A 1,043,617-nucleotide genomic window follows, 5' to 3' on the forward strand; every position below is an offset into this window, starting at 1 on the left:
ACACAGAAAGCCCTTGGAAGAATACCTGGCCCACAGTCAATGCTCAATGACCCTTCACATGGAACCTAGCAGAGGACATTCCAAGATTCTAAAGTTCATACCTATGAGACCCTAGGAGCACACAAAAAAACACTGCAGTTCTCTTGCACGAGAGCTCAGAGGTGCTTCTTTCCACTCACATTCCAGAGACAGGCTCCTGCAGACCTGGCTGTCATCTCTCACACTGCCACCGGAGTTCATCCTCTCAACCAACACACACCTCCCTTCCTCTGCTCCCACCAAGCTAAACAATCCATGCAAGGATAAAGGCCTCATAATGGGTTTTGCTGCAACCCCTTTCAGAAAACTGAGAAAAAGCCGCTTCTTGCCCTTTAATTTGATTACATGGCAACGAAAGATAAATTCACCCGTATACTATGCGTTGTGTGAAATCAGCACCCCCGGTTTTGCCCAAGCTGGCTCAGCCCCGCACCCCGTCACGGTAACATGGAGAGTCTCCGGCCTTCGGCTCCTGTCCCAAACCTCTCCTACCAAGCCGTCTGATTAGAGGAGAGCTCCCAGGAGGTGTAAATTAAGAAGTTAACCAGACCAGGGCACAGCTGCGGGTTGGAGCACCCTTGGGAGACCACCAGAGAAGTCTTTGCTCCCCTCGAAAGCAGTTTTCAGTTTAAAGCTCTGAAAAACTTCTCCCCACCCTCCCATCCCTGCCATTTTCGCCATTTTCAGTCCTCCCCCCGCCGCGCGGAGGCCTGCAGGACTTCCCGTTGTTCGGTTCACACACCTGAGGAGCCTCTCACTTCCGCTGCTGCTTACAGCCAGCCTACCCAGCATGCACCGCGGCAGACCGGGCACCACTCCCCCTGGGGTGGGGGAAGGGCAGGGCCGGAGCGTTTGGCTCTTGAGGTTTTTGGGGGTGTCTGTAGAATTTGGGAGAGCTTGCATTTAGTGAGAAGCTGGTGACCACTGCTCCTGAACAACGAGTTGAAAGTCCTTTTTTTTTTTTTGCGGTACGCCAGCCTCTCACCGCCGTGGCCTCTCCCGTTGCGGAGCACAGGCTCCGGACGCGCAGGCTCAGCGGCCATGGCTCACGGGCCCAGCCGCTCCGCGGCACGTGGGATCTTCCCGGACCGGGGCACAAACCCGTATACACTACATCGGCAGGCGGACTCTCAACCACTGCGCCACCAGGGAAGCCCGAAAATCCTTTTAAATTCCATCCCCCCTAGAGACCTTTCTTTCCAAGTACACGCGGGTTTATGGGCTGGAGGACACAATGTGCACGCACAAACGGGGTCCCCCAGCAACTGAAAGTGGGGAGAAATGCCATCACAGTGGCACCCTGATTCTCATTAGGGGAAGAAACATGAGATGCTTGACCCTTTCATGTTACTTGCTGGAGGCTTATGTAGGGTGAGAGACGGGGTCAAAACAGGCCAGCTGTAGACAACTGTTTTGCCACTGACTTTGCAGACATTTCCCAAAGCCCTGTGGCACCCGATACCCCTACCGGCATAACTGCACACACACAGGGAGAGTGAGCCTTCTTTCATAACAGCTGCAGCTTCTTAACGGAATGGCCTTTCCACTGAACCTGTCATAGAGACTAGCCCAAAGCCCCTGTCAACAAGAATATTAAAAATTCAGGAAGAAGTTGAGTAAACAGGGCACTGTTACTTAAAGTGGTACTTGGTCAGGCCACCCCGGCCAACAGAGATCCAGGGACTGCTGAATGACCTCAAGTGTTCTGGACCAGAACGAATAAGGAGAAACTACTGTGAGCAAGAAAAATAACCAGGTCAACCTCCTAGAGCCCTGGGTGTGAACAAAAGGCTAGGGTCAGAAGGGTACCCCAAGCAGTGTGTCAAGGCTCAGACCAACCTCGAGAGGAACATCCAGGGATGCAGTGGGATTGTGTCACGGATGGAATGTGGGCTGCAGGCTGAGCACTGTGCTGAAGGCAAAGTGACAGAGTCCCTGCGCACGGGTGTGAGAGAAGAGCGGGGCGCACGTTTAGGGGAGGGATCAGACACTCTCCAGGGGAGGACGGATGACAACTCTGAGCAGCTGTCTGCAAAGTTCAGGACTGCAGAGCCGTTCCAGTGACTTTATGGAATTAAGATGTTTGGGGCAGGAGTTTCAGACAAAACTATGAATTTAGTCTAGCTTCCAGTTGTTTCCAGACAAAAACCTGGGCGTCATTCTTGGCATCTCTCTCTCTCTCTCTCCCTCTCTCGCCCCCACCCCACGTCCAGTCGATCAAGGAATCCTATTGGCCCTATTTTCAAAATATATCTCAATTCCGCCCGGTTCTCAACACCTCTGCTGCTATCACCCTGGTCCAATCTATACCATCTCTCACCTCAATTACTGAAATAACTTCTCCAGGGTTCTTATTTCCACCTTTGCTCCCCTGCAGTCCACACAGCAGCCAGAGGGATACAATGAAAATGTGAGTCAGATGGTGTCCCTTCTCTGCTGGAAACCCTCCAATGGCTCCCCATCTTACTCAGAGGAAAAGCCAAATCCTTCCACTGTCTTACAAGGTCCTGCACAGACTGGCCCCATGGTCCCTTGGTCCTCATCTCCTCCTGCTCTCAGCCTCACTCCCTCACTCCGGCCGTACTGGCATCCTCATCCTCCTTGAACTGACCATGTCCACTCCTGCCTCAGGGACTTCCTCAACTATACTTCCCTCGGCCTGGGAAGCTCCTTCCCAGGATATATTCATGACTCACCCCTCAGCTCATTCATTCTTTTCTCAAATATGAAATTCTCAGGAAGATCTACCCCATCCAAAATTACAAGTGCGTCCCCTTTGAACTGCTCTATTATTTTCATATCATTTATCACTTTCTAATGTGATATATAAGCACTATATATAGAATGCATTTATTATACATTGTCCTTCCTCACACTAAAATGCAAAGTTCCATGAGAGCAAGGAGTTTTATGTAGTTTGTCAGTTGGTGGATTTTTTGAGGCTACTAGAACGTCTGGCTTACAGATGGCTCTCAATACAAATAGTTTAAATGAATAAGTAAAGTAATTTAGGGTTGAAGCCATCGAATGGCCCCTTCACCAGACTAGTAGCTCCTCTATGGCAGGAAAGGTACCATCCATCCATTCATACGTGTGTACATATTTATTGAGCACCTAACCTATACAAAGCACTTTGCTGGGGTCTAAAATATAATGGCGAAAAAAACATAGACGGTCCTACCTTCAAGGAGCTTACAACTTAGTGACTGGAGACAGATAACCCTGCAAATAAGGGTTATTCAACAATAACCCTGCAAATAAGGAGATAATTACAATTGACATAAGTGTACTATTAAAATAGTCCAGGAAAGACATTCTGTTTTGAGTTAGGTTGGTAGCAGAGGAAATGGAAAGAGCTGAACTGATTCGAGATTACTTAGAAGATGGAAAATACAGGCGTTGTCAATGGATCAGATGGGGTTGGGGAGAATTTTATGACAAAGGTGAGTCCTGAATTTCTGGTTTAAGAAACTGGGTGGATTAAAGTGCCCTTTGCATGGGTTAGCGTAGGAGGCTTGATAACGGACCCTCAAAAGATATCCATGTCCTCAACTCTGGAACCTGTGAATGCTACCTTATCTGGAAAAAGAGTATTTACAGATATGATTAATTTAAGGGTCTTGAGAATAAGAGATTATTCTGGATTAACTGGATGGGCCCTAAATACAATCTTCCTTATAAGAGGGAAGCAAAGGGAGATTTAAACACACACATACAAGAAGGCAATGTGAAAATGGAACAAAAAGAGATTTAAAGATGCTGCCCTTGAAAATTGGAGTGATGTGGCCACAAGCCAAGTCTGATAATTAATTTTCTGTGTCACCTTGACTTGGCCACGGGATGTCCAGACATTTGGTCGAACATCATTCTGGGTGTGTTTGTCAGGGTGTTTCCTGATGAGATTTTGTTTGACTCAGTAGACTGAGTAAAGCAGGTTGTCCTCCCTAATGTGGGTGGGCCTCATCCAATAAATTGGAGACCTGAATAGAACAAAAAGTCTGAGAAAGAGGAAACTTCTCCTGCCTAATTGCTTGAATCAAGACAGTCCTCTTCTCCTGCCCTCAGACTGGAATTTACAGCATGGACCCTCCTGAGTCTCTAGCTTGACGACTGCAGATCTTCTCACCCTCCATAGTTACATGAGCCAGTTCCTTATAATAAAACTATACATACACACACACAAACACACACACACTACTGGTTCTGTTTTTCTGGGAAACCCTCACTAATACACCAAGAAATGTTGGCAACCACCGGAAACTGGAAGAATCAAGGAACAGATTTATCCCTGAAGCCCCCAGAGAAAGTGTAGTCCTGCTGACATCCTGCTTCAGCCCAGAGGAACTAATTTTAGATTTCTGGCCTCCAGACTGGGAGTATAAGTGTATGCTGTTTTAAGCCAATCCATTTGTAGTAATTCATTACAGAAGTTGCAGGAAACTAATGCAACGGGAAGCAGTGTAAGTGGATCATCTAAGGGTAGGGGGACATCAAGATTCAGTTTGGAATATGGGATCTGAGATGCCTGTCACACACCTAATGGAGAAGCAGGCCAAAAAGGGATTTGGATATGCAGGTAGGAGACTGATGGAATGGTCTGAGCAAGCATTATCAGCCCCACGGTCCCAGAGCCTGGAAAGCACGAGAAGCAGAGTGAAAAGGAAAGATGGCCGAGCACCATGTCCTGAGGAACTCTCAACATTGAGAGGACAGGTAGAAAGGTAGCCTGAAAGAGAAACAGGAGAACATGGGGTCTTTGAGGCCAAGAGATATGAATGTTTTTGAATGACAAGAGTGATCAATTCTGGCACAGAACCCAGTCTGGAGTAGATTGAAGAGTGAATGGTTGATGGGAAAGCAGAGAGAGCCTGTGTGGGCAACTTATTCTTGAATTTTGTTTGACTTGGAACGTACATAAAGAGAGCCGATAGTTGCTATGGACAATGGATCCAGGGAGGATTTTTCATTCTTATGTTCAGATAAAAGAGTTTCAGGCATTGCGTATGACTTGGAAATGACCCAATAGAATGGAAACAGATAGAAATTCAAGTGAGGGTGAGGTTACCTGCTGAAGCCTAAGAAGGGGAGCATACAGAGATCAGGTCTCAATCCTGGCTGTAGTTTAGGTGTCCCTGAAGGCATTTTAAAAATTCCGATTCCCAGCCTGCACTCAAGACCAAAGACATCAGATTTTCTGAGTTGGGAGCCAGACATCAGTCACTGTTAAAGCTTCCCAGGTGATTCCAATGAGTGGTCCGTGGGATTCAGAGCACATCTGGAAGGAGTGGCATAGGGTCCAAGGAGAATCAGGTGCAGGTGCAAGTAAGTTTGGAGGTTTGGTGGGTGTAAGTTAGAGACTTCCCAACTTCACCTTCATACTTCCAAAATTCAAGACAAGGTCAAGTGCTAAGCATGTGCTGAGTGTATAAATGAATAAGGAGAAGACTGAGAGCTGAAGAAAAAATGACATTGTTCATACTGAGAGTGGAAAGGGGAAGATGCCTCAACTGGAAAAATGTGGGAAGAGTGTGGAAAGAGCTGTGAATTTATAGCTATACCTTCCATCCATTCATTCAACTGGCATTCATCAGACAGACACCAAACCAGGCTGTGGGGATAAAACATAAGCAAGACATTGTCCCCAACCTCACAGCTTTCACAATTCAATGGAGGAGAGGGACATACAAGGAAACAGAACATTCAAGAGCTGTAATAGAATCAAGCACAAGGGATAGTGGGAACTTAGACCTTTGTAGGGACAGAAGTCACCTCCTCCCATAAGTACTTGGCACGTGCTCTTGAGACATATTCATTGTGCTCCAAGCACCTTATCGTCCTGAGGAAACAGAGGAGGAAATGACAGCTCAGCTCTTATTCTGCAGGTATGACTAAAGCAGCCCTAAAACTGTAATGACATGTCAGCTGGTCAGTGCCACATGGGGTCTCTAAGCAGGAGAAAGTCTCAGCCGTCAGGCAGGGTGGTGGCAATGCTGAGGTCAACATGGGATGTTCTACATCAGGGGTCCCCAACCCCCGGGGACGAGGACCACTACCGGCCCTCAGCCTGTTAGGAACGGGGCCGCACAGCAGGAGGTGAGCGGTGGACGAGCGAGGGAAGCTTCATCTGCCGCTCCCCATGGCTCGCATTACCTCCTGAACCATCCCTCCTCCCCCACCATTCCCCCGCCCCCGTCCATGGAAAAATGGTCTTCCATGAAACGGGTCCCTGGTCCCAAAAAGGATGGGGACCACTGTTCTACATGGTAATCTTCCAGGTGACATTCAGAAAGTGGTCACTAGGTGGCAGGGTTAACATTTGCAAAGTAGCTGCCAGTAGCAGTCACTACTAGCTGGATACTTGCTGGAAACGTTGTTTGTTTCCATCCCGAAGGGAAAGTGGAGCCAAGTCCTAGGGACATAGGATGATTGGGTAGAGTTTCTCGAATTTCACGCAGAGCTCCCTCCATATGCAATCCCTCGCTTCTAAAGCTGGACCCCTCTCTGCCTTAGGGACACGGGCCTCAGTACACACCCGGCCCTAAGAAGCAGTTGCAGAGTGGGGTTTGCAGTGGGGAGGAGGACAGGCTGCAAAGTTTTCTTCAAAACACTGGGGAAAACAAGTGGCTCTGATGGGTTTTTTCCCTTCTTCAGATTTCCCTGTCACCGTCTTTCTCCTGTTTTACCTGGTGCCAGGCTCCCTAGGTTCAAGCCCTACCTCAGCCACAGAGCCAAATGACCTTGAGCAATTTACTTAGCTTCCTTGTGTTTCTTTACCCAGAAATGACAGAGTGTAGTCATAAAGATAGTGAGTTAAAATCTCTAACTTACTTAGAACAGTACCTGACAATAAACAGTAAGCACTATGTACTAAATATTATTATTTTCTCAATGAAAAAGAAAGAACTTTTTTCTAAATTCCTTATGAAGACGGTAAATAGTTGGCACTCTAAGTTGTAATTTAAAAACGTAAACAACTTCGAATCCCAATTTTTCAGATGAAAGTATAAAGAAAAAAGTGACAACACAACAAAAGGTACATCTATTCTGGAATGGTGAACCATGGTCAGGTTCTTTTCCTGGTAGAATTCTAGACTGGAAATAGGCCACCTCCTGCCAGGGAAGCATCTAATCCTCCAGGTATCCAGCTTCCCACTCCCTTCCCTACAGAAAAAACAAAGCCTGAGACCCCAGTGTCAGCAGGTGCTTTACAACCTGTCCTAGGTCTTGATTGTGGTGGTGGTTCTCTCATTCCCCATATGAGCACGAAATTCTGGCATCACAGCCGGCAGCCTCTCCAGATACTCCAAAACTGCATTGCCCCACCAAGGCTATACATTTTTTTTTCCTGAAAAAACAAACAAACAAACAAACACAGCTTGGGATAGCTCAATTTCAACCTTGATTATGACCTTATCAACTCATACAAAGCAAAGTTTTTTGTCATTTGTTTAGTTTCTAATTGTGACTTGAATAGTGACTGTGCGTGTGTTTAAAAGCTACAAGTCAGCCTCATTTTTCACAGCAGATAGACATGTAGTTAAATTTTGAAAAATCTGGTCATAAAAACTGCACGAGATTTGGTTACAGGAATTCTATGATACAGTGTAGTCACAAACTGAGTTCTTTGATAATATAAATGCTTGTATTTTATCAATCCTGCAATTTAAAATTTTTTTAATAAATTTATTTATTTTATTTTTGGCTGCGTTGGGTCTTCGTTGCTGCGCGCGGGCTCCCCCCCAGTTGCGGCGAGCGGGGGCCGCTCTTCGCCACAGTGCGCGGGTCTCCCATTGCAGTGGCCTCTCCCGCTGCGGAGCATGGGCTCCAGGGGTGCAGGCTTCAGCAGCTGCGGCCCGCGGGCTCCAGAGCGCAGGCCCAGCAGTTGTGGCGCACGGGCCCAGCCGCTCCGTGGCATGTGGGATACCCCCGGACCAGGACTTGAACCCGTGTCCCCCGCACTGGCAGGCGGACTCCCAACCACAGTGCCACCAGGGAAGCCCCTTAAATTTTTATGCTTGGTTTGTTTAAAGCAAATTCAACTCTATTTAGAAAGTAGAAAGTTTTAGAATTTCTTCTTTCTTCCTTTTTTTTTGTTTGTTTATTAATAACAGACTACAACAGGAACAGACTGTGTTCCAAAGAGGAAGACTATGCTAGAATTGAAGCTACAATCTTATAATTTTCCCATACTTAGCCACTGCTGATAGCCACTGTCTCTCCACGTAGAGACTTTTTCTCTTAACTTGATGTTAATTTATGGAGAGTCTTATCACAATATATGTTTATTCACAATACAATGGATTTTTCTCTCTCTTGTTGAAAATCCCAAGATGCCCCAGTGCTTGGCTTCCTGTTGTCTTCCCCCAAAGACTCCACATATTTGCATCTCATATAAAAAAAAAAAAAAAAGGCCAAAACTGGATTGGTACCATCTCAGAGGTGAACTGCCTACTGGGTTGGTCAATGTCAGGGCTGTGGGCTATGACACACCCCAGGTGTTTAGGACTTCCCACTCCATGACTTACCTTCAACCAGGCACATCCCATCGACCAGGCTCCACTGACCACCGGGTCCCAGTCCCAAAAGTGAAGGTAGCTCAGAGCTAAGATCTCCAACCATCCCGGCTGCTGACCCGATAGGCACCTGGGCAACCCCACAAGGACTTGGAATAACTGGCACCCACAAAACAAAGTTCTAAGAGGAAAGAACAAATGCATGCTGCCTGGGCCCTCCAGAGACCAAGAAACACGATGATCCTACAGAAAACAAGTTTTGACAAGTAAGGGACAAAGGGGGGTGGGTAGGATGATGAACAGCCATTGCTAAAGGTGAGGTTCAAAAATAAAATATGAAAATCAGAAGGAAGAAATGTTAGAGAGAGACACACAATTGAAGCAAGAACCAAATGCTAACCAAACAGTGCGCCCTGACAAGAAAAAGATTTTCAGAAAGGAAATGCAATAGAAGTGAAATGGCAGATAGACAAGGAAAGAAACGCAGCCTATAACAAAGACGAGGAAAAGAAAGAAGAGGCCTTTTCCTGAGCACAGAGGCCAGGGAGATTATAAGATATGGACCAGCTCTCGAGCTATCTCCATCTGAACAGATATATTCCTACCACTGGGGTTGGTTTGGTTTGGTTTTTAAGTCAGAAACAATAGTAACTTGGTAAACACTTATAGACACAATTCTTTCATGATTATTAAATTAAAAACGCTCAAATGTCAATTGCTCCGGACTAGCAAATCTTCCCTCCAAACCCCCAAACCTTCAATATGTTCCAACTACGCAGGAGCTAGAAGAGAAGTATTAGGAGTAGGTTTTATTACTGCCATTTACGGGCATTGGGACTTCAGGAGTTTACCTGGGGCCAATAGCACCTCTGTCAGGGGGAGGTAGAGGGAGAAGAGTTTGGTTCCAGCTGTGCAAAATTCTGTGGCTTATTGGAGGGACCTTCTCTGCTTTAAAACAGACAGAAGCTGGCGTGTGAAATTCAAGCCATCTCTAGAAATGTGTTTAGAAAACGTGTTCTGATGTTGCCACGTTATAAAGGCCCTGTGTGCAGAATCTTAACCTTTTTCTTCGAATTCCTCAGCTCTTCCCCAAACCCCTTCGTCCTCCACCCAGGGATGGTTTCAAGAACTCCTGTGACTTGAGACACCCTCCGTCACAGGAGGAAGCAGCAACACTGAGCACAGATTGGGTATGCAAACCCAGTGAACCACCTTAATTATCTTCTTCGTATGCACAAATATTTCCTCTCATCCCTACTTAACAATCAGCAGTCGTGATGGGCTCTAATTACAACGATAAATTGGGCCTCGGACAGCCACCTCCTGCTCCATCATTAAAGGGGATATTTACCGGGGCCTTTGCAGTCAATCCATCTCCTCAGTACTGGAAAGACACCACAGCTCACAGTGGTCACCGGTTCCGAGCAGGGAAGCACTCAGTGGCCCCAGCAGCAGCTCATAGCCATGGATTCTGCACAATTAAGAAAACACATCTGCATGAAATGAGGAGTGGACCAGGGGCCTGGGGACCAAGTCAGCATGTCCTTGGCATTTACTAAGTCCAGATGTCTTTATCTTCTGGGCAGGAAGTCAGAGTCTGTCCAGATGGCATCTTGATTGCTTTCGGCTCAGCTGATTAAATTTCTAAGGCTGACATCTCTTCCAAATACCCTCTCCATTCTATGAAAATGTGGTTGTCAAATAGTGCCAGGAAGAGTCATCTGAAGATGGCAGAATGAGAGGGCCCAATTGAGAACCTGAGTGCCTGGGACATAGAGCCAGGCAAATTTCCTGCCACATGTCTGGGACTTTGGGATTCTTTCTGCTACAAGCAAGGGAATTTCTGGAGCGGCAATACTGAGGGGCAAGATTGTGGCTGGATCAGAGATCCAGTTAGGAGTCCTGGCTCCTCCACTTTCTGACCTGTGACCTTGTGCATATTCCTAAGCCACTCTGGCCTCAGTTTACTCACCTATAAATCTGGGATAACAAAAGGAATCACTTCAACAAGCTGTTCTGAAGATTTATGAGATCATGCACATCAAGTGCTTATAAGAGAACCAGGCACATGGTAAGGGTTCCCTGCATACATTTTATTAGTACATATGGCCCTCTGTATCCACAGGTTCTGCATCGACAGATTCAACCAACCATGGATAGAAAATATTTGAGGAAAAAATTCTAGAAAGTTCCAAAAAGCAAAACTTGAATTTGTCACAAACTAGCAGTTATTTACACAGTATTGTATTAGGTATTATAAGTAATTTAGAGATGATTTAAAGTATAGGGGAGGATGTGTGTAGATTCTCTGCAAACAGTATGCCATTTTATATGAGACTTGAGCATCTGTGGATGTTGGTATCCATTGGGGTCCTGGAATCAATACCCCACAGACACTTGGGATGACTGAAGTCTTGTTAATTTTTGTTCCTGGCTTTACTTTGCCTTCTGAAGAGGTGCTCCTTAAAAACACAAACCTGCATGAGGGCAAGGGACCAGCCTGGTCACTTGCACATGCTTTATACCAGAAATAATAAATAATTCTTTATAGTCCTTTATGGGTTACCTTTCTTTCACAAGCACTCTTGAGAGGTAAGCAAGGCAGACGGTATTTCTCTTTTACTGAAGTTGAGGCTCTAAGAGGGTAATGACTTGTCCAAAGTCACATCGGTAGCTGTGTCTGAAGATAGAAACCCATAAAGGCTGTTGAACTCCTATCTGCTACAGATCCTACTCATACAAGGAAGTCAGTGTTGCAAATGGAGCAGAGGAATGAACATGCTCCCCTCCGACCACCACCATCCCACCCCCAACAAACACTTCTGGTCATGCCAACGGGACACGCGGAGCATCACCAGGATGAAGAAAGGAGGCCATGGTGATATTTACAGAAATTGCTGCCTACCTCTGCTACTTTAGAAACTCCTTTCCTCCTATGCTTCACTCTAAAGGGCTGTGGGAACTTAAACTAATACTATGCTCACAGGAAGAAGCCTGACAAGAGACAGGATGTGGAAAATGTTTCAGAAGGCCTAAAAGTCAATGGCTTAATAATAATGTGAATAATCTCAGCTCTTAGGACGTTAGACTCACGTTAATCGTTTACATTCTTAAAGGAAAAAAGATGGCAGGGTTGGATTAGGTTATTTTAAAGCTTATTTTTAGCTTTAAAATTTTTGATGTTAATGGACCACTATTAGGACCCCTTTATTTCAGAGTGGAGAGTTTACCTGAGAATCCCAATTCCCAGTCCTGTGCCCCCATATCTCACTGCCTGTTAATATCATTAACTTAAAGCTTGAGAGAAAAGCCCTAAGGATGCTTTTAAAATTTCTGCCTTTATAAAACACACCAGGTGAAAGAGAAGTTAGTAGATGGCACTTACCGTATGGTTAATTAGAAGTTAAAGCTGGGGCTTCCCTGGTGGCGCAGTGGTTGAGAGTCCGCCTGCCGATGCACGGGACATGGGTTCGTGCCCCAGTCCGGGAAGATCCCACATGCCGCGGAGCGGCTGGGCCCGTGAGCCATGGCCGCTGAGCCTGCGCGTCCGGAGCCTGTGCTCCGCAACGGGAGAGGCCACAACAGTGAGAGGCCCGCGTACCGCAAAAAAAAAAAAAAAAAAAAAAAGGAAGTTAAAGCTGGACAAATATTCCATTTTTTAAAATAAACTTATTTATTTATTTTTGGCTATGTTGGGTCTTCGTTGCCGTGCGCGGCTTTCTCTAGTTGAGGCGAGCGGGGGCTACTCTTCGTTGCGGTGCACGGGCTTCTCATTGCGGTGGCTTCTCTTGTTGCGGAGCACAGGCTCTAGGCGCACGTGCTCCAGTAGTTGTGGCACTCGGGCTCAGCAGTTGTGGCTCGCGAGCTCTAGAGCGCAGGCTCAGTAGTTGTGGTGTGCGGGCTTAGTTGCTCCATGGCATGTGGGATCTTCCCAGACCAGGGCTCAAACCAGTGTCTCCTGCATTGGCAGGCGGATTCTTAACCACTGTGCCACCAGGGAAGCCCCAAATATTCTATTATGTTATGCATATTTCCAGAACCATTTATGTGTAACTGGATGACCATGGAATAGTGAAACCTAGTTTTGGGGAAATGTCCCAAATCAGAGAGATTTTAAATTGTTATAACATGGGCCCCAGGGAATGGATATTTCCAGTATCGATCATCTCTGGAAGAGGGTAAATCCTGGGGCAGGAAATTCAAGGAAGAACCCCCCTGTTTCCCTGGGTACAAAGCCAAGAAGGCTTGGACTCTGAGATGTGAAAAGGGCCGTAGTATTTTTGTGATGGAGAGGAGCTGGTGATGCCATGGGAAGACACTGTATCTGCTTTGATGGTGGTGGTGGCAGCAGTGCCATCAATCACAGGGCAGAGAAAGAGCCGGTTCTGGAGCAGCAGGATAAAGGCTGGCATCTTGAAGCCGTCAACACAACTCAGTTTGAACTCAAGCATGACATGAGAAGAACCATGTCCCCTCTCCAGGTGGCAGAGGCCCGTTAGCATCGCTTGCTCTGTCTAGCCTGGGGACCTCACAAGAGACATCAGCTGCAAGGCAGCAGTTACACAGCACAGTAAGCAGGCTTGAGGGCTCTGTTTACGTGTGCCCACAAGGTAGCACACCCTCAGATAGAAGTGGGGACAACTTCTGGCCTTTATGGCTCTGAACCTTGTGTCATAATAATTTGGTAAAGTAAATAAACAAATATGGAGAAATATAACGATAAAGAGTAAAACTGACCGTAAAATGCATTTGAATATTCAAGTTAAAGTAGCATTTTAGATGCAAGTAGATTTAATCGTCTGGAGTCAGTGGGGAAAGCAGGCGTGACCCAAAAAGCAGAACAAAAACTAAATGTACAAGAAGAAAAAAAAAAAGGACAGTTTAATACCAACTGGTGCCCATAAGCTACAACAGATATTAAACATCTAGTTCTTTGCTAAAGTTGGATCACAAAAGCGTATTTTGGTTTGCACACCCTTGGAAGAAAACAAACTAGCCGTTGGGTCATTGCTAAGAAAAGGCATAAAGAGCCAGACAAGGTATCCAAGGACCTCACATCGCTCCCCAGGCTATAATCACCTTGAAACACAGGAAAGTGAGTTCACAGGTCTCCCAGACATGAAATTGGGGGTTCTATGGAGTCACCCATGGGTGACAGCTGACACTAGGGATGAACTGCATGGAAACCTGGTGCAAAACAAGACAGAATACAGCAACAACAAAGAATGGTTTGGGGTTTGTATGTAAATATGTAATATAAGGGTACTTGAACTTTATAAAAACTTCTGGGGTCCACAGATCTGTCGTTTCCCCACTGACATGGGTACCAGTCTGTAGAAATAAATGAGTTACCGGTGCCTTTTCTCATCTTCTCCTTTCCCTCTCTGTATCTCTGCAAGACCTAGTCCTTGTAACAGGTAACAGCAGTCCATCCCTAAATGGCACTGTGAATGAATTAAGATTGCAGCAGTCATGATATGATGCCCATAGCTCCAGCCAAACCTCTCTATTTTTTATATTTGTGGAAGGGGTAAGACCACCTCCATTAGTAAAGAAAGAGCGATTGTCAACAAAGAGCCAATGTAACTCTGTTTTATTGGCTCAAGCCAATGACTGTTAGATAAGTAAAATGGAAATCATTGTTTTGAAATAGAATAATGGGATTTTAAATTTTTTTTAGTTTTTTATTTTTTTGTGGTACGCAGGCCTCTCACTGTTGTGGCCTCTCCCGTTGCGGAGCACAGGCTCCGGACGCGCAGGCTCAGCGGCCATGGCTCACGGGCCCAGCCGCTCCGCGGCATGTGGGATCTTCCCGGACCGGGGCACGAACCCGTGTCCCCTGCATCGGCAGGCGGACTCTCAACCACTGCGCCACCAGGGAAGCCCCAATAATGGGATTTTTAGATGAAGTGCCTTATAAATAGTTCAACTCCATCATTTTGCAGATGAGGAAATTTCACAGCCACACACAACTAGTTAATGGCAAAGCTAGGAACAGAATTCAACTCAGTCAGTGCCTTTCTTGGGAGATTTGGAAAATATTCAGATAAAGAGACTGTTTGGGACTATAATGCATGAACTTGTGACACAGCTGAAGGAACTAGAGATTTTTAACCTAGAAAGGGGATAGTTCAGGTACATAATAACCATTTTCAAATACCTTAAGGACTGTCAAGTAGTAAAAGGTCTTGAACTTGTCCTGCTGGCCTGAGGAAACAAGGACAATTGTGGGGAAGTTAGAGAAGACTTTAGCAGTTCACCATAATATAAAATGTTTTAAATGGTCAAAATTTGCCAAAATAATTCATTGGGAGATAGTAAGCTTTCTGTCACCTAAGGCAGTTCAGGAAAGACTGGAAGATAATGTAGTGTGTATGTTTTGTCCATGGACATGGGTGGGGTAAGAGGTGTGGAGGAGAAAATTCAGGCATGAAAATCATTTGGATGGGGTGACCTTTAAGAGTATGTGATTCTTAACAACCTGGAATCAAATAAGGGTTTCATTCTTGCCTCCAAACTCAACAACGTATCTTCCCATCTGTTTGCAATAGTTTAAATTTTAATCTATTTCATATTTCAGGGTACTATGCCCTGAATATTTGATTTGAATGCTGTGGCAGAAGGTCACTCATATTCATTTATTTTCATTTACTCTTATACACTTGCAGTGAGTCTTTTGAATCCATTATGCAAACATATGCAAATCATATGCAGATAGTGTATCCTCAGAAAAATGACAAAATCTTATGGCCTTAACTGAGCCATCAAACCTGTGTTTAAGAGGGAAAGTAATATGCCTTTTGAATGTCTCTGGGGCAGGAGACAATTTCCTGAGAGTGATATTTACATGACGTTGGAATTGGTTACTCAGAGGAGTCTTTGCCTCACATTCTTCACATTTATGTAGGACTTTGAGGTTAAGAAAGTATTTTCACGTAAATGATCCCATTGGATCCTCATAATTACCCTGCGATGTTGGCAAAACAGGAATTGGAATTCTTGTTTTATTATTCAGATGGGAAATAGACTCAGAAAAGTCAAATGACTTGCCCAGGTTTGCTCTGTTGGTAAATGATGGGTCTGAGGCTTCAAAGTAGATCTCTTTTCAGTCCAAGAACTCTTCCATGACGCTGTGATGCGTGTCTTCTTCAAAGCAAGGTGGTTGCCATCAGTCTGGGTTTGCTTGGACGGCGTTTCACCAAAAGCATCTTTGAAGGTGTTTTGTTGATGAGGATGGCGTTTTAGGGGTGACCAGAAAAGTCTAATTATTTGTAGTAGCCCTAGCACAGTGCCAACTACATAGTTTCTCTAACCACCCCCTGCTTTTTCGCATCTGCTTTGAAATCTCCAGATGAAGAACTTTCTTCACACCGTACACTCTTCAGCTTTTTCAGGAGGCAAAATCCTTTCTTAAACTATCAGGAGTAATAGCACAGTCTCTGCAGTGAGACTGTCTGGATCTGAAGCCCTAATCTACCATCTTCTACTTGTGTGGTCTTGGAGAGGTCATTTATTCCTCTAAGCATCCGTTTCTACATCTATAAAATGGGGGAAATAATAGCACCTCTTTGATAGAGTATATGATAAGGAGATATCTATAAAACAAAAGAAAACCTACTTAGACACGTAATATGTGCTCAATAAATGGTAGCTACTCTAATTATCATATTAGTAGTTGTAACACAGTAGTGGTAGTAGTATTATTCTCTCAAGGTATTGTGAACTCTGATGCTAAGAATTGGCTCTTGGAAATGGAATGGGAGGACAGTAACACCAAATATCTCCTATATGTCAAAGGACTGGAGAACAGACAATGTCTGAGGTAGCCAAATTCAGCCCAGTGAGGAATACACGAACTTTAACTTTCTTTAGTCACAACCATATCTTGCATCATAATGAGGGTAGGTGCAATCCTGTTTTGAAGGTATTTCTAAGAAAACATAGAGCCAAGGCTGGCACCCTTAACTCTTCTCTCTCTTAGTCAGACTGCTCTGTATACGGAAGTGGCCTCTACTTCCCTGGGTCACCTTGGGAGGGAACAAGAGGGGATTCCACTCCAGCCGCCTTAGCAGGCCTGAATCACGGGGTCAAGGGATGGATTTGTCCTCCTCCTGTACCAAGACTAGAAGTGGGTACTGTGAAGGTGGCCAAGGCAGCAGCTCCACTCCCTTTCTGGGATGACCCTGCTCCCTCTTGCCCTAGTTCCCAGCTCCAGCAGGTGCCACTGCAGGGTACTTTCCCTCTGCCCCCCACAGAGTGCTCTGCCCTTCCAGCGTGCCCCAGCACCTCTCCTGGTCACTCACCTAGGCCAGCTAACAAGGTGGCCTCCTCCGTGAGGACAGACTTCTGCTCCCACAACCTCTCCGATGGAAAGGGACCAGAAGCTGTTGGAGCTGGCCAAACCGTTGAAGCTCGCCTAGGGTCACTAGGAACCATGACCCCGAGAGTCCATGTGACCAGCGAAAAGGAACTGCACAACTGATTCATGTTGGCCAGGAAATGCACTGGGCCATTCTGAGGCTGGGTGCTCAGCTATTTTGGGCAAGAATGGGTACTATGCAGAAAGGACTTCCCCTTTTTTGCAGCAAAAATCCACCAACTGCTGAGCCGTCAACAGCATTTCTTGTTCTCAGATTACCCTTCTGAGCACTCTCTGGCTGCCAGATTATCGAGGCCATCATAGCTTGATTCAATTTCACAGCTCCAGGCATTAGCTAACCTTACCAAGCTGGGTTGCCTCGGTCCTGTGATGGCTCCCCGTGTCGGCTGCTTCCTGTTGGCGGTGCTGATTTCTGCCAGCTGTAAAGTCGCCACCTCCTCAGATCCAATGTGCACTGAGGTGAGTCCAAACTATTTGTCTTTGTCCAGATTAAACCACCTGGAAATGTTGAGATTCAGCGTGCAGTCCTATCTGAGCCTTAAAAGGGCAACGAGGTGTGCAGGAGTTTTTCTTTACAGTGAAAAAGGAACCAAAAAGCTCAGGCGGGGAGATGATCTCAAAGGTTCATAGTAGGAAGAAGTGAGGGTTGTTTTCCTCTGCAAACAATTTCCCCCAAATAATCCCAGTTGGGACATAAGATGTCAACAGGGTCCCAGTGCAAAGAGCAGACCTCCAAACCTGCTCCCTAGCATGAAGGAGCGTTTGTCCAACCTCCCGGCACATGGCCACTTCCCCAAAGAGTCCTGCTTCAGAAAAGTGAGATAAAGTAGAAGTGGTAGGAGAGGAAGCTTTTGATTTAACAGTTTGGCCCTTTTTCAGGTGAAATTCACTCCAGCTTGCCCACTCCTTCCTCTTGTCTTCCTTTCCTCATTCATTCTTCCTCTTCAGTTTCAGCAAAATTAACACATACTGTATATATGCTCATGTGACCACCATGAATTTATCAGGCCCTATCCTGAAAACAAGGGTTTGGTTTTGTTTTGAGTTCAGTAAATTTTTTATTGAAGTAAAATATACATACAGAAAAGCTCACCAGTCCTAAGTGTAGAGCTCAATGAGTTCTCACCAAGTGAACACATCCATGTGAGCAGCACACAGATCAAGAAACAGAACTTTCTCAGCACCTCAGAAGCCCTCTCCTGTCTCCTCCCGGTCACTAGCCCCCAAGACCATCCAGTACTCTCGCTTATATCACCAAAAATTGACTTTGCCTCTTTTTGAATTTTGTGTACATGAGACCATACAGTGTGTACCCTTCTGTGTCTGGCTGCTTCCACTCCATATCAAACACGTGATATTTATATATGATGTTGTGTGCGGCCATCATGTGCTCCATTAATCACTGAATGGTATTCTGTTTTATTAGTGAAACTATTTATTTATACATTCTACTGTTAGTGGACATTTGCATTGTTTTCAATTTTTTGCCTATTATGAACGTTGCTGCTTTGGATATTCTTACCTAGGTCTTTAGTCAACAAATATTTATTAGATGTATAATAGGGAGTAGATGTATTTGGTCATAGGGTACACATATGTTTAACTTCAGTAAATATTGCCAAACAGTTTTTTGATGGGTTGGTACCCATTTATTCTCACCAGCAATGGCTATGAGTTCTGATTGCCCTACAGTCTCACTGACATTTGCTATTGTTTGTTTAAGAACATTAGCTCTTCTGATGGATAGCGGTATTTCACTGGGATTTTTAATTTTCCTGATAAATAATTAAATTGAGAATATTTATGTATCCTTGTGTGTGTTTGTGTGCGTGTGTGTGTGTGTAAGTGCCTATTTCAAGTCTTTGGCCCATTTTCTCTTACGTTGTCTGTATTTTGTTTTTTGTTTTTGTAGTGGTTCTTCATGTATTCTGGATACAGGTTCTTTATCACATTACAAATATATTCTCCCACTCTGTGGCTTGCCTTTTCACTCTCTTGACATTTTTTGATGAACAGAAACCTTTTATTGTAATATTGCTTGATTTACCATTGTTCCTTTGTTTATTTTCAGTGCATATCTGTTCTGTTTAAGAAATTTTTGCCGGGACTTACCTGGTGGCGCAGTAGTTGAGGGTCCGCCTGCCAATGCAGGGGATGCGGGTTCGATCCCTGGTCCGGGAGGGTCCCACATGCCGGGGAGCAGCTGGGCCCTCGTGCCGCAGCTACTGAGCCTGTGCTCTAGACCCCGCGAGCCACAACTACTGAGCCCACGCGCGGTAACTGATGGGGCCCACCCGCCTGGAGCCCATGCTCCGCAACGGGAGAGACCACAGCAGTGAGAGGCCCACACACAGCAGCGGAGACCCAGCGCAGCCTAAATAAATAGATAGATAGATAGATGACAGATAGATAGATAAATAACTTAAAAATAAAAAGAAGTTTTTGCCAACGCAAGGCCATGGAGATATTATCCTATGTTTTCTTCTGGAAGTTTTATCATTCGGTATTTATTTCTAAGTTTCACATGTACATTTACAGTCCATCTGGAATTGCTTTTTGCCTATGATGTGAGGTAAGAGTCAGGATGAATTTTTTAATAAAACTTTTTGTTTGAAAAAAATGTCAAACCTTGACAAATTCTAAAATATTCTAAAAATATTATAACGAACACTCGCAAATACTCCACACAGAACCTTCCATGATTAAATGCTCTGTGTGTGTATTCATGTAGGTATGTGTATCATAAGTAACAAAATTAGATCTATGACCAGGTTTCTGGAGGCTGACCAATATGCAAAGAGTAGCTGGAATTCAGTGTTCTGTGATTTGCACTCAGGTAACATGTTAGATGTGCTCTTGAATAATTGCTTGGGAGTGTAGGCATGCCTCCTCATTTCAGATGGGCTCATCTTGACTATTCTGTCCCGTTAAAACCATGGCAGGAGACAGTCTTTTGGGTCTAGGTATGGGGAGAGTGTTTAAGTAGAGCTCTATTTTAAGAGAACTCCAAGTTCATGGATACAAGGGCTTCCCAATAGCTCTAGACGATGACAATGATGTTTTGATGATCCAGGGAAATGCTAACTTTTCTTGTGAGAGTGACGTACATTATTACCTCATTAATCCTCAGAGTTGGTCTGCCAACAGGGGATATTATCCTCGATCTACAGCTGGGCAAAAAAGGAGGCTCAGAGAACACAGCTTGGTAGTTGAGAGCTGGAATTTGAACCTGGGCAGTCTGCCTCAAGACACACAGAAAAAGAACCACTTATAATTGGAGTGCCCCTTGCCTGGAGGAGTTAGACTGACAACCAAGTTTTAGGGCTGTGACCTCTTGGGAGTGTTTTGTTTTATTTTCAGAGAGTCATTATTACTCTGTGATTTGGCTCAGTCAAATTGCTATCTCTGGATAGAGGAGCGATCACCGAGGGAGGGCTGGGGTTCAGTGTCCCAGACTCCTCCCGGCAGAGCTGGCTGCTGTGGGTACCAAGTGCAGAGGAGACATCCCAACAAGTGGGATTAGCACTTGCGTGAAACTCAGAGAATTTGAAATCAGAAAATGATCTCAGCACTTGTGAGGAGAGAAAATATTGTGGAATGGCAGGGGGTTAGAGATGCAGCAGAAAGAAGCAAAATAAGATCCTGATTGAAAAAATGCAAATGAATACCTGGAGGGAAAAGGGATTGCAGACAAAGATGTAGCACTTGGGAGTCCTGCTCTGTGTAAAGGCACAGCTCTGAGGCAGAGCTGGAGATGAAGTGACTGGCACAGGTCCCAGTGCAAATGCCCATGACGTGGATTAGGGACGGGCATGGGGCAGTTGTCCTGAATACCAGCTGGCTTTGTCTCAGCCCTGCTGGCTGCCTAAGTTCACATCCAGAAGGGTCCTGTCTGCGATGGAATGGCCAAAGCAGAAGAATGAGAAAGTGACTTTGGAAACTGACCCTAGACTGAGGTCTAGCGATGAAGTCTGGGTCTATAAAAAGTGGTCATGTGGGGCTCAGAGAAACCACAGGAGCTGCAAAAGCGGTGGTGGGTGTCTGCCTAGAAAAGCAACTGAACCCGTGGTCCTCACAGCTGGCCCAGCCCTGGGCAAAATGGCAGTGGCCACACAGTCAGGACCCAGCAATCCTCTTTTACACCCTGTCCTTTCCTGCTCCGTTGTATTATCATTCTGCTGCCCGGGAATCCTGTGCTATGCTATCAGAACTCACCCCTAGAAAGTTTTGCTGTGAAAACTGACAGTGAATAAGATACAATCTCACCGATGTAGTTCTATGAACAATGTATAACCTGAATCAAATCATGAGGAAACATACAAACCCCAAAGGAGTAACATTCTGCAAACTATGAGCCTGGATTCTTAAAAAAAATTAATCAATGCCAGGAGAGACCAGGAAAGGCTGAAGAATCATTTCAGATTACAGGAGACAAAAGAGACACGGAAATGAGGTGCAGTGATTGTACGGGAGTGTGGCTGTGAAAGCCGTGGCACAAGAGCCCAGAACAGTCTCTGAAATGTGTTTGGTTTTCAAATTTTCTTATGAGCTGCGGTTCTTGTCATTTGCGTCTTTCTTTAGGAATCAAGGGCAGATAGTTCATTGCAGTTTATGTAACTAGAGATTATTGAGCGTTACGACCCTGGCTCGTGGTGGTGGACTTCTCAGTACTCCCGGGAAGTGTCATGCACTGGTTCTTGGGTTTTCACTGGGTTGAAACTGAGCTATTCCTTTCCATTTGCTAGGCGCTCCCTCAGGCCACTGGCTCAGGAGAGCTAGTACTCCATTCCAACTTTGGGAATCACATTAATGCAGTGAAGTGCTTAGTAAAGCGTACAATTTAGTTGTCACGGGCACATTATATTCTGGAAAAGGAGGGAATTGCCAACGTCGAGTCTTTTGCTAACGGACCAGAATAGAGTGAGATGAATTGAGAAAATGCCCCCTTTGTCCACGTATATATGACATCAGCTATGCCAGTGGAGACCAGAAAAGAAAAATGTCTCCTCAAAGCTAATCCAGACCTTAGCAGCTGCACATACATCTTCTCTCTAGGTCTTCCATGTTCAGGGGGACCAAAGAGGGGTCTAGCAGCATGTGTTTTCCCCCACCAGTCAATCAAATATGTTTTAAATGCAAAGTGTGCATTTCAAGGGCATTAGGTAGATTTGTGGCAGTGCCTGAAGGGCTTTGGGTCCACGAAACAATTATGGATTACAAGAAAATATAAATGTGGCAATGACTTTCTTATGTGGCAATGACATCAGTGACTTTCTTAATATTGTCACAATAGAGAAGGAAACCAGTGATTTCCTGTAAATGAGCATGCTCACTGTACCTACAAAAAAGTGCCCAACTAATCAGAAGTTGGAGTGGATAAAGGAAAAAGCAGTTAAATTAGCAACACCTCTAAAATGTCACACTTCAGAGCAAAGGCGGATGTGTGCCATCTTCTGTTTCTAACTAAGCAGACCTGTTTGCAACTCAGGATGAGGACAGCTGCTGATTTAGACTTTCATGGGGCAGGTCTTTCCCAGTCCAGGGCAGTCTCAGTGGGGCATCTAGTGAGACCCCTGTGTGGCACAGAGAAAGCAGGGCCTGAAAGGTTGGATGAAATCACATGGAGCCTGAGATGAGCTGAGAGATGGCCTATGGTTCTGGGATGTCTTTCTTCTTTGTATCCCCAAGTGTACTTTTCTTGGAGATCATTTCTTTCCTTCCCTGGAGCCTCCCCATGCAAAACATACCCCAACAGACCTTCATACCTGCCCCACGATCCTTTACCCTAAGGCATCATCCAGATAAATTATGAGCCCACAATTCTATAGGCTTCTAACTAACCCCTTCCCATTGTTACCTAGTTAGTCCAAGATCTATAACTTGAGTTTGCACTTCTAGCAAGCAGTAAACAACAGACGTCAGAACACCTGACTCTCCTGGGGACTCAGAATGAGGAAGTCCTGTGAATTTATGTGCAGGGCTGTGCCCAAATGTTAGGTCTCGTATCAGCAGCCTACAGTTCCAGAGATTTAAAACTCAGTCATTCTTCAAGATTACAAGACCTATGACCTAAGATCTGTGCCATGCTGCTAGTTCTTTTTAAAACAGGTTGTATTAAGAAAATTTCTAAATATGTACAAAAGCACTTAGTTACAGGGAACCTTGCGTGCATCACTCCACATTCAACAACCATCAACGTTTTGCCCACTGATTTCTGCTATCCACTCCTTCTTTTCTTGCCAAAGTATTTTAAAGCAAATCCCAAGCATCATGTCATTTTGCCTCTAAATGCTTCAAAATGCAACTAAAAATAAGAACATTTCTCCTACATAACGGCAAGGTCATTATTATTAACAAAATTCACAGTTTCTTAGTATTCACTAATATCCTGTCCTCATTCAAAGTTCCCTGATAAAATGTCTTTTCCCAAATGCTTTATTTGAATCAGCATCTAAAGAAGGGCTACTCTATGTCATATGATCCAGAAATCCCACTCCTGGGCATATATACAGACAAAACTATAATTTGAAAAGACACCTGCACTCCAATATTCATTGCAGCACTATTTACAATAGCCAAGACATGGAAGCAACATAAATGTCCATCAACAGATGAATAGATAAAGAACATGTAGTGTATATATATATATATATATATATATATATATATATATATATATATATATAATGGAATACTACTCAGCCATAAAAAAGAATGAAATAATTCCATTTGCAGTAACATGGATGGACCCTAGAGATTATCATACTAGGTAGGTCTTAAAGAAGAAGACGAATACCATTGATTTCACTTATACATGGAATCTAGAATACAGCACAAATGAACTTATTTACAAAACAGAAACAGACTCACAGACATAGAGAATAGACTTGTGGTTGCCAAGGGAGTAGCGGTGAGGGAGGATTAGAGTGGGAGTTTGAGATTAGCCGATGCAAACTATTTTATATAAAACAGATAAACAACAAGGTCCTACTGTATAGCACAGGGAACTATATTCAATACCCTGTGATAAAACATAATGGAAAAGAATATGAAAAAGAATATATATATATATAATATATATACACACATACATATATGTATAACTGAATCACTTTGATGTACACCAGAAACTAACATGACATTGTAAGTCAATTATACTTCAATAAAAAATTTAGAAAAGAAGGGCTATTCTATTATCTTTTGGTCATGTCTCTGAAGTAGCTTTCGTATCTGTCTCTTTTTATAAGAGAAGCCTCCTCTCTCATCTCACTCCCTTGCTCTCCACTTCCGCCAAACATCATTCACATGCTGATAAAACGAAGTCAGTCATGCTATGGAATGCTCCACCTTCTGCCTTTGGCTGACTGCTACCTTGTGGTGCTGTTTACCTGAGATCCCCCAAATCACGTATAGACTGAAAGTTAGGCCTAAAGTCTTGATTGGATTTAAGGTTAAATTTTTTTGGCAATACTTCATAGGCGGTGCTGTGTACTTCATACTGCATCACATCACAAAGAATGTAATATCCGATCGTATTCTTTTGTCGAAGCTAATCTAGAGTTGATTTGTTTGTTTCAAAGTGAAAGGAAACATTGCCATGCATCCAAAATCAAAACTATAAAATTGCGCTCAGGGAAGCCTTGTTTTCATCCCCGCTCCTCCATCTGGTTCCTTCCTTTCCCTTAAATATAACCAGTTTGCGGTTTTTCCCCATGGTTTCTTCTTGTAAATGTAGGAAAATACACACATACCTTCCTTACACAAAAGGTAGCATGCTGTATACCATATACAATATACAATATATACTAATAGACGTTCTGCACCTTGCTTTTTTCACCTTACAATAAACCTGTATATCACTCCATTATCAGTTTATGGAGATCATGCTTATCCTTTTTTCAGCTACACAGGGTTCCATTCAGTGAATACACCATATTTTGTTCAAGTGGTCCTATGTGGATGGATAATCTGATTATTGCCAATATTTTGCTATTGTAAAAAAATACTAAAATGAATAATGTTAGGCATAAGTCGTTTTGTGTTTTTCCAAGTATTATATTTGGTGAAGATTCCTAGAAGTAAGACTGCTGCTCAAAGGATAAAATATGTAATTCTGCTAGATAGTCAACCATATACCATATACTGTCTGATATTAATTTACATTGTTTCTCTCATCAGAAAGAAGCCAACAAGACATATAACTGTGAAAATTTAGGTCTCAGAGAGATTCCTGACACTCTACCAAATACAACAGAATTTTTGGAATTCGGCTTTAACTTCTTGCCTGCAATTCAAAATATAACCTTCAGCAGACTCATAAATCTTATCTTCTTGGATTTGACCAGGTATGTATCTGAGTTCTTTGCCTGTGCTTGATGTTCTACTTAGGTCAAAACACAACTTGCATTCAAATTGTTTCCACGACCTTCTTTTGGGGCACAGGGACAACATGCTTATTCTGCATGTTTACCCTTTCCCATGAAATATTTTTATACACGTAAAATATAATTTAAATAAGCACCAATCAATGGAGAGGAAAGTGGCTTGTTCTCAAACTAGATTGTGTCAGCAGTGCTGTTTATGAAGTTCTAAGGAATATCAATAACAAAACTGAAAATAAATCTTCTACTAGATCAGATGCCACATCATAGTATATTTTAACATAGTTGACTATTAATGGGTGTGACATTTTAAGAAAAAAATTAGAGGAGAAATACATGCCATCTACTAATTTTTTCGTGAAAGTTGGTAAAAAAGAGTTCCATTATTTGGTTTCAGAGGCAGAATTAGGATTCTAAATGCTGAACCAGTGCTTATGAACCAGCAGGCAGAAGTATCATAAGAAAATAAGGGAAGAGAGTGAAAGGGAAATGCAGCTGGTGTGTGTGTGTGTGTGTGTGTTTGTGTGTGTGTGTGTGTGTGTGTGTGTGTGTGTGTGTGTGTGTGTGTGTAATGGGGGAAAGGGCTCTGTATGTGGATGAGGTCTGCACCCCTTGCAGCAGCTCTACTTATTCTACTTTGGTCCTTCAACTTAAGCTTCTACAGAGCAGGAGAGTATTCACATACATAGAACTGTACGTTCACATCTGCATAACAACCACTGGGAGGTAGGTATGGTACATACTGCCATCCCACTTGTGTTAGATGGGAAAACAGAGGTTCAAGGAGATTTTATGAGGTTGCTTAAGGTCACAAGGGAAGGAAACTGGGACTCTGCTCTCCTGACTCCCAGTCCAGAGTCCCCCAAATAACCCTAGGCTACCTCCCAGCCCAGACTCCGTTAGACACAATTGAGAGAAAGCCTTGCCCTTTCAGATCTTTCTGTTACCTACCTAGTTTTGCCACAAAGAAATTTACTTTCCCTCTCCTTTATCATTTCTCATTTTCAGATGAGATGAGTTTGACCACATTTTTAAGAAGTGTTGGGCCAGGATAGCTTTTGTAGCTGAAGAACTTTTAGTTTCCTCTACTGCTATTTTGAAAAAGTGATAAAAATAGGACCTCATACTTTCTAAAACCTCCTCCTCTGCTCCCCTCCCCACCTGTTATCTGGACACATGAGGCACTGTTTTTATTACTTAACACAGTCGTGGTGTCCTTAGCTTTACCAACTTGCTTTCTATCCCCTTTTCTCATTCTTCTGTCTTGCTTTTCAGATCTTCCTCTCTGGAATCATTTTCCTTTCTCCTAAAGCACCTCCTTAGACATTTCTTTAGTGAGTGTCTGTTAGCAGTCAACTCCCTCAGTTTTTGTTTTTCTGAAGATATCTTTATTTCACTCGGATTCTTGAAAGATAGCATTTTCTGGCATATGATTCTAGGTGGACAGTTGTTTTTTTCTTGGCCCTTTGAGGCTATCATTCCAGTCTCCCACTGTTGCTGTTGGGAGGTCATCTATCTGTCTAGTTATTTTTCGCATGTTGGCAATCTGTCTTTTCTTCTCTGGACAGTTCCAATAGCTTCGCTTTGTCCTTGGAATTCTGTAATATCACAGTGATGCACTGTGTAGATCGTCAGGCTCCTTGAATCTGAGATTGGCGTCGTTCATCAATTCTAAAATATTCTAGCCACTATCAATTTGAACTCCGGTTTGCCCCCATTCACTCCTGTATCTCCTTTGGATCTCTGGTGAGACTTATACTGCATCCTCTTATCTGTCCTTTATATATCTTAATCTCTCTTTCTTGTTTTCCAACTCTTTGTTTTTTGGACTACATTCTAGGTAATTTTCTCATATTTACTCCTAGTCCATTAATATCCTCTTCAACTGTGTTTAATCTCCTGTATAAACTATCCATTGGCTTATAATTTCAATTATTAACTTCTCCCATTTCAATAAGTTTCACTGATTTTCCATTTTACAAATATATGAGATCAGTTTTAATATTTTTTCCTTCATCATACTTTTGGTTCTTGGTGTTACCTTTAAACATATCAAACATATGTTTGACGAAAGCATATTTATTATATGTTCTGATAATATTCAGTACATATCAGCTATGTAATATATTCTTTATATATCATATATATGATATATATATACATACACATTATCCGATATATCTGATAACTCTGGCATCTGCTACCTTTTAAAATCTGATTCTGTAGAACTTTTTTTTTTGGCTGACTTAAGCTAATGTGTTTTCCTTATGTGTTTATTGAATTTTATTTTGAGCTCACTTATCATGTGGAACTTTGTGTAAATCTTTGTTTAAAATGTTTTCCTGGAACTAGATAATACCAATGAATTACTAATATTTTCATGTGTGACAATGGCATCATGGCTATGGAAAATAAGCCTTTTTTTTGGAGATGCATACTGAAATATGTATGGACACCTAGGATTTGACATAAAATAATTTAGGAGAGAGAAGTAGGTATAGATGAAGCAAAGAAGCAGATGTGGCAAAAATGTGAGAATTGTTGCATTTGTGTGAAAGATATATGGAAGTTCATCGTACTATTCTCTTTACTTTTATGTAAATTTGAAAGTTCTTCTTATAAAAAATTCAGTAAGTACCTGACTCCAGAAAAGGTTTCTCTTTACTTCTGCTAGTTACCTAAAGTCACTACCATCCTGCAACTGCTTTAAGCTAAATTTTCCACTTGGGTTTCTTTGGGGAAGTCCACAGAGGTAGCATAAATTCAGGCTACAGTTCTCATAGGTGGAAGCTTCTGGTTAAAGGATCTCAGAGGAGACTTTTCTTGTTGTTCTTGTTGTTGCTGTTCTACCCAGAGCCAAGGCCAAGACAAAAGCATATCCTAAAAGTCTCCCTCTGTGAGTTTTCTTTTTTAAGTTCACCCACTGAAAGGATCCTTTGAGGGTCTTGGTAGTTTGCAGGTTTTGATAAGACCTCCTATCCTGTCCCCAAGTTTGTCTCCTGACACTGGTCTATGTGGCTCATTAACACCCAGGCTCTAGGCCACTAGGGATTGGCAAGTATTGACAGATATGACAAAACTAGCTCCAGAACTCCCTTGGTTCTATGGATTCAAGCTTCCCTTTGACAATGCATTTCTAAGTAATTCCCTTACTGACCTTCAGGGGAGGTGTGTGTGTGTGTGTGTGTGTGTGTGTGTGTGTGTGTGTGTAATCCAGTATTTTTAAGTGTACTATCAGGATGGGTTTCTCTGAACCTCTAGTGTTCCATATTTCTGTGGGGCATTTTCATATATACCATTTGAATCACAACCATTCTACAAAGTAATCATCGTTGCTATAATTTAGAGAAGAAAAAACTGAGGTTGAAAAAAGTTGTGACTTGCCCAGGATGACACAGATTCATACTTTACATAGCATATGTTATACATTATGTAGTATATAAGACATATTTTATATCACTTATAACAGTAAATAATAGTTTGATTTTGCCTACAATCAAACCACTAAACTGTTCCAAACACAAACCTCTGAGAGTTCAATCTAAAATATCTGGAAAAAAATTCTAAATCAGAGTGTTCAGATCTGAGGCTAGTCATTAACTCAACAGGCCATCTGTGGGTACTGAAGAAAGTTTATTATGTTTTACTTTGAATAATAACGTACACTGTTTTTACTATACACAAAAGATGGCTTTGTTACTATAGGTCACTGTGACAGAATTTTTTTCTTTTCCCTAATTAATTCTTATTAAATACTGTTATCTTTTTAAGGTGCCAGATTAACTGGGTACATGAAGATACTTTTCAAAACCATCATCAACTGAACACCATTGTGTTAACTGGAAATCCCCTGATATTCATGGCAGAAACATCACTTACCGGGCCCAAGTCGCTGAAGCATCTTTTCTTAACCCAAACAGGAATATCCAGTCTTGAGTTTATCCCAGTGCACAACCTGGAAAACTTGGAAAGTTTGCATCTTGGAAGCAACTGTATTTCCTCCATTAATCTCCCAGAAAACTTCCCAACACAGAATCTGAAAGTCCTGGATTTTCAGAATAATGCTATACACTACATCTCTAGTAAAGACATAAACGCTCTGGAACAGGCCACGAACCTAAGCCTTGACTTCAATGGCAATGACATTAAAGGCATTGAGCCTGGGGCTTTCAATTCAAAAATCTTTCAAAGTTTGAAATTTGGAGGGTCTCTCAACTTGTCTGTTATATTGAAAGGTCTACAGAACTCTACTATTCAGTCTCTTTGGCTGGGGACATTTGAGGACACTGATGACCAAGACCTCACTTCAGCCACATTTGAGGGACTTTGTGACATGGCTGTTGAGAGCATCAACCTACAAAAGCACCATTTCAGTGGCTTCTCACCTTCTACATTTCGGTGCTTCACTCGACTCCAGGAGTTGGATCTGACGGCAACTCACTTGACAGGATTACCCTCTGGAATTGAGGGTATGAACTCTCTCAAGAAATTAGTTCTCAATGCAAATAGTTTTGACCAATTGTGTCAAATCAATGCTGCCAGTTTCCCATCCCTTACAGACCTCTCTGTCAAAGGCAACAGGAAGAAACTTGACCTCGGTGTCAGGTGTTTGGAAAAACTAGAAAATCTTCAGAAACTTGATTTAAGTCACAGTGATATTGAGGCTTCTGACTGTTGCAATCTGCAACTCAAAAACCTGCCCCACTTGCAGTACTTAAACCTGAGCTACAATGAGCCCCTTGGTCTCGAGGATCAGGCGTTCAAAGAATGTCCTTGGCTAGAACTACTGGATTTGGCCTTTACCCACCTGCATGTTAAGCCTTCACAAAGTCCTTTCCAAAACCTCCATCTCCTGCGGGTTCTGAATCTCTCTCACTGCCTCCTTGATACTAGCAATCGGCACCTTCTAGAAGGCCTGCTGGATCTCCGGCATCTGAATGTACAGGGGAATCACTTTCAAGATGGGAGCCTCTCAAAGACCAACCTACTTCAGACAGTGAGTAGCTTGGAGATTCTGATTTTATCCTCTTGTGAGCTCCTCTCCATAGACCAGCAAGCATTCCACGGCCTTGGGAAAATGAGCCACTTAGACTTAAGCCACAACAGCCTGACAGGCGATAGCATGGATGCTCTTAGCCCTCTTAAGGGGATCTACCTCAATCTGGCCGCCAATAACATTCGCATCATCCCATCCCATCTCCTCCCCACCTTGTCTCAGCAGAGCACCATTAATTTAAGTCACAATCCCCTGGACTGCACTTGCTCAAATATCCATTTCATAACATGGTACAAAGAAAACCTGCATAAACTCGAGGGCTCGGAGGAGACCGTGTGTGCAAATCCCCCACCTTTAAGGGGAGTTAAGCTGTCTGATGTCAAACTGTCCTGTGGGATGACGGGTATGGGCATTTTCTTTCTTGTCGTATTTGTATTCCTGCTCATCGTTCTGCTCATATTTTCAGTTAGATTTCTTCTTAGGTGGAAATACCAGCACATTTAGTGCTGAAGATTTCTAGAGATAGAAAATAAAGATGTTTAGCAAAATTGCCCTCAGTAAAGGAACTGTTGTTTGTTAGTGACCAGACTTTTCAGATGGGTTCCTGGAGCTGGGTAGGGATTCCCTGTGCTTTGCTGAATCCCAGAACTAGTAAGTCTCCTGGGAAGGTAAACTGACTAGGGCCAGAGGGCCAGATGCAGCTGTGAGAGACACAGAGCCTTTTCCTCACACGGAAGGTGGCTAGAAGTTGAGGAGGACCCATGGCAGGGAAGGGCCAGGAGAGTAACCTACTAGGACGCCATCACTTCCATTCATGAGCATCCTTTGAAGCACCTCCCACCTTGACCCTAAAAGGAGGTCATCAACTCCCACAGCTTGGCAGTGCCAAGGACCCCAGCTCCCCAGCTCTCTCCCCCACAGCTCGGACATTGTGCTTGGGTCTGAGTTCTCAGTAATGTAGCCATTTGGGAAACAAGTTGGAGATAAAGTCTCAAAGCTTATTTTAAATGACAAAGAGAGAACAAAGAATTTAAAAGAAGAGGCTGAAAAATGAATCTTGCCATCAAATTGACTTCGTTAACCTCCTTAATCCCTACTTCTCCAAGGATTCTACAATGCCTCTGCAGTGCAAATAGCTCCAAGAAAAAAAAAAAAAAAAAGACACCCCTGCCAGGATGCCCCTCCCCCAGGGTTTAGGAGTTTTGCACATTGGCCACCCTCACTTCAGAACCAAGGAGACTTTTTCTACCTACCTGGTGTTCTCGCTCTCATTATGTTACAGATCCTAACTTACAGGTGGGCTGCGGTCCAAACGCTCTTCTCATTTGAATGTCTGGTCCTTAGAAGCTTCTTTCTCACAGGAACCGTGAGATAAATGGTGGTTTGGTTCCCAGGCCAGCTCTCTAAAGCCTATTCACCGGGGACAGCAACTGAGATAGCACATTTACAATGAAAAACTAGTGGAGGAAAGAAAGCATCCCGGCACACTCACCACTGGGAACACAGTAAGCTGCCTTAGTGAGCAGTAGTTTCTGTTGAGGCTGGGGGTATTGCAAAGATTATACCAGCAACAGAGAGGGGACAAAATCATTAAATGCAGATAGAGAACAGGGAAGCTGGCAGTGTAATGACTTAGGCCTTCTTCTCAAGGTCCAAAGGGTGACACCCATGCAGGGCTTGATCTTCTGAAATCTGCATTGGCAGACAAGAGAGTTGAGCTCTTGTACTCAGGTGTTGCATTTATAAGGCCTGGATTAAGCTGAATAACCCATTTTAGGCTAGAGATAGTAGCTTATAGTTATAAAATTGTGATTGGATACCAAAGTAAAAATTGATTAACAACCAATGAGAATTGATTAGCCCTTTGGTTGAGGGCATATTAGTGGAACAGAGTAGAAACTTGGGGACCAGCTCTTTACCTCTGTACCCCCAGGAAAAGCAGGAAAGACAAAGGAATAGTGAAGGAAAGCCATAAACCTTCACTGCAAATGCTCTGCCAGTCTTAGGGGATTTTTTCGTGTAATACTGCACAGGAGCCTAAGTTTTCCCAGATGTTCTTGGTTAAGGACACAAGACGGGGGGCTGGGGTAAGGGGAATGAGGCACTTGATTTGGGTGCAAAATTTAAGGGGGAACCAAAAAACTCAGTAATCAGGCAAAAAAGTTCCTTTTAAAACTTTAAATTAATGCAAAAAAATGTCCGTGATAAACATCAAAAGTTTTTAAACATAGCCAGGATCCACAACAGCACCACGCGGAACCATATTAGAACCTGAGGCAAAAGGAAAATCACGAGTAGCCGTCCTGCCTTTGTTTAAAATTTTGGTATTTTTGTTCCTTGTGGATACTTTACATTAGTTTTGATATCCTGATGTTGCATTAAAATACTATTCTTCTTTGTTACTGAGTTTTTGGCGCCCAGGGTGGGTGCCTCACTCACCTCACCCTGTCCCTGCCTTGAGGACCGTTAAGAAGTGGGGCTTCCCAGCTAACCCAGGCAGCAGTTTACTGAAGGCCAATTAGCAGGCACATTACCTCAGTTTTACTCCAAAATGTCCCATCTCCTTCCCCTTTAGTTTCTGGAAACAGAAAGAAGTATTCAAGATTTTACACCTTGTTCCCTCATCCTCATCTAACTCCCAACTCCTGGGCTCAAAGGCATCCTTCCTTCAAAGCCAGGAGGGGTGGCAGAGATGAATGGGTACCAAAGCCCTCTGAGCGCTAGGCGGCCTGGGCCTGGTGAGAGAGGGCAAGCAGAACACACTCTACTAATGAAATGAAACATCACACAATCAGCTGCTTTAATTATCTTGAATACCAGCATCTGGGAAAACAGGTGGCTGGGAAGGGAGTTTTCTTCAGCTTTCCTGAGGGAGACTTAGTAAGGCAGTCATCTAAGGCTGTGTGTTAAAGGGAGAAAGAAAGTGCCTGGAAATATGAGGACATCATGACACACCCCTTCAGCCACCTTCGTTCCTTCCCTAGGCCTAGGATGGCAGGGCATCACTCTGAGAAGGCCAGTCCGAGCCACTGCTGGGTTGTTATTGGCTCTGAGTCTAGCAGTGACCAAGGCCTTTTCCCCTGAGTTTTGGGCTCAGAAGGGACCTAATGCAGAAGTGGGCACAGCTGCTGTGGCCTGTGCCGAGCAGGTGCTCTTCTAGGAAGCTTCCTAACTGTTGCTACAGGAAAGGCCCCTCATTCTAGGGACCCTTCTGAAGGCAGGCAGCCAACCCGCCCAACTCAGAGAGCACACCTCCCTCTGACTCGATGCCACCCATGTGGCCCACTCTCGTGGTGCAGGAAGCATTCACCTTGGGGAACTCAGGTAGGAACGTAGCAGGACACACAGTTACTTCGTTTTGTTGATTTTGTTCATTTGCTTGTAGCAAATTCGATGATCAGCTCTGGAAACTTTGGGAGATATTCCTGCTGATGACCTGAAGATGCCAAAACCATGCTCACTGGTCCCTCCTTCCCTTTTCTTTTTCTCTTTCCTTTTTCTTTCTTTGCTGTTTCTTCCCTTCCTTCATTCCTTAACTCTTTCTCTCCCTCTTTACTTCCCTCCTTTCTTCCTTCAATCCTATCAGAGAGTATAGAAGTCCACACTCTCAAGGGAATCCAGTCTGGGACTTCCCTGGTGGCGTATTGGTTAAGAATCTGCCTGCCAATGCAGGGGACATGGGTTCGAGCCCTGGTCCGGGAAGATCCCACATGCCATGGAGCAACTAAGCCCGTGCACCACAACTACTGAGCCTGCACTCTAGAGCCTGTGAGCCACAACTACTGAAGCCCATGTGGCACAACTACTGAATCCCATGTGGCACAACTACTGAATCCCGTGCACTTAGAGCCTGTGCTCTGCAACAAGAGAAGCCACCGCAATGAGAAGCCCGTGCACTGCAATGAAGAGTAGCCCCTGCTTGCTGCAACTAGAGAAAGTCCACATGCAGCATAAGTAAATAAATAAATTTATTTATTAAAAAAGAAAAAAAAAAGAATCCAGTCTGATAGCACCAACCCACTGAGTTCCCTGTGCCTTCTAACAAACTTAAGCTCCTTTCTGCCTTAAGGATTTAAGCTGCAGATAGGAAATGCAAATTGCTGACCTACCACTCCCTACCCACACTGTCCTCCATAATATTTAATGTGTAACTTGGAAAAACAAAAACTTCCTGTAGAGCATCTCTGATGCGGATTGCATTGCACTAAAGACCGTAGGGACCCAAGCTCTAGCAATATGTAATTGCCCATCTTGCTTTCATGTATCAGGCCCCTTCCATGCAATGCCATGTGCTACTCCATAACTGAGCACTGATCTATCTAGGGCTTTGTGACAGCTCCTCTGTTTTAAGCAACAGTCAATTCACCCTACAAAGTCAGAAAGGGAGTTTTTGATGGCTGCTGTCAGTTTTATTGCTTTATCCTGGTTACTAGGATAGACTCTGCAGACATGGTGTGTTCATTGGTTTTATGTATCCCATGTTGTGGCTGCTATGACAAGCTACTCCTATAAAAACATGTTATTATTGCATATTGTAGCTCAGTGAGCTGACCCTGCATTTCAAAGTGTCCTGAAGCAAATAGCGTTGAAGTCCATAAAAACCGACTTGGCCCCCATCACAGGGGACTCTCTGCATGAGCTGCAACTCCCACAGTCTGGGAGCACGTTTTACATTTCCCCTGTGCCAGCAGCCATCTCTGTTAACTGAACGCAGCACAGACCCAAACACAGCCGTTATCTATGTATCCACGTAAAATTTCAGGGCAGGAAACTGTCATTTTATTTCTACCCATCTAATTCCCCAGTAAGTGCCGCTTACAGTTTTGAAGTTTACAAAAGCATGAAATAAATGACTATAATGTTTTCATATATTAGTGTAGCAGGCAAGAGGGGTGGCTGACATTGCTTTCTATCTGCCCTGAATGTTAAAGAGAAAATTAACTTGAATTACAGCAAGAGAGGATGCAGTTAGTTCTACGCAAGTCACGATGGGGTAGTCCTGGGTGTTGAGTTCGAATCAATTACCCGATACATCAAGAACTAGGATGCCTGGTGTGGCAGGAGTCAGTCTGAAGGCTGCAGAGGAATCAGCAGCCCAGTGTTTCTCCCAGAGCTCCCGGATACTGGTTTATCAGCAGAATCATCTGGGGAATTCTTTTTTTTTTTTTTTTGCAGTACGCGGGCCTCTCACTGTTGTGGCCTCTCCCGTTGCGGAGCACAGGCTCCGGACGCGCAGGCTCAGCGGCCATGGCTCACGGGCCCAGCCGCTCCGCGGCATGTGGGATCTTCCCGGACCGGGGCACGAAGCCGTGTCCTCTGCATCGGCAGGCGGACGCTCAACCACTGTGCCACCAGGGAAGCCCCATCTGGGGAATTCTTTACCAGATTCCTGTGCCCCACCTCTGGATACTGGGATTCTGTTAGATTAGGGTTGGCCTTGGACTCCCAGCCAAATGATTTCATGTAAAGTCCTTCCCTTTTCTTAACTTTATCAAACAGTAACAGAAACCTGTGTTAGGCTCCATGAGTCAAATGAGCTGAAAAACTACGCCATATCCTGTAAGAGGAAATTTCCGAACAAAATGGGAAAAAAGTGTTAAGGAGCCTTCCAATCCAAGGGTGAGACATCTGGGCAAGCAGCTCATTAGTCTCTTCTGCCGTCACTGCCAGGCCACAGCCTCTGCCCCTCAACTACCCTGCTCTCCCACCTACCCCCACTCCATCCCAGCTGTTGACAACTTGAAATCACTTATGGAATACTGTGGGTCTTGAAAAAGGAAAGGACTAATCTATTATTCTTAAATTTGGTTTCTAAAAGCCATTATTGCTCATGAAAGATTAAACAGTGAACTGCATTGAACATTCACCTCTCGCCACCCCTCCCCCCATCTTTAGAGAATATTCTCTAAACATTTGGCTGTTCGAGACACGGTACTAGATCCTACAAAGGTAAGTGGAAGACAGCGGGTCACCTGAGCATTCATCTGTCTTCCCCGTCTCCATTTATGTCGGTTCATGGGCTTTCTAAACAGCTTGGGAGACCCTTTTTCTCTTTCTCCTGTCTTTGGAAACAACCTAAACGTCCAAAAAGAGATAAATGATTAAAGACATTCTACGTTCTTGGGTGGGATAACAACATAAACATGCTGATACTACTAGGAACTAAAGAAAAACAAGTTAAAATGAGATAAAATTTTATATCAGTCTGGCAAAAAGAGGAAGCTGGATAATAGTGTAGGTGGGATGTAGGATTATAGGAACTGCAATGCACTGCTTATGGGTGGAGACTGGTGCAGCTATTCTAGGACCATGAGGCAAACATGCATCAAATTAAATATGTGACCCACCAATCCCGAGCTGGGTGTGTATCACAAAATTTCACAATTCCACAACAATATGCAGTACAGCGTTATTTATGGAGGGGGAAGTTCAAAGCAATTTGAGAGCTCATCACTAGGAAAATGGGCAGGTAAAACGTGTAAGACGCACACCATGGGGTATCATACAGTAGCCAGAAGCGGTGGATTAGACACAGCTACAGCAAGGTAGTTGAATCTTAAGCACATAGTGTTGGAGGAGGTCATGGAGAGGACATGATCGCCAGTTGAACCGAAAGCTGGACCCGGGCAATTGGAGTCTCCTCATCTCCTCCCCTGGCCTTGTAAAGCCTGTGTGGTGTTCCCACAGTGGGAGTCATTTTCCAGGACGCAGCCTTGAGAGAGCCAGGTGTTGCTGAGATCATCTGCACCGTAGACACAACTGAACCCCGGTAAGGTTTCTATATCAACCTTTAAGATCCTGGCAGGTGGGTGCGGAGATCTCCTCGTCTTGTGGCAGCCCAAGATAAGCCTCATAGGTAAGTTCCCTTGCGCCACCTACCACTCTGGAGTGACTGTCTCTTTCTTTGGTCTCTCCTTGTCCTCTATGTATGAGAGTCATTTTGTGAACCAACAGGTAGAGCTTGATGGAAAAAAAACAAACAACCCAAATGACATATTAACATGATTTTTATCAATTAAAAATACATGTATACAGAACAATGATACCTATGTTTTTTAAGAACACAAAACCAAACCATTAACAAAGTTGCCTGTGGGGTAGGAGAGGAGGCTGGATGGGAGTGTAGGGATAAGTTTCATGAACCTTGGCGCCAAGGTTGATGAGCCAAAAACTGAAGAGTAGGATGACCTCAAACATCTGCATCTGAGCTTCTCTACTTGTGCACGTGCGCGTGAAAGAAAATAACGCGGCATGTCCTTAACATGAAATGCCATGCGGCCATTATAAATAATATTGCAGAAGTATATTGATAGACATTGAAATATATTTCTGATTTCATACTAAGCAAAAGAGGTTACCAAACATCATGCCCACTATTATTTCTTTTTTTTTTTTTTGGTAACATAAAAATCCATATAGATTGAAGAATGAAAGTGGCTGGGGAATTGCAGTGATTCAAACATTTTGTGTTGCTTTTCTGTATTTTTAATTTGCCTTCAATTGATCACGTATTGTGCAATAAAGAAAAAAATCAGAATTTTTCTTTCTAAAGAGTTTTTTGTTTTCACAAAGGCACAAGAATAAAGAGGTAGTGAGAATTTACAGATAGTACTGAGAAAGGAGCAGCCTTTTCCTAAGGCTTTGTGATTTCAAATGCAAATGCTCAAGCCCAAGCTTCCTGGGTTGCTCTTTCCTTTTCCTTGAGGACAGAGGGGGCCATAGTTGTTCTAAGGATCTGCACTTGAAAGGGGCAATAGGCTGAGGAGCTAGGACTCGCATTCCTGGGTAGCACTGAACTGATGCGCACCGGAGGCCCTCCACAGGAACTACCCTCTGTCCCTACAAAGGACTGCCTCCAGCCGAGGAAAGTCACTTCAGCCCAGTACTGTTTCACACAGCATATGTATGCCAAAGGGACAGAACTTTCAGGCAAAAGATTTTTTATTTAGACAGGTTAGGGCTGGAGGATATGGAGACGCCAGCTGACATACGAAGGCTCAGTAGCTGCAGCATGCTTGCTTTAGGCCTTGTAAATGCTTCATCCTTCACCTGCAGGTTCTGACAGCCCTCTCCGGGCAGCGCTTCAGTGAAACATCAGATGACTCTGTTAGAGTCTGTCAGCTTTACACTATTAAGAGACTTTCTGTAAAGCTGCATGGCGCAATTCCTAGTAACCATATGCAACAGATCTTCCTTTTCCCCACATCTGAACAGACCCGATGTTCAGTCCGTCTCGGTAGAAGATTCTTTCATTGCCTGCATCCAAGTATTGGGCTTGACAGTCCCACCGGCAGCCTGTGATAAGAGACGGTGACCTTGTCTTTTGGATTCCCAGGAATCCAGGCGATGCTGCTGCATGTTTTTTTATGACGAATGGTGCTAATGCTTCCAGTACAGGGTCTGAGGTGTCTGAACTGCCACACACCTCAGGCCCTGAACCTGGGCCAAGTGACTGACGTTTAGTATACAGAAAGTAATAAAACCAAGGTTCAACAAAGCTGTGGTCATTTCCAGCTTTCTTAGATATATGAGACGCATACGATACTAACTGGGGTAGGAGGTAGGAAGAAAGAGGAATAACACAAAATGACTTTGTGGAAAGTGTTAAAAACATACTGGCAGGAAGGAAATTAAATTGAGTGAACTGCCCTACCACTGAATTCCTTAATGTCTGGCCTATACTGAAGTAAGCAAATTTCCGCAGTTAACAGAGCTACACTTTTTCACGTAACATTTGTGTTGTGAACCAAAAATCTAGAAGCGAAACTGCCTACTGACTAATTAGTAATTAATTAGGACTAATAAAGGAGTCCTATTACAGAGAACGATTAGCTTGCTTGGCTCATGGCTTCCCGCCAACCATCAGGTCTGTAATTTTGCACCATATGATTTTTTTTGCATGTAAACTTAGAAAATGAGATGGCTTAGATCGTTCACAGAGGGCCCTGGGTCTTGAATTCAATTGCATGATACCTGGTAATGTTTAGAAAGGTCAAGAGCTTTAGAACCAGAAAAATCCATGCTCTAATCCAAGCTCTCTTTACAGGGTATATGTTAAGTAAGTCACATAGCCTGTCTGGGCCTGTTTGCTCACCAGTAAAATGGGGATGCCACCACCATCTGGTTTGAGGCTTATGTTGGGGCTCAAATAAGATGGCAGATAAAAAGCATCTTGCCCAGTACTAAGGGTACACATATAGTAGGCAGACAATAAATGTTAGGTTGCTTCCTTCCTTCCTGATGGTCTTAATGCTTTTTAATTATGAGGGAGGAGACAGGATGGGAGGAAAAGAAAGATGAGAGAACACAATGGTAATTGATGGAGCAAGGTTTTGGGAGAATTGAAGCAGGTGGAGTCATGGAGAAAGGACACTTCTTCCTGAGACTGTAGGGAAAATGGTGAGAATGATGTGAAAGTTGGCAAGTTCTGCAGCAAAGGAAGAAGGTTGGTAGAAAACAGAGGAAGGACTTCAAGGAAGACTTAATCTCAAAGAATGGAACATGTTCGTGTGGGTTAAAAAAAATTAGCAAACCATTCCACTCACCGAAAGGAATCTGCAGAAAACCATCCTTTCCATAAGAGAGTTACATTCAGTAATGTTTTAGAGACGCTATGTATGTGTGTATATGGGAAAAAACTTAATAGTCATTATCTTTTCATGCTAAATTTTTATTTCAATGTTATGCAACTGCATAAGTATAAATATTTGTTCAATATACAACAATTATGACATCCATAGGGAATTTCTTAGAGAAAATAAGACTGCAAACACTTTATTGCACAGATCCTAACAAACTTTGAAGCTGGTAAATCTACAGCTGGGAATACTACCGAGGAGCACATCTTACAATCACAGGAGACCGACCAAAATAGAACACAGGAGAATTTCTACCAGCTGACTGGAGAGGTTTACAACAACGAACAGGTATTACATGAATGCAACCTTAGGTACTCCGTAGCCATCCAAAATGCAAAAACATATTTGGCAAAAATGATAATACACTATACAAAATATACATTAAAAAATATCATTTGTAAACAAGCAGCTAGTTGTGCTTTAAAGGAAAGTGGACAGTTAAAAAGCAAAGGCTGTAAACCATAAACTACCTCCCCGACAGGCCTGTCTAGATGTCTGGGTGCAGAAGGATCGGGTTATGACAACCGCCAAATGCACGTATGAATTATAAATGTTGAGACCGTTTTTGAAACCCATTCAAGATCTTTCAACATATTTGTTTCTTCTACAATTCAAAACACAGTGATGGGGAATGGCTAAAATCTCATGGGAAAAAAATTCGGAGCAAGGAGGAGACTTTTTTTCTTTTTTTTTTGGCCATTGCCAACTCATTTTACAATGAAGGACAAGCAAGCGGTTTAAGTTACGCCTTTGTTTTTGGAGCGGAGCTTACAGCCTCACTGAATGATTTATAATCCACAGGGCTGTAAGATGAAGCTGTGCTTAGGTGAACAATGTTATAGCCTGAAGATACTAAGACACTCCCGAGGGGGGTTGGGTGCTGGATTAGTATTTCTTCTTGGTAATTTTTTTTTTTCTCTTACAAAACAAAAAATCCTGCTACGGATCCCAAGCATCTTATAAATACTTATCTGTGTGTATTTTCTCTTAGTGCCTTAGTACTTATGTCAGCAAGTGCTGTCTTACAATATAAAACAATCCACCAGGAAGGAAAACTGCAACAAAAAACAAACAAAAAGATCCCCTCAGCACTAAAATGATTGGACAAATTCTACATATTCCATGGTATACAAAATTTAAATAAGGCTTAGCAAAAGTAAAAAGGACAGTCACATTCAAGCACCAAATAGCTCCAACAAGTCTTTTTGTTACAAAAATGCTGCTCTTTATTAATACAGTATTTTTTTTTGCATACAAATAAAGAGATCATGTTATGAAATGTACGGAGCTACTTGATGCATCAGAAATGAATGTGAAACCCAGGAACTTGCTAAAAACAGCAAGCTTCGTCTACAACATAAGGCCCCAGCTATGTATTAAAATGTATCTGATGTCCTGATTATTCCTTAAAATATATGCTATGATGCCCAAATCCACAACCCCACCCCGTCCCCCGACTTTTCCTCAAAAAAGCAAATTTAAAACCTCTTCCAATGCCCGATGCTTATGACTCAACCTAAGTACTAGCAGATTGGTGTGCGGCCAGCAACTTTCCTTTATGTTCAACAGCAGGGCTGGTGCAGAACTACTATAAAATGTGTGCTTCTTAGACTAGTGACTCATAGCATAAAGGCCTGAGTTTAAGAGCATGAAAAGGAAAAGCGAGAGAACAGAAAGGGAAAGCAAAAGAACAGAAATAAGTCGACGTGTGTTTATAGCCCCTGCTCTACCTATGGTGAGGAGTTGACATACACACCCACAGACAAGGACAACTGGCCTTTCAGACAGCTGGGCCCAGGATCAAAATGGCTATTAGGATGACCATGAAATGAAATGAAAATGGCTAGCTCCATCTGTTGTGGCCATTTCTGATGGAGGAGGATTCCAAAGGCAGTGATTCGAGTAGTTCTTTAGATCTGGAAGTATAGGTAGCCAGATACAGTACTATCAAAATCACTCGTTAAAAATACACATGAAGGCTTACAATCTAGTGTATTTGGGGCTCTCTTTCGCCTTCAACTCGACTTAGAATGTTTTAACGTAGAAAAAATGTAGCCTTGAAATATTCTTTTCTACCACAGACCAGAACACGTGGGTGGATGTGTACATGCACGAATATGGGTGCATCTATACTTTTACATATACCCAGGTTTAACCCTTTTGCTTCATTACTGCATTATGATCAACGGTAGAGCGAAAATCTTATTAAAAAAAAAGTTGTAGTAAATGATGCCATCAGCAGCAAAGTATCGACTCTATATCCCCCAAACCAAACACATTGCTAGGTATTTACAGAGAAAATCGTTTTCCTCAACAATCCGCAACCTCAACCTCAACCAAAAAGACTTTTTGTTTTTTTATTTTTATTTTTTTTGTACAAACACTATCTGGTAACAGTTTACCGGTTCCAATTGGGAAGGCATTTGGAAGAAGGTCCCTTCTTTTCCTGTTTCTTCTCTCCCCCTTCTTCGGTGAGGCTCCAGGCTCTGCCTGGGGGGGTTCCCACAGTGCTGGTTTCCAAGGTAGTCAAGATGCAGTTACACACGCAGGCTGGGTCCCCCAGTCCCGCCGGGGGCCTGCCCCATCACAAGGCCTTTTTGTGTGGGCTGCCGCGCAAACTCTCTTTCCCCCGCCTCTGTCGCACCCCGGAGTCCTTCTCAGAAGGAAGGGCGATGGGGCGCTCCGCGCTTGGAGCGGGGAACGGCTTGGTCACCTCTCTGCCCACATTCTGCTTCCTAGTCTGAGCTGGCTGGGCGGGGGCCGGCTCTTTCCCTTTGGTTTCTCCCTCGGAGGTTGCTCCTGAGAGGACCCTGTCCCGGTGGCTGGCGCCCTCCCCCACGCCTGGGTTGGGGTGATAGGATTCCAGAGTGATGGCTGAGCTGCGGAAGGATGGCAAGGAGTCGCTCTTTGTCATTTGGGTTCTGCCATCCCCCCCAGGCAGGGGCTTTCGATGGTCCCTGCTGCTGGAGGCTGGGGGCTCAGCTGTGGCCCTGCCGGCCTTGGCAGAGAAGGTGTCGCTGCAGGTTGTAGAAGTCTCTAGAACTACTGATCTAGCCTCGGGAAAGCCAGAGGAGTAGCTCAGAGACTTCTCGGGGAGGGCAGTGCAGCGGAAAGAGCTCTGTGCCGTGGCCGAGGGCGACCGTTTCATGCCACTGGGCTTGCCCGCCTCCGTCAGTGGCTTCTGGGAACCGGGCCCTTTCCCCTTGGCCTCCGGCCAGCCCTTCCCGGAGGCTGCTGCCGGCCTCTCCGTGCCCTTGGGCCCAGCCTCACCTTGCACCGGGGAAAGGCTGGCCCCCGGCTTCCCGCTGTCCACAGGGGAGTAAAGTGCTTCGGTGCATTTCTTGCCTTCAGACTTCCCGGCGTCAGCGCTGGCAGCCGGCGGACTCAGGCTCCTGTCTGTCTGTTTGCACAGAGGGGGATAATCTTTCACAGTGGATGGTTTGGGGGCCTTTGGAGATGGGTTCTGCCTTTCCCCTACAGTGGGAAGTTTCTGGTCCACCGACTCACTGGCCCCTAGGGGTCCTTGCCGTGGTGGATGTGCGGGCTTCTCCAGTGCCTCTGGGGGATGCCCACTGCTGGTGGGTCTCAGCTTGGTGTCTGGAGGACCCCATTCCATGTGTAGGGGGACTGAGGGCCCACTTGCTCCCTGGCCAATCACATCGCGGGCTGTGTTCTGGGGACCTGGGAGGGCAGGGAACTCCTCTGACACACCCTTACTGCTGCCCTTCCCCTCTCTGCCGGGGGGCTGAGCACCAGGCTCTTTGCCCACTGCAGCCTCAATGCTCAGCTTCTGGGAGAAGAGGGGCCGGTCTGGGTGCTTAGACTTTGGAGGGTCTGTGTCGGGGCCAGACCTGGGCTTGTGGCTGCTGCTTTCACAGAGCACAGCAGTGGGCTTGGGAGGGTCCTGGAGGCCCAGGATTGAGTGTGTAGCGCAGGGCCTGCTCCCAGGCAGAGAGCCAGCAGGGTAGCTTTGTTGAGTGTAATGCTGCTGAGCGGCCAGGCGAGGGAGCTCTTTGGTGGTAGGTAGGGGCTGAGAGTTACTGGTGAGGTGATGCTTCTGCAGGGGCTGTTCTTTCCTTTCTGGTTCCTTGGGACCATCTTTCTGCACAGATCGGAAACCGGAGAGCTTTTCACTCTTCTCACTCTCTGTCCCGGGTGGCTCCAGAGACCACCTGGCAGAAGCGGATGCCAGCTTCGATTCCGGGCCACTCCTTCCCTTGACCAGCTCCCTCTCACAAGGAGCCGCTGCAGAGTGCAAAGAGGGGTCTTCTCTGGCCAGTGGCCTCACCTCATCTCGGCCGTCTTTGGGGTTTGTTTTCCCACAAGGCCCGCATGCTTTCTCCAAGGCCTGGGTCTGGGTGGAGACATCTGGGCGGGTCCTCCCCACAGCGGGGAGGGTTTTGGAGTTGTCACTGGTTTTAGCAGCTTCTAGTGGATACAGCTCCTTGGAGGGGTCTCTGCGGATGTCGGCCCTCAAAGCCAACCGCTCACTTCTGGCTGTGGAAGGGCCCCTTTCGGACGACTCCCTCCCGCTAGGCTTCTCCCTCAAGGGGGCACCTTCAGGTGGGAGCGGGCTGCGCAATCTAGACGGGTCAGCACCTTGGAGGTTCTGCCCCAGGAGGGGAAGGAGCTTCACGTCGGGCCTGTGGTCTTGGTGTTGGCTGGGGCTGCCCTCCCCCCGCTGGGGATGGCTTTCCACGATGGTCACCGGGGTCCTGGCTGCGTGGGAAACCTTCCTGTCCAGCTTCAGCTCTGGGTCAGGCAGGGGTGACGCCGGTGAGCCCTGCAGACCCCGGCTGGGTGGTGGGAACCGAGGCTCGAGCAGGTAGGATTTGTTCACCTTGAAGCTGGCAGGGGAGGACTCCCTCTGACCCGCAGGTTCACCCTTCCTCCCCACGCTGCCGGCGGGAGCCTGTGGCACAGGGGGCCCTACGTCACTGCCTGGGCTGGGGCTCTGGGCAGGCTCTGGTGAAGGCAGCTCCGTCTTGGAGGCCTGCGGTCCAGACAGAAGAGCAATGTCCAAAGTGCCCTCGATGGGCTTCAGGCATGACACAGACCGCCCTTCCAGCTTATACTCGGAGGGGCTTTTCCGGACAGGCGACTCTGGAGCAGCTAAGCCCGGCTTCTCCGCTCCGCTGTCCACCCGGCCAGAAAGGGCCTTGAGAGGGACAAAGGAGACGGTGCTGAGCTGAGCCACGTGGCCGCTGATGAATGGCGCGCGGCTCTCGGAGGCCGGCTGGGCCTCCTGCTGCCCCCCGGCCGGGCGGCCTGCGCTCCCCGGCAGGCCCTCCTGGGCACCAGGTGTCATCTTGGGCTTAAGCACAGGGCAGGGGCCATCATCTTTGTCTTCAAGGGACATCTTCTTTCTGAGGTAATCGATGTTGGCCAGCTTGCTGTCTAACTTCTCACACCGGGGACCCTCCTTGGCCTGCGGGGACTTCTCCGTGTACTCACCCTTCCCGGAGGTGGGCCTGTGGGTGGCGTGACAGAGACTGTCTTGGAGGGTGCTGTGAGCCGAGGCTCGTTTGAGGTCACCGGTGCCCTGGCTGTGGTCCCCGGGAGCTGCGGCCCCCTCCGAGGTGACAGCCTCGCTGGCCCGCACGCTGGCCTGCTTGTGGAGAGCATCTTTCAGCAGGCTGCCCGGGGCCTGGGCCTCCTGCGCGGCTGCTTTGTTTTCAAAATGATTTGACCTTTCCGAAGCCTTTGGATAGATTTTCTTCTCTCTGTCTTCTAGCCTAAAAGCAGAGAGGTTTTCCACATCATTGCCAAGTGCATGGGGTTTCTGGCGGGATTCCTGTTTCTCTGGGAGCCCGTCGGGTTTCTTCACCACCACCTTGGCCTTCAACTTCTCTCGGTCCAGCTCGTCCACAGACTCCTGTCGGCCCAGCTTCCGGGACACAGGGCGTTTCAGGCAGCCTTGCTCCACAGGCCTGGCCCGGCTGAGGGCAGGCGCGTCGCACACGTTCTCCTCCAGGCTCTGCAAGGTCACCTCCCGCTGGGACTGCTCCCGCGGCGGCACCTCCTCCTGGGTGACCTCCAGGCTGTGCTTGCGGGAGCACAGGTGCTTCTTGTCACTGCCGTAGGAGGGAGAGAGCTTCTCCTCCGACTGCACGCGCTTCAGCAGCGGGGACCGCGGGGGCTCTGCGCTCTTGGGCCTCACGATGTGTCTGACGATGGTCGGGGGGGAGTGCATTTTGCTGGGAAAGGCTTGAGAGATCTTGGAGTTGCCAAGTGAATGTCCCAACAGAGGGGACGGTGACCGCTGAGGGGAGGTGGGCTGTGGAGTTGGAGAGGGTGTCCGGGCCAGCGGGGAGAGCGGGATGCTGCCCGCTGACTTACGTCTTCCTGACCGGTATCGCTGCCCGCTGAGTTTGGGGGCCAGGCCGTGGAGAGTGCTGGGCCGGATGTGTCCTGACCCTGCTGGGGAGTTGGGGGCACTAGAGCTTGGGGAGCTGCTCTGGGAGGAGTTAGTACCTGTGGGTGGAAAACAGGATGCTGTGAGCAACGGCCACTTTCCCTTTGCTTTCCATGCTTCCAGACCTAGCTGTTTTAGATAAGGTCAGGTAAAGGTCAGCAAATTGTCTTAGCATCTAAGTCTAGTGAATAAATGCTTTTTAGATAAACCTCCCCACACCAAGGGTTAACCCAGTACTTCCTGTCTTTTTTAATGGACCGAACAGCTGTATCTTCTGACCTTCCTATAAATCCTGTTCTCTGTCAGTTACAACCTCAACCTTCTTTCCTTAAGCAGGAATAAGCCTCTCTTCCAGGATCTCAGATGGTGACCCCTCAACTCTTGAGAGGCAAGGAGACTCACTCACCGGATGGGAAGTCGGGGGTGGAGCGGTAGCTGGGAGTAGGGGATCGGGGAGACAAGCTGTGAGTGGGGGACCCCGGGAGGCTCTCCCCTGATGACAGGGATCTGTTCAAGCAGGAGAAACTTCGGCTGGTGTGGAGTAAAGGAGAAGGCTGCTTGGCTAGTTTTTTGAAAAGGGATCTTCTCCTAGAGTGAAAACAGAAGAAAACTGATCAGATTCTACATTCAAAACCACTCCTCCTGCCCACAGCACCAGTGCACTCAGTACACGCCCCTGTGCCAGAGACGGTGATAGGATGACGGCAGATCCTTTTAAAGAGAAGGATCCCACTTTTATATTCAAAACTTTTTTATGACTTAGAAAGGAAGAGGTTTTGATAATACGCAATGGTAGCTCTCTTCTCTTAATTTCAAGCACTTTAAGAAGAGCTGTGAAAATAGGAAAAATATATAATAAATATACATTCATTTATTTATAGGTCAGGTTTTTGAGGACACGGTTTTTTGCCTGAAAGCTTCTGAGTACATAGCCCCAAACACACTGACACAATTTAATTAATTAAGAGATAATACAAAGTCAATCCCTGGAAGAAAAACCATCATCTTGGATATAGAATTCTTGGATGGTGATACACTGGGTAGAGGCTTTATCTCTGAGGGGCTGTTTGCTGTGCTTATTCCATTGTGAGCTCTTGAATATTCCTCATGACTGTGCACACTGTACATTTACATAGAAAAACCGAGCAAGGTGAAACGAAGCTTATCACATCAGCAGGGCAGGAGACGCCACGCTGCAGCACAAGCAAATGTGCAGTTAGTGTCCCACGAGCACATCTGAAAGCTAAGAGCACAGCTTCAGGTGGCTTCGAAGCGCAGGTGGCTGTACAGAGTTCCTTCATCCCCAGGTAGTTTACGCTCTGCTACCCCTTGAAGCAAGTGTGTTCTATATGACCTAAACCACCATTAAAATATAAAGCTCACATTAAAAAAAAAAGGAGGATCTCAAAATGTGTATGTGTGTGTGTGTGTGTGTGTGTGTGTGTGTAAGTTTAATCACAGCAATACACGTACTTGGGTTAAAAAGTCAAATAGTTTGTAATGAAAAATAGCAACTCCCTGCTCTGCCTTTTTCCCAATACCCAGAGAAACCACTTTCTAGTCTTTTAGCTGTTTCTTTTCCTATTTGTCTGCATATTGCTATGAAATGTACTTATGCTGTTTTTTTAGTTTTTCGATTTTAGAAATTATCTGTTGATTTCCTACCACAAAAAAATGAGAATTAAGCTCTTATACAACTGCTTCCACCTTCTAACCAAAAACACTTCCCTGTTTCTATTCCTCTTAGTAGCGCTAAACCAAAATTTTTGGTTAGAAAAAAAAGGCTGGTGTTTTCTTTATTTACATGATAAATACTGTTCACAGCTCGGCCATAATTCTATTTTCCTTCCTTGTATAACTCTGTCTTTCCTGGAGTCAATAATCATTCCTTTCTCATTTGCTTATTTTTCTTTTCTATCATCAAAAATCCTCATAATGTGATCCAACACACCAAATCCAAGTGGGCAAAGTAGGGCTGCTGTGGCATGGTGCAGGGAGCACATCTAGACAACTGCCTGGCAAGAAACATCCTCACCAGAAACACACACACACACACCTTGCTAGTGCCTGCATGGGGCACAAAATGGTACCCACGGTGCCTCTCACAGTGCAAACGTGTAGCCAAGTTAGGCTTTCAGTCAGTAAAACAAAGCCTTTCTATTTCTAGGCTTATTTGGATGCTTTAAAGATCTAGTTATCTTCAAACATCTGGCATTAAAAAATAGCACCTGGGGCTTCCCTGGTGGTGCAGTGGTTGAGAGTCCGCCTGCCGATGCAGGGGACACGGGTTCGCGCCCCGGTCCGGGAAGGTCCCACATGCCGCAGAGCGGCTGTGCCCGTGAGCCATGGCCGCTGGGCCTGTGCGTTCGGAGTCTGTGCTCCGCAACGGGAGAGGCCACAACAGTGAGAGGCCCATGTACCGCAAAAAAAAAAAAAAAAAAGCAACTGTTTGTTTTTAGATAATGTAAAGGACGTTATTAAATACAGATATCATGCTAAAAACTGCCTGAAGTTTCAGTTCCTCAAATCCAACTCAACTGAAATGAAGTCTAGAGGCTTAAGAAAAGGCAAAGGACTTTTCATGGTTCTCACACATGAGAAGAAGCAATATAAATTCTTCTACAGTATAACTACGTAAGTCTTTTCACTATGAAAAAGAATGCTGTTACGAAGGAATATAAACGCTAATGTATAAATACATGTGAACCACGGGGCAACATTTCTCACAGAGAAATGGACCCTTCTCATATGCAAGCATTTACATCAAGCAAGGAGTAAATGTCGCTCAGTGCGGGAATGCACCAAACCCATGAAGAGGACGGCTCTAACTCACCTTTCCAGACTTTCCTTCTTCTTGGATTTCTTGCTCCGCCTCACCATCCGGCTCTTATAGCTGTTTCTCCTGGCTGGCCCCGTCTTGATTGATGTGTTCTCAAATGGGGTGGTCGTGATCGACACCTTATTTCCACTCTATAAAAATATGACGTGGTATTAAAGCGAAATGCTGTGATGAAATAAGACCAGAACAGAGATAGGAGAGCCAAAGACAAAGAAAAGATCCACGAGGACGGACATACAAAAGGCTTCCATGGGTCAATGACCCTTCAAGCAGTGAAGTCCTGACAAACTCGGTGGAAAAAAAATGTGAGGTTTCCTTAAGAGGGTGGGATCTGGAACTCCACAGAGCTGAGCTCAAATCTGAGCCTGTGACCCGAGCACTTGCTTTCCATCTAACAGGAGAGTCACACCTATCTCATAGGGCTCGTCTGAAGATCAAGGAGATAGAGTCTGTAAAGCCTTTAGCACTGAGGGTGACACATGGAAAGGACTCTATAAATCACAGTTATCCTCATCCATATGTATTAAGTATAAAGATGCCCAGGGGCTCTCTAGAAATCATAAAAAACCATCATAAAGCAGCAAAACGGAATGAGACTTCTATTTTAAATTATTTTTAAAGGTTCCTTTTCTACCACCAGAAAACCTGTCAGCAGGCAGAGCTGGAAAGTTCACGCCAGCGGGTATGAAACAGCCTCTGTTTGGCCAGGTCAGGCATGGTGAGGTCATTCCTGGTGGGTTTCTGTGCCCTACCACTTGAACCTGGGACAGGGGCCGGCTGGGCAGGCCCTGGGGACAGATTTGAGAGCAGAGTTAGAGGGCAAGCTGAGGTGTGCCCTGGGCAAGTGGGCAGGACCCACCCCCTTCACTCCCGTATCAATGACCTCTTCTTGAATTTCTTAATAACCAGGAGAGAAACATGTCCTTTCGGAGTCACAGATGGCCCCGATTACCTTAAGAAGACAAGAAGCATACGGAGAAGGGCCTTTTTTTTTTTTTTCCGTACGTGGGCCTCTCACTGCTGTGGCTTCTCCCGTTGGGGAGCACAGGCTCCGGATGCACAGGCTCAGCGGCCATGGCTCACGGGCCCAGCCGCTCCGGGGCATGTGGGATCTTCCCGGACTGGGGCACGAACCCGCGTCCCCTGCATCGGCAGGCGGACTCTCAACCACTGCGCCACCAGGGAAGCCCGAGAAGGGCCTTTTAAAAGGCCTGTGCCTGGAAGATGCCTAGCAACTCAGCTCTAAGCGGTATTAAGAGATGGGGAGTTGAGCATGATGGGGGCTGGGGACTGGAAAAACAGAGATTGTTTTAATATCAACAACCTTCCCTCCCAACTTGGGAAGTAATCCGTGCCATTATAAGAAGAAAAGAGTAAAGCATATATATATTAAAAAAATCACTGAGGAGCTTACCACCCAGCTAACGTTGGTAACATTTCTGTATATTTCCTGCTGGTCTCTTAACAGGCATGTAGAAAGTATGTATATATATATATATATATATATATATATATATATATATAGACACACTTTATAAATAATTTAAATCTTAATTAAATTAATCTCATATTTAGTTTTATGTTTTTTGTTCACTTCACATTTCCTAACTTTGAAAAACTTGCCCTTCATCACTGAATATTCCTTAAGAACATGATTTTTACTGGCTATTTAAAAATATTCCATGAGATGGGTGAATCACAATTTAACTATTTTCCTACAGCTATTGTTTTCTATCTCGCAATTCTTGTAAGGGTTGGAATGAATACCTTTATCTCTAAATCGCTGTCCGAGCCTCTGACATTTCCCTTAGATTACATAATTAGACCCAATACACGCAGCAAAGGGTCTAGGTGGACTTTTTAGCGACTCTTGGGGCCTGGTGATACACTAATTTCCAGAAGGGTTACGTCACCTCGTGCTCTTGCCAGCAGCGCACGAGCAGCAGCCACAGAACGGGCTCATCAGAACTGAATATTAACATTAAACAGATTACTGATTTTACAGGAAAAAGTTACATCAAGTTTTAATCTTTGTTCTTTGGCTATTAACAAAGCTGGACTTCGACTCATTTATTTTCGATGATTTCTATTTCTTTAGAGAACGATTTGTTCATGTCTTACATCCAATTTTGTATCAGAAAGTCTTAGTACTACTGATTTTAGAGTTCTTTATATATTTAAGAACATATAATCCCATACTTAATGTCATAATTGTAAAAAAATATTTTAGGGAAATGAGATTTGAACTTGAACAAGAGAAACAATTTTTCTTCATCCTGAAAGAATAAAGTACATGTTTTATATGCAAATGCCAAAACTTTAAAAATAAACCTTAACCTGATAGTAGAGACTGACATTCAATTTATTCTTTAAACTGAAAACTCAGCTTTGAAGTATGAAAGGCCTACCATTGAAGGTTGTTTGGTATGGGATTTTCTCTTTACAAATTGAGTGAGGCCAGGCTAACTGAGCGAGGCCAGGCTAAAGTTTTAGTTTTTCCTGCATGCCTTAGGGGAAGGAAAGGGGCAACAAACATGATGATGGGAGTTCATCTTTCACTGAAGTTCCTTTCGTCCTTTTCTACATCATATACAGAGTGGACACAGAGCCACAATGATCACCGGGGCTGCTAGAGCCCATGAGCCATCTAAGCTTGAATCCACTTCCACCCCTTCTAACACAATTCAGCACTGACTTTTATATCTTTACCTGTAAGAGGCTCACAATGCCACTGAGCATCTTAAAAGCACATTGTGAATATTAAAGCATTTTTCACATATATTCTCTTACTTTATTTTCACAACCAAGTCATGAGGGTTTTTTTTTTTTTTTAAACCCTATGAGGTAGGAAGGGATTATTATTTTTCGACTAGAGGTAAGGAAAAGAGATTCAGAGACACTGAGATTCTTTTTTCCCAAGGTCACAGAGCCCAGTGGGAGAGCCCAAAGCTGGCTCTCCCGCCCCTCACCCCACACTGCCCACTCCTCTTGGGCAGGGGCATGCCCTGATCCCTTCCATCTCTTCCTCCCAGCAGAGCGCACAGCTTGTACTTAAAGAGTGGTGGTGAGGGAACGAGGCACTGGATCCATGTAAGGAATGATCAATGTATCAGACTGTCAAGAAGAAATTTTAAAAATATCGTCAACATTATATGAAAAAAAGATAATATAAATGCTGAACATTCCTCACCAGAAAAGTTATGACCAGGGTTTGCTGAATCAGAGCACGTCATTAAGTTCTGGACAAAAGTCCCTTTCCACTATACAACCAAACCCAGTTTTCTTTTTTTTGTTTCTACATATGGCTGTTCCAGATGACAGTTCACTTGACTTATGGAAATACACAAAGAGATAACTTCCCTAAGGGGAAATACAGACACAAAAAAAATGCAGAGTGCAAACAGTTGGTTGGAAACGTTAATGATTACAAAAATGGTAAGCAAATGACTGAAAAATATTATAATTTTATGGAGAACAGGTGAGAATTGTGGAGACTGCCATCTGGTGGATCCATCGGCTATAGCAAGTGCTGTCAGAACTCGGCACACTGTGTTTTACTGGGTCTACTGACCTCAACAAATTCTTTTGAAGAAGAAGCAGTCTCTTATTAGGGAAATTCTGCAGCACTGTTTTAAAAAATAACAACGAAATGGGGCCAGAAGACTGTTAAATGTTCCATTAGTTAAGTTTTACTTTAAACCACTGGTGTGATTAGTGCACGGTGGGAGGGAAATTATTTTAAGCTGGCTGAACTGAACACAAAAGCAGAAGTCAGGCTATTCAGTCTCTTCTCTCAGTCTGACTCCACATTAGTTTATCAGTTGGCCTTGGGTGCTTCACTGAGCTAGACTGTTTTTACATTTCTTTCTCTGCAAGACGCACATGGCGAACAGCACTCTTCCTGCATACGTGTGTCCTTGCCCTGACTCAACCCTCCATGATCCAGCCCCAGCCATCCTGCACACTTCATCCCAGATGCTATGAACTCAGGCTCCAGCCACACTGGTTTACTCATGCACCTCAAGCACTCTGAGCTTCCTGTCCTTGTGTTTTTAAGCATCTTCTTTATTTTGCCCAGACCGTCCTACACCCTCTTCCCATACACTAAATGTCCACCCATCCTTCACAGCCCTGCACAGAAAACCCCTAACTCTTCACCCCTGCCCACCCTGGTGGAAAGCCCTCTCTCCTTTAGAACCTGGGCCATATTTACAATTTGTTCCTTTTGTCTGACACTCTGATTATAGTCTAGTATTGCCACTGTTTCCCCCGTGAACGTTGGACTGTATTAACTTAAGTCACTGGCAATCAGAAGACTTCATGTACAGAGCACAGTGGCGTGCTGGTTGAAAGCACAGGCTCTGGAGCTGCATTGCCCTGATGAAAATCCTCTCCTGCTCTTTCCTAGCAGATAACCTTGGCTGCTTTGTTAACTTCTCCCTGCTTTAATTTCTTTATCTGTAAAATGGGGACATTTATGTTTATAGCACCTATGCACAAGGCATGAGGATTACCTGAGTTTATTCATGTAAAGGCTCTCGATTACCTATTATTCATATGTGTCATTTGTTGTGTGACTCTTCGGTATCTCGCACACTTTTTCACACTTTGGGGGCCCAGCTAATATGTGAAGATGGTAATAACGATGCTATTTGATGGTCCCCATTTTAGTTTCCAGAGGTTCTCCAGAGTTCAGGGAAAGGAAATTTTGAGGCAGGGGCTGGTGATATTTTAGGGCTTCTCTTACGATTGGGGATTTAAACTAACGCTGTCCTAAGAAAGCAACCTGGTTGAATAGAGAGTTTTCTGTATTAGGGAGGCTACACTGGGCAGGTAATTACGTGAGCAGGGGATATGACTGGGTCCATGTGGCCTCCACCCCTCACTGCAGCGGCTGGAGAGAGATTTCGGTGCTTTGACAAAGTTCTTTTTTAACAAGCTACTTGCAAGCTGGATGGAGGTGATTAACTCCTTGTGGCAGGAGAGGTTTAAGGCGACACTGAAGGGGCACATTTACAGGGATTCACAGAGCTGTGGGGAACTGAACCGGATGACCGTGACTTTCTATTTCCTTGTGCATGTAAGTTAGTGCTTCCATAGCAGGCTCATTTTGAAGTTGTGAGGGTAAGTGTGACCAAAGCTGCAGCCATGAAACACGCGATACGCTTATTAGGTTCACATTCCGAAAGATAAATAAGTATTGCACGTGTATCTCTAAATATACATACAGCCCTACGTAATGGCTCTTCCACCTTTTCCTAAGGACGCCATGAGATTTTGTGAAGTAGTTTGCAAGTATAAAACATCGTGTAAAAAGCATCTGAGAATACCAAAATACAGCTACTACCCTGATGGTCCGCCAGTGACGAAGCCATCAGGCAGCCCAATAGTATAGGATGCATTTGTGAGAAAGTTGACTAGAGTTAGGGGAACCACCTGTAGGTATGGAGGATAGCAAAGCCCGGCCTCAACTCCAATGGGGACTGAGGCCAAGACCAAAGTTTCATTAATGCTGTGAACTGATCAACAGCAATAACTTTCCTACAATCGGCCACTTCACAATGGACCTTTGAATATGCATGCTATTCCTCTTCCTGGAACCTAGGCCAGACACTGAATCATTTGAAGAATACACTTGTGTTGGCTGGGGGATGAGAGAAGGAAGAAGAAAAGTCATTTAACTGTACTTACTTTTCAAAGGCTTTGTACACCCACCTACCTGCACTACCTTCCAAATCCCAATTTTCTTTCAAGTTCCAGTTCAGTGTCACTTCTCTGCGATGACTCTCCTCATTCACAGAATCTTCTCTCCAAAAGTACGGGATTCCTCCCCCTGCTGTGGCCCCTGGCTGACCAAGCTGAACGCTATCTGCTTGCATAACTCTTCTATATCTCCCATAGTCCTCGAGGGCAAGGACCATACCTGAATTCCTATGTTGCCAACATCTACCGTGGTACCTGTCTCAGAGCGAGTGCTCTGGAAACAGTCTGAATGTACCTTGTTTCAATGACACGTATGTGTTTCTGTTGTGCCTCTCGATGGGCTGCAGGTTCTCTGAGGTCATGGCTCACGCCTCTCTGATAGCCCCTTATAGCCCAGCCCTCCCAGTGCTTACAAAAGCCAGAGGTCATCCGTAAACATCTGTTGACTTGTAAAATAATCCTACAATTAAAGACTGTATTTTTGATCACAGATAGTCTTCTTTCCTTGAAAAAACTTAAAATCGAACTCAAATTTATCTTTGTTTTAACCAGATCCATATTTGGAGCCATAACTTTATATTCTGTAGTCAGCAGGTGGCAGAGCAAATAACCCAAAAGAAAGGAGAGGATCAGTATAGACTGTCTCTCTCTATCATACTCAGGCTTCTTGTGATCTCTGTACTCCATTGGCTTGAATCAGCTTACATTCCAAGTAGAAACTGATCTACACTCAAATTCATTTGTACGTATGAATGGGAAAAGGCCTAATGATCGCTAGAATCCCTTCTTCCATTACCACCTATTTCTATCATTTATAGTGTATGTTATATATTCACAGGTCTACCTTTCAAAAGGAAACCCAACTCTCAGACTCAACCTTCAGATCTGACCTCACAGTTTAATACTACCTTGTCTTCTGCTATATAGAACAAAATTTACTGAAGAAAATCGCCTTTAGGATGGACGATTTCCAAACAGATTTTACTATGTGCGGTACATAAACAAAGAGAACTCTATTTGTAATTCAGGATAAGAAGCAAAATTAAATTAGGAAGTGACTGTGCAGATATACGAGCGTGCATTTCATGATATAAAACCAAAAAATTCATGTTATTTTTGCCTTTACATTAAACAGACTACCGAATATTCTCTCAGCAACGAGACTGAGTGTGTATGGATGTGTCATATAGAACTCTAGACCCCGAGCAAAGAACTCTTGGTACTAGTTCTTTCTGGCTACCTCCTTCATCTGGATGGCCATGACATCAAAAAGATAGTACCTTTAGCAGAAGCTCTATAACTTCTGTGTGGACGAGTCCATGCACTGGTTCTCCATTGACGTGTGTGATCAGATCCCCAGCCTTCAGTCCTGCCTGGCAAGCTGGACTTCCTTCTTCTACATTCTAAAGTCCAAGAGGAGAGTATATATATTAGTAAGCAAACAAATGACAACCCTGACACCTACTGTTTCTTGTGGCTCAGTGTTCTGAGTTAATCAGCAAATGATCCTGAGCTCCTAAGAGGAAACCAGTAAGACAAGGTTTGCTATTCTTTTTCTGTCATCATCCTAAAATAGGGTAATTTCTATAGTTCCTTAAACAATTTCAGGTGATCTGAGAAAGTACTTAAAAAAAAAAAAAAAAAGGAAGGCTAGGGGAAAAAAATCTAAGAAAAGAAGAATGAAAGAAGGATAAAAACAGGACTATCTTTGACTATTTCTACCAGCTTGGTATGCAGAGTGGTTAATCAGATATGAAGACTAACAGAATTATGAGAAAGAATTAACTCTTGCTAAATTCAATCCCACCACACAGATAAAGGGCAGGAGTATGAAACAGGTCCCAAATGTCAGCTTCAGAGAAAAATCATTTGCTGTTAACTACGCCTCAGCTGACATATTTATTCTCCAGTTTGGCTGGGAACAAAAACTAACCAGAAAGAGAAACTGTCGGTCTTACCCAAACGATATGATGCACTGTGTAAATGTCGCTGTCTCCCACATACACCCGGATGGCTCGGATGGTGAAACCATAGTTCTTCCCTGAACTGTGGATCACAACGGGCTGGTATGGACTGGCAGAAGCTCCTGAGGAATCTCGGCTGGGAGAGGAATCCCTTGAGGAAGAAGGGTCCGAGGACAGAGAATGGGGAGACATTGGACTTCCCAGTGGAGAAACAGCAAACATATCTGCAACAGAGAAGCCAGTCATCACAGCTCATCCTGGTCCCACAAACTGCTCTCAGGTAGCCCTCACTAGGTAGCCCTGCTGGGATTGGGAGGACAGTCACAATACAAATCCATTCCTTTCTAATAAAGAAGAAATAATATAAAAATATTTATACTGGTAACTAGCATGGTAACTGGTAACTTGACAGAAGCCTGTCAAAGAAATCTCAGAAATGCCTCTTTTTAAACTAACTTTTAAACTCACATTCTGAAGTTACAACTTCTTAGTTCTCTACACAAATTAAAAAACAAACGAAACTTCACTGCTATCTGACTGTGATCTTTTAATACACTTTCTTTTAATTAAAGAAACAGGAACTTCCCTGGTGGGGCAATGGTTAAGAATCCGCCTGCCAATGCAGGGGACAAGGGTTTGATCCCTGGTTCGGGAAGATCCCACATGCCGCGGAGCAACTAAGCCCATGTGCCACAACTACTGAGCCCGCATGCTGCAACTACTGAAGCCCACACGCCTAGAAGCCCGTGCTCTGCAACGACAAAAGCCACCGCAATGAGAAGCCCATGCACCACAATTAAGAGTAGCCCCTGCTCGCTGCAACTAGAGAAAGCTCGCACGCAGCAGCGAAGACCCAATGCAGCCCCCAAAATAAATAAATAAATAAGTAAATAAACAAATCATCGGTGCACAAATTTCAGGTATACCCTCACCCAGGGAAGGCTGTATGGACGATAGTAAAAGATACTCAGCCTCCAAATCTTGCCCTAAATAACGTTAACATGGTTCTTTTCAAAAAAACCTGGCCTGGAAAGCAATTCATCAATTTACCTCTGCTTTTTTATCATATTACTGAACTAGTACTGATTAAACAATTTTGATCAAGAAAACATTGTCATGTTAACTTCTCTATAAAAGAATCATTCCTTATTACTATGATTAGAACTGATTCTCTTCATATATTACCTGTAATTCTAGCAAGGTTTCTGAGAGGATAATGCAGGTGGATAGAGAAATTTTAAGAAAAACTCCCTTCATATTCTTCAACACCAATACTATTCTGTTTTTCTTGTTTTATGAACAAACACACTTTAACTTATAGCTCTTATCACTGTTTCATCTATGTGAATCTAAACAGATCCTAACTGGTCATGTGAAATTGCGTGTGCGTGTGCGTGTGCGTGTGTGTGTGTGTGTGTGTGTAAAAGAATAACCTACAAAAAGATGCTGAGGTTTAAATGTGAGCTCAGTCAGGGTCAGGCTACAAAGGGCCAGCGCATCTGAAGCCTCCTGGGGTTCGGTAACATCGTGGCCACAGCAAACTGAAAGTATCCCGACTATCTTTTGCTCTAATGCTTATGTCTGTCCAAAGGGAAACAATTAGCTAAATGTATCACTATCCAAGCTCCTTCACTTTCTGACTTCATGCGGCATCCTGACCCTTTTTTCCTGGCTACCTCTGTCTCATCCAAAGGCCAGGTGAACAGAGGCACACCGGTGGGTAGGGAACATCAACACATGCAAAGGCAGGAAGAAGATAGAGTGGATACACAGATCCAAACTGCTAAAAGAGCCAGGCCCCCGACCCTTTACCTCGGTACGTTTTACCTTATCTCCTCCGATTGAAGAACTGACCTACGTTCACCAAGATGTGGGCTTTCTCATCAGCTCTCAAAGTGGACTGGACCACACCCCACTTACGTTCCTGACTGCAGCTGCACTGGGGCCATTGCCTTCTGGTTATGAATAGTCACTCAAACTAGGGAGACAGCTGTTTGTTTTATGGTGCTACACAGACATTTCCCAGAAATGAGCATATGCTACAGTGAGCATTACCCCCCAGGGAGCTTTTGTTTTTACCCAATTTCTTTCTGCAGGAATTTGAAATTTCAACAATGTAAACAATCTCTTTTATACATGGTCTGTATTCTTCCAACTGCAAGCCATCTGCAATGTAATTCGACTGCCACTTCCACTCTCTTACTGTCATTTGAGTGATAAATCGTAACCACCAGGGTATATATTTTCATCTCAGCCAGTGAAATTACTGTAGACTTTGTGATTAGCAGAGGCAAAACTAGGTTGTGGAAACATACTGCAACTGAACAAAACCATTAATTAAGCCCAGTTTTTTAATACAGGGTAGAAAATAATACCAGTAGGAGGAAGCATAACCCAACAGACAGGGCTGGTAAACCTTGTAATTTCAGTGCTGTCTGGGACTCTGCATCCCCAGAAATGAAAAACTTATGTTCTCTGTGTCGATTTCCTTGTTAATTAGATGAGAAAAACTATACTTAGCTTTCCAACACAGATGCTGTTAACAGCTCCATAAAGGGTACAAATGATGCAGAGTCTAGGGAAGAAAAATTATTCAGAAGAGGGAAATTTATCACTTAACTTGGGGAGCGTGGGAGAAAAGGAAAGAAAACAAATAAAAGAAATAAGCCTTTGTGGGAAGAGAGCCTGCCTCATCTCCTGCTGCAGAAAGAAGCGAGAAGGAGTAAACCACATATGCCCCTGGGAGCTCTGGAGGTCTTGCAGGGAGACACTCCGGAGGGCTGCGCCAGGACAGCACCCACTACTGTTTCAAGCCATCTTGTATGTCAATCAGCATTGCAAACTGGGGGCGGGGGGTGAGCATGCACAAATCACACAATGTCATGCAAGTAGATGTCTCTCTACCTCCTGGGATCATGAGGGACAGAGCACTGGCAGAAAGGGACTTTGTGACTTTCCCCGAGATTTTCTTTTTCTCTGTGCTTTCTAATCGCTGCCGAGCCATGTGAGAAGTGGGTTCACTGGAGGGCTTTGAGGAATTATCTGTACTGTCCACACACTCGCTTCGTCCATTTATCTGATCCAAGTGCTCTGAAAAACTGCCAACTGTACAAAGAAGAAGGGATAAACATGTTCAGGAAAATCTGGGATAGGAGAGGTGGGGAGAGGGGGAGGGAGGGAGGGAGGGAGGGAGGGAGGGAGAGGGAGAGAGAGAGAGAGAGAGAGAGAGAAGGAAGGACAAACGCTGGGAAACGGAAGCCCATGTGGTTCATGAGTCCATGTGGCGTCAGGCAAACATGAAACTCATGTGACCGGTTTGAGAAAAGTGGCGCGGAGGAGGAAGAATGAAAGAGGTTTCCGTTCAGATTTCGTTCTACTTGTACACAAGTCCACTAACTCTCAATTGACTCCATTTAACTAGGAGATTACTTTTTAGAATCTGTCTTTTACAACCCTAGTAGAGACAACTCTTCCCCCCCGACCCCACCACGGAAGGCCATGAACCAAACATCAGCTCGTGAACCACACAACGCCCACCGTATGGTATGATCACCCTGTGACACAAATGACCATCATTAGCAGTGCTGTTAATATTGGGTTTTGCTATGTGGACATCATTTAGTCACTTCGTGGACATTTATGCCCATTGTCACCTCCTACCATCTTTCTAGGCCACACCTCACACTTAGGCTCAGGTTTGTAACTTATGGAAAAGTGCCTAAAGTGTCGCCTTTGACTTCCCACACCTGCTTTCACTCTGACCTCCTTGTAAATCTCACAGGACAAGACAAAGGGTATGCTTCACTATGGTACCCAATGGTTCCCTACATCTTCTTGCCTTTAGACTAGACAGTGCCAAATGCTGATCTGCCCTGAAGTTACTGGAAGTGAAAAGATTTGTCCCCCTCTAAGCCAGCCATCACACCTTCCTTATTTTTAATTTTATTAATCCTCAGTATACACTGGAGAGTTGTTTTTTTTTTTTTAAAGTTAAAAAACTAGGACTTCCCTCAGCAGAGGAACATAAGAGAACATGTAACCACGTAGAAGGATGCAGAAATGGAAAATCACTGATACCAGTCTGGTAATTGCACACGCCCAGAGTAAAGAAAGTTCTTTACTCTTGTCAGAAGTGACATGTTGAAAAAAGTCAAGTGACCATCCCTTTTGGTTTCTCCTATTCTTTCTTTCACAGGCTATCAGTTTTCTGGTTTTTTTTTTTTCTTTCTTTTTTTAATCACTGATAATACATCTTTGTCCAGAAAAAAGCAATGCTTACCTTCTTTTTCCTTCTAAATGCTATATTATAAGGCCCCTGTGCTTTAAAAATCATCACTATCACCACATTAAGATATACAATCCACACAGAGAATTTAATACCATTATAAATGATCCTTTGAAAGGCCAAGCAGCACATTTTAAAGTGCTGACCATGACATTCTTTGCCTAGAGAAGAGGCTTAATCAGACTTAACTAACATTTCGGTTACAGTGCTATATACACATCATTTGACTGCACGGCAGGTTTGGTCCTAGTTCACAGAGGTGGCACAGACCCACAGGAGGGGTCCAAGCTAAGGGAAGGCTTGGACTTGGGACGGTGGGCTTGGGCACGGCACAGCTCATGGCCACCTACTGCGCTGTAGGTACAGGGTAAGATTCACAAACTTCCATGTGACACCCATCTGACCTACTAAGGAAGACGATCTTAAGGCAAATATCAACCACCTTTCTACTTCTATATGCCAAATTCAGTCCCACATAACAGCATATCTATTCTATTCACTCTAAATGAAGAAATCAACTGCTGAGGGACTTGACAAAAACGGCTTCACAAATCAAAAAAATCGTATCTCAAAAAACGTTTAATTTACTTTTGGGTAAGTTACACACTCCCTTCTCCTTTCTAATTTGGCTCGGATGGGATCACGGACAAGCATAAACTGAAAAGCTGAATCTCTTCACAATGAATAATTTGTTGGATGCATTCAAGACTTACTTTTCACTGATTCAAATACATTGTAGTCATGAAAAAAGAGACAGGTATAAAGCTGCACTGCCCTAAATGCCAGAGTGTGAATATTCAATGTTCTCTTTTATCATCCCTCCCTCTTGCCTCCGCCATTTCATCCCGCCATCTCATCTCATAGCACTGTATATACACGTGTGTTTCTTTTCTGCCAGTGGTAGATAACGTCACCTTAATGTTCTGTAAATGTCAAGGATTCTTTCTTTTTGATGGTGGAGCAATATAAAAATCAACAAACTTAATTTTACTACAGTCACGGTTTTCAGATTCCCTAATTCCCCTTGGCTGTGAGCAAATCGGCTCATCTCTCTCTTCTGTATGGCCCCCAAGGTCTTTGATTAGTTTTAGTGTGTGTATGGGGGAGACAGAGAGAAAGGTGGTTTGAATCTATTCATCATAATGCATAGCAGGATATAGACAGATTGTGTTTTTAATTGTGAAAGTACTCAATCAAATGCTTAGACACCATTCCCCTCCCTTTACCTCCTACCTTTCTGATAGTGAGTAGGCAGAAGAGACCAAGAGATCATAAACAATTCATCATATTAAGAATAAATGTGAAGTAGAGGTAACTCTATTCAGAGTAAATAATAACTAAGAAACAGATGAGAATTTAGTAACCAGAAATATAAAACACTTGACACATCTACATTTGATCTGATTACCAAGATGAACTAAAAATGGTCAGGCATCTTAGACTACCAGCTTGTTGCTACGCTACTTCTTCACTGCTATTCTCTTGGCTCTCTGATTTAGGACAAGTGGAACTGTCCTACATGGAAACAGAACTGAGGTGAAGAGAGAGAAGGAAAAAACGCAATAGCATTCTTCCCCATGATCAACTGTAAGCTCATGTGAAGCTACACAGGACCAGACTTTGTAGGGAGGCGGAAATAAACCCAGCCTGTAAAATTTGTAATTTTGAAATGATTCAAAACAAGATGAAAACATCACACCACGAATATTCAGTGAGTTAAAAAACTGTTCATGAAAATTCTTGGAATCACTCACGGTTATCAATATAGCATACTGGATATGGCTTAATGAAAACATTTATCATAGCAACCTTAATCCATATCCACGTTTTTATTTTTTAAGCATAAATACACATTGCTCTGTAGAAGGACATGCTGTGCATAAAATTTTTATACACCGAATAATATTTGAAATGCACTTCAAGGACTTGCTCTGAGGGAGGCGCAAGGCCGATCATCTAATGAGGACACCTCCGTGATTAAAGGCCCCAAGTAACCATGATACAGTAAGCATTTTAAAAACCTGTGGAGATACTGCTCCTGGTGTCAGGAAGGTTTACTTCACATAAAAGTGACACCATAAAGCGCCCCCTATAGGAAAGGCCCAAGCCCCACTCTGTCTCACACACCCAAAGATGTCTTAGGGTTATTTGCATCAGTTATCCAGAGGCTGGGAAGGCAGCTTGTGTGCAGTGGAGTTGTGTCATAGGCGCACGAGACACCGATCTGAACTGTGTCAGTATTCCTGACTCCCCTCTCCCCGCTCCATCCGTGAACCTCACAGAATAAGCATCTTTTTTTTTTTTTTTCCCCTTAAAGAAACTTTATATCCAAGTTACTTTTGAAGTAAAACACTTCAAAAGTATAGATCGAGGTATGAGGTATTTTTTTTTTTTACCATCATATATACAAGATGTTTGCCCACCTAATTTCTTGCTTGTCTTCTTTTTTTATACGTCCCTGAGATTCTCATCAGCCTCTGTTTCTAGCCAGCTATGCAAACAGAATAAGCATCTTGCTGCACTGAGGGTCTCACGTGCAGACTGCTTGGTTATTGGGTATAAGTGGTCCCATGACAAAAACCAACTCCTCCAAAGAAACAACTACCCGTCTCAACAGCAGAAGGAAAACTGGCTTACACGGTACCTTATGGGTGGTGATTTACGACATTGTTGAGGGTAAGTTTGACCATTTGACTATTTAATAGAGTTGCTTACTTGTAACTTTGAGTTAGATGCAACTCCACAAGGCACGCCTTTGTACCCACAACAGAGAACATGCTCCCTTACTGTGTTCTGACAGCCATCAAAGGACGCCACTGAAACCCAGCAGAGGACGTGAAGGCTCCAGGTGAAGCAAGAAGGACGTGCTGTACAGCCATGCACTAAGGAGGGGTCTGAGACATCTGATCTCAGTTCTGAGGAGCCCATCGCCCAAGCTCAAGGAGTGGGGCCACGGACAGAGTCTAGTGGCACAAAATGCCCATCATCGCTGCCTGGCTGGGCCAGGCCTGGGATTCCGAGCACCAGCAGTCACTTCTCAATGTGGTGGGTGATGCCTGGACGGCAGGGCCGCGCCCAGGGCCTTACCTGACAAGGTGGAGCTGCTGATGGTGCTGGCCGGAGTGCTGACCTCGGGCTCCTCCTGTGCATTCTCTGCAGGGGTGGGGGCTGGCTTTTCCCGCTGCTCATGCAGCTCTCTGGGGTGGGGGGCAGCCTCATCTTGTTCTGCCTCTGCTGAAATAGCCAGTTTGGGAAGCAGGCCAGAACCGACTTTATGTCTGTTGCTTTCAGTATCCGAAGAGTTGGATGTGGATAACTGTTGCCTTCATTAAAAACAAATACAAAGTCATGCATCTATACATGCTATGAAACTGTGTTCAAGGTGAATTTTGGAAGAAACCAGGTAAAAATGGAACTGAGGGAGCCTAACCAAGACATGTCGAGGGCAGTGATTCTTACAGTGTGGTGTCCAGACCAACAGAATCAGCATCCCAGGGAACTTGGTAGAAATGCACATTCTCAGCCCCTATCCCAGATCTCCTGGGTCAGCAATCTGCCTGTACAGGCCCCTCCAGAAGGTTCGGAGGCACATTCACGTTTAAGAGCCACTGTCCTAGTAGCTGCTGTTCATGATATTTGTTAACAAGAATTTCACATACAATAAAGACGTTAAAAAAATAAAGAAATAAAAAAAATAAAAAGAATTTCACATACATTTCAGAATACTCTGAACTCCAGCTTAATGTTTCCGTGGACGGCAAAGTTGTGCTTTTGGTTTTGTCCCCAGGGTCTTCCTTTTCTTCTCCTGGATTCTGAGTACCTCGATCCATACTGCTGAAAACCTGCAAGGCAAATAGCCAGTGCTTATTAACACCTTCTTGAAAGGGATTGTCAGAATAAAAAAAACCAAACAAATCCTGGCAGAACAACCTGAGACTATGACTGAAGTTTGAACTGGGACTGTGTATTCAAAAGGTACTTTCCAATACTGTTTACTTGAGTCCTGAGGTGAGTGGTCAATGTACAATTTTTTTCCTTTTGGAGTGGAGAGCTATGAATTCATCACCCTCTCACCGTCTCTCACTATGGACTTTGTATCTGCAAACAAAATCCATAGATGCATTGCGGTTTCTAGGCCCGGGATCGATGCACACGTTAGATTACTTTTTAACCGTGAAGTCAATCAGAAAAAGAAAACCACAGAGAAAAAGATTGAATGGCCCCCAGTCAGGGGCGAGAAGGAGAAAAATGAATTGGAATTGAGGGCGAAGAGAAGACTAAATGACCTGTTTCAAAACATGTTGGGGGGAGATGCAGTGCGTTAGGAGTCAGAGGTACTTACTTGTTTGGCTTATAAATCTCACATACAGACAGGCAGTTTCATATGTTGGTACCAGGATTTCTGAAGGAGATCATAGCTTAGGCAAACTGAGATCTCTGCTGTACCACAGGGAAGATGGAAGCTAAAATAGGGAGCTGAGAGCCCAGCCCAGGAAGCGTTCACTACTGGCCAACCCAGTCACTTGCTGCTCTCATGGGAATGGACCTTAGACCTCCTATAATCTCCTGGGATTTGGAGGAAGGTGGCTAAAGAACAGGAGACCGTGGGCAGGGAACAGTTTAGGAGCTGGCTTTGATGGGCCAGAGAACAAGTACTGGGAAACCCCACACTCTGTGTTATCAAAGCTTCTGTCCCGGCTCTGGGCCAGACCTGCACCTTCCCTCCCGGGAAATCCCTACCTCTCCATGTCCTTCCTATAAATGGGGAGGGCAGTGCCAGCCAATTTGCAGATGCACCCTGGGCAGTCACTCAGAAAAAGATACGGAACACTTTAAAATCACTCAGTGCTATAGAAAAGCTTCACAATAATCATGCAAAATGCCATGGCAACAGAAAATACATCGCTACTGAAAATAGCAAAAGGAAGGCAGGATGCCCTCTAGGTTCATTTCTATCTTCCTTGGGCCCTGCCCCCCCCATCTCAGGACTATCAGGTGTGTCTTCGTTTTGTTTGTCTTTTAAACCTTACCACTACCAGTGAAAAAGCATCTTTCTCCAATGTGGATTTTATCTTCTACCATTTCCAAAATTCTAGCTTGGCTTCCTACTGCCCCTTTAATATAATAACTTACACTTTCTTATCATCGGTTAAGAGACTTTCTCATTCCGCAATCAACTGTCCCTAAGTGTCTGGGCTTATGTCAAGGACCGAGCTTTCTCCTTTGTGTTGTATTCCATGGGATACTAGAAGAGGGCTCTGCACACAGTGAGCTCAACGTTCTTCACTATAAGATGAAAGAAATGGAAGGAGGCCTCCAAGGCCCGGCAGCACTGAGCTAGACCCCAGCATGTAAATGGTATCAGGTACTCCAATAATGACTATGAAGGCAAGTCTCTGCCTCAAAGAAAAAAGATACTAACCTTTGGATCATGAAACAGAGGAATATACTCCAGCAGGGCGGTAGGGACTCTGGATTATCAAGATGGTGGGGTCATTACCCACCCCCCGAAAAAAATCTCAAGCCCCAAAACACTGCATGGGGTTGTTACAATTCTGTGCAGCTGTTTAAGGCACCAACTATCCGACCAGTAGGAGATTCTCCCAGAGACCTTCTATGTTTATGCCATATTTTACTTACTTTAGAAAACCTATGTGAACATGACGAAAACTGCCTTATTTCCACAGTAAAGTCTTCGTCATTGGTGTCATCTTCTTCCTCAGTCTCCATATGATGGTACTTCTCTGACCGCGCTGCAGGGAAATGTTTGGAAACAGTTCCAATTATTCAGATTTTCAGCTTTTAATTTAGATATTTTAATTATGAGTCTTTATATCAAAGCAGCACTAGGTTTCAGAACCCATGCGTTCAAGACTGGAAGGTACTACCAAAAGTAGAGCTGATTTTCTACAAAGTAAAGGCCAAATCATGTTTTACGTCAGATAATGCACGTACTATCAAAATAACTCGTGTCATCTTCGGATTCCAGTTGGGGAATGAATTCTGCCTTCTGTCTCAGCAAACTGTTCCAGTCTAAGGAACGGAAGAATCGATGCTGTTTGACTTCATACGCACCACCTTGGGGTAGGGAGTGGAGGGGAAGGACAGAGGGAAACGTGTTAAATGATCCTCCCAGCAAAGGTAAGAATCGGTTTCAAAGAACAACCAAAAAAAAAGAAAAACAAAAAAAAGTTCTATCAAGAGAGAATTAAAGAAGTCAGAGAAATCTTTTTCATTCTACAACAAAAACCTCCAAAAATTCTTCCATAATTTATCAGCAGGAGATTTGATTTTGCTAACAGCAGTTGCTACGGCACAGTTTTTCTTTGTTAATTCTTCCATGACTTCCTCTATTTTTCAAAGGTTAATGTGGCCACTTAAAATCCCATTGTGATGAACCTGGGGACGTGGACACACACCGGCCCAAAGCAGACTTGCTCATTACAAACCCCCAAAAAACCTAAGAAGGTGCAAAATGTGTTCACGCAATATTCCCTCTGGAGGTAAGGTTTTAATAAAGATGAATTTTCCCTAAATAGTATATAACGGTTAACATTTGATTTTATTGGATTGCTCATTAACATTGGTAGGAATTATATTCTGTGGACTACAGATTCTTAAGTAAGAATATTACTCAGCCATAATAAGAAATGAAATTGAGTTATCTGTAGTGAGGTGGATGGACCTAGAGACTGTCATACAGAGTGAAGTAAGTCAGAAAGAGAAAAACAAATACCATATGCTAACACACATATATGGAATCTAAAAAAAAAAAAAAAGGTTCTGAAGAACCTAGGGTCAGGACAGGAATAAAAACGCAGACATAGAGAATGGACTGGAGGACACGGGGAGGGGGAAGGGTAAGCTGTGACAAAGCGAGAGAGTGGCATGGACATATATACACTACCAAATGTAAAATAGATAGCTAGTGGGAAGCAGCCGCATAGCACAGGGAGATCAGCTCCGTGCTTTGTGACCACCTAGAGGGGTGGGATAGGGAGGATGGGAGGGAGATGCAAGAGGGAGGAGATATGGGGATATAGGTATATGTATAGCTGATTCACTTTGTTATAAAGCAGAAACTAACACACCATTGTAAAGCAATTATACTCCAATAAAGGTGTTAAAAATAAATAAATTAAATTAAAGAAAGGAGAAAAAGAAACTGGCAAACTGTTTGATAGATTTGTAATGCATGTGATGAACATCAATCACAATCCCTAGGCTTCTTTTTGCCAAGTTAGTATTACAGCACAGTTCAGTGAAACAATATTTTTAATTCAGTTCATGATTTTCAAGAGAGATTTTGCAAGGGCAGGCCCCATCAAAATATTACACTATCCCTCACGTAAAGAGAAGAAGGTACACATTTTATTAAATCCCAGCATGAAAATCAGACCCCCGCCCTGCCACCAACATGCACACTATTGATGGGGGAGATAAGGCAGAATCAATCTTCAAACAATTCCAGAAAGAGAGATTTCTTGCAAGACTAGTGCCAGGGTCTAATCAGCCTCCCTACCAGGAGATGCCCCTCGATGTGTGTTGCAAATGCCTCTTTAATACAGCTGTCACTCATGCTTCTCGCCCTGTCCTCAGTGGGGTACAAAAGGAATAGGATGAGAAATTGAATCTGAATGAAAAATGGGCTTGGATCTTGGGGCTGGGGAGCTGTCTGTAAAAAGACGTGGCTCTGTCCCCACTGGGCCCCATGAGCACCAGGGGCAGGCTGGCTAGAGCTCTAAACCCAGCCAGGGGAAACCGGTGTTCTGAAGGCAATGGAACAGAGAGAAAAAAACAAAGTGGAAAAATCACCCCCCAAAAGGGAGAATGGGTTCTTTACAAAGCATTTGATTAGCATCTTCATATAGAATTCCAGCCAGGCTTTTTCCGTGTTTATAGCACAATACTCAAGTCTGATGTTGATCCCAACAGCAATAGCATTAGCAGCTGCGATTTGAGGGACAACTTTGACTAGTATTACACTAGATGCTAGAGGAAATTGCTTCTTTTAATTAAACCACGGAAAGTAACCCCACGAAGTAGGTATTGTCAACTCCGTTTTTGGATGGGGAAAGTGAATAAGCAGTAAAGCATACTGGACCAAGATTACTAGGTGAGTAAGGGTTAGAGGGGCTGAGCTGAGGTCTGTCTAAAAACACCCAGGTCCATCCTCAGTGCCACAGTGCCACAGGCCATATAAGGGGGAGGCATGTTTCAGTTTGGATTCTACCCTGCCATCTTTCTCGAGTCAGTTTACAAATGGATTCTCGACTGCCGATCCTGGGGAACACAGCCAAACAGCCAATTCCCCAGCACCTCTGCCCAGTCCAACCCCAGTCTCCATGTATCCTGGTTCTCTTCTATCCCAATCAACATCCTCAAACACAGCTGCCAGGGACATTTTCTTCCAGTGATCTTTTCCTGGAGAAGTTAAAAGGGCTTAAATATTTATCTATCCAACTCCCTCACTGTGCCAGTGACACTGAGGTCCAAAGAGTCAAACCCTACTTAGTGGCCCACCATGCACTATCCAGCGATGACTATGACTTCAGCTGCCACAGCAAAGGACAGCTCTGACACGCCCAGGTCATTCAGCTTTACCCAGAAAAGCATAGTTCTCTAGACCCAAAGGCTCGAAAGACACTTCCAGACAATATCCGGAGTTTTTGCTCCCCGACCTGCTAACCTTTGGGACCCACCCACGTCGGTGAGAGCATTCGCTTCCTCTTTGTGATGAGTGCCAAATGGGTCCTCCCCAAGGAGCCCCAGCCCACTGGCGACCCCGTGCACAGCTCTCACCCTTTGGCCTTTGTGCCCCACTGAGAAGCAGTTGCTTCTCACTGGGTCATGTTTCTCATGCACTTTTGGAGAGATGGGGAGCAAAAGAATGAAATGGACACACTGGGGAAAAATTAACTCTGGGCTAAACCGTTGGTATGATATAGATGATGGCTTTACGAGCCAAATACAAATCATCAGACACAGGAACTCATGCACATGTCAGCTCTCACTGTAGAATTCACCAGGAAGGGAAGGGAAAGTGACTATTTCTTGAGCTCTTGTTATGCACTAGGTTAATGTACCGGATACCTTCATAAACATGCCTGTGCTCAATCCTCACAATAATCCCTCGAGGTGTGTAACATGCCCATTTCCATAGATTAGGAAACTGAGACTCCGGGCAATAAAGAAATGACTCACAACCTCCCAGCTGGCTCATGGGTGGGAGTCAGTCACATCTGAGCAGCTCTCAAGTCCAGTGAACCTGGCTGCCACTCAACACTCCGCAAGTTCAACAGTCGAGTTCAAGTACGACAAGGTCCCAAATCGCAAGTTATGCTTTGGCACTAATGTTCTCCTTTGAGTTTTCCTCTCCCTTCATAGACGCTTCTTAAACATCCATTATGTTCTTCACACTCCTTTTCTCAGTCTCTCTAGTCTCTCGGGCAAATGCGCACTTGCACATTTTCACGGTGCATTATTTTGCCCGCTAAATATGCATTAAATCCAAAATGCTGTCATTGGAAGCAGCATGGCAAGCCTGCGAGATTCTCAGCCTCATTCTCCGGGCCCTACTGGGACCTGTCACGTTGGACCTGCCTGTTTGACAAGCTCTCCTTGACAATGCTAAGAGCTTGGGCAGGGTCTTTTAAATGTCTCTTTTGAGCTTCTGCTAGAAGATTTGTTTCTCAATCTGTCAAACCCTGAAAACACCAAAAGCAGCGGTCAAGCAGAAAATGTGCAGAGATAACTTGCAGCGTATAATCTATAAGCATGGATGTACTGACCACCCTCATAGCCCTGTCTTGTTAAGTAAAGCCGAATCAAGTGTCCCCATATTCTTAAAGAGGACGGAAATGGGCAGAATACTAAGGAGGAAAACTCTCCAAAGTGACACACGAACACTGAAGGGAACTCTTTAGGGGGTGTGCTGATTCCAGTATATTTTTAGCCCTACCTTAGGACAACACTCCCCCGGGACAGCTGATTAGGATATACAAATAGATACTTGTATTGTTGTAGGACAATCTTAAAATGCCACTGTTTCTCATATTTGGCTCAAGTGAGTAAAATCACCCCTCAAAACGCTGCCCCACACAGAGCCTTGACACCCATTCTTGGACAGCTACTCTTATCTCTTGAACTATAAAGCAAATCTAACTGCAGGTCACAGACGGTGGGAAATAACCAGTTTGCTAGTCACTTCAGACAAGAGGAAAACCAAACAGGGCGACAAGAAATATAAAGGATTCTGTTCACAGAGTTCAGTCAGCCCAGAAGTAGGGGCACCACCGCAATTTCTAAATCTCATATGTCCAAAGGGGAAAGCAAGAGATTATATACACAGAAAAATAAAAATGATAATACCGCAGCAGTGTCACATCTGGTCCTAAGAGCCAGAGTCGATGATCTTTTATCCTCACAAAAATCCTGGGACATAGTGCTGCTATCAGCTCCATTTTATAGATGAGGAAGTAAGGCACACAAGGGAAAACAACCTGCTCTTGGTCACACAGCTGAGATTTAAACTCAGGCAATCTGACTCTGGAGTTTATCCCTTTAAGTCCCATTATATTGCCTTTCCTAGTTAAAGGCCCACTCGTCCACTGAAAAAGGCAAAAAACACATGGTATTCCAGTATGAAACTCAAAGGAGTTTTGCCAACTGAGTCCCGATTTTAAAACTTCTTGGGAATTCCCTAGCGGTCCAGTGGTTAGGATATGAGCTTTCACCGTTGTGGACCCGGGTCCGATCCCTCATTGGGGAACTGACAGACCACAAGCTGCATGGCACGGCCAAAAAAAAAAACAAACCCAAAACTTCTTGGATTCTCTAATGCAGGGTCTTCAAGAGTTTTCTGTCGAGCCAGAAAGTTTAGGCCTTGTAGGTCATGCAGTTGTTCATGACTATTCGACTCTGCCAGAGTAGCATGAAGGCAGCCATAGACAGTATGGGACTGAACAGCATCGCTGTGTTTCAATAAAACTTTATTTACAAAATAAAGGTTGGGCCCAGGGGTTTTAATGCATCATCATAACCTCTAGGTAGCACAGCATTCCATACTTAAGCAAGAACTGAGCTCTCCAACTGGGGAAGCTGTGAGCAAAAGTGGAGAACAATATAGGATATATATTTGGAGCTACTGCAAATGATTTTGGCCTTGGAAAAGCTGGGTGAGAGAATGATCTCGTCAGTATTTTCCGATCTTTCTAGCAAAACCAGGTAGAATGAAACAGCTCAGAGTAAACAACCCATCAAGTCAACAATTTTCACTGATGAAAATTTTTATCGATACAGTGTACGTGTGTGGTGTGTGTCGTATGTGTGTGTGTGTGCGTGTATGTTATATGTGTTTATTATTTAGTCTCATCTAGATAAATTCACATACTGGGGTTGGCTAGAACTCTGGACTGGGATCTCTAAGTCTCTCTATTCAGAATATAAGGAAGAAAAGGAAAAAGAGCTGGCAAAAACAAAAAACTGGAGGCAGAACGGTCAGGAAAAATAATCAGCAAGAAATAAATCTACTCTCTCCTTAATCTTGAAAGTCAATGTTTTCTAATCCTCTTTCTTGGGCCATGGTGCGGATCAACCCCAGGCACTCATTTCCAATAATCAGTTCAGGTACCGATAACCTGTTTCAAAGTCAGCAGACAGTAACTGCTGGGTCAGATCCTTCTAGGAATCTATATATTTTACAACCCCAAACAAACAAACAAAAAAATCTCCACATCCCTAATCCTCTGTTTCAAACTGTTAAGATCCACACTTTTCAGGACAGAAGAGTTACATGTGCCCCTGAGGTTTTCTTCCAGAGACATTTTATTTGCTGAAACAAATTAAGAATAATTTCTGCTTTGCCAAAAAGAAGAAAAACAACAACAAAAGAAGACAAACAACGGCCACCAACCCTCTTAGCGTACCTACTACTCTGAATCAGGAAAAAAAAATCCAAAATGTTATTGTTATAACATATTGTAGTCATAGTCTACATCAAGCAACAGATGTTTCCTATGAAAACAACAAACAAAACAAAAACACAAACCTCTGAGTGCTCCACATTGACATTATTTCCTGCATATTAGCAAAATGAAAACGTATGTGCTCTAACCTGTTCCCAGTCTCTCCAGGGGATTCTGCCTGAGAAGCAAGGTAATCAGATCCTGGGCATCAGGTGGTGGCGCCTCATCCTTTTCAGGCCAGTTGATCTCATCTAAGAGGAAGAAAAGTAGTTTACGACTTCACTGCTGAAAGGCTGGTCCACGTCCCAACAGCGTGGACATCACCTGGGAGTTTGTTAGAAATGCAGAATGTCAGGCCCCACTCCAGACCTGCTGACTCAGAATCTGCATTCTTAACAAGACCTTCAGTTGATTCCTAGGCCCAGTCAAGTCCGAGAAGCACTGTTGCACAAGATATGAATAGCACAGCTGTCAACAAGGCAGGGAGAGAACACTTCAATGAGCAGTACCTCTCATCTGCCTTTTTGATTCACTTTTCTTTGGTAGAACTGGGTCACTGCTAATTGGTCCTCTAGTTATTAAGAGGGCTCAATATAGCGTAAACTCTGAACTTCTGTGTTTTAGGCGATCGCCCATCCAGGGATCATGGGGAGTCAGGGTTTCTCTTCTACCATCATCCTCAACTGAGAACCTGGCCACAGCCCCAGGGTTCTTCAGGTCCAAGAAGCAAAAAATAATTTTGTAAAAATAACCATTTCCAGAGAAAGGAAAGGTCAAAATGCTAAGACTGAAGAAGAAGAAAAAGAAGAAAAAAAAAAAAAAAACGCCAAGGAATTGTAGTAATGGAAGTACTTAAAATCTGTCATAAATATTAGAATATGTTCTACATTCTAAAGGAGTTTGCCTGAAGATAGGTGTGCATGCTTGTGTGCATGGGAATGCAATAAAAACATGAGTTATTTCTGCATGTGCTTGCCTCTAGCTTCCTCTGCTGCAGTTTAAATCTGATTTGGAAAATAGAACATGAATATGCATCTGAGCCATAAGGCATCGGGAGAACAAAGCCAGCATTTGCTGCTTGTGTTAATTAAACAGTTGATTCCTTTTGCCATTCATCCTTGATATATCAGAAAACAGCCTAGTTATAAATCCATAAAGAGCTCAGATATTGTATAAAAGGGTTATACACTGTGGGCAACTCACAAATCTACTTTGTTAAAGTTTACAAATATGCCTGGCTCGCAAAATCAATGATGGAAAATAATGCTGTGATTAAGAGGCTCCTCATACCAAAAGGAATTGTCCCCCTATTTCCACCGTTGGACACTCTAAGCGCAGTCCAGAATGTAGAGGTAGGTGATGAAGATGTGAGTGATGACTGACAAACTTTGAGGAAGAGAGGCCTTTTTGATCTCTGCTCCAGGGAAATTTATAAAAACAGCAGGTAGGGTAGTAATAAAGCCTATTTAATTATCATTTAGTTTTGCCACAAGCCACACAACAATAGTTAGGGTCAGCTTGCAGGTTAAGATCTAAAGGTTACTGAATTTAAATGAAAGATGAACAGCTGTTAAGAAATAACATTACACCATAACAACTACCAATGAAATCATTAACAATCTGTGGATTAAATTTGCTTCCTCCCCATTCTCATTATTTATTATTTGGTAGACATTTGTTTTAGGGTTTATTACATTTTTGTTAATTTCTTCACTGTGCCAATAGCCATTTTTCCCATTTGTGTAAATGTTACCCATGTTAACCTTTTCTTCCCTGGTGCAACTTTCCTACTATGGAAAGGAAGACTGGACAGCAGTGAAATCATTTGCAAATCCCACACCAATTTCTTTTGCAGAAAAAGTACACCATAAAAATTGGTCACATTGCTAGTACATTTCCAAATTCCATGTTAACAAAACTTCCCCAGATCAATTCCCGACACAAATTGCTCTCTTGAGATTGTGAAAGTCAGTTATGTGCTATGATGAGTGAGTTCTTTTAATTTGTTGGCTAAACCCTTTGATAAAGGTTAACTTTTTAGTAAAAACAGTGATACTCCCCAGAATTACATTAAATAGCTGCTTCCCAACAGCGGCTTAGAGATAACTGCTGACAATATTTACCACTGATGACTTGTCCAAATAGCTCTTCTGGAGTGTCCCCAAAGAATGGCACGCATCCAACCAGAAATTCATAGAGGATAATCCCCATGGCCCACCAGTCTACCGGCTTCCCATAGCCCTGCCTCAGAATCACTTCTGGTGCAATGTATTCAGGTGTGCCACAGACCTAAAAGATGATTGCAATATCAGAATAATTAGAATATTAGACATGAATTAAAATGAGCAAGATGGCTAAATATCAATTATTTTGCCTAGAGTGCACCTGCTCAACCGCATGGAACCGCATGGACAAAGAATTTAAGAACAGTGATTCGAAGTCGGTATCTATCATACCAAAAGCAATGAATTACTTAAAATACCAAAAAAAGCAAAGTTTAAAATGCTGCTCTAATGTGAAACTGTGTGTAATGTCTAATTTCAAATTTGAGTAGTTTTACTTACTTTACAAAAACATTTGTAATCCCTGGATTTAAAATAATGCTGCATTTTTTCGTCTGTCACTATCAGAGAGAGTTTTAGTATTTATATGACTGAAATATATTCACATCCTGGTTACTTCATAAAAGCCTGACAGTTGAGATGTGTTCACCTTAAGTAACTGTACAATGAACAGATTGTGGGCACATGGTAATGAGGCATGCTTAAAGGGAAATGGGCCATGGCTCGGAGTTTGGCACCTGTGATTGTACAACGCATCATGAGTTTCATGAGGACTCTACTGAGACTCCCGAATTCCTTACGAAAACAGTTTTTCCATTTGTCTCTCTCACACTCTCACCTGTGTACAGTTAGATCGTTTGTCTTACTAATAGACCATAATGTCGAGGGAGGAATGTGGAGGGACCGACATTTCAAAGAGGCCCAGGGAGAAAAATGGAAGCAATTTGCGCTTTATTAAACGTAAGGCTTATATAGACATCTAAAGCCCCAGCACTAATGTCAAGATGGCCTAGGCGAGCTGATTCTGAATTGCACTGTCAACACTGCACTTTGTATTTCTCTCTGGAGCCAAACAGCACGCAAGCTTACCTGTTTGTCCAGGAACTCTCGAGCGTCCTTCTCAATATGACCCTCATAAAGATTGGTAGTCATGCTCATTAGCCCCACCTTGGATAATCCAAAATCTGTCAGCTTTATGTGCCCCATGGAGGTGACCAGCAAACTGTGAAGCAGAAGGACATATATCACAACACTCACTTTGAAGCTCGTTTTTTGTTTTTACTTTTCTCCCTCCCACTGTGAATTGATAAGACTATGTAATATATAGGTATCAATCTTATCACAAAACCCAGCCTGCAAAGAGGTGAAGTCATACAAAGATGTTAAATATGTGTATCTGGAGGCTGAAAGTAATCCACAAGGGAAGGCCAGAGAGCGGGCTCAGCCCATCTTCCTTGGAGATGTCACATACAGCATCATTTACAACTTGAAGCTCTCAGAAAAATTCAAGTATGGAACTCTGACACCTTTCCATTTCCAGAATAAGAAAAGAGCTGAGAAAGGGCTACTGATAATCCCACGTCACACATCAGTAACTAACATAAGCAACCAATCCGTGATTCAAATGAGACAAAAGATAAAGAACCTGGAAGAAAAATGTAGCATTGTTTCAGATTTCAACTTCTGGCTCGAACTTAAGTGTCTACTCACTAAGCACAAGACCTACATGTCTTATACACGCAAAGAATTCACATTTGAAAGCTTTATGAATTTACAGTTAATTTTTTTTTTCATTTTAAGTGGCAAAGAAAATTTTCATTATTTAAAAAATTAAAGGAGGAATTAAAAAAAATAAAGCTATTGGAAGGATGCATGCCAAAATTCTAATAGCTGTCTTCGTTTGGGAATGTTGTGAATGAAGTTTTTTCTTTTTGTACTTCCCAAATTTTCTGTAATGAGCGTAAGTTAATTTTATAAAATTTTGGCACACTTAAAAGCCCTACATATTAATAAGAAATACTTCTAGAGGTGTCTCAGATTAGTGGAGAAAGCATGGAACATTTAATAAATGGTGTCAAGATGAATACCTAGTCATTTGGGGAAAAATAGTCTATCTGTATCTCAAATCAGACACCAAAATGAACTCCACATAGACTAAAAATTAAATAAAAAACTAAACAGAATATCAAGGATATCATCTTGGGGGAGAAAAAATTATCTAAGTATCATTCTAAACACAGAAACTATCCAGAAAACAACTCATAGCATTCTATGTACCTATTATTTACATAATAAGAAAAACTAAAAATAAATTAACTAACCCTGGCTTAATACTCTTTTTTTGTTTGTTTGTTTCTTATAAGCTGCTATTGTAAACACCATAGCCTTTAAAAAGATTATACAAAAATCATCATGTATACTGCTAAAAATAACTCATTTGGGAACATTATGGGAGAATTTAAAAATGTACAAAGCAGCATTAAAAGAAAACATTTTTATAGACATAAACACTTTTGTATTGTGTGAAAAAAAAGACATATTTCATCAGTGTACATACTTGTCTGGTTTCAAATCCCTATGTACAATTCCATAATTATGTAGATATTCCAAGGCCAGGACTGTCTCAGCAAAGTACATCCTGGCCATATCAACAGGGAGAGGACCCATGTTCTTCATTAAGGTAGCACAGTCACCTCCTATAAAACACAAGAAAAAGACTTAGCAGGTATAGTATCAGCTGGGATTAAAGACTGTCCGTTTAGACTGCAGAATTTCCAAGTAGAATGGTCTCTATCCATAGACATAGTCGATCGTGTTGGTAAGTGGAGACTGTGTTAAGTAATCATGTTTCTACTTATGATGTGGTGTGGAGAAAATATAGACTTTTATTTAAGAAGCGCTGCTCATGAGAGAGCAGATTTGGCCTGAAGTGAAACTAAATGTTGAAGAACTGATGATGTGTTTTAGGGAACAGCGTGATGATTTAAAATAAACCATTTTAAAACATGGATTCTGGAATCAGGCTGCCTGAGTTCAAATTCCGGCTCTGACTCTTACAGGTGGGGACATCTTAGGCAAGCTGGTCTTGGTTCTTTCAGCTGTAATATCAGGATATGAATAGTGTCATCCCTTTTATTGTGAGGATTAAATGAGGTAATCTGTGTAAAGAATTCAGGATGCTGTCAACACATATTAAACATGTGATAAACGTTAATTATTGTTGTTAAAATAACCGTAACAAAAGTTAATAAAGCAAAGTACTGGTGTGGTGAAAAGAACAATGGGTGGAAATCAGGCAAGTTATGTTCTTGTCCTGTATCTACCACTAAATATCTAGTGAAACCCCTTCTTGGGTTTCAGTTCATTCATCTGCAAAATGAAAACGATATTTAACGGTTCGTTAAGTTATAAGTTTTGGGATTCTGTTCAAACAATCACAAGGGCTTAAATTAGATGCTTTGAAAATTGTTTTGGAGACTAGGATTGACATATATACACTCATATGTATAAAAGAGATAACTAATAAGAACCTGCTGTATAAAAAAATAAACTAAAATTTTTTTAAAAAAGAAAATTGCTTTGGCCCTTGCTTATCTATTCATTTTATTAGCTTTATTTATGTCAGTAAGTCATGGCTATGGAAACACTCAAAAATTTCATGTAAAATTGACGGAAATAAGATTACTTGGAACATTTAAAAGGTAGACCACAAACTTCCAAAAGAAAAAAAAGTTAGTTTTTTAAAATTAAACTACAGTTGATTTATAATATTGTGTTAGTTTCAGCTATACAGTTTCAGACTCTTTCCCATTATAGGTTATTACAAGATACTGAATATAGTTCTATGTGCTGTACACTAAATCCTTGTTGTTTATCTATTTTATACATAGTGGTGTCTATCTGTTAATCCCATAGTCCTAATTTATACCCCCCCTTTCCCCTTTATAACCATGTTTGGTTTCTATGTCTGTGAATCTATTTCTCTTTTGTAAATAAGTTGATTTATATTATTTTTTTAGATTAGAAGTTAGATTTTCTTGAATGTATCTTTCTCCTAACTCACCTTTAATTTCATACCATACACCAAAAAGGATATGTTTTTAATACTTTCCTTAAGAAGATCCATTGTAATGAATGTTTTTATGATATGTGATAAAAATAAGTAGGAAAAATCCCATCACCTATATTCTAACTTTAATGACCAATTGAGAGGAGGTGCTTAGGATGAAAAGCTATTAAAAAGGGAAAACAACCTTTTTCCAAATAGCACTAATTTTCCCTTTGTTATAGTAGAGCTGGCCCTTTACAAGCAATTATGGGAAGATAATGACTGGGAAGACAGCCATCTAATTGCCCGGCCTTGGTTCCTACGTGGATACAACCATTGTATGGCACAAGTACAGAAAGCGTCAGCTGCACAAACGAGCCAGTGGTTTCTGGGTACAGGTGTCATGTTCTCTGTGTCAGAGTGACTCACCTTCGACATATTCCATGACCATGCACAAGTGGCGCCTGGTCTCAAAGGAGCAATACATGCTGACAACAAAAGGGTTTTCTGCAAAAGTCAGGATATCCCGTTCCACAAAGGCCTGCTGGATCTGGTTTCGGAGGATGAGGTTCTGTTTATTAATCTTCTTCATGGCAAACCTCTGCCGTGATTCCTTATGCCGAACAAAATAGACTGCCCTGAAAAGGAGCACAAGAGTTGGGGTTCAAAGGAAGAGGGGATGTTTCTGGGTACAGTACACCACTTTTTTTTTTTTTACATTCACGTGATAGACGGGATTCAGCCCACATAAGCTATGCTGACAACTACGAACATTCCGTTCCAGGCCAAAGCCCTTTGGCTAATTGATTTTTTTAAAAAATTCTTTCAATAAAGTTACAGGTCACACGTAAGGCAAATTCATTTCACTGAAGAAAATGGACAGTCTCCAGAGTGAGCTACTTTCCAATAGCTAGCTGTTGTTTTCAGTTTTTCTATAACAGAACAAAATCCGATATATAAATTAAAACAGGAAAACAATGAACAAAAGTACATACATATTCTGAGCTAGATCCTTTCTAGCATTAGATATCTATTAGGCATTTTTTCACAACTGACTAAAGCAATAATTTTCTATATGATACTCATGGGATCTACAAAAAGGGACCATAGACTATAGCTTCTTAAAGTAGCTGACTTCCAACTTGAGAGTAATTTACTTCCCATGAACTTTCTAGATAAATAAGAAGTATGTAATAGGTCATATGAGGCTGCCCTCCCTGCTACAAAGAGTAGCATATTTCTTCACTACAGACCTCGGCATGAGTTACACCTATGCCTGTTTCAACAGGAAATGCATTTCCCAACCTAAAAGGGGGTCCAGAGTACACTGCATTTCTGGTCCATGTGACCCACAGCTGAGGTGTCTGGCAACTTTACTGTAAAGTGAGCAGGCTGCATGGAATTTCTGCCAAAAGTCTCCTCCAAATACTCTACAGAAGCAATTCTGTCTGGGTAAAGACAATGGACTCCCCGAAGCTTCAAATGATGTAGAGAAAAGAAGTAATTCGGAGGAGGATCCTTCAAACCCCACCTGGAAATGATGAGCAACAAAGAAAATGTCTTGGACGGGCTCCTTTTCTCATAAGTTACTCCTCACGTATCTCATTATTAAGGGACAACAGGTTTGAACTCTCAGGTTAGGCAATTCTCAAATAATTAATAATTTACCTAAAGAGCTATCATCATTAGAAGTGTGTAATAGGTTGTACGAGGCTGTCCTGAAACAAACGCAATGATCAACTAAGTAATAATTTACCTGAAAAGCTATCAATCATAGTAAAGTACACCCAGTAGTCTGTTTCCTAAACAAGGGGTTATCTGAGATGCATTTTTCACTAGTGATTTTCATTGCCTCCAAAAAATGAACTCGAAGGGGACTAGGACACCCTATACGCCTGCTGGACCAATATGTCAGAGTGATCCCCTCACATAAATCTTAAGTATATTCAATCTCAGTTTAACCAATATTCACATTTTCCTCTTAAGCGTTCAACTAGGAATTCGTCTTTCTTTGAAGTGTGTACGTCTCTGTCTTCTCATTGTATCCATCTTTTCCCTTCACTCACAACATCACACATTTGTGGGGTCTCTGTTTAAACATTGTTTTTTTTTGAATCTTTACACCTTTTTCTCTCTCCTCTTTTCCCTGGCCTTCTAGTTCTTCCTTCCCTGTATAGTAAAAAGCTGTCACATAATGAACTCGAGGAATAACCTGGTACTCTTATTCCTACTGTACAACAAACTGACAAGGGAGCTGGCTGGCTGGGTGCCTACTGCTTTCCACAGAGGCTAGGCATCCTCTTCAGGATTCCCAAACACTTGGGCTCCCACCAGCCGGGTTAATTTCCACACCTGTTCTGGCTAGGCTTGATATCATGACTGACTAATTTAAACAAATCTTTAAACTGATGATACACGAGTGTGAAAAGAGAAAGCACTGTGGTTTATAAGAAAACTGAGTGGAATGCTTGGGAAAGCACTGATAAATGTGAGTTACTAAATAAAATTCCTATTGATTTAGTATGAGTGAGAAGATTCCAAACGTCGAGAAAATAATAAAAATCTAGGCGGATGGCTTCCAGTTCTTGCTTCACCTGTAAAAAAGCTAAAAGTGTGAAACAAACAACATAGTACAGTCAGCCCTACATAGCCACAGCTTCTGCACCCTCAGATTCAATCAACTGAGGATTGACAAATATTAAAAACAAACAAACAAAAAAATCCAGAAAACTGCGTGAAGCAAAACTCGAATTCGCCACACTGGCAACTATTGATATTTATGCAGCATTTCCATTGTATTAGATATTATAAGTAATCTAGAGATGATTTAAAATATACGAGAGGATGCCATTTTATATAAGGGAAAGGAGTATCTGTGGATTTTGGTGTCTGAGGGGGGTCTTGGAACCAATACCCCTTGGATACCAAGGAATGACTGTATAAGTATTGTTTATACTGGCTGTCTTATAAAGGGCTTACATCGAAAGCCTAGTCAATTTACATATATTTAGGTTAAATTAAAATGTTTAAAGTACATATCATTTTTTGGTGATTTCCTACTTGAACTTTTTCATTTACCAACTACTCATTCTTTCTGAATCAGATTAAAGGCTACGACAATTTTTTTCTTTTTCCAATTACTGATTGGATAAAATCAAGATCCAAAGACACTTGAGCTTCTCCTAATCAGAAGCTGATAGCAGGACAGAGAGATTCAAAGGGAGCACAGAAAAGAACTTGGCCTCCCCTTACACATATGAGACATGCATTGGCAGACACTGTCATGAAGAGGGATTCCTGAGATACAGAATCTGTTTTTTAAAATGAACTTTAGAATTGAAAATGTTAAAAGGAAACAGCCAGTATCTTTATATAAGCACTTGCCTAGTCTTGAGAGTCAACTGGAATACAGCTCACCTTCTATCACTTCTTTCAATATTTAATATTGAGTAAGTTTAGGGCCGAGGACCTCCAGACATATGATACTGTTAACTTCACTTTTAGACTGTCAGTAGGCTGTCATTTTGATTTTCAACCAAGCTCCACCATTTCTTACATAAATAATTGCTCCTCAATATGTTTGAGAACAATAGGAAGTGAAGGAAAAAGAATAGGGTTGTACATGATTTTATGAAAGAACAAAAGAGAAAGATACCCCAGACCCAATTTGACCAGTACCTACACTAGGTACTGTGTAAAAAGGCCTTCAATCTTTATTCTTAGATTTTCAATTCATAAAATTTGATTTGACTTTCTGTCTTCCCTTGCTATTGTACTTAAAATAATCAGGTAATCCTTAGGGAAATTTACCTAAACCAGTTGAAATTAATTTTATAGGTAGCTTGAGATACCATTTCCTCAGGAGAAACGTATCTCGATCAACTTGCAAAAGTCAACCAGACTTAATTAGAATTCCCTGTAGCTGCATTTTTGTTTGTTTTGTTTATGTTATGTTTTTACATTTCTGTACTGCTTTGGAAATATTATTTCTAATGCTGAAATGTGTTTATTTAGTAATATGTGTTGTCTCTCACATACTCCTTTCCTCCATCCTTATAAATTGCTGTTCTAAAACTACTCAAGTCAGCAGAGAGTGAAGCAGAGGGAGAGAGAGAGGGGGAGGGAGAGGCTGAAAAAGAGAGAGAGACAGAGAAACAGAGTGGGACAGACAGACATCTAACACTGCTAAGCAGAGCTGCAAACTGCCCAAGGTTATAAAACTAGACTGAACTAATTTGGCCCCCATTTCTCTGTTTTCTGGCCTCAAGGGTTGCTTCCCTTGAAGAGGCTTCTGTGTCTCTTTTCCTACACTGACCCGCCCTGTGAAATAGGAAGACCCAAGGGTGGGAGGTGATGCATGGGGAGGGGCAGCCAGCGGAGCCACGCATCACTCCACTCATGCAGAACTGTGGCGGGGGAAGGGAGAAATGGAATCAGAAGCAGGCAGGATCTAGAGCAGAATGAATCAGTCCTATTGGGAGTGTGAACATCTCATGCATATAAAATTATGCATGAATCTGAGAGCCTGATACAGGAATCCCAGTGAGCAGATCCGCATGTGGGAAGGAGAGTGCAAGTGTTAGGGGGAAGCCGAGGGGAAAGGCTATCAAGAGGGAGCATCCGTCAGTCTGTCTCTCAGGTAAATGACCCTGTCCTTTGAGGGCTAAAAAAAGCAGAAAGGGCAGCAAGGCTAGAAAGCAATGTGAAGTGGGGAAGAAGCATTGTGCCTCTCAAATTTAGCCTTCTTACTTTAGAAAATTTTAGGTCAATCTTATTCTTCTACTTCGAAAGCATTCGAAATTGTTATTTAAAAATCTAGGTGGAAGCGCTCAATGGAAGAGGATTTCTATACCCTAATTAAGATGGCTAAGAGTTATAAACGATATTCAGAGGGAGAAAAGAGCTCTGCTTGCAGTCAGAGTGTGTGTGACCAGGCTTGGGGGCCTCTTTCTCCACGTCTAAGTGGAAGTAACATCAACACCTCACAAGGGCTTGTAAGAAGAGAACAAATAAAGAGAATAAAGAGACTAGTGCAGTGCCTGGCACACAGTAGGTGTTCGCTTTCTACAAAGTGCTAAGTTGGCATGAAGGGAGGTGCAACTTCCAGTCAGGATCTGAAACCTGTTAAACAGAGAAGGAAATTGGGTGCTTCTCCAATTGGCTTTATATCATGAATTGTCACTAAGTAGGATGTTGAAAAAACCATGACGTTATATAGCTCTATCGAATGAAAGGGTTAGTTTCTAGCATAACCGGTATTTGAAAAGTCACAGAACGGGTGTCGCTCTAAGTCACTGATGTGAGCGAGGGACTCGGCTACAGGGATGCCCAAGAAAGCCTCGCACGGCTCCAATTCATGGACCTACGTGATCCATCTGTTCGGAAGCCCGCTATCAGCATCCTGATCGGGTGGGCCAATGGGCGTAGCTCCATTCAAATTTTAAGTGAAAAATAATTAAATTGTAGAGGAAATCTGTCAGAAAGGTAGTGAGAGATTAACTTGGAGAAGAGCAAAAGAGAAAAAAAAAGGTTCTGGCCGATCGGCAGAGGCTCCCACAGGCAGCTTGTAAGCCCGCTAATGACTTGGCCTCCGTCCTGGGTGTTTACTGATTCACAGCTTGTTTAACTTCTTGTATATTCCCAACCGTTCCCCAAAGCGTGATATACCTCATCTACTATACAGTGGTTTAATTTGCACTACAAACGAGTTTACTCAACCAATTAGAACTCCAAATACTGCTAAGATACATGCCCAAATTTTATAAAAGTGGTGCTTCATAGACAATCCTATGCCAGAATTCCACAGGCAATAAAATCCAGCAGTGCTCAGACCCACAGTTCCCTTAAATCAAAGTTCAGTCTTTTCCCTAATCAGACAAGAAATCCTCAGATGATCTCCAGAACTAAAAAGGACTAAAAGCCAATAATATATAAACAAAACCCACAAACAACTGCATGCTGAAACAATCTTCTTAGGTAGAAGAGTTTCAGTGAGGTCCTCAAAAGAAATAAAATATGGTAAAAATAAAACATCAGAAAGCATTTATAAGCCACATCAGGAAATATGCCATTTGACATAATCCTGAAAACAAATCAGTGGAGCATAGAAAGCACTCACAAATATTTAAGTTCTTCACTAAGTTAATGGTGTGGAAAATATTAGAGGTGAAAAAAACACCATAAGGAGAAACATCCCTTGTGGCGTAACAAAAATCGATTCTATCTCATCTGCTGTGTGTGTTATAAATGGCAATAACTGTCTACGGGATTGTTTATTGCTGCCCACCTACGGATGGAATTGGGATTAATACTTAATTAAACTAGAGTTCTGGGCTGTCTAAAATGGATCAGGACATAGTTTGTGTATTAATTACTCTTCCAAACTATTAGTAACTCAGAGGGATCTTGTCAGTATTGACCTTATGCCCTGAGAGGGAAACCGTGTATCTATAAAAATGAATCAAGGAAGGTGCTCCACTAATGTGGTCGGACTATAGCATAGAGTTCAACTGAAAAAAAAAAAATCCTGGTGTTATATAAAGACTAAAAGAAGTGTGTTGCTTTAAATTTTCAATCAGCCTTCTTATTAAAGTGCTACTCTCCCAAGGTTGACTGCTGGTCAGACAGGAAGTACTGGCTAATTCTCAAGTAGAAATGCTATAAATGAATATATACATATTCATATATATATATATATCCAGATGTGTATGTGTATCTACATAAGAACAGGCATATACAAAAATTTTCCCTTACTTTAGAAATTTTTACTTTCTAAAGTCTTCCTCTCCCATGCTCTAAAATAACCCCCAGGTCACTTGAAATGTTTTCTGATTGGGTATCCAGTGAAAAATGATTTGGGCTTCACCTGATACCCATCAATGAAGGAGCAGTGATCTGAAAACTCAAGTCCCCAACAACATCTATTTGGCATAAGATCAATGTGAAGAATATATTTCTCAGGTGTGTTAAAATATAACAGAGAGTTTTCCTGAATTACTCACCCATAGGCTCCATTGCTAATCAATTTAATCGTCTCAAAATCACTTTCCCGAGGTTTCCTTCGAAGTTTCAGGGAAGCATTAGAGCTCTTGGAGACAAAATATGGATGTTACAAAATAGCTCAGAATTTAAGAAAATGATTTTAGCAGTAAAATAACTAATATTTGAATTGCATCCTCTATTGTTTAATATGTTAAAGTGCAGTATTCTAGCCAAAGGAACCTGGGGGACGGCTTTAAAGCTCAATTTTCCACAGCAGTGCCGATAAACTACTCCTCATGACTGGCTCAGTTTCATTTAAGTGAACACCATTTCCAGGAGATAGAGGCACCACGTTTTTGAAAATTCCTGATTTTTAATTTACCTCTGTAAACCAGTCAGGTGAGCCTCACCCTAGTCTTTTAAAGTTTTAAGATTTAAGTCCAAAATGCCAAACCTTAATTCTAGTTTCAGTCAATCGGAAAAGAATGGGCTGGAGTGGCCCTCTACGGGTTGGTGGATCACGTGGCCTCTCTGCCACTGACCAGGGCATGTCCATTTCATTCCTGTGGCAACCTTTCCTGTTTGGAAAAGGTAGTTGGCAACAGATGAGACAGGCAGGCAGAGCATGCCTGTCTTTCTTTACATCCATCCACCGTAAGTCTTACTTACCATGGTTTAGACACCAATTTTCAAAAAGATAGCTCTTTAAAAAGTTTAGTTCAAAGGACACGAATAAACAAAGTTTTGTTTTGTTTTGTTTTACAAAATTTTCTCACGCCCCATGTATCTTAGCACTGACAGGGGGTTAAGAGTCGTTCTGCTCCCTCCGCAGAGACCAGAATCCCCTTCCCATAATTCTGGAAGAAACCCCATGACTCTGAGGTATGTGCCATCCTCCCCCACTCAGGGCTGGCACCCGCCCACTCGGCTGCCCCACCACCTCTGGAAGATTTAGACCGAGCTTCCCACTGTCCTCAGTGCCTGCATTCTCTCACCATCCTGAGTGACTTCCGTATCTACACAGATAACTCAGCCAACAACCTGGCCTCTGGGCTACCTGACCTCCTCCATTCAACCAGCTCCTTTCTCTGCTTCTCCTTGGCCTCTGGCCATAGGACCTGGGTCTACTCATCACCTGCCAACACCCCACCTCAGAAAACATAATCCAAGACTGGGACGCCTTACTTGTTCAGCCACCCCACTCCAACTGCTCTCCACAGCTCCAGCTACAAGGCCCTGAACCAGCCCTCTTGTCTCATTAACTCCTCCTCACCTGAGTGACCTCACCTATGCCTATGGATGACTCCTAAGTCACCTAGACCCTCCACCAAAAACTCTCCCTCTGAGGGCCGGAAGATCCCACACCTTATATACAACTGACTGCTCGATGGCTCTCCTCGGATGTCTCAAAGGAACTTCAGCTTAAGCTCATTCAAAATTATGGCAGTTATGATGAAACTAACAAAAACAGCTATCATTTATTTAGCATATGTGAAGCTGTCCTAACCATTTTACACAGACTACCTTATTTAAGCTTTTTTTTTTTTTTTTTTTGGGTTCGCGGGCCTCTCCCTGTTGTGGCCTCTCCTGTTGCGGAGCACAGGCTCCGGACGCACAGGCTCAGCGGCCATGGCTCACGGGCCCAGCCGCTCCGCGGCATGTGGGATCTTCCCGGACCGGAGCACGAACTCGTGTCCCCTGCATCGGCAGGCGGACTCTCAACCACCGCGCCACCAGGGAAGCCCCCCACCGTTCTTTGAAAGAAACAATTGGACAAAGATGAACAGCAAGCACGTCTGTGTCCACTTTTTACCCGAGCTCTCTAGGCTGCACGGTCTCCCTCACTCTTAAGCCTTCAGATATACTCTCTCCCTTGTATCACATGATGGTCCTTTGGCCTGGAATGTTCCCTCTGCCCCTTCTCATCCTAGTAAGTTCTCACATCTCGAGTATCCTTTCCTTAGGAGATCTTTCTGGACTGGTAAATCTCTTTATGTTATGTTCCAGGAGCACATGGCCCTTTTTCTTTATAGATCTTATTCAAGTTTCTCATTTTGATTTTTTGTGCATGATTTCTCTTTATTAATTTGTTTCTCTTTGAAGAGAGGGGTTAAAACTGTATGCCTGGCACCTTGCATATAGAAGCACAATAAATATGTGTTGAACAAATAAAGTAATTAGCACAGCCAAAATCTCCACATGCTAATAAACAGAAAAACCAACATCATATTTCATCGAGAAAGATACTTACTTTCACCGATTCATCTGTTTCTGGTGTTTCTGCTGTCCCACTATCATAGTTTCCCAGCTGAGCCATTTCTAAATTAAAAAAAAAAAAAAGCTAAGTTTAAGAGAAATAGGACAATTGTAACTAGACAAGAGTACTATGCTAAAACAAAAGAAGCACAATGTCTCCCATATTAAAAAAAGAATTTACTCTACACTCCAAAGTACACATGAGAAAATCTTAATGCCAACATGGTAAGAACCAACAACTGATATTGATATTTTGAAATTGTTCATTTCATGCCCTTTTTCCTAGAACTCCATTTCTTATGAACACATAGACACAGCTACTTAGAGCTGGGTCTCTGCTCATGGTAGCAGGATTCACTGGCTGACACAATCACCACAGTTTGGAAAGGGTTTGGGGGCTCAATGATTATGCTTGTAATCAGATACTCAAGAGAGGCAAGTTTCCCAGGCTCTGACAGGCATCAGAGATGCACTGACTACAGCTCAGAGATGAGTCCCAAGTTGTCATGAGCATCCCTTGCTTCATTCCTTCACGTCCACTGAGAGCTAGCCCTCCTAGTACATAAGAATCCACAACTTGTCAGAAAGGAAGCAATGGTAGTTGTTAAGAGGAGTTTGGAGTTGAAAAGACTCGAGTTGCCACCACTAAGAGCACTTACTAGTGGCTTTTTAACCTTGGGTTCTTCTTCTGTAAGATGGGAACAATATTGTTCATCTCTTGGAGTTTTTTATGAGTATCACATGTGATAACGCATGTAAAGCTCTTAGCATGTTGACTAACGAAAATTAAGTGCTCGCTGAATGTTGATTGTTATTTATTACCATTAATTGTATCATGTAAAGTAGTCAGTACTAGGCTGGATGCCACATGCTTGACACCAGCCTAAATTCTACCCTAGTGGTCTAGTTAAGAGACAAAGCATTTCATTGCTCAACCTACATTGGAATGCGTCCTTAAGTCTATATAAGTAAATGAGAAAACCTAATTTATTTTACCATTCATTTTGATTTTTATCAAACAATGCACACTTAAGAAAAACCAAAACATGTTTTACTAAAAAAAAGAACATGAAAAGATTTTCTCCAAAACTTTAAAAGGGGGTTATTGCTAAGTGGTAGTAGGATCACAGGTAATTTGAATTTTCTAATTTTTGAAAATCGAACGTGTATAATAAAAAGTTATAGTTTTCAGTTACATATTTTTGTGTGCATTAATATTATTTCTTAGGCTCTCAGAATTTTATGTATTCATGTTCTTATAAATATAATCATCCTTTTTTGGGAGAGATTACACATAAAACACATGAAGCAAAGCACATGTCTTTAGAGAAAAATTAACACATGTCTTTAGAGAAAAATTAACTCCAGAAACTAAAATAACTGGAGATTGACACTATCCCAGTTTACTTACAGAGGAAGTTCGGGAATTAAAAATGAGCTCAGTACAAACTGTGTGCTTTCTTGGTGTCATTCAAATGACCTCAACGTCCTATGTGACTAGCACTTTAGATTTATAGACTAGGAGGTAGACTATAATGTATTCAGTTGGAGGGGCTCAAAGGGGCAATTTTACTATTATTTATTTATGAAGCATTATTACATCTTAGGTGCAGAGGTGAACTCATATAATCCTACAAACAACCCTATGACTAGGTACCATTATCCAGTTTTTATGGAAAACACTGAGGCACAAAGAAGGTCATCACAGTGTGGTCAAGGTCACACAGTCTGCACTGACGCTCTGGGTAGTCCCATTCCAGAGTCCCACTCTTAACCTTCAAATGTCAGGCTTTAGGTCTGCTGGTGTCCATGATGACAAGAAGGGAAACAAGTGTAGATCAGCGTTTGCAATAATCACATTTTAAGTGATTAGAGCAAACAGATTAAAAATTACCCTCAGATCTGAATCAAGAAAATTAAGTGTTAAAAACAACTCCCAGTGATAGATTGGTATAATTAAACATGAAACTTGTCAAAAATCACTATTAAAGTGTTTTAAAGACAATAAAGGCATATAAATGGGCCTCAGATTATTCACCTACCAAAGGTTCAGCCTACAGTGATATTTACTACCAGGTAAGAAAACTGTGAAGAGCTCACTCAGTCTACAATTCAAAGGTTGACACAACTAACTTTGCCGGCGTGAAGAGTCACCGTAATATACTTTGACAGTCTCCCCCACTCCAATTACTTTCATAAAAAAACAAATTAAAAGATGGTTCTGTTTTAAATAGAGTTTCTGCTAAATAACTATTATCTGGGAAATACATATTATTTGTAAGCAGTGGGTAGTAATGGAATGGAACCAAGAGTCAGCTTTTGAAGCAGGAAGCTAAGGCATCATTTTGTAATGCCTGAAGAGATTTTTAAAACCCATCTAAATACCATTAAACACCTGCCCTTTTTATTTCAGTGATTTAAACCATTTCTGAAGACTCATGATTCAAAAAGGTAAAGATGGTAATTTAAAAGCTATGGGGGAAAAATCTCTCCCCAGGGAACTTTTCAGAAAAGCAGCCACCAGACTCTGATAAGTGATGAATCTGTTGTGGTACTGCTTTCAGTACAGTATAAATTTATCTGGCATTATCTCCCGGTGACGCATGCATCATTTCACTGGAAGCAAAGATTCGATGGCCATAAGAGCAAATAAAGCAGGGGAAATAGGAGAGCAGGCAGAGAGCAGCAGGTTCCCTGACTGTAGATGGGAAACTCTCTGCCAACAGTTAGCATCATCACAAACAACTTAGCATATAACACTTTGCAAATTCAACTTAATGACCCAGGAAGACAATTTTGAATAAAGGAGTCTATGATTGCTTTTGAGTCTTTTCAGGCAGTATATAACCTAAGTGTTTTAAATGACAATCCCAAACAATAATGAACAGGAAAAGGTGGTGGAAGGAGTGGTTTCCCAATATCAGATTTGACAAAAAATCACGAACAGGGTGCTTCCTCTTCTCTGCATTTAATAGCATTAGACCTATTTTTTTTTTTATTTGAATCAACCAGGAATCTTTGTATAAGTTCTAAAAAACATTTCCCCCCAACTGGCTCTCCAGTATATTACTATTTTTCATACCTTTTTGAGACAAGTAAGTAAAAATAGATTTACGAACACTGAACCTGATTTAAAGTTAATCTTCAGTTATCAGTTACCTGACTCCCAAATTACATTTAAATGTCACTTTTAAATTAAATGTAATTAATTCATTTACCAACATTTTCAAAACGTGCACCCTTGAGAAGAATCCAAAGGAGCTCTGCAAGAGAAAAAATACCCCCGGAGAAGATGGAAATCTAAACCCTTCTTGGATGCTCTGGAATTGTTAGGCTGATAAGACTCTAGGGTTCCAAGGTCTCTTCCCTACTCTAGTTAAACACAAAATTCAACATATAGTTCTTTCCTTTAAATCACAATTGGTCCCCAAATTTGGCCTTTTCAATAGACAGAGCCAAACCATGAGGAAAAAATAAAGACTTGCCACTAAGTTTTTCCATGAGGCCACGGTGCCTGAGCAAGTAAAAGTTTAGCCCCATCAGGGTACTCACCTTCCAGAGGATCTTTATTGAGACCCAGCTGGCTAATGATGTACCTGGGAATGTCAGTTTTGATACCCTGTCCTTCTTTTGCATGGCCTTCTGCTGCTTCCAATAGGTAGTAAAATTCTTCAGGATCAAATTCCTAGCAGAAGACAAACAGAGATGGATACTTCTTCGAGCCAAAATTGCAGTTTTATTACATAAACCACATTCACAGTAAACTTGCTGGATATACATGATATAAGTTATTTATACAGATAGAAGGCAGATGGATTACTTCATTTAAAAAGGATGTAATTTTCAGTTCATATTCAAAGCCTAATCATATTCTAAGACAATACATTTCAGTACTTGGTAACCCAAAGATAATTTCCATTTCCAACTTCCTTGTAATGTGACTTTGAAGGTACTAGGCTCCACTTAAGATATGTATCTTATTGAAAATGAACAGGTCGGAATTTGTAATTGTGCCTTTTTAGTAAAGTTTTAAAAATCTGTGAATCTCATCCAGAAGATTCAGTTTCTCTCTCTATACAAATAGCCACAAGAGAAATAATGTTAGGATGCATTTTTCTCAAAGGTTTTGTAGGAAACTCCCTTGGTACAGAGGTGTCCAAAAATATGAGAAAGAAAAATCCCCAAATTTTATCACCGAGCTCGAAGATTAAGTTATTAATATTCATATAATGTGAACATTAAGAAAGAAAACTATGAAATTAGTAACTCCAGTTACCTCTGTCTTCAGTAAAAATTTGGGAACACGTTTTTCCTAAGTATTTTACTTTATTTTGCTGTCTGTTGCTTCTAGTATGTAATAAAGATCTTAGGATCACATCACTCTAGATGGATGCCGCGGATTTATGTGTTGTAAACAATTATAGATTTAAAGCACAGTCACTGTTTTCAGTTAGATTTCCTAGATCCTCCCACTCCCAGAATTTTTCTCATTTTGATTAGTGCCCCATATAGGCAACTGTGGAATCTCAGTATTTCACCTGAGAATTACTCAAGTATTTCTAAAGGCCATATGAAAAAGCATGCTACAGAGTAAAGCCAAACCATTGTCCACGCTCAGTACCCTTTACATAAAACTACAACCAGAGACAAGGCAAGCCTGGGACTACAGGCCTAAGATGACTGGTCGGGGGAAACATTCCCTAAAACTCTCAAACTCCAGCTTCATTTGAGCTTTAAACATCATGGAAAGCAGCAACATCTTCAGATCTACTTCTAAGCTCACTTGTTTCTATCTTTGATAGGCTGCATGTACTTTTCCTGTTTCTCTTCTGATTAAGAGTGATTACTGTAAAAAAAAAAGTCATTTCCCCTTTTAGGGCAACATCTCTCTTAGCATGTCTGCTGCCGTCCAGAGAAGCAAGTTTTGATGCTAAATGGTATTTTCCCCCAAATTGAACAACTGCAGGGGAGTACAAGCCTGTGATGCATAATTCAAAAGGTACAACAGCAAGAGCAGGAAAAACTCAGTCTTCTGCCTGTATCTGCCAGTCACACAGTTCTCCTCCCCAGAGGCATCCTGAGTATTCTTTCCCTTTATCCTCCCAGAGACACTCACTGCTGAATGATGCTTTTGATTCTGTGATTCCAAGGGTCCCGACCATTGATGGAAAGCCTTCCTCCACCACACACCTACCTTTCTCCTCCAGACTCACCATCCACCACATCTCACTATGCACAGGTATATGTTTACGGGGCTATAAACATTTCACTGTTATAGAAAACTATGAATCTTAATTAAAATAAGAGCAAAACCAAAGCAATACCACCATGTCTGTACATATGTGTACGTAAAATTCTGAAAAGCTGTATTGTACTCAGTGTTATAAATAACTATTGGCGAAACTTAAACGTGAGTTTTGACACTACGTTAAGCCCCATAAAACTATTCTTATGTTCGAAGCTTCGTCTTTGTTCAGTGTTGACTGAAATCTCAATCAAAATTACATAAAATAAAGCAAAGATTTTAAAACAGGAAAATGGTCACTGACTAAAGAAAGTTAATTGATAAAACAAACTAATCTTGGAAAGTCTCATTCCTTTAGGTCTGGATAAGGCCATACTGTATTCTCCGAATGGACTGCTGACTAGCACTTATTTCGAACATGCCACATTTTAAAAGTAACAATTATAACCACAGGTCACCGTATATCGTATCTCTCATTTCCCTCTCTCTTCATCTTGGCACTTCCAAAAAAGTGGGGTACAGAGAGTGTTCTAAGTGAGCTACAACATAGAAATTATGCTGAGATAAAGTCAAGCACATTATTTCATGATCACTTTTTAGGTTTGACCAGACTGTGATACAACTATCTCTTAACACAAGTCCTAGAACTTTTACTGAAAACCAGACAAGAAAAAGCACACACGGCTGTTGTCATCAACATTCACGTGTCGCTGTTTCTCTCGACTCTTTCTATTTAGCTCTTTGAAGCCAAATGCAATTGGAGCTTTCTGGTGGTCCCTGCTCTCCCACAGTTAACAATAAATAACAAAATCACCTCGAGGGGCAACTCACCAGGCACTCTAATAACCGAGCAGGACGGGCAATAACAATTAGGATCTTTCGAACTAGCTGTTTAATAAATGCCAATTCTCCACTTTCTGAACGATCATGAGCCTATGAGGAAGCAATGAAAAGAATGATGAGACAGAGCTGCTCCACTAAATGGGAAAGAAAATCAACAAAGCATGCTAATTAGATAGCTGCAAATATCCAAAAATTAAGCGACTTAGAAAATACTTTTAAAAGATGGAGAAGCAGACATTATCTCTACATAAATGGACACTATTAAACGTCTACATCTACAAAATGGCTCTATCAGCTAAATTTTAATTGTAAAACTTTGATTTATTCTCTGTGTTAAAAATCAAATATTAGGGCTCTCAATGTGAACCATGAGTGAAGTACACATTAAAAGTTTATGACACACTGAGTACATGGTACAAGTAGAGTGGGCAGCTGACGAGGAACCTTGATTTTCCAGATGTAACTTTTTAAATGTATGAAATGGCTAACACAGTGAAGGACTGATTTTGTTAACCTGGGCATTTAACACATTAATGAAATATGTTTTATATATACAACACTATTAGCCTGTAAGTTAGTTATTTCATAATATGTAAGAAGTTGTACACTGCTTATTTCAAATGTTCGGTGAATACTGTTTATACTTGGATACATACATATGAATTTGATTTCACATAATGAATAAATAATACCTAGATACTCAACTCAGTAAAACTTAACTGACTCAAAATCTTCTAAAATTTTATTTTACATGTTGCCTGACATGTGAAATCTAAGCACAAAAGATATCTTGAGGACAGAACTTAGTTTATTAACAGTCATTTTAATTTTCAATATTTTTTGAAGAAATTAGGTAAATCTGTATCAAGGCAGATATAAAACCAAAGTTTTAAAAGTTTAAATATAAACTCCTACACATGCTCACTTTCACGCTTTCTTAATTTTTATGATTTGCTTTCCTTCAAGGATTAAAAAAAAGTATCAAGGTGATGTTGGTGCAATAGAATATAATTTCATAGATATGGTAATAAACATTTAAAATCATTCTTGAAGGTGCTTTATTCTGACAAGAAGTGTCAGACCAAATCTATGAAAAATGATTATACTTAGGAGTAGTATGTTTACTAAATTTAAGTCATTAAATCAAAGGCAACTTTCCAAAATGTAGGTAGAGAAACCATATACAGGAAAAGCCAAAAAGCTAACATTTAAAAGAAAAAACACAGAGAAAATGACCACTGGTGAATAACTGTAGAATAGAATGTGTTTAAAGACAGCCAGGTGTTAACTATAACTATAGGTTCTAGTAACCAGTAAGGATGTCAGGACACATACGAGGAGACATACATAATATTTAAACTGTCTTTAAGTTTTCTTTTCATTTTTTGTTTTGCAACAAAAACGGGTTTAGGAAGATTCAGTGAATGCCAAGAAATAAGGTTATATGTCTTCTTTATAGTTTATCCTTAATCAAAACTAAACAGAAACCCTTAAAGATGAAGCCAAAAAAACCCACCTAACTTCTGGATTGATCATCCTCTTACTATAATAATTACTGCTTTATAAATTAAGGAATATAAAGAAAATCTAAAAAGCCTAAACATGTTTGGGTGGTCTCTTCAAGGAGAAACAAGAACTTTATATCTTAAAAAATTAAAAATAGCTCAGATTATACAAATTCCATTTCAAAAATGGTAAAAATAATCAGTTCATTCCAACTTCTTACTTCTGAGAATTATCAGCCGCAACTGAGGCCAAAACATACAATGAATTACACTGACACAAATACTATTTTGTCTACTATCAATAGGGGAGATGGGAACTCTGTTAAAACAACACCAAACAAAACCACACGCTCAGCATGAGAAGAGAAATAGTTTAGTGGCTGCCGGCAGCAGGCTCCAGCATTTCTGGATTCCCTGTGTTTGTACTTTAAGTGTTGGTCAGTATCAAAAATACGGAGACTAAGATTTGAGAGCAGGTTATAGCTTCCTGCGCATTTTATTTTCTTTGGCTAAATACACCTAAGTGAAAAAAAGAATGGAGACATAAAAGCTTTCCTCTGGAATTGACCTAGACCTCAGGGCTTTAAAAAGGCATCAGTTAAATCAAGCTACTCAACCTCAGGGGGACTTGGCCTGAGTGTGCAAAGGATTGACCATGGGAACAGTGGCGGGGAGACAGGCTAGGCGGGCACACAATGTCATGGCTGGGAACTGACAATAATTGCATCGACGGGAAGGCAAAGCCAGGCCTCACAATGTGATTCTATCCAAAGGAGCAAGGTCCCCTGCGACCTGTTAGCTCCAAACTCTGGAAGGACACTGTGAATATGATTCTGAAGACAGTTTTAATTTTCACAAAAGCACTGAAGGAAAATGTTTATCTGTGAAAATAAATAAGAAAACATCCTTATTCAAACCTGACAACGCTCTTTATGTTACACACGTATACACGCTTCTCTGCCCAAGAGAGAAATTTCTCTAAAAGTCAACAATGTTAATCTATTACATGGTGCATTCAGATGATTTTTGAAACCCTAAGATTTTTTTAGTTGCCATGAAACAACCTGCCAAGTCTATCATACAGAAACAAAATTAAGTGGGGGATTTCAATGTAAATAGCTTCAGCTTTGGGTTCTACCCTTTTCAGGGAATGCCTATGAAGGAATGAACCACAGAACTTAACCAGTAATTATGGTAATAGCCTGGGACTGAACTATGGAATTAAGGAAGAAGTATCTCACAGAGGTAAATTAATTTTCCTCATAATTTATAGTAGAATTGGTCCATGACAAATTGGAAATTGACAACAAAACCTGAAGACAATGTGTTCATCCAAAAACAGTCTGAGAAACATTCCCTTAGTGAGCTGCAAGAGGTTGAAATGTGAGAAATGGGAACGGAGCATAGAAAACTCTGTTGGGAGGTTTAGAATGGAAAAGGGAGGAAAACTGGTGGCTGCTAGTTAGAGAGGGATCATCTCATCTTGCCACAACTAAATTCAGTATGAGCAAGGACAGATGGATTTCTAGAAAATTAGGATGCCAATATTTTCTTTCAGTTCCATGCAACGATTTACACAATCATGCTTAGAGAAAACCACCTACGGTTTTATTTACATGGGCATAATGTATGCCGATGGGATACAGAAATACAATATATCCAAACATATCGGCTAAACAGGTTTTACTTGTAGGCTGTGGCTGATCGATTTCAGTCAGGACAGCAATATTATGCATTAATTTGCATTCCACTATACACACTCCCTTCCTGTCCTGGGTGTTATCAGGAGCTAGGACTGCAAGTGTTAGGCCTGGAAGGGGCCTGTGTTTATCTGTCATTTTAGAAATTGGATATTTTGTTAGAAGAAAAACTGACACTAATGAAAATATAAGTTGCCATTTACTACCCAACACCACCTGCAGGTTGATTAATAGGACACATGGCCTGGAAGAAGCCAGCAATTTTCCATTTAGCTTTTCCAGATATTAGAACTAGATTGCATCATCAAATAATGTACATACGCTCAGGCAATTTCTAACTTTATGGTTAAGGAGGGGAAAAAAAAAACCACTGCTTCAAAATCCTTCACAATCCACTTATCCTAGAGCCATAGATTGTTGGGACCCAAGGTTCCTGTAAAGGTTATTAACATTAACTTTCTATTACTCTAAATGTTGACCAGAATCCATTCACAGCAAGTAGCAACCAATTTTTTTTTTTCTTCTTCCTCTTCGCTTCCCTGGAATATGAACTCTGTCTCATGGCTAAAACTTTCTGAGCAAATGCTCTCATAAAAATTTTTCTTATTTCAGGGGAAAAGCAAAACAAAGCAGAAAACTTTATAAGGTGTAGGGTCTATACCTCATGTAGCAACTTATCTAATTTGTGCTGCAATTCAAGGAAGTATCGTGAGGTGATGAGACCCTGGTGGGATTTATCCAAGCAATCACGAGCCAGTTCAATAATCTGATGGTGAGTGAAACTAAGCACTCCATCTGCGAGGGGGAGGACGTGGTCCGGGGAGTAGCTGGTGATTATTTCCTTTAGGCGCTCTTCCATCTGAGCTGTAGCCTGTTTAGAGATGACAGGCACACACGGATGTAATACAAGGAAACATAAATGTAAACAACTCAATAGTCACATTTATCTAGCATTTACATAGACCTCTACAAGTTATTAAATAGAATTCTAGAAATTAAATTTAAAAGAAGCCTCCCTTCTGTAAGATACTATAATGGTACATATATATCATTATACACTTGTCAAAACCCACGGAATATACCACACAACAGAGAACCCTAATGCAAACGATGGACTTTGGGTGATTATGACGTGTCAGTATAGGTTCATCGATTATAACAAACAGACCACTCTTCGGCTGGGGGGGGCGGGATGTTGATGGGAGGGGGCTGTGCATGTGTAGGGTCAGGGAGCATTTGGGAACTCTCTGTACTTTCTGTTCAATTTTGCCATGAACCTAAAAACTAAAGTCTATTTGGAAAAAAAAAGAAAGAAGCAGCAGCAGCAGCAGCAGCCTCACCATGTGGGAAAAAGATCTGAGGTATATAGGAGAAACTGAATCTCCCAGGGTGATAATTACTTTTTTCCTCTGCCCTATCAAATGTAAAGTGGTACATGTAAGCTTCTCCAAATAATTCAGTATCTGTGAATCGCTGTGCTCTCATTTCAGATCTTGGGCTCTTTCAGATAGATTGCCAAAAATATCAAATACTGTAGCTCTGTTTTTACCTATTCAAAAATCAGGATCGTTGCTGGAGTTCCACAGCGTGGACCAAGAGTTTGTTCCTTTGGTTGTGTTTTAATGTACTAGGAACAAGCATCCTATACCATCCTTACTCATACCTCAAAAAGCTACATCATGGGCAAATGGCCAAGGGGATTCCCTTGGTAACATAAATCTAAAATTTCCTTCCCAACTTTTATTTCATTCTCTGGGATCCCCGACTGCCTAATCAATGTTCCTTGCCTGCATTAATTGTGTATGCTGGGAGACTCCCTCTGCCTCCTGTTCCCTTCTAAAATCCTAACCAGTATTAACTAGTAGAGTCAGGATCTATTTCCCTGGTGAACAAGTGACATGTGATAAATGGCTAAAATGGCTGTAATCAATGAGATCAATGTTGGGTTCATTCCAAATAATAAGTACTCTACTCCTGATTTATGAAGCCAAAGATTTCCTTTTGCTCTATTGCCTAGGGTTACAAAGGTGATGGGGGAGGGACAGGAACAGAATGGAGAAATTGCTTCTCCCGAATGTGTAGGAACACGCTGGTGGAAAAGCTGTGGAGACGAGGTGACGGGAGCTCCCTGCAGCCAGGGCATCCGGCAACAACCCTTCGCCAAGGCCTCTCTGGCTCAGTCCAAATTGCTGGTCTAACAGGGAACACTGCAACTGGACCTTTCCTTCTAAGAGGGTTAGACGCATGATTGCTAAAGAGATTGGAAGCCACAGAAAAGAAAAATTGGGTGAAAAAAGTAAAAGACTTTCGTGACACGTACCAACTTACAGGCTTCTGAGGAAGGAAAACAATTTCTGCTTGACCATACAGCAGCAGGCCCAGAACACGGGCAGAAGGAGCACCAGGGTCCAGAGGCCTTTCAAAGCTGACGCTCTCTGGGGTACCTCACCAGGCTCACCCAGTGGGTAGGACAACCAGTGGCACTCACGTTACAGCCAGTTCAGCCCACGGAATGTGTGGCTAGTTCTCGGCAGCTTTTAAAAATGTTTAGTGGTTTTATCTTTCTAAAGAAGGCTATGGTGCTATTTTATAAAGAGAGTCATCAATGGACTGGACCATGACTTCCCACGACAAACACCTTACAGATGCTAAACCTAGGTTGCCCATTTGTTTAGATGCTAGGCATCTTCAATTCAACTCATTACCTTTGGGAATCTTTCCTTGTAGACATGGTTCATCATAATTATTTCATGGTCACAGCAGGCAGGAGAGCGTCCAGGGCTGCAAGCAAAGCAAATTACCCTTTTAAACTTGCCACAGCATGAAATGAAAATAAGCTTTTCACTTATAAACAATTGGTTGCATCAAAAGTACTATGCAGTCTTTGTAAGAAAAGTATATTAGGTAATAAACTACAAAATCAGTCATTAGCACGCATACATACTCACAAACGCACAGAAACCCTCAATAGTGTTCATAAAGAAAGCTCCAGAAGTGGAATGCTGCAAATTAATTATAGCTACAATATAAAGGTTCAGAAAACGCTCTTAAATTGTGATTATATTTTGTATGTGGCATGCGTTTGCGTGGTTCTAGAAACCAATTAATGAACTGCAATATAAAAGAAGACAGGGTAGCTACAAACAGCAACATCTAGGGCACGCTGAACTGTATAATTTCACACTTTCCTCAGACACCTGCGCTCTGCCACGTACCACTGAAGAGGTTTAAGAGTTTTCCATGGCACAGGTGTCACCACTGAAATCCATTTTCTGGCCTGGCAAATATTTATTTGGGATGCTGAGGAAGGCATTGTGTACAGTACTAGACACAGGCATACAACTCTGTGTTTTCTCTATTTCAACAGTAGGTGCCTGTTCTTTCCTAGTGGTATACAGTCGGGCAATTTCAGTGTGAGTTTATATATTCCACAGAGGACATAGCTGCTTGTAGTAGATATCCTAGGAACTCCTTTCATAAAACCAAAAATGGCACCCATGTGGTAAAATACGATGAATGAATATGTATCGAATGAACACAGCTCTAAATGGATTCGTAAAATTGGTCTTTTATTCCATATCTCAAAATAATCTAACACAATTATGCCATGTAGCTGCTTTTACTATATGACACTAAATAAGAAGGGTACAAAGGGAAAACCCTTCTCAGAAAACTCTGATGTTCAACTGAACACCTGACAAACTATGTTTTACAATAAACCTTAATATATCAAAGCGGACCAGTTCTACAGCATGAAGATCTCATACTGTGGAGGACCTGAAGAAGGACTACCCTGCTCCCCTTGCAGAGAAGGACCTGTTGTCCAGCTGCTGGGATTGCAGAAGGCTTCAGCTGCCAGTCCCTTCAAGGATGGCCTCAGCTACAGAGCCCCCTCACCCAAGGCCATGTCCTTCCCAGGGTACCACATCCCAGGTCTGAGGCAGGGATATAAAGGAAGGGCCATCTGGCCCAGAGGGACAGCTCTGATGGGTCGTGTCATCCCTAGAGCTCCCTGTGGGGTGGGCTGCAGCTGTCAGGTCTGCACTGCAGCTAGATTTCTCCCTCTGCCCAATCCTGCTTCCTCCCTAGCTCCCACAGACGTACTTCCCAAGCAATCCCTAATAAACATCCTGGTCTGTGTTATAGAGTCTGTTTCCTGAAGAGCCAAACTGTGATATACGTAATTTTTTGAGACAAGGCCAAAACAAAACTGGCTCTACTCAATGTCAAATGGACTACATATGGTACCCACAAAATACAAGGGATACAAACTCCTAACAATTTGCTCCTAATCCTGGAGAAAGTAAGACTTGTGATGGGAAGAAAGAATGGAAGATCTGGGTGGCTTTTCGTTAAGTGGAATCTGAATTCCACATGAGAACCCAAACGTGCTGTCCTTCCTTTTCAGCCAAGCCTCTTCCTCGTAAAATATTAATTGATGTCGCACCATAATTAGATGGTCTTGAAATTTCCAATGGCTCGAAGTTTCTCTAGGTGGTCCCTGTAGCCCATCACGGTTACTGCTACCACAGCAATTAGCAAATTGTAAGGATTTAAAAGAAAAGTACTAAGATGCCTTTCAAGGGTAATTCACAATATCACGTGTAGATGGAAAACTATATATAGTAGTTCATAAATTAATTAGCACATATATGAATTACAGGACCAAAAGTCTTCCCTTGAAATGGTTGAAAAGAGATTATCCAACTCCTTGAAATTTTTCAATCAGGGCTACAAACCTCAGACTTCGGGAACGGGGGCGCATGGGTGTATTCCTGCATCTGTTCTCTGTGGCGATGCTTTCGGTGGTACAAAAATGTTTTGATAAGAAGTGTAATTCGTCTGGTGTTGGTTGATATGGTAACTGGTGCAACTTCTCCTGGGAGGAGCAGGATGACTAAAACAAACCAAAGTGAGGTTTTAGGACTAAAATTAAAGAAATTCTTTGAATGAATATGAGATCACAGCATTAAATTTTGTTATATCACCGTTTTATACTACATCTTTTCCATGTAATAATTACAATAGCCAGTGCCTCAATGTATACCTTGATGTTGTCTCTGGGAGGTCAAAATGGCTTCCATATTTCATCTCATTTGTCTATAAGATAATTTCCCCAAACAAAGCTTACTCTCTGGAGAAAACCCAGGCTCTGAAAATGGATAGGACCCAGTCAAAGCCACAGCAAGAAAGTGACAATTGGAGTAAGAATTTAGGTTCATTAAATGACAGATTAGTTCACATTGGTATCCTTGCTTCTACCACTCGCCACAAACACTGTGACTTTTAGGTAAGTAACATAAAATGAATTCTGTGATGTATGGTCATAAATAGGTAATGGGATCTCTCTTTACAAATCAGGCTATCCTTTGATGCAATTTCCATCAATATGTGTCCTGGGTAAAAAGGAGAGGGGATAAAGAAGATACTTTTCTTACTAATGCCATTGTTTTAAAAATTGGAATTTTCTATTTCTGTCTTCTTTGGCTTAGGTTTCTTTAAAAAAAAAAAAAAACCTTCAATGGTGGTGAGTTTTTTGTCCCTTGAATATAGATTTGCTCTTTGAAAATTGTCACTCACCACTTGCAGCAAAGTAAGGTAGAAAAGGTGAATGGCTAAATAATGCTGCTTTTAATCAATCTGAGAAATATAACTATAAAGCAAAGTGGTTGCTTTTTTTCTTTGTTTTTATTGAGAGGTGAACTCTTTAAGCATTCTAACAAAAGAGATGAGGAATGTCTGAGTAATGGAAACACAGGTAGAATAAGCATATTTTGAAAGATACCCCTCATTTGAATATTCCATTCTAGCAGGGTTTTTTTATTTAAAAAAAAAACAAACATGCCACACTAAGAGCACACTTCATAAACACTGCAGCATCACAATGCAGTAACTAGAAATTAATGACTAAAGCTTAAAAGTATCTTTATACCTTGAAACCTTGAAATTATAAAACACCTTCTAAGTAGATACTGAGATAAACAGGACTTTTTACAGTGTAATGAGATTATTTTATAAACTATAAAAATGAGAACACTACTAGAAAGACTTATGAGGTAAACCAAAGCTCTATTCACAAAGTACAGGTATAGTCTTAAATACTGTCACTACAGAGAAAGAAATAAAACACACATAAACTAAGTCAACTCAAGACATCAAGTAAAAGAATAAGAAAATCAATGTCAGCAGGAGAGAAGCAGCAGCGATAAAAGCAAAGATGATGAAATGAGCAAACAGAAAAACAGAATTAAGGATTTGTACATATGTCTCAAAGGTAAAGCAATGTCCACAATTCTGAATCCAAGAATTCAAAACCCCCAAACCTAGAAGTTTGTTCATAAGTATACAGTAATCCTTTTTGGTGGCAAAGCATTAATTGAAGTGATGGAAAGCTATTTAAAATATGTATTTAATCCACTTAGCATGAATGTTGATTCAGGTTGCTGTAGAAATATTAATGTAGTTGATTCTGAGCTGCTGACCCAGTTGCTGCTGAGCTGTTATGTACAGTACAGGGAGGATCATGTTACCTTTCTAAAATGTGCAAGTTAATTCCAAAAACACACCAGGCTCAAGAGTTTCACATAAGGTACTACGGACCCGTCCTTGCATGGCAAGGACACAAGCTACTTCAGGAGGGTGGTTCCCTCTGTGGAGTGAGGGAAGAGAAAGGGAATGGGTGCGAGGGACTTTAGCTGTATTTTAATGTTTAATTTATTTTAAAAGTTTATTTAACAAAAAGCTGTAGCAAATATAACAAAATATTAACACGTGCTAACTCTAAGATGAAAATTTTGTGGTTACACCATATACATAACCATATAACTGAACTCCATAGGGAATATGCTCTGGGCTTACTGATGGGGATATGTTAAAATGAATGAGGAGGTGGGATAAGTAAGTATTAGAGAAGTGAGAGGCAAGGGGCTTCTCTGGGGAGAGAGCTTCTCTCTTCTCAGTTGGAACAAACAAGGTGTAAATGGGAAAAGGGTGACACCGAACCCAAGCGACGCCGAGATGAGTTTATGGAACTGGGAACAACTGTAGGCTCTCCAAATGGCCCAGGGATTCAAAAGGTACCAAACAGGGCCCCAAAAGTGAGTCAATAATGGACAGCAGAGAAGTCCAGGGCTCAGTTTCAGCAGAGGTCAGGAACTCAAAGGAGAACTTGTGAGTCCAACAGAGGCTGCAGGTGTCATCCTCAGGACCTCATATACTTACTGAAAAGATACTTCCGCTGGTCAACGCATCCTTGGGACAGCACTTTTACTAGAGTTTCAAGAATTAGTTTGGGAATTTCCCAATAAACTGAGTCCCATGACTTTATATTTCTAGTATGTTCTCTAAGTGTGATGCCAGTGAGTCTCACCACCCAACTAGTTTGCATATGACTTCTGACTATATGAAAAATCAAATCCACTTTCAAAGAGTGAAGATTTACAGAAAAAAACTGTGCTTCTAGTTCTCAAGGCAATAAGAAGAGCTCCCCCAAAAATGTTCTGAGTAATGGTATCATTCAAATAAACATTTGGTCTCTCAAGATAACCATTTTGCAAGGGACGGTATCCATATGCATGTGTAATTTTCCACTTGTTATTTATTAAAAGTAATATTATTTTATAGTCATACCTTATAATTTATAGGTATTTATTTTCATATTTCCATTCTTTCCCTCAGCAGAAAATAATTCATCTGGTAAGAAATACATGGGAGATGTCCTCCTACTGCTTCAATTCCGTATTACTTATATTCAAATTAAAAATTATGTTCTGAATATTATCTTGGAAAAGCTCTGCAAATTAATTTTAACTACAAAATTTGAAGTTAAGAGAAGCTGCAATAGTAAATATTCTGTGGAAGGACTGATTAACTCCACATGGCCAAATCTTTCCAATTTCAGAATAGAGCATTTTAACACTTGTGAATTTTGCAGTTTACATAATATCCAAAGGATCAAGACATGGCGTTTACCTTTCAGGGTTAGTGATTCTGGAATTCAGCTAACAACAATTATCTGTAAAACTTAAGCTGCATTTTCAAAGTGTCTGTAACTTATTTGTACATATTCTGTGTTTTCATCTTAAGAAACAACTAAAATGCATTTCTAATTAGCTACAACACAACCAGTTAGCCCAGAAAATGAGACTCTAAGAGTGATTCAGGTTAGATTTAGAAAAGAAGAAAATGCAACTCCTAAGCAGTTTTGCACAATGTTCGCCCTAATATATGAAGGGCGAGAACATAAAGAAACTGGGGGACATGAGAAGCAGCATTTTAGATTTTCAATTAGCATTTTTTTTTTTTTTTTTGCAGTACGCGGGCCTCTCACTGTTGTGGCCTCTCCTGTTGCGGCGGAGCACAGACTCCGGACGCGCAGGCTCAGAGGCCATGGCTCACGGGCCCAGCCACTCCGCGGCATGTGGGACCTTCCCGGACCGGGGCACGAACCCGCGTCCCCTGCATCGGCAGGTAGACTCTCAACCACTGCGCCACCAGGGAAGCCCTCAATTAGCGTTTTTATCAATAACCAATAAGGAGAAAAAATAGCCAAACTTCTGGGCAACAGAACCTACACTCCACAGATTTAACAGTTCCTTTGGTCTTTTGGTAAAAAGGTTAATTTTGAAAGTTAAAATTTGATTTTGAAGGGAAAAATAGGAATAAGAGATCAAAAATTATACGATACTACCTTCTTCAATAAAATAAACACTTAAGAGAAAAGCTGCCCTACCTCTGGGCAGAAGCTGTCAGAAACACAGAATACATGTGTGTGACTAAAAATTGTCTCAGGAAGCTTTCTCTTTAGGCATATATGCAAGTCAGGGACAGCAGTGATTCCATTATGACAGATGGCCAGGTCAGATTTATTCATTATCAGGTTTGTTTTAAGAAATACCTTGTAAATTCCTTAAAAAAAAGCCAAGCGCCTAGAACCCTTACTTGTATTCTTATTGCTACGACAAGGGGGTTAGTAGACAGCCCTTCGGTTCATTCTCTGTGCCTCAGAGTTTTGATCCATAAAATGATGACAATAATGACAACCACATTATGAGGTATGTTTCTACAATTAAGCCAATCAATGCGTTGTAAGTAGTGAGACTAGTACCTAACATATAATAAGTATTTATAAAAATATAATTTCCAAAGTAATCTGTACCAAATGGGGTCCAATTCTATGTAGCTCACCTTTGCTTTTTGGATTCACTTTTTAAAATAATGTATGATTTACTAGAGATGGAAAGAAGAAAGATCCTGTGTTCTCCCCTATTTTTCTTGCAAAAGAGAAATTTCTGTATCCAAACTATAATAAAACTTGACTCAAGGGCAAAGCAAGGCGATATAGTAAAAATAAAAAGGATTTAGAGTCAAGGAACATGATACACATTTGGGGCATGGGGAGGATTCAGTGAGAGTATGTACGAGTAAGCCACAGGGGACAAGTACTCTGTTTACTGGTGGTTGGGTTCTAATCGGAAACACTTAGGAGTCTAGGGAAGAACACCACTTAAAATTTGAAAATTATTCTTTTTGCTTTTTGGTCAATCAATTTCAGCGTTCATGTTCACACTGCGGCGGCCCATACTTTCAACATCTGAAATATGTGTATAACTGAGTCACTTTGTTGTACAGCAGAAATTAACACAACATTGTAAATCAACTATACTTCAATTTTTAAAAAGTAAAATAAATAAATAAATAAAGCTCACAACATCACTAATTTAAACTGAGAAAGCATGTATCTGACCCAATGAATCACTTCTAGTCATTGCTAGGGCTCCTGTTGAAATGTAGTTTGTGGCAAGAGTATCCCTTCTTCCTCTATCCTATTTTCATTGTTTCATCTTGTCTCTTTACTACTAAGTTCTTTTAGTCTCTCCTTAAAAGAAAGTTCTTATCCAGAAGGCACAGATTTAAGGCTTGACATTTTTTTCCTTTGAATGAGAAAAACTAAAAAAAAAAACTCTGCATATAAGCCACACAAGAAAAAAAACGACCCAGGCCATCAAAGTTTAATGGCATTTTCAGTACTGATAGCACTGGCATGGAGCCAAAGCAATGAAACCAGATTGTGTTTCCTCCTCCCACCCAAAACACCAAAGAGTATGAAAAAGAAAGCTCCCAGTCTCCTCCCAACTGGTGATCCGGGGACTCACTCAACTTGTGCATCATAGTTTAAAAGCGTGCAGCAAAAAGTATGTCCTTTTAATGTTTGTCAGCTCATCATCTGATGTGTTGCCTGCTCTGAGGGGCAGATATGCAGAATTTATCCTTTCCTTCCTATCAGGAAGCACCCAGAGAAAGCACTGCCTGTGTAAGAGCTCTGGGGTGTGAGAGAGGAAAAGTCGGGCACTTACAGAGACCGTGGAGCTGGGCGTGTTTGTCCCATAGCCAGAGGAGGGGAGAGAAGCCAAGGACCAGCGGCGTCCATCAGTCCTGGTGAGAAAGTGAGATTAGCTTAGGCCAACACTGGATTACGGTTACATAGGAACCCCAGGGAAACCGAGTATTTTTAGTTGAACAAATGACACAAACACAGTCAGTGAGGATGTGGAAATGTTCAGCAAGGGCCAGAGTAAACAAACGTTATACAGCAGGTTGACTTTTATTTAAAGTGAATCAATACACCCAAACAAGCAGAAAGTGAATGGGGTGGTCCATATTATTGATCTCTCACTAATACACTTTGACAAAATGAATACCAGGGATAATTACATCAGTCAGACTCAGCAGATTCCGATGAATAAAAACAGAAAGGGAGGAGGAAAAAACACTCTTATCTGGAAACTGATAACCGGGGCCATGATCTTCGGAAGGGCCTGCATTCCAGCATGGTACAAGAGCCTGTGGGGACTTCCACTGCATCCTCAGGACTTGCTGCTTATTATTTTCAAGGGAGCAGTCCTACTCATCACACCGAGGGGAGAAGGGATCAGGGGGCTCAAGACCGGCTCAAGCCTTAAGTGGCAAATCATTTGAGCACTAAGAAAGTGACTGACCTTGTGCACAGACTCTCTTAAGAGTTATTATACCTTCTGACACGACCTGGCTTTATAAAGTGTTCCAGCAAAAGCCTCTTGCAGGGTTTATGAGTATGCAGCCCAGCTCTAGCCAGTGAGAGGGAGTGAAGAATGAAACTTCTCCACTAGCGATAGAACCTAATGCAAAGAGTAGGGTTACCTGCCCTAATCGTAGAGGCAAAGCTGTCAGGAGTCTTAACAGAGTACGGTTTTTATCTCCAAGTCGTAACAGGATGGAGAGCTTCTGGGTCGAACTCTGGCTATGAATTATAGTCATTACAAGGGTCTCAGATGAGTTGCTGAAGGAGTAAAGACAACACTGTCGCTAAGGCAAGGGGACACCGGAAAGTCAATGTTCTGAAATCTCTGGCATTCCAGAACCATTCATTTACTAGCAATTTTGAGTGGACTATGCCTTCAAAATCACATAACAGCGTGAAAACAAATATACACACATTTGCCACGAGGAATACAGGAAACGCATACTTTTCTAAAGAGCTCTACTGCTTTCTTAGATGCCGGATCATGTGTAGACTTTTTGTAACTCATGATTAGATTAATTTACCAAATGAGAGACAAGAGTAGACCAAATTTACCACAGACACATTCACAATAAGTTGAAGTCAGGGAATTCACCAGCATTCGACTTGAATTTGAGAAATGTCACAATCAGATGTTTATGTAAAAAACTGACATTTTAGCCTAAATTACAGTCAAGGGAGGATACAATCATAGGCCACCAGGGATGTTGCCTCCGATAAATGCAAATGGTCCACAAAGACAAAATGGGGAAATTCAGGTGGACAAATCACAGAAGTAGTACAATGTTAAGATTTTGGTAAAATTTACCTGTCGTTTCTGTGACCACGATTGGAGTACAATTGAATCAAGTATGTTTTTTTTCAAAAAAAGAAGCAAAATAAGATGTTTGTAAATATACCAGATAAAAGGAATGAAAAGAAATAAACCACATGTTCTCTAGAAATAATTTTATACTACTGAAAATGTTAAAAGAAAAGAATTCTAAAAACATGCTTATAAAGACATCTGACCATCAATTAAATGGACACAGGTTGGATCTAGTTTATTTACCTAATTATTAAAGACTTAACCCATTCCTGGACTTTCTATTTTAAACACCTCCAATTTTTAAATGGACTTGTTCAGTCCATTTAATAGCAATTATCAGAAACTAGTCTCTGGAAAGAGTGAGGGACACAATTTCCCCCACCATGATTTTGCTTTGTGATTCCTTAACTCTCCTTTCCCTCAGGTATCAATGAACATATTTCAGATGAATGAACAACTCCAAGAGGAGACATGTTCTTATTAGTTCTGAAGCATAAATTACATTTGCTTACTCTGGAAAACACACAACTAGAAAGATGTTTCAACAAGAATATGCTCAGTACTCTGTGCAGCCACGGACCAGAAATAAGTTATGTCTCATAAAGTTCTCCAAGTTGTCCGTGTCTATTTCCTCAAATGGAGCACAAAGGACCACCGCATTTTCATTACCATGACAACTGCACGTCAGAAATTCCTATATATGCTATATACAGTGCTTAAGAGAGAGCATGCCCTTTTTTGAAGAAAGCTATCACACAAGTATAATTTGGATCCTACTAACAATGTTCTCTTTTCTTTGCAGCAGTTACCAGTAAAATGTTACCTGAAAACAAGAGTACATTCTTGCCAAAGCAACAAGGCTTTTTTGAAAAGAGTGCTTTCTTTGTGGGTGGAAATCTTAATGTTACACGAAATGAAAAAGTAAGAAGGGAAAAACACCTGATGGGAACACAGGATACAAAGAGATTGGCAAACAAAACACAAAAACAAACCCCCCCCCCCCAAACCAAAAAACCCACATCATTTCAACACTAACCACAAAAAGTTAGATTAATATGGTATACAACAAAAGAAGAAAGAAAAGTCCCTATTACAACTGTATGAAGAGGAAGATTTCTTTGTTTGTTACAGTCATCTGGTGTGAAACATTTTATGGTCTAGCTGATACTGGAACAAGATGAATTATGCCAATATAATGCAACCAGAGTAACTCTGCCCACCAGTGCTCAACAAGTGTCTCATGACCTGACCTCTCAGCAGGCAGGTATGTTCCAGTAATTTGCTTACGGAAATATGTTCTGAGATTTAACCTGATAAATAACAGCTAGACAGCTAGGAGACATCCACAACGATTATTCAGGGCTCTATTTCCTTTTTTAAATTTTTTAAAAATTTTTTAAAATTTATTTATTCGTGGCTGCATTGGGTCTTTGTTATTGTGTGCAGGCTTCTCATTGCGGTGGCTTCTCTTGTTGCGGAGCACGGGCTCTAGGCGCATGGGCTTCAGTAATTGTGGCACGTGGGCTCAGTAGCTGTGGCTCACGGGCTCTAGAGTGCAGGCTCAGTAGTTGTGGTGCACGTGCTTAGCTGCTATGCAGTGTATGGGATCTTCCCGGACCAGAGCTCGAACCCGTGTCCCCTGAATTGGCAGGCAGATTCTTAACCACTGTGCCACCAGGGAAGTGCCTCTCTCTATATTTCTAATGAAAATGAAAGCAACTTATGTTACCTAAACCTCTACAACTTCTGGGGAAGGCAGAACAATGTCATTACCTCCAGTTTACCACCACCAAGGAATAAAACATTAAGTAACTCCACAATCAGATGGATTGTAAACCAGCTTCATCACAGTGATTAGCAAATTACAAAATATGTTTCCTTGCTCCAGACAAAATCTACTACACTATGATGCTCATTTTCATCCTTTTATTTTAACTCGATACTAAAAAATTAACTCGATAATTTTGCTCTCAAACACCTATTAGATAATATGGAAAGCAAGTGTGTGTCATCCTATTTCCCAGTCTGAAATTCAACATTACAGGGGATGTCTACTGGGGGGTAAATTATCACGTTATAAGTAAGATCAGAAAAGATTAATAAGTCTGACCTTTATCCCGTCACCCAAGAATAATTTTTAAAATAGGACAATCTCTCCCCTCTGTTGGACTGAATATACAAAATGATAAAACGTGGGACTCCCTAAATGGCATTACTTCCTAAAGGCTCAGAAATGCACGCCAAATGGTGGGGAATGGAGACCCATGGAATTTCCATGTTAATGAAAAATCAACTTGAAAATGGAAGAGAAAGATGACTGATGTCAAATAAAAATAGGCCAATTTGAGTTCGCAGAGCAAACACAGGGTTCTATTTACTTGAATAAAAGTTCAGAAAGATGATCACTCATGTCCTAATCTAAATTAATGCTTTTTGAAGAGTGTGGAGGGAGTTCCATCTGGAAATTCCTGCAAAATGAACCAGAGGTCTCCTGTGATAATCTTCTGTTACGGTTTATGGTTTATTTGTCGAAAATTAACATGCCTAGGGGTTTGTGTATTTTTTTTTTTATAGCATAGAAACCAGATTCATCTGTCCTCCAGTCAGCCACTTAATTATTAGATTCTCTTCATTTTTATAAATCTGGCAGGATTAAAAGACTGATTTCAGTCACGTTTAAATGTGGGCTATAATGACATTTGCATTTCTTTCTACTAAAAGTAATTAAAGGCATTCCCTTTTTAAGAGAAATGTATTTTAAAGACTATGGTATGTTCTCTTTTTTTAAAATCAGTTTTTATAAGAGTTCCCTTTTCACTTAGAATGGTACCACCACAGTGAATTAATACTCATTGGGCAAACAAACACAGGCTTTGTGAGACCAGCTAATTGTCACATTTTCTTTATGGTGCTTAAAATGAGCACTGCAAGTATCAAAGTTGGAATTGGGGAAAATTGGGGTGTCGGTCTCAGGAAGTTCGTTGGAGATCACGTCTTAATTACTCTTGTGTCCTCCCTATGGTGGAGGCCTGGTACACACAGGCATTTACCATATGGTGGGGAATGTGTGATTTTACAAGAGAATCTTAATTATCAGGAATTCTGAAAACGCTGCAAGCACATCCTTTTCTCTGGATTTAGTTATATAAAATGCATTGAACGCTGACAAAAGACAGTGAAGACGTTGCAGGTTTTGCTCGTGAGTAACATGTGTTAAATCTATTTTTTTAACCTACCTATGTGTCTTAATTAAATGCTACTTTAATTCATTTCAAGGTATGATTAGGTCTCTGAAGAAAATTTAACAAATATCTAGGACAGGGACTTCCCTGGTGGCGCAGTGGTTAAGAATCCACCTGCCAGTGCAGGAGACATGGGTTCGATCCCTGGCCAGGAAGATCCCACATGCCGCGGAGCAACTAAGCCTGTGCGCCACAACTACTGAGCCTGCGCTCTAGAGCCCAAGAGCCACAACTACTGAGCCCACATGCCACAACTACTGAAGCCTGCGCGCCTAAAGCCTGTGCTCCACAACAAGAGAAGCCACCACAATGAGAAGCCCGCGCACCGCAATGAAGAGTAGCCCCCGCTCGCCACAACTAGAGAAAAGCCCGCGCGCAGCAATGAAGACCCAACGCAGGCAAAAAAAAAAAAATATATATATATATATATGTGTGTATATATATATATATATATATATATACACACACACACACACACACATATATATATATAAACAGACCATAAAATGAATTCATTCTGAATATGCAGAAACCTAGCTAAAGGGACAATTTTGTTTTCCGTGTGTTTTTCCTGGGTGGAAGAAGGCAGGGTATATACATGTTGAGAGGGATGACGGAACCCAGGAAGGTGAAGATTTGAATATGACAGGGTGAAGTACACTAATTCCACACACACAACACAGAAGAGGTGGCTGTGTAGACTCCTCTGACTGGGAGAAATCACAGTAGAAGATCCAGAACTGAAAAGGTTTGATAATAGATCATATGTCCACTGTCCTCTGAGCAACAATACTTTCTCATGACTCACTGACCCAGATATGAGACATATAACTTTGATATCTGGTGTCCAATTCTAACTCAGATAGGAAGAGCAAACATAAAACATCCTCATGGCTTTACCTCAGGGAGATCACTAAATTGCTGGCTTGGTGCCCTCAAGGAAAGGCATCTTAGAGTTTATACCTTGTGATCCCAAGTAAGGTCATTTTTATTAAGGGGGGAAAAAAAAGGTATTTCAACAACAACAAAAGCAATTGCACCAAGACATATAGGTGAATCAAGTTCTTATAATATAAGCTCAGATAATTCAGTAAAAATCTGTTGATCATCAAAATCATGTATGAGACACTGCACTGGGGATGGGAGAAAAGGTGGAAATGGTTTTCTCCTGCCCTCAGTGAGAGCCCACCATCTAGGAAGGACCAAGAGAGGTACATATAGCCTTAAAGGGTAGTGGAGGGAGTGGGGTGGGGGGATGGGATTCTCCACATAACACTTCATTATTCTACTCACAAGAAATCCTTACCTCCGTGCAAATGAAAAATGGGCAGAGGCACTGGGGGAGAAGTTTCTTGGACTATCTTGAGGGCTATTTCCTGTAGAGAGAAAGAAGAAAAAAACTTGACATCATGACTTTGTTTTTGTATCTTTATCTACATCCCAAACATTCTTCTCTTTAGTAGTAAGTGTCTGCATACTTTTGTAAAATGTCCATCTCCTCAAAAAATGTTTTACTTTTACTTGGAGCAGAGACAGGCGGTCAGCTTGAGCTCCGGCACAGCTTTCCAAATGTGTAAAATATGAATAAACAAACCTACATCACCAACCAGCAGTTTTCCATATATTTAACCACCTAATTATTTCAGTCCTACAGAATAATGAATATGCAAATGTCCTGGTTCCTACTCTTCCAGATGTTAACGTTTCCAACAGCAGGATGGATGGAGAAGTATATGCTTCAATTGGGAGGGTGAGGCTTTCTATTTTAAGGAGGCAGTCTTGATATTTTTATTTACAGAAACCGAAATAAAATTCTGAGTTCTCAAAAATGAATCCTCATATTTCAAAGTACATATTTCAAAGGGAGAAATGTCAGAACAAGTCATAAAATACCGGGGAGAACCCAACAGTTCAGACCAATTCCTCAAATGATCCAGCTCTATCTCAGCATGGCCTAGTGGCCCAGCAGGACTAACCCTTATCCGTATTTCCTTCAATAGTCTCTCTGCTCCTAAGCAGCTGGGTGGTGACTGGCCAGGCAGCCTTTAAAAGCCACACGCAGAGGCTGGCAGAGGGTGTCTTCCCCAAGTCCTCTGGAGGCAGGTGGAGCACGGGTTGCTTACTGTAAGGCGGCAGCTCCTGGGGGACTTGCTACTTTCCCCATCAGAACATGTAACCTGCTACTGATCACTGAGAAAGCCTGGCAGGCAGCAGGTGAGGGGAGGTTCAGGGCACTCCAGACCACCCTGCTTCCCTCTGCATGTTTAATTAGGTTGAGAATTTCCTGAGGACCGGATGGGACTGTAGCTGGTGTAAATAAGGAGGTTAGGAAAGGCGGCAAACTAATCCTGTATGTTCTTGAAACACAGAAAATAAATCAAGAAGACATGTTTAATCCTTAACAACAAGCCAGTTGCCACATTACTGATTTCTTACCGGAAGTGACAATTGTAATTAGGGGTAAGGAATACAAGGCGGCACCTTCAAGTCAGTACCTAGCTATAAAGGTAAACAATTTATTACCTGTGTGCAAAAAGAATAGATTAATGCATTAAAGTGGATAATTTCAGTGTTACCTTGAGGACTTCTGGACTGGCTACACCTCTACCGAAATTTTTCAATTAAAGTTGCAGATTTTATAGTGATGGCATCAACAGATGCCATTAAGTCTCTGACAGACAGCACAATTAAAGCCATTTAACTGGGAAGCACTGAAAAGCCCATTTCTTTACCGATAGAGAATCAAGAAGCATTTTCCCCCTGCAGCAATGAAATTTATCATGCCTTTGCATCTGTTGTTCCTTGGGCCCCTGGAGAAATGGATTCTGCATTTGCCATCCAGCAATCCAGGACTCTTTTTGTCCATTTATCTACACAGCTAAATTAAGTTCTTTGAACTTTTCCCAACAGCCTTCATTCCCCCTGCCCCCCCTCCCCAATTTAGTTTGTGCATCACTCTTCATATTCCTTAAAAGGTCTTGATTTCAAGATGGCTAGAAATCTTGTTTCTAAAGGGAAACAAATCAAATGCCAGAAATCTCCATGTCGATTTTGTTTTTATTTGGGAAAAAAACGTTGGCTTTGCTCACACCCCACACAGAGCAAACTACCAGTAAATTATGAGGAGAAACAAAACAATTGATTGAAGCCAAGGCATTCTGAGAACAATCCCTGCTACCCTATTCACTAAGAATAAATAATAAGGCCAGTGAAACTTGGCAGCAAATTCTTAGCCCTGTGTTCTTTGTAAAGAGAACACTATATCTGGAGATTATATGAGATCAACCAGAACAACTAGAGAGAGCTTATTAAATGTTTTTTAAGACTCTGAAGGAGGGAGAGACAAGGAATTATCTTAGAAACCTTTTCACTTTTAGAGATTTTAAGGAGTGGTCCCCCAGGAAGCTATGTAACATCTTATAATACATGGCGGACCATCACTTTGAGGATGAATGGGCAGAGATGAAGATACAGAGGTAGGTTAATTTAACTCTGCTCTTTAAACAAACAAACAAACAAAAAACCCAGGGCTACCATTAACCATTTCTCATCTTCGGGTTTTGTCTTCCTATTCCATGCTGCCTTTTCAGGCACTTCCACTGACAATGTTCCTCAACTCCAAGCTATAGAGCCATTCCTATTATCTTACTAACCACAGATCTTTCTTCTTGTTTCATGTCTGACTGAAGAGCTAGTTGAAATGCAAATACACGCCCCTGCATTATCACAAAGGCCCTTAAGTGCAACGGGATATTGGAGAAAATGAAGGTGGCATGAACTAGACTGATAATTCCTTAAGGACGAGACACTATAGCTTAATTTGAGGTCAGTTCAGCAAGCTGGAGATAAACAGAAGGAATGGAAGGACTTCAGGAAGGGCACAGAATCAACCCAAACACAGCGGGGCAATGCAGTGGAGACAGGCTCTCTATAAGCAGGGAATTCAGACTGGTAAAGCCAATGGGTTGTGAACTACATGTATTGGTACTACCTAGTGGAAGGCCTTAAGAGATGTTTGGATGCAAGAGAGATGCTAAGAGATTTTAAGCTGGCATTGAGTATGCCGAGTGGTCAGATGTGCTGCTGAGGAGAAGCAGCTAGATTAGGACATGGAAAGCCAATGGAAAGGATATTCTGGTGAGCAAACCAAGGGTAATTGGTGATGGATTAGAAATAAGCCATGAAAAAGATTACAGACTAAAAGTGACTGAGGCTTCCAGTGTGAGTAGACTGTCGCATTAACAGGGAACTTTTAGAGAGAAGTGGGGCGGTAGTAATAGTAGAGGAAAAGGGTAGATGAGTATTCTAGACATTTTTGTCATTTGTTACAGAAAATTCCTCTATTTTCCTGAGGGAGAGATTAGAAGATTAGCAGATTAAATAGGCAGAAGTCAATCTTCGAGGTCTTTGTTCTTATTTGAAATAAAAATTGATTTCTATGTTGTCTCTTAAGTCTTAGGGGTACTATTTTATTTTATTTTTTTTTTGTGGTACGCGGGCCTCTCACTGTTGTGGCCTCTCCCGTTGCGGAGCACAGGCTCCGGACGCGCAGGCTCAGCGGCCATGGCTCACGGGCCCAGCCGCTCCGCGGCACGTGGGATCCTCCCGGACCGGGGCACGAACCCGTGTCCCCTGCATCGGCAGGCAGACCCTCAACCACTGCGCCACCAGGGAAGCCCAGGGGTACTATTTTGTTATACAAAACAACACTAATTTAGAACAGATTGAATTATAAAACACACCTTATATAGTCTTAACTTAGAGATGAGGATGAGACTGTTGTGGACACGCGCAGCACTTCCCCAGGACAAGAAAGTAAGCTGGATTGAAACCAGAGTCCTATACTTGACCTTCACTGCTCACAGCACGGCTCTCTGAATTCATCCACCCATCTGCAAAGCAATACCTGAGAGACTCTCAAACGAAAACTGGTGCCAGTTAATTCTCTGCCCATATGTGCGACACTTGCTTATAACACAAATCCAGCTGTTCCCAGGGACGTGCTGCCTCTTGGATGTTTGAGTGCCATGACACTTTATAGACTACTGTTTCTGACCTGGTAAAGGAAACCTTAGTAGTGGTCAGGCGTTGAATAGGTAATTAACTCCAGGATCCCCAGGGGCAACTAGCGTTGCTAATACACAGGCAGTACATCAAAACAGTACTTTACCTAACGGAGCTACACAGGGTGCCTCATTTTAGAGGCAGTTATTGTTAAGAAAGTGATTTCCAGATTAATTAAATTGTTTGATTGCTTTGTAATTAGGTTGGAGAAGTCCTGTGTCTTTACCACAGAGAAACAAGCTGCAAATCTTTTTAGAAGGCATATGCTATACCCACTATAGATTATTAATGTGCTTTTAATAGCTGTCTGTTCACGAAATGATAGTTTCTGGTTGCCCTGATTTTCTATCAGGACTTGAGGGATCCAAGAATTAATGATAATTGCCATTTGAAGCTCCTGGTAGATCAAAAGAGTAAGCCCTCACTTGAATCCTCGTTGTTATTACTTGGTGATCGGCTCAAATTCGTTGTGACTTTTTTACACCATAACAACCAGCGCTGTGTTTCTTAATCGTTCTGCAGGAGATTCTCAGCGACGAATTGACACTGCTGAAAAACCTTAAGTTGAAACTTCACAGGACCAAACCTAGGACCCCCTCACAAGATGTTATGGCAGCAGATAAAGAGGACAATGGAACAAGTTATGCAGGGACCTCAAGCTGAGTGGACTTTGAAAAATAACAGTTCAGTTTCACGTGAGAACTTTAAGTCTATGCTACCAGATCCAGCGGACGCCAGAGAAGAGTTAGAAATCCTCCGTTCACTTAGCTGTCTCAGAAACTGGCTCCTCTCCAGATATAACTGCAGAATATTAATTAAACCTGGACAGCTGTTTAGACTCTAAGTGGACAGAGAGAAACCTTGATTAGCCTTCGGTGGCATTCTCTCAGGGTAAGCTGTGAAGTGTTCACAGCAGGCCAATAAATAGATTTTTATGCCTGGGTTTTCAAGTAAAGAGAATTATGCACAATAAATCAAGCCTTTCTTAAAATCTGGCCTCTCTGAACCTCTTTTGGTTTTCCCATCCCTGCCACATTGATCCTTCTTACCCAATACCACTACTCACTGTCATCTGATTAATTCATTCAACAAATATTTATCAATATATAAATGGTGTGATTTGATTTGCATTTTAGAAAGAGCCCTCTAGCTCTTCTGTGGCCAATGGGCTCTAAGCAGGCACAAATGCAGGAAGCAGGGGGGATCAGTAAGGAGGCTACCAGCATAGACAAGGTATGAGATGATGGTGGTTTGGACAGGATGGGAGTAGAGCTCAGGTATGTTCTGGTTGTAGAGACAACAGGATTTACTGAAAAACTGGACTGAGTGGAAGTATGGGGGAAAGAACAAAGTATTGCCATTTGCAACATGGACAGACCTGGAGGGTATTATGCTGAGTGAAGTAATAAGTCAGACAAATACTATATGATACTTTGTAGAATCCACATAGAAGTGGTAATACAAATGAATCTATATACGAAACAAAACAGACTCACAGATATACAAGACAAACTTATGGTTACCAAAGGGGAGAGGTAGGGGAGGCGGGACAAATTTGGTGTATGCGATGAACAGATACAAACTACTATATGTAAAATAGATAAGTAACAAAGGATTTACTGTATAACAGAGAATTATACCCAGTATCTTGTAATAACCTATAATGGAATATAATCTGTAAAAACAAACAAGCAAACAAACAAAAAAACCAAAGCACTATGCCGTATGCCTGAAACACAATCTTGTAAATCAACTATACTTAATTAAAAAAATGCAAAAAGCCCCTGAAAACCTGGGTGGGATTTATGCTCTTTTATTTACGAAGGCACCACCTCAAATAATTTTAAATATATTAAAATGTACTTATGTTCCATATTATATGCAATCACATGTAACAACGTTACACTTCTTAGATGTAGCATTTATATTACTCAATTAAACACTGAAAGTTCTATTATAGTTTTTTATTGTACTTGAGAGCAAATAACATTTTTCCAGCTCACATTATTCAGTACCTAACAGATTTAATAGCCCTGATCTGTTTGATATAGCCAAACTAGAAAACAGTGCTAGTTAGAAGTTTGCAGAGGAGGAAAATTCTATAGGCTGACTAGTGAAGTTTGAGGAATGATAACTTCAATCATTCTATATCATGTCACCATAGGTAAAACAGAATGAAGTGTAATGACAGGTATACTGTATTTCATTTCTCTCTTCTTCTCACTAACATAATTCTAAATGCTGGTGAGGGATACATTTTGGTTATACATGTAGACACACAAAAAGCGTATTTTGAATTCTCAGTGCCTAAGCTAGTCCCTGTAACACAGTAAACTAGAAATGTATTTTTTTCTAATTCATCAATTATGTATTAAGTTCTTTTTATATACAGAGCTTTGAGTTACCTGCTAGAATAGATTAAATAGGTAAACAAGACCCAAAGAGCTAAAAATCTACTGATAGAAGATCTGTACATTACCAACTCTAGACTTATCTTGTGAAACCAATTCTGGATCCTTATTCATGTGAAAAAGAAATTTTCTTAGATCAAAGCCCTTAAATGTGTCAAAATTACTCACTAAAAACAAACTCTCAATGATGATACCACACAGAGAATGTACTATGTCACAACAGACACTTACAAAATGGACACACCGTGCTTTCTAAGGAATGACTGATGAGCTTATAGGGTGGAAAACATGTAGGGAGTGAGAGAGATACCCAATAACAGGTCAGTTTCTATGTCCTAAGACTCTCACAGATACCTATTGCCTCCATTTCATGAAGCCATTCCTCTGAAATTTGTGCAGTGTATTTGAAATGCTGTGTCATTGACACGAATCTCTTGGAGATGTGTTATAATGGGTTCTCGGGGATGTTTTAGCTTTTCATTGACCCCTCCTTATTATTCTGAATTGATGTCATATCTCAAGGTGATCCCAAGTAAAGACTGGTGAATGTCAAGAGTGATGAAGAAAGTTGAGTTTTAGTTGTATGTTTTCCTCCCATCTACAGTCATTCATCTTCCCGGCAGTAGAGAAGAGATTACTTTTAGCCTTTGTTTAAAGTTACTGAGAAGCGTCTGTAAGGTCAAGGTAGGGGAGGTAAGAACATAGCTACTGTAACAGATATTCCTAAGTTTCATGCAGTTTTATGAAATATGATGCATTCTATTCATCTCAGATAATTAGTCTCTGAATGTGGATAAAAGACTGAGTTAAAGAATGTAATCTAAGGTGTGCATATTTTTTTTCTATCTTACATGAAGGGATTTCAATTCTTTAACATAATTAGATACAAAGAATTTCCATCTTTACCTGGAAGAGGGGTGGACAATATCAGGAAATTGGTTGCTCTCAGACTGTTTGCTTCAGTTGCTGAGTAATTTCTAGTCAAAGAGGCAATATTTAAATGAAATGCTGCACATCCGTATAACTTGCTAAAAGTAATCTGAATGTATTCTCTATTATAAATCTCCTCCTTTCAGCTCCCCTTAAAAATATAAATACTAAATTTAAGGTGGTCCTACTTAACAAAATGGTAAATGTTCCTTTGGCTTTTGATACAAAGGCATTCATTCCATCGGAAAGAAGCAAAATACGTGTTACGTATTTTTTTTAACAGTTAATTATGTTCGGTTTCTAACTCCAGAAATATCTTGAGAGTTAAAAGAATTGAAGACATTCAGTTCTATTGTTTCATAATAAAATAATATGTAATGTGCCAAGTATCTAATAAATCAGAATGCTGACTTTCAGTTCCCATAAACCATTCTATACAAGATCTTAGAAATTCCCTGGCCCCGAGACTCTCCTCTAATATTTTTCTCCCACTCTCCTCTTCCATACCCTTACATCAATAAACAGTTCTCAATATGAGGTGCACAGGTGGATTACCTGGGAAGCTTTAAAAATGCTGATGCCAGGCCCTAGCCTACCCCTTTTAAATGAAGTGACTCTAGTCAGCTGCCAGGGCTGAGAACTACGGCCTTAGAATTTCCTTGTACTCCGTAAATCATGCCCAAGACTTCATTAGCCATTTAGAGTTCGCAATCAGGAAGTCTTGGATTTTTTACACTCCCCCCCTTTCCTTCTATAACTCAACTTCCCCGCCTTCTTGTCTCAGCTATACTAATTCAATGTCCCTTTTATACATTTACTTCACTCTGACCTCCAAGTAGTCTCAAAACAAGACTAAGGCTGGAAATTTCTTCTCCATCAACCCAAACAAATACTATCCCACTCTGTCAACACTCCAGAAATCCCACCTGCCTGCAGGTGTCCTCTTAGGTTAATCAAGTAAGTTAATTACACTTCTTCTACCCGAGTCCTATTGCTATTCTCCTCTAAACTCAATTATTTCCACAATTTCTCCTTTCCTCTAAAATAGGAAAATCCCCCAAGCTAAGCTGTGTATCATTCCTATGTTCCTGGGTTAAGATTAAAAGTCTCTGTATAAGGAAATCATAGGGAAGAAAACACTCATAAACTGTAACCCTGTTTATACTTTTACTGTCAACTTTAATCATTTGATTGCCCCAAGCTGAAACACCAGCTATCGTTATAGCTGTATTTAACAGTATATCAGTATTTAACAGTATATGAATGAGATATTTGCCTTAAAACTGTACATCTCACTCTTTCATTTTTTAAATAAGCAGACGCCTAATATTTGGCCCAGGTAATATCAGAACATGTAAAATTATTAGAAACGTTAAAATCAAGGCATGGGGGGCTCAATTCAACCAGTGATTATCAGAAGCAAAACTAAAATCATTCTAATTATCCTAATCATTCCTCCTTGCAGAAAGCATGATCTGCCCTTATCCATGATAGGGATGTGTCCATTCAGGGCCTTATTCTATTTACGGTCTATACATGTATCCATATTTTTAGCACACAATCCTAAGTAACTGATGGGTGGGGTGAGGGGAGCTTGTTTCAAACCACATGCAACCCTGAGATTCTGGATACACAAATATCAACCTTCAGAGAATCACTACTACCCTAAGGAGCCACAGATATTAATTATAACATGTTGAACCCTTCCGGTATGTTGGGGTGTATTGAGGCAAGGAAGCAAGTTGTAATTATTCTCTTAAAAAGCACAACAGGGTCCTCAAGGTCCTCTGAATGAAAAATTAGCAGGTACATAATTTGGCATATTAAATCATTTAATAAATATTTATTTATCTTACTAAATATAAGACCTGATACTATAAAACTACTAGAAGGAAACAGAGAAAAGACTTCTTGGGCTTCCCTGATGGTACAGTGGTTAAGAATCCACCTGCCAATGCAGGGGACACGCATTCAAGCCCTAGTTGGGGAAGATCCCACATGCCACAGAGCAACTAAGCTCATGCGTCACAACTACTGAAGCCTGTGCACCTAGAGCCCCTGCTCCGTAACAAGAGAAGCCACTGCAAGGAGGAGCCCAGGCACCGCAACGAAGAGACGCTCACGCACCCCGACGAAGAGCAGCCTCCGCTTGCCGCAACTAGAGAAAGCCCGCGCTCAGCAAAGAAGACCCAATGCAGCCAAAAATAAATAAATAAAATAAATAAATTTATATATAAAAAAAAACTTTAAAAAAACCTACTTGACATTGGTTTTGGAAACAATTTTTTGGATATGACAGCAAAAGGGCAAACAACAAAAGCAAAAATAAACAAATGGGACTACATCAAACTAAAAAGCTTCTATGCAGCAAAAGAAACAATCAGGGCTTCCCTGGTGGTGCAGTGGTTAAGAATCCGCCTGCCAATGCAGGAGACACAGGTTCGATCCCTGGTCCGGGAAGATCCCACATGTCGTGGAGCAACTAAGCCCGTGCGCCACAACTACTCATCTGCGCTCTAGAACCCGTGAGCCACAACTAACTGAGCCCATGTGCCACAACTACTGAAGCCTGTGCCCCTAGAGCTTGTGTTCCGCAACAAGAGAAGCCACTGCAATGAGAAGCCCACACACCGCAAAGAAGCGTAGCCCCCGCTCGCCACAACTAGAGAAAGTCCCCGCACAGCAACGAAGACCCAACACAGCCAAAAATAAATAAAAACAAATTTTTTAAAAAAAGAAACAATCAGTGAAATGAAAACGCAACCTACTGAACAAGAGAAAATATACGCAAACCATGTCTCTGACAAGGGACTGATATCCAAAAAAATAATACAATTCAACAGCAAAAAAACAAACAATCTGATTAAAAATGGGCAAATAACTCGAATAGACACTTTCTCAGAGAAGATATACAAATGGCCAACGGGTACATGAAAAGGTGCTCACCATCACTAGGCATCAGGGAAATGCAAATCAAAACCACAATAAGATTTCACATCACAACTGTCAGAATGGCTATTATCAAAAAAACAAGAGATAACAAACAGTGAAGATATGGAGAAAAGAGAACCCCGGTTCACTGTTGTTGGCAATGTAAACTGGTGCAGACACTATAGAGTCTCCTCCAAAAATTAACAATGGAACTACCATATTGTCCAGCAATTCCACTTCTGCACGTTTATCTAAAGAAAATGGCATCACTATCTCAAAAAGACATCTGCACTCACACGTTCACTGCAACATTATTTACAACAGCCAAGACATGGTAATCACCTAAGTAAGTGTCCCTTGACAGATGAAAGGCTACACACAAACACACACACACACACACACACACATACACACAGTGGATTGTTATTTGTTCGTTAAAAAAAGGAGATCTTGCCTATTGTGACAACATGGATGGACCTTAATGGCATTATGCTAAGTGAAATAAGACAGAGAAAGACAAATACTGTATGTTCTCACTTATATGTGGAGTCTAAAAAACTCAAACTCAGAAACAGAGAGTAGAAATCTGGTTGCCACTTACTTGGGGTGGGAGAAATGGGGAGATTGTTAAAGGGTACAAATTTCTAGTTATAAGATGAATAAGTTCTGGGGATTTAACGTATAGCATGGCGACTATAATTAACAGTACTGTATTATTTATTAAAAGTTGTTAAGAGAGTCAATGTTTAATGTTAACACCATACACACAAAAATCGTAATTATGTGAGGGGATGTAGAAGTTAACTAACCTTATTGTGGTAATGATTTCATAACACATACATGTATCAAGTCAACACGTCATATTCCTTAAACATATGTTATGTGTCATTAATATCTCAGTAAAGCTTGGGGGAGAGTCGATATATGCTGGGTACCTTGCTAGGCCTATTAAGTCAAAGCTAATTGATATGGGGGGGCTTCCTTCAAGTGATGTTGGCAGTGATGCTGGATGAAATGGAATACTGTCATTCTGGAGACTGTTCAAGCTAGAGCTCTGTATCCTGAGAACATTCAAAGGGTCAAAAATAAACAATCACTTTGGGTGTCAGGTCAGTGTGAATGTAACGCAGACCAGTGCTTAGCAGTTGGACAGGAAAACCCTGCCATATTTCCCTCCTTTTTGGCTACAATATGGCAGACCCTTGGTAGCCTCTGGAGGAAGTTAGATGAATCACACCATCTCTGACAATGCTCTCACCCACCAGGCAGGAAAGAAAGATCCAACAGAACATAATGGGATACTGCACTCATGGTGATATGTGTACATAAAGTGAGGAAGCCACAAATTCAGAAGACAGAAGAATGGATGGCTGCAGAGAGGCAACCTTTCATCTGAACCCTGAAGGAAAGTGGTAACTGAAAGGAAAGGAGCCTTCTGAAGCAGAGGAAACTGAACAAACAAAGGGACAGAGTCTCAAACGTGAACAACACAATTTTACATGTCTTAATTTTATTACAAAAGCAATTATATACATTGTAAAAAAAATTCAAATAGTTCAAGGAGGTATAAAATAAAGACTGAAAATCTCTCCTAGCCTCTGACTCTCATTCATTGATTCATTCAAACACTTAATATGAACTCATTATGGGCCAGGCACCACAACAAGCTATGGGCCACATGCTGCCTCCCCAGCCCCAGCTCTACTCTTCAGATGTATGAATTAATCTAGAAATACACATAGATATATAAGTATATATTAGGTATATTTAAAAATTCCCCAAATAATACCATGATATATATATATATATACTTATACATACACACACACTTATATATACAGTTGACCCTTGAGCAACACAGATTTGAAGTGTGTGGGTCCACATATATGCAGATTTTTTCAATAGTAAATCCTACAGTACCACATGTGTTCAGTAGTTGACTGAATGTGCGGATATGGACTGCGAATACAGAGGAACTGTGAATCAGAGGAACCTCAGGTAGAGAGGGACGACTCTTATACTGAGATTTTCAACTGCGCAGAGGGCGGGTACCTGTAACCCCTGTCAACTATTTATATCCTGTCAACTATTTATATATATATTCTATAATTGCTGTTTTTTGTTAATAATCTAGCTACAACTTTCTATATCAGTTCATCTAAATAAATCTCTGCCATCTTTAGAATCAAATAAAATTCCAATATGTCTTGTACCATAATTTACTCAGTCTTCTATTAATAGATAGACTGATTTCAGTGCTTTGATTATCCAATGAATATCTTCTGAATATTTAAGTGATTATATCCAAGAGCTAAATTCCTGGAAGCAGAACTACTGGCCCCAAAAGTGAGTTCAGAAATCTCTTGCATTCCTGTACACTAAGGATGAAAAATCTGAAAGAGAAATTAAGGAAACACTCCTATTTACCACTGCCACAAAAAGAATAAAATACCTAGGAATAAAACTACCTAAGGAAACAAAACACCTGTATGTAGAAAACTATAAGACACTGATGAAGGAAGGAAATTAAAGAAGATACAAACAGATGGAGAGATATACCAAGTTCTTGGATTGGAAGAATCAACACTGTGAAAATGACTATACAACCCAAAGCAATCTACAGATTCAATGCAATCCCCATCAAACTACCAACAGCATTTTCACAGAACTAGAACAAAAAATTTCACAATTTGTATGGAAACACAAAAGACCCCGAATAGCCAAAGCAATCTTTTTTTTTTTTTAACATCTTTATTGGAGTATAATTGCTTTACAATGGTATGTTAGTTTCAGCTTCACAACAAAATGAATCAGTTATATATATACATATATTCCCATATCTCTTCCCGCGTGCATCTCCCTCCCTCCCACCCTCCCTATCCCACCCCTCCAGGCAGTCACAAAGCACCGAGCTGATCTCCCTGTGCTATGTGGCTGCTTCCCACTAGCTAACTACCTTACTTTTGGTAGTGTATATATGTCCATGCCTCTTTATCGCTTTGTCACCGTTTACCCTTCCCCCTCCCCATAGGCTCAAGTCCATTCTCTAGTAAGTCTGTGTCTTTATTCCTGTTTCACCCCCAGGTTTTTCATGACATTTTTTTTTTAATTCCATATATATGTGTTAGCATACGGTATTTGTCTCTCTCTTTCTGACTTACTTCACTCTGTATGACAGACTCTAGGTCTATCCACCTCATTACAAATAGCTCAATTTCGTCTCTTTTTATGGCTGAGTAATATTCCATTGTATATATGTGCCACATCTTCTTTATCCATTCATCCGATGATGGACACTTAGGTTGTTTCCATCTCTGGGCTACTGTAAATGGAGCTGCAATGAACATTTTGGTACATGACTCTTTTTGAATTATGGTTTTCTCAGGGTATATGCCCAGTAGTGGGATTGAGAAAGAAAAACAGAGCTGGAGGAATCAGGCTCCCAGACTTCAGACTATACTACAAAGCTACAGTAACCAAGACAGTATGGTACTGGCACAAAAACAGAAAGATAGATCAATGGAACAGGATAGAAAGCCCAGAGATAAGCCCACGCAAATATGGTCACCTTATCTTTGATAAAAGAGGCCGGAATGTACAGTGGAGAAAGGACTGCCTCTTCAATAAGTGGCGCAGGGAAAACTGGACAGCTACATGTAAAAGAATGAAATTAGAACACTCCCTAACACCATACACAAAAATAAACTCAAAATGGATTAAAGATCTAAATGTAAGGGCAGACACTATAAAACTCTTAGAGGAAAACATAGGCAGAACACTCTATGACATAAATCACAGCAAGATTCTTTTTGACCCACCTCCTAAAGAGATGGAAATAAAAACAAAAATAAACAAATGGGACCTAATGAAACTTCAAAGCTTTGGCACAACAAAGGTAACCATAAACAAGACAAAAAGACAACCCTCAGAATGGGAGAAAATATTTGCAAATGAAGCCACTGACAAAGGATTAATTTCCAAAATATACAAGCCGCTCATGTAGCTCAATATCAAAAAAACAAAAAACCCAATCCAAAAATGGGCAGAAGAACTAAACAGACATTTCTCCAAAGAAGATAGACAGATAGCCAACAAACACATGGAATAATGCTCAACATCACTAATCATTAGAGAAATGCAAATCAAAACTACAATGAGGTATCACCTCACACCGGTCAGAATGGCCATCATCAAAAAATCTACAAAAAAAAAAAAACATCTACAAACAATAAATGCTGGAGAGGGTGTGGAGAAAAGGGAATCCTCTTGCACTGTTGGTGGGAATGTAAACTGATACAGCCACTATGGAGAACAGTATGGAGGTTCCTTAAAAAACTACAAATAGAACTACCATATGACCCAGCAATCCCACTACTGGGCATATACCCTGAGAAAACCATAATTCAAAAAGAGTCATGTACCATAATGTTCATTGCAGCCCTATTTACAATAGCCAGGACATGGAAGCAACCTAAGTGTCCATCAACAGATGAATGGATAAAGATGATGTGGCACATATATAGAATGGAATATTACTCAGCCATAAAAAGAAATGAAATTGAGTTGTTTGTAGTGAGGTGGATGGACCTAGAGTCTGTCATACAGAGTGAAGTAAGTCAGAAAGAGAAAAACAAATACCATATGCTAACACACATATATGGAATCTAAAAATAAATAAAAAAAATAAAAATGGTTATGAAGAAGCTAGGGGCAGGACAGGAATAAAGACGCAGATGCAGAGAATGGACTTGAGGACATAGGGAGGGGGAAGGGTAAGCTAGGACGAAGTGAGAGAGTGGCGTGGACATATACACACTACCAAATGTAAAATAGATAGCTAGTGGGAAGCAGCCACATAGCACAGGGAGATCAGCTCGGTGCTTTGTGACCACCTAGAGGGGTGGGATAGGGAGGGTGGGAGGGAGACGCAAAAGGGAGAAGATATGGAGATATATGTATGTGTATAGCTGATTCACTTTGTTATAAAGCAGAAACTAACATACCATTGTAAAGCAATTATACTCCAATAAAGATGTTTAAGAAAAAAAAAGGGGAGTTCACTTTTCACTTTGGTGCATATAACTAAATTGCTCTCCAAAGACACTGCCCTAATTTACACTGTTACTAGTGGCATATGGAACACCATCTCCCCTCAGTCTTGCCAACACAGAATTTTTTCATATTTGGTGGTATCATATTGTTTTTTTTAATCATATTGTTTTGATATGCATTTCTTTAGGATGAGTGAAATTGAGCCTCTTTTAAAATATTAACTGACCATTTATTCTTTTTTGTACTAACCACCTGCTTCATACTTTACTCCTCTGAATTAGGTTAGTCTTTTTTTGAAATTAATTTGTTTTTTGTTTTTTTGTACAATGAGGCAATTCTGTCAATACACTGAAGATGTTTCTACCATTAGTGCTTACCTTTTTTTTTTTTTGCGGTATGCGGGCCTCTCACTGCTGTGGCCTCTCCCGTTGCAGAGCACAGGCTCCGGACGCGCAGGCTCAGCGGCCATGGCTCACGGGCCCAGCCGCTCTGCGGCATGTGGGGTCTTCCTGGACCGAGGCACGAACCCGTGTCCCCTGCATCGGCAGGCGGACTCTCAACCACTGCACCACCAGGGAAGCCTTATGCTTATCTTTTAATGTTGCTTACGGTAACTCATCTGCAGAGAACATTTTATGTAATCAAATTTATCAACTATTTTCCTTTATGGCTTACAAGGTTTTGTACCTTGTTTGGAAAGACCTTCCTGACTCCCAAATTATTTTCTAAATGCAACCATATTTTCTTCTAGTAGTTTTATGGGTTTTTTAAAATTCAAGTATTTTTCTGTATCTACATGGGATTTATATAGTTTAAGGAGTAAGATATAGCAGTCCAGTTTACCTCTTTTCCAAATGGCTAATCAACTGATTCAAGACCATTTATTGGCTTAATAATCTACATTTTCCCCGATGATTTAAGTAAAGCATATATATATTTTTTTTCTTAGATGTTGGAGGTAGGAGTTTATTAATTAATTAATTTATTTTTGCTGTGTTGGGTCTTTGTTTCTGTGTGAGGGCCTTCTCCAGTTGTGGCAAGCGGGGGCCACTCTTCATCGTGGTGTGCGGGCCTCTGACCATCGCGGCCTCTCTGTTGTGGAGCACAGGCTCCAGACGCGCAGGCTCAGTAGTTGTGGCTCACAGGTCTAGTTGCTCCGCAGCATGTGGGATCCTCCCAGACCAGGGCTCGAACCCGTGTCCCCTGCATTAGCAGGCAGACTCTCAACCACTTCACCACCAGGGAAGCCCAGTAAGGCATATTTAAGGAATGCCAAGTAACATGATGCCATAGAGGGGGAGCTGTAGGAAGTTAGGACAGAGCAGTAAATGATGGGGAGCAAAGAGAATGGATGAGAATCAAACTAGAGAAATCTGAAGACCAGTTGGAAATATCCTTTAGGGCAGTATTCCAGGTGATTTTTGACCTGGATGGGACCGTGGAATCCCTATTTGTATCAAGTATTCCAGGTGATTCTTAGGCACACTAGAGTTTCAGGATGGCTTTAGAACAGTCATTCTTAACCTTGGTTTCACATACAAACAGCCTAGGGAACTTTAAAAAAATCCAATGACCAAGTCACACTTCAGTCCAATTAAATCAGAATGGGGATTGGGATGAGGGAAGTATCAGTCATTTTTAAAGCTTCCCAGGTGATTCCAATGTGCAGTCAAGTTGGAGAAACACTGCTTTAGATTCTGCTAAAGAAAGTGAACTTTATAGATTAAGTTGTTCTCTAACCTAACTATGTATCAAAATCCCCTGGGGAGCTTTTAAAAAGATATACACTGATGCCAGGCCAGACAGATGAAGTTTCTGATTTAATTGGTCTGGGACCTGGGTATTTTTTTAAGCTCCACAGGTGATTGTAATGTGCAGCAAGGCTTTAGGACCTACAGTACAATCATTCTCAAACTGCAGAGTGTGTCAGAATCACCTTGAGGATTTACTGGGCACCACCCCCATAGTTGCTTAATTAGTGAGTATGGGTTGGAATCTGATAGTTTGTATTTTTAACTAGTCTCCTGCTGCTGCTCCTCAGTGGATCACACTTTGGGAACCACTACACTCATGCATGTCATAACAAACCATGGGATGTTTTTCTTTAGTTAGAAGACATAATTAAGTTCCTGTCTTAAAAAATAATAGCTTCAATGTAGAAGAAAGATTTGAGAGGCAGTGAGAGTATGCAGGAAGATGGAGCCCAGTTCTCATTTGCAAAAGCCCTGAGCAACTGGCTGGGGAAAGGAGCCAGGTGTAAAACACATTTCAGGGGAGACTTAGCAGCGAGGGTTTAACAAAAGATGATGCTGAAGTTGCTAGCTTGGGTGACCATGTGGATGATGTTGCCAATAACTGAGAATCAACAGCATTGGTGACAAGATACTTGGTATTGAATAACAGTTGGATTTAAGGTGCTGGTGGGATGCATTCAGATGGAGAAAGTGCCAGTAAGTACAAACAGGCATCTGCATTCAGAAGAAAGGCCGAAGATAAAACTGCAGGAAAAATCAGCACATGCATCAATCAGAGGACCTTGGTCAAGATGTGACTGTCACAAGTAAAAGGGTGACAAAGGATTTAACCCAAGGGATCCCAAGAGTTAAAATGGATGAGAAAACAAAAAGGAATCATAGTAAGCAAGGGAAGAGATATAGTCAAGACGTAGAAAACGGTTCCTGACATCAAATCCTGCAAGGGTGCTCACAATGAGTAATATTATTTTACAAAGAAGTCATTGCATTCGACCACTGGAGGACCATGGCTTTCGTGGAGCAGTAGGACAGGAGTGGTGGTGTGCCTGGGTACGTCATCGGTGAATCCTGGCCAATGTTGGACCTGAACGAGTTTCCCAAGGGAACTAGAGTAGGAATATTGGGCTTTGTTTTACTGAGACATTAAATGAAGATAACAACATCTACATTTGGTTATTAATTTAATCAAGTTATAAGTTTTAAAAGACATTTCAAATGTTATAATAGCTCATAATTTCATAGAATGATTTAAAACCTAATATTAAAAATGTGCTATGAGGTGGAAAATCAAGGAGGTAATGCCTAATGAGGGGTTGGCTTTCACATTTTCTGATAGGAAGCTACAGCAAACCAAAATGCTTCCTCTATAGTCTAGAATATCTAATTGTCGAACCTTAGTACAGAACAATTTTACTCAGGATATTTTTAATTAACAACATCTCTTTTACTAGAAAATATAGGAAAACGTTCTGCTAAATAGTTTTGTAATGTTTTCCAACAGCAATTAACTCAGATCAAAAAAAAAAGAAAGAAAGAAAGTAAAAAGACATTTTTATTCAGCAATGTATGTCATAAAAAAACAATCTTCACCCAGATCCTACACTACCCTTCAGCAGACACATGCTTTTCTAAGTGACGTTAGGGTAGAATATAGTAGCATATGCCCATCACCCCCATGGGGCTGACTAAGGATAAAATAGACTGAGGGGATAACTTTAGTAGTACTACTAATACTGGAAAATGCTAAACATAAAACTGTTTAAACTGGAGGCAGATGGTGAGGGTGGAAGCAATATGCACATAGGATCTTGCTGGTGAAACGTTTAAAATCCGTAGAAAAGGAACTGCTCACTTTTAAAATAACCTTAAAAAGCCTGAGTCTAAAGCTAACACACACTCACGGTTGAGGACTTGAAAATACCTAAAGTTATAGAAATGAAATTGGTAATTCTACTAATGTAATGTGGGCTTTTTCTTTGGTCTGTTTTTATAGTGTGTACAGATATACACAAACATACTTTTAAATAGGATCATAAACCACATTCAGTTTTGCATCCTGGTCTTTATAATTAGGTTGTGATAATAGTTTTCCTATCCATTAAATATTTTTTAAAATGTGATGATTTTTTAATGGCTACACATTATTTATTATACAGATGGCCTATCATTTAAGCATCACTCTTCTTACTATGTAATGTTTGGGCTGTTTCTATTTTTGTGCTATATAATGCTGCAATTAACATCCTGAAATATGTATTTCTGAATACTTTTCTGATTATTTCCTTAAATTATATTTCATGAAGAGCAAATAATAGTTCAAGTGATATGAACTATTTTTAGGGTTCTTGGCATAAAATATCACTCTGCTTTCTATAAAGACCGTAAATTTACATCAATGTACTGAGAATACCCACCTCACTGTACCATTACCAGAAAATGATTATTACCATGTATGTTTTAATATTTGCAAATCAGGTGAAAACTGGTATTTCATTATTTTGATTTGCATTTATTTGATTAGTGAGAGATTGAACTTTTCATTTGTTTACTTGTCATTTCCATTTCTTCCTTTGTGAGCTGTCTGTTCATGTATTTTGCCTATTTATTTAGTGGGATATTAGAATTTTTTCTTACATTATTTAAAAGAGCTCTTTATGACTTATAATACTAAATTTCTGCCCATTATATTTGTTGCAGATATTTTCGGTTATCTGTTAGTGTTTTCATTTTGTTTATGATATTTAGCTTACAGAATTTCAAACTCTTAATATACTCATATTATCAATCTTTTTCCTTAGTGAATTCTTCCACTTTTTTATGCTCAGAAATTATTTCCCCATCCTAAACATATAAATATTCAACTGTATATTAATTTTACTTTTTAGGGCTTAATTTTTTGCAGGTAAATTAAAATACATACAAAAACCATTTTAGTATATAGTATGGAGGAAGCTCACCTCACGTATTTTCATACAGAGAGTGAATTTTTTCAATATCATTTGCTGATTAAACTTTTTCTTTCTCAGTGGTGTATGATGTTTCCCTCATCATATTGTCTTCAAACTCTGCCAATTTTTATTTCATGTGTAAATGGCTGCTTGCATTTGTATCATTTTATGATATGTGTTAATCTCAGGTAGTCAGGTCTGGCTCACTGAATTCACTTGGCCAACTGTATCGACCCAGTCTTCCATGTGCTCTAGAGTCATCATGCCATGTTACCACCGTGAGCACTTGTCATCTTTATGGTCACCCAGTATCTTCTGAACAGCCTCCCGACAGGAGAGAAATTTCCCATATCATGAGAACTGCCTCCCCAAGCTTGGTACTCCCATCCACTTTTCCAGCTTTCCTTGTATCTAGAGCAGGGGTCCCCAGCCCCTGGTCTGCGGCCTGTTAGGAATCAGGTCGCACAGCAGGACGTGAGCTTCATCTGCTGCTCTCCATCACTCTTATTACTGCCTGAACCACACACGCCCCCGCCCCCGCCCTGGGTCTGTGGAAGAACTGTCTTCCACAAAACCGGTCCCTGGTGCCACAAAGGTTGGGGACCGCTAATCTAGAGCACAGGTGAGGCTTTGCTAATTAAGTCTAACTCAACTTTAGCTTGAAAGAAGGCAGTATGAGGAAGGAGGTGCCAGAGGAATCAATTTTGGTGGCAAAGGTGGTGGTGGAGGCATCCCTCTTGGGTGGCAACAGTGTCAGAGTTTCTGGAATCCAGATATCGGGGGGAGCAGCAGCCATGACTTGCACTGGCACAATGCTGAATTGTGGCCTTCAGGCTATGTGGCCTTCGGTGCTCACTCTCTGGCCCTTCTGACAATTCTGTGAGCTATGTAATACACCTTAATAAATTCCTCTGCTTAAACTAGATAGAGTGAGTGTGGCGCTTGTAATGAAGAAAACAGAGTTACACCACACACACACACACACACACACACGTAAGGATTCTGATGGGAACTACCTAAGTGCTGTAATATAATTTGGGGAAATTATAATATTTAGGCTTTTTTAACCTTTTCTTCAACGAATATGGCATGTCTTTTCATCATGCAAAAACAGTTTAGATTTCAAATAAAGTTTTGTTGTTTCTTTATAGCAATCTCTTTCAATTCTCTTTCTAGTTACTTCAGAGGCATGATATTTTATGACCTTTTTTGCAGGGGAAAGGGAGTGTGGGAAAAGAGAGTAGAATGCTATCATAAATTGATGGCTTTCTTTCATTATCGTTTATAACTGGCTAAAATTGATCATATACAGTAAGATTAATTTCTATATATTCATCTTATATACAACGTACTTAATGAATGCTTTTGTTAATTTCAATGCACACTTTATTCTGTTGGATATTCTAGGTTATTTATATCATCTAAATTTAAAAAATTTTTACCACCTTTGAGTTACAGATTTTGTTTCAGTTTTAAGTGTTGCCTGACTGCAAAGAACCTCTAGAATAAAGTTAAATATTAATGGGGAGAGATTTTCACAGAATTCCTCTAGTATTTTACTTTAGTAAAGTAAGATATTAACCATTAGTCTAAACTAGATATGTCTCTTACTACATTATGGAATTCTTTGTTCATTCTCAGTCTCTAAAGAGTTTTTAGCAGAAATGGATGTTTAATTTTATAGTGTTCTTTCAACATCTGTTCCGCGGAACATTTGACCCATTGCTATGATGTATTAGTAGTGTTCATACTACTAAACCAATAGGCATTCTTCGGACAAACCTCAGGAGTTTATTGTAAATAATTCTTACAGTATTCTATTAAATTTTAACATTTATATTTCAAAAGTGAAGTGGGTTGGTGGTTTTCTTATTTTGTGCTATATGAGTATTTTCTTTTTATTTTCTTCTGTGAGGTACCAGGAAATCACTGTTTTTCATGCTAGTATGTTATTACCTTTAAGTCTTTAAAACACACACCTGAATGCATATTTTACTAATTAATAAATTCAAAAGGAATGCAGTATAACTTTTGTTTCCTGCCCCACTCCCCAAAATCAGTCAAGGAACTTAGTGTATGTGTACTCTGCCACACCTCCATCTCTCAGTTTAGTTGATATGAGTTCCAAATCTATATTGCTAATGGTGAGTCATTATTTATACTACTACATTTTTAAAAAACTTTTTCAAGCTTTCATTTTTCTATTAATGCTCACCACTGTACTTTTATACTTCATTTTCCCAATTCTTTAATTATTCATTTAAATTTAACTCTCAGTCATGTGCTATTTATCTTTAAGTGAGTTTCTCAGGAAAGATATGGAAAGTACATTTTATGTGACCTCGAACACACACATATATATGTATAATATCTTAGCAAATAGAGTTATTTGACTACAACGTCATTACACAGCAATTTGTAGAAGGAAAGTCTGAGGCCAGTATGAATTTTATTCCTTTGTAAGCAGTTAGTTTTTCTTTTTTTCCTGTTCAGATATTTTTCCTTCATTACTCAAAAATTTAAAAGTCATGGTACTACATTTAGGGCAGAGTTTCATTTCTCTGTTTCTTTCTTTTCTTTTCTTTTCTTTACTTTCCTTCCTTCCTTCCTTCTTTCTTTCTTTTTTGTTACTCAATTTTTCTTCCAACTTGGGAAAGTCTTCATTAATAGTATCTTTCATTATTGCTTTTGTTCCATTTATCTGGTTCCGCACCAAAAGGATATATTGCTATAAATTAATTAATGAATTCCCAACTTATCTGGTATGGATGTTTAATACCAGAAAGTATAGTTTCTTAAATCTAACACAGAAAGATGAGGCTGTTGCGGGGAGGTGGGCAGCTGATGTCTCTGGTCAGCTCAAAACGCAGCTTTCCTATTTCCGGAAGTGACTGCCAGACGTTTTGGTATAGGAACTAAGTCTCCTCTGTTGGGGTAAGTAGTGTTGGAGGGTGAAATCCACCTTTGACTTCTGCCTATTGAGTTGTCATACTGTTTCTGAGATCTAGCCATGAGTTGACTGTTTTGGAATCATGAGATTTAGTGTTGTACACAGGGGTAGTTCTTCCTAAAGACGTAACCAATCATTGGTGTATTCTTAATCTCCAGTATTACCGCAGTTTTGCAAATTGGGGATGGTGGGATATTACAAATATTTCAATGAAAAGCATGATTAACTACCAAACACTCAAGGGGTTGACCCATAAGTTAACCATTCACTCTGAGGTATGTTAATGTCAGTGACTAAAATTAGATTTTGTAACTTCTAGCTTGCTAGTTCAGATAACAACTTCTATCTTGGCATTTCAGGAAACAAAATGATAAGTAGGAGCGGGTTAGATAGAACATATTCATGACAGAAATGGTTAAGGCCTCACATCACCAGAAGAAATAAATATCCATCATTTATGTCAACAATAAGAACAGGAGGGATGAAATAGAACAGCTTCACAGAAGGACTGACAAAGCAGACCACTACTGGTTATGTGAAATTTGTTGCAGGGGAGATATCTACATCACTTGTGTTAAAAGTCTGCCTGGGTCTCCGGAGGAGGGAGAAGAATTTGCATTTGGCATTTCTCTTTTGAAAATCGAAACTGTCAAATGAAATGACTAATGATAAGCTTAAAACCCACATTTCCTGAATTCCAATGAAATAATGGCACAAAAGAAATAAATGTGAACTAACTCAACGTATTTTTTTTTCTTTCAATTTCAAGGATGCTAGAATGTGTCCATTCCCCCGCCAAATTACTGATCCCACAAGGAAGCAGGTTTTTTTTTTTTTTTTTTTTTTACCAATTAAGGAACTTGCTTCATTTCCTGCATTTGGCCTATTTAAAATGATTTGCATCTCTTAACTGAAGTGGGGCATGTTCTTTGCCTGAGGATCTCACATACACACACTCTCTCTCTCTCTCTCTCTCTCTCTCTCTCTCCCCCTCTTTCAAAACCTTCAAAACTAAATTCATTCCTTTAATGACTGGTTGGTCACTCCGGTAACTATTGTAGAGTTCTGGAATATTTCCACATGCGCAAAAGGAGGCTTTCAGGCCTAAAAGTTCCAGTTTATAGATATACCTACCACTAACTGTGATGTAATGTTACACCAAATAATCAAAGGGGATAGCCTTCAAACTGTGCCTGGGAGGCCCAGGCAACAGGACAACCAATTTTCCCATGGAAAGTCCAAATGGAACATCCATCCTCACATGATGATACAATGAAAAAAGTGACCATATCTAGAACATGCTTGTGTGTCATTCAGGCATGTCCTCCTCCCCCTCCATTTAGGTCTGTAGAGTCCAATCTGCTGTCCCACCCAACTCTTTTCCTTAATATTTTAGATGCTGACAGACCATGGTCCTGCAGACCATCCTTGATCTGATTTAGTCACATTGAGGGTTGTTAATACACTATTATCCTGCTCATCTCCTGACCACCAGTTACCCTTTTCATGTATCAGAGCAATAGTTCATTCCTAAAATAATCTGGGATTTTTCTCTATCCTCAAAACACACCATGAATGATAACTGTGACAACAAAATGCCTGTAAACCTGTGTGTTTCTTTTTGTAAAAAGTGAGCTCCCCATTCCACTTTGGGGGAGGGGGAGGCCAAGTTCTTTGACAGAGTAGAAGAGAAGAAACAGAAATGAAGAAAAACATTGATCTAGACACTGTGTCTCGCCCAGGAGAAAAGAGTGAATCAAAGCTCACTCTGGAAGGCAGCTATGCTCACCGCGACTTGGGATTAACATATACACACTACTATATATAAAACAGATAATCAATAAGGACCTACTGTATAGCACAGGGAACTCTATACTCTGTAATAACCTATATAGGAAAAGAATCTGAAAAAGAATAGATAGTATATGTATAACTAAATCACTTTGCTGTACACCTGAAACTAACACAACATTATAAATCAAATAAACTCCAATACAAAAAAAATAAAACATAAGATGTGAGGTTAAATAAAATAAAATAAATAAATAAATAAATAAATAAAACTGAAACCAGGGGAGGGGAAAAAAAAAAAAAGCTCCCACTGAGGATGTCCCAGGTCTTCCCTGATCCCTCCAGAAGGCATTTTTGGGGCCAGATTCCAGAGCCTCTTCTGGGAGGGCTGCAAGAGGCAGTGACTGGGAAGCAGCGTTCCAGACCTGGCTCTGACACCAACAAGCCATGCGATCCTCAACACTTGGCCGCACTGGATCTCAGTGTCCTTAAAACAGTTTTTTGGGGTTTCTTTTTCTGTTATTTTTTTTTGCGGTACACGGGCCTCTCACTGCTGTGGCCTCTCCCGTTGCGGAGCACAGGCTCCGGACGCGCAGGCTCAGCGGCCATGGCTCATGGGCCCAGCCGCTCCGCGGCATGTGGGATCCTCCCGGACCGGGGCACGAACCCATGCCCCCTGCATTGGCAGGCGGACTCTCAACCACTGCACCACCAGGGAAGCCCCTTAAAACAGTTTTCAAACCTGAATGTGTATGTGTGCACATGTACATACTAAATCTTTAACTCAAGCAAAAGACTACTTTCCATCCCCAAATGTGACAAAGTTTGAGCTTCTCTGGCTGAAGCAAAGGTGGAGTGGGGGCTGCAAACCCCACTTCCGCATCACCCTAACCCTGAGGCAGCTCCTCTATAACTGCTGTGGTTCTGACCCACTGGAGTTGGCTTTGTTGAAAAAATGCTGTTCATTTCCCAAGTCAGCTGTAAACCAGAGGAAGTACACAGCAGAGGGACCTCCAAAGGCTGGTGTGCCAAAATGAAAAAATCACAGACCACTATAAATGGACCGCAGCAGACACTGCTACAAGGAGGCCACATTCCATTGCCAGCATCCCACCTGCAGACTGCGACAAGCCTGTGCTCGACTTTGTTTTGTATTTACACACTGTATTATCTTATCATTTTAACTACATTATGAATTCAAATTGGTCATAATAATACTTTGATAGTTTCTTCAAACCTCACACTGTGCGGCACTTTATAATACTGCAAATACTATCACATTCAGGCAATCATATGAGACTACAAGAGGAAAGTTCTATTATTTCCATTTTATAGATAAGGAAGTTGAGATCTAAAAAGTGATTTGCCCAAATTAACGCTGCTGATACATAGAGAGCTGAGGTCCAGTGTTTATTACATATACCATTTAGTACTTTTATCAATTGTTCGAGATCTCAAAATTAAAAGGATTCGGGGAGCATGATTACTGAGTGACATAGTAGCTGGAGGTTTCTACACTAGAATCTAGTCCTCAATGCCTGGGAAAGCAGGAACACAGTGTGAAGTGGTAACAGCTCCACAGCTTTGTGTAATAGTTCCTTCTCCATTTACCTCACTAACTTCACCAGGTCACCATGATGTTAGTGGGTGCAAAGTTCCTGGAAGTTTATAGAGCTAGCCATTGTTTCACCCAGAGAGAACACGCTTGAGATGTACATGGAAACGCGTAAAGTTATTCCGGTGCCTACATAACACATTCTTGATCCTTATTAAATGTCATCTGCAGCAAGCATTAAAGAGCATTTCCTGTGCACCCAATCTTTGACTCTTAAGGACTCAAAAATCTCAGCCAGACAACAATGGATGGCCCAACGACACAAATACCAGACAATAGAAGGCCAGCACTTTAAAGAATACCTTCCCAGATTAGGCTGAGAAACTAATCAAAGTTGATCACAAAGATTTATGTACAATGCTATTCACCACAATATTACTTATAAGAACAAAAAACTGGAGAGAGTCAAAATACTCATTAGGGGGAGGTAACTATGGCACATTCATGAAATGGAATATATCTACTCATTAAAACCAAGTATTTGAAACAACAACACAAAGGTATTTAATGGTATGTAAAAATCTCAAAATCATACCAGAAGAAAATGATCTAGATACAAACTTATATCTGATCCCATACTTACATATATATATACAAAGCTATGTGTGCATATGTAATTTTATGTTTGTATGTACAAATTTACAGATACATAAATGTTATAAACATTATAATAGGTGTAGATGTGTAAAATCTACATATTTAGACAAATACCCAATTGTTAAGTAGTTAATTCTGAGTGGTGAATAAGAATATAAATGGTGTTTATATTCTTCTTTATACTTTCCTGTATTTTCCAAACTTTCTATAACAAACATGTACAGCTTTTGTAAACAGGAAAAAAAAAGGTTTTTAAAGACATTTTTTAAAAACCTAAAATTTCATTTTCTAAACAAAAATGATCTCTTCTTCCTAAAACTATATGACTTTTCTTGTATGTATGCTCTCCTAAATTTTCTCCACCTCTCTCTTCCCTAGTCTACAGAAACCAGATCTGCTATCAACTCTAATGTAGGAGTGTGGGTGGGCTCCTCTTCCCACAGCTGAACCCTCTAAATTGGTGATAGTTAACAGATTGTATGTACACCTTAACATCCCATGACAAGCTCTGCAATTATCCACTGTTACTCCTAACATCAAAGCTTAGAACTTGAAAAGCCTGCAATTTGCATGGCTTTGTGGAGAAGTACTCACACATTACCACAGTAAACACAACGATCTGCATTAAAGCGTCATCAAAGCTGAAATTGTAATTATGCCAGGGTGAGTAAGTTCAAAGATAGAAATGGAATTGCTAGACATGATATTTAAGAAAATACTCTTTAGTGCAGGTACTTGAATTTAAAACACAGACTTTTAATCCTCCCTTACAGGTTGCCCAAGAGGGAGCATCTAGCCTTCTACCAAGGGCGTGGGGCTCTTAACGAAGACAGCTGGCTGATCCCCAGGCTAACAGGACCCTTACCTCAAGTTCTTTTATCTCTATGGAACAGTTAGTTTTCCTGTGATACAAATCCACACACTCTCACCAGCCTAATGGGCTGAAGAAGACAGTCTGTATTTACATATAGCTGAGAATTTTTCACTCTAGTTCAGAGATAACTTGGGAGTAAGCTAGTGAAGAGGCTGCCAGAGCATCACAGTGCCAGAAAAACCGAAGTCACTCTGACAGTCACCAAAGCAGACGGTCCAGTCTGAGACCATCAGGTAGTGAAAACCTCAAGGGTGAGGAGAGAAGAGATTCAGCAAGGATTTTAAATGTACCTTTTTACTTTCTAGGTCATCATTTACTTATCATATATCTTAGAATAAAAGCAACCCTAAACGTAAGGCAATCCCTTATTTTTCAACTAGCATGTAAAAAAGGAATTTGGGGCGGCCAATTTGAATATATAAACTTCCCAGAGATTTAGAAGACATAATAATATGTGTCATTTATATATTTTAAATCAATGAAATACATAATTATCATACTTAAGAGATTTAAATCTGAAAATGTCTAATCTCAAAGACAAAGTTGATAAACCAATTATTTTAATATTCATTTGTAATATTTTATAGAATCTGAAATGAAAAAGAGTCTACATCTCACTAACTTTAGAGAAAACTGGCTATTTGAGACCTGAGTTTCTTAAGTATTCTTATCCATCTAAAATTTATAAGAATCTCTTTTCTCATAGAAAAAAATAACTTCAAGAATTCCCGATGTCTTGTCTCTATCAGAAAGAGAACATTTCAGATTTACTGAATTTCAGTGAAACACGGCCTTATTTGATTGCTCTGTGGACTTGGGAGGGTGTAAAGCACCTTAGCAACCAAGCTAATAAAAAGTATAAAAGGCAACAGCTCCCTCTCAGCTCTTAGCAATGGTTGAAACAGATTATATTATGGACAAGGCAAATGAAAGATGTGCTAAAATGACTTTCAAAATAAAGTTATTAAGATAATGCACTATAATGTGTGGGGCTTTGTAAGTACCCAGACAGATATTTCAGAGGACTTTCTCTTTGTGGGGAAAACAAACCTTGCCTTCGATCAGAAGTTCGGTGCATTTCTGGTCAACAGAGTAAAAATGACCTCTGTGCATTTCTTTATAAACAGTTATTTACTCTTTCAACAAATATTTGTTATGTGCCCCATAGAGATTACTGACTTGATGCTAAAATTCACCAGTCCCTCTCTGGGAGTCCTGTCTTCTTTTGGTATCTGTGACACTACCTTCTCCTCTTTCCCTCCTGCCTCTCAGCTTGCTGCTTCTCAGTTTCTTGTCGGCTACTTGTCTTCTCAGAATGTCTAAATGTTGGCCTTGTAGACTTAGTTCAAAGTTCTGTCTTCGGAACCTCCAAAACTCTTTCCCTCAATGATTTTATCGCCTCCCCAGGTTTTAAATACTGTCTATAAATGCACGGTCCAGACTGTTATCACCAGCACAGACTCTTGAGTTTCAGGCCCATGGAACAACTGTTTATTTACATCACTTACAAGTCTCTTGGGCATCTTAAATCCAATCAGCAGCAAAGCGAACTCTTCAGTGTTACCTCAGATCTGTTCTTGTCTCCTGTATCTTGGGAAGCACCCCTTCCACTGACCCATGTTCTCAGCAAGGTCTCTGGAAGCCACCCTTGATCAACTCTCTCTCACCCCACAAATCCATCAGTAAATATTGTCAATTCTAACTTGAAAAATGTGTAATGAAGATCCAATTGGTACTTAAGAAACCAAACCAAGCCAAAGAAAATCCACAGTTGATGCATAAACACAAAAAAAGTTGCCAAATTTTGATTTAAAAAAATAAATAAATGAAAAGGAAGAGCACTTCCCAAAGGATGGAAGAGCAAAATCTTCCTGAGTGGCTGCCCAGGGGACCCATGTTCACAAACAAAAACAAAAACAATACCAGTTTTGTTACCACAGGGGTGCATTAAGATTAAATTTAGCAGTAAGCTTCCAAAAGCTTCAATTTATAATAAAGGAGAAACCAAAAAGCTGAATCAAAGACCATTCAGGTTAAATTCTACATTTAGATTTAGGGGACTATCTAGAGATTAGGGGAAAGATGCCAGTCATTAAATTATCATTAGGAATATACGACATGTAAACATTACACTCTTCTCAAAGAACCAAAATGATAAACGCAGGTCACAGGACAGATGGAGCTGCATGAAGGAATTAACAAATATTAATGATGTTGGTATATACCCCTGATTAGTGACTCAACACAAAGCCATACCCAAAACTAAAAAAACACAATGACTGACGTCAGTTCATCTGATTTTATCATCCTTTTCCTTAAGCAGGAAGGGCAAGATGTGTCATTACTCAAGCCAACAATTGGCAATTACACAAAGGCTAAGGATTAAAAAAACCCAAAAAAACAAAATACTGTGGGTACAACGTGAAATAAGAAAGATGTATTCTCCGTAATTCAGAGAAACTGATTTATGAAATACTTGAAATCACAGAACAGATGCATTGCAAAATCATACACCGTGGACACACACACTAGATTAAGAACTCTGGTCTTGAGCCCATTTAAGGTTTTAATAAAAGCAGATGATTCCAAGGTAATGTTCCACCCAAGGGTGACTATATTCAGACATATGATTTGCCAATTTTACCTACATAAAATGAAACTCTATGAGGAGGACATCAAGGTGCTCTTACCTGAACACAATGTTTTACAAGTTTAAGTTGATTTTGTTGAGATCTGCTTATAAGTAGAAAAAAATAACGAGTGACTATATCAGAGACTGCTCTTGAGTAAAACAAGAAAGTTTCTATCACTTTAAAGAAAGAGTGGTTATATGGGACATCTGCAAACTTAATTTGCATTCAGGCTAGCCACCAATTTGCTATGACTCTGGAAGCGCACAATCTTGCTTTGTCCTCTACCTTAAATATAAAGAAGCAAAGCAACCATCTGTCTTGTACCATCATGTCTCTGTAGCCAAAGGAGGTCACTGCCCTGCTGACTGAACATTTTTATTAAAGATCTACAGATCATATTTAAACAGTCTGGCAAACAATATTTCAAGCACAGAAAATCTGCTGAAAGCTTGAATGAAAGTCACAAAACAAAATAGGTGAAACAAAGGCGCTCTTAAGCTCAGGGCTATGTCCCTAGTCTCACCTTATCTAAGGAGAAATCTTTCACTTATACTTAAAGATCATTCATCTCTATTGACTAGGTTGTTCCCACCAGCAAACTAAAATTCACAGTAATGGCCTTCCCTCTGTGTGCTGCATGCAAACCTGATGGGGCCACAAATATCTGAGCAGAAATATGTAAGTGTACCTCTCCCCCTAGTCATCTAGGGGGTTGAGAGAAACTGTCTTAATGCTTTTTTTTTTTTTTTTAATACTGCTATCTTCCTCCCTTTGTAGGCTAGCCTATAAGGTTTAGGAAGAATTCAAAAAAACCCTTGTTCCTCAAAAATTCACTCACTGCTTGGGAAAACCATCACCCTAAATGGCAGACTAAGAACACGAGGAGGTAAAGAAACACTTCACTGATATTAAGCTTGTCAAAAATTAAGAGGCAGGGGAAACAGTGAGGTCAGAGCAGCAATTCTTAGAGGAAGACCAGCCTTGTTTTTTTTTTAAAAAAGAAACTCTACAACAACTAGATAAGACAAAAACAAAAATGGAAGAAATCAGAAAGAAAAAGACAAACTGGACAACAAAATTAAAAATAAAAACTTGCATTCATCAAAAAACAGCATTAAAAAAATAGCAAATCAGAAAGGAGTATCAGTGAGATGACAAAAGGTAACTAAAACATGCACAAGTTATTCAGCTCACACCTGCTAGAATAGCTATTATCAAAATGACAAGAGATAACAGGCCTTGGTGAAGATGTGGAGAAAAGGGAATCCTTGTACACTATTGGTGGGAATGTAAATTGGAGTAGCCACTGTGGAAAATACTATGGAGGTTCCTTAAAAAATTAAAAAGAGAACTACCATATGATCCAGCAATCCCACTTCAGGGTACATATTGGAAGCAAATGCAATCAGTATCTTAAAAAGATACCTGCACTCCCATGTTCACTGCAGCATTATTTACAGTAGCCAAGACGTGGAAACAACCTAAGTGTCCTTCAACAGATGAATGGATAAAGAAGATGTGGTGTGTATGTACAACAGAATACTCTCCAGCTATAAAAAAGAAAGAAATCCTGCCGTTTGCAAGAACACAATGAATCTTGAGGGCATTAGGTTAATGAAATAAGCCAAAGAAAAATACTGTATGATCTCAGTAATATGTAAAATCTAAAAACAAAACAACAAAAAAACCCACAAACTCATAGATACAACAACAAAATGGAAGAAATTAAAAACCACAAGACTTGTGGTTGCCAGAGCTGGGCGGTGGGTGAAATGGGTGAAGGTGATCAAAAGGCACAAACTTCCAGTTATAAGATAAATAAGTTCTGGGGATGTAACATACAGCATGGGGACTATAGTTAGCAAAACTGTATTGTATATTTGAAAGCTGCTGAAAGAGTAAATCTTAGAAGTTCTCCTCCTAACACATATATATGGAATCTAAAAAAAAAAAAAGTTCTGATTAACCTAGGGGCAGGACGGGAATAAAGACACAGACGTAGAGAATGGACTTGAGGACACAGAGAGGGGGAAGGGTAAGCTGGGATGAAGTGAGAGAGTAGCATTGGCATATATACACTACCAAATGTCAAATAGATAGCTAGTGAAAGCAGCTGCATGGCTGGCACAGGGAGATCAGCTCAGTGCTTTGTGACCACCTAGAGGGGTGGGATAGGGAGGGTGGGAGGGAGACGCAAGAGGGAGGGGATATGGGGATATACGTATGCATATAGCTGATTCACTTTGTTATACAGCAGAAACTAACACAAAACTGTAAAGCAATTATACTCTAATAAAGATGTTAAAAAAAAAAGTTCTCCTCACAAAGAAAAAAAAAAGTGTAACTATGTGAGGTGATGGACATTAACTAGACTTACTGTGGCAGTCAAAAAAAAAAAGATATTTAATCATTGTGTTGTACATCTTAAATACAATGTTACATGTCAATTATATCCCAATAAAACTGGAAAAGGTACTATGATATTATGTTTGGCCTCTGTCAACAGAACCTGAAAAACTTTAACATTACTGTTGGCAAGCGTGGAGTAAAGAAAAAGTTGCAGCATATGCATTTCAGTCACATGTACAGACACATACACACACAATATGTACAGGAAAAAAGACAAGCGATATAATAAAATGTCAGCAGGGTTATCCTTGGATAGTGAGTTTAAAGGGGATTTATATTTCCATATAATTTCTCATGTTTTCTACAAACTCTCAGCTTACTGTTACAATCAGAATATCACATTTTATTTTTTAGCCGTATCAGCGTTGAAGATCAGAGTCATGGGAATAGAGGATGCAAAATATCTTGTGAGATTTTATCATACCTTAAAAATGGCTCAGGGTCATGTGGATATTGGTAAGTGGATTAAGGACTTGGTTGGCACAAAGTGCCAACATTTCAGGTTTTACTAAATCTCTTACCACCCAGCTACATATCTTCCAAGCTTATGGTCACATTCCTGGGGCAGTGAGTTATAATGAAGTTCCTCGCCAACATCAGGGATGCTCTCACGTACGTCTCTGGCACCCTGGAATGTTGACTAATCCTGTTCTATCCCAGACTCTCTTCGTTGAAATTATGATTCCACCTTGTGTATTTCTTCTCTATCTCCACTTCACTGCTAGACTGCTGACTTTCAATTCTCTGTATCAGTGTGCCTGTCTGCAAAACCACTGCCTTTTACCCCCATCCTATTCAGTGTCACATCTAAATAACTACAACTGATATAGCAGAAATACAAGGAGAGCAAGTTGTGAAGTGGTGAGACCAATGAGTGGCTCCAAAAGAGATGCCAACACAAGTTCAAAAGAGGAAGGGCCGCACAGTTTGCTGAAACAATAAAAATGTTATTGGAAAAGTGTACCTGATGTATCATAGCTTCTATTTGGTAACCACCTTAATTTATACTCTCAGTTGTGTTTGTTAAGCCAAGGCCGCAAGGGTAGAGGTGGGGAGAAGGGAAACTAATGACGAAATGCACATAGAAATGTTCTCAGTGTGTTTTGAAGAGTAGGATTCGGGGTGTGTCATTGCCTAACCCCATGTGCTACCCCAATACTTTTCTGAGTTTTGCAAGTTTCCACTTGGAGTTGTATTGTTCATACAATCACTCCAGTTCTCTGCTTATTTTCACCTGGATGGGCCTCCTTTAGCTCAGTTGTATCTTTGAAGAGAGACTTGGTGAGTAGAGCAGCAAACACAGTGGTAACTAATCCTTCAGAAATGAGGTCCCTATATATGATAGATAGATAGATAGATAGATAGATAGATAGATAGATAGATAGATAGACAGGTAGCTAGATAGATAGATACATAGATAGACAGTAATTTATACAAGTTTTCCCAAGTAGATACTAACCTAATAGGTTATGTATACTTAGTGGTTTAAGAATACTTCCTGTCTTTAATAATTCCTAGAGTTGTCCAATAGGAAAGTGAGACTTTTTTCCACCTTTCCTTTCAGAAACCCTCGTATAAATGAATCTAAGTAGCCAGCTGCAAATTCCCAGTAAAACCATTTTTGAAGACACCAAAGGTTAGGTATTTTGACCAATGGGACAACATTTGATTCTAGGACTCTAGAAGTTTGGAGTCAGTGGGTCTCAGTTATTTGACTACATCTAGTCTGTGGCTCATCCTCTGTAAGTATCACTCTTAGAGCTCAGACTTTAACCATTTGAATCAAAATACAACATTGAAGTGATATCGTGGTAGGCAGAATTCTAAAAATGGTCACCTCACGATTCCCGTCTCCTAGTTATCCTAACCCTCATCTAGGTACTACTATGAAGGGATTTTGCAGACGTAATTAAAGTTCCACAGCACCTGACTTTAATATACAGAGACTGAGTAACCCTGACCCAATCAGATAAGCCCCTTAAAATAAAAAATTTTCTTTGACTGATAGCAGGATAGTTAGAGATATGAAGCATGAGGATCACTGGATGTGCCAGTGCAGGCTTGAAGATGGAGGAGGGCAGCTTCCGGCTCATAGCCAGGATAAAATGTGGATCTCAGTCCTACAGCCGAAGGGATCTGAATCTGTCCACAACCTGCATAAGCTTGGAAGCAGATTCTTTCCCAGTCTCTAGATAAGAGTCCAGCCCATTGTGAAAATAAAGAAAGCCTCAATTTACATGGAATGGGGAAGCCCTGAAAGGGGAGCTCTCACACACTACCACTCAGACCCCAGCGGGGGGGAAGGAAGAATTTCTCCCAGTCCAGCAACAGCTCAGCCACTGAGAAGCCACTACCACCCTGGACTCTCCTCCCAACTTCCTCTTTTCTTCTATAAAAACAAAAGCCTCTCTTCTGTTTTTTGGACTTACCTATGGTTTGCTGTAATTCTCTGCTATTCCCAAATAAACTCATTTTGCTGGTAAAATACCTAGCTCTTTTTCTTTTTTTTTTTTAAGGTCAATAACTGACACTGACTCTGGCCTTATGATACCGTGAGCAGAAAAAGCAGGTGAGGGTTCCTACAGAAATAGGAGCTTATCCTTTCTACCTTTCTTTGATTTTGGCCTTGAGATACCTTGAGAGCTCCCCTGAAGTCAAACAAGTCAAGCCTACTTAGACCTGTATAGACCTGTAAGATCAATAAATAGATATTGTTTTAAGCCACTAAATTTTTGGTAATTTATTGCATAGTAAGCAGGTATTATTTTGTTTCCTTTACCGGTTTTATTTTTAGAGCCTTATTTTATTATAAAACCACTACACACTAATTTCCCTACTTTCCTATTCTCCAAAGATAAACACTGCTCACTTTCTCTTTCCAAAAACTCCTTATGAATATGCATGAATATACAAGTATTTATGCATGTCTATATGCACTCAAACACACACACACATATATAAAATTACACAATGTATTTTGTTGCTGAACAGTCTATCTTGGGCAGCTTTCTAAATCAGAACATAAAAGCCTACCTTATTCTTTGTAACAAACATGCAGTCTTGGATTACATACCTGAATTATTTTCTACTAAACCAGCTGCTTAATGAAGGGCATGTTAAATAATAAAGTGGTAACAACTTAAGTGTCCATTTGCTAGTTACAGCAATGTTAGATTTATTATATTCTGTTATTCTGTAAGATATCAGTAAGATAAATTCCTAGAGATGGATTTGCTGGGTGAAAGGGTAAATGCAGTTGAAATTTTAACTGTTACTGCCAACTAACCAAAAGCGTTGTACCAATTCACATCAACACTTACGTGATGTGAGAGGGACTGTGTCTCCACAACCTTGCTATCATTGGATTCTATCACTTTTACAAAATTTTTGACAATATGCTAGGTGAACAATAGTGTCTCATTATTCTGGTTCATATTTCTTTTATGATTGCAATGAATCATCATTTCAAACATTTTTGTTGGCCAATTTAATTTTTTTCTATGATATGCCTTTTACATCCTTTCCCCATTTTTCTCCTGGTGCAGTCACCATTTTCATATCAATTTACACAAGCTTTTTGTATATTAAGGCAATCAGATGTTTGTCAGTTATGGGCATAAAAATACTTTTCACACTTTGTTTTCTTTTGATTTTGTTTATTACACAGAATTTTTCATTTTAGGAGAGAGATAATAGTCTTTCCTTTGGGGCTTCTGGATTAAATTTCATGCTTAGAACTAGGAGCCTGTGATTTTTACCTTTCTTTTTGTTTTTTCTAATGGGACTGACCTGTTCATGGTTCGTTTAGGAATGCCTGGCTGTCAACAAACACTATTTTGTCTGTGGAGATAAGCTCCAGAACATGATGCCAGTATCTCTTCTTCCTCAGGGTACCACTGACATATCTACACAAATAAATTAATGTTCTCATTTCTACCGATTCATTCAATGGGTATAAATTCATGTCAGTAATGCATGTCCTGACTCACATAATCCCTACCTAAGAAAAATAGAAAGTGTATCTCCTGGGTGACTAAGCACTGAGAGACGGCACTTATTCTTTCTCTTGTTTTTCATGGGGACATCAAGGAACTGTCCCCCTGGCCTCTGTGTACCATACGCAGTAGAGAATGTAGCAATAGGAAGAGGTAAGAGACGCAGTGAGTGAGAAAGCATTTCGCATTATCAAGATGTGAGGACAGGTCCTTTATTTAATTTACATTTTATTCTTCTTGTATATAGAAATAGGAACCTACCAGACTGTGATAAATGCCATTTCTCACGAAAAGTCGACAGACTTTTCTACAGCTTATGAGTGAATAACAACCTGTTATGTTCCTCCATAACATAAGGGAAAATGCTCTCGGAACCTGAAAGACAGGCTTCTCTTTGCCCATTCCTCCGATTAAATAGAAAATTATGTTTTGAGGGAAAAAGAATTCTCCATAGAGAAACAAATAATAATTAAAAGGATCATTAAAGTCTTAACTACACTTTCTTTAATCTCAATATTAGAACTGAAGAAAATAATGGCAGTAAAAGACTAATCGACAGGCACATCAAGTATGATGCAATCACTACAGAACACTACAAAGAGGAGTAGGATTAACTTTTTTAAATCACAACTGAATTATATGTAAGAAATAAAATTTATCATATACTTAGCACCTTGTATATACTGCTGGGCACTCTGACAGAGGAATGAAAAGATAAGACAAAGATATAATTCCAGCCGCTGAGTAAAGTATTTGGCCTTGCTTGACCCTACGGTCAGCTTTCACTATTATGACGATGATATAATAAATATCTCCAAAGTATAAAGGTAATAATATAAACAGTTGTGTATTCACCATTCAGCTTTGGAAATATAACATTGCCAACTGCTTACCCCTCTCCACAATTATACCCCCTGACACCTTCTCAGACGTAACTACTAACACAAAATGGGTCTTTAAAATGACCATATTTTCCTTCAGACTCTTACTATAAATGTACAGATACATATTTATATGTGTGTGTGTGTGTATTCCTAAACAAAACACTGCACGTAGCATCACATTAACCTTATATGTATGGTTTAAGTAAGATTCTTTTGCAACTTGCTTTTGTTGCCCAACACTATCTTTGAACGCTAGTTCATTTGTTTTCTAGGCACACGGTGTTCCGTACATAACTATGCCACAATTCATTTATCTACTTTCCAACTGATAGACATTTGGGCCACACTGCTTCAAACGTTTAGCTATTACAAATGATGCCACTATGAGCAGTCTAGAGCACACCTTCTTGCATATATGTGTAGGCGTTTCTCTAAAGTTTTCCCTCAGAGTGGCATTTCTGGACTTTAGTGGTCTTACTACATACAGCATCATAATTTTATGAATTTGTCCTTTGCCTTTTTAACTTTACCATCTTTTATTTATTACTATGAGGAAAATAAAATTTATTCCAAAGGGGCAACTACGTCTCTCTCTCTCTCTGTCCTGGCTTGTCCCCAAACATGTTTAGATAACTTCCACTCTCAGCTGGAGAGCCCCCCCTAAGCAAAAGGACTGCTTTCCGGGGGCCAGTCATAGCCTAGTTTATAAGTCAACACCACCTGAAAGTCTATCGTGTGACAGTTTCTGCAAGAGTGTAACAGAGGTAGGGCTTAAACACTCATCCTTTCACCCCATCATCTTCCATATCTCGAACACATCTTCCTACAGATCCTCCTCAAAATCTGTGAAAGGCACTCAAGGCAAAATTCATTTTACTTTCTGACTTTCATCTCTCTTTTCACCTTTACATTCTTGTACAATCAAGCATGTACATCCCACACTCTAGCCACACACCAGAAATTCCCCCATCTCTCACCCCTGCCAAAGTCTTGTTCATCTTTCAACATCATGAGCAAGTGGCTCCTTCAATATCTCCCAAACTTTCCTGATTGGAACTAACCCTTCTCTTCTTTGCACCATCTTAGATAGAATTCAAACAAACAAAAACCACACAAAGCAGTCTTCATTGCACAGTTTTTGTAATATGGTTCTACCATCCTTCTAAGTAGTTCTTGAGGCCAAGGGTCTCACCTCTTGAATCTTCTTTGTCCCTACAATGGTTCTGGATGTAAAGATAAGTTATACATACACCACTGTCAGGTAAAACTTTAGATAAACTCTTGCCCACATTACAAGAGGAGACATGTTCTAGACTGCTCAGAGCAGCATTGTTCGTGCTAGCTAATATATACAATAGATAAGTTCAACTTTAGGGAGAAAAATGCTGAATAGTTTTGATGCACTTTAGGACATGAGACCCCAAAATATGGCGCACTGGCACATTGACTATTTTAAGGTGAAGGGATTTGAGAAACAGCATGTGCAGGAAGGGCTTTCTGACCTGCCACGTACGCAGGTCATAAAACCTTCTTGTGAGAGCCACCCTCCCTACACCTGGAGGAAAGGAGCCTTCTTATCTCTGAAGAAAAGGGACACAGAAGAATCTGAACAAACAGTCCTTGCTAACTTTCCCCCAGTTTACTACAATTAGCTCACCTTTGTCCTATACGTCTTTGCACAACTCCCTTCTCTTCACCAAACTACTGTAAAAACAATCCCAATTTAACCGTTCCTTTGGGTTTTCATTTCCTCATGAATGCTCCCATGTCCCGTAAAACGTATGTTAAATAAATGTGTACGCTTTTCCTTTGTTAATCTGTCTCTGGTTACTGGGTCCCCAGTGGAGAAGTTAGAAGGGGAGAGGGAAAAGATATTTTTCCTCCCTTATAGTCCTTGACACTAATCCTCTTCACGTGAACTGTCATGGCCACGTTTCCCAAAGGAAATCCTAACATGGGAGCGTGACTTGCATCATCCACAAATTCAGATGTGGAGAAAAAAAAATAACTGGGATAGGACCCCATATAAAAAGGATTTCTCCCTTTCAGATCCAAGAGCTCAAAGAGAGGCTAAGGTTTGGGCTGACTGATGAGAAAGAACAACTTAGTGACAAAGCTACAGGGAAACCAAGATAACAAGGTGGGGAGACGCATCTAAATTTCCAAATGCCTGTATTTTAAAAACTAGCAAGACGAAGTAAAACAGAACTCAAGAAAAGGTATTTCATTACCTGCATGAGCAGAGAGAGGTGAGTGAGGCCGAGGCAGTGCTGGGGGCTGCCCATTACCTATCAAGCTTTTCCGGTTGCTGGTTCGGCAACTGTCCAAAGGAAAGGAAAACCAGTTTTAAAAGCAATAATAATGATAACGTTCAAGTATGTTCAAAGTAGACATAGCTTAGGTTGAACAATCTATCCGCACATGTTATTTCTAAAATTTTTGCAAGTCAATATGCACTCACTAATATTTGAAGAAAATATAATGTATTCATATCATATATAACACCATCAATATTCCTCACCACAAAGTTATCATCCAATGCCTTTCTTTTGGCTCCTCACTGCAAATATGTGATATATACACACAAGTGATAAACTAAGGATTCAAATCAGCAAACCACAGGTAGCATCTCTGCTGACATGAAATTTCTAATACAAAATTACATGCAATGAAGAACAATGACATTAATCTTACAGTGATGCACTAATTAAAAATCTAATTATTTAGACAAATCTCATAGTTGTGCCTTTTGTCAATAGAACAGCCAATGCCTAAGATAAATGCATTTCACTACTCATTCATTTTTCATCTTCATACTGCATTCAGTATTAAGGTAAATATTTTGGAATCATAGAAACAGATTCCAGTTTGTATTAAAATAACAATGAAGGCCTTTTCTCACAGGCACACTACCTACTGTTTTTTATCCTGGTACCCAGTGAGTAGAAATAAATCGCTACATATGAGCACAGGGTAACTATTTTTTCCTGTTTCTGCTACTAGAAAGTTAAAAAATAGCTAATTTGATTCCAAAGTAACTTTCACAAGCCTCAAAGAATAACACAAATGCAAAACTGGTTGATGATGAAGTGGATGTTATCTTACTTTCGTTTGCTTTTCTTCAGTACAGACTAGTACTTCACAATCAGTATAGTGGTTAGAAAAGGATAATACAAACCAGCAGGTTACCTCATTGAATTCACCTATAATAAGGTTCAGGGCACTATGATTCCATCCTCCTACACTTGGTGCCCTTATCCACCACTGAAGATTTATTGTAATGTCTTCTTAATTCAGAATATACCTGTTACAGCATTCTTGAAACAGGAATTTTCACCTAACTTCTAAATAACATATAGTGGACATAATTGAGAATTTGTATAAAATATTTGAAAGGGGGCTTCCCTGGTGGTGCAGTGGTTGGGAGTCCGTCTGCCGATGCAGGGGACACGGGTTTGTGCCCCGGTCCGGGAAGATCCCACATGCTGTGGAGCGGCTGGGCCCGTGGGCCACGGCCACTGAGCCTGCGTGTCCGAAGCCTGTGCTCCGCAACAGGAGAGGCCACAACAGTGAGAGCCCCACGTACCGCAAAAAAAAAAAAAAAAAAAAAAAAAAAAAATTGAAAGGAACATTTCTAAATACTATTTAAACAACACATTTCAAAACCAAACCAAATTTCTTTCTCCAATATTGACTTGGGAACCAATCCTCTCTCTTAGATGTTTGCTGCTTATTATCATTTGTCAACATTCCCATATTTATAATTTCTTAAGGTCAGGCTGCATCATTTTATTTTCCTTACTGGAGCAATCAACACCCCCTAGCATTATCTGTGAGTTTAATTAAGATCATGTTTACTCAGCCTTAAAGAAGTTGTTGAATAAGAAGAGACCCTTGATAATTATGAAGGTGGAATGTGGTATTATCAACTCATCTATCAAGAACCATAATTTGGCCTATTAAATTCATAACCATTCATAACCATTAAGTCAGATCGTGTGATTGTTTTTTTAAAAAATATTGTACAATGTATTTAGTGTTAATTCAAATTAATGTCTCCTTTAATTTTAACATAGGAATATTAAATATATCAACTTGCTGATGTTAGTAAGAGAAATTATAAATGACAGATTTATATCCTGGAACTCTCAGCAAAGTTATTTGCTAATTTGAGCAAGTTAATTGTAATACAGGTTAACTTATACAAAAATGGCTATTTGTATTAGTTTTTACATTTAGTATTTGATCTAAATCATTTATGAAAATTTATGTAAATCAAATAAATAAGAAATATATATCAATAGAAACAGTAACCTAATGAATATCTTACACAAGAATATCAGTGAAATACGCTGACAAAGCTAAAATTTAGAAAATATTTTTAAAAAAACATTTTAATTGGGGCTTCCCTGGTGGTGCAGTGGTTGGGAGTCTGCCTGCCGATGCAGGGGACACGGGTTCATGCCCCGGTCCGGGAGGATCCCACATGCTGCGGAGCGGCTGGGCCCGTGAGCCATGGCCGCTGGGCCTGCGCCTCCGGAGCCTGTGCTCCGCAATGGGAGAGGCCGCAGCAGTGAGAGGCCAGCGTACCGCAAAAAAAAACCAAACAAACAAAAAAAACATTTTAATTGAATTTTCCTAAGAAACATATAGAATGACTAGTACATTACCACAACAAGCTAAGTAGCCAATAATTTGTATTTAAAACAAAGAGAAACACAAACAAAAAATTCTCACAACTGTATCAGTTATTTAAAGCCTACCAAAAACAAAAAAGGGTGGAAAAGTACTGATGTGATTTAAAAAAAAAAAACTCAAAAAGAAACGTCAAGGGCTTCCCTGGTGGAGCACTGGTTGAGAGTCCGCCTGCCGATGCAGGGGACACGGGTTTGCGCCCCGGTCCGGGGAGGATCCCACATGCTGCGGATCAGCTGGGCCCATGAGCCATGGCCGCTGAGCCTGCGCGTCCGGAGCCTGTGCTCCGCAACGAGAGAGGCCACAACAGTGAGAGGCCCGCGTAAAAAAAAGTGAAACTAAAGAACAGTTATGAATTCAAGTTCCAGCTATCCATCCCCAAAATGCAATCTTTCTGTTTCACTCTTTAAGAAGAAATGGAAGCCATCCACCCTGCCCGTGCTTGATTCTGAAAGCTGAAGCCAGGAACCACCACTGCCCACAAAGAACCTGCTCCTCTTCATGCCACCCAGTTGAAAAAACACATGGGACACAGCCTATGATGACATGCTCAGTTTGTTCTCTCAATTGACAAGGTGACACAATGGCACAGATTCTTTACTTGCAAAATCTGAATTTAGCCCAAGAAGATAGCCACATATAACTTGAGACAAAGGCAAAGGTAAACGATGGATTAGAACAGGGGCTGATGGTGCTAAGTGAGCTTTCCTTGTTACCTCATTCCTTTGGTTCCTGCCTAGAAAGATCCACCTGCCAACAGAAAACACACACACACACACACACACACACACACACACACACACACACACACACAGAGTACAATAAGCACTGCTGACTATGGACCTGGGATCTGAGAAGAATGGGAGGGTGAAAGGCAATGACAGTACTTCTGAGTCAGAAGGACTGTCTGGCCCCTGCGGGCTGGGAGGCGAGGCAGGTGGGGACAGAACCCTCTGGGAGAAGAACGTCACAGTTGGATGGGCACTCTGTTGGAGACGCTTTAGCATGACAGGAAGCCACCACCGGGAAGTGGTTTATTTGTTGGCGTGGTGTTTTGGCTTAGGCAGGTGACCTGGGATCACACAGGGTGCCACTCTGCTCCCTGAGTTCACTGTTCCCAAACTGCTCACCAAAGCAGTTTCACAAGGAGCTTCCCCATCTCCTAACGATTGCCAATAGCACCTTCCATTTGTCGGGAGGATAGAGAGACAGATCACGCATTTCATCGTGCAAGTCAGGCCTGATCAGAGTGAGGGACAAAGGAACGTGGGCTACTAGCTGAGGGAGGGGAGGGGAAGGAGGTGTATGGATTTTTGGCCCAAACCACCCATATTCTATTCCTGCCTAGATTGTCCTTATGCTCAGAGCTCCGTATGAAGGGCGTGGTGGGACCTGTAAGAGCCTCACACCTGGATCTGTCACATCTCTCCTGGCAGAAGAACCTGTTAATTATCCTCTACCAGGTCTGTAAAAGCTGTGAGGGCCACCAGGCTGTGGCTTTTTGCAACTGTTCTGAGTAGCTGAAATGCAGCTTAATTTTAAATTACAATCATTTGGGGACATGAATACTGATCATGTCTGATCGTGGTAGGACAAGCTGAGAAAGAGAAACCCAAACAGGCAGTAATTTCTAACAGTCACAGCCGACTTGGAAGGTCAACATTTAGTACGACATATGACTGACCACAATTGAGGGGCAATGAGTTGCCTAAGAAGAGCTCCAGGAGTTCTGAAAAGCTAGCCTATAATTTATTAATTCATCTTGATGAAAAATTTGATAAATTTGCACAGGAGGCCAATTATAGACCATAGATTTACCGAATGTGAACATCTGCTATTTCCTGATACCTTAATAGAATCTGAACACTGAATACTCCTTGAACAAAGAGGAAGACAGAAGTGGAAGAAACCGGGCATGAACAGGAGGCAGAAATTGTCTAGCTAATGTGGTATTGCTGAAAACATGTTATAAAACAGGCAGGCTTCTGTTTCCTTATCTTTACAATGAAGGGGTTAGACCAGATTAGAGGAGTCATTAATTATTTTTGTTTGGTTTATGAAATTTTAAAAATATAGAAAAATAATCAAACAATTCTCACCACCTGAAATGAACAATGGTATCATTTTCTGATGTTTACTCCCAATCTTTAGTATATGTATGTCCTTTCAGTGGCTGGGAAGGCTTTGTGCAGTGAACCTCCCGGGGATTATCTGGTTCTATAAGGGTGTACACCTTTCACTGTCTTTCTAGTGACTAGGCTACTTTAAATGCTGTAGGAGTTGCAGTTAAGTTGGAGATACAAGTAGTAGTGATACAAGTGATTCTTGTCCATAATAATGTAAATGAATTCTGTCTTGTGCAAATACAGTTAATAACCACCCACAAAGAGATGACCCCAAACATTTAATATCATTGTCCTACGAGATATTAACTGGTTTTGTATCTATTAGCAAATTTTATTTCATCATTTCTGATTATATGTATATAATATATACATTTATATATATTTTAATATATATATTTTATGTATATGGTTTTCAAAATCTCTTACTGTTGTCCTCATTAATAAGTTAAATAAAATCTCTCACACATGTTTATTTTATATTTGTATGACAGTCATGTTTTTGACTTTTTGGATAAATTGCACTTTGGCACACACTATATATTATAGATATTCTGTAACTTACTTTTTTTTTCACTCAACATTATATTTTTGAGATTTAACCATGGCAACATAAATATGGGTTTAATTCATGCCTTTTTTAGATTATTCATTTGAAGCAAATTTTAGGATTATTAAATGCACTAAAATTATGTATATCATGGACATTTCTTTTCTTTGTGCAACATTAAATATCTAGGTCTCTGTGTACTTGCAAATCTGATTGTAAAAGCCTTGAAAAGTATCTTCGAGACTGAATTTGAAAGAAAAATTATATCATGCAACATAAAGCAAGTCTTCCTTACAATTTTCTTTGGATACTTCTCCCCCAAATCCTTAATTCCTTCAGGTGCTGCCTTGCCCTTCTCTCCATGTCTGTCTTCATACTATTGTCTTCTCCAGAAATAACTTTTTTGTCTTTCATATGTAAATCAATCTACCCTTCCTCTGGGCCTCTCGTCTACAGCTCTACCCCTTTTCCTGTAGAGCACAACGAGGCCACAGCTGGTAGCTGGCTGGATAAGCTTTAGTGCCCCTTAGAAGGCAACAGGAAGCAAAGCATTAATATTCGTGTCCGTGACATACTCTATTATTTAGGTGAAGTTATGACACTGCCGATGTCTTCCCTATGGCCCATGAAATCAGGGCTCCCCCCAAGGTTCCACTGATTCATTCAACAAATTACTTTTCGAGTTCCTAATACACGCTAGGTACTACTCTAAACAAACAAATATCCCTGCTGTCCTCTAGAGACCTGTATTCTAGAGAAGGAAGCAGATAATAAACATAGTAAACTAGTAAGATAGTATGGGAGATGGTGATGACGTTTGTAGTGCGAGGGATGGCGATGGAGAACAATGACGCAGAGGGTAGGACATGGAGCACGGAAGTAGGAAATCACAATCTTAAACAGATGGTTAGGGAAAGCCTCGTGGTGTGGGGGGAAGGGGAGTGCGGTGTCTGAGTAAGACAGGAGGATGAGGGAGTGAACATTCAGGAAGAGCAAAGGCCCTGGTCAGGTGTGCTCCAGGACCAGCAGGCAGGCCCGCGTGCGGGAGGGGAGCTGGCCAGAGGCGAACAACCAAGACGACGGCGGACAGAGCCCAGGGCCACCTCTGGGGCAGGTGCAGGCCACAGCACGGAGACTGGTTTTACTCTGGGTGAAAAGGGAAGCTGTTGGAAGGTTTTAAACACCATCTGAGTTCTGTTTTAAGAGAATCATTCTGGCTGCTCGATTGCAATAACCAAAGGAGGAGGGAGAAAGGCCAGTTAGGGAGCTAAGCGGACGGACATGCCTAGTACACCCCATCTCCTGCGACTCAGCTTCAAAATACAGCATTTTATTTTAAAAACTCAGGCCAAAATCACCCCCAAGATTCAATGCAGGTATGAGAGCAGTCCATGCTCTTTTGTACAGCCTCTGAAACACTGGAGAAAGAGCAGGTAGCTAGAACTGTGGTGACTGCCAGGCAGAGAGCTTCAGCCCTCTGCATATGGGCATCAGTGCAATGACCTAGTTTATCGTCATCCGGGGTATATTACTGTGAATGCTGAGTATTGATACTATCGGCTTGATACTTGAACTTAACTTTTCCGTTAGGAGAAAAACTCCTTTTAAAAGGCATTAATTATAATGGAAATGAATGCCTGCTCATACTGCTTTCACCTAGGAGCAAAAAAAGTTGGCTAGTTACATGCCTAGAGGAAGGTATAGGTCTCCACGCTTTCAAAACTTCTGAGGAAAATATATATATTACTGTATACAGTACTTCTTGTAAATATATCTAATCCATTAAGATAAGCCCTTGGTGAGGTCTAGCCCAATTTTCTGTCTTTGTAGAGGAAGAGAGAGATGGCTGAACATACAGCTATTGGCAAGATGCTATTCAATGTAAAAAACATCTATGGGCAAGTACGATGGGCAATAAGAAAATGAAGAAAACACTCTCAAAGTATAAAAGAAGAGCTAAGAATGATTCGCAGATAACTGTATTCTAAGGCAGAATCTGGCAGAGTTGTACAAACAAAAACGTGTTGCTATCTGAAGTGTGAGATAAAATCCCAATCAGCTTTGAAACGTATTTTCATAACTGATAAGCACTGGAATTTCATAGTATACACTAAGTATGACACACGGTCCCTCCATTTCATAGGTCTTCCCTAAACAACCCCTTAATCTTGGTGATCTGCCTGACACAGAAACTTTTTTTAAACCTATTTCATCTCAGTTATTCCATTTGTGGCTATTTCGAAGTGAGATACATGAACACAGCTATCTCTATGTGGCTGACATGGTGAGCCCTGATGTCATATGTGAGCATGTGACTGATGGGGGGCTGACGTGCACCATGTTGCACCAGAGTGACCCTGGCAAGCAGAGCATCTACTCTGTGGTCACTCATTCATTCAGTAAACATAACCAGGGATTCTACCTGGAGCTTACCATCTAGGATAGGGGATAAGATCCTTGAGGTCAAAGATTATATCTTCTATCATAGTGAATCTCTTTGGATACCCAGAAAAATACAGAAAATAAAAATGACTTGAATAGAGATTCAGTAAATATTTTTGAATAACTAACTAAATATGGTTCCTGCCATTAAGGAGTTTCTAATTTAACTTGGAGGACAAACATAGTCTAATCTATAAGACTAAACTGATCTAAGACGATATTATAGTCTCATTCTACTAGCTTGATCAAGGCAGTGTATAACACAAAACACAAAGAGCTGACAGGTTTATATGATGTGAAGCATCTTACTGAGAAAACCTACATACACGTCATTCTGAATAAAAATGGGAAATCAGAGGAATGAAAAGAGGGGCATATCACAATGGTCAAAGTCAAGCAGGAGCTGGTAATAATATGGGATTTATAGCAGCAAAGTTAAGTCCAACTGCTGAAAATGTTAGAAGTAAAAAGCAATTAAAGTCAGAAGGCTCTCAATACCTGTTAATTTTTTTTAGTGCAATTTATCTGCAACATGCATTATGGGACATACCTAGCCTGAACGTCCCCCAAGATTCCTAAGACATCAGGGCAGGTCACCTATTTGAATGAAGACACTTAAGGGCTGGAACAGTCAATGATGAGATGAATTCTGGACTTCTGACGAGTCACGCAGAGCATAATAGCTCAAACCTCACACCAAAGACACGTAATAAAGATTGTTTGTACTTGAGATGAGGGTGTGCAGTGCTGCAAAGGTAAGGTCATTAACTCTGATCCAAGAGTTGAAGGGCATGTACTGTATCTTGGCAAACTGCTTCAAAGGTTGATTTGGCCAAACATTGCGTGGAGTAAAAATATGGTCTAATCTGTCCCGCAAGGCTAAAGAGCTGCTATCACCTGGCTGGGCTGACCTCTGACTGGGCTATCAAAGTGGCAATTAGTCAGCTGAGGGAGGGACCAAGGTGGTGGCCCCAATTTTATAACTGGCTAAAGGGTTTTTAAAACAAACACCTATGAGACTGACACACAAGCCTTTGGTTGTTCTCAGGGCAGCTGTGGACGGTGACCAAAGATAAGTCTACAGACGTGTTTGCGAGTTAAGGAAAAATAAACAAAATACAAGCTAATGTTCTTCTAAACCTCTACTTTACAAGTGTGTTTGTGTTTTGGGGGTTGGGGGCTGTGTGTGACATTTATTTTTAAAACTTCCATGTTTCATACTCAATATGGAGAAAAGTCACAACTTGATACATTTTTTTTTCTTGAGTAGTAGAAAACCAAGTTCAAAGTCCAACTACAAAAATTACCTTTAATGAATTTAATTTAATAGTGTGGATTTTTCTCAGTTGGCCAGTGCAAAGAAATCTTTCCAAAAAAACTAAGATAGTGGGGGCAGCACCAAACCAGAGCAAACATAACAGCTTAAATCTAACGTTCCACTCCGCCTTTCTAGAAATACTATAATAAAATTGTACGATTGACTTCTTTCCCCTGTACCTAGTACCTCCTGCTTTACTGCTGTAAAGAAATGGTCATCAGCTTTATAAAGCTGGATTGGAAGATTTTCTTATATTCAAATCTTATTTGAACATATATATGTAACAGCTGAACTGATATAATATTGTTTTACCCACTCTGGGCTTCTCCATACAGAAATTAAATCTCAGTTTAACTTGCGACACCTAGAAACATTTAATTTGGGGGATATGTTTTACTCTAGTAGGGTGATTTATCTATAAAGCTAAACACGACCCATACGGATCAAAAGCTCTGCTCCCTCTTTCTGGTTCGGAGGATTCTGGGGCCGCTCCAGTCTGACCCACAAAAAGGGAGGGGGAGTTGACTTCCGTAATCACCGGATCTCCTTTTATGACACGCAACAGAAAGTTATGTCAAGCCCGGAATGAACAGCATGACTATTTAACGGCCTCCCAACTCGAAAGCATTTTGCATTCACAGCAATTTGGCATAATGCTTTGCCCACAAGTGAACTGTCTCTGATTCCCGGGCCTCCACAGTCAGAAGACAAACAGACACACGTGGAAAACCCACATCCGAACTCCACTTCATGCTTTTCTGTGAGGAAAAGTCATGTGGCAAAAAGCCATCCTCTTTCTGGTATGTTTTGTTGCTAGCTGCGCCCACCTCAGAATCTTGCAAAATGACATTCTGCTAATGACAGGAATGTCAAAGCCGGGATAATGGGCACAAGTAGAAGAAAATGTTTCCTAAATGGAGAAATAACAGGGAAACTGCCAAATGGATATTAAAATGAGCTGTGTGTTCCTCCCATACTTAAGCACTTAGTCCCCTACTATTTGTGTCCAACGTGAAAGGGAAGCAGACCTCTAAGGAGGGAAGAATAGCCCACCTGGGTGAAAAGCACAGAAGCAACAAGACTTCGAAGGACTGTTTTCCCTTAATTAACTGACAGATGTCTTTTCTCTCCCTCATTTGCATCCACTGATGTTTTTTTAGTCAGTCTCTCATTTTGCAACGATGAAATTGGCCACAAGGAACCAATTCTGTTTCTGAAGACAGGAGGACTGGGGTGATACCAGAAGATGCTGGTCTTTAAATTGCTCAGTATTCAGTCTGGGCAATGAATGCTCCTTGCTCTCGCCATTTGTGGGCTGAGCCACAGAATTTTAGCTCGGGAAGATGAAGTAATGACTGCCAAGGCAGCACCACCAGCTAGTGGCAAATAGGGCTTAGGAAGGGAGGTCATGTGGGCTCCCACAACAAGGGCACATTCGAAGTTAGAAATATCTGCATTAGACACAGAAATACATTTAACTACATCTTATGTGAATGTATTATACATTCCACGAGGTAAAAGCTAGTTCTGTTCTAGATTTCACTGACTGGTTATTTCTTAGGAGAGTACAGTTACAAAATACAAGGACTTGCCATTGGTACACCTGGCTTCAAATTCCAACCCCCCTTAAGCCTCAATTTACTGATCTGTAGAATAGGAATAAGAATATGAACTACCTTGGAGGGCGAAGTACAGATGAAATGAGATAATGCATGGGAAGAAATTATCACAGTGCTTGGCACGGTAAGTGCTTCATAAATATTAGCTGTCAGAAGAAAACATTTTGGTCTTTCTTTCTTGCATACATTCTTTCATGCACATATGTTTTCCTATTTAGAATGTTACACTAAGGCTTTCCCTCAAGGATCCTGGAACAAGAAGCACGAGATTGCCCATAGAACTAACTTCAAAAATCAATACAATGGATTATGCAAGAGCTAAAGAGGCTGGTTCTAAGGCAGCAGACTTGACAGTAAATGTAAATATTAACACAGTTATAGAAGGAATGTAACAATAAGAAGGGCAACTGGTTGGCTTCAGAAACACAGAAAAACAAATGCTGCAGAACCACAAGTTCAAGTGTTCATCCAAGGGCTTCAAATTGGCATCCTCAAGGAGAAGGACACGCAAGGGATTGCACCCAACACAGACATCAAAGTTTCAGATCAACTGTCAAAACCACGTGCACCTGTCCACCTTTGCCCAATGCTGTGGATCATTTAAGCCATCTAACAAGTCTTGCTCTGCTACCATATTCCCTAAGCCACCTTCTGACTACTTCATGGAGAGGTCTGCCCAAATGTGAATAACAAGAACAACAATAATGACAACTGCCAACGTTGACTGTTTTCTAGTACACGCCAAGCAAGGGTTTAATTTGCATGAGAATCCCAAGGTAAGACTTATTTCTATCCACATCTTAGAGATGTGAAAACTGAAGACCTGAGAAATTCAGAAACCTAAGATCGCACAGCTAGTAAGTGGTAGAACTGGAATTCAAACCCAGGCAGCATGCCTTCAGAGCTCGTGCTTCTAACCATTCTGTTAACATGTCTATAAGGCAGAGAATAAGAACTTTGAAGAGCCTAAGCCCCATACTGATTATTTTTCCTCCCTGTAAATTAATGTCTCAGCATTCTGGCCCTGTACGTAAATCAGTGAGCCTGCTAACTACAGACCCATGCCTAAGAGAAGGGGCTGCTCTTCAGATACCACCCGAACTGGATTTCTGTGTCTGTAGCCTGGCAGTCAGATACAGGAGGGAGGTCAAGTTAACAAGCTTCACACTCAGATTGTGAGGTTTTTCTAGAAGCAGCAAGCCTGACCCAGGTAGACAGACACCACAGTGTCACCAAGTGGGCCATGCATTCCATCCTGTGATATACTTGTACACACATTTATCAGGCTTACAGACAGACAGGTGAGATGTCATGATCTGGACATTCCTTCCTCCACAGTGTATTCTTGAGGACCCAAAGGCAGATGACCCAGCACTTGGATCATCCATTTCAAGCAGGCTCTTCCTCCTTATCCAGCTGCCCCAACCAGCTGGTCTAGTCAGACACAAGTAGGAAAGAGACTTATGTTTAAGCATGTGTCATTCAGATTCTTCTAGTCCACTGTTTCTTAATAAGATTTTAAAATAAATCCAAATCTCTGGATCATATCCCCCTTAACATGGCTTTTTTTTTTTTTTTTTTTTTGCTTTTTGATATCTAGATATCTGACTTAGAGAACACAGAAATCAGATATGTGGTGTGAAGCCTCTTTGTATGTTCTACTGGTTTCAGAGAAAAGGAGGACACTGTAATATGCATTAGGAAGTGAATTTGGCCAGCAGAAAATCTAAAACCTATATATTGACCGTATTGAGACAAGCTTTTTTATAAAAGAAGTATTTACAAATGATATATCTCAAAATACAACACACTCGACATTATAAAACCTATGTATTTACAACTTCTATAAACTTGTGACCCCAAGATTCTTCTCTTGTACTTATTCTTTCAGGATGTCAATCTTTTAGTCTGGTATCTCCCCCCATTTTTTTTTTTAAATTGAAGTATAGTTGATTTACAATGCTCTGTTAGTTTCAGGTGTACAGCAAAGTGATTCATATATATATATATATATATATTCTTTTTCAGATTCTTTTCCCTTATAGGTTATTAAGATATTGACCATAGTTCCCTGTGCTATACAATAGGTCCTCGTTGTGCATCTATTTTATATATAGTACTGTGTATCTGTTAATCCCAAACTCCTAACTGCATCTTCCCGCATTCTTGCCTCCCAAAGACCTCCCAGACTCTAAGAGAGCATGTATGGGAATGTGTCTGTGGAAAGAGGTTTCACTGAATTGTGTGAATTACATTAGAACTATGGCAGGAGTTCAGGCAAGGCAGAGTGCCAGGAAAGCGTCAGTTCCTAAGGAAAAGTTTACTGCTGGCTTCACTCACCTTCAAATCACCAGCCTGCCTCTTATGGGCATGGCCACCTATTTCTCACAGGGCCAGCCCTGTGTTCAAAGAGGTGACCTCATTCGTCCTAGCCTGGAATCCGGCCCTTAATGAGTAAGTACCCTGAGCCCCAGAACAACACAGGCACTTGGCCCCTTTACCATATTCATCAGGCATCCCACCTCAACTCATACTGCATTCCCCGCAGCTACTCAGAGAGCTCCTCTTCATTGTGGTCCTGGATTCCTGCTTATTAAAGTTATGGAATCCCTGACCTTCACACGAAAACATTTCTAAGTAGAAATTCAAAGGTATAGAACGATGGCACCCTACCGTGTAAAACTTCTATATCGAAAAGGATCCAGAGTAACTCGCCCCATGAAATTAAACTGCACATCATGACTAGAATTAAGACACTTAACTTGCTGAAAACAAATCAAACGACACTATGAAAGAAATGAGTGTGAACTCGTCCACTGGCAACTTTTGCTTTTCTTTTTTCTAAACAGACCCTAAATCCTACGGAAAGAGCAAAATACATATGAAAACAACAATGCAGCTAAACCATCATGAAAATAAAACCCGTCAGTAGCTTCCAAGTGAGTCACTCCTTTGGCTTTGCGCTCACATCATATTTTCATTCACAGTATAATCATAAAATTGTAGGGTTTGCTTATATAACGAAGAGTGTTTTCTGCCTGGGTCTTCGGAAATTAGCTACACTGACTATTCAGTACAGGAGGCCGCAAAGTTTCTGAACTCACACAGTTATACGGTAAAAAGCAAAAACACTTTGTGCTATTAGCCAATCTGCCTCAAGGACAGTACATCAAAACTGTGATGCTATGTTCTTCAAATGACGAAAATTGTTTTTCATTTTACTTAAAAAAAAACCACACAAACATTTTAGTTACGCATTTTGCATCTGAAGGCATAAATATTCTAAAATAATGTATAAGACAGCCGGTGAGTGGTAAGCAATAGGTCGCATCATCTTTCTACAAACTGGGGACTAGTACCTGGTGATCAACCATTTCACGAGACAAAGTCACCTCCTTCCCCTCCCCCAACAATACCATCATGAACTTGGTTTTCTTGTTTTAACTCAACTTGTTTTTCTGTTGTGCAGCTTGACTACCCCACCAAAACCCCCCAGCAGTTTTTAAAGAGTGTCTCTGCCCCAGGCAGAGGGAGGACAGTTACCAGGACCCCAAAGAAGATGTGCTTATGAGTTTGCAATCAGGAAATCTGGGGAGGGAGACATTTCCCTAAGTCTTTAAATAGCTCCATTGTTTAGTTAGGTGACACTGTATATTTGAGAGGGGAAAAAAAAGGCCTACCCAAGGTTTGACAGAAACTAGGCAGTCATGTTTAAAAAAATAAAAAAGAGTGAAGACCAAAATGAAATAAACATATAATCTCCTAAATTAGAAATGCAACTGTCAAAGCTTTCAACATCCAGGTAGGCAAATTGTTCCTATCTTAGGCAGGTGAAGGCATTTTTCTCAAGTAAGTACTATAGAGAGTAAAGATTATTAATGTGGGAATATTTTTATCCTTGAGAAATAGGAAATAGGAAATAACTGGGTAGGGGAGGTCCCAGGAAGATTATGTAATGTGTCCATAATACATTGTTAAACTAAAACATATAATTCATTTATTAAAAAAATTTAGATTATTTTATTACAGTAAATACCAGCAGAACCAATAATTAATATTTGTGTCCTAGATGGAAAAAAAAAAATACTGGTAATGAGTCTGGCCCCAAAGTTAGGAAGAATTAATGGTATATTACTTATAAATAACTCTATCCCCCAAATCTTCCTGGCCCTCATCATCACAGCCTTGCTTCAGAGATTAGTCATTTTTCAACTGTTAAAACTTCCTTTCAGAAGGAAGGAAGAATCAGAACTTTGATTCGTTTTTTCCCCTCTTCCTGTAACATGATTTTTACCTCAACAAGATTAACCTCTAACTCAACTACGTGAAAGAGTTAATCAATTTGTATGGAGATGAAGAGAACTACTTCCCTACTCTTTTAAGAATGTTTTTTAAAAATTGATAAGACTCAGGAATAGAAATAGGGTTGGCCACTTTTCTTAGGACAGTTCATTTTTGGGTCATTCTGTCCTCCAAATGCTTTTTATGTACTCAATGAAATATGTATTTTAAAAGATCTATCCCACAATAAGGACCTACTTCTGCCTGGGTCACACTAGCCTGACATCGAACGACAAAAAGTCCAGAACTGAGGGAAGAAAAGGTGGCCCAAAGAGGCCCAAGGACTGAGGCTGACAGAAAACTGTCTTTTTGCCTGAGAACCGCAGAGCTTGAACCTGCAACAAAGGCTCTCCACTCGCCCACCCACTTCTGTCTTGTCTTAAGATCACTAACCACCACCTAAAAGTAACTGCTGCCTCTCTGTGGAAGCTTTTTTGTTTCTAATCAAGCCAATGGACCGCCACCCCTCCCCCGCCCCGTACACACATCCCTTTTTTTTTACCTTTATCTGAGATGGCAGAGAACAAAGGACAATGTAGAACAAATAAATGATCAGTCTTGCTCTCCTAAAAACCCTGAATGAAGTAGTTACATAAGCTACGCTACAATCACAAGATGGGATATTTTTCCCAAAATGCTTACTTACAATGGTGAAAAGCGTAGAGTCCAAAGCTTGATATCAAACATGCTTGAAAATACACAGAATGCAAAGAAACTGGACCGGAAGGAAATGTACATAAACAACAACAACGATTACTTCTCAGTGGCCGGAATATGGGAAAATGTGTGTATGCCTGTGCTTTAGTTTACAAACAAAATTAACTATGAATCCTGCAACCTCTTAATCTGGAATAAGGTGTGTGTGTTATAAAGAAAAACAGAAGCCTTCTAAAAATACTGCTGGGGGGCTTCCCTGGTGGCACAGTGGTTAAGAATCCGCCTGCCAATGCAGGGGACACGGGTTCGAGCCCTGGTCCGGAAAGATCCCACATGCTGCAGAGCAACTGAGCCCGTGCACCACAACTACTGAGCCCGCGCTCTAGAGCCCGTGAGCCACAACTACTGAGCCCGCGTGCTGCAACTAATGAAGCCCACGCGTCTAGAGTCTGTGCTCCAAAACAAGAGAAGCCACCACAATGAGAAGCCTGAGCACCGCAACAAAGAGTAGCCCCTGCTCGCAGCAACTAGAGAAAGCCCACGCGCAGCAACGAAGACCCATTGGCAGCCAAAAATAAATAAATAAATAAAATAAAATAAAATAAATAAATAAATTAATTAAATAAAAATAAAAATACTGCTGGGAATTTCCTGACGGTCCAGTGGTTAGGATGCCGCACTTCCACTGCAGGGGTCCCGGCCCAGGTTCGATCCCTGGTCAGGGAACTAAGATCTCACAAGCTGCGCAGCATGGTAAGTAAGTAAAATGAAATAAAGTAAAATAAAATAAAATATAAAAACACTGCTCACCACGATTCCCAGGAGGAATGGAGAGAGGTAGAGAGTGATGACAAAGTACCACATGACAGGATAATTTACTGAGATATTAATGTGCAGTATTCTTTCTACTAGAGGAGAATGAAAGGTATGTTTCCTTCCCTCATTCCAAGAAGTCTTTGTGTTCAGAGTCTGGGCTCCTCGGCCTCAGAAGGTCTTTAACAGGTTTTGGTTTCAGGAATGGAAGCAGAAATTAGGAAGAGCCAGAAGGTAAGTCTCACCCAGGCCCTTCCCGCTAAGAACACAGAGGCTGTGAGTGATGCTCCTACAGGAAATGGGCAGAAAGGAGCTGCCTGAACCTAGAAGACAGGGGTGAGTTTCCCTGAGACCAGGTGGGGAATGGGTGAAGGCACATTCACAGGTGTGAATGGCTAGGACCTGTGTCCATTCCTTTCCAAGGCAGGGCTCCAAGAGGTACCTGGTGATAGAGTTAAGAACAGGAACCATGCTTGCTTTGCCAGTGCCAGTTAGAGATGTTCTTACCCACTACAGTATAGGCATCCCGAGTACCCACATCCCAGCTCAGAACAGGCCTCCTCATTTCACGTGGGCTTCTACTAGAAGTAACGCAGATGAGTAGGAAGCCATTGCTGGTTTCCACATCACTTGACCATATCAGAAAGGCCACATCAAGCAATGTGGTGGCATTGACTGTGGTGATGGTTTCATCCGTGTATACTTAGCTCCAAACTCACCAAGTTGTATACATCGAATATGTACAGCCTATTGTATGTCAACTCTACCTCAATAAAGTGATTAAAAGCAAAAAACAGTTAGAGTAGAAAAAACAAGGCACCAGACCCCCTTTGGCTGGGATGTAGCAGCCAGTCCTAAGCCACAGCAACCCAAAGTATCAGCTAACTGTCTCTCTCAGGAAACCATCAATAAATGCCATTTTATTATTTTAGCAAAAGCTCAGCCCTCTTCAGAACCTGATTTAAAACATGAAAACAGAAACAAAGCACGGAATGTTGACCATACAGTTTGCTAATGACAGGAATTGTTTGCGCCCCTTTAATTACAATCCAGTGGCTGCTGGCTGTAGAGTCACAGAGGTGCTAATCAAAGCCGGGCCAGGCCCAATTCTAATAGTTATTAATGATGTGGGGAAGACACAGCTAGACTCTGGCAGCCCTGGTCAGCTCGACAAATAGCAAAGCCCAAAGGAGTAAGGTCTCCTTAACTTAAAATGCCAATAAAAGCCCTACGTATAACCCTACAGTTGCAGAGGTTTGAAAGTGAATGCAGGTCATCTCAATGGTTCCCTCTAAACTAGCAGTCCTTCAGAGGAATCTTTCTTTTGTTTATAAATTCAACCCCTGGAGTTAGAGGAATACACTCATAAATGAAGATTATCCTTTTAGAATATCCACACAGAGCACACAATTTCTGTAGTGGTAGACATAATCAGCTACCCTAAAACAACAAAGAACTCTATAGGCATCGTCTTTTCCCAGCATTTATCGTTAAACATATTCACTCCTCTTAGAGCTTTAATTACTGAATTTGTATTCCGATGGTGGTTACCACATTGCATTGGAATATTAAGTGTCCCACATTCAATTTGCAGAAAATCTGCAAAGTTGAAGGTGCAATGCAAAACTAACTAGAATCATACTGTCACATGTTAAGAAAGCATAAAGCTCCCAGTATGGGGGTTAGTGATATGGAACGAATCACCTGTTATTACACAGCCTGAGATTTTAGGAAGGTCACCTAGTTCTCACTACAGAACTTGTGGCCACAGAACCGATGAGGGAAAAAATGTAAATTCGGAATCCAGCACCACGGGGAGAACAGAGGGACCTGTGGTTTTTCACTGTTACGTAACCCTCCAGCTCCACCCAAATGCCCACAAGTATCACTGGGCATGGACTCCATCCATTTCCCTCCTGAGCCTTCTCCAAAGGTTGCAGAAATGCCACACTTCTGCGGTGACAGGGAGCATTTCAGTCAGGTTAGGAGTTCAGGGCCCAGAAAGGATACGTTGCCTTTCAACATCTTACATAAAGCAGCTTAGCAGAAAACATCTGAATAAGCTCAAAGGAACAATTCTAAATTCTCAGGTGTGGCTTCCGATGACACCACAACAAAAGATATAAGCCTTTTAGGTAAGTGGTTTTAAATGAAGAGATTACAGGAAGCCAGATGAGGCACTGTATACTTAAGTCACTGGCCAACTGAGGCTTATGCTCTAAGCTCTGGTTGGAAATGCGGTCTGGTGTGAAGAGTAAACTACCGTGAAGGGCCTCTTCGATTGAGAACCAAATAAACAGGGTACACCTATAATGAATGGCAATATAGTGTAAAAACCTCTTCTTAGACTTCATTGTTTATATGCATCTCCAGATGAATATATATGTAGATGAGGATTCACAATGTCATATTATTTGACAATAAACTGATACTTTCCTTTGAAACAAACTTATTTTGCTTATCACAGAAAATGGCTGCAAAAGCAAAGATAAAGGTGACAACTGTAAGGAAAAACAAAAGCAGGCAGACTGTCTTCCCACAGTAGAGTCAAAGTTAATCAGTTCATCACATAGTAAAATCTAGATCATTCTAACATGACAAAATTCACAGGGCACCACGCATCTTTGCTGCGGCATTACAACTTGGCTTAAACAATGCTCATTTATTTTAGAATTGGTTGCTTCACTTATGACTTTGACCAGAAGCTTCTGTTTCTTGGTGGAAAAGCACAGAGTATTTTCTAGAATATAACACCACATCTAAGTTGCAATGTATCACAGCAAACTAGCTCAGTCTGATCCTGAGTTTTTTCTCTATGTGTTCTCCCCAAAAAGGAGAGGTATCTGCAACAATCTGAAAAAAGCACAAAGAAATTAAGACCCAAATAAAGTAATGCTCACAACTCCAACAGTTAGCAGAGAGAAAGTTCCACTTTGTTATTTTAATGTTAATAGCTGCCACTTTTTAAAAAGTGCTATCAAGTCAGCATGAGTTTCTTTTTTTAAGGGTGAGTTCACAGTAAAAACTAATTAACTGCCAAGAATGAGATAGGTTTCAAAAATGCAATTCTACTCAGCAAATGCTGGTTTCCGTTTACTTCCTCTATACATTAACTTTAAGACTGTTCATTCCTAATCTGAGAATCTGTAAATATGGTTAGACCAGGGCAAAGAATATTTAGGTATTATTTCAAGACATACAATGATAATCTTAAATAATGCTGAATTGAAATTTATCTTGTTTAAATTGTAAATATGGTCTATCACTGCTAATACTTTGAGGTCTGTAAAATACTAGACATAAAAATACAGCAATAGGGGCTTCCCTCGTGGTGCAGTGGTTGAGAGTCTGCCTGCCGATGCAGGGGACACGGGTTCGTGCCCTGGTCCGGGAGGATCCCACATGCCGCAGAGCGGCTGGGACCGTGAGCCATGGCCGCTGAGCCTGCGCGTCCGGAGCCTGTGCTCCGCAAAGGGAGAGGTCACAGCAGTGAGAGGCCCACACACCTCAAAAACAAAACAAAACAAAACAAAACAAAACAAAAAAACAGTAATAAATCTGAGCTACTATATGGTGTTTGTCGTTGCTACACATATGTGTGTTTCTGTATCTGTGCTTAATAAAATATATACTACATTGCTTTCTTTTTCTGCAGTTTAGAATTGTATTATTCGCAATAAATTCTCTCACCATCTGCATGATGTTCTATCGTAAATACCCATTTCACATACTGACATATACGAGTGTGGAGTGAGTAAACCCTCTGGACGGGAACGACAAGACTAAAGCTGAAAGAAACAAAGTCAGGTAAGAAGCAATCCTAATTTTGGTGTTGGTGTGGAATGTTCTACACTACCCCACAGTTAAAATGATGTTTAAACTGGGTTACTCTAAAATGACTCCGTGTAGCTCTTCTACTAGGGATTGTAAGCTCCCTGGAGCAAGCATCCTATTCTTTTTGTGACCCTAGTACAACACCTGGCAGAAGGGTACACTTGATTTTAAACCTTGTTGGATAAATGAATAATCTCTAAGAATAAGCTAATAAAAATGAGAACAGGAAAGTTTTGCTGAAAATGGAAGAGTGAGGAGTTTGATCACAGCAAACCCTGGCGTAACACACCTTCCTTTCTTAAATTAGTAAAAGTTACCATTTTACAGTTTCTCCTCAAAAGCCAAGAATCTTCATTAGAAAGCAGAGATCGTGGGTCAGGATGTACTGAGAGCTATACAAAGTCAGATTCCATCCCTGGCCTCCAGGGCTGAATCGAAAATGAACCGCATGTACAACAGAATAATTGACAGATTTAGGTAACTGTAAATATTATAAAAGAACCTATAGGCTAAGGGGTTAAAGTGGCAATGGAGCAAGAGTTTCTGGAAGGGGGACAGATCGCTTTTGACAAATAAGCACACTTTCAATGAAAGCGACAGAAGTAGGTCACAATGAGTAAGTGAATTTTCCACTGACTCATTTCCACATGTATCATGGGGCAGCAAAGGATACCAGTGATCTAATTCTCCAACTGGAAGAGCTGCACAAATCAGTACTCTAACAAAAGAAGTTGGAATTAATACTGCCTCGGCAGGGAGAACCGCCGTCCTGACCTAGGAACAGGTTAGTAGGCAGGAAGGTCAATAGGCCTGACAAATAATATGCAATTAATAAAAATCCTCATGTATTCAGAAAATTTAACAACTTAGACTGTAAGCACAGGAGAGTAAGGTGATTCCTGTGCTTTCTCCAGCTACAGATCGGTTCAATCAGGTTTAATGGGATTCCACCAGTTAACATATTCAGTAAATCTTCACTAAGTCTGCATGCAGTTTTTCAGTTTTTAACTTTGAATGCAAAAAGCCTCTATTTTAGGTTTGATAGGAACCCACACTGGCCAATTATTTTTAAATACAAATTCATTTATTTTAGTGCAAATGGAGCATACCATTATAAATGTCAAATAGTCACCATCCATTATGATAATAGGGCCCAGCCAATCTTACCAACTTATTCAAAGTTCACTGCATGAATGATCAGAGCTCTCGGTCCCCAGACAGACCTTACAATATGTCCTTATTAAAAAATTCAAAAGCAATAAATCAGGTTAAAGAGGTGACAAGAGATGACCCTCGTCTGCCATCTCTTCCAGGAAATGCCCAGTGCTTTCTGCTGGGCCAGCCAGAAAGCTGACAGCTTCTCTGCCCATGCAGAGGACACCAGGATGGGATACAAGTACCATGGAGACTGATGGTCTCCATCTACCAGGAACTTACATTGAAAAAAGAACAAACATACTTTTCTTACTCCTACCCTTTTCCCCATATGAGGAAACATGCTTTTCTTCTAAAACTTCCACCATTCTGTCCACCTCATTCTTCCTCTATGTGGACCTAGAAATCATACTGCCAACAGAGCACTTTTAAATGGAAAATGCTTTTTGTTTCTGTCAAGAAAAATAGAACAAAAAAGCAAAGCAAAACCGAACAATCAAAAAACACTATCATTATGCCACAGAATTTTGCAACTTCAATTTTCTACTCAACTACTATTGTCTCTTTCCATCCTTATTTCTTTTGTCTTAGAGACACAATACACAGGATGGTGAGGTTCCTCAAAATACTTTTTTTCTTCCGGTTTTATTGAGATATAACTGACACACAGCACTGTGTAAGCTTAATGTGTACAGCATAAAGATTTGACTTACACACATCATGAAGTGATTATCATAATAAGCTAAGTGAACATGTGAACATCCATCATCTCACATAGATACAAAATTAAAGAAATAAAAAAAAATTTTTTCTTGTGAAGAGAACTCTTAGGCTTTACTCTCTTAACATCTTTCATATATAACATACAGCAGTGTTCATTACATGTATCATGTTGTACATTATGTCCTTAGTACTTATTTACCTTATAACAGGAATTACGTACAGTACACTTTGACTACCTTCATCCAATTCACCCTCCCCTTACTCCCCACCTCTGGTAACCACAAATCTCATCTCTTTTTCTGAGTTTGTCTGTTTGTTTTTGAAGTATAATTGACCTATGTTAGTTCCTGTTACACAACATAGTGATTAGATATTTCTATACATTTCAAACTGATCACCATGATAAGTCTACTTAAGATGTGTCAACATACAAAGAGCTCACATTGTTACTGATATTTCCCACACTGGGTATTTTATACCCGTGACTCATTTATTTTGCAACTGGAAGTTTGTACCTCTTAATCTCCCTCACCTATTTCTTTCCTCATCCCAGTCCCCTCCCCTCTGGCAACCACTTGTTTGTTCTCTGCTATCTATAACTGTTTCTTTTTTGTTCATTTCTTTTGTTTTTTAGATTCAACACATAAGTGAAATCATACAGTATTTGTCTTTCTTAGCACAGGAAACTATCAATAAAACAAAAAGGCCACCTACTGAATGGGAGAAGATATTTGCAAATGATATATCCGATAAGGAGTTTATACCCAAAATACAGAAAGAATTGAACATCAAGAAAACAAACAGCTTGATTGAAAAATGGACAGAGGATCTGAATAGATATTTTTCCAAGGAAGACATACAGATGGTCAACAGGCAAATGAAAAGATGCTCACCGTCACTAACCATGAGGGAAATGCAAATCAAAACCACAGTGAGATACCCCCTTACACCTGTCAGAATGGCCATCATCAAAAAGACAACAAATAAGAGTTGGAGAGGATGTGGAGAAAAGGGAACCCTTGTGCACTGTTGGTAGGATGTAAATTGGTGCAACCACTATGGAAAACAGTATGGAGATTCTTCAAAAATTTTTAAAAGAACTAACATATGATCCAGCAATTCCACTCCTGGCTATTTATCCAAAGAAAACAAAAACACTAATTCGAAAAAATATAGCATTTCTATGCTCATTGTAGCATTATTTACAATAGTCAAGATATGGACTGTATACAGCACAGGGAACTATACCTTTAAGAAAACAATCTAAAAAAGGATATATATATATATATATATATACATATATATATATATATATATATATATATCTGAATCAGTGTGCTGCACACCTGAAACTAACATTGTAAATCAACTATACTTCGATGAAAATAAAAAATATGGAAGCGACCCAACCTCAGTGCCCATCAATAGATAATAAAGAAGATGTGATTACATATATATATATGCACCATAAAAAAGAATGAAATCTTGCCATCTGTGACAACATAGATGGTCCCCAATATACTTTTTTAAAAATAAATTTATTTATTTTTGGCTGCGTTGGGTCTTCGTTGCTGCATGCGGGCTTCCTCTGGTTGCGGCGGGTGGGGGCTACTCTTTGTTGAGGTGCACGGGCTTCTAATTACAGTGGCTTCTCTTTGGTGCAGAACACGGGCTTTAGGTATGCAGGATGCAGTAGTTGTGGCACGTGGGCTCAGTAGTTGTGGCTCACGGTCTTAGTTGCTCTGCAGCATATGGGATCTTCCTGGACCAGGGCTTGAACCCATGTCCCCTGCATTGGCAGGTGGATTCTTAACCACTGTGCCACCAGAGAAGTCCCCTATACTTTTAACTATAAGGAAAGTTCCAGAATTACCATGAAACTTCAGTAGTTATGGCTTCTCCTATGACCAAAGAAACTTAGATCTCAAACACTATTCCAAAGTAAAGGAAAACACACATGTCTATGGAAAAGATAAATACATGGTTCTGTGGCTTGTCCTGCATAGAAAACACTACCTAAACCATCTACGAATCATCTCCATTTTGCTTGGGAAAAGACAGGGCCCAAAAGATTAGATTCAGTCCCTGGGTCTAGGCAGCTCTAAATACTTGAGACTCCCGGAAGAGAAATACTCAACACTAAGTAACTTTGGCGCTTGCCATTAATCTTTCTGTGGATGACTCTCAATCCCCAATCTGGAACTCCTTCCTAGTTCCAGACTCTTGTATCCAACAGTCAGCTGCACATCTCCACGTGGCTGTCTACAGAAGCTCCAATTCAGTGAGTCCCCAACTGAAATGATCATCATTACCCAACCTGCCCTGCTTCCTGTGTCTCCAATTTCAGGGATTGGTACCATTACCCAACAGCCTAAAGCAGAAATAAAGGCACAAACCCTTTGGCCTTCCTCACTCTAATCACTCAACTGGTTATCTGGTCCTGTGGGTTTCATCTCCCTTCACCCTCACAGCCCCCAACCTGGTCATGGTATCATCACCATCTCTGACCTGGAAGCTTGCTGAAGCATGCTCTAACTGAACTCCCAGCCACCTCCTTGTCCAATTCCAACTCATCCTCCACTGCCAGAAATCTTCCCAATGGGCAAAGGTGATCTTATCACTGCTCTGTGTAAAACCCTTCAGTGGTTGGTTCCTCTTGCTCACAGGGTAAATTCCAGGCTTCTAATTATCACTCTCATCAAATTTTTCAACTCTCGCTCCAAGGTCTCTTTGCATGGAATATTCTCTTCCATCTTTCACTAACTAACCAAACTGCTTAACTTTCCTGAAAGCCCCACTCTCTGTTACATGTCCCTGAGATGCTCTCAAAACTCTTTGTATTCCCACCACCACAACATGGCTAAGAGTGGGTAAGCACAGATATATAATCACACACAGGGTTGTAAATTCTTTTTCATCCTTTGTGTCTTCCTCTCCCTCTACCCACCCCACTGCATTCCCCATGAAACTGCAAGCTTTCAAGAGGGCTGGAAACACCTGCCTCCTTCACCATTGCCTCCCCAGCACAATGCCTGACATAAAGAAGGTGCTCAGCTATTATTTACTGAATTCATGAACAAAGAGATGCAGACGATGGAGAGCAGACTGCACCCAGCTCCACAGTCCAAGCCTCATCTCCCAAGTGAAACCTCCCCTGCTTTCAGCACATCTTAAACTCAGAAGTCACCACGACAATAGATCTGACACTAAGGGGTGGCTTCCATGAAGTAAGGATGTTTCATACCTGAAGTGCTTAAAACAAACTGGGAGTCAAACAACTCCTTCATCCAACTCTCTATTCACTGACAATCCATAAACCTTCTTTGGCCCAAAAACTCCCATGCAGAAAAGGCTTATCATTCTTAGGGAGTGTAGAGCTTCTACTTTCCATGCTGATAGGTCAAGTTTTTATTTGGAATGATCTAAAGAAAAATAGAAAGAGGTTCCCTCATCTTTCACGCAGGTCTATGGGTAGAGGCAACTATGCATTCAGGCACCATATCTAAGAGCCCATTACTAAATAGGGTTTCCTTTTGGAGTTATACCATTAGCCCATACAGACCCCGTGATGTACACAACACATATGCATTCATCTGTGCGTGTGTACAGGGATATGCATACAGCCAGAGTTAACTATGCTTCCATGGCACAGTTGGGACTCTGATGAGAATAAAGCATACATGTATGAGCTACTGGTCAAGAAAGATATATTTTACTTTGTTTTTGTTAATAACTATACATTTCAATGAGTTCTGTACTACAAAGAAATGTGAACAGTAGTCAAACCATCTATCTTAGTACAACATTAAAGTAAAAAACTGCTATATTCTATACTAATTATCTGAATTATATCATTAAATATGTAGATAAATATCCTTACACTTCTTCAGGCAATAACGTTGATAATTTACAATAATTATGTAAACATTCCTTCCTGATGAAGATAACTTTTAATAATCTTATGTACCAACATTAAAATAGGATATATTATAGTTATTCTACTTTTCATATTTAACATGATCTATTTGCATTTTCACAAATAAAGGTAATTGGCTAATTTAAACCCAATTTCTTTTCACAGGGAGTTCATTTGCATTCGCATTCAGAATTAAAATATAAGGTGAAGTCCAAAGATAAGGAGGGAAGGAGCCCTTACCATCCACATCTGTGTCAACTCCGCGAGTCACTGAAAAATGATGGATTGTTTTTCTCATCTCTTTTGAACATAATTCTGTGGTCTCAAGTATTACAGGAGGGAAAAATGTGCCTAAGGGGCTATGATTTACAATTATTCTGTTTCATGCTGATTAGCATAAACGACCATGATAGAAAATTGCACGCAAACCCTAGAAGTCAATAAAAGATATTGATCCACAGCAACACCTGAAGGAGGAAAATTTCTTACTGCCTATGCCTCAAGCTTCCTATCTAATTTGGTAGAGGATCTTTTAACCTGAAAATGAGTCCACATTTAAAAAGCATTTTTATGGTCACGTGAATTACCTTTCACACAAGTAAATGGACAAATCAAATCACAACACTTTGCTCCACTCCTAGGTCTATTAGCCTAAGAGTTTGAACCCAGATTAATGCAGAGGCATTTATAATGCAACTGCAAAGCCAAAAAGAATCTCCCTTTCCATTTGCAACCAATATTGTGAAATGATGCTGATTAGGCAAGTGGTGTAACATGTAAAAGCATTTATAGTTCTCTTCCCCCCGGCAAAAATAATTTTCTCTCCAAAATGCAAAGTTGAAGGGGGTAGGTAGGTGATGAGAAGAAATGACTTCCATTTTCTGAAAGAATCAGGATGAATTTTGCTTGCCACTCCTCTTATGTAGAACATACTTAGACCTTCATGATTAAAACCCTTAGAAAGTCTAGGAAAGAAAACAACTTCAAGACAAGTAAATGAGAAGTGTTTTATCACTACTATTCCTTAACTTCTTTTTATTTCAAAGATCTTACTTTCCAGCTGGGCAATACAATTCCAGTCTGGTAAGTAGGTAGGCGCAGCACACGATTTCTGTGTGTTCATGCCCTACTTAATTAGGGGAAGACGTGTGGTTATGACAAAGAGATGGTGATGCTCTGATGGCAAGATGCTGGAAGATACAGGTTCCTCTAATGTAAGTAAAGGACACAGCTTAATACACACAGAACAGGGATACAGTCGCATTCCCACAAGCCCTGGTTTTTGGGTCCCTCCAAAGGGAAACAACCAGGGTGACAACTGTTTCTACCACTCCCATGTTATTGTTTCCTGAGCTTCCTAGCTACGTGCTAAATAAAAGCAACATATGAAACACAGGGAATTTCTCACTGTTTACTTATCAGGTAATTACTAGGTGAATCAAAGGTTACTTTTCTGGCATAACATCCCCTTAATTATGCCAGCGCCCCAAATCAGTGTTCTGATAAACTCAAGAGGCCATCTGGGTCAGCCTTTCTCTATACTACTAGAGTCTAAGCTGCCAGGGATGGCAGTGAGCTTCTGGATCTAGCTATTCCTGACCTCCACAGAATCCATGGACATCTAAGAGATCTATGAATAGAATTTAATGGGTCTACAAGCTTGGACTGTTTTGTGGTTTTTCACTAACCACAAACTGAAATGTATCATTTCCTTCGTGTACATTCACAGCATTAGCGTTCCTTTTGATTTTGTTGTCAATAGAAATCACATATGTTTTCGTATCGTGGTACAGTTGCTGCAGATACATTAAAAAATCATTTATACTCATTACCACTTCAAAATTATGGTAGTTAGTAGACCCACCTCTAGATCTTGATATCTGACGTGCTAGTAAAGAATGACAAAAATCCCCAATTTCTAATGTTTTCATGACGACTTCAGTATAACTGGCTTCCTTTATAATTCTATACATTTTATTTTATGCACTTAAAAACATTATTCAGAAAAGTGGTTCAAAGGCTTCACCATACTGCCAACGGAATCCAGGATTTTAAAAACAGGTAAGCAGTAGAGGGCCCAGGAAATCTTGCTAACATCACACAGCTTGTTGGTGGCAGAAATGTGACTAGAAACAAGATCCCGTAACTTCATTGCTCGTAGAGTCCTTTACAGCTGCGGCTTGAAATGACCCAAGTGTGGTCACGTGCCACCATGTAATTGTTGGCTTCTCAAAGATCCTCCTACAAATGTCTAACTAGATCAAGGCCCAGAGACTGTAGTTTGCTGGGAAAGATGAGGGATATTTGCTGAAAGCCAGATCTATCATACAGAAGTTTTTCTAAGACTTTTATCTCACTCTTTTTCCAGAGACTGAAGTCACAGCTCTGAGCATGGATTGAAGCTGAGCTGTAAGAAAATATATACGCAATGGAATATGGAACACAGAACACTCATAAATCCTTTAGAATATCTGTTGAACCTTCGTATTCACGAGAATCCCTAATCTCCACACAGGACATTTCTAATTGAATGATGCCCTTGCTCTATTCAGCCTAGTCCCCACAAACTTTGTATGCCATCTATGAGGTGGCATTTAGGTGATTCCAGGTGTTCGTCAATAGCATACTTTGTACCAAAGCGTAGATATGGCTGTTTACCGGTGGTCATTGATGAGCCCGCCAAGTACTAGCTGAGGGAGGGGAAATTACCAAACTCAAAAAAAGCTAGTGCTGCCCAAGGTCACCGTATGGAGACTCAATCTTATTTCACACACAAATCAGATCAATTGAAGATGGAAATGCATAATACATTAGACAGTTTCAAACCTTGATAAAAGTAGACCTTGGAATGTGCATTAACAGCAGTTTGCAATAAATAATGTTTCACATTTGAACATTAAATGTGTTGAGGAGAGAAAACAAATAAAAAAAATTATCCAATTGCTTTCCTGAAATATTGATGACAGCACCGTAAAAGTTCAGAGCAGTAATAAAACTCCAGGAGTTATTTGCTCCTAGAACAGTGTCTTTTACCCTATACCTCGCCTCTGCTGCCGCCTCCCTCTAATTCCCAAGTTCCACAGAAGGAATTTTGATTCTTTTAGAAGCTTTTCATCCTAAAGCATATGCAATGTTCATTCCAGACCTGAATCTGGCGATGATATACCCTCCTGTCATTTTTTTTTTTTTGCTAGAGAAAATATGGAACACCAGACCGCCAACCTAGCAATAATGTACCATGTGATATGAGAGTCACAAACTTGGAAGGAACCTCAAGTAGACATAAAAGTTACTTGGCACTATGTATCAAAATTCATAAACATGTTCACGTCTCTTTGGCCTAGAAATCTCTATTGTGGGAATTTATCCTAAGGAAATAGCTCCAAAAGACAGAAAAAGCTGTATGCTCGGATATGCTCACTGTGGAGTGCTTTCATTCAATAACCCTTTATTAAGCGCCTATTATGTGCCAGGCACTAGGCTGGAACAAAGTCTGTTCTTCAAGGCATTCACAATCAGCTGGGAATTCAGAGAAGTATACACAGAATTATGACATGTTGGGAAAAATGCTAACGGGCCTGTACAGAAGCACTAGAAACACTAAAATGTGCTGGAATAGGAAGGCAAAGAGTCAAGGAGGACTTTACAAAATCTTAGATAATGCTTTTAAAATTTATTCCCAATGTTATTTTTAAAGACACAGGGAATGTTAAAATGTTTTAAAAATCCCTTTACTATTCTGAAAAAATTTCCTCAATAATTTTTTTTTTTTTTTTTTTTGATACGCAGGCCTCTCACTGTTGTGGCCTCTCCCGTTGCGGAGCACAGGCTCTGGAAATGCAGGCTCAGCGGCCATGGCTCACGGGCCCAGCCGCTCCGCGGCACGTGGGATCTTCCCGGACCGGGGCACGAACCCGCGTCCCCTGCATCGGCAGGCGGACTCTCAACCACTGCGCCACCAGGGAAGCCCCTCAATACATTTTTAAAAATAAAAAATAACAAGAAAGCCTAACAGCCCTTAAGAGCTTTTAGAGGCCCTCAATCTTTCTCTCAACCACATGTGGGAGGTGGGGTGTAGCCATCGATTGCTAAGTCCTCACTGGGCACATGCCACCAGTCTATTCCCGTCTTAGTCTTCTATCACACACCAGGGTGTACCTCATCAAAACTGCGGAAGAACCCTGAGTTCATTTGGCTTAAAACACAAAACAAAATAAGCCCCAAATTTTATCACTCCTGTGAGAACTTTCTCTTTCAAACAGCCCAGGGTCGCTGCAGAAAACTCCTGCTGTAGGAATCAAGAAGGTCCTTTGCTAAAGACAGCATTTATAATGTGTTATGATTTTTAGTGTATTTAGAAATGAAAACCATTCCACGGTTTGAGGGGCTGTGTTGGGAAACTCTTGAAGAAGTAGAGGTTGGACACACCTACTAATTCATTGGGAGAAATAATTCAAACGAAATTGGACATGCTGCAATCTAAAGAGCAATGACTTTATTTACACTTGGATTAGAGAAAACTCTCTTCCTGTAACATGCACGACACCCAGTGCAAGTCCAGGCACGCTATATCCACATCAGGGTGTGGGAGCCATGGAGATGCCTCTCTCAGCATGTTCTGGCCTGAGTCATGGCTCAAGGTTTGGCCATACTCCAGAGGTGGGCAGGGGCTTTAGAAGAATCCCTAGAGAAGGCCACCCCAGAACCGCCTTTCTTTAAAGAGTGACTACAGGAAAAGACTGCACTTGAAATAATCCATGGGAACAAGGTGAAATGAACATTTATTGAGTGCCTATAGTTGCGAGGCATTGCCCTAGGCCCCGGTTTGGCAAAGATTTTCTGTAGAGGGCCGGATAGTACAGTACATGTTTTTGGCTTTGCAGGCCAGAGTCTCATGTTACAGCTACTGGATTATACTGTTGTAGTACCAGCAGCCATAGATAATATCTAACTGAACTGGGGTGGCTGAGTTCTAATAAAGCTTTATGTATAAAAACAAGTGATAGGCTGGATTTGGCCTATAGAATGTATCTTGTCTATCCCTGATCTAAATGTTTTACAATTTATCTTATTTAAGGCACAAAAAAAGATCTGTTGGCTATTCTTCCTACTTAAAGATGAGGAAACCAAGTATTAGAGGTAAGTTTACCTGCCGAAATCACACGTCTAGTTTGTCACAGAGTCAGAATTCCACCCAAGGTCTCCCTGCCCCAAAGTCTGAACTCTTTCTACTATAGGAACAGGGTCTGTTAGGATAAATACAGATAAGGAAGAACAGCCAATGTGAAGGAAAGAGAAAAAAAAGTCAAGTCTAAATCCTTTCTGTCATTTAACATTAACCAATCTATGCCCGACTATGACAGCAAAAATGCTGGTAAACAGAGTTACAGGTAAAACATTCCTCCCAAGAGAAGCTTCTGGAATATTCAGTACTGAACTCCTTCATAACCATAAGGGAAAAGGAAGCAAATTCTGTATTATAATGTGTCAGATTATGGCAAAGCTATAAGGTAGTCACACTCCTAGAATTCCAAACCGTCCTGAGAGGATTTTGTAAAATAACCTCACTGATATTCACATATTCAGTAATTCATTCATTCCATGCCCAGACAGCACACTTTATTATAAGTGCTTAAAAAAAGGACATGGTACTTGGTACTTCAGGAACTTTGAGTTGGAGGCAACACACAGCTCTAAATAGTTAATTACCTGTTGATATCAATTGCCACTGAGTATAGGGGTGATGCACCCAGGTCAAATCAAGAGGAAACAGGCAATAAATATGAGTGTGCTTCTTCTCCTGGTTGAACCTTATTCAAGGTTCTCCCTCCTTTTATTCCCTTTGAGAAATGAAAGATTCTGTTTTTAACACTGTTGTCCTAATTTGGAACCCGGAGACCAGGTTCCAAGTTGCTTACTAGCTTGAAACTTTGGTACCTAAGCATCAACTTCCTCATCTTACAATGAGGGGGGTGGACTAGATGTTTCTGAAGCCTCTTCCAAGTTAAGGCTTCTATGAATCAGTTTCTTAAAATATGATTCTGTAATGTCCAACTTAAAACAAAGGACCCTGGATGAAACTTAGATGTCCAGATATTTTAATCCATGACATAGGGTTTTTACATCCTTTGAGTAAGAAAAAGTTTCCATTTCTAAAACCACCTCCCTTAAAAAGAAAGTGTCACTTAGAGAGTTGCACAATTTAGTTCTGAAAATTAAATGATGATTTTCCCCAAAGGACAGAGGGGAAAGGAAAATGTGGAGCAGATGGATTCATTGTTCCCCTATGGAGAAAAAATATTTCTACACCTTGCAAAAATATATTAATTGGCCTGCCATCTGGCAAGCCTGCTCACACACATAAGGGATAAAGTTTAGATCTTGAGGTTTAACATTTAAGCCTGTGGGGAGATGTTAATTGGAATCTGAGTTAGCAGGAGTATTTTTAAAGGGAACACTTCAAAAGAGATCTGAATATAGGGGGAAAAAAACAGAACCTAAAATGTGAGACCATCCAAGGTGACATCACAGGTGTCCATGGCCTCACTCCCACTCTGCACACCAGTGAGCCGGTGTGGACACTCCCACAGTTAGGTGAAGCTGTGCATTAGCAGGGCAGCTTTCACAGCATGATTCTGAATGCTTCCCCACAACTTTACAAACAACCCCCCACCCATACCTTCTTGTACGTTACAAATATTTTTCAAAATTTCTGGAAATCTTACCATTGTAAAGGTGGGTGTTTAAAAGAACCTCTTTAAGGGAAAGAGAAAACTCATCAAACAGGAGGTTCAATAAAATATGAGTTTTGTGGTGTGTACATGCACATGTGTGTGCACACATACGCCCAGAAAAAAACACGTGGAAGGATAACCCCATATTTTTCATAGTGGGTGTATCTGAGCACTAGAATTTGGGGTGGTTTTTTTTTACGGCTGTTCATATTTTCTCCATTCTTTGTCTTAGGCATAAGTTTAAAATTTTCTTCTCAAAGCTATATACATTCGACTAAAATTAAAATATAATGAAAATCATGAAAAGACATGATAACTTATTTTACAAAGCAAATGAAGTATCTTGACTTTATCTTTTGTTAAATGCATGTGTTGGTCTGTCTTCACTTGCGCTGAAAAACTCCATGCTTCCTTCTGGATCTCTATATTTTCCAACAACCATAGTCAATGTCTTAAATTACACGGCTTCCAAGTCTTCCACCTCGTGGCTCTGTTTCCTTCCCCAATAAACAACCCCAAATTATTTATAACCATTTCCTGCTAGTAGAATTTGTTTATCTGGTTTCTTAAAACTTCTTCACCTATGTAGCATCAAAGAGGCTATTATACAGTAAGACTGGACCACGCAATTTAGGTAGTTTAAGCTTCTCTTTCGAGTATCTCATTCTGATGCCTTTTCCTGGTACCTACTTGACATTACCAACCATGGAATCAAACTATGTGTTAACCATCTTCCTCATCAAAATGATTTTTTAAAAGGATGACACAATGTAACACCGTATCCTGGCTGGCATCCTGGAATAGGAAAAGGACACTGGGGCACAACTAGGCAAAACATAATAAAATATGGAGCTAATTTTTAAAAGGCAGGGGGTGGACAAGGGAGAGCAAAACAAAACATCTTATTCTAATCCTTTATTAGCATCATCAAACAACCAAAAAGTACCTAAAACTTTCTAAGGTTTCTAAGTTTCTTAAGTTTCTAAAACTTTCTATAACCTAATTGTGGTGATAATTTGTCAAAATTCACAGAACTGCTCACTTATAAAGGATATGTAATATACTTTACATACAAGGATACATACATATGTATGTAAACTGTATCTTCATAAACCGTATCCTTTACATACAAGGATACATACATATGTATGTAAACTGTATCTTCATAAACCGTGTCAAAAACAAAACAAAACAAAACAAAGCACATCTAGCTGCCTGGACTTTTTCTAGAGTGAGTAAATTAAAGTGATAAACCCTGTGTCAGTACGAATCTGGATTAGTGGCCGTGAAAAACACCTTCTTCAATATTTAAAAAAGAGCACCTGAAGGAAAGACTTTTTTTACTCCATCCTTAGTAAGGAGCAGCCATTTCTCAAAAGCAGCTCACATACTGCACCACTGAGAGCTAAGACATGGCCAGTGAAGGATTTTTGTGGTTTAGAGAATTCTGGATGCAACGTTTACGCCTTTTGCATGTTGTAGATTGTTCATATTTTATTCTCATACAATTGTTTTAAGCATAGCAAAGCAGTCTTAGTTCTCTAAATACCATGATCTTCACAGAGTCTTAAATACTTAAATATGTATTTAAGTCTCATCAAACATCTCTCTAAAAATGTAGTTAGCATTAGCATATTTGTAGTTAGTATTAGCACATTCAAGAGAAATTATTGTCGTTTTAAAACGTGAAGAAGCAGCCTGTAAGCAATTCAGCTCTAAAATCCCGACAGCTCTTTCCTGACATTCACCCTGTACTGCCATGTAAGATGCAAGAACTTTTGTCCCTTCTATGAAATGAACTATATGCTCTACTACAAGATCAGCAAGGATTTTGCGATGAGTGCATAATAAATACACTCATGTGAATGCGCAGGATTTCATAATACGTAGAGAGAAATCTCAGCAAAATAAGCACGGGTGCAGTGTAGTGTTATTTATTCAAAAGGCCTGTAAGATAGCAGCTATTCAGAGCTACACCATAAGTGAAACCTCAATTTCAAAAGCGCAAGCCCACTCAAACACCATTATAAACTGTGATACTTTACTGATGGGGAAATTACAGGAGAATACATATACAGTTTCCACTAATGGGAAAGAGAATCAGCAGGTGGCATTTTAAAACAAAGTAAAACCTACGTCTGTTTTTCACTCTCTTCCCTCAGACAGCAGGTGGCATTTCTATAGCAGAGATCAAGATTATCAGCGCTCAATGTTTCACAAATACCTTTGAATTGCCAGGAGGCTGCTGCGTGATAAAAATTAAGTGACTAAAATCTTACTTTACAAATATTATTTTTAATAATTAGAATGTTGTTGGAGCTGTATTTCCTTTGGAGGTAGGGCAGTGCAGTTACATCTTTATCTGGATTTACCATGTACTACTGGTAATTTGGGGACAATTAATTAACTTCTCTAAGCCTCAATTTTTTCATCTGTATAACAGGTATTACATATACCATTAAATGCGACAACATACACCAAACGACCTCAACAGATATTCTTCCTCTCCCTCCTCCTGTGCTGATGTTGGTAGATCTCCTACTGGTTATTACACGTTACCGTAATTATCTGTCAGCATCACTGTCTAACCCCACTAGATTGAGCTACTTGAACAAAAGGACCATGTCATATATATCTTTGTTTCCCAGGTGATAATCATAGACCTGGTCACATAAAAGGTACTCAATAAATATGTGGTACACAAATGAATAAATAAGGCAATGCGATAAATCCACAGGCTTTGCCCACAGAAGTCAGACAGAGTCAAACTAGGTTATTAGGTTATCAGGTTTCAGAAGGCGATTCAGCCTCACCCACGAGCCACAAAGCAGGAAGCAGGATCACACAAAGATACATAACTCATAAACAAGCCCCTCCAAGTATCTTTTAATGTAATCAACTTCCCATGTTTCAGAGGTTAATCCCTCTTGGCTTCTGGTTTCTCTATTTTTTGGCCCAGTTTATAAACATTTGCCTTCTCTTTAGTGCTTTTAAGGCAGCCAAAGACAAGGAATTGAAAGAGAAGCTGCATGGCCTTCAGGACTGGGGGCTGCCCCCTCTCAATCCAATCCCTAATACATCTTATGACTAGAAGGCAAAAACAAAACAAAGCAAAGCAAACCAAAATCATTCCAGTCTAGCATGCCTTAACATAGAGTTTAAGATATATATACACACCTGGAACTTCCCAACAAAATCCATAAATGTTGGGCCATGAATCCCCTCCAAACATGTTAGTTTCTTATTAAATAGATTTGAAATCAAACCTGTTAAGTGGCTGAAGGAGCAGCTACAAGCCACTGCTTGTGGGACACACCTAAAAGAATGGAAGGTTTGAAAAGCGAAGCTTGTTTCCTCGGCTCCAGGCTGGGCATTTCACTTACATGGGAACTAGAAAACTGGCTTAAAATGAGAACTATAATCTTTCTGGAACAATAGGTCATGACGAGCTTCCTTAATGCCAAAATAAGTGTTCAGAAGTGACTTCTGCTAACTGAAAGAAAGTGTAAAGGGCATATATATTTACTCTGGCTTGAATACAACATTTCTGAATATGTCTATCAGTGCCAAGAGTCAGAACACTTTTCTTTATGGATTTCAAACCTGGGACCCATTAAATGGAGTGTTTGTGTTCCTCCTGAGGAATGCCATCAGAAAGTTGCATCATATTAATATCTAACCAGTGCAAGTATTTGTACCTTTTGATCCCAAGATCACCCTAGGTCTTGCATAAAAAGGTAGAATAATTTTAAGGTTAAGTCTCAGAAGGTAAAATAAACCACAATTTCTCTTGTTTAAAGAGTTGTTTTGTTTTTTTAAAGAAGCCATCAAATGATAAGTAATCAATAACAATTTCAGAGAAAACTGAAGTCTGCCTGCCAAGAGGGCATCTTGGCAGTAGCGATGCTGGTAAAAATGACATCAAAATCACTAAGATCCAAGAACTGCACTGAAGGAAGCAGAGCTCTGATCTTGAGCCTGGATTCCTATGTTAAGGAGGCTTATAGAAACCACTATTGATTTTTCACCTTAAAAATCCTAGCTTTCGGGCTTCCCTGGTGGTGCAGTGGTTGAGAGTCCGTCTGCCGATGCAGGGGACATGGGTTCATGCAGCGGTCCGGGAAGATCCCACATGCCGCGGAGCGGTTGGGCCCGTGAGCCATGGCCACTGAGCCTGCGCGTCCGGAGCCTGTGCTCCGCAATGGGAGAGGCCACAACAGTGAGAGGCCCGCGTACCGCAAAAAAAAAAAAAAAAAAAAATCCTAGTTTTCCATGGCTAACTTATCTAAAATTGACAGGAGTCATCTATTGAGAAAGAACGGTACATACAAAGTTCACAGGTCATATAGTAAAAATGAGGTAACTTTTATTCCTTATTAATTCTGTGGTCCAAACATCTAACCCCAGATATCAAATCCTAAAACATACAGGAAATTATAATTTGTAAACATACTGGCTCATTTTGCAGAATCCTCATCAACAACTATGACCTAAAGCACCCCTGAACTATCCCATACTCTACCTGTCCCACCATGGCCATTTGAATCAAAAATTAAAAATTCCTTTGCTTGGGGACCTATCGTTTATGGAAAATGCAAATTCACAGTCATCCATTCAACCTGCCAAGTCAGGTGAGTGTGCCTATCAGCTGTCTTGCCACCTGTCTGCCCTTTGGAGCAGTTAAGCAAGGGTAGGCTAATTTTACAGTGAACTATTTTTTGGATTCGCAAGTAATCTGTGTTTATATACGTGGGTCTAGAATGCAGAATACCAAGAGGATAAAATTAACCTTTACCTAGAAAAATAAACTATCTGACGTGGCTTCTATATCTCCAATGCTCAGTGTCTGACGTAGGTAATCTACTGGGAAAAGTCTTCAATTTTTGTATCAGAAATCTTGACATTAGCCAAGTGAAAGTAATATTTGTACAGGAGTTATATCTCAAGTTCCAAGATCAACAAGCCACTCCAGATCAGACTTAAGAAATAACATTACATAATAGTCACTTAATGGCCATTGTTTTACAGTGACAAAGGTTTCATTTACCGTATTTCCTAGAGTGCTTTATTCAGCTAGCAGCTTTTCCCATGACAAACATACTTTTTCCCCTTAACCCCTTCATCTACCTGTAAAAGTAAAACATTTAATAACTATAATTTCTAATTAAAAGATACCCATCATATAGCACTTTAAAAGATAGGAATGTTAAAGGGACATCGGTGATTTTTACGCAAGCCACAGGTTCAGTGATATTCTTCAGATCTAGTGGTTAAGAAATCTGGCAGTGGCTAGATGATGTAATAGTGACTCTCAAGAGAGATGTCGTAAGGTCCAAGTCAGGGTCCTGAGACATCACATGCAGTGTAATGTTTAAAATTAGACAGAATAAAGCACGGCAAGAACAGCTTCAGCAAACACTCACAGGGCAAAATGGGCCTGGTGGATCCATCAGTTTTCCTCCCTTTCTGATTCTACTACCCTAGGAGACTTCACCAAGTTTCACCCGTTCCTCATTCCCTCCACCCAGATGATTCACTCAGAACCTAAAACATTATCTCCAAAAGCTATCTCCTATATGAATTTCCATGTCAGGTTAGAAAGTTTCCAAAGACATGGAGCTCCATATATATATAGATAGATAGATAGAGATATATATAGAGAGAGATATATATATGGATTTTGCCTGCAATTAGTTTCCCAAGAAACCCCAAACTGTAACAAAATCAGAATCACTGATAAATGTAAATTCCAAGGTCAGCAGATTGTAGAAAGTCCCCAGGTTCTATAATAAAGCAAGTGATGGAGGAGCTTAAGATAAGATAAACATTAATGACTGTCTATTCTTCTTACCAATCTACTTTACCTTCAAATGCTGATCAAAGCCTAAATCCTCTGCTTGGGCCTTTTTTCTTTAAAACAAAACAACATGATGTTTCAGTTTGATATTGCTATAATTACCTCTCTAACAAACATATCCAATAACGATTAGTGTAGCTAAAACTCCCGCTGGTCTTCTCATGCTATTAATAAGATTTAAGGTCAATATTTTCAGAATTTAAAGCCAAGTTCACAAGGGAACTTTCCTAACTACCAAGATAGAGGACAGAAAATAAAGTATCAGAACAAGTATTAATAACCACATGAACTTTTTATTTAGAGATATTCCTCTAGTTACAAAATGTGCCACAGGTCACAAAAACCAAGTGTGCTGCTCAATCGATATCCAAGGCTTCTACCAACAGAGGTTGACTTTGCTTTTAATAAATAGTTTTACACACACCCTGTGCCTACTTTCATCCAGGTAGCCCCAGGACCATTTTATTATCTTGGATCTCCTATTCACTTTCAAAGGGATTACTCAGTTACCGTGATGTCACTCCCAAATGACTAGGTTACACGTAGTGAAGACAGCTCAGATTAAAAATAGCTTTGTGCGGGCTTACTCACACTGAGAGCTGGGTGTGCTGGAGAGTGAGACAGGGGTTCAGAGCCTCTAGTCCTGAGCTCCCTGAGAAACCAGCCTACTTCCATCTCAACCTACACAAGGAGGACTCTCCCAAAGTCTTCCGAATAAAGCCCTACCCCAAGCCTTCTCCTCCATGAGCTGTCTCCACACAGGGGAGATTTCTCAACCCCAGCGACTGTCAGTTTTTAGCCCAGAAGGCAGATGGATGGTCTCTATCTTGAGGCTTACGATTCCCCTATTTTAAAAGTATCACTTGGGCTTCTGATAACAGGATACATGCGTAAAGAGAAGCAAACAGAGCCATAAAAACATATAACGTTCACCCCCCTCACTGTGAACTTACTGACACACATATACCCCTTCCAGTGTCGACCAGGTAGAGCAACGAATAGCCCATGCGTCCCCAGGGAGCATATGCTCCCCATTCTAAAGCTTGGTTTTTAATGGACTTCTTTTGAAATCTACTTTTTAAGGTCTCACACATTTTTCTCTCTCATTCCTTTCCTCCTCCCTCTTTCTGCTTCTCTCTCCCCTCACAAAAGACCTACAAATTCAGGGGCAAAACAAATGATCTGTCATTTCCTGTTGTAAACCTCCCACTAGAAGCTTGAAGCAATATTTCTGAGATGTGCATATTCCGGCTCACATCCTTTGTGTCTGGCCAGCCTGAAGACCCGGAGAACATGCTGCTCCGGTGTGGGGCAGCCAGGCTCTGCACACAAGTCACTCAGAGAGCTGCTGGGAGCTCCTAACCTGGGGTCTCCACGTTCTCCTCTCCCTCAGGGGTCTCCCTTATTAGGCTGGGGGAGGGGTGCAGGAGTGAGAGCCTTAGGCACCAGTGCCGATGTCAGAGCTAACTAGAGACAAGATGGGAGGATGACAAGAGGAGAGGACAGAAGGGCGAGCCCCGCAGTGATGGGCAGGCCTGTCCCACCTGCGGAAAATGCAGTCCAGAGCATGAAGACAGAAAGATGAAAGGAAGCAGTTACGAAACAGGCCTGGGCAAAGCAAGGAGTGGGAGGAAAACGGGTGCAAAGACTCAGGGAGGGGCAGAGCCTGCAGGTCAGGTGTAGAGAGGATGAGAGCATGGATGTGAGCGCCAGGTTTCAGCCACTTGTGGAATAGGCTTGAGGGGCGGGCCGGACAGCGTACCCTCCCTCCATCTGTACTAGCCTCAGATTCAGGCTCAGGCAGAGTCAACGAAGGGGCAGGTAGGGGCTAGAGACCCTCAGCAGAGCAGCTCCAACTGTAAACATGTCAGAAAGCAGATACTCAGGAGACTGGGGAAAGAACTTGAGCTTCCAGAGGGGAGGGGAAAGGAAGCTGTCATTGCCTGTCTGGGTGATGAAGCGGACAATAAAGTGAGCAACACTGAGTAAGGGGATATGATTCAGGGAGGAGGGCTGACGGGCCAGCTGCGAATGTGCAGAGGCTGGTACACAAGGATGTGTGGCTGCTGTGCTTAGCTACCCACAGAGGGAGGGGTGCCACCCATGGTCTCCAATGCCTCGCTTACTTCACTCCTGCTTTCCTGGCTCCTCCCGCCGCCCTTAGCCCACCCCTCTGCTGCCGGGGTTCACGCTGAAGTCACCAGGACTCCCCAGTCGTCAGACACAACGCACACCACGGTTCATCTCCGTGGAGCGGTAGTTGATCATTCTGTCGGGATCTCTGTGAGAACACTCTGCCAGCTTCCTTCCCTCTTACGGGACTCTGCTCCACGTCTCCCTTCCAGTTCCTATCTGCATCTCTGCCCACTCCTTAAATGGGGCATCTTTACCTCTCCCACAGATTAATCTAACATATTTCTCATGGTCCTAATGAGGACTCCCAAGCCTCTTATCTCTGGTCCAGCCTCCTTGAGTGCCCTGGACCTACCATCCAACCGCCTGCCTTGAGGCTCGCTCTTTCTTGCCGCAGAGCCTTGGCTGTTCCCAGATGCCTGCTCCCAAAGTCTTCCCGCCCACGGCTCTTTCTCATCCTTTAGATCTCTTGAATATTACCTCTTCAAAGACCTTCCCCGACCACACGATCTAAAGTAGTTCCCGCACTGTCACTCTCTCTTCTCAGCTCTTGCTTACAGCCTTCAGAACACAGTGACCACCACTTGACTTATTTAGATGTTGGTTTATTTGTGAGGCCCAAGCATTCTGTCTGGTTTACCTCTATATCCCCGGCCCAGCACAGGACGCTGGTGCTGTACCAGCTGAATGAAGGAATGGAAGCTCCACGGTACTCAGCACACAACAGGTGCTCAATAAATGTGGATGAAGGAGCCTCTGGGGACACAAGGGGCGAGTACAAGTACTTGTGTCTTATATGTACAGGTGATTCTCCATTTCCCTGGTTCCCCAAGTAAAAACCCCCAGGGCCATTGTGGTATCTTTCTTCATCCCTCAGAGCCAATAGCTCATCACCTTCTCCCAATTTTATATCCTTAATATCTCTCAAGGCGTAATCTCACCACATTCTTTGCTCAGGCCTGCAAAACCCTTTAGAAAGGCTACCGCAATAACTTATTCATTGGTTTCGAGGTCCCACCCTCTCTTCTCAGACCTAAACTCCCCAAGTGCTGCTAGACATGTCTCTCTCCCACTGGATAAAGGCCAAGCTCCCACAAATACCAAGTATCTCAACGCTCCTCCTCAGTCATTATCCACTACTCATCCCCTTGTTGTAATGACAGTAACCGTATTAATAGTTGGAGTTCATTAAGGCTTTTCGATGTGAGTCATTGCATTAAGCATTTTATACATATGAACATATTTTAATCTTTATACCAATCCTATGAGACAAGTAATTTACTTGTCCCTTCTTTATAGACAGAGCAACTGAAGTCCAAAGAAGGTAACTTACTCAGTATACAATATCACAGAGTTAAGATTCGAACTCAGGTACACTGGCTTCAGATCAACCCTCTTAACCATTGTGCTCTATTATGTAGCCTCTTTAAACTTTATGCTTCAGCAGTACCGAGTTATGCTTCTGGTTCTTTATGCTCCAGCAATACTGAGCTATGTATAATCCCTTGAACTCTGCTGTTGCCAAGGCCTCCATGCCTTCGTACACACCATTTCTTTCGCTTCCTGGGAAGGCCTTGTCTTCCTGTCTGATAAATACCAATGTACCCTTCAAAACCTCCCCAAGGTTTTCTATCTGGTGCATCTCCCGGCTCCTTTGTACCTGGTAAATACTTCTTGATTGCCCTGGTTTGCAATGATTCATCTGCATGTCTTCACTGAAGGCACGCCTATGGCTTTCAGCTTTGGGTAACAGTGCCCAGGCAAACAACAGATGCTCAATAAACGTGGATTTAACTGGGCTTTCTGTAAAAGGGGTAAGCACGGGTTAACCAATATCTAACATGCCAAGGCAGGAGAGAAGCATATTCCATGCTTTTTAAAGACATATATTCATGCTCAAAACAAAAGAAAAACTCACCAAACACTACAGATGTTTCTGAAGAGAAGATGCAGTGTGCATAAAAATTCAATGCCTTCTGACAACTACAGCAGTTAAGGATCCCTGAATGTACCTGCTGTTCATTGTAACTGCTGAGTAATGTGAATTTAGCAAAAAACAAAGCAAAACCAAAATAACCTTTTATCCCAAGGTTCTCAGAAAAATACATCTGGAACCTTTCTCAAAGTGATGAACTGAGTCACAGACTACCCAGTGGCCTGGGTAGGATTGTACTGACTTAGGTGTCACTGAGGTTTGGACATTATCACTTAAGCCCAAAGAAAACATGACAGATTTCTGACCACTGAGGTTAAAAATCAAGCATCTTCTAGAGTCTCTAGACTTCAACGAAACTAAAAGCGCACTTCAGAACTAAGCAGCAACATTTATAAATCAATGGTAGTCCTTTCTTCACAGTGAGACATAGAGGAGATAGAAGTCAAAGAGAAGTCTGATCCCTTCTGCCTCGAAATTTTTAATCCAACGAGAAAGGAAAAGATGTTACAAACAAATAGTAACAAAAAGCAGGCAAACTAATTCCCATCCTGCCTTGCAAGGGGATCCTGAAGTGAACGGAGAATCCGCAGGTCTATGAAACTCACAGCCTCTAAAACATGCGATTCTTACTTCAGTTTAAAACAACACATTTTCGTTTAAATACCCTGTTCATTCAGCCTAGATGTTTGTCCCTCAGAGCAGCAGGTGAATGGCTGTATTGAGACTACCTTGAGGAAATGAAGGAGGGGGAGAGGTAGGCCAAGCCCATCGTAAAAAAGGAACCATTACCAATGGAAATGTGAGCTTTACAGCAGAACATCGGACAAAGTCAGTGTGCCTCCAGACAACCCAGCATCTGCCGCAGTCCAAGCAAAAAGGAAGGAAGGGAACAACATGATCATCGTTGGGACGCAGCACAAGTCAGCCAGGCTTTCGGTGCATCAGGACCTGTTCAAGAGTCTAGGCCTGAGAGTCAGTCTGTAGGTGCCTTTCCCCAAGAACTCAGGGAGTTATGGGCCCATGCAGGGCTTTGAGGTGGAAGAGAAACCTTAAAAGTGTTCCCATGAGAGGGCAAACCAAACAACCAGAGCCACGCTGAACTGGCAAGGCAGATGCGATGCAGCAAAACCCCAAAGTCCTCTGTGTTGGCAATTTCTACCATGATACAGATTTAAGGGAAGAGTCTGAAACCATTCAGCCTCTCTTTTGTCTAAGTGGTACCAAACATCCCATCCCTAGGAGCTCCAAGATGCTCATTCACAGGCTCAAAGCTGGATTTGACTCTTTGATAGACGCAAGAAGCTGATATAAAGAAAAGGTTATGATGAAGTCCTCTGGATTACAGTGTAATCAGAACAAGTAGCTGGGATAAAATATGCAAAATGAATGATCTGTCGAACAAAGTCAGCAAATGTGCAGAGAAGCAGCCAGGCTTGGGCAGGAGAGCTGTTCCAAGGGCCCAGGCACGTCCAGCTGAGGATGAGGGCAGGGCACCCTCACCTGGACAGTGGGCACACCCTCAGGGAAGCTGGCAAAAGGATCGGGCTACTTGGGAAAGGAGAGGTCCTTTTAAAAGGGCAGATTTAGGGAAACTGATCAGTGCTGTAAGAAACAGGGTTAACGTGGCACTTAGAGGAGGAAAAGGATGTAGAGCAGTTAAGGGAGGTCACAGAAGGGGAAGAGTCACACTATAAGCGTACACTTCATGTCCTTACGAAAGGACGCAGAGCCAGAACTGATCACCGTATAATAAGAGAAAGCAATGGCCACGTACACTGACCCGGAGAGAGGGACACCTGCCCGTCACCTTCCTGAAGCTACCTAATACACAGAAGGCAGTTCCAGCCCTGTGAGACCTGTAAGTAGATGTATCTAGAGATGATCTTCAGGATATATATTTCCAAACTCCATGAATCTAGGAAATCCCAAATAACAAACAGGCTGTGACAACCTCTACTCTGAGACGGGAGGGAAGAAATTCCACCTCCCTCTCTGTATCACTAAACTGAAGATACGGGCCCATGACTTGGGGAATGGACACAGCCCTCCCACACCCTCATTTGGTTAGGAGGAATCCAAGTTCCTTCAGAACCTAGGCTCTCTGCCAGTGTGAGCTGTCTAAAATGGAGTGCTCTGGGCTGGATAGATACTGTCCAAAGGCCATGGTCAGACCAGCCTGAGAATTTTTTATGGATTTGACTCAATAATAGTATCAAACAGGTAGGTGCGGGGAAGAAAGATTCCAGATGCTTTTCGGTTTCAGACACATGGGTGTGATGCCAGAGCAGACTTATCTTCCCAAGAAGTGGTTCTAGGTGAGAGTAGCAGCTGCATCACCGCCAGGGCTACGTCACTCAGACATATTTAAGGGCTCCTGACAAAGAAGTTATAGGATTTACTGCCATGAGGAGTAGGGACCTGGTTCAGGAACAGTAAGTATCTCTTCAACTGATTCGTTGTTTGGGGGGTTTGGTGCACGGATGACACAGCCTGTTAAAAAATGACCAATACCAAAAGAGTGTCTCTGAACATTATAGCAGAAAAGCACAGCCACCTTATTTAAAAGACACAACTTTAGAATCATATGGTTTAGTGGGACTAATATTGTTCAAGTTGCATTAAAAGGTAAGTATAACTTAAAAATCGACGCAATCATGCTCTCTCTCTCTCTCTCTCTCTCTCTGAGACACATACACACAAACACACACACACGTTTGTTCGTGTATGTATAAACAGCATGTGTCAGGGTATTCCAGGACGCTTCTGAAAATTAAGAAATACCATGAGAAATGTCAAATGCAAACACTACTAAGTTTTCCAAAGTATTATGTATTTGCACTTATGCTACAAAAAGTTACTGGTATAACCAAACAGAATGAACCATCTTCCTGTGTTCTTTAAACACTGGAGCATAGAGATGACTCTACCAATCTGATAGCCAAGCATCCTGTTTATTTGACTGCATGCACCTTTGCCCTCGTGCATGTTCACGTGTATGTTCAGGGCGAGTTTTGAAGAAAAACAAAGAATCTATATTTACACAACTCAAAGGGTGTGCCCCTCTAAAACCAAAATCATGCCACCTGTCTGTGCTGGACACCAATGTGGAGAGAGAAGAAACACCTGCTTTAAAATCATTTTCTCTCACCCAAGTGTCAGCAACTAACTCAACTGTCTTTCACTTGTGGCATGAGCTTCACCTTGATTTTAAAATCTTTCTTCTTTTCACCTGTTCTAACAAATACATGTTACAAAATGAAAAGGCCAGTCTACTTTTAGAAATAAATGTCAGCAAATCAATTTTTAAAAATGCAAAGTTATGCAGACGTTTCTCTTTAAGCAGACAATATGAAACAGACAAGCTTGAGCTATCTTTGAATCGTACATTTGCATCGTATAAAGGTTAAATATTTCATAGAGGGAAGCATCTGAAAGGCTCTACACAGAGTAACAGAAGCTCCACCGCCTGAGTGAATGAAACGGATAAATGATCAGATCAAAGAGAGGGAAAAAGTATCTCCTCCCCCTTCCCTTCTCTCCCCACCACTCACAACTCGAGGTCTGACTCTCCACATTTCTGAAGAACTCCGAAAAGCACATTCATCAGCGTGACCCAGGAAAACCACAGAGGAGGCAACACCTGAACCAGGGCCCCCCAGCAGAGTATAAACTTTTCAAACTGTAACCCAATCAACAAAACCCCAGTTGCTAAGGGGGCCCAGGCAGCCGGGCAGCCTCCTAAGCCAAAGCATTCATTCCCTCTCCAGGCTAAAAGGACCCCCAAGTTTTTTACCTTTGTGTTCGCCGAAGCCTGTTCCCACTCCTCAAATGAGGCATAGTAAAGTTTGAGAGCACAGTCCAAAAATTTGGGTCAGACATATCCATTTCTTTCTCGCTTCAATTCACTGTAGGTTCAAGGCCATAAGACCAAAACGGAGGGAGGAGGGGGAAAAAAAAAGACAAAAAAGATCCCAATTATCTACTCACTGCCTTCAGAGGAAACGTGCTGCGAACTATGATCTCAAGAACAACTTGGAGCGTGAGTGAGAAGTACCCGTCCTAGCCTTTAAACAACACACAGCTATTTCTCCAAGGTTCAGGAAACTTGTTTCCTCCTGGGTTTGCCCTCTCCTGGTCAGCCTTGGCCAGCTATAAACAGTAATTACAAGACTTGGACCGTGCGTTCGGCTCAAAATGTTGTCTGTGTGTGATTCAGCCCAAGGTACTTTGTCATCTGTTTGGCAGATACCATTTGCAGCTCCTGCGGGGGGGTGGGGATGGGCAGGGGAGAGGACTAGTTTAAGTCTTTGGTTCCGGGAGGCTGGCGCTTATCAGCAAAACCATTCAACATCCGAACATGCCCAGTGCTGAGCTTCCTCTCGGTATCTACATACAAGGAAAGGAATGTAAATGGAAAAAGCTCCTCTTCTTCGCCCCTCCTCGAAAAACGGAAACTTAAAAGCACTTATAGAAAGCTGGCCTGTTGGCGGACTCCAGCCGGACACCTTTGTGCAGCCTCAGCGGGAAGGGGCCAGGCGGCGGGACCGGTCCCCACCGCAGACACTCCCCATAGGAGCGGGGCCTCATGGGAAAGGGAGCAGACGGGACCGGTGCGTGAGCCCAGGAGGACTGGGACACCCTAGCATCTCCCGCCGCCGCGCCCCCAGCGCGGAGCCCCTGGTGGATCGGTCCCTCCAAAGAAATTAAACCCAGCGCGATCCGGAACCCGGTGGAGTGCACAGCGCACACCTGGAGGCTGATGCGTGATTCACTGAAGACTGGATCACCAGGAAAACACTCCAAGAAAGTCAGCAATGGCTCTGCCGAGGGACGCTGTTTGTCGTGTAGGAAAAGCACGCCGAGGGAATGCCACACTCACCTAAAACCTCAGTAAACTTTATTTTTGAGTTTACATCCATTTGATGAATTGCTACAGCGCACACCTGTCTGGCTTCACCCTATCTAGGGACTGGTCAACCACTACCTGTGAAGATACGACCTGGCACTTAGTTAACCAATGCTAGAATCATTTTCCTGCCATGAGTGTTAAGACTTTGAAAGGAAGGAATGAAGGGGAGGTTGAACCAATGTTACAGTTATTCATTTTGAAGAAAACCACAGGATTCCAATAACTCCCCAAACCCACCAATGCTTATGATTAAGTATATAAAGAAAACACTAGAATTTAAATTAGCTACTTTAATCTGGTGTAATATGTCAAGAGATAATAAATTTTAAAAAAATGTTTAATCAAAAATAACGTTTTAAAAATGGTTTAGTTCAATCAGTAAATACTGGGAACAAACTTGCTTATAGAAAGATAAGGGTGAGGAGAAAGGGGATGGGGGGGTCAGCTGAGAAGGGATGGGGCTAAACAAAGAACAGGAGTCTACTTTGAGATGCTCTTTAATCCTGGGGACCCCCAGAAATATTTTCACCCCAAGCACTCTAAGAATTTCTGATGGGCCTCCTCAGATCCTTGAAATCTACAAAGGCAGACAAAGAAGACAATATTTTCTCAATTTTACATGGCAAAATACACTTCACCAGATACTTAGGGACTTGGTCCAATATTTTTTGCCCCATACTAAGCCATGTCTTCTCTTAAAAAAATGCTTTTAAATATCCAAAAAAGTATTTTTTAGAGGCTGACACAAAGATAGTACCATACTCCAGAGCAGAGCTTCCCAACCTCTGCACTGTTGACATTTTAGGCTGGATGATTTTTTGTTTGGAGGACCGTCCTGTGCATTGCAGCCTCCATGATCACTCCCCAATAGATGCCAGTGGTGATCGTCAATAATGTCTACAGACATTGCCAAATGTTCCTTGGGGGTGCAGAATTGCTCCTGGTTGAGAACCACCACTCTAGATAAAGGCCTTCTCTGAGATAGGTAGTATAGAGCATTGCTTAAGAGCAAGAGTCTTGGGTTTGAATTCTGCATCCAACACTTACTGTGACCTTAAGCAAGTCACCTAATGTCTGCCCATTTTCCCTGTTTTTATGGGGTCCATGATAGGACCAACCTCTAAGAGGTTCACACACATAAATGAGATGACATACATAAAGCCCTTCATGCAGTGTCTAGAGCACAACGCACATAAATGTTGGCAATATGCAGAAGCTAAGAGAATACCATGCAGAGAGATGCAAGACTGGAGCAGAGGGCATCCTACATCATACTCTCTACTTTCATGGCACTCTGAAGATGCCTCTACAGGGGTGCTGGTCACACTGTATTACAATTGACTGTTTACTGCTGCCTTTCCTGTTAGTCTATGAGCTTCCTCAAGGCTAAAGTCATGTTTTATTGATCTCTGTACTTCTACAAGCTGACAGTTCCTGATTTATGTAAGCATTCAAGACATGTTTTTTGAAAGGAGATACTTCAGATGCTCAGGTATCTATTCTTTCTTTCAAGATGCCCTGAAATTTATCTGTTTTAGCAGGTCAATTGAGTATCTCAAAGAATCCTGAATTTTTAAGAATCCCAGGAGGATATTTTTAAACTCTAAAGACTTTCTCTTATTGATTCATTTTAATCTATATTCTGTAACTGGAAACAGAAGTGTTAGGCTAACATTCCTCGGGTCTTAACATGGCTTTAAGAAATGTCACAACCAAATCCAGGGGAAACTCTCTTTGAATCCTACCCCCTACCCCATCCCCAAAGATAAGCCCAGGGAAAAATTTTTGTGCTCACTCTTTAGGTATCCAGATAATTACATATCAGAGGCTGCTCAGAGCAGAACAATGAAGCTGGTGAAAGGGGACTTGAAAGTGTGCTATATAAACTGTGGGTTGAAGGAACTCTGGTGAATGTGGAAAAGAAAAGATTTAGGGAACAAGCAACAGCTGTCCTTGAATACTGAAATAACTACCATGTGGAAGGACCTTCAAATGCAAAGATGAAAAAGGCTGAAACAACAAGGAAGGACTTCCTGTGTGGGTGTTTGAGGAGAGGTAAACTGCAGTGATACAGTGAGTGAGAGTCAAGTTCTGGATGATTGAACTCTGGGGCAACTCTGAACCACCAACTCTCATATCCTCCATGGTCCCTCCAGAAAAGCCTACATATGTGGGCAACACCCATAAAAATGATAGCAATAAAATGGATAAATCGATAAAACATTAATTTCTTCTCTTGACTGAATAATACATATTTTGGTCTGTGGGCAGCAGATGTCATAACTCTCTCCACCCTGTACATTTTGGGGAATCCACCGTGCAGATTCTCAAGGTACTGGGTAAAGACCTGAGTATTTTAAACTACTTTAATGTTTCCTTTAAACATTTAATGTTTCCTTTAATGTTTTTTGCACTTCAAAGGCTTCAAGAATTGGGGTTGTATCCAAAATGAAAAATAAAAATTGGTAAAGTGAGTGAAGAACCGGAAATGAATTAGTTAATATAGTGAAAGTGGCTGATCTATTCCCACACTTCTTTAAGAGTAGGAGTAGGTGTGACACTGAAGTGTAACTTGTCTTCTAACCTGTTTGACTTGATTTGGGAACTTATGATTCAGAAGGTAATGCAGTCAGCAAATACAAGAATTAAAATTGTCAGAACTGCTGACATTTTTCTACAGACAAAATAATTATATGAGCAGAAACTAAAGCATATTTTAGTTGCAAATGCAGTAAAACTCTGGCTACGGAACTACGAAGGAATTGAGATTATTGGAAATTCTTAAGACTACAGCCGATCTAGGTCATTATACAAATATCCAGTCAGATTTTCTACTTATTGCACAACTAAGCCTATACAGCAGTGGACAAGTTTTGTGATCCAGAAGGCTCATTCATTTAATCAGGTTGATATTATCAGTCATTGTTTTTATGAGAAAGGTGAATGAGATTGAAAAATAAGCTTGTCAAGCTCCTGAAATGCCAGCTTAAGATGAGGTAAGTAAGTATTTAATGAAGGGTCAAATTCTTCACTGTTAACCCCTCTCCTACATATACAAGATTCCAGGTTCTTTTCACTGACTTGAATTCTCTTGTCTATGTTCCATCCGCTGACCCATGCTTATTCAGTAGGGTTTCCTTCACCCTACACAGAACAGCATTAAGGTTAATATCCCTGGAGCCTCGCCTTGAACTTAGACACTATAGGAGATTAAGTCTTCTAGTGTAAGCATGAGGCCTGGGAAGCTGTCAGCTCCCTGCACTGACACGCTTGCCATGAGGCCGTGTCCAGTGAAAAGATACGAGGGCAAGTGGAGTTAATACTGAGTTTCAAAATGTATTCTGATCATGGCCTGGTCTGGGGATTCTGCTATAAATTTACTTTGATCTCTGTCCACTCTTGTCATCAGAGTACTCAGAAGGGACTACATCCCCAAGGCTGTCCATACCTACAAGTGTACTTTGGTCATCTTCTAAATGCTGTCTTGAGAGGTTTGCATATAGGAGTGTGAAGAGCACCTTGCCCATCCTGAATGAGCAATGCTTGTAATCGCTGTATACCTTAAGAACTAAAGCTTAAAAGCTGGGCTAGAAATGTAAAGAAAGTTGCATCAATGGGAACGGGTTGTTAGAAAGCTCTTCTAGAATTACTAAGCAAATTTTTTTGCTTACATTGCTAAAATGTGAAGGAAGATAAAAAAAGATCAATGAAAATTAACTTGTAGGGATAGATCTGAATGCTGAAAAGCTAAGAGATGGATAATAAGTAGGGTTACATCGTGCTGGGCATATTAAAAAAACATTTTTAAACAATATCATAGGGCAAGAGAGATTCAGATTTCTAAAGGGAATAGATAAAACAAAGGAAACCAAATAAAACTGATTTCTCTTTCCTGATAGGTTAGGTAGAGAAGTACATAATCCGCAAGGGCAGGTTGAAGGACAAGGTCCGAGAGGGGAAAGGACAGACTAAATATGAGCCAGAATGGGAAGAGAATGTGATATTTTCCTCAGGTGTTCCCTGGATCCCAGGAGAATTGGAGGCTCAGAAAATGTAGCAAATAACCAATAACTTCACAAAATTAAAGAGGAGAGAACAGATAGACATGGGAAATGAAGCACTTTTCTCCCAAATTAGCGACTCCTTGATTTGTACAAAAGATAAGTAGATTAGAACATATGATGGTGCCATTTGCAGTGAAACGGATGCACCTAGAGATTGTCATACTGAGTGAAGTCAAACAGAGAAAGACAAATATATGATTATCGCTATATGTGGAATCTAAAAAAATGGTACAAATGAACCTATTTACGAAACAGAAATAGAGTCCCAGATGTAGAAAATAAACTTATGGTTACCAAGGGGGAAAAGGGAGGGAGGGATAAACTGAGAGATTGGGACTGACATATACACACTGCTATATATAAAACAGATAACTGTATAGCACAGGGAACTCTACTCAATACTCTGTAATGACCTATATGGGAATAGAATCTAAAAAAGAGTGGATATATGTATATGTATAACCGATTCACTTTGCTGTACAGCAGAAACTAACACAACATTGTAAATCAACTGTACTCCAATAAAAATTAATTTAAAAGAAAAAGATATGCATGGTGGCAGCCCAGCTCACAGGACCAGGGAGGGTTTCAGAATCACTGATTGTAAGCATATTACCCTAGCACTCTGTCTACCCTATCACTGACTCTCAAGCAGGGTCCTGGGAGAAGCCCCATAGCCTAATCTCCCCTGGGAGAGGAGTTAGGCTGCTAGAAAATGTGTCATACTTACAGGGCTGGAGGGGGTCATCCTGCAGGAAGGAGACTCCTGGGTGAGAAACAGAGAAGAGTGTGTCTCTCCGTTCAAAATCAGCCGTCTGCAAGAGCCATCAATAAACCAAGCAGAGCACTGGCCTCCAACAGAGCTCAGCAATCCAATTACGGAGCAGAGAGCAATGCTGCGAGACCAACGCCAACATCTGACAAATAGGAAGGCTAACTTCGAGACTGCTTTAAGACCACACTTCCTTGCCACTTACTGTAGACAGCCTTCCTATGAGCCTCCTTCCCCCTACTGGGTTAGGTATCCCTCTATTGAGCTCTGCAACTGAGAGCTCCTGCATGAAAAGTGTTCCCCCACCATATCAGAATCTGTGTGTTTGCAGATCACTCCCCCTTAGAGTAAGAGCTCCGTGAGGGCAGGGGCTGTATCTCCATCTTTTAATCCTCAATACACCATTAGGATGAACGTGAAGACAAGGGATAAAGGGAGGAAGAATTTGCTCAGGGTTAGAAAGATACTTGAAAGCAAGTATTTTTAAGACGGACCCCTTACCTGTTTTAAAAAGCCCTTTCTGTCTATTCCTCTTGGAATTTCATGAGCCCATACCATTATTCATATACACTGTACCTGTTAGACAGGTCTACTGCCTCAGATTTCAAAATCTCAGAAAAGAGACCACACACATGTAGCTGTGTATCCGTAGACACATGTAAATATGTGTCTAACTAGTTTGTATGAAATGCAAAATGCTTTTTGAGTAACAGTGAACCTCAGACACTAATCATTACATTAGACTCTCAATCTGGAATTAACTTCAAGGACATGGTGTTTCTTGATCCAGAAGCTTGGTCTAAGGTACATCATTTCTCATCCAGCTCCTGAGCATGAATTACAGTGCAATTATAAGAAGTGTCAATTAAGTGGGTCAGTGTGGTTATATTTAGCCCTTTGGTAGCTGACACTAAGACCTTTCTGTAATATAAGATTAAGGTTAATTTATCAGTTCTTCTTTTCTTGAATATTTTTCCAGGTCAGGCATCTACAGTTATTGAAAATTATCCCATTAAAATAAGAGGTAAAAATTTCCATTGAAGTACCCATAGGGAACATATACAGACAGAGGTAGAAACCATGTGCTTCTGCAGAACATATACAGACAGAGGTAGAAACCATGTGCTTCTGCAGAAATCAGAATTTTATTCCATTCTTAAAGTTGACTCAGATTATTCCACAAATCAGAGGATAATGTGTCAGCGAAGACACAAAATTTTTTAGCCAAGGACTTCTCAAGCAAGCTTCAATCATTGGATTTATTAATTTATATCATTTTTATAACAACAAAAATTTTTTTTCTGAATGTTAACCTTTCATTTTGTTTCAATTTAGGTGTGTTTAAACTTTTTTTTATTTTTTTACCTCTTTATTGGAGTATAATTGCTTTATTATGTTGCGTTAGTTTCTGCTGTACAACAAAGTGAACCAGCTATATGTATACATACATCCCCATATCCCCTCCTTCTTGCGTCTCCCTCCCACCCTTCCTATCCCACCCCTCTAGGTGGACACAAAGCACCGAGCTGATCTCCCTGTGCTATGCGACTGCTTCCCACTAGCTATCTATTTTACATTTGGTAGTGTATATATGTCCATGCCACTCTATCACTTCTTCCCGGCTTCCTCTTCCCCCCCAGTGTCCTCAAGTTCGTTCTCAGTACCCTTTTTTTAGATTCCTTATATATGCATTAGCATACGTTATTTGAACAAAATTTTTAAAGAAATATTAACTCATAGGAGAATAAATATGATGTTAAGCATAAAAAGTGATAATATTTTCACTTTTCATAAATCATAGAAATGCAATTAAAACATCAATCAGATATTTTTTACGTGTTTAACTGGCAAAGACTAAAAAAAAGGTAATACTCAATGCTGGTGAGAGCACAAGGAGATAAATACGCTTTACCAACTTTCTGGAAAGTAATCTGGAGAATGAAAACACACACACTACACATATGCACATGCATATAGACGTGTGTGTATATATACACAGATAGTTACATATAAATGTCTATGTGTGCATATATACATATAAATAATATACACACACATATATATTTGAACTAAGTCCGCATTCTAGAAATTATACAAATCTAATTGAGTAAATGCACAAAAATCTATGCATATGAAAATTAATCTTAGAAGTCCTTGTAATAGTATAACATTGGGAAAAACCCAAAGGTACAAGACAAGGGCAACTGTTAATAAATATTGAACAGCCATAAAATGAAATATTATAAAACCAATAAAGACCATTGTGGTAGAAAGAGTAATGCATTCCAAACATACAAGGTTCTAATTCCTTGAACCTGTAAATATGTTACCTTAATAGGAATTTTGCAGATGTGATTAAATTAAGGATATCGCAACGAGGAGATTATCCTATATTATCCAGGTGGGCCCTAAATGTAATCACAAATGTCTTATAAGAGGGAGGCAGAAGGAGATTTGATTATAGAAGAATGTAATATGACACTGAAGCAAGATGCCTTGCTGATGGTTTTGAAGATGGAGGCAAGATCCAGAGTGAAAGAATACAAGGAATGCAGCTCTAGTAACTGGAAAAGGCAAGGAAACACATTCTACCTAGTGTTTCTAGAGGGACCTCAGCCCTGCTGACACCATGATTTCAGCCTAGTGAAAAGGACTTTAGACCCTACAGAACTATTAGAGAATAAATATATGTTGTTCTAAGCCACTTCGTTTGTTGGTATTTGTTACAGTAGCCATAGGAAACTAAAACAATGCTTTTTAAAAATATGTAATAAGTGGTAAATGCTCCTGAAATATTTTTTTTTAAAAAAAGGAAAAAATGGAGTTCTATGATCTAAATTATTTACAATGTCATAAATATGAATGTACATGGATAAAAGAGATGGAAGTAAAGAAAGCATTTTTAGTGGACATTTATGAGTATGGGATTATGGTGATTTTATTCCTCTTTATACGTTTTAATAATAACTCTATATTATTTTTAATTAGGAAGAATCCCTTAGTTTCCATTTGACAGTCTTATCAGGACCTGAAAGTTCAAGTGCCTGAGAACTTACGAATACTTAGAAGCGTTTACAAACTTAAGACACACACCTTAACCCCAAAATTTGATAAAATTTGATTGCTGTTTTTTGACAAACAAAATTAATGCATTACGTAAAAGCTCTACAAGCCTTAGAAATATATACTAAAATTGCTTTAAAAAAGAAGTCGTCTCTACTCTCGGGAATTTTATAAATAAAAATGAAAAATATCTCTTTTCCAGACATAAAACCTTACCTGTCTATGGCAACTGGGCAAATGGGTATTTGCAAAGCTGGCTGGGCTATGAATCCATACTGAGCTTTGTTTTCGGTTGAATATATATGTTATTAGTTGCAGATTGGTCAGGCTGTGCATTTTATGTGATCAGTTTTGAATTCCAGACGTGCTTCCCTCCACGGAGCCACAGATGAAAGCTGTCTTCTTTCATTGCTCAGAAAAATTATATACTCTTTAAAGCAAGCTCAGTTTTAATATTAGTCAAATATGGGTGCAGTAAAAAGTGATGCTCTTAATTTCCAAGAAATATATTAGCTATAATTTGGGATCCCCTCCCCCCAGCACATAGAAACATTACTCTATATGAGGCTAGATAATTCAGATTTTACTGCCTTTACTTAGCTAGACTCTGAGGACTGAAAGGCTGCGACCAAGTTTCTGGTACCAACCATGGAAATATTCTTTGAACCAATGTATTGTCATACATGTCATAGAAGACAACCATATTAATCTTCAAAGGGATCAACAAACTTTCAAACATAAGTTATTCCAGTCAATAAGAGCTACAACAATAGCCAATCATGTCATCCATTATAGTGATAGATGGGAGACGGATGAACATCTATCAACATGAAACAAGAATTATCTCTACCAGTGGCTCTTAGGACACAGAATTCTAAAGAGTGCTAATATATCAAGGTTAAAGAAGAACAAGGGCAGATGACATGTACACGGCAGAAATAGAAAAGTGAAGAGAAAAGAGAAAATCCCACTCAAAAGTGGCAGAAAAATACACTAGTTTGGAAAATTAGAAAATGGGAGAAAAGTAAATTGGGAGAGCTTTTACTGTATATAAAGTGATAAAAGAACAACGGTATTTCCGGTTTTCTCCCTACTGGCCTCACCCTGGTCGTGGCCTCCATTACCTCCCGCCTGGGTTAATTCCATTCTCTCCCTGCTCCCCACTCCATATTATTCTTCCAGAGCTGCCCAGCTCCATCGTATGTATATAATCATTTCACTCTCCTGTGAAACAAGATTCAGTAGCTCCCCACTGCTGCAAGCAACATTTCTTCAAGGATGGTTTCTGTCCTACTACGCTTGAATTACCTGGATTGCTTGTTAGAAATGCAGATTTGGGGAGGCTTCTCCAAACCCCCTGATCTAGGATTTCAGAACGTGAAGCCCAGGAATGTGCATTCTACCAAAGTGCCCAGGGGATTCTTATCTACATTAAGGTTTTAGAGCTTCTTCATAGGAAAATCAAAATCTCTTTAAATGGAATACTTGATAGTGCAGTCTCTTGTTATCTCTCCTGCCTCATCCTTTGACATGTGCCCCTTCGTGCTTTATGCTCCAATAAGAGTAAAATATGTACTTTTCAGAAATATTGAATCACCTGAAGCTCCCCAGACACAGCAGCTCTGCCATACCTCATTGCCTTTGTACATCCTGTTCCCTGTTTCTAGAATTTCTACCTCCTCTGCCTGGAAAACTTCTGCTCATCTTTCAAGTGTGAACTGAAAGGTCACCTCTCAAGCACAGTCTGCCTAACTTTCTCTCGCATGCCTGAGTGTTTTTTCTTCTGGATCGCCAAAGCATTTTATGCATATACATTCCTCTTTCACAGCATTCATTCTACTGCGCACGATGACGTGTTTATAGGTCCAACTCTCCACTAGGCTTTAAGCTCTCCAAGTACAAGGTCAGTTTTTATTCATCTGTGTATGCCTCGGAGTACACAGTATATACTCAGCAGAATGCATGGATGCACATACATTATTTTCTAAAGTTAGTTAAAAAAATAAAAAACTAAACCGATTATTTTTCTATTTCCCTAATAGAAGGCTTGTGGGTTTCTACCCACAAGCCCTAGGGGGATGCTTCCAATACCATGTTGGCTTTTGTCAACTGGTTGGATGATTTTTCTTTTAAAGCACTGCCATTATTGATAGCCTTCATGATGATTAATAAAAAGAACAATAGAAATTTAAGTCTATGATTTTTAGGCAGATTTTAATGACTCACTAAGAAATGAATCAAAAAACACTATCAGCTTTTGACTTTTCCTTCACAACAAGTATGCCTGAAGTAAAGTTACTTTGTCTTCCTTGAAAAAAGTGACTAAAAACTGGAACTCAGGCAGGGTGACCTTTATCTGAGGCTGGAAACTCAGTCCTACTGGGGACATGATCGGCACAAACAACTCACTGCTGTGATCAGAGGAGAAGCGAGAGCACCACAGCGGTAGCGCTCAAGGTGTGCAACCTGCTGAAGACCTCCTCGCAGCCCGGGACCCCCGGCTCAGCTATGTCAGCTTCCACAGCAAGACCTTCCATCCTATTTAAGAGGAGCTGCAAAGGTGAACAGACACAGCCGATCTGAGCAACCCTGGACAAGCAGCCTCCTCTGTCCATCTCCTGTCCTAGCACCTCTATTCCCCTTTGGCAAATGCCCATTCCTACATCTCAGTCCTGCTCTTATTTCACAGTCAACCAATCCCATCTGAGGGAGCTCTATTTTTAGTTTTTTTAAGGAAACTCCATACTGTTTTGCATAGTGGCTGCACCAATTTACATTCCCATCAACAGTGTAGGAGGGTTCCCTTTTCTGCACATAGCTGGGTTTACATTTTCAAGAGGATTGAAAGTTTTAGAGAAAGGTACAAGGAGTAGGTGTGGGGCAGAGTCCACCCCCGACTGCAGGAGTCTGAGTTCAGTGGATGAGGGTACCAATCAGAATCTGGAGACGAGTTTCCCAATGAGAGGTGGCCATCATGCCATCTCCCCACTGCTTTTCATTAGAGAAAACCAGAAGTGAAGACGCAAAATCTCGCCCTGATATAGATTCTACCGTCTCTTAGTTTCCACACAAGCATCAAGGGTAGAAGACTTATTAAATAATTATGTAGCCACCAAAAGTGATCATTATAGATTATATAAAAGCATGGTTATTTGTAACTTGAAAAAGACAAGAGAAAAAGTTTAACTACAGTATGATTATAATCATATGAAATCACGTATGCATACAGAAAAGGATTTGTAGGCATCACAGAAAACTGAACACAGTTCCTCCTAAGTGATTTATTTCAGTCTTTTATTCCTGCTATTGTTGTTTTAATAAATATGGAAGAACACTGTAAATTTTAACAGTTATTTCCTAGTCTTCAGCAACTTGCTCCACGATTATATCAATTCGCCTTGCTGCCAACTCACCTTCCCCGAAACAACTCTAACTACCTTCAAAATAACACCGCCTGATGCAAAACACACAGAAAAAGCAGGAAGGCTTGGGCTACCTCTGGTGGAGGCTCGGGGAGGGATAACCTTCAGTTGTTCACAAACACCAAACTATAAATTGCCAGGGGCTAAAACTGAACATCTGGACATCTGGAGTGGCATTTGATACTATCAAGTCCTTTCTCTCCCCTTCAAAATAACCTTTTCCTTCTATTTATCCTTTATTAGAGTCTAGTACCACAGCTTTAAAAACATAACTGCAGAATTCATGGCTCTCATAGATCCATCTACTGACTCTGTCCCAGAAATGGGATCAGATATAGCCAGCTCTCCGTAACCGCTGTTTCCCCATCCATGGGTACAGAGGGCCCACCATCCTACACCATTTTATAAAAGGGACATGAGCGTCCACAGATTGTGGTGCCCATGGTGGGTCCTAGAACTAATCCCCTGTGGGTACTGAGGGGTGACTATATGTAATTCGGTGGGTTGCCAGGTATCCATAGAGTACATAAAACATGAGGTATTGTTTGTTACTTTCAGCCTTTCTGGGGAGCAAAGCCGGCTGCATATAATTTTCATAAATGGAAAGCTCTGGCCCAGTCCCACAAATCACAAAGGCCTTTTTAGTATGTGTTTTAGAAATATTGATATAAGTCAAGGCATGGAAGTTCTGAGTGGATCTAATACCCACCTGTCAACAGGTGGTCAATGGGTTGAGCCCACTGGTTAGCATAAGTAGGCAAACAAGGACAATTTTGGAAAGGAAGGAGGAAAGAAGTCTTTGTGACGTCTCATAAGTAAGTATCACACCATAAATTATTGAATTTTTCAATGTGCTACTTCCAAGGGAAGCAAATGAAAGAACAAGTGGGAAACAATGAACAGATGAACAGACCAGAGTATGTAAACCAGACAGCCAGGTTTTATAAATGCATACTAAGTACCACAAAAATGTGTCCTTCTCCAATGCCATTGGCCACCTCAGAGGAGATTAAGGCATAACTGCTTCTTTGAATGATACAGGAATTTAAGGTCCTACATTTCAGAGTCATCATGTCTTGAGAAGCTTCCACTGCAACAATTCTGAACCTTGTTTATTTTTATTTTTCATCCAAAGACTCGGCATTTCCAGAGGGAATAACTAAAATCTGTGCTGTTTTCCTACAAATAGCCCAGTAAATAAAACAATAAGAACATCTCCTTTGCCAGTGAAATCATATCTAATCTACCTGTCAGATTCCTGGAAACTCTAAAATAGATTCATATCTCAAAGTTTCCAAGAGTAGTTAAGTAACTCTAAAAAAAAATCTCATAGAGAAATATGACCACATAAATGTATCATCACCTGAGAGATGAAGGAATACAGAATAGTTGTGGTCACATGGCTCTTTAAATTTGGGTGTGAAAACTGACTTCATAAATAGAATATACTTCTAATTAAAATTTATTATTGATTTCAAAACAAAACTCATAGTATTTCCAAGGCCATATAAAAATTTATTTTTCTTTCTTTGGTTAAAGAGAATAAGCAAAGCATGAGTAACAGAAATTCACTGACGATCCATAAATTTCATCTTATGAAATTATTTTAACTTCTTGTCACAATGAACCTTCCATAGAGTTGTCCGCAACTGGCAGACTCTTAAGTCTGAATTTCACTTCTTGGGCTTCTCCCTACGAAACCTGTGTGGACTTGCCAGATAGCAGAGAAATGCCCTAAGGTAGAGATCTAGAGAAAAGTGACAAAAGCAAAATTCTCAGCTTGTGTGTGTGTGTGTGTGTGTGTGTGTGTGTGTGTGTGTGAGAGAGAGAGAGAGAGAGAGTCAGCCTGACTTTTCTGGCACTGAATACAGATTAAAAAAAATTAATGAAAATGAGACATGGAATACAAATATCATTTAAAACATATTTAAGATAAACAGTATAAAAATTCTTTTATTTTAAGGAAAAATATTGATCATATTTTTACTTATTCTAGAAAAACATTTCCTTCTTTCTTGGTTGAAAATGCTTTTACTTAGTGTGAATGTGTTTAATTGCAGACTCTCGGGAACTCTCTTAAAAAGTTCCTCTGAAACTGTATTCCTTTCCTTAAAGGAGCTGGTTTCAACATGTCAGTGGGGGAAAACAAATAACACTTCACCGTATAAAACAGCATTTTCACAGGGCTATGCTTGTGTGCCAATATGAGTTTTAACCAAACCCACACACCTGCGTTGCTGTTGTGTATCTATTTCCAAATATTAAAGACTCTGCCCAGTTTGCTTGAGTAATTCTGGGCTGACACATACTTTAGTGACGCAGTGAGAACCTCAACTGATCAATGACTGGGCAAAATCACTGTGAAGACAAACAGCTTTCCCCAGATATTCCACACTGTTGCTATTTTTAAAGACTCGATGAGCTTATCTGGTTTCCTAAAGGGAAAATAAGTAGCCTTAACCAGATAATGTATAAATAGGGGTGGAGGAGAGAGACATGGTTGAAAGGTGTTTCTGAGAATCCAAGAAGAGAATTCAGGGCCATTTAAAAAACATCAAGGTCCTAAGAACTCTTACCTTTGGAAGTCACAACTGACATACTATCAAATGTGTTAAAATACACCCAAATCACATATTAAATCTTTTTTTCTCCCCTGTGAGATATGTTTTAAGTATTTCACATTTTTGCTTTATAGCTAAACTAGTCATCACACACACTTGCGAATTCTCATGAAGTGCGAAGATCTAAAATAGAAATTGTTTGCAAAGATTACAATTTTATGAATGTTAAATTTAACAATTAATAAAGTGGATATGTTATGTTGACAGACAAATATTCCTCTAATAAAGCTCTAAGCACAACCTGACTTCAGACATGGAGTCAGGTTAAAATGTGGAAAAAAATGTATGTTTTCGTGGATAAAATATGGTATAAATTTTGATTCTGCAGTTTTCTTTTTGTGTTTTTTGAACAAAAACACCTTCCTCCTTTGCGTCAAACTTGGCATAATTCTACGAATGTCTCTTTGTGCTCGGGAAGCTGGGTATGTACGGAGAAGTGATCTCCCATAGGGATGAGAACACGGATTCTGGAGCCACTGCCTGGGTTTGTCATTACAGCATTGATCCTTATGAGTTCTGTGATCTTGGGTAAGTGCCTTAGTTTTCTATTCTATAAAATGAGAATACGAGGACTTACAGCCCAGGACTGTTGCTAGGATTATGTTAGCATTTTTCGAGTGTTGAGAACAGTGCCTGATATTCTAGAAATATTAGTCATGTTACTGTTATTTCAGACCTAATGCATGAAATGGTTCTGGAGGAATCACTCACTTTCCCCAACAAAGCTGCTTATCTACTGGGAGCTATGTTGAAGGAAGTAGATGGACCCCAATTTCCAGGCAGATATATCCAGATGCCAAGTCCTGGACCAGTGTCCTTATCTTCCTTTTCCTTCCCAGAGATTGCTCTCTATGCTGGGAGCAGGAGTGATCCCAATGCTAAGGATAGGTCCTTCCAGGTTAAGGGTCAAGGAATAGGCACAGGATCAGAGAAATTAAACACCTGCTCTCCCCAGAATAAATACTAGAGTCACCTCCCTCTAGTGGCTGAGATAGTCAATTACAACTCCCCCAGCCAACTAACCTTTTTTTTTGTTTTAACATCTTTATTGGAGTATAATTGCTTTACGATGGTGTGTTAGTTTCTGCTTTATAACAAAGTGAATCAGGTATCTGTTGTAAAGATAATAGAGACCATGGTAAACTTAAGTGAAAAGTCCATTCTAAGCCAGTGGAGAGCAAGGCACAAAATAATAAACCAATTAAGTTTTTTCATAAAGAATTAAACATTTGCACAGTGTCATAATTATTAACCGTAGCATCACAAAATGCGCAACTTTAATTAAATGTAACCCCATTGTAGGTATTTAATACCTACTTCATTGTCCTCTAAGTGCAGCCAGTGTAATCCACATGATAAATAGCTTTTTCTTTCCCTAAGTTTTTCTAATGGATTGGGCTCATTAGTTTACATAATCATCCCTAAAACTAGGACAGTGCTCCCACTGTCTCTGTGTAGTAAAATATTAATCCTACCAAACCAAATATTTGACATGATCTGTTATGCTTGGAGTGTTTTCCTTAAACCATTAACTTCTCAGGGGTATGAGGAGACAGGGAAAAAAAGAAAAATACCACATCTTTCACCATAGTTGTGTTACATAAGGAATATATAACAAAGAGAAATGGATTTTGTTTAAAAGTATTGAAATTATTTTTTAGCAGTTTATGTCCTAAACCATTGCAGCCACTCAGACATCCAGCTCTTCTGAAAGGTTCTGATTTTAAAAACACAAGGCACATGGTTCATCAGCATACACTATGTGCTGTATACTGATGAAAGGTTACAGCAAATAAAATGTAAAAGTGTGACTACTTTTTCATTTATAAATTCACTTAAGAAGGCTAAAAAATGTCAACCTACCAGATAAAGAAGATCTTCCTGAAACAAAGCGCTCCTGTTTTTTTTCACATAAACTTTATACACACATATACACACACTTGACTTTAAAAAACTTTTTATAAAATACACCCAATTAAAAAGTGTATTTCATTTTTATTTGTTTCCTCCCACCCCTAAAGAGTGTATTTTTTCTCTCTTGCTGTTAAATACACCAACATCAAGAAATATTTTTTAGCACATAAAGTACCATGAAGAATCTAGTAAATCTACATAATTTCATACTCACTAAGATAATTGAGAGGTGTGTAAGAATACATACATGTGCATGCATATTTGCATGAAGCAAAATATTGCATTGGAGAAGGAAGAATATGAGTTTTAGAAATTTTTATTTGATGTGGTGTCAATTCATCTAAGGAGCGATATTCTCTCAGCACTTGCACCCACAGGGCTAGAAATAAGCCGTGGAAAAGAAAAACTGATATGCACATTTACAGATTCTCTTTCTACACTAAAGATCAATTATTTCTCTGTTTAAAAACCAATGATCCAGACAAAGCTAAACATACTCTTACCATAAAATCCCCAGCAATTGCACTCCCTGGAATTTATTCAAAGGAGTTGAAAACTTGTGTGTCCACAAAACCCTGCACATAGATGTTTACAGCAGTTTTATTCATAATTATCACAACTTGAAAGTGATCAACATGTCCCTTAGTAGGTGAATGGATAAACTGTGGTATATACAGCAATGGGATATCATTCAATGCTAAAAAGAAATGAGCTATCGAGTCATGAAGAGACATAGAGCAATCTTAAATGCATATTACTCCGTGAAAGAGCCAATCTGAAAAGGCTACGTACTGTATGATTCCAACTAAATGACATTCTGGAAAAGACAAGACTATGGAGACAGTAGTGGTTGCCAAGGGTTGGAGGCTGGAGGAAGGGGTGAAGAGAGGCAGCACACAGGATTTTTAGGGCAGTAAAAATACTCTGTATGATACCAGAATGATGGATACACATCATTACACATTTGTTCAAATCCAGAGAATGCACAACACCAAGAATCAACCGTGATGTAAACTATTATGGACTGAGGTGATGATGATGTGTCAATGTGGGTTCATCGATCGTAAAAAATGCACCACTTTGGTGAGGAAGTCAGTAACAGGGGAGGCTGTGCATGTGTGGAGGAGGGTGTATATGCTGTATGGGAAATCTCTGTACTTTCTCCTCAATTTTGCTGTGAACTTAAAACTGTTCTGCTTTAAAAAAATAAAGTCAATTAAAATTGTTTTGAAAAAATTTGGCCTATACTTTTGGCCAAAGGATATCTATGACGATCGATAAATTATTCTTTTTAAAAAGACAAAAAAAAAAAAAAAACCACCCTATAATCCCTACAGCTCACAAAAATAAAGCCCAGCTTGGTCCGGTCTCCCGCTCCTGTCTCAGCACTTAACACGTTCTCCCTTCTGTTCAGTTCCCCACGCTGTGCTCACCAGGAACCATGCTCCCTGTGCTGTAACCACAACACAGGCTCTCAGCCCACCCCATCTGCCCTTGCTGTGCCCTCTGCCCAGGAGGGGCTCCCCTGCAAGCTCTTCTTCTTTTCCCGACTGACATCTTTTCATCCTTCTACAGCCAAAGAGCATCTCCTCTGGGAGCTTCCCGCTGAAACCGAATCAGACAGAATTAATCCTCTCTCCCCTTGTCTGTTAGCTGTTTTCAGTTAACTGTTTAATATGACAGTTAACTGTTTGCGTGTTGGTCTTCCCTGAGGGAAGGTCATGGATCTTCCATCTTGGTAGCCCAGCCTCTGTTGTGAGGTCATTCCCGGCAATCAATACGTGTTTGTAGGATGAATGACAGGTTCCACAATGTGTGTCTACACGAAGGTGGCTTCAAATCTCTTGGAGCCGTAGGAGGTATGTGAGTAAAAAGTGAGGCCCAGGCTCCCCTTGTTGCTGTAGTACTTACTGGAGTTTTCACTACCATGTTAATACAGTGCTGATTTTTTTCCTAACTGGATTGTTTCTACTCCCCTCCCCATACACCACACCCTTATTCCATCTACCCAAACCTTATCCTTCCTCCAAGCCTGGCCTCCTATCTCACCTACCCTGAAGGCCTTTTTCAGTTACACAGACATGCCCAGGCAGGCTCCAGGTTGAACGAAAAGAAATAGGTTCAGTCGTAAAATCACTCCAGGCCTACTGCTCACGTTAAGGCTGGCACTAAAGAGAAGCCTGATTTGGTAACAGGGAAGGGAAAGGCCTCAAAACCGATAGTTCTCAGGGATCTAGCCTTGACCAAGAGCTTGATTCTTCCAGGAGAATCTAGTGCCCTTCAAGCCGTTGGAATCCTAAAGGCCTTTGTCCTTTTTTTTTTTTCACGATGCGCGGGCCTCTCACTGTTGTGGCCTCTCCCGTTGTGGAGCACAGGCTCTGGACGCGCAGGCTCAGCGGCCATGGCTCACGGGCCCAGCCGCTCTGCAGCATGTGGGATCTTCCCGGACCGGGGCACGAACCCGTGTCCCCTGCATCTGCAGGCTTACTCTCAACCACTGCGCCACCAGGGAAGCCCTGACTTCTCTATTATGTAGATGAAGAAACTGGGGCTCAGAGATACTATATAACTAGAATCAAGTCCCTTAAAGCAAGTGAAAAAGCCGCATAAGCCTTGAAAATGGTAGGTTAAAACATCTCAGAGGGAGGTCTAGATATATTAAATGAAATAACTATCTATTCACCTTTATATCAGCGTCCCAAACTCCAGCTTCTGTCAAAATCATGAAAAAGATCAGATCCAGAGCCACACGTTCAGATTTCTGGAACAAAGCTAAGTGGCACTACCACAACAAGCGACATTAACATTAGTGTCTCCAAAACTGAACCTTTACATTGGCTTAACTTAGGGTCTCACTCACAAATGTTGCCATTTGTGACAGCAGTAGTGACATTTCACATCCTCCTAATGAAGAAGCAGCATAGAGGTTTCGAGAGCACAGGAAAGGCTCACTGAAGTCTAGAACTTTAAACTGTGTCTCTACTGCTCCTATAAAATGAAGTTGGCTACACAGCCACAGCAATGCTCGCCACCAAACTCCCTAAATAAAAATGCTAAATTAAAGCTATAACTTTTTGATGAATGGGGGAGCATTCCTCCATACATATTTTAGTGTACTGCAAATTGATAGTAAAACTAAATCTAACTAGGCAATGAACCCTGTGTAGTTGGGGAAATTAATCACCAGCCAAAGGGCACCACAGCACAACAGCGGTTGCAGGCTGGCAACCTCCTTCGAGCAAACTGAAGATAGGCACTTTAATGAGGGAGAAAATACGAGCTAACAGAACTGTAGTCAAATCAGTTCCTACAGGAGGGAGAGCACATTAACTGATGTGCTGATACCGGCCGCCAAAAGATCAGCTAGAGAGAACAAAAGGCTGTCAAAGCAAGATGCCATCACGAAGCCAAGATAGCCCAGGGTGTGGGCTTAAGCTGCAATATGACATTCTCAAGGGGAACATGAGTTTTGTTCCTCATGTCAGCTCTTTAAGTGATTTTTATTGATGTCGTTTTTTTAGGACCTGCTAGTTCTCCCTGACTACCAACAGGAGATTCCAATAGATTGTCATGAGGTCTTCAGATATACACACTTTGACAAATAATAAAAATTTCCTGTCATCCTTAAATACTCCTTTTTGGACATAAGTTTCCTACCTATGCAGGTAATGGTGTCCAGACACATTCACATCACTCGACTGCATCTCTGAGTAACCCTTGCACAAAGAGAGATGCTTTAACAAACCCTGATGAGAATCCACTTCAGCCCCCTTAAGACAAATGGAGCTTCTTAAGGTGAGTGTGTACACATACACAGTGACGTCCTGGTACAGGATGGGATGAAGACGATGCTGCTAAGGAGAAAAAGAACGTTTCACCTGCAGAAAGGTGAGATGTACTAGGTGATCACACAAGGAGAAACTAGGTCCTGGCCTTGCCATTTTCTAGTTTGAGACACTCTGAATGGTAACTTAACCCCTGTAAATCCTGATTTCCTCACCTATAGAATGGGAATACCACTGCTGAATAACCCCACCTGTTCTACCTACGCCCACAAAGTGGCGGCCTGAAATTATGTGAGGCTGCCTCAAACATTACAAAGAAATAAAGGATGGGATAAAGTTCAAACAAATAAACAGTAAGAATGACCTCACTGGGCTTTTATGAGGAACCAAGTAGAGTTTGTATGTGAGAAGTGTCCTTAAATTGGAGAGCTCTGCGCAATTACTGAGCCAAATTGATCTTGGCAGAGACACGGAGTTTTTAATGCTTCTCCAGAAGCAATATCACTGCACAGCCCTCAGAACCAAAGTGGGTCAGAGAGTCTCTTGAAAAATGAAATCCCCAAATTAGCTGGGGCAAAAATGAGGCTGGCCCTAGACTCCCTTATCTTTCAAAAACCTAAATCAATTTATAGGGTGACAGAATGCATGCTCTCCAAATACAAGTCAGGAATTTTTTTTTTTTTTTTTTTTTTTTTTGGTACGCGGGACTCTCACTGCTGTGGCCTCTCCCGTTGCCGAGCACGGGCTCCGGATGCGCAGGGTCAGCGGCCATGGCTCACGGGCCCAGCCGCTCCGCGGCATGTGGGATCTTCCCGGACCGGGGCACGAAGCCGTGTCCTCTGCATCGGCAGGCGGACTCTCAACCACTGCGCCACCAGGGAAGCCCTGGAATTTTTTTTTTTTTTAAGAAGCATCTAAAGCTTCTGGCCAATTTCTATCAAAATGAACCCAATGCTACTATGCCAATTTCACAACACAGTTTCCATCGGCAAATCTATGGCATAGGTGCTGTTGCCACCCCTATCCTATCCTCATTCCTGTCACTACCACAGTAAGTACTGCTGACTGATTACATAGTTTTTAGCCACTAAGCCCCCAGTTGAGCCTCAGAATCCTTCTTAACACGGAGTTCTGAGTGCCTCTTACACAAGAGTAGTTGAAAAGAAGCATTCATTATTAGCCACCTCTTGAATACAGAAATGAGCAAATGACATAGTCAAATGGCTTTCCAAAATGAAAATTTCTACGTTGGGCTGATAACTTCCAACAAATAAAAGAATCAATATTAAATAATTTCCTGCATCAAATCAATATATTCAGCTATTCTAGGTAACATTTTGCAAGCCCCTCACACTAGAAGGCTTAAAAATAAGCCATGCTCCTCAAAGTTGCACGTTCTGTTAGATTATGTAGAAAAGGCAGCAGGTTACAAAATTTTCCCTTTAAAGTTTCTCTGCCCCAATGATCTCTTCCTTACCCAACTGCACAGAGCTTGGGGTCTCCGTCCAGGGCTATTTTTTCTTTAGTATAGTCCTTGCTCTTTCTTGAGAAAAGAAGAGTAGCCTGGCCAACAGCTGCCCCTGCAGTCTAACTCCACAGGTGAGAGGGAGAGACACTTCTGTCACTGTTAGAACTCAGGTCCTCACTGGCATCATAAAAGAAGGAACTTCTCCACGGGCTTCTGGGGGCACCTCTAGGGGGTCTAGAGGCTGGGGATCCAAACTGGAACTTCAGGCTCTTCAGGTGTTTCTCCATTTGGAGCATTAGGTTCACTGTCGGTTAGCTGGACTCAAGAAATCTCAGTTGCAGGTTGCAGCCAGAACATGTCTCCTCAAGGTCAGTCCTTGTTTTCCTAACTGTGAACTGCTCGCTGTTTTTCCTTCGATGAGACCCAAACCACAGGGACACGAAGCAAGGCAGATTCTGCAGAGCATCCACCTCCCACCAGCAGCCCGACAGAAGCCTTGGTGACTCAGCCGATGTATCCCACACCGCCATGCCCATCACATGCCGAGTCCTGGAAACAAATCCCAGCTCCAGGATGCTGCTCCTCCAGTAGCACGCAGGCTGTTTCCACTCAGCCATGACGTCCTCATTTTCAGATTCGACGTAACTACACACACCTAAAAGTGAAATTGTTAACTCCCCAACTGATTTTTCTCCTAATTCCCTATTTCTGAGTTACCACAATTCCTTCGGTCCACAACCCAGCTGGTCCTGTTGACTCTTCTTCCGTAACATCTGTCACGTTCTTCCTTCCCTTTCTCAATGCCGTCTTTCTAGATCTGTTTTTTTTTAAAATTTATTTATTAATCTATTTTTTGGCTGCGTTGAGGCTTCGTTGCTGCGAGTGGGTTTTCTCTAGCTACGGTGAGCGGGGGCTACTCTTCGTTGTGGTGCGCGGGCTTCTCATTGCGGTGGCTTCTTGTTGCGCAGCACGGGCTCTAGGCGCGTGGGCTTCAGTAGTTGTGGCTCGTGGGCTCTAGAGCGCAGGCTCAATAGTTGTGGCGCACGGGCTTAGTTACTCCACGGCATGTGGGATCTTCCTGGACCAGGGCTTAAACCGTGTCCCCTGCATTGGCAGGTGGATTCTTAACCACTGCACCAGCAGGGAAGTCCCTCTAGATCTGTTCTTGATTTTTCCTTTTTCTGTGCTTTGCTTCCTCTCCTACATTCATACTATGCTTCTCCAGTGCAGAAATCTTACTAAAGTCCCATTTTCCCAGTTAAAAACCTCAGACATGCCCCACATTGAGAAAAATAAAACCTAGGTCTCGTAGACTGGCATGTGAGACACTCTACAGTCTGTGCCCAACCTTTCTTTTCCATGAAATTCCTTCTATCCACACTCTAGGTAACTCAAGCTCAAAGACAAGCTGGCTTATTCCCCATTCCTGATCACACCTCCATCATCCCTTTCCCTCCTATTCCTGGCTCATCCCTGATGACCTTCTCTCCTTTCACTTACTTTGCTCCTCATTGACTTTCTTGGTCCAGTTCAAACTCTGCTCCTGAATTCCTAAATCCTCTGGCTGTACCACTTATGTGACCTTCGTAACATAACCCTTTACATTTACAGGTGTCTAGGCTGAACTAAGTTGTTACTCAAAACCAAAATAAGTTCCGAGAAAATCAGAACACCTCTGCTTGATATCTCCCATGGCCTTAGCAGAGCAAACCAACCAGAGTTGGTTCCATTTGCTGAATGACTGATATGCTGCAACTTACAAATAATTTTAAGATGACTTCCTAAGGACTGATTTTAGAATACAGAATAAACTAGAAATGGGTGCACTTTAGGTCTTGCCTTCCTTTAATAAACCGTATTCTCATTACCATAACTCACCCAAGGGCTACCCAACCTCAGATGAAACTCTTAAGAAACTACCATTTTTGAAGGGAAGAGGAGAACAGCTAAGTTCATTTCATGTAAAATAAATGGAAAAATGATTTGATTTTAATACTGTGTTACACTGATCACAGTAACTGCAAAGTATATCCTCTCTCATGTTCATTCATAACCACACTTACAAACGTGTACGTATCGTATAATAACATAGTGTCTCAGAATAAGCAAGCAATACAAAAATGTGTGTGTTTTTACAGGAACCTACACAATGGATTCTATAGTGAAAAATGAGATCCACTTAGAAGCTCCAAAGAAGCAGAGAATAGAAGTGAAAATGCCTTTGGAGACAGGACAACCATAGAGTTCAAGTGCTGAGTTCAAATCCTCTGCAGTCACTGCCATTTCACTGGAACGCACAAAATTAAGCAAACACCACAAAACAATAAAATACATTTTCTGTCAAACTCTTCCAGTTCTGTTTTCACAAAAGAATGTAACACCAAATGGAATCTCACTTATTTCAATAGCTGTCGTAATTTATAATCTTTTTTCCTTCTGGAAGGAGACAATGCCCATTGTAAGCTGGGAGTATAACCCGATGGATCATTAAGGTGGGGGACAGTGACTCATACCCGTGAAGCTATAATGGGGGGTCTGGGAGTCCAAACACTGCCGACAGCCTGAATAAACAAAGCCACACACAGCGGCACTAGTATTTTTTTTTTTTCTCAAATATCTGTAGCTGTTGTCGTGATCAATAAATTAGAAAATATTAAATGTCCTGAAATTCACAGTCGTTTTCTGCTTCCTATCTTTTCTTAATCAAGAGATACGTTCAATCAATGGATTGTATGGGATGTTCTACAAAAAGCCTGCCATTAAAAAGGATCCCCAGAGCAATAAAGGTGAGACCATCTATACCAGATCCCTGATGCTGATCCCGTAAGTCATCCAATGCCACACATATCTGGGGGTTTTCAAGCTCTCTGGCTGCTGCTGGGCTCTGTGCAAAGTCTATAGAAGTCAGCTCCTTTTAGAACTCCCATCATGATAGAAGACTATAGCTGCAAATGAGTTGAGGATGGTGGTCAGTGGCTACTAAAAGAATAAAGAGGGTGCTCATGTATCCATACTCTATTTTTCTCACACTGAGCTAAACAGAAAGCCCATACAATCGAGGTTCCTAGGTAGCGCTCTAAGGTGACAGGTGAAGGATGGATAAACCGAAACACATTATAATCATCACACACAATATATCTGGATCTACACTGTGGGGATGCTAACCGTTCAGATCCCCCCGCCGGATGCCACGGTCTAGGGACTCCCCGCCTGGTTCCTGAGCGAGCCCGCAGGATCCTCTTCGTTAAACATGTGGCTTCGTTCTCCTACTGTCTCTGTGCAGGGAGTAGCATGGGAATATCATCGCCCTATTATTGTTATCACACTTCAGTCAAGCTGTTTCCTTGTTTGCTTCCCATACACAGCTGAAAGCTCCCTGAGGGGAGGGATGGAATCCCATTTATTGTCATCTTCTCCCGACCGCACCTGGCTCTCAGAAGCAAAATGACTGCTGAATGAATGAAGGCGCATAAGGCCCCATCATCGGGGTTAAGTAGCAGAAGCAGCAGTGCAGGCCAAGACTCCTAGGGCACAGATCTGTAGCAGGGCGTCCAACAGGAGAATTTCAATGCACGCCAGGGAGAGAAAGCGAGCCAAAGCAAGCACTTTGCAGTGGGCTGGAACTGCAGATCCTTCTGTGGCTTTTATCTGGAGCCTTGTGCAGGCTTACCCAGATCCCATTGCCTGTAACATGTCAGGAAGCCACCACATACATGAAAACTGAAGAGGGAAAGATCCATGAGATGGGACTAAAATGCGCCATCAACCAGACAGCAAGGGATTCTCTCCTCCACGCAAATACAAACACGCGGACACACATGCTCAAAGGCATCCACAGCCTGGAGGGCTAAAACAGCACTGGAAAGAGGGAATAAGTCCCCTGGGCTGTGGGAAATAGGCTGGTCATCTTCCGACTCTTTAAGAATCTTTACCCTTTAAGGATGCCCTTGGGGTTCCACCTCTCTCACATCTGTCCCCGATCTCTCTGGCCACGGTGGTCTGTCTCTTTTATGAACTCTCTTTCCGAGCAGTCTGTGTTGTTCGCTGGTCATTAAGTGAGGGAGGTGCCAGAGTGAAAGGAGCCCTGGACCAAGAATCAGAAAAGCCGGTTCGAGTTACATGACTCCCTCAGCCCCTGGTCCTTCTTCAATGAAACGGAGATAGAGGGCTCTGATACATGGCTCTCACAGGGTCATTTGAGGGTGAGAGAATATACAGTTTACCATGATATTTGGTTTCTATGGCTGCAGTAACATTACCACAGACTTGGTAGTTTTAAACAATGGAAACGTATTCTCTCATAGTTTGGAGGACAAAAGTCCAAACTCAGTACCAACAGGCCCAAGTCAAGGTATTAGCAGGCCATGCTCCCTTGGGAGGCACCAGGGGAGAGTCTGTTCCTTGCCTCTTCCAGCTTCTCGGGGCGTCAAATCTCCCTCTGCCTCTGTCTTAGGACACTTGGGTTTGGATTTATGACCCACAGGACAATCCAGCATAATCTCTTCATCTCAAAATCCTTAAATGAATCACAACTGCACGGGCTCTTTTTCCAGATAAGATAATATTTACTGGTTCCAGGGATTAGGATATCTGTGGGGGTCACCATTCAGGTCACTCCACCTGTCAACTACATTAAATGTTAAAGTACAATTCTTGCCCCGTATTCTTTTCTTAATTCTCATCATCAAAGCTAGGACAGAAATTCTGTGAGGATAAGAACAACTCATACTTTGCAAGTCCCATGAAGGTTTTTAAGGTATTATTTGTTCATATAGAAAATAAAGCCCTTATTCTACTTAATGTTTAGTTCCCAGCATTAGATCCCATGTAAAAACTCTAACACAGTGTCAAGTGTCTCATTTTTTTTTTTCTAAAATAGCCAGACCTTCTGTTCAGAGAAGCTGGGGAAAAAGGAATTGCGTTGTAGATGCTTCCACTGTTACTGCCAAGTGCCTTGCATTGAGTGTCATTTGTGATGCGCTGTTAGTGAAAATCGTTCTGAATTATCACCAGAATCCAAAGGCAGGAGAGCTACTAGAAGTAAAGTTGCCATAAACCCCAGACGAATGAGTGTGAACTCCACGCAGCCCGACCCATCTCAGTGTCAAGAGGAGAAAAGCAGCAGCTTCCAATCTGGAAGAGCTTGATGCAGGCTCAAGATGGGGGCAGATCCACTCACTCGCTTTTTTCAACAAATATTTGTTGAGGACGCACTACGTACCAACACTAGGGACCCAGTGGTGAGCAAAATAGGCAAATTGTTGTCAATTTAAAAGTTTCGTTCTAGCTGGGTAAATTAAACAACAAACAAACAAACAAATGTTATATATTGAGTGGGGATACACACCAAAGGAAACATCATGAAGCAGGATTGGGGGAGCAGGCTGGGGCTCTCCACAAGGGGGTGGGGAAGGCTGTCTGCTGCACTGACATTTAGTTCAGACATTACGTGAAGGAGAGATCAGGTGATTGGGGACCAGGAGGGACAGTGTTCCTCTAGCTGTTCCGAGCAGCTAGAATAGCTTGTTGTACCAGAAAATGCACTGCTCAAAGACCAAGAGGATAATGTCAAAAGGACCCAGGAGTCAGCTTGAAAGGCTTCCCTCTGATTGATTTGGGGACAACCTGACCGACAAAAGGAGGAATGGTGGTCACGGATCATTATACACCAAATATATGTTATCTATTTTATTCTTTTAAAAAAATGCATGAATTAATAATAACATTCCTAAAAACGGGGGGAGAGAAAGGAGGAAAATTTCTTCTGTAACAGAAAAACACCAGCTAATAACAGAATTAGAAAACTGTCATTTGACAAACAGCAATATAATAACTGAGTCAAGCAAGGTCACTGATGAATGTAAAAACCATTGGGTAAAATTCTGTTGAGAAAAGCATAGTCATGTGAACTCAAAATGCTGCTCCAGAGATTACTTAATAAAGCAAAAGGCGTAAAACCACAAGGGAAAGGTCTGGCAGGCACCAGATTTTGGGCTTCGTAATATGATGCTATGGGTAAGACATCTTCACCTGATCTTTTCAAGTATGTTTAACCTGAATCTAATGATGAAGAAACCATCAGATAAACTGAGATTGTGGGACAGTCAACAAAATAGTTGTCCTGTATTCTTGAAAAATGTCAATATTATGAAAAGATTAAAAAAAAAACCCTAAAAGTGTTCTAAATTAAAGAGATATGACAACTAAATGGAATATATAATCTTTTATTTATTTTTTTTTTTTTTTTGCTTGTGGTACGCGGGCCTCTCACTGTTGTGGCCTATCCCGTTGCGGAGCACAGGCTCCAGATGCACAGGCTCAGCAGCCATGGCTCACGGGCCCAGCCGCTCCGCGGCATGTGGGATCTTCCCGGACTGGGGCACGAACCCGTGTCCCCTGCATCGGCAGGCGGACTCTCAACCACTGCGCCACCAGGGAAGCCCCTAAAGAAATACAACTCTAAAGAACTTTTAAGGGGATAATTGGAGAAATTTGATATGGACTGCATATCAGATAATATTGTAATCATTTTCAATTTGAGAGTATAATAATGATATAATGTTTTGATTTGCATTTCTCTAATGATTAGTGATGGTGCTTTGTAACCACCTAGAGGGATGGGATAAGGAGGGTGGGAGGGAGATGCAAGAAGGAGGAGATATGGGGATATATGTATATGTATAGCTGATTCACTTTGTTATAAAGCAGAAACTAACACACCAGTGTAAAGCAATTATACTCCAATAAAGATGTTAAAAAAATAATGATATAATGATGTTATGGTTATTAAGGAGAATGTAATTGCTCTCAGGAGATAAATATTGGAGTATTTAGGGGTGAAATGTCTGAATGTCTGCAAATTACTCTCAAAAGGTTCAGCAAAAACAAACAAACCAACAAACAAAACCCCATTTCTTTTAATATATATATGGGCTAAAAGGGAAGGAGGCAGGAAGATAAAGCAAATGTGGCAAGTGTTAACTGATGAATCAAGGTGAACATGGGTGTTGACTGTACCATTCTTCCAACTTTTCTCATAGGTTTGGAATTTTTTCAAAAGGGTAGGGGAGAAAACTCTAGGAACAGGAGACAAAAAGGCCGTGACACAGACATGCTTGGAGTGGTCAAGAAAAAGCACAGTCCAATGCAGCCATCAGGAAATGAGTGAGAGGCAGCAGGAAGTGGGTCATGGAAGATGGGAGGGCAGCCACTGGAAGGCTCTGAGCAGAGAAGTGACTGACACGACAAAGACCAATCTGACAGCTTGATGGAGAATGAGCCTAGGAGGACAAAAGTTGAACTGAAGCCGGGGGGACAAGATAGGAGGCTGCTACAGAAATCCAGGGATATGACTTTTTGACTCAGAACTTAAGATTGAGCCAAGTTCCTATTTTACACAAAGAGGAAAAGAAAAACAATTCCAATACCATTTTAGGAAAATAAATGTTCCCTCACTTTGGAGTATCCCCGTATTGTTTTACTAACTGGACCCAGTAATAGTTCACGTTGAATAGTAACAGTTCATATTGTCATGGAAAAAGTAGTAGAACAGCTTAAGAATCCATGAAATTGAGCTCATCTCCTTTTCACCTGGGATCATGAGTACAGCTGTCCCATTTTCATAATATCACATCATTGTCATGTTCCATTAGCATATGCAACATCCTCGATACAAAGGTCAGGTTTTGCAGTTCATTTTGAATGCTGGGTTTCTAAGAACAATATGAAGATAATAATAATAAAACAGAATGCTCAGGTTGGAACTTTTCACAAACATTATCTAATTAATTCTTATAACACCTTCAAGAGGTATTATTATCCCCATTTACTGCTGGAGAAACTTGAGAAATTTTTTTTTAATTCTGCATTTGTATCACTCCTCTTACTGAGACACCTCTGAGCTTCACATTGTCATCACCATCTTTTGCTTGCCAAGAAGATCACAACTTAATTCTCTTATCAACAGGGTGGGTGTTAATGGTTGTAGCCACATTTTAAGAGTAGGAAATAAGTTTTGAAAAATGACGTGAAATGTCTTTTTCCTAGTCTCAAAGCAATGCAGTAACAAAATGGAACATACAGCAGCACGCCCCCATACAAACACACACACACACACACACACACAGAGCGAAGTACTTTTTTCATTTGTCCCAAGATGATCTAGTAATTGAAAGATAACTGCTATAATTTCAATGTATTCTAAAACCAAAATTCAAAATTTAGTTAAGTAAAGAAGTCACAGTATTTGGTCCAGGAAAACGATGTAATAACGAATACTCCTGAGTGATGAAGGGCCAAATGAGTCTCTAATGGTGGGTGGTACAGAGGAAGTTTCCAGGCTCCCTGTACTTGGGGTGGGGCTAAAGAGGTACATCTCCTAAAAGGGCTCAAAGGGTCTGAGACCATCACAGCAATGGTGAGAGACCGTCTCCCCAGGACAGAAGCAGGCCAGCCCTGGCTGAGGGAACTGGGCAGAGACTGCTCAGGATAGAGCAGCAGTAGATATCAGTGCCTTGGGGGCCCATGGCCTGATTTCCAAATGAAATCAATTTAACCTTCATTGCATCACTTAAGCTCTGTCTAAAATAAAACTTTTTAAAAAAGAGAAATATAGGGCGCCACAATTCAAAACATGCTCCCCAGTCCCATAACCACACTCTCAACAGAGAACTGAAAAATTTACTAGTATGGTGAACCAAGCAGATGAATTCCAGTCAGAGTAACAAAATCACCTTCCCTGTAAATAGCATATTCTACTTGGAATGCAAATTTAAAATGACTGCAAACTGGAATGCGTTCAAGTAAAGTGTAGACAGTGCAACCTTATGCTGTAGAATAAAAGTGAGGGCTCTTCCCCCAGAGGCCTGAGTTTGAACCAGATCAAGCCTCTTTCTAGACATTGGCAAGTGGGTACATTTTATTGTTCAAACATGGAGGGCTTGAAGGTGAAAGGGGACACTTTTGATAATCACACTGGGCTAGGAGGCGTCAACTGAACTGAACCTGGGCAAACAGAGATGTGTGGTCACTACAGATAAGTCTGTTTCTCTGGGCCTCAGTTTTCACATCTGTCAAATGTGAAATCGTCTTCCTGGACTCACGGGCCCGGTGTGAGGACTATAGGAGTTAATGTATGGGAAACACTAAGAACGGCACCGGGCAGGTAGCAGAAACCAAGGCCCCTGAAAGGCTCTCAGGGCCTGGCCATGGAGGCACCTACACCTGCAGAAGCGAAGGCTTTGAAAGGACTAACGTGTGCCAGGGACCCGGTGGGATGTGAAAGCTCTGTTTGCCATCTGACCTCACAAAACCTCATCCCCTAGGCTTGATAACTTTATAACAGGCAAGTTTGTGTTATCAGTTCAGAAAATAATAAATTCCAGAAAAAAAAAAAATCAAAGGAAAGCACCTAAACGTCTTCTGCAATACGTTTATTATATTCACCCTTCCCCGTTCCCGCACATCAGTCTACTCCCTGCCCCCTCACCTATTTCCCCACTTGGAGTGCCACAGATGCATCATCTCATTCTCCCTTCTTCGGATTCTTCCAAGAAACAGAAGCCCCCAGCTAGTGGCACCTGCACCTGTTCCGAGAGGAACACGAACTGGCCTGTCCATGCCTCCCCGTCACCCCTCCAGTGACACCCGAGGCCCCAGTTTTCCCACCTGTGCCCAGCCCACGCCCACAGGACCAGCAAAGTGTTCACAGTTGTGCTCATCTCTGCTTTGCAGAGCCATTCCATGGAGTGCCTACACGAAACAGACCCGGTCCTACACAACAATTCAAAAATAAAACTCACGGATGCACAAGGCAGTTCATTAAACCATCACATTCACAAAAGCACCGGAACTGGTGTCTGTAGACTATGAAAAAATTGCCATCTGGTACCAGCTTCTTCAGATTTTTTTCAATACTCTTCACAAAGTGAAGTGGAGAAAACAGAGAATAAAAAAGACAAATGGTCCTGCTCATCCTACAAAGTCAATGAAACTAAAAGGGTTTAGCAGTCAGTTGACTTTGCCGCACTTACAGGAGTCCCATGAAAAGGAGACACAAATAAGTTCATTTGTATCCTTTTTTAGATTTCACAAGTAAGTTATATACGATATTTGTCTTTCTCTGTCTGGCTTACCTCACTTAGCATGATAGTCTCTAGGTCCATCCATGTTGCTGCAAATAGCATTATTTCATTCCTTTTTATGGCTGAGTAATATTCCATTGTATATATGTACCACATCTTCTTTATCCATTCATCTGTAGATGGACACTTAGGTTGCTTCCATGTCCTGGCTATTGTAAATAGTGCTGCTATCACATTGGGGTGCATGCGTCTTTTCGAATTATGTTTTTCTCCAGATATATGCCCAGGAGTGGGATTGCTGGGTCATATGGTAGCTCTATTTTTAGTTTTTTAAGGAACCTCCATACTGTTCTTCATAGTGGCTGCCCCAATTTACGTTCCCACCAACAGTGCAGGAGGGTTCCCTTTTCTCCACAGACATAGAAAACAAACTTATGGTTACCAAAGGGGAGCAGTGGAGAGGGATAAATTAGGAATCTGGGATTAAAGTATACATACTACTATATATAAAATAGATAATCAACAAGGACCTACTGTATAGCACAGGGAACTATATACTCAATATCTTGTAATAATCTATAACAGAAGAGACAGTAAAAAAAGAATATATATATATATATATATATATATATATATATATATATATAACTGAATCATTTAACTGTACACCTGAAACTAACACAACATTGTAAACCAACTATATTTCAATAAAAATTTAAAAAAGGAAGACATTAAGAAAAGGAGGCACAAAATCACAGCGTATTGCCATGTATTTGGTAAATGCTTATTATATCTGCCCCTCACCATGGCAACAAGTGGAGTGAGGGGGATTCAGACAGCTGTGGACACCCAGTAACCTTTCTAGCAGCAGCAGGACAAATGGACAAGCTCTTGGCAAAAATTGGACTAGGTGACCATCATCCCCAATGCCCTCCCCTCTGCTAAAGTATCCTCTACCTGTCCTTCCTACCGACTTTAGGACCACCACAGGTCTCATTCTTGCTAATAGAAATTTATCCCACTAAATGCCTATAAGCTATTATTCTTATTCTTGGGCAAGGTAGGTGAAGACAATGAAAGTCCATGAAGTTCATGACTTGCCCAAGGTCTCAAAGCTTGTATGTGCTGGGGGCAGGGATCAAGATTCAGGCACCATACTGCTAGGACTTTGAGGTCCCATAACTCAACTCCTCCAGGGCCGGTCAGGTAACAGGAATGAAAGGAGCCAGCCAGGTGGGGTCTGCAGTACACTGGGGAACAGGAGCCCCATAGAAAAAGGGCAGCAGTGGCCCAGCTCTAGGCAAGACTAGAATCACACCATGAGAGAATACAGACTCACGGAAGGGCTTCTGTTTTTACAAAGCAGCCCCCGAAGTCCCCAATTAAAACTCTCTTGCTGCTTCAAAGCACCTTCAACGACAATAGTTAATTGATTTTATGAAGTATCTGCTATATACCAAGTGCTGTCATAGGTGTCATGGAGATGGAAGTAGCAAAATAGACAGGCCTCCATTCCGTGGGGCTTACATTGAACTCTCTTTCATTAGAGACTTAGCCTCTTCGGCATGTCATCTGCCGTGACTTTGAGATTACTTTCTCTGCCCCTCACCATAGCCAGGTACAGTTGCTAATACACTCTGAGGTTTACCTTTCTATAATAATGCCTTTCTACTCTCTCCTTGAACTTTTATTTATAATTAATACCTGGTCAGTTTTCACATTTTGAAGGTTATAATTTAATATTTATGGCAGCATCAAAATGCATGCCCTACCTCTCAAGGTGTCAGCACCAATCCCAAAGCATACGTCCTCTGTAAGAGTGTGCCATGCTGTGAGCACAGGGAAAACCATCAGACCAGGCTGGAGTCCCAGGGAGTCCCATTCATTCCATCCACACACACTTATGAAGCCTCTACTATGTGTGTCAGGCACTATTTTAGGCTTTGTGGATACATCTGTGAAAAAAAAAAAAATCCTTGTCCTCGTGAAGTTTATGGCACAATGGCAATAGTCTTCTCTGAAACTAGTACTGAATCCTACCAGCTGTGTGGTGTGTGTGATTTCAGTCCCAGCTGAAACAGGGAGATGGGGATTTGGGAGGGGAAAGGAGAAGAAATGGAATAGCCACTCCACTGCTACCTCTGGCCTAGCTGTGTGTCCACCATCTCGAGACTCCAGAAACCAAATGGGGAACAATAGGATGGATTAAGTAAAAGAGAAGGAGTGCAGGAAGTGCAGCAGATGCTCTTATGGTTGCCAGCCACTCAGAAGTTGGGGCATGTGATGAAAATGCAAAAGAACATTGCTGTATCAACAGCAATGTGGTCCCTGAGGAACGGTAGCCAGCCTCCAGCTACTTACTGGTCCCTACTGAGGGCGAGGCCTGCCAGGTGCCAAGAAAGATCCTGAGAATGTACAATGAGAGAGTTTCCTTTGGAATTTTGCTACCTAATAATCACAGTCCAGACTATGAGCTGGCCTGGATCACATCCACATTACTCATGAAGCACTGATGTCATCATTGTATGAAACAGCCACTAAATGGAAGTAAATGTATTAAGTACTGGGGATTGTGGAAATTCTGAGTGGCTATCGTTGCCTCAGAAGGGAGAAAGGGAAGGCATATATAAATTCCACTCAAGGTTTTTAGGATGTTGTCTATCACATTGATATGGATAAATGGATATTCGGGCCATGTTTGTTTGTTTTTTTAAGCTTGTGGACAAACTGTGTTTTGCCTTTCTTTCTCCAGCCCTGCTGCAAGACAAGAATGTCACAATTTCAGGATGAAAGGGCATTTGGGAATAATGTGGTTGAATTCTCTGTTCTACAACTTTCCAGGTAAATGGGAACTTGGCCTTCCTGGGAGATTTCCAGTGGTGTGAAACTGATGGTCTGATGATCCGGCCCATTCTACACTCTGAAAGCTTTCTTAGAAAATTCTTCCCCTCATACGCAGCCAAAATGTGCCTTGCGGTAGCCCCTGTAGCCCCCCTGTAGCAGTGTAAGGTTACACTCCTGAGACATACTCAACTAAATTTACATTTCATTTAGCAGCTGAGCTGCCCCAGAAGCTACAGATCTCTCATTTCAGGGCAACTCTCAGGAAGCCCATGGAGACAGAGGGTAGGAGGGTGACTCCCATCCCAGCACAGCCTGCCTCCAGGGCTTCACCATGAAAGGAACAGAATATTCCACTGCCGCATTTAGAAACTCTGTGTGTCAGCACCTCAAAAGGGCACAGACACTGTCAATGCTCACCACCATCACTCTCCCCGGACCTTCAACCCCCATTCATAAAAAAGGAGCAAGAAGAAATCTGATCCATCACAATCAATGGAAGAAAAACAATTCTATGCAGGGATGCAATAAATGCTTTTCTGTGGTAATAGCATGAACCTATTTGGAATCTCTACCGTGCACTTTAGACCATCATCTGGGGGCACACTGTTGGAGACACCCAACTCCAGGCGGCCAACCAGCCATCTCTCTACCTAGAGATGTCTCCGTGTGGTCAAGACCAAACTCATCATTTCTATAATTTTCCTCCCTCTCCAATTCTCTCTCTTGGGTTCTGCTCAGTTAATGCTAGAAATCGGAGTGTCAATCATTCATTCAAAACTATCCACTGAACACCTACCGTGTGCACCTTTCTTTCAACCTCTGTAACAAAGATTGTTATCTATTTACCAAACTCATTTCGTCTGTTTTCTGGACACAGGGAAGCTGCATTTTCCAGCCTTCCTTGTCCTTAGGTGTAGTAGAATACGAAATTCTAGGCAGTGGAATGGGCGTGAAAGTAATGCATGCCACCCTCAGGTCTGGCAATGCACCATCTCTCGTGCTCTTTCCCTTTTCCACCAGCTGCAATGATGGCCAGGGCAACCTTAAAGGCCATGTGTTGAAGACCCCCCTACCCCAGATCCCTGAATGACTGTGTGGAGTGGATCCTCTTCTCCACACTCTTGTGCTGTGAGTGAGAAATACAATTCCATTGTATCTGAGCCAACTGTACGGGGGCTGATTTGTAAGCAGCGCTGTAATCAATACATCTTCTATTTCCAATTCACTCGTTCATTCATTCTTTAATGAACATTTTGCAAACACTTAACTACATTCCAGGCATTGAGAAAGGCACTGGGGAAATAAAAATGACTAAAGGAGGTCACAGAGTCTACATAAACTGGATAATTTAAACCCCATATAAATGATCCCATGGCAATGTGTCTGTCTTAAGTTAGTCACAGTGGAAAGATCTGAGACTTCATTTTGAATCCTAGGCTAGTTACGCCTCTTAAATATCTAAATGTGTTAGCATCTTCATCTATAAACAGGAGCAATATTCCGTCCTGCCTAGTGTCAGGTGGATTAAATTGAAAGAGATAGAAAGCTTTCTGTCAGCTATCAATTGCAATTTCTCTGCAATTTTTAATTTAATTCACTGCAATTGTCCTAATCCAGGACCTGTTATTCATGAAATATCGTACCAGCATCCTCATTGGAGTTTCTACCTAAAATCCTATCTATACCTAAAGAATAGATTGGTAAAGGTAAATTTTCCCAGTCTGAGCTTGGATCGGTCATTTCCTTTTTCAAAAAAAATCTTCCAATACTCTGGAATGCTTACAAAATGCAAGTCAAACATTTTAGCTCAGTATTCAAGGCCCTACATAGCATGGTCTCAAATTAATGTATAAGTCCTTATCAAACTCTGTACAAGTTCATGCTTTTCTTCTACCTCACCCACCCTATCTTCTAGCCACACACACCATTTCTACAATGTGCCACACTCTCTCACCTCCTTGCCTTTGTTTTATTCTTTGTCCGGTTTTGTTCTTTACAACCATCTCTCCCCATTGAAACCCCCATTTTTCATGGTTCAGCTCCAATATCACCAGTTCTAAAAACATCTCTCTCCAAAAACAGTTTTCAGAACCTCATCCTCCTCTGCACTACCACATCATTTACTCTGAGTCTCTCTTCTCCATTACTGATAACACCTTTATTTCGAATAGCCTATTGTCTTTGGGAAGGAAACAGAAGAGGAAACGTGAGCATTTAATAAAGTCATGTTACACTGAAGAAAAAAGTTCAGAAGACAGTCCAATTACTTGTGGCTGGATTACCAAAAACAGACTAGCTACGAGAGTGATGGAATTCTCTGGATTGTCAGCAAACTCTTCCTATGCTTTAGGATCTATTATATTCAGGGGATGCTTTATAAAAGCTATTAGTGGAACCTTCATGTTGAAAGTCACTTTTAAAATAATAAACATAATCCCATCGGCAGAAGAGTAGAACCAAAGTTCAAAGTCGTTCGTTCATTTCCCTAGTCAATTCTTCAGATTTTGGTTCAGTCTTATTTTAGAAAAACGAGAGAAACAAATTCGTTAAATTGTCCACTGATACATAAGCCTAAAGCTTGTAAGTGAGTAATTTTAAGGAACTGGTCATGCATGGCAAGTTTTTCATTCATTTGCATATATGAAATAAAAAGTATTCATTAATTAAAAAGTCATTTAAATCACTCTTTCCATCAACTGAGAGTTTGCTTCTACTTTCTCATTTAGGATTAAAAACGGGTGAGGGGAAGCTGGATACTCTGTATTTTTTCTGATTAGATACAGGGAGACCAACTCTAAATTCACAAAAATCCTAACAGAGCGTATGTACTATACATACAATACTAACAGCATTTTCTCTTATGTACTCTTGTAACAAACTAGGCTAAAATGCAAGTATAGTTCCTTGAAGATATTTCTCTAGAGAACAGAGAAGAATGAATTTATATCAGCCTAGGAGTGAGAGGGTGGGGTATGTAACTGGGAATTCTAAAAAAGATTTTAAAATACTGATGGTTTTAGACAATTCAAGTACTTTGTCCTGTAAATAACAGGATATAAAATAATTTGTGGCAACAGATATGATACTCTAACGTGAATCAGAAAATGTTTCTTAGAAATTGTCATAAACGGTATCATTATAAAAGATGGATCAAAATTCATGAAATTCAATGCAGACCATTTCCTAAGGAAAGCCACATGTAACACACACACAGGAATCAAACAAACAACTAATCAATCACTGGACATTAAGTGAAACATTAAGATATGCTCAATGGCGCAAGCATAGTACATTTTCTCAGTGTTCCTGTAAGTCATCAAGTAAACAGCTCAACAAGTTTCCTTACTTTATGTTAACACTAAGAAAACAGTTAAGAAAAAACTGTTTATTGCGTATTGTGATCCAAAGTGTTCAAATACTCGCGGTGTGATCCTGGGGGAAGGGAAGGGAAGACAAAGCAGCCCCGGGCAGGCACTGGAGCGCGCTTACCTCCAGAAGTGAAAAGCGAAGAGAGGACTACAGGGACTGCCTGGGCTGGATGGGGTTGGACTCAGGCTCCTTGGAGTGAGACTGAAAGTTAAAATAATGTCATTCCAAGTGGGAGAAATGATGGCAGTAAAAATAGCACAGCTCATTGAAGGGACTGTGTTCCCTTTAGGCGAGAATGATCACGGCTTGCCTATCAGTACCACTAGGTAATCATCTGATCACGTGCCCCTTTTTAGCTCTAAAACAGAGAACAAGCACAATGCTTCCTGCTGAAATTTACATTCTCAAAACTACTGCTGCCATTTTTCTTTGTGCCTTTTCTTTGTCACAGAGCAACTTGGCAGATATGTTCGGCATGTGATTGTTTGCAAAGTCAAGTCAGTGCTGTTTTTTATACTGAGTATATTCGATTTCTGATTAAGAACCCATGGTGAATCTGTAGCAGAACTCTAGGGAAGTAGTTATCAGAACAGAAATGAAAATTCAGGTTAAATACTGTAGTTTTTAAAAAGCAAAGCAACAAACCTTTCCATACTTTTAAGCGCTTTGCACTGAAAAATATCCAGCAACATTTTGTCCAACTCTCATGGTAAAAAGTGTTCTTATGCTTATATTCATAATAAGTAACTTCAAACTTTCTCACATATGGTTGTAAAGTGTTTTACTCTCCAAAGAGGTTTTTGCAAGTTCATCTATCGAGGGACCATTATAATTTCTACTCCCAACAGCCCATCCAAACCACCAAGCATATTCGCCAGCCAACTCTCAAATATTCAGCATGGGGTGGGGAGCTTACATTCCCTTTATCTTTTTTCCTTTTGGCCTCAAGGCTCTTCTCTTTTAGGGACGAAAGGAAACAAATTTGTCAGATATCTTACTTGCAACAATTCTGCCAACAAATCTATCAAAATATGAAGTTAATACTAGTCAATTTTAATTATTTTCACATGGCAAAGTCAAAATAAGAATTAGCTAAGGGTTCTAGTACCAACTCTTAGGCTGAAGTGAGCCCCGGAAACTCCTGCTATATTGCAATGAGTTTCTTAACATTCTTCTGCCTCTCCTTTGGTCCATGACTCTACATCGTAACCACATTTTCTCACCTTAAGCAAAGGTAACTGGTTACCTTTGCAAAGGTATATTGGGCTAATTCAAGCTGGTTGTGCCCTTCACTGAACAGAGAAGTGGCAACAGTGGCTAGAATCAGATTTAGGCTTCCCAAATTCTTAATGCCATCCTTGTTTCCCATTACACGGATAATTGAGACTTGGCTGTATTTGTTTTAAACCAAAATGTAAATCATTGCTCACAATGCTCCGATTTGTTTAATAAAATGTTTTAATAGAGTAACATTTTATATCTGTTTCACATCTCCTAAAACCACTCTCTGGTTTGGTACCAGTACTCGGCAAACGAAGGAATTGGTTTCCTTATACATTCAGAGCACGTTCAGAAAGTTGCTGCTCTTAAGCATACTGTACTCTAACTTAGCAGCTCATTGGAAAGCCCTCCTGAATGCCCACTGATACAGCCATCATTTAGTCTAAGTACAGTCTTATCTGTTCCTTCTGGTCCTAAAATAGGCACGCAAAGGCACTGAAGCCACTCCATGCCTCCAAGCTGAGATACATTATCACGTGTGCTATGAAGTGTCTGTGAACCTAATTCTATACTAAAATTGGAAAAAGGAAGAAAAAAAAAAAAGACCCAGTTTCGCAGAAATCAGAAATCCATGCATAGGCTATCTACTTGTCAGAAATTTCGGAATAAGTTAATAATCCATTAATTTCTGAAATATTTATATATTTGCTGTCTCACATCCAGGATTCCACTTTCTGAAATAGGAATCAGAAACTGCCTCATGTTATTGATAAATCAGATGGAAAATTCTGAATTGCCTCTACAGAGTATAAAATATGCTAGTGTAAGAGTCTGTGCTGCAGTACCTATGGAATACACTCTCCTGAAGAAAAACAGAAACATCTCATGACAGAACATACAGAAGCTGTTCTGCAGAGTTAGTCTGTTAAAAGGTCCCCAAATAAATACAATTATATACACTAAATGTGCTCTTAATAAAATCAGTGATAAGACTTTCCATTATAACCATTCTCTGCAGTGTCAAGAAACTGAATTTACTCAAAGACTGCAGAATTAGCTTTCTCCATGAATGAATGTAAAATCAGCTATGTCTACCTAAGAGTAGTTTTACATTTCAAGGTAAACAAAACGTTCAAAGTGAATTTCACGCTAACATGACAATGACACTGAAGAGTGATACTCTAATTCTATCTACTGTCTCAAGCTCCTCAGGTAAAGGATAAACTATTTCAGATGCACAGTAACACGTACCAGGGTAGAGCCTAGACGGAGGGGGTGTGGCCTGGGATGAAAACAAAATGCACGGAACCCCCTGTGTTGAGCTGACCTGTATGTCTTGCATCATCATAAAATTCGTGGCATACCTCAGTCTTTCAAATTATAGATGGAACAATGAATACAACTGAGTTTGTATTTTACAGAGTAACTTTGAAGCATCTCCTGTTAACGTGGACGAGATACCAAAAACGAAAGAAAGAAAAGTGTAATGTGAAATGGTGTATACCAAGGCCAAAGAAGACAGCAAGGAAGCAGCACAATCAGAAATAGAGGTCAAAGTGAAGCTGGGGGTTAAAGCTAAGTTCCTGGGCCTGGCACACAGAGCCATGGGCACCTGAGCTGTGCATTTCCAGAATGCTAGAGAGATGAGGGTTAAGTAGAAAAATACACGCATGCCACTAAAATATTCCACATAGGTGAGGAGGGCTGGATGCCAGGGTGGAGATGGGGACAAAACAGTAGGCAATGGGTAAATACTCTTTGTATCTCTATTATATAAAAAGCCACATCTAGCGAGAGGGTTGTAGGAGCCCTCTAACTTTCATAAGTGATCGCTTGTCAGTAAAAATCAGTGTGTAATTTTAGAGCAAGAACTGATTAAGAAAGTGCTCACATCACTTCAGAAATGTCATGTTTTTATTCACTTATTAACCAAGGAAACAGTTTCCCTTGTATGAGGCACCTACAGGGTGCAAGAGGAAAAGTTACCCCTCAGAACTGGGTACAGGTCTCCCCTGCAGTCTCCTCCTGGAAGGAGTCCAGTACGAGATGATTTGGGTTGCACAGATTTCAATGAAAGTGTAATTTTATATCTGTGCTGCAAGTTAGAAGACATATTTATATTTTTCTACCAGATTCCTATTGTACTGCTAATTATTTTAAGTGTGCCAGCACAGACTAACTCATTGCTGCTGCATCTTTGACAAACAGATTTAAAATAAAAATCTGCTGACACTTCCTTCATCACAGATGTTTAACTTCTCCACAAATTAGATGTGGGCATTATACGTGGCTGCGTCAAATCAGAAGGCAGTCAGATGCGTTTATGGGTTAAAAAAAAAAACAAAAAAAACCCAGCTAAGCAAACACAGAGCTCAACTAGGTAAACACACTGCATGCGGTGGATGGAGACTCTGCAGAGAGGATGCAAAATGTACTACAGTTCATTACTATTCTGTTGCACAGACAAAACATGGATCACATCTAATGAGTGTCACAAATAACCCTTCTTTTGCACTCTGATCCATTGTAATGTCTTCTGTTATTCAAGACAGACAGAGGCCCTTCTTTAGAACAAGGCAGCATTGGGGATAAACAAACAGTAAGAGAGAAGAAAAAAAAAGACAGACACACCACAGGCCTGCTGATACATTCTTTCACAATGAGCTGTTAAGATGTTTCCAGCACTGAGGTTTAGTAACTTTAAATATGCAGCAGCTCTTTTCCTCTGGCTGCAACGCAAAATGCTAGGTCTGGGCTTCCACATCAGCTGAAATCAAATGCTATACATTTAAGACATGTTCCTTCCAGCTCACACTGCAGTGCTCTGAGGCTGTCAGTACAAACAAATGCTAAATAGCTACTGGTCGCAGGAAAGCGAGTGCCATGCAGAAAGCATTAAAATATTAAAGAGAGACAATACTTACTCCAAGGTCAGCCCCGGAATCTGTAGCCTTTCCCGCTGGGCTTTCATGGTTGTTATATGTTACCACACTCTATTGTAACCATGACACATATTCCCTGCTAGCGTCCCGGTGATGACAGAGAGCCGAAACGAACCTCTAGAAAGGGCTGGACTAACAATCTCTCGAGGGGGAGGGGAATCCTGCAAGTTTGGGTCTTTCCACCTCCAGTCGTAATCAAGGGATGTCAGCCGCTTTCCTCAGGTTAACGGCAGTGCACACTGCACTGATTTCGTTAAGGGAATGAGGCTTTCGGCTCTGCATATCAAGTAATTGGTTTCTGGGTTTGCTTTTTTTTTTTTTTTTAAGAAAGTCGCTCCTCTCACAGACCCAGTTTTCACCTCAGTGAAATGAAAAGTCCTTTTCACCATGCAGACTGGAAAAAATAATAACAAAGCAATGGTATCATACTTGTAAAAGAGTTTATCTCAGCAGAACTCAACTATTCCCCACCTCCCAGGGATGTTCTTGAATAGAATGTGGCCACCCTGAGCAAGTTCTGCTTATTCTTTCCTTGGTGGAGTTAACAAAATCAGTCATGTTCCACAAGAAAGACACGGGGATCGGTGGCCAATGAAAATAAATAGATTTTCTTTTCTATATATGGCAATCATCAGAAAGAGGAATAAACTAACTGCCTTAATTTGGGGGAAGTTGAACTCTGCTGTGAGGCAAAGACTTGTGTGAACAGGCAAAACCCAACAATGGGAAAATACCAGCTGGATACACAAGAGATTGGAGCTTGTCTTTTTATTTTGGAAAGCTGATTTTTAAGAATGTCACAGTGATACATACATACGTTAAGGAGCGATCAAATACAAATAAGGAAAGGGAGAACATATATTCTGGAAGACTGAAAGTTTCATCCTGTATTTATACAACGAACACAATTTTTCACAGTATTCATAACTTGGAACTCAGTGTACTTCCACTGTTGTGTATGAAGAACGTATCTGACTCACTTCCTCTAATGCATTTTAAAATGTTTTAAAATTTGGCAACCACTGGTTTGTTGAGAAGAAATACTAGAACAAATTAGGATTTTATTTTAGCAAGATTTCTCATTTCCAAGCACTGCAAGTCTACCCACACATACCCAAGCTGTGGTGAAACAACTGTGTTCAAGTGGTTACATTTAAAAGGCCGTGAAGTCAAACTCCATCTTTTCACAGATGACGAAGCTGAGGGCGCACAGTTGGTGGCAGCGCCGGAATTAGATTCGGGTGTGTTTACTCCTGTCCCAGGGGCTGTCATATGCAGGGATGCCGTGTGCAGTAGTTCAGGTTGTGCCCTGCACAAGGGTGCTGGGCAGGGAGGTAAGTCAGGGCTGAAATCCAGCCTGCTTCCCACTTTGCCAAGCTTGAACTAATGCTCTGTGCTGCTTCCACCCTATTATTTATCATTTTCACAAAGTCACCCTCAGCTCTGCACCATCTAGAGGGTCACCTGTTTCTAAACCTACAAAGGTGCATGTGGGCCAGAGGAGGTTCACGTGATCTTCCCATACCCTTTCTCTATATCCTAACCTGCCAATATGCTCTGGGGCGTTTGTTAATGTTACTTCTCCTTCTGTGTGAGCTCACAAAACTAACCAACCTTCCTCCCTGTTAGAGGCAGCAAATCCACACCGGGAACACAGTCATTGGTTAGTGACCACAGGGAGGCAGACAGAATGTAAATATCTGTAATTAGCATAAAAGCATAACAATAAGAAATAATAAAGATACAATGGAATACAAAAGAGGAGGGATCATCTTTGCTCCCCATTCTACCCTCCCCCCCAAATAAGCTTCTTTGCTAAAATACCCAGAATCTCACCATTCTTTCCACCCAAATCACTGTGATCCAAGATGTACCACGTCCTGACTAGATTACTGTAATTTCCTTCTAACTGGACTCTCTACTTCTTCCCTGCTACCTTCCGACCCTTTGTTGGCCACACAAACTCCAAAATGATCATTTCCACAATATATCACTCCTCCGTTCAAAATCTTCCACTAGCTTCCCTCTTATTCCAAATAAAAGCCAAAAATCTAGCAAACTTGGCCAAAAAAATGGGACAAATGAGCATCAATAGGATTGACGATAGCGATATATTAAAATGTATCCAAGGTTTGAAATCATGAGTTGAAGAGGTTGAGAAAGGGAGGAAAAAAGGAAGGAAGCCAGCCAGCCAGCCAGGGTCACCTTTGGAAGATGCTGGAAAACTACCCAATTCATTTTGAAAACTGGTAAAGGAAAAAAAGCAAGCACTTATCCTGCTTTCCCTATAAATTCCACCTCATAGATGGGAAATGATTCTCTTCATAGACATATTCCAAGTGGTAAATAAAGAAGGGGTGACAAAATGAGATTAGCACCATTTTTCAAACCCTAAGCCGTCAACAGATCTCGGCCATAACCAACGACGACTGCTGACATCACAAAGGGACAGCTGGGTATTATATGCTTCTTGCTGCCACACCTATCAAGTAGTTTCACCAAAAAAAGCCACATCCCCCCGGACACAACCAAGCGTCTACATCAAAATATCATTTTATAGGAAAGAGAGTGACAAAGGAACACGTTAATACCACAGAAACACGATCAGCAAAAGCTAGACTGTGAAAGCCAGAACAAAGGATCTGATTTCTTAAACATTTTCAAAGCAGGAGGGAGAAAAAAAAAAAAAAAGATGGAAAGAGAACCTTAACATTAAAAAAGACTTAAGAGATACATTGACTAATTACAACATAAAAACAAACTTTTTTTGGAGTCCTGATATCAAACACATCATCAAACAGTTAGAAAATAATCAGTATAATAGACATATACACACAAACACACAAATACATACACACTGGGTATTAATAGGAATCAATTATTTTTAAGAATAACACTGGGATCAGGATCATTTTTAATTCCTTACCTTCCAGATATACACCCCAAAATATTCACAGATAAAATAATATGCCTAGGCTTTGCTTCAAGTCAATCTGGAGAGGGATTATAAGATATACTGCGTTGGCCAAAACGTTCGGGTTTTTCCACAGGTTTTTTTCCCGAACGTTTTGGCCAGCCCAATACTATATATAAAAGAAAACTAGCCCTGAGTTACTATTTAGTAAGTCTGGGTGATAGGTAGATAGGGGGTTCATTATACTCTTCTGTCTAGTACATGTTTGAAATTTTCTGTAGTAAAAAGTTGAAGAAGAGTTCTTACCAGGCCTGAAAAGCTCCATGTGACATGTACAGGCCCACCTTCCTGGGCTCTTCCCCTACAACTCCCACTCTCACTCCTGGCTGTTCTTCACGTACACCAAGCACACTCCTACCCCAGGGCTTTTGCATTTACTGCTTCCTCTGCCTGAAACTCTTTTCCCCGGAGGCATCCAAACGTCCTCCCTATGTGAAATTGCAAGGCTTCCCCACACCTAGTGCTTCCTTATCATCCTAATGTCTTTCTCTCCTCTGCACTTATCATCAACTGGACATATTTTATATTCATTTTTTGATCGTCTGTCTTTCCCTATGAGAGGAGGCTCCAAGAAGGTAACTGGGTCGCTTGTACCTCCAGTGCCAAGAACGGCTCACACAGGTATCCCATACCTATCTGCTGAAATATGAATAAATGCCCCTCCCTATACTGCAGCAACCACCAACCAAAGAGACTTACCCTCCTTTTTCTTATAATTATAGATCTCCACAGCGTTAGATAACTTAAGTGCCAGAGCCATGACCTCAGAGAGTGGCCTCCAAGAAACTGGAAGATCAGGACATGTTCAGATACCACATGAAGACCCAGAAAGGCCCCCACTGGCTGGAAGGCACACACCAAGGCCCAGCAGCTCACATGTGCGTGCAGAGAAAACCAAGGTCACACTAGACTAGGGGGCTGCATTTTGACGGGAGATGAGTATTTGGGGAAGACACTGGTTTAAACTACTCTGGCATCACTAAGAAGACATGCACACTGGCTGGAGTTCAGCAGCCTTCTCTTCTTATGTACGGGAAAGGAAACCACGCAGCCACATTAATGGTGGCAACACATATGGGTTTTGAACAAATCCAGTGGCATGGCTTAAGGCAGGGTTCTTCTATGTATTCCCTAGAGCAGTAGTTCTCAACTAGGGCTGGCAATGTTTGGAGACAGTTTTGGTTGTCACACCTGGGCAGAGGCCAGGGACGTTGCTGAGCACCCTGCCATGCACGAGACAGCCCCACAATGAAGAATTACCCAACCCCAAATCAACAGTGCTGCTCTATGGACTTCCCTGGTGGCGCAGTGGTTATGAATCCGCCTGCCAATGCAGGGGACACGGGTTCGATCCCTGGTCCGGGAAGATCCCACATGCCACGGAGCAACTAAGCCCGTGCGCCACAGCTACTGAAGCCCGTAAGCCTAGGGCCCGTGCTCCGCAACAAGAGAAGCCACCGCAATGAGAAGCCACAGCAATGAAGAGTAGCCCCCGTTTGCCACAACTAGAGAAAGCCCACGTGCAGCAACAAAGACCCAACACAGCCAAAAATCAATAAATAAACCTATAAAAAACTAATTCGCAAAACCTCTATTAAAAAAAACCGTGCTGCTCTAGGAATCCTGCTGTAAAGGCAAGCGTCAATTTCTGCAGGACCCCTCAGCATCATTAACCAGTTTCAAACATTTTGGTTCTCATTTCACTGCACTCAGCTTAGGGGAAAAAAAAAGCAGTCTTATTGTTTCACTTCTCAGTCGATATTTCCTCCCTCAGCAATATTACTAACCTAAGCGTAGGCAATGTTCTGTTTTCAGGGAGAAGGGCTCTGTCCTGTTTTCAGGGGGAAGGGCTTTTTTACAACCAGAGCCCCAGAAGTACCTGTAATCACAGAAACCTAATTACCAGGGTCTCCATGCCACACCCAAGCAGTAACCTAGATACGGAAATCTGCAAAGCAAGACATCCCAAACTACAGCCAAATGAGCTCCACCGTGATTCCGAGGCCATGGATAAAAGGGGTCTCACACGTCTGGCCGGGTACATTGACCTGAGGCACATAGGCAGATAGGATTTACACATAAGGGTTTGACTTCTTAGACGAAATTCAAGGGGCAGATCTCCCCAATCCAATATTTTCTGATATTTTGTCTCTCTAGATTCAAGAAAGATACAAAACCTTAAGGCAAGAGTGAAAATGAGTATCACCCTGCCTGAATGTTCAATTATTTATATATTCTTAAAAGGTGAGCATGGTGAGGAAAACGTTCAAAAAAGGTGTGTATGTGTGTGTGTGTCTGCCCTCTTCTTTTACAACTCACATAACCCAGTAATAGTTAGACCATGTTATTAACATTTTCACTCTCTCAATAGCTGATATAATTCATAATCATTTTACTGTATACCTGAAACACTGCAAATCAACTACACTTCAAAAAAAATTTTTTTTTAATAAAAACAAAATTTTATTTGGCAGTCCCTGTTCTAGGCATGAGAGATACAGCAGTGAATGAGATGGAAAGATACATCTCTGGAGTCCATTTGAGTTGGGGAAACTAAATAAAGACATAACTAAGATCATTTCTGATAAGGATGGGTATTGTGTAGGGGCCACCACAGGTGATACGACAATCAGTGACTCAGGGAGTAGACAGTGCTTTTAGATCGGGACCAGAAGGACTCAGTGATGTGCAAGCTTCATTTGCAGAATGAAAAGGAACCAGCTCATGAAGAGTCGGGAAAAAAGTACCACAGACAGAGGGAACAGCAATTGCAAAGTCTCTGAAGCTGGGACAGGCTGGCTCATTTAATGGCCTTAAAGAAAGTCATGTGTCTGATTGTAGTAACGCAACAAACATTTGTTAAGCATTTATGTAATGCGTGGCATCGTGTGGGATGTAAGGATGAATCGTATAAAAGTTTGATTCTTAAGGATTTTATCATTGGCAAAACAGGAAGAAGGACAGAATAAAAGTTAAAGGAGGAATCTGTTCTATCTGCCATGGAGATAAAGAACCAGGTTTCGATTTTAGTGATATGTTTAATAATGGGTATTGGTTGTTCAAGCAGGCCTTTTTGAGAAGCCAGTTAATGACCTCTAAGGACTGTCCATCACTTCATAAAGCAGGTGTCATGAGGCTGTCCATGTGTGTTCATTCATTGAAGGACATACCTCAACTGCTTCCTATGGGCAAGACATTAGAGAAGCAAGATGACTAAGCTAGGACCCCTCCTAGTGCGGCATGACGAGGAAAGGTCAGGGCAGAAGCATCTTCTTCTCTTTCTGCCCTCCCTGTCTCCTGCTCTCTCCTGTTCCTCTTCCTTCACCAAACAAAATGAGATCCTTTCTCGACAGAGGCTTATCACCATCATCTACATAGTTTGCTAAAGATAGCCTAAGACATATAAGGTACCAAATTAACCCCCGGTACACCTTTTCTCAAGAAAGTACTGGGGGATATGCTAAACAATGAAGTAAACCATTTAAGAGAAATGCATAAGATCAGGAAAGGACAGTGCATGGAGAGAAGTGAAGGGAATTACCAGGATGAGCGTAGTGATGGTAAAAGGAAATCCCAAGAAAACAGCCATGCAGCAGACCTACAGAGCACACAGACCGATCTGCAACAGAAAGATGGAGGTGTCCATCGATGGCTGAACAGATAAACCGAATATGATATACACATGAAATGGAATGCTATTCAGCCTGAAAAGGGAAGGACATTTGGACATATGCTGTAACACGGGTGAACCTTGAAGGTATGTTAAGTGACATAAGCCAGCCTCAAAAGGATAAATATTATATAATTCCACTTATATGGGGTACCTTGAATAGTCAGATTCCTAGAGACAGAAAGTAGAATGGTGGTTGCCAGGGCTTGGGAGAGGGGAGAATGGGGAGTTAGTGTTTAGTGGGTATGGAATTTCAGTCTGGAAAGATGAAAAGGTTCTGTGGAGGTAAGGTGGTGATAGTTGCACATCAGTGTGAAGGCGCGCAATGCCACAGAACAGTACACTTAAAAACATGGTAAATTTTGTTACGTATATTTTACGATTAAAAAAACAAAAGAAAAGAAAAAAAATGTATACCTATCCTATGACTCTACTTATAGGAAGTTCAAAATCAGGCCAAACCAATCTATACTTTTAGAAGTCAAGATAGCGGTTATGGAGGTAGTGACAGGAAGTACGAAGAGGGCTCCTGAGGGACAAATAATGTTCTGTTTCTTGACCTAAGTGCTGGTTATATCGATACACACAGTTTGTGAAGATTCCTCAAACCTGTGAATCTGGGGATTCCTCTAAGTCTCAAGCTGCATTTCTCATAAAAGCAAAGAATCTATTTTAGAGGTTTTACAGCTTTCTCACACGCTTCTCAAAGATACTCCCTCTTGTTAAAAACTTATTTATCCTCTACATCATTCCATGCAGGATTTGGGGCAACACGTAAGAGTACACACATACACTACTCACTATTTGCTAAATTAATAAATGAAGCAAAGTAAAAAAGCAAAAGTACACACACATACACAAAGGTACAAGTACATTAGGTCAGAACCAAAGAGAATAGAAAACTAGAAAACGGAATAAAGGGACAAATCCACAGGAAAATACAAACCCAAATATTCAGAAAATACAGAATGCTAAAGTAAAGGGGCAAATTTTATGGGTGTATCTGGGACCAAAATAATTAATTATTCACTCAGCATTATATAGTTAGTAAGTCAGATTTTTCTGACCCCACCTACTTTGTTCTTTTTATTAAAGCACCCTACATTCTTCCAGATCATAAAGTATAAGCATTGACATTTACTTGACAAAATGATTCCAGGAGCATTTTTCTAGGTAAGATATTCAGCATACTTAATTCACCAAAAATTGATTTTCAGTAGCATTTTGGAAAACATATTGCATAAAATCAGACATATTCTGGATACGTAACCCAAAAGGTAAGCTAGTAAACTCTATTTTTGGACAGGTAAACTGTCGAAAATGGCCAACGAACAAAAATTAAATTAAATGACACAGGGCTTGGGAAAAAGCTTCACAAACTACAAAGCACTTTCTAGAGGTGATAACTGATAACAGACCTCTTCTATCTCCACACTCAGCAACACCATAGTTATCTCCTGTTTGGACAGATTATCAGGGGCAAAGACTATATAGCACCATCCTTACTATTTTCTATTTTTGTTAACTGCTGACCCATTAACAGTCACACCATCATCTTTCAAGAGCTCAACCCACATTACCAGAGTTCCTCATTAGAGAAAGTCCCTCTTCAAGAGGTTATCCTAATGATGTCTAATTTTTTAATATATTTAAATTTTTTTTCGCACTGTGAATTACACAATTAAGGCATTTTCCACAGTTGAAGCTATGTGAAAATTTTTATAAATAATAGATGCAACATCTATAGAGACCTAAAATGGTAACGTGAAGATTGACAAATGAAAGAAAAACCTTATCTTTTAAAGAAGAGGGGGAGGATGGTAAATTCAAACCAGTTAAAAGAAAGAAGGAAAAATTCAGAAGATCATCAGTGAATTTTAAACATAAAGGGCCATATGCAGTAGTTAAGCTCTTTTAGGGAAATGTCATCATCAACACCTATGGACACACCAGGTTTTGAAACCTGGGGGAGACAATGTGTAACGAAGAGGCACAAACGTTTGTATCATCATTGAAGATCTATAGCCTTCTTTTAAAAATGCTCATCTTTCTGAAATTTCTGGCCCCAACATATCTTGCATAATTCCAAGTCAAGCATATCATTTAGTTATTATGAAATGCTATGACGATCTGACAACCCGTAACAGATGACCCATATGTGTGTGTTGCCTGCTGTTTGAAGTCATAGTAACAAAAACACCAAAATTAAATGACTAGGTGCAATGCACTCGATGGAGACCATCAGAGCAATGAAAAAACAAATGCCATTTCTTTATATTCCATGTTTGATAGCTGCCATTCCTTCAGCGAACATTTACTGTATAAGTATTATGTGCACCTTCCTGGAAATAATAAAGAAAATCAGTATTTCCTAGTTTTAATATAAAATGTTTACTTGGCTTAAAAATACGATTTTATGGAAAAGGTTTTATTGGCTATATTCTGGGGGAGGAAGCGGGGGAAGGAAGGACAAGTTCGCCCAAACTTGTTTGCCTTAACAACAGACTTTATATTGATTTCAACCCTGATATTCCAAGTTCTACAAAACAATACAAAAGGTGAAATTAAAGTCTGGAAAGACTAATGTTGGCTTTGTGGTCATAATATCTGCTCAGACTTCAAGCATCTTGTTTGAGCAAAAGAGAAAATGAGGACCCACGTCTGTCTATTTCAATTAGCCAAGCAACACAAAGAGAACTACATGTTGTTAGTGTTGTATTTTCCATCTTCATCAATGAGTATTTTTAAAAGTTTTTTAAAAAGAGTGTATCCTATCTCATCTCCCTCACAGTCAACTTTTATTTTTTTTATTTTTTTTTATTTTTTAGCTTATAAGAGCTGTCCCCCAAGTACAAATAAGCTGGGCCTAGGTGGCATCATGAATCCAAAGTAGAAAACCAAAAAGAGAAGGCAGTCTGAAATACAAATATCACTTTTTTGTAATCTGAAAATCCTTCTCTAATTCCCATTTCTTCCGTTGAAAATTAAAGTCTTTCGATGCAAATATAGGACCTTTTCAGGACACCAGGAATTGCTGAAATAAGCATCTTATAAAATCAAAGATCAGTGAATTTTGCAACATGGAGATGGGTCACCTGAAAACACAAAATGCTTTCTATATGCTGAAAAACACATTTTAAACTATTTTCTCCTGAGTAGAACTTGAATTTTTAAATGTGTAATATTTTGGTTGATCATTATTATCCTTTAAAGAATTTCTAATTATAATTTTTATGTTTTCCTTTTAGTCAAATTTCATTTGAGAACATTCCCAAAATTTTTGAAAAATCTTGTTAATTTCTAGTATTATATTATGAAGATATCTAACTTGTAGCATTTGTGTCAATTTCATATACTTGAACCTATAGGCATTCTTACCCCATTTTACAAATGAGGAAAGGAGGCAGAGAAGTGGTAATTAACTTGTCCAAGGTCACCCAGCTAGGAAGAGAAGAGAACCTGTAATAGTCTGCTTTGGACAATTTATTGAGATTGCTTTCTGTAGCTTAATGAAGGATCGATTTGATGAATGTTCCTTAAGTATTGCAAAGTGCAGTGGGAAGATACAGTCTACATTTATAGCATATAACATTCAACAGAGATCCATTTAAATCCTAATTAACTTTACTTTTATTTTCTTGACCTAATATTGACAACATTATGTTAAAACATCCACTCCCTCCCCAAAAGCAAGTACCTCTTAGACCAGTGTACTGAACATTTTTGGTTTTTAGGATTACTGAAGGACATCATCTGTTTCTGAACTAAATGGCACACTTGTGGTGGTTGACACGGCATCTTATCTCCTAGTACACACTCTGACACATCGCAGTTACTCAAATTTGTTGTCTGAACTCAGACCTTTCCTGTTGCCAAAATAAGTAATTATCTTCATTCGCAACCCTCATTATTTCCATATTCAACCATTTTACGACAATATTTATTCTTTGTCCCCAATATTCTTCCCCTTAATAGGGATTATTATTTATAAACATTTTATACATTTTGAATTTTTTTACTTTTTCGGGTTTTTTTTGGTAACATCTAAAGTTTAACACTTAGCACTGTAAGATTAAATATATATGAAGGATCTATGACTTCAACTGCTTTAAGAACCCTATGATAAAACAATTCAAATTTATCTTACAAAAAATGCCTTTCTTCTACTTTACTAAATTAAAATATTTACCTCGACTTAAACATCACTTGCTCAAAGGGGTCTCCCCTGACCTCCTGATCTAAATTAGACCTAAAATTGTCTTCACCTAGAACATTCTGCCCTTTTCCTTTGGAGCACTTATCACAAACAGGGTAAATTTTAATTAATATATATTAATATAAACCCCATAAGGGCAGGGGTCGTGCCTTTTCTGTTCACCATTTTACACTAAATATTTATTTACCACAGTGCTCACACATAGAAGGAACTCAATAAGTACTTGACAAAGAACAGTTAACAAAGAAAACTAGAAGCAGAGTCACAGGGGTGAAGGCATCAAATTCAACTTCTAGAGATTATTTCTAGAAGGCTTAGCTACCATTCTTGACTAGAGAAATCAGAATCACTCTGGGCTATCTTGAGAAGTCCAGCACGCCATGTTTTATTCAAGTCCATGCAAGCCAGTGATACAGACGGCATCATCTGTGAACAGCAGTAATAGCCATATAGCTTGCAAAGTGCACTGGAGAGCTACCTGGAGAGAGACGGGCTGAGGTGGCTGGCCCTGGACCAGCAGCAGAGATGGGCAGAGCCAACAAAAAGGCTTTGAGTATCAGAGGGTGAGAAAGGAGAAGTGTAAGGCCACAAATTTTGATAATTCTGTCATGCCAAACAGCAGAGAACTGCTCAAGAGGAATCTCTGATGACATGACACAGTTTTTATGTGAATATCAGCAATGCCTTACCCCCTCCCAGATAACCTAAAACTTGGAATCAGATTATACATCTCTCTTATCATGCCCACATTCTAACAGAACTCAGTCTTTGGTTCCAAGACAAAGAATCCAAATCAGAAAATGACATGGGTTTTCATCTTCACCTTTCCTTTTCTATCTGCTCAGCCAATTTGGGAGCTCAGTCTTTGAGCAGGTTTAAGTCCTATAAGCCACCAGTCCTCTTCATCACCCCACCCTCTTCTTTACGAATGTGGGATTCAGAATGGATGGGACCTGTGACACCTGCCTTGTGGATAAGAGGGACAGTCACTTCATATGAGAAGCCTGTCATCTAGATACTCTTATTTTCCTTCATATTTTGCATGGGAGAGGAATTTTTTTAAAAAAAGTCTCCAGATAGCACAAGATAATTAAATAAATGTTAATGTAAGTTAATGTTAATGTTAAGTTCAGTCCCAAGCTTCCTCCTCACATCGTAGGCTGTTGCCTCTAAAAGAATCAAATTCTTGAGAACCAACATTAAGACACAAAATGTCTTGTGATCTCAAATCCAAATTAAAATTCAACTTTCCTTTCATGTGGGGCCTGAGCCTGGTTGGTACAAGCTTTAAGGGTTATTCTGTCTCCTGCCAGAGAAAATGCTTTGAAGGATGGATCAGCATTACAGCAGGGAAGAGACCGTCCTACGGAAATTTCACTATAATAACTCTTTTAGAAAGAAAAGACCGCAGTGAAATTGGTATTGAGAATAAAGTGAGCGGGAGGTTAGCTTCCAATATCTAGATGGCAAAGTGGAAACCTTAAAATACTTGAAATCCCTAAGTAATCAGAAAACAATGTTAACCCATTCCCTCATGATTTCCATAAAAGTATAGACTGAAATTTGATGTGCTTTATGAGAAAATGCAGAAGAGAGAAATGTTCATACATTTTTCTCCTCGTGTGGAGATGGATACAGTATAGGAATTAAAAAAAAGCTGTGTTCCTTTATTTTAACGTTCCTTTGACAGGTCAGGATCAGGCTGAAACTCACGTCTGGTCCAAACCCTACAGGGACCATAAAAGTCATCCAGAAAAAAAAATATGTCCGTTTTCCAGGGTCCTACTTCTTCTAAGGCAGAAACAACAATAAAGAATTCAGAGGTGAAAAGAATTAGTACATCATAAAAAATAGGAAAGAAAAATAAAATACTCTCACGTTGACTGTCCCTAAGAGAATTTACTCACATACTTAAATTTATGCAGCAAGTTACCAGGAGCCTCATAAATACTGGACTGTAATCATTCATTTTATTTACATTTCATTAGGGGGCACTAAGGTAATGATCTTAGAAAGATTTCACTGCAGCCAATGCAAAAGTAAGTAGACATCTTAAAGGGAGAGGGTATAAAAAGGGAATGGCATTTGTCCCAATGGCACAGAACTGTTAAAAACAATCTGTTTGGGCTTCCCTGGTGGCACAGTGGTTGAAAGTCCACCTGCCGATGCAGGGGACGCGGGTTCGTGCCCCAGTCTGGGAAGATCCCACATGCCGCGGGGCGGCTGGGCCCGTGAGCCATGGCCGCTGAGCCTGCGCGTCCGGAGCCTGTGCTCCGCAACGGGAGAGGCCACAACAGTGAGAGGCCTGCGTACCGCAAAAAAAAACCCCCAAAACAAACAAAAAAACCCAATCTGTTTAAAAAGTTACTATGCGCTTTTAAAAAGTTACTGCTTTCCCACTCGTGATTGCATTCTAAATTATTTTTACTCCACACATTGCATGTGAGATAAGACCCAAATCTATCTGACAAAGAATTTAGACTGAACTTTGAGTATTACATGGGAAACAAACAAACTCCATGAATTAGGGGCTGCGACGGTAATTTCCAATACACCTAGAACATCCTCCATATATACTACGACTTGTCATTTACTGCTGGCAAAATCCATGACAACCTTTCAGGCGCTTCTGTAGCAATTTAAATAGCTGCAGCAAAGGGCAGAGCAGCAATGCACTGAATAAAACATCCAAGGCCTGCATTATTCCTTTGAAGGCTGTCAGCCATACATTTTGAATAACCTGAAATGAAGATCAAAAGGGAGTAGAATTCATTTATTTATTTATTTTACCTGAGGCAGTGAATGAAAAGAAAGTAAAATTTAGGATTTAAAAAAAAAAAGTTTAAATGTAGGTCAACATCAGTACTTTGTTCCTAAGATCCATAAAGTTCAATAATTTCCTCAAAGTCACAAAGCATGACACTGAGCTATAAAACTGAAGGCAAAGTAACAAAAGGAGTTAAAGAAAAATAAAGCCAGATATTCCTTCCTCTCACTTCTCTTCTCAGTCACCTTCCATCTGACCTTCACCGACACAGTTTCCCCCTGTATTACGGGTCATGGGCACTACCTCGGTTCTCTTCAATAATTTCAGCCTGAGAGTGGTTCCTTCTGTCTGTGGGGATTCCCTGGGAATCATTCACATTTCTCTCTCTTTCCTCAAGCACGTTTTAAAGACAGGAAGAACATGATAGAACTCAAGATGGGAAGGAGAGAGAAAGAGAGGCTGTGCTATTTTGAAACGATTCTAGCTAACAGGTAGATATTAGCTTGATATAAGCTTTCTAAGCCATTTTTTAAATATATATCCAAAAGAATATGGTTACAGAAAAGTGAAGAGTAGAAATGATTGTCGAATAGTTTCACACATAAGCTATGGCACAAATGTAATGGCCCCATTTAAAAACCTGACATCACTTGCCAAATGATTCTGTACACAAGATAATTCAACTAACAAGGTTCTGTATATAGAGTATAACATAATTACCTAATTGATAAACTAAATATGATCCTAATACTCAATGCCGGAAGCTTCTCCCATGACAACAGAAGCAGATATTACTGTTGTCTCCATCTACCTGCCAGCAGGCACAAAGATAGCTGAGGGCAGCATCTCCTCCTGCCCTCCCTGGGTGGCCCGGGCCTCAGGGACTTCCATCACACAAGGCAGCCACACCAGCTGCACAGTGCCAGGACCTCTGATGGTCTCCGTGGGGCTCAGGGATTAGGACCTGAGGGGTTCTGGACTACTCAGACAATTTGCCTGAGAGCATGTGTTCAGTCGGATTCTGTGGGGCAGCCTGGGAACTCACCCATCATTTCTGGCATAGCTTCCCTGGGGAAATGAGTTCAGAGGTCTCAAACAAGCATCTGAACATGAACTGTTCAAAGAGAGCTCATTTGAAAACCTGTGTCTGTTTAAGAAAAAGCAACTAAAAATGAGGCTCTCCCTCAACTGGAGATTCTGCCTCTCAGGATTTTTGTTTGGCCCTTTAAGTCAGTGAGACCTTGAGCCAGTGATTTTGTTTCTGTGAGTCTAAGTTTCACTCGTTTGTAAAATGGAGGTCATAACACTACCTCGCCACCAGGAAGTAGTCATGTTCAGGTATTTCTTTCCTCAGAGAGAAAATTTAAAAGCCCAGGATATGACAGGCAGAATTCTAAGAAGACCCCAATAACTTACACTCATGTATACTCCCCCCAGCTCCGTCCACTGTGGCCAGACCTGTCAAGATGATGGAATATCACACCAATGACTTGATTACTCATCAGCTGGCGCTGAGTTAATCAAAAGGAAATTATCTTGTGTGGGCCTGACCTAATCAGGCAAATACTTCAAGAAGGTGAAGCACCAGAGAATGGCTTCACTGGACCAAAGAAGGTGGAAGATACTGTGAACTCAGCAATTGTAAGGAGCTGAATTCTGCTGACCATGTGAGCTGGGAAGAGAACAGAGCTGAGCCCTGCCCAGACTTCTGATGTCCAGAACTAGGAGATGATAAACGGGTGTTGTTTTAAGCCATTAAGCTTATGGTAATTAGTTACACAGCAATAGAAAACTGGTACAGAACACAGCTATAAATTCATGTGTCTATAACTACTGGGAAAAGAGGCATCAGAAGTAACATCTGAATATACATACCACAAAGAAAAAGGTAGAGGGAGGGGAGAGATTTGAGATGTATTGGGCCAGACACTCTCACAGGTGCTTTACAAATGTTGTCTCTTGTAAAGAAACAGTTTTATTTAGAAAGAAGTTTCAGTGTCTTCTATTACTCTAAAATAAAGTTTCAAATTAAAGCCAAATTACCACCAACTTAAAAGTTTATAATGATAGAAATCTTTTAACTAGTAAAAGGATATAATCCAAAGATGGCTTTGAAGATTTTTATTTTAAAAACTCTCAGAGTAACCAATGGATAGGTGATTGTAACCTTTAAAACAACTATACAAAATAAGGTTACTGCTTATCATATAGGTCATTCAGAACCAATATTCTCTATTAATGGGAAAACTAACCCATTATTTTAGAAATAGATGCAACAAAACATACATGGCAATGCAAAAAGCAATTAACTGCACCAAAACCATTCAGAATAAAATATAAATTGCAAACTTTTTTTTAAAATAGCAAAATCAGAAAATACCCCATAATGCTTTAAAAATAGGAATCATACTCAACCACAGAGCAGAAAGTGAGAAGAGGGTTACCTGTACCTTAAAAAAAACTCAACATTTATGTAAGATATGTAATGTTAATGTCACCAGAACCCTTGAGGTTCCTTGAAAACTGAAACTGACTTATCAGAGAAGACCAGCGAGTGCAAAGCATATCTTTGCTACTTCAGAATCATTTTGAAATTTCTACCATTCTTCATGCTCTAACTTTGATTCTTTAAAAAAAGAAGAAAAGCATATGCGTTCAACATAGCCTCCAAATATTTCAGAATGCTACTATAGGGAAAAGACAGCACTGTTCTGTAAGCACACAGCTCTCCTTATTGTAATTGACAGCTTGGCATTCCAGGAGAAAGAATGGAAATATTCAAATAAATACTAAAAAGTCTTAAGTACTATTAGCAGTCATTTTGGCTTAAAGACAGAATTTGACAAAGTGATTTCACCATGCAACGCTATTAAACAAATATGCCTCTTGGAATTTGTTACTATCTTAATTTTATGTAAATATATTTCAGCTGCAGTGCCACAGCTTCCATGAGATAATGACATCAAGATCTATTTGGACACATGAAACTTCTCTGCAGTCACTGCTCACTTTTTGAAAGCAGTAACAACTTTAGAACACAGGGAAGAATCTTTAAATACTCTTTAATCTCAGAGTCTGACCTCTGTATTTCCACCAAAATGTGAACAGGCAGGTTTTACCAGAAATGCTAACTACAGTTTCTATTCATAAATGCTTGCTCTGGGTGAACACTTGACATGCGTTATCACATTTAATTCTATGAGGTGATACTATCATCAACCTTATTTCACTGGTAATGAAATTAAGACCTGGAAAGGTTATTTAACTTGTCTAAGGTTAAGTGGGGTGGTAAGTGGTAGAACTGGGATGGCCAGTCTTCAAAGCCAAAATAAGCAAGCAATCCTCAGATGAACTATCTTTCATGACAGAATTACCCTTAATGAAACATTTGAGGTATGACATCTATCATGGCTACTTTACCATGACAGGGAGAAATCAATGGAAAATTTTTATATGTATGTAAGCCAATAATCCAACAATTCTGGATCTACAAGGGAACAGCATGCGTGCACCCTCCCACTTTCACAAAGAGACACACTTTCATGCCGGTATCAGTAACACAGTGTTACCTTGAACTGCATGTAAGCTACTAGCTATTTAATTATACCTAAATAAATGTGTAATGTGAAAATTAGACAATAGTTATATTAATTTCTAAACATAAAGTAAAATGACATAATTAATCCAAGACCAAAAAGAAAATCATTAAGAAAGTTAACTGAGAACATAAAGTTATCTCCAACAGCTTTTGTCATACAAGCTAAATTACAAGCGTAATTATGAAATACGTGCACACACAAACTTGTATATGTGACAGTCTGGGATATAGAAAACAATTACTCTATTCTTATCAATGTAATTTAGAATCAATTGTGAAAGCTAATTTTATTTTTTATTAAAGTACAGTTGATTTACAATGTCGTGTTAGTTTCCAGTGTATAGCAAAGTGATTCAGATATGTACATATACATATATATATATATTCTTTTTCAGATTCTTTTCCATTATAGGTTATTACAAGATACTCCTGGAAATCCCCACCCCTTCTCCAAAATAGTGGGAATAATCCTCCCACTGTTAGCCTATGGAATTACCCAGCCCATACAAACTAACCACCCTATATTTCAGGGCCTCTTGCCTTCCGAGACAGTCTGCCCTCTGTCTGTGGAGTGTGTGTCTCTCTAAAAAACCTGCTTTCCCACTTAGTTCTGGGGGTAGGGCCCCTCGCCTGCTGCTCGTATCCCTCGCAAGCGTCCTATATTAATAAATCTACTTCTTGCCTAAAAAAAAAAAAAAAAGATATTGAGTATAGTTCCCTGTGCTATACAGTAGGTCCTTGTTGTTTACCTACTTTATATATAGTAGTGTGTATAAGTTAATCCCAAACTCCTAATTTATCCCTCCCCCACCCTCCACTATCCCCTTTGGTAACCATAAGAGTGTTTCCTATGTCTGTGAGTCTATTTCTGTTTTGTAAATAAGTTCATTTGCATCATACTTTTAGATTCCACATATATGTGATATCATATGATATTTGTCTTTCTCTGTCTGACTTACTTCACTGAAAGCTAATTTGTATCATTTTATATTCACTTCCAGTATAATTGTCACTATAGAAATCCAGATTTTTTTGCTGAAAATTAAAATAGCATATTAATCAACTATTTTACATATAGATCTAGAAAATATGTTTGTAATGGAGACAACAAAAGGTTATATCTCATATACAAGAAAATGTACAAATTGATAAGTATACACTCCCAGAGACATAATGGTAAATATATGAATAAATATTTCTCAGAAAAGAACACCTAAACAGGAAAATAAAACATAAAATGTTTTGTTAGTGAAATGCAAATTAAAGTAACAATGAAATATCACTTTATACATAAAGTGGAAAAATATAAACAGTATTAAAATACCTATTCCTTGTAGGGATATGGAAAAATATGGTTCTTTTCAAATCATTAGCTAGTGGAAATACATGCATATATTATTTCTTCTCTCTGGTTCAGTTTGGATATTTTCTATTAACCTGTCTTCTAATTTACGAATACTGTCTTCTGCTGTGTCTAATCTGCTGTTAAACCTATTCAGAGAGTTCTTAATTTCAGACACTGTATTTTTCAGTCATAAAATTTTCTGTTTGCCTCTTTTTCCACAAATTTCAATTCCTTGGTGAAACTTTCCAATTTTTTCTTTCTTTTTAACATATTACTCATGTTATTTTTAAGTCCCTACATTCTATTCAATCTTTGGGGCAAAATTTCAACTATAAATTATGTTCCCTTTCTTTTCTCATGTATTTTGGTCATATGGGCTTGTCTCTTAGGATACTTATAACTTTTTTTTTTTTGCGGTACGCGGGCCTCTCACTGTTGTGGCCTCTCCCGTTGCGGAGCACAGGCTCCGGACGCGCAGACTCAGTAGCCATGGCTCATGGGCCTAGCCGCTCCACGGCATGTGGGATCCTCCCGGACCAGGGCACAAACCTGTGACGCCTGCATCGGCAGGCAGACTCTCAACCACTGCGCCACCAGGGAAGCCCAGGATACTTACAACTTTCGATTATCAGGTGTTGTGTAAAAAAACCCTGAAGAATCTAAGTCAGTGTTTCCCCCACCCCACCCACGGCATCTTAATAACACAGATATACTGTATATCTCTTTATGTGTTGTGACCTTTAAAAAACACAAACCACTGTAATAGTCAATATTTTTTCACCACTTAATAACCAAGGTTTACCCTCTCGGGAGAGATATTACCCACCTTGAGAACACATGCTCTAAATAATGTCATCTTCTACCAAAAAGGGTTACTCTTCCTCTTCTAGACAGAGAATGAATCACATTTAATCCAATCATAGCCTGAGCTGATTCAAGGTTATTGCACTTTTGGAATGATTTAGCCTACTTCTGACTGGCCTCTGTTCCTACACTGCAGGCCCTCTAGGGCATTCAACTGATGGTTTGGTGGGTTTTGACCCAATTCCTCTCTAAACTCATGACTAGAGCATAGAAATTAGCATCCTCACTGTAGAACCAATCAAGAAAGAGTTCTTCTGATTAAAAGGGATCAGTCCACTAAATTCAGGCAATTTACTCATTTCTTGAAGATATTTCTCTTTCTGGATGGCAAGCAATTCTTCATTAAATATGCACAGAACACTATGTGACAAAATTACTATGTAATGTAAGAAAAATGTTCAGTTTTATGTCCCTTTTAATTGTAGTATTTCTTACACTAGAGAGTGTATTTTGCACTAACAGTCTTTTACTTCACAAGGCACTAGAAGCATTCCAGGAGCAAACCATCTACCATGATTGTTATGTAATGCTTACTTGGGTTCAATGTGATATGACAGTGAAAAAAGAGATAAAGATACTGAAGAATAAAAATTGTTATTTGTACATGATGTAATTTTATGTCAAGAAAGCCAAACAGAATCAATTGAAAACCTATCAGAGTTAATAAAAGAGTTACGTAGCCTGGACAGATTCCATATAAATATATAAAATGTAACCCTTTTGCTACCAATAACGAAAACAAAATGTGATTTTAAAAATTCTATTTATATATAAAAAAAGTTAAAAATACTTCAAGATATCTTAATGAGAAAACTGTGATCTGTAAGAAAAAGGAAAAAAAAAACACTTTACAGAAAGAAGCTATTAACAGTATGGTTAAGCTGAGTATAATAAACATTTCTAGAATGAAAAAAAAGATACCATAAGACGACACTTCCCTCTAAATGAAATGTATATTTTTAATATTCCATTTAGGGAAATGTGGCATGGTGAGTGAACCTCAAATACAATTCTAACATTTACCTAGAACAAAATGAATAGGTGAAAAAAAAAAAGAAGAGATGAGTCTATCACATAAAAACCTGAAGAAGAAGAATGAAAATATATGTCTACAGTTGCTAAAAAGAGTGTGGTACTGGTTAAAGAAAACACAGAGCACAGAAAGAAACAAGATATTACGGGACATATATTAAATATGATGAGGTATAATGAATCAGCAGGGAGAGAATTATTTAGTAATGGGAGAAGGGAGTAACTGGAGAGCAAAATGGGAAGAAAATGTTATCCTACTATGTACAGAATAGATTACAAATCCATTTAGACAAGAAACATTTTATGCCTGTTGGTGCAAGACACTTAGGTATTAGAGATTCAAAAGTGAAAAGACAGTCTAGTAGTATAATAAATGAGGTAGCACATGTGAAAGTGCACTGAGGTCCCCTGATCCCTTCTAGTGGGAAATATTTTGCTATGCTAATTTGAGTAAGCATTGGTGAAACTTACAAGATGCTACATGTGTACTATTACTGCATGTCCCAATGCCTTCACACCCAAACACACAGTGCCTGACACACAGTAGATGCTCAAGTATTTACAGAATAACAAATTACAGTAAGTATTTTAAAATAATATGAGTACTCTCCTGTGTGTGTTTCTCTTAGAAAAGCCTGGGCTCTCATCCTTCCACTTCCAATGAGGGAAAGTCTACTGCGATTTGTCACTGGTAGAATGATTAGAGGGAAAGAAAGCAAGGGAGGAGATTTCATTAAAGAAAGACATTTTTCATGTTTTTCACTTTATGCCAAGCACTGTACTCAGAAGGAGAGAGAGGGTCCAAGCAAAAGGGACAGAGTAAGTAAGAAATGGAAGAAAGGATTTCTGAGTAGCAAAGAAGATATTGCTAAAGATTGCGAGCATAAGACCAAATACCCAAACACTTCAGTTTTGTGACTAAAAGGAAAGACAGGCAGCATAAGAGCTCAGAGATGAAGATTACCTACGAAAAAGACATTTCTGGGAAAAGAAAAAACACTTTTTCATTTGCTTATATTATGAAGTCATTTTATTTTATTTGTTTAACACACCTACATCATGTTTCATAGACACAAGGAACTCTTCCAGGTGTTTTTACAAATATTATTTCATTTCATATTTCTCTATAAGGCACTGATGAAAGACACTGAAGACACTAACAAATGGAAAGATATACTGTGCTCACAGATTGGAAGAATCAATATTGTTAAAATGACCATTCCACCCAAGGCAATCTATAGAGTCACTGAAATCCCTATCAAAATACCGACGGAATTTTTCACAGAACTAGAAAAAATAATTCTAAATTTTTTTATGGAAACATGAATGACCCTGAATAGCCAAAAACAATCTGAAGAAAGAACAAAGCTAGAGGTATCATGCTCCTTGATTTCAAACGATACTACAAAGCTACAGTAATCAAAACAGTATGGTACTGGCACCAAAAAAAGACACATAGATCAACAGAACATAAAGAAGAGACAGCCCAGGATGAACCTACTTATGTGGTCAATTAATCTACAAAGGAGGCAAGAATATACAGTGGAGAAAAGACAGCCTCTTTAATAAACAGTGTTGGGAAAACTGGACAGTTGCATGCAAAAGAATCAAACTGGACTACTTTCTCACACCATATAAAAAAATAAACTCAAAATGGAGTAAATAATTAAATGCAAGACCTGAAACCATAAAACTGTTAAAAGAAAACATAGGCAGTATGCTTTTTGACATGGGTCTTAGCAATATATTTTTGAACATGTCTCCTCAGGCAAGGGAAACAAAAGCAAAAGTAAACAAATGGGACTACTCAAACTAAAAAGCTTTTGCACAGCAAAGGAAACCATCAGCAAAACAAAAAGGCTGCCTACTGAATGGGAGACAACATTTGCAAACAATATATGAATAAGGGGTTAATATCCAAAAATATATAAAGAATTCATAAAACTCAACATCAAAAAAGCCCCAAACAATCAGATTAAAAACTGGACAGAAGACTTTAATCAACATTTTCCAAATAAGACATACAGATGGCTAACAGGCACTTAAAAATATGCTCGCCATCACTAATCATCACGGGAATGCAAAGCAAACTACAATGAGATATCACCTCACACCTGTCAGAATAGCTACTATCATGGGACCGGTGGTCCAGTGGTTACAACTTCGCCTTCCAATGCAGGGGGTGCGGGTTCCATCCCTGGTCAGGGAGTTAAGATCCCACATGCCTTGCAGCCAAAAAACCAAAACATAAAACAGAAACAACATTGTAACAAAATTCAATAAAGACTTTAAAAATGGTCCACATCAAAAAAATCTTTAAAAAAAATGACAACAAATAATGTGTTGGCAAGGAAGTGGAGAAAAGGGAACCCTCATGCACGGTTGGTGGGAACGTAAATTGGCACAGCTGCTATGGAAAACAGTATGAAGATTCCTCAAAAAAATTAAAAACAGAACTACCATGTGATCCAGCAAATCCACTCCTGGGTATTTATCCAGAGAAAATGAAAACACTAATTTGAAAATATATATGCACCAATATGTTCATTGCAGCATTATTTACAATAGCCAAGATATGAAAGTAACCTAAGTTTCTAACGATAGATGAATGGATATAGAAGATGTGGTATATATACACAATGGAATACTATTTAGCAATAGAAAGGAATGAAATCTTGCCATTGGCGAAAACATGGATGGACCTAGAGAGTATTATGCTACGTAAAATAAGTCAGAGAAAGAGAAATACTCTATGAGTTCACTTTATGTGGAATCTAAAAACCAGATGAACAGACATAACTAAACAGAAACAGAGTCACAGATACAGAGAATAAACAGGTTGTTGCTGCAGTGGGGGTGAGGAGAAATAGGTGAGGGAGATTAAAAGGTACAAACTTCTAGTTATAAAATAAATGAACCACAGGTATGAAATGTACAGTGTGGGGAATATAGTTAATAATAATATCATATCTTCATAGGGTGACAGATGTTGACTAGACTTATTGTGGTGATCACTTTGAAATATATTGAAATGTATAGAAATACCGACTCACTATGTTGAACACCAGGAATTAACATACTGTTGTAGGTCAATTATACTTCAGAGACAAGCAAACAAAGTCATAGAAAAAAAGATTAGATATGTGGTTATCAGAGGTGGGGGGTGGGAGAGGGGGAATTGGAGGAAAGTAGCCAAAAGGTACAAACTTCCAGTTATAAAATACCGAATGTTCACTAAACGTATCGTGGTAATCATTTCCTGATGTATATCATGCAAATCATTACACTGTATACCTTAAATTTATACAGTGCTGTTTGTCAATTATTTCAATGAAATTGGAAGGGAAAAATACAACATCTCTCATAAAGAAAAAAAAGACTTCTAGAGGAACAAAATAATAAAAAGGTTCACAAAAATGTAAGCTCATTAAGATGAATTTAATTAAAGGACATGACAATGTAATGATATAAAAATAAATTTCATTTATGCAGCACGAAAAATCACTAAATATTATTTAATTTAATCTTTATAGTAACCCATGATTTGGATGCCATTATGACCACGTCCACTTGACCAAGACCATGGACCTATTCATTGGTAAAGACAGGATTTGAATTCAGGCTGTTATAAATAAGTTCCCATTGATAAAATTTATCCCAAGTGCACGACCCCCAAATGAACACTTTCTCCTTTTAAGATGAGAATAACAGAACAACAAGAAATAAAGGCAATAGTCAAAGGAGAGATGAAGACCAGAGTTTTAATCCTCTTTTTATCAATTACCAGCTATGAGACACTGGGCAAGTTAAATAAACTTTCTGGGCCTTGGTTTTCACATCAGTTAAATGGAGATAATACAGTTTAGCCTCAGAATTAAGGACTGAGAAAAAAATGTCTATGGAGAAGCACCTGGGAACTAAGGAGCACAAAGCTGGAACAAGGGCAACAAATGTAGCTACGGCTGCATTAGTACTGAGCATCACACTAAGTACTGAGCAGGCAAGGCATGCTGCAGGGTCCCCCAGGACAGAGAGGAAAGAAAGGACAGAACTGGAAAGATGACTCAGAGAATTTAGAGGAGTTGAGGGATAACTAGGTTGGAAAAGGGTAAAAGGGCAGATTCAGGGGGCAGCAAGGTTACAAGGTTACAATATAATTGACTCCACAGGCACCTTGGAAGATGGTACTTCCCCTCATAAAAGAAATAATAAGAGTACACCAACTTCGGGACTTCCCTGGTGGAGAAGTGGTTAAGAATCTGCCTGCCAATGCAGGGGACACAGGTTCGAGCCCTGGCCTGGTAAGATCCCACATGCCTCAGAGCAGCTAAGCCCGTGCGCCACAACTACTGAGGCTGTGCTCTAGAGCCCACGAGCCACAACTACTAAACCCACGTGCGCCACAACTACTGAAGCCCGTGCGTCTAGAGCCTGTGCTCCGCAACGGGAAGCCACCACAATGAGAAGCCCGCGTACCGCAACGAAGAGTAGCCCCCAATCGCCACAACTAGAGAAAGCCCGCACGCAGCCAACAATAAATAAATGAATTTATTAAAAAAAAAAAAAGAGGGGCTTCCCTGGTGGCGCAGTGGTTGAGAGTCTGCCTACCGATGCAGGGGACACGGGTTCGTGCCCCGATCCGGGAAGATCCCACATTCCGCAGAGCGGCTGGGCCCGTGAGCCATGGCCACTGAGTCTGCGCGTCCGGAGCCTGTGCTCCGCAACGGGAGAGGCCACAACAGTGAGAGGCCCACGTACCGAAAAAAAAAAAAAAGAGTACACCAACTTCTACACCAAAAACACTGCAGAGTATCAAAATCTAAGGACTAAGTTGAAAACTGGGGAAGCCTCTTCTCAGACCTTTACCTGTGTACTCTGTATATAAATTGAGTAAACAATTAGATAGTTTGAACACTTTTCTTCTCACGCTAGTATTCTATTAGATGTCAGCAAACATTCACTGGTGCCTAGCACATGCCACACTCCATGCAGAGCATTTTTGATGCACCATCTCATTGAATCCTCATAACAGTCCTATTTCCATCATTCCCATTTTAACAGAGGCAAAGTCACATAGCTGTGGGGTGGCAGAACTAGACTGGAAGATACACTTACTTCCTAAAAAAAAGCATATGATCTTAACTAAGTATTATAGTTACTGTTTTCAAATACAGACGTTTGGGGGAAAATCTTTAGAGAAAACCGGGAATCACCAAGTCAAGCATGCCATGTTTCCACTCACTACAGAAGTCCACCACATGTTAACTCATTAACTCCTGGTCTGCAGACATTTTTCCCTATCCCGCCCTTGGGACCCCTCCTGGGCTGCCGGGTTAGTGTACCTGCAGTAGGTGAGACAGATCAAAGCAAGGCTAGGTTTTGAATAAGAGATGACCAAAGCCAAATACAAAACAACAACAGCAACAGCAGCAACAAAACCCCACAAAGCTTAGGTCCAAATAATTATTTCGGTGAAGTCATTATGAAGACAAGGATTAATTAAACCCAGGCTCACTCATTTTAAGTATAAATATTAAATTAGACTAGTTATAAATCAAGTTATATCCATTAATGCACTAAAAATACTTTGCACCAACTCTGGCCCATCATATATTCTATGCCAGTGTTCCTCAAAGCGGAATCTAAAAATGATTCTTAGGGAAATATGAATATTTAATACATTAAACATTTTTTATTGACATTTCATTGATGCTATGTAATGACTATCCTTTAATTTCAGACTGCTCGATGGTTTCAGTGCCATATTTCCATTTGTGTTAATGATCAAGTTGGCCAAGTAGTACTATTTCAACCGCCCTGAGCTAATGAGAAAAGATCAGAGGCCCAAGTACACGTGTAAAGTGAGGCTAAATGGTATCACGGAGCAACATGGAACCATCACTAACGGCTTTTTATCAGAAAAATCATAGACCTGAGCTTCACACTGCATATGCTTAACATGCTAACTCAAAGCACAAGCAAATAAAGGAATCAGGTACCAGAGAAGTATGTAATCCTGATATTGTCATTTTAAATGTTACTCTGCAGTTTTGTAATATTTGTTTTAATTTGTTTTAGTTGTAGTGATAAAACTGTTAAATCCAAGTTTGTACCTGACTTTTCCTTTCATACATAATTATCATTAAAATAAACATATTTAAGTCAACATTGTGGGTGTGAAAATTTTTCTCTTTTAAAAGAAGTTTACACATCATTCAATTTAGAGGAACACTTCTAAATGCATGGTCACAAACTACATTACTTCGGGAAGCAGTGAATCAGTCAGCATTCTCCATAAGCTGCCACTGTGTTATCTGTACTCCTTATAGAACAAGCGTGAGGCCAAGTGCCTTACCACAGGGAGCTCAAATTTTAGGTAGAGAGAAAAGGTCCCTCTGAGAAAAACAAACTAATCCATCTTTTTTTTGGCCATGCTGCGCAGCACGCGGGATCTTAGTTCCCCGACCAGGGATCGGACCTGTGCCCCCTACAGTGGAAGCTCGGAGTCCTAACCACTGGATCACCACGGAATTCCCAAAATAAGCCTTCTTAATGAGGCTTTTGAGAATCAGATGAAAGCTGTTAGAAAACACACACACGCACACACGTTTACATATAACTCCAGGGAGTTCATAGATTCCAGAAAGCTGTTCACAGCCCCTAGGATGAGAACACCTAAATAATCAGAGAATAAGAATAATTTACAAAAGGCAAATTATTCTATTTAATTAGTAAGTGGAAATGAGGCGATGACATGCAACCAGGAAAGAAATAAGTGGGGACCAAAAAAATTGAAAATAACTTGCTAGATCAGTAAAAGAATTAGGAACAACTATTATTAATAGATTTGGCTGGGGACATTTTGCTCAAATACAAGTCTATACAATTCCAAATCTCATGATCTCACCTTCAAGGAGTCAAAATACAAAAATCTCATCATTACTGAAATATTTTTATTCATCAGAAATTTAACTACATAAGAGCGGCATATAAGTACAATATAGGCATAAGGAGTTACCAGAAATATAAGTACTTGGTTTACTCCAACTAAAGAGATATAGACAGAATCTACAGATGGTTAAATGTAGTAATAAACGATAATAAACTTGAGATATGCAAAGGATTGGTCATATAAAGCTCAAAGAAATCTCTGGCTTCCCAATGTATTTGATTCATTTTTATATGAGAATTGAAGGATGAAACTACCAGATTAGAAATAATTATGAAGAGATATGTTTACTGGCTGCAAAAGAACCACTAAGTAATCCCAAATTGAGGAGGTGAACTTTGAGAGCAAGATTTATGATTTTTTCCCCTTTTCCTCTTTTTGTGAGTGTGTATGTATATGCTTCTGTGTGAGATTTTGTCTGTATAGCTTTGCTTCTACCATTTGTCATAGAGTTCTATCCGTCTGTATTTGGTTGTTTTTTAAAAATTTTTTAATAATTATTTTTTATTTTAATAACTTTATTATATTTTATCTTTATTTTACTTTATCTTCTTTCCTTTTTTTCTTCTTTCCCTCCTTCCTTCCTTCCTTCCTCCCTCCTTTCTTGCTCTTTCTCTCTTTCTTTCTTTCTCTCTTTCTTTCTCTCTCTCTCTCTCTCTCTTTCTTCTTCTACTGATTCTTTCTTTCTACTTTTTCTCCCTTTTATTCTGAGCCGTGTGGACGAAAGGCTCTTGGTGCTACAGCCGGGAGTTAGTGCTGTGCCTCTGAGGTGGGAGAGCCAACTTCAGGACACTGATCCACAAGAGATCTCCCAGCTCCACATAATATCAAACGGTGAAAATCTCCGAGATCTCCACCTCAACACCAGCACCCAGCTTCACTCAACGACCAGCAAGCTACAGTGCTGGACACCCTATGCCAAACAACTAGCAAGACAGGAACACAACCCCACTCATTAGTAGAGAGGCTACCTACAATAATAATAAGTCCACAGACACGCCAAAACACACCACCAAACGTGGACCTGCCCACCAGAAAGACAAGATCCAGCCTCATCCACCAGAACACAGGCACTAGTCCCCTCCACCAGGAAGCCTACACAACCCACTAAACAAACCTTAGCCACTGGGGACAAACACCAGAAACAACGGGAACTACGAACCTGCAGCCTGCAAAAAGGAGACCCCAAACACGGTAAGATAAGCAAAATGAGAAGACAGAAAAACACACAGCAGATGAAGGAGCAAGATAAAAACCCACCAGACCTAACAAATGAAGAGGAAATAGGCAGTCTACCTGAAAAACAATTCAGAATAATGATAAAGATGATCCAAAATCTTGGAAATAGAATGGAGAAAATGCAAGAAACATTTAACAAGGACCTAGAAGAACTAAAGATAAAACAAGCAACGATGAACAACACAATAAATGAAATTAAAAGTACTCTAGATGGGATCAATAGCAGAATAACTGAGGCAGAAGAACGGATAAGTGACCTGTAAGATAAAATAGTGGAAATGACTACTGCAGAGCAGAATAAAGAAAAAAGAATGAAAAGAACTGAGGACAGTCTCAGAGACGTCTGGGACAACATTAAACACACCAACATTCGAATTATAGTGGTTCCAGAAGAAGAAGACAAAAAGAAAGGGACTGAGAAAATACTTGAAGAGATTAGAGTTGAAAACTTTCCTAATATGGGAAAGGAAATAGTTAATCAAGTCCAGGAAGCACAGAGAGTCCCATACAGGATAAATCCAAGTAGAAATACGCCAAGACACATATTACTCAAACTGCCAAAAATTAAATACAAAGAAAACATATTAAAAGCAGCAAGGGGAAAACAACAAATAACACACAAGGGAATCCCCATAAGGTTAACAGCTGATCTTTCAGCAGAAACTCTGCAAGCCAGAAGGGACTGGCAGGACATATTTAAAGTGATGAAGGAGAAAAACCTGCAACCAAGATTACTCTACCCAGCAAGGATCTCATTCACATTTGATGGAGAAATTAAAACCTTTACAGACAAGCAAAAGCTGAGAGAGTTCAGCACCACCAAACCAACTTTACAACAAATGCTAAAGGAACTTCTCTAGGCAAGAAACACAAGAGAAGGAAAAGACCTACAATAATGAACCCAAAACAATTAAGAAAATGGGAATAGGAACATACATATCGATAATTACCTTAAATGAAAATGGACTAAATGCTCCCACCAAAAGACACAGATTGGCTGAATGGATACAAAAACAAGACCCATATATATGCTGTCTACGAGAGACCCACTTCAGACCTAGACACACATACAGACTGAAAGTAAAGGGATGGAAAAAGATATTCCATGCAAATGGAAACCAAAAGAAAGCTGGAGTAGCAATTCTCATATCAGACAAAATAGACTTTAAAATAAAGGCTATTAAAAGAGACAAAGAAGGACATTACATAATGATCAAGGGATCGATCCAAGAAGAAGATATAACAATTGTAAATATTTATGCACCCAACACAGAAGTACCTCAATACATAAGGCAAATACTAACAGCCATAAAAGGGGAAATCGAAAGTAACACACTCATAGTAGGGGACTTTAATACCCCACTTTCACCAATGGACAGATCATCCAAAATGAAAATAAATAAGGAAACACAAGCTTTAAATGATACATTAAACAAGATGGACTTAACTGGTATTTATAGGACATTCCATCCAAAAACAACAGAATACACATTTTTCTCAAGTGCTCATGGAACATTCTCCAGGATAGATCATATCTTGGGTCACAAATCAAGCCTTGGTAAATTTAAGAAAATTGAAATTGTATCAAGTATATTTTCCGACCACAATGCTATGAGGCTAGATATCAATTACAGGGAAAGATCTGTAAAAAACACAAACACATGGAGGCTAAACAATACACTACTTAATAATGAAGTGATCACTGAAGAAATCAAAGAGGAAATTAAAAAATACCTAGAAACAAATGACAATGGAGACACGACGACCCAAAACCTATGGGATGCAGCAAAAGCACTTCTAAGAGGGAAGTTTATAGCAATACAATCCTACCTTAAGAAACAGGAAACATCTCGAATAAACAACCTAACCTTGCACCTAAAGAAGTTAGAGAAAGAAGAACAAAAACCACCCAAAGTTAGCAGAAGGAAAGAAATCATAAAAATCCGATGAGAAATAAATGAAAAAGAAATGAAGCAAATGATAGCAAAGATTAATAAAACTAAAAGCTCGTTCTTTGAGAAGATAAACAAAATTGATAAACCATTAGCTAGACTCATCAAGAAAAAAAGGGAGAAGACTCAAATCAATAGAATTAGAAATTAAAAAGGAGAAGTAACAACTGACACTGAAAATAAAAAGATCATGAGAGATTACTACGAGCAACTCTATGCCAATACAATGGACAAATTCTTAGAAATGCACAACCTGCCAAGACTGAATCAGGAAGAAATAGAAAATATGAACAGACCAATCACAAGCACTGAAATTGAAACTGTGATTAAAAATCTTCCAACAAACAAAAGTCCAGGACCCGATGGCTTCACAGGCGAATTCTATCAAACATTTAGAGAAGAGCTAACACCTATCCTTCTCAAACTCTTCCAAAATATAGCAGAGGGAGGAACACTCCCAAACTCATTCTACGAGGCCACTATCACCTTGATACCAAAACCAGACAAGGATGTCACAAAGAAAGAAAACTACAGGCCAATATCACTGATGAACATAGATGCAAAAATCCTCAACAAAATACTAGCAAACAGAATCCAACAGCACATTAAAAGGATCATACACCATGATCAAGTGGGGTTTATTCCAGGAATGCAAGGATTCTTCAATATACGAAAATCAATCGATGTGATAAACCATATTAACAAATTGAAGGAGAAAAACCATATGATCATCTCAATAGATGCAGAGAAAGCTTTCGACAAAATTCAACACCCATTTTTGATAAAAACCCTGCAAAAAGTAGGCATAGAGGGAACTTTCCTCAAAATAATAAAGGTCATGTATGACAAACCCACAGCCAACATCATCCTCAATGGTGAAAAACTGAAAGCATTTCCACTAAGATCAGGAACAAGACAAGGTTGCCCACTCTCACCACTCTTATTCAACACAGTTTTGCAAGTTTTAGCCACAGCAATCAGAGAAGAAAAGGAAATAAAACGAATCCAAATTGGAAAAGAAGAAGTAAAGCTGTCACTGTTTGCAGATGACATGATACTCTACATAGATAATCCTAAAGATGCTACCAGAAAACTGCTAGGGCTAATCAATGAATTTGGTAAAGTAGCAGGATACAAAATTAATGCACAGAAATCTCTGGCATTCCTATACACTAATGATGAAAAATCTGAAAGTGAAATCAAGAAAACACTCCCATTTACCACTGCAACAAAAAGAATAAAATATCTAGGAATAAATCTACCTAAGGAGACAAAAGACCTGTATGCAGAAAATAATAAGACACTGATGAAAGAAATTAAAGATGATACAAATAGATGGAGAGATATAGCATGTTGTTGTATTGGAAGAATCAACATTGTGAAAATGACTCTACTACCCAAAGCAATCTACAGATTCAATGCAATCCCTATCAAACTACCACTGGCATTTTTCACAGAACTAGAACAAAAAATTTCACAATTTGTATGGAAACACAAAAGACCCCAAATAGCCAAAGCAATCTTGAGAATGAAAAACGGAGCTGGAGGAATCAGGCTCCCTGACTTCAGACTATACTACAAAGCTACAGTAATCAAGACAGTATGGTACTGGCACAAAAACAGAAACATAGATCAATGGAACAGGATAGAAAGCCCAGAGATAAACCCACGCACATATGGTCACCTTATCTTTGATAAAGGAGGCCGGAATGTACAGTGGAGAAAGGACTGCCTCTTCAATAAGTGGTGCTGGGAAAATTGGACAGGTACATGCAAAAGTATGAGATTAGATCACTCCCTAACATCATACACAAAAATAAGCTCAAAATGGATTAAAGACCTAAATGTAAGGCCAGAAACTATCAAACTCTTAGAGGAAAACATAGGCAGAACACTCTATAACATAAATCACAGCAAGATCCTTTTTGACCCACCTCCTAGAGAAATGAAAATAGAAACAAAAATAAACAAATGGGACCAAATGAAACTTCAAAGCTTTTGCACAGAAAAGAAAACCGTAAACAAGAACAAAAGACAACCTCAGAATGGGAGAAAATATCTGCAAATGAAGCAACTGACAAGGGATTAATCTCCAAAATTTATAAGCAGCTCATGCAGCTCAATAACAAAAAAACAAACAACCCAATCCAAAAATGGGCAGAAGACCTAAATAGACATTTCTCCAAAGAAGATATACAGCCTGCCAACAAACACATGAAAGAATGCTCAACATCATTAATCATTAGAGAAATGAAAATCAAAACTACAATGAGATATCATCTCACACCAGTCAGAATGGCCATCATCAAAAATCTAGAAACAATAAATGCTGGAGAGGGTGTGGAGAAAAGGAAACACTCTTGCACTGCTGGTGGGAATGTGAATTGGTACAGCCACTATGGAGAACAGTATGGAGGTTCCTTAAAAAAGTAAGAATAGTACTACCATATGACCCAGCAATCCCACTACTGGGCATATACCCTGAGAAAACCATAATTCAAAAAGAGTCATGTACCAAAATGTTCATTGCAGCTCTATTTACAATAGCCCGGAGATGGAAACAACCTAAGTGTCCATCATCAGATGAATGGATAAAGAAGATATACATATACAATGTATATATATATATACAATATACAATGGAATATTACTCAGCCATAAAAAGAAACGAAATTGAGCTATTTGTAATGAGGTGGATAGACCTAGAGTCTGTCATACAGAGTGAAGTAAGTCAGAAAGAGAAAGACAAATACCGTATGCTAACACATATATATGGAATTTAAGAAAAAAAAAATGTCATGAAGAACCTAGGGGTAAGACAGGAATAAAGACACAGACCTACTAGCGAATGGACTTTTGGATATGTGGAGGGGGAAGGGTAAGCTGTGACAAAGCGAGAGAGAGGCATGGACATATACACACTAACAAACGTAAGGTAGATAGCTAGTGGGAAGCAGCTGCATGGCACAGGGATATCGGCTCGGTGCTTTGTGACCACCTGGAGGGGTGGGATAGGGAGGGTGGGAGGGAGGGAGATGCAAGAAGGAAGAGATATGGGAACATATGTGTATGTATAGCTGAGTCACTCTGTTATAAAGTAGAAACTAACACACCATTGTAAAGCAATTATACTCCAATAAAGATGTAAACAAAAAAATTCAGAATAAAAATTTCAGTATGAAAAAAAGAAGAAAAAAAAAAAGAACCACTAAGTAATACTTTGAAAACTCAACACAATGTTTTGGTGAAATTTATTTTAACCAAGTGCAGACTTTGAATAAATAAAAGGATTTAATTACTTAATTTCATGGTTTGTCATAGAGAAAATATCAAATTTCACTCTATCAAAGATTAACAGAAAAATCATAATAAAAACTGTGCAAATTACTTACATAGCTTAAGTAGATATCAAAGATTGCAGACATGCTCTGAGGAACAGAACTAATTGTCAACCCATGACCCGTGGATAGCTAATTATCAACCCCCAAATGGAAAAATCCTTCATTGCCTATTCAGTTTGTACTGCAGCTTTCAGATCAAGGTTTCATCATTTCTGGTCATAAATAAGAACCAGCCATGCAGGGAACTTAATTCACAGTTCAAGCACAATTTCAACCCAAGTTTATTTCATCTCTTTTTTTCTCCACATTTTCCTTTTTATTTTCACGAGAAAACAAACTACATTACTTCTTGAAATGCACAACCTGCAGGGTGGCCTAGAGTTCTCAGTCACCTCTAGTTCTGAAATCACACTATCCAGCTACGAGAATAAAGTCTTCTATGGAAAATGTATCCTATGAAACTACTATCTGAGTGAGCAAACTAGAGGTTAAAACGAGACATTCATTTCTAGGCTTGAACCCCTCTTTCCAGTCCCAAGAATTCCCAGCGAAAAGGCCAATCTCTTATAAAACTGATGAGGTTCCGTCATCTTTCCCAGTAAATGTGACAGAGCTTTACCTGATGAAGACTTCTTACCTACTCATCTCCAGAAACCTCTCAGGTAATTGAAGTGTGACAAACAGACCCATCTATAAAAAGCTCTCATTGATTAAGATTTTATGTACAGCAATTCAGAAGGGATAGTTAATGGAAGGCAGTCAGTGTGTTCTATTTCTCACCACCTAGGTTATTATTTGAAGATAGTCTCTGTACCATCACCACCCCTGAAAAAAAAAAAAAAAGAATGCTGGATACTAACCTCATTTTATAGTGTTTCCATGATTTTATGAAGATAACATGGACTCAGGGCTGCTTCCAAGATGTCTTTTAAACACCTGTGATACCATCTGACAGGATCACCATGTGTCAGTATTCCCATAATGGCTGGAATTTCAGTGGGAAGTCACTAGAGTCCTGCATTTGAGAAACTGGATGCTGTCCCTTTTTTACAGTATCTTAATATACACACGCCTTCCTGGCAGCAACATTGCCTTCAATATAATCTGAATATTTTTGGTGATGGAGGCCAGGGACAATATGGATAAATAAAACACAAATAATTTTCAAACTTTCTAGATTGCTTCAGATTAACAGCTAGAAGTTAATACATGAAATCCAGTGTAATGTCATGCCCAATCCTATTTTATCTACAAGTGACAACTATCACTTCATCAGGAATGTGGTAAGAAAACTGTTTGAATCAGAGTTAGCGGGGCTCCTTTCACGAACTTCACCACTCCCCCAACTTTGCTAGCTAGCTAAAGAAATAATACTTATTCAAAAACAATGCAGAAATTCCTCTCCCACCTCAAGAATTAGGATCCTGATAAACACCAAGAAAACTGATGAAATCAACCGTTTGCGGGCAAAAATACAGTAAGGGGAACTGAGGATAGGAGTGAACCTTTAAAAGCCTTGATAAATATTCGAAACCCCTTTAAAATAAAATAAGGAAAAGCATACTCCATGAGAAAATACATTTCATACACTTTTAAGTAAGTATAAATGGATGGCAGTAATTGCCTTCTAAGTTCCTCAAGCAATAGATACCTTTTAGGATCTCAACACTATTGTGACGTTAAATGAGACACTTAGAAAATGACGTCTGCTTGTCATAGATAGAATAAATCCTAAGAAGCTATATTTCCCTTAAATCTGGACCTCCATGAAAATGTTCATCTCTAGGGGCTAGCTGTGAATCTGGAAATGCAGAGAAACAAAAGTAGCTCAAGATGGATAAAGAAAGCTTTGGGACAACTTTTCTTTATCCCACACAGCTGTGTGGAGTGGGTCCCCAGCTCAACACCAAGTACATAACCTCAGTCCTGCCCCAGCAGTTTTATAAACCTTAGCTTCTCCTTCCTTCAGGTCCACAAGTGCAGTCCTAAAGCAGCCTCACTCATCCTCCTTTCCTCCCAATTCCCTACATTACATCACAGAATCAGATGCTAGATAGATAGCAAATCCCCATATAAAGGCACTTTTCTACTTTCCTGCTTCACACACCCCTGAAAACATGTTAAAGTCAAATATATAATCAGGACTTTTTTAATCCAAAGTTCCTAATTATTCTTCTTTGCTATATGTCAAATCTATGTCAATCTGTGACACATTGCTATGTGTCAAATCCACATCCTTTAATTCTGTTCTTTTCACTCACAGTCAAAGACATACACCACTGGCCTAAGAACAATGAAAGTCTGATTGAAGCTAAGTATTAGTCCTTTTTTGGAAAGACAAATAATTTCCCTCTGGTGTCAGCTGCATTAAGTTCATGGGCGCTACACATCTTATCACCGATATCAGCACGTTCCTTGCTCTGTTTTCTAGTCAACTTTCTGAAACAATGGTAAAAAGCAATGAAGTACTCAAAACAGTGTTTTGCTACCAAGATGGTGTTGCTGCTGAAACTACATGTTAGCGGGCAGAAAATGGTAACGACTAACACCACCTATGGTATCAGGAAAGAGAGTTGTGAATAAATAAGGGAGCGATTAAAGGGGGCACAGTTTCAGAGTCTTCAGCTCACATAAAAGATGCTTTGGGGAAAAGATGTCAGGGGCACAGCAGACTAGTTCTTCTTTAGGTCTTAGAAGGAAATTCTCTTTTACTCATTATCCTTGGACCAACCTTTCCTTTCTGATACACTTTAAAGAGCAGTGATGGGGGGTTTCTGTGGAGAGGGTCTCTGCGTCACTTAGGATACTGTGTCGCTACAGCTGCACCCAAATGTGTGGCTTGAGCAAAACAGTGTATTGCTTGCTCACGAAAAAACAGGTTCAGAAGCGGGAAATCCACAGCTGACGTGATGACTACCAAATCATCACATTAAACTACTTCTACCTTTCAGTTTCGTCATCCTTAATAGGTGGTCTACCCTCACATTCTACCTCATGGACCAATATGGCTGTTGGAACTCTGACCAACACAAACCCATTCCACACAGAAAGAAGGAAGTAGAAGAAAAGGAAAAGGATCCTCACCAGCCGTCTATCTCCCAAGTAACGTCTGCTTAGATCTCACTGGCCAAAGCGTAATAGCATATGAGGGAAGGTGTGAGGGAAGGTGGCTTGTAAGTGTATTCTTTTAATTGAGTGCTTTACCACCCTGACAAAAATTACTTTTATCAGTAAAGCAGAAGGGGGATCAAGGATACTGGGGATGCAACTGGATGTCTCTGCTGGTGCCCTAGCTGGTGTTAGTTCTGGGCAGGAGCCCAGTTCCCAGGAGAATCCTTGAGGCACATGAAGGTCCAGCCTTGTTTACCAAAGAGACACCACTGCCAAGTGGGGCGACAGCCTTCCAGCAGGGAAGAGCACCCTTGCTCAGAGTGCCCCTCTGCATCGCCCCCCAAGCACCCTGACATGGGAGGGAGAAAGCTGCCATGACCTCTAGTCATGGGCAGCTCCGTTTCCCCAGCTCATCTCAACAACACTCTAGGCTGTGCTCTGAAGGGGCATCTGTTAGGTTGAGACACCAGACCGCATTCTCAAAGAAACAACGTTATAAACAGTGCGGGAGGTTTCCAGGCTTCACCACAAAGGCCTATTTCACAGGTAATGTAGTAGAAACAGTATTCATTGGCCATCAACCAAAGTGGAATTGATTGGATTTCGACAGATTAGTCTTTGCTCTAATGAGGTGTGCAGAAGAGCCTGAATAGAAGGAAAAAGAAAACAGTAGCAAGGAGCAACTCCTACTTCTTCCTGGCTTTGTTCTCTGGCAAATGCTCCTTTCAATTGCTCTCTCTCTCACAAGTAACTTGTCTTATCCCTGTGTTTTTCCACAGTCCCTTCTCTTTAGCAGCAGGGCTATGGAGCCCATTCAGAGGAATTAGTGAGAAAACGAGGAGACATTGCACAGACCACAACAAGCTTAAGATGACAGGTAGAATCCACCTTCCGGATGTGAGCAGTGAGGATGAGAATGGAGGGGCACTATGCATTAAACTGTGTCCCCCCAAAGATGCTGAAGTCCCAACCACCAGCCCCTCTGAATGTGACCTGATTTGGAAATAGAATCTTGGCCGACGATCCAGTTAAGATGAGGTCATTAGGGAGGGTTCTAATTCAATGTGACTGTGTCCTTATAGAATGGGGACACAGGAAGTCATGCGCACAGGGGGGAAGTGCCAATGTGAGGGTTCAGGCAGAGATGGGAGCCACGCATGTACAAGCCAAGGAGCGCTAAAGCATCAGAAACCACTAGAGGCTAGGACAAAGGCCTGGGACGGATTCTCCCTCACAGCTCTCATGAGAAGTCAACCCTGTCAACGCCTTGATCTGGGACTCCTAGCTTCCGCAACTAAAAGTTTCTGCTGTTTAAGCCACCCGGTTTGTGGCACTTTGTTAGGGCAGGCTTAGCAGACTTATTACGTGGCATGGCTGAAGCATCTTCACCCACCTTGCTGGCCCAGGCACAATGCTTCCTTTCTCTCAAGCATCCACCTCCTGTATGGGCCTCAAGTGGCCTCTCAAGGCCCTTAGTTTTCAGCCACCATCATTTACATACTTGGGGCTCCAGCCCTGTGGGTTCCAGGAATACTCACTGACGGCTGGGGTAAGAGTGAGTATTCCCCCCCTAACAGGGCCTCCCCACTCCCAACAAGGATCATTCACCACTATGCAAGATAACGTGAAGTCAGGCGCTGCTACACAGAGGACCTGGGTTTCAAAGTCTGTGCCCATTACAGAACTGCCTGGAGACGCAACTGCCTCTGGCTTAACGTGGAAACAACTGAGCCAAAGCAGAGGGAGGGTACAGGATCAAGCAGCAAGAGGCACTGCAGTCACTCACTTCTGAGGATCCAACCATCTCAGCCTACTCTGCTTGTCAAGATCTCTCAAACACGTTTCTCTGCTTCCGTAACACCTGTCTTTTCTTTCCCTCTCCTGGCCTTTTCACCACAGGATCTGTCTGGAAGACGCTGGGAACGGCAGGGGCTGAAAAAGCTGTGAAGAAAGCTAAATCTTTCAATGATACAAGTGACCTGGGGGAAATCTCCCTTCTATGCATAGCCACTCTCTATCTTTTACTGTTTTTAATAAAAAAATCTATGAAGGGAATAACAGAATGAACATCTATATCACCTGAATATCACCTAATCAACTTGATAAATCAAACACCACTGAAACCCCCAGCACCCCTTCCTGATCTCAGTTCCCCTCTCTCTTCCCAGAGGTAGCCACCAACATGAATTTGGTGTTTCTTATTCTCATGCAAGCCTTTATACTTTTACTACAAAAACAACCCTCCTAAAATCAGAGGGCTTCTTGGTCACAGTCCCACTGGTTACTTTTTTTTTTTTTTTAAACTGTCTCTTTCCTTTCTTTCCCTCATCTAGAAAAAGACTAATTATCAGGTAAATGTACTCAAACCATGGGGATCACAACTGTCAATAGCTTAATCTGATTCCTGCCAACAATATCTATTTTATTTACTGCATTACCTCCCCTCTCCCCTCAATAAAGCTGTGATATAGGGAATTCAAGCCAGACCAAGAGGAAGTACACTTTGAATAGTTATCTATTTCTGGCACTCCTCAATTCGAATTGGTAAATGGAAGCCTGTTTCACCTACACTCAAAATTCTCTAACAAACCAAAACAAACAAATTAGAATTTAGGAGAAGAACAACTGCACTCCTTTATACAGAGAACTGGAAAAACATGAAAACATTTATCAGTAATGAATCCATCACTCTTACCTGTTTTCATAAAAGACAAACGCAAACAATAAAATAAAATTGCACTAGACTCAAATACATTAAGTGGAGGACCCAACGTCTACCACCGTATTTGGAGCCTAGCATATTCTTATTGGAAGTTGGAACAACTTAATGTAGGAATACAATAATTGCTTACTCAACTAACTAATGGGTTAGTCCCTGAGTATTAAACAGTAAGGGAGGTACACGATTTTAAAACACACATAAAAATATTTATGAAACAACTGTTACACGCCAGGCATCGTTCTAGGCATGGAGGACCTAGGGAACCTCTACCCCAGCAGGACAGCATGTGCAAAGTTACACTAATGTCATATTCTGAGGAACTCTGGGAAACCCTCCCTGATCAATAAATCACTCTACAAATCACAACTTGGATAAGAATGGCCACAGTGCTGGTTTCTGAGGAAATCTTATAAAACCCCAAGTGTTAAAGCCAAGCAAAGAAAATCTGTTCTATTCCCTAAATGAATATAGCATCTCTTTGTTGACTAGTGGAACCTATGAAAATGTGTTGTTCAGAGTGATTTCCCACACATAGAAAGTAAGAACTTTTCTGAACCTAAACAAATATCGCCAACAGCTGTAGAAAAAACGTTAATATTTGGAATTTTATAAAACGAATTACTGAAAGTAAGGAAGTGGGTCAGGAACCTAAACAATGATACATGACCATTAGAAACAGCCCAGCACTTAGTTCTCCTGGCTGTTTCTGTTGGAAGACACAGCAAATTTTGTGGGCAAGCAGGGCACTCAGCTCACATATGACTGGTCTGCTCCAGAAGTACTTCCTAGCTGGAAAGAAAATGGACTCCAAGAATCAGTAAGTATCAAAGAATGAGGATTTAGAAGAAAGCCTAAAATACATTAAAATGCTGATGGGACTCTCTCTACAAGGTGAGATTCTGGATGAAAACTTTTCTTCTTCATACTTCTCTATTTTTCTACAATGGAAATAATCAGGAAAAATGATCAATGCTTTATGATCTAAGAATTCTCACAGTAAAATAAAATGCTACCCCATTTCTCAAATGCTACAAGACTACAATACTGAAAATACCCGAAGGAAAAATTATTTAATGCATCAAAAGACACAAGTGAAAGCTAAATGCTCTGCTTTTTTAAAGTGTCTTTTCTCTAAGTGATAAGATACAGGGAAATTTTGAATGCATTTTTTCCTGTGTTTACTAGTTCTTCCACAATGATTCCCTGTGTGATTGACAGAAGTATTGCTTAAATTATTATTTTCTACAAAGGTCAATTAGCCCTAACTTAATAAGATACTATAAATCCTACATTATTACTCAAAAAATAGACCCCAATAATAGACCACATATCAGTTCATTCTCCAACAACAAGTCTCGGAAATGCCTCCTAGACTGAATTATTTCCCTCTTTGAAAGGATCCATATAAGTTCAGAGAGGTCAGAATGTACAAACTCTTCTGAAATTAGCAATTTCAGCGGAACACAGGTCCCTGGTTCTCCACTGCTGCTACTCTGTGAGCAGATCAGCACCAAGTCAGATGAGTAAATGAAAGGACATGGTAACAGGTAGAAAATGGAGAGCAGGGTGGTTTGGTTTTTAAATCTCTTTCATATGACTTACACTGCAGGAGTAAAGTATTTCCTGATGATAGAAACACAACTGAACTCAGGGCCAGCTACCTCTTTTACGACAGGCTTTTAAGGCTTTTCTTAAGATGCGCTTTTCCTTCCTTCTGCTCTGAACCCCGTTTCCCAATAATCAAGTGGTAGGTTATGAAGCCAGAGAACAATTTGTTACGTCTATGAATCCCTCTGCCTGCAAGGCCAAGTTTCATCAGCACCCCCCTCCCCCTGCTGCAAGCAACTTGAAATATATGACTGTGTTCTTAGGTTAAGGTCAGTGGTCTGGGTTACAAACACGGGCAGAATGATTTCTATATGGGCAACAAAAAAAGCAAGAGCTTGGGCATCCTCAACAGAGTCATTTACACTCTACAGAGAAGACAGATGAGTGGGAGTCGCCCCCAGGTGTGAGGCGATGGAAGCTTCGGGGCTCTCAGGAGGATGCAGTTCTAGGACCACAAGCAAAAGAAGCCAAGAATGAGAGGATAACTTGAAATATGTGAGTCACAACCTTTGAAAGTACCTACAACCCTCAAGCACCTACTTCCCTCACTGGCCAGCGTCATTTCTTTTGGAGGCAGTCCTCCCAGTGGCTGGCTCGAGAGATTATTTTCAGCCTTCATTTTGAAGGCTCCTGCTGCCAACACCTGTCTCGATTGTCACTGGCTGACCCCTAAAGACGGAGAGTGCGATTCCCCAATATTAATGGACCCCAAGAGGACAATTCTTTCTGCCAGGCTCACAATGGGTAGGAAAGCCTTCAACTACCTGGCATTTCTTTTAATCAGTTATACTGCTTTGGGGCTCATTTTACAAAGCCATCTGGCTTTGCAGACATCAATGCAAGGACTATGAAAAACCCTCACTTTTTACTGCGGCCCCAGAAAGGGGAGAAATCCACTTCAAAGTGTGTTAAGCTCCCAGGGTTCTGGTGTAGAAATTTCTTGCTCCCATTCTTCATTGTTCAGACATCCAAGGAGCCTAGCCATCTAGGACATAAAAGAATTCTTCTGAAAGCACCATGTAAAATAAAGTGTTTGTTCAGTCACAGTGTCCCTACAAATGTGATCTTATGCTCCATGGCGGGGTGTCTAAGAAGATGAAAATGAAGGGGTCTCAACAGAGCTAGTGGAAGCCTGGTCAGATAAATGGGAGGTTGGGAGACATGAGCCGTCCTAAATTGGAGAACGCTGAGGTGCCCACCTTCCTATGAATATTCTACTCATTCTCACAAAATGTTCCACACCTCAGTTTGGCATTAAGGAGAAATGCTTTGACTTTTTTTTCCACGACTGAATACAACTGCAATTGTATTTAAAATATCTTTACTTTCTATTGCTTTGACAGGTTCACTTTTGAAGTTTTCTATTCATACATTTCAATAGTCCTATCCCTTTTTAAGAGACAGTGAGCTGGCTTTTAACAAATTCAATACTAGGAGAAGGGACCAATGGTATTTTATTTTTTTCTTTCTTTTTTTCTTTTTTTTTTTTTTTTTTTACAAAGAGTTATTTCATTCATCAGAATTTAAATGCTAGCAGAAACTACAAAACTCTAGGAGACTGACACATCAACATTTAGATGTATAAAAATACTATGGGGATTAATACCTAGCAACCAGATTTAATGTACCATTTTAAAAAGTTATCCTCTGACATAACTAACCTGGAAGCTAAATGCAGCTGGAGGTTCACGTCACCAGCTCACAATAGGTTTCTCAAAAGAGGCAGTTATTTCTCTTTTGAGGAATGAGGGTCACTGACTACTGACCCAACGCTTCATGCAAATAAATGGAGCAGTCTCAACACATTTCTTAATGGCCAGAAGACCTGACAGCAGAAAGGACAAGTGCTTAGGTCACAATTACAGTTGATTTATAATTTCTGCAACGAGCCCAGGGACAGGGTGGGTCTTCATTCCGAAGGAACCTTATCTTCTCTGGTGATAATACACCTGACTTGCAACAGACCTGTTCAAGGCGAAGCAATATAGAAGAAGTCTCATCCTTGCATCTGATCTGCTGCAGCAATATTTTGTTCTACCTCTTACATGTTGGAGGCTTAACATATTCTAACAGTGAATTAAGGCAAAATAAAGATAGGAAACTGGTGATATTATATTTTGAGACAATTTAAGATAGTATCACTCATAGGAAGGTAGTATTTAACAGGGGTAACATTTTAACAAGAACAAGAGAATCGTATTAAATAAGAACAGTATTAAGTGAAGTTACATTTTACTGTGGCCATTTGTAACATTTACAAATCTTAAATTGATAATGAATGTGTGCAAAATATTTACCTTGATTCAGTTTTAATTTTTAGTTGTAAGACTTTTTTCATCTTTTAAAAGTACAATGTCACATAAGGTTATTTTACTTCAGTTTGATCTAGATTAAGAACACCTATGAATTAAGGTGGGTTCTGGCCCTAAGGAATATTGCTTTGAACATAATACCTGAAATATTTTTGGAGGTACATCATTGTTCTTTGGCCATCACAGTAATACCAACACTTGCTTAGTATCTTCACGTAAGGTGGAGAGGCTGAACATAACTTTAGTTGATTCACTTAAATCCACACATATGATTATTTTTACCCAATGCTTCAGTTGTGGGGCATTTGCTTCCTCATTCCTTAAGTCCCGTGAACACTATTTTAATCATTCTAGCGCTTATATCTTCCCAGTTTATCACTTCAAGTCCTTGAAATCACAGTGACTTTTTGGCTATGATGGCGCACTTGCGGCAACTAGAATTCTTCTAGCTTCAAAAACAAAAAACTCTGTTTATTGCCTGTGGACTCTATTACAGCCACTCCAACCCCTGGTCACAAATGGTTATGTTTGTTTTACGAAAAAGGAGAAGTTCTCCATTCTAATTTAAACAATTCTATCTTCCAGAGTCTAAGCTTGGGCAGCCCTGGAGCAAATTAAAGGCTTAAATATTTGGTATATTATAAAAGAAACATTCCTTTATTATTAATCTTATGACATCCTTATTTATTGTTTACTTACTGTGATTTTAAGTTCCTGTGATAGCCTACATATACTTAAAAACAACTTTATAATTAACAATACAGAATTTACACACATGCAGAATTATATTTAAAATATACTCTTACCTTTTTTTTAAAATCATAGTTGATTTACAATATTGTGTTAGTTTCAGGTGTACAGCAAAGTGATTCCGTTTATATATATATATGCATATATATGTAAATATATACATAAATTCTTTTTCAGATTCCTTTCCATTACAGGTTATTGCAAGATATATTCAATAAGCTTAATGGTAATTATAAGCTTGTTCAAAGGCTCATAATTAGCATTTCCTCTGTCACTTAAATTTCCACTATTGGCCAGCAGAAGTTCCTTCAGTTCTGTTCATCTCTTTATAGCGCCACACACTATTGAAAGCATCCCTTCTCTTTAGCAAAACGAAACAAAACCAACCAAAACCCAAAAAAACCTGTTTTGAAACCAACAAAATGTTCCCTTATCCCAACTGTAGCAGCCAGTTATGTTCCCTGTGCTATACAGTAAATCTTTGTTAATTTATATCTTGTAGTGTATATCTGTTAATCCCACACTCCTACTTTATCCCTCCCCCCTTCCCCTCTGGTAACCATAATTTTGTTTTCTATGTCTGTGAGTCTATTTCTGTTTTGTAAGTAAGTTCATTTGTGTTATTGTTTAGATTCCACATGTAAGTGATATCATATAATATTTGATAAACATAAAAAGATACTTATGTTACCATCTTTGCCTATGTTGATGATGATTAAAACTTAAGTGCAGGAAACACAATTTGAGTTGGTCAAAATACAGCTTATTAGGAAACATGAGAAATGTGATATGCCTTTTATGTAGTACAGTTTATATCATGTGTCAACCTTTGATAAAACGTGATTGACTCATTTTTAAAAACATAATTATATTTTTCAAGTATATCACTCAATAATAATCACAATATATTATTTCACCATTTCCTTTTTGGCTATAGAACAAATTAATGGCTTTTTTCCTAATTAACCAAGTAAACATGGGTAGAACCTACATGGGGATGTCCCTTTACTTTCATAAGCAAAATACAGACCTCACGTGTAAATGCATATGTGTTCATTTGTGAGACAACATTACCATTATTTTAAATCACAAACAGTTTTAGAGTTTAGCTCCAATATTTCAAATGCCTTTAGAGAAATGTAAAGGTATTTATTACCTTAATACTATAACTAAAGTTTCCAAAAAAGCTATTAAGAATGTCAGGGAAAACAATTAAGTTAATATCACCTTAATATAAACTTAATGTTAAGAATTGTCAAAAACATAAAGTATTAGACAACTTTACCTCAAATTCCAAATGTGACAATTTCTTAAGTCAACATTTAATTTTAGAAAAACCAAATCATAAAAGATTGCAAAACACATAGTTTATTATACACTTCAGTTACAGTTCTTTGTTCACATTATCATATTTACACACCCCTCAACCAATCCAGGTATGGGTATACTTTATAGTTCGTTACATAAGCAGAAATACAAATTATTTACAAGCTCACTTTAGCTTTATTACAATCTAATTTTTAGACAGATTAAAATATGTCATGCCAAAAAAAAAAAAAATGTCATGCCTGCATCCCCATTTTCACACCTTAGGGTAACTGTACAATCATCACAAAGTAAAGTCACATTTAAAGAATTAAAATTCATAGAAAAACCTTTAGGTAATCAATAAATATTTTCCAATTAGTAACATCAAGTAAAGAGATTCTCAAACTGAGAAATAATTTTTTGGCTTTATTTACATGTATTATTATATATTATATTCAAAATATTTAAGATAAAACTCCGCATCTTTAACTTTTAAAATTTAAGTTAACCAGATCAATATGAAACAAAAAATAAATGGCTAAAAACACCTATGAAAAGTGTGAAAAGCAGACCAGTGAGGGAGAACTTACCAGACATTACAACTCACTAGAAAGCCACTGCATTCAAAACAAAATGGTGTTGGCACAGAAATAGACGGAGATCAGAACAGAGAGGCCAGAAATAGATACAAATGTATATGGCATCTTTATATGTGACAAGGGTAACATTTCAATCCCATGAAAAATAAAGTTTCTCATAGTAACTAGGACTTAAGTAACTGGTTATCTAGGGGGAGAAAAAAGAAAGAAAGATAGAATCCTACCTCATATCATGTACAAAACTTAAAACTGGAGTAAGATCTCAATGCTTTTAAAAATGGGGAAGAATATTTACAAGAATACTTGTACGACCACGGGATGGACAATACCATCATAAGCAAAACAGATAATAGAAGCAATAAAGAAAAAGACAGACATAAATAATTACAAAACATAATAATAAGTAAGGATTTTCTTTTGGTAAAAGACATCATACACAGAGACAAGAACTATAAAGAACAATAAAGCTATATTTGCACATATGTAAGGATAAAACACAATAAATACCTCCCAGAAACTGTGATGGGAAAACACCACCAAGTAGAAAAATGGGCAGTGAAAATAAATAGGAAATGAAGAAAAGGGAAATTCAAATGAACAATAAACATATGAAAATATATTTAACATCAGAGGCAGTCAGTGAAGAAAATGTAAATTAATGATCAGCGATAATAAGATTGGCAAGAATTAAAATAAACAGTGGCATCCAATGCTGGTGAGAATGCAGGAAATGGGCATTCTTATGTGCAAACGTGATTTGCTATTCCTTTGGGGAAAAGAATCTAGAAATATACATTAAAATTAAAAATACACATACCGTTTGACCAAGCAATTCCACTTCTGGGAATCTATCCTATAGGGAAAAAAAAAGGACCAGTATGTAAGGACATAGGTACAAAGATGTTTACTGCAGCATTGTTTGTTGTGGGGCAGAGGAAGAGGGGGGACTGGGAATAACATGACTGCCCATTAATGAGGAAATGTTTAAATGAAATGTGGAATATCTATAATATAGAATATTATGTATTATTAAAAAGAATGAGATAAATCTGTACATAGTGACTTGGAAGGCTAATAAGGTGAGAAAAGCAAATTGAAGGGCTATACTTCCATTATGAGAACGGCAACAACCACCAGAAGAAAACAATGGACATGCAGATGCTCACATGTACATGGAGTAAGGAATGGAAGAACACAGACCAGGCTAACAATGGCCACCCAGGATTGGGAGTGGGAACAGGGAATGGAAGGGATGGGGATTATTTACTTCCTCCTAGTGTCTCTCTGTGCTGTTTCACTAGTTACTATGAACACTATATTAACTTTACAACTTCAGAATACATTTAAGAAAAAAATATTAGCTTTTATTAGTGGTAGTAGAGCAGAAGGACTTCCAGACATTCATCTGTAGTAAAATAGTAGCCATTAAATAAATATTCCCTTCTTTGCTTATGCCAGTCACTGCAGTGTTCTTTTTTTTTTTTTTTTTTTTTTTTTGCGGTACGTGGGCCTCTCACTGTTGTGGCCTCTCCCGTTGCGCAGCACAGGCTCCGGACGCGCAGGCTCAGCGGCCATGGCTCACGGGCCCAGTCGCTCCGCGGCATGTGGGATCTTCCCGGACCGGGGCACGAACCCATGTCGCCTGCATCGGCAGGCGGACTCTCAACCACTGCACCACCAGGGGAGCCCCCCACTGCAGTATTCATTTTTGATGGCTTGCCCAATATCCATTCTGTCTCTCTCCCATATGTGTATCAGCCATGTGGTTTGGGTGGGGTTGACTCCACCCCATTCCCAGAAATTCCTGAATGGTCTAAGCCAGTTCTGTCCACCAGAAATACAATTTGGAGTCACACAATTTTAAATTTTCTAGTAGTCACAGTAACCATGAAAACTGCTGGCAGCCATCTATGAGCTAGGAAGGAAGCCTGCCCTGGGATGAGGGAGAGACTGGGTCCTTGTGTCAACACTGAACCTCTGAATCAACCCTTGCAAGAAGCATGGACTTCTTAGTTACATTAGCTGGTAAATTTCCTTTATTTTTTTCAGCCACTTTGAGTTAGGTTTTCTGTTACTTGCAATCAAATGTATTCCAGTTGATAAACTCATCTATGGACTAAACAAATACTTCCTTCTTAAGCGAAATAACTCAAATGTTCAATATTTCTTCATTTGCAGTCAAGGCATGCTTTTGTTAAACTAGCCTTCCTTGATAACACCTTTAGGCAGCTTCTGAAAACATGCCCAGAGAAGATTTCCAAAGACGAATTCCTGATCATGCAGGGTAACTTTGCATGGTTACAACTCAGAGTATTTCTCCTTAAGACAATACAGACATAAAGCGTCAGAGCAATCAATTAGCTCCACTCTCATTCCACCCTCTTTGCTGACCCTCCCTTTCTAGACCAGTGTGTTCCACCTTTGGCACTATTACCATATTGGACAGATAAGTCTTTGTTGGGGGGTGGTGGTGTGTGGTTTCCTGTACACTGTAGGATGGCTAGCAGCATCCCTGGCCTCTCTCTACCCACTAAATGATAGGAGAAATCCCACCCCCACCCCAAGTAGTTGTGACAATCAAAAATGTCTCTAGACACTGTCAAATGTCTCCTTAGGGGACAAAATCACCTCTGGTTGAGAACCACTGTTCTAGACCAATAATTAGTTCTAATGTAGAACTGACCTTCATTATTTTACCACATGATGGCCTCCCCCCGCTCCCCCCACCCCGCAAGTGTCCCCTGCATCACAATCTTTCCAGGCATTATGGCCTTCTCCTCGACTAGACATGAATACGTGACCCTTGTCTGGCCATGCTCTTCCTCCTCTAATCCCCGCTTATGCTGAGCCCGAGCTCTCCACTGCAGGTCTTCTTTCCGGAAGAAATGTAGCTAGTCCCCTCTGACTTCAGCTTGACATCATTACCTGACCTGCTCCCTGAATCACCCACGCAACCATTTCTTTGAGCTTCTCTGAGGGGATATTTTCTCATTTGTGGTCACTCATTCCTCAATTCAGCCTTCCCCGGCTGGGTCAGCCACCTCCTCCATCAGTATATCGTGGGGGACAATTCCACCCCACTCTATCCACATTTTATCAACTCACACATTATTCTCCCTAATTCATCCCTAAGACTAAAGATAGGTTATAACCACTGGAAAATTCTTCATAGCTTCTCAAATTGATTGACAGATTTAATGCAATTCCAATAAAAATCTCAACAGGCTTTTTTGGATGGAAATTGACAAACTGATTCCAAAATTAAAGAACCTAGAATAGTCCAAACAATTTTGAAAAAAAAAAAGAACAAAGTTGGAAGATTAACGCTATCTGATATCTGAACTTATTATAAAGCTACAATAACCAAATCAGTGGGGTACTGATATAAAACAAACAGGCCATGATCCAGAATAGAAAGTCTGCAGATAGACACCCATATATGGACAAACAATTTTCAATAAAACTACAAAGAGATTCAGCAGAGAAAGGACAGTCTGTTCAACAAACGGTGCTGGAACAATTAGATACCTGTATGCAAGAACATAAACTTCGATCCATATTTTACCCATATACAAAATTAACTCAAAATAGATCATAGATGTAAAAATCTAAAATTATAAATCTTATGGAAAGAAAAAGGAGAAAACTTTTGTGACCCTGAGTCAGGCAAAGATGGCTTAGAGGCAACACCAAAACCATGAGCACTTACAGAACAAATTGATTATTTATACTTCATCAAAACTAAAAACTTTTGCTCTTTAATAGATGCTGTAAAGAGATTGAAAACACAAGCCACAAGCCGGGAGAAAACTTACCAGTCATGTATAACAGCTTTATTTATAATGGCCCCAAACTATAAGCAACCAAAATGTTCATCACTAAGTGGACGGATAATCAAACTATGGTGTATCCACCAATAGGATATTACTTAGAAATAAAAGTAAGGAACTATTAACATACGCTACAATAGAGCTGAATCTCAAAATAATTATGCCAAGTGAAATAAACCAGACAAAAAAGGGTACGAACGGTACTGTTCCATTCATTTAAAATTTTAGGAAATGCAAACTAATCTTTAGGGTTGGAAAATATTAGTACCTGTCTGATTGGGCATGTGAGGGCTGGGAGGAGGTAGCAATTACAAATCGGTAAGAGGAAACTTCTGGAGGAGATGGATATTTCAATACCTTCGCTATGGAGTCTGTTTCACAGGTGTGAATATACATATATGTCAATTTATGAGATTGTGTATTTTAAGTGCAATTTATGGTATGCCAATTATAGGTCAATCAAGCTTTTTCTTTTCTTTTTTTTTTTTTTAAAGGGGAGAGAGGAGCACTGTTAGTTGTTGGGGAAAACATTAACTGCTAGACCATGTAGGGTTATGCTGCTGTTGGGACACCCTAAATTGGTTCATGCTATACATGGGATTTCATAAGAGGAAGTGGTTTTGTTGTTTTAATTTCTTTTGTGGTTTAATACAAATAGAATTCACAATTCCTGGGTACTTAACATAATACAGCCTAGGTGATGTTAAACAGTAGATAAAAGGTCCATGGGTGGGAAGAGACTACACAGAGCCTTGAGAAGTACCGATCTGAACTATGTTTGCTTTAATTCTCCTTTTAAGTATCTCCCCATATAACCACCACCATCACCACCCCCTGCTGTGGTCTTAAGGATGTGTCCAACCAACATCTTCCAGCAAAAAAAAAAATTAGAATAGAGCCAAGTGGCCTGAAATCTCAGAGATAATAATTAAGTAACATGCTTTTTAAGATGTTTGATGACATTATTTTTCCCCATGATTCTACCAGAATCAACTGCATTTACATACAAATTGGTAATACCTTAGAATCCCAGCTAAAAAAAGCCACCGTTGTTCCCCTAAGACATGAAACCATGTACTGATCTATTAATTTCATTTCAGTGTATGATGTCAAGTGCATTTTAAAAATATACTCCACGGCTTCCAAGGGCTTCCTTAATCCACAAGGATTGGTTTTAGAGTTTAAACTAATTTATCATAGACATTAAAAAACCTTCTGCTTACTCTCCCAGGTAATTGATTCTTGATTTGCTAAGATACTAAACACTATTCTTTACACCCTGAAATACCAAACCCCTGGTGAACTCACTCATACGCCCCATGCAGAGCAAATCCTCTTGGCCGAGAGGCCAAGGGAAGCCCGGGAAAGCAGCCCACTCCCTCCCTTGGACCCACTGCCGGCCCAGGGGGACGTCCCCCACTGCCCCTGCAGTAAACATCCTTTGTTCCACAGCAGTGACACGGGGATGTCAGAGGGTGCCAACTTCTCCAAGAAAATGCCCTCCTCGGTTTTTGAAAAATACAAATAAATCCAAAAGACAACCTCTGCCTCAAAGCCGACCTTCCCAAGTAAAAGCACACACCTCCACCACCAGTAACAGTAGAATCAGCATTGGAAAATCGGGGTTTAGTAGGAGCTCAGCAACCAGGGCTAATGTCACCACGAGGTTAATCTCACTGATCTCTAGGACACGACAGAAGTTAGAAATCATTTTTCCTGCACAGTGAAAAGCACAACGCCTAGACCAAATTAATATTTTCTAATAGGGAAGAACAATTTCACCTAAGCATCTACAAAACAGGCAAATACTTCTTGAAAGATTACTTTATAGTTCTAGAAAAGGGGCATTTAAAAATTCTTCCCCTCGATATATTATGCCTATTTAAATTTAGTATCATTAGAATTTTCATTCTTAAAAAAAAATTTTAATTTACCCTTCCATGCTAGGCACCCGTTTCCACATGCCGATAAAATTCATAGAATATACTCTTTTTTTTTGGCGGTACGCGGGCCTCTCACCGTTGTAGCCTCTCCCGTTGCGGAGCACAGGCTCCGGACGCGCAGGCTCAGCGGCCATTGCTCACGGGCCCAGCCGCTCCGCGGCATGTGGGATCTTCCCGGATCGGGGCACGAACCCGTGTCCCCTGCATCGGCAGGCGGACTCTCAACCACTGTGCCACCAGGGAAGCCCCATAGAATATACTTAATAAAACATTTTCTTCTCATGCAATTGTATTTACAGAACTGTCTGCATACAATTTTCTTATGCTATGAGTCAAAAGATACCTGGGTGATGTCTGAGGTGAAGCAGAGTCCAGAGGCCACTGGGAAGAGAGGGGTAGAGCACTGGCATGTTCTATGGGGCACGTCTTACGTTCCAACACAGAAGCATGGAAAAGCCCTAATCCTCGTCTTCATCCCAGAAGAGGTGACTTTATATAACAACATGTTCAAAGACAAGGCATGTGTATTCAGATGAAAGAGATGACCTGCCAGAATTCTTAGAAGCTGAGGCCTCTACTGCCGAAAAACAGAGAAGGAAACCCTAGGATATTTTCCCCCCAGTCACTTACGTTTGACAGTCAGCTGCCACAAAGAGTCAAAGAGCGGGGTTTCTAATTCTCAGGAGTCAGAATGGCAGAGGAAAAAGTAGAGATTCTAAGGAGGAACACCAAGACATGAGCAAAATCTTCTAGCCACAACCGACCTCGACAGTTCCCCTCAGAGAGCCCGACTTACTATACAACAGGGTCAGGAGAACAATACAGAATTCAGCTGCCCTGCTCGCATGTCTCACTGGGCGATGGGCTCCTTTGGGGACTGCCAGTTACCACAGTGGGGACTGCCGTACCCACCAGTGCAGCCATCGCTAGTCTCATTACAAGTCTGAGTAAACTCAGTATCCTGGTGGTGCTGGTATGTGACAAGGTTTTCCCTCTGGTTGCAGTTTTAAGTGTAAACTCTTAAGAAGAGTTTGAGGCCATGCTTTCCAAAATGTTCAAAGAAACCATGACGAGCAGGGTGAAGTCAAGTGTACTCTGTGAGGTCTACCCTTTACATGACCCATACTGTGGATGTCGATGCTGTAATTCATGTCTTTATAGAACAAAACGCTACCACACCCTTGCTCATTATCTTTTTCTAACTCAAATGTATTGCCCTGAAGAAGGAAAATTTGCTTTCCATTCACTGGTGGGTGGGACCCCTAAACTGTGGCCACAGTTCACAGTGAAGAAACAGTCTGAGCACAAGCAAATCTCAAGTCCTCCGAGTTGTTGGTTCTTCACTTACCAAACAAAGGTATTTAAAATTAATTTTCTGTTAAGGTTTCTTCCAGCTCTGAAATCCCAGGATTAAACTTTTCTAAGTGGACATCTATAATATCCCACTTCATTTTCCTCAGTACCTGTCTGTCTCAAAACACAGTTTCAAGAAGTAACCTATATACTATGTTGAGAAGGATGGGCAGGTTTCTAGTGATGGATTATTCTAGAAGAGGGGCCACTGAGCACAGGGAGTTCCCTCTCAGCTTCATGATACACAACATGTGTGGGGTCTGTCTCCCTCACACACCTAGAAACCTCCTGATACCAGTGTTGACTGTGGAGGGACACAGGAAAGATCTACCCAAGGACCCGGGGTTCAGCCACCCTATGTAACACCTCTCCCCTGATGGAAGGGCTGGTAAACAAAGTTGTCCCCCCACCCCAGAAAATGCTACTCAAATAATCTGGCTTTAAGGGAGCTTCCTCAGCCTACTGGCAGTCTTTTGCCTAATGCTATTGGACAAAAATAAGTCGGAGGGGGGCCTTAATTCCCATTGTGTTTTATTTAATAAAATACTTACATAGAGCTTACTGCATGCCAGGCACGGTTATAAACATTTTACAGATATTAACTAATTTAATCCTCAAAACATTCCAGGATAGAATAGCATACATACTTTTTTTTTTTTTTTTTTCCCCAGTACGCGGGCCTCTCACTGTTGTGGCCTCTCCCGTTGCGGAGCACAGGCTCCGGACACGCAGGCTCAGCGGCCATGGCTCACGGGCCCAGCCGCTCTGCAGCATGTGGGATCTTCCCGAACCGGGGCACGAACCCGTGTCGCCTGCATTGGCAGGCGGACTCTCAACCACTGTGCCACCAGGGAAGCCCTGCATACATACTTTTATGGATGAGGAAACAGAGACACATAGAGGTTAAGTAACCTTCTGAAGGTCACAGGCTGGTTAAACAGCAGAGGTAGGATTGAACCCAGGCCGTGTGACTCTGAAATGCCTACTGAATAACAGACCTGAGAAGGTGGCTTTTAGTGAGAAAGTGCAGGCACCCACCTGCTGCAGTGGGCCACCCTCCACAAGGCTTGCTGAAAAGATGCTCACTGAAAAAGTCTCCAAATTCCTGTCTGACTCAGGCTTGCTATAAAGTCATTCTGAGAAATATGAAATAGAGAATTTACCCTCATGCCTTTGGACATCCAGAAGCCCGCTTTGCCATTACACACACCCTGATGCTCTCCTGAGAACAGCAGTTCTCATCTAGGGGTGGCATTTTAGATTCACCCTGAGAATGGGCTGAAAGTCCACAAGCCTCGGTGCTCCCCCTGCCTCTGCCCCCAATGCACATACGCGCAGATTCTGATTTGTACTCCCAAGTGTATTTGGAAATGTGCGCGCGCGCGCACACACACACGTATTTTGATAAACCTCCCTAGGCAACCCAACTCTCCCTCCCACGGAGCAAAACTAAGGTCTTCCTAATAATTTTCAAAGGTGAGAAGATCGATCCTACATTGTTTCTATCTCCCAGGTCTCCTCCCCCCAGCCCCCTCACAGAAGATGAATGCAGGCGTGACACAGGATGCTGCAAATACATACCAAATACCAAACTGGCTATTCGATGAATATATAAATGCAATTGACATTCTTTCACAGTCTGAAATCCTCTCTTTACTCTCAGGATATATTACACCATTCTGCTTTTATATAAACATGCCACTTTAAATGCTAATTCAGATGCAACACTCAATTTTTTCTTCATTTTGTTGCTGGGTTTCTAACATTCAAAATGACACTGGACTTCCATTTGGCTTCGACGATAGGCATTTTGAATTCTTGTTGTTTCAATATTTGTAGGGGTAGGAGGGAAGAATGTACTAAGAAGAAAACTAAATTTATTTTAAAACTTATCCAAATACAGTTTACATGCCCTTTATTTTGCTTGAATTAAGCCCTTTCCCTCTCTTTCAGAAAATGTTACCTTCACCTTACTGAAAATCTCGTAAATCTAATTTGACTCCGTTGTAAAACCAAGGTGATTGCCTCTCCTTGCATTCTAGAAATAACCTCATTTTACTCAAACTGCTTTTCTAAACAGCCCATCAAGGCAGCATGCTCTGGCTGAAATACAACTGGCCTGAACATACGTCTTCTTTTTGAAAAATACACACACCTACAGATGCCAATGACATCCACGTGAGCCTCTCCAATTACACAGAAGGTCACTTCCTATCTCGTCTCAAAACGAGGAATTTCAACCTAAGAAATATCCTAATCCAGTGCACCCAGTTCAATCTAATTACAGTGAGACAAACTGTCTTCTGAGTCCAGCAGGCCCCGCTCCACCCAGAAGCTTCCAGTAACCCTCCGGGTCCTCTGCCTCTGTCATCCTAGGCACTGTGACAACACTCTCTCCCTCTGTGGCTCACTCCATTCTTCCATCCCACCCAAACACCCTTTCCTGCTCCTGCCCAAGAGAGACAATATGGGAAAGACGTGAGACAAGTTTATCACCTTTTTCATATACTTGTTAACTTATCCATGTGGCAAAATGGTTCTTGACAACAGCTCTCCTTGTCTGTCGCCAGACCACCAGAAGCATCCCATTAATGACTCCCGTTCTGCTGTGCTAAATGCAGCTCAGCAACACCCGTGCCCAAAGGTATGTACATTTCAATGAGACGCGGAGGAGAAAAGACCTTTAATATCCAACTGAATGAACTTCAGTTCTTACAGATCCAACTGAATGGATGTCTGGCACTGTGGTAAGTGTGTTTTAAGATGCCTGTTTTCTTTGTGGAGAGGAAGATGGACCTCCTAGCACACCTGAAACCATTATATGCCAGCAGCACCTCACCCTACGTAGTCCGTGGCCAGCCCTACTAGACCCCAACCATTTCAGAATAATGATAAAAGGAAAAGGGGAATGGAGAAGGGACAAAACTCTATGGAGAGAAATAGTTGCGAAACACTAGTATTGCTGCTAGGTTGAGAAATTGAAATTAAACCGAGAAGACTCCTAAATTACTTTTTTTTTTTTTTTTTGCGGTACGCGGGCCTCTCGCTGTTGTGGCCTCTCCCGTTGCGGAGCACAGGCTCCGGACATGCAGGCTCAGCGGCCATGGCTCACGGGCCCAGCCGCTCCGCGGCATGTGGGATCTTACCAGACCGGGGCACGAACCCGTGTTCCCTGCATCGGCAGACGGACTCTCAACCACTGCGCCACCAGGGAAGCCCCCTAAATTACTTCTAATACTTTCAATACTCCCAGAAATTCCTCAGCACGCAGAAACATACTTCTCCAGGCCTTCCGTGCTTTGGGTTTCTGCTGCTAGATGTGTGGCCAAACAACATAAAGCCAAGAAACTAACTGACCAGATGTCAGTCACTGTTCTACTGAAATAAAGTGATAACTGCAGATAGTCCTACGGATCCCTGAACTACAGGGCTCCATGAAACAATGCACTCATGCTCACAATTAAAAGACATAGAAGAAAGGCTATTTTAATTTTGGGTAGCAAGGAGAATTTACTTGCTAAGAAGAGATAGTGCAGTTACATTCTCTGTGCAGGGGGCTTGGGGGGGGTGTTTAAAGATCATTAAAAATCAACATTGGAGGAGGCAAGGGAGCTGGCCCCAGCCAATTTCCTGCCCCTCTCTCCAGGGAATTCGGAGAAGAAAAGAAGCTCCCTCTGTACTAGAGAGCTGTTTATTTGAGCAATTAACAAAACATGAGGGGGTCCTTTAAAATTAAAGGGGACCTTGGTTTTGCTCTGAACCATCCATTAGCTCACACCTTGGGCTTTTACCCTTTTTCCACTTTCCCTGTCAGAAAACAACCACCACGCAGAGAGCTTTGCCACTTAGAAATGTCATTTTAGGACCCAAGTTCAAAAAACTAGTTAAGGGAAAAACTAGTTAAAAAGAAAAGCCTATTTTCTGTGTTCTTTTATTTGTAAAGGCTTTAACTGTTATATAATATATACATGCTTTATATAACAAATATGTTTTTATCACGATTCCAGACAAACATTGTCTATAAGCTTACTTAAAATTTTTTATAGACAATACTAAAATTTTTTAAAAATATGATAAATCTATGTGTCTGAATGATGAAAGTGCATTTTTAAAATATTACCCTTCAAGGCATACACATTAAAAGTGGCAGATATAACAAAATCAGGTGCCTTCTTCCAAGAGCACAGCTTTTCTGAAGGTACACCCCCTCTGACAAGTTCAGTCGCATTGCCGGGTACCATAGACAATGAGGAATACATCACATTGCACAGTTGCTTGCTGTTGACATGGAAATACAACTCAACAGAAGAGCAGGATCAAATCCTCAATCTTTCTGGGAGAAGGTAATAAAAGACTTGAAAGCATTTATGCAGTAAATAAACAGAGGAAGTGTTAACAGGTTTAATGATCAGGTACCATGATGCGGGCTAGCACCCGTACCTAATAAAAACACACCTGTGCTCTTCTTCATCAGATTTGTATTAAAATCACTCGAGCATTTATCTTATAAGTATTTTCTTTTTCTCAAAGTCATAAAAGAACCTTGCATGAGGAGAGTAATGACTGGCATCCTGTGTGGTGGTCACTGAAAACTCAGAGTGGCATTACATCCCAGAACATCTATGTCATAAGTCATTAATTCTTTGGGGAATACTTGTATTTAATAGAAAATTTAAAAATAGCATGTTTATTTCTTGTTTGCTTTACTTGCAATCATTAAGTTTTCCAAAATTCACTTAAAAAGGTAGATTTATGTTGACATATATATATATATATATATATATATATATATATATGATTTTTATTCCCATCATCTGATTGATAGAGCAACTGATTTTTATTAGGAGGGGATTTTAATTGGCTTAAATGTAATTCTATCTTACTAAGTATTCAAAGCATGTACTCCAAACAAACTGATGCCATCATCACTTTTTTTTTTTATTAAAGAGTCCATGCTCTCAAACAGAGAAATTTAAATATTTTCCTTACCATGTATTTCCCCCATCAACTCATGGCTATCAGCTAACATGAACAGAATTGAGACTTACACAAGCGCAAAAGGAGATATGGCCCTTCAGTAGGTATAAGGAATCTACTTTGCTAACTAACATTATTGTAATAATAATTTATAGGAAACATACTAACTTAAACAGGAAAAAAAAAAAGCACCATTTATCATAAAGGCTAAAAGGAAGCTCTGACTAAAGTTCTAAAGTTCTTAAATAAAGTATACAAGACAAGCCTAAGATGCTTTAAGCATACAAAATTATGAAGGAAAAGAGATTTTTGTCTCCAAAGATATTTTATGTAGATATTTCTGTTTTTCTTGTTTCTGATTTCTCATCATGTTGGGAAATATCAAAAAGTTTAAACTTTTACAAGTCTAGGCAAAAGAGTCCTAATCTTAACGCAGGAGATTGGAAGTTTTTCATTCTAAGGACATTTCCGATGCTAAACTATTAGGCCATTAACCTGTAGTGTCCAGAGATGTAAGCTGGGAGCGAGTGAAAATTTATTTAGGCACGTTCTCCAAGAATAATGATCCAGTGTTCTCCTGGCAACTAAAAAAGTACAGACCAAAATGGAGAGCAATAAAATGTTCATGGTTCACGAAGTTTTGGTTCCTAGACTCAAAGACTGAAATTTCCCAAAATTGAGTCAAAAGAATGAATTCTTACAACAGTCACCACATACGTTTCTAATCCTCCAAGTTGAGATTTGCATGAATTTATCTTAAATATTAGACTTATTGTTTTAAAAGGACATTGCCCCATCCACTAAACTCAGCATAAACCAGACACCAAATCCAAATATTTCCAGATCAGCCCTTACACAGTACTAGTTGATAGTAACTGTACCTTAGTAGAATATTAAAGGCAATTAACTTCATTCTGCAACTTGCTGATGCAAAAAACTATGATTTATGCAAATATATTATCAGCCTTAAAAATAAAAGGTGGAAACATACTATAAAGAAATCAAGTCAATGTTCACAAATTTGCTATTTTAATATAAGAGCATTACATGAATCGGTGCAGTAAGGTCTAGATCTAATAGAAAGTTTAGCTGATGCAAAGTCTTCATCAGTTCAGAGGCAAAAGTATATCATTTACTTTGCATAAAATTCATAGTATAAAGATCATAGAATTCCAGATCATGTAGATAAGCACTAATTCTTTAGTCAGATCATTTTAAACTATCTGCAGACCAAATAATGTTTTTGCTTGATTACATAATAGAATTTTTAAATTTAAGATTCTCCCAGGAATAACCTGCTGTATAAAAATAAATAAACAAATAAAGTAAAATTAAAAAAAAAAAAAAAAGATTATCCCAGGAATAAATATGCATTTTGGCTTATAATGCCCATAAGGAACCCTGGAAACTTTCTTCAACTTATCTTGAAATCATTAATATTTAACATTTATAAATAAATGCAAAGCTTTGTGTTTTCTTAATTCAGTTGATTATCATTAATCTTCTGATTGCCATTGAAAATCTAACAAGTCAGAGAATAATGACATTACAAACTGTATCCCAGAATACAAATGAATCAATAAAGAAATTATTCTACTTACAGACTTCCTCTTCTGGGGAGACTCAGCTCCTTCTGCAAAAGAAAAAACGAAACATGTATATGAGATGCTACATTAACCTTAGACTACTAGGACACCAAACAGGTAACATAAAATGTATCATCCTTACTATGCTTGATTTGGCATTTTCTATACTGAAAAGATTTTAGTGTAATTATTTTATGCTGGATCCCTTCTGACATTGTTCCCTTTATACACTGTATTTGACGTACAAACCCTGTTTACCTAAATTCCAGAGCAGAAAAGACATCAATCCTCCCAAAGCAGTGACAGTCAAATACTGAGTTGAGCTACGTGACCCTATAATTGAGGGTAAGGGAAATCTGAGCAACCAAAGAACTTATCCAAAAAGGAAACAGAAGGAGGAGGAGAAATTTTGCAGAATTATAATTAAGTGAAAGGTGAAATGAAAAGGGTAGTGAAATCAGACTATTTGCCTCCAACAGAAATAAACTCATGCAAAACATTATGTCTACCAAAGATTATAATTTAAAAAAGAAATAGAGCAAAAGTTTTCCTTCTGGTATTATTTCTCAAAACAAATGTGACTTATGATTAAGGATATTTAAAAGTAGGTTAACGAACTTCTAAAAAGGTAACCAGACAGCAACAACAATTAATATAGTGCTTTATAGTTTCAAAGGATGCTCTCACACTTATCTCAAATTAAGATCATTATCTGCCTTTCTAGAGAGAGTCTATGGGAAAATAAAACAAAATAACCCAGCAAACAAACAAACAAAAAGGGATACAGAAATACCTCCACCCACTAATGGAGCTTTCAGAAGCCCGGGCACTCGAGAATGATTACTTGATGACAATAATTAAAGAATAGGAAGTAATGAGTCGCCTGGCTATTTTAACTCAAAATTTGAAAGCCTTGACTAAATTTGGGCTTTCCTTCCCATAATTATCTTTTTTTTTTTTGCCTGCCAGGAGCTCAAGCATCATTTTTTGAAAGGTGCTTCCCCTTCAGCTTCAAACTCACCTTTCCTGTTCCCTATTTTTATTGGATCCTGAAATGTTTGTCATGGCCTGTGGCCTCACATCTTACTTCTAAACCATGCAATTTGCTCCATCACAGCTTACAAAAAATGGACTTAAGAGCAGCAGCCCAGAGGAGGATCCTGCCTTAAATAGAACTTATCCAAAGTTATTACTTTACTCACTTATTAACTGGAAAATATATTTTGATACAGAGTTATAATAATCAGATCACTGTTTAACTGCAAGAAAAAAAAAAACAATTTTAGGGACAGAGTATTTTCTTCCTTCTCCCAATAGCTAGCCATTTTCTTTTCACGGACTGCAGGGTTCAGTGGTGAAATGCTTTTGTTTTGTTTTGTTTCGAGTTTTTCTTTAATCCTTCATTAGCCCCAAGAAATTATAGCGTTTGCTGAAGTTGGCTCCCTGATTCTGAAACATAAATATACCTTTATTTACTAAAGCCTCTAATGAGAAGTGTAAAGTCTTTGACCAAGACAGTTTTCCTTGGGAACTGAAATGTAAATAGAACACCAATGAGTAATTGTCTCTACGTGTGTCTTGGGTTATGACAAGCACTGAGAAATCTGTTTGTATTCAGGTTAAAAAAAGAAAAAAAGAGAAAAGGAGAACTGCCTAGAAGTAATCATTCACCAGAGGGTTTCTTTTAAAAAGAAATTACTGATCTGAAAAGGAATACATATATATAGCTGAATCACTGTGCTGTACACCTAAAACTAACACACCATTATAAATCAAATAAACGTCAATAAAAAAAAAGAAATTACTGAGACCCACTACATAGCAAAAGGCCTAGAGCTTAATTAAATAAGTAAATACTGCTGTTTAGTAAGTTCATCTGACAGCAGTATTAAAAGAAAAGGAGGCGTACCTGAGGTGCTATCATTAAAAACAGAAAAAAATAAGTCAGATGTTGTTTCAGTTCTGTACGCAAACAGATCACTCAGAAGATATAACAGGAGAAGGGCCAAATAAATGATCCCCAAATAGTTCAATCAATCATATTCCACCAAATGACCCGACTGTAAGCTGGCTATGAGAAGAAACTGCTGAAACGGCAAGATAAGGGATGAAAACCGACTCTGTTTTTAATCAGAAAGCCCTTCCAACAGGTCTAGAATTATGAGTTCTAAACAAGAAAAAAGGTCACAGTGGGTAACCCCGCACTGCTGCTCCCCGGGACGGCGGCCGAGGTTCCAGGACATTTAATAGGCCACTGTCAATGACCTGCAGGGTCTGTGCTAACCAGGCTGAGGAGCTAATCCACCTGACGGCTTGAATGTCAGGCTTGGAACTGGAAACTCAATTTGCTAGCAAATTGGAATCAGATGCGATGGTAATAAAGTGAGAGAAATGAATGTGCTGTGGCCAAGACCTTGTGAACAGTGGCTGCAAAAGCCTGCAAATCCCAAGAGGGCTAAGCGATTGCAGACAGAGCCAGGAGGGGCTGCTGTCCTGCTGTGTGGGGAGGGACCATGCACTGATCAAACTGCACGGGCTGGATGCAAATGAGCAATATCAAGGCACTTACTGCCCCAATCCTAGTGGTACTGTGCGTGTGTGTCCTTATTCTCTTAATGTCAGGATAAGGTCACTAAACCATACTTACATAATTAGATACGACATGTGGTATTGGTTCCGGTCATAAACCAAAGCTTGTGCTTAGTATATTTGGAACATGTGTAAAAAATTAGCATCAGATTAAGAATAGAGAAGGGAAGGGGGCAGAGAGAAAAAAGGGCAAGAAGTGTCCATCTGAACTAAAATCTATGTGATTATTAATCATCACAGGTTAAAGAAATGCATGAGTGTATTTAAGAATATTAAAATTTTAAAATTATTTTCATTGATATTGATTTTTCAGTGACATCTAATATTTTTTAGAATTGCTGTGTATCATTACTTGCTTGAAAAAATGATCTCCTTTGCCCCCTTTCTAAAAATGTTGACTAGCAAATACGTGCATTTGAAAATAAAGACAAAGTTAATCGAAGAACTCTGTTTACCTTCTTGTGATCTCTTGATAAGACTGAGAACACACAGATTCCTCAAATACTGAAAGAGAATTTCTGTGAGTCTGGGAAGAAAAGAAAGCATAACAAATGATCCTGCCCCTTTCCTCGGCCAGCCTTGGCCTCAAAAGGAGAAGAAAACTTGTCTCGTTCATAAAGGCAGTTGAGAAACAGCTGCAACGTTTAATATGTACAAGCAATTTCCACAATGGCAATTTAAAAAATATATACTATTTAATACGTATTTAATAGTTATACATACACAAATAAAACAACATGGCAACACATGCCACATGTATTTAAGAAATCTTTGAACTATTCTTTTTAACTGATGGGCCACGTTATGATTTAAAAGAGAAAGGAGATCTTATATCATATTACAAATATTATATTACAAATAAAATATCCCCTCCTTCAAGAGGTGGGGCTTAATTCTCTTCCTCTGGAGAGTGGGCTGGACTTAGTGACTCCCTTCCAAAGACAGAGGAGGGAAAAGGAAAAGTAGCAACTTTTAAGTGGAGAAACCTGACAGACACCGTCTGAACCAACCAACATTAATGTTACCAACAATAATCATAGATACCATGTGCCCCTGATACGATGTCATGAGAACAGACTTCACCACTGTGGCATTCTCCCTAAAAATCCTTAACTCCAGTCTCATCCTGGAAAAAGTACCGGGGAAAACCAAACTGAGGATCATTCTACAGAACATTCTACAGAACAACTGTCAGGGTTGTGAAAAACAAGGAACAACTGAGAAACTGTCACAGGTCGGAGAAGACTCAGGAGAACGATGACGAAATGCAATGTAGGATCATAGACTGGATTCTGAACCATAAACAGGACAGTAGTGGAAAACCTGGTGATATCCAAATAAAGTGTTTAGTTAATAGTAATGTACTAATGTCAATTTCATAATTTTGACAAATGTATTAAGGTTACCTTAAGATGTTAACATTAGGGGAAATTGGTGGAAGGGTATGCAGAGATTCAACTGTCTTCAACTTTTCTATAAATCTAAAATGATTTCAATTTTTTTTTTAAAGTTCTCTAAAAAGAAAGAGAGAGCTAAGGAGAAAGAAAGACACGTGTGTGTGTGTGTGTGTGTGTGTGTGTGTGCGCGTGCGTAGGCTAGGGCATGGAATGTATGAATAAATATCGAAATAGTCTATGCTTATTTTAAGGCCATATTTAACCCAGTATTTTAGAAGTTTATAGAAATAATCTAAGTGAGAGAAGCTTGTGACTAGGACCATCAGTGAAGATGTTGAGAAGCAGTCAGGTTTGAGATATGTTTTTACAGAATATACAAAAGAACTGGATGTGGAAGATGGAAGAGAAAGCCAGAAAGAGTAAAAGTTCTTGGCCTGTGCAGGGGGAGTTTGAGGGAAGAACGGTCCTATCTGGATACATCACATCCAAGATGTCTGTAAGAAATCCAAAGAAAAATTTCCAAGCAGGTGGTTGGACAAACGAACCTGGGTTCAGGAGAGAGGTCGGGGCTGAAAATAGACTTTGAACTCATTATTGTATAAGATGGTACATAAAACCATGTGCTGGAAGTGACAGGAGAAGAGAGAACAGAAAAAGAAGTGGCACATATACCTATATGTATATATACAGGACCACTTAAAATCTACAAGCGGGGAGAATTCTGCTACACACTACGCCCTGTTAAATGATGTGCTGAACTATGCAGACCCTGGGTTCTTCAAACAACACAAACTGAATGAGGCTAGCAAGTAAAAATACTACTGGGTAGACACCAGCTCTCACACAGGTGACGGGATTGTTGCACAGACAAGGTCAGAAAATGGGTGGGAACTAGGAAATTAACCCCCAGAGAACATGACCACAGCTGGGGAATGGCCCGTTAGGACACCTCTGCTGCTCAAGGCTCAACTGGGGCTCAGCCTCCAGGAAGGACCTCTCCACTGTCCCAGCACCTTCCCCTCAGCACTCTGGCAGGTCCCCACTCCCCGCGAGTGTCCCATTACTGCCAGGTGTCAGCCAGCGTGATCACGCCTGAGTTTCTGCAAAGAGCTGAGATGCGGGAAGCAGTGTATCAGGCACCGTTAGGGACACGTAAGGAGGAAATAAAATAAGACAGATTTAAAAGCTACTTGGGGAAACACACACAGCAAAAGAGATATCACCAGGTGCAGGATTATGCAGTATAATTTGAATGAATAAATGTTCACAGGGGAGAGAAAATAAAAGGGGATGAGATAATTCAGCTCAAGCAGTGGTTCTGAATGCAGTCCGGCTACACATCAGTGTCACCCAGGGAGCTTTTACAAATACCGATGTCTGAACACCACCCTGGAGATGGAGAGGGAGTTGTGTGTATGCGTTGTTTCGTGGCGGCTGGTACTTTTAAGTACCCTTAAGGCCTATTAGTTTGCCTTTGGATTTTTTTCTTTATGGAATACTACTTTTCTAGCTGTCATCAGAGTAGTGAAGTTTTAGGGTTTTTTGTTATTTCCTTTCCAAGTGGGAAGCACTGTAGGGCAAGGAAGGGTACCCCAAATGGAACTCTCCCTACCTGATGGGGTGTAAATTTAGCTAGGGGTATAGGCTCAGCAAGGGATTGGCTCTTTTAAAGGGATGTTTTTGGCCCCATTTTTCTGGCCTCCATTTCTGAGTTACTTGTGAAGGCAGAAGCAGAGGACAGGAAGGTTCACACCACAGAACCAGATCTTACAGAACCAGGCTTGGTTCTGAAACACAGCTGCACACAAAAGGGGCTTATGTTCAAACCTCTTGAAAAATCCAGTGAATTGCCCATACAGTACATAGCTCTATGCATAAAAATCTGTAGAATGAAGCTGGAGAAGCAGTAGGTAGACCTCTACAGAGATGCTTGGACAAACTGTTCATTCTGTAAAATACCACTCAGTGGGAATGTGAGGTGGGTGGAGAACCCTAAAGGACCCCTCCTTTCTTGCAGGTTTTATTTCATGCTGTTTCTGTGTCTATAACCACAGTGCACTTTAACATATTTACCTGTGGTAGTAAAGTTCAACAAAATAAACCGTGAAAGGTACACACACAAGATCCCTGCTGCGTTTTCATGTAAATTTTACTCTATCGCAACCGCATACTCACTTTCTCTGAAAAAACAGAAGTAGTTACCGCCTTCCTTTCTCTCTGGGTTGGCTTTTTCTGCCGTGAATTCAAATCAACGGCCATCGTCCCCAAGACTAGGCATTCGTCTCACGGGCCCTTTCCATACACAGAGTTTCTCAGTCACAATATGGGTGTCTGGCTCTTTGAGTTTTATAAAATCCTATCCGAAATGGAGTCTATGAATTTCTTAACAAACTCACCTGGCTGTCTGGCAGGACACGCCAGCCTTCCCATGGAAAGCCCAGAGATGAGCAGTTGCCCAGGATCGCAAAGCCAGGAGACGGTGGAAGCAAAATGTGAACCTACGACACCCAGCCCCAATTTTCCCCCTACACTCCAATGTGAAAGTGCTGGAGAGCAGGCCAGAGTGGTGTCGTGCACGACAGGGAGGGGAGTCTGAATGAGGACATGAGCACAGAGGGTTGGCTTTAATTTAAGAAAAAAAAAAAGGAGGGCAGCTTTTCCTCTAAAGAGGGAGAAAAGTACAAGTAAAAACAGGTACCTTTTAAAGAAGAACAAAGGAAAACTGAAGCAATTTACTTGGAGTTCCGTAATTTCAGAAACCGAGAAGACAAAATCTTCTGCCAAAGGTGAAAACAAGGGGCACACGTGGGGACTAAAGCAAGCAAAATGGGGTTCTTTTATCCAATTGCACACTTTTTAGTAAAGGCTGCTGAGGCAAGTGCTATGCCAGGCACTGGGCATAAAGGACTTGGCTTGCTTTTTCTATAGTATGGAAAGGCCTGGAATAGCGGTTTTTTTCAATAGTACCAAGGGAGGGGGCGATCAGTTTTCTTTAAGGAGAGTCAGGATTGTTTCTTGCCCAGTGATATTCCCCATTATTCATGATAACAAAATCTGGTGGAACTGAGCTATTCTCAACCTCCAGGCTTAGCTCCGGTTAAATTAAGCTAATGACAAAGTTCATTGTCTGAGCCAAAGTAATTGGTTCAGAGATGGCATCTGATTCAATCTGGGAAAACAAGATGCAAAACAATGTTTGCTCTAGGCTCCTGGGAAAGAATGCCTTCCTTTTTCCAAGAGAGTTAACAGGAAAGGAGGATCATTAAACCCAAGAAGCTAATGACAGCCGCAGGGTAGAAGGTGACAGAAAAGAAAGACAGGTAGAAACTGGGTCTTGGGTGATGTCTTTGAAACAATGGATCTAGTCTTGCTTATACCTGGATTTCTCAGTTATGTGAGTCAATCGAGTCCCTTTATTGTTTAAACCAGTTTAACCTGTGGTTTCTGTTCCTTACAATTCAAATATTCCCAAGTGATGCAATACTTAAGCCTGGTCTTTCTTCCACGGCCACTGGGAGTTGGCTAGGCAGCCTCAGGAGTGGGTGAGGAAAGGGGCATTCCAGAAGAGGGAACGGATGCTGCAAAGTACGGCGGAGTGAAACAGTACACAGCTCTTAGTAAACTTGGAATGGCCGGAAATGAGGGTAGAAAGAAAAAACCAACAGGACATGAGAACAGAGGCAGGGACAAGGCAAATCACAGAAGGGTTTTGGAAGAGTCTGTCTTTATCCTATAGGCAATGGGGAGCTCACGGAACATTTTAAGTAGGAGAATAAGATGGTCAAACTTAACACGTCAAAAAGGATCACTCTGGTATCAGGGTGTCAAATGGCTTATGGAAGACACACAGGAAATTAACTCAGAGGCTTATTCAATTGCCCAGGAAGCATAGCCCAGTGCCAGGACTAAGAAAGAGGTAGTGGGGAAAGAGGGGAGGGGCAAATTCAAGAGAGAAGCATGTGTGTATAGGATCTACTGGAGTTGAAAAGAAATGCTTAGCTCTTGGGAAGGTTTAGAACATTAGGAGCTAAGGGCAGGGCTCCATCCAGAGATTAGGGAAGAGGGCCATCCAAAAGTTAAATAATGGAAATCTGAATGTGGATAAGGGGATGGCAAAACCATTTAATTTAGACCAGAGAGTCCCAGATGGCAGGGAATGTGGGATAGATTTGCAAAGTAAGATAAGAGCAAAGGTGGGCATCGCAGGTCTTTCTTGCATGAAAGTTAACTATCATTCATCACAAACCCCTCCTCCACTTTAAAATTTTTACACAATTGGTGGGAATTGTTTTTCTTTACTAAGCCCATCGGCCTTCACCCATCTAGTAACAGTCCCTAATGTTTACTGCATGGTGAGGTACATTATCTTAATTTTCACTATTCTTTCCGTTTGACAGAACTGAGGCACAGACCAGTTAAGTAGCAACACAAGGTCACAGAGCTGGCAAATGGCTGAGCTTGTCTTTGAATCTGCAGCAGCCTGAGTGCAGAGCAGTTTAATTATTTTTCATCACCAAGTAAGATTTGGTGTATCTGTACCACAGACTCCCCTCATGCAGGCTATCAAGTTGCATTCACAGCTGATAACACACTGGCAATTACTCTCAGAAAGGAATGTTACAACACAGCTTTGCAGCTCTTTCTAAGCAAATTTCCCACTTAAATTATTTTTATAGACTCTGGTTTTATTTGAAGCAAAGCCTTGCAAACACATTACTTTTAACACAGACCTTTTTAAGTAGAAAAAGCATAACAAGTCAAATCATCAGTTAACCCCAAGTCAATGAGCAAATGAAACAAGCTTCCTTTCCAGCCAATTACTAGGGGTTTTGATGCTTCCTAACTACACCCTTGACATCAAAAAATCAAGCTTGGGAATCTCACACATTCACACACACAGACACACAGACACACACAGACACATACACACACACATATATCCTGCCTTCCAATTCAGTATTATATAAGGGAAGTCTGCCTCCTAAGTCTCCATGTTTCTCTGCAGGGTTTGCTGAGTAAAACTAGTATTTAATGTTAATAACATCTCCAGTTTACTGAGTGCTTACTATATACTAAAATAATACTTACTATATACTAAAATAGATATACTATATATATACTATATATAGTATATATAGTATATATAGTATATATATAGTATATATATAGTATATATATAGTATATATATAGTATATATATATAGTATATATATAGTATATATATTAGTATATATATATATATATATACTAATATATATACTAAAATATATATACTAAAATACTATATACTAAAATACTTACTATATACTAAAATATATACTTACTATATACTAAAATAAATGCATTTCCTCAAGATTAGGAGCTTCCAGCCCATAGTCATACGGTATTTTATGTCTTCATTTTCTTCTTAAAGAACAAAATACTGTCTCTTTCAAGCAAAAGTGTGTCACTTTTGATCAAATGAGAGGAGCCACAGTCCTTTGCAACAAAGGAAGCAAAACAAGAAAATGTATATTAGATCAGCCAAACTTTATGCTAAACAAAAATACTTATTTAAGCCCATTGTATACTTCATAGTGATGAAATGAATAGGATCTAGAGTCAGATATACCTATAATCTAACGTAAGTCAACGCTGGAAAATGTCCTTGAAAAATCTCTTTAACTTCTCTAAGACTTAGTCTTCTAAGTTATAAAATGAGGATATTACAATCGATGCCATAAGGTGTTGAGAAGACGACTGAGAACGCACATCCTGCAGGCAGCACAGCTCCTGAACACACCAGCACCCTAGATGTCAGCCATTACTATTGAAGTGTGATACTCGCATCAGATGTGCCACCTGGGGCACAAGTGAAGAGCTCTAATCAAGAGAGGAATGGGTAAAATCAAAGAGCAAGTGCTCAGGATGCCTACCTTGTCCTCTCTGAATGCAGAACCGGGCACAGTTCTGTTGAGCAATTGGAAGATTCCAAGCAAATCAGGCTTCAGTGAAATCACACACCCTGTTACTAATCAGCAGAAAAAATTCCTTTAGCAGAAGGAGATCAAACACAAATGCTGGATATTTAAAATTTTAATTGCCCTTAAGACTGTACGTTTAGAGGTCCTTCAGGACTATAAAATTAAGGTCACCGTGGACAAGTTTTGTGATTCTCTTTTTTCCCTTAGAAGAGACTTATGAAGGCTCTTGATAAATACGCGTATCAGCCCTGCCACTTAACTATGTTTCTTTTTACTTGGGAAAGCCTGTGACCTATGGTGAGCTTAGATAAAAAGGCAACACCGCACAGCTGTGCCCTGCAAGGCTTCACAATTTTTTCAGGTCTTCCATCCATTACCAGCAAATTACAGTAAATTCAAAATATTGATCTGCACACTCCTATATGGGAAGAAAGTTACTATGGACTTTTATTGCTTACTGTTGGGTACAATTCCCTGGAATCAATAAAAGCTACAATGTTCATAAGCTTCTAAAAGGATAGTTAATATAGTGGATATGAGACACCTCTTAGGATCACTATAAATCTATAGGATTCTTCAACAGAACAGTGGCAAACATCTTCACTGCTCAAAAGCCTTATTTGATTTTAGAATCTTCTCATTACCCAGGAAAACGCCCTGGGAAAGAAATGAATATCAATGACTGGCAAAACTAGAAAAGACCCTGCTTAACAGATTTTCTGTTTTACCTGTTGGTTCCCCTGCATTTCCACACCAACGTTACTGTCCAATCCAGAGTCAGTCATTAAGAGTTGTGATTGTTTTTTTTAAGAGTATCGTAGCACAGATTGAAGATGAGTTTTCTTGACCGAGGTTTCCAGGGTCCATCAAAGGAGACTGCTGGCCCATAAACAATATTTCAACCACCCCTAATTTAAAGAATCAATATCCTTTTATAAACCAATTTTTAAAAATCAGATAATAATTCAAAGGTTCTATTAAAGTTACAGACAACCTTAATACAAAAAGAAAAAGGCTTTTTATAGAACCAGGAAACAGAACTGGGTGAGACTATTTGACCAGTGATAGTGAATTCATTCAGCTGATGAATCATTTTTATTTACTAAATACACTCTATAGTTTATCTAGCAGTCACTATTCTGAAAGCCCATTTTAGTGTAGAAATTTACAGGCAAATCAGCTCAAGGGAGCTCTTGAAGTGCTATATGAAGCTGATACCCACAAGTCTGCTTTCTTCTGAAACCACTCTTCTCCATCTAAATGCAAAAGACAATGTTTAAAATGTACATATAAAATGTATGAGGGTGATGGAAGATTAATGACACACATATTCAAATAATCAATAATGTGTCTTAAGCCTTTAATGGTACTGAAATTTATTGTAAAGAGGTCACAGAATAAAATAAACAATTGCCTTACAAAGGATATATTTTACTTAGTAAGTAATAGGTCTTATTTGTTAAAGGGTACGAATTGGACTTTTTTGGAAGTTATTTTCTCCAATGTGCTATTTCAAATAGCACCAGCTGAAAGTACACTGGAATTGGGAACCCTGAGATTGAAGAACACAGAGTAAGGTAGGATCCCCTATTTCTTGCTTCACACCTTCCCCCCATCACCCATGAAAACTGGTGCTGCTGGGCTGCTCCTGTGATGCAATAAATCTAGTGGGTGCCAGGCCCTGTGCTACTCATTTTCTCCTACAGGGTTTCATTTAAGTCTTACCCCTACCCTGCAATTATAGGAAGGGTGACCGCCATTTTTTTCTGATGGGGAAATTGAACCTTGGAAAAGTTACATTGTGATTTGCCCAAGGTCAGTGGTCTCACATTAAGGATAGTCTAGCAAAGACAAAGTAGCCTTGATGACCCTTTCCCATACTGCACCAGCCCTGGACACTCAACCGAAAAACATTTTTATGTGAGAAATAATAAGTCCTTATTTACTTAAGCTGCTGTTAGTTGCGTTTGCAGTTATTTGCAGCTAAATACATTCCTGATACTCTCCAAAAATAGTAGTGAACTTTGCAAGCTCCAAAGTCAGCTTTGGAGCAGTGTATCCAAAGGTACACCTGGCATTAAGACAACCCTGACACCATCAGCTCTGAGCATTAGGAGGGCTGGTGCTTGTTACCCAGAGAAAAAGATCAAATGTTCCTTAAATTAAGATTAGATTGTATGAGAAACAAAATCCTTGGAAACACTGATTACAGATCTGTCAATGTGGTTCCTTTTTCCAAAATCAATTGGGAGGGCCGCGCAGTGTGTGTTAATGACTTTGAAGTTAACCAAAGAGACTCCAAACTTAATGGTATCACATTTGTGACAGTTAATTAGCAGAAAATATTAAAGTACAGTGGAGTTTTTGCCTTTTTTTTTTTAAGCATCAAAAGCAATAAAAGTCTTTGGGGTTTTAATTGCTTCTTCCCTAAGACTGAATTCTATTCTCATTGCAAAGACAGAATCCTCTCTCTCAAAGTCAAAATGACCCCTTGTGTGATGTTTTTGGACCAGAAGGACTACAACAAGAGTGGACATTTAAACTGGAGACCCAGGAAAGTTTTTCATAAGGTGGCCTCTTATTTTTACTAACTGAAAAATTAAGTATTTTCCGAGCAGGAAGCTCTCCCCCTTATCATATGTGAACGCTGCCATTTTAATTCAGAGGTCAGTTTAGGTGATTTCCACTATGGTTTCTATTATACTAATTAGGTTCTTCCTTTTAAAAATAAAAGGCATACTAGACCTTATTGTACTGACATGATTGCTGTATTATAGAGAAGCTATGTGTTACTGGGTTACACTATCACCTTGGAAACCTGAAATTCATAGTCAAGTCTGGATGTACTGTCTATAGAAGCAAAAAAAAACCCAACAGTCTAAACTGACTGTACTATAACATAGTACGAACAAAGGGGGAAAATCAACTCTCAAACACTGAAGAATACAAAATTACAGGCAGCCTAAACTATCTTTCAAAGTCACACAATTTAGACAAGCTGATGAATTGGCACTAATGCTTTTAAATGGTCCTATCACTTTAAATGCTAGTTAAAAAAAAGAAAAGAGAAAGTAAACTAAATTACACTGAATAGAATTATGTATCAATTAGGAAAAAAGTAGCTAAGTAAAATAGACTGTTAAAGAACTACATGTCTCTTTTTTTATTGAGATATAATTGACACAGCATTGTATGAGTTTAAGGTGTACAACGTACTGATTTGATACATTTGTATTGCAATATAATTGCCACTGTAGTGTCAGCTAACACCTCTATCATGTCACATAATTATCATTTCTTCTAGTGATGAGAAAAAATTAAGATCTAATCTCTTGGCAAGCTTAATGTTTATAATACAGTTTGTGGTCTATAATCACTGTACTGTGTGTTAGCTCTCCAGGACTTATTTATGTGTTAGTTGCAAGTATGTCTCCTTAAACAACATCTCTCCCATTCCCCCAGCCCCAGCCCCTGGTAACCACCATTACTCTCATTTTTCTAGTTCAGTTATTTTAGATTCCACATGTAAGAGATTATATGTGTCTTTTAAAGATAGAACCTAAATATAAAAACCCTAAGTGCTAAATGCTGTACGCTAATTGAATTAAGTTGCTAACCCACGTGTCCTTAGGCTCACCAGGAGGAAAGTGCTGAGACGGCAGAGCCGTAAGAAGGCAGCCAGGCAGGGAGGCTCAGGAACCTGGCTTAGGACGATGGCCTTGGGCAAATGACTTACCCTCTCTGTGGCTTCCTTCCCTCACTGGAGACGATCAATCATAAGAGTTCATAGTGTCATTGTGAGGATTAAATGAAAGGATACGTATAAAGTACCTAGAAAAGTGACTGGCACACATCGAGCATGCTGATATTACGTTATTATTCTATCTTAAATATTCATTCACTAATCTGACTTTGCAACCCTAAGGTTTTGCAATTCAAAAGTGTAAAGTGTTCATCTACACAATAGGTAGTTATGCTGATATATCGTCTGTGCACCAAAGCACAGATGAAAACTAGTAATACATTTAAATATTCTACTTGAATGAAAGCTTAGAGAATCTATCCTTGAATTTCTTATTGATACTCTCAGGTGCTTTCCAAACGAATTCTGCTGCGTTGAAACTAAGCCAAAATAGATTACCTGGGCCATTGTAACTGCCCTTTGTCAAGCACAAAGTCCATCTCAATGAAAAACAAACTTCTTGGGCTTCCCTGGTGGCGCAGTGGTTAAAAATCTGCCTGCCAATGCAGGGGACACGGGTTCAAGCCCTGGTCCGGGAAGATCCCACATGCCGTGGAGCAACTAGGCCCGTGAGCCACAACTACTGAGCCTGCGCGTCTGGACCCTGTGCTCCGCAACAAGAGAGGCCGCGATAGTGAGAGGCCCGCGCACCGCGATGAAGAGTGGCCCCCGCTTGCCGCAACTAGAGAAAGCCCCCCCACAGAAACGAAGACCCAACACAGCCAAAAATAAATAAATAAATAAATTTAAAAAAAGGAAAAACTTCTTAAAAAGCCAGATTCCATTTTTACCCCCACATATGCTAAACAAGTTGGCATATGTTCCAAGCATTCCATAGTGTATCTTTTAAGCAGACCCTTTTTATCTTGTGTAGCTTTCATTAAATTATAGGAGAAAAAGTATTTCTCACTAGGACAGGAATAATGCTAGATCTGTCATCTACTCTGTTTTCATTCTATATTTCTCTCACTCCACCTTTCATCAATAAATAACAGTGTTGCTTTAACTAAAAAGTGTGGAAAATTCTGATTGAATTTTCCACTTCAGAGTACACAAAATCATTCCATCTAACATGCTGTGTTAGAAAATCTATGCCCTATTCCGACCTCCTGTTGCAGCCTATTTCAAGTATTGGTGATGCACCATATCACACTGCATGGCTGGTGAAGGAGAGTAAACATATTGACTGAGAAACGTTTTGAAAAAAACCTCTATTCCACCTAGATCCTGGCTACTGTCAAAAACCACAAACATGTTTGCATTCTGTCTGTGCAAGAGCATGACAGAGTTCTCACAGAAATTCCCACAATAAGCGACACCAGCTACTTGCCTAATTCTCCATCTAAGCAGGACCATGCAAGGCGGGGGCTGGGGTAGGGGGAGCAAGAGTCAGCCCAAATAATATACTCAAGAGGTGTAGGAGAGAAGATGTTATTAACGGTGCCCTTCCTTTCACCTATTTGCAAGGTTAAAACAAAATTTAGTGGAAGAGATTACCATCGCAGTGAGAAGGCACAACTCGGCCAGCAGGCAAGGAACACATGGAAGGAAAGGTAATATATTGATTGACCTTTCCTTCCAATTGCAGTCTAGGCAGCTTGCTGTCTTTTTTCATTGGGGGGGATGTGACAGCTGACCTAGCCTATTTTCCTGGACTAGCAAACTGGGACAGTCCTTGGAGAAGAGAGGCTGAGACCAGTACACACCTACAGTGGCAGAGCACAACATTAGCTCTGTCCTAAGTAGCAGGCCCTAAGTATAATGCTGTAATCTTCTGGATTAGAGCTCTTCCTCCCTCCAAAAATGCTAGTTTCCTTACCAGAAAAGAGTGGGGAAGACATTTCCCAGGTGTAGAGAGTGGCAGCTGATATGAATTATTCATATTCCTTGAAATAAAGAGCAACAGGTCCATTTAGCTCAACATCTTCCCAAAGAACTTTGCTAATGGGTATTGACAAGAAAAACTTAAAAGTTCCTTTGTAAAAGTTCTGTATTCAAATAAGTTTGAGAAACACCTAATACAGCTCAGAGAATTTACTTACTGCAAGATTTCCCCAAGAATTTTTAAATTATTGGCATTTTATTTAACAAGATCAAGGGCCATGGTCTGCAGTGTTCCCCAAATTAATGGAACCATGGAACACTTTGGGAAAACATCACTGAGGCACATACACAGAACAAGCTTTGAGAAATGTAAGTTTAACTGAGCCTTTACTTTAGTACAATGATAGGATGACCATAAGAAAAGCAGAAACCAAATCACTGCCATGGGATACACCAGTGACTGCATTTAGTAACTGAATTTCACAGTCTGGTATTGCACTCTGATGAAAAGAGGTAGGTGCTCTACACTGTAATTCAATCAAGTGTCCCCTAGTACACCTTGAAAGACTGTACAACAATTCCAAGAGAAGACTGAAAACAACAGCTACATAACAAATCCCTCATGCACAACAGTGATCAAATTGCTAAAGAAATAAACCCAAGGCATAAAATCACATGACTACCATGCCACAGGTCTACAGTTCATGTGAAAGATACATCCAGGAAATAAGGACTATTATCACAGTCATGTGTGTCTAACAGTGACGGAATAACACAACTAAGCCCCTATTTATGAATGGTTAGGCTTTTCTTTGTTCCCTTTTCCCTATTGGCAAATTCCCTGATCTCCTTGGACAAATCTCCTATTTCTGAGACTTCTACTTCCATTCAGGAAGTAGACAATCACAAGAGACCATTACTCTCAATTACATGTGTGAAGATGTGAAGAAAAGCTAGAAATGAAAAGTATGTTATCACTTTGTCTGGTTCCTCTCTTACCCATCCATGGCAGATTCCTCCTCCTCCTGACATTCCACCATGACAGCCATGGGCCTTTTCCTTCAAGAGTTTATCACTCTGGAGTTCCCTTTTTAGGTTTACTTATGCCCTTAGCTTTTTAAATTATTTTTTAAAGTATGATTTTGTAGCTTACACACCTTGTTTTGATTGTGAAGATAACAACAATGGTCTCTTGTCATTGTCCACATTCTAAGTGGAAGAGGAAGCCTGAGAAATAGGAGATGTTGCTTTTTCATGTGTTTATAATTCTGAGTAGGTGCCAAACATTTTGAATGAAAGAACAGTAGAAATTGAGGTAAATAATATTTAGCCCCAGGAAAAGGTGTGTCTCTTCTATGCCACACCACTTGAGTCAGGGTGATGAGTCATTCTGCTCACTACCTGAACTGTGCAGGTACTGTTGAAATCCATGGTCAAGAAAAGAAACCGGCAATACAAACAGATGTGGAGATAGCCAAGATCTTGATGTTATCAGACAAAGACTCAAAAATAACTATGCAAAAGGATACAGTGGCAAAGATGTGCGACAGCATGAATGAAGACATGGCAAATTTCACTAGAGAGATAGAAACTATAATAATAATAAAGAACAAGAGGCAAAGCTGAACTGAAAGATACCAGAGTGAAATGGATTTACCAGCTGACTGAGCAAAGCTAAACAAGGGATAAATAAAGTTTAAGTCGAAATGATAGAAATTACCCAAAATGAATCACCAAGAGAATAAAGCATAAAGCAAAAACAAAAGAGTGTCTAAGATCTGTGGGACAATATCCAACTGCCTAACATAGGTACAAATGGAGCCCCAGAAGGAGAGGAGAGAAAATGAAGTAGAAGATAAATGATGGCCAAAGACTTTCCAAAAAAGTTGATGAAAGGCATCAATCCACATATCCGAGAGGCTCAGTGAATTCCAAGTAGAATAAATACAAAGAAAATCATACTTGGGCACATCTTAGTCAAATCTCTTTTTCAGGCAAGAAGCAGATAAATATGTGTGAGATAGTGGAAAGGGAGAACTTATCAAAAAAAATTAACCTGAAAAAATGTTAAAACAGGCAATGGTGTTATCAAGATAATCAAGCCAGTTACAAAAAGATACCATGGTCTCCAAGCATTGGCCAGCAAGTGTGTTTGAGGTGCTCAGGCTGCTCTTCTCAGTACTGTCAGCAAAGAAACTCCTTCCAAAACCCTGTCAGAATCCATAGAACACCCCCAGGCAAAATAAGCATTGCCTAGCTAAATGTTTAAATTGCTTTTTTAGAGTAGCTGGTTATGTTTTGATATGTTTTTCTTTTTGCCTAGGGGTAGAGGGGTATAAGGGGCGAACAGGATACAGAAGTCCTCGAAGGCGAAGAAACAATTTCAGTAATTCTTCATAAAGCTAGAGCTAAATTGGATAACCTGTACTTAACCCAACTGATGATCTTTTCACCTCTAAATTAAAAAGATTTCCTACACCCTTCCTCGAATAAATCGCTAATCTCATCTTGGCCACTTGCCTGTTACACAAGTCTTTGGTAAGCACTACTCTGATAACTCTGAGAAAAGTCAACAAATGTAATTCACCAGTTTTTTAAAGCCCTTGAAAAAAAGAATCCACCTAAGGACAAGAGAGGTTGGGCTGTAACAATTCACCTATGCCTACTTAACCTTTGCCAGCTGAAACAAAAAAAAAAGAGAGAGAAAGAAAACTGCTACAAAAATCTGTGTTAGGAGAGAGAAACGGGCCAAATTAAATAGTTCTTTCCCCTCAATATTTTCAGTCACAACATTTAAATGGCCTTAAAATAGAAATTCCAGCAGCTAAAATATTAAAAGCCAATGATTATGGTTTTTACACTTGTTCTTTACCTCTATTTTGAAGCCCAATCCCATTCTTTTCTTAAAAACAAAAATTTACTGGATAATGAATTAGGATGTTGGCAAATAGTATCAGGAAAGAAATGCAACTGTGAAAACAAAAATAGAAATTTAAAACATTCTGAAAACTGCTACAAGGGTAACACAGGGGTCTGCTGGGGTGGTGGTAATGCTCTGTGTTTTAAATCTTGGTGTTGTTACCTGGGTATAGTCAGTGTGTGAAAGTTCACTGATATCTGCATTTTTTGGATATGTGTTACTCTTACAGAAAAAAAAATCGCTCAGATCTTTGGGATAATATCAAACTTAAAATATCTGTACTTTTCTGTATATATGTTATACCTCAATAACAAGATTTTTTTCAAAAGGCAGCAGGCTATACTCACCTTCAAGCTTAAGCACTAAATCCCGTAAATGCCTGGCCACAAAATGGCCAAATCGTTCAGTATGAGTTACCGGAACTGAATTCCAAAGGCATGTTTTAGCCCTGTAATTTTGACTGCTTCAATACTGTGTTTACATGACACATTATACACAGAATCACGGAAAATAAATAAGTGGAATCCACTTTCTGTAGAATTACTTGTATGTATCTGAGTAGAGAGATGTTAGGCTGAAAAAATTGGGGTGCCCTTTGCCCACTTTTCAACTGCATTGTTAGGGCTCTAGAATTCTGTTAAAGTCAACAGAGAAATACATCCTTGTAAACTGGGAGGGACACACAAAGGAACGGTAAGGAGAATGAATGCTTTTCAGATAGTTTTGCAGCATTACGTAGGACCCTAGTGCTGTGGAGTCAGGTGGCAGGAGAGTGGGATATAGGTCAAAGGAGGTCTCTGGCACAGGAGGCAGAAGAACATCGTCACGGGTACTGTGGTTGCCTTCCTTTTGAACCCTGAGAAATGCCGCTCAGTACAGGGTGTCGCCCGGGAAAGGGCGGAGCCCCTCCTAGATGGTGGTGCAAAGGGCATGGTGTGGTGGCTAAGCGCAGGGACTAACTGGGCTTCACCGTGTACTAGCTCTGGACCTCCTGCAAGTGATTTAACTTCTCTGTGCTGTCTGCCAAAGGCAGTGAACTGTGCACAGGTGTGCCAGGTAGACAGATCATGTTGTTAGCGTAGCCACAAAATGCAACCTCAGACTCAGCCTGAACCTGAAGGGAACGGATCGTTTGGAATATGGGAAAACATTACCCTTCGAGTGTGATGTACAATGTCATAGCTTTGCCCTGTAAGCTGACAAGTGCAGTCCATAGGAGTTTAGATTGAACATCAAAGACATGGAGTTAAACAATGACCAGAGGAGAGGTGAGAATTCATTTCCCTGTCCATTCAAGGTCTTCCTGATGATCCACACTATGTAGGTGTTCATCTATTTATGTCTAAGGCCTGCAGCTCTATCTGTTTTATCCTTTGATAAGGTGAGTTTGCCTTGAACTCATTGAGAGACTTTCTGCTTTCCTTCACGAGTGGTCTGTGCCCTCCACTACTGGTAACGGAAGGAACTAACTGTGGTAAAAATCGAGAAAAGGTAGAGCGTTTTTTCCCACACCTCAGAAACACCCAAAACCTGTAGCAATGTTTAGAATCTTTGACTTCTCTATTGTTTTCACTTTTAAAGGCTTATGTTTTTCATGATGTCGCTTCCCAGCAATCCTAACATCATGCCCAGTAAAAGTGACAGAAGTTCTGGTTTTTCAGGTTTACCCACTGTGTTCTGTTCCTGAATCTGGGTGCTGGTCACACAGGATTGTCCAGTTTGTGGAAATTCATCAAGCTGTACGCTTGTGAATGTATGTTGTATTTTAATAAAAAGTTTTATACACATGCGTACACACACAAGTACACGCAATTTTTTAAAAAATTGGCAGCCTCCACAAAAACGAAGTAGTTGCAACTGCCAGGCATGGTCCAAGGGTACCACGGGTGGAAAGGCTCTGGTCCTCCTTCACCACTTCAGCTATGTCCATCCCAGGCAGCCAGGCAGGATAGTCAAGAACAGGGATCCCAAGAGCCAGACTGACTGGGCTCGAATCCCAGCTCTCTTTTTACTCTATCCGTGCGATCCCGTGCACGCTTCAGTGTCCTCACCTGCCAAACGGCCATCAACAGTACCGCCCTCCTGAGGATGCTGTGAGGAGTAAAGTTGTTAGTCCTGTGTGTCCAGAACCTAGAACCAGGCGAACATGTGTCAGAGCTGCAGGAGTGTCAGCTGCTCCATGATTTGTAGGAGCACTGCTTCCATTCCTAGAGACTTCTTGAAGTCTCCCGTATACCATATTTCTTGGTCTATCTACCTACTTTCATGTGGGGAGATTCAAGTGTACAGGAGAGGGTAGGGTTAATCATACTCCTCAGACAGAGAATATTATTCCCACCCATCAGTTTATTTACTTGCATACCTAACTTTCGATACCCCTTCCCTGTCTCCAGCCCACCTTTCTAATGTGCCTGATGGAAATTCATCTACTTGTACGAGCGCCCGGAAACTGCAAGTTGTATGATGTACATGTATTTTTAATCGACATTACAAGCATGGTAGTAAAGAACTGAATTTGTTTAAGCTTTGTTTTTCCACACAGTAATATGTTTTAGGCTCCAGCCACATTGCTGCTTGTCCCTTCAAGGCTGCTGCTTCTAACTGCTAGATGTTATGTGATGTACCCTGTTTTTCCAATCACTCTCTAAACTGTCTACACCCACAACATCCCCAAACTTTCTGGGGTAACAAGAATGCTGCAAGAAGCATCTGTGTCCTCCAACAGAGGCCAGTTCTTTTGGATCGGGATTGCTGGTTTGTAGGGCAGACTGTGTCTAGTTTAACTAAGAACTGTCATTTTACTACCCAAAACAGCCCGATCACTCTACGGAATGTCTGCACCAGACCATTTCATTATAAGAACAATCTTAACAAGGTTGTTCCCCCACTGTATGGATGAGGAAACAAGAGACTTTCCCTCGGCCACACAACTAATACACAGAACATGAGAACAGTCTGCATGATGGCAAAGCCCGCCTGCATCCCACCAGGGACAGCTATACAGGAGCATCCCCTTCCATGTCACCTATTCCCTCCATTCGGGTCTGGCCCATCACATTACCTTGTGCATTCTCCTATGTTCACGCCCATATTCAAGGTTTAAAAAGCCCTTTCTGGGCTTCCCTGGTGGCGCAGTGGTTGGAAGTCCACCTGCCGATGCAGGGGACACGGGTTCGTGCCCCGGTCCGGGAGGATCCCACATGCCGCGGAGCTGCTGGGCCCGTGAGCCATGGCCCCTGAGCCTGCGCGTCCGGGGCCTGCGCTCCGCAGCGGGAGGGGCCGCAGCGGTGGGAGGCCCGCGTACCGCAAAGAAAAAAAAAAAAGCCTTTTCTGGGACTTCCCTGGTGGCCCAGTGGGTGCCACTCTGAGCTCCCGATACAGGGGGTCCGGGTTCAATCCCTGGTCGGAGAACTAGATCCCGCATGCATGCCGCAACTAAGAGTTTGCATGCTGCAACTAAGAAGTCCGCATGCCACAACTAAGACCCGGCGCGGCCAAAATGAATAAATAATAAATAAATTTTTTTTTAAGCTTTTTTTTTCCTTCAGGGCCCTGATGAAAACCCACCGGCTCCAGGAAGCCTTTTCTGACTGTGGCTCACAGATGTCTTTTGGTTCAAAATCAACGCCCCTCTGACATTGTTTACCAACAATTGATGACTGTCTCTGCATCATTTCTTTGCCAATTACATTACATTCTGAAGGTAAGAACTAAATCCTACAAGTTATATTCCTCCATGCCTACCACACAGCTGAGTATATGACAGACATTCAAAAATAAGTATAACTGTACAGACTTTTAACAATGCAGACATTCTACCTCAAGGATCATCTGGTCCTAAGCCCTTATCTTACAAGACGGGAAAAAAAAATCCTCAAAAAGTTAGATAATGATTACCTGATAACCATAATAAGAGTAATCATAATTTAAAGGATAGCTACAGTTTTTCTGGCACTCATTAAGTGCCTATCTATGTGGTAAAAACTTTTCATACATTCTCTCATTTACTCCTCAAAACAATCTCATGAGGTGGATATTATTTTGTTCTCAGATGAAGAAACTGAGGCTTTCTCAGGGTGACTGAGAAAGTAACTGCCCCAAAGTCACAGCTATTAAGTTGCAGATATAAGATTCACACCTACTTTAGCTGGGACCAAAGGCAATTTATAGATGGCTGATGTACAAACAAAGAAACAAAAGCTATAAGCGGCCTCAAAAATTTCTGTCCCTAAAAGCCTTTGTAAAAAAAAGTTTACGCAGTACAATATTTTATATGACTAAAATATTCCCAGAATAATTACGGCAACCAATCTTCCCAGCCCCTTCCCTGTCTTTCTACCTCCTTAAATATAGTAACAAGTATTACATCCTCCAAAAGAGAAGAAATTATTCTTTAACACTTGAAATTCCTGGGACTAGGAGGGTGTTAATTACCATCCAGAAACGCAAAGCATAATAAGGCTCAGAAATGTAGATATTTTAAAGCCTGTCCCCTTAGAACTTGAAAAGTCAACCTATTTTCTTTTGCTCTTATAGAGAGAAACACGATTCCATGATTTCCATGGCTTTTATTCTACATCATCTTTGCAACTCTGAACTCTGGTCAAGGCAGCCTCTTGCCCCCTCTGAGCAGTGGGTTTCTAAGGTCTCAGAGACATTTACTCTTCAGAGAGATAAAAATGAAAAAAGGATCAATCCTAAAAGGTTTATAGTAGTGAGAAAAGAAGACCATCTGCTCTGAGATAGCTCTGGGCTGATTTTCCCAGCAGGGGAGCCCAGGTTTTACAAACCTTATTCTCATTAGAAAAAGGTAGAGAAATCGCTGAGAATTAGTATAAACGATTTTCAAGCCCTACGGCATACTGAAACAATGTATCTTAGAATTATATGCAGGGTTTTGGTTAGCTGGAATACCTGTCCATTGGGAGAGTTTGGTTTGTTTTTTAAGAGGATAGAATGTTACAGCACTTTCTGGTTCTGAAAGGTATTAGATGCTATGCCCACCGCTACTTACTGTCACATGCTCAAAATTTCAATACAGTCTCTATGAACCTATTTATTCTGGATCAGCAAAGCTTCCAAGGAAAAATGACAGTTCATCTAGAATAAATCTTCATTATTCTTTTGTGCTGAAATGCCAGGAGGTTTGAAAACTAATCCTCTGTACACTCTCGTGTTATCTTCTGTCCACCTCCTGTCTCCCCAGATCCTGTCCCCGACGCTCCCATATCAAATTGATTTTTATTTAACAGAAGCCTTTACCAGCTCCACAAATAACTGCTCTGTGGTCTTTGAACTATTATTCCTATTGCCCGTTTTCTTCATTCTTTGTTCATTTAATGTGTTACAGCATTCATACTGGGGGATAGACAGGTGAGCATATTCTCCAAACAAAAGACATTTTAGAAATTCCCAGTGGACAAGTCTAGCCAATCAGAGGTACATTACTTACCTTTGATTTCTCTCTAACTCTTTAACTCTTATTCAAATAAAACAGATTTAAAAGCTTGTTTTCCTATGCTCAAAGCACTTTCGAAGGCTTTCGAAGACTAAGATTAAAAAAATTCAGGCTAAAAAAAAAAAAGCCAACTCCTTGAGCAGAAAATGAGCACCGTATTTCTGGTCCATATTTTCCCCCATAGCTTTAAAGTAAGTAATTCTGTTTTAAAAATTAACATCCGTTGAAGACACTGATAGAAGACCACCCAAAAATAATGCCTTGCAAGTCAAGAGAAAGGATGCCGTTTGTAGAGGGATTTTAGGATTGAGAAATGCTATTCAAAAATCTCAGACTAAACGGTGAAGTATCTAGTTATAAATAGCCTTGATGGGAAAGAAACATAATTCCATAATTTGACTAAGGGAACATTTAATAAACTCTCATTTAATAGAAGAGAAAACCTTGAGCGATGGGGGCTCAGTGATAAGTGGCTGCCCACGGCCATAGAGCTGGTTTATGACAAAGCCCAATGTACAACCCAGTCAAGGATATTCTTCCCGCCCCTCTGTATTGCTAATGGGAAACTGAGTATCTCTATTTGATCACACATCTTTCCAGATTACAATGCCGACTCAACAAAATCAGTGTTCTCAAAAGATCTGGCAGCCGGTTTACTGTAAATTGTTACTGACCCAGGGTTTTTTTTTTTTTACTACAACTCAGATTATTGAGTTGAAGAAAATACAGTGCAGATTCTAAGCACCAATGTACTTATAACAAAAGGTCACTGGCTACACTGATGCATATTTCCATTTGCTATTTGTTGTCCAAGTAACCTATCCACACAAGAAATGTAGTTTCCCCCATCAGTTCCTAATATTAGGGAAAAAATTTAGGCCTTTCTCGAATTCCTAGTCCTGCAGTATTTGGGGGAGGAAAGGATTTGACCTTTAAAGCCTATCTGTTAACACTGGCTGAACCTATTCACACAGCACATTAAGGCACCAGACGTTTTCTTTAGAGCAGTTTAATGAGTTCCTCTAAGAGTGTGTCTAGAAAAAGAAGCCATGATTCTCACTCAAGACAAAATGGAACCACAAAAAGACTCAACAGAAGAAACGCAGCTCATTTACAGCGTAATATACAACTCTTTGCATGGGTGAGGCACAGTATTTCTGAAAATGCCAAGCAGAATGAAATGAACCCAGGAAAAAAGAAAGAGGAGGAACAAAAGCACACGCTGAGTTGAGTCCTTAAACCAGAGGTACATGCTGGGTATAACAGTGGATTAACCACTCTATAAGCGGTTAAGCACATTAACAGTGTGCTTAACCACAGGATGTTTTAGTGCCTCGTTAATGAAAACTCTTCGGCGGGGTCTGAGGAGGACCTGCTGTACTCTGAGCTGTGCTCTCCTTTAGCAAGATTCACATAATGAATCCATTCACCTTATTCAGAGCTAGTTGATTTTTTTCCCTCACATCCTAACAGAACTTTCATAACTTCATCACAAGGGTCCTCACCCAAAGTGAGCTGTCTGGAGCTTGCGGGCGGGGGGCACCCCAGGTACTTAATAAACGTAACAAAAGGCTATGACATTTGGAGTCCACTTTCAAATACTACCACACATGCAGTGTGATATTATGTATTGGTTAAAATTATACCCTATACCCAGTCCGTAGCCCTGATCAGGATGGACTCCCCCTCCCCCAGGGTGGTCAACTAGCATTACATCAGAGGAATCTGTATCTCAGTCACACCCGAGATTTTGCTAATTGGCATACTGAAATGGGTTTTCATTGCCGAAGTCAGAATCAGTGTTCTCAGGATGTTAGAAACGGGATTTCATTGTTGAAACTAGCGGTCTTTAAGGTAAGTGAATCGGCAGAGTCAATTTAGAGATATTCTCTGCCCTTGCATGAGCAGCGCGTAAGAATCTATGAAGGTCTGTAACTTGGACCCTTAGGACTGGCACCCGAGGCCCAACTGTTCAATGGCCTTATGTCCAGCAGCTGGGGCACAGAAGCCCCATTGCATGATGCCCACCATAAAAATGAGAGAATCCTGCCTCCGGAAAGTTGTCAGGTCATCAACCTTAAGTGGAACCTTCCAACGAGATTTGGCTGGAGCACTTTATTAAAAGGCCTGAGAGCAGGGACTTCACTGAGTTTATAGGACAGGCACAATGCTTTGTGCCTGTTTGCCAGGAAATGTCTGTTTAATAAAAGTCTGTGTACAGCAGAACTGGCCTGCGACTTACTTGCGCTGTGTGGGAACAGCAAATCCTTGCTCAAAACCTCAGCCACTTTTCTGTAGATCGTAAGAGTTGGGCATGACCAAAATGACTGAAGACTATTCTCAACGAATATATCACACCTGGAACTGCTGTGCTGGAGCCCACCCACACCAGCTTGGTAAATTTCCAGGAATTTTACAAGCCAGTTGTTAAATACAGTCATTAATTGATTAAAAATATCTAAACTTCCAATGAAATACATTATATTGAAAACAAAGGTAAGAGATACTCAAAATTGGTTCACTTCCTAATTTTCTGCTATATTTTAACTAGGATTTGTGTCAATTGGATCTGTATATGTTAGAGCTCCACTGGGCATCTCTTCTCGGCTCTGAAGTTGCTTTTGTCAAACTGCTGTTTGAAATTGGCCGGCGGTGGGAGTATTTACACCACAGAAACCAGCAGGTGCTACTTATCAGGGTTTTGCTTGTTTTCAGGTCTGGTGATTCAACGCCAGAACTCCCTTGGTGTGAATGGCCTTTGATTAATAGAGAAGACTTTGCCTTCTCTAAAGCCTTCAAATACACCAGCATAAATAAAAACTCACAACACCCTTTTCCTCACAAGGACCACACCGCCATGCACCATGCGACAGGACACACTCACTTTTGAAGCAGCTGGGTCCACTAGTCTCTGGCGATGTCGGGCTGAGTTGAAATGGCTCTTCGGAGGCTGCCCTTCCTGACAGGGAATGGAAGATGGGGATGAACGAGGTGGGAGAGGACAAGGTGGGGCGTGGGATGATGGGAAAATGGTCGGAAAAGGGAGAGGGACAGCATTTAACGGCACTGTACTTGTCTGTTTCAGCTAAAATCCAACAATAAAAAGACATGACATGATTTTCCCCCACAAGACCACATGCCACGCGCAAGTCATTTTATTAAAAATAGCCTTGTATATGCATGTGTGTGATAAAGTCATGAACACAGCCCAGTATCACATTTCCCATCAAATCTGCACTTTCCTGTTACCTGATATTGCCCCTAATTGTATTTCAAGAATACTAAAGAAAACTGGAGCACGATTTCCCTGAACATGAAGTCAATCTTCCTAGAACAGCAGAAGGCAGGCAGTAAGGGGCATTCTTAGACTTGCCGCCCATTTGGATATCACCAAAAAGACACGGAAATCACCGTCTTCCCCAAAACCAAGAAAACTCTCTTGCCTCAGAAGCTCCTCTCTTCTTCATCCTGGCAGAATTCCTGGTGTCTGGCAGCCACCAAAAACTCTGCCCCTGAATGCAGTTAAGTTTTATTGGATGGAACAGAGATTGAACATTAAGTTTATAACCTAACCTGTATAGAAGGGTGGTCGTTTCCTTAGACAAACCCTTGTATATGTATTGGACAAATGGATCAGGTAGAAAGACTTAACACCTCCCATCACTCATTCCATGTCAAACACACACACACACACACACACAAACCCAAGCAACTGTATTTTAAAGGAAAAGTTTGGAATAGGGGCCCCCATGAATGGTAGAGTTTCACTTCTCCATCTTTCAAAGCTGGATAACAGTAAACAAGAATCTAAGAAGCAAGCACAATCCACTGTGAGCACTGACTTCAGGGATGGGGAGATGAAAGCAACAGAGAGACGGTCTCAGAAAACCCCTGGGCATAAAGCCCCGGGTCCAAGTGAGCATCTACCTAGGGAGTGAAATATCTGTCAGATGAGTATTAGCATCTGCTCACAGAGGAGAGTGAAAAGACCTCTACTTAGGTAAAAATGCAATGTCTGTATTATAATACTTGAGAATTCTTTTCTTTTTTTCTTCTAAGAATAACAGCTCTGTTACTTTTAAGACATGGATCAATCACACCCACTTGAATTGCCAACAATCACTGCTTCGGTATCCAAAGTATAACGCTTACCTTTCAAACAGGAAATGTTATAAGTAGCAGATTGCACATCAGGATTATGTTTTTCCTACTAACTGCCCTGCCAGCACGCATTCTTTCCCTACCCTCTTCTGAAAAAAATGCAAGGCAATAGTTTTAAATCTCGGTTGACCTAGAAAATGTACCAAAGCTTTGACAGCAGAAATTGTTCTCATTAATTCACTGAATGTTTGGCAAAACAAAACAAACAAAATTGAGTATGATTTCCCATTCAATAGAATCAATAGATTTTACATGAGAAATGGTTTTTTAAAATCAGATTATTTATTTAGCTTGATTTGAAGCCTCCTTTAAATTTAATAGTTTATCAGAAAGTTGTTTAACGCTTTTTCTCCTAAAAAAAAGTTATCAGATGTAAATAAATACTTATCCTCATTAATATGTCTGGAGAACTACCTGCCCTTATCAACCTCCCTATGGAATGATTACAACCAATTTAAGAGTTCCAGTGCACAGTGCCAGGCTCCCACTCATCAGGAAAAAAATTAATCTTGGCGTTAAATACACAATTACAGTCAATGTGCAAATTAACCAAATCCTGAGCCTGTGGTTTATTGCTTTTCTTCTGACTTCAAGGTGAAAAATGTTATATATTTTTTAATTAGCTAATTGCACCATGAACTCAGCAGGGGGCAGCTGTTGATATTAAACTGTGACTCTCAATCTTAAACTCCTGTTTTGTGAAAGGCTGGTTTAAAGAGGGCAAGCACATCCTTCAAGGGGAATGGAGGGGGCGGGTGGGTTTTCAAAACCTGGTCTCCACTTAGTCTCATTTATTATGAAGTACACTGACGCTGTAACAATAGTCTGCTTGTGATGAACAAAGAGGCCTATGAGATGATCAATATATTTACACAGATTCCAGTAATACATCTTAATAGAAACCAAAGAACAGCCTGGAGGATTAATGTCATTTTAATGAATTGCTTATGGAATAGAAATAAAGGGATTCTGAATGGCTCAGAGCAAGTTTTTCTCCATATGACTCATGTCTGAAATTCATCTTAATTTTCAAAAATAGTCACACTGTATTCTGTTGTTGACAAAAAAAGTTGGTGGTGGTCGGCGGCCTGTGTGTTCTACAGTTACTCAGGCTTTGTAGAAAGGTGGACATAGCTATGTCCTTGATAGGAACCTTGGAGAAGAATTTAATTCATTAGAAACTGGACATGTCACCTTCTTCACTTTAGGGAGAACTTCATTTAAAAGTTTTCCTTTCTTATTACAGGCCAGATTCCCTCATACAGCCAGGGAAGGTACCTGACCATAGCCAGCTCTATGAGTTCAATTGTGAAATATTTTACATTCTTTAAAAAGCAAACAGGGCCCTCAAAAATGGTATGGTAGGAAAGCAACATCCTTATATAACAAATTTGTATGTATAGCTTTCCATGTTCAAGAAAAACATTCAATTATATCTCTCAGGCCAACATTAAAGACAAAATTTGTGCCTTCATTTTCTTCCAAAATTCTTAGTCCCAAGAATCCATTTCTCCTCCTAAATGACAGCCTTCAGCCTCTGGTATCTGTCATTCCAGTCTAAGACATCAGTCTCCTGGTACCATTTACCTCCTGGCTAATGCCATCAACATCAGCAAAATAACAGATCGGACCTGGGTGGGCCCCAGGGGCTCTCAACTGAATGACTTATTTACATATGTAAATAGGGGCTCTTTACTACCAGGGGAGGGGGCAGAAGGAGGAGGGTTGGATTCCTCACCATGAGTTTGGTGGAAACAGAAGCACATTATGTTGCTTAGGTTAACTTATCAAAATCATTTGCTGTGATCACCACTAATAAAAGTAGCAGCCCTCCGTTATGTAAATAAACTACTGAAAGATGACAAAAGAAGTGTTGACATGTACGTAACCTGGAAACTTAATGAGGCATATTTCACCTCCATGCTAAATGCTTTCATCAAGACTTCGCCTGTTAAGTAAGTCATTTTGGAAATTATAAACTTCCCTTAACACTGCAGATCATACTTTTTAAAGAAATTATTGTTCCTTAAACATTACAGATCTGATAGCGTAGTACTTTAGCCTCATTTGCATCACATAAACATATTTACAAGAATGTTCTGTGGAAAACAATATATCAGGTGTGAAATAATGGGTGCCCAGTGAATCCAGTGGCTGACATCAGATTATTTAAATGCTTAACTCTTTAAATCAGGTATAAGTGACTCTATGTCAAAATTAGAGCCACAAGGAAAATTTAAAACTAAGTGTATCTATAATTTTGGCATTAGTTCCATTATTTTTTTAAGAAATATATCATTAGACATTTCCAGGTAGATATTTTAATATAAGAAAAAAAATAGAAACATCACATAATTGTTTCAAGGGCTCCTAGAGGACTTCTTAAAAATCCATTCAAAGGCGTTTTAATTCTGAAAAGAATCACATGCATTCTTGGATAAGAATAAGCATTTTTACCCAACTCTGAGACACCCTTTTGTCTGAATAAATATATTTCACTCCCAGTCGAAGCTCTTACTTAAGTACGTACAACAAAGCTACTGCAAACAGGTCCTGGTAACGGCACCCCTGCACATCAATAAAGCAATTTAGGATCACGCAAAGGCAAAATACTCCATGAAAATAAATCAACTGGAAGAATTCACAAGCTGCGGAGATCTAGCAATTACCAGGTGTATCAAAATAGGGATCAGACACCCAAATGAACATGGAAGAAATGTGTTAGAATACATTTTCGATGATATTATAGACTTCTAAAACAATGGAACAAATCCCACAGTAATTTATGAAAACCTTCATAATTAATAACCTTGTAAAGATGAAAGTACATCATGTTTTTCTTGTCTCTTTTCAGACCCAGGTTTTTCAACTTGGCTCAAGAGGAGAGTCATCAAAATAGGATAGGGGAAGGGATACTCCCACCTATGAAAGCAAACCCAGTGACTTTCTAACTTCTCACTGTGATGCTCATTGAGAAATACATTTTGCGTCATGAAACAATGCCTCCCAATACTACAAGCAATGCACTCTATTTTCTGATCTAGTTTAGTTCCTTTCTAAACAAACGCTGGTCTCTACTACTGAGAGAAGAACACCAAGGAAGAAGTGTTCTTCAAGGGTCATGAGGGGACTTCCCTGGAGGTCCAGTAGTTAAGACTCTGTGCTTCCACTGTAGGGGGTGTGGGTTCTACTAAGACCCTGAAAGCCGAGGGGCATGGCCCCCCAAACAAGAGAAACTTTCATGAGATAGGACTCACCTAGTAACTCCTTATGAACGTTTTAGGCTGTGTCCTAAACTTCGGTCATTTATTTTTTCCCCATATCCATGTACTATGTGTGCTATTACATCTGCTGCATATACTATTGATTTCTTAATTGCTTTCTTTAAAAAGATGACTCTGGATTTTAAAAACTTCTGTACTTCAATTTTTAATGATGGTTTAAGTAACAACACCTTGAAATCATGACTTGGTTGTGCTAGTTACATTTTGTTCTACTATATATTAAGAAAAATGCATTAAACGTTATATAAAAACATCTGTGTACTGCCTAGAATCATCTGTGTGCAACCTGTAGTGTCCACGGCACCTCGGGTGGCAGCTGATAGGCGTGAACAGCCCAGGCTCTGCAGTGTTTGTGGTGGGAAGAGGGGTGGTCACCGTTTATGACTCTGCCGTAACATCTCCCCCCTCAACGCCAACTGCCTACTCTGAGATGACAAACAGGGACTGTCAACTCACACGTCCCTGACCCAATTCTGGACGTTTGTCCCCCAGGTCTGCCCTCCTCGGTGTTCCTCATCTCCAGCAAAGGGCACCACCACTCACCCAATGACCTAGGAGTCACTGACCATCTTGTCCTTAAATTCAGTTCCCATGGGCCAAATATCAACCCCACGACCCCTATCCAACCAATCAGCAAGTCTTCCTGGTGTTAACTTCAAAATGTATTTCAAAATTCAACCTTTCTTACTTTTACCATTGTCAGTCTCATCCAAGCTACCTGTATTTGGTTCCTAGGGCTGCTGGGACAAAATACCACAAATGGAGGGGCTGAGAAAACGGAAGTGTACTGTCTCCCAGTTGTGGAGGCTAGAAATCTAAAGTCAAAGTGTCAGCAAGGCTGGTTTCTCCTGAGGGCTGTGAGGGAAGGCTCTGCTCCAGGCCTCTCTCCTTGGCCTCTAGACGGCCACCCTCTTCCCACGTCTCTTAATATCACCTTTCTTCTCTGCGTGTCTGTCTCTGCGTCCAATCAGTTATATTGGATTAGGGACCACCTGAAAAACTTCCTTGTAACTTGATCACCAACTGTAAAGACCCAATGTCCAAATAAGGACACATTCTCAAGTAGAGGGGTTAGGACTTCAATATATTTGAGGGGAGACACAATTCAACCGATAACACCATCCCAGCCATCCAGACACCAGCAATAGGCTCCCATCCCCGTTCGCTACTTTTGTCCTCCATAGAGGCTGTCTTTCCAACAGCAGACAAAGCCACCCTAATAAAATATATATGATATCACTTTTCTCCAAACTCTCCATACCTTTTCCTTCCACTCACACCAAGTCCTTCCAGGTCATGTAAAGCAGGGGTCCCCAACCCCCGGGCTGCGGACCGATACTGGCCCGAGGCCTGTTAGGAGCTGGGCTGCAGAGCAGGAGGTGAGTGAGCGAAGCTTCATCTGCCGCGCCCCACCGCTCCCCACTGCTTGCATTACCGCCTGAACCCTAACCCCCACCCCGACCATGGAAAAACTGTCTTCCATGAAAGTGGTCCCTGCTGCCAAAAAGTTGGGGACTGCTGCTGTAAAGCCTCAGGCAACCTAGCCCTGTGCCTTTTCTGGATGCCAACGGCTCCCCCCAACCCCTCACTCACCCTGGCCACACTGGTCTTTGTGCTGTTCCTAGAGCCCTCCAAGCACCTTCCCAGGGTCCCCGAGAGTCCCTTCACTGGAAAACACTCCTTTTTTTTTTTTTTGTATTTTTGCAAAGTATGCCTATTTGCTCCACTCAGGAAACCTCACCTGTCCCCTCTTCAAAGAGGACTCCCCCCCCCCATCACTCCATTTCCCCCTTGTCCTCCTTTACTTCCTAACAGTTATTACTGCCTGACGGTACATTGTATGTGTTTATCTTTTTTTCTATAAGCTCTATGAAGCCAGGAGCTTTGTCTCAATGGTTCTGGCATTTGGTGGATGCTGGAAAAATAATTTTAAATAATTATGAAACCAATAAATGAAGCATATGTATTTATATGATGCACCAGCTCATCCACAGGGTTCCTGCAGGAAACAGAGGGCACCCTCAGACCAGGCAGTTTGAGAAAATTCTCATGAGGGAATCACTTAGGAGTAGGGCTCCTTCACCTCCTTTAGGCCAGAAGAGGCAAAAGGGAGGGAGCTGCTTCTAGAACCTGAATCAGAGAGCTGGGTACAGAGGGTCACCTTCAGAAGAGCATTCAGCCAGCCTGGACTGATGCTGGGGAAGGGAGACAGAGAAAAATAACTTCCATCACTTGCTTTATTTCTCCCTCCTTTCCTCCAATCGCCTGCTCCCCCACTGGCCCAAACCCGATCGGACACCCAGAGGACAGAAGGGGGATGCAGGTCCCCAGAGGAGGGGAGTAGAGGGAGAGAGAAAGGAGGTGGGAGGGTGGAGAGGAAGGAAGAGAAAGGATGAAGAGTGGGGAAAGGGAGAGGGGGAGAGAGTGGGGAGAAGGGAGGGGACAGAGTTAGGGGAAGGGGAGAGTAGAGAGAAGAGGAGAGTAGGGGGAGGGGGAAAGTGGAGGGGAGCGGGAGGGAGAAAGGTGCGAAGTGATTTGGACATCAAAGAAAAGATAAGAGGTACCCACTCCATCACTGAGCACAAGTTAACAGCAGCAGCCACAGTGGCTACTCCCCTTCTATCTCCTCTTCCAAGTCCCAGTTTCTTCCACAGCATGTGCTGTTCCACCTTCAAAATGGCCCTTGCTGTACTGAATCTGGGGTGTGCATTAGCACTGAGCCCTGCGGACACACCTCTGGGAAGCCACACGGTACTTTTCTTATCTGGCTCTCGCTTCCCAGAAATGCTGAAAGGGTGAACCAGATATTATCTGTGAAGCACCACATATTTAATGACGGGGATTTTTCTCTCGTCAGGGTTTCACATTAATGTAATTTTGGTAGGTCTGCAGTCTCAAGTCAAAAGAAAACCCTGGGATCGGATTCCTGATGAAATTCTTGCTTTGAATTGAAATTTATTTCCCAACCCTGGCACATTTCAATTTGCCTTTTAAAGTTATTCAACATTAGGAAAGTAAAAAAGCTAGGCTGCATCTAATCCGCTAGGATTCCATGGAGAAGGGAGCTCTAGCAGTCTCTGAGGGGCTTCGGGAAAAGATCACCTGGGGGCCAGTCTCCTCCCCACCAGTCACTCAGCCTCTCTGGACCTCAGCATCCACATCGGTAATGAGGCACAATGCATTTGAGGGTTTGAAATTCCAAGACCCTCTCTGAAAGTTAGCTGCATGTTGTAAAGATCAAAAATATCCAGGATACCCTGGTGTGTTTTTTTTAACATCTTTATTGGAGTATAATTGCTTTACAATGACGCATTAGTTTCAGCTTTATAACAAAGTGAATCAGCTATACATATACATATATCCCCATATCTCCTCCCTCTTGCATCTCCCTCCCACCCTCCCTATCCCACCCCTCTAGGCGGTCACAAAGCACCGAGCTGATCTCCCTGTGCTATGCGGCTGCTTCCCACTAGCTATCTATTTTACATTTGGTAGTGTATATATGTCCATGCCACTCTCTCGCTTTGTCACAGCTTACCCTTCCCCCTCCCCGTGTCCTCCAGTCCATTCTCTACATCTGCGTCTTTATTCCTGTCCTGCCCCTAGGTTCTTCAGAACCATTTTTTTTAGATTCCATATATATGTGTTAGCATATGGTATTTGTTTTTCTCTTTCTGACTTACTTCACTCTGTATGACAGTCTCTAGGTCCATCCACATCACTACAAATAACTCAATTTCGTTTCTTTTTGTGGCTGAGGAATATTCCTTTGTGTATATGTGTCACATCTTCTTTACAGGATACCCTGTTTTAAAAACATTCAATTACTGGAATCATGTCATAGTTCAAATTTCTTGCAGGCTTCGTAATGTGTGCGTTTTGGGAATCACAGTATTGACTTGCTATTTAGAAAATGTTTACGTTTACTGCCGTTCATAGAGAAATGTTTGGGTCTTCCGACTGCATTATAGCCGTCAGTCAATGATCCTTTGTTAGAGCATTTCAGAACATTATATATTGATTCAAATTAATGAATTTTATGTCGATGACTGGTTAACATATTTTACCATAGACAATAAGTTTATGGATGTAATTACTGACTTGAGCTCCAAAAACACAGCACAATTATACTGCAGCACATATGTCAACCCACTTAAGTCACTTCAATTTAGAAAAAAAATTTAATGATATCACATGCCACACTTTTTTTAATGAGAAAAATTACAAGATACCGAAATTAAGAGGACCAATTTTCCACAGGGAAATCTGGGAGAAAAATTTAAAGGTAAACCAATTTTCTGAAGGCAAAATAAAATTTTCAACATAGCTCTGAGTTGTACCCAAAGCAAATTATTGCTGGCAAGTAATATGGCTCTGATAATTAGACTTGATTGGGGTTTAAATTAAGCAGAGGGATGAACTAGACTCCTCAAAGCCATTCTGATTCGTTTCATCTGTTCTAGCAGCCATGGGGAGAATGGTCAGGGACCCAGGAAGGGGAAAGCAGCCTGGCTTTGCAGATGAGGGTGGTATACTGTTTAACTGATCTCTCTCCCTCATCTTGTAGCTGCTTATCAGAGATTCCTACGTGAAAGAGCTGAAGTGCCTACACACGTAGCCAATCATAATTACAACACTGAATACCTGATACAACACTGCTAAACCGTAACACAATGACAACCATGTGTTTTTTATTTTTAACCACAAGGCAGATCACTATAAATTCTTGGGTGGGGGGGGTATATGGGTGAAAGGTCAGCTTCTCACTCCTTCTCTTTAATAAGGCCCTGGATGCTTAGAAGACATAAACTTTTTAAACAGGTACAAAAAAAAGAAAGATCCTCATGTTCAGGTCACATTGCTCTAATTCCATTTGCCACTCTTGAAACAAAGCCCGCTTTTATCTGGAGAATGTAAAACATCGAATTTTGACTTCTCCACTAGCGTTTCCACTTGCTAGGCTTTGCCCTGTGGAGTGCATAGCATGTGTGGAAGGCACCTGATCATAGTGAAAAAGGTCCCAAAGACCCACAGATGTTTGCATCTGTAAAATGGGCAAAACAGCTGCCTCCACTGGAGTCCATAGGACTCCACTGGAGTCCTATGCAACCATTTTCCAAAGGGTATCTTTATCTTACCATCTATTTTTGATCAAATTCAAAGATAATTAGAAAGCAGTGATACTAAAGAGTGAATTAAATGCAGCCACTGGTTTTGGGGAAGCCGGGTGAAAGCTTGTCACTGAGTGCTATATCACATGAAATAAATGATTTAAGTACAAGTGGAAAAATATCTAATGGGAACAGCATGGTCCTTGAACATCTCACGCTCTTCAAAGTGAACGACAGCAGTGGTGGCAGGGAGAAGGCTGTGCTACGTAAGGGCTCTTTCTTCTGGAAACCAGGACATGAGTGAGACTGTAAGTCACATGTTTATGGCTCCCTTAGAATTGTACTTTTAATACAGCAGTAAGGTTTTGGGTTTAGCAGGTATTTGCTCGTCCTTTACCAAATATCTCAGCATACTTGAGGTCACTGAATTAAAAAAGCCAAACTGATAAATCAGTGCTACCCTCAATACGTAGTTCAATATATCTTATTGTTGATGGATTACGACCAGTGAGAGATCCTTTGGGGTAGTGATTAAAAGCACAGACAGTGTGGCCACTCTTCCTGGATTTGAATTCCAGCTTCACTTCTTACCACCTCTGTGATATCAGCTACATTTCAAATCTCTTTATACTTTTATTTTCTCATTTGTAAAATGGGGACAGTAAAAATGCCCATTTCATAAAGCTGTAAGGAGGATTTAAGTGGTTAATACATGTAATATACAATAGAGTTGGGTCACAGGAAGTGCTATGTATAACTGTTAACTATTTAAAAACGTATATTCACAAAAATATTTATTCTCCTCTAAGGACCTTGCAATTTGATTTAGACAGTAAAGTATGCTACCCTAGTTTTTTGTTGTTGTTGCACGAGAAGAAAGGTTCACACTTAGAGAAGTGTTGCTCCTTACTGGAAATCACGGAATACCCCTGATTCCTCTAGGAGTGCTTTACGGTTAAGTATTTTTTCAAGGGTAAGTATTGTATTAAGGAGTTAAAGACAAAAGTCTTACAATGTTTCTTTAAATATCTGTTTCAGCTGCATAAGATTAGCACGTTTTTCTTGGCAAGGAACGCCTTTTCCTTTTTCTGCTGGAGTATTTTTTTTTGTCAGCAGCCTTTCTTGTTTTTCTTCCCAAACGCTTCCTCTGCTTCTGTCTTTCTGTCGTCTGCCCTCATTCTATTCCCCATGCTTCAGCACTTCCCTCCCACCACTTCCCATCCTCTCACTTTAAAAAAAACAACTTTGTTCATTGATTGTTTAGCATGTTTCCTTCCTATTTTGCATTCCCCCAGGGGGCTGGGACAATCAGAGTGGAAGTGCACTGACAGCATGGGAAAGTCACTGTGTCACCATGGGTGGACGGCGCTTTTATAACGCAGTCAGGATACACGACAGAAGGGGTAACAAAACGCAGGGCCAGGTCTGTTCTGAGGCCGGCGATGAAGCCATCTGCTTCTAGTCTGTAGTCACTGCTCAGTTACTTTCACAGAGGTTAGCCCAAGATTTGCCTTGTAATGGGGTAACTGGAAGTACCTATTGTATGCTTCTGCTACGTGTGATTTCTTTCTGTGCGTCAGGGGATCTGAGTCATCAGTGATCCCACAAAGCCTGGAACTCCCGGGTCTAGGCTCCATTGCTGTGTTCATTCACAAATGTAGAAAATGCTCAAAATTCTCACACAATCAATTATATAGAGTTTATAACTAGAAGTGAAGTGGGTCAATGTTAGAGGTGCAAGAAATAAGCAGTTCCTGAGAGCCACCTGGATACCATTAATAACTAACCTTTATTAAGTGTTTCCCCATTCCAGTCATATGCTGGATTTGGGGAAGGATTTCTGCACCTGCATGTTCATTGCAGCATTATTTACAACAGCTAAGACATGGAAACAACCTCAGTGTCCACTGATGGATAAATGGATAAAGAAGATATATCTGCAAGGGAATACTATTCAGCCATAAAACAGAAAGAAACCTTAACATCTGCAATAGCATGGATGGACTTGGAAGGCATTATGCTTACTGAAATAAGTCAGACAGAGAAAGACGAATACTGTATAACCTCACTTATACGTGGAATCTAAAAAATTGAACTCAAAGAAACAGAACAGAGTGGTGGTTGCCAGGGGCAGAGCGTGAGTGGTGGGCAAAATGGGTGCAGGTGGTCAGACGTACAAACTTCCAGTTGTAAGTCAGTCCTGGGGATGTGATGCACAGCATGGTGACTACAGTTAATAACACTATGTTGTATATTTGAAAGTGGCTAAGAGATTACATCTTAAAAGTTCTCATCACAGAAAAAAATCTATGACTGTGTGAGGAGATGAATGTTAACTGAACTTTTCGTGGTAATCATTTCACAACATATACATATATCAAACCAGTATGTTGTACAACTTAAACTAATGCAATGTATATGCTAATTAAAAAGAGAATAAATGTACAGAAAACACAGTTTAAAAAAAAAAGGATGAACAAGATCTATATGGTGAAAATTGTAAAATACTTCCATGGGCACAAATGCATACCAGAATTATAGGAGACATCTACTGTACATAGATGGGAAGACTCAAATACTTCCCCAATTAATCTGAAGAGCCATTAGAATTCTAATCGAAATTCTAAGTATATTTGTTTTGGTGCACTTAGACAAATGATTTCTAAAATTCATTGAGAAGTCTAAATAGCCAAAAATATACAAATCAAGTCTGAATAAAAGAACAGGAAGAGGGGACTGGCCCTACAGAAGTTAAGATTTATTATAAAACTGCAGTAATTAAATCATGTGATATTCACAAGAGAATAAAGAGACTGGGGCAATTAGAGAACCCCAAAACAGATCCTTACACAGATGGGAAGGTAGCAAAAAATAGAGATAGAATAACAAACAGGAAGAAAAGATACACTAATTCAGTATGGTGAAAAATCACTTTCCACCTGGAAAAATAAACTTAATCCACACCACACACCACACTAAGAAAAAAAATAAGAAGAATGAGAAACTAAATGTCAAAACACAACTTTAAAAATTTTAGAAGAAAAAATGAAATCTAAGATATTTTTATGGCCTATGAATAGGAACATATTTTCTAAACAGGTATGAAAAGCAAAACTCTTGTAAAAAGATTGATAAACTGGACTGTATCAAAACTTAAGCCTTCTGAATGATGTCATAAATTTTAAAGGAAGGGAGAGACTGAAATAAGATATTCCTAATACATAAAATATATAAATTAATAAAAAAAGGAAATAAAATAAAAACGATGGGCAAAGGATGTGACCCAACAAATTAGGTAAGATGAAACCAAATGGCCACTACCATAAAATGATACATGACCTCTTTAGTATACTGCAAAATAAAAGAGCAAAATAATCACTTTACACCCATCAGAATAGCAAAAATTTAAAAAGTCTTAAAATACCAGGTCCTGGAGAGTATGAGGGAAAGCAGCAGTCTGCTGTAGAAATGTTCAAGTGTAGAAGTTCAAAAGCTTTAGCAAAATGTTAGCAATATCTAATACACTGAAAATGTATTTCAATGTATTACATTGAAAATGTATTGTTGTCTACAATATAACCCAGGAATTCTGCTTCTTGGCACTTACCCTAAAAGCCTTACACACAGGCAGCAAGAAATCCGTACATGAATTTCCACTGAAGCATTCTTATAATAGAAAAACAAAAAAACCAAAAAAACCCCTCAAAACAGCTAACATAGCTAACATGTCTGTTATTAAGGGAAAAGATAAAAGAAATTGTGGCATATCCGTAAGATGAAATACTAGCCAGGATTTGAAATGAATGAATTAAATCTATTTGAATAAACATAAATATATTAAAAAAACAATTCTGAGTGGGGGGGGAAGTTGTAAAATATTTATGAGAGAATAAAAACACAGACTGGAAATATTCATACTAAAATTATGATGGGGTTGCTTCTGGGAGGGAGTGTGGGATAAGGGAACAAAGGCCTGGAGAGAAGTTTTCAGTCATGCTTCTTTTATGTTTTAAGTTCTTTGTGGTTTTTTTTGCTTATTAAAATGTTCAATTGCTTTCATTAAAAACACTACTGGAAGGAAAATGACAAAATGTAAACATTTCTTAATTCTAGATGTCAGCTACAGAGGTGTGTGTTACATCAATCTCTATATTTTTGGTATTTTATGAATTTTTCAAATTTTTTAAAAGACCACATTTAACAGCTGGCCATGTAACCATGTAACCACAACTCTTGTCTAGGTCAGTACTTCAAACAAGGACATTCCAATTTCATAAAAAGCACAATCAAAAGATCTTCCTCCAATAATATGGGCATAAGGGCTCTCCTTGTGCAAACGCACAGTACTAGATTCAAAATTAGATAAAAAGTAAATGAGATTTAACACCAGGAAGGCAATCAGTCAATATGTGTCTTCCTGATAAAGACAACGCACAGGAACTTCTAATCTCTTGCTCCAGACAGCACTGACATTGACTGGCACATGTGAGGGCAATTAAAAACTCTTCAAAACTGAGGTCAGCAGCTCACTTTTCCTTTTGTTCAAGTGGAAATAGTAAAGTAAAATAGTAAAGTAAAATAAATCTTCCAGAAACTACTGTACAAAAGGATTTATCCATCTACATCCCAGGGAGGGACCAAATAGGTCTTTGATCTCCCTCATTTTCCCACTTTGACCATCAAGGTCTAAGGTTCCACATGTGATCAGGCCGCCGTCCCCCTCTGCCAGTGTAGCAGACACCACGGGTGGTCTGCATCTCCTTCCTGAGGGCCCACCCCATTCTCCCTCCAACATCAGCCTCAGCTGCAGTGGGGACCCAGAGCAAGCTCAGACCAACCTGTTACTAATGGTGTCGCATCTTAAACACACCCATTCGGCATTTTTCTACTTCTGCCCCAGGCGTTCCTCAAGACCAAGGGAGCCTGCCAAGCCCAGAGTGAGGAGGGGTTAATTCCTCTGGGACAACCTTCAACGTAAGAGACTGAAGCCAGTGGTGGAGACGCTCCAGCTTCCTGTAGGAGTCCTTCCAATGGATGACTCTGGGGTGGTGCTCTTTCCATGCGTGTCTCAGGAGATCCCAGTGGAGTGACACCCCAGTACCCACTGCAGGGATCTCATATAGACTTTCCTTTCACATCCCACCTTTGCCCTCATTCCTGCTTCCTGAGATCACCTCTCAAACGACTTGCCTTCCAACCCATATTTCCAGCTCTGCTTTCAGGAAAACCCAAATTAAGAGAACAAATACCACTAGTCCAGCTCTGAACGCAACTTTTCTAATTCATGGGTCCCATTATTTTCAAAATATTTACGTGCCAAACAGCTCCTGTACTGCAAACACAAAATTAAACAGGACAAGGTCCCTGTCATTAAGGAACTCCATCTCATAAGGGAGAATTCACACAAACACACTTGGAATAAATGTGACATGAGCCAACGCCTATGTAAGAGGGAACCATGTTGTGAAGTAGGGGTGCCCACTTCTGCCTGTGGAGGTGCTCCCAGGACACCATCTGTTCCCACTTCTGACTCTGTGGGCAGCATCTAAAATGACTTCCAACCATTCTCAGCTCCTGGTATTCATCCCTTTTGCCATCTCCTCCCCTCCAGTGTGGGGCTCAGTGATTCAGTTTGCAAGACTAGAATACGACCAAAGTGATGAGGTGTCGCTTCCAAGATTAGGTCTCAGAAGACTTCTGTCTTGCTCTCACTTGCTCCCTCTGATGGAAGTGAGTTGCCATGTTGTGAGCTGTCTTACAGTGAGGCCAACATAACAAGGAACAGAAGAGGGTCTCCGGACAATACCCAGTGAGGAACAGAGGCCCTGGCTCCAATGACAAGCAAGGAGCTAAATCTTACCAACAACCACTTGAGTGACCTTGGAAGCAGCTGCTCCCCCAATCCAGCCTTGAGATGATGGCAGCTCCAGCCAATACCCTAGCAGCCTGATTTCAGCCTTGTCAGAGATCAAGAGCCAGATCACCCTGCCAAGCTGCTCCTGGACTCCTGACCCACAAAAACTGATACAATAAATGTTTGTTTGAAACAGCTACATGTGGAACTATTTGCTCTGCAGCCATGACCTACAAATGCATACACTAACCATGATTAAAAATCACCACCAGGGGCTTCCCTAGTGGCGCAGTGGTTGAGAGTCTGCCTGCCGATGCAGGGGACACGGGTTTGTGCCCCGGCCCCGGAAGATCCCACATGCCGCGGAGCGGCTGGGCCCGTAAGCCATGGCCGCTGAGCCTGCGCGTCCGGAGCCTGTGCTCCGCAGCGGGAGAGGCCACGGCAGTGAGAGGACCGCGTACCGCAAAAAAAAAAAAAAAAAAAAAATCACCACCAGTATGGATATAGTCTTGACAGACCATATCTGATGCCTAATTCTTGTTCTTTTATATATTCATTCAATAAGCAAATCCTATGTGCTGGGCAGTGTGGACACAAAAGTTAACTTAAAAAAGACACTGTCAATGCATTCTTGGAAAAGGCAAGCTTGCAAAATTTGTAGCAAACCTCTTTATGCAACTTCACTAACCTAAACTATGACTTTTTATAAATGTTTAATTTCTGCTGACTGCTGGTGTAAATCTATAATTAAGTGTCTTTGCTATGTTAATACACTTCGTGTTCAACGCAAGATACCTAAAGGTATGTTCCATCTGCTCAAAACATGTTATATATTTAGAAAAGAATTCTGATTTTCTTCTGCACAAAAATCCTTAACAGGAATTATGCCTTTTCCTTCCATTCATTCAAAAAAAAAAAAAAAAAAACTACTCCCACAGGCAGAAAACTCACTAAGCAGTGAGCGGGAAACATTTATATCCAAACGTTCTGTTGTATTTTCCAAATCAACTACTCAGAAGGCTACATTCTCCTCTTACTCTCTGATGAGACTCAGTAACCACTGTGCAAACCCAGGAGAAACACGTAAACATTGCTGAACAATATTACTTATGTGAGACTTCCATCTTTTGTGACAGAACTTTTCCTTTTCACGTGATACTAACTAGAAAAAAACAAACTGATAAAAAAAATAAGAGCATTCTCTCGCTCATTCATAAAATATTTCTTTAGTCCTATTTGTTTTAAAAAATACCATCGGCTTTCCCACAACATCACAAACAGCTCTGGGAATAAGCAGAAAAATATAAGAGGAAATGATTTTTCAGTGAAGAATTTAAACATACACAGACACACTTGGATCTATCAAACACACACAACTAAAATAACTACAAATTCCAGGTAGGTCTTTTAGTGTGTTAACTAAATCATCACACTGGTTGTGCCCCCTTTTTCAACATGCTCTCTTCTCTTCCCATTCGTACAATCCTCTTCAGCCAGCCATGGCCTGAGCAAAGATTAACTTTCATCAGAAGCAATTCCTTGACTCTCCACCAGTGGCATAAGGCCATGAACCAAAGAATTGAAAAACCAGAAAAGAGTGGGGGGAAAAGTCATAAAAGAACTTGAGATTTATTAAGCATCCTCTCTTAGACTAGCTTTGGGCTTCAACAGGGTCTGCCCCCACTATGACATTCTTAAGAAGAGTATGTCATCCAAGTTCGTTTTCCAGTTTCAAATGAGGTGATACTGTAATCTTCATCTCATGCTTTCCACACACCCCTTTCTTTACTGATCAAAAGGAATGCAAGTGGTAAGTCTATTTAGGCAGGGAAAATAGTTCACATTTTGTTAGGGAATCCTTTGAAAAGGATAGTTAACCTGTATCTCTGAGACTTGTAAGCCTGCTGCACATGATTGAGCGTTGCAGATTTGCACTGAGATATTTTCCATACAAAAGAGTTTCCTGTGTTTCTAATTTTGGGGAAAAAAGGTAGCAAAATTCATGAATTTCAACTATGCAAAATGTCTTTCGACCAACCCCTCCCCCCAAATCACTTTGAAGTAAAAAAGGACCAGACCATGGTATAGGGGAAAAGTATAAATTATGAAGCAAAGAAACACAGGTTTGTAGCCACATAAACAAGCCCTATGATGTCACCGCAGTTTGTTGAACATCTGAGCCTCAATTTCCTCTTCTGTAAGATAGGGTTAATAATGCCTTGACAGGTCATTTCGAGAATCACAGCTACTACACATCAAATGTCTAGCACAGCATCTAATACTTAGTAGGCATCCACTATACTGTGAAAGGTTATTATTATGTATTTTCAAAATATTTTACCACATTGAGGCTATTACTGGAACTGCTAATGGAAATTATTATTGGTTAAAAATAAGAGAAGTTTAGCTAGTGTCAGATAACCTCACCTGGCTACACAATAAGGGGATAAGAATAGGTGGTCCTCCAGAACCTCTACAGCCCTAAAATAAATAATGCAATGAAATGAAGTACCACTTAGCAAGTTTGAAAACAGTCAAAAGGAAGGGTATAGATAGAAACTATTCTTAAAAAGAATCATTCCACAATTAATTAATGCCCACCTTCAGAAGGAAATCTACACCAAAGTAATGTTGATACAAATAGACACTCAACAGAGAGAGAGAGCAGACACACTATAATAATCCAGTGATATGTGGAGCTAATAAAAACAAAAAGGGTTTTAGAGATGTAGCACAGGTTTTTTTTTTTTTTTTTTTTTTTTTTTGCGGTACGCGGGCCTCTCACCGCTGTGGCCTCTCCCGTTGCAGAGCACAGGCTCCGGACGCACAGGCTCAGCGGCCATGGCTCACGGGCCCAGCCGCTCGGCGGCATGTGGGATCTTCCCGGACCGGGGCACGAACCCGTGTCCCCTGCATCGGCAGGTGGACTCTCAACCACTGCGCCACCAGGGAAGCCATAGCACAGGTTTTTAAAACATTAAGAAAATGGTGACTCTAAAGAGTCATTTCCCAAGGAATGAAAGAGACAGCAAATTGGAACAGTATCTCACACAAATTAAACTGTCCTTTAAGAGCAACGGCCAGCACAAAAAGAATGCATCTGAGTGAGTCTACTTGCAGCCTCCGTGTGGCTCTGGCCACCGCCGTTAAATTTTGCATAACAAAAATTTGTAACTAACGGGTTGGCTCAAATTTCCTGGCAGCCTAATCAATTAGACTGCTGCCCCTGCCCCCTCTCCTATTAAACCCTAGTTAGGGAGGTGTTTTACTGGAGTCTTTTTCTCTTCTCCAAGCCTTTCTGCCAAGTCTTTACATAGATACATATAAATAGATAGATAAATAAGTAGATAAGATTATGGTTCTTACACACAAAAAAGCAGGGCCAAGATGGAATACTGTGCTAAAATTCCATTTGTTTTTAGAATGATTTTCCATCATTCTAAATTATAAAAGACTGAGGTTACCATCTACGGGGAAATGTTCAGCATGCTCTGAGTATAAATACTGCCTAAGCAGCCTCTACTGGCAAGAGAAGATTCTTCTCACTTGGATGCAATTTTGTGATGTGTTTTCAAAAAAAAAAAAAAAAAGGCTTAAATTGGGTTCTTTGTAATTTTTTTTTTTTTGAGGGCCTAGATTTGATAGAAATCACAAACAAAAGATTCTAAGGTTTGTTCTGGCCTATGGATAGGCTCTGTTTAGGGTTTTTAAATAAAAATAGAATCTGAATGCCTTTCAGCAAGGGATAAGATCACAGGCCCCCATCACTCCCTATTTTTCCCCTAGTGTCCTTTACACATGTATCTTATGTGTCTAGTCCCTGCGGGCATTTTAGTTTGCCTTCACTCTCCTAAAATATAAAGTTAAATGGTTAAGAAATCATATATATTCAAAGTCTGGAAAAAGAGGTGTGGCAACAACTTGGGACAGACTTTCGCTATTAAGTTAAATCAGAAGCCCCACTCAAAGGGTATTAATAAGCTTTCTGAAATGGCATCATTTCTGTTAGGCAAGGACTAGTTATTTAAAAAGTTATTATTCAGTCCATCGACAGAAGAATGGATAAAGAAGATGTGGTATATACATACAATGGAATATTCCTCAGCCATATAAAAGAGAGAAATAATGCCATTTGCAGCAACATGGATGGACCTAGAGATTATCACACTAAGTGAAGTAAGTCAGATAAAGACAAATATCACGATACCACTTATATGTGGAGTCTACAAAGATGATACAAATGAACTTATTTACAAAATAGAAATAGACCCACAGACATAGAAAGCAAACATGGTTACCAAAGGGGAAGTGGGGGGGATAAATAAGGAGTTTGGGATTAACATATACACGTTACTATATATATAATAGGTGACCAACAAGGACCCACTGTAGAGCACAGGGAACTATAGTCAATATTTTGTAATAATCTATAAGGGAAAAGAATCTGAAAAAGAGTATATCACTTTGCTGTGTACCTAAAACTAACATGACATTTTAAATCAACTATACTTCAAAAAAAAAATATTATTTAAAAGTCCAAAAAGGACACAAAAGAACTCAACCATCTGCTATGAATAGGATGCCAGAGTGAACAGACTATGCATGAAAACACCTTGATTCTGATATTTACTATTTTGGTAAGGTTGGTTCAGTCACTTTACTTCTTTGAAACTCAGTATTCTTAGCCAGAAGATGAAGAAATCAAGCTAGACTAAATCTAAGGTTTCACTCTTGGACTTGAAATTCTATGATCCTCTAATTCTAAGCACCTCAGGCATTAGCCGTTGAAGAAAAAGGAATTCTTTTTTTTTTTTTTTTTTAAACAGAAAAGCTCTAACACTGGACCTTGGTGAAGTGTGAAAGGCAGTGAAAGGCGAATCAGGCAAATTCTTTACTTGGAACCCTGCGGTGAGTGCAGGGACAGGAATCTAGAATTTATCATTTTTCTTCTGGCTGATGTAACCACTATAAATAATTGCCTCATGCCGGTGAGGTAATATGCTTTCTGCCAAGGACCCAATTAACATCCGAACGGACCTTGAAAGAGTCTCCTTTATTTCACACATAGTTTTTATCAAATTATATTGATATTTCTTTTTTTAAACTTTCCATTCTGATTGTAAAAATAATAGATAAAATAGATTCACAAAAGGGTGACTCAAAAACACAAAGAATTAAAATCATGTGTAACCTTGCCCCTGGAGATAACAAACTTGATTGATCATTTACCACGTCTGACCATGTATTGGGGATCTAAGGGGGACAGGACAATTTTCTTAATCTCAAGAAGTTTACAGACACTGGGTGTGGAGAGAGACAAGGAGAATGGGGAATTATGATGAGGTCCGACAAGAGCTTAGGTAGGTGATGGGGACCTGCAGAGGCACACGTACCCCGGGCTTGGGGGTTTAGAAAGAAGAGTTACTGCTCTGGAAAAAAAAAAATAAAAAAGTCCAAATAAACTAGAAAAAGGGAGAGGTGGATTGAATGAAAAAATGGGAAGAGTGGGCTTCCCTGGTGGCGCAGTGGTTGAGAGTCCGCCTGCCGATGCAGGGGATGCGGGTTTGTGCCCCGGTCCGGGAAGATCCCACATGCCGCGAAGCGGCTGGGCCGGTGAGCCATGGCCGCTGAGCCTGCGCGTCCGGAGCCTGTGCTCCGCAACTGGAGAGGCTACAGCGGTGAGAGGCCCGCGTACCGCAAAAAAAATAATAAAAATGGTAAGAGTAAAGGGAGATGGGGCAGGGAAGAGGAGAACAGGGAAGGGAAGCGGGGGAGGGAAGCAGGGTGGAGGAGGAGAGCGAGGCAGCCAAGGGAAGGGCAGGGAGAGACAGTCTGCTCCAGGCAGAGTGCAGAGGTGCTTCCCTACTGAAAATGTGATAAGAGATTTGGGTTTCTGCTGCTTCCTCAGCCTCCCACTGGGGCAGGAAGCAGAATGGAGTAAATTGGGCAAAGTTAGACAGAACCCTCAAGAGCTCCATCAACTCTGCTTTATGGTCAACCTCTAGACCACAGAGGCCCAGTTTGGCTACATCACAATTCAAGGCTGCCCAAAAGAACCAAAAGGGAACCCAGAACAAGGACACTCCTATTTATCCCAATTACTTTCACTGAGTCACAGAGGTTTCCTATTTTGCAGAGGCTACCCACCCTCACCAAGATCTCACCACATCAACTCAGGATGTGAAAAGAACACGAAGCTGGGGTGGGCAGCATGAACTTCAACTGCCTCTACTCTAGGTGTCTGATGCAGCTTTCTGGTGTGAGCACGCCAGCCACCCCAGCTGCCTGCACCATGTGCATAAATGCTGCAGCCACAGACATACGTGTGGCTTGGCAAGAGCACCTGTGGAATTGGATGTTCCATCGTAAGCACAAATCTGAGACTATTTCATAAAGTCTATGCCCTAAAGAGGAAAACTGGGAAGAAAAGATGGAAAAGAAATGGAGAATAGAAAATAATCATTAGCCAGGATTTCCTGATCCACACATCCTAATCCTCCCATAACTGCCTCTAATAGCCGACAGATGTGAACAATTATTTAGAGCAGAAATGATAAAAGGCAATAAAGATATAAAGCTTTATGCTGACTTGCCACATCAGCTATCTATCACTGTCAAATCATTTAGTATAAAAATTATAATAGGGGTTCCCTGGTGGCACAGTGGTTGAGAATCTGCCTGCCAATGCAGGGGACAAGGGTTTGAGCCCTGTTCTGGGAAGATCCCACATGCCACGGAGCGGCTGGGCCCATGAGCCACAACTACTGAGCCTGCGCGTCTGGAGCCTGTGCTCCGCAACAAGAGATGCGGTGACAGTGAGAGGCCCGCGCACCGCGATGAAGAGTGGGCCCCGCTCGCCGCAACTAGAGAAAGTCCTCGCACAGAAACGGAGACCCAACACACCCAAAAATAAATTTTAAAAAATAAAAAAATTATAATAACTTAGGCTAACTGATCATTGGTGAAGTCATGCCTAATAATTCTTTACTTGTTAAACAAACAAATACCTGTCTGCTTTTAAGAGGTTATCACAGTAAGAACACAAACATACTAATCCTTCAAAGACGAAAATATTTCATTTTTATTGTAAACGTCACTGAAATAAATTTTCATTTCTTAAGTATCATCTTCCTTGTGCATCTTCAAATCTCTTCATAAGCAAATTATATATTAAATCACATTTACATTGTAAAATGTCGAAAGTAAGACACCTTTGTAGAAGGAAAAAAAGCAAGATATTTCAGGGGAGAAACACACTAAATTTACTTTGTCATCAAAATAAAAATTTCTAAATACTGACAAGGAAAAATTGCTAACTTAAGCAAATGATAACTAAATAAAACCCACCAAATAATGAGGATGCTTTTCGTTCCAAGTAACAAACTACTCAATTCAAAGCAGCTTTAAATAATATAAAAGAGTTACCCACTGGTGTGACTGAAGAGTCCAGTGAGAGGTTTTGTTTCAGACAATGTTTAATTCAGCAGCCTGAATCGAACGGTTAAGGACGTGGTTTCTTTGCATATTTTGATCCTACTTTTCATGGTTCAGCCAATTTCCTAAAGCACACTTTCTTCATACACCCCAAGTAGTTTTAAGCTACCCCTGTGGCTATGTATTTCCTAATTAATGCCCAGCAAGAAAGAGCATCTTTGCCTCACCATTCCCAGTAAAGGGACAGAAGTTCACTCTGCTGGACTCAGTTTAGGTCTCATGCCACACCTGCAATCACTATGGTCCATGAGATGGAATATGCTGATTGGCCCAATCTACATCACATTCTCCCAACATAGGGACCTGAGTCAGCTTTTCCAAAACCCAGTGCAAATCAGGGGCTGCTGAGAAGGAGCAAGGGAGGAATGGATGTCAGGGAGGTATTCAGCATGAGGGTACCACGTCTTTTAACTCAATAAGACCTCAATTTGGTTAAGTCATGCAGAACTATAGGATTCAACTCAAAATTTTTTTCCCTAATAATATGAATAACTGTTCCTAGACACCCCTTTATCTCCATGAGCTCACTGGATGTCTTTCACCCTATGTTCCAAACAACTAAAATTACCTAACAACTAAAATTTAAAATCTTCCATCTTTTTTGCCTTATTCACTTCTCCCTGTTTATAAACAGGGTCTCCATACGTCAACTAGTTTATGAAATCCTTCCAGGATTCAAAAGAATGTTCCAGGGATTTTAAACCAGAGTATACCTTTCTGATACAATGATGTATGTAATTTACAACTTACAATTATGGATTAGCTCTATTTTCTTTAGGAAGCAATTCATTAATCCCTAGCAACAAACCAGCAACACTTCCACAGACCAGGAGAGCCTACCTCTTAGAACACTGTACGTTATTTCACCCAGCCTGCCATGAATAAAATGCCCAGAACTGCTATCTAAGCCTACAGTTGCAAAAATACTATACAATATAGCGTTAGTCCCTCACAGCCACTGGAGAAGTATGGATGAATGGAACTCATTACTATTTCTATCCAGGTAAACACCTTAATATGGACACCCTACCACATGCATCTCTCGCCTTCCATGTTATCCTGGATACAACGTCTACTGAAGTTAGCAGAGTAGATGAAAACTATACTTAGGCTGTCTTGCCCACCTCAGAGAAGCAAAAAAAAAAAAAAATCATAAGACGATTAAGAGTGTGGTCAAACCACCTAGGTTCAGTCTAGGCATCTTAGATTTGAAGCCAAGTTCTGCCACTTACTAACTTTAAGACCCAGAAACATTAGTTAACTGCCCAGTTTCCCCCTCTGAGAATTGAGGATAACAGTACCTTTTTCAAGGGGGTGATGTAGAAGTGAAATGAACTAATACATGTAAAGCACTTAGAATGGTACCTGGTACTTAGAAACTGGTAATGTGTATGACAATTACCATACCTCTTCTAAGAGCACCCTTGAAGTCCCAGCACAGAGTAGGACCCAACAAATACTGTGGACTGAATAAATCTTTTTTATTTATTAATTTGGTCCTTACAGTGTTCCTAAAGATGAACGACCATAATGGATCAAGGTTATTTTCTAGACTCTCCTTTTTTCTCATGCCCCATACTCTCACTGGGTGATTTCATCCATGGCTTCAGTAAACACCCATATGATAATGCCACATAGATCTCTATCTCCAGGCCATTTCTGTCCTTATCTCTCCAAGCTCTTACATAACCTTCTTGTCTACTAGACATCTCCCCTTGAGTTTCCTGAAACTTAACATGAGCAGAACAGAAATCACTGGCCAACCGCCATCACTGATGTCACGCCTCTGATCACCACATCGCTGGGTGTCTTGTTATGTGCTCCCATGGCATCCTACAGACTCACCCTCTTCGTCCAGCCAGCCAGCCAGCCAGCCAGCCAGCACCGACTATGTCACGGGTTAACTATCATAACACTTATCCCTCTGCATTTAATTGTCTAGTTATTAGCCTGCCTTCTCTACTTCTGGGTCATAAACTCCCAGAAGATAACAGGAATTAGATCTTGTTTGTCCTTGTAGCCCCAGCTTTACACAAATTAAAAACACATGGTAAATATCTGTTGGGTAAGTGACTGAATGTTCCCATGACACTGGTGCAATTATGAAGAGTTAAAACACTCCCTAAAGACTGTAAGTTAACTGCAGGAAGAGAAAAAGGTGCTAGAAGAATGTAGCCAATCACTGTTTACAGTGAAGAAATATAAAATTCAAAGATACTTTCTCAAATCAAATCAATATTCTTATACTATGTCCAAAGCAAGGCTGTTTTTAATTTAAAAAAGGAAAGAAGATTAAATGTGTGTCTGAAGGTTTAAAAGGTCATAGTCCCTAACTGAGAAAACCTGGGGAGGAAACTGAGGAAAGCAGAAACCAACAGCCCATAACCAACACACACACACACACACACACACACACACACACACACACACTCACACACTCACACACACACACCCCTGACTGGGAGGCAGCTGCTAAAGATGAATGCCAGACTTCACACCAGTTTTCAGTCTAGAACAACTTAAGGAAAGCATCTGACAATGACGGGAAGGACTATTATAATGAAAGACACTCTACTGGTGCAGAGGCAGGAAATGATGCAGCCACTGTTCACCACCACCACTGCCCACCCCAGCATATCCACTGAAATGAATCTGAGGGCCTGGGGGGAAAAGGCTGAAAACTGAGATAACTCATCAAAGGAGGAAAGAGTTTCCAATCACAATAATGTGTGCAACTCTTTTCTGCACTAAGCATGGACACTGATATATACCCAGGCTCAATTTTGTGTCAAAATTCCCTTGAACGTTTGTTATTTTCCCAGAACAACTGACCCTCCTTGGAAATTACAGAACCTCCGAGAGCGCTAAGAGAACTAATAAAGTCCATTTTCCTATGGCTCCCAGAAGGCGACACAAAGCTAAATTCTAACTATCACCAAAATTCCTCTATGAGGACACAGGCTTAACAAGGGACGGCGCATAAGCCTGGGTTCCTTCTCCCAGACGCAGTGCTGGACGGGCAGCCTCTCAGGCTTTGAAGGCTTTATCAGAAAAAGCTGGTGCTAGCACCCAGAGGCACTAGGCAGGAAGTTGGGTGGGAGGGCTCTGGATCTGGCTAGGAGAATCATTCTCTCCTGTGTCATCCGTAAAGTGACCACAACTTAGGAAAAAAGGGATTCTTGAAGTTATTAACTGTTCCAGGAAGGCTAAGATGTACAGCAGATCAAAGGACAGAGTAACTGCCTTGCTGACACATAATATTCTTTTAAAGTACTTGAAAAATGAAAAGTAGTAGATGACCGCTTTGAAAATACAGGTGAATGGACAGCACAGAAAAGAGTTTCCCGTTTCAGGACCACCAGTCTGACAACTATCAAACAAAGAAAAAATGCTTTGACATCAGTGCTGTATCTCATGGAAGCCTTATAAGCAGCAGATACTACAGATTCAGGTTTTTCTGGGGAAAACACCATAAGGAGGTTTTGAGTTCTTACCCATTTATACAGAGTAGAGTTGAATAAAAACAGCTGGAGATAAGGCAATGACATAGGTGTATACATAAATGCATATACACAGACACACACAAGAACTCATTTTAAGTGTTGCATTTCAAATTATTTTGATTGGGTCAAGTGGTCTAGGCTAGTGTGGCACTAGAGATACAAAGTTTCATTCATGAAATTTTAAATAATGGTGATAAGATTTATCTTGGGATACAAGCAGAACTTAAATGTATAGCACATGAATAATAGAATGTGCATGAATTTTGAATGTTTATTTTTCAGAAGAAAACAAAGAATTGCATGTGTGAATTCTTAGAGACTCGAAGTGTAGCCTGTATTTGCATTTCAATAGGTTGCAAGGAAAGCTCTGTGAAATTGGTCAGATGTATAGACTCTCATCTCTCCTCCACCCCAAATCAGTCAATTAGCTTCTGGAGAGAGGAGCAAACAGAAGCTGATATCCAGCAGCTCAAAACTTATTCCAGCTGATACAGATCAAAATAGATTCAAAGCAAGTGTGTTGAGGACACAGGTTTTCTATGGAACAAATTCTGGGTAAGAAGCAGACGACGCCAGGAGCTAATGCTGTTGTGGTCAGAGAACACACACACGGAAATGAAATAGACACGGCCGTGCACAGCAAGAGAAGAAAACAGGCAAGTATCAGAAAACTGAGAGCCAACACATCAGAACGGTTTCCAGCAGGCAAAAAGTTAAGTTTAGCAAATTTCATCCATTTAAAACAAAGGCATTTTGGATGGCAGTTCTGCTACACTGATTAACATAAACGTGCTATAAAGGAACCCCCCTGTCCTTCACATTCCACCCCAATCCATGCACTCTAATGCTGTCTCTTCTAATTAGCATTTTTCAGTCCGCCCATCAAAAGCCTTTACTGACTCCACATTAGCTACTCCTTGCCCTTTATAAATCTCCTTATTTCAAAGGAGTTATTATTTTAATGCCCACAAGAGCAAAAGTATAATACACAGGTATTACATACGTGAACGATGTTATCAATATGTCTTTCGAATTGCAGCACTTTGGTTCCTTTATTTTCTGAAAAGCTACTTTTACTAAGTACTGACTCGCCTAGCCATGGTTCCTGCTATGGGCTGATTGTGTCCTTCGACCCACACCCCACACAAATTCATATGTTGAATGCTGAAGCCCTAATATGATTGTATTTGGAGGTGGATATTTGGGAAATAATTAGGGTGAGACTAGGTCATGATGGGGGGGCCCTCATGATGGGATTAATGCCTTTATAAAAAGAGGAAGAGACATGGGATCTCTCCACCAGGATGAGGGTTCTCATCAGATATGGAATCCATGACAGCCTGACCTTGGACTCCCAGCTTCCAGAGCTGTGAGAAACACATGTCCACTGTTTAAGCCTCCCACCGTCTGTTGCTTTGTTAGAGCAGCCTCAACTGACTAAGATATCTGCCTACCTTTGCTGTAGTCCTCATAATAATCCTGCCAGGTAAGTGTTAGTACATGCATGTGATAGAAAAGGAAACTAAGCCTCAGAAGAACTTTAACCTGCCCCAGAGTCACACAGCTAGGATGTGGCAAAGCCACACGGAGCAAAAGGCAAACAGAGGAGAAGGAAGGCTCAATTGTCCAGAAACACAGACGCTTACTATCTGCTTGACACTGTTCAAAGTAATTGACATGCATACATCTTATTTCCAGAATATTCCTGGGAGGTAAGTGATTTTCTCATTTTACTGACGACAAACCTAAAATGCAGAAGAGAGCCCAGGAGAGTAAAGCCAGCAGGTGATGGCTCAACATTCAAACAGAACTAAAAGCTTCAATGCCTCTGCTCTTAACCACACAACACAGGCTTGCCCTCTGTAAGAGTCATCTTTGTCACTGCAGTGCTCGGTAACAACCCACCACACAACTAGTGACTAACAACAATAACCATCTGCAGGTCTGCACGTAGAGACTATGGGTCTGTTGGGCTTGGCTTCTGGCTGCAGGATTATATAGGTCAGCTCCACCAGAGTTTATTCTGGGACCCAGGCTAAATGGGCAGGGACTACCCAGGGCGTGCTCCTCTCACAGTAGATCACCAAAGGGCAGGATGGCAAGGCCAACCACACAAGCATATTTCAAAAGCCTCTGCTTGTGACACATTCACTAACAGCTCAGCAAGACACGTAGCGGAGCCCAAAGTCAAGTGGGGGAAAGTATCCCTGCCGGCCATGAGGCCACTCCCTGGGCAAGGGAGTAAATGTATCCTTCTATTCCAGAGAAGTGAAAACTTAAGAGCATAACTGAATCTATCACACGATCCAAATTCAATTTGTATTTATCATAATGCCTTTTGGTTTGGACTGCTAAACAGTTAATGGAAAATGAATCTATGAGCCTAACAATTTATATTTGGAATAAAGTTTTAATGGAAAAGTGTAAATAGTCAAATCAATGTATTATTCCATCTTCACCTTCATGACAATGCTAAAACTGAGACAAGAGGCAATTAGAAAATATAAAACTGTCAGTATCTCATAATGAAAAATATCACTATGATGAAGATCTTATAAAATGAAATATTTCTAGACCTAGCTGTTATCTCACTAACTTTGAGCACTAAGCTAAAAAAAAAAAAAAAAAAAAATCCATTAAATAATACTTAACGTTTTCTACACTCATTTCTAGCTCACTGTAATACATTCTATTCTACCTCTAACTCCCCACCACTTTCCTGAGAGTTTCCATGTCCTCAACATACTAAATTACTAGGCAGGAACTCATAAAATGCTGCAGCTAATAAAGTTAAGCTTGGATCTTCATTTGTTGCCAAAATGAAAAAAAAAAAAAAAGAAGTTCAGTAATCAATGTGATTTAATGCCTTTGTGTATACATACACAAATTGAAACCACTGTATCAGAAAATTGATAAAATTGTACATATGCCACGTGTCTTTCTTGGTCGAACCCTCCATCTTCAATTACGGATATTCCACTCAAATGGAACAAAAATCTTGCCTGGATTTGATGTAATCTCACGCAGGTTTTAAATTCACTCACTGTTTCAAGCAATATGGCACCAACCTCATCATCTTCATTTAAGAATGAGTTCCTTTTTCCATTACAGCCTCCAGTTCGAGATATTGCATTTTGCCTTCTCAAAACTGTATCGGAATGAAACTTGTAGGCAAGTTGTCAAAGTTGGAAGCAATTTGCAGAAATACACACACACACCCCTTCAAAACTGGATACATTATTTTCAAGGCCTGACGCTAAACCATAAAACTACTTTGCTCTCTATGTAATTTTAACCAGTCCTGCAAAATAAGTGTTAAAATACGCATTATGGTAATTCTTTTTTCGGTTATTTTTTAACATCTTTATGGGAGTATAATTGCTTTTACAACGTTGTGTTAGTTTCTGCTGTATAACAAAGTGAATCAGCTATATGTATACATATATCCCCATATCCCCTCCCTCTTGTGTCTCCCTCCCACCCTCCCTATCGCACCCCTCTAGGTGGTCACAAAGCACCGAGCTGATCTCCCTGTGCTATGCGGCTGCTTCCCACTAGCTATCTATTTTACATTTGGTAGTGTATATATGTCAATGCTACTCTCCCACTTTGTCCCAGCTTACCCTTCCCCCTCCCCGTGTCCTCAAGTCCATTCTCTACATCTGCGTCTTTATTCCTGTCCTGCCCCTGCCCCTAGGTTCTTCAGAACCTTTTTTTTTCTTAGATTCCATATATATGTGTTAGCATATGGTATTGTTTTTCTCTTTCTGACTGACTTCACTCTGTATGACAGACTCAAGGTCCATCGGTAATTCTTGAAAACTATTCTAATGGAAATCTATTACTTTGAGAGAAATTGTGTTCTCTCTTTATTCACAGTCTAGTTCAATAAATTATTGAAAGGGGATGAATTCAGAATCTATATCCAGACTTGACCTCTCTTTGGAAGTTTCAGCCCATACATCCAGCTGCTTACTGAGCATCTCCATCTGAAAGCTTCCACAGGTGCTGCAAACTCAAGATGCATAGAACCAAGTAATCACCTCGCCATCCACGTTATTGTTATTTCTTGCTCTCATTTGTTTCTTGTTATGCCTGAAACCTGGGAGTCACCTCCAGCTCCTTCCATTTCCTTTCTCAACCATCCCAACAGGTCATCAAGTCCTATTAATGGTACCTACAGTTGCCTTTTCTCTACTGCCACTGCCAACATCTCAGTCCAGCAGCAGCATCTCTTACCTCCCCATTTCTAACCTCCTAGCTGTTCTTGTCTTCTTCCCAGGCATTATTCATTAGTGGTTGACAGTCGGTAAAGTGTTTCTGTGCCCTAAGTGAAATCTTTCAGTGGCTTCCTACTGTTTAAAGTCCAAACCCTTCAATATGGTGGTATCCTTGGGACTCTGCTCATCACTTCCTGCTTCCCACATGCACTGTTTGCAGCACCTTGAAAAGGACACACCCTGTGTGGCCACCACACCTTTGCACATGCAGCTGTGTCCCCACCCTTCTCGCCTAGTCAGTACTTGTTCAGCCAGCATCATCTGGCAGAAGTAGCCCCATCTCCACAAAGCCTTCCCAGCCTCCTACAGCACAGCGGGCACCAGCCACCTCCAGTGCCCATGCATTGTGACCGACAGGGGTTATGGTACTTGCTGTTGCAGAAACTGCTGTCTCCCCGACCACACTATAAACCCCTCACAGGTCAGTACCAGACTCCACTCATTTCTGGACTGCTAGAGCCTGGGATAAAAGTGCAAGAGTGTAGATTTAAGACACAACACTCAGTCCTCTGACACAAACCTGTTCAATATATACTGCTGCTGCTATTATTTATTATTATTATACATTAATTGAAAGAAAGGCAGAGAATGGAGGTTTTTTTCGTGACTGCCTGAATCAAAACACAATCTAAGTAAAATTGCAAGTGTTTTGAGAACTCAAGCATGTACCTTACTGAAGAGTATCTATGATAAGGGTTCCAAATCACAGGTGTTTGTTGTCTTTAACATTAGAACATTTCAAGGTGCAAAGCAACTGTCTTACCACGCCCTGGAGGTAGTTTCGTAAGGCAAACCATGGGTGCCAGCGATTTAAAAAATGTAAAACGGCACCTGGACACTGCCAGTGCCCTGGGTCCTTTCGGGGTAAAGGTCTAGGGCTCCCTCCAGCCACACCACTGTAAGAACAGTTCCCCAAGGTGGGTTAGTTAATGGTTTGAGCTCTCGCATTACTACCTTTGCCATTATTTGGGAAGTCAAGAAACAAATGCAATGGGTATACATCCCCTTCATGCACCTCTCCATAAAAATAAAACCCAGTCTCACTGGAAGAAAGAAGGCAAAGCTGTTTAACACACCTGTTAAAGGTTGTCAAACCTTACATTTGGGGATACAGAAGTGGTATGTGCCGTGACTTAGGTGTTCCTTGGACACGTGATCCCCCTAGGAGCAGTGGGTCTCAAGCCTGGCTACACACCACCAAGAGACTGACGTGGATTGCTTCGAGGCCCTAGGCTTTAGAGAGCTCTCCAGGTGATTCAAAAGGGCAGCCTCATTGAACTGCTGGCCTAAGGTTTGGAGTGAGGCATCCCATGGAACTGATTTACCTTCCTCAATGCCAAAAGGATGCACAAGATAAAAAACAGCTTTAAGAGCCTTTCATTGATGGTACTGAGTGGTATAAAGTTTTCTTTTCTTAGACAATGAAACAAAAAAATTAAAAATTGGCCACCGGGGCTTCCCTGGTGGCGCAGTGGTTGAGAGTCGCCCTGCCGATGCAGGGGACACGGGTTCGTGCCCCGGTCCGGGAGGATCCCACATGCCGTAGAGCGGCTGGGCCCGTGAGCCATGGCCGCTGAGCCTGCGCGTCCGGAGCCTGTGCTCCGCAACGGGAGAGGCCACAACAGTGAGAGGCCCGCGTATCGCAAAAAAAAAAAAAAAAAAGTAATACATGCTCACTATAGAAGAGTTCAAGGAAAAAATTCTTATGGTGCCACAATCAAGATATACTAAATTAACATTTTAGTGCAGTTTCTTGCTATTAGTTTAGATGATGACAATGAAGAAAAAGAAAATAGGTCCTTAATAAATGTTAGATGTGATGGATATTTTTTAGCCTTTTCATACCGCACTTTGATTCATTCTCAGTAATTCTGCAAATAAGTGTATTTTACCAGTGAGGAATTAACCAGCCTGGGCAACCCCATACAGCTTAGTGGCAAAGATGGTCTTAACTACTCCAAAACCCACACAGGCTCTTTCCTTCCATCCCACAGGGCTATCCTACACACGCGCACAGGCGCACACACACACACTTTTATAGAATTGTACATGCGTTATGTACACAGATTAGTAACCTGTTCTTTTCCTTGCCATTACTGTCAAGCTTTTGCCCATATCATCAAATATTTGTCAGAAGCATGATTTTAATGGCAATAGTGTCTTCTAACACGTGTGTTTCACAAGTTGGATGCCAATCTCCATGCTTTGGGTTACTTCCAAGACAAATGTATGATTTCTAGGACACTTTAAAAATCTATCATGGGACTTCCCCGGTGGTCCAGTGGTTAAGACTCCACATTTCCACTCCAGGGGGTGAGGGTTTGATCTCTGGTCAGGAAACTAAGATCCCACATGCCACACCATGCAGCCAACATTTTTTTTTAAATTTTAAAAAATACATGATTTTATAAAAAAAAATAATAAAAATCTATTGTTACTCATAATTTATTTAAAATGTAAGTTTCAAATAAATTCCAACACCCTATTTGATTTCATTAGACTCTGGTGCCAACAATAAAATTATTGATCCCTGCTTGCATATTGATCTTTGTACGTTCATGTAATTCTTGATTTTTGTATTTTATCTAGTTTATTGATTATTTGGTCTTTCAGTCTTTTTTTCTTGTCTTCTGACATTATTCATTATTCACTGTGTTTCAAACGCAACGTTATTAAATTTTTAGGTCTTACCTACTTTGAGAAATCTATTCAGGCAACGTAAAACTTTCAAAAGCTATGATAAATGAAACCACATAATTCTTAAAAAGAAGGAACTAAGAGCTAAACAGTGAAGAAGTGGTGGCTCATTTTATCTACAAACTATTGCAACTGAGTATGAAACCCTGTCCTGATCGGCTAAGACAAAAATGAAGACCAAGCCAGCTCTCATTATCTGATTAAAAGAAGCAAACGTGTTCACCTAGAGAGGAAGAAACTTTCTGAGTACTGAACTCGAAGCAAATTTATCATGTGGGCGTAATACAGAATAAGAGACAATGCACAACATAATGGATAAGGCTTCGGGGGAGTTTTACAGAAAGTGCAAAGATGTTCACTCAGAGCCATTTCTTTTAGAACCTTCAATAAAAGCCAAGGACATAATGTCAAGTTGTAATTCGGATGGACAGTCTACGTGTGATAGGACCTGCCGGAGGGCGGAGCTCAGGGAATCCTGGAGATGAATGGTAAGAGGTCTCTTGGGCTATTGCTCTCAGCCGTCACTTCTCAGCCAGGGTCTGCAGAGCAGAGCGATTCAAAATTGAGATTGTTTGCAGGACCGGAAGTGCAGGCATGCTGCATGACTGATTCAAAGGAGACCCACGTGCTTCAGTGGAAGGGGAAGGACTAATATTTTCCCAGGAGGATTAAGAGCCTGGTTGGAAAGACATCATTACACAAAAGTCGGAAACGGTTGGGGGCCATGACTTTTCAAAAAAAGCAGCTCTGAATCTGTTCAAATGCTTGAATTCGGTTCAGGCCCCAGAGATCTGTGCCTATGAAAGCTGAACACTGTCTTTGGCTGGCAACTGCTAAGAGCAAGGGGCAGTAAAACACATGCTTGCTATAAGCATGCTGCATGTACTTCCACTGCCCATCCAGATGTACTCTCCACCCTATACTGGGCCTTGGTGTTTGGATGCATGGACCACGCACGGCTGGGGCTCCTGTGCCCCTCTGGTTTCTGTTGGGTTTCGCTAACAGGGAGCACCAGAAAGAGTGCAGAAGGAACGAGAAAAATAAGGCTGAGATGTCCCCGTCCACCTCCGTGCAGAGTCACTTCGGCCTGCGTCCCTCACCTACGGTACCTGTCACCTGCCTTCTCCATCTCCAGGTTCTATAACTGCTCCCTCCCTCGCTCCTTCAGGCCTAGTGAAGGTAATGGCTCCCTGTGGCTTCCAGCCCCTTAAACTATCCCTATACCCTGCCCACACCTTTTAAAGCATCCCTTTTATAAACTCCCCTCAAATTATCCAATTCATGCTCACCATCCTTTTACTGCCTAAGCCCCACCTGATACCCACGTTTTTGTTTTTTTTTTTTGTTTTTTTTTTTTTGCGGTACGCGGGCCTCTCACTGTTGTGGCCTCTCCCGTTGCGGAGCACAGGCTCCGGACGCGCAGGCTCAGCGGCCATGGCTCACGGGCCCAGCCGCTCCGCGGCATGTGGGATCTTCCCGGACTGGGGCACGAACCCGCGTCCCCTGCATCAGCAGGCGGACTCTCAACCACTGCGCCACCAGGGAAGCCCCCCACATTTAATTATTTAAAATCACACTATGCAAGGCTCTGTGCCGATCCAGAGGGCAGTGAACTAAGGTTAACTGAGTAAGTACTACATGCTAGAGGCTGTGCTAAAGGTTTACAACTGCTTTCAATCTTTAAGCATGTACTATCTCCATTTTACAGCTGTGGACACAGAGATCAGAGTGGTTAAGAAACTCATCTAAAGTTACAGAGCTACTCATTGTCACTGGACACTGATCCTCAATGCGTTTGCAGTTTCATTATAAGACACTCAAATCAAATAATTTTAAAATAATGTATCACGCAATAGGATTAGGTGTGCAAGTAAGTAAAATAGACAATGACTATTATAAAATTCAGAATGGAACATAGTAATTATGGAAAATTTCAGGAAAGAATTATAGTTTACTTTGGTCCCTAATGAGCAGGGAGAATTGGAGAAAATAAGGAAAGGATATTGTAGGTAAAGGGGATACATCAAGTCTGGAGAGGGGTGATGGAACGGGGTTTTGGAAGGCAAAGAGTTGGAAATGAGACCAGAAAAGTAGACTGAGCTAAATCAGAGAGAGTCAGGTGCGTTTTTACTCTATCCTTGAGCAGATGATGCAAAGTCATGTGGGGATTTTAAACCAGGGATTGATGTGGGGACCTACAGCGACAAGCGGGATGGAATGGAGAAGGACCTGGACCCAGGGGTACCAGACAATACAGAAATTTAGGTGTGAAAGAGGCTGCCTAGACTCTAGAAGTATTTTTAATGTAGAACTGACAGGGGTTGGTGACTGCAGGCATGAGACGGAGAAGTCAAAGGTGGGAAAAGGGATGACCTGGAGAATAGGTATTGCCTTGACCGAAATACAGAGACGACAATTTTCTGGTTTATTAACAGCTGTACCAGAGAATGAGAAGGTGCAAAAGAAGAGCTAGTATGCAAACTTGTTTATTTGACGTTGTTTTAAAAAAAAAGTTTGTTATGAAAACAATTCTTAGAGTAGAAAATAGAAATTTGAGTGAACATAAGATTTTAAGGGCACCCCATCCTTACCCCTTTGTGGATCAGGAAACTAAAACTACAGTATTCTATCTCTATTTCAGAGGCAGAAATTCAACTCCTTCAATGGATAAGAAACACCACTTGGATATGACCACAACTGGTCTCATTGGTTAGGTACTCATCACTACCAAAAGTTCATGTACCATTTTGATTCTTTCTGTCCCAAAGTCATCTCTGTGCCTTTCTGGAACCTCTGGAGATCAAAAGTACCTTATCCCAAAGTGTAATTATCATAAGTATTTCTATTATAATCCTCTAACTAGACTTCTTTCCTGTAACCACCCAGAGTCCTCAAATGATAGGAACCAGGGTAACACTCCCACGTAACGATCCTGCTATTAAGCTCAGCTGAGTGTAAACACATCCACAAGCACATTAAAGTTAACACAGAAGAAACACTGAGACATTGTGACTGGAATAACCTACATCCAAGCACTGCTGACACCCAGTCAGAATGTAAGAGTCCACCTGCTTCTCTGTTTTCTAAAACTGAATTCCAGACCAAGGGCAGGGGAAAATCAGAGCCTAGGCCGAGGTAAGAATGTTAGGTTTTTGTTGTTGTTTCAAATAAGGTTGGGGGATGAGATCAGGTATAGGGGAAAGAGAAGCAAACAAAACAAAAACCTAAACACCAATCTAGAAATCTAAATTATAAATATTTAGTTGGTAACCTCATCATATCTGAAAAAAAATTTTTTTTTAACATTCCAGCTGCATGTGACAGTGGACTAAAATGGTAATATTTAATTGGAGAGGGGAGAAATCAACAGAAGATGCTACCAAGCAAAGGAAAGCACAAGAGAATGGCAGGAAAGGAATCATAGGAGGCCTCTCTGAGATGCCCCTCCCTCTTTTAGTGCCTTCTTCCTGCTTTAATGATGCCCGTTGTTCATTTTCCTCCAGCCTTGGGATCTATCACGTTAGGGATAGGGACACTTTCATTAAAACAAATAAAAGGCAAACACATAACGGAAATCACTGAAACAATTTCCCTGACAGTTAAAAAATATGACCCCTGTTTAAGGGATATTAGGCCCGAAAGGAGCCAGTTATCCTTTGACGAATTAGACCTGTCTAGAAATTCAAATTGCCCCAAGTCCAAAGTCTGCCCAAGCCCATCCATCCGTCAGAATTTCCCAAGTTTGGAGATGCAATCTGAAAAGTTTTCCAGATTCTAACAGGGGAAGCCATTGGGACCTCTTTCTCTCATTCTCATTTCAAAGGCAGTGATTGAAGTGCTATCAGTAGTACTGGAAATATTAATACAGTCCACAGAGAAGATGGAAACGTGCAGTCACTTAAGATGAACAACTAACTTGTGTTGCAATTTTATGAGGTAGTCATGCCTTGAGAATATGTTCTGACTAAAAATCATTTTTCAAAGTCCAAATTTTAAAACCACCACTAAGTAGCCTGTGTTTTAAGAGCTAGAGGTACTGAAATTCTAAAAATAAGTTCTAAACACACACTGCATTATTCTATACTAAACACGTTCTGAATTATTGCAAAATTAAATTTTAGAGAATTATAATATTCGTATGCTCCATATTTTTGACACAAGGCTTTAAGTTATTTAAAAAACGGATCTGGGCTTCCCTGGTGGCGCAGTGATTGAGAGTCCGCCTGCCGATGCAGGGGACACAGATTCGTGTCCCGGTCCAGGAAGATCCCACGTGCCGTGGAGCGGCTGGGCCTGTGAGCCATGGCCGCTGAGCCTGTGCGTCCGGAGCCTGTGCCCCGCCACGGGAGAGGCCACAACAGTGAGAGGCCCGTGTAACGCAAAAAAAAAAAAAACAACAACAAAAAAAAAACAGATCTGTTCCAATTCTAAGCATCTAACACTAAGCATCTATTCAGTGTAACAGGCCAATAGACTCTTATTATTAGATAATATATTCTGTCATAATGACCCCTGTAAATAATGCTAACTGTCTTTATTGGTGATTCTTCTAACTTAAAATTAAATTCAAACAACAAATATGGAATAAAAACATAACTATTTCATCTGACTAGTAATGATATGGCATGCTATAAAGAACAGAAATCATCTTTGCTCTCAACAACGTAATACTTATTGAGGACCTTCTATATTCTAGTGTATTTATTATATGGCCTTTAACTTTAAAAAATTCAGTTATGTCTATCTCCCATGTAGTATACTCAAAAGTCACATTACAGCATGCATTTTACAGAAGAATAAACAGACACCAAGAGGGTATGTGAGTTGCTCAAGATTACCTAGCAACACAGTCAGAATCAGTCATACAAAAGTGTAAGTTTCAGCCTAGGTTCACTACAGGTTGCCTCATTTACATGTTGAAATGTTTCATATACAGTAGTATGTATTTGTAAACTAACTTAATTTCTAAATTCACTAGGTGGCGTTGCTCTTAAGAACTCTACAGTGACATCATTTGTAATACAAATGTATACTTACACCTTGCATTTTGTAAGTAGTTTCCTAATATTGGAATTTCTGAAAACAGCTACTCTGTATGTGCAATGCCTTTTAAAAAAATACTGGATATAATGGGAGTAAAAGAATAATAGGCTTTGTTTAAGCCAAAATAAAGTAACTATGAGGTGGCAGAACTTTTATGCACTGTTATGTGCTATTTCTCACAATGTGGAGAGTTTTATTTCATTTACAGTAGAAAGCAGACATTCTTTATTATATAGTAGAATATGGCAGGTGTAGTAAAAGTAGGTTAAGTACAACGAAGATCTAACAGTCTAAGTACTATATTAACTAGCAATGTTTCCTTTGTTTTGTTGCAAATCTTAGAAAATAGCTTCATTATTTTAAATAGGCACAATAATGATTTCTTTATTTCTAAAATTAAAAGTTCTATGAAATCTATACACCTCAAAAGCACCACATATCTCAATCATATCCTCTGAAGTTGTGATGATATGTATTACAGAAATAAACCACAAAAAAGAGTTTCTTAACAAAAACACATTTTAAATTATCTAAAATGAATTAAAGGAAAGAGAAAACTCTCAGCATCAACATAGTAATAATCTGAACCATTAGGAGTTTAATAGAGTTTATCATCTTTTTAACAAAGAGCCTTTCCATATTTAACCAGCGACCCCAGAGAGGACGTGGACCCACACAAACAGCTGTGCATTACCAGAACTTCATAGATGTGATGAAAACAAAGAAAAGGAAATCCACAGCAGTGACTAACCACACTGTACATTCAAAACAATGACCACACTGAAAATCATTAGAGTCAGTCTGTTTACTTAGGTTTGGAACAATAGATGACATTTAACCCCAACTTTTTTAATCCCTCTTTTGTTTACCTACAAATAATCCTTTAGTTTATCTATAATATTACTATAATATTAGAATAATATGAATAGTATTAGTAATTGACATTTAAAACAAAAAGCAGACAGCTAGTCCAGCTGTGAGTCAAAGACAATTAAGGAGTATCTGAAACATTTCTACATGTGCCGTATATTCGGTCTTCCCAAGCACTTTTTTTTTAATCTCAAAAATAATGAATGAGAGTTTAACAATGGCTAATGATTAGAGTCTTTCACAGAGAAAACTACCACTTACACACAGGAAAAAAGAGTTATCAAGGAGTTAAACGTACTAATTTTGAACATACTCACATTTTGGCTTCCTGAAACTTACAAACGGCCAAGCAGATGTTTTTTCCAAGTTTTCTGATCTGCCAAGTTTTAACTTGGAATACATTTGTATACTGAAGTCACAGTAATTAAATTAGAGAAATTTGGGCACAAAAAGCAAGGCAGTAAGACACATATCTTTCCTCATCTCAACATAAACAAATTACAGGGAACTTCGATTGAGCTGCCAGCAGAAACTTTCATCTCACTGACAGGAGGAAACCTCCCAGCAGCTGCACACATCTGCAAGGCGATCAGATAGATGCTGCGGAGCCCGACACAAAACTGAGTCCCGTGTTCCCAGAACTGAACAGAGTTGCTACCCTTGACAGACTTCCCAGACTTCTGACAGAATGCCCAACCGGCTCATCAGATGTCACTGCCAGCCACGATTTAACTATTCTTGAACAACCAGCAGAAAAAAATAAACAACCAACAAAGTCTCAAACTAAAAGTCATATCTATTGTCTCTGACAAAAGAGCCTTTCTCGTTGAACCCTGTGACGGGTCACTTAGCTCTGTAACTAGAGACTTAGCGTATTCACGTTGCTAAGAACTGTGCACGTATTTGTGCCCAGTAAAGGAATGAAAAGGGAACTTTGAAATCCTCCACGGCTGGCCACTGGCAACCCTACATTTCAAGAATGGAAGGATCTCCTACCTGGAGCCCTCTTCGTCTTAGAATGCTGGACTCATCCATCTCCCCCTTCGCTTTCTCTGAGCCTCTCACAACAGTCTAGCCATGCTGTACTACCTCTACTTCAGCACGCTAATTCAGAGCCCAGCAGCTGCTAAACACTTACATCACGCTCTAGCTGATTGGAGCCCGGGGTCAGCTGGTCCCGCTTAGTTATTCACTCCAGCAACTTCAGGGATCACGGATGCTTGCAGTTCGGTGGGAGAGCGCAGCAAGTGGGCTCAGACGCCTAATGCATCCATCCAGGCAGAGGAGCCTCTTGCTAGCAGATAGGAAATTGTGGGAGCCCTGTTTTTTCTTCTCCTTCAAAATACTGGCCCTGGCATTCCAGGTGACCAGAAGATGGCTTTCGGCAGTGGCCTCGGGTCAAGCCCCTTCGGAAGCAACTATAAGGTCAAAGTGGCTAAGTAAATCAGCGGTGACAGAAACCTCTGTAAAAGGCAGCTGCTGATTGGGATGGTGAGAAACTAGGGCACAGCTGGCCAGCCAAGCAGCACCACCATGCCCGGCGCTCATCTCTTCTGATGGCATCAAAGAAAAGGAAATGTTGCAGAACACACACGCTGCCGGAAAACCTGAAAACGGAGGGCTCAGGGCGGCTGCTCTCCAGCCACAGCGGGTGGAACACCTTACCCCTCCCAGTGTGAAAGCCAGTTCATTTACATAAATACCTTGCCGGTGGATTCCTAGCCCAAAGATACAGTTTAGATTTTAATTTCCCTTGTGATAACAACTTCGTTCTGTTGATACTGGACCAAAATGTAAAAAGGAAGAAGAAATTCTAAGAGCCATCATTAGGTGGAATAGTAACCTATTTCTAGTCCAGAAGCAACTAAAAAAAAAAAAAAAAAAAAGATTCCCATCATGTGCAATTTCACAGTCTGTTTCAGCTTGTTTACTCCGCTCATCCTCATCTTATTTCAATTCAAAGCAACCAAGAGATGAATATTAAGTTTTCATTACAGGCCTAGCACAGGAGTAACAATATACGATGCTACCAATTTATAATAAATTATTCCCCCTTGATTTCTCTTCTAAAGAGACTGAAATTAAGAGCATAGTATGGTCCTGAGAAGCAGACACTAGGGCTACCTGTAGTTTGTCTCGGAACTACCTCCTTCTTCACTTTATCCCTTAGAAAGTCTTTTTTTCTTGAAAGAAAGGTAGTTAGGAAGGCAGGCATAATTTTTTTTTTAAGTCGGTCATTTCTGCTTTTTACCTAATCCAGATAACCAGCGATTTCTAAACACGGGGGGTGAGGAAGGAAGAGAAAAATGGTTCCTTACCCAGCCACCTGCTATTACACTAGCTTTCTGTCTCTTTCTGCCTGTCAACACACTATTAGGCTTGCCATCAATTGATTAGATTATGTCATTAAAAATAGCTCAGGGATTTATGAATCTAACCACGGAGGAAAATTGATTGCATTTTATGTTCCCAAACCATCTTTGCCTACATCTCCAGACATACAAAGAGAGAAACGCTGTCAAGAAATGTCACCCCTCCCTCACAGAAGCAACCTCGGAGAAGGGTATCTGGGTATTTTTTCCACTTAGGCGTGCTCATTTGATACCACTTAAAGGAAGAAAACCCCAGAGAGTTTTTGTTCTTGTTCTCAGGTGGAGGAGTAATGCCATCTCTAAAAGCAAAGAAAAAGCACAAACCTGTTTGTTGCTCAAGCCAAAATGTACCCCCAAATTCTAGCACAAATGATTTTTAAGATTTTTTAAAACTACATATTTTTGTTTAAATTCAAGGACAAAAAAAGGAAAAAAAAAGAAAATCTAGGGGTGGAAGGGAAGAATCAGTGTGCTATCTGTGGGAGAATCTGCAAAGCTGGTGGAAACAGATCCCATCCTTGACAGGCCCACCTGTACTTTAACCTTTTCCTGCAAAAGGAAGGCCAGTCTCTTCATTGAAAAGAAAAGGAATGACAGTTGTTGCTCTTCCTCCCTCAATTCACCCTCCTGAGAGAAAAGCTTAAACAGCTCCTTGAATGTGAAGTACTGTCTTCAACGAAGTGCCTTGGCAGGGGTTCAGAATATATTTACCAACTTAGATGTCACTGTTATCTGCCCACAGAGGCATAAGAAAGTCCTAACTGAATTTAGGAAAAACAAATCACGACCCAAGAAACTGAACTTTTAAAAAGCAAACGCCGAGCATGGTGTCCTTAGACATGCTTGTGATCTGAGGGCTGTGATCTTCATTGCGCTTGTCCTTCTAGAAAAAGTGGGGTCTGATGGAGGACATCAAGTTCCCACTAGAGAAAAGGGAAAAGACTTTTCCCCTTCAAATAAAGATCACAGGATACCAGGAGGAAAAAACAAGTAGAGCCCAGAAGTATCTTTTCTGTGGCCAACCAAGTAAGCTGGTTGGAAGTGCTATCAGGAGACATTTCGAGGATAGAGTGACAAAAAGTCAGGTGATGTGTATCCCAGATAAGTGGGTTCTGTGCATCTTAGGCACTTGGCACCTAGACCTGTTTGGTGGCTGGGAGTGATAAAAAGGAACTTGGCTAAGGGTGAAAAGTATGTTCCTTAACAAAGGAATATTCTGAGACAAAAATCTAGCTTAGTATTCAACCATTAACTAAGTCTAAGATGAGGATTATGACCATTGCACCATCAAATCTGGTATGAAAAAATATCGATTACCTGTCAAAATGTATCACTTTGAGAAGTGATACACATACATTTTAAAGAAATAAAACCAGCCAGAGGCAAAAACATTTGGGACAAAAATGAAAGGCTGCTGAAAAATAGCATCAAGCAATAACGGCTTAGCAGAGAGAATAGTAAAACGAAAATTGCTACATTGACCCTTCGCTATATATTTTCTCGTCAAGATAAGCCATGTGTTAAAATGCAATAAAAACTTCAAATGATGGCACTATTCACAGGTAATAATTAGGAGTTAGTCTAATTTCCATTAATAAACTCAGTTTTCCTGCAATTTTATACCTTCATGTAATATTTTCACAATACTGTGAGTCAGTTCACAAAGTACCAACCTCAACACGTATAGCTTTTACGTGTGTATTCAAATAAAATCTGGTAGGCTTTGTCATTAATTGTAATCTAAATCCAGGGGCTTCACAGTACTTGATTTAAAAAAAAATTATTTGTACGGATACACTTCATGCACGCTCTACCGTAGGCATAATTTACTTCACAGAATACTCAGCATCTGTGGACACTCTACTAAAGGCCAAATTTAAATTTTATTAATTGTAAAAATTAATTAATAAATGGCTCACAGAAACAAAAACAAGACCAAATCCAGAGTGAGAAAAATCAGGGGAGGGATGGGAAGCGTTTGGTTGTTAAGTATTTTCACAACGGGAAAGGATAAGATTTTGTGATCACTGACGTCCACGTAATGTCATTTGGTGGCAGGATACAGGTTTGTCACCTGATTTACACAGTCACATATTTCTCACCAATTTAAGAACCAGTTACCGCTCCACTCTAGATCCACATTGGTTACACTACAGTAACTGCACCTTCTGATTTCACCTACTCTTCAGCAACTGAATGTGCACTGGGAAACGGCGGTGAGGAACACCGCGAGGAATTTTTTAAGCACCGCAGATGGGGGACGTTTCCAAACGTAACCTTACCTACTACACTCCACAGGCTAAATCCACTCCCTGCCAGCAGCTCTCAGCCTGTGGCTCCTGGACCACTTATCCAAAAGCCACGGAGGTGACGCGTGAGGGATGTGAGAGGGTAAGTTCCTGGTGGAGGCAGGGGCTTCCCTCTCCAGATCTGCCATGACCACAGTCTGTGGTGGGATTTCCCCTTAAGGTCGCTTTGTGTATTTGTGGCAGTGATTACTACTTAGCAAGATAGACAAGTACCCACAAAATGCACTAACTACCATATCTTGTCTGTTACTTTTAGACAACGGACCAAGGATTTGTACATCTCTGTTCATTCATGAGGGAAACCAATGTGGCCAAGTGGATAAATCCCTTCATTCATTCATTGATTATGTTTTCCACTCACAGATAAATGCCAGTGGCCAATGAGTATGTTGTATTTTTAAAAAGGTAATATAAAGGTCATAAAAAGTTACAAATAAGAAACAGGTCATTCATGAAAATGTATGTGAAGCATCCATTATCGTGAATATTATTATTCCTGTGTCAATTTAAGTGGTAAAGAGAACACTGGATGCCAGTGACCAATGTAACTGTGAGATCTGCTCAAAATACATATAAATATTTTAGTGCTTATATTTAAAATCCTTCTTAATTTTAGCACTTTATTTTCCTCCATGCTTTATTTCTAAATAACAATAGCCAACAGATATTGAGCACACAGTATATGCCAATCACTGCTCTAAGTACTTTGTACAAGTCATCTCATCGAATTCTTGCAACCGCTCCATGAATTAGCTATATTATCATCCCCATTATACAGATAAGGAAGCTGACATCAGAGAGGTTAAGTATCTTCCTAAGATTACACAGCTAAGGAAAGGCAGAACTGGGATAAGAACCCTGACCGGCTGACTCTTCAGTTGGGGCTCCTAACAGCCCTATTGCCTCTTAGTGCTTAAACAAAGAAGGAAAATGTGCTTTCAAGGTGAATGAAAGGTGTCAGATTTTTTAGCTTCAAAAGGCAAATTACCACATTCTAAGCTGTCAATGGTCAGAGCACACCAGAAAAGAGCATTTGGAATCTCAGATTCCATGGCCATGTGTCTCTAAAAGACAAAAGGAGGAGGGTCTCAGCTGCTTTGGGGCCCGAAGGGAGAAAGGTGCCCCTGGGCAGGAGTGGGTAGAGGAAGAGGGCGGCCAGAGAAGAGTTCTGGGGTGTGGCTCTACTTCTTAAATGCATCTGGGCCTCCAGAGGCTCCACTCTTGGAACAACTCTTCACCCTTCTGGGTCCAAAATTATACAGTTCTAAATATAACATGTACTTACTTACAATCAAGTGAATTCCACAGAACTAAGGCCCCCCCTTTCAGTTGTTGAGCCAGCGTACTACACATCCCCATTAATTTGTGGGCTTTTAGCAGCTCTTCACTCTCTAGTCTGATACTCTTCCGTTTTCTGGAATTTACCACTGGAGGCACTCCGTAAATCACTCTTTCCTTCCAGGTGAAATGACTCTGGGCAAAGCTGTCCTGGGCAGTGCTGAGAAGCTGAAAGGGAGGGGAAACCCCAACCCTGACTTTTCCTTCCGTTTTCCGGAAGTCATGACTCCCCAGAATCCTTAGAAGAAAGTACCCTGCCCTGAGAGCCAGTGCCCAGGGCAGGCTCTACCAGCCAGACACTCAGGTAGCTGGGGGAAACCCCCTTCACTTTCTTGAGCTTCAGTTTCTTGTTTGTGAAATTAAGATATTACTATGGGCTTCGCAGTGAGAAGCTGGGAAGAGCAGGAGGCCACCTGCTGGGAAATTGCAAAACTGGTCCCAGTGTCCTCAAGGTAGGAGCAGTCCATGCCCCTCACTCTGGACACCTGGTCCCTCCCCTACTGACTGCACAATCAGGACTCCAAACTCCCCTCCCTCCTCCAGGCTATTAGCATCTCAATGAGCATCTGCTTCACATGCCACTCAGCTACCTGCCTGGTTTCAAGCCTCCTTCGCCCTGCCGGGAACACGCGAGAGGCTGAGGGCGAAGCTCAGCTTCCCTGGCAGTCGCTTCCTCATCACTGTGCTCCCAAGTGAGAAAGCAGCGCTCTGACACCAGGGATGCGCTGAAGCATGGGGGCTGAAGAGCACGCTGCAGACTTCAGTGTTAACTCTGAGAGCAAGTTTAATGTCTGGCTACAGTTGACACTTATCCTCATCCCTGCCTAACACCGTGATATTACAGCATTAGTCTAATCTTCAGAAACATTATTTATTAAAGTAACATACAGGGGCTTCCCTGGTGGCGCAGTGGTCGAGAGTCCGCCTGCCGATGCGGGGGACATGGGTTCGTGCCCCGGTCCGGGAAGATCCCACATGCCATGGAGCGGCTGGGCCCGTGAGCCATGGCCGCTGAGCCTGCGCATCCGGAGCCTGTGCTCCGCAGCGGGAGAGGCCACGGCAGTGAGAGGACCGCGTACCGCAAAAAAAAAAAAAAAAAGTAACATACAAGTGAACCAGAGATGGATCACTAGTGTCATCAGTGCCCAAAAGTATAAAGATACCCAGAAATAGGTTCCATTCCATTTAAAGTCCCAGGAGATATTATGCTCAGGAACAAACACTGAAACTACAAATTACCTTGTCCTATATTTTAAAATGGTCATTTAAAATTGCACAATAAAGTTCAATCTTTATTGAACATTATTGTAAGGTAAAAAAAAAAAAATGCAGTTCATATTGCATGTGTCTTTTTCTCCCCAAAGAAAAAAATTTAAACCTGTCAAGGAGACTAAAACAAAGGGCTTGATGCCTTCTAGAGAGAGGAGGAATTTTCCCACTCAAAAGAAAAGAGGAGATCTAACATCTTCCCACTGATAATACACCGAAGTCTGAATTTATCCAAAGAGAAGCATTTTCTAAAACACGTTTCATTTAGCAAAAATTGCAGGTGGTGTCAGTAGCAAGGATATGCCTCTGAAATATGCTGCATCCCAGGCTTCCTGCATGGAGCTGCATTTTCCATCCTGCCTGTAATCCTGAAAACTGTTACAATGTATGCAACTGGGGACTTGCACAATGTAACATGCATGATCTCGCTTAAGCCTTTTCACAAGAAAGCTATATTGTCTTGACATCTGCATCACCTTTTTAAATCTAATTATTTCTGGCATATTAGCCATCAAATCACCACTGACAATATGACAGGAATCATGGTACTGAAAAAATTACATCCTAGGAGGAAATAATAAAATATAAATCACATACGTAATTTTCTTTTGAACATTTTAACAATGACACCCTCATATACATATGAAATATAGCAGACTAGCCTCATAAATGCCCCAACATCAATCACAGTAGGAAAATATTCTCTACTTTGTGAACACACGGATCCAACAAAATATAGCATTTCTAATAAAACTGGGTAATACAACTTCATTTTTTTCATCGAGGGCATTTATGAAGATCTGACAATGGAAAATAGCTCCAATATTTTTTTTTCAATTATGTTCCTTCATCTCCAAATGAAACGGCCAACGCTGGGACCGTAAACTAATATTTAGCAAACTCCTGTATTTCATATTAATATAGATGGAGATGGGAGTAGATGAGTGAAGTGACATTGGCCGTACTGCCAGCACAGGGTGCCTGCCCATTGTATGAGCTTCAGACATGAGTATGTCAATCTGTTTATATGCTTGATAATACTCCTGGCATCAAATAAGCATTGATATTTCATGAGCTTCTGAAACAGGAGATATTCCTAAAATTATTCCTAAAGTGATGAGATCTACCTAGAGATAAAAGATGAAGATTATTTTCAAATTTTGAACTCTATTGTCTATATTCTGAGTTTAACTACAGAATCAGAGATTATAAAAGCACTTTCAGACTATGCAAGTATTAAACTTTTCTTTTTTAATCCTACAGTGACAAGAAACTAAGTTCTAGGTTAAATGTACTGTTACCTATCTAAACTTCGCAAAAAAAGAGTAAACACAAGGGGAGAAAAGATAAGGAAAATCTTCTAAGAAGAAAAATCAAGCTAGTCACCTTGGAATTTAAAAGCTGATTGACCAAAGACAGCATGCTACATAAAATTAGCAAGGGATTTCATACATGAAGTAACCAAGCATTCTTTCTATGTCTCTGTGTTTGCATCGACATGAATTATGATATAGATTTGAAAAGACTTGAGCAAGCTGTTTTAAACCTGATGATCACGTCTAGAACCTTATTCTACCTTGAGGCTCCAGGTTAGATTAATTCTGAAGTTTTGCTGGGAACCTCATTCTGATCTTGTTTGGATTACGTAGAGAGCCAAGCACTTTTGGAGAGGTACATATAAAAATGATTTTAAAAATAAGTGGCTTTCTTTGAGGCAAGCAGGTGGCAGTCAGATGTCCCCCCTGAATCCTGTCATTCTACTGCTCTTCACGTTTGGTTTGCCTTTCTTTCCATCATCCTGAACTAACACGTCATCTGACTTAGAAGTGAGTAGAAATGGGGCTGTGCCCGCAATTCATTTTCAGTTGACCAACAGTTAAGTACTCCTTGGAACTCTATCATCTAACATGGTAAGCAATGTGAGTTCCACTTCTCTACGATGATATTAACTGTCTTCTACCTTCCCTGAAATGTACTCTTCAGAGAAGTACAAAATGTACTCCAGATTCTACCTCATTAATCCCCATCAGCTTCTTTCAAAGGAGAAAAGGAAGAGACTGGTTCAATTTACCAACAAGGAAAGTGAGGTGATGAGGTTAAAAGAAGAGCCCAAGGTCAAGGGAACAGTAAAAAGGTAGAGCAGACAAAGGAATTCAGGCTTCTCAGGCTGGGTCCCAGCGCCCAAATAGTAGCCACGTTCCAAAAATACCTCCCCTCCCTCCTTCACTTTTGTGGTTCTTCCCACCACTACTTCAACAGCAATTCATGGGCAAGGGCTGCCCTGCAAAACTTTCAAACAGACAAATAAGAAAACCAAACCTGTGCGTTCCCACACATGCGCATGCATAGGGGAGAAACAGAAGCATTAACTGAAGGTCAGACCAAGGAGACAAACTTACGAAGTCATATTAAGCACTACCTGATGACACAGTGCCTCTCTCTCTCTAGTTCAATAAGAGGATGCTGCAAACACAGCGCTTAAATTAGAAGTACACACGGGGCTTCCCTGGTGGCACAGTGGTTGAGAGTCCGCCTGCCGATGCAGGCGACACGGGTTCGTGCCCCGGTTCGGGAAGATCCCACATGCCGTGGAGCGGCTGGGCCCGTGAGCCATGGCCGCTGAGCCTGCGCGTCCGGAGCCTGTGCTCCGCAACGGGAGAGGCCACAGCAGTGAGAGGTCCGTGTACCGCAAAAAAAAAAAAAAAAAAAATTACAAGTACACGCACCACAGATAAATTGGGTGTTTTGTTTCTGTTTTGTCGTGGCAGAGTTTCTCTCTACACTACAAGAACATATAGTCATGCATCATTACTCAAAACACCATGATTCTTGGGGTCACATTATACATTTAGTCCATGACTCTCATCTAAGACCTTGACGAGCAGTCTCTCCCAGTTTTTCCTTTCTCCATCTCTTAGCCCAAGAAGAATACTCACTTGCCTAGCTTTCTTAATAATATTTTAAGTTATAAATGTAATAGATGTTTATTGTGGAACATCTGGAATAGACACCACCATGTCATCTCTAATTTACTGAACAATGATTTAGTACCCTGATTTTTTTTTAAACACCAAAATACACATGCACTCTCATATATACAGGACATGGAAATTTCTAAAAAGTGGTCTTGAAAAATAATTCTTAAAGTAAAACTAATACGTGGCTTTCACAGACCGAAATCAGTATACAACAGTCTTCCTAAGGTAGCTGATTTAATTTCTCTCTAGTCTATATGAAAATACAGCAGGGCTCTGGTGCATTCTCCTTAAAAAATCAAGGAAATCTATCTCAAGTTTTACAGACTGATATGAAGTCACTATGTGCTATTTGAAATCCCCAGCTCATTCATTTATATTCATTAATCTTAATGATATCATTAAGGCACAATGTGTTTCACAGAAACTAAGTGTATTTTTCCAGAATCAAACATTAACAATTATGCCTCCCATTATCACCTAATAAAATCATATAAAATTTTAAAAGTCTTAGGCATGTCACTGAATATTTGGCATGGTAACTGATTTGCATTTTTAATGCTACAATAAATTTACCAGATTATCATCAGTTAGATAAATTAATATTCTTTAAGTAAGGCAGGCAATAGGGAATTCTTCCACCAGAGATCAACAACACTCTACACTTCCTTCCTTGAGATTTACTGAATACAGGCTTAGTCCTCCTTTGTCCCCTTATCTAAAGCTGGCTTTTGTGACACAAGTTAATACCACACAGGAGAACATATTCCTCTTTAATTTTATATAATTATCATCGCTTTAAGAAAAGATAGGAAACTAGGAAGTCTAGGCTCTTCAAGTAAAGGAGAAATATCTACCTGGGCAGTAAAAATGCCCTGAGTCAGAAGTGCATGAATCAACTTGTTTAAATCATTGTATTACTATATATATATATATATATATATATATATAATATATATATTTTATGCCCTTGATTCAGAAACCAATCACTAAGCAGCTGCTATGGGTTAGGTATTAAGATGGATATTGAGAATAGAAAGAGGAAAAAAACTCAGTTCCATCGGAACATAGTCACGGGATCCTAAGACACATGAAAAAAACAGACAAAGTCCAAGGGGATCGGTGGAGTCACATGCACAAACATACACTCAAGGTGCTGGTGCTGCAAAAAGTACCAAGGAAGGAGGGACTCAGACGGGTGGGTGGAGAATAAGGGAGGTTTGGGGAGAGGAAGTAAATGGGGGTTCCCAAATGTATCTGCACATTAGAATCACTGGAAGACCTCTTATAATTTCCCAAACCTAAAGCCACGCCCAGACCAATTAAATCACAATCTTGGGGGTGGGGGTAGGCATCAGTAGTTTCTGAATCTCCCGAGGTGCTTCCACTGTGCAGACAAGCTTGGGAACCACTGGTCTAAAGGGAGTGGGACTACTAAGTGGGGGAGATAGGGAAGATGACAGGAGCTCAGTGGTAAGAAGGTCTCCACTACTTACCACTAAGCTCCTATCATCTTCCCTATAAGTGATTATTCAACTTGAGAAAAGGGCAAGAGGAGAGAGGTGATGGGAAAGAGCAAGGAAAAGGGAGGATTGATTCCTGTAGCCATGAAAGAACATCACTTTAATCTCTTTTCACCAAAGACTAGTATTTCCACGGAAAGACAAGGCACTTTTTGTACAACCTTCCTCTAAAATTGAAGTTCAGTGAACTGGATAAGTCCTGTCTTGGTCTTACTAAACAGATCACTATGACTCAATTATTAAAAGCAAACAGGATCCTTCATCTTTTCCTTCTTGAGGTTTCCCCGATGCCACCAGAACTCCGGTGATGATTTTATACCTCACCTGACAACCTTGGATGCCTGTCACCACTCTCCTCCGAGACAGATAGGAAAGGACATTTGTGAGGAGCCTGTTAATTGTGTTCTTTAACTGTCCTCTAAAGAAAACTGAACACAATAGGACATGTGTATCCTGACTGTTTTATCTATAGAAAATATTAATAGATTAACTCTGATTCCATTTTGTCAAACAATACACAGAGATTCCTTACCTTAAGCCATCAGGAAAGATATAGACTTCTTTAGGGGAAAATGTGTAATGCAATTCTAGTACTTTGCTGGAAAGCAGGAATTTTTTAAAAATCCTTACTTGCCTTCTGAAGTGCATGATTTAGAAATACGTTACCAATTCCACTACTCAGTTTTCAGAGGGGACACTTGTATTTAAGGAGTGAAAATGCTGCTTCCTTTGCATGCTTCTGAAGAAGTATCTTTAAGTATCTTTGAGTATAAAAACCATAACATATTCTTAGCATGGAGGTGCTGTTTTGGCGCGTGTTTAATCACATGTACATTAAGTTTCTAACAATGCATTCCAGGAACATGCAGTCTATTCCTTCAAGAAGTTACACCTAACATGTTGCACTAAAATGGTGTTTTTTAAGTTACTGGAAGGAATTTCTCCAGCTCAGGTATTCTGCATTTTCTGAACATAATTCAAACATACAAATCTGATACCAAAACATCTATCATACATTATTCTCTAAAGCTCAAAATGCTATCAAGATTAACAGTATTCTCTTACTTGTAGCAGTAATCTGCAGCCCAAATGTTGTGGAAAAAATCTCCATGTGACGTGATAAAGGATTTTAGTTTCAACCAGACATTAGCTTTTTATAAGTTCTTCCCAACAATTTTCTTACAATGAGAGAGTTCGTTTTACATAGTCCAACTGTTTTTTTTTTTTCCAGTTGACTTCATGAACCACCCTGCACACAGGGCGTACCTTTTGCTCACATGCATTATGAACGCATCTTTTAAAAAAATCCTCCACGCGTTTACTTCTATCAGCTACAAATGAGATTTGCTGAGGCGCCACCTACTGGACAAAACACCATTAGCAACAGTGCACTTCACCTTGATTCTTTCTTCCAGCTTTTAAAACTCTTGATTTTCTCTGAGTTAATGCAGATGAAGATAGGTGAAAACATGTTTCCGAGGAGGGTGATCTAACAAAAAACACAGCGTATGACCCGTCAAGGGTGCTTTAGGTGACGATGTTTTGAATGCTCCTGGTGGGAGTGCTGGCCTCTTATTACCTATCTACAGCTAGCTGCTCATCACGATTAATGAGGCACAAGGGAAGCAACTAAAGGTCACGAGAGACCCACAAGAGGACGATGCTTGCTTCAGACCAGGATGAAAGTGAACACCTCCCTCCCAAGCTGATGATACACCCAGAGCTCACCCAAGTAACGATTCTAGCTTTTTATAAATGCCATCATGTCAGCGAGGTGCGCACCCATCATACACAGATATTTTGATTTCACAGTTTGTTACTAGGTCAGGTAACAACATAAACCTCTGAAAACGATCCAGAGACCCTCCTTCCCCGAAGTTCCAGAAGGAGAGAGTTATAAGATGGGGAAAGGCGCCAGGCAAATACCACTGTCTGTTCATGTAAAGCTGCCCCTGGAGACCCACCTCTCCTTCCTCTAAACCCCATATGGGCCTGGGCTAGACAAAGAGGACGAGGACCTTTTCAGAGTCTACTGGTCACAATGCCCGTCCAAGGACAACAATGGAAGAATACACCATGCAATTCTGACTTTGTCTCCCCTTCTATCAGGTTTGCACCTAACATGCCTTCCTTCACTACCAAATACTGCTGACCACGGAATCCTTTTCTGTTTCAAGCCGTCAGACATGAAAATCCTAGGTTCGGAATTAGAACCACCCATTTCTTCTCAATGGGTGAACTATATACCTCATGCCATTCATTGAGCACCTTTGTAAAGCTGAGAGGTCCCTATCTCCTGCTTTGCCCATTCGGATAATTTGTAAGTGGAAATACACAGCAATGTTGCCAGGCTCAGAAACATTTTCTTCAGAAGCAGTAGGCTAGAGGAAACTCCTTTTTTGCGGTATGCGGGCCTCTCACTGTTGTGGCCTTTCCCGTTGTGGAGCACAGGCTCCGGACGCGCAAGCTCAGTGGCCATGGCTCATGGGCCCAGCCGCTCTGCGGCATGTGGGATCTTCCCGGACCGGGGCACGAACCCGCGTCCCCTGCATCGGCAGGCAGACTCTCAACCACTGCGCCACCAGGGAAGCCCAAGGAAACTCCTTCTTACATCTGTCTTTCCTTTAGGGAGGAGATACGGCCTGAGAAGCACTAGAATGGCAACTGAGCCACTGAAATCTACTGCAGGTCCTCTCACTTAACTCTCGATTGCCCTTGAGAAAGTCATTTAATAAACTGCTTCATCTGATTTGTCTCAGTGTCCCTAAGGGAAGAGAAAATACACTTGCCCGTTTTTACCCTCCAATATTTTATTTTGAAAATTTTCAAGCCTACAGAAAAGTTAAAAGAATACAACATTCCTTATAGTCTTCACCAATTGATTCACCAATCGTGAACATTTCCCCTAATGTTTTTTTTATTTTTGCTATCAATATTTGTGGAAATACAATGCAGACAAAAACTGTTTTTTTTCAACTTAATAGGACAATCTTGAGATGAAAAGCTCCACAAGCAGGTGATCAGTGATCATTAGCTATATAGTGAGCAAGGCTTCCCAAGTATAATTTTTATCAGGAATTAGACTTCTTTAAAAAATTAGAACTGCAAAAGAGTTCTCATTAATGTTTTCCAGGAAATGCTTCAGTAAGGATGGCCAGTCAGAGGTGAACCCCAGAATCATTCCACTGCAGAGACGGAAGTCATCCATTCCAAAGCCTTCCTTTTAGAGACAGGAAAACTGAGACCTAGTGAGGCTGTTTCTTACCACTATCCACCTTTTATCCACTATAAATAATACACTCACAAGAGTGATGGGAACGTGAGAAGGAAGACAAGAGAGCCAGGAAGGTGGGACGAAGGGAGTATGAGGGGGAAGCCAGGCGTGGTCAAGGGCAGCAGCTCCCCAAACCCACTGACATTCACCCACGGCAGCACTGTCTTCCCAGGGCGATGCAGGACAGCCTTCTCTCAAACATTCAGAATTCCCCTCCCGGCACCACAGCCTTACATCCCCCTCCTTCAAAGGTCTGACCCTGCGTCACACACTCCAAGCATTTCTATTTTTCCCCTTTGTCCTTATGCTGTTAATGTCTCTTCTAACTCATCATTAAACACAGGTTCTATGGGAGCAAAGATTCAACCACGGCCAGTGAAGCTTTACCACGGGCAGCTTCGCAAGACAACCACCTCTCTAAGCCAACCTAGGCAGGGGCCTCTGGAGGACACACAATGCAAGTTTTACGTTAACTGAATCAGGTTTCTGGGTTTTATGTCCAAGATGGGATTTCCTCTGTTACTCTGGTCTTCTGCTCAAGATATACAAATGGCTTTGCTTCTTAAAATTATCTATGGCCACTTTCAGAATCCCTAAATCAATATGATTAATTTGGCAGCAGAATATGAATTTTCAGGAATACATCTATCAATTGTTTCTTGGCATCCTTCTTGGTCCAGCATGGCCCTGTGGTCAGCTCGGCACCCACCAGCTGTGCCGCAATGATGCTTATCGACAGCACGCTAATGCAAAAGATCACACCATTGTCCAGCGGGCTGTATCCAGCCTTTTATTCTGTTATTTGCTGTTCTCTGCCTCCAGACTCAAACACAGACCTAGGCTGTGGATAGGTTTATGGTCAGCCGTCAATGACTTCATTTGTAAAATTAGAGCACTCCTGAACCCTTCCATAAAATACTTCTAGGAGCTTTGATAAATTATAGCTCATGTACACAATTACAGCATCAATCCCTAAAGTCACCAGGTTTTCTGTCAGTCCCTGTTGCATTCACACCTATCTTTTTAATATCGTTTCTCCTTTCTTAGAAAAAGTGCCCAAAAACCTGACAGGCACCATTATTTACGGAGTGTGCAATGCCTTCATCTTCTGAGAGAAAAAGGTCTTTCTATTCCTTATAACATATCCATTTGGCTTCTTTACAAGCTACTGCACTGGGACCAAACACGTAACTAAATCAAGATGCTGACCAGATTATACTTTCTTGACACGACGGACTAGTAAGATGCTAGCATTCTCACAGCAGATGTCATATAGGTCAGAGCTGCAGGGCTTTTCAACTTGTTCGAGAGTTGACCTAGGGACTGCTTGGGTAATTTATATGATGATGTCTCCCAGCCTCTTGTGCACTTGAGTGTGTTCCAGACAATGAACGATGGGGCAAGACTTCCCAAGTATAATTTTTTTTTTTTTTTGCGATACGCAGGCCTCTCACTGTTGTGGCCTCTCCCGTTGTGGAGCACAGGCTCCGGACGCGCAGGCTCAGCGGCCATGGCTCACGGGCCTAGCCACTCCGCGGCACGTGGGATCTTCCCGGACCGGGGCACAAACCCGCATCCCCTGCATCGGCAGGCGGACTCTCAACCACTGCACCACCAGGGAAGCCCCCAAGTATAATTTTTATACTTGGAGTTCCAGACAATGGACGATGAGGTAGATGTGTGCCACTCTTCAAGATCTGTCCATGAACACTTCCCATGCAATTCCTGCCCATATACTATTACTATGTGGGTGTTAACACCCAGGGTGACCTTGGAAAGGATATAAAGATCTCAGAACGTCTGTCAGCCTGAGCCCCTGAATGACTGCATGGAACAGAGCACATCTCTGCCAAAATGGCCTGCAGGTGAGGAAGAAAAGCTGTTGTTTATAGAAACAAACAATAACAATAGTAAATAAACTTCTAAGCCATTTCTTCTATACAACGCAATGCACTCCATGTCACTCTGATTAAACACTGGGAGAAAACTTACCTCACCAACAACTACAAATCATCCTAAAATAATGTGTGCAAGCATTCTCACAGCAGATGTCATACAGGTCAGAGCTGCAGCACTTTTCAACTTGTTTGAGAGTTGACCTAGGGACTGCTTGGGTAATTTATATGATGATGTAGCCATGTGATGAAATACTGTAGCACAATTAAAATGGACTCAGTAAAGCTGTATGTGCTAATAGGAGAGATCTTCGTATTAAATCAAAAAGCTAGGTCCCAACAGTGTATGAAGTGTTTCAATTGTTTTATTTATGGAGATATACACATAATTTTTTTTCTGCAACAAGTAACAAGAAACAACTACCAATGAGTTACCTTTGGGGAAAGGGACAAGGAAGAGAAGTGAATCGTTTTTTTTAAAGGTCCAGAGCCTTTTCTAATATTGTATATGTATTACTTTTTATAAAAATGTCAACAGGGGTAGCAACACAGTGGGTTATTTTTTTTTTCTTTTTCATACATTTTTGTACAATATTAACAAAAGATTACTGCTAAAATGTCAATCAGAGCACTGAAGGAAGGATTATATCAATGGAATTGAATGAGCTTTTTTCCCTCCTCCAGGCAGATTATCCCCCAAATGAGGACACTGTGAGGTGACTGCCCATCGTAACCATACAGTACTGAATTTGTATCGTTGTCATGGATGACTGTAAGGCTTTCCTATCTGTTTATTTGGAACTCAGGGGTCCCTATTTGTTTCTTAGAAAAGTGACATACGGCAAGAGCATTTCCAATTAGTGATCACCGAGGAAATGCCTCAAGAGCCAGCCCCTTACAAATTCTCTCCCAGAGGCATTAATACACCTTTCCCTCGGAGCCCAGTGCTATTTGTCTCAATGCCACATTCTGTGGGGAGAAAAGGCAGTTCAGTTTCAAACTCTGGAGAAAGGCACCAGGAAAGCAAAATGCAGGGTGAAAGCAGCAGCGGCCGGCACACACGCCATCTCTGGTGGGTCTGGAGTTAGGAATGCTCTCTCCTAACCCTGGGGGAAATTCTGGGTCTCATTTTAAAAATATCCTCAGAAGAAGAGGATGTCATCAACCTGCTCATCTCCCAATAAAGTACAAAACTGCAGCTTTATGACTCTGGGCTCATCTCTTTTGCCTGGGTTCAATTTCCACAGCAGCGGAGAAAACGCTCACCCGGGACACAGGCTCCACATCCAATATAATGCAGGCTCTCGCTGAGCTGTTTGAGATTTCGTCTATAACAGCCAAATGCAATGCCACCGGAACACAGAAGTTAAGGCAGAGAGAATGTGTGTTTAAATATTCTGAGATACAAGGGTTAGGCTACAGCCTCAGGTACCACGACCCAATGGAGGGCAGAGAGGATGCTGTTAGTGTAAGCGAGGATTCCGGAGCGCCTTGCATGTGTTGGCCCTGACTTAGGACAACAGGGGACACAAAGACACAGGCTCCTGAGAATCTGAAATTCACAGCGGGGACAGGCGGGTTAAAAAAATTACAACCAGCCAAACGTTCCAACACAATACATATTTTTTAAAATAGCTGAACACTCTCCTGAATTTGATTTCAACTCTGCATGGTCTTCATCTTTAAAGTATTCTGAACCAGGGAACATGACTTATTCGATTTGGGGCTGTGTATTCGACGTTATGTCAAACTGAGTTGCTCAAACACAAACTGAGCTTCGCGAGCCAGAGGGCCTGCCGAGAAATAGGAGAACAGGGCCCAGCATCTAGCATTTTAGTTCCTGCGCCATGCTTGCAGCACTACCCACCAGCCCCTCCGAGTGTTCCTTTGAAAAATTACTAACAGAAAACCTCCGGCAACATTTTGAAGCAGGGCTCCTCAAAACAAAATTACCGGCAAAATATGACTGAGTAATTCGATTCCTGTCTCTGGCTTCGTGAGGTGGAGACCGTTGACGAGCCCAGGATAAGGATGTATCGGATGTTCCCACTTCATGATTGTCTGCAGAGTTGAAAAAGCACTTGACGCAGGAGAAAGGGCAAGGGGAGGCAGGGGGTCCTAAAGACCCAGGGTGACACGCTAAATATCATCCTTGGGGCTACAGTCAACTGTTCTTTTCTAGTCTAGCCTCAAGGCAGAGGGAGGTAGACACTGCCATCTAGAGGCATCTAGGGATATTGGCTTAGCAGCGCAGTCAACATGAAAGGGCAGTGGAAGTCTTAAGAAAGCAGCTGCCTGAGGGACACACTCGTTCAGGGACAGGTCCCCTGCTTGTGTGAGGAGAGGGCGTGCAAGGAGGAAATGCCCAACCAGACAGAGCCGCTTCAGCTCCACAATTCCCACGAGAGTAAGAATGGAAATTCCTCTGTGAGGGGGAAAGTGGGCACGAGGAATGAGGAGAATTGGAAGGGATCACCTGAATAAAAGATGGGTCAGACGTGGCACCCAGGACAGAGGTCTAGCACCTTCTGAGACACAGAAACCTCTAGAGTTCCACTGCCAGAGTTATGAACCACAGACAAGGAAAATGAGCAGAAAGAAAGCCAGAGGGAGAACTTAAAATCCGACAGGTAACAGCCCAAGACTGGCATCTTGGAAAGAAACAAGAGATGTGAGCAATGAAAAGTACATATGTGTTGTCATAAGATACTGAGATGCATATAAAGAAAATCTACGTTTAGAGAAATGATGTTAAGATTGGTTGTATATTATAGATGATTTCTGTCCCAACCTCTTGAGAACATTTTCTAAATTTCCTATGGGAATTTACCATCCTATGACAGAAAAATAAACCTTTCTTTTTTTTTTTTTTTGCGGTACGCAGGCCTCTCACTGTTGTGGCCTCTCCCGTTGCGGAGCACAGGCTCCGGACGTGCAGGCTCAGCGGCCATGGCTCACGGGCCCAGCCGCTCCGCGGCATGTGGGATTTTCCCGGACTGGGGCACGAACCCGTGTCCCCTGCATCGGCAGGCAGACTCTCAACCACTGAGCCACCAGGGAAGCCCTAAACCTTACTTTTTTAAATTAAAGAACACAGAAGTTATCAAATCCTGAATTTCCCAATTGATTGACTGGATCTAAGATTCCTGGGATAGAAAGCTAAATAAAGTTCTACCTGATCAAAGCTGTGGTTTCATCTGCCCTGGTATCAGATTCCCAATCTTTCCCTCTTAATGAAGACCTTTCTGCACTGACAGGCTCAGATGATGGTCATTATTCAGATGTGAGTTTGTCACATCCTTTAGCCTCGTGGGACAGGTTATGAGCTTCAAACTTTAGTGAGAACTGTTGCCACCAGCAACTTCAGCTGCATGTAATTTCATATCAAATTGAGATTTGTTTAAAAGGCCAGACGAGTGGGGACCATTCAATCCTGTTCAAGCCTCTCCCTGCTTCAACAGGACGAGGAATCCAAGGGTTGTCAGGCTGCATGGATGAAAGGAATTATTCCTGTGCTCTGTCAGTGCCCATCCCCTTTCGAGCACATCCTTCTCATCAGCACAAAAGGCAGAGGATGTTCTGAATAACTCAGAATAAAGGCAGTATGGGAAAAGAGCTCATGCCAGCAAACTGGTGGGGTAGTTAACTTTTCACTTCTTTTGTGGGCTCTAGTGACACTGCCACCAAAAAAAGCAGAGGACATCTCTAGAGCTAGCGTGGCAGTTGGTGGCATTTATGATTTCACAGCTGCAAGTTATAAGGAAACTTGGTCACTCTCTTCAGGAAATCAAAGAAGCAGCCTCTGAGATTGGCAATGGAGTCTAATGTCTACATGGAGAGGGGTTGCTGAATCGCATACTCCCGACTCCTGTCTCTGAAAGCATCCCCACAGAACTTGGAGACCCGCTATCAGCAAGCTCCGGTTTCTTAGGCTGGTGGCGGCAATAATCCATGAGTCCAGCTCCAGGGAGCAGCCAGGTCCGGGGTTGTGTTACACAACTCCGCAAAAACAATCCACATTAAAGCCGGGGTGAGTGGTGCCCTGACACCGTGCAGTGCACAGGCCAGGAGGCTGAACACGGAACCCCGACAGAAGATGAAACGGTTCTCCCCCCATGACAACCCAAAACAACTATGATTTTATAAAAGTAGCAGATGTTTAGTGTTTTCACATCAGGGGGACTTCCTGGGTGGTGCAGTGGTTAAGAATCCACCTGCCATTGCAGGGGACATGGGTTTGAGCCCTGGTCCGGGAAGATCTCACATGCCATGGAGCAACTAAGCCCGTGAGCCACAGCTACTGAAGCCCACGTGCCTAGAGCCCATGCGCCTAGAGCCCGTGCTCTGCAACAAGAGAGGCCACCGCAATGAGAAGTCCATGCACTGCAATGAAGAGTAGCCCCCGCTCGCCACAACTAGAGAAAGCCCATGTGCTGCAACGAAGACCCAACACAGCCAAAAATTAAAAACAAATAAATAAATAAAAATAATGTTTTCACATGGGATGATTTTTCCCCCCTCACTGGTTTTCAAAGAAATAAGGAAGTTATTTCCAGAGATAATAAAAATATTAAAGCGAGGGGCAGTCTTTTAAATGTAACTGAAAATAAATTTAACTGCAAGAGTTATGAGGTTCCCCTACCAGCCCACTAGATGTTAGAAATAGCATGAAACTATAGGAGTTAGATTGTGTGATATAAATACAGGAAGACAAATCAAAGGAGTAGGACAGAGTCAAGGAATAGACCCATAATATACTCAGGAATTTCATATATCCTAAAAGTGGTATTAGAGATTGAAGGAAAGAGAAGTTGTTTGGTAACAGTATTGGAATAATTGGCTAGCCACTTGGAAAAAAGAATAAGCTGGACTTCTCTTTTACTCCTTAATAAAAATAAGTTCCAAGTAGATTAGAGATTTAAATATTAAAAACTAATGCATAAAGATATAAGAAAATATGAAATACTAGTGTTCGAAGCTGAGAAGAAAAAATACTTTTCTAAGCATGACATGAAATCCAGAAGCCACTCAAATTTAATAAAATAGACAAGCCTCTGGCAAAAGTAATCAAGAAAAAAAAAAAAAAGAACGAGGGGGAGAAAACACAGCTAAACAACGTTAAGAACAGGAAAGGAGTCAAAACTAGAGATGCCACACAGAATGAACATAATTTTCAAACTTAGTTTAGTTAAACAAATTCACACAAAATACCAAACTGACTCAAGAAGAAATAATCTGAATATTCATGTAAATATTAAAAAATTAGGTCGAAAATGTCCCCACAAAGAAAGTATCAGGTGCAGATGACTTTACAGGCCATATTCAGAAAAGCCAAGAAAGAGATCCATCCATTCTTACACAGACACTTCCAGAAATTAGAAAAGGAAGGAACTTTTCCTGTGGTAGTAAAATTATTGTTTAGCAGATACTCCTTCCCTCGCACTCCCCACCTCACTGATGCTGGATTTAACTACCCAGCTTTCGCCAATGGGCAGAAGTGATACTGGGTCAGTTCCAAGCCTGATCCTTCAGAAACAGTCAGTGTTTCAGCTCCCCCTTATAGGACCTTCCAACCTCCACCATGGGACAACCACACCCCAGGTAAGTGCTGTTCTTCACCCTGGGCCCCAGAGTAAGACACATAGAGTACATGACTCAGACCTGCAGACTGGATGGAAGCCAAGCCAATTCACAGATATGTGGCCCAAAGCAGCCACGCCAAGCCAACCCACAGACCCACAGGAAGAAATAAATATTACTGATGACTGCAACTGAGGAACTGGGCTTTATCATGCAGCATTATTGTAGTACTGTAGGAGTGACTGATACATTCCTATTCATTTTGTTGAGCTACCATAACCTAACAAATGCAATACAAGAAAGGAAAACTACAAGCTAATACCATTTATAAACACAGATGGCAAAACCCTAACAAAAATACTAGTAAGCTGGATGCAGAATAATATGAAATATTCAAAATATTCTCTTTACGTTTAAGAACAACATAATATATGGTATCACCACTTTATTCAACATAATCCTAGAAGTTACGGTAAATGAAGTAAGATTTTTAAAAAAGAAAGAAAAGCTATAAAGATTGGAAAAGGAAGAAAGCTAAAATTATTTGCAGATCATCACTGTCTACACTGTCTACAAAAAACTCCCATTCCCCCAAATCTAAAGATGAGGAAGAGTCTGTAAGAATTAGCAAGGTGGATGAATTTAAAAATTAATATACAAGAGCCAATTCAATTTCCATACATTAGCAAATAGGTATACGTGTTTATTTTTAAAAGATGTTATTTAAAATTCCTAAGAATAAATCTAACAAAGGATATATAAATTCTTTCAATAGAAAACAATAAAACCTTATTTAAAAACATTAAGGAAGTCCTAAGTAAATGGAGCAATATACTATATGCTCTAGAACAGTAAAACTCAACATCATAAAAATGTCAATTTCCGAAACTGGGCTCTAGATTTAACATAATTCTAATCAAAATCTTAATAAGCTTGCAGAACTTCACAAGTGATTTTATACAAAAGATAAACATGCCCAAAATAGCCAATACACAAAGAACAATGAAATAAGGGAGCTTTCTTGAGCAGTTATTAATAAGACTTGTTACAGTGATTAAGAAAATGTGATATTGGCACAGGAATAGACAAACTGACCAATTACACGGTAGAGAGTCCAGAAAGAGAGAAACACACAAAGAATGACTAATACTTAGCAGTTACCTGTGATATGTATTATGTTCTTTACCTAAACAACAATGCTGTCAGCATTAACCATTCCCGTTTTACTAATGAAGATACCTGGGCTCAACAAGGGTAAGTGACCACTGTCCAAAATTACTGAGCCAAGAAATGTCAGTCCTAGAATTCAATCCTAAGTTTCCCAAGCCCAAACATGCTGGTCACTTTCATCATCTGTTGTGTTTCGAAAAACAGTTAGCAAATAAAGCAAGCCAAAGGGCCTGTGTGCTAAGGATGCTGGGAGTCCCACAAATGCAGAACAAAAATCTTAGCAGAAAAATAGGCAGCACACAACACCTGCCAGCAGAATTATGCAGTGATTGCGGTAAGAGGGGTTAAGAAGAAATGCTCTGCCCCTCTGAGCACATCACTCTGGAGTCAGACCATGAGTCCACTTAATTGAGAAAGGTATATTGCAAGTCCTAGAGAATTAAGGTCATGGCACTGAAAGAGCTGGGCTGATTTCTGTGTGTCACAATTGGGGAAAAAAAAAAAACCCTAAACGCACTCAAATTAAAAGATGGGCACTCACCCTCAATAGAAAAAAATATACTCAAAACTCTAAAAGAAACTACAGAGAACAAAACTCTGTCTTCACACAATATGGCCCCCAAATCATCAGGCAGAGGCATGTTTAACACTCTACATACCTAAGAAGTGGTGAGGATTTAAAATCAATAAATAGAAACACTATTTTTAAAGAACTGTAACAGAGGGTAAATTAGGAACACCATGTCCCATAAAGTTTGTTTGCAAAGAGCCATAATTCTTTGGTTGGGCTCTCAAATACTTATTTAGTTACTCCTATTGAAATTCCTATTAAAATGTTTTAGGGCTTCCCTGGTGACGCAGTGGTTGAGAGTCTGCCTGCTGATGCAGGGGACAGGGCTTCGTGCCCCGGTCCGGGAAGATCCCACATGCTGCGGAAGGGCTGGGCCCGTGAGCCATGGCCACTGAGCCTGCGCGTCCGGAGCCTGTGCTCCGCAACGGGAGAGGCCACAACGGTGAGAGGCCAGCGTACCGGGGGAAAAAAAAAAAAAAAGTCTTATGTTCTCAGTTCACTTAAAAGCTTGATTTTTCTAGGAGTTTGTTTATGCCTAACTTCCATGAATACAGACAGAATCATGCTTTAAATAAAAATGAAATACAAGAAAAATGGCATTTTAAAGAATGAAAATCAAATTAAAATCTAAATTGCAAATCATCTAACATGTATAAGAAAGCTAAATTAGAAGAACTCCAAGAAATGACGAAAGGGAATATATTTTTAAGAGTCATAAACAAAGCTATAATATTAATTGCAATAAGAAGGCTTATTTAAATGAAAAGCCCAAAACTAAGGATTTCATAAGCAATGTTTCTAATTTATATGCTTAACATGTTAACATTTGTTTCTGTCTTTAAGTAGCTAACCAATTAAAGCATATTTCTAAAGAACGAACTTTATTTGCTGACAATTATTTGCTATCTTAGCTGTAATTCTGTAGCTTTTCAAACAACAAATAAATGAATATCTTACATCTGGAGGAGAAAACACAAAAAGTGATGGTATAATGTTTGAATACATGCAATTACTGGTATGTTACATTCTAATTAACATAATCAGCTTTGAAACAGTTCTCACAATAACTGTTAACATTTGTGTCAATTTAGTGGCAGTTAAAGACATGTGTAGCAAAGAACTGCTATTCCTTCCATTTATAAGTAAAATATAAAAAACCTTTCCAAAAAAGAAAAGGCAACCTCACTGAATATTCAAAACTCTTTTTAATCAATAAAACTCTACTCTGGCAGGCTTAGAGGAGAGACCTTATAGTTTATTCCAAGGATCTACAAACTGGAATATGGGCACCTCAGGGGGTACACAATATAACTAAATGGGGTTTAGGAAAAAATTAGAATACCAGTTTCCATTTTCTACGTCTCCTCTTTTTTTGCTGGTTTTAGTACGTAAGTTAGTATTCAGGCTGACAGTCAGCTGATATGCACCAGTTCTGGTGGCTAAAATACTTCCTTACAGGTTATAAGACAGCCATTGCCTCAAGCACTCCGAGTACGTTCCACCTCTCCCATCACCTACCCCAGGACACCCTGGACCTCTTCACGAGGAGGTAGCTAAATGGTTAACACCTGGCAAAACCCTACAGTAGATGTTCTCTTTAATGGTTCCTAGTGGAGAGGCACAGGTCTATTAAAATATTTTTGAATACCCCCTCTAACTACATGTAAATCATTTTAAAATATATTCACACATTAGGGGATGCATACTCAAAATGTTTCACTGATGGTGTGAGCCAGCAAAAGTATTAGAGACCCAAGAGGCATCCTCTAACTTTGTTACATCTGGACAAACAATAGTTAACTTTGGCAATGACAAATAAACGATGGCAAGATTAGTAACATTTTCAGTAAAATTGATGTTAGTATCCTAAAGGTCCAACTATACAGGCACTGTGATACATGGTACACAAAATGTCAATCCGAAAGGAAGCAAATTATATTTGATACGAAAAGAAGACTCATGAAGCCTCTGTGTAATGCCATGAGAGGAATGAAAGGAAAGGAGTTGGGGTTTCTTTTTTTCTGGTTTTGCTTTTTTATTGTGTAGTGACTTCATCCCTAAAAGTGTACTTCAGGTTGAAGACGCCACATTATCCTTTCCCCATAACTTTTAATTTCAGACAAGCTTCATGCCTTACAAATTACCCTGCAGAAAACATAATAGACCTGCAGTTATCTGAAAACAACCAGAGAAACCTACCTTTACGAGGCCAGCTTCATCAATTCCTTAAACCATAAACTTCAGATATGCGTTTAATGAAACTCAAATTCCCTGGTTTAATAAACACATCAGCGTTCTGCTCTTGGACAAGATGATAACAACAGTTAACGTTATTGTGCTCTTCCTATGTGTTCCATGGGCCTTAACATGTACCATCTCACTTGATTCCAGCAACAACCACGTAAGATAGGTACCACTAATATTCCCATTTTTCAGAGGCACAGAAAGGTTGCATTCCTTGGCCAAGGTCACACATCTACTAAGTGGTAAAGCCTAGATGGCAATCCAGGCAGCCTGGCTCTGGAGCCCACACTCTTAAACATAACTCTAAACTGCCTATAGTAATTAAATTCTAAGTCAAGTGCTTATAAAACATGATCACAATTTAGAAAAGGCCACTGAAGTGCACTGTCTCTCCAGGCAAGGGGAAAGGGCTGACCCAAGGTCTGTTCCATCCATAAAATTCTCCAGTTTCAGGATTCATTTTCAGAAGCAAGGCTCTCAAAGGTCAATTAAAATGTAGAGAGGTCCTATGGACGCAACCTAATATAAACCCATGATATTTCACCTAGTGTCATTTCTAAAAGCCCATCCAATGAAATATTTAGGCTCACACCTTCACCAGCTACAGACCATTTCCCTGTGCTCTTTAGGCAACCAGACCATTTGGGAATGAGGAGGGGAGCGGGAGAAGGCAAGCAGAGAAACCCTTACAGTTTTATGTGATAAGTGCTTTGGTTCAGATACGCACAATTCAAAGGAGAATTGGCATGAGGATGGGGAGAGACATCAGGGAAGGCTTCCTGGAAGAGGAAGTGCACATGCTAAAATACAGACAGGGACTGGCCAGGAGGAAAGAAGGGAGGTGCATAGAGAGGTGTTTTCTTTCCAGAACAAGGTAGGACATGAGACTAGGAATCTAGTGTCCTTTGGGGAATGGTAGGTAGTTCACTACTGCCCAAGTTATTTTGCCGAACTTTAGAAGCACTTTAAGATGAGAAACCCCTCGACTCTCCATCAAGTGAATCTGTCAAGGGGACAGATGTTCCAGCAAATGGGGAAAATGCAGACATTTCTTAACAACATTTTGATCAGAGCTATGTAAAAAGGGGGACAAAATGATATGACTGGTTCAGATTATTTATCAGGCTAAAACTTATCACTGCTTCTGTCTAGGAACCAAAATAGAAAAAGAAAAAAAAAAAAGAGCAAATGACACTTATACAAACAAGCAAGGAAAGAAACATACTTAAATAAGCACCTATATAAGCTAAGCGGGGGGGGGGAGGGGGGGCATCTATAATGAAAGAAAAACAAATAGGTCTCATGCAATGAAGAGATTTCACAGGAATTCTAGAAGAAGCATCCATTCTCGCCAAAAAAATGATAAATGTATACCCCTGTTTTCTTGAGGATATGTACATCTATGGCATACTGAAGCCCAGTTACTACTTAGTGAATGCAGAATGCTACAGTGCAAACAGTAATGTAGTATCCAGGATTCTTAGGTGGTTAGGATATACACCATCAGGAGAACAGTTCACGTCTTAGTGGTGGATCATCTTGGATAGGAAGGTAGAGAGACAAAGAAAAACAAGTAAAAGAAAGAAGAAACGGAAATTAGGGCTCTAAGGAAGCCAACCTGAAGAAGAAATAGGGCTTAGAATGACTATCAGTCCCACTGTTAGGTGAGGATTACCAAAACTTAAGCGAGAGCTTTATGCCTTTTCATACATTTGTAAAAATGCTCTCTGCTACTCAGCACCCGTTCTTTAAGTGTTTTCTTTAAATGGAGGTGGACGTGCCATGAACAATAAAACAAAGTAGTTAGTATATCACAGATAGCTACGGTGGACCTGCCACATGGTTCTACTCTTAAAAGAGAGAAAATAAGGCCCGCGTACTGCAAAAATAAATAAATAAAAATAAAAGAGAGAAAATAGCAGTGTCAAATCACAAAGAAAAGATCTCATAATCCCTTGAGCCATTATTAACATCTAGTCAATGAATCTAACAAATATAAAGGCTTATTTCCTTATGGCTAAAATACCTGAAGGTTAGAGGCTTGCTACCTGAGAGACTTCCTAAGTAAAAAGGCATCACTTGATGGGGTCTTTGAAGGCTCCCCATCTACCTCATGCAGACATTCTTCTCACTAAAAGATAGATGGTGGCAATCCTGCTGATCTTCTAGGGTTCAAATTAAGTCAGAAATCATTCTATCACTTATACCCATGAGCTTCCAGGTCTTCATGTGGTCCTTTGCCTCCGACTATTCTAGAAACATCATGTTAAGAAGAAACATCACTGTCCAAGTCACATTGTTCACTTTATCTACCACGCCCCACCCCATTCCACGATGGACATAATTCCACTACGCGTTGAAGCTTGCCCAACCAAAACCTTCCAGAACCTGCAGCCCATATCATTGCTCTAAGTCTAGGAACACACTGCAAACTATCCAGTCTGTAATCATCTTCCACTTTGCTCTCTAATTTCTCAGAAGCCTTATTTCAACTATCTTGGAAGTTCCTTAAAAAGCAAGAGCATGTGTGACATCTTTTCTATATAGGTTTTAACACCAGCTGTATAATAGGAACTCCATTAATAATCAATTAACTGCTTAATGAGAATAATGAAGAATACACTGATTCAGAATCCAGTACCACAGATTGATACTGTGTGTACCAATGAACAAGGAATAAGTATAATTACCAATACTGCTCATTGATACTGTGGGTACCAATGAACAAGTATAATTATCAATACTGCTCATTGATACTGTGGGTACCAATGAACAAGTATAATTATCAATACTGCTCATTGATACTGTGGGTACCAATGAACAAGGAATAAGTATAATTACCAATACTGCTCATTCTTAACTAAACACCCAGGTATTCTAGAAAAATAAGGTAAGAAAGACACTGAAGTATGTTAGCTTTCCCAGAGCCACAATAACCAGGAATTTCCTGGTTAAATAATAATTGGTGGTTAAATAATAATTTTTCTTTTCTCCCAAGAAAGGAAATATTACATCCCAATACCTTCCCTCCCACAAACCACTGTCTAATTACTACGGGTTTCTTGGTTTCGGAACTGCAGAATTCTTTTGACACATTAAGATAGCAAATAGGCAAGTGCTGTAATTTTACCACGGGGGCAAAAGGACACCAGAAAGGACAAGCTGTGTCACACCAGGAGTCCACCAGAGCGGCACACCAAGGGACAATTCCATGATGACAGCTGTGACTGCTTCACCACCTTTATCTCCGCCATGTCCCCAGACACACAACCCGATCAGATCCTTGACAGCCCAACCTTTCAACTAGCCTGGGCTCCAGGAAGCAGAACAGGAGCTTCAGAAACTATCAAAAGTTGGAATTAAGACCGCCTCGAGAGAGTTCCCTGATGGCCTAGTGCCTAGGATTCCGGGCTTTCACTGCCGTGGCCCGAGTTCAATCCCTGGTCGGGGAACTGAGATCCTGCAAGCCGCTCAGCGTGGCCAAAAAAAAAAGACCTCCACAACATTTCTTAATAAACCACCATTACCTAAGTACAAAACAGTACATACCAGGCACTGCCCTTGGTGCTAAAGATACGGGGAGGATAAGACAGCTGAAGTGCCAGCACTCTCCACTCTCTGGATCATTTCATAACGCTTGGTAAACAGGTTGGCCAGGTCCGAAATATTAATAGGTATACCAGTTGGGTAAGTGGGTAGTAAGAGAAACCTAATTTCTCTCTCTCTCCCTCTTTCTCACACACACACACACACACACACACACACACACACACACAGTACTGCTATTATAAATCTGTTTTGCTCCCCTCTGTGATGGTAAGCAATTAAAAGTGAGCCTGCATGTCCTCTCTGTAAACCCATAGGATATTTATGGATGCCATTCATCTCACTGACTCTCAAATGCCTTTGGTAACAAGAAGTGCACACTTGACCAGTCTGTCCAGGCACACCCACACAGACAGCCGCAGGCACCCCGTCCTTCCCAGGAAGGACAACACGTACATATGGTAATGAATTTTTTTTTAACCTCTGCAAAATGTAAATAAGAGCAAACTGGGACTGAAAGTTTTAAGCAACTACTTCTGGGTGGAATTCCATCTTAGAAAAAAACTCTCCCCCGCTCCCCAAATAAGTGGTAATTCTTCATTCCTTCATAGTCGGAATCACAATGCGCTTCCCCTGCTTTCTGCTGACTATTCTCGTGGCGCCCAGGCACACGCATAGTAGGGATGCACATTTAGGGTTCCTTTTCACAGAAGCAGTGGTTGGATTACAGCAAGGATTTTACAGAACATTTTTTTTTTTTTTTTTTTTTTGCTGTACGTGGGCCTCTCACTGAGCTCAGAGGGTAATAACTAGACGTATTATTCCTGGAATACAAGCACTCCTGAGACTTTGATTATAATGTCCACAGCTGAAGGCACTATTTCACTATTGAGATTACTACTTTCCAGATGAAAAAAGTCCTGATCTGTGGAATAACGCCTTCAGCTACATACACTGTAATCACACTCAGCAGTTCTTGCATCCCAAGAGCAATACAGGTTACCAATAGTTGGTATGGTAAGCTGATTTAGGGAATGGAAGGAAGAAGTTATAGGAGAAAGCACAGATAACCCTAATTTCATATATGCTTTACCTGGGGGCTTTGCTGTAAGAGTTTGACATGTCTAAAAGCCATATCAACTTCACTAAAAATAAAAACTACATTAAAAAAGAGTAATTATTTTTCACCTGACAAACCAGCAAACTTGGTTTTTGGGTCGGGGGGGTGGCGGTTTGGAATACTGACTGCTGGCCAGAGTGTAGTGAGATGTGATTTCTCAGTATATGAGAGCACAAATTTGTACAGTATTCCTAGAAACAATTCAGCAAGAGTATGGAAAACCTATGTAATGCTCATATCCTTTGTCACAGTAATCCCCTCTGAGAATCTACCGTCAAAAACCAGTCAGAGGTGAACACAGACTTATTAAAAGCCTGCTCATTCCTATTATTTTCAATAGGAAAAACTTCGAAATAACCTAGAAGGGGAAATAGTGTAATAAATTGTGAGAAATCCATACATTGGAGTATTATGCAGCCTTTAAATTGAGCTATGATGGCCAAGGAAAAAAGCTAATTCACAGTTGTATCCTACAACTTTTGTTATGCAATTTATCCAAGGACATTCAAATTGTTCCTACATCAATATTTAACACTCACTCACTCAGAGTTAACTAATTGGACTTCGGCACAGGTTTTTGTTTTTGAGCTATAAGGCTAATGAAGTATTGATATAATATTAAATGACTGCAAATAAAGTCTGCACCCTAAATAAATGCTGACATTATGTCGGTACATTCTGCATGAATTAAAAAGGGAAAATGCACTTTTGCATACATTTAGTGAATTTTCCCTTACTCTTCATCATGCACTTTTGCAAATGGAAAAGATGAATATTCATCAAGGCTCTCTGAATATATTAGTTTAAATAGTTTGGTTTTAATATTTATAGTACATCATGAAACATGATTTTTCCATTACAAGAAATGGATACAATGTCAAAAAAGGGCCACTGACGAAACATAAAATTATACCACTTAATTTAATATTAAAAATTGAAAAACAGTATCTGAAAGCACTTCCCCCCTTCAAAATAGTTAACTGCTCTAGAAAAATAACTTTCAGTTCGTTGGGTTGGTGAATTTAGAGTGAAAGTGAGAAAGAAACTACAAGGTGGTCCACCATCATGCAAAAAACTAAGGACAAAAAGGTTAAACTTCTACTCAAATCAAAGATCTGATTTCCTCCCTTCTGAGAATACCACTCCAGCTAAGCCTAGCTGACAACCCCCAAGAAACAATTTTTCTACCAACCCCAGGAACACCGATGTCAGCACTTCTTGAGTCACTGGCACTGTGCAAAGTAGTGCACAAGAGTTTGTTCATTTATTCCTCACAATAAACTTATGAGGTGGCTACAACCATTAGCCCCACTTCACAGATGAACAAACTGAGGCTCACACAGCTAATAAGTGGTAGAAACTGGAGGTGATCTTTTAAACACTCTGCTTTTCCCCCCTCATTCTCATTGTCCAACTGCATAATTACAGTTTAACTCCTGAACACAGTTTCCAAAGTTAACTACGCTTCGGCTTGAAAAACATCTTCTTGATTAGGCTAAATAATAAAAACCTAAAAGATGAAATACGGATTAAAAACAAAAAGATAAACAAGAGTCTGCTCTAGGGCACTTAAAAGGTACGGAAAGGAAATATATTCATTACACATTCAACAAGCCTTTACTGAGCACCTACTACCTGCCAAGCACTGTTCTAGCTCCCAGGGAAATAGCTGGAAAAACAGAAAAAAAAAATCTCTGCTCTCAAGAATTTTTCATCAGAATAATAGGAGATATATAACAAGCAAATTATGCGGTGTATTGGAAGGAGACAAAGTTATCGAGAAAAGTGGGTGAGATGGGGTGTGTGGCATGCAGTGCGGGAAAGACTTTCAAACAGGATGGTCAAAGAAGCCCTCAATAAGAAAGAATGTGACAGGCATGCTGACAAAAATCAAAACAAATGAGGCTCATGATTCAAATCAAACAGAAAACTGGAGAAAAATACTGGAAACGAATTTTCACTGTGCTTCTGCCATCCATCTATTACTCCAAAGTACAAAAGAAGTGAATATTTCTTATGATGGCCACATATACCATTTCTAAACTTTAATCATCAAGGCTTACAACCTTATTTTCCTGTGGAAAAATAAGTTACCCCTGGTCCTGTTTTGCCTCCTGAAATTTCCATCTTTCTTGCCAGAAAGCAGCATCTATATAAATCCCCTGCTTTTGACGACTATGACTTCTTTGATAAACTACCCATGTGTGCGGGGAGGGACAGAAAGATGGAGGAAGCAAATGGGGAAATGAGTTTTCCCCTCTTCAGATGAATGTATACACAGTATACATCTGACACTTCATCAGCACCCCCCGCTGGTGCCCCAGCAGGCGGACACTGGCTGAGCATGTATTCTGCCAGCTACCAGGCTACTTAGGATGAATTGGCAATGTGCCATTTATCAGAAATGCCCAGTGTGTCTGGGAGACAGAATACAACTACATTTGCCATTGCCAAGGAAAACAAGATCCTTCCTCCTAGGAATTAATCTCCTCCTTGAGAAGGTAGTTAGCATTACTTTGAAGCTCGCCTATGGCATTCAAATCACAATAGGTCACGCATTTTCTGAAATTCATACCTCCCCAACCACAGGCCTTCATGTATATCTTCCTAACACATGACTACCACTCAGGTGGACGGTCTATACTTTTCTGACATGTTCTGTTGCTGTGCTGAATGTAAAACTGTGCTATGAAGTGTAATCTTGTCCTTTGGACATAAACCACCTTGATTCTGATTTTACCAATTTTTCCACACTTGAACACATACTTCCCTCTTCAAATAATCAACAAAATACTTAAACCAGTGTGGCTGCATGACTGCTTACAAGCAGGTTAAGGAAATTTCCTTGAAGGTGGACACTGATAATCTCTTTTTTTTTTTTTGCGGTACGCGGGCCTCTCACTGTTCTGGCCTCTCCCGTGGTGGAGCACAGGCTCCGGACGCGCAGGCTCAGCGGCCATGGCTCACGGGCCCAGCCGTTCTGCCGCATGTGGGATCTTCCCGGACCAGGACACGAACCCGTGTCCCCTGCACCGGCAGGCGGACTCTCAACCACTGCGCCACCAGGGAAGCCCGACACTGATAATTTCTTCAGAATTTTGTCACTGTATTTTTTGAGCAGCTGATATGGAACTAAACGGGATTCGGCCCACTACATGGACTTTGAGGCTAATCATGATTGTAAGATGCACACTGGAGAGCAAAACCAAAAAGGCTTTAGATGGATGGTCTTATTAGATGGTCCATTACAGCATACAGAATCACATCATCACTCTCGCCTTGCAAGTAAAGCAACCTGTCACTCTTCACTAATGATTATCCATTCCGTCAACATTATTTACTGAATGCCTCCTACATATAAGGTGTGGTGTTAGGAACAGCGAGGAGTAGAAAGTTAGATCAGACAGGAATTCTGCCCTCAAGGAGCTTGCAGTCTAGCAGGGGGATATTAGGCATAAACACAAAGAACTAAAACAAAGGCGGACCTTTGATAAATGCTAAGAAGAGTCAGGAGGAAGGTCAACTTACAGCTCTAAGATGGGGGCAACAAGGATGAGGATAGTGACCAGGAGAGAAGATTAGAGTGAAGCATGTTCTACCATACAATGCACCTCCAGAAACATCACACTTATTTAGAAGACAAGAAAAAGGCGGGGGGTGGGGGGTGGGAAGAAAAAGAAAAAGTTCTACTAGATGTACATTAACACCCCTTCAGCACCATTCTCCGTCAAATCTGTTAGTTGTAATCGGCAGGGATAATTTAGATGTAATCCAATCCAAGAAACATAGATTAACTCGAATGGTTCTGCAAAGGATACCCAAAGCAGGGAAAGTCATGAAAGTGTACTGAGTGACATATTGAAATAAGTGATATGGCAGAGAAACCTGAGCAGATTGCTGCCGAACAATGAGGAAATGAAGACTGTGCTCTGTCTGGCAGCTCTCCTACGGCTTCTGCTGCGCATATTACGACAGAAGGTTGGGGACAGAAGACATGGTCAGACAGCCCGCAAATAAGTTTTCTTTAGACTGCAATTAGGAAGTAAGGAAACCTCTGAAGAAAAGATACGATGAGGGTTACACTTTAAACCTTCACTGTCTAGTAGTAAACGGTTAGTCACAGTCTGGTTTCTGTGCCCAAGCTTACCCATAACATGTTAATAACAGAAGTACTAATATTGCTAACATTTGAGACTGGTTAGGTGCCAGGTACTATTTTAAGTTTGCTCTCTACGGTATTTTAGCATTTTCTCTAGTTTTTCTCCTAAACGCTATAAAAACTCACACGGCAAATAAGGTGGTAAGTTAAGTGACTCTTTGATGTCACTGGACCGATTTTAGGGGGTACTCTCATGTTTTCTATTAGTAGTCCTTATTTTTGTATCACATTCCCAAATATCTTAGGTCACCTGACATGTGTTTTATCAATGAATCAATCAGTTTCTACAACTGAGCACATAACTACCAGTATTAGGTACATTACTTTGTAACAATGTTGTTTTAATTAGAATGATTTACCTGGCAATAAACATACAGGATTACTATTTACGTGTTAAGAATAACATTGCAGTGGCCCCCAAAGCACTTCTGTTTAAAAAAAAAAAAAAAATCACTGATTGTGAGGAATTTTCCTCTTTCCTTAAAAAGTAGATGTTTACAGTAAAATAAGCTTTTAATAAAATTTTCCAAGAAGAAAAAGTAACTTTGAACTTGAGGATGGGATGGAGGAAAATGCTAAAATGCATCACTTTAACTGTACCTTTAAAAATAAGTCCCAAAATTTTCATGGGAAAGAAAAGATAAATTTTAGTTTAAAGATCATAGTCAATTTTGAAGGCATAAAATATCCTCAAAGAAACTTTTTTAGGGATAATTACTCAGTATCAGAATCTTTATAATTCTGAAACTAGAAACAGGGAATTCCAAGGTTGAATTCCAGAGACTGGAATAGGTCTTTTCATCTTGCAGTTTGCAGATGAGCTGATAAAATCTGAGAAACTAAGCAACTGCTCAAGTTTATACAGCACTTAATGAAAAAAGCAGGATTAGAGGTTAGACCTAAATCAAATCTCTCTATATTATTGAATGATTCCCAAATATCCCACATAATTTACTACCAATGCATAAAATTATAAGGCACCATAATGCACTGACATATATTATTTGTATCATCATCAGTAAAAGACATTTAAAAATCTATTCCATTACCATACAACCCTACCACCGATGCAAAAGTAACCTCTATAGGGGCTTCCCTGGTGGAGCAGTGGTTAAGAATCCGCCTGCCAATGCAGGGGACACAGGTTTGATCCCTGGTCTGGGAAGATCCCACATGCTGCAGAGCAACTAAGCCCGTGCACCACAACTACTGAGCCCGCACTCTAGAGCCCGTGAGCCACAACTACTGAGCCCGCATTCCACAACTACTGAAGGCTGCGTGCCTAGAGCCTGTGCTCTGCAACGAGAGAAGCCACTGCAATGAGAAGCCCGCGCACTGCAACAAAGAGTAGCCCCGGCTCGCCGCAACTATAGAAAGTCTGCATGCAGCAACGAAGACCCAACGCACCAAAAATAAATTAAATAAATAAATTTATTTAAAAAAACAAAAAAGTAACCTGTATAGACTTCTAGGCTCTGCCAAAGGTTAAAGCTGAAAAGTAATGGGCCCACTGGAAAACAAAATTCTAGTAAACATCATGGTTAAAAATAAAAGTCTACGTTACTTCTTTTAAAAAAAGGAATGTAGGAGTCCATGCTGCTAATAAATGCACAAATATTTATGCCATGTGCCAACCTGTAGATGTGGAGAGAGTGCTAGAGATAGAATAATGACCATTTTCAATGATTCTAGAAAAGAAGGACCCAGGCAATAATCACCAATAAATATGAAATCTAAAGGAGATTTTTGATGAGGAGAAACATGTTTGCATGGCCTCAAAGTATCTCCCCCACCCCCAAAGGCTTATCGATTTAAGAGAAAAGTTCTAACTACAGTGGAGAAACTGGCCAACCCCTTGACTGGGTGAAAAAAATTCGCATCATAATGAGGGGCAGATGGACATACATCATGCACCTGCCCATGGCATGACCTGAAGGGACACGACATCACCAATGTCACATTCTGGCCTGGAATGCAAAACCCGCAGCCCACCATGAGAAAACATTAGACATACCAGACGCTGTAATATGAGAAATATTCCATTAAAAAATGAGGTGGCAGTGTTGCATAGTCTTCAAAAATGACGATGTCATAAAAGGCAAAGAAACGCTGTGGAGTGGTTCCAGAGTAGAGGATAATTAAATGGCATCCATGACCCTAGACTGGATCCTCTACTGGAGGAGGAAAAATACTATAAGGGACATTATTGGGCCAAATGATAAAAATAAAATACAGATGGCAGAGTAGATAAAAGACTTCTTTCATGCATAAATTTAATGAAGTTGATAACTGTGATAACAAAAGGCCATGATATAGATAACCTACGCTCAAAGAGTTCAAAAAAATTACATGTGTGTATACATGTGTGTGTATACATATACATATATATATATACACACACACACACACACACACACACACACACACACACACACACACAGAAAGCAAACAGTACAGCAAATAGGGCAGGAGGTTAATACTTGAACCCAGGCAAAGGATCAACTGGAGTTGTATGTATTTGTCTTATTCTTGCAAATTCCTATAAGTTTGAAATTATTTTGAAATAAGAAGTTAAAAAAAAAAAGCTTAGAAACATTTTCATTTCTTTTGAGGGAAAAGGTGAGACAGCATTAAGTTTACAGAAATATTCCAACTTAGGTTGGGGGGACTTGGAAAAAATTACCAAGCTGAAAGCAAGGAATTTCACGTTGCCAAATCTGTGCTTAACGTTAATGGTAGCTTTAACTTCCTATCTAGAACAATAAACTCAGAACAGTCCCTAGGTTGGTGGTGAGATGGAGCAAACCCAACCCACCGCAGACAGAGTCCGAGGACACTCACCAGGCTGGCCGTGAGCAAGGGCGCCGACTGGCCCAGGACCTGGCTGCGCATGCGCACGAGGTTGGACGTCTCTGCAGAGGTTGCCCAGGCCTGCCCCGCCGCCGGGTTTGGAAGGAGGTACCTCCCTGTTGGAGTTAAAGAGAAGACAGTATGAGTAGCAGGCAGAATGGCAGTGCTTCCCTAGAAATGGCATCCTTCTTCTATACCACTTCTGCCATACGTTGCACTTACACTGATATATAGCAACCGGAAGCAAATTGTTTTAATTAAGTTGGGAGATCTAGTTGCAAGTTCTGACCCCTATTTTCCACATAAACCCAGGTAAACCTCTTCACCTCCAGCATCTGTAGCTTCTTGTTACTGTGCTGAGGATATATATAAGTATGCAAAGCATTCTTACCATCGTAGATATAAACATGTGCATTTACAAATGTACTTTTAAAATATCTAATACGGAAAGTGATCTAGCAATCAACTAGAAAAGTGTCTACAAAGATCATGACCAACAGAAGGAAGAGCTGTAAGTCTTTCAAGTTGAAATGGGGCTGGTGCCCCTTTCTCCCAGCTTCTCTCTCTGAAGAACTGGTGTATATCCAACCATGTCCACAGGACATGTGATGGTACCCATTTGCATAAATCAGGACATTAATGTTAGTGTAGGTTCACTGAGCAATTTCCATCAACCTTGAACTCTCATATATACGTGTATATCTTTAAAAGTCAAACAGCTGAACCAACTCACACTGTATTACTTCTTTAGTACATGGATTAGACTAGTTATCCACACATAAGCCTTTAAGTTAGGAGGGACATGAATATTCACACAGTAATGAAGCTCAGTAAAAGCAGAGACCATGTTTGATTTTTATCTGTAGCACAATGACTGGTCATAGTAGGTGCTCATTAAATATTTGTTGAATGATGAAAGAACAAATGGGTACGTCTCTCCCCAAAAACACGTGAAGACAATGAAAAGACGGCAGGCCACCCGTAGAATCGGAATCTCATCTACGGGCTGCACGTGTGGGGACTCCGGCTTTGTACCTCCCGGAATCGTGAGGGACTGCAGCACGTGTGGCTGGTGGCCCTGGAGCAGAAGTAACATTCGTGCCCTGGATTCTCCCCAGTTCCTTGTAAAAGAACCCCCCTCTCTTTCCTCAGGCATGCACTTAACAAGCACCCACTGGTTAACAACTGCTGAAATACATTAACTAGTGTGAAAATTCATATTTTATGGCAAGACAGGAAAAACATAAACATAAAAAGTTTTCTCTGCCCTTTGGCCTCCTCTGCCCCCTCTACTGTGCACTGTATATCTGCATTACGCATCAACCAAACCTCTCCATCAGCAGGAATACCTGCTCAACCATAAAGAGCAACATTCTCCTAGCACCAACAAGACAACTCCTTAAAAGATAACATTCCTTCTGAATCTTGTAAGGGGCTGCAATGACCCATGATCCACTACTCACCTTGTCCTTGCTGATCTGGATTATGCAAACTATCTATATCATTTAATGGACAGACCTCTGTCTCTAGAAATCTACATAACTGTGCTTTGACCTCTAATGGGTAGAACAGTTCTCAGAGCTTTCTGAGAGGCTGTTCCTGGGTTATAGTCCTTAATTTGGCTTGAATAAAGTTTTCCATTTCTTTCTTAGATCAACTGATTAATTTTTTCATTGACACTAGTTTGCTATTAGTCCACAGGCTAACTGGCAGTACAGGAGCTAGGGTCAGCTCCCATCAACTGTCCACGTTAAGAGGTCTAATGCTGGGACTTCCCTGGTGGCACAGTGGTTAAGACTCCATGCTCCCAGTGCAGGGGGCCCAGGTTCCATCCCTGGTCAGGGAACTAGATCTCACGTGCAACTAAGAGTTCGCATGCCACAACTAAGGAGCCTGAGTACCGCAACTAAGGAGCCCACAAGCTGCAACTAAGACCTGGCACAACCAAATAAATACTATTTTTAAAAAAAAGAGGTCTAACACTCTAAGTGCTTTCAAAAATTTGTATTTTATTTTGCCAAAATTGTCCTTTTACTCTCTTATTATATAGTAAAAGCACAGACTCTAGAGAAAACTAGATCTACTTTTGAGATCTTGACCTGTAGCTCAGTGCTATGGGGAACGAAGTGAGTCAACCTCTCTTGGCCTTGGTTTTTCCATCTCTTAAATGGAGACCATACGATTGACTATGTCAAGTTGTTGAGGAGATTAGCGGGTTTTTTAAGTGAAGCACTCAGTACATGTTAGCTATTTAGCCATAACAGCAGTAAAAATGACAAGTATCTTTTTTTTTTGCTTGGTTTTGGTTTCTCTTCACTCTCAAGTAGTAAATGTAAATATATATATATTTAAAGATCACCTATAATCATACCAGGGAAAACTACTATCAACATTTCAGTAATTTTTCTGCCAGACTTTCTTTCTGTAACCTGTATTTTCTTGCAAAAATGGGATCATACTTACTTTTGTCACCTGCCCACCACAACCCCACATAATAGATTGTGATATTTTCCTAGCAAATAAATACAGCAAATACCAATTAATTGAAGCATAAATGCTATCACTGAAAATTCAAATATAATGACCCTCTGTGGTTCCAGTCACCATCTTGAACCACTCATATATATTTTTATGTGCAGGATGTATTAGATTTAAAGTCTAGAATTTTAAAAATTCTTTTCTTTGCCTTATTTTGAAACATTAATTAAAAGCTGGACTAACAGGTGTTTTGGTAAATCGGCCCCCTTTAGACCCCAAAGTAGGACATTAATAAAGAAGGACAGGAAAACCACAGACTGCATTTAGGAATGCCAACATCAGTAGTACATGAATAAATGATTTCTTTAACATAGAAATAACTCCCACTATTTGAAAAACATTACTTGTTAAAAATATACCAAACTCCAGTCATCAGAATCAATAGGGTTTTCCCCACCTCCACCCCGGTCCCTCCTGTGTCTTTCCCTATATTTTATATTTTATATATTTTTTGGTTCATGTTTCAGAAAAGGCCTGATAGGAGGTATAGAAGCTACATGATGTCAAGATTTACATGATGGAATGAATCTACTCTGGCCTGACCAATGCTCTGCCCCAGATGCTTTGTTTTAAAGAAAACTTGGTGTAGAAACAAAAACACTAGAATTTAATATAATCATGGAAAAATTTGAAGGGCTAACATTTTAATTCATTAAAGAATTCTGAAAAAAAAAAGAATTCTGTAAGTCACTTTTTTTATTCTTTTAGTAGAAAATAATTATTAGACTATAACCCTATAATCCCCCAGAGCTGAAAAAATAGGTATTTATTTCTGTATCCCTAGGATGTGGCATAGTGCCTGTAACTTAGTAAGTGCTCAAAAAATGTTTGTTGACTGACATGCAGTTAAAGTACACTATTTGATTAATACCTGATCAAGTCTAAACAGGAACAATAAAACTGAACAGATGATTTTCTTAAATTTCATTTGTAGTATACTATAATAGCTAAAATACATCGAGGACTTACTATATGCCAGGCACTGCAGCATCTTAACCACGCTTTTGGGTGCTAAGTAATATTACCTCCACGTTAAAGTCCAGAGAGGTTACATAATTAGACAAGGGCACACAGCTAATAAGTGGGTAAAACCAGGATTCTTACTCTGAAACCCAGATCCCACCACAGGAAAATATTCATCACATATGCTTAGGTGAAAAAACAAGTTATAAGACAGGATAATTCTATATTTTAAAGTAAATAATATGTATTTTGCATACTATTTGAAAAATAATTTTTCAAATAAAAATTATTTTCAGAAAATTGTCTGAAAAGATAGGAAATGGTAGCAGATAGGATTAAATGATATAATGCACTTAAGGCACTCAACCTGGGACATGGAAAGCAGTCAATACACTATGACTCTTCACGTTATCCTGAGAACTTTACAGTTCCATCGATGCATCCCGACCACCACCACCACCACAGCAACGATATAACACATGGTAATGGGTTCTTAGACCAGATCACAAAAGAAAGAAAGAAAAAAATAATGACTAGGAATTAAATAAAGACTAGTATTTCTCTGTGGGAAGGAAATAGCAAATTCAGAATTGTCGTTATCTCTAGCAGGGAAAATGGGGAATAGGTCCAGGGAGGAGTATTGCTGTAATATTTTATTGTTTAAAAAGTTATCTACAGGAAATAATGGGATCTATTAGTTGAACATAAAAGTTTATAGTATTACGTTTTCACTTGTAGTTTTTTTTAATTTTTATTTATTTATTTATTTATTTTTGGCTGCGTTGGGTCTTTGTTGCTTTCTCTAGTTGCGGCGAGTGGGGGCTACTCTTCATTGCGGTGGGCGGGCTTCTCATTGCGGTGGCTTCCCTTGTTGCAGAGCACGGGCTCTAGGCGTGCGGGCTTCAGTAGTTGTGGCACACGGGCTTCAGTAGTTGTGGCTCGCGGGCTCTAGAGCGCAGGCTCAGTAGTTGTGGCACACAGGCTTAGTTGCTCCACAGCATGTGGGATCTTCCCGAACCAGGGATTGAACCCGTGTCCCCTGCATTGGCAGGTGGATTCTTAACTACTGTGCCACCAGGGAAGTCCCTTCACTTGTAGTTTTAATAAATTCAGTATTAATTTTTTTAATATATCTGAAGTATGTGGCAAATATTAAGCTTTGATAAAGCTGGCTGGCAGGTATTTGAGGTTAGAACTAAATTGTTCTGCATTAATTTCTGTATGTGATATTATATAATATTGCTTTTAATGATTCCTATCAAAAAAATGTGCTGCATAATCTAACATGGCAAACTAGCCAGGAGCACGTTCCCTCCACTCCTCAAAATGGTCGCTCCGGGCTTCCCTGGTGGCGCAGTGGTTGAGAGTCCGCCTGCCGATGCAGGGGACACGGGTTCGTGCCCCGGTCCGGGAAGATCCCACATGCCGCGGAGCAGCTGGGCCCGTGAGCCATGGCTGCTGAGCCTGCGTGTCTGGAGCCTGTGCTTCGCAACGGGAGAGGCCACAACAGTGAGAGGCCCACGTACCGCAAAAAAAAAAAAAAAAAAAAAAAGGTAGCTCCTCAGGCCACATCAGGGAGGGGTCTGGGCTGGAGAAGCACAGAACCAGGGAAGCGGTTCCACGGAGAATGGGAGCAAAAGGGAACCACGAGAATCCTCATCCTGGTCCCAAGATAAAAGTCACAACAGCTGTGACTGGTAGATGCCCCCTTTCTGAAGCCAGTGGGAGGGCAGAACAAAAGCAGGGACAGCCCTGAATAAATCCTCAGTGCAGGCGATCCCTGTGTATGCTAGCATCGTTGCTCGATAAGCCAGGGCATGCTTCAAGTAGGAAGCCAGACACTGGACAGATCCAGAACAAGCACTGGGGGAGGGGACTCAAGGAACCAGAGCCACGTCCCTTCTCTTCTCTCCATAAGCGCCAAACCACACTTTGAACCTTTCAGTTTTGTTAGATCTCACAGAGCACTTTCAAGCAAGCCGAGACCATGGCCAATGGGAAAAGTATGCTGTCTTCTCTGAAATCACTCAGTCTAACTCGGCCACATACATTTTTGGTTTTTTTTAAACATCTTTACTGGAGTATAATTGCTTTACAATGTTGTGTTAGTTTCTGTTGTATAACAAAGTGAATCAGCATATATCCCCATATCCCCTCCCTCTTGCGTCTCTCTCCCACCCTCCCTATCCCACCCCTCTAGGTGGTCACAAAGCACCGAGCTGATCTCCCTGGGCTATGCGGCTGTTTCCCACTAGCTATCTATTTTACATTCGGTAGTGTATATATGTCAATGCTACTCTCTCAAGGCCACATACGTTTTATTTGTTGCTATCTCATGTGTAAGTCTAATCTCGGTAACAAGACCATAGGTGTGCCTGGTCGAAGATAAACAAAGTCAGACACTACTTAAAGCGGTAAGGACGGATTTTAATCAGTAATAACCACTGCAATAGGGAGAAAGAGTCCAGCATAGACTCTGTTCATCTTCGATTGGTACAGAAGTAACTGGGTGTTTTAACAGGAGAATGAGGGAGTAGGGCAGGCAGCAAGCGAGGGCTGGGTCGAGCCAGGGAAGTGAAAAACAGGACGGGTTAGTCAGTGTAACTGCGATCAGGCCAGCTCTGTCTGCTAGCTGGCAAGGACCGAAGTTTGGATTCTACCTTTCCACAGAGACTGGGAGACAGAGGCCCTATCTGTTGGCATGAACAAACAGTAAAATTTTTTGGTAGCCTGGAGTTTTCTGAGGCAGGCACTTTAAGGGGATTAGGGTCATCCTAAGGATGTGGCCTTGAGCTGTTAGAGACTGTTAGTGTTCTTCCAGTCTTTGCAGGCCAAGGTTGGGGGGCCTAATTGAGAGAGAGGGCTCTGAGGAGCCTGGCGAGGGTTTGGTCAAGGTGAGACTTGGTCAGCCTTCCATTTTTTTGTTACTTCAATAGACCCTAACTCATGTTCATTAACAGATCAGTTTTTGAACTAAGTCTGAACTAACTTTTGAACTTAGCCCATATACTTATATGTCTTCAAACCTTCATACAAGACATAAAGCTCCTTGCCAATAATGGTAAAAGTAATTGCTCTAGTTAGGGGTGACACAGAGTCATATTGCTGAGTGCCTATTCTGACCCCCCAAACTGATTCCATCACTTATTCATGAACGTCAAGCCTCGTGTTCCTCAGCTGTAGAGTAGGGGTAAACTTACGGAGAGGTTCTAAGATTAAAAAAGAAAATACATCATACAATGGGCATTCAATACATATGAACTTAAACAAATAAGAAACACAAAGAAATATGCAACACATGAGAGATGACAAGGTGAGCAAGAAATAAAATTCTGTTATTTGGAACAAATAATAAAATTAGGAAGCGTTTATATACATATGTAACGAAATGTTTATCGTCCTGTCCTGGGTTAGATTTTAGATGTCGTTATTCTTGCACAAGTCTCGTCTGTAGGAATCATGAATGTTACAAATTAGAGGGTCTGTTAGCACAACACATGGGATGTTTTATTCCTGCCTGGACCCCCATTAGTGTTAACAGGGAAAAGAGGACAACAGATGGATTTAAGGCAGTCATTAGAAGGCATTAGCATTGTGCCATAGTTGGTAGTGATTACATCAAACTTTACACAAATTCACTTTCTGATGACTACCAAGAGCCTCTAAAAAGTGTGTTGCTGCTATATTCATGCATCATTTGCTGCCTACAATTTGAGAAAATTAGCATCTGTCAACTGCATTATTCAGCTGCACAGGGTGAAAATTAATGGACAATACCATTCCCTCTTTGTTGTAGGAGAGGTGAGCTTGCCTAGCAATCTGGCTGCTCTATTTTAATACCACATCGAGCTTTTTGTTACAACTGGAACTTTGATCAGCTCTGTGTTCTTCGGAAACACATTGCTAAAATTCCAATATGCCTATTAAAACATTTATTAGATACTGTCTACTGACATAACTAGAAATTTAAAGGCAATAAATAGAGGTCCATATGAAAGCTGAAATCTGTTGGCCAGAGTGAAACAAGAATTTGTCAAGCTTCAACCACAGAGCTATGGGTTATTGGAATGGGCTTTTTATACTGGTTATTGTTTCTCCTCTGGTCACAGGGCCTCTACTTAACAGAATAAGTAGAAATATCTCCAGCCATTTATATATGACAATAAGTAGATTACTAGGACTCAGACTGTGACTAGGTCTACCTAGGGTACATATGGTCTTTTTCCTGGAATGGGTTTTCCTTTGTTTTCATCCTGAATTTCAAAATAACAAGAAGCAAGACCTCCATAAAGAGGTCTTCAAATGTGAGATACATGCTTTCAAAGTCCCCGGAAGCTTAAAGTATCTCTCTGAAGTACGAAAATATCAGGTCAGAAATAGTTTCAGCAGAAATTAAATATAGCCTCTGGAGACCTACTTTGTCATTGAAGAGTAATGGTTCCTGCCTAGATTTAAAAGCTTCTAGTAAAAAAGTTCCATATCACCTGAAATGCAATATAGATTGAGCAGTCAGTCCATGGTCTCACATTTTGGGCTACCTCACTTTTTTTTTTTTTTTTTTACTGTTTTTCCACTTAACATTTTTATTTCTTTATTTATTTTATTATTTATGGCTGTGTTGGGTCTTCAGTTTCTGTGCGAGGGCTTTCTCTAGTTGTGGCAAGCGGGGGCCACTCTTCATCACGGTGCATGGGCCTTTCACTAGCGCGGCCCCTCTTGTTGTGGAGCACAGGCTCCAGACGTGCAGGCTCATTAGTTGTGGCTCACGGGCCCAGTTGCTCCACGGCATGTGGGATCCTCCCAGACCAGGGCTCGAACCCATGTCCCCTGCATTGGCAGGCAGATTCTCAACCACTGGGCCACCAGGGAAGCCCTGGGTTACCTCTCTTGACTACAAACAGGACATCAAAGACAACAGAAGACTCAGGAACTACATAACAAAGCAGTCTTGAGAAAGGGTTTCTGGTGCTCAGTTATACATAAGAACTCTGGGAAAGCTTGTTTATCCCTCTAAGGTCGCCACCAGGAAGAAAGGGTAGCTGAGGTGGTCCACGTGTTGCCCTCAAGGGTTTTGGTGAGCGAGGGGGGCCCACAGGAGGGAGGGAAATAGCAGGTGCCGGCATCACAGAGGCAAGGGGCTAGGGACAGAAAGAACAATGGGCAGCTGGCACTGTGCTGGTGCCACGAGCAAGCGGACGGGGCCGCATGCTCACATCTCTCATCTGTTAGCTTTACCTTTGGGCTACCAGGCTGCTGCTGACCTGAGCATCTACTGAAGCTCTCACAGCAGCCCCCAGAAAGTTCACATCCACCACTAAAGTGGGAGGAGGGCCATTCCCACCACTTTACCTTCCCCACTGCCTACTAAAACCTCCCTTGCTTAATTCCACTTCGGGGTATATACACAAAAAAAGTGGAAGCAGGGACTCGAACAGGTATTTGTACACCCGTGTTCATAGCAGCATTATTCACAATAGTCCAAAGGTGAAAACAACCCTACTGTCCACTGATGAATACATAAACAAAATGCGGCGTATACAAACCAATGGAATATGATTCAGCCTTTGAAAGGAAGGAAACTGACACACAGACGAACCCTGAAGAAGTACTAAGTGAAATAAGCCAGACACAAAAGAACACATGTCATATGATTCCACTTATATGAGGTTCCTGGAATAGTCAAATTCATTGAGATAGAAAGTTTAACAGTGGTTACTGGAGGGCTGGGGAGAGGGGGGAATGAGGCGTTATTGTTTAATGGGTACAGAGCTTCAGTTTGAGATGATGAAAAAGTTCTGGAGGTGGATAATGGTGATGGTTGCACAACAATACGAACGTACTTAATGCCACTGAATTGTATACTTAAAATACAATAAAGTACAAATGGTTAAAATAGTAAATTTTGTCATGTATATTTTCATACACACACACACACACACATATCCTCCCTTGCTTAGCCCAAACCACCATACCTTCTGTAGGAAAAAATGAGGGAGTCCTTTTTGTTGTCCAAAGGAGGTATCCACAGTGAACTACACCAGCACCTGCTTTCACAAATTATACTCAAATCATACTCAAGCCCTCCAAATCATTCACAAGTCAGAGAAACTGAGTTTTTCAAGACCCCTCCAAACTTTCAAAATGGAGAAAGCTTAAAGACCGTGATAAGTCACTGGCAGAATCCAGGCAGAATCCATGAGTCAGCAGCCTTCACCCTACAGTGTACTCCATCATCATGAAGATATTCCTCTTTCATGCCCCATCGCTCAACTCTAAACATCGGTTCCCTCATCATAGGGACTGTCGTGCTCACAGGCAATTACAGCCTCCCTTTATTCATCTTCAACTGTGCTACTGCAACACAGAGACACGGTCCCTTTCATCTTCCCTCTCACATGGGTGACTGACTTCCAATTTCTTGTCCCCACTGCAAAAGAATAACTATACCTAGACAGCATCGACAATGCTGCTAGATCATTCTTCTTAATGGCATAAGTAAATATAATTTGAGAAACCAACAGATTTGTGACCAGGGAGAGCTGAAGTTCACTGACTCTTATATTGAGCTGCTATTCTAGCCTTAAAAGAAAACGTGGTGTGTGTTGACTCACACAAAAAAAGTCCAAAGCGTAGGCTTGACCCCATGTCCTTGAAGGCATCACTGCCTACTAGCCAGGGATCTCCAACTGACAAGGAAACTGAAAGATGAATGGAGAGAGGACACATGCCTTTAGGGAGGCTGGCTGTCAGAGCACAGTGACACCAATGGGGTATCAAGGTCTGAATCAAATTAATCGCCCAGTGCAGCAGTCTCTAAACTGTTTTGCTGCTAGACTCAACTCCACCAGAGATACCCAATTTCACTTCTTAGAATATTAGCAGCAGCATTCTATATTTAACATAGAATGGCAAGGCAATATTACTAACCACAAGGGCCTGAGGACAAAGTTAGGAAGATGCTTGAAAGGGTGGGACAAAGTTAGGGGGATGCTTCAAAAGGAAGCTTGTAGCAAGCAGAGCAAACAGCAGATGCTAACAGTTTAGGGCAATCCCAGACTGACTGGGTCCATGACAATTATTTCACGAAGTCTCTAAAGCCCAATTCCATACCGTGAGAGAGCTAGGGACTGCGGAAAAATACCAGAACAAACACGTCTACCACGCAGAAATCAAAGCCGCTGGACAGACCGCAAGGCCATGGAGTGGCATCTCAAGCTGCCGCTGCCACTGTCAACTGCAGCTTTAAATCAAAAGTAACATTCAGGGCTTCCCTGGTGGCGCAGTGGTTGAGAGTTCGCCTGCCGATGCAGGGGACGCGGGTTCGTGCCCCGGTCCGGGAAGATCCCACATGCCGTGGAGCGGCTACGCCCGTGAGCCATGGCCGCTGAGCCTGCGCGTCCAGAGCCTGTGCTCCTCAACTGGAGCGGCTGCAACAGTGAGACGACCGCGTACCGCAAAAAAAAAAAAAAAAAAAAAGTAACATTCAGAGTGAAATGCGCCAAGATGATTCAACGGGATAGTGGTCTCTTTACCCTCAATTACAGAGAACCACCCTGTTGCCCTTGCCATAGAATGACAAAAGGGCAAGAAATGCCAACACGCTGTCTATTTTTAAATGGAAACAGTTCAAATCTACACTTACAGAGAAATATATTTGGCCTCTCTTTTCTTTTCCCTTAACTTGTTCTTAAAGAAGAAGTATTTCTTCTCACCTACCAAGATTACCAAATTCTAATAAGGGAAGATAATAGGATCATATGAGTTAATACACGAAACAGAGCTCAGTAAGCTTCAGTGTTCCTATTATTTTCGGTACATGCACTGCTGCCTTTCGGTACACCTACACCCAGCAACTTCTCCCATTCAGCTATGAGACCCAGCCCTCGCCAGCAAGTCCCTCTTGCACCTAGACCACCAAGGTAGTCTCCCTTCAAGGGGTGACTGTATGGATTTAAAATTCTCATCAAAACGTACAGAATGGTTTGGCTCTAAGCTCTAGCTGTACAGAGCAAAGGCTAATGTGACAACTTAAAATTGATTTTTAAGGAAGTATTAAGTAGAGCTACTCTAATGAGAACACGGTAACAAGAATCTGACACCAAGCAGGATGTGTGAGTGAGGGTACCAGGGAGCTGGGTGGGGACGGTGTCTAAGCGACGCCAGGCACAGGTCAGAGCGAACATGTGCAATCTCGCCTCCCTCCATCCTTGTATTGAAATATAATTCAGCAGAAAGAATTGCTAGACATGTCTAAAGCCCCCGGGAAATGACAGATATTGATGAATGCTGTTGGGAAGATATATGGAAGGAAACGGCAGATAAATAGAACCATTTTTTCTCAGTCATTTTGCGGATATGTGGAGCAGCTGTTAAACTACCTGTCAGTGCCCTGTGCTCTCTTCCTCTGTCTCCTTCCTCACCCCCATCTGCATTCTCTACCCCTTTCTAAACCCTCCCGGAGGACCAGTATCTTGCTCTCTTCAAAATAATCATCAAGCGAGTAGGAGTCATCTCCTCCTCCCCTGTCATAATCTGGCTGCTCAACCCAGTTAGTCCAACCCTTTCCAAAATGTCATTCTTTTTTGTTTGTTTGTTTTGTTTTTATTTATTTATTCCCCAAACGTCATTCTATCCTAACATGTTGGCTGCCCCCTGTGGATCCTGGAAACACAGCTGACCCTTGAACAACACAGGCGTGAACTGCGCAGGTCCACTTATTTGTGGATTTTTTTCAATGGTCAACACGCCAGTACTACACGATGTGGAAGGGTTGAATCCACAGATATGGAACCACGGATGTGGAGGAACCATGGGTAGGGAGGGTAGGCTTTAAGTTGTTTGCAGATTTTTGACTTCACAGAGGGTTGGCCTCCCCAACCACCTTGTTCAAGGGTTGTTCAAGGGTCAACCGTACGTTCAGTTTTTAAACTCCTGAAGTGAAACTGCTGAATTCAAATCCATTACTATTTGGCCCTGGTCACGAGACTCTAATCTAAAATTCAAAGCCTGACAACTACCATGTAGTGGCTCTGTGACCTCGTTAACCTCTTAAGTCTCAGTTTCCCATAAATGCTCTGTAAAAATGGACATGATTGGGCTTCCCTGGTGGCGCAGTGGTTGAGAGTCCGCCTGCTGATGCAGGGGACACGGGTTCGTGCCCCAGTCTGGGAAGATCCCACATGCCGCGGAGCGGCTGGGCCCGTGAGCCATGGCCGCTGAGCCTGCGCGTCCGGAGCCTGTGCTCCGCAACGGGAGAGGCCACAACAGTGAGAGGCCCGCGTACCGCAAAAAAAAAAAAAAAAAAGAGAAAAAAAATGGACATGATTGATCAACCTCCTGGGGCGACGGTGAGGACAATTTAGGATGTACACAGAGAGCTTGTCATACCATCTGGCAAATAGAAGGCCCACAATAAACAATGACTTATTATCCCCTCTACTTTCCATTGCTAAACAACTCTTCCTGGCAACAGCACTCCTCCTCGATATCATTCTCAGGCTGGATCAAACACTCTCCAGCTCAGGGCCCTTCGGAGTAAGAGGCTCTCATTCCATTCACCAAGTGGACTCAAGAGCACAGACTGGGAAACCAGTCAGACAGGGATCTGCACCCTGGTTTCACCATCTATTAGCTGCGAAACCCTTGATAAATTACTTTCCCTCCCTGAGCTTCTATGTCTAGACCTCCAGTGATGATGATCATAGGTAACACATACCAAGTGCCCAGCACCGCGTTGAACACACAGTGTGTGTTCCATGGTGGCTCAGGTCCCTTCCGGGATGCTTTACCCATTTTGGCATCATTGGCATTGAATCTACAACCAGGGGCGTTACTAGCCTTACCTTCCCCCCCATTAATCACCTGCTTCTATGGGGCTGCCTGCGTCTAGGGTGCCATCTGTTTCTGTACATAACATGCTTTTCTACATTGCAAACTCAGTGTCAGCTGGGACCGTATCTCATCTGTCTTTGTAGCCCCACATCACAGCCCGTAAACAGAAGCTACTGACAGTTTACAGGATCATATACTTATGCCTGGGCCTATTAACTCTCCACTCTGTCTCTCATTTATATTTCTCCCAGGGTTCGGATGTTTTCATTTTTGTTTAGTTCCCCATTGCCTAGAATGTTCAAATGTGGTTCAGTTGTTTGTTTTGTAACCATAGCAATAGTGAAAAAAGGCTCAGCGGCCTTAAACTTGATACAAGAACATCGTATCACTTCTCCTGGCTTTGATTTTCTCTTCTAAAACCCATCTCCAAAAGAGTCTGACACTGCCACAAAACACTGTGTACATCCAAGGCCAACTGTTTAACCTGAGTACATGTGAGGACAATTTGCACTTAGTATCTTACTTTTTGAAGAAATTATGAATCCTACTCAGTAACATTCTTTTGCCCACTAAGATGCTTTGATTGACACACCCAAATGTCCCTGGCATCCTGAGATGCTAAACATTTCTGACAACTGCCCTACATCTAAACAGTTAGGACAGAGGCCAAGGAAGAACTGGGGATCAGGAGCTTTCCAAGAGAAACAAAAAGAACAAAGGCAGCCACAGGGGCATAAAATAGACTCCATATGACAGTCGAAGCAGAAATTTCCAGACAAGTCCAAATTTCCTAACAAGTTCTCTAGCTTTATTACAAGGAAACGTCTATGTACAATCTAATTCACTTAACGGTGTATTTCCATATATATCTCTTTGGAATAGTTCCTAGTTTCATGTAAGCTTTTGTTCCAAACAGATTCCAAATTCTTCTTCCGTAATGTCTATGTTTGCCCCCTAAAGAACGTATTATTTTTGTCTTAAGAAATCTTTGTTGATACTGATTAATGAATAAACAGGAAATCTAGAACAAAACTATACAATTTTTTTCCCCAAAATACTGCACAGTAGATCTCCTCCAGCACCTCCAAATGGCAATCTATTAAAATGCCCTATTTCTGGGGTGGGAGATCTCAATCAAGGACTGTATAACCCTTACTAGGAAAGTTAATGTCCACTCTACCTGGTTTAAAAGCAATAGGATCTAGGAACCACTGTTATCCAAACTATAACCCTGTGCCTTGAATTAAGTTCTAACAAATCACTAAGTGCCTTGCAAAACATAACATTGCCCTGTTTTTAAGAAGAGAAAATTTTAAGCCAAGATTAGCATCATGATTGCCTCAAGCACTGCTTGGAAATTAATGACCAGTGTAGGGTTGGAATTCAACCTTGCCATTTCTGGTCTCTTATGTAGCCCCTTACTTCTGAAAGTTCAGACGACATCAAGTAGCCTTGAACTCCAGGATCAGTGCCTCATGTCTTAAAGTAACAGTATCACTAGGCTACTTAACATTCCTTTTTAGGGACTTCAGTCATGCTTATGAGGAAATCAGTGTGCTCTGGACCTCAGCTAGGAGGCAGGTAGCTATTGGGTTGTTCCAATCATCCTCCAAATAGTCATCTCTCAAGATCGAGAGCCTGATCATTTTCTTCTAGCCATTCATTAAATGCATTTAATCTCCTACTATTTAAATCCACCGAGAGCACTATAACCGTTGAAAGAATGGTAGTGGGCATATACACACAGACTTAACACACACCAAAGAGTATCATATGTCAGATCTGCTTATGGTTGTCCACAAAGCTGGTCCTGTCTCCAAGGTGACTGCAGGTAAAGGGGCGGAGGGCGGGGAGCATGAGAAAGGATAGTGTACTAATGTCTGTGTGTAAGACCCCTAGCATCTTGCCCCTCGTGCCATGCATGTACTTATGAGACAACATGTCTGATAAAGCCTCAGTTCAGAACCCTTCCTGTAGTTACTGATAGAGTTGCCAGATTTCATAGAACTACAGGATGCCTAAATAAACTGGAATGCAAATAAACTGGATTATGTATACCACAAATACTACATTCTACACATCAATGCTACAAATATTATTACCAGTCTCTCTGGAATTAACATTGAACTTAGTGCCATGTATTTTATCTGGCGACCCAATTCACTGAGCACTTAGGATTGGCAATGCAGGAGGCTTTGCTTTGAGGGTTCAAGGAAAAGGTCCTCAAGGAATTGATAAAGTAGTAAAAGGGATTATAAGTCCACAAATAATAGGAAGTTAAAAGTGATCCATCCTGGAAGAAGAGGACAATGTAAGATGGTAGCAGGAAGGAGAGAGTGAACGTATAGCTGTGGAAGTGATGTGAAGGGGTTTGAGATGGAATGTGAATGTAGCAAAGAACCACGAGCTTCATCTCGTTGTTCTGTACACCGAACATGGGGGCCTCATTGCTCTGGGTTTGCGCATGTATCACCTACCATCATTTTTATATTATTTATATATACCAGTGCAGCCAAAAGCTAGTAAAATGGAGTAAAAACAAAACAACAACAAAAATGCTTTGCACTGAGACTCCTAGCAAACAAAGCAAAGACAGAAACACAGTGGGATACCCAGCTCTCATTACTTAATAAAAGAAAGAATTCAAATTTGTCAGACCACACAACCTCTTTTTCCTCATTTTGAGCTCAGAGAAATTTCTTTTGGAGGTTTTAATAAAAGGGCAATGACATATCTAATTCTCACTGTCGGTCTAGAGTCATTTAGGGCAAAAATGCGGGCACCTCCTACATTACGGAACACTAAATAAAAACTGAGGGTGCAAGGCTGTGTGTGCATGCATACATGTGAACACATAATCAAAGTCCATGTATACACTTTACATACATACATGCCTCTCCTTTACAGGGACTTGGAAACTGGGAACTAAGGTACCTTAAGCAAAATTCTTACTCAAGTCTAACTTGGTGCAGTGTTAATAATTTACACAGTAGTCATGACTCCACCTGTATTCTTATTCAGAAAAAGGGAAACAGATGTTTAAATGGTACCATTCTCTCTTTTCAAAGGTTTTACCCACCAGGGATCAAGTCAACAAGGAGTTAAAAAGCAAGGAGTGGGGGGCTTCCCTGGTGGCGCAGTGGTTGAGGGTCCGCCTGCCAATGCAGGGGACACAGGTTCGTGCCCCGGTCCGGGAAGATCCCACATGCCACGGAGCAGCTGGGCCCGTGAGCCATGGCCACTGAGTCTGCGTGTCTGGAGCCTGTGCTCCGCAACGAAGGAAAAAAAAAAAAAAAAGCAAGGAGGGGACTTACTTTCAGCTCTCCCTTCAGGCCCTGTTGGGATGCAGGGGACTGAGACAGTACTGTCAAAAAACAGAGAAATGATCTGGCTAGGCAGACACAAGAAAATAAATTTAGCCCTGACAATATGCATTGATTAAGTACTTGAATGACAATGGAACATGACAATGACAAATGCAGGCTACCACCACCAGAGTCATTAATACATCAGAAACACTAATTTTTACCAATCTTTAAACATCCCGGTTGGTGGCATTTGCCTACTCCTTTTTCCTGCGGAGATGACAAAAAGTAAGCTTCATTTTCAGTTTCCATCCAGGAAGCTAAAAAAAAAAAAAAGTCTACATTCCTGATCTTTGATTAGCCCCTGAAAATGAGTTTTATTTTTTTTTAATGTATGCTTTTTTTTTTAAATTTTATTTATTTTTGGCTGTGTTGGGTCCTCGTTGCTGCTTGTGGACTTTTCTCTAGTTGCTGTTGTCTTCGTTGTGATGCTCGGGCTTCTCACTGCGGTGGCCTCTCTTGTAGTGGAGCACAGGCTCCAGGCACGCGGGCCTCAGCAGTTGTGCACACGGGCTCAGCTGCTCCACGGCATGTGGGATCCTCCCAGACCAGGGCTCGAACCCATGTACCCTGCACTGGCAGATGGACTCTCAACCACCACGCCACCAGGGAAGCCCTGAAAATGAGTTTTAAACAAGAGATGGATGGCCTGGTGTGCTCAGTTTCAGAGGACAGGACGTCACTACCAGGCTCCTCCAAGGGAGAAGGTGGGCTTCCTTGCTCAACAGTGGAGAAAGGATATAAGTGTAAAGGGAGAAAAGGAAGGAAAACCAGCCTCTGCAAAGACTCCCCCATCCCTCATCTTGGTAGCTAGAAGTATTCACTATGCAAGGTCAAAGGGACCTTGAGAGTATCCGGTCCAACTCACTCATTTTACAAATGAGGAAACTGAGAACCAGAAATGAAGGCATAGCTACTTAGCGGTTGACTTGGGACAAGAATCTGGGCCTCAGATCCCCACTTCAGGCCCTTCTCATTACACCTCGAAAACTCAGTACAGGAGTTGTCGCGACGCTATGCCCACCCAGACAAGTTACTTGTTTTCCCATCTTTAAACCCCATTCAGTGTAACTCAGGTATTCCATTCTCCTTCAGATCTGCATCCCCCCCAATCACTGTTTTCCGGAGGACTTATGTGTGGTCCAATGTACTGATTCCAGTACATGTGCAGTTAGCACCCACGTGCACCTCTGTGCAGCTGCACTGCAGCTGGATTGTATATAAGAAAATGTCACCACGAGAGCCGGCTACCTATGTCCAACTTCCTACATGGGTTCCAGTGTGGCAGGAAATGGCAGCCACCATCTTCCTTGCCTTCCCCGATCTTACCTCCCCTTCCCCAATAACTCAAAGAGCACTATAGGTGGGATTTAATAAATAGTTGATACTAATTTCCAATTATTTAAACTCATGTTTAAACTCATGTTTCATATTCTTAACTATAATACAATCAATTCAACTTTCGTGGCTTTCTCGTTTATGCTGAAGGGTCACAGGGATCTAAAACCACGTCTCTCTTAGAGACGATACATATACAAAACTGAGAAGACAAGCTTGGAATCAGCTTTTCAGAACCTACAAGTACACAACGCATGAAGGAGAGGAAAACCACACCCTGCCATACCCAGGCCTCGGTCTATCCTATCAGCATTAAACAGATCTTCAGGGAAGTACTAGGAAAAAACTGGGGAGAAAAGAAGGAAAATGATTATGTTCCTTAAAAAAATTTAACCCCTTGATAAAATGTTTAAAAAAAAAACCTGCCATCAGTTTTCTACTCTAAATAAAATTTTAAGAACAAATTTTTGAGATATGGATTCAATAAACTCATTTTTTTCAATCAGGAATAACAGAAGTCCATTATTTATAGAATCACCCTAGAACACAAGAAGTAAGGGGGAGAGACAGAGAGAAAGAGGAACGGAGAGAGAAAACTGGGAGAGAGAAAAACTGTTTGTTTTTTTGTCGGTACGCAGGCATCTCACTGCCGTGGCCTCTCCTGCCGTGGAGCACAGGCTCCGGACGCGCAGGCTCAGCGCCCATGGCTCACGGGCCCAGCCGCTCCGCAGCACACGGGATCCTCCCGGACCGGGGCACGAACCCGTGTCCCCCGCACCAGCAGGCGGACCCTGAACCACTGCGCCACCAGGGAAGCCCCGACAAAAACTGTTTTGGGGATCCTAATATTCATACATCTTTGGTTTGTTTCTATTAAGTTTCTTCTTTAGCCTAATCGGTATAGAGAACTTCCTTATATATTTGGACACATACAACCTTTAAAATAATGCCAGCAAAAACTTTAAATGACCACTAGACACTCTCTTCTTTGGGGTACTTGGAAGAATTTCAGTCACTGGGTTTGATCACATCCAACATAACCCAGCCTAAGGTCAAGAAGCCAACTTATTTTGTAGGTGATAATGGTTTAGCTGTATCTCAGTATGCAACTGATGTTCCTACCCTAGCAATCTTGATATTCTGTATCACAATGATTTAAGGCCCAAGTTACCTTTTACCTCGCAGAAGGTGCTTCAAGAAACTTAAATCAGGTCTTCCAGCAACAACATCTTCTTAATGAACACTCAGGACTAATTTTAAATCCTTCAAATTCTATCTGGTACAGAACTGAAAAACGGATTTCTGAAGAGCCGTTCTCGCTGATGTAGCACGGCTCCCAGCACTCTCTGGAGCTCATGCACACATCAAAGCAAACAGCCCAGTCTCTCATCTGACTCACAGTATAAGGGCAGCACATTCCAGTCCTCATGTTTTCATTTAGACTCTTTCCTTGATTCTCCTCTCATGCCTGACATCACCTCCTGGGATGATTTCATTGGTGCCAAATGTCTGAAGGAGAGATTTGAGCTTCAAAGAGGACTCTGCAGCCCGGCTCTGAACAAGGTGGCCACTTGACAATTCCCAAGCAGCAGGTGACCAGGGGCCTGGGAACCACCAAGTGATGCTCCCCCATCAGTGGGAGCAATGACTCATGGGTAAGCCATCTGCATGGGCCATGAGCTACAGCAGAGGGCCCCCGGACAGACAGCCACTGGGAGGCAGCATCTGCCAAAGAAGCTGGCTAGCAGCTGCATGCCCCATTAAGGCGGAGTCTCAGGAGATCTTCCCACCCTGACAAGGAGATACTACAAAGGCCAACAAAATACATCTACATTGCCATCTTCTAATTAGAACACCTAGATAGCAAACAAAATATCCAGACTTAAGCTGACATAGGAACAGTGAAGACAGCAAGTGGGTTTAAAGGCTACTTAAAATCATGCACCTTCACCAGAAAGAAGATGCTCGTGGATTTGCCTCTTGATCGCTTGGTGACTCAGAAAAAATAGGTAGAGACACTCTCCAGACTCATAAACCACTGTGGAGGAAGTACACGATGTTACAAGTTCTAAAACAACACTAAAGCCATGTAAAAGAATTCCTGCCCCCAGTTATATGCCCTCAGCATAGAAAATTTGTAAGTATTGAGAAACAGTAAAACAAATAGAAGCCGGATGTTTTTAAGCCAGTAAAACCCTAAGTGCGAATTATCTAGGTTCTTTTTCCTGTTGGCCAAAAGCCAAGAACCCAAACTGACAGCATCATTGTCTTTACAACAACTGTAAAGACCTTTACCTTTTAAAAGTTTTAAAACTTGCCAGATTTCAAAATATGAACATATCGGTCATCCTTCATGGGCTGGTTAAGTCGAACAGCCCACCCACTGCTCGGTCCACAGTCCCACCACACTTCCAAGCTCTCATGGGCTTTGGCTCTACCCCTGGAGAATCCCATGCTGGGCACCAAAACCCCCTGACTCTTACACAGCTCAGCTCCACCCTCCCCACGGCTCTCCTGAGTGACCCTGGACCAGGTCCCTCTGCTATATTCTGTGGAACTGATGTTCCCAGTTCACAAATTTCCCTGGTGTCTTAACATTTCCCTCAAACATGTACACTGACTTCACTTTCAATTCATGATCACAGACCTTGAATGGGCTGTCAGTGCTTCCAAGAAACCCTACTACATTTATAGTCTGCCTTCCTATTCTCTAAGAACATTTCAGACTTCCTTCTCTAGTCAATTCCCATAGAACCCTCCCGAAGCCCACACAGATATCTCATACTGCAGAGAAGTGAAGCCACTAAATCAATTAAACCACCTGCTTTTTTATGAAAAGAAAATTTATTAAAATCACTGATCTGGAAAGGGAATATTTTAAAATTAAACTTATTTTGAAGTAACTATGGGTTCGCATGCAGTTGTAAGAAATAATGCAGAGAGATCCAGGTATCCTTTATCCAGGGTCCCTCAATGCCAACATCTTACAAAACTATGGTGTACAATCACAACCCCGATAATGACATTGCTACAGTCAAGATATAGAACATTTCCACCATTGCAGAATCCCTCATGTTGCCCGCTCATAGCCACACCTACTTCCTTCCCAGGTCCTCCTCCTGAAGTCCTGACAACCACTAATCAGTTCTCTACTTCTATAATTTTGTCATTTCAAGAATATGATATAGAAATGGAATTACACAGCATGTAACCTCTTGGGGGTTTTGTTTTGTTTTTGTTTTCTAACTCAGCCTAATTCTTTGGAGATTCACCCAGGTTGTCACGTGCATCACCTGCCGTATCAGGAAACAAAGGATGGTGCAGCCACCAAGCCAGCAGCCACTGCAGCTGCCTCCCAACTGTGTACCCTGAGGGAATTCAGGGTGGAGAAAAGCAGGATTCTGGCCCTAGATAGTGAAGGTGCATATCAAAGGGATGATTTCAGAGTCCAGACTCTTGCATCTTCCCATACACCGAAAAGAAAAGCGCTAAATTCATTAACTTGAGATGTGTGCTTTTCTTTAACTGACAGTAATCTTTGGATGTCCCTACTACCTGTTTTTGTTGTTGTTGTTTCCGAAAACTCTTAAATATCCTGGCTTCTTCCTTACCTCCTCCCAGCAGTTCCTCAGAGCCATCTGACAGGCTGCCTCCCAGGTTTAAGTCCTCAGCAAGTCCACCGAATAAAACATAGTTCTCAACTTCTAGGTTGTGCTTTTTTTTTTTTTTCAGTAGACAATTGGTAGTTTGTTCCTTTTTATTGCTGAGTAGTATTTCATGGTATAGATGTACCTAAACTACCTGCTTTTGCATCCATTTTCTCCTCCTTCCTCCTGTTACAATGAAGGAAGTACCTCTCTCCCTACAAAGGCCAACCATTTAGAAAAGCAGGATTCTGGCCCTAGATAGTGAAGGTGCATATCAAACGGATGATTTCAGAGTCCAGACTCTTGCATCTTCCCATACACCGAAAAGAAAAGCGCTAAATTCATTAACTTGAGATGTGTGCTTTTCTTTAACTGACAGTAATCTTTGGATGTCCCTACTACCTGTTTTTGTTGTTGTTGTTTCCGAAAACTCTTAAATATCCTGGCTTCTTCCTTACCTCTTCCCAGCAGTTCCTCAGAGCCATCTGACAGGCTGCCTCCCAGGTTTAAGTCCTCAGCAAGTCCACCGAATAAAACATAGTTCTCAACTTCTAGGTTGTGCTTTTTTTTTTTTTCAGTAGACAATTGGTAGTTTGTTCCTTTTTATTGCTGAGTAGTATTTCATGGTATAGATGTACCTAAACTACCTGCTTTTGCATCCATTTTCTCCTCCTTCCTCCTGTTACAATGAAGGAAGTACCTCTCTCCCTACAAAGGCCAACCATTTGACATGTGCTCCGGATACCCTGCCAGGTGCTTCCACAGCACTTGACTTCTCTGGTTATCATCTCTTTCTTCTGAACCATCCTCAACACCTTACAAACATGCTTGCCTGGTTCCCACATTACAGTGGTCCCCTCTGACCCCTCATGCCCTTCCAGCTCACACTTGTTTTCTCGAGTCTCTTATAACTGTACAACTTCTCAGAAGAGCTATCTACACTCTCATCAACACATCAGCTACCTCAAAGTCCTTCATTACTGTTTGCTCCTAAGCAAGTTCACTCTAGCTGCCATCCACACTTCAGCACCTTCCTCCTCAAGGCTTCCAGTGACTTACACTGTTGAATCCAATGGCAACTTCCTAAGATGTCCTCATCTTATTCTCTTAGATGAAGCCAATCCTTTCCTTCTCAAAATATGCCTCTTGCTTCTGTTACTGCACAGTCCTCCCTGGACATTCTGATTTAACATGCCCCACAGGCATTTCAGACCTAACATACTGAAAACTAATCACACCCAATTTCTTTATTAAAACCTATTTCTCAGTCTTCCCTGATTTTGTAAATGCCATATTTCCCTTGCCTCTTGTGTAGCTGGACTCAGAGGCCACAGTCCAGCAGGGACCATACTTCCTAGCACTCCCCCAACAGTAGTACCAGCCTTGAATTTGGCTTTGACCATGTGAGAGGACCTTGCCAAACAAATGCAAATGGAAATAAAGTGTGTCTCTTCCAGGATGGGACTTTTAGGAAGTTTTTCTTCTCTGTCCACTTCTACCAGCTGGAAGCAGAGTGTGGAGGCCGTAAAGAAGAGCCAGAGCAGAAGGTGGAAGGAATGCGGGTCCCTAACTCACCAGGAGGGAGAGAGCTGCCTCATAACCCGAAACACTTACATGAGCTAGAAGTATGTGACAACTGTGTCAAGCCCCAGAAATTTTTTGGTTTGCTCGCTCTAGCACGTGGTATTATCCTAATACACACCATTTTTACATAGGCATTCTTTTGATGGTATTACAAACATGAAGAAATCCAGAGCATATACGAGAGTATTCAGGTGCAATATTTACTGAATACCAAGGCTACCTATAACATAGTTATGTTTCATGTAAATTTGCTTTAATCTAAATTCTGTCAGACTTGCCTACTAAGCTAAGGAGGCCTTTAGGATGAGAAACCCATTAAACTCTACACAGCACTTAAACAGAATAGCCTTCAAGTTAATTTTAAAGAAAAGAATGTTTTCTGGCATTGTGTGGTTTGTTTTTCCTTTCCCTCTTAAAGTAAAATTCATTCTGAAATGTGTTTTTCTGAATTTTCAGATGTTATCCCCAACAAGTAGGAAAAATCTCTCAAGTTTTTCCCCCAGATAGAATACAGCGATGCTAACAGTTTTAGAAGTTCTAATTTATACTGTCTACAAAGTTGATTTCCTATTATTGTGTGCAAGTGACACACATACAAAGATTCCTCTTTGTTTTACATTCCAAACAACCCAAATATGTTTTGAAAAACACAATTCTCTGCATAAGAAAAAGAAGTCTTCCTTCATTTTCTGCGTGTTAGGACTACAACACACAAACATCACAGCTGTGGAATGCAGGAGTAGGATTCAGCGCAATCATTTTCTTTTTTAACATCTTTATTGGAGTATAATTGCTTTACAATGGTGTGTTAGTTTCTGCTTTATAGCAAAGTGAATCAGCTATACATATACATATATCCCCATATCTCCTAGGGCAATCATTTGCATATCAAGAAGCCAGGAGTCAAGATCCTGAGGTTCTGCCCTTCATTCTGCAGCTTCCTTGCTGTGAACCGTCAGGCACATTACCACTTAGGCCTAGATTTAAGAATCCGTATGATTTGAATAATGCTTCTATTTCTCATCAGGGGGCTCCAAACCTCAGTCAATGTTTACACGATGCTTCTGGGAGCCTATTTAGCAAACTGCAGGCCGTGAAGATATAAAACATCATCAGCTTCAAAAAAGAAAAAAAAAAAAAATCCAGGCAGGGATGGGCATGGTGAAGACTAGATCTGTTGTTTAAATGCCAGCCCTGCGTAAAAGGTACTGGTTGTTTTTTCCTCTGATCTAATCCTCTTAGTCATTCACAATTTTAGTTGAGGAAGAAAATGTCAAAAGTTCCATCAAGGGTTTCTGCATGGTAGAATTATGGGCTTACAGCTTTTTCCTTTATGGTGCTCTGTATTTTCTGAACTGTCCACATTGAACACATATTATTTTCTTTTCTTTTTTTTTTTTTTGCGGTACACGGGCCTCTCACTGTTGTGGCCTCTCCTGTTGCGGAGCACAGGCTCCGGACGTGCAGGCCCAGCAGCCATGGCTCACGGGCCCAGTCACTCCACGGTATGTGGGATCTTCCCGGGCTGGGGCACGAACCCGTGTCCCCTGCATCGGCAGGCGGACTCTCAACCACTGCGCCACCAGGGAAGCTCCATATTACTTTCTTAATTGAAAAATTGGTAAATGTAAATATTTTCACTCTATAAGACTGTTTTTAAAGAGAGACGAAAGCTAACTATGTCAGACTGAATTATTGGTGCCAATTCTTTGCTTCCCCCCGGAAGTGTTACAGATCTGCATCTTTGCCAAGGTATTATGGTGGGTGGAGCATGCCTCTGCCCGTTGATGCTGGGCTTGGCCATGTGACTTGCTTTGGCCAATGGAAAGTTAGCAGACATGGTGCCAGCAGAGGCTTGAAACCTGCCTGTGCACGTGGACGTGCACATGCTTGCTCCTGTCTCTTACCAGGAGAACATAATACCTTGGGTAGCTTCTGGCTCAAGGAAGAGGAGAGACACATGGAGCAGATCTAGACCCAGACTGCATCCTAAAACCAATCACAGCAGAGCCCAGGCTAAATAACCCAAAACCCAGGTGACCTGCAGCCACAGGAGAAAAAAGGGAATATGTATTGTTGTCTGAAAGTGAAACTTTGTGGTTATGTAGCATTATTGTTGTCAACTGGTACACCACCTAATACCACAAAAAAACTCAGGGGCAAAAGTAACTCATGGATTGAATTGCAGGGTATAAAAAGGGCCATGTAGCAACCTTCACTTGCCCAATTATAAAGGGGACCAAGTCAACCATAATCCCAGTTTGAGGAAACTCTTTAGTAGACAGGAATTGTTTTCCTTCCTCTCGTTAAATATATAATTATTTAATTACAATTATATTAAGTCCTATGAAAAGATGAGTCCATTCAACAATGAGATTTCACATTAAAAATATATTGTGAGTTTTCAATGTTAAAATGTATTTTTTCACAACATGATTTAATGTTTATAATTGTTTTCCACTTTATGTGTATAACATATTGTTTCACCAGTATTCTTTTGCCAGATATCTAGATTTTAGATAATATGCGATTTTAATTATTATAAGTGGTGCTGCTCTAAACATAACTAAAGTTAATTCTCTACACATATTCACGACTATTTCCTTTTGATGAAACCTGAGGAACAGAATGGCTGGATTAAGGAATATGTAAATTTTAAAGTTTTTACTATGTCTTAATTGTCTAGTTTTAATTTACTTTTGTAATTAATGGACCAGGATCCATACAGATTGAGTCAGCCCCAGATATTAACTGAGCACAAATTTTCCAATTAATTGGAAAAAAAAAATTACTTGAACTAATCCTGCTGGAATATATTGAAAACCTATTGGGTACCAGCTGTGCTAGGCACAGTGTAGTGGCCACAAGTACAGACTGTGGAGCCACAACACCTGGGTTCAAATCTTGGCTCTGCTGTTTCCGAGCATCGTGATCTTGTGCAATTTACTCAACCTGTCTGTGCCTCAGTGTTCTCATCTGTAAAATGGGTATAAGAGTGCCTCCCTCCTAAGTGCACAGAGATGTTGTAAGGATTAAATAAGTCAATAAATGTAATTCCCTAAAAGCTGTGCCTGCCACATAGTAAAGTCTTCGTGTCGGCTGTCATTAGGGATGAATAGATGAAAAGGTCACAGACCTTCCTCTCAAAGACCTAAGAGTTTAGTGAAACTTATAAAGGCTAATTGGGTGGCAAAATTTTCAAAATATAAATTAAGCCTTCACATAGTCTTTGTTTCAAAGAAAACAGTAGAAAACTGCTAAAGGAAAACAAACCTTGGAATAAAACAAAGTTAAACAATAGGAAGGCGGCTGGTCTTTAAGTTACAAAAACTATCAGGCACAAACTTATGATGTCAAAACCACTTTGACATAAGTTTAGCAACAAGGTCTATTCCAAGGGAAGATCATATGTGATTATTTACAGTTGCCTAAAACTAGTGGAAACCATGTTTCTTAATGATCAGAAATGATGCTTTCTTCTCTCTGCTCTAATACCTGATACTAGCACAGTGCCTGACGCAAAGCAGAAACTCAGTTGATAAGGGTTTCAAATTGATGTTCACAAGACCAAGTTACCCATAAACTGCAAATACCCTAAATTCAATTTGTTATGCACCAATACTAATAGTCACCATTACTGGGCTAACTGCTTTGTATGTGTTACTTCATTAAATCCTCAGCTAAGCTATGTAGAAGACCAACTAAGATTGTTTTCTTCATATTCCAAAATCACTTTCAAGCTACTGTTTTTTAAAACAGGCTGATGTTCAAGAGATTTTTTTAAAAAGCTCTCCTAAGGACTATTAAACATTTTTGAAAATTATCTGACCAAAAATTAATTAACTAAAATAATTTTATATCAAGCTAAATTGCAAAAGGTTAGCTAGAATTGCTAGAGCTGTTGAGATTTTGAAATGGGAATCAAGTTCAGCTTTTTTTTTTTTTTTTTTTAAAGGTAAAGGCCAAATTTCATATTTCTGGTCATATATCTGCATCAAGAGCTATACCTTTGCATTATTTTAAAGTTTTAAGTAAACTGATTTAGCAAAAATTGGAGCAACCATTACTCCCCCCCACCTATTGGTCAAAAATAGTTTAACCTAAGTAAGTAAATTCCCTAAGTGAAATTAGTAAGTAAGGGGTGAGCCTTTTAACCATTAAGATTTAATCTCCCCTGCTAAAAAACTAAGGGTTAGACTAAATCTTTAGGATCTCCTACTTAAAAATGCAAATATTCTGCATTTATAGAAATGAAAGCAAAGAAAAATGTCCTAACAAGCATTAAAAGAACATCAGTAAAACTCAAGTGTGAACATTTGCCCTAATTTTAATGAAGTGCAGCAATTTTTTGATGAATTTTTTCCCCTTGGCTTCAGGGGGAAAGTCAGCTTCACCCTACACCTCAGCAGTGTGCCACAGTGGGTCACATGTTCTAGACTCTGTGCTGATCATGGTACAGAAGCATTTCTGCTCCCAGAAATTTCATCTCCAAAAAGTCAAAATCCGTAATTCTCCAAAAAAATGAAGAACTCAACTTGTTTTCCAGGTCATTTATGAACTGGCAGACAAGAGAAAACTTTATTGTTAAAAAACAATAAAGTTTCTTTAAAATATTTAGAGGAAAAAGCTCTTAGAATGAAAAAATAGAAATCTAACCTTTAGTGATTTACAATTAAGTTTAATAACATGAAAATTTATATGGGAAATCTTTTTTTAAAAAACATGCTTTAAGTTATTTTAATTTGGCTATCTTTCAAGCCAATAAAAGTTATCTGTAGATTTTCTAGATTTTAATTTTTTAATTAATTAAATTTTAACAACACAATTTAAAAATGGGTGAAAAATTTAAACAAGCACTTCACAAAAGGAGAAATATGAATGTCCAATGAGCACATGAAAAGATGTTTGACATCATTGAGTCATCAAGAAAATACAAATTAAAAACAGAAAGTGATACGACTACTAACCCATTTAAATGGCTAGAATTAAAAAAAACTGGCAATACCACAGATGGCCAAGGATGCAGAGCAATTAGTTCATTCACCTGTTGCTGGTGGGAATGTAAAATGGTACCACTTTGGAAACAGTTTGGCGGTTTCTTATGAGGTTCAACATACACTACGGATACACCTAACAACACAGATGCATCTTAAAAACAAACTGAGCGAAAGAAGCCAGACACAAAAAAAGCGTGCAATGTATGATTCGATTAGTATAAAATTCTTAAGATAAATCTAATCTATAGTGACGAACAGCAGCTCTGGGGTTGCCTGGGCCCAAAGAAGGGGCAAGGGAACATGTTATATCTTGACTTTGGTGGTAATTACACTGGGGTGTAAATTCGCTAAAACCCATCCACAGGTACACTTAGAATGGATACGTTTTATTTTATGTAAATTGTACTTCAGTAAAGTTTACTAATATAATCCTCAATTTAATGGCTCTCTGAATTGGATTAGGTTGTACCAAATGGTCTGTGGAGGGGCAGGTACATTCTAAGGGGCTGATTTTCACACAGGGAACTCCACTGTCATTGGGGACACACTACAGTTGTCCCCACCTATCCACGGGGATTGGTTTCAGGACTCTCACAGATGTTCAAGTCCCTTATATAAAATGGCACCGTATTTGTTTATCAACTATGCATGTACTCCCGGATACTTTAAGTCATCTTTAGATTACTCATAATACAACATAAATGCTGTGTAGATAGCTGCCAGCAGAGGGCAAATTCAAGTTTTGCTTTAGGGAACTTTCTGGAATTTTTTTTTTTTTTTTTAATATTTTCCATCTGTAGCTGGTTGAATCTGTGGATGTGGAACCCATGGATACAGAGGGCCAACTGTACTGTATAAATGTAACCCCCTCTCTTAAACAAGTCACCCATGCGACTCACCAGTCAGAGCACCCCCCAGGCTTCCCCGCCGCAGCTGTCTTCCATCCTCACTCAGCTGTCTTTTAAACTTCAGCGACTTTCCAGGGCCGGAAGCCACGTCTGGGTTGCTGCATTTCCGAAATGGCATGGGCGGAGGGGATAGTATGTGGTCAAGCTGCAGAGAGAAGGACAGCGACATCACTTCCTGGGGACGCTCTCAACCAGAAGGAAAGACACCACACCCCTCCCCACCAGGCATACTTTCTTCCCTCTTTTCCTTCTCTAAATCCCTCTCTCCTAACACTGTTTTGAATTTGGCTGGTATAGAGACTTCAGGGTTCCACTGTTGGGCCTTCCATCTGAAAGAGTATCTGGCTTGCTGCAAAACCTCCACTGCTGTGTTTTTCAAGCGAATTAGTGGGTCATGGCGTATCAGTGGATCATGAAATCAAGTTTAGTAGATGGTGACCAGCAGAACAGAAATTATCAGAGTCCAATGAAGGAAGGAAAAGAATCATTTCATGAAATGGTTAAGTTACACATGTATGTGTGTGTATCCAGAGTCATTATGTAAAATATGTCTTTCTGTGGGCCATGATCCTCCTAAAAAAAATGAAGAATATCGCTCTATAGATTCTACAGGGAATCCATAGATCACTTTAGTTGTTCACAAAAGAAAATTCACAAGCTTTCGGTGCTCACAAATATACGTAGGGAAGGGAACTTTCTAGGCACCACAGCCCTTAATGGAAATTAATATGTCCTGATACCACTTAATAGCTTTTTAAAGGAAAACCTGTCACAAGAGTCATAGAAACCAAAGTCACTTCAAAAGACAGCTTTCTACAAAAGAATCCCTTGTGTCACAACACTTATTTCAAGATCTGTCCTGCTTTCAGAAGAAAACCTCTCATACCTGAATAGGGCCCTATGTTTTAAAATGTTCTCCGTCAGGTAGGTGTATATGCATGTATATGTGTCTAGATAGTTATTAAAGACAAAAATATTAATGTGCACATGCATATACCCAGATAGTTATTAAGAATAAAAATGAAGTACAAAAAATATTCATGGATATTCCAACTGCCACAGAAGAGAGCCAGCTTCATAGAAATTTAAAAACAAACAAGAGTTGGTTAACACTGCTCAAAGCCAGGCATTTTTAGGGATGCTTCACTGAGATTTGTTTTGTCTTCCTGGGTAGGAAGAAGGTCATCTGCTTATACCTGTCAGAATTTTTTCAGATTAAGACTCTCATGGGTGCATTTACAGGAAAAGGAAATTCATGGATGAAGTCATCTATGTGTCTGTCTATGCCATGCAGCATATTCAAAACCATGGCACAAAAAAAAAATCTGACCTTGCCTATGAGTAACTCCTCTCAAGCCAGTTGAAATGGAATAGACTACGCTCACTCAGCTGTTACATGATGTCAACTCTCCCCCAAGCTCAGCTGTATTCATTAGTAACACAGAACAGCTGGATTTCAAGCACTTGTCAATCAGTACCATCTGAAATTCATTGCCAGTCAGTATTTTACTGTATTTCATTGCCACTTAGTAGTTTAGTGAGAGGTCCTCAACAAACTAGAGGCGCATCCACTCCAGGATCTGCCCTGATCAGCAGGGAAAAGGAATTGCAGATTGTACTTTTGGAAGTATTTGTTAGGGCTGCTGTTCATTACATCAGTGTCCTACTTAGAACGGCCTCCAAGAGCGAATTTCTGTCTAGTGTTAGACACTTTGCCCTTAAACCTTACAGACAATGAAATGTAGCAAGGGCACCTTGGACAGTAACACATCAGCTACTAGAAAACGCAGAACCCAGCCAGGGGTCCAAATGCAGTCAGTCCATTACACAATGCAGAGGTTAATTTTGCCTCCTTCTTAGCTCTATTTTATGCCCTTACCCCCGTTTTTTTTTTTTTTTCTTTTTTTTCTGCCAATATTTTGGGGAAATTTTAAGGAAATGTGAAACAACAGAAAAGTTGTAAGATTAGTATAATAAAAACCATGTTCCCTTGACCAGTGGTGAATTGTTAACTTCCGCCCATGACTTTTACTCCTTCTCCCTCTCTCTCTCCCTCCCTCTCCCCCCCCCCCACTTTCTCTTTGCCCTACCACCCCTATAGTGAGAGTTAGTTGCAGACATTGTGGATTTTTACCCCTCAATACTTTGGCCTGCCTCTTCAAATAACAAGGGCACTGTCTTAAATTCTCCTGCCCTGTATTAAATGTATTCTTCTAAGATGTCTCAAATCTTCTGTTATCAGGGAAGTATAAATACTAGGGAAAAAATAAAATATGTGGACTTAATATTAAAAATTTGCTTTTACAGCGAAAGAAAAACATGCAGCCACAAGGTGGCAATGTGTCATAGACATTCAACAAAATGCCCCATAATCGCTGCTACTCACATAAGTGCACCAAGAACCCCTCAGAATAACCAAGTGAGTTAGGGTCCATTTCAGTTAGTCATTTTCTCTTAATTACTAGTGGCAGCTGCATTAAATACAAATATTTATTGTTTAAGGTTCACCAACTTCTGCTACTTATTTTTCACCCGAAGTTAAATTTTTCAGCTTGTGGAATTATAATTAATTTCTCTGGGGAAGTTTGTTGTATTGCTAATTAACAGAGGGTGAAAAAAGTAAGCAGAGGAAAGAAGATAATTCCTAAGGAGGAATTATGTGATTTCCTTACATATTTCCAACAAAGCCATAAAAGACCTGAAACAAGTGTAGAAGAAAGAGAAGGAAGTCAAGGAGAAAGTGTAGGCAAATAAAAAAGAAAATCCATGTCCTCACATATAGAGTCATCAGCTATTAGTCCATAAGCCAGAGTTTTTTAATCAGAATCACAACCCCAAGAGAGGAGTATTATTTTAAATCTGGCAAAATCGAGGCAGTGAACTGTGAGGGCTGCAAATGTTCCCAACACAATATAAGCAGAAAAACCCATAAGCACTGCGCCATGTTCCAGGATCCCATTTTCTTCCTCACATCAAAATCACACTCTCAACAGCGCTCTCTCTAAATATATCATTTTTCCAAATTTGCTGTGTTGTCAGTCGCTCTACTTTTCTTTCTACAGTTAGTCAGAGCTTCTCAAAATGGTCCACTACAGCCTTGCAATTTATTTTTCATTTTTTGTCCTGATTCAAACACTCATGATCCCTTTAAAACATTTCATCAGACCCTGGAGCTTAAGGCAGACAGTCAACATATCACTTTGGACACTGCCCTCTGAATGATTTCAGTTTAATGTTTTCCAAGCTTTCCAAACTTCCAAAGTCTCCACACTACAAGGAATTCAACTAAAGACAGAGGTTGTCTTTACAACTTTCACTCATGTTCAAGGACATCTAAGCCTGCATTTGTCCTACTTGCTCTGAATACTTCTAATTTCCCTCACCAAGCAGTCAGTGAACTCCTGGAGAGCCAGACCCTACTCCCTTGTCACATACTCACCTAGCACACCGCTAGCCACAAAGTATCCTGGACTGAAACACATTCTCTGTACTTCATTCACTGATGGCAAGCATTGATTTGTGGTAGACTAGCTTTCCTCAAAACTACCTACCTTTAGTTTTCTTAACTGCTTTTAGTTCCAATGGCCACAAAACAGTTAAGGTGCATTTGCATATTACTGAATTTGGAAGTCAGACAGACAGGGACCAAACTTAACTCTTACAGGTAAGCAACCTCTCTTGCTAGCAGTTTTTTTTTTTTTAATTGAAGTATAGTTAATTTACAATGTTTCAGGTATAACAAAGTGATTCAGTTAAACACACACACATACATATATACACACACGTATATGTATATATACACACAATCTTTATCAGATTCTGTCCCATTACATTATTGCAAGATATTGAATATAGTTCCCTGTGCTATACAGTATGTCCTTGTTGTTTACCTATTTTATATATAGTAGGATGTATTTGTTAATCCCAAATTCCTAATTTATCCCTCCTACCTCCTTTCCCCTTTGGTAAGTTTGTTTTCTATGTCAGTGAGTCTGTTTCTGTTTTGTAAGTAACTTCATTTGTATCATTTTTTAGATTCCATATATAATTGATATCATATGATAACTGCCTTTATCTGACTGACTTACTTCACTTAGTATGATAATCTCTAGGTCCATCCATGGCATTATTTCATTCTTTTTTATGGCTGAGTAACACTATTCCATTGTATACATGTACCACATCTTCTTTATCCATTCATCCGTCAATGGACACTTAGGTTGCTTCCACGTCTCGGCTATTGTAAATAGTGCTGCTGTGGACACTGGGGTGCGTGTATCTTTTCAAATTAGAGTTTTTGTCTTTTCCGTATATATGCCCAGGAGTGGGACTGCTGGATCATGATAACTCTATTTCTGTTTTTTAAGGAACCTCCATACTGTTCTCTATAGTGGCTACACTGACTTACATTCCCACCAACAGTGTAGGAGGGTTCCCTTTCCTCCACTCCCCCTACAGCATTTATTATTTATAGACCTTTTGATGATGGCCATTCTGACTGGTATGAGATGATACCTCATTGTAGTTTTGATTTGCATTTCAGTAATAATTTTGCTAGCAGTTTATCACAGGAAACATGTAAGCGTCCTAGAGAACAAACGGTGTACACAACTACTGTAAGTCTGATCCAGACTTGGGGAAAAGTTTCCAAAATTACCAGTCCTACAGAAATGCTCATCACCAGAAATCTATATCTATCTTCTATATTGATCATCGCCAACCATTGTTTGCTGTTTTACAACTATCAGGATGAGTAAAACAGAAGAGTCCACAATTACACTGTGGCTTCTGCCATCAGTGAATATGAATTAAAGCCAAATCATTTACAAGATTGGGTCTTATTCTGTTTAGTGTCTCTGCCATCACCACCACAACCACTACCACTGTCTCCAAACATGGACCATGTGTTTCTTCTATGGCTATATCCCACAGTTTCATCCATCTCTTTCTAAAAAGGCATATTATACCTTTCGATGAACACTGAACTTGCAGCCTTCTTAACTGACAGCTTTCTCCAGCCTCGTCTCCAGACAATTTCCTGCCCAAGCACACAAGTTCTCTCATTTACATGTTCACGTAACCATTGTTATTTGGAAACTAAAGAGATTTTTCCAACTTCAGTAAATGGCAACTCCTTCTGTCTAGCTTCTCAAGTCACAAACCTTACACTTATTCTAAACTTCTCTTTCTTATTCTATAGCTGATCAGCAAATCCCCTAACTCAACCTCTAAAATATATCCAGAACCCAATCACTTCACCACTTTTACTGCTACCACTCCGGTCTCTGCCTTCCAGATCTCTCTTGAAATAGCCTCCCCAAGAGATCTCTTTGCTTCCATCCTACTTCTCAGCACAGCAGTCAGTGACCCTTCTAAAACATAAGCCAGAGGCTTACGATCCTCTGCTTGGAGTCCTCCCATGACTTCCTCTGCTTGGAGTCCTCCCATGACCTCCCCTTCACCCAGAACAAAATCCAAAGTCTTGACAATGCCCTACAAGGTCCTACCACCTCTACCCCCATTCCTCTGAACCCAGCTCCTACTACTCCACTCACTCCACTTCTGTCTGTTGCCTGACCTCAAAAGCCCCAGGCATCTCCCCACCACCCAGAACCTTAACACTGATTACTTCCTCTACCTGGGATACACTCCAGATATTAGCTACCATGTTTCCACCATCCTAAAGGTCTCTATTAAAAGGTTACTCTTTCGGGGGCGGGGGGGGGCTTTCTCTAATGGCCCTACGTAAAAGTGTTACTGAACACAAGTTTGTGTGCCCCATGTACAGTGAAGTCAAAGAAACGGAAACATTGGCATTTGGAGCAGAGAAAGGTTTACTGCACGGCCAAGCAAGGAAAATGGGTGGCTCATGCTCAAAAAACCCAAACTCCCTGAAGGGTTTCAGCAAAGCATTTTTAAAGGCAAGGTGAGGGAGGGGTATCCCAGGGTTTGTCATCAGCCCATGCACAATTCTCTGATTGGTTGATGGTAATCAACCCTTAGGTGCCAGAAGGTCTGGGGGCCTAGGAGCTCATGATCATCAAGCAGTTAATTTCTTCCATTTGGTGGTGGTTTTAGCATCTGAAAAACTCAGGAAATATACATCAGATACTACCATCTAGGTACTTCAGAGAGGAGCTAACGCAGAGGATATGGGGGACAATTCTGTCTTGGGAAGGTCCCATAGGGTCCTGCTTGGTTACAAAGGGTAGGCCCGTCACTTTTTTCCCTTTTCAATTTTTCTCCTTAGCATCTATCACTACAAACATGTTAGACCTTTTATATTTGTTTATTGTCCTTCTTCTCCCACTAGAATGTAAGTTACATGAAATTACATACTACTCTGTTTCGTCCACCATTTGTCCACTGCTCTACTTAAAAGGCACCTTATAAATATTTGTTGAGAGAACAAATTGCAAATCTCTGGTATTTAGATTAAACAAAAAATAAAAAAACATACGCAACAAAGGTTTCTGATTACTGGAAAAAAACAAGATCAACTTATAATATTAAATGTTACTCAAGGTAAAAATGCTAAAGGGAGTCTAGCATTTTGACAAAGTTGAACACTTCATATATGAAAAAGGCCCTTAGGTTAGAGCAAATGGCATCTTTTCAAAGAATCTTTTCTATATACAAACTAATATGCTAATTTTCGAACACTGCTACCTCTGAAGGTGATTCCTAAATAATGAATTTTTCGACCTTTTAAATCTATCCTAAGTAGCATAATCACTGTGTCTACCAGCTCCTCCTTTCAGTAATTCCTTATTCATTCCCAAGATGTGGCACCTGCATTTTAAAGACCCATCCGGAATGCATGTGCCCTAAGGCCAAAGTTCATTAGTTCAGAGGGATCACCTCATACATAATAGGGTCTGACAGTAAAGTCTTTTTTATGCTAAGAAAGAGAGAGAAAGAGATTGACTAGTAACTTAGGGTTATGAAGACACTGTTCACTTATTCTGTTTCTTGATTTTAAATATTCTAAGAAACCAAAGATATGAAAATAAATGAAGAATTGTAACACTGCATAGACTATGCTTGTAATCTTAATGAATTGCTCTATTGCCTCCATCCAGAAAGGAATCAAATTGGCAACCTGAAATGAGTTTATTGCAAAATTGGATTACATTTACATTTAAACCAAGTCCTATAAACAACATTTTGAAATTTGATAGGGTTCTATAGTTAAGACAGTCATTATTGTTTTCATACTAATTCCTCAGTGGCCAGGAATGCCAACACTTCCTATCTAATTAGGACATTTAACTCTTTCTATGCCTGTTTCCTCATCTGCAAAATGTCAGTAAGAATACTACCTATCTCTTGAGGTGGCTGTGAAGTTTAAAAGAATTCACATATGCGCTTAAAACAATACATAGAATACAGTATGTGTGCAATAAATATTAGCTGTGGTGGCTATTAACATCCCCATGTAGAAGTTACTTCATTCGGAAACATCTCTGTATGTGTACTTCATCATAAATGGTTTGCAAGGAAATTAAACTGATTATAGTTTTACTGAGCTGTCTTTTTTTTTTTTTCTTTATGGCTCAAATGAGAACTTGGTTTGAATGAACTGCTTTAAAATTATTTCAGGCCAAGACAAGAAATAACTAAAACATAAAAATAAATAAATAAATAAAATTATTTCAGGTTGTCATTCTTGTGCTGTGCTCTAGAGCACAGACTCCTGGGTCTTGATCATGGGGTTCTCAGCATGCATGAGGTGAGGGGCCTACTCCCAATGTGAATTCTCAGGCACAGAATCCCACTGTCATGCTACTTAACTCCTCTCTCGGAAGTATGGGCCGCAGCGGTGGTGAGGACGCAGAGGGAGGATGGATGAAAAGGGCCTGACACAGGGCTTGGCACATACAAGCACTAAGTAATAATGTTGATGGTAACTGTCATCACAGCTCAAGTCTCCCCTTGCCTTAGCCTGTTGACTCAAAGAATAGAGAGAAAATATTTAACATTCTCACCACTGCCTGAAGAATATACAATCTCCCTTCCCCCAGCATCCTAAGATCTTACTATAGATCGAATCAGACATCGAGAGAGCTACAATCTTGGACCATATTTTACTGGGGCCCATTGAACTGAATTTGCTGACATTCATATTGGACTATGCCACCCAGAATGCATGTTTCCATTTAATGATATTGTAAGAAGTAGCCCTCTATAAGTCCTGCCACTCTTCCATAAACATAAGGGCCTATATTGAACAGTATCCTCCTTGTCAAGACTCATCTCTATACAAATATTAAGCAGCTGGGAACCAGGTATTCTGGGCACAACAGTGGACAGAACAGACAAAAATCCTTGTCCACTAGGAGGTTCATTCCAGCTGGAGAGACAGAAACCTGGAGAAAATGCTGTCAGTTCTCTGCACTAGAAACAGCTCTGCTTCTGCTGGGTTATGGTCTTCTTTTATCCTGGGAAGCCCATGAACCATATAACTAATCATGTTCCTCTAATTCAGCCACTTGAAATCATAGGACAAAGCTTGCAGTCCATCACCAGCAAGTGTGGCCTGTCCAGTCTCCATCAAGACTTCATGGATCTGGTTGTAACCTGCAGTAACCTCACTGGATTTCACCTTACCCTCTGCTAGACTGAATGTTTGTGTCCCCACCGCAAATTTATATGTTGATCCTTAACCCCCCAAAATGATGGTATTTGGAGGTAAGACCTCTGGGAGGTGATTAGGTCATGACGGCAGAGTCGTCATGAATGGGAAATCCCATAGAGCTCCTTTGCCCCTTCCACCACGTGAGAACATAGCTAGAAAAAAATCTGGCTATGAACCAGGAAACAGGCTCTCACCAGACACTGTATCTGCCAACGGCTTGATCTTGGACTTCCCAGCCTCCAGAACTATGAGAGATAAACTGTGCTTATAAGGCACCCCCTCTACGGTATATTGTTACAGTGGTCTCAAGTAGTGGTAATCTTGTTGCCTGGGGGACGTTTGGCAATGTCTGGAACCATTTTTGGTTTGTCCAACATAAAGGGGGCAGGGCATGTGCTGGGATCTAGTGGCTAGAGACCAAGAGTGAGTGCTACTAAATATTCTGCAAAGCCCAGGACAGCCCCCAGCAGCAAAGAATTATCCAGCATACAACATCCATAATGTCACTGTTACGAAACTCTGCTCTATACTTGCTTTTCTTTTGTCTAACTGCACCTATTTTTAAGTTATTCATCTTGCTGAGTTATGTGTTACTGTAGGTCATCTTAAAACCTTTTGAGAACAAGAAGTGGGGGGCAAACGGAGAGCATAGATAGAATCTAAGCAAGAATTGTTCATGTCAACAAGATTTGTTAAGCAAACCATTTCCTGAGCCACATTAATTTACCCAACCTATTTAGCTGTTTATTGCATTTCACTGTCTCAATGAACATCCATGTTTTGAAAACTACATCAATAGAACATATTTAAACCAAGAGATGTACTAGATACCAATATCATTTTCCATCTTCAGTTTTGTAATTAATTCTTTGAATCACAAACTTCAATTAGCAATACACAAAGTGTTTCAGAAACATCCTAACATACATTAGTAGATCAAACTACAGTGGCATTCACCTAAACAGACCTGCACCACTAGTTTCATCTCTTAAGAGAATTGATTTTCTTTCTTCCTTCCTGAGAGAAATATGTAAATTAGCACTTCGATACCACAATCTCGCTTTTGTCTGTCAACTCAGCTTCAAGAAAGTTAATTCCTTTGCTTATGAACATGCCCCCGCCAACACACACACTGCCAGCTGTATCATCACAGTCCCAACAACAAAGCGCCGCACAGCAGGCGTTTAATTGTGATGTGTACATTAAGCATTAAATTCAATTGTCTGCAGATGAAAAAACAGAGCTAATGTTATATTACAGTATTTCAAAACATAGCACTTCTTAATTTAGAAACAATGACACTGGGGAAGCACAGGGAATATACTGATCTGACTTTGCATACATATCACCTATTTTCCTGTCACTTTAATATTCTAGATGTGTCTCTGACCTTTAGTTAGGGATCTGATCTCTGCCTGAAGTCGTTTACTTATCCAAAGACATTAAATTCCCCCGGCACCATCATGTCCCCATCAGCAACATAACTAAAGTTTCTGACCGCGGTTAACACAGCAGGCAGAGAATATACTCCTTACCAGTCACTGTCCCTGCACTTAAAGTCAGAGGGGAAAATCTCCACGATGCCACAAAACTTGACATTCTGTGCCAGCTTCCCCCTCTGGTGGGGAGAGTGGACCCCCAGGCAGGTAGCAGTAGTAGTCCCATTTTACCAATGGGCAAACACATTGGGAAACATTAACCCCTCCAAAGTTATCAGCTCCACAGGAGGTACAAAAGGAATCAAGCCCAAGGTTCCTAACTCCAAAGCCCATGGTCCTTCCACTGTTCCAAACCGTGAGAGGGGCTCACAGCAGCAAAGCACATGAAGCCCTGGAAAGTTGATTTTAATTCCCTCTTTCATCCTCGGTCCTAGAAGGCTCCCCAGAGAAGGCTGGGTCTTACACTCTGGTGTCAACCAATCTGAATGATCTAGTTCAATCCTAACTGGCAGTCTACAGAAGCGGTTTCTAGGACTTCTTAGCAGAAATCCTCAAGTCAGAATTACAGAATCACAAAATCCAATCACCTGTAGTCTAATTTCCTGCTTTTCAGAAGACAGAGGCCCAGCCAAGTCAATCGCCCAGGTTTGCAAAGATAACCGCCTAGGTTTCTGGTGCGAGAATCCTGACCAGAACCCAGATTTCCAGACCTACAATCTGTTACCTTGCTCCCCTTACCTACTCCTGCAGTCCTGCTGGTGTCCACCACTCTATTATAATTGACTTGTAGGATTTTCTATGGGTTTTGTTTATAAATGCTTTATCAACCAAGACTTGTTTTAACAACTAGACATCGTGCTAAGGGCTGAAGACAAAAAACAGAATGCACATAGTCATCTTCCTTAGGACACTTCTACCAGAGTGCAGGAGACAGACACAAAAGCACAACCATGAAACAACATGGCAAATGTAACAAAGGAGTTAGGTATGAGGGATTGTAGCGGCTTTGAGCAGAGCTGTGGTCCAGCACCTAGTTAATTTCCGGTCCTTACTGTACTGGCTAAGCCATGCGTGTCACTTAATGCCTGAAACGCAGAAAGGAGTTAACTATCATTCACTCACACAGACTATGGTCTTCTCGGGGACCCTGAAGCCAGTGCCTGAAGGAACAGAGTGGTGTGTAAACACTTGGTAATTTTCCTTCTAGCTTGGGCTTTTCAAGCTTTTCTTTAATGGGGTACAGAAAAAAATTATTTTCTAAACAAGTTGGTCTAAGTAGGACGTATGAAGAGAATCCTCTTTGTTAAGAAGCTGCTGTGCTAAGTACCGTAGAGGGGAAATACCTGAGTCCACAGGGTCTGAGGCTGAGAAGAACTATTTTGTGTTACGGCAGGAGGAACAATTTGCTGTTGCTCCAGAGAAGGAAAGAGAAGGAACATGAAAAATGCGAAATAAGCACCGAAAGACAAGTGTTTTTTTCAACTAAATGAAAACCAACCATGGAGAATAATTGGCAGCTAAACCTTCTCTGAGAGGAGGTGTAGGAGGAAGAGCAGAGTTTCTCCCACCATCGGTGCCACGCAGTCTGACCCTAAACATCCGTCCTTCTTCAGGCACCAACCGCCCCACCATGGCGGGTGTCTAAGAGCAGTGGGAGCATCACATCCCATTTCCTGAGGGGACCAGAAAACAGGGGAGATGGGGAGGCAGGGCTGTGAAACAAGCCTACAGCTGGGACAGCACTCAGCCACTTACAGGGGGCGAATGATAACTTCACCTATAAAATAAGGAAAATTACTTCCTCCTCCAGGACTCTTGTGGATTAAGTTAAGTGATCAGTAGCAAGTTCCTAGGAAGAGAAAACGCTCAAACGTTTCTTCTCTTCCCCTTTCCATTTCCTCTCTTCGCCCGCTTCATTTTGCCAGAACCATAAAAGAAAAATAATCAAGCACTAGAACTTCTGATCAGTAACATCTGTTGACCTTAAAAATAAACTCTCGGGCTTCCCTGGTGGCGCAGTGGTTGAGAGTCCGCCTGCGGATGCAGGGGACACGGGTTCGTGCCCCGGTCCGGGAAGGTCCCACATGACGCGGAGCGGCTGGGCCCATGAGCCATGGCCGCTAAGCCTGCGCATCCGGAGCCTGTGCTCCGCAATGGGATAGGCCACAACAGGGAGAGGCCGCGTACCACAAAAAAAAAAAAAAAAAAAAAAAAAAAACCTCTCCACAAGTGTCTGGGAGAAACTTCAAAATATGCTCTTCTTGTAAAATAACGTGTAAGCTCTTTAACTGGACAAACATATAAATTAATATTCATTTCATGATTTTACATTAAGAGGAAGAAAGGTTTGTTTGAAGAAGTCTGCCATGGGTAGCGGTAGCAAACCGAACCCTGACCCAAGAGACAAAATAAACTCTCTTCAGAAAAACATTCCTAAGAAGCATGAGTCACATGCTCTCAGCAGCTCAGGGGCCTCACCTGGTTAAAATGGAAACATTTTAGAAGGACAGGAAAAACAGTCACTGAGAAATTGGCAAACAGAGAACTCAAGGGAGGGCTCTGGGGATGGGGGGTGGTGCAGGCCCATGCAAACTATTTTTATCAGCTTCATTTCTTCTTCAAGAGGGAAAAGATAACCAGAGAGTGTGCAGAGAATGGAGAAGAAAGAGAAAGAAAGGACTGAGGGAGAAAGGAGAGGGAGATGGGGAGAGGAGAAAGTGACCCAACAAGGCCTGTTCAAGGACGCTAATGCCCTGTCGGCTCCCATGCTCCGTGTCACCTCATGCTTCCATTCCAGATGTGTCCCGCTCTCACCACAGAGCCTAACAATCTTCTCTCTTAGCAAACATAACCCATAATAAATAAATAATTATATAACATTAAATGTATTAAATACTTAGAAATGAATATAGTCCACAAATCTAAATAAAGAAATCCCAAGACCTTCAGTCAGTAGCTCCCCCGGCTCAGCACCAAATCGCACTTACTCCTGGATCTCTACCTGAACAGGGTCCGCCCAGCTGTCTACCCTGTAACCCTGGGCTGAGTCTCTGCTTCTCAGTTACTACTCTCCCTGGCCTGGGCCCCCAGAACTCAAGGTCTGGGGGCTGCCTTGTGCCCAGGGTCTGGCACTGACTGACTCTTGCCTCTGAAACGCAGACTGCTGGGGACCAGATCCCAACACAGTGCCTGACCTCAATGCCTCCTGCCTGTCGGCCCAGTGAACAGTCTGCCCCACCTCTGCTGGGAGCCACAGCCAGGCTTCAGGGCTTGTTTTAGAGCTTTAGGTCATGGTGCTAACAGCCCAGCTCTCCTCTGTCTGGTCACACCATCCCAGGGCTTAATCCCAAGTCGTCATCCACCACGTGGACTCCCAGCCCCCAAGAGTAGGCCAGGTCTAACCTACCAGGCCCCCAGGGGAACATGAACTAGAGAAACGTAGGAAGGAGAAAATGACTCAGAAAGACATGTAAGAGGAGGAAGGGAGAGGGTAGGAAATGTAATGAGGGAGACAGAAGAAAAAGGAGAAAGAAGGAGCAATGAATAGCTTGATAGACTCTCAGAAAGGAATCCGTCAACTTCATAGTCTACTATTCACTCGGGTCATGAGTGCATGAGTAACTTGATCACTTTGATCTTCTGATTACTGATGTCCTTGAAAAGTCTGATTGGCTGACCAACCATTACTGGGAACTCACATATTTTTATCTATTCTCTACAAAAGGGTCTGGCTCCAAACAGGAGCTCTCTGTTCAGACCCCCCAACCCCACACTTGCTGGGAAGAAAACTCTTCTCCAGGTTCCAGGAGTGAAGGACAAATCAAGACATTCCCAACAACCAGCTGAAATCAGGCGAGGAAAAGATCTTGCCTTTGGGAACAGGTTCATAGCTCTGCTAAAAGAAGTATTCAACAGAAGCCACAGTGTAGTAAAAACAGACAGAAGATAATTCATGGTCAAGAATCCCTTGAGTTCTCAAATCAGCCCCCAAGGATTGGATAGAGTTGCGTAAATAAGACCAACACAGCAACAAGAAGAGTTGAAGAGGACTGAGAGTTCTTTCATCTTTTTTAATCATGTCTATAAACAAGAATTCTAAAACTACTATTAAAAATATACTTACTTTAGGGCTTCCCTGGTGGCGCAGTGGTTAAGAATCCACCTGCCAATGCAGGGGACACGGGTTCGAGCCCTGGTCCAGGAAGATCCCACATGCCATGCAGCAACTAAGCCCATGCGCCACAACTACTGAGCCTGCACTCTAGAGCCCGCGAGCCACAACTACTGAAGCCGCTCACCTACAGCCCGTGCTCCACAACAAGAGAAGCCACCACAATGAGACGCCTATGCACCGCAACAAAGAGTGGCCCCCGCTCACCGCAACTAGAGGAAGCCCGTGTGCAGCAACGAAGACCCAACACAGCCAAAAATAAGTAAACAAAAATCTTAAAAAATGAATAAAATCTATCTTTAAAGAAAATATATACTTACTTTAGCCAATAAGAAGAAACAATTTTGTTTCCCTACCACTAAAGATCAAAAACAAAACCGACCCAATAAACAAGGTAGAGAGCCCATCAGTCCCTACCTTCGGAAAGCATGAACACACTGACATCTGACCATGTCTGAAACAGACTTGAGCAGGTGGACCCAGAGAGCAATTCAGCAGTCAGCATCTGACCCAGCTCTGGCTCCCATGCCCCAGGTCTTTATTTTTCCACTCTTGCCTGAGACCTGCCTGTGGATCTAAAGGCTGGAATCAAGAGACGTGCTAAATTAGGGAAAGTTTCAAGTTTGAGCTTGAAATCAGCCAAGAACAGAACAGTGCACGCTGTGCATATAGTCTTCCTTTTAATAAATCTAGGGTTCTCGTATATAAAACTTAAAGGTAGATAGATTACTTTCCTTCTCCTTATATGGGGATTTTAAACAATGAATTCCTCGGCCATTTAAATGTTTATTCAAAGATTAACAAACACCAGTTCACAAAATGTGAAAGCATAGCTCTCTTCTACAAGGCCATGCCCATTGGACTGGTCTGGCTGGTGAAGTACACCATCCCCATCCATTTGTATCATCACAGCTACCAGAAGCCAGACTGCCTCACCACCAGGGCTATGGGTTTTCTTTGTCCTCCAGTTCCTGTAATGGTCATGGTCATCCCCTACTGCTGAGAGGCCCCATTGCCACCAAGCCCAAGCCCACCACAGCCACTGAATGTTCATTCCTGACGTTCACCACTCCTTGATGTTGCAGGGATCAGCTAACTGCAGCCCACACGACAAATACAAATTGACTGGACCACAGCCATACCCATTCGTTTACATACCATCCACGCTCTGCCCACATCAGCAGGGCTGATCAGTTGTCCCAGAGACCATATGGCTCATGAAGCCCAAAATACTTACTATCTGGCCCCCTTAACTGAACAAGTTTGCCAGTGCCCGATTTCTCCTATGAGCATCTACTATGAGCATCTACTGTGTGCCAGGTGCTGTCTGGGCAGTGTGGAGAGAGCAGTGAGCAAAGCCAAGCCCCTTTCTTCAGGTAGAATTAAGGGCTGTGAAGCAGCAGCAGGATATGCCACTCTATTGTATGGGTGGTTAGAGATCATCTCTCTGGCAGGTAGCCATTTGAGCAGAGACCTGGAGGGAGGGGTGCAGGGGGAAGAAGCTTCCAAGCCAAGGGAAGGGCAAGTGTGAGGACCCAGAAGTGACAGTGAGTTCAGCATGTGAGAAACAGCAAGTAAGGTGGCTGGCCAACACCCACTTTCCCTGGTCTCAATACACCCCTCTCTTCCTTGCTAGGCACAGCCCTCACTGCACACCAGGCACCATACTAAGTGCTTTAGGCAGGTTATCTCATTTAATCTTTAAAAGCACCCTCTGACATGGTATTATCATCATCCCATTTTACAGATAAGGAAACTGAGGTTTATTTCGGGAGTTTAAGTGACTTGCCCCAGGTATCAAAGCTGGTGACCGATAAAGACTGAGCCCCACGGCTAGCGATCAGACCCATCCTCTTCCTCTATGCCATCTTTGTGCAGGCAGCACCAGCCCCGTCACCCAGCTACAGACCAACAGCTTTATGTTACTGTTGTACCTGGTGCAAGGTGTGGGCCACCTGGACTGGCGAAAGAGGCTTCCCTGAGCCTGCTTCCTTTCCCACTCTCTGTTTTTGGACCAGATGCTCCCTGAACTCCTCTCCTTCCTCCTTCCTCCTTCCCTAACGTTACATAAGCCTCCTAAGACTACTTCCAAAACAAACTCACCAGGCTACGGAAGCCTCACTGATGCAGGGAAATGACTTGCAAAAGAAGAAAGGAGGAAGGGAACTAATATTTACAGAAGGCCTTCTGTGGGCCAGGCACCGATATAAACACTGTGGACTTTATTTCTGGGAGATTATGCTTAGTGAGAAGATCGAAGTAGAAAAACACAACATCTTCCATTTAGATTTCTGCATTCCACAGTGAGGAGCTGCTAGAGGCGGCTCCAGCACAGACACGCTGTGACTTTTGTACTTTGTACTGTATGTACTACTGTACCGTGTGCCTCAAGATCACTCATCGTCCAGTGTCCTGAGACAAGATGTGCTGCAACTTCCTATTCTCTCCTACCTCAGCCCATGTTCTCCGATGCCCTCACTCTGCCCCCCTCTCTCCTTTAAGAGCTTACATCAGCCTTTATGCTTTGCTCACAAGTGTTAAAATGGTGTCCTGGGCACAACTGATTGGTTCTAAAGCAACCATCTACCCATACACACACTTACCTCTTCCTAGAGGTGCAGGAGCCCACAGGCAGTTAGGACCCTTGGTGATTTACCACCACGATTTCCCAAGCCTTCCCAAGACAGGTATGTGGACCAATGCCCCAGTGTAGCCTTTAATTTGGAACAAGACTAAGAAACCTAAGAGTCATTCACAGCACAGTTCCAAAGCCACATGGACTAGGAGAGCGAGGAACACACCTCAATAAATGCTACCCATAAGAAATGGAATGGAAAAGTGTTCAGAATGGTGAAAAATAACCTTCCCTGCTCAGTGGAAAAAAAATTAGAACCACGCTTTGCCAATTCCTCTATTTTAGCGTAATACACAGGAAAACACAATCTTCTTCTTGGTTATAGTATGTCTGCTGCCCCCCATGAATCCTAATCGCTTATCTGTGCTTCCTACAACTTAGCAAAAGGCCTGACAGAGTCAACACTTTGCATATGCATCACATGAATAAATGTCTACTTTGGACTTGGGGGCATTATTATATGACAAATACCCCGAGGCGTTAAGAGATGCACCACTGAGAAGGAGTGAAAAGAAGACTGAAATAAGGCTACAATGCCTCCATACGTGCAAAAGGAGAGGAGGAGTCACTATGCAAAAAAATTCCCTGCAGCTGGGTTAGGAATGGGCCCAGTTATTCCTTACACCTGACTACTATTCCCTTCTGATTGAGGCAAACCAGTTTTACCCATCTCTTCTTTTTTCTCCCCAGAATTCCTGCCATGGTTGGGGCGGGGGAAAAGGGCAAGGAAAATAAATAAGAATGACCTCTCCTGCAACAACTAGAGAAAGATGTGGCTGAACAGGTGGGTGTCCTCTGTCTGGGGAGGGAGTCAGTAACAGCAGGATTATCTGCAAGTGTAAAATTATTTTACTTTTTATGTTCCACAAGTAAATACTAAAACATGGGGCACTACGCACCATTTCTCTATTTCCCAAATGAACACGAATAAAGGAAAAAGCTGGAAAGTCCACTCTGAGAAATATTTTTGAAAACACCGAAATGACTTTACACAAACATAATTAAGTCAGGGCATTTTTCTTACTTAACAAATCACGCTTCATCACCGTAGCTAATTAAACCAAGAAAAAAGAAAATCTACAGGAAAATGACAAGGAAGGTATCAATAACTCAAGACTTTAATAACTGCTTTAAAAGAGGGAAACAATCTACCTAAAATCTTTAAAGAGTTCTGACACTTCAGAATCTTATAGTCACAATATTTCATAACAAAAATGTATTCATCAACAATGGACATAATCAAGTTGCAGTAAAAGGTCAGAGAAGTTAGATGAAATCTATCTGTAAGCAGCCTAAGAATATGGTATGCTCACAACGCCACAGGCCTGGCAGTAGCTAGAAGTTCACCACAATCGAAAAAAGTAAGAAGGCAGACCTGTCACAGCATCTTCAGACTGAAGGAGAATGTCGTGACCATCTACTCTGGCCTCCCCAAAATACCTTTAGAATCTAGAGCTGCCCCCCGCACCCGCCCGGCCACGGACACACATACACTCTTCACCCTCTCCCTGTTTTATTCTCCTCCACAGCACCTATCGACACGTCCTTGTTTGCTTATTGTTGCCCATTAGAACAGAAGCTTCAGGAAGGGAGAGATTAGGATCTGTTTCCTTCCCTGGTGAAAGCCCAGAGGCTAGAAGAGTGCCTGGCGTGTAGGGGCAGTGACCATTAGCGCTGCATGGACCATCCTGAGCTCTCCACCTTCCCGGCACACAACAATATTGCACTTCCTGCCCCTTGGGGTTGGATAGTCACGTGACAAGATATGACCAGCGAGAGTAAGGAAAAGCGGTATGTGTCACGTGCAAGCTTAAGCGCTTAACTGGGGGTGTGAGACCCTCCAGAGCACTCGTCTAACCCTGCTTTAGCGACCACCTGCTCCAGACGAGGCTGCTCTGTCAGCCTATCCCAGACAATACAAGTAGAGCCCCAGCAAACCCCCAATGGTTGTGAAGCATGAGCGAGAAATAAACCTTTGTGCTATAAGCCACTGAGGCTTAATTGATAGGGTAGATGCTCAGTAAAAATGTGTGGGTGAATGTCAGCTTCCCTCACAGAGCATAATGAGCTCTGAGAGGACCTGTGGACTCACAATGCAGCCCATTCTAAGTTGGAACAAGTCACAGGTGCTTCCTGGTACTAAGTCCAAAACTGTTCCTAAAGAAAAGGATCCTGTGATGCTCATTTTATATGTCAATTTGACTGGGCCCTGTTTCTTTGGAGAACCCTAATTCAAATGCATATGGCAGGACAGGGTAAAAGGCAGGAAAAGGTTGTTATCCACTCACTCCCTGCTTTCCACATCTGCTTCAAGCTTTCCTGAAGGGTCCTTCGATTGAACAAGGTCAAGAGAGAGTGACTCAGAAGCTATGTTGTGAGAAATGATCAGTATTAGTAAGAGAAAGGTTTGTCTTACAGATGTTTCACTCAGAAGCCTCTGAAGAAATTAAGCCTCCTCCTAGCAAAGCAGACCTCCAGGATGAAACAGCCCCTCCAGGATGGATCTTAGACTTGAGAGGAGCTTAGAAGTAGAAGCAGGTCTAAGGAATCAAAGTATAGGGATGAACACTAAGGCCAAGAAGGGACTCTCAGCTGCTCAGATGTGGTAGCTTTATTACGTGCCCAGGAAGGAATTCTTTGGTACTCCTCCCTCTAAGAGGTAGACCTTGATAACACTCCCTGCTTCAGTGTAGGCTATACTTAATGACTTGCTTCTAAGAATCATAACAGGGCAGAAATGATGGTGTGTAAACTTCTAAAACTTGGCCGTAAAAGGTATTGTGAGTTTCTCCTTGTTCTCTCCTTCTCCTCTCACCTCCCCCACTGGTCCATCAATCCGTTCCTCCCCTCCCATACATTGAATACTTCGTCTGGGAGAAGCCAGCTGCCATGTCATGAGGACATTCAAGCATCCCTATGGAGAAGCCCCTGTGGTAAGGAACTGAGGCCTCCAGACTACAGCCAGCACCAATGGGCCAGCAGGTTGAGAGAGACACCCTGGAAGTGGGTCTTCCTTTATTTTTATTATTTTTTTTGGCAGCGTTGGGTCTTAGTTGCAGCACGTGGGGCCTTCAGTTGAGGCGTGCGGGATCTTTCATGTGGCATGGGCTCTTTGTTGTGGCGCACAGGCTTCTCTCTAGTTGCAGCATGCGGGTTCTCTCTCTAGTTGTGGTGCATGGGCTCCAGAGCGTGTGGGCTCTGCAGTATGTGGCACGTGGGCCCTCTCATTGATGTGTGCAGGGTCAGTAGTTGTGGCACACAGGCTTAGTTGCCCCGTGGCATGTGGTATCTTAGTTCCCCGAGCAGGGATCGAACCCTTGTCGCCTGCATTGGAAGGCGGATTCTTTACAACTGGACCACCAGGGAAGTCCCAGAAGTGGGTCTTCCTGCCACAGTCAAGCCTTCAGATGACTGTAGCCCTGGCTGCAATGAATGTGCCCAAGCCGGAATCACCCAGCTAAGCTGCTCCTGAATTACTAACTCAAAAAACTTTGGGTGTAATAACTCACCGGGTTTGGTCTTGTGTTTTGTTTTTTAAGCAGCTAAGTTTGGGAGTTAAAAAAAAATTAGGTACAATTGATTTACAATGCTGTGTTTCTGGTGTAAGGCAAAGTGATTCAGTTGTATATATATATATACTTTTTCAGATGCTCTTCTATTAGAGATTTTTTTTCTTTTTTTTTTCCTTTTTTTTTTTTTTGCGGTATGCGGGCCTCTCACTGTTGTGGCCTCTCCCATTGCGGAGCACAGGCTCCGGACGTGCAGGCTCAGTGGCCATGGCTCACGGGCCTAGCCACTCCATGGAATGTGGGATCTTCCCAAACCAGAGCACGAACCCGTATCCCCTGAATCAGCAGGCGGACTCTCAACCTCTGCGCCACCAGGGAAGCCCTATTAGAGATTATTATGAGATATTGAATATAGTTCCCTGTGCTATACAGTAGGATCTTGTTGTTTATCTATTTTATATATAGTAGTGTGTATCTATTAATCCCAAGCTTCTAATTTATCCCTCCTCCCTTTTCCCATTGGGAGGAAAACCAACCATAAGTTTGTTTTCTATGTTGTGAGTCTGTTTCTGTTTTGTAAATAATTTCCTTTTTTTTTAGATTCCACATACAAGTGATATCATATGATATTTGTCTTTCTCTGACTTACTTCACTTAGTATGATAATCTCTAGGTCCATCCATGTTGCCACAAATGGCATTATTTCATTCTTTTTATGGCTGAGTAATATTCCAACCACACTTCTTTATCCAGTCATCTGTCAATGGACACTTAGGTTGCTTCCATATCTTGGCTATCATAAACAGTGCTGCTGTGAACATTGGGATGCGTGTATCTTTTCGAATTAGAGTTTTGTCCGGATATATGCCCAGGAGTGGGACTGCAGGATCATATGGAAACTTCTATTTTTAGTTTTTTGAGGAACCTCCATACTGTTTTTCCATGGTGGCTGAACAAATTTACACTCCCTTTTGTAAGGGAAGGTTCATTTTTCTCCACACCTTCTCCAGCATTTGTTATTTGTTGGCTTTTTAATGATGGCCATTCTGACCAGTGTGAGGTGGTACCTCATTGTAGTTTTGATTTGCATTTCTCTAATAATTAGCAATATTGAGCATCTTTTCATGTGCCTGTTGGCTATCTGTATGTCTTCTTTGGAGAAATGTCTATTTTCCAGGTACGTCTGGAAATGTCTATTTTCCAAGAAGAAAGATCTTCTGCCCATTTTTTGATTGGGTTGTTTATTTATTTATTTATTTTGATATGGAGCTGTATGAGCTGTTTGTATATTTTGGAAATTAATCTCTTGTCTGTTGCATCGTTGGCAAATATTTTCTCCCATTCTGTAGGTTGTCTTTTTGTTTTGTTTATGGTTTCCTTTGCTGTGCCTAAGATTCTAAGTTTGATTAGGTCACATTGGTTTATTTTTGCTTTTATTTCTTTTGCCTTGGGAGACTGACCTAAGAAAACATTGCTACGATTTACGTCAGACAATGTTTTGCCTATATTCTCTTCTAGGAGTTTTATGGTGTCATGTCTTATATTTAAGTCTTTAAGCCACTTTGAGTTTATTTTTGTGTATGGTGTGAGAGAGTGTTCTAACTGCATTGATTAACATGCACTGTCCAACTTTCCAAACACCACTTGCTGAAGAAACTGTCTTTTCTCCTTTATGTATTCTTGCCTCCTTTGTTGAAAATTAATTTATCGTAGGTGTGTGGGTTTATTTCTGGGCTCTCTATTCTGTTCCATTGATCCCTATGTCTGTTTTTGGGCCAGTACTGCACCGTTTTCATTACTGTAGCTTCATAGTATTGTCTGAAGTCTGGGAGGGTTATGCCTCCAGCTTTGTTCTTTTTCCTTAGGATTGCTTTGACAATTCTGAGTCTTTTGTGGTTCCACATAAATTTTAGGATTATTTGTTCTAGTTCTGTGAAAAGTATCACAGGTAATTTGATAGGGACTGCATTAAATCTGTAGATTGATTTGGACAGTATGGCCATTTTAACAATATTAATTCTTCCAATCCAAGAGCATAGGATATCTTTCCATTTCTTTGAATCATCTTCCATTTCTTTTATCAATGTTATATAGTTCTCAGCATATAAGTCTTTCACCTCCTTGGTCAGATTTATTCCTAAGTATTTTTTTAAGCAATTTTTAAAGGATTTTTTTTCACTTTCTCTGATATTTCATTGTTAGTGTAAAGAAATGCAACAGATTTCTGTATGTTAATCTTGTATTCTGCTGCCTTGCTGCATTCGTTTATCAGTTCTAATTGTTTTTGTATGGAGTCTTTAGGGCTTTCCATATACAGTACTCTGCCATCTGCATATAATGACAATTTTACCTCTTTCCTTCCAATTTGGATACCTTTTATTTCTTTCTCTTGTCTGATTGCTGTGGCTAGGCCCTTCAATACTATGTTGAATAGGCTGTACAGTAGAAATTAACATAATATTGTAAATCAACTATAGGTCAATAAAAAAATACTATATTAAATAGAAGTGGTGAGAGTGGGCATCCTTGTCTTGTTCCAGATTTTAACAGGAAGGCTTTCAGCTTTTCGCCACTGAGCACTATGTTGGCTGTGGGTTTGACGTAAGTAGCTTTTATCATGCTGATATATGTTCCCTCTATACCCACTTTGGTAAGAGTTTGTGTTTTTTTATCATTAATAGACGTTGAATTTATTCAAATGCCTTTTCTGAATCTATTGGGATGGTCGTGTGGTTTTGTCTTTTCTTCTGTTGATGTGGTGTATCACATTGATTGATTTGCATATGATGAACCATCCTTGTGACCCTGGGATGAACCCAGCTTGATCATGGTGTATGAGCCTCCGTATGCTTTGTTGGATTCAGTCTGCAGGGGATAATTTCTTACACGGCAAAAGATAAGTAATATATCAAGTGTCCTCTGGCTTGGATGTGTGCCTGTGTACATATTTTGTAAGAATGACCTGTTCACAGTGACTTTATGGAATGGACTACACATTGACCCTGATAGCCCAGATATACCTGAGGGGATGAAAACATGTTCAACCAAGGAAGTACTCCCTGGGGTCCCTAAGCCTAGGTTTCTTGTTTGTCAAATTTAATCATAGAATAGTACTTTCCTTCATTGCTATCAAGATCTTTTGAAAATATATATATCACACCATCTATCATCATGATGGGCCTTTCCCTTCAGCATGACTCAGAAAACTATTGAAGAACACAGAGGAAAAAAAAAAGGAATGGACCACTGCTGATATTACCTGAATGTAAGACTATGAAACAACTACTCATATCTTTCTTTTTTCATATTCTAACTTTTTCCTAAAAAGGCTTAAAGAATTTGGTAGAATAACTCCAGGAGGAATCCCTTCCTTTGACACTAACCCATTGCCGTCTTCAGTAGCTAAATAGTTGTTATTGCCTTCCTACCTCTCCTGAGAAACTGCATTTGATTCCCAAGTCATTTACTATCTTATTAACCAGTAATTCAGTGAGTGATGCAGAGTAATAATATGGCTCAAATCATGGGCGTGTCAGCAGGCTGGGAAGTACGCACAGACCAAGGCACACACTCACTAAAGGACAGAAAGAAACAAACCACATGTTTACCAAAGTATTCTTCATCTCCTGGCATTTTGCATCTTCTGCCTCTGTCCTACTTGCAGGTGTCAGTGATAGCAGGGACATGCTCATTAAACAGTCTAAGGTTTAACTTCTGAAAAAAAAAGTTAACTGAGTCACTAACCCTCTCTGGATGAAGACAGGAAAGAAAGGGACAATGGTATGAGGGTAAGGAAGGTTAAAACAGGATGGTGCTAAGGTTTGCAGTGGAATCAGTCAGCTTCAACAGAAAGCAAGCAGTGGAAATGGGAAAATTAACTTCTCCAGATCCTCCAAATCCCAGAACTATTTCCTCTAGGATTAAGTGTTCCACATCACCATATCAGGTAGAACAGTGGAAACCTTATACCAGAAGCATTGAAAAAATAAAAGTTATCATAGATCATTTTACTTGGATAAAAAGAAAGGCAGTGCATCAACTTCAAAAGAAATGATTTCCAATTACATCCAAAAAATATTGATTGGATGTTTGCTCTCTGTTAAGGCACTATAACAGGAATGGTAGGATAAAGGGGTAAGTCAACATAGCCCCTGCAATCAGGAATCTCTTAATCAAATAAGTGACTCTTGACCTTTGAAGTTCTCAGATTCTATAAAAATAATAGCTCTTTTCCTCAAATAAACACAGAGGCAGGATAAATACAACATTTCGCTAACAATTTCAGGCTATCTGTAAATCCTCAAAGTCTATGGATCCTGTAGTAAGTACCTCTTCATCTACTGGGAGGAAAAACAACTTAATAAATGTATGACATAATATATAACATTAGATATTAACCTAGCCTCTCTTCCAAGCAGCTGACAACACCACCTTCATTCTTATCAAACACCAGATATTGTAGAGGACAACACACATACATTCACGTAAAAGTAACATTTACTAATATGTCTGGCATCACTTTTTACAGGTAATAGTAATTAAACTGAAATGAAATTTGTATAAAACCTAAATTTGTAACATCTGCATTTTTGAACTGCATCCTTACACTGGGTGTAGTTATTTTGTATGATTAATTCTGAATATAAAGTATTTTCTGTAGCTCCAAGATAGCAAGCTGAGCACTTCAATTGTTTCAATGGTTTAAATAATTTTTTGCTGTATTATTGGTACAAAAAAATTCACTTGAATATTTCAGTTTTTAGAAAAGCTCAGTTTCTCTACATCAGTTGTATTTACACTGTCAAAAAAAAAAAAAAAGAATGACAGACAAGTGATTTAGGCACCAGAGATCTTTTTTTTAAAATTTTTCTCATCATTTCTGCAGTGTCTTCCAAGAAACATGTTCTCAGATACAAAGCAGATGATGTTCTTTAGGATAGAGCAGGGAATGCTAACAGGTTGCACAGATGGAAGGAAAGAGGAGTAACTAGCACTGAGAGAAACAAAGAACAACTAGAAAACAGGAAAGAAACATAAATTGTTTTCAAGCTTCAGTAACCCTCAACCACATATGGCTATTTAAATTCAATCTACATGAAAAATTCAGTTCCTCAGTTGCATTGGCCTCATTTCAAGAGCTTAAAAGCCACATGCGGCTAACGGCTACCACATTGGACACTGCAGAGTACAGAACATTTCCGTCATCTCAGAAAGGTCTATTGGACATCACCATTCTGGAAAGTGAAACCTCAGAAAACACTAAGAACCTAATTAGTCTTGAACATAAAGTACATAGATTCAGAGACGAACTATTTTCAGCTAAGTTCTATTTCTATAGGAACAAGGAAGTAGAAAACAGTTAAGAATTTTGAGAGCAATGGAAAAATGGTCCCACATTACATAGTAAGCACAGAGTACCCTGGACTCCATCTGAGATTCAAGTGGCTCTGGGGCTACCAGCCAGTGGAAGATCTGTGGATTATTCCTCCTTACCAGCCAACAACAACATTTACTGAGTTCCTCATATCTATATATGCTCTGCAGAGAAACAGAGTGCTAAAATAACAAGACATGTTTTAACTCAGGAATGTAGTGGAGAGGGACAGAAAAAAATATATATATATACATAAAACTTATTTATTTCTACGTATATTTTAGAAATGAGCAGATATAACTGAACTCAACAGTAACAGACGTGAAAGCTGTTAAAGGAAGAGAAATTGATAGGATGCCATCTCACCGGAGGCTCTTGAACCAGGAATCAAGCAAACTCCCAAGAAAGGCGATGTAATTAAACTCTCATGACACATTAACTGAAACACCTTGTTCTATATGCAAATGTCTGACAGATACACTCCAGTGGCTCTGCAGTAACAGCTGTCCTGATCTTTGGATATTGCTAAGCTGCACCCAACGCTGCTTTATTATTAAGCATGTCAGGATGAAACTGAAGTGTTATTATGTACTTGTGCATCTCTCTGGGAGCTCCAAAACGCCTCTAAACAACCATTTCTCACCTGGGGCACATCCATGATGTTTTTCCATAAATGAAAACATAACCACTCCAATAATTTTCAGAGGTGGACTAATGTCTATTTTAAGGAGTATGTGTAACAGGTCACACTGCTCAAGACATACTTGATTAACATTCCAAACCTATTTAGATTAGAATTTGATGTGTTTCTACTGCCAATATCTTGAAAATCTTGAAAGTCAATATTCCATTCTAGTCCCAGCTTTCATTTTCTAAAATGTGTTCAAAAGTACTTTTTTTCCTTTTTGAGAATGTATATGGCTACATAAAGTAAAACAGCAAGTTGTTAACCCATGTCTTCTTTCATGAGAATTTAATTAAGTTGGGGAGAAACACAGTAGATAAGCATAAGATGTACGTACATGCACCTGATAACCAGCTTCCAAAGCCTACATTTTACTTAGAGACTTTGACAGATATTTGTAATTTAGGCTATCCTGATCGTAACTGATTAATGCAAGAAAAATGTTCTGCTTTAACTACTGCTCAGAATCCCTTTAAATTACCACTGATTGGCAATCCGTCATCAGCAAATATGCTTATGTCAAATGCCCTTATAATGAGCCATCACATTTTCAAATATTTTCCTCCATTACCTAGCCAGGAGATTAACACAATGCGTACCACCTACAAAGAGGAGAGGAAATGAAATATTGGCTCTTGGTTTAAATGCGCAAACCCCATCCTGAACAGCAGGGGGGAAAGGAATGTATAAATTGAGAAAAGAATTACCTATTCATCTTCATCAATAGTTGACACCATCATCATGTGGCCTCTAGAAAAAAAGGATGTTTTAATTTGCTGGGAAGAATACATCTCTTCAGGGAGGAGATTTGGGGATCTGACCATGAATAGTAATGAAGTGAGCAGAGTTTTCTTCCTGTGTAAAATCTAGCTCTAGTCTTTCAATCCAAATGAGATTCTAAAAGTTACAGGTGGAGGGCAAGGGATTCGATTTATTTATTCAAGTCCACGCAGGCGTTCTTCATCCACACCAACCAGATCTCTATCTCTTCTCGCTCAAATTAACATTAAGACAAAAAAAAATAAAAGAAAATATTCTTATTTGTACTGGGCAGCTTGTAGCAACAACCCGAGGTTCAAAGAACCACCGCTGTTCACGGGGCTGCTCACGGCCCTGCCTAGAATGGTCCCCTGGCAGGGAATCCAGGCACCACTGACAGTCCTCTTGTCATTACCCCACCCCTTCGGTAAATGCAAAACATCCTCTTGGCAACAGCATTTTGCAATAAATCACTCAGGCTCATGCCAAAGCTGGAAACTCAGCATTTATTAATTTTAAGTAAGTTCTGATACCCATTATCAGTTATGGACAATGACAACATTTCTCTAAGCCCATTATTTGTCCTCTGCACTTCAGAAAGCTGAGAAAAAGCAACACTACGGCTGACCTTTTGGGGCGTCCTTATCATGACTGCTTCCCACAGGAAAAAAAAAATTTAACAGGGTCCCAAAGCATTATGCAAGTCAGGTAGAGAGAATGAGAATCTGAGTAAAGCAGAACAAGAGACCCTCAATATGCAGCACTGAAGCGATGTATAAATCAATAGAGAATGATTAGAACACTGCTCTATGAAGGGTCTGCATAGTTAATGTACATTTCATTATGAAAAAGAATGCTGTCTTCAGACCAAATGCTTGGGCATGCAGTAGACAGACAAAGTGTGTACCATACTGCTTAAATACACAGAATTCCAAGGAATAGAGCTAATCAACACCATCATTTCTTTAATTTCACTTAAACAAAGCCCCTTCAAATATTTCATTTGTAATTTAAATGTCCCCATTAACACACACAAACCCCAAAAGACCTGATTTCTAATGTACTCTATCATTTACCAGACACTCCCCCTTCAAAGCCCAGCATCAATGAAAACCACTCTTCTTACTCAGATTACAGCCCAAAATCCATAGCTATATACCCCTAACTGCATGATCACTGTATTCACTTAAGTAAAACACACATTTACCTCATCCTTCCTATTAAATGGGTCAATTAAGTGCTGCTCCAGTATTTTTCCCCTTTCGAAAAAGCAAATCTAACAGCTAAATATATTTTTGCTTCAACTAACTTCGCTGAAAATGTAGTATCGTGTTTACAAAGCAGAGCAAAAACTATCAAAAAGCAAATGGTACTCAAAGAGAGCCAGGAACCACAGAGTCCTCGGCAGGCCCCTCTTGCTACTCCCCTCTTAGCTTACACCACCAGTACCTCCACTGGACCCAAATACTGGGGACTGACCTCTGGGTGATAAGTACATTTAGTACCTACTGGTGTAAAAATAGCCATCATGACTATTGTTAAAGAGCATTTTGCCAACCCCTTCCAAAAGAAAATGAGGCCCCTTCATCCTGTTTTCCACATTTTACTTAAAGGGAAAGTGAAAATTGGTCCCAGTAAAATTCATCTGATGGAGGTGTTCTCTGTTGCCTATTTCCATAGACTTCTACCAATGACCTCTTTGAGCTAAACTTGTTCACTATACAACAGAAATCAAATCTCTTAGTCACAACTTTTCCATCATTCAAAGAAATCTCATATTCAAAAATTTAAACTTAGTTATCTGAAATGCACTGGAAACCTACCATACAAAAGACTAGAGTGAAGATATTAAAATATTCAAGATCATACACATTTATATGTAATTTAGGGGGCATAAGGCCAGTATTGTTTAAAAGCTTTGTTCACTCCAGGAATATTCAGGGTGTGCTATTCCAAAGAACCAAGGTCCTTCAGAAGCCACCTATAGAACTATCTCAACTTGGATGTACCTTTCCTTCCTGAATTTGAATGCATATTTTTCATGGAAATTTATACTCTGTTAAAAATTTCAGCACACACCAACAGAAGAATTTTGATTTTAGCTTATTCTATACATGAAACTCAGAAAGGTTCCAGATCTTTCCTAGTGCTAATTAAAATGGTCAAAGTAGTCTAAAGCCAAAAATACTTTAGTTACATGAAGAAAATAACAGTGGTCTTTTATTTTAAATGCTTCCTATACTTCACTGTAGTTTCTACATGTTAGTTATCTCACTTAATATTCATGAAACAAACCAGCCAGGTAGGTGGTATTATCCCCCATTTTATAGGTGAAAAACCTGAGTTATTTGGTCAAAGAAAACCAACAATGGTGTCCAACTTGGGCCCAACCCAGACTCCCACATAGAAACACAAGTGCAGCACCCAAAATTCTGCCATTCTGTATCTAATGAACACAAGCATGTTAGCAGCAAAGAGAATAAAAAAGGAAAGATGACATCTTTCTCCCTTTCCAGTCCCCCCATGAAATAAAAACCCACATAAAAAATGTTTCCAGCACAACTAACCACCTTCTCAGCAGATACATTACTTAGGTAATTGGCAGTGACATACTAGGTGTGGCTCTTTAACTGTCCTACTGAGAGGTCATCAGCTGCCTCAGCACCTTACTTCCTCAATGGAAATGTTTCTATAGTGCAGGGCACTTGGAAATAATACCTTTTAATGCCTTCTCCCTCTCCCACCCTGCCCTGAGCGGAAGCTGTCTGGAGACAAGCGACCACAAAGAACTCAGAGAGGGGGACGTCCTGTCTATCAGAAGATAACCTAAAGAAACCTGTGCAGGTGTTTTCCACTCTGCAGGTCATGACCCCTCAGCAGAATCCATTTAACAAGTCAAGGTCAGCATTTTAAAGAAATCAAAATCGAATGGAATAGAAAATATCAGAGTATTGCTACAGACAATAGGGTAAACTGTTCTATGTTAACTCTGCTTCAGCAACATATTCCATAATCAGTTAGCTGTGTATTTATAGCATGTGTACTGGGTTAAGATATAAAATGTATTTCTTACTGCAGGTTAGAAAGGTTACTGGACTCCTCTCACCTACACCCCTCATGTGGAACTACCAAATTCTGCTGATATTACTTCCTAAGTATATCCTAACCTCCACACCCCTCCGAAGTCCCTACTTCCTGCACACCACTTCCTAGGTTAAGTCAATATCTCTCACCAGAACCATTAGAATAGCTTCCAAAGCCATCTCTGTTATACTGTCATGTCCCCTTAAATCAACCTCCACCCCTTTTGCCAGAATGACCTGTTCCAAATGAAGACCTGACCCTGCCAATCTCCTACTTAAAGCCCTTCAGTGCCTACAGAATAAAACCAAGGCTCCCTAGAGAGCCGCCCAAGCAGCGATCGTGTCCTGTATAACGTAGCCGTCTCTCACCCCATGCCTCTGCTTACACTCTCCCTCTGAGACCCGCTCAAAGAGTCTTCCTGGAACCTTGGAATATGGGTAGCGGAATCTTCTCTGGGCTCCCAGCATAACCTGAATGTACATCTGTCTGATTATTACCTCATAAAAATTAGATTTCCTATGTGCCTATCTCTTCCACTAGGCAAGAAGGTTTTTTATCTACTTCCTTCAGGTCTTTACTCAAACGTCACCTTCTTAGTGAGACCTTCCCTGCCTTTCCTGACCACATTAAATAAAATTCTAACTTATGATTGCCTTCCCATCCCTATCCTAGCTCCCTTCACTGGCTTCTTTTCTCTTTATCACTTCCACTAACCTGTGTGCACATGTGTGTGTTAGGTATGTGTATACATGTTACATATATGCATACACATACAATATTAGTACATGTATACATATTTTTAACTTAATAGCTTGTTTAATGTCTGTTTCCCTAATTAGGAATGCCAACTTCAATTTTATCTGTTTTATTACTGCTACATTCCAGTGCCTGACACATAATATGTTCTCAATAAATTCTTATTTAAGGAATAAATAAGCAAATACCATCAAGATCAGATATCACAACGAGGTCAATTTTGAGTCTCCAGCATATATCATGATGCCTACTGCAGAGTCGGTACATAATAAATGCTTGCATTTTAAAAAGTGAAAATCGAAAGTCACATATGGTGCTTTCTCTTTTTTTGCTTCATACTCTTCTCCTTTTAGGAGACACAAGGACACAAAAAAACATATGGCTAGACAGGCCAGCTAGCAGACCAAAAGGGAAGAAGAAATTTTGGAATATCATCATACCTGGATAATGGGCAAGCCATCTAAGAAATGTTTAGGGATCTTGCAAGTCAACACTATAAAAAGAGACATTCCCTAATGTGGCATGAAGATATAAGAGCTTTTAAGATCCATATTTTCAGCATTCTTATTTGTTGATATTAAAACCATTAAAGCTCTGAAGGCATTTGAAGCAAATGAATCATCAGGCATCTTATTCTTTTGGGGGAAGGAGGATCTTACTTGGCAATAAGTCACAGGCACATCCAATATTTATAATCATTTTGAAAATCAGATTAAGAATGTAAGGAGAATAAAATATGCATATGTTCTTGCAGCTTAAAACTAAATCTCACACGTACTATAACAATTTCTGTTAAAGCACAAATTCGTGAACAATACTTGAAACTAAAAAAGAAATATGAAGCCATTTTTAAAACATTCCTTCAGAACAAATAAAAGATTAATACACTTTTCTTACTAGGACATCTGTATCACTTCATCCCTAAGACATAAATTAAACACAACTGGCAGAAGTTTAAAATGAAAAAAAGTGAAATCATAACAACCAGAAAAATAGTGGCATTTCTTAAAAATGATATAATATTTCATTAAGAGCAAGGCAGACGTAGGTAGAAAATAAGGAACGAACCACTTTTGAGTGTTTTCAAAAAGAAAAAAAAATGGGACATTTAAAGAGAAAAAAAAAAAGGATGGTTACAGCCTATAGAAGGACCATTTAAGATAATACTGCTTGAAAGGGTTCGACATTTCAACCCTTTATAATATATAAATATACTCTCCAGTTACTCAGGGCAAGAATGACCCAAAACCCAATCTCTAACTCATCACTAGCAGTCAAAATTCCACCTGGCTGAGGAGTTTATGGTATTTGAGTTTAAAACTTTCTCTGACTGTGAAATCTTGGTTAACCAGGGAGACAGATCAATACACGAAACCCTGCCACACCTTTTAAGTGTATTTTAAAATCAACAACTTACAACCAAAATCTCAAGAATAATGATATAACTCTTGTTAAAGGAAAGAAAAGGGAATGAACAAGAACTCTTTCCTCTGCCAAGAGGAAAGTTAATACCTTGGTTAGTAAGGTGGGCCAATGGGCAATCATCGTATTTGCTTGGAAATGAGAGTAATCCCACTAAAAGTGACAATTTCACAATTTATATCCTTGAGTCAAACTTTCAAAATATCTCCCTTGTTTCCCTTCAGCTCACAATCCCCAGAAACATCCTGGCCACGTATTGGCAAAGGGAGAGGTGGGGAGGTGTTCTAGAGACTGCTAAGGGGAAAATGTGCCTGGTGTCAATTTCACCATTACCAAATATTCTGCCTAAAGTATTTTGTATAAAACAGGAGACAAACTAAGAGAAGTCAGTTTCATAAACCATCATGTTTTAATAAAAATGTGATTTAGTTTTAAGTAATTTGGTCTCTCCTCGTAAATGACCTAGTTAAATGAGAAAAATATTATCTAATAATATGATTAAAAAGGAAAAAAGAATCAATTTGAGATCATTCCTGGGAAAAGCACTCAAGTACCATCTTTTCCTAGACAGCCACAAAGAAAGCTCAATTTTTCACAAGGGAATAAACAATTTCTCTTAATGTATCAAATTATTTACACCTCTATGAGATATCAAAAATGAAAAATAATTAGCAATTTTCTTATCACTAAGGTCCTATGTGATTTTCAAGAGTTCTAGAAGGAAGTCCTCTGAAAGGACAGTCAGCAATGCCATAGTTAAAGCTCTTTTTAGGGCTTCCCTGGTGGCGCAGTGGTTGGGAGACCGCCTGATGATGCAGGGGACGCGGGTTCGTGCCCCGGTCTGCGAAGATCCCATGTGCCACGGAGCGGCTGGGCCCGTGAGCCATGGCCGCTGAGCCTGCGCGTCTGGAGCCTGTGCTCCGCAACGGGAGAGGCCACAGCAGTGAGAGGCCGCGTACCGCAAAAAAAAAAAAAAAAAAAAAAAAAAAAGCTCTTTTTAGCAGTGCTACTCCACAGCACTGCCATTTGTATAGCAGGGAAACAAACTTGCTTCTGGGCTATTTCTCAGGCCACTTAATAAACTAGTCTTAATAGGAGAGCTAAAGTCAAGAATTCTAAAATATATTTCATTGTGTTTAAAAAGGATCATTTCAATAACCAAAAGAAAGAACCATCTTTCAGGAACTGGAAATGGTCAGCCAATATTCTGGACAAAGGCTTCTATAAACACATGTTAAAAGAAAAGATTTCTTATTAAAAACAGTGTCCATCTAAGTTCCTGGTGCTGCCTCTCCCAACTTCTCACCAAAATGTCACTGAAGATTTAGAAAGGAGTGAATATTCATAGTACCTCCAAAAACCAAGCTTGCTGAAAAGACAAACAGAATCTGGCAAGTACCCACTGTAATGATACGACAGAAATACCCCAATGCTTCTGCTCACAGCACACCCTCATTTCACTTCATTAATAGATTTTCTTTCAAAGGTGGGAAGTTGCTTTGTAACTTTTCTACCACTTCCCTGACTCAAGCACATACCTTTCAATGAAAGATGGAGCTATAATACGCTGCTTCATTCTCCCCTTCAGACAGTGACATGCGAAGTAAGGAGGGCATTGCTTCCCACATGCCTCTCCCTTGCTACTGCAACTATCACTGCCTCCCTCCTTCAGTGGTTACCTCTCTCCATCCAGAGAGACGCTGCAAGTTCCAGAAAACTATTGAGAAACTAAGGACAATGAGTATACTGAACATCAAAATTTATGAGCTGCAGCCAGGATTTCTCACAGCCAAATCACAGCCTTCACTCACCATTCATCTGACATAGACTCACTGAGTTCCCTCTATGTGCCCAGCACTGTTCTACGTGCTTTGGACACACTCGTGGAAAAAGAAAGGACAAAGGTCCCTGCCCTCCTAGAATTTACCTTCTAATGGGGAGGCATATAATAAACATATACAATAAGTTATATAATTTGGTAGATAATTAAAAGCACTATGTAAACCAAAAAATCAGAACATGGTCAACGGAGTTGGGAGTGGATGTGAGGGGCTACAGTTTTTTGGGGGTTTTTTTGTGGTACGCGGGCCTCTCACTGTTGTGGCCTCTCCGTTGCGGAGCACAGACTCCGGACGCGCAGGCCCAGCGGCCATGGCTCACGGGCCCAGCCGCTCCGCGGCATGTGGGATCTTCCCGGACCAGGGTACGAACCCGCGTCCCCTGCATCGGCAGGCGGGCTCTCAACCACTGCGCCATCAGGGAAGCCCTGGGGCTACAGTTTTAAATAGAGTGGCCAGTGTGAGTCTCAAGGAGATAATGACATTTGGTAAAGACTCAAAGGGGATGAGGGAATTCACATCCTGGATATCTAGGGGAAGAATTTCTAGACAGAGGCTTGAAACAGCCATAGCAGAGGCCCTGAGGCAACAGCAGATCTGGCACATCCAAACAACAGCAAGGAAGCCACATGGTTGGAGAGCAGCAAGGGAGGGGAAAAGTAGGAGTTGGGAAAGTCTGAGAAGTAATGGGCCAAGTCACATTGCAAGGACTTTGGCTTTTATCCTAAGTACAATGTGGAGTAAGGGCAGAGTTTTGAGCAGAAAAGTGGGTTGATCTGCCTAGCATTTTGAAAGGATCATTCTGGCTGCTCTTTTGGGCATAGACCATAGAGGGGCAGTGATGGAAACAGGGAGACCATTTAGGAGACTACAGAAGTACTTACAATGAGAGAAAGCGGTAGTAGCAAGAGAGGAGGTGAGAAGTGACCAGATCCTGGCTATGTTTGAAGGTAAAGCCAAGAGAATTGTTCTGGATACGGCATGAGAGAGAATCAAAAGTTAATAATAATTTCAACATAGCCTGGGCAACTGGAAAGATGAAGACGTCACTTACTGAGATGGGGAAGATTTGTCGAGCAGGATTGGGAAGCAGGTGAAAAAGCTCAGATTGAGACATGTTAAGTTTGAGATGCCTATGCATTCAAGTAGAGCTACATATCAAGTAGCAAGTTGGATATGCTCATCTGGAGTTTGGGAGAAAGATTAGGGCTACAGATACAAAGTTGGAGGCCATAAGTATATGGATGGTAGCCATCGTACCAGGTAAGATCACGAAGGATAGAGTAAAAAGAGATAAGAGAGAGACTAAGAATACACTCTGGGCCAGGGGAAAAAAGAGGAACCAGCAAAGGAGAGTGAGAAGGAGCAACCAGTGACATAGAAAGATAACCAAGAGTCTGAGGTGCCCTGGAGGCCAAGTGAGAACCATATGTGACAAAAGAGGAAGGACTAACCATATGACATGAGGTCTGAGACCTGACCACTGTAGTTCAGTGACCATTGGAGGCCACCAATAACCCTGATAAGAGAAGTCTCTATGGAGTGAGGGGATGAAAGTCTAATAGACTGAGTTCAAGAGAGACTAAGGAAAGATCAATTTGAGACAGTGCATAGAAATAACTCTTTGCAGAAGTTTGTCCAGTAGAGCAATGAAACTGTGGGCACCTGGTGGGAAAGCAACGGCAAGAGAATGTTTATGAAAGATGGAGCTATAACATGCATGATCCAGGAAAGGGAATATCTGAGGTGTAAGAGAGAAGGAAGAATTGCTGGGGTGGTTTCTTCCTTTTCTTCTTGAGATATAATTGACACGTAACTCTGTGTACATTTAAGGTATACACTGCATTGATTTAATACACTTACATATTGTAGCATGATTACCACAGTAGCATTAGCGAACGCCTCTCTCATGACACATAATTATCATCTCTTTTTTTGCAAGGACAATTAAGGTGCAGTCTGTTAGCAACTTTGAAGTTTATAATACGGTACTGTTGACTATATTCACTACGCTGTGCATTACATCTCCAGACTCATTTATCCACGAGTTAAAAGTCTGTATCCTCAAACAACATCTCCCCACCCTCCATGGGGTGGTTTCTTTTGACTAGGCAAGAGGAGATAGGATGGGGGCACTTGCGGAGAGATTGCCTTTACACAGGAGCTTGAACAGTTAATTATGACTCCTCTAGGACTTGTACGGATTGCTACCTATGCAACAAGCAGAAAGAGAACTTGGCAGTGGAGATGCTGGGTGGGGGGATGGGTAGGGAAGTCTCTGGAACCTCTCTTCGGACTGTTTCAATTTTCTCACCAATGAAGGAATCAAGTTCATCAGCCTTAAGTGAAGATGGAAGGAGAGTTGTTTAAAGTTTGAGGAGAGATGAGGTCAGAAAATAACAGCTTAAAAAAAAGGCATTGTCATTATTAAACAAGAAAAAAAATTTTAATTAAATTATTCAACTCAAGCTTTTAAAAAAAATCAAATAAACCTAAGGAAACCAAAAGAATCATTAAAAAGATAAAAGCAGAAATTAAGGGATTAGAATATAAACAGTAGAACAGCTGGTTCTTTGAAAAGATTAATAAAATATACAAAACTCTTGCAAAGCTTATCTAGGAAGAGAAAAAATACAATTACACAACCTTGGAAATAAGAAAATGGATATAGCCAAAGAGACAAAGGAGATTCAATACAAGTAGAAGGGAATATATACAATTTTATGCTAAAAATTGGAAACACTAGGTGAAAAAGATGATTCCTAAGAAAATATAAATTATCAAAATTAACTCAAGAAGTACACTCCAAGCAATTCAATAACTATACAGAAATAAACAATGTTGACAATGATTTTACAGGAGAGCAATATCAAACCTTTAAGAGAATTTTTACACTATTTAAAGCATTACATGGTACAGAAAAAAAATCAAGTTTCACATTTCATTTTCTAAAACCCAGCATAATCTTGACATCAAAACTTCAAAAAATTGTATAAGAAATATAAATCCATCTAATTTATAAATATGTCAAAAATTCTAAAATAATTACAAGTCACATACAGCTATAATGTGGTCATACTGTTAGATGCCAAAATTGCATTTGAAAAAAATTCCGGATAAAAAATTTCATTAAACTCATAATATCACTAACCAACATCTGAGATCCCATTTCATGATGAACTACCAAAGGCCTTTCCATTAACCTCAGAAACACATAATAAGGGCTCAGTAAATGTTAGCTGCTACAGTAGTAGCAGAGGTAGTAGATTAAAACAAGAATATCTGTTCCTACCACTGATATTTAACATCTCTATACAAGGTAACTCTTCCCAGCCCTCAGTGGAGGTAACGGTCCAATGATGATGGCCAAGGCTTAAAAACACTTGAGCATAAAATCATGTGACCAACAAGGGCTTAATTTCCAAAATATACAAAGAGCTCATACAACTCAATAACAAAAATAAATAAATAAATAAAAAACCCAATAAAAAAATGGGCAGAAGACCTAAACAGACATTTCTCCAAAGAAGACATACAGATGGTCAACAGGCACATGAAAAGATGCTCAATATCACTAATTATTAGAGAAATGCAAATCAAAACTACAATGAGGTACCACCTGACACTGGTCAGAATGGCCATCATTAAAAAGCCAACAAATAACAAATGCTGGAGAAGGTATAGAGAAAAAGGAACCCTTCTACACTGTTGGTGGGAATGTAAATTGGTGCAGCCACTATGGAAAATAGTACAGAGGTTCCTCAAAAAACTAAACATAGAGTTGCCATATGATCCTGCAGTCCCACTCCTGGACATGTATCTAGATAAAACTCTAATTAGAAAAATACATGCACCCCAATGTTCACAGCAGCACTATTTACAACAGGCAAGACATGGAAACAACCTAAATGTCCACTGACAGATTAATGGATAAAGAATATATGTTATTCAATACATATATACAATGGAATACTACTCAGCCATAAAAAAGAATGAAAAATGCTATTTGCAGCAACATGGATGAACCTAGAGATTATCATACTAATTGAAGTAAGTCAGAAACACAAATACCATATGATATCACTTACATGTGGAATCTAAAATATGACACAAATGAACTTATCTACGAAACAGACTCACACACAGTGAGCAGACTTGTGGTTGCCAAGGGGGAGGGTGGGGGGAGAGATGGATTGGGAGTCTGGGATTAGCAGATGCAAACCAGTATATATAGAATGGATAAACAACAAGGTCCTACTGTATAGCACAGGGAGCTATATTCAGTATCCTGTGATAAACCATAATGGAAAAGAATGTGAACAAGAATGTATGTATACACAGAACTGAGTCACTCTGCTGTACAGTAGGAATTAATGCAACATTGTAAATCAACTATACTTCAATCAAATAAATTTTTAAAAAGCACTTGAGCATAAATCAGGCAGGCCGACCACAAACCTTTCTGAAATATAACACAAAACACAAATACTTTAAGAAAAAAAAAAGTGTTTTAATTGCATTTTTTTCTTAATAACGTAGTAGATATTGGTGTTTGCCCAAATTTCAATGAATTAAGAAAAGCAAATCTGTGAAACACTGAACAGTGAAGCAAGACTATTTTATTTCATCTCACTTTATAAATAATTCAGGATAAAGCATAACCCACTAAACATCTGGTCGTAATGTTTACTCAGCTGATAGCTTACAAATAGGACATTCTCAGCTTAAGGAGGAAAAGAAAACTTTAAAAACTCTTGTTTCTCTTTTCCAGCTTTAATTCACTGTGATTTCCGGTTGGAAAGAAGGCTCATTAGGAATCAAATTAGTTTATATTTCCTCCAGAAAGGATTAGTTACATACTCACTTGCAACTCTTGAGGTTTGAGAAAACTTTTTAAATCATCATGCCAAAGGAAGTAAGCAAGGTAGTAGCTTACTTCTTGGTAGTAGCTGGCCGGGCTGCAAAGCAACTTCATGCTATCCACTGTAGCTGGATACTCAGCTTCCTAAAAGAAGATAATTTCCAAACACATGCACTTGACTTCTGTTGTCTCACTTCAACCCTTTAGTACTTGAAAGATCTACTGCTTCTCCTCCAGAGAATTCAGGAAATTTGATGTCTCTTGGAAAATGCCAGGATATAACCGCACTTGGTGTTAAAGACCAAAAGAAGAGGGACTTCAGAGCCAGACAGTTACACGCGTGAATATACAAAGGTATAACTAAGAATAACGCAAGGTTACTCTTGCAAAATGCAAAGTTTTTATTGAAGGACTCAACTGGAAGCCAAGTAAGAGGCAAAGAAGAGAAACTGAATAGTGAATAGTGTAGAAAGAAACCAAGAGGGAACAAGACCTCAAATGTAGGATACGCATGAGAAGGAAGATGAAAGGAGGAAAACGAAGCATTGTTGTAACAGGACACAATCCTGGTAAACTTGGGGAGATTGGGAATTAGTGAAAACCTCAAACACTGTATTTCTTGAAGCAATTAAACCGCATCACTTTCAAACACACACAACCCTGTAATAGAGATCTTCAAGGTTGACCAGCAAGCCCGTAGCTCCCTTCTCTGATAACAGCCAGCTGGGAGACATGGCAGCTATGTTTGTACCATGTGACCTTGCCAGAGCCTGTGGCCCTGAGGCAGGTGCCTGCGCACACTGAGACCATCAGGCTCACTATGGCCAGCCTCTGCCTGACACTTGAACTGGATCGAGACCCTCATGGTGCCCTCAGGTTCAGTAGATACCAAAAGAACCTTCACTAAGTAAAGCCCCTATAAACTAACAAAAACCAGCAGGAAGAAGAGGCCAGATGTCTGATTTCACAAACAAGAAGATGTTATATTTTAATAACCTGTACTTAAAGGCAAGCTTTAAGGGTGCTTTTTAAAAAATACCTTCCAATATGGCCCCTTTCATTTTGCTTACGCTTTACTTCCTTAGCAAAGCTAACAAAATACTGGTTTCAAATTATATATGTGTGTGTGTCTCACACCATATAAACCCCATAGATACTGAAAAGAGTCTTTGAAAAAAAGGACATTTTTTTAAAGCACACAGGATGTAAGCTGCTGTGTGATGGCCAAGAGCAACGAAACACTGTCACAGCTGAAATGAAGTCCCTCACGTCCCAGGGAGAGTCGGGGTGGAGGAAGGCTGACATCTGTGCAGAGGTGGTGGGAACCAGGCCCCGACTCAGCCCTCACATGGCCTCCTCCTTTTCTTCAGTCAGTTAATTGGGCTTTGCCTAACTGGAAATGACTAAGACAGCTAATACTAATACCTGAGGACTCTCCCAATGACAACAGGTAGAGATAACCTAGAGACATTTAATACATATGAAAATAAAGGCAGTTAGATGCAGCCTCCACCACATAAAACTGAGGCCAAGGGGGAAAAAAAACACCTAAGACTGAGATGCTAGGAAGAATTTTCCAAACATGGAGATCTATTAAATGCCTAGCAACCTCCCCAGGGAAACTGTAGCGAAGTCACTCAGAGTGGAGCGAGAAATTCATTTCTGAAAGCCTCTTTTCCAACTTGGGATATTTAACTCTATGCCTCTGTAATCCCCAGAGACGGCCTGACTGAGGCCGTGCTGGGTGTAACCATATGTCAGAACTAATACATTGGATATGGCATTTACTCACGATTTGCAAGGAAACAGTCAAAACTAAAAGTGCCAGAGGAATCTTTTCTTTACAGATAGGAGCATAAGCTATGACTTTGTATTATTAAAAATATTTTGTCCTTTTCCTGGATCATTATTTAAAGAGAAAATGTTTAAAAGACATTGGGGGGAGGAGGAGAAGAGCAGGAATGCTGGCCATCTTTCTGTCTTAATAGCAGCATTTTTACTAGAAGTACATCCTTCCTTCCCATCCTTCCTCACCTGACTAAACAGTCTTGGTCCACTCCTGGGTCCTCATTCTCCAGGACTCAACTTAGGACGAAGACCTAGCTCTGCTAAAAACCCTCCTCTTAACAACCAAAGCACCATGGAAACCTCTGCTTTGCTCTAGCTTAGTGCTTCTCACCTTAGATTAGATGGCCAGTCTCCCTCTACAGACCTGAGCTCCTTGAGGGAGAACTCTTGTCCTCCCCAGCTGTGAGACACACTGGAGGCATGTGACTATTGAGTGAACGCTGACTTACCAGGGATCGAGTCAAAACAGAAGAAAAGGTATAATCGATAAAGGCAACATTAGTTCTGGCCATGGGACTCCACTAGAGTGATTAAATGTGATCAAGGTGATGGGCCAGAAAAACAGAACAGGGAAGTCATGAGTCCTACTTGCCCAGGTCAAGTTCCTTGGAGAAGTGATCTGCAAATGTTTTGGTCTTCCAAGCTCATCCAGAGAAATGTGAAAAACTATATAAGTCTTAACACAATTTAAAGTTGACATCTAAGCTTGTTCAACCTAGGTTTAAATAGTGGCACAGAATCTAATTTCTAGCGTTTTGTAAATATTGACATTTTTAAATGAAGCCGCTTTTATTCAAGCTTTTCAATGTGTCCATTGTTATCTAAATACCATAGGGATTTGATACCAAAGATCTATATTAAAAATACATGAACAACCTTTTCTTTTGCTTTGTTCTATTTTTATAGTTTTTTTCCCCTTGAACTTGTACTTCCATTCCATTTCTCCCACATTACATTTTGTCCTAATGTAATACTTCTTTGCTTTAATGTTTTTTATTGATCACATTATCATACGTCTCTGCAACAAAAATAAAAATTAAATTTTTTTATTTCCTGTGACCAAATGGTTCTAATTTTTTAAAACTTCACCTGAATTCACTTATTATTACAACTATTAACTGATGCAATTGAACAAAACAAATGTCTAATTGTAATAGTTAAAAATTAAAGCAAGCATAAGTCACTTTTTATTGGAAATGCATTTGTTAATGAGATGAATGGTGATGGTTTATTTTTTTCAAAGTAGCTCACTTGTCCATGAATAAATATTCTTTATTGCCAGAATAAAAACTATTTCAACAGCAATTCTATTCCTTTTCTTTGTATTAGAAATACAAAGTAAAAAACCTTGTTCATGTAAATAATTTTAGAGAATGAAACTTTATTATACAAGTGGTACTTACTTCTTTGATCTCCTTCTGAGATTTATGTCCCCCAAATCATGGATAATACAACATAATTTTATATGATAATTGGTATTCCTTGACAAACCACTTTGGGTCATCTTCAATTTTGTTTCCCCCAAAAAATTAGAAGCCACTAGATTTGCAAAAGGATTGATTTCCAAATCATTAGATTCATTTCCCTTTCTCAACAACACACCAATACTGACTGTCTCTTTGACTGGCACCCCAAAGTAGAGGAGGTTATTTCCTGTGACAATACACCATGATGAGATTTGGGAGAGGTAAAGTCAGGCAACCCATTTGTACAGGTATGTTCCTGTACTATCCACTTTAGGAAAGAGTACATAGGGAAGGTAAAGGTCTGAAGAGTTTCCTCACAACTTTGCAGGGGCCTGGTTCCTCCTGCAGAGTCTTTATGCACCCCCAGAGGTGACACACCCCCAGAGGTGACACACCCAAGGTTGTTGACTTCAAGGGCCAGAGTACCAGAGGCATGTCCCTCGGTAGAGAAAACAGATCCAAATACCAGCAGAAGGTGAGAGTGAAGAACAGAGAAGCCAACTCTCCAGTGAAGCAGAAGACAAAACAAGCCCAGCAGAGACACAGGTAGGACACCCCCCCCCCAAGAAAGTACAGCAAGCAAACCCCAGTGCTTCTCCACTGGCCACACTTGAGCAGGGGCTCCCACTCAATGTGTGGCAAAGCAAGCATATGCCACCTGAAGAGTTAAATTTAAAGAAGGGAGGAGTGGGGGGAAAGAGCAGCATAAACATAAACACAGGGAGAAATGGCAAAAAGCTTAGGGCATGATATTTAGATTCTGGATCTAAGAAAACACAGAGGGAAAGGGAGACATCACCTTCAGTGGAGAAATAGGATTTGACGGCAAAAGGCAATGCCCTGAGTGCCAAGGACAAGCAAGGACCAAGACGACACAGAGGAGAAGACACACGAGATAGTGACTCTAATCGCTGTGCCACAGGATTAACCCAGGCCTGAGCTAGGCTCTAACACATCAAGAGAGAGGTCCTCAGAGTTCTCTTCTTAAGTTAGAGGTCTGTTCTTCTCAGTTCCTGGGTTCTCTTTTGTTTTGTTCTGTTTTTGAAGTATAGTTGATTTACTATATTGTGTTAGTTTAAGGTGTACAGCATAGTGATTCAGTATTTTTGCAGATTAGATTCCATTAGAGGTTATTACAAGATATTGGGCATAATTCACTGTGCTATACAGTCTATCCTTGTTGCTTATTTATTTTATATAGAGTAGTGTGTATCTGTTTATCCCATAGCCCTTATTTGTCCCTCCCCACCTCCCTTTCCCCTTTTTGATAACCACAAGTTTGTTTTATCTATGAGTCTATTTCTATTCTATAAATAAGTTCCCTTGTATTATTGTTTTAGATTCCACATATAAGTGATATCATATAGTAATTTGTCCTTCTCTGTCTGACTTAACTTCACTAAGCATAATACCCTCTAGGTCCATCCACATTGCTGAAAATGTCAGAATTTCATTCTTTTTTATGGCTGAGTAATATTCCATTGTGTGTGTGTGTGTGTGTGTGTGTGTGTGTGTGTGTGTGTGTGTGTGTGTGTGTATATATATATATACATACACACACACACCACCAACTTCTTTATCCATTCAGCTGCTGATGGGTACTTGGGTTGTTTCCATGTCTTGGCTATTGTAAATAGTGCTGTTATGAACACTGGGGTGCATGTATCTTTTTGAATTGTAGTTTTCTCCAGATATATGGCGAGGAGTGGAATGGCTGGATCATATGGTAACTATTTTTAGTTTTTTAAAGAACCTCCATACTAACCAAAAGAAAGCTGGAGTAGCTATACTCATATCAGATAAAATAGACTTTAAAAAAAAGAATGTTACAAGAGACAAGGAAGGACACGACATAATGATCAAGGGATCAATACAAGAGGAAGATATAACAAATATAAATATAGATGCACCCAACATAGGAGCACCTCAATACATAAGGCAACTGATAACAGCTATAAAAGAGGAAATCGACAGTAACACAATAATAGTGGAGGACTTTAACACCTTACTTACATCAATGGACACATCATCCAAAATGAAAATAAAGAAAGAAACAGAAGCTTTAAATGACACAATACACCAGATAGATTTAATTGATATTTATAGGACATTCCATCCAAAAACAGCAGATTACACTTTCTTCTCAAGTGAGCACAGAACACTCTCCAGGACAGATCACATCTTGGGTCACAAATCAAGCCTCAGTAAATTTAAGAAAACTGAAATAATATCAAGCATCTTTTCTGACCACAACACTATGAGATTAGAAATGAATTACAGGGAAAAAACATAAAAAACACAAACACATGGAGGCTAAACAGTACATTACTAAATGACCAAGAGATCACTGAAGAAATCAAAGAGAAAATCAAAAAATACCTAGAGACAAATGACAATGAAAACATGACGATCCAAAAGCTATGGGATACAGAAAAAGCAGTTTGAAGAGGGAAGATTATAGCTATACAAGTCTACCTCAAGAAACAAGATAAATCTCAAATAAACAATCCAAATTTACACCTAAAGGAACTAGAGAAAGAAGAACAAACAAAACCCAAAGTTAGCAGAAGGAAAGAAATCATAAAGATCAGAGCAGAAATAAATGAAATAGAAACAAAGAAAACAATAGCAAAGATCAATAAAACTAAAAGCCGGTTCTTTGAGAAGATAAACAAAATTGATAAACCATTATCCAGACTCATGAAGAAAAAGAGGGAGAGGACTCAAATCAATAAAAATAGAAATGAAAAAGGAGAAGTTGCAACAGAAACCACAGAAATACAAAGCATCCTAAGAGACTACTACAAGCAACTTTATGCCAATAAAATTGACAACATGGAAGAAATGGACAAATTCTTAGAAAGGTATAACCTTCCAAGACTGAATCAGGAAGAAACAGAAAATATGAACAGACCAATCACAAGTAATGAAATTGAAACTGTGATTTAAAATCTTCTAACAAACAAAAGTCCAGGACCACATGGCTTCACAGGTGAATTCTATCAAACATTTAGAGAAGAGCTAACACCCATCCTTCTCAAGCTCTTCCAAAAAATTGCAGAGGAAGTAACACTCCCAAACTCATTCTATGAGGCCACTATCATCCTGATACCAAAACCAGACAAAGATATTACAAAAACAGAAAATTACAGACCAATATCACTGATGAATAGAGATGCAAAAATCCTCAACAAAATACTAGCAAACAGAATCCAACAACACATTAAAAGGATCATACACCATGATCAAGTAGGAATTATCTCAGGGATGCAAGGATTCTTCAATATATGCAAATCAATCAACGTGATACACCATATTAAGAAACTGAAGAATAAAAACCATATGACCATCTCAATAGATGCAGAAAAAGCTTCTGACAAAATTCAACACCCATTTCTGAAAAAAACTCTCCAGAAAGTGGGCATAGAGGGAACTTACCTCAACATAATAAAGGCCATATATGACAAACCCACAGCAAACATCATTCTCAATGGTAAAAAGCTGAAAGCATTTCCTCTAAGATCAGGAATGAGACAAGGATTCCACTCTCACCACTACTATTCAACATAGTTTTGGAAGTCCTAGCCACGGCAATCAGAGAAGAAAAAGAAATAAAGGGAATACAAATTAGAAAAGAAGAAGTAAAATTGTCACTGTTTGCACATGACATGATACTATACATAGAGAATCCTAAAAATGCCACCAGAAAACTACTAGAGCTAATCAATAATTTGGTAAAGTTGCAGGATACAAAATTAATGCACAGAAATCTCTTGCATTCCTATACACTAAGGATGAAAAATCTGAAAGAGAAATTATGGAAACACTCCCATTTACTATTGCAACAAAAAGAATAAAATACCTAGGAGTAAACCTACCTAGGGAAACAAAAGACCTGTACGCAGAAAACTATAAGACACTGATGAAAGCAATTAAAGATGATACCAACAGGTAGAGAGATATACCATGTTCTTGGATTGGAAGAATCAATATTGTGAAAATGACTATACTACCCAAAGCAATCTACAGATTCAATGCAATCCCTATCAAATTACCAATGGCACTTCTTACCGAACTAGAACAAATCATCTCAGAATTTGTATGGAGACACAAAAGACCCTGAATACCCAAAGCAGTCTTGAGGGGAAAAAATGGAGCTGGAGGAATCATACTGCCTGACTTCAGACTATACTACAAAGCTACAGTAATCAAGACAATATGATACTGGCACAAAAACAGAAACATAAATCAATGGAACAAGATAAAAAGCCCAGAGATAAACCCATGGACCTATGGTCAACTAATCTATGACAAAGGAGGCAAAGATATACAATGGAGAAAAGACAGTCTCTTCAATATGTGGTGCTGGGAGAACTGGACAGCTACATGTAAAGGAATGAAATTAGAACACTCCCTAACACCATACACAAAAATAAACTCAAAATAGATTCGAGACCTAAATGTAAGACCAGACACTATAAAACTCTTAGAGGAAAACATAGGAAGAACACTCTTTAACACAAATCACAGCAAGATCTTTTTTGATCCACCTCTTAGAATAATGGAAATAAAAACAAAAATAAACAAGTGGGACCTAATGAAACTTAAAAGCTTTTGCACAGCAAGGGAAACCATAAGCAAGACAAAAAGACAACCCTCAGAATGGGAGAAAATATTCACAAACGAATCAACGGACAAAGGATTAATCTCCAAAATATATAAACAGCTTATGCAGCTCAATATTAAAGAAACAGACAACCCAATCCAAAAATGGGCAGAAGACCTAAATAGACATTTCTCCAAAGAAGACATACAGATGGCCAAGAAGCACATGAAAAGCTTCTCAACATCACTAATTATCAGAGAAATGGAAATCAAAACTACAATGAGGTATCACCTCACACCAGTTAGAATGGGCATCATCAGAAAATCTACAAACAACAAACGCTGGAGATGGTGTAGAGAAAAGAGAACCCTCTTGCACTGTTGGTGGGAATGTAAATTGATAAAGCTGCTATGGAGAACAGTATGGAGGTCCCTTAAAAAACTAAAAATAGAATTACCATATGATCCAGCAATTCCACTGCTGGGCATATACCCTGAGAAAACCATAATTCAAAAAGACACATGCACCCCAATGTTCATTGCAGCACTATTTACAATAGCCAGGTCATGGAAGCAACCTAAATGCCCATCGACAGATGAATGGATAAAGAAGATGTGGTACATATACACAATGGAATTTTACTCAGCCATAAAAAGGAACGAAATTGAGTCATCTGTTCAGACGTGGATGGATCTAGAGACTGTCATACAGAGTGAAATAAGTCAGAAAGAGAAAAACAAATATCGTATATTAACGCATGTATGTGGAATCTAGAAAAATGGTACAATGGTACAGATGAACTGGTTCGCAGGGCAGAAGCTGAGACACAGATGTAAAGAATAAACATATGGACATCAAGGGGGGAAAACCGCGGTGGGGTGGTTATGGTGGTATGCTGAATTGGGCTTTTGGGACTGACATGTATACACTGATGTGTATAAAATTGATGACTAATAAGAACCTGCAGTATAAAAAATCAAACAGGGGCTTCCCTGGTGACGCAGTGGTTGAGAGTCCGCCTGCCGATGCAGGGGACACGAGTTCGTGCCCCAGTCCGGGAAGATCCCACATGCCGCGAAGTGGCTGGGCCCGTGAGCCATGGCCGCTGAGCCTGCGCATCCGGAGCCTGTGCTCCGCAACGGGAGAGGCCACAACAGTGAGAGGCCTGCGTACCGCAAAATCAAAAACAAAAACAAAACGAACAAACAAACAAAAAAAAACAACTAATACTAAACTTTCTTTGGGTTATTTGTATGGAAATATGGTAATATAAATGTTTCAGACATTACATGAAATTTCTAAAAATCTTATATGTTCTGGTATAATGTTATAAGTCATAATTCTAGTTATTACTTTAAAATGTATATCTCAGAAATAACTAAATTTCCTTGTCAATTGCATTATTATGAACTTTCACAAATCTTTAACCATGGTCATTTTTAAGTCTTTTGTCATTTACAGACAGTTCTGGGTGAACTTTGATGCTTTCGCAAAAATGTTCCTATAAAAGGGTTTCATCTTCAAGGAATTCATGGAAAAGACTCTGACAAGTACAGGTTTCTGGTAACTGACTATACTGCTGAACTGAATGAATAAGCATCTTCAGAACTCTAATGGGAAACTGATGAATTCATAAAAGTGCTAACAAAAGATCAAGATGAAAAAAAAATAATTACATGGGACTGAGGGAACTGATGAGGATGATTATAATTTTTGTGACTTTCTGTTTGAATTAAAAAAAAAATCCCACAAGGACTCAGAGGCAAAAAATATACAAATCAATTTTCACTGCAAAGTAAAGGAGCTGTTACAATGGAGGATTCCTGGACTGAATGTCAATATTATGACATAGTACGAGTGTGTTTCGTGTTTGGTAATTGCAATCATTGTTGCTTTTGTTGTGGTCATCCATTTACAATGCTTGGTGTCAGTTTATTTAACTGTTGTAAAAATAAAATACAGTGTGTGAGAAAAAGAAAAAGAAACTCCATACTGTTTTCTATAGTGGCTTCACCTATTTGCTTTCTCACCAACAGTGTACGAGGGTTCCCTTCTCTCCACATCCTCTCCAGCATTTATTATCCAGCACTTTTTGATGATGGCCATTCTGACTGGTGTGAGGTGATAAGTTCCTGGATTTTTAAAGTCAGAGAACTCCATTCTTGTGTTCTATAAGGAAAAAACATTAAAACCTAGCCGACAGTCCCAATCATTTTGTCCACGTGGTGCACAGTCACAAACTGGCTGGTCATGGAATCACCTAGGCCACTGGGGACAAACCAGCCTGCAACAAGCCCTGGGCCCAATTTTTGAATCCACTGTTGATGCAAGCCTCCCCCCTTGTAGATGATCTGAGTAGTTGAGAAAGACTGGAGACTACAATGAAGGACAACTTGGACTGCTTAGTTGTGCAGTCAGAGAGAGGTCATCTACCAGAGGATTAAGAACATGGACTCTGGGGCTAGACTGCCTGAGTGTGAATCCTGGCTCCTCTATTTACCAGCTTGCTGAGTAATCTTAGGGCCCTGTGCCTCAATTTTCCTATCTGTAAAATGGGAGTATCAAAAGTATCTACCCCATGGGATTATCATGAGGATCAATGAATATACATATATTTTTTTATAATATATGGCATTTATAAGAGTAACAGGCACATAGAAATAAGTTTTAGCTATCATGATTACCATCATCTCCAAGAGAGAACTAGGCCACATCAAAAAGTGACTTAAATCATTAAACTGTAACCCTGAACTTATACAGTGTTGTATGTCAATTATATCTCAATAAAACTGGGGGAAAAATGAAAAGATCTGCAAAAAAGAAAAAAAAAAACAAGAGGCCATGTGGTCCAGGCCCCATTTCTAAGTATTCAAATCTAAAATGAGATGACCAACCTCAGATTAAAACCTCAGTTCTAATTTTCCACTGGCCTCACCAGCCTCTGTGGGGAGAGGTAAATATTCACAACTGATCCACTAATAAAAGCATCACATTCCCTCGAAAGAGTCATTTCTCCCATAATTGTGAAAAAGTTGCAATAAGAAATACAAAACTAAAACATAAAAAATTCTATTGAAGATCTTTATCCAAGTGAATAAGAAATGCAAAAGAAATTAAAGAGGATAAGCAATTAACGCCAAACTTAATAGCCTAAAATATTATTTAATCATTGCATTCTGTATCATGTCTAGCTTGGTACTCAGCATTTCCCAAGGCGGGAAGATGAAGTAATTATGGAGAGAATGCTCAACGTACAGTGGTTATTTTCAATTCCAAACTAACTTTTACCCACTATGAGTGGCTTCTCCTACTCACATTCCATGGCCCTTTTAGTCCTGCCCCTCCTTCTCCACCAGACCAACACCAGCAAGACATTAATATGTAATCAAGAAAGGAACAGGGCTGTTTGAAGCAGGAGAGCTGAGTGGCTTCTAGGCAGGCTGTGTCCCAAGAGCAGGAAGGAGTCTTATCTTATGTGATGATACAAGTAGGATGCTCAGGCGATGCAAACAGGGGAAAAAACCTAGAGCCAGACCAGGAGAAAGAACAATCAAGAAGCAAGGAGCTCCCTCTATTGTAGACTGGTTCAGAGAAGTAAAATAGGTAGAAGTGGGACAATGTGTGGAAAGATCCAGATGGAGAAAAAGTATACCAGGGGCAAATACTTTTGGATGAATCCCACCAATTCTGGGATTTCCAAATTCTGTTTCCAGTCAGAAATTATTTTTTATACTGGGCTCCTTGGTTCAAAATTTAGCATCACAGTAATGCAAAACAATTTTCCTAAAAGTACTGTACAGGTCTCACTAAAGGAAAACAAAATAGAAGCAAATTCAACCCATTTTCTGATGGGTTTTACTTCTCTATAGATACATTATGTAGAAAATACTCAAAGACATAGCTAGTCTATGTTTCTAAAACATAACTGTAACAACGTCTCATTACTTTTTCAGCAAAAATCATCCTGACAATATTATCAAGATGTTAGTTCTTCTGAGCTCGATCTATAGATTCAGTTTGATCCCAATCAAAATCCCAACAAGTTATTTTGTGTAACTGATAAATTGATTCTAAAGTTTATATGGAGAAGCAAAAGACCTAGAATAGCCAACACAATTGAAAGAGAAGAACAAAGTCAGATGACTGACATTAACCCGACTTCAAGACTTACTACAAATTAGTGTGGTATTGACAATAAAATAGACAAATAGATCAATGGAACAGAACAGAGAACCCAGAAATAGACCCACATAAATAAAGTCAATTTATCTTCAACAATGGCACAAAGGCAGTATCATGGAACAAAGATAGTCTTTTCAACAAATGGCAGTGGAACAACTGGATATCAACATGCGAGAAAATGAATCTGAGCCAGATCTTACACACATTACAAAAACTAACTCACACTGGACCACAGAACTAAATGTAAAACACAAAAATCTAAAACTACAACATAGGAGAAAACCTAGATGAGCTTGAGTATGGTGATCACTTTTTAAAAACAGTACAGAAAGTACAGTCCATAAAAGAAATAACTGATAAGCTGGATTTCATTAAAATTAAAAACTTGTCTGCAAAAGACAATGTCAAGAGAATGAGAAGATAAGCAACAGACTGGGAGTAAATACTTGCAAAATGTAACAAATATTGTTCTGATGAAGAAATGTTATCCAAAACATACAAAGAATTCTTAAGACTCAACAATAACAAAATAACCCAATTAAAAAAAACTGGGGCCAAAGATGTGAACCTGGCAAGATATACAAGTGGTAAATCAGCATATGCAAAGATGCTCCACCTCATATGTCATCAGGGAAATGCAACTTAAAACAATAAGATGCCACTACACACCTATTAGAATGGCCAAAATGCAAAACACTGACAATACCAAATGTTGACAAAGGATATGGAGCAACAGGAACTCTCATTCACCACGAGTAGAAACGCAAAAATGGTACAGCCACTGTAGAAGACAGTTTGGAAATTTCTTAGAAAACTAAGCACACTCTTACTATATGATCCACCAATCATGCTACTTGGTATTATAAATAAATATAACAAAGGAGTTGAAAATTTACATCCACACAAAGACCCATACACAGGTGTTTATAGCAGCCTTATTCATAATTGCCGAACTTGGAAGCACTAAGCTGTCCTTCAGTAGGTGAATGGATAAGTAAACTATAGTACATCCAGATAATGGAATATTTTTCAGTGCTAAAGGAAATGCATTACTAAGTCATGAAAACACATGGAGGAACCTGAAATGCCTATTACCAAGTAAAAGAAGTCAATCTGAAGATATTACGTACTGTACGATTCCAACTATCTGATATTTGAGAAAAGGCAAAACTATGGAGACAGTGAAAAGATCCATGGTCACCACAGGTTAGGGGAGAAGAGTGAATAGGCAGAGGACAGAGGAATTTTAGGGCAATGAAAATGCTCTGTATGATACTATAATGATGAATACATGTCATTACGGTCATACCTTAAAGATATTGCCAGTTTGGTTTCAGACCACTACAATAAAGCAAATATTGCAATAAAATGAGCCACATTTATTTTTTGGTTTCCCAGTACATATAAAAGTTATGTCCACTCTATACTGTAGCCTATGAAGTGTGCAATAATTATGTCTAAAAAAGAATGTACATACCTTAATTTACAAAATACTTTACCGCTAAAAATGCTAACCATCATCTGAGCCTTTAGTGAGATGTAATCTTTTTGCTGGCGGAGGGTCTTGCCCCAGTGTTGATGGCTGCTGGCTGATCAGGGTGGTAGGTGATGAAAGCTGGGGTGACTGTGACCATTTCTTAAAACAGACAGCAGTGAAGTTTGCCGCATCAATGGACTCTTCGTTTTAAGAAGGATTTCTCTGCAGCATGCAACGCTGTTTGATAGCATTCTGCCCACATTAGAGGTTCTTTTGAAATTGCAGTCAATCCTGTCAAACCCTTCCACTGCTTTATCAACTAAGTTTATGTAATATTCTAAAGAAATTGCCTTTTTTAGCAACAAAGTATGTTTTACTACTACAAATCTTCAATTTGTAAAAAACGCAGTACCTGTGAAGCACAAGAAAACAAGGTATGCCTGTATACATTTGTCTAAACCCATAGACTATATAGCGCTAAGAGTGAACCCTGAGGTAAACTATGGATTTTGAGTGATTATGACGTATCAGTGCAGGTTCATCAGTTGTGACAAAGGCACCACTCCGGTGGGAGATGTTGACAGAGGGGAGGCTGTGCATGTGTAGGGGCAGGGGGCATATGGGAAACCTCTGTATCTTCCTCTCAATTTTTCTGTGAACCTAAAACTATCCTTAAAAAAAATAGAGTCTTTAAAAAGAAACCATCCTAAGTTTGGTTTATTCCCAAATTTTCAAAGGGTATTCCTTGGAACTCTTTTTCTTTGAGATGTCAATAGAGGGAAACTGAGTCAAAGTTAAATCCATTTGGAAGACTTAAGTCAAACAAAGGTAAAACTAAACAGGCTTAAAACATTTCACGTGTTCATCCGCAAAGTAAATCTCCTAGCAGGATTCACTATTTCACCAGTTCATTTGATAAAAGAAACCTTTTCTCCTACAGGCGTATCTCTCAGGACTCTGTTCCCATAAACACACTTTGGAAAATCCTCGATTACAAAAAGGTCTAAAATGGGGATCTAGCAATGAGTTAACTTCTGAATCAAAGCTGCCAGGTTCAAACTATGCTCTATTCTTTATGAAAGATATGTGGCATTCTATTACACTTCTAGGAGGGGTCTAAGTTGGTCCAGCAACTTTGGAAAACTGTTTGGCATTAACTCTAAGGGTTGAACTTACACTTACCAAATGACTGACTCCTAGAATACCCAAGGGAAATGTATTTGTGATGCGTGTGTGTGCGTATGAGGCAGTGGGAGATATGATGACACAAGAGGTGATGTGAAGAGTAAGCAGATATTGGAGTGATGTACTTTGAAGGTTGAAGAAGTGGCCCAAAGCCAAAGAATACAGACGGCCACTGGAGCTGGAAAGACAGGGAAATGGATTCTCCCTCAGAGCCCGCAAAAGGAAGGAGCCCTACCAACACCTTGACATAAGCCCAGAGAAAATGATTTCATGTTCTCACCAGCAGATCTGTGAAAGAACAAAGGCATGTCATTTTAAGGCACTAGCTTTGTGATACTTTGTCTCAAGAATAACAGGAAACTAATGCAATGGGATACCATACAGAAATGAGAAAGAATAAACTATGTTACGTACAACAATAAACACCATTCTCACAGAAACAGCATTTGGTAAGTGAAGCAAGATACAACGGCACATACTGCATGATAACATTTACATAAAGTTCAAAAACAGCCCTAACTAATGCACAGGGTTAGAGGTCAGGACAGCAGTGATCGATGGGAAGTGGCACTGACTTAAAGAGCTGAGTGGGCTTCTGAAGTAAGAGTCTCAATATGGGTGCTGGTTACACAGGCATATGCACTCTAAGAAAATTCAAAGTATGCACATATAATATGTATGCTCTTGTCTACAAATATTATACATAAACAAAAGGGTTGTTGTTGTTTTTTAATCATCAGACCCAAATGACTCATAAAATAAGCGCCTCTTGGGGAAGCACTGTCTGGGAGCAACCCCAGAGCTTGGCTGTTCTCACACAGTGAGGGAAAGGAACCAAGATAAAGAGGCCACCGACTAGACCCAAACAGTCAGTACGGAAACAGGAAGAATGAGGTCTCTGGCAAACAAAAATAAACCAGTGCTTCTAGCAGAAGGAAAATGATATGCTTCTGCAAATAGAAAGACTCCATACCTAGAATTCTTTTTTTCCAAAAACTCAATCTATTACTTTATATTAACCAAAATAAAGTAAGAATTTAATAGAGAAGTTCCAGTGGACCCACTGGGCTCAGGAAGACGCACAAGGGACTGTAGATTCATGTCTAGGGAAGAAAAATAAAGGGAAACGAAAATGATCAGTGAGAACAGCCCTGCCCACCTAACAAGGTCAAGACGCTGCTACAGGGTCCTTCTCTTTTGTTCTTAGCAAGTGAAAGAAGAATAAAAGTATTACTACATTGACCTTGACATGGTATATATTATAAAACATAACAACACCCTACACCACAGTAGAGTTTAAAACAAACATACAGTATTCCCGTCTGAAAAAAAAAAAAACAACCGCCATTGCTTCCTCTAGAAAATCAGATGAGAATTAATCTGAATGGAAAGCCACATCATTCCTATAATTAAAATTAACAGATCCAGAGAGAGGTAGAAGAAACCAAACTAGAAGCACTATCAGCAGGGCGAAAGCAGAGATGAATCACACCAACTCCACGAGGCCTGACTTCAGAAAAGGAGAGAGGCTGCAGAAACCAGCACTTTTCCTTTCTGTTACATTTCTGGAGCCAAGGGTATCAAGCTACATGGTGGGCAACTAGAAAAAGCCAGCTCAAAAAGGTAAGTCACTAGATTGAAATAGTCCACAGTCCACATGCCTGCATGGCACCAACTTTGGTGGAACACTTCATTTTCTAAAGCTTAAAACTGCTTTACTGCAACACCCAGAGAGTGGAAGGAGTCTCAAAGAGGTCAGGAATCACTAAGCTAGTAAGTCACCAAGTGGGGATTTTCAAACACTCTGCTGATTCTTCTTTTCCACATTCAGCCTCTGGTGAAGGCGTGCCAGCATTCATATATTGATATGAGACTGGTTTCAATATCGCACTCAAACATCAAATTCAGATGTAAGGGCTTCCCTGGTGGCGCAGTGGTTGAGAGTCCGCCTGCCGTTGCAGGGGACACGGATTCGCGTCCCAGTCCGGGAAGATCCCACGTGCCGCGGAGCGGCTGGGCCCGTGAGCCATGGCCGCTGAGCCTGCGCATCCGGAGCCTGTGCTCCGCAACCTGTGCTCCGCAACGGGAGAGGCCACAACAGTGAGAGGCCCGCGTACCGCAAAAAAAAAAAAAATCAGATGTAAAATGAACATTGCACACCTGGATCTCACTGAACTCATTTGAACTTCACTGAGTTTTCATTGAATTCATATAACTGAACATGTTTAATAATTAAACCTAAAAGAGAAACAGAGAGATAAATAGCCAAAATGTCATCCTTTTTGGCTTTAAAAATGCATTTTGAAGCTTCAATATCCCTGAAGGTAACACAGTCAAGCCCAAAACATACATTCTCTGAAACTTATAAGGTGGCACAGTTAAAGATTTTTAAATTTCAGAAAACTAAGATTTTTTTTTTTTTAATCTAAGAAAAATCAAGATGTCAAAAACAGCTAAATCTGGGTAGTATCTGTGACATTCTTGGTGCTTTTCTGGAAGTGTGGAATGTTTCATAATTTTAACAGAAAGAGGAAAAAAAAGAATCTTACAGAAAATTTCTATTAAAACAGCCACCTGCAAAAAAATGTTTTGGGTGCCTCTGGAGAAAAGTAACAGATATAAAAGAAGGGGAACCCTAAGTTTGAAAGTCAAAGTCCTAATTAAGAAAATGATATGCTTTCCATCTGCACAACCTATAATTATCTCTCAATGTACATTCTTAACAATATCTACCCATTTTCTCATTATTTTTAAAGATCAGCATTTTTTAATGTTGTGTTTCCCTCCTGATCATTTATATTTTTTGAAATACTACCACACCAGGAAATAAATTTGCCTGTGGTCAAAGGAAATGCATGGAAACTGAAACTCAGCTTTTGGGGATGCTATTGTTGTTTTAAATGATTAATTGCTAATAAGTGGGGTTGCAACAGACGGCCCATCTAAAACCTTAATGATGGCAAAGTGTGCAGCTCACTATCACCAGGGGAAAATGAATATTTTCCACTCATCAACAGAAGGCCAAGTTTACACAAAGCAGAAAGCCAAGAGCAAGCAGGATCCTGATAAGAAATTTGGAACACTCTACAATGGCTATCACTTGCCAGCCACTACTTTTTTTCTTTTATAGAAAAGGAACTAAAGCTCAGAGTTCAAGCAGCTTGCTAGAGTCAGTCAGTTAAATGGGTTCCAATACCAGATTCTTTGTGTAATTATGCAATTCTGCCTTTACCAACAAATTTCAACATGCCTGAGAGCTTACTGAGATTGTGAGAGGCCTATTCACACTCTCATTTCATCCTTAAGCCATCTGGTGCTGGAGATATTAACCCCCATACCACTTCACCAATCAGGAAACTGAAGGTCAAACAGAGCTGTTCGACCCAAGCTGGTCAGACTTTGGTGGTTGAGCCAATGTCTTCCATCTTCCACACTCTTTCTACAAATAATAAGAGCAAGCATGCTGCAGAGACCACACGGTGCTATAAAACTAAGACAGGCTTTGCAGAACTGGGTTTGAATCCCACTTAGTAGCTGTATGACCAGAAAAGTCATTCAATTTCTTTGCATTTCAGTCTTCTCATCTGTAAAATGGGTCTATCAGCACCATCCTCTTCTTCCCTGGGAGACCTAGAATCAATGTGTTAAGGATCTGGTACATACGGGCACTCAAGTGGTAGCTGTTGCTATTGTCAATAACCCAGGTTCTGTCCTCATAGTAACTCTTCCATAAAGCACACTACAAAAAGGAATCAACCTTAGGAAATCAACACAAAAGAGTTCCACTGACTAAAAGAGTTTGAAAGGCACTATTCTTTATCACACTGTATGCCCTTGGTCTCCATAATTCCAGGGTCTAACAGTTTTTCCACTGATAGGGACTGAATTATGTCTCCCACAAATTCATGTGTTGAAGTCCTAACCCCCAGTACCGCAGTACCGAATGTGACCATATTGGGAGACAGGGTCTTTAAAGAGGAAATTAAAGGTTAAATCCAATATGACTGGTGTGCTTAAAAGCAGAGGAGATTAAGACACGGGCACAGAAGAAAGACCATGTGAAGACAAAGGAAGAAGATGGCCGTCGACAAGCCAAGGTGAGAGGCCTCAGAAGAGACCAAACCTGCTAACACCTTGATCTTGGACTTGCAGCCACCAGAAGTGTGATAAAATAAACGTCTGCTGTTTAAGCCACCCACTCCCTGATACTTTGTTCAGGCAGCCCTAGCAGGCCAGTACACCCACCCACAGCCATCCTCTTCCCACTTGCAGCTCGGCTCAGGAGGAGGAATACCCAGCTGTGCCTCCACCATCACCACATAAGGTGCCAGGAGATTCGCTGGGCTCACAAATGAGTGACAAGATGGAACCTGTTATGTACTAGCCATTCCAACATTTACAGCCCACGAAAGGACAAACTTTTTCTAGCACTTTCAACATTAGTGGCTACTTCCAGCACTCCATGAGGAGGGACTGGTATTCAGGAACAGAAGAGCCCTGGTCTCTTACTGGTAGCTTAAGAGAGATGGGTCTCCTTAGGTTTCCCTGGAGGGAAACAAGTTAAGGCACAAAAAATGGAGCCTCACTGTCTGAATGACCAGGAACACCACAATGCTTTCAGAGCTATGGTTGGTGTAATTACAAGGAAAATTCACAGTGGCATTGAAAGGCTAACAGTGCATTTGTCGTTTCTTGACTTTTACCAGATTATGATGAAATTGTATTGTTATTACTACGATTATTAGACATTCAAATGAGGCCTTAGAGCAAAGTTCCTTGTGGCCAAAACATTCATTAGACAAGGAGTAATTCAGCTGCGGTTCTTCATAAATCTAAGTCAAACTGCTGGATCATCCCCAGAGAACGAAATCCCTTTTTCACATAATGGCAATTATTCAAGATGCCTGGTTTGAAGAATGCAACGGACTACCCGAAGATGAAAAATGTTTATGAATCATTAGTTTGAGGGTTTTATCTGATCATTTTAAAGAACAAAAAAATTACTATTTCTTTCTTCCATCATTACTCGGATAGAACACACATTTCCCTACAAAATTCTACACTTTTGCAGAGTATCATTCAGTGAAAGAAGTTATGAACAACGTTCATTATGACAAGTCATAAACATTCCTTAAAAGAACACATAGGATAACATGTCTTATTAAGCTCAAATGCTGCCCCCCTTTTACAACGAATTTAAGTTAAATTTCGAGTTACAAATTGCACTGCCATTTCACACGGCATTATAAATAATTATGAATAAGGTTTGGGCTTGGCCCTGTCCTTCAATTCACCTTGTGATTTTGCGTTCTCTCTGCCCTGGGCATGGATTACAGTCATCATCACAGACAGAGATTAGATCATGGAGGTCTCTGTGTTCCCCTAACATCCTCTGTACTGGTGAAGATGGAAAGAACCATGGGGAACAGTAGAACAGTATTTCTCGGAGAAGTTCCCTAAAAGACTCCACCAGAGTCACAGCGGGAGGCTCGTTAAAAATGCAGATTCCTGGGCTACACCTAGATTTATTAATTTTAGGGCCTCACCCAGGAATTTTCACATTCATCATGCTCCCCAGTTGATTCTTATAAGGAGTACAGTGTAAGACCCAAAGCAGCATAGAGTATCTACCAAGGCCAAGGGGCCGTGGAATTGGACACAGCCATTTATAGCACGTGTGACCACGGGTAAGTTACTTCACCTTACGCAGCCTTGATCCCCCCTTCCTGTATTGTAGAGACAACAACAGTACCTACCTTGGAGAGGGGTTGGAGGATGACACAAAATAATCTATAGAAAGCTTTCCACACACTGCCCAACCCACTGCAAATATTCAAAAATGTTAGCAATTATGATGAAGATATGCAAAAGGCCTTTGAATTTTATTAATTTTGATTGAGTGACCAATCAACCCTTCATTACAGCAAAGTGAATATTCTAAGGGAACCATGGAAACATGTCTTGTGATTAAAACTCTGAGAGCTTTGAGCACTCAGAGTTTAAATAATATTTAATGGTAAATGCCAGGCATATGGCTGTAAGAACACATTCTGAAAATGCAGCTCTGTAGTCAGCTAGGTTTTCATTTCACAGCATCACAAATGGGGGTGTCACAGCAGACTCGGGGGAACCTGAAACTGTTTCTGTGAAACATTATTTGTCTTTGCTGCCCAATATCACACCACAGCATTCGATGTATAATCATGTATTTGGCTCAGATATTTTTTTTTATCATTTATATCTTTTGTTTCTATCTTTTAAAAAAAAATCCCTATATATTAGTAAAGCAGAGATTAGAAACCCACCTGGGACTTCTGCAGAACTGAAGCAGCACATGTATTTAATTACCGAGAGGCTTCTGGCATTATCATTCTAAACATGCTCATGCTATTCCCCACTAAGAACCGAAAAAAGGAAGCTACAGGGAAATGCAGACAGCACACTGTAAGTTTAATCTTCAGATGATCTCAAATGAATTTGTGCAAACAGAATTACAAATTACCGCACGTAAATAAAAAGCAGGAAATCTGCCTTTCCCACATCCACTCTCCAGAGTTGGCTTCAGGAGCATTTCTGAAATGGGTCCTCATCCAAAAACTAGGTCCCCAGAAGAACCACGGTGACGGTGGCAGGGCAGTTTCTATGCCATGGTGGGCACCAAACAGTCAGGGCTTGATCCTATACCAGAAAGATCCAGAACCCTCATGCTGGGCTGAGTGACCCCTCCTCCAGGGCACCCAGCACACTGAAATACATGAAATTTCCATTTCCCTGGAAGACGGGAGATTCTTACATATTGGAAGAGAAGACAAGACACAAAAGAAGAAAACAGAGGGGGAGTAGGTATACACAATCCAGGCCTGTAGGCCAAAACTGGGGCATAATACTATGGACAGGAGTGATGGTTATTAATAGCTACCTATGGGTGAAAAGTTCTTTCTTTAGTGCCATGACTAAGTACTTTGCATACACTACTTAACAGTCTTTGTAACAACCCTTGAGGTAGTTGTTAAGAGCCCTGTTTCACAGATGAGGAAACAGAGGCTATACACCTGACACTTAGTAAGCACTCAATACACTGTCAAATGAGTTGGGCCAACAAAGTAGACTTTTAGAAGGATGACTCTGGCACTCTAAACAGACATGGCATAACAAAATGAGATATAAATGGTTATACGAAAAAAAATCAGGTATTCAAGAAGTCTGTGTCTTAATCATAAACTCTGGAACACACTAGCCCAGGAACAAACCATAACGTTGATGAAAATTAGTCCATTTGAGCCTTTTGGCCTCTTCCACCATAATTAATCACTAAAAACACAACAACCAACCTCATTCACCCACAGCATTCCCGCACTTCATATAAAATATGGACAAGCTGATGGTGTTTGCATGTGTTCATGCTTCAGGTTCCTATAAAAGTTTGTGACTAAAAATATTACAGTCTTTGTGTTTCAAGAAAGCTTGTATTTTCTGATTGCCTAAGGAGTTCAAACTAGAGCATAGATAAACACAATTTTTCCCTGATTTGATCTTTTCTATACAAAATGATGGCTATTTCTGAACTTTGGACATTTCTAAGAGTAACAAAACCACTCCCTTGGATGCATGAAACAGGGAATGATTGCAAATAGGCATGAAGAATCTTTGAGAAACGATCTAAAATTAGATTATGGTGATGGCTGCACAACTCTATATTTATTAAAAACCACTGAATTGTACACTAAAAATGGGTGAATTTTATGGGATATGAATTACACCCCAATATAGCTGGTAAAACAACAACTCTCCCTTGCTACATGACTGTAGAATTCACCCTGAGAGAGCAGAATTACTGACTGGAAAAAAGAAGTTCTGATTCCCTACCCCTCTTCCCCACTCCCACTGGGGATCCAACTTATTAAACCTTCACATTACTCAAAATGTAAAGGGATTTTTTATGAGAATGATTGTACTTCTTTCAGAGACTATATAATACTTTCAAGATGAGAATGATTATACTTCCTTTAGGTACTATGTAATACCTTCAAGATTATCCTGACTTTCTTTTTAATAACTTTTTTTTAAGGTGTCATTTCTAAGGTTGCTTATGCCATAAATGCTGTGCAAAATGAACTTAAAATTAAGAACATTTGTCATGTCAGTCTCCGTTCTGAAGATGTTTGCTGGAAATCGAGCCTTCCTCAAGACACCAAAGGAATCCTTGATGGCTAGGAACTTACCCACCTTTCCTTCACCTCACATGACCACCTATGAGAAGATACTCATGAAGGGTGGGAGAAATGAGGTGATGAGCACTATGCCAGCCACCTTGGGGAAACCACAAGGCTGTGCATCTAATCCATAGTGCTTTCTGGTAGACCTACCCTCTACATGTGTCCAGATTCTGGTCACATGTCACATGTCTTGGTTGAAGCCATAGCTCTCTCCCTTCTCGACTCTTGAAACAGCCTCTTCACTGATCTCCCTGCTTCCATCCATCTTCCCTGTTGTCTACTCTCAACACACCAGCCAGCGAGATCCTCCAAAACTTCAAGTTGTGTCCTGGGTCACTCCTCTCTGATCAAAACCCTCCAGTTGCTTCCCATCTATTCAGTGTAAAAGTCCAGATCCCGACAACAGCCTCAAAGCTATGCCTCATTCAGTCCCTGATACCTCTGATTTCCTTTCCTAATGTTCTGTCCCTCACTCCACTTGATCCACGCTACCCTCTTTCTTCACACACACAGTCCTAGCTCAGGGCCTTTGCACTTGCAGTTCCTCCGCCTGGAGGACTCCTGCCACAGATGCCCTACAAGTTGGACTGTTCACTTCATTCTGCCCTCCCACAAGCGTCACCCTACATGGAAGGCCCTCCCTGACCAACTTACCTAAAATACAACCTCCCCACCACACACACCCTCCTACCCTGCTTTATCTTAGCACTTAACACCATCTGACCATATGGAATTATTTGTGTGTTGCCCATCTCTACATTCCCGATACCTGAAGGTCAGTCCATGAGAGGAAAGGGACTTGTAGACCCATAGAAGGTTCAGGGGCTTCAGGGGCTTGTAGACCCACAGAAGGTTCTTTATAAATTCTTGGTCGTAGTGAGTGAATTTTTTTTTTAAAGTTAACTCTATGTCAGAAAGGTGAGAGCCCACTTGGGATTAAGATGCTCTGCTTTGTACAAGGGTAGTTACATATTCCCAGAAGCCAGATGCTCCCATCTCCTTATGGAAGAAGAGAGGAAAGGGCCAAGAAGAAAATCAACATTAGGGTCTTTTTCAATCATGAAAATTTCTAATTCTGCTCCTGGAGGTGGCACTCACTGAGGACCCACAATTATCTGGGCAAAACCCACCATCCTTCAAAAAAACTTCCACATAAGAAATATATTTCAGTGATAGAAGAAACAGATAAAATTAAATTGCATATAAAAGTGAATGAAAATAAAAATACATCAATACAACAGTCTGGTATATTCTCAACTGTACGTGAATTTAATTTTTTAATTGTTTTCAACTTGAAAAGTCAATTTTTTGGTACAGCAGAGTCCTCTTAGAGCTGAAAACTATTATTTTAAGGCATATTTCCCTTTTTTTTTTTTTCCAACAACCACCCTATGAGGTAGGTATGATCGCCATTTCCATTTGGTAAAAGAGCAAACAGAAAGTTTAGGAAAGGTTAAGTGACTTGCTCAAGGCTGTGAAATTCTAGCATCAGGACTTGCCCTTAGTCCTTCCATTTCAAATCCACTATTTTCCCCATTTATTTATATGTTGTTTTTACTGAAAACCAAGTTCTAAAAAAAAAAGAAAAACGGTCTTTGAAGTGAAGCCCTAACTGAAGAAATATCTAAATTCAAATAGCGGTGGCCTTAAGCCCTTGAGAAGCTCAGTGGTGCCAGATCATAAAATCAAGGTCTAATGGACCACAAGAAACTGGAGAGGCAAAGACACAGTGACTTGTCTATCATAAGATACAGGTGCAGGAAAATCATTAAATGAAACAGAAAATTAGATCTAAGGGGTACACACCACCCTAAGGAGATACATAGTGAGGCACCTTGCTAATTATAAAATGGAACAGAGGCAAAACAACACAAAAGAAAACACAGCCAGTACCACAAGATATCGGGCATCAATGCCATCATCTCTCAAAATACATTTAAGATAAATTTAGAGAAAAGCAAGTTGTATAATTAATCTCAAAGGTCATGCGAATTATTGCATACATAACAAACCTAGGCAGAAAACCAAGTTTTAGTCACTGAAATTCAAACTTAAATTAACCATCATTTGTTGAAATACGTTTAAAATATGCACTAGTAGTGATTTCAATAGAATAATCATTAGTAGTGATAATAATTCTTTTAATAATTATACTAATGATTATATCTATGATTAATAATAAATGTACATTATAGTATAAATAGTACTGTAAATAGCATTTACAATGCAACACCAAAAATTAAAAATATATTTGCTAATCAGTCTTAAATCATTCCTAAGTTCTACTTGTGAATATTTAAAGACCTAAAAGGCCATAAATTAACCAATATGCTTTGGAAAATAAAAATATTTGAACTTATTATCCAGAAATTCTATGCAGTGTGTGTGTGTATGTATGTGTGTATATGTATGTGTGTATGTATGTATGTGTGCATGCATGTGTATAAATATGTGTGTATGTATGTGTGTGTATATGCGTATTGTGTGTATGCATGTGTATATATGTATTGTGTGTATTGTGTGTATATATGTATGTATGTGTATATGTGTGTATGCATGTATGTGTGTATGCACGTGCATGTGTGTATGTATGTATGTGTATATCTATGTGTGTACATATGTATGGGCGTGTGTGTACGTGTGTATGTGTATATGTGTGTGTGCGTACGCATGTGTATGTGTATGAGTGCATGTGTGTGTATGTATGTTGTGTGTATATGTGTGTGTGCATGCAGGTGTGTGCGCATCTGTATGTATGTTTGTGCATGTGTGTGCGTGTATGTATGTGTTGTGTGTGTGCATGTGTGTGTATATATGTATGTGTTGTGCATGTGTGTGCGTGTGTATATATATCTATGTGTGTGCGTATGTGCGTGTGTATATGTCTGTATGTGTATATATACGTATGTGTGTTTGTGTGTATGTATGCGTGTGTATGCGTGTGTGTATGTATATGCATGTATATGCATGTGTGTGTGCATGTTTATGTGTGTGCGTGTGTATTTGTATATGTATGTGTGTGCATGTATGTATGTGTGCGTGTGCGCGCGTATGTGTGTGTGTGTATGTGTGTATGTAGTGTGTATGTGTGTGTGTAGTGTGTATGTGTGTGTGTGTGTGTGTGCATGAAGGTGTGTGTATCTGTAATTTTTTCCCCCCACAGCCTCATTTCCATACAGGGAAAGCACTTGCTCACAGTTTTGCTTCATATCACAACAAATGAATATTCAAAGGCAAAAGGCCAATGAAGACGACTGACTTTCACGCAGGAGAATCTTTAATCCAGGACAAATCGACTAGAAACCACACTTCTCAATGTCCTAAATTGCTAAATGGTCTACATAAGAATTGCACTGAGAAGTTTAAGAAGACAAGAAATATCTTAACTATTGACAAGCTTTCCAATAAGCAATTTTTTTCAGCTTCTGTGTGACTTTTTGGCTTATAAAATTCCGATAGGCTATCCGATTTTAACAAGTTCTAGCAAGATTAACACAAGACATTTATGTACATCATATCACAATCTAAGGCTTAGAGGATTTTACCAAGATTACAGACAACTTGAACACTAAAGGAGAAACAGAACAAAACTTTGTATGGGGTTAGGATGGAGACAGAAACTATTAGAATTTCCCATTATAAAACAACAACAGACAAATTTCTATTAAATATCTTGGTGTTAAGAAACACAAAGGTAATATAATTCTGCTTTTCAAAGTACAATTTATATTCTCTCTGCTCCCAATAGAGCAAACACAGAAAAATCAGTTTCCATTTGAGTCCCAACACCCTAATGCTACATGGAAAGAAGGGAGGGAAATAGCTATAAGGCCAACAAGTTCGAAAAGAAACCAGGCTACAGGTAAGACCAAAAGTAACTGCAACAGCATCTATGCAGCATCTATCATATTCCAGTTTCACAATCACAGCTGCACCACTAATTGATTCTTCATACAGAAATATGTGTTGAGCTCCTACCATGAAACAAGTACTGTTGATGGAGTGGTGACCAAGACAAAGTGCCTTCAGAACTTCTGCTCAAATAGAGATGGATGACCGTCTGCAAAAACATCTGTATCTCAGAGGACATGGGTTCTCTGAAGACAATACAGTAGGATAATACACTTGGGAATGCCGGGGCCTGAGGGTGGGGGTGGGGAGATGTCCTGCTTCAGCTAGAGCCGTCAGGACATTTCCATGAGGAAGTCAATATTTGACTGAGAATTAAAGGAGGAGAAGACGCAACCACAACATCTATGGCAGACAGCATTTAAGGAAGAAATAACAGCAAATTCAGAGACTGAGGTGAGAGCTTGGTATTAATGAGGGAAGAATAACGGCAAATGTGGCTGAAGAGACCTTTCTGGGTTGGGAGGGGGGGAAGAGTGAGAGAAGGGGGCTGGATCACACAGGGCTGCCTGGAGGTGGCAAAAAGAAGTTAGGTTTTATCCTGACTGCACTGAGAGCCATCGTAGCAGATTTTAAGCAGAGAAGTGATGTGACTGAAGCTTGAAACAAGCATATGTTTTAAACAAGATGCAAGCTAATGAATGAATGGAAGATGGACTACAGGAAGGAAGAAGCCAAAGCAGAAACATCAGTAATGTGCAAGAACTCAAGTGAGACAGGTGGTCTCACTTGGTCACGGTCATGGTCAAGGGTTGTGACAGTGGAGATGGTGACAAGGTGGCAGCTTAAAGGTAGGGACCACAGAATGTGCAGAGTTTGGGTTGCAGATTTAAAAAGCACAGGTGAATGAAGAAACCATTCACAATTTGGGGGGCTAAATGTACACGGTGATGCTACTTTTGAGATGAGAAACCAGGAACTCTGTCTTGTGCTTATTAGTTTACCTATTAGATATCCAAGTGGAGATGCCAGGCAGATGGTTGGACCATGAATCTGGAGCTCATGGGACAGGAAACACCACCTCACAGGTATGTTCATAGTCAAGGGACTAAATAGATCACTTGAAGCAAATGTCTATACGGAGGAGAGAGCCAGGGACAAAGTCCTGAACTATTTCGACTCTTGTTGATGGAGCAAAGGAGGAGGTCCCTGTAAAATGGAGAATAAAAAACAGGAGTACGTGGGGTTCCAGTAGCAGAAAAAAGAGAGGTGAGTGGGTAGGGATGGACAATGCAGTGGAGAATAGAAGGTCTGAGGAGAGAAGGGCAGGTGATGTGACATCACCGTCTCAGGAAATGGGAACAGCAGAGGGAGGACAAGCAGAGCTGAGATTAGCCAGTAAGCTTGGTTGTGTGGTTGTCTCCAGAATACTCAGCTGCAGGTACTGAGGGGGAAGATGCTTGGATTTTGCAAAGTCAGAGCTGTGTTAAGGCCAGTTCACTGGGGAAGGAAGAGAGATGGGCAAGGGATTAATTGAGAGTCCAGATTACATACTCTTGAGTTAGGAGGGGAGCCAGGCCATAAGAGGGCTGATAGATTGCAAAACAGAGGCAGAGCCAGTGGACTGGAGGCTGCCAAGCAAAAGTGAGGGTGTACGTACGTTGAAGGATAGGAAGTGGTGGTGGTCAGATGATGGAATGATGGAAGTTCAGATTTTGGAGGTGGCGCATTATTGGGGTTGACTTGGCCTAGGATGCAGTTCTTAAACACTTTTGTCTCAGGATCCTTTTGTACTCTTGAAAGTTACTGAGTGTCATATCTATTATACATTATTATGGTTATATCTGTTAACAGTTACCATATTAGAAATTAAAGCAGACATTTAAAAACACTAATTCATGGGACTTCCCTGGCAGTCCAGTGGAAGCATCCACTGCTGGGGGATCTGGCCTCAATCCCTGGTCCGGGAACTAAGATCCCGCAAGCTGCGAGAGACAGCCAAAAACTAAAGTAAAATAAAATAAAAATACTAATACATTTTAAAATAAATCCAATACATGTAAACATAAATAATATTCTTATGAGCAAATAACTGTTTTCAAAAAACAATGGAAGAGTACCATTCTTTTACCTATTTGCAGATCTCTTTGATAAAAGAAGAAAGCTGTATTCCCATATCTGATTCTTCATTCAATCTACTGCAGTATATTGTCTTGGTCAAAGTATATAAAGAAAATTTGGCCTTGTACAGATATATGCAGTTGAAAAAGGGAGGAGTATTATAATCGCCTTTCAGATAATTGGAGATATTATTCCTCAATATTACACTAAACCTCAACAAGTGCTAGTTTCTTAAAGGTTAGTTGCAATAGGAATATGAAACCATATCTATGAACAGTTCAGACTCTGTAATACTATATCCATTGGTTTTTCTTGCACGTCGAATGGATGGATCTTTTATCCATGAAGAACTTTGTTAAATCATGTGTCAGTCATTTGGAAAATACTGCTTCTTTACATTATACAGATTTTCCAAAAATTTACACATCAGAAACGTCTTTAAGTTTCCAGGAAGTTTTCAGGCTCAGGGTAGTAGATGTAAGTTTTCCAAAATTCTAATTTTCACTTAAAGGCTTAAATTTATCACTGGGAACAAATACAATCAATTATTTTCCTGAAGAGGCAAGTTGACTTCTTTCAAGAAAATGTCTGCCAACTAACCAAGTCTGATAACCACAGTTCTTCTGCTAGTCATGCTTTCAAGCAAAAATGGTGTTCCATAGAGGGAAAAAATGGCTAGTTCAGGTCCCAATTCAAACAATCACACAGGTACCTTTTCCTTGAGACAACCACCATATTTCACTCTGCAGAGATGCTTTGTGCATACTTCCCATTTTAGCACACAGAATAATAAAGTGTTCTAAAGGGTTGAGATATAATAAAATCAATACTATTTTACTGTTCCATCAGTAACATTCTTAAGTGCAACTGGCATGATTTACTGCAAGTGAGAGTGAAGAAAACAGTAACAGCTCGTACCATTTGGTGCTAAAGGTGCTAGAAGTTTCACTCACCACTGCTTTTGCCCATCAGTGCAAACACCAACACAGTAAAAATAATGTCTTAGTATTATTATGAAAACAACCGTGGCCTTGCAGACCTTTGAAAGGGTCCAGTGGATCCCAAGATGTCCACAGACCACACTTCAAGAACTATTAGCCCAAGTCATGTCCACGAACGTGTGTGTGTGTGGCCGAACTCAGAGGGCGAAGAGTTTGTTGGATTGAGGAAGCCTAAGACCTGAGAGGCCCAAATGTTGACATGACCATCACGTGGGTGCTAATGTTACTGAGAATGACAGGACTATGAAGGGAAAGGGAAAAAAAATAAATGAGGAGATGACATTAATGAATGACTGGTTGAGACTAGGAAGACTCTAAAACCTGTAAGGGGTACTAAAGCCTGATGCCGTGCTTCAAAGAACTGCAGATTTTCTAAGGAGAAAGAAGGAACAATAGCTTGGAAGTGGCAATAACAGCAGTGAGAATATCTTCCCCGCTTCCAAGCTCTGACAAATGTGAGGTAAGGGAGAGGGACCACTGGCTGGCAGAAACCAGTGCGGGGTGGGCTTCTGGCACAGCTTCACTGGCTTCTCCTACCTACGGCATTATGGTACTCAGATCCACACCTTACAGTCACCTGGGGAGCTCTTTAAAAACAACCAAGCTTGAGGCTCCACACCAAGAAATTCAAATTCAAAGAAGTCTGGGGTGGGCCCTGGGCAACTTATTCTTTCCATAGATCTCCCTGATGATTCTGATGCTTAGTCCATGCTAAAAACCACTGGCAGGTCGTAGAAATGCCATTTGAAACTTATTTCCACCTCTAAAAAGCCTCCACTCCAGCCAACTTAAAGAGTGTGAGCTTTCCCCCAAGTATGCGCACATACCATCTACCTCACCTAAAATATTCTATCCCTACCTATGTAAGCCTTATCCATGCCTTCAAGGTTGGAGCAAATCCTTCCCTTGTTTAAAGCCTTTTTGTAATCATCACAACCTTGGCGAAGGCCTCCTGACCTCCACTGTACTTGCCAGCTTCTCTTTCCACAGTTACACACCCTTGTGTTATTGTGCTATCTCTAAATGTACTATGGCCCTACCTGGATTGAAAGCTCCTGGTGAGTCGGGGCTGTATCTTAGGGGATTTCATAGCATCTAGCACTGTGTTGTCAACAGTGGGCATTTAAAATATGTGATCTAAAAATCACATTTTGCTCATATTGTTAGTGACATTTCTTTCATATTCTTGTGATGGAGTGAAAATAAAACACACATTTGGTAGTTCAGATATTTCACTCCCAAATCAGGGTCTTCCTCAAAGGGCTTCACTTATTAAAAGAATATGAAAATGAATAATAAAGTATTTTATAGCTTTCATTTCCCTGTAAAACACATTTTAAAATATTTTAATCTTGTATTGTTTTAAAACGTATTACAATTGTAAAATTATATTACAGGCATCAACATTTGTAAAACTTTTATACTTCATATGATTGCAGTACTGATCTTTAAAGACTGTTGAGAGCGAGGCAAAGCACAGGACATGAAATATTAGTAAGGAAGTCCCAAGGGAGGCTAGCTGCTAACTCCACAGCAGAGGACCTTCAAACTTTCAGTCCCAAGAACATGTTCAACAGAGCAAGAGACCCACTAGTCCCTAGAAAAAATATCTTGTGAAATCTTGTAACCTTTGCACTATTGTGGCTAGTTCATTTGGGAGCTTCTTAATTCAGTGAAAAACAATACAGACTTTACAGTCAAAAATATACATTTCTGCATTCATACGAGCTACTTTCATTATTCAGTTTTTAAACAAGACTCTCTAACCCCATCCCTTTCCCTTTTCTTCTTACCTGCCTGACAGCTACCATTGGCCTATTTCAAAGCGCATTGGGAAACTTACTGCACAATAGTTGGGGAATCAAAAAATAAGGAATGAAATGCAAACGAGTTGACTAATTATCAGAATCTCTAGCAAAATGGTTTAATGAGTCCACTGCGTAGAAGCAGTCAGTAAAAGACCCGCTTGAGTGTTCTGGTGGTGGACAGCTATTGCCTCTAATATATTTTTAAAAACACCTACCAGGGATGGAAGATGAACATGAATTGTTCTACAAGCTGGGTCTAGCCTATGTGATTCAGGACAGCCCTAAAGTAAGGCCAAGCAAGACCCATCCAAAGAGAAGTGGGCTTGAATAAAGAATGAATATAAGATAAGCATAAGCACAGAAGTGTTTATACAGGGAAAAAGAGGATGTGGAAAAGTAATGAGAGGAAGAAGTGTGCCCGAATCTCTGATCCAATCAGAGTTAAGTTAGAACTAAGGTTGAATTTTCTTTCAGCTCCTTGCAAAGCTTTTCTTAGGTGGAATTGAGTTCTCAAAATGAGAGGGAAAATCACCTTTTATATAACTTAGCTGAGGGAGTAGTCTAACATTCAGTATCTTTCAAGGCTACACAGAAGAAGACTCTTGTTAGGGATATCCTATGTATGTCCTTGGACTCCTACAATTATTTACACACACACACACACACACACACACAATTCCTCCCTTGATGTAAGTCAAAATAAAATTAGGTACCATTAATTGTACATTACTAAAGAAGCCTCAATCTTGGACATGAACAACCATTACCATAAACAACTAAGAGATGGCTGTTAGCAAGATCATTTTCTATGTAGCCTTTTGTTATTGTAACCCACCTACTCTGAAAAATGTTTTACTCAATTTGATCTTTGCACATTAAAAATGGACTTAATATTATATGAGATATTTCTTTGGCTTTGGCAAGAAGCCTACGAGAATTAAGACACTTGGAAAAAGCAGTAATTAGTTTAGAATTAAACCATCATAACCAATAGTACAAAAAGGTAATGATTTCTCAAAAGAGAATTCTCCAGCAAAGGGATCCGAAATTCCCTACTTTTGTGCCAAGAAAATTTCTTACATATTCAAAATTTCTTAGTATATACAATTTGTGGGAAAGGAAATCAATCCAATTTTAATGCTTGACAACAATAACAATTGCAGTTCCACCATTTACCAGGTTTTGGAAACTTAGTAATTTAGGTTAGCAACTTGCCTAAGTTACTGTCACTCTAAATGAGTTATTTGGAGAATGAGTAAAATCCAACGAGGCAATATTATATAAGTCACTTAGTAAAGTGCACTCAATAACACTCACACATTAAGTATGTCGAAATGAAAATGTCCGATTCTTATTTACCAACCTAAATTGAAAGCAGCTATCAATATTCTACTTCAAGATGCCCTACAGGCTTCATAATGCTGAAGAGAGTAGCCATCCTACAATAAGGTATCATCAGCAGGATGGGCACATTCACACTTCCAGAACTACAGGAATAAGGTTATTAAAGTAGAGACAACAACTTCACCAGAAGTTCCATGGTTCTGGTGCTCTTAAAATTCACCTCTTCAAATTGTCAACAGTACTAGATAAAAAGTTCTTTGTTTTCTTCTCTCAGAACTCACACAAGTACACAAAGAAGGCTCACAAAGGGTCAACTGCTTGAATGAAGTGATCATAATCGGGGTAAGAAAAGGGAATAACCAGGTATCTTTCAGAACATTCTAGTATTTCAAGAAAAGGGAGTTTGAAAATTTTCTGACAATTGACAGCTAATGACCCATGAAGTTTTAACTCAAGGCTAGGAAGCAATAACTAGAAGAAAACTATAGCAAATATTTTCAACCATAGACAATGAAAACAAACACACAATTCCTCAATAAAGGTTACGTGGTTACCACAATACAAAAAACATAAAAACTAATCTCCTTCCCAGATTTCAGTCCTATACATTCTTATGAAATAGCAGCCCTAAATATATTACACTGACAGAATATTCCAAAGGTTTTCAAATGCTCCTTTATTCATTACTTAACCCTCAGATTAGCAATCCTGGGAGGTAGACAAGGAGGGTATCATGGTTCTCATTTTTAAAATGAAGAAATTGAGACATTAAAAGTTAAATGATTTGTCCAAGGTCACAAGCCCAGTAAGTAGGGGAACAGGAACACGGTTTCCCTAAATCAGAGCTATTCCATCACCCCAGGCAGATTAATTATTCCTTAGGATGATTAACGTGACTGCAAGGACTAAAAAGTTTCACGTCACGCGCCTGCAATACACTTAAAGCTTTCCAACAGAGGCCAATACCAGGTGTACCCAAGTCACGTGAAAAAACTAAAACCCAAATGATTTACGTTACTACTCAGTAGGGTGTACAGAATGTAATTTGAGATTCTATTACCCTCTTGTAATACTTATGCCTTCCAGGCAGACAGTGCTCTACAATGTACTACACTACCAGGTACTGTCCATTTTAATGAGTGTTAGGATAAAAAGTAAACTATTTAATCAGAAACACAGAGCTCAGGTTACCTAGTCACTGGAGGTGTTATCCATCAACTTCAAGGACACACAAACCCCCAAAGGTAACCAGCACACATTGGACAAGGCTTAGAATTCCCAATGATTTGGAAGCCATTAGATTTTAAGATCAAGGTAGGTCAAATACATAATAAGGTACTGGGCTAAACCTTCTCAAGGAAGATGGGACAGTGGTAGATTTAGGAAGGAAAGCAAAGAGAAAGAGAAGCCTCTGACAAGGGAAGTCAACTAAAAAGGAGAAGAGTCAGTATCCAGAAAGTGGAAGAGTAGACAGTCTAAAAGCCCAGAGTCATCACTGGGGGTTCACAGTAGACATGAGTACTCCAAGGAGACCCATCTCCCCATCTCCCCCTCTCCTTGGGATTGAAGAAACCCTGATTAGGGTACAGTACAGATCAAATCTGACCCTGGTCTCTCTTCTAAGAGCTCACAAGATGTTTCAGGGGAGACCTAAGGTAAAATGATAAAACAACATGGGATCAGATAGCCTGAAGAAAAGAATACTAAGTAGCAATGAATGGTCTCTATGAACATGAAGAATTTTTATAAAGATCAAAGTAACCAACTGTTTTCATTTTCGCTAAAGCTTAAATTGCAAAAATAGAAACTGTTTAAGCAGAGCAGTTACTGACTCTTAAAACACTGTTACTAGGAGACCCTCAGATCCTCCTTTAACTTTTTTTTTTCCAAGGATAGAATAAAATGCCTGAAATAAAGTGCCTGAAATGCCTGGGAGAAGTCTTTTGTGGTTCTGTTGTGATGAGCAGAGCATCATTTTAGGGCCATAAATTTACACGTAAGCCTTTTAAACCAAATTTTTACCAAACGCTCCTCTTCAGTTAAGTATATCCCTGGTCCCCACTCACTAGAAGGGCTGCCTGGCCTTAGTGGCCAGTCTTGGTCCAAGAAAGGTCCTTCCCCATCTCTTCCCACCTCTCCCCTAGCCTAGCCAAGAGTTCAGAACATCACCCTAGTTCTCAGTCCCTGAAATCACAGAACACTGAATGGGAATCATTTTCCTATAAGTTAATTTTGTATAATACAGCAATCATGCTTTCCTCTTTGTCTCATTCCAGAAGTACTAGAAAAGATACCACTCTACTCAATACCCATCTAAGAGAGTCTGTGGAAAGATTGGTTCTTTTCTTGCCCAAGGAAATAGAGTAAGGTGTTAAGAGCCAGCCCCTTTTTGTCTTACCCTCACCAGAGCACAGCGCCCCGGTCACCCCTGTAGGTTCGACCTCTGCAGAATTCAGCTTTACAAAAGGGCAATCGTAGGAATTAGCCTGCCTAGGAAGGCTTGGCACATCCAAATCTGCTCTGAAACCATGAACAGAACTGGTTCCAGATAGTGCTTCAGGAGTTATGATTGCCAGAACATTCCTAAGGTTACTTCATGCCTATTTGAGTGGGCATGTCAAAGCTGCAGGCACCCTTACCAATGTGCCCAGGGACACCGGTGTTGTAGGACGGTCTTGGCATGGATATGCTCTGAGGCAGAAGCACCTGAGCCTAGTGGGAACTGTGCTAAAAAAAAAAACCAATCTGAAGGTACCATGACCTTACATGGATAGTGAATCATACTGTATGATGTCCAAACCAAGCCAAAGGTTGACCCGACAGTGGAAAAGTTTGACAATTCTCATGGGTATAAGATTTGGACATAAGACCAGTTCAGCTACTTATGCAGCGTCATCACAAGTGAATGTCTTGCGCCACATGCATGCACCTGGAGAACTGCAGTATGACCTTCAGATGTGACAGAAAACACCCATTGAATTTAGGATCATTGTCTTTTTTAAAATCAACTTTGTCCTTTAAAAAAAAAAAAAAGCTGCTGGAAAACAAAAAATGAAACCGAACAATTGTAGGTAGGCAATTGAAGTTAGGATTTCCACCCATCCACTAATAAAAAAAGTTTTTTTTAAAGGAAAAAGCACACTGACTTTCAGTCTTCCAAATGACAACCAATTCAAAATCCCTTGAAATAAAAGGAAAAGTTTACCTAAATAAGGCTTAAATATGATGGCTATGCTTATACAGTGTAAATTTTGTATAAATACTTTCCATGTATAAGGAACCAAATTAGGTATTTGACAATACCAAAAATATACATGCTGTAATCCCTGCCCAGAGCTCACACACTCTTACAGGGGGGGAAGGGGGAAGGGGGAGAAGGGGGTGGAGGGGAAGGGGGAAGGTTTGAAAAAGAGTGAGGAAAAACTGGAACCTAGAAAGCAAATTTTTTTTTTCAAGAGCATAAAATGTAAGGGTTAGAGTAGGGAAGAAGCACAGGGAAAGAGCTGATTATGGGCTAATGAGGAAGCAATCCAACTTGAAGCATTCAATGGGACTTTGGATACCGTGAAATGTGCTGCTTTTAGGTTCCATTCGGGCAGTGGAGCTAATGGAGGGAAAGCTCCTCCTAGTAGGGGACAGCTGAGAAAGACAAACAGGAGCCCTTCCTTTAAATCTTATGAAAATAACTTTACTCCCATGACAGATTTTTATCTAATTTTTAAATCTCCAAATTAGGAAATTCAAATCTTCGGTTTGCTTACTCAGAAAAAGACTTTTCTATAAAACTGTCATATACTTTTGAAAGTGTATACAGCTATAATAAAAACATAATAATAACAATAAGAAGAGTAGCAATAATTACTAATGGCTATCATTTGTTGAATGCAGATTATTGTGCCAGGTCCTGTTTAAATACTTAAAGATATTAACTCAGTTAATCCTATAACCACCCTCTGAGGTTAAGGAATCTTATTATTCCCATTTTACTGGTAAAGAAACTACGGCACACAGAGGTTACTACTACCCTCAAGTCACAAAACTATTGGTAGGGCCTAAAGACTTTAACCGAGGTGGTCTGACTCTAGTGCCCACATTTTTAACCCCCATGCTCTTTCCTCTAAAGCAAACTTCAACAGGAAATACATCCTCTTTCTGCAGTAATGGACACAGTGAGAAGATCTCTCTCCTACACATGGCTCCTGAAACAAAGGACAAAATTATGGTGAATCTACTTATTTCTATGAAACACATAATTAACTCAACCACTACCATCCTGGAGGAACGTTTTCTTCCATACCTACTCTCTTATTTTATTAATGATTTCTTTTAGAAAAAAAAATTCTCTACAGAGTAAGAAAAGCAAAATGGCTAACTATGTTTGCCTCTATTGAAACAACTATGCAAATACTTTACTTCCTGATTTCTAATTCCTAGGAAATATTTTGCTTCCTAATTTCCTAATACCTAAAATAATTATTTCCTAATTCCTAATAACGTTCCTAATTTCTATTTCTCTGATCCTTTAGAATTTACCAGATTACCTTTGTAGAGCTCATTTGTGTAGCTCTTATTTTGCTAAGTATACAAGCCCTTTGCCCATCTGTTCCTGTTCTTACACTCTAAGAACCACTAGAATCCTAGAGGCCAACAGCAGGCCCTCCTTCTCCCACGAGAGCACAGAGGTGCTGACTTAGCACCAGCAAATGCTGGTTCCCTGCAGCATTTCCAATCTGTCAAGGTGACCCCTCTTCATAACCCTTCCTCTTGCCTACTATAGGCTCTCAAAACTGACTAATCCTTACTCTTCCCAGGAATGGTGGGATGAAAATGAAAACCTCTCTGCTTGTAACTGACAAAGCAATTGTTACACTGTCTAGGCCTGACTAATTAGACATGTGACTGGCAACTAGTCCTTCAGGCAATTTTTCATCCCGGACTTTTAGCCAAGTATACGTATAAGACAGGCACATGTACCTACACCCATGTTCATAGATATACATATGAATATATATGAATGAATATATTTATGTATTTATGTATATTTATGTGCATACACACACACACACACACACACACACACACACACACACATATACACACACACATATAAAACAAATTCCTTCCAGAGCAATTTATGCACCTGGTTTCTAAACACATTTAACTGAACCTACTGTTGCTTCAAATGAAGTTTCTACTTAATTGTTAACTGTGTGTGAGTTATTAACTAGTGCTCTTGCATAACAGAACATAAAAAAGAAAAGGGAAAAAGAGCTCCTAGTATAGCTAGAAGATTCAAGAAACGACTACACGTTCCCTCAATGGTTATACGATAGACTTCTTCCCTTTCCTTGGGGTTTGCAGTCAGCTTTCACGTGCTGGAGGCAGGCTGGCCTGAACGGCCATACAGGAAGAGGGCCATTCGTATCTGTGCCCTATTTGGAAGAAAAGATGTTGAAACAGGCTCTGCAGAGCAAGCACTATCTCAGCTTTCATCTTAAGTGTGGAACTGAACACACTGATCTCCCTTAAATATCCACTCACCCTGCTGTGCCTTTTAAAATAAGCTGCCATATTAGTGCTTAAAGCAGTGAAGCCTCTCTCCAAAATCTAAGAGATTAGGGTGAAAAACGCAGAAGGTTTGTGTGCTGATACTTTCATTCCTAAGGTATACTACTATCTTCCCAGCACAAGCCCCTGCGCTCCACTCTCTCATCATGAACAGCATGCTCGGATTCCAGGCGCACGTGAATACCAGTTTCTACATCATATATCAGCCCACTTCACATTGCCAAGGGGAACACTGATGTTTAACCTTGATCCACTTGTTATCTAAAAGCTAAAAAAAGGGAGCTGGATGATGTGCCCAGGGGTCTAGCTTACCTGGGGCAAACCAAATCCCACTCTTAGGTCATCTTCTGGGGACACACAACATTTATTGACCCCGAGGCATGCCTTCGAACGTGGTTGTTAGGTATGCACAGCTGATCAGGGAAATCTGCTCCAGAGGTGCCGGGGTGCCAGCTAAGCTTTGGGACATTCTTCTTTCATTACTTTAGGTGGCCCATCAGCCCTGATCCTAGCTGGAAGACTTGAAGGCTGGTCAACTAAGAGAACAGGATAGTACAGGTAAGAACAGCAGTTTGGGGCTTCCCTGGTGGCGCAGTGATTGAGAGTCCGCCTGCCGATGCAGGGGACGCGGGTTCGTGCCCCGGTCCGGGAGGATCCCACATGCCGCGGAGCGGCTGTGCCCGTGAGCCAAGGCCACTGGGCCTGCGCGTCCGGAGCCTGTGCTCCGCAGCGGGAGAGGCCGCAGCAGTGAGAGGCCCGCGTACCGCAAAAAAAAAAAAAAAAAAAAGGAACAGCAGTTTGAAGACAGATGTCTACTCCATCAGGTCAGGCACTAGCTCTGGGTTACTTTGGAAAACACTACTACATGTACCTTTTAAATACAGGTGGTCAACAGCCAGCAGAAAGCATCTGATGGTCCAAAGTATCAGAATAACTGCAGTAAAAGGGCATCCCGATGTTAGTTCTTAATGGTACTCTTGCTTCAATCTACATGATGCCAAAGGCTTAATGTCCAAAACTAGAGCTGGGGGCGAACTAAGGTATTTAATCTTTTAAATGGCAGCCAAAATAATGCTGACAGGCCCTGGAAAAAAATGAGCTTGTGCTGTAGGGCAGTGAGGTAGCTGCTCATCAATCAGAAGGAAGTGAATACCCATTTCGAAAACTCAGGGTCTTATTTTCTAGCCAAGGTGAGTCCTGGGGGCTGGGTCTCCTCTATCGGGTCCTTTCCTCCAAAGGCCCCACCATTCCTTCCCCATCTTGCATTCCATCCACAGCTCCCTATTACCACCAGCCAAGGGAACAGCCAAAGAACAATGTAGAATACAACTAACAACCTCTTCAAAGGTCAGCCTTTGTGGAAGAAAAAACCAGACGCTTTTCTAGCTTACTTATACAATTATTTGTCCCCCACCCCCTTCACCTCTTCAGATAAGTAGCTTATTACCAATGGCACTCTCCCTCTCACGCAGTAGGAACAATACATAACATTTCTTCCCTCCTTACACTGCGCCAGGCACTATACTAAATGCTTTTATATATTATCTAATTTAACAATTCCAGAAGATAGGCCCCACTATTGTCCTCTTTTCCCAGTTACAATGTTGTCAAACAGTAGGTCTAGAATTCAAACCAGGCATGACTCTAGAGCCCTAACTAAACTGAACCCACCTTTACTTTTAGCTTATCTCTTGACAATTCACTGCTCTCAGCATCAGTACTGACATAGCATCTTTCATGTGTGAAAACTTTTAGTGTCTAGGTGATTCCTCAAGTGGTCCTTTCGGTACTCACAAGCTTATGAAGGCAGTTAAGGAACTATAACTTAGATTAATGACAATGCTAATGAGATTAACCTCAATGGCCCCATATTTTAGGCACCAAGCATGTACGGCCAGGTGTGCCTGACACACCCTCATCCATTTCTGGGGTGTGAGTCCATCATGACTGTTCTTGGCTCTGATTTAAGGGGCAGCCTTGTAACTTCGGTCCACATAGACATTTCACCCAGGAAGTGGCAGCAGACCTATCCAACCCAGATGCTTTCCTATAGGTCAGGAAGCAAGTATGTTTATGATCTGAAATAAAGCGTGGACACCTGTTTACACATTAAAGCAGTTAAAATACACACAAACAGACATACACACTAGACTGTCCAGCGTCCCATCCTCCTGCCTACTCCTGAGTTACCCGTCACCTTAACTGATGCTCCAGCTGTCTTTACCCAGTCCCCCCAAATGATCCTATACTGAGGAGTTAATGATGGTAAAGCTATTTGGGGGTACGGGGGCTGGAGGAGAATGTCAGTGAGAGAAGAGGTGTGCAAGAAAGCAGTGACAACTGAAGACAAGTTTGCTGTTGTGGCTTCATGAAGAGGCGGTTGGGGAGAAGACAGAAAGTGACATACGTACAGGGTGGGTCAGGGTTCAGCAGCTGCACTGTCACCACCACAGGCCATTCCTGAAACACCCAGACCTTCCCTGCAATTTCCTCTTGTCAGCCAGGCTGTGCCCTTTAGCATGAGAAGCACAAATATAAAGCAATTAGGGCTCAGGAAGCATGTTCAGAATTAAGTTTGCGGTTGAACAGAGAAGGGCAGAGCCAAAGTTAAATCCAGAGGATCTCTGCCACCTGTTTTCACGTATCTGTGTGGTGAGTCACCCAGGAAGTCTGTTCCAAATGCAGGTTGCTGAGACCTATCCCTCCTGGATGCTGAGTCAGTCCTTCTGGAGTGGGGCCCTGGAATCTGCCTTCTCGACGGGCCCCAGGTGATGTGATGCAGGTGCTTCCGGCCACAACGTACCAAATGCTGACTCAGCCGTCCCCGCCCGGCAGCTGGGCAAGAACTTCTGGATGAAGAGCTGGAGGCCTGGGCTCAAGTCCTGACTCTTGCTGCTCAGAAGTGTCAGGACCTGCGCCAAGTCGTCCGATGTCTCTGGATGTCCTTTTTCTGTTAAATGAGGAGACTGGAAATGATCTCTCAGGGTCCCTTCTAGCTCTGAAATACTGTGACTGTGAAAAGTGCTTATGATAGTAAGCCTGGTAGCCCAATACATTTCTGCTTCATGAACTCTCGAAGTTAGCACCTTTGGTATGCACATGGATGTGCCCGGGCGCGAGGGGTGACGTCAGACTGGATTTGGGAGCATCACGTTGTTAAAACCTCATGGAACTGGACACATCCTCTGCCACGGTCCCCCTTGTGGCCAAAGGCACATGCCCCGTGACAGGGAGGTCAGAGGTGCAGGTGACACAGAAGGGGCTCAACAACCGACACAGATGCCAGGAAGGCCCGTCCTTGACCTTGGGCTGCTCAGACTGAGCACCTTGCTCCTCCCATGTGCACATGTGCTCCAAGTCAAGGGGACTCCTGCTCTAAAGAAAGCTCCTCCAATAACTGCCCAGGGAAAGACCATCAACACAGTCTTGATTCTTTTCTACCTCAGATTTGCCTTTTGAGAGGATTGGGGGGGAGAGCGGCACCCCAAGGAATGGAGGGAGACCTCCCTTCCGCTTCAGCATGAGCATAACTGCACCAAGAGCTTCCCCCCTGCCCAGAAGTATAGCACTTGTTCACTCTTCTCTGTGAAATCACAGCTTGTTTGTTCAGTAAGTAAAGCATCTGAACTAACAGGGGATTTAAAGAAGGTGGAGGGAAAAGGCCTTGCCCTAAAATAAGATCTGTGGGCACCACGGACGCTGAGCTGCAAGAAGCTGAGCTGACATTCTCATTCCCTCTTTAATTACTAAGGGAGGGGATGCCAGCAGCACACGCAGAGGGGACTGTCAATGAGGTCAGGAGGTAACCTGAAGGGCGATGAATGACAGCACAGATCCAGGCTTAGCAACTGCCGCCTGGCTCTTCCCTTATTTCCTTCTAAGACAACCAAATAAATTAGATTACCAACCAGTGAATCCTATAAGGGAAAAGAGTCCACAGGACTCTGCCTCAATCTAATGTCTCTTTCCAGAGTGAAAGGAGCCAGAAACTAGTAAGTTGAAAGGGACCCCAGGTTCACAAAGCATATTCCCAGCCTTTCCCCGGCTCAACCTTCCATCTGGGTGCAGCATTTCAGATGGAGGCCATAGGCCTGTTCCAAACAATGAAACTGGGCTCTCTGATATGGATGTAGGGTTCTCCTTCCTTCCTCAAGGTGTGCAAGGTCAGCCTTTCCCCACAGGGGAAGGGAGGACCTAATTGATACTCAAGGAGTTGGTAAATTTATGCATAAAAGAACAATAATATTTGAGTAATAGCAACTGTAACAGGAAGAAAAAAGTCTACACTGAGCTTAGTGATTCAGAATATGGGCTTTGCAGGATGACAATTCCACCATCAGCACAAGGGCATTGGTCAAGGGGAGAGCCACGTGAGAGTCCTGCACGGAGCACAGCAGAGAGCGTACATGCTCGAAAGTACAGAGTTTATGCCTCCCCGACACTAGAAAAAGCCCGCAACCCTACCGAGAAGCCCACAGCTTCCATCCCGTTAGGACTGCTGTGAGGGTGTAGCTCTGTGTGCTTTTCACACAGCATGTTTGCTCTAGGACTGCCACGTTTATCAAGTTTAAACTGTGGGCAAGGAAGACGGCTAAGAGGTTATGGCAACTGGGAAGAAAACACCTCACCAGGCTCCCTCTTCCGTGAGGTCTACACACAGGGTTTCTAACTGGCCTCTCTCCTCTGTTAGGAAACCAGAGACGGCAAACATCACACACGGAGGCCGCTCGGGGGCCGACGTCTGCCACCAGCGCGGGTGCCACCCTGGTGCTGCTGAAGCAGCTTTCTGAACATAAAGCACCCTTGAGTTCTGCCAGAAATGGAGGACTTGGCCGTATCCAATCATCACTACATCTGTTCAATTCTATCTCCTAATACAATTTGGATGGGCCCCCTCCTCGCTGACCACCACTGCAGCTTTAATCCCCACCCTCATCTCTCCCTCCCCCGAACTATCACCCATTGTCCTCTGTCTCCACTGCCAAGAGGAATCCTTCTAAAATCTAATATGATAAAGCACTCACTAGTTCTCTATTTTTCAAATGCCCCCAATCCTCACAAAAGAAGGTTCTCAAACTTGTCAGACGCCACAGTCGCGTAAACCTGACCCCACCCCCAGACAGTCCTACCTGACGGCGGGGCAGAAGGGTCGGGCCCAGAACCCGCATTCAACACGTTAATCAGGTGATGGAGCGCTGGCGGTGTTTACCTTCGGAGGGTCTTTCATTATCCCAGAACAAGACACTAAGAGAGAGCTTAGAGAGTGGGAAGGAGAAATGCCCAAGGAGTAAAATGAGTCCAGGGATCAGCACAGACTTTCACAACGCAGTTTCTGGTGATTGCACATTTCCAACCTGGGGATCCTTTACAAGGCTGTAACTTTCAAATCGCGCCTCGAGCTAACTGCTTTTATGCTAATCTCTCTCCATAAATACCATTGCTGGAGAAGACGCATGCACTGGTTGGCATCGTAAAGGCCAAAAACCTGGAAAACACCGCTTTTTCAACTTTTAACTTCCATGCTGGGTCCAGGCCCCAGAACTTTCCTCACTTGCGATAACGGATGCAAGAGGCACTCAATAAATGTCCACCGAGGAGCGTGGCCAGTGCAGCCTACAAAGTATACGAAGCCCGAAAAGCTGCTCCTCCACTACACGACCTTCCGAAAGACGATACTCTATGAACGAACTCTTTAGCCCAATCTCCAATACTGGATGATGAATCAATATGTAATTTTCTTGACAGAACCATTATTTTGCAACTTGTTTATATTGTTTTTAAAGTATGAAAGAGACTGCTCGACGTCTCTGGCAAGTTAAACTCCCATAACAATTACCTTTAGAATTTACTTCGTCAGCCAGGCAATTCTAACATACTGACATCTGAAGGATGAAAATCAGTTTAAAGGAAAACACCTTTAATGTGAAAACCATGAGCCTCCTAAACAGTGGCCACTTGGGTAATGGCAGCCTGGTGCCAATTAAGAAAAACCTCCTTCTCAGCAAGTGCTCTGCTGATCGGTTTATGAGCCCATCTTTTCAAATCAAATATTGATTGTCTCATGTAGCTCCTTTTTATAAGACCTTCCCTTCCAGCTTTATGATAAATTAATATTCCCAGGCCTGAAAGCTATTCTGAGTCTTTCACTAGCCTTGTACAGATTATTTAAAAATTTCAATAGCCTTGTGAGGGGAGCTTTGGGGGAACTTCAACCTTCAGGTAACCTTAAGGCCTATGAGAGCAGTGTGGGCAAATATGCTGGTGAAATGTTTGAAACTGCCCCATGGCCTAGCTGGTCACAATTAGTGGTCACAAGCAATGTGTGACTTACTAGGCTTCCCTTCCAGGTGGGCTCAGCTTTTGGGGTTAGAAACCCCGATCTTCACAACTGACATCCACTGGCTTCAGCTCTGCCTCTGTGGTCACACCACCCACCCTTGCTTCCAGACACCTGCCTAGATTTGTGGACAGAAGCCACCTCTCTCAGGTCTCCAGGGAAACAACTCACCCCTTTAACTGCCCCTCACATGCCATGATTTTATAGCCCCTTGCCTTTTGGTCACTCTCTGCCCCCAAAAAAAGCATTCTTGAGTGTAGCCAGAATCGATGAATACTTCATATGTCATGGGACCCCAGAAAAATAGAGGGGAAATCCCTCCCTTGTGATGGACACTTTATTTCCAGCAACACACTATAAGATCACCTTAGGAGTTTTGTATTTTTAAAAAAAGACGTCAAACTACTGACTCATATACTGCTTCCATTCAACTGAAATTGAAATGTTCAAGGAATTTCCACTTGTGATGCTGTAAAGTGGTAACTTCTTTATTCATCACACATATGCAGCTGGTTTTCCGAACATCAGAACAAGACGTAGTATTTATTCCCTATGAAATTTCATCCTGTTAGATTCAGCTCTTTGTTCCAGTGCACTCACTGTATCCCTTCCCGCTTAACTTCAAAAGCAGATTTGATGAGCATCCCCTGATGTTCTTGGACAAATCATTAAGGAGCGCAGGCTCTCCCCCCTTGAGATGCCTCAAGGCATCACTCGCATTACCCAACAGTCTTTGAGATCAGACGTTCCATCAGTTATGACTTGTACATGAGACTTTGGGCTGGCGGTGGAGTTTGGCAAAGGTTCTTCTAAAATTCAGAATAACCATCGTTGTGCCACTGTAACCGAAGAATCCCAACAAAAAGGATGAGTTTCATCTGTTATGAATGGCCCACAGTTAACTACACTGGTTCTCAATGGCAACCTCTTTCCTATGACTACTTTAAGTGAGCATTCACCGTGCCTGATGGCTCTCCAATTTCTGGACACTTTTCTTATGTTTGAGGGTTCAGCCAGTGACGGAGACTTGGTGCGGATGAGGGAGCCTCACTTTCTTCTAAAGAAGGTAAAAAGGAAGCTAAATATATGCATAGTCCCCCAGAACACAGGCAGCTCGAGTATGGACAACTTACCTAAGCTCAGCAAACACCTGTGCCTACCTAGGACTCTTGAGTTTGCACTGAATAGCGCAGAAAAGCCAGGGCAATTCACAATGCATATTGGTGTCAGAGTCTAGAGCCCAGCAGGCAGCAGTGAATGTCTAAGAGCAGGGGCCCCAGTGGCAGCTTTCTAACAATTCCTTTACCTCAGCATAGGCTGGCTGTGTTCATTCTCTGGCCTCGCCTAGTGTCTGCCATTCCCTGAGACTGGCTCTCTTGTGTTCCCATCAAGATATCCAATATCTTTCTAATAAGACCCATTTCTATCAAGTTAATCAGAGTTGGATTCTGTTGTTCACACCCAAGGACTGATAACAGCCTCACAATCAATTAACCAGTCTAGAATTCTGCCCAGAGTCCGTATCAACATGGACCCACCTCTTATCCCTTTTAAAAAGTAGACAACACTATCTCCACTTCTGGCTCCATTCTCACTCCCCAAGAGTTCCGAAAGATGGATTAGCTATAAGTTCAGCAATTCCATCTACACATTTTCTCAGTACACTGGGATGCAATTCATCCAAAACAGAGAATCTGAGCTCATTTAAACCAAAAGGTGCTTTGTTCAATCTCTTCATTCATCTTAGGTTTCCAATCCCTCTTACCAAGGTTTGTCCTTACCCTTTCCGACCAGCTTATCATCTTCTTTAATAAGGAAGCAAAATAGAAATGTAGTATTTTTTTTTTGAAACTCAGTATTTTTTAATTCTCTGTCATCTATCCAGAACTCCAAGAAATAGTCTCATTTCTCATTTTCTCTGTGTTTTTTTCTTTGAATAGCTAAGTGGGCTTTGCCCACAAGGTCCAGAAACTCTCTCACAGCAAAGCAAGCAGGGGGTTGGGCTCTGGATGTAGTATTCAAAAGGAAACCATTTACTCTCCCAAGACCTATTACCTTTCCCCTCCCCTCAAAAAATTAGTCATTACACTTTGTCCCAGAACAAGTTAATAAAACATTTTATTCCCAAGTCACACTTCCCAAGTTTAGACTCTAAAAATTCCCACATAACATATTCATTCTTATTTTTAAGGGAACATCAGATGCTATGAATCAATGACTAGGCACATTCTTGTGAAGCTTTGACTTTCACATTATGTATCTAAAGTTCTTCTCTGGGGAAACAAAGCTGAAATAAATAGATTTTCCATAACATGGCTTTCCAGATTTTGTGTAATCTAGAAAGCCTTATACTACATAATGCTGATTTTTACCTAAACATAAAAATGCAAGGTACAATCTCATGTGGATGACCAGTTTGCTATGTTAATGAAAGATGATGGCTCAAAAGCCATGACAGAAGCTAAACCTTTCAACTTCTATTTCAATTAAGTTGAAACTGGTCTGTCTACAGAGTAGTTTAAAAATCTAGACTATTAAGAGTTCCAATAGATAAAAATATAACAGTTTATAATATGTCTCAGAAAGGTACAGTGATTTCATAAGATGCTAAGTAAAAATGATGTTTCCTCAAAATTAAGATATAATAACTACTTTTAGAAAAATATAACACCAAAAAAAGAAATGAGGTTAGTGGCCTAGGAATCTATAAAAACAAACAACAAAACACTGACTATGATATCATCAAAATTTAGAGTATCTGTCTAAAGGACACATGAACAAAGTCAATAAATAGCTGAGAAAATGTAGGCAGATACTATTTTAAATGTATACAACTATAGAAATAATTCATTTCATGGGCTTCCCTGGGCGCAGTGGTTGAGAGTCCACCTGCCGATGCAGGGGACAGGGGTTCGTGCCCTGGTCCGGGAAGATCCCACATGCCGCGGAGCGGCTGGGCCCGTGAGCCATGGCCGCTGAGCCTGCGCGTCCGGAGCCTGTGCTCCCCAACGGGAGAGGCCACAACAGTGAGAGGCCCGCGTACCGCAAAAAAATAATAATAATAATAATAATTCATTTCTACAATGGGGTATACAAAAAACTCTACAAATCAACAAAAGAAAGATAACTTCAGTAGAAAAACAAGGATGTGAGCAAGCAATTTGCTGAGAAGAAAACCACACATTAAAAAATATGTAGTTGGGGCTTCCCTGATGGCGCAGTGGTTGAGAGTCCGCCTGCCAATGCAGGCGACACGGGTTCATGCCCCGGTCCGGGAAGATCCCACATGCCGCGGAGCGGCTGGGCCCATGAGCCATGGCCGCTGAGACTGTGCGTCCGGAACCTGCGCTCCGCAATGGGAGAGGCCACAACAGTGAGAGGCCCACGTACCACATACACACACACAAAAAAATATATATATATATATGTAGTTGATGGCATGCTCAAACACACTGGTAATCAGAGAAAAGCTATGAGAACAAGGAGTTACTACTTTACGCCACTCAGATTGGCAAATATCAGCAGGGTGGAGGATACCAAGTGCAGGCAGGTATATGGGAAAGGGAAAACCTCATGGAACTGTACATGGTGTGACCACTAGACAGAGGGCTCAGGCATTGTTGAAGTAAAACAATGTATCTGAGTATCCCATGACCCAACAGTTCTGCTCCTGCATGTATGTCCACTGAAGTGCTCTCACAAATCCAGAAGGCAACATCAACAGGAATGCTCACTGGAGTGGCCCCTGACAGGGCTCGCCTTGCTAACCAATGCACCTCTCCCAAGGTGAGATGAGCAAGAACGTTACTAGGTGTGGAGGTATGTCTGTGGCCCATGAAGTGAGACCTGGGAAAAGACTGCCACGCCACTGTGGGGTTACAAGGGCTGGACGGTCAGGAGGCAACCTAAGTGCCAATCAATGACAAAGAGGAGAAGTAAATGTGGGAGATGTAGCCCAGGCGACAGTTGGATACATGGACTCCATGTCCGCATAGCAACACGGAACTGATCTGAGAAACACTGCGTGAAGCACAATAAAGCAGAAATACTTTATAATACTACTTGCATTTAAGATATTAGGTATCCTTTCTCTTTCTTCCATCATCCTTGGGAGTATACCATATTTTAAGATGCAAATAATATAAAGAAAAGCAACATAAAATATAGTATAATAAAACAAAATATAAATGCATCCAAATAATACTTACTTTGCAATAGCTCAAATAAAAAGATGCATTTTAATTGACTGCTTATAAGGGATGGAAAAAATGAGAATTGACTATGGGATAAAAGGAGGAGGAAGAAAAAAAGGAAGGACATGAAACTTTCAACTGCAACTTTCAACTTTTAAACTTTCTTTTGTAAAAAAGAAGATAATATTTCCAGGTGTCAATGGTTAGGGGCAATTTTTCTTTGGGACGGGGAAAAGGAGCTACGGAAGGCTAGGTAGGTATGCATACCTGGGTAAGCTGAGCTAAAGCCCAGGTATAAATGTGTAATTCAGTTACATTTTGTTACCTGTAACCAACATTGACATAACATGGTTTGTATTCATAGCAGCACCAGATATCATAAAATACACTGTATATTTAAATTAAACAAAATTAAGGCACTTGCAAGGATCTGAAAGAATTAGAATATTCATGCACATCTTTGGTGAGTTTCTAGCTCAGCTAAAAATGGGAAAAATCAAAGTTGTTTTGCCAATGTAATATATTTGACATTACAAGATGCTTTTAAAAATTAAACAGCATTTTTTTCCAAAGTTTTAATGACATTAAGTACCTTGTAGAGTTGGTCATGCTTAACACAATCTATGCTAATGAAACACACTCTTGACACAGCTGGTGAATCTGTTAGATTTTTCAGAATTAAATGAGGAAAAAAATTAAGTTGGACCTTGTGTAAGATCCACTGCACCTCGCTTGAAGGAGCTCAATTTAACCTCTCATAATTCTTGCTCAGGCATGGACGTTACAGGGGTTTGTAGTGGTGCGTGGCTAACACTTAAAAGGAATTGTTCCAAAAATCATGCCTTCTGCATCTAACAAAAGAACATTTTACAGCTGTGGCAGATGCTGTGGACTGGTGACCATTCACAGACGGTTCTTTCTAGTCATCCTCTAACACAGAACTTGAAATTTCCCAGAAACACTTGCAGCTAAGGGTAAGCACGGGACCCACTTCCGACCAACATGACATTCACAGAAGTTGCTAGGTCAGTCAGGGAAAATTTCTACCAAGGGACAGATCTAGCTGGCAGGGCCTCTTTTGCTCTTAGCCCTTCCCTCCACCCTCACCCCCACTGAATAGAGAAACAATGCCTAAAGTGAGGCAGGGGTTAAAAGCCATACCCTCAAGATGACAGAATGCAAAGCCTGGGTCTCCATTCTTGATTACATCCTTGAACAGCCCTAGACCATCTATTTCCAGATTGCTTGTTAAGTTAAATAAACGAAATCCATATCAGGAAGCCACTATTAGTCGAGTTTCAGCTAAATGCATTCCTAACTGATACAGCAGCAAAGAAAAAACACGGAAACTGTGCAGCAATGCAGTACATGAGTAATGTTTTTAGTTTGTTCAAAAATATTCAAATAACATCTTTATCTCATCCTTTCAATTACAAAAGAGCAAAAAATTCATGCTCTCTAACTGACCTCCCAACCACAGCCTTTTATCTCCTTCGGAATGGATTCTGTGCTTGTCCTTATAAAGATGTCAGTGCAAAACAGTTGTGACACACTGCCCACAATCCTCAGTGAAAAGAAAATCGCTTGCTTAATATTTTTCCATATACCTTCAATTAAAAGTCATTTTTCTGAGAATCTCTCCAGCCAAAACTTCCTTGTAAATTAATATACTTTATACAAAATACAACTCATGTTCATCAGGTAACATAATTAAGTAGCTTCCAGAATCCTGATTTATAACAGATCTGGAAGAATTGATCAACCTAGAAGAAAAGTAAATCAAAGATGAGGGGTTGGTAAATTATTTCAAATGAGTATGACTTTTTTGAAAGTTAAAATATTTTAGTTATATGTTTCTTACTACTGAGACCCACACACAACCAAGCAGACACACTGGAGCAGAAGCTACAGAGCTATGACTAATTCAAAGTAACAGTAACTCCAAGAGGCCCTTATATTTGACCTTGGAACGTTTGTTCTTATACTTCCTTCTGAATAAGATCAGGACACACAGTACTGTCAACTCCTGTAATAGCCTCACAAAAATTATAACCACCTAGTGCAGAAGGTTAATTGCCACACCTTCACTGGGAATCACCCCAATTCTGCAGTAACCTGGCTTAAATCACCAAATCCTAGCAAGGCATTACAAAGCCCTGCACGTCCCAGCAGTAACCTGGCTTCTCAGGCTCATCTCCTGTCACTTTCCCCTACTCACTGGGCAGATGTTCAACTTCATGCTTAGGAGATAAGCTTTGTCCTCCGGCTCTGCCTTTGTCCCCTTTTCTGCTGGCAAACGTCTATTCATTCAAGATGCAACACAAATGTCACCCTCTTTCAAATGCTGAGGCCAAGCGACCCAGGCCAAAAGTATAATTCCTTCCTCCACGCTCCCCACTGAACTCGCTCAGTCATTCCAGAAACAATTCTCCTAGGTGCTGGCAGAGCTCTCCAGGCCCTCCACAATCTGCTTTTCTCCAGTCTGGGTGCTGTGGAGAATCACTTCAAACACCCTCCGCAACCAGTACGGTCAAGTCCCCACTCCCCTCGCCTGTCTGTCTCGTGGGCCCAGTGCACTGCCAGCCCTGGCTCTGTCCTGCTTTCCTGGTCTTTGCTCCCACCCCCCAGCCTCACTGCTGCTGAGTCCAGGGAAGAAAATCTCCAAAGGGTGGCAACACTCCACAATCCTTTGTTTGAATCTTCAACAACTCCTTCCCACAGCCATCATTCCCAACTCCGATCTCACCCCAAAAAGCTCCAGATGGCTTTAGCCCTGCAAGTCTCACAAAGAAACAAAGAGTTATCTGAAAATGGAGACTCATCACTATACCAATCCATCTCTGCTCATTTTAACTAAAAAAGAACTGGTACCCCCGCCTCTCCCCCGCCCCAGCAGCACCTTTTCTATAAAGACGTAGCACATTTCTAGATTGTCAGGATGCAGGCAGTATCCCAGCCCCAGAGTACCCTGAGCTAGAGATTATTTGAGAAGACCACGCTTGTATCTCTTTACAGCTAGCCTCTCTGAGACCTAAGCCTGGGATGTAATAGATGCTGGAAGAGAGGAAAATTCTCTCATGCTGGTTCTACAGTTTTCCTTGAATTGAACTCTTACACAGGCACTAGACTGAGATGTAAGGAAAGGAACTTGTAACCATGGATGGCTCGTTCTCATTATAGCCACTAAGCTCTTATTCTTAGAGCTTTGGACACTTCCCGACTTTTTTTTTACCCTTCAGCAAGAACAGGGTAGCTTTCAGATTTCTCGCCCACTGGATTCCTCCTCTCCCTGCAACAACAGCTCTGCTAACTTCCACTGTGTCTGGTCTCCGAGCAACCAGCAGCTAGAGACCAAATTCAGCCAAGGCCATGTTTCCTCCTACCCCCTAGCTTCTCTCTTCTACTACCTCCGATCATTAAGCAAATCATATCTTACAAGCATGGACAGTTTTCTTGAGACTTTAAGTCTGAGGTCCCAAAGATTCTCTGAAACAAAATTATACTAAACCAGTAACAGTGAACATTCCTACACTTCCCATGTGCCAGGCACTCTTCTAACCACTTTACATGAATTCACATTTAGACCTCACAATCACCAGTGAGTACTATTACTGTCCCATTTTATAGAGGAGACTGGTCCTCTTGGGGGACCTCACTAGGACAGGTAGTAAAGCTGCATAGCTCCCCTTAAGATTACCCCTCACCCTCAGCATCTCCCACAACTGGCTCTAGTCCTTTCTTAAATAGGTACAAATTACCAACCTAAGCAGAAAAGCCATCTTTCAAACCCTTTCTATAAAGGTGGGAACAAAGCTTGGAGACTGGATTTCAAACATCTCACGCATTTGCTACAAGCAAAAAAACTAAGATGTCAAAGTAAGTAATTAAGTAGAGGTGATGCTAATACCCAAAAGGGCTATAAAGGAGACTTTGTGAGGATAAAAACTACATATAAAATTGACTTAAAAATCAGAGTTAACTACTTAAGCTTCCTGACCATGGGTATTGATATCTAATTACAGAATACCAAAAAAAAAGATATAAATTATAACTCTAGTTCTTCCTTTGCATCTCAAATTGTGATTATTACAAAATCAAATTGTTCCAAATTAGCCCAACTTTGATTGCACTCTTAGTGGTCTAGCATTTGGTGCAAAGCCATGGGCCAACTCACTAATCCCATAGAATTACTTCCTCCTTACTGTAATTCAAGTGGAAGATTTTCCTTAATATAGAGTGAATAGGAAGTGATTCAGTAAATTAGTCAATCTAAAGTTCAATGCATGAGGAAAAAGTTAAGTCATCAACTGTTAAAGCAAACTCTAAAATGCAATCCTTTTAAAAGCCAGTCTCACCGTTGATAGATAGTGAAGCTGGTCCTTAACATTTTTTTCTTTCCTTTTTTTTTTTTAAGATTTTTTTGATGAGGACCATTTTTAAAGTCTTTGTTGAATTTGTTACAATATTGCTTCTGTTTTATGTTTTGGTTTTTTGGCCACAAGGCATATGGGATCTTAGCTCCCCAACCAGGGATCAAACCCATACCCCCTGCATTGGAGGGTGAAGTCTTAACCACTGGACCACCAGGGAAGTCCCCCTTAACATTTTCAAATTGCAATGAATAGGTGAAAACGAATTGCTATTTGACAATGTGAATACCAAATTCAATCACTATTTACTGGAGAACAAAAACTCAATCATTTCTTGGAGATGCCATTAGCAGCAGCAGACCCATTCCACAGACCAAAAGTATCAAGCAAACAGGTAGTGTTTCCAAGATTTCTGTCTGTGGGCAGTAAAACGAGGAACAGGACAAAATTCATTTACAATGATGAGTGGCGGAGTGGGAACTCAGCATCAACAAGGACTGAGAATAACTAGGTGACAATCTGAGATAAACCATGAATTGGGGGCTGCTAACTGGGGTGGGGGTGGGGGGCGTGGTCATTGGATAATGCTGCCAGCAGCATTTGGGGGTCTAGTCCAGGTCACAGATGATAAAAGAAAATAAGTACAAGGGCCAACAAAAACATGGTAAGATTATTATATATCCTAAAATGGGACTGGATTTCATGAACAAGAACAAAAGGAAAACAAAATAAAACAAGAAATGTCCCCCCCTACCCCAAGGAACAAGACATTGGTAGTAATTTTACAGTAGTATATTTAGAACAATCCACTATTTCTACAAGGACTAATTATCTAGGTGTGAATGATAAGCCATTTGAAAGGAGAGCATCTAATGGGTTAAACTCCTCTACCTTTACTTGTATCATTCCTTTGTGTAAATCTTAACCATGGGTAGGGGAACTATATATGTAACTTGTTGTCCAAATCAGTTCTTTTTTGTGAGTACAAGGGATGCTATTAATTATTATACACCATAGGCATAAATATCCCAGGAGCCACACCATTTCATAACCCACCCCCCCTTCTCATCTGGCCTCCTACTCATCCTGCAGCTCTCAGCGTAGACTCTGCCCTTTTCCCTGGGTTGCTGCCCTCCACCCCAAAAGACGCTGGTGAATTGCCCAGCTAAGTGCCTGCTTGCACCCCAGCATCTATTCTTACCCCAGCATTTGCTGCACTGCACTATAAATATCTGTTTACTCATCTGACCCCTCTACTAGCTATGCCCAAAACTTATTCCTAAATTTCATGTGCATGCTGTGATTTTAAAATGGCCTCGCATTTCTCAATCCTACTAAGTTATGGGGAAATAAAATTTAAAATTATAAAGTTACAGCCACAAGAGTTGTAGGGGCTTTAGTATCAATCTGCGGGCTTGTAAATTTTATGTAAAAACAGCAGTCCTTGAAAAGAAGAGACACTAAAGTGGTTTCATGTTTATCTCTATTAGAGAAGACACTCCAGCCAATTTCTCCACTAAATTAGCTTTCTTTGCCATAATGGAGTCGATGTGATAACAACTGTCCCAAAGGCTGTACATTCTAAGGCACATAAAAAGCAAATGTGCAGGAATGAATATTCCATTTTATTTTTGGCATGCCACACAATCCATTTGGTGTGATCTGTGCAATGTCTCCCAGACTACAAAGTTCCAAACAAGGGAAGCATACAGCAGAATACAGATTACCAGACACGACATGCGGAACAAGAAGGATACATGCTTTTTCTAGCTGGTTAGGGGTCTGTAGAGGCAAATATCACGACCCTCAGAGACATTTCCAAGTCATCCAGAATAAAAATAGCAGTCAGATTTTGAAGGCTCAACCCAAAGCACATTTGTAAACATGGTCTTGGCAAAGTTAAGCCTAGTACAAAGCTTCTTGAGTGCAGGGGATGCTGAATGACTGAATCAATCACATAGGGCAAGTGCAACCCTGGCTACAAATTAGAAGAACTGAAATGTTTTTGTTTTTATCAAAGTACTAATGGTCTACAAAGAACTAATGGTCTAGGGACCTGACACTAGATCAATTAAATTAGAACTTCAAGGGATAAAACCCAGGCATTGGTTTTTTTTTTTTTTTTTTTTTTGAGTCCCCATAAGCCTCTTATAGCCAATGAGAACCATTCTTCCACTTCCAGTAAGTTTTCCCAGAGCCAGAGATAGTAGCAGGCAACGTCTACTATTTCCTATGTGCTAGGCACTGTTCTAGGAAGGTGTATGTACTAACTCATTCGAAACTCATAATAACCATCCCACTACATTTTACCAACAAGGAAACTGAGGCTCCAACAGGTTAAATAACTTGCCCAATTCTCCCCATCTAATAAGTGAAGAAAATAGAACTCAGACCTGTCGTCTGCCACCCAAGTCAGCTCTCTTAAAGACTCTGTAGTTCAAATATTACTACTAAAGAACACTCCCAGAGGTCCCAAGTAGATGCCTCCATATCTAATAGGACCTGGGGAGTGGGAGTTTAGGTGAACTGCAGAGTGAGACATGAGAAGGATTTTGCTTAAAGATGCTATTAACACCAAACAAGCCAATGACAGTGAGAATTATACAATGTAAAATACTTCTCTGCTTTCTAAAAAATAATATTCTTATAGCAGATCTACTTTCCTATCTATATCATTTAAAGCCAAAGAGAGACTTGGGGGCAATTATGCAGAAATGTTGGTAATACCCTTGGCCACTGGATCCTAGTCAATGTTACCTACTGAAGGACACAGTACAAGCAGTGGTCCCCACTCTCCTGCACCCACAGTCTCTCTCCTGGATCATTCCTAGCAGCATATAAACATATTCCAAAATCTAAAATGAAACAGAAAACCTTGCTTGTCCCCATGCCCCATTAGCTATCACCTCATTTCTCTGTTCCCCTTGACACAAAACTCTTCAAAAGAATTCATCAAATGCTTATTTATTCTATCAAATAATGGAATTATTTATTCCATCAAATGTTTCTCCCATTTTGCTTTTACCAGTTTTGAAAAATTCTCAGCCACAATCTCTTCAAATATTGCTGTGTTCTATTTTCCCATTTCTTTTTTTGGAATCCAGTGACATGTATGTTAAACCTTTCTACCATATCTCGTGTAGCTCTTCAGGTCTTTTCTCTCCTTCAGTCTGAAGATTTTCACATGATTTACCTTCCAGTTAACTTCTTAAAAATTCTGCATAGGGCTGGCCCTACCTTTGCTTTTTAGAGCAGTTTTAGGTTCACAGGAAAATTGAGAGGAAGGTACAGGGATTTCCCATGTACCCCTGCCCCTGCATTATCAACATCCACAACTGGAATGGTACATTTGTTACAATCAATGAACCTACACTGATGCGTCATAATCACCCAAAGTCCATAGTTTACACTACGGTTAGGTCTTGGTGTTATGCCTTCTATGGGTTTAGACAAATGTATATTTAATGACATGTATCCATTGTATCATACAGAGTATTTTCACTGCCCTAAAAATCCTGTGCTTTGCCTATTCATCCCTCTCTCCACTGATCTTTTTACTGTCTCCAAAGTTTTGTCTTTTCCAGAATGTCATATAGTTGGAATCATACAGTATGTAACATTTTAAGACTGGCTTCTTTCAGTTAGTAATATGCATTTAAGTCTCCTCCATGTCATTTCATGGATTGATAGCTCATTTCTTTTTAGCACTGAATAATATTCCACAGTCTGAATGTACTATAGCTTATTTATCCATCATGCACTAAAGTACATTTTGGTTGCTTCCAAGTTTGGGAAATTATGAATAAGGCTGCTATAAACATCTATATACAGGTTTTTGTGTGGATGTAAGTTTTCAGCTCCTTTCTATAAATACCAAGGGGTGTAACTGCTTGATCGTATGAGAATAAAACATAAGAATATGTTTTAAAAGTTAGTTAACCAATGGCGTTTAATCTCCCATTAAACCCTTAACATCCATTAAGTTCTTTATTTTGATTAGTTTCTGGTTACACCCTTTCCACTTGTTTTTCTAATTTCTAGTTCTGACAAGATTCTCAATCTCATCTTTTAATTCCTTGGACATACTGACAGTTATTTTAAAGTTTGTATTCATTTTCTCAATTTCCCATGCATCAGTTTCTATTTCTTTTCTTGGTTTTTGGACAAGTCTTATCTTTTCCTTCTTCTTCTTCTCTCCCCTATGTACACTGACTGTCTTTATGACCTCACCAGCCCCCTGGGTTTAAATGCTTCCTATATGGTGATTACTCGAAATTGGTATTTTTAGCCCTGTCTCTCCTGGTAAGTTCAAATTCTTATCTCCTACTGCCTGCTGGATATCTATACTTGACTGTCTCATAAGCGTATCATCAAAGTTAATACGTCCAAAACCAAACTCTTAATTTTTATCACCTCCTCTAGCCATCCTCCACCTCTTGGTAAACGGCAATTTTATTTTCACTCCCTGGACCAGAAACTTTGGAGGTATCATTACCTCCTTTCTTCCTTACACCCCACATACAAGTCCATCAGCCAATCTTTGGATCTACCTGCGAAACGTACCCAGGATACAACCACCTCTCACCACCTTTGCTTCTGCCACCAGCCTGGCCTGAGCACCAGCCCCTCTCACCTGCGTTACTGCCTTAACTTCCCAGCTGGATGCTTCCTGCTCTTACCTTGGTTTCCCACAGTCTATCAACATAGTAGCCAGCGTGATCTTGGCTTGAAGACTTAGGAGGTATCATTCACTCCTTTGTTCAAAACCTTCGACTGGCCTTTCTTCTCAATTAGGATAAAAAGCAGAGCTCTCCAAATGGTGCTTAAGGCCCTCTGTGGTATTCCCCGTTAATTCTCTGAGCACCTCTGCTTCCTGTCACCCGCTCACTCCTCTCCGGCCACAGTGGCTTCCTTACTGCGCCTTGAACAGGTCAGAAGGCAGACATCCTCTCCTTCAGGACTTGGTGCTTTCTGTTCCCTCCATCTTCAACATCCTAGCCCCTGACAGCCATGGGACCATTCCCTCTCTTCCCTTAGGTCTTTATTCAAATAAATAAGTCACCTTCTCAAGGAGACTTCACACAACTGACCAATAGAAAAAAATATATAACAACCCCTCCCATCATTTCTTATTCCCCCAACCCTAATTTTATTTTTCTCCATAGAAGTTTTCACCATTTGGCATTAACTGTGTGTTTTATTCATTTTTAACTGTCTCCCTCTTCTAGATTTCAAGCTCTGTGAAAGCGGGAATTTCATCCGTTTTGTTCACTGCTGTGAAATCAGGGCCTGACATGTGGTAGGTACTCAAATCACCAGTGAAAAGAGGAATGAATGATGAAAAACCAAGTTAACGGATCACTTTGTACCTACCTGACTTACATGAACAGATGAAGACCATTCCTAAAAAGGTGTATCTTTCTAAGGATTTATGACTTACTACGTTCAGTACTAAAAAATACCTAACAGCCAAAGAGGCATACAACAGACGTACACAATACCAAGGTCAGCAACGAAATATCCAAATTATCAAAGAATCCGTAACTGCATAAATATCTTGAAGAGACCAAATATTTCCTTCTAAAAAGCACATTCTACAGCTAATGATCTAGAGTCTCCTAGAAGAATTTTTTCCAGTTTCTTCTTTTCATCATCTTTAAACAGATGGAAGCAAGAAAAGGCACCCAGCATGCTCAGCGTGCTAACTACGTGACGACAGCTCTTTTAAAATGCCACTGTCCCTTTAATTTTAAAATAAATTGTTTACACGCCCAAAGTTCGGAATAGTAAGTGTTCTTGAACACACTAAGAAGTGCCTAAACAACTAAAAATCCTTGACTGTATTACAATATTTAATTAGGAAAAGGAAAGAATTCTGTAATTAAGGTACTTTACATGATGGAAATGTGAAATGAAGAGCTTAAAATGAAATGATTTGACAGACTCCAAAGAAGTCTTTCTGCTCACAGCTTCTGACTGCCTGTGTTTTGTCTCTCTGAAATTGAAAACTGTAACTTAATTAATCAACCATTACATCTCAGTCAACAAAAGTTTCAAAGATAGAAAAGCAAACTGGAAGGGCAATAATAGTCCAAAGAGTGTTTTTTTAATAACCCCCATTATTAAATTATAAGAGCTCACTCAACACACTAGATTGTAAGTTCTATGAGGGTCGAGATTTTTTTCTCTGTTCTTCACAGCTATATCCCAGGAGCCTAGACTAGGTCTTGATATATGTCAGACACTCATTAAAAAGATTTGAAGGGTTAAGTAGTACCCTGAATACTGGACGCAGTATAGGGCAAAGCTACTTGTTTTGATCACTGCCACCAGTGACAAAACATCACCTATGACGCATGGCTCCCTTTTGGTTTGGTTAGCATCTGGAAAGTGTATTTTAGAGGGGAAAAAAGCAAGCTTATAACAGATTACTATTACATTCTGCTGCTTCTTTCAAAATAAAGACTTAGGTGGACCTAAAATTGACTACAGCTCTTGGAACTCCATCTTGTATTTGAGAATACACCGTTCAGTTAAAAATATTAAGAAATTCTTTGTGTAGCCTATGTTATTTCTCAATTTATTAGGGGCCAATACAGGTGTCTACTTTGGTTTTTTTTGAATTTTCTTTTTCAGTCCACCCTCTAGCTGGAGTGAATATCAATTCCATCTCCAAGGTGATGGGGCAAATGCATGAAAAATCCAGGCTCTAACCAGGCATATCTGAAGATATCCTTTTCTCCTGCTTTCTCACTAGCAGAGTCCAGATTTGTTTCCAAACAGCAATATGCCCACCCAAAGAAAAAAAAAAAAAAACACCTACGTTCTCTGGACTCCTTTGTGACTAGAAATGGCCACACAACAATTCTGGCCAGTGACATGAATTAAAAAAGTGGTTAGGTGGGATACTAGTCAGGCAGACAGCAGGAGCATGTGTTTTACCTATTCCCTTCATCCTGCTGGAATGTAGATGCAATACTAGAAGCACAGCAGCCATCTTAAGACCATAAGGGGACACGCACACATCAAGGACAGCTGACAATAAGGAGAGAAAGGTCTAGATCCCTGAAGGAACACAGAGGCCACCACACCAGCTATGCACCGCCTACCTTGTTTTTTTCCTTCAGTGAGAACAGAACCTCTCACTAGGTCAAAGCCACAGTTTTCAGGTTGTATTTCGTGATACAGATTTGAATCCTAACTGATCCAGATATTAGTGGGGACTAGAAAATCAGAGGATATGATAGCTTTTGGTACTGCTTTCCTAAACTTAACTTGGCACATTTATAAAAGTGAAAACAAACTACATGCTAATACCCGATTTTTCACATTTTAGGCAAGGCAAAAATTGAGAGACAGGCAATTCAATTGAGAGACTAATTGTTGTCTGTTGCTAAGAGAAATTAACTTTAAGAAGGCACATTCTTTTATTAAATAAAATTAACTTAAATTCATACGGAGGTTGGGAAATTCAAGCACCACTAATGAACGTCTGAATTACAGAATTTAATTTTATCCCTTTTATCATGGTAATTAAGATAATTATTTGTATATAAATAATGTTTCCAAAATATTTGCTACCATCAAAAAACAGCTGAATCTCAAAAATTAAAATCCCTCCCAAAGCATACAAAAACCATTGACTTGCAACATAAAGACAGTGTTTCCTACACCATGGTCAGCAAGTCAGACCAGCCTTACTGAATTTATCACAAATTGAGTTACTGCAGACAACACAATGCAGTTTTGCTAAACACTCACAGATGTTCCTTAAATAAGTCCTGGTCATTGTCAGGCTGGAGATGATGTGAGGCTTGACTTCTACAATCCCACAGCCTCTGGTTTTGGAGAAAAGAGAGGCTACGGCTCACATACATCACATTCCACAGGGACTCCCAAACCCTGGGCAATGCACAGTGGTGAACTGCATCCCTCTCCTCACCAGCACTCTGCCACATGCCAAGAACTCCTTCCACTGCCTTCCCACCCAGCAAACTCCTACTGACCCTCGAAGACCCAGAACCAACGCCTCATTCTCTCTGTAATGGTTATACCCTCAGCACCTTACATTCACACCTTTACTACAGCATGCTCTACACAGCACTATAACAGTCTCTCTGTGTAACTGGTACTTCTTATTTGGCTATAAACTCCTCACCAAGACTATGCTTTCTTCATCTTTGCATCCCTAGAGTCCACAAAATTCATGTAAAAACAATCAAAGTTTGCTGAATGACTGAATGAATGATTCAATGAATACATGATGGCATTTGTTATTGCCGGTATCATCGGAAAATGCATCAAAATTTAAGTTATGACTTTAGATGGAATCTTTAAAGGAGAACAAAGGGTTGTTTTGTTCACCATTTGGCCTAGAAATCTTCTAAACCTGGATATCAAAGACCACCTTACATTTGAAGAGCACTTGAGTATTTGTTCGTACAGACACTGTCTGACGAAGCTACAGCATCCAGATGAGGTAGAGACTGTGTGGCAATGGGGCGTATCAGAGATAACACTGGAAATCGGACGACTCGAGCTCAAGTCCCAGCCTGGCTACTTCCAGCTACCAGACGGTAATTGCTTTCCCTCCTACCTTGCAAGCTGCTGTGAGGATAAAATTTTTTTATTTGCTGCTGCCCCCCTGCCCTAAGCCAGAGCACACTGTCTGGCACCTAAGGGGCATGCACATGTCACTGAAGCAATGACCCGGAGAAGACACAGTGTCTGGCCTCAAAGACCAGGCTTTTGCCCACCATGCCCTGCAGACTCACAATGCTTCTTTACAAAATCCCACTTCACTTTTTCTACAAGTTCAAAATATCGGTTACTGGTCCTCAGTGTTTTCCTGAAAGACTATATGCCAGTTGTTGCCTTTACAATTCTGTTTGCCTAGGTTTAATTTGATATTGATTTAAAAGGAAAGAGGGGGAAAAAACCATAACCGTTCTACAATTAACGGTTAAGCTTACATAAAACTTGGTTGGAAACTGGTTGGTCTCGGCGACACTTTGTTTTCTCTAGAATGAAACTGCATTCCTTTTCAGGCTAAACAGGCCAAACTAAATGTTCAGCTGGAGAATCAAGGGCATGTTCACAATTATGCCTGAAAACCAACTACTTAATCTGTGTATTTTTATGATGCAAATTTAAAAAGTGGAATAATGTAGCCTGTGTTCATCTATTCCTAGGCTCTCTTTCCACAGTGTGCACATTCCATTTAAGGCTTCTCTTCAGAGGTGGTCAGCTGGCTCTGAGGCAGAAGCAGCTTGCAGTGGAAAAGGCAAACTGATAACACAAAGCTTACTAGTATCCATAAAATAAATGTTTACACACAGACACTAAATTTGTATACAGTCGTTCTTTGGTCAGTTCAACACACACATATTTCCCCATATAGGAACACTAGAGAGAATTTTAAGAAAGCATGTGTCACTTTTTACCTTCCTCCTTTATTTTCAGTTGTGCCATCTCCTGCATGGGTGGGTTCCATTTTTAACTGTTTCCATGGTTTATCACACTGGCCTACAGCTAAATACTCCCACATACCCATCAGTAACCAAAGCACACTTTCAGTCATCTTCATGGTTAACAAGGAAGATGACAGGCAGCAAAGGAGGAAGAGAGGGCTTCCCTGGTGGCGCACTGGTTGAGAGTCCGCCTGCCGATGCAGGGGACACGGGTTCGTGCCCCGGTCCGGGAAGATCCCACATGCCGCGGAGCGGCTGGGCCCGTGAGCCATGGCCGCTGAGCCTGCGCATCCGGAGCCTGTGCTCCGCCACGGGAGAGGCCACAACAGTGAGAGGCCCACGTACCGCAAAAAAAAAAAAAAAAAAAAAAAAAGTAGGAAGAGAGAGCATATAGAAATAAGCAGAACTCAAACTGAATGGAAATTAAACTTCCCTTGCTGATGGCACACACGCATCTTTCATTCAGGATGGTACATTTACAAAAGCAAAATTCTATTAACTGGAAATGTATATGGGGAATTATATTACAGATACCGATTTCACTTTTATAAAATGCTGAAGAAAACTATTGCTACAGAATTGGGGGGATGGAATATCAGCACATTAATACAGAATATGCAATTTCTTCTCCACGCAATATTAGGGTAGCATTATTTCATGAGGATACACTTGGAATTTTAAAGGGTCTCTGGGTGTTGCCCAATTGTCATGAGATTGCAGATTGCTCATCTATTAGAAACTCTGAAGATATTCTCCTTGGTGATAAGACAGTGTCCTCTGTTAAAACAATGATAATTTTTATCTGTGCTTGTCACCCAGTAAATTAGATAGGCTATTGATTTAGACTGGACACCCAAATACCCAAACAACAATGAACGGTGAATAAATTCAGTCATTAATAGAAGACAAAGACAGATCTGTTTCATGTAGCTTGTCAGCAGTCAGTTTATAAAGCAGAAATAATTTATAAAACCTCTGGAATGAACATTTTTCTTGTAAGTTTCTTACCTCTACGGAATCTTCCCAGAAATACGGTGAACAACATTTACTCTACAATTGCAAAAATAAATAAGTATATGAAAGAAAGAGATATTGGATACTACTGGGCAAAGTAAGATACATGGGCTCTCGAAACTCAATTTTGCTTGGGAAAAATGAAATCGATATACCCACGATTTGAACTTACCTGCATTACATACCCAAGAATTATGCCTCACAGGTATAAAAAGGCATTTTGCCTTTCCAAGGCACTACAGAAGGAGAACATTTCATTTAGCAATTTATAAAACATATGGGAGCCTAACACTTCAGAGTACTTTAAAACTGGGGGGTACTCTTTTTTCATAAAGTCAAGTTACATAAGCAAAAAGATACACTTGCAATGCAAAAAGCATTCTTTTAGCCAATAAAGCAAGCTATCTTAGATTTGTCTCTCCATTACATGGAAAACCCAGTGAACCTAATCAACTGAGGTTATCAGAGTTTCTTTAATCAATCGAGAGTCCCACCCACACTGTCTTCTCGTCAATATTCCTCACCGCTTCCTCTTCCCCAATTACAAGACCAGATAACTCTGTGACTGATGGGAGATACGCACAAGCTTATTTTCCACTGTTAAACAGAGTTAACATACCCAGGGAAGCTATTTCAATTACTGAATAAATGGAAAAGGGTTAAATTGGAATTTAATGGAACAGGATTTAACAATGTTCCCAACCTCATCAAGCAGGCCAACAGGCAATTTCTGAGGAAAATACGCTAGAGAAGATAAATCTCATGAAAGGTCATGTAGAGACAGCATTCACGTTTCAAGGTTATTTCAAAACAACAACAAAAACCTGAGCAGTATTTGATATGCAGTGGCCCATTAAGACAAACCAGAAAGTTCTCTGCCCTCATAGAGCCCCACTGCAGAGTTCCCACCTCCGTGCGTTTGTCCCATATGTGGCCACCTCCACCAAGCCTGCCTTTCCTGCCTCCTCTGCTATGTCACATGTGCCACTTTCCTCATTACCAGGTTCTTGGTTCACCTCCTTCAAGATGCCATTCCCAACTTTCATACACCTCTCTTGAGCTTGTAAAGCCATCAAATTTCTAAGCGCTTTAATTTTCAACAAATATTCTCCAGGTTCAAAAAAGGACTGACGGCTAATGGTTTGTGGTTCTTTTTAAAAATACACAGTGAAAGTTTTGAATCATGCCACTCATTTGCACTCAGAACAGGTACTACCACGCTTCATCTGGGTTGTCTGTTTGTTAATGAGCCCATTTCCACCTTGCGAACAATAAAAAAAAAAAAAGGCACTTTACACTGCATTTTGACACATGAATAAGTGTAGCATCATCGCGAAGTGATGCATCATGTTTCCCAAATTGGGGTGTAAACTTCTTGAGAGAGAAACTTCTCAGGGTGCGTTCTTTACATTCTCTCAGAGCTCCTAGGTTTGAGCATTTGCTGCAGAACAGGCTGGACCCACCTAGACTTCTGTCCTGAAGAAGAAACTTGGGACAAAATGCTGCCCCACACCATTGAGATTACTAGTCTTCGGCCAATTCAGCCTTAGAACTGAAATCTCTTAACATCCAGATTACTGTTCTTTCCATTAAAGTCCAGTTTCTAAAGTGGGCTCTTTGCCTTCTTTTATTACTGACTGGGAGCCAAATACTTGGGTTGTGGCTCCAGCTCTGCTGCCACACTTCTACTTCTCTCCCTCAGCTACAAAATGCTGAAGCCCATTCCTCCATGAAAGTTCCATGATTCTAAATTTAAAACAGTTCTTTAAAGTGCAGCAATCTTCTAACAAAAGCAGTAATACCCTGACACTCAAGTCAGTCTGGAAGCATTTAACACCAAAATTCTAGGCTCCAACCCCTGCGCCACATGTCTGAGCTGATTCAACGGGCTAAGAGCAGTGTTGGCCTCCCAGTGCTGCTGTCTGTGGTGAAAGTTCAACCAAGTAATGAATGCAAGGCATTCAGCTCAATGCCTGGCATTCCGTAAAACACTCAGTAATTATCAGCTGTTACTAATATTAAAGCAAATACAATTGGAACTAGTTCTACAGATTTCATCAAAACTCAATTTCAATGTAAGTTGACAGAACTGAGTCTGTTTAGAAACTTCTTTAAAAAAAAAAGGAATAATGATGTATTCACTTGAACGCTACACATCATATAATCAAGAGAAAGCACATCCCAGTAATGCAGAATTTCCGTATTGAATTTTGTGTTTCTTTCTCTCAGCTGAATCTTGTTTCCTGCTAAAACATAACCTGAACATAATTCTAAATAAAGCCATCTATCAATAAAGTGAAATTTTCTTTACTTGTTCTATTAAAAAGGTACACCGATTCCTTTTTAATATATCCAGAAAAGACAAAAACTCTAATTAGAAAAGATACATGCACCCCAATGTTCATAGCAACACTAGTCACAATAGCCAGGACAGGGAAGCAACCTAAGTGTCCGCTGACAGATGAATGGATAAAGAAGATGTGGCATACACACACACACACACACACACACACACACACACACACACACACATACACACAATGGAATACTACTCAGGCATAAAAAAGAATGAAATAATGCCATTTGCAGCAACATGGACGGACCTAGAAATTATTACACTGACTGAAGTCAGACAGAGGAAGACAAATATCATGATATCACTTATATGTGCAACCTAAAAAATGATACAAACGAACTTATTTGCAAAACAGAAACAGATTCACAGACATAGAAAGCAAACAAAGGGGAAGGGGAAAGGAGGGATAAATTAGGAGTTTGGGATTAACAGATACACATACTACTATCTATAAAACAGATAAGAAACAAGGACCTACTGTATAGCACAGGAAACTATATTCAATACACTGTAATAACCTATAATGGAAAAGAATCTGAAGAATGTATATATATATATATATATATATATGTATGTATAACTGAATCACTCTGCTGTACACCTGAAACTAACATAACGCAACATAGCAAATCAACCACATTTCAATGAAAAGAAAAAAAAAGGTATATTGACAGTGATTATTGTTCCCTCTAAACCTCCTTTCCACCTTTGTTAATTTCCAAAAAGAAAGGCTTCAACAACAGTTAAATGTTCCATTTTTTCCTATCTACCCCGTTCATCTGAACTCTTCCCTCACCACTTCATCTCTTCTCCGAATCAGTAATTGCAAGGCCCCAACTGCTGCAGCACTGTCATTGTCCTCAAGCTCCCTCTAGCCTCTTCTCTGACCACTCATCAGCATCTCTGGGTCCCCAGTTCTTTCATGAAGCTCCTGGAGAGCTTTATCTACTCCACAGCAACCACAGTCTTTCAGAACCTAACCACCTCTGCTTGCCTTATGAAAAGATCAAGAGTGTAGGACGCTTGGTGGACACCACTCTCCTTCTGGTTGCTCAGTGGAGATTATCCTGTACTTCCTTCTATCTGTGAGACACAAAGCTTCAACATCAGTACTTTATCAAACATTATCTCCCAGTGAGGTTTCCGTGACTGACCCACCTGAAGTCCCCTATTCCTCTTTATCACAGCACAGTTTCCCTCACAACAGCTAGCACAGCATTACGAGTTGATGTCTGCCTCCTTCACCAGTCTGCAAGCCTATGAGGATGGGACTTTATTTATTCATCAGTGGATGCCAGATGTCTAGTACAGTGTCTCATAAAACAAAGTATTTAATGTATGTGTTGAATAAATCAATGAAATTGGGGATACTTATGCGGTTCAGCACTGTGTCAGGCGCTATGGGGAAAAAGGGTAATAGAGGTAGTCTTCCATCACGGAACTGACAATTTAACAGCAACAAATTTTATTCGAGAAACTTAGAATTTTACGGGACTTACCATTTATTTGGGAAACAAGACACACCAACTAAAGAGAAATATACAGAAGGCATGGTACAGGTTACAAGTACCCAACAGTAAAGAAGTCAGTGTTGAAAGAGATAAATGAATGACCATAGTCATCAGAGAAAGTTACGTGGATGAAGTAGGACTCATGTTGGTCCTTTAGCAGATGGAGTAAATTAGGGCTGGAGAAGAGTCCAGATGGCACTCCTCAATGAGAGGATGCTGGCAGAGCACATGCCAAGGAAGGAGATGTGTATAAGCCTGACCCACACGGAAATGAAACATTTAAGACTCACACTGAAGAGAGAGCCAGCTGGGCAGCCTGGAAACAGATTAGGAAGAGCCAGATTAGGAAGAAGCTTGAAGAAGCAAGAAGAAGCCTGAAGAAGAAGCCTTTGCAGAGGAGGCAAGAAAACCTCCCCAAGTTCAGTGGGGAACATCACGCTGGCACTGGGAGAGGATTGGCCTGGTGGTTACAATCAACCAGCTAACATAAGACTGGAGGCAAGGAGACCAACAAAGATGTGGTGGTCACTAGGGTAACGACAGTGAGAACAGAGAAGTAACAAACACCCAAGATTATTCAAGTTCCTACAACTGCTACCTCTATGTTAGAAAAGGAGAAGAAAAGCAAAAAGGGAGAAATGATGTGGTTTCAGTGGGAATAAGAATTAACATGCATACTTTGCCTCAGATGAATGTACACTACATGCCTGGGAGATGAGAACAATATAGTTACTATCAGTGACAAAGGCTAAGTCCTTATGCCCCCTGGTTACACAGAAGATGAGCTAAGTGAGGTTGATCCCAAGAATGAACCATTGAAAATCTATCAGAGACCCAGCACACCTATGCACCTGTGAACCACGGAAGACCACTATATGAACTGCTCCCTGAAGATGTGCAAAACGACACCGCCACGTGGCCGGCATTTCATGGCACCAGCATCCACATGAACAAGGCAAAGCTCAAAGTCACACTAATTCAAATGTTCAAGGCTGTTACTTAGAGAAGTGAGCAATGCAGTACGTGCCTCAAATAAAACAGATAATTTGTTTTCCTTAAGTAAAAACAAAGAAGTTAAAGGTAATGTGATTTTTATGCCCAAATCCCCAAAGCCACATACGTTTCTAAGGCTCTTAAGACCTACCATGACCAAAGAACTGTTAAAAAAATATACAGGAAAACTCTATTATTATCCCTCAGCTTGCATTCAAGATTGAATTCTATTTCTTAGGCAACATGGGTATTTGGGTAGATAAATGGCTATTGGTAGACAGTTATATTGCTCTTTATACCTCATTCTGAAATAAAGGTAAAATTATAATGGTAACTGCTGTGCTGATAAATTAGTTACATTATTTTAGTGGAGAGCAATGATTTTTAAACAGGTTGGAGCAATATGAATAGTCCGAGCTGAAGGATTATTTTTTTCAAGCTTCAAAAGTATTTAAAGTTTGTTATATGGTACTATATCTTTGTAGTTAAGGAAATAAACACAAAGAAAACCAGAGCAACAGGAACAGCTAAGAAAGTCACACTATCATGATCATTTCATCATTCACCCGTACGAGTGTTTATGGAATCCTGACTACATTTCCGGCACATCAAGGGCAATACCGTACAGAGAACACCTCCTTCACGAAGTTCACGTCCTAGCATTTGCTTTGACTTCAATGTTCCAAATGGTCTTCTGGGTTGGAGAAGATTCCAATCTGAAGAACCAGTTACACTGTGCGCCAGCATCTGAGCCTTGAAACAAATAATTTAACCTCTCCAACCCCTCATTTCCTAATCTGAAAGATAGGAACTTGAGAGAGCACTGGATACAACAATGTAACTGTGGCAGGCAACCACTAGAATAGCCCCAACAATTGCCGCCTCCTCAAACTCATGCCCTTGTGTAATCCCTCCCCTTAAACGCGGGCTGAACCTAGTGACTTGCTTCTAATGCACAGAACATGGCAAAAGTTATAGGTATCACTTCCAGTATCAGGTGATACTGTCACTTTGTCTTGCTCACCCTATGGAGAAGTCCCATGTAGCAAGGAGTTCTCTGGCCAATAGCCAGCACAGAACTGAGGCCCTCAGTCCAACAGCCGCCAGGAAATGAATCCTGCCAAGTCCATGGGTGAGCTAGGAAGTCGTTCCTCTCCTAGCTGAGGACTCAGATGAGACTGCAGGCCTGGCGGACACTTTGATTGTAGTTTATGACAAATCTTGAGGCCAAGATTTGCTAAGCCACACCCAGATTCCTGACCACCAGAAGCTGGGGGACAATAAATATTTGTGGTTTTAAACGGCTAATTTTGGAGGAATTTGTTACATAGCAATAGATAATATAAATGCAATTTATAAACTAAAGTACATTATATAAGGTTTTAAAAAGTTACATCTGGGATAATAGTACAGAGGATTTTTAAAAGTCCTCTTACGGCCTTCCTTGTCTTGAATAAAAGTAATCTATTTCTTAACCATTATCATCTAATACACGTGAAATCTAATTAATTCATCAATGGTACTATCCCAAATTAGAGGTGAATCAACTATCAAAAGAAGAATTTTGACAAATTTTATGAAGATACCAGTGCTACTTGGGGACACACAGGGCCAAAACATAAACGGAGAGTAAGAATGAACATTACTATCAGACAAAAGTCTTTAGAGGGGAAAAAAGTCAGCATCAAAGAATATACTGAATGGGCTTCCCTGGTGGCGCAGTGGTTGAGAGTCCGCCTGCCGATGCAGGGGACACGGGTTCGTGCCCCGGTCCGGGAAGATCCCACATGCCGCGGAGCGGCTGGGCCCGTGAGCCATGGCCGCTGAGCCTGCGCGTCCAGAGCCTGTGCTCCGCAACAGGAGAGGCCACAGCAGTGAGAGGCCCGTGTACCGCAAAAACAAAAAAGAATATACTGAATGATAAAGGAGCAGCCTGCTAGGAAATAACCCCGCATCTGTGGTTGCCTGACACTGCCTCACAACATACACAGCAGAAATTCAGACTTCATTATTTTACCCCTAAATCTTCGCTGAATAACAGCTATTACACTGTATGAGACATACTTTAAAAAAGAAAAGGATTACTACTTTAACCAAATCTGCTAACAGAATTTATATCCAAGGCTGCTTCCATAAGAAATACGATTTAAGCATTTCAAAGACAGGATTAAATGAAATTAACATAATACAGATATATTGTTTCAGTGATGATGGGCATGTAATTTGTTTCAATGGCATGGATAGTAGACATCACGGGTGAGACAGTGAATCACTGGCCCCAACCCTTCACCCTCCACTTAGCCATACCCTTGGCTATCTGACCCCGCAGCTCCTCCCACTAGAGGCAAAGTGTACTTCCCCATCCATTTACTTCAAACTCTGCCTCAAGACTTGCTGTGACCAATAGGATATGAACAGAAGTGACAGCATGGTGGTTCTGAGTCTAGGCATTCCTGCACTTCATGTATTTGGGTTCGCCCAGTGAAGCACTGCAGCCAGCTTGTACCAGCTCAGGAAAACCAGCTGTTACATTTTCAGCAATTTACAGGCCAGTAAATACAACATATCCATTAGTAAAAATTAAATTACATACATTTAAAAATATTTTTAAAGGTACTCAAAATTCACAACTGCCTAATTATTTTACTACATTTTACTATCACATGTGCTTTTGAGGTTGCCTACTGCATCCGTATGATGAAAAATACTGTATAATCATGTTACCGTGCAGTTCTTTCCAGTGATGTCACATTGGTGGCTTGAAATCAGCCATTATAAGAGTATATACACCACAGAAATGGGCAAATGCTACAAATCAGGGCTCGTCTTTTCCAGAGAGCTGGTTAGGCTTTTATCACCATGAAAAATGCTTCCTGGTTGTGTCTACCCTTTCAGCCTGTTCCAGAAGGAACACATATGCAGCAGACCTGAGCCCAACCGGACCACAGCTGGAGGCAGAGCCACTGGCCAAGCCCAGCCTAGGTCAGCCACTCCACAGTCAACCAGGAGGACACTGAGTCTGTGAACAAACGCTGACTGAATAAGCTGATTTAGGAGAGTTAGTTACTGAACATTATTGTGGGAATGGCCAAACAAAACACACGGTAAAGTGCAGTTTGGTCCATTAATCTAACTGAAGAGGTAAGACTGGCATTAAAGAAAAAAAGTGAACAGGTATAGGCCCGGAAAGTGAGAAGTTGAAGGGCAACCACGGAGAGATGGACAAAAATGCCATGCTCCAAAGAGCAAAGTGGGAACAGCTGTGCTGAGGACTCATGGTATGTTAAAGGAGGATGGCCTGAAGAGGGAATTTAGCAAGAATTTACTTAGCCCTCCCACACACCAGGCACAATACCAGACACCATGGACTCAACAATGAAAATGAGAGGCGGCCAACCTGCTTCCAGACTAGTGGGAGAAACAGGTTAGCACAGAGGCCATTATAATCTGAGTGCTGAGGGGCAGGTGACAGGACCAGGGTGGGATGTTCTGGAAGCTCAGAGGAGAGGCACCTGGGCCAGTTCATGGCATCCCGGAAGGTTTCCCAGGGGAAGTGACCTGGGAGCTGAGAATACTCCAACAGTTCAATTAGAGATAACTAAAGCTAAGTAATGAAGAAGCCTGCTGGAATGAAAAGGGAAAGATTCTGCAGGGAAAATGGGCTGGATTTGACAAGTGATTAGATCAAATACGCATCATAGCTGGCCCTGGAACACCTCTGAACACTGCTCAGAGGAAGAGGCCCTATTCATCTACACAACCCCAGGGATAAGCACAGCACCTAGCCCAACCCTTGTGCTCAGACACTGATTACTGCAACTGTTCTCACTTCTCAGTTGACGCTTTATCCATTCACCTGCCAGACAATCCTAAACATGTCCAGAAACAAAACTCAACAGCACAAATTCGGTCAGCATTTCATAGGAGCATATATGCACAAGTACTCTATATAAATGGTACAACATCCAAGTGGATCAATTCAGTGTTTGGGCCAGGGCTTCCAGGAAACATGGCATCACAAAAGCGGGAATGCCCTGTGCTCCCAACAATGGGGAGAACACACACATGTAGAAACCACCACATTCTTGATACACTTATTCTAAACCCAAATTATACACACCTATTACTTACACTTATGAATATATTTCCAAACTACCCAGCTAAAACAGGCCATTTTCAGTAGAAAAGTAAAATGTAAAGGTATCCTGAAACTTAATCTTTATTTTTAACATCTTTATTGGAGCATAATTACTTTACAATGGTGTGTTAGCTTCTGCTTTATTTGAACAGTCCCAGTTCATACTCGATGGTCATGATGACAAACCATCAAGTCTTACTTTAAGATTTTTGCTTTAAGAATGAATTCTGCAAGTATGACTACCCTGCAAATAACATAAAAACCAACTTCATTTTAGCCAGGCTGGTAAATCAAGCGTACTAAAGCCATTCCACTAGATGACAATTCAAATATTGAAAGGAAAACAAAATATTTGACAAGGCTTTCATTTAGAAATATCTCAGGGTACAGTTCAATCGACCTTCAATCTCTTCTTCTGAGATAGTTAGCCTGCAATCAAGTATTAAAATTAATAATGCCATTTTCCTCAGAGAGTTGGATAAAAAAACTCAGTAGGAATGCCACAGAAAGGATAGAATCATTTAATTTAAGAAAAAAATAAGTTAAATCATCAATCCATTACTGTCTTTCTCTGCTACCATTTAAATATACACCCAAGGCATTTCCGGTATAAAAACCAAAATATAAACTGTGGAAGAGACAGTCACCCTGTTTTATTTTCCTGCTTCTGCTGGACTTTACTCTTAAGCATCCTGTACATTCTTTTTTCACCAAGTATTTTTTCTGCTCAGCTTGAATCTCTGCCACGCCAAGTTAAACTTTCCCAAATCTTCTTGTTCTAATCATAGCACAGCAAACTCTGGTAAAAATAACTAAGTAAAGCTTCCTGAAAACAACTAGGATCTATAACAAAAAGCAGCTTCAGAATTAAGATTTTTTAAATATATTATGGCCAAAGTCACCATGTTACCACAAAGTCTGAAATGTCATGTAAATACTAAGTGCAATTCACACACACACACACGGGCTACACTAACTACTCAAACTTAATTTCCTCAGACTGTATTTCCCTCAGACTGTATATGCACTGTATGTAAGTGACTTATCAGATATAAAGTACAGGTTATTAGAATTAGGTCTCATTCCTGTCTTGACCCCTATATTTCTAAAGTTCAACTCAAAAACTCAGTATTTTCCCCCTTATATTTAAGGCAGCAGAGATCAAGGCATGAAAACTGAATGGTCCAGTCAGTTCAAGAAGCAATGATGGTCCATCAGTGGCAAAAGACACAGGCGTTCACCCTGTGTGAGTATATAATGGGCTTTACTTCTTGTACCACATTGCGGGAGCCCAAAACCCATCACCCCCATGCCATGGGAATTTTGTTTGGTTATGCAGACACTAAGTCTTCAATCAAACTACAAACCACCTAAACCAGAGTTAGATTAGACTGAGGACACTGTAACTTCTCAATGTGTCCCCTTAATGAAACACTGCACATAATTCTAGGTAATGTTTTTAAGAACTGGTTGATCTATGCAAAACATTAGATAACTTCCCACCTTGAGGATACAGTAAACACGTAGCTTTTGCTCCTATTTATTTTTTTACTCAGTATCTAAGTCATTTGGTGGAAAAAGAAGTCTATTAGATATTTTGAAGCTAATTATTTAGCTGTTGGACTCAAGGGTAACACGGCAGCCACTTGGGAGTGGGAGGAGAGAGCGTAGAGGTCTGAAAAACTAGTTTTGAAGAGGGATCTTCCAACTCACCCTTTCTTTAAAGATTAAAAAATTGGTTATGGAGATACGAAATACTTAAATGATGTCCCAGTCAGTGATTCTGGAGACAAAGTTTTGAAAACTCAAGTTTTTCAGTAGGGAATGAGGAAACAGGTTATAAGCCACAGCTTACTTGGCCACAGATTCAGTATATGAAGGCCATTTAGAAGTTTGTTTACGAAGCACTGACATTCATAATCCCAAATCTTAGTACTACAACAGCAGTGACGTGCCCTGGGGAAAAAAAAAATCAATGTTCTATTACATTTGGAGGCAGAAGGCAAATCTCCAAGTTTGAAATTAACAGGAATGACTTAGACAAATAGCAAAGTAGGACTACCTTATTTAAAGGCTGTAGGGAGGTTCCTTAAAAAACTACAAATAGAACTACCATCTGACCCAGCAATCCCACTACTGGGCATATACCCTGAGAAAACCATAATTCAGAGAGTCAGGTACCAAAATGTTCATTGCAGCTCTATTTACAATAGCCCGGAGATGGAAACAACCTAAGTGTCCATCATCGGATGAATGGATAAAGAAGATGTGGCACATATATACAATGGAATATTACTCAGCCATAAAAAGAAACGAAATTGAACTATTTGTAATGAGGTGGATAGACCTAGAGTCTGTCATACAGAGTGAAGTAAGTCAGAAAGAGAGAGACAAATACCGTATGCTAACACATATATATGGAATTTAAGAAAAAAAAATATGTCATGAGTAGCCTAGGGGTAAGACAGGAATAAAGACACAGACCTACTAGAGAATGGACTTGAGGATATGGGGAGGGGGAAGGGTAAGCTGTGACAAAGCGAGAGAGAGGCATGGACATCTATACACTACCAAACATAAGGTAGATAGCTAGTGGGAAGCAGCCGCATAGCACAGGGAGATCAGCTCGGTGCTTTGTGACCACCTAGAGGGGTGGGATAGGGAGGGTGGGAGGGAGGGAGACGCAAGAGGGAAGAGATATGGGAACATATGTATATATATAACTGATTCATTTTGTTGTAAAGCAGAAACTAACACACCATTGTAAAGCAATTATACTCCAATAAAGATGTTAAAAAAAAGTTATTTAAATGTTCAATCACATTGATAACGATAAGCTTTTAGAAGTTACAGCTTTAAGCCTAGACATTGCAAAGAGACATGAGTCAGTCTCGAGTCTGACACTGGCTTCTGTCAGCTAGGGTAGCTGCTTGGGGCTAGAGCATTCTTGAGTTATTTGGCCTGTTGTTTGGTTGTGATAAATGGTTTCATAAAGCCCTCATGGCACATCTGACATCATCCACTGAAGCTTAGGAATACGTGAAACCTGTCTTGGAATTAAATGGAAAATAAAGGGTACATGATTTTCTAATACTTGGTGTTAAAACAGATTAATAAAGAAATGAATAATATCTCTATGAACGTGGATAATGAACATTGTATTCTTCCCAAAAATAATACTAGCTTTCTGGAAAAATTGTGTTATCACCATATTTTTGTTATTCCTACATAAGCTAAAGTGACAAGTTAAGCATCAAGAGAATGTTACTTTTTTAAAGGTAGCAACTGAAGAGAATTTTTAGCACTTAGAGAAGATCAAGTTTTCAGCAAGAAGGATTAAAATAAGAGTCTATAATTGAGATTTAAAATATATGTTGCTGTCACAGTTCAATTTCTGATGTCTGCCTATAACTAGTGGCATACCTTATAAATCTGGGGCTCTAAAAACAGTCAAGATGATTTATCAGAGAACATTTTCTATAAGTATACCCTTTATCAATGATTAATGACTAAAAGTTCTCTCATCCAGATATCTGATTGAGTGGCAAAAGGGCGGGTTTATAGCATTTACCCACTGCGTGTTGTCCAGGGCATAAATACGAAGCAATGGGGGGGCGGGGGAGTGAAATGTACAAGGCACATTGTCTCAGTCCTTAGCAAATGCCTTATAATTTCTCACGCTGTCAGTCTCAATTCCAGGACATTTTAATCTGTTACCGTAAAATCAGAGCATTAGCATTATATGCAACAAAAGATACAACTATCTTACACCTTACAGAATAAAGAAAATACTTCTCTGCAAAATGTTTTAAAACTAAAAGGTGGGGAAAAAATTCAAATCTGGGAAGAATGTACCACTAGGAGAAGGAGGAAAGGGGAGGAAAGATGTAATGCACTGCAATTTGAAGGACAAAATAAGAAGGTTAACATAGGAAAAATTAAAATTCAAAGTAAAATGGCAAACACCGCCAGAGAATTCCAAGCAGTTCAAAATGGTTTATTATGGGCTTCCCTGGTGGCTCAGTGGTTGAGAGTCCGCCTGCTGGTGCAGGGGACGCGAGTTCATGCTCCCAACCGGGAGGATCCCACGTGCTGCGGAGTGGCTGGGCCCGTGAGCCACGGCCGCTGAGCCTGCGCTTCTGGAGCCCGTGCTCCGCAGCGCGAGAGGCCACAGCAGTGAGAGGCCCGCGTACCGCAAAAAAACAAAACAAAAAAAAACGTTTATTATTATAAAAGCACATAACTTTAGACCCAATGTACCTTTTTTTTTTTTAAATAATAAAGGGGCAGTTAAGTAAATATTCTAAGAGTGCTTTGAAGACATTTAACTACTTGGGAGAAAAAAACTTTGTCCAAGTCTCTCTTTACACGTAGACAGTAAGTTAGTTAAGGCATAAAATCACCTTCCCTAACCGTGTTCCACTGGCTGGGAATGATGTACATATGCAGTTGAAAATCATAAAGCTGAGATAAATATTCTTTAACTCCAGACCACCCAACACCACTACCAGCTCCCGGAAGCCCCAGCTCAGTTGTTACGTTATTAAAATAGCATTGACCTTCATAGTCTGAAAGACTTAAATTTAGGATGTCACACTTTAGGCAATGCTCTATGAAGTCAGTGCACCTATAAAAGCAATAGATAATGAGTAACAGAAACTTAGGTGTTAATCCAGATTTTTCTGACTCAGAAGAGTGATTTAAAGTACCGCTCTTCATCTCTCTGGGCCTTAGTTTCCTCATCAGTAACATGAAAGACCTGGGTTTATAGTGGTTCTAAGCTTTCCCGGTCACAGGGCCTCCTGTGATATTTGTAGTAAAATCCCCAGGATATCCCCCTGCAAAAACATGGACACATGCTCACTACTTGATAAGTGACTATGGGGAGGTAGACCACCACCACCTCCCTGAAGCCCACCCATCAACCCCACCTCTAATCACTATACTGCAGGACTTCTCAGGCCCCACCTAGCTCTCACACTGACCCTGTTATCAGGGTATACAACCCCTTGATAAATTACCTCCCCAAATGAAAATATTGGGCCATGCCCACCTAATGATAAAAGGTTAGAGCCTGGCTATGACACGGTCATGTACATTTCAGAGAGCTAAGAAAAGTCCTGTATGTGAAAGCTTCTTCAATTTCAATTAAAAAGAAAAACAACTACTTCAAATGTAGCTCTCCAAAACAAAGAACCCTAACTCATTAGAACTGTGTCTTTGTGGTCATCTCTTCTAGATCCCTATTTGGGAAATTATGTAGTGTCAGTTTGGATCCCAGCTTCTGTAGGCTTGACCATCCCCACCTGTAGCCCTTGGAAGCCAACCCTACCGGATGGAATGCCCCCATTCTGGAATAGTAATAATTCCAAAGCCATGCATACCTCTTTCAGGGAGATTCAATCCATAAACTGAGCTGAGCCTATGAGCTCTCTCTCTCAATAATGTGAATTAAGAAACAAAGCATCTAGAGTAAGATGGTAGGAAACTATGAACAAAGATTACCCAGAATACAGATTTTGATTGACACAATAAATGTGTTAATAACCATTTTCATGCTTTCCTCTGCCTAAATGAAAACTGGCAGAAATGCCAATAATCTCCTTAATCCCTGGAGAAATGAAGGTCTGATCAGTAGATCCTTATTACATAAAGAATTTAAGAGCTATTGATATTGTTCACACATATATCTAATGGAATCTTAATATTTCCTTTTTTAAAATATTGCCTTTTAAATCTGAAAAAAAAGGAAAAACTAAGTCAAACTGAAGTTTTCCCCAACATTTTATTAACTACCAAAATCAAAGGATATAGTTAAAAAAAGGATTGTAAATGAACCCATTTATATAAAGGACTCTATAATACAGAGCACAGTAACTCATATTGGAAATACCATTACAACTCTTCATCAAAATCCATTTTCTACTTCTGAAAGCTATTTGGATTACTTGAATATGATAAAAAAAAAAATCAAGCCATGCTCTTCTTTCCCTCCCAACAAATCCTTTAGAAACATCAGCAACAATTTAGGAATGTAAATGGGTTTTCCATTTGCAATTATACTTAATGATGACTTAAACAGAAGGAATACAGCTTACTTTTTTGGAAGGAGATTGAACCCAGAGGAATATATTGTTTGGGGGGGAAAAAAAAAAAGGAAAAACTCATCTGGACCAGCAAAATAAAAAGAAAAAGCCTGGTATTAAAAAAGCAGCTGAAGCCAAAGAGAAATTTTAAAATACAGCACTCTGATGCCTAGTCTAACGGTGATGGAATAGGGGATGCCCATCCTCTTCACAACAGTAAATACTGAAGAACATCTCACATTAAAAGCCTACAAATACCCATTTGAATTCATTTCAGTTTTACATTCTCACTTCTTTTCATTCCTTTTGCTACCTTGGACTTCACATGCAACTGTAACTAATGTTGAAAAACAAACTTTGATTTTAGAAGATATGTGTGGCTATCATAATATGAGACACCATCCCATTCAGGGTACATCAATAGCTTCAAAAGATATTACCTCAATAAGGGAATTTCCATGCAGATTTCCTTAAGTCAGCACTCCTGGGAAGTCCCTTCCAAATGGTTCCTTCTTCTGAAAAAATATGCTTCCCATGACACTTCACAGGAAGCAGAAACTTAAAGTGGATTTTGCTGAAGTCTACCCTGCAAGTACTTTTCATATTTAATTCTATAACGTCAGACAAATGACCCAACCAAAACCCATTTCTCTCCTAAAATACACATCTGAGCATAAGCCTATGTCAACTTATTAATATATATATTAACAGTCATTCAGGGACTTCCCTGGCAGTCCATTGGTTAAGACTTCGCACTTCCACTGCAAGGGGCACGGGTTCAATCCCTGGTCGGGAACTAAGATGCCACATGCCACACCGCACACCCAAAAAAATTACAAAAATTAAATTAAAATTTAAAAAAAAAGCCTCAGAGCAGTGATCCGCTGCCCGTTAACTCAAAAAAAAATTTAAAAATTCAGTCCATTGACAGAGAATGCATTCAGAAATTCATATTTACAGGATGGTTTATGTCCAAAAGCTACAGGTTCAATTTTAGATTAGAACATGAGCAATAACATAAAAACTACAGCAAATCATAATCCATGGTATTATTAATGTCACGTCCACCCCAGAAAAAACAACACTAAACAGCGTAAGAGACAGTGCAATACAATTCAGAACCAGTATTTGACAAAGTGCTCGGCTACTGACTTTGAGTACTCTCAGAACTGAGTAGTCTCAGCATGTATAATTATGGGTAATAACACCGTAATTATACCTAGTGATTCTTGATGGGGATAAGATTAAGAGTCATTTTAAAAAGAAAAATTTCAAACGTAGACAAAAGGAGAGTGTAACGATCCAGCTCCTACTATCAAGTCATGGTCATTCTTGTTTCCTCTGTCCCTGCCCACTTCCCCACCCTCCTAGGCATCATTTCATTGCATCCGTAAAAACTTCTGTCTATATCTTTAAAAGATAACTCATTTTAAACATAACCATGAAATCACACCTAAAAAACTGAACAGTTAATTCCTTACTACCAAATATCTAGTCACTGCTCAATTTCCCCAGTTGTCTCAAAATGTTTTTGGTTCGTTTGAACTGAGGTGCGAATAGCATTCATACACTGTGATTGATTGATACCTTTTTAAAGTATTTTTTAATCTTTAGGTTCCTACTCCATGTTCTTACCCATTTCAATTTATTTGTTGGCAAAACCATACGGTTTGTCCTATAAAGTGTTTTCCATGGTTCAGATTTTGCTGATTGCAACCCCATTTAACAGGTCTCTCTTTTCCCAGTATTTCTTGTAAACTGGCAGATCCAGAGACTTGAACAAAATCAGTTGGGGTTTTATTTGGTTTTGTTTTTTTGCTAGAATACATCCTAGGTGGTGTTGCCTACTTCTATGTTAGTTGCTGCTAATGATCATTACCTGAATCCATTACAGTTGACCCTCGAACAACACAGGGGTTCAAGTGCCAACCACCATGCAGTTGAAAATCTGCAGATAACTTTGCAGTCGGCCCTCCATATCCGCAGTTCCATATCCACAGATTCAATCAACCATGGATTTTTATAGTACCATAGTATTTATTGAAAACTATCCACGTATAAGTAGACCCGCACAGTTCAACCCTGGCTTGTTCAAGGGTTAACTGTATTTTATTAGTGTTTGCAAAATGGTAACATTCTACATCAATTCTTCTTCGTATATTAGCAAGAAAAAAGAAGACACTTCTGTAAGGAGAAAGATCAATTATTTCATTATCCTGAGGAACAATTCCAACTGGAGAAGCAGGATAAATGATTTTTTTTCTCTTTTGATTTTTAAGGATTTTAGCTGTAGTTTATGGTGGTAAGGACATTAAAGATGAGATTTACTCTCTTAACAAAGCTTTAAGTGCACAATACATAATTATTAACTATAGGCACAATTTTTTAATTTTAATTTTTAATTATGTAAAACCACTGCCATAAGATAGAGACCGTTTAGTCAGAAGAAGCACTACAGATTTCTGATGCTAATCCCAGACAGGAATTCTTCCTAGGGGTAACAGATTCTCTCCTCACTTACGGTAGACACGATGATTAATTTCATAGGCATGTTTATTACAACACTCTACGATACAGGCTGATGGAATTCCACGGATGCTAACTCAGTAGAAACAAGTCTACTGAGTTAGACTTGTTAACTTGATACTTGTTAAGCATCATGTATATGCTAATGATGACAAATCTATATCCCTAGCCTGAAGCTCTCCTCTGAGCTGCAGATTCAGGTACCCAACTACCTATAAGACTTTGATATTCGGTTGTCTAATAAGCACCTCAAGCACATACAAAGCAGAACCCTAAACCACTACTGTTCCCACACACGTGCCCCCATCTCAGTAAATGGCAGCTGATTACTCAAACTGAAAACCCAAACATCATCCTTGATTTCTGCCTCTGCCTCATACTTCTTAGCCAATCCTTTGTAAGTTTTGGTTTTTTCTACTTCCTGTCCCCTCTTCTCCATCTCCTGTGCCACCGCCTTCCTCCCCTCAGGAACCTCTATGTCCTCCTCTCAGTCCTCCAAGCTTCAGGCCTTTCTCCGCACGAGGCATCACCCAACATCCAGAGTGGTCCTTTTCAAGACTAATTTGAACATACCACCCTTTAGTGTAAACTGGACCAATGCCTTTCTTTTTTTTTTTTTTTTTTTTTTTTTTTTGCGGTACGCGGGCCTCTCACTGCTGTGGCCTCTCCCGTTGCGGAGCACACGCTCCGGACGCGCAGGCTCAGCGGCCATGGCTCACGGGCCCAGCCGCTCCGCGGCATGTGGGATCTTCCCAGACCGGGGCACGAACCCGCGTCCCCTACATCGGCAGGCGGACTCCCAACCACTGCGCCACCAGGGAAGCCCGCCTTTCTTTCATACTTTAATTCTATAGTCTCTCTCAAGGCCTACAAGGTCTTGCATGATCAGCCCTGCCTTCCTCTCCAACCCTCTTTGGTTAAATTCTCCTGCTCTCTTGCCCCCAGGCTGAACCACAGTGGCTCCTCTCAATCCTCAAATGTGCCAAACTCTTCCCTCTGCCTCGCAACCTCAGCACGGGTGGTTCCTTTGGCCTGCGAGCTCTGCACTGCACTCTTCTTCCATTTTTACATGGCTGGCTCCTCCTCAACCTTTTAGCTGCTTAAATGTCTCCTCTTCTAAGAAGCCCTCCCTGACAATCCCTACACCCATCACTTCAACTTACATATAATTATGTATCACCCAGCATATTAACTTCTCATGGAGGGAGGGTCTGCACCCTGCCCCCTGCACTGGCTCACAGAATGCACTATATATACATTGTGCACTACTGACTGGGTATTGGCAGATTTCATCCCAGCCTCCCCAAGTACTCCTTGTCTATTTCTGACTCACTTGGTAACTGAGTCCTTCTACTTCTCTACTCAAGAACTTCAGAACATCTAGCCCATCTCTTAGTTTTATCTCACGGGGCTATGCAGTAGATTCACAGACCTTAAAATGAAGGCTACAGTGACCATTCCACCTAGAAAAGAGTACTTGGTACACAGATCCCCAAGCAATCCAAACAGATAGAATTCAGAGGGCCATGAACTTGGATGAGAAAACAATTCCATGTTTTGTTCAAACTCTTAAATTCAGCATTTCTACTCATTATGAAGGTTGGCTACAAACTACAGTACGAGTTGCAACACCTGTGACTTTGGCACCAATGGAAATCTTCAGATGTTTTCATATCTCATAAAGTAGACATCTTGAAATATCATTTATCCTCATTACTACTTTGAAATCACAATTATTAAACCTACTACTAGATCTTGTCAGTCAATGCTTTAATAAAGGAGCAAATATTTTTCTGTATTATACATTTTAATATTTTATAACTATATTTCAATAAAATGGGTTTCCTTTGTAACCCTTCTGTTTTATTTTATATATTTAAAGTTTTGCCTGGGTCCACATACTAGTGATATAATGAAGGGATAAGAGGTAAAAGAAATCCATCCTAGTGGGGCCAAGCATTCACTTATCAACTTGCCCAGAACTGCCGGCACATGGTGACAATGAAAAGGAGACTGGCTTTTTGTCAGTTTTAGTATTGTTTTTAAGTTCTCTCCAGGCCATGCATCCCCATTTTGCCTGCACCCAGAGTGTATCACTCCCATCATCCTTTCCTTGGAACACCGCTGCCTGGACCACCACAGACCTCCCCAGTCTTCCAACAGGGCTCATGACACACAGATGATTAAAGAATTCCTGAGCGGGAACTTCCGTATACTGTAACAATAAGGAACCCTTGAAGATTCATAAAAGTGACTAGGTAGCTAATTTTAAAATCCTTGATACAGAAATGAAAATCAACAAAAATTTAATCAAGAAAACAGAAAACATGTCAACTGATACAGAAGAAAGTTTTAAAATAAGAGAAATTGGAAAACTTTTAAGCTACAATAAAATGGATAATTTCACCCATTCATATACCACTAAAATTGATAGGAAGCAATCAGTACTCTAAGAACATACAGAACTCTTACAAATCAGAAAGAAAAAGACCCAATAAAAAATGTTAAAGGACACAAATTAGCGGAAAAAAAATAAAACTGTCCACAAACATATGACAATTTTCTACTTCACTAGTGATCAAAGAACTGCAAATTGAAATAGGATAATATTTCATCTATGATAGATGAAAATATTATCTAGATGATAATATTTTCATCTATCAGATTAACAAATTTTAACAATAAATAATACCACTTAATACAAACAAAAGGATAAGAGAAATACTCATATACATTACATTGTTTTTCTAAAGGACAACGTGGCATACACATTCAACATCTTAAAAGCTTATCGACTCTCTGTCCCAGCAATTCAACTTCCAGGCATTTATCCTAAGAGGAAGATCACACAACTGTGTAAAGATTCATGTGAAAGTGTGTGATCAAAGCATGATTTACAACTACAATTTTTTTTAAACAAATGAGAATAGTACACATATCCAAAAAGAAATGAAATTATGGTAAATCCATATAATGTGCAATCATTTAAAACAAAAGTCTAGTTTTTCTGATATGGAAAAATACTTAAGCTATATTAAGTGGAAAAGCTAGATTACGAATTTATATGTCTCTTATGAGCCACATCTTGGTTTTATTTTTCAGTACATACATGTACATAAAACCCTGAAGGCTATCAATATTTCCAGAGTAGTGCCACCTATAGGTCATATACAAATGACTTTTTATAATTTAATTTTCTGATATTTTTAACAAAATAACATATTACTTTTGTGATTAAAAAGTATTTACCTTTTAAAAATGAAATGACCATGTTTAAAATATTCTGGGTCATAGAGTAAGATGAAGAGTAAGCACCCTCTTAAACAAGATGACTTCTAAAGACAATCTTGGTACGTCTCCCAAACATACTTTCAGGTATCTTCAAGTCAAGGTGGCATGCCCTTCTCTTTAGTATATATCCTGGCCACATATGCCATACTAAATACTCAACACAGGAAAGCTATACTCCAGGTGCTATTAGTAATTACCATCTCAGTGTCAGTACCACCAAATACTTAACAAAAGCTGGGTGAAGGGAAACAAGGTTGAAGGATCATGACGTGAAGGATATGGAACCCACCTTTCTTCTCTACTCTACATCTAGAGCAAGCCAGAATCAGCCGAGAAGCAGTTCTGGCCTCATAATTTGTTCCAAACACCACCTCTGAGTATTAAACCTACCACTCCCCATCCCTTATAGACTTGTTTCTACTGAGTTAGCATCCATGGAATTCCATCAGCCTATGTTGTGGAGTGTCGTAATAAACATGCCTATGAAATTCATCATCGTGTCTACCATAAGTGAGGGGAAAATCTGGTACCCCTGGGAAGAATTCCTGTCTGGGATTCACCTCAGAAATCTGTAGTGCTTCTTCTGACTAAACGGTCTCTATCTTATGGCAGTCAGGTGGGGATATGGTCATACATGCCCCTGAGAATTTGATGAAAGTTGTGACTCCTCTCTCCATATGCACACACTATACTTTGCAAACAATTTCAGGGAGTGCAGAGACATCGCCCCCGTCTCCAGGTTAAGAATCTATATCTTATGGACCAAGCTTCCTTCTCACAAGTTCTTTTCTCACATGGACTGCTAGAAAGTCTCATTTCCAATTTAATTCCCACCTTCAGCAAATACACAGTTCATCTTGGAATACATTTGCAATAGTTGCATACCAGTCCACATCCCTGTACTAACCAACCTTTAACTTATTGTTTTGCTGAAGTTCACATATCCTAGCAAACTGATTTTGGAGGAACAAAGGTAGCAAGAGGAGTATCAACAGCAAAACATCACGCTAATTCCAAAACCTAGTCTGAGTCATCGGTGTGATCAAACTTGTATTTCGAGTCCTCTCCTTTTCCAGGCACATAACAGCATTGCCCTTCCTGGTTGCAGACCACGTAACAAGTTCCAGCAAATGAGCTGCAAGCAGAAGTAACACGTGTTATTTCCAGACCAGCACACTTAACTGCTGATGGAAAACCCTCAGAGCTCTTTTCCTCTGGCACCATTCCCAGCAAGGTTAGAAACAGAGGCTGCTCAAGGGAGTCTGAGTCCCCAGGTGACCACATGCCCCTGTGGACCTGTGATGGGCTTGATGCTGCTCTAGGCTAGAGAGATTTGGTGGTGTTTCTATCTGCTTAAGTGGACTGATGGGACTGATGTGCAAAAACAAGAAGCCATACACTCTCTCTCAGGAACCTAGACCCTAAGATTTTCAAAGGAAACACAGGATGGCAGGGGTCACATCCTGGAGGCAGGCTCAGGTTTTCAGCAGGGCTGGTCACATTTGGAGCACGGATGTCACCAGGTTCCTGCTGACAGGGAGCGCTGAAGAGGACTATCCTAGGACAGGAAGCAGAGGGGTCCGTGTTGGGTTTCAGCAGAGTGGGCCGGTCTGGCTTGATTGGGGTAACTAGGCAGAGGCTTGTTCCATCACTCAGGCCACCCCCTGGACCCATGCCAGGGCACTCACACCCAGGATGCGAGAGCTACAACAAAGGGGCAACACCTTCCATCGAACTCTGCTGACCTTTGCTGAGAAGATTTTAGTGAATGTGCTTCCACAGTCACTGAGGGCCTCTTAGGGTTATTTTGTCCCAGGTTGTGTCCCAAAAAGCACTTAAAGTGGTTCACCAAGTGTGTGCATTTTTCTACAAGGGAAGAAATAAGAGCTCAACGGGAAAAGATAAGAATTTCTTTTATTTTAAAAAGATGAGTTTAATTTTTTTAAAAATCAAATCAAAGCAGAAAAGACACATGATTTGCAGCTCTGAGCACTATAAATAGCTAGGCCACAAATTAGAATTATCATGGTCGTAGGCAGCATGAGAAAAAACCAGAATCAGTTACATGAAAAACAAGGTCCCTAAGAACAAACAAACTGGTTGCTCTAGAGCAGCCCAACTCTCAGGACCGAGGCCAGAGAGGAACTTGTCCCCTGTGGCTTCATAAATGAGGTAACTGTGTAACACGATCCTTAAGGGAAATGAGGGTTTCAAGGGATTCTTCTCAGGAGCTGTCTCAGCATAAGATGACAGCCTCCAACCAAGAGCCATTCAGAAGAACCAGTTCCGAGGGTCTAACGCTAGGCTTTCAGGAACTCAGCTGTCTGGTGAGCTGAACTGATCCAGCAACAAATTTTAGAATATCTAGAAGCATTAGATGATATGCATGTATTAAAAAATTAATTGAAGAACAAAGGCAGAAACCGTGGTTAGAAAAAAATACAAACCAATGAACACTTTTCAACACTTTTGAATTCTCTGAAACTATAAAGATCCTAATTACTAAAATAATAACCTTTTCAGCTTCAGAATCCAATAGGATGCCAGAGTGATCTTTGGAAATATCTGAGACCGAGCTGCAACTGGTTATATAATAAACTGGACCAGATGAAGGGCAAATAAGGCATGGTGATAATAAAATACTTTAATTAAAAGAATACTGGATTCACAGCATATCCTTCAGGCAATTCTCCATAACTATTATGCCCCCAATCTAGCATCAGATAACTGAATGGCAATGGGTTCTTGCTTGTACTCCCCACAAACTACCTGGCGGAGAACGGACACTTCAGCTGCCTCCGGTGCAAATCTAAATATGTTACACGTTAACGAAGCTGGAGATGGTAGCTCGGAGGAACCTATCCCTGAACAGAAGGCATTCTCACATTTCTTTGCAGAGAAGTCAGTTGAGGAAATAGCAACAGGCATGGCCAGATTTCCCTCAAAAAATAACTTTGGGGCCTTTTTCCACACAAGGACAAATGGGTAAGCCAGGCTCCAGAACCAGGCTTCTCAGACTGAGGTACCTGTACCCCGAAGAGTACGTGATAGGTGAGGTGTACACGTAAGCCACAAAATGGACACGGAACATCTGTCTAATGCATCCCTTTTACAGTGGTAAGTAGTCACTTTAAAGAACTTAACATGTTATATATATGGTAGAATGCAAAATGTACATGATTCTTAAAGTAAAAATAGAAGACTTAAAAAGTCTGCTGCTATGAGGTATGTTGCCAAACACCCAGGAACTAGCACTTATTACTAATTCAGGAAGTCTGAAGAGACACAAAGAAAATTAAGTCAATAGAAAGAAAAAAAATTCAAACTCATTTATACTAAGACATATATTTAGTTATTTATAAAAAATGTTTTTTATATAGAAAATATATAACATTCATGTACATATATTTAATACAATTGATTTTTCCACTTACCAACAATACCTGAATTGTGTAAGATACTTTTCTACACCTCAAGGCCAGAATAATTTTTAGCCGGGAAAATATTTTATACTGAGTATGATCAAGTACCTATCTCAGCCATTAACACACACACCCCACTTCACCAAGGTAAGTTAGGCAATACAACTTTTTAACCAACTCCCTGGAAAGACTGTTTGGAAAAGAGTGCTAGGTTGCAGACACTGTGCACAGGGATGCTAGGTAGACATGAGACAGATGCAGGGGAGGGTAATGGCTAATAACCTCTGTCTACCAAACACACACCATGCAAGACAGACATTCCCATCCCTGCCTCACAGTTAGGGATTTCAGCCCAGGTCTGCTGCTCCCAAGCCCCCGCTCAGCCACCATGCTGCCCCCTAATAATATTACCATGATTGTATTCACAACATTAATGGCATCATTAGGATTGGTATCTAAAAATACTCCTCAGATCTCTACCACCCCAGCAGAGCTCCTTTACAGAAGAATAAGTTAAAAACACTAAGGAAATAAATCTACATTCCTTCTAACAGCCTTCTTTAGAAGGCAATCGACAGCAGCAGAATTATCAACAGCAGCGTAGCTGTGCCTCAAACCTGCCTGCAGCTTACTATGAGTCCAGGAAGCCCAAGTGTTTTAAGCCCGGCTTAAAAATATGGCAACTGTCACACTTTCCAGTGGTAAAGTAAGAAAACTCTAAACCATGAGAGAACAGGGCAGTAAATCTCCCCAAGGCAGAGGGCGGCAAACCGACTGCTGTCACATTTAGATCTGTCTATGTGGGTTCTGTGTGAGGAATGCAGGATAAAAATCAAAAATCAAACTAAGAAACATATCCAATCAAAGCATGACACCTTTCTAGAAGGCATTTAACTGTTTCAGAAGTCACATCCACCCCCAGAGTCAGATTTTAAAGACTAAGGGTAGGGATGTTTATTTTGAAGGTGCTCTCCAGGTGTGTTCCACCTCTGCAAAAACAGTGTATCCACTGGAGATTCAAAACCAGCCAGTTGCTCCCAAGGCCAAGTTTCGGGACAGTCCCAAGCCAGAACTGCTTTCCTACTCCTTTCCTGATTTGCATAATGCCACAGGCCTGGTAGACTCCCAGCCCTACGATGATGGGAATAGAGACCACAGGTCCTTAAATATGCAATTCCTCATATAAAACAACCAGAAGTTATGTGTGCCCTCTGGATAGAAATTATAATTATTGCCTTGGGAGAAGGAATTCTGTTGATCTTCCAAGTCAAATCCACAATTTTGCAAGATAACGACAAAGCTATTAAAATATAAATGGTTACTAGGCTGCCAAGAAAGTTGATGTAAATTACTGGTTAGCAAATACAAAGAAAAAAATCAAATCGTACTAAACAGAAATATTATACTGAAAAAAATCACTTCATTTTACACTTAAGGTTACCAACAATTTTTTAAAATTACATTACTCGTTGCTGGTAAGTCACAGTAAAATAGTTTTGCTCAAAGCTTGTAGGATGGATTGATACATCCCTTTTAGAAAATCAGTTTGGCAATACCCGTCAGAGCCCTAAGAATGCTGAGGGCATCACAACTAAAGACAAGTCTGTCAATATAATTCTAAGAGGACCAGTACGGTGGGTCCAGACACAAAGCTCTCCAGAGACTAGGTTCAATTGAGGGATAGGTTCTGGAGGTTACAAAGGGACATATATACCATCAGTCCTTCCAGCAGCCTTCTACACACCACTCCCCTATTTCAGTCAGGGTTCATTTGGTTATTAGAATTGAAACGCACAAGGAACTTAATAAAAGTGAATAGAGGTAACTCCCCAAGTCCAACTGCAATAAAAACAACGGGGCATCAAGACAATCAACCCCCAAATTGTACAACATTAAGAATCAAGACATCAGCTCTAAACTTCTCTTGTACTCTGGAGCCATTGGTCTCTGTATTTGTCCCACTTCTGCTTCCTTCTCCTCTGTTGCCGAGTCCAGCTTCTCTGTCCATACACCTGCTTACAACCCTTCCAAGGCTTCCCCCAAATGTTCTCATGACCTTTATTTATTTATTTTATTGAAGTACAGGTGATTTACAATGTTGTGTTAGTTGCTGTACAGCAAAGTGACTCAGTTATACATATATATACCCCCATGACCTTTAAACTCAGCTCCCTAACAACTCTCTGTATCTCAATTCCAGGTAATCTGAAGAGCCAATCTGATTGTTCTTCCTGGGGGTCAGGTGCCCAGCTTGGGCCAATCAGCAGTGGAGCAAGATCACAGTGACGAAAGCAACACTTGACAGATGGATAGGGACAGTTATCTAGAAAAGACAGAGGCCAGGAAGAAACGACAGGCATGTTTGCTATGTTTTTTAAGAGTTTCTGAGAGTTACTGAATAGTCGTTGAGTTTAAGATTACCCTTTGACCTAGGAGAATTTTTTTCCAGGAACCTATGTTAGTTTCCTACGGCTGATGTAACAAAGTACCACAAAATAGCCGCTCAAATAATAGACATTTATCATCTCACAGCTCTGGAGGCTAGAAGTCTGAGGTTAAGGTGTCAGCAGAGCCAGGCTCCCTCTGAAGAAGGCACCAGGGAAGGATCTGTTCCAGGCCCCTCTCCTAGCTTCTAATAGTAATTCCTTCCCTTGTGGCAGCATAACTCGTATCTTCACATGCCATACTCTGTGCGTGCATGTCTGCGTCCAAATTTCCCCTTTTAAGAAGGATGCCAGTCATACTGGATTAGGGGCCCACCCTACCTCAGTATGACCTCATCTGAACTAGTTGCATCAGCAGTGACTATTTCCAAATAAGGTCACATTCTGAGGCATGGGGGTTGAGGGAGTAGGACTTCAACATATGAATTTTTTTTAACACCTTTATTGGAGTATAATTGCTTTACAATGGTGTGTTAGTTTCTGCTGTATATCAAAGTGAATCAGTTCTACATGTTCATATATCCCCATATCTTCTCCCTCTCACGTCTCCCTCCCACCCTCCCTATCCCACCCCTCTAGGTGGTCACAAAGCACTGAGCTGATCTCCCTGTGCTATGCAGCTGCTTCCCACTAGCTATCTATTTTACATGTGGTAGGGTATATATGTCGATGCCACTCTCTCACTTCATCCCAGCTTACCCTTCCCCCTCCCCGTGTCCTGAAGTCCATTCTCTACGTCTGTGTCTTTATTCCTGTCCTGACCCTAGATTCTTCAGAACCATTTTTTTTAATATTTTTAGATTCCATATATATGTGTTAGCATACGGTATTTGTTTTTCTCTTTCTGACTTACTTCACTCCGTATGACAGTCCCTAGGCCCATCCACCTCACTACAAATAACTCAATTTCATTTCTTTTTATGACTGAGAAATATTCCATTGCATATATGTGCCACATCTTCTTTATTCATTCGATGGACACTTAGGTTGCTTCCATGTCCTGGCTATTGTAAATAGAGCTGCAGTGAACACTGTGGTACATGACTCGTTTTGAACTATGGTTTTCTCAGGGTATATGCCCAGTCGTGGGATTGCCGGATCGTACTGTAGTTCTATTTCAGTTTTTTAAGGAACCTCCATACTGTTCTCCATAGTGGCTGTATCAACTTACATTCCCACCAACAGTGCAAGAGGGTTCCCTTTTCTCCCCACCCTCTCCAGCATTTATTGTTTGTAGACTTCTTGATGATGGCCATTCTGACCAGTGTGAGGTGATACCTCATTGTAGTTTTGATGTGCATTTCTCTAACAACATATGAATTTTCAGCAGATATAATTCAACCCATAACACCCAGGATTCTGCTTATAGGATTTTTCTCCCAGGCAACTAATTCAAAGAAGAGAATTTTATGTATGGAAATGTTCAGTACTAGTTGTTTGTACTGAAAAAATCAGAACTGAGTTCCTAATAGATAGGACACACTCAAGCATCTCTCAAGGCGGTAGAGCACAGCTTGTGAGGACATGGGGTCACGAGTCAGACTGCCAAGGTTCAGCTCAAATCCAGACTCCAGCTTCAGCTCAAATCCAGGCAGTTATTAGCTGAGCAACTCTGGGAGAGTTACTTAAATTCTCTTTGCTTCAGTTTCCCCATCTATAAAATGGAGATGGTGGTTATACCTCACAGAAGAATTACTACAACAAAACCTCAACACCATTAGAAGGATCCAAAATATTAAATCATGCAAAATACAAAATCTTGCTATTGCAAAGTTATGCATAAGGCAGGCTTTTGTCATCAGCCTGACTCCATAAATGTCCAACAGTCACCAATAGCTTTATATCCAAAGTTATATTATTTTAGAGCACATTATTGAGGGGTTTGTTACACATGTAACTCACTTACAGCACTGCCTACCACACAAAAGGCATTAAATAAATCCTCATATACACTCTCCTAATCTGGTCTCCCACGGCTCACTGTGACGTGCGGTCCTATTGTGGCTTCTCTCCTTCATGTGTACATGTGTGTCTCATCTCCTCAACAAGATCACATACTGAAATACTGGATTCAGATTTAGAGGCGAATGTGTACATGAAACATAGGATTCCAGAATGTTTTACATTTAAGGCCCCACTTCACTGCTTCTTTTCATATAGTAACTCCTTATCCCCCATTTAGAAACTACCCATTAAGCTCACCTTTCTAGAGCATACCTAAAGGACCAGAAGTAAACCAAAAACAAGTTTATTCACTGCAATTTACAGATTTTGTTCTTTAAAAAGGTCCTTAGGTCTTTACTGACAGCTTATTTATTCTTTATTTGACCCACAATTCTAACTAATTTGATCATGTGGTTTCCAGGTCTATGGCAGAGTAGAAGCAACAAATTAAAAGGGAAAAAATGGGAACTACTACAGAAAAACTATAGAAATAAGATGGAATACAAAGTACAGCAGTCTGAGGTCATTTAATAAAAGGACAAATAGCCTTACATACCACCTTCCTGTTTGCTCCTGAATGCAGCACCTCTATGACCCAGCATGGTTACTATGTGTGTAAGGCTAGATCTGAGTCAGTATGAAATAGTTTAATTATCCTTAGAAATCTGTAAGGCAGCAGAGATTCAGAGAGACTACTCTCTGGAATTACTTTTTCCTTTTTTTTTTTTTTTTTTTTTTAAGTTTTGATGCTCTCTACTAGAGTAAACTCTGAACTATATGAGAAAACTGAGATACTAGAATAATCTTAAACAGTTCCAGTCATCCAAGTTTAACTATACATACACTGTGATTAAAAAAACAGTGATTAGGTTTGTCAGGTACAGTCTTAAAGAACCTTTAGAGAAATGACATATAATTAATATATAAATAGTTTCAATTTCAGTATGTGCTCTAAAGTACTCATTAATTTGCTCTATCAACTAAATTAAACTTCCTTAAAACCAAGTTTATTCTGTTTATAACAAAGTCTTTTTCAAAGTAGAACAGAGATAAACTTCAGTCCAGATACCACCCAAACCAACTCTCAAAATAAAATCTAAATTATCACTATTACCCTCAACACTTGTAGAGTTGTTTTACTTTCCTTAAGTACACTCATGCAAACAGCATGCAGATTTAGCATAATAATGCTGGACCAAAAAAAGCATCATTTCAGAGGCTCTACCAACTCTGTACAGTTGTGGTTTAATATCACTGCAACCTGATGGCCAAAGTTGGCAATCTCTTTGAACTGAAGTTCTCAGCCCTGACTGCACCTCAGAATCATCTAGGAACTTAAGTAATAGCGAGGCTTCATCCCAGAGAGTCACACTTACTTGGTCTGGGGTGGGAGTCAGGGATTGTTTTTCCCCCAAAACTCAAGTGACAACCAGGATGAGAACCACTGCCCTAGAATGGTCCTTTCTCATCAATAAAGATCAAAACTTATGAGCTAAAAATGGTGTTCAACCCTGCACTCCGTTCTGAAAAAAACACCTCATTCCATCTTTATTTACAAGTCAATGGTTTTAACTCAAATATTTCAAAGTTTCAAAACAAAAATTCCTACCCAAATGTGCATATTAACAACTCACAGGCACTCTTTACCACTGGTTAAAGTTAGTAAGCACTAGCTTTTTAATAAGTTGTTTTAATGTTAGTCCACACATTTTCAGTCATTCCTGCACCAGCATCTAAGGGCAAGTGAGCAATCAGTGGGTCTGACAATATCTCAGAGTGTTCCACTAAATATTGAGCTACAACAAAGAAAACCAACTAGAAACAGGGAAACAGCAGCTGCTATATATGCTGTAAAACACTCTGAAGCTTTACTTGAAATTCTTTCACTGAGACAAATGGAGACATATATGGGCCCAGGTGGAAATTGTTCATAATGTTTAATATGAAATGCTCTAAAGTAATTTGCTAAAACTTGAACAGAGTAAGACAGCTGGGATTGTAAAGAAAAAGACTTCCAAAGGGAAAGGCCAGTCCACAAGTGGATCAGAGCTTGGCCAGGCTCATCATACAGCTGAGCTCGTGGGTATGAGATGCAGGACCTCCCTGGAAATGTGCTTCTTCCAAACCTCCTCACCTTTTCTAGCTTTCACTAAAGCCATCGGCATCAAAACCAGAATTTATACTGGGCCTTCTAAAGGAGTCTGAGGACAGGAAGAATGTTTTTAACTGCCAAGTATGTTTTTCTTGACCTAAAGAGACTTCAGTAAGACAGAACCACAGCCCTCTCTTGCCTCCCCCTCCCCAGGGCTGGTCATCCATGCAGTCACACAGCCCCATGAGGCTTAATATCCAAAGTCAGTCCGCAGCTTGCAGTCCACTCTCTCAACTGTTAAAAAACATAGAGATGACTTAAACTGACAGCATCAATTATCAGTAGAGCAAGTTTTCCCTAAGAAACGATAGCATTCTGTAAAAAATGCCGTTGGTAATTTGATAGGGATTGCATTGAATCTGTAGATTGCCTTGGGTAGTATAGTCATTTTGACAATATTGATTCTTCCAATCTAAGTACATGATATATCTTTCCATCTGTTTGTGTCATCTTCGATTTCTTTCATCAGCAACTTATAGTTTTCAGAGTACAGGTCTTTTGCCTCCTTAGAATAAAATACCTAAGGATAGACCTACTTTTTTGATGCAATGGTAAATGGGATTGTTTCTTTAATTTCTGTTTCTGATCTTCTGTTGTTAGTGTATAGAAATGCAAGAGATTTCTGTGTATTAATTCTGTATCCTTCAACTTTATCGAATGCATTGATGGAGACACAAAAGGCACCGAATAGCCAAAGTAATCTTGAGAACGAAAAACAGAGCTGGAGGAATCAGGCTCCCTCACTTCAGACTATAATACAAAGCTACAGTAATCAAAACAGTACTGGTACAAAAACAGACACAGAGATCAACAGAACAGAATAGAAAGCCCAGAAATAAACCCACACTCCTATGGTAAATTAATCTACAACAAAGGAGGCAAGACTATACAATGGAGAAAAGACAGTCTCTTCAACAAATGGTGCTGGGAAAACTGGACAGCTACATGTAAAAAAATGAAATTAGAAAATTCCCTAGCAACATACACAAAAATAAAGTCACAATGCATTAAAGACCTAAATGTAAGACCGGATACTATAAAACTCTTAGAGGAAAACATAGGCAGAACACTCTTTGACATAAATCACAGCAATATCTTTTTCAATCCATCTCCTAGAGTAATGGAAATCAAAACAAAAATAAACAAATGGGATCTAATTAAACTCAAGAGCTTTTGCACAGCAAAGGAAACCATAAACAAAACGAAAAGACAAGCCACAGAATGGGAGAAAATATTTGCAAATGATGCAACTGACAAGGAATTAACCTCCAAAATTTTCAAACAGCTTATGCAGCTCAATATCAACAAAACAAACAACCCAATCAAAAATGGGCAGAAGACCTAAAGAGACATTTCTCCAAAGAAGACGTACAGATGGCCAACAGGCACATGAAAAGATGCTCAACATCGCTAATTATTAGAGAAATACAAATCAAAACTACAATGAGATATCACCTCACAGCAGTCAGAATGGCCATCATCAAAAATTCTGCAAACGATAAATGCTGGAGAGGGTTGTGGAGAAAAGGAAATCCTTCTACACTGTTAGTGGGAATGTAAATTGATACAACTACTATGGAAAACAGTATGGAGGTTCCTTAAAAAACTAAAAATAGAGCTACCATATGATCTAGCAATCCCACTCCTGGGCATATATCCAGAGAAAAATATGGTTCAAAAGGATACATGCACCCCAATGTTCACTGCAGCACTGTTTACAATAGCCAAGACATGGAAGCAACCTAAATGTCCATTGACAGATGAATGGATAAAGAAGATGTGGTATATATATACGATGGAATATTACTCAGCCATTAAAAAGAATGAAAAATGCCATTTGCAGCAACATGGACAGACCTGGAGATTATCATACTAGGTGAAGACAGAGAAAGACAAATATCATATGATATCACTTATATGGGGAATCTTTAAAAAAATGATACAAATGAGCTTACTTACAAAACAGAAACATACTCACAGACTTAGAGAATGAATTTATGATTACCAAAGGGGAAAGGTGGGGAGATGGATAAATTGGGAGTTTGGGATTGACATGTACACACTACTATCTTTAAAATAGATAACCAACAAGGACCTACTGTATAGCACAGGGAACTCTGATCAAAATTCTGTAACAACCTAAATGGGAAAACAATTTGAAAAAGAATAGATATATGTATATATATAACTGAATCACTTTGCTGTACACCTGAAACTAACACAACACTGTAAATCAACTGTAATCCAATATAAAATAAAGATTAAAAAAAAGAAAATAGCATTGTTTGGATCCTTAATATAATCATGCTTCTAGCATTATCCCTCAATGTAACATGCAATTCTAGGTAACTCTGGAATATCTATTGTGGGGATGTTGTTGAGGACATTGTACACTCATCGTTCACCACTCCCCGTGTTGTGGGAAAATTTCTCAGACCTCAAGACCGAGAAAAGCTCTCCTTCGCCTGAGTAACCAGTTTGTTTTTGCCTTCCTAACACTGCATCATGTAACAACCATGTTTCTTTTTTGGTCTAGACTGCTATAATTCTACCAAATTCAGACTCAAGTTTTGGCCCTTTCCCAGCAACTATATAGGATCTGCTCTCATACATTCTTGTACACTACCCTCTTTTTTTCCCCCCTACCTTTAATTTTCCCTTTGCTCCAATTTTCTGATTAATTTTATCCTCTAAGCACAAGAAAAAAAATTTCCTCTAAGATCTACAGGAAGAAATTCAACCTGACCATGTTAGATGAAGTAATTATACATAATCAACATGTGATTTTGGCTAAATAGACAGGCTATAATTTTCCTTATACCTTTGATCTGACAAGAACCCTCTTTGTCCCTTGTTTCACAGTTCTGCGATCTAAAAAAAAAAAAGGAAGCACTGATAGCACTGTGCCCAAGAGGAGTTAAAGGGTATTTAATAAATCTGTACATATTTTTAGCAAATCTGAAAGAACACGATGTGAAACTGTAGTGACAACAAGCAAGACCCCAAAATCACGTAGCTTAACTGAGAAAGACCAGTGAGTGTTTTGTAAAAGAATTTTACTATAGAGTTGTTTTTTCTTTACCTAGTACTATTTTTCTTAACATCTTTATTGGGGTATAATTGCTTTACAATGGTGTGTTAGTTTCTGCTCTATAACAAAGTGAATCAGTTATACATAAACATATGTTCCCATATCTCTTCCCTCTTGCGTCTCCCTCCCTCCCGCCCTCCCTACCTAGTACTATTAAAATATTAATGATGATGAATGTTAAATGGTTAGAAGAAAAATGGCAATGATTAATACAGGCCGCACTGCGCAAATTGTACACTGCGCTTCATTATTTGCAGCCACGGATCTAAAAAGTTCCCTCATAAACACACCACTCTATCCACACTGCTCTAAGGTCACCAATGTCTTGTACCCTGGTAGACTCACTTCTCAGTCCAGCCCTCCTTGTTCTTTCAACAGCATTCGACATGGTTAATCACATTCTCCTCAAAACATCATCTTTACTCGGCTTCCAGGACACCACTGGTCTTCCTCTCACATCTCCCCTTTGGCCATTCCTCCTAGTCTCCTTGCTTACTGCCACTCATCTCCCTGACCTCTAAGCTCCAAGTACCCTAGGATTTGGTTCTCTTCTATCTACGCCAACTCCCCCAGTTATCCCACTGGTCCCACAGCTTTATCTACTACCAATGACTCCCCAGATCTCTCTCTCTAGCCTGGATGTCTTTCCTCACCCCCAGATTCATTTATACTACCTTCTTCACATCTCCACTTGGATGTCCAATAGAAATCTCAACCCCTGCCACTTCAAAGGATTTAATACCTTCTTTGCATTGCATCTTAAGCACTGACATACAACTCCCTAATAAGATCAAGGTAAGACAAAAGCATCTGTCTTCTTAGAAACAAGAACCACCACTTGGACTCTTCAAATCATTATTGAACTTTAACTGTCATAAATTTGGCAGTGCATTTGAGAAAGAGTCTAGAGATGTTTTAGCAGACAAATTACAGAACCCTCTAAACAGACATGACTGTCCTGAATTGCTTTTTGGCACTGAATTATACGTGTTATTTATATGCACATTAACAATGGAGCAGGAGAGTACTGCACCTTCTCCAAGAGGCACAGAGACCCATCAATAGTATGTAGAATTGATGATTCATTTAAGACCCTGGCTCTTGTAGCCACCAGATACCAGCCTACATATCTCCCTGTGTTTGAGGGCCTATGTGGTGATCTACTGGGTAATGGGATTTCTTTCAATAACTTCATGAATTAAAATGGATTCACTCAAAGAATGTGTGTGTGGAACCTCCACCTGCCCCTTAAGAGTTCAGCAATCTCAGGAACCTGTACTAGCACAAAACATGAACCACAGCAAGAGGCTGAAGTCTGCGACAAACCCCAGCCAGCATGGACACAACAGACCTCAGCCTGGACACTCACGACCACCAAGGCACACACGAATCCAAGAGGTGGCAGATTTGCCTTGAACCTCAGGCTGTAGGCTCTATCAGCCCAGGGGCTCTGGGTAGTTGAGACCTGCTGGCTGTCCTCCTACTATCTTCCCCACTAAGTAAATGGCACCGCACTCTCCCGGTTTACTTTTAAGTCATCTTTGACTCCTCCCGTCCTCGTACCCCACTTCTATGGTGAACAATTCCTGTTGAGTCTATGGCCAATGCACATCCTGAACGCGGTTGCTTCTCACCACCTCCACCACGGTGAGTCTGTCCAAGCACCATCATCTCTGACCCGATTACTTCAATCACCTCTTAGTTGGTTCTCTGGGTTTCCACCCCAGCTCCCCTACAGTCTACAATCCATACAGAAGCCAGGGATCCTGTCAAAAGTTAGATCCTCTCACTCTTCTACTCAAACTCCTCCAGTGACTCTCCAACTGACTTGCAAATTAAAAAAAAAAAAAAAAGCCTTACAAGGTGACACGATGTGACCTCATCCTTCATCCCCAGCCTTTGCCTCTGATCTCAACTTCTACCAATCTCCCCATCACTCACTCTGCTCAAAACACCCTGATCTTCATCCCATTCCTTGAATTGTCCACCTATGTCCAGCCTCAGGACTTTTGCACGTCCTGTTCCCTCTGTATGGATCATTCTTTCCCCCACATATACCCAGGGCTGAACCCATTTTATTCAAATTTTTACATAAGTCACCTTCTCAGTGAGGTCTTCCCTGACCACCCGTCAAAAATTGCGGCATCCCTTGCCCCTACAGCTCAATACTCCACATTTCCTTTCATTCTATTTTCTCCTTCGGACATACTGCCACCTAACATAGGGGTCTGCAAACTACGGGCTGCAGGCCAAATCAAGCCCACCACCTGATTCTGTAAGTAACATTTTGTTGAAACGAAGCCATACCCACTTTGTTGAAATGAAGCCATACCCACTCATGTACATACTGTCCATGGCTGCTTTCACACGCCAAGGGCAGAGTTGAGTAGGTGGGACAGAAGCTCCCTGGCCCACAAAGCCTAAAATGTTTACTATCTGGCCCCTTACAGAAAAAGGTTGCTCACACCCCACTCTAACACATTGCTTAACGTATTGTCTGTCCCTCTCTAAATAATGAGATCAGGCACTTATACTTGTTTTGTTCATTACTGTATTCCCAGAGCCACTAACAGGCCCTGGTGCATAGTAGGGGCTCAATAAATGGGTGTTAAGGAGAGGGAGGAATGAATAATGCAGTCATATGGTTGAGCTGGAAAATATAATAGATACACTGATGACTTTTTCATAAACTATTTTTAAATGTACAGAAGAATACCTAAAAGTACAGTGTAATAAATTATAAACACTCATGTAACCACCATCCAAGGAGGGAAATATGGCTAATGCCTTTTCAGTGAAAACATTGTGTTTCCCTAAAATCCACAGTTCACAAAAATGCAAAGTAGAATTATACCTGACATGAAAATGTTCATGGCACAGAAGAGCCCTGGTTCACTCCACACCCCCTGGTTCTTAGACACTTTTGAAGTTTTTTCTCACTCCTTCTTAGACAATAGCACACTTCAAGACAAGTTCTGGACCCTCACTATGAAACCACCCTGTTATGGCTCATGTTAAGTTTCCTCCCAGTAGGGCTTAGGGCATTTTAATACAACCATCCCCTCTTATCTGGGGTCCCCAAATCCAATTCTACCCTCAAATGAGCATGTACCACTGAGGATCCCACATACGTATGTGATCCTCCAACTTCATTTTCCTTAAGCATTTGTGATCCCTCAGAGCAAAAAATTGAGACAGTCACCCTCAACTTCTCTTCCTCTATATTTCTCTGCCATTTATTAACAAGACACTGTTGCTGGTGCCCAGAGAATTCAGAAAAAGAAAATAAAAACAATCTATCTAGAAACAATTCCGGCTTAACCACTGTGTCAATTCCTATCCACATCTCCCTTCCTCTGAATTAGGGGGGACATTTGCATTAAAACAGTATCTCTCTTACTTAGAATGCACCTGCTCAGGCTGATGAAGCCCCAACTGGAGTCATAATCCTCCACTTTTGAGATCAATACCATTCTAACAGAATGAATTCGCACTTCTGGTGAGACATAAGGAAAAAAAAAAATCGGGACCTATAAAACCAGAATTGTCCTCATGTGAAGTGGGAGAAAAGGATGGACAGAGAGAGAGGTCAAAAATTAAATATTAACAAATATTCTATTATAAAACTCATAAAAATGTTCAGTCACAATTATAATTAACATCCCATAAATGAGGCTACTGCTCACAGAGCTCAATGCTTCTCTACTACCAGAAATGCTACATATTGTTTTGTTTTACAAAAGGCCACGTTTTATTATTTCTAAAGTCCATCAAGGTTGACTGCTGTAACAATATCACAGATGATCTGCCCATTCTAATTTCACACGGTAACTTCTTTATTTATAATAAACAGTAAGTCCCACATAACTTTATACAAAATTCAAAATTGTATTGAGCATTTAAAACATAGTTACAGGCATAATTCCATATGGTTTTTTGTTTCTTTGTTTGTTTTTTTGTGGTACGTGGGCCTCTCACTGTTGTGGCCTCTCCCGTTGCGGAGCACAGGCTCCAGACGCGCAGGCTCAGTGGCCATGGCTCACGGGCCCAGCCGCTCCGCAGCACGTGGGATCTTCCCGGACCGGGGCACGAACCCGTGTCCCCTGCATCAGCAGGCGGACTCTCAACCACTGCGCCACCAGGGAAGCCCCCCCGCATATGGTTTTAAGGTGGAAAAGGGCAGTCCTGTAGTTCCATGTACCTTCCCACTCACAGATACACATACACACCATACAGTATCATCACTTGCTAATAAAAGTGCTGCAGAAAAGGACAAGCTATCCCTTTTATCCTGTATCAAGGTTTCATCTTACATAGTCAAGCATAATGAAATATGATTTTCCCTAGAGAATATTTTGGAAACGATGCACTATCATTACTGGGTAACAGTTATTTTTAAATATTGCCCCTTTCCTCACCTTATCAAAAGGAAAAGTGACCTCAAACTCAATTTAAAGACCTATATTTAAAATATCATAATTCTGGTATAATGTATTAGGCTAACATTATACTTTCTTTTTAAGGGCACGAGAATATACACAGTGTCGGTAAGGATTTACAAATCTGTTGTTTCCAACACAAAAGGTGACCTCGCTAAAAACATTTATCGTAAAAAAAAATTAAATCCACTAATTCTCTTTCCAGGTACACAAGAAAGCAAAGCATCATCATGGTAATCAAATAAATAGATATGCTGAAAACGTATCTGGTAAAATATATGCAAGGTTAATGAAATTTAAAATAGTCGTCAGAATGGAGTCTTTTAAGAATATGCATAAAAATATCTTAGTCACATTGAACCAGTGTGGGAAAAATTAGTTTATTTCCCTCAGCAAACCTACTTTGGCATATACACGGGCCTCCTATACAGATTCAGAAGCACACATCTGTATCTGTGTGTATGAGGAGAATGATGTATCTATTAGGAGGAAGGGGCACAAGCAGCTCAACAAAATTGTACAGGATCTTGCAGGCATTGATATTGCAACGTGAATTTTTATGAGTTTTCAGGGAGAAAAAAATATTCTTACGAAAGGTTGATAAGAACTGACAGCTCTGAGTGAGTGAAATACATACACCCTCAGGCTCTCGCTCGCCAAGTTGCTGGTTTGCAGGTGTCGCGGCCATAACTCGGCATCCAGCAAGCCCTCACTGTGTTCAGGGATCCAAGGTTCAGGACAGAAACCCCACCAAGTCCCAAGTGTAAACCATCTTCTCTAGCTACTCCAGTAGAAGTAATTCTCGCATAATGGCCACACTTCTATTTGAGGATCAAAAGCCTAACAAATGACGACCAAAATCTATTAGACAAGGGTTAGTCTCCTCTCTGCCACTGTTTTCACCATCCACATCATACTCCACATGGGTTATAGGCCTGACCTGGGGTGAAAGGCTGGCACGTACAATGTTGCCATGAAAAGAATACTGTATTCATAAATGGTACTTCGGTTGGACAACCTCCTTTTGCTGGCTTAACGACTACAGACAGACACTGGCACCCTAGAAAGGGAGAGAGGTAGGCTTCCTTCTGCATTTCCTCTCTCCTCACATCCCCAAATATCCATTAGTTCAGCAAAATGAAGTCAGAAAAAAAAAACTTTCTCTTTTTGTAAAAATGTGTACTAGCAATCCTCAGACTACTAAAGGAAATGAAAAGCACGATACTCGTAACAGGAACGACACTTTTTAATAGCTGCCTTGCTATTTGAGGATCCACTCAAAGATGATCAGGGAAAACATCCAAAGTTGCATCCAGTTAACATGAGGCCTTTTAAACTAGCGTGTTTGTTGTTCCTCAATATAGAAAAAAGTGTTTAGTTATGTAATGAGACATTAACTTTGTCCAAAAGTTAGGTTGTGGTGAGGATATAAATTTGCAAGGAGTTATGCCTTCAAACACACACACACACACACACACACACACACACACACACACACACACACACACACAAAAACCTTCAAGTCCTCTGCAGGTTACAAAATACTCATCAACAATGCAGGAAGTACAGCCAAGTATGCAAAATCCTTTGCTACTCTGAGGACACAGGTCCATGTCCTTCACATAAAGCCCTCAGGTCAACACTGAAGGTCAGGAAAAATCTGAGTGTAAAAACTTAGACAGTTGAAAGGTAAAGAGATGAGCTCCAATCCTATCCCTGTCACTAACTAGAAGACCAGGTACCAATGACTTGAGTTCTCTGACACACCTGTTTCCTCACCTGTAAAATGGGGATTCTCCCCTCTACCTAGTGGGCCTGCAGTGAGGACTGAAAGGATGTGTGGAGAGTAACCAGTACGGCTCCTGTTCATAAAGGGGCTGGGTGAATGGCACCCACAGTAAACATGAACTTTCTCCACAAGCCAGCGGGAGCCAGGCCGATGCTTCTACACCCCTGGCCACTCACAGAACCCACCTGGCAGCCTTTACTAGACGGGCAGGCAGAGTCACGATCTCCCAGTTGGAACCTGGCATGTCAAAGCTCCAAAGGGACTTTGAATACAGTCAAAGCTGAAACCAAGAACACTGCTGTACCACCCTGTTCAACCCTGGCTGCCGGAAAGACAGGCTAAATATTGCTCTTATTGTGCTCCTAGCTTTCTCAGGCATTGTCCCCTTTTATTAGTTTGCTTTGGTGCTTTATTTTCTTAATCGTCATCGGCCCTTCCATATTTGTGCTTCTACAATAAGCTCTCCTCAAGGTGGTACTGTGGGGGGAGAGGGCCTATTACGGGAAGAGTAGACAGCTTCAGCAGAGAAACAAAGAATCCGGCCATGGGCGCCGGTTATCTATCATGTGTTACATTCTACCCCAAAACTTAGTGGCTTAAAACAATCACTGCTTCATCTTCCTTCACAAATGTGTGAGCCAGGAATTCAGACCAGGTTCAGTAATTCTGCTCCACATACTTTTTACTATGTTTTTTATTTTAAAGCAACTGTTACAAAAAATTGATCAATCTGTTCATGAACAACTTTTAAAAATCAGCTCCTCTCTGCTTCTACTGACCCACTCTGGGAAAAGCACTGGTTTTTACACCAAATCCATGAGCAAGTTATTTAAGTTCTGTGAGCTTCACTTTCCTTAACTGAGAAATGGAGATATTCCCACCTTCCCTGTAAGATCACAAGTAGGATTAAAAAATATAATGTATGTAAGCACGAGTAAAGTGCCTAGCACACAGTAGGCCTTCAATAAGACCTATGCAGAAATGCTTTGTGTTAACACTTTCAAAAGCTAGGGAGCCACAGTCAATTCTAATAAGCAGCGTCAGAAAACCCAAATATATTAATGAGATACCGCTTCTGCTTGTACTTGAAGGTAACTTAAGTGCCTCATGCTCAACTTTAGTGTTTTCTTTTACATTTTAGAAAGAAATTCAGTCCATTAAATCATTAATGACAGATCCAATGGTCTCCTTTCGATCCAGATGTGAATGCACAGCTGTCTGTTTTCCAGGTTCAGCCACTCTAGTTGCAATCATTTTTTCCCTGGCTTTATATGTTTTTATAGCATGTTATTACACAGAAAACTGAGCTTTGCAATTCAGCAACCAATTGTGGCGAAGAGCCGCCAGCAAGGCTGTCAGGGAAATTAATTAGTAAAAGGAAAGAAAGGAGCAGGACTTACCAACGATTTACACGGGGAAGTCTTGGACTTCTTTCTAGAATCTGCTTTTCCAAACACTTCTAAATGTTTGCCCTTTCAGAGGATGGAGCCCCCACGCCCACTCACACAGAGGCCCCGCCAGCTGCTCATCCTGGGAGCTTGGGAAAGCAGAACCCTGGCTTCTCCGGGGCTTCACGGAACTTGTCAATCCAGAGCAGAAGCCCCTCGCCTCCAAGGAGGCCGGCCTTGGGCTTCACCCACTCCCGGCCCAGCACTCTCAGCAGTTACCGGAAGAGGACCAGGAACCCTGAGCTATCCACTCGGATGTCCAGCCAGGCTGAACTGGTCTCATTCCAGGTCTAGTTCTGCCTAACTGGTGACACGTGGCCAGCCAGCAGTGCCAGCCTTCTAGAAACTGATTCGTACTTATAACTTGAACATACACTACTAAAAATGCTTTTAAAACTTAAAATCTTCTTTGAACCCCACTCTGAATTGCTCCCTTAGACGAGGGGACAAGGAACCAATGTGAAAAATGGATGCCCCGCACCCGCCCACAATCCTGGAGGTGAAGCGAGGGGACTCTATCCTGGAGTTCTCGGATCGGTCTTTCAGGGCCAGCGCTTGTTTCAGTCAGGGCTTCCCTTAAGCTGCAGAGCCAAGTTTCCTCCGTGCATTTATTTACTCAAAGATTTATTGAACACGGGGAGGCAGCCGCTGCGGCTACGAAGATGAGTAAGACGGCGTCTCTGCTCTCGTGGAGCTTGCAGTGTGGCGAGGGGAGAAGACATCCAAACGCGACGAGGACGGTGCAGGCCCATGGCTGACACCCAGTGCCAGAAGCCACTCGTGCTGGGCGGGCAGAGGGAGGGATGACGGGAGCTCTCGGTGCCTTCTTCGGATCTGTCCAGATCACCACACTTTTTTTTTTTTAGTAAAAATCACACCGAACGGCAGGACCAAGCTTTTAAGTATATGGTGTTGTAGCATTTCATCCAAGCATTTTCAGGAACCCATGTTTGGATCGTGGGTACAGCAGGTGTGAAACCTCAATTCACAAAGTTAGATGTACCAAACAAAAAACCCCACCCTTCTCGTGAAGTCCAATTAATTCTGATTCCAAGGCCCATGGTAAGAAACTGATCCCTCAGGGTTATTCCTGTGGTGTGACACCAAGGGAAGCCTACCATGCTTGCTGTGCATGGCCAGCCAGCACCCAAGGGCCCCAGAAATCCAGCACGTCTGTGTTACCATGCCCACCTGTGCCCCAGAATCTTTGCCAAGGCAGGACGCTCAGGTGTCTAAGTTCTAGCCTTCCCAGGCCCACCCAGGGGCCAGTGGCCCCCTCCCTTACTTCATGCTGCCACGAGAGGACCATGAATCCCAACCCCTGTATCCCAGGGCCAACCAACCCTGACCCCCTCCCCAGTCCAGGCAATGTGCTTTCTCTCTCCCTGCCCTCACAGGGACACCACACCTCCAGCCCGGAACACACAGTGTTCTCTATTTCTTAGCTGTAGACTGAGAAGAACCTGTTCTTCAAACTGCTTCCATTTTCTGCCAGGCAAGTATCCCCGAGGCAATGAATTACGCCGTTCCAGTTTCTACTTAAAATGTCAGAGAAGAGAAAAAGCAAAGAGCAAGACACAGATTTTAAAGCTTAAAAAAAAAAGATTTCTCTGCCATGTGTGTTCCCCTCAAACAGAGCATCACAAAGGATACCGTGTCTTTAGCTGCAGATATGCACATCCCCAGTAGAAGCACCACCACCACCTCCTACCAGGACGGGTCCCCGGTGCTCTCCCTATCTGTGGACCATGAGGTTCCTCTCTCCCCAAACCACTGTCCCAGCAGCCCCTTCATGTTGGGAGATGCACAAGGTACCATGTCTTTTCGGCACAAAAGACAGCTCAAAGAACAGGAGGAACTCACTCTCCAAAGAATGGGAAAGTTGGGGTCCCTAGAATGGTCTTCCATTCTGCAACACGGAAAACCTCCATGAGATGTTTTCTCATGGGATGTTTGAAACATGAGATGTTTCAAAGCTTAATTTAAGATTGGGATCTCACTGCCCTCCTCAAGAGGGAAAGAAATCTAGAGACCCCAAATGCCTTTCAATAAGGGTAAACCAACTCCCTGACTTCACAGGCCAGACGACTCAAGGCTTACAGGAATAGCTGCTACCCTCTCAATCATTTCATGCATTAACCAGTTCTGCAAGCTCTGGGTGAAGAGTGAATATTTAGTTTTCAGGGTTAAGATTAATAGCACAGTTGTAAGTGTAAATTTCAAAAAAAAAATCCAGAGTACAAACTGTGGTTAGAATAAAAATAACTGGGACAGAGAATCTTTGAACAAGTCATGGAACTAGCCGGGCACACACATGGGGCTCACAGACGGCTTTCTTCGTTATTTTTCCCAAGGGAAGAGTGAAGGTAAGATGTGTTGGGCCAGGGAAGAGGGGGTAGGGCTAAAAGTCAGTTCACTTGGGAGCTTAATGTTAATTCTAAGAGCAGAACTGCCCTAACTGCCCACCTTGGCTTGGTCACTGTAAGTAACACCATCTCCTCTGAGTTTTCCCCATTCCCGCTATAAACTCATTCTCTCCAGACCCCCAGCTGCCTTGCTTTGTAGTTTTGTGCCGCTTTTGCCAGCAGTCCCATATCACACATGCCCCTCACCAGGGGCCCATGACTGGTAATCACTAACTCTTAGGTGAAGGAACTCTCCCCAGGCCTGCAGATCCTGAAGGAGACAGACACAGTCCCAAGGGTTTTTCAGAAAGTCGGTTTTATCCTCAGTAGGCTCACTTCCCTCCCCACCTGCAAGCACTGAGAACCAGCTACCCTGACAGGTTTGAGGCCTGGAGAGAGTACCTTTCATAAAAATCACAGGCACTGCCTCGTAAGACCCGTTGGTCTGCGGATGCTGAGGATATCAAGCAAGTCCACATGGCTCAGAGGTCTCGGAAAGCTGCCGGGACAGGGGATGTCATGGCCACAGGGCAAGTCCTCCGCTGTGTAGGCAGCTCTGCTCTGAGAGAGCCATGGTTCCTGCCAAAGACCCAGAGGGTGAGAGCTTCTCCTTCGATTTTTTCAAGCACACTTGAGGAGAAGGGGAAGAAAGAAAGAAGATTGAAAGAGTGTTTGAAATTCCAGCTGGGCCAAAAAAATCATTGCTCAAACCTTGACAGATGTCATCTAACGAGTAACCAAAAGATATCCCAAAGCAAGAAAAGCAAGTGCTATCTTCAAGAGATAGCACCAATAACGGCTTACCTGGTAAATTCTCACCAAACATGCTTTCTCCCTCAACTCTGCCCACACAACAAACAAGTTTGTTAAAACAGTTATTTAAAAAAGTATTAGGTGAAAATATTGCTTAGTTATGTAGGGAAATATTAAGCTTAAAAAAAGTACTCTTGATTACAAAGTTATGAAGCCATAAATAAGCTGGTATTAGAGAAAAATACTACAATCCAAGTCACATATTTTTACTAGTAATTTTAAATTACACAAAGAGTAAACCATAAACAAATGAAAAAAAGTCAACTGCCAATTACTATTCCTTCTAAATATTACTACTTTTAAAGAGAAAAAAAGACTTTCCTACAACTACAACTGTAACTAATGAACATACCTGATGGGGCAAAACATTTAATCTAGTACCAGCGCTTTTGCTTTCCAATGCTTACATCTTCAAGGAACTAGGAAAACTAGGAAAACCAGATAAATCCCATCGGGTTGAGGATTCTGTAGTGCGTTCCCTCCTCACTCCCACCTTCAGCCTGAATCACATTTTCACTTGTTGAAATGTGCACTGTGCATATTCAAGTCAACTCACTCTGTGTGCACTGCGTCTCCTAACCCGACTGTCTTGTTGCTTTAGGCGCTGACCAGATTTCTTAGTGCATCTCCCATCCCTCCTACCGCCAACTCCTAGAGATCTTCATGAGCAGCAAGGCTCAATAAAAATACCTCTTGATTCGACCAAGGAAAACGTGCACTTTCACACCAGCTCTACCCCACAGCAGGAAGGGTTAGTGGCAGCCTGTGTAACAGGGAGGAGTCTCGCGCCTCACTTCCAACAAGGGCATCTTCACCAGCACCTACTGTTGCAACAGCATGCTAACGTAACATCCTTACTTTCTAGGACCTACGTCCACCCATCCAGCCCTCTAACGTGTCCTCCTTCTCTGCCCTTCACGAGTGCAGGCCAACAGGCAAGGGGAAGAAAGAGAGACACTGAAAAAAAAAAAGGAGAGAGACCCAAGAAGAAGTGGACTTGGCTCAGCTCCCTTGCCACCCTGGACTTTAATAATACCAGATATATAGCTCCACTGCAAGTTTAGATTTAAAGGAGCCCCACACACACAAAACCCACTGTATTCAAAACCTAGTTTTCTAGAATATCCCAAGTGAGCAGCAGTTTTAACCACACCAAACTGAAAGCTACCCGCCTCCAAAAGTCAAATGAGTGTGATTGCCCAAGACTTTTTGATAATGTTGTAAAAGTCATCCATCCATACTGCAAGTTTAGAAACAAAATTTTGAACAACCATGAAACTTAACTTTAAAAAAAACTCTACCTTAATGGCCATTTCGTTACATAATCTGCCACCTTTCATTCAAGCCCACAGAGACAGCAGCAGCAGTAATTAAATTTACATCCTTAGATGTCCTTAAGTGTCAAAATAAATTTCTAAAATCTGCAGGTAATGGGATCTGAACAATTTCACAACAGTGCCCATCTGATTACAGGTTTCTCAGGAGCACAGAGTACCCGTGAGGCTTCTCAGCAGGGCTTCCATCTAGCATCATGAAATCACTCGGTAAACCTATATTTATCATTTTTCAACAATCTGTGTTTTACTTGCCTTTTAATTACCACAAATGATCTCTAAAGGGACATTTAGAGAGGCTCTGAGGAAATCATCCTTGTTGCTGGAACACAGCTATAAACTCTTTGGATGGGGCCTTCACCATCTCTTTTAAAAAAAAATGCACTAATTCCACAACTCAGCCTTAACCCTCCCATGAGGGGAGGGGAGAGAGAGAGGGGATAGAGAACAAAGAAAAACAGCAGCTCACAGCACAGTGAAGAAAAACCATCCTCCAGTTGCAGTGATCCAGCCGCCCTTCCTCAACTCTGGATTCAGGTTCGGGGAAAAACGGCCTTAAAAATACACATTTAAGTGTAAAGCCCCAATGGAACAAGGATATGTGGCAATATTTCCAGCCTCATCTACAGGATCTATCACTCCTCTCGTCTGAGTTAAACTAAAAGAACAAGCATGGGAGAATTGAACGTCTGCTAGTGGGAAACAGACAGACTATGCAAATTAAAACAGCATTTGTTCTGCAAAGACATGTTATTATACAAAGAAACACTGTTTTGGAGAATTAACCCCTAGTTACTTCTCTTAATAGTACTTGGTTTATTTAAAAGGCACTCTGATGGGTTTTCAAAGGTAACCACCTTCCACCATTTTTTTAAATTGAGATATAATTAATAAAATTATATTAGTCTCAGTTGTACATGATTAATATTTGTACATATTAGAAAATGATCACCACAGTTAGTCTAGTTAACTAGTTATCCGTCATCATAGTCACTAATTTTTTTCTTGTGATGAAAACTTGAGACCTACTCTTAGCAACTTTCAAATATGCAATAGAGTATTATTAACTATAGTCACCAGGCTGTACATTACATCCCCAGAACTTATTTTATAACTGGAAGTTTGTACCTTTTAACCCCCTTCACCCATTTTGCCCATAGCCCCGCACCCCTGCCGCCACTGGCAACCACCAATCTATTCTGTCTACGAGTTTGTTTTTTTTTTAAGATTTACACATATAAGTGAGATCATAAAGTATTTGTCCTTCTCTGACTTATTTAACCTAGCATAATGCCTTGGGATCCATCCATGTTGTCACAAATGGCAGTATTTCACTTCTTATGGCTGAGTAACATTCCATTATGTATATACAGAACACACACACTCCACATCTGCATCCATTCATCCACCGATGGACATTTGTTTCCATATCTTGGCTATAAAATGCTGCAATGAACATGGGTGTGCATATATGAGTTAGTGTTTTCGTTTTCTTTGGATAAATACCCAGAAGTGGAATTGCTGGATCATATAGTAGTTCTATTTTTTGAAGACCCTCCATACTGTTCTCCATAGTGGCTGCACCAATTTACATTCCCATCAACAGCGCACAAGGGTTCATTTTTCTCCACACCTTTGCCCATACTTGTTGTGTTTCTGATAACAGCCGTTCTAACAGGTGTAAGGTGGTATCTCCTACCTTCTACCTTAAATTCTGAGTCTTTGCAGGTTTCCTCCATTAGAACTGAACTGAAAAGTGGCAGGAGACAATGTTTTGGGTTAAAATAATTTGCCCCAATATGTGAAGGCGTCTTGGGCACCCATGTAGGTGCCCTAAAGACAAAGAAAGGTCATTGCCACACCTCCAGGAGGATACCCAGAGCTACCATGTGGATGGAGTGGAGGCTCCCCAAGCTCACCTGTTCACTAACTCAGAACACCTGGGAGGGCAGGGCCCTGCTCATTCAGGTGTTCAGATGTTGAGAACAGCCAAGGTTTACTTGTGCCACAGTCATCCACCTCAAGAAGATGTTATACTAACCCTCAGTACCCCAAAAAGAACTTCATGTTAGAGACAGAAAGCTAGAGGTGACACTTTCCAGCTGGCAGGAACAGATACAGCTCAGAAGGTCTGGGCTCGGGTACCTGCTCTGGCCAAGGTATACTTATCTCTCTAGATAAAACAGGATGCTAAGCAGCCTTCCACCTTTCAAATCCAAAATTCTACTTCTTTCACCATTTCTAGCATTATTATCCCATTTCTCGGACTTTACATTCCATTCTAGGGGTCAATCAGTCTTTTGTAGGCTGATCTGGAAACCAAATCACCATTCAAAACGTCTCTATGGGACTTCACACTCTGCAAGCAACTGACTTTCAGACGAACTTATAAAAAATCCCAAAAGCTTAGGCTAACAGTTTAGGCTGGAGCTGCCAGCCTCTGGTTTGAAAAAAAAAAAAAAAATCACCACACTGGTAAAAAGTAATTTCTCCCTATAGATTCTGATTTAACTTTGCAAACAAACTTTAGTCCACTACAAGGGCTGGGTGGCTAAGACCCAGAACAGTACAAGAGGGCCCTGGCTGCCCAGGGTAGCAGAGCTCATACACATCTTTTAAAGGAAAGGATGATTTTTAAAAATCAAAAGGTTTCTGGTCTAGAACATGGGATTGACAGACTTGTGACAGGACATGTGCCCCAGAGTAATTCCAGGCAGCAAGCAAATTCCAAACCCAAGTTGCTCTTTGGAAGCTATTGTGAATAAGCAAATTCTGCTACTCATCTAAGGATCTGCAGATGCTCTCAGGGAAAAAGTCCCACTCTGCAGTCAGTCTCTGAGAGCTAGCACCAAAAAATCACCTTTTATCATTTCACCTCCAACAGTCATGTCTGATACACACAACAGTGTGCTACTGCATCCAGAAAAATGCAAAAGTGACCTTGTTATCCAGAGTTTGCAGGTTTGGGAGGTAAGAGCACACTCAACATGTATTCATGATGACTGACAGAAACATACCAAATAATTTTAGAAGATGAACATATACGTAAACTCTATTTCTTCTGTACGTTTAAGCATGTGCCTATTCACAAATTCAAATTCATCAAAAGACAAATGTGAATGACGGTTCTGTAACAAATTATATACTGATGACAACTTTAAATTTTTAAATCAATGTTTCTATTGTAAGACGAAACAAAAAACTGGAGCTGGAAAGGACCGACTTTCATCACACAAGGAAGACCGTGGAGGCTAATTCCTTGCCCAGCAAGGAGCCAAGGCACAGTTCAACTCCCAACTCCTACATCACCACTTATCCAGCCCTGACAAAGTTGCCAGAATTCCTGACATTTCCACTGACAGCAGTTTATCCTGAGCACTAATGAATACAGCCCAGGATCACTGTTAAAATTTTAAGGATAGTTGTCAATATTTCATCAGCAATTAAAATAATTCCTTTAAACATGTGGCCAAAAATGGCTTAGAGCTACAAGTGTGATGGTAGTGAACAACTTAACAGAATACGGTTTCCCAACGCTCACAGAAAAATAAGAATTGGTTTATAGTCAAAACTTCATTTGTAGAAACCCACTCAGACCATTAAACCTATGATCCTGGGTTTTAGGCCACCAGTTAAATCTTCCCCCTGACCTTAAAAGTTCTGCAGATACTTAACTCAAAACTCTTAATGCCAAATGGACAGGACATATAGTGGATAATCATAAGTATTGCCCCAAATTGCCATCGAGGCATATTTGCGTCAAGACACCATTCTGAGTGCTTTACGTGCATTTACTCAACTTTTACAAAAGTCTTTTTAAGCTTAATTGGTAATTCAATTGGCCCACACTACCATACTGTGGCTAAGTGACCCTCTCAACGTTATACAGTCTAGTGGGGTGGAGGAGAGAGAAACTATTAACTATACTACAAAAAGAAGTGTGTGCAAAACGAGAAGGAGAGAACAGTTGAAATAGTATCAGGAAATCCTGTGCAAACTGGTTAAGTACTGTACAAATTTTAACAATATATACGAGATCTGGCAGAACCCAGGAACAAAGATAATGCAGCACAACCCTCAGAAAAAAAGTACTTTGCTAACTTCAACTTTAAAGTTAAAGAAATAAAGACTATTTGTTAATAGCACATGCAATTTTATACTTCTTATGTACTTTTCCATCTTCCATAGTTTTCAAAGGTGACTGATACCCAAAGTGAGAGCCCTAAAGCATTACAATATGTCCAATAATTTTTAAAAAAAAAAAGCTAACTTGTTCAGCACAAAATAAGGCAGGAAAACCACACCTTGAAATTATAAGAAAAAAAGTTAAACAACAAAGTGAGAACAAAAGAGCTTTCAAGTTAATTTTCAGTGAATCATAAAACTGAGTAACCAAAACAAAGTCTCTCCCCCAAACATTCTGTTTAACAAAGGTTTTACTACACTCTTCCAAAGTGATTTGTGATGTTCTTTTTAAAATTCTGATGACCAAGCTATATATAAAAAAGGGGATGAAAGAAACAGGAATGATTCAGAACACAGAATGACAGGCAACCTAACACACAGAAAGTGATGACTCAGAAATAATTTTTAAAAAATTTAAAACAGTATGATTGTAGCAGGTTACACAACTGTCACATTGCTACTCTGTCAGTCTAACTCTTCCCAACAGGTCTTATTCTATAATTTTAAAACCGTTGCCCTCAGCTTTTTCCAAGTAGAAATGTTTTAATTTCAAAAGCAGAAGTCTTGAAAAGTCAGTGATATTGACATTACAATAAAGAAAACCAAGAGACTTCACAGAGAGAGAATGCCCATGTTATCTCTTGTCCTCCTAAGAGACTCCGCATCAGGGCTAGGACCCGCCATCACCACAGATTAAAGCGAGTCCTGAAAGGTCTCAGAGGCACATTTTGGACCATCCTCCTCTCTTCCCAAACAACAGTGAACTGCGGTAGCTTATTAGGGAAACAGTGTCTATAGAACAAAAAAAAACAAGAAATCCCAAAGAAATAAAGTGGTACATGAAGTAAAATTTACAAAGGTAAGATTTCAACAACACATAAAGTACCAAAACATAGGGAAAGAGAAGATAGTCTTTCCTTACTTGACAAGCAGTTTTCCTCTCATTCTCCTTCGCTCTCTCGTGCTCACACGTGCTCACTCAGTGTTTAAACTAAGGCTACACTGGCTTAACCTGGCGATTCAACTTAACTAGTCTCATAAGAGCCACAAGAACAGGAAGGTCAGCATTTTCTTGGGTCTTTCTGATTTGTACTCTACTCATTTGAGATGAGTCTGAAGTTCTCCTTAAGTAAAACTTCCTGAGGGTCGTTTCTCTCCAAACAAACATTTGGGACTGCCCTTTCCTCTGGAGCAACTCTCCCCATCTCTTCCTGGCTGCATCTAAGTGAGTAGCCTCAGAGCTGCCCTGGGCTGATGCTGATTTCAATTAAGCCTCAGGTGCTTTCAATTAAGCACTCCAGCTAAAACTAAGGGAGTGACAAAGCAAATTCTGTGAGTTTGAGTGTATAGGAGCTAGACACATTCCTGTGGAATCAATTTATTCCTAAAGAACCTCTTTGTGAAAATAATCACTTAACCTTTATACACAAAATGGATTTCATCACAACTGCATTCTATATCAATACCTTAATGCAGTTTACCTAGCAATGATTGCCCTAAGAAGCAATTTTAAATGTGTAATTTCTGAGAATATAAGTCTCAAGGACAGTGTACAGGGACATAACATTTTAACCACCAATTTTAACCCAATTTTACTTTATTTCCCTACCACTGGTGAGGCACTGGGACCCTTCCTGCATTGCAGAAGGTACATGCATCTCTGTATAAAGAAATGCCAGTTATGACACACATTAACACCAGAACCCCAAGATATGATGGTATTATTTTTAAAACAAACTTGGAAAGGCACAAAATCATCAACCAGGAGGGAACTACATACCTAACTTCTCAGCTTATTAAAAAAGTAGCTGACCAAGTACTAAGGCAGAGGCCAAAAGACACACACCTGATGTGAGTTTGTGAATGTATATTCAGCTACCCGCACTAAACTGGGTGCACCTGTGAGCTTGTTGGCCCCTGAACACACCTCAAAACTACAAAGTCAAGAAAGTTAAAATTAAATTTTCGTTTTCCACACCATAGCCTATGAAATTAGTTAAGAAAAGGAAGCCAATTTGTCAGTATTTCCATCCTCCCCTCCACCTCCCCCTGCCCCCAATATCAATACAGAGCATTTGGGCTGAAAGGTTCAGTGGAAGTAAGTACCATAATCAAAAATATATGGACTGTGTCTAAGAGGAGAATTGATGGGCTAGCAAAAGAGTACAGGCCTAGGGTACAAATTAATAAGCTGTCTCACAGACACATGTGCCTAGTTATGAATTCAAATTACTAAATAAGCAGTGAATGCTTTTCATTAAGAGAAGTTGGAGAAGCAACCAGAAATTTCACACAAGTTCTATACATTTAAATGTGACTCGAATGTTTGTGTACCGCTGACCACGGTCCTGAACTGACATTTCACATTTAAGGGTTTTCTCTCCTGAGCCTGGAAACACACATGACTACTGTCCAATCCTTTCCAGGAATTCTGAACCAGGTGAGAGAGAAGGACAAAGACAGGGAAAGAAACAAGGGCACACAAGCTGCTGGAGAAAGAGACTTCTGCTTAATCATATTTGATCTTATGCGCTACCCCCAAAATAATAGGACCAGATAAGAAACCGGACTAAATATCAGAGACATAAAAGGACACAATCATCCTTGAACTAAATGATGCAAAGCTGTGTAAATGTCAACCTGAACAGGTACACAGGGCAGAGCACCAGGCTGCTGGAAGGGAAAACGACCTGCGGTCACTGCACCAGCATTTATCTGAGTTATATCAAAAGCACTCCTAGGTTTTTGCAATTTTGCCTTAAAAAATTTAAATGTTTACATTGCCCCAAAGGGACATAACAGACTTTTGGTCAGACAATTCACATACATGAGTTCTTGCATTTTTAATAGTTCTATCACATGTCTAACGGATTTCCCCTCTGTGAAGTTGGGGTGGCCCCTGGACCACCTGCCTCCCCACCCGATGCTTATAGGAACCAAAGTTGGCTTCCAGAAAATCATCTGATTTCCTTGTTACTCCCTTCTCAGTCCCCAGATCATCATGAATTACCTGGTCATGTCACCAGCCTCATCACAGGGGTGACATGCTGTCTTCTTACTAAATCCCTGGGCATAGCTAGTAATTTGCACGTTCACAGTCTTTTAGGATATCATTTAATACATGATCACTAACAGCAGCTTCCATGAGCAAAAGAGAGATCGTGTCTACAGAAGAGTTAATGAACCATGAGGCTTTGCTATTAGTACATCGTAAGGAATGCTGTGTCCATGAATTTAAAAGTGATCGCTATGTTACATATCTACCTACTTATGAATGAAAGGGCCTCCCAGAACCACCAGCAAACCATGCCGGTAGCATAATCCGTCAGGGAAGGGACGTCTAGGCTCCCGATTATTCCTGGCTATGGAGCTGATAGTCTGCATCAACCAGCTTTTCCATACTCAGTCATATTAGCAAACACCATCATGGAACGCATACTACATGCCAGGAATCATGCTGGGTCCTCAATACAAAACAGCTCATTAATTCTCATAATGACCCTCTGCAATAAATACTGCCATGTCCATTTTACGATAAGGAAACAGTCTCAGTATTAATAACCTTTCCAAAGGCACACGGCCTATAAGTGGCTGAACTGGGATCACTGGTCTGTACCCTTAGGCAATACAGACACTGACCCCAGAGTAGGGAACACTGGCTGCTGGTCTGAAGGGATGGAGGAGGGGGGCACAAGTCCTTTCCAGGCAACACTACAGAATGTGCGACCATGCTTTAACATGGCCTGGGGTGCCTTCCATCTAAAAAGGACAATTATCTCTTCTTAGATATACAGGCGCATGCGTACCTGTACGTACACACGCGCGCGCGCGCACGCACGCGCACACACACACACACACACACACACACACACACACACGGCGCTCAGTTTTCTCTAACATCAGGTTACGGACCCTTCTCATCGTGAGAACTTTTCTATCAGGATTCTTCCTGCAGTTTACCATCTTCACAGCCCGCACCCTAACGTGCTTCCACACCCTTCCTTGCAGGGGCAGAATGAAAAACAGCTGGACTCATACACTGTATCCACTAAGTCTGAGGGAACAGAGTCAGCCTTTGTCACTGGCTCCGAAACACTGGTGAAATATAAACATTTGACATTTCCTAGCATACCTCAGACCCGGGGTGGAAAGGGTAAAAGCCTCAGCCCTTCCCTGACTCTGACCCTACGTTCTTCAGGGACATCCAAGCAAGTAAGCCAGCCTCTCATAACGCGTGTTAGCTCACAAACACCACACTTCCCACCACCAGAGGATGTCACACCGCCTCCAGGCAATTTCTCCTCCTTTCACCCCAGGTCAACGTCCCCTGCAACTGACTGTGGGCGTGAGCATTCGCAAGGCCCTCTTCTCTGTCTCCATTCATCGTTAAAGGTTTTCCTTCAAGAAAATACTAGGCTTAAGGCAACATAGCAGTGAAGAGCAGCATTAATAGCCACACGAAGGTGTTCTCTCGACCCTGTTCCATTTCCTGGACGCCTGAGCCGCCAAGAATGAGCCCCCAGTTCCGCGGACACACCGCTTATTAAGATGGCTTCTTCTCAAGTCATCAGCTCCCTGATAACCTGGAACATTTCAACGAGCTACACCTGCGGCTCCCCACAGGTGGGCTCCAGGATGCCTGGCTTCCCGAAACGCCAAGCCAATGGAGTCATCTCCTTGCTTCAAACCTTCGGTGGCTCCCGGTGGCTTAGAATAAAGTCCACAAGGTGTGCATGACCCAGCCGCTGCTTCTCTCTCCAGCGTCCCCCGAGGCCATGCCCTCCTCAGCTCCACACACGTGACCCAGAGTCCTCAGCCCCCAGACCCGCACCGCTCTCTCTGCTCCCTGCATTACTCTTGTACCTCCGCTTCCCCCATAACTCCTCAGTGAGGCAGTCCCCACCTCCCAGGGGAGATGAGGTGCACACTCCCTCAGAGGCTGTTCCCCATCTACCACGTTGGAAGTCAATTAATGAAAACTCATGTGGCTAGCCACTATGACTAGGGACTATCTCCCCCACTACACTAGAAGCTTTGTGAGGTCAAAACTATCTCTGTCTTGTCCACCCTTGTGTTTTCAGTGCCAAAGGTGATGCTTCACGAGAGTCAATATACATTGGCTGACTGACGTTCCAAACCTGTGGCTCTTATTGAAGCAGGGAGTCAAAAGCAGATTCAATAATAAACATGCCAAGATTTACACACTACTCTTCTTTGCAAATTATGTAGCTGCTATGATTCATAAAACACCAATTCAGTGAAAAGTTTTACTGAATTCATGGTTGCTCTTTGCTATTTATTCTCTTCACCAGTAAAGACTAGACATTCATCTACACATCTATGCATAACATTAAGAGCAGTCTTCAAACTCACATCATTCATAGAACAGTTAAAAAACATCCCCACAAAAAAGAACTACAATCCTGCAGCACATGCAATGAAAACCACATTCACAGAAACAAACACAAGATAAAAAGGGAGAGGGTTATGCACCAGATGAAGCAACAAGATAACCCCCCCAAAAAAAAAACTAACTGAAGTGGAGATAGGCAACCTTCCAGAAAAAGAATTCAGAATAGTGATAGTGAAGATGATCCAGGACCCTGGAAAAAGAATGGAGGCAAAGATCGAGAAGATGCAAGAAATGTTTAACAAAGACCTAGAAGAATTAAAGAACAAACAAACAGAGATGAACAATACAATAACTGAAATGAAAACTACACTAGAAGAAATCAATATCAGAATAACTGAGGCAGAAGAACGGATAAGTGACCTGGAAGACAGAATGGTGGAATTCACTGGTGCAGAACAAAATAAAGAAAAAAGAATGAAAACAAATGAAGACAGCCTAAGAGACCTCTGGGATAATGTGAAACACAACAACATTCGCATTATAGGGGTCCCAGAAGGAGGAGAGAGAGAGGAAGGACCCGAGAAAATATTTGAAGAGATTATAGTCGAAAACTTCCCTAACATGGGAAAGGAAATAGCCACCCAAGTCCAGGAAGCACAGAGAGCCCCATACAGGATAAACCCAAGGAGAAACACGCCAAGACACATAGTAATCAAAATGGCAAAAATTAAAGACAAAGAAAAATTACTGAAAGCAGCAAGGGGAAAACGAAAAATAACACACAAGGGAACTCCCATAAGGTTAACAGCTAATTTCTCGGAAGAAACTCTACAAGCCAGAAGGGAGTGGCATGATATACTTAAACTGATGAAAGGGAAGAACCTACAACCAAGATTACTCTACCCAGCAAGGATCTCATTCAGATTCGATGGAGAAATCAAAAGCTTTACAGACAAACAAAAGCTAAGAGAATTCAGCAGCACCAAACCAGCTCTACAACAAATGCTAAAGGAACTTCACTAAGTGGGAGACACAAGAGAAGAAAAGAACCTACAAAAACAAAGCCAAAACAATTAAGAAAGTGGTCATAGAAACATACATATCAATAATTACCTTAAACGTGAATAGATTAAATGCTCCAACCAAAAGACACAAGCTTGCTGAATGGAAACAAAAGCAAGACCCATATATATGCTGTCTAAGAGACCCACTTCAGACCTAGAGACACATACAGACTGAAAGTGAAGGGGTGGAAAAAGATATTCCATGCAAATGGAAATCAAAAGAAAGCTGAAGTAGCAATACTCATATCAGATAAAATAGACTTTAAAATAAAGAATATTACAGGAGACAAGGAAGGATACTACATAATGATCAAGGGATCAATCCAAGAAGAAGATATAACAATTATAAATATATATGCACCCAACACAGGAGCACCTCAATACATAAGGCAACTGCTAACAGCCATAAAAGAGGAAATCAACAGTAACACAGCAATAGTGGGGGGGAAAAGATCTGTAAAAAATACAAACACATGGAGGCAAAGCAATACACTACTTAATAACGAAGTGATCACTGAAGAAATCAAAGAGGAAATCAAAAAATACCTAGAAACAAATGACAATGGAGACACGACGACCCAAAACCTATGGGATGCAGCAAAAGCAGTTCTAAGAGGGAAGTTTATAGCAATACAATCCTACCTTAGGAAACAGGAGAAATCTCGAATAAACAACCTAACCTTGCACCTAAAGCAATTAGAGAAAGAAGAACAAAAAAACCCAAAGTTAGCAGAAGGAAAGAAATCATAAAGATCAGATCAGAAATAAATGAAAAAGAAATGAAGGAAACGATAGCAAAGATCAATAAAACTAAAAGCTGGTTCTCTGAGAAGATAAACAAACTTGATAAACCACTAGCAGACTCATCAAGATAAAAAGAGAGAAGACTCAGATCAATAGAATAAGAAATGAATAAGGAGAAGTAACAACTGACACTGCAGAAATACAAAAGATCATGAGAGATTACTACAAGCAACTCTATGCCAATAAAATGGACAACCTGGAAGAAATGGACAAATTCTTAAAAATGCACAACCTGCCAAGACTGAATCAGGAAGAAATAGAAAATATGAACAGACCAATCACAAGCACTGAAACTGAAATTGTGATTAAACCTCTTCCAACAAACAAAAGTCCAGGACCAGATGGCTTCACAGGAGAATTCTATCAAACATTTAGAGAAGAGCTAACACCTATCTTTCTCAAACTCTTCCAAAATATAACAGAGGGGGCTTCCCTGGTGGCACAGTGGTTGAGAGTCCACCCGCTGATGCAGGGGACACGGGTTTGTGCCTCGGTCCGGGAAGATCCCACATGCCGCGGAGCAGCTGGGCCCATGAGCCATGGCCGCTGGGCCTGCGCGTCCGGAGCCTGGGCTCTGCAGCGGGAGAGGCCACAACAGTGAGAGGCCCGTGTACAGCAAAAAAATAAAATAAAAAATGAAAAAAATATATAGCAGAGGGAGGAACACTCCCAAACTCATTCTACAAGGCCACCATCACCCTGACACCAAAACCAGACAAGGATGTCACAAAGAAAGAAAACTACAGGCCAATATCACTGATAAACATAGATGCAAAAATCCTCAACAAAATGCTAGCAAACAGAATCCAACAGCACATTACAAGGATCATACACCATGATCAAGTGGGGTTTATTCCAGGAATGCAAGAATTCTTCAAAATACACAAATCAATCAACATGATACACCATATTAACAAATTGAAGGAGAAAAACCATATGATCATCTCAATAGATGCAGAGAAAGCTTTTGACAAAATTCAACACCCATTTTTGATAAAAGCCCTGAAGAAAGCAGGCATAGAGGGAACTTTCCTCAACATAATAAAGGCCATATATGACAAATCTACAGCCAACATCGTCCTCAATGGTGAGAAACTGAATGCTTTTCCACTAAGATCAGGAAAAAGACAAGGTTGTCCACTCTCATCACTCTTATTCAACATAGTTTTGGAAGTTTTAGCCACAGCAATGAGAGAACAAAAGGAAATAAAAGGAATCCAAATCGGAAAAGAAGAAGTAAAGCTGTCACTGTTTGCAGATGACATGATACTATACATAGAGAATCCTAAAGATGCTACCAGAAAACTACTAGAGCTAATCAATGAATTTGGTAAAGTAGCAGGATACAAAATTAATGCACAGAAATCTCTGGCATTCCTATACACTAATGATGAAAAATCTGAAAGTGAAATCGGAAAACACTCCCATTTACCATTGCAACAAAAAGAATAAATTATCTAGGAATAAATCTACCTAAGGAGGCAAAAGACCTGTATGCAGAAAATTATAAGACACTGATGAAAGAAATTAAAAATGATACAAATAGATGAAGAGATACACCATGTTCTTGGATTGGAAGAATCAACATTGTGAAAATGACTCTACTACCCAAAGTAATCTACAGATTCAATGCAATCCCTATCAAACTACCACTGGCATTTTTCACAGAACTACAACAAAAAATTTCACAATTTGTACGGAAACACAAAAGACCCCGAATAGCCAAAGCAATCTTGAGAACGAAAAACGGAGCTGGAGGAATCAGGCTCCCTGACTTCAGACTATACTACAAAGCTACAGTAATCAAGACAGTATGGTACTGGCACAAAAACAGAAAGATAGATCAATGGAACAGGATAGAAAGCCCAGAGATAAACCCACGCACATATGGTCACCATACCGTTGATGAAGGAGGCAGGAATGTACAGTGGAGAAAGGACAGCCTCTTCAATAAGTGATGCTGGTAAAACTGGACAGGTACATGTAAAAGTATGAGATTAGATCACTCCCTAACACCATACACAAAAATAAGCTCAAAATGGATTAAAGACCTACATGTAAGGCCAGAAACTATCAAACTCTTAGAGGAAAACATAGGCAGAACACTCTATGACATAAATCACAGCAAGATTCTTTCTGACCCACCTCCTAGAGTAATGGAAATAAAAACAAGAGTAAACAAATGGGACCTAATGAAACTTCAAAGCTTTTGCACAGCAAAGGAAACCATAAACAAGACCAAAAGACAACCCTCAGGATGGGACAAAATATTTGCAAATGAAGCAACTGACAAAGGATTAATCTCCAAAATTTACAAGCAGCTCATGCAGCTCAATAACAAAAAAACAAACAACCCAATCCAAAAATGGGCAGAAGAGCTAAATAGACATTTCTCCAAAGAAGATATACAGATTGCTAACAAACACATGAAAGGACGCTCAACATCACTAATCATTAGAGAAATGCAAATCAAAACTACAATGAGGTATCACCTCACACCAGTCAGAATGGCCATCATCAAAAAGTCTACAAACAATAAATGCTTGAGAGGGTGTGGAGCAAAGGCAACCCTCTTGCACTGTTGGTGGGAATGTAAATTGATACAGCCACTCTGGAGAACAGTACGGAGGTTCCTTTAAAAACTAACGATGGAACTACCATATGACCCAGCAATCCCACTACTGGGCATATACCCTGAGAAAACCGTAATTCATAAAGAGTCATGTACCAAAATGTTCATTGCAGCTCTATTTACAATAGCCAGGAGATGGAAACAACCTAAGTGTCCATCATTGGATGAATGGATAAAGAAGAGGTGGCACATATATACAATGGACTATTACTCAGCCATAAAAAGAAATGAAATTGAGCTATTTGTAATGAGGTGGATGGACCTAGAGACTGTCATACAGAGTGAAGTAAGTCAGAAAGAGAAAGACAAATACCGTATGCTAACACATATATATGGAATTTAAGGGGAAAAAATGTCATGAAGAACCTAGGGGTAAGACAGGAATAAAGAAACGGACCTACTAGAGAATGGACTTGAGGATATGGGGAAGGGGAAGCTGTGACAAAGTGAAAGAGTGGCATGGACGTACATACACTACCAAATGTAAAATAGATAGCTAGTGGGAAGCAGCCGCATAGCACAGGGAAATCAGCTCGGTGCTTTGTGACCACCTAGAGGGGTGGGATAGGGAGGGTGAGAGGGAGGGAGATGCAAGAGGGAAGAGATATGGGAACATATGTATATGTATAACTGCTTCACTTTGTTATAAAGCAGAAAATAACACACCATTGTAAAGCAATTATACTCCAATAAAGACGTAGAAAAATAAATAAATAAAAATAAATAAAATGTTTAGATTAATAGACAAAAAATAATAATAATAATAGTGGGGACTTACACCTCACACCAATGGACAGATCATCCAAATGGAAAATTAATAAGGAAACACAAGCTTTAAATGATACAAGATACCAGATAGATTTAGTTGATATTTATAGGACATTCCATCCAAAAACAGCAGATTACACGTTCTTCTCAAGTGCGCACGGAACACTCTCCAGGATAGATCACATCTTGGGTCACAAATCAAGCCTCAGAAAATTTAAGGAAACTGAAATCATATCAAGCATCTTTTCTGACCACAATGCTATGAGATTAGAAATGAATTACAGGGAAAAAAAAGTAAAAAACACAAACACATGGAGGCTAAACAATACACTACCAAATAACCAAGAGATCACTGAAGAAATCAATGAGAAAATCAAAAAAAACCTAGAGACAAATGACAATAAAAACACGATGATCCAAAACCTATGGGATGCAGCAAAAGCAGTTCTAAGAGGGAAGTTTATAGCTATACAAGCCTACCTCAAAAAACAAGAAAAGTCTCAAATAAACAATCTAACTGTACACCTAAAGGAACTAGAGGAAGAAGGACAAACAAAACGCAAAGTCAGCAGAAGGAAAGAAATCATAAAGATCAGAGCAGAAATAAATGAAAAAGAAACAAAGAAAACAATAGCAAAGATCAATAAAACTAGAAGCTGGTTCTTTGAGAAGATAAACAAAATTGATAAACCATTAGCCAGACTCATCAAGAAAAAGAGGGAGAGGACTCAAATCAATAAAATCAGAAATGAAAAAGGAGAAGTTACAACAGACACTGCAGAAATACAGTGCATCCTTAGAGACTACTACAAGCAACTCTATGCCAATAAAATGGACAACCTGGAAGAAATGGACAAATTCTTAGAAAGGTATAACCATCCAAGACTGAACCAGGAAGAAAAAGAAAATATGAACAGACCAATCACAAGTAATGAAATTGAAACTGTGATGAAAAATCTTCCAACAAATAAAGTCTAGGACCAGACGGCTTCAGAGGTGAATTCTATCAAACATTTAGAGAAGAGCTAGCAGCCATCCTTCTCAAACTCTTCCAAGAAATTGTGGAGGAAGGAACACTCCCAAACTCATTCTATGAGGCCACCACCACCCTGATACCAAAACCAGACAAAGATACTACAAAAAAAGAAAATTACAGACCAATATCACTGATGAATATAGATGCAAAAATCCTCAACAAAATATTAGCAAACAGAATCCAACAACACGTTAAGAGGATCACACACCGTGATCAAGTGGGATTTATCCCAGGGATGCAAGGATTCTTCAATATACACAAATCAATCAATGTGATACACCATATTAACAAATTAGAAAAATAAAAACCATATGATCATCTCATTGATGCAGAAAAAGCTTTTGACAAAATTCAACAGCCATTTATGATAAAAACTCTCCAGAAAGTGGGCATAGAGGGAACCTACCTCAACATAATAAAGGCCATATATGACAAACGCACAGCAAACATCATTCTCAATGGTAAAAAGCTGAAAGCATTTCCTCTAAGATCAGGAATGAGACAAGGATGTCTACTCTCACCACTATTATTCAACATAGTTTTGGAAGTCCTAGCCATGGCAACCAGAGAAGAAAAAGAAATAAAGGGAATACAAATTGGAAAAGAAGAAGTAAAACTGTCACTGTTTGCACATGACATGATACTATACATAGAGAATCCTAAAGACGTCACCAGAAAACTACTAGAGCTAATCAATGAATTTGGTAAAGTTGCAGGATACAAAATTAATGCACAGAAATCTCTTGCATTCCTATATACTAAAGATGAAAAATATGAAAGAGAAATTAAGGAAACACTTCCATTTATCATTGCAACAAAAAGACTAAAATACCTAGGAATAAACCTACCTAGGGAGACAAAAGACCTGTATGCATAAAACTATAAGACACTGATGAAAGCAATTAAAGATGATACCAACAGATGGAGAGATATACCATGTTCTTGAATTGGAAGAATCGATATTGTGAAAATGACTATACTACTCAAAGCAATCTACAGATTCAATGCAATCCCTATCGAATTACCAATGGCATTTTTTACAGAACTAGAACAAAAAATCTTAAAATTTGTATGGAGACACAAAAAACCCGAATAGCCAAAGCAGTCTTGAGGGAATAAAGCGGAGCTGGAGGAATCAGGCTCCCTGACTTCAGACTATACTACAAAGCTACAGTAATCAAGACAATATGGTACTGGCACAAAAACAGAAATATAGATCAATGGAACAAGATAGAAAGGCCAGAGATAAACCCACACACCTATGGTCAACTAATCTATGACAAAGGAGGCAAAGATATACAATGGAGAAAAGACAGTCTCTTCAATAAGTGTGCTGGGAAAACTGGATGGCTACATGTAAATGAATGAAATTAGAACACTCCCTAACACCATACACAAAAATAAACTCAAAATGGATTAGAGTCCTAAATGTAAGACCAGACAGTATAAAACTCCTAGAGGAAAACATAGGAAGAACACTCTTTGACATAAATCACAGCAAGATCTTTTTTGATCCAGCCCCTAGAGTAACAGAAATAAAAACAAAAATAAACAAATGGGACCTAATGAAACTTAAAAGCTTTTGTACAGCAAAGGAAACCATAAACAGGATTAAAAGACAACCCTCAGAATGGCAGAAAATATTTACAAACGAATCAACGGACAAAGGATTAATCTCCAAAATATATAAACAGCTCATGCAGCTCAATATTAAAAAAACAAACAACCCAATCCAAAAATGCGCAGAAGACCTAAATAGACATTTCTCCAAAGAAGACATACAGATGGCCAAGAAGCACATGAAAAGCTGCTCAACAGCACTAATTATTAGAGAAATGCAAATCAAAACTACAATGAGGTATCACCTCACACCAGTTAGAATAGGCATCATCAAAAAATCTAGAAACAACAAATGCTGGAGAGAGAGTGGAGAAAAGGGAACCCTCTTGCACTGCTTGTGGGAATGTAAATTGATACAGCCACTATGGAGAACAGTATGAAGGCTCCTTAGAAAACTAAAAATAGAATTACCATATGATCCAGCAATCCCACTGCTGGGCATATACCCAGAGAAAACCATAATTCAAAAAGAGTCATACACCCCAATGTTCATTGCAGCACTATTTACAATAGCCAGGTCATGGAAGCAACCTAAATGCCCATCAATAGACGAATGGATAAAGATGTGGTGTATATATACAATGGAATTTTACTCAGCCATAAAAAGGAACGAAATTGAGTCATTTGTTGAGACGTGGATGGATCTAGAGACTGTCATACAGAGTGAAGTAAGTCAGAAAGAGAAAAACAAATATCGTATATTAACACATGTATGTGGAACCTAGAAAAATGGTACAGATGAACCGGTTTGCAGGGCAGAAATTGAGACACAGATGTAGAGAACAAACGTATGGTCACCAAGGGGGGAAGCCCAAGGGGGGAAACCCGCGGTGGGGTGGTGGTGGTGATGTGATGAATTGGGCGATTGCTATTGACATGTATACACTTATGTAGATAAAATGGATGACTAGGGCTTCCCTGGTGGCTCAGTGGTTGAGAGTCCGCCTGCCGATGCAGGGGACACGGGTTCGTGCCCCGGTCTCTGAAGATCCCACATGCCGCAGAGCGGCTAGACCCGTGAGCCATGGCCGCTGAGCCTGCGCGTCCGGAGCCTGTGTCCGCAACGGGAGAGGCCACAACAGTGAGAGGCCCGCGCACCACAAAAAAAAAAAAAAAAAAAAAAATTAGACGCTTTATATTGAGTTTAAAATCCTTTTACCAAATAAGCTTTTTTTCTGCTGTTCTAAGAATCCCTGAAAGTTTCAAGTTCTAACACACACAGTAAAAAGCAGAGTAAATACTCAAGTCTTGCACAGGCATTGTGAGTGGATCCTCACTGATTTGACTTTCTTCAAAATTCACCTGGAAAAACTGCTCATAATACTTTCACCGTGATTTAGGAGGCTTTTTTGATAAGAGATCTAGAGGTTTAAGCATAATTCACAACAGACAAAACAATACACACATGGTCACCCTTCAGTCAAATGTGCAACCGTTTTCAAAGATGTATTTTTCCTCTTTCATTCAACATATATGTACTGAGCCCCTACTAATATATTAGAAGCACTGTGCTAAACACACAAAGACAAACTTCCTGCCCTTATGAGTTCATCGACACACAGCAAACGGCACTGAGTACTTTATGAGAGTTATCAGAAGGTGCTTTGAGAAGGGACAGGGCAGAGCGCCTAAGAGCAAATCTCAGAAATGTTAGAGGGACACTCCTCCAATCCAGATCATTATGACTATCCGAAACACAGTCCATTACCCTCAACTTGCAGAGACCCCCAAATCCACAGGCTTGAGTTATCAGGGGTTAAGTGAGATGCACTTTATTTAAACAAAAAACCATGCACTATCTCTCTCGTGTGTTTGATTATTAAGTACATAAAAACTACAATCACTGCCATGGTAAAGTATTGTTTTTAAGACACCAAAAGCTTAAAGGGCTGATTTAAGTCTATGAGACTTTGTAAGTTTACATAAATATTGACAGTAAGATAAAATATGAAATAGGTCAAACACTGTTGACATTAGTAGTATATGCAAGCAGCTTCAACAAGGGTGCCCAAAAAATTAGCACTGCAATAATACACTAGGAAATTGAATTTTGCTGCTTTTTAAAAATTGATGCAGTAACTTACTGAAAAAAAAACTGGAAGACAATGAGTCTCCCAAGCCAGACCTAACAATTTTTAAATCTAAATGAACCTCCTTCCATTTTATGGGTTTCCCTCAAGGCTTTCTACTCAGTGCCTTGCTACCGTATAACTAACACTATGCTAACAGTGCCTTCCCATAATGCAACCTGATCCAGATAAAAACTGTTTCCCAACTAATACTAAAAAAGTGGTAATAAACAGTATAGACAAGGCCTCAGGTTCTCTGAAAGTAGGGAGCAGATTAATTATGCATAAATAAAATAAGCCAGCCCAAACTTGTACCTCCTTTCACAACATTTTTAATCACAAATGAACTTGAAAAATTAATATTTACTTAGCACTCCATGCTAAATGTTAGATACTATACTAGGATTAAACTAGGTGGCATGTATAAAATGCCTAATGACCCTATTGCTATTATTCCCATTTAAGAGGGGAAAAATCAGGCCTTACATCAGCTGAGTGGTCCACATCTCACATCTAGTTAAGGTGGCAGAGGCGGGAATCAAACCCAGGTCTTTCCACCAAACTGAGAGTGTGTAACCCAGTGTTCCTCACTGAACCTGCTAGAATGGTATTTATAGTGGTGCCCGTTTTCTGAGGAGAGGAGGGAGAGCGTTCATAGGTTCTCAAAGAGACCCAAAACACTCTCTCAAAGGCTAAGAACCCCTGCACCATACTGGCACCAGTGTAAGAGCCAGAAAACGTACACTGGACTTCAACCCCTCTCACCAAGGCTATAACTTCTCTACTCCACAGTTTTAGTTTCTCTTTAAAATTCTCAGAGAAGGTCAAGATTTCCACTCCTGGACAATTTCCAGCATCCCCTGCCACAGGTTAAGTTACACAATAAATTGCAATACTGTATGACTTTACATCCAATTCTGAGATTTCACAAATACTGACCAATGTTATTTAGTCATTCCACTTTCCAATATGTGTTTCAATCAACCATTCCTCACTGCAGTGCCTGTGTAATAAGCTATCTTTACATCCACTTCCAAGAAAATAAAACACTGTCACCCTGAGGCCAGGCAATAAATCAGCTACAGGATTGGGATCAAAAGTGAGAAGTTCCTGACTTCCCCCACCTGGGATCTGCAAGACCATGTTATGTATCATGAAGTACCCTCCTAGCTACGCAGAAAACATAGGGCAACTAACTCTACCATCTTCTCTACCGATGGCAACACTATATTAGAATCTAGTGGTAAATCATTACGTTGGGTCATATCCCCTACTGCCCAGTGACCAGTGTGCTCAACTCGGTAAGTACGCCAGCACATGCATGGCATCTTTCAAAGGGAGATGCAACCACTGAGAACACTGGTTTAGTCTGGGGGTTTGGTCAGGTAACTCTGTGGTGGGTGTGATGCTCAGCTTAACTCCTGGCACCCTGTCCCTAGGATCAACCTGCACTTTGGATCCATCCTAAATTCCTGATCAGGGGAGGGTTCGTGTGGAAATAAACTTTACCTTGAAGTTCACTGGTCATACCCCTCATTTTACAGATTATTAAACTGACCTCAGAGGAATCAGCTCATCCAAGATCTCACAATTCAGAAGCAGAGACAGTTCTAGAAAGCAAATCTCCAGGCACCTGTCCAGGATCCTCGCGTTCCTCCGGGCACTGGGGAATGGGTTCTGGTTACTGCCAGAGGCTTGGGCCACCACTAGGGCTTGCTCCATCTCTGCCAGGCTAGGACTTGACTCCCCTCACTTTGCGCCAGATCCAGTCTATGCCTCCAGGCTGGGGTCCCAGGGGGCTACTGTCAGAGCACTGGCCTCAGCTTGCATCTTCTGACGGACAGAGACAATTACTAAAACTAACCCCATCAGAGAGGAAGAAAACACCACACTGGCACTGAGGAATTAACTTCACAAGGAGGCTCTGTTAGGGTGATGTTTTATTTATGGCCTTTCCCTGATCAAGATGACTTCCCCTCAAGAAACGTCCAAAGCAACCAATCAAAGACACCAAGAACCTTATGCTTCCTTAACTGTCCTCCAAAAGCAGAAAAAAGCCAGAGAAAGCAGGCGAGAGGACACCAAGTCATAGTTTCAATGTGTCAGGACGCGACCCACAAGTTTTGCACGAATATTCTTCCAAGAAACCAGGATGGACGCAGTCCCCCGAAGAAGGGGGCACGTTCCCCATTCAGTCTGGCGACCAGCACGCATCTGGACACCCCGGAACAAGTCCAAATCGGAGATGTAGAAGCGCAAGTCAGCGCCGCCGGCCGAGGGCCGGAGGACCGACGCCGCGGGACCAGCCAAAACCACCCGCGGGGGACGCCGGGGCCAATGCAACCGAAACTCCGCCGCGCAACTTCGCGGGTACCGCTGCCAGCCGTCCCCCACCTCCAACACACCCACTCCCCTCTCACAACCGTCCCTTCACCACACTCCCCCCTCTGCCCAAGCGCTACGGTTGGAAGCAACGCCCACTTCGGAAAACGAGGTCTCAGTTGTGGGGACAAGCCAGGCGTCCAGCTCACGTCCATTCACAGACCCAAAGGAGCAGATCCTGATCGACGGAGTTTGCTGCTTTGACACTGGAGAAGCACACTATCAGGCAGCACATGTACACGCGCGCACACACACACGCGCACACACACACACACACACACACACACAGGTAACAGCCATGGGGAAACCGGTGACCCACAGGGAAGCTCCTGTCATTACCCAGGGCTCGGGGCACAGCATCTGGGGTCCCTCTCCCTCTCCAGGCCCCAGCACGCCTGCCCACCACCCGCGTGCGGGATGGAGAGCTGCGGTCGCCTGGCAGCCTGGACCAGAGGGGCGGTGGCGGGGGGAGGGAAGGCGGGCCCACCTCCTCATCCTGCTCTTCCTGGGACGCGCTGCTGCCCCGGGGCGCGGGGGGCGCGGTTCCTCCGGGCAGCGGCGGCTGCGGCGGCGGCGTGGGGACTCCACGCTCTGGCACCAAGCGCGCGGGAGCCCACGCGGCGGGCGGCCGAGCGCCGCCCGGCGGCGGCGGCGGCGGCGGCGGGTGCTCGCGAGAGAAGCTGGGCTCCCCTTCCTCCGACAGAGTTTCTGAGCCCGATGAGGACTCGGCAGAGGAAGCTCCCGGCGAGGACGCGGCAGCCGCCGCAGGGGCGAGAGTCCGGGCACTGTGGCCGCTGCAGCCGCGGAGCACTGGCTCCAGCACCTCCGAAACTTTCTCCCCCATTTCCCTCTCGGGCCCAAAGTGCGGCCCAAGGGCCGGCGAGGGCGCGGCACGCACTCAGCGCCTCCGGGGAAAGCCTCGAACTGCTGGGCTCCTGCTCGCTCTCGCTGCCGCTCCCGGGCTGCAGAGAGCTCCGCCGGCAACTACATGGCCGCGGCCGGGCCGCCGGAGCCTGCAGCCAAGTTAGCAGCCGCCCGCACCCGGCGGTCGACTGGGGCTCCCGCGCGCGGGGACATGCCAGCGCGGGTCCGCACTCTGCGCAGCGCCCGAGCCGCCGGGACTGCGGCTTCTCCAGTAAAACCTACCCCTCCGGGACCGAGCGGGGCCAGCGAAAGAGACGGGCAGCCGGGAGAACCAATGGCAGAGCAGGCACGCCGGTGGGCGGAGGCTACGGCGCCCCAGGCGCACCTGCGTCAGGTAGGGGAGGCGGGGCCGAGGCTCCGGCTGCAGAGTCGGGGTCCTGGGGGCCGGGACGAGGCACCTGCCCTGGGAGGGTGGGAATGGAGCCCGGAATCGGAGCCTAAGCCTGGTACTCTGAATTTAGCCAAGGAGCGGCTGGCGGTCCTGGGAACGCCAGGGGAAGATGGCCGAGAGGGCAGTGAGACCTTGGACAAGAGCTGGACTTCGTTTCCAAAAAGTGGAATCCAGGAAACTGACCAGAAGGAGAAGTAGCTGGGCTTTAAGGGTAAAAGGAAACACACACACACAGTCACACACATGCACGCACCCACCAGCGTGCTGGAGGAGAAAGGGGAAAACTTCATGGTACAGTGAGTGCATCCAAACCGAGCTGATCTCCGATCCCGGATTCTCCACTTAAGCTCCCTGGGCGTCAGTGTTCTCAACTGGAAATGGAGACAGTCATATCTGTCTTGTCTCCCTATGAGCAGAATTAGAACAAATATATTTAAAGCTTCAGCAGACTGCCTGGCTTAGACACATGGAGAGTTTTCAAAAGACGATTTTCTGTCTTTATTTCTGTTTGTAAATTAAAAAGTTAAGTCAAAGACGTGTACCTTTTGAAAGGAAGGAAAATGACAAATTATGCCCCTGTATTTAATTAGGACCAAGAATATGCCCAGCACTGTGCCAGATACTAGACAAAACTGAATTTGAGAGGGCTGCTGGCCCACCATTGCCTGTCTTTCCACATCAGCTAAGCATAGGATGAAAAGAGATCACATTTCCACTTTACTTTCTCCTAGCCTGGCTTGTAAACCAACAAGATGCAGGACTGGTTGCTTCATTTTCCTTACCTCTAAGAACTAGGAGAAAGAACTTTCACTAAGGGCACCAATAGAATCACCTTAAGGCCCTCTCTGGGTGGCCTTCAGCGTGATGGGGTGACTTGAATATCTCAGAAGCCAGCAGTCAACTCAGCAGTGGGAAATAAATGATTCCTTGCCTTCAGCTCCAGTCCTACTGTGAGCTCTGGCACTGTGACCTGGGATCTAAATTCAACCAGATTCAATTCCACAGACGTTGATTGAGATGTGTGCCTGGTGCTTGCAGGGGATACAAAGATGTATAAGTCAGGTCCCCTGCCCTGGAGGAGCCTATGGTCAAGCAAGAGATTGATGCTGCATAATATAGTTCCATTATTAATTTTCAAAAGCTATGGTAGTGCTACACTAACAATGTGCCACAGGAGAAGAGGAAAGAGCCATAGGAAAACAATTAGGTCCTCAAGCTCAGGAGTCCTCAAGAATCTTAGATTTCTCCTTGTCAGAACAGCCTTGCCAAACATCCTTAAGAAGTGGAGGACTCGAGTTGAAAGCCCCTTCAGCTAATGAGTCCTTTTATGCTATCACCATATCTACATATAAGTGATACATCATACAAAGTGCTTCATCATATTGGACAGAAAGCTTTGTCCTGATCAGTTTCCCTCCCCAAGATGAGGGGGAAGGAAATATAATGTGACCCCATTGCCATAGACAGCCATACTGCAAAACAGCTCTGGCTGTCAGGCTTCCATTGTGACACTTCAGAATTATCTGAGGGGCTGTGAAGACCTGCTGAGGCAAAAGAACAGTTCTAGTAAACTGACTAGTTATGAGAGCAAGGCTATAGAGAGAGCACAGTGGGGCAGTCTGAATCCGATCTTGGGCTGCACAATTGCTTTGCTAGTCAGGAGTATTGGTCTTTATCTGAGCCCCTATGTGGTTGATTCACCACAGCTGAAGTAAAATGATGACTTAAGCAAGCCATTCACATTAAAGAGGAGGAGTGGTACTTTTCAGTACATCAGAAAAGAAGCAAGACATGATCTGAATTGCTAACAGGAAGAATGATAATAGCTATTGTTGCTTCCTCCGAAAGCATCTATGGGTATTTTCATTTAATCCTGGCAACAGCCTTATGAGATAGAGTCTATTAGCCCCACTTTATAGATTAAGAAACTGAGGATCTGCAAGGTCAAATAACTTGCCAAAGGTCACACAGCAAATGAGTGGTAGAACTGTGATTTGAACACAGCAGTCTGGTCCGAGGCACTTTCTTAAACATTCCAATATATTGCCACTCAGAACAGACAACTTTTTCAAGTACATATATATATTAAACTACAAATATCCATAGGGCAGGGACTTCGTTGTCTTGATTAATGTGTAAAAGAATATAAAAGGATACTTGCAGAACTGATATTTTTCCCCACAAACATTTATAAGGCACTTAGTGTATGCCAGGCAAGGTTTTAAACACTTGACAAATATTAGTTTTCTTAATCCCATATCAACCCTATAAGGTAGCCACCATTATTATTCTCATATTACATATGCGAAATGTGTGAAATGGCACAGAGAAGTCAGGTAATTTTCCTAAAGTCACACAGCTAGCAAGTGATAGTTGAGCAATTTGGCCCCAGCATTCATGCTCTTAACCCCTACAGATCAAAGTCAAGTAATAGATCAGTATTTCCTGAACTTTTTAAACCTCAACCTCAAATAAGAGATATATTTTAGGGGCTTCCCTGGTGGGGCAGTGGTTGAGAGTCCGCCTGCCGATGGAAGGGACACGGGTTCGTGCCCCAGTCCGGGAAGATCCCACATGCCGCAGAGCGGCTAGGCCTGTGAGCCATGGCCGCTGAGCCTGCGCATCCGGAGCCTGTGCTCCGCAACGGGAGAGGCCACAACAGTGAGAGGCCCACGTACTACAAAAAAAGAAAGATATATTCTACATTGCAACTCATGACACATGTACATACATACAAATATAAATAAAATTCCATGAAATAGTACTTACCTTTCTATAAGACTGGAATTTTTATGATATTTTATTGAAAATAAAAATACTAGTTGTGATCAGCTAAATGAATTTCACACTCCACTTTGACACATGCAGTTGAAAGCAATGTACTTAATCATCTCCTTTGCTGACCCATGAGGAAAATATGACTATGTTTCAGGCAGAGAGCTTCCAGACCAGAACTGTGCAAACTCAAAGGATGACTCTATAAATAGGAGATGATCAGAAGGTCAGGATAGTTCCCCAAAGGTATCCCAATTAGACCTATGGACAAATGTTGGGGTATGGCCAAACCACTAGACCAGTTTTGATTGAAACCCTACAGTGCACGTTTCTTATCTTATTAATTAAATTATAAATACCATCGTCAGTGGCCAGAAAAGCACCCCTCCAAGGGAACTTCTCATAAATATCCCTAATGTTGGAGACTTTGGGACCAGAGATAAGCATAAAAGCATGGCTTTTTTCCTGCTGTGTCACTGTAGGCAAGAGCCAGAAAAATAAAAACAACTTAGTCTGTTACTCCTGGGAAGCCAATACTGTAGCTTCACATGAGAGAACCGGATCAGCCTATAGACTGGGAAGGATAAGGTCAGCCTATTCCAGGGTAATCAGGGTCCACACGTTCTACTAGATGTGCTCTCAAGCATTTGGCTCAGGGACAAGCAACCCAGGCACTGCATGTTCATTTTGTCTTGTGATTGGACACTGGCGTCAGTTCTCTGTGCTCTCTCAAGTGATGGGAGACATTGCCTCTGGGAGTGCCTGTTGTCTCTGCCAGTCTCTGCTGTGTGGGTGAGGCCAAGTGTGAATGTCAGTGTCAAGCCCTGTCTCTACGAGATGGAGGATTTTCGAGGACACGTCATCACACATTTAGTCTATTCCCAGTGTCATGTCCTTTCTCCCAAGTTAGCACTTGATAAACTTGAAGTCAATTGTCCTTCTTTCTTACATATGTAAAATTAGAACATTATAAATTCAGAATGAAGATTTTTGTAAAATTACAAGTGAATATGTTCATATTCAATATCCCCCAAAATCCTAAATATCATATGCTCTTTGGATTATAAAGATATTATTCACCTTTGGTAGGTTTTAAAATTTTCATTATTAATAATAGGTTTGCCTGATGCCCCGTGACCAATAAAGTACAATTTTGTGACAAAGTAAACATCAATAAAAATGTGGCCATTGAGGTGGCCTCGACTAGGGTTTTTTATTTATACCAGAGGGTGTATCATGGTATAGACCATGAGAGTTTCTGACTATCTAGCTGGAAGGAAAAGCTCTCGTAGCATCTCAACCTCCTGTTTGTGTTTGAGGGTCTAGGAAAGGAAAGGTTACAGTACAAGGTTTCAGAAGGAAGTAGAAGAATTTCTTCAGTGATAGTTGAAAAGGACAGGGGAGGAAGAATAATATCCTGATTTGCTTCTGTTGGAGTCTCTAACCTACATGTTGAGAAGGATGGGAAACTAAGTTATATTAACAAGTTAAAATAAGCCTGTAATGGACCAAACAAGAGGATGCTGCTGATCTGATCTCTCAGGTGAATATTTCTCCATGTGCCATATGTGGAGCCCTTTCTTCATATGGCCAGGATACAGGCAGGGGAACAAGGCGTTTGTTCCCTGGCCTCAGCCAAAGGTTTGGGGACCTGCATTTTTAAGGAATACCCCAATCGTGTATCGAGTGTATGAAAGCTTGAGGATTACTGAAGACGATCCTAATTTGAAGATCAGAGAGCTGTTTTGTGGGGCAAATGTGCGTGCGTGGCTCTGTAGAAAGTGACTAGAAAGAGCTTCATGGATTGCAGCCTGTGTCTCTCTTGACCTCTTTGTTCTTAAACAACCACCTTGGGGAGACCAAAGCAGCTTAGCAGATGGACAGGAATATGCATGTTCTGAAAACAGCTGGAAAAACTGAGCTAATACACAAAAAGAGCTCAGGATAACGTTCCCTGGAGGATTCTGTTTCAACAACATTCAAAATGGTGACCCATTTCCCACAGAAGACTCCAATCTTTTGCATTTGCCTTTCCAAGATGGATAAGATGGATACTCACATCTGGGATTTTTTTGTTATGCTTTCAGCATGAAATGTTCTTTTATTATCATTCTTCATTTTTCAAAAAGATTTATTCAGGTCTCTTCGCCTATTTAGGAAATAGAAGACATGCAAACCCATTTACTCATTTTTATTCATTATAGCGGTTTACTTTCAGAATCAATCAGTTCCACTTTCCATTTTCAATTCACAGAGCAACCTCCTTGACTCTGTCTACACTGCATGGCAAGTAGTTCCTTCTACCACTCACTCCAACTAATTAGAAAATAAAATGATGCGGAATCGTAACCTAGCAAGTAGCAACTCTTTCCACAATCATAAGCCAGCTTGCAGCCCCAGAGGTAATGTTTAAGGATTTTTGTACTTGAGGAGATAGTCTTCCAGTCCCTTTCCCCTCAAAGTGTGTTTTGCCACTAAGCTGACCTAGGAACTTGTTAGAAATGCAGAGTCTCAGTCCCCACCCCAGACCCACTCTATCAGAATTTTAACAAGATTCCCAGGGACTTCATATCCACATTACAGTTAGAAAAGCACTGCTTAAGTTTGGTTCTCACACGTGGCTGTATATTAGAATCACCTGTGGAACTTCAAAAATTATTGACCCTTTGGTCCCACCCTCAAGATTTTCTGATTTAACTGGTTTGGGTTGGGGTTCTGAACACCAGGATTTAACAAGTTCTCTAGGTGGGAAGTGGTCGATCTTTGGGCCAAGGTGGGGAAATACAAGATAAGCCTGGAACAATTCATGGTGCCACAAACTAAGGAATTGCTCAAAAAAAGATAGGACCTTGTCGGCAGAACACAGGTTCCAGGCTAAAGCAACAAAATAAATCATGATAATGTTGGTCTTAAACCATAGAATAAAATCAATAATCGTGAATCCAAACTCATATAAATATTGAAATAAGAAAGTAAATGGAGCAGAGATAACTCTTCTTCACAATAGAATTCTAGTTAACAGATGTAGAAAGAAAGAGGGAAATAAGAATCACCACTAGGCAAACACCACAAAAATAAATGTAGCAGACAAGATTCAAAACTGTGTGCTCACATTAGCCAGCAAGAGTTTGAGGAAAAGGATTTTCGTAGACTCGAAGTACTTCTACCACGATACTTAGCAATACGAAACCAACCAGTATAAAGTGAAAGATAGTCACTTTACCGTACAGAAACCCAACAGACACCAACCTAACCATATAAATAACACTGGTAATAAGACATATCAACATCCTGAGCCCCATGCTATGAAGTACATCATTATTTTTATGACATTCTTTCTTTTTTTTTTTTTTTTTGCGGTACGCGGGCCTCTCACTGTTGTGGCCTCTCCCGTTGCGGAGCACAGGCTCCGGAAGCGCAGGCTCAGCGGCCATGGCTCACAGACCCAGCCGCTCCGCGGCATGCGGGATCTTCCCGGACCCGGGCACGAACCCGCGTCCCCTGCATCATCAGGCGGACTCTCAACCACTGTGCCACCAGGGAAGCCCATGACATTCTTTTTTAAAAAATTTTATTGGAGTATAGCTGATTTACAATGTTGTATTTTGTGATGTTCTTGACCCCCCCAAAAATGCATAACCTAACACCAATCACAAGAAAACATGACAAATCCAAATTGAGGGATATTGTTCAGAATTACTGATCAGGACTCTTCAAACGTATCAAGGTGATGAAAGATAAGGAAAGTGTGATGAACTGTTACAGAAACTAAGAAGTGACAACTAAATAAAATGTGGGATCTTGGGTAGGATCCTGGAACAACAAAAAGGACATTAGTGGGGGGAAAATGGTGAAATTTGAATCAAGTCTGCAGTTCGGTTAATAATATTGGACCAATGTTAACACCTACACTTGACAACTATACTACGGTTATATAAAATCTTATCATTAGAGGAAGCAGGGTAAGGGATAGTAAGGAAATCTTTGTACTACTGTTGCAACTTTTCCATAAATTTAAAATTAGTTCAAAATAAAATGTTGAAAAGCAAAAGTCCCTAGCTGAATGGTAGCCAAAGTTGAGAAAAATAATTGGGCCACCCTCAATGGCCCAATTCCTCCCTGCCTCCTTTCTCCTTACTCAAGGAAAATAATTTTTTCCTGTCTTGCCCTCATCAAGTGGACTAGTTTGGGGTGGTTGGGACAGGGTACAACACTAAGTAACAACATCGATGCTACAACCAGAGAAATGTCCACAGTGCGTGCCATGGGACCATATACTTGGAGCGTAAACATAGTGGTAGACACATATGGTACTTGGCTGCCCTGATTCCATTCTGCCTCCTTTTGATACGAGCATCCCAATTTATTTTTAAGGAATTGCCTATCTCCTTTTGATAGTCTTGTCATTCCAGGAGTGGGCTATCCTTGGATTTTGAATCTTGAGAAGAGTAATACAAGGACAGCAATGTCTGGACAAAGCTATCTATTAGCTCCCGTTAACTAGACCTAGAGTTGCTGTGGTTCCAGTACTTTTCCAAGTCTTAATCTCTGGCTTTTACTTTGATTCTCTGAGTTACCAATAACACTTCCTTCTTATTGAATTAGCTAAAATCAGCGATTCCTTGACACCAAGAAACTCTAAGAAATACAGGTGTGCTGACCTAAATCCACTGATCACCCAATCTGGGTGGGAAGCAGACATCTGAATGCCATCCAAAAGCTATTAGTGATACTAAAAGATGTATTCCTGACCTCAATAAGGGTCAAACTTAAGGAGATTGTTAATGTTTCAGGCAGAAGAAGGGGTCTCCCTTACTGGAGGGTCAAATACTTGAGAAAAAAGAGTACACTTACAGAAAAAAAGACATTTCAAGTTATGGCAGAAAGAAATCTCAGCACAGACTATGTTGGAATTGTCTGTCTTCCTACTAGGTTACGAGAGGCTTGAGGGCAAAAGCAAACCAAACATTTATCTAGCGCCTTATTTGTGCTAACACCTAGCACAATGTCTGACATAGAGTAGCTCATGATAAATAATTATTGAATGAATGGATAAAACAATTGCCACAATGACTTTAAACCAGCTTTATTAAAACTCTATGTTAATCTAAAGTTTGCTCAGTCCAAGACTTGTGTAGGTTGATGAACCCAAAAAAAGTCTAGGAGGAAAACAATCTGTTTATGTAATAATGTGGCCTCATTCCTGAAGAGACCTTCATTTTAATAAAAATAATAATTGCATAAAAATCTTTAGCTCAAACTACCACTATTACTGTCCTGCTCACCGAAGTTCCTTACCAACTATTTGGCTTCCTAAAACAGCCAAACTAATAAGAACGGCCTGCATGTGATGTGAATAAGGTAGAAGGAACACTTGAGGAACATTTATGACTACTTGCTGGTCCAGGCTGCTGGCAAGGCAGGAAAGGCTACAAGAACCTCTCTGCTGGCAACCCAAGGACACCACTCAGGACCCTACACAGGGTGGGAAGAGTCTGTACCCTTATTTATAGAAAGCCTCATTCTTACAGAAACTGCATTCTTATATAAGAATGTTAGGACCCTTTATTACACTTAACCATGTTGCATAATTAATGCAAGGGAATCGTGGTGTCAGGGAGGAAGGTGACATGAGATAATGGGATGTTTCAGCATCGTACAACTCAGGGTTTTTGTTTTTGTTTTTGTTTTGCGGTACGCGGGCCTCTTACTGTTGTGGCCTCTCCCGTTGTGGAGCACAGGCTCCGGACGCGCAGGCTCAGCGGCCATAGCGCACGGGCCCAGCCGCTCTGTGGCATGTGGGATCTTCCTGGACCGGGGCACGAACCCGTGTCCCCTGCATCGGCAGGCGGACTCTCAACCACTGTGCCACCAGGGAAGCCCCCAACTCAGGGTTCTTCATTGCCAACCACAGAATCAATTCTATGTGGTTAAAGTAGGAAATGATTTATTAAAAGATATTAGAATCCTCACAGAGTCTTTGGAAGAACTAAAGAAACAGGCTGTGGAGTGAGCTTCCAGAAACAATCCCCAGAACCCCAATGTAGAACTGGCTGGGGAGGGAATTGCTGCTCCTGGTGATTCCAGAACTACAGCGCCACTCCCACCATCTGTGCATGCAAAATAGATGCCCTGCACCCCACCTGCTTCCTCACATAAATCACTCCTGTATCCATATCTCTGTATGTGCATCTGATTAGCAGAACCTAAGTCACATGCTCCCTGGAGGCAAAGGAAACTGAGAAACGCTGGGGCTTTGCATTCTATCCTGGGAAGATGGGATTCACACCATGGGGAACCAACATAATGTAGAAGGAGTGTCAAAAGATTTGGCTAACAGGGTAAACTAGAATGATTTAGGCTTTGAAAGGCTCCAGCCCTTGATTAATTACGCTAACCTGCCCCCTGGCGTAATGTTCTCAGCCATCAGGTTGAAGTGGGCCTGAGTATCAGCTTCAGGATGCTTGCTCCCAACATCAGTCATTTCCCTGCTAAATATCTCATAAGGGGAAAGAATTATCACATACTGAACACACTCTATGTGCCAGACACTGTGCCAAATGCTTTATATGCATTATGTATTTAATTTCCTCCATAACCCAATTCAATGGTACTGTCTCCATTTATAGATAAAAATTTGGTGTTGAGAAATTAAATAGTTTTTCTCAAAGTCACTCAGTAAGGTGGGGCTAGGATTTAATCCAAAGTCTCTCTTGAGTTATGACAGATGGTCCTCAACTTATGATGGTTCGACTTACAATTTTTCAGCTTCACGATGGTGCAAAAGCGATACGCTTTCAGTAGAAACCATATGTCAAATTTTGAATTTTGATCTTTTCCCAGGCTATACTCTCTGGTGATCCTGGGCACCTCCCTCCCAATCAGCCATGCAATCACAAGGGGAAACAACCGATGCACTCACGGCCATTCTGTACCCATATAAACTTTCTGTTTTTCACTTTCTGTACAATATTCAAGAAATTACATGAGATATTCAATACTTTATTATAAGATAGGGTTAGTGTTAGATGATTTTGCCCAACTGTAGGCTAACGTAAGTGCTCTGAGCATGTTTAAAGGAGGCTAGGCTAAGCTCTGATGTTTGTAGTTTAGGTGTATTAAATGCATTTCCAACTTAGAATATTTTCAATTTATGATGGGTTTATCAGGACATAACCCCATCGTAGGTAAAGGAAGATCTGTATATTGGATTCTTATGTAGACCATTCATGAACCCACTGAAGAAGGTACTGGTTTCAGGAGACCTTGTAATTGTGGCTGTGCATCTTTCTCGGGGGTCATCTATAGCTTTTATCAGATTTCCAAAGGGGCATGTGATCCTCAAACAGTAATGAACTACTATACTACCCAAACATATAGTCCATTTGTTTATGATCATAAAGCTGTTGTTGGGAAGGGGGGGTACCCTCCAACTAATTTTTTTTTTTGATCTTAGCACTTATTGACTATGATATCATTTTGTAGTATGAGATTCAAATTTAAAATCTGAGTCAAGAGCCCTATCTTTTGGGGGCGAGGGGAATACATGTCTGTGTAGGAATGAGGAAGGGTTAAAACTGACAAGAAAGGTTCTCTCTGCAAGATGAGAAAGGACTGAGCAAAACAGGAACATATTTTTCATTTAACTACTGAAGTCCTAGCTGTACATCAGAAAGCCTAGCGTCTATTTGTGACTTTGTCACCAACTCCATTTATCAGGGCTTCCATCACCTGTATGATGGGGGTAATATAAAACCTGCCATCGTTTCCTCCATCGCAATGTTATGAGATTGTTTTGAAAGTACTTTCATTTCCCCAACAGAAAGGCATTATAGATCTATCTATCTATCTATCTATCTATATATATATATATATATATATATATATATATACTTGTTATGACTTCTTTGGGGGAAAGAAAAGCACCTCGGAGAAGACTTGGCTTACGACTTCTAGGACTGAACGATTTCTGAGCCTCACAGGCATACGTTGCAGGAAGTTCTTTGTGAAGAACAACTTGTTTACTACTTAGTTTTTCATTTCTAGTAGGTTGCCTCTTCTCCTCTTTCCATTTGTTGTGTTTAAAAAAAAAATCCAATATAAATAATCCTCTCAAATTGCGTTAGCTAGATGGAATGTCGCTTTAGATGGTTCATTATTTATGTCTTGCTGTCAACATGCATATTATTTTCGCAGAACACAAAAGCTTTACTCTAGAAACAAGATAACAATTGTTTTAAATCAGAAAGGTGCAAAGGAGCCCAGGAGAGTTAGCCCGGCCCACTTGTAGACGTAGCAGTAAACCCATAAATACAGGAGCCTGTCTAAATGTAGCATTTTATGAACAGGGTCAAGCATCTGAGTGTGAAATGTCCCCTTCTTTGCCATCTAGTCCCCAAGCAATCAGTTTTTTAAAAGGCATTTTAGAAAGGTAATGAATATCTACTAACACCAGATGTAAACTTAATTTCAAAGCTGTGGAATAGGCCATAAATAAAAACACTGAGTGATTTCCATAGCTCAGCCCGTTCATGCCCATGGAAATATGGGTGATCAACAAGGGAAGTTAAGAGGTCTTCTCAAATAGAGTAAAATGGCAGAGAGTATGAAGCACAATTGGTGTTTCTTGCTGTTCTTACTGTTACTGTTGTACTGTTTTTTTCCTTGAGTGGTTTTCATAAAGAAAAAAACATAAATAGATTAACAATTATGCTGGTATCTAATATAAGGATTCAGCATATGACGTTCATGAAGCAGGTGGCAGGGAAGAGAGACAAAGGAGAAATTTTTAAAACAGTGTCCCCTTGATGTTTTCTTCCAACTATTGTAGTTCATAATTTCAAAGCACAATATTACATATGATATCACTTGGATGAAGATTAATTGTACTAATTCCATTAGATGCCTAATGCAGGAGCAGGCGGTAAGGAACTCTTCAGTTCACCACTGGCAAAGGAAGCCTGAGCCATGTTGTTTTGCGTACGTAGGAAGCAGACAATGCTCCAGCTCTCAGAATTCCCTCCATAGCCAGTCAGTCATCGTCTTGTTGATTTTTCCTTCGTGTAACTTTCCCATTCACTGCTTCTTTTCCATGTTAATTTCTGCTCCCCGGCCTCTGGTCCCCATCACCAACAAGATTACGGCAATAGCTCACTAAATGATTTCCTAGCTTAAAGTCCAGCCCTTCCAATTTATCCTGTATCCCCATACCAGATTAATCTTCCAGAAATACTGCTTTGATCATGCTACTCTCTAACAAATCAGTAAGATAAAGGGCAACATTCTTAGCCTGGCATGCAAGGCTCCATATCTTTCCAGGTTCACCTTCCAAGTCTCACTCCACAGATCTCACACTCATGCCAAACTGGATTATTCATCGTTTGTGACTCAGACGCTAGGTCAGTCTTCTCCCCCATAAGTTTCAATGCACCTAGGAGCCTATTTAGCCCTTCTTGCCACCCATTCAAGTTTTACAGCTACTCAAATTCTATGTATTTGCCTAAACTCAACTAAAATCCAGACCCCTTGGTGGCAATTGTAAAACATGTCCTCCAATTCTTTGATACTTCTCCCACTGAGAGGTGGGGTCTAGGTCCCCTTCTTTAAATGTAGGTTGACCTTTAGGGATTCTCTTTTAACCAATGGAATGCAGCAGAGGGGATGCTGCATAATTTCCAAGACTCTGCCAGAAATGGTCATGTACCTTCCACCTGCTTGTCTTGGAATGCTTGCTCTGGGGGCAACCAGGAACCAAGTAAAAAGTTCACATACTCTGAGACTACCACAATGGAGAGACCACATCTAGATACTCCGGTCTACAGCCCAGCTGAGCTCTAGCATAACTGCCCATCAAGGAAGGAGACATCTTGGATATCCAGCCCATAGAACCTTCAGATGACTGCCTCAGTCAACGCCCTAGGAAAGAATTGTTCCACCAAAGCCTGCTCGAATTCCCAACCCCAAATCAGGAGCAAAATAAACAATTATTTTAAGCTACTAATTTTGGGGGGTAATTTGTTAAGCAACAGTAGTAATTAGAACATTCCCACAAATTCCCCCCCTGACCTCCCTAGAATCAACTGTCTTTTAAATTCCAAAGCAATTATTCTGTATTCTCATCATTCCAGCAGTATTAATTGAAGCATCTGCTAAGTCATATAGACCCTGTGTTGGATGCTGGGGAAGCAGCAGATTTTGAGGAAGACACGAATTCCTGCTCATAGATATTTATAGTCTGATGGAGAAAGATGAAAAAACAGGCAATTATATTGTGTCTACAATAAATATCCGAGCATCTATTTTGTGCAGGGCAGTGTGACACAAAGAGATACATTTGAAAATGCTGAGTTTTATAGGCTATGGGATATCGATGCAGAATTATCCTAGAGATAACTGAGTATGTAAATCTGAGGTTCTGTAAAGAGAAGTGGGCTGCAGCGTTAGATCTGGGAGTCATCAGCACTTGCTGATAGTGAAAGCCATGAGCAGGGATGAGATTCCCCAGAAACTGGGGTGGGAGGGGCAGGGAGCCTAGGCAAGAAGCCTAAGGCAAAGGAAGAGTGTCCTCCAAAGGAAAAGAAGGATCAGAGAAAAGGCAAGGGAACTGCCTTGGTCAGTTCAAGGTCAGTGGCTGTTTCAAGGATCGGGGGGAATCAACTGTGCCTAATGATGTGGGGGCCAGATAAATCAGGCCCAAAAAGCATAATGTTGATGTAGACAATCAGAATATCTCTGACATCCATTTAATTGTGGTCTAGGGCAATTATTTGAAAACTAAGGTCTCTCTAAAGCTTGCAGTTCTTTGAGGATAGTGATTGCTTATGTTGCAAATTTCACATAGTTACAAGACTCAGATATGTAAAATGAAAACTATTTTTTGTTAACTGAAAGGAACTATCTGGTTCCCATTCCTGCTGATGGCAGATTTAAACTTGCCATCGTTCATGTAATGTAGTTCTTTCTATTTTAAAACACATTCCTTTTTTTTTTTTTTTTTTAAGTACATGTTCAAATCCAATATTACATGGCTTCCCAGGGGTGCTGTTGTATGGTTCTGGCAGGGACTGTGTTTCCCATTAGCGTCCACTGCATGTGCTGAATTCTGCTTGGGTGGAGCTCATTCCTCCAGATCTTGAGCATCAACCTGTGTCTTCATTGTATCCACTGCTAACATCTGAGGCCCCATCGTGGCCTGCAGTTGTTGATCTACACAACCTGAATCATCTCTGTTCTCTCTCAGGTCTGCTAGTCACTCCCTCCTTGCTACTTACCTTATCCTCCACTATGGTGGCCAGAATCCTGGGAACCCTAGATATCTCCCTCAGTCATTCCTCCTCTACCACCCAAGAACCACAGTGGACATGGAGCTTCCCAAGAGTTCATGGTAGAAATTCTCTAATTTTATACTAAAAAGAAAAAACACTGTTATATATTTCTTATTATGTCTTGTTATATATTTCTTATTATACCAGAAAGAAAAAATACTGTTGTATATTTCTTACTCAATACCAATTCAGATCAAAGAATTTCATACATGAAGCCAAGTTTTCAAAATCTCTCCCCAAACCTATTCTCTCTTAAGAGCCTTAAGATCTCTTGAAAATCAAAAATGTTTTAGGCTTTCAGACTACTGTCTCTGCTCTGTACTTTAATAACCTTCTTGAAAGTGAACATTGCTTTATTCTAGACGGTATCATTCACCATTTCTTGACCAATAAATGCCATTGATACAATAGGGAGAAAAGAGGACAACTAAGATTTTTCCAGGAAAAAAAATTACATCAGATTATTTATTTATTTTGTGGTACGCGGGCCTCCCACTGCTGCGGCCCCTCCCGCCCCTCCCGCCGCGGAGCACAGGCTCCGGACGCGCAGGCCCAGCGGCCACGGCTCACAGGCCCAGCCGCTCCGCGGCATGCGGGATCCTCCTGGACCGGGGCACGAACCTGCGACCCCCGCATCTGCAGGCAGACTCCCAACCACTGCGCCACCAGGGATGCCCCATCAGATAATATTTTTAAAGTATTATCCAATTCTATTGGTTATGTACATAGCAAATAATCAAGTTATATAATTTAAAATATTTGCTGATGGTTATGTGTTATGAGAAAGGCAACCGAGTTGGCCTAACGTTTGCTATCTTTTTGTAAATTTGGGTTTCCAAGGTCAATCTTTAAAGGACCCTATTCCATTACTAGGACTTAAACTATAAACATTTAAACTATAAATAGTATCAACCATCATAGTGTTGTTGGTGGTTATGGCTTTGCTGTCGCCAAAAATGATGTCCCATAGGCATTATTAAATGAGAAATGAAGATTAGTGTGTTTTCCCCTGTAATTATCATTCTTTACATGAAAGTAAAATTCTTTATTAAATTAGAAAAGCACAAATACTTATTAATATCACTACATAATTGCTGTTTAAATGGGACACATAATTAGGATGTAATTTAAAGAAGTATAAGATTAAATAAATATAAAACTACATCCTCCTTTCTCATAATCTTTATTGTTAATCATTGCTTAATTTAACCCTGGGTTTATTCTGAGTTTAAATTGAATTAACACACCCTTTACCTTCCCAAAATTCAAACCTCAAATTTCTGGACCACTTTCCCCAACTGACACACCTTGACTATTTCTGATTAAGGAATATTCCTGTATCTGCTGATTTTTCCAGGGTACTGTTAAAGCAATTTCCAACAAATTCTAACTCTCTTCTTCTTAGAGCATATCCTTGTTCTTTTTCTCTTCTTTTTCCAGAAATCTTAGCAGAAATTGAGAGAGAAATAGAGAGAGACGTGTAGTATATCAGCAAATTTTAGGGCATAAATGCCCTAAAAAACCTCTTCTCTAGACTAAGAGAAAGTTCTCCATATTACCACCTTGCCAACCCTCTCTACTGAGGAAACATCTTTCATCTAGTAATCAATCCTGAATCATGACTTCATATGTAAAACTGCTTTCAAAATGGGCTAGGTTTACAAAGCAAAGCTTATCAAAGTTACCTTTTCTAGTTAGAGCCTTGGATTTTTAAAAAAGAGATATAAAATAATGTCACCCTAGTTGGGCTAACTTTCCTCTAGCAGAAAAGCAAGGCAATAATTTTAAGGGTGAATACATGCCCTTGACAGTGTTTTTGTTTTGTTTTTTTCACAAGGAAGAGAAGATAGAGAGGAGGTAAGAGCCAATCAAATCTTAGGTAGCGAACTACAAATATGGCAAAGTTGGGCAAATAAAGTTATTGAAAATAAAAGAATGGTGGGAGAAAATAATAAGAAAACAAAATGCTACTAAAGAAAACAAGGGAAGAAAAAAGCTGAATCAGACTGCTTCAAAGAGAGATCAAAGTGTTTGATCTTAGATTAAAGTCAGTGAGGGAAAAGGAGGAAGCATATAGATGATTTCAAAACCGGAACTAAGGAAATGTTGGTCCTACGGTTGGAAAAAATATTTTTGTTGTAATATTTATGGTGAGTGAAGCAATTTACAAGCAGTGCCTACTACCTCCCCTGTGAATTATTAATACGTATTTGTTGACTAACAAAAGCTAAGGATGGGGCTTCTTGGAGGACACTGGAGTGTGTGCATGAGGAAGTGGCTGACAATGTTCTGTGCAGGGAAGATTCAGCTGATTTACCAAAAGGGGGAACGTCTGCGGCTGACACCTGATCTATGACATACTTAAATATTTTAGGGATGTGTTTATCGCCGTGGTATCCCTCCCATGGCTCACAGTGGGTGGGTATGTGGCACACCACACTCTAAAAGGCCTCTTTACTGACTTTAGAGGATCACCCTGAAAAATCCGTCTCCTCATATGAACGATTCCTTCACTCTTTTCCTTTCTAGCTTCAGTGCTAAAAGCACAAAATGAAGTTACAGAAAATGGTATATCATTTATAAAGTAAATACGTCTTCTAGTTACTTTCAACATTTTCTGTCTTTACAATTTGTGGAGATTAGAGGTGATGTTTGTTTATCTAGAAAGCACACTTACTTCCTCTATTTCAGACAGTCTTTGGCTGGAAAGTACCAGTGATGACTCCTTGTCCTCAGACAATCAGGCATAACCTAAATTTTACTTAATCTTAATTAATTTACTTAAAATTAAGAACGGTGTGTTTATTTGAGAACCACATTTTCAACAATGTTCTTTTCTACTTCTGGTGAGTCTTCTAACACTTTCTCTAGTAAATTACTGAATTAAAAATGTCAGATATGTTCAACAAAAAGACCATGAAATGTTATCTGCCTCATACGATCATTTTCCTATTGTGCCTTATAAGACAAAAATGTTCTGGGCTATTTGCTTTAAAATAATCCTCTGGGGAATGGGGATTTGGAGGTTATAAGCAAAACAAGATTGGGATCTGTTGATAGTTGTTGATGCTGGATAATAGGATGAGAACGTTCATTATTCTATTCTGTTTTTGTAATTAAATAAAATGTATATACAAAGATGTTCACAGTAACAATATTTATAACACGACAAAAGTAGAAATAACTGGATTATTTAATAATAGAGAATGGCTAAAAAGTGATAAATGATGATACATTTTTTAAAAATTAAATTATCATAAAACGGAATTATCATATGGCCACTAAAGAAAAATCATGTTTTCAATGAATATTTAATGATATGGAATAATGCTCACAATCTGCTAAGTGAAAAATCTGGGTGGAAATCAATATGTACAGTGTGATATCCATTTTAAAATATAAATGTTTGGGATAAAATTCCCCAGGCTGGCCCAATTCTAATTTGCACCCTAAGAAGATAATAAGAAATGCATAAAAAAGAGTTATGTATACAGGTGTTCATTACAGAGTTAATTAGTTTTTAAAATAGTAGATAATTTAGAAATTGGTCAATTTAATGTGATATGCCTATTTAGTGGAAAACTACACAATCATTAAAAGACATAGTTTTGAAGATATTTAATGAAATTGGAAAATGATGTCAAGTTAAATAGCACAATACCAAACTCTATATAGATAGTGTTGTTCCTATTTATTGAAAAAGGAATCAAATCAATTTATAGCTTGGTAATAAGGAATTTTAAAATTTCAAGTATAGGGCAAACAATTGAAGCAGAAGGTGATTTTCTGGGTTAGAGTTATTCTTAGGTTAGGGCTAAGTCACAGATAAAAACTTAACAGCACTCCTACAGATTTCTAGTTCTTTTCTAAAACTCACAAGGCCAATCAAATTAGGCTCTCTGATCCAGGCTTTAAAGCAAAATCTCTCTTGGACAATATGGTAGATGAAGAATTCCCCATATATGTTCCTTGGTCCCTAGGCTGAAGCTTCTAGGCTTGTGATATTTTGATGACTGACTAAACATCCACTTCTTTCTTAAGCCCCACAATGGCTTCTCCCAGGTGAGATACTTTCCCAAACTTCATCTCCAGGATTGATAAGAGAGACCTACAGACTTGGCCCTGGGGCTTAACACCCACGACCTGTCCTCCATTGGAGATGGGTGCTACTCTCAGGTGGGCATTTTCTTTTCCTGACTTTGTGTAGTTAGGAAATGGACCTAAGTGAATCAGTAAATAAAGGGTCACTTCATCTTAAATCCCTACCTGCCTTCATATTTGTCCAGCATGAGACTTCTGACATTCTTTTCAGAGGGCTTCCCACGCTGATTCATTTGGAACAGGAGAATCTAAAGCAAGATTATGGCCTGACTGCTTACCCTTTTACCAACATTGCTCAGCACCCATGCTCGTTCAATAACCTTCCATTCTTGTTCGTAGCGGGGTATGATGACAGGAAACCATACCTCCAAATGATCCAAGTAACGTGATACTTTTGGAGGGCAAATCATTCCTAAAACCACACAGACACACACACACAACATACACACACGCATCAAATAATCCCTAATATAAAAATAGCTCTCAGAAATCAACCCACAAAAAAAAACTCCTTAACCTCCAATAGAAAATTAGGTAAAAGGCATAAAGAGATAATTACACTAAAGAAGAACCCAAAAGACCAATACATGTGAAAAAGTATATTTAGTCTCTCTGATAATTAAAGAAAGATCAATTAAACCACAGTTAAATATATTGTTTGCCTATAGATTTGGTGTTTTTTATTATATGATAATATTCAGTAGCAGCAAGAGAATAGCTTCATGGGTACCATCCTGTCTTCAGGTGTGGGTGTAGAGAAGTGTAACCTTTCTTGAAAGCAATTCAGCAGTATGTATTAAGACATATCAAGAGGTTTGTTTTCTTTCACCTAGTAGTTTAATTTCTAGGAATCTGATACAAGTATCAGCAATGTTAACAAAGATTTAAATATAAGCTTTTTCATTACAGTAGTATTTATAATGGCAAGGAATCAGATACACCCTACCTGCCCAATAATAAGAGACTAGTTAAATTGGGGCATGTTTATGCTGTGAAATATTATGAAGCCATTAAAGCAATCATATTTATAGGCTAGCCACTACTAATCCTTTAGCTAGCTGCTCACTTCTAGGAAGTCTTACCAGATAGATGCTACTCTCATATTTTCTATTCCATGTTATGCTACTACCTCATTCCATTATAGTTGCTTTTTAATTGCATGTCTTCTCATTCGACTACAAACTCCAAGAGGGCAAGGGCCATGTCTATTTTTTAATTAGATATATCCCAAGTGTCTGGAAAAATACCTGACACATTGTAAGCACTTAAAAAATAGTTGCTAAGTAAATATTAAATAATTTGAGGAAATTGTCATGATAAAATTTTCCATAAAGAAAACAAGATTCAAAAATATGTATAAAATCTGATCCAAACTCAGAAGATAAAGAGGAGATATTATGTGTGTATATAGTCATATATATATGTATATATACTGAAGAAAAAACAAAACTGCTTGTATTTGAGTGGTATCTAGATGATAGGAATGTAAGTTATTGTTATTCTCCTTTTCAAACTTTTATACATACATTTTCTGCAATAGGCATACATGTATTACTTTTGTAAACAAAGAAAAAAAGTTTATGAATTCCCAATGCAAAACTGAGTGAAAAATCTCCAGAACTAAATTTCAGTACATTTCTAACTTCTCCATCATTTGGAGTTTTTTTCCTACCCTTGAAGTCTTTTTCTTTTTGTAAGAAAAGAAAACAAATTCTACTATTAACATCATTTTAAAAAACAAATGGCATATGAAAATTGTACTTTTTTCTAGTCTCATGGGAGATTGTGTGTGTGTGTGTGTGTGTGTGTGTGTGTGTGTGTGTGTGTGTTTGCCACTAGGATTTTCTAGGTCTGAAACTAAACTCAGTTATCACTGATAATGACTGCTCATGCCACCTACTCAGACTGGGTGTGTTTGGAAACTCGCCCTGCGAATTGGATGAGCTAACAGTCTCCCATCATGCCTTCTGGCTCACTGTGCATTCCAATGTGCAGAGGTAGTTGTCCTAGTTGCTCTGGTTACCAATTTTTAAAATGCAACAACACAACAAAAATTATAGGAAGAATGAAACCTTTGAAGCTGGAGTCATTATATTCATGCTATTACTTGAAAATTAAACAAAGACAACTCTTCCCCCTAAAATGTGTAGGTATAGATTACTTGAAGTTTAGTTTCCTACTTTTTATAGATACTATTGACTACAATTTATGACAATATTAACTGTGATTTATTTATTCCAGTATTTATACACACAACACCGAACACTTGTTCAAGTGCCACAAATGACAAAGGGGACATTTTGCAGGTCAAAAAGTACTTCAAGGACAAAGAAAACGATGGTAAAGGATGAGAGAGAAGAGTCTCATGGTGAATAGAGAAAGGGCATTTAGGTAAAAGAGCACTGCCCTGAGCCATTAAAGGTTGAGTCTTCCCTGAAGGAGGTCACTAACTCAAAACTCATCACGTTCACTGAGGAGAGGCACTCTGCCTTGCCCCTCATCTGGGGAACTGCAGCCTCGTCCTCCTCCAGACTTCACCAGCCCTCTATTTCCCAGCCTCCCAAACTCTGCAGGCCTGCAGGTAACCGCAGAGATGAATAAGCACAATGCAACTGAGGGCCTGCATAATCGGTCCACACGAGCCCAGCATGTACTAGGAAGTACAGGAAAGAATGCTTGGGGCTTCCCTGGTGGCGCAGTGGTTGGGAGTCCGCCTGCTGATGCAGGGGACACGGGTTCGTGCCCCGGTCCGGGAAGATCCCGCATGCCGCGGAGCGGCTGGGCCCGTGAGCCATGGTCGCTGAGCCTGCGCGTCCGGAGCCTGTGCCCCACAACGGGAGAGGCCACAACAGTGAGAGGCCCGTGTACTGCAAAAAAAACAAAAAAACAAAAAGCTTGGTCCCTCCCAAGAGCTCAGCAGTGTCGGGACAGCTGGAGCCATGGAGCATTTGGTCTGTAGAATAAAGCAACCCCCTGTGATCATATCTGCCTCCACTCCATAGGCCCCAAGTGCCTACTTCTAAATTGGATGCTGCAGTTTTGAATTATAATGGTCTCTACAATCAAGATACATAATATTATCAGTTTGGAAAAGAGACTGTGTGAGTGGGTGGGTACGGAGTACATCAGGCTCTTCACTCAGAGCAGTGATCCTAACAATTTATTGTGCTTTCCATGTCACTCTCTTTAAGATTTATGAAGTATATTGTTAACACCTTTTGGAAGACATTATCAAAACTCTTAAAATGAAAATAAAAATTTATAAATTTGTCCCAGCAAATATTCTTCTAAAAAATTACTCTAAGGAAATAATCAGTAAACAAATCCTTATGCACAAGGTTATTTATCAAGGTGTTGCTGTAATACCAAACTATGAGAAACAATCTATGAAGTACGATGAAATAAATGATGGTACATACACACCATAAAATATTATTGACCCATTAGATACTAAAATGCAGTCATCTTTATTGTTAACTTAGAAAGAGGTCTAGACTTCATCAAATGAAAAATTTAGGCTAAGAATAGTATGCATGGTATGATCCCATTAAACTTAAACATATACAGAGAAAAGAGTCTAGAAGCTTCTCAACCAAATTATTAGCAATATTTATCTCTGGAAATATTGTGGGTAAATATCACTCTCTTCTTTATATATTTCTATGCTGACTGAACAAAGCATTAAATAAAGCAAGTGAAAAAGAATCCAACCCTGCCTTCTGGGACACAGAAAGTTTATTATTAGAATGATCATTTGAATAGCCTAATACCCCGTTTTTCTGTGTAACATGCTGTTTGTGTCTGCACTGGGAAGCATTATGATCCTGGCTTGAGTTTGAACCAAGCAGTAGGCATACAGATATGACATATTTTATTCTCCAACTTACTAGCTCTGGAGTGTCAGGAAATCATACTGACTACAAGTTGAATAAAATCAGTCCAAATAGCATTAGCATCTTATCTCCATGCTGTCAGAATATGCCCATAATCTTCCAACTGCAATCTGGCAACCTCATGGATGAATAGTTCTATTCATCAGAAGATTCTTATTCAGGGATTAAAAATACATGGCATGGCTACCACCACCACCTCCTCTCACAACCTTGGCAGACATCATTAATCACACTTTGTCCTGTGAACCCAGATGTGGCCTCAAAATCTTTTCCAACAGAGCTGTGCTCCAGGCAGCCCCTATCAATCATTTATTTCAACTCAAGTTGAAACCTATTAGCCATATCTGCTCTGATTACTCTGGCTGCAACATTATTATTCCTTTGACTGGTTCCCAGACTACAGAGTTGAGAAGCATGACCACTTTCCTTCTCTAATGATCTCTCTTCCCTTAAAATGTCTAGAACTTATGAAGGTGTTACTGACATAAGGTTAATTCTCCAAGCAGCTTGTTTTAGAAAGCCCTCTACCTCCAGCCCTGAACCACATAAAAGAACTATCTCCTTCCAAGAATTACAGGACAAAAATTTGAACGCTATTTTCCCTATGATGGCTGCATTTATATTCCACATAGAATAATAGAATATTAAGAAACGTCACAGGGCTTCCCTGGTGGCGCAGTGGTTGAGAGTTCGCCTGCCGATGCAGGGGACACGGGTTCGTGCCCCGGTCCGGGAAGATCCCACATGCCGCGGAGTGGCTAGGCCCGTGAGCCATGGCCGCTGAGCCTGCGCATCCCGAGCCTGTGCTCCGCAACGGGAGAGGCCACAACAGTGAGAGGCCCGCGTACCACACACACAAAAAATCAATATGACATCAGACTTCTCAGCAGAAACACTGGTTGCTAACTGACACTAAGAAACCTCCTCAAATTTTTAAGGGAAAGGTATTTTGAACAGAGTATTTTGTTCCTAGAAAAACTAACACTCAAGCTAAAGAGCAACAAAAAAAGACAACTTTAAGAGTGAGGAACTTCTTGCATTAAAGAATTTATAAGGGGATTAAAGTTCTAAAATGATAAGACAGTTGGGAAATTGTATTTTAGTTTGAGAGGAAGCAGCATTTTGATAGCTTTTAAAATAGTTCTCAAGAATATTCAGCAAATTTGCTAAAGATGTACATTAAAAAAAGAAAAAGAATGGAGCAAAGATAGTCTTCTCAGCAAATGGTGCTAGAACAACTGGACATCCACATGCAAGAAAATGAATCTTAAAGAAAAAGAAAATGAGTCTAGACACAGACCTTATACCCTTCACAAAAATTAACTCAAGTTAACTCTTAATGGTGTTAACTTAATTAACGCCATTAAGAATGGATCACAGACCTAAATGTAAAATTTAAAACTATAAAACTAGAACATAGGAGAAAATCTATATGACCTTGGGTATGGTGATGACTTTTTAGATATGACATCGAAGACATAATCCATGAAAGAAAATTGATAGGCTAGACTTCATTAAAATTAAATTTTTCTGCTCTGCAAAACACAGTATCAAGAAAATTAGAACACAAGCCACAGACTGGGGGAAAAAGACACTTCTAATAAGGGACTATTATCCAAAACATACACATAACTCTTAACACTCAACAATACGAAAACAACCAGATAAAAAACTGGACCAAAAACTTGAACAGACACTTCACTAGAGAAGATGTGCAGATGACAAATAAGCATTTGAAAAGATGCTCCATCTCATATGTCATCAGGAAAGTACACATTAAAACGAGATACGGGGCTTCCCTGGTGGCGCAGTGGTTGAGAGTCCGCCTGCCGATGTAGGGGACACGGGTTCGTGCCCCGGTCTGGGAAGATCCCACATGCCGCGGAGCGGCTGGGCCCGTGAGCCATGGCCGCTGAGCCTGCGCGTCCGGAGCCTGTGCTCCGCAACGGGAGAGACCACAGCAGTGAGAGGCCCGCGTACCGCAAAAAAAAAAACAAAACGAGATACCACTAGGCACCTATTAGAAGGGCCCAAATCTGGAGCACTGACAACACTGGAGCACTGGTGGGGATGTGGAGTTATGGGAACTCTCATTCATTGCTGGTGGGAGTGCACCTTGGAAGACAGTTTGGAAGTTTCTTACAGAACTAAACATACTCCTACCAGATGATCCAGTTATCATGCTCCTTGATATTTATCCAAAGGAGCTGAAAACTTATGTCCAGATAAAGACCTACACATGGATGTTTAGAACAGCTTTATTCATAGTTGCCAAAACCTGGAAACAACCAACATGTCCTTCCGTATCCAAGCGAATGGATAAGTAAACTTTGGTACACTCAGGCAATGGAATATTATTCAGTGCTAAAAAGAAATGAGCTATCAACCCATGGAGAGAGATGGAAGAAACTTAAATACACACGACTAAGTGAAAGAAGCCAATCTAAAAAGGCTACATATATTATGGTTCCAACTATACGACATTCTGGAAAAGGCAAAACTATGGAGACAGTAAAAAGATCAGAGGGAATGAATACGCAGAGCACAGAAGATTTTTAGGGAATTGAAAATGCTGTGTATGATAACATAAAAATGATACACGTCAGTATACATTTGTCCAAACCTATAGAATGTGCAACACCAAGAGTAATGTCAGCTGTGGACTTTGGGTAATAATGGTGTGCCAACATAGGTTCATAAATTGTCCAAAATACCACTCTGCGGGAGGTGGTGTTGATAATGGGGGAGGCTATGCATGAGTGGGGACAGGGGGTATATGGGAACTCTCTGAACCTTCCTTTTAACCTTGCTGTGAACCTAAAACTGCTCTTAAAAAATTAAGCCTTAAAAAAAAGATTATTGCAAATGAAAGGAAGAAAGGGGGAGAGGGGAGAAAGAAAGAAAGAGGAAGGAAGGGAGGGAGGGAGGGAGGGGGAAAACAACTTCCTTCAGAAGCTTAGTTAAGGAGCAGTGAAGTCATTACCTTCCAACAACCATTTAGTGACTTACGTGAAATGAGCCTGTTCTGAAGTCCAGTTTCCTATATTTGGAATTTTGAGTTTTATATTGTCAGCAGATACGGCAAGTGCTCTGTCCATGTCCCCTTTTCCATGGCAAGGGCAAAGGGCACACAAAAAGATCTACTTCCCTACAGATTCCTCATTGTCACCAAAAGAATAGCTGGTTTCCTATGAAGCTGTATGAGACCCTCTTTCACCTATGGAATTAGGTGACAGGAAAGGGCATTGTTCGTCCTACACAGCAGTAGAGCATTGGCTTCCTCAAATAACCACATAGATAAAATGGTTGTTTGTATGCTGTCTCCCTTACCACGGTGTATATAAAGTGTCATTCATTTACAGTATTTTCCTGATCCCACAATATGTAAACAGGAAGATGGTCCGAGGGAATCATGAGGTAACCTTCTTGTAAAATAGTAACAGCTAGCTTTGTGTCCAAAGTGCTTTCACATAATTCTGATTCAACCCTCACAAACAGCCCCGTGAGTTGGGAAGGACAGATATAATTATTATCTATTACTTTACAGAAGGATAATTTTCATCCCAGAGCATTTAATAAACGTCAAAGAACATTCAGCAAGTCAGTCAGGCTGGCTTCATAAGCACCTCCTGTGTGTCAGTAATTACTGTTCTGAACACGGTCCAAAAGCTGGGAAGTCCCTCAACAGGAGGAGTAGCAGGGAGAGACAGGTGAGAAACACACGTCTTAGTCCTTTCGGGCTTCTGTAACAAAATACCACAGACTGGGTAGCTTATAAACAACAGAAATGTATTTCTCACAGTTCTGGAGGCGGGAAGTCTGAGATCAGGGTGCCAGCATGGATGGGTGAGGGAACCTATTCCAGGCTGCTGAGTTCTCCCTGCGTCCTCATGTGGCGGAAGGGGTGAGAGATCTCTCTGGAACCTCTTTTGTAAAGGCACTAATACCACCCATCTCCCAAAGTCACCACTTCTTAATACCATCAGCTTTGGGGTTAAGATTTTAATATATAAATTTGGAATGGGGGCACACATTCAGACCATAGCAGCACATACAGATAATTTCAGGCACTGGTAATTGCCACGGGGAGAATAAATAAGTCGCAGATGACGACCTGAACTGTGGTAGGTGGGGGGGTCTCTGCTTTGGCTCTGGTGCAGTTGGGGAAGTTCTTTGAATTGAGTCCCGGATGTTGAGAAGGAGGCAGGTGTGTGAAGATCTGAGAGAACAGCATCCCTAGCAGAGGAACAAATAGCTTAACTTGGCACGTTAGACAGGTAGAATCAGGACCCATGGAGCTGGGATACAGTGAGCAGAGGAGGTCAGGAAGAACTGAGGTCTGAGAGTTAGGTAGGGGTGTAAAGCTTTGCGAACGATGGTAAGGAGTTTGGGTCTTATTCTAACTGTAATGGGCAGTTATTTTTAAAAACATTGTTATTAAGGTATATTTTACATATCTAAGAATTCACCTATTTCAGGTGTGCAATTCAATGATTTTTTAAATAACTCAACTAAGGGGTGCAACCATCACCATAAATCGGTTTTAGGACACTTTTATCCTCCCAATAAGATCCCTCATGCCCACTTACAGTTATTCCCTGTTCCCACCTATCCCCCTGCAACTGCTAATCTAACTTCTGCCTTTTAGAATTTGCCTTTTGTAGCATTTCACGTAGATGAAATCATAGCGTATATGGTCTCTTGTGTCTGGCTTCTTTCACTTGGCATAACGTTTTTAAGTTTCCATAGCATGTGTCAATCGTTTGTGCCGTTTTATTGCTGAACGTGTTCCACTATATGGATATACCAGGATTTGTTTATCTATTTACCTGTTGAGGAACATGCAGGTTGTTCCAGTTTACAGCTGCAATGAATGATGTTGCTATGAACAGTTGCATGCAAGTCTTTGTGTGGACAGATGTTTTCATTCCTCTTGGGTAGCTACCTAGAAGTGGAATTGCTGGTTGGTATGGTGGTTTCATGTTTAACATTTTGAGAAACCGTCAAACTGTTTTCCAAAGTGGCTGCACTATTTTACATTCCCACCAGCAATGTATGAGGTTCCCATTTCTCAGCACACACACCAACATTTGCTGCTGTATGTCTTATTTATGATAGTCCTTTCTAAGTGAGTATGAAATGGTATCTCATTGTGGACTTAATTTGCATTTCCTTAATGACTAATGAAGCTGATAATTTTTTCTGTCCTTATTACCAGTGGACAAGTTGCAAGCAAGAGAGAGATATATTTTATGCTTTAAAGCTCAAGCTTGTTGCTAAATGGCGGCTCGACTATAGACAGGAGACTAGTTAGGAGACAGCTGCAGTAATCCAGAGGGAGGTGATGGTGTCTTGGACTCAGGTTATAATAGTAGAAGTGGAGAGGAATTGGAATACAGATACATTATGGGGGCAGAGCCAACAGAGTTGGCTGATGAATTGGATGTGGGGTGTGAGTGTGTGGGAAAGAGAAGTATTTAGCTGAACCACTGTGTAGGTAGTGGTACCATTTATAGCCTTGAGAAAGGTTTATAGGGCGTAAATATGGTGATTATACTGGGGGCTGGTAATCAGTACTTATTTTAGTCACATTACATTTTTGGTTTTTATTACACATTCAAGAGGAAATGTTGAGTATGTAGTTGAATATGAGGGCCTGGAGCTCAGAGGAGAGGTATGGGCTGGAGAGATAAATTTGAGAGGCATCAGCGTATGGCTAGTCTTTAAAGCCTCAGGACCTAAGGAGAAAATGTAGAGAAAAGGAGAATAGGGTGGAAAATGAAACCTCAGGGGCATTTCAAAAGAGTTACTTATAGAGATAAGAGGGTAAGCTACAATTTGAAAGCTGGGATTGGGGTGAGGGCAGGCTAAGGGAAGCATCTAGAAATATGTTCAGTGGATTAGTGAGTCTATACCTGTCCTGTCCTGTAGTCACTAGCCACCTGTGGCTGGTTGAGCACTTGAAATACGGCTCATCGAATTGAGATGTGGGTAAATATAAAATGCACAGTGGATTTCAAAGATTTAATACAAGGAAGAATGTAAATTCCCCTTCATAATTTTTTGTTTTTATTTTTACTTTTTGGCCGTGCTGCACGGCACGTGGGATCTTTGTTCCCCGACCAGGGATGGGAACCTGCGCCTCCTGCAGTGGAAGGGCGGGGTCTTCACCATGGGACCGCCAGGGAAGTCCTCTTTCATAATTTTTACATTGATGACATGTTGAAATAATACTTGGATATACTGGGTTAAATAAAACTATCATTAAAATTAATTTCCTCTGTTTGTGTGTTTTTTAATGTGGCTTCTAGAAAATTTTAAATTGTATATGTGGCTCACATTCCATTCCAATTTCTATTGGGCTGGTCTATAATGTTCTGCACACAGTCTCATCCTGGTTTTCCTGAAATGTCATTGCAGCATATTTGTGTACCTTTGAGTTTGTATGAGAATTCCATAGGTATTTGCTACAAGTCTTTCTAAAGACATAGACCACGTCCACAACTTAAAAGTGCCAGTGCCTTGGGTATTTTGGATATGTGCTTACATTGTACAGGTAGACCTATATTTTAGTAAGGACAATGCCACATGGGTCATTTGATCCTTGCTGAACTGAGAAAGTGTTAAAATTCAGGTATCATATCCTTGATAATTGTAAGACTTAAGATGTTCCTGCTGACTATGAAAAAAGTTCAATTAAATAAATCCCTTCTTCCATCTGGTGAAATGCAACTTGATTAAATGAAGAGAAACTTAATTATTTAATAAGGTCACAATATGAGTTAGAAATTACTTGAGTTTTTTCTTTACCATCTCTGAGATTCTTAACATACCACAAAAATCAGTTATATCAAATTCTGTTCCCATTGGTATTATGATAAGAGTTTGCCTTTAGAAATAGGAAAAGTTCCCTTTGATTTGAGATCATAGAGATAAACTGTGTGGATGCAATGTGGTAAAACTCCCCCACTCTTTTCCCTGCCCCCCAGTGAGGAACGTCATTTGAACAAGGTAATACCCCCAAAGGAGTAGAGCTACATAGTTTTTTATGTTTTATAAGACAGATAACTGGGCCGATTTTATAGAGACCTCTGTGAGAACTTTTGTGATCTCAATATAGAGTTTTCCCTAATGCTTACGATTAAAATAACCAATCCAGAGGTATAGTAATAGCTTATTCCTCTAGGTCATTGAAGGGTTGGCTGGCTGTTCCACAGAGATGAATTTTATTTGTACATGTTACTAAGTGGCTAAGCCTTGTACATGTTACTTCTTACAACACTAAGTTTTCCTTTCTAAGTACACTACCCATTGCTGGCATGGCTGCCCTGGCAGAAAGTGCTAAACACTTTCATCCCCACTGAATACCTCAGAGAAGCTACTTGTTGTATAAAGACAGTTGAAATTGTCTAGAGACTAGGGAGTCTGATCCTGCTCTGCCATTAGCTTCTCATGATTTAGGGAATGAAACCCAACCTCTCTGGGCTTCAGCATCCTCACCTGCAGAAAAAAGACATCACCCTAGATCAGTAGCTCTGAAATAAACTTCAGCATGCATCAGAGGGCTTGTTAAAACACAAATTGCCCAGCCCTACCCGAGTTTCGGATTGAGTAGGGTCCGAGATGGGCCCTAAGAATCTGCATTTCTGATCATTTCCAAAGGGATGTTGATACTGTTGTTTTGAAGACCACTCTAAGAACCGCTGATCATCTCTGCTGTGTCCCTTGTAGCTCAGCCTTCTATGATTTTGTACATGTTAACTGGAAGTTGGTTGGTTGGTTCTTACTTAATGCAGAAATTCCCTAAAGATCTCAGACAGTCTGATAATTCTAAAATAGGATTTCATAAAGCAAACCAGTCATCAGAAATTTTGACATCTCTAATTTTGATAAATGGAAACTAGATTATTAGCATTCTAAGATTGTATATAAAAACACACTTTGCAGATTGGAGAAAAGATAATTCAGTATTAATTTCTTGTCTCAGTGTACCAATTACTGCTTCTCCACCAAAGCATTACATTTTAGCTGAAATATAAATCTGGGAAAACATGCAGCACAGACTGCCTAATCACTCCCTGCACAACATCCTCTGGTGTGAGAGCTTTTCTCCTTGGGTCATTTCCATTAGACAATTGTGTTTTATTTTTCATTTCTATTACAGTAAAGCTGAGAATCAAAAAGTTTATTTAAAATAGTGTGTCATAAAACTATCTTTATTAATTCAAATCTTTGCAATGGGAATTAACCAGTGTTTCAGTGTTTTAGCACCGAATCAAACATCATTCCTTTCCTATGTCTGATGCAGAATCTAGTTTTTGGTGCAATAACTACAATACTTTGAAATGTCTTAAATCATGAGAACTTTAGGAAAGTAAATGCTAACTGTGACTCTGCTAGAGACTTGCCAGCTATAGTTGAAGTCATTTGCTCTCATTTTATTTCTGCCTCTTTATTTGTGAAACAAGAATGGCGGTTTCCCTTGTACACAGTGTTTACTGAGGACATATTTCATTTTAAGCAATATATTCCCCCAAGTTACTGACTGAGAAATGCTGGATTCCCTATCAGAGCAGGTTGTCCCCTTTCCCATGAGTGCAGCTTCTGAAGGTACAAACTCCACGGAGGGAAGGGAAGAAGGTGCCTCTAACCCAATCAGCCAGTTGGACGTGAGTGGTGCAGCCCACTAACCTCACATCCAAATCTCAAGCAATAATGATCATCAGAATCAGAAAAGGCCAAGAAATGCCTCATTGAAAGGACTGAAAATATAGTATTCAATGTGGGCCAGGGCTCAGTGTTAGTAGGAATGAAAGCGGATACATCACTTCTGGAAAGCAGTTTGTCAGGAATCATCACGATCTGTAGAAATCTACTTCCTTTAACTCACTAATCCTCTTGCTAGGAATCCATTCCCAAGAAACGTCAGAGATACCGACAAAGATTTATATGCACAGAGAGTGACTGCAGTGCCATTTGTAATACAGAGAAACCAAAAACATTCTAAGTTACCAGTAATAGAGGGGTGGTGAAATAAATAATGGTTTATCAGAATTTCTTCCAAATTAGTTTAGAGGAATATTCAACGATATAGGAAAATGCTCTTGCTATGTTACGTGGGGGGACAGGAGAGGGGGGAAGCCAGATGAAAACCTATAAAACTGTATGATCATGGGTTGGAATAGGCTGTGTAGACTTAGTGAAATTGGGAATCATGGGTCCCAGAACTCTGAATTCAGTTCCCTACATGGGTTAGAGCTGGCCCAAAGAGAAACTTGTGTGAGATTTAGAAGGCCAAACTGACAAAGCCAGCATGGCTTTCTGAAGGCATCTGTGGCCAGATATAGTGAAGGACAGGTCGAGAGGTGACTAAGAGGCTTCCAGCTCTTCTCTGCTCTGTGTCCAGCATTTCTTGCTTCTGGCCTTGCTGATCACCCAATAGCGGTCCTCAGGCCCAGCACCAGATGCATCTGCAGGTCCATAGAGGACACAGCTACACAGAGGCGATAGCTTTCAATAGCTTTCTTCAGACACATTCCCTTAGTGATCTGACTTTCTCACTGAATGTATGCATTTGTTTCCTCTTGCTCCTGTAATGAACTCCAAACTTAGTGGCTTAAGATGACACAAATTTACTCTTTCCCAATTCTGGAGGCCAGATGTCCAAAATCCGTTTTGGTAAGCCAAAGGCAATGTGTCAGCAGGGCTGGTTCCTTCTGGAAGCTCTAGGAGAGAATCTGTTTCCTTGCCTTTTTTAGCTTCTGGAGGCCACCTGCATTCCTTGGCTCAGGACCCATTCCTCCCATGGCTCCAGCTGTCATCACATTTCCTACTGCTACGGTCAAATCTCCTGCTTCCTTTTTATAAGGACACATTATACTGGGCCCACCGGCATAGTCACTATAACGTGCTTGGCTTCTTAGTTTTCTGGTTAACGACTCCTCTGCTCCACCAACATCCCCATCGCGCACCTTTACTTTCCTCCTTACAACTGTGGAAGGTCCAATTCATATAATAAATCCCATAGCATGGTGACTCTGCTCCCCTTGTTTGAACCCTAACAGATAGAAATCCCAATGATGTATAAAATATATGCTTATGTATGTATAAAAAAGACTAAAAGGAAATATAGCAATATGTTAACAGTGCAATCTCTGGGTGGTAGGAATATAACTGCAGAGAGGAAGAGGTTGAGAGCAGGTGGGAGAAGCACTGCGGAACGAGATCCAGAGCGTCTGAGAAGACACTGGCTTAGCAAGGAGGAGAGACAACGTAACAGAAGGAAATGGGCATGAAAACAGGTGCATTTGTAGGTTTCTTGTGGCTCCTATTTTATCTGTGAAGTGGAAAGTGAGTTCACGTGTTAAGATGTGGGGGAAGAGGCTGGGTCTGAAGTTTGAGGAGAACATCTGGGATGGTCCTTGCACAGAATGAGAGAGTGAGCTGGCTGGAAGGGCACCGTGGTATCTGTCGTGTTGAGAGCTTGGTTGAGTACCATCAGTCAGCCTGCGTCTGTGATGTTCTCTAGTCACCCTCAGTAGCCGGCGTACAGGGAAGAGAAGGCAGACAGTAGGGCCATCCAGAGCTGGGGTTTTCCAGGCAGCTGAGAAGGAAAGACAATGGGGCAGGAGTTTAAGCTCTCTAGTGCAATTTCTCTCTGTTCTCATGTGCTTTAGGGGAGGAAAGAGAAGCACAGGGTGTTAGATTGACTTATCTGAAGCCCTGGACTTCTAGAAGGTGGAGCTGAAACTAACGCTGCCTCCCCTTCCTCCTTCCCCCAACCCCCACAAACAGCACAGGGTTGTTCAAAATGTTGTCTCCTCACCGAGTCAGAATCACCCGGGATGGGAGATGGGGCCTGCTGGTCAAAACGCAGATTCCCAGGCCCAGATCGCCTGAGTCAGAAACACAGGACAAGTGGCCCAGGAATTTAACAAGCACCTCCAGGGATTCTGAAGCACAGCAGGGTTTAAGAACTGTTGGGAAAGGGAAGAGTCCCTGTCTTGCAGAATTATGGCGGGGAGAGCAAGGGAGGGAGGAAGCAGTCACAGTTCAATGTTGAGAAGCAAGTTACATATCTTGTGAACATCTGGGGCAGGCAGTTTGGGCATAACGGAGGTCGATGGATACCAGATGCCAGGTGGGTCTGCAGGGGTGGGTGCGGCTATGTTACAAATGCAGGAAAACCCAAGACACCGCACCCTGTTACCACACTGTTCTCTTTTTTCTCCTGCTGAAGGCTCAAGGGTATCCATAGTCCAAGCAGTATCTCTGTTTCTAAGTAAGACTTAGAGAAATTTAATCTCCTCTCAACTCTCCTACTGACTAAATCTCAAATGCAAATGGAACTACCACAGACTCAGCAGGCTTTCCCTGCAGACCTGCAGCTAGGATAGGCAGGGCTCCCTGACTCCAAGAGTGCCAGAAAGGAAATATTGTGTGCCCCAGCTGGCAGGGGTGCTGTAAGCGTTTCACAAGATGTCAACGTCCAACACCCATGCCAATGGATAGAAAGAATAGATGTACTTCCATGGGTAGTACTCCTCCTGGGATTTGCATTGTCAGTTCTAAACTAGAAATAGGTTTCATGCAGCAGAGATTTAAAGGGAGAAGCTGTCTTGTTTCTACTTCAAATTTATCTAAAATGTGTAATTGGACACATTTATCTTAAACTTATTTTACCTATAAAACATCCCAGGTCCAGGAAAAACTTTTGTTAGTTTGATTCTGTTTTGATCAATACCTGGTTTTAACAATACTAGCATAGGCAGTCTTGAGATATTGAACATGTAATAAATGTATCTCCTCTTGCCTGCCCATGACCTGCTAGCATCAGGGACCTGTCATCTCTTAGAAAGATGAGTGTTTTAAGAAATAGGAGGAGAAAAATCATAAAATGATTACTTAAATTTCCTGTTTATTGTTACTAAAATTTGGAATCTCAGTGGCTCCAAGCCCTGTCTTTGTGGTGCTCTGGATATCCTAAGTTACCTTCCCAGGTATCACAAAAATATCAACTTAATATAGCACACATGTCATTTTAAGGGTTAACAAAATTGAAAATAATAAGATGCTACCATGCCAAACTAGTTCATATATGTATATAAAAATACAAAGTATCTAGAACAAACTTTCCTCAGTAAATTAGAGTGATCAACTTTAAAAACATACTGCTATATCTCAAATTTATAAATGCTTTTCCCATTGACATGTCAAATCCATTTTGACAGATACACATGCCCATATACAAAATGATGAAGATAAAAGATGTCTATCCGAAGCATTTTTTTATAATAGCAACAGACTGGAAACAATCTAAGTGTCCACAGTGAGGAACTGGTTTAACAAACTCTGATACATCCACACCATGGAATACTATGCAGCTGTAAACAGAAAAGAAGGAAGCCAATCTCTGTATTGATATGGAAAGTTAGGAGGATATACTATTAGGTTTAAAATAAACAAATCAAAATAAAGCAAAGCAAAACAAACGATCAAGGTAAAGGTCACAGTATAAAGTAGGCTGCTGCATTTTGTGGAAGAAAGGGGTAATAGGTATTTGTATTTGCTGGTATCTGCACAAAGATCCTGGAAAGACACACAAGAAACAAGTAGATGAGAGGGAGGGAGACTGCTTGGTGTTTACCTTGCTACAGTCTTTCGAATTTTGAACCATATGAATGTATCATTTGTTCAAAACAAATAATAAAATTTTAAAAGACAGAGAATGACGTAAAAATATTTGAAATGTCATATTGATGTTAAAGGAAGGGAACATATCTGTTTATTTGGTTTGTTATAGTTTCTTTCCTTCCATTGAGCACTTACGATTGGCCGAGACAGATTCAGTATCCACCGGCTGATGCCAAGGCTGAGTAGGATTTTCCCCCTCCCTTATCCCTTCCTTGGCCGGTCACCAAATCTAGTCCAAGTAATTACCTGTGTAGTCCATCATTTCTTTTTATCCTCCACTCTCATTGCCTAAGTTCAGGCCACCAGCTTCCCTTCCCTAGTTTATTGCCTCAGCCTTCCCTGGGTCTTCCGGTCTCCAGTCTTATCCCTCCAATTCATCCTCCAGGTATAGCCAGAGTGCTGTATTTAAAATAAAATCTGGTCTTGTCCCATTCCTGTTCAAAGGCTTTGGTTATCTCCCCTTCGTCTACTGCCTTCAAGATAAACTCTAACTCATTATTCAGCACAGAAGGTTCTCCATGATCACACCCCTGCTGACCTTTCCAGCCTCATTCCTTCCTGGTCCTACACTCCCCTCCCCACTGCCATATGGAAGGCATAGACGCAGCTTTCCCAACCCACCACCTCTTGTCTCCAGACCTTTCTGAGTGCTATTTCCTCTGCAAGGAACACTCCTTCTCCCCTTCTTGGTTTTCTCTGGCATACTGTCATTTTTTCTTAAACCCTAGCTTTGGTAGGATCTTTGTGGGAAATCTCCCCTGACCACATCAATATATCTCACATTTTAAGAGTTAATGAAATTGAATGATAACAGGATGCTACCTGGATAAACATAGTACAGGATTTACCAGTTTATATTTTCATATAGAACTACAGAATCTTGGAGAAAGTCCCCAGGTTATTTTGGAGTGATCAGCTTTAAAAATTGTGTTATTTAGCAAAGTTGTAAATGCTTTTAGCCTTTCTGGGTTAAGCCACCTTTCTCTATGATCCTATAGCACGTTCCCCGTCCCTGCCCCCGCCCCACACACCTGCACTCCTCATATATCATAGCACTAATCACACCATTTTATAATTGTCTGAGTCCCTCACCAGACTATAAGCTCCTTGGGGACAGGGACACTGCTCTTTAATTGTTGCATCTCCAGTGCCAAGCAGTGTAACCTACATGATGTTAAGCAAGAAGTGATTAAAGGGCAACACCTCTGAGCTACTCCCTGCCTACTTCTACCAGGGAGGGTGTCAAATAGTGTTGCACAGCAATTGTCATGGACTCCCTAATTCTGAGCTATGACAAAGGTCTTTACAGACCTCCAAACAGGAAATGACTCTTTTGCTTCAAAGGGCTTTAAATACCCCAAAGAGCTTTAAACGCTTTGGAGTAACCCAAAGCCATAGGGCTGAGAAACAGAATTCCACAGAGAGAACACTTGGAGAGCTTTCATAAACAAGACCTAGAGTAGTCCTTCCCAATGTTAAGAAACAAAGTCTAATCCCTCTCTGGAGCTAGTAATAAGAGACCTGCGGCAAGGAAGTCATCTCCAAACCCATCACAGGAGGACGTCACATAGATACACAACTACACTGGAAGAAAACAACCCAGTCTGGACCCAGAACTTTTCTCTTTGTTATAATAGTTAAAGAAGGATTACCAATTTCTCTGGTGAGGAGAAATTAGAGGCTTATATCAGACTCACTGTTGGAGTCTTTATTATTTGTATACTACAAGATGAATGAGTAAATATACAGTTTTCATTTATAGATTCAGTTATTCTTAACAAAACTTTGTCTTAAACAACCTCTAGTTATCAATTTTATAAACACCTAGACCCAGGGGCTCCCACCAGATAATTAGAATCAAAATTCTAGTCTTCAGAATGGGCAAAACTGGGTAAGTAGCTCCCCCATTCCCCTATCCCCTGTGCATTCTTCCTGCCCCACATCCCTTTCAGATTAGATCTTATTAGGGTTTATTTTTATCTCAGTGCATGACATGCATACATAATTGATGCTTAAGGTTTGTTGAATGAATAAGCAAATGAATGAATGAAATATACATGCCACCTGCCAACATTTCATTTTCTACAGCTTAACATTTTATACCTGTACCACCTTCTCCATTATAAGCATAAAACTAATAAATGGATATCATGTAATTCTGCTATGTTATATTAACAGCTAGTTGTAGCTCTCATGCCAAAGACTGTATTTTCTTCTACCATTAATCTTTCTCCAGCTCATGAGCTGGAAAAGTCATAATGATGGGAGTTGTCATAATGAACCCAAACAGTAATTGTAATAAGAAAACAGAGGAAGAAAATTGAAAAAGAAAATGTCTCTCCCACAGCACCACAGATAAATGACCTTATTCTCTCCCGATTCCAAATCCACAAGGTTATATTTGTTCTTGTCAAGATCATTAGGTACCAAAAGACCATATGACATTAGTGGGAATGATATTTTTAATAGGAGTAATATATTGATGAAAAAAAGAACATACCTCTTATTTCTGCAGGTTCTTGTCTAATTTGCAAAACTTTAAAAGTTAAAATGCATTTAAGATACTTAATATAAAGTTTGTATGAATGAGACATTAAAGTGAGTAACCTGCCTTAGCCAATTTTCTTAAATCGAGATAAGTAATTACTTCTAATAAAGCAATCAAGGACTTGAATGAGAACAGGTTTAATGCTAACTTAGTTCAATATTAACTTGGGGATTTAGAAGATTCTTTCCATAGCTCTTTTCTCCTCTTTTCTGTTTTTTAAAAAAAAGTTGTTTTCAAAGTCATTTTGATAAGTTACATCTTCCTGTCATTCCAAAGCATTTAGCATACAATGAGAATTACTAGAGAATATAGAGAAATTTATAAGACTGCTAAATCATTCTGACACCTTCTGGGTCCTGATGGATTTAGTAATGAGTTCCACAATGAGATCCCAGACAAATTAAGTAATGAAGCGCTTGATCCAGAGGAAGAAGTGTGGCCTTATTCCGAAGTGCCAAGAACTTACTTTGGAAAGATGGCTCTAACCACTCTAGCCATTTAGCAGTGACGCCCTAAGAAGGCATTACTTACATTAAACTGATATTAATTTCATACTGTCTCCTTCCACAACTTCCTTGTTCTTGCCTTGATGCTTACCTCCCTCCAGGTAAGTTAATGACAGAGAACGATGATCTTGTCCCAACATTTATGCTTTAATTTAGGAGAGTGGAACACACATTCTTAAAATAGAGAAATTATTGCTTCTCCAATCTCTTTATATTTCCCTAGCTTCCTGAAAGTGACTACTTCACATTCAGCCCAACTCTTAGACAAAAATAAGAAATCAGAGAAGTAGTGGGTTAAGTCCAGATTCTCAATCCTGGCTGCACACTGGAATCACCAGGGAGCTCTTAAAATAGTCTCATGCTCAGACACCATCCCAGGCCAATGATGTCAGAAGATCTGGGGCTGTGGAGGCTGGATCCAGAGATCTGCTTCTAAAGTTCTCCGAGAGAGTCCAGTGTGTCACCAGTGTTGAGAATCTTTAGGAGAGCTGAATCAAGTTGATGGGGTGTGCTCTGAATGACCAAAAACTCAGTTCGTTCAGCACTCCGCCCACAGGTAGCATTGGGCCTGCAGATGCTCTAGCAACCTATGAGATACAAGAACCTGAAGGATGATTTATATCTAGGAAAATATCCAAGAAAAGACTTTTACTTGGTTTAATTTAAAAGACTTCAAATTCATGCACCATGCTAGTGTAGGGACCCTCAGCCACCTACCATAACAGGAGGAATCAGATAAAAAAGTAAAGCGTTGCTATGAACCCAAGGTTCCCAACACCAACTTTTTCATCAAGTTAGTTTCTCTCTGCAGAGAGATCTGCCAAGACCTCACGGACCTCTAAAGGGTCAATGCAAAGGACATAAAAACCTACTGGGAAAATTAAGCCAATCTCTTCTTTAAGAGGAGATAAGGGAAGAAAAGTTCTATCCAACTTGAAGGAGATGCTGCTGCACTGCTATATCACCCAAGGCTGTAGCCCACACCCAGGGTAACTTTCTGACACCTTAAAATTTCAGGGTTAGAGGACTGGTCATGTGGCAGATGACCAGGAGCAAGACGGCACTTTCAGGGAGCTGGAACTGATTTCATGGACGGATTCCTAGATGGCTTTTTCAAGGACTCTCCCTCACACTGAAGTGAGACCATTAAACTCATAAGCCCAGTGCCCAGTGGGCCAGATGTAGGATCATCATGGCGGGTAAAGCTACACTGTATGGTTGGGTTGTATCTGCTCCTACAGCAATGCCTGCAGAAGTGTCTCCATTATTAAGGCCAGTTTGACTCTTTTGGATTCCTACTTCAAGAATGTTTGCTGTGTAGACCTGTCCTAAGCCCAATGCACAGGAATGAGCAAGATTTTCTCCACATTTATTTATCTTTCTCTTTAACTGTAAAATATAAGCTTTTTGAGGATAGGGCCTTTGCTTTGAAGTCCTCTGCAAGCATTAAAGAACAAAATTGTTTTGGGGTCTCTGTTTCTCTATTAATTTAACAATATCTGGTATAGGTTCTAAATTTTATAGTTTTGCTATTAACCAACACATTTCGCGAGGATTTTATTTATTTTTTAATTTAAGTTTTTTAGCATCTTTATTGGAGTATAATTGCTTTACAATGGTGTGTTAGTTGCTGCTGTATAACAAAGTGAATCAGCTATACATATACATACATCCCCATATCTCCTCCCTCTTGCTTCTCCCTCCCACTCTCCATATCCCACCCCCCTCTCCCACCCCTCTAGGTGGACATAAAGCACCGAGCTGATCTCCCTGTGCTATGTGGCTGCTTCCCACTAGCTATCTATTTTACATTTGGTAGTGTATATGTGTCCATGACCAGGATTTTATTTTTAATGAAAATACCCAGGGTTAGCAGGTTAATCTGTACAGACTTTCTGAAAGACAACTTTTGCGATATTGATTAAAAAAAAAAATGAAAACCTCTTAAAATATGCATACCCATTCACTCAGAATTTCTGCTTCTAAAAAAAGTGTCCAAAGGAAATAAATAAATAAATAAATAAATAAATAAATATATATATATATATATATATATATATATATATATGAAAGCATATGTGCCAAGATTAACTATAAAGAAGTTCACTGCAGTGTTGTTTATAATAGGAGGTGTTTGGAAATAACCTAAATGAAGACAGATTGGTTAAAAATATTATGGCACATCTGTAATGACCCTTGGGTCCACAGGTTTCCTTGGTGGTACCTTAGGGGCCACAGGTAGGTAGGGAAGGAAGAAAGTCAGTGGGAGCCTAAGTGAGTGGGACCCTGGATCTCCCATTCCTGCTTCAACTTCAAAAGCTTGAATTTTATGTTTCATGTAGGGCGGCTCCTTTTGCAAAATTAGTTCTGCTGCCAAAAATAGCTGGAAACTGTCTGAACATGATTGAAATAGATGTCTACAATACCTTGTAAAGTGGAATAAAGCAGACTGTAAAACTACCTCAGTTTCACCTCATTTTTGTTTCTATGCATGTATATGTATATAGACATAAAAGATACACACACACCAGGGATTTATACAGCAACGATCATGTTATTCTTTTGAGTAATAGGAAAAATGTTATTTTTAACTTTAAAAATATGTTTTCTACATGATTCTCAACATTTCAAGCTTTTCAACCATTATGATCCCTAAATCAAGTCAATAGTTAACTATCAACTCTTCATCTTAAGACTATAACTTTAAAAAGAATCTTGAAACTAATTGTTGTCTATCGCTTTCAGAGGTAGAGAAACTGAGGAATGAAATGATACTGTGAATTACTGCAAAATTGAAAAACCGCCACAGATCCCACAGATAGTTTCCTTTTCAAGTTATGTTTCAAGTGTTACCACAGAACCGTTCAGTTGGATAAATTAGTTGGTAGGCAGAGGAAAACCATATGTTTCCACAGTAAAAAACATAAAATTCTAACATGTTTTGTACTCACTGAAATTATAAGAGCAAAGAGATGTTAATGAAAAGTTCATATAACCAGAGGCAGATGGCAAGGTAAGAGGAAACCAGTGGGCAGGATGATGTGTGGCCATTATGAACAGCTGAGGATGGCAGAGAGCAGCGGGGCAGTAGCTTCATCTGGGCATCACAGGCACTGGAGGCATGTAATTCAACTCTAAATGATGGCAGTGGTGATGACGATGATGATGGTGATAGTGATGGTAACACTAACATTTACTGAGAGAGTACAATGTGCCAGGGACTGTACCAAGTACTTTACATGTATTAGCTCTCAATTCTCACCACACCCTTATGGGGTAGGAAATATTATTAGTACCAGTTTCCTAAAGTAGAGACTGAGGAACAGAAAGACTACACAATGAGCATTGATGCCAGGATTTGAAATGCTTCTTTCATTTTTTTTGGTAAGATCTTTATTGGAGTATAATTGCTTAACAATGGTGTGTTACTTGCTGCTGTATAACAAAGTGAATCAGCTACACACATACATATATCCCCATATCTCCTCCCTCTTACGTATCCCTCCCACCCTCCCTATCCCACCCCTCTAGGTGGTCACAAAGCACCGAGCTGATTTCCCTGTGCTATGCGGCTGCTTCCCACTAGCTATCTATTTTACATTTGGTAGTGTATATATGTCCATGCCACTCTCTCACTTCGTCTCAGCTTACCCTTCCCCCTCCCCATGTCCTCAAGTCCATTCTCTACATCTGTGTCTTTATTTCTGTCCTGCCCCTAGGTTCTTCAGAACCACTTTTTTCTTTTTTTTTAGATTCCCTATATATGTGTTAGCGTACGGTATTTGTTTTTCTCTTTCTGACTTACTTCACTCCACATGACAGACTCTAGGTCCATCCACCTCACTACAAATAACTCAATTTCGTTTCTTTTTATAGCTGAGTAATATTCCATTGTATATATGTGCCACATCTTTATCCATTCATCTGTCGATGGACACTTAGTTTGCTTCCATGTCCTGGCTATTGTAAATAGGAAATGCTTCTTTCATTTTATTATCAGCACTCTAAATCTAAAAATACAAATGAGATTATTGTCATTGGTTTTATTTTGGAACACATGGAGGCATAATGACAAAAGACCTCTGATGCCAACACACTTAGGTTCAAGTTCTGGATCTGATTTTCCTCTCTGAGGCTCAGTATCCTCATCTGTAATGGGGGCTAATACTACTCATCCTGTAAAGGTGCTGTGAATAAGATTTCATGTGTAAAACCTTGGCCCAGAGTGTGCTGCAAGTGGGTATAGAATAAATGGAAGCTAATAAGGTTATTAAAGCAAGAAAATGAAGCAAGTGAAGAGACTTAACTGGATAATATTTTAAGTTATTTTACTACTTTAAAAAGTAAATGAATAAATGAACCCAGGAAAAAGTATGCTCTTATGGTGACTATATAATTTATTATATAAACCAGGAGACTTTAGAGAAGAAAGGGGTTCTATTAATAATTATTCTGAGATAACAGGTATAAGCAGACCCTGTCCTGGGCAAACCAGGATGTGCAGTCATCTACTGGTGAGCAGTCGTTCTGAGCCCACAGCTGTAGGACCTTTCCTGGATCTTCACCGGGCCCACCAGCCCCTACTTCAGGATGGTCATGAGGCCAGGGAGGGAGGAGCACCAAAGAGGAAACTTTCTAGCCTGTACATTAGCAAATGCAGGAGACTGTGAGTTTATATTGCCTTCTGATTAGATGAACTCTGTTCTTAAGAATTATCTTTATTAATTATTGAAAAAACCAATTCTCATCTGGAATGCATGTTCCCGTATGACATCTTGTCATACGATCACCCACCCCTCTATGGTCTTTGAAAAGAAAGACTATACAAGCTCATAGGTAGAAATTTAAAATCAAACCTCACATACACATCCTCCTTCAGGAGGCTCTGTTGCCCCAACAGCTGTGATTTCGCTGCATGTGCAATATGCTTTCTGAATTTACGTAGCTCTTGCAATGACACGGTACTTGGCTTGCAAATAGCACTTCCCATTCCCATTTCATAGTATAGCAGAGCTTGCAGGCATTCTTTAGTCCAATCCCCTCATTTCAGGCTAAGAGATCTCAAGTGACTTAACTTAGCCAAAGCCACACACCTAGCTAACTTCAGAAGAACCAGAACCCGAACACACTATTTTTTTCATTGCTTTACACCTGCTTCCCTGAAAAATAGCCCTACCAGCTCAAAGAGCAATATAGTAATTCCGAAAATAACACATGATTTCAGACATTTCAAGGTTATTAGTAGGAACTGAATATTTCTCCCATTGTAGTCTGTAGCATTCTTATAATTATACATATTTTTCAGTTTTTACTGGGAGAAAATTAATATTAGATTTATGTTTAAATTCTCTGCATTCGCCAGGTAATAAGGAGGCTAAATAAAACATGTGCAGCAAGGGCCAGATGATAAACATAACCTCTAAGTTGAGACATTTATTTCCAACATTGACAGAGATGGGAATATTTTTTTAAAAATCAGATATCCCAAGCCAGAGTAAGGAAGCCAGGAAAGAAAAACTGATAGTCATTAATCTGGTGGCGTGGGGATGCCAGTCCAGGTATAAAAATGAAAAGTAACCTAAGTCGGTCATTTGTTTGGTTTCTATTGTTTAAAATTTTCATTTTCCCAACCTTTGTATTCAGTATGGTGGTTTAAGGTAAGACAGGAGACTGGGGTGAAAGAGAACTGGATGAATGCTGCTTGCTGGGACACTGGGTAATGTCAACGAACACAGTTTTTTAAAGAAAAAAACAAGTACTCTGCCTCAAATACATAATCCTTTCTAAATAGGGGAATCAGAGAAGAGAGATGGCTTAATTGGGAATGAAAAAAAAAGAACACCAACAAATGGATTTATTTGCAAGATACTGGATTCCTAGACATACTTGGCCTCACCCTACTGAACTTTTTCTCTTCTGACAAAACAAATTCCAAATTCTCCTGACTCTTCTTAAATTGGATTTAAAATATTCAATGAGCCAGGGAAATCAGGCAATAAAAAGAAATAAAAGGCATCCAGAATGGACAGGAATAAATAGATCTATTTCTATTTGCAGATGACACGACCTTATATACAGAAAATCCTTAAAAATCCACCAAAAACACTATTAGAACTAGTAAACAAGTTCAGCAAGGTTTCAGTGTTAAACATTGATATTCAAAAATCAATTGTATTTCTATACATTAGCAGTGAACAATCCAAAAATGAAATTAAAGTCACAATTACAGTTATATAGCATCAAAATGAATAAAATACTTAGAAATAAACTTAACAATAGAAGTACAACATTTGTACACTAAAAAGTATAAAACAATATTGAAAGAGTTAAAGAAGACCTAAAAAAATGGAAAGTTATCCCATTTCATGAAACTAAAGACTTAATATTATTAAGAGGGCAATACTACCTAAACTGATCTACAAATTGAGTGCAATCCTTGTCAAAAATCTCAGTTGGCTTTTTTGCAGAAATTGACATGCTGATGATAAAATTCATGTGTAAATGCAAGGCCCTAGAAAAACCAAACCGATCTTGAAAAAGAAGGACAAAGTAGGAAGACTCATGCTTCCCAATTTCAAAACTTACTAGAGCTGCAATAATTAAGATACTGTGGTACTGACATAAGGACAGACATATAGATAAATGGAATAGATGTAAAAGTCCAATTAATTTTTTGTAATGTGCCAGACAATTCAATGGGGGAAAAGAGTCTTTTCAACAAATGGTGCTGGGACAACTGGACATTCACGTGGAAGAATAAATCCCTATTTCACACCATATACAAAAATTAATGGAAAATCAGAGACTAGATGACCTAAAACCTATAGGATGCAGCAAAAGCAGTTCTAAAAAGGAAGTTTATAGCAATAAAATCTCACCTCAAGAAACAAGAAAAAACTCAAATAAACAACCTAACCTTACAACTAAAGCAACTAGAGAAAGAAGAACAAACAAAACCCAAAGTTAGTAGAAGGAAGGAAATCATAAGGATCAGAACAGACATAAATGAAATAGAAACAAAGAAAACAACAGCAAAGATCAATGAAACTAAAAGCAGGTTCTTTGAGAAGATAAACAAAATTGATAAACCTTTAGCCAGACTCATCAAGAAAAAAGGGAGAGGACTCAAAACAACAGAATTAGAAATGAAAAAGGAGAAGTTACAACTGACTCTGCAGAAATACAAAGTATCATAAGAGAATACTACATGCAACTATATGCCAATAAAATGGACAACCTCGAAGAAATGGACAAATTCTTAGAAATGCACAACATGCCGAGACTGAACCAGGAAGAAATAGAAAATATGAACAGACCAATCACAAGTAATGAAATTGAGCCTGTGATTAAAAATCTTCTGACAAACAAAAGCCCAGGACCAGATGGTTTCACAGGTAAATTCTATAAAACATTTAGAGAAGAGCTAACATCTATCCTTCTCAAACTCTTCCAAAAAATCACAGAGGAATACCCCCAAGCTCATACTATGAGGCCACCATCACCCTGATACCAAAACCAGACAAAGATATCAAAAAAAGAAAATTACAGGCCAATATCACTGATGAACATAGATGCAAAAATCCTCAACAAAATACTAGCAAACAGAATTCAGCAGCACATTAAAAGGTTCATACACCATGATCAAGTAGGATTTATCCCAGGAATGCAAGGATTCTTCAATATATGCAAATCAATTAATGTGATACACCATATTAACAAATTGAAGGAGAAAAACCATATGATCAGCTCAATAGATGCAGAAAAAGCTTTCGACAAAATTCAACACCCATTTATGATAAAAACCTTCCAGAAAGTAGGCATAGAGGGAACTTACCTCAACATAATAAAGGCCATATATGACAAACCCACAGCCAACATTGTTCTCAGTGGTGCAAAACTGAAACCATTTCCACTAAGATCAAGATTGCCCACTCTCACCACTATTATTCAACATAGTTTTGGAAGTTTTAGCCACAGCAGTCAGAGAAGAAAAAGAAATAAAAGGGGGCTTCCCTGGTGGTGCAGTGGTTGAGAGTCCGCCTGCTGATGCAGGGGACACAGGTTCGTGCTCCAGTCCGGGAAGATCCCACATGCCGCAGAGCGGCTAGGCCCGTGAGCCATGGTCACTGAGCCTGTGCATCCGGAGCCTGTGCTCCGCAATGGGAGAGGCCACAACAGTGAGAGGCCCATGTACCGCAAAAAAAAAAAAAAAAAAAAGAAATAAAAGGAATCCAAATCAGAAAAGAAGAAGTGAAGCTGTCACTGTTTGCAGATGACATGATAGTATACATAGAGAATCCTAAAGATGCTACCAGAAAACTACTAGAGCTCATCAATGAATTGGGTAAAGTTGCAGGATACAAAATTAATGCACAAAAATCTCTTGCACTCCTATACACTAACAATGAAAGATCAGAAAGAAAAATTAAGGAAACAATCCCATTTACTATCACCACAAAAAAGAATAAAATACCTAGGAATGAACCTACCTAAGGAGGCAAAAGACCTGTATGCAGAAAACTATAAGATATTGATGAAAGAAATCAAAGATGACACAAACAGATGGAGAGATATACCATGTTCTTGGATCAGAAGAATCAACATTGTGAAAATGACTATATGACCCAAAGCAATCTACAGATTCAATGCAATCCGTATAAAATTACGAATGGCATTTTTCACAGAATTAGAACAAAAAATTTTACAATTTGTATGGAAATACAAAAGACCTTGAATAGCAAAAACAATCTTGAGAAAGAAAAATGAAGCTGGAGGAATCAGGCTTCCTGATTTCTGACTATACTAAAAGCAACAGTAATCAAGACAATATGGTACTGGCACAAAAACAGAAATATAGACCTATGGAACAGGATAGAAGGCCCAGAGATAAATGCATGCACCTATGGTAACCCAATCAATGACAAAGGAGACAAGGATAGACAATGGAGAAAAGACAATCTCTTCAATAAAAGGTGCTGGGAAAACTGGATAGCTACATGTAAAAGAATGAAATTAGAATACTCCCTAACACCATACACAAAAATAAACTCAAAATGGATTAAAGACCTAAATGTAAGGCTGGACACTATAAAACTCTTAGAGGAAAACAGGCAGAACACGTTTTGACAGAAATCATAGCAAGATCTTTTTTGATCCACCTCCTAGAGTAATGAAAATAAAAATAAACAAATGGGATCTAATTAAACCTAAAAGTTTTTGCACAGCAAAAGGAAACCATAAACAAAACAAAAAGACAATCCTTAGAATGGGAGAAAATATTTGCAAGCAAAGCACCGGACAAGCGATTAATCTCCAAAATATACAAACAGCTCATATAGCTCAATATCAAAAAAAACAAATAACCCAATCAAAAAAAGGGCAGTACGGGACTTCTCTGGTGGCACAGTGGATAAGAATCCGCCTGCCAATGCAGGGGACAAGGATTCGAGCCCTGGACCAGGAAGATCTCACATGCCGCAGAGCAACTAAGCCCAAGCGTCACAACTATTGAGCCAGCACTATAGAGCCTGTGAGCCACAACTACAGAGACTGTGTGCCACAACTACTGAAGTCTGCCTGCCTAGAGGCCGTGCTCTGCAACAAGAGAAGCCACCTCAATGAGAAGCCCGCGTACTGCAATGAAGAGTAGTCCCCGCTTGCCACAACTAGAGAAAGCACACGTGCAGCAGCAAAGACCCAACACAGCCAAAAATAAATAAGATTAAATTAAAAAATGGGTAGAAGATCTAAATAGACATTTCTCCAAAGAAGACATACAGATGGCCAAAAAGCACATGAAAAGATGCTCATCATCACTAATTATTAGAGAAATGCAAATCAAAACTACAATGAGGTATCACCTCACACGGGTTGGAACGGCCATCAACAAAAAATCTACAAACGGGCTTCCCTGGTGGTGCAGTGGTTGACAGTCCACCTGCTGATGCAGCGGACAAGGGTTCGTGCCCCGGTCCAGGAAGATCCCACATGCCGCGGAGCGGCTGAGCCCATGAGCCATGGCCGCTGAGCCTGAGTGTCCAGAGCCTGTGCTCCATAACGGGAGAGGCCACAACAGTGAGAGGCCCATGTACTGCAAAAAAAAAAAAAAAAAGAAAAAAATCTACAAGCAATAAATGATGGAGAGGGTGTGGAGAAAAGGGAACCCTCCTACACTGTTGATGGGAATATAAATTGGTACAGCCACTTTGGAGAACAGTATGGAGGTTTCTTAAAATACTAAAAATAGAACTACCATGTGACCCAACAATTCCACTACTGGCCATACACCCTGAGAAAACAATAATTCAAAAAGAGTCATGTACCACAATGTTCACTGCAGCTCTATTTACAATAGCCAGGACATGGAAGCAAACTAAGTGTCTATCGACAGATGAATGGAAGATGTGGCACATATATACAATGGAATATTACTCAGCCATAAAAAGAAACGAAATTGAGTTATTTGTAGTGAGGTGGATGGACCTAGAGTCTGTCATACAGAGTGAAGTAAGTCATAAAGTGAAAAACAAATACTGTATGCTAACACATATTTATGGAATATAAAAAAGAAAAAAGAATGGTTCTGAAACACCTAGGTGCAGGACAGGAATAAAGATGCAGACGTAGAGAATGGACTTGAGGACACGGGGAGGGGGAAGGGTAAGCTCGGACGAAGTGAGAAAGTGGCATGGACTTATATACACTACCAAATGTAAAATATATAGCTAGTGGGAAGCACCTGCATAGCACAGGGAGATCAGCTCAGTGCTTTGTGACCACCTAGAGGGGTGCGATAGGGAGGGTGGGAGGGAGACGCAAGAGGGAAGAGATATGGGGATATATTTATATGCATAGCTGTTTCACTTTGTTATACAGCAGAAACTAACACACCATTGTAAAGCAATTATACTCTGATAAAGATGTTAAAGATAAAAAAAGCAAACATTAGCCATTAGAAAAACACAAATTCAACCCCCAAAGGCAGGGGAGTGGCGAGTTATTGTTTAATAGGTAGTTTCTGTTTGGGATGATAAGAAACTTCCGGAAGTGGATGGTGATGATGGTTGCCCAACATGCATCTGTACTTAATGTCACCAAATTGTACACTTAAAGTGGTTAAAATGTAAGTTTTGTTATGCGTATTTTACAATGATAAAATTAAAAACCATAATGTGGTGCTACTTCATACCCACTGGATAGCTATAATCAAAATGACAATAAGTGTTGGTGAGGATGAGATGTCAGAACGCTCATATACTGTTGGTGGGAGTGTAAAACAGTGCAGCCACTTTGAAAAACAGGTAGTAATTTTTCAAACAGCTAAACATAGTGTTACCATATGATCCAAAAATACCACTCCAGGGTATACACCCAATAGAGTTTAAAACCCATTTCCACACAAAACCTGTAGATGAACATTCAATGGCTATTATTCCAAAAAAAGTGGAAACAATTCAGGTGTTCATCAACTGATGAATGGATAAACAAAACATGGTAAACTCAGATAATGGAATATTATTCAGCCATGAAAAGTAATGCAGTACTGATACATGCTACAACATGGACAAACCTTGAAAACATTATGCTAAGTAAAATAAGCCAGACACAGAAGGCCACATATTGTATGATTCCGTTTGTATGGAATGTCCAGCTTAGGCAAATCCATAGAGACAAAAAGTAGATTAATGTTTGCCAGGGGCTGGAGGAGGGAGGAATAAAAAACAACAGCTAATGGGTACACCGTCTCTTACTGGTTATGAAAATGTTCTGAAATTAGATATTGGTGGTAGCATGCTTTGTGAATGTGTAAATTATATTTCAGTAAAGCTGTTATTTTTTTTAAATGATCAAGTGGAGTGCTGAGTAGGCATGGCACTTTAAAGAGTTTAACACCCTATAATTATAACACTGCTAAGTGCACTGAAAGCAAATATTTTAGGGTTGGAAAAACCACACACCTGACATACCCCTTTCTCTGCCTGAGGCCATTGTTCATCATTTCCAGGTGATTCACATCCCTTTGCTATGATCTCTTGCTCTACATAAGAAGGATCAGCTGAAAGAATGGAAACCTACAGGTGTCTGTGTGTTCCCTTGTGAAATATCGAGAAAAACAGTGACGATCGTGCATGGGACTCACTGCTTCCCTTGTCCCTGGCTTCGGTGAGGGCAGAGAGCCACATTCTTGGGGAAATGAAGCCAAGCAAGACATAGTTATAGGTAAGCCCATGTTGGTCAGAGAGTAGCAGTACACACGCATACTTGAGACAGAGCTTGTGCTCTCAGCATCCCCAGAGCCAACTACAGAGAACCCCATGAAATGGATCCTCGCAAAAGAAATGTAAACAGTTCTAGAGAGACTTCAGGCGTAAGCAACATGGTGCTCAGGAAAAGCCTCCACCACACACCAAGACGTAACTATGGTCTGCTATGTGTCCAAAAGACTAAAACCTTAGCTTATTACACTAAACAAAATTTGGTGCAAAATGAAGTAAAAAGAGTAAATGGAGATTCTCTGCCACTTTGGTATAAATTGTGATATCTTTAAGCATTAAATAGCATTTTAGGCATCTTTTCTTAGTAATATCTTGAAATAAATAGAACCTAAAAGTGGTTTTAGGTTATTGGAGAGAGATAATATAATGTACTGGTCAAGTTCAAGAGTTTAAACAACTCTAGCACCTCTTCTTCCTAGCTATAACTTTGGGGAAATTACTTAAACCCTCTGAGCCTCTGTTTCCTTATTTGCAACATAAGGATTACAGTAACATTGACATCATAGGGTTGTTGAGAAAACTAAAGAAGGTACAGTGCAGGTAAAGTGCTTCAAATGGAGCCTGACATACGATAAGCCCTTAACTGATAAATCAACTCTTTTGAGCAACAATTCTCTTTCACCGGAGTAGGGAACATAAAGGTCTGGGAAGTACCTCCTCCTAATATTATTTGTGTACCAGGAACTCCAGTCTCCTCCCATCCTGGCCTCCATCTCCTAGGGGGTACATTGTGCTCAACGGGAACTTCCTTCTATTCTTCCTACAAATCGCCTTCTCCTTCAAATCTCACCGTTTCTCTCAATGGCAACCTTATTTGAAATCCTGAAGATATCTTTGACTCTCACTCCATTCCCTATACCCCCAGAAACATTTTAATTCTTGTCAACTCTTCCCTTCAATCTATCTTGGCTCTCTGACTTTCACTGTATGTATTGCTGTTGTCGTCCCTGTAATTTATGCCCATTCTTGTCCCTGATGGATCGTCTTACCTGCAGGTCTTTGTAAGGCAAAATACTCTGTTACATATTGGATCAAAGCTAAATATCAATTCTGACTAAAGACCCAATCATTTTGCCTGTTCAGTTTCACCTACCACCATTTCCCAATATGAAATGTCTGCTTTATTTTATTTTTTAAATTATATTATGCAAGTAAAAGGTTTAACCCTTTATTTTCATCAAATTAATCTCCTTATCATCTGTCAAAAATACCAAACAGTTTTTCTGGTCCTAGTTGTTTTTTTACATAAATTTTACTTTTAAAATTATCATACAGTAAAATTTACTTTTTTCTTCTGATGTGCAGATGTATACTACATGTTAATACATGTGTGGATTCATGTAACCACAACCATAATCAAGATACAGAACAATCAAAAATAAAGCATGGATGAAAAAGACAGGTCAAACTGGGGAGTCACAAGACTGAGACTCAAGAGTTATGGTCCCATTGCTGTCGATAAAAAAAAAGATATAGAACAGTTCCATTATCCCCCAAAACTCCCTTTATAGTGCTATCCCTTGAGAGTCACCCCCTTCTTTCCACCATAACCCCTGACAGCCTGACATACCTTTTGCTTATGCTAATCTCACTACCTAGAATGTCTCCACCCCTCTGCTCTTCCAAGTCTATAGAACTCATCTGTCAAGATATCACACAAGGGCTTCCCTGGTGGTGCAGTGGTTAAGAATCCACCTGCCAATGCAGGGGACACGGGTACGATCCCTGGCCCGGGAAGATTCCACATGCCACGGAGCAAACAAACCTGTGTGCCACAACTACTGAGCCTGCACTCTAGAGCCCACATGTCACAACTACTGAAGCCTGTGTGCCTAGAGCCTGTGCTCCACAACAAGACAAGCCACGGCAATAAGAAGCCCGCACGCCACAACGGAGAGTAGCCCTTGCTCGCTGCAACTAGAGAAAGCCCGCGCACAGCAACGAAGACCAAACACAGCCAAAAATAAAAATTAATTAATTAATTAATAAAAAAAAGATATCACACAAACTCCATGTCTCTGTGAATCTCTGATTATAAACCATGTGCTGGTCTATCCAGATATTCGCCCACTTATTTATTTATTCTTGATTCAAGAAGCATTTATGAAACACTATATGACAGACACAATGTGAGGCACAGGGAATACAAAGATGGATCAGAGCAGCCTCCTGCCCTGAGGAAGCCCACACAGGGAGGTAATAGTGGGTATTGATCACCGTACTACGTGCAGCAGGAAGGATACCTGCACGATATACAGTGACAGTCCAGGAAAGGGGAGGTCAGTTCTGTCAGAGGGGACAACATGTACACCATGTCTTCAGAGGAAATGAACATCCCATGAACGTCTTCATGTGCTGCAGGGACAGATTCAGTTTATGAGGCCTGAAGAAAATGCCATTTGGGGCTTTTGATTAAAAAAGAATGCAATCTTACAAATATGAAGATAGGTAAAATTACAAATTTTCTAAATCTGATAAATATCATGAGCATCAAGAATTCCACAAAAACAACACATTATTGTTTTGGGTTTTTTGTTTTGTTTTGTTTTAGTGAATTAACTCTCCGAAACTCTTGTATGATATTTTCCCTCAGCACTTTGGCCTCCTCCTCTGATTGATTTTTTTTTTTTGTTTTTTTTTTTGCAGTACGCGGGCCTCTCACTGCTGTGGCCTCTCCCGCTGCGGAGCACAGGCTCCGGACGCGCAGGCTCAGCGGCCATGGCTCACGGGCCCAGCCGCTCCGCGGCAAGCGGGAATCTGCCCGGACCGGAGCACGAACCCGTGTCCCCTGCATCAGCAGGCGGACTCTCAACCACTACGCCACCAGGGAAGCCCCTCTGATTGATTTTATATTATCCTTTTCAATAGAGAGGCTGGGAAGACAATTCAGTCTTTCCTCTGTCATGGGTGTGAGAAATCCGATTTTTGTGACTGATGATTTTAGAAGTTCCTTTTGGTTTTACAACTTTGTTATCAGCCATACCTTGTCTGTAACTTGCTCTGCAGCATCTTTCTGGGGCAGAGGAAAGCCTGAGAGGCTCCCCATCCTCTGATGACACCCCAGGGATGGAGGTGGGAGTGTGAGGTGGCCGTGGAGCCCGAGGCATAGTGGCCCCCAAGCAGGGGCACAGGCAGCTTCTAGTTCAGATCTTCCCGAGGAGGTCAAAGACAGGCAGATGCTCAATGAGGCGGTCAGGGGCAGGCTATCACTGAGGTCTGGGCAGGTGGGGAGGCAGCATGGGCAGCCCACTGGCGCTGCCTGTAGTCCCAGGACTACCACCCCAAGGTGTGACAGTGCTCCTTGGCTCAGGTCCCTAGCTGGGCTGTTGCTTCCTCCCTGAGTCCCAAGAATATGCCAAGCCCTGGAAGGTGCACCTGCCAATGATGGGCCCTAAAGCATAAGGTTCATAGCATCACCATAAATCTGCTTCTGTGCAAAGCAAGAGTGTTTAAAACAGCAGGGCATATTCAGAGAACTGCCCATTGTCTAGTATTGCTGGGGGACTGCTGGGAGGTTTGGACTTGATTCTTCAGGCAAAGGGAAGCCAAAGAAGGTTTCAAAGCGTGTAAAAGAAGTGGTCAACTTTGTCCTGTGGGAAAGGCAATGAGGTGAAAGTTGCAGGATGGATTAGGGGAAGAAGTCTTGAGAAGGTGATTGCAGTGGTCCAGGAAAGGAATGACAACGGCTGGAATGAAAGCAGGAGGAGCAGAGTTGGAAATGTAATGACAAGAATGAAATTAGGAACCTCGGTAGAAACTATTGAGCATGATGCCAAGTTCTTGTAAGTGTCTTAACTCATTTAATCTTCAGAGATCCTCAGAAAACAGATGAAGAAACTGAGACTTTCAGAGGTTAAGTAACTTGTACAAGATCAGTATGGAACAGGGATTAGGACTCAGTGCATCTGTTTCCAGCGCCATGGAAAATGATGCCGGATTAGATTTGGGGGTAGAGGGAGACAAAAAGAAATGTTGGAAAGGGAAGAATTTAAGGTGAATAAGATACTGTAAACTGAATCAGGAAATACTTTTCCCTCCTCTTAATTCTTATAGCAAAAAATTTATATTATTGTCTAGGTGTTTCACAGGTGAGTGTGCTATTTCTACAACCAGACCATAAACTACCTGAGTACAGCGTTACTTATGCTTTGTATCATATACTCAATCAACAATGAGTGGGTGTCCACTTAGAGCCAGAGCCTGGGCTAGTCACCAGGGATACAAAGATGAAGATGACAAAATGCCTTCCCTGAACTTCAAGAGTTATAGCCCAGTGTGAGTGACAAAGGATTTTGATGTGATATTACAGGACAACCCTAGAGTTATAAACACTGTAGTCTTAAGAGCACAGGGGTGAGAGCTCATCTAGACCCACCTGAGCAGGTCATGAAAGTATTCAACGGCAATAACACTTAACTAGGGATCGGCATATATAGAGGAGTTCATTAGATAAATATATTGTATTGAATAGAAGGGCCTTCCAGCCTGATGAAACTAGATGCATAGCAGCTAGAGATGCTAGGTGTATTTGGTAAGAGACAAGAGTGACTTAGATGGAACAGAAACCTAGAGGTGACTGGTTGGAGACTGACAGTAAGTAATTCTGAAAATTACCATTAACGACCAGTCTGTACTTACTTGACTGCCTGGAATAACTGATGCATGGGATGATTTAACCAGGGTGTTGAGAGCAGGTGAAGCAAGATGTGGCTGCTCACGGCAGATTGCCGTTCCTTATATGCACACCCTTTTCAGTGTGACTTTGCTACTCTTCCCATCAAAAGATGGGTCTATTTCTTCATTCCTTGAATTTGGGCTTGGCCATGTAGCTGGCTTGGACAAATGGGTCACTAACAACTGTGACGTAAGCAAAAGCTTGAGAAGTGCTTACACATTGGGGTTTACCATCTCTTGCTGTTCTCTGGGAATTCTTCTACCACTGTGTGAACAAGCCCAGGCTTGCCTCCTGGAGGATAAGAGGCCTAATGGATAGAAGCTCTATCCCAGCCATTCCTAAATCATCTAGACATCTGAGTGACACCAACCTAAATGATCCAGCCTCAGCTAAGCTGGCCTAGATAAGAAATGGCCATTAAACCCACAGAATAGCAAGAAAGTAAAAATATTTATCGCTTTAAGCCACTAGATTATGGAGTGGTATGTTACATAGCAAAAGTAACAGACACACTGCCCTACTGACTCTCTTCATTTTGACCACAATCAGGATTATGAACATCAAAAGCAGTTATTCACTTGGGTTCTTTCCTTAGACTTTGGGAGGGTAAACCAGTGAGTCCTTATGATTAGGAAAAAAAAAAAAAAATCTTCCAAACCTGGCTGCCATTACTATTTGATTCTAGGATTCCAATGCCATTATAATCTGTGAGTTAGTACAAGGACTTTGCTGGACTACTTACCAGCTCTCTCGTCTCTCTAACCACATCTTTTCTGGAGATGTTAAGTTGGGTTTAGGCTCAGGGGTAATAACAGCAAAGCGGACTCTTGTTCTATGAGGAGGATGGAATCTTTCTCCCCTTTGAGCTTTATTGAAAAATTGTGGAGAGATATTACGAGGCTGATTTTTCCACTTCAAGGGGAAAAACTCTGGGTTATTGTCTTTTCATAAGCCTATATTGTACCGGCTGTTCTACAAAAGAAACAGTCTCTTACTTATGATCCCGATGGAGTAAAGCTTAAGATTTTCTTTGTTTTCTACATAGTTAAGTTCGTCAGTTACTTTCATTAGTTAATCTGAAATATCTTGGAAGAGTGTTGAAAGGAGTTTCACAACAACAAATAATTCTCCTAGAGGGAAATGTCAGGAACTCAGCTACAGATGAAATAAATGTGAAACATGCTGTGTCTATCTGATCCACTCCCCATTCCATCCTCTGAGAAATGAGTAAAGATAAAGATGAAAGATAGTAATTTTTGATACTTGAAACTTTTCTGTAGTAAAACTGACTTGAGGCTAAAAATCAAAAGATATTTCTTAAGTGCATTTGTTTAAACACAGAAGTTGAAGACAGTGAGAGCTACAGAAGAAGGAACTAAATCTGTATACCTATCTCAGGGTTCTGAGACTTCAGGGCAAACCACCAGGAGTCCAATTTGCATGAGAGCAAGAGACACCAAGATTAAGACTTTTAGGCAATGAGAGGAAGCAGAGGTAATATTTCAGTATTCACTCTCTCAGAAAGTCGCTCTCCAATTTACACAGTGGAGAGGCCATTCATATCTCCAAACTCAACTCGAACATCACCTCTTCTAGAAGCATTCCTGAGTACTGTACCCTAAAAGGGAGTTCATAATTAATTTGTGTTTCTATCTTTGCACTTACCAGCCTGCTTTATAATGTACTTTCTCACATATCTGCTTCTTCCACTAAACTGATAATGGCTTCAGATAGCACGGGATGGAGGGGCTGTGTCTCATTCATCTAGCAAAGGAGTTATCATACAAGAAATAGAAAATAAGTAATTGTTGAATTAATAAATTAGACACCAGTTAATGGAGAGTGAATAAGATAGAGGGCAGAGCTACTCAAATATTCTTTGGTACAGACACTAAGGAACTTATTCCAGGTTCCTCAATAAATGTAACAGACAGAAGGCATGCAGTAATCCAGATCCTTGCTATTCAAAGGGTAGTCCACAAACCAGCAGCATCAGCATGATCTGAGAGCTTGTTGCAAATGCAGAATCCCAGGTCCCACTCTAGACCTACTGAATCAGAATCTTGATTTTAACGAGATCCTTAGGTGATTCACATGCACATTAATGGCTGAGAATCACTGATCTAAGACAGTGGCTTTCATAGCTGCCTGTATATTGGAATCACCAGGGAAGTTTTACAAAATATTGATCTCTCGGTCCTACCTCCATAGATTCTACTTTGAATGGTCTGTGACTTCTTTCTAGCCAAGACTGGGTTGCAGAGACCTAATTTACCCTTTCTGCCTTAAATGACAGAACAAAAATAGCATATATGACACAGTGATTTTCAGACTGCATTAGTTATGTATTGCTGAGTAACAAGTTACCCCCAAATTCAGCAGCTTAAAACAACACGCATTTATTACTTCGCAGTTTTTGTGGTTCGGGAAACCAGGCATGGTTTAACTATTATGAAATTGCCACAAATTATCAATATCAAGAATGACCCAGGGTCTCTCCCAAAGCTGCAGTTGAAGTGTTGGTCAGTGCCATGGTCTCATCTGAATGACTGAATGAAAAAGAATCCACTTCTAAGCTCACTCATGTAGTCACTGGCAGGACTCAGCTCCTCGTGGGCAGTTGGACTGAGGGCCTCCAATACTCTCTGGCTGTTGGCCAGAGACTGCTCTCAGTTCCCTGTGCTTCATCAAGCAAGTGAGAGAGAGAGAGCGCTCTAGGAGGATAGAGGTTAGTGTATCTGTAACCTTCTGTAATCATAGAAGTGACATCCTACCACACATGCCATATATTTGTTAGTTACTGGATCTAGCACCCACTCAAAGCATGAATACCAGAAGGTGGGGATCATTGGGGGCCACCTTAGAAGCTGCCCACCACACAGATATTGAACAACAGATATCAAGGCACTGTGATTTCTAACAAAAGGGTAACAAGCAAAGCCAGTTGAACAACTGTACCAGCTTATTGTCAGAAGGCAGTTCTGGGTTGCAGTGCATGAAAGGGGAAATCAACAGAGTTCTCTATGAAGTGGTCCCTATGAAGTGAAGATACAGAGAGGCCAAGGCTGTAAGAATTTATGAGTCAGAGTACTATTGGCAGAGAGAAAGCTCAGGAAATCTACTGAGGGGTCCCCTTGAGTCTCTGGCTGTGCTAATATGTGCATGTCTGAAAAGAAACTACCTGAATACAGGGAAATGACCATGAGAAAGGAGTAAACAAAACAATTTCCAGAGTTCACACACAGGGCAAGAATGGAAGTGATCAAAATCCGCAAGACATAGAGTAGAATCCTCAGATATTCTTTAGCCTATACTAAAGGCTACACTGGACTTGTCCTAACAAAATGTAAAAGGAAGTCTCTAAAGTTTCAACTAATTCCAAGTAAATTAATTGAGTGCCAGAGCAAAATCCACCACTATTTGAAAAAATACCACAAAATCCAACAGTCAATAATGTAAAAGTCACAAAGTCTAACATCCAATAAGAAATTAGCGGGTATGCAAAGAAGTAGGAAATAGGCCTAAAACCAGGAGAGAACTCAATCAATAGACACAGATCCAGAAGACAGAGAGAATGGAACTAGCAGATAAGAATCTAAAAAAAGATGTTAGAACAGCTATTGTAAATACGTTCCAAATGTTTAAGAAGGTATGGAAAAATAAGACCATGATGTCGAGAAAAATGGAAGATATAAAAAAGACACAAATGAATGACAAAAAAATCAAACCAAAACAATCCAACATGTGAAATGAAAAGTACACTGTTTGGGATTAAGAGAAGACTAGACACTGAAAATTTCAATGTTTTTGAAGACACAATCATAAAAATACCCAAAATGAAGCAGAAAAACACTGAAAAAATGTGAAGAGAGCAGCCGTGATCTGTGGGACACCATCAGGCTAATATACGTGCAGTTGAAATTAGGATCTATGAAGGAAGATTTTAAAAGGGTTGGAGGGGCTTCCCTGGTGGCTCAGTGGTTAAGAGTCCGCCTGCCAATGCAGGGCACACGGGTTCAACCCCTGGTCTGGGAAGATCCCACATGCCACAGAGCAGCTAAGCCTGTGTGCCACAACTACTAAGCCTGTGCTCTAGAGCCTGCAAGCCACAGCTACTGAGCTCAAGTGCCAGAACTACTGAACCCCACGTGCCTAGTGCTCCGCAACAAGAGAAGCCACTGCAATGAGAAGCCCACGCACCGCAAAGAAGAGTAGCCTCTGCTGGACGAAACTAGAGAGAGCCCCCAGAGCACAGCAATGAAGACCCAATGCAGCCAAAAATTAATTAATTAATTCATTTTAAAAAATAAATAAATAAAAAGCGTTGGAGGTAATTTTGCATGAAAAAGAAAAAGATAAAGAGCGACTAGCTGTTTTCAAACAAATTAAATAAGAGTAATTACCAATAGATAACTAACAGTATTGCTCATTCCTACTATACAAGATAGAAACAAGAAGAAATGATTTTAAATTTCAACAGTGAAATTTGGTCACTGAAAGTAGAATTTATTGACCAGAGGGTGATTAAGCACAGAGAAAGCTCTAGGTTTGCAAAACATTTCAAGTGAAGCTATGCTCTCCTGACAGCAAAACATCTGGTGATACTGAAAATTTCATCCAGCTGACCTTTTTAAAGTCATGTGGATAAAACATCTGTAAGATAACTGGATTTTTTAATGGATTAATTGAACCGAGAAAATGTTTTGTGGCTTTGGGGAAATTTCACCTAAATAATGAAAAGCAAAGGAGTCATATTCTGTTTGACCTTTCGGGGGGAATAATTTATATTACATAATTAGAATAACAATGTCCATCTGGCAGTGGACCATTCCTATGGGCTCATACATACAGCAGACACAGCTCCACCTAATTAGTCAAGTGTTTTCAGTGAGATTACAGTAAGATTTACTTAAATTACTCAACGTCCTGACTCCCAGTGATTCACTGCTCTCTGCCACATAAAAACCAAAAGCTTATAAAAACCCTAAACACACTGATAATTTTTTTTTAGAACAGAGAATGAAGGTATTGAGAATTCTCATCATCTTCCAAACTCGTTATCTTCTTGGATTCAGGCAAGAAAGGTCTTTTTTGACTAATGTTTTAGAGCAAGTAAAAACTAAGATGAAGTGAAGTTGGAGGACTGTCATGCATCCATAAGCTCTTTTTCCAGAAAACTAATCACCAAATGATCAAGGCAGTGGTTCTCCAAGTGTGTTCTCAGCATCAGCATCACCTGGGAACTTGTCGGAAATGCAAATTCTTGGGTCCCACCCAAGACCTACTAAATCAGAAACTTTGTAGGTGGAGCCCAGCAATCGGTGTTGAATAAGCCTTCCAGGTGATTCTGATACACACTGCGGTCTGACAACCTGTGGGTTAAAAGAATGATCATTCCCAGCTGAGCTGAACCTGGGTTTCAGCGTCTGGCTCCTTGTGTAATCGGTGATCCTTACGGGTCTCTCTCCATGAACTGGGATGCACAGGAGTTTCAGGTTTTCTAGATGAAGGAAAGGGACATGGAAGATGGGAGTACAGCAAGATGTGTGGACATTAAACATTATAGTGTATATTAAATCTACTTAATTTTAATTGTTTACTCATTTAAAATCTACTCATTTTAAAAAACAGAACTTTTACACATAACAGAATCCATAATTATTTGTTGATTATCTAATTCAGCTCAGTCTTTCTGCCTAATGAAGTGGTTTTGATCCCCAAAGGAGTGGGGAGGGCCAGAAACTGAAAGATTGATGCTCATTGAAACAAATAAAAAAACAAAAGCAAAACCCATTAATGGGACTCAGAGCATAAGCGACTTGCTTCGGGGCCCAGGAAGAAAAGACGAGGTCAGCCCTGGACCACTTCGGAGCCTGGGCCCTTTGGGGGCTTGGAGCAGCTCCAAGGAAAAGCCAGCTGTTCCTAGTTCTAGAGTGTTCTCTTACAAGACAACAGCAGTAGAAACAACGGTAAGAACACCAGAGAAACCTAGAGAGGGGCTGAAGTACTACAGCTGCTGTGATCTGAATATCAATATGACCATATCTCTTTATCCACAGGTTGGTAAGGCCTGGCACAGTCAAATTACAAATATAATATAAAACAACACTAAACTCAACTGGGAGAAGTGAAAAAGCATGTTACCCAAGTTCCCTTCCGGGTGTTACAGAGATGGTAATTTGAAGCTCTGGCAAACATGGTCTAGGTGCTTTCAGATTCAAAGCAGTACAGTCATGTCAGGCTCAATAGCTAGCTATCTGCTGATGTCAATAGTTTGGGAATTATGCACCCCTCAGAACATCAATCCTTATAAAGTTTTTTATATGGAGTAAGCTGCAGTAGCTTCTATATATATGGTCAGTAGAACAGAGAATATTGAAGCCATGAGGCTTCAGGTCTATCTTGAACCAGGGGTCAACACACATTTATCGCTTTTATAATGTGTGTCATTCATTCATTCTAGAAATATTTGTTGAGTGCCTCTTATGTGTCAGGAATGGTGCTGGACTCTGTGAGCCATTGGAATCAGACAGACTGTGGTCAGGTGCTCTAGAGCTGCTCTCTTCAATACAGTAGCCACTAGTCACATCACATGTGACTACTGCGATTCAATTCCTTTGTCACCTTTGCCACATTTCAAGTATCAATACTTAACAGCCACGTGTGGCTAGTGGCTGACATCTGGGAGAGCACAGATACAAGACAGAAGGTAACAGAGAGGAGTTTCCCATTGTCTGTCTTCCCAATTCCTAGTGCTGGGCTTTTCCTTGCCCACTTCCATCTCCTCCAGGGTCTCAAAGCCCTCCTCCGTTTTTCCAGGCTGACGTTGTCATGAGCATCCTGGACCAGGGCATTGGCAGAAGGTGTCTATGGGAAATATTTTGACTAAGTCTCAGAAAAATCTCGAGGCAGATGCAGGCCTCCATTGGCTAAGCGGACCATGGGCAGTATGCCACATTCTCTTTCCAATTCCATCGTTATGGCATAAACCCTGGGTATGGTATAAAGCCCTCAGACTTCCCCATTTGATTCTCAAAAACTCTGTTTTGAAAGGTAAGGAAAAAAAGAAATCTGAAACATTAACAGTTTCCTGCTTTTCTCTTACTCCCGTTTTTTTTTTCCCAAGGCAGTGTAGATGCCTCTGCTTGAGAGGCAGAAAGTCACTTGCAAGGACAAGAGGAAAACAACAGCATGAAGATTAATATTTCAAGATACCTTGCAACATCAAAATAGTAGAAAACATGATTCTTGCCTCCAAGCTGCCTATATGACTGAGGAAACATGAAAAATGGGGAAATTCATGAAAAGTTAATAACTGTAAAGAGTAAAGGAACAATATTAAACAGAAAGGAAAGAGATGTCACCCAGATCTACATGATTCATAGCTCAGGGCTGGTACAGACCCTAAGTGTGGCTTTTCACCAAAAGGTGAGGTCTGAGCTGCACAGATTTAGATGAAGAGAGGGGAGAAGAGGCAGAATTTCAGGTGGGGCCACACTATAAGCAGATGTGTGAATGTGCGGTGCAAGTGTTGTTTAAGGTGCAAGGAAGGTAGGAGTTTGTCATGCAGGGTGAGGGGAACTAAGACTCCAAGAGTAGGCTGAGGAAATACCATGGAAGACCTTGACTGTCAGGCTGAAGGATTTGGTCCTTATCCCATAGCGGGATGGGGATGTCATTGACGATTTGAATAGGGAAGTGATGTAGTTAAAGCAGCATTGTGTTGATGAATCCGACATTGAACCCTAGCAATGATATTTTGATCTACTGAAGCCGAGGCAGTCTGGAGAGCAGAGGGTGGTCAGGAGGCTACTGCAGAGGTGTAGGCATGAAATGCCACGGGCATGGAACAGGTGGGTAGCAGTGGAATGACAAGGGTGCAAGGAGTGAGCAGCATGTTGAAGGAAAATCAACAGGGCTTTGATTTTTGGAGCTGAGGGAGAGAAAGAAATCAAATATACTATTAACTTGGGCAAATTACTTAGCATCTATAAATAGCGATAATGGCTATGTTTTACAGGTTCGCCATGTGAATTAATAAAAAGACCTTTGTAAAATATAAGAAGTCTCTGGCATACAAATGCAATTGAGATCCACTGTTTGGAACTCAGATGGCCCAGAGCTGTCCTCCCCATTCCAGCAGTCAGGGCCCCAGGCAAGCACATCTTGCTTCAAGGGCAAGACCAATGTGCCCTCTTTTCTTATGGCCCTGGAGTCATTGAGCTTGCGTGCAGACCCACATTCTGAACACTCCTGCTCACACAGGGTTTACATCCTCTTAGTCCAACACTCAGTGATGGTCTCAGGCCAGAACTCACTGGCATATGATAGAAGTTGTCAGAATATACTGGGTCCCTCTGCTCTATTTCCAAGCACATGCCAGGTTCCAGGTCCCTCTTAAAGATTTCTTTTTTTTTTTTTTTTTTTTTGGGCGGTACGCGGGCCTCTCACTGCTGTGGCCTCTCTCTCCCGTTGCGGAGCACAGGTTCCGGACGCGCAGGCTCAGCGGCCATGGCTCACGGGCCCAGCCGCTCCGCGGCATGTGGGATCTTCCCGGACCGGGGCACGAACCCGTGTCCCCTGCATCGGCAGGCGGACTCTCAACCACTGCGCCACCAGGGAAGCCCTCTCTTAAAGATTTCTGAGGCCCCTCCCCTAACAAATAAAAGATACAGCTCAAAACCTGATGTGCTTTTGTCTTTTATTGTCTCAGACATTTAGTTCCCTTCTGTAAGCCACCTCACCACCTGCTTTCCCTTGGTTTCTAATCATTCCTAAGAAAATGGTGCTTATATTTCCACATAGTCCAGAAAACCTTGGTCAACACACAATATTGCTGCATATGCCTTAGATTTACGATGAAAACTAGAAAAGGGTGCTGTTATGTTAGCTATCATTTTTAAAAAGTAAAGAAAATAAGAAAAAAATGAGTAGGAAATTATTTTCTTCTATTTATGTTGAATATTAGTACTTGAGGAAAGCTGGTTAAATTAGTGAACAATAAAGGGGCAGATAGATATTTTTGTAAGAAGTTTTTAACATCTTTATTGGAGTCTAATTGCTTTACAGTGGTGTGTTAGTTTCTGCTTTATAACAAAGTGAATCAGCTATACATATACATATACCCCCATATCTCTTCCCTCTTGCATCTCCCTCCCACCCTCCCTATCCCACCCCTCTAGGTGGTCACAAAGCACAGAGCTGATCTCCCTGTGCTATGTGGCTGCTTCCCACTAGCCATCTATTTTACATTTGGTAGCGTATAAATGTCCATGCCACTCTCTCACTTCATCCCAGCTTACCCTTCCCCCTCCCCGTGTCCTCAAGTCCATTCTCTGTCTGCATCTTTATTCCTGTCCTGTAAGAATTTTAAAGGAAATCTTCTGAGCACTTTCAAGTGGTCTAGAAATTGAAGGTCCCGAGTCTTTATTATGTTTAATGTAAAATCCCTGACCATCATTTTTACTTCAAACAGGTATATATCAGCAATCTGTGAGGATATAGATATGTGTGTGAGTGTGTGTGTGTGTGTGTGTGTGTGTGTGCATGCGCACGCATGCACACAGGTGTACACACACACATATGAGTGTATATACCCATAAAAGGAACACGGGAAGGGAAAGAGAGGATAATATATCAGAAGAAAGATTTTCCTGCGGTACCTCTAAATAAGGGCAAAGGGGGAAAGAAGTTAAAAAAAGAGCATGTGTGTATAGAAAAAGGAATGAATTGATCTGTGAAAAAGCAAGAGCGGGAAAAAGAGAAGAAGATAAAGACATAAGTCCGGCACCAGGAGGTCTTTGGTGGTGGTCTAGTGAATGAGACCCAGATGCAGAGGCAGTGCAGCTGGACGGTGCCAAGAGGAAAATCAGTGTCTGCCTAATCATAGGAACGTTCAAGGTCTGAGGTGGTAACTTGGAGAGTGTCTCCTTTCTGGAAACTGAATAGAAGTAGCACAAATCGAAAGTTGGATTATAAATAATTGATACTCTCTTCCGAAGGACACCGTGCCTCTTCCTGCTCTGGTTAGACAGGAAGTACCACCGAGGCACTAGCTAGAGCACCACTGCCAGATTTCCTTATTGCCCTGCCCCCAAAATATTCCAATCTGCTGTCCTCTAATTTCAGAACACTGTTCTAAGTGATGGTTTGCTAAACTTACCCATACACATCTGAATGGGAATATTAATGAGTTAATCTGCAGTAGCGCTTATGATTTGCTAGATGATTCTAGATTTTCTAGATGATTTTAGATGGTTTTCTAGAAATATCTATTTAGGCTCCAAAGATGTTGGAGTTGACAAGTTGACAGGTCTGTAGGAAAGACAAGTTTGGATAGGGGAGTTTCTATCGGCACAACTTGTTAGGTCACAACATGTAGAACTTTGATTCAGCCCGAACAGGGGAGGCAGGGCTTTCTTCCATAGGTCATTGCCAAGGGGCAGGGCCAAAAAACAGAGAGAGGTCCTGTGAGCTGGGGCTATTTTGCCCTTTTACAATTAATTCTCAGAGGATCCAATCAAGACTGCTGGCAGCCCTTGGGCGACGGAGGGCAACTATCCCAGTGAGTCTGGAACTGAGCAGCTCCAGGGACATGGAACTCTCAGTATCAAAGCCAGGAGAATTCTAGGCAAACTCACTCTGTTGGTCACTCTAATATTCCTTCTCATCTAGGCCAGGGCTTGACTTGAGTGAGGAATACCAGAAAAGAAGAGCAATCTTCATCTGCACCTCAACTAGCTCTTTAGTAAAGACGTGGTAGAGCTCAATATATATCCTATCAAGTCTTTACTATTTCCCAATGTCTTCCCCACCTCCATCCCCACTCCCCAGACATTTGCTGTTCTGTAGTAACAGCAAAAGCCAGGTCTGTTGTTTGGTAGCGTCAGTGCAAGTTAAAAGGGCAAGTCTGAAATTATAGAAGGTCACAAAGCATCCCATGCAATAGTCTGAGTTTATAAAGCCCAAGGCTGGCCCTGGAAAAAATTACAATGTTCCGATTTTAGGTGTCTCAAGTCCATTACTATCTTCTCTCAAGCAGGACTGGAGAGCTTCATGCCCTTTCTTCCTTGTAGTAAAACCTGTGCCCAGGGAACTATCTAATACCAGCAATTTACTCATTAGTGTGAATGAAGTCGTATCTCTCCCAAGCTGAATTAAATTGTGAAGTCTTATCTTTAATTATATTCTTTCATTCCTTCTCCTAAGAAATATTCACCGAGAGCCTTCCATGACTAAGTTGGAATACCGTAAGTGAAAGCAACGCAGAGTCTGCTCCCAGGGAACTTCGAAATTTAGCCTCCATTAATTGCAGGCATCAGCTTGCCAGCAAGAAAGGAGCAGTTCAGGGCAGGGATGGATTTCCTAAATGCCCCTGAAACGGGAGCTCTCAGGCTGGCACTGAGAGAAGTTGTGTGTCAGGGTGAGAGGGTTACGAACCCATTGGAGGAATTAATATGGATATTAAAGCTTAAAATCTCAGAGTCTTGTCTTACTTCTCTCTTTATTATATTTGTTTTGAATTGAAAGATGATGTGAAGAGCAAAGGGGAGGGAGATTGGAGAAGTGGTCCCACCAAAGTCTAGACAAGGAAGAAAATTTTAAAAAGGAGAAAATTTTAAATAGAGAAACATAAACTCTTGATTGTGGTCCAAAAAGTCATTTGATTTCAGGATTATCATAAAATCTCCCCCAAAGAAACCATTTGACATGCAATGATAGAACCACCTCAAGGTCTGAGACAAAGAGTGGGTGAGTAAATAGGGTATATCTTACTGTGGAACTTAATGCAGCTATTTTAAAGTATAATTATAAAAAATAATACAGTAGCTTGGGAAAATGTTAATATGTTAGCCTTCAAAGTCAGGATATGAAAAATTGTCTAAGCTATGCGGAAAACTATATAAAATTTGTATAAGCCTATGAGCAAGGACTAGAGAGGAACTTAGACAATTAAAAATTGCTGATGTGGGCCTAGTAAGATTCTAGGTCACTTATTTCATTTTTAGCAGTCTTTTTATGATATTATCTGTACAACAAATATTATAATGAATCAATTGGGCAGGTAAGGTTGGGGGAAAACAAAGGCTGGTTTGCAAAGCATCTGGTGATTGGACTGACTGCCAACTCAGAATAAGCCAAATGACAGTATTATGAGACTACTTCTTTAAAAAACGGATGAAATCAGACTTCATTAATGGAAATATAATGCAGATCCAACAGAAAATATAAGCTTCAGCATTCTGTGCACTAATACGACCACATCTGGAATATTCTGTTTAGCTCTGGTGACTTATTTTAGGGGAGACACTGATAAATTAGAGTACAGTAAAAGAAGACAACCGGGCTTCCCTGGTGGCGCAGTGGTTGAGAGTCCGCCTGCTTAATGCAGGGGACACAGGTTCAAGCCCTGGTCCGGGAAGATCCCACATGCCGCGGAGCAACTGGGCCCGTGAGCCACAACTACTGAGCCTGCACGTCTGGAGCCTGTGCTCTGCAACAAGAGAGGCCGCGATAGTGAGAGGCCCGCGCACCGCGATGAATGAAGAGCGGCCCCCGCTTGCCACAACTAGAGAAAGCCCTCACACAGAAATGAAGACGCAACACAGCAAAAATTAATTAATTAATTAATTAACTCCTACCCGCAACATCTTTAAAAAAAAAGAAGACAACCAGAAGATCTGGAAAGACCCAAAAAGAATAGTAAGGGACAAATGGCTTTAGAAACTTTGGGATTCTAACTTGGAAAAGAAAAAACTCAGAGCAGGTACATCTGTTGGATTGTTGTTGTGAAAATTGTATCAGGTTTTTGTAAGTTTAGAGGGCAGAATTAGAATCAAAAGATAGAACCTTTAGGGAAGCAGTTTCCTGGCTAAAAATAAAGAGGAACTTTCTAATAAGAAGTAGGCAACATTGCAATGAGCTGTTTCAAAAGTGACCTTCCCAGTGTGGAAAGTGTTTAAGTAAAGACAAAGTGCTGACATTTGTTGGGAGGTTGTTCTAGATGGTACCTGAAGACCCACTGAATCCTTACATGGTATGTTTCCGTCAAATTTGAGAATGAGAGAAATTCGATTATGCTTCTACAATTCTTTAGGTATAGACATGAGACAGATCAAGTTTTCCCTTCCATATCCTCATTCAATTTAGAGACATAAAATGTAATTAGACTGAAGCCAGATGAGAAGAAACAGATTGTTGTCAGTTCCCACTGGATTGTGTGGGTGTCTCCTCTGATTTTATTTTAAAATTCCATTGCTCAATATCCATTTGATTACATCTCAGCCTAATGACTTTTGGCCACGTTGTAATTACATTCTTGACATTTAGTCTAATCACTGAGGAAAGAGTTAAAAGAAATAACTTTTATGAAGCATCCTCTATGTGCCAGGCACCATATTATGTATATTACATACGTAATTTAACCTAGTCCTCCAACCACATGAGGGAAGAATTATCATCCCCATTTTATAGTTAAGCAAACGCACCTAAGTTCCCATAGCAAGTGCCAGAGCTGAACTTCAAACCCTGAGTCCAGTTTATTCCAAAGATCTGTTGCCTATGCTACTGCTTCAGCTTTCCCCAAGTCAAACCACTGTGAGGCTGAAATTCATCCAGAAACAACTACAGCCCTATCTCTGGGTAAGTCTCTGCCTATGTGTGTTTTTTTTTAAATTTGTTTATTTATATATATTTTTGGCCACTCCATGCGGCATGTGGGATCTTAGTTCCCCTACCAGAGGTTGAATTCATGCGCCCTGCAGTGGAAGCTTGGAGTCCTAGCCACTGGACAGCCAGGGAATTCCCTGCCTATGTGTTTTATTTGTTTTGTCTTTGGAAACTGAGCTCATTCCCACAAAAGGACCTAAAGCTGCTTGTTCTTTGAATGAGAATGTTCAAGCCAGTAACTTGCTTCTGGGGTTACTGGCTTCAGAGCTGTAGTAAAATAATAAAAAAAATAATAATAATATCCCCAAAGAAGTCCATGTGGCATGTAAAAGGGACTTTTCAGATGTGATTAAAAGTTTTGAGATGGATTATCCTGGATTGTCCTAGTAGATCCAATATAATCACAAAGGTCCTTATAAGAAGAAGGAAAGAGGGTCAGAGAAGGACAAGTGATGATGGAAGCAGAGGAGGGGGGAGGGAGGGAGATAGGGGGAGGTAAGGAGAGGGAGGGAGGGAGATTTGAAGATGTACTACTGGCCTTGAAAGGACCATGAGACAAGGAATGTTGGTGGCCTCTAGAAGCTGGAAAAGGCAAAGTTACAGATTCTCCGGAAGAACTCAGCCCTGCTGATACCTTGATTTTTAGGACTGATTTACTTCCAGAAATAAGATAATAAATTTGCGTTGTTTTAAGCCACTGGATTTGTGGTAATTTGTTACAGCAGCACAGGAAACCTCGGCCTTACATATACTATTTGAATAAAGAGAAATTACCATATTGAAGAACATCTTGACAACTGTGGAGAGGCTGGGAACCTCTGTCTCTTCTCTTTTCAGTTCTGTTTGCTGATGAGAGAACTAAGTTGGCTGTGAAGGTCCCTGGCAGGCCTAAGACCAGGTGGGAGAAAAGGGAAAGGGGGAAAGAAAGGGAGAGAGGGAGAAGGCCAGGAGGAAGGTGGGATCAAGAGAAAAGGAAGGATAAAAGAGTAAGGGTAGAGGAGAAAGAAAGAACAACGTACAGGTGGTAAGGAGCAGTACCTAATCACTAACTTTTGTCCCACTAAGAATGATGTATTTCTAAGTAGTCTATTCCTGAGTGAACTTACAATGTCAAAATTAATACTTCTGTAATATAGGTACTGTATTAATACAAAGAGCATCAACTTGCTTCAAATTGTTGGAAGGGTTTTAATTTGTTTCTAAACTGCTTGGTTTCACTCCAGCATTACTCTGTCCACACACACACAACCAAGGAGGAGAGGCAGTCAGAAAACCATGCTACAGGCAGGGATCACCGCGAGCTCTGAGTAGAGAAGGCATGCGTTACCCCTAGTTTCGAGCCCACGCGGGCGAAGTGCACTGCAGTCCAGCCCTGCTCCGTATCAAGAGGCAGCACTCAAGCTCTCAGCCCGGTAGCAAGTCCCTGATTCTGACCCTTCTCAGCTTTTCAAAAGACAGCCGCAAAGTGCAGTCCCTGAAGCACCCCCTCCACTCCCTCCTCTGCCAGGGTGATGATTTGCATTCTCACAGGGCTGTAGGCAATCCTAATTCTACTGAAACAGATGGATTTGTCCTTAGGTGCTCTGTAATATTAGGCACTTTTGTCTTCCTATAAGGTTTGCCTCATTTATCTCAACCAAGCCATAACCTGACTTGAGATGATATAACCAGAATCCGTACAAAATGCTGCACTTGATTCTACATGATCGCTGACTGTAAAAATAGCTAAGGAACTTCTGGGATTCCAAGGAACTTTGGAAGCTTACTAGCTGTGGGGTCCCGGTAGATTTATGTTTAAGTAAATACTGCTTCAAGAGTATTTAGCATACTGCATTGACAAAAGTCAGCTCAGACATTATTTCACTGTGTGACTTTGAGTAAATTACTTCATCTCTTTGTACTCCTGTTTCCTCATCTAGGGTTCAGCTTGTGCTGGGATTCTGTGAGTCTAAGGAAATACAAAGTGCTTTGTTCCTATTTGCATTTCAGTGACACTCTCCCTGGACCCTGTATTAGATGGTACATTTTTCTAAGTTGTTTGGTATGAAACGCTCTCTTCAATGCCAGGAAATACATCTTCTCTCAATATGAAATTCAGCTGTTGCTCTGCTCGCCATCTAGTCTCCATTTAAAATGCTCTCATCATCTCTGTAAATCCAAAAGTCATCATTTGTGATCTTTTGCTTGGTCACTTTGAATGCAGGAAAGAAAAAATTCAGAGCAGAGTAACTGGAGAGCCAGCCCCCAACAATCAATAATAACAAAAATATATAACCATGCCTTTACTGAGCTCCTCCCATAAATATTAGTTCTTTCCTTCAATGAATACTTATTGAGGGCCTCCTATGTGCCAGGCACTTGGGATGCAGCAATGAACAACACAGAAAAAGTTCCTGCCTTTCAGGAAGTTACATTCTAGTGGGGGAAAACACGCACTAAGCAATAAGCACAAATCAGAAAAATAATGCTGTGTGAAAGGATAGAGAGGGATGAGGTAGGCAGAGGTGGGCGGGCGTTGCACTGTGCTAGGCAGGTGTAATGGCAGGAATCATAAAATATCACCCACGCGATGAAAACTTTACAATTTGGATAAAGAGATCAAACACCACAGGTTGACATTTAGGGGACCAAACAAGATAGTTTACGTATTTTGAGCTAAATTCAAAAAGCTTTTGGGATACGCTGAGGAATTAAAGAAATTGGGAGGGAAGAGAAAGACATAGAACTCCCCCCAGAAGGTCCCTTGGATCCACTGCATGGATCAGAAACAGGGGGTGTGCTGAATTAGTGGAGCTACTCCCCTGCTGGTTCCCAGGTGCAGGAGCCCCGCCATGGACTCAGGAGCCCACGTCCCTTTCTCAACTGGGACGCACACCTCAGAGTCACGTTCCTAAAAGAAAAGGCTGATTTCTGCTGTCTCTTCCCTAGCACACCTGACCTCATCTCTCCCAAAGGACCACAAGGGAGGATTGATGAGGTAATGTCTCCAAATGTGTGAGTTAGTGCTCTGCTGACTCTCTCAGTAAAATGCAAATTATAACCAGGTGAAGTCACACAGTCTAAAATGGAAATCCTGAATTTCAAATATTCTAAACATAACACCGAATAATCTCTCCCTAATCAGACAGTTGAGAGTACATAAGATGTGGCAGGTTTTCCTGTCTTTCCTTACCATTTAGAACCCTCTAACCTTTGGCAGTAGTATGTGGGTTTTGGGATGCAATGTGGAAAAACTACAACTGACTTTTTGTGAGCCATGGAACGGCGTTCCAAAGTAAATCAGGACACACATATATCAGGCATGTTCATTTCCTTGGCTCTGTGTTTGGCCAGATGATGTCAATACTTAGTTTGCCATAACTCTAGTTCCAGCTGGCAAGCTGTGTCTGCACAGGTTATAGGATTTTAAGGACTGAAAGATGCAGCGTGACCCAAAAGATGAAGTACAGGACGGTGAGATAGAGAAGCTTTCACTTTCAACAGAAACTCCACAAATCAGCTTATCCTAAAACTTCAATTCATCATCTAAGTGAAAGCCTCTTGTAGAGCTGTGAGGCGTCTGATTAGTAGATGCTTTCAAAATACAACTCAGATATGAAATTCTATGGTAATACTGAAGGACAGTCAAATTACATCCTTTAACTCTCCCTTCTGAAGGTGCTGCCTTGTGAATTGGAGGTCTTAACGGGGCTGTTGAAAGTGGTAGGCTTAAACATGAAAAACTGACCAAAAATACGTGTTATTCTTTTGTGATAATATATTTTTTAAAAATTTAGGATATGTAAAAATACATATAAAAGTAAATTTGTATCATCCATAATCCCACTGCTCTGAGATAATCATAAAAATAATTTGGAAAATAGCTTCCTGTATTTTTGAAGGCACATATGTTTTTAGTAAACTTAGGATCATATTTTCTATGTTTTGTAACTGGCTTTTTAAAATAATTTTGAATCAGAATAGAAATTGTATGTGATGTGACTGGTTCCTTGAAAGGCAGCTCAAAGTTTGACCTTCTCAAATACGTCTTCCAGTGTTCACTTAATGAATGCCTAGGAGGAACAATAAAAGCCCCAGGCTAACCATAGAACAGACATCACACAGGGAGTGGCTATAATATAGGACTTTCTTCTGTATAACATAGGACTGTACCAATGAAGAGAACATATTGTTGGAGTGACGGACATCAGTCACTGTGATGGTTCAGTGAGGTTTTCCATAGCATCTGCTTCTTTCATATACTTACTAGACTTTCTAACTGTGTTGTGTAGGAATTGAATTGACCCTAAAAAAACATAGGTTTCCCACTGCAGCTAACAATAACATACACATAGGCATTTCTTTCTTAATCAAAGTAGTTCACAGATACTTACTAACCTCTATTTCAACCTAATTTATTATCTCAGCGTGCTGTGGAACTTGTGAGGTGAGGTGGGTGAAAGCTATTTTAACTCTAATTTCACAAGTTACCAAAGTGTGGGAAAAATATACAGAATTTGTCTAGAGCCATTCAATAAGCTGATTAGTAGTCCCTTAATAGGAACTCAGCTCCCCAATTACTGCACTGATTCCTCTGTGCTCCTAGCTAACACTAAAGACTTACTAATTCCTTAATCAAAGTGTCCTTGTTCGAAATAATATATATTTTCTCTACTTTTTTCTTTCCCTGACTTTAATTTCCATGAATACTTAAAATGATATATTTGTTTTTAAGAGTTCATCAGCTTCTGCTACATACACTGCAGGCATAATATTCTTTTAATGTTGGCGTATATATGACTGGAGGGAGGAACATGTATAGAGGGGGGAAATGAGCTTTATTTTTAAAGGCCTATTTCCTGTTTTCTCAGGTAACCTTTTCTTTTTCTCTGTCATACATTTTAGGTGGACTAGTTACTCTGCAATCCCTCTGTAAATGACTCCTATCCCAGCCAGAAACCATGCAGGAACTTGTTGCTCCCACCCTGGGTCACGCATAGGGATCTGCACAGCCTCCCTGCTGAACACTATGGTCGGAGTGGTGTGCTGGTAAACTGGCTCTTTGGGAAGAAAAGCCTTGAATTGTAGCATTTGCCAATTTCCACGGTGTAAATATTAGCACCAAAGGTAATTTCGATCTACCAACATTATGTCACTAAGCATGGAGTTGGGATGAGATGCATGCAGACCACTCAGACATAAGCCAGGGTTGGTACACCATTGCATGGAGCCCTGTGGAACGTGTTTGCCTTTCTCCAGGGTGGCACTGGGGGAGCAAACCCTTGTACTAACACACAGTGAGTATCCCTAGATGCCCCCCCAGCAATCTTCTGCTTAATGTACATAAATCTAGGGGTTGTTTTGGACCCACAATGAGTTCTCAGAAGCCCTAAGAATAACCCCTTCCACAGGGTGTTCCTGGTGAGGCCTGTACCCAAAGTGTGGTCTTTGGACCCAAAGTGTTGGCCACACCTCAGAGCTTGTCAGAAATGCAGAATCTCACGTCCTCCCCAAGCCTACTGAATCTGAATCTGCATTTTAACAAGATTCCCAGTTGAAGAAGCCTTCATTTAGTAAATTTCATCCAATCTCAAAGCTATGATATGACCCAAGAACAACACTGCATATCCCATATGTAATTCTCCAAGGTAAGCATTAAACAGAATCTAAGACCAGAGACTGCAGATAAAATGAGCGCCCTGAAATGAAAATAAGTATACTAGTAAACTTATTAGGACAGGTGGATTTTAGGATCCCAAAATTGCTAAGGGGAGAAAGCCTTCATTAGAGTTTGGAGATCTTTCTCCTACCAAGAGCCACAGACTCATAGGAAACACATAATCAACAGAGAGCCACTGAATTTATCTGACTTGCCTATCTGCTTTTATGTTATAGTTAGATGTAAAATATTCTTTTACTTTATTTTAATGAGGAAAAGGGAATTAAAAGTGCTTTCCATGTTGCTTATGTAAATTTAGTGAATTACCTCTGACTGCTGCATAACATTCCATGCATATAACATACTGCAGTGCTTGAGTTCCCTGGTAAAGGACATGTAGAACGTTTCCTACTCTTTGCCACTACAAATAATGCTTCCATGAACATCTGCATACATTTCCCTTTTTGGATCAATGTGAGAGTTATTCTGGGTGTGCATTCAGGAATGGGATCACTGGAATTGCAGGATACGTACACACATAATTTCACTGAATACTTTCAGACGGCTCTCCAGGATGGCTGCACCAATTTACACTCCCACCAGCAGTGCTTCAGGGGGTCCTCTTCTCCCCTTCCCTTTTATTTTCTGACTTTTGAGTTTTTGCCAATTTGATGGACATAGAACGTTATAACATACTTCTTTTCATTTGTTTTTTCTGATATGAGATTAACCATCTTATCATATATTACTGGCCACTAAGATTCTACCTCCGAGTAATTGCCTACTCATCTCTTTTCAGTGGGATTCTGCTCCTTTTCATGTCTTTTCAGGAGTCTGTTCACTCAGTTACTTAAATTTTTATTGAACATCTACTGTATCAAGCTTTGTTCTAGGGGCTAAGACAGTAAAATGAACAGAGTGGACAAAAAGTCCTGACATCATTGAACTTAGAATATATTGGGGGAAAAGACAATGAAAAAATAACCATACAACATTGGATTTTGATAGGTGTTATGAAGAAAAATAAAGTAAGTTAAGGGGATTAAAAAGTAAGGAGGGAGTAGTGTTTTGGATAGAAATTCAGGGAAGTCCTCTCTGAGGTGGTAATGTTTGACTAGAGAACTGAATGAGGGATTTCTTTTTTTTTTTTTTAACATCTTTATTGGAGCATAAGTGCTTTACAACGGTGTTATTTTTTGCTGTATAAAAAACTATACATATACATGTATCCCCATATCTCCTCCCTCTTGCGTCTCCCTCCCACCCTGCCTATCCACCTCTCTAGGTGGTCACAAAGCACCAAGCTGATCTCCCTGTGCTATGCAACTGCTTCCCACTAGCTATCTATTTTACATTTGGGAGTATATATAAGTCCATGCCACTCTCTCACTTCGTCCCAGCTTACCCTTCCCCAAACCGTGTGCTCAAGTCTATTCTCTACATCTGTGTCTTTATTCCTGTCCTGCCCCTAGGTTCTTCATAACCTTTTTTTTTTTTAGATTCCATATATATGTTAGCATACGGTATTTGTTTTTCTTTCTGACTTACTTCACTCTGTATGACAGACTCTAGGTCAAACCACCTCACTACAAATAACTCAATTTCGTTTCTTTTTATGGCTGAGTAATATTCCATTGTATATATGTGCCACATCTTCTTTATCCATTCATCTGTCAATGGACACTTAGGTTGCTTCCATGTTCTGGCTATTGTAAATAGAGCTGCAATGAACATTATGGTACATGACTCTTTTTGAATTATGGTTTTCTCATGGTATATGCCCAGTAGTGGGATTGCTGGGTCATATAGTAGTTCTATTTTTAGTTTTTTAAGGAACCGCCATACTGTTCTCCATAATGGCTGTATCAATTTACATTCCCACCAACAGTGCAAGAGGGTTGCCTTTTCTCCACATCCTCTCCAGCATTTACTGTTTGTAGATATTTTAATGATGGCCACTCTGACTGGTGTGAGGTGATACCTCATTATAATTTTGATTTGCATTTCTCTAATGATTAATGATGTTGAGCATTCTTTCATGTGTTTGTTGGCTATCTGTATATCTTCTTTGGAGAAATGTCTATTTAGCTCTTCTGCCCATTTTTGGATTGGGTTGTTTGTTTTTTTTGATATTGAGCTGCATGAGTTGCTTGTAAATTTTGGAGATTAATCCTTTGTCAGTTGCTTCATTTGCAAATATTTTCTCCCATTCTGAGGGTTGTCTTTTCATCTTGTTTATGGTTGTCTTTGCTGTGCAAAAGCTTTTAAGTTTCATTAGGTCCCATTTGTTTATTTTTGGTTTTATTTCCATTTCTCTAGGAGGTGGGTCAAAAAGGATCTTGCTGTGATTTATGTCATAGAGTGTTCTGCTTATGTTTTCCTCTAAGAGTTTTACAGTGTCTGGCCTTACATTTAGGTCTTTATCTGTTTTGAGTTTATTTTTGTGTATGGTGTTAGGGAGTGTTCTAATTTCATTCCCTTACCTGTAGCTGTCCAGTTTTCCCAGAACCAGTTATTGAAGAGGCTGTCTTTTCTCCACTGTATATTCTTGCCTCCTTTATCAAAAATAAGGTAACCGTATGTGCATGGGTTTATCTCTGGGCTTCCTATCCTGTTCCATTGATCTATATTTCTGTTTTTGTGCCAGTACCATACTGTCCTGATTACTGTAGCTTTGTAGTATAGTCTGAAGTCTGGGAGCCTGATTCATCCAGCTCCATTTTTCTATCTCAAGATTGCTTTGGCTATTCGGGGTCTTTTGAGTTTCCATACAAATTGTGGAATTTTTTGTTGTAGTTCTGTGAAAAATGCCATTAGTAGTTTGATAGGGATTGCACTGAATCTATAGATTGCTTTGGGTAGTATAGTCATTTTCACAATGTTGATTCTTCCAGTCCAAGAACATGGTATATCTCTCCAACTGTTTGTATCATCTTTAATTTCTTTCATCAGAGTCTTATAGTTTTCTGCATACAGGTTTTTTGTCTCCTTAGGTAGGTTTATTCCTAAGTATTTTATTCTTTTTGTTGCAATGGTAATTGGGAGTGTTTCCTTAATTTCTCTTTCAGATTTTTCATTAGTGTATAGGAATGCAAGAGATTTCTGTTCATTAATTTTGTATTGAATGAGGGATTTCTTGTGTATGATGTATACTATGTCCATTGGGATCCTTTGTCAATTTTAGATGCTGTGAATATCTTTTCCCAGAAGGTTACTCATCTGTTAACTTTATCCATGGTTCTCTCTGTTATTCAGAAATCTTTAATACTGATATAGTCAAACTCATCATTTTTTCCTTTATGGATTGTGCTTTGTTGAGTCTTGTTTATGAAATCGTTACTCAAAGTCACAAGGATATTCTCCTCCATTTTCTGCCAGTAACTTTATAATCTTACCTTTACACTTAGGTTTTTACTTCACTTGATATGGAAGATCAAATTTATTTTCTCAGACAGAAAGCCATTTGTCCCAGGATGATTTATTAACTAACCCCTTACTTCTACATTGATTTTGGATGTCACTTCATTATATACCAAGTTTTAAGATACTCGTGAGTCTTTTAATGAGTTTTCTTTTTTGTTTCACAGGGGCATCTACCTGTTTCTCATGAGCACCACACTTTTGTCTTGTCTTGTTGAACTATGGCTTTGTAATATATATCTTCATATCAGCTGGGAATCTGCTCTTGATAATAGATAACTGTAAATTTCTGAATAAAGAAAACTTTAACTTGTCGAAAGGAAAGCCTATGATTCATTCATTTTTGTGTTCTTGGTAGAACATAGCATATGGTCTTACAGGCAGGTGTTGCTCAATTATGATTTTAAAATTATATAGAGGTAACCTTGTTCTTCAGATGTTGCTACTCACTTGGGCTTTGAACATCATAAACAGTTACCTATTGTCCTGTCCATTTGTAGTGCTAAATTTACTTTATCTGGATTGGGAAACTGATTTTCTGCTTTTATCTTAGCATAAAAGCACATTTTGAAAAACAGGCTTATTTTATCATGTAAGTCAGAAGATTTTACATGGGTGAGTGACAATGGTATAGGAACTTAAAATGAGTCTATCCATTTATGATTGAAGTTTTTCATTACCTCGAATTTTGTGAAAAATTAAGATTCACACATTCTATCATATTTTAAAAGTATCATGAAACTGGCATGTATTTCATTATTCTTAGCATTTTTTCTGAATCAATTCCAGCTCTAGTGAGGAAAAGATAAAATTCAGTTTCTTTTATCAGTATTAAATTAAGTACTTTGAGAATAGGACTCCTGTTTCAGTTAATGTTGGACTGGGTAATGTAGAACAACCCTCTTTTTTAGAAACATTGAGACCATAGGGGAGCTAATAAGACAGTGAAGAATTGTGAAGCAAAGATACAGAAGAAAAAACACCAGAAAGTTATGCCTAGCATTTAAATCTGATTTTCCCCTAGGAGCAGCTGGCAATTAAAAGAGCCATCCATGAGAAGTTAAACACAGATCTTTGTCAGTCTTACCAAGGGAATAAAAATGAGAGTCAAGGACCCACCAAGGAAGAGGAGCCCTCCTGTGCTTTTGGTTAGGACCCCTAAGGGTTACATCTTAGAAATAAAGGTGAACTAGAATAGTCTGGCCCTCACTTAGACTGAAGCCCAGCTTTTTTTATATATATATATTTAAAATTTTTTTTTATACAGCAGTTTCTTATTAGTCATCTATTTTATACACATCAGTGTATACATGTCATTCTCAATTGCCCAATTCATCACACAACCACCACCACCCTTCAGCGGCTTTTCCCCCTTGGTGTCCATATGTTTGTTTTCTATATCTGTGTCTCAATTTCTGCCCTGCAGACCAGTTAATCTGTATCATTTTTCTAGGTTCCACATATATGTGTTACTATATGATATTTGTTTTTCTCTTTCTGACTTACTTCAATCTGTATGACAGTCTCTAGATCCATCCACGTCTCAACAAATGACCCAGCTTTGTTCCTTATTATGGCTGAGTAATATTCCATTGCATATATGTACCACATCTTCTTTATCCATTCATCTGTTGATGGGCATTTAGGTTACTTCCATGATCTGGCTATTGTAAATAGTGCTGCAATGAACATTGGGGTATATGTGTCTTTTAGAATTATGGTTTCCTCTGGGTACATGCCCAGTAGTGGGATTGCTGAGTCATATGGTAATTCTATTTTTAGTTTTTTAAGGAACCTCCATACTGTTCTCCATAGCAGCTGTAATAATTTACATTCACACAAGCAGTGCAAAGGGTTCCCTTTTCTCCACACCCTCTCCAGCATTTGTTGTTTGTAGATTTTCTGAAGATGCCCATTCTAACTGGTGTGAGGTGATAACCTCCTTGGAGCTTTGATTTGCATTTCTCTAATAATTAGTGATGTTGAGCAGCTTTTCTTGTGCTTCTTGGCCATCTGTATGTCTTCTTTGGAGAAATGTCTATTTAGGTCTTCTGCCCATTTTTGGATTGGGTTGTTTGTTTTTTTAATATTGAGCTGCATGAGCTGTTTATATGTTTTGGAGATTAATCCTTTGTCTGTTTATTCATTTGCCAATATTTTCTCCCATTCTGAGGGTTGTCTTTTCATCTTGTTTATGGTTTCCTTTGCTGTGCAAAAGCTTTAAAGTTTCATTAGGTGCCATTTGTTTATTTTTGTTTTTATTTCCATTACTCTAGGAGGTGGATCAAAAAAGATCTTGCTGTGATTTATGTCAAAGAGTGTTCTTCCTGTGTTTTCCTCTAAGAGTTTTAGAGGAAAAGTTTTAGTTTTAGTGTCCAGTCTTACATTTAGGTCGCTAATCCATTTTGAGTTTATTTTTGTGTATGGTGTTAAGGAGTGTTCTAATTTCATTCTTTTACATGTAGCTGTCCAGTTTTCCCAGCACCACTTATGGAAGACACTGTCTTTTCTCCATTTTATATCCTTGCCTCCTTTGTCATAGATTAGTGGACCAGAGGTGCATGGGTTTATCTCTGGGCTTTAAATCTTGTTCCATTGATCTCTGTTTTTGTGCCAGTACAATACTGTCTTGATTACTGTAGCTTTGTAGTATAGTCTGAAATCAGAGAGTCTTATTCCTCCAGCTCCATTTCTTTCCCTCAAGACTGCTTTGGCTATACGGGGTCTTTTGTGTCTCCATACAAATTTTAAGATTTTTTTGTTCTAGTTCCATAAAAAATGCCATTGGTAATTTGATAGGGATTGCATTGAATCTGTAGATTGTTTTGGGTAGTATAGTCATTTTCACAATATTGATTCTTCCAATCCAAGAACATGGTATATCTCTCCATCTGTTGGTAGCATCTTTAACTTCTTTCATCAGTGTCTTATAGTTTTATGCATACAAGTCTTTTGTCTCCTTAGGTAGGTTTATTCCTAGGTATTTTATTCTTTTTGTTGCAGTGGTAAATGGGAGTGTTTCCTTAATTTCTCTTTCATATTTTTCATCATTAGTGTATAGGAATGCAAGAGATTTCTGTGCATTAATTTTGTATCCTGGGGTTTCCCCGGTGGCGCACTGGTTGAGAGTCCGCCTGCCAATGCAGGGGACACAGGTTCGTGCCCCAGTCTGGGAAGATCCCACATGCCGTGGAGTGGCTGGGCCCGTGAGCCATGGCCGCTGAGCCTGTGCGTTCGGAGCCTGTGCTCCGCAGCGGGAGCAGCCACAACAGTGAGAGGCCCGTGTACCGCAAAAAAAAAAAAAAATTTGTATCCTGCAACTTTACGAAATTCATTGATTAGCTCTAGTAGTTTTCTGGTGGTATCTTTAGGATTCTCTATGTATAGGATCATGTCATCTGAAAACAGTGACAGTTTTACTTCTTCTTTTCCAATTTGGATTCCTTTTATTTCTCTTTCTTCTCTGATTGCCATGGTTAGGAGTTCCAAAACTAGGTTGAATAGTAGTGGTGAGAGTAGATATCCTTGTCTTGTTCCTGATCTTAGAGGAAATACTTTCAGTTTTTCACCACTGCAAATGATGTTTCCTGTGGGTTTGTCATATATGGCCTTTATTATGTTGAGGTAGGTTCCCTCTATGCCCACTTTCTGGAGAGTTTTTATCATAAATGGCTGTTGAATTTTGTCAAAAGCTTTTTCTGCATCTATTGAGATGATCATATGGTTTTTATTCTTCAATTTGTTAATATGGTGTATCACATTGATTGATTTGTGTATATTGAAGAATCCTTGCATCCCTGGGATAAATCCCACTTGATCATGGTGTGTGATCCACTTAACGTGTTGTTGGATTCTGTTTGCTAATATTTTGTTGAGGATTTTTGCATCTATGTTCATCAGTGACATTGGTCTGTAATTTTCTTTTTTTATAGTATCTTGGTCTGCTTTTGGTATCAGGGTGGTGGTGGCCTCTTAGAATGAGTTTGGGAGTGTTCCTTCCTCTGTAATTTTTGGAACAGTTTGAGAAGGATGGGTGTTAGCTCTTCTCTAAATGTTTGATAGAATTCACCTGTGAAGCCATCTGGTCCTGGACTTTTGTTTGTTGGAAGATTTTTAATCACAGTTTCAATTTCATTGCTTGTGATTGGTCTGTTCATATTTTCTATTTCTTTCTGGTTCCGTCTTGGAAGGTTATACCTTTCTAAGAATTTGTCCATTTCTTCCAGGTTGCCCATTTTATTGGCATAGAGTTGCTTGTAGCAGTCTCTTAAAAATGCTTTGTATTTCGGTGGTGTCTGTTGTAACTTCTCCTTTTTAATTTCTAATTTTATTGATTTGAGTCCTCTCCCTCTTTTTCTTGATTAGTCTGGCTAATGGTTTATCTATTTTGTTTATCTTCTCAAAGAACCAGCTTTTAGTTTTATTGATCTTTGCTATCATTTCCTTCATGTCTTTTTCATTTATTTCTGATCTGATCTTTATGATTTCTTTCCTTCTGCTAACTTTGGGTTTTGTTTGTTCTTCTTTCTCTAGTTCCTTTAGGTGTAAGGTTAGATTGTTTATTTGAGATTTATCTTGTTTCTTGAGGTAGGCTTGTATAGCTATAAACTTCCATCTTAGAACTGCTTTTGTTGCATCCCATAGCTTTTGGATCATCCTATTTTCATTGTCATTTGTCTCCAGGTATTTTTTGATTTTCTCATTGATTTCTTCAGTGATCTCTTGGTTACTTAGTAACGTATTTTTTAGCCTCCATGTGTTTATGTTTTTTACGGTTTTTTTCCCTGTAATTCATTTCTAATCTCATAGCGTTGTGGTCAGAAAAGATGCTTGATATGATTTCAATTTTCTTAAATTTACTGTGGCTTGATTTGTGACCTAAGATGTGATCTATCCTGGAGAATATTCCATGCACACTTGAGAAGAAAGTGTAATCTGCTCTTTTTGGATGGAATGTCCTATAAATATCAATTAAATCTATCTGGTCTTTTGTGTCATTTAAAGCTTCTGTTTCCTTATTTATTGTCATTTTGGATGATCTGTCCTTTGGTGTAAGTGAGGTGTTAAAGTCCCCCATTACTATGTGTTACTGTCGATTTCCTCTTTTATAGCTGTTAGCAGTTGCCTTATGTATTGAGGTGCTCCCATGTTGGGTGCATATATATTTATAATTGTTATATCTTCTTCTTGTATTGATCCCTTGATCATTATGTCGTGTCCTTCCTTGTCTCTTGTAACATTCTTTTTTTTAAAGTCTATTTTATCTGATATGAATATTGCTACTCCAGCTTTCTTTTGATTTTCATTTGCATGGAATATCTTTTTCCATCCCCTCACTTTCAGTCTGTTTGTGTCCCTCAGTCTGAAGTGGGTCTCTTGTAGACAGCATATATAAAGAATAAAAGTGAAATATAGATAATTTTATATGAAAAGATAAATTGGGGTTGGGAAATTTATTTCTGGCAGACACATTACGGATATACTAGAGGATACACAATGAAAGTGATCCCAGTTTGAAGCTCAAAGATACAGAAAGGAATGACAAGCAACCAAACAGTAAGTGTGTGGCAAAATATAAATGAATACTGACTATATAAAACAGTGTTAATAATTTCTTACATGACTTAAACTAGATATAGAAGTAAAATACATGACAACAATAGCATATATGTAATAATGGAGGGATTTAAAGTATTCAGTGAGTTACCGCACACCTGTTAGAATGGCTATTATTAAAAAAAAAAAGACAAGAAATAACAAGTGTTGGGGAGGATGTGGAGGAAGGGAACCCTTGTGTACGGTTGGTGGGAATGAAAATTGGTGCAACCACTGTGGAAAACAGTATGGAGTTTCCTTAAAAATTTAAAAACAGAGCTACCAAATGATCCAAAAATCTCACTTCTGGGTATTTATCCAAAGAAAATAAAAACACTAACTTGAAAAGATATGTGCAGCCCCACATTCACTGCAGCATTATTTACACTAGCCAAGATATGGAAACAATCTAAGTATCAGTCAGGGGATGAATGCATAAAGAAATTGTGATATGTAGATATAGGTATAAAATGGAATATTATTCAGCCATAAAAAGGAATGAACTCTTGTCATTTGTGACAACATGGATAAACCTCGAGGGCATTACACTAAGTGAAATAAGTCAGACAGAGGAAGACAAATATCATATGATCTCTCTTATTTGTGAAATGTAAAAGAAAACCAAAGGAAGCTCATAGAAATAGAGAAGAGATTGGTGGTTGCCAGAGTTGGAGGGTGAGGGGTAGGAGAAATGGGTCAAGGGGGTCAAAGTGTGAAAAAAGATTAAAAATGAGACCTTTGCATGGGCCGAGATAAAAATGTTGGTTTCTAAACCATGATAAGTCAGCATACATGTTTTCATCTCCAGGTAAGCAGTAGAGCAAACAAACAAAAACAGTAAAGCAATGTATAACTGTATATAGTGTATAATCTATGGTAGACTGTACTTTCCAAAGATGGCCACAGCAATATCTTCCACATGCTTTTTACAATGTGACCTTGTCTCTCCCCTGATAAGTTACAGACTCTATTTCTCCACTCCCTTGAATCTGGGTGGCCCCTGTGACTCCTCTGACTGGTAGAATATGACAGAAGTAATGCCGTGTCAAATTCAGGAAAGCTGTGACCTAGATTGACAGCATCTGCTTCTGCCTCATAGAAGCCTGTCTTCATGTGACAAGTGTGATTATCCTGAACAACTACGCAGTGAGAAGCACAAGCAAAAGTAAAGAGACTCTACAAAATGAGATGTCACATGTGGAGAGAGAAAAAAAAAGAGAAAGAGAGTCCAAGGAGCACCATGGTATCAGATATAAGAGTAAAGACACCACCTTAGAAGTTGACCCTACAGCTATGCCATGTGCATCAGAAATGAGTTGCCCAGCTAAGTCCTTCCCGAGTCTCTGACTTACAAAATCATGAAAAAAATGAAATTATTATTACAAGCTATTAAGTTTTGGGGTGGTTTGTTATGCAACCATAGATAACCAGAACAGCTACCAAGCTAGGAAGTAGGGTGAGGAATGAAATAATAACTACTCCAATCAACCTGAAAAGTGGCAAGAAAGATGGAAATAGAAAGAATATAGTAAGAGGGTAGATTTAAATCTTAATATACCAGCAGTTACATTAAATGAACCAAATATCTCAGTTAAAAGAGAAAAAAAAATCACCAGCCAAGATTTACAAAAAAACAAAAATATGATCTTATAAGAGATAACATCAGAAATATAAGGATATATAAATATTGAAAGCAAAACAATGGAAAAATATATAGCATCCAAACACTAACCAAAAAAAAAATACTGTGACTATTTTAATATCAGAGAAAGTAAAACTTAAGGCAAAAAGCATTATTAGAGATAAAGAGGAACATTTTTATAATGATAAAGTGTTCATCAGAAAGAAAAATTACTTTAAATTTGTATGCATATAATAATATATTGTTTAAATATATAAAGCAAAAATTTAAAGCACTTCAAGGAGCAATGGATGAATCCACAATCCAATTAGTTTGAGAATAAATTAGCTAACTCATTTATTCATTTAATCCTCTTTTGGATCCTCATTCAACAAATAAGAACTGTGCTAGATGGTTGCTGTGGGTGTTATACACTCTGTATTGAAGGGTGTTAACACTGTATTATTCTAAGTGATGATTCACCACTCTCTGTTCAAGCCAAAGAAATTAAGGTAAGGCCCAAATTTCTTCTGAAATCTTAAGGTTTCTCACCCATCCTCTGCCTAGACTTTATTAACTGATAGATTTTTGAAGGGGTTGGGGAAAGACTAGCCGTCTAGAATCTCAAGGAGTTAATTTTCCGCATCATCTTATTTACGGACTTATGGGACTATCTCAGTACTTCCCCAGGGACCTCTCCTTTTCTTTTAATCAGATGTCAGATGAACTTACTAAACAGCAGTATTTACCTATTTAATTAAGCTCTAGGCCTTTTGCTATATAGTGGGTCTCACTAATTTCTTTCTTTTTTTTATTGAAGTATAGTTGATTTACAATGTTGTGTTAGTTTCAGGTGTACCGCAAAGTAATTCAGTTATACCCTAATATGTACTTAGCAGGGGTGAGGTACTATGTCACCATGAGCTAACCAACAGATGGGAAAGTGGATTATCATCCAAGACACATCTACCCATTCTGTAGAGCAGATGGGCTGATCTTACTCCTCTGTGGCTTAGTTTTCTCCATTACCCCATGGTGATAATAATTTACTTCCCAATAATGATCACTACAGAGCTTATACATATATTCAATTAACAGCCAAACTAACCCATTTTCCTCTATTTGCTTGTTGATAACCACTATATGACAGTTCTGTTGCATTTGAATCATCTGTTTAATCACACTTGCTCATAATGCTTTAGCTCTGTTTACACCATTCTGTTCCTTAGGAATCACAGATTATCTTACTATTGACTGTGGTCCATCAGGAATATGGTCCCTTGTCTTACCTTGATTAGAGGGCACTGTTTCTTACCTTAACCAAAAAGATAAAATATTCAGAAACCTTCAATTTAATAATCCTACTTGGTAACATTTTTGCTTATCTAGGTATGCACATCACTTGTACTGCATGAACAGTATGGTTCATTTTGAGCATTGTTTTAAATGTTCCGGTATCGAGAGGAATATAGGCTCCTGGCAGCTAGACAGAGTACTGGCAGTCTATCACCCTCTAGCTCATGCAGGTCTCCATTAAACAGAGTCTGGACAAATCTGTGCAGTCGCTTCTGCCAAGTCTTCCTACCACGACTGTTACCATCACTCCATGGTCCTGATTCTCAGCCAACAATACATTTATTTAAGTCTGCTAAATTAAAATGGAGGAACAGGTTTTTTGCTTATCTGCCAGATAAGCACTAAGGGTTACTCATGGAAGCAGTCAGAGGAAATCTTTCTACAAAATACCTGTCAATGGGATATAGATCCTGTTTAGGTAGAATAGCTCCTCTAACAGGGATGATGAACTCTAGCCTCCAAAATCTCTGGTGCCTAAGCCCTCTAGAACATCTTTTACAAACTTAATACACTTTTTCCTCAGTTTCTAACCCCAATCTATGGGTAAATCTATCCTTTTCGCTCAGTTTGGTTATCTTTACTCCAAAGCCACCTAATCACCGTAGAGAAGCAAAGTGTCTATCTCACTCTAGTAAGTAGGATGTGTCTCCCCTGCTGAGAGTTAATACTCTTCACTAGGCTAGGTCTTGTCTTTGATCTGCTGACACAATTGATCTTGAATTTCTATTGGTTCTGATGCATCTTGTTTTGCAATTTCTCTCACTAAGCTTTGTTTAATTCTCTCTTGCTTGTCGTTTTATGTCTGAACTTTGAAACCCCGAAGGGCTTGATTTCTACTCCCCATCCCCATTCCCTTTTCTCTTCTTATTTTTTAAGCTGATTTAGCAAGATCTTCATGTAGTGTTTTAGAAATAATGTGTGTGTTGGGGGCAGGGATGGGGGGGTGGCAGGAGAGTAGCATTGGGATCTTAGCAGGGGTGTATTCACAACTAGGTTGCATTTTTAAACGTCTATCATGTCCTCAGGGAATCTTTGGAGGCTTTCTGCTTAGGGCAGTTGTATATTTTCCACAACTTAAGAGCAAGCTAACTAAACAGTCATTTAATGTTGTGGTTTAGTTCTGCTGCCTTTATTGTAGCTTCCTGCGATTCAAAGACACCTGTGGTCCATAGCTGGTGCTACCAAAATTTTAGTTATATAGAGTAAAATAATGCCTTAACTTTGTACTTTAACTTTGTACTTTAAAATTGAAAATCTGCATTGACACTCAAATGACTTTCGGTGCATCCTTGCATATTGGCAGAACAGGAATAGACGTGGAAACACCGATAAGCCAGAGGGGTCAACAGGAATCCCTCCAGGAGGCTAAGCCCTCTTCCTTTTCACTCCTCCTCAACAGAAATGGATATTAACCTGTGCCCTTAGCCTAAAAAGAATCTAAGGCCAACTGAAACACAGAAGCCAAAATGAAAAAAGGCTTGCCCGGAGCATTGTATGCTGTCTTTAGTTTACAAATTACACTTCCCTAATGGGGAGCAGAGAGGTGAGCCACCTCCTTTGCTTCAGTGAACAAATCATGGGGAGGAGGCTTTAGTGACGTGCACATTTCCAGGGCCCTGATAGATAATTAGCCAAGTGACTATCATTAAGGTTAATGGACTTCCCTCTGTTAAATTCCCTTCCATCCTATGCCATTGGAAATAGATGCTTTGGGTCAGTGAAGCTATTTTAGGGTCTCTACTGTTATCCAAAAAAAGTACAATCCCAGAGCCCACCTCTGGTGTGGCTTCACTGATGAATTAACAACAGCTTCTAAATTACTCAGGGATAGAGTCCATTTCCTGGACCAGACTGTGGAAACCAAGCACTGAGTTCAACACAAGCTAAGTAGATAGCCTGAAAGGAGCTACCACGCCGTGGTGCAAATAAGAGCACAGCTTCTGGGACTAGCAGGTAGGAAAATGGAGCCAGCTATGGGGGGGGGAAACAACTCATGAAGGTGCCATGAAAAATCACCTGTCTACTAAAATTACAGCAAAACAGCATGCTGGGAAACTTAAGAAGGATTTTTATGCAGATGGGGATTTACTCTTTTTTTTTTTTTTTGCATCTGCTGCCACTAAGCATTAGATCATAAACATCAGCAAACATTGATCAAGCATATTGCCTTGATGAAAGTCCAGGCGAAAGAAGAAAGTAGTTCAGCAGCTCCAAAGCCCAGAAGACAAATTACTCTTGGTATAGCAATTAGAATGGGGAAAATTACTGCACCTTTTTGAAAAAGCACTCTGAGCTTGGTTCTGTAGACAATCTAATAATAGCCAATATGAATTCAGAGAAAGCACTAGCACTCCTAGTATGGACTGTAATTTTTTGAAAAGTATTTCAGCTTTATAAAATTCCACGTCACCAAAACTATAAAGGTAAGCTATTTCTAAGCTATACCTCAGACTGGATGTTTTAAACTAGTTTGCTTCAAGAAATATGTGGTATATTAAGTGAAATAACAAAGACTTTAGGGACCCAGGATTCCTGTACTTCTTGGAGTTATGTCCATCCTGAGCTGAGTTTTCTGCCAATTCCATCTAGCAAGTCAATAACATGAATGTTTCACAAGCAACTTTAAAATGCATTAGTCATTTTGGGATGCATTTCTCAGTGTTCTCGCTACTTCTTTTGATCATGCAGTTGCAGTTGGGCTGTGAGCACAAAATAGTAACACTCTCAGTTGAGAGGACCTATGTATGCAGTGAACACAATTCTAGTTTACTTCTAGCTTAAACACACCCACCCGAATACATGTGTGAATAAAAGTGAGGCTGTATAAGTTTGTGTTTGTGTGTGTGTGTTTGTGTGTATGTGTTGTGCACATAGCCAAAACTGGACACACTTATTCTTAAGTCTATACTGCTTCTCTCCTTGAAGTGGAAGGAAAATAAAATTCATGTTTATGTGCATTTATTATGTGTCAGGCTTTGTGCTGGTCCTAATCAGAGCAGCCTAGTGCTTAGGTATGTGGTCTCTGAAGTCAGGCTGCCTTTGTTGAAATCCTGACTCTGCTATTACTGGCCATGAAACATCAGAGAGGTATTTAACCTCTCTAAGCCTCTTTTCTCACTTGAGAAACATGAATATTAACAGAGTATATGTCATAGGATTATTGGGGTGATTCAATGAGGTAAATTATGGAAAGTGCTTAGCACAGGGTCTGGCACATGATAATGCTCAATAAATGAGATACTATAATATCTCATTTAGTATGACAATAATCCTATGAAGTACATACCATTAGTCCCATTTTATAGATGTGACAAGTGAATCTAAGGAAAATAAATTGACATATCCACAATTTCAAAACTAGTAATGATCTCATCCATGAAAAAAATTAAATGAATGAACAACTATATTCATTAGGAGAACGCTAGCTGCTGCAACAAATAAACCTCAAGATTTTGAAAGCTCAAACACAACAGAAATTTCTTCCATGTAACTTTTGACAGTGGTTGTTCCTAGTTGGCAAATGATCCTCCTCCTTGCCATGATTCAGACATGCACATTTCTTCCATCTGGGAGGTCTGCCATCCCCCAAGACCTTGAAGTCATTTATATCCAGCAAGCACAAGGCGAGAGAGAGAGCATGGAAAAGGTATAATGACGTCTGAAAAGCCCTGGCTCATCAGACATCATTTCTGCTATTCTATTGGTAAGAATTAGTCACGTGGCCACATCTAGATGTGGAAGGTGCTGGGAAACATAGCCCCTAGCCAGGCAGCTGATTCCCAGAGACTATTCTATGTAAGGGGGAATACAATGTCAAAACCATACAGCTTTCATTCCATGCTGTCAGTGGATCAAATGATAACATCTTTAAATATGATAGACATTATTTGTTTTATTTTCCTCTTAGTTCATGAAATTTCTCCAAATTGAAATTTCATTCCTCTTCTGCCTATCATTTTCCTTACTTCTTGCCAAAGGAAGAATGTATTTCAGGGCTTGAACAATTTATCTTCATGGGTCAAGGTAAGTTTGCTACGCTAAGTCTGACGGAGAAAAGAGCAGGAAGAATCTGGCCAATTCAACTTATAGCCCGAAGCTTGTGGGTTCGTTATGTGTGTGCTTTTCTGGGCTTCAAATATTGATAAGGGCCATCAAATGAGTCCATCTTAAAAAAAAAGTCAAAGCCCTGTGCTGATTGTGAGCTAGAGGGATTTGGCATTGAATAGCTAACAAAACCCACAGAAAAACATACTAAATGCCTGGAAGTGAAGTGCAGCTAAATGAATAATTAAACATGACCACACATGTAATCGATGAGCCCTGTTTCAGTTAACTATTGTGTAAGAAACCACTTCCAAACAGTGGCTTTAAACAAGAATCATTAATTACCCTCATGATTCAGCGGGTTGACTGAGCTCATCTGGGAAATTCTGTTCTACATGATGTTGGCTGTGGTCATCTGTGGACCTGACTGAACTGGAACATCCAAGGTGGCTGTCTCCTATGACTGGTGCCTGGGTGGAGACCACGGGAAGGTGGGTACAGCTGGGACACGGGGACAGCTGGGGGCTCCCTGTCTCCGCATGTAATCTCCAGGCCTCTCCCTCTCCATGCAGCCTCTCCAGGAAGTGTATACATGTCATTTCTCCAGGAGAGTATCCGCACTTCTAATATGGCAGCTCAGGATGCCCAAAAGCACAGAAGTGGAAACTGCAGTCTTACCAAGACTCAGTCCCAGAACTAGCAAAAGGTCATTTCTGCCGAATGCTATTGGTTAAAGTGAGGCACAGGTGCAGCCCAGGTTCAACAATCTGGAAACATAAAAGGATGTATACTAGGAGGTGTGATGCACCGGGCACCATCTAGGAAGCTATTACCACAACCTGAGCTCAACAATGAGAATAAGAACCATGTTATCGTGCTTATAATCATGTTATAGTCAAGGTCTAGAGTGGATAAGAAACTTGATATACTTGGCCTCTAATCTTTTCCTTTCAGTTTACTCTTTCCTAAGAGCTGGTTTTACAGGGGAGCACTGTGACTCCATAGCATTCTTGATTTCAGAGTGAGAATAGGCAGACGGTGGTAATCTGAGTGGTGATGATACAACTTAATTCCATTTATTTAGAGATGCTTCCTTCACTGTTCTACTTTTTTTTAAATCTTTTGTTTAAAAACATTTTTATTGGAGTATAATTGCTTTACAATGGTGTGTTAGTTTCTGCTGTATAACAAAGTGAATCCATCATACATATACACATGTTCCCATATCCCCTCCCTCTTGCATCTCCCTCCCTCCCACCCTCCCTATCCCACCCCTCTAGGTGGTCACAAAGCACCGAGCTGATCTCCCTGTGCTATGTGCACTGTTCTACTTTTAGACAGCTGAAGAGATGGGATTAACAAAGCTGAAGAAAGTAGAACTGGAAACATGAGGAGGGCAGACAGTCAAATAATCCCATAACAAATGGGATGGCAACTGTGACAAGGGCCATGGGGTGGCATTAGAGGCTGGGAGAACAGTTAGGGAGGCCCTGTGTAATCTAGACAAGAAACAATGAATTCTGGATCTGCTGTAAACCCCAGAGGGCTTTCAGAAAAGGAGATGCATTTAAGGAACATTTATAATGTATAATCCACAGGATTTGATGACCAGGGGCTTTCAAAAGGGAGGGAGAATAACTCTGAGTTTAAGGACTTGAGTGGCCAGATGAATGAGTTCCATCAGATACCAAAACAGGAGCGAGAATAGGAGGTGTCATTTGGTGTAAATAACGGAGATTTCATTTGGGACACTTTTGGTCAGAACTGGAGGCGGCTGTCAATGATCCAATGAAGTACAGTGGGCAAGTGGATAATTGGCTCTGTGGTGGCTCTTTGCTTGTTTTTCCTTTACTTTACCTTTCTTTGTTCCCTTTTCTCCCTCATTTCTATTGCCCATGTCCCTCACTTTGTGTAGGTGGGAAATTCTCCACTGAATGAGTCCCAGTGAGGGACAGCCCATGTCCCAATCTAAAATCTTAAAAGGCCAGATGTGTGTTTTCCCAGACCCCTTACAGCTAGGATACGTAACCATGATCTAGGTTTGACCGATCAAATGCACCCACCTAAGACTGTGAATTAGGATCGAGTGACTCAAAGAAACAACGACAGTGGAGAATTCATTCTGGAGATGGTAACACCACCATTTTCCAAAGAACACCACTGAGAGTGCAAACTGCAGTGTCCATTGCCTCGGGCGGCAGGGACCTCCCTGGATTAATGTGGCTTAGCTTTCTCCTCCCTTTCTCCCAGTCCATTTTCTGAGTCTTGTTCTTCAGTTTTCCCACAATTCTGAGAGCTACACAGTATCTCTTTGATAATTCACATTTCTGCTCCAGTCAGCCTCTGTGGCTTACAGCTGAGATCCCTGGCCGGCCCATGCTTGGAAACCTGGAGGAGGGACTGGGGGTTCATCAGAGAAAACACAGAAGTGGAAGCCACAGGGGTGAATGGAATTGCGCAGGGAGAGGATGTGAGGGTTAAAAAAGAAGTGGGCTGAGGACAGGGGCCTGAGAAGCAGCCACGCGTAGAGGCTGAGCAGAGCAGAAAGACAACACTGGGCAGTGAGGGCAGTCACTTAAAGGGTTTGCTTCCTCTGCCGCTCTATCACAGTGACATAATCCAGGGTATAGTGGATTCAGGTGTCAGGGGCGTTTAGAACACAGAGTCCCACCAACATAAAAGATCTGTTGGTACCTCAGGTCAGAGAAACCGTGAAGGCCATCAAGGAGAAGAGACAGAACTGGAAGCAGGAGGCCAACCTCAACAGTCAGACAAGTGGCATCTGGAGAAGGGGAAAGGCAGAAAGGATGGGTGCAGCACATATCTTGGTGCCCCCTCCCTGCCAGCGCTGTTCTCCCCAGCTCTGGACTCGGAGGTCCCCATGGCTACACCTTTCAGCTGTACCCAGGATTAGCTACCCTGTCCTTTCACACTTTATACCACCAGGAGGTGCCTGGTCAGAGCCTTATAGGTACATACGTAGAGCCAGAGAAAAAACAAGGGCCCGCACGGGCAAGGATTTATAACTGAAGCAGGAGAGGAGGGCTAGGCCTCCTTGGAAGTTCCTACTCCAGGCAACACAAATGACTGAGTGGTTGAAATAATAAAAAGATTTTATCCAAATATGTCTGGGTGTGAGTTCATCGCTGGTGTCAATAGCCAATATCAATAGTTGGCACTGCTTGGTTTAGCCCTGTAAAACACACTGTCTTGGGCTTCAGTTGTAGTATATCTAAGTCTTTTCAACTTGGCTGGAGCATCTCATAGCATTTAATACCTCTTTTGTCCTTCCCCAGAGTAGCTGGCGAAGCACTAATATGTGTAAGTATTCAGTAGGTACCTGACCTGGGTGGCTTATACCTCTAGAACAAGTTGTTACGTCAAAACTTCAGATCAATTCTTACCATAGATCATGGCATATTTTTCTTACCATAGCCTTTTCTTTTTTGCTTTAGTACTTGTCAGAAAAAAACTAGGACACTGAAATTTGAGGACTTACTGCAGTTTGGAGTCTTCAGTTATCTGATGTCTATGAAGCCTGACCTGTCTACTTCTCGTCAATAAGATCATATGAAAGCTTCAGTGACAAGCTTCTACTTTGCTAACGATTTTAAGATCCTGCTACCCATTGTAATTGCTTAAATGGCATTTTAATTACCTGCCTTAAATGACTGCTTTTTTCCTAAAAGCAGTGTGTGCTTTAGTTTAAAATATGGGCCACTGGTGTTTCCCTTTACAAGGTGGCTATGTTTAGTACAAGGGGAAATAAGCATATATTTGCAGTGGTTTTACTCAATCATTTCTGTATCTCAGGTTGATTTCTGGCATATAAATGCTTCAATACTTTTGTGGGTTCAGTGTTGTTATGTAAAGATTTATTACATTTTCCCTGATTTTTAAATACTGTTAATTCATTCATGAGCTTTCCACAGTTCCAGTTTATTTCTGGTACCTGCAACAAGTCAATCTGCTGTGTTGATGATTAGACACAGTTTTAGAAAGGAGAATTGACTTAGTACATGATGTGCCAGGAAAAAAATAAAAAGAGAGACACTTACTATGGATACAGATTTGTCTTCCCTGCATTCATTGCTTCTGCCAAAACTACCATCCATGGCCTTATCTACTGTCATGGTATTAGTAAATCACTTCACAGCAAGTGAAGTGCAGCAATGGGGCCATACTCATGGAATTCACTGGTCTTAACATGGTCCCCACCATCCTGAAGCAGCTGGCTTGATAGAACAATGGAACAGACTTTTGTAGACTCAATTACAGCACCAGTTAGATGGCAGTATCTTGGGCTGGGACAAGGTTCTCTAGGAGGCTGTCTATGCTCTACATCAGTCTCTAATATATGGTGCTTTTCCTCCTCTATGGACAGGATTTATGGGTCCAGGAATCAAGGGATAGAAATGGGAATGACACTCCAATTACCCCTAGTGACTGACCAGCAAATTTTTTGCTTCCTGTGCCTGCAACCTTATTCTCTGATGGCCTAGAGTTCTTAGCTCCAAAATGAGGAAGGCTTCCACTGGGAGACACAATAGTGATTCCACTGAACTAGAAGTTAAGACTTCCACTCAGTCGCTCTGGGCTCCTTATGTCTCTAAATCACAGGTAAAATAGGGAGTCACTGTGTTGGCTGGGGTGATTGATGCTGACTACCAAGGAGAAACTGGACTGCTGTGCCACAGTGGAAGTAAGGAAGAGTGTCTAGAATGTAGGAGATCGCTTGGGACATCTCTTAATATTGCCATGTCCTGTGATTAAAGTCGATGGAAAACTACAACAACCCAGTCCAAAAAGGATGACTAATGACTCAGATCCTTCAGGAATGAAGGCTTGGGTCACCCCACCAGACTAAGAACCATGACCAGATGGGGTGCTTGCTGAGAGCAAAAGAAATACAGAATGGGTATTGGAAGACAATAGTTATAAACACCAGCTACACCCACATCACCAATTACAGAAACAAGGACTGTAATTGCCATGGGTATTTCTTCCTTATTTTGTTGTGACTATGTTTCTGTGTGTATGTGTGTATAGCAAATATCTTTGTTTTCATCCCTCTCTTATTCCCTTATCATGTAACATAAACTGTATTGACTTTATATCATAGTATTTAAGTATTGTTAACTTCACATCATAGTATTTCAGTTAAAGGATATCAAGGAGAAGAGTAAAGATCACCAAGGACTTTGTATCCTTCTCTGGGGAGAGGGTTAGTGTATTTTCAATTGTATATAGGATAGCTGTATCATGCTAGGCATAAGTGTGACCTTATTATTATCTGTATTTGGAGAGTAGGCATGATTTAAGATGAATATGGGTGCCAAGTTGTCAAGGGGTGGATTTGTGATGGTTAAGTTTGTATCAACTTGGCTTGACCACGGTGCCCAGATATTTGGTCAAACATTATTCTGGATGATTCTGTGAGGGTGATTCTGGATGAGATGAACATCTAAATTGGTGGACTTTGAATAAAGGAAATTGCCAACCATAATGTGGGTAGATCTCCTCCGATCAGTTAAAGGCCTGAATAGAATGAAAGATGCCTGCGCAAGGGGGAATTCTGCAGCAGACAGCCTTTGGACTTGAACTGCAACATGGGCTCTTCCCTAGGTCTCCAGCCTGCTGGCCCACCCTGCAGATTCTGGACTTGCCAACCTCCATAATTTTGTGAGTCAATTCCTTAAAATAAAAGGAATCTTCACTCTTTGTACGTATATATTCTCTTTCTCATTCTCTTTCCCTCTCTCTCTCTCTCTCTCTCTCTTCATCCCTTCCTCCCTCCCTCCTTCCCTCTGAACTGGTTCTGTTTCTCTGCAGAAACCAAATACACAAGATGATTAGATTACTTGTTGATGGCTGTCATGAGTATATTGGTTAGGATGGTGTATGAAAGGCTAGGCAGACTTCTGGTTCTAAAAATATGGCAGACTGGCTAACCAACCCCTACCCCTGATACACATACATAGAAATGCTACACATAATATAACAGAAAAATACCAAACTGAAAAAAATTACCCAGAATTCAGCAAAGAAAATAAAATTATAGAAAATTAGGACCCGAGATTAATAGATGCAAGAAGTTCACTTATGTCTAATAGAAGTTCCAGAATGAAAGTGTAGCGCAGACACCGACATTTTTTTTCTGTAGAGAAACAAACAATAAATCATTTAGGCTTTGTGGGCCATATAATCCCTGTCCCAACTACCCTACTTTGAAGCTGTAATGCAAAAGAGGCCATAGACAAATGTAAAAACAATGGGCATGGCTGTGTTCTAATAAAACTTTACAAAAACAGGCAATGACAAGATTTTGCCCGTGGGCCATAATTTACTGACCCCTGGTCAGAGATAATGGATGAAAGCCAATATTTGATAAAAGAGTAGACATTTTTCCTGAATTTTAAAATGCTTGATCTTTAGGGCGAGGAAGCATACTGAATCTAAAGCAAAATAAATATAGAGAAAGCAAAATAAATATAGAGAAAGCAAAATAAATATAGATAAAGCACACTGTGTCACATAGTAATGAAGCTCCAGAATGCACGGATCAAGAAAAAAATTTTATACGCAACCAGAGAAAACAGAGTATCTCTAAAGAACGAGCTGCTATCACATTTCTCACCAGCAACAAAGAGAATCCAAAACAAAAGGATCAAATCTTCACAGAACCGAAGGAAAAGAGCAAGCAATCTGTAATTTTATACCCCGAAAAACTATCATTCAAGAAGGAGGCCAAAAGAAAGATATTTTGAAACAAATACTGAAAAAGTTTACAACTCACATACCCTCGCTGAAAGGACTAGTGGAAGACACTTCAGAAAGAAGGAAATTGAACCTAAAAGGAAGGAATCGTGTGCAATGCTGAGCAGAGACCCATTTTCTGTGGGTAATTTAAATATGCTTTAATGATAATAACTGATGTTCAAGATCTTAAAAATAAGAGAGAACCACAATGCTAGGCAACAATAATTTAGATTTTTAAGTCAGGTGGTGCAAGTTAAGGAAAAAAACAAAAAATAGAACTAGAACGTTTAACTTCCAAAAAGAGTAAAAGGATTAAAAGTTAATTTTTCAAAAGATTAAATCCAATAGAAGTTGAAAAGGAAAAGAAAAAAGAATGATACATGGGAAAATACAAAATAACAGGCAGAAATCAATTCAAATACACCAGAAATTGCATCAAGTGGGTTAAACTTCCCTGTTTAAAAGATGGAAGTTCCCAGGTTACTTTTTTTAATATGACAACTGAATCAAATTATGAGCTGTTTAAAAGAGTCACACCTAGAACTTAACAACACAAAAGGTTTAAAAAGATGGAAATGATAAACTAAGAAAATACTAATAAAAAAGATTTGTGGCAATATTCTTGTCAGACAAACTTCAAGACAGTGATATTAGGGCTAAAACAGGTCATTCTCTGATAAAAGGAAAAAATTAAAATTAAAAAAAAAATTTTTGAACTAATATGCATCTAACAATGTAGTCTTAATATATACAAAGCAAACTTAGGCAGAATTACCAGGAGATGGTACTATGAATGGAATGTTTGTGTTCCCCTCCTCCCCCAAATTCATATGTTGAACCTTAGCCCTCAAAGGTAATTAGGTCTAGATGTGGTCATGAGAGTGAAGTCTTCATGATGGGATTAGTGCCCTTATAGGAAGAGACCAGAGAGTGAACTCTCTCTCTGTCTTTCTCTACCATGTGACAATACAGCAAGAAGGCAGCCATTTGCAAACCAGGAAAAGGGCCCTCACCAGACCCTGAATCTTATGGCATCTCAATCTTGGACTTCCAGCCTCCAGATCTGTGAGAAATAAGTATGTGTTGTTTAAGCCATCCCACCTATGGTATTTTGTAATAGCAGCCTGAACTAAGACAGATGGGAAGAGCTAATTATTTCAGAAATACTTTACCAGTTGTTAGTGTCTTTGTGGGATCACTGTTTGCCAAGAGTTTAATATTCTTCAGTTCAAGAAGGGTGCTAAGAAACTGCTTAACTAATAATGTACAAGCAAGGAAAAAAATGTACTAATATTCTGTGATTTGTGCAGGTGTATTTGCTTTCATACAATCACCATCTGCATTACCCTATATTTGGCTTGTATTTATATGCAAAGGGAAACCAGATAACAAAATGGAAAAGGCAAAGATTCATGAGTGAGGAATTAAAGGAGAAAATGCCATAAGGAGTCAGGGATGAGAAATATCTCAGGTAGCAAGGTTAGCCTTGAACAGGTAGAGGGACAGCTTCTCCACTGAGATGTGGAGAAAGATGTATGTGGATACAGAGATGTGTATTTATGGAACGGTTTGGGGCAAATAGTTGAGGTGTTCCCCCCTGCCAACCTGTATTTGTTTGCAAGTTATCCAGAGGATGTAAACTCTAGAAAGGCAGATATTTTCCTATCTTGTCGTCATTATATCCTCAATACCTAAAACAGGCTACATGTACATGTAAATGGACAAATGTATTTGTTAATGTATTAATGAGTTGTTGAATGATGTGCTGTGACGGAGGGTGGGAGAAGTTAGAACAGAGAGCTTGGGGAAGTGAGCAAGTTAGCCCTCAGAGGGTAACGGGGCTTTGCAAATGAGTCCAGGACTGAATGCATCTCTCACATTAAACTTTGGTGGCAGGGTTTGGGGGAGGGAGTAAACTGTGTCCAATAGGAATCACAATCTTTGAAATAAGAAGTGCTAGAAGGCACTTTCAGACATATCATCTTAGAACCAGAGGGGAAGCAGTAGCTCTTTACCTGAGAGTAGAGCCACCTTAACTACCAGTTAATGCAATTATAAAGCCAATGAAACATGAAGTAGCAGCTCAGTGGAGCCTGAAGAGGTCTGGAGAGGTGTATTAAGCCAGTCATTGGGACCTGGGATTTCAGGCTTAGATACTATCTTCATTCCATGTACAGGTCTGGATTAATACTCAACTTGCCTTTTGGAATATTCTGTATTGCATCATTAAGACCTGTCCTTACTCCTCTCTATTCTGAAGATTATAGAGTATCTGTAGGCTACAGTAGTTGTACTTAAGTTGATGGTTTCCTTTTAAGATCATCACCTAAAACCCCTTTCTGAAATTTGGAAATGCCCAAGTCTTAGCTGTAGCCCTAACCAATCATTTCCTAGGTGGCCTGCTGCTGTGATGGTTTTCCCAGATGTCTGCTGGTACCTATCTTCAATGAGCAGTTTCAGACAGTGACATTCTTGTAACTTATCAGAAAGAAGTATGCCATTTTGGAATGAGGTTTAGGATCTAAAACATCTTCATTTTCATTTCTTCTCAGACCCTGAGAAATCCAGTTCAGTGTTGCTACCCAATGGTCATATTTTAATTATTTTCCTTTAATGCTCAGTTTTTTTTACAAAATTTAGATATTTTCCAGATAGAGTACCCTAACTCTATGTCAGAATAAGTATTATGGAATTTGATAAATCTAAGAGAAGTTGCAATTTTTGACTCACCTACAAGATAATAATTGGTTTCCTGTTAAGAAATCTTGAGTAAACAGTATTAGGCCATCCCTATTAGAAACAGATGTTTTTATTTTTCAAAATATCACTTAGTTTTTGATTAGCAGCTGAACACTTTTCAGAGGCAGTATCAGCGTTAGCACCAGGATAAATTTGGGCAACTGGTATATTATATTAGTCAAAATACACAGATAGTAAAATAGTAGAGACCCAAATCAGAATAGCTCAAGGAAACAAAAAAGGGTATGTTTCCCTTATGTTAAAATGTCCTCAAATTATATCATCACAATGGCTTCATCCTCAGACAAGCTCTCTCCAAATGGTGGGAAAGATGCCCCCATTAGTTCCAGGTTTACACCATCTTTTGGCTTCCAATCCTAGTAGAGAGAAAGAGAACCCTCTCTCCCCCAGCATCTATATCAATCTATGAAAATACTCTAGCCCCCTTGGTTCATATGCTCTCCCAGACAGTTCACTAAGCCCAGGGATATTGAGTAATCTGACTGGCCAGCCCAAGTCCTGCCACTCCCTCCCTCCCTCCCCTCAACCCCACAATGGGAAAGGCAGGGCTACATGATTGACAGCCCATTTCCAAAGGCTAAAGATGCTGAGCAGACAAAAATAATTAATCTTCATCTCAGTCTTTCCAGGGACATCTCAGTGCAATGGATCTATACTCAGACATACCTGCACCATTCACTAGTTCGAGCATGTTACCTAACCCCTGTGGATCTCATTTTTTCTCATTTGTATGCAACTTGCAGAGCTGGAGGTCATCTATGTAAAAAAGCACTATTCAGCTACTTCCATTCCTCCCTTATGTCTGTCTCTGTTCTTGGCTGATAACTGTGTCCTCAGGTGGATCCCCTCAAATGCCAGTCCTCAGCCTGTAGAAAGGAAGACAGTGTTCATGTGCTCCTGGAGCTGGCCTCCCCCCGAATCCCAGCTCCTGGAGCTGGCCCTGGCTCCCTGCAAGTCTCGCTTAATGTGTCCTCATAACCTTTCCTGGTCCTCATTAAATTAGGTAGAGTTCCCTGCGCCATTCTTGGTCTCTTTGTCCATTCCAGCTGCTATAACAAAATACCACAGACTGGGTAGCTTACCAACAGCAGCAATTTATTTCTCACAGTTCTGGAAGCTGAAAGTCCCAAGATCAGGGTGCCAGCATGGTTGGGTTCTGGTGAAGGCCCTCCTCTGGGTTCTCATCGTATTCTCACATCATAGAAGGGACAAGGGAGCTCTCTTGGGCCTCTTATAAGGGCATTACTTCTATTCATAAGAGTTTTGCCCTCCTGACCTAATCGCCTCCCAAAGTCCCCATCTCCTAATACTACCACATTCGGGGGTTAGGATTTCAACATATGCATTTTGGAGGGACACAAAGATTCAGACCATAGCACTTGGTCATTGTCTCAGTAATCTATGCTGTGCTAATTCCTCCTCTCCCCCTGCTGATGTGTGAACTCCCTCTTATGAGGAGGCAGACAGGTGCTGGGAAAGAGTTAGGAGTACAAAAATTTTATTGGGGAATCTGCCTGTGAAAGAAAAAGAAAGGAAACAGGGCTGGGCAAAGAGAACTCTCAGACTGTGATGCAGACAGGACAAGCTCTCTGCCGTCCCAATAGGAAGCTACTCTCTGATAGGAGACTACAATATCAGGCAGAAATACCTAGGCCATGGATCCATCGTCTTCCTCAGTCATTGCCTGGGGGCCACCCAGAAAAAGTACGCCCTCAACTACCATCCACTTGCTCAGGCATTGGTGGAGGGATGCCCCAAGAAGATTATGATCTGGGCTCAAAAGCTGAGGCCAACCCCAAAGAAACACCTGGTGCCTGCAACTAATTACATTCTTCAAGCTGGGCAGTGAGACCTTCCTTGAAGGGGGATCTATGTGGTGTCTTGCCACGTCTGTCATATCCTCCAAGATCCTGCTTAAGAGGAAGTTTTAAAGGAATCATTGTTTGACCTCAAAGGAGGCATCCTGATTATGGCAGGTAGATGGAGAAGCCTTAGAGCAGGGGAACCTTCCTAACCACATCACCTAGAGGTCACCTGCTCAGCCCTCCGAGCCGGCCCTACCTACACCCTGATTTCCTCCAGGACCTCTTGAACCAGGGATCCTTCCAACTTCATCAAATATATCCTTCTATGCCTTCTGTGCCCCTTCCAGGTATTGTATTTTCCCAGATCATGTCCATCCAACATTTGGAAGATTCGGGTCAGGGTGGTGGCCTAAGAGAAGCCAATAGTGAGGAGTACTTACTACGGGGTAAAATTAACCAACACTTACTGAATACTTACCATATAGCTCAATTATGCCCATTTTACAGGTTAAGAAACTGAGGCTCAGTAAGTATAATTAACCAAGGATACTCAACTAGTAAATGGGGCTGGGGGTATTTGTTCTCGTGCCCTCCAAAGTCTATATTCCTTCTAGTGGCCATTCAGGAGAGTATGTAAAACATTTTCCAGAAAATTTCTTACCCAACATGGTTTTTGAATATTTTGTATGTTGTTAGACAAATTTCTGGCTATTCAGGGTGCATGGCTATCTAGAATGACCCATTCCAAAATGGTACTAGAAAGCTGAGATTTTACTCTCCCACAAATTCCATGCAAGAGGTCAGCATGAAAACTATTCAGAAGGGAGCTCTCTTTTATAAATATAGCTAACATTTGCTGGTTAACTCTTGATAGCTAATCCCCTTCAAACTGTGAAGGCTCTTTCTCAGTCTCTCCTCCCCCTGCCCAGGGGCGTTCCAGTTTCAGTTGACCTTGGCTATGACATTGAACGGTGTTCATTTGTGAAAACCCTGTTGACCTGAGCATCTGATCCTCTATTTGTTATTCAGACCATATCCTCTCTGCCTTTATGTGAGGAGTTAATATACATATGAGGACAGCAAGGTCCAAACCTTACTCGTTAAAATGAGCAGGCCAGAATTACTACAGGGACCAGTAACAAAAGCATCTCACGCACAAAAACAGTCCCTGGTTACTTTCACTTGTTTATGTCTAAGAGAGTCTGACAGCCTTTTTCATGGAAAAGTGCTCTTCAAGACCTGTGGCTTCCACCAGCTCCAGGGGAAGGGCAGACAGAGAAGCAAAGTGCTTGGCTAATAAGGACAGAGACATCTGCATTAGATGTTTGAAGAAGACAAAGGGAATTGGGAACATATTTGTTTAATCACATTACTTATTTCTTTATTATTATTCCCACTTAAAGTCTGGCTCTACTCATGTACACTCAACACCGGAATCCACAGTTTGAGATATTTAACTCCTTACTCCAAAACAAACATGTGCAACTGAGGAGCAGAGGATGTGACCTGAAACTCAACACCCGACCTGCACGACGCAGAGATTATTGGTAAAAGAGAAAGGCGTGGGGTTTTCATGCATGTGTTTTTTTTCTGCCCTAGAACCACATTGATCCTCATCTTAAAATGCAGAGTTAATGAATATACTTCAAGCCAAGCGACCTAAAATTAAGTTACCCAACCAAAGTAGGATGCAAAGATCTGAGGCTTTCTGGTCAGGGGAACCTGGGGTCATATGTGTTATATTCCTTGGTTTTTTGATATAAGCTGCTGCTTTGGGAAAGGCGAATGGTAGAAGCTGGTGGTTCACAGCTCTGAGCAGCCAGCGTGATGCCGAGCTGGTCTCTGCCATCATCAGTGTGTTTAGGCTTCCCTGTCATCAACACTCCGGCTCAGTTAGGATGGTGCTAGGTTGGTGTCAGCAAGATTGCTTCCGCATGTGATACCCATCTCTGCATGAAAGTCAGTTCACTCTTGGAAAAGTGTTACTTGTTACTTTATTTTTAAAACTTCCTTACAGAAATGCAGAAAACCTCACAAAACAAATGTATAGCATAATGAATGATTAAGGCAAACACTTTTATAACTATGATTCAGGTCAATAAATGGAACTTTGGACTTTGTGTCCCAGTCATAAGCTCTTCCCTTCCTCCTAAAGTAATAACCATTCTGATTTTTATAGCTGCCTTTTTTTTTTTTTTTTTTGTGGTATGCAGGCCTCTCACTGTTGTGGCCTCTCCCGTTGCGGAGCACAGGCTCCGGACGCACAGGGCCAGCGGCCATGGCTCACGGGCCCGGCCGCTCCGCGGCATGTGGGATCTTCCTGGACCGGGGCACGAACCTGTGTCCCCTGCATCGGCAGGCGGACTCTCAACCACTGCGCCACCAGGGAAGCCCTACAGCTGCCTTTCTTGTGTTCCTGTATCGTTTTTCACTCAAGTGATAAAGATGTACTTTGTCTCCTTAAACCTACGAAAAAAAAAGAGAATGCAATTCTTCTCTTTTCCTTATAATTTATCTGTTGAAGAACTCAGGAAGTTGGATGGGTAGAGTCTGCCATAGTCTGGATTTTGCTGATGGCATGCTGATCATACAGTCCCACATGTTCTTCTGCCCTAGGTGTTTCCTACAAACTAGAAGCTGGAGTCATTACACCGCTTGACTTTTACAAGTCTGGTGACCAAAATTTCCTCCTTTTCCCCATCCCCGCCGCCCCGCAAAGGAAGGGGCCTTTCCTCCAAGGTGCAGACACAGCCTCTTTGGACACATTGCCCTTTCATGCTTCTATATTTTCTGCCCAGCTTGTTCCACTATCTGAAGTACCCTCCCTGCTTCTCTACCTGGAAATCGACTACTCGGTTTTCAGGGCCCAATTCAAAAGTCAGTTGCCACTCACAGCTCTGTGACATCTTCACACATCCCCTTGGCAGAATATGTCACAGCGTTCCCACCGCGTTCTCACTCTCTTCAATCATAGCACTTGCCCACCATGTCACAACTGCCTGAACTCATCACTTTTCCACCCCACACTGTCCCCACCCCTACCCCCTCCTTGACAGCAGTGACCTTCTTATCTGAGTAGAAGCAGATATTCAGTGTGGGCCACACCCTTCCACCCCGCCTCTAGGGAACACCTGGATCCCTATCAAGCCCTCACCCACCAGCGGTCCACAGAGGACCACTCTCCTCCAAGGGCCCTACTTCCTTTCCCGCTCCTCCAAGGTGTCTCTGCTCTTTAGCAACTCTTTTATTTCAAAATGCACAGCATGCTCTCCTGCCCTCAACTGCCTCTTCTTTTCTTAAGAAGGATCTGTACCCTCACCTGATCTGAAGTTGCCTTGAAACCCAGCATTCAAAAAGAAGGGTCATAGAATATTAGCCCATCCCCTGCCTGCTCTGTAGCTCGGCACAGCAGTATCTACAGTGTAATGAGGCCTTGCTTCAGTCATACCATTAACCAGGATAGCAATGGAAAGACAAGCCCCAAATTACACCAGCCCTCAAGAGGGGGATGGACAAGCAAAGAAGGAGGTATTCTCTCATACCACTCCATTAAACTCTCTCTCACCTTTCAAATCTGGCTTGAAAATCACTTCCTAAGAACTTTCCCTGATTAACTTGACCTAATTCTCTTAATTCCTGTACTCAGTGAGGCTTCATTAATTATGTACCTAGAGATTTTCCACTATTCATATGCTCTCACTATATATTAGTCTATACATATGCTTTTCATATGCAGTTTCTCATATGCAGAGAGGAAAGTCTGATCTTGCAGTTCTTTTGAATCTCTCCCGCCACATCAGTTCACATTTCTGCACAGAGGACAGACCCAATAAATGTCACTGACCGACAAACGTATGTTCCTATTCATGCACGAGGACTCTTGGAAATTTCTGTTACAAGAACTGAAAGAGCTAGGGAAGGAAAGATGATAACATTTCTAGCCCCTCTGAAGAACATTTTATCCAAAATGTCTGTTTTTCTTTTCCTGAATGATTTTTTTTTTTTCTCACTGGTCTGCTGAAATTTGCTAGTGCCAATCTTTTGAGCTCTTGAAATAAAGACTTGTTGAGCAGATTTTTGACTTTTGAAAAAAGGGTTTCAGAACCCAATTTAAAGCCCTAAATATATTAAAGTATATTACTTCAAGTATTGCTATAGCTATTTGTGTTCATTGTAAATAAACAGCATTGAGTCAGTGTTTTTTCATCAACCCGTAGAATTTTCACGAATTCTCCTCCCAGTTCCCTATGATATCATTAACGGTTTCTCTGAGGCAATGAGCCCTGGTAATAATGTCGTGAGTCAAATCTGAATTATTTAAATTTTTTATTACTTTTTACTTTACAAAGAGTATTCTTCAGGTCCTGCAGCACCATGATAGTTTAGAGTAAATGTTGATACTTTTCTGAAGACAAAGGGCACTTGCCCAATCTGGACTGGAGAAACTCGGTATTTCTTCTCAGAGAAAGTAAGCCCCCAGAAGACTCAAGTTATCTATTCATTTACCCAACAGTTTATGAAAAAACTAAGGAGCACGCATGTGTGTGTGTGTACGTGTACGTGTGAGAAAGAGAAAATGTTCAAGTTCTACAGTGAAGGTTAGGGTCCCTCCTGCCAAGCTGAGGGAAAGACATCATGTATTCTAGAGCAATGACAGGAAGTTTCTTTGGATCTTTGCTCATGTTTTTCCAGTCAATAAATTAAGGAAGGACCTAGATAACGTACAGAAAATTGTAAGGTAAGATTAGCAGTGTGTGTGCACACATGTGCCATATGCACGTTTTGGCGTTCAAATCATTAGTTAGTAAATGCATACGTTAGACTTCACCTATTAATTTTAATAAGAATCACAGCCTTGATTATGCTAACCAAGGTGAAACACGTTTTGTTTACTTACGGTAATTTACATATTTAAATTGGAAGATATTACTTAAAAGAAAAGAGAAGTTAATTTTGATAAAATGAATGAAAGAACTGAGTTCACGCTATTTGCAGTGGGATCTCCCAGACTGGGTTCCCCTAGCAAAGGGCTGGCTGAGCACCCAGGCTCAGTCATTCATCCCTGACGGGCTTTCTAAGCTCTCTTCCTTTCTCCCACCCTCCGTCTTCTTCCAAAATTAGTTAATACTTCTGCCTTTCTTATTTCTAGCTGCTCCGACAGCCTCCCCCCAGGGTTTATTCCCTAAACCTCTCTCTATGTTCCCTCTTTCCATTCTCCCTGAAATAATCGATCTGACCCTTATAGTTCCAGGTTATTAGTTGTCCCTAAAGGAGAGGAAATAACAGGTTCAGAAAATCCTAAGAAGTTATAAACGTAACTTATTGAAACATTTACAGCTTCTTTCTAGACCTGCATTGGCCAATATGGTAGCAACTAGCCACACATGGCTGTTTAAATATAAATTTAAACGAATTAAAGCTAAATGGAACGAAAATTCCAGTTCCTTAGTCTCACTCACCACATTTCGAGTACTCAATAGCCACAGCTAAGGTATTAAATGACAGAATATTTGCATCACTACAGAAAGTTCTATGGGACAGAGCACTATGCTAGATGTCCTTCTCTGAAGGACAGCCCTAATGTTTTTATTCTACCATTTCTTCCTTTCAGCAAATGTCCTTCACTCTTGTTGAGGTGGTCATTCCATTCACCTTCAGACGGTGTGCTGAATCAGATCAGCCATCCTATTTCTGAATCAGGTGGATCATTTAACCCTCAGTGCAAGGCATATCATAAGGGCTCCATATGAAAGAATCTTAGAGGGACTCTCCCTCTCTCCCTCTCTCTCTCTCTCTCTCTCTCTCTCTCTCTCTCTCTCTCTCTCTCTCTCTCTCTCTCTCTCTCTCTCTCTCTCTCTCTCTCTCTCTCTCTCGTTAGGGGAGGAAATTTAGAATTCCAGTGCTATCTCACTTTATGCAACACTTAATGGTGTGTAAACAAATAGGTAAAGAATGCAGAAGCTCACAATTGAAAGAACAGCTGCAGTGAAAACACCACAAATTTAAGAATCCCTTTTCAAGTGTAAATTGCCACCCATTTAAAGGATCAGGCTTTTACAAAGCCATGGGGCACATCTGTTACCAAGACCTCAGGGAGTCTGCTCCCAAGGCCCCAGGCCACTATGCCAATATTCCTGGGGCTTCTCTTTTCAAGGCTCTCTTGGGACCCATTTCCTGGACTTTTTGTCCTTTCCTGTCTAGATCTACTCTTATTTTGCTAGAGAACATCTTCTAGTTGTTTTTTGAGACACTGTTTGGAATGAATGTAAGTATCTGAAAATGTCATTATTCTTTTTTTTTGTTTTGGCTGCATTGGGTCTTCGTTGCTGCACTCGGGCTTTCTCTAGTTGCGGTGAGCAGGGGCTACTCTTCATTGTGGTGCGCGGGCTTCTCATTGCGGTGGCTTCTCTTGTCGCGGAGCATGGGCTCTAGGCGCGCGGGCTTCAGTAGTTGTGGCACGCAAGCTCAGTAGATGTGGCTCGCAGGCTCTAGAGTGCAGGCTCAGTAGTTGTGGCACATGGGCTTAGTTGCTCTGTGGCATGTGGGATCTTCCCAGACCAGGGCTCAAACCCGTGTCCCCTGCATTGGTAGGCAGATTCTTAACCACTGCGCCACCAGGGAAGTCCCAAATATCATTATTCTACCCTCACATTTGATGGATAATTTGGCTGGGTTAAGAAGTCACTTTTACTCAGATTTTGAAGGCCTTGTTCCACTGCCTTCAAGCTTTCTGTGGTGCCAACAAGAAGCCTGATATCATTTTGATTCCTGATCTGTAGTGTTTGACCTGAGATAAAGTTAACTTGCATATCAGGACCCACAAAATGGAGGACTCCCCAGTGGTCTGGCTCAAGTCACAAATCTAAACGTAAGTCATCCTGCGCTTACAGGAAACATCTGACAAGGAAACCAAATGCCAATCACGGTCCTTCACCTCAGCTTCAGCTAGCTCATCTTACACTAGAAAATAGGACCTGCTAGCCTTACAAGGAAATCCCTGACCTCCTAGCCAGTCATGCCCTGCTTCCCCATTGCCTCTTCTCTATAAAGCTCTCGTGCCCTAATTCCCTTGGGAAGCGTCCTCCACTGCTTGTGAGGCGCTGTAACCCACCTCCCACCACAGTCCGTGGATTGTTTTCTCTTGAATAAAGGATCTCCTTGACTAAATTGTTTTAGCTTTGTCATTTGATGCTTGCTTTTTTTTTTTTACCTGTTTAATGTGCATTCATATGGATTTTTTAAAATTATTATTATTCTTTGGGCAGGAAATTTGATGGACTCTATGTCTGGAGGCGTTAACCCTTCACTCCTGGTAATTACTGTATGCTTTCAATAATAATTTTCTCTCAATTTTATCTGTTTTATCTTTCTAAAATTCTTCTTACCTAAGTGTGAGACCTCTTTAATTGAAATGTGTAAATATTTGACATGTACTGCCTTTTTGCCTCTATTCAGAGTAATTTTCTTTACAACTCATTTTATAGGATAAAACTTGTCAAAGACTCTGTCTCTGTTTATCATTAAATGCTGTTTTCTGAACAAACTGCAACCAAGATATAAAGGACTCATTTACAAAATAATATAATACCATTGTAGGTCACACTTAGGTGGATTTATAGTTCTTCAAAGATTCAAAATTTTCTAAATTCCATTTGGTGACAAACAATGAGGAGGGAAAACACTTGTGGCCAGGCTGAAATAACTTTCTGAATTCAGCATCAGTTCTGTCACCAAAATTTTTATGGTTCAGTTACTCTATGCATATAAAAAAATATTTGTAAATCTTAACAACTACAACTTCTATTTTTATGGGAAGGATACTACAGCTTGTTTGAACACACAGTTATGAATTATGCATGCACACAACCAGTTCCAAATACATTTCTGCTCCATCGTTTTCTAATTTAGTAAAAACAATTGTTAATGCTATGATTCTGTGCCTTCCCAAAATTTGTGTTTGTATTATGACTACAAAAACAAATCATTTTATCTTCAATGTTAAACTTTTGAACTGTATTCATGGTGATGTTCACTATAATGTCAAATATTTCAAATTCAACACAATGAACTTTCAAAAGCTTTACTCTGACTCTATTAATTTGATTAAAAAAATGACTCATTATTGGTATTAATTCAACTGATTTCTGTCTGAAGCATCGGCTGTCACAGATATTATTCATTTGCAAATTATTTCTTTGCTAACGGAGACAACATATTGACAGTTATCACTTCAGTTTTTTGTACATGTGCAAGATAATTTAGGATTAAAAATGAGACAAATGAATTTAGAACAAGAGTCATCTTCATGCTCAACATCACTAACCATTAGAGAAATGCAAATCAAAACTACAATGAGGTATCATCTCACCAGTGAGAATGGCCATCAACAAAAAATCTACAAACAATAAATGCTGGAGAGGGTGTGGAGGAAAGGGAACCCTCTTGCACTGTTGGTGGGAATGTAAATTGATATAGCCACTGTGGAGAACAGTACGGAGGTGCCTTAAAAAACTAAAAATAGAATTACCATATGACCCAGCAATCCCATTAGTGGGCATATACCCTGAGAAAACCATAATTCAAAAAGGTCATGTACCACAGTGTTCATTGAAGCACTATTTACAATAGCCAGAACATGGAAGCAACCTAAGTGTCCATCGACAGATGAATGGATAAAGAAGATGTGGCACATATATACAATGGAATATTACTCAGCCATAAAAAGAAACGAAATTGAGTTATTTGTAGTGAGGTGGATGGACCTAGAGTCTGTCATACAGAGTGAAGTAAGTCAGAAAGAGAAAAACAAATACCATATACTAACACATATATATGGAACCTAAAAAAAAAAACATTATGAAGAACCTAGTGGCAGGACAGAAATAAACATGCAGACATAGAGAATTGACTTGAGGACACAGGGAGGGGGAAGGGTAAGGTGGGACGAAGAGAGAGAGTGGCATGGACATATATACACTACCAAATGTAAAATAGATAGCTAGTGGGAAGCAGCCACATAGCACAGGGAGATCAGCTTGGTGCTTTGTGACCACCTAGAGGGGTGGGATAGGGAGGGTGGGAGGGAGATGCAAGAGGGAGGGGATACGGGGACATATGTATATGTATAGCTGATTCACTTTGTTATAGAGCAGAAACTAACACACCATTGTAAAGCAATTATACTCCAATAAAGATGTTAAAAATAAAATAAAAAGGTAAAAAAAAAGTCATCTTCAAAACAATGTTACTTCAAAGGGTGATGTATAAACACACTTTGTGCAGCTATATGTGTTAAATTGTCTTTAAACATGGTATTCTTAGAATAACTACCAACTTTTCAAGTAAATGATAGTTCTTCAGCAAATTTCTGTCTCCTGTTTTCAGTGGTCAGAGCTGTCACTACTGACTCAATGGTAAATGTATAATGGAAGTGTTTTTGCTCAGATTTCATATTGACCATTGACTTTCTTGAGAAATGAAAATTCAGTTCTTAATTTTTCATTAAACATGTGTTTTAAAAAGTTCACTACTGAGACAAGATAGGGGTATAAGGAATGCTAAAATCTTACCTCTCCATAAAAGCAATGAAAAACTGACAAAAATGATAAGAACTAAGAACTTTTTGTGCTTTGGAAACTTGCAGCAGTTATTGCAGCAACCAAAAGCTTGCAGCAACCCAGGCAACACTTATTCAAGAAAAATGACTGAATCTCAATAACAACAGTGAGCTTTGTGGCATCTTACTTTTACCCCATTCCCCATCCCCCAGCTCAACTGTAGTCTTGAAAGTAGCAGCTTGCATTCCTGGTACTGGTAGAGGAGAGAGAAGAACAGATAACCTTTGCAAATTGTTCTTAGTTGTTCTGCCTGGTGGCTTTCTGGAGGAGCTTCTCAAAAGGCTGTCTTTCATACAGATTGCAAACAGGCACATGAAAGGACGCTCAACATGGCTACTTATTAAAGAAATGCAAATCAAAACTACAATGAGGTACCATCTCATACTGGCCAGAATGGCCATCATTAAAAAGTTCACAAATAACAAATGCTGCACAGGATGTGGAGAAAAGGGAACCCTCCTACACTACTGGTGGGAATGTAAATTGGTGCATCCACTCTGGAAAACAGTACAGAGGTTCCTCAAAAAACTAAAACCAGAGTTGCCATATGATCCAGCAATCCCACTCCTGGGCATATATCTGAAGAAAATTGTAATTCAAAAAGATACATGCACCCCTGTGTTCATTGCAGCACTATTTATAATAGCCAAGACATGGAACCAACCTAAATGTCCATCAACAGATGAATGGATAAAGAAGATGTGGTACATATATAGAATGGAATATTACTCAGCCATAAAAAAGAATGAAACAATGCCATTTGCAGCAACATGGATGGACCTAGAGATTATCATACTAAGTGAAGTAAGTCAGAAATAGAAAGACAAATACCATATGATATCACTTATATGTGGAATCTAAAATATGACACAAATGAACTTATCTACAAAACAAAAAACAGACTCACAGAGATAGAGAACAGACTTGTGGTTGCCAAGGGGGAGGGTAGGGGGAGAGATGGATTGGGAGTTTGGGATTAGCAGATGCAAACTACTATATACAGAATGGATAAACAACAAGGTCCTACTGTATAGCACAGGTATCTGTATTCAATATCCTGTGATAAACCATAATGGAAAAGAATATGAAAAAGAGGGTATATATATGTATGTACATGTATAACTGAATCACTTTGCTGTACAGCAGAAATTAACACAACATTGTATATCAACTATACTTCAATAAAATAAAATTTTTTAAAAAGGCTTGTCTTGGAGACCTTCAAGATGGCGGAGGAGTAAGACGTGGCCATCACCTTCCTCTCCACAAATACATCAGAAATACATCTACGTGTGGAACAACTCCTACAGAACACCTACTGAACGCTGGCAGAAGACCTCAGACCTCCCAAAAGGCAAGAAACTCCCCATGTACCTGGGTAGGGCAAAAGAAAAAAGAAAAAACAGACACAAAAGAATAGGGATGGGACCTGCACCTTGGGGAGGGAGCTGTGAAGGAGGAAATGTTTCCACACACTGGGAAGCGCCTTCACTGACAGAGACAGGGGGTGGCGGGGGGGTGGGGAAGCTTCGGAGCCACGGAGGAGAGCACAGCAACAGGGATGCAGAGGGCAAAGTGGAGAGATTCCCGCACAGAGGATCGGTGCCGACCGGCACTCACCAGCCTGACATGCCTGTCTGCTCACCCGCCAGGGCGGGCGGGGCTTGGGAGCTGAGGCTCAGGCTTCGGAGATCAGATCCCAGAGAAAGAACTGGGGTTGGCTGCGTGAACACAGCCTGAAGGGGACTAGCGCACCACAGCTAGCCGGGAGGGAGTCCGGAAAAAGTCTCGAGCTGCCGAAGAAGCAAGAGACCATTGTTTCAAGGTGCGCGAGGGAATTAAAAACGTCGCTTAAAGGAGCTCCACAGACGGGCACGACCGCGGCTATCAGCACGGACCCCAGAGACGGGCATGAGACGCTAAGGCTGCTGCTGCCGCCACCAAGAAGCCTGTGTGCGAGCACAGGTCACTCTCCACACCCCTCTTCCGGGGAGCCTGTGCAGCCCGCCACTGCCAGGGTCCCAGGATCCAGGAACAACTCCCCCGGGAGAACGCACGGTGCGCTTCAGGCTGGTGCAACATCACGCCGGCCTCGGCCGCCACAGGCTCGCCCAGCACTCCATACCCCTCCCTCCCCCCGGCCTGAGTGAGCCAGAGCCCCCGAATCAGCTGCTCCTTTAACCCCGTCCTGTCTGAGCGAAGAACAGACGCCCTCCAACGACCTACACGCAGAGGCGGGTCCATATCCAAAGCTGAACCCCGGGAACTGTGCGAACAAAGAAGAGAAAGGGAAATCTCTCCCAGCAGCCTCAGGAGCAGCGGATTAAATCTCCATAATCAATGTGATGTACGATGCATCTGTGGAATACCTGAATAGACAACGAATCATCCCAAAATTGAGGTGGTGGACTGGGAACAACTGTAGACTTGGGGTTTGCTGTATGCAACTGACTGGTCTCTGGTTTTATGTTTATTTTAGCTTTGTATTTAGAGTTTAACCATTTGTTTATTGATTTGGTTGCTCTGTTCCTTTTTTTTATATATATATAGATTTTGTTTTGTTTTTCCTTTGTCTCTTTTTGTGAGTGTGTATATGTATGCTTCTTTGTGTGATTTTGTCTGTAGGTTTGCTTTTACCATTTGTCCTAGGGTCCTGTCTGTCCTTTTTCCTTTTTTAAAAAAAATTTATTTATTTATTTATTTATGGCTGTGTTGGGTCTTCGTTTCTGTGCGAGGGCTTTCTCTAGTTGTGGCAAGTGGGGGCCGCTCTTCATTGCGGTGCGCGGGCCTCTCACTATCGCGGCCTCTCTTGTTGGGGAGCACAGGCTCCAGACGCGCAGGCTCAGCAATTATGGCTCATGGGCCTGCTTGCTCCACGGCATGTGGGATCTTCCCAGACCAGGGCTCGAACCCGTGTCCCCTGCATTGGCAGGCAGATTCTCAACCACTGCGCCACCAGGGAAGCCCTCTTTTTTTTTTTAATATAGTTTTTAGTGCTTGTTATCATTAGTGGATTTATTTTTTGGTTTCGTTGCTCTCTTCTTTCTTTCTTTCTTTTTTCTTTGTTTAATACTTTTTATTTTTAACAATTAAAAATTTTTTTATTTTAATAACTTTATTCCTTTTTACTTGCTTTCTTTCTTTCTTTTATTCTCCCTTTTCTTCTGAGCCATGTAGCTGACAGGGTCCAGTTGATCCAGCTATGTGTCGGGCCTGTGCCTCTGAGGTGGGAGAGCCGAGTTCAGGACACTGGTCCACCAGAGACGTCCCAGCTCCACATAACATCAAATGGCGAAACCTCTCCCAGAGATCTCCATCTCAACACTAAGACCCATCTCCACTCACGACCAGCAAGCTACAGTGCTGGACACCCTATGCCAAACAACGAGCAAGACAGAAACACAACCCCATCCATTAGCAGAGAGGCTGCCTAAAATCATAATAAGGTCACAGACACCCCAAAACACACAACCGGACGTGGTCCTACCCACCAGAAAGACAAGATCCAGCCTCATCCACCAGAACACAGGTACCAGTCCCCTCCACCAGGAAGCCTACACAACCCATGGAACCAATCTTAGCCACTAGTGGCAGACACCAAAAACAATGGGAACTAGGAACCTACAGCCTGCAAAAAGGAGACCCCAAACACAGTAAGTTAAGCAAAATGAGAAGACAGAGAAATACACAGATGCTCCAGATGAAGGAGCAAGGTAAAAACCCACCAGACCAAACAAATGAAGAAGAAATAGGCAGTCTACCTGAAAAAGAATTCATAGTAATGATAGTAAAGATGATCCAAAATCTTGGAAATAGAATGGAGAAAATACAAGAAAGGTTTAATAAGGACCTAGAAGAACTAAACAGCAAACAAACAATGATGACCAACACAATAAATGAAATAAAGAATTCTCTAGAAGGAATCAATAGCAGAATAACTTATGCAGAAGAATGGATAAGTGACCTGGAAGATAAAATAGTGGAAATAACTACCACAGAGTAGAATAAAGAAAAAAGAATGAAAAGAATTGAGGACAGTCTTAGAGAGCTCAGGGACAACATTAAACGCATCAACATGTAAATTATAGTGGTCACAGAAGAAGAAGAGAAAAAGAAACAGACTGAGAAAATATTTGAAGAGATTATAGTTGAAAATTTCCCTAATATGGGAAAAGAAATAGTCAAGTCCAGGAAGCACAGAAAGTCCCATACAGGATAAGTCCAAGAAGAAACACGCCAAGACACATATTAATCAACTATCAAAAATTAAATACAAAAAACAAATATTAAAAGCAGCAAGGGAAAAACAACAAATAACATACAAGGGAATCCCCGTAAGGTTAACAGCTGCTCTTTCAGCAGAAACTCTGCAAGCCAGAAGGGAGTGGCAAGACATATTTAAAGTGATGAAACAGAAAAACCTACAACCAAGATTACTCTACCCAGCAAGGATCCCATTCAGATTTGATGGAGAAATTAAAACCTTTACAGACAAGCAAAATCTAAGAGAATTCAGCACCACCAAACCAGATTTACAACAAATGCTAAAAGAACTTCTCTAGGCAGGAAACACAAGAGAAGGAAAAGACCTACAATAACAAACCCAAAACAATGAATAAAATGGTAATAGGAACATACATATCAATAATTACCTTAAATGTAAATGGATTAAATGCTCCCACCAAAAGATATAGACTGGCTGAATGAGTACAAAAACAACACCCATATATATGCTGTCTAAAAGAGACCCACTTCACACCTAAGGACACATACAGACTGAAAGTGAGGGGATGGAAAAAGATATCCCATGCAAATGGAAATCAAAACAAAGCTGGAGTAGCAATTCTCATATCACACAAAAGAGACTTCAAGGAAAGACTATTATGAGAGACAAAGAAGGACACTACATAATGATCAAGGGATCAATCCAAGAAGATATAACAATTGTAAATATTTATGCACCCAACATAGGAGAACCTCAATACATAAGGCAAATGCTAACAGCCATAAGGGGGGAAATTGACAGTAACACAACCATAGTAGGGGACTTTAACACCCCACTTTCACCAATGGACAGATCATCCAAAATGAAAATAAATAAGGAAACACAAGCTTTAAGTGATACATTAAACAAGACGGACTCAATTGATATTTATAGGACATTCCATCCAAAAACAACAGAATACACTTTCTTCTCAAGTGCCCATGGAACATTCTCCAGGATAGATCATATCTTGGGTCACAAATCCAGCCTTGGTAAATTTAAGAAAATTGAAATCATTTCAAGTATCTTTTCTGACCACAATGATATGAGACTAGATATCAATTACATGAAAAAAAATCTGTAAAAAATACAAACACATGGAGGCTAAACAATACACTACTAAATAACCAAGAGATCACTGAAGAAATTGAAGAGTAAATCAAAAAATACCTAGAAACAAATGACAAATAAAACACGACACCCAAAACCCATGGGATGCAGGAAAAGCAGCTCTAAGAGGGAAGTTTATAGCAATACAATCCTACTTCAAGAAACAAGAAACATTGCAAATAAACAACCTAACCTTACACCTAAAGCAATTACAGAAAGAAGAACAAAAAAAACCCCAAAGTTAGCAGAAGGAAAGGAAGCATAAAGATCAGATCAGAAATAAATGAAAAAGAAATGAAGGAAACAATAGCAAAGATCAATAAAACTAAAAGCTGGCTCTTTGAGAAGATAAACAAAATTGATAAACCATTAGCCAGACTCATCAAAAAAAAAGGAAGAAGACTCAAATCAATAGAATTAGATATGAAAATGGAGAAGTAACAACTGACACTGCAGAAATACAAAGGATCATGAGAGATTACTACAAGCAACTCTGTGCCAATAAAATGGACAACCTGGAAGAAATAGACAAATTCTTAGAAAAGCACAACCTTCCAAGACTGAACCAGGAAGAAACAGAAAATATAAACAGATCAATCACAAACACTGAAATTGAGACTGTGATTAAAAATCTTACACAAACAAAAGCCCAGGACCAGATGGCTTCACAGGCAAATTCTATCAAACATTTAGAAAAGAGCTAACACCTATCTTTCTCAACTCTTCCAAAATAAAGCAGAGGGAGGAATACTCCCAAACTCAGTCTAGGAGGCCATCATCACCCTGATACCAAAACCAAAGATGTCACAAAGAAAGAAAACTACAGGCCAATATCACTGATGAACATAGATGCAAATATCCTCAACAAAATGCTAGCAAACAGAATCCGACAGCACATTAAAAGGATCATACACCACGATCAAGTGGGGTTTATCCCAGGAATGCAAGGATTCTTCAATACACACAAATCAATCAATGTGATAAATCATATTAACAAATTGAAGGAGAAAAGCCATATGATCATCTCAATAGATGCGGAGAAAGCTTTCAACAAAATTCAACACCATTTATGATAAAAACTCTCCAGAAAGTAGGCATAGAGGGAACTTACCTCAACATAATAAAGGCCATATATGACAAACCCACAGCCAATATTGTTCTGAATGGTGAAAAACTGAAACCATTTCCTCTAAGATCAGGAACAATACAAGGTTGTCCACGCTCACCACTATTATTCAACATAGTTTTGAAAGTTTTACCCACAGCAATCAGAGAAGAGAAAGAAATAAAAGGAATCCAAATCAGAAAAGAAGGAGTAAAGCTGTCACTGTTTGCAGATGACATGATACTATACATAGAGAATCCTAAACATGCTTCCAGAAAACTACTAGAGCTAATCAATGAATTTGGTAAAGTAGCAGGATACAAAATTAATGCACAGCAATCTCTTGCATTCCTACACACTAAAGATGAAAAATCTGAAAGAGAAATTAAGGAAACACTCCTATTTACTACTGCAACAAAAAGAATAAAATACCTGGGAATAAACCTACTTAAGGAGACAAAAAATCTGTATGCAGAAAAGTATAAGACACTGATGAAAGAAAATAAAGATGATTCAAACAGATGGAGAGACATACCATGTTCTTGGATTGGAAGACTCAACATTGTGAATATGACTATACTACCCAAAGCAATCTACATATTCAATGCAATTCGTATCTAACTACCAATGGCATTTTTAACAGAACTAGAACAAAAAATTTCACATTTTGTATGGAAACTCAAAAGACCCCAAATAGCCAAAGCAATCTTGAGAAAGAAAATCGGAGCTGGAGGAATCAGGCTCTCAGACATCAGACTATACTACAAAGCTACAGTAATCAAGACAGTATGGTACTGGCACAATAACAGAAATATAGATCAATGGAACAGGATAGGAAGCCCAGAGATAAACCCACACACATATGGTCACCTTATCTTTGACAAAGGAGGCAAGACTATACAGTGGAGAAAACACAGCCTCTTCAATAAGTGGTGCTGGGAAAACTGGACAGCTACATGTAAAAGAATGAAGTTAGAGCACTCCCTAACACCATACACAAAAATAAACTCAAAATAGATAAAGACCTAAATGTAAGGCCAGCTACTATCAAACTCTTAGGGGAAAACATAGGCCGAACCCTCTATGACATAAATCACAGCAAGATCTTTTTTGACCCACCTCCTAGAGAAATGGAAATAAAAACATAAATAAACAAATGGGACCTAATGAAACTTCAAAGGTTTTGTACAGCAAAGGCAACCATAAACAAGACGAAAAGACAGCCCTCAAAATGGGAGAAAATATTTGCAAATGAAGCAACTGACAAAGGATTAATCTCCAAAATTTACAAGCAGCTCATGCAGCTCAATATCAAAAAAACAAACAACCCAATCGAAAAATGGGCAGAAGACCTAAATAGACTTTTCTCCAAAGATGATATACAGATTGCTAACAAACACATTAAAGGACGCTCAACATCACTAATCATTAGAGAAATGCAAATCAAAACTACAATGAGGTATCACCTCACACCAGTCAGAATGGCCAAGATCAAAAAGTCTACAAACAATAAATGCTGGAGAGGATGTGGAGAAAAGGCAACCCTCTTGCACTGTTGGTGGGAATGTAAATTGATACAGCCACTCTGGAGAACAGTACAGAGGTTCCTTTAAAAACTAAGAATAGAACTACCATATGACCCAGCAATCCCACTATTGGGCATATACCCTGAGAAAACCATAATTCATAAAGAATCATGTACCACAATGTTCATTGCAGCTCTATTTACAATAGCCAGGACATGGAAGCAACCTAAGTGTCCATCGACCAATGAATGGATAAAGAAGATGTGGCATGTATATGCAATGGAATATTACTCAGCCATAAAAAGAAACGAAATTGAGTTATTTGTAGTGAGGTGGATGGACATACAGTGTGTCATACAGACTGAAGTAAGTCAGAAAGAGAAAAATAAATACCGTATGCTAACGCATACATATGAAGTCTAAAAAAAAAAAACAAAAGGTTCTGAAGAACAAAGGGCAGGACAGGAATAAAGATACAGACATAGAGAATGGACTTGAGGACACGGGGAGTAGGTAGGGTAAGCTGGGACAAAGTGAGAGAGTGGCATGTACTTATATATACTACCAAATGTAAAACAGATTGCTAGTGGGAAGCAGCCGTATAGCACAGGGAGATCAGCTCGATGCTTTGTGACCACCTGGAGTGGTGGGATAGGGAGGGTGGGAGGGAGATGCAAGAGGGAAGAGATATGGGGATATATGTATAGCTGATTCACTTTGTTATAAAGCAGAAACTAACACACTGTTGTACAGCAATTATACTCCAATAAAGATGTTAAAAAAAATTTTCCAAATATGGAAAAAAAAAAAGGTTTGTCTTTATCTCACCTGACTAGCACTCTCATCTAAAGAGTGCTAAACCTGATAATGGGACACAGAATTTTTGTTGAAAATATTTATAGGCAAATGTTTTAGTGTTGCTACCCAGTGCAATGAACAATAGTTGGAGCAAACAGCAGATGAACCAAAAAGCTTGGGAGGAAAATCTCAGAGTGGGAAACTTAGACAGACACATGTACCCAGGTTCAAGGTCATATTTAGCTGTGTTCATCCTCAGGAAAGACCTGAAAAAGCCCTACACTCTCACCTCTGGCTGACTTTGAGGCTCTGAAGAAGCAGGAAGTGAAGGTTAATGCAGGGTTGTCAGCCCCCTGGCCGAGTGTTGAAGGCATGTCAACACACACACAAGCCCCTCTGCAAAGCCTGGGAGTTTGTTTGGTTCTAGGCATTGAAGGAAATCCGTATCCAATCATTAGCTGATCACTAAGCTAGGGCTATTCAGGGAACTTGAACAGCCAAAACAATTATGACAAGAAAAACAAAGCTGGAAGACACACACTTCCTGAGTTTAAAACTTATTACAAAGGTAGAGTAATCAAAATAGTGTGGTACTGGCATAAGGATAGACATATAGAACAATGGAATAGAACTGAGAGTCCAGCAATAAACTCATATAACTGTGGTCAACTGCTTTTCAAAACGGATGTCAAGACCATTCATTGGGGAAAGAATAGTCTTTTCAACAAACGGTGCTGTGACAACTGGATATCCACATGCAAAAGAATGAAGATGGATCCTTATCTCTCACCATATATAAAAATGAAGGCAAAATGGATAAAAGGTCTAAATGTAAAACTAAAAATGTTTAGAAGGAAATACAGGTTTAAGTCTTCACAACCTTAGGTTAGGCAACGGTTTCTTAAATAAGACTCCAAAGTCACAAGCAACAAAACAAAAAATAGATAACATTAGACTTTATCAAAATTAAAAGCATTTGTACATCAAAGGACACTATCAAGAGAGTGCAAAGACAGTCCACACAATGGGAGAAAATATTTGTAAATCATGTATCTGTTATTGGGCTAATATTCAGACATATAATGAACACTTACAACTCAATAATAAAAAGACAAACCACACAATTGAAAAATGTGCAAGGGATTTGAACACACATTTCTCCAAAGAAGATCTGTCAATGGCCAATATGCATAAGAGAAGATGCTCAACGTCATCGGTCATTAGGTAAATGCAAATCAAAGCCAAAATAAGATACCAACTCACACCTACTAGGATGGCTCTAATCAAATAACAGATAATAACAAGCGTCTGTTAGGATGTAGAGAAGTCGGAACTCTCATACTTTCCCGATGGGAGTGTACAATGGTGCAGCTATTTTGGAAAACAGTTTGGCAGTTTCTCAAAAAATTACCATATGATCCAACAGTTCCACTCTCAGGTATATATCTAAGAAAATGGAAAACTTATGTCCATATAAATACCTGTACACAGATGTTCATAGCTACATTATTCATAGTAGCCCCAAACTGGGAACACTACAAATGTTCATTAAATGAATGGAAAACAAAATGTGGTATATTTATCTACACAATAGAATATAATTCAAAAATAAAAAGGAATGAAGTACTGATATATGCTACAACATGGATGAACCTGGAAAACGTTGTGCTAAGTGAAAGAAGCCAGACACAAAGGCCTTCATATTCTGTGACTCCATTTGTTTAAAATATCAATAATAGGCAAATCCCTGGAGACGGAAAGTAGACTGATGGTTGCCAGAGAATAGAAAGAGAGGGAAGTTGGGAGTGACTGCTAAGAGGTACAGAGTTTCTTGGAGACATGATGGAAAAGTTCTGGAATTAGATAGTGATTATAGTGCACAGCACTGTGAACATACCTAAAACCTCTGAATTGGACACTTCATACTGGTTGAAATGGTGAATTTTATGTTATGTGGATTTAATCTCATTCATAATAATAAAGCTCATGTTGACGACAGGCTTTCTTTTGTAAAATAAAAAGTGCTGCCAAGCAACAAAATAAATCAATGTTGGTTTGCACCATATGATAAATGAGAGAACTGTTGCAACAAAAGCATTCCAACAATGTTCTCTGTATGCACTATGGCAGGATTATTCAGCTTTTGTTTTCTGGACATATTCCATGGTACGACCTATAATTTCCCCAATTTCCCACTGACCCTCATGCCAAGCGGCCTGGAGACCTTGCTTCTTGCCCCTAGAGGTCCTGGCATATCTGGCTGGATGACCAGTGTCCAGCTGGAGCGACAGTGTCAATCATTTCCCCCACCACTGTAGGCTGCCCCGAGCACGCTGGCCTTCACTGCTTGTGTCTGCAAGCACTTGTTTTCATCACCGAGCGTCCTGCTTGCTGTCCTTGAAAGGGAAACGTTAGCTGACACTGTATCTTAAAAAGGTTAGGAAAAGAAGTTACTGCTGGTCATCTTTAATTTAACTACATGTTAAAGTGAGAACTCTGTACGTGTGCCTCACACACTTCTAGATGCAACCTTGGTGGAAGACAGAAGTGCATAGTGGAGGCCCACCGAAGCCATCCTGGTTATTGTAACGTCATTACTAATAATAAGGCTTTGTTTAAAACAAAACCCAAAAATCTGAGGCAAATGCTAAATAGGAAAGGATGCCAGGAAAAGAGGTGAATATGGACTTCTCAGTCAAATCAGGACCTGTGTCGTGCTAACTTGAATGCAAGCCATTGAAGGATAAGTGTCAAATGCCTGGCACAGAAATTAAGTCTACAGAGGTAAGGGGTGGAGATCATGTCTGGTCCCTTAAAGGCTTGTGTTTTGTGCTGTAATAATATCATGTAATAATAACAGGTAAAGGGAGGGGAGAAAGGACAATCTGAGAAGAGTGGAAAAGGGGCAGAAAAGCAAAAGGTTCATTTAGAAAGGAACAAACAGAGAAGTTTCCCATGGGGTTCATCTGTTATTGAGTATTGACAGAAGCCATGTTTTAATTTGATTACCTATATTTTCCCCCTGTCTGTATACAAACTATGCCTAGGTACTATTCACATTATCAAACTTCTGGCTCGATGCCTCGTTTTCAAAATAATAAGGAGAAGAACAGGAAAAAGTATTAAACAGCTTGCAAAAGCAAGGGCATTTTCTCTATCTCCTAGTAAACATGTAAAGTCCTCAAAATACCACATGAATGAATAACCATCATTGGTATGGATAACCCTTAAAATTCCTGTTAAAACATTGAGATTTATTTTTAAAATACTTCCTTCCATTAGGTTTATTAAAGACTTAGTACCCACCAAGATGAAGCATAATAATGAAGGAGGCTCAAACTGAGGGTATGTCATGTACTTTCCACCCTGCCCAAGTTAACAGCTGCTTCTGGCTTTCGAAGCTCCTGTGCAGAGCCATGAAATCCTTCCCAGAAAGCACTAAGTGCCCAGAGCTTTTCACCTCTCCTCCCCACAGATTTCTCCAGAGCCTTTGCTGCCACAGAGACCACAAGTGGCTGGATGTTTACCAGGACATTTGATCCTGTTTTCAGTCTACAGTCTGAAAGTTCTTACTGATGTAATTTGGTATTTCCAAAGTTTTGCCAGAAATGTGTGCAAATAACTACTTTTGTAATTTAGGTAGATATAATTCAATTTCCAGAGTAAAACTAGTCACACAAGAGTTTCCAAGGAAGCTGCTGCATAGCACAGGGAGATCAGCTCAATGCTTTGTGATGACCTAGAGGGGTGGGATAGGGAAGGTGGGAGGGAGGCTCAAGAGGGAGGGGATATGGGGATATATGTATACATATAGCTGATACACTGCTGTACAGCAGAAACTAACCCAACATTGTAAAGCAGTTATACTCCAATAAAGATGGAAAAACAAAAAAGAAGAGTTTCCAACAGATACTCCTTAATTGATCTTCTGTCCTCTAAATTATCTCCCATCCTTCTCACCCTATTACGTGTAGCTTTCTGAAAATGGCACTTTCCTGTAGGAATTAAAGTGTTTCAGTGACCATCACACTTACAGGAAAAAGTTAATTGGGCACAAAGGTGTTGTTTGTTTGTATTTCAAATTGTTGTTTGTATTCCCTGAAGCAGGGAACTATTATGGATCCAAAACGTATTTTCATCTACTATTCAGTTGGATTTTCATAGAGATTATAAATCTTTGGACAATAAATTTAGAATATGGGATGAGCATCATAATTAGAAAGTCTGAGCTGAAATCTGTATTTTAAAATTTATGAGGCATCAAAATGAGGTTTTTCAAGTATGATAAAAGTGGAGGAACTATATGCTTTATCTACATAATCTTGAAACACCAACTTACTTAAGCCATTTCTGAGGGAGAAAAAGTCTATTAAAACAACTGCTGAGCTGCCTTAGATCAGAACATGAAGTAGAGGTTCTTGTCCCAACAGAGTGATGACTTGTAGTTTTATTGTCAGAAAAATTCAGATGTGTCAGTGATGAAACCAAAAATGAAAAAACAAATATTCATTTTAAAAGTTAGAAGTGACCTATATAAAATAGTTTAGACTTAGTAAAACTTCATGTTTAGCCCGAGACACTTGTGACATGGTGTCAGACTTCTGCTCCATGGAGAGGCAGGCGGCTGGCTAGAGAGTGGCAGGAAGCCAGTCAGGTCAGAGAGCAACTACTTTTTTATTGTTTTAAGAAAAATTCAATCTAAAAATTAGATTTATGAGAAAGGGTCATGAAAATTGAACAGTTTCTCCCAGGAGGAGACAGAATGGCTGTCACAAGAACAGGACTTTTTATTCTCAAGGATGGTAACCTGAAATTAAGTGCAAGGTCATGGCCAAAGCTGGCCGTGGGCTGAGTAACTGAGCTGCCTTGAGTCAGGGTCAAGCTAAGTGGGAAGCACTTGGGACAGTGCCAGGGGTTAGAGCCCTTTCCTCAGAAGACCAAGAGAAGGCAGATTGAAATGTGGCAATTCCTGGAAGAGAGAGGAGACATTTTTCTTAAGGGTTAAATCCAAAGGAAATGTTATCCTTTATTATCTCAGGTACACTGGATATCGATATTTTCTGCAAATGTTCTCCTCCTGGTTTCTTATTCTGTGAGCTCTTAAGAGCAGAGTGCAGAAGCCCAAGGCCTGGTGCTTGCAGGGCTGCCTTGGGTTAAGAATGCCTAGTGACCAGTGTACCACCAAAGTGTAAGGGAGAAGAGATGCTGCTGCCCCCTTCTTTACGAGTCACCAGTGAAAGGAAGGTTCATTTGATGCCACTAACTTTGAAGGAGCTGTTCAGTCTACTGTGGTTTCCTTAAAGCTAAACAGAGTCAAACTCCTTTTGGTATGGAGACACAGGTGTAAAAAAAATATCCCATCTTCTTACATACAGATGGCCAACAGGCACATCAAAAGGTACTCAACATTGCTAATTATTAGAGAAATGAAATCAAAACCACAATGAGGTATCACTTCACACTGTTCAGAATGGCCATCATCAAAACGTCTATAAATAATAAATGCTGGAGAGGGTGTGGAGAAAAGGAAATCCTCCTACGCTGTTGATGGGAATGTAAATTGGTGCAGCCACTATGGAGAATGCTGGAGGTATGGTATGGAGGTTCTTCAAAAAACTAAAAATAGAGCTACCTTGATCCTGCAATCCCACTCCTGGGCATATATCCAGAAAAGACGAAAACTCTAATTCGAAAAGATACACGCACCCCAACGTTTACAGCAGCTCTATTTTCAATAGCCAAATGTGGAAGCAACCCAAATGTCCATCAACAAATGAATGGCTAAAGAAGATGTGGTATATATATATATATATATACACACAAACACACATACACATACACACAATGGAATACTACTTGGCCATAAAAAAGAATGAAATTATGCCATTTGCAGCAAAATGGATGTAAGTGAAGTAAGTCAGATAAAGAAAGACAAATATTATGATATCACTTATATGTGGAATCTAAAAAATAGTTCAAATGAACTTATTTACAAAACAGAAACAGACTCACAGACCTAAAAAACAAACATATTTACCAAAGCGGAGGGTGTAAGGGATAAATTGGGAATATGGGGTTAACAGAAGCACACTACTATATATAAAATAGATAAACAACAAGGATTTACTGCATAGCACAGAGAACTATATTCAGTATATTGTAATAAACTATAATGGAAAAGGATTTTTAAAAGAATATAGACATATACATATATATGTATAACCAAATCACTTTGCTGTACAACTGAAATTAACGCAATATTGTAAATCAACTATACTTCAATAAAAAATTTTTTTTGAAAATCCCATCTTCCTCTAATTTGTCAAAGCTAGATTTGGTTTTGCCTTAGAAATGAGGACGATAAGCCTCAGTTAAACCTTTGAAGTGCTCTGTGTTCAACACTTTGTGTCCAATTTCTAATCAAGGCCCCTAGACTTAATGCCACCCTATTCTTGGGTTTGCAGCTGTGATTATGGATGAATTGGAGCCAGAAACATACACCTGCCTCAAGTCCCTGTATTAATACTGAACACCTTTTCTAACAGAAACAGGCCAGGAGGATACTCCTTCTCTCCTGTGCTATCCTGCTCCACACTGATACACAGAACAGCCCATCTTGAGAAAGGCATAGCCGTTTGAAAGGTGAGATTACATAGGCATAAACGCTAATTAGTGCCATATGTTGAAAAGCCTTTGTTACTTATGCCTGAACCAGATGCTTCTATCCCCTACATTATATTTGCAATCAATCATTTTTAGCTCTTTTTCCTTATGCAATGTCAATTTAATAAAAGCATGGTGCTTACTTTTTTCTTCATGACTATGAAAGCTCTCATGACCAGATAACCTCACTATTTCATCTCAGAAAGGTTCCCCTTGGAATTAACTACTTTGAAATCAAAGTATCCACAGCTCCTTTTAAAAACATCATTGGCACTTCTTCCCAACAGATTAGCCACCATAATTGAATCAAATTTTCACCATGATGTCACAGAGAAAAATTAGAGCCATAAAAATACATGGCGAACCATTACAGTTTAACCCAATTATCCTATGGCAGTTTTCAAATGATATTCTTATTATTACTTTACCTTGTAAAATGGATTTTTAAATGTCCTGCTGTGGAATTAAGCCTGAAATTTAAACATGGACATATGGGATCCATGAAATTCTGCCTTGAGTGTAACATACATCATCAATATTGTGTAAATGTATTACTACTCGTTTTTTAAAAAATATTAACTGAAGTATATACATATATTGCTCTTTTGAAAGTTTAGAGAAAGTTGACTTTCAAATAAGGTGAGTCTCAGATAATAAAACCCATTCCCCAAGCTCCCCAAGAACATCCCTCCCATTATGTTGTCTTCTGTCTCTTAGTTCTTCCTTTCTCCGCGCGCTACCCCAGCATCTGCCTCTTTCACTACTTCCTAATGAAAACCTATATCAATTTTCTTGATCTTGAGCTGATTCAGGTTGAAGACACACTCATCTCAGGCTTGTTTCCTTGTAGACCCACTGAGCATTTCATCCTCATCTGTTACTGAAAAATTGGATATGGGGCTACAAGGTATGGGGGTATAGGGCTGGATTCAGGCACAATTAGATTCAGGGATAAAATAATTCATTGTATTGGATAATTATTTTTCGCCATCCCGTGGCTGAGCCTCCTGCTACACTGGCTTAATGCTTAGACTCCATGATGAATTCCTGACAGCATGAGCTCTCTCTTTGTTGCAATTAAGTTCATACAGTGGCTAAAACATCTCAGGTGGGCAAAAGAGCAAGAGTTTTCAGAAAATTCTCTTACAAGTCTGAGGTTCACTCTGACTGGACCAGGTTAAGTCATATGCATCTCTTGAATCAATCATTGTAGTCAGGGGAATATGATATAGTAATTGGCTTAAACCATGATCATATGTTGACCCTGAACCTTGGGGGGAAATCCCCCAAGACTACATAGATCCAGCATAGAGGGTGGATTCCTCACCCCCAAAGTCAGAGACCATAACCAGAAAAAGAATTGAGTTGGGGAGGTAAATGACTAATATGGTTGAGAATGATCTTTCTACCCAGTCTCTATAGCCTGAGCACCTAGTACAGTGCCTGGCACAGTGTAGACTGTTCACTGAAAGAGTAAATGTGTGGTACATATGCGTTACTGTACCCTCCGTGTTTCCTTCCCTTGTTCCAGCCCAACAACTCTTCCAGCGCAGTAAGGCATCTATCTGGTGAATTCTTAGCTGACATCCACTGAGTATTCCTTTAACCACATGTCTTTCCTTTTTTTATACAGCTGAGCTCTGCCCTAGAAGGTGAGAGTCATTTGAGTTACTCTGGAGCAATCCAGTTGTTTCTGAAGAAATCGAGTGCAATTGAGTTGCTTGTTGATATCTTCAGGGGCAACTGAATAGTGTCTGATAGAGTTGGGAGCAATTCAGTTGCATCAGAAAACTTCTCACTGTTCAACTGGGCTTAAAAATTATTATGCCCATACATAACTCTACCTCCATGACATGTAATAATTGTTCTCTGCATGAAAGCCAGCCTAGGGGAAGACTTTTTAAACAATTTTCGACCCATAATATTAATCTATTTTTTAGTCATCAAAAATAAATCTGAATATTCTTCTAATGGCTATAAAGAAAGCTAGAGAGTTTTTCTAAACAAATAGCTATTTAAATAGGTGGAACTGTGGCAGTAGTGGCCAAAAGCATAAATCTAGCAGAAGGTACAGATTGCAATCCTCAAGTTAGAGAAAGAGGCCTTCTAGAAGAGAAAAGAGGACATTACAGAAGGCTTGCTCCAAGAGGGTTTTTCCTGTGGACCTAATTAGGGGTAAGGAATGTGCCGTTCAAGACCTCAGTTCAGAGAATTCTACTTTGATTTATTATGAGGCTGAGAGTGGATGTGATAATAACCAATTAGGTAAATTCACATAAGTGAATTTTCAATACTTTGGGCTCACCTACTCTGACTTTGAAGGTTTCATGAGTTTCATCCTGACTTTTGTTCTCATTATTATTTGCAACACGTAACTGAATATAGGGAATGGAACACGGTGGTGGGGGGGGAGGCAAGAGGGTCACATTACTCTATTTAGTTACCATAGCAGCCTGTCCTTTGATTAACTATCAAACAGGCAGTTTGTCTTTGGCAGTCAAGGTCGGCTTCCTCAGCCATGTCTCTCAGAACTCTCCACCCCTTGGTGGAGACAATTTTTATCCCTCAACTGCCCAGTGGCCCGTGCCCTCCCTCCCCCCATTTACCAAACTGTGTTCTTCAATAGTTCACACACATTTAGCGATACGTGACAATGACTTAAAATGCTGCACCACTGTGGATATTTGAGTTTTGATACGTATCCGCGCCTTAAAGTCATTACATATCAGGAGTGGAATTGCAGACCCCGTCATGGAGGAGACAAGACTCCAAGGGATACTGAGCTTCTTGACCTGAGCATGGGCCATGTGGATGTAGTCAGTTGTACACTAAGGATGTACTTTTCTGTGTGCATCTTATACTTCAATTCAGCATTAAAGAAAAATATCCAGGAGAGAGATAAGGAAGTCTGCATTAAAGTCAGAGTGGAGAGAAGTCGTCTCATTTCAGAGATTTCAGCAATCAAATCAATAGGGCTTGACAATTAATTGAATGTCAGCAAGGGAGCCAGGAGTCATAGTGTTTGGGATGTCAGGTTGATAACATTAGCATTAACCAAGATGGGGTTTATGGAAGAAGAATATAGGAGAAGAATAGGTTTTAGGGGAAGATAACAGGTGTTACTTTTGGATATGTTGAGCTTGAGCCACTGAGGTAATAGACAGCTTTGAAATAAAGTTCAGTATCTTGGGAGAGAAGAGGAGCCTAGAAATAGATGTAGATCATTGATGTGTCAGTGGTAAATGAAGTGATTGTCAGTTGAAAGTTAGCCAGGAGAATGTATTTGAATGTATTCTTTGAGAAGAAAAGTAGATTGAGCTTGGACCCCTGGGGAGCATCAATATATTACACATTTTCTCTCTCTCAGTAGATTGATAGGTAGGTAGAGATATAGATGTATATATATATATATATATATATATATATATATATATATATATATATATATATATATATACATATATATATATATATAATATGTATGTATGTCTAGACAGAGAAAGAGAGAGGAAATGAAGCCACACAGAAGACCAGAGAGGGCTGATCAGTAGGACCAGATAGAACAATTTCATGGAAATCAACCATTTTGGCAATATCTCAAGATGCTTTGATTGGATACCATGTAGTAAAAATTTTCTCTCCTTCTTATATGGAGAATGAAGGAAATGGATTAAAGCCACCGTAGAATCAAAATTTTTAACCATCATTAGAGCATGGGTACCCACCAATCAGAATGGACCTTCAACCAATCAGGAGGCATGCTGGCACATAAACCACCTGTGAGGTCACACTGGTGCATGTGGCTGAGCGTGCACCTCCCAAGATCCTCACTGATTGCTACTGAGGTGCAGTATAAGGTAGAGGTTAAGAGAGTGGGCGTCAGATCCAGTCTGTCTGAGGTTTATTTCTGGTTCAGCCATATTCTAGCTGAGTGATCTTAGAATAGTCAGCTAGACACACACTTCTCTGTCTCTATTTCCTTATCTATGGAATGAGGATAATCACAGAGCTGTGAAAAATGAGTTTTAAAAAGTTTTTAGAACAATGCCTGCCATGTGGAGAGCACTAAAAAATGTTAGTTGTTAATATTTTTTCTGGAAAATGACCTAGGCCTTGGGGGAAATCAGCCTCCCTAAACCCACAGAGTTGAGTCTTGCTCTTTCAGATGTGTTGAATCCATATGCACAGGCAATGATGCATTCATGCAACCATGATCTCCTCTTGGACGAGCTCCTAAATTCAATTAGCATCTTTAGTTCAGCTAAACAAAATGTGGGAAAAAATCCCAACTGCTTCAGATACTTTAGTTAGATGAAATCAGTAAGGGAGAAAAAAATCTTTGAAATGAAACCAAAAACTCACATTAGACACATTTCATGGTTGGAACTACGAGAACTTCAAAGGCATTTGCTTTTTTGGAGCAAGGTTTGGGGGTTTTGACTAAAATGCTATTTGAGAAGTGGAATTCAGAAGGGAAGAGACACTTTGTGGTACAAGTGTTTCATCTCTGTATCCTGAGATGGACTTTTGCCAGAGTACTTGCTTAAGTTCTGTTTACAGTGGCCATTAATTTGTGGGAAAATAAAAAGAGCTCTTAAATCACAAATCAAAGAAAAAATTGGAGAAGATATGTTTGAATGAACAAGGAAGAGATCATAAAATGTTCTCTGTGGTTTGCAGAAAAATCTGCTTGTCTGTACTATCTTCTACAATTTGTAAAATCCTACAGAAGTGAAAGCTCTGAGAAACCACAGTGGTGGGCCAGCTTAGGAGTAGTTTCGTGGGGATTGTAGGGTAATTGATTAAAAATGAAAATTTCCAGGCTTCCTCCCAGAAGAGTGGGGATAGACCAAGAGAAGGAGAAGAGCATAGTGGGTCCACCATCGTTAAAGGTGGTGGCTCAAATGTCACCTGTGCAGCCTCACACTTAACACTCAATATTAAATGATCCCCTTTGTTGTTCTTCAATCTCTTGCTTTCATTTTCTTTACAGCACTTCTGTTAAGTAGATTGCTTGCTTTCTTGCTTATGTCTATTTCTCCTCTAGACTATAACTCCCTGAGGGCAGGGACTATTCTGTTCCTCATTGTATCTCCAGTTCCCAGAACACTGAGAATACAGAAGGATGCTCAGGCATTTTTGTCGAATGAATGAGTAAATGAATGAGTGAATGCAGTTGCTGTAGTGACTATTCTGAATAAGCTGTTGTGTAAATTCTGTGCCATGTGTATACATCAGTCTAATTGGCATCTGATCAATTTGATAGGGATTTTCACCAAATTAAACAGTACAATCAAAAAATGATCAACCCAGGAATTTCATTCGGAGCCATAGTTTAGACCTGTTCTAACCGTAACTTTTTTTTTTTTTTTTTTTTTTTTGCGGTACACGGGCCTCTCACCGTTGTGGCCTCTCCCGCTGCGGAGCACAGGCTCCGGACGCGCAGACTCAGCGGCCATGGCTCACGGGCCCAGCCGCTCCATGGCATGTGGGATCCTCCCGCACCGGGGCACGAACCCGCGTCCCCTTCATCGGCAAGTGGACTCTCAACCACTGCGCCACCAGGGAAGCCCTGTAACTTTAATTTAGACAGAGAAGTTGAAAATTGTCTTCCTGGTACACCTCTCTCATAATTTTCTTTTCTACTTGGTTGATTTCACAGTCATAATAATAACTAATAATAGAATAACTGATAATAATTAATAATAATAATAGAAAACAAATAATATATTATATTGCAGAAAAATTAGGTTGTTGAGGCAAAATGGTCAATCTAGGTAAGTCAAATCAAATCAGGGGCTTAGTGATTATGGAGCAATTGACCTGCAAGTGGCCAGTATACTGAACATTGAATCACCTGATTTAGAGCTTGGATAGAACTCATAACACTGGACCACACTCTCTGCATCCTTATTTTAAATAACTAAGAAGAACTTTCTAGAGTTTAATAGGTGCTGAGTCTTACTATTTGAAAAGCATATAGGTATCATTCATTAGTTTGGGAAGAAAGTCTTAGAAAAAGATAGATAAAAAGGAAGAAAGAAGGGAGGGAGACTGGCAGGTAGTAAAACACACACACACACACTCACACCTCTAAAACAAATTCAAACAAAACTCAATTTCCTAAAATCCGAAGCACTTAAAATGAAATGAAATGGTGTCTCTAAAGCGTATTACCAGAAGCAATATACAAATGAGGGACCAGCATAGTATCCTGGATGTTTTTATGAGGAAAAAATATAAACTATCTAGCAGCTGGCTCCACTGTTGGAAAAGTTCTCTAGAAAATATATTTTACCAAATGCACTGAATTAGGTAAGTGAGAAAAGGTCTCTTAATATGAAGAAAATGTGAACCATTTTGTTTGCCTGATGTCAACTCTTTGTGGTTCTAAGTGTAAAAACAGAGCATTCTAAAACCACATAGACGAAGCCCTCCGCAAAATCCATGAGGGAGTTTTTGTTCATATCATAATAATGATGACTATTATGGTTCTTCACTGGCAGAAAAAAATTCTGTTGAGGAAAAAGATATTTTCTTCTAGGGGTTAAGTTGTATAAAATCGAAATAGTTCAGTATAAAGTGATGAAGAACTGTGCGGGGGAGAGGATGAACAAAGGTAGTTTTACAGCATAAATGGAATTCCTTTCCATGCTTTGTAGGTATTTGATGACTAAAGGAATTAATTATCATTTTCATAATGTGTGCCAGCCTCCATACTAAATATTTTACTTAAGTTTTTTGGTTTTAGCCTCATAATCATCCCATGTGGTACATATCATCACTCCTGTTTCTCAGATGGGGATATAAAACTCAAGGTCAAACAGCTATTGAGAAGTAGAGCCGTCTGGCGGTGAAACCCATACTCCCATGTGGCAGCCAGCAGCTTGAGAAGACTTCAACAAGAGAGTCTGATTCCGGCCTGCCATGAAGATTGGGCTATCCTTCATTTGCTGCAACATGGATGGACCTAGAGATTATCATACTAAGTGAAGTAAGCCAGACAAATATTATATCATGTCACTTATATGTGGAATCTAAAAACGAAAAGATACAAATGAATGAACTTATTTACAAAACAGCAGTAGGCCCACAGACATAGAAAACATATGGTTACCAAAGGGGAAAATAGGGGAGGGATAAATTAGGAGTTTGGGATTAACATGTATATACCACTGTATATAAAATAGATAACCAACAAGGACCTACTATATAGCACAGGGAACTATACTCAATATCTTATAATAACCTCTAAGGGAAGAGAATGTAAGAAAAGAATATATATTTTTTTATATACCTATATATATAACTGAATCACTTTGCTGTACACCTGAAACTAACACAACATTGTAAATCAACTATATTTCAATAAAAATTTTTAAAAAATTAAATAAATGGAGACAACTAATCTAAATAAAAGGCACTCCTTATTGTTGCACTAAAAAAAAAAAAAACCTGGTCTATCCTGAACTTTGGGATAAGCCAGTTCCCCTCAGAACCTTAATTATCTCGCTCCCTGGAGAGAACAAGGAGGTTAACAGCGTAGAAAACAGCCCTGGCCAACTAGGCAGAACCAGAACACAGCCTGAGGACAGATGATACTTGGGCACCATGTGAGGGGTCGTGTTTTGTTCCCACAGCATCTGTAAGCAGATTTTCATACTTCTGACACTATGATGGATTCAAACCTACCAAGAAAGGTAACAGTCAATTCCAACATTTAAAGATCTAATGGGAAACTAAAGGGGAGAGGGAAATTGAGGCGGTCATGCTAGGATTACAGAATGAATTAGTTTTACTTGGTGAGATTTACCGGAGGAAAACGATTTGGAAACCAGAGTTTTAAGTAAGGTGGCAAGGCAAACGGGAAGCTGTCCCAGAGACAGAGTAAGGACTTGGAAGAACAAAACAAGAGGAAAGTGGGGAGAAGGGGAAGAAGAGGAGACCTAGAGGAGGGGGCATAATTCAAACTACCAATGAGAGAAGAGGACCAGAGCGACCAGTCTCAGGAGAGGGTCCACGTGAGGGGTGATGAATTAGATTGAGGGGCATTTGGAGAACTGTGGGCTCCATCCTCCTTTTCATCTCTTTACATGAAAATGAAAGATAATTTGTTTGGCAGGAAATAAATAAAAACAAACCCTCTGGGTCTCTGAGTGCACTTGGATTCGTGCAGCCCTGCCTCAGCTGCTTAGAAATAATTTCTGAGTCCTCAGCCTTGTCACCAGCAATGCAAACCCCTAGCTTCGTAATGCGTGCAGCAGAACAAATGAAAATCAAATGGGCAAAGGCAGGAGAACTCCATGCTGCTTGCCAAGAGACGGGGGGAAGCAAAAACATAACCTTGTAATAAAGTGATCAAATGATTGTTAAAAGATCCCAGGTACAAGATAAATCATCATCTCAACGATGTGATTGCTTGATTCCTTGGCAGATAATACGCCAGGTGAACTTCTCCCTTTCCGAATAAAGCAATCTCGCCCTAAGACCACAACAACTTCCCTGCATATTGCAGAGGAAGTGAGAAGTGGCACTTTGGATAAGGGATTGAAAGCACCTGTCAGACGTGTTCTCAGAGCCTGCCGTCCATCCCAGGCTCTGGACACCTGCCGAGAGAATTCTTACTGTTCCAACTAATCCAGCCCCACAAACTGGCGATGGGAATATGAACCTGCCTGGAACTCACCAACGGACTGGTTGTTCTCAAGGAAACAAAGAAACAGTTTGGGTTGCATTGCAGCCCATCTGCATGTCTGTATCCAGTGTGTCTGGCAGAGTTGTCTCATTTTTTACTGTTTCCACACAGAAATCCAGCCACATGCCACTCCAGCCTGGGTCGGGGCTGTGGAAATGCAGTGTCTTGGCACTTAAGTGGGGTTTAACTGATGGTGAAATTGAATGTGAATTTCAAGCAGGCCATTTCCTTTGAGTACTTCAGGGAAGTGCTGTCATGAAGAGAGGTTTTTAAAACCAAAGAGGAGAGCTGGTCATTAAGCCTCGTGAGTGGCTGAATGTCATTGAAGGTGTTTACAGACTTTGGCCATCATTATATTATTATTTATACATTTCCATAATGAGAACTTAGTTCCACGGGAGCTCAAATTGTTTTATAAATGTGAGTTTCTTAATCTTTGGAGTATTCCTAAACTGCAGATTGAGGATTAGTTTTATTAGCTCCATTTAGAGATAAAGAAAAGGAAGGCTTAGAAAGGGTAAGTTTCTAGCTTCTGGTCACTGAGCACAAGATGTAAGTTGTGGATGGAACTCATGTTCCTGCCTTCCAGGCCAGGGCTGTTTTCCATTCCACTGGTACAAATGAGAGATGTACGAAAAGGTCTTCTTGTGGCAATAAGACAGGGTTCAGAATATAAGAACAGAGCCAAGAGTAGGGGTGGAGGATGTGAAGCCACAGCTCTGAACAGCACTGCTCCCAGGTTGTTGCTGCTGCACACCCTGCCCCTGGGGGCCCTGAGAACAGGAAGGAGGCAGGTGCAAGGGTGGGGATTCAAAGGCCTTCTCTGCAGCCTAGGAACGAGCATCACAGTGGAAATTCCAGAAATCCCTACCCCTGTCTTCTTCCTGGGTTAACAGGGAGAGGATGGCAGCCGGGGCAGATGGCGCTATGTGAAGCGTGCTTCTCGGAGGTGCGAGACCAAGTCCTGGGCTCTTAGGCAAATCCTTTGCCTCCTCCCCGGGCGGCAGCCACAAGCCTGGAACAGCCCACCAGCGGCAGTAGCTCCTGGGAGCCTGTCAGAAATACAGACTCCCAGGCCCCACCTCAGACCAATGGGATCAGTTTCTGCTCTTCACGAGATCTCTAGGTGATTCATATGTTCATTAGCATTTGAGACTCCTTCTTACAGCGGTTAAGTGCAAAGGCTGGATTTATAGCATCTGAATTAGCATCCCTGATTCTCCACTTAAACCATCCGTGTGACCCCAGGCACGTTCCTTAACCTGCCTTCACTCATCTGTGAAATTAGAGACAATAAGGCTGTCTGCATCAGAGGTTATTATGAGGATTAAATGAGAGAATCCCTTGTATGTAGGTCTACAAGAGAAAATTCACACCATATATTATGAACAATGCCCACTACACAGCAAGTGCTCAATACACATTGCCTTCAGGGTGCCTCTTCTAATTCATTCTAATGTGACTGTAGGTGGTGAACTATTTGGAGGGTAACACATGGATTTGCTCTGGGGCCCCCATTCTTTTAGGAATGTTCTATCTTATAATGCATATACTGTGTTGGATCTTTCCTCCAGCCAACTCCCTGCCTACCTCCCCACTCCCAGATTTTCATTTGGGGAGGGGGCATTTTCCATGTCAGGGATGCCTGTGGAGGCACAAGACCCTCCAAGAGCTTGAGTCAGTCCCTGCCCCACAACTGAGCTACAGCCTCACCCACACCGGCTTCCACCAGGATCCTGAACACTGTTCAGAACAATGAGTGTAAATAGAACAACGGGACACAGAGCCACCTGCAAAGCCTTGTATTGTCAGGAAGGTTTGGAGGCTAAACTGGCTTGTGATGAGGCAAGGACATAATGGAATGAAACAGGCTGCCTACTGTTCCCTTGACCTTTATTTAGCACACAGAGGTTTTGTATAAAAACACGCACGCTATCAGAATGAATTCTGCCAACCAGGCAAAGGCCAACCCAGGTTGGTCTATCCACGAAAGATTGCCCTTTCTTTAACTACTAGGAAGAGGTTTATAGGAAGAGGCCCACTTCCATCCGTAAACCCAGCATTACTTTATACAGGCTTTCATGAAGCAGTGGAACCAGGGCCAGTTCCTCACTTGGACAACAGCATCCTCAACCAGGAGAAAAGGGGGTGGCACATAGGGGAGCCTCCCTCTTGCCAGCCAGAGGGAACCACATCTCACATTTTTAAAGTTAATTTTCCAATGAGAACATGGCTTCAGGACCCCATGATGAGAATTTCTGAACAAAATATCTAAAATTTTCCCCCTTCTTTCTCTCCTTCCTTCCTTCAGACCATAAGAAAGAGAGCAGAGATCTCAGGGTTAAGGGCTAACATCAGCTGTCATGAATGAAAAGAGGAACAGACTTCATTAAGCAGTTAACCATCTGCTAACCAGAGCACCACCTGGAAATCTGAGACTTCAGAGCTGACAGATACTATGTTTTTTAAACCGGTAAGATCCAGAAGTGGTAGTGATGTCTCCCCAGACAACCCGCTCAATTAAGAGGTGTTGCTACCCAGGGCTGCTGACACAAATTCAGATCTTTCTTTTCTCCCACTCTTTCCTCTGCCTCTCAGCAGTCTGTTTATTTACCCTCTTTATTAACACCATAAATACACTACGAATATAAACAAGGAGTGGGTGGGATCAAGCCCTGTCATGGCAGGTCCACTGGGGTTTTTAATCCAGACCCCTTCATCCCTGGACTCTTCCTGGAAGGTGGGCAACCTCTTAGCTTCCAGGTGTGGACTCTTGCAAATGTTACTTGTCATTAGCGGGCACACATATTTACAGCAGGGATAGGATGTAACAGGAAGAAACAGGCTTCCTGCTGTTCTCCTGACATTGATTCAGTTGGAGTGGGGTGCATGTTTATATCAATGTAAAACAGCTGTCACATAAACAAGCCTGCCATAAAGAAGAAAAACAAGAACCGAGTGACTAAACAGGGAGGGAAATACCCGAGATTGAAATATTTACTGGGTGAACACCACACACATATGCAAGCGGATAATTTGTTACTTTAGTTATTAAACATTTAATTTGGTAAAGTTCTAGTCATAAAAGATGAATCCTATAAATGGTTGGGCTTCGGCTTTCTCAAGTAAAACTGGAGCTGGCAAAACTGCTGTGTTGACAGCCTTGCAGGTAGAAATATGCAAAAAGCTGCTGCTTTGGGGGTCTTGGGACGATTTCTGCAAGCAGAATCCCCGTTCATGGCATATCATGGGTGTGCTGACATCTCCATTTTTCGTTTATGAAAAATCTGGGTGCCACTTAAACCTTGGCAAGGCCTCAAGAAGCCAAACAGAAAGCATCTAACAGCATTTTCTACTTACTGCTCTGTCTTCCGGGAAATCCCAGCAAACCCTGTAGATTCTGGATGCAGAGAGAGATGGCGTGGACCAGCGCTGGCTTCCATAAGGTCTCTCCTCTCTGGGGGAGTAGGAGGCTGGGCAGTCAAAGCTGGACATCAAACCAACCATTAAACCCAAGCCATTCTTCCCACTCCTGAATGTCTTCTTGGGTCCTCAGCCTCAGTATTGCAGGCAGGGCTCGTTAAAACACTAATTGCTTAGACCCCTCCTACCCCCAGAGTTTACCATTCAATGCTTCTGGAGGGGGAGGGAGCGGGGAGAAATCTGCATTTCTAAGGAGTTCCAGTTGTAGTTCTAGCAAGTGCTAACAAGTGATGCAAATGCTGCTGGTCAAGAGATCGCACTTTGAGAATTCTATGTTAGGAAAACTAGGGGAGCTGGGGCATTCCCTGAAAGTCCTGCTCTGTGTTCAATATTTAAGCCTAAACTGCCTTTGGTATCCTGGGGAAAAGCGAGAGTGATTGCCTCTGAAACAGTGTCCTCAGGACCAGAGCTGACAGGAATGAATACGGCTAGTCCTTGAAGAGAAAGGCAGAGACACCTTGGACTTCGTAGACATACTGTGGGACTTTATTTGGTATCACATCAAGCTGGAACGTCTAAGTCGCATGGATCCAGGTCCCCGCATGGCCTGCATGGACCTGCAGGGAAGCCATGCCAGAGACGATGTACAATTCCTTCCCCACACCTCTTACCTGAATGGGAAGATGAATTAGGGATCCTCTCTCCTTCCTCATAATCAGTGTTGTTCAGATGATTTAGAGCAAAAGATCAAGGGAGACTGTCAAATATAGTGGAATGAGTACAGAATACTCCTGTTCTTCTTGAATATTTCCCCAAACACCTCTGGGGCGGGTTGCTGAAACCATGGAACACTCCGTGAAACAATTTCTCATCGCTGATTCATGTCACCACCCAATTTCACAGGCCGCTCGAATTTATCTGAAACTTCGTATTTTGACAGGAAACTTCACTTTCTTGGTTATCTTCATTTGTTTGCTCATGACTTTTTTACTTTTTTGCTCATTTGCGCATTAACTAATACTTTTCATAATGAAAAAGAAGTTGTAACACATCACCAGAATTCCTGTGTTCTCCGCAAGCGTAGAACTTCAAAGACTGTTTGAGATGTGGGTATTTGCTTGAGAGCTCAGGGACTCACTCCCACACGTTAGCCTTGGAGCATGTGTTTCATCAAAATTATAAATTACAACACACCATGAAGCTTTGAGGTTGAAAGAACAAAGTTAAATCTCTGCAGGCCAAGGGTTGACTGGCCTAGGCTGACTAGAATTCTGGGTACCAAGCCAGGACCCCTACACTAACTGGCTATGCACTCTTGTCTAGGTCATTTAATCTTTCTGGGCCCCATCTTCCTTATCTGTGCTTTGGCAGTTCCCCTGACTGGTTGGAAGATCGCTGTTTTGCAAGGCAGTGCATTCCATTGTTGGGCAGCTCATTCCAAAGTCAAAAGGTTCTCCTGTAATTTATGCCCAGGTCTGACACCCTTTATCATCTACTCACTTTCCCTACTGGTGTCCTCTGGAAAAACACAGATAAGCCTCCTCCCTCTTCACATGCTTGAAAACAGCTGTCATGTCCCCTTTAAATCTTCCCTTTTGGTAGTACAGCTGAAGTTCCGTCAGCTGTTTCTTGTAGCAGATAACAACAAAACATACTATAGCTATTGGCAAATAGGAGCATTCAATAAATGTAAGTTAAATAAATGAATAAGTGAATAAAGGGATAAATGCAGGGGTGGACACAGATGTTAACCTTCCCATACTCTCAAGTTAGTGAACAATCCTCTTTAAGTAAGGTGCCTAGACCTGGCCTCAGTACAGCTGACTTTTCATAATCACCAAGACAACATTTGCAGTTTTAACTAGTCACAATGACTCTAAAGGCCTACACCTGTACAAATGTCATTGGGTTATGGCAAAAAAGAAATCTGAACTGATGCCACCAGGTTGGTGTGACAGTTAAGTCATTTAAACCATTTGGCTAGTGAGGGTACCTAGCTGATGCTCCAACATCCAAATCTCAATTTGATTTTTATTATGCACGTGTTTTATAGTGCAAATGATACTCTATCATGGTATCAGAAATTCTGGGAATTTGCAAGGATCTGTGGTCAGATTCCTCTTGAATTATAAAGGTGAAAGATTTTCCAAATGTACTAACAAAGAATCTAGTGGGCTGATGATTTTCCATTATCTGGTCCCTCTGATGATTGTGGAAGCTGAGCTTTCATCAGCCTTCTTTCTTTAGCTGGTCACACCATCAGATCACACAGGGATTTTTCATAGGAACTGCTCTGCAGTAAGCTTTCCCTCATGCTTTGTTTATGCTTACCACAGATAAAAAGAGGACCCTCATCTATCCAAGAGAGATTGGCCGGCTACTCCACTGGCCTCAGACGGAGATGGGACCTAGGTAGACACTGCTCCTCAGCTTTGCGTGTCAAGAAACTCATCATATCACAGCAGCCATTGCTTTCAGGCTCTTGGGCCTGAGTCACACAAATCTAACTCCTGAAAGCCTGATATATAAACTCAAGTGCCCTTTTAAAATTTCTAATGGGGGCTATAGTTTTACAGTGACTACAATACTTGTGTCTCATATGAAAGGGATTGCTTGTAAAAACCTAGGGAAGCCCAATGAGTAATTAAAAGTTTGCTCAACTGAGCCCAGAATCCAAACCAAGAAACTTAATGCCCTCGTGTTACATAAAATATTCCCTCCTAGCAGGGAAGTACTCACATCTGCTAAATACTGTCTTTCTTCTTTGGTTTGGGTAAATATTGGCAAATCCACACTATCTAATGTCTCTTTATCTAGACTCTAAGCAGACCACTCACCTCCTATAAACCTATTCTTTCTCTAAATAGGAGAAAAATACAATGGCTTAGGGTGTCACCTTCTTAAGGTATATTCCGGGCATGAAGACACTGTAGCTATCACGCTTGTAGTAGAAGGATCTCCAGTTCTCTATCAGCTACCCATTTAGAAACTCTCTCTTAACATGGATGACCTTTCATCTATTTTAGTTTTCCGATTATTAAAATTTTTGAATAGGTAATGCATGTACATGGTAAAAGACAGTTTTTCAAAGGATATCAAAAACGATATATAGTGAAACGTTCTCTCCCACTCCTGACCCCCAATCTCCTCCCCAATCTGTTATCAGTCTCTTGTGCATCCTTCCAAAGATAACATATACATATTATTTTCTTTTGCATTACATAAATGGTAGTATACTATGCACATCGTTTTTTTCCTTGTTTATAGAAATTTTTTTTTTTTTTCGGTACGTGGGCCTCTCACCGCTGTGGCCTCTCCCGTTGCGGAGCACACGCTCCGGACGCGCAGGCTCAGCGGCCATGGCTCACGGGCCCAGCCGCTCCGCGGCACGTGGGATCTTCCCGGACCGGGGCACGAACCTGCGTCCCCTGCATCGGCAGGCGGACTCTCAACCACTGCGCCACCAGGGAAGCCCTATAGAATTATTTTTTAACAGCTTCATAGAAGTCCACTATATTGATGTATCCTATTTATTTAACTAGTCCCAATAACAATACACATTTAGATTGCTTCCAGTCTGCCATTACAAATAACACTGCAATAAAGAGAGTTGTTTAATTAACATTTCACACCTGTACCAGTATATCTTTGGATGTATGTATAGATGTGGAATTACATTTTTACTGTAATAGATATTGCCTAATATGTTTCCATGGCACTGATCCAATTTATATTCCTACCAGCAATTTATGAGGGTGCCTCTTCCCACACACTCACCACAGAGCGAGTTCATTAGTTATCCATTGCTGTGTAACAAATTACCACAACACTTAATAGCCAAAAACAACGTGTATTATCTCACAGTTTCTGTGAGACAGAAATTTAAGAGGATCATAGCTGGGCGGTTCTGCCTCACTGTCTCTGTTGGTTGACCAATGCAGCAGTCGTCCAAAGGCTTACCTGCGGCTGGGTGATCCACTTCCAAAATGTTGCACTCACAGGGCTAGTGGCAGAAGGTCTCAGCTCCTTGCTGACTGTTGGCAGGATGGCTCAGTTTCTCTCACCACATGCATTTCTCCTTGGGGCTCCTGGAGTGTCTTCATGACACAGCAACTGGCTTTCCCCAGAGCAAGTGATCCGACAGAGAGGAAGTAGGAAAGAGCACTGCCTGTGGTGACCGTTCATGACCTAGTCTCAGAAGTCACAAACCATCATGTCTACTATGTTTCAGTCATCAAAAGTTTGCCACTAAGTCCAGCCCACACTCAGAGGAAAATCGTTTCCTCTCTTAAAGAGGAAGAGTGTCAGAGAATTTGTGGATATATGTTTAAATCACCACAGTGATTTATCAAGCTTTTATTTTATTATTATTTTTTTTTACCAATCTGGTAGGTGAAAATGGTATCTACTGTGGATTTTTGATGAATGCATCACAATTTATTTATGCATTCTATTTTTGAGGATATCTATACCTTTTAAAATTGAAGTATTGTTGATTTACAATATTGTATCAGTTTCAGGTGTACAACAAAGTGATTCAGATAGATAGACAGAGATTTTAATCTATTTAATCTATTTTAATCTATTTAATGTGCATTTCCTTATTATGAGTGAGACTGAGTATTTGTAAAAGCTTCATTGAAGTATAAAGTTCTGACATACACAGAACTATACATATTAAATATATACAACTTGATGAGTTTGGACAAATTGTAAACACTCATGACACTATCATGACACTATCACCACAATCAAGATAACAGACATATCCAACACATTCCAAGATAAACAAGACTGACAAAACTTTAGCTAGGATAACTAAGAAAAAAGAGAAAAAAACCAAATTAATAGAAGTAGAAATCAAGGAGAAGATATTACAACTAATACCAGAGAAATAAAAAGGATCATAGGAGACTACTATGAACAATTACATGCCAACAAATTGGATAACCTAAAAAAAAGAAAGAAATTCCTAGATACATACAACTTATTGAAACTGAATCATGAAGAAATAGAAAATCTCAACAGACCAATAACAAGTAAGGCTATTGATCAGTAATCAAAACCTCCCAGAAAAGAAAAGCCCATGATCAGATGGTTTCACCAGTGAATTCTGAGTGTATTTTTAAAGAATCACTCATATATTCTTTCTGTACACTTTCTATCTGTGATCTTTGTTGATTTTTCTATTGGGGTTTTGGTGTTGTCTAAGGATAGGCATTGTAAATATTTTTCCTGTTTTTTGATTTCCTATGTGCTGGGAATTTTTTTTTTTGTCATGCCAACATTTTTTATGGAATTAAATTTTTCAAATGTTTTTTATCGGGAACATCTTAGAAAGACCTGCCTTCTGAGATTTTTTAAAACCCAACATGTTTTCTTCTGTGTTTTTATGGTTTCTTTCTTTTACATTCAAATCTTTGATTTATCTAAAATGTATTTTGTTATAAGGTGTGATGTAGGAAACCAAACTTTATTTCCCTTCCCCCACAGGCTGACTACCTAGTTTCACTAATATCATTTATTGAATAATTGTTATTTTCTCCTTGCATCAATTAGTTTCCGGTCAGGAAATCTGAAAGCACTCTAAATATTTCAAACAGAGGGGAATTCAATGCAATGAATTAGTGACAAGGACATTGGAATAAAGGAACAAAGGAAGAAAGTGATATTATTCAGTGATCATGAAGCCCCTAGTACCCCCAGCTGTAAACCACCAGTTGGTGCTCAACACTGAACTGCTGGCAGCATGGTCATTGCTTTTTTCATTTTGGAATCTCACTGTGTACACTGAGCAGAAACTCAGAAACTTAAACTTTCATGATGGTGCTGAAACCACTACCATTCTCACTGATGCTGGTAGAGCCCTAACTGCCAGCCATTAATACTACTACTGCTGCAGGAAGAGGCACTGGAAGCATAAAAATGGCTCCTTCTTGCTTCTCACTCCTCAATCCCAACCAATGCCTCCCATTCACAGAACCTGACCAAAGGAAGCTGATGAGGAAATCTAGAAAAATAGCATACTGGCTTTCAGCCAGCACCCTTGTAACACATGAGAGCATGGAAGGTTAAGAATGGAACTGAGTGCTAACCAAAAAATCAGCCCACCCACTGATTTGAAAAGCCATGTTTATCACACAATAAACTTCTCCACGTGTGAGGGTCTATTTCTAGACTCTCTATTTTTTTCCATTAGTCTATTTACTGTTTAGTGTTAACACTGTTTTGAATATTATGTGTTCATATCTAGTAAAGACAATTTCCTCTCAGGCTTCCTTTTAAAATTTTTCTAGCTTTCCTGGGTTATTTATTTTTCCATATAAATTTAGCTTGCCTAGTTCCAAAAAACTTCAGTTTGCATTTTATTGAAAGTGTATTATAATTTTAGCATATCTTAGGGAGAATTAATTTCTTGACGATGATACAATTCCCTATTAATTCAGTATACTGTTCATTTGTCTAAGTCTCCTTTTGTGATCCTCACTAGTATTTAAAATGTTCTTTCTATAGATCTTGAACATTTCTTGTTAAGTTTACTCATAAGTATTTCATACATTTTTTATTTATTCTGGGGGTCTCTTGTTCAGACTGATTATAGTTCACATATATGAAAGCTATTGATTTCCGTATATGATCCCTGTTCAGTTATCCTACTGAATTCCCTGACTGTAACAGTACTTCAACTTATTCTCTCTTCGATTTTTGAGGCAAATAGTTATATTGTCTGCTAATAATTAGAATTTTATGTCCTCTATTTCAATTTTTAAACCATTCTTTTTTTTTCTCTTCTCCAACTGTGCTGAAGAACACCACCAGACCATGATAAATAATAGCAGTGATACAGTGTCCGTTCCTTGTTCCTGATTTTAACAGGAATGCTCTTATTCTTTCCCTCTTTTGTATAACGCTGGGTTTGGCACAATAGAATAATATCTGATTCCCATTCTATTAAAACTTTTCGAAAAATAGAGAATAGGCATTGAATTTTCACAAAAGCCTTTATAACACTCATAAAAATGATAATTTTTCTATTTATATCCATTAATGGGAACTACATTAATAAATATACAAATACTGAAACATCCTTGCATTTATGGAATAAATTCCTTTGGTCATGTAATATTAATCTTTTAATATGCTGTTTGTTTGCACAAATTTTATTTAGGATTTCTACATTGATTGTCATGAGTGAAATTGGTCTGTAGGCTGGTGTGGATGTATGCATACATGTGTACTCTGTCCTCATCCATTTTACATCAATTTTTACCAGCTTTACTCTCAGATAATGACCTTGCTACCAGTATCCTCAGGGTTCCTTACAATAGCTTCCTGTATGCTGATTACAATAAAAGTGATCTTTTAAACATAAATATTGGACTTGATGTTTATTCCTGATAATTTCATCTCATGGGTTTACTTGATTGCAGCAATCTATCAACATCTTTTTAGTTACTTATTTCCCTTCATATATTCTATTCTGTTATTTAAAGAAACGGTTGGCAGATGGGTCGAAATCTAGTAGTTAGACTGGCCTATAACTTCTCACTTACCTGGTGGGGAAATACATTTAGAAGGAATCAGAATCACGTAATGACTCTCCATGCAGTAAAGGAAGGAAACTCAAGAAACACCTCCTAGTGGCAGGTTAGATGAAGATCCACCCACCAAGGCTTCCTGCAGCCAGTAAGGAGCAGGCTATGGGGGCTGGGATCTCAGAGAATTTCTAAGGCCTTTGCTTTGGTTTCCAGAGGTGTGTTTTTCATTAAGTAGAAAGGCAGCGTGCTGCAAACTGGGACTGAGGGCAGCAAGTGTGAGGTCATTTATGATTGCTCACTCCAGGCCTGAGTTATCAGAAGCCAGCCTGTCAGAAGCCATTTGTCATATTTGCTCAAGATTCCTCCCCTGTATCATGGCAGAAGAATACACGCTTCCAAGGGATGTTTCATTGATTGAGAAACAACTGAGAATTCATTTTGGAAACTATTGCAGGAAACAATAAATGTGACTTTATATTTCTGATAAACACTACACTCATTTTTTTAGGCTCTGGCTACAATGCCAAGGTTGTTTAAAAAAAACCAAAAAACTAATTAGTTATTTTGTCAAACTGCAACAAAACCTGAATACACAATTAGAATTATTATATCTTCCCTGTGAATTGATACTTTTATCATTACCCCTTTACTGCTGGTAATGTTCCTTGTTCTCAAGTCTGCCTTGTCTGATATTAATATAGTCACTCCAGCTCTCCAGCTCTCTTTTGATTATTGTTTGCATGATATCTCTTTTTCTATACTTTTAATTTATCTATGTCTTTATATTTAAAGTGGGTTTCTCCATGTGTTTAGATAATTTACACTTTACCTAATTACTGACATGATTGGATTTAGAGCTATCGTTTTATTATTTGTTTTCTATCTTACCTGTTTTGTTCCTCCATTTCTTCTTTCCTGCCTTCTTTTGGATTATTTGAATATTTTTACTATTCCATTTTAATTTACCTATTGACTTTTTGGATACCTTGTTTTTTAAATGTTTTATAGTTTTACACATTATATTTACATCCATGATCCATTCTGAGTTAAGCTTTATATTAAGATGTGAGACTTGGGTCTTCCTTCTTTACTTCCTTCCTTCCTTCCTTCCTTCCTTCCCTCCCTCCCTCCCTCCTTCTTCCTTTTCTTTCTTCCTTCCTTTTTCTTTCTCTTTCTTTCCTTTTCTTTCTTTCTTTCTTTCTTCTTTCTCTTTCTCTTTTTCTTTCTTTCCTTCTTTCTTTCTTCTTTCTCTCTTTCCTTTCTTTCTTTTCTTTCTTTCTTCTCTCTTTCCTTCTTTCTTTTCTTTCTTTCTTTCTTTCTTTTTCTTTCTTTCTTCTTTCTCTCTTTCTCTTTCTCTCTTTCCTTCTTTCTTTCTTTCTTCCTTCCTTCCTTCCTTTCTTCCTTTCTCTCTCTCTCTCTCTCTCTCTCTCTTTCTTTCTGCCTATGAATGTCCAAGTTCCAGGGCCATTTGTTGGAAAGGCTATACGGTTCTCTGTTCTGTTCCACTGATCTATGGGTCCATCCTTCCACCAATACCACACAATCTTGATTACTATAATTGTATAAATATTGAAATCATGCAAACTGATTCCTCCCACTTTATTCTTTCCCAAAATTGTTTTAACTATTCTAGTCCCTTTTCCTTTCCATATAAATTGTAGAATAATCTTATCTATACCTATAAAATATTTTTCTGGGATTTTGATAGGAATTGCATGACACCTTTCAATCATTTTAAGGAGAAATGACAACTTCATTATGTTGATTCTTTCAACCCCCAAATATGGTATATCTCTCCATCTATTTAGAGTCACAGTGTTACGTGTATGTTCAGCTTTGGTAGAAACTTCCCATCTTCAATGGTGATTGTACCAATTTACACTCCCACCAGCAACGTATGAGAATCTCAGTTACTCCATAGCCTTATCAACACTTTTTCATTTTGGCCATTGTGGTGGGTGTGTAGTGGTGTTGCATTATGGTTTTGCATTTCCTTGATGATTAATTACACATTATTTTTAATGTATACTGTTACATTTTATGGTTATTTCATAACTTTCTTTTCCAGTTTTAATGAGATATAACTTAAACCTAACATTTTATCATTTTAAGGTGTACAGTGTAATGATTTGATATATGTATATACTGGGAGATGACCACAATAAGTTCAGTTAACACCAATCACCTCATCTTTTTTTTCTTGTGATGAGAACTTTTAAGATCTACTCTCTTAGCAACTTTCAAATAGACGATACAGTAATATTAACTGCAGTCATCATGCTGTACATTACATCCCCGGAAATTATTTATCTTATTACTGGAAGTTTGTACCTATTGATCACCTTCTAATTCCCCCAGCCCTCATCCCACAAATCTGATCTCTGTTTCTACAAATTTGGTTTTTTTAGATTCTACGTATAAGTGAGATCATATAGTATTTGTCTTTCTCTGACTTATTTCACTTAGCATAACACCCTCAAGGTCCATCCATGTTGTTGCAAATGGCAGGATTTCCTTCTTTGTTATGGATGAATAGTGTTCCATTGTATACATAAATACTACATTTTCTTTATCCATTCATCTTTTGATAGACACTTAGGTTGTTTCCATGTCTTGGCCATTGTGAATGATGCTGCAATGAACATGGAAGTGCAGATATCTCTTTGAGATAGTGATTTCATTTTCTTTGGATATATACCCAGAAGTGGAATTGCTGGATCATATGGTATTTCTATTTTTAATGTTTTGAGGAACCTCTATACTGTTATCCATAGGGGCCACACCAATTTACATTCCCACCAAAAATGCAAAAGGTTCCCTTTTCTCCACCTCCTTGCCAATACTTGTTATTTCTTGTTTGTTTGTTTTTATTTTGGGGGGGTGTTAAAGTCTGCTATTATTGTGTTATTGTTGATTTCTCCTTTTATGTCTGTTAATATTTGCCTTATGCATTGAGATGCTCCTATGTTGGGTGCATATGTATTTATAATTGTTATGTATTTTTGGATTGATCACTTGGACATTTTGCAGTGTCCTTCTTTGTCTCTTGTAACAGTCTGCTTTAAAGTCTATTTTGCCTGATAAGTATTGCTGTTCCAGCTTTCTTTTGATTTCCATTTGCATGGAGTAATTATTCTCAACCCCTCACTTTCAGTCTCTGTGTCTTTAGATCTGAAGTGAGTCTCTTATAGGCAGCATATATATAGGTCTTATTTTTGTATCCCTTCACCCGCTCTGTCTTCTGATTGGAGCATTCAGTCCATTTACATTTAAGGTAATTAGTTTTTTTGAATTTTATTTAATTTAGTTTTTTATATAGCAGGTTCTTATTAGTTATCCATTTTATACATATTAGTGTACATATGTCAATCCCAATTGATAACAGCCATTCTAATAGGTATGAGATAATACCTCATTGTGGTTTTGCTGAGTAATGTTTGTCCAAGGATTTTTGTTGTACTTAGGTGGGAGAAAAGGGAAAAGTATGTCTATTTCATCTTCTTCAAAGTGGAAGTCCTTGTTTTGGTATTTTTAGTTTGTTTTGGGCTTTGCACAATGATCTGTATGTTTTTGTCACTGGGCAGAGAAAGTGTTAATGAAACTTCCTGGTGATAATTTATATTAGCTGGCAATAGTTTGGGAAACATTAGAATCAATGGACCATGAGCCTTTTCCACATTTATCATATTCTTATCAGAGAATGAAATTGCATTCACACATTCCTCAATTGCTTATTCAATGTTTACTATGTACCAGACCCTGTGCTTCGCTCTGGGTGTAGAATAATGAACAAGGTATTGTTCCTGCCCTCAAGAAGTTTATCATCTAGTAGGAGAAACAGAGAAGTGATATTTTAATACATTGTACAGTAGTAACTACTATAATAAGAATATGTCCAGATGAGGGCTGAGGAGCCACTGAATAACTTTATAGATGAAAAAAGCACAGAAACGAACACTTTCTAACTTAAAAAATAAAGAAATTTAATGAAAGGATATGGGATACCAATAGAATCAATGGAATAGCTGAAGAAACAGGCTTATAAAGAGACAGAAATCAGGGCAGTTTTGAAGGGTCAGGAAATAGGAACCCAGGCAGAGTCTCTGAGCCAGAACAGTCCAGTCAGAACCCTGCTCCTGGCATGCAGGAATCCCAATTTCTTTCATCTTGGCACTATTTATTCGAGATTCACAGTCCTGGAAAAAAGCATCTGATTGATCAGCCTAGGTCACAGGTCATCTACCTGATTGTACCAAGACCATGAGAGAAAGGAGCTAACACGCTTTAGGTTCTGTCATAAGGGACAGACATTTGGGTTTACCATCTAGCCAAGGATACACAGAAGAAAAAAGGGTTAATTCTCCAGAAGGCAATCAAGATACTAAAGGAAGGGTGAACACAGCCAAAACATGACCAACGTCCATGGCAACAGCTAAGCCAAGACTGAGGCATGGGGAAGACGCAGTCTCAGAGTGAGAAAAGAGTATGTTTAGGAAGAGAGACAGGCATGTGCAAAGTCTGGGACAAGAGGAGGTGTGGTGAATTTAGATGACTAAAGTAGTTCACGACGGCTGGGGCACAGAGTTGGGTGGGGATAAGAGGCCAAGAATTGGAGGAGATTGTGTTAGACAGGAAAACAAGAATAAAGTGACACTGTGTCTTGAAGACAAGTGAAAAGCTTGCAGTTTATTCCTGAGGATGAGGGAGATGTTAAAATGTTTTATGTAGAGTTATGACATTTTTATTTTTGAGAAGTGGCTTTGGCCATCACAGTAATTCAGGGAGAGATCAAAGTAGCCTGAACCAGGATGATACTGAATAGATAGAGAGACGTGATTAATTAGACTTAGGAGAGGAAGAGGTGAGGCAGTGAGAGGAGACAGGATGATTCCCAGGTTTCTGGCTTTACTTGCTGCATGGATAAGAATGCCACATACAGGGGCTTCCCTGGTGGCACAGTGGTTAAGAATCCACCTGCCAATGCAGGGGACATGGGTTCGAGCCCTGGTCCGGGAAGATCCCACATGCCATGGAGCAACTAAGCCCATGCACCACAACTACTGAGCCTGCGCTTTAGAGCCCGCGAGCCACAACTACTGAAGCCCGTGCACTTAGAGCCCATGCTCCTCAACAAGAGAAGCCACCACAGTGAGAAGCCCGTGCACCGCAACGAAGAGTAGACCCGCTCGCCACAACTAGAGAAAGCCCGCACGCAGCAATGAAAACACAACACAGCCAAAAATAAAAATAAGTAAAATAAATAAATAAATAAAAAGAATGCCACATATAGAGGAAGGGAATTAAGGTGGGGGAAATGAGTTTGATGTTGGACATCCTGAGTTTGAAGTAGATTGTTGAATATATGGTTTTGAAAGTTAGGAAAGATAAATAGCCAAAAGATTTAGGTTAGGTGTCCATCACCATATAGAGGCCACAGTGACAGGTGAAACATCCCAGGAATAGTATACAGGGCAAGAAGAGAGCAGACCCTAGGATGGAACCCTCACAGCATCGACACTTAAGGATTGAGATGAAGAACAGCATTAGCCAAGAGAATCACGAGGATGACCATGAGGTGAGAAAGAAAAATAGATGAGTGGTGTCTGAGGAAATGGCCAGTGCTGTCAAACACTGAGTAACATAAGGAGGGAGTATTGTCCACTTGATTGGTCAACAAGAGGTGGCTGGTGTGTGAGAAGAGTCCAGAGGATTGATGGGAATAGCGGCCAGATTGCAGTGGGCCAACGGTCAAGGAGGTGTGAGCGCATGGACACAGCACTGCCGGTGGGCACTCCATCCCACGGCGTGAGAACCACCTGCAGAGCCCTTCCATTTACCGATGCCTGGGGCTACCTCTCCAAGGGTAAATTTACATGATGTGTTAGTTTTCTCTTCCTGCTGGGACAAATGGCCATAAACTTAGTGGCTTAATACAACACAAATGTATCTCACAGTTCTGTAGGTCAGAAGTCCTCCGGGGTCTCACTGGACTAAACCCAAGGTGTCAGCAGAGTTCTGTTCCTTCTGGAGACTCCAGGGAAAATCTGTTTTCTTACCTTTTGCAGCTTCTAAAGGTCCCCTTCATCCATCTTTGAAGCCAGCAATGTTGTTTCTCTCTGCTTCTTCCACAGTTACTCTCTTCTTCTGCCTCCCTTTTGCCACCTTTAAAGACCCCCATGATTATATTCTGGGGCCCACCTGGAGAATCCAGGACAACTTCACACCTCAAGATCTTAACTTAATCACAGGGAAGGTAACAGGTCCTAGGGATTAGGACATCTCTGGGAGGCCGTTATTATGACTACACATATGGGCAAAATTTTAAACCCCAGGTGATTCTTCTGAGCAGCCAGGATTAAGCAACCCTAGAGGGAGAAAGAGGATGACAATGGAATTGATAAAGAATTTTTTGTCTTTGTTTTGCTTTTAAAAATGAGGTGTGCAGTAGTAGAAATAAAGAAGACAATCATTTCAATTCCTAGCTGTTTTTTTCCACTGGAGTCTTAATAGTGAAATCATGTTAAAGAAGAACAATTTTTACCTGATACTTTTTAAAGTCTGCCCAGAGCTGACTCTTTCCTTCTTCTTCCCTTACTCAAAACATGACATATTTTATGAAGCTTCCAAACCCATAGTTATAATTAAAAAGACGAGCAAAAGATATGCAGTTGCAGGCTCAAGGTGAGCCTGAAGATACCCAAACCTAGATTTATAGAAAATTAGCTTTTCAGAGACAGAAACTGAAGAGGCTAATCTGAAATGAAACTCAATTTTCTCCAAGACAGCGGCCTGAGGTTACTTGAGACCAGTCTTTTGTCAGCACTGGGGACTCAGAAATGAAAGCGTGCAGAGATGATCGAATGCCAAGATTGCCATATTGCGCAGGGAAGGCGAGCATGTGTTTTGGTTGGAAGGGGGAAGAGTGTTCAATTAATCCTGAAATGTTTGCAAAAACAAATGATGGGCAAAAAGGAAACTCAACTTGAATGGGGTGTGATTCTTTATGAAAGAGCCATCTCTACCAGTCTGGCAGCCACAAAATAAACATGTCAGCCAACCAGACCAGAGCAGATAATTAGGAATGAGCAGCAACACATGGACAGTTTTCATTAAAACCAAGGCAGGGTGGCAGATGGGCAGGCCTCAGTGGCTGGCCTCGGTGGCCCAGCACTGCGGGCTTGGGGGAGATTGGGCCACGCCTCTCCTGGTCTTCCAGGGGCCCAGGGACCAGCTGCTGCCCCTCCAAACTGGGGCCAGGATGGGAAGGCACACCTCCAGACAGTGTAAGCGTCTGCGCTCACCTCAGCTCCTGGCCAGGAGCAGAGGAGCACAGGGCCAGAGTAATTAAGGCCCTGGAGGGATCCCACAGGCCTGTCAAAGTGAGGGGAGTCCTTCCTGCTCTTCAGACCCTTCCCTGTACTGGGCACTCCCAAGACTGCAAAGTATTTGAGGGTTGCCTTGCTCGTGATCCCTTAAATACAGCAAAGAGCCACCAAAAAAATATATATATATATTCTATTCAAGCAATTGTCTCATTGTTATACAAAAACATGAATATTTGCGTAATTCAATGAAGGCAGAGTGCTGATCTACACAGAACAAAGGCTGGAGTTCACAAGGGCACCTTCGCCACTGTCCTCGTGGTCGAGTCTGGGTCATGAAATAACCGAGCCTTTGTGGCCAGACTCGTGCCTGCTTGACAGAGAAGCACCAATTTGACGACAGTGATGCATCCAATTCCCCAAGGAGGGCCCCTTCATAACGGCTCTGTATCGACCCAATAGAATATTTGATTTGGGTGGCTGTGAAAAGCACCGTCGACTGCCAGATTGAAGTGAATGTGTTGGAACTGACACAGTCAAATATAAGGTGAGCCAAAATATTCTGAGGCTTCCGGACTCCTGCCCCGCCTCCCCGCCGCCTGTTTCCTCCTGAGGATTCGAGGCACTAACAGGGGTGGGTCTATGTTCAGCCTTCGCACCCCACACCCCTGCCAGCCCTCACTCTTCTCCCAGCCACTGCTACCGTGAAACCACTACTCACCATTCAGCAGAGCCGCTTTCCTTTTCTGCTTCGGGCTTTGCTGGCCTGCCCACCCTGCTCCTCCTGGGGCAGAGCTGGATCACAGAAGACAGTGTCATGACCCATTTGACTGCAGGAACCAGACCTTCTCCCCACTTGCTGTTGGCTGACTGCATCTGTCTGCCCAGAGCTGCCTCTCCTCTTGGCGCTCAGGGGGGCCCTCTCCTCAAAGGCAGGAGTTGCTCCAGGGGAGGGGCTGTCTGGAAGTGGTTGTGTCCTCCTGAGAGATGCAGTCTACTTTGTTACTGGACTATATGCTTCCAGGCTTTCTCCTGTGCATTTATACATACCTGCAAAGAGGCTTGTGTGCAGATCAACTGCCCATTTGCTCTTCCCCTGCTCTGCCTCTGTACCTGTGGGAAGCTTTGCCAATGAAGGCTCTGGTGGAAGGCTGGAGGATGGGAAGCAGGAAGAAGCCTCCATCTGCTTCCTGTGGCATCTCCTCCATAGTCTCAGAACCCACGTGACAGGTCTCCCAGGTTCATCTCTGGAGTGTGACCCTGATTCTGAAGGCCTATCAGTACCATCTTCTCTCCTTGTCCCTCTAGCAGAGGGATGGTGGCAGCTTCCTGCTGCTGCTAATCACTACATGATCTCAAGGTCTTCTGTTTGCTCCTCTGTTCTTCCGTCTCCTGAAACCAATTCTCTGTACTAGGTTCGCTCATAAAATCATCTTAACCGTTTCTAAGTGTACAGTTCAATAGCGTCAAGCATATTCACCTTATTGTAGATTCATTCTAAGTTCTAGAGAAGTTTCTTATTCTCCTGGTTGATATAGCTCTTGGAATAGTCTTAAAAAATAGGTTCTCAAAACAGAATTCTGGTTTTGGTTGCTGGCCTATTAGAGCATGGATATACTGATGATCTCCTTGCAAATGGAAGTCATATCTCGCATGCAGTGGCAACATCTTCACTTAAATTATCACCTGAAGATTGCCTGGGATCATGTGCCAGTTAAGACAACGCTTTGGGAAATCAAATCACTCCTGCCCTCAACTGGTGTAAGCTGTTAGGTGGCCAGCTGCTTCTAAAGGTTCTAAGAGCTTTCAGGAAGGAAACTATAAGCTCAGGCACAGAACCACTGAGCTGCTTTGATGTCTTTAAAAACATCTCTTATTTCTAGTAGCCACTGGTTAGACATGTCTGAAGATTTGGTCCCAAATCAAAGAGTACACATTACAGAATAACACTGTAAGCTGAGTACAAAACCTAGCTGTGCCTCATATATTAACGTCAGGGCATTAGCTGCAAAGGAGTGGGATCCCGAGCCTTGAGAGGGGGATATTTGAATGGTCTGACAACACTTAGGACCTTGGAGGCAGTCCATCTTCCCTTATCTCTGGAAACTAGCCTTCCCTTGCTTTAAGTCAGTGTAATGTACTGTAATGATCCTACCTTAGGCAACTTTTGCAATGGGATGCTATTCTCAAGCCCCATTCCTACTAGTTCTTATTGCCTCTGGACCAATAAATAGAATCCGACCCCACTGTAGGGGGAGAATTGCAAGCTGTGTTCGGGGAAAAGACATCCTATACACCAAAGGAAGTATATGCTCTTGCTAATTCTTACGAGCAGGGACCTGGAAAACAGCTGCACAAGCAGATTCTAAGCCTAAGAATAGAAAATAAAATTCGATGAGGTTGAATTTGTCAATAAGGACACACTTACTCAAGATTCCAGACAACGTTATAGCTCATGAGAAATAGCTTCAACAGTTTCCTTGACTGGTTGACTTAGCCTTGGATTCAACTGCTTACATTCAATTACATCAAGATGCCCAAACTTCCCTGCTATAATGAACTTTGCATATTTCTGTCAGTACCATTGTCCACGGATTTAGGGAATGCCTCATTTATCGTGATGGTATTTCACACGACATTCTGAGCAAGGAATACATCTTATAGTGAAGGGGGTACAGCAATGGCTTCACACCCATGGAATTCACTGGCCTTGACACATACCTCAATTGCCCTGAAGTAGCTGGCCTGATAAAATGGCTTGTTACAGACCCCGTCACAGTACCAGATGGGAGATCACACCCTGTGAGGCTGGGTACTGTCTTATAGGATGCAATACATGCTTTAAACTCAAATAAATGGTCAGTGCTCTTTCTTCTTCAGTCAGAACACACGGGTCTGGGGACCAAGAGATGAAGAATGGCCCCATTCACTATGATACCCATTCTCAAAGATTTGCTTACTGTCCCTGCAATCTTGGAGGTGTTCCCAAGGGATGATTGCTTCCACAGGGAAGAGGAAGGGGAGACTGCCAGCTAGCTAGTGGAATTTCCACATGTTACTGGATCAACAGAGAAGGGGGTTGATTTTCATTATCAAGGGGAAGTTGGGTTGCTACTACACAGTGGAGGCAAAGAGGCCATCATTGGAGCCCAGGGATAATCTTAGGTGCCTCTTATTACTTCCAAATAAAAATCAATAGAAGAATAGAGCAAACCAAGAAAGGCATAGCCACTAAAGACTCAGAGCCTCCAGGAATTGATTTTAGTCACCCCAGTGGGTCAAGAACCCCAACCAAGTGGAACGCTGGCTAACAGCCAAGTGACAGGGAATGGGTGGAGGAAGGAGGAAGAGATAAACGTCAACTGTGTCTCATGACCAGTGACAGAAATGATAGCTTTAGCAGCTGTGAATATTTTGTATATTTCTATTGTTCAATTTTTTTCCCCTTTTTTCTGTTCTCTTTTCTTATTTTTTACACTAAGTGTCAGAGGTGTTTAAATTTACAACTACACCAGTAGACCACCAGACTATGAGACGCCACATCCAGACCTTTGGGAAGGATTATATCAACCGGAAGTTATGCACTTGAAGTGGATAATGACAATGAAGGGACTTTGGGTCTCCCCTTGTTGAGAGGGTGAGAACATTTTTGGCTTATATGACACATGCTTCATGTCAGGCAGATGAGAATGGACGCCAGGTTGCAAAAGGGATAGAGTGTGTAGGTCAACAGCCTGTTTCCTTTCATAGCCACTCTCTGAGCTCTTCTGCTCTATTCTGTACTTCAGGGAACTACATTTCTCAGGCTCTCTTTCCTCCTGGCTTCTGAGTAGATATGACCAATAGGTTATGATAAGGCAAGATTGGACGGTAGGAAGAGAAGAGAAGGCGAAGCTATTTCTCTGCCTCACCCTGCTTCTTGTGGCATCTCTGTAATGGCTACAACTTCTCCATGGCTTCAGCTCCCACGAGACAGACCCACCATGTACTTAAGTGACTCTGGTGATACTGTCTCCTTGGCCTGCCTCTCCAATGTAGGGGTGCTTTTCACCTTTGTAATCAATTCCCTGCATTAAATTCTCTTCCTTTTAAATATTTATAGGACTTTTTATTTTTCTGGTTGGACCATAATTGATAGAGTTTGTTTTGTTATGTGATAAAAATAATCTATATAAGATCCACAGACATAGAAAAAAACTTATGGTTACCAAAGGAGAAGGGGGGAGGGATAAACTTGGAGTTTGAGATTAACATATAGACACTACTGCATATAAAATAGACAACCAACAAGACCCACTGTATAGCACAGGGAGCTATACTCAATATTTTGTAGTAACATATAAGGGAAAAGAATCTAAAAAAGAATATATAATGGAATCTAAAAAAAAAAAATGGTCAGGAAGAACCTAGGGGCAAGACGGGAATAAAGATGCAGACCTACTAGAGAATGGACTTGATGATACAGGGAGGGGGAAGGGTAAGCTGGGACAAAGTGAGAGAGTGGCATGGACATATATACACTACCAAATGTAAAATAGATAGCTAGTGGGAAGCAGCTGCATAGCACAGGGAGATCAGCTCCGTGCTTTGTGACCACCTAGAGGGGTGGGATAGGGAGGGTGGGAGGGAGGGAGATGCAAGAGGGAAGAGATATGGGAACATGTGTATATGTATAGCTGATTCACTTTGTTATAAAGCAGAAACTAACACACCATTGTAAAGCAATTATACTCCAATAAAGATGTTAAAAATTTTTTTTTAATTTTTTAAAATTAAAAAGAATATATATAAATATAAATACACACACACAACTGAATCACTTTGCTGTACACCTGAAACTAACACAACACTGTAAATCAACTATGCTCCAATAAAAAAATGAACTATATATTGTTCAACAACTTGTTCTTGAATCCTACAATGTATCAGGGACACCCTCTATTTCAGACAAACAGATCTCTCCTTTTCTTTTTGAGATATAGTTCACATACCACAAAATTAACACTTTTAAAGTTTACAACTCTGTTTTTTAGTAAATTGTTCACAAAGTTGTGTAACCATCACCACTATCTAATTCTAGAATATTTTCATCACTGCCCTAAGAAACTCTGTCTGTGTTCATTAGCGGTCACCTCCCATTGTTTCCCTCTCCCCAGTCCCTGGAAACTATCAATATATTTTTGTCTCTATGGATTTGCCTCTTCAGGACATTTCACGTGAATAGAATCATACAATCCATGGCCTTTTGTGTCCGGTTTTTTCACTTAGCATAATGTTTTCAGAGTTCATCCACACTATAGCATGGATCAGTGCATCATTTCTGTATATGCCTGAATAACATTCCATTGAATGGATATACCACCTTTTGCTTATCCATTCATTAGCTGATGGACATTTGGGTAGTTTCCACTTGTTGGCTATCATGAACAATGCTGCCACGAACATTTGTGTACAAGTTTTTGTGTGGACATAGGTTTTTAATACTCTTGGTTATCGCCTGCTAGATCTCAGGCAACTCTGTTTAACTTTCTGAGGAACTGCCAAGTATTTTCCAAAGTAGCTGTACCATTTTATATTTCTAATTCATTCTATTTAAAAGCTACACAAAATTCCACAATAAAACAACATAGATTTTCTATAATTCATTTAGCACTTCTTCTGTGGAAATACATTTAGGTGTTCTCCATTTTTTCATAATCACAATCATCATTCATGAACACCTAATTTTATGCACCTCCATAGATATAGGCATTCTTGCACTTGAAATTGCTATGTCCATCTAATTTTTGCCTTTAAATATTTTGCTATTTAAATTCTTGCCTTTTAAATGGCTTTTTAATTTTTTATTATTTCAAGTTTTGCTTTGAAATGTGCCAGACTGCCCCCAAAAGGTTGTTACCAAGCCATACTCATCCAACAGTTAAGAGAGAGACAATTTTCCCACCTCCCTGCTAACACTGAATATGGTTTTGTTCTTGCCAGCCTGACAGAGAAAAACTTTATTTTCTTGTTTTGTTTTGTTGTGTTTTTGCGGTAGGCGGGCCTCTCACTGTCGTGGCCTCACCCATTGCAGAGCACAGGCTCCGGACGCGCAGGCTCAGTGGCCATGGCTCACGGGCCCAGCCACTCCGCGGAATGTGGGATCTTCCCGGACCAGGGCACGAACCCGTGTCCCCTGTAACGGCAGGCGGACTATCAACCACTGCGCCACCAGGGAAGCCCTGTTTTCTTGTTTTAATTGCATTGCTCTGATCACTAGTGGGAGTGAGCATTTTTTCAAGTACTCATATATTTATTACCCAAACATAAATAGCTAGATTGGGTGATTTCTAAAAGCCTTCACAGCTGTAAAATCTGATTTGTATGATTTATGCTCTGGCAAGAAGCGATGGTTATGGCGATGCTGGCTGAAGCTGGGACTGCTTTATGGAGCATGTGACTGTGTTTCACAGGTGCTGCAACAGGCCCTCGTGCTCACTGATTCCTCCCACGGGATGCCACTGATAGAGCCACATCTCTTTCTATTTAGCCTAGAAAAAGATGCCAGTGCCTCTAGGAAAGGTACCAGTTAGCACAACCAAGGAGATGAGAGCAAGTTTGGATTGAAATTAGGAAACTGAGAGGGCAAAAGTTCATAGAAAAAAGAACCTGGAAGACTAAAGGACAGAATTGACCTACTTCTTTCTCCTTTTAACCTAAAGCCAACTATTTACCCGAGGGGAGATTGCGATGCAATGAAATGGGTCTTGAATCTAGAGTCAGAAGATTAAGGGTCTAGTCCTGACTCAGACACTCATGTGGGAGCTTGGGGCATTTCCATGACACATTTTTCTAGCCTCTTAAATGGTAATATTCTCTATTACACCAAATTATTATAAAGTTCAAATAAGAGAACAAGTGAAATAAAGAAGTGTTCTACCTAAAAGCCAGCCTTATGGGTTCTCCTCTCTGACATCCAGTAGTCGAGGAAACAGCATAAACTGGCCAGGAGTCCAGATGGAAGCGCCTGGCAACTTGACTCCTCCACCTGGCTGGTATTCCAAAGCAACTCTTAGAAGCATGCAGGTCAGGAGAGCCACCCTCCACCCATGCTTCCCCATTCCAGAATTCAGCATACCTAGGCTCCGGCACCTGTGCTAGCCTCTCTTCATCTCCTCAAAAGATGAAGACAATCGATTAGGGACCTACATGGGCTTTGCTTCTGTTTCACTATTTCTCGGGTTATCTTATTCCACTGTTTTCCTCGTTGTTCCCATTATTTCATAAACTCTTCCACATTTCCTTGTAAATCAAATGAAGTGGTGGCTAAACTTGGAAGGCAGCTGGTGCGCTCACCTAGCTGTGTGCCAGAGATACGCATCCATCCACGCAGAGTTCATGCTCTCCAATCCATAATTTTAAATTGTGATCAGAAGCATCAAGGGATCACATTTCCTGGACCCTTGACATCTAGATGTGACCGTGTGACTAGTTTTCACCCATGGACTGTGAGGTGGAATCATATATCTCATTTACTAATCAGAGTCTTTTAAACGTGGGAATACCCACTTCACATTCTCCTTTATCTTCCGCCAGTGGGATGCAAATGATGACACAGCTTAGAGAATGGCTGAGCCATACAATGAAAGGAGCCTTGGTTTCTGGATAACCATGTTGAGGAAAGCTGACTTGCTTTTATTATTATATAAGTGGGAAATCAAATTCTATTATTTAATTTTGAAGTCTGCTTGCTTCAGCAGCTATCATTACTTTAACATCCTGCCTGAAAACATTTCACCAACATGACCATTATAATAAACCAGGTAACAGCAAACCTCATGACACTCTCAATAGATATCTTCCTTAGAGCCTAGAAGTTTCTTCAAACAGAAAGCTCATTAAATTATCCTCATGTCATAGGACAGCTCGATTCTATTATACCTTGCAATTCTTGGCTTGTGCTTTGAAAAGCTCTGAAGCATGAGAAATAGATGCTTTACAACAAAAAGTTACAACAAACATGTTTATTGTGTGTTAACTGAAAATTATCAGGAAGTATGAAAGATTCAAAGAAATATTGTAAGAACAGGATCAGTCTTGTCCAGGAGCTTATAATTTAAATGGGAAGGCAAGACGCTCATACAAATAACTCGACTTCAGGATTGTGTGTCCGGTTGGTACCAGGAGTAGGTGCTGTAAGGCTTTTCAAGAGGGTGAGATCATTTTTATTGGAGTGGGGGGGCAATAAGGCAAAGTTTCATGGAGGACGGGATTTGAGCTGTGGCTTACAAGTTGAGTGGAATTAAGCTGTAGAGTGGCCAATAGAAATTAAACCGGCAAGTCAAGTTACTGTTAGATGCTAGACATCTAGAAGGTCTTGGATGCCGGGCTGAAGAAGCTGGACATCATTATAAAGGCAACAAGGAGCTGATCATTTTAGGTCCCCCTTAATTCCCAGGATTTTAGAGCTAATTATATGACTTTCCCATAGCAAAAGCCATGACAGCTATCTATTCTTTTCAGAGATATACTCCAAGCCTCCTTTATTTTCGTATGGCCTATTTTCATGGTCCCTAAATTTTAGTTATTTCCACCTTCACATTTTTATTCCATCCCTATGTACCACTTGTGTATTTGTTATTTAATGTTTTTCTAAGTCTACTTCTAATTGAATACTAAGCAAAAAATATCTATGAAATTACAGGGTAGACATACATGCCAGGTAAAATTTTTTTCTAATACATAGTCAAATAAATGCTTGCCTACTAAAATTTTTAGTGTTCTTCTGTTTATTGCTTACATGTGTTCAGTTCCCATTAGTGGTCTACAGATCACACTTGGAAAAACATGGCACAACTAAACCATCACACATCTCTCCTGGGTTCTAACTCACTTATCTTTCCACATTCACTCCCCTATCTTGCTTTCTCCATTTTGGATTTAGTAACGGATGAGTAAGTACTGTTGCCATAGACAATCTTAGTGGTTCAACAAAACGAAAGTTTATTTCTTGCTCATGACACAGGTGGGACAGGCTCCGCTACCTTGTAGCTAAATCATTTGGAACACATGGCCTCCAGGGTCACCATGGGAGGGAAAAGAGAGAGGAGCTAAAGATAATGGTTTTACTGAAGGGCCAGGCCTGGAAATAGCCTATGTCACTTCTGTACGCATCTCATTGGCCATGTGGTCCCAACCCAACTACAAGGGAGACTGAGAAGTACAGCTGATCCCACAGATTACTGGCAGGCTCTGAGGGTCTCTGCCATGGTAAACTAGGTATACTGACCTAGAAAGCCCCTGGATCATTGCTCCAAAACTGCCTCCAGGACACAGCTGGATGTCTCAGAATTAAAAGATCAGATGCATCTGGTGCAGGAATTTTTATCAAAATGGACACTAAGGAATTCAAGCAGCCAAGCCTAGCATTCATTCTCTCCATCTATCTCTCACCATTAAAAAGAGCAAACAGGGAGTAGCTTCAAGATGGTGGAAGAGTAAGACGTGGAGATCACCTTCCTCCCCACAAATACATCAAAATTACATCTACACGTGGAACAACTCTGACAGAACACCTACTGAACGCTGGCAGAAGACCTCAGATCTCCCAAAAGGCAAGAAACTCCCCACGTACCTGGGTAGGGCAAAAGAAAAAAGAATAAACAGAGACAAAAGAATAGGGACGGCACCTGCACCAGTGGGAGGGAGCCATGAAGGAGGAAAGGTTTCCACACACTAGGAAGCCCCTTCGCAGGCAGAGACTGCGGGGTGGCGGAGGGGAAGATTCGGGGCCGCAGAGGAGAGCACAGCAACAGGGGTGCGGAGGGCAAAGCGAAGAGATTCCTGCACAGAGGATCAGTGCCGACCAGCACTCACCAGCCCGAGAGGCTTGTCTGCTCACCTGCCGGGGCAGGCGGGGCTGGGAGCTGAGGCTCTGGCTTCGGTCAGATCGCAGGGAGAGGACTGGGGTTGGCGGCGTGAACACAGCCTGCAGGGGGATAGTGCGCCACGACTAGCCGGGGGGGAGTCCGGGAAAAAGTCTGGACCTGCCGAAGAGACAAGAGACTTTTTCTTTCCTCTTTGTTTCCCGATGCGCGAGGAGAGGGGATTAATAGCTCTGCTTAAAGGAGCTCCAGAGATGGGCGCGAGCCACTGCTAAAATCACGGAATCCAGAGACGGGCATGAGACGCTAAGGCTGCTGCTGCCGCCACCAAGAAGCCTGTGTGCAAGCACAGGTCACTATCCACACCTCCCCTCCCGGGAGCTTCTGCAGCCTGCCACTGCCAGGGTCCCGTGATCCAGGGACAACTCCCCCGGGAGAACGCATGGCGCGCCTCAGGCTGGTGCAACGTCACAAGGGCCTCTGCTGCCACAGGCTCACCCTGCACTCCGTGCCCCTCCTTCCCCATGGCTTTAGTGAGCCAGAACCCCCAAATCAGCTGCTCCTTTAACCCCGTCCTGTCTGAGCAAAGAACAGACGCCCTCAGGAGACCTACACGCAGAGGCCGGGCCAAATCCAATACTGAACCCCGGGAGCTGTGCAAACAAAGAAGAGAAACGGAAATCTCTCTCAGCAGCCTCAGGAGCAGTGGATTAAATCTCCACAATCAACTTGATGTACCCTGCATCTGTGGAATACCTGAAGAGACAACGAATCATCCCAAATTGAGCGGGTGGACTTTGGGAGAAACGATATACATTTTTTTTCTCTTTTTCTGAGTGTGTATGTGTATGCTTCTGCGTGTGATTCTGTCTGTATAGCTTTGCTTTTACCATTTGTCCTAGGGTTCTGCCTGTACGTTTTTGTTTCTTTTACTTTTAAAAAAATTTTTTTAAAAAAATTTTATTTTAATAACTTTATTTTATTTTATCTTCTTCTTTCTTTCTTTTTTCTCCCTTTTATTCTGAGCTGTGGGGATGATAGGCTCTTGGTGCTCCAGCCAGGCATGAGGGCTGTGCCTCTGAGGTGGGAGAGCCAAGTTCAGGACATTGGTCCACAAGAGACCTCCCAGCTCCACGTAATATCAAACGGGGAAAATCTCCCAGAGATCTCCATCTCAAAGCCAAGACCCAGCTTCACTCAACGACCAGCAAGCTACAGTGCTGGATACCCTATGCCAAACAACTAGCAAGACAGGAACACAGCCCGATCCATTAGCACAGAGGCTGCCTAAAATCACAATAAGTCCACAGACACCCCATAATAAGTCCACCAGATGTGGACCTGCCCACCAGAAAGACAAGATCCAGCCTTATCCACCAGAACACAGGCACTAGTCACCTCCACCAGGAAGCCTACACAACCCACTGAACCAACCTTACCCACTGGGGGCAGACACCAAAAACAACAGGAACTACAAACCTGCAGCCTGCAAAAAGGAGACCCCAAACACAGTAAGTTAAGCAAAATGAGAAGACAGAGTAACATACAGCAGATGAAGGAGCAAGATAAAAACCCACCAGACCTAACAAATGAGGAGGAAAGAGGCAGTCTACCTGAAAAAGAATTCCGAATAATGACAGTAAAGATGATCCAAAATCTTAGAAATAGAATGGAGAAAATACAAGAAACGTTTAACAAGGACCTAGAAAAACTAAAGAGCAAAGAAACAGTGATGAACAACACAATAAATGAAATTTAAAATTCTCTCGAAGAGATCAATAGCAGAATAACGGATAAGTGACCTGGAAGATAAAATAGTAGAAATAACTACTGCACAGCAGAGTAAAGAAAAAAGGATGAAAGGAATTGAAGTCAGACCCAGAGACCTCTGGCACAACATTAAATGCACCAACATTCAAATTATAGGGGTTGCAGAAAAAGAAGAGAGAAAGAAGGGGACTGAGAAAATATTTGGAGAGATTATAGTTGGAAACTTCCCTAATATGGGAAAGGAAATAGTTAATCAAGTCCAGGAAGCACAGAGAGTCCCATACAGGCTAATCCAAGGAGAAACATGCCAATACACATATTAATCAAACTATCAAAAATTAAATATAAAGAAAAAATATTAAAAGCAGCAAGGGAAAAACAACAAATGACACACAAGGGAATCCCCATAAGGTTAACAGCTGATCTTTCAGCAGAAACTCTGCAAGCCAGAAGGGAGTGGCAGGACATATTTAAAGTGATGAAGGAGAAAAACCTGCAACAAAGATTACTCTACCAAGCAAGGATCTCATTCAGATTTGACCAAGAAATTAAAAGCTTTACAGACAAGCAAAAGCTAAGAGAATTCAGCACCACCAAACCAGCTTTACAACAAATGCTAAAGGAACTTCTCTAGGCAGGAAACACAAGAGAAAGAAAAGACCTACAATAAAAACCCAAAACAATTAAGAAAATGGGAATAGGAACATACATATCGATAATTACCTTAAAGGTAAATGGACTAAATGCTCCCACCAAAAGACACAGATTGGCTGAATGGATACAAAAACAAGACCCATATATATGCTGTCTACAAGAGACCCACTTCAGACCTAGGGACACATACAGACTGAAAGTGAGGGGATGGAAAAAGATATTCCATGCAAGTGGAAACCAAAAGAAAGCTGGGGTAGCAGTTCTCATATCAGACAAAATAGACTTTAAAACAAAGACTATTACAAGAGACAAGGACACTACATAATGATGAAGGAATCAATCCAAGAAGAAGATATAACAATTGTAAATATTTATGCACCCAACATAGGAGCACCTCAATACATAAGGCAAATACTAACAGCCATAAAAGGGGATATCGACAGTAACACAATCAGAGTAGGAGAGTTTAACACCCCACTTTCAAAATGGACAGATCATCCAGAATGAAAATAAATAAGGAAACACAAGCTTTAAATGACACATTAAACACAATGGATTTAATTGATATTTATAGGACATTCCATCCAAAAACAACAGAATACACTTTCTTCTCAAGTGCTCATGGAACATCTCCAAGTATCTTTTCCGACCACAATGCTATGAGACTAGATATCAATCACAGGAAAAAAATCTGTAAAAAATGCAAACACATGGAAGCTAAATAATACACTACTTAATAACCAAGAGATCACTGAAGAAAACAAGGAGGAAATCAAAAAATACCTAGAAACAAATGACAATGAAAACACGATGACCCAAAACCTATGGGATGCAGCAAAAGCAGTTCTAGGAGAGAATTTTATGGCTATACAATCCTACCTTAAGAAACATCTCAAATAACCTAACCTTACATCTAAAGCAATTAGAGAAAGCAGAACAAAAACCCCCCCAAATTTAGCAGAAGGAAAGAAATCGTGAAGATCAGATCAGAAATAAATGAAAAAGAAATGAAGGAAATGATAGAAAAATCAATAAAACTAAAAGCTGGTTCTTTGAGAAGATAAACAAAATTGATAAACCATTAGCCAGACTCATCAAAAAAAAAAACAAAGGGAGATGACTCAATAGAATTAGAAATGACAAGGAGCAGTAACAAATGACACTGCAGAAATACAAAGGATCATGAGAGATTACTACAAGCAACAACTATATGCCAATAAAATGGACAACCTGGAAGAAATGGACAAATTCTTAGAAATGCACAACATTCTGAGACGGAACCAGGAAGAAGTAGAAAATATGAACAGACCAATCACAAGCAATGAAATTGAAACTGTGAATAAAAATCTTCCAACAAACGAAAGCCCATTACCAGATGGCTTCACAGGTGAATTCTATCCAACATTTAGAGAAGAGCTAACACCTATCCTTCTCAAACTCTTCCAAAATATAGCTGAGGGAGGAACACTGCCAAACTCATTCTATGAGGCCACCATCACCCTGGTACCAAAACCAGACAAAGATGTCACCAAGAAAGAAAACTACAGGCCAATATCACTGATGAACATAGATGCAAAAATCCTCAACAAAATACTAGCAAACAGAATCCAACAGCACATTAAAAGGATCATACACTATGATCAAATGGGGTTTATCCCAGGAATGCAAGGATTCTTCAATATACGCAAATCGATCAACGTGATACACCATATTAACAGATTGAAGGAGAAAAAACATATGATCATCTCAATAGAGGCAGAGAAAGCTTTTGACAAAATTCAACACAATTTATGATAAAAACTCTCCAGAAAGTAGGCATAGAGGGAACTTACCTCAACAAAATAAAGACCATATATGACAAACCCACAGCCAACATCGTCCTCAATGGTGAAAAACTGAAAGCATTTCCACTGAGATGAGGAAAAAGACAAATGTGCTGACACTCACCACTATTATTCAACATAGTTTTGAAGTTTTAGCCATAGCAATCAAAGAAGAAAAGAAGTAAAAGGAATCCAAATTGGAAAAGAAGAAGTAAAGCTGTCACTGTTTGCAGATGACATGATACGATACATAGAGAATCCTAAAGATGCTACCAGAAAACTACTAGAGCTAATCAATGAATTTGGTAAAGTAGCAGGATACAAAATTAATGCACAGAAATCTCTGGCATTCCTATACACTAATGATGAAAAATCTGAAAGTGAAATTAAGAAAACACTCCCATTTACCACTGCAACAAAAAGAATAAAATATCTAGGAATAAACTTACCTAAGGAGACAAAAGACCTGTATGCATAAAATTATAAGACACTGATGAAAGAAATTAAAGATGATACAAATAGATAGAGAGATATACCATGCTCTTGGATTGGAAGAATCAACATTGTGAAAATCACTATCCTACCCAAAGCAATCTACAGATTCAATGCAATCCCTATCAAACTACCCATGGCATTTTTCACAGAACTAGAACAAAAAATTTCACAATTTGTATGGAAACACAAAAGACCCCAAATAGCCAAAGCAATATTGAGAAAGAAAAACAGAGCTGGAGGAATCAGGCTCCTTGACTTCAGACTATACTACAAAGCTACAGTAATCAAGACAATATGGTACTGGCACAAAGACAGAAATATAGATCAATGGAACAGTATAGAAAGCCCAGAGATAAACCCATGCACATATGGTCACCTTATCTTTGATAAAGGAGGGAAGAATGTACAGTGGAGGAAAGACAGCCTCTTCAATAAGTGGTGCTGGGAAAACTGGACAGCTACATGTAAAAGAATGAAATTAGAACAATCCCTAACACCATACCCAAAAATAAACTCAAAATGGATTAAAGATCTAAATTTAAGGCCAGACACTATAAAACTCTAAGAGGATAACATAGGCAGAACACTCTATGACATAAATCACAGCAAGATCCTTTTGACCCACCTCCTAGAGAAATGGAAATAAAAACAAAAATAAACAAATGGGACCTAATGAAACTTAAAAGCTTTTGCACAGCAAAGGAAACCATAAATAAGGTGAAAAGACAACTCTCAGAATAGGAGAAAATATTTGCAAATGAAGCAACTGACAAAAGATTAATCTCCAAAATTTACAAGCAGCTCATGCAGCTCAATATCAAAGAAACAAACAACCCAATCCAAAAATGGGCAGAAGACCTAAATAGACATTTCTCCAAAGAAGATATACAGATTGCCAACAAACACATGAAAGAATGCTCAACATCACTAATCATTAGAGAAATGCAAATCAAAACTACAATGAGATATCATCTCACACCAGTCAGAATGGCCATCATCAAAAAATCTACAAACAATAAATACTGGAGAGGGTGTGGAGAAAAGGGAACACTCTTGCACTGCTGGTGGGAATGTAAATTGATAACAGCCACTGTGGAGAACAGTATGGAGGTTCCTTAAAAAACTAAGAATAGAACTACCATATGACCCAGCAATTTCACTACTGGGCATATTCGCTGAGAAAACCATAATTCAAAAAGAGTCATGTACCAAAATGGTCATTGCAGCTCTATTTACAATAGCCAGGACATGGAAGCAACCTAAGTGTCCATCAACAGATGAATGGGTAAAGAAGATGTGGCACATATATACAATGGAATATTACTCAGCTATAAAAAGAAATGAAATTGAATTATTTGTAGTGAGGTGGATGGACCTAGAGTCTGTCACACAGAGTGAAGTAAGTCAGAAAGAGAAAAACAAATACCATATGCTAGCACATATATATGGAATCTAACAAAAAAAATTGGTCATGAAGAACCTAGGGGCAAGACGGGAATAACGACATAGACCTACTAGGGAATGGACTTGAGGATTCGGGGAGGGGGAAGGGTAATCTGGGACAAAGTGAGAGAGTGGCATGGACATAGATACACTACCAAACGTAAAGTAGATAGCTAGTGGGAAGCAGCCTCATAGCACAGGGAGATCAGCTCAGTACTTTGTGACCACCTAGAGGGGTGGGATAGGGAGGGTGGGAGGGAGGGAGACGCAAGAGGGAAGAGATATGGGGACATATGTATATGTATAGCTGATTCTCTTTGTTATATAGCAGAAACTAACACACCACTGTAAAGCAATTATACTCCAATAAAGATGTTAAAAATAAATAAATAAAAGAGCAAACAGAGGTCCACAGTGTTTCTCCACTTTCACTGTACTTACCTTTTCTCCCATTCAATCTCTAGATTGGAGTTTGAAAATAGAGGCTGTATTAGTTTCCTTTTGCTGCTGTAACAAATTTCCACAAATTTGGTGGCTTAGACAACATAAATTTCTCATCTTACAGTTCTGTAGTTGAGACATCTGAAATGGGTCTTATTGGGCTAAAATCAAGGGTCATCAGGACTGATTTCCTTTCTGGAGGCTCTAGGGGAGGATCTGTTTTCTCGACCTTTCCACCTTCCAGAGGCCACCCACACTCTTTGCCTAGTGGCCCTGTTCCATCTTCAAAGCAGCAACACTGCACTGATTCATTCTCATATCTTATCACTCTGACACTGACTCTTCAGCCTTCTCTGTCCACTTTTAAGGGCAACTGTGATCACGTTGAGACCACCAGGATAATCCAAGCTAATCTCCCCATCTCACAGTCAGCTGATTAGCAACTTAATTCCATCTGCAACCTTAATTCTCCTTTGCCAGGTAACATAACACATTCACAGATCCTGGGAATTAGGACATAGATATCTTTGTGGGGGGATTATTCTGCTTACTACAGAGACACACAGGCCATGGGTTTTATCAGCCTAGTGTTTTATTTTTCTTTCCTCTTTAAAAAAAAAAAATAAAAAAAATTCTTTTAGAAATTTAAGTTAAATGTTTTTAAATTGGGAGGTTCTGTAAATTTTTAAAATATCCACATCTAGAAACCTCAGAGACCTAGAAACAAGGACGTGGATTTCCTCATCAAAACAAAGGCTGGTGCCCAGAGTGACTGCCTCCTTTAAATGGGGCATGGGGCTCCCAGGCTGCAGTGGTCTCCACCTCTTCCTATTGCCACATGCTCCTGGCCCACTTCAGCTTATGTGACCTGCCTTGCCCCTTTAAATTTGCAAACTCTGTATCAGGTATCTAACATCTAGGTCGCAGACTACCATTTTACTCTCTGTTCTGGACTTTAGGGACCTTCATCGCCTGTTGGCAGCATTTCCTCCTATTCAGAATTCTTCCATCTACATAGAGGTGTCCTGGCAGCCCTCCCTTCTGACTCTAGAAAGTAAATAAGGCCCACGTCTTGGGAGCGGTGTGGTATGTCTGGGTGATCACGGGCATTCACAAGCCCCTCTAGGGCCTCTACGTCATACAGCTCCTCGAGAATCAGGGACCTAAGTGCATGCTGGAGCAAGGGACAAAGTTTTAATTTGCTGTCGCTCCATCAACACCCACTCCCTCTTCCTTTTTCTCTTCAGTCCTTGGTACAAGCTCTCCTCTAATGAATTTCTTTACTCTGACAACAGGCCCGCTGCTGGCTCCCAGCCAAGCAGCACGCTGGCTTTCACTGTCCTCGTGGGCCTAAGTGAAGGTTATCTCACTCTGTTTCACTTGCAGATGCTCGCAGATGCTCACAGATGCGGCGCTGGCGTTAATAACATCGCCGGCCCGGCCATTCCATCTTCATCAGTGGCCACGCATCATGAGCAGATGATAAGCTGCCTGGACTGCCAGGGAGAGGAACTCTTCATTATCCAGGTCGGGCTGCGGGGCCTCCACACCAAATACCTGAAAATCACATTAGCCCGGCAAAATCTCTCCCAGTCACACTAACAGTGGTTGGAAGAAAGAGACCTTAAAGATCTAAATTGTGTTGAAACTCTTACAAAGGTCATGGCAGTGAGAGACAAGGGTGACAGCTCTGTCACTGAGTCAAGAGTTTTCCCCGCCATTGCTGCATAATACCTGTAATTTTATTCGTTTAACATTTTCCTTAGATCAACACTATATTGATTTGCTTTTCTTTAGCCCTAACCTAAGCAATAATAACCATAAGATTGAGCTTAGATGTGCTGGTTATACTTTTTTAAAATACACATTAAAATGGGCATGTTTGTTTAATTAATTAAAGTTAGGAGATTAATATTAAAATAAGAAATGCTGATTCACGTATTCTCTAAAGTTATCTTATATGCTCTTCATTGGATGCAAACCATATCACATTTTGGAAAACACGGATCTAATCTATCCTCCCTGCTCAGAACAGAATTTCACCTGAACTAAATGATCAGATTGCCCCGTTCCATTCTCTAGGCTCTCTGGGTAGAGTTCCCAAAATTCTGAGGGTACCAATGCCCATAGGTACCAGCAACATTGAGAAGTCCTTTCTGACATCTCACCTAAATATTTCCATTTATAGTTGATAGTGGCAGAACTAGGAATTCTAGACCACTCAGCAAATGGCTCTAGAAGCAGTCCATCTCTAATGCAGCAGTTCCTAGACGGCATGGCAGAAACCAGCTTGGAGCTAAAGGCTCCAAGTTTAGAGATGGACATGGCCCACATTTTAGAGGTGGACAATTAAGAAAAGATGCAAGTTAAGAAGAAGAAAAGAAGTGTGAGTAGGTTGAGGTAGACTGAACAACTATATCCTAGAGCAGAGGTTGGCAAACATTTTTCTGAAAAAGCCAGAAGGTAAATGTTTCAGGCTTTGCAGGACACATGGTCTCTGCCATAACTACTAACCTCTGTCAATGTAGTATGAAGGCAGCCACGGACAGTATGTAAACAAATGGGCATGGTTGTGCTCCAGTAAAACTTTATTTACAAAAACAGGCGAGGGCCATAGTTTGCTGACTCTTGTTTTAGTGGGTTGACTGAAGAGATTCACTCAATGCAGATGGCAACCTCTCCTGGTGTATTAGTCAAGTTTCTCCAGAGTAACAGAACTAATAGTACATATATTTTTAATATTTATATTATCATAGATTTTATATATATAATTCATATATATATGCAAACATATGATTTAAGTGTATAAAATGTGTAATTTATACATATAGAAAAACAAATAAAATTTATATATGTATAAATCATATACATATATAACTTATGCATGTATAAATTAGAGAGAGATAGTTATTATAAGGAATTAACCCACATGATTATGGAAACAACAAGTCCCAAGATCTGCAGGGTGTGTCAGCAAGCCAGAGACATAGGAGAACTGACAATTTAGTTCCATCAGAGTCTGAAGGTCTAAGAACCAGGAGGGTCAATGATGTGGTTCCAGCCTGAAGGCTGGAAGACTTGAGACCCAGGAAGAGCCAATGTTTCAACTGGAGTCCAAAGAATGGGGAAAAAGCTAATATCCCAGCCCAAAGGCAATTAAGCAAGAAGAATTCTTTCTTACTCAGGGGAGGGCAGCCTTTTTGTTTTATTCAGGCCTTCAACTGACTGGATGAGGCCCACCCACATTGGGGCATGCAATCTGCTTTACTCTGCCTACAGATGGAAATGTTAATCTCTTCCAAAAACACCCTCACAGTCACACCCAGAATAACATTTGACCAAATATCTGGGTACCCCATGGCTCAATCAACACATAAAATTAACCATCACCCCTGGCAAGGTTCTGTCCTTGGCCCTAGGGCTGGAAGTTGTCAGACAAAGATGAAGTCCCAGATTTTCAAAGAAGGCAGAGCTGAGAGACAAGTTGGTTGTGAGAGATTTGTTAAATTTCTGAAAGATTCTAAGGATGGACACAACTTATGAAATAAAAGGCTGTCAGAGCAGGACAAAACCTTCAAGATCACGAAGCCCAAATCTTTCATTTTTCAGATAAGAAAGCTAAGCTTTAGAGAGGTCTAAAACAAAATGACAAAAGGGTTGAATAAGAAATTATACACCACAAGTTTTTAAATTAATTTCAGAAGTAGAGAACAGAAGAGATTTGACTAAACTGTATGTGGTTCACATACAAAACTAAATCTAACAGTTTACTTATAACAGCTCAGTGAGGGTTAATAGTATGATGCAAGTCCCAACAATGGTTTTGCAGCCTCAACGTGGTTCAGTGGAAGAAGGGTACTCCAATTAAGGGAAATAATATTTCTGTATCACTTTGCCCCAGCAAACTGCTTCTGAAGTACTGCTTTCCATTGCAGACCACACACTTTACCAGTGGCAGAATTATTACTAGGGAGGGTAATGACCCTCACTCATTGAGCATCCTCCGTGGCCAGGCCAGGCAGAGACAGGGCATTTCCGGTACTTTCATAATAGTAACGTGCTAAGGTGGGTGTTGCGGGTGGTGATGAAGGTTCAGACTGTTTTAATATAGAAGCACAACAGTTTTGTTTTTCTTCCCTTCCTTTACTGCCCTAGGTAGGTTTGAAGTTTAAGCCCCACTTCACCCTACTCTTTCAGAGAAGGTGAGCTAGCTTTCCACCGATTTGAACTCTTGTACCCAGGAGTCGGGGAGCTGATCAAAGAGAAGTTGTCCAAGAAGACAAAGGGGTCTCTTCCCAGGAACAGTGTGGGGATGGAGCGCCAGGAAGGGCACCACTTGAGCATTGAGAGCGGGAGCCTCCACTCAAGGGCGCAGCACCCATCACTGTCCTCAGAGACTACGCTGGCCAGCCCCTGAGAGAGATTCCTTGGGAGCTTCACTTCACTGGAGACCACCCAGCACGGGGTCAAGATCTTTCCTGGTTTTCTTCTGATTCACAATGGACATGACACGAGTGGGGCAGGGCTCCCACGTGCCTGTACCAATGGGGAATAATCTGAACCAGTGGAGAACGCCTGAGCTTGTACAATAATAACTCCCCCCATTATAGCGCTTTCTCCCCATTTTCAGATGATGCTGCTGAATTTCCAAAGTTAATGTACCAGCAGAACTGAACCCTTGTTTAACTCAAAGCCTATGCTTTGTCCACTATATTATACTCTCTTGATAAATGGAGTAAGTCTGAACAAGAGTGTCTAAGACACTAAAAATGCAGAGCCTAGAGCCGACTTCAGACTGAAGGCAGACAGGGAGGAAATGGGTGTCTCGCTTTGAATATTTAAAGCGTTATTACCTGAAAAATAAATGAAACTGTTCTGTGTTATTCCATGAGTAGACCTTGAATCAACTAGACGTCACAAGGAGATAAAGGTCAGCTGATAGCACTAAAGGGATCCAATATGGAATGGACTTCTTCCCTGGGTAGTGAGATACCTGTCACTGGATGTGTACAAGCAGGTGCTGAGTGAACAGGTCATGGTTGTGGAATACTGAGTAGGAGATTGGGTCTTGTTCTCTGCACTCTTTCCTTACACTAAGATTCTATGATGCTAAGAAGGCAGGAATTTGGCAGAAGCTCTGAACCGTGACCTTGTTCCTGGCTCATGGTCCATGGTCCTGCTCACCCAAAGCAGCCAAAGTTCCTTATCACCAATGTACCCCTGGGAGATGCCCCCTGCCCTGCCTGCCTGCCTTCAGTGTCTGAATTAGTGCATCAGCCCTGTCTCCCACTGCCCCGAGAGCTCCTCAGCAGAATGTCTCAACCCACGCTTCCCCTTGAACCTTCTGCTGCCTGACTCACACGCTTCAGGGGAGCCCTTGAATACTGGAGCCCAAGGGAAAGCAGGTGTCATGGGGCAGGAAGTCAAGGCACTTGTCCAACAGTAACTTTCTGGCCCCAGGAGGCCCCTGCACAATGTGGGAACAAGCACCCTGCGGAATCGAGAGAAATGGCTGCTAGTTTAGCTGTGGGGAGACCCAGCTGTTGCGACCTAGGAAGGCACTTTACAACTCTGGTACTCGGGGCCCAAATGTGCAGGGGGTAGGGCTGGGCCTCCATGGTCCATTGCAGTGTGACATGCAGATTCCAGGATTCTGGGGGCATCCCTAGGCCCACAGTACCTAATGCATGTCAGCCTTCCTGAGGGCTGGTTATAATTTCTGCACAGGAAACACATATCAATATTTCCACTTTAGTACTTTATTTTTAAAAGAAAATTAGAAAGGAAAGAAGATTCAGGAATGGACCAGGCTAAGGCAGAGATGGCTAGGCATCAATCCTTCTGTGTTAGAGCCATAACCCCCCAGTATCTGTCCTCCAAGAACTGAAAACCGCTCCCCACCAGTGAAGGACCACAGCAGTATGGGGTGAGTCCCTGATGATGCTGAGATGGGGAGAGGAAGAAACCACCAGGGTTCATGATGGTTTCATCCCCAGGGGAGGGGAGACCCAGGGACCTGGTTGTGGGGGTGGAAAAGTCACTTGGAACTCTGGGGAGACATATGGAACCTGACACTGGATAGTGTGGGGTTTACAATTCCTTCCTGGAAAAGGACCACCAACATCCCAGGTGCTCTGCTTCAAAAGGCCCCATTTAATGACCATAAATGAGACTGCTCCAAACAGCCCATCTGTCACCCAGTTTTTACAAATACTTAATTCTGTTCACATTCTATTCCCAAGGAAAGTGGTGACACAGAGGTGTTTGCCCACCACCAATCTGTCCATTTGAATGATGAACGAATTCCTCATGTCAGGTACAGAGAGATGGCTGGGACCACGGAAACCCCAGCGGGATCCGCCCTCAGAGAAGCCACCTAGTTAGCTCTGGTGCAAAGTCACAGCTTCCTTCCTCTCCCTCCTTCAGCAAGTCATCTCCAAACGTGGGTGATGGGGCAGCCCTTCTCCACGGGGAGTTCTCCCCACCGACAGAATATCAGGGAAAGAAACTATAAAGAAGTGAGAAAGAAAGGCTGCTCCCTACCTACTCTCCAGAGTGCAGGGCCTTCAACTCCTGGCTTTCCACTGCCCCTCCCTGTCCCCTTTCCCACTTTGGTTTCCAAATTTTAACTCTCTTCTGCTTTCCCCAGACCTCTTCCTGCCTCATCCAAGGAAAAGCAAGGACAGTATATGGCAGTCACCCCAGGGTCTCGCTGACTCCTGATCTAAAGCCCTGCTTACCTCCGCCATGTCATGAGCGTTGAAACGTTCAGGTGAACATAAATATCTATATTATTGGGTTGGCCAAAAAGTTCGTAAGATGTTACGGTAAAACCCAAATGAACTTTTGGCAAACCCAGTATTATAAGGAGCTAGTTTTCTCTTAGACTCACACTCAGGGCATACTGCACAATTTCAGGGTTTCTCACTTAGCACATGCTTTTCAATAATTATGAGGAAGAAAAAAAATAATAATTATGAGGAAGAAATGTTTTCTTTCATTTTTGGTTTCCTCTATAATTTTTTCTACCCACTGGGCTATTACTGAAATAGTAGCACTGTATTCATACTTCTGTTCCTTGAATTTTTCTCATTTAACAATGTATGCTGGAATTGTTCCCTGTTAGAGCTATAGAAGTAGATCAACAGTTCTAGTTCAGTCTTGTTAATGGCTGCACAGTGTTCCACTTTATACTATAATTTATTCCATCAGTTCCATATTCCTGGGCATTTAGGTTGTTTCCAGACTTTTTTTATTTGACACAATGCTACTGTGAATATACATATATCCTTCAGCACACGTTCAAGTATATATTCCTGGAAGTGGAATTGCTGGGTCAAAGGTACGCTCATTTAACATTTTTATAGATAAATACAGCTAGATAGAGTACATCATAAATATAAATCTTATCAATAGCTTGCAGAACTAAACTTCGGGCATTAACAGGTGAAAGTATCAATCCTTTGGGAATAGCTGCATATACACTCTTCACATCTTTCTACTTACCCCACACATTCTAGTTTCAAGGTGTTTGTGCTTTAGATGGCCTCTAGTTAAATAGAATTTTCTGGAATAATTGAAATACTGAGGTAGGAAAGGTTGCAGACTAATAAAAGGACAACAGAGCAGTGAGAGATCAACCTTACCTAGCTAGTCCCAGTGGGTTGGCCAAAATGTTCGTTCAAGTTTTTCCATAAGATGTTACAGAAAATCCCGAACGAACTTTTTGGCCAGCCCAATATTTTCTTCCCCCCTCAATCTGTGCCTGGCTTGTTAGAGACATTCAAACAATAGTTAATGAATGAATGAATGAGTGCATGCATGCATGAATGATGTAACTCTGAAGACTTGCTCAAGGATCCAAGGTCAGTGGTTTAAGTTTGGCCATTTTCATCTCCTTTTAGCTGCACCCTGGTGAATCAGTGCCCTTTAGATCTATTAGACTCAGTTTTGCCACTTTATGTATAGATCTATAGGCTTTGGGCTTTCATTTCAAAAACTAACTATATGCAGACAGTCTCAGTAGCCAAGAATGATAGGTTAATATCCATATGCCGGTATATTTTGGAGTCAGATCAAGATCATTCAGCTCCTAATGCCTCATGATCTAGCAGAAAGGAGTTTGGAAATTGGAAAGGCTCTGAAAATGAGTTCTGGTTTGATCTACTCCCCAGCACTGAACACACAGAACAAGTAAACTGTGGCTGCAGCAGCTACCCAGTCTTTCCTGTCTTGGATTGAAGGAAATAGAGCCTACACCTAAAATTTGTTAGCTATAAACATAATTAAGAGCCATGTGACTTTAAGGTCATGGAATTTCTCCAAGCTTCAGTTTCCTCATCTGTAAAATGGGGATAAAAATAGTCATGTTCATGGTAAAGTCAATTCAGGCATCTGTAAAGCAAACAAAGCTAGTATCTTTTTTTTCCCTATATCTGATCTAATCCTCCTCACAACCTCCACTGTCAACTGGGTAGTAAGTGAAAATCAATAAATAAGTAAATAAATAAATAACTCCATCGAATCCAGTGACAATCAGCCCAGTCCAACACATAAGGAGTTTCTTTCATTAATTCAGTCTCTTCCAGATTAATACCCAACTCACAGCATTTCACTCCCTCCTGTTCCTCCTCCCCATGGTGAGAGCTGTGGCCTTTGGTGAACTTCCTGGGTAATTAAGATCCATCTGGGTACATCCTTGTACCAGCTACTGACTCCTCTGGTCTCCCTTTTCTACCTGGATGCAGGGTGGCCTGCTGCCATCCAACAATGCTATCTGTCCCTATCTGTCTCTCATGTTTTGGTCTATTCTCTTGGCTAAATCAGGGGCTAGTGGAACTTCTTGGCTGACGTGAACCCAGTTGGGCCCTTGCTGGAACTGTGAACCCCTGAAATCTGACTGTGACTCCCATTCAATCCTCAGACTAAGCCGCCAGCCTCATACTCCTCAGCTGCAGTTTCACTTCATTCCAACCACTGTGAATCCATCTCCTCACTCCCATCTGCTCCTACAATCTCTTCAGTCTGACTCTAAGCAGGCTCTGAATCTCTCTTAAGATTACATTTCTCTCACTTAAAAAAAAAATCTAATGGTAAATAGTCGAGGGTTTATAGCTCCATGAAGTCATTAAGGATCCAGGCTTTCTTTGCTGGGCATGCTTCTTCTATGTTCAAGAATGGCAGCTGAAGCTCCTCATGCTACAGAATGGCAGCTGAAGCTCCAGCTATTTTGTCCAGCTTCCAAGCAATAGCAAGAAGGATGATGGGGAGTGTCTCTCTGATGGGTCAGCTTCCTTTAAGGAGCCATGCCAGATGTTCTACTCAAATTTTTGCTTACATTTCATTGTCCATAATTTAGTTCTATGGCCATAGCTAGCTACAATGTAGTCTTTCAACTGGATGAATTTCTGCCCCCAAAGTAGGCTTCTGTTACTTTGGAAGACAAAGGAGTAAAAAGCTGGGAGATAGCCAGCCATCACCACTGACCTATAGGAACTTGTGCATTTATTCCATCCCATTCAGGCTCTGGAGTTCTCACTCAGTCTTTCTCTCTGCTTCACAGCCTGGCAGCCCCAAGTTGTGGTTCATTCGGCAAGATAGTTTTCGCCATGAGTCCCAAGATATCTTCTGCTCCCAACTTGTACCTCCACCTAACAGTGCTCCCTCTCCCACAAACACACATTCGCATATCCCCCTGGACGCCAGCCAGAGCAAGCAAGGTCAGGACCCGCATGCTGCCACCACATCTTCCCCATATTTTATCCCCTTCTTCTTTCCACAACCCCAGGAACAGGATTTCCACTTCCTTTGCCTTTCTATACTTGACCTTCCCATATACCCACAACGCACATCCCACAGCCCTGCTTCCCTTTCCCAGATACGACAGGGGAGGGAATGGCTGCCAGCCACTGTGCGGGAGAAAAATTAAAATGCACCGGCTTAATATTTTGAAAATATTATCCCTATCACACCTATGTTCTTTTTTATTTATCAAGCACATGGTAAGCATATAGGCCTTTTGATGAATAATAGCAGTGTCACGGGAATCAAAATGAGATAAAATATGGAAATCTCATGCCACGATGCATGACATACTATATATGCTTAATAAATGTTAGCCATTATTGTTATTATTATCATTTAAATAATAGGACACAGTCTGTCTCAGTCTTCTCTCTCCCAGACAAACATGCTACATGCATGGCTCCGCATCACAGAGACATCATTATGCTCAATCACGGCCTTTTTTGTTTTGCTTGGTTTCAAACCCTATTTTCTGGAAACACGAGGAATTTTTTCCTAAGGAAAGGAGGTGGTACTTAGAGACCTAACTGCTAATTAACTTTGTTACTGGATGCCCTGTAACTGTGAGCAAGTCACTTTCTTTAGGGAAGGGGGCTAATTGGAAGAAGGAAGATTGATGAAGGTTAGCATGGATGGCGATGTGGAATTATGGCTGGAGGCTGGGTCAGCTGAAGTCAGGCCGTTCCAAATTGCACCTCGTCGTGGACTCTAAATTATTTCTTATCTCCAGCACTTTGTGTGTTTGTGTAACAGCAGCTTGAGAGAGCGTATGAGTTAAATAAGGCAAGATGAGAATCGATCTATCGACAGTCAATCAGGGGGTTGGCTCAGGCAGACTGGGAGGGAGTTGCCAGAGGCTCTGGACTGGAATTGCATTTAAACAGATTTGAAAAAAGAGTTAGGAGGAAAACAGCGATGTACATTCAGCTTCCTCAAGTGTATTTGGGCCTCAGAGTCCACCAGGTGCATCGGATTTCCTAGGGTTGAGCAGGAAATCCCCAGAGATTGGTAGCTGTAAATAAGGAGGTCGTTTTAATGTAGGGAAAATATGAATGAGCAAATTTGTAAAGAGTTATATAGTTCAGTTACGTTCAAGTACAGCACATAGACATCCAACAAAAATGTCAACAAATGCTTTAAATAGCCTCAGAAGACGACATCGCCAGGGCCCAGCCCTGACAGGGCAGGGATTTCTCAGACCCAGGGAATTTCTAGGTTGTAGCGGATGAGCAGGGCAGTTGAGGCAGGAGGTGATGGGCAGGGTTTGGGAGGACAGGAAAGTGGCATTAGGGGTTCAGCATAGGAATGGTGTTCTCTGAAGAGTCTTGAGGCAAGTTGGTCCCCATTTCATCTAGTCTCCCACACAAACAAGCTGAATTAGGCGCAGTCAGCCAAATGTGGAAGTACTTATGTTGATTTTACATTTCAGGGGAGGGCAGTGTTCCTGGTGGGAAAGGACTCTCATAGTAATATCGGAAATTCATCTACTATTGGGGAAAAGAGGAGGAGGGCATGAATGGAGGTGGAACTGAAACCAACCCTCAGGATGGGTCAGGGAATGGATTGGGGAAATGTCAGATGAAGGCCTGGGTTTCCTAGTTGACACTAATGTTTATTTATTAATAGCTGACATAGAATGACCCCTTTCACACATCATCTCATTTAAATCACACAGCAAACATAGGAAACAGGTAATATTATTATCTCCATTTTATAGATGATGAAACTGGGGCACACAGAGGTCAAGAAATTTATCTAAAATTACAGATTTTGCAAATGGTAAAGTTAAGATTTGAATCCAAGGAGTCTGACTCCAGAGACCCCTGTTATCACAGTAATATGTCATAAAACAATATTTGCTCTACCAAAAATCCCAACAGTAAAATTTATAAAGCAGGGAACTGATCCTTTTAACATTAGCTATAAAGTACTAGGTTAGCATAAATTTCCGTAAGGTAATTTTCAGTTAATTACTTTGCAGAATTTTTACTTCCACTCAGAGCTGTCCTTCAGTAAGTAAGTTAATTTTTTTCTGGATTTTAGAATAATTGCCTCTGATTTGTGTCTTTAGCTCAGATCTACCGTTTCATTTAAAGAGCCAGTGTCCTGGAAATAAGTTCAGACCAACCAAAGGGTGATGAGTTACCCTAAAGTTGCATTTTGAGCTCCAACTGTGTTTTGAGATTTCCCTCTGACAGCCTGGCCTGGAGATCCCTACAGGACCTAGCACAGAGCCTGGTTCCTTCCCAGTAACTGAGAACTAAAAGACTGAATAGAATCCGAGGGAATTTCAGACTCATATTTTCATTCATTGACTCTGAGAACTACCTTCTAGTAGCTGTCACTTTCCCCAAGATGTTTTAGCTTTATTGTCAGAAATACAAATCGCCTAAGCTGTTTTGTGTTCATATTTTACAACTCATTTTGAGAATTAATATTTTATAAGAAAATTATTTTGATTCAAAATGTGACTTTTAAAAGGTTTATGGTATTCTTAAGTGTAACTTTTATTATGCCTTGGGGCCAGTAGCTTTTCTAGAGGAACATAGTATAGTTATTGATGTATTGTACCCCTTGTGAATTTCCCTTCATGTTCTGAGACTGAAACAGGAGAAACTATTTTCTGTACATAATTTATTACCTTCGTTCCACCTCTAACCCTCCTTTTCCCTGGCTGCCTCTTTTTTTCCTTTCAGTGCAAAATAAATAAAATAACCACCATTACCAGTAAAAGAAAAAAAAGAAGCTTAACAGGTCATGTTTTAGCCAAGCCTAAGTTAAATTAACAGAACTGGAAGATACTCATCAAGACCTAGGAAGGCAGATGTGAAAAACTATACTCTCAGTTCTACCCCAGTCTAATGTCCTTCCCTCTTGATCATTATTTCCCTTCTCTCTTCCCTGGTCTGTGTTGAAATGACTGATCTCCTTTTCCACCTTCCACATGACAGACAGGCAGGCATCAATCTTCAGCTGAAGTAGTTGCCTGATGCTCTTCTAGAGGATCTAGAATGCTAAAGTCCCCAAATTCAAACAGGAGATGCTCAAGTCCCTGTATCAGTTAGTTAATGATGTATAACAAACCACCCTCAAATGTGGTGGCTTTAAAAAAAAAAAAACCTACTGATTATTTCTCATGGTCTATGGATTGGGTTGGCAGACTGTCTGATCTGAGCCAGGTTTGGCCGATCTTAGCTGGGCTCTCTCATGCATCTGTGGTCAGCTAGTGGGCTAGCTGGTCTACATGGCCTTGCATGAGACAGTTCTGCTCTCTTCCACGTATCTTTCACAGCCCTCTTGTAGGCTATGTTCTCATGATGGTGGCAGGGGTCCAAGAGGAAAAGAGGAAATGCACATGTGCTTCTCAAGCTTCTGCTTGCACCAGGTTTGGTAACATGCCCTTGGCCAAGCCAAGTCACATGTCTAAACCTGGAATTAATGTAGGAGGGGACCAAGAGTTACAGGGCAGACAGCCTGATACTGGGAGACCAATATGGAGGCCATAAATGCAATCAATCTACCATAGTTCCCAAATTAAAACCTGAAAATGAGCAAAAAGTGACATTTGAAAGCAAAACATGGCTGTTCCACATTATTTGCAGATTCTATATTTGAGCATTTGCTTACTTGCTAAAATTTGTTTGTAACCTCAACCTCATTACTTGGGGGCACTTTCACAGTCATTCTTGTACATGTGCAGAGCAGTGGAAACTTTGAGTTGCCAGATGCATACGTGCCCTGGGCTGAGATTGAACAAGGTGATGCTCTGAAATTGAACAGGTTGATGTTCTGCCCTCTTGTTTTGGCTCTCACACTGCAAGCAAGTGTCCTTTTCACGGTATGTTTAGTGCCAAGGTTTTGGCATTTTTTTATCCTTTTTATTGGTGATTTCACTGTTTAAAATGTTCCCCCCAGTGTAGTGCTGAAGTGCTTTCTGGTGTTCCCAAGCACGGGAAGGCTGTGATGTGCCTTAAGGAGAAAAAACATAAGCTTTGTTCAGGAATGAGTTACACTGCTGTTGACCATGAATTCAATGTTAATGAGTCAACAATATATATTAAATAAGGTGTTTTTAAGCAGACAGACACATAAAACAAGGTTATGTATTGATCAGATGAAAATGTGACCAGAGGCTCACAGGAACCTAACCCTGTATTTCCCCTAAGAGCAATGGTTCAATACTCACTAATTCAGTGTTTGCAGAGACTTCATAGAATATAATTGCCACAAATAATAAGAATCAACTGTGCTTCCATTTATTTTTGAGATTCTAAAAAAAGATTTCATCTTCTAAAAAAGATTTTAAAATAACAAAAACTATATTCTTAATTCCATATATAATTCCACACTTCTGAAAAGCAGAACAAAAACAACCCTCTCATGTAGACACCAACCTGGACTTACACAAAACAATCTTTTGTTCTAAGCAGAACATTTCAGGAATGCACTCACTCATTGATGAAGGGACACATTAGTGAGATTCTTAATGGCATTCAACAAATGGTTATTGAGCTCCTCCTATAAATAACTCTAGCTGGGGCTTAATTTTGTAGTAAATGGACGAAAACGCTGAAAGAATTATAAAGATTCCAGAGAGTAAACTGGGGCTCAAATGTGTTAATGAGTCTTTTTCTTGAATGAAAATATTGAGCAAGAAAGAAAGGCACAATCATAAAATTATTCCTGTAATGAAAGCCAAGGAAAAACAGGATTCAACACGAATACAGTTTTCAGGAATACACCTATTATATATGGAAGTTCAAAGGCATTTTGTCTGTTAGAACACCTGGTATCTCCAAAGAGCTCTGAGCCTCATATTTGCGCTTCAACATTGGGTGTGATGAAGAGGCCAGAGAGCTCCATGTTTAAAAGCTCAGTCTCTGCAGTCGGCCAGAGCCGGGTCTGGGTCCTAGCTCCACGTCATTGGTTGGATGACATGGCAAAAGACACTCCCTCTGTGGGCCCCAGTTTCTTCATTTGTAAAATGAGAATACTAAGAGTAATAGTATGAATATACGACATTTTTTGAGTGCTGATCAGTTCCCTGGTACCCTGCTGGGAGCTTTCCTTACATTGCCTCATTTAATCCACACAACTGTCCTATGAGGTGGGTGCTATCACTACTCCCCATTTTATGCATGAAAAAATAGAGGCAGAGAGAAGTTAAATGATCTTGCTAAGAATGAGAGTTGGCAGAGTCGGAATTTGGTCCTAGGAATATGACTCCACCTTCCTCATGATGTGGTTTGTGAAAATTAAATGAGATAATGCACATAAAATGCTCAGCACAGTGCCAGGCATGTGATAAACACATATAATAAATTTTTCAAGGATTTTTTAAACTAAGAGTGCCCTACCCCTTCCCCACTCCCACTGCAACCAACAGATCTGCAATATATAGGGCTGTGTAGAGGGTTTGTGTGGAGACTCTGTTTATGCTGAATTCTACTCCAGTTGAAAGCACCACAGGAAAGAGTCTTACCTCACCAGCGAAAGCATTCCAAATAACCCCCTGGAGAAATCTCTATTTGTCTTCATGAATGGAAGATAATAAATACAAGCTGGGAGATCAGACCCAAGATTTGTGTTTTAACAATTTCTCTCATTGAGGTTAAAACTTCCAGTGATTTAGCTCAACCCTTCTTGAACCTGTTTGTTTAACTACCTGATATTGTTACTTATTTTTTGTCCCGATCTCAGATATAAGTATATTGTTTTTAGGGAAAACATTTTAAGTAAAGTCAAGCCAGCTGTATAAGCCAAACTTCTGACAGGCCCAAATTAAACAACTTTGGTATCTTCTGGGTTTTCATTCCTTGTAGGAAGGAGAACTAGAGAGAAAATGAAGATTATCTCGAATACCATTTTCATTTACATAACTTTCTTTCTTATTTTAATGCCTGTATAATCAAATTGTCACCATCATGTTTCTCCTAGTCCTGTACTTGAAGGTTGGGTAGACATAGGTATGAGCAGGAATCACTGATTGTCCTTTCACCTCCAGCAAACAAGATCCCTTCTGGCTCTGTCTCCTGTCCTAACTAGGCCTTCAGGGGATCCTGACAACTCAGGCAACCCATGAGGTGACAGAACCCATGAAAGAAACAAAAAGGAAGGAAAACACTCCCTCGTCATTATCAGAAATTATGTGCTGGCTGAAAGAGCCTGAATTATTCAGTATGCCCTGAGTGTCAGTCTGAAAGAACACTCTGCAGCTATTAACAGGACTGAAGTGGAATGATATACGCTAGTATGAAACAACTGCCAGCATATATTGTTAAGTAAGAAAACTCAAGCATGTGTATATACTATTTTACAGAGTTGTATACGCATAGACTCTTGATCCAGAAGACATATACAAAACTAGTAATAGTGGTTACCTCAGGGGAAAGGGTTAAGTGTGAAGGTAGACTTGTTTTTCAACCTACATCCTATTGTAGTTTGAATTTTTTATAAAGAATTTATGGGAGATATGGGAACATATGTATATGTATAACTGATTCACTTTGTTGTAAAGCAGAAACTAACACACCATTGTAAAGCAATTATACTCCAATAAAGATGTAAGAAAAAAAAAAAAGAATTTTTGAACAATCAATTGTGAGGTGGAGGCTCTACTTGGAACCACAGCGACCTCCCATTTGGGTGATCTACTCTCCCCACATGGGGAAGAGCAGAAAACTGAGGAGATACGAGCCCTCAGAGCAGAAGAAGAGAAATCTGGAAAGAGTTCTGAGAAGATGTTCCCCAGACTGACATTCATGACTTCCCCTATTACTATCCGCCTGTATAGACTTGTCTCTTTCATATATTAGCACAAAGAATGCAAAATGAGATCCATGTAAAGATAGTACCTAACAAGTAAGAAACGAACCTACAAAATGACAGCAGATTTTTAGAAAACCATTCAGAAAGAGAATCACTTCAGAAAAGAAGAAAAATTCATATACTTAGCTCTATTTTTTTTTTTTTTTGCGGTACACGGGCCTCTCACTGTTGTGGCCTCTCCCGTTGCAGAGCACAGGCTCCAGATGCGCGGGCTCAGCGGCCATGGCTCACGGGTCTAGCTGCTCCGCGGCATGTGGGATCTTCCTGGACTGGGGCATGAACCCGTGTCCCCTGCATCAGCAGGCGGACTCTCAACCACTGCACTACCAGGGAAGCCCTACTTAACTCTATTTTTAAAGAAAGAGAACTTAGGCTCTTTGGGGAGAGAGAGATAGAGAAAAGAAAAGAAACCAGACAATCAAAGATTAGAGTATGAAACAACAAAAGGAATTTAAATATAAACTGAAGTAGCACTGGAAAAAATTTAAGATAACAGTAAAAGCATAGGAATGAAAGTCACAACAGGGGCAGCAAGAAGAATAGCTAATACTGAAAACACAGCTAGGGTATGGAGGTAGAGATATAGCTTAAGACATTTGTATACAAAGAAATGAAAAAAAAAGAGATTATAGAAAAGATGACAGGCGGGTGAGGGGGTTCATCATGTGTATAGCTGATATTCCTAAAGTGGAGAACAAATATTCAAGATAACAAAAAAGAACAGTTTTCTGAAATAAAGGGAAATATGAATCCACTGATTAAAATCTGCAGAAAATAGAATTTTTGTTCAAGGAAAAATACAGTCTCAAATTTGAGCCATATCTTAGTGGAGACCATGAAGTTCAAGAATAATTAAAAAAAAAAAACTCCTATGGGCATTCCGAAATTAAAAGCATGTTTCCCAAAGAGAGAAAATGGCTGACCTCAGCCTTCTCCATACCAACATTCAATGCAAGACGTAGGTGGAACCATATCTAAAGAATTCTGATGGGGAAAATGTGTGGCCCAAGAATTACATGCTTTACGTCTAAAGATAATTTTAATAATGCAAAGAATCTGATAACATAGCACTTACGAGCCCTTCTTTAAAAAAAGACACAATAACAAAATCCAGCCAACCCAAAGATAAGTAAAAAATATTTGAAGTCATGTTATGAACAGGAAAGTCATGGATGAAAGGACTGTTGGTGACCACTGAGTGTGTCATTACATTCCCAGAGCTCAGTTCTATATAAGTTATAAATCTCAGTAATACAAAAAATAATAATAATAAAAAAGTGAAATGAGGGGAAGAAGCTGGGAGGAAGTGTGAAATATAAGTTATCCTTTTTTTCATGATGAGGTACAAATCTGTCCAACATTGATAAAGAAAAAGAGGTTTAACAATCAAAGTTTCAAATATTATCATTAGAAGTGGGAAGACAAAGCAAAGCAAAGAATACACAGAACAAATAGCCAAAATAAATTTTGCAGCCACAATATAAACAGAAAACATAGATATACTCTAACCAAATATGTATTGTGATAAAATTAAGTGCAACAAATATATGTTATAAAATATAAACGTAAATGAGATCGATTTACATAATAAAAGAAAAAGACTATCAGTCTGGATTAGCAAAACTCATCTATTTAGCCTGCTACTAGTGAAAACAAAGGAGGCTTGGATAAAAAATTTATGATACATTCATATCACAGAATATCTGACAGTCATTAAGAAAGAACTGGATATATAAGAAATGATGCAGAAAGAAATCCAAAATAAATTAATAGAAAAATATTATAAGAATAATGCATGTTACTCCATTTGTATTTTGCAAAGGATATATGTTGTACAAATACATACTTGTACATCTGTCTGCATATATATGTGTATACATATGCATTTGCTACATGTGTGTGTGTTCAGTGTTATAGCGATGGGGGAGGTGAGCTGGTGAGAGCAGTCCACCCCATAAGGAAGAGTATTTTATCCCTAACATTGTTTAGAATTGCTGGTGTATGGTGCTAATAAAAAGCAGATTGACTTTTAGGAGGCTTCATTAGTTTTCACACTTCTCTTCTAACAATGCACTTATTTATTCTCTGCACCTGAGGTGAACCATTCCAATTTCCTTGCTCTTGGCATGTGTGCACATGCGCGTACAGGCGAACTTGCGCGTACAGGCGAACTTGCGCTTAGTAGCTGGATGATACACAACACACAGTTAATAGTGGTCACACCTAGGAGTAGAGTTGGAGGATGTTTGAAGAGCAGACAACTTATAAACTTTTCTGTACTAATAGGAAAAATTTTAAATGAGAATGTATCTCTTTATAATACAGCTTTAATCAGTAATAAAAATGAGAAGAGTATTAAAGAGATCTACTTGGGACTAAATTGCCATGGAGCCCGAGGGGAGGGCGGCCTCACTGAGGCTGCCGGCTCTGGAGGGGCCCCACCGGTCAAAGCCGCGACAGTCCTTGGGACCGCGGGCCAGTTTTGGTGATGATGGGATGCCGTCCGAGATATGACTTCATTAAACACAATAGAGTGAGTACAACTTGGAGGAGCTTCAAAGATGGCGGAAGAGTAAGACGCGGAGATCAACTTCCTCTCCACAAATACATCAGAAATACATCTACGTGTGGAACAACTCCTACAGAACACCTACTGAAAACTGGCAGAAGACCTCAGACCTCCCAAAAGGCAAGAAACTCCCCAATGTACCTGGGTAGGGCAAAAGAGAAAAGAATAAACAGAGACAAAAGGATAGGGATGGGACCTGCACCAGTAGGAGGGAGCTGTGAAGGAGGAAAGGTTCCCACACACTAGGAAGCCCCTTCGCGGTCAGAGACTGCGGGTGGCGGAGGTGGGAAGCTTCAGGGTCGCGGAGAAGAGCACAGCCACAAGGGTGCGGAGGTCAAAAAGAAGAGATTCCCGCACAGAGGATCGGTGCCGACCAGCACTCACCAGGCCCAGAGGCTTGTCGGCTCACCCGCCGGGGCGGGCGTGGCTGGGAGCTGAGGCTCGGGCTTCAGTCGGATCGCAGGGAAAGGACTGGGGTTGGCGGCATGAACACAGCCTGAAGGGGCTAGTGCACCATGGCTAGCTGGGAGGGAGTCTGGGAAACAGTCTGGACCTGCCGAAGAGACAAGAGACTTTTTCTTGCCTCTTTGTTTCTTGGTGCACAAGGAGAGGGGATTAAGAGCGCCGCTTAAAGGAGCTCCAGAGACGGGCGCGAGCCGCGGCCATCAGCACAGACCCCAGAGACGGGCATGAGACCCTAAGGCTGCTGCTGCCACCACCAAGAAGCCTGTGTGCAAGCACAGGTCACTATCCCCACCTCCCCTCCCGGAAGCCTGTGCAGCCCGCCACTGCCAGAGTCCCGGGATCCAGGGACAACTTCCCCGGGAGAACACATGGCACCCCTCAGGCTGGTGCAACGTCACGCCGGCCTCTGCCGCCGCAGGCTATCCCCGCACGCCATGCCCCTCCCTCCCCCCGGCCGGAGTGAGCCAGAGCCCCTGAATCAGCTGCTCCTTTAACCCCGTCCTGTCTGAGTGAAGAACAGACTCCCTCAGGACACCTACACAAAGAGGCCGGGCCAAATCCAAAGCTGAACCCCAGGAGCTGTGCGAACAAAGAAGAGAAACGGAAATCTCTCCCAGAAGCATCAGGAGCAGCGGATTAAATCTCCACACTCAACTTCATGTACCCTGCATCTGTGGAATACCTGAAGAGACAACGAATCCTCCCAAATTGAGGCGGTGAACTTTGGGAGAAATGATATATATATTTTTTTCCCTTTTTGTGAGTGTGCATGTGTATGCTTCTGTGTGTGATTTTGTCTGTACAGCTTTGCTTTTAACATTTGTCCTAGGGTTCTGTCTGGCCGTTTTCCTTTTTTTATTACTTGAAAAAAAATTTTTTTCTTAATAATTATTTTTTATTTTAATAACTTTATTTTACTTTATTATATTTTATTTTATCTTCTTCTTTCTTATTTTTCCTCCCTTTTATTCTCAGCCATGTGGAGGACAGGTTCTTGGTGCACCAGCCAGGCATCAGGGCTGTGCCACTGAGGTGGTAGAGCCAAGTTCAGGACACTGGTCCACAGGAGACCTCCCAGCTCCACGTAATATCAAACGGGGAAAATCACATAGAGATCTCCATCGCAACGCCAAGACCCAGCCCCACTCAACGCCCAGCAAGCTACAGTGCAGGACACCCTATGCCAAACAACTACCAAGACAGGAGCAGAACCCCATCCATTAGTACAGAGGCCGTCTAAAATCATAATAAGGCCACAGACACCCCAAAACACACCACCAGATGTGGACCTGCCCACAAAAAGACAAGATCCAGCCTCATCCACCAGAACACAGGCACTAGTCCCCTCCACCAGGAAGCCTACACAACCCATGGAACCAACCTTAGCCACTGGGGACAAACACCAAAAACAATGGGAACTACGGAACAGCAGCCTGTGAAAAGGAGACCCCAAACATAGTAAGTTAAGCAAAATGAGAAGACAGAGAAACACACAGCAAGATAAAAATCCACCAGACCTAACAAATGAAGAGGAAATAGGCAGTCTACCTGATAAAGAATTCAGAATAATGATAGTAAAGATGATCCAAATTCTTGGAAATAGAATGAAGAAAATACAAGAAACGTTTAACAAGGACGTAGAAGAACTAAAGAGGAAACAAACAGAGATGAACAACACAATAAATGAAATTAAAAATTCTCTCAAAAGGATCAATAGCAGAATACCTGAGGCAGAAGAATGGATAAGTGACCTGGAAGATAAAATAGTGGAAATAACTACTGCACAGCAGAGTAAAGAAAAAAGAATGAAAGGAATTGAAGACAGACTCAGAGCCCTCTGGCACAATATTAAACACACCAACATTCGAATCATAGGGGTCCCGGAAGAAGAGAAAAAGAAACAGACTGAGAAAATATTTGAAGAGATTATAGTTGAAAACTTCCCTAATATGGGAAAGGAAATAGTTAATCAAGTCCAGGAAGCACAGAGAGTCCCATACAGGATAAATCCAGGAGAAACACACCAAGATACATATTAATCAAAGTATCAAAAATTAAATACAAAGAACAAATATAAAAAGCAGCAACAGAAAAACAACAAGTAACACATAAGGGAATCCCCATAAGGATAACAGCTGCTCTTTCTGCAGAAACTCTGCAAGCCAGAAGGGAGTGGCAGGACATATTTAAAGTGATGAAACAGAAAAACCTACAACCAAGATTACTCTACCCAGCAAGGATCTCATTCAGATTTGACCAAGAAATTAAAAGCTTTACAGACAAGCAAAAGCTTAGAGAATTCAGCACCACCAAACCAGTTTTACAACAAATGCTGAAGGAACTTCTCTAGGCAAGAAACACAAGAGAAGGAAAATACCTACAATAATAAACCCAAAATAATTAAGAAAATGGTAATAGGAACATACATATCAATAATTACCTTAAATGTAAATTGATTAAATGCTCCAACCAAAAGACATAGATTGGCTGAATGAATGCAAAAACAAGACCCATATATATGCAGTCTACAAGAGACCCACTTCAGACCTAGGGACACATACAGACTGAAAGTGAGGGGATGGAAAAAGATATTGCATGCAAATGGAAATCAAAAGAAAGCTGGAGTAGCAATTCTTATTTCAGACAAAATGGACTTTAAAACAAAGACGATTATGAGAGACAAAGAAGGACACTACATAATGATCAAGGGATCAATCCAAGAAGAAGATGTTACAATTGGAAATATTTATGCACCCAACATAGGAGCACCTCAATACATAAGGCAAATACTAACAGCCATAAAAGGGGAAATCGACAGTAACACAATCATAGTAGGGGACTTTAGCACCCCACTTTCACCAATGGACAGATCATCCAAAATGAAAATAAATAAGGAAACACAAGCTTTAAATGATATATTAAACAAGATGGACTTAATTGATATTTATAGGACATTCCATCCAAAAACAACAGAATACACATTGTTCTCAGGTGCTCATAGAACATTCTCCAGGATCGTATCTTGGGTCACAAATCAAGCCTTGGTAAATTTAAGAAAATTGAAATCGTATCAAGTATCTTTTCTGACCACAACGCTATGAGATTAGATATCAATTACAGGAAAAAATCTGAAAGAAATACAAATACATGGAGGCTAAACAACACACGAGTTAATAACCAAGAGATCACTGAAGAAATCAAAGAAGTCAAAAAATACCTAGAAACAAATGACAATGAAAACAAAATGACCCAAAACCTATGGGATGCAGCAAAAGCAGTTCTAAGAGGGAAGTTTATACCTATACAAGCCTACCTTAAGAAACAAAAAACATCTCAAATAAACAAGCTAAGCTTACACCTAAAGCAATTAGAGGAAGAAGAACAAAAACACCCCAAATTCAGCAGAAGGAAAGAAATCATAAAGATCAGATCGGAAATAAATGAAAAAGAAATGAAGAAAATGATACCAAAGATCAATAAAACTAAAAGCTGGTTCGTTAAGAAGATAAACAAACTTGATACACCATTAGCCAGACTTATCAAGAAAAAATGGAAGAAGACTCAAATCAATAGAATTAGAAATGTAAAAGGAGAAGTAACAACTGACACTGCAGAAATACAAAGGATCATGAGAGATTACTACAACCAACTATATGCCAATAAAATGGACAACCTGGAAGAAATGGACAAATTCTTAGAAATGCACAACATTCTGAAACGGAACCATGAAGAAATAGAAAATATGAGCAGACCAATCACAAGCACTGAAATTGAAACTGTGATTAAAAATCTTCCAACAAACAAAAGCCCAGGACCAGATGGCTTCACAGGCGAATTCTATCAAACATTTAGAGAAGCGCTAACACCTATCCTTCTCAAACTCTTCCAAAATATAGCAGAGGGAGGAACACTCCCAAACTCATTCTATGAGGCCACCATCACCCTGATACCAAAACCAGACAAGGATGTCACCAAGAAAGAAAACTACAGGCCAATATCACTGATGAACATAGATGGAAAAATCCTCAACAAAATACTAGCAAACAGAATCCAACAGCACATTAAAAGGATCATACATTATGATCAGATGGGGTTTATCCCAAGAATGCAAGGATTCTTCAATATACACAAATCAATCAATGTGATACACCATATTAACAAATTGAAGGAGAAAAACGATATGATCATCTCAATAGATGCAGAGAAAGCTTTCGACAAAATTCAACACCCATTTATGATAAAATCTCTCCAGAAACTAGGCATAGAGGGAACTTTCCTCAACATAATAGAGGCCATATATGACAAACCCACAGCCAACATCGTCCTCAATGGTGAAAAACTGAAACCATTTCCACTAAGATCAAGAAGAAGACAAGGTTGCCCACTCTCCCCACTATTATTCAACATAGTTTTGAAGTTTTAGCCACAGCAATCAGAGAATAAAAGGAAATAAAAGGAATCCAAATTGGAAAAGAAGTAAAGCTGTCACTGTTTGCAGATGACATGATACTATATATAGAGAATCCTAAAGATGCTACCAGAAAACTACTAGAGCTAATCAATGAATTTGGTAAAGTAGCAGGATACAAAATTAATGCACAGAAATCTCTGGCATTCCTATACACTAATGATGAAAAATCTGAAAGTGAAATCAAGAAAACACTCCCATTTACCACTGCAACAAAAAGAATAAAATATCTAGGAATAAACTTACCTAAGGAGACAAAAGACCTGTATGTAGAAAATTATAAGACACTGATGAAAGAAATTAAAGATGATACAGATAGATGGAGAGAGATACCATGTTCTTGGATTAGAAGAATCGACATTGTGAAAATGACTCTACTACCCAAAGCAATCTACAGATTCAATGCAATCCCTATCAAACTACCACTGGCATTTTTCACAGAACTAGAACAAAAAATTTCATAATTTGTATGGAAACACAAAAGACCCCAAATAGCCAAAGCAATCTTGAGAAAGAAAAACGGAGCTGGAGGAATCAGGCTCCCTGACTTCAGACTATACTACAAAGCTACAGTAATCAAGACAGTATGGTACTGGCACAGAAACAGAAATATAGATCAATGGAACAGGATAGAAAGCCCAGAGATAAACCCATGCACATATGGTCACCTTATCTTTGATAAAGGAGGCAAGAATATACAATGGAGAAAAGGCAGCCTCTTCAATAAGTGGTGCTGCGAAAACTGGACAGGTACATGTAAAAGAATGAAATTAGATCACTCCCTAACACCATACACAAAAATAAACTCAAAATGGATTAAAGACCTAAATGTAAGGCCAGACACCATCAAACTCTTAGAGGAAAACATAGGCAGAACACTCTATGACATAAATCACAGCAAGATCCTTTTTGACCCACCTCCTAGAGATATGGAAATAAAACCAAAAATAAACAAATGGGACCTAATGAAACTTAAAAGCTTTTGCACAGCAAAGGCAACCATAAACAGGACGAAAAGACAGCCCTCAGAATGGGAGAAAATATTTGCAAATGAAGCAAGTGACAAAACATTAATCTCCAAAATATACAAGCAACTCATTCAGCTCAATATCAAAACAAAAAAAACCCAATCCAAAAATGGGCAGAAGACCTAAATAGACATTTCTCCAAAGAAGATATACAGATTGCCAACAAACACATGAAAAAATGCTCAACATCATTAATCATTAGAGAAATGCAAATCAAAACTACAATGAGATATCACCTCACACCAGTCAGAATGGCCATCATCAAAAAATCTACAAACAACAAATGCTGGAGAGGGTGTGGAGAAAAGGGAACCCTCTTGCACTGTTGGTGGGAATGTAAATTGATACAGCCACTATGGAGAACAGTATGGCGGTTCCTTAAAAGACTAAAAATAGAATTACCATACAACCCAGCAGTCCCACTACTGGGCATATACCCTGAGAAAACCATAATTCAAAAAGATTCATGTACCAGAATGTTCACTGCAGGTCTATTTACAATAGCCAGGACATGGAAGCAACCTAAGTGTCCATCTACAGATGAATGGGTAAAGAAGATGTGGCACATATATACAATGGAATATCACTCAGCCATAAAAAGGAACGAAACTGAGCTATTTATAGTGAGGTGGATGGAGCTAGAGACTGTCATACAGAGTGAAGTAAGTCAGAGAGAGAAAAACAAATACCATATGCTAACACATATATATGGAATTTTTTTTAAAAAAAATGGTCAGAACAACCTAGGGGCAAGACGGGAATAAAGATGCAGACCTACTAGAGAACAGACTTGAGGACACGGGGAGGGGGAAGGGTAAGCTGGGACAAAGTGAGAGCATGGCATGGACATATATACACTACCAAATGTAAAGCAGATAGCTAGTGGGAAGCAGCCGCATGGCATAGGGAGATCAGCTCGGTGCTTTGTGACCACGTAGAGGGATGGGATAGGGAGGATGGGAGGGAGGGAGATGCAAGAGGTAAGACATATGGGGACATATGTATATGTATAACTGATTCACTTTGTTATAAAGCAGAAACTGACACACCATTGTAAAGCAATTATACTCTAATAAAGATGATTTAAAAAAAAAAAGTTCTACTTGGAAAGAAGCAGTCAAGGTACTTGAGCACTCAATTGAGTGTGATGCTCCTGCCAGATCTAGCTAAACTGAATATACCTTGGGTTACATAGTGCTTATAACAAATAAAAGAAAACATACTGGTTCACCTGTGTTCAAATACCTAGCCAAGTGCCTGGCACACAACAGACACTCAATAAAGGTTTGTTGGGAGAATTAATAAATTAATCTGGCCAAAGAAGCTTTTTCCTAGCAATGAATTTCAGCAAAAGTTACATGATTTGTATCATGAATGACACTTTCAAAAAGAGACATACTGGGCTTCCCTGGTTGCGCAGTGGTTAAGAATCCACCTGCCAATGCAGGGGACGTGGGTTCGAGCCCTGGTCCGGGAAGATCTCACATGCTGCAGAGCAACTAAGCCCACGTGCCACAAGTACTGAGCCTGTGCTCTAGAGCCCGCGAGCCACAACTACTGAGCCCACATGCCACAACTACTGAAGGCTGCGTGCCTAGAACCCATGCTCTGCAACAAGAGAACCCACCACATGCTCTGCACACCCCAACGAAAGGGTAGCCCCGGCTCGCGGCAACTAGAGAAAGCCCACGCACAGCAACGAAGACACAACACAGCCATAAATAAATAAATTTATATTAAAAAAAAAAGAGAGAGACATACAAAAGGTACAAAAACACTTGCAAAAAGGACCCTTTACTATATCAATTCTCAAGATGTACAAAGACATAACAATCAGTCTTCTCTCCTGCTAGACCTTTCTTTAAGGGGCTTGAAAGCATTCGTGTGCTGTTTCCTGGAAATCTGAATTAATATACAGATGGTGCTTAGAGGATGGAGTGAAAGTGACATGGAGCATGCTCCTTAGACTGTCTCTTTCAAGTGATAGATGTCTCAAGTGGTCTTTAGCAATTGCTAGGTTGCAGACGCCTTCAAGTGGTGTCTCTCTCAAGTGTATGAAGTGTCATGTGCTGTTGCTGTTGTCTAAAGAGTCATCTACTCTCTTTAGACACCTGGTGAGCTAGTGGCAGAGTCGATGTTGCATTCATCTGTTTAAAAACTAGGGCTTCCCTGGTGGCGCAGTGGTTGAGAGTCCGCCTGCCGATGCACGGGACGTGGGTTCTTGCCCCGGTCCGGGAAGATCCCACATGCCGCGGAGCAGCTGGGCTCAGAGCCATGGTCGCTGAGCCTGCGCGTCCGGAGCCTGTGCTCCGCAGCGGGAGAGGCCACAACGGTGAGAGGCCCGTGTACCGCAAAAAAAAAAAAAAAGCTAATTTACTCATTTCTGTGGTAGAAATAAAGTGGGTTCTTTTTCTTCTACACTAACGGGAGTTTGCACAGAGAGCCAGACTCACAGCATGGCTAAAACCCAAGACAGCTTTCCTTCTGCCTCCCATTGGCCCCAGATCCAGTGGGGAGGAAAGAGAAGGGTCCCTGGATGAAGTGGGGAGTTCAGGGTTACAATTTCTCACGACTCTAGGCAGAATTATGTTCATACTGATGGCAGAAAGCGGCACTGGTGCCATGCCAACATTTTATAGCATACCAGCAGGAAGAAGAGCTGGGGCAGGGACCCAGTGCAGTTGCTGCTGCTTAGGCTGACCCCATGGGATAGGCGCTGGACTTCTTATCAAATGGGACCAGCTGAGTTTGGTCCTGACTCTTGCTGAGGGCCGCTTTCAAATACAGGCTCACAAAACATATATACAGCTAAAAGACAACCACACAGCAATACGTCCATCATGGCACTGACACTTCAATTCAAACTGCAGTATCCAATCAATGTGCATCACCCAGGCTCATATCTAAGGCTATGTGCTTTTCCTACTCTCTAGGACAGACTGGTGACCACAGAGAGTTTCATCATACAGGGGCATTTTCCTGGAGGGACCCCGGCCCTAGGGGAGGTTATTCCAGGGATCCCTACCATAATCATTTCCTATTGTGGATAGTTATGGATTTAATTTGTATTTGGATACAGAATGGAGGCTGGCCATAGAGAGGTGATGGCAGAAGAAACTAACATTTCTGTCCACAAATGGAACTGTAAATCTGCAAATGCATTTGGAGACAACCTTACTCTTTAGGGATCTGTCTTGATGCCACTGTCACTACACAGCCTCTCAATTACCCCTTCTTGTTCCCCATGCAGGGATCACAGAGGGCCCTGGACTAGAGATTCCAGGATGTGACTAGACCTTGTTTACAAAGGATGAGGTTGCAGTGTGTTCAAAGTTCCTACCCGTGAATGTTTTTCTCTGCACATGGCAGGTGCAAATGGGTACGAGGAAGTCTGGCCATCCAGCTCTCTCTCCTTTCTTCTTCCCCAGGCTCTCTCATCTGCTTCATTTTCTGTCCCCTGATGTTACTGATGAGTGGTCAAATGGCTTGGGTTTCAGAGGAGGGAGAGGTGCCCTCTAGACCTCCAGCCCAAGCCACAGACTTCTTCACTGGGGTTTCTGGCATTACACCACATAATAGTCAACGGAACTTTGCATGTCTTTGCCATCATCCTCTGTAACTTCACAGGGAAAGGGAGCTGCTTAAAGGTAGGCCAGGAGCGCCCCACCCGCCGTGCCTCACATGGCACTGTGTGGACTGTAAGTAATCAAATATTCGTTGAATTGAGAGAGTTTGAAGTTTCAGTCATTTGTGAAGAATTAAAGCTCCTGGTGAAAGTGACCTTGGTTTCCACAATATAAAGCATCAGGAATGGCTCCATCAAGGAGAGTCCTAAGCCTTATCTTGAGTGAAGATGGGTCAGTTGGATAGAATGGATTCTTGTGACATAAAGGAATTCTAGTCACTTAAATCTCCTCTACCTCTGTGCTTTACAAAGTGTGGTATATGTGCTGCTGCAGGTAGGTAAGGGGATTTAATGTGCACACAAGCAAATATTTTATTATAATTATCCTAAATTTAATGTTAATTAGGAAAAATATAAGTCATAAAAATATGATTTCACAGATACTTGACCAGGACAAAATTAAAGTGTTTATGTTTACTTGTTTGGGTTGATTTACAGAAAAAGTTAAGTAAATAGTAGTCTACGTGACATAAAGTCAAAATGATGAAGATGAGCATATGAAAGACTGAAATTAGAGAAACTCTGTCTATATCCCTCTCAGTTCATAATATACACTGCCTTGGCATATCTTGCAAGTGCAGAAGGTTGGATTATGGTCACTAGCATATACTCTGAATGACCTCATAAAAATCACCAATGTCCAGTGATGTACAGTAGTTAAGATTTCACCTACATAGACATTTTTCCATTTCCATTCATATGCTCTATGATCTGAAAAAAATGCTTTTTGAATTGTATGAGATTTATGTCTACTGTAAACACTGCTAACTTTTTTGCTCTTGATTTAAAAAAAAAGTTTTGTTGAAATTGCTATTGAATATTGCAATCTATTAATGTACAGTGTGACAGATTTCTTTTGTCAGCTTGATCTCCTGTGTACCAATGTGTATCGTCTCCTTCTCCCTAAAGTGTACTTAATCTTTGCTTTCTTTGCACATTGTCTTCAGTTGCAAGTCATAAGCCTGAGGCAAATAAACTTCCAGTAATTTCCAGGAATGTAGTGTTGGTGTTTTCCTAGTAAAGAGAGAACTTAGCTCATCAACAACAAAAAACCAAACAAAAAACCCTTAACCCAGTAGCTCTCCTGGGTTATTCTGAGGCCGAACGTAGAGTCCTCTAGAGGGAATCTTCCTCCTTCAGCTCTGCAGAGTGCCCAAAGGGAGGGTCATTTGGTGTGGCAGAATTGTAGACCTTCCCCAGAGGGCTGGCTTTGCGACCTCAAAGGCTTTCCAGGAATCAGTCAGGAGATGCTACAGGGGATCAGGGTGTTTGTGGAGCTGGTCTGCCTTGTTTGAACCTGGTCTGAACCCATAACCTGGGGCACCCTGTTTCCCATTTTTAAAAATAATAGCTAGTGATATGACACAAAAGAAACACTTTTAAAGGAATATAATCTAGACCTGTAACAAGTGGAGTGATGGGAATAAAATGAAGTCTGCTGAGGCAAAAGAAAGCACTAAGCAGCCCGTCAGTGCCCTGGGCATCCCAGAGGCAAAGCTGGGCTCGTGCACCTGCAGACTTTGAGCCCTTGCAGCCGGACTGGTCACTCCCCAAGCCCAGAAAAATAGCCCTCATGGTCCATCCTAAGGCATGACGACATTGTTCAAAGCAATAATAGTTTGAGAAGGTAAGACGCTAATGGCAATGAGCTGTGATGTCAGAGCGAGGGTAGGATCAAGACGGGGAGCATGAGGTAGATTCTTGAAGGAATCCTAGTGCCAGGCTAGACCCTAGGAGCTAAGATCAGAACGCTTGGAAGCTTGGGACTGAGGTCATGGTCAGGAATGGAAACTCACCCCCATACCAGCCATTCAGTGGAGACCTATGTTTCTGTCATGCCCAGGCCCTGCTCTAGGCAAAGCAGACACCGGTGGTTCCTGGCACATACACTGTCATATCTGTGTCAAGAAAAGGTGCTACCCAAGAAATGCCAACTAGACCCAGAATTGGGGAAGAAGTTCCTTGAAGATGCTTAAACGCAGGAGGCAGGGGGAAGAGGCAGCAGGGGAGAACAGCAGCAGGAGGGGCAGTAGATAACTCAGAGATGAGAGAGGCTGAATGTCCATCACAGGAGAGTCACTTGAGCTGGGAGCCAGACGCCTATGACAGAGGGAGACCACGCTGCCCACTCCAGACCATGGTCCAGATCTCCAGGAGTCCTGACTGCACACCTGCTGAGATATTTGCCTTGCCCTAGTTCCAATGACCTTCACAGTTCATCCCCACTCTGGAGCATGGCTTTCTTCCTCAAATCTGGGGAAGCCTGATTGATACACAGGGACCCAGGACAGCAAGACCGTGGGGCAAACCAGATAACCATGGTCAGCTGTCACAGCTGGGATCATCATAGGTGAGGAAGTGGGTAGGAGACAAGGAGGTTGTAGATACTGATGAAGTTCCAGTGGACAAGGAAGGCAGGGGTCAAAAGCGAAAATCTAGGAGGGAGGCTCCCAAGGAGAGAGTGAAATAAAAAGAACAGATTTGAAGCATTAGCTCCAAGGATGACGTTAACAGCCACAACCAAGTAATTAACCTTGATAACTCCTCCCAAAAAGCTCATCTCAGACATTATGGCCTCTCTGAAAGTCTTGTGTGACCTTCTTCCAGGCTTGGATAGATGACCCTCCTGTGTGGTCCTCTGGCATCCTGTTCTTAATCGTCTCACAACACTTACCACACTGCACTGTGCTTGTTGACTTACACCTCTCTCTCTTACAAGGATAGAGGCTATGTCTTACTCATCTGAGTATTTCTATACCCAGTAGAGGGGAAAGAGAGAGAGAGAGGGAGGGAGGTAAGGAGGGAGGGAGAGGGAGGGAGGGGAGAAGGGGGGAGAGAGGGAGAAGGAAAGAGAGCAAGATAGAAAGATCAAGTGAACTTGAACCGAGGCAGCAAAACTCCACTACAGCCAAATCACTTGGAGCTCTCGAGGGGTGCATTGTCACAGGGTTTCGACTACATTTCAAAAGTTAGCTCATGCCTGCTGATGCTTTGGGAGTAACTCATGGTGCAAGCAGGGTGCCTTTGCTGCATCCAATTTCACCCCCTCACAGCGTCAACCTGACACTTCTTTCTCTTTCTGTGAAGGCCCACCCTCCCTCTTCTTTAGAGCCATTGTCTGCTTGACATGAAAAATGTCCTGTAGAAAATGTAATCACTAATTATTTCAATGAAAAAAATCCAACTCTCAGATGTGGAATGATTAACCACAGAAAAACAATTCTTCAATAATAATTTTCCAGTCCTTTATTTTCAGCTAGAGTTGGTTTTCTGCCTGTGCACTGGGTTTTCCTGGAGTCCCTGAATGCTTCTACCCGCCATCAACTCACAGAAAAAACCCTCTTGCAAAGTTGGTGCTCTGTATTAGAAAAAGTGTGAACTGCCCCTCACCTAGCTGAACTGCTCGCCTTGGTTTCTCTTCCAAGGAAGTACATAACCTCAAACGCCGTTTGCTTTAAGCTCCTGAGTTTTCTTGCCTTCTAAACTCTCCCTAGATTCTCCTCACACCCCACCCTTGTATCCTCTTATCTCTGCCTTCCTACTTTCCCAGCCGTTGGCAGGCATCTGCAGTTCTGTCACGGGCCAGGGTTCATCATCTCTCCATCCCCCAGACAGGTACAGAGCCCCTGCTGGGAGCCCTGCCCTGTGCTAAGGCTGAGACAGGGTCAAAGGCCAATAAGATGTAGGCGGTGGAGCCCCTGGGTCTCCACCTGGCAAATGCCCTTCCCTTCAAGTCCCACCTCCTCTGTGAAGGCGTTACTGCTAGGACCTCCCTCTTTGGTCCCACTGATCCCTGTTCATATTTCTATTACAGTGCTGATCCTGTGTTCGGACTTAAGGAAAACAACAGATTACACCCCTGCCCTCTGATTTTGGAATCGACTGAGAAATAGGCACGAGAGTCAGAGACGGAGCTCATGATATCAGCTTCTTTACATATTGGATGAAGCTAGTGGGAGAAAGCAAAGGGCCTACAGACAAATATACCTAATATACACCACACCCCCCATACACACACCCACTAAGAAGCCTGACGTATTTACTTGGCCACACTGCGCAGCTGGAGAACTTCAGGCCTTCCGCAACAGAGCATGAATTTGAACCTCAGCTCTCCTGCTTATTAGCTATGTGATGCTGGGCAAGTTACTTAACTTCTCTACATCTTTGTCCCCTGAGCTATACAGCAGGGTTACTACGGCACCTGACTCCTGGTCTGTGGAAAGGACTGAATGAGCAAAGGCTTGTGCAGCTCCCAGCACAGTGCTCGGCACAGACTCGGGGATCAGTAAACACAAAGATGCCCGTTCCTGTCATATGGCCCTACATGGTCCACTGGAGCGTAACTCAGAACTCCTGGTCAGTAAGAGCAGCCCTGGAGCCAGAGCCTGAGTTCAAATCCAGGCTCAACCCTAGCTCTGTGACCCAGGACCAGTCACTTAACCTCTCTGTGCGTCAGTTTTATTATCAGTAGAAAGGGTCATTCTCAGCACCTGTCTCTCTTATTGGTAGGCGGCTGACGTGCAATAACGCAGAGCGCTTGGGACAGCTTTGGCACATGACATGCAGGTTGGACTCAATATGTTAGGGTATAAACAGATATGCCATTTTTCTATACTCTGTTTAAGAGGAGAGGAAAAGAGAGATGTTTGTGGAAACACTTCATCAAATGACTAACGTTAGATTTGGACCCTTACAGAGTAAACTTCCCTTATCAAAACATGTACTTTTCTACCATCACTTCATTTTGCTCCTAGCAAAGGACCGCCTCATGCTGCTCACCAGCAGCCTGTGAAGGTCTTCGCGATCAAGGCCAGACGGGAGAACGGTTAGCACCAGGCAGACCTGGCGAGACCACCTGGGTCCCAGTCCTGGCTCTGCCCTTCCTGGCTGCACAAATTTGGGCAAGTTTTTGAACTTCCCTTTGCCTCGGTTTCCTCTACCTGTAAAATGAAACTAATTAGACCTATAGCGCCCGGCACATCATGCTAAAAAAAAAAAGCTATCGGGAGCTTAGTTAATTGCCGATGATTTCATTGTTATTGTTGTCCCCGTTTTACAGACAAGTGAACCAAGGCAGCTAGTTGTTGCTGGAGCTGCGTCTGGAACTCAACCTTCTATTTTACTGCTTATTGCGTTAAATTCCACTCTGAACATTAGAATGATTTTTGCTGTGTAGCTACTACTCGTGTGTCATTTTATTTTCCCCTGGTGCATTTTGAAACAAGGAGGTCAGTATTCCTTGCCAACTCACCTACATTTCAGACTCGCTAGACTCCTTTCGGTTTCCTCCGTAAAAATAAAAGTGCAGGGCTCAAAACAGAATGGCACATTGGAAAATCTCCCCAACAAAGAGGGACCTAATTGTGGAAAACAGGAGCAAGCCTTCAAGTTGGCACCTAGAGACCTAGAGACAGAAACCAGTGATGTCCCCACTTCCCTGCCCCACAGTGGCCCTTCTGAACACAGCTGGAGAAGTAAAGAACAGAGAGAAGAGAAGGCGGCAAGATCCCACCGTTTTATTACTGTAATTAGAGCACATGAGCAATGTTCACGGAGTAGCTCCCACCCTAAATCCCAACAGGAACTCCTGCCAAGAAAATACATCGCTTTCTTCCCTGACAGTCTAGAATCTCGCGGTCTATCTCTGCTTCTGGAACTTGAGGTGCAGATCCATCGTCTGGTACCTTCCAAGGAAAAAGAAGTGTTTTTCATGTTTCAACCACAGTAGCTTTTCATCCCTCCATCTGAACACATAAACAGCTGCCACAGTCGTGCAACCTTCCAGCTGACACTCAAGTGTCAAACCCAGGGCGATCATCCCTGTCAAGGAGCCAGGGGGGTGGAGGTGTCAGTCCTGGCTACTGTCACATCCTCCTTTCCAGAGCCTTCAAAAACTCAACCCACCATCAGCCAAGTACGGATTCGAGGCCAAGCAGGACCGATCCCTCTTTCAGAGCTCACAGAAAAGCATTTTAGCTGCAAGTTGTGAGGGGCTCACAGAAGCTAAAGAAAGCACAGTGATAATAAAAGCCATTTGTAGTGCACTTACTTAAGCAGCAGGAGGCATGCTAAGTGCTTTAACATACATTATCTAATTGTCACCCAATCTCAACCTGTGAGGTAGTTTCCCATCTATGTCTGAGAAAGCTCAGGCTTAGAGAGCAAAAGTCACTTGCCCAAGGTGGCCCAAGCAGCAAGTGGCAGGGCTGGGACCTGAATGAGGGTCTGCTCTGCCTTCAAAGCCCACGGTTCACCCACCGCACTGTAACTCCTAAGGCATGTCATCCACCAGAGGTGTCACATATTCTCTCCAGAAGCCAGCTAGAGAATCAGTCATTCAGCAGACATTTTACTGAGCACCTACACTATGTCAGACACTGTGCTAAGTCCAGGGGATACAAAGGTGAACAGGAGGATTATAGCCTACTAAAGACAGACAAGGAAATAACACTCAATCGACAGTGCATCCTTTGAAAACAGACAATTGAACCCTCAAACAGGTTTCAGGAAATCCGGGAATAAAAGGGTCTGGTGCTGACTTTCTACCTGGAGCTCTGGAACACTGGAAAACCATGCAGATAAATCCACAGATGACCAGTTACAGTCCAAGGTGTCCAGGCCACTGGTCTGGAGTCAGCCTTCCAGGGTTTTGTAGATCCCAGCAGCTGCAGGGACAGCAAACAAATCCTCCCAGGTTCCAGGGAAGGAGCTAGATGAGTATATTGCGGTCAGGAGGAGGAGATGCAGCTAGAGGTGGCAGCGTGGTCCTGAGATGTGGGCCCAGGCTGCTTCAGCAAATCCCAGCGGGGAGTCTTCACCAGAAGCCAACAGTCAAGGCCAGACCGCACTATAGAATGCGGAGCAAGCCCCAAGTGACCACAAATCCTGCCCTCTTTGTGCCACTTCACCACTGTATCCCCCCAACAGGAACAGTCTTGCCTTGCCAAAAAGAGGTAGAGGGAGGGAGAAATATTGATACTTGAATCCGACTGAGCATAAACCCAAGAAAACTGAGAAATCACTGAATTTCCCTGAGGTGACCTGGGCGTGACTAGATTGAGCTTCCTGCATGGGTCACTATGGTGACCAGAGGTAGACATTCAGTAAAGCTAAAGGAAAACTTACATTCCTGCGCATGAGAAGTGTGAATCCAACTCAGTGGGCCACAGCAGTAGTTCGAGTGAGTGCTAATGGCAGCCTGGATTAAGGAGTAGAAGAGGAGCTGGAGAGAAGTGGGTGGCTTTAAGTCATACTTCAGAGGCAGTAGTCTGGGGACACCGTGATGGGTTGCATTTCAAAGAGATGGGTGTTATGTGTTGAATTGTGGTCTCCAAAAGTTCATATGCTGAAGTCCTAACCCCTAGTACTTCAGAATGTGACGTGACTTGGAAATAGGGTCACAGCAGATGTAGTTGGTTAAGATGAGGTCATACTGGTGTAGGGTGGGCCCCTAATCCAATATGACTAGTGTCTCTATAAGAAGACACTAGTCTATAGTGTCTATAAGAAGACAGACAGCAGGAAGAATGCCACTGAACGTGAAGGCAGAGATCTGGGTGATGCACCTACAAGCCAATGAACGCCAAACATTGCTCGCAAACCACCACAAGCTAGGAGAAGGGTACACAACAGATTCTCCCTCAGAGCCCTCATACAGAGCCAACCCAATGGACACCTTGATCTCGGACTTCTAGCTTCCAGAACTATGAGACAAACTGCTGTTATTTAAGCCACCCAGGACAGCCGTCCTAGCAATCGAATACAATGGGAAGGCACATTTTTATTCATTCATGACACATTTCCTAAGTACCTCGTAGGGGCTGGGTAACGCAGAAGGTGCTCTGAGGGATACAAAGCTTGACAATGCCTGTGGCAGTTGTCTTCATCCCACAGGCCACGGTCTCACAAATGTTCCTTTAGTCACAAGAGGCTGCTGGTGGGAATCCCTGGTTCTCTGGTCAGGGCTTAGTCTGGAGGCCCGAGTCCTTCCCAGCTACTGAAGGTGGAAGCCGCATGGCCACGCAAACCCACTAAGCCTCACAGTTCTGTAGCCTGGTCCCTACCCAAGACGTAAGACCTTCTGATTATCTATCTTATCTACCGGCTTTAGGCTTCATTTCTCCTGATCTCCTTTCACAAGGCTGACTCCCAAGCTTTCCTAGAACATGTACTCCGTGAAAAACAAACCCCCCAGGCCTCACCCTTTTCACTAAATAGTCACTCTGCGTCTTGATTGAACTAAAACCTCACTCTGACCTGAGGACACCTCTTTCGTTTTCCCCTGGATTTTGTCCTTTTCCCCACACCCTGGTACTTCAGGGTGTAAGAGTGCATGAAGAAAATACCATTTCCCCTGACAGAAAACTAGGCTTTATTCTTTAACTCCTTCTCTTGCTTTCTTCTGTAAGACAATGACACCGTATTCTGTGAGCGGCCACTGGTCCACTCTTCGCCTCTGCTCTTGTAGCCTGGGAAACACCTCATCTCTGGCAGTACAGAGAGCTTGTTGATCCATCTTCTTTGCCCCTTGGTTAGTCCAGGATCTTAGCCCATAAATGTTGAAAACATCTTTTTCTCTCCAGACATCCACACTGTCTTGATAGTCAGGATCTTATTTTGGTACTCCACGACAGAACCTGGGCAACTCGTTTCTCTTTGCATCCCTGGTATAATGTCCTTATCGCCCTGATGCAACGGAAGCCTTTGAGGAACATTTTCATGAAAAGAACGGATCCACAAAAAGAACGTCTTCTCTAGTTTTCTGGCCCAGCTGCCTGCTGCAGACAATGAGGACAATGAGATCGGGGTGAGGTGACCGGGAAAGGGACATAAGTAGCTATTCAACGCTTTACTAGAAGAAAATGGAGAGAGAGAAAATTTGGGACTATTAGCCTAAGAGAAACTATTAGTTTTCTCTTGTTGCCTCTGCCCCATGCCTTTCTTCCTCTCCTGACCCCGGTGCCCAAAGAGGCAACAGCACTCACTCATGGCTCTGAGTGGCAGGCATTCGCACCTACCTCAGTGAGAGGAGAAGACAGACTTCAACGAGTTTCTGAGCAGATACTTTTTATTTCATGGTAGAGTTGGTAGTCTCAACAGCCAAGGTATTTTTGATTGGCAAGAACCTGACAAGAGTGAGAAAAGATGATAAAAGTCCAAGAGGGACTATTCATCTCAAGAAAGCCACTTGGTACAGAGGCTGATGAGGCCCATGGGGCAGAATCCAGTTCCTTGGGGCCAGGAGGGTGTGGAAATAAACCCCAGAACTTGGTGCACCCCCAGGGGGAAGAGGAGGAGAAAGAGGAAGGGCAAAATCCTAAAATGACAAAGGAAACACTGAAGTAACTGTTTATCTTGAATTGTCTAGACAACCTAGACTCTAGGCAAAGTTTCCACTACCTAGAAGAATGGAGATTTGAAAGCTAAATTGTATCGGAAGAAAAAAAGATTTTACGTTACATTTCTGCAGTGTGTTTGAGGTTTGACCCATACCTACTGCATCTAATAACAGGCATAATGTCTCCTCAGTTGCATCTTTTTTTTTTTTTTTTTTTTTTTGCTGTACGCGGGCCTCTCACTGCTGTGGCCTCTCCCATTGCGGAGCACAGGCTCCAGACGCGCAGGCTCAGCAGCCATGGCTCACGGGCCCAGTCGCTCCGCGGCATGTGGGATCTTCCCGGACCAGGGCACGAATCTGTGTCCCCTGCATCGGCAGGCGTACTCTCAACCACTGCACCACCAGGGAAGCCCTCCCAGTTGCATCTTGCAACTCCTTATTCACAGTATATTCCCTGCATACTGCCTCCCCTTCCCTTCAATGACCTCTTTTTTTTTTTTATTGAAGTATAGTTGATTTACAGTGTTGCATTAGTTTCAGGTGTACAGCAAAGTGACTTCTTATTGCAGTTAAACTAAAATCCCAGTTCCCTGCCATGACTTCAGAAGGTAAGCCAGGATGTGATCCCTACCTTCCTGCATCGTCCAGTCTCTACCTCCGTCTCCATCTGTGCATTGTGCTCCTCTCCCCTTAGCTCACATTCTCCAGCCACAATAGCTTTCTTTGAATTCTCACGCCTGCCAACCCCTTTCCCACCTCGAGCTTTCCAAGACTCTGTCCCATGGCTGCATACACACTCGTCCTAAGGCTTCTCAGCCTTCAAACAGGCTGACACAGCACTTCTTCGGAGAAACTTCCTTGACTCCCAGGAGGTTCCATGCCTACCCCTACCCCCCAGTTCTCTGTCTCAACACTGAGAGGACTTCCGGTCTGAACTCACCCTATCTGTGATCGTTCCATTTCTTTGCTGTTATTGTTGTCTTCCACCTCAGTTAGTGTGTTAACTCTGTGAAGGTAAAAACCACATCACTCTTATTTAATCTTTTTTTCCCCAAGGACTAGCCCAGCGCCCGGCACTCAATAAGTATTAGTTAAATGAAGGAATGAAAGAACCAGCCTACTGCCAAGGTAACTTCTTTGATGGAGCAAGAAGAAGAGTGAAGTTTTCTCTGTTGATGTGGGTAATGCCTCTACAACATCTGTTTAGAGTACCCTAGGGAACATTTTGCCTTAACAAGCCCAAGAATTTACATCGTCAAGAAACACACATGGTTACTAGTGACATTAAACTAGTGGTGAGCAACCCTCTCTGCTCGACAGCCAACTCAGGAAAAATACAAATGTTTATGATCGGCATTTAAAAATTTAATACGAAAGTAACTTTACTGAATCCTATGGGGAGGAAGAATTGGTGTGTATTTTTACCACTGCAATGATGTACTTTATTGACCAGACATATATCAGTGGGCAGTAGACATTACGTTTTAGCCACTAAAATGCTAATATGAACAACAATTCATAGCTGTCTGTGACATAATAAGAAATACATATTTGGTCTTTGTCCCTGGTTCCTGACAGAGAGCTTCTAAAACCCTCAGGATGTCCTGAAGGGTAGAGGTAATAGGAGTGTCTTTTGTTATTCATAACAAGCCCCTTCCAACCTTACTGGGAGTTTATGGTAATGAGGTGACTCTTGATGGGTCCCTAGATATCAATAGCTTCAGGTTGCTGATTGCCAGAAGAACCAACCATGTGATCAGAGGGTTGGAACTTTCAGCTCTACTACCACCTCTGGGGAGGGGAAAGTGGCTGGAGATTGAATTTAATCACCAACGGCCAATGATTTAATAAATCATGCCTATGTAATGAAACCTCCATAAAAAGCCCTATACAGTGGAGTTTGGAGAGTTTCCAGGGTGGTGAACACATCAAGGTGATGGGAAGTTGTCATGCCTGGAAGGGGCATGGGAGCCCTGTGTCCCTTCCCCCATTCCTCAAACTATGCATCTCCTCTATTTGGCTGTTCCTGACTTGTATCCTTTATAATAACCTAATAAGGGTAAGTAAAGCACTTTTGTGAGTTCTGTGAGTCATTCTAGCAAATCATCAAACCTAAGGAGGGGGCTGTGGGCACCCCCTGAATTTATAGCTGATCGGTCAGAAGTGACAGTCTGGAATTTGCGACTGGCATCTGAAGTGGGGCCAGTCTTGAGGGACTAAGCCCTTAACTTATGGGATCTAACACTGACTCCAGGTAGACAGTCTCAAAATGGAATGGAATTGTGGGACACCCAGCTGGTGTCAGAGGGTCAAAGTGGTGTTGGAAGAGATACCATGCATTTGGTGTCAGAAGTGTTGTGAGTAAGGGCAGTTCAAGATCTTATCTCTTCCCCTTTATGTATATATCAGACTTTAAAGTCATAATCTGCAAGGAAGATAAATATACACCAAGGGTACACAAGATTATTCATTGTGTTACAGGAAGAATTTATTAGAATATTTATTTTTGTCTCATCCATTAAAAATATATACTATGTAAATATATAGTAGAACATGTGTGTCATTTATGTGTACAGAATATATATATATATACACACATACATATATAACGGAATGCATATTTACTAACTTCCTGCTAATAGGAGGGCAGGCTAAAAAAATATTGGAGGCTACTGATGTCACATCCCCAACTGCATCAAATTATTTGTTCCTTGAAACAATATGAGCGTCACTATGATCCACATTTAATAGATGGGAAAATTGAGGCTCAGAGGTGAAATAACTAGCTAAATGTCACACAGGGTGTTAGGGACACAGCTTGGGCCAGAATGTGCTCACGCCAGTCCATAACATCTACTGCGGCAGATGTTGGGGATGAGAAGACAAATAAGTTATGCTCCCCCTCCCAACACATGCACATACCCTCCTCAGCTGGGCCACCCACTCCCACTGTGATAGAATCTTCTCTCCGGTCAGCATGGGGGACCTAGAGCAACACTATTAGCTACTGCCTGCTCCCTAGGACTTTCCTCTCTGTTCCTCTCCTGCCTTCCTGTCCCTCCACCTTCATGGAACATAAGAATCTGCGCACCCGTGGTTCTGCCTGAGGTGACTCTAAAGACATCCTAGATGGTGGCCAGGCCCCTCTGGGGCTCAGCAGCACGTCTCAGAACGGGCACTTGCATGGGGAAGGGTGAGTGGACTCAGAGGCTGGACGCGTGTGGGGTAGAGCGGCTCTCTGCAAGGCCCCAGCAGGAGACAAGAATAAGGATGAGGTCACCGTGTCAGGGAGTCAGTGCTGGGGCTGCAGAGAGAAATCCGTGGGTTGAAGGTTGAAGCCAGGACTGCCACACGGGCATGTGGTGAGGGCAGTAGGGACTCGGTCAAGAGGACCAAGGCTCATTGCAGGGCTTATGTCCCCTGGAGCTGCCAGAGGAACTGGGCAGGGATCTGTTTATTGGAACTGAGATCAAAGGCAGAAGCTTATTAGCTAGAAATGAAGCAAGAACCCAGTTACTAGAACTGAAAACATGGTCACAGTGTGCTTGTCAACAATGCTGGCTTATTAAATCATCAGCTACCCATCTATTAACTTTAAATTCCCTTACCTCAAAACAGGACTCTTCCAAGAGCCTGGGGGAAACAGAAACTAGAAATGGTGAATTCTAAGTCTGTAAGTATATCAGCTTTCTTCAATCCTTAGACCAATATTGATTGAGGGTCTACGCTGGTCAGGGGGCTAGACACTAGGTGCAACAGTGAATGAGGCAGCTGACCCTGCTCCTGCAGAGCTTTCTGTACAGAGGGCTACTAACAGCTGAGAACTATGACGGGATGTGCTGAGCGCTGAGAGGGGATGTAGAAGTGGTCAAAGGCATTTTTGTGCTTCTTCAATCAAGATGCAAAGACACGAGCATATCCAAGCAAACTCAAGGACTCAAGCCTATTCACTAATGGAAAGGAGCCTAGAAGAGAGAGAGGCAGAATACGCAGGGGAGAGCGGGGATAACTAGTGGTTTGAGGACCTCAGGGACCCAGGAAGGGAGCAAGACCTAGAGCCTTCTAACTTTGTATAGTATTCTGTTTACCGGTAGGAATAATAGCTGTATCTCAAGTGCCGAGATAATAGGAATAACAGATGATTAAGTGCTGATGTCTTAATAAGGAATGATATATTTCTAGAAAGGCTGTGAATTGACTGTACCACACTGTCTAATGGAAACGCATGGCATTTGGAGTTGGATGAACTGTTTTTGAGTTCCAGTTCTACCACTTTCCCAGCCAAGTGAGCTTGGGCAAATCATCTAACTTCTGTCTGTTTGTTTGTTTGTTTTCCCCTAGGACCTCAAATGGACAGAATTCAGTCCATCACAATCCTTGGTTCATGACACGTGCTCATCATTAATCCATCATTTTGCAACTATTCATTCATTTTGCTGAATATAGGTAATGTATTTTAAACTCTGTGTGATACTTCATTATGTGAATGCATATGTGGATCACTGATGTATGTCAGAGTTAGCAGGACATATCAGTGGGGAAGAGAGAAACTCAACTAAATAGAGCTAGAAAATAAAATAATTTTCCATATGGAGTAAGATAAAATGGAATCCCTAAATGATCCCATACATGAAAATCAACTTCAGATGAAGTCTTACATGTCAAAAACAAAACATTAACTTTTAGAAGAAAATTTAGATGAATGTATTTTAGACCTTATAATAGGGAAAGATTTCTTAAAGAAGACACATACAGCATTGTTTATAAATAAAAGATAAATTAATTTAAGTATATTAAAGTTAATAATATTTTCATTAGAATATAAGAATATTTTCAGCTTCAATTTTCTCACTTATAAAGTGAGGATGATTATACCTTATAGAATTCTAGCAAGATGAAATAACACATATAAAACACTTAACACAGATTTAACACCTAGAAAACAATAAATGGTAACCATTAATATTCTTCTCAAACAATAATGTTATTATTTATCAAACAATACCAAGTAATATAACAAGACATATTTAGGCCATATGAGAGTAAGTACTTAATTTCATGGTAATGGTTTCAAGAGAGAAATGATAACGTAAACTACATCATTTGTCAACAAATATATATTGAGCCTATAGTTAGACAGTCAACAAATATTTATTGAGCATTCATGCCAGGCAGCGTGCCAGGGGCTGGTTAATTTATATCAACCACCATGACGTTTTTTGCCACAACCTAACACACACACACCACTTTCATACATTTGTCTGTGACCAGAGCAGAGAAAGGACCTCCACATATTTTGATAATCTGTACACAGCACTACAGAACTTCAGCACTGTCTAAATCAGAAATCCGGGAGACTGTCACACAGAGTGAAGTAAGTCAGAAAGAGAAAAATAAATACCATATGCTAACACATATATATGGAATCTAAAAAAAAAAAAAAGGTTCTGAAGAACCTAGGGGCAGGACAGGAATAAAGATGCAGACGTAGAGAATGGACTTGAGGACACGGGGAGGGGGAAGGGTAAGCTGGCATGAAGTGAGAGAGTGGCATGGACTTATATATACTACCAAATGTAAAATAGCTAGCTAGTGGGAAGCAGCCGTATAGCACAGGGAGATCAGCTCGGTGCTTTGTGACCACCTAGAGGGGTGGGATAGGGAGGGTGGGAGGAAGACACAAGAGGGACGAGATATGGGGATATATGTATATGTATAGCTGATTCACTTTGTTGTAAAGCAGAAACTAACACACGCATGTGGGGCAATTATACTCCAATAAAGATGTTAAAAAATAAATCAGAAATCCTGGAACGTCCAGCTCTCAATTATTTGTACACATGGGAGAGTACAGTAAAACAGACAATCCAAAATAGTAGATAAGTTTTCTCTCATTTGTTCTGTTTTGGGTTTTGTGCAAATAATCGAAAGCCTCAAATCAATCTGACCCAACAATAAGGAAGCAAGACCAGAAGTAGGGCAGTTTTCAGGAACTGTTTGATCAGCAGCTCAATAATGTAAAGTTTCTCTCCATTTCTTTGCTTTGTGGCTCTGGATACAGAAGTACAGACACATACACTTCAATGTGGCTGATGGCTGTTCTGGCGTGTAGAAAGCCTTGAATAAAGAAAATGAAGTTGTGCTATGGAAACCCGATTTGGGAAGGGCTGAAAAGCAATTCAGGGTCTGTTCTGCTGCCAATAGTTTCTAGGATTACACCACTTGAAGGCTTTGTATAGTCATGTGTCACATCTTCCTCACTGGATTTCTCCTACCAGGAAAAGTCAACATAAGCTTTTAAAAATAGTGAATTGTGTCTAAATAGATTTTATCATATAATTTGCACAATGCGATTTCAGTAAACATTTACTGAGCTTTAGGGGTGCCAAAAGTTATTCAGCTCTCACAAGTGTTGATAATATTTGCTTAAAAATCTACCCAAGAATAGGATAACAACCTTCACAAAATAAGAATTCACGTCTAGCTAACCTGAAAGAAACCTAACCTAAACATCTTTTGGAGAACAATCCTCCTGAAAATCATCCGGATACAATTTATGGGGCTGACAGAGATTTGGACACTGCCTTTTAAGAGAAAAGATAAAGAGGAAAGTTATTGCCAAACACAACATATTCTTTTTCCCAAGAGCTGATGGGTTTCCTCCATTCCTAGAACCAATCCAATCATTTTCAGAATACTTCCTCTTTCTGGGAATGTGATTAGAGTGGGAATGATGTACCCAGTGTGGGTGTAGGAAGTGGGAAGGGGATTAGATCAGGAATCAAATCCCGGGTTCCAGTTCTGGTCTATCACTTATTAGCTGTGCGAGTCTGGACTTAATATCTCCAAGTTTATATTCTGTCATTCTCCATGTCAGATCATCATCTGCCTTCCCTACTTCACAGGTGTTGTGGGATAATATTTTCAGAAGCATGTTAAAGGTTATAGCATACTTTATACTTATTTTCTACTAGATCATGAGTTCCTTGAGGGCAGGAAGCATGTCTTAATTATATTTATATATTTCACCACTCAATAAATGTTGATCTTACAAGACAGCCTCATGAAATAAGAGGAAAACAAAAGTCAACAGTAAAAGTTCAAATAAATAAGTACTAGGGATGTAATATACAACATGGCAAATATAATTAACACTGCTGAATGTTACATATGAAAGTTATCAAGAGAGTAAATCCTAAGAGTTCTCATCACAAGGACTTTTTTTTCCATTTCCTTAATTTTATATCTATATGGGATGATGAATATTCACTAAACTTATTGTGATAATCATTTTATGATATAAGGCAAATCATTATGCTGTACACCTTAAACTTATACAGTGCTGTATATCAATTATATCTCAATAAAACTGGAAGAAAAAATAAATTTAAAAAACAGGAAAAAATAAAAAATAATTAAAAAAACAGTAAAGGTTCAAGATGTCTTCTGGTTGGTATGTGGTACATCACATCTAACGAAGTACGGTGGCAGTTAAACAGCAGAAAAAGTACACGCTGAAGCTATCTGAGCAGTGAAGCATTGAGAACCAACCACAGACTGTTTTTGGCCACCGTTTTACATTTAGATATGAAAGCTAGTCAGGCTAGGCTGAGAATAGAGAAGGAGAAACTAACAAATTTCAACACGCTTAGGATCATTTCCAAGATGAGAATTTATCCTGGCCTCTCCCCACCCTGGTTTTCATCCCTCCTCCTGGGAGTTTCTCTTCCCAAATGTATCCCATGATTGGCAAATTTCAGGAGAATAATTGGGGCTGGCTCAGCTCAGTGTCTCTCCCCTTCTTTTTCCTGGGAGTCTGTTTCCAAAGGTGATCTGCAAGGGTAGGGTAAAGCGAATGGGGACAGGGAAAAGGGAGATGTCAGGAAGGAGAAAGAACATGCAAGACCAAAGAAGACCACAGTGGCGAACAGAGCCAGTGAAAATGAGGACATTCCAACAACGGGCTATCTAACATCCAAGTTTTCCTTTTGATTTTGTGAAAATCATCTAAGTGATATGGCAACGTAACCAGCTGCAGTACACACGGTCCTTCAATAAAGTCATGGCCCTGTGTGCATGGTTGCCCTGGTGAACTGAAGGAAAGGGGACCGTGCCCAAGTGGGGGACATGATGTGCATAAGGGACAGTGTGTACAGGAGGAAAGACAAGGAGAAGAGATCAAGAAAAAATTTACAGGAAGCAGGAACTTGGAGCTAGAGAAGAAACAGAGGGCTATCTACAATTCCTGGAGATGTGGGGGAACACTGGGCTTCCCAGGAAGGAGAGGGAGGCTCAAATCATTCTACTGGGCTGCCAACTAGAAGTGTGGCCCCAAAACACTGAAGAAATAGTGTTTCTCTAAAGTCTTATCCTTCTAGCCTGAGAGGATGGATAGGGCTGGGGAAGAGGGAAGGCCGAAGAGGGGAGTAGAGAACCAGGTACAGAAAGGAGGTTCCTTCTTTTCTTCTCCTATTTCAGGTGTCAGAAGGTGAAGCCAGAGAGCTGGCTATTTCTGCCCACTGGAAGGCAGGATGATGCAGCCCATATAAGACAGAAGAGCCAACAGTCAAAGCATTCTACCCCCAGATTAAGGCAGAGAATGAAGCAATTTCCCAGAAATCTGGATTGTTTAGAAATCACCTTGGCCCAGGGGCTTCCCTGGCGGCACAGTGGTTGAGAGTCCGCCTGCCAATGCAGGGGACACAGGTTCGTGCCCCGGTCCAGGAGGATCCCACATGCCATGGAGCGGCTGGGCCCGTGAGCCATGGCCGCTGAGCCTGCGCGTCCGGAGCCTGTGCTCCGCAACGGGAGAGGCCACCACAGTGAGAGGCCCGCGTACAGCAAAAAAAAAAAAAAACACCTTGGCCTGGATTATAGGGTAGTTGCCCCACCTCTCTGATTCACCTGTGGATTCATGCTGCAGAAGAATTCCCCCAGTCCAGTTCCAAGATCCTTACCTAATGTGGGTCAGGGAATATTTGGTATATAATAGCATCTTTAATTTTGTGTGAAAAGTATCTCAGTGGCTTGAAAACATTGACATCTTAAGCAGGAATGGGGCAGTCCCTGCTTAGCACAATCCCATGACGCCTATTGCTAACCTGGGCCTTTCAGGGCCACCACACCGCGGGCGGAAGGGAAAAGCTGAACTTTGCAGCTCTGCCCTCCAGTCCAGTGGAGGGGACGGTCAGGTGAATAACTCACCTGCTGTACAGACACCAGGTACAGAGGGGCTCGGGAGGGGGAGTGAAACTGCCCATCCTGGCCTGAGTCTCAGACTGACTGTCCCCTCTGATTGACGGGCTGTGTAGACTGCCGGCTAACGTGACGCCTTTCCTCTCCCTCCACACGAAGACAAGCTCAGAATCACCAGCGACTTCTCTTACCCAGATTCCCTGAGCTGCTTTTTTTTAGCCCATCTCATCTTCTCCTGGTTTTGTTCAATTTTCCACAAGCTTTTCTATCTGGCTCACTTATCTCCCTTTATCCCTCGCAACCATTTCCCGTCATTCCACTGACTGGAGGGGACATTTTTCTCCATCAGAAAGCAGAGCTGAGCCGTCCCCCCCTCAGTCCCTCCTCTGCTCTGCAGCCACTCTGACCCCAGTGGACCCACTGCCTGGCATTTTAGGTCAGTGGGGATTTCCCAGACGGCACCTCGTTCTCCTTTAGCTTTTTAATTTCTGGCTGTCGGGCTTTCTTTTCTTAATTATGTGTGGAATGTGTGGAACCACATTTCACACACTAAAGCCAACCCAGTTCTCAGGTGAGTTATGACTCTGCAGGGGAATCCCATCATTTCCATTCCCTCATCAAAGCAGAACTAAGCTGAACCCACTGTAAACACGAGCATGAAAAGGGCTGGTGAGTGTGGTGCTGGGGAAAGGCACTCAGTGAGGCACCCAGGGGTCCGGCACAGGGCCGGGTCCCGCTGCTTATTCCGCCACGTGATCAAGTCACCTAACCTCCCCGACTTCGAAGGATCGTGCCTCTCAGCCTTCCTCATGATGGAAGTGGCAAATGCGTGCATTGCTACAAACAAACCTGATAAACTGTAAAGCACTGTTCAGCCCACTGAAGACCGCTGTCAAGGGCAGTGTGCCTTTCTGCATGAACACCCAAGTGCCCCCAGAGTGAGGGCTGGGTAGCTCTAACTCACTGTCTACTCCCCTCGCTCAGCACAGGGAAGGAAGGAGGGAGGGAGGGAGGGAGGGAGGAAGGAGCCTATGCGACCAGGAGGTATGAAACTTCAGGTCCTCCCCATGGCTATGATGCCTGTTACCTGCTGGTAGGAGGAAGAACACCTGAAACACCACCCATGTCTCTCCTGAATCTGCATCTGTGAATTAAGTCCCATTGGTGTGAAAAGTGAAAAAGTCTAGAACTGAACCAGAGATGTTTCTATTTAAAAGTCAACAGCCAGGTGGCCTCCCCACCCATGTTCTCCACACACTTTCTAAGACTGTTGTCAGATGTAATCTTCTCACCAACAAGGTCACAGCACCTTACACTTTATGCAGATAAATGAGAAGCCACAATACTGACTCAACATTACGGAATCAAGTGTTAAACTAAAACAGGCAAAGCCTCACTGACTGTCTTGAAACGCCTGTTCCTGATCTAATATCCGGCTTCTCTTAGCTTCATTCTATGCATTATTTTCAGTCAGAGTTGCCTATGGTAACATTTCAATGTCCGAAAATAATCAATGTCCTCCTTTTTAAAAGAGCTAACATTACTGAACATGTTACTCAAGAATTAGAAAATTTGGCAAGATTTGATCATTTAAAGTCACCCGGGCTCACGCATGAATTCCATTAAACTTTCAAAGAACCACTGACCTTGAGGCAGACTAATCCTGACTATGACTCATGGCCAGAGCCTCACTGACTCTTTTTGTATGACCCATGATCTGATTTTTAAAAATTATTTTAATGGAGGAACAAGTGAAAAGAATAATAGTTTATGACAACATGAAAATTATATGAAATTTAAATTTCAGTATCCATAAATAAAGTCTTATTGGCTCAAAAAAAAAAAAAGTCAACAGCCAAAGTTCCAATCCAGCATGACCTCATGGAAAGTATTCATTTAGGGAAGCCAGTGTTACAACAGTGATATCTTACATGTTTACAGTACTTGGTAGCTTATCAAGCATTTCCTAGGACCTGACCTCATTCTGAGCTTCAGAATACCATGTAGGTGGGTAGGACAGACTTGTCCTATTTTCCAGATGAGGAAACTGGGTCTCACAGAAATGCAGAAACTCACAGCAAATCACAAGGCCAGCAAGTGGCAGAGCTGGGATTTGGACACGGTTTCTCAACCCCTTGGACCTTTCAGCCACTGGTGAGGACAGTAATGAGGGTGTGCCCTGTGGTAAGCTGACAACCTCTGTAGCAAACAAAATTACTGATTTCCCCTTTATTTTGCTAGGATTATCTTTATCCTGAATCTCTGGACAGGAGAGGAGATCCTCTCCTGCTAAAATAAGAACAAAAACTCCTTTCAAGTAACAAATACAATTGGTAAATAAACACAATTTTAAATAGTTGACTTCATTAATAGTCAGTTAATTGCAGACAACAACAATGGTGTGTCATTTCCTCCATCAAGTTAGAAACTATAGAATTGAAGTGATAAAGATGCAGTAAAACTAGTGTTTATGCTCCACCCTGGCGGCCTCCTCTACTGCTACAACCATTTAGAAGCTGTTTAGCCATACCTATCTGGAGCCGTGAAATTGTTCACACTCTCTGAATCAGTAATCTTACATCTGGGAATCTATCCTAAGGAAATAATATGAAACAGAGAAAGAAAAAATATATATATATATATCTTTCCTGACCCCTGGTTGTTGAATTCTCCCTTGTATAGCAATGAGATAGCATGATATCTTTTCAATAAATTTCCTTTGTTTAAACTAGTTCAAGTTAGGTCCTGTTACCTGGCTCCGGAAACATCATTATTAAAACATACACACACAAAGACGGCTAATACAAATATTAATATCCTCCTCCTTCTTTCCTTCATAATTGATCCCAATTAACTTTTCCAACTGCATTGCCTATTACCCCAACTCTCCACCCCACCCCCCATCAAACTCAAAGCTCTGGTAAGTCCAACTCCTCATGGTGGACCAGAGGGACTATGAACATACACGTTCTTAACTTTCAGGAGCATCAGGATCACCTGGAAAGCTGGTTAAAACACAGGTTCCTGGGCTTCCCTGGTGACGCAGTGGTTAAGACCCCACCTGACAATGCAGGGGACATGGGTTCCAGCCCCAGTCTTGGAAGATCTCACATGCCACGGAGCAACTAAGCCCGTGCGCCACAACTACTGAACCTGTGCCCTAGAGCCCGCAAGCCACAACTACTGAGCCCTCGTGCCACAACTACTGAAGCCTACGCACCTAGAGCCCGTGGTCCACAATAAGAGAAGCCACCATGATGAGAAGCCCGCGCGCCACAATGAAGAGTAGCCCCCGCTCGCCACAACTAGAGAAAGCCCACGTGCAGCAACGAAGATCCAGCACAGCCAAAAATAAATAAATTAAAAAAAACACACACACAGACTCCTGATACACACTCTCCTGTCCATTCTCTGACTCAGCAGGTCCTGTGAGAGGCCTGGGAATGTGCATTTCTAACAAGTTCCGGGTGATGGCGATGCTGCTGGTGGGAGATTGCATTTCAGGAACCACTACGGTAAACAGTAGTCTGCCCCTCATGACTTCCCTTCTGGCAAAATCTTTCTCGTCCTTCAAGCCCCAGCTCCTCCCTACTTTTTGCAGCCATCTCCAATCCCACCAAGCTGAACTAATTACTTGTCCCCTGTGCTTCTTTGGAGAGAGAATAGCGCCTATTCCACAGTATAATGAGAGTGAGCTGTATAATCAATGCCAGCTCCCTGCTAACTGTGAACGTCTGGAGGGCTGGCCCATGGCCTCGGCATCCCTGTAACCCCAGAGCGAGCGCAGTGCTTGGCACACGGTGGCCATGCACACATGTAAGACTGCGCTCTTGCTTGCTGTCTCTCTCTACAGGAAGGGATGGTCGACTCTTGTTCTCACAGGATCCATTCGCATATCGAATGGCTATTTTTTCAAAACCAGCGATTAGCCATGATAGCAAAAGAAGAAACATGAGCAGAGTTTATTAGTTTGCCAAGCTAATAAATATCATCTCGCTTTGCTCCCTAAACTCCCTAATGAAGATAGCAGCTCTCAGGCAAATAAATAAAACATTAGGTTGACAACACACAGCACATCACAAGCACAGTTGGCTAATTTGCTCATAGCCGAAGGACATCAGCCACCTTTGGGATAATCTCCATAAACACAATGCCCAGACTCCCTTTCTTCTAGATAAATAGTGCCAAGCTAAGGCTTTAACAGTTTTCAATGTCTTTATGTATTTTATTTCAATAACTGTCGTTTAATAGCAAGATACCCATCTTAATCAAATGAAAGCTATTTTTCAGTAATTGTCCTAAAAGCCAATTCCTTTTCTGGAAAAACATCCTTTTGAATCAAGTGGTTGGGCTAAACAGTGTTCTCGGAATATTAATGTGAGCTTAAGCTATTAAAATGTCATGGTTAACCTTTTTAAAACCTAATTAAATTAAAATAATAATATGTGGGACAGTTTTCCTGGAAGGAAAGGCTCTTTTTCAAAGAACACGTTCCAAGTCTCAGAGCTAGCACCTTGAAGCCATGGTGGGAAAGAGGTTTTGCAGACAAAGAGAGCCCAGCTTCGCACCTGCTGTGATTAACTTTTGGTTGTTAGAGTTAATTATTGCAGCATGCTGGAGGGCAGGGACAATTTACTTGCCTGATCACACCTAATAAGATGTATTTGCAGATGCCAGCATCTCCTGGACTTAACAAACTATCAAGACAATCAATGCTGTTAGGCCCCATGTCCTTGTGATATTTTTTCCAAACAAAAAGATAAAAATCCAAGGGCAAAGCGCTAAGGATGTAGGCAAGCAGCTCAGAGGGCCTCCTTTAATGAGCATCAGGCCTATCTCCCTCCCTGGATGGCTGCAGCCACTGTGCTGGAGGTTTGCTTCACCCTAAGGCCTGATTCTATCAAGAGCAAAGTTCAGACAGCCGACATAAGGAAATTAACACCTGAAAACTCCCTCACTTCTTGGTACCTGGCCCTCGAAATGGGCCCTGCCGACTTTATCTTGTGTGGGAAAAGGCTGTTACCCACCCCCCCAAGACATTGTGCTCACCTCTTGCTACACAAGAAATGAGTTTCTGTTCCTTTGTTTGATAATCCATGCCTGGGTCCAGGGATAAAGTTTTAAAAGAAAGAAACTGGCTATAATATACAGCAGGTTGGCAAATTCCACAAAATAGCATGCCTTGGTTTCAACCCTGTTCCTTGATGGGCGGCTCTAACATTACGAGGAGGTAGGATGGGCATGCAAAGTAAGGCGGGTGCTACCAAAACTGATTAGAGAGATCTCAGACAGGTGATGGAGGGGTGCAGGTGACAGCAGTAGTCGGGGGACGGGGCGGGGCACTGAAAGCTGAACTAAGACCATCTTTGGTTCATAAGTTGTCTACCCTGAATAATGAAGAATGACCACCTTTCAGCATGAACACTTAGATCTCTATGTAGTCCAGTCATTTCTTTATTTGTTCATTCACTCAATATGTATGTATTTGTTGAGTACCTACTTCTTCCTGTACACGGAGCTGAACATGTCCTTATTTCACTAAAAGTGAGCTGTGCAACTTTGAGCTCTTGGTAGTTTGCACAGGGCCCATCTCGAGCAAAAGTGTTTATATGAGAAAGCTGGGAATCTTTGTTGATCTCCCGGCTTCCAAACAATATCATCACCCCAGCAGTGATGCACATCACTTCCATTCACCTTCCATTGGTGAGAACTAGTCATATGGCCACATCTGCAAGGGAGCTTGGGAAATGTAGTCTTCATTCTATTCCCAGTACAAATTCAGTGTTTCTATTACCAATTGAAAGAAGGGGAAAACCAATGTTAGTGTCTCTGCTATCATAAGATATTTGCTTCTATAACAAAGGCTTTGGTGTCCTAATCAAACTGATGAGGTAAGAATTTGGGGCATCTCCATAGACCAGAGAGATGGAGGGATGGCCAGGAGCCAAGATCCATGTAGGAAGATTTCTCAAGTGGGATTCGACCCCACTTCAAGGCCATGGCCTCGGAGTTAGTGCAGGTCTAGGGGCTCTAGAGGACTAACAGGTAAACCATGTAGGCATCACTATTCAGGCAAACTTCAGAAAAGACAGTGCTCTGTCCTTCTCAGGCATATGTGGACCTTTTTAAAGTTTGAAAATAAAGGCACACACTGCAGGATTACCCCTGATTTACAACTTCCAAATAGAACATTTCTTAGTATCAAGAAGGAAAAACTTTTCCTCTACCTCTTAGGTTCAGTATTAGGGAGATTTCAAATTAAACTAACACAAGACTGATCACCAAGAGAAAAGACAAGTTTATTCACTTTCCTATATGGGTGCTTACAAAGAAAGTGGCTCAAAGAAGTGGTCAGAATTTGGAGTTTACATGCATCTTACTAAGAGCAGGGGCTCAGGATTCCAAGAGACAATAAATACTGAGAAATACATGTGGCAACTAATGGAACATAAGGTTTGTTTTACTAAGGTCTGTTTATGCATCCAGCACTGACTTCTCATCTCTAATAACAGGAGTTGCTCTTACACCTGGTATGGGAAGCCTCCCTTAAAGGGGGACTGATAACATTTGACTTTTTTTGGAAGTCTCTGCTTTTTGGCATATACGGAGAGTGCAGAGAAAGCCTCTTCCCACATCTGTTGATTTTCAAATGCCTTCAGCTCAAAATGATCCTTATGCCACAGTGGTATATTGTGGACCCCTTCGTAAGTCATAAACAAATTTTATAAAATAAATTACTTAAAAACAAAGAAGGAGGGAGGAGAAAAGGAAAGAAGCAAAGCGGGTAGGCACTGGCTCTGATCAAATACTTTTCATACAATGTATGAATTTTAGAAAAAAAATTATATTTACATCCCCAAAACTCAATGCATCATTTTCCACAAAACAATGTGTAGTGAAAGGCTTAAGTAACGTCCCAAATTCAATTGGTAAGTCTTCATACTCAGTGTGAGCCATTCTCTGCCTGCTGTGTCCTTGCCCTGAATGTATTTCCACAAGACCTGGGTGACCTGCCCTGATTTTTGCTTAGTGTTATACAAGTCCTCCCAAATTTGAGAAAGTGTTGAAGAAAAACTTGGAGAGGAGAGGACAGCCATGACATTGGAAAAGGAAATCTTACTGCACACAGAGAAGTTGCCTGTCAACAACCACGTTAATAGTCTGGGATTAGCAAGGAATGTTTTAAGCATTTTACAGCTTAATAGGAGAGTCTTTTAGTTCCATGTAGGTGTTTTACTATGTTTCAGTTATGTTTTAGGAAATTGCATGGGGATTTAGAATTGATATGTAATGCAGTGTAATTTTTCCCACTTCAAATAATAGGAAATAGGCTCTGGTTAGCATTTCTGTGCAGAGCATCTGACTTTTCGAAGCAGATTACTGGTGCTAAGTGGGAGGAGCCTGTATTTTAGAAACTGGATAGGAAGTGATGCCCTGTAGCTCTGTACTTACTGGACACCCACTCGGCAAACACTGAGTACCGTGAGCCCAGCATCGCGCTGAAAGCTATGGACACAACAGTGAGGAAGCCAGCATTCCTGTCCTGAAGAGCCTTGGAATAGGGTCAGAGGGCCAGCAGAGTGAGTGGGGACTGGGGGGAGGGGCAGGTCGTAGGACCCTAATCCAGCTCCCTGAGCCAGGGAGGCATGAGTAAAAGTCCCCATTGCAAAAGGAGGAGGGAGAATAAATAGCCCGTGCAAAAGCCTGGAGACAGAGCACAAGGCAGCTGAATCTGGATGCATCACTGAGCACAAGAGGGCAGGTCCTCCCACTGCAGCACCCCCATTGCTCCCCATGAAAGAACAAAAGTTCCAGCTCCTCTCAGCAGCTCTGCCCACATGCTCCTGCACCCATCTTCATCTTAAGCTACTGCAGGGACAAAACTGTGAATGGGCCCTAAGACTTTGTTTCCTCATCTATAAAATGGGATAATTAAGTTCCTCCTTATAGAGTTACTGTGAGCATTGAAAGAGTTAATATATGAAAAGTGCTCATACCGGTGCCTAGCAATATATTAGCTATTATTTTTCAGCACAGTATATTAGCTATTATTATTAACTAGAGGCCCTGTAAATGTGTCACAGTGCAACAAGAGGGTACCTGAGCTCAACCTGGGGCTACTAAGACCCATGTTCTCTCTCTCTCTCTCTCTCTCTCTCTCTCTTTCTTTTCACTTCTCTTCTCTTACACACAGGCAAATGCATATTTTTGGACCACTCATTGGTGCAATGAACCTGTGAGCATTGAAAGAGTTAATATATGAAAAGTGCTCATACCAGTGCCTAGCAATGCTCACATGGATTTAATTTAAGATTCAAGAATGCCCACCCGGCTGGATGAGGCTGGGGAGAACAATTTCAATACTACAAGTCCTTCCTTCCTTCTATCAGGGAGCACAGGCCCCAAAGTAAGCTCTAGAGGAGAGGGTGACACATGCCTGTCCCTCCAATGGGGCCACTTTCCCAGCCTTGCCTGGTCTGAACATCTTGAAGCATATTTGCAGGTCAGTTAAGGGAACCTCAGGCATAAATTTGACTACGCGCAATTTTCACCCTCCACACTGTCTTTGGAAGCCAAGCCTCACTAAAAAGGAGACACCCAGCACCCCTATCTGTTTAGCACTGAGTAAATTCTAATTGAATTAGAAATTTCTAAGGCTTTCTGAGAGCTGGTCTTTGGACCAGCTTGGACGGTTTAAATCCCCCCTAAGCGTAGCCTGAGGAGTAGGACAACTACCTCCCAGATGTGGAAACAAAAAATAAGGGGCTGGGGGCTTCCTTGGTGGCACAGTGGTTAAGAATCCGCCCGCCAATGCAGGGGGCACGGGTTCAAGCCCTGGTCCGGGAAGATCCCACATGCCACGGAGCAACTAAGCCCGTGCACCACAACTACTGAGCCTGCACTCTAGAGCCCACGAGCCACAACTACTGAGCCTGAGCTCTAGAGCCCGCAAGCCACAACTACTGAGCCCTCGTGCCTAGAGCCCATGCTCTGCAACAAGAGAAGCCACCGCAATGAGAAGCCCTCGCACCACAACGAAGAGTAACCCCCACTCTCTGCAACTAGAGAAAGCCCATGCACAGCAATGAAGACCCAACACAGCCAAAAATAAATAAATTAAATAAGTTTATTTTTTAAAAAAAAGAAGGGGCTGGGATTTACTACTGAGCCACCACCCCTTTCTCTCCTCCACTCGCTCCCAAGGTAAAATCTGCTTCCTCTCTGCCTAAAGTAGAGCTAAAAAGGGATCACCAATACGGAGATCTGTCACAGGGAAGCTACGTCAGGGCAGGCACAGAGCTCCAGAGCCTGAAAAATAGATGTTCTCAGCTCACAAGCCCACAAGCCCAGCACTGCTCCCGACTTCAGGCAGGTATGTTCTCCCTGTTGGGTTTAATTGCAAACTCCAGTGCAATCACTGAGCAATGAGGGTGGTTCGCTCTTTCAGGTATGCACAGTTTTCATCAGCAGTCTCTGGTGGCACAGCCTCAGGCAGTCTTTTACCACCTTCTCCTCATCCTCCCTGTTCTGGGGAAATGGCTTTTCTAATGGCCCGCAAATGCCAGCCTGTGTTTTGAGGCATCGTCCGCGGGAGTTAGAATCCTCTTTCCCTGGTCAGACATTTACAGAGAGCTGTGATCTCAGATTCCAGCTTCCTTCTTCCTCCTAAAATCTCATCACGCCTTGTGCCTATCAACCACAATTATATATCAAAAGATAAACATGACGATGCAACAGTTTGCACGGACGTGTGTAACTGATTCGTGGCAAGAGGTAAATAGAAGGTGTAATTACAGCTGAAAGGCGGCACCTTTGGGGGGAAAAGGGAAAAAAAAAAGGGAAATGTTCTTTACAAAATGTTCCTGTCTTTATTTTCAGTTTTGTGCTCACATCTAATTCTCTAACACACAGAAGCAAGTGTATACCCATGTCCACACAAAAACACTCATATTGGGCTTCCCTGGTGGCGCAGTCGTTGAGAATCTGCCTGCTAATGCAGGGGACACGGGTTCCAGCCCTGGTCTGGGAGGATCCCACATGCCACGGAGCAACTAGGCCCGCGAGCCACAACTACTGAGCCTGCACGTCTGGAGCCTGTGCTCCGCAACAAAAGAGGCCGCGATAGTGAGAGGCCCGTGCACCGCGATGAAGAGTGGCCCCCGCTTGCCACAACTAGAGAAAGCCCTCACACAGAAACGAAGACCCAACACAGCCAAAAATAAATAAATAAATTACTAAACTCCTACCCCCCCCACAAAAAAAACAACACTCATATTCACCCCGCGCACACCAAGCACTGTCTTAGAGACCCTTTCAGCAAATGAACAATTAGCCTCAATAGTCAAATAAACATCAGAGGAGAAGGTTTTTGTCTTGCTCTGCTGCCACTAAATCTGGGAACAGAGATGAGCAAAACAGCATGAAACCTGAACCAGCTCACGCAGAAGGACTCGAGAGAACAGGATCTTCCAAACGGAAACTCCAGTTAGCACAGTGTTCTCGGAATCTCATCACTTAAACTGTGATTCCAAAGAGGAAATCCCCTATGGCCCAGCAGGCACATACAATCGATTGTCCACATTACTTATGTAAAAACCTGTCCTGCTGAATATTCCAGACAGAGAAGTGACTGTTTCCAAATGAGGTTTGCCAACACAACCCCCTTTTCCCCAAACAGTAAGAATCAGCAGAATATCCTTATGAGTCCTCTCAATTTATTCTTCGTTATAAGCCAGGGGGGAAAGAACTCAGCTAAGTGAGATCCCAAGCTGCACAAAGTCACTAACCTAATCCCATCCAGAGGAAAACAAGATGAGAGGGTGAACCGGGGACTTTTAAATTAGTGGGCAAACTCAGAGACTAGGGGGAACTCAGTTAGGCAGGGCAACAATCAGATGAAAGTCATGAAGAGCCAGATCTAATGAGGTATCCGGGCTGCAGGGCCTGGGGCGGGTGGGCGATGGAGGTTGACAACAGTGTCCCTAAGCAAAGGCTCTCAGGCCACACTACCTGTCCATGGTGGGGTATGAGTGTCAAGCACAGTGAAGGGTGCCGTGTGAGTCTCGCTTTAGAAAGCAGGAGGGCAACGAGGCTTTATTTTACATGAATTCTACAGTGTTGGCCAAACCCACCATTCCAATTTCCTGCAGGCTCCCCAACGGGAAATGCTCCAATTAAACATAAGATGAGGCCTCAACCATGTGCAAAATGGCCTCACCTAGAATACTCACAAGGGTGGGGAGTGGAATCACAGTATCACCGAAAACCTCCTTGCTCATGTGTTCACTCACTCTTTCCTCTCTTTCCTGGAAAAACGATAGTGACTGGGCTTGCTTTCTGCTTGGGAAAGCTTCTGCTTGGATGGCTCTCTGGAAGGTTGAGAGCGGTCAGGGTGAAGCCCGGGTGAAGGGAGCAAAGAGTGGCTGTTCCAGACCCACACTGGCCGAGTCTTTGGGAAACGAGAGGAAGTTGCTTAACTTCTACGTTATCAGCCCACATCCCTGGCCAGAGAAGAGATAAGGTTTAGGCAGATGACACAGGAAAATGATGCACTCGGCTGGAATGAGCTCAGGGCCTATGAGGGGCAGGAAGATGTGCAAATCAGGCCTGAGTCAGGGAAGCCCTAACATCAACGGAGCCCGGAAGCCAGAAATCCCCAGCATAAGGCAGCCACCTCTCTTCCACTGCCCTCAGACCTGAAGAGGATGGCACCGTGGTGTGGGAAGCAGAGCAATACCTGGAGTTGAGACCCCTAATTCTCCCTAGGTCCACATGTGACTGCTTCTCCTACCACACAGCCTGGCACTCAAGAAAAAGCATAATATTGAGGGCCTGCAACGTACAAGGCCCCGCGGATGACACAAAAATCAACAAGACACAATCGTGCCCTAAAAGACCAGGTGCTAAGAGGAAAGAGCGTGGGTTTTTGAAGCTGTCCTGATCTTGGTTCTGTCATTTATAAAGTCTGTGGCCTTGGCCAAGTCATTTTGTGTCCCTGTTAAAGGGGGTGACAATACTTACCGCCAAGTGTTTCTGAACGGGTAGAGATAACGTATACAAAAGCACTTCTGCCAGGGGCATGGTGACCTTGATAAATGGCAACAGCATTAATAGCTGTGGAGCCCCTCAGACTCACAGGCAGCTAACAACTGAGCAAGGGAATGAGATGGAACAAACACAGTGGATCCAGAACCAGAGTAAAGCGGTCTTCATGTGGATGGGCCAAGGAGAGAGAGAAAAGGGATGCATCACAGGGGAGCAGACGCAGCTGCTTCTGAAATAGGGACGGGCAATGACTCCTACTCTGGAGGCTTCACAGGTATGTGACGGAGTGGCCACACAGGGCCCTGCACTTAGAAGAGTTTGTGTTTCGTTTAGTACCCTGCTGTCATCACCTTGAAATTCTTAGTAAGTTTTGAACAAGAGGACTTGCATTTTCATTCTTAACTAGGCCCTGCAAACTGTGTGGCCAGCCCTGCTCCTACCGACTGAGACTGATGGGATTTTAATTGACTGCGTCTCTGAGGCAGCCCACCCCCTTCTCAGGGCCTCCCAAACTGGGCAGACACCGCTGCCCCTCTGCTATCCCAGTTTGCAGGATAGGTTTTCCTTCTCAGCTCCAGACTTCCTAATCCACATGACCCACCCCAGCTTCTCTGTGGGTAACTGAGTGGGTAAAAGATCTGTACCAGGTCATCACTTTCAAAACACAAGGAAATGTTCCCCTCTATAAAAACCATGTCCAGAATTCAAGAATTCTACCTGGCAAAGACCACCATCCCTGTGTCTAGCCCCATCAGCCTTCCATTCAACCAAACTTTATTGAGTACCTACCATGTACCCATTTCTCAGCTGAGCCCAACTGAATCCTGTCTTCCTGGCCACATGCAAACCCCACCTGGAACTGACAGGTGCTTGGCTAAAGGAACAATGTTCCCAAGGACCTAGAGTAAGATAAATCTTTGGGCCATTTGACCTAGAAACTATTGCCGAGAAGAAAGAGCACATTCTGGAATAGGCATGAGAACACAGGCATAGGGCTGTGCTCTCTCCAACTCCAGCAGCCAGGCAAGGCAGTTGGATGAGACGATGCAAACCCTGTCATGTTTCCCCGCCTGCTGTTAAGAAATGTCCTGTCCGAAGACCTAAACAGATATTTCTCCAAAGAAGATAGACAGACGGCCAACAAACACATGAAAGGATGCTCAACATCACTAATCGTTAGAGAAATGCAAATCAAAACTACAATGAGGTATCACTTCACACCGGTCAGAATGGCCATCATCAAAAAGTCTACAAACAATAAATGCTGGAGAGGGTGTGGAGAAAAGGGAATCCTCTTGCACTGTTGGTGGGAATGTAAATTGATACAGCCACAATGGAGAACAGTACGGAGGTTCCTTACAAAACCAAAAATAGAACTACCATACGACACAGCAATCCCACTACTGGGCATATATCCTGAGAAAACCATAATTCAAAAGGAATCATGTACCACAATGTTCATTGCAGCTCTATTTACAATAGCCAGGACATGGAAGCAACCTAAGTGTCCATCGACAGATGAACGGATAAAGAAGATGTGGCACATATATACAACGGAATATTACTCAGCCATAAAAAGAAATGAAATTGAGTTATTTGTAGTGAGGTGGATGGACCTAGAGTCTGTCATGTGGAGTGAAGTAAGTCAGAAAGAGAAAAACAAATACTGTATGCTAACACATATATATGGAATCTAAAAAAAACAAAACAAAAAAATGGTTCTGAAGAACCTAGGGGCAGGACAAGAATAAAGACACAGACATAGAGAATAGACTGGAGGACACGGGGAGGGGGACGGGTAAGCTGGGACAAAGTGAGAGAGTGGCACGGACATATGTACACTACGAAATGTAAAATAGATAGCTAATAGGAAGCAGCCCCATAGCACAGGGAGATCAGCTCAGTGCTTTGTGACCACCTAGAGGGGTGGGAGAGGGAGGGTGGGAGGGAGGGAGATGCAAGAGGGAAGAGATATGGGAATATATGTATATGTATAACTGATTCACTTTGTTATAAAGCAGAAACTAACACACCATTGTAAAGCAATTATACTCCAATAAAGATGTTTAGAAAAAAGAAAAAGAAATGTCCTGCGAATTCAATATTTTATAATAACCTATAACGGAAAAGAATCTGAAAAAGATATAAACTGAGTCACTTTGCTATACACCTGAAACTAACACAACATTGTAAATCAACTATTCTTCAATTTAAAAAAAAAGTGTCCTGCCCTCTATGAGTTGGATTACTGCCAGGTGTTCTGCATCCCTAGGTGTGCTTCTCGGATATCTCAGCTCGGTGGTTTGGGGTGCGGGCTGTAATCTGCTTGGACTCACTTCCCCTGTGGGAAAGGGATGGGGTGGCCAAAGAGCCCTGGGCATTCCCAGGCACAGAAGCAGCAAGAATGTGAGGATATCCTGAAGAAAGTGGTCTGCAGAGTGGTCAGATAGTGGACAGAGGGCACGGGCCGGGGGAGGGAGATGCAGGCTCCTGCTGACTAACCTTCTTCTCTTCCACTGTAAGAGTCCCACCTCTGAGCAGCACAGAGACCCGAAGGAGAGAAGGTCCCAGAAGTTGATCTATAGGATGTGCCAAGAAAAGTTTTCCGATTCATCGGAATCAGTGAACTAAGCCACAAGCAGTGAGAGTAAAAACAGCTACATCCATCTCATGAGGAAGAGAGGAAAACATAGTAAGGGAAGAGGCCGCCCTTCCAAATCTGCTCTAAGCCAGGGGCTCTTGGCATTTTTTAAAATCCATGCCGCATTGTAATAAACATGAAAACCTCTCATCCTCTTTTAAAGAGTTGTATAAATGTCAAGTAAATTAAGTATATCAACTTCAATTACGTAGAAGGCGTAATGGTGATCTAAGCATATCCTTTTTGAACTCAGCTTGCTACTTCTCCCTGTCTCCAATTTTCCTACCCCCATTCCCACCCCACCGCCTGAGATTCTAATGTGCCCTTAATTGGGAAACTCTTTTTGTCCCCCAACTAGAAATATTCAGTTTAAACTTATTTTAGATTGTGACCTTCTTGAGGCACTGTCTTAATCTTCTTGGATATTCTTAAGTCTTCTTTGGGTCTCTGGCTACTCAGAGAAGTGGGGCTCAGGAAGAGAAGAGAGGTTAGCTGGCACAAACCAACATCCCATGAGTGCTATCACCATGCCTAGTAAATGGCCTGATATAGTCACTGCTCAATACATGTTGATAAAAGATTACATGTGTGGGTGGGTGGATGGATGGATGGATGGATGGGTAGAGGTAAGGGATGTCAGATCATTATCCACACTTCTTTAGGACCAAAGTTAATTTTGTGCTATACCCTTGGGCTTTAGGGGACCATCATCTGGGAGAAAATGAGATCTGGGGAGTGGGCAGATCCTCAAAGAGAACCGGCAAGTCTTTACCAACCTCCTTTTTCCCATGTTTGTTGGGAACACCCAACTTCCCAGACCTCAGCATTCCCACGCGGGCAAAGCCCCTTGCCTTTGAGCAGCCACAGGTTGTCGCTAGGCGCAGAGCAAGCCAGATCACACCAGAAAATCGTTCAGAGAGGCTCAGAAGACTCCCAGACTCCACACACAGGAAAGCTCAGTGTTATGACCCGCCTGGACTGCAGAGAAAAGAAAGGAGACAGCCCACGGCTCACACTGACAAACCAGAGGACATCAAGCGAAACAGGAAGGGGTCTAGAGTTGTGTAATATGTGATCAACCATTGAATGAACTGAAGATAGTCAGCCGCTTGGTGGGGGAAGAGTAAAGGTGGCCGCTGAGAGCTAACAGCCCTCTTCAGGAAGTTGAATGACAGTATGTTGAAAGTACATTTGAACATTTAGATCTAGAAAACAAAACTATGACCAAGGGGACACTTACTTAATTTCACACAAGGAAGCAGTTTTTAACAATTAAGGCTGTCCCACAATGGAATATTCAAGTCTATCATTGTTAAGAGGTATGATGAGTAAGTTTCCTTTCAGCGGAAGAATTGAAACAGAAGCTGTCTGCTCGTCTGTCTGAGCTGTCGTGTGAGAGGTTTCTCTGGTGGAAGGGAGGCGGGGCTGGATGATTCAAGCTCTCTTCCACAACTCATTTTTTCAGGTGAGACATCCAGGCCATTCTCACTCCTCACCCCAACCACCCGGACTCAGACTCAAGTTTCAGTTCAAGGGTCTGACTATGAATCACTTCCCCACTTAGAATTTAGGAATCTTCAAACTCCTAGGTTTATTGGTAGAAAATTCTATTTTCCCCCAGAGGTGTGCAGACCTCAACGGGGAGCTGGCCTCTTTCTCTCTTAAAGGGACACACTTAACCAAGGGATGATGGAAAGCTTCACTTAGGAAGGTCTCCTCAAACTCTGTCTCTGGGTTTCCATTTCTCTATTTTTCTCTCCTCTCTCCACACCCCCATACTCCAAAGGAATGCTCAGCAAGTGCTTTGGAAAGGTCCTCCCTTGGGTCCCTGTGTTCTAACTCCATCCTGGTAAGCCAATTAAGTATTCTTTCAGCTCATCTCTGAAAGGCAACTCACACTAGAGTCTCTGCCTAGAGGTCACCAAACTCTTTTAAGGAAGTGGTCTACAGCCCTTTAAAGAGAGCGTCACTAGGAAGTATGCTGAGGAACACCGAACACCCTTCTTTCAGCAACCTGGTGTCACGCTCCTCAGCCTTCTCCATCTCCATCACACTGTGGTCTGAGCAGGGCACAGGCCCAGTGCCAAGCGTCGCGGGGTACCTGTTCACATCGCCACCCCAATCCAACTGAGTACTGCAGTATCGAACCCCTTACCCTTTACTCAGGTATATGAGGAATTTGGAACTCTAAAAATGTTTAGTTTCCCTTTACACCCCGACTCCACCCACACTGGACACAAGGAATGCATGCAAATCGGGTGCCAGGAACTGTCCAGAGAGCCCCAAAGTTGACCTTCAGACTAAATCCTGAAACTGACTCTGGGTTGCCAACATCGTCAAAGCCGAGGGTGGGTAGCCTGGCCAGGGACACCAAGCCTGGTAGGTGCTCAGTAAGTAGTGATGCCGAGTGACTCTCAGCACAGATTTGGGACTTGGGAGAAGTGACTGGGCTCTGTTTCTTCATTCATCAATACGGAAGTTGTTCTTGGGTTCCAGAGCTTGACCTTGTCTAAAATGACACAATTTTCTGATTCAAAGGGACATTTTCCCTCAACCTCTTTTGTTTCAGATGAGGAAATCTATGTCCTGGGAAGCACGCTGACTTGGGCAAGCTTACACTCGTCTTTAGAGCCTGGTCGTCTGCCTCCAGGGCCTAGCTCCAGTGAGCCCTTCCAGACCAACTGTCCTGGACCCTAGGAGACAGATGGTTCTGGATATTAGGAAAAGGAACTCAGCGGGCACGTAGCAAAGGGTAAAAGGAGCCTGCAGTCTACTCCTTGGCTCTCTCTGGCAAAAGGCAGTGCTATTAGCATAAAGCCCTTAAGGAAATATTTATTCTTCACAATCCTTCCTCTTCCACCATAGCCATCCATAAGAGCTCAAAGTACAGAGCAAAGCAAAACAATCTCCCGAGGAGGTCTGTGCCTCAGACTGTATTCAGATCTGGAGCAAGAAGCTCCAGAGAACCACTTACTTCTGAATTCAATGTTGCCATAATCCCAGCTAGGTGTGTGTGTTTCAGGGGACACTGTGAACTGGCTTGGAGCCCTACCGGAGGTGTGGCAAGCACCTTCTAAGTGTTCCCTAAGCAACTCTCATTGAACCTTTGGGGAATAATTATTATCTCCCATTGATGACTCAGACTGTTCAGCCACATGAGTGTTGAGTGCCCTGTTATGCTAATAAGGTCAAGTCAGTAGACAAGAGAGCAGTCAGGTCTTTAGTTCCAGGCCAAAAAACATATGTCCAATAGATAAGTTTAATGAGGTTCCCTAAATGAAAGTAGCTCATGGCTACTTGACAATGGTCATGTGACAAAGTTCTGGCAGATGTTAACTTCTTTTTTTTTTAATATTTATTTATTTATTTTGGCTGTGCTGGGTTTTGGTTGTGGCACGCGGGATCTTTTAGTTGCAGCATGAGGGCTTCTTAGCTGCGGCACACACGCAGGATCTAGTTCCCCGACCAGGGATCAAACCCAGGCCCCCTGCATTGGGAGCGTGGAGTCTTACCCACTGGACCACCAGGGAAGTCTCCAGATGTTGTTAACTTTTAAGGACAAAAAAGGGAGACCCTGTATGGCTAGAACAGTCACGCTAGAGGAACAATGTTGTAAGAATTTTAGTTTGGGGGAAGATCCTTTCTTTTGCAGGGTTGTTTGTGTTCATGACTTGGATGATCTAATTCATCTTCAGTTCTTCCATGACCCAGGCCAAGACTGAAAATAGTTGATAATACAATCATGTGCAACTCACATTTTCTAGATACAAATAATTTGGAACACAGCCTGCCTATTGCTCTGAACGATTCACAGATTGCTCGTGTGAAGACTACGTGAGACTTTCAAACGTCTGCCTAGCTGTCGCCAGGCACCAGGTCAGGCGGATATCAGTGACTGCCTAAGTCCACATTCCAGGAACTTGTACCCTGAAATGTCTGCATGGCTCAGCAAGCCAAGAACTTCATGTGCACACAGTACCCATGCTGATGAAAACACTCCATGGTGGCCACCCCTGGAACTTCTCCAAATCCTATTGCCAGAGGCAACCAAAGTAAGTGCTGTAATCTAATTGGCTAAGACATCCCTTAGCTTATGTCAATTATCTTGTAAGCTACACAGAAACACAGCCATTCCAGTTTTATCGCTAGTTTTCTTCTAAGCCTTGTCTGCTGGCGAAATAGAAGTGAGACAATGCACAGGAAAAGAACCAAGGGTTATCAGCGTGGGAAGGGACCTCAGAGCTCATTAACCCAGCTTCCTACTTCCCAAAGAAGTAAACTGAGTTTCTGACTAAGTCATGTTCCCTAGAAGCAGAGCCTGAAACACAGATTCAGGCACACACGGTTTACTGAGGGAGTGCGCTTCAAGAAAAACCTATGAGGGAGCAAGTGGAGCAGTACAGAAAAGAGGAAGGTGCTGAGAAAGGCTATGACCGCAAGAAAAGTCTAGCCTTGGCCTGGACGGCTCTGGCTACGGGCCTCCCCTGGGATGGGAGGATCTGCTGTCCTAACGGCCTTGGATAATGCTCTAGAGAAAGGAGCAGCTGGGAGCTGTTAGTTAGCAGGCAATGCTCACGGCGGCTGGGGGATGGTTCCAGTACTGGGGATCTGCGCAAGGCCCAGGGGTAGTACCAGAGCACCAGAGAAATGTCTCTATAGAACGTCTGTATAAATACATATTTTTATTAATATAAATATATAAACAAATGTCTATACATGTCTCTCTCCAGAGATATATAGAGGCAGAGAGACAGACATGCAGAGGCAGAGACAGAGACACAGAGAGAGACAGATAGACACAAAGACAGAAAGAGACACACAGAGAGGGACAGGGAAGACACACAGGCTCAATGGGCCCGGCAGAAGCTGAAGCTCTACGGGAGCATATACTGTGAGCAATGGAGATGCTGATCGAGAAAACACATTGAGCGAAGGGTGAGAAGTCTAGGCCACCAGAGCGCGGAGCAGATGCACAGAGAGCGTGTGTCTGTGCTGTGTTAATGGCAGAGCTCTAAAACGATGAGCCATGACCTCCACGACTGAGGCAGAGTTTTATAAGTGAGACCAGGGGGTTGGTAACCTAGGGAACACATTTGTCCATGAGACCAGGACAGAGACGGAGGCATGAGCACAGCTACAGACTATAGGAGGACACCCAGCAGTCAGCAGCGTGCAGAGAAGCTGGGGGCTGACACAGTGATGACCACAGAATTACGGCCCGGGTCATGAGTGGGATCCTGTCCAGTGACAGACCTGTTGTCGGGGGGATGGGAACAGGCTGCACTTGTGGGGGGGGGGGGCGGGGGGCGTTTGGGAACAGCCTTAGGGAAGTCATAGGTAGGGGTCATGACACAGCACAAGCCCCAGGGAGACTTGGCAGATGCACAGCCCTGGCTGGTGGAAGGGGGATCGAGGGCATGTGTGACGGCAGACGGAAGGCAGGGACCTAGCCCAAGCACCAGGCGCCAGCAGGACTAGTGGCCAATTGCATCTTCTTGGGAGGGTTTCTTTGATCCCTCCTCACTGGTCCCAGAATGAAGGACACCCTGAGCCTGCAGGCAGCGGGGTGGAATGGGGGGATTGGGAAGGTGGCGGGAGGTCAATGGACCCTCCAAAGGCAGAAGCAAGGTCTCAGCAGTGGTCTGGGGCAAGAAACCTATTTAGGAAACCAAGCTTTGCAGGCAGTGGAAGACTCTGGTTGGGAGTTTGTACCTGAATCTCTAGGGGATCAAGGCAGCCCCTCTCGTTATCCAAGCCTGTGTTTGCCGAATGTGCAAACATTCAGAAGTACGGATCTTAAAAAATGATTAAAAAGAACAAAGCTCCTATAGGGAAAACACACTATTAATCTCGAAAGTTCTCTTCCATTTCTTTACAGCTGCTCCTCTCCAATAAAACAACACACGGTGGTTTTGTTTATTTTAGCATATTACAGTTTTGATAAAGCCCCAGATCCTTACATCAAATATATTCTTCAATGTCAAAAGGACACGCAGAGCAATGTTTCCTAATGAAGGATTTATCTTTTATCTGACATTGATGATTTAGCTGGTGCTGATCTCTTCATCCTCTTTTCCATTTAAAAAAAAAAAAGTTGAACAAAATTACCTTTCTTGGAATAACAGCTCCTTTTAAAACCTGACTGCTTTGTCATTACCTCTGTAATCTCCCTTGGAGATCATGGGCTATTCATTTCCTCCCTAACTCCAATTTGCCTTTTGATATTTTTCTTTGGTCTGTTCAAACAGTCCTCCGGTTGCCCAGCTCATCAGAGTGAGGCCTTAGAATGAGCAACAGTCCACTGCCATGGCAAGTCACCTGCGGCGTGTCACCCACGGCGTGTCACCCAGAGGTCAGCCAGCTCTGGGGCCCCTCCATGCACCACGGAGGTGCTTTGAAAATGGTCTAAGCTCTTCTCATTAAAGCTTTCCCTAGCTCTTACCCCTGTGATATCTTTTATCTATATATCATGTCAGAGGCCGCAGCCTCATAGTCCTAAAAAAAAAGTATCTACTGAACCTCTAAAAAAATGAAAATCTGACAAAAGGAAAGGCTGGAAATATGACATGGTTACCTGTGGACCCTCAGGGCCCCGTGCACAGCTATGAGGGGGGTTCCCTGCACGAGGGGCCCTGGTTGAGAGGTAAGTGGACCTGAAATTCAGCCCACGTAGAGCTGCGTGTGCCTAGAGAGGGTGGCTTTTCCCACTTTGGACCAAGCGCCATCTGGATTGCCAGTATCTCTGGGTTCTTAGTGGGTAGTTTCTTCCACATGATGAATTGAGCCAGTGGGATAGGTTAGGTGGTTGTTTTTTCTCATTGTGTGGAATTGCTGCTCTTTTCTTCTTTGGTTATTTCTTTTCCAGTCCTTTCTTTTTTTAATTTAAAAAAAATTTTTATTTTATATTGGAGTATATTTGATTAACGATGTTGCATTAGTTTCCTGGAGTACAGCAAAGTGATTCAGTTATACATATACATGTATCTATTCTTTTTCAAATTCTTTTCCCACTTAGGTTATTATACAGTATTGAGCAGAGTTGCCTGCGCTATACAGTAGGTCCTTGTTGGTTATCTATTTTAAATACAGCAGTGTGTACATGTCAATCCCAAACTCCCAATCTATCCCTCTCCCTCACCCTTCCCCCCTGGTATTTGGTTATTTTTTTCTTTTATTTCATCTATGTGATTTGAATCTTGCTGTCCCCTGTGGAAAGCTGGACAGCCCCTGGCACAGCCATGGTTCAGAGGGGGCACTGCACACACAAGAAACCTCACCCACCTCTCTCTGCCTCTCTTCTTACACGTTCTCTCAAAAAGAAATTTCTTTTCAACTATGTTTAATCAGTGGTATGGATCCAAGTGCACCGGCTTAGTCCTTATTAGATTTTGAATGCACAATCACATCCCAACTCATTAGTGACAAGAAAGCTGAGCTGTCAAGCATGGCTTCTGAAACTCTAGGGAAGGGGTCTGTATTAGAGCAGGGTCCAGGATCCACACACAAGCTGAGCTGGCTTTTTCTTTTCTTTTAAGCTTTATTGATCTCAGGAAGAACTGAAGGCTGTTGAAAAAGGTGGGAATCGGCTCAACATACCAATTTATGTATTATTTATGGACTTAAATAAGCCTAGACTCACAGCAATAAAGAAAAATTAATTCATGTGATAGAACTACCACTGTATTCAATTCCAACGTTAGAAGCGTGTCACACAAAGACAGAGATCTTGCAGGGGGAGAATGGGGTAGTGGAAGCACCACCTCCCCTAAGACCTGGAGCAAGTTCCAAGACCTCTCTAGGCTTCAGTTTTCTCATCTGTAAAATGGACAGAAATATCGATTCTCAGGGTTGTTGTGATAATTACATGGGAGAAGTAATAGAAACTCAAAGCGGTTACAAGTTCCTGTTGTGGGTATCCTGTGTGAGGAGGGGTGCAGCTCCTAGACTCTTGTCACAGAACAGTCACGTTTCCTGACTTAAGGCCCATGGGAAGGGGCAACTCTGGCAGCAGTAAAGAACTCCCCCATTTTTACTCCAAAGGACATAAGAAGAAAGACCTGCTCCACCAACAGGAAACAGCTCTCTCTTGCTCTCTCTCTCTCTCCCTCTCTCTGTCTATCTCTCTCACTCTCGCTCTCTCCCTCCCTCCCTCAATCTCTTTTCTGAAATAAATACAAAACTGGCTCAATCACCCACCTACCATATAGCAATAAGTCCAGTATTTTTTCTAACTATACCCTCCAAGTAATGGCCAGTCTGCCTTCCACGCTGGGCAAGGAGAGCCCTGATCTCCAGGTGGTCCCCTCCTGCCCTGGCTTCTTGCTGCCACCAGAGCAGCTGTTAAAATCTGATTGTCCACAGCCTGAGATGCCCATCCACCATGTGCTGATCCAATATCCTTAGTCAGTGGACTTCAATGTCAAGTTCAGCAAAGGATGCCCACCCCAACGTGGGTTCCCAGGACAGCACTTCTTATTCTGCCCTCCCTTTCCACCCATTCCCCAGACATCAAAGTTTCAGGAGCTCTTTATCAGAATTAGTTCATGTGGCTAGAACCCTCTGACCCTTTCAGTTCCCTGTTATCTATGCCCTCCAAGGGCAAGGTGAGTTGTTGTTTTCGTTGTTGTTGTTGTTGTTGTTTCAGCTTTGAAATCCAGTGGATCTGCTAACAATCAAGGAGGGCTGTCCTGACTGTCTTCAGGGAGCTGAGCCCTCACCTACTCCGCCAGCTCCCCTTCCATGTCCTTCCCTGTTCCCTCCCCCACCTCCCCCACCTCCCCCTTCCCAGTGCCAACTCCATCTTCTCTCCTCTCCTGCCCATCCCCACCCCAAAAAGGACAAAGCTACCTCCTGAGTTTCACCCCAGGGATTTCATCTCTCATGAAAACCCAACATATCTTCAGTGAGACATTTTACTACAAATATAACATTTATTGAAAGATTATTATGTATGACAAACACTGTGCTAAATATTTTAGGTCCCTTATCTCCTTTAATTCTCACAACTACCTGGTACAGGTATTATACTCTCCATTCTACATATGAGAAACTGAGATTTAAGAGGCTAAACAACTCATCCAAGGACACAGAGCCTACAGGTAGCAGAGTACAGCTTGAGCCCCTTCTATCGGATTCCTCTGCTGCTTAGAGCCCCCATGCCCCTGGCATTCGCTCAACACTACTATTCTATATATTTGACAAGCACATTCTGTGCCAGGAAATCTTAGCAGTTCTTAGCCCTCCTCATAAAATAACTCATTTTATTCTCACAGAAATCCTATGAAGTAAGCACCATTATTATCCCCATTTCACAGATGTGGAGACTGAGATAGCATGAGCTTAAGTTAACTTACCCAGAGTCCAACAGCTGGTGAGCAGCAGAACAGGGATGCAAACCCAAGTAGTCTGAGACCCTTTAGGCTGTATGGTTCCTACCCAGCCTAGCTCCTCCCAGAAGCCTCCTCCCCGCAGAAGAGGGGTGGCAGTGTTGATGGGACAGGGGAGGGGCCCCTGGGACAGGGACTCTTGCACCTCCGTCGTCTGAGAACAGAGTTTCCTAAAGTGTCCTGCTCTGAGAAGATGGCGGCTATGGTCAGGAGGACCAGGGAGGGGCTCAAGCCAGGTCCACCTGCTTGTGTGTGATGTCCCTGAGGCCCCTGCCACAAACGCTTTCCCACCCCCTGGACTCAAGGTACCCAGATCTCGTCTTAAAGATACACTCTCCTGAATCCTGTAGACTTTTCTGGGACTGAGGGTCATCTGTTAAAATGCAAATGCCTGTGGGCACTGTACCTCCTCAAAGACCACTTCAGCAGAGGTGACAACCAGTCAGAGCATACAGCCTTCCTTTCGGTATCTCCTCTCAGCCATCTCGGTGTGCTGAGCTCAGGTGCACAGCCGGAGGCCCTGACTCAGGAAAGGAGCGGCACAGGGAGCTGGCCTCTGAGCCAAGGCTGACTTGCTATGGTTGGGAATCGTTAGACAGGGACAAACAAGTGTTCCAGGAGCGGTGGATGGTGGGCTAAGACCACAGGGGTCTCCCCCGCCTTCACACTAGCACTTCCTGGGGCAGCCTGACGCGCACACCTGCAGGGGACCCTGTTGGAGCCTGCCCTGCCCCCTCAGCTGCACTCCTTGCAACGTGACAAACACTGCTCCCTGGGAACCCGTGTCTGTCTGACTGAAGAGGGTCTTCCTTTGAGCTTGGGAGCATGCTAAGCTGGCGCCCAGGGAAGCTGGGAGAACCAGGAAGTTAATGCCCCTGAAGTAGGCTGAACCAGTGTGGATGGGCATTGGTGACTCAAGACCAACTCCCTCGCCCCCCTTGGGGATAACTCCAGGGAAGTCCTACGCTGTCTCCCACGTTCTCCTTCAAGACTGAGCTCCAGGTACCTTCAGTGGTGACTGGCTTTCACCCGCCCCCTCCTTTCCTCCCTTGTCACCTCCCAGATATCTGGGGTGACCTCCCAGATAAACCATGTGTACTCAAATCCATGTCTTAGGATCTGCTTTGGGGGGCATTACTTTGAATATTTAATTTTATTCTGATTTTTCCTTCTGTGTTGTGTCTGCCTTCTTGGTTGATTTAGGGCTGTTTTACCACAATTCATTCTTGAATATCATCCCATTTTGTACTTTGCATGGGCGCATGTATACAATTCTGTGATACAGGAGATGACAGAAGTGGACTGTGGAGATACAGGAGCAGAGAAACACTGACAGATCAAAGCAGAGCTCTTGTTGAAGAGTCACACTGACTATCATCTTTAAAATGAGCCTAACCTTGACCATTTCTATCAAGTTCTATATTGGCTCTTGCCAATGAGTCAATGAGTGATCGCTGTGTGTAGAAAATCTGCTAGACACTGTGGATGATACCAAGCATAAGATACAGTTCCTCCCTCTAGAAGTTTTTAAGGGAATTGAGACAAAATCTGGACACCTAAAAATAGTTCATAAAGCAAGGTGGCATGTAATAAATACTAGATGGATGCCATGTGACTTTAAATTTCAAGGAACAGTGGAATAAGTTTAATTTCTGGATAGCTCAACAAAAAGTTCAGAAAGATTTCATCCCCTTTGCTAACTGCAAAGCAAATAGCTTTCCATCAGAGGAGTCCCTGGTTAGTTTTTTTTTTTTTTTTTTTTTTTGCGGTACACGGGCCTCTCACTGCTGTGGCCTCTCCCGTTGTGGAGCACAGGCTCCGGACGCACAGGCTCAGCGGCCATGGCTCACGGGCCCAGCCGCTCCGCGGCATGTGGGATCTTCCCGGACCGGAGCGCGAACCCGTGTCCCCTGCACCGGCAGGCGGACTCTCAACCACTGCGCCACCAGGCAAGTCCCTTCCCTGGCTAGTTTTGCGGTACAAGGATCCGAATCACTACCAACAGAGTTTCTTCTTTGCATGAGGCACGCATTTGTTGATTAGAGATCTATTAACATACAAACATGTTTTCTAGGGGTAAACCTGATTCTAGGGATTAGCACCAATGATCCCAGAATCTTCGAATTCAGAGCTAGAAGGAAACTTCCAGAACTTCCAGCCTAACCCTGTCTCCCACAGGTGGCCATCCAGCTTGACCACCTACAGCTACCTGAAGCTCACTCCCTGCAGTATCTCATTTCTTTGTGGGATACCCTAAGCGGTAGAAAGTTCTTCCTCCAGTAGTGAAGGTTCTATTGGAGTCACAGAGAAAGGCATTTTGGGAGCCCTGGTCAGTGCCCTAGAACACCAGGATGACAACACTTTTACAGAGGGAGATGAGGGCTGCCATAAACACCTAGAAAGGCAGGGAGCTCACCCCTCGCTTCAGGCATAGGTCAGCACTGGAGAGGAACGGTTTTGAGGATGCATTCCTCAAATCTTCCCAGGAATTTGTTCTACAGTCCTCAGTACAGGGGTTTATAAGTTTCTGAGGGCATGAACCATTTGAAAACACTTGAAGGCCTGATATTCTGAGATGAGCTAAAAAGAGCTCTAATCAATTTGGGGTGTGCTGGGGCAGGGACCCCAGGAAGGTCAGATCAAGAAAGGCAACAGCAGAGAGTGAAAAGAGCAACGTTGGACCTTCTGAGAAAGAAAGTTGTTCAGGGGGGTTGAAATTCCCAGGAATCAAATGGGTGAGCATTTAGAGTCAAATCTGTACCTATAAGCATTAACTGAGCACCTACTATGAGCTTAATACAATGATTAAAACCTTGGGTCCTTGCCCTTGAGGGGCTCAGTCTACGTGCCTTGCCCCCAAGCCTTTGATTGCCTCCCATCGGTTACACCTAAGTTGATTCAAAGCTGCAACGTGTGTTTTTCTTGTTTTAAGACTTAGTTTTGTAAACAATACAAAAAATAGCAAGTCATATTTTAAAGTCTGTATTCCCCTCCCCCGTGCAGAATTAATCATTTTGTTTGCTGTCTCTTTTTTCACAAGCCTTATCCCCCTCATCTTTAGTCTCACTCCCCAACCTTCACCCCCAGAAAATTACTACCATGAGTTTAGCAGATACTCAGTCCATTTTTCCTACAATTTTACACTCAGAATCCTTTATTTTTCACTCCTGATTTCACTTTATGCTTCTATTTTTCAGTGGTCACCCTTGAGATTTTAAAATACATATTTTTGCAACTAAATCTAGAGTTATTTGCTACCTGTATTCCACCTCCCAAATCTTTGCTTGCTTTAACTTCCCTCCCAAACTTACCCAGTCTCAACCCTTTGTTGTTTTTATGACCAGAATTTTAGTTACAAAATTGTACTTGCTTTTTTTTTTTTTTTTTACGGTACGCGGGCCTCTCACTGTTGTGGCCTCTCCCGTTGCAGAGCACAGGCTCCGGACACGCAGGCTCAGCGGCCATGGCTCACGGGCCCAGCCGCTCCACGGCATGTGGAATCTTCCCAGACCTGGGCACGAACCCGTGTTCCCTGCATCGGCAGGCGGACTCTCAACCACTGCGCCACCAGGGAAGCCCTGTACTTGCTTTTAAACAAGTACATAAATTGCTTTGCTTTTGCATTCCATACCTTCCTTCTGGGTTTATTTGCATTCCTGCTTGAGGACATTCTTTATTAGTTCTTTCTATCAGTAAGTGGTAAACTCTCCAAGTTCTTTTATGCTTAAAAATGTCCTTATTGGGCTTCCCTGGTGGCGCAGTGGTTGAGAGTCCGCGTGCCGATGCAGGGGACACGGGGTTCGTGCACCGGTCTGGGAAGATCCCACGTGCCACGGAGCGGCTGGGCCCGTGAGCCATGGCCGCTGAACCTGCGCGTCTGGAGCCTGTGCTCTGCAACGGGAGAGGCCACAACAGTGAGAGGCCCGCGTACCGGAAAACAAAAACAAAAATGTCCTTATTTTGCCCTCATTCTTAAAAATACTATTTGGCTGATGCTATACAGTCTATAATTTACTTTTAAATGTTTCAGCAGAAATAGCATGACATGTATCTATGAATGTATGCTAGTTTTAATCTATGGTCACAGTTGGTTAAGACTGGAAACACCCTAATCAATAATAAACACTCCAAGAGTGGTTAGCGAGAATTTGAATTTAAAAGGTTGCATTCAAGACCCCCCAGAGGCAGCTTCTGCAAGCCTTGTAAAGACCGCTATCCAAAACCACAGAGAGAGCATGTTAATTATGATAATTTTATAGAAATATTTCTCATCGATGAAATAATTGGTGGTCAAGCTACGTGGAATGGTTAGAAATATTGCATAGACACCTACTCTGTTCCTGTGTAAACAGGGTATAGAACTGGGCCAGCCCAGCACCTTCTCCGTTTTGACCTGTGTTCCACCATTTAATGGGGACTCTGTCATTTGATCCAACAAGAATATCCTTCTTCTAGAATAATGTCACATCTGCCTCCATGACATATTTTATGCAAGGCATTGGCAGAAATGCCTAGAGGATGCCAAACTAGAATTTCCTTGACCTTATAAGAACAGGTATGACTGTTATTTGTACCTGCTCACCAAAAATGTTTGGGAGCGGGACAGAATTCCATCTGAGACTTGCTTTCATTATAACATCCTACTTGGTGGCAAGATTGTACAGAAGTGGACCTCACTCACCACTAATCTCTGGAAGCCACCAAACTCTATCAAATGAATAAAGCAGTGATTGAATAGGCTTAGTTTAGTTCTTAACAGCTGGATATGAAATTCTGAGGTAGAGTGTTCCAGAGCAATAGCCATTGTCTTCCTGAAGAAGACGTCTACTGATGAGAAGTCTTCTGTTAGTCTGATGGCCGCTGCCTTGTAGGTAATTGTGGTGGATATTACAATTTTATACTCCGCCATTCTACCACAGTTGAAATCTACTGAAGGATTTTTTTTCCTTTTTAATCCTTGGCATTCTGACTTTTTCTTTCTAAAATGTTATATCTTCATATTCAGAAAAGACTTGGCCATTGCTTCTTTGAATCTTGGTTTTCCATCATTGTCATATTCTTTGTTTACAGAGTTCCTATCCGATATAAGTTGAAGTGTCTCATCATATCCTCCATGTCTCCTAATTTCTGTCATATTTCTATCTCTTGATCTCTCTGTACGCAGGGAAAACTATGTCAGTTCTATCCTCCAAATACTAATTCTCTCTCTTTATCTGTGTCTAAACTATCCCATAACCCATCTACTGAGCTTTTTAGGTCAATGACTGCTTCTCGTTTTCAAGATTTCTGCTTGGCTCCTCTTAATTTGACTTTGAATAATTTATTTTTCTGGCATTTCTGTATGTTTGATATGGGAATAGGGTCTCTTAGCATGTGCTCAATTTGACTCTTTGATTCAGATATTATCACATTAATTCTTCAGTGTAACTGGGAATTGGATACAAGGCAGTTTGGTTTTGGAAAAGTATGAGGGTAGAAGTGTGAGTAAGGCACCCACCCAGAATCTGTTTGCTATTAGGAAGACCAGAACCAGGAGAAGGACAACAGCAAAGCAGGAATCTGCAAGATTTCATCTGCGTGGAGAAACCCTTTTACAGCAACTTTACAATTACACTGTATTCTCTGAAATCGGTTTTCAACATCATGGGTAGAGCTTGGCTTTGTAACTCCGAACTCTTGAGAGAAAACTGTGCCCAAAAGCAGAAGTGTTTGATCCTGTGAGAGTTATTACGGGACTATCCGATGCAAATAAATCAACAAACACTAAGCCGCTGGATACCTGATACCAGGGCAAGCTTGGAAAGACTGAGAGGCCTGCCGGCAGGGAAACTGCTAATTGGAAATAGACAATCATGGGGTTTTTAAGCAGACCAGTGACGTCATGCTGCTACTTCATTTTTCTTTTTCTTTTTCTTTTTCTGCTTTGTGACAGAATTGGTGAAAGGTACAAGGGACCTTTTAGCTGGTCAGGAATGCCAGAAAGATTAAATCAGGCAATCCCTCTCATTAGCAAACAGCCTATACAGAAAAATAGTTTACGGTTCTGACAGAGAAGTGATGGAGGCCTATAGGGCTAGAAGCCTTGCAATTGGAAAAAAACAAAACACTATAAGTACTAAGATTCACTAATGCTCTCAGGACAAACAGTATTAATATTAATTAAAACCAGTTAAGTAGGGGCTTCCCTGGTGGCGCAGTGGTTAAGAATCCGCCTGCCAATGCAGGAGACACGGGTTCGAGCCCTGGTCCGGGAAGATCCCACATGCCACGGAGCAACTAAGCCCGTGCACCACAACTACTGAGCCTGCGCTCTAGAGCCCGCGAGCCCGCGCGCCTAGAGCCCGTGCTCTGCAACAAGAGAAGCCACCGCAACGAGAAGCCCGCGCACCGCAACGAAGACCCAACGCAGCCAAAAGTAAATAAATTAAAAAAAAAAAAAACCAGTTAATTATTGCTGTTGACTCTCACAAAGAGTCCCTGGAACAACTGCCACAATGCAGCACAATGCAGATTCCTGGGCTTCCACCCAGAGTGCTCCACTCAGTAGGTCCGGAACTGGGCCCAGGAACCTGCATGTTAACAACCACCCCATATTCTGATATGAATGATCAAAAATAATACACTTTGAGAAACACCAGATTAAATTGTGGAACAAATTTTTTCTAGGAGATGGTATATATTTCAATTTAGCCCTTAAATGTGATTGAACTTTTAAATAAATAAAATAATTACTGATTAGTGGATAAAGTTTCTGTCACTGAAACAAAGCAAAAAAAAAAAGGAGAATGGAAAGCTATGCTCACCAGGATTCTCAGTTACCCGTACCTGAGACGGGCTTCCTATATAGGAGCCCCTCCAGTTGAGATGCTTTAACACAGTGGTTCTCATCTCTAGCTGCACATGACAATCATCTGGGGCACTTATTAAAAATACCAGTGCCTGGGCTCCACCTCAACCAATTAAATCTGAACATCTGGGGGTGGAGCCTGGGCATCGGCAATTTTTAAAAGCTCACCAAGCAATTTTCACGTGCAGCCAAGATCAAGGAGCACTGGCTCTAATGAGAACTGAGGGGCTAGTCTTGCAAAACCAACCTGGGAAAGCAAAGGCAAACATTGCTGCCTTCAAATGGCACTCAGGCTGGACCTTAGAAATAATTAGGTATGTGGTGGAAAGACCAGTGTTTCAGAATGTACCCTGAAAGCAAGCTGCTTTGGAATTCACAAATGGATTTTACGGGTAGGAACTCTTTCTGAAATAATACCAGGCAGGTGTCTTTTGTTCCAACTATGGCTTATAAGTGGGACATTACAGCTCCACTCTCAGTAAATTATCAGCTGCAACTGAAAATTAGCCCAGTTGTCATCATTGATTAAGCAGTAGATTTCGAAGTCTCTATTCATCAGGAAAGGGACTCCACCACTCAACAGATTAACAGATTATTTTAGTGATTAGCTAGTGTTTTCCATCAGGCTTAGCAAAATGCTTTATAGATATACTTTGGTCAGGCAGTAACCCCCTGATATGGATAAAAGAAGTCTCCCAGAGCCTCTCCCACACCCACTCCTGACCCTCTTGGTCTGGGAAAGCAGGAAATTCATCCCACAGGCCCCTGGTATCATTTCCATTACCTCCGTCTTCTTCATCCTTTCCACCCCCTCTTACACTCCAAGGAGAGGATAAGTTCTGGGTTTTGACTTGACAACAATATACAAATTCTCTTTTCAGTTTTGCTTTTCTACATGAAATAAGCTCTAGATCGTGAACCCTTTTCTTCCCAAAGTACCCTACCATCGTGAAAGTATTTTTATAAGCTTCCTCTGTACTCTGCAGCTTTTTCCCATCTCTTAAATAGCAGTTTCAGCAAGCAGCGCGGTCAAGCACTCAGATGATGGTGTGCCTTGGGTAGGTGCCTTGGAAAGGGGGCAGTTGGCAGCAGAGGGACGAGGACTCCTCCACTCTTGCCCTGAAGTCTCCAGCACCCGATCTTTGATTCTTCGCCAGCTTTGTGGAAGCAGCCTGGCTAGAATTGCATTTTCTTGTTGCCCCTAACAATTCCACTGTAGAGAGCAGCTTGGTGGGATGGGGTGGGGGAGGGGTGTGTCAGGAGCCTGGAAATGCAAGTGAGTGTTACAACTCTGCCTTATATCTGGATGACCTTGGGCAAGCCATTTAACCTCTCTGAGCTTCTGTTTCCTCTTCTGTGAAACAGAAATAAAAACACCCATCCTGCCTTCCTTAACAGATGGTTGTGAGAATAAAGTGAGGTGATAGATGTGAAAGTGCTCTGGAAATTGTAAAGCCTGACATAACTCCCAAGTTTTATCATTAGACTGTATGATCCATGCACCCCTGATTCCATTCTTCATGACAAAGAAAACAGTCAACATCAAATGCACAACTGAAGCATCCCCCAGGACACACGACAAGTTCTCCTTCCTACTGTCTGAATTACTGATGGGGATAGATATTCCCAAGGCATAGAAAATTCTGCTGGCCTTGGTACCCTGAGAGCTGTCACAGAAAATATGACAAGGAATCCTAGAGAAAGATAAAGGGATTAAGGGGCATCAAAGAAACGGGTTTTGTTTTAGCAAAGACCTTTTCTATAGAGTCTTTAAGCCAGAACAGGCTCTTCACTCTCCCCAGATGGTTTCCATGGTGGCCCTGCTGGAAGGCCCCAGATGGCCACGATGATCTCTAGGAGAACCTCATGCTTTCTGAGGAGACTAAATTATAAGCAAGCAATCAAGCTTCCGGTTTTTTCACATTGCGCTTGATCAGCTAAAATGCATCGGAGAACAAGTATTCCACCAATGTCAAAAACAGAACCATGCACATTTTTACCACAATATTTTCATAGCAAATGAAATGTGAATCCACTTGCCACATAGAGGATGGGCCAGAGGAGTTATTCCTACCCGAAGAATAAGCTGGCTTACTGTCAAATAGGATGAAGCTGTGTTCCTAAGAATGAATTTCACATAAACGTAAAAGATTTAGAAAAAAAATAATGATGTGGAAAATGTATACAGTACAAAATAGAGTTTTAAAAGACTAATAGAATGAAGGGAGAAACGGTTGGTAAATCCTCCAACTCAACTGTTCTAAGCAGCTAGATGTTTAGTGACATCTAGTGGCATGACATATGAAAGCCTTCACGGGTGTTATTTTTAGGATGGCAAAACAATGAATTTACCAAATTTGCCTACTGGCCGGAACATAATTTTGCGGGGGAGGGTTGCAACTTTCGTCTTCACTTGCCCATTCCCCATGGAGCAGGACGTGAAGAATTACATCCGATGGCAGAATATGGTGACAACAGTCATGGAGAACAGACTGTCTTCAGGCCTGTTATATTCTTCTTTTTTATTTAAATGGTGCTAACATAAACCTGCTACCTTAAGATACAGTAGATGATTGCAGCAGCAAGAATACAGCAATTTCAGGCCAACAATCTAAGACATGTTGCCTGGTACAGGTCTGGTTTAGCACACCAAGATGTTAAAGAGACAGTGGCACCAAAGAATAACCTCGTTCAAAAAATGAACAGCATATTCCCTTTTAAAATAATAAGACTTTTAAAAGATGCTTTTATCCCAAAATAGTAGCCTTTCTCCCTTTTTCCCATTGGACTTACTGTTCTTTTATATTTTATCATCCAAACCTTGCTAGCATAAACTCTGTCTTACAAGTCTTCCTGGACAGTGAAGTAGCAAGACAATACCTTTCCAATGTCTTCAAAAACTCAAAGTGTTCAAGTGGCCACATGCTTCAGTTTCTGAGACACTCTTTCTGAGGAGGCTTTTATTATTAAGAAGCCAGTAAAGGTCTGTGAGTAAATTATCATTGACAAGAGCAAGGGGACATTAAGTAGACAGAGAATAATGCTCAGATGGGACTTGCCTCAAGTATAGGAAAACAACAATTGCTTTACTTCCCATCCTCACCCCCTTTTGAAAGTTCTCCTGGAATTTTGCCTAAGTATTCATTCATCCATTCATTCACTCAACAAATAATTCAAGACCAAGATCAGTAAAGAAAAGTAGAGAAATGAGACCTTTATGAGATTTTGTCTTGAATTTATTGGATGAGGTGTCTTTTGATCTCAGATTAAAAGTATAATTTGAGCTTGAATAAGCTGTTAATGCTTCAGTCCCTTTCATCACATCCTGTACGATGTGGACGCCTCAGACTATGCCTTGTCCTAGATGTCATCCAGGCCGATTCGGGTTCTCACGAGAGCCCCCTAGTGTTCAGAAGCAGCATCTGCACCAAGTGGAACTCCCTGTGGCTAGATCCCAAGTACAGCCAAGCCCTAAGAAAGACCTGGAGGGTTCTGTGTCAGAATCAGGGGTGGGAGGGAGGAGGAGGCATGGCTGGAGGCACACTCACCATCAGGGCCAGTCTCCAGCACACTCACCATCAGGGCCAGAAGCCTCACCAGAGTTCACAGATGGATAGATTTGCTACCCACAGACCGCAGGAAGAGAGGGGAGGTCATGCCTTTACCTGCCGGTTAGCATCTTCCTCCCAGCCCTGCCTCCATAGCTCTTATAGCTATTAGGCAAAGCAGCCTGAGAAATGGCCAGCTACTTGCATGAAATATCTGCATTCCTTGTTCAGTGATTCCATTCAGGTATCGGCTTGAATGTTTCCTCTTCAGAATGGCCTTTCCTGACCATCTGTCTCAAATACACCACCCTGTCCTGCTTACTGCTGGAGCCCTCTCCCACTCATATTCCTGGCTGCCACTGGCATTGCCATGTCCTCTCCCTCCCATCCCCTCCCCGTCCAAGCCATCACCAGGATCTCATGATTCTTCCTTCTACATCTCCCTCTGATTTGTCCCCTCTGCTGCAGTCGCTCCATCCCTTCCTTGGTTCAGGCTCTCATTGCCTTTTACTTCTCACCTGGCTATTGAAAGAACGTCTCAGCCTTCAGGCTCGCCCCGTCCAGTTTATTCTCCACACCAAGTCAGAACAGCCTTTCTACTCCTATCCCCCATGGCCCTCCTACCTACCAAATTTCCTGAGTCCTGATATGTACAGGATGAAGTCCAAGTCTCTCCAAGACCTGAATTCTAGGCCCTCTCGTCCCTCACCATCTCCCACATGCTCACTGTTTCATGCACACATAGGTAATCGTACTTTCTAGAACATTTCACCATCTTCCATGCCTTTGTACCATTTCACATGCTGCTCCTTCTGACTAGGATGCCCCATCTTCCCAGACATCTACTCTCCTCCTCAGCCTCCTGCACCAGAGATGCAGCTGCTCCTTCCTCTGAGTTGTCCTAAAACTTTGCTTTACCTCTCTTCAACAACTGTCTCATATATTGTTCATAACAGTTTCATTCACCTATATGTCTCCTCCACTAGACTGTAAAATCCTCAAGGGATAAGACATTCCTTTTATTATTCTTTGTATCCCCAGCATTTAGCATAGTACCAAGCACGGATTTAATGGTCAATAAGTGTTGGTTGAATGAATAAAAAACTGTAAGGCATCAGTTAAATCAACAACATGGAAAGATTTTTTTTCAGCATCAGAACAGTCTAATAACTGTAAATACCACTTTGCCGTCCCATAGTCTTCATTATTCAAGTGTCTCTTCCCTAACCTTCTTCTTCTCTAAGAGGATCCTGATTTCCTTCAAGGAAACACCCTCTCCTCCATGCAGCCCATATAGGAAATCTGATCTCATTTCCAGCGTCAGAATGTTGCAAAGGTAATGTCATTTCCATCCCTTTCCAGTGATTTGTTCCACATGGGCATATGACTGAATTCAGACCTATGAAACATGAGAAAAGACTTTTCTGGGGGCTTCTCAAGCTTCCAGAAGCAATCATTGCTCTCTTTCTCTAGACATAGCCCAGTGCTACACACCCAAGAAGAAGCCCACCCACAGAGGCCAGCAAAGCCAAGAGCATCTCAGGAAAATGGGGCAAGAGCCCCTGTATTAAGCCAGCACTGAAGCCTGCCCTATCTCTGGACTTCCAGTCATACAGCCCAATAAACATCTTTCTTGTTTAAGTCTTTTTTAGTTCTTTATGCTCTTATTCTTATTCATAATAAAAATCATCTCACCTAGAACATATACTCACAATAATATATATACATGTACACTCAAAACATACCACTTAATCACTCATTCCCTGCTTGATTCTCCAAAAGTAAATGGTGTTCATATCACCCGTCCTGTCTGACTTTGAAATAGAGTATAGATTAAGGAAAATTAGTAGAGCAACTGATGTCAGCTCATCAAGTTCACTACACAATAAAATCAGTGGACAGATCCAGTGTCACATTTTGACAAAACTTGCCTAGTGGCTAACCTCCTGATTATAAGGACAGAGCTATGGCATAACTGAGACCAGGTTCAGATCTCCATCACTGTTCACTGTCCTATGCTGTCTTCCCGGGCTTAATTACTGCAGTTTATTGATATGTCCATCACTCTCTTGATTGTTTGCCTTAAAAAATTTTACCCTGAAATAATAATATGAATGGTCCTTAGTCATTAAAAGAAGAATACACAGAGATGCTGAACAAAACTTGGAAGCTAAGAGAATAAAATCACATAGATCTCAGCCCCTGGTTCAGAATGGTCTAAGACTGGTCAAAATAACTGCCTGGATCAGTATTCACTCAGGAAAACGAGACCCCCAGGGATATTTTGAGGAGAAAAAGATCTAATGCAGAACTGACTGTAGAGGCGGTACATGGGCTGGAAGAAAAGATGAGAAAAGGTTTGGTGTGGGTGAAGGAGCCCGAAGGAGAAGGCGGTGGTACCCAAAGATCAAAAAGGTGCTGCCGCCTCCCCACCAGGGGAGCCTGCAGGCTCGGCTTTGCTGCTGGAGGAGCCGTCACCGCTGCTGCTGGTGGCGATCAGGAGCCCCCATGCCTGCTGGTGCCACTGAAGCTACCACCACACAGCTGGAGCCACAGCTGCCTGCAGTCGCACTTCGCCACCTGCCGCTGGCAAAGGCGCCACTGATGTTGATGGGTCCCCTCCTCCTCCTGACTTTCAGTCCCCTTCTGTGGGGCACTGGCAGACCCAGAAGGGAGAGAGTGTGGTTTGCAGACTTCAAGCCCCTGTAGAAGCAAGAGAATGTGGGAGGGTGAGTGTGGCACCTTCCCACCCATGCCATTAAGAGTCACATTGGGAGTGACAAAATAGCCTGGGAATGTTCAAGATCATTTGATGTGCTTGTTGTACAAGGGAATCACATAATGCAAGGAGAGGAGCTCAAAACTATAAGGAGGCAGGGGTTCAGATTTCACAAATGACATATAACACATATATATGGAATCTAAAAAAAAAATGGTTCTGAAGAACCTAGGGGCAGGACAGGAATAAAGACACAGACATAGAGAATGGACTTGAGGACACGGGGAGGGGGAAGGGTAAGCTGGGATGAAGTGAGAGAGTGGCATGGACATATATACACTACCAAATGTAAAATAGATAGCTAGTGGGAAGCAGCCACATAGCACAGGGAGATCAGCTCGGTGCTTTGTGACCACCTAGAGGGGTGGGAGAGGGAGGGTGGGAGGGAGGGAGACGCAAGAGGGAGGGGATATGGGGATATATGTATATGTATAGCTGATTCACTTTGTTATACAGCAGCAACTAACACACCATTGTAAAGCAATTATACTCCAATAAAGATGTTTTAAAAAAAACGTGTACGATCCATCAGCCTGACACACCTATACAACCATGAAACCAGCAACACAACCAAAACAAACATTTCCATATCCTCCAAAGGTTCCTTGCGTCGTTTTGCCATCCCTCCTTCCACCCCTTTTGGCAGGCAGCCACTTACCTGCTCTGTCGTCATGGATGACTTTCCATATCCTAGTGTTTACGTAAATGGAGTCTTGCAGTGTGTGCTCTTCTCAGTCTGCGATCTTTCACTCAGCATAATTAGTTTACGACTCTTCCATGTCGCTGTGTGTATAGTAGAGCATTTCACTCTATAGCTGACTGGTATTCTGTGATATGGCTGTACTACAGTATGTCTATCCATGCTCATATAGATGGACATGGTTATCTACCTGTCTGTACCTCAGTTTCCTTACCTGTAAAATGAGGGAATACCCATCTCATAGGTTTTTAAATTTTTTAATAATTGACTTTATTCTTCAGAGCTTTCAATTCAGAGCTGTTAGTTCAGAGCTACTACAAAGCTGACACGAACAGTTGTGTACAGGTCTTTGTGTAGACAGAAGTTTTCATTTCCTTGGGTAAATACTTAGGAGTGGAAGGGCTGTGTCATATGGTAGGTATACGTTCAACTTTTTAAGAAACTGTCAAACTATTTTCCAAAGTGAGGGTGGCATTTTACATTTCCGGCAGCAGTGAATGAGGATTCTAATTGCCTCTCATCTTCACCAACACTTGGTGTGCTCAGTGCTTTGTTGGTGTAGTTTTATTTTGCTTTACTTGTTTGTCTGCCATTCTAATGCGTGTAGTGTAGTGGTATATCCCATACGGCTTTATTTGCATTTACGCATTGACTGACTCGTGATGTTGAACACATTTTCATGTGCTTATTGGCATTTCACATATGATCCATAACATGTCTGTTCAGATCGTTTGCCCATCATCTTATTGGGTTGTTTCTCTTCTTATTGATCTATAAAAGTTCTTTATATATTTTGGATCCAAGACTGAACATTTCTGAAAGGGCCTAACCGAAGTGGAGGACCTCAGGTGGAGTCTCCAGCTGGTGCTGCAGGGAAGCTCTGTCCAGAATGGGGTCCAGCCTCTGCTTCTCTGTGAGCTCAGGAGGATGTAACTCAGCAGCACCATAGAAAAGACAGCTCCATGGGGGCTGTGGAAATGTGCCCATACTACACGTCACTCAGAGGCTGTGGCCGAGGTCTCTCCTAACGTGGACGGGATCTCCTTCCTCCTATCCCCTGTCCCCAAGGCCACTGAGGGGGCACTGTCCTGCCTCAGCACCACAGGGCCAGGACGTGGAGGGAGAGCTCATGGACGGCTATTTTGCTTAGTGGAAGCATCTCAAAGTGTGGGGCTAAGGGCTCTGGACGTCTAGGGCAGGTTCTCCAGCTGCCACGTGCCTGTGAACCCCCTGGGGGCCTTGTTAGGATGCAGCTTCTGCTTCAGGAGGCCTGGGCTCAGGCCCAGCATTCTGCATGTTTAATAAGCTCCCGGGTGATGCTCCAGCTGCTGGTCTGGGACTACAGTTAGGGCAGTGAGGGTGTAGATCAGAGAGTCTCCGATGTGGTCCACCCAACAGCAGCATCAGTACCCCTGGGAACAGGCTGGAAATGCAGGTTCTTGGGCTCGACCCAGATGCACTGAAACGGAAACTCCAGAGGTGGGCCTAGCAGACTGTTTTTTAACAAGCCCGCCAGGTTATCCTGATGCCTGCAAGCATTGGAGGACCACCTGGTACCCCTACCCACCATGTCTGAGAGGGCTCCACTGGGGGAGTGTTTGGTTCTTTTGGGTCCCTATATTTCCATGCTAGACAAAGTGTTTATAGATTGAGTGGTTTCAAAATAAAAAAGAAAGAGAGGAAGGAAGGGAGTGGAAGGGAGAGGAGGAGAGCGGAGGGGAGGGATGGAGGGAGGGAGGAAGGAAGCAAGGAAGAATAATAGAGGAAAAGAATCTCCTCCATTCTCCTGCCTGTTTCGGCCTATTTTCATGGCTCTCCACCATACCCTTTCCTGGTTTATGGATTAGAGAACAGAAGGAACTTGAGCCCTGATAGAACGTGCCCCACTTGCGCCCTCACTTGCGGGCCTCTGTGGAATACTCTCCACCCTCCTCCAGTCCTCCTGTTCAGACCCTTGCCCAGCATCTTTAGATCCTTCAGGTCTTGGCCTGCATGTCACTGACCCCCCCTAGACTGTAACCACCTGCTTATTTATGTCTCTCCTACTCTCTGCTGGCCACGTTGGTCAGGGCCAACAGGGGGACAGGGCCTGTCTTGCCCTGCAGTGCTCTGCATAGCACCCAGCACCAGTTAATGTTTGTTGAATGAATAAATGAGAAATAGCCAAGGGAGGACGTAGCCCTGGGAAGGGAAGAAGAGGGGCATTGAGCTCAAGCTGGACAGTCCACCCCCTACATTCTGCAGGTGAGAATGCTTACAGAGGCAGCACTGTCGCCCTCGTCCCTCCCCCGCCCATTCCAACTGCCTCCCAGGATAAAAGAATCTAGAAATCCTGACGACAGGCACCAGTCCTCTGGCAAATTATGCCAAACCCAGGCCTCTTTGCTTTTGCTGACTTGCGCCCACGCTGAAGGTAGGCAATATCCTGGGCTCGCCAGGCATGGACGCATTCAGGGGACCCCAAGTCACCGGGACCTGAAACAGACGGCTCTGTCCTCCGGGGAAGAGCGGCTGCCCTTGCCCCTCACCTACAGAGGCTGCTCACACACGTTTGTCTCCCATCCTGTAAACCCCTCCTCAGCCTGCGAACGCAGATCTCTTCATACACTATCCACATTATGACTCGTTTTGCACGTTTCTAGAGCAGAGAACAGGTTATATAACTCAAAAATCCTCCACACAATAAACTAACAAGCATTGACCAGGTAGGCACACACAGAGTCCCCAGAAACGTGCTGACTATAACGCATAAGAAATGACTCAGGGATGCATCTCAGCGCTTGTATTCACTCCGGCACGAGGCCGTTTCTTGCCTCAACTTCTGCATGATTCACCTGTCACCTAATTCTGATGCCCACCCAAGGCGTTAAATAGATTTTAGGCCTTTTAACTTAAAACCCTCTGCCACCTCATTCATTATACGCAGACACCAGACGCAGAGTGGGGCTTACTAAATATTTATCACGACCGGTGCCGGCTTCCGTCCGAATACCTGCGGGGTTGCGGGGATGACGAGGTCCCGCTGGGTCCGTAGGAGATGGTGCCCTTGGCCTTCCTCCTGGGTTTCCCCACCCCACGTGACTCCTGGCCTCTCCCGGGGTGAGAAAAGCTGAAGGCGGGGCTCACTCCGCAGCGTGGGCTCTTTAGCCATTACGGTCTGCTGCGCTTCACGCTGGACAATGACATGTTTGAACTGACTGCCTGGGCATGTGTGGAAGAGAATAAAGAGAGGAAGGTGTAGCCTTCACCCTCTCCCTGCTGCGCAGAACTCTGACGGCTGCCCTGGGCGGGGCGACTGCCGACGTGGCGAGGCCTCCTGCGCTTCTTCCGAACCTAACAAAATCTCAGCCATTTCAGCTCATCTGTTTATGAAATGGACCTCTTTCACTTAAAAGAAACAAACCTGGCCTGACTTAGAGACATGAATCATTTTCTTTCCAAAGAGTTCAAAGGAGATGGGCATTAACCTTTACTGAGTGATCACGATGAGCGTCTGGGGTTGTGACGGACACTTTTGTGCCTTTTTAACCTCCTTTGACCTTCACAATAACCCTACGAGGTGGACGACAAGTGTGAGGCGGAAGATGGCACTCAAGTTAGGTAACTAGCTCGTTCAAGGGCCCACAGGGAGGGAGGCCTGGGTACGCCCCTGTCGAGTCCCTCAAGGCACCAGACTTTGGGACCTTGAAATAGGAACCTTCTAAAGATATGTGTGTGTGTGTGTGTGTGTGTGTGTGTGTATACATACAAATATGTACACACATATATAGGATGTGTACACATAAACAGATATACATATACACATATCTACATATATAAACACACGTAGATACATATCTACATATATAGAGACATATGGACAGTCATCCCTCCATATCCTGTAGGCTCCACATCCACCAACCTCGATGGAAAATATTCAGGGGAGGAGGAGGAATTCCAGAAAATTCCAAAAATAGAACTTGAGGGAGACTATTTACACAGTTTTTCATTGTATTTACAACTATTTACATAGCATTTACATTATATTAGATATTATAAGTAATCCAGGGATGACTTAAAGTATATAGGATGACTTAAAGTATATATATAGGCTTCCCTGGTGGTGCAGGGGTTAAGAATCCGCCTGCCAGTGCAGGGGACACGGGTTTGAGCCCTGGTCTGGGAAGATCCCACATGCCGCGGAGCAACTAAGCCCGTGCACCACAACTACTGAGCCTGCACTCTAGAGCTCGTGAGCCACAACTACTGAGCCCGCATGCCACAACTACTGAAACCCACACGCCTAGAGCCCATGCTCTGCAACAAGAGAAGCCACCGCAATGAGAAGCTCGTGCACCACAATGGAAGAGTAGCCCCTGCTCGCCACAACTAGAGAAAGCCTGCGCACAGCAGCGAAGACCCAACGCAGCCAAAAATAAATAAATACATTTATAAATAAATAAATAATAAAGTGTACAGGAGAATGTGCGTAGCTCATATGCAAATACTACACCATTTTATGTAAGGGACTTGAGCATCCTTGGCTTTTGGTATCTGTGGGGGTCCTTGAACCTATCCCCTGTGGACAGCAAGGAAGTACTATATACTTCTTTATCTATGGTCAAATTAAGGGATTTATTATGTGTTCTAAACATTGCAATTGATCTTATAATGGAATTGTCTATCATTTTGTAATATTTCCTTTGAAATTGTTTTGAGTTGGTCCTGTACAAGTACAAAGGATGGGGTCACCCACATCCACTCTCCTCAATCATTTTTCACATTATCCACACATAGAAAATGATAATATTTATATGGCATGCTGAGGTAATCTGGGGAAGATTTGGGCATATCTCTTTGGAACTTGGGTAAAAACATTACATTTTCTTTGTTTTATATTTAATCATGATAAAAATAAAAGCTATTAGGGAAGATATTGAATATTGAACTAGAATAAACTTTCCCCAAAAATCTTTTCACATTTTTTAATGAGAACCTTGAGCTTGCTTCCATGAAGATAACAAGAATAACTTTCTTATATCACATTTTAAGGCTGAAATGGCTACACACAATTCCTGATCAAGAGTTTTCAATGGTGACCCTTGAAATTTGTGAGAGTTACGTCAATGAGAAATTTTGTTCACATACATATAATACAAATTTTAAAACCATTTTTATAACATTGGAAATTTCACGACAGTGAAAATTGTTTTAAAAATCCAACCAGGGACTTCCCTGGTGGTGCAGTGGTTAAGAATCTGCCTGCCAATGCAGGGGACATAGGTTTTATCCCTGGTCCAGGAAGATCCCACATGCTGCAGAGCAACTTAGCCCGTGCACCGCAACTACTGAGCCTGCGCTCTAGAGCACGTGAGCCACAACTACTGAGCCCGTGCACCCCAACCACTGAAGCTCGCACGCCTAGAGCCTGTGCTCTGCAACAAGAGAAGCCACTGCAATGAGAAGCCCATGCACCACAATGAAGAGTAGCCCCTGCTCGCCACAACTAGAGAAATCCCATGTGCAGCAACGAAGACCCAACACAGCCAAAAATAAATAAATAAATTTATAAAAAAAAAAATCCAAACACTCTTCTTTCTTTTCACTGGCAATGTAATATTGAAATGTATTTAATGATGGGAACAGATTTTTGATCCAATGAACTTTTTTACATCAAGCATTTCAAAATAACAATAACACTCTAACTTGGAAGTCACGAATGTCATCCTTCAGGCCCAGTCACCTGCAAAACAGACAAGGGAGCCATCATCTGTATGGAAGGCTGAATAACAGTCCCCCAAAGATACCTATATCGTGATCCCTGGAACCTCTGAATGTGTTACTTCACATGGCAAAGGGGACTTTGCAAGTGGTTGAATTAAGAGTCTCGAGATGGGAGGATGCTCCTGATTACCCAAGTGGAATCAATGTAATTCGAAGGGTCCTTATAAGAAAAAGGAGGAAGCAGAAGAGTCAGAGTCAGAGAAGATGGAACAACAGAAACGAAAGACAGAGTCAGGGAGAGATTGGAAGACGCCATGCTGTTGGCTTTGAAGACGAAGGGAGGGGTCACAAGCTGAGGAATGCAAGTGGCTTCTAGAAGCTAGAAAAGGTTAGGGAACACATTTTCCCCTAGAGCCTCCAGAAGGAATGCAACCCTGCCGACATCTTGACTTTTGTTCCAGTGAATCCCATCTCAGACTTCTGGCCTCTAGAACTGTAACATAATAAACCTGTATTGTTTTAAGCCACTGAGTTTGTGGTCATGTGTTACAATATTAATGGAAAACTAACACACATACTTAGACTGAGGCAGAGCCAGGACCTGGAGCTAGGCCCACAAGGAGCCCTATCCAGCCTCTGCACCTCCCCCACTTCCAAGCACCTACTTTTAGGGCACCAAACATACGGATCCTCCAACAGCTCCGTGGGCAGGTACTTATCCACGGTGGGTAGCAGAGTGTACTCTGCAGCTGGCTGCGGAAGGAGGTCTCTGGGGAGTACAGCTCCCTGACCTCACTCGGCACAGCCATCTAGAGCCATGAGTGCTGGGTGTTGCTCAGCAGGGTTGCCACCCAAGGGGACCACAAAGCAGCCCTGAGACCCTGCTCTTGAGGCTGCTCAGGAGCTCCTCCCACCATAGCCCCTGCCCTGCCCCCTGAAGGCTGAGAGTAACTATGTCTTGTAGCAACACAAGCACCCATGTGTGATATCTCAGCATACCGATGACAAACTATTGGGAAGCTCTGAGTTCTGTGGCCATTGTTACCAAGTTTGGTACAGAGCAACACACCATCTGCATTTACACAATGAATCTTGCCCTGTACAGAAGTACTCAATAGAAATAGATCAGTGCCTTATACTTCCACTTAAGGGCACTGTTTATTTCAAGGACAGGAATGGATTTATACTTTAGCTATGTAAGGATCCCTGAGTTAACTGGGGTAATATTTCCCTTTAATTCCAGTGATGTTTTGGTGCCAATTATAGATTTTTGTCTTGGCATGCCTTAATCTGGTTTTAAGAAATCTCACTTCTTTCCTGCTAGTGTGTGTGTGTCTGTGTGTGTATGCACATGTGTGTTTTCTCTTGGGGTGGGATAACCAGTGAAGACTTTCTGAAGTTTCCAAGGTTGGCCCATGCCCCAGCGCTGACACTCAGCCAGCACACGCTGACACAGCTGTGCCAGCTGTGCACATATGTGATGACTCATTGGGGTTCCACTTTGACTGCTTGGTGCCTGTACTACCAGTGGTTAAACAGTATTAATATAACCCTTGTTGTTCCATTTACCTGAGTATTGGCCGTATGACAACATTGGGGAAACAATTTTTCAAGGGCTCTGGCGTGAGCATTAAGAAAGGAGATGACCAAAGAAACTTTGCTGTAGATTTGAATATATCTGCAAGAATAGATCAAGTCATATTCATAATTATCCCCTAAAGAGGTGTTTAAAACCGTTAGACCTGTTTCTCCTTCGAGAATTAGCCATTTCTATACCCCAAAGCCAGTCCTTTGTGGTCCTTTTCAAACTCTCAATCCTCTGCAAGGTATAGCATGGCTGCTTTTTATGCAGTTTTCTTTCTCAAAAGATAAGGAAGGAAATAGGAAAGCCTGTAGAATAAGAGACTGTGGCCCCGCCTATCTCTTTTCTCAGATGCATCATCCTTCTCACAGCATTTTTGCCTGAAGATTTCCAAAGCCCTTTTGAGCAATCTGTACAGGGCTCAGAGGTCAAAACATCTCACAGCCACCACCCTCCCTTTTTTCCTTCAGTGCTGGAGTCAGTCTGGTACTATGAGTCTAAGTGTATCATAATGTCCATTCTACTTGTTGCTAAATATACATGGTAATTTTTTTAAAAAAAATATAATCTGGGATGATGTTTGCTATCATTTCTTAAATGTGGGCCTGAAACACTAGCACACACAAACAATTTTATTTTTTCTTGGTTCCTCTGCCTTAAACTGAGCAACTAGTACTAGGCTGATGGTAATAACTGATCAATGGTCTGAAGAGAAAGGCAGCTTGCCCAGGCAATTTATCTAAGCAAGTCACAGGCTGAGTCCTATAGAAATCCAACCCATTATGTTATAGGCACAGCACATGTATTTTTCACTGAAATAAAACTTTATTACAAATGAAGCATTGACACTATTCCAATTTATAGGCTATGTTACACAATTCTGAAGGACCATTTAAAATAAATACAAACTAGTTCATGAGAAGGAAATCTACAAAAAAGAAGATATATGTATATGTATAGCTGATTCACTTTACAGTATAAACTAACACAATATTGTAAAGCAACTAACTCCAATTTTTTAAAAAATGAAAAATTAATTAATTAATCATTAATTAATTAAAATAAATACAAACTACTTTAAATAGATGCAAACACGGTTTGTATTAAAAATAAATGATGGAGGGACTTCCCTGATGGCGCAGTGGTTAAGAATCCGCCTGCCAATGCAGGGGACACAGGTTCCAACCCTGGTCCGGGAAGATCCCACATGCCACAGAGCAACTAAGCCCATGCACCACAACTACTGAGCCTGTGCTCTACAGCCCGTGAGCCACAACTACTGAGCCCATACACCACAACTTTTGAAGCCCGTGCACCTAGAGCCTGTGCTCCGCAACAAGAGAAGCCACCGCAACGAAAAGCCCACATACCACAACGAAGAGCAGCCCCCACTTGCCGCATCCAGAGAAAGCCCGCATGCAGCAAAGAAGACACAACACAGCCAAAAACATAAATAAATAAATAAATAAATAAATAAATAAATAAATGATGGAGTGGTCCATCATGGCAAGAAGAAGCATTTTATCACTGATACTGTTTAGAATACTGGTATACGTGCTAATAAAAAGCAAACTGGCTTTTAGCCAGTTTTATTATTGGTCTTAAACTCCTCTTTTGCTTGTCTCTGGGGCAGACTGCTTCCCACCCTTGGTATGTCACAGTCTTTGTAACTGACTTAAGTCCTTTTTAGGTTAAAGCAAGTACAAATGAGTGAATACTAATATACCTAGGAACTAAATATACCTAGAAAATATATTTAGAAATTTCAGAATACCATTGCCTACAGGAAATCTTGTTAAAACCATTCGAATAAATCTACAACTGTTATCAGTCATGGCTTAATAATCCTTCCATTTCCCTGTTTTGCTTTAAGAAGATGTAGTTAACTCACCTCTCAATCAAGGTCCAACAGCCACCCTTTATTAGACTTTTGGCAGAGCCCACTGCAGCCTTTCCAATGCAGGCTTCAACTAAACTTATCTTACACTTTGGAAGATTGCCCCAGCCCAGCCCCCAGCAGATTCTGTGAGTATAAACTCCTGTGTAACGGCTTTTAACCCAAACAAAGATAGTAAGAACCTCTTATTAAATGTCTAGCCCTTATCAAAGCTTGCAAATTCAAATGTATAGGGCCAGGCAAGTAAGACAAATAAGTAAAACTATCAGGGACTTTTGGGACCATGTAAACTGGAGAACTGGAAAGGATGTGCATTCAAAAAAGTTCTGCACCATGCCAGATGACAAGGATACTGTGGTGGTGGTGATGGTGTGTTGAAGTTTCTTTTTGGAAAATTTATTTACTTTTCTTTAAGATCTGCTTTAGGTGATTTTAATAATATTTCCATAGATGCTAGAAAAAAGATACTTAGATATAGATTAGATTTAGATATAGATATCAAAGTAACCCTCACTACTGACATGGTTCAGATTCTCTTTCTACTTCTAACATTATATGCTTTGTATACTTTGAAGCAATGTTATTTGGTTCATAAGGATTCATTATGGCTATATAGTTTTCAAAATAATTTATTTAATCAAAATAAAAGATCCCATAATCTTATTTAATTTGTTTCTTAAATTCTACCTTATCATATCTACATCATCCCTTGTTTTGTTTTTCATTATCTAACATACCTACACTTATCCTTTTACATATAAACATTGCTTCACTTTGTTTTAGGTCTACTGCTTTTCAACAGCATAAAATTGGATGCCGTTTTTTGACTCAATAGGAGCTTCTACTTCTTTTAATAAGAATATTTTATCCATTTTTATATTTTTTAGTTCAGCCGATCTGGTTGTTCTTATTTTTATCACAGTATTCTATGCTTTCTTGAGGCTAATTTAGTTTTATGTCTTTTACTATGTGTATTCTTTATGTTTGCTCAGGTGATTTTGATTTATTTTCTCCAGGGTTCTGGAATTCGTTTGCCTCTTATTGCACTAAATAATACCTCTGTATATAATACTTCAGCCTATATTTCCCCATCGGAACCAAGAGAATATTGTAGCTTTTAAGTTGCCCCTATTTGAGATAAGATATTAAGCACATTCCTTCTTCTCTTCTGTCCACTCTCAGGTTTTTTTTCATATAATCTGGACTTTAAAATCCAGATTATTGTTAATTTCATATTACATATTCTCTTTAAAGAGGATCATGGGACATTTGCACTCAGCTTTTTTTCACATCAATTCTGCTTTTGCTGCCTTCAGTGTAATTGTTAATTCCACATTTTCATTCATTCTGTGAGCAATCCTCTCTCAATTGAGCTAACTCCCTTTCTATCTTATTTAACTGCCTTTTCAGTTCAGCTCTTTTTTACTTCTGACTTTCTCTCCTGATAGAGGTCAAGTCTTCTTGAATATCAAAAAGTCTTGTGAGGGGCTTCCCTGGTGGCGTGGTGGTTGAGAGTCCGCCTGCTGATGCAGGGGACACGGGTTTGTGCCCCAGTCCAGGAAGATCCCACATGCCGTGGAGCGGCTGGGTCCGTGAGCCGTGGCCGCTAAGCCTGTGCGTCCAGAGCCTGTGCTCCGCAACGGGAGAGGCCACAACAGTGAGAGGCCCGCATACAAGTCTTGTGAAATTTTCTTCTCAGTTCTGTGGGAGATGATATTTATGTATGTTTTTCCTCTGAGTTACCCAGATCCTTTCCTTCCCTTTGCTCTGCACCATTTTTTCACAGGCCTCATGTTATTGTTTTCTCCTCCTTGAATGAAGCATCCATCTGGCCTCAGAGTGTCAACAGAGAATGTGATATGCAATCTCCCAGGGTAATTAATTCTCAGTTTTGTCTGGGTTTTCATAAAATGATCTTTGATTTGTTGCAAAGGTATCTACTTCATACCTCTTCTTTCTTGTTCTCTCACCCTTGAGCCAACGGAGTACATGAGAGACTGAAATTCTCAGCATGCACTGCTCCTGTACTAGTGCTTTATTCATGAGAATATATCTCCCAAAATATATAGTGCTACTGTATGCATGTGTGTGCACGTGCACACACATTCACACACACACGCACAAACACACCCCTCTCATGCTCAGTTGACTTCTGAGATTTTAAGTCTCTGCCTAGATGTAGAAAATTGGGAGGAACCTTGCAGAAGTCTCTTATACAGCCTCATCCACCAGAGGGCAGAGAGAAGAAGCAAGAAGAACTATAATCCTGCAGCCTGTGGAACAGAAACCACATTCAAAGAAATATAGACAAGATGAAAAGGCAGAGGGCTATGTACCAGATGAAGGAACAAGATAAAACCCCAGAGAAACAACTAAATGAAATGGAGATAGGCAACCTTCCAGAAAAAAATTCAGAATAATGATAGTGAAGATGATCGAGGATCTGGGAAAAACAATGGAGGCAAAGATTGAGAAGATGCAAGAAATGTTTAACAAAGACCGAGAAGAATTAAAGAACAACCACCTAGAAGAATTAAAGAACAAACAGAGATGAACAATACAATAACTGAACTGAAAAATAAACTAGAAGGAATCAATAGCAGAATAACTGAGGCAGAACGGATAAGTGACCTGGAAGACAGAATGGTGGAATTCACTACTGTGGAACAGATTAAAGAAAAAAGAATGAAAAGAAATGGAGACAGCCTAACAGACCTCTGAACAACATTAAATGGGACACCATTCACATTATAGGGGTCCCAGAAGTAGAAGAGAGAGAGAAAGGACCCGAGAAAAATTTTGAAGAGATTATAGTCGAAAACTTCCCTAACATGGGAAATAGCCACCCAAGTCCAGGAAGCACAGAGAGTCCCAGGCAGGATAAACCCAAGGAGAAACATGCCGAAACACACAGTAATCAAACTGGCAAAAATTAAAGAAAAATTATTGAAAGCAACAAGGGAAAAACAAAAAATAACACACAAGGGAACTCCCATAAGGTTAACAGCTGATTTCTCGGCAGAAACTCTACAAGCCAGAAGGGAGTGGCATGACATAGTTAAAGTTATAAGAGGGAAGAACCTACAAGCAAGATTACCCTACCCGGCAAGGATCTCATTCAGATTTGACAGGGAAATCAAAAGCTTTACAGACAAGCAAAAGCTAAGAGAATTCAGCACCACCAAACCAGCTATACAACAAATGCTAAAGGAACTACTCTAAGTGGGAAACACAAGAGAAGAAAAGAACCTAAAAAAACAAACCTATAACAATTAAGAAAATGGTAATAGGAAAATACATATTGATAATTACCTTAAACATAAATGAATTAAATACTCCAACCAAAACACACAGGCTCGTGGCTTCCCTGGTGGCACAGTGGTTGAGAGTCCGCCTGCCAATGCAGGGGACATGGGTTCGTGCCCCGGTCTGGAAGGATCCCACATGCCACAGAGCGGCTGGGCCCGTGAGCCATGGCCACTGAGCCTGCGCGTCCAGAGCCTGTGCTCCACAACGGGAGAGGCCACAACGGTGAGAGGCCCATGTACCGCAAAATAAATAAATAAATAAAAAACACAGGCTCGCTGAATGGATACAAAAACAAGATCCACATATATGCTCTCTACAAGAGACCCACTTCAGACCTAGGGACACATACAGACTGATAGTGAGGGGATGGAAAAAGATATTCCATGCAAATAAAAATCAAAAGAAAGCTGGAGTAGCAATACTCATATCAGATAAAATAGACTTTCAAATAAAGAATGTTACAAGAGACAAGGAAGGACACTACATAATGATCAAGGGATCAATCCAAGAAGAAGATATAACAATTATAAATATATATGCACCCAACATAGGAGCACCTCAATACATAAGGCAACTGCTAACAGCTATAAAAGAGGAAATCGACAGTAACACAATAATAGTGGGGGACTTAAACACCTCACTTACACCAATGGACAGATCATCTAAAAAGGAAATTAATCAGGAAACACAAGCTTTAAATGACACAATAGACCAGATAGATTTAATTGATATTTATAGGACATTCCATCCAAAAACAGCAGATTACACTGTCTTCTCAAGTGCACATGGAACATTCTCCAGGATACGTCACAACTTGGGTCACAAATCAAGCCCCAGTAAATTTAAGAAAATTAAAATCATATCAAGCATCTTTTCTGACCACAACGCTATGAGATTAGATATCAATTACAGGGAAAAAAACGTAAAAAACACAAACACATGATGGAGGCTAAACAATATATTACTAAATAACCAAGAAATCACTGAAGAAATCAAAGAGGAAAACAAAAAATACCTAGAAACAAATGACAATGAAAACACAATGACCCAAAACCTATGGGATGCAGCAAAAGCAGTTCTAAGAGGGAAGTTTATAGCAATACAAGCCTACCTCAGGAAACATGAAAAATCTCAAATAAACAATCTAACCTGACACCTAAAGGCACTAGAGAAAGAAGAACAAACAAAACCCAAAGTTAGTAGAAGGAAAGAAATCATAAAGATCAGAAGTAAATGAAATAGAAACAAAGAAAACAATAGCAAAGATCAATAAAACTTAAAGCTGGTTCTTTGAGAAGATAAACAAAATTAATAAACCATTAGCCAGACTCATGAAGAAAATGAGGGAGAGGATTCATCAATAAAATTAAAAATGAAAAAGGAGAAGTTACAACAGACACCGCAGAAATACAAAGCATCCTAAGAGACTACTACAAGCAACTCTGTCCCATAAAATAGACAACCTGAAGGAATGGACAAATTCTTAGAAAGGCATAACCTTCCAAGACTGAACCAGGAAGAAATAGAAAATATGATCAGACCAATCATAAGTAATGAAATTGAAACTGTGGTTAAAATTCTTCCAACAAACGAAAGTCCAGGACCAAATGGCTTCACAGGTGAATTCTATCAAACATTTAGAGAAGAGCTAACATCCATCCTTCTCAAACTCTTCCAAAAAATTGCAGAGGAAGGAACATTCCCAAACTCATTCTATGAGGTCACCATCACCCTGATAACAAAACCAGACAAAGATAATACAAAAAAAGAAAATTACAGACCAATATCACTCGTGTATATAGATGCAAAATCCTCAACAAAATACTAGCAAACAGAATCCAACAACACTTTAAAAGGATCATACACAATGATCAACTGGGATTTATCCCAGGGATGCAAGGATTCTACAATATAGGCAAATAAATCAATGTGATACACCATATTAACAAATTGAAGAATAAAAACCATATGATCATCTCAATAGATGCAGAAAAAGCTTTTGACAAAATTCAACACCCATTTATGACAAAAACTCTCCAGAAAGTGGGCATACCGGGAACCTAATAAACATAATAAAGGCCGTATATGACAAACCTATAGCAAACATCATTCTCAATGGTGAAAAACTGAAAGCATTTCCTCTAAGATCAGGAACAAGACAAGGATGTCCACTCTCGCCACTATTATTCAACATAGTTTTGGAAGTCCTAGCCATGACAATCAGAGAAGAAAAAGAAATAAAAGGAATATAAATTGGAAAAGAAGAAGTAAAACTGTCACTGCAGATGACATGATACTATACATAGAGAATCCTAAAGAAGCCACCAGAAAACTACTAGTGCTAATCAATGAATGTGCTAAAGTTGCAGGATACAAAATTAATGCACAGAAATCTCCTGCATTCCTATACACTAATGATGAAAAATCTGAAAGAGAAATTAAGGAAACACTCCCGTTTACCATTGCTACAAAAAGAATAAAATACCTAGGAATAAACCTACCTAAGGAGACAAAAGACCTGTATGCAGAAAACTATAAGACACTGATGAAAGAAATTAAAGATGATACAAATAGATGGAGAGACATACCATGTTCTTGGATTGGAAGAATCAATATTGTGAAAATGACTATACCACCCAAAGCAATCTACAGATTCAATGCAATCTCTATCTAATTACCAATGGCAATTTTTACAGAACTAGAACAAAAAATCTTAAAATTTGTATGGAGACAAAAAAAGACCCGAATAGCCAAAGGAATCTTGAGGGAAAAAACAGAGCTGAAGGAATCAGACTCCCTGACTTCAGACTATACTACAAAGCTACAGTAATCAAGACAGTATGGTACTGGCACAAAAACAGAAATATAGATCAATGGAACAGGATAGAAAGCCCAGAGGTAAACCCATGTACCTATGGTCAACTAATCTATGACAAAGGAGGCAAGAATATACAGTGGAGAAAAGACAGTCTGTTCAATAAGTGGTGCTTGGAAAACTGGACAGCTACATGTAAAAGAATGAAATTAAAACATTCCCTAACATCATACACAAAAATAAACTCAAAATGGATTAAAGACCTAAATGTAAGGCCAGACACTATAAAACTCTTAGAGGAAAACATAGGAAGAACGCTCTTTGACATAAATCACAGCAAGATCATTTTTGACCCACCTCCTAGAGTAATGGAAATAAAAAGAAAAATAAACAAATGGGTCCTAATGAAACTTAAAAGCTTTTGCACAGCAAAGGAAACTACAAACAAGACGAAAAGACAACCCTCAGAATGGGAGAAAATACTTGCAAACAAATCAATGGACAAAGGATTAATCTCCAAAATATATAAACAGCTCATGTAGCTCAATATTAAAAAAACAAACAACCCAATCAAAAAATGGGCAGATGATCTAAATAGACATTTCTCCAAAGAAGACATACAGATGGCCAAGAAGCACATGAAAAGCTTCTCACCATCACTGATTATTAGAGAAATGCAAATCAAAACTACAATGAGGTATCACCTCACACCAGTTAGAATGGGCATCATCAGAAAATCTACAAACAACAAATGCTGTAGAGGGTGTGGAGAAAATGGAACCCTCTTGCTCTGTTGCGGGGAATGTAACTGATACAGCCACTATGGGGGACAGTATGGGGTTTCCTTAAAAAACTAAAAATAGAATTACCATATGACCCAGCAATCCCACTACTGGGCATATACCCAGAGAAAACCATAATTCAAAAAGACACATGCACCCCAATGTTCATTGCAGCACTATTTACAATAGCCAGGTCATGGAAGCAACCTAAATGCCCATTGACAGACGAATGGATAAAGAAGAAGTGGTACATATATACAATGGAATATTACTCAGCCATAAAAAGGAACCAAATTGGGTCATTTGTAGAGATGTGGATGGATCTAGAGACTGTCATACAGAGTGAATTAATCAGAAAGAGAAAAACAAATATCATACATTAATGCATATATGTGGAACCAGAAAAATGGTATAGATGAACCAGTTTGCAGGGCAGAAATAGAGAGACAGATGTAGAGAACAAACGTATGGACACCAAGGGGGGAACATGGTGGGGGTGGGGGTGTGTGTGATGAATTGGGAGATTGGGATTGATATATATACACTAATAAGTATAAAATTGATAAATAATAAGAACCTGCTGTATAAAAAAATAAATAAAATAAAATTCAAAACTTCAAAAAAGAAAATTGGTAAGGGAGGCACCTGTGAAAAAGTACATACTCCTCTGGCCTCAAAGAGGGGGACCCAGAAAGTGTAACTGATCATTTTCAAATTATATAGGACTTAAGTTCTTATATTGAGAGGACAGGTGGTGGTAAGATATGCAATATTGCTTGACTTTTTTTTCAGGCAGTCTGCTTTGGAAACAAATCTAAAGCTTGAGTAGTTTTCCTAGTCCAACTCCATCTGCCTCATAATTGTCAGTCCCTCCCAGATTCTGTCATTGGGTCATCTAGTTTGGGGTGGCAATATGAATGGTCATCTCGTGCTGGATCTTTGTGGATATTTCAGTAAGAAATAAACCAGAATTCTCTTTAACTATTCATACACCTCGCCCCAACCTCTGTGCCTGAAAGGTTGTAGGGCTGTCTTCCTTTCAATATCAAGATCCAAGGCTTTTCACACACACACTCACACATGCATGCACACGCACACACACATCGTGGCTACCAGGCTATTTAAGATTCCCTTCCATCTAATTTTGATGTCAATGATGCAAAAAATCTCTGGAAATCAATCAAAGCAGCTCCTGCCCAAAAAAAAAAAAAAAAAAAACAACTCTGGAAGTCACTCAAAGACGTATCTGCCATCCAGTGCTTAAATTTACTCCTCTTTCACAGCCGTCATCCATATGTTGGGAAGTTCACAGGGTGATGCCTAACTTTTGAACTCAGTCTATAGGCCAAGGAAATAAAACTGCTGAAGCTTGTCTTCTGTGTACCACTCTGCTCCTTCCCTCTGCACAGGAAATGGATGTTGGCAGATGTCTTTCCCACAGGCCAAGTCATGGTCTTGGTGTATTAAAAACTCATCCCTTCTCCCCCCTTGAGGATAGTAGGCTGCCATCAGATGCTGTGTGCTCCAGAACACGACACCATATGATGGCCACCATAGCCAGAGGCGGCTTAGTAAATGTTGCTAAAACGCAGACAGTTGAAAGAGATGCCTCTGCTTGCTGCTGAGGGCTTCGTCTTGCCGAAAATCACTACCTCCCCTGGGAAGCCCAGAGAAAGATGGCAAATCCAGGGGGGGAGCACAGCATCTGCCTTATCGATAGCCGAGGGAAAGGGTGATCTGAGGAACCATCAAAGTCAAACCCCACCTAAGCCACAGGCTGTAGAAATTCAAATTACCCTGAGGTCCATGAAGGCTCAGTGGGGGGAAGAGGAAAGTAATAGGAAAAATCCAGTTGAAAGCCCCAGAGCCAACCTAACCTCAGCATCCTCCCAGTAACTTACCTAAGCTCTACTGAGCCCTTCACTCAGGGGTGTGTGGTCAGTGGCCTAGGCTCAGGGACAGCATCTCCTCTGCAGTTCTTCTCTGGGCCCACATTCCCCTGCCTTCCCCTCAAGCAGCAGGCAGTAACTCAGCCTGGCCCGGTGTTTCAGACAGCCTCTGTCACAGACTCGACTAATTTTGTCATCCTTTCTTCCCTCCTTCCTTCCACTCTCCCCTTCCTTCTTTTCCTTTATTTTATTTAATTTGGGGGATGGGGAAGGGAAAGAGATGTCAAGCTGTTTGGCCAACTGAGCAATCTGAGTTGTGGCAGATTTTTAAATACCGCTAATAAAACAGAATCCAAAGAATTATAGCCTCCGTTATGACAGGTATGATTAAACTGCCTGGGCATGATTCATCTCTATTATATTAGAGCATGAGAAAAAAAGATTAAACCATGATCTTTATCACCATTGGGGGGAAAAAAGCCTTTCCTTGCATCTGTATCTCTGCTCAGAGATAAATTTTTTTTTTTAATTGGGTTATAGTTGCTTTACAATGTTGACAATGCTGACTTGCAATGTTGTGTTAGTTTCTGTTGTACGGCAAAAAGACAACCCTCAGATTGGGAGAAAATATTTGCAAATGAAGCAACTGACAAGGGATTAATCACCAAAATATACAAACAACTCATGCAGCCCAATATCAAAAAAACAAACAATCCAATCAAAAAATGGGTGGAAGACCTAAATAGACATTTCTCCAAAAAAGACATACAGATGACCAAGAGGCATATGAAAAGATGCTTAACGTCACTAATTATTAGAGAAATGCAAATCAAAACTACAATGAGGTATCACCTCACACCGATCAGAATGGCCATCATCAAAAAATCTACAAACAATAAATACTGGAGAAGGTGTGGAGAAAAGAGGACCCTCCTGCCCTGTTGGTGGGAATGTAAATTGATACAGCCACTGTGGAGAACAGTATGGAGGTTTTTTCCTTAAAAAACTAAAGATAGAACTACCATATGATCCAGAAATCCCATTCCTGGGCATATATCTGGAGAAAACCATGATTCGAAAAGATACATGCACCCCAGTGTTCATTGCAACACTATTTACAATAGCCAGGATGCGGAAGCAACCTAAATGTCCATTGACAGATGAATGGATAAAGAAGATGTGGTACATATATACTATGGAATACTACTCAGCCATAAAAAGGAATGAAATTGGGTCATTTGTAGAGACATGGATGGACCTAGAGACTGTCGTACAGAGTGAAGTAAGTCAGAAAGAGAAAAACAAATGTCATATATTAATGCATATATGTGGAATCTAAAAACATGGTAAAAATAAACTTATTTGTAGAGAGAAATTTAAAATCCATTCATGGTTATGAACAATCAGTGAGCTGGCCATGTTCAGAGCATTTGGAAAGGAGTTGTTATTTGTGTCTGAAAAGATGATCATTTACGTTAATGTGGACAAGGAACTAGGAATCTCTACCACCTGTCAAAACAGCTAAAATGAAACGTGGAGCTGGGACAAAAGATCCTTCTGAGGACAGGCAGCCCACAGCAGGGCTCATGGGTTTGGTGTCAGTGCTGAGTGTTGCAGGGCAGGGGATATGAGTAGTGCTGTGGAAACACTGTCCTCTTTCATCTTAGTTTACATAGGGCTTAGTGTCTGCAGGCTTTTTGAAAGAGTGCTCCAGGGCATGGTGGTTCTTGCAGTGAAGTCCAGCACCCTATGGCTTCATACTCAGTTCTTGGGGGTGTTGCAATTCTCCCTGCCAATATGCTTTCTTGAATCAGGGAGAAGGCAGCAGCAGAGGTGATACTCCAGACGTTTTAAATATCCTGGGTTCTCTCAAGGGAGGATGCCCCCATCATCCATTACAAGTTAGGAAGAAAACTCACTTGCTGATTTGGAAGTTCTCACTATTCTTTCTCTCCCTTCCCCCACCCCACTCCCTGGAAACACGCGACCTACCCTCCCCCAACTTCCTCTCACTCTCTCTGCCTCCCTCCCTCTTTTACTTTGTCTTCAGGTATATATGATATCAAACATACTCAGAGTGTGTGACTTTTTATATAAAAGGACTCAGAACACTTGGAATGTAGACAGTATTTTGGTTTGGGTTGGCTGATAAGTTGTTTTAATCAATCTGATTTTATTAGTAATTTATTTCTAACTCCTTAGCCATCCATGGAATACAGCTTTAAGAAGACCTAACAACTGTACATCAACAACTCCATAAAAATGGAAACTGAGCCCGCTTTCTTAGTGTAGCAGAGAAAGCGTTGTACTAGAATCCAAAGACCTAGTTTCTACTCCTGGTTCTGCCACTACATAGTTACATGATCCTGGATGAGTTATTTTGACATCTTGGCCATTGTTTTTCTTATCAGTGATGCTTATTTAACCTTTGGGGTCATGGACTCCTCTGAGAATTTGATGAAGATATAGACCCTCTTCTCAGGGAAGTGCATATGAACACAAAGCTTTGCACAGAATTTCAAGGTTTTTGGGCTCTCCACAATAGCCCACCTAGGACTTCACCTGTGTAAGTGAACCCCAGGTCAGGAACTCGTGGATGGGAGAATAGCTACAACCTCTTCCAGTTCTAATGGGCTCAACTTTGTGAATCTGCTAGCAGGAGACATTGCTCAGGAACTTATTTGAGAAAAAAAGAGGAAGAAGGAAGAAGAGGAGCAAAAGGAAAGGAAAATAGAAAAAGGAGGAAAAAGAGAAGTTCTATTTCTAGTAACTCAAAAAATATTTTAAAATCTAGTTCTTAGATGAACACTTACATGAATTAAATGCAATATAATTAAATTTCATGTTATAAAGGAAAATGTAATGTAACATGTTAACTCATTTTAAAGTTATAACCTCTTGGGAACAATAAAATAACTCATAGTGAATAAAATAAAGAAAGAAAAATGGAAGCAAAAAGCATTTACTGTAACTAAATGATTATCTCAAAATGTGATTAAATACTTCAAATTCTATGATAACGGAAATAATCTTTACATTTTTGTTAACTATCTAGTTTCTATGACTTGACTCTTAAATCTTTTGGGAAAATAAACCTAAACTACAGGTTTTTAGTTCTATAAGAACACATCACTAACCCCATTTTTTAAAATGCAATTTTAGCAACTCAGCGTAAGTATTCAATCTAAGAGATTTAATTAACTTTCGATGAAGGTCTTGAGCCAATCCCCAAGCAGAATACAGTCTCTTACAAACATTACATCAACACTAAGCCAGAGAAGCCATGGGCTCAAGAGAGGAAGTGCTACACTCCAGTCCTGGAGATGGGGCTCTAGGCGAGTCCCTTGCTCTACCTAGTGTTCTGCAAAGGGAACATGTTCCCTCTCCTGTGCTACTTTTACAATGAGTCTCTCTTCATCACAACCCCCAAGGCACTATCATAAATCAACCAAGGAACTAAAACCAGTTTCCTTCCAAATATAGGTAGTTGTACATTTGTGGCTATAAATATATAAAAGTCCAAACTGAGCAGGGAAAGTAAAGTAAAATCTAGCCTTATGACCATTCCCCAACATGCTTTCTAACTGCTATAGGTTTTCCCAGAAAGTAGAGAAGCAAGGAGAGGGAAGAGGGTCTATGTTTGTATACTTGAATATTATCAACTAGTAATTATTAATTACTAATTTGCCCTGAACATCCTGCTAGAAGGAAAAAGTTAATTTGTTTCCTAACTCTAAGAACTTGTAACCTAATGTGGCCAACAAACTAAGCAAACATGAATGTACTTATTTTACCAAGATTTATAGCAGAGATTGCACACCTGGAGGGGCCAGGCTGGTGATGTAAAAGTGCGAAGCAAGTTGTTTCTGAGGCAATAGGGAGCAGTGGGAACTGTGGAAAACTGAAATATTGTGTTAGCCAAAATCAATGTGTCTGCAGGTGAAACTGATGCACTGGACAGACCTAGCTTGAAATTTGGACTTAAGGCTGAGAGAAGTGCCTCTTGAGGTCATCCAGCTAGTTAAAGGCAGAACAGGAATTCAAAATTAGGCCTTTTAATTTTCAGACCAGTGTTTTCTCCACTTACACCAAAACTTCCTTTTGTCAAAGGTCAGAGCAAATTCCCTTCATAATAGATGTTGGCATCATTCTCTTCCATCACTTCCACTGCTGTCCCTCGGACCATGCTCCACATTCACCATCATCAGACTCTTCCTCCAAAATACCACTTTTATAATGTCCCTTCTCTGCTCAAGAAGCAACAAGGCCCCACCTGTCTCTTCATGCCACCGAGGACCTCTCTAATCAGGCCCCGCTTAACCCAAATCAAGGTGACTTAGACCAGGGTAGGTAGACTCTTGGTGCTTACGTAGCCTCATCATTCATACCTTGACCCTTTATTCACCACATTTCCCCCTTATGGAAAGTTCTCCTCACTCATTAACCAAATTCTTTGCTAACAAATAATGAATCAATAAGTCTCACTTCTTCACACTAAGATGATGGACACACAAAGGGGCTTCCTCAAATCCTTCCCACTTTCTCTTCTTGACCTGAGATGATGCTAACTTTGAGGAGACTCTTTCTTTCAGAAGCCAGTAGTTCTTACATTTGCCTAAAGGGCTCAGTGACAGAATAACCAGGGAATCCACAAGAGGGGTAGGTGCTCAGCTGCAGAGACACGTTGTTCACGAACAGGGAGAGGTTGCCCCTATAGGGCATGAACCCATTTTTCTGACTCATATTAATGTTCTCTGGAGGATAGTGATATCAGCCACATATCATTTCCAGAGAAAGAAAAAGCAAGTAACTTGGTTGATGGATGGAGTACCCTCCCACCATCCAAATCTGGCAATTTTTTGTGTGTACAGAGAGAAGGGACTGGAAGAGAATCCAAGGATGTTGAAAGAGAAGTGGCATTTGGGGGTCACTGTTTTCAAAACCACTGAAGCAAACTGGACATCATGCTTCATGCTTTAACATCCAGAAGGTCACATAACTGTTAACTCTCAAGGTTTATTCTCCTTTTTACTACTTATAGTTTATGGTATTTCATTTCTCTAATTTTAAGGCTGACTCCAGTGCAATAATGAAATTCTAGGTCAGGGATAATTTTTACACATGATTAACAAGCTAAAAGAACAGTGCCTTTCCAAAAAATGAATTGTTCACCTGAGGTAATTAGCCAGTGGTTCCTAGTTTCTAAATATTCTCATTATAACCTTTATAATCTCTTCCTGCCAATATAGGACTTGCTGTGGAATTTGGACCTTCACGTGGGCACCATTCCCATTTGTGGGTTTTGGAATGAGCAGAGGTGCTGACGCCTTTCATCTGCCATGAATGACACTCAGTCATCGGACTGGGGCTTTAATCAGCCAGCCCTGCTGGAAACCTTTCTGTGTAAGCAGCAGCCTGCCAGACATTCATATCAAAAACCCAGAGGCTTTATTTAACTCTCCCTGGAAGGAGGTATAAAGGTTACAAATAATGAGGAAGAGCTGTGTTGAGCAGGAACCCAAGAGTCACAACCTCTTTGTTAAAACTGACAAAAGAGGTGGGAGATAAACTCCATGAGGAACAGAACCTGGGCTATTTAACCCACCATAGGGGAAGCTGGAAGAGAACAAAATTGCAGGATTCATACATATAAAGGGATATTATAATAGGGGATACTGAGCAGCTGTTCCTGATTCCCCTGAGGACAGGTAAGAAATGGGCTTTAAGAGCAGCAAAAGGCTTTGCAAGTATTTAAGCATATTAGAAAGAATATATATGAAGACAGAAAATCTGAGTTCTAAACCATTTCTCCCTCAGGCAGTTAACTAGCTTCGGTACCTCTGCTTTCTAGGAAATTAGAATGGGGTAGCCACCTCCCCACCTAGTGCTGGAGGATTATTGTGAGAATAAAAAGAAATGATGAGCATTTAAATGCACAAAATTGCACTTTAAAAGTGAAGAGTGTAGGCTTCCCTGGTGGCGCAGTGGTTGAGAATGCGCCTGCCAATGCAGGGGACGCAGGTTCGAGCCCCGATCCGGGAAGATCCCACATGCCGCGGAGCGGCTGGGCCTGTGAGCCATGGCCGCTGAGCCTGCGCGTCTGGAGCCTGTGCTCCACAACGGGACAGGCCACAACAGTGAGAGGTCCGCGTACCGGAAAACAAACAAACAAACAAAAAAAGTGAAGAGTGTAAGCAAAATCTAAGGAATTGTTATCTCACCTTCAGCAAAAAATAGGTGAGGGGTGTGATGTTATTTTCACCAGTCCTGCACTCACTTACCTGGTAACCTTATCAGGTAGAATATAGTCAGCCCTGTACGTACGTTTATTTCTCAAGAGCAAAACAGATGGAGTATGTATGTATGTGAGTGTGTACATATGTGTGTAGACACAAAGGGTCCTGATAATGTCACTTTTTAAAATTCTCTTTTAGAGGCTGATTTAGGCCTAAAATCAAAGTAACATCATAAGAAATACTGAGGTATATGAGAAAATAACTTGGTTTATGGGTCTTATTACTGAATACTGATGTCCAGGACTTTGTTATCATGTGGCTTTTGCAGTTTTTGCTAAAACCACCAAAATACAATATCCCAGGAGCTGGTATTATTTTATATCTAGAAAACCCACAAGAACCCATAGAAAAACTACTACAGATAATAATAAAATAGCAGGTTATACAATTAATGTACAAAAAGTAATAGGTTGTTATATGTACAAACAAAAACCAGTCTGAATGGAAGAGAATGTCCCATTTGTGATATCAAAACATGAAATAAAATTTCTAGGTGCAAACTTAATAAGATGTGCCAAAAATCTATATGAGAAAAACTACAAAGCACTTTTTTAAGTCCCAAAATTAGACTTGAAAGAAAAAAGAGATATACCATGTTTTGGCATATCAGTTATCATGAAGGTAATATACAAATTTAATACAATCCCAATATAAAATTTCAACAGAATTTTTTTTCTGGCACAAAGCAAGTTTACTACAAAGTTCATCTGAAGAACAAATAAGCAATAATAGCCAGGAAAAAAAATCTTAAAAAAAGAAAACCAATATGGGAAGTATAGGGAACTAACATATAAAATAAAATCTCTACAATTAAAAACACTGTGGCATTGGCACATGACTAGAGAACCAATGAAACAGAATAGAAAATTCAGAAATAGATCTAATGGCACATGGAAATTTAGTATACAGTAAAGGAGGCTTCTCAAATTGGTAAGAAAAGATAATAAGTGCTGAGAGTATAACTGGCTAGCTATATGAAAAAAATAAATTAGATCCATTTCTCACACCATACACTATATTAAAATCCAAATGGATTAGAGATTTAAATGTAAAACATAAAGCTCTACAAATACCATATGAAAATATAGATAAATTGCTCTAGAAGTAGAGAGAGGGAAAATTTTGTCACTATGACTCAAAACCCAGAAGAAAGAGAAAAGATTAATAAATTTGATAACAATCAAAAACATTTGAATAAGTCAAAGCACCATGAACAAAGTAAAATACCAAATGATGAACTGGGCAAAACTATTTGCAGCTAATCACAAAGTGTTAATATCTCTGATATGTAAAGAACTAAGAATGCAAGAATAGGGACTTCCCTGCTGGCACAGTGGTTAAGAATCTGCATGCCAATGCAGGGGACACGGGTTCAAGCCCTCCTGGTCCGGGAAGATCCCACATGCCGCGGAGCAACTAAGCCTGTGTGCCACAACTACTGAGCCTGCACTCTAGAGCCCACAAGCCACAACTGCTGAGCCCATGTGCCACAACTACTGAAGCCCACACGCCTAGAGCCCATGCTCCTCAACAAAGAGAAGCCACCACAATGAGAAGCCCATGCACTGCAATGAAAAGTAGCCCCCATTCGCTGCGACTAGAGAAAGCCCGTGCACAGCAGTGAAGACCCAACACAGCCAAAAATAAATAAATAAACAAAATTTAAAAAAAAAAAAAAGAATGCAAGAATAAAGGTCCAAGACCCCTGTAAGAAAAATAGGCAAGGTGATGTCAGTAAAAAGGTCAGAGTAAGAAACTGCAGAAGTCTACCCCTCCATAAAAGCAACTAAAACTCTGGCAAAAACTCAGAATCAAACTTTTTTAGAACACTGGAGACAAACCAAAACTTGTTGAAACTTTGGGAGCACTGAATCAGCAAAAAGGGCTGAATCTCAGTAAGAACAGTGAGCTTTGTGGCATTTTAGCCCCATCACCTGTTGCTCAGCTTAACAGTAGCCTTGAAAGAAACAGCCCACATTCCAAGTACTGGTACTGATACCAGAGGGAGCAGAACAGACCTCATCTGGAAAGTGTTGTCCTTAGTTGATCTGTCCAGTGACTCCATGGAAGACTAGCTCAAAAGGTATGTTTTATCTCACCTACCTGGAACTCAGCCAGCACTATGACCACTACTCAAGGGCCATTTGTCAAAAATATTTACAGGCAAATGTTTTAATTGATGCTGTATGCAGCAATGGGTAACAGTTGGAAAAAAACAATAGATTAACTAAAAATCTTGGAGGAAAGCCTGGGAAATGATACACATTGGCAAATAAGAGCTTTGAAAGGCTCCAACATATTCCTGACAACCTAGAAGGCCTTACACATAAACAGGACTGTACACATGTTCAGGAAAGACCTTAGAAGGTCTTACCTTCTCAGTTCTGACTGACCTTGACTCTCTGCACAAACAGGAAATGAAGGCTAGGCCAGTGTTGTAAACTGCCTGGCTTATTACTGAAAGTGTGCCCCAACATAAGAGAGCCCATGTGCAAAAACGGGGAGCTATTTTGTTTCTAAACATTCAAGGAAATCTGTATCCAACCATTAACTGACCACTAGGCCAACAGAACAGAAACTTCAGTGGTCACAAATGACAAAAAGACATACTTCTTAAAACTGGTTCAGAAAAGTCACTAAAAAACCAACAACTAAAACAAGTAGAAACAACAAACCCTAAGGAAGATGGGGAATCTTATTTCTACAGTCACCACATTATAGTATTCAAAATGCTCAGTTTCCATTTAAAAATTATGAGACATGGAAAGAAACAATAAAATATGGTCCATATGCAGGGGTAAAGAAACAATCAATAGAAACTGTCCCTGAGGTAACCCAGACATTGGAGTTATTAGAAAAAGATTTTGAATCAGCTCTTTTAAATATGTTCGAAGATCTAAAGGAAATCATGCCTAAAGAACTAAAAGAAATCATGAGAATAATGTCCTACCAGAGAATATCAATAAAGAGAGAAATTATTAAAAGGAACCAGATAGAGCTTCCCTGGTGGCGCAGTGGTTGAGAGTCCGCCTGCCGATGCAGGGGACGCGGGTTTGTGCCCCGGTCTGGGAGGATCCCACATGCCGTGGAGCAGCTGGGCCCATGAGCCATGGCCGCTGAGCCTGCGCGTCCGGAGCCTGTGCTCCACAACGGGAGAGGCCACAACAGTGAGAGGCCCGCATATCGGAGAACCTGCTGTATAAATAAATAAAATAAAATTCAAAAAAATATTAAAAAAAAAAAAAAGGAACCAGATAGAAAATCTGGAGTTGAAAAGTACAATAAGTGAAATTAAATTTTTACTACAGGAGCTCAACAGCAAATTATTGCAGACAAAAGAAAGAATCAGCAACCCCAAAGATAGGTCAGTTGAGATTATCCAATCAGAGAAACAGAAAGAGAAAGAAAGAATGAAGGAAAATGAAAGAATCTAAGAAACCTGCTGGACTCCAATCACACCAACATACACGTAATGGGAGTCTCAAAAGGAAGAAAGAAATGGAAAGGAAAAGACAGACTATTCGAAGAAATAATGGCAAAAAATAATTGGCAAAGCCCTCCAAAATCTCTTAGTATCAAGCAAAATATTTTCATTAAATGCCCTTTGTTACTTAAAGAGATTGACTGTAACTATTTCTTCACAATCAGGAAAGGTATGGTTAGGAAGAAGTCAACAAAGAATTACTACTTTGCAAAACCACATTGGAACCTGAGCCTTTTCTTCTAGAGGTAAGTATAGAATCACTGCCAATAGCTCATTAAGCTGCTTCTTTTTGGAATCATCTTCTGTTCTTGCTGACAGAAAAACTCCTGTCATGCCCCAAACTGGTGTGGAAAAATATCACCAGGCGAATTCAGCTCTCAGAGTGAGTGGTCTTAGCTGATCGCCAAAGCAGGATATCCACAGAAAGACAGAGACCAAACCCCGGGCTGTTTCTACATGACAACAAAATGAATGGCTGAATACATCAGTCTAAGGACTTCTCTCAATCTCGTGAAACCTAGGGGAATTTGCACTATATTGATTTCTTTTTCTTCTCTGAACTGATAGAGCTGATGACGGATTTGGTATCATGTGGTTATAGCCAGAGTGTGCATTTATTAAGTATCTCAAACAGTTGGTCATATAATTCAGGTTCAAATGCTTTCTTTCAGTTCTTAAAAATTCAGCTCAAGGAGACCTGGCATCGATTCACATTCAAAGAGCTGCCAGAGTTACCACAATGGTGGAAGGTGAAATTCAGCAGATACCACAGTGTGAAGAACAGCTTTGCTGGTTCCAGTCTCTCCTTTCTGTGTCTGCAGAAGTCCTTCCAGATGTAAGGAAACTGGCTCCGTATGTCTTGTCTTTTCTATTTTAAATAGGTTTCCTGAGAGTTCTTCTGCAATCACAAATCTTTCTGGCCCTTTCTAATTCATCACTGTAGAGATCAGTTCTCCAAAAACAGGGTTGAGTTTTGCCAGAAGCACTGAAGACATACGTAAATTAAAAATCACGCTAACCCTAAAACTGAACTTTTTTTCCCGTTTAGGATGAACACTTCCTTGTTTTATTGTTACTGTGTTCCTCTTAGTTTCTCTTAAAAACGATTTTTTTAATTTTATGATGCCTGGAAAATCCTAGAATTAGGTGGGTGGGCAAGTATGTAACCAGGTTAGGTTTCAATCACACCTGAGTCCTTCGTGTACTCCCTGCACATGGGGCTTCCCTGCATCACTGGGTTACTACATGAAACGCTAATGGTCTATTTACCTGTCTAGCCGTGTGATCATGAGCAACTAAACCTCTCCATGTCTTTATTTTCTCACCTGTAAAGTAGGAAGGAATAAAAGTATTTACCTCATGATATTGAGGAATGGCACACACTAAGCATTCAGTAAGTATTTTCTGCTATTATTATTACTATGATTATTATCATTATTATTAGACTGTGAGCACCTTGAACAGGAGCATTTGGTCTAATTGTCCATGCCATGGTGCCTGGCACATACTAGGTGCTCAATAAGTACTGGGTAGGTGATTGAATGAATGAATAAATGGATAACTATTTAAATGAGCAAGCAGCTGTGAGAACAAGAAGGCAATGCACAGTCCCACTGAATTTGGGTTTGGGACTTGCTAGACCTTTCTGACAAGATATCCATCGGTGCTTCTATGTCCAATGGAAAAGGAGTGTGTGAATAGAACTGGGGGTGATGCTGGGACTCCATGCTTTATTTGTTGATGTAGTTATTAAAAGAATGTGCTCATTTGTATATTTGATACTGAAAGAGTGATGATGGCTGCCCAGCCAGAGAGACCTAGCACCTGGAGACACAGGAGGTATCCCAAGAACCTGAAGAGGATTCTGGAAGCGACAGCTATTGAGAGCTGCAGATTCTGTAACGGAAGCTACTACTGATCATGTTGCCATGAGGGCGTTTCCTCAGAAAGATGTCGAAAACCATTGGGGACCAGGGAAGAAACTGTGCTGGGACATGCTTTCATCGGGAGAACCTTTCCAAGAGACACTGTGGGTTCCACATTGGGAACCACACAACCAGAGACAGAAGATCACTGTGCTTCTGGTTCCAGGCCTCTCTGCCTTGCAACCCTTGACTTTCTGGTACTGGGTGAAGATTATGAGTGTTTCAGTGTCTTCCTCCTAGGAGAGAGAATGGTGTGGATCTGGGCCGTCCTACTCACAGAGAGCTCAGATGCTTGGTGAAGGGTCCCTGCCCCCATTTTGTACTCATTGTAGGTGAGGGAAATTTCCTAATTACCAATCACTACTTAATCCCTTACTTGCTTGCTTTTTTCTTTTCTCCTTAGGGATTCAAATGACGGTAATACTTTAAAGCACAAATCATGAAAGTTCATCATAAGATATTTATTCATTTTTTGCTAGAAGCTTACTCAGTAAGCCTGGGCAAGTTATTGAACTTGGCCTTCTTCTAATGTGGTTTTCCCATCTATGAACTCAGACTCCCTTTCCATTAAATATGGATAGTGTTAATCTCTACCTGCTGACTCTCCCCTTTGGGCTGGTGTTTTATATTCATGGAAGCTCAACAAGGAACAAAGTATAGAATTCAGGGTAGAGCTTCTGTCCGTTGGGTTTTCATTCAAAATTCAACAGGTAGACAGAACTCCCTGCATAAGAAAAGGATGAGGTGACTCAGGGAAGGCAAGTAATGATGCTTAAATGTGGGCTGCCAGAGCTCTGAGGGCTAAAGAATGATCTTTTCAAAGAAAGTGAGTCTGGAGATGTGAACAGTGTTTGTCAAGGTCACGCTGAGTGAGTTTTGCAACCCCCAAAGTCAGCAGAGTCTTAGCTATGCAAACACAATAAACTCCCATTTGCCTGGAATCAGACTTGTATTTTTGTGCTCATTTTTATGAGATGGGGACAGATGGGTATTATACAAACCGTATATGGGTAATTTATCCAAAAAACAACTAACCCAACAGCATAATGTCTACTACCTTATGTGTGAAGATGATGCTAATAACGTCAGAAACTGCAAACAAAGGTTACTAAGCAAGCTCCCTGCCCTCACAGAACTGACCATATTGTTGGTGAAACAGATCAGCTAAAAACAAAAGACAAAATTGAGCGGTAGTATAAGATAGATTTTAAGGACTAGTCTCAACTAAAAAGATTGAAGGATTTAAGGAAAGGAAGATGTGATTTGTACTTGGAAGGTTTTGTAGCAAGTTGGAGTTTTGGCTGCACCTGGAAGATGGGGTTGGATTTGGGTCAGTGGAGAGGAAAAGGATAAGCAGTGGCCTGCAGGAGACAGCTCCCACTGTCTCGTGAGAAGTGCTTGTTACATTTTTCAGGAATAATGTTTGCCAGTTGCTAAAAGCAGCCATTATTAAAAATTAAATTACAAAAACATAGTTAAATCAATTATATTTTATTTATAAATTAATTTTTATGTATAATATATAATTTAGTATTACACAGTATTATCTAAATAAATACTCAGAACTCATTAGTTCCTAATTATTTTACTGCATCTTACTGTTATCTATGCTCTTGTGGTTATTTCCACTATTGTATGTGTAAGGTAGCAATGCTGTATGATAATGTGCTCCTGAGCACGCTTCCGAACTCCTTGCTGGGAGCACTTCCAAAGCAGAAGTCTGCAAATGCTACAAACCAGAGCTGGAGCTATTGTTTTGTTGGTTGTTTAGACTTAAGAAAATAATAGAAAAATATTAATAATGAAGATTAAACTTTTTTTAATAAATTGATTTATTTTTTTATTTTTATTTTTGGCTGCCTTGGGTCTTCGTTCCTGTGCGCGGGCTTCCTCTAGTTGCGCAAGCAGGGGCTACTCTTCATTGCAGTGCACGGGCTTCTCATTGCAGTGACTTCTCTCGTTGCGGAGCACAGGCTCTAGGCTCGCAGGCTCTAGAGTGCAGGCTCAGTAGTTGTGGCACACAGGCTCAGTAGTTGTGGCACATGGGCTTAGTTGCTCCGCAGCATGTGGGATCTTCTCGGACCAGGGCTCAAACCTGCATCCCCTGCATTGGCAGGCAGATTCTTAACCACAGCGCCACAAGGGAAGTCCCTAAACTTTAAAATATATCATGTTGGTAGTTGTTATATTGTGAATGACACCATAAAAACTGAAGAAATCTTCCAGCACTGGAAAATTATTATCTGACTGAGAAAAGAAGTCCGTCACATCATTGATGAACAGTGAAGTTCCAACATGCTCATTCACGTAAATAAAAATACCACCCACCATTCATGAAAGAACTACAATGAGAAAGCTGGTTATTAAACATTTACCAGTGCACCACTGGAGGAAGACCACGTCATAAAGAAATAACAGCATGTGCAAAATGGCAGAAGCTGAATTGCTCATAGTGAAGGGGTTAGTGTGGTGGGAATAATGTGGGCTGTAGTCGTGGGTTCAAACCCCAGTTCTGCTATTTACTAGCTGTGCAGACTTTAGAGAGGCACATAATGTTACTGATCCCAAGTTTCCTCATATGTAACATAGACAACAAAGTCAATCATACAGTGTTCTTAGAAGAACTAGAAAGACTATAGTGTTCAGTGCCTCAAACAGTGCCTGATGATATCACACACCCAAGACTGATACTAATTATTATAGTCCAATAGTCTAAAATGTATATAAAATCGTTTGACTGAGCAGTGGGTTTATTTAAGGGGTGGGTGGAAGCACTGGGTTTTGAATTTCAGGTAAGAAGAAATGTGGAATTTATTATGTAAGAATTGGTGGGTCCCTAAGGATTTCTGAACAGGACACTAATGTGAGTGAAATGTGTCTTAGGGAGATGGTGACAGCATGAGTCTGTGGTCCAACCCCTTCTTCTACATGTGGACATCTAGTATAGTGCTGAACAATAAACTTAATGTCCTAGAGACACTGGCAGATCCTTAATTGCCTTCCAAATGAAAGAAAGATTAAGTCATGCTTAATATAATTTTGGTGTAAAGTATACCTCAGAACATCCTAAATCTTTAGAAATGTAGAATGTATCCCTGGTAGCTATAATAGTGTGCAATTAAGCAAGAACTCCAGACTCATCCTCAATATTTTTCCTACCCATCACTCTCACTGAATTGATCACCAAGACCTGTGGTTCTACCTCCTTAATATCTCTTGCCCTACCTGCCATTGACCAAACACAGTGCCTTGCCTTAGTTACTGGTTAACAACCTTGACTTCACATTGGAATCACTTGGGAATTTTAATAAAAATGTGCAAGTGTCGGGCTTCCCTGGTGGCGCAGTGGTTGAGAGTCCGCCTGCTGATGCAGGGGACACGGGTTCGTGCCCTGGTCCGGGAAGATCCCACATGGGCCCGTGAGCCATGGCCGCTGAGCCTGCACGTCCAGAGCCTCCCGCAACGGGAGAGGCCACAACAGTGAGAGGCCCACGTACCACAAAAATAAATAAATAAAAATTAATTAATTAATTAAAATGTGCCAGTGTCTGTGTCCTACCTCCAGAGATTGCAGCTGAATTGGTCTGAGGTGGGGCTTGAGCACGGGTATTTTTCAAACTCTAGGATGTTCTACTATTCACCCAAGCCTTACATCATGCTCACATTGCTGCTCACCTGAATCACTGCGTGAGTCATCTGCCTGGGCCAGTTTTGATTTCTTCAAATCCCTTCTTCACCCTGCTTCCAGATCGATCTTTTAGAAACACTAATCTTACCACACCACTCTTGCCTTACAACTCTTCAGCACCTCCTCAGTACCTGTCTAATAAAATCCAAGCTCATTGACACCAACCTTCTTTAACACACACACACACACAACTCTAATAAAAGGGTTATGACAAATCCAAGAGATAAAAATTGAACCAAAGAGTGACCTAGCCTTGGAAAGATGCTGCAAATTCAGATGTTTAAAGACAGTGTTAATTCATCTGTTGATGGACATTGAGGTTGCTTCCACGCCCTGACTATTGTAAATAGTGCTGCAATGAACACTGGGATGCATGTGATTTTTTAATTATGGTTTTCTCTGGCTATATGCCCAGTAGTGGGATTGCTGGATCATATGGTACTTCTATTTTTAGTTTTTTAAGGAACCTCCATACTGTTCTCCACAGTGGCTGTATCAATTTACACTCCCACCAACGGTGCAAGAGGGTTCCCTTTTCTCCACACCCTCTCCAGCAGTTATTGTTTGTAGACTTTTTTTGTGGTACATATATATAATAGAATATTACTCAGCCATAAAAAAAAATGAAATTGGGTCATTTGTAGAGATGTGGTTGGACCTAGAGTCCGTCATACAGAGTAAAGTAAGTCAGAAAGAGAAAAACAAATATTGTATATTAACACATATATGTGGAATCTAGAAAAATGGTACAGATGAACCTAGTTTCAGGGCAGGAATAGAAATGCAGAACATAGAGAATGGACATGTGGACACAGAGGCTAAGGGGAGGGTGGAACGAATTGGGAGATTAGGATATATACACTACCATGTGTAAAACAGATAGCTAGTGGGAACCTGCTGCATAGCACAGGGAGCTCAGCACAATGCTCTGTGATGACCTAGATGGGTGGGATGGGGCAGGGAGGGAGTTCTAAGAGGAGGGGTGATATGTATACATATAGCTGATTCACGTCATTGCACAGCAGAGACTAACACAACATTATAAAGCAATTATACTCCAATAAAAAAATAAAATAGGTAAACAAGGTCCTACTGTGTAGCACAGGGAACTATATTCAATATCCTGTATTAAACCATAATGGAAAAGAATATGAAAAAGAATATATATATAGGTATGTATAACTGAATCACTTTTTTGTATACCAGAAACTAATACAACTTTGTAAATCAACTATACTTCAATTAAAAAAAATTTTTTTTAAGTAAAAAAAAAGAGACAGTGTTGAAATATACACCCCCAAGTAACTGCTGTGCAATGCTGAATGCGATTGAGAGCTTTGGGAGGGAAACAAGTCCAAGAGGAGGAAGCAGCTCTCAGCCCCTGTGGCCCAGTGCAAAGTGTGAGGAGATAGGGAGAAATGATAGCCTAGCAGCACCCAGTAGAGACTGCTCAGTTCAGCTTCCGACCCCCAACACATTCTCTGATTTCCCTCCTGTTATGGGTTGAACTGTGCCCCCCAAAATGCATATGTTGAAGCCTTAACCCCTAGGACCTCAGAATATAACCTTATTTTTGAGATAGGGTCTTTACCTATGAAATCATCAGGTTAAAATAAGGTCATCACGTTGAGTGCCAATCTAATAGGACAACTGACTTTACAAAAAGGAGAAATTTGGAGATAGGCACACACACAGGAGAATGCCATGTAAAAATGGAGACAGAGACTGGGGTGATGATTCTACAAGTCAAGGAATGCCAAGAGATTGCAGGCAACTACTCTGTACTAGGAAAGAGTCACGTATCAGATGTTTTCTCATCCCTTGGAAGGTACCAATCCTGCCCATACCTCAATCTTGGACTTCTAGCCTCCAGAGCTCTGAAACAATAAAATTCTGTTGTTCAAGCCACCCAGTTTGTGACTTTTATTGTGGCAGCCCTAGAAAACTAATACACCTCCCAAGTCAGCTTCTTGATCTGACCCCTGCCTACCTCTTTAGCCATATCCCTCCTCCCCCACCCCAGGTTTTACAATCCAGCCATATCCATCTACTTCAAATTCCCCAAATGTGCTATGTTCATGCCTCTGCGCTTGTGCCCAGGTCGCTCTGTCTACCTGGAATACCTACTCCCCTGCCCATTTCCACCTGGAGGTACCAGTGAGCCCTAGAAGATTCAGCTCAACCCTCCCTTCTTCTGTTTCCCTATGCCCTTCTCCCTCCCAACCAAACTTCCACAGAATCAACCATTTCTCCTTAGATATACCTCAACTGTTGTTTGTCTCAGTCCTGTCTCTTACTCAGCCACTGCCCCAGCAACTAGTCCCAGGCCCACTGCAACCAGCTTTGCACACGTGTGACACGACAGCCCCTCTCCTCAGCCCACGCTGTCTGCCTCTCACTTCCTGGCCCAAGCCTTCTCTGATGCCAAGATTGGAACATCCACAAAAACCCAATGGACACACGCATGGGCCAACCCAAAGACATGCAGGGAATGTAACCCCTCTGGGGCCACTCATGGATAAAGTTTCCCCTTTTGTCCCCTGTGCAGACAGTTCTGACTCACATTTCCTAAAGCTCCTCAGAAGTTCCAGCGGATTGACCACTGGTCATTTGGGCAGTGGCCAACTCCAAAAGCATCCCATGTATTGTTCTTTCCTCCTTCCCTGTTTTACTCCCCTAGTCCCTCCCTGACCTCTGATCCCTGGAATCATTTCCAAATAAATACATGCATGTGTTCGTCTCAAGCTCCATTTTCAGGGCAAGTCAAGTAAGACATTGTGTTTATTTTGTATTGGATTGGATTAAACTATGTGAAATTGCCAACATTTGACCATCCTTGACCTACAAAAATGCCAATTTCATATGATCTGACTAATGATTATTTGTTTGCATTTAGCTCTTTCCAACAGAATGTAAGCTTCTTTTACTCCCCCTTTTATTTATTTATTTTTTAAATTGAAGTATAGTTGATAGACTGTAAGCTTCTTGAGGTCAGGAGCAGTATCATTCCTTTCTCATCCCCGGCATCAACTACTAAGGCTGGTACTTAGCAGTCCTTAGCAGTCCCTCAATAAATGGTGAATGAGTATAGGGTGATCTTCTCAGGGTAGGTAAGGAAAAGGGTAAGGGAAGAATTCTTCGGTGAATATTAGGACAATAAACTGAGATCCCTACCTCACACTCTACACAAAAATAAAGTCAATATGAATTAAAGATTTAAATATAACAAAGAAATAATTTTTTAAAGTACTAAGAAAATAGTTTATAGCCTACTGTGGAGGGAGTTATACTAACCATATTTCCAATGCAGAGTGGAAAGGGCTGCACTAGCAGAAGTGTGGGTGTTAGAGAAGCATCCAAGGCAGGCCTGGGGGCTCCTGGGGACGTGACCTCTAAGCTAAGTTCTGAGAAACAAGTAGAAATTAGGCAGGAGAAGGGTTAGTGAGAGCGTGTTCTGAGCAGAGGGAAGAGCCTGTGCAAAGGCACGGAGGCGAGAGAGTTAAGTGGAGGAAATGAAAGCAATTGTCTTGTAGCTCTCCATGTAGATACTAACTAATCCATGGGGATTAAAACACCCTGGCTTTGGGGAAGGCACGTCAAGTCTCACACAGATGGCAGGAGCTCAGAGTTAGATTTGGAGTCCATGCTGTCTTCTTGGGGGTGAACTGGGGTCTCTGTGTAGGGCCAAATTGTTGCTGAACCCCTGGGGTAACTGCAGTTTTAGTCTGCACACTGGCACCAGCTTTGACAAGTATATGTGAAAACCGACCTGGCCCACTTGTTCACATAAATGTATATTTGTTGGATCCTGCAACAAATATACACTTATAGACACCGTCCATTCTCTTTTAAAGCTTGTGAGAAAGCGGCCTAGTAAGTCACCCTGCTATGGCCCTGGAGCTGTTTGAATCGCCATCACCCAGCGTGGCTGAGAACCAAGACCCAACACAGGGCCAGAGAACAGGGCATAAAGTAGGCTGGCTCTTTATTTTTCAGTCTAGACTTAACTGGAGACTGTGGGTGCTACATTTCATGGTCTGTAACAATCAAAATCTTTTCCCCTACACAAAGTCCAATGCTTAGATCACGCTTCCCCTAGGGAATGGCTCTACATAGTAAGAAGATGGTTCTTTGCAATTCAAACTGATAACTTAAGGTACCTTTTTAAATTGTCCTGTTCCAAGAACTGGGCAAATTGAACCAACATACTTCGTTTTACAGTAACCATGCAATACTTCACAAAGTGTCTTTAAAAGCCACTTAAAGTAGTAAGGTATGTGTTTTGCTGTGAAATCCTTTAAAACAAGAGAGTGAGGTAACAAAACACCATGATATTCCAGTATATTCCATGCCCCTTCAAGAGCAGTGGTGACTGAACACGGGTCCTAATAAGAGCTTTTATGGTAGGCTCATCGTTTGTCATTTATAATCATGAAGAAAAGTCACGTGGCTTCAAAAACTTGGTCTGTCAGTAGAGGGTAGGCATAAAAAATTCCAATATTTTTTAAATCGTCTATTTTAAAACACCTGTCTTCAGCCACTTATCTACTTTTTTCAGACATCTGATAGGATAAATTGGAAGAAACTGATCAAATAATATCATGGGTAACATACCCAAAGAATTTCTATAGTCATATATTTCCCAAGTTACAACTGTGTGTTATTTATGACTCATGTCAAAAATGCCTTAGGGCTTTTGCTCCTCAATTCCGTAACCGTTTATTTCCCCAAAACTGTGCCCATGTTTTACAGCAAGGTCCACAGCAATAAAGCAAGAAAGCAGAAAAATCAGCATTTGATATCCACAGTTTAGCATTTTCTGCTACCTGGGACAATCCAGGGGAGATCACAGAATGGGTCTTGGTGACCTTGCAGCAGCTGCAAATCACTGTGATCTGAATTATAATAGGCTCCTCTTCAATAATACATTACAGACTCAGTATACTTAGGCATCCTCGGGATTTCTCAGTAGGAACCAAAATTATTACAGCACACACCACATTTTTCTTATCACACAGCTTCCATCAATATATTTATGATCTCTTTAAAGCACACAATAGAGGGCACACCTATGCCTCGTGACTACATTTATCCACAAGTGCTCAGACAGACACGTAAGTCAATAAATTCTAAATAAAAGAACTAACTAAAATTCTTACCCAAGGGGCGAAAGCATGGCTGCTCACGTTCAAGATCTGTCCTAATAGAAACTGTGTTAGAAACCAGACAAAAGCAAGCCAGTGGAGGTCAGCTGCGAAGGTCAAGGAGATGAAGGGGCTGCCATACCAGGCGGCGTCAAAAGGAGACGGAGCCAGACCCTTGGCATTAGCTGAGAATGAGTCCCCAGACTGTCGGGTGTCCCCATATTCAAGCAAGTCTGTATAGGATAGGATTCCACAATAAAAAGCAATAAAATACAAATAGAAATGCAATGTCCCTTCAGACCCAAGTAAAGAACAACAAAGCCACACTGAAATGTCAATGCCCATTGCTGGGAGTCCTGGTGGTGACCCAGCTGGACCCCAGTACTCCCGTCCTATCCAGCAAACACATGCCTCCTCCTCAGCTTCCTCGTGAGCTGAGTGCTTCACACACGACAGCAACAATTCAAGTCTGTCCCTCTGTATGATGACAAGTTACTGCATGCCATGATTATAAAAATAGCTAATATGTATGGAGAGTCAACTGGATAACAGACACTATGCTACATGCTGTCTGTCTATGATCTCATTAAATATTCACCTCAACTGAATGAGGCAAATACTATTACGATCCCTCGGTTAATACATGAGAATCTTCAGTTTAGTGAATCAGACATCTCAGCAAGGGTCTGTCCAGTTCACGATCATTTTTCCCATCTCTTTGATGTCCCCCATCTCCATCCCACAATCCAGAGAGGTGGCTCTCCGGGATACATGTCTGTACCACCTGATTCTGTAGGTTGAGGCATTCAAAATCCCAAATCTGAATGGAGAGCAAGAGAGACTGGAAGTTGGTTGATGAGTCTTAGCAGCAGAGACTGAAAAGAGGAGCCGTGAATTCAGGCTGCTCATGTCCAGGCAGCCCTTGGGACCCATGAAAGATCCTCCAGCAAGCGCCCTTTTTCCTAAGCTAGACTGAGTTCTTTCTGTTCCTTGCTGTGGCCGCCATGCCTCTGATGGCAGGAGAAAGAGGGACCCCCACCCCCACCCCACTGGAGGAACTGAGAGGGGGCTCCACACCCCAGGAAGACCTTATTCTCCCCAGTCTTGGCACTTCCATTAGCAGGAGTCAAGAGGGAGCCCCAGAACTCTCATGGCCTGGCAAGACCCCCTGCCCTCCCTCCCTCCACTACTCACATCTTGGCCACCACTGTCTGCCTTGTGGCCACCAGCTCTTTTATTCCCACTACATCAGCCACCACAAGAAGCCCAGGGCTCCAAAGCATCTGGACATCTCCTTTTCTGACCCTTGTCCTCTGCCATCATCCAACCCCAGCTCCTGAACGTGCAGGATCTACTGTACCTGCAGGATCACACAACCAATCCTCAGCAAAATCTCTGCTACCCCCAGCCTCCCCTGGGACCATGCCCTTCGCCTCTTGCTGTAACTAAGTCTGAGGATACCGCTTCTCCGGCAGCCCTTTCCCCTTAAACAACCGGACTGGAGGTGGGATAACTGTCCTCTCCTCCTCAGTGCCTTTTCTAGACCTTTCTTCTTCCCAACCCCCCACCCCAGAGCGCTGTATCTTATGTCATCATGCTGTCCCCCCACTACCCGCCCTCATCGCAATCATCCCCACTGAGGCCCCAGCCCTAACATCACTACCCTCATTCCGCTAAGATTTTTGCCCTTGGCTCACTGCTACTCCCTCTAACAGTACCCTTATCAAAATTCTTGGTGATTTAATATCCACCTGGATGATCTTGCCAATATTCTATTGTTTCAGGTCCTAAAGATCTTGGCTTCCACCCTACCTCAGCCACCCACTCCCATGGTCACACCCTGGACTTTGTCATTTATCAATAATGGCCATTTCAAGGATTTCACTGCTACATCCAACTGCCTATTTAATATCCCCATTGTCTCGTGGCCATCTCAAATTTAGTGCCTCCAAAACCAAACTCCTGATCGTCCCCCGCAAACCTGCTCCAACTGCTGTTTGCCCATCTCAGGTAAGATCCTTAACTGAGCCCCATCCTTCCAAGCCGGTGGACCAACAACTTTAATTTTTCTCACAGCCCATATCCAGTCTGTCAAAACCCCATTGAATCTACCTTCAAAATATTTCCAGAATCCAACCACGTCTCACCAACTCACTACAACCACCCTCATCTGAACCACCATCATCTCTTACTTGGATTATTGCAGTAGCCTCCTAAATGGTGCCACTACTTCTACCCTCGGTCACTCTCCCACCTCCAGGCTCCTCTCAACCCAGTACCCAAAGTGGACCATCTAAAACATAAATCAAGTCATGTCCTTCAGTGTTTGCAAGCTCTCCATTGGCTTTCCACCACATCAAAAGTAAAAGCCAAACTCTTTATGATAACTTATAAGACCTTAGATGTGCTAATCCCAGCACCTCTTGGACCTCCTCTCCTGCTGCATCACTTTGTTTATGCTCCGGTCCCTCTGGCCTTCTTGCCATTCCTTCAACATGCTAGATGTGCTTCTGCCTTAGGGCCTTGCTCTTTCTCTTACCTCAGCCTGGAACATTCTTTCTTGCAGACTTTTACTACCTTACTCTCTTCTCTCCTTCTGGTCTTTACTCAGATATTAACTTCCCATTGAGGGCTTCCCTGACCACCCAACCTAAAACTGCAGCCTCTCTATACCCTTTCTTCCTGCGCTGAAACTTCCTGTCCCCCTTTCTTGCTTTATTTTTCTTCATGACACTTAATTGTCATCTTCACGCTGTAAACATTTACTTCTTTTTTTAGTGTCTGCCTCCACCTGGTGGAATGCCAACTCCACCAAAGGCAGGGATTTTTGTGTTTTGTTCACAGCTACATCCTCAACAAATAGAGCGGTGCCTGGCACATAGTAGGCACTCAATAAATATTTTTGAATGCATGAATGAATAAATTAGAACGCATAGATTTAAGGAGATTAAGAAATTTCTCAAAGGCCACAGAGCTAGTAAGTGGCACAAACAGGACTCCAGTACACATTTAACTGAGGCCATACTGTGCTTTCCACTCACAGACTTCCCTGCTTCACGTGACCATGTATGCTTGGGCTAGCTCACAAATAGATACAATCAGAAATGTTAACTTCTCAAGTGATGAGTTTGTTATACCCTTATTTGAAAGATGAAGGATAAAAAGGAGTCTGCATGGAAGTGTTTAAATCAGGGCCAATTCTGTGAAAAGCCAGTTGGTCAATATTTTATGCTTTGCAGGCTGTTTGGTCTCTGTATCAACTACTTAACTCTGCTGCTATAGCACAAAAGCAGCCATAGACAATATGGAAACAAATAGGCATGGCTGTGCTCCAATAAAACTGTATGTACAAAAAACAGATGATGGGGCTTCCCTGGTGGCACAGTGGTTGAGAGTCCGCCTGCCGATGCAGGGGACACGAGTTCGTGCCCCAGTCTGGGAAGATCCCACATGCCGTGGAGCGGCTGGGCCCGTGAGCCGTGGCCGCTGAGCCTGCGCGTCCGGAGCCTGTGCTCCGCAATGGGAGAGGCCACAGCAGTGAGAGGCCCACGTACCGCAAAAAAAATAAAAATAAAAAATAAAAATGGGCTCTCTATAGTGTATTTGTGTACAAACATTTTGCCAAAAATATCTGATGTTCTGTGTTAAATTGTGAGCCGTGGATACTTCCCACAGAAAGTGAGAAAGAGTCAGGGGGAGGGGAGAATCTTCACTTTTTCCGTTATAATGGTCAACATTGTGTGAATGTTTTAAGTTAACGTGGAAAATGGAAACAGCCAGGTGTGCGAAGCTATGTCAGGAGCTGTTAAAGATGATCTGCTCGAGGAAATTTCTATTCAGACTTGGCTGTTAACACAGACATCCGTATTCTAAAAGTTTCCCCTCTGTCATTTTTGAGAAAATGTAAATTGATGACATCAAAATGGTAGTGGGTCTGTACCCTAGACCCATGGTCTTCGAACTTGAGGTTCTGTTTCAGTGCATCTGGGTCGAGCCCAAGAATCTGCATTTCCAGCCTGTTCCCAGGGGTGCTCTTGCTGCTGTTGGGTGGACCACACTCGGAGACTCTCTGATCTACACCCTCACTGCCCTAACTGTAGTCCCAGACCAGCAGCTGGAGCATCACCCGGGAGCTTATTAAAAATGCAGAATGTTGAACCTGAGCCCAGGCCTCCTGAAGCAGAAGCTGCATCCTAACAAGGCCCCCAGGGGGTTCACAGGCACGTGGCAGCTAGAGAACCTGCTCTAGACGTCCAGAGCCCTTAGCCCCACGCTTTGAGATGCTTCCACTAAGCAAAATAGCCGTCCATGAGCTCTCCCTCCACGTCCTGGCCCTGTGGTGCTGAGGCAGGACAGTGCCCCCTCAGTGGCCTTGGGGACAGGGGATAGGAGGAAGGAGATCCCGTCCACGATAGAGACCTTGGCCACAGCCTCCAAGTGCCATGTAGCAGGGACGCTCCTTCTGTCCTTGGGCACATTTCTACTGCCCAGATGGAGCTGCCTTTTCAATAGTGCTGCTGGGTTACATCCTCCTGAGCTCACAGAGAGGCAGAGGCTGGACCCCATTCTGGACAGAGCTTCCCAGCAGCACCAACTGGAGACTCCATCCAAGGTCCTCCACCTCGGTCAGGCCGTCTCAGAAATGTGCAGTCTGCAAAGCAACCACTCAAACAGAATACAACCCAGACAAATGGAAGGCCCTCTGGACATTTCAGAGACAAAACAAGCATGATTTCCACCACTTAATTCATCCTGGAGCCCCCGTGATGAGACGGATTATGCAGGCCACATGCCAAGCCCGGTTTCACCGCCATATGGTGGTCAAGCTGGCTACGTCTAGATCTTTAATACCATCTGATTAGGCCAACCAGCCTCCTGACATATACACTTTGTTCCTACAGCCCAGGGAGACTCAGAGGAGAGTACCTGCTGCCCTCCCCCTTCCTGCCCAGACTTGCCTCTGACCCCTTCCTGCTTCAGGGATTACCCACATATAGGATCCCATGCAACCCCACAGGAGACAAGCACGTCAAGTCAGCTCTCTCCCTAGAAGCCGACCCAGGAGGAAAATAGAAATTGTGAACAAACAAACAAAAAGGCTTTCAGATGATTACATAGGCTGTTTGTCTCTATTCATCCACAAAGATGTGTTTCTCCATAACTCACTGCAAAGTCCCAATGCCTCCCACAGAGAAACAGAGTTGTGATGACTGGTCTCCAAACCACAGGGTCAAGGATTGGATGGGGTGCTGAATATCTGAACAAAAAATCGACTTTAAAATTGGAGGAATTAAGTAAAACAATAATTCCCACATGAATGAGCAGGTATAAGTTGTTCCATAAATTGTTCTAATTGTGGTTTAAAAAAAAAATCCTAACCCTTCTCAACACTACCACTTGACGTTTACTGAAGGCTGGCACCAATATTATTAGACCTTTCAGGATTACCTTCCTTATTTTCACAACAATTCTCTGTGGTGGAAGGAGCTGTTTTTACTCACAGCATCTCAGACACCAAATGTGTGGGCTTTTTTTTCACACCAACAACCAGTTCTCCTAAACCTCCAACACCATCTGGGTGTCCTACAATTCAATTCAAGTCTGACACTAATGACCTGGAGTTAGCGTCAGATCCCACAGGTTAAAGGGCTCAGTCCCACAAGGCTGCCCTCACTGCAGAGGGCAGTTGCAAGCACTGGGTTCCCAGGGGACCCACACTTCTGTCTGACTTGGCTACAAAGTCAGGGGTTCCCACAACCCCCCTTTCGGCTTTGATAATTTGCTAAGTGGTTCACAGAACTCAGGAAGACACTTCACTTAGTATCATCAGTTTATTATAGAGGATACAAGTGAAGAGCTAGATGAAGAGGTACATAGGGAAAGGTCCGGAAGGACCCAAAGCACAGGATCTTCTGTCCCTGAAGCACTGGGTTTCACCACCATCCCAGCACGTAGATGTGTTCACCAACTCCAAAGCTCTCTGAACCCCATTGTTTAGAGGTTGAATGGATGTTTGATTACATAGGCATAATTAAATCACTGGCCATTGATGACTGAACTCAACCTGCAGCCCCTCTCCCCTTCCTAGAGGCTGAGGCGTGGGGATGAAATTTCCAAGCCTCTAATCAAGCCTTGGTCTTTCTGGAGACTGGTCCCCATCCTGAAGCTATCAGAGAACCCATTAAGAATTACCTCCTTAAAATAAAAGACACTCCAGTGCCCTCATCCCTCAGGAAGTTGCAAGGGTTTTTAAAGCTCTGGGCCAGGAAACTTGGTCAAAGAGCAAACAGCTTCCTACGATAGCCAAGTGGGTACTGTTCTCTCTTTTTACAGATGGGAACACTGAAAGTTAAAGAGGCTAATTAACTTGCACAGGGTCACAGAGCTAGGAACCTGGATAGGCTGATTAGAGCCTCTATGCTTAATCATTAGACTATATTGCCTTCCAATCTTACGGTCTAAAGGGGAACCTCCCTTAAGAAAAATATAAACACAATAATAAAAGGAACATCCAAACACTTCGGGAAATATTGGAGGGGCCAACCTGCCTTTGTGTCAAGGTAACCCCTGAGTAACATTATTACATATGTCTATCGTGTGGCACGTTTGCGGGTATGTTTAGGAGGCCCAGATGGCTCATGTACTGTTTTGATAAATGGGGAGCAGTCACTCCCATCATTGGCAGGGAAAGCAAAATTATGCCTCACCTCCAGGCCGGCTCATCACTGTGCCACCTGCAGAAACACTTCATCTGGTCGTGACCCAAGCATTACGGCCGACTGCCTTGATGCGCGCAGAGGCCCCAGGTCAGCAGCCCAGATTGACAGCGCAAGGAGACTTCCTGCTCCTCAGTCCTCCTATCTATGAGCCTCATTCCTCATTGCCAGGATGACAGATTGCCTTGTGTCACGCCGGGGGAAAACATACACACGAGCACACACACAAACTGGTGATGCCTGAAGGGAGTTCAGCATCACTAGATAAGCATGAGGTAACAGAAATTAAAGAACTCTGCCTACGTTCGTTGCGAATGGAAACAGGCAGTTGGTTTTTATTATTAAACCAAAGGATGATTTAACACGCTTTGGAGAGCTGGCTACTTCCTCATAGCCTCATAGGAATCATCTTTTTGTAAATGTTAGCCTCATAAGTCAGACATAATTCAAGGTGGGGAGGGCAATGCCATTCATCTATAAAGTGCATCAAACACCTAAACTCATAAGCATAAAAGAGAAATAGAAGGTGAGGGAAAGGCAAATGGGAGTGTTATGGAAAGAAAAGCCAGGTCGGTGTTTGAAACTTGCTGCACAGCAAATAATATATAGCACAGTAAATCACAAGTTGACTCAAATGTCTTGTTGAGACAAAATAGAGCTAAGGAAATTGGAATTATGAGCTGATTTATAGCGGTCATAATGATAAATACCAGTTATTGAGGATCTTCTATGTATCAAACAACATAGATATTATTCCCATTTTACAGATGGGGAAAGTAAGGCTTAAAGGGGTTAAATAACCTACAGTAGATGCCACAAATGATAAAAAGCAGAGCCTGGACCCAAATCAAGGTTGAGCTGAATCCAAAGCCGAAAATTTTTTTAGAATACATGGGAAATGGCTATGAATTTTTTTAAGACTACATATTAGAAAATGGCATCCAATTTGAGATGTGCCTAGAAGGGCCTAGGGTGACCACCATTGGTGACCTGTCCACCATCCTTTCCCCCTTTCTTCTTTCTTGTCCAAACCTCAGTTATGTTGTATAATCATCCAATTTCCAACTCCCAAAGGAGAGTCCTGATTGAACTAAGAGAATCCGTGACTGGCATTCTCCTAGTCACTGTTATTGATCTAGTGGTGGGCACATGACCTTAGATGGCAGTTACACTAAAGAGAGGAACATTTATTCAAAACTTGGAAGATACTCTTGTCTTTCTTCTGGATAGAACAAGGAAGCATGTTGCCCTTTGGCTAGCTGGCAGCCATATTGTGACCATGAGGAGAACCATGTGAAGACAAAGCCAACACCCCAACAATGGCATTGTGGCAAGATGGAATAAAACAGGTCTGTAAGAAAAAACCCATTGAGCTCCTGACTTAACCAATTTTTGAAACTGTCATACTTCTGAATTTCTTGTTTTGGAAAATAAAATGTATATTTTTAACTAGTTTGAGGCAGAGTTTGTCACTGATATATAAAAGCAACCTAATTTATATGTGTTCCCTGCCCATGTGTTAAATCTAATTTAAACCTGCCCATTAAACCTAATTTAAATGTGTTCCCTATTAATTATCTCCTTTAATAGTCTAACAAGTCCCCATGTTCTACAATTAGATTTAGTCCTTTTAATATTTGTGTTCTCTAAAAGGTAATAGGTAAATAATTACATAACCTTAGAGAGGGGACAATTTTTCTTAGTATTGCACAAAAGGAAATGATTTATAAAGGAAAATATTAATACATTTAACTACATAAAAAGTCAAAACTTTTTAATGTAGAAATACCATTAATAAACTTCAAAGGGAAACAATAAACTGGAGAAAAATTTTTCTGCATACAATACCAAGAGTTAATAATCACTTCTGTATAAAAAGCTCTGAAAATAGATGAATACCTTAAGAGAAAACTATGCAAAGAATACGAACAAGCAATGGCCATTAAATATATTTTTTAATGTTTAATTTTACTACTAATCAAAGAAATACAAGTTAAAATATAAATACTATGTTCATCTACCAAATTTGAATTGGTTATTTTTTCCTTAAAGGAATAAAGACTACCTTATTAAAGAAAGGACTGCCTTATTAACTCAGCTACAACTGAGGTTCCTCAGCCCTCCTCATTCTTCATCAGATCAGCCCAGGCTTGCTTTCATGACAGAGGCCAGGGTTACGAGAGAGAGGGTGGAAACACACAGGCCTCTTGAGGCCTGGGCTCAAAACTGGCAAACCATCACGTCCACTGCATTCTATTAGCCAAAACATGTCACAAGACCAGCACAGACTGAGGGGAAATGGACTCTGCCTCTCGATGGGGGGGATTTGCAAAATCATATTGCAAAGTTTCTGAATCAAGGAAGAGGTGGAGAATTGGGTCCACTTTCAATCAATCTGTCACAAGAACGTACTCCATTATTCCAATTATACTTTAAAAAATCATGTGTATCTATTTAAATATATATGCATAAATATGTGTGATATGTGGATAGACAGACTCTCAACTGAGCAGGCTCTACACAGAAGAGAACACCCAAATAGCCAATGAGTCTATGCAAAGATGTTCAATAGCACTAGTCACTATGGAAATGCAAATTAAAGCTATAATAAGACACCATTACCTACCACCAGAATGGTTAAATTTAAAACAAACAAAATTTTTAAAACTGACAACACCACATATTGGTAAGATAGGGAGTTACTGGAACTCAGATACTGCTGGTGGGAATGCAAATTGGTAGAACCATTATGAAACTTGTCTGTATCTACTCAGTTGAACATATGTACACTCTATCACCCAGCAATTCCATTCCTAGGTATATACCCAAAAGAAACGCACATACGTGAATAAAAAGACACGATTAAGAATATTCATAGATGTATATTCACAATAGGCAAAATCAACCAAGATGTTTGTCAACAATAGAATGGATAAAATGTGAGATTTTTCTCAGAGTGGAATACTACACAGCAATGAAAAAGAACAAGTACCGCTACTAGCAACAACGTTGATAACTCTAACAGATCCGATGCTGAGCAAACAAAACGGGAGCCCAAAAAAGTATATACATCCACTGCATGCCATTAGCCATTGCACATGCGTAAAACTAACGTGTGATCGTAGAAATCAGAATAGCAGTTACCTTTGACGACAGGATGGTCCAGGCATGACACAAGAACCCATCACAGAGCTCCCCGGAAGAGGGACTGGCTGGGGCAGGCTGAGGGACAGGTAAGAGCCTGCAGGACTGTCCGGTGGGAGAGGCCTAGCCTCCATGGGGGCGTGGAGGGGGAGGGGACTCTGAAGGTGCTCAGCAAATGACAATAAGCCCCGCTACTTGACAGTGACTGCAGAGGACCCCAGCGCATATGTGTGCAATCAGCGGGCCCTGGTTTATAGCAAAACCAGCCTCGGTGCCCGTGGCTCCGGCAGCTCTTTGTTACCCAGCTCCTTCCTGCCTTGCTCCCACCACCCGCCCCACTCCCCCAGCCCCACGCTCTCATCGAGCGCAGTGTCCTGCTCCATTCTGTGTTCTTCCTGACCCTTTAAATCCTCAGCACACAGCACAGCAAAATCCAGAATGCCTGCTTTAATGAGCGTGGAGAAGCAACAGTGAGTCTGAAGGGACCCAGATGTCCCCAGCTGAAAGAGCTTTTTCTCACGGCTCACTTCCATTTCCCTCTCCTCTTCAACTTCAATTTTCTCCATCTAATCCCTCACTGTCAACACATTTAGGATTTTCTCATTGATAAAAAAGAGATTCGTGTTCCCGAGGCTCGGAGCTGCCTCACGGATGTTTGGGACAAGCTGCCAGGAAGGATAAGTAAAAGGCCAGAGCTCACTCAGGAGCACTCTGCAAATAGATGACTATCTCAAGAGGAAAGCATGCAAAGAATAGGAACAAGCAATGACCATTAAATACATTTTTAAGGCTCAATTTTACTAGCAATCAAAGAAAGACAAGTTAGAAGAGAATACTCTGTTCATCTACCAAATTTGGTTATTTTTTCCTTTAAGGAGTAAAGACTACGTTATTAAGGAAAGGGCTGCCTTATTAAGTCGCTACCAGCTGAGGTTCCTCAGCCCACCTCCTTCTTCATCAGACCCGCCTGGGCTTGTTATCATGGTCGGGGTGGGAGGGGAGAGAGAGGAGGAACACAGGCCTCTCGAGACCTGGGCTCCGACCTGGCGAACCATCACGCCCACTACATGCTATTAGCCAAAACAAGTCACAAGGCCAGCACACATTAGGGGTAATGGACTCTGCCTCTTGATGGGAGGATTTGCAACATCATATTGTAAAGGTTCTAAATACAGGGAGACGTGGAGAATTGGGGCCCATTTTCAATCAATCTGTCACAAGCATATACTACATTATCCCAATTATACTTTTAAAACTTGTGTGTATCTATCTAAAATATATAAAACATAAATATAAAAATACATTTTATATACAAGTATTATATTTCATATAAATATATACTATACACACATATATGTGATGTGTGAAGAGACAGACCAGACAGATAGATGGATTAGGCAGATTATTAATACAAATTGTGGCATTTCCATAAGAGCTAGGGACATTTATGATGCTGCTTATCCAGACATTGTTGAAGAATTTTAAAATGTGCCACCGTTTGCCCCATAGGGGTTTTAAAATACATATGAATTTAACCAGTGTAATGTTTGAGTGTGTCTGGCCTCTAAGAAGACAGGTCAATAACAAATTTGACTTACTAAATACAGCACTGTTGTCTGCAAAAATCACTTACAATAATCAAATGAACACAGAGAGAAAATGATGGGAAACAGTCGTTTTCAAGGTGGAAAATCAAATACTGTACCTTTTCTGGACAGATACAACCCGCTGCAGAAGCACAACACTGATTTGCTTTTCAACCACAGGGACCCATTCTTCCTTATAGCCGTACATAACAAAGTCCTAGGATAACGTAAATAAAAACATAAACCTTTTGCAAGTAGAATCTTGGGAGATGATTTTGACCTCGTTGCATCCCACACCATGTAAGCCAACCAATACCCCAGCTAAACCCTAATCCAAATAGACAGGGATTGCACAAATTTTTTACAGGCCAAACTCACAGTAACTTCCAACTACCCTGCTAGCTGGCCTACCTGCCTCCTGAACAATACAATGACTACCCACATAACAAAGGAAAGACCATTGTTAAGAGGTCCTGCTACCCTCAACTATACTCCTCTTGAGAGATCTGACGTTCCAAACAGCATGATCAACCTCTTTAGCACCCAGCTGACCTCAAAGATACTAAACTCTAGCTTTTATATACCAGTTAAAGGAAAACATATATTCTTCTTCTGTCCAACTATAGCTATGTTTACCAAGGCCTGTAACTGGGCCTGAGTCTAAACTGAGCAGGTTTATTTAATGGAGATATTCTATGCAACAACTGGACGTGAAAAGAAAACAGGAAAGAAACAGAAAAGCCAGAATGCAGATGTCTGAGGAATCCCATCCTATTTAATTTTCATAAGATTATTAAGTCCCAATAGTACATAGCAGTTACCAACTCTTCATTCATTTACCAAATCAATGTGCCCCAATCATCAGCTGTGAGCTAGAAACTGTGCTGGGGCTCGGGGTTTGGGGGGACAGGGGTAGGAGCAGCGATTATTAGTAAGATAGAATCCCTCGCTTTGAGAAGCTCAGTTTAGAGGGAAGGCCTGTGTGAGGTCGTTATGAGCCAGCGTGCAAGTACTCTGAGTGAGACTGATCACTGTGCGAGAACACTCATTTCCCGGGGCCTCTAACAAGCATAGGAGGCTGGTTAAGGGCCCCCCAAAGATATCAGGTCCTAATCCCTGGAACCTGTTACCTTATAAAGAAAAAGGATCTCTGCAGATATGATTAAGGATCTTGACATCGGGAAATTATTCTGGATGACACTAGTGGGCCTGGCTAATCTGATCACAAGCATCCTTAAAAGAGAAAGACAGAGAGGGACGTGACACAGACACACAGAAGAGGAGGTGATGTGAAGACAGAGGCAGAGACTGGAGTGGTGCAGCCGCAAGCCGAGGAATACCAGAAGCCACCAGAAGCTGGGGAAGGTCAACGAACAGATTCTCCCACAGAACCTCTGGAAATGCAGCCCTGAAGACCCCCTGATTCGGACCCTTGATTCCAGAACTGTGAGAGAATAAGCCTTCGCGGTTTTGAGCTACCAGGTTTACGGCCATTTGTTCAGCGTGCGCAGGAAAACAGTATACTACGAATTGGAAAAGACTTTCAAGAAACAAAAACATGCATGAGCCGAGTGTAGAAAGGGTGTGGGGATGGAAGGCGAGAAGCCAACGCTGATTATGGCTCGTGTGTAAAATGCAAAAGGGGTCGGCAGCCATTTTGCACTATGGACTCTGGTCTGAAGAGCCGGGTGTGAGGCCTCAGACCCCAGCACCAAATGAGCGAGCAAAACTAGGAAGCACAAAGAGGAAAAAAAGGGAGAATTCTTTGTAAAATATGAAGAAGGAAAACTCCTTGATCCAACAGACTGGAAAACTAACTCAAAGAACACACTGAAGAAGATTTGAAGACATTAATTTGCAAGGACGAGGGGAAGATGGCAGAAGAGTAAGACGTGGAGATGACCTTCCTCCCCTTGATACACCAGAAATACATCTACACGTGGAACAACTCCTACAGAACACCTACTGAACGCTGGCAGAAGACCTCACACCTCCCAAAAGGCAAGAAACTCCCCACGCTAAAGAAAAAAGAATAAACAGAGACAAAAGGATAGGGACGAGTCCTGCACCAGCGGGAGGGAGTTGTGAAGGAGGAAAGATTTCCACACACTAGGAAGCCCCTTCGCAGACGGAGACTGTGGGTGGTGGACGGGGAAAGCTTCGGAGCCGCGGAGGAGAGCACAGCCACAGGGGTGCGGAGGGAAAAGCGGGGGGATTCCCGCACAGAGGATCAGGGCCGACCGGCACTCACCAGCCCGAGAGGCTTGTCTGCTCACCCGCCGTGACGGGAGGGGGCTGGGAGCTGAGGCTCGGGCTTCGGTCAGAGCGCAGGGAGAGGACTGGGGTTGGCGGCGTGAACACAGCCTGCAGGGGGTTAGTGCACCACGGCTAGCCGGGAGGGAGTCCGGGAAAAGTCTGGACCTGCCGAAGAGGCAAGAGACTTTTTCTTCCCTCTTTGTTTCCTGGTGCGCGAGGAGACGGGATTAAGAGCGCGGCTTAAAGGAGCTCCAGAGACGGGCGCGAGCCGCGGCTAAAAGTGCGGACCCCAGAGACAGACATGAGACGCTAAGGCTGCTGCCGCCACCAAGAAGCCTGTATGCGAGCACAGGTCACTATCCACACTCTCCTTCCGGGGAGCCTGTGAAACCTGCCACTGCCAGGGTCCCGGGACCCAGGGACAACTTACCCGGGAGAACGCACGGCGCGCCTCAGGCTGGTGCAACGTCACGCAGGCCTCTGCCGCCGCAGGCCCGCCCCGCCCTCCGTGCCCCTCCCTCCCTCCGGCCTGAGTGAGCCAGAGCTTCTGAATCAGCGGCTCCTTTAACCCCGTCCTGTCTGAGCGAAGAACAGACGCCCTCCAGCGACCTAAACGCACAGGCGGGGCCAAATCCAAAGCTGGGCCCCTGGGAGCTGTGAGAACAAAGAAGAGAAACGGAAATATCTCCCAGCAGCCTCAGGAGCAGCGGATTAAAGCTCCACAATCAACTTGATGTACCCTGCATCTGTGGAATACCTGAATAGACAACCAATCATCCCAAATTAAGGAAGTGGACTTTAGGAGCAAGATCTATGATTTTTTCCCTTTTCCTCTTTTTGTGAATGTGTATGTGTATGCTTCTGTGTGAGATCTTGTCTGTAGAGTCTTGCTTCCACCATTTGTCCTAGGGTTCTATCCGTCCATGTTTTTTTTTAAAAATTTTTTTTCTTAATAATCAATTTTAATTTGAATAACGTTATTATACTTTACCTTCGTTCTTTCTTTCTTTCTTTCTTTCCTTCCTTCCTTCCCTCCTTTAGACAACGAATCATCCCAAATTGAGGAGGTGGTCTCTGACAGCAAGATTTATGATTTTCCCCCCTTTACCTCTTTTAGTGAGGGTGTATGTGTATGCTTCTGTGTAAGATTTTGTCTGTATAGCTTTCCTTCCAACATTTGTCCTAAGGTACTATCCGTCCCTTTTTTTTTTTAAACTTTTTTTCTTAATTCTTTTTTATTTTAATAACTTTATTATATTTTATCTTATTTTATTTTACTTTATCTTCTTTCTTTCTTTTTTCTTCCTTCCCTCCTTCCTTCCTTCCTTCCTCCCTCCCTCCCTCCTTTCTTTCTTTCTTTCCTTCTTTCTACTTCTACTAATTCTTTCTTTCTACTTTTTCTCCCTTTTATTCTGAGCCGTGTGGATGAAAGGCTCTTGGTGCTACAGCGAGGAGTCAGTGCCATGCCTCTGAGGTGGGAGAGCCAACTTCAGGACACTGGTCCACAAGAGACCTCCCAGATCCACATAATATCAAACGGCGAAAATCTCCAAGAGATCTCCATCTCAACACTAGCACCCAGCTTCACTCAACGACCAGCAAGCTACAGTGCTGGACACCCTATGCCGAACAACTAGCAAGACAGGAACACAAACCCACCCATTAGCAGAGAGGCTGCCTAAAATCATAATAAGTCCACAGACACCCCAAAACACACCACCAGACGTGGACCTGCCCACCAGAAAAACAAGATCCAGCCTCATCCACCAGAACACAGGCACTAGTCCCCTCCATCAGGAAGCCTACACAACCCACTGAACTAATCTTAGCCACTGGGGACAGACACCAAAAACAACGGGAACTACGAACCTGCAGCCTGCAAACAGGAGACCCCAAACACAGTAAAATAAGCAAAATGAGAAGACAGAAAAACACACAGCAGATGAAGGAGCAAGATAAAAACCCACCAGACCTAACAAATGAAGAGGAAATAGGCAGTCTACCTGAAAGAGAATTCAGAATAATGATAGTGAAGATGATCCGAAATCTTGGAAATAGAATAGACAAAATGCAAGAAATATTTAACAAGGACCTAGAAGAACTAAAGATGAGACAAACAACGATGAACAACACAATAAATGAAATTAAAAATACTCTAGATGGGATCAATAGCAGAATAACTGAGGCAGAAGAACAGATAGGTAACCTGGAAGATAAAACAGTGGAAATAACTACTGCAGAGCAGAATAAAGAAAAAAGAATGAAAAGAACTGAGGACAGTCTCAGAGACCTCTGGGACAACATTAAATGCACCAACATTTGAATTATAGAGGTGCCAGAAGAAGAAGAGAAAAAGAAAGGGACTGAGAAAATATTTGAAGAGATTATAGTTGAAAACTTCCCTAATATGGGAAAGGAAATAGTTAATCAAGTCCAGGAAGCACAGAGAGTCCCATACAGGATAAACCCAAGGAGAAACATGCCAAGACACATATTAATCAAACTGTCAAAAATTAAATACAAAGAAAACATATTAAAAGCAACAAGGGAAAAATAACACACAAGGGAATCCCCGTAAGGTTAACAGCTGATCTTTCAGCAGAAACACTGCAAGACAGAAGGGACTGGCAGGACATATTTAAAGTGATGAAATGGAAAAACCTGCAACCAAGATTACTCTACCCAGCAAGGATCTCATTCAGATTTGATGGAGAAATTAAAAACTTTACAGACAAGCAAAAGCTGAGAGAATTCAGCACCACCAAACCAGCTTTACAACAAATGCTAAAGGAACTTCTCTAGGCAAGAAACACAAGAGAAGGAAAAGACCTACAATGACAAACCCAAAACAATTAAGAAAATGGGAATAGGAACATACATATCGATAATTACCTTAAATGTAAATGGACTAAATGCTCCCACCAAAAGACACAGATTGGCTGAATGGATACAAAAACAAGACCCATATATATACTGTCTACAAGAGACCCACTTCAGACCTAGAGACACATACAGACTGAAAGTAAGGGGATGGAAAAAGATATTTCATGCAAATGTAAACCAAAAGAAAGCTGGAGTAGCAATTCTCATATCAGACAAAATAGACTTTAAAATAAAGACTACTGGAAGAGACAAAGAAGGACACTACATAATGATCAAGGGATCGATCCAAGAAGAAGATACAACAACTGTAAATATTTATTCACCCAACATAGGAGCACCACAATACATAAGGCAAATGCTAACAGCCATAAAAGGGGAAATCAACAGTAACACAATCATAGTAGGGGACTTTAACACCCCACTTTCACCAATGGACAGATCAACCAAAATGAAAATAAATAAGGAAACACAAGCTTTAAATGATACATTAAACAAGATGGACTTAATTGATATTTATAGGACATTCCATCCAAAAACAACAGAATACATATTTTTCTCAGTGCTCATGGAACATTCTCCAGGATATATCATATCTTGGGTCACAAATCAAGCCTTGGTAAATTTAATAAAATTGAAATTGTATCAAGTATCTTTTCCGACCACAACGCTATGAGACTACATATCAATTACAGGAAAAGATCTGTAAAAATACAAACACATGGAGGCTAAACAATACACTACTTAATAACCAAGTGATCACTGAAGAAATCAAAGAGGAAATCAAAAAATACCTAGAAACAAATGACAATGGAGACACGACGACCCAAAACCTATGGAATGCAGCAAAAGCAGTTCTAAGAGGGAAGTTTATAGTAATACAATCCTACCTTAAGAAACAGGAAACATCTCAAATAAACAACCTAACCTTGCACCTAAAGCAATTAGAGAAAGAAGAACAAAATAACCCCAAAGTTAGCAGAAGGAAAGAAATCATAAAAATCAGATCAGAAATAAATGAAAAAGAAATGAAGGAAATGATAGCAAAGATCAATAAAACTAAAAGCTGGTTCTTTGAGAAGATAAACAAAATTGATAAACCATTAGCCAGACTCATCAAAAAAAAAAAAGTGAGAAGACTCAAATCAATAGAATTAGAAATGAAAAAGGAGAAGTAACAACTGACACTTCAGAAATACAAAAGATCATGAGAGATTACTACAAGCAACTCTATGCCAATAAAATGGACAACCTGGAAGAAATGGACAAATTCTTAGAAATGCACAACCTGCCAAGACCGAATCAGGAAGAAATAGAAAATATGAACAGACTGATCACAAGCACTGAAATTGAAACTGTGATTAAAAATCTTCCAACACACAAAAGCCCAGGACCAGATGGCTTCCGAGGTGAATTCTATCAAACACTTAGAGAAGAGCTAACACCTATCCTTCTCAAACTCTTCGAAAATATAACAGAGGAAGGAACACTCCGAAACTCATTCTACGAGGCCACCATCACCATGATACCAAAACCAGGCAAGGATGTCACAAAGAAAGAAAACTACAGGCCAATATCACTGATGAACATAGATGCAAAAATCTTCAACAAAATACTAGCAAACAGAATCCAACAGCACATTAAAAGGATCATACACCATGATCAAGTGGGGTTTATTCCAGGAATGCAAGGATTCTTCAGTATACGCAAATCAATCAACGTGATACACCATATTAACAAATTGAAGGAGAAAAACCATATGATCATCTCAATAGATGCAGAGAAAGCTTTCGACAAAATTCAACACCCATTTATGATAAAAACTCTGCAGAAAGTAGGCATAGAGGGAACTTTCCTCAACATAATAAAGGCCATATATGACAAACCCACAGCCAACATTGTCCTCAATGGTGAAAAACTGAAAGCATTTCCACTAAGATCAGGAACAAGACAAGGTTGCCCACTCTCTCCACTCTTATTCAACATAGTTCTGGAAGTTTTAGCCACAGCAATCAGAGAAGAAAAGGAAATACAAGGAATCCAAATTGGAAAAGAAGAAGTAAAGCTGTCACTGTTTGCAGATGACATGATACTATACATAGAGAATCCTAAAGATGCTACCAGAAAACTACTAGAGCTAATCAATGAATTTGGTAAAGTAGCAGGATACAAAATTAATGCACAGAAATCTCTGGCATTCCTATACACTAATGATGAAAAATCTGAAAGTGAAATCAAGAAAACACTCCCATTTACCACTGCAACAAAAAGAATAAAATATCTAGGAATAAACCTACCTAAGGAGACAAAAGACCTGTATGCAGAAAATTATAAGACACTGATGAAAGAAATGAAAGATGATACAAATAGATAGAGAGATATACCATGTTCTTGGATTGGAAGAATCAACATTGTGAAAATGATTCTACTACCCAAAGCAATCTACAGATTCAATGCAATCCCTATCAAACTACCACTGGCATTTTTCACAGAACTAGAACAAAAAATTTCACAATTTGTATGGAAACACAAAAGACCCCGAATAGCCAAAGCAATCTTGAGAACGAAAAACGGAGCTGGAGGAATCAGGCTCCCTGACTTCAGACTATACTACAAACTACAGTAATCAAGACAGTATGGTCCTGGCACAAAAACAGAAAGATAGATCAATGGAACAGGATAGAAAGCCCAGAGATAAACCCACGCACATATGGTCACCTTATCTTTGATAAAGGAGGCAGGAATGTACAGTGGAGAAAGGACAGCCTCTTCAATAAGTGGTGCTGGGAAAACTGGACAAGTACATGTAAAAGTATGAGATTAGATCACTCCTTAACACCATACACAAAAATAAGCTCAAAATGGATTAAAGACCTAAATGTAAGGCCAGAAACTATCAAACTCTTAGAGGAAAACATAGGCAGAACACTCTATGACATAAATCACAGAAAGATCCTTTTTGACCCACCTCCTAGAGAAATGGAAATAAAAATAAACAAATGGGACCTAATGAAACTTCAAAGCTTTTGCACAGCAAAGGAAACCATAAACAAGACCAAAAGACAACCCTCAGAATGGGACAAAATATTTGCAAATGAAGCAACTGACAAAGGATTAATTTCCAAAATTTACAAGCAGCTCATGCAGCTCAATAACAAAAAAACAAACAACCCAATCCAAAAATGGGCAGAAGACCTAAATAGACATTTCTCCAAAGAAGATATACAGACTGCCAACAAACACATGAAAGAATGCTCAACTTCATTAATCACTAGAGAAATGCAAATCAAAACTACAATGAGATATCATCTCACACCAGTCAGAATGGCCATCATCAAAAAATCTAGAAACAATAAATGCTGGAGAGGGTGTGGAGAAAAGGGAACACTCCTGCACTGCTGGTGGGAATGTGAATTGGTACAGCCACTATGGAGAACAGTATGGAGGTTCCTTAAAAAACTACAAATAGAACTACCATATGACCCAGCAATCCCACTACTGGGCATATACCCTGAGAAAACCATAATTCAAAAAGAGTCATGTACCAAAATGTTCATTGAAGCTTTATTTACAATAGCCCGGAGATGGAAACAATCTAAGTGCCCATCATCGGATGAATGGATAAAGAAGATGTGGCACATATATACAATGGAATATTACTCAGCCATAAAAAGAAACGAAATTGAGCTATTTGTAATGAGGTGGATAGACCTAGAGTCTGTCATACAGAGTGAAGTAAGTCAGAAATAGAAAGACAAATACCATATGCTAACACATATATATGGAATTTAAGAAAAAAAAATGTCATGAAGAACCTAGCGGTAAGACAGGAATAAAGACACAGACCTACTAGAGAATGGACTTGAGGATATGGGGAGGGGGAAGGGTAAGCTGTGACAAAGTGAGAGAGAGGCATGGACATAGATACACTACCAGACGTAAGGTAGATAGCTAGTGGGAAGCAGCCGCATAGCACAGGGAGATCAGCTCGGTGCTTTGTGACCTTCTGGAGGGGTGAGATAGGGAGGGTGGGAGGGAGGGAGATGCAAGAGGGAAGAGATATGGGAACATATGTATATGTATAACTGATTTACTTTGTTATAAAGCAGAAACTAACACACCATTGTAAAGCAATTATACTCCAATAAAAAAAAAGAAAAGAAAAAGAAAAGAAAATGCAAAAGGGTGAGAGACAAAACTAGCCACGGAGAGCCCAGTATGTTTTTGTTAAAGTTGTATTTCGCTTGACGTTTTTTCATAGTGAATGAGGAAGAGCTAGGGTTTAAGTCATTTACATCTTAGAAAGTTCTCTCTATCCGCACTGTGGAAACTTTCTCTCACCACCCATCCCCAAATCCAGTCTGTCAAAAATTCCTATTGGTTCTATATTCCAAATGCATCTAAATTCTTACTTCCAGCAGTTCCCTGGCAGTCCAGGGGTTAGGACTCCAGGCTTTCACTGCCATGGGCCCTGGTTCGATGCCTGGTGGGGGGAGCTAAGATCCCGCAAAGTACGTGGCACAGCCAAAAAAAAAAAAATTCTTACTTCCTTTCCTATAACCACCGCTACCATTCTGATCCAAGCTACCATCATCTAGATTTGAAGTAGTCTCCCACCCGGGCCTTTGCTTTTCTTCTTGCCAGTCTACACCTACTCTCCACATGGTGGTCAGCACAGCCCTTATAAAACTTCAGTCAGATCATGACTCCTCTTCTTCCCGTTCACTCCTGTTCTTCACTGTAGTCCTGCCTCACACCCCCGCCCACCCTGCTGCAGCTATTGTGGCCTCCTTGCCTTCAACACACCAACCTTCAACACAGCCTTCGACACACCAACACAGGCCTGCCTCAGGGCTCCTCCCAGCCATTCCCTCTGTCTGCAGTGATCCATCCCCCAGACATCCTTACCTCCTCCTTTGTCTAATGGTCTCTCTCTCCATGAGGCTTATACCCTGACCACTGTGTTTCAAACTGCAACCCTCCCAAGGCACTTCCTATTCCTCTTTCTTTTTAATTAACTTTTATTGAAGTACAGTTGCTTTACAATGTTGTCTTAGTTTCTTTTTTTTTTTTTTTTAATTTATTTGGCTATGTCGGGTCTTAGTTGCGGCACGCGGGATCTTCACTGCAGCATGAGGAATCTTTCCTTGCAGCGTGTGGGCTCTTTGTTGTGGCGCACAGGCTTCTCTCTAGTTGTGGCGCTTGGATTGCAGAGCTCGCGGGCTCGGTAGTTGCAGCGCACAGGCTTAGTTGCCACGCGGCATGTGGGATCTTAGTTCCTCAAACAGAGATCAACCCCACGTCCCCTGCATTGGAAGGCGGATTCTTAACCACTGGACCACCAGGGAAGTCCCAGTGTTGTATTAGTTTCTACTGTACAGCAAAATGAATCAGCTATACATATACATATATCCCCTGTTTTTTGGATTTCCTTCCCATTTAGGTCACCACAGTGCATTAAATAGAGTTTCCTGTGCTATACAGTATGTTCTCTTCCTATTCCTCTTACCCTGCTTTTCTTTGTCTTTTTTCCATATCTTCTAACATGCTATAATTTATTATTGTGTTTATTGTTTAATGTCTATCTCCCCCACTAAATATAAGATCCATGGGGAAAGAAATCTTTGTTTTGTTCTTTGCCATAACCCAAACATTAGCACACAGTAGGTTTTGACACATAGTAGGTGCTGGATAAATATCTGATGAATGACTAAGTGAACAAATGAATGGGGAAAGGACTGGAGCAGAGGTCAGCCTGAGGATGAGAAGCCAGATGAACTCAGAACACTGCAGAACAGTCTTGACTCTGAAATGATGTGTCATAAAATTATGGGATCAATGACAAGCCTTTGAAAGATGACTTAGAAAGATTGGCAGAAGAAATCTATTGGTCTGAAAGTAAACTAACCCAAGTAGGATTTGCTAATGCAGAACCAAATTGTGTCAAAGTTCAAATAAATTTTGGTAAGTATTCTGAGAATTGGGCTTAGAAGTCATTCAACAAATATTTATCAGTTTATTATGGTGTTCAAGGACATTCAAACATTAAATCTCAAAATTTTATAATTTGATAAGGGAAATAAGATGTCTAACAGGTTGTAACATAGCCTAGAGGTTTTTTTTTACAGTAGGCTCTTACAAGAATATTCATAAGAATACAGTAACTACAAACAAACAATGCAAAGAAAGCCATTCCCATATACTGATTGCTTGAGTATAAATTAAACCAAGATTTCTGTAAAGCTTTTTGGTAGTACATACCAATTGCCTTAAAAAATATTCATTCCCTGATCTAAACTAAAGAGAAAAAATGCATAGGAAAAAGAAAAAAGAAAAAACACACCAAAATGTTAACAATGATTATTTCTGAAGAATAAATCACCAAATGTCAGTGTCTTCACCTAACAGTGTATCCTATCCATGTAAGAGTATAACCCAGTGTTCCTAGTGCACAGGTGGCTCTCCTCCATGCAGTGACTAAGGGATCCAGACTCTTTCCATCCTGTGGTTCTTCACATCCCCTAGGGCCTCATGATCAGTTGCATCCTTTCAGCAAAAGGGGAAAAGATTATGAAGAAAGCACACCTATTTCTTCAGTCTTGGCCCAAAAGTGAGATATATATATATATATTTGCAAAAGGAAGAAAGTTAATAATCTTTGACCCAGTCACCCCATCTACAAATCTATAGTAAAGAAATAGAGTTGTGGGAAAAATTATGCTAGATAGATGATTAATAGTTACATAGACAGATACATAGATAGATGCATAGATACCTACAGAGATATATGGCAGTAGATAGAAAACGATAGAGGCATAGATTGTGGCAGAATTATGAAAAAACAACAACAAAAGAGTTCCACCAATAAAGGAGTGTTCCATCCACATTGGGAAGTATTATTCAATCATAAAATATTTTCAGCAGTATACATAAAATAGTCATTAAATGGAATTTTTACTGGCCTATGTTAATCTATCCAACTAGAATTTATATTTTAAATGATGATACCTAATTTGGCCTAAGTGCAGGGATACGTTAACAGTCTAAATAGGTAATCTTTTTCAAAGGCAATTGGGAATAAGTATAAAATGTCTTTGTCCCAGCAATTGTATGCTAGGATTTATCATAAGAATAAAAGTACAGATGTACAAAAAGAGTCACTTCTATGAATGCTAAAAATGTTGATTAAATTTTCCCTGCAAAAAGAAAAATTATGAGCAACTTAAATTTACAACAATTTCTGATTCTTTAAATATATTCTGGTACATTCATGTGATGGATTACAATGTAGCCTTTTTAAATGTGCTGTAGAAGATTATTAAATAGTATAGAAAATATTCAAAATGTGTCAAGTTAAAAAAACAAGTTTCAAAGTAGTATGCACAGTAACTTATATGCATAAAATATTTAGAAGACTGGAAATGTATACATCAAAATGTTGAGTTATTTCTGAGTGGTGGGACTACACATCCTTTTTGTTTTATTGCTTATGATTTCTCTCCCTTTTTCAACATTTCAACAATAAATATATAACACTTTAAAATCAGGTTTAAATATTGTACTTGTATTTTAATAATATTGGGGGAAATTCTCATAATGATACTGAACAAAGTAAACTGCTAAACTGTACACAGGGTGTGATTCCAGTTGTATGTGTTCACAAAAAAATATATAGTGGAAGAAAAGACATCAAAATGTTAACAATGTTTATTTCTGAGTAGTAGGGTTGCAGTTCAGGGGAAAATGGAGTCAGCAAGTCCACCCCTCTCTCTCCCCTACTAAATGCAGTTGTAAAATCTGAACAGAATACAAGGAGCAGTGATTTAAGGATTCTAAAAGTAAAGCAGCAGGAGGATTAAGGAAGATCAGCATTTGAAGCGCCCCTGAACCAATTTACCATTTTTCAAACTCCAGTGTACTCTTGCCTGGGCTCAGGGGTTACAGGGGAGAGTAGGCAGGGAGGAGCCACAAGCAGCCTTCCACGCAGACAGGCAGCTGTGGGAGAAACCCTCCAGCTCTGGCTCCAGGAGCGGTAAACGGGTCTCCTGGTAGTAACAGTACTAGCAAAAGGGGCCACAGATGTGTGAAACACTGAGGGAGGGAAACTTTCTCCTCTGATCAGAGGAGCTGTATTCCCCAAAGAATGGAACAAATCCCGTTGCTTTGTTCTCTCTGTCCTCCCAGCACTTGGTCCCGAAGGCAAACACAAATGTGGGAGAGCACAGCAGAGCAGGGTAAATAAAGCCGCAGCTTTCTGGGGTAAGTACCAAAAAGAAGACTCCCAGGGACTTGAATGTGTAAGGAAATCACAGAGAGAAAGGAGCTTGGAAAATCAGTCCCATAAAGTTGTTGATAAACCCCTGGGCTCACTGCCAAGCTGCACGTGCACAGACATAATCCTAAGCAGCATAACAACTTTGAGAGCTGTACTAAGAGATAAACCACCACCCAAGTGTCAACCTGGTGGCACACACGGGACAGGTCTGAATAGCACTGCAAAGTCTTTGAAAAAGAACTGACATTGAAACCACAGCCCACAAAAAGCTGGTTAAGAACTTGCAGCCTGGGGCTTCCATGGTGGCGCAGTGGTTAAGAGTCCGCCTGCCGATGCAGGGGACACGGGTTCGTGCCCCGGTCCGGGAAGATCCCACATGCCGCGGAGCGGCTAGGTCCGTGAGTCATGGCAGCTGAGCCTGTGCATCCGGAGCCTGTGCTCCGAAACGGGAGAGGCCACAACAGTGAGAGGCCCGCGTACCGCAAAAAAAAAAAAAAGAACTTGCAGCCTGAACTCAAATGGACCAGTTGCCTTCTAAAAGAAAGTACCAACATACTCCACAGAATTTAAACAACACCCAAAGTCACAAAACATAAAAGTCAAAATGTCTAATATGCAATCCAAAATCACTTGGAAGATGAACAACCAGGAAAATCTCAACTTCCATGGGAAAAGATAAGGAACAGATGTTAACACAGAGATGACATAGATGTTGGAATTATCTGATTAAGACCTTAAAGCAGCTATTGCACCCCAATGTTCATACCAGCATTATTTACAATTGCCAAGATATGGAAGCAACCTAAGTGTCCATCAACAGATGAATGGACAAAGAAGATGTGGTACATATATAATGGAATACTACTCAGCCATTAAAAAAATGAAATCTTGCCATTTGCAGCAACATAGATAGATTTTAGAAGGTATTATGCTGAGTGAAATAAGTCAGACAGAGAAAAACAAATACTGTATGATATCACTTACATGTGGAATCTAAAAAATAAAACAAACTAGTGAATATAACAAAAAAGAAATAGACTTACAGATACACAGAACAAACTAGTGGTTACCAGTGGGGAGAGGGAAGGGGGAAGTGGAAAGATTGGGGTAGAGGATTAAGAGGTACAAACTACTATGTATAAAATAAATAAGCTACAAGGATTTACTGTACAGCACAGGGAATTATAGCCAATATTTTATAACAACTATAAATGGAATAAAACTTTAAAAATTGTGACTCACTATGTTGTACATCTGAAACATATAATATTGTACATCAACTATACCTCAATTTTTTTAAAACAGACTTTAAAGCAGCTCTTATAAACTTCCTTCACCAAGTAAGCGTGAACATTCTTGAAATGAACAGAAAGACAGAAAGTGTCAGCAAAGGAACAGAAGATAGAAAGAAGAGCCAAATGGGAAATTTCAAACCAAAAAAAAAAAAAAAAAACCTCACTGAAGCAGCTTAATAGTAGAATGGAGATGACAGAAGAGTCAGTGAGCGTAAAGATATATCAATAAATATTATACAATTTGAGCAACAAAGAGAAAAAAAGATAAAAAGAATGAATCTACGTACTACTTCAGATACCTGTAGGACAATACCAAAAGGCCTAACAGTCACATCATCAGAGTCCCAGGAGGAGAGGAAAAAGGACGGGTGTGGTGTAGAAAAAGTATTTAAGAAATAATGGCTGAAAACTTGCTCACTTTCGTGAAAGATACAAACCTAATTATTCAAGAAGCTCAGCAACTCCAATGGGATAAACCCAAAGAAATCCACATCCAGACACACAGCATAATCAAACTCTGAAAAACTGAAGACAAAGAAAAAATCTTGAAAACTATAAGGAAAGAAATGATGCACTACAGAAATCTGAATAACTACAGGTTTCCCCTCAGAAGCCCTAGAGGCAAAAAAAGAGAGAGAGAGAGAGAGTGCAATATTTTTAAGGCTGAGAGGAAAGAACTATGAGGAGAATTCTACATCCAGGATAATATCGCTCGAGATAAAAGACATTCTCAGATGAAGAAAAACTAAAAGAATTCATTTAGACCTGCTCTAAAGGAAGTTCCTCAGGCAGCGGGGAAATAACATGAGAAGGAAACTTGGATCTTCAGGAACAAAAGAAGAGGAACAAAATGGTAAATATCTGGTAAATATAATACACTACTATTCTCCTCTTGAGTTCTTTAAAATATGCATGGCAGTTGAAAATAAAAATTACAACATTGTCTGACAGGGCTCTCGTGGCATGTATATGTTGTGAGATCACTATAGCATAAACAGAAGACAGTGAAGGGACCTATGTGCTGGTGACGTTAGAATAAGAACTTAACTAATGGGAATACATTCATGTTCTGGAATGAACAGGGAGCAGGGAGAATGTTCTCCAGACCAGAGCATGTCCTTAGCAACTACTAAGTTGTATCTAACCTGGAGCATTCTGGGTTCACAGAATCCAATCCTCCAATCGTACGGCTGGTAAAATTGGGCTGGATTCAGAGTCCAGAGTGCAAGATGTAGAGAATGGACTTGAGGACACGGGGAGGGGGAAGGGTAAGCTGGGATGAAGTGAGAGAGTGGCATGGACATATATACACTACCAAACGTAAAATAGATAGCTAGTGGGAAGCAGCCGCATAGCACAGGGAAATCAGCTCGGTGCTTTGTGACCACCTAGAGGGGTGGGATAGGGAGGGTGGGAGGGAGACGCAAGAGGGAGGGGATATGGGGATATATGTATACGTATAGCTGATTCACTTTGTTATAAAGCAGAAACTAACACACCATTGTAAAGCAATTATACTCCAGTAAAGGTGTTAAAAAAACACCCAAAAAACTGGGCTGGTTTGGTTTGTTTTGAAATTGAGTTCAACCCATAATCCCCAAAGAAGGACAAGCCAGTGAAAGGTCAGACCTTGTAGGTCTTGACTACGGCTCTTGAGCTTCCTCCCAAATAAAATGCAAGAAAAGGCTGAGATAGTTGGAGGGAGTTTTGTGCAAACTGCCAAGCCATTCTTGATCCTCACTGAGATCCGAATGAAACAATTTATGTTTCTGAGCATCAATACCTTCGACTGACCTTGGTGCTGAATGCTTATTGTGATTTTTTTTGCTGCAGCACATTCCAAGTTCAAAGTAAGATGGATATATCTTAGTAATACATGCTGGAGAAAAATCAATTTCTATGATAAATGATGTGATGCTTGTCTTGACTCGGGGCTGTGTGGGCAGCCTCCCGAAAGGCCACAGCTCCCCCCTGAGCTCCACAAAGTGTTTGTTACCTTGGAATGTTTGGGGCTGAGCTGCAGTATGCAGGGAGAGAAATAGTATCTAACCATTTGATTATAACATCTGCTGTGGTCTGCATGTGTCCCTCCAAAATTCATATATTGAAATCCTATCCCCTCCAAACATGATGGTATTAGGAGGTCAGGCCTTTGGAGGGTGCTTAAGTCATGAGGGTGGAGTGCTCCTGAATGGGATTAGCGCCCTTATAAAAGAGGCCCCAGAGGGCTTCCCTGGTGGCGCAGTTGTTGAGAGTCCGCCTGCCGATGCAGGGGACGCGGGTTCGTGCCCCAGTCCGGGAGGATCCCTCATGCTGCGGGGCAGCTGGGCCCATGAGCCATGGCCGCTGAACCTGCGCGTCTGGAGCCTGTGCTCCGCGGCGGGAGAGGCCACGGCAGTGAGAGGCCCACGTACCGCAAAAAAAAAAAAAAAAAAAAAAAAAGAAAAAGAGGCCCCAGAGAGCTCCCTCACCCCTTCCACCATGTAAGGACACAGTGAAGGGCACCAGCTATGAATCAGGACAAAGGCCTTCACCCAAACATACTAGTACCTTGACCTTGGACTTCCCAGCCTCCAGAACTGTGAGCAATAAATTTCTGTTGTTTATAAGCTACCCAGTCTGGTATTTTGTTATAGCAGCCCACGTGGACTAAGACAACATCAGAGGAGACTTTTCACGGAGGAGGCCCATTACATTGGGTGTTGAAGGAAAAGTGGAATTTGGACTTATAGAAATGGGATTGGAAGGTATGGGGTACCTATGGTATTCCAAGCAGAGAAGGCAAGGGCAGGAAAGGGGACCAACTAGTAAGGAACAGAATTTGACTGGAGCACAGAATATATATTCAAAGGAGGAAAAAGGAACATAGGTTGGAAAGATGGATGGGGCCTACATTTGGCAGGATTCTTCCAATGGAAGTAATAGAAACCCAATTCAAATTAGCTGAGTCAAAAAGAAAGGGGAATTCAGTGGCTCTCATTACTGGCACATCCAGAGATGGTGACAGCCTCAGGCATGGCTGGATCCAAGCACTAAAAAAGAACCTCCATTTCTCTCTCTCTCCCCTTCCCTCAGCTGCTCACCAATGGGTCCTAGCCTCACTTACTCCCTCTGCAAGCCCAATTCCTCCAGGTAGTCATGGGAATAACCATCAGCAGATCAACCGCTGGCCTTGTCTAAGACACTGGCCTCTTACTGGGCCAATCACTGGGCCCTGGTAAATGGGGTGCAATGGTTGGCCAGGCCTGGTTTATATTCCCACCCTCTTTCCATAGAATAGGATATGAAATCAGAAGAAAGGGGATGGGAAAGGGGGAGATAAAATGCTCAGTTAACACAATCCACCACAGGGCCACAAAGTCAGAGTACCAGGTTGGGACTGTATTGTTTAGACAGTGGCAGGACACTGGATGCTTTTAAGGTGAGAGGCATAATCAGAGACGTGAGTTAGAAAGAGGAGTCTAGGGAATTCCCTGGCGGTCCAGTGGTTACGACTCAGCGCTCCCACTCCATGGGACACGGGTTCAATGGCAAAAAAAAAAAAAGAAAGAAACAAAGAGGAGTCTAGTGGCAGGGTGGACTGCAGTGGTCAGAGGGTGGGGCAGATCCCTCCAGCCCCAAGGGCTCAGGTCTGAATTCCAGAGGGCAGAGGACAGGTCCTTGCCATGGAAGAACTAGGGAGAGCAGAGCACCGGGAAGGAGCAGTTCTTACCTCTTTACCCTGAGAACCAACAACAGAGGACAGGGGCCCTAGAAGAACAATCAGGTGTCAGTGTTTTCTCTGCAAGCCTGTGACACCATCAGACTCACAAAGCTTAACACTGGAGAAGAGGTGGGACGTGGAATGAGTTTTTCCCAATCCAGCAGATGGGGGCTCGGGAGGCTAATTACATGAACTTTGCATGTATATGGGATAAGATCTAGAAGGAAGCCTCCGCACTAACAACAGTGGTTTACAAGAGGAGAGAGAGACTTTCACTTTACACGTTGAACACTTTGATGTTGTATAAGATAGTTTTACCTTTGCAATGAAAATATACATATGCATTTTATATACATTGCACATGCATTGCAAGTGTATGCATTGTAAAGGAAAGGAACTGTAACTTTTCGTACCTTGGTCTGGTGACTTCGGACACAGCAAGTTCGCTATGGTAGAGGGATGAGCTGGGTACAGTGGGGACAAAAAAGGGAAGTGGCTAGTTCTCTCTGGGGCCTTAGGAACATTTGTTTCATTGAGTAGATGTTCCTCAAGCTGAGACTTAAAAGAAGAGTGAGTGTTGATCAGACCAACGAGACAGAGAAGGAGGATACATTCAAGGCTGCGGGCACAGGGCAGACAGATGTATGAGGCCAACAGCAGCCCGGTGGGTCTGGGTGGCCGAAGCGCAGGGAGCAGAGCCAGCTGAGGCCCCCACTTACATGCCACACCCCGGGCTTTGCTCAGAGGGTGATAGGAAGTCACTGAAAGATTTGATGCTGGGAAATGGCACGAGCAGCTTTGAGTTCAGAAAGTTCACTATAGGTAAAAGGTAGTGGGAGGAGAGAGACAGGAGGCTCCTGGAATAACCTGAACAAGAACGGCTGCGGGGCCTGAACCAAGGCAGTAGCTGTGAGGATCGGCGGTTTCTCACCTCCGTGAGGAAAAGTCGCAAACAGAGCAGGGCGTGGCAGTACTGGGTCAGGGCTACTGGCTAAGGGTTCTGGCCTGAGCTGCCACCGGATGATGGGCTGTAGCGGCAGGAGAGCTTTCTTAAGGTCAGGTCTGAAGTTCTGTCATTATAAAGCAGCACTGGCTTCTCTCCCCTTCTCTTAGGTTAGTTACCTCCACTTTGTGGCTGCCATCCGGGGATTCTATCATCCCCGTTGATACTAAAGAGGCCAATGGTGGCAGCGTCCGGAACATGTCCGCCTCCTGCTGGCCAGTGCACTCTGGTCGCCTGGGTGAAGGGAGGTGCCCGGTTCTCTCCGGAGCACAGCCAGGCGGTAGGTTCTCAGGCCTCACCAAGTAAATCCACACTGACATGCCCGGTCCCTGAGCTCCACGCCCGGCCTCAGCACTCTGCCAGGTGGCTTTGTACCACCACCCTCATCCTGTCTCAGAGGGCAAGCCAGCCACCCGTCAGGACCGGCCCGGACATCTTGGCCAGGAGGGCTCCAGCGTCAACAAATTCCCCGCTTCCCATCTTGCATCCTCCCAGCCCCGGGCCCAAGCCCTCCGCGTCCATCCCCACACTGCCACCACACCCTGCGGTCACCTGTGCCTTCTTGCGACTCTCTCAGCATGAGCTCTGACTGGAGGCAAGATCTTAAGGAAGATGGATCCTCTGCGAGGCCAGGCCTGCCTGAGAGACTGGCGGGTCCCCGCAGGGGCCAGGGCCACGGTCCAGAGCAAGGGAGGTGGCCGTCACCAACAGGGCTTCGCTCCGCATTTCAAGCCCAAGGACCGGCTGGAGATGACTCAGGAGCGCTTTGGGAGGCAGCCATGATGTGTGAGCAGCTGCCCACGCCTCTCCCCTCCGCCTGCCGGCCCTCCTCTCCCACCTGAGGCTCCCTGCCTGCCCGGGGCCGATTAGGCTGGCGCACGAAGCCGGGCAGGCTGGGCTCCGCAGAGCCTGAGAGCACACTCAGTCATTTTAAAAGCTGGTTATTTCTGAGGCTCCAAGCTCAAGAAATGAATTCAGAGAGAAAATGAAAAACACAACAAGATGGATAGCGGGAGTGCGGCCTCCACTAACATGGGCTGTCAGCTGAGACCAATTTGGATAGCTCAGCTCAGTCTCAGCTCATGAACTGCGCTCTGCCTCAGAAAAGCCCTTCAGCACGGGGACAAACACACACACACACACACACACACACACGCGCGCGCACACACTGGCACCATGCACACGCGACAGAGCACAGGCTGGGTTTCAGAGCTATTCAGCATGGAAAAAGCAAAGGATCCCGGCTTCCTTTTATTTAAATGATAATCTCTGTGGTTTTGACCTCACTGGCTCAACGTCTTCTGAAGAGGTCTTAGATGGGACCAGCTGCTCAGTTATCCCGGGCCTACAAGCTGGATTTCTAGGAGATACTTTGGGTTAGAGAACCTCAGGAGAAATGCAGAAAATTCCAGAAGCAGCTCCTGCTGCCCTAGTTTACACTAGCCACTTACCCCTGCAATACCTTGTCTCTCCACCCACCTTTATTTTCCAGAAAGGAAGGGTTTGAAGTCCTAAAAATATGTAAAGTGCCCCAACCCAGAGCTCACCAGAGAATGCCTGAATCTGAATCCCTGAAAAGTGGCTGGTCTGCTCCTTGGGAAGATCAAAGTTCTTCCCTTCCAGCTGGTCTCCATCATCTGGCCTCCATCACTGGGGGGCTGGGAGGAAGACAATGAAAGGCTTATCTCTCCCCAGTTCCTTTGAGATCCCAGCCAAGTCCCACCTTCTCCTTGGAACTTTCTGAAAACCAAGCCAGTCCTCTTGAATTTTAGAATCTCCACACCTGTGAGACCCCATCCTCACCTGCGGCACAGCCACTCCTGGCGTACACCCAGCAGGTTGGATGCTTTCTCTACATGAGAAACATTCCCTCACCTTCAGGCCATGACAGAAATGGGGTAGAGAAATGTTTCACTCTAATATTCAGTGAAAAAAGCAAAGTTCATAGCTCTGTGTATGGTAAGCTACTAATTGTATTAAAAGGGGAGAAAATGAATGCAAATTAATTTACTTGCATATAAATAAAATATCTCTGGAAGGATACATAAAAAGCTAATTACACTGTTTGCCTCTGAGGAGGGAACCTGTATGCTTTTGTCACCTTTGAATTTTGAAACATATGAATGTATTACCTATTCAAAAGGAAGTAATGAAACCACAATTTAAAATACACATATTTATTTTTTAAATATTTTTATTCACCAGAGCGTCAAGGTTGACTAAGGAAGGTAGGCCTAACAGAATTGTACTCGTGAGGTAGAGTAGTGGTCTGCATACTGCAGCAGAGGAAGGGTCAAACGTCAGGATCGTGGACTTCTGGGCTACAGTGGAGCCAGAGGGGAGGGGAAACCAGTGCGGTACTAAACGGTCATGGTACCAGTGTGTGGAACTATAACTCCTTCGACCTTTTTTGGGGGGCCGTGCCACGCAGTTTGTGGAATCTTAGTTCCCCACCCAGGGATTGAACCCGTGCCCCGGCAATGAAAGTACCGAGTTCTAACCACTGGACCGCCAGGGAATCCCCACTCCTTAGACCTTCAGTAGCATTTCTGAACTCACAAAACCGTGAGTGTAATTGCACTTTCTTGAACAAAATGGGGACAAGGACAAGGCTAGTGAATTGGCTAGTACAGAGCCAAACTGAGGCTGCACACTTAGGCGGAGAAGCTGATTCCAGTCAACCTTGAGGAGGAAGGTCAGAGGTTCACCAAAGCCACCAGAAAGCAGGGGGTACACACAGACTGGGGATTTGAGCCAAGTCCCCGCAGAGAGCCTGCCAAACCCCAATAAAGAAGTTTCTCTGGGTTCCTGCTTCACCAAGACCAAGGCTGTCATTGCAGGGAAGTGGCTCTGAGGCTCTGGTGGCAGAGGTCCATCGGGCGGCACCGCCGGCCCATACAGACCCTTCGTGAGACCCAGAAAAGGGCACCCTTCCTCAAGACACCTTCCTGACCTCTGCCAGAAGATTGCAGACTGGCCTGTGAGTGGCACCCCCTAGGGTGGTGCAGTCCCCAACATGTTCAGCCACCGCGGCTGCGGAGGACAGCCCTGAGGAGGTGGCAGGGAGCCAGTGGGACACACTGGTGGCTCAGGCAGAGGCAGGATTGCCTGTCTTCTAGAAAACCTTAGCAAAATACACAAACACACACACACACACACACACACACACACGTCTGCCTTCACAAAACAAAACCCTTAATGGCTAATTCACACCTGTCAAAAAACTACTTTATGAACAGACTTCTCTTAAATAAGCTCTGTTTTTAGGTCGAAAATGTAATTTGTTATGACTATATCATCTTTCTGTATATTACTATACCCTGAGATTTATTTGTGCCAATTTCTCATGGTTCAAAACATTTTAGAAACTCAGAGTTGAAAGAGCAGAGGCAGCCCTTTTCCTCAGTAAGATCTGCTTCACCTAGAACATGCTCCGCGCGTCAGCCTCACTTAGCGGTAACAGGCGATTGAGTAAATTCTGGTTTTGGTGATCTAATATGAATAACAACTCTCTAGCCTACAGAAATTGTTCTCAAATTCTAATGTGCGTAAGAATCACCAGGGAAGTGTGTTAAAATCACATTCCCACCTCCTTCCCCGTACACCTCGTTCCACCTCCTTCCCACCTACAGCCCCTCTTCCAACCAGTGGATCCGAGTTTTGTTAAATACCCAAGCAAGGACTCAGTTACTATATGCACTTCCCTCTCTAACGCTAACTCAGTGGAGACCTGCCAAACAGGAACAGTGACTGTGATCTACTTTATTACTGTTGGCTTTTAAGTAAATATGCAAAAATCGCATGGCTCCATCAGGCACTTGAAGCAAATAAGGCTAGAGTCCAGGATACTCAGCATTGCCTTTGACGGCTCTTCCCAAAGGAAGAGACTGGCTTGCATTTAGCAGTTTTCTTTTTTAATTTTTTTTAACACCTTTATTGGAGTGTAATTGCTTTACATTGTTGTGTTAGTTTCTGCTGTATAACAAAGTGAATCAGCTGTATGTATACATGTAACCCCATATCCCCTCCCTCTTGCGTGTCCCTCCCACCCTCCCTATCCCACCCCTCTAGGTGGTCACAAAGCACCGAGCTGATCTCCCTGTGCTATGTGGCTGCTTCCCACTAGCTATCTATTTTACGTTTGGTAGTGTATATATGTCAATGCTGCTCTCTCACTTCGTCTCAGGTTACCCTGCCCCCTCTTGTTTCTGAGCTTTAGAGATGTATCCACTAAGGAGACACATCCACTTGCGTGACTTATAGGTGTCTGAAATTGAACATGTCAAACACTAAACTCTTTTCAGCCCCTCCACTCCATCAAAATCCTTTTCCTTCCCCAGCCTTCACCATTGCACTTACCGGCACTGCCTTTAACCCAACTGCTTGAGCCCAAATGCTGAGCATCATTCCTTCACCCTCCCACACATGATACCTTAGCATCCTGAGATGGTACCTCCAAACTGTAACTGAAACCTAACTACTGCCCCCTATCTTCTGTTTTCTCCATCCAGGTGTGTATATATGCATCTCTGGACCCGCATTTCTTAGCTGTAGGGTTGCAGTCAAACAAGTTTGGAAGCCACTTATAACCCAGCAGGTCATGGCTCCTGCCACCTCTTTGATTTCGTCTTCTATCACCTTCCCCTCTTTTTCCCTTCAATCCCTGGTAAGTGTTGAGCTCTTTTCCCACCTCAGAGTATTTGCTATTCCCTCCACCTGGAACATTCTTCTCCTTATCTTTCCCATGCCTGGCCCATTGTTATCCTTCACGTCTCAGTATAAATATCACCACCTCAGAAAGGCCTCCTCTGACCACACTATGTAAAGCGTGTTCTACACACAGTCATTTTTTCTAATGAATACCTACCAGTTGACTTGCTTATCATCAGTTTTGCCATGAGAATATAAGCTCTGAGAGGACAAGAATGGTTTGTGTAAATGATGATTCCCTGCACCCCACTTCCACCTAACTCAAAAAGCCCCCCAAAATGGTGGGGTAATTAATGACTGCCTGAAGTGTTTTGGTGTTCATAGAAGTAGTAGGGCTGCATGCTGTGGTGGGTAGAATTGTGTCCCCAAAAAGATATATTCAAGTCCTAACCCCTGGTACCTGTGAACATGACCTCAGTTAGAAATAGGGTTGTTGCAGATGTAATTAGCTATGATGAGGTCATACTGGAATAGGAAGGGCCCATAATCCAGTATAACTGATGTCCTTGTAAGAATAGGAGTGAAGTAAGTCAGAGAAAGAGAAATATCGTATGATATTGCTTATATGTGGAATCTAAAAAGAAATGATACAAATAAACTTATTTACAAAACAGAAACAGACTCACAGACTTAGAAAACGAACTTAGGGTTACCAGGGGGGAAGGGTGGGGGGGAGGGATAGTTAGGGAGCTTGGGATTGACATGTACACACTGCTGTATTTAAAATAGATAACCAACAAGGACCTGCTGTATAGCACAGGGAACTCTGCTCAGTATTATGTAACAAGCTAAATGGGAAAAGAATTTGAAAAAGAATAGTTACATGTATAACTGAATCACTTTGCTGTACACCTGAAACTATCACAACGCTGTTAATCAACTATGTTCCAATATAAAACAAAAAGTTAAAAAAAAAATAGGAGAGACACAGGGATACATACAGGGAGAATGTCATGGGACAATGGAGGCAGAGACTGATATCTATGAGCCAAGGAACACCAAAGATTGCCAGCAGCACCAGAAGCTAAAAGATAGGCACGGAACAGATTCTCCACAGAGATTTCAGAGAGCACAGCCCTGCCAAACCCTTGATTTCAGACTTCTAGCCTCCAGAACTGTGAGAGAATGAATTTCTATTGTTTTAAGACACCCCGTTTGTGGTACTTTGTTATAGCAGCCCTGTTATCCGCCACTTGAGTAAAATGAGAATATGATAATAAATAATTTCTAAAATGAAATCTATCTCTAAAGTTTCTGGATATTATGATAAGTAATTAATAAGAGAGTGAAGTTAGGTACAATATAGGATTTGGAGGACCTGGAGATGAGTTCTAAGGTAGGTTTTATTCCTTGAAGGTAAAATACCCTAATCAAAACTCTAATAGTTCATCTGAATCAATGTTACCCCAACCCTTGGAGCCAAAAATGAGACATATTTGATTCATCAAGCAATTAAATTGCTCATTAAACTTCTGCCGCCTGACCTGGAAGAAAGGAAAATCATATTAATGTTAGAAGATGTGCTCATTATTTGTTTTCCTAGGTAAAATACTTTTTAAAGTCATGTACTGATAATGAAGTTACATCGGCCTTTTAGGACATCTTTGAACACAAATTACATTAATGCGGATGTCTTGGTTGGTTCATCAAGAGTAATGAAATTATTACTGCCAGAAGCCATGATTCCATGGAAATGAAAATTGTATTTTTTTCAAGTACTATAAATGATGATGCTTGGAAGTCCTGTAATTATTGAATAATAGAAGTCATATTTTTATCAGTATTTTCAAGATGGATTGTAAGCAGCACTGGAAGGAAAGAAATCTATCCAAATTTTAATTTATAAAAATGGTAGTTAAATATTGGAAGGAAATGGCTCATGGTCGGGCAGTGGGTCATGGAAGGAACACAGCCTGGAATCACAGCGTTCAAGCCTTGTTCAGACTCTCTTACTTAGTAGTGGTGAGACCTGGGGCTACTCACTTCCCCTTTGAACCCTGGGATTCTTCAACTGTTAAAAGAGCAGGAAGGCAAGAACTAAATCGTTTCCAAAATCCTTCCAAGCTCTAAAATAGCCTTGTCCAGAGACATTTTATTCTTCTTCCTCTGCAGCATGTGTATATTGGCTCAGGATTTCATGGTTAGGCTTTCATCTTTTTTTAAGCCAATAAACGTCTCACTCATCTCTCGGTCCCTCCCCGTGCCAAACAGGCCGGCCAGAGGCTGGGGCTGGAGGTGGGAGATTATTGAAGCCGCCTCCTGCTACCGGTGCCCCACAGACAACTGTGTAGTGTGTTTATCGCACAAAGATGCCCAGTCTGGGAGACAAGGGAGCCTGAACTTCAAACTGAACTCCATCTGCCAAGCCAGGCAGCCATGCAGTTGCATCACCCACAGGAAGCATCTTTTCTTAGCCTTCACCAAGGCACCAGAGGCTCACAGCTGCCCTGCTCCCACCTCCCTGGATTTCATACTTTCTTTGAAAAGCTGCCAGATTCCTTTCTTACTTCAGAGAAAACAAAGAGAATACTTTTATTATTGCTTTTATTATTTAGTAATTATTATTACTTTTATTATTATTATTTTAATTATTATTATTTTAATTATTATTTATTTAAATTATTTTAATTATTATTATTTAGTAATTATTATTACTTTTATTATTATTAAGAACTGATGAACAGCCTACATGCCCATGGACCCAGGGAGCAACAGACTAGCTAAATAATTACCAAATTCTAGTTGTCCTTATATTACCCTACTCTACACCTGACAGCAATCTAAGTTGCTAGCTGTGGTTTAGTTAAGATGTTTACATTGTTAGTTTTGTGATTGTCCTATAATCACATTCTCCTGACTAGGGTGTATCTTAGTTTAACCTCTGTTCAAATTTCTGATATTAGCTTGCTCTCACACCATGTAACTAGTAGGAGCTTGAAGTTAGGACAACAAAGATAAGGGTATGCAACACAGATTCAGCTTGTGTGGTACTGTACAGTGAGACTTCTCCCATGCAGGTGGGCAACCTCTTGGACGGAGGGCTCCTGAGAGATGTGTACTCCAGGCTGCCTGATCTAGAGGTGGACCCATTGGATCCAAGCTACCGGCTGAGTGGCTTCCCTGAATCTTTAAGCAAATGAGTTTTTATAATCTATCAAGAAATCAGTCCTTGTAAACACTACCTCCTTCATTGGTTGTCATTGGCCACATTGCACTTGGCAAGAGTCTGATCAGCCTGGACCGAAGCCTCCATCCTGCCAAATCTTGTCCTTCCTCTTTTCTTAAGTAAGACGCAAAGATGGATTTACCATGAAGATAATAAAGTTTAAGCTTCAGGAGCCATCACCTGCACCAGTCCTAAGACTCTGGTCATTTCTGTGTGTGTGTGTGTGTGTGTGTGTGTGTGTGTGTGTGTGTGTGTAGAGTAATATCATATAGATTATCAGCAAAAAGTATGTAGCTAAAAAATGTAGGTTGAAAACTATTACAGAAAACGTCCACTTTTGGCCAAGATGGAATCACAGAAATGTACTTACCATCTCACTTGAAACACTGGGAAAAAACAAATATACATAACAATGGTTTTCAGATATTGGACATCAGACAACAATCAGATCAAGCCGGTGATCTCTGAACAACAAATGAGGTGAGCCCTATGATTGCCCCCAGCTTACTGCCTGAGGGAAGTCTACAAGCTGAAGCAAAAGAAGGGGAAACCCAGGCAGAACCCAGTGGTCTGAGTTGAGGAGATGCTGGGAGCTCACTGAGGACAAGATAGCCGCAGATCACAAGAGCAGAGTATGGATTAAAGAGCTGCACAGAGGAAAAGCTCTGAAGATCTGCACACTGGGATGTTTGTGTCTTCAGTTGAGTAATGGTCAGCATATGCATGGGAAGAAACTACCCGAGGCTCAGAAATAAACACCAGAAAAGATCAAAGGGGAAAATCCCCAAAGCTTACACAGACTGGAAACTGTTGGCGTTCCCATGGGCCAGGATGGGGGTTGGAGTAGAGCATAATTCATAGAGCATCAAGTGCACAGAAGAGTATCACTTCAGTAGTAGGGTAACATTAGCCCTACATAAATGGCTAATCTGATCCTTCCAAACAGTTCCTAAGTAACTTAAAAGCATCTCAGAACAAAGCTAAAGAATATCAATAGGATATTCAGAACCAAAAACATTCAGAACCAAACAAAGGTAAAATTCACAAGTTATATTTTATATGCTTGAATTACATTTACATTTTAACATGTAAAATAGAGACATGGAGGATACAAAAATGACTTAAATTGAACTCATAGATTTGCAAAACACCTTAGACCTTTTTAAAAAAGATACACTGGATAAGATGAACAGATTAGATTCTACAGAAGAAAGTATTAATAAACTCAGATATAGCAATAGAACTATCCAACGTGAAACAAAGAAAGTTGAAAAAATGAACACAGCATCAGTCAGTGAGCGGTGGGACTCCAAGTGGCAATATAAATGTAATTGAAGACTATAAAGTGTCGAAGAGAAAGAAAACGTATTTGAAGAAATAATGCTTGGAAATTTTCCAAATTTAAAAGAAATTCAAAATACACAGGCCCAAGAAGCTCAAGGAAACGGAAGCACATAAAACAAAAATAAAACAACACCAAGGCACATCATAATCAAAATGGATTAAAACCAGTGAATGAAGAGAAAATCTTGAAAGCCACAAGAGAAAGTCTGCATTCTGTATATTGGAACAATGATCAGAATGATAGCAGGCATCTTGATGGAAACAAAGTAAACCAAAGGACAGTGGAGCCACATTTTTAAAGCACTGGGGGAAAAAAAAAAAAAAGTCAACATAGAAGTCTATATCCAGCAAAAATATCTTTAAAATATTAAGTTGAAATAAAATTCAGCATGCAAAAGGTGAAAGATTCCACCACTGACAGGCCTGAACTATTAGAAATGTTAAAGGATGTCTTCAGTCAGAATGAAAATAGTACCAAGTAGAAATATGAGGACTTCCCTGGTGGTACAGTGGTTAAGAATCCACCTGCCAATGCAGGGTACACGGGTTCAATCCCTGATCCAGGAAGATCCCACATGTCGCAGAGCCACTAAGCCCACAGGCTACAACTACTGAGCCCGCGTGCTGCAACTACTGAAGCCCACACACGCAGAGCCTGTGCTCCACAAGAGAAACCACCACGATGAAAAGCCCGGGCACCGGAACAAAGAGTAGCCCCTGCTCACCACAACTAGACAAAGCCCACGTGCGGCAACAAAGACCCAATGCAGCCAAAAAATAAAGAAATATGAATATACACAAAGGATTGAAAAGCATCATAAATTGTAAATCTGTGGGGAAACAGAAGAGACTTTTTTCTTCTTCTTTAAAATCTCTTTAAAATTGACTGTTTAAAGGAAAAAAAAATTACACCATATTATGGACATTTTGACACGTTTTAAGTAAAATGCATGACAAAAACAGCACAAACCTGAGAGTGGGAAAATGAAAGAATATTATTGCAAAGTTCTTACACTATACATGAAATGGTAAACTAACTTACACACACACTGTGATAAATGAAAATACACACATAGAGTAAACCCTAAAGCCACTCAAAACTTAAAGAATTATAGCTAATAAGCCAACAGAGATGATGAAATGGAATAATCAGTACTGAGTCCAAAAGAAGGCAGATCAAGAGGAAAATACAAACAAAAACAGAGGAGATAAATGGAGGATAAACAGCAAGTTGACAGATTTAAACCCAATGAAATCCATAACCACATTCAATGTAACTGGTCTAAACACTCCAACTAAAGCGGAGGTCGTCAGACTGGATTTTAAAAAAGCAAGACCAAACTACATGAGGCCCACAAGAAGTACCCTTTAAATATAAAAACAGTGAAAGGATGAAGGAAGATAACACCATGCTAATGGCTTTTTTTAAAATTTTTAAACTAGACTGCTAGCATTAATATAAGAAAAATATTTCAAAGCAAAGAATATTACCAGGAATAAAAAGAGTAATATTAATAATGATAAAAAGGTCAATATGAGAACATAACAACCCCATTTATGAGCCTAATAACAGCTTCAAAATACATATGAACCAGATAGAACTGAAATGAGAAATAAATCCACAATCTAGTTGGGGATTCCAAGACCTCTTACTAATTAATTGACAGATAATGAGTGATGACAGGCAATGGCAGACAGAAAATCAGTAAGAATATAGAAGACTTGGGCTTCCCTGGTGGCGCAGTGGTTGAGAGTCCGCCTGCCGATGCAGGGGACACGGGTTCGTGCCCCGGTCCGGGAAGATCCCACATGCCGTGGAGCGGCTAGGCCTGTGAGCCATGGCCGCTGAGCCTGCGCGTCCGGAGCCTGTGCTCCACAACAGGAGAGGCCACAACAGTGAGAGGCCTGTGTACCGCAAAAAAAAAAAAAAAAAAAAGAATATAGAAGACTTGAACACCCCCATCAATAAACATGACCTAACTGGCATTATAGATTTTCACCAAACAACTGCCAGAAGATACATTCTTCTCAAGAGCACATGGAACATTTATGAAGCTGTATCATTTGTGGGCCAAAAAGCAAGTTTTAGACAATTTAAAAGGAATCAAACCGTAAGAACTATTTCCTAACCACAATGGAATTAAGTTAGGAATCAGTAACAAAGATCTTGGAAATTCCCAAATATTTGGGAATATTTAAAACACATATTTAACACACATTTAAAATAACCTGTGGATCAAAGACAATGCCAAATGGAAAATCATGAAGTGTCTTGAACTGAATGAAAATGAAGCCACAACGTATCAAAATTTGTTGGAATGCAGCAAAAGCAATGCTTAGAGGGAAATTTATAGCACTAAAATACCTCTATTAGGGAAGGTCTCTCAATATCTTGTAATAACCTAAATGGAAAAGAATCTAAAAAAGATATATGTTTATATATATAAAATGAATCACTCTGATGTATGTCTGAAACTAGTGCATTGTAAATTAACTGTACTTCAATTTTTAAATGGTTAAAAAAAAAAGGTCTCAAGTCAGTGATGCCAGCTCACACTTCAAACTAAGAAGAAGAAAAAAAGAGCAAACTAAGTGGAAATAAGCAGAAGAAAGAAATAATGAGTAGAAATCAGTGAAATAAAAAGCAGAAAAAAAGAGAAAATCTGATGAAAACAAAATCTGATTACTGGAGAAAATAAAGCTGATAAATCTCTAGCCTAACTCATCAGGATAAAAAGAGAAAGACGTTAAATAACAATATTAGGAATGAGAGAGGCTATCACTATAGATCTCATATATATTGAAATAAGAGAATGTCATAAACAACTTTATGCTGACAAATTCAACAACTTAGATAAAACGGACACATTCCTTAGAAGACAAAGAACACCAAAACTCACTCAAGAATAGCCCTAAATCTATTTTTAATGTTGAATTTGTATCGTGAAAAGGAAATTCCAGGCTCAGGTTGGTTTTCCTGGGGAATTCTACCTAATATTTATGAAAGAAACAGTGAACATGACACAAATTTCTTCAGAAAATTCAAGAGGGAACAACGTCCAACTCAATTCTCTCAGGCCAGCATGACCTGTATACTAAAACAAGAAAGACATTCCAAAATTATAGACCAATTGAAAGGAATTTAATCAAGTAACAAATTTATGTTGAATAGAATTTGGAAAAAGGCCTGAAGTGAAAAGATGTCAGTTCTAGTGAAAAACAGTAAGGAGCAGAGGCATAGACCTGGTATTGGAAATTGAATGTTTTGTTTGGAACAGGATAAATGGTGCTGGTAAGATATCCAGTAATGTAATAGCTAATAATCAGTGAGTTCTTTGTGTTAGGTGCTACACTAATCAGAAGGACTGGAGCTCAGTAGAAGGAAAAACAGTACTAGAAGTCATGCCTGTGTAACTGATTCCATTTACCACCTCTGATTTTCATACTGTGGCTATTACTACATACTTTTTTTTTTTTTTTTGCGGTACGCGGACCTCTCACTGTTGTGGCCTCTCCCGTTGCAGAGCACAGGCTCCGGACGCGCAGGCTCAGCGGCCACGGCTCACGGGCCCAGCCGCTCCGCGGCATGTGGGATCTTCCCGGACCGGGGCACGAACCCGCGTCCCCTGCATTGGCAGGCGGACTCAACCACTGCGCCACCAGGGAAGCCCCAGAGTGACATACTTTTTAAGAGACTTTATTTTTCAGTGAATCTTATTTTTCCAAGGTAAGAAAATCATCATTATAAAAACTAAATGTACTCTAATTATACTCCTTAATTACTATTTAGAAATCATTCATAACAAAAATAATACAACATAAGAGACATTTTGTCTGGAAGTCTACTGTCAAATGTGGCTGCTACTCCAATCTGGCATTCCTTTAGGAAGTCCTGTGGAGGTCACACCTGGAGTAGTTCAAACTCATTATTGGCAAGGATCTCTCCTCTCTCACCCCCAACTCATCCTCACCCCATGTAGTTCAACACATCTGGAAACCAAAATGGCTCATAGTTTAACCACAGAAGGCAGCTAAAACAGAAGGCCTACACAGAGAAATCAGTGACAGCCTTACCATCTCTGCACCAGCTAAACCACCAGGTCATACAGGGTTCTGAATTTACATATCTGATAGCCAATGTTTTTTTTTTTTAAAGAGACACTTCAAATAGGCTGTCTCACTTAAATGACCACCCCAAGTACACAGCTCATTTACCAAATGGAGAGTTATACTTTTGATACTACTGGAGAAGGCATTCCACTTGCTGTTAAAAGACAAGTAGTGGCAATTTTCATTGTGCAAATACCATAGTAAAAAGTTGATTCTGAAAACAAAAGGGAGATTCAAAGAGCTGCTATCACTTACTGGAACACTACAAAATGCTGGAGATGCAAAGCTCTGACTAGAGTTATTGCCACACAACATGAAGTACACCCAATGATCAAAAACCTCTATTTTGGTGGTAATTTTGAACCCTAAAGAGGCTGTTACCAAACCTTTCAGTTATAAAAATAAGCTGTAAATATGCAAATACATTAGAATTCGGTGAAATTACTACTCAACAGTGGAAAGATTTCAAGATTTTCATTTTATTAAAAATATAGCAACACAATAGCAGCAGCATCTGATAAATGTTTACTAGTATCATATGGAAGTAGTCCTACTCACAGAATATACACCACCTATGCAGCACCTTTTTGTTTACATTTTGAACCCTTCCCTTGATAATCCATAGCATTATGTAAAGAATAGCACTACTGTATTAACCTAATTAAGATGAAGGAGAGTCATATTTAACTATTAAATTTAACTACCTATACAACTACACAGTACACCCAAATGTAACCTTCTGTGGAAATCAGAGAATTCTGTAGCGTGTTTTCCTAACAGTTTTTTGCCTACCACTAACCTTAAACTGGTGGAACTCAATCTCTTCAACTCTAATTCAGCATGAATTTCATGAGTTTGAACTTACATATACAGTTAAGAAATTATCTATCTAGCAAACAAAAGTTAATCAAGAATGGAGAGAACTATTATTCTACTCCAATCCTTGGAAAATAAATCTTAATGGTAAAATTTGTGAAGTTTTACAAAAGTTGGCAATTCTCAAAATTAAAATGTTAGCTAGATACAAAGTAAATTTAAAATCAGGCAACAGGCTAAAAATCTGCTTTTAAGAACAGTATGTTAAGAAATGTATTATATATAAACAATTATAATAAATTAATTGCTAGAAACTATAAAAGTACCTTAAATGGAATAGAAAGAAATCTAGTTATTAGTTACTAAATCCAACCTACCTTCAGCTTTAGCTTTTATTTTTAAAATAATGTACCACTCTTTGGCAGAATCACCAATAAAAGTGTATTTAAGAAAAACAAATTCACCCACAAACCCAAGTTTAAGTAGGGAAGTGAATTTTATTTTAAAAGATTATTTTATTACATTTATACTCGACTCCTGCTTCCAGAAATATCATTTAGCCCTTTGAGAGCACTAACTTCTGAGATTTGAAAATAAACAATTTAATTTTAAATGACTATTACATTAGTAAATAAACATGAGAACATCTAAGTATATAGGCAGTGAATTTTTTTAAAAAAATATTTAAAACACATAAGGAACATAATTACTTTGTGGAAACAGCTCTACTTCATAACTTACCCAGTTAAAACCAGATACTATCTTCCAATGAAAATATAAGAAATGTCCCACTGAAATGTTACTTAATGCATCCCTCAAAAAGAATTCATTTTAACTGCTAATTCAACTACTAAAGATTTAAACCAAATCATACTATTCCAAATAGGTTTTTAAAAAACTTTTAAAAGCCATTAGTATATATTATAATCCTTAAATTTGAATAATATCTTCAGTTGAGACCAGATTTGGCTCAAGGTGTTTTTTTTTTTCTTTAATTTCAAAGGTAGCAACCTATATATAGGAATGAATGAGCATCCTGAAGATGACTAATACCACAAAAGAAATTATTTTCTTGACAAAAAAAAAAAATTGATTCTAAATGCCGGTTTTTACTTTTAATTGAGGCATGTCAAAATTTAAGTCTCTATGATACTTCTAAAGATCAACACAGCATATACTGAACCCCTTGGAAAAAATGATTCTAAACAGAAAAATCACAAGCTGACTAGTGTGTTCGTAACTATAAGTTAATTAGAGTCAATGGAAAATAATGAGATAGCTGTGGAAGTTGAGGGTTTTATACTTGTTTCCTCACATGAAACTGGCTAGCTTATGAAGGACCATCTTTTATTACCAGTTAAGTGCACAATGCTGAAAAGCAAGAACAAGAGGACCAAGAGAATTTGTCTAGAATGATGAATAGCAACTACAATTTAAGGAACAGAATGTACTCGCTATATAATCAAGATGAAAAAGATAATTTACAGAAGGTATTAAGTGTAAAATGGCTGTCTTCTTGGCCTTACCTCAAGTTTTCCTGACAATATCTACCTGGGATGAAAGAGACAGTTTTAAAGAAATAAAAAAATACCTTACAAGAAAAAAATAAAAGAAAACATATCAGCTCTTAAAAGTGAACAAAGAGAAAAAGATGTCTCTCTCTCTCTGTCTTACACACAACACACACACACACTCACACACTCCCTCCTTCCCTCCAGTACCTCTAGACCCTAGAAAGCTTTGCTTCCATAAGCCTGTTTAAGAAAATGATTTCACTTTCTCCGGACCTCTTGTATTCCTATTCATGCCCAATTTTTATAAATCAGTGTCTGTTAAGATTAGTATGACTGTTTTAAAGATGAATAAACCTCATCAAGAAAAATAACTGGCAGCAGGAACCAAATAACTATGTTAATTACCAACATAAAAAACATTTAATAGAGTCCAGAGTACAAGAAAATACTCAAACTTTAAATGATGGCTTTACACACCACACAAACATGCACTCTCCATATCAAAACAATTTCTATGCCAGCTAAAACAAGAACAGGACAAACCTAAGATGCTGTTTTGAAATGCATGAACAAATACTTTCCTCTAAAATACGTAGCTTTATTAGAGAAACAGTACTAAAAATAACAAAGATTCAAACAACATTTGCTCTATTCTACTTACATATCATAAATAAGAAGCTTTGATGCAAGACACACACACTCCTTCACAATCTTTCCATATACACCCAAGCATTCTTATATCAAAATAAGCTGTTTACCAGCCAACCGTATGTGGTTGAATGATTAAAATGACCATCTATACTTTACATAGTAAAGCATTTTCAAAAATTTTAATGTACACAGTGAAAAAAAGGAAAAAAAGAAACAGTAATTCTGAACACATGAGGAGTAATTAAGCAGCTTCATAATCAAACCAGGCTTCATTACTTGCAATAAGGGCAATTCTTTCCATTCTTCACCAAATACTTAAATTTCAATAGTATTAACATTAAAAGAAAACTCAAGTTGAAACCAAGTAACTGATGTGCTACTCAGCTTTTTAAATCTATAAGTAACTCTTCCCATGAGGTAAGGCAACTGAGTAATTTGATTGTATTAGACTGCATTAAACTAATTATACTTGATTTTTTAAATAACATGCTAATTAAAAGGTATAACTTTTGGAAATACAACAATGAAAAGAGTTCTGAAACTATGAGTTGTGTTCTGGGGGAAAATATTAGCAATGTTGTCATTTTACTACTTGCATACTTTCTGCAAAAAGTGTGCCTAACAATGTCGGATGACCTATATTTTAAGCTTAAGTAAACACATCCTTACACATAAGACAAACTCATATGTTCTCCTTTAAGTACAATTTCTGCACATCATTTATGAGAAGATGATTGAGAGGTAATAATTAAGGCCATCCAATGTAGACAACTAAAGCGTTCTGCTTTAAGTAAAATAAGAACATGCTGCTTCATTTTCAATTATCACAGTATGAAACTGATGGTCCCAAAACTGCATTGCTGTTTTAAGCTCTAAAGTCATTCTTGAAAACACACTTCCCTCTCATATTAAGTGAACCAAGTAAGAAGCTCTTCTGACATACCACTTTCACACTTCTCTATGGGAGGGAATGGAATATCCATCTAAATTCCATATGAATTGAGAATGACTAGTCCATATAAAATTCTAGAAAACAGTATACCACATTGTAGAAGGCACTAAAGCTTCAGCTTGTGCTCCCATAGCCCATTTTGAAAACCCAGTTTTCTTATTATAAATGGCACCTTTGCCACCTACAACTGACAACACACACTGTGATACTGTTCATAATAAGCTTGGAAATGTCAAAAGAGTTCAAAAAGAAATGGTTACTTTGTGGGAAGACCCAATGATTCTGAACACTGAATACTAATATATTATTAGTATTCAACACAGTTGTTCTTCCTTTTGAAAAAGAACAGTAGCATGCATTGTCAGCTGGTTTTTAATCCACTCATGTAAGCAACTTTAATCTGTAAAACTATTTTAAAGAAAAACTGCTGTCCTAAACAGTGAGCAAAAGAAAACACAATAGTGAGAATTTAACACAATCACTGTAAATCCTGTGAAGTCAATGTTAAAACTTCTTACATACTCCGCACTTACAAGGGTGTGTATATATTTGCACCAATTTCAAGCACATCATCAATCTGTAATATATTGAAATTAAAAAAAAAGTAAAACAATACAAAATCAGTTACTAGCATTTTTTAAAAGAGCCTCCAATGCTTATCTCCAGTCTTTAATGGATAGTACAAATTTAGATCTTTAATGTCCCATTTATTTTAATGGTTCTTCGCAAACACTTAACAAACCACATGACAAGTGTGTCAGCCACCATGGAAATGCACAGCTTTTAGAAGATGAGGAGTTTGGGTAACACCTGTTATTTTCACGATGTCCATGCTTTATTTTCTTACTCAGTAACAAGATGGCCACAAAGTCACCTAACAACTAAAAAAGCTGTTAGCTCATATCTTTATGCTCTACTGGATTTCTTCACTGTTTAACATCTTGTTGAGAGAATTCAAAGCTTTGGATTCTATTCCAGCGTGTGTTTAGAGGTGCATTTGTAGGTCCTATACTGCTTCTGTTTTGGTAGAGAGGTTTTCTTCATTTGGTTGACAATTCCCATTTTGCTGTACTTTGTTTTCCTCAGTCCTTTGTGCATCCTTGTCATCTACTTCTTTTCCCACACTTGAATCTGGTTCTTTATTGTGCTCCTTCTCCTACAATGAATATTTAGGTATACATTTAATATTTTTCTCAAGACTTGTCTGCTACTACATCTAGTTCTGGCTAAAACTATCTTTTGTGAATTAGTCAAACTGGGTGTTATCTCTCATTACATCTTCATATAAATAGTATATACAAACGTATCAATATGTCCTTTGTACTTCTAATAAAAGATAGGACAATCTATGGAGATTAAGTTAGAACAAAATAGGTAAATAGAAACTCTAGGAAAGAATTCAACAAACATTGCTGACTGACTTGAAAGGTGGAACTGATCGGCTGAAAGTAAAACAGTTCCCATAGATGCCAGGACAGATTTGTAATCTGGATACCAAAGAAGCAAAAACAAGGGAATGTAGAAAAGGAAATCACTATTCCTCCTACCAAAGACTGTTTAAGAACAGTCCAAATTCAGCTCTCAACTTAACGGAGAATTAAATGAGAACATGTGGAACAGTGCCTGGAATGTATTAAGTGCTCAGGAGATATTATCAATGTTACTTACAATGATGATAAACCTCTATCAGTATGGGAATAAATAAGACTGTAAGATAAAAGCTTCAGAACTCATAACTGATTTCCAAACACAAATATACTTACCAGTATAATAAGGGAATTAACCTAATTCACAAGTACTTAAAATATTTTATCAAAAAAAATAAATGGAGGAAAACAAAACAAAAACCCTTACCTGGTGGAATTTGGTTTTCCATTAATTATTCTAATTCAACAAACCTAACTTTGGTATATATTACAAAACCAATGATAACATCACCTGTCAAATTTGCTAAAACAAATATAGTGAGGAAAATGGCAACAAGTAAAAATATTCCAGTACATAGTTAAAATTTTTATTGTATGCCATTCTGTGATTCTCTAAAATAAGGAATGCAATTGTTTACACTAGTAAACATTACATTAATTAGTTATCTTCAAAAATTAGGTTAAAAAACTACCAATTTAACAAATAGCACCAAAAACATACAAGGCACTGGTAGTATAAAATTACCTCTATGCAATAAAGAACAATCTCAAACATTAATTATTCAAACCCTAAACACTGAACAACTTTCTTACTTTAAGTGAAGTATTGTTCTTCTCCACCTTTTCCTTCCCATCTCTGTCATTACAACTCTTTCTTGTAGAGGCTGAACGTTCTCTCTCTCTTCTTTCACTGATGTGGTCCCTTTCTTTTTCTCTCTTTTTATCCTTCTTATTTCTGCTATAAGAATATTAATAATATGTCATTAACTTCTAAAACAGTAAACACCCACTTCTTACCTAACATTAATGCACTGTAAACAAGCGTATCAGTAACCTGGTGGACCAAATAACATAAATGAGTCCTGTAGCCCACCTAACTCCACCCCACACCCAGTTAATTTTTTCGACACACAAGTCATTACCGCAGAGGCCACCAAGTGTTCACATAAAACACAATTCTGTATTATCAATTTCTTAGTTTTGAAACATTCAAGGTTTATTTATCTACTGTAATCAGGATAAAACAAAACAAAATATATAATATTTTTTTACCCATCTTTTCAAAGTAAAAAATGAATAAACAGAAAAGAATAAAAATGATAAAGAATCAGATATGGCTCTCAGGTAAGGCTGAATGACTTCTACTAAAACATGGAACTTCAAATAACCAATTATGCCATGTGCCCTCCCCTCTCATTCACAATTACAAAAAAGGCCCATCCACCAATTCAAGAGCAAACATTAAGCAGAAGATGGAATGAACAAGTTCCATTTGTAAAAATTACATATCCTTAAAATTAGAGGGAAAAAAACGATGCATTTCCTATCAGAAGCATAACAGACACCTTCTATTCAAAATAATTAGCCTTAATATGGAATTCTAAACCTTTTTGTCTTAATTATGAATATTTTAAAAATAAACACAAAGACCAGGGGAACAAATAAAAACACTTAGGAAACAGACCCAACCAAGTACCTATGAAAATTCAATAAAACAAAGGGGTGGCATCTCAAATCACTGGGGCAAAGTTTGTCTTTTATAAATAAAAGACTTGGGGACAACTGGATTATTATTTGGAAACAGACAAAACTGGGTCCATATCTCATTCACATAAATAAATAAATAAATCCAAATGGATTAGAGACCTAAATTTTTTACATGAAACAATACAAGTACTAGAAGAAAACATGAATAAATTTCTTTCTAACTTGAGTGAAGGGGAAGATTTTTTTAGCCATAAATAAAATTCCAGGTACGATAAAATAAAAGATTCATTAGTATGCCTACATAAACTTTTGCAAAGCAAAAAAACAAAACAAAAACCACTACTAGCATATTCAAAAGAAAAATACATTTGCTACATTATTTATGTACGTATATCTTTATATACAACTCTTAAAGCCAAGGAAACAACTACATCAAAAAGAATGAGATTCTTGGGACCTTCCTGGTGGTGCACTGGTTAAGAATCCACCTGCCAACGCAGGGGACACAGGTTTGAGCCCTGGTCTGAAAAGATCCCACATGCCACGGAGCAACTAAGCCCGTGCACCACAGCTACCGAGCCTGAGCTCTAGAACCTGTGCTCCACAACAGGAGAAGCTGCCGCAATGAAAAGCTCGCACACCACAACAAAGAGTAGCCCCCGCTCGCCACAACTAGAGAAAGCCCACGTGCAGCAACAAAGACCCAAAGCAGCCAAAAATAAATAAATAAATTTATTTAAAAAAAAAAAAAAAGAATGAGATTCTTAGGCATAAATTTAACCAAAAAGGCAAAAAATTTGCTGAAAAGAAATAAAGACATAAATAAATGGAAAAACATCCCATGTTCTTGGATCAGGAGACTTAGAGTTAAGATAACAATAGTATCCAAAGTGATCTACAAATTCAATGCAATCCCTATCTAAATCCCATTGGCACTGCTGGCAGAAAAAGTAAAACCCGTCCTAAAAACCACAGGATCTCCAGGGACATCAAATAGCCAAAACAATCTTTAACAACAAAATTGGAAGACACACAATCCCTGGTTTTAAAACTTACTACAAAACTACAGGAATCAAAACAGTGTAGTACTGGCATAAGGAGAGACTTACAGACCAATGGAAAAGACAGAAATATATGGTCACATGTATGGTCAAATGATTTTTGATAAGGGTGCCAAGACCCATTCAATAGGGAAAGGACAAGCTTTTCAACAAATGTTGCTAGGAAAACTGGACATCCGCATGCAAAAGAATGAAGTTTTAGACTCTTACCTTACACCATATGTAAAAATTATCTCATAATGGATCAAAGACCTAAATATATAAACTAAAACTGTAAAACCCTTAGAAGAAAACACAGGGGAAAATCTTCATGACACTGGTTTTGGCAATGATTTCTTGGCTATGACAGCAAAAAGCAATGAAAGGAAAAAAACAGATAAATTCGAATTCATCAAAATTAAAAAACTTTTGTGCATCAAAGGATACTTACTCAAAGAAAGTGAAAACACAACCCACAGTACAGGAAAAAAATACATGGAAATCATATTATCTGGTAAGGGATTAACAACCAGAATATAAAGAACTAAAACTTAACAAAAAACCAAATTATCTAATTCAAAATGGGCAAAAGACTAGAATAGACATTTCTCTGAAGTAGATACACAAATGGTCAATAACCACATGAAAAGATGCCCAATATCACTAATCATTAGAGAAATGCAAATCAAAACCTTAACAAGATACCATTACACACAGACAATAACAAGTGTCAGTGAGCATGTGGAGAAACTGGAACACTTGTACATTGCCGATGGGAATACAGAATAATGCAACCACTTCAGAAAACAATTTCGCAGTTTCTCAAGAAGATAAAGAGAGGATTACTATATGACTCAGCAATTACAACTCCTAGGTATAGAAACAAAAACATGTCCACATCAAAACTTGTACACAAATGTTCATAGCAGCATTATTTATAACAGCAAAAAAATGGAAACAATACTAAATGTCCATCAACTAATGAATGGTTAAACAACAAAACCTGGTTTTATCCATAGTGGAATATTATTCACCCCTAAAAAGGAATGACGTACTGATTAATGCTACAATATGCATGAACCTTGAAAATGTTACATTTAGTCAAAGAAGTCAGATACAAAAGACCGCACAGGGACTTCCCCAGTGGCGCAGTGGATAAGACTCCATGCTCCCAATGCAGGGGGCCCGGGTTTGATCCCTGGTCAGGGAACTAGATCCCACATGCATGCTGCAACTACGATTTCGCATGCTACAACTAAGGAGCTGGTGAGCTGCAACTAAGGAACCCTGGAGCCGCAATTAAGGAGCCCACCTCCCACAACTAAGACCTAGTGCAACCAAATAAATAAATAAATATTAGGGGAAAAAAAAAGGCCACACATGTTATATGACTCTATATGAAATGTCCATAACAAGCAAATCCACAGAGACAGTAAGTAGATTCGTAGCTGTAAGGAGCCATGGGGAGTAACTGCTAATGGGTACAGGCTTTCTTTCAAAGTGACAAAAAATGTTCTGGAACTAAGTAGCAGTGATGGTTGCACAGAACTGTGAACTCTTGGGCTTCCCTGGTCGCGCAGTGGTTGAGAGTCCGCCTGCCGATGCAGGGGACACGGGTTCGTGCCCTGGTTCGGGAGGATCCCACATGCCGCGGCGCGGCTAGGCCTGTGAGCCATGGCCACTGAGCCTGCGCGTCCGGAGCCTGTGCTCCGCAACGGGAGAGGCCCGCGTACCGCAAAAACAAACAAAAAAACCCTGTGAACTCTTAAGAAAAATGCAATGAAAATTACTAAAAATCACTGAAATGCACTGAGGGTGAATTTTATTTTACATAAACTACCCCTCAATTTAAAAAATAACTCAGAGGGCGCCTGCCAGCCACTGGTGGGGGACTCTGATGCCTAAGGAGACGGGGGGAACCCTAAAGTGAACCGGTAGGATGTAGGGGGACTGAGGGGGGAGGAGAAGAGGAGGGCAGACAGGATCGGCATCCCTGAGGCCGGGGAGATGAGGAGAGGCAGGGGGGAGGGACCCTCCAGAAAGAGCAGAAGAGGATGGAGGGTGATCGCCTGGCCCACTCGGGCCACGGAGCCTGCGGAGCTCCCAGGCTGGTGCCTCCCCTCCAAAGCCCCCTCCAAGCAGTTTGGGTCCTGGGGGCATAGGAGGGAGGCCGGGAGATCAGGAGAGGCAGCGAGGTGGAGCCCTCTGGAAGCAGCGGATGACTGCCACACCCACTCAGGCCCGGGGAGCCTACTGAGCTCCCAGGCCAATCCTGTCCTCCAAAACCCCCTCCAGGACGCATGGGTCCTCGGGGGCATAGGAGGGAGGCTGGGGACATCAGGAGAGGCAGGTGGGAGGGGCCCTCCCAGACTGGAGGAGCGGGAAAGGAGAGGAGGGTGTTTGCCCTGCCCACTCGAGCCCAGGAAGCCTGCTGGGCTCCCAGGTGAGGTTCCCTGCCCTCTGAGACCAGGGGTGGGGGGCACTCCTGGGCCCCTTCTGTTCCTTGGGCCTAAAAGCCAGCTCCCCACAGCCCCCAGGGCCTCTTCCAGCCCTGGGGGTCCTGAGCATTGGCCCCGCCCACCACCCAAACCTCGCCTTTGCTTAGGCCCCACCCTCCACAGCCAAGACCTCTCTCCCCCGCCTTTTTTTCTTTTTCTTTTCCCTCCTCCCCCTTTTTTACTATTGTGGTACTGATGTACCTTCCAGTTGTTGATTCATCTGTATTTTTATTTTTATATTCTTCCGAACGTATCTGTTAGTTTCCTAGTCTAATTTTATTTTTTACTTTGTTATATTTATTCTTATTTTTTGGGCACCGCAGGCAGCGTGCAGGATCTTGGTCCACGAGCCCGGGGTCAGGCCAAAGCTCCTGTGGTGGGAGCTCCGAGTACGAACCACTGCACTAACAGAATCTCAGACTCCAGGGAATATTCATCAGAGTGAGGTCTCATGGGGTTCCTCATCTCAGCACCAAGACCCAGCTCTACCCAATAGCCTATGAACTCGAGTGTTGGAAGCCTCAGGCCAAACAACCAGTATGACAGGAATACAATCACACTCATAAAAAAAAATGAGACGGCAAAAAAATATGTCACAGATGAAGGAGCAAGGTAAAAACCTACAAGACAAAATAAATGAAGAGGAAATAGGCAATATACCTGAAAAAGAATTCAGAGTAATGACAGTAAAGATGATCCAGAATCTTGGAAATAGAATGGAGGCACGGACTGAGAAAATACAAAAATTGTTTAACAAAGACCTAGAAGAACTAAAGAACAAACAGAGATGAACAACACAGTAACTGAAATGAAAAATACACTAGAAGGAATCAATAGCAGAATAACTGAGGCAGAAGAATGAATACAGCAGGAAGACAAAATGGTGGAAATAACTGCTCAGGAGGAAAATAAAGAAAAAAGAATGAAAAGGAGTGAAGACAATCTCAGAGACCTCTGGGACAACACTAAACACATCAACATTTGAATTACAGGCATCCCAGAAGAAGAAGAAAAAAAGAAAGGGTCTGAGAAAATATTTTAAGAGATTATAATGGAAAACTTCCCTAACATGGGAATGGAAATAGTCACCCAAGTCCAGGAAGCACAGAGAGTCTCATACAGGATAAACCCTAGGAAAAACACACCAAGACACATATTACTCAAACTAACAAAAATTAAATTCAAAGAAAAAATATTAAAAGCAGCAAGGGAAAAACAAAAAATAACATACAAAGGAATCCCCATAAGGTTATCAGCTGATTTTGCAGTAGAAACTGTGCAGGCCAAAGGGAGTGGCAGGATATACTTAAAGTGATGAAAGAGAAAAACCTACAACCAAGATTACTCTACCCAGCAAGTATCTCATTCAGATTCGATGGAGAAATTAAAACCTTTACAGACAAGCAAAAGCTGAGAGAATTCAGCACCACCAAACCAGCTTTACAACAAATGCTAAAGAAACTTCTCTAAGTGGGAAACATAAGAGAAGAAAAAGACCCACAAAAACAAAACAATTAAGAAAACGGTAAAAGGAACATACATATCGATTATAACCTTGAATGTAAATGGATTAAATGACCTAACCAAAAGACACAGACTGGATGAATGGATGCAAAAACAAGACCCGTATATATGGTGTCTATGAGAGACGTACTTCAGACCTAGGGACACATACAGAATGAAAGTGAAGGGATGAAAACAGATATTCCATGCAAATGGAAATCAAAAGAAAGCTGGAGTAGCAATACTCGCATCAGATAAAATAGACTTTAAAATAAAGAGTATTACAGCGATAAGGAGGAACACTACATAATGATCAAAGGATCAATCCAAGAAGAAGATATAACAATTATAAATGTTTACGCACCCAACAGAGGAGCACCTCAATACATGAGGCAAATGCTAACAACCATGAAAGGAGAAATCGACAGGAACACAATAACAGTAGGGGACTTTAACACCCCACTTACACTAATGGACAGATCATCCAAACAGAAAATAAATAAGGAAACACAAGCTTTAAATGACACAATAAACCACATAGATCTAATTGATATTTATAGAACATTCCACCCCAAAGTGGCAGAATACACTTTCTTCTCAATTGCACATGGAACAGTCTCCAGGATAGATCACATTTTGGGTCACAAATCAAGCCTCAGAACATTTAAGAAAACTGAAATCCTACCAAGCATCTCTTCTGACCACAACGCTATGAGATTGGAAATCAATTACAGGAAAAAAAACTAAAAAACACAAATACATGGAGGCTAAACAGTGCGCTATTAAATAACCAAGAGATCACTGAAGAAATCAAAAACTACATAGAAACAAATTACAACGAAATCACGATGACCCAAAACCTACGGGACGCAGCAAAAGCAATTTTAAGAGGGAAGTATATAGCAATACAATCTCACCTCAAGAAACAAGAAAAATCTCAATCTAACCCTACACTTAAAACAACTAGAGAAAGTAGAAGAAAGAAAACCCAAAGTCAGTACAAGGAAAGAAATCATAAGAAAAGTGCAGAAATAAATGAAATAGAAACGAAGAAAACAATAGCAAAGATCAATAAAACTAAAAGCTGGTTTTTTGAGAAGATAAACAAAATTGATAAACCCTTAGCGATAGTCATCAAGAAAAAAAGAGAGGGCACAAATCAATGAAATTAGAAATGAAAAAGGAGAAACACAATGATGCTGCAGAAATACAAAGGATTACAAAAGACTACTACAAACAACTGTATGCCAATGAAATGGACAACCACAAAGAAATGGACAAATTCTTGGAAACGAACAATTTTCCAAGACTGAACCAGGAAAAATTAGAAAATATAAACAGACCTATCACAAGTAATGAAATTGAAACTGTAATTAAAAATCTTCCAACAAAATTCCAGGTCCAGATGGCTTCACAGGCGAGTTCTATCAAACACTTAGAGAAGAGTTAACACTGATCCTTCTCAAACTCTTCCAAAAAAGTGCAGAGGGAGAAACACTCCCAAATTCATTCTACAAAGCCATCATCACCCTGATACCAAAACCAGAAAAAGGTATCACAAAACAATAAAATTATAGACCAATATCACTGATGAACATACATGCAAAAAACCTGAACAAAATACTAGCAAACAGAAGCCAGCAACACATTAAAAGGATCATACACCATGATCAAGTGGGATTTATCCCAGGGATGCAAGGATCCTTCAATATACGTGAATCAATCAATATGATACACCACATTAACAAATTAAGGAATAAAAACTGTATGATCATCTCAGTAGATGCAGAAAAAGCTTTTGACAAAATTCAACACCAATTTATGATAAAAACTCTCCAGAAAATGGACATACAGGGAACCTACCTCAACATAGTAAAGGCCACCTATCACAAACCCACAGCAAGCATCATACTCAATGGTGAAAAACTGAAAGCACTTCCACTAAGACCAGGAACAAGACAAGGATGTACACTCTCGCTACTCCTATTCGACATAGTTTTGGAAGTCCTAGCCACGGCAATCAGAGAAGACAAAGAAATAAAAGGAATACAAATTGGAAAAGAAGAATTAAAACTGTCATTGTTTGCTGATGACATGACACTATATACAGAAAATCCTAAAGATGCCCCCAGAAAACTACCAGAACTCATCAATGAATTTGGTAAGGTTGCAGGATACAAAATTAATGCACAGAAATCTCTGGCATTCCTATACACCAACAATGAAAAATCAGAAAGAGAAATTAAAGAAACACTCCCATTTACCATTGCAACAAAAAAAAAATACCTAGGAATAAACCTGCGTAAGGAGGCAAAAGACTTATACTCATAAAACTGTAAAACATTGGTGAAAGAAATCAAAGATGACAATCACATGGAGAAATACACCATGTTCTTGGATTGGAAGAATTAATACTGTGAAAATGACTATACTACCCAAAGCAATCTACAGATTCAATGCAATCCCCATCAAACTACCAATGGCATTTTTCACAGAACTAGAACAAAAAATTTCACAATTCATATGGAAACACAAAAGACCCCAAACAGCCAAAGCAATGTTGAGAAAGAAAAACGGAGTTGTAGAAATCAGGCTCCATGACTTGCAACTATACCACAAAGCCACAGTAATCAAGACAGTATGGTACTGGCACAAAAACAGAAATACAGATCAATGGTACAGGATATAATGCCCACAGATAAACCCACGCACATATGGGCACGTAATTTATGACAGAGGAGGCAAGAACATATACAGTGGAGAAAAGACAGCCTCTTCAGTAAGTGGTGCTGGGAAAACTGGACAGCTACATGTAAAAGAATGAAATTAGAACACTCCCTAACACCATACACAAAAATAAACTCCAAATGGATCAAAGACTTAAATGTAAGACCAGACACTAAAACTCTTAGAGGAAAACATAGGAAAAACACTCTTTGACATAAACCACAGCAAGATCTTTTTTGACCCACCTCCTAGAGTAACGGAAATAAACAAATGGGATTAAATTAAACTTAAAAGCTTTTGCACAGCAGAGGAAACCATAAACAAGACAACCCTCAGAATGGGAGAAAATATTTGCAAACAAAACAACAGACAAAGGATTAATCTCCAAAATATACAAACAGGTCATGGAGTTCAGTAGCATAAAAATAAACAACCCTATTAAAAAATGGGCGGAAGACCTAAATAGACACTTCACCAAGGAAGACATACAGATGGCCAAGAGGCACATGAAAAGCTGCTCAACATCACTAATTACTAAAGAAATGCAAATCAAAACTACAATGAGGTATCACCTCATGCTGTCAGAATGGCCGTTATCAAAAACTCTAAAAACAATAAATGCTGGAAAGGGTGTGGTGAAAAGGGAACCCTCCTGCACTGTTGGTGGGAATGTAAATTGATACAACCACTATGGAAAACAGTATGGAGGTTCCTTAAAAAACTAAAAATAGAATTACCATATGACCCAGCAATCCCACTACTGGGCAGATACCCTGAGAAAACCATAATTCAAAAAGACACATGTACCACAGTGTTCACTGCAGCACTATTTACAATAGCCAGGACATGGAACCAACCTAAATGTCCATCGATAGGTGAATGGATAAAGAAGATGTGGCGCATATATACAATGGAATATTACTCAACCATAAAAAGAAATGAAATTGAGTTATTTGTAGTGAGGTGAATAGACCTAGAGTCTGTCATACAGAGTGAAGTTAAGTCAGAAAGAAAAAAAAAAATACCATATGCTAACACATATATATGGAATCTAAAAAAAAAAAATGGTACTGATGGGCAGGAATAAAGAGGTAGACATAGAAAATGGACTTGAGGACATAGGGTGGGAAGGCACAGCTGGGGCAAAGTGAGAGTAGCATCAACATATATACACTACCAAATGTAAAATAGTTGGCTGCTGGGAAGCAGCAGCATAGCAAAGGGAGATTGGCTCGGTGCTTTGCAATAACCTAGAGGGGTGGGATAGAGAGGATGGGAGGGAGGCTCAAGAGGGAGGGGATATTGGGACATGTGTATGCATATGGCTGATTCGCTTTGTTGTGCAACAGAAACTAACACAGTATTGTGAAGCAATTATACTCCGATAAAGATCTATTTAAAAAAATTAAATTAAATTAAAAAAATAAAAATAAATAAAAAATAACTCAGGATGGAAGTGGGGCTGGGTATGTATAGTCACTGACCCCCCCCCCCACACACACACAGTATATATAGTGATAGTGAATGCTGTCTTTTGTGAAGAAAAGGAGAAATTCAAATACATGTATCTGCTTAATTTTGCAAAAAGAAACACAAGGAAAGATAAACAATTGATCACTTACAGAGGGTGGATGCAGATTAAAGTAAAAGGAATGGGGAAGGAAGTGACACTTTGCAAATATAAATACACCTTTTTGTCTATTTTGAGTTCACAACTGAGAAAAGTTTTGACTTTCATGAGCGAAGTATTAAAAAAAAAAAAAATTGGCCTACCTCCTAAATATCCTATGCCTTCCTTTATTCTCACCTAAAAATAATAACCCACAAACAAATAAACAAAAGAGCCCTGCTGGGAAACATGCTCCTTCTACCCGGGGAAAGCTTTTTAAAAGTTTCTCTTCTATACCTAGAAAACCACAGAAAACCAGCTGAAAACTTAGGACCCATCAGTAAGATAGTGGGATGAATATATATACATACAGAAATCAATATCCTTCCTATGTACAAACCCAAGCTCCAATTACATGACATAATGAAAGAAAAGACCTCATTTACAAGAACAAAGAAGTAAAACATGCCTAAAAATAAACTGAAAATGCATAAAATCTGTAAATAAACATTGAAACATTCATGAAAAAACACTAAGGATGGCCTGAATAAGTAGGCCATCCATGTTCCTGGACAGAAAGACTCACCTTTGTAAAGCTTTATTTTTTAATAATCTATTCATCAATTTCCCTAATTAATAAATGTAATGCAACTATAATACAAATTATCAGTAGGTTTTATTTCTAGAGCCTAGACAACTAACTCAAGTTCAAACAGAAAAATAAACACACAAGAATGGTCAAGAAAGCTCATAAAAAGAGCAATGAGGAGTATGGGGAAGAACGGGCCTTACTAAATATTTAAAAATGCTATACAATCTGAATCATTAAAAGCATGGGGCACTACTGGTACACAAATCATCAGTCAAACCAGTCCAACAGCAGAGAAGCCCCAGAAATAGACTCCAACACAGACAGAAAAATTTAGTATATGACAAAGGAAATACATCAAATTAGTGTTAGGAAAATAGAGTTTTTAATAATGATATTGGAAGAACAAAGAAGCATTTAGAAAGATAAAATGAAATTGAATCAATGTGCCATATGGCAAACAAGGATAAACTCCTAATGGATCAAAGACGTAAATGCAAAAATTAAAAGCATAGAAGTACAAGAAGCAGCAATGGGGGAATTTTATTATAACCTTGGAATAGGAAAGATTTTTTTACCTTTAAGACTCATAATGTAGAAGTCACAAAAGAAAAAACTTGAGGAATTAAACTATATAAAAATCAAAAATCTCTATAAAATCAAGTCTCATAAACAATTTCTAAGAAGAAACGACAAAGTAGGAATGATACTTGAAACCAAATCACTAAAGAATAATCTCCCTAATACAAAAAGAACTCCTGGAAATAGGAAAAAATAAACCAAAAAAACCCCCCACAAAAACAGACTCCATGAAAAATTGGCAACGTATACAACTCACAGAAAAGGAAACACAAATGGCCTTCAAATATATGAAGAGATGGTCACCTTCACTCTTAAGAAAAATGCAACAGAAATTACTATATACTGGTACCACTTCTCATCTATCAGATGGACAAAAATACACAACTTTGGTAGCAATCTGCAGTAGCTATAGGGAAACAGGCATTCTCATACATAGCTGGTTAAAGTACAAGCTGCTGCCAATCTTTATGAAGGACAAAAGGGAAGGAAATCTCTCAAAACTACAAACACACTCACCCTCTGACCCAACAATAAATACCATTTATGAAAATTTTCTCTGCATACTTGCACATTACAAAATTATGTACGTACAAAGCTGTTCATTACAGACTTATATAATTTATAAAAAGAAAATTAAGAAAACCCATTCTACTGCAGGCTGGTTACATAAACCAGGTACTGCTAGATAATGGAAGTTCATGAAGTTGTAAAAAGGAATGAAGCAGTATTTTCTGATAAATACAGCAAGTTCTCCTGGTAGTTAAGTGACAAAAGTAAATTGTACAACTATGTATATTTTGTTTTACCTTTTGTAGAAGATGAAAATAAAAATTATATATTTTCATCTGTACCTATATACAAAACTGGAAGGATATACCAAAAAAAACTAATAAAGTCATTACTTGTGGGAACAGGGTAGATGGACACTTGGGTGGAAGTTAAGACCTATCATTATATAACTTCTTATACTCTCTGGATTTCTAAACCACGTAAAGACATTACATATTACTCATTCAAAATATAAAGTTAAAAAAAATAGACTGAAAAGAGAAAATTTTCCCCCTGCTTCCTCCTCAGTTTTAGCACGTGCTTTCAACCTACCTCCTAGGGGATGGAGACCTAGAAGATTTCCGTTTTATGGTTTTTGATGTCCTTGGTGATCTGGAAGAACTCCTGCTCCTCCTCCTACGCCTCTCCCTGGAAGTCAAAAATATGTCATTTTAAAAAACAGTAATTTAAATAAAAGATAATACAAATACACAAAATCAAAAGGGTCCTTAATGCTCTCAAGTGAATAGTATTCTTTACAGGCCAGTTTAAACTAATGTCTTTCATGAAATGGTCTGTTATCTAATTCTAGTACAGGTCAAATTATGAACTGTAAATTTTACAGACCAATGAAAACATCTTCTAAGATTTCATATCAGAAAGGGTAGACGACCTCCTTTTCACCTGATTTCTTGAGTAGAAAATATAGTAATGGATGTTTCTTTCACATTCTCTCTCAAGTCAAACATGTTCTTCCTCAGCACCTAAAGCATGTGTTGCTTATCAGATCCTTTGTCATGCATCTAGCTCCTTGCTGCCCCACTGTGGATTATTTTTTAACAAGGTAACAGGCCCTTTTCAAGAAGTGAAAGGTAAATGGGGTTGCAAAATGTGAACTTTTTTTTTTTTTCTTTGCGGTACGCGGGCCTCTCACTGTGTGGCCTCTCTCGTTGCGGAGCACAGTCTGCGGACGCACAGGCTCAGCGGCCATGGCTCACGGGTCCAGCCGCCCCGCGGCATGTGGGATCTTCCCTGACCGGGGCACGAACCCGTGTCCCCTGCATCGGCAGGTGGACTCTTAACCACTGCACCACCAGGGAAGCCCCAAAATGTGAACTTTTTAAACCCAAGTATGTAGAATGTCTCTAAACATTAATTCATTTGACAGAGAAATTGCTTTTACCCCCTTAACCTACCATTTCATTATTGTTGTTCTATTCATTTAAAATTGAGCACACAAGTTGCTTAGATGTAAGGAAATTACTTAAAACCTGGGATTTAAATATGATAAAGTCAAAAATAATTATTAAATAGATTAACAGTTTTATTATTATTAAAAACTATTTTGCTTAACACATTACCAAATGATGCATACTCTAATAAACTACTTCATTTGTAAGGGTGGTCAACTTAGAAACAATGAATTTCAAGATGTCTATTATTCAGGTGACGAGGTATAAGGGTACATTTATTAAATGATTAATGTAGCCAATGACCTATCTCACGAGAAGCTCTGATAATTAGTGGCCACATAGCTGAAACAACCAAATCCTCTAGAATTCAAGTTCTCCTTATCACCTCAGTAAGCTGATTCTAGGCTAATGAAACATTTTGTGTACATTTTTCATCTGTAAAATAAAAAACTAGATAATGCTCATATGTGGTATACGCAGTAGATGTTACTACCAAAAGAGCTCAAGAACTTTGAGAACACAAATAAATCAATTCCAACTCTACCTAAGGTTCTCTCCTCCTTTACCCAATTTTATTTCCAAGTCACCCCAAAATTACACTTCCTAATATGGAAATTAGATGACGTTATTCCATTTAATCAATGCCATTCTGTAACAGCACCTCCCTGCCCCACACAAGAACCAGAAGTACTTTTTTCATAGCATGAGAATATCAGTGTATTCCAGACTTTAAGTTTACACAAAATGGCTCCACCTTCAATACTGTAACTCTTTACCTGTATGTTCAGGAAGCACTATGTACAGATGGACATCTAATAATTACCAGTTAGTGATAATGAGAGCTAAGGCTGGACAGACAGGAAGCTAGAATATCAGTTAGTCGAGAAAGAAGCTGTCAGCTCTAGTATGCAGAATTGGAGTTGATTAGGCTTACATTTAAATTTCAGTTCCACATCTTACCAACTGCACGACTGGGGTCATATTACTTTATCTGAGTCTCAGTTTTTCCAATTAAAAAATGGAGATAATAACTTGAGCCTTGTAGTTTTGAGGATCAGGATAATACCTGTGAAATACCAAGCCTAGTGTCTGGTGCACAGCAGGTGCTCAGTAAATATGTTCTCCTTCCCTTTGATGGTCTCATCCTTATTAATTGTAATTCCAAGCATTAAAAGTTTTTAAATATCAAAATTTTTCCTTAAAAATGTAGCTCAGAAGACAATGTTGGAAATAAAAACATTAAGTAGACTATTATTCTGGGCAGTTAAGGGTTTCTCATTCACTAAACAAATCAGAGCACCTTAAAGGAAGAAAAATGCTAAAAGATAAGAAATGGTAACTCTTCAGCAAGCTCTTCTGAAAGCATAAAACATTCCAAACTGCTGAACCTTTAGGAATTAACATTAGTCAACATTTATTCTCCAGGCCCCAGAGGTTATCTAAGACCTAAGAACTGAATGTGAACATCTACACTTTCTTAAATATCAAGTGACTTAAAATGACCCATGAAAAAATTATAAACATTTCAAAGTCATCAGAAAAAGTAAATTCAACTGAATTTAAAAGGAATCGAGGGGACTTCCCTGGTGGCGCAGCGGTTAAGAATCCGCCTGCCAATGCAGGGGACACGGGTTCGATCCCTGGTCCGGAGAGATGCCGCAGGGCAACTACGCCTACGTGCCACAACTACCGAGCCTGCACTGTAGAGCCCACATGCCACAACTACTGAAGCCCGTGGTGCCAAAACTACTGAAGCCCGCTCACCTACAGCCCATACTCTGCAACAAGAGAAGCCACCACAATGAGAAGTCCACGCACCGCAACAAAGAGTAGCCCCCACTATCCACAACTAGAGAAAGCCCACGTGTAGCAATGGAGACCCAAAGCAGCAAAAAATAAAAATTAATTTTTTAAAAAGGAATCGAAATATTATTTGGTGTTTTGAAGGGCAATATCTAAACGATCACACAAACACAAAGGAACGTGTGAAACACAACCAATAAAATAACTGCAATAAAGATGCAGTCTGCAAGGCTCAACTGATACCCACAGCAAATGAGTTAATTTCTTCAGGTTTTGGTTCAATGTGCTGAAATATGGCAATGACCTACTGATTTGAAGTCACATTTTAACATATACTGTTGCTTTCAACTATATACTTCTGACGCACTTTTTTTTTTTTTTTTTTGCGGTACGCGGGCCTCTCACTGTTGTGGCCTCTCCCGTTGCGGAGCACAGGCTCCGGACGCACAGGCTCAGCAGCCATGGCTCACGGGCCCAGCCGCTCTGCGGCATGTGGGATCTTCCTGGACCGGGGCACAAACCGGCGTCCCCTGCGTCGGCAGGTGGACTCTCAACCACTGCGCCACCAGGGAAGCCCCTTCTGACGCGTTTTTTAAAATCCAGTACCAAGTAATGGTTAAAGTCCTCAATTAAACAATCTCTAAAGAGAGAAGAGCTACTATACTACTATATTTCTAACTAAAGTGCAGAGCAGATGGAAAATTTCCTCTGGTTTGGCTTCCTCATGTTTTAAAACCATGATAACAGTCTTCTCACAGGCTTACTGTGAAGATTAAATAAGATCAGTCATGAAAAACTCTGCTGAGACATAAAACCTGGCATATGGTAAAGCATTCAATAAATGCTTGCAATTATCTTCTATTAACTAGCCAAAGACTAGTATTAAGAATAAGCTGTTAAAACACAAAGTTAAAAAATTTAGGAAATATATAGTCCATTGTCTCAGAAATTATGTTCTATGAAAAAACATTTTAAAATATCTTTAAAACTTGCAAAAATATATTTTTAAAGTATTTTTAAGATATAGTTTAACACAACTTAGGAACTTCCATTTATTTATAGTCACAATATCATCTGGAGCAACGGATGTAGATTGAGATAATCTTGAATTAAGGAAGGTCCTCATTTTGCTGATGTTACTATGGCAACCTGCTGCCACCTGGTGGCAGTGTACCTATTAATAAACAGTCCTAAGAAAAAAGCAAATCCTTAACAACAAATTAATAAATGAAAACCAAAATTTAAACGTCATGTATTCAACAAAGTAGAGGAGTAAAAATGAACTTAGATGACGAAAAGGACTAATACTGTAACTTTAGAAATAATTTTATATATTAAAATTTACCACATCATTCCAAAGAAATATAGCCGCCTAAGAAGTCAATTTCTCTACATAAAAAAAACAAAAAACTTGCCCCTGCGATCCCACCCTCCAAGAAAATAATAAGCAGCAGCAACAGCAGCCACTGACACCACTGCCAGGTTAAAATAGTGGATTACAAAGGACAGTTAACTTTTCAAGTAATTCTGGCCAATATTCTCTCTTCCTCCTCATAGATTCAATACTGTAGCAATCCCTCTGCTAGAGAAATGTTTACTCTGCTATCAGAGGGAAATGTTCTGATACTATTGTACTGATTCCACTTGTGCACAATTATCTTTTCCCCCCAGTTAAAATTTATGTTTTCATTTGTCATCAGTAAGCCCTTTGGTAAAAACTTTAAGCATTATCAAACCTGCTGGAACTACGAGATCTTCTTGATGCATTGTAACTTCTGGGTGGTGTTCTGGACTTTTTATCCTTCTTTCTTTTCTCATCTATCTCTTTGGATCTGTCCTTTTCTCGTTCCTTTTCTTTGTCCTGTTCCTTCTCCTTCTCTTTGTCTCGTTCCTTTTCATGCTCTTTTTCCCGCTCTCTCTCTCTGTCCTTCTCCTTGTCTTTATCTCGGTCCTTTTCCCGGTCTTTATCCCGGTCTTTATCTTTGTTTTTACCCCGTTCCTTTTCTTTTTCACGTTCCTTTTCCCTGTCTCTCTCTTTTTCCCTTTCCTTTTCTCTATCTTTTTCTTTCACTCTTTCCTTTTCCTTGATTTTTTCTCGGTTGTCTTTTCTTTTGTCCCTTTAAAAACAAAAGTAAATAAATAAATTCACAACTAAAATAATTCTACTCCCCAACAAGGACCTCATTCTCTTTCCTCAACAATTATCAACACAAAACAATGTATAATAGCTGTGAGACATTACACATAAATTTCTAAATAATTTATGTGTACATGAAGCTGCTAAATGAAACAATTATCAGGCTGAATTTAGTCTGGAAATCACATGAGTCATACTAACCATCAGATTCAAATCAATGACAATCGATATTAACTCATTACTGAAACAATCAGAAAAAAGTTTAATTTCTTTCATTAAAAATTTAAACAACAGGTTTTTAACATATGAGGTCATGAGAAAACTACCCTTAATTTCCAAAAAACTCACCGTGAACGCGAACGACTCCTTGACTTCCGCCTCTCCCTTGATTTAGAGCGTTTTTTATGAGGGCTCTTAGATCTACGTCTATCTTTTTGTCTTGAACGTGATCTATTATGGGATCTGCTCCTAAAGAAAAACAAATTGTTAGAATATCAAAACTTATTCTTAGAATTTCAATTTATAAATATTTAAGATCTTTCACCTAAGAGAATTTTAAAACCAATCCTGACAGTATTTATCAATATTTTTAAATTCTCTATTACATAATGCTTCAAAATTAGATTATCTGACATAAATTTATTTATTGAAAACTTCACCAGACATTTCATTGTCCAGAACACAAAGACAGAAACAGAAAAAGAATTTAAGCTATTTCCTATGTCAGACTTAAGTTGACAGTTTCAGGTGTGGCTTTCTTTTGCTAAATACTGCATGGCTCAATTAGAACAGGCAACTTCTCCCATGGTCCAAATTTTCATACCAAAAATTGTCTTTAACTCTTGACTTGAATGTAATATTACTGCTTGTGGCTATAACTTATCTTTGACAGGGAGTAGTGGTTATATGGTTCAATGGTTTCTATAAATGACTGTGTGCTATTTGTCATAACACATACTAAGAAGAATGCATAGGGAAGCACAGTACTAATGATGGTGCTAGTGTGACAGGAAACCAGACATCTTACTCATGAGTTAAAGCTAAATATAATCAAATGTTGAATTTGCAAAGCCTTGATTTTATTACCTAAACAAAGCTGTTAAGAGAAACCTTTATTACTGGCATTCTTGGAGGAAAAATAACTGTTTTTCTAAATTCTGAAATTCTCTAGGCTCCTTTCCCAACTGAAATAATAGCTTATATAATGTGACATTTTTCATAATGAGGTATCCTAGGAACTATTTATTTAAATGTAACCAAATTGAAGGCATACAACTTAAACAACAAAGTGATGAGACTCACCGGCTTCACAGTTAAACAATCTGGCCCTGACACTCAGTTCTGCCACACAATAGCTGTGAGAACTCTGGCTAATCACTCAACCTCTCTGAGCCTGAGTTTCTTCATCTAAAAAGTGGAGTAAGAATCATACCTATACCTCCTAGAACTGTCATGAGAATTAAAACAGATGATATATGGAAAACTGCCTAACAGTTTTGAGTACAGAGTAAATGATTAAAAATCCTATCTCAGGGCTTCCCTGGTGGCACAGTGGTTGAGAGTCCGCCTGCCGATGCAGGGGACGCAGGTTCATGCCCCAGTCTGGGAGGATCCCACATGCCACGGAGCGGTTGGGCCCGTGAGCCATGGCCGCTGGGCCTGTGCGTCCAGAGCCTGTGCTCTGCGGTGGGAGAGTCCACAGCAGTGAGAGGCCCGCATACCGCAAAAAAAAAAAAAAAAAAATCCTATCTCAATATCTGCATCATCATCATTATTAACAATTAACATAAATGAAAACTTTAAATTATATCTCTATTTATTCCAAGGGGTCAAATGAACATCTACAAGTATGCCTTATATAATTAAGACTCATCTTGATAGTTATATCTTCATGAATTAAGTTAAAACAAATATCTATAAAAGAAATACATATAGTTAAATGCTTGTGCTATGCCGTGAAACCAGAAGTCTCCAGACAATCCTCAATTAAGTAATGCTCTTGTTCGTAAAACACATTTTTCAGTTAGTCAAAATTTGTTTTCCAACAGCTAATTTTCAACTGAACCACTCATCTATTATACACTTATCTTCATACCTCATTTTTAATATACGAAGATAATTCGTAGTTTGTTGAAACCTTTATCACTAATAACCTAAGAGACACAAGGGTCAAGTAGTAGCTAGCAGAGGAAAACTTAAAAACTTATAACATTTTTAGTCCATTTACAGACATCCACATGAGGGTAATAATGTTTTAAAGGGCCTTTGCTTCTATGTACTTAATAAGTCTTAAGATTTCTATTCTAGTTAACCTTGCTAAAAACAATAAATAATAATTTTGTTTGCTTCAAATAGCACTTTCCAATCTTAATTAAACAAACTCCTTTAAGAAAATTAACCATAGCCATAACGAATAAAAGTTAATAATAAAAAAGCACTGACCACTTGGATTCCCACCTTATCCTGTGGGTCCTCAGAGTTTGAAAGTCACTGCTCAAGAGTAATTATTGTATTTCAATTTTGACATTAAATATTTCATGTCTGTCTCACCCACTAGTTGCCTACAAGTTTTCTATTCGGAAAGCTAAAAGCTTCAAGTCAAGAGCAAATCTAATCCAACCAAAGATAAAGATTTGAGCTATCATTAGCAGCTGTCATTTTAACATGATGTACAAAATTGCATTTATAAGTTAAATTGTAAATAAAGAGCAACTTACCATTATGTTGCATCAAAGTTCATTTGTAAGTCAGTTGTTTCCCATTAAAATATTATAAAATGTCTTATAGTTCCTATGCTGGTCTGTAAAGGTTACTTAACTTTAAAATATAATAGAGTACTACTACCCACCTTTTCTAACACTGTCCCTATGAAAAAAACACATATAAAAATTTGGACAGAGTGGAAACACATCTTCCCAGTTCTAGCCAAGGTCATAGTAACAAATAACTATTTCCTCCCTCCTACAGAAAGAAGAAGGAACAGGGAAAGAGTCAGGGGAAAGTTCTAGAAGTATCAGAACACTAAGAAGGTGGGGCTTCAAGAACAAGGGCTCCTGCAACCCACACTCCTGCTAGGTCTAGTGGGTCAGAGCCAGAGCTGAGGGTATCCAATCCCACTAGAAGAGGGGAAACCGAGAAATGCTTGCCATCCCCTACCGGTGGAGAGGGGGAGGGAGTTCCATAAGTCAAATGTTTTTCGGTGAGGAATTTCTTTTCTTTTCAACAAAACTCATCCTCTTTTTTATTTCTTTATGACCTTAGTAAAGGCTTCTTGTGTTTATATACAACATGTATAAAAACAGTATATGCTGACAAAGACATACAGGCATACCTCAGAGTTATTGTGGGTTTGGTTCCAGACCACCGCAAAAAAGGGAGTATCGCGATAAAGCGAGTCAGGAATTTTTTGGCTTCCCAATGCATATACAATTTATATTTACTCTATACTCTAGTGTATTAAGTGTGCAACAGCATTATGTCTTAAAAAAAATGTACATACCTTAATTAAAAATACTTTATTGCTAAAAAATGCTAATTGTCATCTGACAATGCAGGGCTGCCACAAACTTTCAATTTGTTAAAAAACCACAGTATCTGTGAAGCACAATAAAGCAGAGTAAAATAAAACGAGGTGTGCCTGTGTGTATGGGCGTGTTTGGGTGTGCGCGCCAGCCAAGAACAATTAATTTCTAATGCTACATAATTAGACAGACCTCCATGAAATCACTTCCATGAATAAGAAATTAGTCAAATAAGAAATTCAAATAAGAAATTAACAAATTTCATTTTAGACAGAATAACCCTTCCTCCACTAACCCTTGGAAAGGGAAAATATCCCAATATACTGAAAATGATAAGAGTAAAAACCTTAGTTAAATTATTTGTCCCAACAGAGAAAGCGTCACAGAAATTATCAAGGAAAAAATGTTAATAATCAAATTTTGCTTTTTTTCTGCCTTAGAAAACCACTAAGGTATTAGATTTGGAGCATGGCTCTTATAACACAAAGTAAGATTTAAGTCATTGCTCTTTTTCTTCCTCAGAAAAGTTATTATTCTTCAGCTCAATTCTGTATTTTCTTGATCTCCTTTACCTTCACCACCCTGTTGACCTATAGAAATATCCATAATCTAGTACCACTGATTCTACACGACTTTCCTTCTCCAGTTCTGGCTTTGCTACACTGTCTTATTCCTTGTACATGAAACAACTTCCTTCTCTTGGACATGAATTTGCCTTACTGTAAGGCCTTGGATAGAGAGAGAGATTAAAACCATATTCCAAAAGGAATTCTGCAAGTAATAGTAGAGATGTATACACAAGTAGAGAGCTGAAGTATAGTTTGCTAGAGTCTAATTAAGAATATCTGCAACTAGGGATTATCATACTAAGTGAAGTCAGTCAGAAAGAGATGACGAATACCATATGATATCGCATGTGGAATCTAAAATATGATACAAATGAACCTATCTATGAAACAGAAACAAAATCAGGGACATAGAGAATAGACTGCTGGTTGCCAAGGGGGAGGGGGATGGGAGAGGGGAGACGTGAGAGTTTGGGATTAGCAGATGCAAACTGGTATGCATAGAATGGATAAACAACAAGGTCCTACTGTACAGCACAGGGAACTACATTCAGTATCCTGTGATAAACCATAATGGAAAAGAATATGAAAAAGAACATATATATATGTATAACTGAGTCACTCTGCTGTACAACATTGTAATTCAAGTATACTTCAATAAAAAATAAATTAAAAAAAAGAAGATCGTATTTTCCTATCTCATTACCTCAATCTCCTTGATTAGCACAGAAAATCAAGACAAAACTGAGCTTGCTAGTGAGGTTCAACATAGGGCATACTGGTTCCTTTTTTCCCTCCCCTCAAATCCTCCTCCTTCTCTAATACTCCCAACAAACATGCACATTCACACGCACACACACTTTTCTCTGCCTCTTCTCTTTAGAGAGTACGCATATGTATGCACATGTAACATGCAATTAGGATCCACTGCATACATGTTCACATTGCAGTAACAGCCACCTCCACATCTTAAAGAAGACAATAAAACTTATTTTAGACATGACTCTTAGGTTACTTCCAATCAAGATGGTGTTGCAAGTTTATATCTTGAGACCCCCTTTGCACCAAACACAAAAGATTTTAAAAGAACTTCAAAATGACAAAGCCACGCTCAAAAATAAGATAAACAAAACAGAAATAGAGCTTAAGCACAACAGTTGCAATTAAAGCTGCAAGTTACTCCTATGTTTCAGGTCCCAAAGTGGGTGGAAGAGGCTCTTATCACCAAGAGTACAAAGACTTAAAGTACCCCACTTGACGCACAGTATTGGAGAAGGGTAACTACTTGAAATCAAGATCTGGGGTGGTGCGCCCCAGACCTTGAGGAAAGTGGGGGAAGAAAAAAACAAAAAGCTGCAACAACTTCAGCAATATTTTCAGCATCAGATGTTCCCTTTATGAAGAATGAAAAATTTCTGCCAGTTCTGTATAGAGACTAGTTTACTCTTAGAAAAATCAGGAATAGAACATCTTAAGATAGAAAACCAACTTCTAAAACTAAAAATTAGCTGAAATTATATATTAATTACATAAAACTTCATTCTTTAGCATTACAATTAAAGCAATATCTAATGGTAACCATACTCCCTGGTGAACACCAGTGAAATTTCTACACTCTGATACTTGGACAAAAACTCAGAAAATCTTAACCACTGTAAATACAAAACAGAAAAAATTTAAATATGACAGTAGAAATTCTCACCTGTGTTTTGACTGTGATCTTTTCCTTCTAGAACGGGATTTTGAGCTAGACCTGGATTTTGAACGAGTGTGGGAACGAGATCGACCGCCTTTTCTTTCATTGTTCTTTCCAGACTCTGGGAGGAAAAAACCACTTTGCAGTGTAAGCTCAGAACAATTAAAGATCCCAGTTAATAATCAGGCACAAGTGGAATGTACCACATATAGTGCAAGGGGCCTACTCTCTGTACATCCTCCTCCTGTGCAATTATCCTTCAGAAACATCCAAGAAAGTCATTGCATAAACTCGTTGAGTGCAGCCACCCTGCAGCAGTACATATAAACCAGATGATTATAAACAGCTGTTCGTAGTATTTTGTTGCTGCCATAATGTACGATTATAACATGTCTGTAATTCCTATGACAGTGATTTTAAATCCTTTTTCCATTTATTTTCCTAGAATTGAAGCTTAAATTCTAATTTAGAAAATTTGCTCAAATGTAAAAAACCATCTAGACATTTTTAGGTTGGATTTCTAATTTTAGTTAGCAACACAAAAGTTTGAAAGGGTGTTCCTTTACCATGCTAAAACAGACTCTGTAGTTTTCCTAACTCATGGGCTCTCTTTTCTATTTTTAAAATTAAAACTTTGAAGGAAAAGTGAATCTGCTTAATCATAACATTTAAAATATATTTATTCTTGTCTTTAGCCTCACAATAATATTTACACTTTGCTTTAAGCAAATCAGTTCTGCGTACTGATTTTGCTATTAAAATATAAAGAAGTGATTAACTCAAGCTAATGTACCTCAATTCAGTATCATGGAAAAAGATATTTGTGCTAAATAGTTCTTCAACCTTTAACGCTAGTTAAGTCACTTACTCTTTCTTGAGTTTCAGTCTTCTTGTTTGTAAAATGAAGGGACTGAACAGATAATTTCTAAAATTCCTTCCAGTTCTAAGATTCTATGATCTTCAACTATGACCTATGTAACAACGCTATGGCCTTACCTGGTTCGATAGCTGCTGAGATAAAGGACTGAGCCTCTCGCACTCGCTTCATTACTTCTTCTAACTCCTTAGCTGCAGCCTGAGGTGTCATCTCAGGGGGTTTTACTATTGCATTGTTGGAGTGATTTATTCTAAATTAAAAATATTAGCATATCACAAATACACACCATATTTTACAAAACATGAAACAACTAATTGTTTATATGATACAGATATTTACAAATCTGAGGACATCTCAAAAGCACATTTAGAATAATACAGCTAAATACAGAATAACCAAAACCAACCTCAAAACCATGATTTATCTCATTCCCATCTGCCATCATCTCTTGCTAACAAAGGCAAAAAGCAAGGGAAAAAAAGAAAAACTGAACCCTAGCTAACTTCTTTAACAACCTAAATAGGCCAGGACAACCGCTTCTCCTCACAGCTTAGAGTTATAATAAATTAAAATGGTGACACCAATATTAAAATGAATCACTTCTAAGATTATAAAATTTTGTTGATAACCTCTGCACCCTGGGAGGATGAAAGGGAACCTATATATCATGTGCACCATTTTAATCCACCCTGGACCATGGCCTCGTCATACAGTTTCAAATATGGGAGGAATCTGATAAAACTCTTCCTTTATGGGTAACAGTGGTTTCTCTGATGCACATAAATGAATTTGGTGTGTCTCCCTTTACCATGGTGAAAACACAGCATTCACTAAGAACAGTTTCTTATCCCTTAATAGCAGACTCCTGATCAAACTATATAATTAAGGCAATTATCTACAGAATTCAGATAAAATTGGTGCCTCGATAATGTGCATGAAATAGAATTTCTGGTCTTGAGTACCTGAAAGGCTACATCAACTTTTCATTTTGCAAACAAGGACGTGAGCAAACCTTAAAATGTATAATTTAAAACATTTCTGGGTACATTCTTCCTGAAATTTTGGATTTACCAAAATTCTTATTACTATATTACTGTAAGTTCTACCCATATGTTAAACTGCCCATTAGTCTAGTGTAATAATGCAAAACCAACCTAACTTGTTAAAGCTTATGGAAAAAGACCTACAATCAATATGTACGGTATAAAAATGTTAACTTTAAATTAGACCTTATGAAATAGAAAATAAGATGTCTTCAAATGTAACTTTAATTTAAAGGCTAAAATGGTAAATATCTCATGTGTTTCATTTATACTTAACACAAAGTCTTCCTTTCCACAAATTGCCAATTACTATTAAAAAGAAAAAAAAAACTGCATTACATCAAAACCACAAAATTTTTTCAAAATCATTAAAATTTCTTTGTTTAGTGTTTCTTACTTCAGTGGCCTGTCTCCAAACATAACTCCATTAAAAGCAAGGGCCCTTGGTACAGAATTTTGGTCTGCAAATTCCACAAAAGCAAACCGAGTTGGCTGAGTCTCATCACCTGCCATCCGCACAAACTTCACTTCTCCAACTTGTTTAAAAAATTCAAGTAGCTGATCAGCTGTTGTTGTCTGAAGAAACAAAGTAACACTTTAATAAAGTATATTCTTCTTTAAAAAAATTCAGGTAAATACTACTTTATCAATTGATACGATTTTTAATAAAGGGAAAGGAATAAGAGGTCCCACCACTCAATTTCTTCTTATATTAGTTACCTGGGAATTCAAATTGCCAACATAGACTGTTCTCCTAATTTCATCAATTTTGGAAGGATCCACATTTCCCATAAGTGGTGGCTGTGGTATCTCTCCAAGTGTTGCAATATTGGGGTCTAGTGCTGCTGCTGGTATAGCTCCCAAACTGCTAAGGGAAACACCCAGCTATAAAAAAATTAAAAAAAAAACAGAGCAGATATTTTCTATTAGTGTCAAAAATTACCATTCTCTAATCTTGAAGAATATTGATCAACTCAGTAAGAATGGGAAGAGACTAGGGACTCCTAATTTAAGCCAGGTATATATCTGAATTATTCAGAGTAAGGTCACAGTAGTTTTCAATGTAATTAGAAATACAACATATTTCTTAACTATCTGGGTATTTTAATTACTTCTAAACTTGACACTAAAAACAAACAGTCCATTCTCATTATCTGTAGTACTTATGTCCAATAAAGTTTGCCATGAAGACTGAATTATTAAATACTGAAATCGCTGCTCCTAGGGAAAAAAACACAGGGCTAGGTTCCTATGAGCCTCTGGTCATAACACTTTCATCAAGTGATAAATATATGACCTTGTTTTATGTGTGCTTCTGTTTAAAAATACCTTAGTTAGTATATATTATTGATTCATTAACATTAAACTCATGACCAGCAGCATGATCAACTCATGCCTGAATGAACCTTATCTTACATAAGAATTTTCTCTGTAAGGTACATCACAGGCTTCCAACACTTAGGAACACTAGACAAAACTTTAGCACTATGCTGGGGGCCAATTTAAAGAGCAAAATGACCAACATAAAGCACAAAAATGCAAAAAACATGACACTCGACACACCACACACAAAAAAGTTATTTACACCATTAGAGCTGAAATAAGAAGGCAGAGCGTTGCTCTGTTTGAACTCATCTGGGAATGAACGTATCAAGCAACTCAACTTTCTCCTCATTCTATTTGTGTTGATGAATAACCACAAAAGCACCACAAGTACCGATTTTGAGATTTCAAATAAATTTTAGCTAGTATGTGAATTCACAAATACAGAATTCACAAATAATGAGAATCAACTGTACCTCGGGCATTCAACAACACTGTGAATTCCTAATACTTAACAATAATCAAAGCACCTAATTTTTGCTAGGTTATTAACTCAATTCTCAGAACAGCCCTAAGAGATAGATATTACTATTACACCAATTTCACAGATAAAGGCAGAGTCTTACAGAAAATAATTTTCCCAAAGATACTCAGCTAACACGTGGTAAAACCAGGGTACCACCATGCACAGACTAAAATTAAAGCAGGGACAAAGTTTACCTAAGAAAAGAAACTTAAAATATTAAACCCTTACTTATACTACAGTAGGAAAAAGATAAAAACCTTTGAATGATCTTTCATAACATTACTAAAATCAGTTTTTAGTTCAAGCATTAAGAAACACATTTTTAATGTGAATTTAAACTGAAAAGATAGATCTCAGAATTTGAAAATGAAAAATTTTGCAGAATTCACAAGACTTTTCAAGGAAAAAAAAAACTGCAACTTTCATTTCCACTTTTGCAATTTAAGTCAAATAAGTTAACTGACTATATACTGTTATATTGTTGCAAAGCTACTAAAATTTAACAAATGTTAAGTAATAACACTTCCTAAAGGTGAAAATACTAGTTTATGAAATAAGTATCACTTATGCTTACCATAGCAACCCATGTGTGATGGTTTCAAAACATGTCAAATCAAGTTTTACCCCCGCTTAAAACCCTTCAGAATAAAATTCAAACTTCCTTCTGTGGCCTAAATAGCCCTACATCATCAGTGCCCTATCTATCCCTCCAATCTCAAAACACCTACTACCCTGCTGCCCCCCGACCCCGCCACCCTGCCTTCACAACCATTCTGCACCTGGAACACACAAGTTTTTCTCACTTTAGGGTTTCTCACTTGGCATTCTTTCGGCCCTAGAAAGCTCTTCCCCTAGCTTCTGCTGGCTGAATCCTTCAACCGCCAGGTCAATCACCCTCTCCAGGAGGCTTTCCCTCACCTTACGTAGAGCCTCATTTACTCTCTACTACACCACTCTGGTTTTTTTCCTTCATAGTATTTATTACAATCTGTGGTATCTTGCTACTAACAGATCTTATATTTTTTGCTGTCACCATTTCAAGTTACCATAATGTTATAGAAAATACCTTAGTTCAAAACAGGTGAATGGCCTAGCCTCCCTCCACATGTTGCGTCTAATCACACTCCTTTTTCCCCTCCCATGTCTTTGATAGTCTAACATTCACAGATGATTGAGGGTCATACCTTAAATTTTTTTCTACTGTGCAAGAGAATTATTATATACAATTAAGCTAAATCACAAATATGAGTCTTATTATTTGTCGGTTTTGCATGGATTTAAAACAGGCCTTTCCTAGTATTCCCAGCTGTCAATCCCTTTGACCTACACATTTCTTCACTGGGACATACAATTATAGATCTCTAATGGGCCTTTCCAAATCATCTAATCCAACTCCTTTGTTTCTCAAATTTAAAGATCATTCAGTCCTGTTTTTAGAAACTTTTCCTGTCTCTCTCTCTCTCTTCTTTGCACTGTACCATTCTTCGACACTTGTGTCATTTAACATGGTAATCACCAATCACATATGGCTATTTGAATTTTAATTAAAATTCAGTGCCTCAGTCACACTAGCCACATTCCAAGTGCTCAAGAGCCACATGTTGCTAGTGGCTTCTACACTAGATAGCAGAGATACAGACATCTCCATCATAGCACAAAGTTCTACTGGATGTGGCTGCACTATAACAATACAACTACCCTTCTTTAGATTAGCCTATTTTCTAGCCCTGGTCTAAAGCACCTAAATACTTAAGTTGCCCTTTCAGTGTTTGAGGGGGTAAAGATGACCTGACTCCCGATATAAAACTTTTGCCTTCTGACATAGAAACCTTGGCCTCCCTGGAGATGTGATTTTTAAATAGAAAGAAACCTCATGAAAGGTTTCACTCTTATGAAAGAGTAAAACTTTTCAATGTCTGGAAAACAAATGTTCTAGGCAGAGGATAAATAAGTACAACAGCCCTGAGACAGAAATATGTTTGGCATATCCAAAAATCAACAAAGCCAATAAGACTGAAATAGAGGGGAGCCAGGAAAACCAGTAGGAAAAAAAAGGTCAGAGAGGTAGCTAGGAGCCAAATCACGGGCCACCTTTCCCCTGTTTTCTACCTAAAATTATTTTTCATGAAATAAGCTTTCTAAAAATACATATCTTGGTCTTCCCTGGTGGTGCAGTGGTTGAGAGTCCGCCTGCCGATGCAGGGGACGCGGGTTCGTGCCCCAGTCCGGGAGGATCCCACGTGCCGCGGAGCGGCTAGGCCCGTGAACCATGGCCGCTGAGCCTGCGCGTCCGGAGTCTGTGCTCCGCAACGGGAGAGGCCACAACAGTGAGAGGCCCGCGTACCGCAAAAACAAAAAACAAAAAAACCATATCTACAGCTGAATTGAAAGGAATCATTTCCCCTCACAGCAACAAATTAAATAATAAAAACTTTCTCTTCTTGATAAATAAAACCTAAAAAGTTTCAAGATAGCAAGACAATACTTTCTGAGGAGGGGGGAAAAGAGATGATGATCCAGGAATTAATCTTAAAATATACCAAAACATACCCAAAATAAAATTTTTAGAAAGCCCAATTCAAATGATTAGATGTTAAATTAAAAACCATTTACAGATCAGGACCTTCCAGATGGTGGAGGAATAAACCCTGGAGATCACCTTCCTACCCACAAATACATAAAAAATAAATTTACATGTGGAACAACTCCTACAGAACACCTACCAAACGCTGGCAGAACACCTCACACTTCCCAAAAGACAAGAGACTCCGCACATACCAGGCCATGTGGCTGACAGGGTGCTCTGACCAGGTATCAGGCCTGAGCCTCTGAGATGGGAGCGCCGTGCTCAGGACACTGGACCACTTTCACCTCCCAGCCCTATGCACCATCAATCGGTGAGAGCTCTCCCAGAGATCTCTGTCTCAACGCTAAGACCCAGCTCCACTTAACTACAAGCAAACTCCAGTTCTGGACATCCTATGCAAAACAACTAGCAAGACAGGAACACAACCCCACTCATTAGCAGAGAGGCTGCCTAAAATCAGAAGTTCACAGACACCCCAAAACACACCACCGGATACAGTCCTGCCCACCAGAAAGAAAAGATCCAGCCTCATCCTCCAGAACACAGGCACCACTCCCCTCCACCAGTAAGCCTACACAACCCACTGAACCAACCTTACCCACTGGGGGCAGACACCAAAAACAACAGGAACTACAAACCTGCAGCCTGCAAAAAGGAGACCCAAACACAGTAAGTTAAACAAAATGAGAAGACAGAGAAATACACAGCAGATGAAGGAGCAAGGTAAAAACCCACCAGACCTAACAAATGAAGAGGAAACAGGCAGTCTATCTGAAAAAGAATTCAGAATAATGATAGTAAAGATGATCCAAAATCTTGGAAACAGAATGGAGAAAATACAAGAAACATTTAAAAAGAACCTAGAACAAACAAACAAACAATGATGAACAACACAATAAGTGAAATTAAAAATTCTCTAGAAGGAATCAACAGCAGAGTAATTGAGGCAGAAGAACAGATAAGTGGCCTGGAGGATAAATTAGTGGAAATAACTACCGCACAGCAGAATAAAGATAAAAGAATGAAAAGAATTGAGGACAATCTCAGAGACCTCTGGGACAACATTAAACACACCAACATTCGAATTATAGGGGCCCCAGAAGAAGAAGAGAAAAAGAAAGGGACTGAGAAAATATTTGAAGAGATAATAGTCAAAAACTTCCCTAATATGGGAAAGGAAAGAGTCAATCAAGTCCAGGAAGCACAGAGTCCCATACAGGAAAACCCAAGGAGAAACACGTCAAGACACATATTAATCAAACTATCAAAAATTAAAAACAAGGAAAAAATATTAAAAGTAGCAAGGGAAAATCAACAATTTACAAACAAAGGAATCCCCATAAGGTTAACAGCTGATCTTTTGGCAAAACTCTGGTAGCCAGAAGGGAGTGGCAGGACATATTTAAAGTGATGAAAGGGAAAAACCTACAACCAAGATTACTCTACCAAGCAAGGATCTCATTCAGATTCAACAGAGAAATTAAAAACCTTACAGTCAAGCAAAAGCTAAGAGAATTCAGCACCACCAAACCAGCTTTACAACAAATGCTAAAGGAACTTCTCTAGGCAGGAAACACAAGAGAAGGAAAAGCTCTAAAATAAAAAACCCAAAACAATTAAGAGAATGGTAACAGGAACATACATATTGATAATTACCTTGAATGTAAAATGGCTTAAATACTACAACCAAAAGACACAGACTGGCTGAATGGGTACAAAAACAAGACCCATATATATGCTGTCTACAAGAGACCCACTTCAGACCTAGGGACACATACAGACTGAAAGTGAGGGGATAGAAAAACATATTCCATGCAAATGGAAATCAAAAGAAAGCTGGAGTAGCAATTCTCATATCAGACAAAATAGACTTTAAAATAAAGACTATTAGAAGAGACAAAGAAGGACACTACATAATGATCAAGGGATCAATCCAAAATGATGATATAACTATTGTAAATATTTATGCACCCAACATAGGAGCACCTCAAAACATAAGGCAAATGCTAACAGCCATAAAAGGGGAAATCGACAGTAACACAATCATAGTAGGGGACTTCAACACCCCACTTTCACCAATAGACAGATCATCTAAAATGAAAATAAATAAGGAAACACAAGCTTTAAACGACACATTAAACAAGATGGACTTAATTGATATTTATAGGACATTCCATCCAAAAATAACAGAATACACATTCTTCTCAAGTGCTCATGGAACATTCTCCAGGATAGACCATATCTTGGGTCACAAATCAAGCCTTGGTAAATTTAAGGAAACTGAAATCGTATCAAGCATCTTTTCCGACCACAACGCTATGAGACTAGATATCAATTACAGGAAAAATAAACTGTAAAAACTGCAAACACATGGAGCCTAAACAATACACTACTAAATAACCAAGAGATCACTGAAGAAATTGAAGAGGAAATTTTTAAAAACCTAGAAACAAATGACAATGAAAACACGACAGCCCAAAACCTATGGGATGTAGCAAAAGCAGTTCTAAGAGGGAAGTTTATAGCAATACAAGCCTACCTCAAGAAACAAGAAAAATCTCAAATAAACAACGTAACCTTACACCTAAGCAATTAGAGAAAGAAGAACAGAAAAAACCCCAAAGTTAGCAGAAGAAAAGAAAGCATAAAGATCAGATCAGAAATAAATGAAAAAGAAATGAAGGAAACAATAGCAAATATCAATAAAACTAAAAGCTGTTTCTTTGAGAAGATAAACAAAATTGATAAACCATTAGCAAGACTCATCAAGAAAAAAAGGGAGAAGACTCAAATCAACAGAATTAGAAATGAAAAAGGAGAAATAACAACTGACACTGCAGAAATACAAAGGATCATGAGAGATTACTACAAGCAGCTATATGCTAATAAAATGGACAACCTGGAATAAATGGACATATTCTTAGAAAAACACAACCTTCCGAGACTGAACCAGGAAAAAATAGAAAATATGAACAGACCAATCACAAGCACTGAAATTGAAACTGTGATTAAAAATCTTCCAACAAACAAAAGCCAAGGACCAGATGGCTTCACAGGTGAATTCTATCAAATATTTAGAGACACGCCAACACCTATCCTTCTCAAACTCTTCCAAAAATAGGAGAGGGAAGAACACTCCCAAACTCATTCTATGAGGCCACCACGACCCTGATACCAAAACCAGACTAAAATGTCACAAAAAAAGAGAAATACAGGCCAATATCACTGATGAACATAGTTGAAAAAATCCTCAACAACATACTAGCAAACAGAATCCAACAGCACATTAAAAGGATCATACACCACGATCAAGTGGTGTTTATCCGAGGAATGCAAGGATTCTTCAATATATGCAAATCAATCAATGTGATAAACCATATAAACAAATTGAAGGATAAAAACCATATGATCATCTCAACAGGTGCAGAAAAAGCTTTCAACATAATTCAACACCCATTTAGGATAAAAACCCTCCAGAAAGTAGGCATAGAGGGAACTTACCTCAATATAATAAAGGCCATATATAACAAACCCACAGCCAACATCACTCTCAATGGTGAAAAACTGAAACCATTTCCACTAAGATCAGGAACAAGACACGGCTGCCCACTCTAACCACTATTATTCAACATAATTTTGGAAGTTATAGCCATGGCAATCAGAGAACAAAACGAAAGAAAAGGAATCTAAATTGGAAAAGAAGTAAAACTGTCACTGTTTGCAGATGACATGATACTATATAGAGAATCCTAAAGATGCTACCAGAAAACTACTAGAGCTAATCAATGAATTTGGTAAAGTAGCAGGGTACAAAATTAATGCACAGAAATCTCTTGCATTTCTATACACTAATGATGAAAAATCTGAAAGTGAAATTAAGGAATCACTCCCATTTACCACTGCAACAAAAAGAATAAAATACCTAGGAATAAACCTACCTAAGGAGACAAAATACCTGTATGCAGAAAACTATAAGACACTGATGAAAGAAATTAAAGATGATACAAACAGATGGAGAGATATACCATGTTCTTGGATTGGAAGAATCAACATTGTGAAAATGACTCTACTACCCAAAGCAATCTATAGATTCAATGCAATCCCTATCAAACTACCAATGGCATTTTTCACAGAACTAGAACAAAAAATTTCACAATTTGTATGGAAACACAAAAGACCCCGAAAAGCCAAAGCAATCTTGAGAAAGAAAAACAGAGCTGGAGGAATCAAGCTCCCTGACTTCAGGCTATACTACAAAGCTACAGTAATCAAGATAGTATACTACTGGCACAAAAACAGAAATATAGATCAACGGAACAGGACAGAAAGCGCAGCGCTAAACCCACACACATATGGTCACCTTATCTTTCACTGGACAGCTACATGTAAAAGTATGAAATTAGAACACTCCCTAACACCATACACAAAAATAAACTCAAAATGGATTAAACACCTAAATGTAAGGCCAGTCACTATAAAACTCTTAGAGGAAAACATAGGCAGAACATTCTATGACATAAATCACAGCAAGATCACTTTTGACCCACCTCCTAGAGAAATGGAAATAAAAACAAAAATAAACAAACGGGACCTAATGAAAGTTAAAAAGTTTTTGCACAGCAAAGGAAACCAAAACAAGACAACAAGACAACCCTCAAAATGGGAGAAAATATTTGCAAACGAAGCCACTGACAAAGGATTAATCTCCAAAATATACAAGCAGCTCATGCAGCTCAATATCAAAAAAACAAACAACCCAATCCAAAAATGGGCAGAAGACCTAAATAGACATTTCTCCAAAGAAGATATACAGATTGCCAACAAACACATGAAAGGATGCTCTACACCACTAATCATTAGAGAAATGCAAATCGAAACTACAATGAGGTATCACCCCACACCAGTTAGAATGGCCATCGTCAAAAAATCTACAAACAATAAATGCTGGAGAGGGTGTGGAGAAAAGGGAACCCTTTTGCACTGTTGGTGGGAATGTAAACTGATACAGCCACTATGGAGAACAGTATGGAGGTTCCTTAAAAAACTAAAAATAGAACTACCATACGACACAGCAATCCTACTACTGGGCATATATCCTGACAAAACCATAATTCAAAAAGAGTCATGTACCACAATGTTCACTGCAGCACTATTTACAATAGCCAGGACATGGAAGCAACCTAAGTGTCCATCAACAGATGAATGGATAAAGAAGATGCAGCACATATATACAATGGAATATTACTCAGCCATAAAAAGAAACAAAATAGAGGGCTTCCCTGGTGGCGCAGTGGTTGAGAGTCCACCTGCCAATGCAGGGGACACGGGTTCGGGCCCCGGTCTGGGAAGATCCCACATGCCGCGGAGCGGCTAGGCCCGTGAGCCATGGCCGCTGAGCCTGCATGTCCGGAGCCTGTGCTCCGCAATGGGAGAGGCCTCAACAGTGAGAGGCCCGTACCGCAAAAAAAAAAAAAAAAAGCAACAAAATTGAGTTATTTGTAGTGAGGTGGATGGACCTAGAGTCTGTCATACAGAGTGAAGTAAATCAGAAACCGAAAAACAAATACCGTATGCTTACACATATATAGGGAATCTAAAAAAAAAAAAAAGGTTCTGTAGAACCTAGGGGCAGGACAGAATAAAGCATACGTAGATAATAGAGGACACGGGGAGGGGGAAGGGTAAGCTAGGACGAAGTGAGAGAGTGGCACTGACATATATACACTACCAAATGTAAAACAGACAGCTAGTGGGAAGCAGACGCATAGCACAGGGAGATCAGCTCCGTGCTTTGTGACCACCTAGAGGGGTAGGATAGGGAAGGCGGGAGGGAGACGCGGGAGGGGATATGGGGATATATGTATACGTATAGCTGATTCAGCAGAAACTAACACAACTTTGTTATATGGCAGAAACTAAGACAACATTGTAAAGCAATTATACTCCAATAAAGATATTAAAATAAGATAAAAAATAAAAGGCATTTTCCTCCCATGGATCACAATACAGGTCTCCAGCAGAATAGTGCCATGTGAAAATCCTAAAATTTTGCACTTCCAAGTTTCAAAAAGCACTTTTATAACTTGGATAAACTATAATCATAAAGTTTACTGGTTCACTCCCTAAGAATCCAGTACCAAAAAGTAAAACACAGCTTTCAATTAATGTGAGTTCTGTATTTGTCTTGGATTTATTTTTGAAGAAAAATGACTCTTATTTAAAATAAATGACCAGAATCTTTTATATAAACCAAGAACCCAGTAACAGCAAATCTTTTTTTGACACCACTTGGAAATCACAAATGAGGCATTAAATTACTATTTAATTCTGCTAATGAAAAATATTTTTGCCATGTTTTTACCATGTTACATTTTTCTCAGTATCAGACAAATGCTTCTCTGAGATATTTTTCCCATTACCAACGGTGTAAATCATTTCAAATTTTTCAAATGGATTTAGTCCTCCTGAACTGGGAAATATAGTTACCTAGATTCTCCAATTCCCTATGCTATCTAAAATGCTGAATTTCAATAACTGATTTTCTAATGAATAATATATCTCAATTCTCAAATTTAAATGAATCCCCAATTACTTCATAAGCAATTCCAAAAGGCAGTTCAAGTCAGTTACATGGGGAAAAAATTACGCAGATATTTCGAATTCTCTCCATTTAAAAACACAAATACTTAAAATAGAAATAGCTTTCTAAGCTCTTAAAAAAAAAAAAAAAACTTTCTAAGCTCTTTATTCAACCAATTACACAGTTAAATGATCACTCCCTTTAGAAGAGGGTGTATCATACTTACTGTAGTTAAGGGATTTGGAGTCGGTATGGGAAGCAAGCCTGCACCAGGCATCAGACTTGTCATGGTTGGAGCAGGAGCCAATAGAGAGAGAGCTTTGGCTTCCTCTGGGATTTTACCTGCAGAGGCAAGTTCCAAACATTAAAGAAAGCAGAAACACCACACAAACTTTATACTATGATTTTACAATTACCCTTGCACTTAAAAAATAATAATAATAAATGAATCTATCTATCAGATCCGTATAAAGAAATAAATAAGAACTTAAGTCTTTCCTTTTACCCTGCTCTACTAGGAAAAATAAAAGTGAGCAAAACTTCAAAGACTAACAATCTCATTAATGGAATATTATTTTAAAAATTGAATAATGTAGACAATTATTTAACACTTTGAGCTATGGGTCACCTGTACTGGAAACTTAATGTTCATGAACCAAACGATATCAAGCATGGACGCTTTCCCAGGACGGTGTTTTCGCGGTGATCGAAAGTTGTGTTACACATGACAACCGTTCGTGTTGGCTGCATCACTAATAGCACACAGAACATCAGATACAGAAAAGAAGAACATTTTTTAAAGTTTAATCCCCAGAAATGGCAAATAACCAAATTAGTCAAAAAAAAGAAAAAGAAAAAAACAAATATGTGCGAATTGAAATCTGTTCCTGAGTGTCCCTATCCTGTTAATTGAAACTACCTACTTGTGATGCAAACAATTTTGATAACCTTCCAAAAGATCCCATTTAATTTCAAGTAGACAGAAAAAACCAAAAGCCTACCACATGTAATCAGCTTCAATTGGAAAGGAAGCCTACACCCATTCAGTTAATAAGGCATCTCACCAACAATGACAGAGATGACTAAAAGAATCCAGTTCCAAAGAATATGCCTTGGGAAACTGCTAACATTTTTGAAAATGACTAACAAAAAAAAGTTCCCTAGTCTCAGGAAACTTCTTATATTACTGACTTTTAGAACCAATTTATGTATACTTATCTGAAGAGGGGTGGTTAATGCCTAAATGTCTTGCTTATAAGCGTCCTAAGTGCCTAATAATAACAACAACAATAACATTAAAATAACCCTAGACACTAAGAAAAAGAAATCCCTACGACTAAAAAAAAGGAAATTTACTCTGAATTAAGTCTATCAATTTGCCACATTTAATTACTGAATTCTAATCAATTAATTTTGGTAAGGGCTGGGACTTTCACACATTTTTTCTGGTCCTTTCTCTCAACCTTCCCAAAAAGAAAATTTCTAAAAAGTTGACTACATATAGCAATTTCAGAACTACTCATAATTATGTGGTATTTGGCTACACGTTTCCATTATGAATTCTTCAAAAGTAATTTAAAGTACAAAGTCACGCCAAATTGAAAATAGCATATGGAGTAAATTTTCAAAAAAGCACCATGTGGGGTTTCAGTGGTAAAAATTCAACTTAACACAACCACATGTGCAGGGATAAATCTCTAAAAAAATTATCTGAATATATTTCTAAACATGGATGGAATTCAAGACGAATTTTAAAACTTGCTTTAAGTAGTGGTTACACCTTATTTATAGAAATACAGAAATCACATTTTATTAGCTTTAGCAAATGCCTACTTATTTCTAAGCTTTGCAACATCTAAGGCTATATTACCTTAATTTACTAATTTCAAAAACAAAGTCATTTTATTATTTCAGTAAATTCTGCATAAGCACTGATTTTAACATGCATTGAGATTAAAAGGCAGAAGGCCTTACTGAAGACATCAAATAACAGTAATTTATTTTGTATTTATTAGTTATTAGCATTAAGACATTTATCTGTATACTCACATATACTATTTACATCACTATCAGACCTGCTTTATCTGTTAAAAATAAGTATTACTTTTTTAATATTTGTAAAACCTGTACACATCTTGATAAGTCAACTGAGGTCCTAAGGTACAAACCCTATGCTTCACTACCCTAATTTATGCACCTAAAAAACAAATAAAGAGTTCCAATCTAGTAATGTCCCCAATTTAATATTACCTGTCCATTAAATAAGCAAAACTATCCACATGAAAGACCACACAAACAAAACGGGTATTCAATACAGGCCAAAAGTTGATTACTTAACATAATAAAGTCATTCAGTGTTGGCTTAAAAATAGTATCAGGAGGTTGTCTGCCTCTCACTGTCTCTCACAGTATAATAAACTATTATAAGTATTAAGTCTAACTAAAAGCACAATATTTTTTACTTTTCTAATTACCATTAAAGATACTTTAAGAAAAAAGTTCCATTGCTTAATTTTCAGGATAAAATTCTACCAAATATACCCTCCAAATACTATCAGAGTGTATAAAAGTATAAAACAAATAAGCATTTAGCATTTTTCCCAAACTGTACTCATCAAAGACAACTGAGAGAAAAAACAATGTCTCTCACTCATCCTAATCTCAGAATCCATTTAGAAACTAGTAATCTCTGAACATTTTTCAACAAAAAAATTCAAGCAAAAAAATACACACACAAGTGTAAGTATTCAACAGTTTCTCAAATATCCATTCCCCACGTAGGCAATTAAAAGTGTTTTCAAATCAAAGAAATGCTATTTTCTATAATAAACATCATAAAAGTGAAAAGTCTCCTCTTGTCCTCTACCCCCAGAATGTTATAAGAAATTTACTTATTTTCCTTGATGATTTTGTATGCCTAAAATTCTAAGGGAGGAGGACGAAAATTAGAAGCTATCAGTTGGTCTTTATGACAGATGCAGACTTGGGAGAAAACTGCAAAAATGTTACACTGAGATCAAAACGTGTTCCTAAGAATCTCATCAGTGTTTTAGTGTTTTGGGAACAAAATGTACCTGATCAGTTTATAAACACCAATTAAGACTAGCATTGAGCTTCACGAAACCATATCCTAATTTACTGTGAAAATTTCTTTTATGTTAAGGATGAGCTCTACTAATCATCTCCCAATATAATTTGCAATGCAATGTTATGAACCCTTAATGGAATACCATTTACAAAGAACTGGAAAACCAGCTCACAAGTTAAAGTGAAAGAGATTTAACAAAACAAAAACAAAAACAAAAACAAAAAAAAAAAGGGACAAAATAAAGAAAAAGAAATGAAATTAAAGTAAAACAATAAAAAACAGAGACAGGGCGTCCATCTTCTGCGGTTCAGACTCCGATCTCATTTCCCCAATGAAGGTTTCACTTGACGGCAGGTTTAGTGGCATGGCAAACAATGCCTAACTCAGGCAAGTGTAACAGGTCTGCCTTGGCCAGTCTAGTCATCTAATAATGCACAAATATCACATAGAGAAAACATACAAAACCAAATTAATAGTCAAAATCCATCTACCAGAAAATGTGGACATAAACTTATGACTGATGATTAGGCTGACACCCTTATTATGTTTGACCTTATCTTTTTCTAAGTGTTAACATTTATAAAAAGAAATCTGAGATGCACGTAACAACAAAAAGAGGTCATATTTGGACGAGTATAATGAAAGTATATTTTATTTTGAAGTGGCATGTTTTATTAACGATAGCTAATGCTTAATATGTACAAAACTATTACACATCAAACATTACTTAAACGGCTTAGGATCTCACAGTACTACTGTCTGCATTTAAAAAAAACAGCAAATTGAAAGAAACTGAAAAAAACTTCTTACAATTTTTTTCTATGGTTTTCTCACTTCTTTCATAATGCTGTTTCTATAACATCAAGGAAAGAATACAATCAGTGAAGTAAACAGAAGACTGCTTACAGCACATCTCCTCTTACAGAACTTACTCCACTGGAACTCTTCCCTTTGATTTATTTCAAACTCACTTTGCTATCTTTTTTAACACAACAATACATTATTACTTTGCTTGCAGTGCATAATCAGATCTTTTAACAGCTCACTGTGACATTCTTCATGTTTTATAAATTCATTTTTGTTGTATTTAATGAAAAATGTGTATCTGAATGTTTTTCCAATACAAATTATTTTATAGGTTAGTGTTCTAAAATACTTTAAACTGGAATAAAAATATGCTTGAATTTTCACGTTCAAAAATAGCAAAATTTTGTCTGTTTGTTAATACTAAAAATATTCAAAAGCCATTATAATAAATGTGCATTTATTTATTTCTATCAAGTAAAACAAACAAACAAAAAGGAACCTCTACATGCCCATAATCTTGAACATTTATGACAAACCATGGTCACTTCTCAATATATGAAAAATTTTATGGGAATATAGCAAGGTTCCAACAGAGCAACACTAACAAAATTTTTCCTTCCAGTTCAATAATAAGCTAAAATCACAGAAGATACTGTGCTGCTGGTGGCATAATTTTTTGATACAATTAACACTCCCATTTAGTAAAACTTCTACCTGATTTATTTTTTCCCATGTAGTTTACTTGGTATGAAATTGGTATGAACTTGGTATACAGAACTAAATCATTACCAGCTCTTTTCTCACCTTGTTCTCCAATTTTGGGGTCATTGTCCCCTTAAAGATTAGTAGATAAAGATAGATTTAGCAAATAATTAACTTTAATTCATTTTTTATTTATTCTACTATATTCGCTATTATTTATTTTATTCTCCCTACCCCTCTCTAACCCCTAGACATGGGAAAAATACTTTCAAATTTATCTGAAAAAATCCAGAATGTCCTATTCTGGGACATCAAAAATATCAGAGTCATACTCACTGTATCTGACTAATGTTTCTGACATCCCAGAACAGGCATTCTGAAATATGCATAAAACCTTGAAAATGCAGCAAACTGTTTATTATACAGTATTTTAATGTGAGCCTGGTTTCTAAAAAAAGTTTTAAAACATGACATATGAAAGCTCCTTAAATTGTTTCAGGTAAAATTTTTATGTTGTAAAACAGTTACCACCAGCCACCAGTGAAAATATATTTTAAAGACATTTAAATTATAATAACCCAATTCTAAAATCCATGTACACATGTCATAGTCAGTGCTCTGAATAAAAGTTAATTACACACCAGAACTGTCAAATTCAGCACAGCCTAGTATAATGAATGTGAATGGCTCTGCAAATAGAAGTTACTAAAAAAATAGGCATTAATAATAATTAGCTCTTAAAGCAGGTTATGTCATAAAATTTAACGAATTACTGTAAGGCCTTTGGCCTTGTTTCCACCTTCAACAACTATTTCCTCGATGGAGGCTTTGGAAAATTGCTTTCCATGATTTTTCTTCAATTAATCACCACCACCACCACCCCTCCCTCCCCCACAAAAAAAAGCCAGCAAAATTAAAAGTAAATTCTAGTTGCACAGCAAATTACACTGAATGTAAAATAATGGTCTCAGTAACAATTAAGATAAATTACCTTAAGAAGATACTTTAAAGCTTAAATTATGAATATTGTTCTTAAACATAATTACTACCTAACCCCCATTTGTGTGAAATGTGTACACTGTTTTTATTTATGCAATATCTTTAATAGGTATACACAGGGGCAAATGCTTACTTATTTACACATTTTAAATAATGTCCTCTACCAACTTAATATTTTAATTTCAAAAAGCTTTCTTTACAACTTGCAAACTGAATACAGAAAGTCAAAGCAAACCAAAGAAGCCAAGCAATTTATAAATTTTTAAATGTTTAGCTATAAAATCTCAAATATACATAAGTAATAAATTAACCATTTTAATATATTTTATTATTACGTAAAATCCTTTCCACCTCCAAATTTCATTCTTACACACACACACACACCATATCTACTTGCCAATTTCTAGGAAAGCCAATGGTAGTAACAGACAGGACAGAGATTAAAATAACTGAAAAAAACATGTGAGATACTAACCTTCTGCACAAGGAACAACTATCAGAGCTCTGTCAATAAAAACCGTGTTAGTTAGATGCTGGGCCACGCCAACACTTGATGGATCACGAAACTTAACATAACATACTTTGGAAGAAAAAGCAAGAGGTGCGTTGCTGCAAGATAAAAAGAAAAACAATTGAACTAATTAACATTTGGTTGGTTTTCATTTAAAATTTCTTACTTATATCTTTACATAATCTTACAATCAAGACAGGAATTTTTGTTGCTAAGGATCAGTAAGACATGAAATAGCAGAACTTAGTCTTTTAATGGTGATTTGCTGCAATGACTGAAGGCACATCTAGGCAGGCCTATAGCCTTATTTGTTAAAAACCTGAAATTTAAATTAATGCCTTCTTAATCTGAGTGAAATGTGAAAACAGCTGACTTAACCCAAGGATGTCCAATCAGTGCATCATCATCAACAGGCAAAATCCCGTTTCATAAAAAAGCCCCAATCCTCAAGACTTCAAATTTTCTAACTACTTCCAACCCTCCCTAATGTGATTCCTGGCATTTAAATCACTAAAAACTTCACAACAGTCTTAGAAACAATCAGATAACCTGGAATTAAAATTAAGGTCTTTTGCATATACTGGCCTACTTCAGGCTAGGCAGCATTGTGATTTTCCAGACAAAAACTTTTACAAACAAAATTTTACATATTTTATATGCAAAAGAGCAAAGACTCTTATAAATCCTACTAGACTTAATCTAGGCAGGACTATAGGAAAAAGAAGCCAGACACGGCACAGATAAAAGCAATTTTTCCACAATATGAATCCATCATGTTAGATTCCAAAATACACTATCCTCATAAAGGATCATTTTGTCAACCTGCCCATAATTATGTTCAATTAAAGTCTGTAATTGTCTTTAGCAAATAAAAAAAGACACTAAATATACAGCTAATGTTTAACATAAATGTACAATCCTTTAAAATATTAAGTTTTTCACACTAAAAAAAGATCACTTGAAAAGTACTAAATATGCATTGTGCAGCAACAATAATTTACTTTAGTTTACAAAACAGGTCAAGGAAGTTCACCATAATCCTAGACCTAGTAAATGGCAAAGATGAGATTTAATGTCTAATCATCTAATTCCAAATCTCATGCAACCTTAATTATTCAATTAATCAAGAATTTTAAAGCCACTTTAATGTACTACTTATTTTGTAATTCCATATTCATTTTTTAATTAAAAATTACATACAGCAACAAATCCAGCTTGCTAACAGCTAAATATATTTATGATATTAACCAAACACTAAGATAATAAAATATATTTGCATTTAGAACTTTAAACTATATATATTATTAACATAACTAGTCAGGCTAGCAAAAGTAAAACTCTACCTCTTTCTCACCCAACCCAACTCAATTCTTCCCTGCCTAAGGCCATCTGATTCAGGCTTCAAGCCAGTCCTCTCCAACAACCTCCCCCTACTCAATATGTAAGTCAAGCTCTTGTACTTGCCATGAGGTAAACACATCTGCATCCAGACTTAACTCACCTATACATTACCAAGTCACCAATTTAGGCCTCTCCAGAGCTCTAGATTCCCAGATCCAAGTGCCTGCTGGCATACTGCACGGTGATCTGTCAGTCACAGGACCCACCCTTGAACTTATTCTTAAATTCATTACCCTCCTTCTGCACCAATCCTGCCCTTTGTCCTAATTTCATATCTCAGTTAAAGATACTACCACATTATCTAAGTCAGAAATCCGGAAGTCGTTAATGTGACCATCATTAGTACTGTTCACCAAATATTTCCAAATCTCCTTCTGGCTACGTAATAAAATTCTATTTCTTTTTTCCTTGAAGTTAGGTGTGGCCGTGCAATTTGCTTTGGCCAATTAAATGTGAACATAATTGACATGTGTTCCTATTCAGTAGCCTTAAGGGCCACTGCTCGGTTCTTTTTCTCTGCCACAGTGACCAGCAACATCAAAGAGATGGGTGGCTGATATACCAGCTTCATCCCAGAATGAGTGACTACAACGAGTAGAGTCCCCAACCCCACCAGTTTAGTATAAGAAATAATCTTGTTTTTATCAAACTACTGAGATTTGTGGGTTGTTTCCATCCATGACCCTTCCTTCTTTTTCATCCTCTTGGTCTTTAAATCCTCTGAAGACTGCCTCCCAAATAGTTGTCACATTAATTTCTTTCAACACTCTCAGTATCAATGCCTTCATTCAGGCCCTTATCATTTCTCACCTGGATTACTACAATGGCTCCTAACTAATCACACTGCATCCAATCTCAACTCCTCCTTATTAAAAATCTTCCACAAAAGCTGTTAGAGTAATCTTTCTAAACCCTAAATCTCTTCATGTCATGCAACTGCTTAAATTTCCTCAGACACCCTTCTTTTCTTGCTTCATCATTTAAAAAATCCAGGCATAAAAATACTTGTGGTTCCCAGAACACATCCTGAACCATCTGGGCCATCTTTGAACATGTTGTTTCATTTGGCTATGATGTGCTCTCTTACTGCCTTTTTGAACAGTAATTCCACTTTTCTTCAAGGCTCAAGTTTCGAAGTCTTCTGGAAAGCCATTTTAAAATATCAAAGTGACTAGGTACCCCCTCCTATATGTGCTACCAATACATCCTATATACTTTCAGCACAGTTTCCTTATGTGAAACCCTCAACAGATCTTTCAAGCTTTCAAACACAACTGATCAGCCACATGACACAAGGGCTTATTTCACTGGCTAACGCGAAACCTGTAATTTGGGTGGCCTGACCAAATGAACTTGAAAGTCACTTAGAGTAAGGGCTTGGGCCAGATGCCACATGAGTACAGAATACGTCTGAAAAGAAATTGAGCACATACACAGAAACAAACTGAGCTGACAATAAAGCCTGACAGGAAGAGGCAGATAGTCGCCTTGGATGTTGATACCCTTCTGGTTCCCAGTCCCAGCTCCCACGAGGCCAAGTCTTTATTCTTCTACTCAGGGAAATCTCTTTCTTTTAATAATGTCTCTTCTTGAGCTAGATTAGGTAACACTGTTTCTGCCCTTTGCAACCAAAAAAAATCTATGATTACAACTAAAGCCCTAGCAATTTCAACAAGAATACTCTCTTTTAGCACTTGAAGAACCTGACAAGCCACCACTGAAACTGTATTTCCTAAATTGACAGATCCTTTTGTGAAAGGATGGAAACCTAAATCATCACTGTTGAAAACTACAAACATTTCCAAATATCCCTACTTGAAAACCACATCATTTCAAATTTAAAACATCCACAGGAATAAGAAATGTGAGCCTGGTTGGTAAACCACACACTACTTAGAGTTGAGAAGCCCAAAAACTGGTTAAAAGATGCTGATCTGTTCTGAACAGCATTATAGTAAGAGCATGGATCCTAGTGCTATAAGCAATTTTTTTCATCTTCATCTCCAATTACCTTCCTTAAAATAGAGAGTAAAAGCAACACAGTATTTACTTTATAAAAAATGTAAACATATGAGCTTTTCAGGAGAGGCAGTAACACTTTTATTTTGAATATTATAGGCTAAAATAATACAGTGGCAAGCCTAAATATAGATATCTCAGCAAACAAATGTGTATTTACAGATTTATAAATCAGTATATTACCAAATCTTATATTTAGATCTTCCTCTCTAGTATATCTAGGCTATTAAATAACATTTACTTTTTAAAAAATTAAATAGGATTATCATTTTCAAATTTAACTCTGACCTACACTTTTAATTTTTAAAAGGGGTTACATATTCCATTTGGTCTAAATGTATGCCTCTAAAGAAAGTAACAGTACTCAAACACAGCACATTTTACTTTGACCCCATTTGTTGAATCAAGTTTTCAAGTTTTGTTTTATTTCTTTAAATATAAAACCTTCTACAATCACTTTTCAAACAAATCAGAATTTCTCACCGGGAGTCTAATGGAGAAATCACAGAACCAACTTTTTGAGCACCAGTTAAATTTCTTAGACCCTAACTGGTTACCTTATTTTTCACTAAACATGGTGATGGCACTGTACAATCTTTTAAAAAATCAATGTGGTAATACTATGTCAAATACTTTATTATATTAATATACATCCCTTGAGGATCTATCAAAAAAGATACAATGCAAAACATGGTCAAAGTATATAGCTTTATGTATGGAAATATTAACTGACACAATGTATAACAGGGTTTCTCAGTAGGGCTCCAGTGATTGTCTGGATGCCACAATTCTCCTTTCTGTAAGACTTCCTTATGAATTATTGACACTTACCCACTAAATGCCAGAGGCCCTCCAATCACTGTGGACAATCAAAAATACACATTCTTCAAATATTTCTAGCTAAAATTCAATGACAGAATTTCAAACACACATACACACTTGAGACATCACCCTTTAAATATTACAATAAATAAAACACAACAATATGAAAAATGCTTACCACAGGCTGAGTGGTATAACGGTAACGGTGTATAAATCCTTTGATTACACTATATTAAACTAAATGCATGTAAAAAGGACTGGAGAGAGGTTTTGATAGGGTGGTAGGATCACTGCCAGTGTACCTTTTTCTCTATTTCTCCTGATATGACTATATTGGTTATATTAATTTTAGCTAGTTGACAGCTTTTACCTTATTGGTACTTTTAAAGACCAGAGAAGTGAAGAAAACCAGCAAGCAAAAAAACAAAAACAAAAAAACCCCACAAGTGTTGATGTTAGAAATCAGGCCAGGATTACCCTAGGGGTATTATGCACTTGAGGGGGGAGATGAGAACTCCTAGGGCACAGAGAATCCTATCCGGGTGCTGGATGTGTTCACTTTGTGAAAATTCAACAAGCTGTATACACTTATCCCTGCACTTTTCTGCTCCTTATACCTCCATGAAAAGCTTACTGAAAAAACAACAAAGATTTCTTACCATTGTAAAAAGGTTTTCATGATGTATGAGATTCCCTTATTGAGTAAAAAGTTAAAACAGAAACTCTGGATATTTATCATCTGGTAGCACTAATAAGAATTTTTAATATTTACAGTGAATGTTTACACCAATTCTTAATGTTTAAAAAGAAACTGAATCATGGCCTCATGCCAAAAAAAAAATAAATTTAAAAATCTGAATTTTCATATTAGCAACCAAATTCTTAAAATGTTAATGAGAAACTATTCTCACATTCTATTAAAGAAATATCATTCCAAATTTAAAACAAATGAATTTCTACTCAGCTTCCAAAGATTAATCATAAAATACTGTTTCCACAACACTGCAAAATAGAATCATCTGTCTTCAATACAACTACTACTATTGCATTTTTATGCATTTCGGCCCAAATCTGCAAACACATCTTTAATATAAGGACCAGGTTATGACAACTTCATTACAGAGCAAGCAGAAAACATGTCATTAGAAAAGCATGTAAATACTTGTGAAAAACAGGAATAGGCACTGACTGCCTTTAAGAAAAACTGGTCAAGGATTTTGCCTCGCCTATATGTGTTATATTTATGTTACAATTTTGCAAAATGTATTACAGTTTGTGACACAATAATTCTATATTAATGCACTGTTTAAGTGACGAGCTTTTTTATTCTCTGACTTCTAAACTCCAAGCAACTAATATTTGATTTCAAAAAACAGCCCATTACTAAATGTCAGATGATAACTGGCAGCATATTGCCACCCAAGTGCACTTTTCAACTATGTAAGTGGTGTTACGTTGGCAATGAAGAATATTCTGTGATATATTTCTTCTGCCCATGAGACACCTTATTATCACAACCTTGAAAGCAAGGTTAGTTTACAATCATGTACAAAATATTTTACTATTTGATTCCAATTCTTTCAGAATACAGCACTCCTCCAAACAGTTCTCAATTATTAAGAAATGTTCTGAGCGCTTAAATGAAGAGATAGCTGAAAGCACTTTCAAAGTTATAAGATATTCAAAGCTATACATGGGATGGCTAGTCAGTAAAGATACCTGTGCATGCCCTTATGAAGCATCTTTGACAAAACTGTATTACCGAATCTATTCATGTAGAACCAATTTATATAAACCCAGATAAGTCATTCTACAACACAAACTACAAGACAAAATATTAATGTCATGAAAAACTTTTAAAAAGGTGACTGGGAAAAAAAATAAAAGGCGACTGGGAGGGTGGAGGGGTGGCTGTCCTAGATTAGAGATAACCAAATGCATTGAGTGATCTGATTATACCCTAGATCAGAAAAAGAAAATGGAAAAAAGGCGTTATCAGTATAACTGAAGAAATTCAGATGTTATATTTTAATCAATGTTAAACTTCTTGGATGTGTTAATAGCATTGTGGTAATGCAGGAGAATGTACTTCTTAAGAGATTCACATTTAAGTGTTGAGGAATGAATAGTCATGGTGTCTGCAACTACTTTTAAAAGCATGGGAGAGGGGAGCGTTGTAGGGGTGTCTGTGTGTGTAGGTGGGGAGAGGGAGGGGGAGACACAAAGACAGAAATCAACTGTGGCAAACTATAAATGCAGATGAAGGGAACATGGGAGTTATTCTTTAGCTTTTCTGTATACATGAAATATTTCAAAACAAAAATGAGAAGAAAAACTTAAGTAAAATTTAAAAATCCAAACACCAACTTTTATCAATATCTATGCAGTAACAATGCAATATACTTACAGAGAGAAAACCGAAAAAAATAGGTCTACGTGCATCACTATGAAACAAACCAAAAAGTCAAATACAAATTTTTTTAAAAAGGAGAAAAATCCTGGGGAACTACTATCCCTTCCTTCAAAGGATTTTGACAAAATGAACAAAATACTGAGAATTTTCATATTCTAAGCTCTGGCTTTAAAAGTTTATGCCTGTAAGAAAGTAAACAACCTTCAAACCCCTTACAAATTCTGTGAGTAGATAGTACTGTACAAGGGAAATATTACTTCAAAATACACTACTCGGGAAGTGTCTGAGAACTGTGAATGCCAGTCCAGATCTGGACTTTTAAAAGTATACAGCAGGAGTAATCTGTACGGACTATTACTTTTTCTGAAAGGTTTAGGACGGTGTGACCTTCTAGGAGGAAATTTTAATCCGTTGCCAAAAGGGTGAACAGACATGATCTTTAACAACATGGATGGGCTCGGTTAAATGAACCAAGAAGATGCTAAATTTGTGAACACAGGCCTAGGGACAAATTTAGGCCTAATTCCATCTGTCATCAGCTGCACACTTCCCCGTCAGCAACAACGGTCCGACACTGAGGCACTAAGAACTGGACAGTTTATCAGGCGCAGTCTCCGCGATTTGCCATTGCAAAAACGCTATCAGGAGCTTGCCATGAGGACTACCGCGGGCCCACCTGCGGCCATCTTAAGTTCGGGAAAAAAAAGAAGGGGAGGAAGGGCACTGAATTCGAGGACCCGGCGGCGACCATAGCCCGGAAAGCACGAAAAAGGCAACCTCTCTAACTCCTCTGTAAGGGTTCTGGGCAGAGGTTAACCCACTAAATACGACTAACAAGGAAAGCAGGAGCGTGGGGCCCGGGCCGCGGTGCCCTAATCAAACATGGGCACCAAGGTAAACCCGGCGGTCACGTGACTGACACCGCGCGCCCCCGTCCGCGCTCTCCCCCATGCCTTGGTTCCCGAGGTCTCTCTGGCGCCCGCGCCCCTCCCCCAGCCGAGCTTGAGCACTTACTCCGGGGGGTAGAGCCGCAGCTCCTCGATTTCTCCTAGGAAGGAAAAAAGCGTCCGCATCTGCTCGCTGGTCACCGCCGACGACAGATTCGTCACCTGAATCACCGCCGTAGGGGTGAGGCCGAAGCCTAAGCCCAACCCGAAGCCGGCGCTGTTCATCCCGACCCCGCTGCAGCTGCCTGCCTCCCCAACGTCTACGACGCGTCAGCGACGAAGCCGGGAAAGCGGAGAACGCGCGGCCGCGAGCGCGCCCCCGCTGGCGAATTCACGGCAGCGGGCAGGTCTAGCCGTCCATTTCACAACTCCCCTGCTCCCAGGGCTGCGCGCGCCAGCCGGAAGCGTCTCCCCGGCAACCCGGCGGATCTCGCGGGGCTTCGGCCTGGGGCTCACGGGTACCTGAGGCCGTTTCTCCTGCTGCACTTCTCCCTGGCAAGGTTTTGATCGAGTTTTTTCCCGGCCTCCACTCGATCAGTTTCTTGTGCTCTTGTAAACATGGGAGACCCAGCTCTTTCCAGTCTTTATACTAGATAGGACTGGGGAACCAAGAGGCCTGGCCTGCTGGTGCGGAGCTGTGAAGAAGGAATGACTCGAGCATCGCAGATCAATACTTGACCGAACTATAACGTGTCATTATTATATACAGGCAGCTCCCTCGCCCCGACTATTTTAAAAAATTGGCCGGCGTCCTAATTGTGAAAAAACTTGGGAAATTTTACAAAACCTGTAAAGTTTGAAGGAATTAAGGAAGGAAGCAGTTAAGATGAAGGCTATGCGGTTGTCGTTTATAACATTTATTCGCTCACTACGCAGGTATTAATATTTGAGTGTTATGTACCAGACACTGTTAGACAAGAGCACATAAAAGACAGTTACAGAAGGTCCACATAGACCTTGCAACCTAATGAGAGACAAGTAACAGTAGTATGGGAAACTAGGGCAGATGTTCCCAAAATGCCATTCACAGAACCTGGAGGGTCCTCGAAGCCTTTTGAGTGATTATTGCAAGGTCAAAACCGTTTCCATAATACTAAGACTCTGTTGATCTTTTTCACTTTGTTGACAATTGCACTGATGGTGTAAAAGCAATAGTGAGTGACTGCTGGCACCTTAGCAGGAATCAAGGAAGTGGTGTCAAACTGCACTACTGGTATTTTGTATTCTTCACCTCCTGGCACTCATAGCATACAAAAATTATGATTTTTAAAATAATCTAGTTTAACTTAAGAATGTCCTTGAAAAAGGAGTAAAAATTATTAATTTTATTAAATCTTCACCCTAGCATACACCTCTTTTTAATGTGTGAAGAAATGGTAAGTACTTCTGCTGCATGCCCAAGTAGGAGGAACATCTCCAGAAAAAGCACTTGTGTGATTGTTCGAGTTTTCACACAAAGATCCAAAATTTTTAAAATTTGCATCCACCACCTTGAGCTTGACAGCTTTCCAGTATTTAGACTTTTCTGCTAAAAACACCAGTGATATTAACAAATGTATTTTTTCACATTATATATTGAAATAAGTGACCATTTGAAAATCTCTACAACTCAATGAACCACTGTTTTCAAAATAATCAATGCATGCTATTACAGAATCAAAAAGAGTCATCAAAGTGGATGGACCCATGGATTTTAATCTAGCAGAATACAAAAAGTTAATTGATATGGTTTCAGATTCAGTCCACATTGAAATTGCACTCTTAGAAACTATCACATGTCCAGTTTGGTGTAGTATCAAACAAGAATATCTAGAATTATCTAGAAAGACTATGAAAATAGTTTCCCCTTTTCCAGCTCCTTATCTATGTGAGACCAGATTCTCTTCATATGTTTCAACAAAAACATATCACAACAGATTGAATGCACAAACAGATAGGGAAATCCAGCTGTCCTCTATTAAGCCAGACATCAAAGAGCTTTGAAAAATGTAACGCAATACCACTCTTCTCAAGATTCTTTTTTGGGAAATATCACTTTATCATAAAAATACATCATTTACCCCCCATAGCCATTGGGAGCAGGCTGAAAAAATGCATCATTTATATAAGTACATAACAGGTTCATAATTATTTTTACATGGGTTTTTTAAATCTTAAAGTTCACAGATTTAATTTCTTTTTTGATATATTTATTTATTGTGTTGAGTCTTTGTCGCTGCACACGGGCTTTCTCTAGTTGCAGCAAGCGGGGGCTGCTCTTCCTTGCAGTGCAAGGGCTTCTCATTGTGGTGGCTTTCGTTGTTGCAGAGCACAGGCTCTAGGTGCACGGGCTTCAGTAGTCGTGGCACACAGGCTTAGCTGCTCTGCAGCATGTGGGATCTTCCTGGACCAGGGCTCAAACCCATGTCCCCCGCATAGGCAGGGGGATTCTTAACCACTGCACCACCAGGGAAGTCCCAGATTTAATTTCCAATATGATAAATATAGATAGATATCCCATAAATCTCTTAGGGTCCTTGATAATTTTTTTTAACATCTTTATTGGGGTATAATTGCTTTACAATGGTGTGTTAGTTTCTGCTTTATAACAAAGTGAATCAGTTATACATATACGTATGTTCCCATATCTCTTCCCTCTTGCATCTCCCTCCCTCCCACCCTCCCTATCCCACCCCTCCAGGCGGCTTGATAATTTTTAAGAGTAAAGAGTAAAAGGGTCCTAAGACCAAAATGTTTAGAACTACTACCAGAGGGATAAGCACAGGGAGAATTGGGAGCATATAGGAAGGCCACTTAAACTTAGTGCCAGTGGAAGTCTTCCCAGGAGAGATGTTGCTTGCACTGAATCTTGAACAAATAGGAATTAGCCAGACAAGGAGGGAGGGAGGAGTAGTGAAGGGCATTCCAGACTGAGCTTGAAGAATATGCAAAAGCAGAAAGGTATGAGAGCCCAAGTGACGTCCAGAATATACAAAGTTTAGTATTGCTAGACCAAAGGCTGAGAATGACTAGAGATAACACACAAAAGAATAAGCCTTGATGAAAGATGCTGTTTGTCATGCTAAGAGGTTACTTTATGACAAATTGTTGGGAGCTGTTGAAGACGTTTGAGCAAGAGAGTGACTATGTCAAGATTCCTAGCATGATTGTTGTCACTGCAACATGGAGATATATTGAAAAGGGTGGAAACTAGAGGCAAAGGGACTGGTTCGAAGGGTAGGTGGTGGTAGTAGTGGAAAGCAAGAAACAGTCCCAAATTTAGGGTCATTGAACCCATTTAAGAATAAAAGGAATAAAAACTATCCATTCGGGAAAATATATATGGACATACACTTGGTTTTAGATACAATTACAAGGGTTTTTCGGTCTTCCTCAAGTCCAACCATAGATCCCAGGATTAACTACCACTTGTTTAGAGCACTGGTCTTCAGACTTTCATGTGCATCAAAATCACCTGGAGGGCACATTAAAACAGATTGCTGGCTCCATCCCCAGATATTCTGATTCAGTAGATCTGGAGGAGGAGCCTGAGAATTTCAATTTCTAACAAGTTCCCAGGTGATGGTGCTGCTGGTGATCCAAGAACTCCATTTTTAAAAAATAAATAAATTTATTTATTTATTTATGGCTGCGTTGGGTCTTCGTTGCTGCGCGTGGGCTTCCTTTAGTTGTGGCCTTACGGGCTTAATTGCTCCGCGGCATGTGGGATCTTCCTGGACCAGGGCTCGAACCCGTGTCCCCTGCATGGGCAGGCAGATTCTTAACCGCTGTGCCACCAGGGAAGCCCCCAAGAACCCCAATTTGAGCACCACTGGTTAAGAAGGTTGTAAAGCAGTACTTAGTAGATTTAGTAATCTGTTGATGGTAAAGCAGAGGGAGGAATTTGTTTCTGGCCTGAGGGACTGTGTAATAGTGCCATAGTGTAGGAGCCAAAACAAGAACGAAGAGCAAATCTGTAAAGAAGGAGCAAAAAATATTGAAATCCATTATGGACAAGCTCCTGAAATGAAATTTAAGGAAAATGTCCAGAACTAAGATAAAGTATGTGACTTAAGCTTCAAAGTAGATACAGTTATGCCAGGTACATGTGTAGCATGAGAAATGCACTGGGTGACATTAAAGGGACAAATACAACAAACAGCCAAAAATAAAAAAATAAATAAAACCAAGCCAGGAGGAAAATTAGGAGGGAGGATAGTCGCAAAACTTGAGGGAGGAAAAGTTTTAATGGGAAAAAATGAAGAGTAGGGAGGAAAGAATGATAAAAAGTATCAAAGTCTGCAAAGATGACAAAATCAGGAATAAAATGTACCCATTGGTAGATATAATGTGACTACTGAGACAAAAGCTACATGAACCAGTTTAGAGAAGCAAAAGTCACAGTGTCATTGTCACTTCCACTGATTCCTCTATGAATCTCTCAGCCAAATTTCCCACCCCTTGGCATGTCCTAGCTCTGCTACTCTGACCAATTTCAGACTGCTCCACCCTGGTCCTCTGAGATTCATTTTAGAATTCCAGCCTCCATGCTAGTATGTTCTGTCTCCAATCTCTGTAATCATTTTCATGGTCCCAATTTGCAGATATTTCTTCATCACGAGGCCCCTTGATTTTATCTACCTACTGACCCAACATCTTCTAAATAAGACAAGCAGTGACAAAGTTGCAGTGCAGGAAAAAAGGTCTCCTCATAAGTAAAACAAGCCCATAAGAGCAAACCAGAAACCAAAAATAAGAATGATAAACTCTAGCAAGTAAATTAACAACAAAAAGAGAAAGATATACATTAAAATTTTATGCATGTACAGTATTGGATTTAGAACCAAGAGGTGACTTTGGAGAGTACAGTGACAGGAAGAGAATGCTTGAGTTGGGAAGGGGCGCAGATGAGTGTGGACTGTACTTATAAGAATAGGTCTCGGTGCCTTTGTTCAGTCTTGTTTTGCTTTCCAAACAAGCAAGATCTGCAGCAAACCTACTCTACGGAATTTTAAAGGAAATTTGACAGTAGAGAATAATTTAGAAGTAATTTTAGGTAAGGAAGAATCTGTAAGTAGCCCTGTCTTTGAAGGAGGAGTGCAGATTGTAGTCCTAAGACAGCAAGAACACACTGGAAGGAAGGTTAATCAGTTGTACTAGAAAGAATCAGAAAAGGAGTGAGAACTGTGCATGCATGCGTGCCCCTGTGTGTGTACAGGAAGTCCCCTATATGTGAACGAGTTCCATTTGGAGAGCACATTCATAAGTCCAATTTGTCCATAAGTCCAACAAAGTTAGCCTAGGTACTCAACTAACACAATCGGCTATATAGTACTATACTGTAATAGGTTTATAATACTTTTCACACAAATAATACATACATAAAAAAACAAACACAAAAAATAAAGAAAACATTTTTAATCTTACGGTACAGTACCTTGAAAAGTAGAGTAGTACAGTACAACAGCTGACATACAGGGGCTGGCACGCATGTTCACATCTTTGAAAGTTCGCAACTTGAAGTTTTGTACGTAGGGGACTTACTGTATTGTGTGGGGTGTTTTGAAATAGAACTTTTCCAGAAATGAAGCAGAAACTTTTTTTTTTTGGGCCACTCGGCTTGCAGGATCTAAGTTCCCCAACCAGGGATAGAACCAGGGCCCCCAGCAGTGGAAGCGCAGAGTCCTAACCACTGGACAGACAGGTAATTCCCTTCTTTTGGCTGTGTTGTGCAGCTTGAAGGATCTCTAGGCCACCAGGGAACTCCCCAAAGTAGAAACTCTCTTAGTCTTTTCCTGTGCTAAACTACATGACCCTCTTCTTTCAATATCCAGAACTCTCAATTAGTTCATGATGTCTCTAGTGGGCTAGTTCTGGAACCCTATCATTGGCATATTTTTTTTAAATTACTAACAAATTATTCTTGCTATCAACAGAGAGGAAAGTGTAGACAGTAATAGAGTAGAAGAAATAATTGCACAGCCAAACTTGAGAAGGACTGTAAATAGGGCATATTTAGAACAGGCTTTGGCTACTCTAAATAAAGTAGAAAATATGTAAGAAGATGACTAAGGTATTTAATGGACTTGCAGGAAGAACAGAACAAAGAAATCTTAAGAAGGGACGTGACCAGGGCAGCTCTGAGAACTTTGGCAGCAGATATTCATAGACCATCTCAAGAGTGTTGCCAATAAGGTAAATCACCTCCAATAATTCCCAGCTCCTGGCAACCACTGATCTGCTTTCTCTTTCTTTACATTTGCCTTTTTTGGAAATTATATATAAATTTAGTTATACAATACATAGTCTTTAGTGTCTGGCTTCTGTCATTGAGCATAATGTTTTTGAGGTTCATTCATGTTGGTAAGTGTTTCAGTAGTTTATTCCTTTTTAGTGCTGAACAGTAGACCATTGTATGAATTTTCATTGTGTTTACTTGTTCAACATTTGATGGACATTTGGATTGTTTCTAGTTTGGGGCTATTACGAGTAATGCTACTATGAGCATTCATGTAAAAGTGTAATTTCTCTTTGGTAGATACCTAAGAGTGGGATTGCTGGGTCATGTGGTAAGTTTGTTTAACTTCTTAAGAAATTGCCCAACTGTTTTCTAAAGAGGCTGTACCATTTTACATTTCCACCAGCAATGATGAGAGTTATGTAAGTAATGATGTATCATAGTTTTAATTCCCATTTCCCTAATAGCTAATAATGTTGAGCAACTTTTCATGTGCTCATTAGCCATTCATATATATTCTCTGATGATATGTCTATTCAAATATTCAAATCTTTTGTCATTTTTTAATTGGGCTGTTTCTCTTTTCATACAATTGTAAGAATTCTTTAATTCTGGATATGAATCTGTTATCAGATGTATGACTTGCAAATATTTCTTCCCAGTCCATCACTTGTCTTTTCATTTTCTTTTGGACATGCAACAGTGTTTAGTCTTTTCATTTTTTAATAGTGTCTTTCAAAGAGTAAACGTTTTTTATTTTGATAAAGTCCAAATTATCAATGTCTTGTGTTATGGACTGTGGCTTGTTTTTTTCTTTTTTTTTGGCTCTGACCAGGGATGGGACCCATGCTCCTGCAGTGGAAACGTGGAGTCCTAACCACTGGACCACGCCAGGGAATTCCCAGGACTGTGTTTTTATTGTCACATCCAAGAAATCTCTGCCTAACCCAAGGCTATAAAGATTTTTCTCCTGTGTTTTTCTAGACATTTTTAGTTTCAGCTCTTACATTTAGGTCTCTGATCCATTCTTAGTTAAATTTTATGTGTGGTGTGAGGTAATGGTCATTGCTGTTGTTGTTGTTATCGTCTTTCTCTTCTCCTTTCTCCTGTTTTTCTTCTTCGTCTTCTTCCTCTTCCTCTCCTCTTCGTCCTCCTCCTTCTTCTTCATATGATATCAAATTGTTCTACCACCATGTGTTGAAAAGACTATACATTCTGCATTGAATTGTCTGAGCACCTTTGTCAAAATTCAATTGACCAGGGCTTCCCTGGTGGCGCAGTGGTTGAGAGTCCGCCTGCCGATGCAGGGGACACGGGTTCGTGCCCTGGTCCAGGAAGATCCCACGTGCCGTGGAGTGGCTGGGCCCATGAGCCATGGCCGCTGAGCCTGCATGTCCAGAGTCTGTGCTCCACAACGGGAGAGGCCACAACAGTGAGAGGCCCGTGTAAAAAAAAAAAAAAAATTCAATTGACCATAAGTTGAAGAATTTTATTTCTGGACTCTCAATTCTGTTCTAATCTATATATCTATTCTTACACCAATACCACACTATCTTAATTACCGCATATTCATAATAATTTTTGAGATGACCATGTGATATTTCTAGGATAACTTCCACTTAGTCATGATGTGTAATCTTTTTTGTGTGTTGTTAGATTTGGCTAAAGTTTTTAAAAGAATTTTAATATTTATTTTCATGAGGGTTACTGGGACCTAATTACAAACAAAAATAAACAAATGGGACCTAATTAAACTTAAAAGCTTTTGCACAGCAAAGGAAACCATGAACAAAATTAAAAGACAACCCTCAGAATGGGAGAAAATACTTGCAAATGAAGCAACCAGGCAAGGGATTAATCTCCAAAATATACAAACAGCTCATGTGGGACTTCCCTGGTGGTCCAGTGGTTAAGACTGCACTTCCACTGCAGGGGGCGTGGGTTTGATCCCTGGTCGGGGAACTAAGATCCTGTATGCCACGTGGTGTGGCCAAAAATTAAAAAAAAAAAAAAGATCATGCAGCTCAATATCAAAAAACCAAACCACCCAATCAAAAAATGGGCAGAAGAGGGACTTCCCTCGTGGTCCAGTGGTTAAGACTCTGTGCTCCCAATGCAGGGGGCCCAGGTTTGATCCCTGGTCAGGGAACTAAAAATCCCACGTGCTACAAAGGAGATCCCGTGTGCTGCAACTAAGTACAGTCAAATAAATAAATAAATATTTTTTAAAAATGGGCGGAAGATCTAAATAGACATTTCTTCAAAGAAGACATACAGATGGCTAAAAAACATATGAAAAGATGCTCAACATCACTAATTATTAGAGAAATGCAAATCAAAACTACAATGAGGTATCACCTCACACCAGTCAGAATAACCATCATCAAAAAACCTACAAACAATATATGCTGGAGAGGGTGTGGAGAAAAGGGAACCCTCTTGCACTGTTGGTGGGAATGTAAATTGGTACAACCATTACAGAGAATGGTATGGAGGTTCCTTAAAAAACTAAATATAGAACTACCATATGACCCAGCAATCCCTCTCCTGGGCATGTATCTGGAGAAAACCACAATTTGAAAAGATACGTGCACCCCAATGTTCATTGCAGCACTATTTGCAATAGTGAAGACATGGAAGCAACTTAAATGTTCCTCAACAGAGGAATGGATAAAGACAATGTGGTAATATATACAATGGAATATTACTTAGCCATAAAAAAGAACAAAATAATGCCATTTGCAGCAGCAACATGGATGGCCCTAAAGATTGTCATACAGAGTGAAGTAAGTCAGAAAGAAAAACAAATATCATATGATATTGCTTATATCTGGAATCTAAGAGAAAGGGTACAAATGAACTTACCTTCAAAATGAAAATAGAGTTACAGATGTAGAAAACAAACTTATGATTACCAGTGGGTAAAGGGGGCAGGGATAAATGGGGAGATTGGGACTGACATATACAAACTACTATATATAAAATAGATAACTAATAAGTACCTACGGTAAAGCACAGGGAACTCTACTCAATACTCTGTAATGGCCTATATGGGAAAATAATCTAAAAAAGAGTGGATATATGTATATGTATAACTGAGTCACTTTGCTGTTCACCTGAAACTAACACAACATTGTAAATGAACTATACTCCAATAAAAAAAATTTTAAATCATAAAAAAGAATTTTAATATTTCTTTTCAGGCTTCCCTGGTGGCTCAGCAGTTAAGAATCTGCCTGCCAATGCGGGGGACACGTTTTGAGCCCTGGTCCAGGAAGATCCCACATGCCGCAGAGCAACTAAGCCCGTGTGCCACAACTACTGAGCCCACATGCCACAACTACTGAAGCCTACGTGCCTAGAGCCCGTGCTCCGCAACAAGAGAAGCCACCACAATGAGAAGCCTGTGCACCACAAGGAAGAGTAGCCCCCGCATGCTGCAGCTAGAGAAAGCCCCTGCACGCAGCAACGAAGACCCAACACAGTCAAAAATAAATAATTAACTAATTTTTTAAAAAGGTAACTATTCTAAAAAAAAAGTTTTTCTTTTCATGAGGGATATTTGTTTACAGTTTTCTTTTTTCACGATGACATTATCTGGCTTTGGTGTCAGGATAATACTGGCCTCATTGAATGAGTTGGGAAGTGTAACTTCTCCCTCTATTTTGTGAAGGAGTTATATCAGATTGGTATTATTTCTTCTTCAATTATTTCATAGAATTTGCCTATGAAGCCATCTAGCCCTGGGATTTTCGTTATGGGAAGATTTTTCATTACTACGCTAAATTTTTACTTCTTATATGTCTATTCAGATTTTATACTTAAGTAGTTTTGGTAGTTTTTGTATTTCTGAGAATTTATCCTTTGCATCTAAGTTGTATAATTTGCTGACCAAAAAAAGATGTTCAAATAATACCTTAATACAGCAGTCCCCAAACTTTTTGGCACCAGGGATGGGTTTCGCGGAAGACAATTTATCCACGGACAGGGGTGGGGGGGGAGATGGTAATGCAAGTGATGGAGAGCGGCAGATGAAACTTCACTCGCTGGCCCGCCACTCACCTCCTGCTGTGCGGCCCTGTTCCTAACAGGCCACGGATCAGTACCAGTCCGAGGCCCAGGGGTTGGGGACCCCTGCCTTAATATATCCTTTCAATTTCTGTAGGGTCAGTAGTAATGTTCTCTCTTTCAATCCTGATATTGGTCATTTATGCCTTCTTTTTTTTTCTTGGTTGGTCTAACTAAAGATTTATCACTTTTGTTGGACTTTTCAAAGAATCATTTTTTAGTTTCATTGATCTTTCTCTACTATTTTTATTTCATTGATATCCACTCTGAGTTTATTATTTCCTTATTTCTGCTTAGTTGGGTTTAAATTGCTCTTTTCTAATTTCTTAAGGTGGAAGCTTACATTATTGATTCAAGATTTTTTGTTTTCTAACATTACCATTTAATGTTATATATTTTTCTCTAAGCACTGTGGGGAATACTTCCTTTAGAGTGTTGGGGAAAGCTATTCAGAGATAGAAGTCTCACCAGAAACACAATGCTACAAATCCAAGTTTCTTTTTCATATTAATTTATTTATTTTAAATATTTATTTATTTTGGCTGAGCTAGGTCTTAGTTGCAGCATGCATGCGGGATCTAGTTCTCCGACCAGGGATTGAACCTGGGCCCCCTGCACTGGGAGCGCAGAGTCTTACCCACTGGACCACAGGGAAGTCCCTTGATACTTATCTATAATTTAATTGTTGTGGTTGTAAAACATACTGTGAATGATTTCAATTCTTTTAAATTTATTGAGACATATTTTATGGCCTAGCACATGTTCTGTCTTGGAAAATTTTTCTGTGCGCAATTGAAAAGAATGTGTATTCTGCTGTTGTTAGATGGAGCATTCTGTAAATATCACTTAAGTCAAGTTGGTTGATAGTGTTGTTCAAAATTTTTATATGCTTGTGTGGCATGCTGTACAGCAGCGGTCCCCAACATCTTTGGCACCAGGGACTGGTTTCGTGGAAGAAAATTTTTCCACAGACCAGGGGCAGGGGATGGTTTTGGGATGATTCAAGCGTGTTACATTTATTGTGTGCTTTATTTCTATTATTATTACATTGTAATGTATAATGAAATAATTAGACAACTCACCATAATGCAGAATCAGTGGGAGCCCTGAGCTTGTTTTCCTGCAACCTGATGGTCCCACCTGGGGGTGATGGAAGACAGTGACCCAAAGTGTGTTTCTTATGTCCAGTCTCCTCTGTGATCTCGTTTCGGTTGCTGTCACTGCAGAAAACCCTGCTTCACAAAGACAGGATGTTGGAAATGGAAGCAGGCTTTTCAGTGCTTTTGTGGCAATCTCAGGATATTCCGCCTTCACTTTAATCCAGAACGTATGGAGATTTGAAGTTGTCTCAAACATACTTTTAAGGCCACCGTCATTTGCAATCTCAAGCAGTTGATCCTCTTCTAGCATGGGCAAAGTCAGTTCACCTGGCTTATTCACAAATGGGCCATGGATCCATTCCTTCCCAGTTTAGGGGTCTTTTGTGGTTGGGAAGTAATGATCAAATTCTTTTCAAAGCTGAGATAGGTGGTCATGCACCAGCTGGGAGAAAGAAGGCCCTGGCTCAGTCTCTTTCAAAATCTCTGCTAATGTTTGAAACATGTCAAAAATCCCAATGTTCACTCGTCTCCCCCTTAAGTCCAGTTTGGCTTTGAACACAGCCACTTTATCTGTCGACTTGAACACAGCTGTCGTTCTCCCCTGAAGTGAGAGATTGAGTTTGTTGAGCAGGTTGACTATGTCACGCAAGTAAGCAAGTTTTGTGACCCATTCTGTGTCACTGAAATGTGCTGCCAGTGGTGACTGTTCTTCTAAAAGAAATCTCTGCAGCAGCTGTCGTAACTCAGAAACTCTGGCCAGAGATGTACCTTTAGAAAGCCACCTCACTTCTGTGTATAAGAGAAGACGTGTGCTCTGCGTCCATCTCCTCACAGAGCTGCACGAACAGACGTGAGTTAAGGTCATGTACCTTAATGTGGTACTTTAATGTGTACTTTAATGTGATAATTTTAATCACATGCTAAAAAACATTGTTAAGTTCAGGTGACGTTTTTCGCCTAGCCAGCATTTCCCTATGGAGACACAGTGCGTAGACTCACATTCAGAAGCGACCTCTTTGACCCGAGTAGTGAAACCAGAAAGCCGTCCAGTCGTGGCAGCCACTCCATCTGTGCATATACTGACACAAAATGATTAGTTCAGTTTTCTGATATGTAATTATTCAAAGACTTGAATAGTTTGCAGCTGTGGTGTTGGTTGGCAACAAAAGTGCACATAACATATCCTCATGCACATCCTCCTGAAAAATGTATCACACAAACACAAGCACTGTTGCCTTGTTGTCAACATCGGTAGACTCGTCAACCTGGATTGTGTACCACGGTGACTCATTAATCCTCTCCAACAATTGTGCCTCAATATCCTCTGTTATTTCATCAATTCCTCTAGTTATGGTGCTAGCCGAAAGAGGAACATGTGCCACCTTTTGAACTTCAGCCTCTCCTAAAAGTTCACGACAAATGTCCTTAGCAGCAGGCAGGATCAACTCTTCACCAGTAGTAAAAGGCTTCTTAGCTTTAGCAATGCGGTTAGCCACTAAGAATGATGCTCTCAGTGCACACACATCTGATGAAGTTGTGGCCTTCAATAATTGCTTCTGTTCTTCGTGTTTACGTTTTTTTTCTTTTGAAAAGCTCCAAAGGCTTGTCTTTTAATGCAAGATGCTTGGTCTCCATGTGGAGAAGCAGTTTTGAAGTTTTTATGGCTTCGTTGGATAGCCGGTCACCACATATTATCCAAAGCAGGCTTGGAGAATGTGAATCACCTGTTGCAATGAATCTGTAATTTAAGTAGGACTCTGGTATTTTCTTCTAAATACAGCTTTCTTTTTGTTGACAGTCTTAGAGTCTTCTGCTGTCTCATCATTGGGTCTTTCCCCCTTTTCAAAGAAGCTCTCCAGTGACATTTGTTTTTTACTCATTTTGGCTAGGGTTAGCTTGTGGGCTTAGCAAAACTGTGACTGAGACAAGTGCGCAGTGCTTTCAAAATTGTAGGAAAGAGGCGAGGATGGAAGTGGTAAATAGAATAACGGGCGGGCCACGTGGACTAAAATAAGTGTCGGATTCTGACTTAACGCCTGCCACCAGATGCAGCTGTACAACTTAAGTACATCAACCTGCTTGTCACTGTAAAGCCTGCCACCAAATTCAGTTAATTGCCACTTGACGCTCACAGATAGGGTTGTGATATGAGTCTGCAAACAATTGATTTATTATGGTCTCTGTGCAGTCAAACCTCTCTGCTAATGATAATCTATATTTGCAGCCTCTCCCCAGTGCTACACCTCAGCTCTACCTCAGATCATCAGGCATTAGATTCTTATAAGGAGCCTGCAACCTAGATCCCTCACATGCGCAGTTCACAGAGGGTTCGCGCTCCTATGAGAATCTAATGATGCCTCTGATCTGACAGGAGGTGGAGCTCAGGCGGTAACGCGAGCAATGGCGAGCGGCTGTAAATATAGACAAAACTTCGCTCACTCGCCCGCTACTCACCTCCTACTATTGGTCCAGGGATTGGGGACCCCTGCTGTACAGGATTCTAGTACTGGAGAAGCTGCCCATGCTGCAGAAGCATGGTGGTGGGCAACCACCTACACTGTAGGAGCTGGACTCTGGTGAAACCCTTCCAATTGCAATGATTCTCCATCAGCCCTTATTGAAACATTTTAACATTGTACCATCTGGCAAAGAAAAATTATTTCAAAGGCTCATCTTTTACACAGAGTTGACAATCAAGGGTAAATTTTGAGTTAAGAGACAGTAGATATGTCTGTCCTGTGATGTGCGGTCATTATGTCCCTGCTCAGTTTTTAAAAAATTCTTACTTTTGTGTTTTAGCTTGCTTTCTAGGTGTTACCCCTCTGTCTGCATAGACTGATAATCAACCACTGATTAGCCCAAGGCGGTGCTAAACCACCTCAAAGCAGTAAGTTTCCCCACACTTACCAATGGATTTGTATGTGCATTTATGAGTATATTCAAAATTCAGGAACCTTTAAGATTTGCCCCAGGTTTTACTTCTTACCAGGCTTCTAGGTCTCCCTGGGCATGCTTGCAGCCTACCCATCAGCCAGAGATGTGTAGAGAGCTTGTCAAGCCTCTCTATGGCTCTCTTATTGCCAGGATATATCCCTATTATATATCTTGCTGGCCACTCCTCCCAACTAGAACCATAACCTAAGATTAGCAGAATCATGGACTCTGCCCATTCATTTTCTATCAGGTTTGCTGCTTTTATTGACCACACTATGGGGTGGTATTTTCTATCCTCTGTTTCAAATCAAGTCATCCAGCTCTGGCAGTGAAGCTGCTACTTTCCACAGCCAGCTCCACCCTGGTAGAACACCTGTGCCATTGGAGCAGGAGGTGGGCTGGGGCTGGGAATGGGAACAGCCCCAGGCAAGAATCCCACAGACTCATATTGCTCCTACCTGAGGTTCAGCGGTTTTTCATAAATAAGCACTTCTCCATTTGTTTGTCTTCAGTTAATTTTCCAGAACGCTGAAATGGCTGGTTCTGACAATTTTGTCTAGTTGTTTACAGGGGAGAGCATTTACCAACCTCTCTACTCCACCATGGCCAGAAGTCTCTGCTGGTAGACCTTAAGATGGAGATTTATCCACCTCTGAGAGTAATTTCATGATAAATATCTGTCATTACTGTGAGGCTCCTAAGGAAGCAGCAGACACATAACCAAGCTCTAAAAAGCTGAACTGTAGATTTAACTAACACGACTCTCTCATTCCATTCCACATTTTCCATGATTTACAAGTGAAGAAACTAAAGCACAGAGAGATCCACTCAGAAAACATTTGTTGAGCACTGACTTTATGTCAGACACTATTCTAGGTTCTGGGGACAGAGTAGTGAAAAAAATAGTCCCTACGCTCATGGTAACATTTTAGTGAATTAAATTCTGAAGACTAAGAAACTTGCCCAAGATCACATAACCAGTGAGTGATGATTCCAGTCTGTTTGACTCCCAAGGTCTTCCCACTTCTCCACAATGTCCCTTGTCTAAGTCTGTTGGGTTGCTATAACAAAGTACAATTGACTGAATGGCTTAAAAAAGAAAATTATTGGGCTTCCCTGGTGGCACAGTGGTTGAGAGTCCACCTGCCGATGCAGGGGACACGGGTTTGTGCCCCAATCCGGGAAGATCCCACAAGCCACGGAGCGGCTGGGCCCCTGAGCCATGGACACTGAGCCTGCACGTCTGGAGCCTGTGTTCTGCAACAGGAGAGGCCACAACAGTGAGAGGCCTGCGTACCGCAAAAAAAAAAAAAAAGGAAATTATTTCTTATAGCTCTGGAGGCTGGGAAGTCCAAGATCAAGGTACCAGCAGATTCAGTGTCATGATGAAGACTTCCTTCCTGGTTCACACATGACCATCTTCTCACTGTGTCCTCACACAGTGGAAGAGACATGGGAGCTCTCTAGGTTCACTTTTATAAGGGCACAAATCCCATTCATGAGGGCTCCACCTTCATGACCTAATCACATCCCAAATGCTCCACCCCCTAATACCATCACACTGAGAGTTAGGATTTCAATGTATGAATTTTGGGGGATACAAACATTCAGTCCTTAACACTCCTCAGCAATAACTTAGGTGTGAATAATGCTTTTCAGCATAAAGTGAACTTTCAACAATTTTACCTTGTTAGATCGTCAAGGGAAACCTGTGATGTAGAAATGTTAATGAAGGTTAAACGGAAGCATAAAAGAAGTATTTAAAAAGAAAAGCATACCCAAGACTTAAACACAGGCTTTCTAATACCTAATTATTTCCCTTAGTCATTAAAACATAATTTTTAGAGCAAAAACCTTATTTGATGAAAAAAGTTTTGAATAGGTAATACATGAATATAACTCAAAATTCAAAATCTACAAAAGGGTATATAATTCAGTTACTGAAGTAGGTACTCAAAAAGGGAAGACATAGTTTAAAAGTCTCTCCCAACCCCTGTTTCTCAGCCACCTAGTTTTCCTTCCGTGGGAGAATAAATTGCATTGCTTGTTTAACATCCCTCTTTTCCAGACACTCAACTAGGTGCCTAATAGGTCCTAACAAAAGTAACTCAAAGTAACCACATACACATAGTACAGTGTTAAGACCAATATAAAGAGAGTTGGGTTTTTTAAAATTAAAACAATACATGTTTATTTCTCAGTCATGTTATCCATCCAATGTGCCAGGGAATTCTGCTCATTGTAGTCCCCAATGTATATGAATATAATCTGACATGCAAGATAGGAGAGGGACGATTTCTTAGCCTTTAGTATAGAATGTGGTCTTCTAATGAACTGAAACAAATTAAAGGAAAATATTTTCCTGACCTATTTCAATAAGCTTTGGAGGAAACATCAAAGAAATATTTATTAAAACCTCTAAGGAATAAACATTCTTATATAATTTATTCCCACAGAGATTCATAGGAATATTTGTAAATTTTAAGAGCAGAAATTTTATATTCTTACCCTAGTTGACTATTTAGACCTAGCTGTCCTTCTTGAAAACGTAACAGAATAATAAAAACTGAAACAGAATTTTCCACTATGAAATGCTCAAGGCTCTTCACTCTGCTGTCAGGAAAGTGTTGCTAGAGATGCAACATGGAATGCAACATGGAATGCAGCATGTTAAGGAATGCAACATGTTGAGCAATGAAATTTTTAGTGCAATAAGCAGAAGAGTCAAAACGTCCTTCTTTGGCAATGGTCTACTTGTGTTCACAGCTTGTCATGCTCCCCAAATCTCCACATGTTCACAACCCAGAAACTCTTTGAACCCCATCCTTTTGGGTTTTTATGGAGGCTTCATTACATAGTCATGATTGATTGACTCATTGGTCATTGGCATTGATTCAACCTCCAGCCCCTCTCTCCTCCCCAGAGGTGGGTGAGTGGGTGGCGGGGCACTGAAAGTTCCAATTCTCTAATCTCATGGCTGGGTTGCCTGGCAACCAGCCCCCATCCTTAGGTTACCTAGATGTTTTCCCCAAAGTCGCCTCATTAACATAACAAAAGATACCTTTATAGCTCTCCTCTCTTAAGAAATTCCAATGGTTTTGGAGCTCTGTGCCAGAAAACAAATAAATGTTTCTATTATAAATCGCAGTATCACACCTACCCTAACAAGAGATTTGTATATCTAACTGCCTCCTGGTGATCTCCCCTTGAACGTCCAAAAAGCTGTTCAAATTCAAAATGTCCAAAAGTGATCTATTTTTATTTCCTAATGCCCATATCAAACTTGCTGCTCTTTTGCACTTGTCAACCTCTCAACTTGTCCATATCCCTTCCAACCCTTACCCGCCATGCACCTTATACTTTAGCTTTGTTAGGCTACGTCTACTTCCTACAAGGTACCCTACTGTTATTCACATTTGTTGCAGAATGACTTTTGCACCACATAAGTGACTTAATGCAATTCACAGTTCATTGTCCCTAACCCATTCCTGTGAGTTAATTAATGCTTGGCACTTACTGCTGCATGGACACAAAGGAAAAGACTGATGTCCTAAACGCTCAATCCCCCATTCTCTCACTCCGGAATTCTGGCTAGAAGGCTATCTGGGTTCTGACAATTCTTCCTTTGCAAGGGATGCCGCTTTCCAGAGTTAAAATGTTACTTGTGCCTCTGGACTCTGCCCTCTCAGATCCCAATCTCACTCATCCCTGTGAAAATTGGAGGAGTGAGGTTGGCCCTTAGGGCACCATCCTACCAGGATGAATACTGTTCTAGCTGTAGCCACCCAGCTCCTGCTTATGAACCCTCTCCCCAAAGTTGATACAACAGAAATAGAAAAAAATAGCTCTCATATATTTCCTCATATGATATATACAGGAAATTGGGGGGGAGGGGTCTCATTAGCAATGGTATAACTACTTTATGTAGGGAGACAAGTTCAATAAACAAAAACTTTCTTCTGACTTATGAGGGCCAGTAAACATTTATTTTTTGATTCATGATACATTTTAGCAGAAACACACTCCCAGTTTTGCTCCAAACATTATTACAGCCTTAGCTTTTGTTTTTCTGAGAGTAGAAAAACATTTATAAAAGAAATATTCATACTCAGGCTGATGCTTGCTTTATTATTTTCCTTCTAAAATGCCGAGTTAGGTAACCACAAAACAGAACTTTAATAAATATCTTCCAAAGACTATTTGCCTTGCTTTCACAATACTGCTTCCTTGATCAGGAATGCTGCATCAGTTTGATGGGGCTGCTACAACAAAGTACAGTGGCTCCCCCCTTATCTGTGGTTTCAGTTATCCACGGTCACTGCAGTCTAAAATTATTTAATGGAAAATTCCAGAAATAAACAATTCATAATTTTTAAATTGCATGCCGTTCTGAGTAGCATGACGGCGTCTCACACCATCCTGTTCCATCCCTCCCAGGATGTGAATCATCCCTTTGTCCAGCATATCTCACTCAAATTGTCACTTAGTAACCATCTTGGTTATCAGATCAACAATCACAGTGTTGCAGTGCCTGTGTGCAAGTAACACTTATTTTATTTAATAATGGCCCCAAAGTGCAAGAGTAGTGATGCTGGCAATTTGCATATTCTCTTACTGTGCTTAATTATAAATTAAACTTTATAATAGGTGTGTATGTACAGGAAAAACACAGTACATTGTAAGGTTCAGCACTGTCCTCAGTTTCAGGCATCCCCTGGAGATGGACTGTATCCCCCATGGATGAGGGGGGACTACCATACCACAAACTAAGTGGCTTAAACAATAGAAATTTATAATCTCACAGTTCTGGAAGCTAGAAGTCTGAGATTAATATGTCAGAAGGCCTAAGCTCCCTCTGAAGGCACTAGGGAAGGACCTGTTCCACGCCTCACTTTTAGATTCTGGTAGTTCCTTGGTTTTGGCAGCGTTAACTCCAATATCTACATGGTATTCTCCTTGTGTGTGTCTGTGTGTCCAAGTTTTTCCTTTTTATAAGAATACCAGTCATATTGGATTAGGGGTTCATCCTCGAGTATTAAACTTCATTTTAATTACATTGACAGTGACCCTATTTCCAAATAAGGTCACATTTTGAGGTACTAGGGGATAGGACTTCAACATATGAATTTAGCGGGCACGTGGTCCAACACATAAATGCCTTCCCTCATTTGTTCACCTGGAAATGCCTGCTCATTTTTCATGGCTCACAGCATCTTCTGTGAAGCCTTTCCTATCTCCTCCGGGGACTATCAACAATCCCTTCCTTTGTGGCCACACTGGGCCCTGTGCTACTTCTATCACATTTATTTATTTTCTAACCTTTCTTCCCCTACTAGACTGTAAGTTGCTTGTGGGCAGGGACTTGTCTTGCTCATTTTTCACTCCTTAGCTTCTAGCAGAGTGCATAGCACATAATTAATGCTAAGTAAATATTTGCTGATTGAATGGATGAGTGGATAAATAGGGTATAGGCCAACTTAAATAGGAAATAAAAACAAGCTAAATCCCCAGAATCTGTTTCAAAAAAAGAGATGAACACAGAAGACTTGTCCAACCGGGCTCTGCATTTGAGAGAAACTTGGGCTGTTCCTCAACGTAAATTCTCGTGGATCTAGACCTATACAATAAAGTTACCACTAGCCACATATAGCTATTTAAATAAATTAAAATTAAATACAATAAAAAATTCAGCCACACTAGCCATATTTTTTTAATAAATTTATTTATTTTATTTATTTATTTTTGGCTGTGTTGGGTCCTCATTGCTGTGCATGAGCTTTCTCTAGTTGCAGCGAGCGGGAGCTACTCTTTGCTGTGGTGCGTGGGCTTCTCATTGAGGTGGCTTCTCTTGTCGCAGAGCATGGGCTCTAGGCGCGTGGGCTTCAGTAGTTGTGGCAGGTGGGCTCTAGAGCACAGGCTCAATAGTTGTGGTGCATGGGTTTAGTTGCTCCGCGGCACGTGGGATCTTCCCAGACCAGGGCTCGAATCCATATCCCCTGCATTGGCAGGCGGATTCTTAACCACTCGGCCACCAGGGAAACCCCACACTAGCCATATTTTAACGTTCAATAGCCACTTGTGGCTATTGGTTATCATATTACACAGCACAGATATAAAACGTGTCCATAATTTCAGTAAGTCCTATAGGACGGTGCTGGTCTAGAAAATAAAATACTCTTAAGGAGACAGTCCTTCTCAAAGACACAACTCAATTTAACAGTATTAATTCATCTTTTCCTATGAGACAGTATCATGTTTGGTGTCAGCAAGATACAGAAAATGAATACGATTACTGTGATCTTAAGGGACTCACCATTTGTTAGTTCAGTGAATTTGTTTAAAAATGTTTTACTAAGGAGAAATTTGTTACATTTGAAAAATCATCTACCAAAGCAAACAAAAGTAAGGAAAGATCAGGAAATGTTTTAACAATGAAATGCTTTTTTACTCACTATTGGATTATTAAATTGACAACTTAGATACCTGTAAAGGTCATGGCTATCATGCACACATGCTGATCACTGTGTCAGAGGTGGAATAGGGCTACATTTTGATTTAACATACATGTGTCCAAACTGAGACTTCTTAAAAAGTGTTTAAGAATTTAAATACACATTTAGGGAATTCCCTAGCGGTCCAGAGGTTAAGACTCCGTGCTTTCACTGTAGCCGTGGGGTGCGGCTAAAAAAAAAAAAAAAAAAAAAAACCCACACATTTAGTATTTAGCTATGTTCTAGAATCTTATGAACCACAATTAAGTCAAACTAAATTACATTTTTTTTTTTAGTTTAGAAACAACCTCAGGAACACCTTTACTACGAACCATCAGGTCAGATGGAAGCTGGGATCTAGTGAAAATCTAGGGAAAAACAGTTTTCCTATGACATATGGCAGAGCCCCCTCAGGCTTATAATTAGACCATAATAAAACCGAAGGTCACTTTATGTGTCACAGAGGGTGTTTGTGCAAACATTCAAGATGATCACACTGAATTCGAAAATGGATATATTTATTAACTTACAGATAAAGTTAAAAACATTGGGGAAATTAAGAGAAACCATTTTGTATGGAAAATAAGTATGTTTCTTGCATAGTAAATTTGAAACCATACTTATAGAAATATTTCAATCCTTTTCAAAAGACCCACCTTAAATATCATATTTGGTTTTGAATTATATACAATGCCTGCTTTCATTTTTCCCAGCTTTATTGAGTTATAATTGACATAAAACATTGTGTACATTTAAAGTGTACAAAGTGTTGATTTGATACACATATATTGTGAAATGATTTATCTCCCATAGCGTCAGCTAATGCCTCCGTAACATCACCTAATTACCGTTTTTTTTTGTGTGGTAAGAACATTTAAGATCTACTTTCTTTATTACACTTTTTTCCTGTTTTTGTTTTTTTTTTAAATAACCACATGTTCTAAGTGTACATTTTTTGTCGAACTTTGCAACAGTTATTTCATACAGATATTTAATACTTAAGTTATTGTGTACATTCTTGATAAGTATTCTGATTTTCAAGGATTACCTTTTTGTATTATCAAAAAACACATTTGGGGCTTCCCTGGTGGCGCAGTGGTTGAGAGTCTGCCTGCCGATGCAGGAGACACGGGTTCGTGCCCCGGTCCGGGAAGATCCCACATGCCGCGGAGCGGCTGGGCCCGTGAGCCATGGCCGCTGAGCCTGCGCGTCCAGAGCCTGTGCTCCACAATGGGAGAGGCCACAACAGTGAGAGGCCCGTGTACCACAAAAAAACAAACAAACAAACAAACAAAACACGTTTGAATTTAGCATTAAAAAAAAACTTGGCAAACTTTCAAGTATATAAAAGAGTTTTATTAATTACAGTCACTGTGCTGTACATTAGATCCCTAAAACTTATTTGTCTTATAACTGGAAGTCTGTACCCTTTCACAAATATCTCCCCATTTTCCCCACCCCCTCAGCCCCTGGTAATCACCATTTTATCAATGCTTTCTGTTTCTATGTGTTCAGCTTTTTAGATTACATGTACAAGTGATATCATACAGTATTTGTGTTTGTCTGACTTATTTCACTTAGCACAATGCCCTCAAGGTCCATCCACATAGTCACCAATGGCAAGATTTTCTTCTTCCTACTGGCTTCTTCTACACACACATACACATAACATGTATCTCACATCTTTATCCATTCATCCATTAACAGACACTGAGGTTATTTCCGTATCTTGGCTATTGTGAGTAAAGCTGCCATGAACGAGGGAGTGCAGATATTTTTCAAGATCCTGATTTCATTTCCCTTGGGTATATACCCTGAAGAGAGATTGCCAATAATTTCTTAAGGAGCCTCCATACTGTTCTCCCTAGTGGCTGTACCAATTTACATTCCCACCAACAGTGCATAAGGATACCCTTTTCTCCACATCCTCGCCAAAACTAGTTATCTCTTACCCTTTTGATGACTGCCATTCTAACAGGTGCGAGGTCATATTCTATTGTGATTTTGATTTGCATTTCCCTGATGATTACTATGGTCGAGCATCTTTTTATGTACCTGTTGGTCTCTTGTATGTCTTCTTGGGAAAAATGTGTATTCCATTCCTCTGACCATTTTTTAATCCTATGTATCTTTTGCTATTGGGTTGTATGAATTCCTTATATAATTTGGACTTTAACCCCTATCAGATACATGATTTGAAAATATTTTCCCCCATTCTGTAGGTTGTCTTTTCACTTTGTTGATCATTTCTTTTGTCTTGCAAAAACTTTTTAGTTTTATGTAGTCCCATATGTTTACTTTTTATTGCGTTGCTTATGCTTTAGGTTTCATATTTTAAAAATCATTGCCATGACCCATGTCAAAAAGGTTTTTCACTATGTTTTCCTCTAGCAGTTTTATGGTTTCAGGTCTTATGTTTAAGTCTTTAATCTACTTTGAATTAATTTTTGTGGGTGGTGTAAGATAAGGGTCTAATTTCATGTGGTTATCTGGTTTTCCCAACACAATTTATTGAAGAGAGTTTCCTTTCCCTACTGGGTATTCTTGGCTCCCTTGTCAAATATTAGTTGACTGAATATGCGAGGGTTTGTTTCTGGGCTCTTGATTCTGTTCCATTGGTCTAGGTATCTGTTTCTATACCAATATCATACTGTTTTATTACAATAGCTTTGTAGTATAGTTTGAAATCAGAAAGTGTGACGGCTCCAGCTTTGTTCTTCTTTCTCAGGATTGCTTTGGCTTTTTGGAGTCTTTTGTGGTTCAATACAAGTTTTAGGATTATCCTATCTCTGTGAAAAAAAATTCATTAAAAATTTGATAGGGATTACATTAAGTCAATAGATGGCTCTGACTGGTATGAACATTTTAACAATATTAATTTTTCTAATACATGAACACTCATATCTTTCCATTTTTTGTGTGTCTTCCATTTTTTTCATCAAAGTCTTGTACTTTTCAGTGTATAGATCTTTCATCTCCTTGGTTAAAATTATCCCTAAGTATTTTATTGCTTTTGATGATATTGTGAATGGGATTGGTCTCTTTGTTTCTTTTTAAGATGTATTGTTATCGGTGTATAGAAATGCAACTACTTTCTGTATGTAGATTTTGTATGCTGCAACTATACTAAATTCACTGAGTAGTTCTAACAGTTTTTTGGTGGAGTCTTTACCATATTTAAGATTATATCATCTACAAAGATAATTTCACTTCTCCCTTTCTGGTGTGAATACATTTTATTTCTTTTTCTTGCCTGATTGTGCTGGCTAGGACTTCCAGTCCTATGCTTAATAGGTGTGGTGAGAGTGGGCACCCATGTCTTGTTTCTAATCTTAGAGGAAAAGCTTTCAGACTTTCACCATTGAGTATAATGTTGGCTGTGGGTTTGTCATATATGGTCTTGATTATGTTAAGGTATGTTTCTTCTATACCCAATTTGTTGAGTGTTTTTATCATAAAAGGATGTTGCATTTTGTCATATGCTTTTTCTACATCTATGGAGATGGTCATATATTTTTATCTTTCATTCTATAATGTGGTGTTTTTGATTTGTGTATTTTGAATCATCCTTGCACCCCAGGAATAACCCCACTTGTTAATGGTGTAGGAGCCTCTTAATGTGCTGCATTTGGTTTGAATTTGTTTTACTGATATTTTGTTGAGAATTTTTGCATCTATGTTCATCAGGGATATTGGCCTATAGTTTTCTTTTCTTGTAGTGTCCTTGTCTGGTTCTGGTATCAGCATATTGCTGGCCTCATAAAATGAATTTAGGAATGTTTCCTCCACTTCAGTTTTTTGGAAGAGATTGAGAAGGATTGGTGTTAATTCTTCTTTAAATGTTTGGTAGAATTCTCCAGTGAAACCATATGGTCTGGGCTTTATGTATTGGGAGGTTTCAGATTACTAAGTCAATCACCTTACTAGTTATATATAGGTCTGTTCAGATTTTCTGTTTCTTCATGATTCAGTCATGGGAGTACCTATGTTTTCTAGAAGTTTACTTCTTTTAGGTTATCCAATCTGCTGGCATACGATTATTCTTCTCTTTCCCAAGTCAGTTTATAGAATCTAGAAGAGGTAACTGCAGTGCCCAGAAAAGGCTGGGGAAGCTAGTGGCTCACCCCATTCTTTTTTCCTGGCCTGGTGAGAGGAACTCTTCCTAGCTGGCAAATTCCCTCTTGGTGCTGAGCTGCGCTGGCTTGGGGAATGGGGTGATGCAGGCAAAATGAAGCTGTCTTTCCTCTCCCCTTATGGGGCTATTCTCAGGTCTTTCATTCCAATGTGTTGCTAAAATTTCCTAATTGAACTCCAGGGCTCTTCTTGTTCATGGATAGCTAGCTCTTTGTGGGGGTTTGTCAGGTGAGCCCGTGGATGGGGTCTCCTACATCACCATTTGGGCCTACAATTCCTGCTTTCAACTTCTCTGCTAATTGTTGTTGGTCCAACATTTGCTATCTTGTTTGATAATGACTGACCCGAGATCACCTTTCCCCCTTAACATTTAGAAAGACCACATAACAATTACAGAAATTTTGGTAATAGGTCAAGGACTTTCTACAGAGCCACATTCCAGTCTTTATATAACATTTCTGTAGTGGCAATCATGGGGTACATATAATTTTATAAATCGCCTTTTCCACTTAACGTGATATTTATCTATGTTGCCTTCCCATTTTTCTATGTCGCTTTCTAATCTTCCTAATTATCATTTTAATGATTTATACGGTAAACCAAGTAATTGGTTTATTTAATTAATTATTCTCTATTATTGCCCATTTGGGCTGCTACAGTTTTTTGCTTTACATGTAGTACTGCCATGAACACCAAAAGAACTTCATAAGGTTCAGTGACATGAGGGTCCTCACTTTTGTCTGACAATGACCAATTCAAAAGCCAATATTCTAATTTGTACCCTTTTATATTTAGCAGAGTTTAAAGCAAATTAGACAATACAGGCTTTTCAAAATTGTCTAGAATTAAATAATATCCACATTATTTATTATTATAGAAGGCTTCTTTTTCTGGATTTTCAGAAGGATGGAAAAATTTAGTAGACTTTTTTTTGTTAGTGACCAAAATAAAAGTTGCCTAGGGAATATTAAATACAAATAAATGAACATTTTATTCTTCTAAAGTACTAATCCAGTGGAATCTTTCCCTCTTTTTAAGTGTTTCAATACACATTAGCTTTTGCCAATGTATTTTATAATAAATGCTTGATAAATGAAATTCTTAGCTTATTAGTATTAGTCTCTTCAAAACGGTAGCACAAATAATGATATTTAAAAACGGAAGATTAGGTACTGCTGTATAACGTTTTCTTAACACAGTAGCAAGAAAGTTTTCAAAACTATTGAGGTAGAAAAGCTGATGTTTTGTACCCTGACATCTGTATGGTGGTCTAAGTAATACTTGAAAAACTTAACCAGTTAAATCCAATTCATTTTTAAACCATAAACACAGTGATTAAAGAAGAGATTGTTTGCCTTTGTTCCTAAAGATAATGAAACATTCTACTGGGTTGTAAAGAAACTGAGGATAGAGAACAGATGGGATTTCTGGCAAAGGGCAGGCAAGTCTGAGTGTCGGCAGCAGGAGCTGGCTAATGCTCTAGCATGTGGTGCTGATAATACCTCAATCAATTAAAGAAGTGCCATCCAGGATTTGCCAGTCAGAAGACATCTTAACTACTTTTTTTTTAAAATTTTTAAATTAAATTAATTTTTTATACAGTAGGTTCTTATTAGTTATCCATTTTATGCATATTAGTGTATACATGTCAATCCCAATCTCCGAATTCATCACACCACCACAACCCCTGCCACTTTCCCCCCTTGGTGTCCATACGTTTGTTCTCTACATCTGTGTCTCTATTTCTGCCCTGCAAACGGGTTCATCTATACCATTTTTCTAGGTTCCACATATATGCAATAATATACGATATTTGTTTTTTTCTTTCTGACTTACTTCACTCTGTATGACAGTCTCTAGATCTATCCATGTCTCTACAAATGACCCAATTTCATCCCTTTTTATGGCTAAGTAATATTCCATTGTATATATGTACCACTTCTTCTTTATCCATTCATCTATCGATGGGCATTTAGGTTGCTTCCATGACCTAGTTATTGTAAATAGTGCTGTAATGAACATTAGGGTGCATGTGTCTTTTTGAATTATGGTTTTCTCTGGGTATATGACCAGTAGTGGGATTGCTGGGTCATATGGTAATTCTGTTTTAAGTTTTTTAAGGAACCTCCATACTGTTCTCCATAGTGACTGTATCAATTTATGTTCCCACCAACAGTGCAAGAGCGTTCCCTTTTCTCCACACCCTCTCCAGCATATGTTGTTCGTATATTTTCTGATGATGTGCATTCTAACTGGTGTGAGGTGATACCTCATTGTAGTTTTGATTTCTCTAATAATTAGTTATGTTGAGCAGCTTTTCATGTTCTTCTTGGCCATCTGTATGTCTTCTTTGGAGAAATGTCTATTTAGGTCTTCTGCCCATTTTTGGTTTGGGTTGTTTGTTTAATATTGAGCTGCATGAGCTGTTTATATATTTTGGAAATTAATCTTTTGTCCGTTGATTCACTTGCCAATATTTTCTCCTATTCTGAGGATTGTCTTTCATCTTGTTTGTAGTTTCCTTTGCTTTGCAAAAGCTTTTAAGCTTCATTAGGTTACATTTGTTTATTTTTGTTTTTATTTCCATGACTCTAGGAGGTGGATCAAAAATGATCTTGCTGTGATTTATGTCAAAGAGTGTTCTTCCTATGTTTTCCTCTAAGAGTTTTATAGTGTCTGGCCTTACAGTTAGGTCTCTAATCCATTTTGAGTTTATTTTTGTGTATGGTGCTAGGGATTGTTCTAATTTCATTCTTTTACATGTAGCTGTCCAGTTTTCCCAGCACCACTTATTGAAGACACTGTCTTTTCTCCATCGTATATCCTTGCCTCCTTTGTCATAGATTAGTTGACCACAGGTGCGAGGGTTTATCTCTGGGCTTTCTATCCTGTTCCATTGATCTATATTTCTGTTTTTGTGCCAGTACCATACTGTGTTGATTACTGTAGCTTTGCAGTAGAGTCTGAAGTCACGGAGTCTGATTTCTCCAGCTCCGTTTTTTTCCCTCAAGATTGCTTTGGCTATTTGGTGTCTTTTGTGTCTCCATACAAGTTTTAAGATTTTTTTTGTTCTAGTTCTGTACAAAATGCCATTAGTAATTAGATAGGGATTGCATTGAGTCTGTAGATTGCTTTGGGTAGTATAGTAATTTTCACAATATTGATTCTTCCAATCCCAGAACATGGTATATCTCTCCATCTGTTCGTATCATCTTTAATTTCTTTCATCAGTGTCTTATAGTTTTCTGCATACAGTTCTTTTGTCTCCCTAGGTAGGTTTATTCCTAGGCATTTTATTCTTTTTGTTGCAATGGTACATGGGTTTCCTTAATTTCTCTTTCAGATTTTTCATCATTAGTGTAAAGGAATGCAAGAGATTTCTGTGCATTAATTTTGTATCCTGCAACTTTACCAAATTCATTGATTAGTTCTAGTAGTTTTCTGGTAGCATCTTTAGGATTCTCTACGTATAGTATCATGTAATCTGCAAACAGTGACAGTTTTACCTTCTTTTCCAACTTGTATTCCTTTTACTTCTTTTTCTTCTCTGATTGTCGTGGCTATGACTTCCAAAACTCTGTTGAATAATAGTGGCAAGAGTGGACATCCTTGTCTTGTTCCTGATCTTAGAGGAAATGCTTTCAGTTTTTCACCATTGAGAATGATGTTTGCTGTGGGTTTGGCCTTTATTATGTTGAGGTAGGTGCCCTCTATGCCTACTTTCTGGAGAGTTTTTAGCATAAATGGTGTTGAAATTTGTCAAAAGCTTTTTCTGCATCTATTGAGATGACCATAGGCTTTTTATTCTTCAGTTTGTTAATATGGTGTATCACATTGATTGATTTGCATATACTGAAGAATCCTTGCATCCCTGGGATAAATCCCACTTGATCATGGTGTATGATTCTTTTAATGTGCTGTTGGATTATGTTTGCTAGTATTTTGTTGAGGATATTTGCATTTATATTCATCAGTGATATTGGTCTGTAATTTTCTTTTTTTGTAGTATCTTTGTCTGGTTTTGGTATCAGGGTGATGGTGGCCTCATAGAATGAGTTTGGGAGTGTTCCTTCATCTGAAATTTTTTGGAACAGTTTGAGAAGGATGGGTGTTAGCTCTTCTCTAAATGTTTCATAGAATTCACCTGTGAAGCCATCTGGTCCTGGGCTTTTGTTTGTTGGAAGATTTTTGTTGTTGTTGTTGTTGGAAGATTTTTAATCACAGTTTCAATTTCAGTGCTTGTGATTAGTCTGTTTATATTTTCTATTTCTTCCTGGTTCAGTCTTGGAAGGTTGTGTTTTTCTAAGAATACGTCCATTTCTTCCAGGTTGTCCATTTTATTGGCATATAGCTGCTTGTAGTAATCTCTCATGATCCTTTGTATTTCTGCAGTGTCAGTTGTTATTTCTCCTTTTTCATTTCTAATTCTGTTGATTTGAGTCTTCTCCCTTTTTTTCTTGATGAGTCTTGCTAATGGTTTATCAATTTTGTTTATATTCTTAAAAACCAGCTTTTAGTTTTATTGATCTTTGCTATTGTTTTCTTTGTTTCCATTTCATTTATTTCTGCTCTGATCTTTATGATTTCTTTCCTTCTACTAACTTTGGGTTTTGTTTGTTCTTCTTTCTCTAGTGCCTTTAGGTGTCAGGTTAGATTGTTTATTTGAGATTTTTCTTGTTTCTTGAGGTAGGCTTGTATTGCTATAAACTTCCCTCTTAGAACTGCTTTTGCTGCATCCCATAGGTTTTGGATCATCGTGTTTTCATCGTGTTGTAATTTGTCTCTATGTATTTTTTATTTCCTCTTTGATTTCTTCAGTGATCTCTTGGTTATTTAGTAACGTATTGTTTACCCTCCACGTGTTTGTGTTTTTAATGTTTTTTTCCCTGTAAATGATTCTAATCTCATAGCACTGTGGTCAGAAAAGATGCTTGATATGATCTCAATTTTCTTAAATTTACTGAGGCTTGATATGTGACCCAAGATGTGATCTATCCTGGCGAATGTTCCATGTGCAGTTGAGAAGAAAGTGTAATCTGCTGTTTTTGGATGGAATGTCCTATAAATATCAATTAAAACTATCTGGTCTATTGTGTCATTTAAAGCTTGTGTTTCCTTATTAATTTTCTGTTTGGATGATCTGTCCATTGGTGTAAGTGAGGTGTTTAAGTCCCCCACGATTATTGTGTTACTGTCAATTTCCTCCTTTATAGCTGTTAGCAGTTTCCTTATGTATTGAGGTGCTCCTATGTTGGGTGCATATATATTTATAATTGTTATATCTTCTTCTTGGATTGATGCCTTGATCATTGTGTAGTATCCTTCCTTGTCTCTTGTAACGTTCTTTATTTTAAAGTCTATTTTATTTGATGTGAGTATTGCTACTCCAGCTTTCTTTTGATTTCCATTTGCATGGAATATCTTTTTCTATCCCCTCACTTTCAGTCTGTATATGTCCCTAGGTCTGAAGTGGGTCTCTTGTAGGCAGCATATATATGGGTCTTGTTTTTGTATGCATTCAGTGAGCCTGTGTCTTTTGGTTGGAGCATTTAATCCATTCACATTTAAGGTAATTATTGATATGTATGTTCCTATGACCATTTTCTTAATTGCTATGGGTTTGTTTTTGTAGGTCCTTTTCTTCTCTTATGTTTCCAACTTAGAGAAGTTCCTTTAGCATTTGTTGTAGAGCTGGTTTGGTGATGCTGAATTCTCTTAGCTTTTGCTTGTCTGTAAAGCTTTTGATTTCTCCATCAAATCTGAATGAGATCCTTGCCAGGTAATTTTGGTTGTAGGTTCTTCCCTTTCATCACTTTAAATATATCATGCCACTCCCTTCTGGCTTGTAGAGTTTCTGCTGAGAAATGAGCTGTTAACCTCATGGGAGTTCCCTTGTATGTTGTCATTTTTCCCTTCTTGCTTTCAGTAATTTTTCTTTGTTTTTAATATTTTTCAATTTGATTACTAAGTGTCTCGACTTGTTTCTCCTTGGGCTTATCCTGCATAGGACTCTCTGTGCTTCCTGGACTTGGGTGGCTATTTCCTTTCCCATGTTAGGGAAGTTTTCGACTATAATCACTTCAAATATTTTCTTGGGTCCTTTCTCTCTCTCTTCTCCTTCTGGGACCCCTATAATGCAAATGTTGCTTCATTTAATGTTGTCCCAGAGGTCTCTGAGGCTGTCTTCATTTCTTTTCATTCTTTTTCCTTTATTCTGTTCCATGGCAGTGAATTCCACTATTCTGTCTTCCAGGTCACTTATCTGTTCTTCTGCCTCAGTTATTCTGCTACTGATTCCTTCTACTGTATAGTCTAGTGTATTTTTCATTTCAGCTATTGTATTGTTCATCTCTGTTTGTTTGTTCTTTAATTCTTCTAGGTCTTTGTTAAACATTTCTTGCATCTTCTTGATCTTTGCTTCCATTCTTTTTCTGAGGTCCTGGATCATCTTCACTATCATTATTCTGAATTCTTTTTCTGGAAGGTTGCCTATCTCCACTTCATTTAGTTGTTTTTCTGGGGTTTTATCTTGTTCCTTCATCTGCTACATAGCCCTCTGCCTTTTCATCTTGTCTATCTTTCTGTGAATGTGGTTTTTGTTCCACAGGCTGAAGGATTGTAGTTCTTCTTGCTTCTGTTGTCTGCCCTCTGGTGGATGAGGCTATCTAAGAGGCTTGTGCAAGTTTCCTGATGGGAGGGTCTGGGGGTGGGTAGACCTGAGTGTTGCTCTGGTGGGCAGAGCTCAGTAAAACTTTAATCCACTTGTCTGCTGATGGGTGGGGCTGGGTTCCTTCCCTGTTGGTTGTTTGGCCAGAGGTGACCAAACACTGGAGGCTACCCAGCTCTTTGGTGGAGCTAATGGACTCTGGGAGGGCTCACGCCAAGGAGTACTTCCCAGAACTTCTGCTGCCTGTGTCCCTTGTCCTCATGGTGAGCCAAAGCCACCCCCACCTCTGCAGGAGACCCTCCAACACTAGCAGGTAGGTCTGGTTCAGTCTCCTATGGGGTCACTGCTCCTTCCCCTGGGTCCCGATGTGCGCACTACTTTGTGTGTGCCCTCCAAGAGTGGAGCCTCTGTTTTCCCCAGTCCTTTCAAAGTCCTGCAATCAAATACTGCTAGCCTTCAAAGTCTGATTCTCTAGGAATTCCTCCTCCCGTTGCCAGACCCCCAGGTTTGGAAGCCTGATGTGGGCCTCAGAACTGTCACTCCAGTGGGTGGGCTTTTGTGGTATAAGTGTTCTCCAGTTTGTGAGTCACCCACCTAGCAATTATGGGATTTGATTTTACTGTGATTGAGCCCCTCCTACCATCTCGTTGTGGCTTCTCCTTTGTCTTTGGATGTGGGGTATCTTTTTTGGTGAGTTCCAGTGTCCTCCTCTCGATGATTATTCAGCAGTTAGTTGTGATTCTGGTGCTCTTGCAAGAGGAAGTGAGTCCTTCTACTCTGCCATCTTGAACCAATCTCTTCTTAACTACTTTTTCTTAAAGCCAAGAGCAGCTTCATTATAACCCACTATGTGGCCAAGCAGCCAATTTACGATTCACTTTTGACAGTTGGCTGATGTCAGTTTTTTGAAGAATGTATGTTCATGCTTGGAAATGTTGCTAATGTGAAATGGTGTAATTTGTATGATACTGAGTCACCATCTGAACAGCACCCGCATAATTTATTCATCATCTACAAATATCTATGGAACTCAAATGCTGAGTGCTTTAATATGTACATAACAAATCTTTTGTTTTCAAAGCTGATTATGCTGCAAGTTAGCATGGGGCTTCTTGTGAAGGTCCATAGCTATTCCTCCTGCAGCTCTCTTCACGGCATTTACCACTTTCTTTTCATACTCTCTCCCTCAGTAAAAACCAAAGTCATCTTTACAATGGCCTAATAGGCCCTACACAAATGTCCCATATATATCTGACCTCATGACCTATTTCTCTCTCTGATTCCCTTCATGCGTGGATGAAGTGTAAAATTCCAGTGTAGGGCAACAAACGGTCCTTTCTACTGTGCTGAGTACCTACTGCAAGACCAGTATACCAGAGTGGATAAAAAAGATTCTGCCATCAAGGAATTTCCAATAGTTTCGGAAACAAGACTAAATAATACACATGACAATATGTGAATAAATAAGTTGCTACTAAATTTTATGGTATAAATTTTAAATACTAAATTCTAGGAAAGTTCAGAGTTCAGATAAGGCATGATGAGGACCGTCTCCTTGTGTCCAATTACCATGATGACAATAACAAACTGAAGGCCTCTAACTCTTTCTCTCTCCCACTACTTTCCTTGAGTACCAGGTGAGCATTTCTACTCCAAAGTAAGCAAGTGCAAGACAATTTATTATTCCTGATTTCAGTTAGTGGCTTTTCCACCTATTCTCCAACCCCAGCCAGAACTTGGAAGTCACCCTTAATTTTGCCTTTTAACTGCCTCCTCACCCCAGTCTGCATCTTGTTAACCTGGCCCTTCCTAAGTATGTTCTATATATAGATCCCCTTCTCTAAACTTCCATTTCCAGTACCTTGGCTGGTGCCAATGTCATCTCTGTTTTGGGTTTTACAACAACTATCTAACCATGTCACTAACTCTAAGCTGTTTACCCCAGCTACTGCTACCCCATCCATTTTATATACAGCAAAGTGATCTTTCTAAAGTTCAAATCAAATGATTTATTTCACTCACTATTGTTCTCAGAATAAAATCCTTTGCATGGCATCAATGGTCCTGTTTGTTACACATCTTTTCCAGGTGATATTCTGGATGCTCTCAGGTCTGATGGAAGACAGTGGGTGCTCTTCCTATCACCAAATTTAACAAGGCCCACTAGGGCCAGTATTAATCAAGTGGGTCTGATCCAAGGGAGTGGAGTGGGGTCGGGGGGAGAGACTTTGGAAATGTGGTTCTAGGCACAAAGCCAAGACCAGGGTTTAGGCTCTCAAACAGGCTCCACTCCAGCACTGCTGCGTAGTGTTAAAGGGGTAATGGGAGCAGAAATAGAAACTGAACTATGGCCAGATGTATTAGGTGTCTATTGCTGTGACTACAAACTTATCAATTTAAAACACCACACACGTATTATCTCACAGTTTCTGTGGGTCGGAAGTCCAGGCACAGCTTGGCTGGGACCTCTGCTCAGGGTCCCACAGGTTGTAGTCAATACGGCTGGGCTGCATTCCCATCTGGAGCTTGGTGTCCTCTTCCAAGCTCATTAAGGTTGTTAGTAGAATGTAGTTCTTTGCAGTTGTAGAACTAAGGCCATCAGCTCCTAGAGGTTGCCCCTCTCCATAGGCAGTTCACAATATGGCCACTTTTTCAGGGTCAATAGGAGAGCATCTCTCTTTCTTCAAGTCTTTCTTTTAGAGAAGGCCTTGTGTCCACCTGCCTGTCCGTCTGTCTGGCTCCTGACTCTAACGTATCTCTTTAATTCTGTAGCTCCTTCATTTTATTATCCCTTCCTCTCTCATACTAGCTATAAAAATACATTATGAAAATATATTTTTTCTTTCCTTTCTTTCTTGATAACATGTTGAATGGATAACATGTCATCCATTAACTATTACTACTCCTATTTCACAGATTGGGAAATGATGCACAGGAATGTTAAAGAATTTCCCTAGGTTCACACAGCCAGGGCTGGCCAAATGGTAGCTCTGGAATTCAAGACAGCTGGGGAAGAGAAAATTGGATAACCTATGTCCTAGTCACAGTGACCCTGAAAGAATGCATGGGAAGGAGCAGTTGGAGACAGAAGTTGACTTTCTCTGTAGAGGTGGACATGTGGGTGTCAAGAGAGAGGGTATTGACAGTAATGATGTCAACCTGGGGTTTCCTCTGAAATGTGACTAAATCTCACTGGTGCTTGCCATTCAAACAGTATCTACATGACAGAGACATTGAGATCACATCCAGTGTGAGGCTCTTGTTACATGGAAGATCTATGAATGCCACCCTTTGAAATGAAAGAGAGATTATGAAGGACAAAACAGTGCATTTTTAACATGATCTAGATAGAAAAAAAAAAGGGGGGCATGCATATCATACTTGTGGAGTGCATTGTTAGAAGGCATAGTGTAAACAGCTTTTGGCAGGAAAGAGCTCTTTGTAGGAAAGAGCTCCCTGCAGGAGGCACTCTTTTGTCTTGTCACTAACCTTAAACCTGGCACCCCTATGCTCTACTCATCTCCAGCCCTAGCACACCTTTCAAATCTTTTGATCACACAATACCTTGCCCAATCTGTTGGTTCTTTCTGTAGATCAAAGAAGTAGAAATGAAGAATAAGTAATTGACAGATAACCAGATCGCTTCCCTAGATTTCCCTTCAGTAATCTCATGAGCAAACTGTGTGAAAAGTTAGCATCTAAAGAAAAATCACAAGAGGTCAACAAGCCTGCCCACAGTGGGGGATGGTGACGACTCTGCCCCCTTATCCCAATAATTAACTGAGATTACTTCCCTTTTACCTTTTAAAAATTTTCATGGCCGAGCAGAGTTGATTTCTGGGGGACACCAAGTCCATCATCTCCCAGGATTGCTGGCATTCTGATTAAAATCAACTTTCATTTCTACTAACATTTTTCTCTCTCTTGTGTATTGATTTTCTAGCACTGAGGTGCTGGACCTGGTTTGGTAGCAATAGCAACTTATTAGCTTGCAGAATAAGGATTCAGAAAGACCTCAGTAGGTACAAATGATAAACTTCAGTTCACAAAGAGAAATTTAATAGTAATAAACATAGGGTTCTGCCTTTGGACTTGACCTCTTTCTTTTAAATTGTGGAAAAATTAAATCACATAACCATTTTTAAGTGTACATTTTGGTAGTGTTAAACTTACGTTGTACAACAGATTTCTAGAACTTTTTGACTCGCAACATTGAGACGCTATACTCAGTCAACACTAAATTACCCCTCCCTCCCTTCCTTTGCCCTTGGTAACTATATTTTCTGTTTCTATGATTTGACTACTTTAGATACTTCATATGAGTGGAATCATACAGTATTTGTCCTTTTGTGACTGGCTTATTTCTCTTAGCATTATGTCCTCAAGGTTCGTCCATGGTATTGAATATAACAGGATTTCCTTTCTTTTAAAGGCAGCCATAGTATTCCATTGTTTGCATATACCACATTTCTTTATCCATTCATCTGTCTATAAACATTTGGTTGCTTCCACATTTGCTTCCATTCCATCACAGCTACTGTGAATAATGCTGTGATGAACATGGGTGTGCAAATATCTCTTTGAAATCCTGCTTTGAATTCCTTTGGATATATACCCAGAAAGGGATAGACAGATATATATATACATATCCCCAGATTGCAGGATCATATGATAATTCTATTTTTAATTTTTCAGAAACTTCTATACTGTTTTCCATAATAGCCATGCGATTTTACATTACCACTAGCAGAAAAACAGAGTTCCAACTTCTCCACATCCTCTTCAACACCTGTTATTTTCTGTTCTTTTGATAGCGGCCACTTGGTGGACATGAGGTGGCATTTCACTGTGGTTTTGATTTGCATTTCCCTAACGATTAGTAATGTTGAGCATTTTTTCATGTTCTCATTTGCCATTGTTATGACTTTGTTTAATTAACATTTTTAAAGTGGATCACAGAATGGTGAGCCAAGGTTCAACAAGGATCACAAGAGAAATTGAAATAGAAAAGTTTATTACAGGTTTTGGAGGAAGTACACTGCATGCCTCCAGGGGTCACAGAGGGAGGTGAAGGCAGAGTGCAAACAGAGAGGCAGAACTTGGGGCACATGCCTTTATTAAGGTCTGTGGGTGGAATGCTTTGGGTTTCCTGGCCTAGGGCTGGATCAGTCAATTCAGAGCAAAGGAGTGGGGTTTCTATAAGCCCCACAGTGGTTGTATCTAAAGGGCACATAAGGCATACAGGCATTGGGAGGCAGGGAAGAATTGATCATAGGCTGTTGGGGAAATCATATCAGGACTTGTATTTGCTTGTGACTTTGTGGCTGCAATCTAGGCCATGGGCTTGCATGGGGAAGCAGGCAGAATTTATGGTCCCTGCAGGCCACTTGACCAAACAAAATGGATGCTGAAGCAGCAATACCATGGAGTAGCTTAGCTAAACACTCAGTAGCCATTCTTGGGAGAAATGTCTATTAAATAAAGTCCTTTGCCCACTTTTTAATTGGGTTATTTGTTTTTGTTGTTGTTGAGTTGTAGAAGTTCCTTATATATGCTGGATATTAACCTCTTGTCAGATACGTGATTTGAAATTATTTTCTCCCCTTCAGCATGATGCCTTTTCATTCTGTTGATTGTTTTCTCTAATGTGGAGAAGTTTTTATGTTTGATGCAGTCCTGTTCGTCTGTTTTTTATTTTGTTGCCCGTACTTTTGCTGTCATATCTAAGAAATCATTGCCAAATCGAATGCTATGAAGCTTTCCCCCATTTGCTTCTAGGAGTTTTATAGTTTTAAGGCCTTACATTTAGGTCTTTACTTAATTTTAAGTTAATTTTTATATGGTATAAGGTAAACAGCCTAACTTTATTTCTTTTGCATGTGGATATCCAGTTTTTCCTTAACTGTTTGTCCTTTCCCCATGTGTAGTCTTGGCATCCTTGTAAAAAATTATTTAGCCGTATATGCAAGAATTTATTTCTGGGCTCTCTATTCTGCTCCGTTGGTTTTTACATCTATCTTTATGCCGGTCCACAGTTTTTTTTTCTTTAAGTTATTTATTTATTTTTGGCTGCGTTGGGTCTTTGTTGCTGCATGCAAGCTTTCTCTAGTTGCGGTGAGCGGGGGCTACACTTCGTTGTGGTGCACGGCCTTCTCATTATGGTGGCTTCTCTTGTTGTGGAGCACGGGCTCTAGGTGCGTGGGCTTCAGTAGTTGTGGCTCGTGGGCTCTAGAGTGCAGGCTCAGTAGTTGTGGTGCACGGGCTTAGTTGCTCGGTGGCATGTGGGATCTTCCCAGACCAGGGCTCAAACCCGTAGCCCCTGCATTGGCAGGCGGATTCCCAACCACTGTGCCACCAGGAAAGTCCCACAGTCTTTTAATTACTGATGCTTTGTAATATGCTTTGAAATCAGAACATCTGAGGCCTCCAACTTTGGTTCTCCTTTTTCAAGATAGTTTCTGACTATTCAGGTCCCTTGAGATTGCATATGAATTTTAGAATGGTTTTTCCTATTTCTGTGAAAAATGCCACTGGGATTTTGATAGGGACTGCACTGAGTCTGTAGATTGTCTTGGGTAGTATGAACATTTTAACAATATTATATTTTCCAAGACACAAGTACAAGGTGTCTTTCCATTAATTTTTATCTTCTTTGATTACTTTCAACAATATTTTATACTTTTCAGTGTACAAGTCTTTCACTTCCTTAAGTTTATTCCTAAGTATTTTATCCTTCTTGATGCTTTAGTAAATGTGATTGATTTTTGGATCCTGCAACTTTACTGAAATTGTTAGTTGTAATAGTTTGTGTGTGTGTGTATAATCTTTAGAGATTTGGGTATGTAAGATTATGTCATCTGCAAACAGAGGTAATTCTCTTTTCTAATTTGGATGACTTTTATATCTTTTTCTTGTCTAATTGCTCTGGCTAGAACTTCTAGTACTATGCTGATTACTAGTAGTGAGAATGGGCATCCATGTCTTATTCCTGATCTTAGATGAAAAGCTTTGAGAGTTTCACCATTGAGTATGATGTTAGCTGTGGGCTCTTCATAGATGGCTTTTATTATATTGAGGTAGTTTCCTTTATTCTTAGTTTGTTGAATATTTTTATCATGAAAGTGTATTGAATTTTTTCAAATGCTTTTTCTGCTTTTATTGTGATGATCATGTGGTTTTGGTCCATTTTATTAAATGTGGTGTATTACAGTGATTATTTTCATATGTTCAACTATCCTTCATTCTAGGTATAATTCCCACTTGGTCATGGTATATAAACCTCATATATGTTGTTGAATTTTGTTTGCTAGTATTTTGTTTAGGATTTTTGTGTCAATATTCACCAGGGAGATTGGTCCATACTTTTCTTCTGTTATCTTTGGTTTTTGTATAAAGATAATGCTGGCCTCATAGAATGAGTTTGAGTGTGTGCTCTTCTCTTCAATTCTTTGGGAGCATTTGAGAAGAACTGGTATTAATTCTTTAAATGTTTGGTAGAATTCTCCAGTGAAACCATCTGGTCCTGGGCTTTACTTTACTGGGAGGTTTTTGATGACTAATTCAACCTCAATCTCTTAACTAGTTATAGTTCTGTTCAGATTTTCTTTCTTCATGATTCAGTCTTGGTAAATTGTATGTCTCTAGGAATTTATCTATTTCTTCTAGGTTATTGAATTTGTTGGTGTATATTTGTTCATAGTTATCTTATGATCCTTTTTATTTCTATGGCATTAGTTGTAATGTCTCCTCTTACATTTCTAATTTTAGCCACTTGGATCTTTTTTTTCCTTAGTGTAGCTAAGGTTTGTCAATTTCATTGATCTTTAAAAAAAAAAACTCATGGTTTCATTGACTTTTTTCCTACTGTGTTTCTTTTTTTAAAATATAAATGTATTTATTTTGGCTGCATTGGGTCTTTGTTGTGGCACATGGGCTCTTCGTTGTGGCATGTGGGGTTCTCTAGTTGCAGCACATGGGCTTCTTTAGTTGTGGTGCGTGGGCTTCTCTAGTTGTGATGTGTGGGCTCTAGAGCACGCAGGCTCAGTAGTTGCGGCGCATGGGCTTAGTTGTGGTGTGTGGGATCTTAGTTCCCTGATCAGAGATTGAACCTGGGCCCCCTGCATTGGGAGCATGGAGTCTTAACCACTGGACGACCAGGGAAGTCCCCTTTCCTATTGTGTTTCTATATTTCATTTATCTCTGCTCTAATCTTTACTATTTGCTTCCTTCTGCTTTTTTTTTTTTTTTTTTGTGGTACCCAGGCCTCTCACTGTTGTGGCCTCTCCCATTGTGGAGCACAGGCCCCGGACGCACAGGCTCAGCGGCCATGGCTCACAGGCCCAGCCGCTCCGCGGCATGTGGGATCTTCCCGGACCGGGGCACGAACCCATGTCCCCTGCATCGGCAGGCGGACTCTCAACCACTGTGCCACCAGGGAAGCCCCCTTCTGCTAACTTTGAGTTTAGTTTGTTCTTTTTCTAGTCCCTTGAGGTTGTTGATTTGAGAGCATTCATCTTTTTGAATGTAAGCATTTACCATTATAAACTTCCCTTTTAGTAATGATTTTGCTCCATCCATAAGTTTTCATACCCCATTGGTTGTTTAAGGATGTATTGTTTAATATCCGCATTTTTGTGGATTTTCCTGTTTTTCTTCTGCTATTGATTTCTAGCTTGATTCCACCGTGATCAGAGAAGGTACTTATATGATTTTTTTAAAAAATTTCTTCTCAAATTTAAGATTTATTTTGTTGCTTAACATGT

At 40.7% G+C, this 1,043,617-nt stretch overlaps 3 protein-coding genes across 15 annotated transcripts; 1 reads left to right on the top strand and 2 right to left on the bottom strand.

Moving 5' to 3' along the window:
• The first annotated feature begins 17,301 nt into the window (after positions 1–17,301).
• On the top strand, positions 17,302–30,820 carry CD180 (CD180 molecule). Its single transcript, XM_060007021.1, has 3 exons — positions 17,302–17,391; positions 25,111–25,277; positions 29,085–30,820. Exons 1-3 carry the CDS (start codon positions 17,302–17,304, stop codon positions 30,811–30,813), a joined length of 1,986 nt encoding a protein of 661 aa, XP_059863004.1. The 3' UTR covers positions 30,814–30,820.
• An 8,909-nt stretch (positions 30,821–39,729) lies between these two features.
• Positions 39,730–609,018, bottom strand: MAST4 (microtubule associated serine/threonine kinase family member 4). Of its 6 annotated transcripts, XM_060009396.1 has the most exons (29): positions 608,440–609,018; positions 436,623–436,776; positions 407,452–407,576; positions 303,091–303,122; positions 153,939–154,027; positions 114,176–114,245; positions 108,116–108,194; positions 102,500–102,657; positions 100,466–100,541; positions 98,422–98,631; positions 94,544–94,645; positions 92,020–92,152; positions 88,463–88,530; positions 86,232–86,317; positions 79,660–79,868; positions 77,740–77,878; positions 76,272–76,404; positions 75,243–75,408; positions 73,269–73,370; positions 67,109–67,231; positions 66,794–66,906; positions 64,868–64,995; positions 64,241–64,476; positions 59,773–59,973; positions 56,863–57,092; positions 56,185–56,307; positions 49,196–49,332; positions 46,769–46,950; positions 39,730–46,421 (listed from the first exon to the last, which is right to left on the bottom strand). In XM_060009396.1, exons 1-29 carry the CDS (start codon positions 608,794–608,796, stop codon positions 42,532–42,534), a joined length of 7,851 nt encoding a protein of 2,616 aa, XP_059865379.1. In that variant the 5' UTR covers positions 608,797–609,018; the 3' UTR covers positions 39,730–42,531. The 6 variants fall into 6 exon arrangements, with proteins under 6 accessions (XP_059865379.1, XP_059865375.1, XP_059865380.1 ...); XM_060009392.1 differs by lacking the exon at positions 59,773–59,973 and having other exon boundaries at positions 39,731–46,421; XM_060009393.1 differs by lacking the exons at positions 59,773–59,973; positions 608,440–609,018 and adding an exon at positions 463,790–464,307 and having other exon boundaries at positions 39,733–46,421.
• Positions 609,019–947,765: 338,747 nt separating this feature from the next.
• On the bottom strand, positions 947,766–1,003,605 carry SREK1 (splicing regulatory glutamic acid and lysine rich protein 1). Of its 8 annotated transcripts, none has more exons than XM_060009399.1 (12): positions 1,003,312–1,003,605; positions 995,607–995,740; positions 989,762–989,877; positions 979,240–979,404; positions 978,917–979,095; positions 977,596–977,726; positions 976,606–976,720; positions 971,165–971,284; positions 970,416–970,796; positions 966,017–966,112; positions 953,474–953,615; positions 947,766–952,389 (listed from the first exon to the last, which is right to left on the bottom strand). In XM_060009399.1, the coding sequence occupies exons 1-12, from the start codon at positions 1,003,467–1,003,469 to the stop codon at positions 952,240–952,242; spliced, it is 1,887 nt and encodes a 628-aa protein (XP_059865382.1). In that variant the 5' UTR covers positions 1,003,470–1,003,605; the 3' UTR covers positions 947,766–952,239. The 8 variants fall into 8 exon arrangements, with proteins under 8 accessions (XP_059865382.1, XP_059865381.1, XP_059865383.1 ...); XM_060009398.1 differs by having other exon boundaries at positions 953,474–953,618; XM_060009400.2 differs by lacking the exon at positions 1,003,312–1,003,605 and adding an exon at positions 990,164–993,476 and having other exon boundaries at positions 953,474–953,618.
• Positions 1,003,606–1,043,617: the final 40,012 nt, after the last annotated feature.

This window comes from Delphinus delphis, chromosome 3, assembly GCF_949987515.2.
Source record: "Delphinus delphis chromosome 3, mDelDel1.2, whole genome shotgun sequence".
Classification (NCBI taxonomy): domain Eukaryota; kingdom Metazoa; phylum Chordata; class Mammalia; order Artiodactyla; family Delphinidae; genus Delphinus; species Delphinus delphis.

Coding starts and splice junctions, on each gene's coding strand:
- MAST4 (XM_060009396.1), bottom strand. CDS start 608,796: ATGGGGGAGAAAGTTTCGGAGGTGCTGGAGCCAGTGCTCCGCGGCTGC. Junction 92,153..94,543: donor CTCGGTTATTAGAGTGCCTG/GTGAGTTGCCCC, acceptor GTCTTCTGCTAG/GAATTTGATCCTGAAGAATT. Junction 86,318..88,462: donor AAACAGATGAATCGGTGAAA/GTAAGTATCTTT, acceptor TTTGTCTCCAAG/AGCTCTAATGCTTCCCTGAA.
- SREK1 (XM_060009398.1), bottom strand. CDS start 1,003,469: ATGAACAGCGCCGGCTTCGGGTTGGGCTTAGGCTTCGGCCTCACCCCT. Junction 970,797..971,164: donor AGGAGTCGTTCGCGTTCACG/GTGAGTTTTTTG, acceptor TTGTTTTTAAAG/GGACAAAAGAAAAGACAACC. Junction 966,113..970,415: donor AGATCTCGTAGTTCCAGCAG/GTTTGATAATGC, acceptor TTTGACTTCCAG/GGAGAGGCGTAGGAGGAGGA.
- CD180 (XM_060007021.1), top strand. CDS start 17,302: ATGGCTCCCCGTGTCGGCTGCTTCCTGTTGGCGGTGCTGATTTCTGCC. Junction 17,392..25,110: donor CAGATCCAATGTGCACTGAG/GTGAGTCCAAAC, acceptor TTCTCTCATCAG/AAAGAAGCCAACAAGACATA. Junction 25,278..29,084: donor ATCTTCTTGGATTTGACCAG/GTATGTATCTGA, acceptor TATCTTTTTAAG/GTGCCAGATTAACTGGGTAC.